This window comes from Desmodus rotundus, chromosome 5 (assembly GCF_022682495.2).
Source record: "Desmodus rotundus isolate HL8 chromosome 5, HLdesRot8A.1, whole genome shotgun sequence".
NCBI lineage: Eukaryota > Metazoa > Chordata > Mammalia > Chiroptera > Phyllostomidae > Desmodus > Desmodus rotundus.
The window spans coordinates 30,194,119-31,347,551 of NC_071391.1; the positions used below are offsets into that span (position 1 = coordinate 30,194,119).

The 1,153,433-nt window shown below is 42.4% G+C and overlaps 5 protein-coding genes and 1 non-coding gene across 10 annotated transcripts; all 6 read right to left on the reverse strand.

Moving 5' to 3' along the window:
• Positions 1-146,325: 146,325 nt before the first annotated feature.
• NELL1 (neural EGFL like 1) lies at positions 146,326-862,723 on the reverse strand. Of its 2 annotated transcripts, XM_024558787.4 has the most exons (20): positions 862,504-862,696; positions 854,476-854,604; positions 802,133-802,283; positions 767,126-767,296; positions 732,426-732,522; positions 713,886-713,958; positions 712,897-712,979; positions 705,548-705,682; positions 704,223-704,325; positions 694,132-694,205; positions 687,756-687,855; positions 674,398-674,526; positions 523,022-523,147; positions 427,021-427,143; positions 322,444-322,539; positions 199,236-199,376; positions 175,975-176,168; positions 153,427-153,603; positions 150,989-151,213; positions 146,326-149,532 (listed from the first exon to the last, which is right to left on the reverse strand). In XM_024558787.4, the coding sequence occupies exons 1-20, from the start codon at positions 862,556-862,558 to the stop codon at positions 149,482-149,484; spliced, it is 2,433 nt and encodes an 810-aa protein (XP_024414555.2). In that variant the 5' UTR covers positions 862,559-862,696; the 3' UTR covers positions 146,326-149,481. The 2 variants fall into 2 exon arrangements, with proteins under 2 accessions (XP_024414555.2, XP_024414556.2); XM_024558788.4 differs by lacking the exon at positions 199,236-199,376 and having other exon boundaries at positions 862,504-862,723.
• Positions 383,526-384,548, reverse strand: IDH3G (isocitrate dehydrogenase (NAD(+)) 3 non-catalytic subunit gamma). The gene is given in 4 exon segments (XM_053923727.2): positions 383,526-383,758; positions 383,761-384,081; positions 384,084-384,443; positions 384,446-384,548. Coding segments are annotated over 4 exon segments (1,017 nt in total).
• A 17,114-nt stretch (positions 862,724-879,837) lies between the features above and the next one.
• SLC6A5 (solute carrier family 6 member 5) lies at positions 879,838-922,314 on the reverse strand. The gene is made up of 16 exons (XM_053924422.1): positions 922,252-922,314; positions 921,387-921,920; positions 918,674-918,812; positions 915,898-916,029; positions 915,382-915,555; positions 908,234-908,375; positions 905,855-905,987; positions 900,449-900,583; positions 898,620-898,723; positions 895,587-895,711; positions 890,449-890,561; positions 889,579-889,710; positions 888,586-888,685; positions 886,378-886,478; positions 882,261-882,428; positions 879,838-879,993 (listed from the first exon to the last, which is right to left on the reverse strand). The coding sequence occupies exons 1-16, from the start codon at positions 922,312-922,314 to the stop codon at positions 879,838-879,840; spliced, it is 2,451 nt and encodes an 816-aa protein (XP_053780397.1).
• Positions 922,315-967,397: 45,083 nt separating this feature from the next.
• Positions 967,398-1,077,480, reverse strand: PRMT3 (protein arginine methyltransferase 3). 2 transcript variants are annotated; one of them, XM_024558755.4, is made up of 16 exons: positions 1,077,271-1,077,480; positions 1,076,863-1,076,998; positions 1,075,208-1,075,290; positions 1,073,759-1,073,808; positions 1,071,594-1,071,696; positions 1,070,465-1,070,624; positions 1,068,821-1,068,965; positions 1,064,612-1,064,677; positions 1,054,603-1,054,724; positions 1,039,158-1,039,257; positions 1,022,871-1,022,949; positions 1,007,769-1,007,956; positions 1,005,681-1,005,767; positions 980,037-980,087; positions 979,753-979,840; positions 967,398-972,066 (listed from the first exon to the last, which is right to left on the reverse strand). In XM_024558755.4, exons 1-16 carry the CDS (start codon positions 1,077,296-1,077,298, stop codon positions 971,957-971,959), a joined length of 1,596 nt encoding a protein of 531 aa, XP_024414523.3. In that variant the 5' UTR covers positions 1,077,299-1,077,480; the 3' UTR covers positions 967,398-971,956. The 2 variants fall into 2 exon arrangements, with proteins under 2 accessions (XP_024414523.3, XP_024414522.3); XM_024558754.3 differs by lacking the exon at positions 967,398-972,066 and adding an exon at positions 977,731-977,823.
• Positions 981,557-981,693, reverse strand: LOC112303515 (small nucleolar RNA SNORA2/SNORA34 family). Its single transcript, XR_002974661.1, has one exon. It is a non-coding gene; the product is annotated as a small nucleolar RNA SNORA2/SNORA34 family (small nucleolar RNA).
• A 3,034-nt stretch (positions 1,077,481-1,080,514) lies between the features above and the next one.
• On the reverse strand, positions 1,080,515-1,096,002 carry HTATIP2 (HIV-1 Tat interactive protein 2). 3 transcript variants are annotated; one of them, XM_024559018.3, is made up of 6 exons: positions 1,095,966-1,096,002; positions 1,095,254-1,095,452; positions 1,093,077-1,093,184; positions 1,084,816-1,084,953; positions 1,082,434-1,082,495; positions 1,080,515-1,081,704 (listed from the first exon to the last, which is right to left on the reverse strand). In XM_024559018.3, the coding sequence occupies exons 2-6, from the start codon at positions 1,095,446-1,095,448 to the stop codon at positions 1,081,488-1,081,490; spliced, it is 720 nt and encodes a 239-aa protein (XP_024414786.1). In that variant the 5' UTR covers positions 1,095,449-1,095,452; positions 1,095,966-1,096,002; the 3' UTR covers positions 1,080,515-1,081,487. The 3 variants fall into 3 exon arrangements, with proteins under 3 accessions (XP_024414786.1, XP_045050224.1, XP_024414785.1); XM_045194289.2 differs by lacking the exon at positions 1,095,966-1,096,002 and adding an exon at positions 1,095,751-1,095,959 and having other exon boundaries at positions 1,095,254-1,095,449; XM_024559017.3 differs by lacking the exon at positions 1,095,966-1,096,002 and adding an exon at positions 1,095,751-1,095,959.
• Between the last annotated feature and the right edge of the window lie 57,431 nt (positions 1,096,003-1,153,433).

The window sequence follows — 1,153,433 nt, forward strand, 5'->3', positions numbered from 1 at the left end:
TTATTTACTTTCTGGGCACTTGATCCGCGTTGCACAGAGAGTGGAGTCTAAAACTGTTCTATTATCAGTGTATTTTCTCTCTGAATTCTTGTCTCTCCTATAGTGTTTGCTTTATAAAGGTAGTTGCTGTCGTTTCTGTATGCAGATGTTTTAACTATTATAAGTATTATATAATCATTCTGAATTGTAACTTTTAACATTAATTAAGTGAGCTTGATGGAATTTGATACTTTTAAATGTAAATTCTACTTGGAAATCATCAGAACAATGCCCATTTTTTTTCTATTTGACTAGTATGTATTTGTCCATCTTTTGTTCCTTAGCCTTTCTGAATTAATGTTTAGGTTATTCTCTTGTATACAGATTAGAATTGGGTCTTTCTTTCCTACCCAAATTGAAAATAATGTTTCTTTTACTCTATGGCTTATGCCTATTCACTTTATTTCCATGACTGATACATTAAGTCACATTACTTTAAAATCTTCAGGTTAGGAAACACCTTAACAGTCATATGGCTAACATACTCCCTAGAAATTTTAATCTGTTAAATCATTTCAGAGGCTGAATCAGACTTTCCTCTAGGCTACCCAAACCCTTAATTATAATGGTACTATACTTTATACCTTGACCAGTAAGCAGTATATGTGTGTGTGATATTTTCATGTGCATTTTTGAGCTGCTCTCTGCTTCAGTAATAGGAGCTACTTGAAAACAAGCATCTTTTTTGTACCTTCTCTTCCCCACTCTTCCTCATTCTGCTGCCACACTCATACAAACATCTCTAGAGGGCCAGACATGTGGTAGGTGATCGGTAAATATTTGCCGATATTTAAAATATTTAAATATCGGTAAAAACTATTTAATTAGTACATGAATAACTCAGAGGAAGGAGCCACTAGAAAGTTAATTATATTTAAGTTATATGAATTCATTGTACCATTTGTCTGTGGAGTAAAGTTTTTGATGGACATACACAAAGCATTTATCTTTCTGGTAGAGGCAGAAAGTATTCTAACTGGTTTAATGCATCTTGTTTTCATGTAATGGTTTCTGTCTGTAACAGTTGCCAAGGTCACATTTGTTAAATTGTACTGCCTGTGCTTTTAACCTTATCACAAAATCACATCCCATTTGAAAAAAAACTTGAACTGTTGCCCTGGATCCCCAACATATACATTCCCATTGCATTTGGCGCATGCTTCAGATCCCAGCCTCAACCTTAATATTTTGGCTATCATAATTGCTCTTTTCAGTGAACCCTAAGAATTTGAAATTATGTTGATTTATTGGCTACTTAGAAAGGTAACTCTGACTCGATAGTGAGACCTGCCTGGCACACTTTCTCACAGCTTTTCCTGCTCTGATTTTGTTTCCAGAAAGAACTATGGAGGTTTTAACTTTTATTTTGGATCATTAATTTCACTAAGTAATTTGAGCAGCAAGGTACTTAAAGCTTCCTCAGCAATTTGAATGAAAGAAGACATTGAATGTGCCTCAGTTGAATGCTTCTTATTCTAAGCTGAAGAGTTTCATTAGAAATAGACTACACTGTCCATGGAAGATTTATGAGTATACGATTGAACCAGGAATGACAGATATGATAATGTGTGAAGCTTTCACAGATCCAGAGATAAAAAGACTATCATTTACAAAGTGTCATGAATGATATCAGGAATTTAATTAAAATGAAAACAAGCTACTGGAGGAATGTTTATAGTATTCAAATAGGGTATTCCCGCCAACCAGATGGAAGAATTAAAAGTTATAAGGAAACAAAGCAATGATTGACAATTACTTTACTAATCAGTTTTATAAAACACAATTAAAATGGTTTTACTATTAAAATGTGATTCACTGTTTAAAGTACTCACAAAATACTAATTAGCAGGAGAGGAGAATAAAACGAAGCCCCAACTGATGAGATTTTGGTATTACAACCTTGGAGAATTTTTTAATGAATATCTATGCGGTGGTCTGCACAGCTTGTTTTCCATGTGTGTAGCCACGACCATATCTGTACCAAGTTGGCCATTCTTTCTCTGATTGTCTAGTGTTCATATACTCCTTCTGTATTTGAGGAATTCCTTGCCTTTCAAGTTTTGGTAAAAGCCTGGAACTTGGAAAAGCTGAACTTGCCTCTGATTGTTAGGCTGGAGACACTTTGTCACTTTCCTAGACTCTCTGGCAGCAAGTTTGTAGGGAGGTAACCTAACCTCAGCTAATCAGATGCACCCACTCAGCAGGGTTGTCTGAAGATTCTGACAAGAGATCATTCCTTCTAGTGAAAACAGTGCAAGGAATAGTCCCAATTTCCATGCATTATCAGGGTGGCAAAGCAAGCTAGGTCCAATGTTGAGAACCTGTTTCAGCAAGGGCAACTGCCATCCCCATGGGTGTGAAATGTTATCTCCTTGTGGTATTGACTTGCATTTCATAATGGCAAATGATGCTGGTTCTAATTCTTACTCACATGACTAAGGCTATCACGAACAACCTCTTTGTTTAGGTCAATCTTTGAACACATTCTCCTTAAAATTAATTCCTAGGATTGAAATTGCCTGGAGAAGGCTTATGGATATTTTAACCCTTTTCATATGCATTTCTTTTTTAAAATATTTTATTGATTGTGCTGCTACAGTTGTCTCAATTTTTCCCTCTTTGGCCCTCGAGGACTCCCCTACTCCCCTCAGGCAATTCCCCCAAATTTGTTCAGGTCCATGGGTCATGTGTATAAGTTCTTTGGGTACTCCAATTCCCATGCTGAACTTTACATCCCTATGGCTATTCTGTAACTACCTATTTGCACTTCTTAATCCCCTCACCTTTTTACCCATTCCCCCAAATCCCCCTCCCACCTGGCAACCATCAAAATGCTCTCCATATCCATGATTCTGATTCTGTTCTTCTTACTTGCTTAGTTTGTTTTCTAGATTCAGTTGTTGGTAAGTATGTGTTTATTGCCATTTTATTATTCATAGTTTTGATCTTCTTTTTCTTAAGTAAGTCCCTTTAACATTCCATATAATAATGGTTTTGTGATGACGAACTCCTTTTTTCTTGTCTGGGAAGCTCTTTATCTGCTCTTCCATTCTAAATGATATCTTCACTGGGTAGAGCAATCTTGGCTATAGGTCCCTGCTTTTCATGACTTTGAATATTTCTCACCAATCCCTTCTAGCCTGAAAAGTTTCTTTTGAGAAATCAGCTTACAGTCTTATGGGAACTCCCCTGCAGGTAACTAACTACTTTTCTCTTGCTGCTTTTAAGATTCTCTCTTTATCTTTAACCTTCGGCATTTTAATTATGATGTGTCTTGGTATGAACCTGTTTGTGTCTATCTTGTTTGGGACTCTCTGTGCTTCCTGGACTTGTGTGTCTATTTCTTTCACCAAATCATAGAAGTTTTCTTTCATTATTTTTTCAAATAAATTTCCAATTTCTTACCCTTTCTCTTCTCCTTCTGGCACCCCCTAGATGTGAATGTTGGAACTCTTAAAGTGTCTTACAGGCTATTTATACTATGCTCATTATTTTGTTTGGATTCTTTCTTCTTCTTGTTCTTCTGCTTGTTTCTTTATGTTCCATATCATAGTTTTTTGTTTCTTTATGTTCCATATCATTGATTTGATTCTCAACTTCATCCACTCTACTGTTGATTCCCTGAAAATCATTCATTTCCATTAGTGTATCCTTCATTTCTCCCTGGCTCTTTTTTGTGCTACTGAGGTACTCGCTGCATTCCCTGAGCATCCTTGTAACCAGTGTTTTCAATTCTGCATCTGGTAGATTGCTCATCTCATTGTGTTTCATTCTTTTTCTGGAGTCTTGATCTGTTCTTTCATTTGGGCTGTGTTTCTTTGTCTACTCATTTTGTCAGCCTCCCTGTGATTGTTTCTGTGTATTAAGTAGAGCTGCTGTGACTCCCTGTCTTAATAGCGTGGCTTATAGGGTCCAGTGGCACAGGCTCCCCTATCAGCTATACTGGGTATTACAGGTGCACCCTCTGTGTGGGCTGAGTACATCCTCCTCTTGTAGCTGAGCCTTGGTTGCTGTTGGCAGGTCTATAGGAGGGATTTCCCCAGGTCTGTCAGCTTCAAGGACTTGCTGTGACCACTGAGCATCAACGTCCACCCTACATGGAGGATCAGCTGTGCAGGGGCAGGGCGGTGGTGCTCTGACATGGCCTGAGCTGTCCATTGGGTGTGCCGGTGATGGGGTTTTCCAGGTGGTGCAGATCAGGGTCAGCCATCACCTATGTTCTGCCTGAGGCCACCCCGCATGAGCTACAAAGCAATCTGCAGATGGCTGCTACTCGTGCTGGGCTTGGAGGTTTCCAGGTGGAGCCAAACTGTGATCCAAAGCTGGCTGCTGCTAATGCCGGGCCTGGGGCCACTTAGAGGTAGGAGAGCTGGTCACAGGTCCATAACTAGCATGGGGCAGAACCTCAGGTAAACACCAGGGCAGAGTAAACAGCATAAGCCAAGTTGATGAGGTCTCAGATATGGCTCCCGGCCGCCTGTTCTGTGACTCTGTGGGAAGAGGGCTCAGAAAAGGCATATTGGCTTCTGCCAGCCTTTCTGTCTATGAGAGAGCTGTCCCCTAGTCCTCGCCCTGATGCCAGATACTTCAGTTCCACCCTTGCAAGCTGCTACCCCGGTGCTAGAGCTCAGAGGGAATGTGTTTGAGTAAGTTCAGCACGGGCACGTTAAGAGGAACTGCCAGGGAGTCAAGTAGTTTTTTTATTGACTCAAATCCCCCTGGTTTTTACAGCCAGAAGTTATGTAGACTTCTCTTCCTGGCATTGGAAACTTGGGTTGGGGGGCCTTGTGTGAGGCTGGGACCCCTTGCTCCTGAGATATTCCTTCCAAATTTTTATCCACTACATATGGGTGTGAGACCTGCCTGTTTCATGTTTCTGTGTCTCTGCATCTCCTACCTTTCTGGATTGATGTGGTTTCTTTACTTCCATACTTCTCCGACTTCCATTCAACTCAATTTCTGATGGTTCTGAGTGATGGCTGGTCTGTAACATAGTAGTAATTTTGATGTGGTTGTGCGAAGAGGTGAGCCATGTCTGCCTGTGTGCTCATGTGTTTCTCTAAATGATCCTCTAGAATGGTTGCATCAGCTTTGTTGCCCACAACCTAGCTAACTTGATAGATGAAAAATGATTTCTGTGGTTTTAGTGACATGCTGGTGCAAACTGGCCATTCCAATTAGACTTATGGACTCACATTCCTCTCCTGCTATGGGTATGATGCATAAACTCCTTCAACGCACTTCTTCACTTGCAATACTATTGAAAAGCTCAGCTTCGAGTGCAGAGGATCTCTTACCAATGGCAGCCAGCCACATCCATTCCAGGGCTTACCTGCTGTGAGTGCATGCAGAGTAGAGTCTGGCCTCATCATCTTTAGAATTACCTGTGATACACTACTTGAGGCAGCTCTCTCTCTCACCCACACCACAGAATGCATGTGTTTACAACCTGGCCAGACAGCCCTGGCTTCTGCCTGCTGCTGGAATACAAACATTTCTGCACCATCTCAGATCCTCCACTGTGACAAAAATCTTGTCAGATACCTGGAAGGCCAGACTGGGGTATGGCTACCTGCCTGTGTGACATGTTAATATCAATGGGAAACATTGGTAGGCCTCCAAAACTATCTTTTGATCCAAGATGGAACATCTTTTCCCCCGTAATATTCATCTCGAAGAAGAATGTTAAGGAACCAGATTTAAAATCGATAGTTACTCATATTTTGTAGCAACTGTAGGTTTTTTCCTATGTGCAACTGCACACGAGATAAAAACCTTTTTGTGACATCACAACTTGCAGTTTCTGGACCTGAATATTTTTAGTTTATGAGTTTTCCACTTTAACCTCGGAGTGTCTCAGGATTATTGATGAGAGAGTTTTGAACAGAGAGACCTACTCTCTGTCTCCCATTTACTTATTTTTATTTCTTCCCCTTTCACTCTCACACCTCCAACAGCTCTCTGGTGTTTGCAGGCTTTCCATCCCATGTAAACTTGGAATAGCATAAATGGTATTTTTTTGCGACTCAAAATGATGGATATATTTTATGATACATCAGTGAAATAGACTGAACTGCAAAAAATACCAAATAAAGATCCTCTGTCCTAAAGCACAAAGAAAACATTCTGAACATCTGACATTTGACTTTACTTTTTGGAAGTAAAGCAGAGTGTTTCAGTTCCTATTGTTTGGGATTTAATGTAAAAAAAATGCCCATAAACATCCTGGATGAGAATTTTGAATTGTCTGTCTATCCCATTTTCATTTCCAACCTGGCTTATAAGTTGCTGGATGAAGCAAGTTCAGTATGAAAGTTGAAGTGAAGTAAATTTCATTCTGTGTTTATTTGAGAGAACTTCATGGACTTTAATTAAATCAGCTGAAGAGGAGTAAAGACTTCAAGACTTGTCAGTAGAGCACTGTGTTTGCGTGCACAGCCTCTCCCGTCTGCCGAAAGCTACCTACTATCTACCTTGCATGCATTGCTTTATCTCTCTGAGCCTCAGCTTCCTGATATCTCAAAAACAGCACGTTAATGCCAAACTTGTAATTGTTGTAAGGGTCAACTGAGATAATTATTTAAAGATATTAAGTGCATTATATTATTATCTCTGGCATATAGGTGGCTCTTCATAAAGGACAACTAACATCCTGGCACACAGTAGGTACTCAATAAACACTTGCTAAATACCTTCCCTAAGAAACCCAAATTGAGAGTAAATTTTCAAATTTGCCTTTTCCCATTTTATAGAATATGTGAGAAAAATATCTAGAGGACTTCTTTTTTTAAGAGGACTTCTTTCTCACTCAGCACTGAGCACGTGCAAACCTCCAGGAAGCCCTTCAGCGACAGCAAGGCCAGTCTTCAGAGCTGTACTGCCCGCGGTAGAGAGGACTCTGCAGTACCTTCTCTGAGATCAGCGCCTAGCCTTACTGCTGCCGCCTTGTGTTTTACTGCCTTTTATTTTCCGTCTCTTGAAGGGAAATAGTATGAAACATTATTGAAATTCACACTCCTGTATTTCTGTGAAATTTTCAAAGTATTCAGTCAGCTTTGTTTCATGTAATCCTCATGATGGACTTGGAAAGTCTCCCATTCATGGATGAACAAACAGATGTCAAGAAGTTGAAACACACGGTTAAATGTCTACAGAGAAAGGCAGAGCCTGTGCCTCCTAACTCCATTTTCATCCCCCCAAATTCTCACACTTACCCATAATGCAGAAATTACATCCATGGAGTGATTTCCTCAAGGTCTGCTTCTGCCCATATTTCAAATGTCCATTCAAAATTACTCCCTTTCATCTAAAAGCTCCGATTAAGTGGCAGATCTCCCTGAGAGAAGTAATGGGAGATTGTGAAGCATCCTGTGACGCTCGTACGAAGTGTCTGGGAGCAGGTGCACGGGACAAGCACAGGAGCACGGGACGCCAGAGCTGGAAGGCTCAGAAGTCAGCCCTAGTTTCCATCACAAATTGGCCTAGACTTTTATTTCCCTAGCCCCCTGCATATTTTCATAGAGGCCTCCTTAAGGAAAAAGGCAAAAACCAAAAACTGGTCTTTAGTGGTCGCCCATTTTGTGCCAAATTCTGTTTGTCTCTATTTTTCCCTTCATTTGATGTTCACATCACACTGAAGTAGTATTACCTTTCTCCAAACTTTGCATAAGGTAACTGAGGGACAGGGGTGTTACATAACTTGCCCAAAGTCACCTTTCTATCATGTGTCTGAGTCAGGATATGAATCTAGATTGGTTGAAATGTGAAGTTCACAGTTAGTCTAATATTAGATTGCTATTGTGTTCTCGCTGAGTTTTCTCAGAATCAGAAAAAAAAAAGTGTATCAGTCACTGTAAGAGCTCTTTGTCATAAATCCGAGCTGTGTTGTTTGACAAATGTTAAGTCAAGCTTTGCCGTGTCCCTTCCTTGGCTCCACAGTGACTAAACAATGCCCTTTGTCCGGCTCTATAATATATGCAGAGACACCCACAGTCTCCCTCTCCTGCTATCATTCTTTGCAGATAATAATTTAACTCTTATTTTCCAATAAGCCTTTACAGCGTAAAGCTTGGTGTTAAAATGCAGATTTAAATAATCGGAGGAAATTGAAAGTAACAAACTGTTTCCGTTGGCGGTGCATTATATTGTGTGACCACTTAAAAACTAAGATTTCCCAGCAAAATAAATTGAAACAAACATTTGTCAAGGCTGAGGTATTTTATAATCTTCAAAGGCGCCACAGCGCTGAGAGAGGACAGAGTTCTAGTTCTTGGTTCTCTACCGTCACCTAAATTCTCCTCCTTAGCTAATTTTCCATTCACTCCACTCCAACATTTTTCTTAATATTTGTCCACCTTTTTTGTCTTTATGTTTTTTTTTTATTTCTTGCCTAAAATTCCTTCCATGCCAGGGACCCTTTCCCCATAAAAGTAAATCTACTCATCTTTATGGGAACTAGGAGCACCTCTAAAACATAGTTTAAGTATCAGGATGAGAACGAAGAACACCTACGTCAATAAGATTCAACTCTTTATCCCGGGAAGGTTTTTAACCAATAAGTAACTTCGCTGTTTGCTTCAAGATATTCCTGCATATTATTTTATCTGAACAAACAGTTTGTTCTTCTGGGAAAATAGGTCTCATAGGACAGTGGATTGCTCAACTGGGCAAATAGTCTTATTGTCCAACAGTTTACTTCTCAAGACTGGGCTCCAGATGGTCACCATGCTGTGTCTACCAATCTTAAGCAATTGCATCATATTTTCATTGCAATCTCAAGTAGTTACAAACCTTAAAAAGCATTATATAAACCACTGGAGCTTAGATCATAAGCCTTATAAAGACCTTTGATCGCTCCTTGTTAGAGACTACTAAGGCTCCATCAGGGTGCTATCAATGGTTTTAAAAACAGTTTCGCTTATTTAAGGCTATTATAGGATGTGTGTGTGTATAATAACTCCATAATATTATATTGCTCAGAGTTTTTTTCAGAGACAGAAAATAGAACACCTGACTCAAGTTCATTATTTTGGCTCATATAATTGAAAGGCCAGCAGAAAATATCAGGATGTAATAGAGAGGTTGAAGCATTGTAACCAGAACTCAGCTCCCCTCTCTAATTTTACCCCCAGATGGCCTCTTCCCAGGTTAGCTTTCTCATGATAGGCTACATATTGTTTGCAGTTGGCTCCAGACTTACATTCTCTCTAAGTTGTTTTCCCCTAAAAACAGACCTTAAGAAAAAGATTCAAGTTCAAGTGATTTATCTGAGACGTGCAGGTTATGTCAGTAGGAAAGTGGGGGAAGCAGGGCAAGGAAGGTTAAGAGGTCAATAAGGAATGCATTATAAAATCAATTACCACTTGGGGCAATGGGAGCTTAAACCTGGTGATAGACTTTGGGCAATGATGTCAAATATAGATCTCAAAGTTGTACCACCTAAATGGCCAGAAAGATGGGACACTTGTACACCAACCAACAGCTATTGGTCATTGTTTATGGGAAGAATGCCCAAGCTGATGTGCCTGACAGGGGAGCCAACTTAAATGGCTGCAGAGAAAGTCTTTTGGCTGCAATCATCTGCAAATATCCAGAACTGGAAGTTGGCGGGCATGCAGTGAAGTCACAGGCCCCCTAGGTATGGGCAGTGCACCCAAAATACCTTATTTTTCCATGTATCTTGCTCACTTTGTTGCCCACATTTTTGAGGGAAAAATAAGGATGCACATTATACATGGGTAGCACTAATTCCATGTCTATAAAAATGTTTTTAATTCTTTTATTTATGCTTATGCACTAAAAGTAGAATTCTAGAAAGCAATAATGATATTCATATGCAAAAATAATACCCTGAAATATGTTTTTGTTTCTAAATATAAATAAATAAGTAAATAGATAATAATTGATTTAAAAAATTAAAATGGAAGATTTTTTCCTGAAAGTTTGGTCCCAAAACGTGGGTGCACATTATACACAGCAAAATACGGTAACTATTACACTCAGGCCCTACACTCTCAGCATGTGCAAAAATGAAATTATTTGTCTCTGGACAAGATTAAGTTACATACTTTGACAGAATCAGTCATTGCAAAACCTAAAGGTACAGTAATATCAGCTATAAATGGCAGAGTATAAACATCCAAAATCCTATCACGCATAAAGCTGTGAGAACACTGGCAGAAATTGTGACAGTCAACTTTTTCAGAACTCTGGATATTAACTAAAACTTTTCAGCCACTTAGGGAGTGTTTATTCGAGAAAAAAATCTCAATATTGGTAAGAACAGTGAGAAATAACAGTATTCCAATGTCTACTCCTATTCTTCTCTTCTGAGCTCCACGGCAAACTAGGCAACTAACACTCCGCCCTCTTGTGGAAAACCAGCAGCCTGAAACCACAGGAAAGAACAAATGAGATTGAAGCTCCTTTGAGACCTGTTCCCCTATGACGCGTAAACCCTGGGTTACAGTGTGACCCAGTGATTTCACTCATAGCGTACAGTGAGGTCTGTCTGAAAAAATCCCAGCCATTGTTAATATAATGAGAACACCTTGCACTACATCGACGTAATCTGGCAGCCAAGGAGAGTGGAGTGGAATGAACATACATAAACAATGACTTCACTGTACTAGTCCGTGGTGGGGGGGTGGGGGGGCATGCCGTTGAGTGAGCATGCGTACTGTGTGGCCATCACATTCAAAATGACTGAGTGAGTAGAGCAACAAATCTGCATCACATTGTGTATAGAGCTTGAGCATTCCTCCGCGGGAACTATTCAGATGATTCCGAAGGCCACAGCTTTGGGCAACTGGTGATCGGCAGCTTCATCACAACAACATGCCCACTCATGCATCATGTGTTGTACAGTTTTTCTGGTGAAACATCAAGTCACCCAGGCAACTCTGCTCCCCTACAGCCCAGATTTGGTACCCTGGGACTTCTGGCTTTTCCCAAAACTAAAATCACCTTTGAAATGGAAGAGATTTCAGACCATCAATGACATTCACAAAAATACAATGGGGAAGCTTATGGTGATTCGAAGAACTGTATGAGGTCCCAAGGTGCCTACATTGAAGGGCATTGAAGTGTCATTGTCCTATATACAATGTTTCTTGAATCTTTTATCTTCCTCAATAAATGTGTCTGTCTTTCATATTACATGAGGGGATACCTTCTGGACACACTTCATATACCCCAGATCATTGATATCATATAGCCCCACAAAAATTTGTACACTACTGTTCATAGCAACATCAGTCATAACAGCTAAAAAGTGGAGTGTCCATCAACTGGTAAATAGATGAACAAAATGTGGTACAACCATACAATGGAATATTATTCAGGGATATTAATAATAATATAAATTATTATAAAAGAAATGAAATACTGATACATACTACATCATGAATAAACCTTGAAACATCATGCTGAGTGAAAGACAGACATAAGGCTACATTCTTTATCTTGTGTAATTCCATTTATGTGAAAAGTCCGCACAGGAAAATCCAGAGACAGAAGGTATATTAGTGGTTGCCAAGGGCTGATGGTGGATAAGAATGAGAACTGCTGACAGGTACAAGGGTTTGGGGGGTGACTAAATTGTTCTGAAATTAGATACTGGTGATGATTGCACAACTCAGTAAATATGCTGAAGATCAATGAACTGGACACTTTAAAGGAGCGTCCTCTTTTGTCAGACCTGGGTTAAACCCCCACTCCTGCAGGATAAGGCAGCCTTGACTCAGGCTGACCTGGGATGGTTAGAGAGGAAATTCAAGGTGCTATTTCCAGAAGAAGGTAGAATGGGTGCTGAGCTAGCAAAACAAAAACTACTGTTCTACGCTGGCTATCTCATCAAAGGCTCACAAATGACTTTGATCAGAGCCATTTGTCAGTTCTGCCAATTTGTGCTTTTATTAAAACGACTGCTTTCCTGCTAAAAGCTGCCACCTGCTTTAATGTTCCTTTTCAGTCTCGCATCTGTCAAGACCAGACTGCTTTCTTACTTCTCCCAGCTATCTGTGCACTAAATCATCTTTTTTCCCTACAGCCCGAATAATGCAACAATGATAAGGAACCCAGAGTTCTTATCACTACAAACTTCCCAAACAGCACAGGTTTCTCTCAAAGCACTTATGCAATCCATTAGTATAAATATTCTCTAGGTGGAGAGGAGAGTCACAGTAGACCCCCAAGCCGATTTCCTCCTAAATGCTCAGCCGAGGCCACTCTGACTACAATAGCACAGGTGGGAAAAGTAGCCACACCTCTTATTACATATCTTTCGATAGGAAGTCGTGTAACTGAGCATGTGACCATAGACATTAAAAGAGAAAAAAAATAGCTAGCCAAAAAATTAAACTTATTTCTTCAAAATGTAAGCATAAAATGGATAGTCAGTGTACTGAGTTCATGGATTTCAGGTACACCTACATTCTCTCTCTCTCTTTCCCAGAAATAATTTTGTTGTAAAACTACCAGATTGTCCGAATTAAATTTCTTCCTGTTTTTTATGTTATTTTATGCAAATATATTAAATATTTCAAAAACTAGCTTGAAAATCACTTCCAAAGAGATATTGACTATTGTTTTTGTTTTTGTGTTGGCTTGGAAAGATGGCTTATCATAGGGTTATAGAACCCAGTGCCTGCTTACTGGTGATAAAGATCAAGTAATCAGCATATGTTATATGTTAGTTAAATTTGTGAATGATTTTGCTTATTCCTAACTCCTCTGAAGCAATAAGTTCTCGGGTTTGGGTTCTTCTTTTATGACTGACTAAGGTTAGCAAAGCCGAAGGACAATCCATGGATATCCAAAGATTCTTTCTAAAAAATCTTCTCCAACATGGTGGGTCATATGAACTTAGATTTACCTCAATCTACTTGTTGCCAGAAATTCACAGAATTTGGAAAATGCCATTATCTTGTTCTGTCAACTTCTCTCTTCCACAAGTTTGAAGGTCTTCTCATTTAGCAAGGAAGGAATAGAATTCCAGTTCAAGGATATTTCTGTTTAGTTTTTTCTTTTTTTATCTCTTCCAAGACTGAATCATAAAAAGCATCTATTAAACTTTTCTTTTCAGGTGTCCTTTTTGCAATACCAATTTCTTCTCATAATTATTTACCGAAGGAATTAAAGTTAGGAGTTCCTTAAACTTTGAAAGAAAGCAACACAGCTCAACATTCCTTTAACATTTTGGAAACATGGCTTCATGAAAAATGAGTGAAAATCAGTGAAAGTTAAAAAAAAGTTCTTAGAAGGAAACTGGAAGTTTTATATCACTGGGCCACTGTGTCAAGCCTTAGACGCTGCTTCCATTTCCCAGGGTTGACCAGACTCTCAAAGAGCAATGAGAGACTTGTTTGAAGCTATGTCAGGAGTTTTACTGTCAAAGTGGAATTAAGTGGAAACATTTATGTTGGCATCTTCTGAAACAAGTTTGAATATTGTTGGAAATGATGCAATAGATAAAAAACATAATACAGAAGGTAAAGCAATATGCTTGAGGAGAGAAAAGGGCAGAAGTATTGAGAACAAGAGAGGAATTGGCTTTAGCATGGGAAGTTAGGATACAGACGCTGGGTGGTTTATACAGGTACAGGTGAAGGTTGGCTGGTTCACAAGTGGTGGGAATGTATGGAAATTGTCTTTTGACTGCCTCTGTGGTTAAAGGAAATGTGTTGCAGTTATGTCAATGATGAGCAAAGAGATGAAAGTAGGTGTTGAAGGTTTGAGGAGAAAATAACTCAGTGAAAAATTACTTAGCTAGCGGAGTGAAGAGATGAATGGATTAGGGAAGCAGGGTTTCAAGAAGGAGAAGGAGTGAGGTTGTCGGATTGGGCAGTAGAATTGAAGCTGGGTAAGGAGGGAAGTAGAACATAAGGGGTCTGGAGAGGGTGAAAAGGTGGGGGTTCAATGGATTGCATTTGTATGGGGTTGAAAAATTGTTGTGAGCCTGAAGTAGAGGCAGTAGGTGAGAAAGATAGGAGATGGGGTGGAGGAGTGTGATGCTCGGAATTGCCATTATGAAAGCAAGAAGTCCGTGAATCAACTTCAGGGGATGGGTTGCTGAGTAGAGTAGAGGATGAGAATATTGGGTAAGAGTAAGTTATGGAAACCGTCAAGAAGTGAGATGCTCATCTGTATGCAGAAATCTTTAAGGAAGGAGAGAGAGAGGAGAATGTGAGGTTATAAATGTGAAGCTCTTGAAGGAATTTTGTGTCAAGTCACCAGAGGCTCAGGGTTATTCTGTTAGAGATTTCTGAACCCCACTTACAGGGAGAACCCAGAAGGCCCATTTGTAGTAGGGAGACAGATGAGCTATGAGCCTCCCCTCACCTCCATCATGTAACCTGGGGAAGGTCTCTCAACCTCTCTAATCCTCAGTTTTCTTACTATGAATTGGGTAGATTAGTACCTATCTATAGGGTGGTAATAAAAATAAATTGAGACAACACATATAAAGCACTTACTCCAATGCTTGACACCTAGTAAGCATTCAAAAATACATTAGCCATGATCATTATGATTACCTCTCCAGCAAAATTGGACTCTCTCTGAGGAAAGTCATCTTATTTCAATCACACTGCTATTTCCCTACGCAGCTAGCATAGTGCTAGGTGTTACAAATGTTTGTTAAATTGAATCTGTGAGTCTTACTCATTTTACACTGTAATCAGTATTTTTGTTTTTGAAAATGGCAGTAAATGAGACACTTTTAAGATATACCTTAGCTCCTATGACAGTCTTCAGCACCCAGCAGCAGGACATAAAATGCTTGGTTAGGTGCCTGAAAACACTAATCTCTGCCTGTGCTTTAGAGTTTCTATAAAATGAGGATAATGACACAGTACATGTTTGCAAATGGCTTTTGAGACTGTAGATGAACGCAGCACTGGAATTAAATTGTCGCCGATTTAAACTAGATTCTGTTTAATGCAAGATGCCTCATAAACTGTTGTTTTTCTACTTAAGCCCAAAGCAAACCTATAGTTTTAACCCTGGAATTGATATTTTAGCCAAGGAATTTTGTATTTGGGTTCAGAATTATGTCTTTTGCCATACAATTTTTGTCAATGATTCACCATAATATGTAATTCAAAGTAACTTGAATTACAACTTGAAAAAAAAATAACTTTGCTTTCAACTGAATACAGTGCTTTGCTATAGTTTACCAGTTTACTTGCAATTCCTAATATTCTTTTTGAAATATGAAGATTAATTTTGGCCAAAGTCTCAGTCTTCTGTTGCTAAGATCAGACCTCTCTAAGTGATCAAAGATGGGATGGTGTAGAGAAGAATGTGTCTATTTACACACTTTTTTAACACAACTCTCACAGAAGCCCTAAGAATGAGAGGTGCCATTACTGGTTTTATTATTCAGATCAGAAAACTGAAGTAGAGATTATATCACCTGTGCGGAGTCACACAGCCAGGAAGTGGGCCAAGATTCAAACCCAACTAGTGTGATTAGTGTGGCCACTTGTCAGCCACGAGCCGAATGCTCTGGCACTATCCACTACTGCCTCTTTGGTGTAGAAATGACCTTCACCTTGGTACTAGGTGGCAGTGGACCTATCTCTTAATATTTAGCATCTTGTGTCTTTATTGTAAGTGCAGTTGTGATGGGATTTCATTGAACACGGATAGCATTTTGTCTTATGGAAATATGTTACGCTATCTGTTATTATGATGTAAGTCATCTGTGAGGTGAAATGTGCACACTCAAACAACAGTTCTTTCAAAGAGACCCACAGCTTGAGATGACCTAATTCCAGGCTCACATGGGTCTCTATTGAAACAATTTATTTGCATTTCAAAAATGATTAAAGGGTGCATATATCTTTGTGAATAAATGTTTTTGACTTTTTCAGGTAGATACCCAGAAGAAGGGTTGCTGGGTCCTATGGTAACTCTATTCCTAACTTTATGAGGCAACACCATAGCGTTTTCAACAGTGGCTGTACCAGTTGACATTCCCATCGTAGAAATGTACACTTGAAACCTATATGACCCTGTTGACCAGTGTCACTTCCCCCCCATTTTTTTTAATGTTTAAAGGAAAATAAAAGTACTTGTTATAGGACTAGAAGAAACTACGGTTTCTGGGCTCAATGAAATAAACACTGCATTGGAATAGTAGACGCTCCACCATCCTTTGCAACACCTATTCTAGTATTTCTTTTTCACTGACATTCAGTGTATAATAAATGTGTCTGTGGCTCTCCCTCTCTCTCTTTCGTTTGAATCTCACATCTGCAGACCTTTCGAGAGTAGATGAGAATTTCAGTTTCCAAATGGTTTCCTCTAATGGTTTAAAGGAACATACATCAAGAACGTAGGACTTCGCACTGGAAAGGAAGTGAACGGCGAAATATTCTAGCCGCCATATGCAGACCATCATTTGGCATAACTATTCAATACATCATCCGTGAGCTACCATAACTTTTATACTGAAATCTTTATTGAGTTAATATTAAATTATTGTCCTATGTCTACATATGCACCTTTTAAAGAAGAAGCATTATGATAGTTTTTTAAATAATCTTTGCTTTTGAAACATATTTTATTATGGTATCATAAACCCATAAGCCATAACCAAACCTATTTAAACAAAACAGTCTTTACGGCTTCAAAAGATATTGTCAAAATTTATGTCCTGAACATTATTCTTCCAAATTACTTTTTCATAACTTTTTCTCATGATCAGTCCAGGTTAGTTAGCATAACGGAACAACCACAGTAAATGCACGAGATTTCCAAGTATCCTGGCAACCTTTTTTCCAAGGTACTTTCTGAAATGACCTAACTTCCCCGCCTGCAATTTACTCCTGGTAAAGTGTCAGTGAAACTCAAATAGATATGAGGCTTATTTCTGAGCACTATGGCTGGCTGAACAATGTAAGTGGACAGTTATTGATTAACTGTCTAAACTGATTGACATTAATTTTATTAAGCTGGAACTTTTCTCCCTTATTTCAGCCTGTTGTTCAAGAGTTCAAGACTTTATCCCTCCATTAGGTCTAATAGAATGACTTGCTGACTTTTTTAAAAGGCTTTTCATGGTCTGAGAAACAAATTTTTATGAAAACCCAAAGGCTGAATTGTGATTTTATAAAGAAGCTTTTGGTCTTTCAGTGTTTGATTTGCTGTTTGACTGCTTTCCAGATAATTAAAATGTTCCACCTCCAAGTCTGGCATGTGAACCTAAAAACCTCTGAGTGTTTCACCTTATGTAACGTGGATCACTACTAGTTATGAGGTTGCATTTACTGGTGTTGTGTAACAATAGCCAGCAAGTGAACAAATCACTTCAAAACAAATGTAAAAGCTGTACTAGAAGAATGTGAGAATGTGACTTGCACTTGTGATACCAGCTTGATGAGAAAATACATGTATTTAACAAATGCATATATTTAAAGCCACACCTCTTCCTTATACACAATAATTTTTAAGTATATTTATTGATTATGCTATTACAATTGTCCCAACTTTTTCCTCTTTGGCCCCTTCCACCTGGTTCCCCCTTCCCTCCAACAATCCCCACCCCCATAGTTCATGTATATGGGTCATGCATAAAAGTTCTTTGGCTTCTCCATTTCCTATACTATTATTAACATCCCCCTGTCTATTTTGTATGTACCAATTATGTTTCTTAATCATTTCACCTTTTCCCCCATTCTTCCCCTTCCCCCTTCCAGCTGATAACCCTCCAAATAATCTCCATATCTATGATTCTGTTTCTGTTCTGGTTGTTTGCTTAGTTTGTTGATAGTTATGAGTTTGTTGTCATTTTAATGTTCATAATTTTGATCTTTGTCTTAAATAAGTCCCTTTATCATTTCATGTAATAATGGTTTGGTGATGATGAACTCCTTTAGCTTTACCTTGTCTGGGAAGCACTTTATCTGCCCTTCCATTGTAAATGATAGCTTTGCTGGATACAGTAATCTTGGCTGTACATCCTTGCTTTTCATCACTTTGAATACTTCTTGCCAGTCCCTTCTTGTCTGCAAAGTTTCTTTTGAGAAATCAGCTGATAGTCTGATGGGAACTCCTTTCTAGGTGACTCTGCTGTTCTCTTGCTGGTTTTAAGATTCTTTCTTTATCTTTAACCTTTGGCATTTTAATTATGATGTATCTTGGTGTGTTCCTCTTTGGGTCGCATTTGTTTGGGATTCTCTGTGATTCCTAGACTTGTTTGTCTATTTTGTTCATCAAACTAGGGAAGTTTTATTTCATTATTTTTTCAAATTAAGTTTTCAATTTCTTGCTCTTCCTCTTCTCCTTCTGGCATCCCTATGATTCAGATGTTGGCACTTTTGGAAATGTCCCAGAGTCTTCTTATGCTATCCTCATTTTTTTTTTGAATTCTTGTTTCTTCTTTCTGTTCTGGCTGAATGTTTACTTCTTCCTTATGTTCCAACTCATTGATTTGAATCCTGGCTACTTTTCCTTCACTGTTGGTTCCCTGTGGATTTTTGTTTAATTTCACTTAGTGTAAACTTCATTTATTCCATTTTGTTGTTGCCGTACTCAGTGAGTTCTCTGAGCATCCTGATCACCAGTATTTTGAACTCTGCATGTGATAGGTTGGCTACCTCTGTTTCATTTAGTTCTTTTTCTAGGGTTTTGTTCTGTTCTTTCATTTGGGCCATATTTATTTGTCTCCTCAATTTGGCAACCTCCCTGTGTTTGTTTCTCCCTGTATATTAGGTAGAGCTGCTTTTACTCCCTGTCTTAGTGCACCTGTTAAGCTATATGGGGTTGGAGCCTTAGGTATTCACCAGGGAAGGGCAACCTGCTTCACTGCTTTGTGGTTCTGTGTTGGGGGAGAGCTCAGAGAGGGGACAATGCTGCTGTCTGGCTTCTGGAGCTTTGCCCATCACTCATCCCATTTCCAGTCACTTCATCCACTTCCTGTATGCGACTAGTGCCCTTCCAGTTGTTGCCCTGGTGGTGAATGCCAGAGTGGGTGCATTTGCATATGTTTTAAGTTCGTGTGGGCCCTATAAATGGACTCTCCTGAAAAATCAGCAGTTTCTTCCACTGCCCTAACCCCCACTTGCTTTTACAGCCAGAAATTCTGGGACTTTGTCTTCCTGGCATTGGAACTCTGGGCTGTGTGGTCTGGTCTGGGGCTGGGATCGCTCACTCCCAAGGTATCCCTCCCAATTTTCACCCACCACAAATGAATGTGGGATCTCTCATTCCATCGCTGCCACTGCCACCTCTCCGCACCACACTGAGTCTCTTCTCCTCTCCACCCCGAATCTGAGTCTTCACCCCTCCTACCTGCCTGGATGAACATGGCTTCTTTAAATACTTGGTTGTCAGACTTCCATACAGTTTGATTTTCTGGCAGTTCTGGGTATTATTTGATTTGAGGTTAATTGTAATTCTTCTTGTGGTTGCATGAGAAGTCAAAGTGTGTCTACCTAGACCTCAATCTTGAGCAGAAGTGCCCTATACACAATCATTTTTGAAAAGGTGTTTGTCAGCTAAAAAAGGGATGGTAAATGGGAAATTCAAATAACAGACAGTGATAAAAACAGTTTGATGACTCTCTTACCACTGCCACCTCGCCTCACTATTTTAATCACTGGACCATGAACTAGAAGTTGGATTGAGCGGTCTTACTGCATATTGTAGTATCAAAAATTAATATGCATTAGTTTGACTTTGAGGGGATAAATCTCTATAATGAAAGAATAAATAATTGGAAATGTGCTGTGTTGGTTTCATCTGTCTTCCTTCTGGGAATCCAGCATTTAAACTGAGATGATTACATTCCAATTTGTTCTCTTACAAACCCAACTAATTTGATTGTATTTTTTTGCTTAGTCCTGAAAGGATACCATGATTAGTAATGAGAATGTTCATTTTCATTTCGTCTTTGCAAAAGAACATGCCTTGCCATGTGCTCACACCTGCAACTGTGTTTTCTAACTTTTCATTATTTTCTCTAATTACTCCTTGATTGTGGGTAAATTCTCCAAGCTTAGAGGAAAGGAAATCATTGTCTTTTTATCACCTCCCTGGGGAATTCATTCCACTTGTTTACTGATGTGTATGGCTGATTGAATAAAGTATCCCTAAGTAGAATATATGAAATAATCATTGGTCTATCTGGAGTCACAATTAATGCATTAAGAAAAATTTACTGAGTGTCAAGAAGATAGGTATTTGCATAAATGAGCTTATTTCATCTGCTTTGAAACACGGAGGACACCTTTTAGATACAGTGTATACTAAAACAGAATAATAATAACATGACAGTTTACTAAAATCATTAGAGCACATCATTGGAAATATAGATTATTACATCTAAATTCTCTCCTATATAATGTACCATGGCAGGGTGTGGGGGAGGCTGGTTTGATACCTTAGTAAATGTAACTGAGGGCTTAAAGAAAGAAAAATTTCACTTGTTTTCTTGGTGTTTCTTTAAAAAGTGCTCCTTGATAAGATCTTTATTTAGCATTTTCCTGGGTTTGGGGTGCAGGGCAAAAACCCTATTATGAGAATTTTATCTTTGATTGGGAAGAAAATGAAACCTTTTGATTGCTTTAAGCATGCTTCTGGGTAGAAGATAGAAGTTTGGAGCTAAGGACACAAAAGAGTCAAGGGTCTCAGGGAGACATCTGGCTGGCTGCCAAGGGGTTCACACGATGTCCTTGGCTTGAAAAATTCACCACAGTCCACAGTTGGCCATTCAGCCTTGCCTGCTCAGACGTCCAATTCTATTAGCATATTAAGAACCTGTCTTTCTTTTTGGACTGAATTCCCACAAACCAAATTCAGGATGAGGGATGTAAAAAGCAAAGGCTACCATGCTGATTTGCCATGAAAAACATGACTGTCATACAGCGGAGCACCTTTGCGTCGATATGAACACTTCTTTCTCCCATGAAGCGTATCTTCACGGGAAGCCAAACTGCCATTTGAGTCCGGTCGCTGAGCGTGGAAAAGGGTCAGGTCAGCAAGTGAGTGGCATGGTTTTGTCTTAAGGAAACCATCTCCACAACAGAGATCATTTTTCTCCAAGGACTAGGATGCTGGTGGCTTGTGGACAGTGGAGGAGAGGAAGCGCCATTGTTTGCCTTTCCAGCTCTTCCTTTCTTCACTTCTTCAGGGATGAGCTGTTTTCTAATTGACAAGTTCCTCTACAGAGAAGTTAATCTCTTCAGTCAAGTTCTTTGAATATACTCATCTCTTTAACACGTATTTGCATGTTTGCATCTCTGGCACTGTACATAGATTCTACATTTTAGCTCTCAGAGGTCATACTTTTTTTCAGTTCCTTGTAGGAGAATCGTACTGTTGACCCCCTGTTACATACCTTCATATAAAAATCTATAAAGAAAACTTCTCATAAGACTCATATTTTTAGCTGTTTGAACTGAAAAATCTTAGATAACTTCACCAAGAAGCTGTAGTCACAGCATGCACAGGCATGCTCTGTTGGGGACTAGGACACTGGTTTTCAATATACCCCCTATCGGCTCTTTCTCCATTCCTCTCTATGGCTCTTCTGCTGTTTTCTTTGACCCTTTTTTTCTGCCCACCCTTATTTCCATCCCAGCACCTATACACATGCACACCACACCACAAACCTCAGGAGGAATGGGCATCAGTGTGGTCTTGTGGAAAGCCCCCTGGCACTTGCTTCAAGTTCTAACTCTCCCTCTACCCAGCAACGCACCCTTGTTCCAGGCACTTAACCTTTCCTGAACTTCAGTGCCCTTATCTTTAGGAGAGGGATTGGACTTGGTAAATTTTTATGTGTAGTTCACACTTTAGTGTAAATGAATTCAGTAAATTATTGAAAGTTAAAGAAGAATCAGAATGAGCAATGAATTGTTGAGGGAATTCAGGCCTTAATTGAGTGCACTAGTGATGTGAAAGTTATGTTCCTCTCTAATGATAGCTTTCTTTGAAAGCTTATGGACACTGTATCTATTACAAAGTATCTACTATATCTGTTGCTTTTGTCTGCTCAGAATTCCTTCTTTGTTCCTTCAGGACCATCCTTCCTGTGGAGAACCTAGTATAGTATGTGTTTCCTACACAGCTTATTTCTCTTTCCTATCTGAACTATGCGTTCAACTGTTATTGGGCTTTTTATTATTTGTTCTTTAGAATCAACTTGCTTCCCAGCTTCATTTCCTACTCCTTTGCTACCCCACCCTGGGATTTCATCACATCGACTTTCTTGCTGTTCTCAACAGAACATTATGCCTTTTATTGTAAGTCTGAATATCCTTGCACATGCTGTTCCCTCTCTTTTCCTGCTCCACCTTTATAACTCTGACTCAGTTTCACTAGTGTGCCCTCTGCATGGTGCTTCCCGACTTCTAACACACACGGGTAGAATTAGTCATTCCTTCTCTTTGCTCCCGTACTTCCCTATCCACTGTCTAATATAGCCTCACATATCCTGCACCAAAATTATAATTACATCGTTAGTGTAATAAGCAAAGGGCCTGTATGACCAAGCAAAATTTCATCTGGCTCCTTTCTCTTCTTCACTGGGTCTTAGCTTGCATCTAGACAGCTCCACATCAGAGGTCTACTTGAAATCTTCAGCTTTTAGGCTAGCTAATTCTGCTGTGTATCACCTGCCTGACAGCCTTGGTCTCCGGAAGTTATAGTGTACATATATTCATAATGTAATTGAGTACTTACTATGTGTAAGGCACTGTGTAAGCCGATTATACACATATTATCTCATTAATTTGTTTCCATTTGAGAGGTAAGGAAACAGGCTTGGAGAATGCAGCACTTTGACAAGGGACACACAGCTAGTGGCTCAGTAAAACTAGGACCCAAACCAAGGCAGATTAATGCCAGAGCCTAGGCTTGTGACCACAGTACTGTCTCTTACTTACCATTCATTCTCCTCTAAACTTCCCTCCTGATATGCTTCTCTGTTTTTCCTCTTCTCTGGTTCATCTCCCATTCATCCCCTCCTTCCCATCCATTTCTACTATGCCCTCTGGAATCCTTTGCAACAGTGGTCCCCAACCTTTTTGGCACCAGGGACAGGTTTTTCTACTAATGGTTGGGGGGCGGGGGGCAGTCAGGAGGAGGAGTTCAAGGGAGCTTCACCTTGCTCCCTGCTGCTTACCTTCTGCTGTGGACTTGGGAGTGGGGGTGGGGGTGAGGGTGTGGGCAGGGGGCGGGGGTCAGGAGGCAGAACTCAGGGGAGCTACCCTTCACTACCCCTGGTTCCTAACAAGCCCAGGGGTTGAGGACCCCTGCTCTACAATGCAAGCAATACCAATGGTTTAATCTTTCATAATAAGTCTGCTTTCCATTTTGCTCTAACCAAAATCTGACTCCATCTCTACAAGTCCTATTCCCCTGTACACCCATTTCAGGAGAAGCTGTTTGTCCTCCCTTGGTTCACATACCTTCTGGTTCAGTCTGGCTTCCAGAGCAATACTCTTCCTCTGTTTTGCAAAACTCCCTCTTCTTTTGAGCTGTATGCTGCCATGCTCTCTATCCTTTACCCCTTCTTATTGCTGTCTTCTGTTGATATATTTTGCTGCCAAAGAAGTTTTCTACTGGGGTAAGCCCATCTTCGGGGGAAGGAGGTAGCTTTAAAACTCCATGTGGATGGCATGTGGATACCCAGCTCACAGGTGCCCCTCTAACACACCTCACTGAACATTGAAGACTCCATCCTGATCCAACCAGATAAATCCTAAAATTTGTCATCCTTGGGCCATCTTCAACCTACAAAATCTTAAGAATTTATACTTGAAAATTTAACTATAACCCTCTGTCTTCCTAGGTCTCTCCAACTGAGTTATTCTTCCACTTTATATAGTCCTTTATTTTCTTTGTTCCTCTAATGGTTAATCATTCCATCTTTTCTCAGCTTCCTGCCTCCCACCTGGTCTGACTTTCCTCCCTCCCTGGCCTCAACTTCATTGAGTATTTGAGTCACTTTCTCACCAAACTCATCAATTTCCACACTCTTTTATGTTCATGCTGCATCTTTCCAGTAAATAGCAGCATTAAATCATTGCCACATCTGTGCTTTTTGCTTCCAGGAGCATCAGGAGAATATTACACTAAAATTATTACAAATGCTCATACCAGGACCAGCCAGTGTCTTTTCACTAACATGCTATATGCTATGTATTATCAGCATCTCTAAGGAATGAGCAGTTTGCCCCAGGAAAGCCGATCCTCCCATATCCATATGTATATTTATTATCAGAAGCATTTAGAATTATATATAAAGAGGCAAGATAGAGTGGATCATTGGGAAAAAATTCTAATGTTCTGCTAATAATTTTTCTGTAGCTTCGAGAAAAATCTCTCCCTTCTCTGGGCCTCATACTAAAAGTTGAGATTAATTGGTGACTTCAAAATACATATTTCATGAGTTTTCTTCCTACAAGTTCATGGGAACTCTTTCCCATGAAGCATTATACTTAAAGCAAAATATTATTCCATTAAATTAATCTTTTTTAAAGATTGTATTTATTTAGAGAGAGGAGAAGGGAGGGAGAAAGAGAAGGAGAGAAACATTAACATGTGGTTGTCTCTCATGTGCCCCTCACTGAGTACCTGGCCTGCAACCCAGGCATGTGTCTTAACTGGGAATCAAACCAGCGACCCTTTGGTTCACAGGCCAGCACCCAATCCACTGGGCCAAACCAGCCAGGGCAAATTAATCTTATAATTGCCCCAATAATCTACTCAGGTGTGTACCTCTAAAATATGTGTGTTCATGTGTATTAGTATAGTATTGTATGTTGATTTATCTGTATATATAGATATTACATATAGAATGGGTATCCTAAGGTTAATAAACTTTTCAAATCTTTAACTGCAGATTCTTGAACTGCAAGATAACTCAAGGCTTGCATTAAGCTGGAGTTCTAGTGGAAGGTATATAGCTACAGCATTTTCAAACTTTATTCAATAATGGACACTTCTTTGTGAAAAATCAGTTCATAGGAATTTGTTTTCTGCAGAAAATACACTGGTAAATTTAGTCCTAAGAAGTTTACTGCCTGGAGTGCATTATTAATCACCACTTTTGATCCATTTAACAGAGAGACAAGTTGATCTCATTCTCAATCAGCCAATAAACTGTTAGTTAATAAAAATTAAGTGAATAAGTAATGTTATTCAAAGTAAACAAGAGACTAGGCAAACACGTTGTGGTACATTCATAAAATGGAATACCACCAAACATGGTGGTATTCCAAACATGGAATACCACCTTGGGTGTCCTCACCCAAGGACATCTTTTCATTGCTTTTAGAGAGAAAGAAAGGGAGAGACAGACAGACAGAGATAGAGAGAGAGAGAAATCTATGTGAGAGAGAAACATTGATTGGTTGCCTTCTCGTACACACCCTGACTGGGGATTGAACCTGCAACCTGGGTATGTGCCCTGATTGGGAATGAAACCTGCCACCTTTCCATCTGTCAGGCGCGGCTCCAACCAACTGAGCCACACAGGCCAGCACAAGAAATAGACTTTTAAAACACAAAATAGTATTTGTGAATCTTCTAAATACTATTTTGAGAAAAAGAAACTAGAGTAAAACTTTTTAAAAGACTTTTCTGGTAACGGTTGCTTAATGGTCTATCATACACACATTAAATCAAAAAGAATGCACTTCGAGTGAAACATGGGAATGTTACTCCTCTAGCTCTAGTCTCTCTTCTCCTTTTTTTGTGACAATGACCATTACATGCACAGTGTATCAATATACATGACAAAACCGAAATTACGTTATAATTATTACCTTACATAAATGTATGTCTTTTAAAGAAGCTAAAAAAGAATGGAGAACATGTATATATTTACAAGTTGTTATACTGATCTTCTCATTTACCATCTCATTCTCTTCATTGTTGCTGTGAATTCTTGTTACCATGTCATTTCCACACTCCAGTACAGCTTGCTTCCATCTCTCCCTTTCTGCTTTATTGTCAGATAAACTGCTTATATATGTTATAGGCCCAACAACATATATATATTTTGGCAGTCGCTTTTTAAATAACTTATGAGAAGAAAGAGGAGAAATAGTAATTATACTGTTTCATATAATTACCCACAGAATTTCCTTTACCAATGCTATCTGGATGCAAATGAATGAGGTCACTTGCTTTCTAAAGAACTTCCTTACTGTTTCTCTAAGATGGGCCTGGTAGCAAAATATTCTATCAGCTTTTGTTCATCTGGGAATTATAGGAGACCATTCTGCGTGGCGTGGGCCCAGCTCCCACTCAGAAAGGCCAGTGGAAAGTGAGGTCCTGCACACAGGACCCACACCCAGGGATAGGTTCTCCCTTGGAGAATCAGGCCTGCATTGTACCTAGGTGGCTTTGAGACTTGCTTTTTGCTAAAACTCCCTCACCCTGAATTGAGGCAGCAAACGTGTACTGCATATCTTTGAAGTAACTTCCTAAACTCTGTGCTAAAGCTTCCAAGGAGGAATGTAACCACTTCAACCACTTTTCCCTTTACTTTTGCAAATATCCTTCCTTTTTGATGTAATTAGCAACATCCTCTCCTTTGTTTTCTGTAACCACCTAAAGCGAACCTGTGCATAGTAAATGAGGACCATCCTCAATGTAATGTACCCAGAAAAGCAATAAAAGCCTGTCAAGGTAGGAGTCAAGGTGCTCTCCTCTTGAGAGAGTGGCCGTGCTGTCCGTTTCCTCCACAGGACTCAGTAGTTTGTGTGAATTTGTCTCATCTCAGCCACAGTACCATGGACACTGCAGGCCGGTGTCCACATCAGGGAATGTCTTTAGAGTGTCGTTATTTTTGAAGGATAGTTTTGGTAAGATTAAGATTCTTGGTTACAGAGTCATTTTTTTCTCCCAGAACTTTAAATATGTCCTCCCATTGCATTCTGGCCTCCATTACTTCTGATGAAGGGTCTGAAATTTTTCTGATTGGGGTTTCCTTGAGTGTGAAATACTAATTTTATTGCTGCTTTCAAGATTGTTTTTGTCTTAGACTTTCAACATTTTTTGTTGTAAATTTTGTCTCTGGGTGTTAATGTTATTAGATTTATACTACATGAAGTTTGCTGAGCTTCTTGAGTGTTGGTTAATATTTTTAAGCAATTTTAGGAAGTATTCAGCCATTATTTTATAAAATATTCTTTCTTCTCCTTTTTCCTCCTTTCCTTTTTTTATGGCACTTCATTACATATATGGTGTTCTTCTTAATGGTATCCTATATTTCTGAATGTGTTTATTTTCATTTCTTTTTCTCTGTACTTCAGGTTTCATAATCTCTATCAAATTTTCTTCAAGTATAGGTATATTATTTGGACTTGTTTTATGGCTAACATATGGCCTGCCCCTGAAAGTGTTCCATGCTCACTTGTGAAGGATGAGTATCTTGCTGTCGTTGGATGGTTATGTAGTGTTTCCTTGTACCATGTCAAGCTTACTGTGGAGCCCTTCTCATAACTTAAAAATTGTATTATTGTAATACCAGCTCCAAACTTTTTATTTGGTTCTTTATAAATCTATCTCTTTATTGATATTCTCCATTTTTTAAGACCTTATCCTTGGAGCTTTCTTTACTTCTTTAACCATGGTTGCATTTTGTACTTTGAGCATCCTAGAAGAGCCCTTGTAGGCCTATTTTTGTGTGGCTGTGCGGGAGCCGCCCCTATAACACAGGCTGGGTGAAGGAAAGGAGGCTTTGACCTCTTGGCTATAGTTGCCAAATTTATTTAACCTCATCATCACTAGTGAGCTGAGAAATACTGCTAGCCTCCCTTTCCCAAGGAGAAACTACATCTGTTGACTCTGATCTGGGTGCGAGAGAGTCTAGTGTTCTTAGGTCAGCCTGCCCAGAGGGGAGGTTCCATCATGCTGAAATGGGGGAGGGGGAAATGTGGAAGTTGCTAGTGGTTCAAATGACATAGTCTCTCACTGTTTTTACCCTGGCTCAGTAGATTTATTTGAATACATCTTTCTTCATGTTCTGTCTGCCTTTAGGACTATTTCCAGAGATTTTTATTTTCAAAAAATATTTTTCACCAATTACTGTCATTTTTCTGGGAAGCTCTTCACATCACTATTATGGAAGTCAACTCTAAGAGCAATTAATATTTGCTGAGAAATTGTTTCCAATCACTGATATAAGTTTTTATCCATCTTTTACACTTACAATAATCCTAAGACATACACGACAATACGAGAATACTTTCATCCATGCTGTCGGGAAGGGTAGGAGCTCCTTCTTTCTTTCTGCTGTATAGTATTCCATTGTGTAAATGTACCACTATTTTTTGATCCATTCATTTACTGATGGACACTTAGGTTGCTTCCAGCACTTGGCTATTGTTAATTTCTCTGCTGTGAACATTGGGTGTATAGGTTCTTTTGAATTGGTGTTTCAGGGTTCTTAGAGTATAATCCCAGCAGTGGAATTGTTGGGTCAAAAGGTAGTTCCATTCTTAGTTTTCTGAGGAAATTCTATACTGTTTTCCACAGTGGCTGCACCAGTCTGCATTACCACCAACAATGTAGTAGGGGTTCCCTTTTCTCCACAACCTTACTGGCACTTACTGTTTGTTGATTTGTTTATGATGGCCATTCTGACTGATGTGAAGTGGGATTCATTGTGGTTTTAATTTGTATCTCTCTGATGGCTAGTGATGCTGAGCATCTTTTCATATGTCTCTGGGCCCTCTGTATGTCCTCCTTGGAGAAGTGTCTATTTAGATCCTTTGCCCATTTTTTAATTGGATTGTTTGTCTTCCTGGAGTGGAGTTGTGTGAGTTCTTTATATATTTTGAAAATCAAACCCTTGTCCAAGATATCATTGGCAAATATGTTTTCCCATACAGCTGGTTCCTTTTTCATTTTACTGATGTTTTCTTTAGCTGTGCAGAAGCGTTTTATTTTGATGAAGTCCTATTTGTTTATTCTTTCCATTATGTCCCTTGCTCTAGGGGACATATCAGTGAAAATATTCCTGCATGGGATATCTGAGATTTTTCTGCATTTGTTCTCCTCTAGGACTTTTATGGTGTCACGACTTATATTTAAGTCTTTTATCCATCTTGAGTTTATTTTTGTGTATGGTGTAAGTTGGTGGTTGAGTTTCATTTTTTGCATGGATAGGACTGGAGAACATTATGCTAAGTGAAATAAGCCAGGAGATGAAAGACAAATACCAAATGATCTCACCTATAAGTGAAACCTACTCAACAAAACAAACAAGCAAGCAAAATATAACCAGAGACATTGAAATTAAAAACAAGTTGACAGTAACCAGACAGGAGAAGTGAGGAAAATAATGGGGGGAAGTCATCAAGGAACATGTACAAAGGACCCGTGGACAAAGCCAAAGGAGGGTAGGAATGAGGGTGGGAGGTGGGGATGGGTGGGGTGGGGGAAAGTGGTGGTGAGAAAATAGAGACAACTGTACTTGAACAACAATAAAAAAAAGAAGGTGTAGAACATAAAAAACCCCCAGCATTTTCCTCATTTTATAGAGAATGAAGCTAAGTCCACAGATATTAAGTCATTTGCCTGAGTTCTGTTAGGTGTCAGACCTCTGACTTCAACCCAGACTGACCCATGGTTTTGGTCACATCATCACTGCTGCCTCCCATGCTCCACTCTGATTAAGTATTAATTAACTAACATTAATTTTTAATGCATTGTGTGTATTAATACTCTGCAATGTGTTAATTCTGAAAGTAAGAAAAAAGGACAAAACTAATGAACATATTCAGTGCCAGAGATTTTCCATGAATGGGTTGTTCACAGTTAAGTCTGTGGACCTTGCCTCTGCAGCAAGAACGAAACTGAGGGGCTGCTGGGGAAACCAAGCCAGCTGCTGGGAAATTGTGTTCTTGTTTAGAGAATCAGGACCCTTTCTTATTCCTGCCAGCACTCATTGGGATTTCTTTATTCTGATTTGATTCTGCACTCAGTGAATAATTGCAATGCAGGATTGAAAATGCTATTTACAGTGTAATTCTAGAATAGTTTATACTCTTGAGTAATTGAAATGACTTGCTTGAAACAGCTCTCCACACCCACATATGCCACTTAGCTGAGCAGGAGGACTTCCAAATCCATTCTATACAAGACATTACAGCAACTGTGTGAACTACATCCTGCTGCTGCCTGAGTTTTTCTAAATTGCATTGATATTAAAGTTTTTCAGTGTAGGTGTCATTCCTTCCTGTTTATTAGCATAGTATTATGGAAGGGTCTATTTACAATTTTATTTAAAAAAACCATTCCTCAATGGAAAACAACTATAAAAATATGTCAACAATTTAAAGAATTTTCCATATACAAGGCTTCACTATCATTCCTCAAAGACAACACTAAAAGTTGCTGTTATAAAATTAATTGGTTGTCAATATAAAATGAATTCTATAATTTTTTTCAAAACACACATTTTAGTAATAAATGGTATAAATTTTCTGTAGTATTCTCTAGTTCTCTTTCTCTTCAGGATTAATTTCTATGACGTTTTAGCTTCTAAATTTTAATCAAATAAATATTTCTTGGTCACCTAAGATTTACATATCACCACGCTAAACACTGGGAAAAATACTGAACAAGTATTTTGAAAATGTTTATGATGCTTAAATGAGAATATATGTAAAAGATAACACTATCTCAGACATGGAGTAGAACTTACACATACTAGTGATGATGATGATGGTGAGTGTATATATGTATATTATAATCATCTTCCTTACTTTATACATACAAAAAGGAAAAATGGATACTATACATTTTCAATGACCATGTCATAGTAAATGCTAATTTCAGGTTCTGAATATTTAAATACAGTTATGTATAAATACATTAATTAGAAGCTTAAATATTTTTAACTTGGCAAATAACTAGAATTGTTCACGAGTGAAAAGTCTGGTGGGTATAAATCAAAGCATCCCACTTCACTGAGTTAACCAGCTGTGAATCTGATTGCATTACTAAGAGGAATTGCATTACTGAGGAATGCCTGTGGGAAAGGACGGACTAGATATCTTGATATTCAGTAAGAGGGGAAAATCACAGGAAAAGGAGAAGAATGGCAGAATGGCACTAGAGCCGAAGTTTGGCCTCAGAGAGCCCCGGTCTTGAATTCAGACTCTAATCTCTAGCTGTGTGAATTACACAGATAATCAAAATTCTTTCTTCCTCGATTTCCTCATCTTAAAAGAGGGTATGATTTATACAAAATGCTTAACGTAGCACCTGCCAGAGAGTAATTGCTTAAAAATGGTAATTATTGTTATTTTAGCTATTTTTAAATTTTTTAATTGAATTGAAATTTGTCTTGCATTTCTAACCATGAAGCATCAGTCAAAAGAAATTCCTGGGTCTAATGTTTTCAGGAGCTCACATCAGTGATAGATGAGTACAGAAAACTGGGTTAGTTGCTTGTGGAGGGGCTCTGCCCTCAGGGCCCCCTGGCTGCCACAGATGAGAATAAGTCTACCAAGACGTGATCTGCCTGGGGAGGAAAGGTGGCCAGTCTATCAAAGGAGAAGGGCCAAGAACCTTTTCCTCAATGGGCTTTTATTGGGTTCAATTTGCACGGGGGTACAGGTAAAGCTTATCAATCATTGTCAGGCAGTAAGGGTCAAACAATAGATAAAAAACAAAGAACTCTGAGGGCTTATTCTGAGTCAGGGTCAGTTAGCTAAAGGGCTATAAGACTTTGGGAAACAAACTCATTTCAGGCTTGAACCCTTATCATTTAAATTGAGGGTATTAGCAAAGCAGGTTTCACAGGATTTTATGCATTCTTTCTTAGGCCTGATCACCCCGAGGAATCTGCCCTTTCCAGCACAGGACTGCACCGCCCTCTGTCATTGTTTCAGGCTTAAATCAGGCAGGGGAAGTAAGGCAGCCAAGAGATTAGGAGACTTCTTGCAGACAGAATGAGGACTCAGGCTATGTCAAAGCCGAGGCGTGGGGGTCTATCACCCCCTTTTCCTATAGCCCCCCAAGTCCTTCCCTGAGGGCCTCTTCGTGATCATGCCTGTCTTAGGTCATCCCTCCCTTGAGGAATCTTACTTGTCATTAGCTAACTGGTCAGGCTCAGGGCCAAGCAGGGTAAAGTAAAAAGGGGCAGAGTCAGTGCCCCTGCCAGGGAGATAAGCTTTGTCTCCTTAGTGGCTTAGGGTCCCAAGGTCTCTCACTCAGCCTTCTCCATGGGGGGTTATAGCTTCTGAAACCAGGCAGGGCGGTTCCCAACATTTGCTAAAGAGAATGCCTTCGTGAAATAGGCAGTGAAAGTGACACCATGCCACACTCCTGAGCCACAGAAACTGTGAGATAATTTTGTGTGGTTTTAAGTTACTCAATTGATGGTAATTTTTATGTAACAATAGAAAATGAATACAAAGCCCAAGACAAAGAAATGCAGATACACGACATATCTTGAACTCCATGTTTAAAGATCCAAATCGGTGCAAATGTACCATAACTGAGCACTTGTATGCACATTGTACTCTTTTAATTAGCACATGATGCCTCTCTCATACAACTGGTACACCAAGTTCCCAAAGATGTGCATGCGTGTGAAGTAAGTTTGACTTCCACCCTCCAAGGAGCTAACAAGTTAGTGAGTGGGTGGGATAGACATGTCAATAAAATTAAAAACACAGCAGGTGAACAATAAAGGTGGGACCAAATAAAAGGTGCTGAATGTGTGCAAAAGATGGAGGATTCCATTTTCTCAGCTCCCAGGTGAGACATTGGCTCACAGTATAGAAGAGAGACTTTAAAATCTGCTCCAGAGACATTGCACCTCCTTGAGGCTCCTCTTCTGGGCTTCACCTTGATTGAAGCGGAAGCCACTTATACCACATTTCAAATCATGAACAACAAAGCACCTCTTTGTTCCAATTTTTGGGATTTTATCCAATAATTTTATTATTGTTCTGAAATGTCAAGAGGAATAGATTGCTTCACCAACCCATCAAGAGCCCAAATGCAACAGAATCTGTTGTCATGGAAAAAATTATGTAAATAATGCTGAAAAAGCACTACTCATAGGAAAATAATATAAATAGCCATATGCAAAGGATGCCACTCTGATTCTTGAAATCCCCTCTTTATTCTCCTCATTTCAGTGGAATCTAATTGTGATGCCCTGAATAACAGGCACGCTTGGAGAAGGGTGGAACATGGCAATGAAAAGCCTGCACTGCCCTAATGGATGCAGTCTGTGTTTAACGCCCCCCACCAACACCACCATTAATTTCCAAGTCCCAGAGTCATGATAATTGATGGGTTTTACTTTACAATTGCGTGCTGCCTCCTGTGCCTTCACACAGTGCTTGCTCCTCCTAACCTCACTTACCAGCATGAACACAACGAGAAGGCTAACCGTCCTGCACCAGTGTCTGCATTTAAAGAGACTAAGTTGCCAGTCTACTGGGGTTTCTACTTCACATAAAGACCTGAGGTTTTCATGTTAGGGGAAAAATTAGAAAAAAATTCATATTTTTAAATAGGTTATGATTTCGAAGAGGCAACAATTAATTAACTTTTCAACTTTGAAAAAAGAGGTCAAGTCAATTCTGTTATTCACTTACATGTCCATTCATTTATGCATACATCTGCTGGAGGCCAATTCTGCTGAATGTTGAGAATATCGAGATGGCTAAGATGTGTTTCTTGTCACAAGGAGCTCTCAGTTAAGAGCAGGGAATTAATACACTCAAATCACATAAGACTTACATTACCTGTAAGGGACTTGAGGGCATGGGAGACATATACCTGCTTCAGGCAGGGAAGGAAGGGAGGGCTTCTTGTGCAAGAGAGTGCTTCTAGGAGAAAACTTTAAGAAACTCAAGTTGAGAGAAGAAAATAAGCAAATGGTAGTCAAGTTGAAAATGTAGTTTCAGTCAGCCGCATCAGGGAAACCTGGAGCATGAACAGTACTTTTCTAAATATGAAGTTGGATCCAAATGAAGAGTGGATGAAAAATATATCGTGGGCTTCAGTGGGGAGCTAGCTAACGGTTAACTAGTCTGGTGGTACTGTTGGTGCATTTAGCTTCACTCATCTTAAGTCAGTTTTGGTAATTCACACTTTTCTATGAAATTACCACTATATCACAATTTTAATTTTGTTGCGCTAAGTTGTACATATTATTCTTAGGAAGATTAAGAAACTCAACGTCATGTGAAATTGCATTTTCTTTTCACCCCTAATATCGTTAATTTCTACATTCACTCTTTATATGTTGATTGGTTTTGTCAATTGTATCACCATTTTTCTGAAGAACTATAATACTTTCTGAAGAAGTATAATACTTGATCATATCATCTAAAATGTTTCTTTGATTTTTGTTTTGGTAAATTCTATTTTTTATGTATTAGTTTCTTCCTTCTACATATTTAAATTTAATATTTTGGGGTTTTTTTAATTATAAAGCTTACAGCATTCTTGCTTTCTAATATATGAATTTAGGATTATATATTTTTCTTTTAAATATTGCTTTGGTTACATCCCAGAGTTTTTCTATATAATGCATTCATTGTTTTAATTATCTAACACTTTTATAACTTTCACATGTTTTAAAGATTATAAATTACTTAGAAGGGTATGTGATTTTTTAACACAATGATTTTTTTTGTCCCTCTTTTTAAATTAATTTTACTTAAAATAGCATTTTTGTCATGGTACCTGATCAATACAATATTGATCTTTTAGAATTTCTTCAGACTTCATTATGGACTAACCATTAGGCTCTACTGTGTGGGTAAATTGTGCAGATGTCTCATGTGTACCTGAAAAAATATCTGTGTACACGACAATGTTTACGAGAGCAGGGACTTCTGTGTGTTTTGTCTCCAGCAACAATAACACTGCCTCCCATACCGGAGGCCCTTAAAACACGCATGCCTAATAAATACTCACTGTGTCATATTTAAAGACTTCATCGATGTCTTTTTTCCTCCTGCTCAGAAAATAGAAGCGTCCATGGCTTTCTTTTCAATCTTCCATCTTTCACTTTATAGTCGCCCGGTAGTTTAGTTTAATATGGTTTTTCCTTATATTTTTATTTACATGTATATTTAATTTCCCCTCCTACACTGAAGCTCAAGGCTGCAATTTTTATTTCATGCCTATTTGTTTCTCATCACCAAATTGTACACAGATGCATACCAATGTGTAACTGCAGGGTGACATTTATTTTGTTTTCACTATATAGTCAGTGGGTTTATTTCATGAATATATTAATAAATCAAGTTTATAAGGTGAATGTTGTGGGGTTTTATTTTTATCTATTTTAAATCAACTTTTATTATTCTTGAAGTAATACATGCAGATGGTTGAAAAAGTTAAATAATACACAAAAGCTTATAACAAACATAGCCGTTCCTATCGCTCCCCTCGCCCTGTCTTGGAAATGCTCCTTCTCATTATTTCTTTGAGCTGCCTCTTCTGCTATTTACCTTTTCAGTTGTAACCACATGCACACAAACAGACACATGCACGCTCACCTGTTAAATTATCACATATATTGACTGGCACAGTTTTATAGTATAAAAAGGTAAAAATATTTTACCTTATACTTTTCTTGTCTTCATCCACTCAATATAGTTGCATTATAATATTCAGTGTTTTAATCATTGTAACTATTTTTTTACTGATAAACCAATTTTCTTTTATTGATCATCTTTTGATTATTTCCTACAGTTGATCATTTTTATTTTTACTTTTATAACTCTGGACAAATACCATCATACCTTCCAATAATTCTGTTAAAAACCTCCAATGCAGTATTTGATGGAGTCACATCTGTCAGATAATATAGTCACTCACCCAGGGATAAACTCCTCATTTACTCCAACCCCTGCTAGAAAAATGACTTTTTCTACCTTCATGCTTAGTGGAGATTTGGTCTAGGTTTTTGGATTCCAGGTTGAAATTTTTTTTCCCTCCAAATTTTTAATATATGGCTTTACTATCTTTAGGTTTCTATTATTGCTGTTAAATGAGTCTATAAAATGTTCTTCCAATAGAGCAACTCTATTTCTTCTCAGTCATTGTTGGGGTGAAGCTCGTGAAGGGACTGTAGAAAAGATGGGGTGAGTCAGGTGAGGAAAATTCCAAAAGATTTTAGAATTGACTAGAATATAAAATCTAAGGTGAACAACACATGTAGAAAACTATATATCACCTTTATTACTGATAACGCTGAAGTAGGAGATTGTGACTCCGGTGTGCGTGTGTGGCAAAATGTGGCTGCCTCATGCAAGACCTAGCGATTAAGCATATTTACATACCCATTCATGGGCTGTGCTGGGAAAATAATGTGCCCACACATGTCTCTGCTCTGTAACTTCGCCCATGGAAGAGGAGGCCAAAAGACAGGGTTCCTGGCGGCAGCTAGCTCCCAAAGAAAAAGAGAAGCGGAAGAGGAGATGCTGTGCCTGCCTGGGTAGTACTTTTAATATACATTCACACTTTACTCTCTTCCCCAAGGAGTGAGAGAACGAAAAGGCAACAGAGAGAAGCTCACAGGAGAACTACTTTCTCAGGGCTGCTGCAACAAATGATCACAAACCCGGTGGCTTAAAACAACAGAAATGCATGCTCTCACAGTTCTGGAGACTGGAAGTCTTACATCAGGGTATTGGTAGGGCTGAACTTCTTCTGAAGGCTCTATTGGGATAAAATCCCATTCCCTTAGTGAACAGGTGTGAGAACTCCTTGCGGAGAGAGGCCCATCTTTGTTAAGATGTTTTGTTAAGTCTGCTTCCACACACGTCGAAGCTGAGACTCGCAGGTCTGCATGTGGGCCCGTTGCTGCCTAGAGTTTAAAGCCGTGGGTCTCTGAAACTGGTAGTGGGATTTTTCTCGAGTCCAAGAGAGAGGAAAAGCGGGTAGAAAAAGCTGAGATCTAGGTGAAGAAGTGAGAGGAGAAAAGAGGCGGTGGGCAGGGTGCTGAAAAGAGACCTGGGAGCAGACAGAAATGACCAAGGGGATTTTGAAGGTGTTTCCTGTGGGGTCTGTGTTGTGAATTTCCTACCTCCTATCTCTAAAAAAGTCTAAGTAAAGTCTGCATTGACACTAGCCTATCAGAGGATAAAAGGTTATTCTACAAAACAGAAGGAGATGGTAAGCTACGATTTCAGTTTGGCACAGGAAAAACTCAGACTATTCACTAGAAGTAGGAGCCAGGGGCAGAGAAATGTCAATTTTGGGAGACCAATAGCAACAAGATTGAAACTAAATTAACTGGAATATATAAGATCATGGAAGTATCCTTGTAAAGAACAGAGTAGGAATTTTATTTCATCTGAATCATCTGCCTACCAATTGATGAAAAAAGGTGAAAGCAGAGAAAAAAACTCATAAACACAAACAACAGTGTCGTGATTACTGGAGGGAAGGGAAGTAGGGGGAGGTAGAAGAGGGTAAAGGGGGAATGAATGGTGATGGAAGGAGACTTGACTTGGGGTGGTGAACACACAATACAGTGTACAGATAATGCACTATAGAATTGTGCGTCCGAAACCTATATAATTTTAGTGCCAATTTCACCCCGATAAATTCAATAAAAATTAAAAAATAAAAGTAAAGTTTATGCTTAACAAAAGGAAATGAAGATTTTCTATTACACTTTTGAATGGCATTAAAAAAATTGTTATTAACCTTCTTACAATTTCATACAGGGATAAAATAGCAGTTGTTTAAATCACATTAGAGTCCAGAGCTCAGCTTTTTAAGTAAGATTCTTGCCAGTAACTTAAAACCTCTCATATTTCTATGCAATTTTCCTCACCCCTCCATGAACCCCGCTGTATTTAAACTGATGGACTTAAGCGATGCTGGGAAGAAAGTTGTTTAACATCGCACCTACTAGCATTACAGTACATTTTCATGGTCACCAACAGCAAATGCTCCTTCAACGCTCCCTGGCGTTACCACTCAGTTCTCCTGGTAAGTCTAGTTTTTTTCTCATGGCAATGACTTTTTCCAGCTCTCTCTTCTCAAGTTGCTGGCCTACTTCCCTTGTCGCTCATCCTTTTCAGATGTCTTTACCTCCCCCGCTGGAAAATCGAAGGCATCAGATATGAGACCCTCCATAGCTTGCTATGACTGCCTTAAATTTAACAACCTCCAAAAACATTATTTCCTAGGATTTTTATATTGAAATAAATCTATCCCTTCCTCCTCCTTTTCACCTTTATTGGGAGGCTGCCCCCTTCCACATTTTCTGGATATTTGCAGGATCAATTTTCTCTAATTTTAGCTTGCCCTGTTAATGCGTACTTCCTGTTGGTATTTAAAAATGGTCGCCTCAATTCTATCAACCCAACCTGTCCAACCCATCTTTTTTTTCTCCCACTTTATTTCTCTCTTCCTCTTAAGAGCCAAATATCTGGAAAGTTATCTACGCTGGGTATCTCCAAAGTTTTCATTAAAATTTATCTCAACCCACTTAAAAGGGTATCTGCTTTAATTATTAATTCCCCAGGAGGCCGTCCCCCAAACTCCCAATGAGCTGGAGTTTGTCAGACGTCTCCTAATTCATGTTCTTATTGCACCATGTAGCTTTCCTTCTGTTCACATGCCAGTTGAATAAGTGCGCGTGTTTGTTTGATTTTTCTATTAAAGGCTCTCTCCCCACACTAAACCTAAGCTTCCTGTGAATAGGAACTGTGGTGGTATTTGCGCACCATTATATCATCAATGGGTCGCCAGTGAATAACATATAGAAACGTGTTTAAAATTGTTCCTGTTGAGAAGTTATGACCAGTCATAAGATCAACATTAACTTCATTTCATGCCACAATTAAGAGGCACGATTTATTTAGTTTATAGTCTATTGACAACAGTGTTTGAGTGCCCGGTGTGTACTGAGAGGAACTGGCCTCCAGGTATATAATGTAGGCTTCAAGGGAAACCGCGTGGGAAGGACCACAACCTTGCCCTAGTCCCATTCTTCAAATATTTTAATTGTATTGCTATCTTGTTTTTATTCAGAACAATTCACTCATTCTTTCGAATGAATATTATTTATTTAGCACTTAATAATTACAAAACACTTTGCCAGCCACTGGAGTAGATTCACCTGTGCTTTCCAGGGAGACTATCGCTGATTATTCACTTTTACAAAGAGATTCCACCATCATCCTTGTTACACTTTTCACAGGGCCTGTCTTAAAATGTTACATTAAAATGTCACTCCTGCTTGTCTCACAGAGGCCCAGATAAATGCTTGGGATGACAATGGTGTAATTATCTTTGATTAGTGACTGAGCTTACTAATCCTCCCCTTCCTTTATTTTATACAACAACAAAAGGAGAAGAAGTAGTTACTGATTATAAGATGCTAATGCAGAGCATTCATAAATTTCTATAATTTCCACTCATGAATATGCATAGTAATGCAGGTTGTTATTCTCAACAGTGTACCGAATAGTAGGTACCTCCAGAAGTGCGACACTTAGGATTAGAAGACAGACAGGGATATTGGAAAGCAATTCTGGGGGAAATATTGGAGCACTACTGCTAGAGCTCCATATGGAAGTGGTCCCTAGGCCTCTCATCGAATAAAATGTGACTGCTGATTTAAGATCCCAGCAGAGGAGCTATAGTAATCTTTAGCGGCAGCTTGGCACAATGCTGGTCTTGGGGCAAGGGAACAACAATATTTAGAAGCAACATTAAGTTCCGTGGAAAGGCTCTGGCTTCAGGCAGCCCTGACTTTAAATTCTGCTTCTGTTGCTTTCTTAGCTGGGTTTCCTTAATAGACAATTAGCCTCTTTGAGCTTCAATATCCCCACTTAGAAGACTGTAGTGATAATGTCACCTCTCAGGATATTTATCCAAATTAAAAGAAAAAAAAATACATAATGTTAAAATGTTAGTACGTAGGCATTCAGGTAATGTTTAGGGAATGAAACCTAAACCACCCATATTGATGGCATTTTCTTTAAATCCATTTTATAAATCATTTAAAATATACATCACTTATTTAAATATGCTTTATTGACACTATTGTATTCTCTCTTAGTCAACATAAGAACCAAACTGCGCTCTCTCACCTACTCTATCCTTCGTGGAATAGATTACTTCACACACATGTTAAGCTCACATCTCCCTTCCTGAGACTTCTCTACCACCCAATTAACTAGCTAAAATGCAAGCCCATCCTTCGTGCCCTTTGCACCATCCCCATGCCTGCCACATCTGATTAGACCAACAGAGAACACTTGACGTAGGACTGACTGATAGAATATGACACTCAGTTAAGTTTGAATTTCAGATAAACAGTGTGTAATTTTTTAGTGTATGTCCCAAATGTTGCACGGCACACACTTATTTGCTAAATCTGACAAGCCTAACCTGGCACGAAATGGGCCAGGTTTTCTTCCTTAGGGATTTAGAATTGGGATGTAAGAGTCTGGTTAGTCCGCAGTGCGTATTGGGACTACACAATCCTGTAGATCCACCTTTGTACAATTAGAAGCAAAGGGAGTTGGTGTACAGAGACCAAGGGGAGAGTAGCCAGACGTCCGGAGTGCCGAGATGAGAGACCACAGAAGAGGGATGGGAAGAGTTACTCCAGTGTGAAGCTTCCTATTTCTTTGATCCTCTTCTTTCTGAATCCAGACTATGTCCTTTCTGTTCCTGCAGTTCATGAAATGCCCTTGTATCCAAGAAATTTCCTTTTTTGCTTAAGCTGGTTTGAATGAGGTTCTGGCTCTTGCCTGCAGTGTCTCTGTCATGAAAGATCAGATTTTATTCACCAGTGACACCCGTGTGGTTCACTGTGGTTCACTGATTTCCAGTGTGGTTCAGAAGACCCAGAATGAGAGACAGCCTTTGACCTGTCAGGAGAGATTGCCCAGCTGCAGGCTGTGGATGGCAGAGAGTGAGGAAAATCGTCATCACTGAGAATGAGTAAAATCTTATGCATTCCAATTCAGAATGTTTCAAAATATTTTAGAGCATGAGAGAAAAAGAAAAAAAAGACGTTATTTGGGGAGAAGCTGAAATCTGGTTTTATTGAACAGGCATTTCAACTTCAGGCAGACGATGATTTCTCTGGAATTCTGTCATCTGATGTGTATATTTGAATGTTAGTGAGAAGCTCAGTAGGTTTCCGCCAAACTAGCCTTTTAGTTCCTCATCAAACTAGCTGTTTAGTTCAGTTCCTTTCTACCTCTTTCCCACTTTAGGTCTTTATGATTGCTCTTCTGCCTCTGCTGGGTCTTTCCACAGGGTAATGGTTGTTATCTGAAGACTTTAGCTGTTAATATTTTAAGGAAAAATTAATGTACCTGTCTTTCTGTTTCTTTTTCTTCCTTACCTTGTGTTACATTAAACTCTGGTTGTTTTCCGATCCCAAGACTTTGAGATTTCTAGTGGCCATATCAATATCAAAAATATTCATAGGATAGAAAGTTAAATGTATATGTACTGTATTTTTATTTTGAATACAAGTAACACCATTGGTTAAGTGCTGATAGACTGAATAACAATGAAGAAAGCTATAAAAATAAATGGAAAATCAATGATAATATTATCTTTATATTTTGTTCATTTATTCACCTTATATACATCTTGATTATCATTGTTTGCCAGGCATCTACAGTTTTATTAAATTAAAAAAAAATAAGCAGAGAAAATAGCATTTTCAACTCTTAAGGGTATTAGAGGATATAGAAGAATTTGGAAACTAAAAACAGTTTAATATATCAGCAATATTCATTGCTTTATTCATTTGTCAATATATTTTAGGGGAGAAGTGGAGGAGGCTGGAGTGGTAAGCAAGAAAACCACACACACGCTTCCTTTTTAACGTGTTCCTTCTGTGGATGCCAGTCAGTATAAGACACCCCTTGTTCAAAACAAAAGCTGACATTAATAATTTGGGAGAAAGAATAACATGAGTTTGTAAACCCCAAAGGCTTATGAGAACCTCATGGACAACTCTTGGATGTGCCAATACAATCAGCTTTCCTCTCACTCCTTGTTAAAAACCAGCACAGGCTGTGGTGTAGGGCTGAGGAAAGAAGAGAGGAATACTGACGGAAAAAGGGCCCAAACCTGTACAGAATTTGTATAAAAGCTTATTTGAGCCAAACTGATGACAGAGGCTAGGGAGCAAGATCTCCAATGCTCCCAATATCCCCTTTGCAGCTTGTTTTATGCATTTGAACTTAAAGAGAGAATTTAAGGAGGATTACATGGAGGTAGGAAAAAGCAAGGTGGGAATTGGATTACAGGATAGTTAAGGAGATTATGTGCTTTCTTGAGGGTGGTTATGGCTTATTGCAAAAGTGTGTTAACCTAGATGCACAGGAACAAAGGGCAGGCCTTGCAGAAACCTTTTGGTAAAGGACAAACAAGCCTTTTACTAAAGAAGTTGTATGCCTGGGACGTGACTACCCACCATGACCTGCTCAGTTAGGAATTTATGATCAGATCCCCCTGTGAGGCTACTTTCCAGAACCACCCCCTTCTTTTCCTCCATAGGAGAGAGGCATTGAAATTTAGAGCTTTATGAAAATAAGGCTTCCCTTTGGCCAGTATCTCTTGGGCCAGACCCTCCTTATTCCTTTAAACTCTGAGGCTAGATCGTTAAAGCAGTTAAAGGACTCACTGTGCCCAGCTGACATGAAACAACTTTTTTAAGGTAAATGTTCAAAATATTTAAGAGCTGCTAACTCTGGGTGAGTAGATAATATAGAAACTTGAACTTAATTTTCCTTCCATTTTCCCAGTCCAAAGCCTCAAGCTATTGTAGAAAAAGCCATATCACATTCAAAAGTGTCTTTCAACTATAAAAAAAAAAGTATCCTTGAGTACCTGTTCTTCTCAAAAACGTTTCTTCAGCCTATCTCTGGGGCTTTGTGAAATCAAACATAACTTTTAGCTAGTGCGTGTGCAAAGAGGACTTTGAAATTCATACTCTCTTTTCCAGTGAGTTGGTTTGGGGGAGTTCATGGTTTTTCTCCTATTGGGATAATCATAGCCCTAAAATGTTTCTATATTTTAGTGAAGAAGATAAGGAAACAAAAGGATAGTGAAAAAGATCAACATTTCACTAATACCTTTATAGACTAAGCACTCTTACGCTTTTACTGTTACATCCATCATCTCATGAAATCTTTATGCTCACACTGCCTAGTAGGTTGTACTAGCTCTAGTTTAAAATAGAGGAAGTTGAGTGTTCAAGAGATGAAGCGACTCATCCAAGGTCATTATTAGTGACAGAACCAAAATTCAGAAACAGCTGTGAGTGTCTCTAAACACTCTAACTCCCTATATTACTTTGCTGAATGGTTAATGAAACATTCCACCCAGAGAAAACATACTTTCCAATATGTGTATCTGTGAGACACAGAGCAAAGCCATTTGAAAATATTACTGAAACTCCGAGGAAACCATGCAAAAAAATTCTTCAGATGTTTCTATTTAGTTGCCAACATGACATTTTGGTGGGAGATACGTTGTTGGCAATGCAGCAAGGACTTGGTGGACAGCACAAATACTGCTTTGTTCTCTATCACCCACAGCTAATTTGCTGTTAGGGGATTTAGAACGGTTTGGCATTAACGGCTTCAGCTCAGGAGCTTTGTCTTTCTCTGTGTCCACCAACTAAACCTTTTCACTCCTGGGGGAAGCTAATAAATTCCATGAACCTTCATAGTCACGGTGAGCAGGTAAAAGCTTATCAATGCATTCTATGGAGAAAAAAAAAAAGAACTCTGCAATGTATAGCATTTACTGATTGCCACCGTCTGAATCGCCCCGCCATGGCTACTTGCAAGCTGCCACCAAGCATCACTAAATGTGAAGGTGGGAAGAGATGCTCCTCAGATCCTCAATTCTTTGTACATAATCAAAAGAGCATAGGTAACAGTCAAATTATCAGGAGGTGCTGAGCTCTGAGTACTTATTAACTTTGTTTTTAATGTGGTTTATTTACATTATATACATTAATTTTTAATCATGGCTTTGCTGCGTGTCTTGTAAAACTCCTGAAAATTGAAGTTTGCTCCTATGAGCTGGCATGAGGCAGCTCCAGCGCCCCACGCTGATGCCTTCATTCTACAACTGGTTTCTCTGGGCTCATCTCCCCACCGTCTGTTCCAGTCAGTGCTACACACTGTTCCCTGTGTGTCTGCTTTATCTCCCACGAAAACTGACCCATGCAGTGCCCCACTTCTTTATTGCCTGGAGTGATAGCTATGTTTGAAAACTGTCTAATAGATTAACAACCCCCAAAGCATTTATAACTCTGACAAAAGCATAAGCATAAATTTCTTAATTGAAATGAAATTAATTGAAATGAAAGAATAAATTTATTAATTGAAATGAATGGCAGGAATTTCAGGGGCCGTAACAGAGCAGTGGGTGTTACAGGCTGGTGGAATTCTCAGTGAAATTACCAGCACCACCTAGTCACTCTACAGTGCACAATACAGCTCCTGAATCCAGACATCCTGATGCCCTTGACATGAAAGAGCCTGGTCATCTAATTTTCCCTTTAACATAACTCCAAATCGGGATTTACATGAAACCAAACTCAATCATCCTGATGATCTTTCTTGGATTTCCTGAGTAACGTATCCTTTAAGCAGGTAGATTATTGCTCTGATTGAACTGATACACTGCAAACTCCATCAGGGATTTAAACAAATAAAAGGCCTGGAACTACCTCATCTGAGATTGAGGAGGAATGCTGTCAGGGGATTGAGGTGAGGTGAATTGAGACCTTTCTTTGAATCAGACCACGCTTTGTTCTTCCCAGACCTTTGAGGGTATCATTCTTTAAAGCAGTCCAGAGGAAGATACTTAACAGCTACTCATATTCAAGTTCAGGGAGGAAACCTCAGCCTCTCCTATTGCACTTTAAATTTCATATTCTTCTCTCGCTGACAAATTAAAAAGCAGTGGACGTTACTGTTTGTAGTCACAAAGCAAAGCTATTCCTTGAAGACTGTTAATTAGGCTGCTCACCACCCGTCCCTTTCCATCTCTGAACAGCCTCCATCTGTTTAAGTTTTCCACGGGAATGTTATCTGCATGTTTTGCTTCCCTCTGTGCAAGCATTACAGTCTCCCTACAACTGACTACGTGGAGGGGCTTACCCCCACCATCACCAACCGCTTTTCCATATCCATTCATTTTTCTAGCTGCCATCGCATTTAACTTTGGGGATTCCATGAATGGCAGCAACCCGCAGCCACCAAGGAAACTGAGTCATCCCTGAAGTAGTTTATGACTATGTCTCCTCGTTTCTGCCTTGGACAGCTGAAGAGGAAACCTGGATGACCGGTGCTAGGCTTCAGGAAGCCAATGCCAAAGAGCTGACTGGCCATAACATTCGAAAGAGGGTCTGCAGATCTCTACCAAAAATACTGGCACCTGTAAAGTGTTCTGGTCCTACTGCTATTGTTAATAATGACGCTGTTTAATAAGGCGAGCCCGGAACTGAGCTTAGTCACTTTTTAATGTGGTTAGTGGAGTGGGCCCTGTATTAGAGACCAGGAGATTTGGTTTAATCTTGGCTCTGTTGTGACTGATGACTTAAACAATTTACTTCCATAAACATTATTGCATAGCTGCATTATGGAGAGCACTAAGTGTAATGGTAAGAATAAAAAAGAAATATCTCTCCTCTTCAAAATAGTCATGTGGTAGTGGGTCAAATCAATTAATCTCATTTTCCAGATTGTAAAATAGGGGTTTGACATTGGATTAAATGATCCCTAACATCACTGTGAGCTTTACATTATCAGTATTCAAGCTGCATAATTTTGAATACTTCTTATAGTTCCTTCTCTTGTTTTAGAAATGCAGTTTACTTTCACCAACAGTCTTGCAACTGATAAGCCAGTGTGACCTTAAAAACTTGTTTAACATACCCAAGCCTCAAGCCCCTCAGTAGCAAATTGAATACTAATAGCTACTTCTCAATATGAAAGGAGCTAAGAAAATAATTTAGGCAAGCTTTGGCACATAGGAAGTACTCGATAAATTATAGCTATTATTATATTAGTTAATAGATTTTTAGAAGGATGAAATAAGATAATTTATATAAATTACTTAGTACAGCATTGGGTACATAGAAAGCTGGCAAATACAGGAGCAAATATCATTGGATTATTATTGGATTATTATTTTAAATCTTACTCATCACCTCATTTACATACATTAATCTAATTACAAACCCATGAGGTGAATTTTTAGTTCATATTAAGAGGTAGACTTATAAAGGATAAGCTACTTATTTAAGATCATATAGCTTCCCCCTAAAAAAACAACTAAAGGGAGAAAGAAAAACCTGAGTTTAGAAAAAACAGGACATCCTAAGAAGTATTCGAAAGCGAGATTAGCCTGACTAATCAACCTTAGTCTCTGAAGGACCAGAGTTGTGTGCGTAGCCACAGGTACTAAAGGCAGGTGAGTGTCCTTTCCTTCACTCCCTCAACAGTCCCTGCACACTGCCGTGGGGCAGCCACTCTGCTGGTGGTGGGGACAGAGTGAGAACAAGCATAGCCTCTGCTTCCAAGAAGCTGAAAGTCTAGCAAAGGAGAGGTTTAATAGCTAAATTATTTCCCCCAAACTGCGACTGGGGCCCAAAAGAAGATATGTTTGCAAGAGTAAGGGGGATTTGATCAACAGGTGTGGGACATGATGACTGAAGAATTTGGGGAATAAATGGGAGTTGTTTAAATAAAGGGAGATGCCGAGTTGGGCACTCCAATCCAAGAGAAGCACACGGAAGGAAGGGAGCACGTGTCCCTCAGCAACAGGAAATCACGACTACAGCGAGAAGGCAAAGGTCAGAGTGTTGTGAAAGGAAACAGAGAGCAAGGGTCTGGAGGTGTCGTAGTATAAGATCTTGTGCCTTTTGTTAAATGTTTGCTGTTTACTATAAATGCAACAGGAAACCACCAAAGGCTGAACTTTGGAATGCAGTCAGGTTTACACGTTACCATCCAAAGTCGCTGTGATGTGTATAGTGGTGTAATTGTACTGTTCAAGGGGATATCTTCAACTACCCCTATATTTGACCTGGTAAGGGTAGGACTGTAACACATAGATGAAGACAGTATCCATTTCAAGGGTAGGACTGTAACATATAGATGAAGACGGCATCCATGTCAAACATTTTAGGACCCTGAGAGTAAAAAGGAAATAAAGATCATTATAGTTCCCCAACTCCTGTATTAGCCCAATGTCTGGCAGGCTGTCCACAGTTGTTTCACACACCAGTGCCACAGTGTCTCTCCCCGAGCCCTGCGCTTCCATCACTGTCATTTGTCCCTCCGTTCACTCACCTATGAGCCAACATGTGTTGACAATCCATTATGTGCACAAGGTTCTAGGTATAAGAATTCATCAGTACATAAGGGGCAAAAATATCTTCCTTCAGTGGGCTTACCTCTGCATGAGTAAGGAAGTAATAAACAACAAAAATAAGGTATATTTCCGATTCTCTCTGTCATGCTAGGAAGAAAAGTAGGGGAGTGCGGAGAGGAGGGATGCTGTAAGAGACGTGTCACTGAGAAGGTGATATTTAAGTAAAGGTCTGGAGGGGGTATCCTCTGGAGAGGGGCTGTATTGGATAAGAAACAGCATGTGCAAAGGCTCTGGGTTGGGAAGGTGTTAAGGAAACATCAAAGAATCCAGTGTCATAGGCAGATAATTAGGTGAGCGTATTGCCTTGACTCTAACTGAGAACTTGCATTGAGAAGGAAGGCATGATCGACTGTGTTAAAGTGATGGTCAGGAAAGATGAGGGCATAGAATTGGCCACCCACATCCTGCAGTGAACAGCAGGAGGGAAGGCTTTGGAATTTGTCCCTCAGAGGATGTTTCCTCCCAGAGTTTTGTGACTCCAGCCTTTGTAGAATTGCCAGCACCTTTCACAAGAACAATGGTGCCCTCCTGTCTATGCTCCCATTCCAACTACCAAACCTCAGAAATGCTGGTGGGGGGACATATGCATTATTATTTGTGTTTCTCTTATCCACACCCAATGGTCTGTAACTGTCTTTAGCAGAAATGTTAGACAGCCCAGTCCTTGATTCTCTCCTACGGATGGATACAGTGCACATGAAGTTCCACAGAATGACCAGCAACTATGAGGCCCATTATATAGAGGCAGATCCTGTGGCCTTCTCTGGCATCATTGGGAGAGATCTCTGGGAGGCTTGCCCTGGGCACAGTTGGCAGGCATGGTAGGAGAAGGAATTCACAGAGTGGCTGTTCCCATCATACACATCACCGTCTCTTCTTAAAACCTTGAGACTGCCAAAATCAGTTCTATTCGTGATTCTTAGTATGTCTGGTGCCATTTAGTCCTCTATCATCTGTCTCAAGGAGTAGCTTCATGGATATTTTAATGCTTTTACCAGTCCAGTTCAGAAAAATTTCCTTACTAACCCATAAGCCTTTCCAGTGAAATTTCCATGCATTTTATTCTGGTTTCCAGCCCAAGGAACACAGCTCATATCCCACTAATCATAAGGATGATCAAATTATGAGCTATGTGCGTGGGTAAAAGTAGGTTTACAGCTGTGAGTACACAAAACAGTTTATTGTATTATTATTTATTAATTTTATATTGCTTGTATTGTCTTCTTGTTATTATTATTGTTATTATTTTGTATTCTTATTTATGACTTATCTTTTTAGGTAATGATGGTTGGTCCTTTAACCTACGTTTGCCCACCCCTGAATAATCACTCAAATGAGCTCCTGCCTCTCATTTTATCCCCTGATGGCCACGAGAACTGGCTGGAAGCTGACCTGAAACCATGAGAACAATCAGCTGTGCTACTAGAATCCTCGGCCTATCAACATAAAAATACTTGCATTGGAAATACATGTGTGTGACCTAGTACATCTGCCTTCATATTAAAGATTTAGATAGATATGGATAATAGATATAGAAAGAATTAAGTAATGAGTTATTTTAGGACTAGAGTAGGTATCAAGTAGAAACAGAAAGATAAGGAAAGGACGCTAATATGGAATATCTATCATGTGCAAAATCAGAAGTCCGCAAGGCTCATTACGTGCCATGTCCAATGCTCACAGTAATGCTGTGGAGTCAGAGGTCAAGCGCATGGTCACTGAAGCTGAACTGCTTAGGTCTGAATCCTACCTCCAGCACTTCCTAGTGCTGTGACTTAGACCCCATTCTCTCACCCCATTGCATCTCAGGGTTCTCCTCCAGGAAATGGGGATAACAATGCAACCTACCTCCTACTTCACAGATTATAGAATTCTTGGAGCACTGCCCAACTCATAATAAGCACTATATCGGTATTAGCTACTGAATTTATTATACTGAACTGAGCCAGTGATTACACGGAAAGTGGTGATGAATCCTGATCTAATTCAAAAAAATAAAATCTATAATGAGCATTACTCAAAATGTAGTTAAAAATTCACATTGTTTTGTCTTACGTTATTTACTGACTATCCATTCAACAAGGATTAGTGAGCACCTACTGTTTACGGTGTGTGCCAGGCAGGCACTTGAAGTACATCAGTGAACAAAAGGTGACAAACACCCCCGCCCTTTCGAAGGTAATATCCTAGCTGGGGTGCCGGGAAAGGCAGGCAATAAACCTTAATGATAATAAATACCTGAAGTAACATTACATTGAAACAGAAACCATTTTTTATAGGGAAAAGAAGTAGAGCAAGGTGACGAAATCCAAGGGAGCAGGGAAGGTGCAGGTAGAAATTTTTTTGTGTGGTTAAAATAAATAAAAAACAAACGGCACCGTTTTTACTCAAGCTTCTGTGTGGCAAACACTAAGTGCTCCACCGGTGATTGTTAAGCTTAGCTAAACACTGAGGAAGCAAGGATAGCTGCCTGCCTGTTGCAGTACCTTGGAATTAAACAAGCCTGAAATTTGAATACTGGCTCCAGAAGTTAACTAGTATGTGGCCTTAGCAAAGAACATTTTAACCTCAATTCTTTCATCCATAAAGGGAGATAAATACCACCTCCAATGCAGGGGTGATAAGAGGATTAAATAAGGGAAATTATGTGAAGTGATTTTTCTCAGCACTTGTTAAGGGCTTTCTAACTAGCCACAGTTAATGGCAGGCGTGGTCCTCAGGATGCTCAAAATAGAGCATTCCTTTCAGGGACACAGGGTTCACTATTTAAAGCCCCAGAGTCTTGTGAGTGAGGATGTCATTTTTCCCTACACATGGCTGAAAAGAAATGATTTAGTAGTTTTAACTTCTGGGCAAAAGATCGGGGATTGGAAGCTAGGTTAATGCTTCCACAGTGACAAGTACCGTAGACCCGAAAGCCTGCAGCTCACAGCATGGATGCAAGGCTGGGAAGCCCTGAGCTGAGCCCTGCTCAGAAGCCATTCCTCGGCCTACCCTCTACATGTATTTGCATTCCTGTGCTTAGGCTCCGCTTTCAAAACCACTCAGTGGGGGATTTCTCTGATCATAGCCACCATCTCCCCGAACCTGAGAGAAATGAATTTGCCCCACATTTTCCTTTTGAAAAACTGCAATCCAGTTTAGAGAAAAACAGAATAAATGAATGCTCTTCCTGTGAGATCTGAAATGCATGCCCGGTGTGCTCATTTGACAGGGAGATTCGGCACTAATGGATTTTTTATTACAAATCCCCCAACAAAAATATAGAGTCTCTCATTCACCTGGAGACGGAACCCACGCTAATCAGTGGAAGAGGATCGGTTTGAGCACTCTCGTCAGGCTAAGGCAGAGTAGATCTTCAAATGACTCTACACGTGGGTACTTCATCACTTAGGTTGCGTAGCCGTGAACTCCCTATTGAAACTGAATATGTGTCGTATGCTGAGACAGCCACATCCTATTCTCGCGTTGTTTCCATTTTGATTTAGATTATAATAGATTCCTTTAGGAGTCTCTATTTTACCATAGATATTTGAATCCAAGTACCTTTCTCTATTTATTTGTGATAGGTTTTCTGAGTTTCCTCACTGCAGACACAACTCTTACAGACGGTCGAGAATAGCTAACACGATATACCTGATAAACAGGGACTCCGGAAATCAAGCAGAATGTGTCTATCATAAATCATATGTTAATCCTCAGTGCAAGAGAGGTATTCACATTTTATATTGTCCTGTGCAATTAAAGGTTATATATTGGAGGGGGGTGGTGGTTGGAGAAGGAGGCAAAATTGCTTAAGCAGCCACCACGTCCCAGGCATTATGTTGGACTCTTTACGTCTGTAACTCATGCAATCTTACGAAGTGATACCAGCTTAATGTCATCTTTGTAAGTGTAAATACCACATTAGAGAAGCTAGCCATTTCTCAGAGTTAGAAATGGCTTATCCTGGGTGTTAACCTAGGTTTACCAGCTCCAAAATGCTCTCCCCGCACTGCACCAGAATAAGTCTGCTAATTTTAGATTTATGTACGTGTTCTTATTTTTTAAATCAAAATATTGAGACAAATGCAATGCATCCCACTTTCTCCCAGTTTGTGAAAGACATGAACTGAATGTGTGTAAGAGTTAGGTACATTACGCAATACCCATGTGCACACCTACACGGGAGTGTGTTTTAGTGACCTGAGGCACCAGCCTGACCCTCGTGCCCTGTTAAGACAGACCATTTGCTTGGTTTTAAATGTTCATAAATCATACGCCACACTACCAAATAATACATTTTTAAAATAATTTTACTTCCTTCTCATTGTGGCAAAATATGCATCATAACATTTATTACCTTCACCACATATCGAGTGCAATCCAGTGGCATTGAGTGCATGTGCAACATTATGTAACCATCACCACTATGTAGTTCCAGAACTTTTTTATTGCCTCAGAAGGAAACCTATGAAGTAGTCACTTCCTCAGGCCCTAATCTACTAGTCTCTAATCTACTTTCTGTCTCTATTGATTAACCTATTCTGGATATTTCATATACATGGGATTATACAATATATGACCTTTTGTGACAGGCTTCTTTTACTCAGTATAATATTTTTAAAGTTCGCCTATGTTGGAGCATGAAGCAACACTTCCTTCCTTATTGTGGCTAATACTCCACTGTGTGTATGTACCGTTTACGTTTGCCCAGTCATCAGCTGATGGCCGTTTACAAGGGGGCAAAGCAGGAGCGATTCTGCGTTAAATGTATATATCCACTGAAAGGTGCATCCACATCCTCAAAGGTTAAAATATGGCAAAATGTACTTCTTAAAGTTAAAGCCTGATTATTTACTGAAAAACGGTCTATTTGAGCTGTGTTCCTCTGTGTATTATTTTAGAGGATAGAATCGGAGGCTGGATTTAGTAGCTGTTCTATAAGTTGTTATTGGTTAAACACCAGTGTTATCATGCAAACAAAAATTAGTGAAGAAGAGCTAGCAAGTAAATGAGCCAGATTTCTGCTTATTTGTCACCTGTTACAGGGTTTCATAAATCCTAGGAAAGCCTTAAATGTGCATTCCAGATGCCAGAAAATTGTTGATTTAGTTTGAGTTCCTGCTGTGAGATATAAAATATGGGAAATTAAGATGCACATCCTATTGTACAGGAATGTTCAAAGCAGCATTCTGTGCAATAGTTCAAAACTGGAAACAACGAACACGCACACCAACAGCTGGAGGGTTAAACAAGTTGAGGTAAGTCCATATAGTATACCACTCAGCAAAAAAGAAAAAAAAAAAAAAAAGGCATCAAGCTGTTGAGATGTGCGACCGAATGGATGGGTGTCAAAGCACTTATGTGGAAAAAGAAGTCTGACAACAAGTGCATATTGCATGATCTCATTTCGATAGAAAATGCAAACTAACCTAGAGTGACAAAAGGCAGGTCAGCCAGTGTTTGGTATGGGGAGGGGTAGGGGCAGGAGAGGGGCTGCAAAGGGAAAAAAGCTTTTGGGAATGATGATTCTTTATTCTCTTGACTGGGGTGATAGTTTCCCAGGAGTATCCATATGTCAAAATTTATAAAATTGTATATCTTAAATATGTGCATTTTATTATATCTCAGACCTCAATAAAGCTGTTTTAAAAAATATAAGTGACTACCCCTGGCTGGTGTGGCTCGGTGGATTGAGTGCCAGCCTGCAAACTGAAAGGTCGCCAGTTTGATTCCCAGTCAGGGCACATGCCTGGGTTGCGGGCTGGGGTCTCTCCTTGGGGTTGTGTGAGAGGCAACCACACATTGATATTTTTCTCTCTCTTTCTCTCTCCCTTTACCTCTCTCTAAAAATAAATAAAGAAAATATTTTTTAAAAATATAAGTAACTAAAATAAATAAATAGATAAATGCAGGTCCTAAATTCCTGGCTGCAAATGACATTTTATCCAGAGAAAACATAGAACACATTATTACTGTCAGCAAACAAAGAGGGTTAGATGGCTAGCATTTCATATTTTTAATACGAGGCACCAGGGCCCCTACTGTTGGCTATGCTGACGGAGCAGTTTCAGGGATACACAATCTGCTGGTAGAGTCACCTGGTCGTGAGCAGGAGCCTACAGTTGGGCCCTCATTTTTTACCTATAACCTTATCAAAAATATACACGCACTTCATTCCCCTATGAGGATGTAAAAAAAAAAAGACAGAACAAATGAGTCAATCTTAAGATAAGCGGTTCAAAGCTAGCAAGCATACCCCAGTGGGAAACAGTCCTATTGTTACGTTACTCCTGGACAGCTAAACCTTTCACAGTTCAGGGGTGAGTTCTGACAATGTAGTTAATGCCAACTCTTGGTGGATGCACTGAGTGGGTTGCAAATGCATAGTCCGTTCATGTGCGTAAGGACACGGAAGTGTTCAATAAAACAAATTAATACTGCACATGGCTAAAATTTCCAGTTTTGTCCATTCTAAGCAATAGAGTCTTAAATATAATAGTCAATGTATAGATTATATAGATAACTAGAGGGTTCCTTAGCATGGAACTTTGGGAAGTATCCCAAATCACTTATCGAGGGAGAAGACACTGTATTGAGAATTATGTTGATGGTATAGAATACTAGAAAACAGCTGTAAGCCATATTCAATGTGTTTCTACTCGTATCTCCAGTTTCTCTTCACATAAAAAAGTGAAATAGGCAAAGATAGCTTTAAAAACATGTTGTATCCACTTGTGTGGATACCCCATGACTAAGTTCCCCTTATTAGGTCTATTCCATCAGGACCTCTAGTATGGTCATTGGTTCTTAGTCATTTCTTGTTAATCCCCAGAATGGCTGTGTGTCCTCAACTTAAGTATTTTATGCTCATGCTGTCTTTGGCATCTAATTCTCTTTTATGGTCATCATTAATTTCACATCCCCTGCCCTGTCACTTCCGTTTCCTTCAGCTCACCTCTGTGCACACACATGTGCATGCACTCACACCTCAGTGGGAATATTTACTTTTTGCTCCAAGACTTGCTGAAAATCCATTGCCTAGCGGGCAGACACGTGGAAACATCAATGCCACAATACCTACTTGTGCAACTCCATTTACTGTTTTCCATGCAATAGGAGCTCAGGGAGTTACTGCTTAATCATATCATGCCTCACATTATGTGAGTTTTGCAAGCCTGAGTGGCAATCTCCATATGTAGTAGAGACCAGGATGCTGAGTGTGCCCACCTGCATCTCACACAGCTTAATTTTCTCTCCGTGCTGGATTCCAGTGTGTCTCAGTAATGAAAAGAAAATGTGCTTCATCCTTTGACATATTTCAAATGAAAATTTTAAAACCCACATCAGGCAAAAGGCATAAAAACAGAAAATATTATCTGGGATCTGATGCTGTTGCCTTTGATCTCCATTTGCTTTTGTAATTGGAAGGTAGAGCAGATGGTGGCCATCTTATTGAGTATGGTGTACCCATTAGAATGGCGCATTCTGCCAAGCAATTCTTTACAAGCAAAGGAGGCATTGGAAGGGGCTGCAGCTTTCAAACACAGAAGATGATCTCTGCCGCATGGAGAGCTACGCAGGGGCAGAGCGGGCGGTTTATGATCATAGACACAGCTGCTTTCTGAAAGTCACGGCACCTGTCACAGTCCGCAGGGGAAGACAGGCCAGACATAAAAGCAGGCAGCTGAATCAACTGATTATTAGCAGCACAACCCCACCCGAAAAACTTCCAGACCATTCCCCAATGAGGCTAATATCTCTCCAAACAGCTCCTTATTTCTTGTCCTGCCTGAAGCCAATAAAATAAAATAAAATAAAATAAAATAAAATAAAATAAAATAAAATAAAATAAAATAAAATAAAATAAAATAAAAATGAGAAAAACAATCCCAGCTCCCAACTACGTATATTCCTCACCTTTGGAAAGTAAGGCCATAAGAAGCAAAGTCACCCACAGGAAGCACCTGTACAAAACATAAATGAAAGTGGCTTTGTTCTGACTCACTGGATCCCTTTTTGTTCTGATTCATTGGATCACTTTTAGGATCAAGCAACAGGTAGGTGTTGAAATAACCTGGCTTTCCACATCTACTGTCTCACTGCAAAAAATCCTCTCCAATCATTGTAGCAAATGCAATAACAAAGTGAAATTGCTATAATTCACAAAATGCCACAGGTGAATGGAAATCAAGCTGCTTGTACAACAAATACTGTGTCCCTGTACATTGTCCCGTTTGCTGGGAGCCTTATAGAGACTTAATTAAACTTTCTCGGGTCCTACTTGGTAATGTGGCGTTTGCTATCAATTTATAAGCTTGAATTTGCAGGACTAGTGAACAAGAGGCTGGTTATTTCCTTCTGGGTGTTTTGAATCTAATTAGAATAAGCAGAAAGAGAAGAGAGGTGGCACCAGATTCCGCTGGCATGTGTAAAAGAAACTGCCCTTTCTCCTAGAAAGGAAATGATATCTACTATGGAAACAACAGCAAAGCCTCCCCATTAAATACCTGCTTGAACCTTATTCGTATTGCTTACATGTTCCCATTAAATGTAAGCTGTGATTCTCAGCAGATTCTTCAGCCTATTTTTTCTAAATGGAACCACATCTTTTTATTTCTATTATATACTCAAGTTATCTAAAGTTTCCTTCTTAAATAGAAGCAAGCAGTGATTTATTTAATATTTGTCTTCTAGTACAAAAATTGTAATTAAATAATTTCATGCTTATTAAATAAAATTAAGCCACCAAGAAAAAGAAAACACAAGAAAACAAGAATTTATAGAAATCTGTCCATGTTACCATTTTGATGTATTTTTCCAGCTTTTTCTATACATAAGTTTTCAAAAATATTTTTAAATCATTGTAGAAATACAATTCTGTATGCTTTACTTTGTAATTAATTAGTACATTTTTAAAATTTAATTTTGAATAATATTCCATAGGTTAGATAATATTAATTATTTTTAAAACATTCATTGTATTTTTTGAACATTCAAGTTTTCTAAATGTTTTGATACTACAAACAATACTATGATAGGAATTTTATGTATGTCCTTTCATATTACAATTACTTAGCAAAAACGTTCACTCAGACTACGTCTTCAAAAGTTGTGTCGTTGTACATGCCAGTAGCAGTTAATGAAACCTATAATGGGTACTACAAGGCTTTTAAAAGATTCACTGGTTTGATAAACAAAAATAATATTTCATTTTAATTTGCTTTATTTGATTACTAGTGAGGCTGAGTATTTCTCCATCTGTTTTTAATCTAATTGTATTTACTCTTTTATGAATTGTCCGTGTCTTTTGCATATTTATCTACTGGAGGCTTCCTACTCTCTCCCTCTGTGTGTGTCTCCGGAGCGGAAGTGTGCTGCCATACTTGATGTATTTTCGTTTCCTAACTCGTTGCCTTCCTTTTAATTTTGGTTATTTCTTCAGGGAAAGGTTTTAACTTACATGTACATAATGTTTGTTTTTCCTTTGCATTTATTCTGTGGCTTTTAGGCTTAAAATGTCCCTACTGACACCAGTATTCAAAAGCTCCATATTGAAGACAAAGATTATATGACTTCTTTTAATGTATTTAACCCTTACGCTACCTAGAGTTTATATTCTTTATAAAATGTGGAAACCAAAATGAATTAATTCTTCCCCAGCTGTTAAACAAGAGTCCCAATACCAATTACTGAATATTTTTTTCTTGGTTATTGACTGGTAATGCTTGCATAAAACACCACACACACACTACATGAAGGTAATTTATTACTGTTCCCATAACACATGAGGTTTGCTCCAACATAAAGGATTACTGCCTTAAATTTAGACGTTACCAGGGCTGAGACTCGTATCAGAGCACTCTGTGCTGAGTCAGCCCTGCTCAGTGCCGCCTAGTGAATCATATCAGAGTTCATCACTTCCCCAGGGGCCCCGTCCGTGGGAACTGGTGACTGCCCAGCCCCCTTGGACTAGCTCTCTAACACCAGCCATGGTATCTCCTCTCAGTTATCAACAGTGTTTGCCTCTGAAGTGGCAACACACTGCCACTCCCATGATCTGCCCTCCTCCACCAAACCAACACAAGCACGCAGAGACTCAGAAACACCCAGGACAGACTGCCTCCCAATTCTGGCCAAGAAGAAACACAAGACTAATTATTTCACTCTTATCCCATTAAAATGTGTGTCTGTTTGCCATTCTCAGAGGGCAAGGCTCTCTGTGTTGCCCAAGCAGCAGCGCTCTATCATACAAAATTCCTTCAAGGCTGACACTAAATAATTTGTTAGAGGCTACCACGCTACCTGACATACAAGGTCTGTCCGGAAAAAGTCCAGCCATTGCTAATATAACGAGAACGGTTTGATGTAACCTGGCAGCCAAGGACAGTGGACTGGAATGCACATGTGTGAACAATGACAACTTCACTGTACTAGTCAGTGGGGGCAGTAGATGCCATTGAGTGAGCATGTGTACTGTGTGGCCATCACATTCAAAATGACTGAGCGAGTACAGCAACAAATCTGCATCAAGTTTTGCATTAAGCTTGCACATTCCTCCACGGAAACTATTTGGATGATTCAGAAGGCCGTAACTAGGGGCAACTGGTGATTGGCAGCTTCGTCACAACATATTTGCTCATGCATCATATCTCGTGCAGAGATTTTTGGTGAAACATCAAGTCACCCAGGTGACTCAGCTATCTGGAGGCCCAGATTTGGTGCCCTGCAACTTCTAGCGTTTCCCAAAACTAAAATTACCTTGGAAAGGAAATAGATTTCAGACCATTGATGAAATTCAGGAAAATACAACGGGGCAGCTGATGGCAATTGGGAGAACTGTGTGAGGTTCCAAAGTGCCTACTTTGAAGGGGACTCAGGTATCATTGTCCTACACAGAACATTTCTTGCATCTTCTTCAGTAAATGCCTCTATTTTTCATAGTGTGTGACTGGATACTTTCTGGACAGACCTTGTATTATCTTCTTATTGCTGCTGGAATAAACTTCCATTAACCACACACTTAGTAACATAAAACAAAATAAATTTATTTTTTCACAGTTCTGGAAGTTAGAAATCTGAGCTGGGTTTTAATGGGTTAAGATCAAAGTGTCAAGAAAGACTGTTTTCCTTTTAGGTCCTAGGGAAGAATCCTTCTTCTTTTCTCTCCCAGGTCCCAGAAGCCACCTGCATTCCTTGGCTCATGGTCCCATACTCAGTTATAAAATCCCCCTGCTTACTATCTTCAAATCTTCCCCCTGATTTTCCTGCCACCCTCTTTCATTTATAAAGATCCTTCTCATTACATCGGTCCTAGCTTGATAATCTGGGATAATCTCCCCATCTCAGAATCCCCAGTAATATTACAAAGTCCTTTTTGCCATGAAAAGTGACATATTTAGAGATCCCAGAGATTAGACTATGGACATATTTAGAGGTCATTATCCTGCTTATCACATTAAAGTTGAACTAACTGAGTAAACATGACCCCATAAAGGTGGTAATTTCAGGTCCGAAATAGGATCAGGATGTTAATAATTATATGTGTGTGTATTGGAAGGGTATCTTTGCCCATTTTATTCCTTTATGAACTTTTGGTTTGCTCGTTCAGGAGAGACAGAACAGAATAGTGCTTCATTGACTATTCACTGGGAACAGAGTGTCCCATTTAATCCTTCACACTGATCTTACTGTCTGGCACATTACTTCACAAGCACTCTGTGCCTCCGTTTTCTCATCTATAAAATGGTAAAAATGGCAGTCTCTATATCAAAGAGTTGTTGTGTTCATTCAATATGTTCATTTATACAGAGGGCTTAGAAGAATGCCTAATATACGATATACAGAAAATAATCAAAAGGGTCAGCTGCTCTCATCCTCACCATCATCTATTTGTTTAATATTTTGAGTCTCAGGTACTAGGATTTAATGCATTTTCTTTCAAGGTGCTCAAAGCTAGGAGAAGTGATGGGCTCCTAGATAAATTACTGAGTGACAGATCATACTTTGCTAAAGGTAAAACATTTATAGGTACACAGAACATGGAGCAACTGATTCTGAGGCTGTTGCATGGTATGTGTGTGTGTGTGTGCAGGGAGCAAGATATGTTAGAAGCAATGGGTAGGAGTGTAAAGGATGGAGAATTTAATGTGTGCTTAAGTTCTCTCTCTTCAGAACTAATCAGTGTGATACTACTGTCACATAGAGTAGCTGTAATAAGTCCTGGGCAGGTGGCTTACATGACTGGAGCATTATCTGGTAAACCAAAATGTCTCAGGCTGGATCCCCAGTCTGTGCTCATGCAGGAGGCAACTGATTGATGTTTCTCTCTCTTTTGTCTCTCCCTCCACCTCCCTCCCTTTCTCTCTCTTCCACTCTGAAATCAATTTTAAAAAATACCCTTGGGTGGGGATTTTTTAAAATCCCTATAACTTTTAGCTCGCATATTAATTTCTAAATGCAGCAGGAAAGAGGCAATATAAAATGGAACAGAGTTATTGTTACTAAGGACCAAAGAAGATGAAGTTTATATACCCAAAACAAAGAAGGCAGGGATGCCTGGATACTTTGGGACTAACTAAAAGACTCAGAAAGCAAGAAGATGTAATTTTCATACAATATTAAAAGAACCATAGTATACAGAGGAATCCTTTCATTCTGTGCATAAAGAGACTGAAATCTAGGTTCACCTAAAACCATAGCTATTACATGGAAGACCAGAAAGCAAATCCTGGTCACATGAGATGATAAGGACCCCTTAGGAAAAAACAGAGCTGCCTCCAATTTGAGCTACGACCTTTAACAAGTTTTCTTCTGTTCTCTCCACTTTTTAACAATATAATACACTCCCCTGCCACAGCCACACCGCTTTGGTGAAGAATAGTTACTTTTTTGTTATGATAAGAAGGCATCTTTACCTTCAATAATTTTGTTTTATAATTTAGTAACTGGTAATAGATAAGATGTTTAAGGCCTTTGCCTCTTGCTTTCAGGTGGGCGTGCATGTTCAGTGAACTCGAACTTTTCTTAATCCATTTCTCACAAGAGACACTGTGGTAATGATCATCAGCATTTTATGTAAGAAAAATAGAGACTTAAAATGATTCAGAAATTTGCTCAAGTTTACGGAAGTAGTAAGTGGAGAAACCAGGATCTGAACCTAGTTCTACTTGTTTGAAGTACTTATGACCTTTTACCTTTAACGTGGTGGTTTGTGGGTTTATTTCCTAATTGAACATTTTTTAAAAATGACTTGGTCACTGGAAATGAGAAAAACCACCAACTAAACTTTGCTGATTCTCTGAAAAAGTGGCCATTTATCCCCTGTGATGTCCTATGGAAGGACTCCTCAGCCAGACGCAAATTAGGTCAAGTGAGAGACGGAGGAAACAATGATTAATGTGCTCTCCATTGGCAGATGCAATCAGTATCTTCCTGTCAGCTTGCTCCCTGGAGAGTGGAGAGATACAGCGGGAGGAACGTGTTAGTTTCTGACTGTCCAGTAAAAGTCCACAGAAAATAAGGATCATTGCATCAGTATCACTCCCAATGTCTGATATCTCAAAAAGACTCACCTTTCGGAATGAAGTAAAGTTTTTAAAAAAATCATGTAGATATCCTAAAAATTTTTAGACATAATTCTTGTTAAAGACATTAAATGGGATTTAAAGTCCACTTTTCTTGAACACCTCACTAGTATTTTCCATAAAAGAACACAATCAGCAGTCATATTTCACATTATTATATTTTTTGTGCATAGTTAATTCTGCTTTTCCTCAAGTCATTCTTTTTAATATTCTCTCCATTTGTTTTAGAAATTGTTGTTTAAGAATGGTGGTGAGCTCTGGATTAGAACTTTTCTTCTTAGAGCAGAGGTATTGTAGTATTATAGCTATACTCTGTAGAATGTCGATTATTACAGTTAAGGAGAGAGAACAGGGGTGTGGTGTGTCCTCCAACGTTAGAAGCTCTGCCATAAGGAGAGGAAATAGATATGCCGTTCCTGGGACTCGTGCCAAATGGTGGAAAGAAAGAGGGTTGAGGGAAACTGGGCATTCAGAGCATGTCACAAGAAGGCAATTTGAGGTCAAAAGCAGGAAATACTTTCTAACAAGCAGTGCTATTCCAAAATAAAATAGACTTCCTTTTGAAGTAATGAGCCTTTCATCTTGGGAAGCATGCAAGCAGAAAAGGGAAGATTGCCTATTGGAATAAAAGATTAAAACAAGTGAGACTTAAGGCCCTTTCAACTCTGAGGTTATAAGTCTATGATATAAAATATGTGTAGTAAAAGACGTCTATGTCTAAGACATGGGTCGCGTGCCCAAGATCTTGTATGTCAACAATTTCGTTGCCTATAGATGCTGCATCAACTGGCTGAATTAAGGATTCTCTGATTAACAAATACTTGATTCATTGAATGATAGCTATATAAATATTCATTAAGTTATAGAATATAAAAGGCAACAGTGATGTTGAGAAACAAGACTTTATTCTTTTCTTTTCAACAATACAGCAAGGCAATTTACGGAGGAACTTTTATTTTTAAATCTCTCTGGTCACTTTAAGAAGCTCCCTTAGCAGAATAGTGAAAAGGAAGGAGACCAGACTAATGGCTAAATTTTCCAATTGTTTTTGTTGGTAACAGCAAGTTATTCAGACAAAACCTTGAAAATTTGAGAGTTGTGCCCTGACCCTTCTCTCCCCACATTCCTGGTACACAAGTTACTCTGTGACGCATAGCAAAACTCTGTGGCTTCAAACAGACTTTTATTTAACGCACAACAGGATTCGAATTGGGTTTAGCTAGGTGGTTCTTCTGCTAGTCTCCATTAGCCTTTCTCCACCAGTCAGCTGATGTCTCTGCTTATGGATGTTAGATGGGAATTTTTCATGGAGGTAAATGGACCATGGGATATGGGAAATAATAATGGGAACCCTCATTAGTATCCATCAGGCTAGTCCAAGTGTGATCACACGGTGGTGGTGACGAGTTTCTGAAATAGTAAGAGAGAAGCCCTGGCCAAGTAGCTCAGTTGGTTAGAGCGTTGTCCCAATATACCAAGGTTGTGTGTTTGATCCCTGGTCAGGGCACATACAAGAATCAACCAATGAATGCATCAATAAGTTAAACAACAAATTGATCTCTCTCTCTCTCTCTCTTCCTCTCTATCTCCCTCCCTCCCTATACCCCACCCACTTCCCTCTTTGCCTCCCTCCTTCCCTCTAAAAAACAAAAAAATTAAAAAATTAAATTTTTGAAAAAAGTAGTAAGGGAGAGCAAGCCCCAAAGTATAAGCACTTTTCAAACTCTACTTCATCACGTTTGATATTAGCTCCTTGACCAAAGCAAGTGTTACAGGTTTAATTGCATCCTCACAAAATCCGTAGGTTGAGGTCCTAAACCTGTACCTAAGAACGAGAACGTATTTGGGGTTGAGGTTTGTGCAAATGTAATCCGTTAAGATGAGGTCATACTGAAGGAGAGCAGACGCCTACTCAATGTGACCTCATAAATATGACCTAATCCAATATTTCTTCATAAGAAGGGGAAATTTTGAGACAGGCACACACAGGGAAAATACCATGTGACATTTGGAATTATATCATAAGCCAAGGAACTACTAAAAGCTAAAAGATAGGTTGGAACAGATCCTTTCCTAGCATTTTCAAAAGGAACGTGGTCCTGTTGACATCTTGCTCTTGGACTTAAACCCCAGAATTGTGACACAGTGAGTGTCTGTTGTTAGGCCACCCAGCTCATGTCACTCTATTACAGCAGCCGGAGCAAGTGACTGGGCACGCCCAGGGCAGTGTGGGAGTAGAAAGCTAAGAGCATGGGTACCGGGAAGCATAAGCAAGCTGGGCCTTATGATGGGCCTTTGCTTTGTGGTCCGGCACTCAATCCACTGGGCCACACCAGCCAGGGCTGTTTCATTTTTGTTTTGATTTTAGGGATACATTTTTAAATTATTAATTTTGTTTCAAAATGATGTACATTATTTACATTGTCCCAGGTTCAAATCTATAAGACAAGGGACATTCAAGGAATTTTAACGTTTATGGTTACTCATACCCTGGGGGCAGATCTGCTCTGTGAATTGCATACGGGAGTCCTTTTTTCCTTCATACCTACCTTATTGTCTCCCTTACCACATTGAATTTGAATTCTTGAACATTCTTATTTATTTCCTAATCTTGTAAATGCCTTGATAACAGAAATTGTGTCTTATTTTTCTCTCTGTGCTCAATGCCTAAGTCAGTTATTTATTCACTTAATTATTTATAAGTTCAGAAAGTATTTATTTAGTACTATTATATGCTAGAACTTGGAGACATGGTAACAAAGAAGACAGAGCTCCCTGTATTTATAGAGCCTAACGTCTAAAAAGCACAAGGATGATAAAGTGTGGCAAATATTAGAGAAGAGCTACTCTAAAATGCTTATTCACATTAATGCTGTTTTGCTGCCAGAGCATTGCTTGGATAACCCTCATTATTTTTACCTCTAAAAAGTTGAATAGGACTTGAAATAGCACTTGAATTTACTTGTCTAGTGGAATTTGTGGTCCACAGTTTCCTAATTTTTTCCCCTACTGAACTGACAGTGACCAATCACATAGTTGTCATGAGGAGCAAAGGTGGTTTGGGGGCAACGGCACTTTCTGCAGGGTCACCGCAGGAGTCAATCACGTACAAACAGCAGAAAGAATGTCAGATTAGCTGGGGAAAGGGGCACGAGTCATAAACATGGAAATTAACTGAAACCATTCAGCACCAGCAGATTAACTCTGTTTATTTTTAAAAGGAGGAGCCCAGGCCCCTTCAGTCACAGAATTTAATGAGGAGCTAGAGCAAAGTAAGGCTCTTCAATTATTCATGGACACACCCCAGTAACAAGCAATTATTGCTTTCGTTTTGGGGATGCCGCTGGCATGGAACTTGGACCCAGACGTCTTTACAGGAGCCTGTCTGACCTCCAGAAACAGATAACATCAACGACCAAGAACCAGCCAGGCCTCTAATCTGCGGGTCGTGCAGGTGTAATCCAGCATTTCTCAATTCTAGCTGCAGGTTAGAATCACGAAGGATACTAAGATAAAATTAAATAAATAAATACCTGTATCTAAATCTATTTATCTGTATATAGCCATCCCTCAAGGATTCTGATTAATGGGCCTGGAGTGGGGCCTGATATGTTCTTTATAACTTCTCGATGAGACTTTCCAATATGCACGCAGCCAACGTGAGGATAACTGGGGTGTCCATTTGAGATCATCTTTACATAAAAATAATGAGTGGAATCCCATTAACATTTATTTAACCCCTTTGTCATTTGCATTACAATGATAGTGAACAAAAATTCCCCCTGGCGGTCATATTCATGAATAAGAACATGACCTCTATGGCTAACTCCTTTCAAAATCTTGAGGAAGTCATTTTATCCCTGAGATAGTCCATGTCCTCCTCTGTACTAGGAGGCAGGAGTCTAGCTCAGAGTCACAAACCTGGGTGCCTGCAGCACAGCGCAGAAGTTGCAAGTATGGACTCTGGAGTCAGGTGGCCTGGATTCGAGTACCTGTTATACTAACACTACCTAGATGACTTTGGCCAAGGTGCTTAATGTCTTTCTGCCTAAGTTTCCATTTCTATAAAATGTTAATAGTTATATTGCCTCATAATGTTGTGAAAGTTAAATGAGTTAATATATGTTCCATACTCACCAACAGTGTCCAACTAGTGTTGCTGTTATCATTTGCAAGGTGATAGAGTTTATAACCATGACCTGTGGAAATAAACTACTGTGTCTGAGCCAAGATAGTTCTTTTTTCTATTTGTTCCCTCAGCCTTAACTTACTCTGAGTAAAACACTCCTCACCGAGGGCTGTGAGGGTTGCACAGCCAGTGCCGGTGAAGCTCTTAGAACAGTGACAAGCAACTGAACTGAATAACACAACAAACGTCCCCTATGAGGTACTACTATGTGCAGGGCAACGCAGATACTTGAAATGGCCGTGAGGTTCCCATTCTGTTCAAAGGGCAAGCTAACACTAAGCTGCAATTGATTTTTGGTATGCCAGATGTTCTGATCTTTTCCAGAAAAATATTGTTTTCTGAAATCTTTGAATTTATAATATTGACAACTGAATAAATAATTTAAGATTAATCACATTAAACAAAGACGTCTGGTGTCATCACTTTGCAACTTCTGGTCTAAGTTGTGTTGAAACCCTTTCAGCTGAAGGAACATTTGGCTGCAGTTCTTAATTCCTCCCTGAAGGCTATAGTTCCCTCGAAGTTCTCAAAGTGTGGCCCCGGGGCCAGCAGGGGCAGTCAGCATGTATTTGAGAGTTTGTTAGATGTGCCAGTCCCTGGGCCCCTCTCCAGGCCTGCTGAATCCGAAACTCAGGGCAGATCCCATCGGTCTGTGTTAACAGGCTCGCCAGGAGAGTCTGATGCTTGCTCCAACACTGAACCACCTGTTTAGTGGGAAGAGCAAGATCTTTGAAAGAAATTCAAACCCCAGTTCCACAGTAGCTGTACAACCTTGTCAGCCTGGATGAGGTCTCTGAAGCTGCGGTTAGGAAGGCCAAATGCAAACTGCTCCTTTCAATTCGGGCCCTCCTTTCTGTTTCCACTAGAAAAGTCACAATCTCTCTCCTGTTCTTCCTTAACTTTTAGGATAATAATTCTGGTGATTAAAATGTTCGACTTTGCATTCTAGGAGTCCAATACAACTGTGGTCTACAACTACATGGGGAAAAAATCTCTTAAAAAGGAACAAACAAAAAACTGCCCTCTGATGCCTCCTAGAAAGCTCTCAAGACTCCAGAGCAAATGAAATCCTAGAGCGTTGTCTTGTCTCATTTCAGACTCTTGTTTATTATGAAATTCCACCTGTGGTTATTGAATTCCTTACCTGTGGACTCACAAAGTACTTTCCTCCTTCTCTGTTCTTACTTTTGGGGCATGTCTGATTTTCCTTTATTTTACTGCAAACACCAAAGTAGTAAAACAGTAAACTTATTCAGCTAGTAATTTAGAATTTTATATTAGCTCATAAAGAAACATAAAGCACAAGTCTGTAATCTTAGACCACATGGACGACACAAGAAAAATGGAAGAAATGACACTAATTTTTCCCTTTGGCCCCAACCTCTCTCGGTGCCCTCCTTTTGGGAGAGGAGGCACGATGAGTAGAGGAAAGTGAGCGTAGGAACACGGGAGCTCCGGGCTGCAAAACACTGGAGAGTCATCTAGTCCTCTCCTCCCCTAGCATGCATAGACTATGAGAGGTAATTGGAAAGAGGGCTATTTTAAAAACACAGATTCCTGAGAAGCACTCCGAATTTACTGAATCTTAGACTGTTAAAGTGACTGTTAACACCCGGTATAGGAAAAGATGGGAGCTGAATTTCCAGACTAGCTCCTAAGTCTTAAACTCTCACCACAAGACAGCACTCCTCTGGCCAGTGACTCAACCAAAGGTCATGGTATCAGGCCACAGCCTCCCCTGGCAGACCGTCCTTTCTCAGATCCGTGGGTTCTTCTTACACTCACTCCAAGGATCTTTCCTCCTACGCAACTCCTCTGGTGATCTTTTCCAGCCAGTAAGACTTGGATACATGGCATGCAAAGTGAAATCTTGCAAAAGCACTAAGTCAACATTTGTGGAATAAAAAAGATGGGAAGAGAGTCAGGGCAAGAGTGCAGGGGGTTGGAGAGAGGAAGGGAAAGAAGGGACAGAAGAGGAAGAGAGCAGAAGGGGAAAGACTGCACTGAGGGGAAAGATTAGGGTGAGAGGGAGAAAGGCGTGACTGATACAGAGTGAGGAGAAAGTCCAGAATAGTGATGGGGCGGGGCAGAGGGGACAAAAGGGATTTCATTCTGGAGAAAGGTTTGGGAAGAGAGATTTAGAGGGGAGACAAAGGGGAAGGGAATGGAGAGAGACAAATAGAGAAACTCAAATAGCATCCTATCCCTGCTGCTTGTATTAGAGTTTAGACTGGTTAAATGAAGTTTTAACTTCCCTTTATTCTCCTACAAAGTTTGAAACCAACTGATGTTATCGAACAGCAAGTAGGGTCCCGCTGCTCCAGAGGTAAAACTCCAGAGGCAAAGGTTTGGTGATGAAGGAAAGGAGTCTGTTCAAGAGCCACACGATTTTGGAATAACAGCTTCCCACAGGTCACTGAAGCCTATCAATTAAGGCTAAAATCTTTAACTCCTGAGTTCCCCTATTAGTTTTTAATCATCTTATTCCTATAGGATTAGTTTACAAACTAAACAACATAAGATACAAAAGCTACACAATTTTAGAAGAACAGCAGCCTTCTGCCTCAGAGCTTGTCCCCTCTAGAGCACCCCAAGAAGAATCACCCTGCTTCCCTCTGCCAGGGCAGCCTGATCCTAGGCTGTGCCCAGAGTTTTTTTTTTCCATCCAAAATACCATCTTCTGGGAAACAGGCAGATGCAGCACCATCATCCAGGCATCCTCAAGGAAGAGAGCCAGAGAGCCAGTCTTTGCCCTCCTTTTATTTTAAGTCTTCTGCCGCATAATTCCAAGTGGTCCAGAGGCAGTCAGCTTCTCAGCCAGTCCCCTCCTAGGCTGTTTACTTAGGTTGCCTCAGGCAACCTCCTCCTAAGACCCCCTCCTTACCCCTCCCCAGTGATCTGATCAGATCTCTCTATCATTGAGAGAGAGTGACTGGACACAGGCAGACAGAAATCAAAATGTCAACTTGATACTGGCTAAAGCTAGATGACAAATCTGGCTTTACATCTGCATCCAACACAGCATTAAATTTTTTTCATCAGCCCTGGCTGGTGTGGCTCAGCAGATTGAGCACTGGCCTGAGAACCAAAGGGTCCCCCGGTTCGATTCCCAGTCAGGGCACATGACTAGGTTGTGGGCCAGGTCCCCAGTAGGGGGCATGTGAGAGGCAACCACACATTGATGTTTCTCTCTTTCTTCCTCCCTTCCCCTCTGTTAAAAAATAAATCTTAAAAAAAAATTTCTTTTCAGCCCCTTGCAGGCAGGGCTTGATAACTGTGGCAGCTGCCCACTCCTCTCCCCCTGGGGCAGAATCTGTCTCTTGCTAAGCTACACAGTTCAGGGCAGCATAGCACACATGTTCTCTGAAGACCGGAAGGTGAAGAGGGAAGCCCCAAAGACTCCTCCTTCTCACAGACCTGCCAATCAGCTAAGCCACACTCGTTCCTCTGAGTGGAATGTCTGGAGCACGAACAGGGTGACTCAGATAGGCCAGGAGGATTACTTTGGTGACACTTAAGAGATTCTCCTCTCTGTGGAGAGATCTCTGTTGAGAGATTCTCCTCTCAATTCCAACTCTGTGTTGGAATTACCTGCTGTTTTACCTGTCTCCCGATTTCAGGGACCCTAAAGTCCGGGGGCTATATTTTGTCATTTTTATCCCCAACATCTAACACTGTTCTAGCATACAGGAAACAATAAATGTGTTTTGTTAAATGAATGACTGAACATAACAATAGTGTGTATGTGAAGTTTTAATATTTACAGTCACAGAGAAAATTTACAAAATGCATTCATGAAGATAGGACTCACGAGAGAGTATTTGCCACCTAAAAGAATAACCGGTATAATGAAAACATCTTACATACGATCTCTAATTTGTCCCCGATAGTCGATGAAAACAGCTAGGTTCACAGCAAAGGTCGTTGCTTAAGCTACAGGAAATATTTATCTTTTTCCTGACAATACAGCACACAGTAAGATCTTCACTAGATGCTGCTTGATCTCTTTAGCAAAAGCTTTCCTTTGACATCAGGACTGCAGTGCCGAGTCTCGTTAAGGTAGTCAGGAATGCTCTGGCAGTTCAGGACAACTGTGAGAGCTGAAGCATCTTGAGGGTGGACCCTGCTGCGCTCACGGCAACTGGAACCAACTCAGCTATTCCAAGAAAGCCTATTGCAAAATGGGAAGTAAAAGAGAACAGCAATCTGGCCTTACAGAGTACAAGTTCAAATAGGGTTGGAAGTCAAAGAAAGTCCAGGGAAGGATCTCATTATAAAAATCTATACCCCTTGGGTGATGCTTTTGTATACATTCATCAGCCACACACAACATTTAATTAAACGTGTTCTTTCACCTCTAGCTATTTTTTTAATACTGAATTAAAACGGCAGTAGGACAATAAAGGGATGGAATTAATTTAGGTTTCCTATTCTGGGAACGATGTGTTGTATAAAGCCAAGTGTTAATAAGAAAAGCTGGCCCCAGAAGTCCTTCTTGTCACATGGGAGGGGCTGTAGGCAGTTCAGGTTTCAGAGAGCTCTGGTGCAGTAGAGATTATAGTCCAGTCAATGATAAAGCAGTCCGCACCCGGGGTGAGGGGGGGCCTGAGTACAGATGCAGCTTCACGTAATGATGAAAATCGTGTCAATAAACCTAATTCTTGCTGCAGGTGACAAATTAGTGTCATTACCTTCAGGATAATCTTCCTGCCCATCTTGGATGAAGTGCTGAGCTCTTGCTATGCACCGCCTCAGCAAACGGTAATTTTCCTATACCTCAGATGGTTAATTTAAAAATTCTCGCAGCTTCCTCTACTGAAGGCATGGGATCCTCTGATTACATATTCCTAGTGCTATCACAACTCCTTGCTGATAATAGGTACTCAGATAATTACTGAAGAAAGTAAAAGCAGAAGGAAGGAGGATCCCGGCTATATCTAGGTCTGGAGTCAACATTAGAAAAGTCCAGAAATCAGTGAGTTTTCAAGAGGCAAGAGGAGTAGTTGCATGTAGACAGAAAAGTAGCCAACAACTTGGTGACCTGGTTACAACAATGTAGCCATTGACTGAGATTAAGGGAGAATCTTTCCAGGGCCTGTCAAGAATAATGAGAGAGAGAGAGAGGGAGGGAGGAGGAAGGAGAGAGATTGATTTACTTCTCAGAAAGGAGAGAGTGGGGCAGTGGGTGAGACAAAGCCCCGGTAGCTGACATCAGGAATAAGGTGGAAGGCCAAGCATTTTAATAAGCACGTGGAAACAGGACAAGATTCAAGAATAACTTATGAACTTTTACAATATTTTATTTCTTCATATTTTTAAATCAACTTTCCCCATCTCTTTTGTTTATTAAGACATTACTTACACACAATAAAGTCACTCATTAAGAACTTATATTCTTCAATGTATTCTCTTGAGAAAATGATAATTCAGCTAAGTCTAGGAGAAGGTATTTGAAAATCACTTATTTGATAAGACTGGTATTCAGAACACATAAAGATCCCCTAAAACTCAAGAATAAAAAATACCCCTATTTTGCCGTGTATAATGAGCACTTCCTTTGCCAAATTTTTGAGAGAAAAATAGGGATGCGCACTCTACGTGAATATAATGCTTATACACCATGGGTGTAATATGGGTATAATAATCCCATGTATAATGCACACTGATTACATACCATGGATGTAATATGGAAATAATAAGCCCTTGTATAATACGCACAAAAACATGGATGCACATTATACATGAGAGCACATTACACACAGCAAAATATGGTAAATAACCCAATTAAAAATGGTCAAAATTTCAACAGACACTCTTTTAAAGAAGATATATGGATAGCAAATAAGTACATGAAAAGATACTTAAAAAAAAAACCAACCAAGAAAACCCACAAAACAATTGTTGACAAGGATGTGGAGTAATTCAAACCCTTGTGCACCGTTAGTGGGAATGTACAACAGTGCGACCACTCTGGGAAAGAATAAATTTATAAAATAAATAAATTTAAGCTTAATTTAAATTTGTTTATTTAAAATAAATAAAATTATAAGTTTAACAAAAGTTTTAAAGTAGAATTACAATAGGATTCAGCAACTCTACTTCTGGTTATATACCCCAAAGAACTGAAAGCAGGATTTTGAAGAGATATTTGCCTACGAATGTTCATAGCAGCACTACTCCCAGTTGCTAAAATGTGAAAGCAACCCACGCATCCACCGATGGGCGAACGGATAAAAAAAATGGGGTCTATCCGTACAATGGGGTATTATTCAGGTTCAAAAAGAAACGACACTCCGACACGTTACTGCAAGGATGAACCTTGAGGACGTCGGGCAAAGAGAAATTAACCAGTCAAAAGGGCCGAGCACTGTGTGATTCTATGCACAGGAGGTACTTGGCGTATTACAAATCAGAGAGATGGAACGTCTAACGCTGGTTGGCAGGGGCTTGGAGGGGTGGGGGCGGAGGAAATGGGAAGTTACTGTTTGATGTTAGAGAATTGCCCTTGTTCAAGATGAAAAGAGTTCCAGGGAGGGATGAAGGTGATGGTAATACATTAAAGTGAGATGACCCTACACACTTACCAGGTTCTATGAAATTTTAAAAAGTGACTCTATCAAGTATTAACAAGGATGGAAAGCAATTGGAATTCTTGCATTGTGTGATGGAATTGTGGCATCTCATAAAAACTACGAAAAACTGGCCCTGGCCAGGTGTCTCAGTCGGTTGGAGCATCATCTCATGCACCAAAACACTGTGGGTTCAATTCCCAGTCGGGGCACATACCTAGGTAGTGGGTTCTGTGCTTAGGGCATGTGTAGGAGGTAACCAGTCGATGTTTCTCTCTCACATCGATGTCTCTCTCTTTCTCTCCCCCCCACCTTTCTCCCTTTCCTTCCCTTTGTCTCCAAAATCAGTAAACATATCTTCGGGTGAAGATTAAAAAAAAACCTATGAAAAAATGTTAACTTTTAAAAGGTTAAACGTACACCTACCAAGATACACAGCCACTCCACCTGTAGGTATTTACCTATAAGAAACAGAAGCGTACCTAAGTATCCACAGAAGACTTACTGGTAATAGCCAAAAACTGAAAACAATTCAAATATCCACTAACTGATGAATAAATAAATTGTGATAAACTCATAAAATATAATATTACTCAGTGATAATAATCAATGAACTATTGATGTACACAACACAGATCTCAAAAAAATTATGCTTAGTGACATGAGCTCGACAGAAAATAATACGTACTGTGTTACCTCCTTCATGTAAAATGAGAAGATACAAAGTAACCTCTAGTGAAGCAGAAGATCAGTGTTTGCTTGGGGACGGAGAAGGAGGAAGCAAGGGTCAGAGGGCTGGGTTAAAAAGAGCATAAAGAAATTTTGAGGAGTGATGGACATATTTGTTATCCTGACTGTGTTGGTGATTTCATAGGTATATGTATGTCAAAATATATGAAATTGTATACTTTAATTATGTGCAGTTTCTATTTGTCAATTTTACCTCACAGAAACTGTTACAAAATACATATAACAGGAAATAAATTGAAGAAAAAATATATGCGAAGTAACATGTGTGATTTACCACTGCTTGGTAGTGATGTAACAGGGATTTCAGCTATTGCCTATGTGATATTCAAATCCTCCGCTTGCTCAACTTGCATGCTGTTTTATCAGGTATATAGCACCTCAGTGAATATCCGTGATTATTTCTATCGCTACTATAAACCTACTGCATTTATAATTTCCTATTGACTGAAATGGGGGGGTTGTACTTATTTTAAAGTTTTTACGTTATTTGTAACCTGTTTGTCTTGATATCCCAGTGCAGACATGTTACAGTATCTTTGATTATGGCCATACAGATGATTCTTGACAATGTGTTTGAGGAAAATGAAATCAAAGTCAAATGTGGTAATAAGTATTGTGTTAATATCTTCCAGGTTGTAAAATATGTCCCCACTGACTTTGTCCTAATAGTGTATAACCTCATCTGTCTGTAGTAATTAAGAGTAGTATAAAAGATTGTTCCGCTAATAACATTTAAACAGTAACTATTCAGAGTCTTTAAAGAGTAGATGGCTGCTAATTCATTCTGATGAGTAGAAAATTTGTCAGAGTGACCAAATTTTGTAAGCTGGGAAGTAGTAAAATAAAATTCCAACGGCAATTCACAGCCCTGACTGCCACGGGCGGCACACTTGATTACTCTCTCCACGTTCGGGGTCCCCTCAAGAAGGTAGCCCCTCAGCGATGGAGGAAGACGATTCTTTTTTGCTGACTTCAGTGTGTTCACTTTTTCTCCCCTTTAGCCCCATCCTAAAGTGCCTACCCTATTGAGAGAAGTGCACATGTCTGTAATCCCACTTCCCAAGCAAGAGAATAAATAATGTTAAGAAAAACGAACAAAAAAGCTGTGGGAGCAGATGACCAGGTCAGATGCACCATGGCCAGGCGTGAACTGGAGAGCACAGCCTGGATCCACGCGGTTTGTAGTGCTGGGAATGCAGACTTAGAAAGCGCTCTCTGGATTTGAATCCGGATCCCAGCACCTATTAGGGGTGCAAGCTTAGGAAAGCTATTTCACTTTTTGTGCTATAGTTTTCTGTTATAAAATGATTCTAATGATATGCCCATCTTACAGAGGTTTTATAAAATTGAATGATATCATCTATTACTTTATTTTTAAAACACTCATAAAGTGCTGTTATATACTACTGTTCTTTTTCCTCTACAACGCAAACTCAATTTGTCACGGTAGTGCATACAAAGTGGTTAGAATAGTATACGGCCCAATTTAGCTGCTCAGCACCCAGCATTACTCTTGCTCCTGATGATGATTGCACAGGTTTATTTAAGAAAAATTTAGAAAGTACATTCAGTTATAAAGAAGGATAGAAAAAAACATATTGCTATAAGTTCAGAAAAAAATATTTAAAATATTAAGGCATATTTTCCATATCTTTTCTCTTTCTTGTTAAAAATAGAGCTCACACATTTTTTTTCTGCTTTTGATATACACTTTGTGTCTTCTTTCATTTAAATGTTTAAAAAAATTTTATTTATTTTCAGAGAGAGAGGAAGGGAGGAAGAAAGAAAGGGAGAAAACCATCAACATATGTGGGATGACACAGTATCTAACCTGTGGGATTGGCTGCTTATACTCAGCATAACTTTTTGAAGATTCACCCAAGTTGTTGCTTGTATAAATAGTTTATACCTTCTAAGTGCTGTGTAGTATTTCATGGCACAGATGGGCCAGAATTTATTCACTTGTAAAGGATATTCAGGTTGTTTCCAGTCTGAGGTTGTGATGAATAAATCTGCTGTCAAATTCAAGTATATGTTTTGTGTAAAAATAAGTTTATATATTTCTGGAATAAATACCCAGAAGTACAATCACTGGCTTGTATGATAGTTATATGCTTAGTTTTTAAAGAAACTGCTAGACTGTTTTTTCAAAGAGGTTGTACCATTTTACATTCTGATCAGAAATCTATGAATCTATGAACCTGTAGAACTTTGGACATGAGAATTTCTTTTTGGAGATTTAAAAAAATTATTAATATAATTTCCTAAATAATTAAGGGTACAATTAGATAACTTGGAAGTCCAATCCTTGTCTGAGAGACTAGACCAACACAATTGAACATGTATAGACAGTGAGTACAGCAGAAGGTAAAGACAGGAAGAAAACGAGATTTGCCTTTCACGCAGAAGGAAATGTGTTCCTCCCATTTTTAGGACATTAGATATAAGTAGTGTTATATTGCTTCTTATGCAATATTAATTGCTCCTTGTTTGCACATTATTATAGCCTATGTATTTTTTATATATTGATAAAAGTTCTTTACAATAGAGCTTTAATAGGTCTAGAATATTTTACTGAATAAATATATTAGTTTTGCGCCTTTAATTAATGTATTTTGTTATGAAATTTAAAATTACATATAATCCTATAAAACTTTATATGAATATATTTTTCTCTAATTTTGGATTATTCGATGATAATTATTGTAAGTGGAATTACTGGGTCAAGAAATGTGAAACTAGTTAGGGTTCTTCATAAATTTGCCAAACCGCCTTTCATAAACTTTGCAGCATTCTATATTCCCTCAAACAGTATCTGAAAGCGTGCTTGAAGCTGTACTATTTTTTACCAAGAATGAATGTTCTCTCTTTTAAAAATAGCTAACTTGTTAGTCAGAAAGCAAGTATGTGTTCTCTGCATGGCCATTGTTGGATTGTAAACAAGACCGTGAGAACATGAGGACGTGACTGTACGTGTATTATTTCCACGCCTGAGTTGCTCTTACTTTCATGCCGTAGCCATACTTTTTATTTTGTTTGATTGATATAGCCAGAATCTTTCTGTGTAAAGTATGAAGTGTAACTAAACTTTTGGCAAATATCATGTCTTTTATTTTTAGTGTGGCTCTTCAAACTTTTAAAGATATTTTTCGTGCACAAACATTTCACATTTTTACAGTATGTTGTACGACTTATTGACCTTTTTCTTTGGTAGTTCCTTCATTGCTTGTCTGCGTGTCAAATTCTCCAGGCAGAGAGAAGCTAAGTAATTACCGATATTCTCAAGTGTTTTATGATTTTATTCTTAGAAATGAATACTTTGAACCAGTGATTCTCAAACATTTTGTTCTTAGGATCTCACTATACTCTTAAAAATTATTGTTGACTTTAGAGAGCTTTTATTTATATGAGTTATATATTGCCATATATACTGTATTATAAATTAAAGCTGAGATATTTTACATTTATGAATGTAAACATTATTAAAACAATCACTTACTACATATTGTATAATTGATGTTTTTAAGAATAACTATATTTTCTAAAATAAAAAATATTGAGAAGAGTGGCATTGCTTTACATTTTTACAAATTTCTTCATATCTGACTTAGGAGAAAACAGCTAGATTATCATACTCTGCTTCTGCATTCAACTAAATTCTGATAAGTTGTTTTGATCAAATACGTGGAAAATATCTGGCTTCACAGAGATGTGAAGATACCTAGTCTCTCCGCAGACCTATCAGCCAGTGGGGGAGCGGGAGCGAGATCTGGTGCCGCAGCAAAACTCAGCGTCGTTTTCCTAAACGTCAATTGCCACCAGGAATCTAAAACCACGGCGATTAAACATCATACTCTGTTATGTCTTTATATCTATGTCTTTTTTGCACTTTGAATGGAATCTTTACTCATACATGATTTTGGAATATAATGCACCGCTCATTTGGGAAATATTGGTTCACTGAATTATATAGAGCTCTCAAACTTCAGCACATTTCACTATACAGTATCAACACAATCACAAATCACATTCAGTATTATTATTATTATTATAACCTATCTCATTAGAAAAGTCTTTAAGTAGTTGGACACACATCTTGTCAAGCTCTTGATGATGGATACAAGTTTTCCAAAATTCTAAGTTTTGCTAGAAAAATGTTATCATGGCAAAATGTGTGGCCACTTGTGTTTCTTAATGTGACAGGCTCCTTTTGTTCTTTAACTATAATTTACCTGTCAGTTGTTTTTTCAAAGTAAAAATCGTATTTCATGAAAAAGGCAACTGATTGACTTCTCAACTCAAAGGTTGTTTTCTTCAAAACCACCATTATACTTCCACATGGAGCGGAATGGCATAGGCATATCTGCATTAAAAAGTCTCATTAGAAGGTCAAGTTTAAATAGAGTTAATACTTCTTACTGCTTCTCTAAGGACATCCTTAGGTGAAACTGGCTCCCCCCGGCCCCCCGCCCAGATAGTGACGTAGGGATGAATAAGCACAGCTACTAGCAGAACTGGAGTCGCTGCCCTGCTTTACAGTAAAACGCCAGCAGTTTTGCCTACTGCTGCTTTTGCAGCATCATTGCAAATGTGAGCACAGTGAAAAAGAAAAGTTAATAAACAACCTTTGTTATTACAGTTTTTTTAAATCTGGTAGATTCCTGAAAAAGACCTCCAGGTTCCAAGGGACCACAATTTGAAAACTGCTGCTTTTAAACTATGTAGAATTTTTGCTATTTTGTTTGACAGGAAGACCATACTTTTCTGAATACTTAACCAATTTTCCTTGATTCCTCAAGTGATTTGTATAAATTACAAGTAATTCACTAAGTTTACATATATATATACACATATATATTTTCACCTCTATTTTCTAAAGACATACTCACACAAAGAGAGAGAGTAACTCTCTCTGCTATCAATTGATTTATTCACTAATTCTTCCCTGAGTGTTACAGTTTTAATTACTTACCTTCTAATATGTTTTAAAATCCAATGGGATCAAGAGTACAATTATAACTCTTCTTTATAAATATTTTAAAAGTGGTTTTGCATGCTTGATCACCCAAGAGAAAATAAAAATGTTTTTGCCCACAAAATAATTCTAATTATATTTTAGAAAAATTGATCCTTGTGTAAAGAATATTTAACCCACACACTTTGTCAGAGGAAAAGTTTTTATTAATTAAGTGTAAATCAATTTAAAAATTAATTTGAAAATAATTAAAAATTTTGTAATACTTTGTTTTATCCTGGGATAATTGCTTTCCCTTTATTTGAGTCTATACAATTTATAACAAAGTTCCTACATGTTTCATGTTACTGTAATTATTTGTACATTTCTGTGCTGTTATTAAGATTGTTAATTTTACTAGGTCTTTGAACTCTATTGGTAATGTAAAGTCTTTTGATTTTTGCTTTTGTTTTTAGGTGTAGGTTTTATTTCAGTTATGGTATTAAACTATCTTACAGTTTTCCTCTTGTTGGTCTTATTGAGGTTTACAAGATACTTAAATCTGCAAGTAATGACAATTCTGTCATTTTATAAAAGAGAGAAAAAGATAATTTTATTGCTTCCTACTTGTTTTATATTTTACTTCACTTTTAAAACTTTTAATGGTGTTAAGCAGAATGGTTCTTCTTTCTCATTTTACTGGGAGCACCTCCCAGTAAACTAAGAGATTGATAGTTTGAGGCAAACTATCTTTAACTAAGATAGTTTGCTAAGAGATTGATAGTTTGAGATTGATAACTAACTATCAATCTCAAACTATCAATCTCTTAGTTAGTTATCATTAACTAAGAGATTGATAGTTTGAGGCAAAAAAAAATTTGCTTCTCTGAGATAGCATCTTCAACCTAAAAATAGAGATGTGCCTTATGTTTGAAAAAAATAGAGCATGTTTCTGGATAGAGACTGGCTGAGTCTTATACTTCAAAGATACAGAATCCCCCAACCATCCCAGAAACACATTTACTAGGCTAATGTTAGGCGGACCCCAAAGTTCTCTTGGGCAAACACATTCTGAAGGTGAAGGGGCGCCACTGACAAAGCTCTAGGAAAATGTGTGATCCCACAGTTCTGCCCCTCACTAGGTGACTGTTAGGTGGTTAGCGATGCCTTCAGAAATGCATCAGATAGTTTCAAAATATCTCCTTAATTTTTCTTAACTTTCTAATTTCTTGAAATAAGTCTATTTCAGTTTAACCCTACTTTTTTTGAACCTTCAGAGAACATTCTTTGAACTGCAGACTCTTTCCATGTATCCGGAGTTTTTTCCTGTGTGTGTATCTGTGCAGATCTCTCTTTGCCGTGTAGTGGCTGATAGTGAAACAGGAGCTGAATTTGTTTCTGATATAGGAGTCTGCTAAACTCTTTCACCTGCTAGACTCGTATCAAAGGGGGATATTGTAGCCAGTTATTAATATGGGAAACCAGTAGCTGCAGATGGCATTGTACCACAATTCTCAAAGAAGGTCCTAACACCGGGCTCTGCTCTCTGCTTGCTGTGGCTGTCTGTCCCAAGAGCCACACTAAGGTGTTCTCCCCTGTGACTGGCAGCATCCCATGCTGCTGGTCAGCCCAAGCAAGATGAAGTCCAAAGAATGGATGTACTTATAGCAGTACCAAAGTCTGCTTTTAACATGAGACCATAGCTCTCTGTTTAGGGGACGTCATTGGAGAGCTGGTAGTGTCCTTCTACTACCTATGTCTTAGACTCATCATACCCAGGAGGGGGAGTCACGGACCAACCCCCAGTGGGTTTTTTCAATATTTCTGTTGATGCAACATTTAGCATTTCCGGTATATAAAAAAAATTCATCTATGACACCCAGCAGTCGTAGTGCAATCATTCTTCCAAGTGTATGTACTGCAGTTTAATTCCTTGAAAATAGGGTTGGGAAGAGGGCAACAGAAAAAAAATGCTGAAATTTCCAGAACTTCATATTTGGCTTTTGACGTAATATCTTTCCCATGTTATTAAAATCTCTTTATAACTTTATTGTTTACATGTATTTTAAAGGTTCCTTTTGATCTACTCAGCAGATAACTAATTCGCCAAATTTCTATTTTAACCTTCATTACAAATTAAACAGAAACAGGAGGTCTAGGTGGGGGAAAGACATTATAGTGATAATAGTACATGTAATAGTGACTTCTCAAAAGGTGACCATGAGGTTGTTTTTGTTTCATGTATTTATTTTTGCTTTGTTAATCCTCCCTGACATTTCAGGCTCTGCAGGGTTAATGTACTGATATCCTAAGGAGTCATAGGTCATAAGAGTCTCATTGAATTGTAAACTGCAGCTTCTGCCTGGGTACTCCGGGCATCTTGTCCAGGGAGCAGCATGTGAAAAGTAGAGTCACTATTTTGGCACAAAGAGCTGGCTCGATCATGAGAAAATGGGATGCTGTAATGCAACGGAGGCAAAGGGAAATAGATGAGGAACTCGGGTGGCCACTTGGCTGCCTCTTGGTTGTCTTTTCTTAAATTTGATCTTAAATGCACTGGCACCAGAGCCCAGCTTGTCTGGGTTAAAAGCACATAAATTTATTAAGGGGAATTAATAATTGGTATTGAAAAGGTTGGAGAAACAAGCTCAAATCTGACCTTTCAATAACCACCTTCCAGGATGGGGACGCTGCTACCGTCTTCACACAAATCCAGCGTGATGCTTCCTCTGCTACTTCCCCTGTTGGCTTGAACTTAGCCTGTTTCTTCCTGTAGTTGACCTCTGAGTTAAATTCTGGGATGGCAGGACCTTATTGGCAGAAACTACATCACAGTTTTGCATCTTAGTTGTGAGACAGCCCAGGAAACAGAGCTTTGCTTTTCCTCTCATTTAACTTTGGGATGTTGGATATATAATGTGGTAAAAATACTAAAATCTGGAAAGAGTGTTCAAACGTTTTAGGGAGGAAAAGTATCTGCTACAAATACATTATCTTAGTTCATGCTTGTAAGACCCTGTCTTCCTTTTCATTTTCTTAAAGATAGAAGAGACCGTAGCTCTGAAAACTCAAACAACATGCCAAAGAACATGCAGCTAGAAACAGATGAAACAATATTTTAATTCATTTTTTATCACAAAGTTTATGCCCTTTTTGTGTTGCTTTCCAGCTGGTGGATGAGGGAAACACTCCACCAGTACACAGTCCTATGAGAAGAGCCAGCACATCTCATTCTGGCCTTAAACAATGGCATTTCTTTCAGATTTTCATCTGCTGACTGTTTGTTAAGCTGATTTCTTAATTAAAGGAGGAAACTGGATGATGAATGCTGGGGGCATTTTTTTGCATTCTAAAATAAGAGCCCTAACAACTCTACAGAGCCTAGAAATACAGGTTTTCAAGTTCAAATTGGTGCCCAATCAAGGCCATATAATTTATCTTCACTCTTGAGGGTTGAAAAGATTTTATTTGTGTAGCAAAGTAATGTTTATTTCTTAGACACACAATTAAACTGACAGAGTTCACAATAAAAAATCACCGTGCTGCATGACTAGTATTTCTAAATTTTTCCCCAATTTAAACTCTAGTTGTAAAAATAAACTTTGGTATTTTTTTTCTAGTAATTACTAAGTCTTTTGTCCAGAACTAAAACAAGGATCCAATTATCAGAACTCTATTTTCATTTAACATGGTTACCTGGAGAATATTTCTATTTTCAGGATAATTGAGACCAAACAAAAATCTGTTGGGGACCACTCTGTGGTTTCAGAGATTGCAGCCCTGTGAGAGCAGGATCTGAAAGAGGCTAGTAAGTCTCCCTGGAAAGCCAGGTAACGCAAGTGGCAGGCATGACCCAACTCTAACACTGAGGGTTCCCGTGGGAATCAGGCCTGAAATGTACATTGTGTCCTCTGAAGCTTGCTCTGCCTAGCAATAGCCCTGCCGATAATAAACCGGATGTTTAAGTTCAAGGCATAAGGAGTAAACTGCTTATCTCATGAAATACATCTTAAAGACCCTCTGGCATCAGCGTGACTAACAGACCTTGACCTATGACAAATCTCTGTGTCCCTTCAATTGTTATCTATAGATAATACCTGTTTTGATATGACTACAGCCTTCTGACATTGATTGATGAGCTATGCATGTGTGCTGTGTACACCTACACATACCATTCCCAATAAAAGCTGTTTGGGAGAAGGGCCCGGGGCATTCTCCAGTGAGGGAATTGCCACCCCCTTTCCCGCGGGAACAACAAGATTGTGTCCAGGATGATTTATTCTCATCTGCAGCAGCCGGGAGAGCTCTGCTGGATGGGGCATCTCCCACAGAAATCTGCTCAAATTCTTTACTCAGAAACTGCTTACAACACTTGTTGGGTAAGAGTAACATTATTAAAGTTCATTATTTTCCTTAAAAAAAAAGCAAAAAACAAATGATCTCTTCTCAGCAGAGATTTTGGCATCCATTAACACCATATTAGATAAACTAGAATGTAGAAAAGATCTTAGCCATCATGGAAGATAGAGCAGGCTTTTCAATCTGCGAAAATCCCTATTTTATGCTGTGAATGATGCTTAGGAAACAAAATAGAACTAGACTTAAGTCAGAAGACTCGATTGAGTTTATAAGTATGCTACTTATGTGTCTTGGAATAAGTTGCTTAAAATCTCTGAGTGAGGGTCTCTCATTTGACAAACAGGCAGGATAAAACTAGTCTCACAGTGAAACTGGACCAAAAGCAACTGTGCTTGTGAAAGTACCAACCATCCTCCTGTATTTTTCTCCTCTCTGTATACAATTATTCCTATACTACTGGATCTTGAGAGGGAGGGAAACGGCGAGGGGAGGAGAGGAAGAGAGAAAAGAGGGGAGGGACTGTGTTCCCATTAATCTTGCTCTTGTCCCCATTTATTACAGTCGAGTATCCGTTACTAATTTGAATAGTCACTTTGGGCAGTGATTTAAACATCTGGTACACCAAGGCAGTTAGCACTTGTAAGATTTTCAACTCTCTTCTAACTCTAAATTGCTATGAGTTTTTTTTTTTTAATCTTCACCCAAAGACATGATTATTGATTTTAGAGAGAAGGGAAGGGAGGGAAAAAGAGAGAGAGAGAAATATCAATGTGAGAGAGAAACATCCATTGGTTGCCTTTCACATACACCCTGAACAGGGACCAAGCCCACAACCTAGACATATGCCTGACCAGGAATCGAACTCTTGAACTTTCAGTTTGTGGGGCAATGCCCAACCAACTGAGCCACACCAAGCAGAGTGGCATGACCTCTTGTATCTTGCACACTCTTCTAGGAACAAGCTTTTGCCACACCATGCGTCTTGAGCGTCATAACATACCGGTTTTCAGCTGATAATTGCTTTTTGGCTTCTAGGCTATCAGGAGTAGAACAATTCCACATGCATGCATTCCTTTCACTGAAAAATAACACTAATTATAATGATATCTAATATATGTGTGTATTTCTGCATGCATACCTATGTGCGTATATATCCCATACATATACCCCATAAGTATATGTATGTACATGCACACACACCCACATACCCTATGTACCACTTGACAATTCACCTGAATGTGTATCGAAACATACATACATCTTTTATATACCACTTCGCAATTTTTATTCTCAGTTTTACATACATTCTTAAATTTTACTCATCTTAACGTACAGTAAGTAGAAGTGCGCAGTAAAGTGTGTACCATCTTGCAGATAAACAAACTAAAACTCAAAAACGCCCAGCAGTTTGCCCAAGTATCATTAACACGACGGGGCTCCGTCTAGAATGGATGTCCTCTGCTTCCCCAAGTTGGGGTTCTTTCTACTCCACCAGAAGCATTTCTGTGCATGTAACGCTGTGAGACAACAAACGAGACATCCCGTGCCAAGGTCTCCTGTACTCCCTATTGTCTTGTTGTTTTCCCTCAGAATTGAAAACTTAAAACCCAAGAAAATGCCAGGTTTGGGGAGCTCAGCTTCTGTGTCACCAGCTAGAAAGATTTAAGTCATGTGCTATCTGTGTGACCTTGATTCACTGTTGAGGATCTTAGCCAGGGAAAAGTGTCCTTCAGTTTTCTGACAAATCAGGTGTATCTGACACATTATTCTTCACTCTCAGTTATTTCACAGCGTGTGCCTCAGGAATGCAAATTGTGTCATCCCTCCGCAATGCCTCAGCAGGACACTTTGTTTGCAAGTCAGCAGCAGTGCAGAGGTTTTCCGAAAGGAGGGTACATGTATAGTTACTGCTCAGCGGAGTTCGTAGAAGAGGAAGAGACGACCCTTTGACCAATCTTCTGTTACGCTAGCATCGAGTTTACACCTCTATAAAGTGGTCTTGCATCCATTATTCCCACGAAGAAAAGGCAGAAACTGGGGCCTCAGAGGTTAAGTGCACAGTCATAAGATCAGAAATGGTCAAGTCAGGACACGTAGTCATGGTTTCCGGAAGCTAATCCAATTGAAAATAGAGCCATGAATTGTCCATCCCACTTCAATCCACTGGTGAAGAGAATTTATTTCTCTGACTTTGCTCTCTTCTGGGCTTAGAACAAAGACTTTCCAAGCAGAGACTTGGGGGACTCTACATCCAAACACAACCAAAAAAATGTGCCCAAATCCAGAAACTTCAGGATCGGCTAGTGTTTCTGCATAAGTGTAATTGCCACTTTTGTGCTTTCTTTATTTTTCTTTTTTAAGCTTTTATTTGGTCAACCACTAAATATACGTGCACAGGCTTTTTCTAAATGTTGACTGTTAAATACGAACGAGGAGGAGAAGGGTAGGTGTGAGTACAAAAGGGTGTACGAGGGAGACTCGTGGTGATGAGACAGTTCTGTATCTTGACAGTGGCGATGGTTACACAAACGTGCACTTGTGATGGAATTGTATAGAACAACACTCACACTCACTCATAGTGTACTGTAAAACTGGTGAAACTGAACTAGGGTCTGTGAATTATAGCAACGCCCATTTTCGGCTTTGATATGGCACAATATTATCCAAGGTGGTGCCATGGGGGGAACCTGGGTGAAGAAAACACAAGAATTCCCTGTATACTTTATACAACTTCCTGTGGATCTCTATTTATTAAAAACTTTTAAAACATAGATGATGAATTGGAGCTTCAAAGGTAAAAGAAAAGGAAATTAGGTCATCCTATAGGAGTGACCTTTGGCAGTGCATACCGCTGAGAGTTCAACCGTGAGGATCTCAAAGGTGTCTTCTTGTCACTAGGAGGATGGGGTGAACCAGGAGGGAATGGAGTTTTCTGGTTAAAGCTTACCCTGAGCGTTTTTCAGGCTGTAATGGGTGATATAGAGGTGCAGAAACAAGGTACCTGGGTTCAAATCCAGGCTCTGCGGCTTACTAGATATGCAACTTCAGAAAATTTACCTTGCTTCCTTGCAGTTCAATTTCCCCACCCCTAAAATGGGGTTATGAATGTATCTTTCTAATAGAATTATGATATGGAGAAAATAAGTAATCATATTGCAATGTATAAGTGTATCAAATCAACACAGTATACACCTTAAACTTACACTACAATTACTCGTATATATGAAGTCATATACATGGGAATGGTCATATATAAGAAGAATATTCATAATAGGACTGCAAAAGGATAGGAACAATCCAAGTTTCCATTAGCTGGCAAATAACTTGTGGCCTGTTCATGTAATGGGGTCATATAAAGTAATGAAGACAAATTGTAGCTATAAGTATCAACATGTATAAATATTACAGATATGCAATAGAGGAGAAGAAATCAAAAATTTTCACACAGTATGATTTCATTTATACATGATTCAAAAACATTTAAAGAAAATAATACTTTGTTTAAACCTAAAATTGAGTACAGAATTGAATCTTGGAGGAACAAAGAGGAAATTTCAAAAGGAATTGATTTTTTTCTTAAAATGGGTGGTAAAAATATATGTTTCCTTTGTTGTTATTTCTTTTAATTTACATATACCTAAATAAATATTTTATATGCACTCAATAAATAATAAAAACTTTTAAAAATGTCTTTGCATTTTAATGCCCTTGCATTTGAAAAGAAGCTTTTAGAGAATTCTATATTTATTTGCCATGATAACAAAAAGAAAGCATTTGATTTTCCAATTGTTTCATATCTCCTTGGGCAGCTTGAAACTGTGCCACTTGGCATTATAAACTGCAAATGAAGGCCTTTTGAGAAAGGCAACACATCAGGAATGCAAAATGCCATCACTGATTAATTTATGAAAAAGACGTTTTCAACCTACAAGAACCAGGGGCAAAACAAAACCGTAACTCACCAGGGGCCCATGAGCCCTGAAGTGAGGCACTTGGCCATGTGTAACTATTTATCACTCCTGCTCTCAAATCTGAACGCTATCAATCACTTGTTTGCCCCGGCACCAGCTGAATGTAAATTGGCCTTTCTGGGCATCAGTCGGCCTCGTTCTGCTAAGTGATTTGATAGTTCTTTTATTTCAAAACGCTTAGGATGGATTATAGAATGAAAGCACACACTTTGGAGCTGTTTAGAAAAATCAATTCAAACCACACTTAAGGACAAAGAAAAATCCTTCTGTCCTTTCTGGCGACATATTATGCTCACTAGAATCATCCCGTGGAGATGCAAATGCGCGTACAAGGTAAATTTCGATAGCGATGTGACTGCTGGCACATTCATCGTGACACATGATGTCGGCACACTGAACTTCCCCTTTATTCCAACAACGATGCTCAGCGTGCCCAGATGGTTTTGGAACTGCTTTTGGAAAACAGGTCCTCAAAACCTTGAATAAATGTTTCCAGTTTAGGGGTAGATTTCTTTGGTGTTTAGAAAATGCCACAAGTCTTTCGGAAACACAGTTGGGAAAATAAGGGCGTTTTCAAGGGCAGGGAATGCTGGGTTGGCTCATACACAAGAGGGAGCTTTTAGGGGACACGAGTCCCCATGTGAGTTTCCGTGTGAATGTTTCCGTGAGTGGTTCATAAAGTATCTCTGAGGCCAACACCCCATGACCAGGAAGGTGGCAGAAAGTGACATTCAGATTCAGGTCTCCTTAGGAACCCTGCCTCAGTCACTTACTGGCTCTGGAGCAACTGGGGAGATACCATCCACTTCAAATTTCATCTAAGTCCCATGAAATGAAGATAATCGTGACTGTATCAAAGGGTTGTTATGACAATCTAAAAAACATAAACATGGCTTCTAACACGCTCAAAAAGTGGCAAATAAAAGCAAAATAGACACATGAGCAGTAAGTCTAATTCTAAGATCTTGAATTTAGGCGATGTTGAATAGCAGTGAAGTACGTGAGCTGTGGATCAGATTCACTAGAATTTAAATCACAGATTCTCCATTTCCTAGGTAGGTAATTTATATAATTTTAAGAAAATTATAATATCAGAAAGACTCTGAAAATTAGGGTTGTAATAATAGTACCTGTTGATTTTTCATAGTAATTATATAGATATTTAATATTAAAGTGGCATTGATAGTAAATTCAAGTAAGGTAGAAACTGGAAACATTTCAGCCTTATCTCAGGCACGCTGAGATGAAGGACTGAAAGCAGAATGGTTTAGAAAGCCTGGGTATAGAGACACAGGCTTTCCTAACCCACACTGATTACAAGTGGAAGGTTGTGCGGTGAATGCAGACAGTCTGGGGTTGAATCTGGCTCTGCCAACTTTACCAGCTACACAAATGCAGGCAAGGTTTTTAAACTCTTTGTTTGGGTCTTATACTCAACAGTGCAACTCAATGTGGGGTCTAAGGCTTATACAATTTTCAAAATGTCCTTTGTGAAAATAAATACAAAGTTACAAATATAAAATTATATACTCGATTCTGAAATGTAAGCTTTACTAACTCTCGGGTAAATTTGCCCCTGAAATCTTACAGAGTTGTTGCAGTGTGGAGGGCAAATGTGTTTGAATGTTTTCCACAGGGCCTGGCACACGCTCACTCTATGTGTTTGCTGTTATCTCTATCCCAACTCCACAAACATATCTCTAGACCTGCCAGCCCACAAAAAAAAAAAAAAATCTTTTAAGTAGAAAAGAGAAATAGGTCTATTTCCCTTACCTATGTTGTACATCTCAGATTGTCACGGAGTGCTAAATGCCTAGCTATGCCCAGGACAGTATTGGTTATGGATGGAAGCTAAGGAGATAAAGAAAAAGGAGCTCAAAGTAAGATGCTACCAAATGTGCCCGAGCAGCACGGCTCCATCTAGGGCGTAAGCTGGAAAGAATGTAGCCTTGGGAAGAGGTTACTTCCCATCAGCCTGCCTTTGCTTCTAGGAGCAGTTCTAGTGACTAAGCACAGAACCACCCTTCAGTGGTGCATCCTGTGACAAAGGACAACATTCCTCATTCATCTTTGCACATTCTGCCCCAAAGCCACATCTAATGATGCAAGAGAAACAGAAATACAGGAAAATTAACAACCTGAGGGGCAACATTCCTGCAGTGGGGTGGGGGTGGGGGTGCGGGGGCCAGTGAAGGGTCCCTGAGAGTGTCTCCTTAAACTCTGCCCCCTAAGCATCTCACTTAGCCCATCACAGGCATGGCCACACTTCGCTCTCTCTTTCTCTAGGTCCCCGTCTTTTCACACCCAGCAGCAGCGAAGGTGCTCCACTGTTGCCAGTTTCAAGGTATTACACACGCTCATGTTTCTCCGACATTCTGCCCACACCCATGGTTAAATTCTGTTGAGATTACTCAAATATATGTACATACAAAACACAGATCTCACAAAGCTAAGATCTAAGAACTTCCCCCTCCATGCAAATACCACTGATGAAGGTTCCCCCTTTCCCCACGGCGGCTATGGTGTTTGGTGGGAAGGCCAGGGAGAGTACTGTGCCTCACTCAGACTTGCCTAGGCTAAACTCAGGAAAATGCTAGTTCTCCTATTGCTTTAACCCACTTTCTCCCCTCATTTTCCAACTCATTCCCCACCTCTGCCCCCCCTCCCCCAACCATGGTTAACCTCCACACCTAGGAGTAGATTCGACCAAATAAAGCCAGCTTGCTCTAGAAATGTTCTGAGTATCATTAATTTCATGTTTTCTTCTATTTGGTATTTTTTATCTATATGGAGGCAGCAAGAGGTGATAATTAATACATAAAGAACTCACTGTATATTTAATTAAACTAAAGAAGAGAGCTAACTTCTGTCTGGAGGCTTGGAAAAGCCGGTAGAGTCACGTTCGATCACTTCATTTGGCTACAGATATTTTTTATTGCCCTTGTCTGTTTATCCATTTGGAGGCTATAAAGCAAAAACCATCCAATTCGCAACTATCAACTTTCAACTCTAGCATCTATAACTGAATGAATATATTCCTTTTTATGACATTCTTCAGTTTTATAAAAATGTCTTGTCTACTAAGAAATGATGTTTTTTTACTAAACATGATTCCACAGAACATGCATAGAACAGGTACTGGACCAATTCCCAGAAGATCTCTCTTAGCATCTTTTCCACATTAGAAGTCAAGTCCTTATTTCTGAATAGCAGGCTTGTCCTATCTAATTAAATACAATTTGCTCTCAAATGTGACGCTTCGGGCATGGTCGTGGTTATAAATTTAGTTTATCCAATCAGATGTTGGTAAAAATAAAGACAGATTTTCTTTTTAGTTTACACCAGTATACCCAGCTATATCAAGGCTTAAAAATATGCCAAGATTAATTAAAATGGATTTTTCCTATTGCCCATCAAAAATATAATCATATAAAAATGCCACCAATACGACAAAATGATATAATTAGATTTTTTCATTAGTTTAATTCAGTTCTACAAAATTGATGCTAATTTGAAAATTATACTAAAATATCAAATTGATACCAAAATACCAATGAAAGGAAAAGAGTGTACAGATGAGATGGGATAATCAGAGTTAAAGCACTGTTAAACTTGTTTAGTGTCTAAAAGTATAGAAAACACTGATAAATTTCAGACTGTAAATTGGGTACAGATGATACAATTTCAGGGATAACTGCTTAAAAACCAGAGCTAGAGAGTTGGAAGAGAACGATAAAACAGAAATGAGGAACGGTATTATTAATCCAATAGATAGCAGTAAAGAGGAAGGGAAATAACCATACAAAAGGCAAGGCAAAAAAGATCCAAATAAAAACTATGAATTAGGCATTAAAATGAGAAAGCTTAATGCAAATCCATTTGTAGTTACAGAAGAAAAAAAACATTACAAATCCACGTATTGTATAATGATAATAAATATAATCGCCCTAAACTTTCTTGTACACTACAGATTTATAGAATAGTTCATGTCAGAAAATTCTACTGGACAGCACTGTGTGTATTCAAACATGCTTGGCCTTGGGTACCAAGAGGCTGACCTAAGAATGATCGTAGCAAAACAGTCAAACATAAAAGCAAAAAACCTAAATATCCATCTACCAAAGAGGGGAACATACACTGTGGCTGATTCAAGCACTGTACTGTAGTATTACACAAGAATAAAAATAAAATCAGCTACACCTATCGGCCTGAGAGACTCTCATGATGTTATTAAGTTTAAAGTACATTGCAAAGAGTATGTGCAATATGGCACAATTTATGAAGAGCCAGAACACATACAAAACCATGCAGCACATTGTTCAGTCAGGTTCCACGGGAGTAGTAAAAGACAAAATCTGGGATACTTTTTATCCTTGGTGAGATCAAATGGTGATCTAAACGGAAAATCAAATCAGAGAGGAACCCGTTCACGCAATGTTTTTTTTTTTGTTGTTGTTCTTTTGCTGTACTGTGTGCACAAGTTACCTTACGCGTACATTTTGAATAGTTTTATATGTATAAAATATTTTATTATAAATTAATGGTGCACAATTTGTCTTTTTTAGTGGCTAGGTCTTGAGTTTATCTCCTTTAACTTTGCTATGATTATTTTCAGATAGATGTTATAATTAGAATATTTAGAGTAATTTTTATATATCTGATTTATGTTAATCAGAATAAGAGTTGAAACTTCCCAAATGATTTTTAATAATCACTTAGGATGTATATTTTTGACCTATTTACATGATTTAGGTTCCCAAATAATAAATCATACTTGCAATTCAGTGGTGAATCTTACTCTTTTTTTTTGGTATATTATTCTCTTGATGCACTGTTGGGCTTGATTCACTAGCATTTTACTTTGAATAAATAAGACCCTTTGATCCACAGTTTCCTTTTATGTGCCATCTCTGTAACGTGTTGAAATCAGCTATGCTTGCTTCATGAAGTAAATTGAGTGGCTTTGCACCTTCTACATTTGTGGAAAAATTGATTTTTATAGCATAGGAATTGGCTAACAGAGTTTGAAAGGCTCCACAATAAAAACATTGGACCTCAAAAGACTTTTAGAAACAATTCTTAGATAACATTTACAATATTTTGCATGTGTTCATATATTTTTGTTTCAACATTATTTTATTTCATTAATCTATATGGTTAGATTAACAGAGAAAACAACTTTGTTAGGATGTTCATATTTGTATGTGCACACAATCTATCATTTTACATCATTTTTGCATGAATTATTCCCCCAGAAATTTCTCTTTTTATTTATGCTTCCTTACTTTTTTCTTTTTTAGCTTTGCCAGAAGCACATATATTTTAATAAATTTTTTCCAAAGATCTTTATTTTGAATATATTTAACAGTTGAGCTATTTTCGTGATCTGCTTTCTAATTTATTTCTTCTTCTTTTGTCTTTGTTTCCTTTCTCAGGGGATGTTAGCAATCTAGGCCAAAACAATGTAGATAACAGGCCCAGGGAGACTTATGCTGAACCGGTATTTGTGAAAGAAAGTGTTCTGGCTCCCGAGTACTGTGTCTACTGTGCGCAATGAGTACATCAGCACTGACTTTTTGTTTGCTACAACTGATTGAGTCTTCCCTATGCTCAGCCTGCCCCACCCCACTCAGAAGCATGTACGGACTTCTGAGTAGCAGTGAAAATATTTCAACTTTAAACTTACCAGTTATCTTTTTATCTTATAGGTTAGTTCCCTTTTCAAAAATACCTTCTTAATGAAAAAAATCACCTCAAATGGACTCTCTCCCACATTTTCTCCTTCTCAACATCTTGACAGGAGTTCTTAGAAATTCTATTGCTTTTTGTTTTTCTAGCTTTAAAAAAATTTTTTAAATATATTTATTGATTTTAGAGAGAAAGGGGGCACAGAGTGAGAGAGAGAGAAACATGGATGAGAGAGAGACAGAAGCATGGATGTGAGAGAGGAACATCAATCGTCTGCCCCCACGTGCACCCTGACTGGGAATCCAATGGGTGACCAGGAACGGAATGCTCCGACTAACTGGGCCATGCTGGCGAGGGCTCTTTTTCTAGTTCTACTGAGGGACGATTGACATATTTGATTCTATGTATTTGAAGTGTTCAACATGATGATGGGTATACATTTTGAAAAAGTTACCAAGACAGAGATAATTAATACATTCATCATTCATCACATGACCTCACCTACTTAACCCTTTTCTTTTCTTTCTTTTCTTCCTTCCTTCCTTCCTCCCTTCCTTCTTTCTGTGGTGAGAATGTTTAGATCTCTTAGGTTTTTCCCCCACAAAATGTTTTAATTTCTTTTAAAATCAGAAGAAAAAAATTAACCTTTAAAGTCAAAACTGGGGAAAACTGGGATACATGCCACATGTTTCTCAGCCTCAAGCCACCTAACCTATGCTTGTCTACGTGGTGGCTTGGGGTGCTAGAGGAGCAAGAAAAGATAATATTACATGTGAAAACATCAAATCTCTGCTTGAAGCATATTTGCTATTGTTCCCATTGGCCTAAACAAGTCAGTATATTTGTAGATTCTTCAAGGGCATTGATACTAGCAGGCATAAACAAATTAGAGGTTGCTATAGCAACTGAGTATCATATATTCCAAACAATCTTGCCATTTTTCTTCCCATCAACATAACATAGTAACCATCCCTGGGACTAGACCAATGAGAGCATTCTCAAAGGTGCCTACATCTTCCCCTTTCATGCAGCCAATAATTCTGCTCGGCTCCATAAATAAAACCAGAAAAGTCTACAATTCCAGAATCTAAAAAAGGGAGATAAATGTTCTTCATGTTTTTTGACTCACCTTATTTCTGAAAACCTCTCCTTGGGTTTTATTTTTGAACGCATGTTTGTTTAACAGAAATGTTAAATCAGTGATGCCCAATGAGTATGTGTGAAGAATGCTTCAAGGTAAACACACTCTTCTCGGAATAAGTTCAGTGGTGGAAACTCACCGAGATAAGAGCAGCAGCAGATGAAGAGTTCCCGCTGCCCATTGCATCTGGGGGCCGCGCACATGTGGCAGGTCTTGCTGACCTATCAGCCCCTTCCCTGGTGTGCATAAGCCTGCAGCTCTAGCCCCTCTGAGTGCCCTATCAGGATGGACAGCCTAAGGCCAGTGGGTCTCAAACTTTGCGTGTCTGGACCCTTTTCAGCTCTTAAAAATGATTGAAAACTCTTAAAATATATGTTTGTGTGGGTGCTCTATGTTCATATTTACTGTACTAGCCATAATTAAAATAAAAATGTATTAAAATATTTATTAATTCATTTTAAAATAACAATCCCTTTCTGTGTTGACATAAATAATATCATTTTTAAGTAAACGTTGTGTTTTCCAAAACAAAAAATAAATCAGCAAAAGAAAAATTAGTGGCGTTGTTTTACATTTTTGCAAATGCCTCTACTATCTGACCTCCTGGGAGACACCTGGATTCTCATACCTGCTTCTGCATCCAGTCTGTTGTGATCTCACACATCAGGCAGCCAGCCTCTGGCAGACTCCACTGCGCACTCATGAGAGGATGACAGAAAGGTAAATAACATCTGGGTGTAATTATAAAAATAACGGTGATGGCACAAACCCCTTGAGAGAGTTTTAGGGTACCCAGAGATTGAAGACCACAATTTGGGACTGAGGCTGGTTTCCAAGGAGCTTTGTAGGATGCTAACTTCTGTTCTGGTGGAAACCCTACCTGGAATCAGTCTTGGGTAAGTTAATCTTGCAACAAAACAAACCGTGAAAACGAGACAGAAAGAGAAAACAAGGAAAGCTACTATGCATCTGCATGGCTTCGCGGCTTTGCGATGTGAATCATCCCTGGAGAATACTGGAGAGATGGGGGTGGGGACGATGTAGAAGATTTGAAGGTTTTTAAAAAAATGATACATTTATAAAACTACATAAATGACAAGCTCCATATAGTTATTAAATATTATCCTTTGAAAGCAGCGACTTCCCCAGGATCCCATAGTCAGCCAGTGGCATAGCCCAAATGCGGACTTTGATCTTCTGGTTCGCTAACCAGGTGCTCTTTTGTTTATTTTAGTTTTACCTTCCTGTGAATAGAACCAAGCCACAACAAATCCAGGAGTTTTGCAGGGGCCAGCCCTACTTCTTGTAAAAAATCCGGGTAACTCATACCCAGCCTGCTACTCCTGGGTGGAATGCAAAGAGACACGCTGGAGATAGAATGGCATTGTTTATGAAATCTCCAGCAAGTCTCTCCACCGCTCTGAGGCTTGGCTTTCTCATAAGTACGATGCAGATAGTAACAGTGCACTCTTAAGACTGTTCAAGAAACCACTAAGCGCGGCGGTAACATTCACTCGATTGAGAAAAAAAAGAATTTCTTATGGATGGCCAGAGGAAGCGAGGACGGTACCTGTCCAGCCTATATGGTAGATGACATAGCGTGAGTTCCCTACAATGCAGGCTTCCTACATGCCTATGAGGTCTGAGGAACACCCTCTGCTTGCTCTCCAGTTTAACCCATGCTTATAAGTCAGCATCGTTTACACATTTTACCTACAATCATTTTATAATTCAGATGATTCAAATAGCTGGAAAGGTTTGCTGGGGGAAAAAAAGTTGAAGCAGGGGACAGTAAAGAGAAGAAAACTAATGTTCCAGAACACCTACCTTCTGTTAGGCACTTAAAAATAAGAGCTCTTCAACAAATCCCATTAAGAAGTCTGCAAGGTAGGTTTTATTGTTCTCATCATACGGATGTGAAAGTACGACTCAGAGATGTTACAGTACTTTGCTCAAGGCCCGTGGTCTGTCTATCTCGATCAAATTCTGGTGCTTTTTCCACTTTACCTCTTTGCTCCTGGGCGTGATAGATACTTGCAAATCAGTGAAGAGTAGTCGTGATGAAAGGAGACATTTAACTGATCTATTGGCCTTAAGGGATAAAAACAGAAGCATTTAGGTTTCAACTTATTGGAAATGAGATTTCTGCTAAATATAAGAAGGAACTGTTCTATAGAGCAGTCAAAAATAGCATGAGACACTTTGGGAGGTAAGTATACACCACAAAATGGTCCACCGGTGGTAAGGATATGAATTTACACCTTCTGACAGTGACTCAGAACAGAATAAATGGGGAAAAATGGTATAATTTTTGAAATACTACGTAATCTGAAGAATTTATCTTTAAAAAGGGCTACTTTCTCCAAAAAGTACTTGCTAATTCATCCCATGTGTAATGTCCTCTCTTCTTGCTGAGTTCTTTGAGCAAAAAACATAAATTACACTTAATACATGGAATCTGAGGTCCACTTCCAGGCTGTGGGTCTGAGCACAAAAGGAGCTGAGGGATGAAGGAGCGGTATTATCCCTCAGAGACAATTGGTCTTAGAGGGGGGAATTCCAACCAACAATGATGAGATTCATAGATGATTATTTGTCAAAGTGGTTAGACATACCATTTTCAAATAGCTCTATTGAGATATAATTCACATACCACTCAATTCGCCCGTCCAAAGGGTACAATTCAATGACTTTTAGTGTGTTCACAGAACTGTGTATCCATCATCACAATCCATGTTACAATATTTTCGTTGCTTCAGAAGAAACCCCGCAGCCCTCAGCCATCCTCCACTAATCCCTGTGTCCCTGTGAGTCCTAAGCAACAACGGGTCTGCTTGTCTCTAAAAATTTGCCAATTTTGAACACGTCATAGACATCGAAACATAAAATATGTGGTCCTTTGTGGCTGGCTTCTTTCACTTCCTGTAATGTTTTCAAGGTTTATTCAGGTTGTAGCATGTTTCGGTACTTCATTTCTTTTTTATGTTCAGAATAACATTTCATGCCTCAGAATACTACATTTTATTTATTTATTTATTCATCAGTTGACAGATATTTGAGTTATTTCTACTTTTGGGCTCTTTTGAGTAATGCTGTCATAAATACCCATGCCCAAGTTTTTGTGTGAACACATACTTTCACGTATCTTGTGTATATTTCTAAGAGTGAAGTTGCTGAATCACATAGTAATTCGATGTTTAACATCTTGAGGAGCTGTCAAAATGTGTTCCAAAGCAGGTACTCCATTTTACATTCTACCAGCAGTGTAGGAGGGTTGCAATTTCGCCATAGCCTCACAAACACTTACTACCTTTTTTTAAATCTATCTTTTATGGGATAGCCATCCTCGTGGGGGTGAAGCAGCACTTTGCTGTGGTTGGGATTTCCCTCACGACTAATGATGCTGAGCATATTTTAATGTGCGTGTTAGCCACTTATGTATTTTCTTCATAGAAATGTCCGTTCAAGCCCTTTGCTCATTTCAAATTGGTTTTATTTGTACTTTTATTATTGATATAATAGTTTTTATATATTCTAGATGTAAGTCCTTTGTGAGTTATATGATTTGAAATAAATTTTCCCCATTTATGGGTTGTATCTTTTCCCTTTATTGACGGTGTCCTTCGAAGCATAACAGTCTTTCATTGCAATGGTGTACAGTTTAACTAAGTCTCTTATTGCCCTTGTTTTTGTTGTGTCTCAGAAACCATTGTCTAAACCACACCTAGCTGGTGTGGTTCAGTTAGAGTATCATCCTGTGCACCAAAAGGTTGGGGGTTCAATTCTTGGTCAGGGCACATACCTAGGTTGTGGATTTGATCTCCTGTTGGGACACATATGAGAGGCAACCAATTGATGTTCTCTCTCACATTGATGCTTCTCTTTCTCTCTCTCTATAAAAATCAATAAACATACTTTTTAATTTAAAAAACTAAAAAAACCAAAATCATTGTCCAATCCAGAATCACTGCTAACAAAATATCACTGACTGAGTAACTTATAAACAACAGATACTTATTTCTCACAGTTCTGGAGTCTAGAAGTCCGAAATCAGGCTTCCTACTGATTTCAGCTGTGTGAGGTCCCTCTCCTATGTGGCAGATTTCTCCTTGTATCCTCCTTACATGGTACAAAGGACAAGAGAGCTCTCTCAGGTCTGCTTTATAAGGGCGTTGAGCTCATTCTTGCGGTTGGAGTCTTCATGACCTAATTACTCCCAAAGGTCCTATTTCCTTATACCTCACATTGGCATTAGAATTTCACTATATGAATTTGGGGAGATCACAGACGTTTAGACCATAGCAGATAGTTTTGCCGATTGCTTTCCGATATAGATGCCCTTTATTCCATTTTCTTGCCTAGTTGGCCTGGCTACAGCCCCCAGTGCAGTGTTGAGTAGAAACGGCAATGACAGACATCCTTGTCTTGCTCCCGATGTTAGCTCTGGTTTCATTTCAGATGTTTCTTTTTACCAGGTTAAGGATATTTCCTTCTGTTCCCAGTTTGTTGAGCACTTTCATCATGAGTGAGTGCTGAGCTTTGTCATGAAGTTTCCTGTGTCTATGGAGAGGATCATGTAGTTTTGCTCCTATATTCTGTTATTGTGGTACGTTACATTAACTAATTTTGAAATATTAAACCAACCTTGCATTACTAAGATAAATCCACATGATCATGCTATATAATCCTTTTTAACTATATAGAGTTCAGTTTTCTAGTATTTCCTTGAGGGTCTCTGCATCTATATTTGTAAGAGTAGACTTACAATTAAACATTTTGTCACTGAAGAAAATCCTAGGAAGGAAATCATGATGTTAATATCTTTGGCAGGTGGTTTAAGGTGATTCAGGTACAAACGGAATTCATATTAGTACTTAAAGTAAATCTTTAAAAATGTTTCAGGAGGAGCTTTCCTCAAGGTGATGCTGTACAGAGCACCCAGCTCCATTGTCTGTGTTTTAGGTTTCATTGGAATGTGCAGTTACCTGCAAAGAGATATGGGCTCCAGCATCTAGTGATGACAGAGGCTGAGAAGGATGATAACGAAGGGCACAAACTCTCAAAATAAAACACTTAGATTTGAGCCCTGGCGTTTATGTCTGTTAGCTCCATGCCACTGGGAACGTTTTTCAATCTTTAGTGCTCAGTGCCCCCATCTGTACTATAGGAGCAACAACAGAACTCAACTCATAGTCGTGTTGAAAGGGTTAAATAAAGTATTTAAATAGTGTTCTCTATACAGGGTCCAGCACAAATAATGCCCCTTTTTTTATTACAAAATCATAAGCATGTAATTCTGTAACATAACAATATCATACCCAAGCACACCCACCATATGACATTTTAGGTGAAATGTTCAAATTAAACCTGTGTATTATTACACCTATATTATTACCCTACCAACCACAGTGAAGCAGGCCTTACTTCTGTAGGACCCTGTATACTGAGAACTTAGTAAATATCAGTGCATATGATAACATAAGCCAGAGCACTTGGGCCATTCATGATTATTTTGAGCCCCAATGGTCTGGTAGACACACACCGCAGAAGAAAACATTGCCTGTATGGACAACAAATTTAATCCCATCATAATAAACATGGGAAAAAAACAAAGAGGAATGACATTCCTCAAATTCCCCAAATTTGTTATAGAGCTGGGATAAAATCTCACAAGTTATGACTTTGGGAATACCCTGTTTATTAACATCTTTATGTTTGTGGACACCAACCAATTTTTTTAAGTGAAACTAACCTACCCAACTTTAGTTTACTCGTTTACAAATTAAGACATCTCACAATCGCCCTGGCCATTTGGCTCAGTTGGTGGGAGTGTCCGTCCTATGACCAAAGGGTTGCAGGTTCAATTCCCAGTCAGGGCACATATGTAGGTTGTGGGTTCCATCCCCAGTCCTGGCACGTATGGGAGCCAACCAACTGATATTGCTCTCTTCCATTGATTTTCTCTCTCTTTCTTCCTCTCTCTCTAAAAAAGCAATGAAAAAATGTCCTCGGAGGAGAATTTAAGAAAAAAAAGGCATATTACAATCACCTAAATTGTGTTCACAGAAATTACTCAGGACTCTTTTGGTCTGACAAATTGTTTAAAATACTGAAGGAGAACATGTGCTTTTGAATAAAATAAATCTATGTAGAGAATCCCAGTTTTGCTATATAAGTGCTGTATGACATTTAGGCAATTTATTTAGCTTCTCTAATTTCTGTTTCCTCAACAATAAATTAGGCAATCCTAATACATATGTGGCTCACTAATCTTCTCATTGAATTAACATACTAATATATGTAAGTATTTAACATAACTGACATGAAAAATTGCTTTTTATTTTTTTAATCTATCTCTCTTTGTTTCATAGCCCTTTTGCAATCTCAATCTCACTTATAGATTTGGTGCTTACTATTGATATTCCCTCTCAACTTTCTTTACAACTTTTGGGGCAGTTTCAGCTCTTCTGCTGTCTTCACTCTGGTTCATCTTCCGAACTCCCTGAGATAATCCACGCCCTGAGATGAGCCATTCACTGTGCTTTGACCAAGCACCCCCAGCCACTTATATTAAAATGACATCATGGAGAGAGTAAGTCACCACACACACAATCAAGCCCTTTTTTTTTCTTCATTAAGTTCATGAAACCAGAGATCATTGTGACGCTGGGTGGTCTCTATTCATGTTATTAATAAAGGGCTTCTTCACAGTGCTTCAGCTTCCGTGGTCATCTTGTAAAGTTAAATTGGATTTTACTCCTTTTCTCCAATCAGTGGTAGTGCAGATGGTCATTTAATTCCAATTACTCCCCCCCCACCCCAGGGAGATGCTTGGTTAGATCTCAGCTGTTCCCTGTGAAATTAAAAGCACCTTTCCCTTTTCTTCATGCTTCCCTTCTGAATAACTGCCTGGATCGTGATCAAGAATCACTCTTCCTGAGTGCATCTCTACCGGCACTGCGTGAGGTGGTGACGTGATGTCGTTCTCAGGCACGCAGACTTGACGGCTCAAGGCTTCCTTCTTAACTGTGATTGTTGGATGTGGGGAGGGTGTGCTGGAAAATAAACTTGATGTTTATATACCACTCAAAAATAAACTCAAGTAAAACAATCTCTAATTCAGAACCAATGACTCTTTCATTCCTGAGTAGATGAACTAGAGGAAACTTCAAAGATCAGTTAGAATTTGAAAAAGAAAGAAAGAACTTCATTTTACCAGGTCAGTTTTCCCACAAAGTAACTCCCAGACAAAAACTTGTGGGAACAAAGAGAAACATTAATGAGCAAGCCTGAAGCCCACCTGTTGCTTATTGGGGTGTTCTGTGTGGCTGGGGTTCCCCACCCCCTCTCCCACGGCCTGTTAGGAACTAGTCCACACAGCAGGAGGCGGGTGGCAGGCAAGCAAGGGAAGCTTCATCTGCACTTACGGCTGCTCCCCATTGCTTGCATTACCACCTGAGCTCCGCCTCCTCTCTGATCAGCAGTGACGACATTAGATTCTCATAGGCGTGCAAACTACTGTGAACTGTGCATACGAGGGATCTAGGTTGTGTGCTCCTTACAAGAATCTAATGCCTGACAATCTGAGGTGGAGCTGAGGCGGTGATGCCAGCACTGGGGAGTGGCTGCAAATACAGATTATCATCAGCAGAGAGGTTTGACTCCACAGAGACCATAATAAATTGATTGCTTGCTGACTCATATCAAAACCCTATCAGTGAGTGGCAAGTGACCATTAAGCTGCATCTGGTGGCAGGCTAGAAAGCCATCCTGTAACCCCTGGCCCCAGTCATGGGAAAATTGTCTTCCACAAACTGGTCCCTGGTACCCAAATGTTGGGGACCGCTGCCTTGTGGTTTCCAACCACATTTTGTAATGTTATTACAGTAGTAACAGCATCCGTGGTAATAATATGTACTTCGACCTTACTCTGTACCAGGTACTGACTTAAAAGCTATACAAGTATGTTCCTATTTATTCTCTAAAGCAATAATAATTAATATTTATTTTGTACTTGCTTACTGGCACTGTCTGGAGTATTACACACAGGGGAACTCACGAGATGCCATAATTACCCCTATTTTTCAGATTAGGGAACTAAGCCACTGAGACATCAGTGTTGTGCCAGGAATTGGCGGAGTGAAGATTCAAACCCGAGTGGTGTGCCTGGGGCGCATATCCTTGCCCACCGTGCCAAACGGCCTCCTAGGTAGCTGTGAATGGCTTTTTACAATATTCGATACACTTAATATTCAACAATTCAGACAGTCTTATGAGGTTGGGCATAAGTACTATTTTCTCCATTTACATAGGAAGATCCAAGTGTAATTAAATGACTGATTCCAAATTGCATAAGTATAGTAAGTGGTTAAAGCCAAACTCTGGTCTTCTTTTGTGAAATCCCATTCACTTCCTGGTATATCATTCTGCCCCCTTTTTCCCTCTAATCTTTCAAGTTCTTAAATTCTTGTCAGATAGAGAGTGAGGGTTATCCTGGACCCAGTACCCTGAAGCCTCTTTTTGGGTCCCAGGAATTCTTTAATGCACAGCCAGGAAAGATGACTAGAAGCCTGCCTCAACCTGGAGGAAAACAGTGAAGGTAGGTACCATCTCAAATATATCCTTGTATGAAATAGGAAGTTTCAGTGCTACTAGCAGCATTTGTGTGCTAGTAATCTAAATGCTAGAAACATTTTCAGGGGAAAACAAGGTGCCACGGAATTTCTAAAAAGAGAAGGTCCTGGTGAGCAGAGCCGGCCAGGAATGAATTCGCATGGGAGGCATAGACTGGTCTGTAAAGTTCACACTGGATGACGAGAAGGGGTGGAAAGGAGAAGCGTTCCACCTGTGAGCTCAGGTTTGCCATTCCAGGTGTCCAGGCTGAGATATGTGGTCCAGGTATCCTCCCAGAATTCTACTGGACCATTCACTATTGTTCAAATGGCACTCAATCCCCCAGTCCTTAGTAGTTGGTAGACCCCCTTTTCCCTCCTCATCTTCCTCCACCCCCTTCTCCTCCAGCAACCACCGCACTGTACACCGATGACATGCTATAGAATTGTACACCCCAAACTTATGTATTGTTATTAACTTAATGGTATCCCAACACGTTTAATTAAAAGAAAAAACCAGTTGGTTGGGGCAGCCCTGAACATAGCTCTGAATGTGACAACTGCAGACCAAACCAGTACTGACAGTTTGAGGCAGGCCAAGGCTGCGGGTCCGGGCCACAGGCCACAGCCTTCCCGACGGTGCAGTAATTAGCCTCTCGGCATTTCGTTTATATAGGCCCTTCCCCTTTGCGTGTTAAGCATTATTTCATATTCTATTATCGGTGTCTGTTCACATCTGGTGCAGTTCTTTCATTATTAATGTGCAGGAACAATTCAGACTTTCATGATTAATTTTAATGTAGATCTTCCTTCTGTAAATAATTGATGAGAAATATGATCACAGTCATACCAAAGCAGAAGCTGATATCCTTTCTGTCAACTCTTATCTTGTCAGCTGCACACGTTTTCAAGTCCCCCCGAGAACCTTCACTGGGTTGCAGATGTTTTATATTCTCTGACTTCTCATCACTTAGTCCTTGGGTGCTATGCCTACAAACCCCTCTGATCACTTCATGAAGAACATAAAACACTATCCCCCCCCCCATTTTTCTCCAACTATTTATAGGAAGAAAACCTGAGGCAGCAGAAATAAAGTTATTCTATCCTCCTGGGGTGCTGACGCCAGTGGCAAACGAGTTAGGAGAAATCCGAGAAAGGAAAAACAACTTGCATCTCTATAGCCCATTACACAGTGCTTTCCAAATTAAAAACCGAGGTGCTGAGGCTCACAGCTCAGTAAACTGGAAGTTATTTCTTTCACTCTCCCTCTCTCCGCAGCCGCCCCCCCCTTCCCTGCTGAGCCGGTAATCGCATGGCAGGTAATCTTTGCCTGCGATGCGCTCCAGGCGCTGCTGTGGGAAGAAAACGAGAACAGACCACCCTCTCAGTGCTGCTGGGCACGGCACTCTTCAAAAGGGTCTTATTTTCTGTTAAAGACTGAAATGGCTAAGAAGTCAGGAACCATCCTCCTTAGGAGCCAATGAGAGGAGTGACCTGAGAGGTACGTAAAAGACAACTTCATTACCCTCATCTAGGCTTCCCAGTGCACCTGTTCGTCCCAGGTGCCCTTGGAGCTGGTCTTGGCCTCCTTGGGGCTTCCTGGTTCTCACATTTGGATAGCAGCTCCACGTGGCTAGCTATCTCTCCTTGTCCCAAGCACAGTGAAGCAGAAATACAAAGAGGAAAGTTAGATTTATGGAAATTACACATCGAAGTTGGTGCAGTACGGGGAAAATGAGTTCTAGAGCAGGAACGAGGCCTCTTTTGTCTCAGATCTATATGCAACAATTATCTTTCTCCCTCCTCCACCCTCATCTCGTCTCTTCATTCACCTGGGCCTACTCATGTTATCTGTGAGGAGTCCAGCCCCAGGCCAGACCCTGTGTGTGATCCCTCAGGCCTGGCCACAGATGACTACAAGGTGTTGTCTGGCCAGCCTCATGGGGGCAGCTGCCTTCCCCATGCACTTGGTGCACAGCTTTTTGGAAGGGCTTACAGAGGATGACTCAGCCCTCCAGCCCCAGACTAGCATTGTTCGTATGAAAACAGTATCTGCCTTCCTAACTCAGACACCCCCATCAGGGGACTCTTTACTGGAGGCCATGGCTGAGGACTTCCCAGGTACCTCCACCAAGACCTCCTTATCAAGGGCCTTGACCAAGTTGCTTTTTTCCCTCTGACTCAGTACTTTTCCACTCCTAGCCCTTTGCTCTGCTCACTCCTGTCCCTCTGCCTCCTAAAAAGGCTGAGGCCTTGTGTGCGGTGTGCCTTAGCAGTGGGCCATGAGGTGATCCCCATCTGCCCTGAGTGACACCTGATCCCTGCTCAGTGCCGTTTTGTGGAGAAAAATGCAACACTGAGGAGCATGGTCACACTAAGGGGGGAATATTAGATTATTACTTGCAGTTGGCTCGTTGTCCTCATTGACAAATCGGTGCGGGAAGGCGGGTGGTCAGTTGAGCACCGTGCTGTTCTGGAAGGGCCAAAAGCTGGAGGGTTCCTCAGAGCACTTCACCAGTGGGTCTCGGGAGCGCTCGCGAATTGTTTACAAACACCTTTCAGGGCACCGGGGGACCACAGGTCCTACTTTTTCGTCCGCGACAGCCTGGCTGAGTTCACCCAGTGGGTCTAGTTGAAATCCAACACAGGGGTTCTGAGAAAAGCAGGGAGCAGCGCCCGCACCCTGGCTCGTGGTTCTCTGGCAGTAAGGCCAGGTATCATCGGAGGTCCTGAGCTGCCAAGCGCCTGATCTCTGCAAAGGGTTCCCTGGTGCTGATAACGCCTGGTGGCAGAGGAAGTTGTTGAGAGCCATGTGCCTCAGGACCGTGTTGCCCAGTGACCCAGCAGGTCATAGACATTTGGTTAGGTTGCCTACGTGATAAAGGAGGGAATCTTGTCAAACGTAGTGAGGGAGTGCGGCACCTTGCAAGTGGTGATGCTGCGGGTCGCCTGCTTCAGACGATGCCGAGAGCAGCCCTCGCTCAGATGGCTGAACTCCAGCACCAGCGGCCAGCGCAGCAGGCTCCACGTGGTCCAGCAGCCAGTCAGGCTGATGCCGTGCTTGTTGGGGCTCTGTGGTGCCACAGAGAGGAAGCTCTTCGCCAGCATCCCAGAGCCTTTAGCCTCAAAAATAAATCAAGGAGGGATTTATCCTTGATTTATCAAGGAAATAAATCAACAGGGAAAGGGCAGTGTAAGGGTGGCAACTCGACTCTCCCCAACCGAAGCCACACAGAGCCGGTCGTTGGCAGAGCGTATGTGCCATCCTGCCATAGGCTTCTCAGTGCCACCATCCCCACCATGGAAGCCGGGACAATACCCAAACCTGCACCACCTGCCTGGCTGCCTGCCCTGAGCCTGCTGGTCCACCTGATTCTCAGTGCCCACCCTCCTCCAGGTAATTCATGGCCAGAAACTGGTCCATCCAGATAGCTGTTGAAAACCTCTGTGATTGACACAAGTACTCTCCCCTCTGCCCCACCCAATGAGACTGGGAATGAGTCACGGAGCCCTGACAGCCTTTGCCGGACCCTCTTAGCCTTCACAAATAAACCAGACGAGGGGCTAGGCTGAGAACCCTCTGTCCTGAGGGTGGACCAGAGGCCCTATGCAAGGTCAGAGTTCAATGGGGAGGGTGAGGAGAACTGTACTTCTTGGGTCTCAGGTGACTGTTATCCCCACATCCCTGGCACCAGGATGAGGGGGACAAAGATAGTTCTCTCAAGTTTTAGATCTGGGGGAGTCATCACGGAGACCCTTGCCCAGGGTCAGCTCTGGGTGGGTTCCCTCAGGTCCTGACAACCTCCATTGTTATGGCTCCTACTACTGAGTTTTGTATTGCTGTAGGTATGTACACTCTCACTCACCTTCACCCCTAAAGCCTGCTGGCAAAACGCTGCAGTTAGGGTCATCGTCGTGAAGCATGTGGAAGCGCATGGCCCTACCCACTTTACTCTGTGTCTAATGGACTGGTCATTTGGTCAGGCTACAAACAGGTATTGGCATATAAAACAAGCTCCAGGTGGGGGCAAGGCGCTAGGATAAAAACACCTCGACTGCTTGTAGGCTTTTTCTTATCCCTGTGATTGCCCATCGGAAAAGCCCCCATGCCAACCACGCAGACCGCTCACGTCAGCTAAGCCTGCGGACTGACCTGTTTTCCAGGTCCGAGCAAGCAGGTGCACAACCATCTGCCTCCTGGGTCCATGAGAGGATGGCCCTGGAAATCAGGCACCATTGTGGGCTGGGCTGCATGCACAGACTCGCACTGTCATCAGAAGGTGCCAGAACAGATGACAAAGCTGTCCCATGTGCCAGACCCTGGTCTAGGGTAAAAATCCTGTCCTAGGGACAGATCCTTTGAGCCAACAAACCAATGCTCTCAGTGTTCAACGCATTAAGGCCCATGACCAGGGAGGCCCTGTGTCTCACTTGAGCCTTCCCTGAAGTACGAAGTTGTGGAGTTGAGAGTCTACCTTGAAGCCAGAATCCTATGCATGGTCCTTTAGGCCTGGCCATAGGTTACACAAGTCTTTGGCCAGCAGGCCTTCTGGAAGGAAAACTGATCTCACACCAGACATTGTGTGTAGCCCAGTCATCTCTGATCTTTGCAGGGAGCTGTGGTCAAGGACACAGACACCCCAGCCAGCTGTGCTCATATGCCTGTCTGCACTCCCAGCCCAGTCACCTCCATCAGAGACCTCCTTATCTGGGGCCTTGGCTGAGGCACTTTTCTCCCACTCAGATTCAGTACTTTTCTACTCCTAGCTCTTCCCCTTCTTCCTTCTCCTAACTCCCAATCCATCAAACTCAAAGGCCTTGTTAGATGCTTCTCAGCAACAAGATATAACCCTCTCACACTCCACCCCACCCCACCCCAACCCCCGGTTCTGCTGCATGCCATCTGCCTCTCCCTGGTGCTATTCTTTGGGGAAAATCAAACACTGAGTAGTCAGTGCTGTTTTCTTTTGCTTCTTGCCTGCACTGCTGCTGTGCTGATTGAACGTGTGATTGTTTCTCTCCCTTGGTCTCCTTGTCCTCATTAACCATCTCCACGTCTGTTTGCCTGACAGTTTGTTCCTGGCTATGGCCCCACGAGTCAAAATAAGATCAAAATTTATTTGAAGGGATGAATATAATAATAAATTTTGAATCAACATGCATTTATTGAGCAACTGTTATGCTCCAGACACTGAAAAATACTGGGAGTTTATCAGGGACAAATTATCAGACTAATACAGAAAAGGGAAGAGATCCCATTATAACCAGAGACAAATATAACAACATATAGCGAGAGAGATGCAGGGGGCCCCGCAATGGGATATATACATGGGCTGGGGAACTAAAAATGCTTTCAAGATAAGGTAGTATCTGCTCAGAGTGGCCTAGTGAGAGGTGGGGTAGGAAAGATGTTCTGGAGAGATCGAAAAGGGGGTGTGAAAAATGAGACATGGAAGAGAACGTGACATTTTATAAAACCAAAATATCCCCTTCATGTATTTGCTGATAGATACATGCCATAAACTGGCGTGTCCTGTGCATGTGTCGTACCGTATGTACACAGCTGGAACATAGCTTGGACGAGACAAAGTAGGGGGAGGTGAATACGCAGAGACAGGTGAGTCCACATCAGGAAACCCTCTACTGTGACCCCGTGTTCAGTGGGACATTTCAATCTGTATTGTCACAGAAAAAAAGCCTCAAAATTATAGATATTAAGTGATTTAAAAATATAGTATTACATGTGATCCTCACAACCTCCCTTTAAGGACAATAGCAGAGGGAACAGTATAACAATCTTATAGAGGAGGAAAAAATTTATCCAAGGGCATGTGAGACTTGCAGGACAGAGGCACAGGGCCACAGCTGGGAAGTGTTAGAGCTGGGGCACCAGCCCAAACCTCCTGTCTCAAAGCCGGCATTTATGCCTTGTCTCACTGCACTGCTTTCCCTACGTCTGATATGGTGTGGAGAGATCCCTCCAGCTTCCAGAGCATAGAAAAGGGTAGTTTTCCTGATTCCTTCCATGTCAATAATTCCCAGAAAGCAACTATGGTAATTCTATTATTAAAGCTAGGGGTTCTGTTCTGGTGAGAATGGGGAAGACAGACGCAAACTCCCAGGCTCTGTCGTCCCATCTCATTTCCATGACCACTTCCGGTTACATTCTCTGCAGGTCTTCTTTTATTCCAATAGTTCCCATTGGACTAGCAGAAATGAGGCCACACCAATTAATCCCGTTAACTGAGCACTGCTCCCGCCTCCTCCTCTCCAATAGTAATAAGTCCTTACTATGTGCCAGGCACCGGTCTAAGTGCCTTACACACACATTGATTCCTCTCATTTTGTCTGTAATCTTATGAGACAGTCGCTATTATTAACTCCAACTTACAGGAAGGAGCCTGAGGCGTGCAGAGGTGAAGTACGTTACATAAGGTCTCACAGTTGGGGAACGGCAGATCCAGGACTGAAACTCAAGTCATTCGGCCCCAGGGTCTGTGCTCTCAGCCGTTAAATGATGTTGCTACACACACACATATACACACCAAGTGTGCTTTCTGGCACACTACTTATACTACTATGTGTGATGCACTTGAGTGTTTGCTACTTTTACATTTTCTAATGCAAGTGGAGATTAACAGAGTTAATTTCACAACCACCCAGTTCTTCTGTGTGATGCACAGGAGAGGATAGTGCCCGTGGAATTGCACAGTGCGGTGCAGGGACCCGGGCACAGATGGGTTGGCACCCGAAGCTTGTAAACTCCGGCGCAGTGTAAGAGCTTTGGGTTTGGAATCAGACAGACCTTACCTGCATCACCAACTGGACTATGTCTGAACTCTATGGCCTTAAGTAAGTCAACTTCAGGATGCGGCTTTGGTGAGTATCTATCCCCTAGGTTTATTAAGATAAGTACATGAAGTAATGCAATTGAAAAACCTAGCAGAAAATCTCAGCTATATTCATTTTCAAAAATAGACTGGTTGTTATTTTGTTTATCCTCTCTGTCATGGCCTTGATTTGATTGCATCTAACAGGGGATTCGGAGACTAGACTAGGCTGCAGATCTAAGGGGCTGCCTGAGATCCTGCACTGACAGGTGTTGAAGCACAGATTGGAGCCACATGGCGAGGCCGCGTTGGTGGGAATGACAGCATTAGATGAGGGTGGATTTAGACCAGAGACTCTGCGGTTACCAGCATGTGGGCATGCGCTGTAACTAACCTAATGGCCACCAGCATCCTCAGCCACTAGAGAGACTCAGTGCAAACCCTGTGGTCTCCTGATGTACAGCAACTTGCTCCACTGAACATCGGACAGCTCCACTGGCAGGTGAATGACCTTGACTCAAGAGACATGCTAAGAGATGTGAGCTATTCTGAGACGTGGTCTGGTGATATAAGTGCAAGCTCAGACACTATTTAGCTGGCAATCTCAAGAAACTCTCTTACCATAACTTAGACTCAGTTTTCTCACATGTGAAATAAGATATGTCTAAACTCACAGGCCTTCTGTGGGATTTACAAATAATAATTATTGCAATAAGGAAACCGAAATGGTGAAAGGTTAATTAGTTTTCTAAGAACAGAGAGTTAGGAAGACCGCGGTTCTGTGGTTTGGAAGTATTGACCTGCTATGCGTCAGGAACAGAATTTTTAAAGGATCTAGTGTAATGCCTGCCAAACACTAGTTCCTTGATAAAGTTTCTTCTCTTTCCCTTCATTGCCACAGCCCTCTCAAGTGCAGCAGGGAGGGGGTCTTTAAGCGCCCAGCGGTTCATGGGCCCTGCGTGGTGGGTGGTGAATACTGAGAGGGGGCAGATTTCTCAACCTGGTGCTCAGGGCTGGAGAAGCTTTCTTCGGAGTCATCATCCCACTCAGAAAACAAGCACGGGGGCGGGGGGGGGGGGGGAGCGGGGCGCGGAGGCTCAATGTGAATTTCACAGAAAATAACCCTGCGGCATTTTCCTAAAACAGCCATCAGAATTGTTGTATTGAGGTAGAGGCCAAAATTTCCTCACTTAAGAAACGCATTCTCAAGGTTATCTTTTCCCTTCTTAGAAACTGTATTTCTCTGAACAGTGATCAAGCTTATAAAAATTAAACCTTTTACAAAATTTTATGCAAAAAATAATGCTCACCACATTAGCATGCATACAGAAAATGCTGGAATAACTAGAGATTAATTAAATAATTAGACGTTATTATGTTTACATTTAATATGGTACATTTTGTATGGTTCATTGAATAAATATATACATATTGAAGAACACAGAAAATACACTCCTGAGGTCTGAATTTTTAAAGGAAAACAGAATTATCTGAAATCGGAATTTGTTGCCCTGGCTGAGTGGCTCAGTGGGTTGGGATGTCATCCCATACGCCAAAATGGTGTGGGGTCAATCGCTGGTCAGGGCAGATGTGTAAGTTGTGGGTTCAGTCCCCAGAATGTGTGGGAGGCAACCTATCCATGTTTCTCTCTCACATCAATGTCTCTCTCTCTCCCTCCCTTCCTCTCTCTGTTAAAAACAATAGACATATTGTCTCTTTACTCATCTTGCAATCTAATTACATGCACTTCTGGGACTTTCCATAGAATAAAATTTCAGATCCACCATGGGTCACTTTCTAAAATATGGCTACAAAGCACTCTTTATGGCTCTGCTGTTCATTGATTCTTCTCAGCCGTCGCTGGAAAGACATTAGACTCATCTGAGAAAACTGAAAAAATACCTTTCGTGGGACCCACCCGCAGAGGCTAGGCTGTAGCTTATCTGGAATGGCGAGGGCTCACAGCACATTTCCAGTGTGCAGTCAGGGCGAGAGCCGCTGACCCAGACTGTGTGTTCTCCACTTCCGTTCTGGGCGAGGTCCTCGGAGTCTCCCCTGGGCCGCACCATACCACCCCACCTCGCATTCTCCCTGGTAAGTTATTAGTGGTTTGCTGGGTTTATAATTGGAATGATGGCTGCTGGCCCACACTGAGAGGTGTTAGCTGAAACAGGTATATGAAACTTATTCTGCACTTAGAATAAAGACTTTGTTCGTTACGTTACAAGGTGTCGTTTCTTCAGAAATACATGGGAGGAAACGTGTTCTTTTGATAATACGCAAAAGTCGATTTTCTGAAGTCACTGGTTCATTTTCCACCTTTTGGCCCCTCTGAACCATGCAGACAGTAACGTTTCTCTGCACCAACTGGTTGCTAGAAGCGTGAAGGCAACTTTGCTCTCCACCCAATGCAAGTTGAGAAGCAACCACCTCTGTATCAAACTGAGCTTTGATCCCACCTTAATTCTTTACCCTCCATTTCCTTCGGCTCCAGTTTTCTTCTCTAGTTAAAGTTCCTGCATCTACTAAGATGCGTGTGTTGCTTTAACTATCTTAAATCTTTTTGAGAACAAGCTGGGCTATTTTCAAACCAACTGACAAAACCCACTAAGAAATAATCAAAACAAAATGTTTTGTTATTTGGGTCATGAGCTAAAACATCTGATTTGACACTCTTCATATACATAAGGTAATCCATCCTCCAGTTTCACAAAGAAGATTGGATGGCTTACTTGCCGTTAATCCTACGGTCTCTAGTCACTTTGAAGACACTTGTTACCAGCTCCACAGACCAAGGAGAAAACAGGTGACTCAGAGATTGTCTAGCAGAGACTACCAACCTCTTTCTTATTCTTGTCTTTCCTCTGGGTGTTTCTCATGGAAGTTTTCTCTTTTGAAAATGCAGCTTACCTGTGGAATAGGACTGAATATTATTATTATATTATAAGCAAGAAATAAGCTTAATAGAGATAGAAATCTCTCTTAGTTCATAAACGGTGTGTTTTCTATTTCTTTGTGTGTGGGGCTGGGTTCTCTTAGAAGTAAATTTTTAAATCCAATCCTAATCTACTTCAGTCAGACTATCTGGAAGGAAGGCCTTGGCCTCAATCTGTCCCATCTTAGCATGAAGAAAGAACTGGCTCATCAGCAGTTCTCCAAGCAAAGTGACAACGTGGAGGACACCTCGTTGTTTTCAGATAATGTGGTTGTAAAGCAGAGCAAATGTGTACGTGCTCTGTGTGGGTGGTGGGAGGGACTGGTGCACGGCTAGGCCAGCACTTGCAGTGGGCGCGGGAAGTTTCACTACGCCGCTGAAGTGGCCCGCACTCCCCGGGTAAACAGACAACACTGCAGTCGGGAAGTGTAGCATCTGTGCTCATGCAACGTGTCTCTGAGGCACACTGAGCAGGGTCTTAGGATTTGTAGGAAAAGCACACCACAGCCTTATGCCCTGCGAATCTCCCAGAATTCAGGAAAACGGATTTCTCGCCCTGAATTCTGTTCTGGCTTTTTGGCAGAATAGGAATCTGTCTGGCTGAGCATTTGAGCTTAGTGACTGAACAGGGGATCTCTGTCCATGGATCATCTAACACTGGCCAAGAAATCCATGTTTTCCTCTTCTAATTACCAACCGTTCTTGTTTCTCTCTGGTTTTAATACTCCCAGCTTTCCCCAGCTGTCTCAACTGCAAGCTTTCCAGTTCTTTCAAGCACTGTGGGATCACCTAGGTGTGTGATGGACGTCTACAAGGGCTGCCAGGGACCTCGGGGGAGTGCGGGGGGCTCCCAGGGGTGTCAGGAGCTGCAGGGACCGAGACACAAGGAGCCATCCCAACTTGAAGTTCCATAAACTTTCTTGTTAATTCTAAACCAATAGTGCCCAAATTTCTTCTCATGTAAATATTAAAGGAATATCCCCAAATTCATCTATTTTTCATACCTGTCCTGTTATAAAATGGGTAGCCAATTCTAAGTGCTTTGGGGTAACAATTTACCATTTTAAAGTCTCCTTTTAATTTGGCCTAATTTTTCCATTCTTCCTTATGTGTTACTTATTGCTTCTAAATTCTCGACTTACCTTTGAAATTGCACAAATCGAATAGAAATTTAACCCATGCTAATTCTACACATTTATATGTGCAACAAGCATTCTTACTGGGTACAATTCTGTTTTGGAAGAATGACCAGGGCAAAATTTTATAGACATATTAAGTTGACAAAGATCTAATGAGCATTGTTGATTTCATAAATGCCATTTATTGGTCACCTGCTCCCGCAAGGTAGGCTTCTAATTGTAAAGAAAGAGATACACAAAGTAAAAGAACACCTTTCTGAAACTAAGTAGCTGAGTTTCAATTATTTAAACAATGATATACAATTATATGTTCCCTTGACTGTAGTCCACTTGAAATATGATTTTTTAAAATATTTTATCAGTTAATTTGAGTGATATTCAAGTATGAAGGTGCTGGCTACCTTTCCAAGTTAGGCACAGTAGCTGCCTGGTTCGGGCAGGACTTCCCGGTAAAGTGGCATTAGAGCTAGATGCTGAATAATGAAGCCAGCCATGCAAAGGTCTGGGTCAAGTTCCTTCCAGCTGGAGGGAGCACTAGGCCCTGAGGAGGGGTAGAGCTTCCTCCCAGGAGCGGCGGGAGTAGGACTGGAGGTTTGTAAGCAAGGGGAAGATGTGCAGGAGACCACGTTGGAAAGGGACTAGACAAAAGCCGGTGAACAGAGTTTGGATTTTCTCCTGAGAGCCAAGGTGAGTCGTAGGCAAATAAAATATTCCATTTAAGAGACCCAGAAGACACAGACTATTATTTAGGGCCCCCTCAGGAGGCAGGGATGTGCAGTAGGCATGTCATCACATGTAGCGCGGGTGACAGTCTGATTTACGGCAATACCACTGAGCGCCACGCGTTACTAGCAGCCCACCTCCCACCGGCAAGGGGCTCAACCCTGCATTCAAACGCAAGGACATTTCCAAACCAACCCACGACTTTGTCTCGGGTGGTCTGTTTTTTGGTAACAATATCTTTACGTGTGAGAGGAGATATAAATTACACTAGCAAATTTAATGGAAAAAATACTATAATCAATGGTTAACAGGATATTCAGCTCACTAGGCAAGTGAAGGGGGAAAAAGAGAATCTAGGGTAATAATTGCAAGAAGCAACTATCTGATAGGACTGGGGAACAAAGGCAAGAGCTTGGACTAACAAGCCTGAAGGGGGCGCTACGTGGAGCTGAAATTCAGAATGCTTGAGGACAAGTACTGCACGGCCCATGCTGGATTCCAGACCTCTGAGGACGGAAGGCCAGGTCGCTGCTGTGGCTGTCTGTAAGACGGCTGACGAGGCTGCTTCTGTGAGTTGGAAAAACCGCAGACTGGATTCGGCTGTTCCTATGCCGAGCGGGTGAGGAAGCATTGATGAGGTGATCGTCCCAAGAACAGGAAACAGAAAGAAAGGAGCAGGTATGTTCTTCTCAGGCCTGCAAAAATGTGGTGTGCACACTCAGAGTCTCAGCATCATAAAGCAGGGCAAAGAAGGTGCTGGAAGATAGAAATTTTTATTACTTCCCAAGGACTGTAATACAGGAGAAACCAATGCAGCAGATGAGAGATAGTCAGCGTGGTCCTTCACTCCCTAAGCTGAGCACCTACACATCACACAGCCAATTAACAGATTACTCTGCACGGGCAGGGCTGTCCAGCCCACGGCCCACAGCCGCATGTGGCCCAGGATGGCTATGCATGAGGCCCGACACAAAATCGTACACTTACTTAAAACCTTTTTCTTTTTTGCCCATTAGTTTTTGTTACTGTGCGTGTACTCTTCTTCTTCCAGTGTGACCCAGAGACGCCAAAAGGTTGGTTCTCCTGATTTAAAGCTTCCCCCAAAGGCTACAGAGTTCCTAATGGACCAGCCCCTACAGTACATGTGATTCTAAAAGGCATAAGCGCCTGTGCTGAGCTTTCTCCCCGAGTCTCGGAAGCCAGGTCATCCAGACCGAGCACCTGGGTGGCGGCAGGCCTCAGAATGGCCCTAGGACCACCCAAGGAAGGGCCTTTCCCTCCCTCACCGTTTGTATTCTCCCTGATCAACAGGTTAACAGATTAGACCTATAGCACTGATTGCAAATCAGAAAACTCATGATTGAGTCTCAGGTGGTCTTTTTAGGCAATTAACACCTGACTCCTCCATCTTTGGAGAAAACTTGGTAACCCACTTCTTTCAGGAGGCCTGGGAGCTGCTGGGAATTTCAGTCATGACCAAGCTAATTTTCATGCTCGTGGGTGTATATATTATAGTTAGCACAGCCTGCTCTGTCTTTGGTCTGCATTTAATATCACCACACATGGCTACAACTACAGGAGTCCTTGCTGTTCGGAGCCTAAATTGACTTTGTCTTGAGGGGTCCAGAGATTCAAGTACAAAGCATCCTTAAGAAGCTGCTCAGAAGTTCCTAGGGTGTTATAAAGCTCATGTCGCTTGCAAGTTCATATGTAGAGCTCTCTAGGAGGGAAGCAGGAAAAGGAGGAAGCAAAGAGAGATTCAGTCCTTACTCTGTATCAGAATATAAAACAATTTTTAAAAATGAAACTCTGCAGTAAGCAAGGGTTTCTAAAAGAAAGGCAAAAGTTAGGTTACTCCTAAAATTATGCAGACAAGAAGTGTGGATCCAGGAATTCAAGTCTAACTGGCCAAAAGCAACAGCATGCTTTCCACCACATCATGCCACCTCTTTGTTTTAAAAATAAAATATATTTTTTCATTTGATCTTCACAAAAATCCTGGGAAGTGGTCAAAGAAGAGAGTATTACTGTCATTTAGAGATTTAAAGAAACTGAAATGTACAGGTTATGAGCAGAGCAGAGATTAAATGGCAAAACTAAACTTGTCTAGAACCCCGTCACATGCTTTTTCCTTTGTTAAGCTGCTAAAGGTGAAGAGCATTCATCACCATCAAAGATAGCATTACATCAATAGTTACAATGTTCCAAGAGCTCACAGGCAAAGTGTTATTAAATACACTTTTCCTTGAGCCTCATTTAATCTTCACTACAGCCACATATAAGGTTGCTTGGTTACAAGGTACATAAACCCCTCAAGAAAACTGGTTGAATGTGACAGTGCGGAACTGGAGCAGAAAGCCCTTGAACTAGATCATGTTATCCTGGGAGTAGATAACCATAAAGTAGTGGTAAGGAGCAGAGTCTGGCACAGATGCAGCTGAGTTTGGATTGCAGCCGGGGCACTTACTAAGTATGTAACCACCTGGGGCAAATGGTTTCTCCAGCTTGAACTTTCTTTTCCTTGTCTTTAAAGTGAGGACATTATAAAACATTAGAGCTGTGTTTCAATAGATACATGGCTAAAGCTAAGATCTGTTTCCTGAGATCTTCACTATATGGTTCCAGGTTAGAGCTGCCAAAAGATGAACTTGCTTAGGATTAGGAAGGTGAAGGAAAACATTGTCAGGTCACCACGATCAGACCTGGTGATGGGTGAGTGTGGAAATCCCTGGTAGACTCAGTTCACCCTCTTTATCCTTCATTCCATATCCACACTGTTTTACCAGCTGCTAGCCCTGATGACCAGCACGCATATCTTTATTAAAAATTGCCCAGCTGATTACCAAAGATGTTGGATAATTTTACTTTATGCTCACACCAGTAACATCTGAACATTCCAGGTGCTCCCATCATTGCTAGTATCTGTCATTGTTTGTCATTAGCCATTCTGCTTGGTGTCTAATGGTATTTTATTTTGTTTTTAATTTTCACTTCCCTGATGACTAATGATGCTGAGCACATTTTTATTTTCTCAATGGCTTTTTATACATCTTCCTTTGTAAAATAATTGTTTAAGTATTCTGACCATTTTATCGTGTTGTTTGTCTTTATTATAGAATTATAGGAGTTTATATATTCTGAATACATGTAATTTGTCACACGTATGTATCGTGAATATTTTCTCCCAGTCAGTAATAAAATACATTATCAATGTATTTTAATGAGCATACATTTTTCTATTTTGATAAAATGAATTTTATCAACTTTTTCTTTTATGATGGGTCCTGCTTATATACATATATTTGGGTCCAGTTTAAAAATCTTTGCTTATCCCCAAAGTCACAAAAATTTTCTCCTGTTTTCTAGGTATGAGTTGAGTTTTCCTTCTTTGAAAACATAGCCAATTGTTCCAGCACCATTTGGCCGGGGTGGGGGGGTGCAGGAGATACTTTGCCTTCTGATGTGCTTTGTGGCCTTGGTGAAAAAGCAATTGTCTCTTTCTGGGACTATTTCTGGGCTCTGTGTTCTGTGACAGTGCTCTATCTGTATGCAGCCACCATGCCATCTTACGTAGCTATCTTAAATATCTGTCTAGAAATAATACAAGTGCTTCAACTTTTGCTGATTTTGTTTAAGATTATTTTGACTATACTAGGATCTTTGCATTTTCACATAAATTTTGGAATAAGCTTGCAAACTTTTACCATAAGTAAAACCTGCAGAGAATTTTATTGGAATTATGCTGAATCATAGATTAATTTGGGGTAATTTATGGTCACTTAAGCTCAAAAATCAATACAAAGTGTTTTTTATTGTTGTTGTTATACATCGCAAACCTTTTTTATTGTTATTCTACTACAGTTGTCCCAGTTTCCCCCTTTGCCCTCCTCCACCCAGCCCACCCCGCCCTCATAGTCCATCCCCACACCGTTGTCCATGTCCATGGGTCATTCATACATGTTCTCTGACGAGTCCCTTCCCCTTCCTTCCACAAGTTTTAATCTCGGCCTCTTCACTTATGTTTCACTCAGTATTTCTAACGTATTTATTTTTTGTGCGTGCCGGTTAATGTGTTGTTGTACTAGTTACACAGTCTTCCTATTTTTGCCATTTCACTCATGCACTAGCTTTCTGGTTGGTTGATGCACTGTTTTTACTAAGTGCTTTACCTTTGTCAGCACATCTTTCTTTCCTATATTTTTTAATTCATATTTTTATCTCTTCCACTTAAAAATGTCCCTTTAACATTTCTCTTAATACTGACTTGATGGTAATAAACTCCTTTACTTTCTTCTTGTCTGTGAAGCTCTTTGTCTCTTTGATTCTAAATGATGGCCTTGCTGGGCAGAATAATTTCGGTTTTAGGTCCTTGCTTTACATCACTTGGAATATTTCTTGCCAGTCCCTTTTTACCCGCAAAGTTTCTGTGGAGAAATCAGCTGACAGCCTTATCTGAGCCCCCTGGTATGTCACTAACTGCTTTTCTTTTGCCATTTTTAAAAATCTCTCTTTGTCTTTGAACTTTGGAATTTTAATTATGATGTGTCTTGGTATGGGCCTCTTTGGGTTCATCTTGTTTGGGACTCTGCATGTCCTGGTCTAGTATGTCTATTTCCTTTGCCATTTAGGGAAGTTTTCAGTCATTATTTCTTCAAATAGGTACTCAATCCCTTGCTCACTCTCTTCTCCTCCTGCTACCCCTGTGACGTGGATATTGGTGTGCTTGATGTTGTCCCAGAGGCCCCTTAAACTGTTCCCATTTAATAAAATGTTTTTTCAATTACAGTTGACATATAATATTATATTTGGTTTCAGGTATACAGTGGAATGCTTAGACATTTATGTAACTTACAAAGTAACCACCCCAATAAAATGAATATCCATTTTGTAAATTATTTTTTCTATTAATATTTGCTGCTCCACTGGGTATTTTTCCATTGCCTTGTCTTCCAGATTGTTGATTCAGTTCTCTGCCCCATATAATCTGATGTTGATTTCCTCTAATGAATTATTCCTTTCAACTGCTGTATTCTCATTTCTGATTGTTCTTTTTTATGGTTTCTTTGTCTTTGTTGAGATTCTCATGGAGTTCATCTATTCTTCCCTAAGTTAATTGTGCATCCTTCTAACCATTGTTTTGAACTCCATCTCTGGCCGCTTGCTTATCTCCATTTCATTTAGTTCTTTTTCTGGAGTTTTGTTCAACTCTTTCATTTGGGTCATGCTTCTTTTTCTCCTCATTTTTGATGGACTCCCCGTGTTTGTTTCTGTGCATTAGATAGGTCTACATCTCCCAGTCTTGGCAGAGTGGCCTCACGTAGTAGGTGTCCTGTGGGACCCAGTGGCACAATCATCCTGTTCGCCTGAGCCAGTTGCTCCAGGGGTATCCCTTGTATGGGTTGTGTGTGCCCTCTTACAATAGTTTAGCCTTCAATGCTGTTGGCATGTCAGTGTGTAGGATTGACCCCTAGGGCTGACTGGCTGAGAGGGCTGGCTGTGACTGCAGCAGACAAGCTGTGGTGCAGGGACTGACCCCATGGAGGAAGAGTCACTTTAGCAGGGCTCCAGTGCCAGCCTCTTCTGCCCTTCATGTATGGCATTGGTAGAGATGGTTGGGTGGTGCTCTGGTGTGATCTGGTTGTATCGGTTTTGAAGGCTCTTAGCAGGGGCTCTGGTGCAGGTCAAGGTTAGCCACTGTTTGTTTACAGCTTGGGGTCACCTGATGGGAGATACAACTCATGTTGTATAATCATTACAGCTGGCTGCTGCTTATGCTGCACTTGGAGGTGCTTTGGAGAGGATATGCCATGAACCAAGGCTGGCCGCCACTAGTGACTGTTTTGGGACATTTTTATGGGTACCACAGTGTGAGTTGGTCAGCCTCTCCTTGTGCTGAGCTTGTGGCCTTCCAGTTGAGTTGAAGCATCATTTCAAGCTGACACTGAGTTCATCTATTCTTATGTCAGGTTTGGGGTCACCTGATGGAAGACACAATGTGAATTGAGACCAGTCTCCACTTGTGCCAAGGTTGGCACCGCTTAGCAAGAGAGACATGGCATGCCAAGGCCAACCACTGCTTGTTTGGAGTGTTGGACCTTTGAGAGACGTTAGGAAAGCCTGAAGCATGAGCTGAGGCAGGCCTCTTGCGTGGAAAAGACTCTGGAAGTGGCTTGGGCTGGGCACATGCATTGGATGGGGAGGTGTCTGGGAATCACGAGGGCAGGGTGAATGGTGTTAGCCACATTAATAAAAAAAAAGATTTGATTCCCAACCGTGCCTGCTGGCTGGGGGTAAAGGGCTCAACAAAGGGAACAGTGGCAGCTGCCACAGCTTTTGTCCCCAGAGAGAGCTGCACTACGTCCCTCACTCTGAAGCTAGTCAATTCAGTTCTATCCCGTATGTCCCTGTTGCTTTTTGAGCTGCTGCCCCAGGGCTGGGGCCCAGAGCAAATGAATCTGTGAGTGACAGAGTCCATGTGCAGGCCCCTCAAGAAGAACACCTGAGATTCCAGAAGCCCTCTGTCCCACTCATACATAATCCCTGCTGGTTTTCACAGCCAGATGTTATGGGGACTCCTCTTCCCATTATTGGTGCCCCAGGCTAGAGAGCCCAGTACAGGACTGGGATCTTGCTCTTCAGGGGAACCCTCTGCATCCACGATATCCCCCTGATTCTTAATTACCACCATGGGTAGGGGCTTGCCTGTTCTACACCTCCATCCCCTCCTACCAGCCTCAACTCCATTTCTTGTTTATATCCTTAGCTGTAGAACTTCCGTTCAGTTAGTCTTCAGGTGGTTCTCAGTGATGGCTGTTCTATAGTTCAGTTGTAATTTTCATGTAGTCATGGGAGAGTCAAGCACAGCATTTATCTACTCTGCCATCGTAACTGGAAGTCCTCTGAATTTTATTTTCAAAGTTTATTCTGCATTTACTGAGATGACCATATGCTTGTTTCTCCATTTTTTTCCTTTAAAATAGTAAATTCCACTGAGTGTTTTTCAAATGTGAAATTAATCTTGCATTCTTGGAATAAAGCTACATAGTCATGATATATTTGCTTTTTTATATCCTGGGATTTCATATATAATATTTTTAGAATTTTTGTGTCTGTTTTAACTTTTTGAGATGAATATATACTGATTTTTTATTTGTTCTTCTTTTCTAATATAGGCACTTAAAGCTTAAATTTCCCAGTAGGTTCTGCTTTATACTAAAACATCACATATTCATTATTTTATACCTGTTTCTAAATATTGTATAATTTTCTCTTTGATTGCATTTTTCATCTATTGGTAACTTATAAGTGTTTTCCTTTAAATTTTAAACATTTAAAGATTTTTCTTTTTATCTTACTACTATTGATTTCTAATTTAATTCCACTGTGGTCAGAGTATATATTCTATGATTTCATCCTTAGAATTTTTTGAGCCATCATTTGTCATAACATTGAGTCTACCTTTATAATTATTAGATAAAGATTGTTAATACCTTAAGTTTGTAATGATAAATTTCAACAGTGATTTAGAGCTGATTTCAGAATACTGTGCTATTTCTTAGGTTATTTAGTAGAAGACCAGTAAAAATGTTTACAACAATGGCTTACAAGATGAGTGTTCATACCATGGGCTGGAGCAGGTCTCAGTCTCAGATAGCTCTGTGTTGGGGGTGGCTGTCCTGTGCCTTTGGCAGTATGCTTGGCTTCTAACCATTAGCTGCTGGTAGCAATCCTTTGGTCCTCACTATGACAGCCAGAGGTGTCTCCAACATTGCCCAATGTCCTCTGAGGGGCAGAATCACTTCCAGTTAAGGACCACTGAGACAGACAAAGAAACATGCTTTATAAAACCAGCGTGCCTATGTAGATCTCTATCTGTGTTACTGTAAAGTAGACTCGGTTTTATTGCAAAAGTGTGGCTGCATGTCCAACAATAGTTAGTGTTTCTACTGAAGACATGGACAATAGTAATTGCCTAACAGGGCAAAGGAATAAACAAATCAAAATAAATTGTAAATAAAAACATTTTTCTGTAATACAAAAGCTCCAGAATTCAAGATAATGTAAGAACTCAAGGGGAATAGGCATCAATATTTAAATGAACATAAATGATATAAAATGAATCCCCAAAGAAAGAGAGAGTGGACATCAGGCAAAATAAACACTAGAATAAACCTAAATATGCAGTAGTACTTTTCTTCACTTCAAATTGGCCTGAAGGATTGAGCATTCTCTAAACAAGCCATTCATGGTGAGTTTATGAACACACAAAAAGCTTGATTGCACTTGCATGCTTTAGTTACAAGGTCTGTAGCAAGGTCATAATTATCGTCTTGGTACTATGCCCTAAGCCCTCCTTCTGAAGATCTTGCATTAGAAAAGAGAAAATGTGATTTCTACTCCAAATGTTGATTAGATGATATACAGCATATAAAAATGCTCCAACAGCTGTGAAACTTCAAACAAATGCAGGGGATTCTTATGTGTTATGGGTGGGAACCACACGATGCATTCTATTCTAGTTTCTATGTTCAGGCAGGCATCACAATTCAATGTGACCCTGCTTTGCCACTGAGCCTAATGTGTCCCCAGAATCCTTTTCAACAGAAGAACCCTGATTTTACCACCAATAGATAAGACTGAGAAATGCTTTGTCATCTCTGCACCCCCACATATGGTTTTTGTTTTTATTATTATTATTATTATTATTATTATTATTATTATATTTTAGAGAGGGGGGAAGGGAATAAGAAAGAAAGACAGAGAAACATCAACATGAGAGAGAAACATCAATAGGCTGCTTCCTGTACATGCTCCTACTGGGTCCGAACCTGCAATCCAGCCATGTGCCCTGACCAGGAATTGAACCAGTGACCTCTTGGTTTGTGTGATGATGCCCAACCAACTGAGCCAGGCAGCTGGGGCCCTCCATGTGGTTTTTAGGTTGTTGCCTTCATGCTCTACTTCCACTCATTTGTTCAACAATCTTCATGAGGACTAGAGGGTAAAGGGCCTCTATTTGCTCCTCAAAACAGCATGGATTCCCTGTTTGAAGCTACGCGGACCACCAGATTTGCACGGCAGGGTTTGGGAACCCTGTTCTGAACAGTGATACAGCAACTGCAGCTGGGAAATAAGCTAGTTTCTGAATACAAATCCACTCTTCTAGTTAGAGGCTAACATATTTTCCCACATTCAAAAATAACACTGCTATTAATGGGAGTTGGGAATATCAAATTGTGGAAACACCTGTTTGTCTTGGCACAAGTAGATTGTGGAGTCCGGTAACACTCCTGCTTGCAAATAGAGCCAGTAGCAAAACCTATGCAGACTCAGAGCACCTCAAACAGGCTGAGAGAAGATGTTGGGGTGACTCAGAGATGAGTGTATCTAGGCCGCTTCCCCTGACAATGCCAAGTATATGAGAGGAAGGCGTGGGAGGAGAGCCATGATTACAGAGGGGAGAGTAAAAACCCCAGTTTTGCTCTAAATCAGCACAAACTCTTTATTCAACAATTAAAAACTGCATTCCTGTATCTTGACACACCTTTCTACGATTTTGCTATGGATCCTTTCCTTTTCTTCAAGAAATGCAAGCCCAGAAAATAACTTATATTTTGTCATGAAAATGACAAATTTATAAGAGCCCTGAAGTACTTCTTTAGGGTTGTGGGGTGAAAAACAATTATATATTATTCCAAAATAACTCCAGCAGCTAAGAGTTGAGGAAGTAATACCGTAATGGCCATGGAAAATGAACGAGGAGAATTGTGAACTTTTTAGTGGGGAGTTTTCAGCCTGAGCTCAGGTTATAAATATCAGCAAATGGTCCATGGTGCTTCATTGCATTCCTCCAGTGCAATTTGTTTAGTGCTTCGAGATATGAGACAGCCGTATATTTTACTCTCATGGCTAGTAGCCAATTTGCAAGAAAGCAAGTAATATAAAAATGGCTATTTACTCTGTTACAAGTGGTACAGTCCATTATCGCTCTCCACTGATGCTGTTACAAGGATAGCAAATCAATAATCAGTTCTCATTCCCTAACTCCGTAAACCATCTGCTTTCATTATTGTAAACCATGCTCAGTTTGGATGCAACCTTTACTGCCATGCTAGAAGCTGATTCATTTGCGAAGACCACAGACATCACCACGGGAAAATTGTTCCTTAATTACCTTTCTCCAAAATTTAAACAGTTAAGTGCTAGAGAATTTCTTTGCAATAGGAGAAACCAAAATTATAAGACATTACAAATGTATCTGCCAAGAGAAGGAGTTTGTCTAAATAGTCAGATTACGTAGTCCATCTTGCACAGCCTTTTCTGAGTTAAGATTGCTTAAGTAAACATTGCCTCTGTGTGGGGAACGTCTCCTAGACCTTCATCCCAGCCCGCAGGATGCTGCTTCCAGAGAGGCCATTGAGATCAAGAACACACCGTCCTGAAAACTGAGATGGAAATTGATGGGCACACTGTAGGTAAAAAACTTAATGGCCCCAAACCCAAGTGTATGAAATAATGTGTTTCATATAACTCAGTTTAATTAATGATGCCACCTCTCCTTTCTGCCTGATCCAGAAAATGTCAACCAGTAACTTCCAAGCAGATTCACTGAAATTCTGTTTTTTCAGTCCATTTACAACTTAAATCCCGTCACTCCTCTTCCCAAAGTCAATCTTCCCCATCCGTCCTCTTGCCAGAGTTCAAGGCTAAGTCCCGAAGAAGCTAACAAAAATGTGGGAGGAGGGTCTCCACTCCAATCATATCTGTTCTTTTTATGCTAACATCTTTTTGAGATGCTACTTGCCCCACATTGTCTCAGGTGTGTCTCCTGCCAGGCAGGCAATGTACAAGGATGGAGATACAGTGGCACAGAGATGGGTCAACCACCGTGATTTCTTGTCAAGCTCCATGTTCTGTGTCCAGTTCTCCTCTGGTCTGCAGGCTCCCTCTGTCAGCTAACTTCAGTCCCCTTTCCATAGGCAGGGGAAGAATCGGCTGCTGTTTCATGTCACTCTGGAACCATAGCAGAGCAAACATTCATGCTGCCATTACCATCCATTGCAGCCATCTCTGTTCTATTGCTTTCACGATGGTGTGGTACAGGGGGCGTTGGTGAAGCATCTGGATTCATGTTCTGGACAGGACTGCGGAGGCACAGGTCTTTGTGCTGGGGTTTACAAGGTTTCAGTAATTTGGAATATTTATTCTGTTACCTACACTAACAATCCTTATACAATTGGTAACCTTCTATTGGGTTGGCCAAAAAGTCCATTTAGGTTTTTCCGTAAAATAAAAGACACAATTTTCTTTTTCCCAATACTTCATTGATTTGGATATTTTGAGTATGTTGGCTCTCTCCCATGACAGGCTTCTAGTGGGTAGAGGCCAGGGGTGCTGCTAAACATCTTCCAATGCACAAGACAGCCCCACAGAAAAGAATTATTTGGCCAAAATATCAATAGTACCAAGAAACTTCACAAACCACTTCTGAAACATTCAATCAGTCACAGCACCTTCTCCATGTACTGCACAAATATTTTTTTGCATTTCAGTTGTGTCTTTACCTTTCTTAAAAGAAGAAAGCAAGTACACAGAAAATGCTGCATATCTTCTTCCAATTCAATACTAAAATGGCTGGACAAAAATTCACCAATTTTGATAAGCTTTTTCAAAAATGCAGGCTGATATGACTGCTGTCACAACACAATCTAACAAAATTGTTTCAGATGAAGTTAAAGACAACTAAGCACTATGAGAGCCGTTGTACGGAATAAACTAAATGAACTTTTTGGCCAACCCAATATTAATTTGCATGAAACGGTAGGAGAGACACCTATTAAGTGTGAGAACGAGCTGTTTAATACTTAGACTCCTGACAGGACAGAGTTAAGTTTTAATCGGTCAATTCTATGTGACATCTCTGAACAAGGGGTAGTCCTATCTTAAAACCTTTATTATATTCAACCAGCACCAAGTAATTGTTCTTTCAGCTTTGTCTCATATCAGATAGTAGCCATTTTAAAGGCAAGGCTGAATATTTTTTTTAAGATTTTATTTATTTATTTTTAGAGGAAGGGAAAGAGAGGGAGAGAAACATTGATTGGTTGCCTCTCGTACACGCCCCAGCTGGGGACCAAACCCGCAACCCAGGCACTGCTCTAATCTTTTGATCTGCGGGAATACACCCAACCATTTCGAGCCACACCACTCAGGGTGCAAGGCTGCATCTTTTCCTTTATTTATTATAGGAGACCGTTCTGCGTGGCGTGGGCCCAGCTCTCACTCGGAAAGGCCAGTGGAAAGTGAGGACTGGCACACAGGACCCACGCCCACAGATAGTTCTCCCTTGGGGAATCAGGCCTTCATTGTACCTAGGCGGCTTTGAGTCTTGCTTTTCGCTAAAACTCCTTCAGCCTGAATTGGGGCAGCAAACGTTTACTGCATATCTTTATTTATTTATTTTTTAAATTTATTTATTTATTTTTATTCAGTTACAATTGTATGCGTTTACTGCATATCTTTAAAGTAACTTCCTAAAATCTGTGCTAAAGCTTCCAAGGAGTGTAACCAGTTCAACCACTTTTCCCTTTACATTTGCAAATATCCTTCCTTTTTGATGTAATTAGCAACATCCTCTCCTTTGTTTTCTGTAACCACCTAAAGCGAACCTGTGCACAGTAAATGAGGACCATCCTCAATGTAATGTGCCCAGAAAAGCAATAAAAGCCTGTCAAGGTAGGGGTCGAGGTGCTCTCCTCTTGAGAGAGCTGCCGTGCCTTGCCGTCCCTTTTCCTCCACAGGACTCAGTAGTTCGTGTGAATTTGTCTCGTCTCAGCCACAATGCTGTGGACACTGCTTGCAGGTGTCTGCGTCAATTTATTTTTCAGAGGGATGAGATACAATCTTTATTTTAAAATAAAACTTATATACTGAAAAAAATCATTTATAAATATATAGTTTAGTGAATGATTATAGAATTGATACCTATAAAACCACTATCAGTCAAGGTTAGAATGATGGAAGCATTGTTTTACACAGCTGCATTCAGTTATTTTTGTTGGTGTAAAGAATTTCGCTGCATGCAAACATACCACGTTGTTTTTATCCACACTAGTGTCTGGTACACCGTCCACAAGTTTCCAGTTGGAGGGTGTTCTGAGCAATGTGCTGTGTATATTCTTACCCAGGCGTCTGTCCTGGTCCACATAAGCACAAGCTTCTCTGGGGTGGCTGTCTAACCCTGAAATTCCTGGGTCATACACTATACAGATCGTTAACCCTAGAAGATAATGTCAAATAAAATTGTAAACGTCCAGACTTCCAACAACAGTGTTGGAAAAATAGTGATTTTTCCATAACCCCAAACATCTCTTAGTGCTTGTCATATTTTTAAATTTGTGTCAATCTGGCAGGGCTGTAGTTACCAGTCTTGTGGCTTTCACTTGCAATTTCCTGACAACTAATGAGGCCGAGCTCCCTTTTGCATGCTCTTGGCCTGCCTTACCTTAGTTTTTGGTGAATCCCTATTCAAGGTAATTGGTAATTTTTCTTTTGGGTTTCTGTCTTTTTCTAAATGGATTATAAAATGTCTTCGCAAATCCTGAATATAGACTGTTTCGTGGATTACGTTTGCTGCAAATATCTCCTATCTCACTTGCCTTTTTACATTGTTATAGTGACTAATGATGAAGAAAAATTTCAGTTTGAATATGGCCCAGTGTATTCATTTTCTTCTCTATGCTTAGTACATTTACAGCTTGTCCCCAAGATTGTGAAAATACTCTCATGTGCTCCCATTTGGATCTTTGATCTATCTGGAATTTGTTTTTCTTTGTGATGTAAAGTAGTGAATCCGCTTTATACTTTTCCATATGAACACCCAATTCCATCATCATTACTTACTGAACAGTCTGTCTCCTCCCCTATTGTCAGCAATGCCACCTTGGTGAAAATTTGAATCTGTCTATTTCTGGGCTCGCTATTTTCTCCTATTGGTCTGCTTGTCAATATCACACTGTCTTAATTACCATTGCTTTATAATAAGTAATGGCATCTGGTAGAGCTAGTCTTTTACCTTGTTATTTTTCTTCAGGTATGTCTCGACTACTATTACTCATTAAGGAGCTATAACAATGTTAGCATTATCTTACCAATATATTTAAACATTTGTTGGGGTTTTAATTGGGATAATACTGATTCCTTATATCAATTTGAGCATAACTTAAAAATATTGACTCTTCGTATTCCTGAACATAGTATATGTCTCATTTTGTGTTTAATTTTTTCAGTAAAATTTAATTATTATTACTTATAGAAATTTCACAATTTTGTTAGACTTAGTACTAGATATTTCATAAATTTTGATGGTGCTGCCAGTTGTATTTGGCAATTTGTTTTTACCTATCTGTGGCTAGAGTGTAATGTTAAAATTTATTTTTTGCCCTGGCCAGGTGGTTCATTTGGTTGGAGCATTGTGTCACACACAAAAAGACTGCAGGTTCGATTCCTGGTCAGGGCACATACCCAGACTGTGGGTTCCATCCCCAGTTGGGGCATGAACGGGAGGCAAGCAGTCAATGTTTCTCTCTTACGTCAATGTCTCTCTCTCTTTCTCTCCCACTGCCCTCCCCTCCCCCTGCCCTTCCCTCTCTGTCCCTCTCTCTCTAAAAATCAATAAACATATCCTCTGGTGAGGATTAAAAGATGTATTTTTCTATTTTGATTTCAAAACCAACAACTCTGTAACAGTTTCTTATTTAATAATTTAAACTATTTTAATAATTTCTCTGAATAATTTATAATAATTTCTCTAATGTTTTGCTCCTTTTAATAATTCATCTATAGATTTTTTGAATTTTCCATGAATACAATTATATTGATTAAAATTATGATATTAATTTGATATATATTCTTTTCTAACTCATATTTTAAGTAACATTTTCTTCCTACTTTAAGGCTAAGACCTCAAATACAAAGCTGAAGAGAAGTGGTAATGTTGCATATCATTGTCATGTTGCAGGTCCCAAAGGGAAAATTGTTAATGTTTCCCCATTTAAAAGTACTTCATTTGTAGATATGCTTTGTCAGATCAATGCAATTGCTTTTCGTTATTAGTTTGGTACTTTCTATTAATAAGAATGGATCTTGAATATTATCCAGAAATTTTCTGTCTCAATTGAGATGTCCTTTTTCTACTTTAATCTATAAATATGATGAATTACACCAATTTTTTGCTATATTTAAATCAGTTTTCATTCTTGAGATATCTTGGATAGCATGTATTATTGCTTTCTGGACACAGTATTCTCATGTTTAATATTTTTTTCAAAATGACAAAATATAAATCAGCTGTACAATGAATAGTACTGCCCTTTGGGAGCTTACTTTAGAAGTTATTAGGGGGAGAAATCCATAAAGCAGTTAATGACACAATATATTACGCTGTGGCATTGAGAGTGAGACCGAACTTCCTTCAGTCATGAAATTCCAACAACGGTACCTTTTCCTTATCTCTGTCTACCTTATATCAAGGCCATGTGTAATGGGCAGCCATCCAAGGGAAAGGTGATCCTATTTCTCCCCAGAATGCACATATCTTAGAAAATAGATGCTTGACTTTTACCATTTATGGGCACACAATATCTGTGGTTTGATTGACAAAATGGGCTCCTCAGGCAAAATGCCCTCCCGTCATTTGCTGATTTGTTCTTACATTCTTCTCCAGTCCTTCCCCCGTTCTATTACATTTTCCAATCTTCCTCTTCCCTTTGACTTAGGATAGAAAGGAGGAACCAGTAGAAGACCAGAAGGTAGGAGGAGGGGAGAAGCTGGGGTGTTTCTCTTGTCCCTCTGCCCTGAGCAACGTCCTCTGTCCATATAGCCTGTGCTTGTCCTGTGCATCCCACTCTCCCCAGGCAAGCTTGCTCCCGCGGCTCCTATCCAACAGGGCAGCCCTCACCTCGCTTCTAGCTTCTTCTGGTTAGACCTGGTTTATGGCCATGAGGACCTTACTTGGCAAGTCAATATTGAAACATTTCCCCCCGTTTTTAACTTCCAAATTAGATCATCAAGTGATTTCCCCCCCTGCTCACTGTAAACTTGTTCCGTACACAGACAGACAGGACTCCCCAGAATTTGGCTCCTGCTTCCCTCTTCAAACGTCCTTACCATTTTCTCCCACATCCCAGTTCATAATCATATTCTTGCAGTATGGAACTAACTATAGATACCACCGTATCACTGTTTGCCGAAATAGTTTCTGGTGCTTGACTGGACCGATCCCATCTTCAGAAGTAAGTTGCTCTCAGTGAATGGCAATTCATACTGAGGGTGGTGGGACCCTATCACCTGAAAGGGATGTTCTCACCGAGACCAGTAGGCCCATCTAGTTGTTCACTGCTTTGGAATACACAGCTCTTAACAAGCACGCGCCACTTGGCTTGTTCTGCTGCAGCCTTAGACGCTTCTTCTGTCTGTAGTTTTCTGAACAAAATCTCTGTTTAATTTGGAGGTGTCAGCCTCTTTCCTTGGTATCTTGGCCCCATTCTCCTTTGGAGGTCAGTTCCAGTACATCTCAGGAAATTTTGCCAACGATCACTTCTCCATAAATTTTCTAATGTTGTTCTCATCTCTTGTAATACTATTCACTGCGGTCTTCCCCTGAATATTTCCAACTCCGTTCAGTCCTCTTGGGACCTTCTCTGACAACTTTTCCCCCCAAAAGATGGGTTAGATGCTCCTCTTTTAAATTCCTTAACGTCTTATGTTCACCTCAGTCAGAACCCTTAGCACATCGCTTTTAAATTCACAGTCTCTAACCACTTATGCGTTTTAAGCTCCTCAAGGACAAGGGCCAGCATTATCTCATTCTCTTCCTTCCTGGGTTGACACACAGCATGTAACAAATACTTTTGGCTGAATACCAGGTCAAAACATGTGTTCCAAAGATTTTAGCCCCAGAATTTAAAGTACAGTTTTTCCCTATAATCTAAATAATTTAAGCAATTGTTTTTATTATCTTTCCCTTAAATTCTCTAATTGTATCTGAAAAGAATAATTGCAACATTTCATGCCTGCTTTTTGAATATTATGTGAGTTGCTTCCTTTCCCTAAAAACCTTATGATACTGTCTACACTTTATCTAATTCTGTTCCTGGGAAAAAACAGTCATTTGCTGATTCTTTCTTTGTCTTATGACAATGATATTGGAATCTGGCTGGGAGAATGACTCACCTGGTTCAGTCGGTCACTGGGAACTCTTTTATTTTCTAAGAAATTTCAAAAGATTTTATTTTATTTATTTTTAGAGAGAGGGGAAGGGAGGGAGAAAGGAGAGAAACATCAGTGTGTGGTTTCCTCTCGAATGCCCCCTCTTGGGGATCTGGCCCACAACCCAGGCATGTGTCCGACTGACCAGGAACCAGCAACCGTTCAGTTTGCAGGCCTGCACTCAACCCACTGAGCCACACCAGCCGGAGCTCATCTGGGACCTCTTTTAAAAAGCCAGGCTTCATTCTGAACACCTGGGTTTTGTTTTTAATGATCCCCATGTACTAGGTCTTGAGCACTCAGTAAATAATGGCGGATCTGGCTTGATTGGGCAAACCCAATAGAGAACACTTCACAGCACTCACGATCGTGAACCCATTGTGGAAACTGGGAGTAGACCTGCTGAAGCCGCCAAAATAGGGGGAATTTGAGTCAATCTACTCAAAGTCTTCTCTCTGTGGTTTCAAAAGCTCTTTTTTCCCTTTATTATTTGCTAAGTGTCACCAAGTGTATTGTTTCTTCCAAAATTCCCTCCATTTCTTCACTCTGCAGAGGAATAGGGTACTCTGCATGTAGCTTTGAAGATAAAATGTTTGTCCCCAGCAGGTTTTCCAAGGAAACCATACCCAGCTTTTTCAGCACCATAATATTCATCGGATCAAATGGCTTCAAATTACCCCCCTGCTCTTTGCTGAGGGATTTTTGGTCCTTCGGCCAGTGGGTAATCATTTCCAATCATTACCTCCTTGCTTGCAACCACGTATCCATAATACTCTCCTTGGTCATCATGCCACTTCCCGTCCAGCCTGACAGGAGAATTCAAGGGCTGAGCAGTGGCAGGGTTTACCTGGCTTGTTAGCAGTTTGTCATCCTTTTAGAATCATTTCCCCCCTGAAAGCAACTTCAGATGTCGAAGTTCCTCATTCATATCCTTGGAGGGGAAGAAAACACATTGGATACGCTGTGTATTTTTTGGTGGCTCATCCATATAGCCCAGATGTTTTGAACTCTGGGAAACAGCATGCCCCAATCCCTGACCGGTTGTTTATGTGGCAGCCTAAGAGCATGAGGCAAGGGGGCATCTCCAGTGCTGACCCCCACCCTCCTAGAAACCTGCCGACTGCCCTGTGCTTATGCTTCTGGATCTTTCGGAACGTGGGTCTGGTTCCAACCTTACTCTGACCACCTCAACCAGCCATGGCTCACACCCTGCTTCTTAGAGGTCCTTCAAAATAGCTCACGTGGTCTTTGCTCTAAACCTTAGCAGATGAATGCCCAGCCTTGGGAGCCTTTTTATGTGGAGTATTTTCTTTCTCCATGTAATGCTGTGTCATTATATCCTTTTAGCTATAAGTGACAGCTCTTTCCTCTGAAGGTCAGTAACATTTTTTTTCTGTACCTTGCTGTATTCATTTCTGTTTTTCCAGATAGCACTGTGCAAAATGTGTTCAATAAAATAAATATTCGATGCCTAGCATAAATACAAGTTCATAAATGGTTGAAAGAATAAGCATAAACCATAGGCATTTGGTTTCTTACAATGAAGAGAGCTCTTCGAACCAAGATGTGTGCCTGGGCTTGGAGGATTGGGCATTCTCAGAACATCCCCTGCAATTCCCACTGTCTTTTTGTTTCGGGCTCCAAAGTTCAAGCCAAATGCAGTGACTTGCTATATTAGCTTTTAAGCTCCCGCATGCTACCTGTTAAACACACTTCTGCAATTGTGCATTTTGTGGCTGCCTCAAAGGCCAGTCGAATCTTTTTTTCTTGGTGTGAGAGTTCCTCAGCTTCACTCTTAAATTTTGTCTTTCTGGCAGTATGTTATTTTTGTGTGTTTTTCAGACAGTGGGTATCTTTCGTAGTTTTGCCCATTGTGGAATGAGAATGACTTCTGGTATTTTTCTAAAATTGCTATGTACAGTGACTAGAAAGATAAATCTCCCTACCAAAAAGCAGTGTGATTGAACCATCTGGATCCAGAGTAAAGAGGCAGATGATGAAAAAGCGGCTACCAGGATGGGACAGCAGGTTGCATTTCACAGCTCACAGTGCAACCCTGCTCCTAAGAACAAGCGAAGTCCTGGGTGGGTGCAGGAGTGGGTGCAGGAGCAAAGCAGCAGTGGGGTGGGTGCAGACAGCTGAGTGAAATACCCTCCTCACCCAGGATGAGAAAGTGAAAATTAACAGCTGTTGAATCTAACCCCGCAGTGCCAGGCACATACTCTCCCCCCGCCCCCCCCATCAGATGCAGCGCAGCAAAGTCCCGCTGAGAACTGCAGTGAAAATGGCAGTCCTGCAAGAAGCAGAGTGAACCTCAGGCCCTGTGAGACCCCGTCCAAACCACTCAGCTGCCATAAAAGATCGGCTCTAATCTTTACTCCTGTTACTGTAGCCTCGGTGCTCTTCTCATCCTAGTCATTTCATTTCCCTGTCTTCATTCTGGGAAAGATGTCCTGTTCTAATCCTTCAAGACGACTTCATGATTTCCTCTTTAAATCTTTCTTGGTTACTGCATATTGTTGTTTTGGCTGTAGAATCGCAGAACCTCTACTCACAGCTGTGTGTTATAAGTCAAGGTCTTGCTCATCAGTAAAATGTGGATTGCTATCCCCAACTTTCAGGAGAAGTTTAGGTACAAAATGAGACAACATATAATGCTTAGCATACTCTTTGTCAGGTAGGAAATTAATTGTATAGTAGTCCTCTTGTCTCATCTCCAAATATATAAAGCTTGGCTGAGTTGCCCATTAAACATTGATTTGATAATTAATTGAAGTGGATTTGTTAGTTCAGTCCACTTCCTGAGCACAAAATGCCCACATTTCTTCAAATTACCCAGAGATGGATTCTTTCAAACTACCTTTGAGTGAATGAAAAGAGGAATTTGTGATAAACAATTTCGATTGTAATTTACTAAACTTCATTGCATAATCAAGAGATGTGATACAGTGCCATCAGGTGTTCTAGAAAGAGTTATTTTTATCCTGATGGGCAAAGGGAGATATCTGCAATCCATACTCATATACAAGGCTTAAAGAGCAGTACTCCCAAGCTTCATCTGGAACACTGTCAAGTATGAGGGGGTAACCCAAAGTTGACTTTCACAAGAGAATTAATGAAGCTATTAGTGACACTGAGCAGGCTGGGACCCATCCACACGGAGTCGTAGTGAAAGACTCAACAGTAAATGCTGGAAGGAGCAGGTCTTTATTTACAACATTCCAACCTTGGGAGAGCTTAGAGCATCTCAGCTCGGAGCCCTCCTCTCCCACGAGACACAGCACTTCCCATGCTCTCCACCAGGGTATGAGCCAAACACATCCCCAAAAGCTTCCCATGTTCTTATCTGTGCGGGATCTGGAACACGTTGCCATCAGCCTTTGTGTGATAGTCCAGAAAAGCATGTGCTGTGTTACCTAGGATCGTGGTGAAACCCAGGGAAGGCCCAGGTAAAATCCAGGTGCAGCAGCACAGGGTCTTGTAAGGAAGTCCTTTGCAGCTCCGGAGTCAGCTGGAGCTGGCAAGCTCACAGCGGCAGCATCTCCTCCCTCACTACATAAGTGGTGAAGCAGCCTCCTTCCTCACTATAAACTACAAGGCTGCTTGTTCACTTCTCCCTCCTCCCTGCTCTCCCTCGAACTGCATGGCAAGAATCCCTTACTACAGACAGCATGCCTCTTCCCTCACTACCACTCCCCTGCATGGCTAAGAGCGAGAATGGCTGCCGCGCCTGGTTTAAATCCCCGGGCCTCCTCCCTAACCCCGTTTCTGACTCCTCCCAGAACGGGCTGTGTCTGCCTGTCCTCTGTATGCTGTATCTTCTGCCTTTCTCTGGCTGCCATTGTCAGTCTGGGCAGGCATGGGCCCGGGAAGTGGGGAACTGCTTCCAGGCTCTCCTACAGGCTCAGCTATAAAATCACACCCATCTCCCTCCCCCCGAACATGGCAGGCTCAGCTATTTAACACAACGATGAAGCTAGCCCAGTTGCCTAAACTACGCAAAATCTCTCACTCCCCCACGTCAAGGCTGTGGAGGCTTTTTTTCTTCGTTGTTCAGGAGGCCTCTAGCTCAACACCTCATTTCATTAGGATCGGCTTGAAATTCTGGATGAATATCTAATGGACTATTTTTGTTGCTGTATGGTCAGAGATCTTATTTTAAAAATAAAAAGGAGCATTTAGCTCAACTTTCTATTTCTGAATTTTTGCCACGTTGGTGATGAACTGGGAATGGACACCAAGTACTGTGGACTGAAGTGTCCGATGTGAAAATGAGGCAGCAATGACCTCACCGCCTCCTTTTTAATTTTTACAATTGCCCCTCAACTCCATCCACGATTCTAACTCTTCAAGATATTAAATTTAAGATTCTCTAGAAAACAGTTCTGGAATATGGACATCTAGTCTGTGGGTCTTTTTAAACATTTTGATGGAAGGGTGTCTTCTCTCTATGGGAGTGAGAATTACACAGACATGCACCCACTCTAGAGCATAAAGAAAGCAGAATATCGCATAAAGAAAGTGCATAAAGGGGCTAAATCAAGATTATTTTTAGCTTTCCTAAGAAAATCAGTGTGTAGTAAAGGAAATCACCATTTGCTATAATCGATACCCTAGAATAGTTCCGGAATCTGTGATTGTTATGATTTGGTAAAAGTGTCTTGGAGGGTGCGATTAAATTAATGATCTTGTAATGAGGTTATCCTGAATTATTGGGTGAACCCTAAATCCAATGACAAGTGAGCCCATAAGAGACACACAAAATAGAGACACACAAATAAAAGGCGGAGGCGATGTGACCACAGTGGCAGTGATCAGAGTGTTGTGGCCACAAAACCAAAGATCAAGGAGCCCTCGGAAGCTGGAGAGGCAAGGGAGGCGTCTCCCCTAGAGCCTGTGGAGGGAGGGTGGCCCTGCACGTACAATACCTTGCATCAGACTTTTGGCCTCAAGAACTGCCAGGAAACAAATTTCTGTGATTTTAAGATAGCAGGTTTGTGATCATTTGTTACAGCAGCTGCAGGAGACTAATGCATGAGGCTACTTTTACTTCTGATACTCCTCAATATAATATGCAGTCCCTTTTTACTTCCTTCAATTACAAAAGTCTTCCAGTCTGCTTTATTTTTATTTATCCTCTGCATTTTTCTTCCCTGCTGAATAGCACAGGAACAACAAACATTCCTTTCTCAGACGCACTGCAGCTGCCACGTTAGATGCTCTGCCACGTTAATGAGGAAATACTGTGTTTCCCTTTTGCATCTCTGCAGCTGCCACTCCAAGCTCCTGCCAGCAGGTCTGCTGCTTGCTGTTGGCTTATCTCACCTGGCCTTCGCTGGTCTGCTGCATTTCATCTGGGGGTGAATCAGAGTGAGGTTGGAACGGAAGAGGTCCTGGGTCTGGCTTTCTTGTTCTACCACCAGTCTTCCACATCTCATTTAACCATCATTGGTACACCTGTGTGACTTAATCCATATCTGTTGCCTGGGCAATGAGCAGGATTAACAAAGAGTAAGACATTACTTTCTTAAGCCTTCTGAATGAGTATTTCCTATGAACACATTATTTGTTTCAGAAATGGAAATATTTACAGTGACTGATGATACCTTCTAAAAGTTAGATAGGATGCTGATGTTTCTCTCACTCACCTACCAAGCAAGGGTTCCAGTTCCAGAAGAACTGAACTGACCAGTAGGAGTATCAACATACACAGGTTGCAGAAACAGACAGAACACACTGAGGAAAGTCTGGGGTTTAGGTGCCAATAAATTTCATAAGATTAAAGTGAACGATAACAGGGAGAATGAGGTTAGAGTCTGAAGAAAAGTGATCAATTTACCGATCTATAAACTTTCAAGGAGTATTAGGTAACATCCAGGGTTTCTGGTGGCTCTAGACCAGAGGTCTGTGACAAAGTGATTGTGTGGGTGGGGCAGTTTACAGCCATGTTTAGTACACCCTGAATGTATTCGTTTAAACTTGGAAGCAGAGTTTAAGACTCATAGTATCACACATTAAAATCAAAATTTGTGCCCTGGCTAGTGTGGCTCTCTCAGTGGCTCGAGTGCCTGCCTGCAAGCTGAAAGGTTGCTGGTTCCGTTTCCGGTCAGAGCACATGCCTGGGGTGTGGGCCGGGTCCCTGGTTGGGAGCCTGCGAGAGGTGACCGATTGTTTCTCTCGCACATCAATGTTTCTCTCCCTCTCTTTCTCCCTCCCTTCCCCAATTTCTAAAAATAAATAAATAAAATCTTAAAAAATTAAAAAATCCAAATTTGTGACTTCTCCTGTGACATGGAAAAGTCTGGGAATACCGGCCCACATTTCCAACTGTCAGCAGCTACGGGCTGGCAGTCCACTGAGACCAATGAGATGCTCACCTTTGATGTCACTGCATTCCCACAGTCCCCTCCCTCTCACCCCCTGTGCTGCTTTAACTGACATTGTCCTTTACGACATTTGATATTTTAAAATCTGTTTCAAACTTCTGTAACTCTGATTTCTACTTTAGTGACTCATTCCTTTAATGTCATTTTCAAATTTTATATGTGAAATTGTCTAAGAAAATTTCTTCTCTGCAGTGTCTGGTCCACAACAGAATTGCCTCAGCTCTGTCCCACACGTGACTGAAGGCAACACTTCCCTATTTTTAAACATCACAGCAGGTAGTGCCCCCACATTCTTGTTCTGTTTTCCTTACAATGTCTTCAAGTTCCCCAAGTTAAGTCAGTGTTTGATGTTTTCGATCAAAAGAATATATTCTTATTTTGCATTTAAAAGAAGCTTTCCCCCTTCCCACCTTTACCTGCATTTGGTTCTTTACATTTTTTCTCTTTTTAAAATTATTTTTGGCATGAAATATTAGTGTCACGTATATAGCATACTGACTCGACATTTACGTATCTGACCATGCGGCCACCACACTAAGTCTAGTGACAATCTGTCACTGTGCAAAGCTATCCATCCCCGATTACATCCTCCTGTGTCTTTTTCATCCGCTCCTCCACCCCCGCCCCTCTGGCAGCCATCAGTTGGCTGTTTGTTTCTCTGAGTCTGTTTTTGTTTTGTTTGCTCTGATTTTTTAAATTCTACATATAAGTGAAATCATGTCGTATTTGTCTTTGACTTATTGCACTTAGTGTAATATACTCCGGGTCCATCCATGCTGTTGCAAATGGCGGGATTTCATTCTTTTTTTTATTGCTAATATTTAACTGTATGTGTGAGGATGCATGCATACACACATACAATTAAAGACACATATCACATTCTTTGTTTTAAAGTCTCCTTTGTCTGATACAAGTATTGCTATCCCAGCGTTCTTTTTGTTGCTAATTGCGTGAAATATCTTTTTCCATCCCCTCCCTTTCAGACTCTGCATGTGCGCGTGTGTCTTTCAATCTAAAGTAGGTCTCTCTAGGTAACCCACGGACACGTCTTTATGAAGCCTCTCTGTGTCTTCTGATTGCAGCATTTAATCCATTTACATTTAAAATTTTTCGATAGGTATAAGCTTATTGCTATTTTGTTCATTGTTTTTTGGCTGTTTTTGTAGTTCTTCTTTGTTCTTTTTCCTTTGGATTTGCTGGTGTTCTTCAGTTTTTGTTTGGGTTCTTTTGTCTCTATTTCTGTGTATATTTTTTGTTTGTTTCTTTGAATTCTTTATTAGGCAAATTACCTACCTGTATTTCACTGGAGTTTTTGTCCAGGGCTTTTTCTTGTTCCTTTATTTGGGACATATTCTTCTATTTCCCCACTTTGTTTGACTTGTATTGGTCCTTATGAGTTAGATGAAACAGCTGTCTCTCCCGATGTTAGAAGTAACTGGTCCTGTGTAGAAGCGGTTCCGTGCAGGCGGCGTCACGAGGGGTTTCAGCAGGCTGGCTGGAGGCAAGGCGGGGGTGTGTGGTGCTTTGTGCACTGCCTAGCCAGGAGCAGGGGGCTCTGGGCAGGGCTTCCTGGTGTGCCTGCGTGTGCATTAGCTCCCCATCATTCTGGCTGTCCACAGTCAGAATGGAATGGGGTGTAGGCCCTATGTCTGCTCGCTGCCTTCCCTTCTGAGTGGGTGGGGCAGCCCTCTGTGCCTGCGCACCGCACTGCGGGGGGGCCCCTCCCTGTGCTTGCTGGAGCCAGTGCTGCAGACCAGCTACAGAAGCCCTGCAGGTTGGCCTGAGCACCTGAATAGGGCTCCCAACCCCGGGCCCCACCCCCTGTGCAGGGGTGAAGTAAACAATCGTACTCACGGGTCCCCTCAGGTCATGAGTGCTTTCACTGTGTCCCAAAGCTTCTCTATGTGGTCTTTTTGTTGTCGTTGTGCTCTGAATTAAGTGTGTATTTGGTGTGTTCGTTGGAAGGAACAGCCTCAGCGTTCCCTGTCACGATCTTGGACCTGTCTCTGTTTCTTCGTTTCGTTGAGCTTGTAGTGCTAAAATACTAAACTGTGTAAGTGTCCCTTTCATGGTTGAAGAGTTTCGCCCTGGCCGGGTAGCTCAGATGATGGAGTGTCGTCCCACACACGAAAATGTCGTGGGTTCAATCCCCAGTCCGTGCACCTGAGAAAGGCAATAGGTGGATGTTTCTCTCTTACGCCAAGGTCTCTCTCTCTTTCCCTTCCTTTCTCTCTAAAAAAAATCAATAAACCTATCCTCGGTTGAGGTTTTAAAAAATAAAGTTGATAATTTTTTATCATGTGAGATTCATATACCAGCTGCCAATAACTCTAGCTAAATTTGTATTTGTCTTTAAATATTTCTTTTGGCTTCTTATTTCCTAAAGTATTGACTTCTCTCCTCAATAATAAATTCTTTTGATTTTTTTTTTAATTAACAATTTCAGATATGAAATTCAGATATGGAAAAGTTGCTGCAAATTAGGCTATCATCGTTTTTTAGCAATCTAAATAATTTCTCCCCACACAGTTGCATGACGTGGCGGGCACCATCTTGGAGAGCTGGCTGCATTTCTGTTTTGTTGTTGTGATGGCACTGGCTGTCTTGTTCTCAGGTTAATGAGACTCCAGACTCCCTGCTTCCTCAGTGTTCCATTGTCCCTGTTTGAAGCTATCACACAGGAGGACATCACAGCTAAGAACCACAACCCTGATTATGATTCCAAAGTGCACAAAGCAAGAAATCAAATGAGGTCACAGTGCAGGGAGTCAACTGACTTAAAGACCCAATTTTTGATAAATGTTCCTGAAGTCTCTTTCTGGGCACGCCATGCAGCTCCATGCTATTGCTTTCCATAACCTAATCTGAATCTGAAACTTTTAATGGGAAAATAATGTCATCATCTTTTATATCCTTCCTGGGTAATTAGCAGGATTTTTATGTTCGTTAACTAGTAATTAACTATGGATTAATCGATAACTAAAAAATAACTGATTGCATGAATAAGTGAATGAATGAGGAAGTGGGTAAACTACCTAATCCTTAAATGACTTCCCATTGGTCTCGGAATGAAAATGTGACTCTGGCCTTCACCTGATGATGGCCTGCAGGTCTCCCTCCAGCCTTCCTGTCCAATCTCATGTCATCTCATCCTCCCCTTCGCTTACTGACATCCGGCTCCACTCATGACCTTCAACACCCCACGCCTTTTCCCACCCTGCGGCGCTTTGCGCTTAACCCTTCCTTTACTCCTGTGCACTCTCTTCTGGGAAGATACTTGCACAGCACCGTGCACGTGAGGCTCCTCAGTCTCCAGGTCTCAGCTTGACGTCGCCCCCTTCCAGAGGCCACCCTTGATCACCCCAGCCTGTCTAAAGTGGGCTTCCTCAGTTCCCCTCCAGTGTATCCCTTCGCATAATGTTCTTCTTGGCACTAGTATAGTCTGCAGTTACATTGTTCATTTAACTACTTTGTTGTTTATTGTTCCTATTTTTCACATGAGTCTACAAAGGCCATGAAAATAGAGACCAATGGTGTCTACTCATTTCCATAGAGCCTGACACACTGATGTTAATTACAAGACAGATAAAAGAGTGGATGAATAATGATGGCAGAAAATAGACGACATGCAGGATTGCCTTTCGATACCAGATTTCATTGTAATCTGAGGTGTGTGTGTCTTTAATCTTAAGAAAGGGAATCATTGGATTTTTTATTTTCCTGTAGTTATTTTCTATAAAGCATGAGATTGGGTGATTGGGTAAATGGTTTGTTGCTACTGTGGGTTTAAATATGTTGTCTGGACTGTTAATCTGAACATTTCTCAGTTTCTAGTATCATAATTTTCATAAAGCAACATCACATTCAGGAGAGAGATGTTAGCAGAGACAATAACAGATATTACAGCGATCCATGATTGTCTTCTACTGTCATTCATCAGTAAGAAGTGTGAACAGCTCACTTGAAATTGACACGTGGAAAAACATTGGAATCATCAGAAGGATGACACAGGGGAAGCCTGTGGATTAGGTGGTAGTTGTAGGTCTGCGACTAATCAGTTTTGAACTTGGGGCAAGTCACTGAATCTCTCTGTGTGTGGGTTTCATTCGTGGATGTGAAGGTGAGCCATGAGGTCAGTGACTTCCAGGCTGTGTTCTGTTGTAAAGGAACTCCGGTTGTCCTACCTGTCCAAGGAGAGAAGCTCGACTATACTCTGATGTTTATATTACAGCGCGGAATAAATTTTTATTTTAAAACAAGTAGTATTACTTTATAATTGAAAGCCACTAAAGTTGTTTCTCCTCTCCCATAACTTTTGATACTATAAAAGATAGTGAATTCAGTTTTTAAGAGAATCAATTGAAAACCCACTCCAGGCAAGGCACTATGCTGGATGCTAGAAGAATCAGACTGAACATAGCCTAACCTACAGCCTCTCGTAACCATAACACAAGGAGAAGGAATACTGCAAGTTCGTAGCAGTGACATAAGCACCGGACTAAAACCTCAGAGGACGGGACTCTCTGGGATATATTAACATATATTAACATAATTTGTATGCATCATAGATTGCACAGGGGAGGGCAAAAGTAGATTTATTGTGCCATTCTTCTGAGTTAATAAAGCTATTGTAATAATCATAACCTGCATGTTTTTTCCATATGAACAACTGTTAGCCAACTTTTGCCCCCTCCTGTATATTACATTGATATACCTATATAGCATATATTACACATAATATATGCAGCTGTATATTATGTAACAAAGAAGGAAAGAATAAGACAAGATTTTTATTTAATAGATGTATGTAGTTAACACATAGGACTTCTATCTCTCCTCATATTCTACTCTCCTGAATCACAATGCTTTCAGACGAGAGATAATTGGAAGAAGGTAGCTACATAATTGCTTATCTATTCATCATTGTTTCTTACCAACGCATACATTAGCATCTTTGCACTTGTGACGGTGCAGACAGTGCTTATGATCTGTAGGAGGCAGATTTGTCAAGTACTGCTTTGTTTCCTTAAACTGACATCCATTTTTACACTACAAATTATAGCATCAGAGTTAAGCCGATTCCACCAGGAGATTTATCACATTATTTGTAAAGTAACTCTATTTTCAATTTCTGGATAAGAAGGTATTTCAGGCAATGTAAATGTACTTTATTTCAGTAAGGCCTCCTAATAGATTCAAAGATTGTCACACCTCCTAAAGGCCCACACAATGGTGATCTTAAAAGTAATATGATCTCACTCACAGGTGGAATCTAATGAACAAACTGAACTAACAAGGAAAATGGGGACATGGGAACAGACTCACAGATGGAAAGCAAATGACAGCTTGGTGTGGGGTTAGGGGTGAAGGAAATGAGCGAAAAGGAAAAAGGACTCAGGGACATGGACAACAGTGTGGTGACTGCTGAGGGGAGGGAGGGTTACAAGGGGACTAAGTGGTAATGGAAGAAATACAATGAGGATCAAATGAAAAGAAAACGTAAGGACTATGTTGTTCATCGTATTTCCCCAGCAGAGGTTAGCGAAGTACCTCATGCATAGAGTACTTAATAATTTTTAATAAGAAAATGTCATTGATTATTTTATAGGAAGTAAACCCCTTATTGATAGTGGCAGGTCTAATGAAAAGCAGGAAACACAAGCTTATGATCGTCATTGTAATACACCAGCACGGCTCTGCAATAGCCCCCCACACGTGCAGCGTGGGCCAAACACAGGTTTCCATGTGAGTATGTGAGACACCGCATTTATTCTTGTATTATTACTGATTAGGCATTACATTATTTTCCATACAAACAGCTGCAAACTTCCTTTTGCCCCACCCTGGATACACAAATCCAGAGAAAACTGTAAAATTTTGAGAGGTCCTTGGAAAAAATGGAAACGCACATTCTTACATACCCGGTAGTTTTCGGTCATCATCTATACCAGAGGTTGGCAAATGTCTTCTGCCAAGGGCAAGGTGGTCCTAATTTTGGTTTTGAGCCACGTGGCCTGTGTTGGAACTGTGCAGTTCTACAATTCTACCTCTTCCGCAGGACAGGGTATGCAAATAGGTGGGCACCCTGTCCCCTGAAATAGGCAGAAGGCTGGGGTAGATGAAAAGAACCACAGTTTGCCAACTGCTGACCTATATAACGCAAATTACACTGGTAAATGTCTTTGTTTTTCCAATAAATATTGAAAGGTATTTTGTTTTTAGTGGAGGTATAAACATTTCTTCAGTTCTAAAATTTATGTTTAATGTGTTCAGTTAAAGTGTAGAACTTTCAACAGGATTACATTTAAAGAATTAAAATAAAATGGAGATGTGTTCCAATTTACCAAACTAAGCTGCTGTTATCAGATGTAATATTTAAGATGCTTTGATCACAATTTAACACAGGAAATTGATTTCATGTAGTGAACTCCATCTTCACAAAAATATTGAGTATTACCTTTATTGGACAAATATCAGTGAATATGATGATCTGAGTTTGTAATTTTTTATTAATAATTCTACTAATATTTGGGATTTAAAATATTATTTTTAGCATAAGTGACTTAACAAGTAGCTCTGTCTTGATATTTGGAAAGAAAACAACATTTCATGAACCAATTTGACTCAGAACAATGTCAAATTCAGGACTCCGAGGCATTCCAGTCCACTAAGGTGTATTTACTTGAAACCACAACCTAAGTTTGAATTCTCAGCTCAGATAAAAAGTCATTTGCGCATTTTATTCATTTTGTATAACTCAATAATTGCCCATTTTAAAAGTATGATAATGGCTCAAATTAAAACATTCACTATTATGAAATAACTACCAAGCATACAAATAACTTTCTTTTTTAAATTGAATTTATTGGGGGAGCACTGGTGAATAACACTATATACATTTCAGGTGTACAGCTTTATAATGTGACATGTGCATGCTCTATTGTGAGCTCACCGCCCAGAGGTTAGTCTCTTCCCGTCACCAGGTATTCGACCCCCTTTAACCTCTTTGTCCCCCCTACATCCCACTTCTATGGAAACTCTCACTCTATTGTCTTCATCTATACGTTTCTTTGCTCATTTGTTACCTTTTTTTATATCTCACACATGACTGAAATCATACGGTTTTTTGTCCATTTACATCTAACTTATTTCACTTAGCATAATACTCTCAAGATCCATCCATATTGTTGCAAATGACAAATTTCATTTTTTTTTATGGCTGAGTAGAATTTCATTGTATGTTGTACCACTTTTTCTTTATTCATTTTCTGTTAAAGGACACTTAGGTTGTTTCCATTTTGGCTATTGTGAATCATGCTGCAATTAACATAGGGGTTGCTAGGTCTTTACAAGTAAGAGTTTTCAAAATTTGGGGTTAAACACCCAGCAGAGGGATTGTTGGGTCATGTGGTAATTCGGCTTAATTTTTTGTGGAAACTCCCTACTGTTTTCCACAGTGGCTGCACCAATTTACACTCCTATCAACAGTGTGCAAGCGTTCCCTTACCTCCACAGCCTCTCCAACACTAGTTATTTTTTGTCGTATTGATAATAGCCATTCTGACAGGTGAGAGGTAATATCTCATTGTGGTTTTTATTTGCATTCGCCTTGTAACTAGTGATTTTGAGCATCTTTTGATATATCTGTTGGCATGTGCATGTCTTATTGGGAGAAGTCTCTGTTCAGGTCTTCTGCCCATTTTTTACTCAGATTGCTTTTGTGGTTGAGTTGTATCAATTCTTTATATACAGGGTGTGGCAAAAGTAGATTTACAGAAGATTGAATGGAAAAAGAGAATAATTAATAAATAAAAGAATAAGCTCCGTGTTTTGTGTACTCACAACTATAAACCTACTTTTGCCCTACCCTGTATGTTGAATATTAGCCCCTTATTGCAAGTATTGGGTACAAATATCTTTCCCTATTTGGCTAGCTGCCTTGTTATTTTGTTGATGGTTTCTTTTGCTGTGCAGAAGCTTTTTAGTTTGATTGGGCCCCATTTGTTAATTTTTAACTTTTATTTCCCTTGCCTTTGGGGTCTATTTCACCAAAAAGAAACAAACAAACAAACAAAAAAACAACAAAACACTTCTGAGACCATGGTCCGTAAGTTTAGTGCCTGTATTCTTCTATGTATTTTATTGTTCTAGGTCTTATATTCAAGTGTTTACTCCACTCCGTGTTACTTTTTGTATATGGCGTTGAACAGCAATCTACTTTCATTCTTTTGTATGTAGTGTTACAGTTTTCTAAATACCTTCTATTAAATAGACTTTACTTGCTCCATTGTATGTTTTTGGCTCCTTTGTCAAAAATTAGTTGCCCATATATGTGTGGGTTTATTTCTGAGCTCTCAGTTCTGTTCCATTGGTCCGTGTCTGGTTTACTTCCATATCATAATCATTCAAAGTCCATAGTTTTGATTACAGTTTGCTCTTGGTATTGTTTTTGTTATGAGTTTGGACACATGTTTAATGACATATACCCACCATTATAATATCACATAAAGTATTTTTACAGCCTGGAAATTCCTCTGTTCTCCATCTATTCATGCCCACTGCCAACCTCTGATCTTTAAAACCTTTTTTAAATTATATATATTGGTATGACATTGGCTAATGACATTATATAAGTTTTAAGGGTACAATTCATCTTCTGTGTGTTGTATTGTGTGTTCACCACCCAAAGTCTAGTGTCTGTCCATCTCCATATATTTACCCCTTCTTCTACCTTCATCCTCCTTCCAGCCCTGTCCCCTCTGGGGATCCCCCTTCTGTTGTCTGTGTCTATGAGTCTGTTTGTTCTGTTTGCTGCTTCCTGTTTCATACCCTACACATGAGTAAAACCATATGGTTCTTGTCCTTTCCATCTGACTTATTTCACTTAGCACAATGCTCTCAACCCATGTTGTTGCAAACTGTCTATGGCCGAGTAGCATTCCATTATATATATGGAGGTAGGCCTTTAATGCTACAAACTTCTTAGTACCGGCTTTGCAGCATCCCCAAAATAGGGGTATGTCATATATTCATTTTCATTTGTCTCTGTATTTTCAGATCTCTTCTGTTTCTTCTCCAACCCAGTTGTTGTTCAGGAGCTTGTAGTTTCATCTCCATGTATTTGTGGTTTTCCCAGCATTCTTCTCAGAGTTCATTTCCAGGGTTACACCATTATGACCAGAATGTATACTTGGTATGATTTCAGTCTTCTTTAATTTATTAAGACTAGTTTTGTGTCCCTACAAATGGCCTATCCTTGAGAATGTCCCCTAAGCACTTTAAAGAATGTGTACTCTGTCATTTCAGATGGGAATTCTAAAAATAGCAGTTAAGTCCATTTTGTCTACGATCTACCCATTGCTGTGAATGAGGCATTCAGGCCCCTGCTAGTGTTTCATTTTTGTCCATTTCTCCGTTTAGCTCTGTTACCAATTGCTTTATATATTGCGATGTTCTCAAGTTGGGTGCATATATATGAAGTATTATATCTTCTTGATTTGTGCCCATTATCTCTATAAAATCTCCCATTTTGCACCATATTACCTTTCTTATCTTGAAATCTGTTTTGTCTGCTGTAAGTAGTGCTACACTTGCTTTTCTTTGGAGGCACTTGTTTGAAGTATCATCTTCAAGCAAATGTTTCTCCTTGGAGCTGAGATGAGTTTCCTCCAGGCAACACACGGTCGGGCCTTGTTTTTCAATTCATCCCGCTACTCTGTGCCTTCTGACTGGTGAGTTCAGTCCACTTACATTGAGGATGATGACTGACATACAAGGAGTGACTAAAGCCATTTACCTTTTGCCTTGTGGTTGCTGTGTATCTCCACTGGTTTTCCTCCTCGTGGTTCTGTCTGCTATGTTAGTTTGGCAGTGATTTTTTTCTTCTTTTCTTCTCATCCTGTTTTGCATCTCAGCTCTTCATTTTTGTTTTGCTGTTAATATTAGGTTTGAGGAAAATGTCTCAAACATACAATAGTCATTTTCCTTCTGATTGCCTCTTATCTTCATTCACATATACCCATTGGGCCCTTTTCACATCTTTTTTTAAAATGATTTTTGTCACAAAATATCCTTATTTTGTGCATTCCTTAGCAAATTGCAATAGTTATAGTTATTTATAATTCCCCGTCTCCCCTTCAGACTTTATAACTAAGTGTTTAATAACCTCTGCGGACGTAGCTGTGCAGTTTCCTGCTTCTGTCTTCTCTTCATCAACTTACTCAAAGTTTTGTATAATGTTGTCTTTCTGTTTCTGGTAAAAGAGCTCCTTTCAACATTTCTTGGCATGGGGGTGTCATGGTAGCCAATTCTTTCTGCTTTAGTTTGTCTGGGAAAGTATTTATTTCTCTTTCATATCTAAAGGATAACTTTGCCGGATACATATTATTCTTCGCTTATGGTTCCTCTCTGAATATTTTGTATATTTCCTTCCATTGTTTCCTGTCTTGTAAACTTTCTCCTGGGAAATCTAATGACAATCTAATGGGGTTTCTGTAGTAGGTTACAGTTGTGTGTGTGTGTTTTTTTTTTCAATTGCTGCCTTGAGAATTCTTTGCCATTCATCTTTGAGTTTGAATAGCATGTGTCATAGAGGTCTTTTTGCATTGATATCATTAGGCATTCTGTTAGATTCCTTCATTCTTCTTAAGACTACTGCTTCCCCTAGGCTTGGGAAGTTCTCATCCATTTTTCTTTGAGCATGTTCCCCATTCCCTTATCCCTGTCTTTTCCTTCTGGTTTACCTACTATCCCCAGGTTGCTCTTTTTAATGGAGTTCCTGTGGAGTCCTTTCATTTTTTTTTACTCTTAGTTCCCTCTCCTCTCCCTCATGGTTCAATTCTAGGTTTCTATCTTTGAGTTTGTTAATTCTCTTTTTCATTTGTACTGCTTTGTTGCCAATGCATTCCTCATCTCATTTACTGAATTCTGCAATGCCAGAATCTGTTTCTTTTTTTATAGTTTCAGTCTTTTGGACAATGCACTCCTTTTGTTCCTGAGCTCACTGACCTGCCTTTCTATGGTTCTTGTGTATCACTGAGTTTCTTCATAACTGCAATCTTGAACGCTGCCACTTAAATCAGTTTTCCACAACTTTGAATTTGGTTTCTCAAAACTTTTCTTTTTTTTTTTCCTGTGCTCCCCAGTTATCTTGGTTGTTCCTGGTATTATCTGATGGATGTCTCTCTGTCAGCACATTTGAGGTAGTGTTCTCTTTTCTTGTTTAAATCTCTCTTACTCTCAGTAATTCAGCAGGGTGATAGGTAAGGTATTTCCTTTCGTTTTCCAGTAGATGCTGTTACAGTACAAGTTTTTGTTTTCTCTTACCTGCATCGCAGCAAATGCTGTACCCACTGGTGCGGCATGTGTCGCTGCTGAGACCAGCTCGCCCCCTTCGTGGGGCACCATCACTGTGGGGGGGGCAATGTGGCAGGCGCTGGAGAACTGGTTTGGGGAGCTCTCTAAGCTCCTTTCTTTTCCTGCTGTGTTTTTGGTGTTACAGGCCTCTGCAAGGGCATGTGGGGGACTGGAAGGCAAGTTTGTGGTATCTTGGCTCTGCCCCTTCCCTTTATGGCTTTCAGCTCTCCTGTTTTGTCTACAGCTTACCAGCCACCCCTGCCATGGTGGAGATGTGGGAAGGCAGGTGCCTTTTCCGAGACGGAACCTGCTTGTGCCCCTGTGCCCTCCTGGCTGTAGTGTGAGGGCTGCAGCCCGACTCCTCTCCTGCACTCGCTGGAGCCACAGCACCGGCAGCACCTTCTCGGTCCTTCACTTCGTCCCGCCTCCCTGGCCGTGCCAATATGCCCCCTTCCAATGCCTTCATGCAGATCTTCCAGGCGTATTGTGTGTTAAGCAGGGGATCCTTGTTGAGTTATATTCCAACTTATACATTTAAGAGGGAAAACAATAGTCTTCTCACTCTGCCTTGATTCTTACGTCGGCTTCCTAAGCAGCTTTTCTTACAAGTGTCGTCTTCTGCCATAAAGAGGTTGTGTGATTTAGTGGAAAATAGCACTGGGTAGGCGTTAGACAACCTGGTTACCAGTCCCAGCATGCTAACAGTCAACTAGGTCTGAAAAAATCGGTTGACCAGGACATATTCATTTACTCTTGTGTAATGTAGGAATAATACCATTCTCCTGAGCTATAATGATAACTTGTATTAATAGGTATGAAAGTCCCTTGGAAGTTGTCAAATATTATATAAAACTTGTGCAAAGATACTTTCTCTTTCAATGCCGGGAAAGATGTAAGCATTGCTGTTCCTGAATGGTGGCTGAAGATTTTGTTTCACTTTGCCTGGTAGAGGGCATAGGAAATTCTCTTTAAAATAATTATGTAATCATTTAATTATGTTTGTGGTGCTTCTCCTCTCTTCATCTAATTACTTTCAGCTCATTTTAGCGGAATGGCTGGGCGTCCAAGTGTGTTTAATAGTTTGTAATATTAGTATCATACACTTAGACTCCACATATGTATGTTCACCAATACATTTCAAAAGGGTTTCAATACTAAGTATGCAGTGGATGGGACAAGATCACAACAGGCAACTTTATTTGGTGAATTTGATCCAAAGATTAAGAAAAAATAAATAAGTGGAGCTGAGTGTCTATTATGTTAGTACACAAACTTAACCAAAAAAATACATCAACCTTTACCGTGGGATCATTTAAATGTATTTGCAGACGATCTGATTAGGGAAACGTGGTTTACAACACGGGGAAACAGCTTTGACAACCATAGACTTGAATGCACTGCACTGTAGGCCACCTAGACTACTTAGCAAGAACGAGCGAAGTGGTAGGTCCAAAAGGCAACCCCCAAACCCCGTCCTTAGATGGGGACTTTGGTAACTGTCTGTGGTAAAGAAAAGAAACAAGAAAAAACAAAACAACTCCCATTCTTCATCACGTTGGATGGTCATTTTGTCCATTCTTCTCCCACGACGATGAGTCCATTCTAAATACTTCAGTTATTATGAAGACACGCCAAGTCCACAGAACAGCAGACGCTTCCATTCTGCACATCGAGACACAAGTGTTAGCCAATCAGGACATAGGGTACAACTATGTTAGCAGTGTCTACGTTTACATTCAAAGTGAGCATCTACCATTTGAGACAAACTCCATGAATGCTCTAGTAAAACGACTAAAGAAATAGCAGGAAGGGAGAAAGAGCACAGGAGACCCTCCAGGGCCCCTCCTGCCAGGTTCTGCTGGCAGCCCCGTTTCATACCCCTGTCTGAGCTCAAACTTCGCTTGGGGCTTTTTCCTTGGCTTTCCGAGTTGTTCACACCACTTATCCACTGCACTTATTCCAAAAGAGATTCTTTTAAATGATTTCCTGAGAGATAACTTGCCAATAATAAAACTAACCAAAAGTACCACGAAACCCTGAGGGATACTCCAAAATGGGTTCCAGAAAGGCTGACATGTTAGGAATAAATATAGAGTCTCTTCTGGTGACTGTGAAGGGAACGGGACATATTAGGAGTATAAATGATCAGAAATTCATTAAAACCAATTACATGTGTTAATGTAAATATACCGTTATCCCTTCCTAAAGAAATCTCAAACCCTATTATGTAGAAATAATACATCTCCTGTCACTGTGTTTGCTGGGCTGCAGGTACCCGTGGAACCGTGGCTCTTTTGCTATATGAAGTTTGATATCCTTTTTCTACTGGGGCTGCATCTTAAGATGACACTTTCCAGAAAAGAGAAAAAAGTCCACATTTACAAGAGCATAAAAAGACAAGTTGGGAACCTTCCACTGATGCCTGAGGCTGAAGCAGGACTTGATAAAACCAAATAGGCTAGCATCTTTAATAGGCTTAATCATGAGAATCTGAAATAGACGTTTGGGCCGAGACGAGGCACTGCCTCACCCTTGCTTCACGTCAGCTACAGTTGCAGCTCTTCATGAGCTTTGAAGGGAGGAAGGAAGCAGTGTTTAATCATAAAGACTCGTGAGGATGCCTCATGGGAACGCCTCCCCAAACGGAGAAAACCAATCGCAATGAAATCCTGCAGCAAGAGTGTCAGGTCCCTTCGTTGAGCCCTGTAATTACTAAACAAAGCAAACAGCTTCAGAGAGCACTTTTTCCTGTGACAGTTTCATAAAAGAGCTTGTAACATTTTCCAGGAGGAAAAGTCTTTTTTCTTCCTTTCGTTCTTTATAATACATAGGACAAAATGGCTTAAATGAGCCATAGCTGAGCCTTGTGTCAATTGTTAAAATTTTGTAATTGAAAGGCAAGAGAGAAGACTATTCTATCCCCTGTTCATTTGGAATGTGTCTTTAGACACAGTGTGGCTCTGAGCCATTCAGACGTACTACCTCTTGCGAGAAGTAAATGCCACTTGTTTCCACCATGGCCCCTCGCACTTGTTCATTCAGAAACCTCAGGAGCCGGCCCCCTTGGAGTTCCCTGGCACCTGTTCCAGGCACGGCCATCCTCAGGACATCCAATTACCTTGCACTTGCAGGTTGTACAGGGAGATCCAGCCATTGTCCACACTGAGCCGCTAAGCCTTGAAACACCAGAGCTGTCCAGGCAGGTTTTCCTGATGTCGAAGGTGATGTTATCAGCCAGGCAGGGGTCACTGACACAGCGGGGACAACACTCCCCTTCCAAGAGGGCTGTGTACTCACAGCTCAAGTGGGGGCACGTGAGGGGCCAGCAATCTACCTCTCCTTCCTGCAGAGAGAAAGCCAAAAGCCTTGCCATTGTTTGTGCGCACGGTTCTGTTGCTAAAGTCCCAGAGGGGGAAAGAGGCGCGACAATCTCATCACTGCCCTCACTGAATGCTCCTACTTTGGCAGCGTTATGGGTATCACCTCCTCCAAGGTTCTTTTGATGACCATCTCTACTGCAGCCCCAGGAAGAGTTAGGTCCCATAGCTGTGTCAATGGCAGCCTATAATTATCTTTCTATCATAGTAATTGTAATTATTCATACAATTACACATTAAGTTTTGAGCTTTCAGGTGTGGAGCTTATTTCTTTCATTCCCTGATGCTTAGCACAGTTTTGGTCAATAAATGCTAATCAAATGATGGTAAGGTACTGGCTAGTGTACAAAGAGAAATCCATTTCTTTTAAGGGCAAAGGGAAACCTGGAGCTCTGTAATATTTCAACAATGCCATACTCTGACTTACTAGTATCCAACTTAAAGTTAAGGTTGGGCAGGTTCAGGAGAACCATTTCATAATGGTTTTGAATGTGCTGTGTAGCTAGTGGACGTCCTGTATTCTAGTTTGGATCGAGTGTCCACATGTCTCAGAATCTGGCCACTGGGGCTCCGCTGAGCTGCCCAGAAAGAACTGTTTCTCTCTGTAGCTGCTGCTTCTGTAATCATGACTCGTTACGTAATTTATGCAAACTCATGTCTAATGATTTGGTCAGCTTCACCAGGCCATGGCCTTTGGCAGCTTCATGGCAGACCACGTTTATGGTGCTCACCATTATGTTGTCTGCCCAGAGTCTAGGACAGGCAAACTCAATGAATATTTCTCAGATATGACCTGCATTATTCTCCAGTAATTATGTGTTCCATTGCTTCAATTTTCTGAAGAAAGAGTAGACGTACTGGCTGGGGATGGAAGAGGATACATTTTTGAAATTCTGTAGAGAGTTCATGTCTAAAATTAATACTAATTCTTCTGAATGCCTGGTGATTGGCTTCTGGAAAAGGAAATAAAACTTTCCAGACTGATTTGGAAGCCAATTCTATAGTTGTTTTGGGTTTTCCTTGGATGGAAGTTTGAAATAACAGCTATGGTTTGGATTCATCTGACTTATGTTCTTCCCTATTAGGAATGGTTAAGAAGGATGCATTGTATTATCTGCACATTCAACAGGAAATTTTAGAAAATCCAATAGAAATGTAAAGTATAATTTCTCTGAATATTGTTTTCATATAGTCTCCATGGACTGCATCATTAATTTAACTATAGAACACAGCTAATAGTTTCCATCACAAGTTAACTTAGTTATGACTTGGCTCCAGTAGCTACATATGACTTCTCACAGATGCAACATCATTATTTACTACGATAATGTGTCCTAACAGTTTTTACAGCCTTAGAAATCTTTATTTGTGGTATAATTTAAAAGAGAAAGAACAAGGTCTAGAAATTAAGCTTTTTTCCTCTGGACTCTCTCAAATCTGATTATACTACTATTATCTCTATGTTAAAATCTAAGATAACATTCATTTTTTTATGTGAAGGTTTCGCATCTGAAACACATTTTTTCAATCTAGGAAATGTTAACAATAGTAAATATTGTGCAGTAATACCTTCCATCTACCAAGTATTATATTTGCCCTACACATATATCTAATATCCATAAAAACCTTATAAAATAGGTACTGCTAATGCATTTGTGTACAATGACGTTTGAAAGGATTGATTGGTGAAATGCTAAAACGTGCTCAAGTGAATCACACAGAGCTAGCACAGGGGAGAACCAGGACTGGATTCCGGGTTTTATGACTCAACCCTGACATTTCTATTACAGTCTGTCGCATTTTCTCCCACATTGAAACCTTTTAAGGCTACGTCCCAAGGAATGAAAGAGTTGGCTCTGTAACAACTACAAGTCCTGGACAAGGATTTGAAGCTTTCTATCATGCAGGGATTTTTCCTGGTATGGATTTGCTAAAAAAGTAGCAGTTGAAAGCTAACATCACTTGAGTCAAATATGTCCCACAAATATGTTCTTTTTGTGTTGCACAGTGTTTTAAATAGTAGAATCTGAGTGTCTTCAGACAGAGCATGTGCCCCTGCACGAGGGGCAGAACCTGCTCCATAGAATTACAAAGAGCAGAGAACTAAACTCCACAGGCACCTGAGTTTGCAACCCCTCCAAAGGAAAAGGCCAACACCCTGTGTAGGAAGCTGACCTACCAGACACCGGCACTGCTGGCAGCTGTGCGTCCAGTTGTCCCCACTCCGATAGAGCGTGTGTCCATTTTGATCTAAACACTGGCTTGTGACCCTGGTGTCACACTCTGGGCAACAGAAAAGGTCAGCACTTGGATTCTGGCAATCACAGGCTGTCCGTCGGCAGAATATCTTCCCGTCCTGTGTAGAAACGAGGTTAAGGAGGTTTCATCACGGGGGAGACAATGCGAGAGCCGCACCGTGGGACCTACCCCTCGCACTTTAGAGAGAACATAGGAAATACGTCGTAGAGTCGAAGTACAGCCCTGGCCACTTCGTGTTTTTGCCAAACAGATGCGCATGCACTCTCTCCCTTACACGCACCCTGTCTGTGCCTGACCCTGCCTGCCAAGCAGCCCAAGGGGAAATGGAGATATTTCTAAGTATAAAAAAAAGTCAATATATTCTTTGACACTCTTTTTTTTCCAACTGTTCCTTAGGAATCATATTTCTAAGTAAAGTTATAACTAAGCTAAACAGATAAAAATGCACATATGATCAAGAACTCATTTTAGTGAAAAATCATGCTACTGTATGTACTTTTCCCAGTTCATAATGGTACTAACATCAAATGCATTCTCTGCCTCAATGCTGGGAGGAAGTCTGATTATAGCCTTTTACAGAAGAATCAGCTGAGGCCCAGAGAGGCTAAGTGACTTATTCAGTGTCACAGAGGTAGTGATTCTCTTAAGCGGCACCACCAGGTCTTGCTGATTTCAGACAACAGTCTTTAGGTTCGTTATGAGGGGCTATAATCAGGTGCCACCTTCCACCTTGAGACAGTTTCCCAGATTATAAGCATAGCAAAATTTCTGCAGTAGCGTCTCTGAAATTATAAAGGTATTTTATTATAATACTTAGGAAGAGCTGAAGGTCAACAGCACTCAAATATTAAGACTAAACATTTTGCAGCATATCTCACTTGCATCTGTTGTTCACAGAATCTTTTCGCCTCAGACAATGAAGAAGCTGCAAATGTAAGGAGAGGCCTCTGGTCACCATTTACACTGTAACTGCTTTGCTGGGTGTATACAAACCAAAGCATCTCCGGGCCAAGGGTACCTTGAAGGCCATGCAACCAAACCTCTTGACCTACACTTTAATCCTCCCGAGAGCAACCATATCCAAACGCTACCAAGCCTGTGCTTGACCCTGTCCATCCCTGAGGAACTCACTGTAATGAAAGTCGTTCAGAGTATACACTTCTGCACATGTCTGAATGATAAAAGTCGGACTTCTTGTTGCCTCTAATAATTGATCCTTGTTCTCACCCTTGGTAATCATAGAACTCCCAAGCCCAGCTGTCACATTTCAACTCTTCTGTTCTTAGAATAAGGCATTTATGTCTTCACTGAATCATCGCCTCTCTGGATTAAACATCTCCAATGTTTTGACCAGTCCCCATAGTTTTGAATCCTGTTAGTTGTCTTCTTCTTCAACAATTTTGAGTATTTCCAATACTAGTAATCTACCATAATTTCAACACTTATTTTGTGCCATATGTTCTGTTATTTCTATGGATTATTATGCTTAACCCTGAGCGTTATGTGGAGTGGAACTTTACATCTTTATTTCTCAAAAAAGTAGCTCAGTTAGAGAACTAAATGGATTCTTCAGTAATGGTCTGACCAACACAGGGTGAAACGGGACTCGCGGTCGCCTTGTGTCAGTACGGTTCTTCCTTCGGTGCAGCCTGGTTTCGATATTTACTTTCTCATTTCCTTCAGTTACGTTGTCGTGTTGACTTATATGGAGCTTAATGAAGACTAAACCCCCATGAAGCCCTATTCCATCTTATGCAGTTTGCTGTTGGGGGTAGAAAGTGTAAATCTTGGTATTTTACTTTGTTAGAGCCACTTCCTCTCTCCTGCATGTGACAGCGATCTCTAAATGCTGTTTCTGTCACTCGCCCTACTTTGCCCTTCTTCATAGCTTAGTGACACCTGCAAACTCGATGGGCCTTCCCTCAGGGTTATCCTCTACGTCAGGAACAACAGTGTTGAATAAGACAGGACTTGCTGATATAAGCTTACTGTCAAGTAAAGTGGAAATTTTTAAATGCTTTACATTTTTTTTGAAGAATGAAAAGGAGATACACTAGCTACGTATACAGGGTCCAGCAGAAGTAATGCCTGCTTGAGTGTGGTTGGTAGGGTAACAATATGGGTGCAATAAAAGGCTTTAATTTGAACATTTCACCTAAAAGGTCATATACTGTGTTTGAGTGTGATATTGTTATGTTATAGAATTACATGCTTATGGCTTTGTAATAAAAGAAGGGCATCATTTGTGCCAGACCCTGTATGTTGCCAGGTTAAAAACACTTTCTCTCAGATTGCTTGCACTGGCTTTAATACTATAAGAAATTAGAAGAAATAGGGATTGAGATCCACGTCATAGCAGAGTAAGAGACTCCATTTTTTCTCCCCTTAAATTTACAATTCAGACAACTTAACTGCACAAAGGATTCCCTGCTCATATCACACACACACCTGAAAGATTCATGCATCAGGGCATCTGAAAGTAGGTGTATTGGAATGGATGGGGGGAGGACAGGGATGGTGGCCACCATTGGGTGTCCACCAGGGTGCCAGTGAGTGTGGCAGCAGGAAAGGGGTCGGGCTGCAGGCCTTATACCATGGCCTGGACAGTAACAAGAGGCAAAAGCAGTTTCTGTCCCAGAAAATGCATCTCCCTTCCCCTTTCCACCATGGCAGAACAGGGTACAGGTGGCCGGGAAGCTTTAAACAGAGAAAACAGAACAGTGGAGCCAAAAGCCAAAACTTGAATACGGTAGAGCCACTAGATCATGAACCTTCTTCCCCAAAGGCCTTGGCAGAGCCCAGTAAAGCCAAAAACATAGCTGAACAAGGAGGCAGCTCTGGGAGCTGGCAAAACCAGTTCTCCATCACCTGCCAATTCCCCAACCACAATGGTGGCGCTCCATAACCAAGGTGAGCTGATCACACACAGCACAGCAACCATCAGGGTGAATACGAAGCACTTTTCTTAGTTAGAGCAATGCAGCTACACTGTGATCCAAGGAGCACAAAGAGAGCAGGTAAGAGAAAACAAACATGTGTGCTATGATACCGCCTACTGAAAAACAAATAAATCACCCTCCGTACCAAACTGCTGAATTGTTGTGCAAACTAGCATCTACACAAGAAAAGAGTATTATCTCAGATGCACTGACAGTGAAACAATCCACCAAATACCACAAACAACCAGCAGTACATGGGATCACAGAAACAAAATTCGGTCGTGAACTACCATGATTAAAATAACAGAACTCAAGATGGCAGGCACAAAGAAATTCAATGATATATAAGAAAACTTAGAAAGGCAGTTTACTAACTCAGGAATAAAATTAATGATCAAAAGGAGTATTTTATTAAGGAGATTATAATTATAAGAAACAAACAAATACTGGACCTGAAGAATTCAATAAATGACATGGGAAATGCATTAGAGAGCATTATAAATAAGCAGATCAGATTTAGGAATTAGTGAACTTGAAGATAGAAAACTAGAAATGACGCAGGAGGAAAAAGAGAGTGAACTAAGAGTTAAAAAATGTGAAAAAACTCTACGAGAACTGTGTGACTACATTATAAGAGCAACCTAAGGATAATAGGTATACCAGAGAGAAGAGATGGAGATGGGAACAGAGAGCCTACTCCAACAGATAATCTGTGGGAACTTCCCAAGCCTAAGGAAATAACTAGACTACAGAATGGAGGAAGCTAACAGAACACCTGATTGTATCACTTCAAAGAGACCTTCTCTCAGACACATGTTACCAAACGATAAAAAACTAATTACAAAGAATTCTTAAGGCAGCCAGTGAAAAAAGACTGTAATGCACATAAGAAACCACATTAATTATATTCATATTTCTCAATAGAAAAATTATAAGACATGAGAGAGTGAAAGGAAATATTCAGAATATTGAAAAAGAAGAATCACCAGCCAAGAATAATATATCCAGCAAAGTTATCTTTTAAATATGAAGGAGAAATAAAGGCTTTCCCAGATGAACAAAAGGTGAAAGAACTTGCAACCGCAAGAACTCCATTACAAGATACTTTTAAAGCTGCTCTCTGACCAGGAGCCAAAAGACAAAAGTATAGAAAACGTTGAGTGAGATGATTAACAAATACTTTACTAACAAACAGTTTACTAACTCAGGAATAAAATTAATGACCAAAAGGAGTACTTTATTAAGGAGATTATAATTATAAGAAACAAGCAAATACTGAACCTGAAGAACTCAATAAATGACATGGGAAGTGCATTAGAGAGCATTATAAATAAGCAGATCAGATTTAGGAATTGCAGAAGTACAGAAGCAGAATACAAATTTACTTCAAAATAAATTATTAAACACTTAATGGTAACGTAAAGGTTAAAGAGGGAAAGAGCATGAAATATACCATAATACAGCAATTTGGTAATGAATGCATACCATAAAAAGAGGTAATTTGTGACAAAATTATAAAAGGGACAGAAGGACTGAACCAGCACAGGTGAATAAAAACAGCAATGAGAAGCAAAAGGACTGTTGTACGTGTGAGACATTTTACACAAACATAATGGTAGCCACAGCACAAAATCCAGAACTAAGACACACAACACAAAAAGAAAATGTAGGGAAAAAATGACATAAAAACCACCAAAGTGCCACAGAACACAGAATCACATGGGGAAAAAATGGAGATACAGATGCACCAGAAAAAAAAAAAAGATAAAATGGCTGTAGTAATTCCTCATATATCAACAATCATCCTAACTGTAAATGAACTAAACTCATCAATCAAAAGACACAGAGCAGCGAGATGGATTAAAAAACAAGACCCACCTACATGTTACCCACAGGAGACTCATCTCAGCCCCAAAGACAAACATTGGTTGAACAAAATAAAGGGGCAAAGGATGATACTTCACCCAAATGGCCTCCAGAGAAAAGTGGATGTGGCAATACTTAGATAAAATAGATTTCAAAATATGAAAGTAACAAGAGACAAAGATGGACAGTTTATAATGATAAAGGTAACAGTTTATCAAGAAGACATCCAACTTGGGAGCACCACAATATGTAAAGAAATTACTAACAGATCTAAAGGGAGAAAGTGACAAAAACAATATGGTAGATGACCTGAATATCGCATTGACAGCAATGGGTACTTTACCCAAAGAGATAGTCATCAAGGAAATATTGATCTTAAATGACACATAAGACCAAATTGACTTAATTGATACTTTTGGAACTTTCCAACCAAAACAAGAGAATACACATCCTTCTTAAGTGCACCCTGAACATTCTCGAGGACAGACTTTATATATTGGTGCACAAAACTAATTTCAATAAATGTAAGATGGCTGAAATTATACAGAGCATGTTTTCTGACCACAACGGTATGAAACAGGAAGAAGAGAGCTAGAAAACCCACAAATATGTGGATACTCTCTAAGGAAAGAGGAGAAAAAACTCAAACAAAATCAGCCATCAAAGAGGGTGAGGTACAGCGGACGCCACAGAAACACAAAGGGTTACACAAGAACACTAGGAAAGCCTGTATGACACCAAGTTCAATAGCTCAGAAGAAATGGACACACGTTTAGAAATATATAATCTCCCTAGTCGGAACCATTAAGTACTGGAAAACCTGAATAGACCAATCACTTGTAAGGAAATTGAAATAGTAAACAACCCCCTCCCCCAACATCCCCCCTAAAAGTCCAGGGCCTGATGTCATTGGTGAATTCTGCCAAATATTCAAAGAACAATTAATACCTATTTTTCTCAAATTCTTCTAAAACACCGAAGAGCAGGAAATACTTCCTAATTTATTGCATGAAGCCAACATCACCCTGGTACCAACACCAGGCAAGGACCACATCGAAAAAGAAAATTAGAGGCCAATCTCTCCAATGAACAGAGATGCATAGATGCCCACTCTCACCGCTGTTACTCAGGATAGTACAGGAAGTCCTGGTCAGAGCAACCAGACAAGAGAAATAAAAGGCATTCCCACTGGGAATGAAGACAGAAAACTGTCACTTTTTGCAGAATATGTGATTCTATATATAAAACTCCAAAGACTACATGAAAAAACTATTAGAATCCATGAACAAATACAGTAATGTTGCAGGCTACGGATTAATCTACAAACATCTGTTGTGTTGCTGCATAAAAACAAAAGCTATCCAAAACAGAAATAAAAAACAAAACCCATTTACAATTATAACAAAGTATAAAATACCTAGAAATAAGCTTAACAAAGGAGGTTATGAGCTGGTACACTGAAAACTACAAGACATTGTTGAAAGAAATTGATGAAGACACAAAGAAACGGAAAGGTATTCCATATGCATAGATTGGAAGAAATAATATCGGTAAAATGGTCATATCACTTATAGCAATACACCAGGGGTGTCAAACTCACTTTCACTGGGGGCCACATCAGCCTTGCGGTTGCCCTCAAAAGGGCCGAATGTAATTTCAGGACTACATAAATGTAACTACTCCTTAACTAGGGGCAAGGAGCTCGGTGCTGCCACTGGGTAGAAACAAGGTGCCGGGCCGGATAAAACAAAGTGGAGGGCAGCATTCAGCCTGCGGGCCTTGTGTTTGACACCTATGCAATACACAGACTTAATGCAATCCCCATCAAAATTCCAATGACATTTTTCACAGAAACAGAACAAAAATCCTCAAGTTTATGTGGAACCTCAAAAGACCCCAAAGAGCCAGAGCAATCATGAGAAAAAAGAACAAAGCTGGAGGTATCCCATTCCCTGACTGCAAACCATACTACAAAGCTACACACAGACCAATGTAACAGAATGGAGAGCCTAGAAATAAAACCAACATATATGGACAAATAATTCTAGATGAAGGAGCCAAAAACTTACAATGGAGTAAGTCTCTTCAATAAATGGGGTTTAGAAAGCTGGAAAACCACATGCAAAAGAATGAAAACAGACTGCTATCTAACAGCATACACAAAAATTTAAAAAATGGAGTAAATACTTGGACATAAGACCTGAAACAATAAAATATCAGCACCTAGAAAAAAGATAACACTAAACTTATAGACCCTGGTCTCAGAGGGGTTTTCGCTAACTAGACCCCAAAACCAAAGGAAGTAAAATCAAAAGCTAATGAATGAGACTCAAACTAAAAAGCTTTTGCACAGCAAGAGAAACAATTGACAAAACAGAAAAGCAGCCAACCAAATGAGAGAAGACACTTGCACACAATAATTTGGGTAAGTAGCTAATATGCAAAATATATAAAGAACTCATACACCTCAACTACAAAATAAAACAATCCACTTAACTGGATTGTTTTATTTAGTTGTTGTACATGAGTTCTTTATATATTTTTTATTAACCCATGTCACCTCAATAAATTTAATTTAAGAAGGAAAAAATAAAAAATGGACAGAGGTCCTGAACAGACAATTTTCCAAGGAGGACATATGGATAGCAACATATACATGAAAAGATGCTCAACCTCACTACTTACAAGGGATATGCAAATCAAAAGCACACTAAAATGATACCACCTCAGAAAGGCTGTTATCAATAAAACAAGACATACGTGTGGAGAGCATGTGGAGAGGATGTGGATGTGGCTTCCTACTCAGCCACGAGGAAGATGAAATATTGCCATTTGCAACATGGAGGGATCTGAGTATCGTGCTAAGTGAAATTAAGTCAGAGGGAAAAGAACAAGAACCGTATGATTTCAGTGATATATGGGATATAAAAGAAAAAGCAACACAGGAACAAACCAGCTTCACAGGCACAGACACCAGAATGGTGGTTACCAGAGGGGGTGGGAGGGAATGGGGAGAGGACACAGAGGTAAAGGGGGTGTAATGCAGGGTGACGGCAGGGGACTAGACCTCAGGTGGTGAGCGCCCAATAGAGCTTACAGACGTCATGTTATAAAGTTTTACACCTGAAATTTATGTAATGTTCTCAATAATTGTCACTGCAATAAATTTAATGAAAATAAAATTAATGACAAGAAATCATAGTGTTCCAAAATATCAAGGGATGAAAGATTCGTACACACGTGGAGGGAAGGCCGCTCCGTGATGTGACAGCTGCCTGACAACGCCAGCTCTGCCACCTAGACTGGGGGCAGAGTACAGATCCCTTACCCTGGAGGCTGCAGTGCCTGCCTCATTGCCCCCACCCCACTGCCCCCGCAGTGTGCTGCTCTTTGCTGGTGCCGGCTACAGCCTCTTGCCTCACCCTTGCCTCACCTACAGCACCTTGCCTCACTGGGCAAGTTTGAACGGTATTTCCCCCTCACCTGGGGTGGGTCATACCCCAGTACCCTACCCATCCTGCTCTGTCCTATGTAACGCCTTTGCACCTACTGTAGTGGTGCGACTGATACCCATGTCATCTTGTCACCAAACAGAATGAACTTCATATGTACATGCCCTTAGTAAACTCATAATGTGATGCTGGAGTTGACAGCCTCATTCTTGGTCTCTTGGCCCTGGGAAATTTTACATAACAACATATTTATGCATAATAATGTTATTATGTTGTGTATATATGCATAATTGTATATTATGTGTGTATTGTATATATGCATAATAACATAATGTTATTATACATAGACATATGCATATATTCCTATATGTACATGTATGTGTGCATCTGTTTGGGGAAAGAGAGCAAAAGACCCTAGTGAAGCAACAAATTGAGTCAGAATTCAGCTAGTCTGGACAAAGAAGTGCCCAGCTCCTAGGAATCTTCCAATAGGTCTTTGGCTCACAGCTGATATACCATTATTTTTAACTCACTGATACATTTCACTCATTTACCCATTGCCTAAAATGGCTCCCTAAAGGTTTACTTTAACCAACAGAAGCTAAGAAAAGTAATAATAACTATGAATGACACCTTTTGGTCCCCTCAGCTACAGGGGGCACAGTTTTACTCCCCCAAGTACAGAAGGACCAGGTTTTGGGAACCCATGTGGCTAGGTCCATGAGCAAGATGGAACGCAGAAGCAGACTCTCCCAGATATGGCTACTGTACCACAAGCAGTGGGACCCAATCAGAATGCCAGGTTTCTCCCAATGTGTGGATTAAAAGGTTGAATGAGAATAAGGGAATAGCCCCCAGGTTAGTGTAAAATAAAGCAATATCCCATCTCATCAATCATGTGAGAATGCCAAACGGGCCCCTCGTAGTCTCTAACACGTTCAGAGCAATGGCTCTGTTCACTTTGGCTTTGAATTACAGGGTAACTGTCAAGAAAATCATTTTTAATAATGAAAATGTCACAGGTGGCTTCATTAATTCAATGAGAATGCCATTATAAAACCTCAGCTCACAGAGCACAACTGCACTAGAATCTAAATTTGGCAAGAAAATGGAGCCAACTGATGGTAACTAATCCTTCTCGCCATCGATCTCTGGGTCATTCCCAGAACTTGACCTTTATCCCAGATGGAGTGGTGAGAACAATCCCCACTTAAATGCCAAAGATGTGTTCTCCCGCCCTTCCACCATAGAAGCTAAGTGCTTTTCTGCAGTTTTATAATGAAAGTGCAGCTATAAACAATTAATAAATATTGTAATATTTAAATTGCTCCTGAATTTTAAAGAGCAGGAACATATACTTTCCTAGCATATGCAAAGCTAATTTATTCTTCCTATGTCTCAGAAAATTATAGGTTTTATGATATAAATTACACATTTTATTACTGAATAGTCAACACATTGATACATTTACTCCAGATGGCATAATTTTACTATTTTTCTTTCTGCTGCAGTTTCAGGACTTTTAAATCAAAAAGGTGGACTTAGGTAAAATTATTTATATAAATTGAAAAATAGTTTAAACCAGCGGTTGGCAAACTGATATCCAGAGCCCAAATTTGGATGTCACCCATTTCTGTGAATAAATTTTCCCTGGAACATGGTCCCCTCCATTCATTTACGTATTGTCCATAGCGGCCTTTGCCCCATAATGTCGCAGTTGAGTGTTTGAGACAGAGACTTTAGAGTATGCAAAGCCTATCTGGCCCTTCACAGAAAAAGTTTTCTGATCTATGATATAAAGGATAAAATCAGGAGTGGTACTATAGACCCACCTGTTCTACACAAATGTACCTCCTCACATACAAGTTTATTGGGCTGGGATAGCCGGTTGCTTTACAAAATATTAATTATGCCTTCCGGTTACCCCCCACAAACCTAGTCTGTTAGCTTTCTTTAATTAGCTGCTAGGGTTGAAAACCTTTAGTGGTCACTTCCTCCAACCATCTTATTTTAATGAAGAGGAAACTAGGTCCAGAAAGAGGAAAAGACTATTCCATGTAGTAACAAAACAAAAACTAGATCCCAATCTTGGATTTTATAACAATGACTTAGAATCATGAGGAGGCTAGAGAGTAGGAAAAAAAATGATCACAGATGAACTGAGATTGGAAGGACTCTTGGGGCGACAGTTTTCAAAGTGCAGTCCCCTGACCAGCACCGTTGGGATCTCCCAGGAACTAGTCAGCAATGCAAGTCATCGTGCCCCAACCCAGACCTGCTGAGCCACAGAGTCTGAGGGTGAGCCATTCAGCAAAGGTTCACAAGCCCTGCAGGTGACTCTGGAGCAAGGAAACGTTTGAGAACCACTGGCAGAAAAACAAAGCACCCAGTCCATTAGGGAATAGCATGGTATCCCCCTCAAGCTCCTGCAGTGAGCAGGCAGGGTCTGTCTGGAATAGCACAGTGGGAAGGTGAAGTGGAGGATGTGGACATTAGGACCCTGTTTCTTCACAAGAGTTTTGAGGGCAGAACTAAACCACCAGTATGTTCATCTCTCAAAGCAAAGGAAACATCATCTTAGCACTTATACTACCAGCTCCTGCCATCAAGAACACCCTGGGCAGGAAGGTATGACAATGCTCCACGTTAGGTTTAGAAAACAAAGAAAAGCTTTTTCCTTCCTTTTTTAAAAAATGAGTAGATTGTAGGATTCCTGAAAACTAACCTCTACCCTGGCCCCGGGCACGGCCTGACTCATTCCTGTTCTTTATGAGTGAGCGTGGAGAATGGCAGGACTATGTGACTGCCAGTCAGCCCCTAGCAGACAGGGTTATTCTCTCTTTGCCCAAAAGAAGTAAAGGAACCCTACCGTGGCCATCTTCTTCTGTTTCTGGGCAAAGACTTGTATGAGGCCAGGTGAAATGTAGCATTCCTGACAGCCTTGGGGCAGAGGTCTTCCTCACTTTGCCCCCCTCCTGTGTTGCCACGGCAATTCGGCCCTGACTTTTTCATGGCATGGTGGGTGATTGGTTATTTATAGTATGCATTCTCCTGCCCTTCTCTGCAATTCCCAGAAAAACTCAAGACCTGGTATTGCCAGGTCTTCAGTGTTATATTTTGTTACAGAATGAATGCCATTCACTTTTCTTTTTAATTAAACAAACACTGCATGAAGCAAAGATATGAAATCTGCCCTTTATATCTTATTTTCTTTCTCTCACTGGATTTCCCAGTTACTGATGATAGTGGTGGGTAAAGATGCAGGCATGGGGGTAAATGTAAGTGTTGTAATAACTAACGTTTATCGAGTGCATGGAAGCCTAAAGGGCAAACCCTGGCTCCATCTCTTGTCTGTGGCACCTGAACTCTTTCTCCCCAGGATACTGGGCAGCTAAGTCTCAGCTATGCTACTCTGAAGCTTCTTTTTACACACAGAATGAGAGCACATGCTGTGACAGATGCTGAGTGTGTGATATCTTCATTCACTAGGACTCATCATGTCATTTCTGTGTTATCTTCCACGTGGTCCTACCTCTCTATCCATCTTTCAGGTTCCCTGCTTTACTCTCCTGAACCTTTGCTTCAGCCTATGTGGTATCTCCCTGTTTGGCTTTGATCTCCTCAGTCCTTCCCTCACCCTGTCAATCAGACTTTGATTGGGCCATGCCAATCCTAAATGGAAAATCTCTCGGGATCCTCTGCTGCCCATAGGATAAAGTCTAAATTCCACGGCCTGACTCTGTCCCCAGCCTTCATCTCCAGGCTCAGCACCAGCTATATCGTTCCCATACTTGACTTGCTCCTGGTTTCTAATCCCGTCATTCACTTCATAGTTCCCTTAGCACAACATATATTGTGCTTATGTAACTTTCTTCTTCTTATTTTCTTTGTTTGGGACTCACCTTCCTTACATCTCCACTTGGCTAAAGTTTTATCCCTTAAGGTCTTACTCAAAGGTCACCTACTCAGTGAAGTCACTCCCTATTCCTTTTTGCAATCTCCCAGAATAGAGAGTACTTCCCCTTCCTGTGTTCCCCATAACAACTTCATGACTTTGCCGTGGCATGACAGCTGGCTAATTGTTTGTGCATCCATTTCCCTACTCACCTCTGTGATCTCCAATATAAAAATGCTGCCTTTCCTAGAGTCTAATAAATGTGCAATCACTCCATCTCCCCATTTGAAAAATAAAGAAGTCTTCCCAAGGCCATGGACAAATTTATGAATGAAAGAGCCACAGATGGGTATCTATGAAAAGAATCTGGGCAGTAACTAAGATTTAGGGATCGAGCCCAGAGAGAGGACGATTTTTCACTCTGGGTTTCTGTGGTCTGGATAATGCCAGAGAAACATAGGTTCTAAACAGTTCAGCAATCATCCTGTGACTAGTCCATTATGTGGCCAAAAGGTGCACAAAATCATTGTCACTGCCAAGGAAGCATGCAGCATCTAAAAAAAAGCCCAAATCTACCTGTACTAGCCTAGCTTTATCTTTGAACTCCATTCAGCTGTGGACATGTTTCGAGGCCTTTTTTTCAATTGGCATGAAACACTAATAATTAACCTGGTATATTGACTCTCAAGGGTAAAGTGGCCTTTTAAAACAATTTTGACCCTGCTTCTTTTAAAAGTAAGCCTCAACCCTTTGTTGGCTAATGGGATTTGGTTTTTTATTATTTGAATCATCAAGGATATGATTAAAAAGCAGTACTTTGTATCCCAACCTTGATTTGATTCTTAGCCTTCAAGATAATGTCATTGTAATAGTCAATTTGGATGATTAAGTACTAGGGATTTTTTTCTTATTAAATTACAATGGAATAGAATTCCTATGACTCCTGGCAGAGTAGGTAACTGCTGTGCAAGCCGACTCCCATGACTATAGCCAAATTACAACTAAATTATAGAACCACCATCAAAGAGCTCCACCTGAAGTCTAGCTAAACACAAGGCTTATAACTAAAGATACAAAGCAGAAGCCACAACAAGACTGGTAGGTGCAATGGGGATGTGGAATGGGAAGGTCCTACAACCATGGTGTGGTAATGAAGAATTAATAGGGATATCTCAATTGCGGAGGTCCCTTCTGAGGGGAGCAGGGGGTCCCAGTTCCCCATTGGGCTACCCAGTCTGGAGCACCAGTGCCAAGAAGAGGTGTCCCCATAATATCTGACTATGAAGACCAGTGGGATTGCATCCAAGTGAGATGAAGGGCCCCTGGAGGATGGTGTGTCCTATTGAGGGCCCTGTGCATGGACTTGCTGACTCACAAACTCACTTATTCTGGGCTCCAGGACAGGGGCAAGAGCTTAAAAAGAGCCAGGGACATAAGGATAGGAACTAAATTGACTAGTTTTAGGGCAACAGCTGGAGGGGCTTACGTCATGGCACCTCTCTCCAGGGATGGAAGTGCTAGCAAGCACCACTGTTCTTTTGTTGAGCACTCCTCCCACCCAACCAGCTCAGCAAGTGCGGGCACCAGATCTGTGCTCTCCATTAACCTGGCTAACACCACTCTCCCTGACCTGGTCATTCCCAGAGACCCTGCCCCTCTCAACTCATGTGACATGCCAAGCTCCTTCCAGGGGCTATTTCACACAAGCAGCCTGCCTTGGCTTACACTATAGACTTCCCTAAAATCTCCCAAAGGGCCAGAACCCCCCAAACAAGCAGTAGCTGGCCTCAGCTCACATGATGGTCCCAAGCCTGACACTAGTGGCAACCTGCCTTAGTTCACAGCAACAGACTCTCCCAAGTGCCAGCAACACCAGCACAAGTGGCAAACAATGGCAGATCACTCTGTAGCTTCCACCAGGCTGGACCAGGCTAGGCACAAGTGGTGACTGACCTTGGCCTACACAGGAGCCCCTTCCAAGAGGCTCCAGAACCAAAATGCATGGGGGCTGGATTCAGACCACATCAGAGCACTACCCAACCAGCTGTACAGATGACAAGCCCGAAGGGTGAATTTGGCTGACATGAATCCTGCTAAAGTGGCTCCCACTACATGGGGTCAGCCCTGTAAACCAGCATCTGCTTTATTCAAGGTAAGCTCTCACAGCCAGTCAGTGCTGAGGGTCAGTCACACTCACTGATGGGCCAATAACAATTAAGGCTCAACTACCACAGGGAGGCACACACAACCCCCACAAGAGACACTCCTGGAGCACCTGGCTCAGGTGAACAGGGGGGCCGTGCCACTGGGCCCCACAGGACACCTACTACATAAGGCCACTTTGCTAAGACTGGGAGATATAGGAGAGCTACCTCATACATAGAAGCAAACAGGGTAAGCAAAAATGAGGAGACAAAAATATCCCAAATGATAGAATCTGAAAAACTTCAGAAAAAGAACTAAAGGAAATAGAGATAAGCAATCTACCAAATACAGAATTCAAAACACAGTTTATTGGGATGCTCAATAAATTTAGGGGAAGAATAGATGAACTCAGTAAGAACTTCAAAAAAGAGATAGAACCCATAAAAAAGAACCAGTCAGAAATGAAGAATAAAATGAAGAATACTCTACAGGGAATCAATATCAGATCAGATAAAGCAGAGGATCAAACCAGTAATCTGTAAGACATAGTAGCAGAAAACACCTGAGTGCAACAGCAAAAAGAGAAAAGAATTTTAAAAAATAAGAATAGTTTAAGGGACCGCTGGGAAAACTTCAAGCATACAAATAGCTGCATCATAGGGGCACCAGAAGAAGGGCAAGAGTTAGAGAAAGAATTAAAAACCTGTTTAAAAAATGATGGGAAACTTCCCTTACCTGGTGAAGAAAATAGACATAAAAGTTCAGGAAGTATAGACAGTCCCTAACAAGAGAAGCCCCAAATAGATCACATCAAGAAACACCATCATTAAAATGCCAAAGGTTGAAGGCAAAGGAGAGAGTCTTAAAAGCAGAAAAAGAAAAGCAGCTAGTGAAGTACAAGGGAGCCCAGATAAGACTGTCAACTGATTTTTCAACAGAAATTTTGTAGGCCAGAAGGGATTAATTACCACAAGATATTCAAAGTGATGAAAAGCAAGGACTTATAGCCAAGACTACTTTATCCAGCAAAGATATCTTTGAGAATCAAAAAAGAGATAAAGAGTTTCCCAGATAAGAAAAAACTAAAGGAGTTTGTCACCACTAATCCAGTATTATAAGAATTATTAAAGAGGATTCTTTAAGTAGAAAATAAAATATAAATATGAATAAGAAAACTGAGGTTAGAAAAAAATCATTGACAACGGCAAATCAGTAGTAAAACCAGTGGATCAACCTACTATAAAGCTAATACAAATGTTAAAAGGCAAAGGTAGGAAGATCATGTGTAATTAAAATAATAAATTAAGATACACACATGAACACACACACACACAAGAAATAAAATATAAAGGCAAAAACAAACAGAAAGCGAATGATAAAAAATGTACTGATTAAAGAATGTATTTTAAGTGACATCAACTTAAAATAGACTGCTATAAACATAGCTTGGTATATACGAATTACAAAACAAAAATCTAAAAGAGATTTATAAGAAATAAAGAGAAAGGAATCCAAACACAACACTTTAGAAAATCAACAGCATCCAAGAGAAGACAGGAAGAGAATAAGAAAGGGACAGAGAAGAACTACAAAAGTAATCAGAAAAATAGTATGTAAAATGGCTATAACTATATACCCATCAACAATCAACTTAAATGTCAAGTGAACTAAATGCCCCAATCAAAAGATATAGGTGGATGAACGGATAAAAGCCAAGACCCATACTTACACTGCCTTCAAGAGATCCACTTAAGATCAAACGAAACACAGAAATTGAAAGTAAAAGGATGGAAAAAGATAATCTATACAAACGAAAATGGGGGAAAAAAAGCTGGAGTAGCAATACTTGTGAGATGAAATAGACTTTCAAAGAGGGCTGTAACATGAGACAAAGCAGGGCATTTCGTAATGATAAAGGGATCAATCCAAGAAGTGGATATAACTCTCGTAAACACCTACACACCCAACGTAGGAGCTCCTAGATATAAAAAGCAAAAATTGACAGACATAAAGGGAGAGACAGGCAGTAATAAAAAGTCACAGTAGGAGACTTTAACACACCATTGACATTAATGGATGGATGATCCAGACAGAAAATCAACAAGGAAACAAGGTGTTATCGACACCGTAGAAGAAATGCACATAATTGACATTTTTATGACACTTCACCCTAAAGCAGTAGGATATACATTCTTTTCAAGTGCACAGAGAAGATTTTCCAGGTAAGACCACATATATTAGGCCATAAAACAAGCCTCAATAAATTTAAGACTGAAATCATATCAAGCATCAGACCACGATAGTAGGAAACCAGATATCAATCACAAGGAGAAAGCAGAGAAACACACAAAACAAAGGAGGCTAAATAACATGCTACTGAACAATGAATAGGTAAACAATGAGATTAAGGGAGAAATCAAATAAAAGTGAAAGCGCAATGACTCCAAATCTATGGGACATATCCAAACAAGTTATAAAAGAGAAAATTATAGCGTTGCAGGCCTATCTCAAGAAACAAGAGAAATCTTAAATATACACTTAAAGAACTACAAAAAAGAAGAACCAACAAAGCCCAAAGTGAGTAGAAAGAAGGAAATAATAAAATCAGAAAAAATGAACAAAACAGACTCTAAAAAAATAAGTAAAAATAATTAATGAAACCAAAAGTTGGCTCTTTGAAAAGGTAAACAAAATTGATAAACCTTTAACCAGACTCATCAAGAAAGAAAAAGGGCCCAAGTACATAAAATCATAAATAATGAGAAGTGACAACTGACACCACAGAAATATAAAAAAAAAATAGTGCTCTGGCTGGTGTGGCTTAGTGGATTTATTGTTGGCCTGCAAACCAAAGGGTCACTGGTTCGATTCCCAGTCAGGGCACATGCCTGGGTTGTGGGCCAGGTCCACAGTTGGGAGCAGGCAAGAGGCAACCACACACTGATGTTTCTCTCCCTCTCTTTCTCTCTCCCTTACTCTTGTTCTAAAAAATAAATAAATAAAATATTTTTTAAAAAACAAGTACAAAAAATATGAGGAAAGACTACAAACAATTATATGCCAATGAATTGGAGAACCTGGAAAAATGGATTAATTTCTAGAAACATACAATCTTTCCAAGTTGAATCAGGACAAAAAAAATCTGAAAAGACTGATAACTCTTAACAAAATCAAGTAAGTAATTAAAAAAGAAAACTCCCAACAAACAAAAGCCCTGGACCAAATGACATCAAGGTGAATTTTACCAAACATTCAGAAAAATCAATAGCTATTCTTCTCAAAGACATTCAGAAAAATCAATACCTATTCTTCTCAAAGACTGTTCCAAAACATTGAAGTAGTAGGTAGACTCCCAAGCTTAATACAAGACTAGCATCATATGCATTAAAAAAAGAGATAAAACACTACAAAAATCTTTCTAACAATATTCCTGATGAACACAGATGCACACATGCTCAACAAAATATTAGCAAACCAAATTTGGCTATACATTAAAAAAAGTCACACACCATTATCAAGTGAGATTTATTCCTGGAATGTAAGACTGGATCAATACCCACAAATGAATTAACATGATACATGAAACAAAAGGAAGGATAAATGTCATATGATCACATCAATAGATGCAGAAAAACATTTGACAAAATCCAACACCCTTTTATGATTAAAAAAAGAAACTTCTCAGCCTAGTTGGAGTAGGCAGAATATACCTAATAAAGGTCATATGTGACAAACCCAAAGCTAACATCATACTCATCAGTACAAAGTTTAAAGTGTTTCCTTTAAAATTAGGAACAAGAAGAGAATATCCTCTTTCACCACTTTTATTCAACAAGGTACTGGAAGTCCTAGCCACAACAATAAGATGAAAAATAAATAAATAAAAGGCATTCGAAATGGCAAAGAAAAAACTGTCATTATTTGCAGATGACATGGTGTCATACATAGAGGACCCTAAAGAATCCACCAAAAAACCATGAGAACTAATCAATGAATTCAGTTAAGTAGCAGAATACAAAATTAATATTTGGAAATCAGTTGAATTTTTATATGCCGATAAGAAACTATCACATAAAGAAATTAAGAAAACAATCCCATTTGTAATTGCATCAAAAAGAATAAAATATCTACGAATAAATTTAACCAAGGAGGTGAAAGACCATATTTGGAAAACTATAAGATATTGAAGAAGGAGACTGAAAAAGAATCAAATAAATGGAAGGCTATAAAATGCTCATGGATAGAAATGATTAACATCATTTTAATGTCTATACTACCCAAACAATACAGAATCTCTGTCAAAACACCAGTGGTATCTCTCACAGAACTAGAACAAATAATCCTAAAAATTATATGGAACCAGAAAAGGCCCCAAATACCCAAGGCAATTTTGGGAGAAAAGAACAAAGTTGGAGGTGTCACACCACCTGATGTCACGCCACCTGATATCTATAGTAATCAAAACAGTACAGCACTGGCATAAAAAGCAGACCCGGAGATCCATGCAACAGAACACAGAAAGCACAAAGTAAACTCACACTTATATGGCCAACAAATCTGTGCAAAAAGGGAGCAAGAATGTATTAATACAATGAGATAAATCAGTATCTTCAATAAAAGATGCTGGGAAAACTGAACACACATACATACTCAAAAGGATAAAAGTGGACCACTTTTTAAAAAAATTGTTGTTCTATTACAGTTTGGACTAAAGACTTAAACATAAGGCCCAAACCATAAAAATCCTGAAAGACAACATTGGCAGTAAACTCTGACATTGCTCTTAGCGATGCTTTTGTGGATGTGTCTCCTTGGGCAAGGGAAACAAAAGGCAAAATAAACAAATGGGACTGCATGAAACTAAAACATTTTGCACAAGAAAGGAAACCATCAACAAGACCAAGAAAACAGCCTACTGAATGGAAGAAGGTATTTGCCAGTAATACATTCAGTAAGGGGTTTATATCCAAAATATATAAGAAACACATGTGACTTAGCACTAAAAAAAAGGAAAAGAAAGAAAGAAAAGCAACAACAAAAATCCAATTACAAAATCAGTAGAGGACCTAAATAGACTTTTCCTCAAAGAGAACATACAGATGGCCAATTGAAATAAAAAAGAGTCTCAATGTCACTAATCACCAGGGAAATAAATGCAAATTAAAACCACAATGAGGTATTGCCTCAAACATGTCAGAATGGCCACCATCAATACATAAAGACACAACAAGCATGGGTGAGGATGAGAGAAAAGGGAACCCTCATGCACTGTCGGTGGGAATGGAGACTGGTGCAGCCACTGTGGAAAGCAGTACAGAGGTTCCTCAAATAATTAAAAATAGAACCACCATATGATATAGCAATTCCACTTCTGAGTATTTGTCTGAAGAAAGCCAAAACACTAATTCAAAAAGATACATGCACCCCTATATTCCTTGCAGCATTATTTACAATAGCCAAGATACGGAAGCAGCCCAAGTGCCCATCGAAAGATGACTGGATAGAAAAAGATGTAGTACCTATATACAATGGGATGTTACTTGTCCATAAAAAAGAATGAAATCTTGCCATTTGTGAAAACATGGATGGACCTAGAGAATATTATTCTAAGTGAAATCAGACAGAGAAAGACAAATTACATATAATTCTACTTACATATGGAATCTAAAAAACAATGTAAACAAGAAAACAAAACAGATGGTTTCCAGATGGGAGAGGGGTTGGGAGATGGGTGAAAACGTGGAAGGAATTAAGAAATACAAATTGCCAGTTATAAAAATGATCACAGGGATTTAAAGTACAGCACAGGGAATACAGCCCATAATACCCTAACAGCTATGTTTGGTGTCAGATGAGTTCCAGACTTACCAGGGTGACCAACTCATAAGTTATGTAAATGTCTAAACAATAACTATGTTATTCACCTGACTCTAATACAATGTTGTATGTCAAATGTAGTTAAAATATAGTAAAACTTAAAAAAATCAAAATGCAACACTGTCAACTACAGATAATGGAAACAAACAAGGAGGGTCACAAATACATTCTTTTTGAGGGTTATATACAGAATTTGATGTAGGGGTCTTTATTCGACTCCTAAAATAAGACTTCTTCACCCTCTGCCACCTCTTGGGAGATATGCTCTGAATGACTAATAAATACGATTGGAAGAAAAACATGTCTGTAAAGAAATGTGCCTAGCACTTTACTCATAAAGGGTACGGTGGTGGTGGAGGTGCATTACAGGAACAAACCAGGATTAAAAGTACCGTGTACATCCTGTGGCGACTTCAGTCTGACTCTCTGAAGACTTCAAAGAAGCTTGACGAGTGAAAGCAGAGTAAGTCAACTTGGACTGCTTGAACTGTTAGCATAGTTAACTAATGAAGCTTTGGGAAATTGTGAATGATTGGAAAGTTCCATGCTTATCATGGACTTAAATAAAACAAAATCTAAAGAAAAAGAAATGTTGGTTTTACCTCAGTCAAGACCCAACTAAATTTTTTTTTTCCTATTCCAGGGCCTGGGGATCGAGAAAGCCCAAAATCAGTATGGGGTCAGATTGTGATCATCCTCCAAAGTTTAGAAACACAGTATTTTCTAGAAAAGAGCTAGTGAAGAAAATTTTCCACATTTTGCTTGCTGAATGGAGACCTAACTGCCAACCTCTTCTATAAGCCCCTCTCAACTATTCTAACCCACAGTGAATTTTCCTTCTTTAGAAAGCTTTTTCCCTGTGAGTCAGTGCCGCATGGTTCAATAATGAATGTAATAGCTTGAAGACCTCCCGGGGGAATGTCCCATAGTCATTAACACATTGCTGCCCTGAGAGTTTGAGCTCAGTCAAGTTGGATCCACTGATGGCTTAACTGGTTTCTCATGAGCCAACTATATCAACAGACGTCACCTGTAGGGTGTTGCAGCACATATGGCAAGATGAGAAAACTGAAATTTGGGGCAAGAAAGTAGAATTCAAGTCCCAGCTTAAATATTGATATCTTAAAATACTTAGGACACATTACTTGCCCTAAAACTTAGAAACTTGGTTTCTTCATCTTTCAAAATTGAACTATATTAAATGTGATGCTATTTTTAAATTACAGGGTGCTTGGAATGTGGGAGGTGCTCCAAAAAGGGGGGCAATAGAACGAAGTTTGGATGTGTTGAACAAGGTTTATGTACTAGGGAAAAAATGGGTGCTGAGGGGCCATGACCTAGGGACTGGCCAATACAGCTCTCTGAAGTCGGTGCCCCAGGCCTGTTGGAGGTGTGGCAGACCAGAGGGCAGGTAAATGAATTGGAGCTTTTCAAGGTTCACTTGAGCTGTTTCTAGGAGGCACTCTGAATGTCTCAGGAGAGCAGCTCTCTAAGAGGCTACTAAGCAAGTAATTCCTTGTGCTTCCCAAGCCCATAAAGCCCAAGATTAAACAGTCCCGTCGAAAAGACATAACAATACAATGCAGGAGCTGTAGCAAAGCACTATCAAAGGACACTGAAGAGGCAAGATCAACAAAAGATGAAATAGAGCACAAGGGAATCAAATACTTTGATAGGCTCACTTTGCAAAGCATAAAGCAAAACCAGTCGAAGACAGAATATTATTTCCATAAGCATTAAACTCACTTCCGCACATCTTAATGTGAGGAATAGCCTGACACTGAAAACAACAAAGGCGACTTCATGTACCGGAAGGCCTCCGTGTTACCATTACCATTTGTTCAGAATGGAGGTCGGCCGTCTCTGACCACTGGAGGCAAGTCTCCGAGCCGTGCTTTTCTGGATGGTGTCCCCACCAAAGTGAGCAAGTTCCTACAGCTGATCATTTCAGGCAAAGAGTAGTTTTAATTAGCAAGTTTGAGTAAGCGTGGGATGAGGGATCATTAAAGCTCTCACCCAACCCACCTTAAGGGCACTGCAGGCTCTTAGTGGGAGGACTACCTCTGCCCTGCAGCCCCTGTGCTCTGCAGTCGCTTCCCAAACCCATCCCTCACTTCTCACTCGGAGCAGCTATGCCTGCCACTCGGCACCGTCATTAGCTGCAGCATGGATGAGAACACGAGCAGCCTTTTCAGGAGCTACAGGACATCCATGAGTCAACAAGCTGGGGGAGAGAGGTGGGGAGGAAGAGAGAAAGTACGGTTACCATTTCCGCAGCATTACATCAGTCTTACCTTGCAGGAACAGACAGAACACCTGTCATCTTTCAGGGTCCACACCTGCCCATTGCGTTTCAGTCCTCCTTCATGGGGGCAGTCCCCAGAGCAGGAGGGCCCAGAGGGACAGAGGCAGTCAAAGCCCCCTGCCAAGTTGATACAGGCAGAATCATTCCAGCAGGTATGTGTTCGTAAGGCACATTCATCAATGTCTGCAATAAAGAGAGCACAGACCTTTTGAATCTAGCCAATGATTACAGAGTAATCATTTACAATAGCAGTAATTAACATTATTGAGCATTTACCTTGTGCCAGGTACAAGGCATTACCTCTTTTACTCCGCAAAGCTGCTCTGTGTTGGAGGATCTGTTCTTATCACTAGTTTGCAAATAATGGAGTTGAGGCTCATAGAATTGTTCATAATCATGCCCACTGTCATACAGCTAGTAAGTGGCAGGTCTGAGATTCAAACTTGCACCTGTTGCACTGCAGTTGCTAAATTATCTAGTAGCAGCTCTGAATTAACTTTAGAATATTCTCAAGAACTCTACTATCCAGAGACCATCAACACTGCTAATCCATTAAGAGTGTAGATATACCCAGTGGAGATCCGGGTCTTTTAGGCAAGGTGTGACTAGATTAGCCACTGAGTGGGAACAGGTGGGTAACTGCAGCAACCCTGAGCCAGGTCAACTGCCTGTAGAGCCTGGGGCCAAGGATGAAAAAACAGGGAATAATTCTTGGGAGATGCTTGCCTCATCAAGCCTCACCCTCCCAGTGGCCGGCAGCACTTCTACCACATAAGAAAACATCTCAGAGCTACAGTAGCGTATGGCATGGATGTTGATGAAAGACAGACATAGTTTGTTGTTTTTCACTGATATCCAAGTATGGAAAGGAAACATAAATCCAATCAGCCCTCCTGGACATTCAGAGCTCACGTGGCCTTAATAACAGTCCAAACACAGCTGTCCAGTCCCGGCAGACAATCTATTACCCCACAAGGCAGCCAACTCCATCACTGTATCACTGTTTTAGAGACGTCTTCCTTGAGTTGAAATGAAACATATTAACTGTTAGCTTCTACTTCTTGGTACTAGTTCTAACACCACTCAAGAGGAGTGTACTTGGTTTTTCTTATTTATGACAATCTCCTCCTCTTTGAGGACATTGGTCATTTGTCTATCAGAGTTTTCTACTCCACTGATGAATCTATTGGCGTGCCCTTCAAATATCCTTCAGGTGACAACACTGATTCCACTCAATTTTTAACAGAAGCACACTATGCACAACGTTCTCTGCACACTAGGTGCTATAAATGTTCCACGACACGTAAGACGTTGTCCTCGTGAAGGCGATAAGGAGACACAGGAGTAATACAGATGACTACTGGTAAGTCAGAATAAGAGCAGTGTAAATTAACTTATTCTACACTCTGAATTTCACGTGAAACATGTATAAGGTTGCAAGCACCAGGTTAAGGATTATGGACTAAATTAGGGAGAATATAGTTGTCAGTGGCAATTCCCCCTAAAGTGCTCAAACCAATAAAATGCTCAAAAGCATAATATTAATTTTACTACTACTTTGTATTTAGTTATTGTTTCAAAATTTTCCAAAGCTCTTTCTCATGAATTATGCCATAGAATTGCAAGACGAAAATAGTTATTCTCATTTTACAGAAGAAACTAATGTACAGAGACGGCTAAGTGGTCACACCGCTAGTACATGTCAGAGCAAGAATTGGGCCCTGAGCCTTCTGACAGATGCACTGGAGTCCTCCCACTGTCCTGTGCCCGCCCCAGGTCAAGGTCTGTGCCATCTTTCAGTACATTCTGTGGTTTTATCTGTGTTCCACTATTTACCCTCTAGACACTGCAACACATTTTTAAGGATAAGATCTTATGTGAATCCTCTTTAGTACTTTTGGTTAAAATTTTGAGAATGATATCATTAGTCAAAGTTTACTAGAATTTTGAAACTCCTGTGACTTAAAAATCATCATGAGAGATAAATGACCCACCCTTCCAGTCTGAATGCGTGCACTGTATTGGCATAGAACTTGGCTTCGCAGCAGTGGTACAAAGTAGAAGAGGTTAAGAGATTCCAATAATATTTCTAGAAGCTAATTCATTCCAAGATTTACTGTTTGTCTTTGTCCCACCAGTTGTAGCCTCAGTCAAGACATTTAGTTAGTGAACAGTGATTCCTCCTTCGAAAACTGGAAATAATCCCAAATGAAGATGCCTAGATTCCAGGTCAACTACAAGGAGGCCTCAATTACTTCCTCATTGTCCCTGGTCATTCCCATGCCATCCCCATCCCATTTTACCATAAGATGCTCCTGTCTCAAACCTCTCTCATGTCCTCAGTCCTCCTCCTCTACACTCGGAATCTTCCTGACCGTGTATAAGTAGCATTGAACGTGGGAGTCAGGGGGCCACGTTAGAAAGCGAGCTTGACCACGTAATCGAGTGCTTACTCTGCACAGGCCATTTCACCTATGGCACTCTATGTCCTGGATTGTAGCATTTAGCCTCTCTGACCCCCGTTTCTCTCCTGTGTAAAACCATGCCCACTCAATCTGTGGCCTTTTGAAAATAAAAACGTGGATAACATAATAAGGACTCAGTATTTGTTTCTTGATGTAATAAATATAAATATTTAAGACAAAGTTCAAGCCTCACCTCCTCAGCTAAGTACCTCCCAGCAGGATGCCAATTCATCGTCACCACTCACCTCTTCTGAACTCCCATTGCCATGGCGGCAGATGGTGCACAGAATTCTATTCATGTAACAATACTGAAGTGATACTTCTGCATCATTCTCACTCCCCAGTTTTTGCTGAAGTAACAATTAAAATTCTCAATCTTATACTTCGCTCATCACATTTATAATGGAGTTTCTATGTCCAGGAGACACAGAGAGTAAATTGATAGCTAGACCCATAGCTCATCATAGACATACTCATAAAAAATAAAATCCAGATTTCTTCGAATTCTCTGTTAGCTCAGATCTTCACACTTATCACCGGGACTACTGCATTAGCCTCTTTTCTCATCTCCCTGACTGTAGCCACTTCTCATTCTAATTCAGTGAGTTTTAATTGTGGATCCAATAAAAAACATTGGGGGAACCGTTGCAAAGTACTGGTGGCCAGGTCACCACCGCTAGGGAATGATGTCACTGGTGAAAAGTGGGATCCGGACAGCTGAGCTCTGTTCAGCCAGATGTGAATCGTTGCTCTGAACACCTTCCGCAGGGGAGTGCTGCTCTAAAAGCAAATCTGCGCATGTCACTGCTCAGCTCACCGCCTCTCAGGGGTCCTCTGGGGCTTACAATAAAAGGTTTGAACTCCTAGCAGATCATATAAGCCCCAGCCTCACACTTCAGTTGTTACCTTCTGTCTTTCCCCCTTTCCGCTGAAAGGCAATAGGTGATGCACAGACCGTGTTGTTTCCTGCCCGTGGCTTTGAACATGCCTTTCCTCAGTATGTGAGTACTCTCCCCTACCTCTACTGTTTCTCAGCATATGTGAAATGGGCTAGAGTATGTAGGTTACTTCATGGGAAAGGTGATCCCTTCCCTTCCTGCGCTATCTTTGCTTCCATGTGTGCATCAAAGTTGGGATCAGACGTCACTACCCCTCTGTCTGCAAGACAGGCACTACTGGCGCTTTGCTTTCTCTGTATCTCATACGCACTGCCCTCCTTGCATCATCTCCTAGGAGTTACATGGTTTTTAAAAAATTTTTTAAATCCTCACCCAAGTCTTGGTTATTAATTTTTTTGAGAGAGAGAGGAAGAGAATGAGAGAGAGAGAAAGAGAGGAACATTGATGTGAAAGAGAAACATAGATCATAGATCTGTTGCATCCCATACATGCCCTGACCAGGGATCGAACCTGCAACCTAGGCATGTGTCCTGACCAGGAATCGAACCTATAAACTTTTGGGATGATGCTCCAACCAACTGAGCCACTGGTGGCCAGGGCATGAGTTACATGTTTAATATTTCCATCTCCATAGATAACTAGTGAGCTTATTGAATGCAGAGACTAAATATTTTCATTTTTCTCTTCTCAGCACCAACTATGGCATAGTAAATGCACTACGGACATTTAATGTGGTTAAACTACTTAAATTCATAACACTTACAGACTGACACTATTATAGAACCTACTTGGCCAAAATTTATTCTCTGGGTTGTTCAATAATCTTCAGACACAACCACAACCCTCTCCTTCAGGGAGTACATTTAATTGTTACATTTTCATCTGGAAAAGCCCTTGGGTCTGGTTCAAAGTGATAAATACAGCAAAATAGGCGCCACACTGAAATAGCAAGGCAGCCTTCCCTTCGTCTTCCCCACCCCGGTTTCTCGTCAAACACTTGAAGAGAAGGGCAGAGGAGGGCCTATTAACAAATCACCAAACAAACTGTCTGGAAGAGTAATTTCTGCAGATCCAGTGTCTACAAAAGAATATTTTCATTTATGGTCTCCTCTAAAATGTCTAAATAGACAATTAATGCCCAAGTATAATACGCTTTGTCAACATTTGGTTATTTTGCATCACAAAGTTGCCAACATACTGGCAGTGTTTTCCTTTTATAAATGAAGAAACCTGAGCATAAAAACGAACACACCTCGTGTGTGCACGAAAAAGAAGGTGCAAAACTCAAATTTGCTTTTGTTGCTCCAGAACGAAAGGATTTCACACTCTAATACAGGACCATATTGCCTACAGAGTTCCATGTAATTGCTTTACTTATGACACAGAAATCTAATTCTGCTTCCATGCAATTTAACAGATTTATGGAAAGCCAGATGTTAGCAATTATAGAAACCGACATTATTCATATTCTCGGTAATACAGACCTGTTTGCTCTGCACAAAACCAACGGAATCTATTATACATATCCCAAGGCATCCAAAGGGAGGAGGCGCCCTATTTACATAAAGCAACTGTTGTTCTCTGCTGAGCAAACACAGACATTCACCCATGATACTTACCCACATCATCAGACCGCCAGTGACAGAGAGGCAACGGAAGGAAAACCAGGCAAAGTATTCCACACTCAAATCTATAATCAGTAAAGTGTACTCATTTTTGTTTTTGTTTTTCTAATTTTAAGCAATGGCTCTCTCGGATTTCCTTGTGTTGCTCCTTGTAAATTGATTATTTAAATGCCCCATGCCCACATGAGATGTTTTTCCAATAAAATTCCATGGATAAGCTTACTTAGAACACATTTTCTTGCATTGATATTTTCACAATTTCTGAAAGCTATCATCGTACTCAATTTTGCCTTAAAAAGTGTCTGATTGTGCTTAGTCAATCTGCTTTGTTCTTTAATTTGAGGTTCTTAGGTTACTTGAGTATGTAAGAAAATACAATTCAGGGATATTTCTATCAGCAGCAAGCAAACCAATCCCAACCTAGCCCCAAACAATTTTCCTACTCTTCAAGAAAAATGGCTTTGCGGAAGTTTTAATAGCATAACAGCTGTAATGGCTCCTGCCTCAGGAGCTGGGACTTCTACAGGTTGATTTCAGAGATCAAGGGAAACATTGTTTTCCCAGGGGTTTGGTAGCAGTTAGGTCAAAGGAGAGAACTTTTTTTTTTTTACCCTCCTTTCCTTTTTCTTGAGTAATTTTCACAACACATCTAATTTTACTTCCAAACTCAAAACAGGTGATGTGCCAGAAACAAAATTTAACCTGGGGTTTGAATATCCAGCTGTGAGTGCTCTGACTTGGAAATCATTACCAGATATTAGTAGCTTGGAGATGAGAACAGAGCTTGGGGGCTTATTAATGATAAACAAGGCAGAGCACAGATGCCTTTTCCCATAGCTAAAGCGGCATCACTTCCTTCACAGTGGCAGAGAGAAAATTACAGACAAAAACACACAGACAGCAAAGTAGGTAAAAAAAAAAACAGGCAGAAAAATCTGAGGCCCGAGAGGGCTTGCAAAATGCAAGGATAACGAAATTTCAAACTGCGTAGTACGTTTCAGGTCAGAACAAAAGAGACGACAGCCACGCTCTATCATGTGCTAGCCGCACCTCACTTGACTATATCACGTGCCTTTTAGAGTATAGACCGTTGAGAGTGGGTTGACATGCTTAGGATACATCAGAGGAGATGTATCCGCATAGCGAGGGATTCAAACTCATCTTGCTCCAATGACATATGAGGGGTTCGGCCTGAAAAGGTAAAGACTGAAAGATTGGAGAACTATGGCTTCATCTATTTGGGATGCTGTCACGTATCTCTTAGGAAGAAGTTCCAATGCCCGTCCCACGTTAACTCTTCAGTCTTTGTTACGCCTGCAGTCCTTGTGGGGTCAGGAAGCAACCCTATCCTGCCCCGTTCCTCTTCGGGCTCAGCGTGTACTTCCGTTACTCTCCAGGGAGTCTCCCTCTTTTCCTTTAACCGTGAAGACCATCTCTTAAGCAAAGGAAAAAGAAAACACCTTGCTTAGGGTCACTCTTACCTTATCTCCTTCCTGGATTCAGGTCTTGTTTCCTAGTGCCTGCGTTGAGCAGCTACCTCAACCTCTCCTAAATGGCTGTGAGCTTCCACGTGACCCTCTCAAAGCTGAAGTCCTGAAGGTTCACATGACGATGAGTTTTCAAAATCAGCAATCTTTACTTAACAAGTATCGTTATTATTTCAGCCTATGACTCTTTTCTTGACCCTTCCGGGATGTAATATTGCCCTATTCATGCTCTTATTTCTTCATTCATCAATTACTTGATTCACTAGTAACCAACCATCAACCAATTCACTATTTATACATATATTTATTGAGCATGGACTGTGGATAACATGGACAAAGAATACATGATCCTTTAAATATGGACCTTGTAGTCTTCTCCCATTTTTTAAGTCATCACCTTTCCCCAGGTCCCATCTCTGCCTGTCAGTTTGTTTCTCCTCAGTGCAGACAGTACAAAGGACCTATTAAAAGCCTAAGGTTTGGCCCATTGTTCCAGTTCGCCTGGGGCCAGGGGGTCTCTGAGATAGATGCGTTTCACAGCTAAAATCAGGAACATTCCAGGGAAAGGGGACAAACGAGTCAAAGGCATCACAGCCTTGTCCCTGCAACTTATTGTCTGTATGAGTCCAGAAAATTTGCCGAGTGTCTCTGAACATTGGCCCTATCATTTGAAAAACGTTGATAAAAATATCCCCTGGGATAGTCTGGTAATTTATGAGTACGTATGTGCTTACCCTGTAGTACTTGCTCAAAAATGCTTGGCTGCTGTTATTATTATTTCTGTTTGCATTGTTTGTATAGTTTTTCTCTCACAGAATTTAACTTGTCTCATGAATTCAATGGTCCTAACTCTTCAGGATGTACTCCAATCTGCACCACTAGCCCTGAGCTCTAATTATGCAGCCCCCGCCCCCGCCCATCTCTTTACCGAGGATTTGCACTTGCATTCTGAATTCGCACACAGCTTTTCACGGATCCGATCAGTACATCGGACAGCCAAACCCAGGGATGCTAACACTCCACGCTCTCTCACGAGCCTTCCTCGGTGCACCTGGTGCTCACATTCAGTGACTATTACTGAAAGAACAGAGTTTGCTGACACTTCGTGAACTTGCCTTGATCACTGCCTGCATTTTATTTATAGGCTGCACACATCTAGGTGTTTTACTGCAGGTGGAGAAAACAGTTTCTCCTAGGCAGGAAAACAAGAATAAAATAAAAGCATAGCAGCCTTCTGCATTAACCAAGTTGGTTTATTTTCTGCCATGAACAAGTCATGCTTAACTAGTGATAAAAATTGTTAAAATCAATTCAATTCTGACCAGTGGAGAGAATAAATTAAAAAATCTATACATATTAAAGTACTTGCTGTCCAAGGAGAATTTTACTGCATAGAGGCTACAGTATTAATGCCAATGACCTTAGATTTATACATTTTTATATCTGCTTATAGGTGGGATGGTGAGTTGTGTTAGAGCTGTGCCGGCATCACAGAGAAGTAGAACACATATGTTTTTACAAATGACTCAGTGCCTAAAGCTGGGCCATATACGTTCTACTGTTATATTTGTTTTATTGTTTAATCTCTTTAACAAAATATTGTCCTCAGCTGAAAAGAATTACCCCTCCTGTGCTTTAATTTTGTTACTCTATCTCTTTGTGTTACCTTGTATTCTTAGTTGTGAACATACTTTTCTATTTTTCTTGTTCATTCAAAAGCAATACTCTGGTTTATTTACCTTTGCGTCTCCCACCGCACATTTTACAGTGTGTATCGCCTACGAAGGAATGTAAAACCATGACTTAAAATTGAATCTGGTTGAGCTGTGATTTAAGAAAGAACCCTGTCCTTCAGGTCCTCAGTTTTCTCTTTGGTAAAATATAAGAGTAATATAAAATATTTTCTAAGATCTTGTCCACTTTCAACTTTATGTGAGTACCTTTCACCTTTCTAGGACGGAGCTGGCATATGAGTGGCGGCAGATGGAGAGCAGGATAGAGATGAATGGAAGAACCCCGCTTCAGGATAACTAAGAGATTTCTTAGAATTAAACAGTTTTCTTGGACATGCCATGTCTATGGAAACATCTCTAGTCTCTCTTCATGAGTATTTGCTAGCAAGTGCCAAAGAGAGAAAGTCACACAGGGAGCAGCACGGGTTCCTTAGTGACAAATGTGCGTGAGGAATGCGTTCCGGGTGAAACCAAAACTAACTCTGTGTTGACAAATCATTCTCTCAAGCAAGTTGTCAGAGGAGAAATAATTTCTTCTCTCTCCCATGCCAAGGAAAGGTTTCAGGCACAGAGAGGGCACACAGTAATTTCATTTCCTACCAGAAATACCCTGCAACCTACCAAGAAATCAAAGGCCAAAAAACACTGTCAAAGGTAAAATTGTCAAATCGTATCTCAACCTAAGTAACAAGAGGGTCAAATTACAACCCGCAGGAATTCAAAGACCTTCCATGACTATTATTTATTTCCTTTCACCACTGTGTGTATGTCGGTCTCTAACTTCCAAGAAGTGGTCAAACCTCTTCCAGAAACTACCCCAATATAAGGAGAGTCAGGGTGTTGATGAAGGACGACAATTCAGACCCCCACTGCCAAGAAGGGCAGAATCTACTGAGACCAACAAACTATAACTAAATCTTCATGTGAGCTCATGGTGTCTTTTTGTAAATATTTTCTTCTCTAGGACTTTCTTCCTCTCTTCATATTTCTTCTCATAATCAACTGTTTGGTAAAAACCAATATTGGGCTGTCTCCAATTTTGAGGAAATATTCTCTGGAAAGATCTAGAAAGCTTTTGGTGAAGTCAAGGGAAAATGAAGCAAGGAGTAAGAGGCTTGAGCCCTCTCGGCTCTAGACCTTTGAATATCCTTTCACCCTAAGGGAGGTTAAAACTGTAAGGAGCAAAACTAAGTCGGTTTCCAATGAGAAGCAAAGATTCTCCGTGAGCGAACTCCAGTCATGCTCCTCGGAGCCCTCTTCTCAACAAGGCCTTGACCTCGGCCCATCAGCGCTGCAGACTCTAAGTGCAAATGATTCTGTCTGCTCGCCTCCGTACATTAAAAAGTACCCAGCATAGCTTTACGAACAAACACTAGCATAATTTCTAACACCTCATGGCCGCATCTCAGTGACTGCAGCTCCCTTAAGTTCCTGCCTGGGAAAGCTCAAAGCTGCCAAAAAAACTTCTGTCCCTTCCAGCCAACACCTGAAGATGGGACCTGCCTCCCAGTCTCTGTGGAAGAACAGGAGCCTAACTCCAGGGAGAGCCAGTTACCAAACCCAGACCCAGAGGATTCACAGGGACTGAAGTCCCCTTCCTGCTTTTTTGTAAATTTCCACTTCCCTGACCCTACTCAAACCCCCAGCCCCCACTTTCCTCCTCCCTATTACTCATTCTCCTTTGAAAATGCCCAGTCACCTCTGCACAAATCCAAGTTGAGTTCAGTTCACAGTGGACCCTCTTCCCTATTGCAATAGTTTATCACTGATTAAAATCTGTCCTCACTACTTCAGTGTCTGGCTTTGTTCATGTTTGACACCACCCAGGCTGCTCGAGCATAAACAACAGGAGTTCTTGATGTGGTTCATCTGTGGTCTAGCTCCCCTCCTCAGAGTAAGAAGCATTTAGTGGCCAATGTAATAAAAATGATTGCTCGGAGTCCCTTTATTAATTCCACAAATATTTACTGAGCAAGCATATTTGCCAGGCACTGGGGATACCATGGCCAATCACGAGGCGAAATTCCTGCCCCTGGGAAGGTTGAGGTTTAACAGAGTGATGCAAACAGTAAGTAGTTCCTTTCATGTATCTTCCTAAAGAACATGCAGATGCTTTGTTATCCCGGCCATCCCCGTGTACTTTCATTGAGTCACAATGAACGCATCTTCACGAAACACAGATTTCTATCTGTTTATTATGTATAATAACAATAATTTACTGCACTCTTTGTATGGTATATTCTTCAGACTTTTCAAAATCCTTTCAAATTCATGACCTACTTTGTCCTTCCAAGAAACTTAGAATGCTGGCTTTATCATCATCTCCACTTAAAAGACAACCAAAATGAGGGTCAAGTGGTCATTGCTTCTCAGACGTTTCTGCCAAGTTTGTCTCCCTGGCAGGAAAGAGTGAACTCACTTCTTGGAATCCAGGACCTATATAAAGGGGAAACCATGAGTCTGAAATTTATCTGAGGTTTAATGATTTCTATTTTAAAAATTATTTTTGCCTTCTAGTCTACAATTTAGTCACGATTTTTGGATAGATCACTTTTTTTCCCTCAAACACCAGAGTATGATTTCTCTTCCAGGTGTGTGCACCCGTGCGTGCAGAGGTCTGCTTTCAGATATGAGAAGTACAGGAACAGGCATCACAGGGTCAAGGACGGTGCCCAAGGCCACACAGCTAGTCAGGTTCTGAGTCAGGACTCAGGTCAGGCTTGTCCCACCTCATCACACAACGGTAGGCTCCTGCTTCTGCAGAAAAGAATACAGCAACACCCGGCGAAGACCAAATGGTAAATCTCCAAGACACCAACCAGTGCACAGGTTCTCTAAATATGAACTGATGCTCACTATATGTAAAAGATAATAATAAAATAATGAAGGCAAGATCCCTCTCTAAAAAACATTACAATTAACTGAGGCAGGCGGAATCCTTACCATCTATCACATAACGCAGCTTATTCCCTCCTGTTCATTTCTGTGCTGGGACCATCACAACCGCGTCTCCCTGTTTTTCCTGCCTATGTCTCTGCAAAGAGAAGCTAGACTAATGGTCTGATCCTGCCTTAATCTCATTATCTCAAAGGTTTCTTCCAGGGAAATGACCCAGTTTGAGCTGCCACAACAAGGTCATATATCTAGGAATTGGCAGGAACTTGTATTTGAATCCATATTTTACTTCTATGTGTCCCCACTAATGGCTTTAGTAAGTCATTTCACAGTTTCTCTGCTGAGAAATTCTTACTGTGTGGCAAAGGAAAATTCATAACAAACTTGAAGGGTTGTTATGAAAAATACAGGACAAAATGTTAGCATACACTAGTTGCTTGATATCGATCATGGTCAATGGCTGGTTAATTCTAATGCCCTTACTCTTTTTCAGAAGAAAAGCATTCCAAGCCAAAGAAGTAAGAGAACAAAACTGTACATGTTGCAGAAAATGACATCAATGCAAATAGAGGGTTTGAAATTTTGCCAGAAATACCACTATATTTTTATGGTTATTGGGTTGGCCAAAAAGTCTGTGTAGTTTTTTCCATAAAGTGAAAGACACATATTTCATTTTCACCAATAACTTTACTGCTTTGGATATTTTGAGTATGTTGGCTCTCTCCTGCTATTGGCTTCTAGTGGGGAGAGGCCAGGGGTGCTGCTAAACATCTTCCAATGCATAAGACAGCCCCGTGGCAAAGAATTATTTGGGTAAAATGTGAATAGTACCAAGAAACTTTGCAAATCGATCAGAAACTTTGACACATTCAATCAGTCACAGCACCTTCTCCATACACTGAAAAAATCTTTTTTTGCATTTCAGTTGTGTTTTTACCTTTCTTGAAATATAATATAGCTTAACATGCTTAAAACGTTGCATACCTTCCATCTTCAGTATTAAAATGGCTGCACAAAAATTCACCAATTTTGTTAGGTTTTTTAAAAATGCACACTGATATGACAGCTGTCATAATACAATCTAACAAAATTGTTTCAAACAAAGTTAAAGACAACTAAGCACTACTAGAGCCATTGTACAGAAAAAAAAAAAAAACTAAAGAAACTTTTTGGCCAACCCAATATGTTTCCTATTCAAATATAAATTATGTATTTTATATTAGGATGGTTGCATCTTTAAAAGTATTGAAGTGTTTTCACAACAAAATTAAGGTTACAGCCACATCGAGAGGTACTCTTACTAAGAAATAGGGCTCACAACTTCTAACTCCTTATCCTAGAACATAAGACTCCTTATACTCTGGGCTCCACCTCTGTTTTCTGGGCTCCGTTTTTGTCACTCCCCATCTACAACAGACCCACATCTACCTGTCAGGCACATCTCCCACACCGGAAGTCTCTCACCATCCCTGGGCACACAGTGATTTTCCTCACGCCTGCCTCCTCAGAGTGCTGTTCCGCCCCGAAACACTTACCTTCAAGCTTGTTTTGCCTTCTCATCCTACAGATCCCGTGAAAATATATTTTCCGTGACAGATTCCCACATACACTGCCATCCCCTAAGGCTCCAAGCCCAAGAAGAGTTAGTCACTTTTTTCTAAAGTCTCTGATTTTTATTTCTTTATGTATTTGGTTGCTCTACAGCTCAAGCTCCCCTAATCCCTGTCCACTTCCACTCTTCCCATTCCAGACTGGAAGCGCATCCTCTCTGGGTGTCTAAGACTCCCTCATGGCCTAGCATAGACCAAACCCTCTCAGCAAGTGCTTGCTGAACAAGTGAATGGGGAGGTTATGCTCAGAGTACCTTATCTGGTCAGAGTACGGCAAGCTAAAATTCCCCGCTCGTAAACCCACAGGTAAATATTCCAGAGAGACTTGAGTGACCTTGGACTAAAATAAACAACTCAGTATTCATTTCAAAGCATTGTAGATGCCGATCTCTGAGTCGCCGCACAGACAGGGTCTTCGGTCCTAAGACATTCAGGCCTGAAGTCTCTGTAATGAAACACTTGCTGGCACTGTGCTTTAGGAGGCAGGAAGCTGATAGTTACATGAAATTCAATACCAAGGATGCTCGGAAACAGGAAAGGAAGGCAGGGGACCCTTCCCTGAGACCGAATTGTAGATCTCCATGTGGAAAAGACTGAGAAATTAGATCAGAGTGGTGATGGGAGACGAGTCTGGCTCCTGATATTTCAACAGCGGTTTCTACATTGTGGGGGTCAGGGTCATTCTGAGACCCCAGTGAACACTGCTTCTGCTTCCTCCCAAAGATGCACGTACACCCATCCACGCACACTTGCATGCAGTCTCAGGGCATTCCCGGACACCTCCAAAGGCTTTCAAATACCCCCCAAGCAAGTGGTCTTCAAATCTGAGTGGACATTAAAATCAGCTCATGGGGGCTTGTGAAAAAACAGATCTCCAAGCCTTGATGCCCAGATTTGCTGATTCAGTCAGTCTGCGGTGGGGTAGAGAATTTTCATTCTAACAACTTCCCAGGGGCTGCTGATGCTGCAGGTCTGAAGGTCTCACTTCTGGAAGCACTGCCCTCAGCCCCATGGAACACTGAGCTCGTAGGCACTAATGTTCAGGCAACTATTTTTAGGAATGCCCTACTCATTCTGTTGTCACTCACTTGGAACTGTCAAATCTTCAGGAAGAAAGTAAAAAAAAGTTAAAATCTATAAACAAGATTTTGCAGGGTATAAGCTTCAAAATCCTGTGCAGGAAAAAAAAATCCAAGTGCCTCTACTGTTGCTTGATCTTGCCCAAAAAGCCAAGTTCATAGTGAAAAGAAGGCCTTAAAGAAAACCTAACCACATCGTGAAGCTCCTTTTAGGGAAAAATGTCAGCCTTTTCCTGTGTATCAGCCAACGTTATTCTCCTGTACCAGTCAGTGCGCACTCCACGCCTCCCATAGCCTTCCGCACAGTGCCCATCTCCGCTTGCGTCCTTTCCTCAGAACTCCCACTGGGCCCACTCACGCAATACCAAGTTGTCATGGAGGGCATCCAGGACCGGCACGCCTCCTCTTTCCATCCTTTCCATCCCGAGAATCTAAATAAGCAACTGGCTTCTAATCACTGCTTTTGAGCTCTGTGGCCTGAGACATCACATTACCAAATCTTCATTTACCCCAGTGGAAAGGAGAGCAATTGTCAAGACATTATTTAAAAATTAGAGGGTAGTCTGGCAGGAGACAAAATATCTATTCAAAGGAGAACTACGTCTGTCAAAAGCCTAAGGAGTGACACCATTTAGCTTGGAGACAAAACAGCTATTCATACCTAAGAAGCCTTTAGAAAACAATCACTCAATACAGGATGGTAGAGTTGAGTGATTTTCATTTTATAATGATTACAACAAAAAAGAAAGTAATAGACAAAAAGCCATATGTTAATGATTTCCTTGCACCAAAATTAAATCATTGTATAAAAATTGCTGGTCCTTAAAGGACGAGTAGTGTGCTCAATACATTTGTGTTGCAGAACTGAAATAAAACCTCTTTTGAACAGCTCATTATTCAATGATACTGAATAAAGAAGGTTTTCTAGAAGCTTTTGGAGTAGGCTATATTCATTCTTAAGGTTTTTAGTCAGTATATACTGTAGAGTACCAAATCCACAAGGTGCCTGGGAGGAAACAGGACTTTAAAGCCAATTACATTTGGGGCACTCACAATGCATAGCAAAGGCTCTGAAAAGCCCTGCGTTAAAAACCAGTGAAGTTCCATTAATTTAGAATTTCCTAAATATATTTCCTAATAGGACCCATTGGTGAAAAACACCCCGGCATTAGCATCCTGAGACCGGAGTTTGATCAATGCTCTTTGGAGTCATGGCCCCACTTGGGTTTTAACCACTGAGGCCAACTGTAGGGAAAAGCAAAAGGCTTCAATTCGTCAAAATCACTTTGTTATTGCTTTCTTTATGCCAAGCAGAGAGCAGACTCCAGGCAAACCTGCGTGGCCTACAGAGCAGAGCTGTGCTTCTTAGTTCAGTGCGGCTGGGGACAGGAGACAGTAGTAAGCCACTCAGGCCTCAGTTGCGAGCAGAGGTGAGCCAGCCTCCTCACCTGCTTGTCAGGTGTGCCTGTCTTTTCGACTCATTAGCTATTGATCCCCATGACGTTTACTGGACATCACCACTAGTAATATTAGAAGTTCCCATCTCCTGCAGGCCACCTGTCCCATGGAACATGGTGATGCACTCAGGTGACCTCCTCGATGGCCACCATCCTAGATGTCTACCTTCTGTGCAGTTATGTATGGCGCCCAGAATGCACTGGCATGGAGCAGAATTTTAATTCCTCCATACACACATGGAAAGTAAACTAAATTAAGAAATCATGCATTGTATACATGCCACGGTGTTTCTACAAGAACACAATGAGGTAGAAAATGAGGCAACTTGCTGAATAATCATCACTATTTACACCTTAATTTAATCCTTTCATAAGTTATCTCCAATTAATAAACACATGACCGAAGCAATTGTGGGAACAGAAAAAGCACGGGCGCCTTCACACATGGCCACGTAGCGTGATGTGCCTCCCTCATTAGCTGCCTGTCTCGCAAGGAGTTTTTGAAGGTTAAGTGGCACACAGTTGGCATTTAATAAATGAAAATGTGGCTATTCTATTAGCACTTGTACAGCAAGTCCTTAGCAGGTAATAAAGAAGGCAATATCTTTGTCACTTAATATTTCAAAACTCTTAAACATGTACACAGTTCTTAGAAAGGAATGACATTTTCTGGAAGAAGAAATTGACCAGGCAATAACTGTGTGACCACACACCACATATTAAACATCTTCATGCCTCAGCTTTTCTTTTTCTTTTTCTTTTTTTTTTTTTTGTCCATTAAGCAGAGATTATAACAATTCCCATCTGTGGACTTGTTTTGAGGGTAAAATGAGTTAGGAAGTGTAAAGTTCCTAGAAGAGTGCCTAGAATATGAAGTAATATGTTAATCTTAGCTATTATTAATATATATTTTTATACCTATAATATACCTAACCTTGCCCACCCTTAGGTCTAATCATCCCCATGAAGTCTTGTACAATTAGGAGATCACACTCTTCCCCAATCACCTACATATTTTACCATGCTGACACTTTTACAGTTAATCACAATCGGATCAGAATGCTATTGGTTGGTTCACATACGTTGATTTGTCTCCAAATTGTAAACTCTCTAAAGAATACATTCTTTGCATCCTTTATACCATCTAGATTTGCTCTAAGACCACAGCAGATTTATTTTTATGGAGAAAATACATATAACACCACGATATCTATGCCAAGTTTTGTTTTAACAGCATTCTAATTTTCCTTCTCTTCTTTATCACCCACACTCTCTTCACCCGGACTCAGACTGCGGCCCCCTGGCTCTGCGTACACTACGCACTGCTTCGAAGTCCAGAGTTGTTCCATGTGCTCCACGGCTGATCACGACGACCGTTAGGAAGGTGTTGGAACAAGAGGGAAGTTGCCATTGAAAATGTCCTAAACAGGGCCAAGGGTGGCTTACAGGATGGACTTTATAATTAGTTTGACGTGCTGTTAGAATAATTCCCCAAAATGTCTGGCTTTAGTTCCAAAGTTTACGAGGGAAACAGCACATAGCCCTGTTCTGTTCTGGGTCAGCCCAGAGAGGCTGAGGGTGAACAAAGAGCCTTGGGTTCCCACCTGAGTTTAGAGCAATGAACTCAGTTCCAACATCATTTTGTGAAGTGTTTATCACCGAACCCAAGGAGGAACATTTACCTTCCCTAGTTATCCCATATGCTGATCACCTTCAGGCTTATGTACATATGGCTGGACTTGAAGGGGAGCAGAAAGCTTCCCGAGGTTGTGAGGGGACCCCCTTCTCACCTGATTTAACATCTGCAATTGCATGTTCCTGACCACTGGCCTTTTTCTACTCTGGATTCTTATCACCAGAAGTGCGGAGAAGGTAATGATCAGTGAATAGGCAGGTGATACCGCTGTCAAGGCTAAGGTGATATCAGATCAACTCTCCAGAACCTGCCACCTGGACACTCTGCCCCAGCCCCACAACGCTGGCCCTGAGCTCAGCGGATAACGTAAATCCCCGATGCTCTTGGTCCACACAAAATCCAGCGCCTCTCCCTGTGGGCCACGCTCATTTTCTCTCTTTCCCACCTTGCCTTGCCTCCCTGACCTCCAGCTGCTCCACGGAGCATCTTCTCTACCCACGGGCTCATCACTGACCTTACTCCCGTCTGGAAAGCATTACCGTGTTAACATACTAAAGCAGAAACTTTGAGGGCAAACATCCCTGGATTATGGCCTCTGTGTGCCACTTACGGGCTGTGGAATTTGGGACAAGTTATCTTAACCTTTGGGACATTTCGTCATCTTTGAAATGCGATAGCAAGGGGGCTCCCTTCCCACGGAAGCTGTGGGAACTCGAGCACTCATTGCACGGCATTCCCCGGCACAGTCCTGGCACGCGGCATAGGCGCTCGGTGAGTGATGCCGGCTCACTTGGTTGAACACTCAGAACACAGTGCCGAATCTGCTTTATCTGTGTTACTTTATTTAACACTCACAATTACTCCACAGTGACTTAGGAGGCTGGCGCTTTTGCAAATTGCTTAGAGCAGCTCCTGGCACAGAGTAAGCTCTCCAATGTCAGCTCTTATTAGCATTACTGTTTCTGTCTTCATTTGACAGGTGAGAGATTTGAGGTGAAGGGAGGTTAAATATTGACTATCAGGACCTACTACTTGCCAGGATACTTGCATAAAGAATACTTATATTAGGAAAAAATCCACCGGCATGTTTTATTTTAATCATTGTATGGTAAGGACACAAAGGTTTAGAGAAGCTGAATATCTTGCCAAATGCTTCTCAGCTAGAAAGTGGCCAAGTTGGGATTTGAATCTAGGCCTACGTGGACTTACCTCCTGCCTTGCCGCTCCATCACACTGTTACCTACTCAGGCTTCCTCACCCCCACCCCCCAGGGAGGTTTTGCACATGGAGCTCCTCCAGGAGCCAGCCATTTTCACCCCCATTTTTATGAGAACCAGGCATCGGGCAGGGACAGCAGAACCAAATTATTCTCAGGCCATTTCAGTCAGCCCCGGCACATCGACCAGTTAAAACTGGAATCTCCTTCCCAAGAGATTCCCAAGCAACCTTCCCTGGTTGTCCTACGTGGCTTTGCATGCTGATGGCAGTGGCAGCAGCGTGCTCTAACAAGAAAAACCTCCACTGGGCCAGTTCCAGTGGCCAGAGAGCAGACTCCAGAGTCTGGGAACCCAGTTCTGTGGAGGAGGCGGTGCTGGGAGGCTGAGAGGTGCCGCGTGCCGTGAAAATAGCTTTTGGTCAATAAAATGGGGTTTACTGGGATTTGAAAATCTTGTTTGTTACAAAAAATGTATGAGCAATATAATTTAATCCAATACAAATACACAAAGGATAGCCAAAGACCTCAACTGTCCTCTAGGTTGTAACAAACTGATGAAAAGCACAAGCCTGACCTGGTAAGTTCCATAAAAGTGGTACAAATACATAATTGTGGGGACATATAAGAGGGAGGCTTTTTTTTATTATTAGAGAAAAATCGGTGACAGTGATTCTCTATGTTAGCTGAACACTCTTTCTAATCACTGGGAGACTTAAAAAAATGACCTCAGTAAGTCCCAAATCTTCAGTTGATCTGAATCCAAGTCTCTGGGTTGTGATGTCCCCTTGTAGCTGTTTTTGAAAAGCTACTCAGGTGAATCCACTGGAGAGCATATTTGAGAATCACTGGCTTAGGGAGAAGGGCCTCATCGGGATTTTGACAAGTGGCAATGGGGGTAGCGGGATGGTCAGGAAAAAGCATGCTAGCAAAGGAGGAGAGAAAAGAGAGTACCGGGTTTGGGAAGAGGGAAAGATGTATGTGAGTAGGCTTGGCGGCCCATGCAGAGTATGAGAGGGAGCAGAGGAGAAACATTCACACGCACGAGCCAGTTGGATCATGGAGATAGACTGGCATCCAAGGGAGTTCCAATCTTACTTTTAAAATATGTAAAATCCTGCTCTTAATACATGTCACTGTTAATTATCTATCAGTTTTCATTTCTAAATGACCCAGATAGTTATGCCAAGATAAAAAAGCAATTGCTCACAACTTCTGTTAAAACAAGAGTCACTGGGATTAAGGAGACAAACAAACGAAAAAACTTCCTCACAGACCCAGACAGCTGGACGGTGGCTACCAGGGGAAACGGGGGTGGGGCGGGTAGGAGAGGGCAAACAGGAGATGAATGGTGATGGAAGGAGACTGGACGTGGGGTGGGGAACACACACAACATACAAATGATGTATCATAGAACTGCACACCTGAAATCTATATGATTTTATTAACCAGTGTCACCCTAATAAATAAAAAATAAAAAAAGATAAAATGTGAAAAAAATAAGAATCATTGATTCCCACCATTGTACCCAAGCACAGAGTGCCCTGTAACCTACAGGAAGAACGTATCACCCTCTTCTGCCATGCCACTTGGCTAGTTTTTGTTCGACCCCCTCTCCTGGAATTATAAAGGTACACTAAAAAATGAGAGACAGACAAGCACACAGAGAAAGAGAGAGAGCGAGAGATGCTCTTCTAAACTCCTCAATGATGGCAATTCTGTCAGCCTCAATAATAGCTAAGACTAGTCATTTGTTCAATAGTATGATCTATGTTAGGAGAAACAGCGAATGTTAAAAATTTTCGGTGATGAAGTGGTAACTCTTGCACAGGAGCTGTTCTTTACGATGTCAATAACACTGAAGTTTACAGTAACTGAGGTCAACACAGCAGGTGGCATCATCTGCATCTAAGGAAACAGCACGGAGCGTGACATGCGGCCGTTCCCCTGAACGCCTCCAGCGGCCACGTTCCGGTGGCAAACCCATGCCGTCTCTGCTATTACCTGGGGGAGAAGCATAGCTGAGTGCATGTGGCTAAAACACTGAAAAGTACTTTTAAAGATTGTTTTAGATGCTGGGTTTTTTTTTTAATGTAAGCATTAGGGCTTATTCTGATGTGGTAATTTTCAGTGCTATTAAGATGTGCTTTTATGATTCAGGACATTTCTTGTCATAAATCCCTCAAGAATGGGATCTCACCTCCTTCACACCCATATTGCCATAAGGATTAATTAACACTGTGCTGATGTGATGGTTATTCTCGATAAATATCTTTTCTGAATTAAGACTCACATGATTTTGTGATATTTAATACCTCGTGTTATATGTCTACATATAGACTCCGTCTACAGACGGAGTCGTGTCAAACTAAATAGAAAATAAACCTGGCCTGATACGGTTTTGATGGTCTAGTCCTTCAATCATTTGCACACCAAACACCTGCTCTGTGCCTACATTGTTCCAGGGCTGGAGGTACAGTGGTGAAAACAGACGAGGTCCATGCTTCGGGGAATTTGTGTGTTTGCGGCAAAGACATTTACACACATGTGAATGCACGGTGAACTTGAAAACAGCAAATGCTGTAAAAGATGTAGAAGAGAGTGAGTGACGTGGATATAACGAAGTGACTGGGGAAGGACTACTTTAGACAGAATGGCCGGGGAGGATCTCCTTGAAAAAGTGGCTCTGCCGCTGAGAATTACATAAAAAAGAACAAAGTCAAGCGACAAGACAGAAGTCAAGTGTTCCAGACACAGAGGACTGCAAAGGCCCTGCAACTGGGTGAGTTCACGGTCATGTTTAAGGTATGAAAAAATCAAAAAGGCTAAATATATAGGGCATGAGTCCAAGAGTTAGCCTTGAAGTCCACGTGAAGAAGTTAGAAATTTATCTTACATTCAATGGGAAGGCAATCCAAGGTTGAAACAGAAAAGTGACATGAGCTGATTTATACATCTCTTTCACCGAGAAATAATTCGGAGCCAACAGATTCCCCTGAACTACCAAAGGCTAAATGATGCTCCTATTTCTATTCTCACTGTGACCCACTTACAAAGATATTCCTACAAGTGTGGAAATAAAAGGGAATTCAGATTAACAATACCCAAGTTAAAACTCTGTTCCCCTACCAAGGCACCCAGTTTGCTGAGGTTTTCCTGTGCAGACGGGTGGTCAGTTCATAGGACTCCTCAGGGAGTGAAGGAGCTTCCTCTGCACCCACCCCACCAGGCCCACCACTGAGCACAACAGAGAGAAATCAGCAGGTGGGGGGACCATGACATCTGTCATCCTATCAGGGACATTTATGGGAGTGACAGGGCACTCATTGAAATAATTGATAATTATATCAGAATGACAGGTATAAACTGAGGCTGTCCCTGGCATCTGGGATATAGGGCCACCCTTGACCCAGGATTGAGTCTCCACTTGTAGGAAAACAGCTATGTGGTCGGGTTCATCTTTTCTGTGACCGTGTGTCTTTACTGGGCACGTGAAGTGGTTGATTTTCTTGTTTATTGAACACCAGCCACCAAAGGGTACAATTGGAGAGACAGAGAATAAAGCCTATTCCATGCTCACAGTCTAGTCAGAGAGCCCATCAATTGTACGGTGGTACAGGAAATGGAGCTATAGAAACACACACCGGAAAAAGCTCCCAAGTTAGCAGAGGATGGGAGTGATGGCTCCCAAGGAGACATCGCAGACTGCCTCCTGGAGGCCTGGTGATACATGAGATGTTTGATCTAGTCCTATTCACACAGCATCTATTTACACAGAGCTGCACACACGCAGGAGTTCTGAGCTGGATGTAAAGCAAGCATATGAAGACCCAGGAGAAATGCAAACCTCTTGCTGAGGTTGCATTAATGATAAAAGAAATGTGTATGAAGTATGGGGCAGAGTGTTGAATATGCAGGAACTTAAGATTGTAATAACTAACATTTATTGAACATTTAACAGATACAATTAATTCTCACAGCACTCATATGAACTAGCTACAAACATTTCCATCTTACAGATGAGATAACAGAGGTAAGGCTAGATAATACGTGGCTCAAGGTAGCCTACTTAGAGGTGGCAGAGCTGGAACTTGACTGAAAGGCAATCTGGCTCAAGGGCCAATGCATGCCTTTGACAACTACACAGTGGGCTTCTCAACAGTAATGTCAGAACTGTGGTGGGTAATTCCTGCTGTTGCCCATTGGTCCCTAATTCATCTTTGCCTTAAGGTAATCTCAGGGGAAAAGTTAGAAAAACCACTGAGTGGATCTCTGTAGCAGCCTCTAAAAAAAGAGATGCAGTGAGCAAAGACCACAGATTCTCATTCAGCAGCCCAAGCTCCAGGGACCCGCGGTCAGCATGCCTGCCCTCTAGGTCCATCCAAGTCAGGGTTCAGAATTCAGCTGAGTCCACGTGACATGCAATAACTCGACTGGCCAAGGTTCTCATAGAAACCAGTACACTTTGGATCAGCTGTTTGGATTTCATGGAAGTTCTAAGGTCCTGAAGGTGGAGAACTCCATCTGTTAACTTCCATTCAGCATTTAATAGAACCACAAGCAGATCAGTGATTAAAGGGGACTGTGCGAGGATGGCGGTGGTAATAGCAACAATAATAAGGTCAATGCCACCCTATGTTTGTGCGCCATTTCAAAGCTTACCATCTTTAGCTACAGGTTATCCCATTTACTCCTAACAATGCATGCAATGCATGTGTAGTATCATCCACATCTTTACCAATTTACAAGTGAAGGCTCAGAGAGGTGCAGTGACCTCTGTAGTACAAAAGCTGCGATTTAAAATAAACTTTCGAAGTCCAGCAACATTTCCTTCTCTCTCACAGCTGTGTCTCAAACAGGTGAAGATTCCAGCAAGCCACCACGATGTCCTTTAGAAAGAACTCAATGCCTTAGCATACAGACCCAGCTTTGTCCTCCGAGTGCCCCAGTTCATGTATAAAAATTCTAAAACCCCACACTACATAATCCCCAGCCTAATCCATGAGTGGCAGAGGGAGAAAATTTGACAACTGATGAGTTTAACCAGGGAGGGGTCATAATTGAACACCAGGAGCTGAACAGGGTACCAAAGCTGGCTACCCCTCCTGCAAGGGGCCTGACGGATGGAGGGTGTGGCTGAAAGCTGCTTACCAATACAGGACTCCCCGGACAGTGAATAGGTCCCATCGTCATGGAAACCGCTTCTGCACTCACAGTGGTACCACCCTGGCAGGTTAACGCAGCGGGAGTGGTGGTGGCACTCAATGATTCCCTCTGTACATTCATCAATATCTGCCTCAGAGAAAAACACAAGCCCACCGGCACATTAATTTCTTTCGATACTAACCTTTCAGCAAAGACCTAAAGCATGCTCGTGTCAATATATCAATTAAAACTGGTTAGTCACCTCGAACAAAAGTTACAGGAAGAACCAAGTCCCACTTTTCGCAGAATCCGAGTTGCAAGCTTTACTGTTGGATGCAGTCTCATACACTGAACAATGAATGAGTGCTGATGGTCGTGAAGACATTCCCAGCTCCGAGTGTCGTGTAGGCTCCCGAGTCACCAAAAACTAACTCGAGGGTGCTTAGCACAGTTTTATTATTGAGGGCATACGCCTTTTCTCGGATTCAATAATTCCAAAATACTGATTCCAGATATGATTTGATATTCTTTGACCGTATCCACGAACAAATAAGTTCAGGGAACTCTGGATTAAATAGTGTTAAAATGATTTTCTTCTAGTGCAGTCTCAGAGACTTATCACATTTACATGCCCTGCAAAGCTTAGAGAGGAGAACAACAATATGCACTGGTTCCCAAATACATTTGGCTGGGGATGGCTGGTGTTCTGGGGAGCACAGTTGGGGAAGCACTGTTCTGACTCTTTTAACTGCTGATTTACTCGAGGACTCGATTTCTGACAGTCAGTCAGAGATTCTCATTCTTCAGCCACTCCTGACGAAAGACAATGCCCTGGGCTTTGTTCACTCTAGGATCTGGCTTTTTAGGACCAGCCAACTCCTGAATCATGCCTAGATTCTGCAGCCCAAAGGCCTGTCACTGAGCTAAAGCAGATGACACCTTTGCAGAGAGATGAGCTGTCAATTGTGTCACCGAGGTCAGCTCATTCTCTCCGTGTAATTATTTCTCGGAAGACAGCCATTGCTGGCTGGGAGTCATCCCCTCGCTCTCCTGGAAACACTGAACCTTGGCAGTCTTACGTAAATAGAAATCTAATTAATAGAGGGATAGGGCACATCATGATTAAAACCCTCTTTGGAGTCTCTTCCAGCAGCTCCCTGCTGTCGGCATCCGCTCGGGACAATCAGCCGCCATTGGTTCTGTTACCTAGACAAGTTGTGCGTGGAGCTGCACATGCGGTCTGCAGCCCGTCACTCTCATCTCATGGCCTTCCAGCCAACTGGAGAGATAAAAGGTGTCTCTTTATTCTGGGCAATTCCAGCCTTCGCTTTGGCTTTTTCCGCCAACTGCCATCTTCTTCCTTTATGGCTTATATGAAGGGTCCATATATAGGCCTTGGACATACAGCCTCCCTTACGTCCCTAAAAGCCATCAGTCCTCAGGACCAGTGCCTCTATGGTGCCTTCTGCTATTGCAGTCAGGCTGCGTGTCCATTTATTGTAAATCCCCAGAAAATGAATTTGCGACAACTACGTTGTCCTTTCTGAACTTTTGCAGGTGTGTCATTCTGTGGGACATGCCTTGAATCACTAAAAACTTCAATAACTGAAATAGAGAAGTCACTGGAGGCTACGTGTCAGAGAGGAAGGGCTGCCCTAGGTGATGGGTCAGGTCTGTATGTTGAGTGCGGGTAACCAAGGGACACATACATAACGGGAAGGCTGAGTTTCACAGGTAACTTCTCTACGCTCAGCTGAAAGAACTCTCTGCAGTGCAGCAGCAACAAGTTGTTGCTCAGACATTAATTTCCAAAGCTCCTAGAAGGGCTGTCGTGATTCCCCACAGACCCCGTCACTTCTGGACGACCAACACTATTTAGGTAACAGCCATGTAGCGACAGCTAGTGTTGTGGGAAACCAGGAAATGCAAAAGCAAAAGCTCCTCACATAAACAAAATAACTGTATGCCCTAACTGGCTGGAGATGGGCCTGGTTTACATCCGCTGCCCCGTTCATTCTCAAAACCATCCCTGTTTGGAGGATAAATTATTTGAACATGTTACAAATAATTCCTCCAGCCTTCAATTTAATGGGCAATTTCTAGGACGAGGAGTGGTGGTGAATGAGGTGCAAATATTTTTTCAATTCACAGATATTTTTATTCTCAAAATGAGAGGATAAGAGCGAGCAGTAAAAGCTTCTGCAATCCAGCGGGCCCAAAGTTATCTGTGTAGGGCTGTCACGGGGAGTAAAGACAGTCAGACACGTATCCACCTACGACTGCCCCAGAGACCAGAAACCCTTGGCTTGCGTCAAAAAGAGAAAAGCACTGGAGATACCCCTTGTCTGGGAGCTGCATTGCCAGGGACTCACTGGGAATACCCAGGGCTCATCACACACTGTTACCTGGTAACAAGGCTACACATTTCTGTTCTGGGCGCAGGGTTTACACCTGAAGCTCAAAATGTCATTTTCTATGCAACCAGACTACTTGAGAGGTGCTCCCCAAACTGGCTGTTTCTTCCACACAGTCATGGTGGTGTTAAGAGCGACCACCACAGACTCAAATCCAGACACACTTGGAGGCTTTTCAGTGACATTTTGGGGGCTTTAAACATTATCAATGGTCTGTGGCTGCCTTTGTCCACAGAGATCTGTTTCTCCCAGTCAGCCCTTGCCACGGGCAAACAAATGAGGCAGACACTCTGCGAACGGGCTTTGGGTCAGTTCACTGTGGATGCTACTCTGTCTCTCAAGGATTTCTGATAAGTCACATTGAGCCCGTCTGCATGACACAAGTTGTCAGCCATCCCAAAGGAAATGAACAAAAATAATCATTTTTCCCTCTATAACAACTCCTAGGATTGTGTTTATACTTCAGTGTAATCAAGCACAGACCTGAAAGGGGGACAGAGGAAACAAGAGATGCCGGGGGTCGAGAGTGGAACCTATGGGATTCATCTCTGTAGCCTCCGTGCCAAGTGCCGGTGACGTAATAACTCACATCCCAGCCCAGGCCACACAGCAACAAATGGCGACCCCACCTTCAGAGCTAGCTGGAATCTGTATTTGTCACTAGTTTATCATGCCATCTTCTTGATAAATCAAGAAAGGAAGTTTTATGCAACAATAACATTTATTCAGTACTTTAGATATTTGTTGAGCTGGAAATATGTGCCAAGGATGAATTTTATGCTGTGGTGGCTGGAAACACACATGACTGCTGAAACCAGGAGCTCACGATCAAGGGGAGGAGATACACACTCATCCTTCAGTCCCACCAATGTCACCTTCTCCAGCTCCTCCAGGGGCACAGTCCCCCACCCCCAGGGGCTCCCCAGAAACACACTTCCACTCAAGCACACATCTTACTCTACATCACAGTTATTTCCCTTTTGGTCCATCACGCAAGTGCACATTTCTCAAAAACAGAGACCTCTTAGATTTACATTCCTTGTGATAGTAAGGTGCCCTCTAAACATTTGTGGGAATGAATGAATGAAAAAAATAATGATAATGGACTAAATGAAAGGAACGATGAAAAAGAGCTGTAATAGAGGCCCAAAGGACCACAACATCTCCCGCTGCTTGCAAATCACAAAGATGCCAAGTCAACTCACAAAACTAAACATAATGGGGTTAGTTTAATCTTTACATGGTATTTACCTTTAAAAGACACCATGTAGTGTCTATTTAATACTTTGCTTCCATGTCTAGTCTTTAGAGAGTTTTAAGGCGGTACAATGGGCAACAAAAAGACACAGTTATAATGGCCTTTGGTGAAGAATCTCACCTATAGCTTGAGCTTTTAGGAACAATGAAAACCAGATGACACCCCATGGTTTTCTTCATAGCATGTGCCCTAAGCAACACATTTAATCCAATTTAGAATGTGCAGTGAATTTGCTACCAAAAGCCATTTGCAAACAAATCCTTTGATTTTTGTAAAATTCTAGTCTCTTGAATTAGATGAATGTCTTCCTTCATCTGATAAACTCCCTCTCAGATTCGCTGCTTGAAAATTTACAAAAGCAGTCAAGCTTTTTCTTAAAGCGTACTTCCAAGGAGATACTTTTGTATTTCATATTAATTGGTTGACATTCACAGTCAAGTACTGGCTTAATTTGCACTTGGATTCCATCTTTTCCCAGCATTTGTATAGTGAATAGGATGAGTCCTAAGAGAAACTTTTGAGACTTTCATTCAATCAACAAAAGCTTAATAGAGCACACATGTGATGCAGAGATGGAAAGAAAAGGCCCCTGTGTTCCACGCACTTAGAGTCTATCATCAAACTGCAATGTAAAAAAATAACTGTGGTTAGGAACTTGGGCTTTGGAGACAACCATGGCTTCAGATTCCTGCTTGTCATCACACTAATACATTGTTTAGATTTTTCCAAGTCTTTGTCTTCTCATCTGCAGATTGAAATGAATAAAAATGAACTTGATTGGACTGATGAATAGAAAAGACTCAAGAAAAATCTATTATGTTTCATCTATTGTATAGAATATTACCTTTGGGCTGGTTATTGCCGCTTACAACCAGAAGAGAGGGGGAAAAAAATCTAATATTAGCTTGTACTCAGGAAACTGGTTGGGACTGCCGATGACTTCTGCATCTTTAAAAATATTCATGTGTGTTTTGAGATAATTGTAATTTTGTTAAACATTCAGGAATAGAATCTATGAATCTATAATATATACCCCATTAAAATATGGATTCTCTCCTCCCCAAAATTGTCATATAAATTTAAGTGCAATCAGTAACTTAAAGGTCCATGAACATAGCAAACATAAACCTAATTATTATATAATATTTGTAGAATGCCAGGACTGTATTCAACAGGGCATGCACCAGAAATGTTTGAGGGAAACTAAAAGGACCAGTAAATGAAGCAGAGACTCCGTGGTAGAAACAGGCCAGTGTTCCCATCTCCTCTTCGCCGGTTCCCAGGGAAGTGTCTGCGGCACAAGTCCTTTGCAGACAAGTAGGCCATGGAAATAAGCTAGAGACAAGGCAATTCCAACATGGCTTTCGAAAACCTCTTATATGAGCCTCCAGCTATTGCCACCTGCCCATGGGGGAGTGGGAGGGGACTAGGGTACAAGGAAACTTTGGAAGCCCCTTGTGAAAAAGGGCAGTGTCTTTGTCTGCCTGGCTTCCGGCATGAAGAGCAGAGCCTTCCACAGGCCAGAAATGGTCATGGACTGTTTATACGAACAAGAAAGCCATTTCTGTCTCACTGAGCCATTGCCCAGTGAGGGGTGCTTTCCTGCTACACCCAGCATTTTCTGTTTTGAGAGACCCCTTTCCAGAGTGAGGGGAAAGACTGTGCTCAGGTCAGAACTCACGCAAACACAATCTCTGCAAAAAACAAGCCAACAAGAAAAAAAAGCCTCAGCACCAGCCATTGATTATGTAGGCAGCTGAAGGAGTAGGAGAAGTTCTCTGCTTAAAGTCGAGTCAAGATAACAACATGCAAACAAGGCAGAGCTTTGTTGTCAGGTCTCTGCTACTTTCTAGCTGCATGACTCTGAGCAAGTGATTTATCCTTTTGTAGCTTCAGTTTCCTAGGCTCTTAAATGAGGATGACATTACCCAGCTCATAGTGTTGTTTTAAGGATTGAATGAGATCAGTGTAAAGCCACTCTACCAAGCTCGACAGGCAACCATTAGGCCTGCAAAGATGAACATTCTCTAATTTCTAATCCCCATGCAGCCACGGAGAAACTGTGTTCATGCCAAAACAGTCCACGCATCGAGGTTTCAATTTCCGGCACACACAATGAACGGGTTGTGCTGTGGCAAGCTTCTGTCCTCTTCCAGCTTGGACACCCTAGGTGACGGGGGATCTGGCCTCTGGACCTGTGCCTCCATCTGCTACTAACCAGCTAAATGGCTGCTGGAAGGTTTAAGTGACCTCTTTGTACCTCATTTGCTTCTCTAGCCAACTGTAATTTGTTTAAAAATGCATGTTCTGTCTCTCTCACAGACTAAACTCTGCCAAGGTATGAACAAGCTCTGGAAGTCAGCTAACTGCTACACAAAGTATATGGTGGTATCATTATTACTGTTTCTTCCTTGTAAGTCCTGACTAGCCACTCGATGGGGTCCATTCAACTGAAAGGTGCCTGTTATGAATAATGGTGTCAATGGCAGTGGGTCTGTGGCTGCCTTTCTTGTGTACATCTTTTTCTTTACTGACGTGGCACAAGAGAACCAGTCTCTTCCTGGTTTTACACTTTCTAATGCTATCTCCAAAGTCTTTCTTTTTGTCTGTCTATTGTCTAAACAAATCATCCCCAAATCCTTCCATAAAGAACCAACTTATTTTCACTTCGACCCTCCTCTCTAGTCTGGAGGTTCTCTGATAAACATCTCTAAACTGACCACTAACACAAGTTTATATACAAACTTGCACTGCTTTAGGATTAGCTAATCTCAGAGGTCTCTGCATTTCCAACTCATTCTGCCCAAAGTGTTACGGAACACACCGGGTGGGCAAAAGTTGATTTACAGTTGTGAGTATGCGAAACAGTTTATTGTTGTATTATTATGTATTAATTATTATATTATTATCCATATGAACAACTGTAAACCTACTTTTGCTCCACCCTGTATTTATATCAGAAACAATAAGCTTCAAACTAGCAAAGATAAAAAAGACATTTCATAAAGTATCAATTCATCAGGAAGCTACACTATCTTAAATAGTGAAAGTTTTTCATAAAGCTTTAAAATACATGAAACAAAACTGAAAAACGCAAGGGAGAAATACAGGAATCCAGGTACTTTAACATCCCCATCTCAGTAATTGACGGAGGAAGTAGACAGAAAAAACAGTAACATAGAAGACGTGAACGACACTTAACATTACACCCCGTCACGGCGGCGTACATATTTTTGCAAGTGCACGTAGTATGTTGAACAAGATATGACAAGTAAAATCATCTCAAAATATTCAAGAGACTGAAATGTGACTGTGTTCTCTGACCACACAGAATTAAATTAGAAATAGAGTAACAATAAGATATCTGGAAAAGGCACAAATATTTGGAGAGTACATCATTTCCAAAAGCCCACGGATTTAAAAAAGATCACAAGGAAAACAGAAAATATTTTGAACTGAATGATAATAAAAATACAGGATGTAAAATCAGTGGGCACAACCAAAGCAATGCCTCGAAACAGATATACGGCCTTAATGCTTACATTTAAATAAAGGAGTTTAAAACCAAGGATCTGACTTTCCTCTGTAGGAAACTACTAAACGACAGTCAGATGGACTTCTACAGTATATCTGGTCCTGCCCCAAAGGCTGGGGTATACAAGGTAGGGTTAGTGACTACATAGGAATGTCTCAAAGACTCTATTAAACTAAAAGGAACACTTCTTATCAAAACCTGAGACAGAATAGCCAAATGCAAGTTTTGAATACTAAGACTCAGAGGGAACACAAAATATATGATTCTGCACATCAAAACCAAAGGAAGAGTCAAGAACAAAGGTTGGCGGGGTAATTGTGAAATACAGGTCCGGGAGAACGGGAAGAAGGTAAGCATGGAGAGAAGCCCAGAATGAGTAGCTGAATAAGTAAGTGGGTGTTAACGCACCCTTGATGCTGCGCCATCAGTTGCAAGTTACACTTGAACTTTGCTTCACAGCCTTCCCTCTCTAAATATAAACAGATCGGGGGACAAAATTGAAAAGCCCAGGGGCTCTGCAGTCTGGGACACAGGTAATCAAACAGTCTCATCAGGACTTGGACGCCCCCTGCCTCTCCACTCTGCTCTTCTTCATATTAGCTTCACTTTAAGCAGAAGCCTCTCCATACAGTGGCCTCCCGCTGTTCTAGGCCAGCATCATTACAAATCCATTGAAAAGAGAGATTCCTAACAAAAGTATTGATAAGCTTATGTAAGATTTGAGCCTCACTGGTCTGAGTTTGGTCCCTTGCTGAGTCAGGGAGTAATGGCGGTGACCAGTCCACTCCTCGAGCTGCAAGTAGAATCAGCTCCACTTGGGGGGTATAAGGGGACTAAAGAGTAATGAAAAAATACAATAAAGATTAAATTAAAAAATAAAGTATCTTGAACTGAAAATTGAGAAGGGGTGGTTCCCCAAGAAAAACTGGGAAGCCATGACTAGAACAGGTGGCATATTTGGGGGGACAAAGACAATAGATCCCCATTTGCCCTCTTTTTAGGTGACAGTGTGTCATGAGATGGATATGCTGGCTCACAGCACCACGCTGCCTTGGGCTGCGGTAACGTTTCCTTTGGAATGCTTCTCAGTCCATTCTTCCCTTAGCATCAGGTCAGAGTTCGTGATATATGCACCCCTTGTTGCCAAGAAGGTAAATAGAGATATCAACGTCAGTCTAAGAACTAAATATAAAAGATTCTTATCTGAGGCTTCGGGAAAGTTGGCAGGATAAACTTCACACTATTAAGGGTCACATGATGTGTTCTGGCACTCCTTTGGGGGAAAAAATTCCTTTAACCATTGTTGCCATCATCACCATCACCGTTTACCATTTCTGATCCCTTGTTTTGTAATGGTGTTAATTGCTCTAAATATGTTTTTAAACTCTTCTGTCCACTTACATATAACAAAGATTTTCCCAGCCTCCTGGTCCATCAGTCATCTGTTTGCTGCAGACATATTACCTGCCTTTCTCAGACTCTTTTGCCAACTGGCTTTCGGCCAGGTGTGGCAGGCTGGAGGCACTGGTGAGACTTAGGAGGAAGAGGAAGAGAAGCAGGTCATTTCTTTCCATAGCCTCTCCCTCTGGTGGCACCTGTGACGGTGGCCAAGCCTCTGCAGTCCACGCAGCGGCTGTGGCTCCCTGCAGCATTGACCTCCAGGGTGCTCCCGCTTCCCTCAGCTGCTCAGTAAACTGTCCGAGCACCTCTGTAAATAATTTTCTCTCTTAAGTTACCCCACTGAATTACCACAGAGGTTTCTGTTTTCCAGTTGGTGACTGACACACCACCTTCCATTCCTTTTTGGGAGAACTTGACTTGTTTTCATAAGGAGTAGTGATTCCTTAAAAAAAGAAAGAAAAAAAGTAGGAGCATATCCCAGACCCAGGGGTTCAATGGCTCTTGATCTAAATCAGTAGTTCTCAAACAGTGGTCATCTAACTAGTGGCATTAACACCAGCAAATAATGAAATAGAAATGAAAACCATCAGCTTCTACCCTGGCATACAGAGTCAGAAACTCCGGAGGTGGACCCCAGCAATTAGTATTTTCGCAAGCTTGTCAAAGTCACCCAGAGGACCACACTTTGAGGACCACAGGTCTACAATAACCATTTTATCCCTGTCCCTCTTCCCAGTGATTCATCTAGTTCTGGGTATGAGATCCAAGTTCTGGCTAATGAGAAATAAGGGGGAATTTGTGGGGGAAAAGAGTGGGAGTAGGGTTGCTTTTCAAGATGAAATGACAGAATTCCTGACATGGTCATTCTTTTAGCAAGCTGGATGGAGGAATTGATGGCTGGAGGGGCAGCCTACTTGGTACCATGGGGGAGAAAGGCAACAAAATCATAGACGCACCAAACTCGCCTTCTGATATCACTGAGCTGTTGAACCAACCCTGTAGATACATATGGCCAGGACTTTTTTTATCATGAGATATAATTAAGGATATATGATTAAGTCACAATTACTTGAGTTTCCTGTTACTTGCAAGCAAAAGCAATTCTAACCAGTAGTATATTCTTATCCCTGTTTTTCAGATAAGAAAACCAAGCCCAAAAGAGAACAACTAATTTCCATCGGGCAATAATCTAACGCATGATACGGTACTATTCAAATGTGTTTTTATCTGATTCCAAAACTTCAGTAGGTTACTCTGCCTTTCAATGGGTCACACTGTCATTCTCCACAAACTTGATCCCTTGTGACCTGATGTGCTCCGGGTACTGAAATGGCCATGTTTTACTTTTCCCCTTATGCCATTATATCAAATCCTGAGTATCTTTATGGACTTAAGAATCCTTGATTAAGACAATAGAGGACCCATCTTGAACAATGCCGTGTTTTCCTGCTTAAATGAAAGAATACACATTTCTTTTCAACTCATTCTTGCAAGATGTCAAACCTATCCCTTCAAGGACAGGTCCACATTTTTTTTCTTTACTTTGAGTATTCCAATAGCCTGCATCATTCATAGTGGAGGTATTTATGCAGACATGATAAATAAGAGAGTTTACCTTATTGTGAGAAGGCCCCCAGTGAGAAGTGGAGAATTAAAGTAAGTCCTTTAGAAAGCTTTACCATATTTATGTCACCATCTGATTACACCTAGAGAAAAAATTATCTCATGTTGTGTAATGGCAGACATTATAATGGTGACCATCGGAATGAAAAAGGTATTTTGGAAAAAAAGAAAAGCTTTTATTTGTCAAATTCACCAAGTTCTGTGATTTGCGTTTTTGAAAGGGAGAAAATTGCCTTTTATTTTCTCTCTTCTGTGAGTTGGGAAAAAAATCAAAAGAGAAAATTCAAGTGCACTCTCAGACAGAAGGATCTGGGTTTAAAAGTCCCAAGGAGCCTGTAGGCTGGTTTCTCTGGTTGCAGCTCAGCATCCTGGAGGCATCGGGTTTGACAATGTCCTTTGCAGTGCTGACGCTGCTCACAAGGGATCCAGAGACAGAACCAGCCCCTGGAGTCAACCTCGGAATCTTGGAAACCTGGAAAGCTCAGAGCCAGGGCCAGTTACAAGAGGAAGCAAAGAGTACAGATCATTTATCTGAATAAACCACCACTCAAACTGAGAAACACTTCAGTATCTACACAAGGCAGACTACTGAGAGTGTAGATTACATGGGACGAGAATCACTCGGAAATGAATTAGAGGATGATGTTGTGGGCTAAGGTCCTGTGCTCTATGTCTTTTTTCAATGCCTTTCAGTTGTGTGATTTAGCTATTGTAATATCAGTGATAATAAGAATGTCTGAATTCTACATGATTAGAAATCATTGAGCCCTGGCTGGTGTGGCTCAGTGGATTGAGTGCCAGCCTATGAACCAAAGGGTCGCTGGTTCAATTCCCAGTTAGGGCACATGCCTGGGTTGTAGGCCAGGTCCCCAGTTGGGGGCGTGCAAGAGGCAATCACGCATTGATGTTTCTCTCCCTCACTTTCTTCCTTCCTTCCTCTCTCTCTAAAAATAAACAAATAAAATATTTTAAAAAATAGAAATCATTGAATGATAGAGGGTCAGAGGAATGGAATTTTCATATGCTACCATATTCAAGGTCGTGCACTCCAAGGATTAGAAGCTCCAAGCAGACAATGTAAGTGGATGCTGTAGTCCAGGCCCAAGTAAACTGGACAGAGAACATGCCCTGTCCATGGGAGCTAGGACTCAGCTACAGCAAATGTCCCCACACCATGCCATGTAGGAATCCCAGCAAAGACCACTCCTTCACACAGCTGAAGGTTCACTGGCTCAGTCTGGCTGTAAGGTTGATACAATTATTATTACTCTTATTATTTTAAATACCAGTTAGGCCAACATTGGGCAGGACACATGAAACATGTTTTTATTAAACTTGAGCTCTCAGTTTGCCAACTTTGAATTCAATTACCATCCTTTTACACATGGGAAATTTGAGGCTCAGTGAGAGAAGTGATTTACCTAAGGTCTCCTAGCTGGTTGGACAGATACCTAATAACTCACACCATAAATCAGTTCAATAACTATCAAGAGTAGTGATGCTAAACAGCTAGACATACTTGAAAGATGCACACACACACAGAAATGTATCACCTAACATGTGCCCAGACAGAAACTTTTCTAGATACTGAAATATGAAAAAAAAAAAAAAAAGAAGAAGAAAAAGAAAAGAAAGAAAGAAAAAAAGAGCCCTTGATGGTGTGGCTCAGTGGACTTAGTGCCGATGTGTGAACTGAAGGGTCCCTGGTTCAATTCCCAGTCAGGACACATGCCTGGGCTGCCAGCTAGATCCCCAGTTGGGGGTGTGTGAGAGGCAACCACACATTGATGTTTCTCTCCTTCTCTTTCTCCCTTCCTTTCCCTTGCTCTAAAAATAAATAAATAAAATCTTTAAAACAAAAAGGAAAAGAAACATTGAGTGCCCAGGCACTAGGTTTCAGTCTTCATGGCAGTCCTGAGAAGTAGGGCTTCCTATCCCCACTTTATAGATAAGAATGCCAAGAGACTATGTCACTCCCCCAGGGCCACAGGATAGTACCTGATAGACCTTGGATCTAAGTGCAGGGCTACTAATGCCAAAGATCCTGTTTCTCCTCCTATGCGATGTCGTCCCTCCACAGCACCTTCTGAGAAATCTTAAGTAACCATACATTGCCTCTTCCTTTGAGGACCTCCCAGTCAGTTGAGGGAGACAGACTTAGAAACCAACATCTTTCCTGGGGCAAGCTCTACACTGAGAAACTTCAGAATTTTGGGGGGACACACCCAGAGCCAGGTCTGCAGGAAGCTGCTACCTCAGTTCAGTAGAGTTTCACTTGCTCCCCTCCCTGCAACCTTCAGTGAACGCAAGTGGAGGTGCCAACCTACTCCCTGCAATCTCCAGAAAATGTTCTGGCTTCAAAATCAAACTCAAACCAGGCAGTTCCTAAGAAAGCCTTTTGGAGTCCTGGCTGGTGTGGCTCAGTGGACTGAGCACTGGCCTGTGAACCAAAGGGTCATCAGTTCAATTCCCAGTCAGGGCACATGCCTGGGTTATGGGCCAGGTCCCCAACGTGGGGCACAAGGGAGGCAACGACACAGTGATGTTTCTCTCCCTCCCTTCCCCTCTGTCTAAAAATAAATAAATAAATGAAATCTTTAAAACATAAAGAAAGTCTTTTTGATGTGAAATGCTGTGGGCTTGGCAAAAAGAAGGATCCCTCAGGCATGCACAGCACGGCGCCCTGTGCCACATGCTGTCATGTCGCACCACATCCTGTTTGATCCTCACACTCCCACAGTGAGTCGGGCACTGCGGCGTTCAGACTCCGCCTTCAAACACAATGAACTGAGGCCCGGAGACAAGCTGCTCAAGGTGGACGATGGCCCTGCTGGGAAGTTCTGGCTCCTGGCTCAGTGTTCTCTGCAGCCCTACATGCTAACTATTCAGACATTTGGGGATAGAAAGGAAAATGTATTAGCGGCAGGCAACAAATGGTAGGTTCCTCCAGAGAGAATTAGTAAACATGTTGCCGTGGAATTTGATTGCTGTTGGTGATATTTCTATAGTTTTCATCTTCATCTCCTGAGATTTTCCTTTTGTGCTGTTTCTCTGTTTCAGTAACTTTCATAAGCTACTCGCATCTGTCCCCTCCCATCCTTTCCCCAGGCTGCACCAAAGACTGAGCTTTGCAGAAAGAAGTACAAACACAACAGCTACAGAAGACCACTGATCGTTTATATTGAGGACTACTGAATGCCAGTACTGTGAAAACAATGCAAATATCTAAAAACAAACAGGAAAGAAGAATGAATACATAATCTAAGTATCCACTCACAACTGCTAAAGAAAAGTCATCCTTCAGAGCATTTCCCTGGCTTTTTATCGTCGTTGTTGAGTTACCCTCAGTCCTACCCCATCTTCAGGCCACAGGCAAACTTTCTTCTAAGAAGGATTCTATCATCCATCACCATCACCACGACCATCTGCATCACCTTCGTCTCCTAACTCCTGGCTTCTCAAGAATGCCACTGGCAAAGGAACAAACACATTGAAAATCGCTCCCGAGCAAAACGGAACAGGGTTGAAGCTGCACAAAGAAGAGTCCCCAGATTCCTAAGGGGGGCGTTCCGTCAGAAAGACCACAACTGCGCCTTCTGTGGACTTAGGATGGGCAACCCCAACAGCAGCCCTGGGAACAGAAGCAGCCTTGCATATTGCATGGGTTTGCCTGGCACACAGTTCTATTTAACAACCAACTCGGGCCAACAGTAATGATCAGAAGTTGCACAGACAAATTGTGGATGCTTGACATCTCTGAAAAAAAAAAAAAGCTGATGTAGCGGCCCTGGACCCACGTGGCCACAGGGCAGCAACTGGTAGGAGACGAGCAGGGCGGTGCCTCTAAAGGGGGCAGAGGCTCTCCGCTGTGGAGCAGCCCGCACAGGGCTCACTGCACTCACACGGGACAGGTGCAGACATCTGAATTTACGACTCCTGCCAGAGAGGCTGCCCTCACGCTGACCACCGCAACAAAATTTCTAAACTCTTCGTATGGTGCACGTCTGATGTTATAAACATCCTTAGTAGACAACCCTATACAAGCATTTTGATATACCAAATGTAAACAAATGTCAACTAATATCATAAGGTGAATATTTTAATTAGTGTAAATTAGCAATGTTAATTATCTATTAGTTTCACGAAAATGCTTGCTCTTTCTAAAGTACTATTTTTCACATGCGCAGAATCAGGAAATGTGTGTAGTTGATTCCGAAGACCTTGCAGGGCAATCCTATACGTCTTTATGTACTAACTATATAATGTTGCCAGGCCAATTATTTGCAATTAAATAATGTGCAATTAGAAACTAGTACAGTTTTATACCTTATTTTTGGTAAGATAATAGCCCATGCAAATAAAAATTTGAATATTTTGGTAGAGTGCCGTGCCGGGTCCTGGACACACACCAGGAACCGCAGGAGGGGTGGCTGTCCCATCTCCACTCTGCTCACCAGGGACAAGGAAACCAGGGCAGCTCAGACTCTCACCAGAACCAACATCAAACTCGGGCTCTGCCCCCTGGTGGTCACAGAACCAGGTGATATCTGCTTTAGTCTGTGGGACTAAATGGGGGACATGACAGCTATTACATATCATTGTGATATTTAAGTGAGATCATGTCTGCAAAGTGGTTGCTGATCTCAGATTTCAGAGCCCATGTTCCGTAGCAGGTAACTTTTACCTTTTAAAATCTTATTATCTCACTCTGTTCTAGCTTACTCAGTGACAGGATTATCTCTGATGGACTACAGTCTTAGGCATCTCCTTGTGAAAGTCTAACACTCTTTCCCCTCTTCATATCCTCCGCAATTTGTTTCATACACATAGAAAAAGACGCCTTTCTGTCAATGGCATAGTAAACAATTCAGTCATCACAATCCTGCAACAGTATTTTTTCCCAGATATCTAGCCAGCAATGCTCTGCAACCTCCCCCTCCCCGCCCCCACTAACACACACACATTCACTAAGGAATGGCTTCTTTGCAAGAGCAAAAGATCAACCTCACGTAATTTGGGGGGAAAAGAGAATGCCCTTATTAATTAATAAATGTGAACCATCTGCATTTGGCTTCTCCTCCTGTTACTCAAGCATTATTTCACAGCCATCAACTTTGCCTGTGGTGCTGACTACAACTCACTGAGTAAACTGGTGACGGCAGGAAGAGAATGACAAGTCAGAACCTAACTGACCAGCAGGGATTGACTGCTGGTGCCGGCGAATGCCCTTTCAGTGGCAGCTTCTGGGGGGCTGCCTGGGGTCCCAGACTGCAGCTGAGTGTGTCCTCACTGCTTGAGAATGAATGTGGTGTCCAGTCATCTTGAATGATTGCTTTGATTAGGCAAACAGGTGCCACCCCTCTTCCTCCCTCCAACATGACCAACTATAGTTTTCATTGACAATCCACTAACCATCTATTGAGCTTTAGCTCTGTACCAGCAACGTGCTCAGGAGTTCAAGTCAGTGGATCTGGTGACGTACAATGTAAATGGGCTTTGCTGGGTTATAGCTGCTGCAAATATTTATTTTCATGGTCACGTGGCTTACATTTACAGATGGTTTGGAGTTGAATTCATAGATCTGTCCTTTCCTCACTGTGTGGCTTGGATTCTTTGTCTTCATCTTGAAAATAAAGATAATAATTCTTGCTTTGAGATTTCTGTGACGATTAACTGAGAGGTGCACTACCATTTGTAGTAGGTGAGTAAACACGCTGGTTTCCTTTCATCCTGCCCCTTTGTTACCAGGGTACAGAGTGGAATACAACCTGCTCCTGCCTTTCAGGAGTTCATATTCCTTGAAGGACACAAATACATATGTAGTGAAAATATAAGACAATGATATCATATATTTATAAATCAAATGCAGTAAGTACAAAACCGAAGCTACAATGTCACTCTCTCTAGCAGTAACATCTTGAGAAGGCATATACCCTGATAACATGAATCCAAATATAACGTGATTTCCAAGTGGAAGTGGAAATGAGCTCTCTTTCTCTGCTTAGCCCTTATTCTCAAATAGAGGTGAAATCAAGTGCTTATCTTTTGGGGAGATAGAAGGAAAAGAGAAAGCAAGGCCAGCAGTAAACAGAAAGGAGAATGAGTCCCATGTGCCCAATATTCTTGTAGCTCCATCTTCTGGGATCATTTCAACCAAGTGGGTACCAGCTCACAGGACATTTCTGGAAGAGCTGTGAGTTCCAGCCTGGAGGAGGACTAGAAGTATCCTCAATGTCATACTGAGGACAATCACCACCAGGGGGCACCAAATAGCAGCAAGGCTTGGATGAATGCAGATCCTGGAGCTGGCTCACCTGGACAGGTTCATTCCGGCCATTTCTTCAACTTTGTTATGCAGTATCTTTGCATTTCACGCAATAAAATATTTTAGGCCCACTTTCTCTGATGCATGGACTTTAGTGTATTTGGATTTTAATAAGCTGTGAACTATATTATAATTCCCTGTAAGATCTAGACCCTCCTTGTCTCCTTACTCATCCCATACCACTCTTCCCTTAGCTCTCAACACTCTAGATGCGATGGTTTTCTCAAATTCATCATCTATCCTAGAGTTTACACTAGCTGTTTCCTCTCCCTGTGTTCTTAACACAACCGGCTCCTCTATTATTGGGTCTCAGCTCAAAGGCCACCATCTCAAACAATCCTTCCTTGACCACCATTCTGAAGTAGCTTCACTTCTCTAGTGGTTCCCTAGTCCATCATCCTGCTTCTGTTCTTCATGGCATCTGACATGACCTGGTATATACGTTTGTATATTGTCCCCTTTCCTTCACTAGAATATAAGCCCACGAGGGCAGGGACGTTTCTGTCTGGCTTACCACCGTGTCCCCACAGCACTCCAGACAGTTGCTGTGGGGACGGCAAGCACAGTGGAAGGCTTCTTTGGGTTCCAGTCTGGGCCCTACGAGGGCAAACAGAGGAAGCCACATAGTAATTCTTGGCTTACTTAATTCAAATAGGAAAGTTGCAGGAAACTAGGCTGGGTTGGAGGAAGGAAGAGATCATTCCAGTGAATACATTTGCTGAAATGTATAGGAGATAACTCTTAATAATGACAGTGATAACAACAACTAGCCAACATTGAGTGCTTACTCTCCCAAGTGCTCTTGTAAGTACTTCACAGGTACTAGCTCATTTAATCCTTTCAACAACATGATGGTATATGAGGCCTGTCCAGAAGGTATCCAGTCACTCAATATGAAAAATAGAGACATTTATTGAAGAAGACACAAGAACATTGTACACAGGACAATGATGCCTCAGTCTTCTTCAAAGTAGGCACCTCGGGACCTCACACAGTTCTCCCAATCATCATCAGCTGCCTCATCGTATTTTCCTGAATCTCATCCATGGTCTGAAGTCTCTTCCCTTTCAAAGGTGATTTTAGTTTTGGGAAAAGCCAGAAGTCACAGGGTGCCAAATCTGGGCTGTAGGGGGGCTGAATCACCTGGGTGATTTGATGTTTCACCAAAAACTCTGCCAGAGATGTGATGTATGAGCGGGTGTGTTGTCATGATGAAGCTGCCAATCACCAGTTTCCCATAGCTGTGGCCTTCTGAATCATCTAGTTTCTTCAGGGGAATGTTCAAGCTTCACACAAAATTTGATGAAGATTTGTGCTCTACTTGCTCAGTCATTTTGAATGTGGTGGCCACACACTACATATGCTCACTCAATGGCATCTACTGCCCCACCTACTAGTACAGTGAAGTTCTCATTGTTCACACATGCGCATTCCAGTCCAACCTCCTTGGCTGCCAGGTTATATTGATGTTGTGCAAACCACTCTTGTTATATTAACAATGGTTGGACTTTTTCCAGACAAACCTCACAGATACTATTATTATCCCCATTTTACAGATGAGGATACAGAAACGCAGAGAAGTTATGTCACTTGTCCAAGATCATAGAAAAAAATGGAGATGAGATACACACCATGACAATCTGTTTCCATTCTCTTCATTAAGACTACTATTTAAAAGCAAATTGTGAAAACAGCAAGCACCCATAAAAGTTATTCTTACAAGAAAGGGAAAGAATAGGAACAAGTGTCTAGACCACCCAAAAGCAGGTCACATAATGAAGAGAGAGACCACATGCAGGTGGTCAAAGGACAATAAATCATGGGCAAGAGGGGCTGGAGGATGATGAAGAAACTCGGGAGAGGGCTCACAAGCTCAGTTTGGAAACCAAGGCAGTGCTCGCACCACAGGTTTATCTCTTCGTGTGCCAGGAATTCATACCATCACTCAGGCACGTTTTGCCAGGCTGGGTCATGACATCTTGGCAGATTTGGGTAAGAACAAATGCCTCGCAATTTGTCCTCTCAAGTTATAGCTAGATTTAGCCCTCAGCATGTGCTGTTATTTTATACTTTCTACCTATACCAACCAGAGAATGTGAAAAGGGAAAGAATGATACCAAGAAAAAAGAAAAAGACTAGATTGAACTTTCCTTCATGTTTCTACAACAATTCAATTACAGGGCAGAAATGGGAACTTACCCAGTTCTGCTTTAAGAACACGCTTTACAAATTCCATAGAGCATATCTAAATTGCATTTGGCTTTTGTGTTCCACTCCAGCATGGTTATTTATGGTGTTTATTGAATACAGCCACAATTCTCTGCCTCTCTGCACATTTATAAATACAACTTCAAAAGGCATCCATTAAGGCTTATGATCTATAATTGCAAACAAGATGTGATCAGTCATGCATTCACCAACATTACAGAATCATGCAAAGTCATCCCGGCCCACTCCTACAGGGCTGGCGAGGTCTTATCATTCCACCCAAGTGCCCAAGATGTTAATTAGACCTCAGTCCCTGGGCTTTTCAATGAGACTTTCAGTTCCTAGGTTATCAATGTGTACATGCATCACTGACTCTCCTGATAGATCAAGCAACGAGGATTAACGATACAGCTCTGGTAGTAATCCCTAGCAGTTTTGGAATTAATTTTAATCACCATGAAGGCGAGGAGAATCCTAATAGTCTCTATTGCTCACCTGTCATTTTTATGAAATGTGAAAGTAATTCAAAAAATTATGAGATAATACAATAAATGTATCAATATCCACCACCGAGTTAAAAAGATAAATCACTACCAATCCAGTTGATGGCTCCACTGTCTGCCTGCCTGGTCCCATTTTCCTAGATTTAACTAGCCCTCCGATCACAGTTGTATCATTTCCACGTGTTCATCGTGTGTGAATCCCTGCACAACGTAGGGCACTCCTTTGCAATTTAAAAATGACATAAGTGGCATCAGGATGCACACATATTTTTGTAACTTGCTTTGCTTTGACATTCGCTCACACTGACAGGCGTAACCCTAATTTGTTCATTTCCATGCTATGATCCTCTCCTTGATGAGAAGGTAGTTCTCAGACTTCCACATCATAATCAGTGAAGCCATGAGCACTGCTGTTGGTGTGGTCTGCGCACCTAAGCGAGAGTTTCTCAAGCTTCCTCGTGTAGGTGCAACTGTTAGGTCGAAGAGTGCTTATAAATTTGTATCAATATATGCTCCAGCTAAAAGTGTGTAATCTTTCCCGTTGCTTCATTTCTTTCTCAACACCTGGGAGTATCAGAAGTTTTGTCACCACGGCGGCTGTGAAATAGTATCTCACTGTCCTATTTAGATTGCCCTGATTACTAGTGAAGTGTAACATTTCATATGGGCATTGATTTTTTGTTTCTGTAAATCATCTGTTTATAGTTTTGTCCATTTTGTTTGCCTTGTTCATATAGATTTTTAGAATTATTTAAATAATACCTCTGTTGGTTTATATCTGGTGCAAATATAATGCCTGTTCTCCCAGCATCTAACTTATATTTTCACTTATTCAATAAGGTGTTTTCTTTCAAAAACAGAAGTTAATTTCTGCTCATATGAAATGATTTTCCATCTTTTACTTTGTTATGTTTTTTAAGGGTAGTTTCTATTGATTCACCATTACATTAGAGGCTCAATATAGGCTTTCGTACAGAGCCCATATTTCAGTTGCTAAGATTTTCTCTGTAACACAGTGAATAAATTTTATTGAAAGCTTTTTCTACTTGAAATGATTCAATATACTTCTCTCCTTTATCATTTAATGTAGTGAATCATATCGATATGGTAGGCACTGTTAAACCGACCTGGAATTTGTAAAATAAAAGTAACCTGTTAATGATATTTTTAAAACAATCTTTTTGAGGTTGTTTTCCTTACATTTGTTCTAAAAAGAATTCAGGTGATATTGAACTGTGATTTTCTTTTATTAAGTTGATCAATACATGTATACTATGTATATTAAGTAAAATTGCAAAGTATTTCCCTTTTTTGTGATCTGAAGTATTTTGTAAATACCAGCACTTTAAGTTTCCAGAATGTTCAGTTGGCTTTGCTGTATAATATCTGTGCTTAGGCTTTGATATCTATGTGCGTGGCAGGGCGAGCAGTGACATCCATGTGCGTGGTGGGGTGAGTAGTGACATCTATGTGCACAGTGGGGTGAGCAGTGACATCCATGTGCACAGTGGGGCAAGCAGTGACATCCATGTGCACAGTGGGGCAAGCAGTGACATCCATGTGCGTGGTGTGGTGAGCAGTGATATCTATTTATATGGTGGGGCAAGTAGTGATTTGTAACTAACTGAAACATTTTTATGTTTCTGCTTCACTCAGTTTTGGTAAATTACATTGTTCTAATAATATGTATATTTTATCAAAGTTTCTAAATTTCACCATAAAACATTTTTATTTTAAGGAATAAGTTGTATAGGAACTTAAGTCTCCCCTGTCATTTCTAATAATAACTGTTTGCGCCTCGTCTCCCTCCCCCCCCAGCCATTAGCGCCCGAGGCTTTGTTTGCATAATGGGTCTTTTCTAAGAAATAACTTTAGCTTTTCATTACCCTCCATTTTTCATCTCCCACTTTCCTTACTTTTGCTAGCTTTTTTCCCCTTTGATTTACTCTTTGTTTTAGTCTCTTTTTTCATTTTGCTAACTTCATAAATTGTATACTTTCTCATTAATTTTAGCCTTTCTTCTATTCTCACAGAAGATCTGAGGTACCTTGGAAAACCATTTAAGCAGCATTCAACAACTTTAATCTCCTATTTTAATGCCTGAAATATCTATAGGGCTCCAACAATTCTATTTTCTGAAACCCCTGAATGTGTTATTCTGTTTATTATTTTTCTGACTCCCATTCATATTATTTAGAGATTTTGAAGGGAAGATTGCGTTCAATGCAGCTACATCTGTGGGAACCTCAGAAGACCTGATTTGAGGTGAGTTCCTCCAGAAAGGATGAGCCTTTGTTTCTGCCAGATGTCCCAGGAAGGTAAAAATTAAAATAAAAATCTTTAATTTTTCAGATTCAGGTTCTCCTTATTCTCAAAAGTAATATAAATCCAAGTATTTTTCTGGAATATAATTTTATATATGAAGAGAAGTTATTCAGTGAAGAAGAAAAACATTCATGCTATAAAATGTTACAAAGATACATTTTGACCAGGATGCCCCAGGCATTGTGACTTGATGGGAAGAATGAGAGGTCCTGAGTTTGAATCCCGGCTTTGCTTCTTCCAAAGTATGGCCTGGAACAAGCCTTTCAGACTTGTGAGAGTGTGATCCTGATTCTCTGTGTCTAAAGTATGAGGAACACATTCCATGAATACAGTGACGGTTACGTACACATGGTATGAACCCACCTCACAGAGTGCCGAGAAAATAATGTGTTCAGTGTACGATGTGATAAGCCCTGTCTTCTTCTATTTCTTTCTTGGGCAAAATGGAATGACTACTCTTTGACTGAAGGGACCCCTATCCCATTGTCTGTCTGGCCATAACCCTAAAACCGTGGCATCTATTCGACAAATACTCACTGGCTTCCCCCATGCCAGGTAGTGAAGGGTAGGATCACGTAGCCCGAAATGTTAGAGTGGATCTAACATCTATCTCTAGGGCTTGGGATTTTCGTGGACTCAGGTTGCTTGATATTTTGAGATAATCACTATTTTGTACACTTTGAATATATTATCCTCTTTAATCCCTCCGTCAACTGCATAAAGGGTTTGCCCCATTCCTGATGAAGAAACAGAAGTCCCAAATCACGCAATGAGAACACATCGGAGCTGCAGCAAAGCCCAGACAATTTTACTCCAATTCTACTTCAACAGTCTTAAATAGTGATTCCTACTGTGAGTATGTCATTATATCATATTATTTTCTTAAGTGGCTTAGGACCAATTAGGCCAGAAAATCCTAAACATGTCATCTCAACCATGACTGAGCACCGTGACCTGGGGCGAGTGTGGACCTGTGAATTGCTGGGGGCACTGAGGCGTTGCCTTGCTGAGTGATGGCCGCACGGTGACTTTGCAGTCCAACACCCCTGTTATCAGGCTGCTTCCGTGTTCTGAGAATGTTAGAATAGACTCGTCAGTTAGCAGATGGCAGCCAAATGGACAATTCTGTAGAGTATAATAATCCATCCCACTTTGGGCCCTGACCTTTCTTTAAAAAAAATCATTATTTTAAGACAGCACACTGCATTTATAAGATGTATTTTTAACACATGCACCAGCATGATTTTTTAAAATTAGTTTTCAACCTGTCTTATCATATTAGGATATTTGTATTATGAGACTCTGACAAGCTGGTGGACCTGAACTAACCAGACAGTCTTGAGACTTTGATGTATGCACCTGGGGGAAAACTCAGAATTCCAGCCGTCATTCAGTAGTCAGTCACTCACTAAAATGAGAAAGAGCAAAGCTCAGATGAGTAAGAAGATACACAGAGAAGAAACATGGCCCCACACCTGAGATTTCATAGTCCAGTGGAGAAGAAATAGACAAACAAATAATTATAACATATTCTCAGTGTCAAAGTTGAAGGGATAATGCAAGTTGTTTTAAAAGAGAAGAAGAGGGGCTACTGGTGGGGATAGCGATAAGAATTAGAGAAATTTCATAGATGAGATATCTAAGCAGGGCCTTAAAAGGCAAATAGAGTTTCAACTGGTGGAGATAGAAGAGCAGTATGAGGTCACCCCATATGTAAAAAACCTGGATGCAGGACACAATGCAGAGTGTTCAAGAAACGTCAAGGTGTTTGAGGTGGCTGGACCCCGGGGCTTATGGAGGAGTGAGCGGAGGAAGAGCCGAGTTTATGAGGTATGATGGGAGTCCTCTATGAAAGGCCTTGACTTAAATGCTACTTGAATTAGTCACCATCACTTGCATAGGGGGAACCTGCCAAAGGCTTTTCAGCAGAAACATGTCAAAATCACACTTCTGCCTTGGAAAGCTCACTTTGGAGGCAGGGGTTAGCAAAGTCTGGAGGCAGATGGGTCATAAACAGGAAAATCATTTAGGAGTCCTAGAACAGGGACGGTCCTACAAGGTGGTGGTCCAAAGCCAGCATGCCAAAGAGGTTTTATCTCATTCCTTAAGAAAACTTATGGATAATTTTAATAAAAACTCTTTATTTAGAAAATTTTCTTAACTCTGAAGCTCACCATATTGAAATGATCAAAGTAAGAAGAGATACCGAGGGCAAGAGCTGTGGAGTTTGCAGACAGGAGGGAGTGAAAGGTGGAATCAGTGGTGCCTGGCACCAGCTTGGGCATGAAACGACAGTGAGAAGCTGAGCATGACTCTGGAAGTTCTGCTAGTGAGTGGGTACGATTAAAATAAATAAAAACTCACTGAAATTAAAATTAGAGTCATATATATCCTCTCTAGAAGCCAAAGGAAGAGCAGACAAATGACCAAATCCATATGACTAGGAAAAAGATAGAAATAAAGAGAGTAAGAAATTTAGAAAATCAAGTTTCCCAAAGCCCATTATAGGTATATCATAAGCATCATGTTAATTAAGAATTTCAAGGGGCCCTGCAAGTTCATCCAATTATGCACAAGAACCAGAGTCAGAAGGTGGAGGAAGCTGTGTAAGTAGAAGGAAGTAAACAGGCCTTGTGATCAAAAGACATGAGTTCCAACTCCTGCCCCCCGTTTACTCACCTCTCTGAGCTTCTGCCCCTCCATCCAAGACACAAACTAATAACCCCACATAGAGCTCAAGTGAGGATCAAACGAGAGAGTGGATGTGAAGGCACCTGCAGACTACAAAGCCCTCGGCAAACATGAGCTAGTATCACGATAGTGTTATCACAAGGAACGTTAAATGCGCCTGGGAAAAAGCACCCTAGTTTTCCAGTTACTTTGTCAAAATATTTAGTGGACACGTATGTGCCAGTCTGCTGCTCTAAATCCTGGAGGACGAACGTGGCCCTGCTCTCAGAAAGCTGTCATGGAGCCAGCATGCTCACAATGAGAGAAAAAAAGTCAGAAGTTATTCACTAATTCGGTGTGGCTTTGGCAAGAGAAGGATTCAGCCAAGTACTTCCTGCACCCAGCGCTAGGCAGGGGACACAAGCCATGTCTCCCAGGGACGTCACCGTGTTCGTTATATTAAAGTTGGGATCCGAGAAAAAAATTGGAGGTGAGGAAGGTTCAAAGAGCAATTGCTGTTTGTCAAAAAATAGGAAAAGAAGAGCCTAGTGTCACAGACACAAAAGAAAATCCAAACTTGGTAAGTGAAGAGTATATGAAGACTCAGAGAAACCGAGCCATCTGAATTAGACATTATTTGCAGGGTCTGCCTGCTGAGAATAGCTTTTACTGGACCGGGTTTACACTCAGCTATCAAGTTGAGAAGCAATGCAAATGGTATCTGTCACCTGAGGGCCCCGGAGAAAGGAGCCGGGCACAGAAGGGCACTGACTCCCGCCTTGTCACGCACGCACCATGCTCTGCCTGGCCAGACCTCTCCTCAAGCTCCCCAGGCAGCTGTGGAGCTGTCCTCTGGGTTGCAAATGTCGGCCTTGGTGCTGAGGCAGCTGCCTCCCTGTGCTGTCCAGTAGAAATACAAAGAACATTAGCCACGTGTAAAATTTCCAATTTTCTAGAAGCCACATGAAAAAAGTAAAACAAAAAGGAGTTCCATTAATTTCAATAATATACTGTAACTCAATATCTAAAATATTATCATTTCAACATGTACTCAATGTAAAACATTTATTAATGAGACGCTGAGAAAGATTATAAGAAGTCGACAGGCACACGGCGACATTGGCGCTATCTTACCACGATGCAACGGTTAACATGACGTGTAGTCCCACTGCAACAAAGTTATGCTGGAAAAAAATATTTTCCTTTGCTTCAGTTTAAAAATTTTAATTAAAAAATGAAAATTAATTAAAATAAAAAATGAACTTGTTCATTTGCACTAGCCATATTTCAAAGGGTCAACTAGTGGCTACTGTTTTGGACAGCACAGATGTAGAGTTTAGAAAGAGTATTAAGCACTTCAAGGAAATTTAAAGATCATCAAATTGAGTCTCTAGTTTACATATGTTTATGATGAGGGAAGAAGGAAACCATGCCAAGTGCTGTGTTCTGTACTGGCACATGTAACATATATCATTGTACTTTAAAGTAACACTAGGGCCCTGGTTGGTGTGGCTCAGTGGATTGAACACCAGACTACAAACCAAAGGGTCACCAGTTCGATTCCCAGTAAGGGCACATGCCTGGGTTGCGGGCCAGGTCCCCAATAGGGGGTGTGCAAGAGACAACCACACATTGATGGTTCTCTCCCTCTCTTTCTCCCTCCCTTTCCCTCTCTAAAAATAAATAAATAAAATCTTAAAAAAAAATAAAGTAACACTAGGAAAATCATTATTCCCATTTCACAGATGAGAAAATTCAGGCTCATAGCAATTGGAGGGTTTACCCAAGACACATAGCAACAGCCTGATCCAATAGGACTCAGATTCAGAATTCCTGATTCTTCCTGTTACTGAGAAACACACTTCTTCATTTGATTTTGGTCTTCATATCGGTATCTTCAAGTCTCTTGATCCTACATCTACATCTTGACTAGTATGTGGTTTATATGGGGAGTTTCAATTTAATCTTCGAAAAAAATGGCGTAAACCTGAGCCTCTATTCATACTCATTCCTGTTTCTTTCAATTCCCTACTTATCATTCAAGATATGCTGTATGTTCTCTCTTCAAGAACAAAACACAGAGAATGAGTTATTCTATATACATTATAAATAGCAGTCAGATTTCCAAGGACCTGCTTGAGGAGGAGAACCATGAACATTTGCTATGTCTGTTTTATTCCTTTCCCGCATAGTCACAATGTGGGTGCATAAGCAGACAGGGCCACTGTTATTTATCTGCCTGCCAAAAAATTACTAAAGCCCAAAACTGCCCGAAAGGCAAGAAACCATAATGAAGACTGTGAAAAACAAGATACCAGCAGGCAGCAGATATATTTTTGACATAACTTCCTTTAAAATCAAATTGAAAACGATTCTGATGAATCAGGCTACAGAACCCCAAGGAGTGCAGGACTTCCTCAGGGCCATGTGGTAAATGTTGATGAAAACAGAGCTGCCTGAGTCAGGCAGAGAAAGTCTCAAAAAATCAGGGTGGGGAGAAAGGCAACAGCCAGCTTTTAAAGAAAACCTGCACCTCCTGTGGTATTTTGCAATTGTAACATGATGGGTTTTGGAGCCAAAACTCTTACTTGAATCCTACCACTTCCTTGTCCTGTGGCCTCTCTATTCCTCAACTTTCCCACTTTATCCAGTGTTGGAAAGTCAATAGTAGTCCCTCAATGAAGACTAGTTAGTTATTTACCCAGGGTAGCATCCTCCTACCCTAGACTGACAATTCTTATTCACCTCTCCATGCTTCGTGAATTTTCATCTCACCATCCTCTACCTCTATAATCGATAATATTATCAATAAGAAATCAATGCTGTGGCACCTGTAGGAAATGTGTCAACTGTAAATCATCAGAGACTACCACCACTGGCCTTCTAAGCCTTCAGCAAGTTCTTTCCTGGGAGTGAGTTGGCAACATGCATCAGTAAGGACAGAATTTCAAAGCTATGGTCTCTGTTTGCCAAAGACCAAAGGCAAGAGTGTTAATGGGCTTTGTCCAGGGCTGGTGTTAGAACAGATTAAACTTTTGGGACTCGGGAGAAAAGCATAAAATATTGGAGAAGGGGAAAGTGCAGTAAGAAGTGCTATGAACAATGAAAATGCATTGGCTCCCAAACACTCAGTATATGAGGCTTACTCTAGTTACTCCACTTTACCCCACCACACACAGACCATCGCTCATGTGAACAGTGAACTAAGGCCACACAGAAGAGAACCTGGCCTACTCCGTTACATCGTTGGCTGGAAAAATAAGCTGTGAATACTGTTTTTGTCATTTATAACAGATTTGTAGTCATCAGAGCATATGGAATAAATCAGTTTAAATCCCAGTAATGCACCCACTATTACCCACAATTGATAACATATTCTTTTGTTCAGTTCATTGTTAATGACTCAAATAATGGGTTTCCTGCTGCTTTGCATACAGCATACTCGGATGAGATATGCAGATGAGATTAAATAGTAGCTGTCCCAATGTTTTCCATGTTAACAAATACTAAGAAAAAACAAGCCCTACAATGTACCACTGCTAATGTGAGATTTTAAATACAGTATCCAAGAGGTGTGAGCCAAACTCTGGATACCATCTGGTAACTTGGGAGAGAACCATCATAGCAATTTCCGAGTACAAGATCACACATCTTCAGTTGTGTCCGGCCGAATGAGAATAAAAGTGATATGGAAACAGAACAAGTCTCTACTGAATTGCCAAACTCAGAGACACAAAATTTTTCTATTCCATGGAAGTTTGGAAGATACCTTTAGCACTAAAAAAACAAAAACAAAAAACCCCACTGAGATCACACACACACATTTGAAGGCCTGTAGTTCATACATGCTGTCACTCATACTTACTTTCTGGGACTATTGATATGAAATTATTATTCCTGAAAACAGTCATAGACAGTAAACAGTATAAAGAACATCTTCTCGAACCATCAGGACCATCAATGGCTAAATTAACCCCCTACAATGGTGAAAATATTTAAATGTGCTGGGTGTGAGAATATGACGCTGGGGGCAAAGTACTAAACAAAAGTCAGAACATATGTCTTAGTCCTGTTTTCTATCTAATAATTTTAACTATGATATTAGACCTCAGTTTCCTCTTATAAATGGAGAAAATAATGCCTTCTTTGCACAGTACTAGTCAAGTTCAAAACAGATTACAAAACAGATTACACACCGAGAAGCACAGGGTCAGCAAACCTTGCACAGTCAGTAAACACAACTAAACCTGTCAACACTCCTGTGAGAGGCAGAGGATTGTCACTGTTAATAAGAATAAAGAGTAACAGATATAAGCTGGACAATCCCCACGGTAGGAACAGAGAAGTGGTGCTAGGTACTGGAGGTAAAAAGGGATGGAGCCTTCTTATGACCTGCTGTTTTCCTAATAAAGTTGTATTTAAGAGATCAGCCATGTTGTTGGAAATCTGTTGTTCATTTACTTGTAACACAGTATAATGTTATGTTGTGTGAATATACCACAATCCGTTCATCTGTTCTTCTCTTACTGAACATATAGATTCTTTCCAGATAGTTGCCATTGTACAAGTGCTGATGACACACGCCTTAGACGCAGCTCCTGTGCACACGTCCACGACCCTCTCCCTGGGGCACACCTCAGAGTGGGGTTACGAGGTGGTAGGATGTGGACGTGCTTATTACCAAAATACATCACATGATGCCATTTTTATACAGCTCAAAAAACAGTAAAAATACATAAGATCTGTTTAAGTATGTGCTGTGTGTGTTGAAACTAAATATTTAAAAATGCAAGGGAATAATGAATATGCAATTATAGAAAGGATTTGCCCTTAAGATAAGAGACAAAAAGGACAGAACATTGAACAACAGTAATATAAATTCAAATTATGAGTAACATTTCTTATTTTTAAATGGTTTTATTCATGAGTTTTCACTCTATATGCCTCCTAACATGTTTATGAATTACAAATGTTATTTTGTAACAATAATATTCTAAAACAATAGATACTTAAGGCATCTGATAAATTTTAGTAACTATTCCAAATAACAACTCTGTATGAACTAGAAATATTAGACAATTACTGAATTATCTAAAATATATCTATCAAAAAACAGTAGCACCAATCTCAATGGATAAACCCTAAATTCAAGAAAAAGGACACATGGACAAAATCAAGGGGGAGGGTGGAGGTGGGGGAGGGAGGTGGGTTCGATGGGGAGAAACAGCATACAACTGTAACTGAATAACAATAAATATTTTTTTAAATTAAAAAAGGAAAAAGGCAGACATAACAACTATCTTTATATTTATTATTATTATTTTCAGGATTTTTTTTTATTTTTTAGCCTAAAACAGGTCATAATTAGAGGTTTTGCAAATATCAGAAAACATTATTAAACTTCTATCTTTGTTAATAGAATAAGCAAATGATTCTGGTAAAAATCTATGTCCTAACAAAAATATCTCCTTTAGAGACAAGAGCCCTGTTATTCAGCACACATGTACAATGATGATTACCAAGGCACTGCCGGGGCCCAGGGCAACAAAGGAAACGCCTGGCAGTAAGGGGAAGGTTGAGTGATTTGGGATTTCTCCGCACCGTTGGGTATCATTTAACAATTTGTAAATCAATGAGTCTGTTAGCTTTAAATTGACATTGTGTATGTCAAAGGCAGTTGAATATTGGCTATTCATATTGTTATTATGACTTTGCATATATCCATACATGTCTGTTTACATGTACAGATAATACACACACATGTATAAATGAACACATGTAACTGTCACACGTGTGTATACATGATATAAACATATGTAAATGCAAGCCTACAGGTACAAATTCTTAAAGTGTGTATTTGTAAATTTGTATATTAGGTGGTTACATGGACAGTAAGTCAAAGTACAGGAAGAAATGAAAGAAAGGAAAAGAGAAGAGATAAGGAGCAAAAGTCTAAATGAAAAAAGTTGCCTATCATAAATTGAGGCCTTTAAGAAACGGTAAGAACATCTCAACACATATTGCAGAACTGCTTTAGCAGGAGTTTTACACACAGTAGTGAAACCACTAGGTTAATTACTGCCGAAAGCAGCATCTCTGCCTCAGACACAGTATGTAAGTCATTGTACTTGTGAGATCCAGACCTCCATTTAGGTGGGTAACCTTAAATGACCGTGTCTGATGATTCGTGCAGCTTGTTGAAGATGCACTTTGCAGGAATCACATAGCAGGCACGCACTTCAAACGAGATGCTTTTGTTTCCTTTCTTTGGGACCCTGGGATGTGTGCAGAAAGCGCTGGCTTTGCTGGATGCAGCTCTCCCAAACACTCTTAGCAGAAGTGATTGGGCCTCTGGGTAATTAAACCAGTGGAGTTCTTTAACATTACAAGAGGATGATTTGTTCCATTTTCAGGCACTTGAATCTGGCTTGCAGTTGGGCCATCAGTACAGAACAGCAATACCTATAGGTAACTTAGAATTACTGAGCACACTGAATATTAAAAAGGCAGTGATGGGCACGCTTTTTCTCTAAAGACTACAGATGCCTAGCAGTAATCCTAAGAGTCAGTAACCATTGATCCAACGGGGTCTATAAATCCAGAAGAACCCTCAAATTATTTTCTAGTGTTTAAAAATTCTACAAGTTTGTTTTCATTTTAATGATTTTTTTTTAATGCCATGTTCCACAGGTAAAAAGACATTGTCTCTCGGTGGTGAATTGAAGCTGAGCAGCATTTTTCCTGGAAGCAGTGTTCCATTCATAAGTGAGAAGCTTGGCCATATTCTAAGGAAGTCATGAAAGCAAGAGGGAGAGGAAAAAACACCTTTTATCGATAATTTCCTCTTCACTGCCAGGATTTTGACAATCATTTTAAGAAAGGATGCTCTAAATGTTGCAGTTACATGCAGACTCCTTCTTCCCTTTTTATATTATTCTAGCTAATTATTTTGAATATCCAGTGTGGGATCCTTTCTTTCTTTGTCAAACGCTCACTCTTCCTGTAAGGTTCTCCAGATGTTCATCAGTCACACACATATTATTATGGCCTATAAACTTTTGTGGCCCAAGGAGAATTCAGTTATCCCTCTGGCATGTAAATTTAGATAATGTGAAATCTTCTATGTGAGATGCTGGCCATGACTCTAGAAAAATAAGATGTTCATATATTTTTGTTGGGGATGTTTGGCATAAAAGTCACAAAGAATATGAAACTGCAAAAGATGGACATCAAAAGCCTTCCTTCCTTCTGCATATTTGAAAGAAGCAGTTTCTATCATTTATATGAGAGATAAGTAAAAATATTAGGGAGTGTAAAACATTTAGACAACAGCTTGAATCTTGTGTCTGTTTTCCATGGAGGTTCAGTGTTAAAAGGATAAAAAAATCCAATGTATTCTAAATAAATTATACTCTTATTCTTTTCAAGATAATTTGGGAAGTTTCAAGAACTCACAATTGTTGGGATAAGGATCACAATACATACTAGCTACCCAACCTCTGTTCTCCTACTTCTAGTCCTGCACTCAGCCGGAATACTGCTTCGCAAACCTGACTGGCCTTGGAGACGATGGCAGTGCCCAGGTACCCCACCCAGACATTTGAATGCAAAGGTCTGGTCTGAGTCCCTGGTCTCAGTGTTCTTTTCAAAGCTCCTTTGGAGTTCTACCGTGCAGCCGTCACTGACAGTCACTGACATCAAACATTGTGCGTAAGCAATCCACCCCCAAGGCGTTTCACAGCCTAGTGGAAGGCAGAAGTTATCCAGAGGCTCCTGCACAATGTCTCTCGTTACTGCACCATGACCACAGTTTTTATTAAAAAAACTAGCATTTGTCATGTTAGGATATGTCATGTGCATCAACAAGGGGGTAGAATATTACCTCTGTTTTTCAAAAGATACAGGTCCTTGAGCAGGCACTGTGGTACAGTCTCCGTGAGTCCGGCGCTGCGTGGGCCACTGGGGGTAAACCTCCGGTGAAGAGGCCAGACCGCCATCCGTAGGCAGGTCTCAGGAGACTGCCTGCAGTCCAGGGGGCAGAGCGTTTTCAAAAATGTCCACAGCTGCCAGCCATCCAGATGCTGCCTCGGCCAAGTCCACAGGCAGGGGGTTTGTCCTCGATTCCAGCACCGGGAGCCATTGTCGTTAGCGATAGGAATCTACTCCATCTGCGTGTGCTCCTAGGAAGTATCTAGCAGGTCTAGGGAGAGGGATGAGGACGTGTCTCTACTGCAGTGCAGCCCTCCCACCACTCTTTCAGTTACTGCCATCGGGCATGCTTGAAGACCATTATTAAGTCATGCTGTAGTCTTCGCCTGCCCAGATTAAAGAACCCATCTCTGACCTTTTCCCCAGAGGAGTGACCTCACGGGCCTTTTAGTATATTCGCTCCTCTTTTCTGAGCTCTGTTCAATCGTCATTAAATCTTGTCTAAATAGAAATTGTGTGGGCTTGCCCCACAGGCTCTGGGAATCTGGATGGACTTTACCCGGGGGGCATTCACATTAAAGACACATGATCTAATATTTCACACAGTCTCATCTGATTTAAAGACCATTTATTGAGCACATATGTACTAGGCACTACCCTAGGGGACTTCGGCATGTCATCTCACTGATATTTACAATGGCCTTTGAGGAAGGCACTGTCAATTCCCATTTTACTGAGGAACAAGCGGAGGCTCACAGAGGCTCAGTGACTGGTGGTCTGTCCACGATCATATAGCCGGGAGACAGAACAGAAGCTGGGAAGAAGAGGTAAAAGGCAGCAGGCTAGAATAGTAGAAATCAGTTCAAGGGATGTACCTCCACCCATTCAGCCCAGATGGTCTAGCAGAGAATCCTTAAAGAAAAAAAAAAAAACTTAAAACAGTCTTTTGAAAGGAACAGAACACCATAACATTATAATTGGCGGAACTACTTCTTTTCCCTCTCGAGTGCCATTGGTTAGGCCCGTGTATATGCTAATGAGCAATTCCAGGAGGTGAGCAGAGCAGTCTCCTTCCCATTACACATACTGAAGAGCTTTAATCAGGTATTCATTGCAGAGCAGCCCCGATACTCTCCCTGTAGACAGAGGCCTGAAAGCTATTTTAGCTCAAAGAAGGAATTACTGTGCAGGATTTTCTGTCAGAGAAGTGTGACAATTGAGCAGGCCTGTGCAGAACTTGTCAAGCCAAATGGACAGTGGAACAGCTTCACTTACAAAAGGGTTTGCCAGGTTGTGTGACAGCAGGTGCTTCCCAGACGGTGAACTGTCCTCCTTCCCCGCTGTGTCACTGGGTCCCGCTGCTACGCACAATCTCACACTTGGCTGATTTGCGTTTCTTCTTGAGTGGGAAGAAGAGGCAATTTGTATGGAAGAAGAGTAGCCCCGATCCCTTCTTGGTAACTGAGTGGTTAAACCCAAAGTAGCCCCTGGGCTGAGGATGGCTTGGAGATTTTACTGATTCCAAAACTAATAGTAAAAGCTTCAGGAAAACTTCGCTTTATACTTCAGAAAGGGAAGGATTTTTGCAGTTGGACCAAAGAGAGTTGATCATTAGTCATTTGCTGTTTTCCAAAGTCTACAACCATGTAGTAATTAATTTGGGAGACAGAAAAAAAATGGTGAATTTAACAAAAGTAGTTTTCAAACATGAGTTCTACTCACTTCTGCACCACAGTGAGGGGACTTGACAAGGAGGAGACCAGCCAGCCAGGGTAGGAAGATGGGGAAGAGGCCCAGGAATGATAGCAAACAAGAAAACATTGATTGACTTGGAGATGTTTATGGGGGTGGTGGTGATTAAGACTGTGGGGAGAGGTGATGGTATAAAAGTGGAAGGAGAACTGGAATTTTATCAGCTTTTCGACAAACTTAATACCCATGGCAGCAATGCATTATCATAAAAGAAGCTATTTAAAAAGACTCACTCCTAAAAACTGTGCCTGGAGAGAAGCGCTGCTCTCTTTGCTCCACCCAGTGTAACTTCTGCTGTCTCCCCGAGGACCAGCAAAAGGGGCGGGCACCAGTTGAATAGCCCTGAATCACCCTTTATTGCTTGCTCTTTATATCTGCCTGGTAACAAGGAGAGGGGCTCCATTCTCTGAGACTTCCTAATACTTTTCATTAATGAAGAGAGAGTAAAGACCCATAACTGTAGGAATAGAGCACACCTGGAATGAAAAATGTTTAGTTTCCATAGTATGTATTTTTATCATATGACCTTCTGTTTAAAGCAAGCAATTTAAACATTTCTAGCAATGATAACACATATCCTTGTTAAGTCAATTTATTTAAGAGTTTAATGACAGAGGAATTATATGTAATTAATTGTACAGGTGCAACTTGGATGATGTCGTGGAGGTAGCAATATCTTTAAAACATTACTTGAATAAGGTAAGTTCCTAAAATGCTGACGGAGTTGACGAGATAGCTCCCTGTGAGGAGGATTTTCGAGCAGTGGCCTGATGGCTGTCTGTTAGGATGTTCTAGAGTAAGTCCAACGCAGGACTCACCGACCTTTGATGCATCTTCAACCTTGAGATTTCATAATTCTTCCTTTTCTTTCTTTGAACCTCTATTCTCAGCTTGTGCTATTAGCTAACAAACAAACACAACATTTCTCGATGAACTACAAGAAAAACAATAAAACATTTGTTTCTTGAACATATTACATAAGGCTGCAAGTCAGCTCAAGCCCTCTTCTGGGTCTACTAGGAATTCGCTCCATCGATTGTGGACATCGGGATGAGGGAGCAGCCCCTTGGCAGAACAAGCTGCTTCTCCTAGTAGGGAGCGTCTGCTTGGAAGCAACCAGACCCTATTCACTCTCATGCTCGTGGCCAAGGCAAGTCCAACGGCCAGTTTTGCCAATGGTGCCTGCAGGGAACTCGGTAAGTGATGTGACAATGGACACAGATATATATTCTCCTTATATGGGTGGGAGTAGCAGATAGCTATGAACGACATCACAATTTAGCACAAAGCCATTTACCATTCAGGCTGGGGACATGTGGATCATAATTAAAACTTTCCCAGCAGGGCACAACTTCAGGCATCAATATTTTCTATTAAAACAACACTGAGATATGGCCTGTCAGGTCTCCACATAATTAAAAAAGCATAGATAAAATAAATAGAAGAGCTTTCAAGGAGGCGGGGTTATAACAAATGTTAACATTTTAAGAAAGGATGCTCTAAATGTTGCAGTTACATGCAGACTCCTTCTTCCCTTTTTATATTATTCTAGCTAATTATTTTGAATATCCAATGTGGGATCCTTTCTTTCTTTGTCAAACGAAACATTTAGGGTATTAAGATAGATTTTACTTTTAGTTTTTTTTTCTTTTGTTTTCCTCACATTCAGGTTGCAAGGCTGCTGGCTGTATCAGGAAGACTGTGGGACCACTAGCAGCGGTGTCCGAGCTTTTGGCATCTCTGGGCCACAGTGGAAGAAGAAGAGTTGTCTTGGGCCACACATTAAATACATTGTGACACGTAATCACAACAAAATCTCGTCATGTTTTAAGTAAGTTTGCAATGTTGTGTTGGGCCGCATTCACAGCCACCTGGGCTGCATGCCGCCCGAGGGCCGCGGGTTGGACTCCCCTGGGACTACAGGGACACACAGTACATTATATGGAAGGAACCCCTTTCCACTTCGGTTCTCTAAGATGTCATCCAGCTCTAATATTCCTGAATTGAGATAAGAGATGTGAGAAAAGTTTGTCAAGTAGTGGAAGGGAGGGAGGTGGAGGAAGGAGGAATGAATCATCTTTAGTATTAGTTGTATTAACTAAAATTAATATACTCTGTGTGTTAATTAATGATCACTATATGTAGTGGCCCCCCATAGTTATTCCACAGGAGATGAGAACCCAGATTAGATTTTACGGAAATGGGAAGTGAGATAGACAAATACCCAATCACAACAGAGGGATTGTGGAAGGAAGACAGTGCTTACGTCAAACTCCACAATACAAGGGCGGCTCTACTACAGCATGCACTTTCAAGCTAGTCCGGAGAAAAGGACTAGGAGTTTTACAGTTTAATTCCCAGCTGCTGCAGAACTACCCGACAATCTTGAGTAAACCTCCAGTCTCTACTGACCACCATATGCTCCTGTAAATCAGGGATGGCAACATGTAACGCAGATTTAATGAATCTTGATTAAATGCCCATGATATGCTGGGCATCGTTCTAGGCTTTGGGAAGTCGGCAGTAAGCAATGCAGAAGTCTGTGTTCTCTTGATGGTCACACTGTAGAGAGGAGCCCAGACAGTAAATCTATTAGTACATACCACAATGTTAGGTGGTATTAACTGGGATGCAGACAGCTAACTGGATGGAAAGCAGCCCAGATCAGTGGTGGGAGAAGATCTGTATTACACCAGGTGGTCAGGGCAGGCCTGCCTGAGCAGAGACCGGAAGGAAGAAGGAGTGGGAACCACAGACCCTCTGGGGTGACGGCCTCTCCAGGCAGAAGATACAGAAAGTGCAAAACCTCAAAGCAGAAGTGAAGTTATTAGAGTCAATGAAGAAGAAAGCCAATAGGATGAAAGCAATTTAATGGTGCCAGTGACAGGAGACGAGAAGAAAGAGGTAATGGGAGGCCAGATTATACAGAATTTCAGAGGTCCAGGTTGAGAGCGTGGTTTAATATGAGTGGGATGATATCCCAGGAGACAGTTTTGTAAAGGAGAAATACCTTAAAAATAGTACATGGTACATAACATTACTTAGGAAATACTATTTTCCTTCCCTTATCCCTCACACAGTAAAGTATGGCATTCCACAAGCTTGAACCACAGGCTCTTGGAACAGAGATTTGTGCAAATTTAAGGACTATTCTGTTCTTTTTAGTACAGTTAGTAGAAAGAGTTGAACTCTACACCTGGTTTGACTCTGGTATACTACAGGGTGCCCACATAAACCTCATAATTTCCCCCCAACTCATTTGTCTGCCCCCTCCCCCAAATAGAACTGGTTACATGTAAATTATCTTGCCCACAAAATCCAGATCGTTCTCCAGGTTTCCTTGTGCCCAAAAACATTTGACAAAGGGAATGCCAGGTTAGCTAGGATAACAGTAATTTCTCTAATCTCGGGGATAATTGAAAGTGTTCTATCACACCTTAAAAAAAGAATGAAACCCTGATAGTGTAATACTATATGAGTAAAATGAAAATCACCTCTCAGAAATCCCTCCTTCAAATATGAACAGACAACCTGAAATGAATAATAGAGTAGACCAATGATATTTTCATGTGGACAAATCAATAGATTAGCCAGTTGGTCACTGAGAAGGCCCTGAATATCCATCCAACACAAGCAAATGAATGTGATCAGGGAAAATAAAAGGAAAAGGATCAGAAGACATTAAGGGCTCAAGGACTGCTGGCCTAGAGCCCCACAGACATGGGGCAGGAATGAGGAAACTAATGGAAACATGAGATTTCTCATCTCTCTATTATTCTACATTCCCCCACCTGGAATGTCGTCCCCATCCCCAACACTCATCTCTTTTTTTAAGAGGCCAGTTCAAAGGCTGCCACAGTCACGAAGATTCCTTGATTCCCCTGCAGGAGGAAGCTCCTACCTGAGCTTCCATAGATGTACCTGTGCCTCCTGATGGCTCCGAGCATTTCCACACCTTGGATGTTTGTCACATTTTTTCCTGTGTGTTTTGCCTCCCTTAGTATTATATACTTAAAAAAAAAAAAAAAAAACAAAAAACCTAAGGGTAAGTCTAAGTTTGATTAATCTTTGTATTTCCATTCTCTAAATTTGGGAGCTTAGCACAGTGCTTCATACAAAGTGAGCATCCAATAACTGGTTTAAATGGAAGGAAGGGAGGGAGGGAGGGAGGGGGAGCTTCTGGCAACATTTCCTATTTGATTGTTTCCTCTTGGACATTCCTGTTATCTCAGCAGACATCAACCACACAGATTCTACAGATCGTCCAGGAAAAGCAGAGCTTTTTCATTTTTCTCTAGGTACTGCCCCTAATTTTTCATTCCAACCCACCTGATTTGATTCAGATGTTACACTGATCCTTCTCCTTCTCTCAGTATAATGAGATAACAAGACATTTAACAAGTTGTGGAAATTTTTATTTTCCAAAACGCATTTTAGAATGAGCTCCGAGTAGCTAACAGCAAACCTGGCAGTGGCGAGATGCCAGGGGGTGATTTATGACTCCAAGATAATCAAAAGAGTTATGTGCTTAGAGGCAGGAGTTAAAATAATGTTGCAATGCTCCAAATTTTTAAAGTTCAACAATTTACATTACGGGAAAGCAGGCTGCACTTCATAAGCAGTATCTCCAATATCCGGAAGTACAATCACACTAATGATGAACTAAGCTGGAGACAGGAAGGGGGGTTGGTAATTAGGGAAATGAATGGATTAAATTTTCCAGTGACTGGAGGTGTTAACTGAACAGCCAGCCCCAGCTGGGCAGAGAAGTTTCTAAAAAAATAATAATAACACAGTGAACATTGTATCTTCCTTCTGAGAGCCTAGACAATCCAAAGGTCACCTGGAAAAAAAATCGGTCTTATCCCCATTGACTCCGAGGCTAAAGTCACTCCTGAAGTTGAACTCAATTAAACTCTGAGGTCTCCAGGAACAGGCCAAAATAAATATTTCAAACTTGTTTCTTTTTTATTTGTTAACAAGACTCAACATGAACTTTTAATATGAAACAAAAAAATTATATTCCAGTTGCAGCTTTATATACTCAGGAGCCTACATCTACTGCTTTCACACCCGTGTGCACACAGGCATAGGGACGTGTGTGTGTTTGTTCAGTGAACTGATGAAGAGCAGGAACTTGGCAGTCACATAGAATCGGTTGAATGTCCCATTATAGCTTTTGATCTTGCACAAGTCCTAAGATGACCAAGCCTCAGTTCCTTCATTTCTATAATGAGAACAACGATGGCAACTTCCTCACTGAATCGTTGTGATTACTGGATGCAATGAGAAATGGGAAACGCTTAGCGCAGTAGGCAGCCATATGTGGCCATTATTATATTGTTATACCACGTTCACATAATATTTGAAATTATTTTCAGTTCTTCAAAGTCTATAGCATGTACGGGGAATATTGTGCTTCTGCCATTTATTTACCAACATTTCCAGCTCACCAGCTAGGAAACATGGCTCTGTGGATCAGAAAGTCCCGAGAATAAATCAGAAAAAAACACAGACCAAAACAGTTTTATTAAAGTGTGTTATAGGGGGCAAGACTGAAAAAGTGGTAGGCTTGATCATTTTATCTTGGGCTCAATTTTATTCATATTCCCCAGGCTACTTTCCCTTAACTTTCTGAATTCATTTCCAAGTCTATAATCTTTTCTCAAACACAGAGAGAGAGACCATTGAAAAGAGGTAGAAAATGAGTGATAGACAATGCGATCCGTGTAGAGGGCCATTTTCCTGTCCTTTTCCGACTGTAAGGATTGACAAATGCCAGCAAACGGCAAGCAAGTAAACCTGGGAAAAATTTCTCCGATAGTTTTGTAGCCTTAAATAGATGTGATCTGTCTTGGGTTTGAGTAGATCTTTTGTAAATATAACAATGAGAATCGATGACTACGAATCTGTGGCAATTATGTGTGAAACAGCTTGTTATGTATTTTACATTCATCATTATGTTTAATTTTCACAACTATGGTGAAGATAGTTCTATTTTTATCATTTTATACATGAGAAAGTTGAGGCTTAGAGTTTATGAAATCATTTGTCCAGGAGGCACCGCAGTAATTGGGAAGGCAAGGCCAAGCGCTGGAGTCAGAGCTCCAGACTGCTGCCCAGTACGGCCTCGGGAACAACCTCTGGGTCAGGGCCGCTCAGCCAGCGTGTTCTGGGCATCCACTCTGCGCTGCAGGGCCAGATGCTGGCAGTGTCAGAATGAGGGGGGCACGGCATCTGCCCTTGAGGAGTTTACCGGCCGGCAGATGAATGTCAGTGCACCGTGGTCGTTTCTGGTTAGAAAGATGGACAGTCTGCTAGGTACACACATAGGAGAGGCACCACCCGTGGCCTACAGCAAGCAGGAAATGTGCTAGAAGGGGGTGACGTTAGAGCTAAGTCTTCAAACAGTAGGTAAATAAAAAGTATGTATCAGATAATTTAAAATGATGAAGACAAAAATAAGAGAAGAGGTCACTGGGAAGCCTATACATATGGCTGAAATATACAGTTAAAGGCAAGAGAAGGCAAGAGATGCAACTGGTGATGGGACCAAATCATGGAGAATCTAGGGTATCACAAAGGGCACTGGATGTTCCCCTCTGGATTCCAGGCAGTGGGAGCCATTGAGAATTTTATCAGGAGAGTGATGATTATATTTGAATTTCAGATGCATGATGAATTTAGATGAATTTTGGTTTCCCTGGCTTAGAGTAAACCCTCACTAATGGTTAAGTGTTACTTACTTTTTATGGGCGAGTGTTAGAAAGCCTTAACCAAGTTCTATTCTTCACTACACTCTTCAGGTGAAGCACCCGAAGGAGGGGTGATGAGTGGCACAGGGGGTGGCCCTGCATTCAGAGAGGTCTGTCGTGTGTCCCAATTTAATTTGAAAAGGGGAGAAATCTGGAAGTCTGGAAGTGCACAAAGATACACCTCATCTTTTTCTAAGCAGCAGAGTGGCGCTTATGCTTTTACAATGCCTTTGGACTCAAGCCACTGCGAACCCACACCCTGCATCGCCATCGCACACCCTCCTCATCTCAGACGCAGTGCAGTGCCGACTCCTCCGCGTTCTCACGGGTCTCGTTAGTCTAGAACAGGGAAACACTGGACTTTGAGCAGCTTGAAACCAGGTCCTCTATCTTTGCAACCATAAAGAAAATAAATAAACAAACCCTCAAAACCCTACCTATATGCATAATCTTGAAAAATTAACATAAATTATATATTTAAGACAACAAAAAAGTATTCATAATAAAATAATACATACCCAATATGTAAAAGGCAGGGCATGGCTACCCTAGAAAACATAATAAGGCAGTTGGATGCTTACTCCTGACAAGTTAATATGTAAGTGAAATAGGACAACAGTCAATGAGTTATTTTTTAACACTTTTCTTACAGTTCGTACTTTTAAAAAAGACATACCTATGCACACCCGTATACATACCATACTCATCAGGAATGTGGCTGGCTCTGCAGAATGACACAGGTATGTTTGTATGAGAGCCACAGACGACCTCTGTTGCATTGCCACAGTGATACGACTTCCCAAGATAAAGTCACAGCACTAATTGTGTTCCAGGAATCGCTCTAAGTACATTATCTTATTGGCTCATTTACTTCTCACTACATTTTGAATAGACCCTGTTACTCTCTCCAATTTATAGCTAATGAAACAGCCACAGAATGCTTAAGTACCTTGGCCAAAGTCACACCTGCCACCTGTAAGTGTAGAGTCTGAGATTACAAGCCAGGCAGGCCAGCTCCAAAATCCTTAATTCTAACCCTTCTTTTACATCTCTTAGTGAGCAACTCCCAGTGAGACACCTAAAAAACCAAACAAACAAAAATACGCTCTTCCCCCAAGTACTCTATTTGTAGCACTTCCGGAAAATGCAGTGTATATTAAAACTGTGTAATAAATGCCACTTGCCATGTGTTCAGCAGCGTTGGGCTCTAGGCTCAGGTAACTACCAATCACTTTTTCACCTACATGAGCGTCTGGGGAGATACTCACATCAATCATGGAGGATACGGGATGAGTCTTCAATGCCAAGAACCATCCCTCACATTGCAAGCCCCCCGACATCCTTGGCTACTGCCCACTAAATAACAATAGTGCCCCCTCTGATCACTATGAGAACCAAGGGTACCACCAGCGACTTCCCAAATTCCTTCTGGTGACAAAAGTCCTCCTTGATCAAGTCCTCCTTGATTAGTATCCAAACTCTGTTGCCTGGAGCTGAGAGGACAGACATCTTATTCTCTCCCCAAATTCAATCAGAGCAGCTCTGCTTTTATCCATTTTATGCACTGGAGTTCCAGGTAAGATTCTGTCTATAAATAAATAAGTAAGTAAGTAAGTAAGTAAGTAAATAAATAAATAAAAGCTTTGGGCTACGTTAAAAAAGTCCTCATACTACTGCCTCAGACTCGGGCTCATTACTCACCTGCTCTCACTGGGCATAACGGAAACACCTGTCTGTGGCCCTACCATCTGTGCGCCCCTTCTTTTTTTTTCCGGTGAGCACATTGCTAAATGCCCCAATCACCTGTCATAACAAAGAGTTACAGGGACAGACTGCTGGCCCAGTTGGAGAACTCAGCCCCTGATGCTGCTAGCTGTGTCTCTCTCCTCACTGATGCCCCTCTATCTGCATGACCCTCCAGGCCCGTGTGCCCCTCCTGACTTCAGCTAGCTGGGTGCCATGTCTGGTTCACAGGACAGCAGTAGTCTTCTGTGTTACTGGGAGACTGAGCCACTCCCCGGGCTACAGATGGAAGACACTGCACTAGGCTGGAAACAAAAATAAACCTGCTATTGTTAATAGTCCTGGACCAGGGATCAGGAGACCCAGTTCTCCTCCACTAATTAGCTTTGTGGCCTTGAGCAAATGACTCCCTCTCCCTGGTTTTGGGCTCTTCATGGGTAAAATAAGACTGGATTTCAAGATTCCAGAGCCCTTTTCATCTCTGACCCACTCCACGTTTCTGACACTCACAACTGACTGCAGGTAGGAAGGTAAATAGCGTGTACAGCTCTAAGGCAGGGTCAGTTGCACAGCCAGCTAAACACCTTTGGTGGGGCAATGGCTTGCAGTTTTGTACATGCACACAAGCTGCCAGGGTTGCTCTGACCTCTTTAAAGGATCAGTAGGAGTATGTCAGCTCAAGGAGATGGATAGAACGGGATGAACAATAGTGGTGAGATCAATGCTTAAAGGAAAATGTGTTTTAGAATAAGCTTTTGCCTGGATTTTTTTGCCTACTTGTTCGATGTAACCTCCTTGCTCCTTTCTTCTTTATACCAGAAAATAATGTGTCTGTAAGGCTGTCCAAGGAGTTACAAAGTAAATGCATGAGGCTCAGAGGAGAAGAGGAAAAAGCTGGGGCAGGAGGGAAGTCTATGAGGGGATGATACAAATGTCAAGTGTGGCTTCTCAGAAAGAAAATGAAAATGCTGCAAATGAGTTCTGGACGATGCCAAATGCGCCTGTCGGGAGACGGGCGGAGAGGTTCCCAGCAGCTGGCCTAGGAGGCCAAGTTCCCAGGGAATCGCTGATGTTGTGAATTAGAAACAGGTCCGGCCTTGCAGTGGGAAGCTTCCAGTTGGAGTGCCAGCTCGGTCTCTGATTGGGTGACTTTGGGCAAATTACATCATTATTTGAGATTTCAGTTTCCTCATTGATAAACATTATTATTGCCAATATTTTCTATTATTAGCTGCTGATATTTGGTGTCAGTAAAACTCCTTTCAAAATTTAAATCTTAGTAAGAATCCTAATATCTGAACCAAACAAAAGAGGAGCTGCTCTTGGGGGCCCTGCTACCCCCTGCCCACTTATCCCAAAGGTGGCCCCAGGTCACCTCTTCGGGAACCTTGGGAATGTTTGCAAACCATCCGGTGACATGCTCCATAAAATCTCTTCCACCCTACAGCATTCTTTCGTGTGTTCACCAAACATTTACTGTGAGCCTCACCCACAACAGACAATGCTAGGCATTGAGTATGTAAGACAATCATGACATCACATCTGCCTTCCAGAGTTTGGGCCAATACTTACCAAATAGCTTCTAATTTTTACGTGCTTTGTCATGCAGAATGCTTCCAGGGAAAGCCGGTGAATGGCAGTACCCCTAGCTAGTATAGTTCTCCACATAAATTAGTAAACCGTTATCTGATTTAGACATGGTCTCCTGCAACTAGCTTCGTGTGACTGCACCATGAAGAGCATGTACTAACCAATGCTGAATGTCAGACTTGGCAAGTCTATGAAGAAGACAGAGCTCGGATCACGGTGAAGCCACTAAGTTAAGTGGATTCCCCTCTGCAAGCTCCCATAGTAGCCAGGCCCAACACCCATGTTTAACATTTCTCTTTCATGATGTGGCCCAGTGGTCCCAACAGTTCATGGTGAACCTTTTCAGAGGCAGCAGCAAAGCCCCTGTCGAATTTGGAGACAGCTAAACACATCCATCCCATGGAGTCCAGTGATCAAAACAGATGATGAAGCTCGGGAATGTCCTTTGACAGCCAAACAGAAGAACGACTGTAAATTAATGATGCTGGTGTTCTTCTGAGCCTCCCAAACTGGCCCTGAGCTGTTACCTCGAGATATTGTTTGAGCCATGGAAACATCCTTAGAATATGTGTCTAGGTCCTAAGTAGATTGTGATAAAGAAGATATACCTGTTTGCGATCTGTGGAAAAGGGAGTCTCATTATTTTGGGTTGTTACTCACCAAATATGGCAGTTTTAAAATATAGTCAGAACTTCTTTGCTACTTTCCTGTAAGAGGTGAGAGGGAGTGTGTCGTTACCTACTTTTGATACTGGCAGGTGATGACAACTTCAACTTTTGGAGTATGAGCAGAAACAAATATATGTGGTATTGAAATCTAGGTGACAAAGACCATGCGGTTTCTTCCTTGTTTACTGAAACACATAAATTTGGATCCCTTCACATCAAGGAAGAGATCTTGCTACCCCGAAGCCAGCATGCTGTGAGAAAGCCCAAATCACACAAAGATGCCATGTGTAGTTGTCCTGGTAGCTAGTCTCAGCTGGGCGATCCTTTACCTCTTCCCAGCCCAGGATCCAGATATGTAGGTAATGAAACCTTCAGATAATTCCAGACCCAGCCATTCAAGTCACAGCTGTCTTCAGAGTCTTTCCGGGTAAGGCCCTAGACATCACGGAATAGACACGCCATCCCTGCTTGGCCTTATCTGCAGTGCTGACTCAAGGAGCCGTGCGCATAATTAAAGCGTTCCTGTTTTATGCCACTGAGTGGTGGGGTGGTTTGTTATTCAGCAATGGATAACGAGAACAACAGAGGAGGTCTGAATTAGGTATTCTCTCAGGGGCAGAGGTAGTTCTTACCCCCAGCTTAGGAATGCAGAAGAGAAATCTTTCCAGGGGAGACTCTGCCAAGCTAGAGAGAGATGACAGGTCTGCCCTGGAAATAAGAAGCCTTCACAAAACTGCCCATGACTTAAGTACTCAGCCCCGGAGACTGAGAAGGATAACTTTAAACAAGGAGTCCAGGGCTGTGAAAACACAGAGGAGGAGGTCCCACGCTCAGCCACACCATTCTGTGATCCTCACTAATGAGGCAGGCTGGCATGCAACTCTAGTTCAATGCAGCCGAACATTAATTTACTACAAATCAATTCATTAAAAATCCAACCACCAAATGAGCAAGTCTCAGGACACCATCAGATACCTTATACTAGATCTTGGACAGGTTGCCACTCTCAGTTCACTATAGAGCAGGAAGTAGGAGGTGCCCATCACCCAAATGATAGGAAAGGGTTTTCCTCTTGTGGAACATTCTTAATTCACTGTCTCTGCTGGGCAGAGATCCACCGCCATGCCCTGGAAAGGCAGGCAGAGGAGAGGTTCCTAAACCTGAACTCTGTAGTGCAGCTGAGATCATTTTGGATAGGTTTTACAGAATTACTTCTTAGTGAGCTAGTTCAAGAAACCTATTTTGAATCTGTGATGCAGTCCTAGCCACATTTTCCTGCAGTAGTCCCTTTGCCTCGTCCAGTCCATCCTGAATGGTCTCCAAACGGTGCTTCCACTCAGGGACAGGTGCTTGGTTCCAACTTTGGAGAGCTTTTTCTTTTCTTCTGGCAACTCTGAACAGTTTTTCTGTGTGGATAGGGAAGGAGGAGAAGCACCCTCAAAACTGTGTTGTGTTCGGGCCACAGGAAGTATGTACCGTTTGCCTGAGTTCAGCAGGTGAAGACAGCTTCTTGGATGGGTATGAGCACAAGGGGGGCCCTTAACTCTGAGAAGTCTCCACCTTCGACTGAGAACTCAGCTTCCGACAGTGTGTCCATGATGAAGAAGGGGTCATGAAGAAACCAGTTCAAAGCAGGCACATCAGCCCTGGAGTGGGATGGAGTGAGGGACTGACTCCACAGCAGCTTATCTTCCCAGCCAAATGTCCTTCTCCAAACCATACAACACCCTCTAGGTGAATCAACTAGAAACCCCATTGTTTTTCCCCATCACATGGTCCCCATCTCCCAATAGGGGAGCCTTCTTAACCCCAGAGAGAATGCCAGGTCTTAAAAAATAAATCCATTTTAATCATTCTCCTGCAAATTCACAAAGCCATAAGCCCTGCTAAAATAGCACGTTGAACTTGGCTGTGTGGGCTAAGCTAAGGAACAAGCAGCGCTTATCCATCACGATGCAGTAAGTAGATTCCTTCACATGAAAGAATTTTTAGACTCCGAACGGAATGTAGCAATGCCTGCTGCCTTTCTAGATATATGTATTTGACCCAGTATGCTGCACTTTTATTTAATTCAAATTGCATGACTCTACACATTAAATAGAGTTTCATGGCCTGATTTAATGAAATCCTCCCATTTGAACCAACATGTCCATCCTATTATTGGTCTTTTAAACTCAGCAGGCGTACCCACACACAAGACCATGACTGACAGATAAAAGCCAGCCACGGATGGCACGCGGCAGTCAGAAAGACACCCTACTCTTCTCCCCATTTATTCTCAGCTCACTGCTCCTGTTTCTGGCGCTGCTTCTCCGGACTCCTAACGCTTTGCCCCGGCTTCCACATTTTCTTTGACCCTTAGGAATAGGCCACTCCATGGGGCTCTCTTTTAAGTTTCTTGGTCTTCACTTTCCCCTTGGCATCCACTAAACCACACTAGTGGATTGAATCCCAGATTAGCATTGCGGTTACAGAAACTGTCTCCCTGCAAATCGCCTCCCACTGCTTCTTAGTTTTGTCACCTCAGGTCTGTGTCTCTGTCTCATGAATTAGAAGATGATGGTGGTAATCGTACTGACCCCCAAAGGATGCTGTAAGAATTAAGAGAGTCTTTATAGTCAAAAATCCGTAAGACAGAACCTAGCTTATAGTCACCCCTTAATAAATGTAAATTTCCTGCTGCCGTTCATGCCAACCCATGAACAGGGGGGACTGAAACCTGACATCAGTGTTTAATAAAGTGTTCCAAAGAACTCTGATTCCTTAAGAGTGAAATAGGTTTTACAGGGAAGAAAGGTCTGGCATCAAACATATTGGAAAATACTAGGTTAAATACATTAAACTGATTTCTGAAGTTCAGCACTACCCTGAGAACCTTGATTGAAAAGTAGGTTGTCCTTGATCCTCAAAGCAGAAATGTAAGAGTTTAAATAAAGAAAAGCTGAGTTATCATGAGGGCTGAACACCGAGTGGATATCGGCCGCTGATAGACGCTCAGGGCTGCTATGAATCACACACGCGGACCTTGAATGAATGACCGAGGACCTGCCTGCTGCAAGGCATTGTGCAGAATTCATTGAAACCAATCGTCTCATTTACGTTTCATACCAACCCTCTAAAGATAAGAATTATTTTCTTTGGATAGGTGAGGAAACAAAGGCTTAGAGAAGATATCATAGACTTCATCTCTGGGCTAGTCAATGGTGTGTCTGGGTTCAAACCCAAGGCTTCTACCTCCGACTCAGTCTTCATTCACTGCACTACTCAATTTCCCATGCCACGGAGCCTTCTGATGATGTGGAGTCCTTTGTTCTCCGAAATAGTGAGCTATGAGTTGTTTCTCTGTTTCAAAAGTAATTGTTATCAATTATGGAATTATTACAACGCTTTCCATCTGCCTCCAGTTTCCAGCTAAGAATATTAATTAAAACACAAATCCATCCATGAAATTGGGAAATTTATGACTGAAGATGTTTACCAATGATTCTGGTAAAAACGCCCAGCATGTGTTCAGTAAATAGTACAGATATTGATTTCACAATTCACTAGATGTTGATGATTCTTCCTTTAGAAAATTATAGTACCTCAGGGACAATGTGAGGGAGCTGTGGGTGTTCCTCTCTCCCCACATGGTTCATCTAGTTCACCAACTTGCCTCAGAACGAATACATATTATCATATTTTATATGCCTCCTACTGACATGTAAGATACAGAAAAGAGGTTTTACTACCTCAGGGGCTCTCACCAAATTGTTAAAGCAGAAAAATGGAACCAGGCCAGTGACAGAACTTGAGGCATTAGGCTTTTAGCAACCAGAAGTCTCCCTCTACACCCCCGAGGGCTAAGGCATTGGACGAAATAGCCAGATCCATCCCCAGTCACATAAAAAGAGCTCTACCTAACGGCAGGTTCATCCGAGCTGCTATGATACCTAATTCTTGCCAGAAAAAAACACTATTCCATAGCTATGTCAAGGCACAACAATTCTTCTGGGAATGGAGAACTTTAAAGACCAGCTAATCATTTGCAGTCACTGAGACAGAATTATCTTTAAAAATCACCATAGACGTTTGTCCATATCTTGCCATGTAAATACCGAGCAAAGACTGCAGGCTTCTAACATTGCTGGCTTCTCAGACTACTCAGGCTCAGATGTGCCAGTTTTAAGAACCTCAGCATAGTTGGGGAAGGGCACATACAATGTGCAGCTCTCCTCTGTCACAAGCCAGAACATCTTTCAATTAACATACCTCCACATCAGGGGTCCCCAACCCCAGTCCTGGCCTGTTAGGAACAGGGTGGTGAGGGAAGCTCGCCTGAGCTCCGCCTCCTCTTTCTGCACCCCTGGCCCTGCCCCAGCCTGGTCCACAGCAGGAGCTGAGAGGCAGTAGGCCAGTGAGGCTTGCCTGAGCTCTGCCTCCTGACCCCTTGCCCCACCCCTACCGGGCTTGAGCTCTGCCTCCTGCTTCCGCCCTCCTTCCCGGACTGCCTGAGGTGCTAAGGAGGTTGGGGGCCACCGCTCTGTGTGACATGCATTGGCCTATTATTCTGTGCATTTTCCCATCATGTTCTTTCATCCGTTTCTAGTTGTCATTACAAGTCTTTCCATTATGATCTCTGGAACCCCTTGTTCCAAGCTAAACAGCACCCCCCCCCCAAACCCATGGTATCCTCAACTCCTCCCAGGATCCCTCCATCTCCTGGTGTAGACTCATTATTTTTATATTCATTAATTTGTCTATATAATGAGCATGAGTTAGCATTCTGCATTAATTGGCATCAAGCAATGTACTAAGCATGAGGCTAGAACCTTCTTCCACACGAAAACCCTTCTCCTTACACCACAATGCTATAAAGTCATTCTCGCATTGCCCTTTGCTGACCTTAGAGCTTTATTTGATTGATCCTCACGCATACCCCTTTCATCTTTTGAGGCTTATGTCACCCCACTTCCCTGCCTTTGCTGTACGTCACATTTCTATCATCTAGACTCTAGAGACCGTCTGGTCACTTCATCTAATCTACTAAGCATTTTGAACCATGCAGCAGTCTTTACCCCTGCTCCTGATTTCTACCATCACAGCAAGGATGTAATCACAGAAGTTTGGGCAGCTCATCTAAATTATATAACTTCCAAGTGTTCAACCTTCTTGATGCCAAAGATGGTATCAACTTTCCACCTTCAGCCCTTTTCACTTTACCCCTGGCCCTCCTCAAGTACTGGAGTCCCTCCCTCCACCCTTCCCGTTACCCTTTCCTCAGCCCCTTATAAAATCCCTGTAGATCCCATTCAGCTTCATTTATTGCTAACCCATGCCTTTTCATAAAAAATTCCTACCAAACCATAATTTTCAAATAATCCAACTTTCTCTTTTCCCCTCTCTTACATCCAGGCATGTAACTGCCTGTGGAGAAGACAAATATAATTTTGTCAGTTGGTGACATCCCACACAGGTGATCTCAAGAAGACCCTCAGTACCACTCAGCCCCGTCTCTGTCTTGTCTCTGGTCAGATCCCTTTGATTCCCCCCAGTGATGATTCTGTAAGTTTTACGTTTCTCCTTATCGAGGTTGCCCCACTCCCCCTCTCAGAAGGCTTTGAACTAGACTGTGGAGACTAACAGAACTGGGTATGAATCTTGACTTCACCATTCCTTAGTGGATGCAACCTGTTATCTCCTCCATGCCTTGGCTTACTTACCTTAATAGTAGCTACTGTGAATATTAAAAATATAGAATATTGTACAAAATATGATGCAAAATTAGTCCCTTAAATGTTACTGATATTGTGGAGTTGTGATGATGAAGCAGCAGCATTTGCTTCTCCTTTAATGGGGAAAAATTTAGTTTTTTTCCCCACATCTATAAATATACTCCTATTTTTCCCATTTAGGTAGAACAGTGACCTAACACTAACCATTAGGCCACTGTTGTGATCCAGTTTCTGTAAGTCTATGCTGAAACATTCCTCGGTTTTCCAGTTTTTCCTATTCATTTTTCTATTTTAAATTCCATGTTTCCATGTTTAACATATGAGGTTACACTCCAATCAGCTTTTCAAATTTTGTTTTTCATTTTTCATTCAACAGTGTATTGCAAGGGCATTTCCCCCAATAATTTAAAAGTCTTTGAAAATAAAATTTCAGCAGTTGTATAATATTCTTAGAATACACTATAATTTATATAACTATGCCTTCTTTGTGAGGCACAAAGATTGTTTCCATTTTTCATTACTCAAATGAGGATGTAATTATTACCCGTGCACACAAACCTTCCTCTGCATCTCTGATTCTATCCACAGGGTACAATTTCGTGAGTGGGCTTACATGGTCAAAAGCTGTATTTTTCAGGCTCTTTACACATATTATCAAATTGCTTTGCAGAAAGATTATACCAATTTATACACCCACCAGCTGTGTACGAAAGAGATGGTCTCACCATACCCACCCTGTCTTTAAGAATATTTCCTGCTAAATTTTCAACCTCTCCCTCGCTAATGGTTCTTACAATAATGGCAAAACTATATTTAAGTGTTTTACCTTCTAAAAACAATAATTTTCCACCCAGTGCCTCTCTTTTACACCGTCTTGTTCTTTTTCCTTTCACAGCCAGGGGCGGTGATTAGTCCTCAGCCTTAGCCTCTCTCACCTGATCTTCCCGCTGTCATCTTAATTGGGCCGTCACCTCTCCACCAGCAAAGGTTACCGCCGACCCCCTAACGGCTCCGTGCAGCAGTTTGTCCTGGCCATTTACCTACATTAAATTCAAGCCTACGACACAGCTAACTTTTTTTCCCCTAGAAATTATTGATTCCCTTCCCTTCGCTTCTGGGACACAATTTTCTTCTGTTTTTCCTCATCTGTCCTTAATTGTTTTTTCCCCCCAGGGCTAATTACTTTGTAGCTCAGCTTCTATTTCTCTTCATATTTCCTCTAGACTAGTTCATCTATGCTAACGGCTTTGGCAATGACCTATATTGCTGATAAATCCCAAACTTTACCTTTGTCCAACTTCTTCCATACACTATAATAAGAATGTTATGTTTAAAGGAGTAATGGATTTCTTTACATATATGTCCCTGGGAACTTAAAGTCAATGAAATTTTATAAAATGATGTTCAACCCTACACAACGGACCATTGCGGTCTTTTTCTCTAACAACACTCACCTCCATCACATTCTGAGTTTTTGCATTTCAAATCTCTTCTAGACTATAGAGCAATCTGACTCCTGTCACTAAGACTTTTCCATGTTATAGAGTTCCACCCACACAACACATTAGGCCAACCTACGCAGCAAAGAACTATTCAGTTTTTGAAATCAGCATCAGAAATAATTCCTTCACCGAGACTCTCTGCTTGTTCAGCTAGACTTGGCCTTTTCTTCCCCTGCACTTGAAATTCAACACGTATCTTTTCCTACTCAGTCCAGCACACTTCCTTAAATTTACTTATTTATGCATTTTTCCTCTGCTAAGTTGCCAGCCCCTTTAGGCATGCACCCTTTGTTTGTCTTTGTAACCCTACGTTAGGGAATTTATCAAGGGATCACAGAAATGAACCTGGCATTCTGAAATCAATGTATCAGGTTAAAGAAACTATATCTTCAAACTCACCTTCTGTAAGAACATTTTCTGGTCTCAGCATCTCAGTAAAACAAGTGTGTATCTTCCTCTGCACCACATACGTACTTCTGATGAGACTCCCACTGTGCTTCTTCCACAAACCCTGTCTTATTTCATAGCATTTGTGTCTATGTAGGCATCTTGCTCTTTAAGGACAGCTCCAGACTCTTATTCACCTTTTTGTTTCTAGAGAGCCCAGGGGAATAGATTCCCAGCAAATACCTGTTTATACAGGTGAATGTCAAACATGGCAACACAGGATCGATATAAAGAAAGTATCAAAATCTACTGAGGGAATACTTTCACTCTACCCCCAAAAGAAATACACCCCTGCATTAAAGAACTAGAAAACTGAAACAGTTTACAAAATTAATCTTTCAGAACTTAGGGAATGCGCAGTACAGGACAGTGATTCCCTGGCATACTGCCAGGATCTAGGCTCCTGTGCAGAAGGAGAGAGAGAGAGAGAGAACCCCAAATAGAGGATTAGACTTTGCAGATGCTATCAGTAAAATTGAAGACAGAACAACAGAATATATGTGCAATGAGGCAACCAGAGAAAAAATGAGCAGTCTGAATGAACTGTAGGAGAATATCAACCAGTCTAACACAAATAACTGAGCGGGGGGTGGGGGTGGGGAATGGATAAATGAATATCAGAACATAGCTTATTTAAGAAATAAGGGCTCCAACTGTAATAGCATAAAATATTTTTTAAAAAAGGAGCTCGAAAAAGCTGTACAAAAATAAATAGAAAAAAAAGGAAGGGAGAAGGGCTAAACTTATGGCTATAATTTTTCCAAAGTAGATGAAAACCATAACATTACAGATCCAGAAAAAAAAAAAAAACAACGCTTAACAAAGTCTAAGGGAAGGACATGAAGAAAACCTCGCCAGGGCACATATTAATCAAATGGATAAAAACCAGGACTATAAAATCTAAGACAGCAACCAGACGAAAAAGTACGTTATATGAGGGAGTAATGATAACTATGATCACATATTTCTCTTCAAAAAACATTTAAACCAGAGAGACAAGAAAATTTTTTCAAGTATGAGAAGGAAAAACTGTCAACCTGTAATTCCACATTCAGTGAAAATATATTTAAATAACGAAGGTATAAAAAGGCATTTTTAGGCAAACAAAAGCTGAGAGAATCAATCACCAACCAACTCAAGGTACGCTGAATATTAAAGAAAATTCTTCACATGAAGGAAATTTAAATTAAAAAAAGAAGATTCAAGAGCTCCAGAAATAGTAAACACGTGAAAAAATCTACAGTACATTTTTTCTCATTTTTACATTTGAAAAGATAGTTGGATTTAAAAACCTAATATTTATCTATTTTTGAGTTTGTATAGATATAAAATGTATGACTAAAATAGCACAAAGAATCAGAAGGAGGAAATAGATGTTATATAAAGTATAAAAGGGTTGTAATAAGGTGTTTGCTCTACATATGAAACAATTTAATATTAGACCCATATATACGCATCTACAAAAAGCCCACCTCAGAACAAAAGATACACACAGACTGAAAGTAAAGAAACTGAAAAAGATAGTTCATGCAAACAGAAAGGAAAAAAAAAAAAAAGCTTAGGTAGCAATACTTGTATCTGATAAAACAGACTTAAGACAAAGGCTATAGTAAGAGACACAGGACACTACATAATGACACCGAGAATATAACCCTAGCAAACATTTTTGCACCCAACATTGGGGCCCCTAAATATATAAAGGAAATCTTGATGAACATAAAGGGAGAGATCAACAGAAATATAGTCATCGTAGGGGATTTTGACACCCCATTGAATGCAATGGGTAGACCTTCCAGACAGACAATGAGCGAGGAGATGATGGCCTTAAAAAAAAGCACTGGACCACATGGATTTAATTGACATCTTCAGAGTATTTCATCCCAAAGCAGCAGAATATACATTCTTTTCAAGTGTACATAGAATGTTTTCTAGAATAAACCACTTGATAGGACACAAAATAAGTCTCAATAAATTTCCAAAATCTGAAATCATATCAACCATCTTCTCTGACCATAATGCTATGAAATTAGAAATCATCACAAGAAGAAAACTAAAGAAACACAGAGACATGGAAGCTAAATAACATATTAGTAAACAATGACTGGGTTAACAATGAGATCAAGCAACAAATGAAAATGTACCTTAAAACAGATGAAAATGAGAACACAACAATCCAAAAATCTGTGGGACACAGGGAAAATAGCCCTAAAAGGGAAGTTCATAGCATTACAAGCCTATCTCATAACAAGAAAAAGCTCAAATAAACAATCTAACTTTACACTTAGTGGAACTTGAAAAAGAACAACAAACAAAGCCCAAAGTGAGTAGAAGAAAGAAATAATATATATCAGAGCAGAAATAAACAGAATAGACTCTAAAAAACAACACAATATATCCATGAATCCAGATATTCATTGGATTATCAATGAACTTGGTTCATTGAAAAGATGAACCAAGGATGGTTCCAAAGAACCTCTGATGGTTCTTTGAAAAGATAAACAAGACTGACAAACCTTTAACTAGGCTCATCAAGAAAAGAAAGAGAGAGGACTCAAATAAATAAAATCAGAAATGAAAGAGGAGAAATAACAATGGACACCAGAGAAATACAAAGGACTGTAAGAAATTATTATGAACAACTATGTGTCAACAAGTTGGTCAATCTGGACAGAATGGATAAACTCCTAGAAACATACAATCTTCCAAAACTAAATCAAGAAGAATCGCAGAATCTGAATAGATAGATTACAACCAGTAAAATTGAAACAGTAATCAAAAAACTCCCAGCAAACAAATGCCTTGGGCTGGATGGCTTCACAGGTAAATTTTACGAAAAACACAGAGAATATCTAACACCACTCCTCAAACAATTTTAAAAATTCAAGAGGCAGGATTCAAGCTTATTTTAGGTGGCCAGCATTATCCTAATTCAAAAACCAGATAAAGACACTACAAATAAAGAAAATTATAGGCCAATATCCCTGATAAACATAGATGCTAAAATCCTCAACAAAATATTAGCAAACCAAATATAGCAATACATCGAAAAGATCATATATCATCATCAAATGGAACTTATTCCAGGGATGCAAGGTTGGTACAATATCTGCAAATCAATAAATGTGATTCACCATATGAACAAAAAGAAGGATAAAAACCACATGGTCATATCAATAGATGTGTAAAAAGCATTTGATAAAGCCCAGCTAAACTCTTAGGAAAATAGGAATAGTGGAAGCATACCTCAACATCGTAAAGGCCATATATTAGAAGCCCACAGCCACCATCTGAACAATGGGCCCAAACTACAAACATTCCCCCTAGGATCAGGAACAAGCCTGGGATGTCCACTTTCACCAATCTTATTCAACATAGTATTGGAACTTGTAGCTACAGTGATCAGACAAGAAGAAAAGTAAAAGATGTCCAAATTGGGAAGGAAGAAGTAAAACTCTCTTATTTGCAGATGACATGGTACTGTATGTAGAGAACCCCAAAGATTCCACCAAGAAACTACTAGGGCTGATAAATGAAATCAGCAAAGTAGAAGGATGCAAAATTAATATCCAGAAATCAGTTGCATTTTTACATGCCAATAATGAACAGAAAGGGAAATTAAGAAAACAATCCCATTCACAATTGCTTCAAAAGGGATAAATCTAACCTTAAATGTAAAAGATCTGTACTCAGAAAATTCTAAGAGCCAGAGGAAAGAAACTGAAGAAGATACAAATAAGTGGAAGTATATACTGTGTTCATGGATAAGAAGAATAAAAAACATTAAGATTTCTATATTACTCAAAGCAATCTACAGATTCAATACAATTCCTGTCAAGATAACAATGGTGTATTTCACAGAACCAGGACAGATATTTCAAAAATTTATATGGAACCACAAAAGACCCCAAGCAACAGCGATCTTAAGGATTACAAAGTTGGAGGAATCATGCTACCGAATATCACACTATACTACAAGGCCATAGTGATCAAAACAGCACATACTGGCATTAAAACAGACATATAGATCAAGGAACAGAGAGCTCAGAAGTAAACCCACACCTTTATAGTCAATTAATATTTGACAAGGGAACTAAATATTTGGCAATGGACTAAAGATAGTTTATTCAATAAATGGTGTTAGGAAAATTGAACAGCTATGTGCCAAATAATGAAACTAGACCACCTTCTTACACCACATACAAGAATAAACTCAAAATGGATTAAAGACTTAAATGTTAGACCCAAAATTATAAAAATCCTAGAAGAAATCATAGGCAGTAAAATCTCACACATTTCTCTTAGCATTATTTTTTTTGTGTGTGATATATCTCCTTGGCAAGGGAAACCAAAGGGAAAAAATAAGTAAATCAAACTTACATCAAACTAAAAAGATTTTGCAAAGCAAAGGAAATCATCAACAAAATGAAAAGATACCTGACAGAATGGGAGAACATTTTCACCAATACATCTGATGAAGTTAACATCCATAATTTATAAAGAATTTTTAAAACTCAATACCAAATATGCAAATAATCCCAATAAAAAAATGGCCAAAAGACCTGAATATACACTCCTCCAAAGAGGACATATAGAAAACCGATAGGCACATGAAAAGATGCTCAACCTCACTAATCATCCAAGAAATCCAAATTAAAACCATAATGAAACATCACCTCACACCTGTCAGGATGGCCATCATCATTAAATCAACGAACAAGAAGTGCTGGCGAGGATGTGGAGAGAAAGGAACCCTTCTGCACTGTTGGTGGGAATGCAGTGCAGCCACTGTGGAAAGCATGATGGACTTACCCCCCAAAATTAAAAATGAGACTGCCTTATGACCCAATGATTCCACTTCTAGGAATTCAGGTGAAGAAACCCGAAACACTAATTTGAAAGAACATAAGCACCCCTACGTTCATTGCAGCATCATTTACGGTCACCAAGATACGGAAGCAGCCACAGTGCCCATTGGTAGATTATAGATGAGTGGTTAAAACAACTGTGAGACATTTACACAATGGAATTCTCTTCAGCTGTAATAATAGTGAAAATTTTACCATTTGCGACAGTATGGATGGACTTAGAGAACATTATGCTAACTGAAATAAGCCAGTCAGAGAAAGATGAATACAATATGACTTCACTCCTATGTGGAATCTAATGAACAAACTGAGCTAACAAGCAAAATAGAGACAGACTCATAGATAGAGGGCAGGCTGACAGCTCTGATGGGGGCGGTGGACAGGGGAAGTGACCGGACTGAGCAAAAAAGAAAAAAAAAAGGAAAGAAAACCTCATGGACAAGGACAACCATGTGGTGATTGTGTGGGAGGGGGTGGGTGGGGGTGGATATAGAGTTATAGGGGGGATACATGGTAATGCAAAATACAATAAATAAAATTGAGTAAAAGGACAAAATACATATCATACTCTTTTAGTCCACCAAGTACCATTTAATGTGAATTCCTGATCCTATTTTCCCAGAAAATTTTACTTTTCTTTTTGGGGACTCTATATAGATGGGATTACCAACTCAGTAGTACGAATGCAGCCTCTGAAAAATAGCCTCTTTGTTATCTGGATCACAGTTATTTTATAATAGTCAATATATTTATATAATTGTCCTAGGAAGAACACAGGCTTTGGAATCATAAAATCCTGAGGCTAAATTCCGGTTTCTGACACTTAACTAGTTTTCTCAGTTCTCGAACCAATCTGAGCCTTAATTTCATAATCACTAAAGTGACATATCAGCCTTATGTTGTTCAAAGAATTAAACAAAATTACAAATGAAATATCTAGCGGAGTGTATGGCACAGAACCTCTCTTCTGTTCATCCCCTACCTTTTGTTTCTAAATATATTTGCAGTTATGTAATAAAATGTATGATCTCAGTAACCAACCTACTCTAAATAAACAATCAGGCACTTTCATGTAACAGGAATGCCAAGAAAGGGTTATCCAAAGCACTTCATAAGCAATAAGAGATGTAGAAGTGGCCCACACCGGGCACGGCTCCGCTCTCCCTTTCCGGTGTGTGCAGGTTTTGCTTTCTTCCAGTAAGTGCGTCGACATAAAGCCTTTTCTCCAAGCTCACTGTGTAGACTTGAAATGGACTTGATGGTGTTTCAGGAGGGAATGTGGGTCTCCAGTGACTTTGTATAAAAGTACATTTTCCAATTGTACTTTCAAAGTCGTTAAGGTTTCTGTGACGTGACTCCATCATTTCCATGCAGACTGCATTCATTGGATATCCCCCAGATTTGCCCCTCCGGGTGATAACAGTGAAATTATAAGAAAAAAGAGAAGGGCACAGATGGTACCCTTTTTTTTAGTTATACTTTCAGATCAAAAGAGCCTTTATATTTTTTGAATGAGTGCCTTATTTTTAAAAATCAAGTGAACAATAATAGAATGACAGTAAATTTCTCCTTTTATCTGACCTTCCAGAAGTAAGCTACAGATGCATTGTAACAGTTCATTTTCATTAGTGTTAACAGGTCACCATCAAAGCAAATTGAAAATATGTTTTGCTAGCTTTAAATACGCTGAAATAATTTTGAAAAGAAGAAAAAAGATGAGGGGTTAAATCTGCCTTATTCCAAGACATTATCAAGCTACAATGTTAAATTCATGTGGTGCTGGTTTGAAGATAGACCAACAGATCGATGGAAAAGAATAGGATCTGGAAATAGACTCAAAGGCAATCCAGTGGACAAAAGGCAAGTCTTTTCAACAAATGATGATGAAACAATAGATATCCATACGCAAAAGAAAAAATCTCTGATCTGTACTTTTCCTCTTGAAAAAAATTAACTCATAATGTACCACAGACCTAAATACAAAACCTAAAACGTTAACATTTCTAGGGAAAACATTGGAGAAAGTCTTTGTGGCAATATTTGGGGTAGCCAAATATTTCTTAGATGCCACCAAGAGCACAATCCATAGAAGAACAGATGGGATTTCATCAAAATTACAAAGTTGTCCTGTTAAAAAAAGAGAGAATGTTAAGAGAATGAAAAGACTATTCTCACTGGGAGGAAGAATTTGCAAAACGTATATCAGATAAAGAAATTTTATGCAACTATAGAAGGAGCTATCAAAACTCAATAAAAACAAAACAAACAGCACAATTTTTAAAGTGGGTAGCAAAGTTGAACAGAAATTTCACACTAAGAGACATCTGAGTGGCAAATAAGCCTGGAAGGGTGGCGAACATTGTCAGTCAGGAGGGAGATACAAATACAACCACACACCCACCCACACCCACACACACACGATACTGCTAGGCACTTCAAATAATCATTCCGAGTGGAAAACATGAGACAAGGAGCACATACTGTATGGTTCTATTGACTAAAATATCTAGAAAAAGCAAGTTAACACATAGTGAGTGAAAGTAGGTAAGTAGTTTTGGTTGCAGCGGAGACAGAGAAGAGTGGAAAATAAATTACAAAGACAGATGTGGAAACTTTAAGATTAATCAATATTTTCCCCACAGTGATTGTGATGATGACGGTTTTATAGGTATGTACCCATATAAAAATGTATCTAACTGTAAACTTGAAATAGGTGTTCTTTTCTATGTCAATTGGACTCAGTAAAGTGTTTAAGAGAATAGAGGCAAGCGTGCCTGTGTGTGTGCATATGTACAGGGCAGGACAAAAGTAGGTATACAGTTGTATGTGAACCAGTTTCTTCTTGTATTATTTATTAATACAGGAATTAATTACACAAATTATTGTATTATTCTCCACACAAACAGCTGTAAACCTAATTTTGCCCCGCCCTGTATTCAGGTGAACTTTGTACATTATTTGGTCAATATTATGCAACACTCCAATAATTAAAAATAAGTTATAATGGCATGGGGCATTCCTAAGATATATTTTAAGAAAGATTATGAGGTTAAAAAGTTGAAAATATTGTACAGATTTACAGGGTAGAATAAACTGTGAGCAAAATGCAAAAAAACGTAAGAACTGTAATCAACAGTAGTACCAAATTTTCTGAGATCAATAAGATGGATTATTTTATAATCAGAAAAATTATTTTTAATTGAATTTCAAATGTAACATTACAAAGAATCAAAATAACGATAATGTCCAATGCCGGTGGGAGAGTAAAATGGCGTTCTCCTCCCCAGCTGGTGGGGGTAGCAATGGGCAGGACTCCTACGGAAAACAATTTGTGTAATAGGACCCTAAAACTCGTGCAGACAAGGGAACAATTTCACTTCCAGAAACTTTATCTGAGGACCGAAGGGCACAAGCGTGCGAAGAGGAAGCACATGGATGGTCACGGCGGCCCTACTAGTGAATGGCCACACTTCCCTTTGCTGTTCAATGAAGAAGCTGCTTAGGGCGGTGAAAATGTAGGTCTGTTGTCTGAAAACATATTCATGATATTCTGGAAAGGGAAAAATTTTACATTCTTTATAGCATGATCTCAGTTTACATTGTAAAATGTGATGTCGGTTTATATGCATTGGGAAGGTGCTGTTGGGAGGAGTGTATATGTGTGTATAGAGAGAGAACATGTGTGTAATTATACATAAAATATTAATGTGGGTTATTGCTGGTTAGAGGAAAAACAGTGATTATTATGTTTTCCTTTTATGACTCATCTGCATGTTCTACAATGAAACTGCAGCATTTTTTAAAATCAGGAGAAAAGATTTCCATTGTAAATGAAATAAGAACAAAAAACCCCCTTCCATTTCCATTTTGAATGGGAAAAAAGGACAAATGATCCTTCAGTTTCATGACTATTATGTTTTGCTTCTCACCAGGTCTTTACCTAAACAACTACAACCATTCAATAATACGAACACTGAAAATCATTCATTAAGCATTAGCCAGCCCTCTAGTTCACAATAAATGCACAATAAGGGCAGAATGAAAACAAACAAACAAACAAAAGCAGAAGAAAAACACTTCTTATAGGGAACAGTGCAGCTAATGGTGGCATTTCCCCTTCACAATGTGAATGAAAAAGGGGCCACATACTAAACCTGACAGATTGAGGGGAGGCTTATATGGCACGACTTACAAACCCAGGGCCTGAAAGTAATCACACAGTATTGTTATCGTAAAACTTCCTAAGTGAAAGCGAGTCACGATGGGCAGTCACATCCTAGGCCTGCAGCTTCCTTGACAAAGCTGGATCTTTACCTTACCTATAGTCTTTTTGCATCTAAGATACCGTCCCCTTGGAATGTCAGAGTAATCTCCTTTTCCAGACCCCTCCGGGCACAGTCTACCACTGGAGCTGAGTCTGGAACCCTTCATCGTTATTTTGTTCCCTAAAAACCATCTGTAAATGCTATAAGAATGTTATGAACTATCCTATACCCACTAATGCAAAGAAGCATTTGCTTCTCCATTTAACTCTCTACCCAGCCTCAGAGATTTCCCCTTTTTCTCTAGCCTCCTCAACCGATCTCAGTGAATTTCATGTAACTCTCCCTTACGTCTCCTCCTTTGATTGTAATGTATAAAATAAGCTGCAAAACTGCAATTCTCTGCAGCATTTTCTCAATCCACTGAGATTTTGCTTCCTGGCAACTGTCACCAGCTTGGCCCAAATAAACTCGTAACAATTCTCTACAGATTTGGATGTTTCTTACTTCAACAAGGGTCTTAAATTATTAGTGTCCTCATCCATTTTTACTTTTTTTTACATTGTTGGCCTTTATTCTTCTTCGATAAATGTCTCTATTTTTCATATTGCACGGCGGGATACCTTCTAGACAGACCTTGTGTATCTCTGAGGACAGGACATGACTCTGCTGAATCTATCCGAGTTCCACGCACATAATACATGATCAGTATATGTGAAATAACTCAGTATGCTCAATGCTGAGGGACCACATCTAAATGCCCCACCCCATATTTAATTGGAGTACTTAACACAAGCGGACTACCCCGAATAACCTAATTTCATGTTCAATTAAAATTAATTTAGTCCAGTTTCCTTTCTGCTGACCCATCATGCACTCTCTTCAACAACTGCTTACTGAGTGGCTCCTCTGAGGTGGCTGCAGTGCGAGGCGGTGGATGATTATCATGATGGAGATGAGCAGGAACCACGCACTCGTGAGCCTCATTCTCCAGTGCTGGGTATGACAGATCGGGAAGTATTGAGCCAGGGTTAATACAGGGTTGATTCGTAGGATTTCAGAAGCAGGGCACTGAATCACAACCCTAGGCAAGCAGAAAAGGCTTCTCATCACATATTTAACTTCACTGACAGTTGAAAAATAAGTAGGGATTAACCACATGAGCAGGGTGACGAGGTGAGACTGTAAATGGCTTAAAAAGCCAGTCTACTTTCTTTTCTATTTTAATAAGTAAAACAAAATAAATCTTTTCTGATGACTCAGGATCAGAATATTGAACCTGAAGACAAACTTACGTTATAGGAACTTGAAGAATAAGATATTCTTATTCTGTTACTTGTTTTAATTAAATAATTTCTGAGCATTATTAAAATATCTATCTAAGGGGTGATAAAAGTAGCGAAGTAAAATTACTGGTTAAATATGTATTCCATTAAGTCAGGCTCTTTTTAATCAAGTTTTCACTGTGTTGCCAATAAAAAAAAAAAAACAAGGTCAAAATGAATTTAATGCCGGGCTATCCGCTGAGCCACAGCTTAATGAGACATCGTGTTTAAGATGGACTTCCTACTGATGCCAGATCTTGTCAGTCAAACGACTGACAGGGAAAGACAACTAACATTTATAAAGAAATTAAAATGCCAAACCCTTATCATACATTATTTAAATTTTCATAGCTGCTTCTGTAAAGCAGGTATCTTTATCCCAATTTTAGAGCTGGAAGACTGTGGCCTGAGGGTGGTGATTTAAATCCAGATCTGTCTAAAGCAAGAGCTACAACATCACACAGACGTTAACGGTTGTGCATGTGATATTCATGTAGAATACTATGAAAATGCAAAGTACAAGGCAGAATACTGACTCCAGAGAGCTATGCAATATAGCTGGGCGGACGAAACGCAACGAAACACAATTCAGAACACAATAAAGTATATGCCAAGTGACAAATGAGTGGTACACACACCCCCACGCCCTGAATAGGAGATAATTTGGTGGTTCAGGGCTTTCCTGAAAAACATTATAAATAGGAGGGATTTCAAAAATAGGCAATTTTCTGAAAAGCAGAACAGGGAGAAGTCTGAGAAAGAAGAAATGACAGGAGCCAAAGTTTGGTTTGGGAAAACAATGAGTTCTGGAGAATAGAGGCTGTTCGATGTTGGTTTGGATATAATCCGAGTAGGCAAGATGTGGGCAGCAAGATAAAAGAGACTGAACAATAAAGGAGTTTCAAACATTTGCAAAAACACAGCAGGCGCTGTAGAACTGTGAGTTAAGTACAGATAACTCCTATAATCCTGCTTTTCATATATTTCACAGAGTCCAACATTCACTCAGTCACATGGGACGGGCGGAGGGAAAGCCTTCCATGTATATCTGCTCTGTAAGTAATACATGAGAGGTGCAGACGTCGTAGGAAGGTGAATAGTCATGGGACCTCCATGCTCCGCAGAGCCTACTCTCTTCAGGGCACCAATGTCATTGATCTTCCCAAATCCCAGGACTGTTATTCCTTCTTAACCTCCTTCACTGTGCAGCTCTGGATGCTGCCTGTCATTGCAGCTTCCAAGACAATTCCTCAGCTTCCAAGACACGGCACCAGTGAATCAATGGACATTTTCACATGCACTATGTTCCAAGCACTAATAGTGTTCTTTCCCTGCTCTATATTATCCTTTATTCTCATCATGCCTCCCTTTGGAAAAATGAAAGCCCCTGAAAGGAAAATATACATCATTTTTTCTTTCCCAAGAACACCCAGTTTAATGTTCTAAATATTGCATTATTTACCAGGGTGCAAGGCAGCCACACAGTGTGATATAAGAAGAGTTTGAGCCCTGACTGGTGTGGCTCAGTGGGTTGGGCCTTGTCCTGCAACAGAAAAGGTCGCCAGTTCGATTCCCGGTCAAAGCATATGCCTGGTTGCGGACCAGGTTGCTGTTGAGAGTTTAAGTCAACCAACTGATGTTTCTCTCTCTCTCTCCCCCGCCTTCTTCTTCCTATCAATTAAACATGAGGATTAAAAAAATAGGAGGATAAAGTATTTTCTACTCTCAGAAGGCTCTAGTTTAAATGTTTTCCTTTCATTGCTTTTCTTTGTAAAAAAATAAAAATACCAAGAATAGGGCAAAATCAACAAATTGTACTGCGAATGCAAACATGTATTTTTTTAGGTGTAGTAAATATGTACATTCTTAAGGCTCTAACTGGTGACCATAAGTGCAAAGTTCTCAAAGAAAACAATACACATTTTCACATATTACTATTATTGAGGTTTATCTCTGCCCAATTTCTACAGACTGCTTTATCGGATAAAATTTATTAAGATAGCCCAATAATGCAATTATCCCTTCCTCATCAAAATACACAATCCAGACAGACCCTTCCTTCCTTAAAACCTTCCCAAACCACCTAATGCAAAACCACGTCACATAACAGCCACACTCCAGCACTTTCTTGTTGAGAAAACTGCTATTCCCATTAATATCCAACAGCCCTGCTGCAGCAGGAACAAACACAGCTTCAAGGACGCTGTCCTGATGTCCCTTAGCTGGTGGGCACTGACGACTGTTAGGGTTTCAGCTGAGGGATGTCAGGTTTAGTTAGAGCAGAAAATCAGTAAGCTAATAGCTCTCAGAACCAGCAATAACAAGTATTTTCACCCTAGGTTCTTCAAAGAAATGTCACTATACGAAGAGCTAGTATCATTAGTATGTGAAATCCATTTTGTTCTATATTTTCATAGGGATCTTCAGGGACAACATGAGAGCATGTGCCTTCGCAGCAGTTAAAACCACCCAAACAGGGTGCTGAAAAGGGAAAGAATCATTCCATAAATAGGCATAACATTTGCTCCTATGTTCTATAAGCCACACAGAAAGCTGTGTGAGGCCAAGATGGTCTTCGCACTCAAGAAATTCATAGTACACTTAAACCAAATAGCTTTTATTTTATCCTTCAGTTTCAGTCTTGAGAGTTTACTGTATGCTACACACTATTAGAGCAGCTACACAGAAGACCTTATTCATCCATAACACCGCCCGAGGAAGAAGATGCAGGGATCACCCCCATTTTGTAGATGAGAACACTGAGGTACAGAGCAGTACGGGAAACGGCCCAGAGATGCACATCCGGTGAGTAAAGATGGGTTCAAGGAAAAAACGCAGGCAGTTTGAATGCACAGTCCACATTCACAAACCCTTAACTTTACTCATTTTGATAGAGAGATAGCAGCTGAATAGCAGTTATATAGATATAGCAGTTATATAGACATAACCTGGTTAAGTATGAAAAGGTGTCAAATAGGTTGAGCCAAAGGAAGAGGGAGAAGGGGCAGGACAAAGGTGACGGCCCTCAAAGCACGGATGTCCCACTGGGGCTCACATGGAAAGGACTCCCTCCAACCACGGCAGGCCTTCAGCAGGTCAGAATTAGAATACTTGGATAAACTACTTTTCTGATCGCTAGACCTCTTACTTTTTCAACATTACTATGGAAACGCTATATAAAATGTCTCCATCCCAATTGCTGCCTTAGGAACGTGGCATAAAGACCAGAGCTGACTCTCAGTTTGTTGCTTAAATATCTTACACACAGATCTTTAACAAGTAGTTACTGAATTCCTACTGTGGCTAGACATCATTCAAGGCACTTGGGATGTATCAGTGAATGAAACACATCAACAGATCCAGCCCAGTGGAACTTGCATGCTCCCAGCCGGAGAAGGATGGTGAACAGTAATTACAATAAACAATTTGATGATGTCAGATTTTGGAAGAAGAAAACAGAGGACAGGTAAAGGGCACTGGGAGTGCCAGGAATGAGGCAGGAGAACATGCTGCAGTATTAAATAGGTAGTGAGGACAGGCCTCTTTGAAAAGGCAAGGCAGGCGCATACATGTGAAGGAAGTAGGGGAAGTTAGCCAAGCAGGTATTGGCAAGAAGAAAGCAGGTATCTCAAACAACCTTCTGAATCAATAGATCATTCAATTCCAATATAGTTTGCTCCATAAATTGAAAGAATTAGACAAAAGGTATTTTGAATTGGAAAGTCACCCAAGTATTTCTGAAATATACATATTATTCACCCCCTAATCATTTGCTTCTTGTTTTAAAGTGTATATGGAAGATCTACTGTACTCCAGACCATGGCTGTAAAGGACATACTGATGAACACGACTCCATGACTACCTTTCAAGTCGCTGTCTGGTGGGGGAGAAATAATTGTAATAGCACAGTGTGATAAGCAAGGAAACACACACGTGAAAAACGCCGCAGGGGACAGTGGGACAAATACACTCCTCCTGAAGCTACGCGGGATTCCTGGTGGCTTAAGCTGCAGGCTGAGGGGTTTTCCGTTTTACCACTTCTTGTTAAACGAAGTTCATGAAGCCTGAGAAGTGAGCCTGTCTCACCCCACAAGTCACATTCTGTGATCGCAGGAGCACTGTGCTGCATCTCAGGAGCCCCGGGCTCTTTGTAAGGGGATTTAATTCATATCTGAGGTGCTAACAGAGCATTTCATCAAAAAATTCCTCTAAAACCTGTTTTTTTAATGCTTAAACCAGTTTCAAAAATTAAAATGAAGCCCTGACTGACATGGCTTAGTTGTCTGAGCATCGTCCCACAAAGTGAAAGGTCACTGGTTCTATTCGCAGTCGGGCACATGCCTGAGCTGTGGGCCTGGTCCCCGGTTCAGGCGCGTGGGAGAGGCATCCATGTTTCTCTCTCCCTTGCACACATGTTGATGTTGCTTTCCCCCTCTTCCTCTCTCCCTCCCCCTCTCTCTAAAAATAAATAAATAAAATCTTTTAAAAAATTAAACTAACAAATTAAACTTAAGATTGTTGTAGAGATTTTTAGGCAAAATAGCTAAGAGTTCTCAGTTTTCCAATTTGCATAAAGTAGAAGAAGATGTGCACAAGAGTTCAAAACATTCCCATTATTCATAAAATGCTACAGAGTTTATACATGTTATTAAAATCAAGTAAGAAGTATCTTTAGTCAAAACAAATGCAATCCTTAAATATATCCCACAATGTCAAAATATAGTGTTATAACCAAAGAAATGCAAGAATGGTCCAAAAAGGATTTTGTATTTCATACTGGATTTCAAGTATGCTCTTACCTGGAAAGGTTGGTCAGAGAGAGTCAATAGGTTATTGTAACAGGCAGCGTAACTAGAAAGGTGTTGTGTTTAGTTGTGATACTAATAGTGTAACATCTTTGTCTTACATGCGTTTCATGGATTTATGTTATCTGCCAGAAACCACCAAGGAAGCCTAACACCTGCGGAACTGGATGGAAGAACGTGTAACAAGTGTCCCAAGCATACAGATGTTCCAAGCACTGCATAGAATTTATCTTATTTTATTTAATTTGCACCACAACTCTTTAAGGTAGACAGATGTTACTCTTACCATTCTACAGATCAGCAAATCAAGGGATGAAGGTAGACAAAGTCTGGGATCCTTCCTGCTTCCAATGGGGAGGTGCCTGAGGTTTTAGGGTTTCTGGCAAAGATGTTCTCTGAAATCTAGCAAACCCACATCCCAAGCTGACCAAGCCGGTCAGTTTATCTCACAGATACTGCCCCTCCTAACCAGTAAATACGCAAAGGCTTTGCCATCACCCCAGTCTGACAAGGGAAAATACATCATAATATGTTCTCCTCCTCCAAAGTGACTTCCAATTTATCTGACATTTGAATTTCAAAGATCACACAGCTCAGAATGTGTGGGTTTGGAACAACGCGCTTGCTCAGAATAGCAAGCCGTACTTTGGCTGTGGACTGCATTAAAGTCAGGACGTTTAACAGTCAACACAGGCTCAACCCCCTTGGCGTGACATAACTTCCATGCCTACACGAAACTAGCTTCTCATTCATAGGCCAGTATTAATAAAGTCAAAAATTTCCCCTTTACCACTTTAAAAGCTAAATTAAGAAACCCAGATTCAAGCACCCGTTTGAAAATCAGTTACGACGTATGAATCATCTTTCATTCCTTCTCACTTGTCAATGTTACTTTAGTAGTTAAGCCCATGAGCTTTATATAATTGTCTTAAAGATGTTTTAAAACATTTGTGACTTTTCAGTTTAATATTAAATGCTTTAAGAGCACTATTTCAGTGAACAAAGCAATCAAGTCATTAAAGCAATTTCTTTTTTGCATCAGCAAATTAAAAACACTACTTGTGAATGTAAAAGTGGAACTCACATCAGTGCTTTAAAAATTCAATGTCCTTAGAAACAGTAGGTCCAAAGAGAATCACAATGAACTGGTCTGGGGTCTAAAGCCTCAAATGATGGCTACGAATCGGACACTGCAGTACGAAGGCTTATCATGGAAGTGACCGTGAGGCTATTATTGCCCATACTCAAAATGCCAGTAGCAATGCTAAGCAGGTCTAAAGACCTGATGTGATCAGCCATCGATTTTTTTTTTTCACAGATTCTCACAGCCCAGCAAGTCACTCGATGTTGCTACATTTCAAACCTGCCAGAACTCCTAGATCAAGGGCGTGGGATTTAACAACCTTTGGGCCGTATTTTGTCATTTGTGAAGTAGGCACATTTTTCACCTCTTTCTTCCTTCCTTCCTTCCTCAGCACTTTCCCACAGAGATCACTAAGTCTTTCCTCAACGGTGGCAGCTCAGCGAGGAAGGGTGGTCATTACGGTTCCTTTAAGGAAGCAAACGGCTCCTAAGTCATAAATCTTGCAAAAATAAATGCATTGCTGAAGTTTCCCTTTCAAGTAAAGCAGGACAATTATTGCTTTTCTACCTGAAACATTCTATCAGTCAAAGATAATTAAGAAAGTTGGAGGGAAGTAAAAAAAGAATTTGTATTCCTAAAATGTTCATCAGTCAATAACTGAATCCAAAATCCTTGGCCTAGATTAAATATAACTTGATCAGAAGTTCCCAAAATAAATTCATGAGTTCATAGGACTTAAATTGGCTAAGAATGGCATCACAAAACACTTCTGTTTTGCTCCTTTGCCAGATAATTATTTGCATTAATGATTATTCTCCACGAAAGACCATAGCCCTGGCTTTACTAAGGTCTCTAGGAAAACCCAAGACAAAAGATATTAGCCCTGCGTGCTCTCCCTCAACCTCAGAATATAACTAACCCTCTATTAACTCTTCCTTCCTTCTCTCTCAAGTAAGTTTAAACTAGAAAGTTTTTACAAAGCCAATTGCTTGAAGTACCCTGTAAGTTCACTGAAAATCTATATCACTTTATCTTCAAGTCAAGAATTTCTACCTTTGATCATGGGTACCTGAACACCAGGCCTTTCTTCCTAGCTTCAGGACCAGCTCCTTAAAAGCCCAAACCAGGTCAGACTCATTGGTGTAACCTCCCTGCCCCTGCCCGCTGCTGCTGCTTCTTCTTCTGATTCCCCTCCACCTCTTTACGAGACCTTAATTGACCAGCTCTTTCCACATGGGTGTAAGATCAATTTACTATAGTAAAACCCTTATTGCCATAATACTTATAATAGCCCATTTATCTAATTAAATCCTGACTGATATAAACCCCACTGATGTTGGACTTGCCATGTGCTTTGCCCAATAAAAGCTTAGAGACTGAAACACAAGCAAAGGATTTAAATGTTCTTGCATAAGTCGGCTCAGCTCTTGTGATTCAGCCATCGCCATGGGAAGAGCATGTCCAATAACGAAAGTTCAAAGAGAATGAGCAGATCTCTGAAATATAACTAAACCCAGTAACTGCCTGGAGTCAGTCCAGCCAGTTTTTTGATGAGCCCATCAGAGCCCTAGCCATCCTGGTAGTCAGAAAAATAAATGTCTGCTCTTGTAAGCCACTGCATTTTGGAATTAGTACATAGGATTATTGCAACAATAATTGACAAACACACTCACAGAGGTTAATTAAGATTTATAAAGATGGGATTTGCATCTAGGTTTTCATATCCAAGTCCAGAATGCTTTTTTGCTCTGCCTTGGCAGCCAATGATTTGGTAATCCTAATCACTGGGGGAGGGGAGAAATAGAAATTGTTTTAAAACCATTATGTAGCCCTGGCTGGTGTAGCTCAGTGGATTGAGCACGGGCTGTGAACCAAAGGGTCGCTGGTTCAGTTCTCAGTCAGGCACATACCTTGGTTGTGGGCCAGGTCCCCAGTGGGGGCCACATGAGAGGGAACCACACATTGATGTTTCTCTCCCTCCCTTCCCCTCTCTCTCTAAAAATAAATAAATAAATAAATAAATAAATAAAAATATTATATAATCCTCTAATAGACTGAAATAATTGTAATCATCATAGACAGTTTCATATCGCTACCACTTGGGAATTGTCATGAGGAATGTATCACAACTGCAGACAGGAAGTCAACTCCAGACGCTAGCAGTGTGGTGCAATTTGTGTTCAGCAACTGAGGTGACCACAGTGATGCAGCTGTGCAACCAACCTCCTCAAAACAGTACAAAGGGACCTTGTTAAAAGCGTGCATGATGACATAATGAATGTTGAAGTTCTGAGGGCGAAACAATGTTTGTACCGGTATAGACGTACGTGTGCACATCCCCTCAAGAACACTGCAAACACTTTCCATGAAAAATCTTTAAAGTAGCTTCTTTCTTATATTAATCTGTGATTTATGATGCTCAAAAAATCATAATAATGATTATACATTCATTGTGTTTCAGGCAGAGTTTCTTTAGTCAACCTCTATATAGTGTGTGCCAGGCATTTTCCTAGACCCTGGGATGAAATGATGAATGAGACTAGAACTCGGCCCAGGTAGATTACGTGCCACCTGCCGCCGCGTGCTGGCTCTGTGACAGCAGAGTTCAGGGACCAGTGCAGGGAACAGGCCCATAAATAGATACTTGTCAGTGTGCTGTGAGATGTCCAGTGGAAAGCTCAATTTCAGGGAAGAGTAGAATTACTAAAAAAAAAAAAAAAAAAAAGGAATGGCCTCCACCAGTGAACAAAAGGTTTTCTCCTTCCCTATCTCATCTCATTGTATTTCTTTTTGTGTATTTCAAGGCCTGTATAATATATAAACAGGTTTAAAAGTGTCAAATCCTTCCTATTTCTAATTTCCAGCCCCAAAGGCAAGCATATTCTTCTCTTTTAGCTATGTCTTCTATTTACCCCCATATTTATAGGCAGCTTGCTGCTAAAGCTGATTTCTTGATTTTTCTAATATTTAACTTTTTAAAACTGACTTTTCTGTTTGGAAGGTAAAGACGCCTTTGTGTCCTCTGCTATATACATGTCCCAACATAGTTATCCCCAATTTTGTTTGCCAATATTCAGTGCTTACATTATTATGGCTATATAAACATTGTTGATGTTTGGCCCAAGTAGATTTTATAATTCTGTATTCCACCCTTTCAAATTTCTCAACTGCCTGTGGATGTTCCCTTTGCCAAATTCCACATATTCATGGTTTCCAGCCTCATTCTGGAGAAGCCCATCTCCAGCAGCTTCCGCAGAAAGCAAGCACAGAAGCACTTGGGGAACTGTCTTCAAAACCTAGCACTGTCTTTATCTTCACGAGTGATTAATAGGGAGCTGCAGAGCTGTAGACTCTAAATAACTCCCCTCAAATGTGTCTTTATCTTTCTGTAGTTTCCAATTGCTTCTGTAGCAAATTACCACAAACTAAAACAATACAAATTTTCTCCTTATGGTGTGGGAGATCAGCAATCTGAAATATGTGAGGGACTGTGCTCCCTCTGGAAGCTCTAGGGGAGAATCCATTTCCTTGCCATTTTCCAGCCTCTAAAGGCTTCCTGAATTCCTTGGTTCACTGCCTCCTTCTGGCAGAGATATCACTCAAGCCTTTTTTCCTTCTGTGTTCAAATCTCCTTATCTGACCCTGATCATTCTAAAGTGGCTGGGGGGGGGGGGGATGGGTTACATCTCTAATAGTGTCAACAATAAATTTTTTTAAATGAATGCTGTGATTATATTAGGCCCACCTTTATAATCCAAGACAATCTCATCTCAAGATCCTTAGTTTAATAACATCTGTAAAATCTCTTTTGCTATGGAAGGCAGCCTATTTATAGGTTCAGGGAATTAGGACATGGACATCTTTGGGGAACATTAATGTGTCTACAGCAATCTTCCTAACTTACTGATATTTAGTTAGGTATAGAATTATGGACTTGGACTCCCTTAAGGTTTTGAACACCTCCTCTTGTCCTGAGTTTCCAGTACTAGTGGTGGAAGTCCATGCCAATCAGATTCTATATCCTTGATGTGCGGCCTGTCTTCCCTTCTCTTCTGGAAGCATTTATATCCCTCCCTTTCCCTCTGCTGTTTAAAATTGTACGATGATGTGATTTTTAAAAATTGTACCTAGATATTTAGTGAGCTCATTTAGAGATATGTATGGCAATGCATGTCCTTGAGTTCTGCGAAATTTTACTCATTAAGTCTTTGATAATGGTTTTCTCATTTTTTTTGCTTTCTTGCTGAAACTTCTTTTGTCCAGGATTAACCTTCTGAACATGTTCTCTAATTTTCTTATTTGTTTTCCTTTTTTCAGGGAGGGTTTTTTTCTCTTTTCTGTGGACATCCTCAACTTGACATTCTAACTCGTCTAAGAAACTTCTGTATTTCTACCACACTTTTCTAATTTCCAAAACTTCTTTTTTATTCTTTGAATGTTTCATTTTATAGCACCATGCTATGGTTTCATAAATGCAATGTCTGTTTCTCTTTCTGCAAATATTACAGACTTCCCGTTGGCATTTTCTTCTCCTCATGTCTTCTCATTCTCTGTGGGTGTCTATTATCCAATTTGGTTGGTTTGTCTCTTTCATCTTTTAGGCTTTCCTGGGTACTCTGTTGTAAGATATTCAAGTTCTAGTATACCTAAGGGTCTTTTATTTTGGTATCGTTCCATACACCAAAAGACTGCAGGTTCCATTCCCGGTGAGGGCACATACCAGGGTTGTGAGTCTGGTCCCCATTTGGGGCACATATGGGAGGCAACTGATTGGTGTTTCCCTCTCTCTCTCTCCCACCCCTTCTCCTCTCTCTAAAATAAATAAACATAACCTTGGGTGAGGATTAAAATGGATAGATAGATAGATAAAATGAGAACAGCAAAGTAGATATGATTAACTCAACAAGTGAAGAAAAGAAAAGTAGGAGTAAATCACACCATTAGGAAGTAGCCAGAATCACGAACAGCCACAGCATGGACAAGGTCGGAGCAGGGAGAAAGAGCTTCGCATCAGCATTAGGCACAAAAGACAGTTGTTTCCTGCGATGGGATCTGTATGTGGTGAAAGCACAGTTTCCCCTAGACTAAATGAGTGATTTTCTGAAACTGTGGGTTTGCTACCACCAATGTGTGCTCTTACTTACACAGTTGAGGTTTTCTCTCATTAAAGTGTCAACCTTGGTGTTTTTCCCCAAGGGACTGGCTTCATATTATAAATACATGCAACATACTAACTGCTTCAGTGAAAACCATTCTTCCTTGGGACCAGCAACAGAGAATATTCAGAGGAGAGTATCAGCACATGCCTGTGATGACAATGGTAGCTAAAATGACAGAGAAAAACTGAATTCGTGACTGATTGGGACTCTATTTCTGTGATGCATCAAAGGCTCTTCTTCTGCAACATAGCGGTTTCTCTCTACTAACACCTAGGTTAACATTTAATTGTCTCAGCATTATTAAAAAAAAAGAAAAAACCCTGATGGTTTCCATAACAACAGATAGGAAAACTTAGCTGGTAAGATTTTTTTTTTTAATTTTATGTGACAATTTCAGAACTCTGAAAATTGCCTTTGCATGATTATAAAAGATCATTTTGGGCTTTGTCTTCATGAAGACCCCTTTGTCTCAATAACTTTTATCTTCAGGATCTGCTGCCTCTATTTTATAAATTGGGTGGTATGACCAGTTCTCCAAGTACAAGGGCCTTGGTCAAAGGTACTATATTAAGTGTGATGTAACCAAAGGAACACAGTGTGCAACTCTGCCCCAATCCTCTTCTTCACTTATCCAGACTTTCTGTAACAGGCAAATGTGAGCAGGGATCATTAAGAGGAAGGCTGGGTGGGGATGTTCTCTCTCTGCTCTTGGGAAATATATCGGTTATTTTAGGCTAGGCATGCTGCAGTAATAAACGACCCTAATAGTATCTCTGCTTCTACAACAGGGGATTAATTCCCACTCACTTTACATGTCTGTGTAGGCTGGCAGCTCTTCACTCTGGAATCCAGACAGAATGAACAATGTATATTTTAAACATGCCATCCTCATGGCAGAGACAAAAAAGAGAGAGAGAGAGAGAGAGAGAGAGAGAGAGAGAGAGAGAGAGAGAGAGAGAGAGAGGGAGATAGCTGAACCATGCAATGGCTTGTAACGCTTCTGATCAGAAGTGCCACAAGTTCCTCCCACTTATATTCCATTGGACAAATCAAGTCATATGGCCAAGCTTGATGCCCTCAGGACGGGAAGTACACTTCTTCCATGGAGAGGGACCTTATAAGGAACAGCTTAGTAACCTAGAAGAAAAAGACCCAGAGAAAAAGATAAGACAATAATTTTCAATAAGTAATATAGTCAACTTCAGGGAAGAAATACTGTTTTTCACGTTGCAGCCCTGGGTCCTCAGTGATATCCTGGCTCAGAAGAGTCCTTATTCTGATGCAAAGACTCTCCCTTTCCATCAATTAGGCAATGAGACTTGTGTCTCTGATCTCAGGTACAGGATTCAACAAACATAGGTGAAAACTGCCGACTTAGCCACTGGTGCCCTTGTCCCAGGCTAAACTCCTCGTGTCTATGGTATCAAACTCAGTACATGCTGCAAATCTATATTTATTGGACTGAACTGAATTGAACTGAATTACATGGCACTACCAGAGAAGGCATAAATTCTAGTACATCTTTATTCATTAAATTATTGATGTAAACATCATTTATTTAAGAGCCACTGAATACCTACTATGCATAAATAAAAAGAGACAGCATCTGCCTTTATGGACCACACAGGCTAGGAGAATCAAATTTATATTATCTTCTCTAAAATGCATCAAAAATTTCTTGGTTTTTGTGAACAGATATACTGCTCACCTTTATCACGGAAAGGTGGCCTTACGATGAGAGCTGACCGGTAAACTTCAATGACTGTCTGAATTAAGTACGAAATACATATCAAAGCGACTCTCTTTTATAAAGTAATAAGGAAAGCTAGTGGTTCACATATTTATTTTCTCCTGCTAGACTAAGAGGTAAGGGTAGGGACTGGGTTTCCTTCATCTCCGCATCACCAGCGCTGCACTGACAGACGGTCAGCACAGGTGTGCAGGGGGATAACTGATACTCTGCCTCCCCAACTCCATTCACACACTGAGTTCTGGTTTATTCATTTCTATCAGTTCCTCGGTGGTTGTACAGAACACAGTGTAACACTAGCTGCAATTGAATAGCTAATGGAGTCAAAATCAAACAGTCAGCCACTAGGATCTGAAACTGGCTACCTGGTTTGAAAGGCTATTCTTCCTAACTCCCTACAGTCTCCATCCACTTCACTGACAAAAGTGTTAATAACATATTCATTTGCATGATTGTTTCATGTCCTTCACCACCCTCCCCCGGAGCAGAAACCCCGACTCCTTTGTTCACTGTTGTATATCTAGCATACCACCCGACAGAGTCCAACAGAAGTGGATGCTCAATGGCTGCTGAATATATGAAAAACCAACCAACTGATTAGAGCTAAAAAAGACATCAGTTAGGTCCTCATTGGTATGCAAATCGTACTGCCGAATAGCTCGTCCAACTATTGTGAGGATTACCTGAGGCATGTGTGTGAAGAATGAGCATGTGCTGGAGAGACAGCAGGCCTCTAAATGCACAGGGATTCGGAAGAAGAAAACTCCGAGGAGCAGGTGTGGTTGAACTGGGTGGGGTTGGAGAGGACAGACGCATGTTGTTTCCGAGAAAACAACACGGGTACTGGGTCAGAGGTGCGACAGACAGGCAGTGGAGGGGGCATTTCATAACTGCGTCTGACTGTGGTCAGAAATTGGAGGAATCAAGCAAAAAAAAAAACCAAAAGGAAAAAGGGCTCATGGACATGGACAGCAGTGTGGTGATTGCAGGGGGAGAGGACATAAGGGAGGTAATGGTAATGGAAAAAATACAACATTTTTCTTAAAGAAAGAAATTGAATGGGAGAGGTAGCATGGGGTCAGAAGAAGTTGCCCTTGATAATCATCTAATCCTGGAGAAAACAATCAAGCTTTCCTAATCCATCAACTCCTTTGTTCCACTTTAAAATGCGGAACATAGGAACGTCCTGTGGTAAAACCAGCCTGATTTGTAACAACCCTGACAGTGCATCACAGATAACTTATTACCTGTAGAGTTATGTTTGGGAGATGAGCAAATTATCCTCTTTTTGTTTTGGAAGTTCCTTAAACAAGGATTCTGAGTTTTGTGAAAAATCATGAATAATGTTAATGTAAAAATCACCAAAGGCATGAGAAATATATGAAACTTTGAAAAATGAATGAGAACTTCTTAGTTATTTCTCAGTAAATGTCCTAAATGCAGCAACAATGGTATCTGGTACACCACATTGATAAAATAAATATAGTAATAATTATTATAAAGTGAAGGAGCAGAAGGAGGAGGAGGAGAAACAGGGGAAGGAGTAGGAGAAAGGAGGAAAAGGAGAGGGTGGAAGAGGAGGAGGAAGAGGAGGGGAGGAGTAAAAGAACAAGAACATGCAGAAACCACATGTACTTATGCACACATACTACATTCTAGGGTCTGTTCTAAATCCTTTACAAGTAGTAACTCATTCAATTGTAAGAGGCAGTATCTATATGTTGAGGAACATGAACTTGAGCTATGCTCTCTGAGTTTGTGTTCTGACTCTGCCACTTACCAGTTATGGCTCTTTAAAAATTATGTAATTTCATACTGCCTTATTCTCCTGACCCATAAAAAGGTGTAAATTCATAATTTTATGGGGATTATATGGATTAAATAAACTACCAACATGAAGCATGAGACAGAATATAAATTAACTAAGATGCACTCTACACAACTATTGTCCTGACTCAACTAAACATTGAAAGAAGGCAAAGGACCTAGAATTTACTCCACAAGTGTCCCAGCAAGGGAAGTTCGATCAGGTTGCCCACAAGTTGCCTCCAGTGCCACTTCCTGTTAGGATCACTTGTCATCAGCCCCCTGGTTTAGGTGGATGATTGAAGTGCCAATTCCCCATTGTATGGTTTTTGTGTTCAGCGCTGGTAGGAGATCCCGTATGTAAAAATTATCACATCAAATTAACATCTTCCAGTTTAAGAGTAAAAGGAAGGTGGGGAAGACAGAAAATCCATATATCTTGCTGTTATCTCAACTTCCTTCAAAGAATTCTGGCCTTATTACATAAAATTTTAAAAAGATACTTATGATCAAGAGTCTATTTCATTCCTTTTCCTTCTCATTTTCCTTTGTAAATAACCGATTAATGCAGGGAGTATAGGCGCAGAGGCTGAGGGATTTTGAAGGGGAAGTGAAGGCCCACAGAGGCCACCATTTATGAAACCAGCCATCTCACTAATTACTAGGGAGGCGGCCTCGCCCTGAAGTTAGAAGCACTAAATCGTCCTACCAAGGCAATACTCATTTTAGCATATTACCCTGCAATGCGTACCCATTTTTTAAGCTCCAACTTTTCTGAACTTACTCCCAGGCCTGAAAGAGATAGATCAACTATAATCAAAGGGTGGTCAGAAAATAGTCAACAAGCTTTGCTCTCAGTAGAGAATCAGCATGCACTCGGAGACATCTTGCACGGAGTTTTCTTTTCTCTGTGAAGGAAGATATTTGCTTCCTAGAGTGTGGTAGCAGCAGGGGCTCTAGGAGACCACACATCGCATAGCTCAGCTGTTGCAACAGGCATCATTTCTTGGCACGCACAAAGTAGTACCAGTTGGTTTACCGAAAGGCTTCCCTCCATCCATCCCTACCCCTCCTGACTTTGGAGAGCATGCTGAATTTTAAGGACTGTGGAAACATCAGTTCCTGGTGAATGGAACCTAACTAGTGACAACTAAAATGTCACCTGGCATGGGTCTCTGAGTCCCCAAAACATAGCTTCTAACTTTGTTTTCAAGCATTTGTGCCAAAGAACAATAAAATAGAAGCCCCTCCCTTCCAACACTTCTCCTTTTGCTTAACTTCTTCTTCTTCTTTTTTTTTTGGTAAAGCAACTGGAAGAAGAAGAAATCCTTGTTTTCACAAAGTCCCAGTCTCAGCGCCTAGTTGTCATCAAAAGTCATCAAAAGGAGGGACATCATAGTAACACAGCTACTACCCTGGACCATTGCTATAAAATCTAGAAAAGATTTTTAGGGGAGAAATGAAAAAAATAAGGGGCCAAAAAACCCCATAAGAAACAGAGATCAATAAATCTAGTATCATCATTACATTTTTAATCTGGATGTGTACAGATTCAACAGAAAAAGAGACTTGTCAATCAAGCCACTAAAAAAAGAAAGAAAGAAAAAAAAAAACAAGATGGCCTGGTGTTATTAACCTCATACTGAGAAATTCAATCTTTTTTAAATCTCAGAAAGAGGCACCTACCCCACACTACCTAAATCGGCAGCTGGCTTCAAGGCAGCCACAGACGGTGCACCTCTGAACACGGCTGGCCAAAGCAAAGGCACATTTACCCATCTTCTCTAATGGCTCTGGCCTTGTCTTCCATAAAATTGCTGACAGCAAGGGCAAGGGAAGGTGGGAGAAAGAATACTCTAACTGTGCTTTCAGGGATATGAGTTTCTCAGACAAGTTCAGCTTCCTCAGTCAAAGCTCAAACTCAGTCTAGTGTCAGGGAGCTCTAACAGCCCTGAAGGAGTGAAAAGCATTTACTTGGCATGGTTAACTGAGTCATTCAGGGGGTACTTTAAAGATTATCTCGGCCCTCTGGTTTTCTTCATTTCCTGCTGATGTCTTTCTCTTCGGCATTTATTCTTTAGTGCCACATTCTGAGGTTGAACAAGGGAAAGGTGGAAATTGCTGCAAAAAACGTGGTTGTCTGTGGGAAACTCGGGAGGGGAGGGAGACCTTTGCATTGACACAGGTTGCAACTATTCCAGAATGATCTGCGAGTCCATTTACCCAAAGTATCCCATATTGAGAGACTTGATAATCACAGTCCCATTGCCGAATAGCCCCATTCCCGCTCCACAAAATGCCCTTTAAAATCCAAAAGAGTCAGTGAAAAATGATTATATATCAGAAGAAAGGAGCAGTATATTTTAAAAAGGTCTGGAAGTTTCTCATTAAAGCAAAAGAGTGTGGGAGAAGAGAAAGGTTTATCAGGCACAATATACACCAACTCACTCCTGGGTTTGTCTTGTGCTGCATCAGTGATGCTGAAGCTGTGATCCATGGATGCTATGAGCCAACAGAGAGACTCCTAGCCAGTCACTGAAACCCTTTTCTCATTCTCAAACACATTCAGGGGATATATGCAAAAGCTTCTGGGGAGATTCTGCATAGCTTCCACCAGCTTCCCAGAGTGATGTGTGTGCACACATGTGGGTGAATCAAAATGTTTTTTAAAAAAGCCCCAAACACCCTGCATACTCTATGCCCACCAGTTCTTTCTTCCTTGACCCTTCACCCCTCCTTCATAAAAATACTCAAATTAACTTGGTTCCTAGTGGCACAGAACTCCCATGCATCTTCCACCTACTGCAAGCTCATTAAACATATTAATTAATCTCTCTGGATGATAACCACGATTGCTCAAGTTCATGAGTGTCCTTCTCCCTAATCTCTGGTTCTGGGTAGGTTTGTGCTGTAAGGCTTTAGGAAAGCCAGCCTGTCCTTAAATGAAGGGTTGTAAAGACTTTACTACCATCTCGTGCAACACAAGCCGTGATTATGCTTTCCCTGTCTCTACAGGAGGAATATAAACCAAAATGCCTTTCATATGCCCCTACGGAGGCCCCTACCTCCTGACAGCTGATGAAATGTGTCCTGCATTTTACCTCGAGAGGGGTTGATTCAAATGTTGGCAGGTCATGAGAGGAAATAAATGTTGATGTCTTGCCATGGCCTCCAAAAATATTTTTCTACATCAAAGCAATTACTATTCCCCACAGATGACAGACAACTAAGATTTGAGGCGGGTGGGTGACAGTGGTTCAGACGCCTTGGAACAGGTAGCAGACCAACCAGGCCAAAATAAGGAGAAACCTGAAGCCAGATGTCAGAAAACTCAGGTTTCGAATTACAGTCAAGATGGAGGCTTAGGTGGACACGCTTCACCTCCTCGCACAACCACAAGCAGAATCACGACTAACCTCAAAAAAATAAAAATAAAATAAAACACCCAGAACTGACAGAAAATGAAACTGCATGGAAGTCCAATAGCCAAGGACTTAAAGAAGCCATATTCATCCAGTGGGATAGGAGGGGTGGAGATGACAGGGAGTCGGAACAGAGAGCATGCAGTGTGATGTGGAGAGGTGGCAGCTGTGGCAGCAGAATGGGTGGTCCCACATTCGTGTGTGGTGGAAAAAAATTGGGAGGGATACCTTGGGAGGTTGGGAGAGAGTGATCCCAGCCCGAGGCCAGACCACGCAGCCTGGGGATCCAGGACCAGGAAGATAAGACCTCAAAATTTATGGCTGTAAAACTTGGTGGGAGTTGTGGTGGTGGAAGAAACTGCTGGTTTCTCAGGAGAGTCCATTTAAAGGACCTGCACAGACTTAGAACATATGCAAAATCACCCACTCTGGGAATCACCACCAGGGCAACAGCTATAAGGGTGCCAGTCACAGACAGGAAGTGGGGGAAACGAATGGAAATGGGGCAAGTGCCAGGCAAGCCTCAAAAAGCCAGGCAGCAGCACTGTCCCATCTCTGACCACTCCCCACCTGAGCCACAAAGTGGTGAAGCGGGTTGACCCACCCTGGCAATTACCTAAGGCTCCAACCCCATACAGCATAACAGGTGCACTAAGACAGGGGGTCAAAACAGCTCTACCTAATACACAGAAACAAACACGGGGAGGCTGCCAAATTTAGGAGACAAAGAAATAGGGCCTAAATGAAAGAACAGAGCAAAACCCCAGAAAAAGAGCTAAACAAAATAAAGATAGACGACCTATCAGATGCAGAGTTCAAAACACTGGTGATCAGGTCGCTCAGAGAACTCACTGAGTATGGCAACAACATAAAAAATGAAGGACACACTAAGTGAAATAAAGAATCCACAGTGAACCAACAGTAAAGGGAAGGAAGCCAGGATTCAAATCAATGATTTGGAACATACGGAAGAAATAAACATTCAACCAGAACAGAATGAAGAAACAAGAATTAAAAAAATATAATGAGAGTATAAAAAGACTCTGGGACATCTCCAAAAGTGCCAACATCTGAATCATAGGGACTCCAGAAGGAGAAGAGGAAGAGCAAGAAATTGAAAACTTGTTTAAAAAAATAATGAAAGAAACTTCCCTAATTTGGCAAAGGAAATAGATACATAATTTCAGGAAGCACAGAGAGTTCCAAACAAGTTGGACCCAAAGAGGTCCACACCAAGACACACCATAATTAAAATGCCAAAGGTTAAAGATAAAGAGAGAATCTTAAAAGCAGCAAGAGGAAAGGAGAGAGTTACCTAGAAAGGAGTGCCCATAAGACTGTCAGCTGATTTCTCAAAAGAATCTCACAGGCAAGAAGGGACTGGCAAGAGTGTTCAAAGTGATGAAAAGCAAGGACCTACAACCTAGATTACTCTGTCCAGCAAAGCTATCATTTAGAATGGGGGGGCAGATGAAATGCTTCCCAGACAAGGTAAAACTAAAGGAATTCATCATCACCAAGGTATTATTACATGAAAGGTTAAAGGGACTTATTTAAGAAAAAATAAGAAGATCAAAACTATGAACGTTAAAATGACAACAAACTCACTACTATCAACTGAACCTAAAAAACAAACAAACAAACAAACAAACAAAAACTAAGCTATCAACTAGAACAGGAACAGAATCTTAGATATGGAGATCATTTGGAGGGTTATCAGCTGGGAGGGGGAAGGGGGAGAATGGGGAAAAAGGTACAGTGATTAGAAGCATAATTGGGAGGTACAAAATAGACAGTTAAGAATAATAGAAGAAATGCAGAAGCCAAAGAACTTATATGCACAACCCGTAGACATGAACTAAGGGTGGGGGGCTTGCTGGAGGGAAGGAGGATTTCTGGGCAGAGGGAGGCAAAGGGGGAAAAATTAGGACAAATGTAATAGCATTATCAATAAAATATACTTTAAAAAAAGAAGATTCAGGTTGCTATTTTAGCTTAGTTACCAACCCAGTGAGGCCCCAGGCAAGACACCTAACCTCTGGGACTCAGATTTCATAAAAGTGAGATGAGAAAATAGGATTTGATTAAAGATTTACTTAAGCTGGTCTTTCCAAGCAGTCAATTTTTGTCTTCAAATCTAACCTTACATAGGAACCTAATATGTGGAAACATACAAGTGAAGCATCTCTGACTGACCTTGACATAGCTGCTGAAAGCCCATTTACTATACCCATCCCGCCCCCAGCCAGCCTGAGTTGTCACTGTGGGTCACAGTGTATCTCCCATCCCATCTCTGGGAATTACTGATGACTCAGCAATCCTGAACCCCTGTCAAATCGTGACCAATCATTAAAACAGGGACAGGGAGCCACTGCAAAGGTCTGCGCGCCCTCAGAATTGGCAATCACGGTTTTATTGGATTTCATAAAGTCTCTTGTGTGTTTTGTTACTGCCCACTTCTTCATCAGCCAGAGTACTGGATTACCCAGAATCCTACATACATGTGGGAGAGGAATGAGAGTGAGTGCACCGCGGTCAGGAGCTAGGACCACTGCCCTGGGTGTCCGCAGGTCTAGAGATCTACTTCCAACAGCCTGTGATACCTCCTGGTTGCCTGAGAGTTGCAAAGTGACCCGGGAGCAATGGCCAGGCTGTGCAGGGAGGGCTGGTGAGATTCGGGGAAGCCCTGAGGCAGAAGCAGACCCACCTTAGAGTGAGGCCCTGGTCTGGCCTGCCCTGGCCTTCCTCCCGCCATGTCCCACACCCTCTCATCAGGAGACATACTGAAGCGGGTCATATTCCATCCAGTGGGTTTCTATAGAAGGTTACTTTTGGAAGCTTTTCAAAAGGAAGTAAACATTTCTGAGGTTGATATCATTTTTCTTCCTGATACTTCATCTTCTGTGAATTCATTTGCCTCTAAACACAAAGCTCAGATGCTCAAGACTCAACCCATTCCTTACTTACCAGACATGAGCATCAGAATTAGAAAGACCTGGGTTCAAATCCTACTTCTGTCACTAACTGACTGGGTCATCTTGAACTCACTCACCTTCTCCGAAGTTTGTTTTCTTTACCTGTGTATATGACCCATCTTGGGGAGCTTATCTGCATATTAAAGCAGATAAAGTGGAAAAGCTCTTGGTTCATTGCTTGGTATAGTGTAGGCACTCAGAAATTATAGCTGCTATTATTTAATAACAATAAAAATTAATTTCTATTAATCTATAAATTTACAGAATACAACCCATACAGAATTAACAAGATTCTAATACCTAGACTAGGTTCAGAAGAGGAAAACTTCTCTCTCTCAAACATAATTTTTGATAACTATAAATTCACAGAAAATAATTAACTAAATGGAAAAGATACTATTCTATCACTTTTCCATCAAACTGTTTTAAAAATATAAACTCATATTTTCCTTGAGTCTGAAAATGCCTAAACATTTGAAACGTAACTGCAGACTTGCCGACATTGTACTTGAGAATCAGTCACCGTTAATTACCCTCTCCCATTACGGCCTCTGATTAAGGCTCCTCCAACAAGAAAATCTAGAGGGCCACATATCCCTGTTACTGAGAAGCAACGAGATGGAGATCAGCAGTACAGGCCTCACGCTACACTGACTACATTCACAGTCAAAGTCACTGAGTGGGGTCTGTCCGAGTGCTTCTGGGAAATCTCCCCACCACACTCACAGTGCCAGCAAGGCCCCAGCTCGAGGCTTCACTCTTTCCCTGACCTTCACCCCAGCATTTCCCACCCACCTCACCCACTGCGCCTGAATACCGCCTCTGTTAGCTCCTCTCTGTATTGAAAACTTGGTATTTTATTCACAGTAGCTTTTTATATTAATTTTGATTTTAAAAAAATACTGCATTAGAATATCATTTCCTTGATTACTGAGATTTTTTTTTAAACTTTGCTTCTCAAGTGAGTGCCTCCTTCACTGCACCCTAGTTTCAGCAATGCTATGGAATCCAAATAACTTTTAAAAATTAAATATTTATTTGAGGGGGGAGGGGAAGGGGGGAGAGAAATGTCGATGTGAGAAACATCGATCAGCTGCCTCCCATACACACTCTGACTAGAGATCAAACCCACAGCCCAGCTTGTTCCCTGACCAGGAATCGAACCCCCAGACGTTTGGTATAGGGAATGATGCTCCAACTAACTGAGCCACCCGGCCAGGGGTGGAACCCAAATAATTTTCAACACAAACCTCCACTAGGTATTTTTACTCTCCTTTACTCTAAGTTCCACTGTTAGTTATTGTTAGTGGTAGACACATGTTCGTGCACAGGTGTGAACATCAAAGCCATTGCATGGAAATAAACATTCCTCGAAGTTGTGTGTGAAGGAAAAAAAAAGGAATTCCTGAGAACTGGACAACAAAGCCAAGCCCACAAGCCGGTTCACAGAGCCTCAATGAAACTACAAGTGTCTTGTTTCCTCCCCGCCCCCCACCCCAGCCTGGCGTGCTCCGCCGGGGTACAGCAGAATGCTACCGCCGTCTTTTTGCTGAACGCCTGCTCTGGGGCAGACTTCATGCACGGGCGTTTCACAAGGAGGACATTCAGGTCTCTCAACCTTGTCAATTAGACACTATTTTCTTCACTTCCAGAGGAACAAAATGAGATGCAAAAAGTTCTATACCTCCCTTGAGGTTATGATACTAATTCATGAAGGAACCAGTGTTTGAACTTGGGAAATCTGACTCCCAAATTGGTGCTATCTTTATCACATCTGGTATATTAAGAGAAAAAAAATCTGTCCAGGTTATAATCTCTTCAGAAAATATCACCATATATGCCATCTGTGGGGTTGGGGAGAGGTCAGGGGTGGGGGGAAGGAAATGTTCTGGGTTTCTATTAAATTAATCTCTTTGAAAGTAAATTGCAGTAGATCAGCCTCCAGCCAGAGCTTCTCCAATCCCACAGACGCGGGCGCACCGTACACTCCCGTGCAGGGCGCGGAGCGCGCCAGGCGCACTGCACCATGGGGACTGCACGGGAGGCAGACTTGTATCAAATATTTTCTCCACTGATAGAAGGAAGAAGCAAATCACTTTTGTGATCAAACAGCATGAAGCTTTTAAATCGGTAGAGATTACATATTATATCTTATTGCTGAAAATCTCAATAAAGATACCATAAACAGAAATCCACACACATAACAAATCACACTCAACTGTGACTGGTCTCTGATTTATGTTAGGTGACAAATTATTGAGTCATGTGAATATACTGCTGGAATGGAGCCCAGAACAGGAAATGTAAAAAGGAATAAGAAGTGGAGGGGAAAAAAACCTCTCTTCTCTCCTCTCCCTACCCCTCTCCCTCTCTTGGCTTTAAAGCAAAACCCAGTGGGACCTGAAATTTACTCAGAATGCGTTTCCCCAGTTGGCAATGCAATTTCCAAATAACTTAAGATTTCTCAGTTTACTGCAGAATGGAAATGAAATGAATGATATAAGCAGGTAATACTTGCTGTACTGTAGACAATTAATCACCTTGTTCTTTCAAACAGGGTTGTTTTCTTGTATCTACAGGATGGAACAATGGAAAAAGAAAGAGCAATTGACATTTCCATTGTACCAGAAGGAAAAAAGTCCCACATAAGAAAGACGGGGGGACTGTGGACTCTACACTGCACTGTAGAAAGTAGTTAAGAACAGTGATCAAGGAAGCTCTTCTCTAAAAAGAAATATTCATCTCAAATATGTAATTACTCAAATTACTTTCAACACAAATGAAATAGCAATGAAATGCTTATGTCTGAAATTAAAAAATTAAAAGCCCACCATCTATCTATATCTGTATAAATGGAGCTACTGGGAAAACTCCAGCCAAAGAACTGGAAGCCCCAGAGCACTTGGCCACATTTCCTCGTTAGCCTGAAACAGTGCCCTGACTTAATAGAATGGGGAATAAGGAGATGAATAGTCCTCGTCAAAGGCTCGGGAACTTGCAGCTGTGCTGAGCTCAGGGCCTGGTACCAGGTATGAAGAGTAGCAGGAGTTGCTACACTCAGGGTGCCAGTCCAGTCTCACTTTGCATGATGACTCCAATCAGCTGACAGTGGCCTCCGTGAGTGTGATGGTAGAAAGGACTCTGAGGTCATGCCCGGGATCCCAAGAGCAAGAGCCCTCGTGACCTCATGCTGCCCGCCAGGGGCACAGGTATCGTATGCGTGCCAAGCACTTGCCACCCTGTGTGTGCAATTAATAGCTCTGTAGCACAAGAAAAAGAAGGGATGTTACATTGGAAGCATATAAGAAACATACTCTGAGGGTTTAAGGAGACAGAGACGATAACCGACTTGAAGAATCAGAAAACACTTTGTGAGAGAGAAAGTTAATAGGGTTTCAGCTGGTAAGGAAGAGGAAAGGTCTTTCGAGGTAGAGGAAACTGGAAACAAAAGCACTGAAGCGGCAATGCTTGAGTCTTTGGAGGAACGAGTACTTTTATCTAGTAGGAGGGCAAGATGAACGCATGAGAGGCACGAGACATGAGGTAGGAACGTTAATTTGGGGAGAGCCTGGGTAAGGCGCTGAATGCGAGGGGCGGGTAAGAGAGTCCTGTCAGTAAAGGTGGGCTTTGGAAGGATGATCTGGCAAACAGTTCATAGGAAGAAACGTGACGGAGACCCTCACAGAAAAGAGAGACCTGCCGCGGCACCACTGCGAGCTGGGAGCACCGAGGCCTCGGCTAGAGCTCTCGATGCACGAGAGAATCTGAAGAATTAACTTGATGTCAATGATGCAAAATAAGTAATTTTTGAAAAATATTCAACTTTTTAGAATGAGTGATAAAAGTAGCCTTAACAGAAATACAGAAACACTTTAGTGAGATGGCTAATTCCCTAATTTTAAAGTCAGACATAGTTCGGAACGACCTTGGACAACATGCTTGATTTCTTTAAGCTTCATTCCCTCATCTGTACGAAGAGTATAATCCTTATTCTATAAGGGTGTTTTGAAATTGGGAAGTTAATTAGGGTAAAGTACCAAGTAATATAGTAACTGGGAAAAAGTAATCATTTAATAATTTTCTTGCAGTAAGTATAATTATTAGACAATTCAGGAAAACAAATGCCCCAACTGGGAATTAATATGGTTGCCTAAACCTCACTTAAATTCAAGGGGAAATACGATTATTTAAAAACATGTAGAGAACTTCCAAGGAACCCAGTGATGCAAGTGGTGCTGATCTTGCCAGGAACTAAGTAATCATCAAAAATTTACTTTTAGATCACTCTCCTTGGCTTCTCTCTTCTCCTGCTGAAGATTGGCTTCCATTTCAAAGCTTTTATCACTGAGGCAGGGGACAGCATAGGAAGAACTCTGAGGGTTCAAGGAGACTGAGACTGCACTACTGTCACCAGCCAGCGTCTAGCATCCCGGTTGCCAGGAAACGCCTTTTATCACTTAGGTAGAATGAATAGCAAACCAAGGCAGGGAGGAGGAGGGAGACACATCTCACCTACTAACTCAGCAGTCCTGAGCCTGGTCCGATAATATTGCCAGGTGTTCCAGCATCACAGGAAACACTGTGTTAGCAAGGAAGGAAGGAAGTCCCTGAAATTCTATGTAGCGTTTCCACCATCTGGGAAAGAAAGCCTTGAAACCGTGCTTTCATCCCAAGGCCTGAAATGTGAGAGAGGGTCCACAGTGCCCAAAGCAGCAGCCCATAAATAACTGCCTCCTGTCATGTCTGTTTTACAACAAGATGAACCAATGGAGTTTGGAATAAGATAAGGGTTCGGGCTAACAGACCCCCACACACACCTAAGTTTGGGTAGCCACATCCCCCCGGGGAAATCTGGCACCACATGTAGCCGTCCATCAATATGAAACTTTTTACTCCCATCCTGCCAACTATATAAGTCCTCAGAACAATGGACTCGCTCTCTTGGCTCTCTGGCCACCCAGCCTCTGGCCACCTGGGGGCTTGCTACCCTGGCCTTCTTCAGCTGCTCTTACTTTTGCCTCCCTGCTTTGCCCTGAACCTACGCTTTACATGCCCCGCCCCCCCGTCCCACCCCTGCCCCCCAGCTAGGCCCGTTCTCTTCCATGAAAACAGATCTCTAATAACATTCTGACTGCACGCTAACAGATTTGATGATCTGTAATTCTTTACATGTGTCAGTTGGAAGAACCATCTCTCTCCCGGCAACATTACTGCTTCCTTACAAATCTACTTTTCCTAGCTCCAACGCTGCTCCTAACTGCGTTCACTCAGTCACTGCATCCTGTTTTGAAATCTGGGAAAGACAGAATCCAGCTGGTTCAACATGTGTTCTGGGTCCACCCTGGCCCAGGAAGCATCTTTCTAGGTGTCAGGATATAATTTGGTTTTCGGTTCCTCATTCCTGGCTGTGGCTAGGGGCAGACTTGCAGCAAAGGCGGGGTGGGGGAGGCGGGAGTAGGAAGGAAAGGAATGGAAATTTCTAGCAGAAAGAATTACTGGAGGACAAGAAAAGATACTGCGACCAGGCCAAGGGTTCAACACATTGAGAAGTCAATTTCGAAGCAGCATGTGGGTCTAGATTTGGGAAGGATTAGGCCCAGGAATACAGACTGGTAAGCATCTGCTTAGAGGGTGATAGTGGGTGCTGCAGAGGAGTTCATGAAAACCCTGAGGAAGTAAATAGGACATGGCGATGTGTGATTGAGGAAGAGCGTGGCAGGCCCCCAGGGTCTTGGGGTAGGACCGCACAGCCAACAGAAGGCCTTAGAGCCCCAGAGACGAGGCTCTCCCCAGATCTTTCTGCAAAACCTTTCGTCAAAGGCAAGCTCACTTGCCACGCCCTTGTCTGAGAGGTGAAAAGGCCAAGCTGCTCTGGCTGCAGTGGGAGTAGAGGGCTTAGCATGGGCTGTTTGGCTCCTAGCTTACCCCAAGTGAGTAATAAGGTGACTGCTGGAACCCCGAAGCTCCTCCGAGAAGCAGAACTTGAAAAACACTGACAGAGACTAGAATCCTCCAGGCCACTGAGGAAGGTGCCCTGGCCAGGGATTTAGGAGACCCAGATAGAGATCTGAGTGGTAAGGCTCATTTTAGATAATGAACTGTGGATTACAAACAAAATTAAGTTTTAATCCCAACTCTGGGGCATACCAGCTACATGATGAGTGCCTAAGGTTTCTCATCCTCGTCATCATTATTTCCATTTCACGTGAGGCTACTGTGATGACCCAGTGGTAGAAAGCGTCATTCTCTCAGGCCAGCGCCTGGCATCACCGCACACCCCAAGGAAAGGGTAGTTGTAAGTCCTCTGGCTTCTAGAACAAGTCACAGGAAGTTTGCCTGTAAAATGTTAGGACAACAATTTCTAGGGGTCTGTGAATCAGAACAGAACAAGAAATTGTATACTTTAAATCAGAAAATCTAATCTTACTTTAATTGTCCCAGTATGGGCCACATACTCCCAAGTTCTTGAGAAAGCCTTTGAACTGTACTATTCTGCCCCCTGAATTCTACAAAAAAAAAAAAAAAAAAGAAAAACAACAGGAATTAAGTCAATCAGCCAGTCCACTCTGAGTGTGTGACCTACTTGGGATCAAGTAAAAGAAAATATGAGCATAAAGCAAAAGCAGTAGGAAAATGTATGGAGATATTATTTGCAGTCTCTTTCTTGTATTTTTCCCTTCGGTCCTTCCAGGAGTAGCCAGGCTCTTGCTGTATTTCAGGCCTGAGAAACAAAGTTTCTTTCTTCAGGTCACACATCTTTTGTGAAAACTGAAGTTCAACGATGAGATAAAACAAATGGGTCTTTGGAGGGAGAAGCAGAGGTGGAGCAGGAGGGAGAGAGATCTTTTCTGCAACACAGTTACAGGGATGGATAAAGGAGAACGCATCCCACAGGGGGTGGAAGTCTCTGTCTCCTGTTTCTGAGCACCCCACAAAAAAGCCAGAGCTAGGCCTGACAGAGATGGTGAATGCTATACCTAGAAAGATGGGAGCCTAAAACCTGCACTCCCCTTTTTGAAAGACTCCCATTTCCTGTCCCCAGGTAGACACCGGTTGGTTTTGCACATTCCCCATCCTTTCAATAAGATTCTTGACTTTCCGTTAGGGACTTCTCCCTTGCTCAGTCCCTGTGATTCACGCAAATGAACTACCAGTACCACTGACTCCAAACAGTGCAATGAGTCCCAATGAAGGACACACTGGTTGAAAGAGCTCTTTTATTTATCTGCTGGGATAACCAGCATATGAGGATGGGTGCCTGGTGTGGCCAACATTTCTCCATGGGGCAAGAGCCTGATGACCATGAAACTGGCCCAGATGAAGACACAGACGAGAAAGAGACAGACTCACAACATTGTGTAAGGACCTGGATCTAGTTGCGCCCTGAGACCAGAATCTTCCCCTGGACTTTTCAGTAATACGAAAAGCATTCCCCATTTTGGGGTATGGTAAGGTGGGTTGGATTTGGGTCACTTGTAAAGTCTCCAAACTTAAGTTTTGGTCTATGAGCATCCTAGTGCTGACCAGCATTAGACCATCTGATATGCTCAAATGTATTGGGCTTCCTGAGGCCCTAAGATCTTCATAGGACCCTGGGAAGGAATGTTCTTCAATATGATAAATATTGAATTCCTACCAGTCTAGGAAATGGGGGCTCAGAAAGGGGTTATAACTTCAAGTAATAAAAATACAGTGGGTGGCTTTTCCTGTGCACCTGAATCTGTACAGACTAATTGACCCCCATTTCAGCAGCAGAGCGCCAGTGACTTCCCTGCAGATATTGACAACGGCCTCGCTGCTCAAGTCTTCAGACATTAGCCAATACCAATAGGGCCAGATGACTCTCGGCTGCTCTCACCTCTGCACCATTAGACAATTAAAACAAAGAGTTGCAACGCTCAGCTCTATTTCAGGGTGACTTTAGAAGTAAACGCGAGGAGTTCAGAAACTTTAATAGGCTTAGCATGCTGCTGATGGGAGACGAAGGAACACCTTTCTCCAGATGCCCTCTTATGCTATAGAATTAAACTGCCCCTCACGTCATGGGACATAAAGCTTATTTTTACTCTTTAGTAGAGTGGTACCTAGAACATACATCTTCTAGATTAAAAGATGAATTAGCAAAATAATAATAATTACAAAAAGGAATGGAGATTTATTTGTATTTTAAAATTATTTTATTGTTGCTCAATTACAATTGTCTATATTTATTCCTCCACTCCCCTCCCAACCATCCCCACCTCCCTCCCTTGCTCCCACCCGCACCCTTGGTTCTGTCCATGTATCCTTTATAGTTGTTCCTGAAAACTCTATTTTAAAAAAGAAATCTCCCTCTCATGGGGGGAAGGGAGAAAGATTTCTTTTTTAAAATAGAGTTTATTTATTTATTTTTAGAGAGAGGAGAAGGGAGGAAGAGAAGGAGAGAAACTTTGATGTGAGGGAAAAACATGGACTGGTTGCTTCTAGTACGTGCCCCGACTGGGGACTGAGCCCACAAGCCAGGCTTGCGCTCTGGCTCTGATCACAAATTGAACCAGTGACCTTTCACACTGCGGGACTACGTCCAAACAACTTGAGCCACATCAGTCAGGGCAGCAACAGAGATTTCCAACAAGCGTTAGATTAGAGTACTCTGTAGTTCCAATGTTTCTTCTTAATTCCGCCTTTCTCCCCAGACGAGCACACCTGGCATCCCGATAATGGAGCGAAGAGGCTACGTTACAGGCATACCAACAGGTCAGAGCTGACATGGCATAAATTTGGGACACTGCCCGAGATTATACTATGAGAACACCGGTATTTCGTGCAAAAATTGTAATCACTAGTCAAATGCAAATATTGTGGATGCATCTCTTGCCTAAAATCTTTAATACTTTCCTGCAGACGATAATGTAAGATTACTTTGTTGCCCCGTTAGGACGAGGATGAGGAAAGGAGGGTGCTGGAAGTGTGGGACGTGACCAGAAAAGAACTGTTCTAGAGTGTAGTTGTCAAACTCATCTGTAGAAAAATTTTAAGTGTGGTTGACACCCAGGAAGTTAAATGAGAAACCGAGCATAACAATGGCCAATTCGTGACAACTGGAAGGCGAACTGAATAATATAAGCCTACACCTCTTCTTTGAGTCTCTAGGTATAAATATGTAAAGCTGATAGCAGATTTGAACATCTTTTCCAACATTTCAATGGCAACCTCTTCCCCTGTTGAAAAGACTTAAATCAAAAAGGAGGGATAGAGACTACATTTAAAAATATGCTACGTTCAAGGCACAGTTAACGCCCACAGTGTTGCACTCATTAATCACAGCACATTTGTGAAGCAGAGGTTATTATCCCACTTTACACTTTACGTTCGAAGAGATCACATGACTTGGCAAATATCACAAAGTTATCGGCAGCTACAGACCGATGTACAGCCAGGATGCCTGACTTAAACATCACATTCCTTGTGTTCTGGCTTATGGCCCTGCTAGAAGATCAAACACGTTTCCTGTCCTTCAGTCAGGAAGGCTAAGGGGCCTGCCTTGCTTGCTCTGACCACTCAAACCTGCTTCGGCCCCTTTCCTTAAGTTGCAGTGATGCACGTTTTCCTGCCAGCTTATATTCTAACCAATGTTTGGGACAATTCTGAGGTTATGGACGAAGTGTGCCTCCAGCAGGAACTCAGAATAATTTTTCAGGTCACTTTGCGCCGTGTGGGTCATGTCCCCACAGGGGACGTAATAGTACTTGCCTAAATTGCTGACTCGAGGAGGGTGCAGGACAAATACATAACGACTGAGTGTGATACTCCTTCACCGTCCTCACGACTGAGTGTGGCACTCCTTCACCGTCCTCATGTGGGCCTTAGTTTGCAAGGTAAGCATTTTGCATTTAAGAATTTGGAAAAAAAGATGCTGTTTTTTATTTGTCAAAGTAAAGTCTTTTCAAATGCCCCTCTTAACTACCTGTTTCTTATACTGTACCCTGGACAGCTGACAGTTCGCAGGTGATATGGTGATGTATGTGGCCTGAAATATATATATATTTTTTCCCAAGCAGCTCTAGCTAAAGATCTCTTTCATTAATATGATAAAAAATTGTTTACGGTTTCACTGAAAAGACACTTTGTATATTCTATTAAGACTGCTTTACAGCAAGCGGTATGCACTTAGCGTTAACAGCTGATGTTACAGAAAGTGTTGTGTAATTTAAAGTAGAAAGAAAGGAATAGAGACTGATTGTGGTGCTTTTCTTTGCCATATCCTGTCTGTGGCTCTGTGACATTCAAAGACATGCTGTGAAATTTGTCATTGCAGCATCACTGGCGTCTGAAATGTGTTATTTTCTGTTTGACTGACAGGACCTTTATAGTCAGCCTCCTCCCTCCTCTCCCCTCTCCTCTCCTCTCTGCTCCCCTTCTCCTCTCCTCCCCTCTCCTTCCTCCCCTCTCCTCCCCTCCCTTCCCCTCCCCCCTCCTCCCCTCTCCTCCCCTCCCCTCTCCTCCCCTCCCCCCTCTCCTCCCCTCACCTCCTCTCCTCCCCTCCCCTTCCCCTCCCCCCTCCTCCCCTCTCCTCTCCCCTCCTCTCCTCCCCTCCCCCCTCCTCCCCTCCCCTCTCCCCTCATCTCCTCCCCTCCTCCCCTCTCCTCCCCTCACCTCCTCTCCTCCCCTCCCCTCCCCTCCCCTCCCCACTCCCCTCACCTCCTCCCCTCCCCCCTCCCCTCCCCTCTCCTCCCCTCCCCTCTCTTCCCCTCCCCTCTCCTCCCCTCCCCTCTCCTCCCCTCTCCTCCCCTCCCCTCTCCTCCCCTCCCCTCTCCTCCCCTCCCCTCTCCTCCCCTCCCCTCTCCTCCCCTCACCTCCTCTCCTCCCCTCCCCTCTCCTCCCCTCCCCTTCTCCTCCCCCCTCCTCCCCTCTCCTCTCCTCTCCCCTCCTCCCCTCCCCTTCCTCTCCTCTACTCCCCTCTCCTCTCCGCTCCCCTTCTCTTCTCCTCTTCTCCTCCCCTCCCCTCCTCTCTCCTCTCCTCTCTCCTTTCCTCCCCTCCCCTCCTCTCCCCTACTCCTCTCCTCTCCTCTCCTCTTCTCTCATCTCTCTTCTTTTCAGCCTTCCTGTGACTTCCATGCCTAGTGTTTTACCCTGGCAGGGAGATGTGGACAGGAATCATTAACTATGAAACAAGTGGACAGCCAGATAGAGAACTAAAATCAGTACAATCAGAAAGGAAAAAAGATGCTGAAAGGTGACACAGTAAAACAACTGAAAGTCTATTTTTTTCCTTTGTTTGTGGCACAGAGAAGTTATAAGTACGTGACGATTTTGCTTTCTGATCTGGTTGAGTTGGCAGAGCAGAAATAAAAGTTTTCCTCAACTTAAGAAGTGGACAGAGACACATAGGTTGTTGTGTGTTTGCCAACTTTAGAATACACAGGATGGCAGAATTACGACCCCAAAATGAACCTGGCAGCCTGGAGCTGTGGGCCAAATCCAAAAGGGGAAGGTAATGAGAATAACTTTCAGATTTGCCACTGAGTTACTAGGAAGCTGTTCCATGGAAGGAGTTAGTTTCCTAGTTAGTTCCAAGATGGAAAAGCAGGACCGACAGCTGACTTATATATGAAGAAAGATTTTTACCTGAAAATAGGAATGACTACAAAAATTTGATAAAATGTGCGGATTCAGCAGGAGTGAGTTCCTTTTACAGAAAACAACAAACAACAGCCGCACGAACAGATGGGAAGGGCAATCTTCAACCTTTCGTCTCACAGCACACACAGACCAGTTACGGAATTCGGTGGCGCACCGAGAAACATTTTTTGCCTATCCGACAAAAATAGGGAAAGTTTTGACTCATTCCCACCAGATGGCTGTTGTTGAAGTAGCTGTTGTCCTTTTTTTATTTGACCATCTAAGGGAAAAGAGGTCAGTGCCCCCGACTAGTCAGGTATAGCAAGTTTTAAAAATGCTTGTGGCCCACTGGTTGACATTGCTGAACTAGACTGAGTTCACAAGAAAACAAGCTTTGGATGGGGTGTGGGGAAGGCGGTAGGAATTGAACAAGAGAACATCTGATGCTCATCTTCGGTCTTGAGATTCTGGTAAGAATTCTGTAACCCGACCTAGGGTTTCATTAAAGTTAAAGAAGTGTGAGAATTAGGGGGAAAGAGACGCAGAATTAGACATTATTTTAAAGTAGTATGCGATCATGAAGTAGTCTACCACTAATGTATACAGAAATAGTCTTCTGAATTTGCACAGACGTTCCATCTGTGAAATTCTAAATTTCAGTTGGCAGTGCCACCCTGAAACAGCCAGGAGAAGGAAGCTGACTGGCCCAGGTTGAAGGTGCTGGTGATGTCCTTTCCTTGAGTCAACACCACCGTCTCTATCAGCCTCCATCGTCAGTATTCCCGTTATCTGCCATCAGCAGCATCCCCGTCATTTCCCACCATCAACATCACGGCGTTCACAGAGGGGACATGACCGCACAGTAACAGACAGCAGAGCGCAGTGTCGATGGGCCAGGGAGAGTCTCACACAGGTCCACACGGGGACAGTGAAGGGGCTGTTACAGTGACAATGGCCGCAGTAAAGGGGAACTGCGGCTGTCTGGGTTCACTTCAGAGGGAAAGTGTGTATGAAAAGCACGATGGAAGCACACCTAGGATACTGTGCCATACAGCCTCTCCAGTCCGAGTAAGAGGACTTTAAGTAAGCAGGGCCGTCAGTCTAAATTCACAGTTGCCAGTTCACATTTACACAAAGATGCTAATTACTCTCCTGCCCTGAGTCCAGCAGGAGAACCCTGTTGGTCCCTGCTCTCCCCTCCACCTTCCAACTTATAACTAACTCGAAGCAGAGCTGAAGCAAATTGTATCGGCTGTTGTTATCTGCGTAGCATTTGAAATCAACTGCTCTTGATTATTAATAAAAGGCAAGTTTCCTAACCTCCTCTACAAGGTACAACCATAAACTAAACTACTATTTTACTTAGTAAGTAAATAAATATGCTACATTTTTAAAAGAGAAGAATCATAGTAAAATGTATAGCCTTGTACCATTTAAATAAACTGAAAATCAAAATGCAACAAAAACACAGAAATTCACATTTCAAGGAACACGTAAGTAAAGAAACATATTAAGTAGTTGTCTGCGTGGTGGAACGAGGCACGAGAGTAGTGAGCAGTGAGCGAAGAGATTAAATAAACAGGAGACAAGAAGGGACAGTGACAGCACGACGGTGTGCAACAACTGGGACACTCACTACCTCGTCCTGCCACATCTGAGCTAAACACCCAAGTACCATCGCAGACTCGCTCGCAAACCGGACCGCTCTGCTTTCCCAGGGCGTTTCTGCAATTTCACACTGCCGGATTTTGTGCGTGCCTTTCTCTCTTGTCTGGAACGCCGCTTCTCCTTCGAGTTGGAGGTGACTGACTCATTCTTTAAGGATCGATCCAAATGCCCGTCATTTATGACACAATGTTCTCGATCCTCCCTCCATTCCCCCCAAACAGAAGTAATATCTCTCCTCTAAAAACTCACCAGAGCCTTTCATGGCTCTCCCACAGAATTTACCATTTTAAAACCACGTGTTAGTAACTAGGAGGTGTCTCCCATCTCCCCGAGGAGTTCATGATTTGGACTTATTTTAAATCCCTTCTGTGCGTAGCATCCAGTTAGCTGGCAACCACTCACGGGCTGAGTGAATACGAATGGATCCTGCGATTCACGCGAGGTCACAGGCCCTAGATGCCAGGCCACCGTCTGGTGCTAGTCCTTCCTTTAGAGATCCTCTGGTTCACCGGGTTCCATTCTCCTTCTGCTCTGGCACCTAGCATTCTGACAACAATTTTTATTTTCTAGATGAATTACAGATTTTATAATTTTTTTTATGTAAAGGAGTTGAGTAATTCTATAAGGGAAATGATGTCCTTGGCGGACACTGGAAAATTGCTTTAGAAAACACTTGCACCAACACTTCCCTCTTACGAGCTTAAGTTCCCTTGAGCTTGTTCTCCCCAGGAAAAGGGTAACACTGCAGGTGGTGAGCCAATGCACGGGGCATGGCCTACTGCATTACTGATGCTTTGATGATGAGCACGGGGGCAAAAAAGTCATTTATGGGATGAAGGAAGCCGGGCGTGTGCAAGTGAACCCTGCTTCTGCCAAGACTTGGAACCGCCTGCCCCTGGGATTGCGGAAGGTAGCAAAAAGACAAGCGACGTCCACAGGCATTGACCCGGTCACTGCAGGTCAGCCGTCCTCTAAGCCAGTGTTGTCCCCCACCTAAAACCAATAAGTTTTTATACTTGGTTGATTCTGAGGATGGATGTTTCTTTTTTATTATTTTTTCAGGCTGCTTCATTTTCCGAAACTTCGATTCAGGTGTTATTTTCAGAGAGGTCAATGTAATTTCTACGGATGTCAAAAAGTGGAATTGTGCTCTTAATATTTCATGCTCTTCAAGGTTCTGTATGGTAGCATGACCTGTGACATTTCCCATATAGTGTTGAACGAAGGAGGAATTACCATCACTGTAATAATTGAAGGGGTTCCACTGTATCATGAAGAAATTTCTCTGCAAACACCAATGCCATTTTAGTGGGTAAGGTGAGACCTACGAACTGCGTCATGTAAGTAACAGTTAGAAAGAAAGATATCTTAGGTCTCTTACCCCAGCAGCCAAAACGGGATTTTCCTCCCATATGTTTTATTTGTCCAGATACACATTCAAAAGTTATCAGTTCACTGAAATCATTTCATAATCTGCTTGATCTCTCCCAGAAGGGATACTTGACTTTCTTAAATGTGACTAACTTTCAATTCGGACCACCTCACTTTTATTATAAACACAGAAGCTTGAGGAATTCTGCTTTGTTTCAGAGAGAGGGCAGATAGAGAAGAGAGAGTATAAAGCTTTCAGTGGCACCACACATTTCTCCTCACTGCTGATCTTCGGGATCTCTCCTTCTGTCGTGCTCATGCTCCAGCAAAGCCGCTGATATTTCATCCTTCCATTTTCCCACTTCTTAGTGGTTTTCAGTATACTTTTCATGAGAAATTTTCCCATTCTAGCTGCTTCCAAGTAAAATTATAAAGTGTATCTTAATTCTCTGCAATCTATTCCATTCCTCTTATGTTCCACAGGTATCCTCTCACCTCTAAACAAAGCCACACCATCCAGGTACAGCCACTATGGAAAGCAGGTTGGAGATTGTTCAAAAAATTTAAACATAGAGCTGCCATACGCTTCAGCAACTGCACTTCTGGGTATTTATCCAAGGAAAACGGAAACACTGAACGATCATTTGAAAAGATATAGGCACCCCGTGTTCATTGCAACATTACTATTAATAGTTAAAATATGGAATCAACCTAGATGTCCATCAATAGATCATTAGATAAATATGTGGTACATATATACTATGGAATATTATTTAGCAATAAATAAGAATGAAATCTTGCCATTTGCAACAACATGGGTGGACCCAGAGGGTATTATGCTAAGTGAACTAAGTCAGACAGAGAGAAACATTGTATGGTTTTTCTTATATGTTAATTTAAAAACACAAAATGAATGAATAAACTAAACAAAGCAGAAACAGACCCACAGATACAGAAGATAAGCTGATGGTTGCCAAAGGGGAGAGGATGGGGAGATGAGGATAAAAGGAATCACTAAATAATAATAGTAAGTTTAATAATATAATGAAAAAAATAAAATAAAGTCCGTGCCCTATAACCTACACACAAGAAATGGGTAATTCGTCCTTCTGCGCAGGGAAACTTGGTGCTGGGGACAGATAGGCTGTTAGTGGATCTCCTTAAATAAGCTTGTAGACTCTGACTATTCTAATAGATACAAGCATTATCTCTTAAAAATATTAATACTTAAACATTAAAACACGGGGACTCTTAGGAGTCTATATGGGTGACAATAGCAGGGAATGGCATTGATTATGCAATTTCTGCTACATGTTAATTAGTTAATGTGTCTTCCCTCCCCAGACACATAAATCAATCAACACAGGCACAAAACATTCTTCCTTTAAAATGTTTTTGGGGTGGAAATTACACAGAGTGAATTCTGCTCACGTGCTTCATATACAGGAACAGCTCTGTCAATGAAAGTCCCAGAATAAAGCACCTAAAACTCTGCAGACCAGGCAAGATATATACATGCATGAGTTCTGCACATATTATTTATGTTAATATTCTATGGGAGATGGTGTAACACAGTTGCAAAGAGAACTATATATAGATCTTAGAAGCAGGAAGCCCTTGATTTGAATTCCAATTTCCCTGTACTTATTAGTACTTAACCTTAGGTGATTTTCTTACATTTTTCAGGCTTTGGGTCTCTTGATTGCAAATTGGGAATGAGGATAATGTCTAAGTCCGCAGGGTGAGTGTGAGAATTAAAGGTGTTAATTTATGTAAAGTGCTTGGAACACTCTTGACGCGGGTGAGGTACTCCGTAAGTGGCTGACATCTTTTCCACATGTGTCTCTGCAGAGGGGTGACTTCCATTCTAACGGTCATCACTATAGCTGAACCCAGGCTGCTCTCCCGTCCCCAGGTCTTGGTGGGATTCTATTCTGTTGACCTTGCCACTGAAATCAGATGAGCTATTCCAATACCCAGGTCTGAGAGGGATCCCTACACCATGGATGGCACTACTGGGACAGCCTATAAAATTACCCACCGGTCTTCTCAATTTCCTATCACATTCACACAAATAGTCCATATTCAAAAGTTAAAATCAACTGCCTCACGGTGAATCCATTCTCAGGGGCTCCTCCCATATCATACCATCCTCTCCATCATTTCTTGATCTTAACTTCATTAATCCATTTTATATATTTGAGAGATTCTAATCCATCTACCTTACTAGAATGTATGTATATCTGAGGGTTAGAGTAATTCTTACTGTGTTTGCAGAGCCAGCCATCTCCTGGTAACTAAGTGCTTTGTGAATATTAGGCACACAATTATACTTAAAAGTGTATCGACGTTTCAAAATGAATGTATTTCTAGAGCTGCAAATCTCTGCTACTGTTTAAGTAACTCACCCAACGCAAAATTTATTTAGCTTTACTACTTTCTATTAAGCATTAAATGTTTGCAGTTTAACTCCTACCTTTTTTCATTGAGCAAAGTGTATTCAATTGTAATTATCCTTACCGAATTTAATTTTGCTCTTCTGTGCTCAGGGCTATCAAAGCTCTTGACCCCAGGTCTTTCTGTATTATTTCTCAGCCCTCACTGGTGTTTGTAACTTCCACTAAGGACCAGCTGCAGGCTTAATTAACTTGTTGAATCCTCCTTCCTTCAGATCACTGATGAAGGTGTTAAATAAGACTGAGCCCAGTGCTCGTCTCCGTGGCAGTAGATGGCGCTTCCACCCCCATTACGTACTGCATTTTCCTCTACCGGTTCTTCTTACGTATATTCCCTTGGTCATCTCCCAAGCCATGTAAAGGCTCATTTCCAAATAATTTGAAAGAATATTTTAAATGTAATTTCATGTAAATAGCTCTCGATTAAAAAAAAAAAGCTGACAACTATTCTTAGGAGAATGACAATTTATAGTCCCGATTTCTCATAATATCCTGAAAATGTAAAGGAATAATTCAGACATTTAACATCTAAATAATGCTCTACTGGGCTTTGAAATTTGAAAGATACTCTACTTGCAAGGGGTAAATATCTATTTTTTTCAAAAATCCCTTCTAATAATTTTTATAAAGGGTAATTGTCATGAGATAGTCACAAATAAAATCGTATCCCTACTCTGAAACTTCTTTCTTAAAAATAAATATATTTTACATACCCTGACTAAGTCACTTATACTATGATTATTGAATATGCATTTTCATGTTATCCAGGGATCCTTGTAACTTCTTCACTTATGGGTCAGAAAAAAATTTTGAACCAAGGAGCTAGCTTCCAATTAAAGACACTGGACTGAATATTCACATTCGCCTCTACTTTCTTCACTAAGTGCTAATAGATAATGTTAAAGAAAATTATAAAGGTCTTAAACCCTCACAGAAAAAGCACATTAGAGAGGAGACAAGGGCAACGTAATTTTCGAAACTTAAGATGAGATGGATGAGTGTTAACTTACTCAGAAGACAGGAGAAAAAATTTCTCATTGCTAGTAGTGAAAAAGAAAAGAAGCAACGTGATTTACACCACAGAACACAGGAATCGGTGGCATCAGTTGTCTCTGGAACTGTGGGGAACAGTGAGGCTAAAAGAACTAAATTAATTGGAAATTAGATAAAGAAGCAGTTAAGATTCCTCAGAGCTACCGTCTCAGCCCAGCCAGTGGTCTGCCCCTCTCCTGCCTCTGCAAAGGCTCGAGGTTTACTCCCAGCAGAGAGAACCATTAAAAAACGAAAAGACAGTTGAAAGTCTAGATACCATACTAAACACAAGAAATTAGGTGAAATTTACATACTGAACTTTGAAACCTCTTGCCTTATCCTCCCCACCTGGCTCTCAGAATGCTAGCAAACAAGTTAAATTCTTACAGAAATGTAATTAATTTCTTCCATTAGATTAGAAAAATCTTCTCTGCAAGAACTGAATAGCTCAAAAGAATAAACCTAAAATCACTTCCATCAACATCCCACATCGGTAAACTAGATTTTTGATCAACTTTTGATGCCTTACTCATTAATGTGAGCAGATAGCCAAGGCTACTGCATGTGAGACAAAAGGCAAACACAAAACCAAGGTAGCAGAAAAAATCAACTTACACAAATCAAACTCTATTAAGCAAGAAGACAACTTAAAATGTTCTTGCTATTGTATATGCAGAACCATTAAAAGGATAGACTATCTACAAGAACTTCAAACTATAAAAGCATAGCATTCAGAAAACAACAATGAAATGGAGTATCAGAAATGAATAATAAATCTTAGGAAGATAACGTTGGTAAAATATCTCTTCTAAGTACCTCCAAAAAGAACAAAAAATAAAAAGATAAAAATTGAAGCAGATGTAATCAAACAATTAAAAGACCAATCTAAAAATCTGACAATAAAATAATAAGAACAAAAAAAATGTAGGGTAGTAAATTATCCAACAATTTTATTTAAATGCCAAAAATGCAACCAGGCATTTCCAAATTAAAAGGCTCTTCCATGTGCCCAGAACGTTGGTTTAGCACAGACCCTCACAAGGGTACTTCATCAACAACTCTTATGACACTAAGGTTTAAAAAGGAGACACAATTTTCCAGAAAGGGTAAAGTAGGTGTCATACAAACGATCAAGAATAAAATGGAACTACATTTCTCAAAGTTTACATTGGAAAAAATGACAATAAGGTTGTTCCTACAATATTCTAATGAATAATCCTACTTAGCATACAATTTTATAACCATCCAAACTATCAACTAAATACAAAGGGTATGTAAAAACTTCTTCAGATGTGCAATGTTTGAACAATGGATCGTCTCCACACTCTTTGTCAAGAAGCTAATTGAAAATCTATTCTGTAAAAAGAAGGGTGTAATCCAAAAAAGGAGAAATAAGCAATATGCAGAAAACAGGGGCATTGAACAAAAAGATAAAAGGAGGAACAATAACAAAATGAGAAAATCGTTAAATCCAGGGACAACAAGTTTTGTGTAACAGAAGTAATGATAGCTAAACCCAGAGCTCACTTACAGATATCATTTGCAAGACATAATGAGGTAAACACCAAATATTGATCCACCCAGAACAGAAGAGGCGGGAAATGGGAAGTGTTCACGTGTGTAAACGTGTGCTTGTGTGCGTGCACGTGCCCTGTGGGTGAAAGGTCAAAAAATAACTACATCTTCACCTTCCTTCGTGGTTAATAGATATGTGTAAAATGGAGAAATCAAGAAATCATAATATATATTATTAATATTAATATTAATGTTATTAGAGATGAGGGAAAGAAAATAGAGGCACAAAGATTATTAGATTATTAGAGATGAAGGACCTGACTTGGGAGAACAGAACCAGAGTTCTAGAGGAGCAAGGAAGTGCTGTTGTCTCATAACTGGTCATGAAGCACCACTTGACTTTGAAAGCTATGGGCATTGGAAAGAACAGACAGCTCAACACAAAAAAGGGCTGAAGACCTGACCAGGTACTTCGGAAAGCACTAAAACCATATAAGATCAACTACATGAGTCATCAACTATATTACAAGTGCAAATTAACCCCCCAATGGAATACCACGGCAGCAGTATGGCTAAAATGAAAGAGGCAGACAGTAAATAAGTATTGATAAGGTTATGGTACAATTGTAATTCTTATTTACTACTACTGGGAATATACATAGGTACAACCACGTTGGGAACCTGTTTGTTGGTGCCTATTAACCTACACACACTGGGCAAATCCTTTCCCACATACACAAATAAATTGAAATACGTATATATGCTCATCCAAAGATGTGTACTAGAATATTTATTGTAACAAAAGCACTAAAATTGAAAACAACTTGAAAGTCCAACAACACATTTTGGCATATTCACAAAGTGGAACAGTATTTCACAATGAGAATTTAAAAACTACAAATACAAGCAACAACATGGGTAAATCTCACAAATCTAATGTTGAACAAAGGCAGACAGGCATGAAAGAGGCCATGTAGTTGGGTTCCATTTCTATGATTCTTCAACAGGTAAAACTGATCTATAGTATTAAAAGTCAGGGCCGTGGTTCCTCTTGGTGGGGTCTCAGAAGAGGACAGGAGAGAGGGAGTCTGAGATACAGATAATGTTCTATTACTCAATTCAAGTTTATTAACTTCTTTTGAGTTTTCCAGGCCTCCTGCTTTTCTCTCTTCATGCATTATTAATATTATTTCAAGGCTTGAGATCCCCCTTAGGTAAAAGGGGACAGAATGTGACATTTACAAATCACAAATTTTTCTAGGTAATAAGTCTGCTAAATATATCACAAATGGAAGATTTAGAAAGGGAGAGTGATTTAAATACATAATTCAAGAAATTATTTTGGGAGAATACCTTCAATAATGCAGGCCCCAACTTACTAGAACAACAGAAATTGCTAATTGTTTTGTAGAAGCAAATTCCAATCTCATACCTAACAGCTATTCAAACCTCAGTTTCCTTACCTATAAAATAAGGATAATCATATCATATTTTACCTTGTATGAGTGCACTTTTTGCCCAAATCTTTGAGGGACAACTAAGGATGCGCATTATTCATGGGTAGTGTTAGGTACTTAAAAAACCAGCTTTGCTTGTTTTTGATCACTTCAAAGCCCATGTCACACAAAGTGCAAAAGCAACTGAAACCCGACTTGCTGTGATACCTGGTGGGCCAACCAGCCAACTGCAACCTCCTGATGTGTCAGTAAACAAGCACTTCAAGGCCCTAATAAAGAAAGAGTGACATCTGGATGCAGTGAGCTGGTAATAATTTAACACCTACAGGCTGGATCAAGGAAGCATCCATCTCCCAGGCTTGTGATTGGATGCTAAGACCATGGACCATGGAACAGTGTCAAGAAGGAAGTGGTTGCGAAGTCATTTAAAAAATGTGGCATCAGCAATGCCATGGATGGAACTGAGGACGATGACGTTTACCAGCATGAGGAAAGTGACTCTCCAAAAGACTCCAGTAATGCAGAAGTTGAAGAAGACGATACTTCTAATATTGACAGTGACGGAGAGTTCATGGCCTCCTATGATGCATGAATATTGTAAATTTGTTACCAGTACATAAAATTTCTTGTACCTTGTATTTGTTCCTGTATTTTTGTACTTATTTGTTACATAAAACTTCTTGTACCATAATGTGTTCAAAGATAAATGTTAAAATTCCTTTGTAATACAAAAAACAAGCATCTAAATATAAATAAATAAAAACACTGAATTAAAAAATTAAAGCAAAAGACTTTTTTCCTGAAAGTTTGGGCAAAAAAAATAAGGTAGTACTATCTTATAATTCATTTAAGTACTTACAATAGTGGCTGGTACATGGCCACCTCAAAAATACTAGCTACAGGTCCAACTTACGTGGGTTCATTTTAGATAACATTTAAGTTTTAGTCCCTGTTGGAGTGGTATCATCACCGAGAGGCTCACAATGCCTTTACTCCATTTCAAGTTCAAAACTGAAAAGGTGAAACTGAGAGACTCATTAGAATCCCAGCCCAGTGCTTACTCATTCTGTAAACTTGGACATGTCTTTTAACTTATACGAACAGGTTTCTTTGTCTGTAAGAAGAAAATGAATCTAACTTCACAATGCTTTCTAGAGATGCTTTAAAAAGAAAATGCCTTTGAAAGGGTCTGTGATTATGAAGAGTTATGTAAACATTAGCTACGGTTGATGATACTGCCCTCAGATACAAATGCTGCAGATGACACTCTGTAACTGTTTCTTTACAATCTACTAACTTATGGTCACCTACTGTTTACTAATAGGCTTTCTCTAGTTCTTACAACAACGTTGAGAGGTAACTGCACATCGAGAAGTTATATAAACTGGTCGATGCCACATGGTGGGTGGCCAGCCCAGCTTGCAAGACTATATTGTGTCCCTGTCCCACTGTCCTGTGAGAACGCCCAGTGGGTGAAAGGGTATTACAATGGCATCCTTGTGGCACTTTCAAAATTAAGCCTCTATCTTAATGACTTGGGGGCCAAGAGAAATGAACACTCCTGTAGGAGGGAGTTTGAGGGTAACATGATATAATAATGAAGAAAATTAAAGCTTGAAATTTTAAACCACCAGAGAAGAATTCAAGTCCTGGCTGTCCTTCTTATTAACGTTACACATTTGAGCAATTTCTTTCATCTCTTGGCCTTAGTTTCCTCATCTGTAAAACCAGGGTGATGCTAATGTATCTGTCATGGAGTTAAGAGAAAAAAAAGAGCAATGATATATTGCCTGGACACCCACATTCAAGATCGGTACTATAAGAAATGCCACTGTGACATCAGGCCCATTCTCAGGAAGAGAGCATTAACTAAAGTGTAACAAGGAAAGTTAACCTCTCAAAACACCCGTGTGGTACAGATGAGCTCTAACAATTGCCTTTTTAACGTCTTGCCTTTTTGACAAGGGCAGCAAAGGGCAGTGATTTAAAGCCTGAGCGTTGAGGCACCAAGAACCGTTCAAATCACAACCTGGCACTTCTTAGCCCTATGACTTTGGGCGTATGACTGTGCAGGTCTTCATCTCAATGTATTCCATACATGAGGATAATCATTCATCCACTCAATAAATAATCCTTGAGTGTATACTAATCCTAGTGCACTCAGGCACTATCCTGAGAGCTGGAGCACTAGCAGCAAACATGGACAAAAATCTCAGCCCTCAAGGGGGGTGCAATAAACAACATTGATAGTAATATACTTAGTGTCTTAAATGGCGGTAAGAGCAAAGAAGAAACAAACAGCAGAGAATTGAGGCTCTGTGGTTGGAGGCAAGATTTGGGGTTGCGACTTTAACAGAGTGGCAGGAAAGGTCTCACTGAGGAATGATACTTGAATAGAGACCTGAAGGAGGTAAAGAAATTAGTCACAAAGATATGGAAGAAGAACATTCCTGAAGGAGAACACCAGGAGTAAAGGCCCTCAGATATGCTTATATGCCTGAAGATGGCCAAAGGGGAACAGTGTAAAATTATATGACAAAAATACATAAGAAATATGGAATTGGAAGATGCTGACTGCTCCCAGACTTCTGAGTTACGAGGTTTGGGTAATATATGTCAAGCCTGAAGCACAAGGCCCAGCCCAAATTGAGGTTTAGCCTAAGCATTAAAAATCGCTGTGCCATTTAAATTGTTCCTTCCCCAAATCCTCGGAGACTGAGGAAGGATTGACTCTGTAAGAGACACTGGGGAAACACACAGAAAACGTGTAAACATCTCCAAATGCTACAGCCTGGGGTTTACGGGCAACGCACAGTAACGTCTCTGGAGACCAAGCTTCGGGGGACATGAAAGCATGCCATCATTTCACTAGAAGAGAGTGCCATACTAATTTGCTTACAGTAAATCAAAAGGTGCTTAAAAGTGCAGTTCACAGTTCTTTAACAAGTCCAACACGTGGTCTGATCAAAAAGGGGCTACTCGGCACTTTGGGAAGTGCCGTATCTGGGCGGGCTTGTCAGGGTCAGGGATGGGCTATGACAGGCCAGGGCTTGTCTAGGAGAGGAAGGGAGGACTCGCTCATCGTCCTGAAATGCACCGTCTAGTGTATGTATATCTAGGTTTTCTTCTTAGATGCTAATGTTTCTGCCATTCGGAAATGTGTCATGCAAATCCCAGTGAGGTCATTTACGTATCTTATCATTAACACCTTGGATGGGGAACGATGGGATCAGCAGGAAAGGGTTGAAAGAAAAATGGTTCGGACATATACCATTTTGTTTTGGAGGTACTGTGAGTTAGTAACTGCTCTATAAGTTACTATTTTGTGTTCTTTTGGGGGGAAATAGAAGTTAAACATATATATTGGCTATGCTACAGAGACCAGTGGTAGGAAGAAAGGGGATAAAAAACAGATACACAACAATTAAGTGTGATACAGTGTATGAAAGAGAAAACCAGAGTGATATGGAACACAGGGGAGAGGGCTTAACCTTATTAAGAAGTCTGAAAATATTCCTGAGGAAAAACCTAAGATCTGTGTGAGAGAACAAGGGAAGATGAGGCTGGAGGTGGTGCGGGGGAGTGGGGGTGAGAAGGAAAGTAGATAAGGAGAAGCCAAAGAGTTCCCGATAGAGTGAATATCCCAGGCGGAGGCCTGAGTGTGACAACTGTTGCTTTGAGAAAACCTGAAGAAGTTCAGTGTGGGAGGAGCATTCATTGCAGCTGAATGGGGAACCGGTTCAGAGTCATAAATAACTGAAAGGAAGTCGGAGTTTATTGCAAGGCCATGGGAAACCGTGAAGGTTTTTCAGCAGGAAAATAATTTGATTTTTAGGTATTGGCTGCAATGCAGGATGGACCTTTTTTGTGAGGGAGGAATGGGACTTGCCGTCTGGAGACTCCCCTTCTGTTGCCATTCCAGGCAAAAAAAACAATGGACAGTGGTGGAGATGACACAGTGAAATGCAGAAAATAGACAGACCGTGGTGACTGATTAGATGGGAAAGTAAGGGAGAAGGAAAAATCAAGGGTAACTCTGATTACATATGATCCAAACATACCAGGGATGAAGCGTGTGATCGACAGCAATAATCTACTCCTGCTTCCCCAAACATACCATGATGACAGTATCCTGGCTTCAGAACTAACACAAAAACTAAAAGAGATTCCTATTAAGTTATCTATTGATTTGACTTTCGGGCATCTTCCCTGAGCCCTGGAGATGCAGCGGCAATAACACAAAGTCACCTTGCCCTCAGGGAGTTTACATTGTGGGTAGGCAGTCAGACCACACACACAATAAATGTGTGGGAAGAGTAACTGCTCTGAAGACAATATGCAGCAGCCTGGAGGAGGATGAGGAGGAGGAGACGTGTTTAGTTAAGGGTGAGGCTCTCTCTGAGGAGATAACACTTGAGCAGAAACCTAAATGACAGGAGGGAGCTGACCCTGAAAATCCCAAGCAAACCCACCATAAGTGAACCATGACCTGTGAGTTCTAGGAAAATCATGGAGATGGGAAGGAAGGATACAAGACAGGCAGCACAGGAATGCCCACGGCAGAGAAGTAATAGGGAAGGAGCCCAGAGCACGTAGAGTTTCCCAGGCCATTGTAACGGCTTTGACTTTTACTGAGTGACAATAGGGAGCATGGAGAATTTGAAGCAGAAGAGTAGCTGGGTCTAACTTCTTCTTTAAAACAGTGTCCTTTTGATTACTGTGTTGAAGAAGACTGTAGTTATACAGCAGTGGAGAAGAGATGAGTTAGGAGGTTTGCACATTAATCTGGATCACAGATGAGAATGTCATGGGCAGGAGTGGTAGTGGTAGAGATCACATGAAGTGTGGATTCTAGGGTATATAAAATTATGTATATTTTAGCCTCGCCCTAGGACATGCCTATTGACTTTAGAGAGAGGGAAGAAGGGAAAGAAGGAGAGAGAAAGAGAGAAAAAGAGAGAGGGAGGAGAGAGACACAGAAGGAGAGAAACAGACAGATGGTCAGACAGACAAGATATGAGAGAGAAACACTGATCAGTACCCGCCCGGACTGGGCACTGAACCCATAACCCCATGTATGTGCCCTGACTGGGAATTGAACCTGTGGCCTTTCCGTTTATGGGATAACACTCCAACCAACTGAGCCACACCAGCCAGGGCTAGATATAGTTTGAACGCAGAGCAAGGATTTGGAGGTACAGTGCAAAAGAAAGGAGAATTCAAGGATGATTTCAAGATCCTGATCCAGAAAATGTGAAAGGCAGATTTTGTTATCACCTGGAATGAGGAAGACCAGAGGAGGAGCGATTTGAGAGAAAGAAGATCAAGAGCATTCTAGTTTCTTGGAGGCCTTCAATCACCAATCTTTTCTATTATTTTAAATTAATATCACATTTGTAATCAACATGTGTCTGTTACGCATGTTTGAGGCAGAGAGGACATTACAAACAAAAACTCAGAGATCTGAAAAATTGAGGTGAATTTCACTGAATAGACGTGGTTTAGAAAGGGTGGGGATTTTAGATGTACGTGAAGGAAAAGTAGGAGATAACTCTGGAGAGGCAGGCAGAGACCAATCATGGGATTGGTCTCTCATATGTATTGTTCTCCCTGGGATTTGGACTTTATCTTGTAAGCACTGAAAAAATACCGAAAGGTTTTCTTAGCAAAATATTTTTATTAAAATCATTTTCCAGAATTTCCCCTCATGGACTCAATCTACTACATTTAAATTCCAGTCACCCATAGATAATTTAAAGGTCCCCTTAAATTAGAGAATGCTCTAAAACCACAATGGCTGACCAAGCCACTGCCAAAATGAATGCATACACCTTGATGTTCGATTCATCACATTCTGGACCCAAGTGAGCATATTCAGGCCGCTACCTTTTCTAATCAGTGGATCCTCTGAGGAGAGAACGTTGCAAATCGTAAGAGTTATAGTCCTTCTCCTTCAGTCTAGCGACTTCAATTAGTCTTTTTCCACATGATTAACAGTGCAGCGCCTATTCTTGGATACAAAGAATTCGTGGATACCAGTTAGCAGGGAAAACTTTGTCATTTCTGGGCTCCAGCTGTTCATTTTTTCACAGAAATGTGGACTTCCTTTCTGTTTAGCCATCATGCTTCAAATTAGAATGATGTCTGCATTCCCCAGGGCATAAAATTAAAAATGAGTGTATGAACCAAACTCCTGATTTTCACAGTCCAATAGAATGAGCTTGCCTGATGGGAAGCGAGAACGTCTTGTCATCTAAACAGTGAGAGATTATTTTCTGCTTTACTAACTAGGCAAGGTAATCCCTAATAGCTTCCATTTGTTTGATGGGAGGGCCATCAAACATATAAAGATTGGCTCCCTCTACTTTGCTTTCTAGAAAGGCCTACTGACAAACCCACTAAAAATACACAACCTTTCTCTACTATTCTTCTTACTGGCATTCTTCTTAATGGCATTTCTTGCCTCTAGCCTCAATATGATATACTTTAACGCAGGTGCCTTTTCAATGAGATTTAAATTGGAGTTATGATACCTTGTGATCTATAAAATGAAAAGAGTAGATAGACCCTGTGAAATTCAAGGTCCCTATCTGTACTCATTCATTCATTCATTTATCAAATATTTATTGATAGTACCCTATTATCAACTGGAATAGCATATTAAAGGTGGGTTGTCCCCATGTCAGAGTTTTGGTAGATAATAATATGTTAAGGACTCCCATACTCCAAAGCTGGGCGCTAGGCTACCTTTACAACACTTCCAAAGCCAGTGTGCTTACTTACACCACTAACCATTAAGCACCTTCCAGATCTGTACACAAAGGCCTAGACATTCAGCAAGAGATGCTGATGAGGCTAAAAGTGGTGACTTCATCAGAGAAAGGTGTTTGGCATGCCGCCAACTCCAGGTCACCTTTTATTAGAGAAGAGAGGCAAGACCTTCCTCTGTAAACACAATCAAAGGTAATAAACATCAGGCACACCTAGAAATGTCCCCTGGATGGTGCGGGACACAGCAACTAGCATCTGACTCATCCCTCTGAAGTGTGAAGGTCAGTGCATAGGTCCCGGGCTGCCTCAGTCACACGGCAGAGCACAGATAAAAAGACCATATAAAGAGAGGCCTGTATTTAGATGCATTGTGGGAGGCCCCACAAAAGAGCAGCTCCCTAATCACATGTAAATCTTTCAGGGCCAAGGAGCCACAACAGAGAAGTGGACCTGCGCCAGCTCAGAGCTACAGAAGGCTGAAAGCAGCGTCCATGCCAAGCCCCCGGGGGATCAAAGACCCTCAACAAAGCACCTCACGAAGGAAGAAGCAGCACCTGCACACCTCGCATGCAGAGGGCCTCCAGGCTGCAAGGTCAGTCACATGGCGCCTTCCTCTCCCCATAAAAGGCTCTCGCCCTGGGTAAGATTCATGACGCCTGGAAATTTTAAAATAATGACATTGAAAGAAAAAACAAAGGAAACCTGTCCACGGCTCCTGCTTACTGTAGAGGTTTCAGACTGTGGCAGGCTAACGAGTGGGGAGGGGAAAGTTTCTATGCACTGCATCTGGCTGTGTATAATGCACACTTTTCTGCCCAAATTTCTGAGGGAAAAATAAGGATGCTCACTGCACATGGGTAGGACTAATTCTGTGTCTACATAAATGTTTTCAATTCTTTTATTTATGCTTAATTACAAGTGTACCTCTAGAGAGCAATAAGGATAGCCATATGCAAAATAATGCCCTGCAATACCATAACCAGTTTGTTTCTAAATATAAATAAATAAATAATTGAATTAAAAAATTAAAACAAAAAAAATTTTTTTTCCTGAAAGGTTGGGCCAAAAACGGTAGCTTTAATACAATATTGAATTAATAACTTAAATGATATTATTTTTTTTCATGAAATGTCTCGAGTCACACAAGGACCTGTTAAGTCCCAGTGAGACCAAAATCATCCCAGTACCCCTCTCTGTTACCGTGTGTGCGTCTGTGCGCATAAGTTAGAATCACAGCAAATGTGCCAGCTCTACTCAGCAGTGTCCAGTGCTTGTAGAGTGCTCACCACACACCAGGGAATATTTAAAATTTTCTAATGAGGTAGTATTGCTTTTCTTCTAATTTATTTATTTTTTTGTTTGTTTAATCTTCATTGTCTTTTTTCTCCACTACCATTTAGTCCCCTTATACCCTCTTCCCCCAGCAGTCACCACACTGTTGTCCATGTCCATGAGTCCTTTTTCCCTTTCGCTCCATCCCTCTACCCACTAACCTCCACCCCCCATAGCTGTCAGCCTGCTCTCCCTCTGTGAGTCTGTCCCCATTTTCCTTGTTAGATCAGTTTGTTCATTAGATTCCACATATGAGTGAAATCATATGGTATTTGTCTTTCTCTGACTGGCTTATTTCACATAATGTAATGTTCTCCAGGTCCATCCATACTGCCACAAATGGTAAACTTTTCTTCTTCTTTATATCTGAGTAGTATTCCATTGTGTAAACGTCCCACAGATGTTTTATCCACTCATCTACTGATGGACACCTGGGCTGCCTCCATATCTTGGCGATTGTCAACAATGCTGCAACGAACATAGGGGTGCTTACGTTCTTTTGAATTCGTGTTTTGGGTATCTTTGGATATATTCTCAGAAGTGGGATTGCTGAGTCAAAAAGCAGATCCATTTTTAATATTTTGAGGTATCTCCATACTGCTTTCCACAGTGGCTGCACCAGTCTGCATTCCCACCAACACTGCAAAAGGGTTCCCCTTTCTCCACATCCTTGTCAGCACTTGTTGTTTGTGGATTTATTGATGATAGTCATTCTGACAGGTGTGAGATGGCATCTCAGTGTGTTTTAATTTGCATCTCTCTGATAATTAGAGATGTTGAGCATCTTTTCATATGTCTATTGGCCATCCATGCGTCCTCTTTGGAGAAGTGTCTATTCAAGTCCTTTCTCCATTTTTTAATTGGGTTGTTTGGATTTGGGTGTTGAGTTTTGTAAATTCTTTATAAATTTCGGATATAAACCCCTTATCAGATGTATCAGCAAATATGTTCTCCCATTCTGTGGGTTGTCTTTTTATTTTGTTGCTGTTTTCCTTTGCTCTGCAAAACCTTTTTCGTTTGATGTAGTCCCATTTATTTATTTTTTTCTTTTGTTCCCCTTCCTGGGGAGATATATCTGATGAAATATTGCTATGAGCAATGTCTAAGATTTTGCTGCCTATGTTTTCTTCTATAATTTTTATGGTTTCGGGTCTAACATTTAAGTCTTGGATCTATTTTGAATTTATTCTTGTGTGTGGTGTAAGAGGTGGTCTAGTTTCATGGTTCTGCACGTATCTGTCCAATTTTCCCAACACCATTTATTGCAAACTATCTTTAGCCCATTGTATGTGCTTGCTTCCTCTGTTGAATAGTAATGGATTGTAATAGTGTGGGTTTATTTCTGGGCCTGTATTCTGTCCCTTTGATCTATGTGTCTGTTTTTATGCCAGCACCACGCCGTTTTGTTTACTATGGCCTAGAGAACATTATGCTGAGTGAAATAAGCCAGTCAGAGAAAGACAAATACCACATGATTTCACTCCTATGTGGAATCTAATGAACAAACGGAACTAACAAGCAAAGTAGAGACAGACTCATAGATAGAGAGCAGGCTTATGGCTCTTGGGGGGGAGGGGGTGGGATTGAGCAAAAAGCAAAAAGGACTCATGGACGTGATGGATGACAGTGTGGGGATTGCAGAGCGGAGGGGAGTAGAAGGGGACTAACTGGTAATGAAAAAATACAATAAAAATATATTAAAAAACAGTAAAAAAAAAACCCCCAGAATGTTGTGTTAAGTGAATTTTGAGGAATCGAGGAAGGGATAAGAAAATACCTGCAGAAGGACAAGTGGGGTGGCCTTTGCAGAGAGGCCTCAGTTCTGCCTGTGGGGGAAGCTGCCTCTGCTATCAGTAGGACAGAGAGAACTTGGTGTTAAATCTTCAATTTCAACTCCCAGAAATAGGAAATAAACAATAGCCATAAAAAACCCTTCCCAAGGGCCATAGCTAAGTTATACATGCCACCGTTATAGGTACTGAATTAACTCGCTTTTTCCCCAGAGCAAAGTCTGGTGCATAAACAAATATGTATTATTAGCTTGATAGGAACTTACACAAAGGTTTACTGGAACAGAGAGAATATCAATCAGTACAGATGTCATGAATAAAAACAGTTTACATTTGAGTGGTACGGTGAGAGGCCATAAGAGCCGGTAGAAGGAATAGAGAGGCTTCAGGAGTAAAAATGGATGGAAGGTGTGGCTCCACCCTTTACCTGAGGAGGGTCTTTGGGAAAGTAGCCTATTATCTGAGTCTTAATTTTATCACCTAGTAAATTGAGAATAGATTCAACAATAGAAATCTTATCTAAACACTTCGTATTTGCTAGGCACTCTACCAAGTGATTTAAGAAAAAATGTTCTTTTAATTTATTGAGAGGAGGAGAGAGAGAGAGGGAGGGTATATCACCAGTTTGTTGTGCCATTCATTTATGTACTCATTGGCTGATTTCTGTATGTGCCCTGATGCGGGATCAAACCTACAACCTTGGGGTATCAGGACAATGCTCTAACCAACTGAGCTACTCGGCCAGGGCTCTACCAAGTGATTTAAAGACACTTCCATTTAATTTCACAATAATATTATGATGTAGGTAATACTGATATCCCCTTCCTAGTGGCAAACTGAGGCCTAGCACCATTACATACATCTGATTCACTACCGTAGATTCTAGTAAGTAGTGGAACCCCAACTTAATCTGAGCTAGCATGGCCTCAGAGATTGTGGTCTTAGCCCCTACTTTTTTTCCACTCTCTTCCTGCCTTAGGCACAATAAAGATGATGAGAGGGAGATATAAAACAACATACGTAATCAAGTAGAAAATTATGGCTCATTACTCACAGGAGAGCATAATTTATTTGGCTTCCTACGTAATCTGTTAGGTTTAATTTGCTCTGTACACGGATAATGTAATCAAGAGGCATGGGGTACTGGAAGGTGTATGAAATTTGCATTCAGTCATACATGGGTTAGATCCCCAATCCCGTTAATAACGACTGGCTACATAGCACTTATACACATCCTCCTACGTTTGATGGTTGCCAGATGAAGGGGGGTTAGGGGGATAGGTGAAAAAGATAAAGGGGTTAAAAAGTACACGTTGCCCACTATAAACATAGCCATGGGGATGTAAAGTACAGCATAGGGAATTTAGATGACAATATTATAAAAACCGAATGGTGTCAGACGGGCACTAGACTACTGAGGTGACCGCTTTATAAGTTATACATAATCACTATGCTGCACATCTGAAACTAATATTGTATGTCAACTGTAACTGAGACATTTAAAAATAATTGTAAAAAAGAAACAGGGTTTTTAAACAGTTCTAAGTAGCTCCGAGAGTTAAGTGGCAACTCCACTTCAGAGCCATAGGAAAGTGTGTTGGATTTTTAGGTCAACTTCTCCATCACAGCTTAACGAAGAAAGTTGAGTGCGTAGAACTGAGGAGAGGAAGCGGGTCCTGAACACGGTACTCTAGGTTTGGCAGCCAAACCCAAGGGTGAGCTCCTCTCACGCTCCAGTGCAAAGCCCCTCCACTGCCACTCTATACTTCTGCAAAGGTCCAGTGCAGGGAAGAGCTCCTCAAACAAATTCACACTCCAATAACGTTAATAAAAATTTAAAAGAGCATCTGTGGGCATTCTTTTTTGGTGGCTTCAAATGGATGAACAACTCAGACCTCAAATCCTCATATTTTCCTTTGTAAATGATGCCACTGCTTACTCTTCTCTGGGCATCTGCTAACTGCACCACAACAACACAATGTTCCCAACAGAAGCTGCCACTTCCGTGTGCCAGACAACCAGAAAGTTCACGTTAGAAAAGGTCAGTAAATCTCCAGACTGCTAAGACGCCGAAAAGTCACGTTTACACTCCTTCCCTTTCCAGATGCCTTCCCCTACAGTCCTGCAATAGCTGGGGAGGAAACAGGAGAAATAGTCGCTTTTCCAGTAACAGAATGGAGCTATTATCTACCTCTTTAAACTCTCTTAAAATTTTTCCCTGAAACAGGGACGGCAGAGCCATTGAAATCAGATGAACACCAGCAGAGATCCCTCAAAATGAGGGCAAGACTTAAACTGTGGAAGAATACAGGAGTCTTTGTTTCGGAGCCTTCTTTGTCCCTGGTGGGTGGATCATAGGCTCAGGACAAACTATTACCTTCCGTCTACATATCTGCAAGTCCATGGAGGCACAGAGGAAAAAGAACAGAAAAAATTATTTAGCAAAATGTCATTTCCCTTTAAGAAAGTGTAAAAGATCCTCAGGAACTTGGAAGGAGGAAGTCCTTTTCATGACTTTTATGCTCTCTTAATTTTAAGCTTTAAAAAAATCACTTTTTATTACAAGCAATTTATTGTAGAAAGTTTAGAAAATTCACGTAATCAAAAAAGACAAAATAACCACTGGAGATTACATTGTAAATGGATAATGCTGCTAAACTTTGTTGTTATTATTGATTTCTGGAATATTCTTGATCAGATATTTAATGGACTTTAGAAAGGCTTGGAGACTCTGAGAGGTTCGGGGCTTAGGGGAGTTTATGGAGTGATATTTACAATAAATGAGCCCATTTCAGAAGCAAATGTGGGAACAGTCAAGGTCTGTTACTTTTATGATATCAGCTTGTACTTTACTAATTTTTTTACACTACACTATGGTTTAGCCGATAGCTCCACTAGTTTGGTCCAGCTCTCCCTGTCTCGTTCACAAGGCACCGGTTACAGGTCCCTCTTGTCTACACAACCGCATTTACACAATTGAAGATTCGTGTAGTATACAAGTAGAAAATGCAGTAAAATTCGCTGTCTTGTCTACACCCTCACAAACAGCCATCTTCATTTATTTGCAGTTGACACTCCTACTAAGAGTGACTAATTGAGAAGTCTTGTCACGAAGAAAAGCACTTTATTTATTTATTTTTATTGTTGTTCAAGTACAGTTGTCTTCATTTTCACCCCACTACTGCTCCCCACGCCACCCATCCCTGCCTCCCACCCTCAAACCTACCCTCCTTTTAGCTTTGTCCATGTGCCCTTTATACATGTTCCTTGATGACACTTCCCCTATTTTCCCCCATTATCCTTTCCCACCCTCCCCTCTGGTTACTGTCAGTTTGTTCTTTATGTCAGTGTTTCTGGTTATATTTTGCTTGCTTGCTTGTTTTGTTGATTAGGTTCGACTTATAGGTGACATCATATGGTATTTGTCTTTTTGCCATTGGCAATTGAAAATATATCTATCTGCAAATGATACCTCAGACAACGGTTTGATCTCCAAAATATATAAAGAACTCACATGACTCCACTCCAGGAAGACAAACAACCCAATTAAAAAATGGGCAAAGGACCTGAACAGACACTTCTCCAAGGAGGACATACAGAGGGTCCAGAGATATATGAAAGGATGCTCAGCATCACCAGCCACCACAGAAATGCAAATTAAAAGAGAAGCACCTGAGAGCAAATAAAATTATCATCTTACTACATACATTGAAAACTTTCCTCTAAAAAAAGAATAAAGGATTTTTTCTTCCTTCAGGAGAATACAAGGGTTAGAGTTACATGGTCCTTGGGTGGGTGTGGAATATCCATAAGTTCACTCCATGAACAGGAGAGAGTGGACATAGAACAGGCCCAGCTTATTCATCAGTCTGGTCCCTGGGACCATAAGAAGATGTGCCCCATACAGCATGTGAGGGACAGCAGCCAATTCCTAGCTCATGAATGGTCAAGAACTTTCTAAATGCAATAACAACCCTAAGCATTCCTAAAAATGCCAGAGATGCATTAACAATGCTTTTTTGTCCACCAAAATGGGTTTGTTATCAAATAATACTGACATACATTTACCTAACATGTATATGCCTGTACACATAGGCACACACACACACACACTTTAAGACTTTAAAATGCTACATCTAGGCCTGGCATCGTCAATGCGGTGATTCTGCCTCTCAGAAGGTGTCTGGCAATGTGGGGAGACAGTTCTGGTTGTCGTGACTGGGGGGTCGGAGCACTAATGGCATCTACTGGGTAGAGTCCAGAGACACTGCTAAGCATGCACAGTGTATGGGACAGCTCTCCGCAACAAGGAATGTTCTGTTCTGAAATGTCAAAAGTGTCAAAGTTAAGAAACTCCTAACTACACATAGTTTAATACTTTATATTTTTAATGACTATTTTTTAAAGATTTCATTTATTTATTTTTAAAGAGAGGGGCAGGGAAGGAGAGAGGGAGAGAAACATCAATGTTCGGTTGCCTCTTGCATGCCTCCTACTGGGGACCTGGCCCCGCAACCCAGGCATGTTCCCTGAGTGGGAATCAAACCAGTGACCCTTTGGTTCACAGGTCTGCACTCAATCTACTGAGCCACACCAGCCAGAGTAATACTTCATATTTAATCTTTACTTATTGTCACTTGCAAATTTGCTTACTGCTAAGTAGAAAACAGTGTGACTCACTTCTCAGAGGATGATGCTCTGTTGTTTTATGGTAGGTAACATATTTCTGGATGCAGTATAGCTCCTTGATTTTATGTGTGAAAAGTCTCTAGGAAGACTTGGTGTTACCTTTGGCTACATTAAGTCAGCATGGCATGATATCCTTCAAGTTCTCTCAGGTTAACAAGAGTGCATTTACCAACAGCCCTTTTCTACGCTAAGAGTAGAAAAACTTCCTTTCTTACTGATTCCTTACTCATCTCTCTCTTTGTACATCTTGATGCTAAATGTGAAACCATATATCAGAGCTAAGGGCACAGAGGAAGAACAAAGGGTAAGAAGAACCAACATGATATATTGTTCAGAAACCAAGAGGTAAAAAATGTTTGCTTATCTTGAGTGGGGTTATAAAAAGTTTGTTTCCTAAAACTTATCAATATAAAATAAAAGTAGTGTTGTTCCAATCTTTGTGTTACATGCCAAACTCAAGTGGAACTTTTAACTCCAGACAGGCTGTTTCTTTAACAAGTGATTTCAGTAATTTAACTAATGGTGTTTGAAATCTGAAAAGCTAAATATCATAGGCAATGGATAAAACCAGCAACTAGGGGGACCAAGGGAAACACCATGAGGACGAAATGTAAGCAGATTCTACACAGCTCAAAGGGGACCACTGATTCAGCCCTGGAACTAAAGCAAAGCAAACCAGAGATCTAGTGTGATCGTACCACAGACAGTTACCAGGCACTTGCGTTTTTCCTTTGCGCCCTCATCCTCCAGGCATCTAGCATCACTATTTGATGGCAAACAAAATAACTTCGCATTTATTGCTAATTATCAACATGACAAAGGAATCCAGACAAGATGTGGAAAAGCTTTTCAGTTGTATTTCCCCTACAGTTCTTCTTGGTCCCTCCACACAATGAATTGGACACTATGGACTTTATTCTATCCATAGAAAATTTCATAGGATTAGAATATTGGCCAATATTAAGTGGAATGGTTTTGCTACTGATGGGAGATAGCATCATATACAAAGAAAGCTTATTTTATTTTATTTTTACCTTATAATAACTGTGCAAGAATTCAAGAATATGTTACGCTCAATCTTGACTTTAACTTTTGTATAGGAACCCAGGTCCTGCCTGTCTCCTCTGTTTTACTTTTGCCTCTGGTCTTGACTTTCTCCTTTATCTCTACTTTTCTTGGTCCAGATTATGGACCAGAATGCCAGCACTAATTCAACCAAGCACTTACTGAGAAGAGAGAAGGATATAAGTCAAATCAACAAGACATAAAAACCCATAATTTTTCCTCGGGTCAGTTCTAAAGTCAATGTTCTACTATAATTCTTTATAGTGTAAAAGGAATAAGAACATTAGAGTAGATGGTCTGGTCACATATCAAAATAATATAATAATAACTGGTTTATAACAAGCCATCTGAGGGGCCTGGGGAAAGTGTGGATCCATGGACCCTCCCCCTAGTATTCTGATTTACCAGGTCTGGGGTGATGTCCCAGGAATCTTGATTCAACAGGAAGCCCGTGTATTACCTTGAGAAACTCTCAAGGCTTTATAACGCAGGCTTTGCAGATGTAACTTGAATTTTATTCTCAGTTCTAATACTGACCGTAGCATTGCAGAAGTTACTGAACTTAGGTAAGCTTTCTTTTGCCATCTATAAAGTAGAAGTAATAGTATTTATCTTTTTAATTTATTCTTTTTTCATTTTATTTTTATTTTTTTAATTTATGTACTTTTAGAGAGAGGGGATGGGAGGGAGAAAGAGAGGGAGAGAAACAGCAATGTGCAAGAGATACACTATCGTTCGCCCCTCACACACCCCCAACTGGGGACCTGGCCCGCAATCCAGGCATGTGCCCTGACCTGGAATTGAACTGAGGACCCTTCGGCTCACAGGCCGGCATCCACTCCACTGAGCCACACCCGCCAGGGTTTTAATTTATTCTTAATATTAAAATATGCATTTGAGAGATCTGACACATAATTAGCACATAATAAATGGTTTAATGCTACTAGTAGTATCCATTATCATCACCATTATCATCATCACCATTCTGGCCCCATTAACTCCTGTATATTCATCTTAGGGAAACAGTAGTGCTAGAGGAAATAATAAGAAACCTTTAGATGTATTTTTTTTTCACTTTAGAAACCTAATTAAAATCAAATGCACTGCAATACTAAGTTACGATTAAGTTCCTTTGCTTTTGGCAAGAATTCTCCAGCTCCATGTGGTAATTCTCGTGCTTCTCAGAGGGCAGTCCTTGGCTCTTTCATGTCTTTTTTGAGGACAAACCAATTCATTTTATTTAATAAATGTAATTTGATTCATTGATGATATCACAAAATATGGAAACAGTGAACATATTTTTTATTGATTTCCTTGTTGAATAATTTACATAGTTAAATGCTGACATGTTTTTGAACGGATTGGGCGCCTTATAAATAAATATCCAGGCAGTGCAATGTAGTATGTAGAACAAATTGGGGTACAATAAATGGGATCACTTAAAAACATGTATTATCTAAATTTAGAAACCTTTAAACATGAAGGAACCCAGAGTTTTGCTTAGATATTTGGCGTTAAAGACTTCCTCTCCCCCACTGAATAATAGGGATAATGGCTACATCATCATACATCCATAGTTTTATGTTGTACTGTGAGAAGTATCCAGTGTAATATCCCAGGCTCGGAAAAACGCAATCATAATAATACTCAACTTTACGCAGCAAAACCCCCTCGATTACACTGATACATGTATACTTTGCAGGCTGGAGTTGAAGGCCGATTTAATTGGCACACAGGTGGAGGATACCCCCCATTAACAAGCGCGCTGATTTCACCAACTAGCACCAAGCGTAAACACTACATTTACTGCAAGTAGAAAGATGCACATAATGGAACCTTACAAATACTAATTGACTTCTATTATCTGGTCCAGGAGTGATAATACTAATACACCGATACTAGAACAAATCCCAAGCACACCAATAAACCTGCTGCTGGAGTTATTTACTGCGCTTTTAAGCAAGGAGCATGTGGTTCTAATTTAGATTCTGTTGACACAGCAGATTGTTATAACTCCAATAGTCGTATATGATGCTACCCCCAATAGCTGGAAATTGGGGGCAGGTCAGTTCGCCAGGCTTTACCTCCAATTAGCATTAAAAAGGCACATTCCAAACTATAGGAGAGAAAGATACAAACTTCCTACATGAGAAATGCTGACAAGAGGCCAAATGAAGCTCTGTTTTCAGAGGGAGATTGCCAGCTATGCAGTAATCCACACGTATCCACTATGGGGAGCTACACCCCCCCCCCCAGTGAACACAATGTAACATATCCACCCACAATACTAGATATCCTCCTAGAGCAGTGATTTTCAACCTTTCCCATCTCATGGCATACACAAACGAATTACTAACCCTCTACAGCACACCCAAATCTACTTCTTGATGTGACACCCCCCCCCCGCAAGGAAAAGGTATAATGCAGACTCATTCACATCGGAGGGCTCCTGTTGTGTTGGCAGTTGTCACTTTTTTTAACCTGACCATCTAAAGGAAAAGAGGTCAGTGCCCCTGACTAAATAGTCGGGTATTAGGCAAGTTTTAAAAATTCTTGTGGCCCACCCTTGAAAATCTGTCCTAAAGAAAGAGCTTTTGTTCTCACCGAAACTCTTTCTCCCCATCCCCACTCCCTTAAAAGGGCTAAGGTTACCTTTCTCGCAGTGGCTTCCTGTGAATCCCGAAGGACAGGCACATTTGTTAGGTGCCACGCACGTCCCACCGTATCTGCAGCCCTCTTCGCAGAACGCTGTTGCAAAAGAACCAGGGATGGCTATTAGATAAAGTGGGAATAAGCAAACTCACATTAAACAGCACATGCGTTAAAACAATTCTTTCTTTGTTGCACTGGGAATACACAGCTGCGTTGACATCTTTAAAAGTTTGGTACACAAAAAGAAATAAATAATACTTCACTGGTTTACATGAGATCAGTTGAAATAATGGAGGTAAAATATTTAGCCCTGAGCTGAAATGTGCTGAAGGGTAACTAGTACGAGCAACTATTACTGTTACTATTACTGTTATTGACACATTTGAAATCAAATAGGATAAATTGAGTAACCACAAAGGATAGGATTGGGATAAGGGCCAAGGCATTTTAAGTACTATTTTGTAACCGTTTTTCTGTAAGCATCTTTATTACAATAAAAACATTCTTACATTATTTTTAAAAGATTTGAATAGATACAATGTTTGATAACAATAACTTTAACTAACCACTAATTTTTGAATATTTAAGATGTTTCCAATATTTCTGTAATAAAATCAATGCCCTGTCAGTACAGCTAGAACGTTTACACCCCGAACTATTCCTTTACGGAGAATGCCTCAGTGTGAATATAGAGTTTTAGAGAGTGTGGAGTGTGTTAAACCTTTTGATAAGCATTGCAAAATTATCCCAACCCCACCCCCGTGCGGCCCTGCTAGCAGCCTTCCCAGACTGGGGTGGTTCCCCTTGTTACACCCCCACATGAGCTCCGTGCGCCTCTTCTTCACAGTAGGAAGGATAATTGCTTATTTCTGTATAATTGCTTATCGTTTCCTGTCTCACCCGTTGGAGCTACAAGGCCCGTGAGGACAAGTACCATGTTTCTTCGTGCTCTGCACTGTACCACAGCCTTAATATCTGAGCGCAGAGTAGATGCTCAAAAACTGTTTGCCGAATTAACGTATATTCTGCAGGTTGTTCTGATAGAAAAACTCTTCCTCTAACACTGCAACACAATGCTGCAACACCTCCATTCAGAGTAACTTACTATGCAACCTTGCCTGATGACCAGTAACTCGGTGTACTAATGCCGCAGCATTTCTCACTAATGAAGGTGATTGCAACTTATTAATCCCGTGTTTCTTTTATTCACGAGAGAGCTAAGTGAGAAAATTATTTTATTGATAATTGCAGTTAGAAAATGTCAGCCTGGAAAAATGGTATGGTTATATTTTGCCATTATCACATAAATAATGTGGGTCTAACTTCAAAAAGTCACGGAACATCTTTAGGTAGTTGAATGCTAGTTCAAGTGCACAGAAATTCTCACAATATTATCATTTTCCACATCACTGAATATCCACTGTATGATTTAACATTTTGTAGCTTAGCAATTAATTGTGAGTTCCTTTTGCTCCTGCCAGCGGTATTTGAATACCATTATCTCTTTCCAGAATTTAACTACCTTGAATATATATATATATATATATATATATATATATATACACACACACACACACACACATGTTCAACACACATATATATACACATACATAAACACACACACACACATGCTCGAGGCATGGTTAACACAAAAACCTAAATATATATATGAAATCTCTTGTCCCCAACATCACCCCTTTTTGGCTCCGGTGATTGACATTTCAAAGTTAACAAGAAAACAGAAAACAGCAAAGTGTTTTTGCACACAAAAAATGACAGATGGAAAGCTGCTAAGGAAAGTTTCAAGTGGGAACCAAAGAAGACAGGGTCTGGAAGCAGGAAGTCCAGCCTGGGTGTGTTAGTAGTCCAGTCGAAACACACTCACTCTAGACTGGGTGTGTGCACACACGCACACACAGAGGTCTGTAGACAGAAATGATAATACCAGGTTTTTGAAGAAAGCGTGAGATGTGCGTGATATCCTGAGAATGGAATGATGCGTATAACATTCGTGATGCTCTAAGAATGCACTTAATAAATGGGGTGCTATAAAGACGAAATGAGTTTGTATTTGTCAGGGACTTAAAATAGTGTGGTACACAATATTGTAGATGTATTTTGTTCAATAAACTGATTATAACGATAGCAATACCATGTGACCGTGCATCAAGGACCAGGAACAAACTGTCACCCTAACACCCGGACAATACACCCATCCTATAAGATGTCCAGTTTCACCAAGATGAGTTGCTATGACCATGACCTTGTGATCGACTTATGCTGACTTAGTTTCTAGTAAGGGCAGCAATAGCCCTTATCATGGAACTACCAGACAGGTGCTATCGTTTCCATTACAAAAATGCTGAAACTGGGGCTCAGAGATCGAGTGGCCAGTTTCGGGCTACATGGGTAATAAGTAGCAGAGCCCGGATTCAAAGTCTTACCCACTCCTTATACATTACAGTGCAGCTTTATCTGCAATGTGATATTCACGTAGGCAGGTTTCTCCCATTTGTGAATAGTTCCATAAGGGCTAAGGGAACTGACTACAAATTTAAAGAAAAAAAATGTCCAAATTGTGCAAGTGGCACTAAAGAAGGCAGGTAGGGACCTATTCAAGTTCATGGACTTCAAATCTAATCTCCACTATTGTTGGAGCCTAGTCACCCTTTACCCAATCTAAGCATATACTATTTCCAATGGAATGATCTAGAATAAAGAAGAAATTCATTTCCTACATGAATCTTACATAAAATGACAACGTAACTTCAAAAACCACAAAAACAAAGAAGCAGCGTGTCATTCAAAACCTGAGCTTCTATGGGGAAATCAAGTTGCCCTTAAACACCTCATAAAACATCGCAGTATACTGTAGCACCCTAGTCCAAAGACTGTGGGTAGATTTATATCTGGATAGGCTCTTCTTGATCAACTACGAGCCCAGCACTTCAGAAAAGGACTCTGGTACTCCGAGGACCTACAATTTGCACAGCATTACTTGGTCGAGAGCACAACCAAACCAAGGCACCAAGTCTCCACTACCTTTCTTCCTAGCTTATGAGAAGATGGGTGGTGGAAGCCACATGGTCCAAATCCTGTCTCTATATTTATTAGCTGTGTGACCTGCAGAAAATTATTTCATCCCTCTGGACCTAAGTTTTTTCAAGACCAAGACAGTAATGATAATAATTAAAACACTCAGGCTGCGCAGGTCAAATTCAATGCCCAACATAAATGACCCAGCACTGGGCACTGCCAGTGGAATGTGCCCCAAGACTACCCGTGATCATTGTTATTTATCACCAGGGCTCTGCTTCTCAGAATAACAAGACTACCGTGCACCAGTGTCTGTTCTAGGGTCTGGAGATGCAGCAGTGAATTACACGGCAAAGAGCCCTGTGCTATGGAGCGCATTCTTTAGCGGGACTCATTCTCACTCCTTCCTGGACTTGATGACCTCAGTAGTATCGATGTGGTTTGCAATGAAACGTGGCTGCACAACACCTTTGCGAACTCAGAACGACTCAAGCGTCGCCAGTATGTTGCTCCTTTGCCCACCACTTTCCTGATTCCCAAGAAGGGCCTGAGCAGATTATAGACACGAAATGAGGTCGCCAGCCTGAATCTGCCCTTAGAGTGCCATTTGGGTTGGGTCAACTCGAAATGGCACCATTTCTCTTTTTGAAACGGCTCTTTCCCTTGTGCAAGAAAATAAAATTACAAAACCCCAAATTAAGGGAGAGTTAATCCACAGAAATAATATGTTTTTATAGTCAAAATGTCTCAGCACGTGAAACGAGGCTTGCAAGTGAAGGGGAACAAAACGAGAAGGTGGGTTTGTGCATGCCAGGTGTGTGGACGCCCAGTATCACCATCCTCTGCTCAGCTTGACAAAAAGTAGTTTTACACTAATAAAAAGTGATAGCCCTTCACGTTCTAAACACTTTGCAGGATCCTCTCAAAGTTTTACTGGCATGCTTTTAGTTCCAAGGGACACCCTGTCTCCTGATAAAATAAGGAGACGCATGCTTCAGCACGATCTGTTAGAAGAAATCCTTTTCTTCCCTACTGTTTTCCTTGAGGGCACATTTTCCTTAAGACCATTCCTGGCCTGTCTCTGCTAGCTTTGTTCATTTTGCCTCTGGGAGGTAGAGGAAATTATTCTATTGATAACTTTGGGAAAAATATACATCAGTTTGATGTGTCTCAGAGGGGAAAAGCAGGAGAATGGGCCGGGAAGAGCTACAGGCTTAGTAATAGGTAATGATAACGTTTCTTGTTTGGCTACTGAGCTATCAGGCATAAATTACATTGTTAAAATAACTATCAAGGCATGTAAATGAATAAAAGCTCATCACTGTGGATGGTTACAGGGTGTCATGAACCAAAAGTTATGATGCATTTGATGACATGCACCTAAAATCCAAAAGAGGGGGAGAATATTTAAAATTTGGTTATGTTTAGCGAAACTCCATGCTCACCTCATTTCTTTCTTGTGAGTGAGCTGCCTTCCGATGTATCAATTTTCCCTGCCTCCCTGATGCCACATTCCTCCCTGGGACCTGGTGTTTATTCTTGGCTTACGGACTTAAACTCGTGTTTTCCAATCCAGCTCTGTCAATAATAAAAGTGACATCATCGCCTCCATGTTTGCTTTCTTTATCCCTCACCTTGTTCGGAACATGATATTTACCAAAGGCTGTCTCAAATATCTTGGCGGTTACGAGAAGGCATGTGGGGTCAGGGTGTTACTGGCATCTGGTGGCCCGAGCACAGGCATGTTGCTGGACGCCCTACAATGCAGGGGCGGCCCTGAATAGCAGAGAACTGTGTGGCGCAGATGTCAACAGTGTTGAGGTAGAGGAACTCTGTTCCGGCTTTACACAGTGCAGTCCACTGGGCACCTCCAGGAGCAGAACAATCTTATGTTAACCTCTCTTTTTCCATACCCACCCCTCTTAAGCTCTCCCCACAAAAAAGAGTTTAAAGTATAGAGTTTAAAATACAGAGAAAAGGGGCAGAGTGAAAAGTAGCCAGATGGTTAGTCTGGTATTGAAAACCTAACCTCCAGATGTCTGCAATTGTCACTTTTCATGTCAGTATTCTGGCCTTAAACTCAGAGTGTATTACATAGTTTAGTATTTAATCACTGGCCTCCAAACCGCCTTCAACCCCTATCACTCACTAGAACAGGGGGTATCCGTGGCTCTGATGGCCATTTCCACTCTCCTTTTCAACAGCAATAATACCAACAACAGTATAATGGTAATTCCATTTACTGAAGACAGAACATTCCATCTCATCTTACAGTGACTCTGCATTCGTCATGTTGTCCCATTGTCAGAAGAGAAAGCTGGCTTAGAGGAGTTAAATAAGATATCTAAGGTCACTCTGCTAAGTGGCATCCTGGGTTTCAAACTCAGAGCCTCAACCACATCACTCAGTCATCTCCGCTTAGGCCTCAGCCACCTACCCCATGCAGATAACGTGCTAATTGAAGTCTACAACTAGGAAGAAATGGGCCCCATCCCGGAGAAGCTCACAAATGAGTAGCAGAGGGTGGCATGTACAAAACCAAGTATAATAACATGTGATAACTACTATTGTAGTAGTATGAATGAAGGGCTGAGAATACAGGGCGGACATGATTAATTGTGTCTGGTGGACGGAGGCAAAGCTTTGCACCAACGCTGGCATTTGAGTTAGGCCTGGAAGAACAAACAGGATTTTAGAGAAGCACAGGAGAAGGGACAGTTCAGGTCAAGGTTTCGTCCTGTGGAATGGCACTGGATACAGGGAGAAAATGAACAGCTGTTTGTAACTCACATCGAGCCCACAGACTGAATGTTAGAAGAGAGTGCAGTGAGCCTTGCAGGGAAGAAGGAGAAGTTTAGAATCTGTGAACTACCATCTCCATCTTCCCATCTCCATCCACTTCCCGTATTTGTTTTTACCTTAGGACACAAGAGTGTAATGCCTAGATATCCGCCTATAGACTCTACTTTCGTTCTGTCCATCATTCTAGTTAGCTGAAGACAGTGCTTTGCTGATCCTTTTTACTGCTCTGAATAACAAGAAATAAGTTTTAAATCAGAAAACCCTCACATACACACATGGACATCCAGAAATATAATATTTACCCTTAGTATGTGTGATGCATTCTGATATTTTCCATTGTATTGACTTCCATTGTGTTATACTGTATTGGACTGCATTGTATTCAATATCACTTAGAGGGTGAAACTGTGATCCAATGACTTGCTTTCCCAACCCACTAAATCTGCAGTTTAAACTGGGACCTTGTTCCACACATTCTTGGTCATTGTCATATTCTTCTAGTCCATCACATTCCGTGATAGGATGGGGTCACGGAGTCACTGCGAATGAATCTTTTGACATCTTCAAACTGAAATGTTGTTATTAGCTCAAAAAGTCTGATAAGAACAGCTCTGAGCCATTTTCTATGGGTGTAGTTGCAACAGAAACCATGCAGCCTGAAAAGTTGAACTATTGACTATATACGTAGGCCTGTAGAGTAATCTCCACTATGGAGAATGAGCTCGATGGGAGTGGCATGGGTATTTTTGGCCTGTACATGGGCTTCTCTAACTGCGAGATTTTCAAGGACCAGGGTTAAGTTTTTTTGCAAACTCTCCATCATCTTAAATGATGGTGGTGTTAAACTCATATTTGTTGACAGAGTAAATTAATCATATGAAGAACATAAAGTTCGATAAGACAGTCCTGTCTATAAAACTATATCATTAAATCTGAGAAAATATGGGACATGCAGTTATCAAGGCAGATCAATCAGCTTTAAAAATGTATTAAGCATCTACTATGTGCTAGATACTACATACTCTAGTGAGATACAATCTCTGCTCTCCTTGATCTGAGGGACTAAAAGTGTGGTTCTCCCTGAAGACGATCCCTCCTCAGGGGACACTGGGCAATGCCTGGGTCACTTTTGGCTGTCGCGGCTGTGGGAGTGCTGCTACTGGTGGCTCTCCTGGTGAGTGGAGACCAGGGCTGCTGAACAGCCTACGTGCACAGGACAGCCCCACAGCAAAGAATTGTGTGTCCAGACCACAATCCCAACAGTGCCAAAGCCGAGCAGACAGTCCTCTATGCAGTCATTCAGCAAACGGTTATTGAGCAGCCTCTGTAACCAGGATTACTCTGAGAGCCAGGGCTCACGTAGAACAGCTAAAAATATTCTATGGGGAAGATACGAAATAACAAAATCAAGCTATGTGATAAAAAGTACAGCAGGGCAGGACCACAGGGGCTGTCCAGTGGGAAAGGTGGTAGTTAAACAGGGTGATCACGAAAGGCCTCACGGGGAAGGTGGCATCTGAGTAAAGAGTGAAAGAGGAGAATGGGCGAGTCACACAGTCATCACATAGAAGAGTGTTCCAGGCAGATGTTACAGCAAGTGCCAACCCAGGCCCAGAGAAGTGGCATGTGCAGATCACATAGTGCCTTTCAGACCCTAGCAATACTGCCTGAGTAAGGGCAAGAGAAGGTGGCGAGAAGGAAAGGACTCTCTCTGCCTAGAAGGTCAGGAACAACTTCCCAGAAGAGCCACGATCTGAGCTGAATCAGAGAAATAATAACCAGGTGGGCTGGGGCTGAGGACACTGGGGCCACGGGGCAGGAACAGCGTGTGCCGTGGTGCAGAGGCATGGAGCACTCCTGGGGAGGAAGGAAGGTAGCCTCAGCTCTCCGGAAGACACGCTGTGAGGACGGGGGTGCAGTCACCGTAGCTGGTGCTCCACAAAACCAGGCTTCAGGCCACTGCACAGAAGAGCCACTCTGCTCTGCCTTTCTCACCAGGCACCCACTGGCTTTACGAAGGATTTAGGGCTCCCAGTACTGTCTTAGTTTTTCACGATTTCAGTTTCATCCAGAACAGGAGTGGTGGCTTTTCCCAAGGAAGTCAGAGATGAAATGCTGAACATGAGTCAGTGTTTATAAGAACTGGAGGAAAAAATCTCTGAGGTTAAAATCTCTGCAGTTTATAAATGGAAGAATCATATAAAACAAAGAGCAGTTCAATAAGAAATTGCTAACACCTTGGAAGTGAGGAATATCCGGCCCTGACATTGTGGACCTTGGGGGTGATAAATCACTATACACTATCCAAATAACCCGGTGCCCAGATGATCCTTCCCCACAGAACTACGGGAGCAGTTAAGAGTGTGATTCTGATAACGGAGACCTAGGTTCTAGCCATGGCTGTAGCCCTTAGTAGCTGGATGATTTTTTCCAGCTTTATTTAGATAGAATTGACATATAATATTGCATAAGTTTAAGGTGTACAATGTATTGGTTTAATACATTTATATATTACAAAATGACTACCACAGTGAGTAAATTTGGAAATTGGCTTCATCTCCTTGAGCATCAAATCCCCTATCTGTATGATCAGGTCAACAAGGGAATCTCTGCCTTACAGGTATTAGCGGGATTAAATGGGATAGTGCAGGCAAAGTACTGGGCCTAGTGCTCAACACAGTGTGTCCTCAGGAAGGTTAGTTCTTCTTAAATCTGTCAGCCTCTTTCTCTCCAGCTTCACTCACAGAGTGCAGCATTTCCTATATCCAACTTCTTCACAGTCTGCCTTCCCTAACCGGCACACAAATCGATGGCAGAGTTTGAGAGCTTGTTGAGCACTGGGATCAACTGCAAAGAAAATGATGAGGGATTAAGACAAAAACCAAAGAAGAAGAGGCAGAGAGATGGTGCTCAAACTTCAAAAAGCAAGATTCAGGAATTCAGGTCAGGAGTCCCTATGATGTAGACACTAAGGCAACCAACAGTCAAATGATATCTTTGCCACAGAATCTCGGAAAGCAATTCAAACTGCTGTTCAGTGACTACAGGAGCGCTAAGGAGGGGAGCCTGGAAGTGCTGACTGTGCAAAGCGGTTGAGGAGAAAGCCCGGGGTGGCCGGTCAGAGGCTTCCTGCTGCGCTGCCACATTGGAGCCAAAGAATATATCCCCCGCGAAGGTCACAGTCTAGAGACTTTTAAGAAATAAATTTCAGCAAATCCCCCCAGGGGAAAAGCATTCTGTGATTTTATACAACAGTATGGAACTAGATGCTAAATCTTGAGTGAGTTACCCCTGCAAGCTGCAGGGATCGTAGCTGGGTAACGCTGGCTGGACCAGAGCTCTGTCCGGGGAGGGCTTCTCCATTTCCCACCTCCGTCTTGAAACGTGAGCAATTTCTCACACTTGTAATGTATGTTGTGCTTTTGTTTAAAAAATGTTTCCCAAGAATATTTAAAGGTAATCTGTAATATATCTTCATTTTTTAATGAATGGGGGCACTGAGAGAAGAGACGTTAGGTGACATGCCCAAGAGAAATGAAGTACAGAGCGGAGACTGAGGATTCCAGGCTCTGGGATTCTGACATAGCATCAGGTGCTTGAGAAGTGAGGCCAACTTCACCCAAGGGGAGAAAACTGGGAGTTGTTAAAAAGTGAGGAAGAGAGGAGAGAAGGTAGAAATAAGGGATGAGTAAAAGATGAAAGGAGAAAGAGAATGGAGGGGGAAAAAATGACCTTACCAGCCAACACTGCCCCCTCCCCCACCATTTCAATACCTGACACCTACCGACACCCAGACTGCCAGATGACAGACCCTGGCAGATGGGCAGCCTGGGTGCAAACCTCAGACTTGCCTTGTTCTAGCTGTGCAACCTGGAGCTAATCTAGAACATCTGGAAGCCTTATTTTTCCCGTGACAGAACAGGAAGTAAAAACACTCCCTTCTTTATATGGTGGTTATGAGAAATACAGGTTACTGTAGGCTGAGCACTAGATCTGGGTGTGCTCAAATGATATTAAGTATTATTGACATTGTTATTATTATTAGTTATATGCTTACCTACATGGTGGGGGAACACATTTGGGGAAAAATACACTGATGTGGGGAACTAAAGGTAAAGAAACCCTAACTTACAGGGTTATTAGTCTGCCATTTGTATTTTTGTGAAGATGTATTATTTTTTAACTCCATGCTTGAAGGTATGAACCAAGGAATTCAGAGTTAGAATCATTAATTATCATGTTGTAAATACAAAGAATTCCAAAGAGCTCTACTTGCTAGAGGATTCAAAAATATATGTTTGACCTTTCTTTGGCTGCCTTCAAAGTCAAAACTCAGGGTCCTCTTAAGCGAGCACGCCTGATTAATGCCTGCTTTCATGCTGCCCATGCCTGGGGGCCTTGGTCCTTCACCATGGCCCAGTTTAGTTCCCTGTCCTTCTGGATATTTAGCTGTATCTCATCTATCATGTGAGCTGCCCTCATTCTTGAGCTAATGTTATTTTTGAAATATCTAGGCTCAAGTCCCCCAAAACATACTTCTAATGTACAGGCAGCATGGTGGAGGTAAAAGAACACAGTCTCTGGCATCAGAGAAACCTGGATTAAATCATTAGCTGCGTGACCTTCAGAAAGTTACTCACCTTTTCCGAGCCTCAGTTTGCCCACTGGTGAAACAAAGACCTGAAGAGGTCTTCTTCAAGTTGCGATGGAGGCTCAATGACAGGACAAATACGAAGCAAGAAGTACAGAGCCTGACACACTGCCTCCCTCTCCAGATCTATCTCTCGCCACTTCTCACCAGCAGCTGCATCCCATCGGGCACAGTTCTGCAAACACCCTGAGGCTGCTCTTCTGTCCATCCAATTAGCCCACATGAGACCGGCCATGATGGGATTAAGCAAGATGGCCTGGCTGACCACTTCCTGAGGGTGCTACCAAGGAGATTTCATGATGTCCATCTTTCCTCCCAGCTGGGGAACTGTTCCCACCTCTGACTCTCTCTCAGCTGGAAGGGAATCTTCTCATGGAGGGAACTATAGAATATGTTTCCCATATCCACAGTGTGCAGAGAACACTGGATCTGATGAGAGTAGTATGATTCTGACCAAGAAAAGACAGGCACAGAGTATCCAGGATAAAGGGACAGAAAGACAGGGCATTTCACAGCCCCCACCAGCATTTTCAGAGTACACATGAGAGGAGCAAAGCCTGCTATAGAGCCGTGGCTGGTGTGGCTCAGTGGGCTGAGTGCTGGCCTGTGAGCCAAAGGGTCACTAGTTCGATTCCCAGCCAGAGCACATGCCTGGGTTGCGGGCCAGGTCCCCAGCAGGGAGTGTGCTAGAGGCAACCACACATTGATGTTTCTCTCCCTCCCTTCCCCTCTCTGTAAAAATAAGTAAAATCGTTTTTTAGAAAAAGTCTCCCATAGAAATCATTTAATAACATTTGGCCTTAAGGACTCTATTCTTTCCTTGTATAAGAGTAAGAAGAAGAAAACTCAACTAAAAAAAAATACTTTGCAATAAAAACTAGCCCAAGGAATGAGAACATCACTGAACAGGATCCAAAATGGATCAAATCTACTATTAAAGACACATTGATTAAGGGCCATCTTCAATTCTTTGTTTGCTCATTTGTTTACTATTTTAGTGAGAAGCAGTGTGGGATTAAAGTCAAACCCACTGCAGGCCTTAGAAATCGGGGTTCTAAAACACTACACTGAAAAGTACTCAGTATTATAATAAAGCATGGGTGCAGCACTTCTCGTCAGACACTTTCACGTCTTTCATAAAGCTCTCAGTTAATAAAAATCTAAGAATCTCCATCCATTGAACTATCCACTGAAATTCTACTATGCGTCTACTCTGCTAGGCAGTTAACACAGAACAATGATCAGAACATATCATGTCCTTGATTTTATGAAGCTTATCTTTCAGTGGATGGAAAACAAACAATAAAAGTACAGAAAATTCGGATAACAGCAAGTGCTGTAGGGGAAACTAACGCAGGGTAAGGAGATAAGAAGCGTTCGGAGAGCAGTTACTGTTTCCTTAGGGTAGTCCTCGGAAGGCCTAAAAAACTGACATTTGAACAGAAACAAAAATGATGACAAAGAGCAGACCAGGCAGATAGTGGGGTGATGAGTGTTCTGGGCAAAGAGAACATGGGGCCATTCCTTGTGTATCTGGGACCTGCAAGGAGCTCAGGGGAGGGGCTGAGACACAGGAAATGGCAACGGAAAGCTCATGGAAGCTCAGTTCTCCCAGGCTCTTAAGGACCTTTTGTTTTCTTCTCTGAAAGAAATTAAGAACCACTGGAATCCTTTGGGCCAAAGAGTGATATAAAGTCCCTTAGCTTTTACCCGGACCTTTCTGGCTGCCGTGTGTGGTGGAACATACAGCATGGGCTGGGACAGGCAGTAATGAAAGCAGAGCAGTTAGGAAGCTATTACAAGAATTCTAATGAGAAAGCCCCCTCGACCTACACTCTAGAAGTGGAGAGGGGACGGAGTCAAGGGCTGTGTGGCCCAGGAAGACGGCACAGTAGAGGCGAGACCTTTGGCAGGAGGAAACGCACTGGATAAGCAGCGTGTCACTTGCCTTCTACAGAATCAGGAACTAAGGAGGCTTTTTAAGTTTTTTCTGGCAATAATTTGGGCTACAACTGCAAGTATGTTCTCTGCTTGTAATTCTTTTCCCCATTGGGAAATTGGGTAACTTCTCCTTGGCCTCCAGCTCTAAGCTGAAATGTCTCCTGAACTGGGAAGCATTTTATGGTGGATGACCCTGCCCCACCCAGGTCTCCAGTCTACGTTAAAGGCCTGTCTTGGTTTCTGATGGCTGTCACAGCGAATTACCACAGATTTGGTGACTTAAAACAGACAAAATTATTCTCTCATGGTCTGAAATCGAGTTGCTGGCAGGGCCGGCTCCTCCTGGAGGCTCTGAGGGAGAATCGGTCCATGTCCCCGCTCCAGGCTCCCGGTGGCCTCCCACACGCTTGCACTTCCGAGGCTGGCAGCTTCCTAAGTCCAGTCTCTACTCTCATCTTCTCATCACCTTCTCCATGTGCCTCTGGGTCAATCTCCCTGTCATTTCTCTTACCGACACCATCATTGTATTTAGGTCCCATGGTAAACCCAGGTTGATATCACCGCAACATCCTTAACTAGACCCTCAAAGACGCTACTCCCAATGAGGTCACATTCACAGGTACTGGGTTTTAGGACTTGGACATATCTTGTTGGGGACCACTACTCAATTGGCTACAATTCCTGTATTTTATTCCTCCTGTGGACGAAAAAGGGGTAATATAAATAAATCATAAATTTCTAACTTGGAAGGTCCTGGTGGGTATTCACACCCCAGGCCTATAACTTCTTTAAGGAAAGGTTTTTAAGCAAGCTCTGTCCATTGTTCTTGTGCTCTAGGTTAATGCACCTTTGAAATTCCAGATATAATAACTCTCAAAGGCACCTCCACCCTTGAGAGCACCAAATCTTAATCCTCCTGTAATCCAGTCCCTGCCTTCATTTCTCTCGCCATCACGTAATCTTCCTTACATTCCCTCCTTAGTTTCAAATGCATAAAAGAAACTGCAAAACTGTGATTCTCAATAGTATTTGAGACCTTGCTTCCCGGCAACTGTCATCAGTTTTGGCTCAAAGAAACTGATAAAATCCTCTGCGGGTGTTGACGTCTCTCAGGTCTACACTCCTTTGGCGCACTTCATCCTAGCACTTAGACTACACTGTCCTCGAATTGCCTTCTCGCTGATCTGTTTGGTCTAATAGATTTGAGCTTCTCAAGCACACAGACCACATCTTTCAGCACTTTGTCTTCAGTTCCATACACAGCTCCTGGCACATGATACACAATCAATAACTCCCTATTGATAAATTAATTATAAATCATAAAGTACACTTGTTAAACCAGCCAAAGATTTAACTAACTCTCACCAGGTAGTGTAAGCTTCCTTTTATCATGAGAGAAGACACTCAGGTGTTTGCATCAAACACTGGCCTTTTACAGATGTTTTAGTGTCTATTTTGTCCTCCAACATAACAGAAAAGAGAGTATCAGTGAAATTATATATGCACTAGGCAATGGGAAGAAGAATTCTTAACTATAACAACACAGGCTTTTGTTCAACATTAGTGGTTTTAAGCTTTTACATAAAGTCTACCTCAATAGTTATATTATTTCCTTCTTCTTTCATTAGCTATTCACGGAGCGACCGTTTCCTATTTGCTGTTTTCAAGAGTGGAATCAGGAACCTCCAACATGCAGAATGACGCCACCCCCAATGACACCACCGCCAAGAGCTTGCTGGAGTGCAGGAACAGTGTCCAAGCCGTGAGCGCAGGAGAAAACACCTAGGTTGCCAGAATAAGACAATGAAATTGTTATCCGAAGTGTGTTTTGACTGTGTTAGGAAATGAGGAATAAAGGAATTTGATGACCACTTGATATAAAAGCTGAGAATTTGAGAAGAGGTGACAGGAAAGAAGGGAAGTAAGAGGCAGAGGTCAGCCTATAGCAGTGGAAGCCAGGTCAAAGGTCAGAAGCAGGGAGATGAGGATGGATGATAGTTCTCAGTATGAAGATGAGGAGAACATATGACAAGAGAGGACAGCGGGGGATACGGTCTCTCAGACCAGGAGACACCTGAGCTCACAGTAGCGACTTCCTGGGTGTGACTGCAGAACTGCCCCTTGTCTATTGGATTTATAAAGTCTGCTGGCTGCGACGTGGCAGCTGGTGAAAGGACTAAGTCTTTACTTCTTTCCAGAGCTGCAAGTAAACGGTAATGATTATAACCCAGCAGCATGTGAAATATATAATGAGAGGCCAAATCAATCCACGTACATTTTATTGGTTTCCCAGGGATTACTAATACTCAGAACCATCCCGACAACACACTGACCAACCTAGGGCCTCAGGCTGATGCTCATCACAATGGAACATCATGCTAAACTGTAATATAATAACATACTGAAGACATGCCCTGTTTCATTACACAAGCAGCAAACACAGAAAGGTCCCTCTGTCATCAAAGACAATCCTACGTATACGTTCCGAGACGTAAATGGTCAAAATCAGTATGTACGTTTGGTTCACTGCTAAATAAAAAGAGTAACATTTTACTAAGCAAATGCCATGGACTGAGTTCTGTGGGTTTTTTTTTTTTCTCTTCCCCCAAAGAAAAGCATTTCAGAGTAAGACAAGGCATTGCAGATATAAAAACAACCGAAATAACAAAAAAAAAAAATAAACAGAACACTAAGAAACTACTTTCTGGGGTTTTAGTAAAATCTTTTCTTAATGCAGTGCATTTCCTGAACAGCTTTTCATGCTGATAAATCTAAGGTAGATGCTTCCAACACTTGCCAAATAGACTCAGGCAGGTGCTGGTGAATTACGTGTCCCAGCAACTATACCGGCCACAAACAGGTTGACTATTCTCAGGCAGGTCAACGCTGCCAGCTCCTATAAAAAGCATCCCTGATGAGGGGTAAATTTCATCTCATGGAGTCATCTAACCACCGCATGTATACCTCCTGCTTTCAGAGCAAAAATAATTTGTTCCTCTCATCCCGTGCTCTCCACATTCACCTAAGAGTGATACATTTAATACAGAATCCTCCTCCATAATTCCACACTCGCACATGGTCACCAAACGTCATTTCGTCCTCTCTTCTCCACCTCATTGCTACTTGTACAGACACTTACCATTTCCAAACACCTTACTCCTTTGCCTAAAGCCCTGTGAAGGCGCTTCATCCCCATCTACAGAAGTCTTCCTTGGCACATCACAAACAGCCACAGAGACTTTCTGTGAATTTCTCTCAATGTTTCTCAACAGGTTTTACCTAGTTTGACCATAAATATCTCCCCTAGAACACTTCATAGTATTTCACATAATTCTCCACCCTGTAATGCTCTTCACTACTTATCAATTCATCCTTTAAGACCTAGTTCAAATGGCATCCTTTCTATAGGGATTTTCCCAGGCTCAGGGAAAATCAGATATTTCTTCTTCCCTGTTACTCCAAACCTTTGCTGTAATCACAGGTTTCAGAAAAATCACTAAATATTTGCTATACCCAGATAGTGCAGTAAGCAGTTAACACTGTTACTTTCTTTTAATCCTACCCCAAAATACTGTAAGATAGGATCCATTATTATTTTAACTTTACAAATAAGGACATAGAGGCCTCAAGAGGACAAATACCTTCTAAATTTACATAGCTCTTGAATGGTGGAGTGCCTGGTCACATGCTGTTGAAATTAACATATAATTTACATACAATTTATTGCTAAGCAAGCTTACAAACGAGCAAGGACCCTGAAATCCTCATTTCTGTATTCCTCCCAGTACCCAGAACAGGCCCTGGTACACGTTAGGCAAATGGACAGCGAGCGTTTAATGACTGAATGAAAGGGATGCACATAACAAAGGACGTTCTGCACTCTAACATGTTCTGCCCTATTCAGTAATTCACCTCCTGTTCAACGTTCCATCGTAATGAAGAAATAGGAGCAAGCTTTGGGAAATAGCTTGATCACGTTTCCACCTCCTAATGATGTCTCTATGATTCCATCTAAGAAAAAAGACCTAATTCTACCCAGGAAAAAATACATGTTCCAGAAGACACCCCAACCCGCACTGCACAGCAATACTTCCCCCGCTTCTGCACTCCCGGTCATACGGGGTCATTCTGACGCTCCTGGCTCAGCCCCATCACCGGCGGCTCTACCCGGCCGTGCTGTAAACCCTGTCTCCCACTCTCTTTCAAGCTCTTAAGAGCCAGTTATCTCAAGTCAAAGCAGGGCACTCCTTCCAGACACATCTCGTCTCAGGGGTTCCTTGTACCACGGTCAGGGTGAGCCCTCGGGAAGTACTCTGTACTCTGGCTCCCAGAGCTCTGCCTGGCAAAACCTGGGCTTGGCTCGGCTATAAACTTTTGAGAAGGGAAATGAAGTGAATAGAATTTCTTACTCATGACAATGACTCAGTGCTTAATGTCACGTGTGTCTATAATTCTGCTAAAAGTTAAAATCAAATATCTTCAGGGGAATGCTATCTCTGATTCACATCTTATGATGCAATTTCTTAAACAAGCCAGTTCTCTCCCACTTCAGGGCTTTTCCATTTGCTGTTCCCTTTGCCTAGAATATTCTTCTTCAAGTTGTTCACGTGGCTCACAGCATTCCTTCCTTTTGACCCCCACTCAGAAATCCCTTCCATGCCCGATAACTCCGCAGATGGCACCAGGACGGCTCCCCGCTCTTCAGGCCTCCATCCTGCTGGTCTTCCTTCACAGCACTTGTCTCGCCCAGATACTGTAGTGGCAGCAGCAGCACAGGTGACATGCATGGGGCAATTCATTGTCACCAAAGGCTATGCCAAGCATTTGGCAGGAATCAGGCGGATAACTAGCTTAACGTTTGACTATTGCTATTGTATCCCGAGCTGCTGACAAGGAAACGAACATGTAGGGGTTAAGTTACTCTCAAAACATCCACATAAATGCTTGTGAGTAGGGTTTCAGAGTATAAATAGGAGTTTTTCAGGTGAATAAAATGGAGCAAGGCATTTTGGAAGAGTAAATATGGAAATAGGCATTTTAGTGTGTGTAGTGAATATTTGTTTTTGCCTGCTCTGCGTCTGTTCCCCATTAACAGTTACACAATTTATTTATTTATTTAGTTAGTTAGTTAGTTAGTTAGGGAATCCCTCTTATTCCTCTTCCACTTCATGTGGCTTGGGTTGAGTTCATTGTATGTGCCAATTCTCAGAATGGACATACACAGCTAACAAAGGGAATGCTTTCTTGACCCTATCGTGGGATTGGGGGTGGTAGCAAGTCCTCTCATTCCAACAGAATTGTTTGGCTAGCCTAAGTCCTGCACTGCCAATTGTCATCTGCCTGAGAAAGAAACCTAACCCGGAATACCCAGACTGAAGGAATGGGAAGGCAGAGACCTTTTCCTCATAGTCACGTGGGCAACCTTGAATATAGCCGCGCCAGGTCTGTCCTCTATTGCTAATTTCAGGAGCCAATAACTTCCCTCAAACTGCTTATACCAGTCTGAGTTGGCTTAACAAAACTACCATGTGAAATGTTTTCTACTAATAGAGTGAAAAACAGAATTCCACGTACTAGGAGCCTCACCTAATTCAGCATCTATAGAATCCTATGTGAGAGGAGATGGGACTAGACGCATTTACCCAACCTGAGTACAAGTGGGTAAAACGGACAAGATGTGAAGGTTCCTGGGTTGCTGCTGCTAGGGCCACAGGCTTCAGAGAGAAGGGGTTAGGTGCTGCGGACAATTCCGAGCGTACCAGCAGCCACACTGACGAAAGGGCTCGGAAACGTGAAGAACTCATTGGGAAAAGACACCTTTTGGGGAAGATAATTCAGAGCACGCAGCAAAGCCACACTGCCCCTGATGTCACACAGCAGCAGTATTGGGTCTGTGGTGGACAAGGCACAGTTTAGACACGAAACGTGATGGCCTGGAATGGAACTGGGACCTCTGGGCAAACATGTGTGCTCCTGTCCCAACCATCTCTCTACCACCTCTTCCCAACCACGCACCAACTGGGTGACCTTAGAAAAGTCACAACACTTTTGAAACGGAGGCACTGGCCCCTACATCCTGTCAATGTCACGGAGTTTCAGAAGGGTCCAGTTAAGATAGACAGACAAAGGCTTCGGAAACTGTAAGTTCTGTGCAAACATCCATCGTTGCTAATGACATCAGCAGATGAGGGGTTGGGTGTGAGCTTTGGCACTCATTTTTTGTGTGATTGTGAGCAAGCCATTATGCTTTTGGGCTCTCGTTTCCCTTCTTTCAAAGAGACTGAACTCAATGGTGTTGAATGTTCCTTCAAACTATAACATCATTTCGGTAATTCTCCAAGTCTGCACTTTGTCTTGTGGGAAAGAGGCCTAAACTAAAGTAACCAATTGGAATTTTCCAGAAAGCAAAAGCCAAGCTACTTAGGAAGCCAGCACCCAATCATAGGTAAGTTCCGTAGCCAACAGCACCTACAACTACAACACCGATAACTGACACAACTCCCACATTAAATGAGCAGCAAATGTCTTAAATTTGCATCAACCATTTTCTTAATAAAGCTGTTAGTTCACTGTGCGATCTTTGAGAAATGCTTTCTAAAAAATGTTAAAATGAAACTTCTGGCACTTAATGAATTAAATTACAAGGGAAATTCACTTAGGGTTGACACATTATTCCCTGGAGAAGCAGAATAAGTGAGGTGTCCAAAATACAACAGCTATCGTCGCACGGATTTGCACAGCCAGCATATCACCTGAAATTCACTGAAAGCCCGCGATGAGGCGGGCAGGCAATCCCCATTGTAAAGACAGAAAAGCCCACGATCTCCCTGTAACCTCACTCACAGCCCAAACACTGTGAGTGGGGGAACAGGTGAAATTGGAATTTTGGATCACTTGACTTCCAAGTCTCTTTCAGGCCCTCTTCTCTCTTGGAATCAACTATCTCAGGATTACTATGAAGAGCCTGTTAAGTTTTTGAATGGGGAAGAACAGAAAGCTGTTACGAGAGACCTGGAGCAGCTGTCACTCAGCAGATGTGAGGTGAGTTTGCCGTCTGAGTTTACACAAGCAAATATATACCGTGCAATAGTATTGCTTCTACGACAAATTTCAGGCCCAGTGTCCACGTGTGTGATTGATGGAACTCAATTAATACTTCTCTCTGCTGCGTGATTTGTTAGTGAGACCAAGTTATCTCAGCATGGCATCGCTGCCCTGGAATCTCTCCACTGGCTCCAGCTACAATTGGCTATTGATTGAAAAATTCTATTACTGTACTTAGTTACACAGCTTTCAATAAACAGGTCACAGACAGCACCGTGCCTGGTTTCAAGGAGAATGAAAAGACCTGAGGGCAATGGGATTCCTGAGAAAATTAGCAAGAAGCCTTAAAAGCTCAGGCAGAATGCATGGATCTCCTTATTAGAGTGTGACCTGACAAATTAGTAAGTACTGACTCACTTCTGGCCCTCAAATGAGGCATACCTGCTGGATACAAAATTGAAAATGTTTAACAGCCACCTGATTGTACCTCGAATACAAACAAGAATCAGCACTTGCCAGGTGCTCTTTTGGAAAGGCTAACATACTCCCAGTTCAATGAACATTTATTGAGCAACCCCTCTGTCCCAGGCTCCAAGCTAGGTGCTGGAGATACTAAGAAACATATGCCAGGATTTTCATTATCAAGAGTTGACAAATTATAACCCACAGGCCAAATCTGGCCAAGTGCCTACCTTTGAAAATAAAGTTTTATTGGAACATAGTCAAGTTCATTAATGTATGTATAGTCTCTGGCTGCCTTTGTGCTACCATGGCGGGGTTGAATAAGTGACAGTGGCTATGTGCCCCATATTTACTACATGGCTCTTTAGAAAACGTTTATTGACCTGTGGGTGAGACTACTGTACTGGGAGAGCAACAGGTTCTAATAGATGGTTTAAATATGATATCCTAAATTCCTGATAATCAGTACACAGAGTGGTAAGACGCCATTAAGGAAAAATATCTATGCTTTCTTTCATCAGGCTGCCAGAAGGAAGTGAATCATGACATTTTTTGAAAGAATGAGCAGAGTTGGCCAGGTGAAGACAGATAAGGAAAAGAGAGAAGGTACAAAACAGAAGGACCTGAACAGCAAAAGTACAGACATAGAACCACAAGAGCATGTCCCTGCATGGACGTGCAACCTCCACAGCAGCCGCTGAACTTGACTGCTCTCAAGAGGAGGCTAGGGGTCTGGTCACAAGGAGTCTTGTATGTCATGCTGGCGGGTCTGGGCCTTATCTTTAGGAAGCCCCAGGTGATTGAAAGGATTAAACAAGAGAATACATAGCCCAATTTGTATTTTGGAGACATCTCTCTTGAAGAAAAGAGGAGTATGAATTGCAAGAGACAAACTTAAAAGCTGTTAGACCTGGAAGGAAACCCTATAGTCCCAATGACAGGTATTAGGGCTCTCGGCTGTGCTCGTGGTGAAATTTCCACTCCACAGTGTTCAAAGGAGGAGACAAGGAAGAGGGAGATGGGCCTCATTGAGGAACTGCCTTAAAGATAATGCTGACCAAAAACATCTCTGACAAGCGTGTATGCACCCAATCTAAATAGGGACAGAAAATCACAGGGTGGCATTTCAGGTGGGTGATGAATGTAATAAAAGAAAAAGAGGAAGGTAAAATAGCTGAATAAAAGAGAGAAAGATAACTATAAGTGTCCTCTGCACCAGACACAGTGCCGACTTCTTCACATACATACTATTATTTGATACTTTCTACTGCCTAAAGTGAAGGAATGAATGAATGAATGCTAGAACACCCATTTAAAAGTCCCCGGGAGAGAGTCTGAGACATGACAGGTGCTCAGCAAAGTCTGGGTGTCTTTCCTTATGGGATTGCCCTGAGAAATGATCCTTACTGAATCCTACCAGGAGCGAGGGTTTTCTCATTCAAATGATTTTATATACCTCTTCTCACCCTAGCTTTCTGCAGGTACTCAGGATCCAGTGAGACAGGCCAGACTTGGCCTCGGCATCACAGAAGTTCTAGTCCACGGTGGGGCTGTACACATCTCCCTTAAGGCAATGAAAGTATAGTTTGGAAGCACATATCAGAGAGTTGAGTCAATTCCACATTTTAATCATTTATATGCATAAACAAGCTCACATGGTCCCCTAACTATGGAGCTATTTGGAAAATCTAAACAAGGAAAATCAGATGTCAATTGGTTTCTTCTCAAAAAAAGTTATTAAATATGCAAGCTTCTTTATTTGAAGCTCTTAAGTCCACGTGAAGTTTGCTTGCTCTTCCCTCCAAACCTGCATAGACTATACACGGCACATGTTAAAGTAATTAAACAGGGAAACCAATAGACCGAGATGATTCTAATGCATCTGCAGTCTGCAGAGGCAAACAAAAACCTAAGGCAGAGTCAATTCCTATGAATGCCTCAAGGTCAAGAAATTGAAACTTAAGAACAAACGAACACAAACAGCCAACCAACTAGGCTTCCCCAAGTAAAGCAAGTGCCTGCGCTGTAGCCAATCAAATAATTTCCTTGCTTTGCCTCTGAGACTGCTCTCAAAAAGCCTTCCCCTCAGCTCCTGCTGTTAGAGTGCTAGTGGACTCAGAGAGATGTTTGCCCAGATAAACTCTTGTAAATTTTAATGTGCCTCAGTTTATCTTTTATCACAGGACTGTGGGTTCTAAGAGCTCGTTGGTTCTGCATTTAGCATAGTGTGATATGCAAATAAGCACTTAATAAATTACTTTTTATGAGGCTAATGGCTCGGTCTGGGGAATAGTTTCAGCTACTGGCCATGTGTACTTAGCTGGAGAAATTATCTTTCCTTACCCTCCAGTATCAATTCATGCCCAATTAATACAATTCATCACATACCCCCCAGATTCCCACAGTCATAAACACTAATTACTTTCTCTGAATTGCCAACATGGGGCCTTGTTTATAAATGCCCGAGTCTCCCACTTGAGATAAAATTCCCCTATGCCCTCTGCAAACCCATTTGTGAGAATTCAAAATGACGTACGGAATATAATAAATACGTATTTGTGCTATTTGGCGATGCTAAGTAACCACAGAGAAAACGCTGGAGTTGCTCATAGTCAATAGTTTACTTTGTAATTCTAGGAGCTTATGGTGTGACTCCCCTTTTCCCGAACTCTGTCCCAATATATATGTATTAATATGCAACATTCTTCCTTAACTGATTCCTGTGGTTATACAAATTAGACTAGTCTTGCCAAAAATCATGAGTTTTTCTTAGAAAATGACATATATCTCTCCTCTATCAATCAGTACCCAACCCAGGGATAACCACACACATATTTAAAATCAAAATAGGAGTAAAAATTATATATTAGCTTAAGTTTATGGAAAAGCACAGTCTGGGACAACTGTGAATGTGTATGGGGGGTGGTACGGTTCAGTGAAAGCACCGTGAGAGGATGGCAAATGAGAGAAAACCAGACGTGAGGCAGAGAAGCAGTTGTATTTGTTTGATAGCACTGTTCACAGCGGTTGCCGCATACATTCTGTTTTCTCCAATTGTGATTGTCCTTTCATGCAAGAAGATTACATTCACTTCCTTAACACATGGTCAGTCAAAGCGCTCTGATCGGCATTTAGCAAATGCTGCTGAGTACAGAAGAGAATTGAATCAAGTCCCGCAGCGCATTACCTGTGGAAAGTGCGTGATGCGTGCTTTTTTTTTTTTTATTACTGCATTGTTTGCACATCCCATCTCTCTCACAGGACTGTAAGCAACAAGAGGTTGGGGTCCTGTTTGATTCTTGTATATTCATCAACTTAGAAGCCATGTGGTGCAGAGTAGCTGGGCTGGAGCAAGGGAAGCATCTATGGCACATAAATTAGATGTCGCTCACTCTTAGGATCGTGAACTGCCTTGCACAACAGATACAAAATTTAATAAACAGTAGCAGAATAAAAGGGAATCAAGAAACAATAAAGGAAGAGCAGCACTGGAAGAAAGGGTGAGAAGAATGAAAAGTGGTCGGGGGCGGGGGGAGAGCAGGGTGGCAGAAGGAGGGAGGGGAAAAAATCATAGACAACAGGTCAGAGACATCATTGACCAAATAACCATGTGCTAGTCCACATTCCTCAGCCTCCCTCACAATTGCCTGGGGTCAGGTGACTTGTTTTAGCCAAACGGCTGTGAGCAGAAATGACGTGTGCCATGTCCATGTCTATCCCTTCTTTCTGCTGCTATATGGATCTTCAAAGCTCATGGAACACATGGCGTAATCATGAGATGGAGCGGGGCAACCCAGCACTCATTGGATTTACATGAGCAAAAAAACGTGTGGCGTATGCTACTGAGATTGTGGGGGCTGCTGGTATTGGGACCTAGTCCTTCCATCCTGATTAATACAATGACACATCAAATGTGACGCATCACACAGATTGTTGTCTTTATCACAGGGGACAAACGGAAAGAGGAAAACCTTGACTTTAGTATGATATAAATGATATACACTGACAAGTACTTCTTGGCTCCATTTCAGGTCCATTTTTAGGAAATGTACTCAGAGGTCCTAAGCCAAGGACCTTGAAAACTGCTGTTTCACTGAGATGACCTCCGCCACCTGCCTCGTCTCAGCTCACATGAAGAATTTTTTGCATTGAAACAAGTTACAGGAGAATCCCTTCCCAGAACATCATCTATTCTTATGATCACATATTGTTTAACTGAGCATAATATTTGCTGAGTTTCCACACACAAAATGGGTCTCAAATTTAAGCCCACTTATCTCTCTATTCAAGTGCTACCCTCTCCACATCTCAATCAGTTCTTTAGAGGGAATACTTTTTACTTCCCACGAAGTTTGGAGTTTAACTTGTTCTTCCTATAATCCTTGAATGCAATAACTTCAGTAATTAGAAATTTTAAAGAGCCATTTGAGTATAGCAATGAAAAACAGATAATACAACTAAAAATAGCTTAAGTGAAAAAGAACTTTATTTTCACATTTGTTTAATACCTGTGCATGTTGTGTGAACCTGTAGGAGACACAGCATGTGCCCAAAGCAAGATCAGAAGAGATGAGATCGGAATTCTAGGGCTGCCTCTGCTTGTTACTAACTTTGTGATCCTGAGCAAATCGCTTAAACTATTTTTTTGTTTGGTTTGAAAAATTTTGAGAGAACTAAGCAAGACTGAAAAGCAAGGTGGAAAGAGCCTAAACTCTGAATAGAACAGTCCCGGGAATGAGACCTCCTCGTCTTCCTATTGACTCAGGCTTGGGAAAGCCACTGGCCGCTACACACCTCAAATGGCTCAGCTGTGCAAAAGGGGATAAACTCACTCCGTACAGTCACTGTGAGATTCAGTGAGATAACATATGTAAACAGGCATGGCAGGGAGCCTGGCTTATAGAAAACACCCAATAAATATATGAGAATGTATAAATATATACACACAGACACATACATACATACTTTATATAGGAAGTATAGATATGCACTTGTATATATATATAAAGTATATACATAACACATCAAAATCTTCAGTCAATTATTGCTCTAACCTATTAAAATGCATTGTGCTTTATATACAAAACATAATGGCCCGACCAAACTTTTACTCCCTCACTGGATGTTATGGAGAAATGGATACAAGTTTTTAGGGAAGAAAGGATCCAGCAGTGCCATCAGCTTCACTTGGCTATCTTCAGGCAGGCAGCTTCCCAGCCGCGCTGACAGTGGGGACCCATCCATTTCTGAAAGATCTCTCGGGAAGGAGGCATTTTAATCTCCATTGGCAGATAACAAATAACCGGCATTGGAAATTTCATACCCAGATGAAGGACAACGCTTAATCTTGAGTGATTTATAGCTTGAGTCACGTGGTTATTATTGACAATCCCTTGATTAGATCTTTGGCATTTTCCCCAGTCATAGCATTTTTCTCAGTTTAAATAAAATGTGATCAGAAAAAGTCAAGACACTGAGATGATTAGAAGACTGTTAGAAAAAAGGAGACCAAGGGGAAAAGAATAAAGAAAATATCTAATAAACTCGTATTGAATGCACTTGGATTTTTTCCTTTTCTACTTTTTGGTATAACTGCAAAAAAATATTTAGAGATATCTATAGGAATGTTTGAATTAAAACATTAGGACAGGCTTATAATGGAATAAAATTCAGAATATTTTAAGTGTTTCAGGCATTTTAAGTATCATTTTTTAAAAAACCTCATTTTTGTGTTCTGCAATATCATTAATATTATGTTTTAAAAGTTAATAATATTTTTTTCTAATTGAACCTGATTCCTTTTGGGGGGACTCTCCAAATAAATTGGTGTGGGGACTCTCCAAATAAATTGGTGTGTTCATGGAGGATATTATGCCTTTGATTCTATTCAGTACGAATAAATTTTTTTTAACCTGTGAATCAATAGTTAGTCAAAACAAACACGTTTATTAATTCAGCTCTGGGACAGCTATGTATTTTAGCTGTTGGAACTTCCTCTTCCCCCGTCTGCTCCCTCAGCACCCTGTCACAGTCTCGTCTGCAGCGCCTCGCCATACACAGCGCACCGCGCTGATGGGTTCCCCCAGCCGCTGCCACAGAACCCACGCAACTGCAGTAACTCAGCACTACAGGAGCCAGAACAGTGTACGAGAATCAACTAAATGGTGAATCTGCTCTCAGAAAAGGCACAAAGGCAGCCAAATTAAAATATCGCAAAAGTATTGGTAAGCATGTATGCCATTTACATTTTAAGTCTGCAAGCATATGATAAAAAAGGTAGAAATTGTATCTTTACATCTACGAAGATATGATGAAAAACGATAGAAAGAGATGGAGATAAGGTGAGGTAGGTAAAGACAGAGACGGGGAGCCATCACTCACGCGAATCCTTTGAAAGAACTGTGGGCGTGAACACTGCCTGGGAAGAGCTGTCATACGCAGCAGACCGGATCATGTGTTACACCGCAGGTGTAACTGCGGGTAAGCAGCCTACAGCTACCACCTGTTCTCGTAAGGACCATGTGACCGAAGTATGGGTTTTATTTCTAAATGTGAAATGTGAAAAAGATCACTGGTTTTTAAGAACAACAGCTCCATTTTGCACGCTGGCCCACCAAGCCCAAACTATTTACTATCTGTCCTACTATGGAAAGCGTTCGCCAATCCCTGGCCTACCCTGTTCGCCACCCATGACACCCTGCACGTTTCCTTTGTATGGATAGTATCACTACCCATACTTGTTTCACCCGTCTCCCTAAACTACAAGTTCCCTGATGGCAAGGACAAGGACAAGCTCTCTGTCCTCAGCACAAAACGCAGCACCTAACACACAGAAATCACTCAGTAAGGGTTTGGTTGAAAGTAGTAAATGAATGAACTCCAGTACACATGCAGGACTTTCTCTGGCCCTTCAGTAACAGGTCTTAACAGCAAAATAGGAACCGAAGAGTAGAAGGAACCTGCCCCAAATCACACTACTCAACCGTGGAGAAAGGGGAATTTCAATCCAATAATCCTTACCCCCATTACAGAGTATTCTCTCCATGAACCTCCTTCAAGCAAAGGAGGAAGGGGCCAGTTTTGCCTGATCTGGATTATACGTGTGTCTATGGAGAAGAGACAAACGGGACAGAGTGCAGACCCCCCGTGATAAGGAAAGCGGGGCAAACACTGCAAGCCTCCGTTTTCTCTCTGCCCGTCATTCCCCTTCCCCCAGCCCATGCTTCAATGCTTGATGAGCCTGCACAAAAATCAGGAACTGAATGCAGTTTACAGTTGTAATACAAATAAATCACACAATAGTTAATAAATAATAATACAATAGTAAACTCTGTTTTGCATACTCACAACTATAAATCTACTGTTGCCCACCCCTGCATGGTAACTCAAACAATGAGCAGAAAGAGATGGTTGTCAGGGCACCCATCACGATGCTACCTACCAACACACACACAAAACCAAGCCCACACGCACACCACTCACACCACCCTACTAGCTTACTACAGAGACCAAGGCCAGCCCCCACTCCCTCATCCTTGCCCACTCACACCACTCAGATCGCACCACCATATTTTTATCTTTCTGATTTTCATCACTTTAATCACAGTCATAATAGTGGCCATGGTGATGATGTGTCGGAACTGCTTTACCGACACTGCCTGATTTCACCTTAACCATAACCCAGGAAGTGGAGTTCAAGTTCACAAAGGTAGGACGTGATAGATCTGGAATTAAAATGTAGGTATTTGACTTCAAGTCTGGTCATTTTAGCCATTATCTTAAATTAGAACTGCCCACCTTGGCTGCTGCTCTTCCTCTTAGTGCTTGTCCTAATCTTTATGTCTTCATTTCCATTTTTATTGATTTTAAGCATATGTTATCTTTTAAGTAAAAGCATACGGTATGATTTTTGTTAATTTAATGCTACCCAAGAATGACCTTAAATCCATGACACAAGATTAATGTGCATTAATTCTAAAAGAATTGATATTTAACAACTCTGCAGAGATATATACTTAACTTAGAGAGATATAAGTTTGCAGATATATATAACTTATTTATACATTTTTCTACAAATAATTTGAAGAAAATTAGAATAAAAGACATAAAACCATCTTATAACATATGCCAAAACTAATCTCAATAGAATTAAATTAAATAGAAAAAAAATGAAGCCTGCTCCAACCCCCGAAATCCATGAAACTTAGATAAATGTTTGCTCTTCAATGGGAAGGAATTAAAAAAAATTAACAATAGGTTTGGTTATGTAAGAATTAAAATGTAAAGACCAAAAAAGCAGCAGAAAATAAAGGCACAAGATATTTTTTAAATGACAGCTAACATAACAGACAAAGTTCACATTGTTAGATTTTTGAGGTCCTCACTCCAATAAACAAGAAAAAACCACTAAGTTAAAAAAAAAATGGGCAGGACTTGCACTTCCTGAGCTGCCAGTTTAGATGACATAAGACGATTACTTCTAGACATACCTGCACAGCTATACCTGTATAAAATGTAGAAGACAACCGTTTTCAGACATCAGACAGTGGGAAGCAGGGAGGTGATCCCTCACAGACAGAGAACAAATGGGGCAATCCCAGGGTCGCTTCAGCTTTCTGCCCGGAGATGTTTTCAAGACCTTATGAGGAAACCCAGGCACAGTACTCTTGCTGAGTTGAGAGGACAGAGATGAGAGTTGGAGGAGGCAGAGGTGACTGGAATTTGAGGGCAGAGAGGACACTACACAGAGAAAGTTTGGAAAATCTGCATAAGGTTCCCTTGGATCTTTAACAGAAAGCTGTGCATCCCTGCAGTAATGAATATGCAAAGCAGCAAGCCAAAGAACAACCAATGGGCACTGGCACCTGAAGAACTAATTGGTGCTTAACAGGGTTGGAAAAAACTGGAGTTCTAACCATTGGGAGAGCTTACTGAATAGCCAGGGCATTCAGTACAGATGCCAGAAAGGCCGCATGGAGAAACAGGGTCAGTGGGCCCTAGCGTATGAGGCCATGTTAGCACCAGTCAAACCACACTTACGAACAAGCCTCAGAATGCTCCAAGCTTTGCCCAAAGGAACTAATTTTATTACGGAAAGAGTATTGAGAAATTCAAGTTTTAGGGAACTCTCTAGAAAAAAAAATTAGATTTTAATAACGAGCAATTAAGAAGAGGCTGGTACCATCAAAGAAGCAACAAGCCAACCCAGGGGATGACAGTTTTACCAGAGAGAACCAAAGGGAGGGACAGCTAAGAAGAGACCTCCTGTGGTCAGCATATACTTCAAAGACTGGCCTCAAAAAATTCTCCTGTAAAGGGCCCGAATTTAATTGGATCAAAGTTTGTGCTCATGGTGTGGTCAAACACAACAGAGCGATCAACCAGAAGTTAGTGGAGCCTAAGAGCTCTTTGTGTTACCAACAGAGGGAGGCAGCTTACTGGAGAGATCAGAGAAAGAGTCAGAAAGCCCAGAGAAAACCACTGTCTCCAAGGTGACAAGGAGCATACCCGAGGTCACCGCTAAGGAGTGACATCAGAGATGTCACACTCCAGGGTCAGCTGGCTTCAGTGAAATTGTCCGATTGTGTCACTACACAAACAAATGAAAAAGCCTTGGGAGTAGGGATCAATATCGAGGGTTGCTACAATATATTATCTATTTAATAAAATGCTTCCTTTTTCATATACAGAAAAATTATGAGACACTTAAAAAAATAGGAAACTATGACCCATACACAGAAAAAGTTTTAAAAAGTGGACCACAGAAACTGCCTGTGAGAAGGCCCATATATTGAACCTAACAAAGACTTCACAGCAGCTACTATATACTTTCAAAGAACTAAAGGAAACAACATATCGGGAAGGAATGTATGATGCATTTAAATGCTATTTGGCAACATGATGGAATAAACTACTGATACATCCAATCATATGGGTGAACATGAGCTTTTTGCTTATTACAAAAGAGTTCCCCATTGTGTGGTTCCATCTTTACTAAATTCTAGGACTGGAAAAATTACTGTGAAACATCGGAATCGCAGCGACTGCCTGTGGGTGGGAAGGGCACAAGGGAGCTTTCTGAGTTGATGAGAGTGATTGTAGCTTGAAAGGGATGGAATTAAACCAGTGGAGGCATTTTTCATAGCTTGTTGAAGAGTACACTTACGAACTCTGTATTTAATGATATGCAAATAATACTTCAATTTAAAAACCTTTTAAAATAGGCAAAAATGTTTAACTTAAGAAAACATGCAAAAGACTTACACACAAGTGGAAAGAAAATCAATCTTATTAGTAATCAAAAAGCCCACTTTAAAACAATGGAATATTAATTTTTTACTCTAAAATTGTCAACAAATCAGGAGCTAATACACAGTGCTGGCAAAGGGTGGCAAGACAAGCATTCTCATGCAATACTGGTGAGAAACTAAACTGATTTAGCCTTCGTGGAAGGCCTTGATCTAATTATTCTACTTCCAGGAATCTATTCAGAGGATATAAATCAGAGATAAAGACAAAGATTAATATAAAAAAGATATCCTCTGAAGCATGATTTATAACTAGGTAACATTGGAAACGACCTAACTGCTTCATAAATTCTAAGAGGAGCATGTCAGAAAACAGAATCGTGTATTCATTATGAAAAAACACAACATACAAAAAGAAAGGTAGTCGGACTGGAGAGGGATTAACAATCGCATCTTCTCTACATGGCGCAACTGTAGTTGTATTCGTACTTGTTTGTAGTTTTCAAAGTTTTCTCGAAGATGTTATTTCTCTAACAGGGAAAAGAAACTTATTTGAAAAGACACACAGAAAGACTAATAATAATGATAAAGTGTCCATTTACAAAGATAAAACACAAACATGTTTAAAATAAAGTAAATATGATTTGGAAATTTTTAACAGAGAAGAAAAGGGAATTGTAACACATTCTCTTTAAGAGGAGAAAGAAAATGCATTTCTCGGTAGAAATTAAATGTTTCCAAGACCTTACTGCACAACAACATGTCTTCCTCCCTTCCCTCCCAGTCTCACCCTTACCGTTTCCCTCTAGTTTGCTTACTAATGTTGCCCCTTTCGCTACTTACGTAATTTAGGCAGAACAACCATTGCCTTTTGAGTAACCTGTTTTCTCTAGCACTTTGGCAAAGAGGTCCACCAATTGACAGATCACTCAGATTTTTTTAAGGTTTTATTTATTTTTAGAGAGAGAGGAAGGGGGGAGAAAGAGAGGGACAGAAACATCTATGTGCGATCAGTTGCCTCTTGCACGCCCCCTACGGGGGACCTGGCCTGCACCCCAGGCAGGTGCTCTGACTGGGAATCAAACCAGCACCCTTCGGTTCGCTGGCCAGTGCTCAATCCACTGAGCCACAACAGCCGGGGCCCAGATTTCTCAGAACATTCCATTAACCAAATATCTCCACCAGACTGTACTTTGCTTCAGAGCAGACCCCATATTTGCTTAATCTTTTTTCAGAAGACTCACGCCACACTGTCTGGAGCCCATAGGCACTGTAAACACTAATGTTGACTGAAAAACTTCAATCTGTTTCAAGGGAAGTCGCTACTAGGATTTCCCTGGTAAGCAGCCGCTTCCACCACCAGCACCACAGTTATCGGAAGAGCATGCGGAAAGAACAGAAGAAGAGAATGTAAGACCCCTTGCAGGAGTCAACAGAACTACTCTTGAGAATCAAGATTGAAGCTACTTTATTTTAAAATTTCATTCATTGATTTTGAAACACTTAATATAACTCTCCATGCAGAGCACAAAGGGATATAAGAATGAGAAAATAAATAGAAGCAAATGACCTCTTGTGTAAATACCAACTCTGTCATTTACCAGCTAAATGAATTGGCCATATTTCTTAAGCCAGGAGTGTCCAACCTTTTGGCGTCTCTGGGCCGCACTGGAAGAAGAAGAGTTGTCTTGGGCCACACATGAAATACACAAACACTAACGAAAACTGATGAGCAAAAAACATGTTTTAAGTAAATTCACAATTTTGTGTTGGGCCACATTCATAGCCATCCTGGGCCACGTGCAGCAGGTTGGACTTTTTCATCTGCAAAGTGGGGCAATGATAACTACCTCATAGGGTTGTGTGAGCCTCCACACAGCGAGGTAATACATGTTAACTTCCTAATAAAAGGTGGCGCTTTCCCTTTGGAGCTTATAGTCTAGGAAACATGAACATGTGCATCAGAAGTGACCGGCCAAGGCAGAAAGCAGTACAAGAGCAGGTTCTTTGAGAACTAGAGAAAGTAGAGATTATTTTTACTTTAGAGTTACGGGGTGCACAGTAAACATCTAATATGATTCCACATATTTTTACTGATTCCCAAATCTATTAGGCAATGTTCTGCCTCTGGGTTACCTTGGGGAGCAGATACAGTCCTTCCCTTCAGTTGGAAACATGAATACAAATAAATAAGACAATTTAAGACGGTAAAAAAAAATGCTGTAAAATAAGAGAGAGTCATAGGGCAGAGAGACAGGAAGCTAGCCAACCAGAATGGTCACAAATGGCTTTCTTGAGGGGACACTTTAGCTGAGAGCGAACTGAGGAAGAGTCATCTTGGAGCCATGCCAGAGTAAAATGAGAGGCACATGCAGAAGTAACTTGCCCTGGCTGGAGCAGAACACCCAGCGGAGCTAAGTGTCTCACTGAATTGAAGGGTGGTTTCTAGGTCACTAAGAACTGGGGTAAAAATAAAAAATGGTGCCGATGACGAACAGAAATGGGAGAGAAACCCAGAAATTAAGTATTCCAATAGGTTTGGTTAAATGACCACTTCCTTCTCTGCTAGCCTGGTGAATAGCTTCATCAGCAACAAAACAGAGGTCCTGTGAGCAAGGACTTCGTGGGGAGAACAGCCGATGAGCTTAAACATTGTCCTGGCCCACGATGCAATGGAGTCACTGTCTGAGACCCCTAGCCTTCGGGCTCTCAGCCTCAGTTTACAAACCTGTTAAGAGCCACAGTAATTTTTCCATCAGGCAAAAGGGAGAGCAACCTGCTAATGAGAAAGCCACTTCCCCAGCTGCCAGTGCTTTATTGCATTGTTGTATACTGACAAAATGTAGGTAATTATTTTTTCTCCCCAGTTAAGCTCCATGCATTGGAGAATGTTAAAGAGCTCCTTGATGACTGAGTGAAGCAGTACTATTTCAAGCTGAACTGGCTGATCACTTCTTCACACAACAATGCCTTGTGCTTCTATCCTAAGGGGGCACTTTCAATTCACTTAAAGGGTAGCAGAGAGTCTAATGCATCATAACACCATACAGAAAATTGGGAGAGATTGCCTTAAAGAGGGAGGAATGACCATCCCAGGGGGCAATGAGGCAATTTCTCAGCAGTATGAAGTTACATATATATAATTTTTTTAATTTTCCAAAGTAAGCAGAAGGCACACGTGGTTGACCTTGAAAAACTCTTCTTGGCAGTCTGATTTGAAACCAGGCACAGTTAGTGGATTATAAAATCAATATGAAATCAACTTCCTAGATCATGGTCAACACTGCTACAAAAATGAAACAATAAATGGACTAGAATATAATGGAATACAATGGATTATGGAAGAGTATATTATATAAGTAATGGTATTTTTATGAAACTTTTTCCTGATAACTGTGTCTGTGTGTGTATGTATGTGTGTTTAGTCATAATTTAAAATGTATTTCGTATTGTTGGTAATAGTCAAAAAATTTAAAAGCCACCGTCATATGGGGATATCCCATTCAAAACAGGACATATACCTACGGTACTCACAGACTCAGAATCAGAGCATCTGAGCTGGGAGGGAGCAAGAATACCCTGCACACCTGTTCTTTTGCAAGCAGGGAAATAGCTAAAAAAGTGAAATTACATTCCCAAGATGACCCATGGGGTTCAAGACATGAACCCAGTTCTCTGTGACGATGCTGACACTACACTATGGTGAAAGGCACAGGGTAACACTGAAGAGGAGTTGTTCTGAGAACCAGAGTTGTGCGTGGAATGAGCCTTCCTGGTAAAAGAGGGCAGCTGACTTCCACCCTAGCAGCACACAGTGTCCCCCAGAAAGTGAGCACAATCTGCCTTGTTTGTCACACGTCTGCGTTTTCAATCACCCTCACCTTCCCTCATCTCAAGGGGAGGCTCCAGGGTTGGAGGCTTAAAAACAACATGGGATGAGAGTGTGAGCCCATGTGCCGTCGTCACACAGACCTGGGTTCCCATTCTGAGGAATACGAAGCCCCCGAGGGTGGAGTCGCCCCCTTCCTGTGCACTGCTGCTGTATCTTCAACACCTTACGCAGCGTGCGGGGCTGGGCCGCTGCCCAGGGGCGCCTTGTGCAAAGAAGCAAGAGAAAGGAACAGAGCTCTAGGTCTGCCACTTTGTGACGCAGACAAATGACTTCCCATCACTGGGCCTCAGCCTTCTCATCTATCAAACGAAAATACTCGTGATATTACTTAGAGGACCGACTAACAGAATACAGATCCAGAACGTAACATATTCCCCAACATACAGCGAACGTCAGCAAGTGTCTGTCGTTATTACTAGCTCTCTGCTAGGCTTGACCAGTGTTGTTTGACTTTTAACCAAGTAGAACTCCCTTTTTTAAAAGGAAACATATATATGAGAGATAAAATGCAAACCTAATCTGTAGTGCTGTTGGTAGGCCTCCTTCTTGCCCTCAGCAAAGACCCCTGAATCACCTTGGAGGATCCCGGGGTTAATCAGAATTCTGCATGGAAGTCACTCCCCTCCAGGACCTGACCTTTCCCTCCCTCCAGCAGGATTACTGCAGAGGCTGATACAGATTGCCGAGGCCTGGTGGGAAATGAAGCCCTGTAAGGAGCACCTGTCAGAGCCACATAATTACTCATCGCCTGGGAGACCGCATCCCATTGCTCATGCGCTGCACCTAGGATACATCCTCAGAGTCGGGGAATTTCAGAGTTGCAGAAAGCACCACGTCCTGGAAAGGAAGACAACAGAGGAAAGGAGAGCTCTGAAACAAAACCTACAACCTGCAGAAAGTAGTGTCGGAGTCATGTGCAATTGTACTGAATTTCTGGAGTTTATTGATTGCCCCGCATCTCTAACAGTTTCCTCCAGGCACGCATTTGCATATGGAAATGTGCAATGCTTTTTATTCATTCTCATTTCTTTCTTAATGTTAAATTAACTGGGCCAATAAACCACAGGAAGTATTACTTGAAATCTGACTTCCATCACTATTAACATAAAATATTTAAGTGCGTATGGAAAGCATATTTCAGGGGGCTTGGCCTGGAGAACAAGTAGAAAGGAAAATCAGAATTTTGGGGCAGGCGGGGGAAGGCGTGAATGCTGCTCTCAGGCTGCAAATGGGACCAACGGGGAGCAAACACAGGAGTTTCCCCCTTGGCTGGGAGTCAGCAACACCGAGAGTCACTGGAAAGCCTGCTGGGATGATCTGTGCAGCTTGAGCCTATTGCTCTGGTACAGCCTCTCCATCTGTCAAATGGGAAGCATCCCACGTACTTTCCAGGGACATTGTGAGAACAAGATAATGAATGAGAACGTACACTGAGTTCCCTGCCAGTACAGCACCCTATTCACATCAAGTGTTTTGAGTATATAACCCGATACTTCGCCACACTCTCAGTGCATCTGTCAGTGCGCCTCAGACTATCAGGGGGATGTAATTGCAAAATGTGAGGTTTTTAAGTGTGTTAATGAAGGATGAGGGTTTGCCCCTCTTCCCATGCTCTCTGGAGCAGTTTGCGGAAGATTTTTGCATTTGATTTTCAGACGATAAATAAAATAATTAGGATAAGTAATCCAATGATAGAGGCTCATTTTCAAATATAATTGCTTTAAACGGGAACCGAAACCAGTGCTGTGATCGGAACCAGGACTGTGGTCAGCAGTAGGCGAGGGAGAAGAGAGTCCCACCCTGCTGAGGCCTGGAAGTGAGGCTCTGGCAGGAGCAGAGGGTGCTGCAATGATTTAGGACAAATGAAGTACAGTGATTTACTCGGCAGCAACTTTCAGGGGGACTTGGGTATATCCCGAGCTCCTTCGCCTCTCCCTCCCATTAGACCTCTGCTGGGTTCAATTCTCTCTGTGCTTCCACTAAACCTCATAAACGAGCTCAAATAAGAACTATTCCAAAGTGCCTTGGCGGCAAGGCCTGGGTTTACCTACCTGCCAGTCTTCAGCATGGTCTTTGGCAAATGCCATTCAGGCAACCAGTGTATGCCACGCATTGTGTTAGTTGCTAAGTATTCAAGAGAAGTAAAAAAATGAAAATAACCTCAGCTCTCACGGGGTTTGCAATCAAACGTGGTTCATAAGGTTGACAAGTATAACAGTTACTAGTGCTTTGAGAGCTGAACTTTCCAAATTTCTATGTCAATTATGTTTGGTAAATATTGCTGAGACCTAACTATCAGTAGAGAATTAAGATTCAAAGCTGAGTGAGGGTCTGCTTGAACGAAGCTTCAAAGTTAGCAAATCATCTTAACACGCATACAAATAATGATGCAAAAAAGCAAGTAACATAATATTCTAAGTTCACTGCAAGTATTACCCCATTTAATCCAAAGGACTGCCTTGTAAAGTAACCCCACTTTAGAGGTGAATAAACTGAGGCACAGAGAAGTGTGTTCCATTTGCCATGGTCAGTCACGCAGCTCTTAGGAGGTACAGTCAGGACTTGAACCCTGATGTTCCGACTCTGGGGCAGGTATTCTCCACTATTGTGTTTCAATGCTATCAGAAGCAGAGTATAGCAGGAACAATAGGAGAAGAATGATTCTTAGTGGGAAAATTACTCCGCCACTTATTGTATCCATTTAACAAACATTTATTGACTACCTACGACATTTTGGTGGTGGGAATAATGCAAAGACACACCGAATGCATTCTGCACTGGAATCTACACACTGGGGAGGGAGATAAACACATAAAGAACAAGCAGATGACATTAAACGGAGAGGCATCATGGGGTGACTTCCTCCAGTGAAGAGGGAGCGCTTCAGAGGGCCTTGGAGGGTGGGTAAGACACGCACGGTGTGGCGGGGCCACAGTGGCCTTGCTCCAGATACGTTACGAAAGTAGTGCCTTCTGGAAGATGGATTAGCCCCTGGAAATTATTTTCCGGGAAAAGGGGAGCAACTTTGTGCCCTTCAAATACAAACTTCTAGGGGAGCTGACAGTGGCCACCATCCTAGAGGATTGCCTCCTTGACCCCAAACAGTAGATGGTGCCTGCTGGATTAAGAACAGGGATTTCACCGCCCCGTCTCCATGTGCCCACCTCAGGCTTGCCTCGACCTGTGTCTCCCCTAATGTTATCAGAAACTCTCTGCAGTGCAGGAGCAAGAACACACGGGGCTATGGAATCCAGTCAAGGTCAGGGCAACGAATACCCTTACAGGCTATAGAGAGAACAAGCACTTTGGAGTTTTAGGTTGCTCACAGTGGACCTATCTCCCCATGAATCTTCCAGGATTATTAGTTACCTTCTGAAACAACAGCTTTCGTTTGAAAGCAGAGAGAGCCTGTACCTCCTACCCCATAATAAATTCTTATTTTTAGAATTCAAGAAACATACTGAATTTGTCTTGAGACATGGAGAATTTTTATTTTATTTAACTTGCATTACTACAGGACAACTAATACTAAAATTTTAAGAAGCAGCCCTGACTTGTGTGCCTCAGTGTACTGGGTACCATCCCACAAGCAGCAGGTTCGATTCCCGGTCAGAGCACATGCCTGGGATACTGGCCAGATCCCCGGTTGCGGGCATGCGAGAGGCAGCTGATCAATGTTGCTGCTCCTCTCTTTATCCCCCCACCCTCTCTAAAAACAAATAAATAAAATCATAAAAAATAAAATAACATTTTAAGAGGTCTATAACCAAGTAATCTAATCCTTTTACTTATAGCCTATTAAGCGAATACCCAGAGAGTTAATGTGACTTGCCCTGGGTCCAATACCTTGTCTGAGTCACCCAGCCCACACACATTTAGTCAAATCAAACCTGTGTTCAAAAAAAAAAAAAAACAATGGCTTTGCCTTTCAACATGTTTGTGCTAGTGCGTCCTTTGCCTACAATTCATTCTCTCCCCCCTGCATCTTCCTTCCCGTGGCCAAAATTACTCAGAGAACATCAAATGCCCCAGGGAAAAGTCCAACTCCCCGAGGGAAATATCTCCCTGAAAGCCAACCGAGCACCTTCCACCTGGCAGGCTTGCTGCAGGTGCTACAAAGAGAGAGACCAAATAAAGCAGAAACTTCTACAAATCTTTGACTGTAGCGTGAATTAAATTACACCACTCTTGAAAACAAAACAAAACAAAACAAAAGGGCATTTTGGCATGTATATCAAAAGCCACAGACTCGTTTATAAACTTTGAGTCAAAATTCCCACTTTGATGAATATATCTTAAAGAAAAAAATCTAAAGCAATGAACAACAAAGCTATATGTATCAAAACGATCACAACAGCATTATGTGTAACTGGAAAAAAATAAATGTAATGACAGTTCTTCAGTAAGAGAACAGTTAAGTAAATTTATACAATGAATGTCATTTTCCATCGTGACTACAACTGTGCTCACAAGGAGCTTTGACAACAGCTTTCAGTGGCGAAGCGAGTGAATTCCCGTTCCAGCCTCAGCTTCCCCACCCCCTAATTGTGTGGCGCTAGACGAGTTTCCAGAAACACTGTCTGAGTGTAAATTATTATTATCATCATCATCATCATCAGTATCATTTGCTAGGTTATCATATGCTAACCTAAGAAAATGAAATGTTTGTACTGGATGAAATAAATTGACAGGAGTAAAGCACTACATAGGCAAATAATGATATCTTACCATCACAGTCAGAACCACACAAAATAAGGAACCATTAAATCAAGATAACAATTTGCGCCCCCATCCCAGCCTTTGTGCTTATGAAGTACTTTCATTATAGCTGCAGGCTCAGCCCTTTCCTGGCCGCTCCCCCAGCTCTATCTGCAGGAGGAAACCACCCCATAATCAGAGACTCCACAGTACGAGTGGACACCAGGCATCTCTCTTTGCTGTCCAGTGAGGACCAGCTGCCAGCACTCTTCCTGTACGGGAATACCACTCACCAGTAGCCTGAGACTTGCCCCAATGAGTACCTAACTCATCTGTTGTGGGACTCACTCTCCACTCCATAACCTAGGACACTCCTTAGTCCTCAGGTTAGAGAACACCTGGACACCTTCGCGGTACAACAGGAGTGGGGACCCCTGACCACGGTGAGACCAGATCAAATCAGCTTGAGATGTCTCACCAAGGCAGGACCCCACCGAAGTAGATCATGCCACCCCTGTGACTGTCCCTCCACCGTAACTGTGGCCTGGAAGATAGAATAAAAGAGTGAAGGAAATGTATCTACACGTAAGCTGTGGTGTTCTCTAAACAGTAACATTATGCAGTGAGTGATTGTTCTCTCCTTCCTTTTATTTACTGTCCAGTGGTTTTCAGTAATTGTTGAACTGAGCACATTTTAATCTTTATAATGGGGGAAAATAAGCTCTTTAAATGTGTAAAAAAAACCCTGGGTCTTCCTCAAGTGTCTGAGAGATGTTTAGATGGCATGATGTCAAATAAAAGTCATTAACTGGACATTTTTTTCACGGTAGAAAGTTTCCAAAAGCAGTCCCCTGGGTACCAGCAGGGTTAAGTATCAGGGATTCAGCTGTGGGGACAGAGCGGGTTACAGCTTTGAATGGCACGCAGGGAAGAGAGAGGAAGCTGGCAAACTGAGATATTACTAAAACACAACATATTTTTGACACACTCATATTCTGAAAATGTCCTAAATATGTACCAAGAAACACTAGACCCTGTAGAATAAGAACCAAACGTATCCATATGGTAAAAGCATAATAGTTGAAAAGTCATTGTATTTGTACCTTAACGTTGCTTTTTAAACCTCTCCACAGGAAAAAATAACATCCTAAAGAAATTCCTTTAACTGGCTTACCGGTGAAAAGTTTTAACGCTCTGCGATACGTTGAAAGGGGAAAAATATTCTACCACCAAATATATTGGAGGAAAATGCCGTTTATTATCGTCAATGTGAAGACTGACTAACTGTGCAGAACCAATTCTGGGGTTCTCAGTGTTCTCCCAAAACGTGACAACCATTTAGAGAGACTATCCCCAAGACCTCTGCAAATGTCCAAGACTCATAAATAGTTTTTAAACAACATAAGTAAGAGCACCCAATGCAGGGACACCTGAGACATTTCAGCGACCTCCGCAGACCCTTGACAAGCACTAAACTCAGCTGAGTCACACAGACAAGAGCCTGGCTTGTCTGGGACATCCAGTCCGTCACCAAGTCTGTCCACCCCTCAACAGAAGCATGCCCGGGTCCGTGCACGCTCTCCATCCTCACTGCCCCTACACTAGGCCAGCGGCGCGGTGCCCTGCCTGGATCACTGCACTGAGCAGCGTCACGTGGCTAAGAGTGGGGATTCTACCCTCAGCTTCACTACTTACCAGTTGTGGGACTTTGAGGAACTTACATTTTAACAAACTATCAAATGTTTCTCTTATCCACTCCTGGCTTTTCCACCTGGCAACGTTTACACTGGGCGCACACATTCACCACGGAGGCTATATAGCACGTGCAGGGAGGGCCCTCATGCTGCCCCACTGTGCCCCTCGTCCAAACCCTCCACTGCCAGCCAGTACGCTTTCCAAATGGAAACATAAAATGCCACCTCTCCTTCTTACCCACTTTATGGCACTGCACTGCACTAAGGATTAAGGCTAAATGTTACACTTACAAGCTTCCTATCCCCGTCTCCAGTTTCATCTATCATCACTCCCCTGCTTCCTGTGCTCCAATCATGCTGTCTCCTCACAGCTCCTCAAACGCTGGCTTCATGAGAGCGGGGGCCACCTCTGGGCTTGCTTACCCTGCTGTTCCAGCACCCTGTGGAGTACCTGGAAGATGATGCTCTCAGTGACAACAGCTAACGTTTATTGAGCCCTGACTGTACTGCAGATACTGTGCTAAAACGCTTTCCTTATATTATCTCTATGCATAACTCTAGCACAACTCTATGGCATCAATTCTGTTACGATCCACCTTTCACAGATGGGGAACCAGGGCTGAAAAAGCCAAGAGGCTTGCTCAAGGTCACTAAGTTCGTAAGCGACAATGGGGATGGGGACCTAGGAAGGAGGGCTCTGGGGTGTGTGCTCTCAGCTACCACGTGAGACGCTCCATAAACCTTTGTTTAATAATTAATCGAGTAACTGTCTGTTTGCAGGGTGCCTAATGACTTGAAACTGAAATGTAAAAGATACAGATCAGCGTATTGGCAAAACTGAGAATTATCTCCTGTTAATGGCCTTTTGAGTTGCTTGAAATAGTCGAGAGGTTAAAACCATGAAAACAAGACTCTTATTATAGCAGATCTAAGGCCATCTTCCTGAGAGAAGATTCAACAGATCGCGTTTACTCTGGGCTCTTCCACCTCTTTCACTGAATGTGATGCTTCTCAGAAGAAGGGATCACCCCCAGCTCACTCCTGTGAGTCCTGAGGGGCAGCGCGCTGGGCTGGTTCAACAGTAAGTGCACAGGGATAGGTAGCCAGACAGTCAAGCTGCGTTACTACGGAGGATTTTGAGAATCTGAATTTTAAAAAGAAAACTAAAGAAATCAGCAAGGTCTTTAGAATCAGCTGACAAATAATCCAACAGGGAAAAACACTAATGGGTTTGGGGGCATGAATGACTTCATGTTTGTCTATCATGTAGAAGAAGAGGCTGGGGAAGGAGCCTTTTCATGTAAAGTCTACTTACCAGGAGGACAGATACTCATCTGCCCCGAAAGGGACGGAAGAGAAGACGACTTAATTAAATGCAGTGACATTTGAGTTTTAAAAAACTGCAGTGCCAGCCAGACCTCATGTTTTGATAAACCACAAAATATGCCTCTTCTCCATCCCTGACTTTTAGACCTGTCCACGCCTGCACTGCATGCGAACTGTGTGGGGCTGAGACAACGCCGTCGACTAGGTTAAGAGCACAGATGTGCCTATTGCTCCGACAAACACTGCATTCTTATCCTCTGCATTTCAAAATGTTTCTGAAAAATTAAAGTTAGTGGGGTGACATTGGTTAATGAGACTATGTAGGTCTCACGTGTACATTTCTGCCACACATGACCTGTGTACTGCACTGTGTGCCCCCACCCAGTCACAGCATCTTCCGTCCCCACGTATTTGGGCCCTGTTACCATTTCTACCCCCTCCTCCCTCCCCTCTGGTAACCACCATACTGCTGCCTGTGACTGCGTTTCTGTTGTTCTCGTTCGTTCCTCTGCTGCTTTCAGTTTTATATCCCACATGTGAGTGAGATCGTATGGCTCTGTCTGGCTTATTCCACTCAGCATGTATTCTCAAGGCCCATCCGGGCTGTGACTGCGTTTTTACTTTTGCCACTCCGAGGACGGTCTGCTTCAGCCCTTTAAGCCTCTGTGTCTGATCTTTGACAAGGGCATACTTATACCTTCCTCAGAGAATCGAGAAGGAAATGAGAAAATGTAAAGCACCAAGCCGGGAGTCTGGTACATAATCATGGTTTGATTTATAATAGCTGCCATCATTCTCACCATCAGGGCCACCATTCAATTACTTTTCTGGGGGAGTTAGTTTATTTGGGAGATACACCTGTGTTAACATGAAGCTGCGCAAAGTAGTCAATCCAAAAGGAAAGAGACAAAAAAAAAAAAAACACAACAACAAAACCTTACTATATAAAAGGAAACATCCTTTCTAAAAGAGTCCTCCCCCAATGGAATAGGTCACTGTCAGACACTAAGAACATGGCATGTCTAGTCAGACTGCCGGGGTTCATGTCCAAACTCTAACTCTTGCTAGCTGTGTAGATGGAACAAGTCACTTAACCTTTCTGCACCCCAGTTTATTCCTCTATGTAATAATTTGGCAATGACCTCTTAGTTTGTGAGGATTAAATGAGACAATATGTAACGTGTCTAGCATATAGTAACTTCTCAGTAAGTGCTAGCTGTTATTTCCTTATGCATTAGAAGACATTATTCAACTTCTTTTTAAGCAAAACCCTAGGATTGTACATTATAAAGTATGTGTTCAGAATGCCTTGCGGACAGCTCCAATGTGTGCAGTGAAAGCTAACCTAGGCATGTGTGACCGTGATCTATTTTAGAGGTTCTTAAGACAGAATCCTAGGTACACAGGGACATGTTACTAATATTTGTGCAAAAAAGATAAAGGTATGTATTTGATTGGATGCCAATATACCAAAAAGTAGCTCCTAAAATGCATACCGCCTCAAAGCCCCAATTAGACAACACGAGCAAAGCTAAAGGACAGCATGGGCAAAAGAATGCACATCTTTTCCCCAGCGTGGAAAATACACACTTTTGTAAAAAGGTAATTAAAACCTGCCTATCAATACAGGCTAACAAAATTAACTTCTTGAAGAAATACATTCCCCATGGATTTATGCTGCCTCTTTTGCTCCAATATAATTTTATAACATTTAGTTTACCAAAATTGACTAAAGAGATATTTAGTATATTGCTTTGCAATGCAACATTTAATTTTATAGCATGGATAATGCATTTCTTTTTACAAATGTATCGGTTTCCTGATAGCATCAATAAGCTTCTTCGGAGTCATTAAACTCTATGTGAGAAACCAGTAAAGCTACAGATTTCGTTACTGAAACACATGGATTAATTTTCAGCTCATAAAGCTACTGCATCGGTTACTTTCCCAGTTTCCTGCAGCCCAGACACTGAAGTTCGAAAGGAAAGCTCAGCCAACTTGAATGAGAAATTGTATATGAATTAAACCTTTCAAATGGATGCTACTCAGATACTGATGAAAATGACTAATGCACACCCAGGACTCTGCAGGATCCAGCCCTGTTACCTCACAGCCTCCTCGTCTTCCGCCCCAACACGTGAAATCCTTCCTGCCTTCGAACCTACACACTGGCTGTTAACACCATTCCCTGCTGGACCGCCATGCTTCCAAACCATCAGCCTGTGTTGAGTTACTATAATGCGACATCAACCCTACGCAATGATACAAAGGAACATGTTTGACACACAATGCCTGAGCAGTTTGAGGAGGAAATTAAACCATTTCCTGTGTGTATAATTAGAAATAATGTCAGTGCTTTGTGATGCTGTGACAAGATAATGTCATAAAAACGTGATTCCCCACTGCTAGCTAAACTTCAAAGTAAAGTTGAAGAATTGGTAGTGAATTGGAGAAAAGAGAGAAAACAGGAATAGAATTTTAGAGGAATGAAAGGAAAAAATATCTTGATGGTACCTTTAAACACAGCTTTCTTCCTAGAAGATATAGTAATCTTGGAAATGGAACCACGAACTCTAAGGTAAGTGAATAAGACACTCGATTATTCCCTATAGAGAAAGTTTGTGCTGCTCCCGTCAAATTTCCATGCCAACATACTCATTAGCATATTTCTTCCGACTCTAAAAAGGAAACGCAGGTATTACAGGCCAGTCTTCCAGGTCTTCAGTCTCCCTGATGACCTACTATCAGCCTGCTCAGAGGGAGGGTTTAGGGAGGCTAAACTTGCCCTCACTCTCAGCAGCTTGCTTTCTTGCTGTCTTCACTCAGAAACGGGATTTTCAAATTTGGTTGGCTTCCTTTAATGCAGGTGCTATATCCATTAATAGTGTTATCTTTAATAACTTGCTACTACGATACACTCACTATACCCTCCTCTACATGCACTATCTCCTTTAAGCTTTGCAACAACCTCATGAGGTGTTTACTGTTGTGTCCTTATTCTATGGATGAAGATCCCGAGACTGAACATCTGAGTAACTGGCTCAAAGTTGCTCGGTGGTAAGTGCCAAAGCCAAGGTTCCAGTCTAGAGCTGTCTGACCCTCCACCGCTCAGGCTCTTTCTTGCATGTGCCTAAAAATGCTTAGCTTTTGATTTCACATGAACTTCTTGTTTAGTGTGGGTCTGATCTATAACAATAGCCCAGAATCCTTCCAAGGTAAAATAAGAATAGAGAGCCATACTCCCTCAATAATTTTTTTTAATTTATCCTGAATCAAGGTTTTCTTGGGTCATCATCTACCAAATAAAATTTTCTCTTGGGTTCTTGACCTGCCAGGCTGTTGAACTGTGCTTCAGTCTGCTCATTTAAAGCAGCGGTTCAGCTAGACCTCTCCTTTGAAAGAATATAAAAGGCTTTTGGTTTTTAGCTTCCAGCTGAGAATTAACGCTAGGGAGCTGGGTCAGCACACTTCACCATAGCATGGATACGCAACCAGGGTTCCTGTCCTGGCCTGGACTTCTAGGGACATGGTTAGACCTCTGCCCCATAGCTACAGCTGGATGTGCAGAACAGAGAGCCTAGAAGGACCCATGCCTGGCTGAGTTGAAAACAATCATACATTTATTATTAGCCATTGCTCTTTGGAGGTGTTTTCCTGTGTGTGCATCTGTAAGTATGTGTGTGTGTGTGTCTGAGAATGGGTGTTAAATAACTTTTAAAAAGGAGAAAGAAATTGTCCATTTTTCCCGTTATCTTCATTTACTTTCATGAAAAAGCACACATATATTTATACACACACACAGGGGTGAGCAAAAGTAGGTTTATAGTTGCTACAAATAAATATACAATAATTAATAAATAAAATTTTGTGCTTTGCATACTTAAAACTATAGACCTACTTTTGCCCACCCCTGTATATATGTATTTGGGGCTAGAGGCAAATGGGTTAAATGACTGGAATTCTTTCATCTATAACAGATCAGGTATAACCCTATTAATGCCACATGGATACTGGCATCTGTTAAATTTTTAATTAGTCCAAGAGCTGTTGATGTTGAGAGCAAATGACACCTGTCAGGACAAAATAGTGTCCCCTGGTGCAGGACCACCAAGGCTCATTCCACCAGAACAATAATAGAGTGATAATGTAATTAGAGTGTCTATATTTAGAGCAAATATGCAAAGAAAAATATACACAAATGGCATACCTGAACAGATTAGAAAAGGGATGCTGTGAACACCCTAACTCTTCATAAACCAAATGTATTCCCATTCATGGCATGGGATAAGATTAAAAGCACTTGGACCATTTTTATGCCTGCTGATCATGACTCCTATTGCCCCTAAATGCTAGTACATCTCAGGGGCATATCACTGCTAATAAAAGTTAAAATTAAAAAAAAAAAACTTCCACAGAGTAAGGTAGAAAAAAATTCCCTCTTTCACCTTGCACTCATAATTTCTAATAATTCCCCACCATCTCCTTATCTCTGGATCTGGCATGAATCCAAATGCAGAGTACAACCCATGATAAATGAGGGAACGAGCTTCCTCATTTATTAAATGAAGTCGATTTCATCTGGCGAAGGGTCACTGAAAGGAGAGAGTTGAGGCTGTTAATTTCAAGGGGACAATTACTCTCAGTACGTCCGACCAAAAAGAAGATAAAAACAGTGACATCCTGCAGTTAGAGCAGAGGCTCCTACTGTACATGGAGAAGCGGATGTTTCCTGAACTTCTTGCTTCCTTATTATGATGCTTTGAAAAGAATCAGAAAGGAGGTGTGTGTGAACTCATGAGCAAGACACGAACTCTCCTGCACAGCTGCTAATTTGATTTTCAGCTTTACTTTCTAACATGATTTATTGCACGCACCTTTATTCCAGCAGATGTTTCACTAAATTGATCCACTCATATAGACGAAATGACCCATCACATCAGAAGATTGACCAACTGTTCCAGTGCATTGATTAATTGTTTCAGTATATTGATGATTTGGCCTGCCTGCGAGACTTGGCCTCTGCATAGACAGAATTCTGCGGTGATATCCAAATGAAAACCACGAGGCTCCAATAGATAAAATGTCCAAGTGCACAAGCAGGTATTTTAGAGAAGAGAAGCAACCAGCTAATAAATATAATCTCAATTACATTAATAATAAAAAAGTAACATTAACAAGTGCCAATTTCCACTCACCAAATTAGCAGGCAGAATTAATGCAAAAATAATTCAGATCCATTGATCTAGTAATTCCACTGTGGGTACAGTCTCTTTAGAAAATAATCCTTAATATGGGGGAAAAAAGTGCATGCAGATATTCACTGAAATGCTAGTTATGATTTTGAAAATTTGGAAACTGAAATGTCCAAAGGTATATAAAAGGCTAAGCAGATGGTCGCAAATGCTCAACATAGAATAATATGCAGCTATTTTCTTAAAATGCTTATGAAATGTTAGAAGAGCAAAGCAGAAGGGATCACAATACCTGATATCAAACTGCATTACAAGGCCACTGTAATCAAAACAGCCTGGTACTGGCATAAAAACAGACAGACGAATGGAACAAAACAGAGAGCCCAGAAATAAACCCAAGTCTCTACGGTCAATTAATATTCAACAGCAGCAAGCATAAAATGGAGTAAAAATAGCCTCTTCAACAAATGGTGTTGGGAGAGCTGGACAGCTACCTGCACAAAAATGAAACTCGAGCACCAACTTACACCATACACAAAAATAAATTCAAGGTGGATAAAAGACTTAAATGTAAGTCGTGACACCATTAAAGTCCTAGAGGAGAACATAGGCAGGAAAATTTCAGATATCTCACGCAGCAGTATTTTCACCGGCATGTCCCCTAGAGCAAGGACGTAAAGGAAAGAATAAACAAATGGGATCTCATCAAAATAAAAAGCTTCTGCACAGCTGAAGAAAACAGTATTAAAATAAAAAGAGAACCAACCGTATGGGAAAACATATTTGCCAATGATACCTCAGACAAAGGTTTGATATCCAAAATATATAAAGAACTCACATGACTCCATTCTAAGAAGACAAACAACCCAATTAAAAAATGGGCAAAGGACTTGAACAGACACTTGTCCAAGGAGGACATACAGAGGGTCCAGAGACATATGAAAAGATGCTCTGTATCACTAGCTATCAGAAAGATGCAAATTAAAACCACAATGAGATAACACTTCACACTCATCAGAATGGCCATCATAAATCAACAAACAACAAATGTTGGAGAGGATGCGGAGAAAGGGGAACCCTAGTGCACTGTTGGTGGGATTGCAGACTGGTGCAAACACTATGGAAAACAGTATGGAATTTCCTCAGAAAACTAAAAATGGATCTGCCTTTTGACCCAGCAATTCCACTGCTAGGATTGTATCCTAAGAACCCTGAAACACCAATCAAAAGAACCTATGCACCCCAATGTCCATAGCAGCACAATTTACAATACCCAAGTGCTGGAAGGAACCTAGGTGCCCATCAGTAAATGAGTGGGTCAAAAAACTATGGTACATTTACATAATGGAATTCTATGCAGCAGAAAAAAGAAGGACCTCCTACCCTTTGTAACAGTATGGATGGAACTGGAGAGCATTATGCTAAGTGAAATAAGCCAGGTAGGTGGTGAAAGACAAATACCATGTGATCTCACCTTTAACAGGAACCTAATCAACAAAACTAACAAGCAAGCAAAATATAACCAAAGACACTGAAATTGAGAAAAGGCTGACAGTGACCAGAGGGAGAGAGGAGGGAATTTCAGGGGGAAAGGGTGAAGGATTTGTAGGAACAATTATAAAGGACACATGGACAATAACGGAGGTGGGGTGGAGGGTGGGAATGGGAGGGAGGTGGGGAGAGATGGGGATTAGGCTGGGGTGGGGGGAAAAGGCAGAGAACTGTACTTGAATAACAATAAAATTAGAGGGGGAAAATGCTTATGAAATGTCTATAATAAATGTAATACATATTGTCTGTATCACGCAGTGTGAAGATTTTGGTAGCTTCTGTTCACCACGTGGCTTTGGAGCATGAGTCTTTGCCCTACCATTTATCAGAGTCTTCCATACCTTTTGGAAGCATCCTTTTTATAAACACACTGCTGCATTTTACTTGCTAGAATGGCAATTATGATTAATTTGGCTGCGTTTATGCTTCTCACCCATCAGGGATCAAATGATATTCTAAGTGCCCCTAGAACCTGTGTGCTTCCCAAGCCTTTTACAGTGTAACAATCCTTTCAATAGCAGATTTTTTCCTGCTAAATTAAATTTAAAATTCAATTACCATAAATAAAAAATAACACATCTGCATCTGCACATTTTTCTCACTGAGCTCAGAGTATAACATCATTTCTTATTTCTTTGATCGCTCTTGTCATTTCCCAGGAAAGACTGACCATACAATTGAGCAGAAAGTTAAATGTCACTTCCACATAGAATTTAACCTCAAGGGTTATCTCTTAGAAACAACCATTGCCTGCCTAGGATTTTGCTGCCCTAACGAGTTTGGTGATCAAACTGACTTTCTGTCATCCAACAAATAAAATCTGGACTCGTGTGCGGAGACACTGTGCCTCCGACCTACTGTCTCGTCTTCGACCCTCATTGCTCCCTGACATAAATTAACTCCTCACAAACCAGGACACCTAATACCTCATTATCCCTTCTCACACCATAGTCTTTATCCTTGAATGCCTCTTCCTATTGTCCGCCCCATGCCCCTTAGAAGAAAAGTACACTGCATATTTATCGGGGGCCTCCCTTGAGCTGGGAAATTCTGGAGGCCCTTGACAAACACACAGCAACCCCTGCCCTCACTGGAGCTTGTATTCTAGAGAAGGCAAGATGGAAAATGTCCAAGAAAGAATAACTAAGTAGATGACACAGAATATAAGGTGATAAGTACTAAGTAAAAAAAAAAAAAAAAAAAAAAAGTAGAGCAGGGTAAGGGAGATTAGGAATGTGGCGGATACCACGTAAACTGTGAAGAACACGCAGGTTCTAATTTAGCACAGAAATATGTGCCACAAATGACTCTGCTTCAGAAAACAGAGTTATTTTTTTTTCAAGCAAGAGAATTTGATTTGTCCAAAGGCACAGAGCTCATTAGTTCAGCCCTTAGGACTAGAACTCAGGTTTCCTGAAGCCGTTCCGGTATTCTTACTCTTGCTACTTCTGTGTTACATAGAGATGAAGTAAATGGGCTTGCGAATCGAAAGAGCCAGAGTTCAAGCCCTAGCTCTGTGTCTTGGGCAAGTTAATTGCTTTACCTAAAACTTTCTTATCTAGTAAATAGAGATGATTAAAGTATCTCCATCACAGACATGTGCAAAGGCAAACTGAAATAATAAATAGAAGGCATTTAGACAGTGTCTGAAATATTTTAAGCGTGTTAAATAGTATTGTAGCTTTTTCTGTTTGTTTTTAAATCTCATTAGAAACCAAACACCTGTATTATGACAATGAACAGCAGGTCCTGGCTCATTCAAATTAAATTAGCATCTATTTACATGTGAAATTTTATATTGCTGAGAGCTCTGTCACACACAGGATGAGGAGACTGGAATTCTTCATGCCAGTGACTTGTACGTGTGTGTGTGTGCGCGCGCGCATGTTTTTTAACAGGGAGATGACCCCAGGAAGGTTTCAATGAAAAATACTCAGTACTGCTTAGTGACCTAAACCAGTCAGAGATTGAACAAAACTGGAGGTCACAGTAGAAGATAAAATTCTCCTTCTTCAAAGTTTATCTTTGAGAAAAATAGATATTTCACAGCGCCTTCTAATTTTCTGGAAAAATAAATGCTTCCATTTCTTTCATAATATAGAGAATCATAGCCAATAGGAGAAAGGTATACAATTTATAATAAGAATATGTTTCTTAAATTTATCCAGCAATTTGTAATAGATCTTAAGGCATGTATTCTATCCACCAAACTGTATTTGTACATTAGGTACTTATCTGGTAGCACAATATTTTCCTCTAGATGCTAAGCACCTTGGGGGAAGGACACATATTATTTTATTCAGTTCTTCTTCACAAGTGCTTCACGCAGAGCAGAAACCCAATCAATGTCTGGTCAACACATGAATGAATACATATCTGGTGTGTTAGCTTATCCACAGTTGCTGAGAAGAGGCCTGATGTTATCGCAAAAGAGGAAACAGTTCCCATACATTTCTGTGTAAAGGCAGAAGCTATGAGAACAACGCCATACATACTGGGAGATCTGAATGAAACCACCTCCCACGTGGAGTCTCTTTCCCCTTTAATTTTGGACTCGGCTATAGGACTTCCTCTAAGGTAATGACATCATCAAGTGCAATATTAATACAAACAGAGCTTGACAAGCCCTTGCACTGTGGGGCTTGTCTTTCTGGAACGCTCCCTCTTGGAGCACATCCACCATATAGTAAGAAAGCCTGTCCAGCCTACTGATGGCCAAGATGTCATATGCAGGAGAACAGAGACACCCCAGCCAACTGGCACCAGCTTGCAGCCATGGCAGTGAGGTTATCTTGGCTATTCCAGGACCTGATGAGCTCCCACCTGTGTACAGCCTCATGCTACGATCACAGTTAACAACACAGAGAGCAAAAGAACCAGTCACTGAGCCCAGCAAACCTCCAAATCCCGAGAAACAATAAATCACTGCGTTTCAAGCCATGGCATTTTGATGTGCAGTAACCTATAACTGAAATGTGAGAAGGTCCCGTGCTTAAGAGCCAGAGAAACATAGGTCCTACACTCCGTCATCCACCTACCAGTTTTGAGACTTCTAGCCCTTTGAGGAACCTACTGTCATCTGCAAAATAGATAAAGACACTTACAAAATTGCTGTGAGGACTGAATGAAGCAATAGCTATCACTGTGAGCATGACTGAGGTTATATAATATGGACTTTAATTTCTTGGTAGTGTTATTGATGGAAATCTCATTTGGTAATCTGACTGGGGCTGAGTGTTATATCTCTACTTCTCACGTTCTCCTCAGCCCCTCCCAGATGGACATGTTAAGAAACGTGTTAGGAGAGTCTATGGAAAGGCCTCTATTTTGGGTCAGCGCCCTGGCTGCCCTCCTGGCCTCGGCTCTTCTTCCCCACCACAGTTCCTGATCCACACAGCAGCCAAAGTGACCCATCCACAGGCCTAAACCATTTCCCATCACCTCCCAACTTTAAACCTACCTACAGCCTAGCACTGAAACACGAATAAATCCCAAAGCCCTTCCTCTGGTCCAGAGTCCTACCTGGCCAAGCGCTGCATTCCTCTCTCCCTGGGCGGCCCTCCCTCTCCCTTCCCTTTGCAATGGCCTCTTCAGCCAGACCCATCCTTCTTGCTTCTCCAAACACCAGAGCATCCTGACTCAGGGCTTTGCTTCTGCTCTTCCTTCTACTTAGACCAGACATTCTCATGTCTCTGCAGCATCCTTCGGAGATCAACTTGGATGCCACCTCGAAGAAGCCCTCCTGGGTCACCTAAAGCCACACTCATCCTTCTACCATAGTTGCCCTTAGTTACCCTACCAATGTTTTACTTTGATTTTTTGTTTTCTTCTTTCTTCCTAGCCCTTACACCTTGACACGACATTCATTATCTGTACGTTTTCATGCTCATTGCCCATTTTCCCTCCTGGAAAACAAAGTCACATGAAATCAAAGCTTCTGTCTCATTCATCACCTCAGCCCCTTTGCGGAGAGCAAGGGTTCGTAAATTATGGTCCACAGGTTTGTTTGTGTAAGGCACACAAGCCAAGAATGGCTTCTCTATTTTTTTAATGATTGAAAAAAAAACCCAAGAGAAAACAGCATTACATGACATATGAAAATTATGTGAAATTTAAATTATAGTGCCCATAAAGAAAGTTTTATTAGAACACAGCTACATTTATTGGCTATGGCTCCTATTGTTTTGAAACGGCAGAGCTGAAGAGCTGCAACAGACACCACACAGCCCAGACAGATAAAGTATTTACTCTCTGACTCTCACCCTCCCCACACACATGCAAATTGCTAGCCCTGGTCTGGAGCAGTGTCTGACTTCATGCAGGTGGCCAGGTGTATGGGTCCAAGGAACTTTTGAAAAGGGAAAAAAATATCCCACAGAGCAAATTTCCCCAGATTGAGGCGCAGGCAACATCTGACCAGGAATAGGCTTCTTCGTGAAGAGGCAATTATGCTCAAGTTCATGACAAGGCCCTTGGAAGTCTTCCAGGTTCTCCACTCTTCTTCAAATGCAGCGTGCTTCTCTGAGGAGCACGAGGCACAGTCTGCATTCTCACCAAGGGTTCTAATTGATCCACGCACAGAGAATGCGTAATGAACAGGACTGGAGACGTTTGGAAAAATTAAACACGGATTTCTTAATAAAGCTGAAAATAGCTTAATAAAGCTGAAAATAGGCTCCTGGCATCCCAAGGCGTGTTTATTTGTGTTTAAATAGATGGTTTCCCATAGACTGTTATCAGCTCAGCAGGGATCCTGAGAGAGAAGTACTTCTTCTTCCTGTGCATTTTAAGCTCTTTCCCCGTGCAATTCAGCCAGAGACTGTGAAAAGCATCTGTCGGTCTGGATGAAAACAATAAGCATGGTCACGTAATGCTCCTACCTTCAGCTGCCCATTTCTGGAGGGCTCTACACAGATACCAAACCCCAGAGGAGAGGATCGAGAGAATGACCACCTTTTTTGTAGAAAGGCTGACTCTTGGAAAAAGATGATGAATGTATCAGGTGGAAGAGTAGTAGGGCCATTCCCATTAGAACGTTGCCACTGAGGTCAGTGTATGTAGCTGCACGTGGAGGGTGGTGAATGTTTTGCCTGTGGGGAAGTCTGGGTGGCACACGCCCTGCCCCCACCACACAGAAGTGGGGACTAGAAGTATGACAGACCCAGGCAGAGACTGACTGGCATAGGACAGCTTCTCTGGGCCATCAGGGAGCAGAATCAGGGAAGGCAGGGGAGGGGAATACACAAAATTTCCGATGAACTCCAAGGCCTTTTCCAGAAGGAGTAAGAGATCAAAGTGGTATCAGGGCAGGGAGTTTGCTCAGCAAAAAGGAAGGAAACTGATCTCTTTCTTCATCAAGAAGGCATTTGAGAAAACAAGAAGTGAGCCAGAGAGAATAAAATGAGGAAACCTGCTTGCTCACCCAGAGACTGACTGAGAGAAACAGGAAAGAGAATGGAAAGAAAGGCTCTGAAGAGGCAGCGATTGGGCTGGGCAGCAGCTTAAGAAAAACAATACATCTTCTAATCACAAGAATTAGAGCCAACTATGAAGGGGTGTCGAATCAGGTTAATTAATCAATACAGAGAACTCATTATTCCACCCCCCCAAAAAAAACCACTTCATAGAAGATTCAGATGTTCACCTTAAATCCTGCAAATCTCATCTTACAGAGAAACAACATCGAGGCAAGATTCTGTAGGTAAAATGAGTTCAATAGTAATTATAGGCAAGAAAAGAAATGATGGGGGAGGGGATAAAGGCTTTGAACATCAGGTCACGGGCAGATGGTGGCTGGTGATGACAGGTCCCCCAGCCAGCAGTGTCTTTGCTCACCCTTCTCTCTCCTCCCCTTACTTCTCCTGCCCTGTCCACACCCCCTCCTGTCACTCACTCCCATCTACAGACACAACTTCCTTTGCGGAGCTTTCCAGTTTCCCCTTTTGTAGGCTCTCATAGCACCTGAGTACATGTCTGTTACAATACTTACCACACTCCATTATAATTACTCAACGGCTGTTGATTCCCTCAACCCCAGGAGATCCTGGAGAGAAAGGACACAGATTCTTAAAGCCACAACCTCAGTGGCTTGCACAGCACCAGCTAAAAGAAAATACTCAATGGAAGACATTGTGGAAAATGCCAGTGAATGAAGGAGCAGATGAAGTTACTGTGGAAACAAGTATCTTGCTGCTGGCAAAAATAAAATCGGGATCAAAACCCCTCATTCCGTCACAACATGAATACCTTGGACAGGCTCAATCCCAGAGACTTTTCTTACCCTGGAGAAAACAAGTTGTTTATAAATCAGGCCACCTAACATCTTTTTGATGGCCTGAAGTAAAGTTGATTTTTGACACCATATCTTTTCACAGAAATAACATCTTTTATCAATTTGAAAGATAAAGTATCTTCACTGTGCTCTAGTCATAGCCTTTAATAAATACAATCTCATTTGCATTTCCTTCCACAGTACAGCTTGTATATCCAGATCTCTCTGCCTCTTCCTTTGCTATCATGTGTTAATGCACAATAACTTGAAAATCTCCTTTCTTTTCCCACAAAATGTTCCGTGTAGAATATACTGTAAATGCCTAAATAAGCAACCTCACGAATGTGCAGAGTGATTCCCTATTTATTAGTGATAAGGTCTTAAAAAAGGAAGAAAGAAATATGTTCTGGGCAAAGTTGAATGACTTTGAGGAACACATTAAATAGATAACTCTATATAATGTTTGAGTTATGGATTCATTTATTATGCACAAGTTATTAAGTACATTATTTAATAGGCTATATTAAATAATGGATTAATTTAGAAATATTACTTTTCCTTTACCGTGATATCATGGAATAATGTCATTTAACCTCGTCTCATGAATCTTGACTTTAAGGCCTTCCCCAACCCAGAGCCATTTTTCAACTTCGCCAAAGTTTTCCAAACCTATCATCATCCCATCTGCCTAAGTTGCTGAAATAAAGCAATTTTTAACTCTATGTTTGATATTTTCATGGAAAATGTCAGGTGAAGTCGCAAGAATCCAACAGCAAATATTAGGACTTCTTGTTTCCCCACTTGTCTAAATGTGACCAAAAAACTACGTTGTCTCATTAAGTGACTTTTAAAAGGCGTACGTATAACGATATTTAATACTTGCAACTGTGAGAACACTCTCCCCGGCATGACTAATTCTTCACTGAGAAGTTTTTTAAAATTTACTCTCCAGATAATTTTATTACAAAATCCCCAATGGCATTGCTAATACCATTGTTTTTCCTCCTCCAAATAGTTTCTCCTTGTTCGAAATAAAGAACTAAGAAAACATCTGATAATATGAGAACATGTATAAGGATTTGAATCTAAGGCAATTCCTTTTCTTCGAGGGACACGAAGGAGGGGATCACCTTTTATTTGGATACATATTTTCTCTCTCTCTCTGTAGCAACATTCGTTCATTTACATCTACTTTGCACAAACTAAATTTGGCATGAACTGTAGCAAACCAGATGCTGATTAGAGTCAGACTAGAGTGTTCCTCAATAGACCCTGCTTTTACTCAGGCTGTTCATTTTTAATCATTTGCAAAATTGGTAGCAAGACATTCCAATTTTTTTAATTGCTTTTGTGAAGTTGAGCCTTTTTTTTTTTCCTATTTGAAATATGTCTCCTTTCTCTTTTACTTGTGTTTCTTGGCGCAATCACAAATGTAATATATGTAGCTTCCCACATCCGCATAAACAAATTCGTTTTGGTGTGAAGAACACTACCGTATTGACTTCCCATGTTGTGCAAGCTGTCAACTCCAAGAACCAAGTGCCTCCCTTCAAAAAATGCCTAGCTCTCTAATCAGCTTCCAGCAGGTAATTTGCATATTCCCAGCAGAGCCTTTAGTCATCCTATCAGTGTTTAGCAATCTCTGTAATGACCCAGAACCAGATCAATTTCTTCAAAAGTCTCCTCCTACCTTCAAAAGTCAGCATTGCTTTGTTTCACTTGATGCCATTATTTCAGTTATTCTCTTGTTTCAATAACACATCATTTCTCTTCTAAGTCTTGTCTCTTTTTGTTTGCCATTACTACAAAAAAAAAGTTTGACTATATAATTTACCATTTTTTGAAATGTCATCTCTCTTCAATCTCTGATGCTTGGTTCAGGCACTAAATAGTCTCATTTACCTGCATATTCTGCCTTTCTCACCCTGGACTATATGGGTCACCCAAAATTTTGAGAAGCAGCTATGTTGAAAAAGGGCTGGAATGAAGACAAAGAGTGTGAATGTGAAGAACCCAGCTTTTCCTTGTGTGTTTAACTTAAGTTGCTCATAGTAAAACAGAATATAAGAAAATGGAATAAACCAAAATAAATTTAAATCAAGTAATAATGTAGAAAAAAAGAGACAATTTCATAGAGGAAAAAATGTTCCAGGCTTTTATCTGCATTTCCCAGTAGCCAAGACATGTGGGAAATTATCAATGGATTATAGCCCTCACATTATCTCGTAGGAGGAGGACGTAAATTCATGGTGGAAAACACGTTTCCCTGGCCCTCAGTTCTGACAGGAGTATTCCTCCTTGGCCTTTGAAACAGATGCATGTTCTCCCAAAACTGAGCACTGTCCCCTAACAGGAGTTTGCATACCAGCCCTGGAGGAAAGCTGAAGATGATGGTAAGTAGAGATATTTAAAGAATGATACTATCTAGCTGTCCAACTTTGTATTGATCTTTACTGACGTAGAACTTGAGGTCAGTTAGATACCCCCTTTAACAGTCCTTGAGAAAGTACACTGCTCCGAAGTGTGCCATCTGGCCATGACAATGATCACTTGTTTTAAGCCACTAAGCTTTGAAGTGGTTTCCTATGTAGCTACAGACTACTAAAGCAACCTTATTTAATTTTCACAACTAAATTGAAGGTAAGTATTCACCTTTATTTTACAGATGAACAAACTGGAGATCAGAGAGGTTAAGCAATTCTTCCAATGTCACAGAGCTCCTGTGTAGAAGAGCTGAGACACATGTCAGCTACGCAGCCCGAATGAGTGTGTGATCTATAAGGCTGTGAACTGAGACAGAGCCACAATGAGGAAGAGGTAATTTAGAGAAAAATCAGGTGGTTTATAACATCAGGACTTTAAACAAAGCAGAGTAAACTGATAATGCCCAAAATAGAGTTGTCCAATAAATGTAGTACAGAAATCTTCTCAGGATGGGGTGGGGGGAAGTGGAGGAGGGTAGGGGGGAAGTGGTGATGGAAGGAGATTTGAGCCGGGGTGGTGAACACACAACACAGTGTGCAGACGATGTGTTGTAGACCGGTACACCTGAAACCTGTACAGTTTCGTTAACCACTGTCATCCCAATACATTCAATAAAAAGGAAAAAAAAGAAAAAATCTCAGGAAACAAAGGCAGCCTGCCAATCACCTGCTCTGCTGCCTTGAGGGCTTTAGAGTTGTGTAAGAGGAGCGAGCTTGGGAAGGAAGGTCCACTAACTAGAGCCCCACAGGAGTCTTTTGCAACAGATCAGTTCTCCCAGTCACCCACTCCCAGCTGTGAGTCCAGGTCATTCTTCCTTCCTTGTCACCTTCCTCCCTACCTTCTTCCCATACATACTCAGAGTGAGCAGGAACTCAGAGCTCTTCCCTGTCCTGGGTGCTGATGCTCCGGTGCTGACTCAGTGAGGCACTCCTGTGGCCCAGGATCACGCTATGCAGAGAGGTTAGGGAGAAAGAAAGGATGTAATGACAGCCAGAGAGATAAACCCTAGGCAGGATACACAGGGGTCTTTGGGGGAACTGGGAGAGCAACTCCCCTCAATCCCGGCAGGGAACGGGAAGAGAGTTGGTCAAGGAAGGCTTCCCAAAGGTGGGGATGATTAAGTTTAGTCCTCTAGGATGAGACCATCTCCTGAAGGGGAGAGAAACCAAGGCCATGTGCAAAGGCCTGAACTAGAAAGAGTAGAGTACTCTTAACAATGAACTCAGCCCTCTCTGGAGTACCCCACTGGGTTGGTATTGGGGTGGGGAGAAGGGATAGAAATGGTGAACCTGGAGAAGGAAGCAGAGGTCAGAACATGGGAAGCCTTTCATACTGTGCTCAGCTGACCTTCTCTTATGGCCAAAGGAATGCCATTGAATAAGAGGCTTTAAGTGAGGAAGCTACATGATTCCATTTTCCTTTCAGAAAGCTCACACTGAGTGCATTGTAGAAAATAGACTTAAGGAGGCTAAATGATAGGCAGAAGACAAGTCAGAAGTAACAGAATTTAGGAAGTTACCCATGATGGAAAAGGCAAATGAGAAAGGTTTCTGTGAGGAAGGAGGAAGGTGGCTGGATTCAAGAATCCAAAAGGAGATAAAGGGACTTGATGGATCAGTGGATATGATTCGTTCCCCTAGTTAAGTCAGTCACAAAGCCCTAATATAATAGTAAAGGAAGCAACTTATCCACTAAGTTCCAAAGACAGTAATGAATTTAATATAATTCAGAATTTGATTTTAGAATGGCATACAATGGATAAAAATTAATATAATAATTTCTAAAATGCACCGTGCACTTAACCACGTGGCAGGCACGGTACTATCAGCTCCAGGTGCATTCTCTCACTCAGTCATCTCAAGGGCCTTCTGAGGTAGGTAAAGCTCTTATCTCACTTTACATATACTCGTCATTATGTTAGAGGCTATAGCGGACAAGAAAAAGAATATGTGGTATTGGCCCTAGAGAGGCTCATAGTTAAGTGAGAAAAATCTAACACCAATACGTGGAAAATCCCACTATGGCATGCTAGGTTTCATCACAGCTGTCTGGTCCAAGAACTGTGGGGAGACTCTGGAGACAGCCATCTTTAACAGAGAGGGGAACTTCGGCTCAAATGCACCTACCAGCATAGCTCCTATTGTCAGATAGAAGCCAAGAGCTGGGCTACTTTTGCAGTTGGGCTGCTGTGCCAAGAAAAAATTCCACTAGCCATACATTTTAAAAAAGGGTACAGAGTAGGTGGTGTAAGTGAAGGTAGCAGGGGTTCCTGCAGCATTGGAGGTGGGGGGACTTCAAGCCGAACTGCACCCCTTGCTCCCCTCATCAAACCATGGCTCTGGTGCGGGTCTAGGTCTACCCAGAGGAAGGCACCACAGGGGCCAGGGGCAGCTCTGGCCAAGGACACCATGTCTAGTGTCCAGTAAAGAGAACACAGTGATTAGTTGATAATGCACTGATCCCTGCCTGCTCTTTTCTACAAGAGAGACTCTAGATATGGTTGAAGTAGTCATTTCACCCTCAAACTAAATCCTCACTTATTAGCTTTTAGTTTTCCAAACCCTGGCCCTGACTTTGAGGAGACATAATGAGGATAGGTGAGATCAAGGTAATAGGATGAGGCAGAGTCTTTTGGAAACCATAAGGAACTGAGGTCTAAGTTCAACGGCTAACCTGTGGTCCGTGCACCATGGCAGTGTCCAAAGACCACAGCTGAGACACAGAGGTTTCCAAAATATTAAGGGTCTGGTTTATCTCAACCTCACTTTTGTCTGCAGGCCATTCCTGCTGATAAAACTCCTCTAAGTTTTTACAATCATTGTTTTTACTTCCTATTTGAGTAATAACAATTTGCAAGTGCTAATAAAATTATCATTTTTGTGGGTTACTCAACTATGACCTTAAAATACAGTAAATAACATATAGTAAGATGACAGTAAACATGTAAATTAGATCAGTGCATTTCATTTTTCTTATGTACAGTCTTTTTCTGAAAGACAGATTTTAAAAAAAGTAAACCAAAAAATACTGTGAAGCATTAAGCAGGGAGTCTACAGTCCATGCATCTACTTGTACATCAAAAAATCATGGGCCCAGTAGCTGTCAACAAGGGATTTGACCTGTAGACTCTCAAGCCCACCTGGAAGGAATTTAAGAATCCACTTCCGGGACACTGCCCTACCCAGGGATTCCAGGCGTGAGAAATCACACAAGCAAAAATACTTCCCTAACATAAACCAGACCGTGGGACTCAACATGGGATCTCTAGGAGACAGTGGTTCACTCTGCACTAGTTCAGCTCTGTAATACCTTATTTATTATTGAGGCTACCATGTATATTTTGTAGGCAAATTTTATTGCACTAATTAGCTCACTAACAGCCTCTAGAGAGAAGCCAGACTTCACTGTGGCTCGTTTCCTGAATTTTAATAACACAAATAGAGAGAAAACATATATGCCGAGTTTTGGGAAAGCCCCAAGACTCTCCAAACAGCTCTGTTTATTGAATGCATCATATCATAGAAAAGTATGAATGGAGGATTAAAATAGAGAAGAATTTCTCAATACATATACAACACAATAGGTTGGCAAATTTAAACAAGCAATGTTCATGGCATTTATGGCATTTTAATTTAATAGAAAAAATCAGACTTATTCACTGAGATGAAGCAGAAGCTAATTTGTTCTAGAGTCCATACTCGCCAAGCTGGCGGGGGTTTCTGATTGGGTAGAGTGAGGTAAAAGTGGGTCAGAAAGGTTGTGGAGAGCTCAGCCTCCAAGGCGCTGTCCATTTAATTGACCTTCCTGATGTGGCTGACGATATGATTAATGGCATCCAATGTGGAGCCCTGGCCTCCAATGTCTGGAGTATGGACATCTTTGTTCTCCACAGACATCAGGAATGCCGAGCGCGTGGAGGAGACACAGGAGAGGAGCTGGGGGTAATCCAGCATGATACAGCCTGCCAGCAGCATAGCAGCAGGGTTGGCCACACTCTCACCGGCTATGCTCTTGCCCGACTGCATGCAACTGATTCAAACACTGCATGTATGGCCCCATAGTTGGCACCAGGCATGAGGCCTGCGCCCCCAACCAACCCTCTGCAGATACTGTTCACAATGTTGCTATAAAGATTGGGCATCACCATGACATCAAACTGCTGGGGCTGGGACGCCAGCTGCACAGTGGTGTTACCCACAATCGTGGCTTCGGAGGTGATCTGAGGACAGCGGATGCCACGTCCCTACAGATTGGGGAAGAGACCATCTCCCAGTTTCGTGATGTTGGCCTTGTGCACAGCGGTCACTTTCTTGTGCCCCTTCTCCCGGGCCAGCTGGAAGGCATATGGGCAATGTGCAAAGGCTTGGCCTCCGTAATGATCTTTAGGCTCTCTATCACTCCCTTCACACTCTCGTCCTCCAGGTTGCTGTATTCACCCTCCGTGTTTTCCCGGACAACAAAGATGTCTACATACTTGTACCGGGTCTCCATGCCTGGCAGACTCTTAAAATGGGTGACATTAGTGTAGAGACTGAGGGCAGTGCGAAACACGTTGCAGGACTTGTGACATGGTGGCAGGCTGTGGTCAGTTTCAGTGTTGCCCTTGAAGGCCACACAGTTCCAACGGACTGCCAAGATGGCATCGTGAACATCCTCTTCACAGGAAATGGAAGGAATGGTCACCTCCTCAAAGTCCACAGGCACACACCATACCTGAACACAGTCTGGACATGCAGCATCAGCTCCGGCCCGATGCCGTCTGCAGGGGTCGTGGTCACAGTGTGCCGCCCACCATATTTGGCTGATGGGGGCATATTGTACTGAAACAAGATGCTCCTCTTCGAGGTCTCATGGCCAAGGAAAATCACCCAGAGCTGTAGGTGGGAACATGGCCTGCAGAAGGCAACCAGCAGCTGCCGGCATCTTCGCCGCCGTGATCATTAACTGGAGATTCATTTAATTCGTGCTCTTGCTCTTGTTTTGAATCGGCTTCTTTTGGTGAAGTCCTAAATCCATAATTCTTGCCTAAGTCATAATCATCTCTCCTTCCTTGTATTCTGTTTTGGAAAGACATTCTATTGTGGTGAGAGAGACAGAGAGCTAGTCAAGAGATGTGATGTGTTACACAGTAGAAAATATATTTTGGAATTGAATAATAATTCATTAGGTACAGTCAATGTGCTCAGCTCTGTATGATATACTTTTAAAAAATGACTTTATGCTTGTATTTTAGAGCAGTTTTTGGCTCACACCAAAGATGAATGGCAGGTACAGAGAGTTCCTATACAACCCCTGCCCTGACAAAGGCACAGCCTCCTTCATAGTCAAAATGCCCCACCAGAGTGGCACACTTGCTACAACTGATGAGCCTATATTTACATATCATTATCACTGAAAGTCCATAGTTTACACTGGGGTTCACGCTTGGTATTGAATATTGAGTTTGGACCAATTCTAATGACATGTATCCGTCATTACAGTGTTGTACAGAGCAGTTTTACAGACCTAAAAATCCTCTTGGTTTTGCCTATTCATCCTTCTCTCTCCCGTAACCCCTGGTAACCACTGATCATTTTAGTGTCTCCATAGTTTTGCATTTCCCAGCATTTCATATTATTGGAATCATATACTATTGTAGCCTTTTCAGATTGGCTTCTTTGATTTGGTAATAGGCAGTTTGGTTTCTTCCATGTCTTTTCATGGTTTGATAGCTCATTTCTTTTTAGCACTGAATAATATATTTTGTTATCTGGATATACCACTATTTCTCCACTTACCTAATAAAGGACATCTTACTTGGTCCCAAGTTTTACAATAATGAATGAAGCTGCTATCAACACCCATGTGCAGGTTTCATGTGGACATAAATTTTTAGCTCATTTGGGTAAATGACAAGGAGCACAACTGCTGGGTCCCACGGTAAAGTAACGATTGAGTTTTGTCGAAACTGCTACACTGTCTTCCCAAGTGGCTGTACCCTGTGCATTCCCACCAGAAATGAATGAGAGTTCCGGTTGTTTCCCATCCCCCTAGCATTTGGTGGTGCTGGTGTCCCAGAGTTGGGCCATTCTGCTGGGCAGGTGGTGGTTTCTAGCTGTTGCTTTAATTTACATTTCCCCAGTGACAAATGATGTGAAGCATCTTTTCATGTGCTTATCACCTGTATATTCTCTGATGACGGATCTGTTAAGGTTTTGGGCCAGTTTTAATCAGGGTGTTTTCTTATTGTGGAGTTTTAAGAGTTCTTTGTAATTTTGGATAACAGTCCTTAATCAGATGTGTCTTTTATTATGAATAGCATCTCCCAACCCTGGCTTGCCTTCCTGTTGTCTTGCTATTGCACTTTTTGCAGAGTTGTTTTTCATTTTAATGCAGTCTAGACTCTTAATTATTTCTTTCGTGGATCCTGCCTTTAGCGTTGTACCTAAAAACTCATTGCCATACCCAGAGTCATATAGATTTTCTCCTGTTTTCTTCTAGAAGTTTTATGGTTTTGTATCTTACATGTTAAGTCTATAATCCATTTTGAGTTAATTTTTGTGAAGGGTTTAAGTCTGCAATTTTTTTTTTCCTGCATGTGGATGTCCAGTTATTCCAGCTCCGTTTGTTGAAAAGTCTGTCTTGCTCCATTGTGGTACCTTTGCCAAAGAGCAGGTGACTACTTATGTGGGTCTGTTTCTGGGCTCTCTTTCCTACATTGCTTTGGTCATGATTTTCTGCCAATACCACCATCCTGATTACTATAGCTGTATAGTAAGTCTTGAGGTCGAGTACTGTCAGTCCTTCAGCTTTGTTCTTCTTCAATATTGTTTTCGCTACTCTGGGTCTTTTGCCTCTCCATGTAAACTCTGGAATCACTTTGTCAATACCCACAAAGTAACTTTGCTGGGATTTTGATCAAGTTTACATTGAACCTATAGATCGAGTTAGGAAGAATTGCTAGCTTGAATATATTAAGTCTTCCCATCCATAAAGATGGACGATCTCTCAGTTTATTCAGTTCTTGAATTAGTTCATTGGAGCTCTGTACTTTTCCTTATGGAGATCTCATACATATTGTTTGATTTATACCTCAGTATTTCATTTTGGGAGATGCTAATGTAACTGATATTGTGTCTTTAATTTCGAATTCCACTTACTCATTGCAGGAAAGCAATTGATTTCTATATATTAACCTTGCACCCTGAAATTTTACTATAATCACTTATTAGTTCCAGGAGCTTTTTTTTTTTTTTAATGATCGATTCTTTCAGGTTTTCAACATAGACCATCTTGTCATCTACAAACAAAGACATTTTATGTCTTTCTTCTCAACCTGTATACCTTCTCTTGTCTTATTGCATGAGTTCGAAATTCCAGTTTAATAATGAAAGAAAGCAGTAAGAGGGGCCACCCCTGACCTGGCCTGATCTTAGCAGGAAAGCTCTGTTTCTCATTATGAAGTATGATGTTAGCTGCATGTTATGAGGGTATTTTTTAAATGAATTTGATGAAGTTACCCTCTATTTTTTGGCAGAATTTTATGGTTTTATTAACACAAATGCAATGTATACACAATCTGTCTATTAATTTTCTTTGCTGCACAGCCTGGCATTGGGATTGGTGACTCCGGTGGCCAGCTGGGCTGCTTTGTCCACAATGGCTTTGCAGTTCTTTGAGGCGATGTTGTGAGCAAACTCCACAGTAAGGTTTGTTGCCCATCAGCAGCACTTCAAACTCCTTGATGTTGTGGACCAGGAACTTCTGAAAGCCATGGGGCAGCACGTGCTTTGTTTCCTTGTTGCTCCCATAACCAACGCTGGGCATCACGGTCTGGCCCTTGAATCCCTGCGCACCCTATTGTCAACGCCTCCAGGTTTCCGCCAGTTCCGCTTAACTTTGACATATCAGTCTGACCGGTGCTGGATGAACTTCTTGGTCTTTTTTTCTCTTTTTAATTAAAAGTGTTTTTAATTACCCCACATTTTTGCTTCATGTGCTGTGATGTGAGACACCACTATGACAGGTAGAGAAGTGGGAAGCTGTATTAGCATGAAGTCATCCTTAAAGAGTCATTATATAAATTTTTGTTAGTTTTTCTTTGTTTGCTTGTTTTCAGTCTCAAGGCTTCAGCCTAAGATCCTAGATATTTCTTTGTAGACATAAGAAACAATTAGGATATGTGACCACCTGGCTTGGTCCCCTTTTCGACAATCAGGTTTCACGAGGGGCCTGAGGGCAGCCATGGAGGTGGCACAAGTTACTGTCCATTTCCGAGAGCTCTTGTCATGACGGGGTGTTAGGTTCTGTCAAACGCTTTCCCGCATTTATTTACACAATCAGGCGACTTTTCTTTTTCAGCCTGTTGAAGTGATGAATTACATGAATTGATTTTTTTATTTTTCAATTATAGTTTACATTCAATATTATTCTGTATAAATTTATTTTCAAATGTTGAACCAGCCTTGCATATCTAGAATAAATTTCACTTGACTATGATGTATAATTATTTTTATACATTGTTGGATTCAATTTGCCAATGTTTTGTTAAGGATTTTCACATCTGTGCTCATGAGAAATATTGGCCTATAGTTTTCCTTTTCTTAAAATATCTCCTGGTTTTGCTCCTAGGGTAATGCTGGTCTCATAGCATGAGTGACAAAGTGTTCCCTCTGCTTCTGTCCTCTGAAATATGCTGTAGAGAACTCATACAGTTTTTAATTTTTATTTGATTTTAGGAAGAGAAAAACATCAATTTGTTATTCTATATATTCATGCATTCCTTGGTTGCTTCCTGTATTTGCCCCGACCAGAGATCTAACCCTCAACCTTGGCACATAGGACACTCTGACTGACTGAGCTACCTGGCCAGGCCATGGTATCATGTTTTCCTTAGACGTTTGGTAGCATTCACCAGTGAACCCACCTGGGCCTGGTAATTTGTTTTCAAAGGCTATTAAGTACTGATTCAAGTTTTAAAATACAGAGGGGGCAAAAGTAGGTTTACAGTTGTGATTAAGCAAAACACAGAGCTTATTCTTATTTACTAATTATTGTATCATTTTCCGTATGAACAACTATAAACCTACTTTTCCCCCACCCTATATATACAGGTGTACCTCAGATGTTGTGGGATTGATTCCAGGCAACCACAGTGCAGAGCATGTCACACTGAAGTGAGTCATCATCAGAACCTTGGTAGAGGGTCCTGCCCTCAGTTCATAAAAATCACAACATCTGTGAAACGCAGTAAAGCAAAGCACAAGAAAACGAGGTACGCTTCTATTGCCTGTTCAGATGGTCTGTTTCTTCGTTGTGAGTTTTGGCAAATTGTGTCTGTTAAGGAACTGGTCCATTTTGTCTATGTTATCAAATTTGTGTGCATAAAATTGTTCACAGTCTTCCTTTATTGTCCTTTTAATGTCCATAGGATCTATAGTGAGGTCTCCTCTTTCATTTCTGATATGAGTAATTCATGTCCTTTTTCTGTTTTTCTTAGTTAGCCTGACTAGAGCCTTATCAAACACAGTGTTTGATTTTCTCTAATGATTTTCTCTTTTCATTAATTTCATCTTGAACTGTTCATATCCCTTTTCTTCTGCTAATTTTGGATTTAATTTACTCTCTTCTAGTTTCCTAAGGTGGAAGCTTGGATTATTGATTTGAGATCTTTCCTCCTTTCCACTATATTCATTCATTGCTACGTATTTCCCTCCGAGCACTGCTTCCCACAAACTATGGGAAGTTGTATTTTCATTTTGTTCTAAAATTTTTAACTTTCTCATGAAATCTCTTGACTCATACGTTATTTAGAAGTATGCTGTTTAATCTCCACATTTATTTTGGGACTTTCCAGCTATGTTTCTATTATTTATTCCTCGTTTAATTCTACTGTGGCCTGAGAGCAGACATGGTATGAGTTCAAGTCTTTTGAATACAGTAGGATGTATTTTATGGCCCAGAAGGTGGTCTACCTTGGTAAATGTTCTATGTGAGCTGGAGAAGAATGTGTATTCTGCTGTTGATGGATGAAGTAATCTATAGATGTCAAATATATTCAGCTGATTGATGGTGTTGAGTTCAACTATGTCCTTAGAGAGTTTCTACCTGCTGAAGTTTGTACCTTTTTACTGTTGTTAACTTTTTTAAAAAACACTATTCCAAGATGGCTGTACCACTTTATATCCCCATCAACAGTGTAAGAGAATTACAGCTTTTCACATCCACACCAACACTTGATATTGTTGTAATTTTATATTTAGCCATTTGAATGGATTGTATTCCTATTTTACTGTGTTTTTTATTTATATTTTTTTCAGTATGAGTGTCTTTTAAAATATTCTCCCAGCTCAGAGCTACAAGCATTAATGTCTGATATTTCTAGAAATCAACTCATCAACCATGGAAAGAAAGCAACTTCTTTGCTTTCACAAAGCTATCCTAGCTATGCCATTTTATTGAAAATGAAGAAATCTTTAATTACAAACCTGCCACAGTCCCACTCGCATCTAACTTTCAGTCGCCAATGCCCTGGTGCAGGTCGGTGGCTGTTGGAGGAGGTAGGTGATTCATTTATGAAGACTTCCAAAGGGCTGTTAAAATCCAGATGATGAACACACAGACCTAGCAAGGTCTACCACAGTGCAACACTCCCCCCATCTAAGGGGCTGTGCCGGATATTTTACACACCAAGGCAGGCATGACAGTCCCCACTTTACAGATGAAGAAACTGGCTTATCACAGAACGTACAAACATATTATTGGGAATGAACAGAGAATGGCAATAGATAAGGAGAGTATTTCTAAGGGTTGCCAGAGGCCTAGTCAGCGATCACCTAGGTGCTCACTGACATGCACATTCTCATTCAGAAGTTCTCTTGAGGAAGGAGTGCAGATGAGGCGCTCCCTAGGGGTACAGATTCCACTGGTCCCCTCACCACACTTTGAACATCGAGGGCCTGTGTTTACCTCCTCCTAAGGTCCAGGGAGGTCACACCCAGCATCAGACGTGCATGGAGGCAGCCTGCCGGGAGTCAAAAAGGAAGCAGTACTGCTCTTTCTTCCTAAAAATTGATATAAAATGGCTGTCGAGTAGGAGCCAGCTGGGTACCTGTTTGTCACTTAATATGTCAAATAAGATAGATAACAGCTGCCCACCATCAGTGCCAGAGGCTAGAGCAACTCATAATCCCAGGAGAGAACGCTGGCAGAAAAATTACCCAGACTCAGCTACAGTTTTGTTTCTGCCAATGGGCCGCCCTTACATAAGCATACACTCTAGTCCTCTTCCTGACACTGGAAAAGAGGAGACCTCTTTTAAAGGTGTGAATAAAGAAGAAAGAAAGCCCTTTCTGTCAGGACGATGGTTGAGATTTTAATAGACAGAATGACCTACGATCATCCCTGAGCCATGGAAAAAGCCCTTCACCTCAACAAGACAAAAATAAGATACACGTTGTGCAGGTCTGGAATGACGGAAGTGCCACGGTTTCACATATGCGAGCAGAAAAGGTCAACCAAGCCTATCACCAGTGTGATGTTGAAGCAGGGCAAAGGTTTACGCAACAGAGAGATGTAATCCAACTTGTATTTTTAAAATGACCCTTTGGGAGGACAATCTGGAGGATAAACAGTAAGGTGGTGTGCCTGGGGGCAGGTGGGCCATTATAAGAGGCTGTCACTGTGTTTTTCCAAAAGGGATCCCCAGAGTGGCAGCAAGGTAACCGGGAACTGGTTAAAAATGCCATTTCTTGGACCTCTCTTCCAGTTACTGAATCAGGAAGTCTGGAGTTGAGTGTGGGGTTAGGACTAACCATCTGCGTTTTAATGACTCTGATACATGCTGGCATTTGAGGCCCATGGGCTATGAAATGGGCCCGACAGAAAATGGTGAGCCGTTGTGCTAAGGTAAAGGCAGTGAGAATGGAGGGAAGTACTTTCAGAGATGTTTAATAGGCAAATAAACTAGGCTGTTCGCCTGGGAGACACTGAACATTATTCTGATTTTTGTAAACAGGCTGGGTGACTGATGGTGCAATCAATAAAAACGTACAACACTGAAAGAACAGTTTGGCTGGGGAATAGGTTAGAAGCGAGTTCAGTTTTGGCTACGATGTGTTTTGGGAGTCTGTTCGAACACCCACATAAAGATGCCCAGTGGGTCGCGGGTGGCTTAATGTATGTCTGCAGGTCCAGAGAAAGAATCGTGGGTGATGATGTAGATTCAGAAGTCATCCACTTACGGGAGAGAGTGAACCACACAGGAGTATATAAAACAGCCTCGAGCCGAGGTTTTCAGCTTTCCTTCTGCGATGGCAGATGATGAACAGCTTTCACATGAGACACAGCCCCGGAGTATACCCAGACTGTAATGAAAACCGAACACACTCACACACGAACAAAAGTAGTTGGTCAAATAAAGCAGAGTTCCCACACTGCTTTTACAGGTCATATTTATGAAAGCATTTTACTAACAACTGACGAGTAAAATCATTTACATAATAATCTCAAAATGTCACTTTTTGAGGAAAAACATGATTAATGCAATATAAAAATGACATACATCAATATTTTAAAGATCAAATTCAGACCTGTACAGGTAATATAAACAAAGTAAGCGTGTGCTAGTAAAGACAAAAATAACTCATATTTATGGTTAAAAAGCATAGCACGCCGTAGTTAGATGTGGTCATGAGGTTAGTGTAAATAACTTCACTGCATGTGGCATTTGGACGACCGCATTGCCTTCGCTCTGGAAACTAACTACAGCCTCAGTCTCACTTCTAGGCTGTGCATATGCAGATGCATACGCGCTTCCTTCATCTCTCTTCCTCGGTAAAAACGTATCCATGGGTAAACCAAAGAAGCAAACCCAACGTAAACCCACAGTTTACAAATCATACTATTTCAGACTTGCTGTAACTATCAATGACACATCAGTAACCATAGTTGGTGGATATTTTCAGCCAGCATATAATAGGCTATGAATTATGAGCAATTCACTTCCAGCTCACTCTAATTCCACCTTTCCTCACACACAAGCACACACTATTAAAATGCAAATGAGCGACTGTGACATCCTTATAATGGTAATTTTCAGAAGAATCTAATTATTTTAAAAAGTCAATCACTCACAAGCGCTTGTAACTTACTGTTTATGAGTAAGTGAGTGGTTTTGACATATGTCACGACTGACGGGAACACTGCAATGTGCCACGCCTCTAAGGTCACGAAGTACTAGGCTGCTTAGAGGGTTGTAGAGAAAGCACAGAAAAGTGATGACAAAACTGGGATATCATCAATCATCAATACTTGAATTACTAAAGGAGGGTGACTAGAAAAGAAACAATCTGGGTAGTAGGTGGGGAGTGGAGAGAAAATGTCACAGAAGCCAAGAGAAGTGAAACACTCAAGCAGTGAGTGGCCGGCGGTGTCCATATCTGGTTGAGAGGTTAAGTAAAACTAGAAGGGGCGAGACGGGGTCGCTGACCATCTCCACGGGGCTGTGTAGGTCCCTGACTGGCCGCACGGGTGCCAGAGCCAACCGTCCTACCATGAATGACTTCTGTGACCTTGGTGAGTTTCATGACATCTTCTGGAACTTATATTCCAGTGGGAGTAGACAGCAGAGAATACCGAATAGACAGATAGACAGACAGACAAGTAGCATGTAAGTGGATCTGTTAATTTCAGAAGGAGAAAGTTCCATGAAACACACATACAGCCTGCAGCCTTCAAGGAGCTCACGTTCTTGGCAGAGTTAACCTAAACGTATCTGGGTAGAATGTGAGTTGCCAATGGCGGCTACATGGATCCCAAGTGACTCAGCCGAGATGTGAGGAGTTCAGAGGATGGGCTGACTGTGTACCTGGGCTATGATGATTAGGAAGGGGCTTCTGTCAAACCTTAAAGAAGGGCCAGCAGCAGGTAAGCACAGAGGAAAGGAGAAGATTTCTGAGATGGAGGCAAAATTGCAAGGCCTGTAGGGGACACGAAGCATTCCTGTTCAGCTGAAAGGAAGGGTTTATGCGGGAAAACGGTGGCAGATAAATGGGAAAAGTAAATTGGGGTCAGAGGACAGACAAACTGGAATGTCAAACTGAGAAAATGTATGATACCCTGAAGGCAGTAGAGAAACACTTAATGTTTTGAAAGAAAAATACAAGGTTTTGAAAGATGCTGCTTTAAAAAGGGAAACGTGGACTCTAAAAAAGAGAAACAATAAATTTTCAATGACTAAGACTACTTTCTACTAACACTTTACCCTAATAAGAGCAAAGTTTTAAAAACATTCTCTCTCTCTCTCAGAAAACTTCTGAAATCCACTTCACATTCTCCTACAGAATCAACTGATTATGAACACTGTTTTATGAGTGACTTTCCTAAAATGATCAATGCAGAGAGACTTAATGTGTTCCAGTTCCTCCAGTGCCCAATTGACACACTTTCTCCCGTCATTCCATCACTGCTGACTACCCACGGAAGAGCTGGCAGAGACACACAGTTCTCAGAAAGAGCTGCGGAGAGCCAGACTTAAAGTAACCCACGAATGCGCCCCTTGCTCTCCAAAAGACAGGACACATTGCGCAATGCCAAATCCACTGGAAAAGGCCATGTTTGAGGAAGAGCCACACTTATTTTTACACTAAGGAGAGCTTTCTGGATATAGTTTACACTTAGGAAAGGACACCACCCCTCCCCGGCACACACCCCTGCGCAAAGGTTGTTAAGATGTGGTTGGGAATTCACATTATTCATAATTTACTTTATTTTATTTTATTTATTTTATTATTCGATTTTTTTGATTTTTGTCAGGAACAGTGGAGGTTATGGTCTAGTCACAAATCGAAGCTTAAGCAGCAACATTAGCCTTTCTTGGAAAGAAGACAGGTGGAGACTCAAGATCACAGGTCCATTACAGGCAGCTGACTTTTGATCTTTCTTTGCAGATAAACTTTACAGCTCTGTGAACGACTCTATTAAATACTTTTTTATTACGACCGAGGTCTTGCCTGTGCTACCCTAGATTCTGTCTCCCTGTCTGGGAGGACTGTGATCTTCCAAGAACTGTTCACAAGTGTGATCATCACATTTTTCTTCACTTTTTACATTTTAGAGGCTTTCCTGTGACCAGGATATGGCCAGAGAATCTCTTCTTGCCAATAATGACTGGATGCATGAGTCAAGTCCTTTCTGTTAAGCCGATCTCAGTTTTTAGTTCAAAACACATACACACATACACACACACTCAGACACACACACTCCACAATTGCTTTGACCAGCTCAGGCAACCATACACTGTGGGTTTTCCCAAATGTTTCCATTTTCAATTTGCCCAAAATCATAGTCCCTAGAACACTCCACACTGGTTAAGCCAGTGTGAAGCAATTTTTATAATAAGGTTATTATAATAACTACAGAATCTGGAAATTAGAGATGGCTTTCTGAAGGCAGCTATGTTTGCCAACATTTCTGGAGTGGATTCCCTGCAGCCTCCACATCCCCGCCTGCCAATGCTTGTCCCACCTTCAGGATGGAAAATGGGCTCTACTGGGTGCCACGCCCAAGGCTGTGTCAGGCAACACCTTACCTCCATTCCAAAAAGGCAGCCATGAGGTAGGTGCTATTCTCACTGATGAATAAATAAGGAAAGAGATATTCATAGTGGGTTAATAGCTCCTGCTAAGTCAGCAGAAGATTCAAACTCTGGCCTCTTCCCCCTAAGCTTGTGCTGTTTCTTTTTTTTTTATCCTTACCTGAGGACATGCTTATTGATTTTAGAGAGGGGAAGGGAGAGAGAAAGAGAGGGAGAGAAACATCAACGTGAGAGAGAAACCTCAACCGGTTCCCTCTTGTATGCACCCCAACAGGGGACTGAACCCATAACCCAGGCATATGCCTTGACCAGGTATCAAACCGGTGACCTTTCCATTTATAGGACAAACTTCAACCAACTGAGCCACACCAGCCAGGGCCTAAGCTTGTGCATCTTCCCTACACCCTGCTGTCTCTTCCTCTGTTCTTTTAAATGTCTCCATGTGCTGCCTGGGCTGCCACTCCTATCCTTGGGAATGGAAGGCAGGGTCTCCCACAAGACCAAATCACCACGGTAGGCTGTGAGGCATCGAACAGATAAACTGTAATTATGCCAAACTAAAGCTACCCACAAATAAATTTCCAAGTAAAGATGCTTGGTTAAATAAATGCACGCATTTGCGTGTGCTCCTTCTTGAAATCCCATTAAATTAGACTTAAGTTTTTTGGATTTTTTAAAAGATTGTAAACCTACAAGAAGAATGACAGGAGACCACAAACGTGGAGGCTGGGATGCAGATGAGGGAGTGATGACTGAGTTTTCAGATCTGAAAAAGGTAAACCACAAAGAGGGAGAAAAGTTAACACACAATTTGTTTTGCACAAAAAGGCTTAGAATGAACAAACCAGATACCTTCCTAGAGCAGCAGGTAAAGGTGGGTTGAAGGTCTCTTTAAGAAGTAACACTGGGGCCCTGACCAGGTGGCTCATTTGGTTGGAGCACTGTCCTATACACCAAAAGTTGGCAGGTTCGATTCTGGCACATGCCTAGGTTGTGAGTTTGATCCCCGGTCAGGATGCTTATAGGAGGCAGCTGATCAATGTGTCTCTCTCACATTGATGTCTGTCTGTCTGTCTGCCTCTGTCTCTCTCTCTTCTCCCCTTTCCTCCCTCCCTCCCTCTCTCTTCCTCTCTCTAGAATCAATAAATATATCCTCTGATGAGAATTAAAAAACAAAAAGTAACACCAGATCCCCTGCTCAGTTACACGACTGCCCCTCCACCAACCTAGGGGAAAATGGGACATGTGCGGGGTACACGAGGGAATACCATGCACAGTTTAGTGAGAGTTCGATATTGAATTCAGGGGAAATAAGTTTAAACAGAAAACACAGTGTTGAAAAATGAGTTTAGATTCCCTGGGAAGGTGTTTAGAACTGTATTTTCTAAGGAAACCAACAAACTAAATATAAAATATTTACAGGTATGACAATCGAGAATTCCCCAGAGAATGGCCCAGATCACCCTACACTGGATTCCACTGTCAACCATCACACGCCCATTTGTACAGAACTTCTGCTGAGTGCTTTGTAGTTCAGGTCTCATGTATGAGCAAAGAGCCAGGTTCAAACTTTTGAGGGAAACTTCTAATATAAAATGCAGAAGCCCAAACAAATAAATAAATCAACACACAGAAACAATAAGGAGGACACAGGGACCCCATTAAGAGAAGAGAACTTCCAATAAGCTATCATTAATGCCCTAAGAGAAAAACTACATCACATTTATGAAATACAAACCATATGCCATGAGAAAACATAGAAAAAAAGAAGTGATCTTGAAGTAGAAAAGAAGATAGCAACAATGAAAATGATCAATAACAAGGTTGGAAGTTAAAGTGGAAGAAATTCCCAGATATTAGGTGAAAATAATAAATATAAGGTAATAGAAAAAAATAAGAAAATTGAAAAACAAATCCCATATTGCAAACCTTGAAGACAATGGAACAATGCCTCCCAAATTCTTTAAAGAATGATTTACAATGTCAAATACAGTGCCTTCTTAAATTATCAAAGACAAAGATAAAATGATTTACGACACCTATCTTTTGCTTGCTATGTGCCAGATCATTTTCTAAGCAATTTTTAAATAACTCCTTTAATAAAAGCAAGATAGATTTCAGAGAAGTAAGTTCCCAAAATTTGTTTCTCCTACCTACACTTTGTCGTGTAATTAACGACAAATGTGCTCCAGCCAGCCAGAGCAGTAAGCCACGAGAGAGTGTGCACGATACACAGAATCGGCGGCTACCACCCCAGGAAGAGGCAAAGGAAATCCCCAGATTCGTGCTGAAGAGCAGTTCCCAGGACATGAGCTATAGTGAGCCTAGAAATCAACCAAACTTTGGGGAGATTAATTAGAAAACATGAAAGGGTTAATGTCTTTGAGGGTATTTACACAACTGGTGAACATTTGGGGATAAATGCTGGTAAATACATAGTGAGTGATAAGATGATAAGCTAGTGGTTATTAATGGCAGGGAACACAGCGCTGTGCGCTGTGCGGGAAAGGAGATTGGTGCGCTCAGTGAGTCCTTCAGCAAGCACACACTTAGAAATGGGAAGCAACCTAAGTGCCCATCAGCAAATGAGTGGATCAAAAAATTATGATACATTTACACAATGGAATTCTACGCAGCAGAGAGAAAGAAGGAGCTTATACCCTTTGCAATAGCATGGATGGAACTGGAGAGCATTATGGTAAGTGAAATAAGCCAGGCGGTGAGGGACAAATACCATAAGATCTCACCTTTAACTGGAACATAATCAATAAAAGAAAAAAGCAAAGAAAATATAACCAGAGACATTGAAATTAAGAACATTGTAACAATAGCCACAGGGGAGTGGGGAGGGGATAGTGGGGAGAGGGGTCTATAGGAGCTACTATAAAGGACACAAGGACAAAATCCAGGGGGAGGGTAGAGGTAGGGAAGGGAGGTGGGACTGTCTGGGGTGGGGTGGAGGGATGGGGAGAAAATGCAGACAATTGTAACTGAATAAAAATAAATAAATAATTTTTTTTTAAATTTAAAAAATAGAAATGGCAACACAAACTCAGAGCACTGGTCCAACGAAAGGCTGTGTGGAGGGGCATGTGAAAGATGGCCGAGTCCCCATCTCTTGTGCTGGTTAAGTCAATAAAAAATACCAAGGTTGGGAATATGAAGAAGTCGAAAAGAAACACGCTATTTAAAGACATAGTGAAAAGAACACCAAATGAATCTGTTAAAGGCATGGAAGAAGCGGTGGCCTGTAGGGATAGGAAAGGAGAAAAATATTCCAGGGGATTAATCTTTATAAAGCCTTCATATTTACCTCTTTAAACTACATGAATGTATAAATTTGATCAAAATACAAACTAATTTTTTTAATGTTCAAAACTGATTTTTCTTTTGAGGAGCAAAATATAAGGGTTAAAAGTCAGCAGGCTGCTTGTGTTCTACTTATGGCTCTTTCATTTATAACTACTTGACCTTGGGGAAATTGTTTAAAATCTCTCTCTCTGCCTCAGTTTCCTCTGGTATAACAGTATGATGGTAATAATCTTCCTCAAAGAGTTTTGTGAGAATGATGCACATACCTGCCATTTGAACCTGCCAATTGGCCTAGATCAATGGAGGTTTATGATCACAATTATTGATACAAATGCAATATATGAGGGTATTTTATATCAGTCTAAAAATAATAAAAAAAATAAAACTAAAACAGTATGTCATTTTATTTTATCTCAACTCCAAATTAGATAGATTGGCCTAAAATTGTAATTTAAAAATTTTAAGAACCAACAGACTAACATTCTAAAGAGTAACAATTTATTAAGCAAACATTTGGTAACTGCATACAGTTGCTTCCTGTGATCACTTGAATGTCTATTCAATAAGGTGTAGAATGTTCTTTAATATCATATCCACTTCAAGAATATTTATAGTCCTTAATATTTTAACCTTCTTCCACTTAACAGTTTGAGAAATTAATGTGAAGTATTAATATGTCTTCTAGGGGAAAATGAATTAACCTTCATTCATAATTATCTCCTTACCAAAAAGAAATTATTTCTAAATCTATCTTCATATTTCAAATGCGCTACCTAATTTTTTAATATTTTAGGGGTAATATGAGTATGGGTTTAAATGCATCCATCTAGATAGAACATGCCGAGTAGAGAGAGAGAGGCTCCTTCATAATCCTCAAGACAGAAGATCATTTTCCTTCATGTAGATGAGGACTCTGTCTGATGCATATTCATTAGTCTGCTCAGTTACCAGCTAGAAGACAGCAACTTAAAGCACTTCTCTGAGCTCCTCTTCGGAATGGAATGTCAAAGGATCAGAATGTGCATGCTTAAGTGGTCAACTGAAAATGAATGTTCTCTGTGGCTTCCGTCCCAAACTGCCGGGGACAGTGTTACAAATGAAATACAGCAGGACGCACTAAGCTGCTAACGAGCCATGTTGGAATATCCACGGTGCCAGCCACATCATCCTGGGTTCCTCCAGCTGTACAAAGAGACTTCTAATGAAGACATTCTCATGAAACTAACAACAGCCTCATGCGCAGTAACTTCTGTTTCCTGGGGCATCCTGCAATAGTGCTTGTTAAATCTAATTACCAACGGAAGCACAGAAACCTATCACTTGTCTAGTACCTTGTTAGCACATCCCCAATGAGCCAATATAAAATGAATGCGACAGTAGTGTAGTCCACTGGAAAAAGGCTGGAAAACAGCGTCTATGGCACTCCTCAAGGTCTCGGTGTCAGAAAGAATATTATGTGATAAAGCTGAGCAATAATTTTCTGATAAATAGATACTGTGCCACGTTTGCTGAAATGAAATTCAGTCACAGGTGATAGTGTTCATGTTTTCTGTATATGAGTGGTCTACTTGACTTGGGTACTGCTTGATAAAATTATTTTGGAAGGTTGTAGGTCTGTTCTGAATTTACATATAAAATGTATGGATGTAAGTAAAGTATCAATTTGTACATCTGAATATTAAAAGGAGCATTTTACTTTCATTTCATCTTTTCTGGAGCAATGATGGTGCCTCATTTGTAACATCTGACTCAACCATGGCAGTTAGTATAGGGTATCGGGAAAAAGTTTAGCTCACAGTGGAGTAATATTTTGTACATTTAATGTTCTGTGAATAGCAAGGGGAGTGGATAAGGGTCGAGTGGGGGGAAGGTAAGGGGGAGAGGAGGGAAAGAGGTAGGGCAGGAGGGAGGAATGATGGGGAGAACGATGTAGCCTGTTGGTGATTCCTTCTGCCATTTCGCTTCACTTCAGCATGCATTTGCTATGAAATGGGAGTATGGTATGAGGATGGGAATCTGTGGTTATCTAAACCACCCTCCATGGTCCCTTCATGGCTCTAATAGCATCGGTGTTTTACTGAATGTGGTTTTAATGTTTAAAGACACAGTATTTATTTTTGGTTGCCTTCAACGTGGCTCCAAATACAGCAGTGCATTCATGTGGTCCTTGACTACAGAAACTGCAATCATTTCCAACTTTGCAGGATAAACTGGTTGCGTTGGACTCACCGAGTTCACCAGCTGCTCTTCTTGTCCTCCTCAATAACCGCCCCCCCCCCTTTTTTTTGGCTCACACCAAAAGCCTTGGAATCATCACTCTTGATACCTTATTGTCTCTTACACTCAAACCCAATCCATCAACAAACCCTTTGGTTCTAAATTCAAACTTCCGCCCAAATCCAACCACGTTCAAGTCCTCCAGTGCTACAACTGTCATCTGTCATCATCATTTTTCATGTGAATTACTGCTTCCATTGCTGCCTCCTTTTAATCTAACCTCCTCACTGCATCCAGATAATCCTTTAAAAAGACAAATCTGATCATGTTACCATCCTCAGAAAACCTCTAGTGACTTCCCTTGAGACACAGAATAAAATCTGAAGCACCCACCCGACCCAGACTTGCAAGTCCCTGGTGATGTGTCCCTGGATCCTCTGAGGATGGCTGTCACCATTCTTTTTGATCCCTTGCTCCAGCCACCTGGGTCTACTTGCAGCTCCTGCAGCATCTTCTGCCCCAGGGCTTTTCACACTAGCTGTTCCTCTGCCTGGAACAGTCTTCCTGAATGCACCTTCCCTCCTCACTCGTTCAAGCCCCCCTCTCAGGTATCACCCTATCAGAAAGGCTGTTTATATCAAAGGACAGCCTCCCTCTGTCCTTCACTCTATCCTTTCTTACCCCCCTTTATTATTCTTCTTGGTACATATCACTAATGGAAAATGTATTTATACACTTATTTGCTTATGTGTACAATCTAATCGCCCAGCTGTAGGGACTTAATCTGTTTGGTTCCCTGCTATCCCCCCTGTATCTAGAACAAATATTGGCACTCAATAAATATCTGTTGACTAAATGAACTGAGAAACTATGCTGAGCTGTGGTTTATAGGAAGGTTAAAGAGTTCGATGGCAATGTTTAATTGTATATGAATCACATTTCAGAATTTATTGCCCACATATGATTCTACTCTAAGCATAGGACAACTCTATTAAAATTCAACTTAAATACAAATCTGCTAAGCAGAGTAAATAGCTTCACTGATAGAGGCAGGGTTACCAAGAGCTAGGCAAGCGAAATCCTGGAAATCAGAAAAGCAATGGTCTTTCAACCACAGTCTAGAGAAAGTCATCCCTAGTATTTTCCATCTTCTTTTCTCTGTAAAATACCAGTGTGATCATCTCACTCTTTGGCCCCATAGGGATTGAAGTGCAAACTCCTGAATAGATCATTCAAGAATTCCTGAATAGTGGCCTGGCCAATCCCTTGGACACTTCCTGAAACTCTTTTCATCTTCCTGTTTTCACCATCCCAGTGACCCAGCATCATCACGTTATACTCTGTTTCCCAAAAAGATCATGAGCAATGGCACCTCCATAACTTTGCTCATGCTATTCCTCTGCCCAAAATGTCTATCCCTCACATCCATTTACCAAACTCCCACTTGTCCCTTGAAATTCAGATAAAATGTGACCACTTTTGTAAAGCCTTCCCTGACCCAATTACAGGAAGTCACTCCCACTCTGCTTTATAGTGATACCCCCTTCAAAGTACCATAGGATAGTAAAGTTACCAAAAGTTTACCCATCATACATTATAACACCCTCCCGGGCAGGGATGACATCTTATTCATCTTGAATCTATAAATAGTAGTGCAGAATTTGGTTTATACTAGATGCTCAATAAATGTTTAAGGGTGCTAATCCATCATTTTCTCCCTGTTTCCCACTTATTTCTAATGATGGATTTAAGGTAGTTGTGTCTTTCTGAGGCCGAAGTGAAGAGTTACATTGCCTTTGAAAGAAAAAAAAATGCCAGCATTAGTAGATCCAACAGCAGATCTGTGTTCCTGATCTTTATCATCACCACTGAGGGCAGCCCAGTGGCGTTTGCTTTCTACGCAGCTTCACATCAGCGGTTCTTCACCTCTGTTAGTTAACTGCAGAGAACAGAAATAAATCCATTCCATGCAGCATTTATGTGCTCAAGTCCCACCAATCTGTACGTCTATCTTAGGTTTCCAGCAAGAGATAAGATATAATTATACAGAGATTGTTCAGTAGAGGTAAAAATTATACATCCTACAGATATGAAGGGAAGGAACCTTGGAAAAAGCAATGCCGTAAACGTGAACGGGTTGTACGGAACATCCGTTCCTTGGGCGCTCTTCATGTACTAGACATGACGCTAGGTTGTGACAATAAGAAAGATATTAGTCCTACCTTCAAGGGAATAATGGCCTGATAGAGGAGAGAGCTACAGAGAGAGAAGATACGATAAGCATGCTAAGTGTTGACAAGGAGGTTAAGAATCACTTGCCGTGGGAGCCGAGAAGGAGTATGTTGGAATACTGAGGGAGTTGGGAAAGTCCTCAGTGAGAAGGTAAGGCTTGAGTTGATTCTTTTAAAAGGAGAGAAATTTCCCTCAACAGTTAAAACCTAAAGAAAATTCAAGCAGAAATACCAACAAGTGCAAAAGCACGGACGGACAGAGCGCACAGGGCGATCCCCATTGGAAGGGTCAAAGTGGATCTGTACAGACAGGCACAAGCAAGCAAGACTTTTTAGAAGAACCTGGATATGTTCCAAATTGTATTTTGTTCGCATTTTTTTGGCAAACAAATATAAAAATAGAAAGACTATCATGTGCAATCAGGAAACACGATAATCAGATTGTTTCAGAAAACAGGAAGGGAGAGGAAATATGGATTGATTACTAGACAACTGTATGAGAAGAAGCTACTATATAACATGTCTTCATTTCCAGTTTCCCAGATACTGACGTGGCTTCCTCGCCCCGCACCCTGCCCCTGATGTTTGCCTGGATGTCATCTTGTCAACTGTATTCCAATTCCCCCTCCAGATCTAGTTCATAAAAGCTATTTTGCTACCAAAGGATAGTTGTTAGCTCTGCAGTAGACGATCCAAGCAGAAAAGCCTATTTGCCTTGCAATATACCCTGAGGGTTTCATAAGGACGGCTCCTCTGTTTTCCGACCGCTGAAAGAGTGTGGCAATTACTCTCCTGGGAAACAGACAGTCTGAGGAGCACTGACGATCAACAAACTTAAGCAAGCTGAGGTGTCAGATTTAGAAGTTCAGCTACTGTGGCCGGGCAAGATACATGTAAAGCCCTGCTAACCACGGTGGGGGAAACGCTGGCACGCCAACCATCCTTACAAGACCCATCTGCCCACTGCCAGGGATATTCTGACCACGCTTTCTCAGATGCCTCGCGAGAGTCCATCAGGCTCTTGGTCTCTTGGTTCTTAATTTATACACTGCACTTCCTCTGCAGATTAGCTCATCCTTGTGCAGCCTGTCTGTCATTTCAGATTGTGACCATTCCCGCTGCTCCTTTCCATGTCAGAGAAAGGTGAAGGAATGTGCTTCTGGAAAGTAACTCAATGAGTGTGTCAAGGTTGCAGGGCTTGCTCAGCTGCTCTCAGATGTCCCCGAGCTGCAAGCAATCACTTCGCTTCCCCCCTAGTGGCCGTCTCAGCACAGCTGGGCTCTCTCAGAAATGGCTGTGAAATGTACTGTGAAAAGAAGAGATGGTCAAATGCCACTTAACTGAAAAGAGGAAGCTCACCCAGCAGACAGCACAGTTCGCTTTCTTGGTCTTTTCATCAATGATCACCAGCATGTCTGCCACCTCTGTAACCACGGGGTTAGCAACAAAGACAGGCCTGGTCTGAGCCTGTGGAAAATGGCGGTGGGCAAAGATGAATATCCAGGCAGTCCAACAGACTTCGGCTCCCTTGGGCATGTGCGAGCTCCCCTGCTGCCCAATTTTAAAGCTCCCCTTTCGTCCACCCATTTCCCTCATGCCAGGTTCTTCTCCTTTAAACTGTGCAAATGTAATGTTTATATTAACCTTACTCAAGATATGAAATGTATGCATTTGTTTGCTGAGCCGTGATTTTTTTAAGCCGTCTATTAATTCATTCTGATGGTGGAATTTCCATAATGCAATTTCTTGGGTAGCAAGGAAATGGCTTTTTTTCCATCGCTACATTTTCTTCAGGTACCATTAGGAGTGTTTCATTTAGTCTCACAATTAGTCTTATATTTAACATATGCTGACTTCATTCACAGAGACACATTTATTATTTTCATTGCCTAATACTATGAAAAGAAATTCTTGGCACACACCAGTGGCCTACAATTCTGAGGCAATTTTGGTAGCTGGTAGACAGGGAGCAGTGCCACCTACTTGCTCTGCTCTTTCTTGCTGCTGGTCCACACTGCTCCTCCGGCATGGGTGCTTTTCTCTTTCTCACCCGCACCGCGCTGCTACGCAAACCTCTGATCTTGCCTACCTCACCTGTGTCTACTCACCCTCACTTGTCCGCTTAACAACATCTTCTTCAAACCTTCCCACACCTCTCTCCCGAACAAAGACCCGCTTTTGTTTTGAACAGAACATTCGTCATTTTAAATATCTGACATGTTCTTGCTTGACCACATATTCTACCCAAGTTTGTCTAATATGGTACTGTTTTATGCCCGTTGTACCAATGACATCATTAATAGCTCTCTCTTTTACTTTTGAGAATGTCACCAGGTGGACATTCCAGCACCTGGCTGCCTTCATGACCAGTACCAGGGAAGAAGAGTATATTCTGTACTCAGAGAAGCTGCGTTTGGCTCTGAGCACTAGTACGTCTTTGTTACATGGCCTTGAGCAAGTTTCTCCCCCTCTTTAAACTCAGTTTCATCATCTATAAAGCAAGGTAGGAGATAATATCGCTCTCAAGGATTATCTGGGAAATAACAGAGTGGAAATTACTTTGATAACAGGTAAATTGCTACGTAAATCATAGTTGCCATTCTATCACTATAGTTGTAGGACATAATCGATAGTAGTAAATAGAAATAGCTTTGAAACAAACAACTCCAAGAGGATATCATGGATAATGAAAAGATTTCCAAGAATTAGAAGCCTGGGTTCTCTATCTCATTCCATCATTAAGTCCATTCCTGGGCATCCTAACCTGTAAATAAGGGAAGTGATTTCTAAGGGAGCTTCTAGCTCTAAAATGCCTTGGTTGTTCATTAATGCGGTGTCTTATACTATTTCTAGATTAATCCTTATCCACAGACATTTGACTTACCTAAAATGATGTATTTTTTGTAAATAGGCTCAAACGTAATATTTCTGAATGATGCTTCACCTGTTATTATTTGTATACTCCAAGGTCAGGGATAACTCACTGGCAAAATTATTGATTAAGAGGTAGGTTCTGAGAGGACATAAAATGCATAGAATTGCCATCAGCTGCCCCATCTTACTATCTCAGATAATAGGATGGGCAGCTGAATCTCAGCAACAGTCTGAAATCTCCTCCCTTTCAAAGGTGATTTTAGTTTTGGTAAAAGCCAGGAGTCAAAGGGCACCAAATCAGGGCTATAGGGGGCTGAGTCACCTGGGTGATTTGATATTTCACCAAAAACTGCATGAGACATGATGCATGAGTGAGCATGTTGTTGTGATGAAGCTGCCAATCACCAGCTGCCCATAGCTATGGCCTTCTGAATCATCCCAGTAGTTTCTACAGAGGAATGTTCAAGCTTAATGCAAAGTTTGATGTACATTCTTTGCCCTACCTGCTGAGTTATTTTGAATGTGAAAGCCACACAGTACACATGCTCACTCAATGGCATCTACCCCCTCCCACTGACTAGTACAGTGAAGTCATCATTGTACACACATGTACATTCAGTCTACTCTCCTTGGCTGCCTGGTTACATCGATGTTGTATGTAACACAACCATCGATGTTGTATGTAGCTAGTATACATTCCTGTTATACTAGCAATGGCTGGACTTTTTCCAGACAGACCTCATATACCTGGGCTGAATTTGAGGTTTAATTTACCACCCTAAAAATATAATACTCCATAAAATTTTCAGATGGAAATAGGTACCTTCAGTTGCAATGGATTTCAAAGAAATGTAGTGCATGTTTAAAGGAGGTGTCAGGGACAACACGGTAGCAAGCCTCTGAGTGGCCCTTGGACCCCGAATCTAGCTTCACCTTTCATTCCCTGGATCAATCCTGACCTAAACAGAAGGCACACGTGTCCCCCAGACCAGAATTAGGACAGTAAAACTAAATGGATTCCACAAATTATAGTCGGTGTTTCTTCCTCGGTCCCTGTCCCCACAGTTCTGGTTACACAACCTCTCTTACTCACCAGTGAAAAGAAAATGGACTTTTAAGTCAAAGACCTGGGTTCAAATCTTAGCTCTGCCATTTGTTAACAGCCTGATTACAGGCTGTTATGAATATTGCGTATCTCTGTTATGAATACTGCGTGCCTTTGGGGGATTTGATAAGGGTTAACTGGAACAATGTGTGTAAACATCTGGCACAGAGCCTCACACTTACATATGCCACACATGGTCATTATTTCTGTACGTGTCTGTGTGCCTTCGCTAACTACAGCCCTAATCATAAATCCTGTTCTGGTTCTTACTCCTCTGACAGAACGAAACTTTATCCTTGAATTTGTTCCCGAACTTCATCCTAATGTCTGGAGCCCAGCTACCCAGAGACAGACCATCTTAACAGTTTGTTCATTAATTTTCACTCCAATGTCCTCCTTGTGATCCATTCCATCACCAAGAACCTCCCTGTCTTGGTCCATTCGGGCTGCTATCACAAAATACTACACACTGGGCAGTTTATACACAACGTAGATTTCTTTCTTATAGTTCTAGAGGCTGGAAGTACTAGATCAAGGCTCCAGCATGGTTGTCCATTCACCTGGCTCATGGTCAGCATGTCCTCACTTTGTGGACAGGAATAGGGATCTCTCTGGAACCTCTTTCCTAAAGGCACGTATCCCATTGATGACTTAGGCACCTCAACTGTGCATGTGCATGATGCTCTATGTAAACATATGCTGAGGATCTTGGGAGAACCTTCGTTTGTATTTGGGGAATAAATGATCTCAACTCTTCCTTTTAGTTCAGAAGTTCTTTAAATATGCCCTTGGTATTTAACCCAGACCCTGTCACTCTCCATCAGATACTGTGGTTCAGATATCTTAAATAATGTAGGTATAATTTTTTAAAAGTATGCTTAGCAGGAACTAAATGGATCTAGGTAATAAGCTTCTTGTTGATGCTTTCATGCTTAATGCCTTAGTGCACCCCATAAACCTTCATTTATTAGATCAATACTGCTTCAGACATATAGACATTTTACATTTGCGCTGCACTGCAGATTGCTTGTTTAAGGTTGCAGAACAGCCCTGCCAGGTATTCCAGTTGGTTGGAGTATCATCTTAGTGTGCTAAGGTTGTGGGTTCAATCCCTGGTGAGGGCACATATAACTATTAACCAATGAATGCATAAATGGCTGGCACAATAGGTTGGCATTTCTCTTTCTCTCCTTCTCTCTCTCTGAAGTCAATATTGTTTTAAAAATGTAGAACTGAGGACCAAAAAGGAAATAAGAATGCCCCAAGGATATAGTGGGGTTTAGTGACTGAATTAGGTCCAAAATGCAGCGCATGTGGTTTGCAAATCCAGTAGCTTCTCAATCAGAGCGCCAGGAGTAGGGTAAAGTGTACTGAGCAACTGCTCCCTCAGCCCAGCCAGATGTCCTTCAGCATGAGCAGCCTCATCCCCTTACTTCTCGTGCCTGTCAGATAATAGCATGTCTATGGGTATTATGATGCACAAGATAAAAAGATTGGGAGGTACAGGTTTCACTCCTTAGCCCCCAAATTTATAGTCTGCAATGTCCAAGAGTGTTTTGCTCAAGATAATACAACTTTAGAATGGTATGAATGAGAGTTATTGGTTTAATCTTACCTAAAGGGAGACTCTTTCCAGTTTATTTTGTTCCAATTCCTATCAGCCAGAAGCAAAATAGGACAACTTTCCCCTACCAGTCTGGGTGACTAGGCTGTGGTCTTTCAAATCCAGCTGGCCACTGATAAGGAATCAAAACAGTACCATCCTAAAGAAGAGGAAAATGATATTTTAATTCCAACAGCCAAGAGCAAGGAAGCACCCTGCAGGTTTTGAGGATGGTAGGAATGGTGCGAAGTAGTGGCTGTTTTATGGAGCAAAACGGAAAAGCTCCAGAATATAGCAGAGAGGAGGTAGGTGGATGCATTCATATAATAAGTAACTTTTTTAGTAAATAAAACCCTCATTCAAGAATACTGAAATTGGCAATAATTTGGCCATAGCTGAGGGGTAAAATGTACAAGTTTATAGTCAAATGTGCTAATTATCCTTCCATCTAAAACACTGCCTTCCCTTTGGCTCAATAACAACCATCTTGACCAACCTAATCCTTATAATATTTACTCCAAATATATCTTATTGTCATAGAAATGCACAGATCTTCCCATTGCAGTGGTAAACATTCTTACTGCTTTCCTTCATAAAGGAAAAGCTGAGTTACCGTGCAAGCAGTTAGCACTCTGTGAGAAAATGATAGAAAACAATCTAAACCAGATTAAGCAAAACTAGAGGGGACCTTACTTCAGGCATGGCTGGATAAAGAAGCTCTAACAATACTAGCAGGATCTGGTTCAATTCCTTGCCTCCACACTGGCTTCACTCTCAGACAGCTTCTCCCTTATGGTCCCCAAATGGCCACAGCTGCTCCTAGTCATATCCTTCCAGATTCCTTCCCTTCCATAGTAAAAAAGTGAGACTCCAAACTAACCAGGAAAAAATAAACGAATTGGATCTGCTTAAGTAGCATGTAAAACTCTGACCGATGTTTGTGGCCAGGAAAATGCACTGCTCGAATTATCTTAGAGAAGGCTGTGGGTCCCAGTGCTGGGGCCTCATGAACTGAACCTGAGGAGGGGTGGCTCCCAGGAGGAAACCCAGGAGTGGTTACCAGCAGAGTACAAGGATGCTGCGTGGCCAGAACAACAGGTATCTCTCTCTACTCTAGCTGGCTTCATTTTCTCTCCTTAGCAGTCTGTGATCCAATTTCTGCAGCTATCATTCCCCTGACTCTATCTCACGAACCACCTTTGGAATATTGAGATTAACTAACCAGGCCCCATACTCTTCCATCACCCCAAATGCAATCCTCCCCTGGATCCATCTCAGTTCAAACTCAATGTCAGATTGACTGCCTCCTCTCTCACTCCTGCTGCTCCTTTTTCTCCCAAAGATGGGGGCTATGACTTCTAATACTTCAGCTGATGGGAAATGAAATTTCCCTAAATCCTCATCTTCTTCACAGAATACATCTTACACCACACAGCAATAATTAGGTTCTTGCTCATATCCAAAAAATCTGCTTTCTTATAACTCTCTAAAGAGAAGTGTTATTATCCCCACACAACCTATGTTCCATGGAAAAAAGGTTTTGGCATTCTTCAAGCTTGTACCCATATGACAATTTGGCATCCAAATACATTACAACTCCAGCATCATGGAAACCCTTTCTCCTAATCTAACCTCATCCCTGGCCTATGCTACATAGCTAATTGACTCAATCATCCTTTCTAAGGCTCAGTTTTCTCATATATACATATATATATCCATATATGTGTGTATACACATACACACACACATATATATGTACACACACACACAATGGGGACAATAATTCTGCCTTCTTCCTAGAGAACTGGTATGACTTAAATGAGGTATTTGCTGTAAAGCTCTCAGCACAGTGCCTAGCTCGCAGTTCCCTATGTATCCTATCTGTTACTATCGCCGCAGGGGCGGGCTTCTGGCTAAAGGGCCACACTTTCTTTACAGTTTTATATTTATGTTGCTTCAACAGTCTTTGAATAAGAAGGAAACACACATTACGTTAAATGGAATAACTGAAATCTGCTGCACCAAACCATTTGAGTCACTACTTGGGTGACCGAAGTCGCATTCTGTGGAGAGAGCAAATGTGGAATACTTGTGCTTTGAGCGGGAACTTCATTTACTAACTGTCTCAACCTTCTTAGTAAGGTGTAAAACCCTTTCCCACATGATATAGACAAGTAAACATGAATTTTAAAGGAAACTAAATAAGTATTTCCTGAGTTTCTACTATGTGCCAAATAGTAGACCTGAGTTATACCACTCAACCCTCAGGACTACTGTATCACTTATTCTCCTCAACAAACATTTATTAAGTAACCCTATGTGTTAAGCTTTAAGGACACAAAGATGACTCAGACACACCGTCTGCCTCCGCAGGCCAGTGAGGGGGTAGATTAAGCAAACCGGTGATTCCAGCACAGTGTGACAAATGCCAAGGAAAAGAGTGACTTAAAAGAACACAGAACAGGGCTGAAGGGAGATTGCTTGAAAGAGGCAAAACTGAAACTGCATTTTGAAGAATCAGCAAAAGGCAAAAAAAAAAAAAAAAAACAACGAAGGGGCATATATTTCATTCAAAGGGAAGACACTGCAACTGAACACGTAATAGATACAAGCACATTATTTAACCTTCGAGTCGGAGAAGTTTAAGAAACTTCCAAGGTTATGAAATTGCCAAGTGCTAGAGACCACTTTTGACCCCAGCAGACTGACACCAAAACTCCACGCACTTCACCACTGAGCTAGGAAGCCTTGGAACATGGCGAGTAGTGTGACTGAAGGGTGGGGGAGGAAGTGGCAGAAAATAAGGCTAGAGAGGTAGGTGGGAACCGTGGCCAGGAAGGCCCATGTACCAGGCTAAGAAGAGCCAATTCCATCCTGAAAGTCATAAGGACGCATGGGAGAGTCTTCAGCATAGAGTCATAGAGCAGACAGCTACATAGAACCCACTCAATGTGCCAGGTAGTACCTTAAGCACCCTGTTTAACTGCCCAAACAACCCGTGGAGGAAGATACAATTATTTTTCCCAGTTGGAAAAGTGAATCACAGATTGCTTGGGTGACTAGCCCAAGATGGCACAGTCAGCTAAGAAGAGCCAGGCTCCCAAGCAAGCAGTCTGGCTCACCCCTGAAGCCGTGCCATTCACTGTTCTGTCATCCTGCCTGCAGGGATGCCACAGAGAATCCGTAATTCTGGGTGTGCGCTGGATGGATTGGAAAGCAGCCAAACTGGAAAAGATGGGTGGTGATGTACACTACAAAGTTGGTGCCATTTCCTTCCTAGTCCTTAGGCAAGCAAGCTGACTCAGTGAAGTTAAGAGAATTTGCTCGATCGAGATCATGCAGTATGTGTCAGAGATGGAATTTAATTTCAAGAGTATCAGATTCCAAAGCCCTTGTATTTACAGTGTTTGAGGCCACCTCCTGCTATTTCAATTTCAAAAACAATTATTATAAATTCTAAATTATCTGGATCTAAAATAATGAGGTTTTATTATTTGTAAATTCAGCTTTCAAGTATGATTGCACTGAGTGTTTGAGTGTATCAGATAATTATCCACAAATTGCCATGTTTCCCTATCTTTGAGAATGCACGGCTCTCCCCTGGCTAATTGCTGTAACAAGAGACTGTGGGACATGTGACCACTGAAAGTTGATAAGCATCACTGCACTGAACAGGTTGTTATGAAAAGCATTATTTCTGCTCTCTTATAAATTGTTCGTAATATGAAATTGATCTTGAAATGCAACCAAAGTAAATGCTATGGACGATGTTTTTTTTTTTTCTTTCTGCTCTCTTTTATCTGAATATAATTTGAGTTTCGATGAATGTTCCTCACTTCTAACTCAATATCTGACTTTGCGATGAAATCCCATCCTAGGACAGGAAGTGTTATACTGTAGATGGAAATAGATATTCTCAGACCCTGGCATGTGGGTTCCAGCCACCTGCTTAATAAAACCTACGGTTTTGCATGCAACCGAAAGCCAGACCCGGGCTGCTCAATAGATCAAAGAAACTCAAGAAAGACACCAAGGTTCCTCGCTAGCTCTCCAGGGATCTCCTCCGTGCGCTTAGGAGTACAGGTGAAAGTGTGTGCCACGTTACTTTGTTCTTAATGGAAATGGACCCTGAAGGACTTAGAGCTGCTGGGGCAGCTAGCCCGTGGCTGCTGGGCACTTGAAATGTCTGAACTGACATGTGTTGAGCATATTTCTTCTAATCTTTGTCAGGGCAGCTTCTTGAAGCTTTAAAATAATATATGTGCTTTACACTATATATCAACTGGACAATGCTGTTCTAGAGCCTGTACATCTTCTGATATCAGAGCGTGTACAGGTGTATGTGCCTGTGTGTTTTGTTTTGTTAAACATAAAGCAAGTCCTCTTCTAAGAAATTTGCCATACTTTGCTTTTCCTCTACCTAATATAAACTTCAAAGAGATACTGGAAGTGAATATACCAAGGCTCGACATCCTTACCTATATAAAACTCTGCAAAACCAAAGTATTTTTCCATCTAAACGCCAAAGGTCATTTCCTAGTTTCAAATAGTCTTGGAGGCTGAATCAAACCATTTCCAGTCTCATCTAGTCACACCTCCGAACACTGTTTTAGAGGAACATCTAGAATTCCTCCCGCATCTATAAAGCTATTTACACAACAAAATATCTAGTTTATGAGATTATAATATTCTGCCTACAAAAAAGTATCTTAAATTAGCTCGTTATTCCTAAATAAAATTAAAAGTATAGTTAAACTAGATTTAAATAAATACTTGAATATTTGCCTTATCCCTGCCCAATATCTTTTAGAGTATGCCACAATAAAAAAAAATGATATTATGTCCAAATGTGTAAGGTTATATAAGAACACAGGGCAAGGGACCCAATATATGATTTCTGTTTCAAATTTAAAAATGGGAAATTCAGCTCTGGCTGGTGTGGCTCTGTGGATTGAGCACTGGCCTGTGAACCAAAGGGTCGCCAGTTCAATTCCCAGTCAGGGCACATGCCTGGGTTGCGGGCCAGGTCCTCAGGAGGGGGTGTGCGAGAGGCAACCACACATTTTCTCTCCCTTTCTCCCTCTCCTCCCCTCTCTCTAAAAACAAATAAATAAAATCTTTAAATAAAAATAAACATGTGAAATTCACCAACTAGGGAAGGAACCCTCACTACCCACAGAAAGAGAATGGTCACATTAACAAGAAGGATTCCACTGTTGAATAGAATTATTAGAGGCCCAGGGAGCAGGTGGAAAGTTACTTTACCTTGTCACTGGCTGTACTGCTTAAGGGATAGTTAATGATTCTGAGTTGTTTGCACTACTTTGAACTGACTCATAAAGCAGTTTCTCAATTTTTCTAAAACCTGGCAGGATTAGAAGTTCAGATAAGCTCCTGAAGGAATGAGTTCACTTACTGCGTACACCCAGAATACTCCAAGTCTGTGTTAGTTGAGAGGGTACGAGTGATCTTCACAGCGAATCAGCCCGGATTCACTTCAGAACTGCACACAGAGGGTTATGTTGTATAAAGAACAACGCACCCACTTTCAATCACTTAGAGTTTTACTCACAACAGCAATATTGCAGAGAGTGATAGAGCCCACACACAGCGGTGGCTTCCCCTCCTTCCCAAGCACACAGCCACTCTGCTCTATTGTAAGACATAGCTCTGGACTGAGTTCTGCCCAAGGCTATGTGAGCCAAAGCATAGGCGCCACTTTCAGGTCTGGCCAATAACGGCCTCCCACACATGACCTAACTTTCCTTCCCCATCTGCAGAGGGAGTGGTAAGGATTCTGAGAACCAAGAAGAGGTCACAGCACAAGAAGAAAGGTGAGTGGGTTCCTGAATCCCTGTGTGGAGCTCAACCCCCACTCATCACGGCCTTTTAGGGAACAATGATGTAACGCATAAGAATGTACTGTTTTGGACCCACTGAAAGTTTAAAGCGCGCCTGTGGCGGCAGCTCTCAGTGTTTGCTTGCCTGACACAGCAGCTTCACATGTCTTACCCAGTTTACCCTACCATTTTCCCATTTAGGAGCAGAGAGTGAGAAGAAATTTGAAAATGTTGCTATGTCTATTAGCAGATAAGGAAAGGTGTAACAAGAAGAGGGCACTTGACGGGTACATTATCACAGGACAAGGTGTAACCCAGATGCCCTGGCAGATAAACACATACATATAAATCAGACCAAAGCAATGGAAACAGACACGAAATTCCGTGTGGTTGTGATAGCAGACAGCTGTATTTTATGGACTAAGCTTTGAGCAACTGTCAACAAAGCGGAGGCACCCTGCCGTGAGCATATCTACCTTCATTCTATAAGACAGAGGAAGACGCATGACGAAACACTTCACGCGGTAGGGGACAGGACGGGCAGAAAGGTGAAAGCAGGCAGGTGCTAACCACAGCACATTCTGCTGGCCTCCGCTAGCTAAGCATTCCGCCAATATCCCATAAGGGAAGGGTTGCAGTTAGCCTACTCCCAAATTATGTGGACATCAGGACGTGATTTGTAAATGTTTTTTTTTCCAATTTTTCCTTTGTTTCCTTAATAAAGATCAGAGTGAAGCGATGCCTGTAAGTATTAGGAAGTAGCTGGGCCAGGCAGATCCAGCAGCAGAGCTTGACCTCGGCTCCTGACTGCTAAGCTCTCACAGCACAACAGTCATGAAGAGCAACCAGAGCTGGTGAAGCCACCCGCACCTTAAAATATGGCAGCCAACCAGGGCCATAGTTTTTGTTGTTGTTCTGCGTAAGGTCAATATGCTTTGTGCATGTTCTGAGCTGCTGTGGGCATGTCAAGTATAGCTAGCACCATTCTAGAATAGTTCTAGTGGCTACGGACCTTGAATATTTTGTGAAATATTACTCCCAAAACATATCAGAATCCAGCAGATAGCCTAGAAATTGACTATGGCATCTTTCAATACTGTTGCCTAAAGAAAGTCTCCTGGTCCATTGAGAATTGTTACTTAGGAAAGAAATACAGTCTTACATTGATTGCTCAACAGTAAGTCGATGACCACTAGCCTGTTTTAAAATAAAATTGACTGATATATATTTATATGGCTCCGCTAATCTCATGAGTCATTTCAGATGTGACAATTATGGGTAACAAACATCTATGTAACTCACCAAAGTGCAAACTCAAAATGCACTCAAGAGAATCAGCACTTGTCCGATCTCCACACCCTCTGAGATACAAGCTGGTTTAACACGTTTCCTTTAAGCCCCTAGGGATGTAGTTCCTGTCCACTGGGCTGCAAACTTTAAAAGGTAAGCACCGACTTTGGTAAGCGATGGAAAAAAAAGTGCTTTAAGTGCATCCAAGAGACTCTTTTCTTTCTCCCCAGTAGAAATACACATCAAGGAAAAGAATATTAATGGCCAGGACAGGACTGCATGAAGGTCAGCCTTATTAAACCAAAATAACGCAACCGATACATTGTATCTTGTGCCACACAAGTCCCCTACCCTTGCCCCCCTCTCATTAGGCACTGTTGTCGGTTTCAAGGCTGTAATAGAGCTTCTGTGTCTGCCTGAAGTTCTTTGGCAAGCACATGAAAATAATATCTCTTGATAACTCAGACTAGACAATGTTTTACTTTCTAAGAAAGCATCATTAAACTCTAAGCATAATAATCTTCCTGGGCCTAGAGACTTCTTCTCTTAAAATTAAATCATCATTATAAAGTGCCACCACCACCCCCCTTAGGAGTATAACAAATACATCCATGTTTAAATTTAGTACAGGATTGTGGGTAAGCATTCGCATTACAGTGAGTCTGCAAGGTTTGAAGTTATGTAAATACTGCTGAACTCTGGAATTGGTACACAAATCTTCATGCTAACATTACTACCAAACTACGTTTACTATTGCTAATGACAGTGCACCTAAAATAGGTAAGCATTGCCCTGGTAGGGTGGCTCAGTTAGTTGGAGCGTCGTCCCATACACCGAAAGGGTGCAGGTTCAATACCTGGTTGGGGCGCCTACAGGAAGGCAACTGATCAGTGTTTCTCTTTTCTCTCTCTCAAATCAATAAAAATATCCTCAGGTGGAGATTAAAAATAAAAAATAAAATAAAAAGCAGTAAAATAGGTAAGCATCTGGAGCTGGAGTCGTGGGGGTGGGGGAGTCTTTATCATGATATCGTTTCCAGCCCTCAGGAGAAAATGATAATGGAATGTCGGTTTAGGGTTCTTTGTTTCTGTACCCAGTCATAGCTTTTCCCTTTGTGAGGTGGGCTGTCTGATTGGCACGTTTGGTGAAGATCAGTTCAAGTGTGTCAGAGACCATGGCCCCAGAGTGATACGAGCCATCCCTTCTCTCAGACCCCTGCACTCAGGCACAGTGAGACCCCCAGATTTTCTCGTCTCTGTGCCAACACCGGACCAAAGATCTGGCCAGATCTCTGCACCTTCTCTTCCAGCTTCAACCCTGCGACTGAAGGATGAGAGGCGACCCCTAAAGTGGGGCCTGCTGGTCCCAGAAATACCACGATAAAGGCAACACGGTGATTCCCACAGTGACCCACATCTATTTCTCCTGATTCCAGCCTATAGGAACGGAGAGGAAAACGGCATCAACTCCAGACCTCCCACAGGCAGTGGCAGGACAACGTTGCAATTTTGTGAAACAAAGTGATCCTAAGTTTACCTGTGGTTGAAAATTTAAGGACCAACAGAGAAATGGAGTCCCTGCTGTTCTGAGTCACGAAATGGAATACTGAGCTGAGTCTCACAAATGCTTCCCACTGGTCACAGAGGAGCCAGGACACAATATCAAAACACAGTGTCCCACTCAACAGCACATGCTGCACTGGGGGAGGCATGGCTGTCTACGGAAATCTCTAGAACATGAAGAGCAGACATATCTTTTTTAAAAAAAGATTTTATTTATTTGTTTTTTAGAGAGGGGAAGGGAGAGAGAAAGAGAGGGAGACACACAGCAATGTGTGGTTGCCTCTTGCGTGCCCCCCATTGGGGGCCTGGCCCGCAACCTAGGCATGTGCCCTGACTGGGAATTGAACCAGTGACCCTTTGGTTCACAGGCTGGCACTCAATCCCCTGAGCCACAGCCAGGGGCCAGCCAGGGCCAGATTTATGTCTTTAGTAACTCGTGTTTCTCTTGTTACTTTGACAGCCCAGCATGTTAAGTGCCTTCTAGTCCTAAACCTAGCCTACATAAGGTTGCTGAGTAAATAAGTGAATGAGAATAAAAAGGGGCCCAATAAAGAAAGTTTTGAAATAAATGCCAAAAAAATGCAAATAGATGCAAAAAAGAAGCCACACTTGGGCTGCTTTATCTCTCAAATTAGGCTAAAGGATTTGAAAAATTCTGATATAATTGTTTGATATTCAGTTCCCACGGGGCACATTCAGAAATCTATAGAAATGAAACAAAAGAGAATTAATAAATTTTCCATGTACAATAGATAATGCCTTTGACCTTATACAGCAGGTCCATTGGTGTTTTTCTGAAACATTAAAATAGATACAATACAAGCATTATTTTACAATTTTAATTTTTCTTTGCTTTTGTGAATAGTGGTGGGATTCAGTAGTAATTAATACATCACAGCCATAAGAGTAGGGTTGAGTTGTGTCAGATGAACTGGCCAATTCTCCTTTTGCATCAATATATATTCACCAAGCCCTCAGGAAGCACAAGGTCTTATGTCAGTGGAAAGGCAAACGGCAAAGTTTAGCAAGGCATAATACACTGAATACCATATCAGACCGAGAGGAGGAAATGGATTCTTATGGAGAAAATCAAGGGAAAATGGGATTTGAGGATTTGGGGATTTGGGGATTTGAGCTGGACTGAGAAGGATGAATAGGATCTCAATCAGAAGAAGAGCATGGAAAAGTTTGCTCCAGTGTATTAAATGATCCCCAACAAAGGGGAGGGTCTTGAGACGTCAGGGCTGGCCTGTTAGGAGGACGGTTAGCTGACTCTCAAGTGTGACTGGTGAGTTAACGGGGACAGATGATACTGTAAGAGAGGCAGCTGGAAATACTCAGATGGGGCCGAGTTGTTACAGTGTCTCAAATGCTCAAGAGTTTAGACTTTATTCAGTAGGAAAGAAGTTTATGTAGTAGAAAATTGTATCTTCATTCTGTAGTTCCCTCCTTGGGTCCAAACATATTTAAGCATGATGTTACTGTTCTACATACACCTGACAACATATTTTTTACCAGCGTATGTCAAAATGTGTATCCCTGTGTTGAGAACACTTTCTGATAACTGCTTGAACTTAACTAAACAGTATTTTGTCACCCACACCCACATGCCTTTGTTTATTTTTGTATGGTTAAATCACCTAATAGTCATAAAATTTTTTTGAAAGTTACATTTCTTACAGTCATCTGACCTGATCCAATTATTTCAATATGATCCTGAAGAAAATTCTTAAACATTATCAAAGGGACACGCCTCCACATCGTCTTCTACAGGTGGGCAGTTTTAAGTGGGTCTAATTGCTAGAAGTGTCCTGCATATTTGGTGCGAGATTTTTCCTACTGACAGAGCCAAAGCCTGGGCTATCCCTAATCTACCTGGCTGTCTAACTTTATAAATGAACCGGGTATAAGGTAGTATTTCAAATCCTTCCTCAAAATGTTTTGAAATTGCTCTATAACCAGAAGTGCACTCCTAGAAATAGACTCACAACCCTTATATGTTTGTCCATATGAATGTGTTTCTACAAAGGACCTGACTCAGAATCGGTCAAGCCATCCTACAGTGCCAGCCAGTCAACCTTGCCTCTCGCACTTCTCGTAACATTTTGTCTGTACAGCTAATGGCAGAATCTTCGACGGCACCTTCCTGAATTCTGCCTCATACGTTAACCACGTTTGAAGTCTGTGTCTAGAGCGCTGTAAGTGCTTTTGCCAAAGGCTTTCCATATTCCCCTTACCATTTGCTTTAAAATCCTTAAACGCCATCTTCTCTGACTCGTAGCCCAGCAGTCTATCAATTTTATTATCAGCAGTGCTATCTTATTAAAACAACTTACCTTTCTCTTCTCCCTCCCTTCCTCCCATATTGCCCGAGAGTCTCCCAAAGCATGTCTGTGCATGTGAGAGGTGTCTATTACTTATTTAATTCAGGATTTCATCTACAACTTTAACGTAAGTTGTCACATTAATCTTTCTGTTTATAACAAACCTCCTCTCGCCTCCTGTTCCTGACTCCGTGTATCTCTCTCGAACAATGTATCCAGCATCCCCTCAGACAGAGACGAGGAAGCCACGTGTCTGTATACGCATCTCAGTGCCAACTCGCTCACAATGACTAACTTCAGAGCACTGCAAGATTCTCAAGTGCCTCGGAATAAACATTCACCATGTTCCAGGAAATTAGACAGTGAATTGAATTTTATTGTAATGATTTCCTCTGAGAGCCGGTCACCTATTAGCAATGCAGACTGTACATTAAAGTCAGTTTGCACATCTACCTTTGGGAGCTGTGGTTTCCTCGGGCTTCGGGGGAGGCTTGAGTGGCCTAAGTACCTCTGTGTCCCGGGCAGACTTTGCTTTTCTGTAAAGTCTTCTAGACACACAGTGCATGTTTCTGAGAAAGGAATCTTGATATGTTCACTCATCAGAAAACTACTGAGCGCTATAAGGTCCTTCGTTTCGTGCTAAATGTTGGTTCAACAGAGACACTTAGCCATGGCCCGCAGGAGACAGACAAGTGCACAGTCAGCTACAACATGGGATTACAGGGCCTGGAGCAGTGTTTGCAGGGGGTCCTGGAGGCTGCTTACCCAGGCTGAGATCAGGGAGGGCTCCCAGGAGTTGAAAGGGAAGGAAAAACGACACCACACTCACATAAACTGCAAAGTCATTAAAGCCCCTCCTCGAAGGGTGTGAAACTCAACCCCGGGCAAGGGAAGATTAATTCTTCTACTTCGCGAGGAGACAGAGGGACGCTGAGGAGACACTAGGTGTGTGGGGTCACCTGTAAATGTCTCCTTGAATGCACAAGCACGCTGAGCAAGGGCCCTAGCTTACAGTAGTCTCTAGGACGACTATCCGACAGTGGAGGGGGCTGCAGCAGGCAGACAGACACTGACATGATGAGCCCGGCTAACTCCTTGGCTCTGATTTCTCACTTAAATCATTCTGAATTTTTTTTTGAAAAGGGGACTTTCATTTAAGAAAAAAAAGATAAAACTATAGACACAAACATTTCACCACTTCTTACCAGAAGTTGTTGGCAGAGTTGGGGGAGGGGGTGCTTCTTTTCCATGTATCCGATTTCCCTAAGGGCAATTCCCCCCCTTGGCCTCCTGGCCTATGTTCTCATTCTTCTCTGATTGTGAGCTGGGGAGAGGAACTGGGCTCGTGCAGCCCAGTTCTTCCCTCACTTGTGTCCAAGGGACCAGGAGGCCCACTCTGGGCCCTTCCCCCCACCCTAAAGCAAGCAGAGGAAGCCCTCTGTGCAGAGGCTCCTGTGGTTGCCTTGGACCACTCGTGACTGGGCGCATGAGCCTAATTCGTGGGTTCAGCATCATGAATACCTATTGTCACGTACATAAGCCACATTCCTTGGCGTGATCTTTATCAGCATTCATATTGACATTTTGGTCTCCGCTGGCTTGATTTCTTTATCTCTCTCTCTCCATTGGTTCTGAATGCAGGTAGGGAAAACAAGGGTATCATTTGGAAGCACTCCTTAAAACATGAGAGTTACTATAATAAATTAATACAGGGTCTGGCACAAATAACACCCCGCTGGTCCTCTACACCAAGTCTTGTATTACAAAATCACGCGCATGCAATTCTGTAACGTAACAAAGCACACTCAAGCACACCATATGACATTTAAGTGAATGTTCAAATTGCTGCCCATCTTCTGTGAGACATTCACGTACCCCACCAACCACACGCAAAGGCGTTACTTCTGCTGGACGCTGTATATTGGTCCCTGAGAGACTGATCGTCTCAGCTACCCTGATAAGGCCAAGTTTCTGAACCTACAGAGAAGGGGGTCTGATCTTCAAGCACATGGCTGAATAAACACAAAGCCAGCCTGTAATGAGAGAGAAATACGAAGCCAACCCACAGAAAAGCAGAAAGGAAACCCCAGCTCCTGCAGCCATCTGCCCCTAAATCCCAGTCACTTTTAGCATTTAGGTTCTGTGACACACCTGGAAAGCTCATCAATGCTAGTGGATACAGCCAACTTCACAAGCATACATCCAGCGCCCGACATACAGGGATTAACGCACAGGGCCCAACACATGGGGTTTAATGTTCTGTGGTCGCCATCTTGAAGTTCCCACTAATTTTATCTTTAAATTTGTGTTTTGTAAGTGAGGTCCCACGGGCCATTGGAGCATGAGATGGGGGTTTGGGGCCTTAGCTCATGTGTAGCCCCACCTCCCAATGCCCCCCTGTCTCTCTAGGATGGGTTCTCAGCTTGCCATTTCCCTGACCCCTGGGCCCCTCTGATCGCTCACAGCCCCTCCCTCCCAACCCAGCAGGGTCCTGTGCACAGACACAGGGAGGGTCAGGTTTGGGCATGCGTGCTCTGGGTGTTTCCAGGTGGAACTTGGGTGCATTCTGCGGGTGATGAGGGAACTGGTGGGGAGGCTGCAGTCCCTTTGGGTTCCCATCTGCTGTGGACTGGGGTGGACAGAAGGCAACCTGACTCACCTTGCCTGCCCCAGCCAGGTCAGAGCACACTGGTCAGGGATGAGGGGGGCCCTGCAGTCCGTGGGCCACGCACATGTGCCCATTGGGGAGACTGGTATGAAGCTCTTCTGATGGTCTGCACACACCCCAACACTATCCCCACGGCCAGGGGAGAGGCATTCAATAGCAACTAAAACATGACAGGTTGAGAAAGAGACCACAGAAGAATGGAAAAGGCATTACATTTTATTAGCTTTAAAGGGCACATTTTTTCCTACTTTTTGAACAGGGATCCCACTTTCGTTTCACTCCAGGCTCTGCAAATCACACAGCCACTCCTGCCAGTAGATTTCTCTTACTAGGAACCAAAGGGGGCCCAGCTGACAATAAGCCTTGCACGTGGCTCTATATTAGAAATGATTCTATATAAGCCTCCTCCCATGAGACAATATCACTCTGTAACTTGTTTTATGGGGTTGAAAGCATTTGTTCAAATCCTTTTTCACCCTATATGGTGTAACCTCCAGCGGCCCCGTCTTAGTTGTCTTTTGCTCTTTTGGTGACTGAAACTAGGCTTCAGACACAGAACTCACACTCAGGGTACATTTATGAACACATGTCAATATTACCAGTCATTCAGACAAAAACACCCTCAAGGGTCATCACATCCAGCCCCAATGACAGGCAAGAGCGGAGAAGGCTCACTCTATCAGCTACTTATTGACATCGGCCTAGGTAAAGCCCACCTTCGGTTCCACGTGATCACAGGACAGGGCCAGCAGGTGAACACTGTTCCACAGACAGCCTGACCCTCAGGTCAGGCCACGCAAGTCTGATTTCAAAGAGTTTGCACGTGTTTTCCCCACCTAACCCCAAATACTTAGCAACAGCTATTGCCTATTTTCAAAGGTACTTTAGTCTGTTTTACAAAACTTTCAGCAAAAAATTAATTTTCGATTGTCATTGCACTATCTCTTCCCTTCACAGTCCCTAGCTGAATGTCAAAGAGAGAGAGAGTGCATGTTAAATGATGAACAAATGAATAGCCAGGGAAGAAGAAGTGAAAGCAGAAATGGACAAGGAAAGGGGTGGCAAACAGGGAAAAAAGATAAAGGAAAAGGAAAGGAGGGTGAGGAGGGAAGAAACCAAAGACAGTCACACTAACTGGGTTAAATCAGATTTAACTATGTCTTATTCTAATTTCACCTGTGACGTAGAATAATGCTGTCGACTTCCCACGGCTATGGTGGGAACTAAATGAGATGCAAGAGCACTCCCAGCAAGGTGTCCTAGTCATATGTACTTGTGACTGTGGTTGAAGCTGGACCGGTATTTTCCATCCACATGAGAAAATCTAAGAAGTCCTACATGGGCATCCACCACTAGGAAAGCCCGTTTGAGGGAAGTCACACCAATTAGTATTGTTTGAGAAACCACTGTATTGTTTGGAGTTTGCTTGTTAACAGAAATGGGAACGGTGTTTATTTCTATCAGACATAGTCAATCCTACTGACAAGACCATGTCTAGAGATCCTCTTACACATGAGGGAGGAGGAGGAGGAGGAGGAGGAGGAGGGGACTTAGTTCAAGTTGTCTGGTGATCCTTGTCCACCACCATCTGCAAATGTTTCCGTTGTAGGTGGAAATGGGGACTATAAAATGTGTGCCCTGACACGGACACAAACTGGGGTACAGGCAAACCTCAGAGACAGTGCAGATTAGGTTCCAGACCATTGTAATAAAACGAGTATTGCCCCTAAACAAGCAAGTATCTCAATGAAGTATCTCAATCATTTTGCAGGTGGAGGGTTTTTTTTTTTCCCCAGTTTCTTAAAATTGCAACATGAAGCTCAGAAAAGCACAGGGCAATTAAATGAGGTCTCACTGTACTTCAGTCAGAAAGCGGAGCCTCCAGCGAATCATGAACTGCCTCCTCCTTCTTCGTCCTTGTACCGCTAACAAACCATCTTTGCTCTTTCTTTATAGCATTCGATAGTTTAAAACACATTGGTACCTATTCCTTTAATAATCCTTTGCAATAACATTGTAGGATAAACACAGAAGGTGGTATTCAGCCAACTTCACTATGTAAAAATATAGAAGTTACAACTCACCAATGATGAAATCAGGTCTAAACCTCGGCCCTCCAGCCTGCGCCTCCAGTTCTCCAACTACATGGCACTGCCTCCCCAAGCAACACGCATAAAACATGGGGTCCTCCCCGCCTTATTGAGGTCAACATAATTGACCATGAGAATCACTGTAGGAAAATGATTTTCCCTAACTCATAAGTTCCCAGCAAAGATGTATTTCCAGAGTCTGTGGACACCAGGAACATGATGTGAACTCATATTTTTTCCACAGTTGGACCTTCAAATTCCACGAAGGTGAAGCGACCACTTATCACAACGGCATGAGAGAGCTTAGCAAACACGAACTCCCTGAACTACTGCAATTAATATTATTTGACAAGGCCACATAATTCTGAGAAAAACACATTAAAATCAAGCCCCTGAGTTGCTCCTCAGATTTACAGACGCGGGAACCAGCAACGGCTTTAGTAATCCAGGGAGCTCCATGAATGTGTGTGTTTTCTTTGGTTTCGCCGTGGAAATAGCTGCCGCCGCCTTTTTAAAAAGCTAAGCACTAGTTTATTTGTCTCGTGGGACTTAGAAAACACACAAATAGTACATGTATAAATTCCCATTACAAGAGAGGCAAACAATATTGAATTCATAGCAATAAGTGAATGCTATTTTACACACATACACCCCCCAAGGGGAAGACGATGAATGCATTTCTAGTTTCTATGCATTTACATAAATATGTATATAGACATTTCAAAATAATGAAATAGATGTGTGAGGATGCTATCTGTATTATCCTGTGACTTGACTTTATTTTTCTTTCCTTTTTCTCAAAAGTCTGTCTTGGCAGTCCCCAGTGTGCATGCGTATGAGTTCATGCCATGTGCGCAGATGCTCACCTAGAGTTTCAAACCACTCCGCTCCACTCCGTGAAAGGATGGGCCAAATAAATCAAATCACTCCATTAGTGATGACCATTTGGGCAGTTTCTGGGTTTTGACGAAGGCACACAATGCTGCAAAAACACCATTGTATGTGCACACCCCAAGCACGCGCTTTTCCAGGCACATTTCAAGAGGTAACATCAGTGGAATCAAGAGAATTCCTACACTACTCTTCAGATTTATAAATATGCGTAGATTTTGTCAAATTGCCATTAGGAAGTTTCACCAATTTACACTAAGCCGTGTGTGAGGCTGTTTACCCCAAGATCACCAATAAAACAAAATCAATCTTCTAAAATCATCCCTCCATCCAACGCATAACTACGGCAACTTACTCCTTGTACATTATCTGTGCCTCGTCATCGCATGTCACCTCTGCAGAGCAGCAATTTTCCACCTTTTCCGTCTCATGGCACACATTAATTACTAAAATTCTGTGGCTCACCAAAAAATATATATCTTTTGCCAATCTCACAAAAAATTAATTTTGATCCATCCACACTGGACACATTGCTAACGTTGGCTGTTGTCACTTTTTTATTTGACAGTCTAAGGGAACGAGGTTCAGTGTCCTTGTCTAAATAGTCAGGTGTCGCATGTTGTAAAAATTCTTGCGGCACACCAGTGTGCCACGACACAGTGGTTGAAAACCGCTGGGACAGAGCATAATGTGCTGTGTGTCCTTGGGCAGGGTACTCTGCCTTTCTGTGCCCCAGCTTTGTCACCTCTGATATGAGGGTGATAATGATACCTAACTCAAAGAGTTATTTCCTGGCATTTTTTGGTACATTTGCATCTTTCCAACGTGATTGTGTCTCCTTCCTCTTTGGTTGATTCGGTCAGTTAACCCATATTTAATGAGGGCCTATAATATGTCGGCACCATGCTAGTGGCTGGGGACAGAGCATGGGGACAAGAAAAAGTGGTCGCTCTCATGGAGCTTCCACCCCAGTGGGGAGGACAATACAAAAACACATAAATGTATGACGTTCTATCAGGTTGTGTTAGTGAAGAAAAATAAAGTAGGCACAGAGCTAAGAGGCAATAGGGGTGTTGTTTTAAACAGAATGGTCAAAGAAAGTTTCTGTGATGAGGGGACACTGAGAGAAATGAGCATTGAGGCCAAAGGGGACAACAAGCACAAAATCCTGCGACGGGAATGCAGTTGGCATGTTCAAGGAATAATGTGAAAAGGGATGAGAAAGGAGGGGGAGAGAAAAGAGAGAGGCCAGCTGAGAGGAGCCAGGGACCCAATGCTGAACCAAAAGGAAGAATCTGAATTTTATACCAAATGCTGACCTGCTACAAACACAGACAGCAGCTGTAACTCTAGGCTTCCTCCCCCTGCAGACCCCTTGAGTGTGACCACGAGAAGGACCCACTTGCCCTCAGAGGCAATCAGCACACCCTTCACAAACTCAGGCCAAGAGGCCAAGCTGAACAGAGTCATCATGTTGTATAGCCATGGCCCTGACCCCACGTGTGCCTTCTTCATTTGACCCAGAAGCTACACTCAAAGCATTTTTCTTCTTCTCTGATGCACAGTGCTCTTGCCAGTGGACAGGCCAGGGACAGAAACCCTGACCGTGCTCAGGCACCAGACGGGTGGAAGTGGCCTGCCACATGAGAACGCAGGGCCCAGGCAGGGTGGCAGCCCACGGCGCACCCTAGGGCAGCAAGCTTACCTCTGCAGATGGTCCCGTTCCCCACGTAGCCCGGTTTGCAGGTGCAGCTGTGCCCACGGACAGTGTTGGTGCAGATGGCATTCTCATCACAGTTGTGCTGCCCACCGCCACACTCGTCATGCTCTGTTTACAGGGTGAAAGAGAGAGACACCTTTTCTTAACTTGGAATCGCTGCTGTGAAAGAAACTGAGTGGGCACTCCCCAAACAGGAATGGCAGTGACCACCAGCATGTACTGGGGCGTTACGGCATGCCCGACAGTTCCTATGCCTGACGGGTTGAAATCTCAACAGCTCTAAAGGACGGCTGTTATTGTCGCCACTTTGCAGGTAAAGTAGTGAGTGTCAGAGAAGTTGGGTAACCTATGCAAGTCACAGGTCTGATACATGCTTCTCACAGGACATTGCTTCTTTCACACTCTGCAAAGGTTTCTGCAGAGGCTCCAAGGCAGTGTTTCTCCACAAGGGGCAATTTGGGGTCCTCTCCACCCCCTGAAACATTTGACAGTGCCTGAAATATTTTTATTATCATGATTTGTGATCGAGGATGCCACTAAAATCTAGTGGAAGAAGCCCAGGGACACTGCTAAGCATCTCACAGCGCACAGGACAGCCCACCGCTGGCATTCATTAGCACACAATAGCAATGGTGCCGAAGTTGGGAAATCCTTCCTCTAGGGTTAGAAAAAGCAAAACACAGACCTACATGAGAGATTTGATGGCTTCTTTTGAACAAAGAGAGTGAAACTGAAAAAGGAAGACAGTTACACAGCCTGGCAAAGGAGCACTGACCGACGAATATTTTCAAAGAACTGGTCCTGGGCACGGGCCAGGCCGGCCAGCACGGGGCTGTGCTCTGAGCAGAGAAGTGATTTACTCACAAGACACTTTAAGGGCTCTCAGCAGTTTAACTCTAATTTTCCAGAGATCCCGTTTACATACGGCTCAGAATTTCACCTCTGGGCTGAATGTAGAGTAATGTGGTTACATACAGAGGGGGCAAAAGTAGGTTTGGAGTTGTTCCTGTGCAACACACAATAACTAATAAATAATACTACGAGAATAAACTCTTTCACATATTCACAACCGTAAACCTACTTTTCTCCCACCTTGTATATTCAAACAGTGGTGACATCCTTGATCCCCAAGATGTGGGGGGAAAGAATCCAACACTACAAAAGGGACTGAAAGTTTCCAAGTTAGAAATCAAGATTTCACAGATAACTATACTTTCTACTCATAATAAGGACATTTAAAGTCATCTAAGTAAATAAACAATATGAGAAACTTTGTCCTTTAATCCCTTTAACATCTGCTAGGATAACTTTTTAGAAATTTTAAGAAGAAAAGTCAAGTAGGGTTATTCAATCATAAAAGATTACAAAATGAGAATTGAAATCCCAGCTAAAAACCCCAAAGAAATAACACTAATTGAACGCAACCAAAAATTCAATACAGTTTGTTAACTATTGTGTTCTATTAGACCAATGTAGCAACCAGTGAAAATACCATCTGTCTTCATTAATTTTTACTCTAAATTCTCTACAAGAGACCCAGAATGAGAAAGGTTAAGTTCTACAAAGTACAGCTGTTTTAGTCACCCACATGCAATTACTCTAAAGCACACACACAACCCTTACATATGTCTCCCACCTTCTCCCCTTTACCACCCCAGCCCCCACCCCCACCTTCACCATGTGGCCTGTGTGCACGGGCTATGCACATAGGCATGTATGTTCTTTGGCTCATCTCTTCCAGTCCCTCCCCTTTCTGACATATGCCGGTCTGTTCCATGTGTCCATGCCTCTGGTTCTATTTTGTTCATTGGATTCCACACAGAAGTGAGACACACATGACTCTTGATTTAACACCTTGGATTTTTCCCAAGAAAACTCTTCTTCAGGCCCTAAGACCCGCCCAGGTTGTCAGTGAGAAACATGCACAGGTTAGCTCGCAGTGAGAGGGGGAGAGAAGATTTATGAGGACACCTCCAGTCTGTGCTGTGGTCATCTCCAGCACACTCGGAAAATAGTGTAACGCTGTGGGTGTCTCATCAAATGTACAGACCTATCAAGCACCTGGTATGGGCAGGTGCAAGCCCAGATGATTTTAGGGATGAAAAAATTCTAAGAACATAGACTTCGATTCCAAAAGCTTTCCCACTCCTTATTTCAATTCACTTAATATATAATTATTAGTGTCTGCACTGGGAATACAAAAGTTAAATAGATGTGATCTCAGCTCAAATGGACATTTTAATAGGGGCCACCAGACGGCAATATGTAACAGAGGGTGGAGAGATAAGAGTTATAAGTAGGTGATCTTACACTTTATCATACAAACAAAACACACTTTACAGTGAAAGGGGGTGTTCTGCTAATAATTATGCTGGGAGAAGAGGTGTAACTCAGAGTGACCTACGCCAGCCTGCAAGTGTGGACATGCCGGATGGGGAGAACAAAAACCCACTAAGAGTTCATCGCAGGAAAGAATTTTCTGCTAATCAGGAGAAGCCTTCTTGTAAAACATACTGTTGAACTAGTCTTTAAAAAATGGTCCTAATTTTTTTAGCCAAAATTGTTTATGAAGGTAACTCCAGGAAAAAGAAAAAAAAAGTGTGAAGCAAGGCATCGTTTTATGTAACTTTCCAAAAGTTTGGGCCATCCTTACCTACCTGATGGTCTTTTTTCAGCTTTGCTGAGGCATGATTGATGAATAAAATTCTAAGATATTTACAGTGTACAGTGTGATGATTTGATATATGCATACCTTGTGAAAGGATCCTCCCCATTGAGTTCATTAACACCTGTACTTGACCTTATCTCCTAATATTATTAAAGCAAACCCTCTTCTCCAATGAGGTGGCCTCATCACTGCCCGGCAAAGGCATGAATTCAGTCCTATTTTGTCACGTTGTTTCCCTGACTCAAAACAGGCTCTCCCAATGCAGCTGCAGTGCCTGTGCCCCTGCCCAGCTTCACACACTGCTCCACACCCACGCTCTTACCATGAAGCTTTCTTCACCTGCTCTTCAAACCATATGAATTTTGCCCGTCTTGAAACTTTTATTAAGGTTAGTGTCTTTACCTCTTTGTAGGCAATCACATCACAATATGTCATGATATTTATGTTTCATCATCTATGTCTTATTAACTAAGTAATTTTGAAGAGAGGAATTATAGTGTATTTCCTATAACCCTGACATTGCCTAATGTTTTCTACAACCACCACTCCTTCATGCAATGGTATTGAGCCTAGAGAGCACCAAGCATCGCACCAAGCATTGTGTACATGTCACTTAATTATCCCAGCAGTCATATGAAGTTAAGTTGGCTCATTTTACAACGAAGCAACTGAGACCACAAAGAAAAAAAAAGGCATTAAACAACCTGCATAGGATCACAAAACTAGTAAGTGGAGGACCTCGGATTTGTGACTCTAGACATCGGGGTGACGACCGCATCCCTGAGCAGCGGGAAGCAATTTGGCTGTGGCTGAAGCTAAGCCAAGACCCATGGGAGGGATTCCATAACGCCAAAAATGAAGACTGGGTTTTTTCCTATACTGGTCCAAAATTCCCATGTAAGAACTGACCTATCCACAAAGGGCACTTGCTAGCTACCTGAACTTGAGTCACTCAGCCAGTCTATGTCTTAGTTTCGTAATATGTACAGTGTGGATAGTAATAGAGCCCATCTGCTAGGGTGGTTGTGAGGATTAAATTAACTACTGCAGGTGAAGTACGTATCGCAGCACATTGCGACTAGGAAGTGCTCCATTAGTATAATCTATCTGATTGTCACTGTTACTATTGCTACTACCACCAGTAGTAGTACTACTTCTACTACTACTAGTACTGCTATTACCATTACTACTGCAATTACTTGTGAGCACACACAGTTATTGGTTGGTGGTAAAAACAAATTAAGAAAACTTTCTCTTTCTGTTATAGGCTGGTAGTTCAGGCAGAGAGGCTGTGAATGGAAAGGCTTTTGAAGGTGAATTAGAATACCTCTCCGAAGATCTGAAGAAGTATTTGCTTAGACTCACTATGGACACCAAGAAAGAAGACTATGGGTTGCAAAGGTGAAAGACGTATGTTCGGATTGCGGATGTGTGGCCTGAGTTTGATTATCGTATACTTGGAGCGCCACACCTCTCAGGACAGAGGGTAATGATGACGATCATTATCATCACGCTGGCTAATATTTATTGCGCACTCACGAGCGCTGTCATAGTGCTTTCTCCTTCCCCTTTTCTCTTTCCAGAATAGCTCTGACGGACTCGAACTAATCCACCTCTGTAACACAGTAATCAATTGTAATCAATAGCCATTGTCAATGAACACATTGTTCTTCTTAGAAAACTAATCAGGACCCAAACAAGCTACTGAAACAGTCGATTCAGCTGTGGCTGCAAAGGCCTCGTGTTCAGGGTCTTGCTGGCTTGTGGCTTCACTCCGTTCAAAGAAATCTCTTATGTTTTACAAAATTGTTACAATAACCTCACTGGGATATGCCAAGCAGGTCTTATCAGTCGTATTTTACAGGTGGAGAAATTGGGGTTTGGAGTTCATCAAAGAGGCTTTTCCTGTATGTACACAGATAGTGAGTTTTGCATCTGGAACTAAAACACCCACATCCTCATTCCTTCTCCTGCATGCTTTCCAAAATCCCACCTTCTTTTGTGATAAAAAGATTTCTACAATATTGACCACTGTGTAGGTAGTATTTACTTAAAAAAATAATTACAGACTTGAAGTTGCAAAAGTAGAAGAAAGAGTCCATGGCGTTCTTCACGCAGCTTCCCTCAATACCATCTCTCACAGCTGTAGTCCAATATCAAAACCAGAAAACTGACGCTGGTACATTACTGTGAACTCGTCCACAGACCTAATTCAGTTTACACCATTTCTTCAACTTCATTCATTGTGCGTGTGTGTGTGTATTTATGTGTATAGTTGTAAGCAATGTTACCTACATGTAAATGTGTGGAACACCAACACAATCATGCTACCCCTTTGTGTTTGCACCTCCTCCCCATTCCCCTGCACTCATCACCCCCAATCCCTGCTGCTGTCAACTATGAATATGCTCTGTACAAGTTTGAAAATGTTATATAAGTGGAATTACACAGTAAGTAAATTCTGAGGTTGACTGTTTGCACTAAGCATAAGGCCCCTAATTCCGTCCAGATTGCTGTATGTGTCCATGGTTTATCCTTTTTCATGCTGAGTAGTATTCCATTGTACAGATATATCAGTTTGTTCAACCATTCACACATTGAAGGATACTGGGATTGCTTCCTGTACTTTGCTATTGTGAATAGAGTTGCTGCGATCATCTATGTACAGGGTTTTATGTGAACGTGTATTTTCATTTCTCTGGAGAAAATGTCCAAGCTGTGACTACAGGGTCATCTGATAAGTGCATGTTTTGTTTTGTAAGAAACTGCCAGAGGGTCTTTCAGAATGGCTGGACCACTTTACATTCCCATCGGCATTGTATGAGTTTCTCCACATCATTGCCAGCACTTGGTATTGTCACTTTTTAAATTTAGTCATGCATGTGTGTGTGTGTGTGTGTGTGTGTTATGATGCTGTCCTGTGATCTTAATTGGCATTTTGCTAATAGCTAATGATGTTGACCATCTTTCCACGTGTTCATTTGCTATATTTGCTATCTACATCTTTTCCTTGGTGAGATAGCTGTTTATGTCTTTTGCTCGTTTTATAATTTATTTTTTTCTGTTGAGTTTTAAGAACCCTTTATATACTCTAAATATAAGGCTTTGTTGCATATGCTGTTTGCACTTATTTTCTCACAATCTAAGTTTGTATTTTTATCCTCTTAGCTGTCTTTCACAAGTAAAATGTTTTACTTTTGATTAAATTCAATCTATCTACTTTAAATTTTATGGAAGGTACTTTTAATGTCATATCTAAGAACTCTTAGTATAAATCTAGGTCTCAAAGATTTTTCTCCTATTTTCCCTAACACTTTTGTTGAAAAGGCAATTTTCCTCCATTGAATTGCTTTTGTGTCTTTGTCAACAACCAATTGGTTACGTTTGAGTTGCTCTGGTTCTAAATCCTCTCCTCTTCCATTGATCTATGTGTCTATTCCTTTGACAGTAACACAGTCTTGATTACTTTAGGCATATAGAAAGCCTTCGTTCCACATAGTCTTCTTTTTCAAGATTGTTTTTGTTCTAGTTCCTCTGCATTTTTACATAAATTTTAGATTAAGCTTGTCCACTTCTATAAAAAGTCCTATAGGGATTTTAACAGGAATTGTATTAAACATACAGACCAATTTGTGGAGAACTGAAATCTTCGTTACAGTGAGCCTGCCCATCCACGAACACTATTTACTTGTTCTTTGATCTTTTCATCAGTGTTTTATAATATTCAGCATACAAATACTATACATGTTTTATTAGATTTATAACTAGGCATTTCATTTTACTTTGGAGCAACTATATATTATGTTTGTAATTTTGGTTTCTACACATCATTTGCTAGTATGTAATAACAAAATTGATTTTTTGTGTTTATTTTATACCTTGAGACCCGGTTGAACTTATTCAGTATTGTTTTGTAGATGCCTCAGAAATGTCTGCATAGATAAATTATACCTCCTGTAAAAAGGACTAGGTTTGTTTCTTCCTTTCCAATGTGGATGCTTTATTCCCTTCCGCCGGCGTGTTGCACTGGGTGAGATTTCCAGTGCTAGGCTGTGCAGGAGTGCTGAGAGCTGACAACACTGGTGTGGTATCAATCTTAGGATAAAGCAATCGGTCTTGCACCATTCGGTGCACTGTTGGCTCCATCTCATACCGCCTGTCAACGCTGGGTGGAGGTGGAGGTTCAGCTCCCTGCTGGGACCCACTGACAGTGAAGTTGGGGGAGAGTAGAGTGCTGGTTAGCTTTGCATTGCACTGTCCATGTGTATGGGTGCAGTGGAGGCAGAGCTCCATGCTGGCCCCTCCGACGTTTGTACGGAGATGGAGTCAGAGTACCGCCTGCCTCTGCCAAGCAGGTTCTCCACCAATATATGACTAAAGTAGGGCAGGTCTTTCCAAAAAGGTTTTCTGCTACCTTAGGCCCCCCTTCTCCTAGTTCTTCCCCTAGGAGGAGTGGAGCTGGAGGCTCTTGGAGCTTTTCCTCTCCATGCCTGTTGCCGGTTTCAGGCTGCAGTCTTCTTTAGCTCCCCATGGAGATATATGAGAGGCAAAAAGGAAAAGGGGGGCTCACGCCTTCTTGTTCCTCAAGGCCAAATTTCCTCAGCAGTTGACCTTCTTCTTTTCATCTTTCAGAGTCTTCCTGGATTATTTGTTGTGTTATATCCCAGAGATTTTTAGCTGCAAGAGGAAGGACCTGGGAGGAATGGAGCTAACCCATCTTGCCCAGACCCAAAAGTCTTTAGTATCTTTAATTGTATTTTTTAAAGACTTTATTTATTACTCTTAGAGAGAAGGGAAGGGAGCAGAAAGAGAGGGAGACAAACATCAATGTATGAGAGAAACATCCATCAGCTGCTTCCCGCAAGCCCCCAACTGGGGACCAAACCCACAACCCAGGCACCTGCTCTGACCGGGAATCAAACTGGCAACATTTTGGTTTGCAGAACAATGCCCAACCCACTAAGTCACCCCAGTCAGAACTTTAGTGTATTTAATTTTAAAGAAACTAGTCACTTTCCTTCTCTACTTTTCTTAACAGCACTAATAATTAAGATTTTTTCATAAACACACTATAAATACATTTATGAATTTAGTACATTTATTGAGCAAATATTATGAGCTAGATGCTGCTGTAAAGGTTTATACCATTTATATGGGCTAAATATTATTATCATTCATATTTTTAAGCGAGGAACTAGCCACAGAGTTTGTGAGTGGCCCAGTGTTACAGTGTGGTAGATTTAAACCCAGGCATTCAAACCATGCGGAAGAACTAGAGCCATGTGGTTTTAGTCATTCTTGAAATCTCATAATCTCTCATAATCAACCCATCACCAAGGCTTGTTGATTTTTCTTCCTAAGTATTCTTCAAACTCGCCCCTATGTCTGCGTTTCCTCCACCCTCACCTGTGCCACCATCACCTCCCCCACCTCTAAGCTGCCACCACTGTGCTGGCTGCTTCGCCTCTCAGTGGATCCCTCACGTGCATTACTGCCCCTTGGGTTTACTCTTCGTACTGCCCTCAGAGTGATTTTTCAGGAATTCAAATGGGATCATCCTGCCATCCTTCCTAAAACTCTTCTGTTACTTCCCATTGGTCTCAGAATGCGGATATACATTTTCAATATGACCTCCAGGGTCCATCACAGCCTAACCCCCACCTAACGACCGCAGTTCATGTTCACTTTTGCCTGCTCCGCCCTCTCCACACTGTCTTTATCTCCTTGAGGAACAGGACCTTGTTCTCTTGGCTCACGGGCACTTTTACATGATCTTCCCTCTCTGCTTGCTTATCTTTGGTAACTCAACTGTCTCCTCAGAGAAAGCACTGATTTCCTTGAGAAGTTTCCCTGTGACATACTCGTATAACACCCAGCACCTCTCCTTCAAAGGGCTAATCACAGTTATAATTTTATGTTTATTCGTGTGTTTTATTAATGTTTATCTGCTATACTGGAACACAAATGAAGACAGAAAATACTACGCCTTTCACTTCTTTATTCCTCGGCTCCAGCAAAGGTTATGGAACCTAGAAAGTGCCTAATACAAGTACCTGTTTATAAAAGGAAGGACATAGGAAAGGAGGGAGGGAGGAGGGAAGACAGCAACAGAAAAAGGGGGACGGCAGAACAAAGACTGTAAAGGAGAGTGTTATTGTCTTTGGCACTAAAAGCTGCAGAAGGTCAAGGAGAATTAAGACAGGAAAACGGCAATTGAATCAGGGAGCTACAGGAAGCAGAAGAAAAGAGCTTGTAAGTGAAACATAATTAAGTAATGCTACGTTGATACATTTATTTATCACAGTGACTTTGTGAGAGGCTGAGAACAGGGTATGTCAGGGACCCTGTTTGAGGCAGGGCATTTGTCTCACAAAGAATTGCCAGACACACTCCCTGGACTCGGAGAAAAATACTTGCAAAGCACATATCTTAATAGTGACTTGAATCCAATATATATAAAGAACTTTACAACCCAGTCACAAAAAGATGATTCAATTGGAAAATAGAAGAAGCATTTAAATACATTTCTCCAAAGAAGATACACAAATCACTAAGATGTGCATGAAAAGGTGCTCAGCATCTTCAGTAACCAGGGAACCCCAACAACACCACTTCCACCCACTGGAATGGCTATCACCAAAATGACAGACAGTAAGTGTTTATGGTAATGTGGCGAAACCGAATCCCTTGTGCATCGTTACTGGGAACGTAAAGTGTTTGGGAATTAATTCGGCAGTTCTGCACACTATTCAACACGGGGTTACCACATTTTTCAGCAATTCTACTCCTCGGTATATACCCAAGAGAAATAAAAACACATGTCCACACAAAGACTTGAATACAAATGTTCACATCAGCATTATTCACAACAGCCAAACTGTGGAAACAACCCAAATGTGCATCGGCTGATGAATGAATGCATCAAGAAAATGTGGTACCACCATATAATGTAATATTATTCATAGACATAAAAACCAGAATGAAGCGCTGCTACGTACTACATACAACATGAGTCATGGATTAACCTCAAAAACATTTTACTAAATGAATGAACTTGGCCACAAAAGACCACATGTTACATGATCCCATTTACATAAAATGTCTAGAATAGGCAAATCTGTGGAGAGTGAGTACCTAGGGCTAAGCTGGGGGGAACGGGGTAGGACTGTTCATGGGTACCAGTTTTGTCCCTGGGATGATGAAAATTTCTAAAATTAGATTATCAAAATGGTTATACAACTCTGAAAATATATTTAAGACCACTGAATTATATACTTTAAATAGGTGAACTTTATGCTACCTAAGTCATATCTCAATAAAGCTTTTTAAATTATTAAGGAGAAAGTTCTCAAATAAGTCAAGACATTTATGTCTGTGCCCATGTTCCAAGACAGGCGTGTTCAAACTCATCAGAAGTCATTCTTGGGTCAAATGATTTTCTGCAAATGCAGAATAGAAAAGTTATTTTGCTAATATCCAAGAAATATGCCATATTTCATTAATTAAAAAACAGCATTTATTTAATAGTAATATTTTGGCAAAAGCAATATGTATAAAACGTATGCATCAATTACAAAGTAATCCCCAATTTCTTAAATGTGAAATCTGAAAATCTATGCCTTACACTCAACAAGAACCTATGTTATTTGTAATCTAACACAGTGCTTGAATTAAAGAAGCAAATTTCTAAGTCAAAATAAATACAACTCTAAGCCCCTATTTGCCAGAAGGAACAGCCAACTCTCATGCCTTATTGGGCTCCTTTCCAGCCCACTTAGTCCTCTGCAGGAACCCACTACAGCCCTGCAGGTCTTAGATACAAGATTGAGAGAGAGCTATTTGCTTTTTACACTGATTACTGCCATTCTCTGCACAAAGGAGCCTGAAGCCCTGCTAATTCCCTGCTAAACTCAGATGCTGAGACTTTTGCCAAGAGCAGGTCCCCTAGCATGAGGGTCCTGAATTTTTGGGTGTAACACAAATCCACTCCCCACACCCTGGGGGATACCACTTGAAGAACCTACAGATCTCCATCTTCCCTCTCCTGGGTCTATGCTACTTTACTTAGGCCACTTTCACCTTCCTAAACACCAAACCAAAAAACCCCAGCATCTTCTGGGCAACTGGTTCTCACTGAAAGTGGACTCACTCTCCCCATTGGCAAAGAGGCACTGGGTCCCCAGGTCTGGAAGCTGTCCTTGACTCAAAAGTCCGGAGGAGGATTTTGGGCAGAATGGGCATGGCGGGAGGGTTGCAGAGAAGCTGGGGATGAGGAGAGGAAGGAAACTAACTAGTTCCCATCCCTCCTTCCTGTGTGTGTGAGTTGCATAAAGTAGTCTTTCATTTCTATTATTGTATTTTGTACACATCTTTTCTAATTTCTCCACAGGACTAAGCAACAAAACACAAAATAGTTAGCCAGTCAGGTGCTTTTCTACTTGGATATATGGTATGATGTACTAGATATGACAGGTTATATATAATACATATTAATCAGTTATATATGACGTTTGTACATAAATCAGAAGTCTATAAAACATATGTTAAACTATTAGTGATTTACCAAGGAGGGATTGAATAGAGGATAAATGGGAGGCACTTATACTGTTTATTCACTTTGCACTTTTAAAGGTTTTATAATCAACGCGATCTTTTATTCCTAAACAATAGAAGCTTTGGGGGGTTGTTTTGTTTACTTTTGGGTTTTTTTGGAAGAAAGAAAACGGTTTCCAGATACACCCAGGTTTGCATGAAAGAGCAAAGCTTTAGTGGCTGACAGGTTGGGAGACATGGGACAAGGCTCTGCGCTCACTCTGGCCCCCATGCGTGTAAACTGTGGACAAGGACGCCGTGGCCACGGAGCAGAACTTGCTGTCATTCTACATCCTCAGATCCACACGGATTCTATGACAGCGGAGATGTTTGAGAAGCATTTCTATAAAGAATGTGGCATGAAAAGAAATTTTGTTAAGCACCTGTATCAATTGGGTCACATAGTAGGTCCCCCAAAAAGTGTGGAGGCCCTCACCACCACCACCATCATCATCATTGCAGCGTGGTGTTGGTCTATGTCTTCCATGAACCCTTCCTCAATAACTCCAAGAAGACTTTACTAGAAGCTTTGTTACCCTCCTTTATGTCCCCAAGGCTCTGAGTCCAAATCCAGTGTTGTCACTTGCTCACTTTGTGATCTAAGCAGAAATCCCTAACGTCTTTGAGCCTTAGCACTGTCACCTGAAAATGGAAGCAGTGAGGCCCATCCCATGGAGCTGCTGGGAAGACAAACCAAGAACATGGGACAAGAGTCTAGCAGCGTGCCAGCTAATTAATATGGGTTCAGTGAGTGTTAGTCTCGTTCCATGGGGATACTTAGAAATGCATCATCAAACTACAAAATTAGTGAAAAGCTGAACTGTGGTCCAATGTTTCTCAGTTTCTTTTAAAACACCTAGTCCAATTGGAATATCCAAAATGAGAATAAAAGAAAGAAGTGAAATTGTTGTTTGACTTTGCTTTTCTGTAATGGTCACATAAGCATCCCCTGAAGTGACCCTTTTTCCAAAGCCCTTTATCTCACTACTGTGAAGGGGCTGGTTTGTGTTTCTTTTGGTTCCATGACTACCCAGAGGGACCTGAAGAAAACTGCCTAATTATGAAACATGGCAAGAAAAATGATACTGCCCTGATAGTTTTGTCATAGAAGTTTGTCATCTCTGTCAGGGTTTCCTGGCATGAAGCAAGGTGGTGGTGCAGAAAAACAAAAGGAACCTGGAGAAAGACTGGCAAAGGGGAGAAGTGCCTTTCCCTCCTTTTCTCCTCGGTGACTGTAACTCTCTATGCAAATGCATTGCGGGTCAGGTGACCCATGAGGTCCCGAAGGCAAATGCAATAGAATGAAAGGGAAACACAACCCTGAAAAATGCCCTAGTCCCATGACCCTGCTTTCCAGCATATCCCTTCATTCCTGTTGAAGTCTTCCTCCACACCCCACTGTAGTAGATTGAATAGTGCCCCCCCTAAAATTCACGTTCACCAGAATCTCCGAATGTGATCTTATCTGTAAACAGGACCTTTGCAGACGTGGTTAGTTAAGATGAGGCCAGACCGCATCAAGGCGGCCCCATATCCAGTGCAGCTGCCTTCATAAGAAGATGAGAAGACACACAGAGATACACCAAGGCCAGGTGAAGACAGAGGCACAGATGGAGTCCGGCTGTCACTGTAAAGAAAAATCAGGAGCCACCATAAGCTGGAAGAGGTTGGGGAGAATTCTCTCCAGGAGCCATTGCAGGGAGCATGGTCCTGCTCATTCTTGGACTTTGGATTCTGACCTCCAAAATGTGAGAGAAAAGATTTCTGTTGTCTTGAGGCACCCCGTGGGTGGCGATTTGTCACAGCAATGCGAGAAAGCTAGCCTACCACCCTGAGGTATGGTCTCACACCGTAAGGTGCTGAGACAGCAGTGAGAGGCCAGGTCCTGTCGCCCTGTGATTTCCCAGAAGGAGACTACAGAGGGTGGAGGCAAAGGGGGCAGGGATACAAGGCCGTAATGAAACCGTTGCCTGTGTTGTGGAGAAAGGGGAATAAGAAGGGTATTAGAGACAGACAGACAGACTGAGTTTGAACCACAGCCCCCACAGGAAGCAGCTCTAAAATACCAGTCAATCTGTTAACCCTTCTGAGACTCAAATTCCCCATCTTTAAAGCACAGAGAATACTACTTACCTTGCTGCGGAGCTGTAAGCACTAAGAAAGGTATTTGAAAGTTTGCACAGTGCCTAATGTATAGTAAGTGTTAGTTTTGCTTCCCCCCCCCAATAAGGTAGGCTTGGACTATGAACCCTAGAAAACTAGGAAAGATATGCCAGGCCTGCTACCAAAGAAATCGCCAACCTGGAATCACTGAAGGACATACTGAATTGGGGTTAAGAGAGGCTAAGCATCTGCCCCTACTGCCTCCGCTCACTGATGAATATTCCTGGGAATCTGTATTAACAAGAAAATCTCTGGAGCATAGGAAGACCCTCAGCTCTCTCAGCCTCATGGCCTGGGGAGTACACTGTCTTCTTTCTTCTTTGTTGCTGGCTCGGTCCAGCCGGCATGGAGGGTGTAAGGCCAGATTCCTCCCCGCCACCTTCATTACAGGGGGCATGAGGTAAGCATATCGGGAGCTTTCGGTGACGGATTTCCTTCGGTGAAGAGGAAGAAGGAAAGGGAGGAAGAAAGGAAGGACAAAAACAAACATCTTGAGAACTCTATGGTCCTCTCCCTGCCTTCAATTGCCTTTTCTCCTTCCAGATCAGTCATGTAAACAGAATAGGTTATGAAAGCAACTTTCTTCAATAGTAGGCAATTATTCAGTACCTATTAAGTGCTGATAAGTGCTAGGCACAGAGAGTACAAGGGCAACAACAGACACTGGCCCTGCCCTCATAAAGCCTATTGTCTAGAGACAAAAAAAGCAAAAAGCAAAAAACTCCACACATACAAAAACACAGGCCCTTCTATCTAAGATGATAACACACAGCAGAGTAACAGAGTACCGGCAAGAGGTCAGGAGGGACTTCCTGGAGGAAGTGACACATAATGATAAGACTGCCCCCAAGTTGCCCAGGCACAATGAGAAAGGGGGTCAACTCTGAAAGTGACTGACTAGATAGAGATAGTGAGATAGACAGATAAACTCAGTCCAAGCTCCAAAGCAACACCGGAACTCTGTACCACTCACTGTGTCATTCCAGCAAGGTGACAGATCTATAAAAATTGCCCCAACGGATACTGAGGTGCAGACACAAGGCAGAGAAAATAACCCAGTCTTTACATACACTGTACACACTGTGGGCCAGGGTTGCTTTCCCACAGAAAACAAAGCTTCCTGAAACAAGTCTGGCATGGCTGCCTCTGCACTGCGGTTCACTCCTGGTGTTCACAGGTAGTAACAAATATTTTGTTCTCTGTGGTGTCTGCAGAGGATTTTCTAAAATTGGCCACAACAGCGCCCTATCTCACATGCTATTCCGCAGTGTAACTTTGCCCCTCCCCATCAAGCAGGCCAGTCTAATCAACCCTCCCTCCCTCAGAATCTGGGCTGCCTTAGAAATGTGTTTAACCAAGGAAATGGGACAAAGTATGTTCCGTGACTTCCAAGGCAATGTCAGAAGACATCTGTCAGCTTCCAGAAAGTTCGTTCTCTGGGTGCCCCATCTCAGGAGGCTACTTCTGCGAACCCAGCTGCCAGGCTGTGAAAAGCTGAGGCCACACGGCCAGGCACAAGCCCACGCTCCAGTCAGTGGTCCCAGCTGAGCTCAGCCTTGCTAGAGTATCATCCCTGGCACCGTTTGTCAGCTGAGTCTCCCCAGCCCTGAAATCTTCCCAGCCGAGGCCCAGATATCAGGGAGATACAAGCTGTCCTTACTGGAACCTGTCTGGATTATTCACCCACAGAAATGATGAACGGAGCAGATTGGTGCTTGTTTTATACCACTGCGTCTGAGGGGGCCATTACATAGCAATAGGTAACAGGACGGTATCCCCGGCTCGGAGCCCAGGGCCTGGTGTGAATCAGGAGCTATTTGAGGCCTTGCATAACCCTGCTGAAATGCAATCAAAGACTCTTTTCCTCTGAGACAGCCTTCCATCTTCCAAGGGAGAGGTATTAAAGGGTGACTCACTGTCAGTTGTTTCTATCTTTACTATGCAAAGTCTTCCGCTATCACCTAACATGGGTAAACTCTGAAAGGAACCCAAAGAGGGGCAATTTTGCAGCAATCAAAATATATATTTCCATCAGTATCAACTAATGATTGCCCTGGGAACTTCAACGCACATGTTGATGACACTGTCAAAATCTGTCACCAAATCATCCAGTCCCTGTGGCTGATGCTGTCTAACACTGTACTCCTGGGGGAGGAAGTAGGAAATCAGACCAACAAAGCCAAAGGCTTTTCTGGAGAGTTTACAGGAGGCCAGAAGCACAGACAGAGGTCAGAGACGAGCTTCCATCCTGCCTAATGGGGAGAAGTGCAGGAGAAAAACTCTGAGCTCTGGACACATCCAGGCTGAGGTGAAAGTCTCAGGTGTGCTCCCGGGCGACTGTGTGCTCTTACACTTGTGACTGGTTACTCCTCACACTCCTCCTCCTGGAGTAAAAAGGGCTGGATAAAGATTGAGTCAGATAATATGCATGTAATGCTATTCTTTTTTTAAGAGATTTTATTTTTATTTCGTTTTAGAGAAAGGAGGAGAGAGGGAGGAAGAGAGGGAGCCAAACATCAATTGGGAAGAGAGGCATCCGTCAGGCCCCAACCAGGTACCTGGCCCATAAACCAGGCTTGTGCCCTAACCGGAAATCGAACCCCTGACCTTTCGTTTTGCAGAACGATGCCTAACCCATGGAGACACACTCACTGGTCAGGGCTGTATGCAATATTATTCAAATATTCATCATGGACCTGCGGTGTGTTTGCACCACTCTAAGCTTGGAGGGAAAAAATGGTGAGCAAAGATAACTGCCCTGCCACATTGAAGTGGAGGAAGCCAACCAACAAATAAATATGCAAGGAACTATGGAATATAATTTGGGGTAGTGATAATTGATATGGGGGGAAAAAACGAATGAGGGGTTGGGAGTGCTAAGGGCACTAAATTACATAGAGAAATCTGGGAAGTCTTCTCTGATGTTATTTTAACACAGACTTGGATGAAATGAAAAAGGAAGCCGACAAAATTATCCTGGGGAGCAGCATTCTAGGCAGAGGGAATGCCAGAAAAAGGCTTGAAGTGGGAGAAAGAAACGTCAGGAGGCCCGAATTACAGAAGTCGAGGGAGGAAATGGGATGACGGGAGAACGTCCGGTCTTCCATGTGGCCAGGGGCCAAATCACGGGGACCCTTTGAAGCAATCAGGATTGTCCTCTAGGTGTGGTGGGAAGCCATTGGTGGGCTCCCATCACCCTCTACATTAATTGCCGAGCACGGCACCTGGCACGTTGTAGCACAAGCTGAAGAAGCAGTTGGGTTGTCATGTTATTACGAACGGATGTCAAGGCAGAACAGCAGAAACACATTCCCCATCAGCGGCACAGTGTCGGCCCCACATTCAAAGTGAGCGGTGAGAGTGGGAGAGGGGAGACCTTGCAGGCTGCAAGTGGGCTGAGGTTTCGGCCAAATACGCAAGAGGCAGAAACAAGACAACAAAACAAAGCCTGAAAAAAATGCCCGGCACGTTGTTCTCACACAGACTACATTACTCTGTTCTTCATGAAAATCCAAACTGGGAAGTGACAACTCTTTGTGCAAGAGTTACTTGCTTGTGACTGAGTCACTAAATACATGCTAAGCTTGTTGGGGATATGACTAGGCCTTGTTTCTGCCCTTGACTCAAAGACTTAGTGCTTCACCGTCTAACAGGGAAGCGACTAGTCACATGTGGCTTTGAGCTCTTAAAATACAGCTAGTCTGGATGGAGATGTCCCCTAAAGGTAAAACACACCCTGGGTTTCAGGACTTACTTCCACAAATAAGAACGTGAAGTATCTCAGTAGTTTTTCATATTGATTATATATCAAAATAATATGTTGGATAGACTGTGCTAAATAAATTTGTTAAATTTTACAATATTTCACTCATTTCATTTAATTGTCTTAATTTGGCTACCAGAATATTTTGAATTATACACTTGGCTAGCATTATATATCTATTGGACACTGGCGTATCAGAGGCTTCTCAAATGTGGGCAAAAAAAAGAGAGTAACAGAATTTTTTCTTCATTCCTAAGCAGGGTGACAATTAGGTTTATCTTGAAAGCCAGGTCTGTCTAATTATAGCTGCCTGGAATGTTATAATAGAAAGCACACAAGGCCCTATTCCTGGGAAGATTGCTGGAGTTAATTCATAATATTTACCGTGGACACAGGAGGAATTTGAGATAGTCATACAGTGTAATGAGTATTTTTATATGGGAATAATAATATCAATAATTTCTTGAGACACATTTTGCAGTGGGCATGTGGTAGACATTTACTCTTGCTAGATGTATTCCATTTACAATCTTATTCTATTTTTCATGACAACCTTGAAAACGGGTGATTACTATCCCTGTTTCAACCATGTGAAAAACCAAATGCACAGAGGTTAGTTTCTTAAGCTAATTAGAACCCAAGTTCAGGACTTGAACCTAGGGCAGCATCTCCCCATAGCTCACACTCTAATCATGTCTCCCTGGGACTGAATATGACCTGCTAACAGCAGGCCCCCTGGAATGCTGGAAGCTCTGTCCCAGACAGCATGGATGCCTATGTTCTGCCCTCTCCCCAAAGGTGGTGTCTCCCTTATCCCTTGACTGGGATCTATGCTGACCCACCTTTTGCCATCATACAAAGGTACCAGTGGCATGCGCGCTCAAGCTTTCACCCACCTTAGAAAGTCAGTCTAGATCAGAGGTCCTCAAACGTCAGCCTCCTTAAGAACATGGAGAGCATATTAAAACGGATTGCTGAGTCCTACCCCTAAAGAGAAGCTGATGCAGCTGGTCCTGGGTAGGGCCAGAGGACTTCAACGTCCAATATGATCCTAAGTGATGCTGATACCTGTGGTCCAGGAACCACACAATGAGAATCCTAAGTATCGATCCAGCTCCCACACATTCTTGGCCACACAGTAAATCGCCCAGGAAATTTTTGACATGAGCCAATGTCCGGCCATAGATGAGATCAACTGAATCAGACTCTCAGTGGTGGGGTCCAGATATAGGCATTTTTAAAATCTCCAAGAATAGATGTGAGGTTTGAAACCCCCTGAGCCACCTGTTCCTTCTGTTTTATCCTCTTTTCTACCTGTTCCAAAAGATAAATCTGGAAAATAAATAACCAAGCCCAATCCAGTGAAGGGGCCAAGCCTTACGTGTTTCACTGTGGACAAGCACAACCTCAATACCAAGCTCCTGCCTGAGTACAGAGAGGTGGGTGCAGGGTGGGGGCTGGGGGCCTGGAAGCCACAGGACACATACTGTGGCAGGAGACAGAGCCCCTAGAAATGCCACTCAGCAGCTGACATTAGTCTGCCCTATAGAGATACTTCAATAGTAACTGAAGTTCAATATGTGTTCGGTCTCTGTCCTTTGCTTCATGGCTGGAGAAGTTTCCAATGTGAAGGACACTGACATTATAACTATCATCTGGCTCCACAGGAGTGAAATTTGATGGGATGGAAATGATCTACATCTGTGAGGCTCCCCAGAGAGAAGACCCAGCGCAGCCAGCACCGAATCCTGTAAAACCTACAAAGCAAAGAGTTTCAAGTCTAAACATCATGAGATTTTTTTTTTCTTCATAAAAGCAGGCCAAATCCTAGGAATCTAAAAATCTGATATTGACTTCTCCCTTGCAGTGTCCAAAGTGAAAGAAGCAGACAGTCTCTAAAACCTTCCCTTCATCCTTGTCACTCCAAAAAAAAAAAAAAAACCCAAAACAGGAACATCAAATAAAATGACTTCTTATCTGTGAAATGTACTTATGTATAGTAACGTTAAAGAAGCACAACTTGAAACTACCCTGAATCTCCTAGGCATGAAGTCCTGAAACATTTCCATTTTGGGTTTCCTTACAGAAGGATATTTCTCTCTACATAAAGACATTTTCCCCTATTCTTAAATGCTTCCTCATTGCCCTGTGCTTATGCCAAAGATGCTGATCCATTTTCAAATATCTATGGATTTGATTTTTCAGACTTCTAAAATGGAACGCCTTTTACTCACACAGTTCCCTCTACAGGGTCTGTGCATTCAGACCCCACACTTACCTAGTCCTTGAAAAATGATGCAATTCTCACCCATTTCCTACACAATATCAATAGATACATCCCTGCTTTATTTCTGTTGACTTGAGATTATCAAATTTCAAATTTAAGTTTCCCTGTCTCCAACTTCTTTAAAAAGGAACCCTATTCTTGTAGAAGGCAAATTAACTATGTGCAACATTAAAAATTACTCCATCACCTACCCAATCTTAACTTTTGAATTTTCATATATTAGTACTCAAATCACCAGATTTTCTTCCACGTACTTCATGTTAGAAGAGAGAACCAACAAGAAAAAAACTGTCAAGGTATGCCTTCGAGTCATATTCATTTTAATTGTTTAAATGTTACAAACAGCTACCACTCACTAGAGCTAACAGGTTTCAAAGCATTGATTGAAAAAGACTTGCAAAAACCTCAGTCATTACAGGCTACAAGACATTCAACTTGTTTTTCTTTGGACTGAAAATAGGCTGAGTACATTTTATGATAAGTTTGCCCTAAGAGGGAGTAGAAATGATGTAACGCTAGACCTGATGTAACTGCTATTGACTGGATTATTTATGTATTCAGAAAAGTATGACCACGCCCCCTTCTTTGGCATTCAGCTTTAAGTTTCTGATAGGCTTCTAGTATTAAATCTAAATAAACCTCTCTTCGTAAGATCTCCACAGGAGGCACCCGTTTTCAAAATCCGCCCACGTGCAAGCACTCTTATCTACAGCAGCGCGTACAGCCGTATGCTTTTGAAAATGGAAACAGTGATAACCCGTTGTAATAGGTTCGTGTTGACTTTTCATTACATACACAACACACAGCGGACATGCTGTTGACCTCTATGGAGGCGTACTTTAAAAAGCAAACAAGATAAACAAGTCTTGATTTCATCTGCCAAATTTACTCAATTGTACATTCAATCAAAATTCACCACAAATATTTGTGAAATGTCTAATCATCAGCAAACAGTACAGTGAGAACTGAGAACACTGCCTCCCATTGTGAAAATTAATACGCCTTGTAAAATACTCAAAATCTGCGCTAGGGGAGGTGTGATCATTACACAGACAAATATGTGGTTCTTCCATTTCAGCCGCCAATGAGGCAAACACCATCGTGCTCACATTCAGACACTAGAAGCAAGGCTTGTAATTAAGAACAATATACACCTCTAAGATCTGGAATACAAAACATAATTATGAGCCCATCGTAGAAAAAGAGAATGCTATAAATACTAAGATGTCTAAAACAAAAAACATAATTCAGTACCAATCGTTGGCATAAATGCTGCCTATTACTCCAACGCTTTCCTGTAATCAAATGGGGGTTCGTGTGTAATTTTGCCTTTTTTCATATATTCTTGCCAATCTAAAAAGTCCAACTGAAATTGAAATGTATACGTTAAATTGTAAGGAGTTACATCTGAATAATACTTTAATCAAAAAATAAAATTAAAATATAATTTTATTTGCTTCTCTCATCAGTTCTGGAGGGAAAGCAGCACATGATCACTGTCCTCATTTTGCCTGGGAGCATAACCAAGCACAAAGGCCGAATCTTAGCAAGGGTAAGCAGAGTGACCTGCACAAGCACTTCTGTCTACAGCCAGCACGGGGCGGGGGGGGGGGGGGGGGGGGGTGCTATTATAACCATCATTTTACAAAGTGAGAAACTAAAGCACAGAGATAGAAAGGGCATTACTCTAGCTTCCTATTGCTACTGTTACAAATTACCAAAACAAAGGGTTTTAAAATAATACAAAGTTAACAGCGTTCAGTTCTGGAAGTCAGAAGTCCAAAAACAGTCTAAATTCAAGGTGTTGTCAGGGCTGTGTTCTTTCCGGGGGGTGCTAAAGGGAGATTCTGTGTTCTCACCTTCTCCAACTCCTAGAGCTGCCTGCACTTTTGTTTCGTGGTCAGATTCAGCCACGTCCAGCCAAGTCCTTCTCACGCTACCATCAGTCTGGTTCTCTCTTCTCCTGCCCTTTTCCACTTACAAGGACCCTTGTGATTACACTGGGCCCAGGATAATGTAGCCATCTCAAAGTCAACTGATTAACAATCTGAATTCCACCTACATTCTTAATTCTCCTTCGCTTTTAACCTAATATTAACAGCTACCAGGGACTAGAATGTGGATACCTTCACGGGGACCATTCCTCAGCCTACCGCGGTGACACACAGCTAGAAAGCGGTACCGTCAGGACCCAAATGTACACTTGCTTGACTTCGAAGCCCATCCCTGCCCTCAAACCACCCTCTTATACTGCTCCCTTAGAATATACCCAATAGGAAATGCGAAGTATTCCTTGCCAGGGAGGCCGAAAGTGCCATCTCTCTGCTATGCTATCTCTTCCGCTGTCTACCTGAAGTGCTGAGGCTTAGTAAACTCAGGGCAGCATAACAAATAAGAATTAACGACTGGGCTACAAGCTCTTCCTCCAGCCTCTGGGAATGCTTGAGAAATGTTTGAGCCCCGGTCTTTTTCGCAATACTAAGGGAGGAAATACATAATCTTTAGAGATCAATGAGGATGTGGTTCTGTTTGCCATGTACTGACCACTGATCCAAGGCTGTCCCTACCCATGCCCTGTTTAGTTGTCAGAACGTGTCGTAATTTATGCCTGCAGCTGCACTTCAGAATGGGAGCTGGGCACACTTCTCTCCACGTACTGCACTAGGGGACTCCCAAGGTTTTTAACTTGAAGGACCACAGACCCTGCGGCTTCCCTCTTCCCACGTGACCCAGGCAAGGATCAGCTCCGGTGCCTCGGAAGGCAGGCAGACCCAGTGGCATACTGGGACTGCACAGCAGCAGCTGTGCTGGGTGGCCGAGGCCTCTGCGGCGCTGTGCGTTGTGCACGCAGCAGTACGCCCTGTTCCACGTTCTCTCCTTGAGGCTAAGTGCACTTGCTGCTGGGTAAAACTATTACGTCCTGTGAACTTGATTGATAACACAAGCCAGAAATGAGACCTGTTACTTGTTCAACAAGGGAGTGAGCAGCTTTCCACATTTCACACCAGAGCCATTCTGGGGACTCCAGGGTCAGTACTGCTGACTGCGACGAGCAAACATCTGTATTAAACTCAAGCAACACCAGAAAGCCTTCACTGTTTCTCCTGTACTAGTTACAACATTCTGTGCAGCTAAACAATATACCCAAAGGACCCCGACTCTATCCAAGGCAAACTTACGAAAAACTAGAATCTATCTGTGTCCCAACTAATCTTTAATTCGTATAATGTCAGAAGCACTCCAAGTAAAAAAAAAAAAGAAAAATCATAGCAGACCAAAAGATTTTTAAGGTAATGTGCTTCCACTAAATTTAAGAACGATGGTACAAGTAAATTTCTGGAGCCCCGTGGACTGAGCAGACAGGCTTACCTGATAACAACCCTGTGCACACACGGCGTGTCTGTAGTATAGGGATCACTGCCACCAGGGCATCCTGTCTTTCTGATGTTTACATTCAGCGCAGTGCGTAGCCAAATGTGTATTAAATAAACAAAGACGATAAACTTAGAATTCTAAATAGTTACTGGAGCTACCAAGTAGTACTTATAAAATAAGCAAACCTAGAAATAGGCAAGTGGAACTATGATATTCCAATCTTTAGAAGCAATTTGACAATTTCAAGGGAAGTTAAAAATGCGCATGATAGAACTATACCAGTGTATTAATTCCAGTATTATTTGCCATTGTAAAACTAGTCGAAAGTAAAAAGGGTAAGTAAATTATGGACTGTTCATGCAATGGATAACTACATAGCAATTAAAATAAATAAACTAGAGCTACATATGTGAATGTGGATAAATCTCAAAAGTATTACATTGACAAAAGCAACTGGCAATTGAATATATACAGTATTATATTTTTTATAAAGTTAAAAACATGTCAAACAGCACTACATATTGTTTATAGATATACAGATAGACAGTAATAATATAAAAATATGCATGGTAATTAAAGAGAGAGGAGGAGTGAGGTCCAAGAGAGGTAAACGGACACATTAAAGTTGGTTGTAACTTTTCTTAAAGAAGGAACAATATTAAAATCGTCATAGTAGCAACATGTTAAAATCGGATAGGATTCAACAGTAGGCACAAGACTGTTCATTACATTATACTTTAAATGTTTCTATACATTTGTAATAGTTTGCTAAAATATTATTAAAAGAATATCCTTATGGTATCATAAAAAATTTATGCTGGAATGGACCCTAGGAATATCCCAGGTCAGACAGCAAAGGTCACTCAGCCAGAGGCCTCAGAGCAGCAAAGTAGACACTCAGAACCCCAAATCCAGTTTCTCTAATTTGCATGTCTGTTCTCTACCCATTCTGCCTTATAGTCTGTTATGCTTTGCATCATATCTGGTCTTCTCGGTTAAGTGAACTTTTCAAAAAAAAATGTAGTTATAGGAAAAAAAATCCCGGTTCCATGGCTCCTCCAGTTTTGGATAATAGTCTTTGTAGCTTTATGGGCTGTAAATTTCAAGTCTGTGATAATAAGCAAAGGTGAGGAAGAAAGGCCACAGGACCATCTGAAAGTCTTCCCATGTCTGAGCCAGAAGAATCATTTCCCTGGAATTACCGGCACATAAACTTTCCTGAGGGCCAAATACATTTGCAGAGTAGTGAGTAAAGGGCTGGGATGCAGTTATTCTTCATGGAGATGCCCACCACCTGTCTCACCCTCAAATGTCAGCCCGCATTTCTGCCGGAACCATGAGAAGTGTCCCCTCCCCAGACACAGTGACTAAGGAAGACATGCTGTTCACCTCCTTCCCCAAAATGATACCAAGTCTGGAAAAAGAACGGAAGCAAAAAAATGTTCATTTACCCTTAGATTCCCTCTATGGCTTTGCCTTTCCCCTTGGTGTCCCTCTCCTAAGGGATGACACACACTTTCTTTAAATTCCAGAACATGAATCAGTTCCAAAAAGACAGAGGAAGGGACTACCATCCACTGAGCTCTTCTGCCAGGGGTTCTCTTATTCCAGCCTCACAGCCATCCTTGAAACAACTGTTGCCCCCCCCTACTATACAGAGAAATAAACAGGTTCCAAAGATAACATCCAAGTTCATCCATTCAGTACAGTGGAAGAAATGTACCAAAAATCCATGGTGTTCCTATGACACAATGCTTCCAAAAGTCCAAAATCTTTGGCACTTCATGTCCTCTTGCAGATCCTCAGTTTTCCCATCTGAAAATCGAGCGGAAAGGAGCAGCCTATGGTAAATACGTGACTCGGAATCAAGCAACTCTGGAGCAGAGACAGAGTTACAATTCACATGGACAGTTCGGAGAGAAGTCAGAACAGAGCCTATGGCAGGCCCCAGAGTCAGCGCTCTCTGTCAGAGACACCGCACGAAACTTAATGAAAAATAGGCAGAAATTTGAAAGGAGTGTATTCATTGTGTAGTAGGCTAGTCAATCTCCTTTTTGAAACAAGCCAAGAATTCACGGAAGGAATTTATCATGCTAAGTGTTACTTTGATTTTACGCCTCCTGGGCACAGAACCCTCCCACGTCAAACCTCATCTCCTTTGCAGGCATCTCACCACACCTTCCGTCCTTTCCTAACCAGCTCCTCTGATCTCCCTGACTTCCAGTTTTCGGATATGCTGACTCTTTTCTGCGCATGTTCTCAAGCCTTTTCATGAACTCATGTCGTTTCCTTCCCTCAGAGTGGATCCAAACTCACCTCTTCTGTAAAGTCTCCCCTTGACAAGCCCCAGTAGGATCCAGCAATTTTAACTATTTCAGATTCTCTTGTATCTTCGATGCAAGGGGAAGAGAAAGTGGGGCTTTTAAATTCTATTTCAACTATATGTCAGATATTTTGCTAAAACTTTAATAAACATAATCATATGAAATCACATTCAATCTTGTCAAGCTAGGTATTTATACTCCTATTTGACTGATGACAAAACTGAAATTCAGCAACATTAAAGTGACTCATTTAAGGTCACCAATTTGGAAAACCACAACTGACAACCAAATCAACCTGGATCTAAATCCCAAACCAAAGGGCTTCCACACTCAAAGAAAAGATGGGCTGTGTACCAATGTGGCTCTTTATTTTGTCCCTTCTCCCAAATAGTATCTAACACAATTGTTTATCCACATGCCTCTGTTGCTAAGATACTAGGTCCCCCAGAGCCAACAAGGTTTGCATTGCCAGATGCCAGGGTGAAACAAAAATGAAACTTACTACCCTCCAACGAATAACATTAATGTTGACCAAGGATGTCGGACATAAACAAACACACTATCCTCTCCTCGCATACTCCATTATCACGTGGAACACTGGGTAGCTATGGTTGCCACCATTCAATAAAGACTTAACAAGACTTGGGAGAAGGTCAAGGATAAGCAATCAAAGCATCCTAGGAGATGGAAAAGGCTTCTTAAGAAAACAAACTAAAATCAGTCATGACCCTACATTTACCAAGATGAAGAATGAGAACTGGCGGATTCAGAGTCTATAAAAACATGCTGGGATGTATGCATATGCCCCTGTCACTGACATTGGCTTTTGTTTTCCCATCCAGCATCCATTTCTCTTTCCCACTGCTATGTGGGGTTCCTATGGGGGGTTTCAAGTCCTTTGCCACCGGTATGTGCATTGTAGTAGAAGGGTGATTCCAGGAGCTTCCCTCCTGCTACAGGATCTAAGAGAATGAGACCTTCCTTTTAACATGCCCCATAAAGGCCAGGAGAAGTCATGTGACCCTAGCTCAGCCAATCAGACTAGCTTTCCTTCAACTTTGAATTTTGAGAGCTAGATAAGAGGGAAGAAGTGGTGGTTAGGCTTATCAATTCATCCTTTCCTACTATAAGACTATTCCTTACTTCCTGAACCCAGGCCATTAAGTACCTCCTTGATTCCAATCCCTCTTTACATGAGGTTCTTCTCTGGACCCAGCAAGTCTATAAGCTCCGGATAGCCTCACAATAAGTCCCTTTGTTTAAGTTAGAAACAGTTTCAGATACTTCTAAGAAACAGATACACTCATCAAAGTCCAGATATGGTGCTCCAAGGCAACCCCTTCTTCATGAACAACAGTAATTCCAGAAGCAAGTTCAAAACTAGAGGGGAAGGAATTGACACCTGCCAGACACTGGGGTCAGACCTTTATACCTACTGCTGCTTCTAAGTCTCACCACAATCCAGGGAGGTGGGAAGTTGGATCTCAACTTCATGGACTGAAACTGAGGTTCGGGAAGGTTGAGTAGCTTGCTTGGGATAAGTAATAAGATATCAAAGAGTCTGAAATCAAACACAAGTATGCTCTTAGTCAAATTATAAAGAATGGCAATTGAAACAAGTGATATTTTGACTTCTTATAATTTTAAGGAGCGGTCACCTGTGAGCATACTTTGACACCACCTCTGGGTGTTCCTGTCAGAAACAGACGCTCAGGTTGGAAGTGCTGCATGAATGAATGGAGACGATGCTTGTGTGACTAGCTGTTGAAGCACAAATCACAATTGTGCTGATATGACAATAATACAAAATGCTGTATCTGAGGTGTCCCTTTGGAAATGTATCGCACCTACTTGATATTGCATATGCATTTTGTCAGTATTATATTTAGAAGAGTGAAGAAATTTACAAGTCCCTGTACTCCTAAAGTGCTCCAAACTTTCCATCTCAACAATCAGAACCAAAGACAAAAATCTACATCACTTAACACATGAGTTCACTTTAATCAAAACCCACTTTTCAATGTAACTGGTGACCTTCACTTTAGTAGAACAGATCATAAATTAAATCATTTGGTAGAAAAGTCGGTAGTCTTTGGGGAATATTATGTCCTTTTTCTCTTATTTTTGTCTTTTTTTTTTCAAGAGACATTGATGTACATCTTGAAAAGATGAAGGTCTCTTCTCAACTGACTTATCTGAAACAGCACATAGGGGCGTGCTGTGTGGAAAATAAGGGAAGAGGCTGTGGGAATGGGATGCGGGGAGGAACATGGGATGTGATGACGACCCCCCTCTTCATTTTACAAAGAGAAAAATAAAGGCAACTGAAGCCAAGTAATTTATCCAGGCCCCGCAGCCACCCCTGGCCTGCTTGGGGCTCCGCCCCCAGCACCCCGGTTCAGGGTGGTGCTACTGCTTCGTTGCCACACAGTGCACACACAACCTGGGAGATACACTGCAGGCTGATATGTAGGGAAGCCCAGGAAACGGTTCTCTCCATCTAACTCTAGAAAAAGAAACTTAGGAATAGAAACACAGCTGTTTTAATGCGTCCGTTTCCAACTAATGGAGTTCATTCTTTTCACTGTCCCTCACACCTATTTTTTGTTTTTGTTCGGCCACATCGCTGAATTCCTAACCCTGTTCAACTTGGCCCCGCAAACCTGATTCCAATCACATTATTAAAATGAAAGAAGAGCTATTGGGGCAGTGTTGTTCCCACTGGGGACATCCATTACCCTTTGGCAGGTAGCGTGGGGAATCCGAGTGCTGCCATCCAAAAGGGCGACATCCCCGAAACACAAATAAACGTCGCAGCGTGCCTTTGTGGCTCTGCCGATGGAGTGCCACCAAACAGATCGATGCCTCCTTTTCCTTAATTAATGGTCATCTCACCAGGGGAGAGAGAGTGGATATCATTTCAATATTTGCAAACTGTTCCTCAAACGCTGGAACTCTCTTGGACATTCACAGGGATGTAGCAAGTCCTTATCCCAAGAATAATAGACTCATTCTCAAGCTTTAATTGTTCAGTGGACCCTGTGAACAGATATTCTAAAACCTATAGAAATGATTTTTAAGAGAGAAATCTATATTCATGTCTTTCTGACATTACTTGAGCAATATAATTTGCTATGCACCTACCATGTGCATTGTACTGGGCTGGCCCCTGATTGAGACATTTAATTTTTCATTAAATTACTTTTCATTGTAATTTAATGAAAAAGGTTCACCGTACTCATATAAAGTGTAAGATTTCACTGTCCTTAGATAACCAAATAAAATGCGCCAATAAAACACTTTTTTCCCCAAGTCTTAAACAGCTTTCTCAATTTAAAAATCACGCTTTGAGTCAAACCCCACTCTGCTTCGTGAAGCTGGGACAGGGACTCTGAAAACCTCACCTCTATGTTGCCAGCTGCCCTTAAGGGTGCTGGAAAAAGGCTGCAGGGTTTCAGAATGAAGAAGCGACTCCATCCCTCTCGTCTGTTTTCTTTGGCTTCCTTCCTGTCAGTGGTTATATCCTAGCGATGATTCCTCAATCCAACAGCAGCAATTTTCCGCCAGTGGCAGCTTGCGGTTCCAGTCTAAGTTTTTCCAGCATGTGAAGAACCGCTGTTGTAGCATCCCCAGATACCAACACCAGCTGGCAGACACCGCCCCCTTAGGCCAGTCTCATGGTATCACTTTTCTAGCCCCAGAGACACAAGCACACGCTAAGCAATGCGCCCTTTTCAGAAATCTGAGTTTCAGCTCCATGAAGCCCCTTCTCCAAGCTCTTGGATGCTAATAATTCTAACCTCATGCTTTTGTTGTTCTTCCAGTTCAAGCTGGCAGCTGCTTCCTGAAGCTGCTTCATCAGTGATTCCTTAATGTTCTCTTTTTGCATTTTTTAGTTCTTTAATATATAGTTACAACTTGTTATATTAAGTTTCCCTCAAAATAATTGGTATGGTGTCTGTCTTCTGGGTGGACCCTAATTGCAAATTTTTGTGGAGCCTGTTTCCTTGACTACCAGGTCTGAATCTCATCTCCTCTGTTTCATGGTTGTATAAAGTTAGTTGAGAAGTTAGCTCACCTCTCTGTGTCTCTGTGTTCTCATGTGTTAGCATGGGATAACGGTCATACCTATGTTGTAAGAGTATTATGACAATTAAATGACTCAATAAACATAAGATATTAGAGTAATTCCTGATGCTCAGAAGCAATATGACAAATGTAGCTACAATTCTCACAGGGTGATCCACACACTCAGAAACCAGCCTCTCCCCTTTGGTGCGCTGGAAGGGAAGGAATAATGAGGATAATGGGAGGTGTTGTCTTTTTCCCTCCTTTAAACAAAGAGATGATGTTTCTGCAATTCTGCTGTGATCTAGTCAAGAAAGTGAGAACACTTGGCTTGCTGCAATCAAGAAAAAACAAATGTCAACAAAACTAAGCTGAGACATTTTCTCTCTCTCGTATTATAAAAATTTAAACTTCTTACTAAGTGATAGTAAGCAGTTCAGAGGTATTAGAAGAAGAGGTGTAACTCCCCAGCCATTTCCTTAAATCAGTATGGACTGTTAATGCCACGCTGTGGAGCAGAGAAAGAGAATGAGCTTTGGAGTTGGAACAGGGTTCCAATTCCAGCTCTGCCACTTCCTACCTCTGAGAATGACAAGTTACTAACTCTCCAGCCTCAGATTCCTCGGAGCCACACAGCCCTGGCACTTAGGAGGCAATGAATCACAGCTACTTTTCTCCTTTCAATAAATATTCCCTGGATAAATTCACTTGCCTGGTGTCCCCATGTACTATTTCTTCTGCTTTTCCCATAAACATAATATGAAAGTCTTGCTCATTCCCATTTATCAAATGAAATCCAGCAGAGTCTCAATGATGATTAATAAATTAGGTTTAAAAGATCTAATATTGGTCCAGCTTCTGTGATGTTATCTTGGAGAGAGTCTTCAGCTCACCAAAGTCTTGTGAGCTTTTTAGTAGGGTGGTGCAGGCACCTGAGGTGCATTCTCACTGTCGGAAAAGCTTCTCAGCCATGCTGGCTGCTGACTTTGCCTGCTGACTTTGCCTGCTCCATCAATGGTCATTAAGAAGGATGCGATACACAGGTGATGTATTACAGAATTGTACCCTTGAAACCTATATAATTTTATAACCAATGTCATCCCAATAAATGTAATAATTTTTTAAAACTCCATTAAGGTACATGTATTTTCCTAAAACTACATTATTTTTTTTTTAAAAGAAGAATTAGATTGGATTCAGGATTTACCTACAGAGTACAGTAGGTAAAATCTCTGCAGTTTCTCCAAATAAGGTGTTCGACATTTACATGAAACTGTAGATCAGGCTTTCTTTAAAAGAGCTAAATATTTAGACAAAAGATTTATAGATGGAAAACAGGGGTTCTCTGGAAAAGGTAATCTGATGATAAATTCCTGGCTGGGCAGGTAGCTCATGGTGGGGAGTCACACCCCAGGCCTATAACTTCTTTAGTGAAAGGTTTTAAGAAAGCCCTGCCTATTGTTTTGGGGCATCTAGGTTAGCACACCTTTGAAATGTCAGAAGTAATACCCTGGAAGATGTCAGCACCTGCTGAGCACATAATCTCCTAACTACCATGTAATCTAATCCCCACCTTGCTTTCTCTCATCTTTGTGTACTCTTTTCAAATTCCCTCCTTAGTACCAAATGCATAAAAGAAACTGCAAAACTGTTACTCTTAGGAGCATTTGACATATTGCTTCCCAGCAGCTGGCTCAAATAAAATATTATAAAATTTCTTTACAGGTTGGGATGTTTTTATGATGACAGGTTTGCAATGGGGCTTCCAGATGACTTGACCAAAATAGGGATGCCTACACCTTGGCCTGCTTCTGAGACAACATTTAGAGAGAGGGCTAGACTGATGTCTTGGCTGCTCAGCCAGAGGAAGAACAAAACTCTCCCTCCTAAATGAACCCTAAACAGCTCCCAGCTGTAAATCAATAGACATGGGCAATTTATTTCTACACTATTTGCCAACTCATTTCTCTTCCATGAAAAAGGAAAGTTGCCTACTCTTGTTTTTTTTAAATTTTTTATATTTATTTATTTGATTTTTAGAGAGAAAAGTGGAGAGACAGAAAGCAGGGAGGATAGGGAAGGGGAGGGGGAGGGAGAGAGCCAGCGACAGCAACAGAGACATTGATTTGTTGTTCCACTCATTCATTCATTCATTCATTCATTCACTGATTCTTCTATGTGCCCTAATCTGGGACCACACCTGCAACCTAGGTGTATGGGACAATGCTCCAACCAACTGAGCTACCCGGTCAGGGCCTCTGTCCTTGATCTTAACTATTTTCTGCTTGCTCAGAAATCATGTCAGAGGCCCAAAGAGAATCTCTACCTAAATACTTTGATAGGAAATAAGAGCAGTAGCTTGGCAAACAGAATCAGCCACCAATCAGTAGTGCCAGGTCAGAACACACTGCGGTCATCTAAAAGTTTGTTTTCCAACTAACACTTGCTGATTTTCACAACAAAAAAAGCATCTACTATAAACTCAGCATTGGAGACAGCCACAGATTGTTTTCCTTCCAGAGGGGCAAAATATGGCCCTCACTCGAAAGCCAGCCCTCCCGCTAGTCGGCTGCCTCTTTTTGTGAGTAAAGCTCTGTGGGAACAAAGCTCCAATGCCGTACTTGGCCAGTCACTACCCAGACTGTGTGGCCTACAATGTCTAAAATATTCACTATCAGACCCTTTGGAGAAAAAGCTTGTTCATTCCTGTCATAAATTGTTGCACAAATACTTTCTTATATTTCAGCTGCAAAGGAAGATGGGATAAGACCACTCCTAACTCAAACTACATGTAAAATGTGGTTCCTGGAAGCAAATAAAGGCTACTCACTGAGTTGTCCCTTTAAGTCAAGTATAGTGTAGTCACATCTGTCTACAAATTTGGATGGATGGTAACTATAGCTACTAGATAAGTAAACATTACTGAAGCCTAAGAACCAATGCGCTCCTGGAAACATAAATAAATATTATTCTTCATTTATCCAAAACAATGGAAAAAAAAGTTTTGTATAATGTCATCCCTCATTCAATGTAGAGCAAGTAAATATTGATTTCACACATGAAGTATGATTTTTCTATATCCCACCTCTAAGTCATATGTACAGTGTCCTTCATGGAAACGTGGTTCATTCTACAGAAACTCTTACAAAGACTCCTGACTTCCTAATACCTAATTCTCATCCACAAACTTAAGTACTTAAATAATTTCTCAAAATTTTAAGGCACTATGATGAGATTTCTTTCTTTTATTCTTATTTTATTGTTTATTTTTCAAAAAAGTCTTGAAATTGGAAAATGAAGAGAATGAGACACAAGTGTAGTCTTTAAATTTGTGTCCCTTTTAAGGAGATGTTGGTCAGACAAATGGCTTTGTTATTGATCTTCAGATCTAAGGAACCCTTAATAGTGACGTTTATCTTAAATTCTGACAGGTAAACAATTACCCAAATTGTCTCCTTGCATTCTGCAATTGTCTTCTGCAAAAAACAAACAGCAAGAAAATAACAATGCATTGATCAAAACTGAGCATCCTTTCAAGAAAGGTTATATTCTCCTCCATGAAATATGGACAGATAATATAAGGAAACTAATCTATGAAATACCCACAGAGTATAGATTTATGTAGAGAAATATGAATATTTATTAAATATGTCAAAAAGAAAACCTTCAGCAAAATATACAAGAGACATTGATGAAGAAAAAGAGTATAGTCTGACTTATCAAAAGGTCAAAATTTTATATTTCAAGAAATATAAGTGCTATCAATGTGTGCTATCAATTTCAAGAAATTCTTGAAATCAGCTAGATTCGGGGCACAGGCCCCATCAGGTCCATTCTGGTTCCATCTTTGCTTCTAATTGTTGATGGAGAAACATGAAATGAGCAGCAAGTGGCTGACCACAGGCTAGAAAGATGAGAATTCAGGAAGTTTTCCTTCACAACTGAGCTGAAGGAAACAACAAGCCAGGAGAGAAAAAAAGCAAAGTTGAAAATGATGAATGACAAAACAGAGCTGTAGGATATTATAAAAACGCACATTTATAGAGGATACATCCTGTACTTAGTAACAATACAGTTGCAAATATGTGGGTACACAAACAAATAAACACATTTAAGAACTACAGGGGCTTAAGGATCCATGGTAGAAGACAGCAGAATTAGCTGGACGGGAGGAGCTCAGGGAGTGGGAAGGATAAGAAAGAGCAGCTGGGATGTCACAACAGAACTGAGCCATTCATGAAATGGATTGGGCATCAAATTCGCTTTTCAAAAATACTCTTTGCTTTCTTTGCTTCACACCACTCTCTGGTCAAGAAACTACATTGAAAACCACTGTTAATCTGTTAAATCTAAGATCACTGACTTCTAATTCTTTTGTATGTATATATTCATGTACACTTATTAAACATCTATTGGCTATAGAGTACCTATTATTTGTTAAATGTTAGGCATAATAGATACTCATCATCGTTCTAATTTTATATCCCATTACAACTACACGTTCAAGTGTACCATGGATTGTATTACTGGCCCCCATTTTTCATGACTCTCTGAATCCACACCCTTTGCCAGGAAACATTTTTGTTCTTCCTGCTAAAGAAAGAGTGTATCTCCTTGACCTTTTATTTTGTTCTCAGCCACGTGAATTGCTCTGGCCAGTGGATGTTAACAGATACGGTAAAAGCGCAGGCTTACAATGTGTGTGGAGGCACATTTGGCTCGTCTTCCACTTTCCTTTGCCATAAAAAACATGATTCAGTTCATCTGCGGTCCCAGACAAAACACAAGTCCTTGAGAATAAATGATTTTTTATGACTTTTGAGATGTTTTGTGATGTATCACTATTATGGCAATAGCCAGCTAGTATATAATCAAACAACTCTCTCTCATTGTACTTCAAAACCCTCCAAATACATGATTTACTCTAAGCCTATATTTCTGCTAGCCTCCTGCTTGAAATATTCTCTTTTTACCATTTGCATTTTCAAACTATTTTATATTTTCAGGACCTAGCTCCTGGCCAACTTTTCCAGAGATGAAACTTCAGCTGCTGCCCTGGCCAGGTGGCTCAGTTGGTTGGAACATCATCCCGTACACCAAAAGGTTGGGTGTTCAATTCCTGGTCAAGGCACATACAAGTTACCTAGCTTGTGGGTCCAATCCCCAGGTGGGGTGCATAGGGGAGGCAGCTGATCTCTCTTTCTCCTCCCCCATCCCTCTTTCACTCCCTCTCAAGTCAAGAAACACATCCTTGAGTGAGGATTAAAAAAAAAAAAACAAACCTTCAGCTGTTGATCTGATGATGAGTCAGACTATCACAGAACTCCTTTGCTGCTTGAAAGCTGGAGCTCAGACAATAACTGATGGTTCTGTAAATCAGTTGAGATTTACAGAACCATGTTCCAGATGATTCTCAATCTGGAAGATGCTGGGTAGTTTGAAAAATCTGCTTGGGCACCTATGACATTAACCGTTTTTCCTCTACCTCGTCCAGTCAAGACACAACTCCGCAGCATCTCACAAGTCCCAACCATTCAGAATATTAGTTGTTCTTTCCCAGCTCCGAGAATTAGCAGAGGCCACCTTCCAATGTTGGCCTCACAACCATAAAAGCCTCTACTATCATTTACTTAATACTTTCCTTTAAATTGATTTTTTTAAACTTACCTAAATGTCCTAATAGGGAAATTTTGGAACTGAAAAAAGAAGTGAATTTCTCATTATGTTATTCATGGTAATATATTAATTCATACCCCAGCAAAGCACCTTTCGAATGTTCTGGTGTACCACTCTTCTTCCTTCACAGTGGGGAGGGGCATGGGAAGTGCTCTGGGTAACTCTGTAGTCATTTTCATCTGCTCAACTAGCAAACTCCTTGATAACGAGGGTCAAGTCTCATCAAATACATGGTAACTGGTAGCCTCAGACAAGGCCAATAAAATAGAGAAACATCATAGGAAAAAAGGAAATCCTTATTTGAGAAGTAGGACCATAAAAAACTACCCTTTCTAGTGTTCATTGACCAATTTTAGGCAACTCTTATTAGTGTCTAAGAATTCAACTTGACCAGATAACATCACTCTGTAACCTGGAGTCTATTAATGTCCCCGGAGCCCATTAACAAGGCTTTGGGTGAATAAGGGTCAGGATGGAGGAAGAGAGCAATGAATACGCTGATATGTTATACATTATTTGTAATGGAAAGGCTGAGTGGGGGATTTGGATCTGAATCCCAATTCCATAATTCATTATTTGAGTGAACTTGGACAAATCCACGACCACTGTGAATTTGTTTTCGGATCTGTCAAGCCGTACCTATTTCATAGTTCTGCAGTGGACATTAAATGAATTCAACAAAACAGATGCATAACGATAGTATAGAGTCAGACCCATACTACAAGTTCAATAAATATCCATACTCCTCCTCCACCTCCATTTTTTAAAAGGCATAGCATGAAGGGATTTGGGGGACACAGAGGAGTTCTCAGACAAGATGGAGGCATCAGATGTTATGTGGTTTGTAACAGTCAGTGAGAAATTTGAAGGGGTCCACACAAGAGGCAGACGCCTTTGTGCTTCCCACATTGCTGGCATCACAACTGCCACACAGTTCTTGGTGTAATCATTTTCAAAGTGCAAATAACATATCAAGACACTTGGGGATCTTTCAAATGCAGATTCCTGGGTCTCACCTGCTGTGTACTAACTCTAAATCTCTGGGTGGATGCTCCGGAATCAGCATCTGCCACAAATTCTCCAGGTACAATTATGCAAACTGAAGCCTGTGCATCGCTGACAGAGTGACCTATTAATATAACTCTCGAGAAGCCTAGGGTCTTTGGTGAAGCACATGGTCTACAGGCAATGCCTCGGCTTTGGGAAAAAGGCAATGTCAGGCAAGCCTGTTACCTACAAGGGTCTCTTACTGCACCTGAAGTCACTGGCCCTGCCACTAGGGGAAAAACACACATTTAAAGAATCGGGGCCAGGAAAACGGAGTCTTGGTGCTATTGTCATATTAGTTTAATGGTATAACTTCACATAAACTACATTTTATTCCCACCTAGGAGCTCATTATGCCTGTATTCACTGTGAGACTTCTCAGTCGGGGAATTCCTCATTCCTTCTACCAATCCTGTCGGAGTTTGTAAACACAGACAGAAACACAAGATACGTTCCAGTCAGGGTTCACACCAGGAATTCACAAATGCGCTGCCAACGACACTTGTGATTGATGGCACCCTAAGAGCAGAGAGGACCCATGCTTGCTTGGGGGCTATTGGATGTGACACAGGCAATGCAGGCAAACTGCAGGCAAACTGCACGAAGAGCCTAGGCTCACCTCTTTCTCCTTGGTAGAGACCCCTTCATGGCTCCTCAATTTAATGAGGTAATTTCACTGGACTCAGATTTAAAGGCCTAAAAATGCTATAATGGCCATACCAAGTTAACAGCGATTACTAACTGGTTTAAGCCTGGGAGGATGACACTTGGCAGGAAGCTGTCACCCGTTAACACTGTATGCTCAAAACTTCAGGTGGACCGGTCCGGCTCACAGGCAGCTTTTGATAGTTCCTGCTCTGTGATTTACAAATGGAACTGGTCACAGTATGGAATCTCCTTAAAAAACTAAAGAGGGAACTGCCTATTGATCCAGCAATTCCGCTGCTGGGATTATACCCTAAGAACCCTGAAACACCAACTCAAAAGAACCTATGCACCCCAATGTTCATAGCAGCACAATTTACAATAGCCAAGTGTCGGAAGCAACCTAAGTGCCCAACAGTAAATGAGTGGATCAAAAGTCTATGGTACATTTACATAGTGGAATTCTATGCAGCAGAAAGAAAGAAGGAGCCCCTTCCCTTTGCAACAGCATGGATGGAACTGGAGAGTATTATGCTAAGTGAACTAAGCCAGGTGGTGAAAGACAAATACTGTATGATCTCACCTATAAGTGGAACCTAATCAACAAAAGAAACAAATGAGCAAAACAGAACCAGAGACATGGAAAGAAAGAACAAACAGACAGGAACCAGAGGGGAGTGGGGAGGGGATAAAGGGGATAATGGGGAAAAAAGGGGAAGGGGGAAGCCAAGGAACACGAACAGAGGGCTCACAGGCATGGGCAATGGGGGAGGGGATTGACTGTGGGAGTGGGGGGGGATGGGGCAGGGGAGAGTAATGGGGAAAAAGGTGGGACAACTGTAAGTAAACAACAATTTTTTAATATTTTCAAAAAATGGAACTGTTATCATTTTTCCAGCAGCCCACGTGAGGGAAAAACAAAGGAACTTTTGAGACAAGCATCTCCTCAATTACCACAATCTCACAACCTTGGGAACAAGCTCACCTCTCCTCACGGAAGAAACAAATTTTACTTCAATGAAACACTCAAGGGAGAATTCCAGACAAAGCGAAGCTGTTGGAATTCTGAGCTGGATGGCCCAGACAGTTCATAAAGGCACACACACACACACACAAATCCATGACATCTCTTCTTAAGTAGCACTTAGGCTGTTCCAGGCACTACACAAAGTTGTCTTAGCTTATTTAATCCTCACAGCAACGCATGAAGAAGATGAAGAAACCTTTATCACTGCCAGCCATTCCCTTTCAAGGCAAATATGGAGGCCTAGACTTAGCAAGAAGAAGTAATAGGGCATTACAATAGTGGGGGTGGGGAGAGGGCGGACTTCAAGGCAAAGCCTTCGGAAGCTGAACTGAACACGGTGGATGAGGGAAAGGTTATGCAATGGAATGGAATCCACACTCCAGGAAAACATGGGGCTTCAGGCTAGATAAGTACAGAGGTTCAGGCAACTGAAGATCTTCAAGGTCAATGTTGTAAGTCAGACTCAGTCTGCACACAGCCTGAATGAACTTCTCCACTGACTGCAACAGCAGTCACCCCAAAGAGGCTCTTTCAAAACTAGGTTCCAATATTCAAATATGTCCAAAGGCAAAACATCCCTGTTTAAAAAAATAAGTGACCATCCCATTGTCGTGATGATCAGAAGCGTCTACTTCATGGGTGACCAACAAGTATTTAAGCATGGTTTGTGGAGAAGCTAAACGGAGAAAGGTTGAGCTCTAGCTTAGCATCCCATTTTTTCACCTTTAAGATGAGAAATGCATACATTTTAAACCAGCACCGTCACACATTATTTCCGTGGATTACTTCCGAATTCTAAATTGGACCAATTAAGGACATTTTCCACCTGATTAAAATTCACCATGAACCCATATAATAATGGAAAATATTTACAGTGATTATGCTCTGCCAAAAACCCCTTCTCATATCCCTTTGTATCAGGGTATAACACGTGTGCATTCACAATAAAATCAAGCTCTAACACTGGCTCCTGAGTTAGAGGAAAAGAGAGAGAGAACAAACATGAAATTGAAGAATGGTGAGAAGTAAAACTCCAGCCATGAAGAAAGCCCAAAATGCGAACAAAGGAGATGTCACTTCCAGGTGCTAATGGGACTACCCAGTCACAGACATACCAGAGTGCCGAAGTGCAGAATCGATAGGCCACGGCTAAGTGAATCGGGTACTCCTTCTGGAAATGAGAGAGGGCCCCGCTCACACTGCTTCCGGTTTTTAAATAGCAAGTCAGTAAATTTAAGTATTTCAAGATATTTTATCTGTCGCCTGAAGCAGGATTTTCACAGAAACTGCCAAGACACATTTAGCCTGGCATGGCCTATTTGTATGAGAGATGAGGAGCAAGTGATTTGCAAGCACTCATCATTAAGGTACAGAAATACGGAATGATTTACTTCTTGAATGTCAATAAGAATGGCTTCAAGTTGATCCTAATTACACTTTCCCTCTCATCCACTTGCACGGAGAGGGAGGGAAAGAAGTGGAGTCAGATTACAGGGATTAATTGCATGCAACCTGCTGCCTTTCTCATCTGTTCTGCAACCCACACTGAGAAATGACAAGCGATGTGGGGTTGTGACTAATCTGAGCACACCCAGGGAATTTACTCATCACGGAAACTGAACCACAGAAAAGACTAAGTAGGAAAGGTCTAAGCAGTCTCCCAACCTGACGGGACGGGATGAATTATCACTGCTTATTCCTCCTCCCCCCACCCCCTCCAAGCTCCCCCACACTGCCGCATGCTCTGTCGTAACTCTAGCGCTTTTTCCCCTTCCCTCCATCCCCTTTGTCTGCCATTCACTTCTATTTTGAGTTAGAGAATACATTTAACCAAATATCTTATGATTTGAGAAGACAAATGGTGGTCTGGACCATCTGATTGCTTCTACGTGGCAGCAAGGTCAGTAGCTGTCTTTCAGTGGTCCACCCTACGCTCCACTCATCACTCACAGTGGCTGAGATGCTATGGAGGATGGCGAAGAATGAATGAGAAATCAGTTTGTCTGGGAAAGTCCATTTCTGTCTATCATCCTGCCTTAGTTATTTAATAGTACCCTCTTTCGCACTCAAGAATGACTCAGTTGGAATGAAAAACATACCCTATGAAGTAAAAAGGGTGGTATCTCTTGGACTCAAGTCTTGGCTACAGATCCTTTCTGTCAGGTGACCCTTGACAAGCTTCTAGTCACTCTGAACATTAGCTTTCTTGTCTGTATAGCAGGGATAACAATAGTGCTGGCTTCACTGGGATCATTGTGAGTACTGAATAAACAAACATATGTAAAGCATTTAGAAGAATACCTGGCATGTGGGAATAGCCATAATTATCATCATCATTTAAGACACAGATCATATAGCCCTGGCTCGGTGGCTCAGTTGGTTAGAAGGTCATCCCATACTCCAAAAAGCTGTGGGTTTGATCCCCTGCCAGGGCAAGTACAGGAGGCAACCTATCTCTCTCTCTCTCTCTCTCTCTCCCCAGGCCCCACTCCTCTCTCTAAAAATCAATAAACATATCCTCGGGTGATGATTTTAAAAAGCCGCAACTTTAAAAACAGAAACAGTTTATTACTTACTCTAAGGATCTTCCATGAATCTGCTTCCAACCCAAAACACACTTCCAGACTTGGTCAGATTCTCCTCTATTGCATTACTATGGACACAACGTATACCCCCTCCAGATATCCAGGCACTAACCAAGTCAATTAAAGCTTATTGAATGTCTTCCACCATATATCAGACACAGCACCAACCACTATTTTTATGCTTGCCTCTTCTTTACGACAGAGAATGTGCCTTCTTCATCTTATTATTCATCTTGCCTACTACATGATTTACTCTCAAATATCTGTTGAGATGAACTAAAAGGAAGAGAAGAGAGAGATACCCATCTTCTCTTGGAGCAATGAAAACAGATTACATAAGAAAGTGACACTTATGCCAGGTATTAAAATGTGGAAAGGTTTTCATAGGCAGGGGAGGAAGAAAGTATCAGCCTCCATGTGAGAAAGTATACAGCTGTTAAACTGGAACAAAACGTGAAAGTGCTTTGTCAGTCTGTACACACCTAATTAGAAGCAAAACAGAGAACTGCGAGTTGGATTGGTGTGTTGAGAAAAATCTGTCAGTGCATAACGTACCTTTCCTATATCGGTCCCCGCAGCGAAGTTTGAAATTTACCCAGTTCGCCTCTTCCTGTCAAATAACTCATTGAAACAAGGACAGCTGAGCAGCGTGTACCTCATACCCCAGACTCGTTCTGCCCATATCTTTCTGAGAAGTTGTGGGTAAACCCAATTTTTGCAGTCTAATCAAATTTGAAATTCATGGGGGGAGCTAGCTATTTAGAGATATCCCGTAGTGACTTCTATTGTAAAGTAAATTTAATATAGTAATAGACAGAATTATAGTCTGTAATTCCTATTGTTTGTAAACCTCCACTTGTTTTCAAAAAGAGTGTTCTATAAAATCAAGGCAGAGTGGCATATCACACACACACACACACACACACACACACACACACCTGTCAAAGGGTCAAGCCTTGCAAGCCCCATCAACTGCCAACATTAAAAAATACCACATTTTCCCCACCTTTTTTACCCAGAAATATCTAGGTTAAGCTGCAAACTCCCTTTGAAAAGAAACTAAATAAGAGTTATGTGTCTGAAAATGTGCATAAACAGCCTCAGCCTTAAACATGTACATAGAGCACTCGGCACAGGGTGTGACATAGGCCAAATATTCCAGAAAGCGTGGCCTTGGCAGTACTGTCATTATCTAATACAGAGAACAGAGAAAGGGGATTAACCAAGAGGCCCTGAGACTAATCCCTCGGGAAAGTAACTGTGCACACCCAGGAGGAGGTGCGCACACAAAAATATTGGAGGGATAATACCGGAAACCAAGGCTACTTTCTCAGAGGAGAAGAAAGAGTGTATTTGGACTTGGAATCAACCATATAATCATGGAGAAGGAGCACGTGATTCACTAAAAAGAAGCAACACAAAATCAGCCTTTTGTCATTGTATCCTGGGCCTAGCTGGTTGAAATGTGCCTTTGGCCATACCAGTCCACCTATGATGCAGGAAACCAGGAAGCATAGAAAAACTTCTGTGAACTAATGAGCTCAGGCAATCCCTTGGTCTACACAGGTCTGGAACTCCTCTGGGGAATTGCTACTAGTTAAAAATCTAATAACACAGAGTCCAGAACTTTAAGATTTGGAAGGAGCTGAGGAGAAAGACAGGCAAGATTAGACATTAGTGAGCCTATAGGTAGGTCTAATAAATAGCCCTTGGGGAACACTTTCCAAAGGCCCCCGTTGGACTTTCATTCACAGCAGGGATGGTGGAAAGCAAATTTGAAATAGTTGTTTGGCCCTTTGAAAACCAGATCATCATAAAGTACATTTACCAGGTTCAAAGGAAGTTCAGACACATGTATACGTGATTTCAATTGCCAAAGTCATAAGAAAAATACTTCATTTTCATTGTAATAAAAATATTATTCTATAAATAGATCAGTGCAAATGCAATAACAAAGCATTAAGGGAGACTGATTTAATTTACAGAATAATTGCGAGAGGAGACTAAGGAAGAAAGATCAGAAATCTGAATTCACGCCCTGCAGCCCCAGAAGAGCACTGTAGTACTGAATTTAATACAGGGAACTTGCACTGTAGACCCCAAGAAGAACCTCACAGTAATAAGGTAGGTTTCTGGAGGGAACAGTCACAGCAGTATATATATCCTGATTCAGAAATGCAAAGGAGCCAAAACCTCAGTGGCTTTAGGCTATAAGACAAAAGTTAAGAGTAAGAAAACTCTTAGTTCATGAGTTGCAAGAAGCTTACATAAATACCCCAAAACAGAGACAATCCACATGGCATTAACAATGCTAATAATTCAGGGAAGTACTTAATTTTGTTAAGTGAAAAAAAGCAATTCATTAAAGGTTCTATTATGTTTTTTTTAAAAAAAAAACAACAAAGGTATGTTTATTTTGTGCATAGAAAGCAATAAAAGTATGCATACCAAACAATTAAGTTATCTCTGGGATAAGTTAAGAATTGTCTCTGTATATATATAAATATACATACCAAAAAGTGACTGCGTAGGTAAATACCATATATAAATGTATATTCCAAAAAGCTTAACGGTTATCTCTGGGCAGGGTTACAGATGAACTTTGCTTTCTTCTTTCTGTATATATATGTCACACACAAATTCCACAGGAAGCGTGTCCTTTTTATGATCATAAATACGAATCTAAAATAGCATGACTAAAAAGAGGACCATTGTGTTAGGGCCCCACACCAAAATGTAATGAGATCTGTTAGTAGATCCTATTAATAGAATGAGGAACTATGGAAAAGATGATGTTTCAGAACATCAGCAAAACTTTTAGAGAACAGCGATAAGGTCAAGTCTGGGTCTGTTTGTATTTGCTAATGAAAAATGACCTAATCCAAACCCTGAATAATGAATGGGCTGCACCTACCTGCATAGTGGTCTCTGAAAAACATGTATTTGCCCAGATCTGCTGTGTTTATCATTTTGGCCAATGATTACGTGGACATCTATGTTATACTGAATAGATACACAGATGGCACAACATGTTAGTAAAAAGAGAAAGTATTAGAAAATAGAATTTAAATCCAAAATGCTCACAGCAGACCAAGAAGATGGAGATGAGTGTCACAAAATGCACTTGGATGTGGGTGTGATTTTTCTATTTATGTCTTTAAAAAACAATTGCACATTTTTGAACACGCATATTCAATATATTTAAGGAAGCTCACAAAAATGCATGTAGTAAATTAAAAAGACAATTTCATGCATTAGGTAAATGTGACAAAACAGATTTAATTTGTTTGGAGGAAAAATAGGAATATATTGTTGCATGGAACTCTCACATGTAAGGGCGGATCTGCCTTACGTCCTGTTGGATTTCAAATTATGTCTTCAAAGTGTTTGTTCTCTCTAGTTCCATCTCTCATCTCATTTTTGTTTGCATGTCTCTATATTTGCCCGTCAGCCCCATTCTCTTATCAGAGCATCATAGACAAGCGATGTGGGAGAGGACCACATGGAAGAAAATACGGCCACCAGTGGTTGGAAACCCACACCTTTGCTATTATGAACCAAAAGGAAAAGAAGTTTTCTCAGCATCTCCTACAGAGACAACTTGGGCTTATTCTAAATAACTGGCCTGTCTTGAATCAAATACCCACCCATGTGTTCGAGAATTTGGACTAGTCACATGATCACCTCTAAGCCAAAAGGTGATCAAGAAATTATGATTGACTGTCCTATTAGGCAAAGATAAAGGAAGGGTGGAGTTCCCTAAAGATAACAGAAAAGCAGAGATGAAAAAGGGTACTCACAGAATGAAATTTCAATTAGCATCACTCTTCACATAATAGCAAATTAAAAGCCAGATCTTATATCTTAATGTTAGAAGAAATATGGTGGGTAGGAGAACAGTCAAGTCAACAGTAATACTAGCAACAGAAGTGCATACCATACCGTCCCACAGAGTGATAGTGTGTGAGCCAAATGCAGCTGTAAGCTCCTAACAGTCACTTGAAAGGGAGGAACCTAGTCAGTTAGCAGATGCACGATATCATAAATAGGAACAAGCCATTCTTTCAAGAGAGCTTCAGCTTTTCTTCATTTTGCTACTGAAACAGAAAAAATTTCTCTTAGCTCTCCATAACAAAAAAGGAGAATACTCTGTGTGGTACTCCACACGACATCCTTAACACCCCGACAACAGAAGCAACAACAAATTTCACTTGGTTGTTCCCTGTTACATCCCTTACAAACCCAAACACCGCTTGACAACAGCAGTTTTGGGGGGACGGGGGGAGTAAGCACCAAGGTCCCTACAGACTTTGCTCCAATGATCTGGCGAGATTAAAAGGCATAATTTAGAGCATGTGGAATGATGGATAGACTGAATATCCTTCAGGCAATCCTGGGTTTTTTGATAAGGATTTTCTAACAGTGTTGTCAAGGTTTTATCTCGCGTGAGAATGCAGGGAGCAGCTAGACTGCATCACCGATGCAGAATTGAATCATATGCTCTGGCAAATACCTGGAAGGACGGCGGCAATAAAGTCCTCTGGCAGGACCCAGGAGTTTATGTAAATACCTGACCTCCTCATGAAACCTGCCTCAGAAAACCATTCTCTGCCTGTTTCAACAAAAAAGAAAGACAACTCATTAAAAATATGCACAATTTTACAAGCTGATGGCCAGGAGGTTTGACAGCAGCCCTTAAGGAAAACTACTTAGAAGCTTTAACTGACCACAGGTTCCATCGAAATCAGGAGCTGAGAGATTTTAGGACAATTGAAGGGAATTAGCGTATGTAAAACAAGGCAGGAAAATGTCTGTCTCAAAGGATGATTAATAATACTGTATCGCTGGGCACAGCCAAATCTACACAAACCGCAGCATGATAATGGATGAGTTACTGCAACGCTAAGGCACGTCAAAACTTGGTTAGATAAGAAATGAATGGAAAAGTTAGAGAACTCTAAATTTAAAGAAAACAAGACACAGGAAGGAAGGAGGATGTGACAGCCGTCTTCAACAGTGGAAAAGAATATCTTACACAAACTGGACAGCAAGGAATAGGACCAGTGTCAGCAGGTCTGGGTTACCATGGATGCTATTCCTTGATTCAATATGAGAAGGAAGAATGTTCTAATGGTCAGAGATGTCCAAAGAGGAAATGGAGTGCCTGGAGAGAGAGTAAATTCCACCACGTCACCAGGATTCTTAAGGCAGAGACGGGATGGTCATTTGTCAGAGATGACCTTTTAATTTCCTTCTAACACAGAAATTTTTATGGCTTTAGGAATCCATTCATTTACTACTTTGTGAATACTTATTAAACACCAATTGTGTTCTCAGACATTTTTCTATATATTAAGCATCTAGTATGGAATAAGACTGATATAATCTTTTTCTCCATAAATTTTAAAACGTAATGAGGAAATAATAACTATTAAGTAAGCAAGTAAGTGAGCTAGACTGTCACAGATTCTGATGAATACTGTAAAGGGAAGTAATAGGATAATGTAAATGACTAAGGTGGGGTGAGCAGGTGGGTAGAAGGAACCTTTTGGTCTATTCTATGTAAGCAGTTACTTTAACTGCTTTAAAATGGTATTTTAAGCTGGTGATTTTAGATTGAAATCCAGAGAATGAGAAAAACAGGCTATGCGAATAGAGAGACTGGGGAGAGAGACTCCTAGGCAGAGGGAATAGCTAGCGGAAATGCCCTAAGGCAAGAAAGAGTTCATGTCTGAGGAATGAAAAGAAGACCAACACAACTGGGGAATACTGAGCATGGGAGAAGACCTGTCCTCCAGAAGGTCAGAGGCAAGAAGGAACACGTAGCATCTTCGAGGGCATCTATAATGAGTATTTGTCAATTGCCAACCTCATAACTGAGCCTCCCCTCCTTTCAAACACTATCCTGAATTCTGCATCCTTGCTGTTTGGGAAGAATCTACTCCAGGAATAAGCCTTGACTGGCTTAAACCAACCACAATGCTCCATCCCATTGGCTGCAGTTATTGTGGAAAAGCAACAACAATTAATCCCAGCACTTTTGTTTGAATTGTTCCCAGAGTCAATTCTCTCTTTCTTCTTAGGGCTTAAATCTAAAAAGCATGTTGCTGCTCAGAGTCATTCTCAGACCACAAAGGGAGGTTTTGCCCAAGATTTCGGCAATATTGTAGGATTAAAGCCAAGAAATAAAGAAAAGGAAAACTGGTCATGGTAACATCATTGATTCACTGGGTCAACCCCCTCTCAAAAATCAGTCTTACACCTGTAAGCAACACTTCCTTTGCTGCCTGAGTCCGTTTGAGCTGTTTCCGATTGGTCATTATATAAAGGTCTCTAATATGCAATGTACGGTGTTCCAACTTTATCCTAGGAACAAGGAAAGCTGTTGAAAAATTTAATCTTGGGACAGAAATGGTTTTATTAACATTTTGGTTTTTGAAACTACTCTGAAAGTCTTTGTCTTTTAATAAGAGAATTCTATGTTTTTACACTCATTGGCCAGCTGATATATTTCACTTATTCCATCTGTATATTTATTTTTTGTTTTTGATTGCCACATCCCTTTTCCTTTCTTTCTCTTTCACTTGATCAAAACTTCTGGCTCAAGCTCCTCAGTGGATTATGGTGATTTCATAGATAGGGAAAGACTGCAGAAGAAGCAGGTTCCCAGGAGTTTATTTACATACAAGATCAGTCTCAAATGCTTGCTTATCTGATACTCAGGCAGACTGTCGATTTGGCTCTTGGACTTAGAAGATTAGACCCCAAGGGAGAGTCCGGGACTACAGATATAAATTTTTAAGTCATCAGCATATAAAAAGTATTTAAAGTTACTGGACTAGCACCATCTTTAAGAGGTCACCAGGACAGAAAATTTCCCAGCATTGACTTAAGAAAGTGGACACATCCCAGGCCACAGACCTCAGCAATTTGGAATGAAGACAGAACACACAGGGGAAGGTTCTGCCTCTGGTAATGGCACCGGGAGGCCATCAGCTGGAAAAGACTGGAATGCTTTCCACAGCCAACCTTTGAAAATTAGTAACGACACCACAACTAGTTAGACTTGCTTTAGCTATGATATGCTATGAATTAAAAGAACTTGTATAGTAAATTACTTGAAACAAATAATCAAGCCTATAGGAGAAGTCCATGAGAAAATAATCGAATGGAAATAAGAAAATAAAAAAGCCCTGACCAGTGTGGCTCAGTTGGTGGGGCGCTGTCCAGCAAAGCAAAAGGTCGCCGGTTTGATTCTCGGTCAGGGCACACACCTGACCGAGATCAGTCCCTGGTTGGGGAATGATCGGTGTTTTTCCCTCACATCGATGTTTGTCTCTATTTCTCCCCGCCCAACCCCCCTCTCTAAAAGTGAATAAATAAAAATCTTTAAAAATAAACAAATAAAAATCTCCTAGTGAGGAATGTTTGCTAAAAATAAAGTCATCCAGAGAAGCACCACGTCAGAGGACATAGGTCAGATTTCACATCTATGAGTCCACTTGCACTGCAGACTAAAACTCTTTAAAATGAGGCACAAACCAGAGGAGTTTTCACCTTCCATCCTCTTGACACGAATGCAACACAACAGAAAATTCTGAATCCTCGGCAGAAGAACTGAGCGTTCTTTGAACATACTCTATTTTTAAAGGCCAAAATCACTAGTGCATTTTTATAGCAGCATAGTTTCTTTTAGAAGTGAGGCCAGGGGGGCACTTTGCATGAGACAAACAGTGTGATATCTAGTGTGTGTGATATCTAGCGTGATATCTAGTGGGTATCAGGCCCTAACTAGGGTCTGTTTTCCACAGTGCTCAAAAGGTGGCAAACACATGCATGTCGTTGGCTCCACTTAGTCTGCATAAAATCGCCCCCTGGGCCCCAGCCGTGACTCTGCAATGTACAGGCGGCTCAAGACCTTGAAGGTCAGATTCTACCAATTTCATTGAAAAGCAGATCCTAAGCCGAATGCATTCTTGGGGATATAGCTTCATACTTCTCTCATGGCATAGGAACCATCCAGAATCTTAAAACTCGGTTATATCTAGAGGAAGAAATGTACAAACACATGATACTACTCTAAGACAAACCCGCCAACCGGGAAGCTCCATTTGGAAGGCTTATACCTTTAAGTGTATTCATCCAGCCATCCCCAGGAGACTCCCTGCCCCCTCGTTACCCTCACTGGTACAGATCTTCTTCTCACTCCCACCTCTACCCAGCCCCACCTCCCCTCCACTCAACTCATACCAAAGCAGAAAAACAAAGCAAAGAGCAAAAATTCTGAGCTGGGTGTGAGATGAAGGCTCCCTCCTCAGAGGCAAGCGGAGAGAGGGAGACTTGACTTCTCGAAGCTGCGCTATCCAGTCTGTGGACCAATGTGACTGCGCGTATAAAACACATACCTGAATTCAAAGACTTAGTGCGAACACGAACATATCTTGTTAATAGTTCGACGTTACTTACATGTTGAAATTATAATATTCTGAATATAGTAGACTGAGTAAAAAGTACTAAAATGGTACCTTTTTTTTACTTTTTAAAATTTGACCAAGAAAAAATTGTAATTACATGTCACTCTCATTATGTTTGAAAAGTGCTGTCCTGTGGACCCTGGGGGAAAGGAGAGGACAGGTGGTGACAGTTATGAAGAAGAAAGGGAGGGAGACCAGGAGGAATAAATACTAACCCAGAGGGAGGGAAGCGGTCCTTCTGTTACAAAGGGTGTAACGTCACAGACACTCCACGGTTTTAACCTGGCCCTTTGTCCTTTCTGTCTGTCCTCTCCCCTCCTTAAGCATGAAGTCCCAAGGACATCAGACTCCAGTCAGCATCAAACTGCCATGAGAACACAGCCTCGGGTCTGCTGACCACAGAAACAGAGTTTGGGGCACGCTACAGCATCTTGACCTCAGTTGTGGTTCAGCCCCAGGCGCATGAAGCTGACAGAACAGTGCCGCGGTTGACATCAGGACCCACAATGTCCAACTGCTCCCTGTCCTGGTCCCGACCAATCAGTAGCACCCACCACCCCGATCCCTTTAGCCCCCATGATTGATGGTTTTTCCCTCGACATAACCTATCCCCTGGAAACCATTGGGGAGCCAGGTCTTTGAGCCTTAACTCACCTGTGGCTCCAGGCTTGGTGCTATTTCCTCAACTAATAAACCCTTACTTCCCTAGCTGCAAACTCCTGTTTGCATTTGACTGGGCTCTGATGTGTGCAGGCAAATGGACCCCTTTAGTCTGGTAACAAGGGCCAGAGCAGAGTGAAAGGGTCTCTAAGGTAAGTTTTTCATGCTATTATTCCTTAAACCTTTTAGTTTATCTTAAATATGTCCAAATAATTTTTAAATAAAAATGCTACTAATAAATATGTGTGTGAATGGTAGCAAAAGTCTGAAATCAGTTAAAATAGCAAATCCAGGAAGATTATACATGTGTAAGTTGAATAAGTCAGTTAAAAACCGTACGCTATGATAAAAGGGCCTTCTGTCCCAAAGCGAGTACAAGAATACACACAGGGAAAAGACAACCTTTCCATCTGCAGCAGAGCTGAAAGGGAATAGGAATCGGGTAACAAATATTACAGAAATAGTAATGTACGTGTCCTTTGTTTCCATGAAAACACTGTATTAGTCTAGTTTCTCTTGCCTTGAAATAAAGTATCCATTGCTCAAAACTTGCTAAAATATTCATAAATAAATCACTTTCACTGAAAGCTCCATTTGTTCCCTTTAAACAAAAGAATAAGGAGCTTTCAAATGTTATGATTACACACACAGATAGAAGCACCAGTTGTGTATTATCAGGAAAATATAAATTACTAATGGATTCTAGACTCTAGTGTTGCTGGGAGAATCCTGTCCCCTTATAACTATTCAGGAACAAAAGGGCACACGATAAAATTAAGACACACCACACACCGAAAAGTGATTTGAAATAAAAACTCCTTTGCATTCTACATAATTAATCGAAAGAACATCCTGTCAGCTGATATTTACAAACAGCAGACATTCTGAACAATATCCAGGCTTTGTGATCGAAACTAGAAATATTAGCTGTGAAAAACGCCCTCAAAGCAAGAAGAGAAAATAGTCCCCAGCTAAGGATACTCAGTGTTTCCCACGTGGTACAATACTACAATTTCTGATACTTTAAATTATCCCCTGAAGTTCTCACCTGTCCTCAGTTTGAAAAGGGAGAGGCACACTCACGTGTACATTCTTTGTCTTCTTTGAAGTGATAAATGTGCTTGTACTTAAAAAAATCCAAGTGCAATCTTCTTTGTGATAAAAAAAGACAGCATCTCATTGTTCTTTGAGTTACATGCATATTAGCTAGCAGGGCAAGAGATGCCTGGGGAAACTGCTAACACCTTTAGGAATACCTGGGTTCTGACTGTTAGGTCTTGAGACATCCTCCAGTCTTCAGAGATGACCACAGTTGGAGAGAGCAGATGAAAAGGGCCTGAGTCCTAAAACTAGACACACTATGTGGCTCAGGTAGAAGGGGTATGGATGCTCTTCCAACCAATGAGAGAAAGACTTGTTGGCGTTATGCTTAACTATTGTGTTTAACTGTCCAGCAGCTAAGCATCTTTACATTTTGACAATTATGTCAAGAATGGTCATAGGCACAGCCTCACCTAGCACTACAAATACTAGAGGACAGATGTTTCCCCTGCCCCAACTCCCATACCCGGATAGCCAGAGCATGGATGTGTGATTTCAGCAGAGACAACAAAATACTCTCTCAGGAACTTTATGTCTTGGCAAGTGAGGCAAAGGCACTGGCCAGTTAGACTTATTCACTGCAGCAGAAATTTAGGTTTGAGATTCCAGTGGCATGATTTTGAGCAGCCAGGCTTGGCAAAACCAGACACTCAGCTGCAAGAATTCAAGGATAACAGTACCATCCACAGCATCCTCATCAGGCCATTCCTAAAGCAAAATCTTGGATGTGCATTTACTCCTTTGATTCACATCTCCCGTCTACCTATCCCCATGTCCTTCCAATGCATTTCTTTGTTGCTTAAATTAAGCCCAGTCAGGTCTATTAAGTTAAGCCCATTGGAGAACTGAGAAGGATGTGTGCATGGAGATCTAAGAAGGTAGCTTCAGCCCTGGCTGGTGTGCCTCAGAGGATTGAGTGCTGGCCTAAGAACCGAAGGATTGCCGGTTCTATTCCCAGTCAGGGCACATGCCTGGGTTGCAGGCCAGGTCCCCAGTTGAGGGCACGAGAGGCAACCACACATTGGTGTTTCTCTCCCTCTCTTTCTCCCTCCCTTCCCCTCTCTCTAAAAATAAATAAACAAAACCTTTTTTTTAAAAAAAAAGCAGCTTCAGGGAAGTTGGTCACAGGCAAAAGGAATCAAAGTCTAATTGCTTAGAGTGACTGGTAAGAATAAGGCAGAGGCTCAGCTCTAAAGGATGCAGGGTAATAGATAATTATCAAGATGGAGACTCTGGCAGAGACACCAGGACCCAGCTCCAACAGCGGTGAGAGCCAGGGTCTCGGTATCAAGAATAAGAAAGGCATTAGGATCAAGGTATGAGATCAAAGCCAAACCAGCAGCATTCTGTATAATAAGTACAAAAAATATATATATGGATCATTATGTGACCTTGGGTAAGTCAAGGAACCTCCCAATCCCCCCATTTCTTTCCCGGTCTGTCAGCAATGTTACTACCACATGCCCTGATTCAGAAACCAAAGGGCATCATACACATGAAGACACCCAGCTCCCTGGAGGGACAAAAACACATCTTCACTGAAAGGAAGACTGTGTTACTATTTAATTAATAAATATGAATTTAATAAAGACATCTAAACCAAAAACCTCTCACCCAGTCAGCCCCATCATACAAACAGGAAGCTTAAATGAAATGTTTAAGATATGAAATGAAGACTGAAAAAATATTTTCTAAATACCAAAAAGAACTGTGCGATGGTAGGGTTTGTTCACTTACTACGGAGATATGTTCATTCACTAGGGACACCGTAAAACACCACATGAGGAAACCAAGGACCAAGGTACAACTCTGAAATGTCAAGGAGGCAGAATACATCTAGCATTCAAGTGATTATGCATTGACATAAAGTATAATTGGAAAATAATAATAGGTAACGCTTGTACGGGATGGCCAGGTACTGTTTTTTCAGTACTAATTTAATTCTTATAACGCACTTAATCTTTACAAGTATACTGTGTGGTGGAACTAGTGTTGCTCTCATTTTAAAAACAAGATGAATGAGTCACAGAGGTTAAACTAATTGCCTGAGGCCACAGAGCTAGAGAGGGGTCACTGGTGGAATTTGTACCACAGCAATCTCTGGCTCCAAGTTGATATTCTAAATTACTACTGCGTATTGCTTCCCCAAGGAAAAAAAATGTTACTGAAGAGCAAGGACGTCAGAAACATGAATTCAGAATTCAACAACCAACATATACAATCAAGTTAAGATTGCAGTTTTCATTTGAGGCTGAGACAATTGCTTTCTCACGTCTCAGCAAGAACCGTTCTGCAAAGAGGCATAAAGATAAGTGCACGCACTCTGTCGGTCTTCAACGTGGGATTCTCGAAAATGCAACCGAAGTTGACGATAAACACTTTCATCATTCAACAAATAGCAAATCCTTGCTTTCATATACAATGCTTGCTGTAATATGATTGCATAATTTTTCATTACAAATAAATATACCTAACACTACATGTTCTATTTATGTGAGGACGAAATGAAATCCTGTGGAGATATTTAGATTGAATGAGTCAGCAAGGACAAGCATAATACGAAAGACAAATATTTAAAGAGATGCTGGGAATGTTCGTTTAATTCAGTGTATATCAGTAACTACCCCCGAGGACTTTTTTACCCCAACTTCTCAGCATTATCTTAAATGGTTTCAATGTCCCTGTGGATGACCCACTAACCACCGTAATTTCCAAGTTTCTATTCGCTTCCAGTCTACTCATCTTCACCCCCTTTCCAGGTCAGTGTCTTCTTCACATAATCACCTCCTGGGTACTGCCATGACCTTGAAGTGATCTGTACCAGGAGTCTGAAACTCCAATACCCTGGCTCCTGACCACAAACTCCCTCTTCCCAGGTCCTCTACTTCCCTTCTCCTACTAAGCATGCTCTTCAAACTACTGACCCTGGTCCCATCCCTTTTTCTGACTGTTTAGCCTAAATAAGCTCCACAGTCCATCACTTAAACTCCTCACTCTTCACAGGCCACACTTCCATGGCCCCAGGCAAGGCTCAGTCCTACGTTCAGCCTTCCCTGCCTTGACAGAGGCTACTGAGCAATGCTGGAGAAAGATCGCTCCCTGAGAAAGACCGGCTTTGCTGGAAATTTATGCTTTTCAATTCCATCAGGATCTTAAACACTTCAAATTAAACTATTTTTTGATAATTCCTTCTAGGAAGTTCCCTTTCCCGTATCTGCAGCCACTTTCTCACTCTTCTTGAATCTTCACCCTCCTTTATTCTCAGCAGATGTCCTCAGTTCCAATGGGCCCCACGCATAAGTGGCCAGTAGCAGTAAACTCCTGCAGCCTCCCACCCTCTGTCCAACCTCGAACTTCCATCTCTTTGACACACCCATAATTCCTCCTTCTGTATTGATTCTCAGGGTAAAGAAGCCCTCTTCGACCTGAGACTGCATTTTCTACGTGGATTCATACATCTCTGTGCTATTCGAACCTGGCCTCCAGATTGTTACTGACACCTTGTCTTCAACTAAGGCCTGCCCTGAGTCTCTCCCTATCTACTCAGTCTCAGCCCCTCCCACCCATCCTCCATACGTTCTCTTGCTACCATTCATTCTCTTATTTCCTTCCACTCAAGCTCTTTGAAAAGTCAATTTACACTTGCTGTCTTTACTTGCTAATCACCCATTCACCCTTTAACATATAGTCCTCTGACTAGTGCCTCCTGTCCCCAGCACTTCCCTCTCAAGGGTCACAATTCACACCTAAATGCTAACCCAAGGGACGGTTTACAACAAAGTTACTTGGCCTCCAGGTTCCTGTTCCTTCCTCCTTGAAACATGAGTCTCCTTTAATTCAAGGACAACACTTCCCTGGTGTTTTCCCCACCTCTCACCTACTTATCAGTGTCTTTGGCTCTATTCTCCTCTTCCTGAAGTGTTGACTGTTCCGGGTTCTGGTCTGTGTTCTTCACAAAGTACAGTTCATAAATTTCTCCATTTTTAAATGTGGCTCTTATTTGGACAAAATCCAAACACATTTCTCCATGCCCAGTGCTTCAGAATTCCGGGCACCACCCTTTACCCAGCCCCTAGTCATTTCCACGAGTTTCTAGAACCACCCCTTCCCAATTCAACAAGTGATCTCCATCAATCCCATTATCAAACCATCCTTTTTTTCTTTGGAGCACCATCATCCACCCAGCACCCTGAGTCAGAACCCGAATGTCATTCTCTGCTGACTTCTTGCTCGTACACTCCCAAACCCCAAGAATTTCTAGGGACTGCAACCTCTACCTTGGGCAAAATCCATACCATCTTTCCTCATGGCCTTAATTCAGGCCACTGTCTCTTACTTGAATAATGCAAGAGCCTTTCCTGCGAGTGTTCTGCCCCTACCCTCACCCACGAGACTCCAATAGTCCGGTTGCTTACAACCCAGTCCTGTAAGTACTACACCAAGCAATACAAGCTTCTGACATGACCCGTGTTAACTTTCATCAGCAAAGTTAACTTCCCTCTTTCACATTTTATGCACTAACACCAGAGAAGTCCACTCATTCCCCATACCTATTTCTTAAAAGCCTCCATTTCAAATGCTGCCTCCACTGCTTAGATTACTGTCTCACCTGTTTCACAGTTGCCTGGTCCATTCCATGTCATCCTGCAAAACTCTCCTCCTGGGAAGGTTATACATTGTTCTCCCACCAGGACCCCTTTCCTCAGTCCCTTCTCTCTCCCTACATTAAGCTCTCTCCCCTCCTGACTACTTAAGAGACTTGGATATTTTTATGTGTCTTCCCTGACCACCTGGACAGAGAATCCACATTTTTACACGTATGCCTTACTCACTGGACATGTGTTCCTTAAGGGAAGAAATTGTGGCTTATCCAACCTCTGGTTCTCAGAACTTAGCACAGTCTCACAGATAATAATCACTCGATAAATGTTTGGTAGACTGCACTGAACTGGATTTCACAGTTCAGTTTTGCTTTTCAGAGATGGCTGCAATGATACATTTCTCTTCTACGTCAGGTCCTGGACCAATCATCTTTCAACCCATATTCCATGCCACCATCCCCAGGGTGACAAAATATTCCCTGAGATGCATGCATTTGGTTTTGATCATCAAAGATTTCAGCAGATCTAGAAATAGCATCTTGAAAATAATCCGTCTCCCATCTCCCCCAGTAAAGAGGGGTAGAAGTTCCATCTTGTCCACTACACGGGAAGACAGAAAGCGCCCCGAGTGGTGTCACACATGAACTCCTTCCTGCTGCCCATAGCGTGGTTCTCCATCCCGGCAAAACAGCCTTTATAAATCAATGCCTGCTTCCAGGCACTGCACGCAGGATGTCCATGGGACGAGAACCCTTTCTCAACTGCTAAAGAGACTCAGCACAGTGTGGCAGGAAGAGTGCAGGCTTTGCAGACATATACTTCTAGATCCACCGCTTATTAGTGCTATCACCCTGGGAAACTGCCGTTAATCTCTGAGCCCCAATTCTTGTCTCACTGGAAAATGGAAGGTGAAATACTCTAAATTATTAGTTTATAATATTTATATATAGCTAGGATAAATAAGGTGGCATAGTATATTCAATTGTCTAGCAGAGTATCGGGTACATTCTAGGCACCAAATAAGTGGTATTTCCTTTCTTTTCCCTTATTTCTATCTCCCAAAAGCCCTATTGACAACCAACTACATGAGGACATACAGACAGTGTCTGTCTCATTCACGGCTGCATCCCCCCCCCCCGCCTAGTAGAGTACCAGGTACATAGCAAGTACTCAGTAACTATTTATTTAATGAAATGAATTTTCTGACAAGTCTCTTCTACCCAATTCCAGCAAAACATGTATCTTAGGTTGTTCCCAGCCACACTGATGTGCATTCTCTCTTTCTACCCCCCAATAACATACACGTGCATCCGTGTTAACTCCTACATAACACTCCAAACCAAGCTTCTGCTTTGTGTGAGCCAGTCTGTTGACCTCAGACGGGCTTCATAAACAGCCCATCTGGTTTAAATCAAAAACATCTATTTAACACACTATCAACTTTATGATTTATAAAATACCTGATAAAAACACATTTGTATTTTCAATGCCTGGACTAAAATCCATCTTCTCTAAGGAGGTTAAGGGGAACATAAAAATTCCTAACCATCTAGGTACCATCTGCATAACCAGAAAAAAGGCAGCTCATGAATTTCAAACAAAAAATAATTTAGAAAGGTCTGGCTAAGTTGCCAAGTGGCGACATCAATGGAGATGACAGAAAACACTTCTCGACTGAGACCACACTTTTCCATGAGAAAGTCCATGTAAATACAGAAAGGCGGGAAAGCTGTTGAGGCCAAAGCACTGAAATCACTCAGGATATAATTAGGTAAAAGCTCGTGGGAACAGACAGCTTAAAAAGAGGATACAAAGATATAAATTATCTTATGCCTCAAATATTTCATTCTCATGCACTCTCAAAAGGAAAAAAATCTCTCTAATTTCTTCTTTGCATATTTTTGTTTAATTATAAAGAAACTCACTTGAGGGAATTCTAATGTTAAGGCCCATCCACACAACTGTCAGTAGCACAGAGCAAAGCTGAGTGGGAGACGTCAGGAGGTGCAAACGCTAAACACTCAACAGCTCCGGGTCTGCAGTGTTATCCTGGCTCATCAAGGTCACTAGTAGTGTTACAGGGCCCCAGTTTTGTCCTTTCCTTCCTCCAACTCCCAACACGCTCAGGACCTTTCTGACATGAACACAAACGCAGACTGAACTTTTCGAAATTATATTTTGAAACGATGTCTCTCGGCCCAAACTGCAGTCGCCCTTGCCGGTTGTGCATTTAGTATGCTCTTCGTTTGGAGCAGCAGAGCTGGAACTTTAATCAATGTCAAGCAAAAACATACCACCTGTCAAATGGCTACACTGGGAAAAGCGGGCAGAGATGAGGGGAGAACTGGGATCAGGAAACAGATTAAAAGTATAAATTCTCTCAGTCACGCTGATGCCACCACTGCCGGACAACAAGTGTTTTGTGCAAACAAAAAGCTACCACGCATGCCCACCCCTGCCTTCGTTTGCCGGGAAACATATACAATTGTGACATGAGACAATCGGTGTTAGAAAAAGATTTGCCCAGGTCCTTCAGGACTGGTCTAAACACTGCTACTCCAAGCCCAGGAAATGAAGCACCTCCCCTTCAGGGGCCATCGGTGTCCACAGCCACTTCAACACTGTCAGCCACTGGGACAGGAGAGATGGGGAAGAGGCAACAGTCCTCAGTTTATTTGGAAGAGAGGAATCAGGCCTAGAGGATGGAGGGAGGCGCTTCTATGTGCTGGCCCTGTGAGACACCTGCCCTCCCTTTGTGCGCCACTCTAACTCGGCGTGGGGGTTTGAGGGTGCTAACTCATTCGGTTTTTGCCAAGACGCTGTAGTAATAGTTATTCCCATTTAACTGATACAGAAAGTAGGACTCACCAGGTTAAGTAAATTCACCAAGATTTCGTCACCATCATATAACTTTTATTGAGGGCTTAGCTTATTCTGTGCCAGGCACTGTACTAAGAAATTTTTTTATGTATCATCTCATTTAATCCTTGAAGCAAGGAAATGAGATATTATTGACATTCCAAATTTTAGATGTGGAAATCGGGGTTGAGAGAGGTAAAGAAATATAACCACAGTCATCAGGCATGGCGGATGGCTGAAGCAGTCTGCAAGATCCACTAGAAATTCACACACCCTAAGCACCATCCACACAGCATGCCCACAGAAACACACACACCACTCACACCACACACTCAATCCACACACGAGACATACACCCCATGCACCACAGAAAAACTCTACATCCCACTCATATCAAACACAAACACACATCTCCACACCATACAAAGGGGGACCCAAAAACCCAGAATTATCTTTTGGAGGGTGGGCCCCTTGTAGTACAGGCTTCCCCCACAAGGTGAGTGTTCTAGGAACCCATCTGTACCAGCGTACGAGCTGGCATTGTGAGAGGTTATGTTCAGCTTCAGTGAAATTTTTTGAACACTCATTCAACACGTTTGCCCATTGCATGATGGGTGATTGACAAGTACATCTGCCCACGCTGTGCTGAGTGCTCACCAAAAAGGGCATGACCCCCCTGCCCCACACTCCCTATTCACCTGACCTCACCCCAAGTGACTTTTTCTTGTTTCCCTAGATGGAAAAACATCCTCAAATGGAAACAATTTGCCGATGTGGAAGAGGTGAAACAAAAAAAAATGGCAGAAGCACTAAAAAGCATCGAAATCGATGAGTTCAAATACCATTTTGAGCAGTGGAAAAAAAGTCTTGATAGGTGTACTGAATCAAATGGAGAGTACTTTGCAGGTGACTGAAGTTTAAACACTAAGAATAAACACACAATACTTCATAAATAAATTCTGGGGCTTGGGGGCCCCCATACATTTATTGCACATGTATTATACATATCAACACATATCACATACATACCAGGTACACCACACACATCACATGCACTGTGCACACTCCATCAACACAAACCATACACAGAGCCTCCACAACACACACCCTCGCATTCCACAGAGCACACAAATGCATCATGCATACACACACCATATACCACACACATACTGTCACACCACACATACCTTATGCATGCACTACATGCCTCTCCTCACATGATGCATGTACATGCCATACATGTGTGTGTGCACATGACATGCACACATCATATACACACATCGCATGCCTATTTGCCAGTTGCTCTCAGAAGCCGCCGGGATGCCACCTCCACTCTACTCTCTGAGGAGCAGGTCTTTGTAACTTGGCGAAGGACCACAGTTTCTAAGTCAAAGACAAGGAGAACTGTCTTAGGAAAAAGAAACAAAGTCGCAATGTGTGTCTCTTAGATCGGTGGTACGCGGCCTGGCTGCATGGCCGTACCACAGGGCATCCCATCTAGGTGCTTTGGGAAAAATACCTAAGTCTAGGTCTCACTCTAGACTGATTAAGTCTGAAATCTTTGGGTGGGAGGTGGGGTCCCTGGTCTCATCATCTTGAAAGGCATCCATTCCAGATGATTCAAATGTGCAGCCAAGGTTGAGAACAAGGCTTCTACCCTTTCAGGTCCATTTAGATCTGTGTCCCACTGTCCAGGCCAGAAGGGAGGCCCATCAACAATCTGTGTGGCAAAGACTATAGCCAGAGCTTACACACTCCTGCTGCTGCCACGCCATCAGTCCCTCACACCCTCTGCTGGCTCCTCCGCAAGTGGAGATCACTGAGAATGTGGCCAGGGGACACTCTCAGTGGCGGCCTTCCAGCTCGCCCACAGCCCTAAAACTGGACCACACCAGGATGCAGCGGTAGTCACCAGGTCAGAGCCTGAGGTCCCTCTGCCCTTATCCCAGCCTAGGAAACCCCTTCCTTGGCTGCATTTTTGATATGTGAGGCTTGACAACTATGCAGCCATGGCCAGATAAGAGCAAAGGTCAGGTCAGCCCCTGACAGTGTGCAGACCCCGCCCCTCTGCTGACACCGACTTTCCTGCTCTAGTCAAAGGAGTTTCTAAAGCATCTGTCCAACCTGAGCATTCACCCCGGGGTCCCACCATGCCCCAGTGAAAGGCATTCCCACTGCCACGGGACCTTTGTAACTGCTCTTCTGTCTTCCTGAAATGTTCTCCTCCAAGGTGTCTACATGGCTGCTTCCTTCTACTTCAGCTCACAACTACCTCCTCAGAGAAGCCTTCCTTGACCACCCAATCTCATACAGCCCTGCCCTCAAACCTAGTCACTTGCTAGCTGCAGCCCGTTTTGTTTTCTTCAGAGCATGTATCACTAGCTGGTACTTTTGAACTAGTCGTTGTCGTTATTCCTGCCCGAAACTATCATATGTGCAGTAAGTAAGGAAACCTGTTTACATGTCTCCCCTACCCTCCTAGAACACACACTACACAGGAATAGGAATTGTGTGCATCTTGTCCACAGCTGTGTGTCCACAGACAGCCCCTGCACCTAGTAGGTACTCAATACATACTAAATGAAAAAAGAAAAGAATGAGTAAATGAAGAGCAGGGCTTTAGGTTTGAAAGTCACATGCTCTCATGGGAAGGAATGCCTCTGATACTAAGCTGTCAACTTAAAATCGCTCAGCGGCCAAGCCATGAACAGAGCAGAGTCAAACTCAGGTGCAACGACAAAGCCAGTGCTCTTAGCCACTGTCACGTACAGTCCCCCTTCCTAAGGAGAACCTAAGTCACAGAGCAAAATTGCCACAAAAGTCTCGTGGTTTTCCCTGATGCTCTTTTCTGTGTGCTGGGACTCATGCTAGAAAGTGGGGGCATGAAAAAGAACTAGCAAAATCCAACAGATAAACCCAGTATCGTTGCGTCTTTATTTCTCTATACGCAAGATTTATGTTTGAGGATTGCAATGTGGTCACTCCGCTAATGTAATATAGTGAGTTATATCATCATAGGGTTTATAAGACACACAAATTTTAAAATAGAAAACTCCATTTTAAAACTCCGAATCTGTTCCCATTCGGAGACTCACAAGGCTTCTATTTTGTCCATTTCTCTGCAGAAAGAAAATACCTCCAGTGAAACTCACCCTGGTCCCCAATCCAATTTGCTGGCTCCTTACAGATGAATCAGTGTGAAAGTTGTGCAGGGGGCTGTTTCCTGTAATTAACTTTCAGTGGGTGAAAAGTACACTAATAGTCCACAGGGAGAAGTTGAGCCCACACTGTTCATCAGCAACTTAAGGAACTGATTGAAGTAAGGCTCACAAACCCCCTTCCTAAGAGAAATCCACCAAGAGCAGTCAGTCTGCTTTCAGAGGTAAAACAGTCAAAGCCTGATCCTTCCTTCCTTCCATGAATCTATCACCTAAAGGAAAATGTGCTTTACCTGCTAAAACCCTGCTATTCCCATTTTTGCAGCTTCTTCTCCCTGAAATGTCATTCTCTCTCAATCTCTCTCTATTAAAATTGCCCCTTCTGTGAGCCCCGGGTGAGGCTGTGCCACCTTTGAGAAGCCGTCTTTATCTACATTATGCATATCCACGAGCAATTATTGAATGCCCCTTGGTTCTACAGTGGGTTTTGATCAAGGGCGATGTGGAATGCTTTTCTGAGTGGTTTATGTGTTCCTATCCCTTTACAACAATATTTTGAGCTCCCTGGTGACAGCCGGTGTCAAGCCCCTCCTGTATTTTCCAGTGTCATAAAAACTTAAGACACTTCTCCAATGGTACCTGGAATGTGGGCACAGCCGGTGTGCCCAAGGAGGCCCCACCAGGGACAAATCGAATAAATCTTTGTCAGCACAGGCCTCAGCTTCAAGACCCCTACTTGCACAGCTTAACTCTCCACTAAGATTCGCCACTAATGTCAAACTCATCCAAGGCGACTGTCTTTCTAAGGGATCAGAGACATAGGAAGGGTATCTGGCACAAAGGCATCTGCCACCAACGCTGATTCGTGGGTGGCCACTGAGGGCTCTGACTCAGGAAGTCTGGGCCCCGGCTTGCATCTGAGAAGCAGAGATAAAATGGTCCCAGGTGTTCCCTACCCTGGAACTCCCAGGCCAGAGTATGTTCCAAGGACTGTTATCCATAAAATGCTCCAAGGAAACAGATTTGGGGAATGCTGTACAGATCCCGCAGAGAGATTCAATATGCCCCTTGGGTAGTAAAGGCTCTGAGAAATTTTTCAGTAAATAAATCTATTTCATTTTGTTCAACTCAGCATTTCTCACATTCATTGAAGCATGGAAAACATTATTTTTTTTTTAAGTATCACCTACTAAAGTCCCACAGAACTGCAGTCGCTCTAACTAAGAATATTCCAAGTGAATCCCTTTGGAACCATTTTTAGAAGCATTGGGAACTCTTAATCCCATGAAGCAGGAAGTGATGCTTTTCTAGACAATTAAAAGAGTGCTGTATTTTCTTCCTTATCATCTTTCTTTACTATGTGGTGTGGGTACTAGAGAGTGTCTATTTCCATCCACCCAACTGGCTTCCCCACCTGTTCCCATTCTTCTCTGCCCTGCACCGGGTTACCCTGGATGTTCTCTGCTGGCTGGCCATCAGCTGGAGAACAGGAGAGGGGGACAGGGAAATTCTTCCCAGTTCCTCCCCTTACTGGAGCCACTTCCTCTGTCTGCACCTTCATGCATCCAGGACGACAGCTCCCACTGGGCAGCCCCAGCTCCACCATTCTGGCTGACTCTTGCCTCTGGTATCACCATTCCCTCCCCTCATCTCTCACACCTAAGGTCAGCAAGGGCTGCTCACACTGAGCATTTCACCTTCTCTTTTATACCCTTAACCCCACCCGTGCCTCTGTACAGCCCCATTTGGGGATGACTTCTTTGGTTTCTTCTGTCAGTCCCTGGCTGAGAGAGCAGGGAAGGGAGCTGATATGTATTTAGTACCTTCTATGTATCAGACACCACGCAAGAGAATTTAATCCATATTATGTAATTTAATCCTTATGACCTTTGATGATAGGCATTATTGCCCCACTTGACCAATGAGGAGAATGAAACTGAAAGGCAATGAAATTGTTTGCATTAGCACCTGCAGCCCAAGAGTGGCGGAAGCAGACTGGGGTGGGGAGCACTCAGTCTGTCAATACTTTCTGTGAACTTACTTCATCCCAGGCCCTGGGCTAACCCCCCAGAGAGGGAGTGGGGAGAGCGGAAACAGAGGCCAACCCCTGATCTTGTAAAATGAAGTTTCCTCAGTCTCGGAATTCAATGTTGGAAGATAAAAACTGACTCACAACACATCAAACTCCTGGTATACTTGGTCCACCATCCGGACCCTGACAATGGTTGCACAGAACATGTTGTAGAGGGTCAGGTCCACAACCAAGGTCAAGGACGGATGCTGATAGCCATCTTTTTACTGGATCTGCCCTACTCAAACTTACCTAGAACACCTGGCCAAGACCAAGTTCATTTGACTGCTGAATACTATCTCTTACATGTCAATAATTGGATAGTTAAATGATAGAAGCACCATTAATCTGGGTACCAAAACATTAGTTTTGACATTTCACTTCTGCACCTGACATCTGATTAGTATTGTTACCAACCCGCATCCTTCTATCTCAGTTGCGGGAATTAACTCTTTCACTTTACCCCACACCCGTTCCATTTAATTTTGTTATTCTTGGAATCTTTTTCTTTATAGTTGTGCAATTACAGCTGTCCCCATTTTCCCCACATTTCCCTCCCCCACCCCACCCAACCCCGCCTCCCACACTCAGTCCTCCCCCTACCCCATTGTCTTTGTCCATGGGTCCCTCGTACATGTTAAATGAGCACGGTAGGAACTACTATTTCCTGAGCCATTTGTATATGTTAGGCATCTAACCACTTCATGTAGTTTAGCATTGGGACCCTAGATTTGGCTTGTCTTGGTTTAAAATCCAATTTCTCCACTTACTACGTGAACAAATTATTTAAGTTCTTTAAGTCTCAGTTTCTTCATTTGTAAAATAGTGATAATAAAAATACCTATTCTTAGAATTCTGAAAATTAGAAATTCCACACTGTCCTTTGTGCTTAGTACATAAAAAAATAATAATCATACACGTATAACTATATAGTATGTCTACGTACTTGGCATTTTTCCAAGCGCTTTGAATATATTAACTCGTTTAATCATCATAAAAACCTTGTATGTTAGGTGGTGGCATTATTATTATTAAACTTTTGTGACTGAGGAGACAGAATGAAATGATTTGCCCAAAGCTGCATGCCCATGTGTGGTGGAGCAGGCTTTCCTAGCGGGTCTGCCTGACCCCAGAGCTGGAGGTGAGGAGCCCTGAGAAGGAGCATTTTAAAGACTTCTCTGCCATGGGAAGCCTGACCTCACCTCTGGGCTTCAGGGCCCATCAGCTTCTCTCTCCCTTGGTCTCCAATGACAGCACGCTCTGCTACTGAAACCACAGTTCACACTTAGCATTCTGTTCAGGCCCGTTCTTCAGCGACTCTCTCTCTCAACCTTTGAATAAAGTTCAGTTCTCAAAATGGGCGTGAGGGCCTTCCACCTGCTGTGGCTGCTACCTTCATTCCCCATCATGCTCCCGAGCCAACCACACTAAGAGCAGCAGACTTCTGGGGTGCAAATACCCACAACTCCTTATGTCCAAGAGCCCTCCCCTGGGAATAAGGCCCCAGTGACAGAGCAGGAAGGAAAATCACAGCATAAGACAAAGGACAGTCCTGCCAGCAATGAAACCTGTTATCAATCCTATGTTAATTCTCTAGCTAGACAGACAGATAGACAGACAGACAGACGAATTTGAAACCTAAAGCTTCACATGTGTTGTTCTGTCAGGGCTTTTCTTCTCAGTTGTTTCTCTGATACAAAAACAGACACAGGGATGTGAGCATGAACGCCCATTTCATACATCGCAGATTATTTGACTCTATCAGAATGCAACACTCCTTACATTAAATATGCAAGAACAACAGTGGTTTGCCTCTCGTTTCCACGTCACAGGAGCTCGTCCCAAGGTGTTCCCATGATCTTCCAAAGCATCACGCCCTCAGCCCATCACCTGGCCAGCCTGAGGTTTCCCGCCGATACTGCTCTGCATGTCGTGCCGCTGCTTACAGACGCCCCCATTCCCTCCACTCACACATGCTCCCCCGAGCGCTCCCGCACGCTCCACTGTCCGTCCCTTCCTCGCCTGCTCTGAGGGCTCGTCTTGGGATGTCATGTGTACTCTTCTTTTTTTAATTTTTTTTTCTAATTTTAGTGTTCTTCAAGTACAGTTCTCTGCCTTTTCTCCCCACTCCAGCCTAACCCCCAGCCCTCCCCACCTCCCCCCCACTTCCACCCCCCCCTCCATTATTGTCCATGTGTCCTTTATAATTCTTCCTGCAAACCCTTCACCCTTTTCTCCTGAAATTCCCTTCCCTCTCCCCTCTGGTCACTGTCAGCCTGTTCTCAATTTCAGTGTCTTTGGTTATACTTTGCTTGTTTGTTTGTTTTGTTGATTAGGTTCCTGTTAAAGGTGAGATCACATGGTATTTGTCTCTCACCACCTGGCTTATTACACTTAGCATAATGCTCTCCAGCTCCATCCAAGCTGTCGCAAAGGGCAGGAGCTCCTTCTTTCTTTCTGCTGCGTAGAATTCCATTGTGTAAATGTACCATAGTTTTTTGTACTCTTCCGTTCAATGCAGACTTCATACTTTTCCTTTTCCTGCTTTTTGGGTCTACTCCTTATTTACCTTCTTACCCCCACTTTCTGTTTTTGGTGGCCCCGCAGTCCAGCTCCTTGCTCCCTGTCCTTACATTGTCCTCAACACAAACTTCCTTCGCCCGGTCACTACAGCATTTCTTTTACTTCTCTGAATCTCATCTTCCACTCGATTGCCAAACACTGACAGGTACTTAAACCTCCTTGAGACTTTATAATGGAGAACCTGTCTACACACAGAGAGCTCCTTACAAAGAAGCCTAACCTAATTGCCAGCTTGAGATTCCCTTCCCTACCACTGCACAATGGTACCAGTCCAAAGCCCTATGTTAGATTTACATAAATTCCAACAAGTCGGGGCTGAAGCACATCATTTGAAAGAAGTCACTAAGCCTAGGAATAATTTCACTGTTTGAGGTATGCTATTTTTGTGCCTGATGAAATAAATTCAGATGTGAAAGTCAGCCCTTCCCTTAATTTCTGAGAGAAGAAAATAAAAAAGGAAAAACACCCTCATAATATGTTTTTATATGAGTAGATTATTTACTTTTGAAGAGGAGGGCCTTACGTCCCCTCTCTGCAAACTTAACGTAATGAACGTACAATGCCCTTGTTCTTAGAAGTCCTTGGGCCAGCCCCACCATTGAGGATTTCTGCCAGCTGTTTCCTGAGCTGCACAGGATGTCATCGGCTCTTCTCTCCCCTCCCTTCTCCTTCTCCTCTGTCAGCTCCAAATTCCTGTTCATTTCTGTGGCCGGGCATTCTAACTATCCTTTCCATTCCCTCGACTGCAGCCACTGAGTTCATCAGATTATCTTCCTAAGCAAAGATTCCTAAGAGAAGTTCTCTCGTCAGCTATTAGGATAATAAAAATTTTGCTCTGCTACACAAAGTTTATCCAAACTTGTCCTTGAATTCTACTGAATTAGGGCAAAGTCACCTTTGATTCTTATGCTTAATGGCTGAGCATAGACTCAAGAAGGCAACTGGTAATGGCACGGGGAGGGGGTCTGTCCTGGAGATGCACGCGCGCAGCCATTCCAAAAATCCTGACCCAGATGCCCCTCTTCCTCCACTCAGGTTGCCCTTTTAAGAACTTCTGTTCGGTAGTATATATTTCAACCTCATTTCACTTACATATAAGTCAGGAGCCAGAAGGAGCCACATTCAGCTCCCAGCTGCCTGGGAATCGTTTTTAGTTCATGCTCTATTGCGCTCCTTTTCCATAGGGCCTTAGGGTCAGGGTTAGCAACGAGAAAAGAGTGACTCAACTATCAGGGGTTAATTACTGATGCTTATTTCTGTCTCCTAGAAAACAATTCAGAAGGCAGGCAGTCCAAGTATGATGTGTTGGCCCCGTGGTCAGCAGGATCCCAGCCACTTCACCCTACACTACTGCAGGTGGGAAGGAGGAGGCAAGAAGGAAAGGCTGAGGAAACCGTCTCCGGGCTGATCTTCCAGGAACAAGTCCTCGAACCACATCCCAGAGTTGAGATGCCAAGGAGGATGCTGTCCCTGCCACAATCAGGAGGCTGCCACCACACCAGAATCATCACCCCAAGTCTGCCCTGATCAGGAAGCTGTCAAATCTGAAAGGCTCCAGAAAAAGCAAGAGGCTGACTCTAAACCTCTGCTACGATTTACACCAGCAGTATGGAAGCCGCCATCACTTCCTTTCTTCCCGCATACCTCAGTTCCTGATCCAACCTGCCGGGAATTCATCTACTTGGCAGACCCTACGTCATAGGTGACCAAACCTGGGACCCGGAGAGCAAGGGGATTTGCAATGTAGATTCCAGCATTCAGGCCTTCAAGGAATCGGAAGGCATGCCTGCGGGGGTCGGAACGGGTGTTGCGTGAGACGATCCACTGTTCACGACCCCAGGGTAGTGTCCTGTATACTCCATTACCACTCAGTGCTTTTTTCTTGAGAGAAAAGGAAAGGCTCGTCCTAACAGGAGATCTGCTGAGCTGCAGATGTAGTTGGCTGACAGCATCTGGTGGGAATGGAAAGGAAAGGCAAGCCTGGAATGTGGTTTCAGAGCATGTGACCTTTGAGTCCTGGCTCCATTCAGGGGGACTGGCAAGACAAAGGAAAAGGAGACAGAAGAAGACAGGAAGCGGGATGCCCGCCATTGCTTTCTGCTTGGTTGGGTGCTTGGAGTGTGCTGCCTGCTCTACGACACTATTCTGTTTCCTTAATCACTTCTCTTATCATTCCTCTGTGGATTTATAAGGCTCAGACACGACTATCCATTTATCTTCAAAGATTTCTTACTCAAAATTCTCTGACGCATAATTTATCTTTATATATCTCTATGTGGTAAGGAGGGACTGGTTTTTACTATCCCAGGCTCAGAGAGGTTAACTGGTTCATCCAAGGTCACACAATGAGGCAGAAGGATAAAACAATGTCAACTCAATGGCACGTCCTTCCCAAAGAAACCCTCCAGCTCTAAATGCTCAGGGAAAACCCACAGAGCTGGGCACAGGACAGGGGGTCGGGCGGGGACAGCTAGCTTCACATGATGTCCTGAAGGAACAATTAACTAAATATCAAGGATTAAAAGCTTTCCAATGAGATCTTTTAAAAAAAAAAAATTTTATTTCACTTGAGCTTTGAGACTTCAACTTTGATTTTCAAGATCAAGTAGTTTAATCAAGCAAGATTTTTCTCTGCAAATACATTTTGTGTGTATCCAATGAGTATGTGGGGGGCACTGGTGGGAAAAAACTGAGACCCCAATTTCTTAAAGTGATAAAATCAACCATTTTTCATCTTTGAAAACTACATTTTCCAAAACACTTAGTATCTTGCTCTCCTGGGTCACAGGAGCTACACGGTGGGGTCCATAAAAATACCTGTTCATGTGCTTCGCCCAAGGTCGACTACAAAGAACATTCTGACAAAGAACCTAGAACCACCCCAACCAGAATCTAATGATCTGGGTTCAAAGCAGTTCTGCACCAATCGCCTGTGTAACCTGGGAATAAACTAAGCTTTTGGGGCCTCAGCTTTTCATTCATAAAATGAGGACGATAGCTTTATGGCCACTCACCTTCCTTGTCACGTAAGCATCTCCAATTCACTATCTACATAACTTCAGGGGACAGGTTTCACTAGAGACCTGGCACATATTATAGAAGTGAATCTAAACAATCAAAATTTTCCTTTCTCTTTTTTTATCATATGACTTAAACAAGAAATAAATAAATGGTTAAACTTTACCATGCAAGAGCTTTATGAGCTGAAGCAAATGCCTCAGGGTTAATTAACCAACTTTCAGTGGCCAAATGCCGGCCCAAGGCTGGCGATGGTCAAATGAGGTAACCATCATAACACCCTCCCAAGGCTTCTGTACACTGAATTAACAACAATAAAGGCCATTTTAACAGCAGTTATGACACTCCAATGTGTCCAAGAGTTCCAGCGTTTCACAAGTGTGACCTCATTACACCTGCACATCCAAGTTCCCATTTCACAGCCAAAGCACATGAGTCTCATTCCACACTCACTCCCTTCGGAAGACCTTAGGCTTTGTGAAACAAGTGATCTTGTCTGTTTTAGAGGGCTTTGTAGTTCTCTCTGTATGATCCATTTGTTTTCCTTTCTATAAATGCCTTGATCTTCACCACCCCCGCACATGTAGACGAACATGCACAAAATTCTGGCACTTTGGGAGACGCCAAGTCCAACCCAGGCTCCTGAGATGGAGCAGGTGACAAGCTAATCTTCACAGTCACAGGTCACAGTGTTGGGTTTGGGCATGGACATGTGAGCCGGGGGCTTTCGGGAAAAAGCTTTCTAGCACTTCCGACATAGTTTCCCAGAGGCCTTCCTCCCTGTCTCCCCAGATGGGAAAGAGATGTTGCTATTGGAACCCACTCTAGACTCAGGGAGTCTTAGTATGATGCTAAAACCATGGAAGTCAGAGCAGAGATGGGAAAGTGGAAAAAAATCAAGTCCCGATGACATCCCTGTGTTTCTGTGTCAAACCAGTCCTCAAAACTGCTTGACAGCTGAGGGTGTGTGTACGTGAGCCAAGAATCCCCCTTATTGTTCATCTACTTACAGTTGGATTTTGTTATTTCCAGCGATTGCACCTACTTTAGCACCTACTAGAGCACACAGGACACAGAATACTCATTGACCACCTACAACGTGGATAAATATTTATTAAGTACCTACTGTCTACCAGGCACGTATGCTAGCCTATGGCACTGAAGGAAAATGACGAAAATCCCTGCCCTCATGGGGCTTATATTCTGGAGGGAGAACCAGACCAAAAAGAAGGTAAATGAGTGAAATATATGACATGGTTGATAGTGATACATTGCAAGGAGGTAAAATAAAACAGAGAAGGAAGAAAGGAAGTGTCAGCAGGGACTGAAATTTTAGAAAGTTGGGCAGGGAAGCCTCACTGACATAGAGACTTAGGTTAGAGGCCTGACATAAGCGGGGAACAAGCCAGGTAATGGTCGGCGGAAGCACAATCCAGGCAGAGGGAACAGCAAGTGCAAGGGCCCGGGGGCAGGCACTGGATTAATGGTACCATTTCTGGTCTCACTGGCCATGATGGCTCACTTAGGAAACAGCAATTGCAAGAATGTATGAGAAAGGATCAAACTCTTACTTTATGAATGAGGCCCTCCCCCCTACTTTAAGACAATATTTTAGGCATGGAGGTAGGAGGAACTTGTTCTGTCCTGATTCTATTTATGCCACCCTGCATTACCTAGAGCAGGGCTGTCAGACTCATTTTCACCGGGGGCCACTTCAGCCTCACGGTTGCCTTCAAAGTGCTGAATGTAATTTTAGAGCTGTATAAATGTAACTACTCAATAGTTTAGCAAGAGCTCGGCGCTGCCACCAGGTAGAAACAAGGTGCCAGGCCAGATAAAACAAGGTGGAGGGCCGGATTCAGCCTTCAGGCCTTCTGTTTGCCACCTGTGACCTAGGGGATGTCACTCACTGAGCCTCCATGACAAGCCCTGCCCTGGTCAGGTGGCTCAGTTGGTTGGAGCATCGTCCCATACACCGAAAGGTTGCGGGTTCAATCTCTGGTCAGAGCACGTACAGGAGACAACCAATCAGTGCCTGTCTGTCTGTCTCTCCCTTCCTCTCTCTCTAAAATCAATAAACATATCCTCAAGTAAGGATTTTAAACAGCTCTCAATATGCCCTCTTCCGTTACTGTTACAGAAGCCCTGCAAGGAGGATATTGCATGAGAAACAGCATCATCATTAGCTGACTTAACAGAAAGGAGTCCAATATTTCCTTCACTGCAGGGAGCTGCATGCCGGAGTTCCTGGTAATCCAAGTGCCCTGACACAAGGCCACACAAAGGGGAGCTCGCATGGAGGCCCTGCAAAGGGGGAGGGCCCCTCCATCCAGCAGAAACTATCACACCTTCCTAACTGCAATTCATTCACAGGGCTTTATTGTCCTGTGAATGTGATTTTTAAAGTTGCTGCTGAGCACTCTAATAAATCATGCCTAGTCACAGCTGGATTTCAAGTTTCATGGTTTGACATCTCAAACCCAGCAAGTCCCAGGAAGCATTCATGTCTCATTTTATTTTAAATATTTTTCCAGCAAGGGAAGGAGCATCTTTTAAGAGAAATTTCACAACAGGCTCTACACCCAAAACAACATTTAAGTCACAACAAAACCGTGTATTTACTTATTGGTTTTGCCCCGACGTGTCTCTGGGTGACAGATGGCCTGTGCGTTTGCCCTAGCAGAGAAAAGCATCATCTCTTTGCGAACGTGCAGGCCATTGCCTTGAAACGAACATGAGGTAATGAATACATCATTATGAATGCCATCGTATCCAGTAGGTGGGTAATGACAGCACTTCGCATTTAGAATCTTTTCAGTGAGTTATAAAACACTAACTGAGTGATGCCCCTAAGGCCCCAGGGAGGAGACGGGCAATTTTATACCAGTTTCGCAGATGGGGAGACTGAGAGAGCAATTATGAGATTTCCCCAAGAGCACTGAAGGAATATGAATTAAATGTCATTCATGCAGAGCTTTCAACCCCAGATTTAGCTGAACAATGCCATCAGATTCACCCCGTCCTCAGAGAGCAAAACGCTTTGCAAGACAGAGTGCTGAGAATGCCACAGAGCAGTTAAGTGAAGGCTGTATTTCAAAGGTCCCTCCAGGGAGGAGACCTAACATTTCAATTTACATAAAGTGAACGGGCGTTCATGGTTTGTGAAAGATGGAGGAAGGGAAATGTGTTGCAGAAAGCAGTGAATGAAAGGATGGAGTTAGTGCATTGCCCTGCCTCTCTCCTCTAGCCCTTCCTTCCAGCCTTAGAATAAAAGGTTTCCATCCTCCCCGACAAGGCCAGCCCCCCAGCCTGCACCCTGCCTGCACACAATGATGCGATGCCTTCCTCTTAGGCATCTTCAACCCCTTTCTCCCATGTAGCTTTCAAATATTCTTTTTTTTAACTGTGACTTTTAATATTTATTTATTTTTTCCTTTTTATTAACTTATTGGGATGACACCGGCTAACAAAATCATACAGATTTCCGGTGCACAGTTCTACAATACGTCACCTGCACACTGTAGTGTGTTCATAACCCCAGGTCAAGTCTCTCTCCATCACCATTTATTCCCCCTCCCCCCTCCAACCACCCACTCCCCCTGCAGTCACCACACTGTTGTTTAACATGTTTGTGTCTTTTTTCTCTGCCATTCCTGGTAGTGTTCCACACATAATCATTTAGTAAAGTTGGGACCGAAACGAGAAAAATATAATTTAGATGCTATTTCTGGTCAATGCAGACTTTTAAATTATGTTATTTTCAGTGTCTTTATGGCACTTATCTGATAGCAATATAGTAACATCGTGTTTGTCTTCATTAAAATTGCTGGTTTCTTTCATTTCTCCTGTAGAAACACCCTATTGCTTTCTTGGTTCCTCTTCCTGATTATAGGAGCAGCAAACTCATGAGTACAATTTGATGCCAGTATAATGACCTGTTCAATCACACAAATATTTAAAAATCAAATTCGTGGCCAACAATTAAACACCATGAGCTTTCAAATAAAGTTTTAATTTTTCTTGATTCTTTAAAAAAATCAGAAGATCTGGCCATGCTTGGAATTTATCTCTGTTTTGTTTTGTTTTTTGATGGGGAGGGAAGATTTTATTGTTATTGAATTTATCGGGGTGACATTGGTTAATAAAATTACATAGGTTTCAGGTGTACAATTCCGTAACACATCATCTGTGTATTGTTCTGGGTGCTCACCACCCAAAGTCAAGTCTCCTTCCATCACCGTTTATCCCCCTTGACCTTCTTCTCCCTCCCTCTGCCGCCCTTTCCCTCTTAAAAGTCAGCTTGAGGTGGTCAAATATCTTTCATCTGACTTTGTTGTCCCTTTCAGGTTTCTCAACAATTCTTTCTAAGCACTTGAGTGCCAAAGTCTTCCAAATTCTGACCACTGTGCAACTTTCTATCAAAACGTCTCTTTTTAAATCCTTTATTGGAGAGAACAATGATTCCATTCTTGGAACATTGCCATCGACTCTCTTCCTATCAAATATAATGTCTATACCCTCCTGAGCCCGCATGTGATCCCCTAGCAGTACTGACCGCCCGCTCTTTCCTCCTTTTATTTCCATTTTACCATCTCTCCACCTTAGTGCCAGTTTTAGTGCTGTTTCTTCCTCCTCCCCTACCCAAGGCCTCTATGTGGGGCTCTCACCAAGAACACTGGCCCGATGCTTCTTTCTTCACATGTGTTCTTTCCTTGTGGACATACCTGTATCAGGATGACTCAGTGTCTATCTCGAATATCTAACTCTCAGGTGTAAGTCAGTTCAGGACTTCTATCCACCTGTAAGTGAACTCACCTTATAGGCCGGGAGGAGACCTCACTGCTTTGTTTACTCCATGCTTCCTCCCCTCTAAGAGTCGGGCATATCAGTCAGACTGAATCATGTTCCAGGGCATCAACTGGACCACGTTCATTGCAGGCAGAACTATGCATCTAAAGATAGGCCCAGCCAACTTGCCTTCTTCTCTTCACTTCTTTACTAGTGAGCACTGGACATTTTGGTCCATAAAGGAGAGTTGGTGATACAGTTTGGACTTGACTGGTGAAGAAAATGTTTCCTTTGAAACTTGTGATTAAATTGCCTGTTGCAGACCATTTCTGCACCATAGCCTTGCATTGGAGAAAACGGACACTCCCCAAATTGCGATGACGGTGGTGACGGTGATGGTGGTGATGGTGATGGTGATGATGGCGCTGGTAAGTAGTAGTAATCATCATCATCATCATCATCATCATCATCATCATCATATCATCATATGACATCATCATCATCATCATCTTTGAACTTTAATTTGCCACTCATCAATCATCCGGTTACATATAATCAAATGCCATTCCACTTCATTAAACTCCACTGACTAGACACATCTGCATAAATATTCTACTGTCACTGCGAGTGCAATCCATACTGTTCTACTCCCAAGTGGCTCACTTTTTTCCAACAATACCATTTCCATTCATGGAAATTCCATCTTTCTAGTCTCACAAAATATAAACACTGAAATAATTTTTTTATATTTCCCTTTTTTAAATCTTCTCTACCCAACCAGCCAAGACCAAGTGCTTTACCCAGACTTTAATGAACATATTTACCGTGCAATCCACAAACTAGTCTCTGACCATCTAAGTCCCCTTCTTCCAAAGCAGACTACCACTAGGTCAATCACATGAATGCCTAGATCAGGGGTTCATAACTTCTTGTGTCTGATCAACTCTGGGAGCCTCATCTGACCTCTGTGTTTTCTCATAACTTTGCATTCTTTATCAGCTGCTCCAAACCACAGGGCCTCTTCCTTCTTTTACCACCGTTTTTACTTAGACATAGTACTACAGTATAGAGCATTACCTCCAAATTATTCCCCATATAACAAAGTTGTGTGCCCAGTTCTACATTAAGTTCCTTACAGACAGAGGCACTTCTGAACTCGCCAGTACCCACAAGCCCTATGCCACCCCCAACACGGCTGGAAATACAGAAAGTGCTACATAAATGCATACTGATTGACCGGCAGAGTATAACCACCATTGTGCTCAAGAATGACCATCCTGCCGTTGTTATAGATAGATAAACTTTCAATGGGTTCCCACAACACTTAGAATTAAATCTAGCCCTGGCTGGAGTGCTTGCCTACAAACCAAAAAGGTCACTGGTTGAGGGGGTGTGAGAGGCAACCTATCGATGTATCTATCACACATCGATGTTCCCTTCCCTCTCTTTCTCCCTCCCTTCCTGTCTCTAAAAATAAATAAATAAACTCTTTTTTTTAAAAAAGAATGAAATCTCAAATCCTTACCAGGGTCGATATGGCCCTATATGGCCTAATCTCCTTTTACTGGTCTAACCATTACCACTTACCTCTCACACAGGGCAGGACAGCCCCCTCACTGATCCTCAGACGCTAAGCTCAGCCCCCTTTTTTAGGAACTTGGTACTCATTGCTCCCCCTGACTACAGTGTCCCCACAGAGCTCTTTCACCTGTAGTCTCCCCTCACTCAGATTTGGGCTCAAATGGCCCAGGACCTCCCTAGGCCTTCTCCCCCTGTCCCCTAGGAAATAGCCCTCTTGGGCTCACCAATCATTTCCTAATCCTTGGCCCTGTTTTGTTTTTCTTCACAGCACTTACACTGAAATAACAAGTTGCATTTTTTTATCAATGGTCCCCCTGTCTGGAACATGCACAGCATTGTGGCAGGAGTTTGTTCTGCAGCCCACACCAAGCACAGCAGATGCCCAAGTGTTTGTTGAATGAATGTTTGATACACAGATTAGAAAGATATGTTTCGTGATGCCTTAAATTCATCGATGTCTTTGTTTAAGGCCATGGGGTAAAAGCCCACTTCTGTTCTAGCCACTGCCGTGGGAAGGGGCTTGCCTTTTAGAATTTGAAAACAGTTTGCCAGGATTCAGGCATGACAATGAAACACCAAAGGCAGGGACCAGAAACTGGGAAATATTCTTAAAAGGTAAAAGCCAGTGTTCTACATATTTTACTTCTCATTTCCATAACCAAATTAAAGTGTATAAAGTAACTGAGGGGAAAGAGGAATCTAGTATTTACTGAGCAACTACTATGTTGCAGGTATTGTGAGATACATAGTTACATGTTTTATCTGCTGAATATGTGTGTCCCGCTTCCACTGAAGATTTTACATGTGTTAGCTCACTTCACTCTAATATTAAGGCAGAATAAAAAGTATTGCTATTAAGGAAAGTAAGGAAACAGGTTCAGATGCATTGAAGTCCTTGTTGCAGGTCACACGAATTGTGGAGCTAAGATGTAAATTCAGGACTTTCTGGCTCCAAAGCCAGGGCTCCACTCAGCACCATGCACCCTCTGTCCACTCGGTAAACCTGGTCATATCAACAGTGCTTTCTGAATCGTCTTCATCTGGTCTCTGAGAATCTGGACTAAGTAGACAATTACACACTTCCTTGGTTTCCTTCATGAGTTAACACTCACAGGACCTGCCTACACATTCCCAAGAAGTACAGGGTGGGGTTAAAGTAGGTTTACAGCTGTTCAGATGGAAAAATAACACAATAATTAATAAATAATGATACAAGAACAAACTGTGTGTTTCGTGTACTCATAACTGTAAACCTAGTCTTGCCCCACCCTGTACAATCACTATCATACCTAAGAAGAGATAAATACCTTTCTTTCCTTCATATCACTCAAGAAGTCTACAAAGAGACACTTTAAAAAAAAAAAAAAAAGGCTACAAACACATTGCTTATTCAATCTACATTTTCTCACCCAGCAAGTACTTGGCTGTTGAATGAGTGATAATCAGAACTGTCAAAATCAGGGGTTCTTTGTCAAAAGCAAAGGATGCCCCCCCTTTCAAGAGCACTCACGGCCAGGGAGGGTCCCACACCAGCCATGCCTTGACCCTTCCTAGGTCTTCCACTGGGGGAGTCTCTACTCCCAATACCAGTATAAAATCCTACTTCACAGCTCCAAAGCTATGAGTTTGAAGATGTTTGCTTCGGCCATCCCAGCCTGGAGCGCTGCCTGCCCTCTGACCTTCCTGATCTCTCCCCAATGCTCAGAATCACAGATTGTCAGAGATGTTAAAACAGAGGCCTCCGCCCTCATTTCGCCAACATAGAACGCGGACAGTTAGGTAAAGCATTTCGTCTGAAGTCATAAAACTAGCCAGTCAAAGCTGAGACCTGAATGCAGGTGTTCTGATACGTAGCTTCTGCTCTTTCCATGGCCCTCCATCACCTCTTCCCGCCTTTCCGCCAGCCCCAGGCCACTCCCTGAGGAACGGCACCCATTCTCACTGCACCACGAGCACATGCGTTGCTACCCTGGCTCCGTGGGCACCAGCCTAAACAAAGAGCAGAGCGAATACCAGAGCAGTGACATTTGCCAACAAGTGTTCAAAACCATTTACAGAACTTGGCGTGGAAGAACTTCAAAGGGGAGACCAGCGGTCCATCCTGAGCCCGTGTCTCCAGCTCTCCTTCACAGAAATCGCCTGAGGTAGAAAAGAAGGTTCTTTGATCACTTGTTTGATAATTCTAAGCCATAAGTCAATAGTGGTTAATAAAATATCATGTGGCCTAATTCAATATGCGTAAGTTATATGAAATATTCAGTGAAACAAACACAAGCAAAGAAGGAGTATGGCAGTGTGATGTTCATTCATTCTCTTAAAGCATCTGCTAAAAAGCTTTAAATATAAAACTTAAAGATGACTTTAAAATAAAGTTTTAGAAATCAAACAAAATTGTAATTGCAATGTTACACATGATTGCAGAGGTGCATGTAAGGAAAAAGAAAAAAAAAAAAAAGAACAAACTGGTGCCTATCTTGGCAGGTGCTGTGGCTAAAGAGAGGAAAGGCCATGACTCTACGCTTCAGAGAGGTAACAGTTTAATGGCTCTTCTGAAAAGCTGTTTATAACCTACCGTTCTCCTGTCACAGGTGATGAAGCTGAGGCCCAAGGAAGTAAAATGACTCACCCAAGGCCATGTAGTCTGTTAGCCTACATTAAAATAAGTCTCTTTAGTAACCCACGTCAAATTCTTTCCTCTCTACTCAATTCCATTTGGCAAACTAATCACAAGCATTCATGGCAAATGTTGACCCAAATTATTTGCTTAATATGTGGATAGTATCATTGTTTCTAAACATGAATCATCCAAACAACGATATCCACAGAAGCCAGCTGCAGACTTGACTTCATATTAGAGATGCCTTTCAGAAGTGAATGAACAGGTACCAGAGGTGGGTGAGCGGGCACATCCTAGTGGCAGGAGGAAAATTCCAACACAAGGCCTCCTGATACCCCTGCTCCCCTGCCAGCGTGTGCTGGCGCCCCGTGCTCAGTGTGGTACTAGAGCACATGTCTGCTTGGGTTTCCAGACCCTTACTGATGTCATCAGGTGTCCTCAAATAACCCCTTCTCTGAGCACCCGCAGAGTCCACCCATGCCCCCGAGTCTACCTATCACCTGCTGCTGAGCAGGCTATTTAGGGACCGTGACGACATGGCAGCATGAGTTCTGTGCATTTCATGCACTCAGTCCTCACCTGTCTTCTAGCCACAGAATAAAGCCAGTTGATTGCAAAGCCCCAAAGGACATGCTGCTGACCAAATGCAAAACACTGACCTCCTTGCAAAAACCTGTTGGTATCTGGGGACCATTCACGTAATGCATTTGTCCTCTGCATTAAAAATCCGGGGCTGCAACATTCTTTTCTTTTCTGAATTATTTATCAACAGCAGGGAAAATGGAAAACCACAGACATAAAAATAAAGGAAAAAGCAAGGCTCTTTTAGCTCCCCAGTTGCTTAGAGATATTTTCTGGCCCTGACACCACAGTTGCCACATTTACCCTGTAGAACTAAACGTGGAGGCCTTGTTAACCATACCGGGCCATGGGTGCTTAATGCTCTACATGCTGTGTGCACTGTACCCCTTCCTGAACTCCATTCCCCTTCTGAAAGGGGTGCTGTCCTAGTAAGGGCTGGGGCCATTAAAGCTGGGCTTTCCATTTAAAGGAAAATATAATAACACACCAGTTATCCGATGGCTTGACTTCAACTCAGGAAGACAGCCATGACCCAGACTGTGTGAAAGAAGTCTCTGAGGCATAAACGGCATGAAACCCATATATTTTATTCCACCGGAGAATACCAGAGACACATGTAAGCGAGAGAGGGAATGACAGACGTTCACTGATTTAGCAAGCTCTTTATCTAATCCCGAGCCATTCGTTAGCCGGCCTGCCCGTCCATCTCCTGTTCCCACAGCCTGTGACACTGTTTGTTATTCCAGAACTGGCACAGCTTGCACCTTTGCTTCACTCGTGCCTTCGCTTATCTGCCCCTTATCAGTGAGATCCGTCTAGACTGCCCCATATAAAATTCCAGCCCTGCCGCCCCAGCCCACCCATCTCCCTTCCCTCCCTCCATTTCTCTCCATAGTGCTTGTCTACCAGCATATTGTATATTTACCTTTTTACGGTTGACTCCCCTCAACTAAAACGTAAGCTCCGCTGATAGCAAAGTTTGGTCTGTTTTATTCACTGGTGTATTCCTGACATCTACAATAACACCTGGTGTTTAGCTTTCTCAATCTATGTTTGTTTAACGAATGAGAAATAAATAATGAAGAAATAATCACTCCCAGAGCTATAACATACGCTGATGCCCAGTATGTGTTAGGGAAGCAAGGAAAACTATGTAAATGTTTTTTCTGGAGTTGACATAGTAACAGGAAGAGATCTTTCCCTGATTTTTTTTTCCAATTTTTTTACTGTGGTAAAATACACATAACATAAAATGTATCATCTTAACCATTTTTGGGTTCAGTGGCATTCATGTTGTGAAACCATCAGCAGAACTCTTTTCATTTTGTAAAACTGAAGCAATAGCTGAAAAACTGAACGGTAACTCTCCTCTCCACAGCTATGGCAACCACCATTCTCCTTTTTGCCTCTAAGAATCTGACTACTCTAGGAATTACACGGACGGAGAATCCCATAGTATTTGCCCTTTCGTGACTGGCTTTTATCACTTAGTGTAATGTTCTCTGTGATTCACCCATGTGGTGGCATGCCAGAATTTCCTTCCTTTTTAAGGCCGAATGATATTCCACTGTATGTATGTACCACATGGATCTGTGAAGGGACGTTTCAGGGCTTCCACATTTTAGCCGTTGTAAAATAATGCCATTATCAACATGGGTATACGAACGCCTCTTCAAGACCCTGCTTTAAATTATTACGGATATACGAGGTCTGTCCAGAAGAAGTCCAGCCATTGTTAATATAACGAGAACAACTTGCATGACATTGATGTAACCTCGCAGCCAAGGAGGGTGCACTGGAATGTGCATGTGTGAACAATGACAACTCACTGTACTAGTCAGTGGGGGTGGCAGACACCACTGACTGAGTGTGTGTACTGTGTGGCCATCGCATTCAAAATGACTGAGTAAGTAGAGCAATAAATCTGCATCAGATTTTGTGTTAAGCTTGAACATTCCTCCATGTAAGCTATTTGGATGATTCAGAAGGCTGCAGCTATGGGCAACTGGTGATTGGCAGCTTCATTACAACAACACACCCGCTCAGGCACCAGTCTCATGCAGAGCTTTTTGGCAAAACATCAGATCACCCAACTGGCTCAGCCCCCTACACCCCAGATCTGGCGCCCTGTGACTTCTGGCTTTTCCCAAAACTAAAATCACCTTTGAAAGGGAATAGATTTCAGGCCATCAGTGAGATTCAGGAAAATACGGTGGGGGCTGATGGCAACTGGGAGAACTGTGTGAGGTCCTACTGTGCTTACTTTGAAGGGACTGAGGCATTGTTGTCCTAGGTATAATGTTTCTTATATGTTGTATCTTCTTCAAGAAATGTCTCTATTTTTCATATTGCATGGCTGGATACCTTCTGGACAGACCACAAATATCCCAAAGTAAAATCACTGGATTATATGACTTTTAACCTATTTTAAATTTTTTGAGGAAGCACCAAACTGTTTTGCACACCAGCTACACCATTTAACATTCCCACCAACAGTGCCAAGGGTTCCAATTTCTCCACATCTGTGCCAACACCTGTTGTTTTCTTTTTCATGGCATTTTTGACCCTGAATCTCTCACTGAACTCATCACTTGTCAGTTTGGTCATCAGTAATAATGCACACACATAAATGAATTTAATTAAAAAGGTAAAGAAAATAAGATTCCAGGAGAAACGCTAGATTAACAAACCCAACAGTAGGTCAAGGGGAAATAGGAGATGGGAGAAGACATGAAATAAAAGAAATCGTGTTCAAATACTGGTGGCATGAATCAAAACTTCAGTAGCATTGGGAGGTAATGTTTGCGCTATTTTATGACCTGTTGGTTTTGTAAATCCTAACAATACAGATTGGACTCCTTACAGGTCTCTAGCATCCAAACTATTTGAAAATCCTGATACTGTAATGCTTTCCCTACATTCAACCAATGAATCAGACTGGCAAAATGAAGGCCAAAAGAGGAGAAAAGGCTAGCTGATCAAGGTAATACTCTGAATTTTAAAGGACAAAGAATTCAATAAGGAAATACAACGATGCAAAACAGAGCCACAAGGCAACGGCCCAGTAAAGGATACCTGTCTGGTAACAAAGTGTCATGTAAAAAATTATGCAGGGTCCTTACACCACCAGGAGCTGTGTTAAGATGACATAGTTCTTTAGCATCCTACTTTTCCCTAAAATGCCCCTTAACGAACAACACCTGAGAAACTGACTGCTCCTCATTCAGGATGTGTATTTCCCACTTGGGGCTGGCCGGGGCTTCGTTCTCTGACTCACTCTTGATCCAAAGTGAGGCAAAACAATGATCACCATCGATCACAATAGAGGAAGAATAAACACATGTATATAAGAAAGCCAGTGAAGACAGAGAAGCAACTAAATGCTAATACTTCTCCAATATGGTAAAAACTATAATAATGCATCCATAGAAAAGAATATTTTGCAGGCATGAGCAGTTAATTTTTGAAGTAATGTAATGGGGTGTTCAGGCAAAAAGTCCTCAAAGCCTCCACGTGCTTGGGGGAATGGGGAAGTGGAAGACTGCCACTGAGAGCTACTCTGCATACTTATGACAACTTGGCCAGTTTAATAGCTGTGGTAATAGCCGTGCTTGTGCCCAGGGCAAGGGAGCTGGGCAAGGCTTTCTGAATGCATGCTGGGAGGCATTGGCACCTGCAGGAGAGGTGGGAAGGAGGTTTGCCCTGCTTCAACACCATCTGGCCCGGATTGCCAGGACTGGTCACGGCGGCTGAGAGAATGTGAACTGTACAGAGAACTGGCAAGTGTAATCCATTGTGGGAGGAGTCACAAACGGGGTGATGCCAGAAACTCGGGGTCAGGTTTTAAACTAGGCGAAGCAGCCAGAAGGGGGATTTTGCCATGCAGTTTGAAAGGGTATGGGAGGGCCCCCACTGGCCAGCCATGAGGCTGGTGTGGAAGGAGGTGCCACGCAGTTTGGGATTAAGAGCTGGAGAACGTGGCGGCATGGGTGATGGAATTGCAGGGGACCTGTGCAGCCAAGCAGGAATTAAAGGAGATGCCTGAATGCTGAACTGTGACCGGGATTGCTAGCTGCAGACTGGTGTTTTTTTTCCTAAGAGATGATATCTCTCTGACTGGCATATTCTGAAACTGGCCTGGTTTGGCAAAGGGAGGCAAGACTGTGTGTTTGTGGGTGTTTTAAAGGGAGTGGGACTTAACAGCAGAATCCTGCCACTATTCTAAATCTGTATAACTTTTAAATAAACAGTCCCTTCCCTTTTCACCAAACTCTGGCATTGGGAGTCATGCTCCTTGGTGGTGGACAACTGGACCCCCCAACTGCTTCAGAACAGCATAGACTGGGTTCTGCAACAGTAACTCTTGAAATAAGTAGAAAAAAATTAAAATATTAACTGGTAGAAGCAGTGTGATTTCCACAATGCAGAATACAGATATAGGCATAGAAAACTCACTAGGAAGAAATATTCCAAAATGTTATTAGAAGTTGCTTTTACAGGGTTGAATTAAAAGGTTTCTCTTTTCTTTTTATTCTTCTCTATTGCTTAGTGTTATTGTAATATGCACGTATTACTGTTATAATTAGAAAGAGTCTCATACAGTTTTATCAAACTGCTATTTTCTTTGCATGCCTCTCTGCTATAAACCTCTCCATGGACATTTCCCAGCTGCCAAGGACCTCATCCTGGAGTCGAACCTAGAGCAAGCTTCTGACATTCCATCCTTCTCCTGAAAGCAGTTTGTCCTGTGGCTACCCCCAGACGCCAGTCAGCAGAACTGATCAATGCCGAAGGTGTTTGCAGGTGAGTGGGTTTCCCTTCTCAGGAAAAAACTTAAAAGTTAAAAGGGAGCTTCTAGAACACATTCCAAAGCTCAGTGCCCGTCAGGGCGCACACAGACTCATGTTTCTCTCTCACTTCGATGTCTCTCTCTTTCCTGCTCCCTTCCTCACTCTCTAAAATCAATAAACATATCCTCAGGTGAGGAATTAAAAATAAAAAAGAAAGACTATGTTCTCTCCACTGTTAGAAAAAGAAAAAAGAAACACATTCCTTGCTCGTCACAGACCACTGTGAAATCCATTTCTTACTGGTCTCCTTAACCCATCAGTCTAAAGCACCTGACTGCAGGCCCCTGTTCCCAAAACATCTGACCATTATCTACAGAAACTGAGGGGCTCAAAGCAAGTGGCCTTCCAAAGGTATTTCAAGGCGCCTTGGCATCCCCGGAGTGCTTCAAAGGCTACTCGGTGAGAAGGGGACGGTTGGGAGGGGGAATTTGGTAGAGCTTTTAGGGCTTCCACACCAAGTGCCATCCATGATTCAGTCATTGGGTTGGGGTCTTCCATGGGTTGAAACCTTTAAACCCAGCCTTCTCTCATGGTGTTCTAAACTGAGACATGGAACATTTCAGGAATCACAAGATTCCCAAAGCTTGTAAATGGAACAGCTGTGGGTTAAATAGGGTTCTCTTGGCCAGAGTGTCAGGTTCTCTCTGCCATTCTAATAATGGCTATTGTTTACTGAGCATGTGCAGACAACACGGCATTCGCATTAGAAAAGTGAACCGCTTGCACTGTTGGTGGGAATGCAGACTGGTGCAGCCACTGTGCAAAACAGTGTGCAGTTTCCTCAGAAAATTAAACATGGAGCCGAACTGCCTTATGATCCAGCAATTCCACTTCTGTGAGTATATCCAAAGAAACCTGAAACAGTAATTGGAAAGAATACATGCTCCCCTATGTTCATTGCAGCGTTATTTACAACAGCCAAGATTTGGAAGCAGCCCAAGCACCCATCAGTAGTTGGGTAGGTAATACAGATGTGGTACATTTACACAATGAAATACTGCTGGACAGGAAAAGGAAGAAAATCTTACCTTTCGCGACAGCTTGGATGGACCTGGAAAGTATTATGCTAAGTGAAATAAAATGAATGAAATAAACTAACAAACAAAATAGAAACAGACCCATAGGTACAGAGAAGAGACTGACACTGTCAGAGGGGAGAGGCATTGGGGGACTGGGTGAAATAGGTGAAAAGGTCAAGTGAAGAAACCCTCAAACCCTCCTAGACAGCGTGGGGGGTGGGGGCAGGCAGAGGAGGCAAGAGGGTGAAGGGTGATAAACGGTGACTAAAGGAGTCTTAACTCTGGGAGGTGAACACACAATACAATATACAAGATGCGTTATAAAGCTGTGCACATGAAACCTATGTAAGTTTAGTAATCAATGTCAAGTCAATGAATTCAGTAATTTTTTTAAATGATAGAGGCCTCTTCAAAGAGCTCTGAGGTTGCACTGGAGTGTCTGGAGTTAGGAGGCCTGCATTGCTGTCTCGGCTCCACGACTCTCTAGACCGCGGCTCTGGACAATTCCTTAACCTCCCTGCACCTCACGTTAGATTCCTCAACTACAAAATACAACAAAGGGCCAACATTTACTGAGGATGTTCTCTGTGCCGAGCCCTCTTCCAAGCACTTCATAAGCATTACCCCATGAGCTTCTCCAAGATTCTGAAAGGCGTGTCCCTTTCCCAGCACTTGATGCTACTAATAAATGCCCGGAGTTGGGGCGGAAACCCAGGCTTGTCTGACGCAGAGCCTTCTGTTTTCCCCACTTCTACACAGGTCACCTCCAGGTCACACTTCAGATCAACAAACAAGAAGACCGATCTATTTCTGAAGCACCAGTCACCCCATTACTTCTCAATTCTTCTACGCCAGATCTCCTATTCGACAGCAAAATCAAACTGCTCCAGACACCCTCCTGTGGAAAACACTCTGTCTCTTCCATCCACTAATTAACGTCCTTCTTCCTCCCACAGCCACGTTCTTTCCCACAGCATTTATTGCCCGTACCTCAGTCTGGCACTCAGTTATACGTGCTATGAAATCACTCTTCTTAAATGTAAATTTTATGTCTCCCAAAGAGGCCATTACCGCCCAGAGGTCAGGAACCGTATCTCACAGAATCAAGGAACTGGACAAGTTATTATATTCTTTTGCAAAGTTATTTTTTAAAAGAAGCTGTACTCTTTTCAAAGACACCTTATTTGAAATCTCGGCACCTCTGCCTGAGCCCAGAGGGAAGTGCTGAGTGCTGAAATGCTTTCAGTGAGCCGGCGGTGGCGGCACAGCGAGATCCCACATGGCCGGAGTCTCACCTAGCGGTTGCTTTGCTATGGGAACCCTGGTCTTCTCTGTCTCCCACCTGTGTCTCTCTCTGTCATGGCCACAGACCAAAAATAAGCGGACCAACTGCTTTGAACCTGGAAACCTCGCCAGAGGGGCCTCTGAGAGATAAGGCAGGAAGGGCCTGACTACTGGATCTCCTTCCAGGATCCACAAAGAAGGAAAAAGGCGCAGTAAATTAAAGTGCCCTCAGCCATCATGTTGGCCAATCAGATTCTGCAGGAAGGTGATGAAACAAAGCCACCCCTCTTCGTCGCTTCAGTTCAGACCTGTGTGTCAATAAGGACAAAAGGCAGGAGCTCCGCCGAGCCATAGATGTAAAAAAAATGTGATCTAGTGGGATGACAGCAGACTATCAAGAAATACCTCTGTGTCATCTCTGTTTAGCATTTTCTGTTCTCTAATATTTCATAACAATTTTTTGATAATAAAACATGATGCAGATTCATTGCATTGTATTTCATTCCACAGAAAATGTGAGAAATGCATATACTGTAAAGAAAAAATGTCATGTACAAACATCCATGCACAGATCCTTTGTTAGTTAGTTATTTGGGGGACTATCCCTCCATGTGTTTCCACGTGTCTGTGTTTGCACGTGTGTGTGACTGTATATGGGTACATACATACTTTTTATTTTTCATTATTGTAATTGGAAAATAGTACACACACTGGTTCAAATCTCATCCTACTGGGTGGTGAGAACTTTCCACTGACACCGAATCGACATCAAAACATTATTTTAACATTCATCATATTCTAACATATGGATGTATTATAATTTATTTAATCAAACTTCCATTAGTTCATATTTAGACGGCTTCTAGTTTCTTTTGTTACAAATAACAAATGGAAAAAATGGCCACAGTAAAAATCTTCTCACATAAGTAATTTCGAAAAATTGTTTCCTTGGAATACGTTTCCAGAAATAAATATTTCTAGGCCTTCTGATATATACTGTCAAAACATCCTCAAAAATTTCTTTGTCAGTTTACATTCCCATCAGCAACATACGAAGGTGCTTATTTCCTGTACCGTCTCCAGCAGTGGGTGACTGACACATATGTAAATACACAGCTCTATAGCTACAGACGGATAGTCAAACACAGAAATTCAGTATAATTAGTATCTAATTGCACTTATTCTAATTACTCCTGAGCTTGAAATAATGCTTTCAATGCTGTGAATATAATAGGTGCTGTTGATTACCTACACAATTGTGGGGACACACACACACACACACACACACACACACAACTTCTCTTGACTAGAACTCAAATTTCGTTTAGATGTAAGTTAGCACAGCACTGTAAAGAAAGATGGAGCCTACTCCGCCACAGAGACAAATGTTGATTCAAGGGAATTCCACTTGCCTAAGGTATGTTTTATTAATAGGTATATTAAACAATTTTGTCCAATGAGATGCAAAAACAAATATGCTGGGATGGACTCCCGCTAAAGTTGTCCTTGGTCTTAACAAAGGTCTCTGGGAAGGAAATATTTTTTTTCTCAGCTTTGGGGAAATGGCTAAGTCAACCTGTCATGCTGGGAGTTGCTTCAGCCTCGTGGAGACCGTGAAGGGAGCTAGATTGTTCCAAACCATCGTGCTGAAAATAACAAGGTAAAAAGCTGGAAACAGCCTGTGTTATGGTTTCAGGAAGCAGCTGAATGAACTAATTCTGGACACACTGTCTCTAGGACTTTTTGTCATCGGGGATAAATTTATCCCCGATAAATTGAGTTATCCCCGATAAGTTGAGTCGGGTGGGGGATTTTCCTTTCAGATAAAATCATCTGAACTGACGCACCTACGTTGTCTCACCTCAACTTTCATCAACTCCGTGAGAATGTATAGAGGATACTGCTGAAGAACTCAGACGGCTTCCCAATTCATAAAGTAAGTCAACGGCAGAGCCAAAGCTTGTCACCCATAGCATTTCCGCACTAGGTTTTAACCACAAGGATTTAGAGTTTTCATTCTGTCCCAAGAAGAATTCATGTATTTTCTCAATTATCTTGACAAAAGAAATTAAATTCAAAGACACCTTTCTACACTTAGAAAAGTACCAAAATAGATATGCATTTATGAAGTCTGAAATGGAAATAAACCACGTAAGACAGCTCACTGGGTTACTGAGGAGAAATGTGCACTCGGCGTGTTGGCGCAAACCTGGACGTAAGCGAATGCGGATGGAAGCGGGGCTGCAAGAGAGAGGGCCGCACATGCGGCAAGCGCTGAAGCATCCAAATCAAACTCCTTCTTTATGTGAAAGCTCAATCGTGATTCTGAGCAAACGACTCCAACAGCAGAGTGTACGGAAATATTAACAAGCCTTTTATGATGAATTGGGTCAAGGGCAACACGGTACTTAATAGGCTTGTGCACAAACACCCTGGGGGCAAGCTCCGTCATTCATCCCAGTTGCCGAGCAGCAGTCAATTTGGTTTGGATCTTTCACAGGAAGATACAAGCTGGAATAAAAGTGAACCGCCACTGAAACCCAGCAAAGACTCCCAACACTGGACCAGCCCCTCAGACTCATTTTCATCCTGAAATCTCAAGGGAAGTCCCTTTGATATCCTCCCTAAGACATATTTGCTGGCTTTAATACACCTCGGCATTATTTTAACACTGCTATTACTCAGTTCAATAAATATTTGGTCTTCAGCTTTCCAGGACTACATACAGAAAAGAGAAATTGCGCTGGAAAACCAAACATCTCATGGATTTCTACCGCACGATCCCTGTTTAAAGCGGCCTCTGATTTTTCCTGTTTTCTCCTTTTGTTGATCTGGTTTCTTTCACATCTGATGGGTAGAGAAGCCCAGTCACAAGCTGTACAAGTACGTAATGTAGCTTCTTTAATTCCTTCACTTCAACTTAATGAATGCGTCTGAACACCTATTCTTTCCAGCTAGTGGAGACGTAGCCTCAGTCATTTTGAGGATTCCTTGCTTCCATCAGGATGCGTCATGGCTCTAGAAGATTCCAAATGACTGAGACATGGCAGAGAGAGCCGTCTGGTTCTTGGCCCATGGAACACACAGGTCACCATGGAGATGTCCCAATCACCTTTAGGGCTCTGTGAGGCTTCACAGCAGTCATGTCCCAGTGGAAGGTTCAGGCCCTCCCCGTGAGGCCTCATGGGCACGGGCATCACACAGGCTTTCTCTCCAGAGTCTCACACACCCCAGAGCCTGGACTGGGAGGCAGGGACCTTCCTACAGGTGCCATCCAGGTCTCTGCTCTCAGGACCTCCTGAGCTGCGTGTTCCACCACCAGGACAAGCGCATCCTTTTCTGGTCTGCAATGCAGAGGGTAACGCTTCTTCCTCCTGAGTGCCCTCTGATACTGTCTCCAGTCTCCAGCCCTCTCTGTTCTACCAAAGCAGTGGCTCTCAGCCGTGCCTGCACGTGAGAATCACCTGGACATTTCAATGAAGACACTGAAGCCAGGTCATGCCACCAGACCAAGTGAAAATCAAGATCTCGAGGCGCAGGTCTCAGTGTGCACTTTTGGGGTGGTGGTGTTTATTTGTGTCCTACGTGAATGGAACCTAAGTTGAAGGTTGAAAACCTCTGTCCTAAAGAATCAGGGTTTTAGAATCTTGCTTGTGATACTGTCACATCCCTCCTCTGAAGGGGAAGGAGAATAACAGAATCAGCTCTTTAAAATAAGGAACAAAATAAAAGGATGTGCCCGCCAGCCAAAGAAATCAAAACAAAAGGCAAATGTCTCCTAACAATCATCAGAGTCTAGAGTTGGGCTTTGTAATAGCCAATGGTTCATGACTTATTTTGACTTTTCTAATTCAACATATGAATACAGGTTGTCTAGTATCTTTAATAAAAAGTATTTTTGCATGCTAAAGCATTTGATATAACATCTTTCTCACTAAAGTAAAAGTAGCCTGCATGCTATGTGCTTGAAAAAATGAGGATAATCAATAAATTTACCAGTACACTCTATCAAGGTACAGAATGTTCTGTTTTAGCTCCATTTTATATGTCTCTGCTCAGTGAGAAAGCATCAGGCATCTCCTATTTGAAAGAGGTCTGTATTTCATCAGCCTTAGCAGGAAAGCATTTCCCAGATAACTCATCTGAAATTTCTAACAGCTAATTTTTACTCCTAAATCTTTACACTGTCACCCAACCTCTTTTCATTACAACTATTTAATTTAAACCATTAAATTAATAGATGATTATATCTAACTAACTAAGCCTGCTTGGAGTATTTCCAACATATACTTCAAGCTTTTACCCATGTCAATATCAAGAAAATAAAAATCCTTTCAGCAAGGCAATAAAAATCACATGGGATATTTGTTATCTCACTTGTTCCCTTTATTTCTTACCTTCATGGCAAGTTTTTGGCATAAAAATGAATGCTTGCCCATTACAGCCAAGTACCTGTCTTACTACTTACTGCGTGCTTCTGCCATAAATCACGAGTATCCTCCCTTAAAGCTGCCTGAATATCTAAGGGTAGCGTCTTACCAGACAGCCTAAACCCAGGAATTTGCAGGGAGATAAATGCAAGTCGGAGACCACCAAATCAAGGAGCTTGACCATTCCAAAATAAAAGGGTATAAAGAAAAGAACCCCCTATCTCAATTTCAAGCACTCCTCAGTTTCAAAATTCGTAGAAGAGCAAGAGCAACTCAAGGATCCCTTATAGGAGAGAACACACACGCTAATTCCTTGCCCAGCATCAAAGGATGGAGTTTTGGATTTCACCCTTTCAAAGGCCAAGGGAAACTTCCCTACGAGAAAGTACGAGTCTCCTCTATAACAAGTGGTTGTGACAAGGAATCCCCAGGTCCCAGGTGTAAAATAATTACCTTAGAGCACATTTTTTAAGTTCTAGATAATTATCATCAATGTTGATCTCTCACAGTTACAGTAATAATTTTATTATCCCTGAGATACAATTTTTTTTTCAGTTTTTAACTAGGAAAAAGCTGAAGCTTCTTTTTTGTTTGATACATTGCCTTTCCCCATCAGGATGATGCTCTGCATTTACTGTCTCACATGTGGTTTTTCTGAAAGGACCGTTGTGAGCTCATAGAATTGGAAAAGGCTGTTTTGGAACTTCTTCTTTGGATCTTGTCAAGGACCCACGACAACAGGAGGTTAAGCACCTAACAGTTGTCCCAACCCTACTAAGACTCTGAAGTGAGGGAAGTTTGGTGAACACTAGCCCATCTTTGAAGGTGACCGAACATTTGAGTTTCTCACTTGAAGAAGTTGTGTCACGAGCACTGAACTCCGAGCACACAGGCCATTTGCCACCAATCTCGGTGGCATATTACGTTTGTACTTGCACACTGGATACAAAACCAAAATGATGGATGAATAAATGAGTGAATGAGTGGCTGAATCAATTATTCAATAAATCAATGTATCACCAAACCTGATGTAATGCTAGACTCAATAATTTTTAATCAAATAGATTTTTCCAGTATGACTACTCTCTTCAAAAAAAATCAGTGTCAGGCTAAATGGCGCACAAAAAAGGGGGGGAAATGACCTTGACTTGCAAAATCAACCAAACATGGCGCAGATGCTGCGATCACTGGGGAAAAGCAACATCGATGATATGAAAGGCTGTGTCGGGAACTCGGCAAACAAAGGGTGCCTCCGCGCCTGTCGGTTTCTCCCAGCAAATTGTCTTCTGGAAATGAAACATTGAAAAGACACGGCCGCAGACACCTATTATACACCTCATTTATTACACTGGCAAATAACCACTTAGGGGAAGAAGAGTCCTCTGCCAATAAAGAAATGACAGCGATTAGAGGTGGGGAGCAACTCTATCGCAGAAAATAAAGAGCACATTTCGCCAAACTAGCTTACGTTCAGGGCAGAGTTCTAGTCTGTCATGAAAGTGTCCAGTGGAGGAGACCCTTGAATCTGGTCTAGAGGAGAAATTACCACCAGGGAGAATGCCTGTCTCTTCGGTCTCCTCATTCCCATCGGTATTTTCCACTATAAAATTCTAATGTCATTCGGGCAATGCATGCTACCATGCCTTGGTCAACTCCAGTAGCTCCGCTTGGCTTGTAAAACCCATCCCAAACACTGCATCTCACAAAAGCACCTTTTTCTTGTTGCATTTTGCTTGTACTTCCATCATAGCACTTAACGTAATCTGCTTAATATCATAATTATTTTTTGAGATTAATTTCCCCATCACACTGTTGAAAAGGGGGTTATTTTCATCAATAACTCATGTCGAAAGGAACAAAATTTGTTGAAACTGTATTAAGTGTCAGTCACTACGGTACTCATTAGCTGCATTCACCAAATGTGTCTGGTTCCTTACCCGTCTAGGCACAAGGCAGGGCTGCGTTTCCTTGTCTCCTTGTAGTTGGCTGGGCACCTGTGACTAGTCTAGTCAATGAGTGATGGGTAGAAGGGAAATATAAGTGTGTCATCCCCTGGTGAGAACATTTAAGGGTGGACACAGACCATCCAGGCCCTCTTCTCTCTGTCTTGGCGGCAGCAATGTTCACAATAGTGATTATTTCATCACCTTGTATCCCGAAGTAATTATGACGAGTTTCAGCATCCCCCCCTATTGACCACTGATAGGCATAATACACGAGCGAGAAATAAATTCTCGTTATTTTAAGTCACTCATATTTGGGGTTACTTGTCACTGCAGAACATCCTTTCCTGACTGAGTTAAGTACCATGGTAAATATTTTCACATATATCATTTTACTTTTACAAAACCCATAGGTACGGTATATATAAACAGTATTTTATAAATGAAATTTAGAGAGATAAATAACGAACCCAAGGTCAAGTGGATTCATTCACTCCTTCATTTAATAAATATTTATTGATCACTGCTCTCTGCCAGGTTCCGTCCTAAGTAGCTGAGATAGAGTAGTGAATAAAAGGGAAAAAAGTCTCTGTTCTCAGAGCTTACATTCTCAAAGAAAGAAAAAAATTAATAAATCACATACAAAAATAATAAAACTTCAGACAGTGATAAGTAATATCCAGAGAATTGAAATCAGGTGATAAGACAGAAAAATGGGTGGCTCATTATGTTAATCAGAAAAAGCCTCTCTGATCTAATCATTTTTACACTGACATCTGAATGACAAGAAAGAACCAGTCAGGCAAATAACAAGAGGAAAATGCTGCTAAGAAGGAGCAACAGCGCATGCAAAGGTCCTAGGGCAGAACAAGTCTGTTGCATGGGAAAAAAGTCAAAAGTCAGGGCAGCCACCCCTGGAAATGTACGAGATCAAGTGAGAGAGGTAGAAAGAAGAAATGCCTTACAGGTTTTAATATCAAAAGAAGGAGAATAAATTTGATTTTTCTGTGTAATGGGACACTACCTGAGAGTTTTAACTGGATTTGTGCAATTTCTGCTTTAAAAAGTTTGCTCTAGCTGCTATGACAAGAGAGAGTTCTAGTGGCGGAAAACTAGGGCAGAAAGTGCAGTGTGGGGACCACAGCAGCAGTGGTCCCGCAGTTTGGTGGTGCAGGGAATGGGCAGAAGAGGACAGACTCGGGGCAGAGGATGGAGAGCACAGTCAACAAGACTGGTGTATGGCCTACAAGTGCAGGGGCAGGAGAAGGAAAGGAATCAAGTATAACACCTAGACTGTTGGAGCAAAAAAACTGGGTAGATGGTGCTTTTATTTGCTGAGATGGAGAAAACTGGAAGAGGAGGAGGTTTGCAGAGACAGGGGAAACATCGGGAGTTTTGTCTTACACGAGCTGAACATAAAATGTCTATGAAATATCTATGCGTAGATGTCAAGTGGACTATATGATTCAGAAGCTCACAGAAAGATTAGAACTGCATAGAAATGTAAGTGTTATTGACAAAAGTGCTGTTAAAAGTCCTAGGATGGAACAAACGCATCTAAAAAGCCTACGGAGGAGAACAGGAGATGGGGACAGGGCAGAGCTTTATGGCACTCTAACCCTAAACTGCTAGGAGAATGGGCTGGTGTGGCCACTGAGATAGAAGGGAAATCAGGAGGGATGATGTCTCAAAAGTCAAGACATGGATGCATTTAAAAGAGGAAGGCGTGGTCAGCCCTGCTAAATGCTGCTGAGAGGTCACAGAAGATAAGGGCATTCCACTTAGCAACGTGGAGTTCGTGGCGACAGTGACAGGTGCAGTGTCTGTGGCATGGTGAGCCCGGAAGCCTTGCAGGACAGGGTTGCAGAGGGCATGAGGGGAGTAAGTGTCCAGGAGGACAATAACCCCACACAGATTAAGAAGTTGTGTTGTGAACAGAAGCAGAAGAATGAGGCAGTAAGTAGGAAGCAATCTGGGATCAAAGGAAGATTTCTTTAAAGAAAAAGATCTTACTCCCAATTCTATGACCTAGGAAGTTCAAAGCCCTCATCGAGATTTCTGAAATTCCTGAGAGGAGGCTGTGGTGAAAGTGATGAGTGTGGGTATATCCCCCGGGAGGGGGGGTGCAGAGAAAGGGATAGGGGCGGTTACTTTATAATGGTTACCTCTGCCTCTGAGGCCTCAACATCCTGTACACGTGAGTACCACTTCTGTTGTCCACCATGTTAACCAGCACTCCACTGCGGGGAAGAGTCTTACCTAGTGCTCAGGGTGGGTGACTTTGCTGGAGGTTCGAGGGTCACAAGGAAGACTTGCATTGCATACTGAATAGCAAAACAAGGGACAGAGCTCACATGAAATATTCCTGCCCTTCCAAGTCCGTTCAGTTTTCCTTCCTCTGGGCCGTCCTCCCCAGCACCCAGCCTTCTGCTCTGACTGGTTCTTCCCTCCTCCCTCTTGTTTTTCTCTCTTGTGTTCTAACTTTTCTCTTCCCTCTCAGACAAAATATACATACATAAATAAAACAAAACGTGTGTGTGTGCCTATTGTGTACAGGTATTTTCCTGCAGAGCTGCGCGGTCTTTGTGGAGGAGGGAAAAGGAGGGCTTCGGTACCCACTTCTATCCACAGCCCTGCCTTTTACACCAAGTAATGCAGTTTCCTTTCTAAAAGTAATTCTGGAGCTAGTTCTTAAAATAATTCATGTTCCATCTGGTCCTATACACACACCACCAGACAGAGCACCTGTCCTTATTCGTTAGGGGTTCAACAAGCCCCAGCGCCTGCCTGCCTTCCTCAGTGAAAAAGTAAAAGTGGACGTGGCATTCTGATGTAATTTCAACAGGGCCTTTCCACACAGCAGGGCTTTACTTAAGGTTTATTGAGTTGTGCGATGCCGTGCTACTGCGTTGGGAGGGCATTCACTGGTTCCTTCCAGTCTTAGGGTTAAAATAAGTCAAGACCTTGATTTACTATTAAGAACAGAGAAATAGTCATCTATAACATCACAGACTTTTAGATTGTGTTTGTGCAGAGGTCCAAAAGATTTCTGTCCCCTTAAAATGTTGAGATCTCAGCATGCTATATGTATGTAGTCTCTTCCCTCCAGGAGCTTTAGTTAGAGCGTATAAAAGACAGATAAATGAGATTTGGCCTCTGTGGCGGTCAGAAACTGCCATCAGTCTGAGATCACCAGCCCCTTAGTTACAGAATAGTAACTTATAAATATACAACAATCCAGGGCAAAGGCATTAGACATACAAACGTTGCTTCCCTAACTCTTGCAACTCTGTGCTCTTTTCAGAAGGTCACTCAGAAAAAAAACACATCAAGAAAAGAGTGGCATTTTCTTCAGACTGAAGGATTCAGCTTTTATATGCCAATGGCATCAGGATAAAGAGAAAGATGCAGGAGTCAGGAAAAGGTACAACATGACTAAAATCTTAGAGGTTTCAGGCTGCTCATTTAAAGAGTCTGACCAAGAGAAGGAATACTCAGAATCTTCTACCACCCTCACCCAACTCACTGTTCAGGACTCCGCATACGCGATTGGAAGCAGGATGGAAGGTAAACCAAATGCCCCACACAGCCAGCATTACTCACACAAAGGCACCAACCACAGGCCCTGGAGTCCCAGTTTAGTACTGACAGCCCAGTGACACAGGGAGAAGAGCGGGGGAACTGACTGTTAGCACATCAAGCAAAAGTCTCGACTAGCTCCCATGTGCCCAATCCCTGCCCACCTGGTACACCTGCTTTCCCTTTAAGTTTAATCCTTGTCTTTCCCAATGAGGGAACAAAGTACATTTTCTTATATACAAAAACATTTCATTATGATGGAAGGAAATATTTCGATACAATTTAGAACTGATGGCTCTAAGTCCCTCCATGTTACTATAGGCAACCGCAACTTCAATTTCCAACCACACGCCCATGCACGCATGATCTCACACACAGGCAGAAATGCTGGGGGTGGAAGTAAATTATGCAGATGGAATTTCTTTATTGCTTCTTTCTCAACAGGCAAGGGTAAAATAATGCAAGAGAAGGACTACTCAGGCCAAAGCAGTACTTACTGCACTTGAAGCTCAGTGGAACAACACGGCTATGATGCAGAAAAGGAGGGAATCAGCCTCCTGATGCTCACCTGTACAAGAGAAGTCGTCCACGCGAATGTATCCTGGGACACAGTCACAGCGATATGAGCCCGGCAGGTTGACACACACAGTGTTGGCATGACAGTAATGCATCTTAGCTGCGCACTCATCAATATCTGCAAGGGGGCGGGGGGAGCAATATCGTGGTTAGTCAGGTGATGAAACCGGAGGGTAATCATCTTCCGATGACATTAGAAAATGTGAGCACCCACTGAAACCAAGAGGAAAAGCAAGATGCATTAAACACAAAGGTTCAACAAGTTTGGCTGGTGCATTAGATCCAGGCCTGAGCAAACAGTATTTCAAGAAAGATACATGGTGTGACACAACCCTTAAAAGCCCACAAAACATAAAGACTAAATGTATTATTATTAATCTCTCGCCATGGAGGGAGCTTCATTTAATGTCCAAAACCAAACAGTCCTGTGTCCAGTGAGTTGATACTAATTAATATTTATTAGGTTACCATTGGACACGGCATAGCTGTTACCAGCAAGATCAAGGGAACCCGTCCCCTCTCTGCTCGTGCGAGTTACTGGACAGGCTTTAATCCATCTGGTAGAAAATGATGGTGCAGCCGGTCTCTTCCGTCCTGCACTGTGAGCACAGACAGCAGCTGTTGTCTGATGTACATGAGCGTGTTTCATATCTTGACCTGGAGACCCATCCCACGTGACAGAATAATGGGCCAATTCGACAAAAACATCTTTTTCTCTTTAGAACGGAGGTCAGAACATCACCTGCTTTCTCATAAAGCCCATGATAAAGTGACTTCACGTTCAGTTTACTGGGACTGCTTATGTGCGATGATGACCAGGGAGCGGGAAGGACAGAAACTCGACATGAGAATCCAAGACACAAAATGTGAATTCCAGCTCTGGTTCTGCTACTCACTAGCCTGTGACTTGCAGTGAACCCCTCTGAGTCCCAGAATCCCCATCAGCTTGTCACGAGGGTCAGTTAGGAACCTGCTGCTTTGACTCTTCATGTGCATCATCTACTTTAACCCCCGCGCAATTCCCTTAGGGAGGTGTAGCACGGCCCTCACTGTACAGGCCAGGAAACTGAGGCTCTGGGGAGTGAAATACGTGTTACTAAGTCCTCCTGTTAGAACATGCTGTAACCAACATTTGACCATTTGAACTCAGAAGTAAATCTCGTATTTACTAGGCCTTCACTTCATGAAAGCACCCGTAAAATGAAAATCACTCAAATAGAGTGTTACTATTAATACTATCATTGAAATACTGATACCTTTACTCCATGAACAGAAACAGAATAAAAACAGCTATCCTGAGTCACTAGAAACCTCACTTACCGATTTATTTTAAGAGTATAAGTAGATATTCTTTTCAGTGCTGACGACATGTCAGCCTGTAAATAAAAGTTACTGTGGGGTAATCGAGTTCTTGGAGACTCAGCAAGACTTCAACAACTCGCTCTGACTAGAAATCAAACAGCAGAAATCAGTGAAGTAATTCATGCAGTCAGAAAGGGTTCTATCCACGCAATACCGTGCCCTTCCAAAAGTGGTCCAAGACGACGCATAATAAAAAACAGATGGACAACAGGAATGTAAGCAGTGTGTAAGACTACGTCCAGCGAGAGTGTGGATGGAACTATCCCAGAAATTTGAGTGGGACAATAACTGCACAGGAGCACGAGATGGAACTGAGATCTTTCTGGCCGTCACGGCATTAGAATTCTGTAACAGGTTGGCTCCTGGAGTTCCTTAAACACTTTGCTTCACAGAAAAGTGGATATGAAAGTCAAGATGAAAAGTGCTTCAGGGAAGGAGTAATGATCAATTTTGTTACCTGCCGCTGTGAAGTTGCACAACATAAAGACAGGACTAACCACTAAATTCGGCAAGAAGTTCACTGCTGTCCTTGACCTAGTAAGCATAGTTTGGGGAACGGAAGGGGGCAAAGCTTGACTGGAGTCAATTAAAGGAAGAAGGGAATAAGAGGGGGTAGAGACGGAAAAGCAAGGCAAACCTTTTGAGATGTTTCCCCATAATGAAAAATGGGTAGTAGCTGTAGGGAGGCTGGGTGATGAGAGAGACTCGTTCAAAGATGGAAAATATCACAGCGTGTCTGTATGCTGTTTGAAATGACTCCGCGCCAGCGAAGAAAAATGGTGATGGAGAAGAAAGAGCAGATCGCTGCAGGGGCAAAGTCCTGCACAACGCCGAGAGAAGTCGGTCTCGAGTGCACAAACGGAGCGAGGTGAAGCCAAGAAATAAGGGAGAAGGTGGAGACAGGTGGGCGTGTTTGGTGGTGGGAAGTGAAGTAGTCCTCCTTTGCTTGCTTTTATTTTCTCGGTGAAATGAGAAGAGAGGGTAACATCTAAGAAGTAGGGGAGGGAGGAGGCATTGGATGTGTAGAAGGGAGAAGGTATAAAAAAGTAACTCTGGGAAGAGGAAAGGAGAATTTACCAGGGTGTGTGGGAGGAGCCCTTTGTGATCTGCAGTCATAAATGTCACATGAGAGCAGGCAGCATGGCCACGTGTTTTTCTCCCGTCACATTCAGGTATTTGGGGCAAGTGCAGGGCAATGGGAAAGTTATAACCAGAGATGAGTTTTAGGCAAAAAGAGGAGGTAACAAGGGATACAAGGGAATTGAGTATGTAAGAAAAGGGGTGATAAGGAAGTGCCAATGAACCTCACTATTAAAGGAGAGCGGTGAGAACATAAGAAGGAGACAGGCAACTGAAATGGGCTAGACGTGATGCTGGGCACTGCGCCGCACTGCCTACCCACCTCTTCAGAACTGAAGAACTTAGTCTCCACGCGAATGGGAGTTCCGCCTGCCAATGACCTTCAGCTGTTAGCCTTCTAGAAAACGTGTCCTGGCTTAAAGTGTGTGGCTGGAAAAAGGGGCCACATACTAGCCTAACAAGCTCAGGGGAGGACACCATGGCAGCCGTACAAACTCAGAGACCGAAAGTAACCACATAGGATGGTCTACAATGAAACCTTATTAACCAGAAGCAGGTCATGGCAGGTAGTCAGGTCCTAGGACAGTATCTTCCCTGACTTTTTGCATCTATGGAATGTCAAGGTTAATTTTGGTTTTCTGGTCCCCTCCAAGCACAGACACTGCATCAGAGCACCAAAGCAGAGACTTCGAATCCCCTCATTGTGATTGTTACTATGTTCATTGTTGAGTGTTAACTACCCCTTGCCCACCTATGTAGAAGAAGTATGTGTCTACCATATTACTTTTTATCCAGTCCCAAAGGTTTCCCCACTTGGCTTTCTCCCCTCCCCCTGACCTATCACCAGTGGGTTTCACGTAAACCCCTCCCTTTTGACCGTAATATATAAAGCAGGGTGCAGAACTGCCATTCTCCGGAACATTTTCTCAATCCGCTGAGGTTGTGCTTCCCAGCAGTTGTCATCAGTTTGGCTCAAATGAACTCACAAAACATCCTCTACAGCAGGGGCATCAAACTCACTTTCACTGGGGGCCACATCAGCCTCGTGGTTGCCTTTAAAGGGCTGAATGTAATTTCAGGACTGTATAAATATAAGTACTTCTTAACTAGAGGCAAGGAGCTCCACGCTGCTGCTGGGTACAAACAAGGTGCCAGGCCAGATAAAACAAGGTGGAGGGCTGGATTCGGCCTGCCACCTGTGCTCTGCAGGTTTGAATGTTTCTTACATTGACAAGAGAAATAGCTCCCCCTCAGTCACCCTCCCATCGGAGGGCAGCCTATAATGAAGGTGGTTCTCCTTTATCTCAACTCAGGATACTTCTAAAGGACTTTCCCAGGTTCAGAGTATTCAGTGGGATAGAGCTAACTCACCCTTGACCCACCCTGTCTCCTCCCCTTCCCCCACAGGTGCCCATCCCTATGGCACTCACTGATAAACTTCTTTACATGTCACCCTCCATCTCAGAGGGTGCTTGCTGAGGAACCCAAATTTCAGCAGGAACCCTGATGGAGGCAAGGAGTTATTACAGTGAAGATACTAGAGCGCATGAGCTGGAAAACTAGGAAATGGAGCCACAGACTAGTCAGCTTGATATCGAGATTTTGGAGGTGATTCCGTTACTGTTGATTACAAGGTTTTTCAAGTGACTACAGGAGAGTAGAAGACAACATCGTCGTGAGGGCTGGGGAACACCAAGAGAAGCCAGGTATTGGAGGCGACTATTGGCATCAGTGTTATTAATCAAACACCAGTTTTCCTCCTTCTGGGGCCATAATACAACTGTGCCAGCCCCTCCCTTTCAAAGTGAAGCCTGGCTATACGACTGAGCATCAGCATTAACTAGCCCTGTACTGGGCCCCAGTGAGAGGGATGAACAAAGTCCCATCAGGGACCTCACAGCCTGCAAACCATTGAGCAAAACTTGCTAATTTCTATCAGGAATGTAAGACCTCTCAACAGGTGGAGGGGAGCTACTCTTCTTAGAGGGTCAGAGGAGCATTCTCTATGGAAGTGAAACAAGTAAAGGGGAGACGAATAACATACCGGATAGAAAACAATGTTTGAGAAGAATTAGTTAGAGGAACAGAGTTTCACCTGTTCAAAAAGAAATGAAAGACGAGCTTAAGCCCGACCCTGCTGGGCCCAGTAGGCCAGGAGAAGGAGTCTGGACTCTCCTCCAACTTGTTTCTAAAATACCACTCGGCTGCAGTGGAGAGCGTGGATGGGAGCAGGGCAAGCTGGAGGCTAAATCACATTTGTATTTTACTCACAGGGATACAGCCACACTAACACCGTCTGATTCTGCTGGGATGCCCAGCCATTCTTTAAGATGAGACACTGGTCAGGACTTGCCTTAGAGCAGGGCCACACCAGAAAAAGCATAGTTGTCTTGGGCCATACATTAAATACACTGCAACATGTAATCACAAAAAGAAATCTCACAATGTTTTAAGTAAATGTATGATTTTGTGTTGGCCGCATCCACAGCCATCCTGGGCTGCAAGCCGCCCACTGGCCGCAGGTTGGACACCCCTGCCTTAGAGGCAATTCAGTCTCTAGCCCATGGGCTTCAGCTGCCAACTGCAATGAATGCTTCCTGGTCATAGACTCCTGTCCACTCCTCCCAGAGGGAAACCCTGGCTCAGTTCTCTGAGGCTACTGGGTCACTGCTGAGAGGTGTCTGCCCCATCTAGATCTGAAGGAGTCACTTGGCTATAACAAGCTTATTTTAATTCCAATACTTTCCTCTTTAATCCCAATGAGAATTTCCTTGTTTCACAGGGCTCTAAGGCTTTGAATAAAAATATTTTCAGAAACAAGAGGATGGTTAGGAAAACCCTGGTGAGAACTTCTCACATAGGTTTATCCCACTCTTGCTCTCCACGGGTAACCCTGGCCATCCCCTCCCCCACTGCCATCCCTCCCCATCCCCCCCCCAACTGTCCATACATCCCTGCTGCCCCACTGACGGGTCTTCAGTTCACACCACTGATAATTTCAGCTCTTGCATATCTGATCATCTGGTGGCAGTCCAGAAAAAGCACCAAAATAAAGCAGAAAAGTTGACAAATGTGCCAGAAAATTAAACTGTCACAATGTTATCTTTGTTGCTTTATTCTCCCATCATGCAACCACCAGACATAAAAACTCCTTCCTGGTATAAATGGGGAAGAGAAGGAGAAGTAGAAAGTGTTCGGAGCCATCCAGCCGGGCCCCTGGAGACAAGATGGTGGGAGAAAGGAAGAAATTGGCAACTTCCCCAGCTCTGGATGGGGATGGGGATGGAGTGGAACATCGGCCAAAAGAAAGATTGCTCTCCATCCTCAAAAGGCACATCCCTGCAGACAGTTTCAACAGGACTCAAGAGTGCTTCAAAAGCAAAACTGATTATAGAGAGAATCAAAACAGAATTAACATCTCCAGAGAGCTGGGATATCCTGAGAAAACAATCTTGAGAAATAGCAAGCAACTGAGACTTTAAAAAGGAACCTGGGACAAATGCTGCTTTTTGTTTACAGCCAAAAGGTTCTGAAAGGTAATGAATAATTACAAGACAAAAACAAAAACAAAACATTAGAAGTCCCTAATGAAAGAATAAACCAGTGCTCAGAGAGAAACGGAGTTGGCCCAAAGCAATGAGGATTTTATAACCACAGCCCTCAGAAGCCACCTGACCTTTGCCCAGATGGTGATGGTGCTCTGCCTGCAGGCAATCTCTCTCTCTCTCTCTCTCTCTCTCTCTCTCTCTCTCTCTCTCTCTCTCTCTCTCTCAGACAATGGTCTCTGCCAGTGTGATATTCACCCACAAGCCAGGAGGCAGGAAGAGGTCAAGCCCTCGGCTGAACTTCAAGGTGGAAATTGAACACACTCAAGTCCAGACTCAAGATAAAAGTCTGAATCCGTGGAGGAAGCTTTTCTAAGAAGAACTACAATTTATATGACATCTACTGGAAGGATGAATAGATTTTTTAAAAACCCACATCATTAGGCACAGAGTGATACCGAGATGAATAAGAGGCTAATAGTATGTATCCTCATAGGTTAAAACTAGGAAGAGCCCCGAGACCAAGTTAATACTCAATAACTAGCTGTGACTTCTATATCCCAGGCACTATGCTAGGTGCTCTACAGGTAGTATCTCATCCCTCCCCTTATTCTTCTTGATACTGTAGGAGGTGGGTACCCCCATGTCATGATGAGCAAACCGAGGCTCACAGATTATTCGGTCACTTGCCCAAGGCTTAAAGGCAGTAAACATAACAGCCGAGATTTGAATCAGCGCCGTCTGTCCTTAGAGTCGGCGTTGTTTTCACTGTGCCAGTTCTGCCCGCAATAATGTTTCAATCCTACGACTTTTTAAGTACATCTGATGCTGCTACCAAGTGTATGTAAACAAGCACATCTCCAAATTCTATGTCCCTGTGCAATGCTGTTCATAACGTTTGTTCCAGTAAAACACTCTCCTGTGTGCCTCAGCTTCTCTGGCTTCTTTAAATCAGCCCTCACGCTTTCATACTTCAGGCTGCAGTGACCCAGCTCCCCCAGGCAGGCAGCAGCCTTCTGCTCCCAGATGGAGCCCACAGCTTGATACAGTCTCTACTACAGTTGCTTAAGCCTCTCCAGTATCTACTACAGGATTAGAAACTAGAGACAAAAAGGCCTGGGTTTTTTATTATTATTATTATTAAATTGTGTTAGAGAAACTCCTATAAACCCCACTGCAGCGTATACCAGCTCGAGCTTAGTGGGGCTCCAATTGCAATCCATTCATACGGATTGCTTGTCACCTTTGAAATATTAGAGCTCATCTTCTGGTGGTCTTTTGAGGTAATAAAAACACAAGATTTATGTCCCTCCCCAGGATGGGCAAGAAGTTTGTTTTGTTTTAAAAAGGTATATTTATGAACTTTAAAATGAAACTTGATGTGGCATAATGATTCTTCACGTATCAGCAGCTTCCATCTGCATCAGAGAATTCATTGTACACACAGACCCAAATTTGGCCTCATTGTCATTAAATTAGAGAGCAGAGTCTGGCTGCAAGGAGAGAAGCAAATGCAAAGAAGTCTCTTAATAAAATGGTGTTATTGACATGAGCTTATTCATAAGAATTGCCTAGAAAAAGGTAACCCAGGGAGGATAGGACCAGGAAGAGAGGGTGGGGAGAAGGCATTTAAAAAAGAATGAAGTGGGGAAAGAAAACCAAAGTTTATTGAGACCATGCTCTGTGCCAAGCACTCTGTGCATCTCATCTCTTCATTCCTAACCGTCCCGTGGCCTGGCACCAGAAACTATGAGCAGAGCACCTAGATTCCCATCTCCAGCCTCTGGGACCCCGAGCGCACCTGTTCCACTCTGATTGTTGGACCAAGGGCACCAGATTGGCAGTCAAGAAGCAAGTTTTATTCCTGCTTTTTCAATCAGCTGACTGTAGCACTAAGCAATCACTTCTTGTCTCAAGACATCGGTTTTCCCATTTGTAAAACTAGGGAGTTGAACCAGACAGCATCTAAATAACCTCTAGGTTCTGAAGTTCTTGACTCATTTAAGTTTTTCTGCCCATTCATCATAAAGCCTGCCTCTGAAGTGGTTTCTGTTCAGCCACACCCTCTGCTTTTGTTTTAAGGAGCTTGATAATCCAAATGCTCTTCCCAAGACCCAAATCCTGGAAAATACTGTCAAAATAATCTGAGTCTTCCCACTGTTTCTTGATACCTGTGTCAGCTGAGTTGTTGTCTACCCTGAAAATGAAGAAGGCCTATGACTAGCAAACAGATATTCACACAAAGCCGAGACCAAGTTCTCCATGAAGTAGTAAGATAAACGGCAGAGCAATTATATCAGACTTCAATCTCCTGACTGCAGAAATCCTGAGTTATAAAAACGTGGGGGCGTGGACAGCAGTTTGTCACATCAGAACTATTAGTATTTCCCGCCCGTGCCATACAGAATAGTTTTTAAGGTCAGGGCCCATATGACCTCTGATTTGCATTTATAAAAATCCAGTGAAACAGACAAGACGTGGATTACAATGCCCCTTTTAAGGTGAGAAAATAGAGGCCAGAGAAGGTAGAATAAAAGGCCCAAAACCCCTGCGGACAGAAAACCCCTGAGCTAGTATCAGAATTACGGTCTTCTAGCTCTGGAATCTGTGCTTCATCCAATGTTGCATGTTTCTCTACACCTATGGCTTCCTCCCTAAAGCAAGGAGGCAAAATCAAATGCCTGTAAAATCTAGAAATATAAACCAAGTGCTTACAGAAGCCAAGTACAAGATACTCATGCAAAATATGTGCCTTCCACAAATAAGGTGCTTCTATTTTTCTTAAAACATACCCCTCTCCCTCTTCCTCTCCCTTTCTCTCTCCCTAACCCTTTCCCCTTCTAAAAACAAAGAAATGTTTTTTTCTTACAAGGGAGAAAACACAGTACAAAGCCAATGATACAATGAAAGTGACAAAAACCTCAGTGGCAGAAACATAACAGAAGGAGTTTGGATTGTAGAAAACTAGCGCTCTAGTTTAATAATGCCACAAAGGAGCAATAAGAGATATCACTTATATAGCACTCACTACGTGCTAAACAGTTGTAAGTATTTTATACAGTAACTCATTTAATACTCGTAAGAACTCTGTGAGGTGCCTATTACCTGCATCAACTTAAATTTACAGGTGAGAAATTAGAGACTCAGAAACGCACAGTGAATTGCCTGAGGCCACACAGCTGGCGGGCAGACCGCACTGCCAGGACAGGAATTCGGACAGCATGGCTCCGGACTCTGTCTGCTTCACCCTTTACTATTTCCTCCCAGGGACTGTGAGCTACCTCTTTGATCTTTCCAGAGATGTTGCATTAAATTAAACTTTTTAAAATATTGGCTCCATTTTTGTCAAACACTTGGAATCAAGCAAAACCTATCTGCCTATCAGATTCAACCCATGGATGCCTGTGCCTTAAAGCATGTCTTTGCAACGAACTTTACTGGGGAGACAGCCGGGGGTGGGGGGGGGGGGGAGAGAGAAAGATTGGGAAAGAGAGGGAAGGGAACAAAGGGGAAGGGCAGGAGAAAGGGAGGGGAGGGAAGACAAGAGAATGGAAAGGACAAGAAGAGAAGAGAATGAAAAGTGAAGTGAGGCACAAAGATGACAACAAAATAGAAGAAAAGAGGGGAAATGATAAGACAACCTAGGGGGTACCCATGTAATTTCTATGGACTGAACTGTGTACTTCTCACCCCCGACTCCTACATTAAAGCCCTAGCATCCAAAGTGATGCTATTTGGCGATGTGTCCTTAGATGACGTCATGAGAGTGGTGCCCTCACAATGTGACTTCTGCTCTTATGAGAAGAGACAGCACGGAGCTCGCTCTTGCCTTTTCTCTACCACGTAAGGACGCAAAGGAGAAGTCGACCATCTACGAGCCAGGACAAGAGCTTTCACCAGACCCCAATCACGCTGGCAACCCCAGTATCAGCCTCCAGCCTCCAGAATTGGGAGTCAATTAAATTCCGCTGTTTAAGCCAAGCAGTCAATGGTATTTTGTTATGGCATCCCAAGCTGACTAATACAGGGTGGGGCAAATGTAGACCTATAGTTGCTGGTATGGGAAATAATACAATGATTAATAATAATACAGGCTAATAAACTGTGTGTTTCATGTACTAGCAACTACTTTTGCCCTCACTTGGTACAATAACCCTTTAAATTTCTCAGTTGCCTGGTAAAATGGATATTTATAGCATCTCCCAAGACTTGTGTCAAGCAAACATGTTGCCTGCCAGATCAAATATTTGCAGATTGAAAATTCAAATAACCTTGTGGCCATGCCACATATAGTAAAGAAGTCTTTTAATACAAGGTTAAAGACACCATAAGGTGGAAGTTAGACTGTTGGATTTCTGACATTTTAAAAATATTTCCCATATATAACTAGGTCATATGTTTGGAAGTTCATGCTAAGATGCTTTTCCCCTGTGGGGCTCAGTTTCAGAGTGAAATACTAGTCATTAAGTAACACATCTCTTCGTGCCGTTGAGAATCCAGCACACCCATTTCTACCTGCCATTGAATAGGCATCATAAGACACCACCCCGCGACCTTCTTCCCAGCCAGGCATTTCTGACCTTGGAGGGTGACCACAACCGGATCCTGAGTGTCCACAAGGAAAGAAGCATGCTGAGTGAAAGGTGGTTAAAGCAGCTTCGTCCTCACGCTATGCCCCCACCTCTCCGAATCTACCAGCGTCTGAACCTGACTTCAGCCGGTAGTACCAACAAAACCACTGAGTGCCCACACAACGGTCCGAGGTTTCTCGTGAGCTATAGGTCAGTTAGATCAATCAAAGAACACACTGGAAGTGTAGAAGCTACCATGGTCTCTTATCTTCCCTACACCTGGAAAAGGAGAATCAGGAAGTACCAAGAGACTGCTGGGCTCCACAGGCAGCAGAGACTCCAAGGTTAGTGGGAATGGTCCCTACCTCCTGACTTCCATGCAAGTGAAAAAGCCAGACCACGCAGAACCGGTACTGATCCAGCAGAGACGCAGTCACCTGCACATGAAACTCGTTAGCACAGTTCACATTCTGCTGAGATTTTAGTGGCTAATTTCCACAAAGGGGGTTAGAGAAAGATTCACGCAGAAGACTTACGTTTTGAGTCTTGCAAAGGCAAGAAAGGCACCCTCATAAAAAGTTGATGGACTTTGCTTATTACTTTGATTGAACTGGAGAGATATTCTTCCCTCTCCCAGATTTCTTAAGAGATAAGTGACATATAATACTGTGTAGTTTAAAATGTACAGTGTGTTAGTCTTCATATAATTATATGAGGGGGACCCCAGAAAACAGAATTTATGTATAAAAAAGTGTGTACTTATTCTCAAATGTTTAAACTTCAGTCACTTTCAAAGTATTCTCTATTTGATGCAATACACCTATTGAAACATTTTTTTCCACTGCTCTAAACACTTTTTAAAAAAGATTTTATTTATGTATTTTTAGAGAGAAGGGAAGGGAGGGAGAAAGAGAGGGAGAAAAACATCAATGCATGGTTGCCTTTTGCACGCCCCTATGGGGGACCTGGCTCACAACACAAGCACGTGCCCTGACTGGGAATCAAACCCACAACACTTTGGTTCACAGGCTAGCACTCAATCCACTGAGCCACACCAGCCAGGGATCAAAATAGTTTTGAACTCGTCAATTTTGATGCCTTTTAGTGCTTCTGCCACTTTTTGTTTCACCTCTTTCATACTGGCAAAATGTTTCCCTTTAAGAACTTTTATCACCCAGGGAAACAAAAAAAAAAGTTGCTTGGGGCAAGATCAGGTGAATAGGGAGGGTGGGGCATGGCGGTCATGCCATTTTTGGTCAAAAACTGCTGAACACTCAGCAAGGTGTGAGCAGGTGCACTTGTAAATCACCCATCATGAAACAGGCAAACACGTGAAAGTAAAAAAAAAAAAAATTCACGGAAGCTGAACACAGCCTCTCACACCACCACCAGCTGGTGCACTGATACAGATGGGTTCCTAGAACACGCACCTAGTGGGGGAAGCCTGTACTCCAAATGGCCCACCCTCCTGAAGATAATTCCAGTTTTAGGGGGGAGTCTACCCTCATATATTGTAAAATGATTTCCACCATACCCTTACCTAACACCTCCATCACATTACATAGCTACCATTTCCTTTTTGTGGTGATAAGATTCAGTACCTACTCTCTTAGCCACTTTCAAATACATAATACAGTGTTATTAACTATAATCGCCATGCTGCACATCAGATCCCCAGCCATTATTCATCTGATAACTAAAAGTCGTTACTCTCTGACCATCAATACATGAATGGACAAAGATGGGGGGGTGTGCATACGTGTGGGGTCTGTGTATATATAGCGGAATATATTTCAACTCTAAGAAAGAACGGACTCCTGACATTTGTGACAACATGATGGACCCATCGGCATTATGCAAAGTGAAATAAGCCAGGCATGGAAAAACAAACGCCATAGGATACCACTTACATGTCAAATCTAAAAAACAAACATGCAGATTGGGGGACCAGGGAGCGGGGGAGATGGGGAGATGTTGAGCATCTATTCTTTTGCTTTACAAAGATAAAGGAAAGCCAGCTGAGAATGAATGAGATAGGAGAATGCAATACTCCCAACAAAGCCATCTATATTCTCTATCAGTTGCAAGTATTAATTAAAAGCATAGGTAGCATTTACTGATCATGCCTATGTGCCAAGTTTTAAGCACTTTGCATGTATTAATGCACTATAACCTCATACAAGTAAGCATATATTAACATTTTTATTTTATGGGTCCACAAGAGATTAACCAGCTGGAAGGTGACCTCAAGAAATATGAATTTGGAATCTAGTCTATTCTGTCTCTCTACAAGGCTTCTTAGTTCCCCCTTCTCTATAAGAATATCCACAGTCCTTGGTTAATTAAATAGCAATTTCCTGTAGTCATGTGGTCAGATTATTCATTCACCACTTTCTCCACACAGTCAAAATGATATGGATAGGCTTCAGTATTTTAAAAATAAATGATTTATTGCTGGACGCTTAGATCTGATTCATGACAGCATCAAATTAACAAGTAATTAAATACCAGACTCCAAAGTACCCAAACAGGGGCCTGAGGCCCTCTGAGCAGGCAGGCAGTGAACACAGCCGAGGTTCAGTAAAGCCGGACCCTGCCATCCAGCGCCTGCGTGATGAACGATGATCGGCCACATGTACCCAGGAAATGAGCTCCTCCTTTGTGCCCCTGCCAAGAGAGTCTTTTTTTAGATAAAACAATCATCTTGAATTGATATTAACATTATTCCCAATTCCAGATTCTTACACATCTGACTGAACCCACGTGCACTAATATAAAAACCAAAACCATAAAGTGTTTAAGCTGGTCCTTAAAATTCACCAAGTCCAGATTCCTATGCACTGTGATTGTTCAGAAAACACACACGAAAAATGATGGATGGGGAGAAAGTGGGGAAAAGAATAAACACAGAATAATGAGTAACCCATTTTCCTCGGAAAACATAGTCTAATGGCGGAATGGAAAGCACCCTTCAAAAGGCAGGAAATGGAAGAGAATATGGTTCCAGACAACCCACTGGGTTTTTTAACTGTTTTTAAACAAAAGAACCCTTTAAAAAATAAGAACAGCTAACATTTGGATGGCACTTAGTAAAGACCAGGTACTGCCCTACATATACTGCCATTTAATCCTCAAAAAACCCTTTGAAGTGGGTACTATTTTTTAGCACTGCAAGTCTCCAAATAAGGAAATCAGGGCATGGAGACTAAGCACCTTGCCCCAGGTCACCCACCGGGGATGGGCGGAGCTAGAACTCAACTCCAGGCAGACCCGCTCCAGGGTGGGGCTTGAGCCTCCACACCACGCACTCACAGAGATCTCACCCCAGCAGGGTGGGCAACTGGCTCTCACAGGAGCAAAAAATCTCAGAGATTATTCAAAGTTTGTGATTCTCCAAAAGACCACAGTACATGGACAGATATATAGTGTTTGTGGTGTTAGAATTTCATGGGAGAGTGATAAAAGAAAAATGTCTGAAAGATATCTGGGGGCAGGAGGTGGGGGCGATGATGAAACATTGCTCTATACTGAGCTACCCCTACCTGGAGTGACATCTCACCTGGAAGCCCAATGCATAAAATAGAATTAAGTAGTGGTTGTGGAAAAGCAGAGGTCTGGGCACGTGGTTGAAATGAAGTGGAAAAAGAACAATCCACATTTAGCTGCTGTGAATAATGCTGTATGAACAATGGTAGATGTACAAGTACCTGTTTGAGCCCCTGCTTTCTGTTTCTTTAGGTATATATCGAAGATTGGGATTGTGAACCACCTGATAATTCTATGCTTAGATTTTTTTCCTTAATCCTCACCTGAGAACATGCCTATTGATTTCAGAGAGTGGGGAAGACAGGCAGAGAGAGAGGGAGAAAAACATCGATATGAGAAACATCAGTAGGTTGCCTCTCACATGCGCCCCAGCTGGGGACCAACCTGCAACCTAGGCATGTGCCTTGACAAGGAATTGAACCCATAACCTTTTGGTGAATGGAACAATGCTCCAACCGACTGAACCACGCTGGCCAGGGCTATGCTGGGACTTTTGAGGAAACACCAAACTGTTTTCTAATTCTGCGGCACCGCAGATCGGAGGTTCCCAGGGGCTGGGAAGAGGGAGGAATGGGGGGCTGACACTTCATGGCTGCAGGGCTTCTGTGGGGTGATGAGAGTTTTGGAAATAGCGATGATGGCCTCACTACATCATGAATGTAATTAATGCCACTGAGTTGTATACTTATAAGTGGCTACAATGGCAAATCTTATGCTATAGATGTTCTACTAATAATTATAAAATAATGTAATATATCAAAATCCATTGATTTGTATGCTTTAAATCAGTGAATTGTATGGTACATGAATTATATCTCAATAAAGCTGTTTTAAAAAAACAAAAACAAAATGAGGGCAGGGAGAGAGAATCCCAAGCCTGCATTCTCTTTTCTGAGGGAAAAGAAACAGGAATGCCCACGAGAAGCTGAATGCCACCTAACTAGAAAAAATGTGACAGATCTGAGCCCAAATCCCAGCTTTGTTACTGATTAGTGTTACTCTGGGAAAGTCACCTGATGCATCTGAACTTGAACTTGGGTTCCCATGTCTGAGGAACCAGGGCTGTGGGATTCTGAGATATCAGTGTGCATCATACACGTGCACCTCTCATAGTGTCTCAGGCCTCAATAAATACCTCGACAGGTTTCTTCTCACATTTTTGGTTCAAAGGCAGCCTTTTTTTTAGGTTTTATTTATTTATTTTTAGAGAGATGGGAAGTGAGGGAGGAGGAGAGAAACATCAATGTGTGGTTGTCTCTCGAGCGCCCCCTACTGGGGGGGGGGGTCTGGCCTGCAACCCAGGCATGTGCCCTGACTGTGTATTAAACCTGCGACCCTTTGTTCGCAGGCCAGCACTCAATCCCCTGAGCCACACCAGCCAGGGCCAAAGGGAGCCATTCTTGACAGGTCTTACTCACCTTTCTACCCAGCCTTAGGGACCCCTGCTTTGTTCCTTCACAAAATGAGAAGAGGAAGTCATTCCCTCCCTCCCTGCCCACCTGTGACAGCAGGACCGCCACCACCTGCTCAGGCACATGGGTTTCCTTCCCCGCCGCCTGAGACCAGCTGTGATTCCTTGGACTACATGATGGCATGACACCCAATCTCTCTGGGGACTGTGTGCGTGTTCTGTAATATCTTTGTGCAAGACACTGTGGAAGAAATCAAAACACCTAAATTTCACAACGTAGCATGTATTCCTTTTGAGTGGAAACCTTCTTTGAGGAGTAGCAAAATAAATAAAAGAGTCTTGAATAAATAAGAAGCTGAAAACAAAGATGACATGAACTGAACTTCCTACTTTAAGTAAATGAAACTAACCTTGGAAAAAGACATTTAAAATACCCGTGATATCGTCATCATTACTACCACCACCGCCGCCACATTACCTGGATGACAGGTGGCAAACACAAGGCCCATGGGCTGAATCCAGCCCTCCACCTTATTTTATCCAGCACCCTGTTTCTGCCCAGGGGCAGCCCAAGCTCTCCCTTAACTGTTAAGGAGTAGTTACATGTATACAGTTCTAAAATTACATTCGGCCCTTTGAAGGCAACTGCAAGGCTGATGTGGCCCCTGATGAAAATGAGTTTGACACCCCTGACCTAGAGGTAGAAAAAATGCTAAACTCCTTTCTTTTAGATACACATTGAGGTCTAATTCAGAGGCATAGCTAGGAGTGACAAACAAATTGTAAAATTTCTAAGTAGAGCCCCTCAGGGGAAGGGGGTGAGGAGGATGAAGAGGTTAAAGGGGCCCAGACGTATGGCGATGGAAGGAGACAACACTTTGGGTGGTGAGCACAAAAGGCAATGTACTGATGATATATTATAGAATTATACACTTGAAACTTATGTTATTAACCATTACCTCCAACAAATTTAATTTAAAAACAAATAAGATAAAACACAACCCCTCCACAGAACAGAGGAAGAGAAACAGAGAAAAGGGAGGTGGAGGTGGAATTGGGAGGTACTGTATTTTGCTGTGTATAATGTGTACCCATGTTTTTGGCCCAAACTTTCAGGAAGAAAATCTTACGTTTTAATTTTTTAATTCAATTACTTATTTATTTATTTATATTTAGATACTTGTTTCTGTATTATAAAGGAAGTATAGCATTTATTTATGAACATATTATGGCACAAGAAATTTTATGTAACAATTACAAAACAGAAAAACAGATACAAGGCACAAGAAATTTTATGTACTGGTAAATTTACGATCTTTATGCATCATAGAAGGCCAAGAACTCTTCGCCACTGTCAATATCAGAGGTACTGTCTTCTTCAATTTCTACATTACTGGTATCTTCTAAAGGGTCACTTTCCTCCTCTCGGTGAAATTCATCGTCCTCAGTTCCATCCATAGTATTGCTGATGCCATATTTTTTCAACTATTTCACAACCACTTCCTTCTTTACACCATTCCATGATCTTGGGCTCCAATCACAAACCTGGGCGATGGATGCTTCCTTGATCCAGCCTGTAGGTGTTAAATCAGTACCAGCTGACTGCATCCAGGATGTCCACTCTTTCTTCATCAGGGCCTTAAAGGGCTTGTTTACTGACACATCAAGAGGTTGCAGTTGGCTGGTTGGCCCACCAGGTATCACAGCAAGCTGGGTTGCCAAGTCCGCTGCAACTGCTTTTGCACTCTCTGTGACACAGGCTTTGGGGTGATCAAAAATGAGCAAAGCCGGTTTTTAAAGTAATTCCTCCAGGCCTTCATGACTGGACTTTGTTACACCAGATTTTCAGGCCTTCTTTCATGCATCCTTCTTCATGCACATGGACAATAAATCCACTTGGAATCTTTTCTTTTCGAAATGTTTTTCTTTTAAAGATGATCACAGGTGGTAGCTTTGTGCCATCTGCACAGCAGGCTAGAACAACAGTGAAATGTGTTTGCTCACGACCACTAGTTCTAACAGCCATGGTCTTTGCTCCTTTGATACCCACAGCTCTGTTGGATGGCACATCAAATGGAGTGGGACCTCATCCATATCGGTGACTTGGGACAGCTCAAAGTTGTAAGTATTTTGAAGATTAATAACATAAGAATGAAATTCCAAAACTTGATTCTCATAGGCTGCTGGAATTTGGGGGCAAGTTTTGTTCATGTCCTCAGGCTCAAACCTTCTCTCTTCATAAAGTTAAAGCACCATTTAGGTGTCCCTGAGAAATCATCGATGTTTTTTCTTGTGTAATCCTTTCACCTTCTTCTTGTACCATCTTGGTTGAAACAGAGATCCCGGTTTGGCTCTGCTCCAGATCCCAGGTCCTCACCTCCTGCTCCACCTCCGGCCACTTTGGAGGTTTCCTCACATTGCCTTCTTCTGTCTTGGCATCTGAAGAAGCTTTTCTTCCTGTTGCCTCCACAGTCTGGTGACTCTCTCTGTGGAAGGAAGTCCAAAGTGTCTCTCAGCAGCGCTGTTGCCATGGTTTTTAGCATATTTAATAAATTTGGCTTAAAGCTTACAGTGTACAAAAACTGTTTGGACATTTGCAAGGGATTTTCCAATCATTTCTCCCACCTAAAGTGTACAAAGAGAAATGTTACACTGTTTGCCCTGTGGTGACAAAGTCTGCATCGCCTACCTTATCAAGTAGATAATAATCCACGTCATCAGTCTTATCGAGTGGTAACAATCAGCATCATCTATCTAACTCTGTGGATGGCTATACGTCATTCTTCGTTTCATTTTGTTAAATCATTGGCCGAGATTGCTTTTGTTGTAAGTTCGTCACAACTTCAACACAACCAATTATTGTATTTCAAGGCATTATTTTGCATACAGCTATCATTATTGCTTTCTGGAGTTACACTTTTAACACATACACATAAATAAAAGAATTAAAAACATTTATATAGATGTGGAAAAAGTACTGCCCACGTATAATGTGCATCCTTATTTTTCCCTCAAAAATTTGGGCAAAAACGGATACACTCTACATGGCAAAATACAGTATTATCAAAGCTTATCTAAAAAATTCACTAAGGAAAAAAGCGGAAGACAAGCTGGAGAACGGGGCTAGAGCTGAACCAATGACAGCCTCCTCGCCAGAGCCTTCAAATCAGTATCCCTGGAGCACCTGATTCGAAGGGGAGATTCTTTTACCAAGTGGTACCATCAGGGCTCTCTAAAAAGCCCCAGCAGAAATCACCACCAGTCTTTGGAAGGACTGCTCCACTTTGGGGAAAGGCAAGGACAGGGCCAGGTGGGTGTTTTCGCTGCGAGCTCTGTAGCAGAGAATGCTCACCTGGCCCAGGCCTGGCCCCTGTGTGCTGAGCCTGCTCCCAGGAGCTCAGGTGGCCAGGAACTCTGCTGGGTGACTGGGTCACAGAGATGAGGCCAGCTTGGTCATCACTTCCACAGTGAATCAGAGAAGCCAGAGGCATAAACAAAGAGGGACATTGAAGGGGAAGGAAGGAATTATACATGGAAGAGTCACAGGGGGTGATGAGCAATTGTGTGTAGCAAAGGGCATGATATGAGCTGTATTAAATGATGAGAAAATGTTCACAAGATTAAAAAGGGAGAAGGCGCAGAATGGGAAGAAAAAGAATCCCTGGAAAAAGAAAAGACCCAGGGCAGAAAGTAGACACATCTGTGGATGGGACTTCACGTATCCGAAAGGTGGTGTGAGTAACCGGAAAAAACTCAGGACAGCATAAGGAAGGTGAGCACGGGACAGGTCAAGCCAGCCCCGAATGCCATGCTAAGGAGCACGCCCTTCATCTCTGAGGTCCGAGAGCTTGCCGCCGAAGGATGCTACCGAGAGATGGGAGTTCATGGTTTTAGGATATATCCACTACACGAAAATACAGCCTGCTTGAAGGTAGTAATCTGGGGGGGGGGGGGGAGGGAAAAATTTTTAAGTACTTTTATTTCATTCTTAAAGAAAACAGTCATGAAAGGTGTGTGCCTGTTGAGAGCCACAGTTTTTGACTACTCAGTTCATTGTTATAGATCTGTAAATGAGTAAATTCACATAGATTATTTAAATGTATTAAACCATGGCACGCTCACGGATGTATTTTTGAAAGATCATCCTGGAAGCATGTGGCGGGTGGGTCTGACAGGCGAGCCCTGGCGGCCACATTGAGAATAGCATGAGTAGAATGAGGGTAGGGGCCTGGCTGCAGTGGGTTGACCAGCGGGGTGAGAGCTCACAAGCTTGCAGCTGGAGGATGCTACAGAGAAATGGGAGTTGATGATGGTAGAGGCAGAGCCATTAGTGATGGCAAGTCAAGAGCATAAAGAAGTGATACAGGAGTGAAGGTGATTGGAGCCCCAAAGATATTAAAAATAAACAAAAACAAAACCTTCAAGATCGGACTTTTGCCCAGAACGACAGCACAGCTTAGCATGGAGAAAGCCTGAGCTGCTAGGTATGGAAGACTTCAGTGAGTGAGGGGGTCAGGGGAGTGGGGGTGGCCAGGAGGTCTGCCACTGACAGCCACGAGAAGGGATAATAGGTGTTATGAGCAGATGGCTGGGACTTCAAAAAAGGTTTTTTATGAGGAAGGAAGAAATTACTCTAGGTGCAGCGAAGCTGTCTTTGGAGAAGCCGATGCTGTCTCTGGGCTCCAAGGTATGTTACGCTTGGAAGAAAATGCAGCCTCCACTCAGAGAGCTTCAGGGAGCGCTGTATTCCCAGAGGAATGCAAGGAGGCTACGAGACGGGGGAGGGGGTCACTCTGGGAAGAGTTCATGGATGTGGGGGCTAGTTTATAAGGCAACATGGGTTCTGAAGAACATAGTGCAGTGGGACGAAAAAGAATAGGCAGGAGGCCGAATCTGCTCAAAGACACGAATGGGACCAGAAGTAGGGTCTGTGAGAAGACAGGTGGTAAGACTCTGGGCGGTTTGGGCAGTGTGACTCCAGCAAGTCCAGGGGATGGTGTTGGGCGATATCAAAGGCCTGATCAAGGTGTTCATTTGACAAGCACAGCCTCAGCTGAGGAACCAAACTGAAAGCTAGAGGTCTTTTCGGCCAAAAGACCGAAAAGGCTGAACTGCTCGTACCTAAATAAACCTCTAAGAGGACTCTGCCCAAATGGTGAAAGATGGAATTTGTGTGCTACAAGGATAAGCACTCCAGTCTGGCATCCGGAGTCTCGAGCTGGGACCCTAACCTTCAGTGGTATGTGGCAGCTGGCTCGAATGGGTTCGTGAAAGCCAACTGTGTCCTTATTTTCCCAAATCCACAGTGAATGACTTAACAGTGATCGCTTGATGAGAGTTATTTAGACCATGGAATTCAACAAACTTCACAAATCATGCCTCCTGCTCCCCTGGTCCTGAAGCAATATTAAACATTTCTACCACACCTCTGCCTGCCTTACCCTGTTCCTGCACCTCCTAGGAGACAAGCTTTAGGCCTCAGACAGCCTTGCAGGCTGCCTCTTTAATGCTCTGATACCACCAGACTCCTATGAGGAGACCTGCCTTCCCACCCAGACTGCACTGGGTCTGCTCTAGCTCCTCCTCCATTTGGGGGTACTCTCACCCTAGACCTATTCCTTGGACCCCAGGTGCCCAACTGTCCCACTGCCTGCCCAGCGCCATGATCTCCAGCCATAGGCTCTGTGCACGATAGGTATTCACACTGATTCTAATTCATCTTCTGTACTGTGCTATGTAAGTGACCTTGGGCATATTCATTGTCCATTTCCTCTGCTATAAAATCACTAGCTTGTAGAAATACCCTCACGGGATTATTTTTGAGAATTGCCCAGTTTTTCTCATTTTTCCCTAGGAGGCAGATGATGGTCGTAGTGTACAGTGCCAGACACTGTTCTAAGCGCTTCGTGTGCATTTACTCATTTAATTCTCACTGGAACCTTCTACGGTAGTACCTCTATTCAAACTATGCTATAGATGAGGAGAACGAAGGCACAGAATTGCTCAGCAACTTGCCTAAGATTGTACAGCTAATACTTACTAATACCAGGGTCCAAAGCCGGGCAGTCAGCTTCAGAGAGCTCACGCTTAACCACTGATCTATCTTCCCAGGGGTCCCTACACCCTACTCTCTTCCCTCCAACTCCCCATGAATATCTCCAGTCTTCCTAACTTGCCGATCCAATCCAAGTCACTACTGGCCAAAATCCTGAACTACTAAGACCTAGTAACAGACTTGAACCAAGAAAATGCTAAAGCTATATTATTTTTAAATAATCAAAAACCAGAGACCAATCATATTGCCTTGGAACACTCAGCACCTGGGGTGCTTTACTCACTTGTACCATTTTAAGTTTCAGTCCACAAAAAAGCTTTGCCTTCCCATCCTTTTTCCTTCCACTGGGTCCACCATAGTCCCTAGTCATACTCCCGACTTAAGACCTCCCCTGATGAAGGAACACCGAACCTCTTCAACATCTATCTATACAGTTCACTTCTGTAGAGTTGAATGATGACATCATTGTGTGTACATCTGTCTACCCCCCTACTGGCCTGATTTTTTTCAAACACATGGGCTGTCTTACATTTCTGTGTCCTTAACAACCAGCACACACAGCACCCAGTATCAAACATGGGCCAACAACATTTGAAAATAAGTGACTGAGGATAAATAATTGGACGCACAGATAGCAGGATGGATAAATAGCATATACCACAATAGATAAGACCTGTGATGAACATCTTAGATATGAAAAATTAAATTTGGAATTAGAAGCATAGTCAGATAAGAACTGGTTCTGTAACGATCACTTTTTCTGCTGCCTCGTTTCTGTGCTGAAAACTCATAAAGGTTTTAAAAAGATATTTGCCTTCTAAAATGCACTTGCATAAATTATCACCCAAGCTCTAGCACACTTACTATTAGCTTTAGAAATAACCTCACTTATTAAGTCCTCTTTCTCCCATAACTGGGTTATTTAAACCATAAACATATAAGGTCAGTTTTCAGTGAGCTGCAAATTCCTCTAGGTATATTGTATAATGTTAAGACAATATTCTGAGATCTTTGTCTAAGCACTTTAAATAGCAAGGTAAAATCTATTGAGTAATGGGATGCATTTTCCAGTTCCAGAAGAGGTCTTCAGAGATGGAGATGTTTATCAGTGAGAAGATATTTACCAACAAATGAACCGCTGAGATACTATATAAATCACACAAAAACAGCTACAGTTTATTAAATACCTATTATGTGCCAGTAAACGTATATGCATGAGCTTTAATATACACGATTCTGCAAGGCATTCATTTTCCACTTTACAGGAAAGAAAATTAAGCTTTGGAAAAGCTAAGTTTCCTAAGATCGTGAGATTAGCAGATGGCAAAGCCAGGGTTAAAATCTGAGTCTATTTTAAAGCTCCAGCTCTTTCCAAATATGATGTTCATACAGAGACTGTACCTAATAATAGTCCAGTTGTTGGGAGAAAACCTAGAGTATCAGTGTTCTTTGCGCCAGACCCAATACATCCTCTACCCAGGTGAAACTCTGCCGCATGTCTCCGAAGGACTTGGAGGTCTCCTCGCATGCCAGAATCCCAGCCAACAGAAGAGATCCCCCTTCAAACACACCTGTAAAGGTGTTTTCTAAGGTCCAAATCTTTCGCAAGTGAATGGGCCAAGAAAGCCAAAGTTTCAGCAGAACTTTCTTCACTATAACGCTGATCTCATCCCTCCTGGTTTCTCCTGCTCGAGACACAAGGCCTTCCCAAGAGCTCAAGGTCACACAGCTAAAGAGTGACAGAGCTGAGCCCAAATCTCAGATAACCTGACTCCAAGGTTCACTGCTGCTTGTCAGCACTATGCCTCCACACACACCATCAACCTATTCACCCCAGCCAGACCTGGAGAGACAAACACTGAACAAGCAAACAGGGAGAACTCCAATGCCTTTTTCTGTTATGTAGGATCCACAGCACCGCTAGATCTCCTAGAGGGGGTGTTAACCACAGTTTCGTGGCTAACACCCATGCCTTCAACCAGGGCAAATGATGCAGGAGAATACTAGGAGGATGAACTAGCCTGTACAAACCCAGCTGAGACCAAATGCTTCTGGGCCATTGAATACCCATTCTTGGGCCACTGCTCTTCTTTGTGGACTCTTTTCTCTGTATCATTGTACATCTCAAACTACAGAGAGTGGCAGGATGGAAGCTGAGTTCAAATAAGAGATGCAGACAGTTGACTCAGGAATACTCCAGATTCTATGAGAAGCCCCACCTCCGTCCCCCACCACAGTCAAAGAAAAAGGAGCATCAAGAATCTCCCTGCTATGGCAGCCCTCCACCACATCAAATAAGAACCATACGACAATATGAGCCCCCCAAAGCACCCCTTCAATCCACATTTGTTCCAGAAAATGGCCAACCACAGAATGCTTCCAACCCAAACACTGAACATACCTTCCTCTTTTGAAATACCCCTCAACTGCCCTCTCCTCCCTTACCAATCAATCTTCCTGGACAGCAATCAGAAAGCCTCTGCCACTTCCCCAAATCCCATCTTAACAGAATGCTTGCCAATCAGAGACCATCTCAGCCTTTCCTTTTTTCACTCGATAAAATTGACTGTCCTTGGAGATACCTTCAAACCCTGCAAAACTGAAAGTAATGGCGATGGATTCCTTTGCCACAAGTTTATAAATAAACAGCTTTGTTAACTTTGTCTTGAACGTGGCTGTGTTTCCAACAGAATTTATGCAGTTAGCCACACCAACATGCACTCTAAATGAGGGGTTTGTCCATAGAAGAAGCCATTAAAAGAGCAATGACATGGTCCAAAGGTACGAAGAGATACCCCCACAATTATTTTTCATTCTAATCTAAGTGATACTTTCATTTAATATTATTCCAAATTTTAGATGAATTTCAAGGGGTTACTACTTTGGTTATTTTTATACATGCCTTTCACCCTTATACATGAAGATGAGAATGAAAAGTGAGATATTAACAAAATTAAACCAATTTCCGTATGTGTTTAATACAAATCTTACCTTTACAATCCATTAGGCCCGATTCTGCTATTGGTCCAGGATGAACACTGGATTATTGTACTTGAAAATGAGTAATTCTTGACTTAGCATTGCTTAACTCTGAACAGTTACGTCAAAATAATTGTCCCTCTCAGCAGTTTTACCTACTCCCATCCATTTGGGAGGGCTTCTCGTCTCTCTTTTTTCTCTCTAATACCATTAGGCTGGCTGAGTCCTATCTCTGTGCTGTGATATCGACTAGCCCCTCTTTACATTCACATAGATGCTATCTTCAAACGATAAATCGTAGCAGGCTACCCATATAATTGATCTCGTATTCCCCGTGCCCCCAACAGCTGTTAGCTGTGGCATTTTGAAGGACTTTGCACCTCTTTGAAAAATTAAATGCTGATGAGAACTCTGAAGGGAGTATATTTCTCTCTACCTAAAAAAAAATGTTGCAAATCTCCTCAGAAGTATAACACTGACCTCTAGAACCACTTTGAAGATATACTTTTTAAAAATTAGACGTGAGCTATGAATAGCAGTCTATGGTAAAAGACTAATATTCTCTCACTTTATAGCTGGAAAAGATTGTATTTACTTGACCTGTGAAGTTAAGGAAAAACGACTTGTTGCTACCAGTACAAATCTGTTGAATTTGTCTGGCTCGTGACTGTAACTTACCCAGGAAGAGCCAATGAGATGGTAGAAAGGACACATATGGACTGTGAGGTCAAATTCAGATTTCAATCTGGGCTGACTCACTAGATTTGTTGCTTTATGCAAATGACTTCTTTGAACCCCAGTTTCCTTACATGAAATCCTAACTCCACCTTGCAGGGTACTTGTTATAACTAATGAGACAAAAAGGTACAACAGACATACAGAATACTCTGTTTAAACCCGTCAAGGTTATCATTTTGCTCAGACCACTGCTATGCATCTTTTGAAGCACATACTCTGCGTCACGTCCCCTGAGGCATGGCCACGGTCATCTACAAACCTACAGCAAGGGATATAAAAATCTGGGACAGTAAACTTTATTGGAGCTACAAAAATTATTCAGAAGCACACATACATACAGTCACTGGGACTCACAGAAAAGAAGTTGTCAGCTTAGATGATTGACAGACAAGTTTCTTTTTGGCTAACATTTGATTAAGACTATTTTTTAAAAGAAGTTTCAGGTTCATAGAAAGACTGAAGGGAAAGTACAGAGATTTCCCACATCCTCCCTTCCCCCACACATGCACAGCCTCCCCCATTACCAACATCCCCCGCCAGAGCGGTACCTGTGTTGCAAATGATGAACCTATTCTGACACATCATAATCACCCTAAGTCCATAGTTCATGCTATGGTTCGATCTTGGTGTTGTACGTTCTATGGGTTTGAACAAATGTATAATGGCATGTATCCATCATTATGGTAATGTACAGCATCTTCTCCACTCCACCTAGTCATCACCGTCCCATCCCCAACCACTGACGCCCACTGATCTTTTTACTGTCTCCATAGTCCTGCCTTTTCCAGAATGTCGTATCGTTGCAGTCAGACAGTATGTAGCCTTCTCAGATTGGCTTCTTTCACTCAGTAACATACCTTTAAGGTTCCTCCGTATCTTTTCATGGCTTGATAGTTCATTTCTCTCTTAGTGCTGGATAATACCCCACTGTCTGGATGTACCACAGTTTCTTTATCCACTTATCTACTGAAGGACATCTTGATTGCTTCCAAGTTTCAGCAATTACGAATAAAGCTGTTATAAACACTCACGTGCAGGTTTTTGCATAGATATATTTCCAACTCATTTGGGTAAATATCAAGAGTGCCAATTTGCTTTTGGAATTAAACTTGCATCTAAATCAGGGACTGGCAAACTTTTTCTATAAAGGGTGAGATAGTACATACCCTTTGTAAGCCATATTTCTGTCACAAATACCCAATGCTGCCACTACAGCATGAAAAGTTATTCACAATGCATAGACAAACAAGGGTGGCTGTGTTTCAATAAAACTTTATCTGTAAAAAGCAACAGTGGGCCAGATTTGGCACAAAGACCAAATTCTGCTGTCTCCTGATCCAAAGGAAAGCAGGGTACCTGGAATCAGTGTCTCTTGTACTCCTTCCTTCCTTCTGGGTGCAGCTCAGCCTGGCATTTACAGCACTCAAACACCCCGTCTGCCTCACAGAACATCGAGTTTGGAACACTCATAAATATACTAGGGCGACACAGGCAGCTCTTACTGGTCTTAACAGGCTCATTTCTCACTCACACAAAATGATAAGATTGCACGGTATGACAATAAAAAAATAGAGAATATCTCCTTCAATGAATTTTGGCAATCTGTTCTAATTTATAACACTAGTAACTAAAAGATTCTTTTCATTCTTTCCTTTTTTTCTTTTTAGATCCCATAGGCACTAAATGCCTAGGGTGATTCAAACAGAAAAATATTTTTTAAAGAAAAGTCACAGGGTATGAACATAAAATTTTCTCAGCCTTCTTTGTTCTGTACTTGAAGCTTAGTGAAAATTTTGACTCTAAGTATTTTGCTCCTGACTACAAAATAAAACTGGCATTTTTCCTTCAGCTTCCAGTGGCAAAGGCAAGCGTTCTCTTTAGTTAAAAAAAAAAAAAACCATTCTATTAAGGCTCAATAGTCTGGAATGAGTACATTCCCTTTTCTCTCCTATTCAAGACTTTTTCTATCTACCTTTAAAAGTGGTATTTCTCTTTTTTTAAATTTAATCTTGATTCTATTTTTTCTGTTACCACTTAGTACTCTCATACCCCCTCCCCCAAGAAATCACCACACTGTTGTCCATATCCATGAGTCCTTTTTCTTTTTTGCTCAACCCCTCCAACCCCCTAATGACCACCCCCCCACCCCCAACTAATTGTCAGCCTACTCTCCGTCTGGGAGTCTGTCCCCATTTTGCTTGTTAGTTCAGTTTGTTCATTAGCTTCCATATATGAATGAAATCATTTGGTATTTGTCTTTCTCTGACTGGCTTATTTCACTTAGCATAATGTTCCCCAGGTCCATCCATACTGTTGCAAAGCGTAAACTTTTCTTCTTTTTTACAGCTGAGTAGAATTCCATTGCGTAAATGTCCCATGCTTGTCTTATCTACTCCCCTACTGATGGACCCTTGGGCTGCTTCCATTTCTGGATGATTGTAAATAACCCTGCAATGAACATAGGAGTGCTTACTTTATTTCAGATTAATGTTTTGAGTTCCTTAGGGTATATTGCCAGAAGTGGGATTGCTGGGTCAAAAGGCAGGTTGATTTTTAATTTTTTGAGCTATCTCCATGCTGCTCTCTACAGTGGCTGCACCGGTCTGCATTCCCACCAACAGTGCAAAAGGGTTCCCCTCTTTCCACATCCTTGCCAGTACTTGTTTACTGATTTATTGATGATCGCATTCGGACAGTATCTAAACAGTTTTTATTTGTATTTCTCTGATGATTAGCAACATTGGGCATCTTTTCACGTGTCTATGGGCCATCTGTGTGTCATCTATGGAGAAGGGTCTATTCAGGTCCTTTGGCCATTTTTTAATTGGGTTATTTGTTTTTTGGCATTGAGTTTTGTATTTTATAAATTTTGGATATTAACCCCTTATCAGATGTATCAGCAAATATGTTCTCCCATTCTGTGGGTTGTCTTTTTATTTTCTTGATGATTTCCTTTGCTGTGCAAAAACTTTGTGGTTTGATGAAGTTCTATTTCTTCATTTTTTTTGTTGTTTCCCCTGCCTGGGGATATATATCTGATAAAAAATTACTATGAGCAATGTCCAAGATTTTGCTACCTATATTTTCTTCTAGGATTTTTATGGTTTCGGGTCTAACATTTAAGTTTTTGATCTATTTTCAATTTATTCATGTGTATGGTATAAGAAGGCAGTCTAGTTTTCATTTTTCTGCACATATCTGTCCAATTTTTCCAACACCACTTACTGAATAAACTATCTTTTGCTCATTGTATGTGCTTGCTTCCTCTGTTGAGTATTAATTGACTATAAAGGTGTGGGTTTATTTCTGGGATCTCTATTCTGTTGAATTTATCTTTGTGTCTGTTTTTATGCCAGTACCAGGCTGTTTTGACTACTATGGCCTTATAGTATAGTTTGATATTAGGTAGCGTGATTCCTCCAACTTTGATCTTCTTTCCCATGATTATTATTGCTATGCGGGGCCTTCTGTGGTTCCAATATACATTTTTGAAATATTTGTTGTAGCTCTGTGAAATATGTCATTGGAATCTTGATAGGAATTGCATTGAATCTATGTATTTCTTTGAGTAGTATGGACATTTTTCATTTGAAAGTCACGCTGAGTTTTGTCTGGATTTAGAACCTATTTTAGGGTAAGGGTTGGTATTATTATAAAACTGAATGAAAGCTTCTAGGATCGACGATGACGAAATAAGAATCTCCCAGATGTAGTAAAGAACAACATGCTCTCGGTTTATCTAAATGACGGAAGTGAATGGGTAGTAGCTGTCTACTGTGGGTGAAAACTGCACGCTCAGACTCAGCTCAAATTAGTTGCAGCAATAATAGCTCAAGAATTTTCTCAATTCCCCCTACTCCATACTTAAAACATTTAGTTAAATAGAAACACTAGTGATTTTAGCAGACCTCAAAAATAAAACTCTTCTTATTCTAAAATAAGCCATATGTCCAAATAGAAAGCATAACTTTTTAATGTCACAAATTTCATTGCTCAAAAATCTAGATGCTGAGGACGGGATAGAGAGCTCTCTTTCCCTTCTTTTTCAATCTGATGCCATTCCTGTGACCTTGGGAATGAACAGTTACTCCATTTCCACTGCTAAGAATACAACAACTGGGTTTGGTTAGAGGCTAGGATATAATACAACCCCTGCCTACGAGCCCGTGGGAGATGAGCTGCTTCCCATTGACAGAACTTACAGAGGTTCCTGGTTCATTCCATTTATTCCTTCCTCCAACAAGCATTTACTAAGTGGTGCATTTCCAACAGAGGACAGAAAGATGAAGCAACTGCCCTTCAGGAGCTCAAGAGCATCAAAAACAGCTTCATGGTTTTCCCACATCAACTTTTGTCCTTCAAAATTCACTCTTCCCATGGCATCCTGAGCTTTCTTTTTTTAATATAACTCAGATCAAATCCCTCTCTTGATCAAAACTCTACTTTGCTTTCCCTTTAAATGTATAATAAAATACCATTGTTTTCCTATGTCTCTACGTGACCTGACTCCTGCCTACCTTTCTTACGATCCTCCCTGTCCCCAATTCTGCTCTAAGAATGCCAAATTTCTGTCTGTTCTTTGAATGCAAACTCACTTCTGCATTGGGAAGTTTCTTGTTCTCGCTGAATGAAATAATCCATCTAGAATAATCTTTGCCCAAAGTGAGTCCCTTTTTATCTTTCATGTCTTGACTCAAAGGTCACCTCCTCAGACTTGGCCTCTCTGGAGACCTAGATAAACTAGCATCTCTCCAGTCACTTGCCATCCTTTCTATCCACCTGAAATACAGGGTTCGTTTATTTGTTTTCCTGGTTTTTGTCTGTCTCCTCCAACAGAATGCACATTCCATGAGAGTAGGGATCTTGTCTGTCTGGCTCACCATTGCACCCCCATAGTTAGAATAATATCTAACATATGACGGGCACTAAATAGATGTTTTCATGGATACCTGAATCTATAAACATGACTAAGAATAATAGCTAACATTAATTTTGTGTTAGACACTGTTATAAGCATATTATATGAATGATCTCCTTTAACCTCCATACCATAAGAGATAAGTACTTCTTTTTTTTAATTCTCACACAAGGATATGTTCATTGATTTTTAGAAAGAGAGAGAGGGAGAGAAATATAAATGTGAGAGAGGAACATTGATCAGTTGCCTCCCATACACATATATACCTCCACTGGGGATTGAACCCACAACCTAGGTATGTGCCCTGACTGGGAATACAATCCTCAACCTTTTGGTGTACAGCACAATGCTCCAACTAACTGATCCACCTGGCCATTCTTATACCCATTGTACAGATGAGGAAACTGAAGTACTGCATCGTCAAGTTCCAGTCCAAGGTCATGCAGCTAATAAAAGGCAAAGCTAGGACTCAATATCAGATAGTCTAACTCTGGAGATTCTGCTCTTAACCACACTGAGAAGATAATCCTGGATGGCTTGTTGGTAACCTGCCTGGGTCTACGCATATACTGTCATCGAGTCTCACAACAGCAGCACTACGAGAAAAATTAGAGACCTGAGACGCAAGTGCACTGTGTTTGCGCCATCGGGACAAAAGGGAACCAAACACAGCAGGATGATGGGCAATTTCTTGTATTTACAAACCGACAGATAACCAACAGCACCCATCTGGAAATGACCACGGTGCCTGTTCCCTCTTGACATCCCAGCAGAGCTGGCTTAGCAAGCTACCATCCCACCGTGGGCTACAGAAGATCCTAATATGGAAAGCCAGACCCTCATCCCTGGACAATGCAGTCCATGGTCAATTTCATTTATCAATAAATCAAGCAATCAATACAACAACTAAATCTATTCAGCCAAAGGCCACATTTAGCATGTCTTCATTACCTTATTTTATTTTCCCAACCATCATACATGATATGTACTATTCTAATCACTCCATCATTAAATTGTTGGCTGAATGGTACATTGGTCTGTTTTACACCAGTGAATGAGACAGAAGGACTTGGAAATTGAGGTGATGAATAAATAATTATCCTTGACTCTAACCTTGATATTCATATACCAAGGACCAAAGAGCTCAAGAAAAGCTCAGGGCGTAGTCCAATTGCGAGATGCAACCAAAGCCTTGAACTACAAAGGGAGACAAAGACACCCCTTCTCAGGACCCTCCAGTGCCATTCCCTAGAAATTGCCTTGATGACAACGTGGGTCTCAGTGACACGAAGTCACGCTCCCCGGAGCTGAGCAAAGCGTGGTCTGTGCTACTCTGAGCAGTGTTCCTGTCCCGCCATTTTTATTTGTAGGGCTCCTTGCCTATTTTTTAAAAATAAGATTCCAAAACTGAATAATCAAAACTGTAATGTTTACCTGATACAAAACACTTTTCACATGTATTTTCATCCTATGTTTGACAACGGTATAAAAAAACTGATGTATACAATTAGCAGTGAGGTCTGTTAATAAGACTCCACCCAAGATTAAAGTGTTGTGATAGACACGTAATTCCCACACTGTCGGAATGTCTGCCCCTGCAGGTACAACCTTGCAGGGACTTGTCTACAGTCCACATTGGAGGCCCTGTACCGAAGCACCTTTGTCTCTGTGTGTGAGCGACCCTGAATGCTCGCACAATCTGTAAGGTAACTGCCAACAAAGGGTGTTCTGGGGGTCACGTGTGCCCTGGTGAAACTAGCACCATAAGGAATACAACTTGCAGTGTGACCTGAAGCGACACATTATTTTCTCCAAGCCACTTCTTTGAGAAGGTTCTTCTAAAGGAAATTTAGCAGCCAAGACTGGGGAGAGTGGTCCCTGCCTAAGCAAACCCCTCCGTGTAGCTTCTGACCTAAGGCCATCTGCTGCCTCACACAGTGACACTCTCCACGCAATCTGCTTGCTGTCTGCGACCATTTGTTCACTACACTCATAACCATTTTCTTCGGTCATGTCCACGGTCCTCACCTCTGACATTTCTGACCTTCCAGACGGCCCCATAAAAAAGGTACTGACTTAATTCTCATCTATAAACCTGCTCCCTTCTCTCTACTACACATGAGCCAGATGCCCACTCTTTCTGTCAGTTTGGTGACTCAGCAACCCCTACCCACCTGAATATCTACTCTCCAAGCCTGAGGGTCTAGCTGCCCAAGACAGCCCAGTCCCGGCTCTCCGCAATCCCATTAACCCGATCTGCAGCAAGGACCCCTAAACTCGCCAACCATGCCATGCTCTCCACTCTTCTCCTACTAAAAGTCATGCCATAAGGAAATCAAATGAAGAGTAGCAAACAGTGACACTAATCTAACAGCTACCGAATACTACGCCATATGCTTTCACACCTTACATGAAGATCTTTAAATGCAGCCAATGGGGAGTACAACGTGTTGGAGATTAAAGAAGCTAAGAAAACTAAGAAACAGTGAGAAATTATGAGTTTGTGTACGAAAAAGCAATTAGCGCATTGTTGACAGTGTAATATCCATTAAATAAGAAAGGCAGAGATACATCTGTGGGAAAACAGCACGGGAGCCAGATTCTAGAGGCTCTTTGGCAGCACAGGGAGGGTAGATTAGAGACAAAGAACTAAAGGTGCTTGTTTTCTCGCAAACCTTCATGGGGAAATTGTCACATAAGGACAGCACGCTGTCTCTGCCTCTGTGATTACTATGATTAACGGATACGAGACCAGTGGGTACTCAGCAGCTGCAGAGAATGAGTATGTAAATATGTTATTTCTACAGAATCACCTTGGTGCTTTCCTAAATGAATCTGTACGTTCAGGGGGAAAAGTGTTGTTGCCAAACTGAGTCCACATCTACAGCCTCATGAAATACTGTGTGTAAAACCTCATTCATCTGACCGGGGCCCTCTTGTTCAGGATAGAGCCCTGATAAGCTGGTCCCGGTTCAGGTGCCTAAAACAAGACTCCCTGTGACGCTGAGTGCCAGAAAACTAAATGATCACCATTGTGAAAAATTCAGCTGTAATTTTCAAGTCCCCAGAGGTGATACAGGTGAAGTATTAAGCCACAAGAGTTCAAGTTGCTGATAGGAGGAAGATGGTGTATGTTTATGAAAGAGCACTGCCTGGTGATTCAGGCATGACTCTAGCGTCAATCACCACGGGTTTAAATCTCAGGTCCTTCACCTGCTCTCTGTGTGACCTGGCGCAAGCTACTCAGCCAGTTGAAGAGCAATAGTGGGACCTGCCTTGTAAGATTATTTGAGCATAAACAAGATAATTCATGTAAATTACTTAAACATACAGTTGGTGCTCATGTGATTTAATTTATATTTCTCTTTACCGAGATCACCTTGTCTGATAGGTATAGATAAAATGAGATGGGATGAGATGAGATGAGACGGGGAGAAGAGGGAGAAGTAAAAGGCAGAAAGGGAGCTATTTTCCTCAGAGAGAGCATGGCAGCTTCCTCATGGGGAGAGGTGGATGGACTCGATTACATTTTATGGGTGAACTGCGTAAAACTGACAGATGGAGACTTGTTTAATGAAGTCAAGAATAACTGTCAAGCTCCCCGCATCAGAACTGGATGGGTCATGGTATAATATAGTAACACAGTAAAGGCTGCCAGGGACGTGTTTCTAGGAGAAAGTCAGGAGTGCAATTGAGGACACATGTTATAAGTTGAAATAGTCACTGAGCAATTGGATAAAAACTCAGAGCTCAGAAAAGATTTGAGCTTCAGATATTAATTTGATATCACCTACTCTGAATTTATAGGGGTATCAAAAGAGGCCAGGTCTCTTGGAAAACAGGAAAGGTTTGAGTTTGAAGAAGAGGAGTCCACAAAGATAACCAAGAAAAAGTGGCCAGAGAGACTGGAGAAGGAAATAGGTGTTATAACAGAAGAACAGAGAAGAAAGTGTCCCAACAGGGTGGTTGTTGGTGAGCCCGAGTCAGGTGCAGCTGAGAGATCAAATAAGGCGCTAACAGGAAGCTGTCCCCTGATCTGACAGCACAAAAATCAGAGTAGAGAGGTTGGCCTCCAAATGGGGTGGAAACAGGTTACAGAGGGGGAGTGAGAAAAGAATCAGAAACAACCTAGGGAGACAACTGTGAGAAAAAACCTTGAAAGGGCGTATGGATAGGAGCAGGAGCTGTTACGGGATGTGGACAAAGGCAGACAGACTTTTGTAGGTTGAAATATTATGATGGTACACTAAAGAAAATACACTAAAGAGAAAGGGTGAAACTGATGATGCAGAACAGAGTGAAGCCCCTGGAAAGTGAAGGGGTGGATGCAGAGTGCACAGAAGGCTGGCCTTTGATCAGTGGAGGGGCGTTTGTTACAGCAGGCAAGAGGGGCATGAGGTGCTGACATGGGTGGGTCAGGCTGGACGATGAAGTAGTTCTCTTCTCCATATTTCTACTTCCCTCAGTGACATATGAAGTAAGGTCACAAACTAAGGCTGGGAATGACGGCAGGAGGAGGGGCGGTGGAAAGAAAACTCCCTACTGCTAAAACATTAGACAACTGCTGAATAGTGGTGAATTTCTAAGTGGAATTTTGTGATGCTGAACATCACATGCAATCAGCTCACCTGGTTGCATTACTTTCTCTGGTGATGATCAGCTACTTGTGAAGAATGTGGACAAGCTGGACAATTGGGTTAATGTAAATACAACGTGGAAGTGAAGGACAAGGGCACTGGGAAATATCTTCAAGAAAGTGATTATAAAAATGGACATGGAATTTAACCTGTCCCAGCAAGGAAAGGCATGAAAGGACCTAAAAATCTTGAAAAGATAGAAGCAATAGATTAAACATTTTAATGAGGTAAAACAATTTTTTGCTATGGAAATCATTGGGCAAGGAAGATGGAGAGAGAATTTTCTGCCTAAAGAATGGAATGATTTAAGATTCCAGAAGTGTTGCCCATTTTGACAATTTTTTAGGCATGATCATGGAAAATATCAGCATAAAAATATCACTGAAGTCATGGGAAGGGGCAGATGGATGGCTATGGTCAAATGAGATAAATTCATGAAACTGAGAAATCAACATGCTGAATAGGTTCATCCAAGTGCATGATGAAGTAGTAGCTCAGTTGTTCAAAGCATTATCCCAATACACCAGGACCGCAGACTTGATCCCCGGTCAGGACACATACAAGAATCATCCAATGAATGCGTAAATAAGTGGAACAACAAATCGATGTTTCTCTCTCTCTCTCTAAAAATCAATAAATATAAAAAAAGAATAATGGCAGGAATTGGCACAAAGAGAAAGACTGAATCAGAAGACACATGGGTAAGAGGAACTTATATCAGAGACAGCAGCGAGAGCAGGGAGAGGCTGGTGCAGTCAGATGTTGTGGGTCCCTAGGACGAGAGAGATTTTTGTTCCAAACTCTTTAGAAAGCAAGTTAGCAATATCTAGCAATATTTGAAATGCACATACCTTTGAGATCATCTGCTCATAAGATTTTTTCAACAGATAAACATAAGCATGTACCATGTGTACAAAAAGATAAATTCAAAGAAGTTCATTAAAACACCATAAAGCAAACCTGGAAAAAGCTGAAATATTCACCATGTGGCCTAGTTAAAGCATGCCAAAGCTGCACTAAGGAATACAATGTAGCCTACGAAAGAGTAAGATAATTCCGTACGTCTGTCAATGTGGGACTACATCCAATGCATACAGTAAAGAGAAAAAGAGGCTCTGGATAAAATGTGTAATATGCTTCTGTTTCTATAAGTAAAAAGGAATATATGCACCAATGTTTATGTACCTTTTCTCCTAAATATGCATGCCACATCACTGGAAGGTTACTGAAGAAACAGGAAAAGTGATTATTTCTAAGGATGGACATTGGGGTCTAAGAGAAGCAAGAGGGGGATGTACATTTCACTCAACATTTTCTTAGAAAGGCTGAATTTTTAATGGCATACCATATTGTTCTTTTAAAAACTAAAAGCATTAATTATACTTTATTTAAAAAAGAAAAAAAAACAAGATCAAGACAATTATCCACTTTCTAGTTATAGAAGTGGGATGGGGATCAATTGAGGTAATATTTATAAATCATTTAGCACCAAGCGCCTAATAAAAATAGTTTTGCTGCTATGATCTTGTTATACTGTGGTAATGAATCAGAAGCCAGTATATCCAAAACCAAGGCCATCATTGTCTGCACCAGCCACCTTTTCCTCCACTCGCCCAGGAATCACTTTCAAAAGGATCCACGCCCCCACTATTACAGGACTCTAACATCTCCCTTCTCTCGCCAGCTCTTTAGCAACTGACAACTGACCGCCCAGTTTTCCTCGTCTTTACCCCGCATAGCACAGCTCTTGCTCTAATCAGCTCTATGCGCTCTCTCTCCTGTAACAACAAAAGCACATGTAAGTATGACTTCACATCAGAAGTCAGGTTTGGTCACACAGCATCCCTGGCGTGCAGCTCTGGCTTTGTTTTCCACACTGTAATAATTCCAAACAGTCTGTTGCTTCTATTTTAACTCTTCTTTGAGAAAATAGTTATTTGAGATTATTTTTAATATACATCACTGAGTAGTTGATGTTTTCAAGTTTTTGAAACTACTGTCATTCCTTCAGACCCTTACCGTGCCAGATGTCAAGAAGTATTGTAGCCTGACAAGTTTCCAGTTTAGGGACTTTATCTGTGTTTTTCTATTATAATCAATGGCAATGTTCCGTGAATGTTTGAAAAATAGGTATATTCTCCATAGGCTGCACATTTTTAGATATATCTAGTAATTTACCTTTATTAATTGTTTAAACCTTATGCTCAATTTTTTGTTTGTCTCAGACTGAGGGTTGTACATCCAAATCTGCCACTGTACCATTTACATTTAGCTTATGCCACACGCTTAATCTTTTGTTATCATATGTTTGACTTTCTGTGTTTTAGGTTCTCTTGCCATTTATGTCTGTTTATTTGTTCATTTTATTGGGATGATTATGATTAGTTTGCTTGTACCTTCTGTGGTGATTTGGAAGACTGACCCTCTGTCTTTAATTCTACTAGTATTTACCTCTAAGATTTTCAAAACCAGAGTCATATCCTTCTCCCTCTCACACATGTGTATGTAGTATGTGTGGAGAAAGGGTGGGGGAGGGAGGGAGTAGGGAAATAGAAGGCAGGGAGAGGGAGGGGATAATGGAGGATGGAGGGAGAAGGGGAGTGGAGGGGAAGGGCATACCTCTTTAGAGTCACATATGAAATACGAAATTCAGTATGTTTTCACTTCCATTTTTATTGAACATTCTTCTCTTTAGGTTTAGATCTTTTAACTATGCATTTCCTTAGCAATTATTGTATATAAAAATGAACTGTTTTCTTCTAAGCACAATCAGCTTCAATATTCATTTCCGTTTGTTTTTTAAAAAATAACTGATTACTCCATCAAGCTCTTTATTTTAAATTACTTCCTGGTTCTGTGAAGTATCCCTTTCAATGCATGAATCTTGAGCTTGGACATTCTGTGTCATCATATATAAAGGACAATTTGACTAGAGAGGTATTTCTTGGATCACGTAATTTTCTCCATCCCTGAAACACCAATCCAAAAGAACCCCAATGTTCATAGCAGCACAATCTACAATAGCCAAGTGCTGGAAGCAACCTAACTGCCCATCAGTAAATGAGTGGATCCAAAAACTATGGTACATTTACACAATGGAATTCTACACAGCAGAGAGAAAGAAGGAGCTTATACCCTTTGCAACAGCATGGATGGAACTGGAGAGCATTATGCTAAGTGAAATAAGCCAGGTGGTAAGGGACAAATACCATATGATCTCACCTTTAACAGGAACATAATCAACAAAATAAAAAGGCAAACAAAATATAACCAGAGACATTGAAATTAAGAACAATCTAACAATAGCCAGTGGGGAGTGGGGAGGGGACAGTGGGGAGAAGGGTTTTCAGGAACTACTATACAGGACACATGGACAAAACCAAGGGGGAGGGTGGAAGATATATATAATTTATATATATATAATATATAATTTATATATAATATATATGTTATATATATTTTACTGAAGACAATATAATTTACTAAATCTATGCTGTTTTCAATTTTTCATTTGAGATGCACAATTATGGGTGTGTCCTATTCTGATACATCTTTTTCTTTTTTTTTTTTTGTTCTTTCCCTCTGCTTTCTAAGGTAGCTTCTCAAGTTTGAAATATCTGTCATTGCTATTTTCTACAGTATGTTAATTTTAATTTCTACAGTACAGGAATTTTGATTCTGCTCTTAAATTTTTTGTATTCTTGCAGCAATTTGCCCTGTCAATTAATAGTTCTATCATTTGGGACTGCACTTCAGCTTACTGACTTTTTACAGCATTCAGGCATCTCCTGTGATTACATGCTTTTATTTCCCACCTTAGTGAGATAACATCTAAAATTGCCTTTTATTTCCTGTGGCACGTCATTCACAAGGATGTGCATTTCTTCTACATCTTTAGAGTAATACTGTCTTATCCTCTTCTGGTGAGTTTCTAAATAAGCTCATTTACTTTCCTTTTTTTACATCTTTAAGTGAACAGAGAACAAGTCAGAACTAGTGATTACTGGGTGTAAATGCCTGTTTCCATCAATGCTTTTGTTTTCTGGTTGTTTTTTTGTCCTTCCACATATAAAATTGGAAGGCTAGTTGACATGGGCAAAGTGTAGTCCAGCTTCTGCTAACACTACAAAAAGAGCTCTGCAAGCCTGAGACTGTGTCTTCTCTTATCACTCATGCCTGGCTCTGTAATCCTGAAACAAAAAAAAACTGTCCCAAGAAAATAGTTTGTTGTCTTTCCTTCACTAATTCAGTGCTTAAAAAACCACACTTGCTAGCACATACACTGTTTTCAGGTCATTTTCTGCATCAGCCGCCCTCCTACTGCAGCATGTGTGAATAGCCACAGATGCCAGCAGTGTTTCATACCTTGCTTACAGGTATCGCTATAGTCTCCAATGGATGAAAGTGAGGAGCCAATGAGGGACAGCTAAGGAAAAAACTCAGCTCTGTCCAGCTCAGAACACAATATCCCATCACACGGGGTCAGCCCCATTTCTGGTTGATGGAGACCCCACATCCACACTTGAGGCGAGTAGTGAGGACAAGTCCAGGTTGCTTCCAACCTTCCTCCTGTTGGCTGTGCTGATCACATGCAGAGAGTAAAGGCCTGTTTCCACAACCAAACCCATAAGCATTAGGAGTCAATAAAATTTACTCTGGAAAACTGTTTAGTCACCTTTAGTTAACAGTTGAAGAGTTCGGTTGTTTATGTGTTCATAAAACTTCATCCACAATCAATAAGAACCCAAGAGAGAGATAATCAGAGGTTCTAATAGATTCCAACTTGTACCAGGACCAGGCTTCTCTCAATAACCATGTTTCTTCTGAACTGTGTGACCATTACAGAAAATGAGAAAGATAAGGAGAACACTTCAGGGAATTCAGCTGGTTATGAGTTTTAGAGTGAAGTGAGCAGAAAATGCTGTAGAGTTGAGATCCTGGCAAAGACTAATCTGCGTATGTACCTCTCATGGTTACTTCAAGCACAAGCGCCCTCCTTGTGCTCATGACGGTATAATAAAAGCAGGCATGTGAAAATGAGCATTCACACTGGAACAACACAGGTACCAGACATCTTAACTCACCTTTAGGAAAGGTACAGGGAGGTGCTTGGAAGGGTTTGTACCACAGACAATGGAGAGATCAAAAAGCTTATCTTTAATTGCAGCTTTAAAGGCACTAAGCTCCCGTGCTCAGGAATGTCTTTGGTATGGCATGACTGTTGTTGATCTTGCTGAACAGATCACATCATCCTATGACAGATCATACTATAGATCATACTATAGATCACGTAAAGGTCTAAACATGTCACCCATCAAGTTGGCTCCCTAATTTCTGTATGAAAAGGAACCCCACATAGGAAAGAGGTAAGGGAGTCTCTACCAGCCTAGTCATCAAATAAAACTGACATAATCCTAGACACCTGAGTTACTCCTCTACCTTGTGCAAAATTAATCATTAAATCCTGTTACTTCGACCTCAGAGAATTCTCTGAATCCTTCCCTACCTCGCTGTCTCACACACCCACATACACCTTCACTCACTGAGTCTGCCCAAGTCCACATTCTCTCGTGTCTTCCATCTGGAAAGTGTAATAGCCTCCAGCTAACCTCCCTCCAGGGGTTCCCAAGCTTGGCTGCACACTAGAATCATCTAGAAATCTTTTAAAAATACTCATGTATGGCTGAGCTTTGTGGTATGTGAATTATATCTTATTAAGGCTGTTCGAGAAATATTCATGTATAAACTTCAGCCCAGATCAATTAGTATCTCTGGGCGTCTGGCCCTAAGCATTGAGACTTCTTTTTAAAATACCACAAGGCATTCCCAGGAACCGTTGTGGTTAGGAATTATTGCTGTGGTCTCGCAGCCATCAGCAGCATCCAAGCATAGATTGTGAGGATGTCTGAGGGAGCTTTTCAAAATGCAGAGACTGTATACTATCTCTGCAACCTCCCCGCCCCTCCGGCTGCCGACTTTGGATTCATTAGATCTGAGTTACTGCTTTAGAAAATTCTAAATTACCCAGGTGATTCTGATCCTGATGACTGCCAGTTGGGTACAGCGCATTACAACAGGCTGCCCACCTGAGAATGCTGCTGCCTGGGTCAGCCGTGCTTCCCAAACGTTGAAGCGCCAACAAGAGACACAGGAGTCTTGTTAATCAGCAGTCTGATTCAGTAGTTCTGGGAGGGCCCTAAGTTTCTGCATTTCTAATAAACTCCCCAGGGCTGCTGATCCTACCGGTCCTAGACCATAGTTTGCGTAGCAAGGTCCTAATCTCTTAGAAATGCCAAAACCCACACAAACTCATCCTCAGCTAATTAGGCTCAAGGGCTGGCTTTCCCAGCCTCGTTCTCATTCTCTAATATATGGGTCCAAAGATTTGCTATTGAAATCCCTGACAGCTCTAAATCCACCAGCTATTGGAAGGAGGTAGTTCCGCACCTCCGCCCCGCCCGCCCTCCACTTTATTGTCGGTTGCCTAAAAGAAGCCTTCTTAAAATTACCTCCACTCTCTTTTTACGTTTCTCAACAAATAACGGAAAAGCTTTACTTTATTCCCTATTCAACAGCACTTAGATTAATTGGCTGAATCTAGCTAGAGAAATGTTTTTTAGAAATATATTACTAAAATGTGAAGTAATAAAACAACTGAAATATTTTTACTGTTTTCACTTGGCTTCCTTCAAACATCAGGTTAAATGCTACCTCCCCCAGGAAGTCTTCCCTGACTATGCTTACTCATAATAACTTTCCTTCTCTGTGCTGGCGTATTACCTTCAGACCCCACCAAGTCGCCCTTGATAGCACACGTGGTGATACCATGCATCCAGGTCTCACCCCAGGCACTAAAACTTGAGATCTGAGGGACTGGCATCTCCTCAGGCTCAACACTGAACAGTTACATGAGGACTCAACTTGAAAATCATGTTTCCTCATTAGATAAATTGTACTAACTGGCATTCATGTATACCCAACCACAGAGTCCCAAAATTATTGACACAATGGACTAAAATTGGTTTATATCTCCACTTTTCTCTCTTCCATTCAAGAAACAGACCCAGGCCGTTCTGGAAATTACACCTTCTGATTCCGTCTTTAAAATCACCAGGCATTGAGACTCCAGACCAATTTTAAGTAACCTATTCAAAGATTCTCATGATTACCAAAAACGATGTGCACAGTGCTAGAGCTGATTAAGGGTTGTTATCTGCCTCCAAGGTGATGATACCAGACATGCATTTAAGAACCTCCAGGTGCTGAGAAGCTCCCAGTCAGTCTCCCAAATCAGCAATGAGCAGCCGACGGTGTCAACCACAGAGAAACAGAGAGGGAGATTGCCGAGGGAGAGAGGGTTCAGAGAGCCAGGTTGCCATAAATGATGCGGAAACAAAGAAAGAAAGAGCAAGCCTGCTTAAATGGTCAGGGGCATATTTTGGGGTGTTGTGTATTTGAGCAGAAAGTAAAACGCATATTAACAAAACGTGGGCTTCCGCCATATTGCTGACTAAAGATGTACACATATGGCCGATGGTTCATATTCTAAATAATCAACAGACAAAGAAATGTTTTGCTTCTGAAATAACAAAATTAGGCCATGATATTCCTTCCCGATGTTGCCTGAGGCAGCCGTGTCTCATTACAGCTTTGAAGCATGCCTTCTTCGTTCCTTCTCCAGTTCCTCTTTACTGATTTCTCTGGCATGAACAGTAGTTCTGTTTCTCTGTATAAATCTTTGCCATGCTTTATGTGCTGGGTTTTGTTACAACTTAACCACCTGTCTTTAGTCTGCCATTTTTTATATCTCCCATATAAAGAATTGTTACTGTGCTATATTCCTCATAGAAAACGTCAAGGACTTTCAGGCCAAAGAAAGCTCATACACAATCAACTATTGAGCTTTATAAAGAAAATGAGATACAAGTCCGAGTTCTGAAGCTGGGAGGAAGGGCGCTGTTTAGAGAAGAATTATAAATAAGATCCAGAGATGACACTATATGGGACAATAACAGTGAGACAACTGTGATGTATAAAGTTCAGTATTTCAACCTGTAGTGTTCTTTCCTTCAAATAACAATGGAGTAATTTACAAGCATTCAGTTTCCCTTCCAGCCCATTACGCTTATGTTTAATAATCCCCACGTATATTGACTCGATTATTGGATGCCATTTGGCTATTAGCTGCATCAGCTCTCCAGAAGTTCATCTGCCATGGCGGAGACTCTAATGGGTTCCAGTACAAAGCTCCACAGGTTAATAGACCAAGCCTTGATAAAGATACCTCAGTTGCCAGTTTAAATTCATTCTCTTCTGCATATATTGGTGACAAGGCAATCCTATTCTGATAAGGAGGAGGCTCTGACTTCCAATTTCCTTTGCTTCTCACGGGCTTCTTAGGTCCCATGGGGCAGCATGATGAAGACCTGCTCACGGCAGTGAGATAGACTGAGGCATCAGAGGTAAAAGACGCCCTCCACAGACATCCACGGTACAAGTGCCGAAAGAGGGCTAAAGAGTTCCATTCAGACATTCTCAAAGATAAGGAAGAAAACAGAAATGCTTTCTGAGCGATCATCTCATTAAGACACCTATTGAGCTAAAGGACTCTAACAGCTTTCCGTCTTCTCCCCTCTTACAATCAAGCTCTGAGTCCAAATGTCTGGGTTCATGGGCTACCTGCTGCTTCCGAGAGCTGTCCTCAACAGTCTGGAAACGCAAAGCTAAAGAGATATTAAAAGTCAGGTCATCTTCAAGCTTCTGCCTGATAAAATAACAGCTGGCCAGAGACCTATCCACAGCCACACCAATGACAGGAGAGGGCTCTGAATGACAGAAGGCTGCTTTGGGAGATGCCATTTTAAAGGTATCCGGTCCTCCTTTTAGCCATAAAATCATCATAGTTTTATTTGGGCATATGCAGTCATATGCTAAAAATACAACAATTATTACCACCATCCTTACCATTTATTAAAAGACCAATACATGCCAGACACATTGGTAAATGTTTAACATATGTTACCCATTAATTCTCTCAGGTAATATTCATCGAGTATCTGCTATGGGCGCTGAGGTCATAGCAATGTTCAAAGCAGATGTGACCCTCTACCCAGAGAGATCACACTTCCTGATTTATTCATTATTTATAGTTTTGCAAACGATGAAACTGAGGCTCAAAACCTGCCCAGGACTGCCCAGGACTGAATAAGCAATGGAGCAGGGTTAACATCCAAGGCGCTGTAATTCCAAACCATGCTCTGAGCCTCTTAACTATGCTGATGTGCCCAGATCTGAGGCACACCTAGACCACGTAATGCGGGAGGACTGAAAACAAAGTTAGGTCTTCTAGTACTTGGTGTCGTTACAATGGGAGACGTGTGTGTCAGTTTTTAAGCAAACGGGATAGGGCTTCCACTGGTCAGAATGAGCGAGGGGAAAAAATCTGCCTGATATTATCCGTCTGGCAAGTGGGATAGTTTACTTGGCTAAGAGTTTCTCTTACTTAGAGATGCTGTTCAAGGCATCTTCAGGCTCAGATATTGGACAATGATTCTCGAATTTCTTCAGATGCAAATCTTAATGGGATGGGGCTCCTTGCAACTCACCATGAACTATTGAGACACTGTACTCAAATCACACGCTGCTGAATACCAGGCTCTATGTGAGAAGAGAAGTAGCAAGTGCCAAAGAAGCAAGGAAGCAGATCTTCCAAACAAGCACATGCTATGTATTAATGTACTTTTGTGCAAATTAGGAGAAGATCAATAGTGATCAGTTTCAGTAGCAGAACTCGTATAGGGCCCCTAGAGCAGCAATAATAGACTCACTGCTCCTGGACCAGCCCCACCCCATGGCTTTCTAATTCTTCTGCGTTGAGCTGAAGCCTCTGAGAACCCAGTCTCACAACTCCGTTTGGAGACAGGAAAGAACTCTAGTTTAAAGTTCATGCAACATCCTCAAACCGCAAGTCTACCGATTCTCAACCCTTCCCGTGTTTGCAAGGGCTTCTCAAACTCCTGAAATTTTCTATCTCTATAAGCCCTAGAGGAAACAGCATATGTATAAATATACATGCACAGCCAGTTTCCTTTCAGTTTTTTCTTTTAATTTAGCACAATACTGTACATTGGAATAATGATCAGTATGCCTTTGGCATCAGGCTACTTCAACAAAACCACCTGGAAGTAATCAGGTAAGTAAGCTACTTGGGGTATGAGATGAACATGCCATTTGGAGCAGAAAAGTAATTTTGTCCCTTCAATTTAACTGACCGTGTGGTCCCCAACAACACTGCCATCATCTCTGAGCACCCACATATCCGAGAGAATGGAAGATGATGATTCCAGAGTGAGCACCTGTTCTGTGTTGGGCATTGTGCCCACATACTTCATCTTTTGAAAAATGTACAATGAGCTGAAAGAACCTCAGAAAGGTTAAACCATGTCCCAAACAGGGTCACACAGGCTGTAAGCAGCAAAGCTGAGATGAAAGCCTGATTTTCTGTCTCCAAAGTCCATATTGCCCAGTATATTCTCTGGCCCTTTATTGGTAATTCCCAGCCTACAGTATCACCATCAGTTCAAGAAAGAGTCCAACATTGTCCAAATAATCCTGCAAAATAAAAATCAATCTGATTTTAAAACCTTTAATAATAAATGTATGCACACAACACTTTGTGCGGAAGAACCAGCCTAATTATATGCAGTCAGGTTACATAACTTCACGAAAGGTTGGGGCTTCCTAGATTAAATATACAGATTTTACTCTCCAGGTTGCTTCCCCCTCAGCCCCACCCCTCCCCACAGAGTAATATCATTAAGCGTGGTGCCCACAATAATGCTCCACAGGGTCCACTTCTTGAGATCCTTAAATAGTGTTGCCAGCCTCTAGAAGCCCTCACCACAAATAACGGTACGGTGTCTAATAACTTTCCATGCGACAAACCATTCAAAGGGCGTAAAAAACAAACACATCTGTTTCCACAATCCAAGGCCTTCTGTTCTTGCCAAGTGGACAGGGATTTTCACTGTTTTCAAGCCCAGACTGTTAGAGACAAATGGAGTGTTTCCACGAGAAAATAAATTCTGAATGAAAGGCAGTGTCTGGCTCTGTTCTGTAGGATTTAGGCCCCTTAGGGCTCCAAAGGAAAGCACACATTCCTATATATACATGTTCACAACTAACCCATTCCCTGTGCCACTCGAAGCCTGATTACAATTTAACAAACACCAAGCACTTCAGGAGACCCTGGGAATGTTCCCTCAAGCAAACATAAGGTCCCCAAAGGCAGTCCTGCACTATTAATCCAGCCCCCAAAACGACTTGTTCATTCCCCGCCAGCCAGACTGCACAGCTGTGGCTGGCAGAAGGCTCCTGAACCTGCTGGTCAGCAGCAGAGAGTCTGTATTACCAGCAGGTGGGCCTCATCTTTTTCCTTCTTTCCACTCTTCCAAGCTGAGAGACTGATCACACTCTCAGCAGACCAGTCACTGGCTGTACCCATTTATCTTCAGCTGATGAGTAATCAAAACTCTGGAAAACATGTGTGTTTGAATGAGAAGAAAATAAGAGTAAGCCCCATACAGAATTTCTACATTCATTCGAGGCCAGCCAGGGTGTTCTAATACTAGTAGAATTATCCACTGTTTATCCCACGAAGTGAAAAACAGTAGACTCTGGACTCAGCCTGTCCTGCTTTAAACCTTGGCTCTACTTATTTATTCAATAGTCGTGGGAAAATTAGTTAACCTCTCTCTGTGTCTAAAACAGGGAGACCATTTATTGTGAGGACTAAATGAGGTAATAAATGTAAAAGGTCTACAACAGAAAATACCACATGGTTAGTTCTCCAGAAATGCTAGCCATTGTTCACACTATTTCTCTGTTCTATAAAGCAGGGCCCTTCCTACATAGGAACTTACATTCATTCTGGTGGAGGATCTAGAATACAACCAAAGTCCACTAGACACCAGAGAGAACACATCACCCTCTATGAAAAAGACTTTTATAAACAAGAAAAGTGGCAGATCTGGGAGAAAAAGAATATAGATAACAGAGTTTTAGAAATATATCTTATGTACAGCATACAAGGTCTGTCCAGAAAAAGTCCACCCATTGTTAACATAACAGTTTACATGACATCACTGTAACCCGGCAGCCAAGGAGAGTGGACTGGAATGTGAATGGGTGACCAATGATGACTTCACTGTACTGGTCAGCAGGAGTGGCAGGCACCATTGAGTGAGTGTGTGTGCTGTGTGGCCATCGCATTCAATAAGACTGAGTGAGTAGAGCAACTGATCTGCACCAAATTTTGCATTAAGCTTAAACATTCCTCCACAGAAACATTTTGGATGATTCAGAAGGCCACAGCTGTGAGTGGCAGCTTCATCACAACTACGCACCAGCTTATGCATCACACCTCGTGCACAATTTTTTGACGAAACATCAGATCACCCAGGTGACTCAGCCCCTCTACAGCCCAGGTTTCGCGCCCTGCAACTTCTGGCTTTTCCCAAAACTAAAATCACCTTGAAAGGGAAGAGATTTCAGACCATTGATTAGATTCAGGAAAGTATGATGGGGCAGCTGACGGTGTTTGGGAGAACTGTGTGAGGTCCCAAGGCGCCTACTTTGAAGGGGACTGAGTCATCACTGTCCTATATACAATGTTTCTTGTATCTTGTATCTTCTTCAAGAAATGTCTCTATTCTTCATACTCATGGCTGGATTCTTCCTGGAAAGACCAAATCAGTGCTTCCCTAAGCAGTTTGCATTTGCCTCTAGTTCATTCCCAGACTCCTTTGTGAATGCACTTCCCCTCCATGGAGAACCTCCTCTCTGTAAAACTTCTCTGTCACTTCCTCCCTTAGTCAAAGACACACCTGAAGATGTCCCTCTGAGCAACGTGAACCATCTCCCTCCTGATCTATGGAAGGTCTCCGCAGAGCAAGCCTTACTCCAATTAGAGACGGAGCGTTTCATCCCGGCCTGTGCCAGAGAGATTGAACGCTACTTCAAAACACAAGGCTTTCAGAAACCATCATGTCTGCGCATGCCGCAGGTTTCAACTCTCTCGCAAGCAGCTGGAATCCAGGACATCTGACTTAATGTGCTATCCAGGAATCTCCTTGATCGTTTACTCTCCTTGTACTTGTTACAGGCTTTCATGGTTTACACAACTATGACTTCACCACCAATGCCCCTTTGAGATCTGAAAGCAAACCAACAAAAAAAGAAACAATGAAAGAATTAAAAACATATTTTCACTTGGCTAATCCCTTTCTGCGAAGGGAAGGAAGGTCAAGAGAACAGCACTGCATTTACGGACTCTTACTACCGCAGCCTAGTGCCCTGTCTCCCTGAAGACAGTATAAGGGGCGCCCCAGACGGCAGGAAGTCTTTTATTCAGTATTATATGCCCAGTGCCAGAACACTGCCGGGCACAGAGTTCTCAACAAACACACACTGAATGGCTGAATAATAACAACAGCTTGTCACTGTAGAGACTAGTAAACCGATGAACACAAAGAGGAACAAATTAACTCGCCCAAAGTGCCCAGAGGAGGGAAAGGCGACAGACTGAAAATTCTAAATCCACAGCCCGTATTTTACCCACTATCCCTTGTTGTACATTTTTATGGTATATTAAGAACAAAAGCAAAAGAAAAAGAAAAAAAAACCATCCGGTTACCAACTCCATTCACAGAGTAAGTGAAGAAAGTAAAACGCTTGTTATGGACAACTGCCAATGCAAAATGTGAGACAATCAGACGATGAACGCAATCCCAGGGCTGATTATTAAGCTGTAAACGTGGTGCACCAGAAGAGCTGGGAGACATAATGTCTTTATGAAGAGGGTGGCAGCTGGAAGTAAAGTAAAGGAGAAGAAGGTGTCATCGTTTGTCATTCAGATATCCAGCCTGAAAAGCCTTTTGTTTCATTAAAAGCAACGACTCCAGAGCAAATGAGAACAAGAGAACAATCAAATTTGATGAACTGCATTCATTTAAAAGTGGAACTAGGAATCCTACTCAGGAAAAGGCTACAAATCAGATAAATTGAAATATTCAAAACTGTAAGTGAATTAAGGACACCTAGGGCAGGCTTGGATGGGTTTCCCACAAAGGAATTAAGTGTTTATAAATGGTCCTAGCCAGAGAACCATAACAATAATGGGAAAATATTTGATCTTCAGAGACTGCTAGTTTGATTTTTTTAACTGATCTTTTCTACCTTCAGTCACACATCGAAAATCAGAACATTTCATCACAGAGGCACTTATTCAGATGAATGGGGAAAGGCATTTCTTCCCAGATTCATTGTAAAACCTTTTGCCCTGTTTTTACAATAATTGAAAGTGACTTCAAAGTTAAAATGAGCAGTGTCCCCTTAGAATAAGTTACTCCCCAGGTAACATCTGGCCCTGTATAACGTAGCTAGGACTAGAGATCTCTCTGGATTCAGTACATGCAATCCAACACCAGCTCACCAGGAAAACAAGAGAATCCATTCGCAAGGGTGGTGAAAACAAAATCAATGCTTTGTATCTTTTGAAGCCTGTTAATAATTCTCTAGACACCCTCACGGAGTCAGGGTGGGACACAGTTCCACAGAGACATGAGCAGACCCTATTATAGCAAATCGAGTCAAGAAGCAGACTCAGCAGCTCGTTCTCGCAAATCTAACATCAGTCTGTCCGAGAGACACAGGTGACTTTTGTTTAAAAAACATGTAGAAATTATATAACAAAAGCTAGGACACTGTCTATACTTGGAGTTCTCTAAAATCCTGCTTTCCTGAAGCCAGTGAGAACCAGATCCTTTTAAAAGGTCCCTCGTAGATGATACAGCTTCCCGGTCATTAAATGACCCTCGCATCCAGGGCCATTTAATCCATTAGGCTTATGAGCCTGTAAGCTTTTTTTGGAGCCTATACAAATCTTTAAAGAAAAGTACGTGCTCAAAAATGCAAAAAGAAAACTATATAATCAATATTATGTGTTGATTTATCTATAAAAGACACCATTATATCAACTTCATAAAGTGTTAAAATGTTCGTCTGCAGAGGTGTCTTCTCATCCTTAGATTGCCCTCCCCTGTCTTGAGTACGCATAATGATTGCTGAGAAATCAGAGTCATTTGTGAATTAAATGTGCAACCCTGGCCAAATAATTTCAGGAGTAAAAAATTAATAAAACTCCTTTAACAGTGAAAGTGTCTTTGTAATAGAGCGGGTGGGGGTGTTTCTATTTGTTCAACATGAAGTGGGTTAGGTCCTTCAAGGTACGAACCCTGCTCAGCTGCCGGGAGTTTAAATGGCAACCCCACCCCCAGCACCCTCCACTCTTTCCCCCTTTCCCTTCCCTCTTCCACAGGCCCTCCAGAATGATGTCTGCAAACACTACCGTACCCAGGGAATGCCTCTGCCTACACTCCTGAGTGGCTTCACACTGCACTCCGTATAAAATCCAGACTCCTTTCCACAGCCTAGAAGACATCCAGTGCCCAGGCTCCCCTCAACAACTCAGTCCCTCGCTCTCCACATTTTGAGGGACTCCTATTAATTCCACCTTCAAAACATCCAGAATCTGACCACTGTTACCACCTCCGATTCAACTGATACCCTATTCCACGTAACCATCATCTCCTGCCTGGATGATGACGATCACCTCAAAACAAGTCCCCTTTCTTCTGTCCTTGCTGCCTACGGTCAGTTATTACCACAGCAGCCTGAGTGAATCTATTTCAAGAGAAGTCAGTTCATGTCACTCCTCTACTCAAAATACTCCAGCAGAAGAGCTCACTGAGCATAAAATCCAGAGGTCACACGAGGTCTGCTGGACCCTACCTGCATGACCTGGTTGGCCCCTGCTACCTCGGCTTTCTCCCCTCCTATATTTTGATTGCTCTTGCTACTCTGTTCACACTAGCTTCTGGCTGTTCCCTGACCATCCCAGGAACACTTCTGCTTCCAGGCCTTTGCACTGGCTTGCCTGGTCAGGAACATTCTCTCTTAAGACTTCAGCAGGGCTAACACCCCCACTTCCTTCGCATCTTTGATTTAGCACCTCTCTCTTACCAGGTTGTCTCTGCCCACCATGCTGTAAATTACAACTTATCATGGCCACTGCCACCACACCAGCCTGGCAATCCCTGCTGTATTTTTGCTTTCTCCCATTGCACCACCTTCTAATATCTTCTCTATTTGACTTATTTACTAGGGTGTTTGTTTGTTTATTGTTTGTCTTTGCCCCTACTGGAATATAAGTTTCAAGAGGGCAGTGATGTTTGGGGTTCATAATATATTTCAAGTTTCTAAAACAATTCCTGGCAGCTCGATGAATGCAGGTTGAATGTTGAAGCAGTCTCTTTGAACACTGGACTTTTCGTCTGTTGTATAACAAACAACACGTCTGGTGTTTGAGCTGCACTCCTGACACAGAGCTTCTAAAACTCTTGGAACTTTCCAAGGCAGCTTTACTCATATAACAAAAGCATCTCTATTCACTCATATTCAAAAGCATGAGTAATAACAATGCTTTTGTTATTCATGAGCCCCTGCATCACAATCGAGTTTATGCCAGTGAGGAGACCCTTGGTGGGTCCCTAGATAACTTCAGGATGGGGCTTAGTCACAAGGTCAACCGTGTGATTAGAGGGCTGGAGCTGTGAGCCAAGCTGAGCTGCAGGCAGAGGTGGGCTGCAGTTTGAGCTCACTCCCAGAGCCAGTGATTCAGTCGTTCATACCGACGCAATGAAATCCCAACAAAAACCCTGGCCACCGAAGCGCAGTGGGTTGGTGAACACACTGACATGGCAGGAGGGTGACACGCCCTGACTCCACAAGAAGAGAAGACGGAAGCTTCAGGTTTGGGGCCGTCTCAAATGCCCCCCACCCCAACACACAAACCATGTGTGTCTTTACTTGTCTGTTTCTGACTTGCATCCTTTATAATAAAACTGTATCTTAATGATAAAATTTTCCTGAGTTCTGTTACTTTTTCTAGTGAATCATTAAACCTGAGGAAGGTCATAAACCCCCCCAGGTGTGCAGCCAGCTGGTCTGAAGTGAGGACATTGTGAAATGTGCCCTGGAACTTGTGGGGTCCGTGCTAATCCCAGGTGGCGAGAGCCAGAACTGAACTGCAGTACACGTGATGTCAGTGTACAGTCCCTCAAACATTGGAGAGAAGCAGCCTGACGTTCACTCTTTCTACGTTTTGGATTTTAATCAGTCTAGAAAACAAAGAAGGAGCATTACCCAAAAGGGATCAAATTAATAAGTTCATTAATAACTGCGCTAAAGACTATGACTTAGATCTAGGGTAAATGGAATCACCCAGTCTCCTCGTACTTCGAAACTAGCATCCTAAAGGACCCAGAGACAAAGCCAAAGGAGGGAAGAACAGAGGGTGGGAGGTGGGAGTGGATGGGGCAGGGAAAACTGGTGGCAGGAAAATGGACACAACTGTACTTGAACAACAATAAAAAATGAAATGAAAAAAAAAAAAAAAGAAGTGAAGACTTGAATTGGAGGCACCGATGTAGTTTTCATTTTTTAGTAACCAGTGTTTAAAAAGTAAAGAAAGGATAAAATAAATTTTAATTATGTATTTTACATAACTCATTATGTCTAAAATATCATCCTAAAATGTAATATAAAAATTATTAATGAAACATTTTCACACTAATTCATCAAAATCTGATGTGTATTTCATGTTTATAGCACATCTCAAAGAAGACTAATCACATGTACGTGCTATCAATAGCCTCATGAATAGCTTCCATATTGGACAGCTTAGTTCTAGATATCAGAAGCTGCCTTGAGCTCTTGCCAGGCAGCTCAGTTGGCTAGAGCATCATCCCAATACACCAAGATTGTGGCTTCGATCCCCAGCCAGGGCACATGCAAGAATCAACCAATGAATGCATAAATAGGTGGAACAAAAAAATGATCTCTCTCTCTCTCCCCTCCTCAACCCCCAACCCCTTCTTCTCTGTCTAAAATCAATTAGTAATTTTTTTAATATTAAAAGCAAACTGCCTTGAAAAGAATAAACCACCCAGTTACAAATAGAAAAATTGGAGAATGGCTTGGCCTGAGGGGCATATCCTGCCTAACTGACTTCCATCAAAGAAGAGCCTGGGGCAGGAACTGGGGGCGGAGGGCTGTTGGCAAATTTGAAACAGCAAAGCCCATCCCTGCAGAACAGAGAACAGATTCAGACTCTTCTAATGAAACACAGCCAGTGAATGTCTGGAAAGCCCACCAGTCAAATTGGAGCGGTAGGTGGACAAGCGTCAGAAATCCCAAGACCTCAATTTCTCCAGAGGGAGGTAAAAGGAAACCTAGCTTCTCTATGGCCCACGGCTAAATCAAGAATATGGAGAACTATCTCCCTTTCTCTCCCCGTAAATCATTTGCAAATGTTAATGACAGCTAATGTTTCTTGAACAGGGCACCGAATCTGGAAACTGAAGAAATATATTTCACTTAATCTTTACAATAAATCTCTTTTTCAGATAAGTAGACTTAGGCAGAGTGAGGTTAAATAACTTGCCCAAGGCCAGCTAGTAAGGAGTGGATTTGGATTTCGATACCAAATCTTTAACTCCACAGCCTAACTTCCTAACCGAAAGTCTTCAGTGTAAGAGCTTTCCCCCTGTTTTCACCTGGCAAACTCCGTGCGCCCTTCAAAGCACAAGTGGAATATCGATCCCTCCTCGAGCAGATCCTACTCCCACTCCAGCCCAACCGTGTCTCTCTCATGACTCGGGCTGATTTTGTTAGTGTCTTATCGAGGTTTTAACATGTGTAACTTGATTTAATACTCAAAAAATTCCTATGAAGTAAATAATACCATTTCCACTATACAGAAGGTGTATTAGGGTTCTCAAAAAAAAAAAAAAAAAAAAAACAGAACCAGTAAGACAGATAGACAGACATCTAGACAAGTATTTGGATTCATTATAGCAGGGGTGTCAAACTCATTTTCACGGGGGGCCACATCAGCCTCACGGTTGCCTTCAAAGGGCCGAATATGCCTTTAGGACTGTACAAATGTAACTACTCCTTAACTAGGGGCAAGGAGCTTGGCGCTGCCGCTGGGCAGAAACAAGGTGCCAGGCTTTGTGTTTGCTGCCTGTGCATTATGGGAATTAGCCCACACCATTACAGCAGATGAGAAGTCCCACAAAGCCACTGCCTATAAGCCTGAGAAAGAGGAAAGCCGGTGGTGTCGTTCAGTCTGGGCCCTGAACGCCTGGCAACCCGGAGGGTGGCGGGTGTTGCGTCCTAGAATCCAAAGGCCTGAGAACCAGCAGCTCCAACATCCAACAGCAGGAGAAGACAGACCGGCCGGCTCAGTAAGAAAGAGACTTCAGTCTCCCTCCACCTTTTTGTTCTGTTCCAGGCCTCCAGGACCAGATGATGCCCACCCACCCTGGTGAGGGGGGCTATCATCTTTACTGAGTCTCTGATTCAAACAGCCTCGCAGACATACCCAGAAACGTTTAACCCCTCAGCCCAGTCAGGTCGTCACATCAATTAGCTACAACAGAAGGGGAAACTGAGACTCAGACAGGTTAAGTGGTGACTTGCTTAAGGCCTAAAGCTAGTAAGAAGGAGAATCAAGACTCAGATCCGGGGCTGTAGGAGTCCAGAGACACAGTGGGGCTAAATGAGACTGGAACTCTGGAAAAGGCTCCAGGAACCGAATGGCGACCACACGGCCTTCACGGGAGAAGCAGAATCAGAGAGGGACACTAAGGTCCTGTTCTCCTCGGTACTGCGCCTAAGCCCATGTGGTTGGTTCATTGACATTCTTCACTAACGCTGGCCCGCTGGGCACATGCAGATGGACCCTTGAAGATGTCATAAATGAACTAATTTTTTACATTTAAGAATACAGGTGCAACCTCGGATCCAGCAACAGCCTAGTCCACTTAGTTCACCTTAGGGCTTCTTCATGAGTCCCTCTCTGGCAGCAGTGGGAGGAGCTCTAGTAGAAAGCAGACCTCCTGATGCACCCTCATGCCCTGTCATCCCCTGGGTCTCAGAGAGGACACCTGTCCTCGAGATATGGGAAGCCAGACACGTCACATTAATTATTCAGACCCTAGTGTAAATCAGAAAGCGAGAAGCTCTTAATTTCTCTGAGTTGTTAAAATATCAATCCTTTTTTTCTCCTGCTAAAATAAAATTTTCCATCTGAGTCATTAACAGTTGCTTCTTCTTCCTGTGACATCTGGGAGATCACCTTGCTTTCCTAGTACAGGATACTCACAAAGGTCACCATTAGGGTGCCAGCAATCATAGGCCTAAGTGTCACCCAGAGAGCAGGGTAAATGCTGAGAAGTCTCTCTCATGCCACTTCCAAGACAAACCCCGATGCACAGTGCAGGGAAACAAGAAATGACACAGAGCGTGCCTGCTAAGAAAAGCAACAGGGAACAACAGTTTAATTTAAACAGGCTGATCCAAACACTGGTTTCACTTAAAGCTTGGAAAATGCCACTTCATTACAGCGTGTTTTCATTTCAGAAGATGACCGTCAGACCTGAACTGCTTTATTACAATAGAAGATAGGAACATGTAAAGATAATACACTTTTAGATTAAGTGAATCAAAATGTGAGTTCTTTTTTTAAAAAATGTATCAGGAGTTTCGGAATTTCTAAGCCTAGACCAGAGACAGCCTTGTATAAATTTGCTTCGTGTAACATCCACGGGCCCATAACCATACAACTGCCCGCAAGTCCATCAGTAACAGCTTACAGGAGCCGTGCCCACGGGTGATAAAATCTCCTTAGCGAGGGCACTTGGCCTTGTACACGATGGCACTGCTTATACTCCGGGATCTTCTATATCCTAGATTCCCCAACTCCAGCTCAATCTCCTTTGGCTAGAAAATGGCAAAGAGACATAGAAGGTTTTAATCAACAAGCTCTCTGCATATAAGAGAAGGTACAAGGAAAAATAATAATAGTTTCTTTAAACCATTGATATGTCCTTGGGAATAATTCAGGTAACTTTTTCTTGGTTATGAAAATAATATGTGGCCAAAATTATTCAGCTTTAGAGAATTATAATATACAGAACATATAATACAAGAAGTCAGGTAAACTTATGGTCTTGAATAGTTAGGGTTGAAGAATATATTATTAAATGGAAACATATTTTATCACATAGTAAGTACAATATACTACTTTTATAAAAATGAAAGCGTTCACATTAAAGAGAGAAAGACTGAGACAGAAAAAGAAGAGAGAAAGAGGCAGAAACTGGAAAAGTCCATATCAAATGTTAAAGTGGTTCATCTCTAGGTAACAGGATTATGGGTGGTTTTATTTTGTCTTTTGAGATTTTTCTATATTTCAACTTTTCTGCAATGAAAATGCACTATAGTCAGCCCTCTGTATCCTTGGGTTCCACAAGGATTCAACCAATCATAGACTGAAAACATCTTTTTTAAAAATGTTACATTGTTGCCATTGTATATTATGTAGTTAGGCCTGGATGGCTGAGTCTGTACTAAACATGTAGAGACTTTTGTTTCTTATCATTATTCCCAAAACAATATAGTACAACAACTATTCACAAAGCAATTACATTATTTGGTATTATAAGTAACCTAGAGATGATTTAAAGTAAATGGGAGTCTGTGTACAGGTTAAATGTGAATAGGATGGCGTTTTGTGTAAGGGACTTGAGCATCTGTGGATTTGGGTGTGGCTGGAGGTTCTGGAACCCAGGCCCGTGTGGATACCAAGGAACGTGTGTATGTTGAAAATCAGGAGAAGAAATCATATTCTCAAGGATACACAGGAAGAACCTACAAAGTAGATAATGAAAAAAGCCACATCCAGATTGTTGTTGCTGTTGGTATTCCCATTGGTCAGATTTCCTACAAACAGGAGCTGACTTTGACCAAGAATCTGCTTTATCAGGGACACACATTTGCTCAAGTAAGGCACCCTGTAGCCTGAAGGAGCCTATTATAAACACAGACACTTACACAAAGAAAAGCAATTTTACCAAACAATTATGTTGTAGGGAAAGCTTCCAAGGCCTGACAATTTCTCCAATGGCCACCGTGCCAGTGGCCTCTAGTAAAATGCAACCACTGCATCTTACGGGGCACAGTCCAGAAAGTGAAAGATGCTCCTCCTCGATCAAGACTCTTGTCACTGGGATCCATTTTCATTCACAGGACCTAGACCTCAGCAGCCGCAACAACCTTGGGGAACGAGCAGGACGGTGGCGAATTTTTAGGAGTCACCCCCTGAAAGCTAAGTCTACAGAGGCCGAGCCACTGGGCTGTCTAGAATAGACCCTAGGCTCACAGAATGTCAGAACCACATGGAATCTTGGTGTCCCAGAGTCCCACCCCCTCACTTAACAGATGAGAAAACTGAGTCCCATAGAAGTTAACAGACGCTGAGGTCACCCTGATAGTTCCTAATCCCCGTTATGGGAGAGGACAAATGGTAAATCACAAAGCTTTTAGAAAGTCACTCGTGTCAGAAAGTGGCTCTTGCTGACCCTAACCCAAGCCTCGTTCGCTGACCCAGGGCGTAGGTTTGCACAGGTACTGGTCACAGCAGATTCAGAAATGACTCCTCCCGTCTGAGTGAGGCAACCCCACACAGTTCAATTCCGGCAGACCCGTCAGAGTCTGTCAACACATGTGACACCTTAACAAATCCACTTCTGGGGGGAAAAAGTCAATTTAAAATAGACTGTCTCAAAAATTACATCTATATAATTTATGAGTTTTAAGTAATGTCTATTCAGATTGTCACTCCCAAGATTCTAATTAAAACTCTTAGTTCACAGAAGAAAGACTGAAGCAAGCTGTAAAAGAACAAAAAGAAAAGTTTGCAGGTCTTTGGATTTCCCCACCTCCCCCTGCTACTGAAAAGCTAAATAAAACTATACATATCATCTCCTGAGGGGAGGGGTGGGGCGGGGCAAGTTAATAATACTGTGGACAAAGGCAGACGATGGCATCCTATTTTTATTCATTGGCTTTGAAAATGTTTAAAATGCAGTACAGCCACTGCCAGTGACTGACACCTATATCCGTGTGTGCGTGTGTGGCATCAGCTGTCAAACTAACGCTTTAATATAAAGTGTGTGTGTGTGTGTGTGTGTGCGCGCAGATATTACCACTTAACTTTTGCAGCGCTGAATGTGGGCCTGCAATGAAGAGCTGCTGCGAACTCCGGAGCTCTGTGGGTCTTCACAAGATTTAGCTTGTGGGCAGCGGCGCCAAGCTGAGATCCTTGCTGGGGTGGATCTGCGTGTTCTGAGACCCACCCACCACGCTGTGGGGGAGGCTCGGAAGCGATGCCAGTGAGTGGATACCCAGCCTTAAACAGTGTCCCTCCACTGATGCCTTAGCAGGAAAACACTTAGGAAGTGTTGTATTTATAGTTGTGGCCTAAAAAACGCAGCTCAGAAAGCTTAAACACAGCTCCCTTCAGAGTGGGAAATGGGAATGCGAAACGAGGGGGCAGGAGGAAAACCACGGCATAGATCTACCATGTGGCCCGGCCCACCCACACTGCACGACTGCACAGGGCACCGTTCCCACGGTATCCGGATGCCCCAGGCGAACGCTGCTCCCCAGAATTAGGCAAAGACTCCTCCCTTTCTCCCAGTAAACCTCCCACGCCCTTCCCCATTTTCTATCCATTCTGGGTATCAAGACATTGACATTTTTTAATGCAGTGGGAATGCGCCCAAAGGGCAAGACCAAGGACTTTGAGCTTCACTATTAAAAAAAAAGAAGAGAAACAAGTACTGCTGTCTATCAGTAATTTCCTTCATTCACCCATTCCCTTCAGCCCATTATCAATTCCCCATTCACTGACAGCTTACGTGCGGCTATGCACTGGAGACTCAGAGAATCGACGTGAGTTGAGTCCCAGTTCTACGTCACAAAGATACCATATCTAATGTGCAGAATCACCTCAGACACCACAGAGTGTGAGGATGGTCCACCAGGTTTCCTGTTGGCATGAGGGAAAAATAGGGAGGGGACTCGGGGCCTTGCAAGGTGGCTCCCGAACACTGCAACTCCAGATTCCCGGACAAAGATGGAAAAGGGCTGTCCCGTCCTCTGAGGATGGCACCTGTGGTAGATCGTTGGCAGAAATGCCCCTAATAACTCTCCTCCACATCACCAGGCCTGTGGGCAGTCCCCAACCACATGACCTCTAACCCTGGCCATGTGACTTGCTTTGCCTAAGAGGACCATAACGACCACCACAAAAACAGAAACACAACAAGTGCCTGTGCGTTGGGACTTGTCTTTTCTTGCTGCTCTTGGGAACTCTGAAAGCACCAGCACGTGACCAAGCCCAAGCTAAGGCACTGGGCACCCGCAGATACGCAGCTCATTCGCTCCACTGCCCCACCTGACATTAAGCCAATTTCCAGTCCTGTGGGATGTTCCTAGGCCATGCGCTGGCCAACCTAACAAAACTAAGAAATTATAATACACGTTTTTGCTCTATGACAGCAAGTTTCAGGGTGGTTTGTTATTTAGCAAAATCTATTGAGTCAGCACTTGACTCTAAAGCCGCAGAAAAACTCCAAAGACAGATCCTATAACATCGGCCCTGGTTAGCAGAGAATGCGTTTCGGTGCAATCCTAAACATTTTAATCAAATGCTACCCAGTTCAGATCTTAAGGGAATTTGCTTTATGTTTCTCAATTCACAAACATCTCAAGTCACTACAGTTTTGGGCATCACCTAGAAGCCAAATCAATTAAAGTTAGGTGAAAGTGATGGAATTTGGGAGGGGGTGGTGCTAAAATTTGAAAACACCTGCAGCAGGGTCAGGAGAAGTTTCGTCAGCAAAATCAAGTGTTGCCCTGACCCATGTGGCTCAGTTGGTTGAGGGTCATCCCACAAAGCAAAAGGTCACTAGTTCGATTCCTGGTCAGAGCACATGCCTGGGTTGTGGACCAGTCCCCAGTTAGGGAGTGTGCGAGAGGCAGCCGATTGATGTGTCTCTCACACATGGATGTTTCTCTCCCTCTCCTTGTCCCTCCCTTCCCCTCTCTCTAAAAATAAACAAATAAAATCTTTTTTTTTTTTTTTAAAGCAAGTGCTGGAAAGGCGACAGTGAGACTTCCTGTGGTGGCCGTAGGAGCTACACCACCCAGCTCCCTTCCCAGAACTGAAGCACTTAGTCCTCAGATGCTGGGGGTGTTGGCAGTTGACTCTCTCTCTAGGAACTTCTCTCAGCTGAGGAGAGTGCCTTTTCCCAAGGTCACGGCCCCCTCCTTGCATTGCCCAAGGTCACATCCAATGACTGTCCCCTGCCATCAGGTTGACACATTCCCTTTACCCCAGTGCAGGACAACCCTGCTAAGCCATCCCACGGAACTGGCCGAGGCCCATCCTGTCATGGCAGTTCCACTTCTTCCTTTCCCCGGTCCTGCTTCCTCATTTCTTCCCAGGTATCGATCCTGCGAGCACTCACCAGTAAAGCCCCTGCATACTAGTCTCCATGCTTTGGGGAGAACTGGATCAAAGGCACTCCCAGGAGCACTGACTCGCCAGACAGGAATAACACAGGGCGGTGGTTACAGGAGGAAGCCATCACCCAACAGGATAATGGCAACAGAGGTGAACGACAAGGAACCATCAGAAGCCATGACGCTCCGCATGTTCATAAAAGGGGAGGAATCCCGAGGGGAAAAGTAGCTGGTAAGCAGTGCTAAACACGCTTGCAACCACGTCCCACAGTCTGCAGAGCCCCGAGAAAGCAAGAATCATGTCTGTCCACAACACTGAAGTCAACCCTACGTCACAGGAGCGAGAAAACTAAAAGGAGCCACGTAAGTGAAAAACTCTCTCCCAGAAGAGAGAGGGTCAGAAGCAGGGAAATGTGGTCATATTATCTGAGAGTGAACTGAAGAGGTGGGAAGACGTCAGCAGGCTGAATGAGCTACCAAGCTTCAGAGTTAGGAATGCAAATGAAAATCGACAGACCTGAAGGTATGGAAATTATTTGGGAATTTTCAGCTGCTCTCTATGTAACTTTACTGGCGGAACTTTCTAATGTTTAAAAAAATGATAATGGGAATCCTGTTTTTATTTGTTGATGATTTTAATGGAAATTCTGTGTTGCAAACATTCAAAAATATTTAGGGATGGTTTGACTTTTTTGTTAATGAATATAAAACTTGTAAAGAAATGGATTGCTTTCTAGGAAATACATGATCACACATTAACTCAGAAATATAAAACAACTAGATAAAAAAACGTATAAAAATGTAAAGAAATCCAGTAGTTATTTTCAGAAAAGCTTTCAGACCTACTTTCACTAGAAAGTTGCCTCAGACTTCAAAGTTATCCATAACTCCCATGCCCTGTAATAGCCCAAGAGAATGGGGGGGAAGGGAATGGATGCTCCCTGATGGGCCACAGCCAGCCCTGCCCTGCCCTAGGGCTGAAGAAAAGGGAGAAACAGAACACAGAAGGTCCTAAGTCGGACAGAGGAAGCCATCTGTGGGGAGGTAGAAAACTAGAGAGGTGTTGGGGAGCTGTATCCATTCACCCGCATCCTCAGCTCTTGTGTGACCTTTAGACCACATGCTAACTGGTTTAGTGGACAAACCAAGTGACAGCAACCTTGAACTGAGCGTGAGCGAGCACTCTTCAACCTACATCAGCCCAAAGGAGTCTGGCTAAACTCTCTTCCTAAAGCCTTTTATGAGCAAACCTTGATACCAAAAAGTAATACAACAACACTAACAATCAGAAAAACTGTTCCAAGATAAAAGCCAATTTTATTAAAGTATGGAGTTGTAAAATACTAGAAAATAGTATTTTAGAAATTCTAGAAATTTTAAACTTGTAATGTTAAATAATATACCACTCCTAAGATGGTATGTATTGAATAATGCAAGGGTGGCTTATTATTAGAAAATGTATTAATATACTACACGACATCATAATTCATCTACTAATAACCAACAGGATCAACTAATCAATGCCTCAAAAGAGTATGATATAATTTGACAATAGAATATTGTGAAACACTAGGGGAATCCCCATTAAAATCAAATAAATTTAAAAAATAGAATGTCTACTATCATTTTTTTAAACATTAGTTACCATCAGAAAAGTAATTACCATCTGCCAGTAAATTCACAAAGAGCAACTGAAAAGGAAAAGATACGACTGGTAACATTTGGCATAAAACATACGGGGCACTGTGTTTCGTTTTCCCAGATTTCCCAAAAGCAGCATTTCTCATACTTGGGTTCACAGAACCCTGGGGGTTCCTGGGTGCATCCTCAGGACCCTCCAGGTCTCAATAGTGATGTTGTGTTGATAGTTTTATATCTCTGCTCATCTGAAATATTAACATAAGCTTTTCAAGGTCTCTACAGTCGATGAAAGGGCAAAGCTGGACTTGGTCTGCAGGATACAGATGATTACAGCCACATGATTTGGTCACAATGGTCCCCAAGTCCTACCGTTTTAAAGTTTGAGTCCCGATAAGAAAAGAACAAAGTCAGACGTAACATATAAGTTTTGCCTTTTTATCAAGTGACAACAGGAACTCAGGCTTTGCAGTGACGGGAAAATGAACCGCACAGAGAGAACTGAGCTTGCACAGCGTGCGTGGTGTGCGGGCTGCTGGACCCCTGGAACCGGGCCAAAGCAGTCAGGCCGCCGCCTCTCAGGCCCTGCTCTGAAGTCAGCCAAAGGGCATGTTCATATATTAACATACAACGAATATGGTCAATTTCACATTTATTAGTTTGGGGGATTATAATTAAGAGCTACCAGAACAATAAGTTCTGTTTTTACTTAAAAATTTTTATATTTTAGAACTGTTATTCTAATTATGCTCCAAAATAATTTAAATCCCCACAAGTTGTTCAAAATATCTTTTTTCTTTAAAACCTGCTCAACACCTGCACTGACTGGTGTGGCTCAGTGGGCTGGGTATCATCCCAGAAACCAAAAGGTCACTGGTTCAATTTTCGGTCAGGGCACGTGCCTGGGCCGCAGGTTCAGTCCCAGGTCAAGGCACGTAAGACAGGCAGCTAATGGCTGTGTCTCTTGCACATTGATGTTTCTCTCCCCCTCTTTCTCCCTGCCTTCCCTTCTCCCTAAAACTAAATGAAATCTTTGAAAATAAATAAATAAAATAAAAACTGGTCAACACCTTACTGAAACTTAAGAAACACTGCCTTAGACAATCAATTAAAATGCTATTAACACTAATAAAAAAGTTCCGTGATAGAGATAGATACAAAGTAAATATACAAAGATCAGCAGCATCCTTAAACACCAGCGATAAAATGGTAACAATATAATGGAAAATGATAATCACCAGATTAGCAGCACAACAAAAGATAACCAGAAATAACATTAAGAAGATATATTAAGGACAAATGTTGGACTACAAAACTTTACCTGGAGACTCAAGAATATCTGAATAAATGGAAAGGTATTTGGGATAAAACTAAATAATGCTTAAAAGGCAATTATTCTGAAATTTAATTATGTTTAATTCAATTCAATTAAAGTTTACGGGATTATTACTGAAGTGCAACTATGTAGGTAGAAGAATAAAATTGGAGAATGATCAAGGAAGTTTAGCAAAATGTAAGAAATAAGGATGTGGTTGGAAAATAAACTTACAAAATTGAATTAGAATTAATTTAATTACTTGAGTACCTTTCTATCAGAACTTCTTGGAGTCTTCTATATGCAGTATGATGTGTGTGCGGAAGAAGAGTTATTGAAAGGCGTATAGTACTTACCAGGTGTGTTTAAACAAAATCACCTCTTTAGGAAACAGTCCCTATATATCCCCTATCCACCTTAGAACACGGTCTGAGAAATGCTCAAAACACTGCAAATGAAAGCATCTAAGGGACTCTCAGTTTCGTGACCTCTTCACCTTCAATGCCTTTTCCTCAACCGTCTGTAGCCACTCACACCATTCATTACTCATCCCCAAGACCTTGCCGTCATCAGAATCTGTACTACCTCCAACAACCTCGTTTCAAGCCTCTTGCTTTCAGACCGCAGTCTCTCTTGCCTTCGGCTCACTAGCTTTGTTTTCTTCTGCCACAATCCTTCCACCTCGTGGGAGCTGCCAACCCATTAATGTACCATTCACTTTCTCACTGTTCACCAGCCTCTCCCCTCTCCTCACTTGCCCCATAGAGCTTAGATTCTATGTCTTTCTTTCATTTTTAAATTAAATTCATTGGAGTGACATTGGTTAAATTATATAGGTTTCAAGCGTACAGCTCTATGATACATCATCATCTATATATTGTATTGTGTGCCCACCACCCAAAGCCAATCTTCTTCTGTCACCATACATTCGACCCCACTTACCCTTACTGCCTCCCACCGCCTTCCCTCTGGTAACCACCATGCTGTTGTCTGTGTCTGTGAGTTTTTGTTTGTTTGTGTTTCTGGTTGGTTCATTTGTTGCTTTCAGTTCTATATCTCACATGTGAGAGAATTCATATGGTTCTGGACTTTTTCTATCTAATTTCAATTAGCGTGATATTCTCAAGATCCATCCATGTTGTCCCAAATGGCAGTATTTCATGTTTTCCTATGGCCGAGTGGCTTCAGTGGGATGCTACTCAGCCCCATCTTTCTTCTCAATCATTCCCTTAACCTCACCCCTGTCGTCAATCTGCTCCTGTGTGCGCTTGTCTAGACAAAGCCCTAAAACAGGAAATCAACTCTCCACTTTTCTTTGCCTTCATACAATCAACTGAAAGTTTAAAAAAAAAAAATCAAATTCCCACAACCAGTCTATGGAGCATCGAATGGATGCTCCTACACATTCCTTTTAACCTCTCTTCCTCACCTCTGAGAAGACCAGTCAAACCTGCTCCTCTCCCACACTCAACCTACACATACTCAGCAGCTCCCGTCTGATCATCCCAGTTCGCCTTCCACAGACAAACCGCCTCCTATAGAAACACCCTCATCTTTCCGCAAGTCACCATTCCACATCCCATCTTTTACTTCACGTTGTGAAAAAAATGAATGTCTAACCCCCACCAATGGGCAGTTTTTCTACTTGTCTTCTAGATGCCATACCACCTGCCCCCTAAAGGATCCCATGTCTTGGACCTCTCAAATCTCTCCTTTTGGGGTCCTTCCCGTACACTTGTACGTACTCTGACATCGCTCATCTTAAAAAATGAAGATGCGTTCACACAACCAAACAACAACAAAAACAAATTTCACCTTGTCCCCTGACTTGTCCTCTGCCACCGACCTATTTTTTTTGTTATCCTTCAAAACTTCTCAGAAGAGTTGCCACTACATGCTTTTCCACAATCTTACTTTTAACCCACTCTTCAACCTACTCCTCTCTGGCAGCCTTCTGCCCCAAACACTCCCATGGAAACTGCTCTTTGACAAAATCCGCAACAACCGACCTCTTGTCAAATCAAAGAGGCACCTTTCTGATCTCCTAATATTTCTTGGCAACTTGACAGAAATAAGTTCTCTTTAAAACCCTTTCTCAGGACTCTGCCTCCTCATCACAGGACCTTCTATCTTACTGGGCACCATTCATCAGTCTTCTTTGCTGGCTCCTCCGTGTCCCCCCAAACTCAAACCTTCACTGGTCTGCAGGATTTGGCCAAAGCCCTTATCATTCTCTCTTGATGATCACGACCACTTTTATGATTTTGAAGATCACATATCTTGATAACTCTCACATTTCTATCTCTGGTGAAGGCTTCTCCTTTTTAACTTTAGATTCATATGTCCACCCTCCCACTACTCATCTTCAGTTGAGTATTTCACGGATATCTCAAAGCGAATTCTTGAATCCCCCCCTCTCAAAGGGACACCAGCATCCACACAAGCACTAAAGCCAGAAACTTTGTGGTCATCCTCGGTGCCTCCTTCTCTGCTACTCCACTATATTCAATATGTCTGTAAACACTATCTGTTTACATTCAGCTCACTTTTCTCCATCGTCACTTCCCCCAGCCAATCACCATCTCTCCCTAGAGAGGTTCTCTGGAGTGCTTGCCCCACGGTGGCCTCCCCCAATGCACTCTTCACAAAACAGCCATTGCATCATATGAAAATCTAAGTCACAAGTTCTGCCTCTGCTTAGAAGCTTTAGTGGTAAATCCTTATGCTTATTAGAAGTTATTTAACATAGCCCCCAGGCCCTTCAAAATATGGACTCGGCCAGCCTCCTCAGTGTCACGATGTGCCTCTTTCCCCCTATTTCTCTCAGCAAAAGCCGCATTCCCATCTTATTTATTCATTTGCTCATTTTACATCCACCTGCCATACCAGAATGCAGCTTTCACAAGCTCAGAGCCAGGCCATGTCAATCTCTTTATTGTTGTATCCCTTGCAATGGGCAGGAATACTTGGCCTTTGCAGGTTCCCAGGAAATATTTTTTATTGTATTGAGGTGACATTGGTTAATAAAATTATATAGGTTTCAAGTGTACATTTCTCTAATACATCATCTCTATATTGCCTTGTGTGGTTATCACCCAAAGTCACATGTTTTTAAGTTAGTGAATGAATAGAAGTACTATTTTTGCCTAAACTTCTTTCACCCCAAATAGCGCTACCAATGTTTTTGGGTTTTTTTTTGCAACCATCTTTAACTCTTCAGAAAAGGTAAACTTTCTCATACTCATGTCCCATTTCCATCTTAGTGAGTTATTAACGGCCCCATAAGCAACTCTCAGCGTGCTTATGACAGTCTCAAAAGCTGCTCTGATGCACTTGGTCCATAAGAAATTACTGTTCATTCTGGGTCCTCAGTTTACCAAAAGACATGATCTTTCACTAAAATGGAGGGGAAAGGGCATTTTAATGAAATGAAATCTCACAAAGCTTGCTCTGTTTCATATACGCTACTGCCAAGGTGAGAAGCCAAATATTGTAAAATTCATTTCCGTTGCTGCTACAACACAGGGGTTGGAATGGGTGTCAGCAACAGTTCCCTGCCCTCCCGATCACCTCTCATCGATGTTTTCAAGCATCATCCCCTGCAAGTCCCCCAGGCAGCACAGCAGTGGGCTGGTGCTCACCAACGAGAGAGGAAAAGAAAGGCGGCTGCAGTGAGGAAGCACCTGGGGCAGAGACTTCTGACCTCTGTATCCCGACTAAGCTTCTGGTTGGCATAGGGTTAAACTCTATGGACTGAGACCACTGCTGATTCCCTCCAGATACTGCTCCACAGCATTACTAAGTTCAACCGTATCTGTACTTATTTATTTTCCTGGTCCCGTCTCATTGCCTCCAAGACCGTGCCTTCCCTGTGAGCTCAAGAGCAGAGCACTATGGCCCAGTCTCCTAAAAATGGGGCCATGGGACATTAGGAATACGTACATGTGTTCAGGGCCTACGTCCTATACAATACATTTTGACGACAGTCCTACCATTCTTGTGTAAGTATGTTTGGGACTATTTAGATGAATGCTTACTGAGTACTACCATGCAATGTTTGTGCCCCCCTTTTTTACAATGGACTGTGCCCTCTATGAGGTTTTTTGAAAGAACTGTTCGCAAATGAGAAAAGAGGTGGGCATCATTGACAAAGGATGGATGTGTTTTAACCCAGCTGAAGGCCAAATGATATTCAGAACATGCTTTTCAAAAGACACCAATGGTTCAAATAGTGAAAGTGAAGACAAATGAGTCAGCACACCATAGTCAGTACATACAAGAGCCAAATCCAAAGAGCCCGGCCCGAGAATCCACGCAGCCGACACACTGCCAGTGCTGATTTAATTTCACCCGAACACCCTCCTCGGTCCTGTTGAATCAATGTCAGTAATTTGTGCTTTATTGGTCTGTGGTTTTGTTTTTACTTAACTAGTAAATTGGTTTGCCTTGGTAGTTGTTTAAGAGCTATAATTATCAAAAATACATACCTGATTTTATGTTTGGCTATATTTAGGAACTATTAGCATAAACATGTTTAAATTAAGGTCTATGGTTTTGTTTGCTTTTTTTTCCCCCTATTAAAAATTTGCAAATGCTTACACAGTATAAAAAATGAGATCAAAGCTCAAATTTCAGCTTTGCCAGCAACTAGTGGTATGGTCTTATAGAGCAACTTGCCCATTCTCTTTGAACGGCAGTTTCTCCAGAGTGGCCACAGGCATTATGAAAGGTGGCACGTGCTAACCACCCAGCCTACAGACGGTGAGAAATAAGGCTCGGTTTCCTGTTACTTAACTACTTGAATTTCTGCTTACTTAAAAATTTATTTATTATTTTAACGATTTTATTTACTTACATTTAGAGAGAGGGGAAGGAGAGAGAAAGAGAAGAACAGACACATGGATGTGAGAGAGAAACATCAATCAGCTGCCTCTCATACGCGCCCCAACTGGGGACAGGGCCAGCGACCCAGACATGTGCCCTGAGCGGGAATTGAACCAGCAGCCTTTCACTTTGCTGAACAATGCCCAACCAAATGAGCCACACTGGCCAGGGCTGCTTGCTTATAAATTTAAATATCCATTGAGTGTTCTCCCATTAACATCAGGATGTTTATTAGTTATAACCCCTTATTTCTTAATAACACTTAACTGTTCAGTGTTAACTCCTAACAGCTATGAAAGATAAGTAATTAAGGAGTTATTGGCCCGATCTTGTTGATGTGGAAACTGAATTCTGAAGCAGTAAAGGGAATTACTGACGGACATGTGTTGCTACACGGTCAGTGGTACAGCTCCTTCAAGACTTAAAGTGCCGCCCTGGCTGGTATAGCTCAGTGGATTGAGTGCAGGCCTGAGAACCAAAAGATCACTAGTTCGATTCCCAGTGGGGGTATATGCCTAGGTTGTGGGCCAGGTGGGGGGTGCGAGAGGCAACCACACATTGATGTTTCTTTCCCTCTCTTTCTCCTTCCCTTCCCCTCTGACTATAAAAATAAATAAAATCTTTAAAAAAAAAAAGACTTAAAGTGCCACTATTCTCTTCATTAGACTATGTCCAGATTACAATCAAAGTTCTTTCTAAATTCTTCAATGGAATATTACATTGTGGTTTGCCAATAGGTACAAGAAGGGGGTCTGGCTATTTCATAAATAATGTACATAAGGTACTGTATTTTTTTGTCATGTAAAATGTGAACTTTTTTGCCCAAATTTTTTGATCACATGCCACAGGAATAATAATCCCGTGTATGACGTGCACAAAATTGTGGGTGCGCATTATATACTGCAAAGTACGGTATTTATAAAACCTCAGAAAGTCGGAGAGAAAAGCAGAACAGCCATGACAGGGAACACTGATTTTAAAAGCAAGGACACTGACCATCCCCTTTCCCCCTCTCCTTTAATTGTGCTGCTCACAAGTGCTTCCTTCTAGAGTTTAAGGTCTATTACCAGTCCGTGCTGCAAAGAGGTTGTGTAATGGCTTTAGAAATTACATTAGGTCAGAGAAGAGCCTTTTTTCCTAATTACCCAAGATAATAGAAGTGATAAGTACCTTAAGATTTCACCATGAAAATATAGTTGCAGTTGAATTTCTAGTGAAATTAGGGGAACCACTCACTCTTGTCTTTTTATTCGAGACTGGCTCTGAAGGTCGAGGAAGTCAAAGACTGGCCAACACCACCAACAGATATTCCGGTGTCTGAGCAGACATGGCAATGCCCCATTAAGAGGACACCAGACCCTTCTCCACGTTCGTATGGAAAGCGGTTCAAGCCGGTGCTCCCAGCAAATCCATGATGTCAAGAACACAAAGGAGACGGAAGTGAGAATCCAGGGCTGTGCAAAGATTAGAGAGGCACCGGCTTTTACACATGACACCGCATGGGCACACACTCACTTAGTTAATATTATTTAATTCCTTCAAAATCTACACCAAGATGAGTCAGATGTTTATATTTGAAAGAGAAAGTAATCAAAGCAACTAAACTGTCCAAACAGTAATTATATAATCTACTCTATCCTTATAAGATATTGCTCAGCCATTCATTTGATGTTTACATAGAATTCTAAAGACATAGAGAAGTCCTCTGGACATAATGCCCAGATTTAGAAAAGGGATAAATATTCATAATATGATCTCAACCATGTAAAAAAAAATAAGTAAATAAAGGATATCCAAGCACAGAAAAAAAGCTGGAAGGAAACTTTTGAAAATATTGGTGAAAAATGTAGCCTGATGAGATTAAGAGGAAAAATCTTTTTAATTCATATTTTATGTGTATGTTCCAACATGTGTCAAATAATTATGTTACTTTAGTATCAGTAAAAATATTAAAGGTCGGAAGGGGAACCAAGATGGCGGCGTAGGTAGACACACTGCGCCTCCTCGCACAACCAGAACTGACAGGGAATCGAACAGCAAGGGGGACCGACACCAAGGAAATAGAAAATAAACACATCCAGACTGGTAGGAGGGGCGAAGACAGGCACCGGGGTGGAGAGGACTCGCGTGGCTGTGGCGGGACTGAGACTGGCAGAGTGTGGGACAAATGGCGCAGGCAGTCTGAGCACTAGCAGACCCTGCGACCCGACATTTGCACAGATAAACCCAGAGGGCTGGACTCAGAGTGGCGGAGAGTGGGGCAGGCAGAGTGGTGGGTAGCACCCTGCAGCACCACATTTACCCACAGATAAACCTGACGAAGGGCGGGCAATGAAGCAGACCGAAGCAGACCGTGCAACCCAGGGCTCCAGCTCGGGGAAATAAAGCCTCAAACCTCTGATTGAAAGCGCCCCTGGGGGTTGGGGCAGCAGCAGGAGAGACTCCCAGCCTCACAGGAGAGGTCGTTGGAGAGACCCACAGGGGCCTAGAGTGTGCACAGGCCCACTTACTCGGGAACCAGCACCAGAGTGGCCCAGTTTGATTGTGGGCATCTGAGTGAAAGATTGAAATCCGGAGGACAGTGAGGCGGGTGCCATTGCGCCCACTCGGCCCCTCCCCCACGTACAGCGTCACAGCACAGCCACCAGCATTACCCCGCCCCGGTGAACACCTAAGGCTCCGCCCCTTAAAGTAACAGACTCACCAAGACAAACAAACAAACAAAAAAATGGCCCAAATGACAGAACACTTCAAAGCTCCAGAAAAAATACAACTAAGCGACGAAGAGATAGCCAATCTATCGGATGCACAGTTCAAAGCACTGGTTATCAATATGCTCACAGACTTGGTTGAATCTGTTCGAAAAACAGATGAAAAAATGAAGCCTATGCTAAGAGAAACAAAGGAAAATGTACAGGGAACCAATAGTGATGAGAAGGAAACTGGGACTCAAATCAATGGTATGGACCAGAAGGAAGAAACAAACATCCAACCAGAAAAGAATGAAGAAACAAGAACTTGGAAAAATGAGGAGAGGCTTAGGAACCTCCAGGACACCTTGAAATGTTTCAACATCCAAATTACAGGGGTGCCAGAAGGAGAAGAAGAAGAACAAAAAATTGAAAACTTATTTGAACAAATAATGGAGAACTTCCCCGATCTGGCAAAGGAAATAGACTTCCGGGAAGTCCAGGAAGCTCAGAGAGTCCCAAAGAAGCTGGACCCAAGGAGGAACACAACAAGGCACATCATAATTACATTACCCAAGATTAAACGCAAGGACCTACATCCAAGATTACTGTATCCAGCAAAGCTATCATTTAGAATGGAAGGGAAGATAAAGTGCTTCTCAGATAAGGTCAAGTTAAAGAAGCTCATCATCACCAAGCCCTTATTATATGAAATGTTAAAGGGAGTTACCTACGAAAAAGAAGATCAAAAATAGGAACAGTAAAAATGACAGCAAACTCACAGTTATTAACGGCCACACATAAAACAAAAATGAGAACAAATTAGGCAAACAACTAGAACATGAGGGTTGTCAGTAAGGGAGTGGGAGGGGGAGAGGGGGGTAAAGGTACAGAGAATAAGTAGCATAGATGATAGGTAGAAAATAGACAGGGGGAGGGTAAAAATAGTGTAGGAAATGTAGAAGCCAAAGAACTTATAAGTATGACCCATGGACATGAACTATGGGAGGGGAATGTGGGAGGGAGGTGGGTGGGCAGGATGGAGTGGAGTGGGGGGGGAAATGGGACAACTGTAATAGCATAATCAATAAATATATTAAAAAAAAACTCAAAAAAAAATATTAAAGGTCGATTTCTACAAAACTATTAATATTTCTTGAATCCATTGCAAGAGGGCTGAGTTCCCCACAAAAAAGACTTTGTAGCACTAAAAGACCAAAAGAAAAAAAAAACACACACAAGCATGTGTCAGCGGACTAAGGATGCTGGAGACCTATGTGAGCTCAGAAATGACCTCAGACTTTGGGGATTCCTATTCTCCAATTTCGTGCATTTTAGAGAATGATTTTCCTCCCTGCTGGCCTCCGCATGGGCCCTCCATAAAGCCAGACCTGCTATATTATCCCACCTCTTTGTTCTGCACACGAAAAACTGAACCAGTTGGCAACAATGATGATGGAGATTTTTAACACAGATCTTCTCCAAAACACTGAATTTTTCTGTATCCAGAAAATCATTCAGCATAGCTAACTTTTTCTTTACAGATCTTATGTAAAACTTCTCTCTAAAGGCAGAGGAAGTGTGTGCTTTAAAAAGAAAAACTCCTGGGGGCTCTCTCATCTAGAACGTCCCCCTTTCTCTTACACACACCACCTCCAATCGCCTCAGACCCGCCACCTACTTCCCACCTGGTCTTACTCCAGCTCCTTTTTACCAACTTGACCCTTCAACACCTCCTCATCCTCTAACCCAGTGTCACTCAAAACAGTCGTTCTGAGTGTGTTTTGTTACAGGCAACAAGTTAAGGAGTTTCTAGCAAAACGTCAATCAGCACACTATTTCCTTCATAAACAAAGTCTTGCTTCAAAAAAGAGATACCGAGAAAGAAACAAAAATGTCACCTGAAGCAGCAGCATCCTTGGTGACCATTGGTTTACACTCCCGTTCCTGGCACAGACTAGTGACAAACATTTTCGGAGCAACATCAGTCCACATACCACACTTGAAGCTGCGCTGCTCTACGTGCTCCCACTCTCCCCCAAATTTTAACTCGGTGTGCTCGGACAGTGATAAATGCGTTGGATAAATGAAACAGGGCAATGGACCAGAGAGAGAAATGAAGAGACTAGGACGGTCATGAAAGAATTCTGTTAAAAAGTGACATTTGAGTTAATAAGAAAAAGCTAACCAAGCAAAGATCTGGAGAAAGAATTTCCAGGTGCAGGAAACAGCCGAGGCAAAGGGCCTGAAGTGGGTATAAAAGTAAAAATACAACAGAATTATTAAGGGCTAATAGATTTTAGAAATCACCTGGACTACAGCTTCCTGAAGAAGGTGCTGCAGAACACAAGCTCCACAGGATGTTAAATGATTATTTCACTTTAAAAATGTTCCCTGGTCAAGTGAGTTCATAAAAAGTTGAATTCATGAACTTTAAATGTTGTTCTGTTTTTAAATCAGCTGCTAATGTGCATTGGAAATCTCCAAGTATTCCTTGAAGCCCCAGGCTCAAGGGAGATGCACTGTCCAACACTTTAATTTTACCAATGAGGATACTGAGGTCCAAAGATGTTTGGTGACTTGACCCGCTCCAACAGTGCGCTGACCCACGTTTAACAACCATTTCTCCACCAACCCCCCAACCACCACTAAATACACACGCATTGTGATGGGCATGATCCAAAGTGGCCCTCAGGATCCCCATCTCTTAATGCCCACCCTGTATATGTGCCTTCCCCCTGGAGCGTGGGTACGGACACCTGTGAGTGCACAGGTGATGGGCTGTCACCTTCGTGATGAACTTCCATTACATGAGAGTTCATCTTCGTAGTGGGCTCTCACTAGAGGCTCTCTCTCTCCCAAACTGGCTTTTAAGAAGTGAGCTGTCCTGTGAGAGGCCAGGAGGCAAGGAACTGAGGGTGGCCCGCAGGAGCTGCCAGCAGCCTCCAGCTGACATCCAGAAAGAAGTCAGGGCCCTCAGTCGTAACACTGCAGTAAAATGAATTCTGCCAACAACCTGCGGGAGCTAGAAGCAGACTCCTTCCAGGTCAGTCTCCAGGCAAGAACACGGCCCGGCTAACCCCGTCACTGCAGCCTTGGCAGACCCTGCGCAGATCGCGCAGCTCATCAGTGCTAGACTCCCGACCCACAGAAACCGACAAATGATAAATATACGCTGTTTGAAGCCAGCAAGTTTGTGGCAATTAATTCTGTAACAAGCCCATAACTAACATACCTCTGTATGTGCATACATTTAATATCATTTTACTGCTCTAACGGATGTGTAGTATTAAAAATAATAAAATATGCAACTGTCTTTACTATAAATTCTATATAGCCACTTGATCCTCACAAAATGCTTTTGTTGATTTTTGCTGAATCACTGCATCCATAAAAACTAGGGCTGCAACTGATGAGAAAGTGAAGTTTCAACATGAACGTTGCTGGATATATTTAGTTATATTAATGAGCAGAATGAAAGTGAAACAACAAACATATTTCAAACTTCCATTCAATCACCAGTGCTGAGAGACCTCTTTGAAGGTCAGTGTTTGAATCCTCAAACACTGTTTCTTCCATTGTTGGTACTGCTCATAGTGTAACTACTACAGACAGGAAAAGGTTTTAAGTTTACCCCATATTATTAACACTTTCTCCATCACAGTGCTGAGAACGGGCCAGGCTGCAAGAAATGTTTTCATTCAGAACCACACAGTAAATATTTTAGGTTTTACAGACCATACACACCTGTGTCATATTCTTTTTCTGTGGGTTTTTTTTTTTTTGCTTGTTTATTTGCTGTTACAACCTTTAAAAAATAAAAAAGCACGCCTAACTCTCTGAATATACAAAAGTAGTCCGGGGCTGGATTTGTTTCATAGACCAAAATTTTTCAAACACTGGTCTAGACAATCAACAAAACAATAAATCAAAAAAACTCTGAGTTGTAATATCTTATTTCTGTGATGTAAATACTGCCACCATGGCTGATTTCAAGCCACTGACATGATGTCGCTAAATGTGGAATGGGGGAGAAATGCACAAAAGCACACCATTTGTCTCGGTCTGCTCGGGCTGCCATAACAATATACCATGGATTGAGTGGCTTAAACAGCATAAATTTATTTTCCCAGAGTCCTGGAGGCTGAGAAGTCTAGGATCAAGGTGTTGGCTTATTGGGTTTCTGGTGAAGGTTTTTCTTCCTGGCTTGCAGACAACCCCCTTCTGTGACTTTACCAGCACAGTGTAGGGGGAAGGGAAGGAAAAAGGAGGGAGGTGAGGGGTGGGGGGGAGACGCCAATGCCGGCACCTGCGCAAGTGAGCCTTGTCTCTGATGTCTCTTTTTATAAGGACAACTAAACCTACTGTATCATGACCCCAGCCTGATTTTTTCATTTAACCTTGATTACCTCCTTAATTATCCCCAAAGTTGCATTAGGGGTCAGAGTTTCAACATATGGGAAAGTCAGTCCACGGAACCATTATACAACTTTCCCACCATACACATAATAGAAACTAATGGTAAAATTCAGAGAAATCATTAGGGAATGATGAGCTTTCAGTACTTGTTACCTTTGTTCTTAACATAATTTATCTATTTGTAAATTTATACAACGTAATTTCAAATACAGACTGTGTTAAAGAACTGGCTCTCGATGTTCCTCAGTGTGAGCCAGGGCCAGCATGCCCTGCCAAAACAAGTTCGTACCAGAGCTGGCTGCAGAGCCCATATTTTCAAAGGTAGTCTTCTTGCTTCTTTATCCTTTAGCAAATTGCCAAGACAACACTGTTAGTCTATTGCCTACTATCAAAAGGAAATGCAACCAAACTCTAGCTTTTGTGACAACTGATTTCTTTCTTTCTCCCCAGGTTTTAAAAGGCATGAAGATTAAGTGAGGTTTATCCTATGGTCTAAATAGCTGGCTTGCTCATTAAATACATTGTTGGGAACCGCCCTGCGTGGCTTCAGAAGCTGTAACCCCCCATTGCTAAGGCTACCTCAGAGACATTGGGACCATAAGCCACTAAGGAGACAAAGCTTATCTCCCTGGCAGGGGCACCGCCCCTGCCCACTTTATTTTACCCTGCTTGGCCCTGAGCCTGACCAGTTAGCTAATGACAAGTAAAATTCCTCAAGGGAGGGATGACCTAAGACAGGCATGATCACGAAGAGGCCCTCAGGGAAGGACTTGGGGGGCTATAGGAAAAGGGGGTGATAGACCCCCACCCCTCAGCTTTGACATAGCCTGAGTCCTCATTCTGTCTGCAAGATGTCTCCTAATCTCTTCGCTGCTTTCCTTCCCCTGCCTGACTTAAGCCTGAAACAATGACAGAGGGCAGTGCAGTCCTGTGCTGGAAAGGGTGGATTCCCTGGGGCGATCAGGCCTAAGAAAGAATGCATAAAATCCTGTGAAACCTGCTTTGCTAATACCCTCAATTTAAATGATAAGGGTCTAAGCCTGAAAGGAGTTTGTTTCCCCAAGTCTTATAGCCCTTTGGCTAACTGACCCTGACTCAGAATAAGCCCTCAGAGTTCTTTGTTTGTTATCTATTGTTTGATCCTAACTGCCTGACAATGATTGATGAGCTTTACCTGTATTCCTGTGCAAATTGAACCCAATAAAAGCCCACTGAGGAAAAGGGTCTTGGCCTTTCTCCTTTGAGAGATCGGCCACCTTTCATCCCCAAGCAGATCAGTCTTGGTAGACTTATTCTCATTCGTGGTGGCTGGGGGGGCCCTGCGGGTGGAGCGCCCTCCCCCCCCCCAATACATAACTCCTATACTCGTTTACTATTTGCTTTCTTGCTGGTCCAGAATTTTCTCAGCCAAAGTTTGATAAAGTGCCATGAAAGAAATGTTATAAAGCAGTAGTTTCCCAAACATCTATGCGCTGGAATCAATAGAGGATGCTTTGTACACTTTACACCACACAAACTTAGTAGTATATCCCACTTTGGAAGGAATGAGCCCCAGGAATCTCTGTTTTTAACAAGTGTTGATGGTGATTCCACTGTAACTAGGGCAGCGTCTGCTGTCAGGTAAACATTTGAGAAGTATTAGCATAAAGGATAAAATTAGCCTAAAGAATGAGCCATTCAGCAAGCCCAGTATGTCTTATTCTTTCATACTGCTGTCCTGGGGTCTCTTCAACCTTATCTGTATCAGTCTTTACAGTAATGCTGTGTTTCAGTCCTGCAGAGAATATGTAATATCAGTAGCTCTCTTAAAAAGTTAATAAGGCAAAATTGTAAGCGTATGATGTTTCTCTGAAATGTTTCCAGCCTTTCTGTTTCCTTTTCATTTCCCTGAATTCTCTATCCTCCTTTATCACATTTGCTCTAAGGAACTAGATATGCTTAATCTCACTAACATGTAGTGATTAATATAGGATCACCCCCGATTTCACTCTTCCTCACTCTACACCACTCACCAACAAATCCTATCAGCTCCCTGCTGCATCTCTCCAGAAGCCACCACTTCCCACCACCTTTTCCACTGGAACTCTCACAACAAGCCACCATCCTCTTGTGCCACGTTGCTTAAATAGTATCACAATGGATTTCTCCTGTGTCTACCTTTGCCTCCCTTCAGTCTAGTCTGAATAAGCAGTCTGAATTATATTTTTAAGGTATCGATGAAATGTCATTCTTCTGCTGGAAACTCTTCAGTGACTTCCTATCTCAGAATGAAACCCCGGATCCTCACTTACCATGACCGACAAAGATCCTCACGGTCACCTCACCACTCACCTCCTGCCCCTGGCCGGTCTTTCATCGCCCTCCATCTGCATGGCCACATCCTCCCTGACCAACCTATGTAAAACAGCACACCCCCCCTCCAAGCCCCCATCCTCATTTCTTCCTACCCCCTGCATCTCTTTTTCAGGGCACTGCTCTCATCGCTTGGCATAGTGTGTGTTATCATCTGTCACCTCCCCCCACTAAAAAGTTGGCGTCATAAGAGCAGGGATTTGTTGGTTTTGTTCACTATAGTTTCCCAGTACCTGGCACAGGGTCTGGCGTGCGTAGTAGCCATTCAATTAATATTCACTGAACATTAATTATTGAATAAAGGGAATTATTGTCGCCTTCCCACAGCTATTTCTCTTTCACAAATGACCTGCTTCTTCTCCGTCTACCCTTGATTGCGACCCTTAAGCCTGTCATATTCCTCTCGGTCTGGACTGGCTTCATAATTTGTGAGATCCAGTGCAAAATGAAAACTTGGGCACTTTGTTCAAAAATTATTATTGAATTTCAAGATGGCCACAGCAGAATACTAAGCCAAGGGTGAAGCCTTTCTAAGTTTGGAACCCTGTGCAACAGCACAGGTCACTTGCCCACGAAGATGGCCTTGCTTCGGTTCTCTGAACACACCACACTTGCCCTTGTGCCGAACCTACCACCTTCCACTTCTCCCTTCCTACAGGTCCCTGGCTCTCCCTAGGGGAGGAATCTCCATGCTCCCCACGCTAGATTGGACCATCATGCATTCCCACTGCATATTACCTCTTTCATAAAGCCATCAGATTCTGATAACTGTTGATTTTGGCCTTGTCTGCTAGGCCATACTGTCAAAGGTAATGCATTATGTAAGTGTATTACCACCACCAGGCCTGGCGCCTAGTTAGTACCCAGTAATTCCTTGTTAAATTAGCTAAAATGTGGAATAAATTGCCAGTTGTGGAATTTTAGATATCAGAAAATAGAATGAAAAGATATTTGGATAGTCAGGGCACTCTCGGGCTATGTTCAAACTGGCTACTTTTGGGAGAGACTAGGACCCAAGCAGTCCACTGGGCATTGCTGCACCGAGCGCGGGAGGGTGTGGACACAGGAGAGCTTCGGTAGTGAAAGCTGATGGCTTGGGAAGCCTTGGCAGTGAAGCGCATGACAGGAGGAAGCATCTGATGAGAAAGTGAGGAAAGGGCAAGCTCGCGAGGAGGGCAAATAAGACAGGCAGTAATCCCAGTCATGTTGAACCTGAGACTGCCCTGTTGGCATCTCAATTTAATACGTAAGTGGGAGTCATGACAACCAGCCAGGCAGCAGGTGTTGGCAGTGATGGTGTCCTGATTAGTGAACAGCAACCAGGGAAAAGACCTGCGTAAATCTAACCCCGATGTCCCAACCTCAGCCCAGCATGCTGGGGTGCCACGAAGGGTCTCAAGTAGCGTCAATAAATCAAGGCTGAACAGCAGCCATAGGAATTAAAGAATACTTTTGGCTCTTAGAGAATAACTAGTACACTCAGCAAATAGGCAGAAACTAGGGTCTCAGAGCCAGGCATTCCAGAAGCCGGGGGTTCGGATTAATCTCAGATCTCAGTCACAGACGGGTGCAAATAGGCTTGGCTCTGGGGCTGGGGTTGGGGTTGGCTTGGGGCTGGGTCTGCACAAGAAAGTCCTCAAGGCCTCCACCAATGAAAGTATGAAAAAGGCAGACCTGACGCAAGTAGGACTTCCTGGCTCTCACTCTGTGGCCTTCTCATCCAGGGGAATCCCAGAAAATTCACCTCACCAAATACATTCCAATCTAAGCTTCCAGCACACCGCTGTAGCAGAAAACTGTTATTCAGCCACCTCAATACCCATTCCCAACTCCTTCCTTGCCTACCTTCTACTATAGAGTCTGAGAAATGTGAGACACCCAACATCCCAATATCCTTTGCAGCCAAGACGGCCATGTGATACAATACCATCCAATGAGACAGGAGACTTCGTGCCTGTGGAAGCTTCACAAGAGACTGTTCTCTCCTGATTCCAGGGACAGACATAGCTGCCACTATTTTTCCCTTCTTCCTACCTTGAATAAGAATGTGCTGTCTGAAGTACAGAAGCACCTTGATAATTGGAGGCAACACTGAGCATGAAAACAAATGTGCTACAGATGCGAGGAACAAAAATGAAAGAGCCCGGATCCTTGAGCGCTCACTGAGCCCATATCCAGACAGCTTGCTATATAAGAGGAAAAAAAACCCAAATCCTGATTGTTGCAGAAAGCACACCTAAAATGTTTACTTATACCATCGGTTCTGTAACCACGGAAGTCAATTTGTGCAACACTAGCGAGCATTTCTAAAATGATGTTTGATAGTTGTGAGTCAGCCATTAGAATCTGGGTTCAAATCCCAGCTTTATCACTTACTGGCTGTATGAACTTGAGCGAGTTTCTCAATTTCTCTGTGCTTTTGTCCTCAACTGAAAGTAGAAATGATAATGGAATCTACCTTACAGAGTAGTTGGAGGGTTTACAAACTAAGCTTTTGGGATAGCTCCTGGAATACGGCGAGTGTTTGGTGACACTGATGATTGCTGTGATGATGATGATAGAACAAAAGGAAAAGATTCGGAAAGTGAGCCAGCACTGCTGGCCCTTTTATGTTTGCTAACCCAGCCTCAACCCTGCACTGCTCTTTCCAGTGCGAATTACCCTGGCCTTCTCTTTTTGTATTATATAGTTGCTTTTCCTGTGTTAGCCTCTAATTCTTGTAGCCATTTTAAATGGAGAGGAGTAGAAAACATACTGCCTACTTATTATCACCAAAAGACTCATCAAACCAGTATCATCTCTGCAAAAAACAACCGAAGACAAATAAAACAAAAGCATTTACAAACTACTGCCTCGCTGACTGAACCTATGATCTCCCCATTCTTGTACAGTTGCTGTAAGGTAATTTGACCTTCATGGATTCATGGCTCACATATAAATAACCCCATATGCCTGGGTGCAGCTGGGAGAATACGATGCTCACAGCTTGCTCATAAACTAAGTATGTTAAATCCTGACTATAAACAAAGTAAACAGTATTCAGTTGACAATACTAAGTATCATGTTTCATCCATTTTATTCATGAACTTAATAGACCATTAAAAAGACTTATTTACATTCCTATTCTATTATTTAACTACCAACTAATACCTCTCTTCATGCCCAGGAAGAAAGGCTCCCAATATATCTGTCCTCTACAAAGAAAATTATTCAGTTAGAAAAAAAAAGAGACACTTTTATTTTCAGCAATAGGGTAGAACAAATGGATCGATAAGTGCCTATTTTATAAGAGTTAGTAATGTTTGATAAAAATATAAGAAAGTCTCCTGCAAATGACTCTCTGAGCTTGCAAGCATGCAGGAGATATTTGCAGGTGCCAAAACAGAAGAGGAAGTGAAAAAAAAAAAAGATATGAGTGACCGCTGACTAAATGACTCCCAGGTTGCAATGTTAGGGAAAAGCGAAAAGGACAGACCATCCCAAGATTGGAAACAAAACCCTTAAATAAATCTGGGATCCCTGAAGCGGCATTCACGCATCAGGGAAAGTGTGGGCTAAAAATCAATCTGCTGTCCAGGAGAGGGAGAGGGGTAGGAACACGCCTCTCCTGCGTATGTGATAATAACGTCACCGGCGTACACTGGCAGTTTTGGGATCAAATCTACCTGAGTAGTGAGGGGCACCTCTGGCCAAAAAATTACCGTAAAGTGGCCCAAAATTAGTAGTTCCCAAGTGCATCTGGAAGAAGGAAAAATCAAATACTCTTTAGCCCTGTGCTGTCTGATAAATTGGTCATTAACCGTATGAGACTAAATTAAATTTATATCAGTTAAAATTAAATTTAATTTAAAATTCAGTTCCTTACATTCGCCACATTCCAACTGCCTTCCTAAAGCTTCACAGCTGGGACATAGCAGGACGTGTCCTCAGTGTAAGGCCTCCGATCTCTAATTCAGTCCCTTCCCAGAACACAATGCCGCCCTGCATCTCTCTACAAATTTAGAGAACTTACAGAATTTGCAGGCCCCACAGACATGGCATTTTACTGGAAAAACTTCTGAATATTAACCTAAGAATATTTTAATATTTAAAAATATTTAAATATGTTGTGGATTTTATTTTGAAATTAAAATTTTTATTTAAATTTTAATATTTCAAATATTTTAATATTAATAAAAATGTTTAAATATTAAAACATTGATCTTCCCTCAAAGGGAATCGTCAGGGGTTTAAACAGGATTTATATGCAAGGATGTTTGCTGAAGCATTATTTATAAAAATGAAAGTTGAAAGTGACCTCAATATGTAATAATGGGTAAGTGCGGAGAATGGCATGTCTGTACGATGCGTGTTACACAGCCATCGTAAATCATTTTCTAAATGACAGTTTACACCTCTAGGAAAACGCTAATATATAGCATTGGGGGAAACAGGGCATGAAAAGTATGATATCCGTTTTATTCAAATACAGCTGTTGCTGTAACAAGTGATGGTGAGGGGCACAAGCATACAGAAAGCCTGAAAGTAAATGTGCCAAAACATAACTAGGAATCACATCCGGGTTGCAGGGTTGAAATCATTGGCGATTTTATCTTCATTCTCTACAATGAACACATATTGCTGCTATAACCGGAACAAAACAAAATTCACAAATAAGTTGTAGCAGTTCTTCTTTGCAAAAGCACCAGCAACTTTAAATGTTAATCTTACTCCCCTGCTGAATTCAACAGGTAGAAGTTAACATGCTACAAGGAAATAAAATCAAAGGAGAATAAACCAAAGAGGAAGATAACTGTCCCTCAGATGGAGCCATGTGAAACCATGTCCTGGTTCTCATTATCACTGAGCCCTAATTGAGGAAGTCAACTGGCCTCAGACATATGACAGAATACCAAACACAGAAGGCCCCTAATTCCCCAGGCCTTTCTGGTTTAACAGAAGCCTTAGTGGAGCGGCAAAAGGGCTGAGCAGAACCCCAGCCAAGACATTTCATCTGTAACCGCTATCTGTGCTCCTGAAAGGTCAGACCGCAGCTCAGAAAAGTGCAGACCATCCAACCACAGAGATCCGTCACATCTCCCAGTCAGGAGAAGGCCTTCAGCTGACCCAGAACAAATTAAGGACCCTTCCTAACCGCCCAACAGTTCCTAAACCCAGACATGTAAGGAGAGTAACGGTTTTCTTATGGAACATACCCATTCCACCAAGGCTCTTCTGCTGAGCCCTGAAAAAATACCTAATGCAATCTTCAAGTTCCATTCACAAGCTAGCATACGACACCACAGGCTGTCACTTTCCCAAACCTGTGCGTACCCATCGTCGACCGCAACGCGCTGAGCATCCGACCCCTTCATTTAGCTCTGTACTGGCAGTCTCTCAAGTTCCTATTCAGCAGGCTACTAGAGATCTTGCTGAGGAGGAAGAAATTTTAAGAACTGCAATCTTGTTTTCAGGTATAATGCACCTGCCATCAGAATAAAAGCAGTTAATCGTTTTCCCATTTCTTTTCCGTTAGAAAACTGGATGAATGCAGAGAGGACTGAACACTGGAAACTAAGCCACGAGGTGATTCTCCCCTTCATTTAAGTCAATGTGCTTCTGTGCCCTTTATTCGACCCTCTCCTGCTCCCTTCGCCTGTCAAGCTTCCCCTTGGGACTGGGAGCCTGAATCCGAGACGCATGGCAGGCAGCAAGCGGTGCAGGGCAAAGTAAGTTTGGAGCTCAGAGAATCCCGTTAGTCTCGCTAATGTTGAAATGGAGTTTTCACAGACAACCCCGGTAAGTGAGACTCCTGCATGGGCACTCAGACTGCAGTGAGGTTCTCCTAGTGCTTTGGGGGGTCACAGTGAGGATGGTGGGGGTGATGATGATAGTGAGGACGGTGAGGGGGAGGAAGGAGATGTGGAGGAAGAGATGATAAAAGCCAGGAAACTTAGCAAATACAAACCTACGGAACAAAACAAATGTGTTCTACAAGCACCACACTGACCAAAAAAACCCAAAAGTCAGTCAAAGGGAGACAGTACCAACCTAATTATGATGTGAAGTTTAAATTAAGCCTAACTTCGCTATTTATTAAAAACAAAAGCCACTTGTTCTGCCTTCAGTGAATGTCACTGAGGCCCAGCAGAACAAGTACTCCCCACCCCCCCGTCCAAACCAACAATGTACAGGGAAGCAAATAGTTCCGTGACCCACTTACTCCCTTTCTTTCCAACGCCAAGTCAAAATCTGTGTCCTTCTCTGCTTGGGTGTCTGAAACACTTAGCACTGACAAACCCCCAGTGGAGACGAGAAGAAAGGAGCAGTGGTAGCCGGCTCAGGTGCTTCTAATTTACCTCATACTGAGTTAACCCGGGAAAGAAATCTATTTCTACTGGATTCCAACACCTCACAAAAGGGGCTGAGCAGAGTTTGGGGATGTGAACTTTCCAGGGCAACATGTAAATAAAAAATACAACAGCTTTTTAAATTAAAAGAAATATAAACTGTCCAATGAATTGGCTTTCAAAATAAATCATTGGAGACATACACAATTCCTCAATAAACACTGCAGACAAGATAAAATGTACCTCATCTTGCACTCTGGCCAAATACAGAGAAAAGAGCAGTTGTAGGGAGGTGGAAAAATATAAATCAAAGAAGGAAGTGGAAAAAGAAAGAGAGAGACTGTGAATGCAAACAGAGAAGAGGGCGAGAAAAGTACAGAGAGGAGGAAAGATGGCTGGAATAGAGTCAGACTAGCAGACTGTTGATTCTCAGGGAAATATATTCATGAATATAACTGGTTTTGTTAATTCCAGCTTCGCATTTCATCAGTTATCTCTGACCTTAAAAGTACAGATTCAGTCTTCAGCATGGCAGCATTAATTTAAAGCCATTGTGTTTCCTAAATGTTTTTATTTTACTTTTTATTTAAGCTCTACATGGGTCATACTTCCTCTGGCCAAAGCACAACATTAAGTCCATAGGAGGAATGATTCTCTTAGTACCAAGACCAAAGATGGCTTAATGCACCAGTTCTCAATCCTGGCTGCAAAGTAGAATCACAAGCAGAGTTTTAAATAAAATACCGATGGCCCTGACTGGGTGGCTCAGTTGGTTGGAGCGTTGTCCCATACACCGAAAGGCTGCAGGTTCGATTCACGGTCAGGGCACTCACCTAGGTTGCGGGATCAATCCCTGGTTAGGGCGTGTATGGGAGGCAACAATTGATGTTTCTCTCTCAGATTGATGTTTTTCTCTCTGTACCTTCCTCTCTCTCTAAAATCAATAAAAACATATCCTCGGGGGAGGATTTAAAAAAAAAAAAGAGAGAGAGAAAGAAAATACTGATGTTCTAATAAAACACAGGCGCGCTGCCTACTCTGGACTAATTAAATCAGCATCTCCCCAGAACAGCCCCAAAGAAGAAAACCTCCAGCACTGGGTGAAAAACATTTTTACAGCCCTCAGAAATATAGAATGTCTTCTTGAGTGTAGGTACGTCAGGTTGTTACGTAACTACATTTTGCTATTTTGTCCATTTTCAGCTGGATTCTGCAGGGAAGAAATGAGTTTCTAAGAACTAAGTTTGGAGACATGTTCTTCCTGCAGACTTGAATCCACCTGACTTTTTGTAACATGTGCAAACAGGCCAGGCTGGGGAGAAAGATAAGTGGCAGCAGGCATTCTGCCTTAAAGGACAGCTCAGCCCACTCTGCCTGCTCCACCGCCAGGCCCACCCCCCCAGTATACTCCCTGCTCTACTGCCTGTTAACTGCTCATTTTGTACCCCGCAAAATGAGCTGGTCCAGAGAGAGCACTAAGGTTTCAGGGAAGCTAAACTGCCTCTTGCTAAAAATCAAAACAACACAGGAAAAAAATAAAAGGTATTCTAGGAACTGTAAGCAGTAAGAAAATTCTCTTTAAAATTGACCCTCTGCCCTCTAGTCCCATTTGAAAATCCCAGAACCTGAGAGGTGGTTATTGCTGAGACAGCCCAAGTCGAGAGAACCAAAGCATTATTCGCACGTAATCCCACGGACATCAAGGAGAGTTAACAGCACAGTGGAGGAGTAAACAGGCACAAACAGTATCAACTTGAGGCCTGGTGTGAAGATTCTTCAAGAGAATGTTTAGGAATGGACTTCATGCAGTCACGTTTTTCCTTTATTCTACAAGCTTGAAATTTAGTTTTGTTTATTTTTGTTGCCTCTGGTGCCTCACTTGCTCTTCATAGCAGACATGGTCCCTGCCCTGCAGGACTCTGAAAGCTAGGCAGAAAAGCCAGAAATACAGACAATACAGCTAAGTTAGGCTTTCCCCTAAGTAACCAAGGGAGCCACCTTGGATTCCAATGTCCTGTGAGACTGGCTGGCACTCTCAGATACGGTGGATTATTGCCTCGCAAGAACTAAAACATGTTTCCTACCAATGTCATTTAAAATAACGTTCCCCTAAACCTTCCCCCCACCCATTCCCTTCTGTTCGGTGAAAGAAAAATCATCACTAGTGTTGACTTTCCTCCTTTCCCTGGAAGAATGCTTGTTAATCCTTCACAGGACAGTGAGGAGGGAATATCCCAAGAGGGCTAAAAATAGCACGTGTTTCTAGGAAATTGGGGGTCAGGGTCTGGGCTGGATGTCAAAAGCCAGCAGAATGTTAACTGTTAGAAGAAGGGGTTATGCAGACCCTTGCCTCAAGTTAGCTGTGTGACCTTGAGCAAGATAAGCTAATCTCTCCAAACTCGAGTTTCTCATTTGTAGAGTATTTGCAATAAAACTGTTCATTCAAAGGTAAAGATATTTTACAGTTTAATAATGAATGCAAACTGCTCGGCACAGTGTTGGACACAAAGAAAATGCACGATTTATTCCTTCGCTCCAGATTTATGTAATGCCTGCGTGAAACGTGCCAGGGCCAGGCAACGTTCTAGGGCAGCGATTTCCAACCCTTTTCACTTCGTGGCACACATAAACCAAGTACTAAAATTCTGCAGCACACCAAAAAGTGTATTATTTTTTGCCAATATGACAAAAAAAAAAGGTATAATTTTGATTCATTCACACCGGATGACTATTGTGTTGGCCGTTATCATTTTTTTTAGTTGACAGTCTAAGGGAAAAGAGGTCAGCGCCCCTGCCGAAATAGTCAGGTACTGCATGTTTTAAACAGTCTCGTGGCGCACCAGGTGCAAATCACTATTCTAAGGGCTGGAACGACAAACACAACAAAACTCCCTGCCTTTATGTTGCGCACCATCTACTTTTAATGAAATTGCACGGTTTTAGATGGCGATGATTGCTACCGAGAACATCGGGTGGGCAAAAGCGGGTTTGCAGTTGCATCGTGGCATTGTTTTGAGTTAATAAAGCTATTGTAATAATCATAACCTGAATGTCTTTTTCCATACAAACAACTGTAAACCAACCTTTGCCAACCCCTGTACAAAAGTGGCGAAGGGGACAGGGAGCCGGGCTGATATGCAGTTTTAAATAGACCTTTCGGATTTGGTGACTTGGGAGTGAAAAACTGAAAAGATGAGGGAATGAGCCATGAGGAAGAAAGTTAGTGCAAAGTCCCAGAGGGGGAAGCTTGTGTGGCGTGTTTGCAGAGCAGCGAGGAGCACAGTGTGGCAGGGAGAGAAAAAGCACGGGGAACATTAGGAGGAGATGAGATCTGGGAGGTAAGGGTACAGAAGACTAGGTAGGGCTTTGACACTTGGCTTTCACGCTGGCTGAATTAGGAAGCTGCTGAAGAGGTCTGGGAAGATGGGTGGTATTACCTGATTGACACTTTACCCTGATCACATTAGCAGCCATGTGCAGAAGGGATGGTGGGGTGTGCAAGAGCAGAAACAGAGAGAAGAGCAAACAGACTAGTGCAGTGATAGAGGTGAGAGTCGATGGTGACGTACACCAAGTAACTGCAATAAAGATGGTGGGATGTGGTCAGACAGACTGTGGGTATATTTTGAAGACTGAGTTGACAGGAGTTGCTGGTAAGTTAAATGTGCAATGTGAGCAACTGGAATGACTGAAGGAGGAATAGGCTGGGCAGGATGGGGCATGGGGAATATAAGTTTTACGTGCCTTCTGCACATCGAGTGGAGATAAAATGTACAAGGTCTGTCCAGACAAATTCCAGCCATTGTTAATATACCAAGAACACTCTGCATGACATCGATGTAACCAGGCAGCCAAGGAGAGTGGACTGGAATGTGTATGCTTGAACAATGACGACTTCACTGTACTAGTCTGTGGGGGCAGCAGACACCATTAAGTGAGCATGTGTACTGTGTGTCACATTCAAAATGACTGAGCAAGTAGAGCAACGAATCTGCATCACATTTTGTGTTAAGCTTGAACATTTCTCTGTGGAAACTATTCAGATGACTCAGAGGCCGCAGCTGTGGGCATCACATTGTTGTGATGGCAGCTCCATCACGACAACGCTCCTGCTCACGCATCACGTCTCATGCAGAGTTTCTGGTGAAACATCAAATCACCCAGGTGACTCAGTCCTCCTACAGCCCAGATCTGGTGCCCTGCGACTTCTGGCTTTTCCCAAAACTAAAATCACCTTTGAAAGGGAAAAGATTTCAGACCATCAGTGAGATTCAAGAAAATACAATGGGGCAGCTGATAGCAATTAGGAGAACTGTGTGAGGTACCAAGGTGCCTACTTTGAAGGGGACTGAGGCATCATTGTCCTATGTACAATGTTTCATGTATCTTGTATCTTGTATCTTCTTCAGTAAATGTCTCTATTTCTTCATACTGTGTAGCTGGATACTTTCTGGACAGGCCTCAGAAGCAGTGAAATATCTGATCTAGGATGGAAAAGTCAGGTCTCGACTCAGACATAAACATGGGCAATCCCCAGTCCATCGATGCTGTTTAAAACCATGAGGCCAAATGACATCACCGAGAGAGAGAAAACAGAGAGAAAAGTCCATGAAGAAAGTCCTGGCGTGCTTCAGGAGGTAGAACTCAGGAAGGTGAGGAGGAACCAGCAAAGGAGACAGAAGCAGCAGCCAATGAGAAAAACCAGGGGTTACATACATGACCTAGATGTCCTTTAGATGAAATCCATGCATCTAACTGTGCATGCACCCACACATCTACCTATCCATGTAGTCTAGTAAAACAGTTCCGAACATGGACTTTAGAATCACGTAAACCTGAGACATGGGGTCAATAAATAAATCGGCTTCAAATCCAGATTCTTCCACTACCCGTGTGTGCGGCCCAGTGAAGCTATTTAACCTTGTGGAGTCTCTGCGTCCTTGACTATATGGGGAGGGAGAACATGCGGAGAACAATACCAGCGGCATCGGATTATAAGGATCAAATGAGACTTTATATATACAACACAGAGCTCGGCACACCAAGTGCTCAATAAAGACTGGCTACAGGTTCTATAGTTATTATTCATCAAGCGCTTTGTGAGCACCTAAATGGATGCAAAAAACACCATGTCAGAGGCTGAGAAGAAAATTAAATCCCGCAGAGAATAAAAGATGGTACAGAGCAACTCCAAAAGCACTATATAGCCCAGGGTCCGCAAGATCAGCTCTTTGAGGGCAGTGGCCTTTCCTGGCCGGTTGGCAAGTGACACGAGCTTGGCACTCCAGAGTTTCGTGACTGCGAATGAGAGACTGGCATGAAGAAAGACTTGGAATTTGTGGCAGAGAGATCACTGGGGGAGGGAAGAGAGAGCACATCATTGGTGAGACGGGAAGAAAAGGTTTAGGTGAATTGTCCCCAATGAATGACCCACAATTTACATAAACAAGCAAGATGAAATGGGAAAAGTCTGGGTTATTGGGATCACTGAATGAGCCCTGGAACCTAACCAGGGCTGTGCCGGGGCGTGGGGGCCGGGGGGGGGGGGGGGGGGGAGCCGGGGGGGCGGGGTCCGCGCAGCCTGTTGCCTTGATAAATCTTGTTTCAGGGAAGTTGGATTCACATTTGTCACCCATAGAGTATCTTTCATGAGGGATAATAAAAATAAAAGTGAACAGTCAAGAAAATCGAATTTGTTCCAGGCACCCTTGTAAAAAATTTTATATGTAGTTACTCTTCAAAACAATCCTACAATATAGATCCTATTATTACTTCAACATGATCCATGAGGAAGTGGGACGATATAATTTTAACTAATACCACTGAGTGGTAGAGCAGGAGCTTGCATCTCCAACCCCAGAACTGAGCCTTAACTGTTACAGAGCATCGTGTAGAGACCCCACGAGTCAGAGGTCCAAACGCTGACAGTTCCCAGAGAACCTGTTAGGTGAAAAAGGCATAAAACAGAGAATTCAGTTGAATTAATGATAAATATGATCGACATCATTCCCCTGACATTCGACTTTAAGTAAAGCCAGTTTTCTAAGTTGATGTCATCGTTCAAATATTGGTGAGTGCATGAACAGATAAATAAGCACATACATACGCCAACACATCCCTAAAGTTTCTGAATCGCTGAATAAGGCTGAGTATGTCTGCTCACATACTCCAGAACATCTCTAGGTCTTTTTTCTTCCCTGTAATGGATGGGAATTGGCATTTCTTTTAACTAAACAGCCACATGTATTTGTATGGAAGATTTCAAAAACATGTGTGCCTGTTTTGGTAAAACAGCTTCTATGCATTGCTGCATCCCCTTAGAGAAATGCTTAGTGACTACATACACAAAGGGAAAAAATAACATGATGTGCACCAAAACCCACTGCAGCAACCGAGCAAAACACCATGCACATCTGTGACCCCCTCGAGTGATGCACCAGAAAAAAGACACCCCTCCACCCACCCGTGCGCATGCGGCTAGTTGGGGATGGGAGTGGGCCAGTTCATGCATTGTTTTCATTAGCGGGGTCCGTGGTTCACTACCTCTAGGGTACGGTCCACAGGCCCGGCAGCCTTGCACACCGCCTTCAGCCTAAGTCTTAAGACTCGGAGAAAGTTTCTTTCTAGATAGAGTATTTTCCCCACTAGCTTATTAAATTTATAAATTTGTAGATTTTTTAAAAATGAATTAGCATAATTAAATATTTTCTGATTTGAAAAGTGGTACATGGGCATGATAGAATATTTGGAAAATACAAATAAACACAAAAAATAAATTAAAGTCCCCTGTACTGCCACTGCATAGGGGTAACACCTCACATTCACAGAATTTTAAAATCGAAGCACACGCTGAATGGGTGCCAGTGATTTGAGGGGGTGACAGGGTTGTGGCTGAATCTACAGTTTTAGTGTTCTTTTCACATGGCTCTCACGTCATGGTGTGAGTCATTTTTTAATGGAATGGAAGATGTCACATCTTAGTCCCAATTCCTTTTACAGTGAGAAAACTAAGGCTCCAAGGAGGGGAACTGACTTGCTCACGATCACACAGCTGCTTGTCCGCACAGAGCAAGAGGGCTGGGTTTCTGACACCAGCTTCAGCACTCGCTGTACTAAACCATTCAAGGTGAAACCCCACGATGCAAAACTTTGAGGGTTTATGGTGTTCTGCTTTTCCAAATTTCCCTATAAATCTGAAATATCCTAAGAAGTCAGAGCTTAAGCTTTGGGTAACAAAATTTCTTTCTAGATGCAAGCCCCTCGAGGGACCTGACCGTAGCCAGGGGGCCTGACCGTAGCCTTTCCTGGGAAGTAAACCCTCAGCTCAGAACCCTGCTTGCCAATCACAGTCCTAGGATTCTGCCTGCTTTCCTTTATGACTCGATATCAATCAACATTTTACTGAGCGCTTCATACATGCCAGCTGCCATACTGTGCATACTTTACCTAACGTAATCCTTACAGTACCCTTGTGTTCAGGTCATTATCTCTATGTCATAGAGGCAGAGACAGAGGAGACATTGCCAAGGCCTCAGAAAAGTAAATGCTCAAACTCAGACTTGAAATCTAGGACTGTCCGGTTCTAAACTCTCTTTTCCCTTCTGGATGCTGAGAAGGGTGAACTCTTCTCGCATCTTGCTATCATGGCTGCTCTTGAAATTCTTTTAATGTTAAGTATTACTATAGCTCATTATAGGGAATTCAGAAAGAAAAATCAAAACAACCAATAGGACTTTAGATTTAGTAACCCTGATTTCAAGGTTTAGCAACCCAATTTAGTAGCTATGTATCGTGACATTTGGCAAATCGTTTTAACTTCTGAGCCTAATTTCTTTTTCTGCAAGTGTGAAAATTTGAATTAGCTTCCTCAAAACTAGAACGTCTATAAAAGTAATCATTTAAACCTGGACACTTTGAAAGGGAAGAGGATGTATTAATGAATATGGTGGGTCCACGGGTATAAAACAGGACTTGCGAGGGGAATCGGTACATATGGTCCTTTATAGATAACCATGTCAAAGAGCCTTGTGTATTGCCCAGCATAATAATGGTGGTCAAGCCCTGGCTGGTGTAGCTCAGTGGATTGAGCATGGGCTGCAAACCAAAGGGTTGCCAGTTCAATTCCCAGTCAGGGCACATGCCTGGGTTGCAGGTCAGGTCCCCGGGTGGGGGGAGATGCATGAGAGGCAACCACACATTGATATTTCTCTCCCTCGCTTTCTCCTTTTCTTCCCCTCATTTCTAAAAATGAATAAATAAAATCTTTTAAAAAATGGCAGTCATATTGTAATAGGTTCCTTTCTTTTCTGTACAAATTAAGTATCAAATTACAGTGGTTTTCCACCAGGGAGCATTTCACTTCCCAGGGAACATCTGGCAATGGCTGGAGACATTTTTGGTTGTCACAGCTAGGGGAGGAGATGCTACTGGCATCTAGCGGGTGGAGGTGAGTATGCTGCTGAACACACCACACGCACAGATCAGGCCCCTATCCCCTTCCCCCCCAAAAAAAACACCAATCATGCCAAGGCTGAGAAAGCCTTTAGTTGCGGTCTTCATTAAGGCAGTAGAACAAAGGGTAGAGAAGGTCTGATGTCGAGGACAGAAAGTTCACTTGGCTTCTCACAGTTTAATTCTGGGTCAACCAAAAAAGTGGTGTGAATGAAATCAGTCCCCTTGGAATTCAAGTGAAGTGGTACATTCTGTGATAGTTTAATTACTACACACAAATTTGCACATGGGCCTGTCACCACTCTAAAAGTCCCATCGCACACCTCAGAGGCAACCTCCCGTGCGAGAACACGAGTGGGCAGGTCCCGCGTGTGCAGTGTGGCCTGCGTATACAGCTGGCCCGCAACCGACTCAGGTGCTTCTCTGGAGGTGTGAAACTACAATTAGCAATAACAGAGGCTTCGTCGGACCTGCCTTCACTACGACATGCTCTGATGACACAAAGAAGCTTAATTTTTGAGCCCCAAGCCTAAGACGAAGCCACTACTTGGGGAGCCAAACCTCTTTGAACGAGAATGAGCACTCATCCACAACCACACGGGCCATAATTAACTGATCATTCACTCACATTTCCCCATCTCATATAAGCGTGAGATAAAGTTTTAAGCGCTCGCTTCAGATCCACACCCGTCCCTCATCCCTGACCCCTGAAACCGCATCATCAATCACTGTTGCATTCAGCACCTGCAGTTTGGCTCAGGAGACTGGCTGTAAGCCTGGAAATGGAAATACATTTATCTCCACTCTCAAGGCAGAGGTAGCTCATTAAAAGTACAGTTACAAATAAAACATAATCCCTGTTTCTCTGTAGATAAGTCACTTTGTAGTTCGGGCACCCTTCTGAAGGTCTGAAAACTCCAGAAAGAGATTTCAACTTTTTTTTTTTCCTCCCTGAAGTCCTAAGTTTCTCTCTACACTAGTTGATCCCCACCAGGAAGGGTTTTATCATGATCGAGACGAGGGCGAACCGGTCCAAATGGCTCCCCAGATCACTGCCGTTTGCTTCCGTATGCAGCTATTGCAAGGGCTCCCGCAATTAGTGGTCGTTTGGGGGCTTCCTACGGCAGTATCTGCTCCAAGCAAGAAAAGAACTAAAAGAGCATGTTCAGAGACTCTCCCACACAAACATGTCTTTCCTGACACAAGCTTTTTACCAACACAGGAAAGCGGCAAGAGATAAGGAATGATGTCTTCCTGCTACTGCTGGTCAGGGAGAGGAATTCAAAGTGATAGCCAGTAAGGAAGACGGAGCACCTTAGCTGTGGAGAAGGAAGAGTCAATGCGATAAGCCATCCTGGGACTGGAAAATAAAAGTTGCTGCTTTTTGTTCAGAAAGCCCTTCCCCCATATGCTTTGTCATCTTTTAAAAACTAAACTTCCAAAAATATACAAAAAATAAACTTTCCTCCCACATGGCCTTGGGTAGCAGTAACCACTCCCAATCTGCAGCTGCCACAGTAGGGCATACATAGTCCCATCACAGTAACTGGGCTACACAGTAATAAGTGTACACATATGCCCGTGGGTTTGCTCCGGGCATTTTTTGTCGCCCACTGCTCAACCCTGTGCCTGGCACAAAGTGAAGCAGGAAAGAAAGTTTGGACCAGTTGAATTAAAATGGCACGAGAACCACCTGGGGATGTTATATTGACTCTGAAGTACAGTCAGGTATATAATGGTTAAAATCTGCCGAGCACTTGCTAAGTGCCAATCATCATTCTAGGTGCTTATTAACAGGCATATTATAGTATTACTTCCACATATTAATTGGACTGTAACTTTACAAAATGGATACTAATATTGCCATTTATAGTCAAGTAAGAGAAGGTACAGAGAGTCTTCTGTGATTTCATGGCCAGGAGTTGAAGCAGGCATTCTATCTGTAAAGTCCACACTCTTCGCCATCAAGGGATACAGATGCAAGCGATTACTCCAGGGTGAATAATGGGCAGAGAAGAGTCTAATGCAATTTATGAAGCAACTACTAGGCTCTTAAGCTAAAAACTGGAGCAGAATTCAGGACTTGGGTCCAGGGATAAATCAAGAAATGGCCCTCAGTCAGGCCACTCAGAGTGCTTATCACCTCCCCCTGGGTCCTCTGCATCCCAATGCTGCTCACCCTGATTGGTCCGGGAAGTCCACAACAGAACTAACCAGGATACATCAGTATTTCTCACCCCCAGCACCACGGGCATTTGGGACCAGAAAATCCTTTCTTGTGGAAGGCTCGTCCTGTATATTGTAGAATGTTTGGCACCATCCCTGGCCTCTACCCAATGAATACCACTAACATCCCTCGCTCCTCTCTTGTGGTTGTAACCACCAAAAATGTCTTCAGACATTGCCAAAGGTTCCCTGGGAGACAAAATCATCCCCAGTTAAGAACCAGTAAAATACCTGTAGCCCCTAGCCAGACAAGAAGGCCTTGCAGAGTGTACAACGACTCGGCTGTCCTTTCTGTCATCAGCGTGAGGCAGACTGTTCTGGGAATGGAAGGAAAACCTTAACTGTCAACCCCGACTCGGGCCACATATAATCACCCTTTCCGCCCCACTGGACGCTGGCGGGAATGGAGGTGACGGTAAAGTTCAGCAGTGTCTTACTCACTGCTTGGGAGTACGTGTTCCTTGTGTAATGGCACACTCATTTAGAGGAGAAGAAGTACTGGTTCTTGTTTTGCCCAAGAACAAAAAAGCCTTTAATGAAACTAATACGCCCTAGGAGATAAGAAGAGCAGTTGTGGTCATTCCTACTTAAGAGAGCATGAACACGAGGCTCAAAAAAGTTAAGTGACATGTCTGAAGTCACAAAGCTCGTTTGTGGTAGAGCTAGGACAAGCCCAGACTATTCATGTCAAACTGCATTTCTGCTCCCTGCCATCCCCAGGGGAGCGGAGCTTTCCAAAGACCAATTAAAGCACAAAGAAAAGTGAACACTCTGCAACTTCATTCTGATGACTAAATCACCTTGAGTAGGAAGTGGGGGGTGTCCAAACTTTAGGAATACTCAGAATGAAGTAGAATACAAAAGCTGAATGGGAAGCAGCCCGTGCGGGTGAGAAAGGAATAAGGATTCCATCACATCCTATCCCTCTCTAACTTGTACCATTTGGTAAATAATACATCTAAGCATTCCTGCAATAAACCCACTCGCTATGGGAACAATTTCTCACTGTGGCCTGGAAGTCGTTGAAAATATACATCTTCCCTTGTACAGCTTGTGGGGAAACAAAAGCACATTACACAGTGGCTTCATCCTGGCATCAGCAGCTGAGTGTCTCTTCTGCTCCTGGGCAGTCAGGATCTAATGTGCCTGCTATATTCCAACTCAGTGACAGTGGCCAGGCCACCAGAAAGGAAAACAATAACCTGAAGAATTAGTATTCTCCTAATCAGGAAAGTCAAACCCAGACATCTGACCCTATTGGAGCCGCAGAGGTCACTCCATGTGTTCCCACGTGCTAACACTCTCACTGATCAGTCTTCGGAGCCACTGGCCAAAACAATTCCGGCTGTTCCACTGCTCAGGCATGGCTTTTCCGAATGACAGAATCTGTAACACCATGGCCTCCAATCCCCAAGGCCAAGTGCACTCCTTTGGATGTTTTAAGGCCTATGTTAGTATGGAAGTTCATTCATTCATTAAACACGCATTATTGAAAACTATTCTAGTCCCTCCCTGGGCGAGAGATACTAACAGGAATAAGAAAGGTTCTTAACTTAAATATCTTACAGAATTAAAAAGACAAACATACAAATAATTAATTTGAATATGCTGAGGTAAGCCCGGTAAGTTCAAATAGGAGTAAGGAAAAATAAATGACCAATGGTGCCTATGGTTTCAAAAAGAATGATGCTTAAGCAACGTATTAAAGATCGAAAGTTCATCACGTGAAGAAAAGGAGGAGGATCTCCCCAGCAGCTGGGCCAGCATGTGCAAAGGCACAGATGCACGAAATGCTAGAGTAAGTTCAGGGATCCTCCAGAAGTTCAGTAGGGTTAGAGCACGGACGAGGACCCATCAGGCCAACTTCACCTGCCACTCCACAGACCTAACTTCCACCTCGGCTCGTAGCTATGAGGAGCTGCTGATGGTGAGGAGAAGAGAGACGTGACCAAATCTGCATTTAGAAATGTCACCCTGCCAGAAATGTAAACAATGGATACATACTATGCACACAAGACGGAAAGCAAAGGAGGCTTCCGACAAGGGTATCTAGCACAGAGTGGAGTTCATATTCCAGGGGGCATGGAACAGGAACACACAAAAATTAACATATAATATATTCAAAGAGCTTCAGGCATATTTTTTCATTTAATACTATGAGGCAGGTTCTATGATTATTTGCATTTAATTGATGAGAATAGTGTAGCAGTCAGGGTGAGATTAGGAAAACAGGAGCCACTCTATTGATTCCAGGCAAGGAAAGGGAGAATTAATTAGAGGTGTTCATATTGTTGGGAAGGACTAGGGCAGTAAAGCTGGGAAGCAACCACCGATGATCTCAGACCTTAGCAATGAAATCAGTTATTTCCAGAACTCCCCAGGAAGTCATCAGAAGTCTAAAGGATCTCTGGGAACCTTGTACCACTGCCTGGGGCTGTAACAGCCAACAGGTCACTGTCAAAAGCTCACTGGGAAACTGCCGTGGCTCTCCTGTCTGCCCCGGCACCTGGCTGCAATTGCTCCTGGAGAACACGGGCTTGTCTCCTGCCTCCCAACACTCGTAGAAGTACCTGCCCCTGCTGCCTCTAACTAGACATTAAACAGAGGAGACTTTGTGGGAAGTTTTCCTGTTTCTTTGTAACACGATGAACATGGGGCCTCAGAAAGGGGTGGCGGTGGTAGTGCCAGGCGGACAACACATAATCCGGCATAGAAACTGAGCGCAGAGAATGTTTAGCTGATTTTCCCTATAACACAGGCACTGAGACCAGACAAGTTAAGTAATCTGCCCAGAGGCACACAGCTCTTAACAAGCGGAGCCAGGATTTCAGACTAGGCATTCCAAATACAAGCCTTACCACGTAAATCACCATGTTGATATGAGAAATAAGGGAAAGGCAAAAATGTCAACAGTAACTTCAGGTTTCAGATTGGCTAACAATTTTAGATGCTGCTGAATTAAGACTATTCTAATTTATTCTTTGCCCAAATTCTTTTGCTCATGTTAAAAGAAGAAAACAAAATGTTTAAAGGCTACAAACTTCACTTTAATGGGACTCAAAAAAAGCTCTTAGTTAACGGTATCTGGACCTTGAAATTGTTCCGCCCACCCCTGACCTCAGTGGCCTGGAGGGAGGGCCAAGTCAGACCAGTGCGCAAGCTCCCCTGACTGTGCTGGAGAAGGGCACAGCAGAGGTGCTGAGGGCGGGTCCCGGAGGCCGCTCTTCCCAGTGCTGACAGAGGCCGCCCTACTAGTCCCAGGGTAAAACGGCTTTCCCATTAGACCACCACTAACACTCGGTGGCACGGGCACTATTCCCACCTTCCAGAACAAGGCGGCTTTTCCCTTTCATAGTCCTGAACTCACAGCTTTCACCCTCAGCAAATTACTAAGGGACAAGAATTTTAAATACCTCCAGGCTCCAGTTAAAGTGACTCAAATAGACTGTTTCAAAACAGGCAAAAAGCCTACAACAATCTATCATAAATAAAGCCAATATGTATACTTGGCCGGTATCCTATATAATGCTTGCTTCATGCATTCATGCATTCGTTCTTTCATTCATTGGCTTCTCTGTACTACACACTGTTGCAGGGGCCAAAGCTCTAAAGAGGACAAAGTCACATCCATAGAGAATAAGGGTAAGCCAGCTTTCTCTCTAAAGGATCAGATAGCAAATATTTGGGGGTTCACTTGTAGATCCCTGTTACAACTATTCAACGATCTCATTGTGGTGTGAAAGGAGCCATAGACGAAGCAAACAGATGAACAGGCTCTTTCCAATAAAACTTATACAAAGCAGGTCAAATTTGGCCTAGAAGCTGTAATTTGCCAACACTGCTCTAGGACCACTAGTTTTCAAAGTATGACCCACCCCCCACAATCAGAAACATCAGCATCACCTGGGAATCCATTAGAAATGCAAGTTTTCATGTTCTACCCTAGACCCACTGAATCAGAAAGTCTGAGGAGGGGCCCTAGAAGTCTGTGCCTTATTTAATACCCTCTAGTAATACTAACACATGCTACAGTTTCAAAACCATTAGACTAGACCTGCAGTGGCCAATATGGTAGCAGCAGCCAACTACATAAATTAAATTACGTTTTCAATTCTTCAGTTGCACTAGCCGCATTTCACCTATTCAACAGTCACATGTGGCTGTTGGCTACCATACTGATCAGGTTCCCGTCACTGCCGAAAGTTCTACTGGATAGCATCGGGCTAAACAGACACATGGGCCAAAAACTGCCAGGTGTCCTGACAGGTACAGCAATGTGCCAAGTTCAAGTGTGGCAGGAAGTTAAAGATGGTCGATTCCACGGGCGGGGAAGGGGGCCACTGAAGGTTTCACGATGGCGGGTCAGGAGCCGGTGCATCTGCCGGCGGTGCAGAGTGGAAGACTACGGCAGGGAAGGGTAACCAAGGGCACGAGCACGGCACGTGCGAGGCAGCGACAGGTGAAGGGCACGGTTTGTTACAGGAACTGTGATCTCTTCACTGTGGCTGGCACAAGGAGTGCCTGTGGGTGAGGATGGAGAAAGGAAACTAGAACGACAGAGGAACTAAATCTTGGCATATCTGTGTGCCTTCCTTTGGGGCCTGGGGACGTACCAGCTGCTTAAAGTATGACTGGCTTGTGTTTGCAAAGATTACCCAACCAAGAGCTCCCACAGCCTAAGAGAGAGCAGCAGTATGTTTACTTATCTGATGTATCCCAAGCTTTCTTTAGATAATTTATTTCTTTTTAGCTATCGGAAGGGAGAAAGTGGGTGAATTAAGCCAAAACTGATTTGTCATTTAACTGATTCGTCATTTAAAAGAGAGCAAGTAAGTATACTCACCTTGCCCTGAATGGTCCTGCCTGTCCTAACACACAATGGAAACAGAAAGGTTAGGCTTCTGATGTGTATTCATTAGCTGGTGTCCATCCATTAGCGCTCAGCGATGCCAGTAAGCACCGCCATGGAAGAGCCTCTCTCCACCGCAGGATCTGCGGGACACAGTTATTTTCTGCCAATACTGGAAACACAAAAGGCAAATGCTATAGGATCCTGCAGCTCAGTGTTCAGACACAAAAGCTCTATACATTGTTTCCACATAAAGCAGGTTTAAATGGCCATTTATGTAGCAAAACAGTCACCGGAAAACCCGGTGGCAGTACAGAGATAATTATAGGGGGTGTGTGGGAACGGAGAACATACTGAGTTTCCAACAGGATGTGCCCACTTAAAATGGAGCAATGTCCTGCTTTGCTTAAGTGCAATGTTAACACCTATAAAAAAGGATCAGTTAGAGGAAAGCACAGATGCAGCCCTGAAATCGATTCCTGGAGGGAGGGAAAGGAGAAAAAGCCAGAGAAGGGAGGGGAAACATCTTGAAAATGGGCCTTACATTTCATCGCAAACCAAAGGCGCATCAGAAACTGTTGACCTTTTCATAACCACATTGATTTGGCCACAGGACAAAAAAGCCACAAAGCAAATAAAGTCCCCTTAGGGTAACAGGTTAAAGCAAATCATGAAAGGAAGAAAGAAGTTTGACCTTCAAAGGCTAATATTGTCACGCCAACACAGCGTGGAGAGGCATTTATCACAAGGTCACTCCCAAGGTGCAACTGCGATCACCACAGGGAGCGGGTGCTGATACGCAGACCAAGTCCTGAGTCCATAGTTTGCTCAGATCAAGTAACCACAGCAGGAAGTTCAACTGCAAGATCGCATCTCTTCTCCTCCTCCCTCTTCTGAGCCTTACGTTAGCAGCCTTGCTTCATTCGCTCTTGGGTCACAAGAGGCTTGCTCATTCTTTATATAGGCATCCAGCAATCAACAGAACGATATATATTAATCAAACTCCTTGATGTTAAAGCTTAAAAAAAAAATTGAGCAACACACTCCCAGCATTAGAAAAGAAAAGGAAAAAGAAATGAAACTGATAAACAGAAAGAAAATTTGCCAACAGAGGGTAACCTTCAGAAAAACAGATGACTTAACAAGAAAAAGTGCAGAGATCTGGAAAAAAAATGGACCAAGTTCAAGTCATTGAACAAATATTTCAATGATAAGTGAAAGCCAAGTGGAAAAATACCTGATAAATGCAATCGGAAGGCTCAGCTAAGGAAAACAAAGAGCCAAAATCAAGGCTATTTTTCCAAAAGTGCTTAAGAGGTTGATAATAACCAACTACAACATGGGTGGGGGTGGGGATAATAATCTATGATTATCCTTAAATGTCAACTTGATTATCTAAGCTGATTGTAAGATTTTAAGTTCACCAAGTTAGGTAGACAAATTACCTTTCCAGACCTGTAGCCATTTATTTAGTCACATTGTTAAACCTCTCATACAGCACTACGCTAGATAATAAATTCACAAATATGTTATAGTCACTGCCTTCCAGGAGTTCACAATGTCCTGGGATTAGAGCAACCTGCAAGCAAATAACGATGGAAATACAAGTGCTTGAGCCTTATGCATACTTTGAACGATGGCTTATCAGCCCCGGACAGAAAGAGCCCTCGTTGCCAAAGCTGGAACTGGAGCAACCAAATACAGCAGCACTGGCTTACAACCCAGAGTGTAAAAGAAAACAGCCATGAGTCTACCTTCCCGAAACCTTAACCCTGGTCTAATAATGAGAACAACATCAGACGAGTCCCAGTCACCTGGTCAAGGGCCATTCTGTAAAATGCCTGCCCAGTAATCTTCGAAGCTGCCAAAGTCCCCAAAACAAGGCCACTGTGCAAGTCTAAGGAGATGCGATGGCCAAACACCAGTGCTGTCCCGGATGGGATACTGTGACAGATGAAGAATCGTAGGTAACAACTACAGACACATGAAAAGAAGGATAAATTTGAATTAATCACCACCTACCAATACTGGTTCATTAATTGTAATAAATGCACCATGGTAACTTCAGGTGTTAATAAAGGAAATGGAGAACTGTGTGCTATCTTTGCAATTTTTCTGTAAATCCAAAGCTGTTCTAAAATAAAGAGTTAAAAAGGAGAGAGGAAAAACATCCTCGCCAGACATCGTAAGACCCATTGAAGCCTCACAGCAACCCAACGAGATAGCAGCCGTTCTGACGTATCTCCTCGGGCAAGGGCAAGGAAAGAACAAATAAACAGATGGGACTGTGTCACACCCAAAATGAAACCATCAACAAAACAAAAAGACGACCTACTAAGTGGGAGAAGACATTCGCCAGTGATACATCCAATAAGGGGTAAATATCCAAAATTTATAAAGAACGCATACAACTCACACCAAAAAAATTCCAATTAAATAAGAAAACCCATTTTACAGAGGACCAAACTAACACAGAGTCGGTAACTTGCTCCAGACCACAGATTCACAGGGCCGGTGGAATCAGGCTCGGACCCAAAATGTCTGACTTCAGAGCTGTGCCTTTAGTCACCACACTGCGCCCACTGCTCACTCCACTGCAAGCAGGCACCTTGTCCACACTCACCCCTCCAAACATGGCTCCTTCTGCAGCCCAGGCCACTGCTGCTGGGCTCTCCCAGCACAGGCCCTGAGATTTCCTCCTGCCGTGCTGCCTGTCCCCTTCCACAGCCTAGTCCTCCAGCCATTGATTCACCGATTGCCTCAAGATTAGAAACCAAACTAGCCCTTTCCTTGGCTCTTCCTGACCGGCTTCAGGTTTCTCTAATAACTGGGGGTCAATACCCTCAGCACTGATTTCTATATCCTAAGGCCAGAAGGAGGGCCCAAGTCAAGTGAGTACCCACTTCAACACAGGGCACGAGGCAGCCAGTCCAGGGGATGGCCAGGGCTCTCCTCTGTAAGGGCACAAGGAGGCTCACAGGAGAGACCAGGACTGAGGGGCTGGCCCTAACAGATGCGAGCTGACTACCATACAGAATGAGGGGTGAGTGGGCTTCCAATGCCCCTCACTCCAAGACAGTGTCTAAATGGAGGAGAAGGAAAGGGCACCCCCAAGGTGGACTCTGTGGTCTTGAATGGAAGGCTGGAGGGGAGAACAGCCCTGTACACAGCACACTGGCAGTATCTGGAATGTGCCCTCTGGGAGCCAAGCAAAGAAAGAGCAAATCAGGGCCGATTAGCAGCCGCAGGATGCTTGCTGTAAGAAACAGCATTCTGGTTGTAGGAGAATGCCCTTCTTACTATTGCCCTGTGGCAACTGAACAGAAGAATGGCTCTGCGGGGCTCAGCCTGGGGGTGTCCTATGTCCTTTGGGTTTGAAACTCAATATGGAAGTCAGAGAACAGAGAGGTCCTAACCCAGAGGGGCTCTCATCCCAGTGCCTGGAAGCCCAGCCACCACGCAGAGGTGGTGTGCTCCACCGCAAAACTGTAAGGCCCAGCAGTCAGAGAGTTGCTGGACTTCTGAGCTGCCTCTCCTCACTGTAAGGTGGGAACAATAGCTTGTATCTCCCAAAGCGACTGTGAAGATGAAATCAGTAACACTCTTAGCACAGTGGTTGCCTTCAGAGAGGGCGTCGGGACATACTCGTTTTCTGCCCTTCAGATTATACTGGTCGAAATAATTCCTGATGTTGAACTGGAAGAGAAACACTGGTTTTATGAGGATTTATTGCATGTCCATTATGTGCTAGGTGCTGAAAATGAGCAGAAACAGACACAGATGCTGCACTTGGGCAGCCCACCGTCTCATGGGGAAGGCGGACGATCAGTGAATTAACCACACAAGGGCACTGGCCAAGGAACTGCCATAAGTCCTCTGCACAGGTGAGAGACACAAAGAGGGACTCACATCCCCCCTGAAGGGAGGTCTTGCCCTTTCCCTCAGGCCCTTCCCCCTGCAGAGAGCATGGTCAGTAGATAGCCCCTAGCTCCTCTAGGGTCTACCTTGGCTGCACAGAGAGGCCTGGTCTGAAGACATGTCCTTCCCAGGGCAGCCTGCATGGGTGAGAATGCAAATGGAGGTCTAAAGCCATGATCAGTGTGGTCTGACAAGGCACGACCCTGACATACAGTATTTGCTCGAGGTCTTTGTCGGGCCGGCGTTAGAACTTCTCCCTCTGCCCTGTCCTGCTGCCGCCCTTTCCCTTTCACAGGCGTTAATCCCTAACACACATTTTACACCCCACACTCCATCTCAGCAGCACCCGTTCCCAGAGAACCCAACTTATACAGTAGCAGGGAGAAAGGGGGCTGGTCCATACACAATGAAAAGAGGGCGAATCTTGACTTAAGTGGGAGGTTCAACAAGGCTTCACTGCAAGGGAAATTCTGCAGTTGATTCCTGCAGGATGATTAGATCTTAAGAAAGCAAAGATAAGGGAAATGAGGTTGCCACCTGGGAACTGAGGTAGTAGGATCCACATGCAATGGGTGAGAGTGGGCGTCTGGGGAAATAAAACTGGAGAATGTCTGTAAACGTGCGACTGAAGAATCCAGGAGCACTGCAAACCCCAATCAAGGTGATTTGGGAGTCGTTTGGAGAAATGAGCACTGCAGCGTGACTGCAATTTGCAGAGCAGAAGGAGGCCTCATCAGTGGCTTTGTCCCCTGTCTGGAGCGACACTGGGAACAGACGGGGGCAGGGTGGCGTGGAGAGGTGCTCCAGAGGGTGGCGTGGCTCAGCGCTGGAAAAGTGAAGGGCAGTTTGCAGAGATTTCTTAAAAAATGATCTGGGACAGGAGAGAAGGCTTTTTTTTTTTTTTTTTTAACCTGCTTTACAAATTCACCAATAAAAAAAAAAAAAATGTTTCTCATCAAGCTTTATGGCTCCTCACTGTTCCCATGCAGTTCTACCCTCGGTTCAGCTTATTTCGAAGGCAGGCACTTGTAGGCACTTTACATACACTATAGTATAATGTCCGCCCTCACTTCCTAGATGGCAAATATTGCACTTTGGCTTGGAGGAGGGTGGAACGCAGGGTCCTGAGTTTGAAATGGCTTGTATGCCGCCTCGGCTGTCGGGTTAGAGCACGGGGTTTGAACCCAGGTCTGCTGGGTCCTGGGCTGTGGGGATGGCAACTGCCCACTCAGCACAGGGCAGCCCTTTCAAAGGCCACCTGAGGCTTCCTGCTAATCCCACATCTGTGGGGGGTGGGGGGGGGGAAGAGGGGAAGGGCAGGCAAGGTGGGGTGGGGAGTAGGTAGCAAGCTGGATCTGCATTGACTGTAAGAGAAGGACAACAGGGAATGAATAAACTTGTGTAAAGATCGCAATACAAGCACACCCTTAAGAAAAAATGGAATCGTGCAAGAAACTGCAAAAGAAACTTCCTCAGCAAAGAGGTGGAAAGGGGCGAGCAGGAGATGCCTGTTTTCCTCATGAGCCATGTAACCCTATGGCCATCAACAGTACACAAATGCTTTATTTTGATAAAAATAAAGGTAGTATGAAATCTGACTCTCTAAGAGAAAAAAAGGTATTTGTGGAGCACAGTCTGAAAGACGTGTAGTCGATCCATTCCTCTATTACTTTACACCTCAGAACTGCAAACAACCACGTCCCCAGAGCACGAGGCACTGGGAGTTGTCAGGGCCTGTCCTGAGGGGACAGGGGTCTGATGACCACTCGCGAACAGCCACCACCTGACAGGCTGTGTGCACTGTCCACGTGGACTGAGCCGCCTACCGGAACCTGCTACTAACTACACCTTCCTGTGAGCGCGCACTCGCTAAGGACCCCTCAGTCCCTCTGGTCATGCTGCTTCCCTTCAAGGGGAGAATATACTAGTCTGCCTGAGAAAAACGTCTGATAAAGGTCTGACCTGCCTGACAGTTACTGTAAATTATTGAATTGACATTTGGAGATATCATACATAATCAAGTTCTATGAGCACGTCAGATAGAAGCCTGCCCTAAGGGACAGAGCCCTTCTCAGCAAACTGCCAAACTCAGATTTCCTGAGACAGCAAGATGCAGACCCTGGGCAGGAATGATTAGCACCACAGGAAGGGCCCCTGGTGCGCGATCTCTGGGCAACCCATCACACATCTCTCTGCATCTCTGTGAGCCAAATGAGGGCCTACAAAGTCACATTAAGGCCTGAGGTTTTATTTACCTCTTCTCACCAAACAGGGAACACTGTGAACACAGAAAGAGACATCTTTTCAACTTCATATCCTCAGCACTTCACACGTCACCTAATAAATAGAAGACCGTCAGTAAATGGTGGTGAATGAATGAGCGTATGATTGAGTGATGCTAATGCTGGGAGACTACTTAGAAGCCAATGGGAAACAACCGTGAGGACTGATCCCCAGGAGAATGCTGAACTGGGTGAACTGGTGTTCCCGAACTTTGTCGGGGCAGCTATGAATGAGAGATGACCATTATTGGAATCGCACAAGGAGTTACAATCATTACAACAGTAAACTGAAGTAAAATAACTTGGGATCACATTAAATAAGCAGAGGGCCAAGGACATCGAAGTCTTTATAAACATTTGCGTCCCACCACCCAACTGCCCCATGTGCACTCTGTCCCACGGACCTGTTTGGACCCTGGGAGAGGCCGCCGTCCTTGGCATTTGGAATGGCCGAAGTTGGTGGGGCCTCGAGAACAATGTTTTAGGAACTTCAGCTTCCCCTCCATGTTAAATATTTCTTTCCCTCTCAAGTGCCCACGGTTATTGAGTCAGGAGAAGTGGTTCCATGACAAGACAGCAGAGTGTTAGCTGGTCATGGGCCCAGACCCCACAGGAAGGCCTCTGAATCTGCCTGTGTCACAGTCTAGCTAAGGACATGCGTCAGGGTGAACGTGGGTGTCCTGAGAAGCTGGCCTTTCCTTATAAACTTGTTCCTCTCCCCACACTTCCGTTCCATAGCATTTCTCCTTATTAATTCTTGACCCACATTTTTCATTCATATACCCATTCATTCATTCATCTACTCAACCAATATTTTTTCAGCACCTACTAAGAAATCAAAACATTACTATAGGGCAGCCTGTGTCCCGAGACGCTCACAATCTAGATCCCATCCGCCAGGAAGAAATCTAAAACATTGAGATTTTTTAAATTTCCTAGTATCCTTTTATTTAGAATCATATTGATAAAATATCTGGATAGTTCAATCCATCACTGAGTATTTACTGGCTCTTCCCACTAAATAATTAGCTTAGAGCAAGCTTTCACAACAGAAAAGTTTGGAGATGCAGCTTTTACCCTCGACATATTCTCAGTGAAGTCAGACGAGTCTGCTCTGATGAAACAACAAGCAGGCAACGTGCGAAGTTCCAAATTGTGTGATCCAGTCTCTGATAATTTGGGGATTCAGTAACTTGGGGATTACTGTAGGCGCTGAGACACGATGAGTGGGAGCAGCTTAGAGAGAGCTGGTGAGTTCAACCTCTCCCACAAAGAAGCTGGAGGCACGCTCGAGGCAAGTTATTTTGCTTCTCTGGGCATTTCTTTCCCCTACCATAACATGAGAGACTTGGCTTAAATGATTTATAAAGTCACTGCCAGCTCTGAGCAACCTGGCACGTCTCCAGTACAAGTCACACTGAAGGCTTCATGTCGCGGTACAAACATCATCTGAGCCTTAGCAAATAAACAAATATGGCTATTCCTACTCATATTTATATCTTTAGCTATATATACAAAGTGTTAGAGAAATCGTCTATAGCAAGTAGGCCGCGCCTTAATTTTAAAAAGTGCTTGTTTTTTAGTAGGCACCTAATCCTATTATCATTGCTCTTTAATCTGAGAACTGGAGGATGTGATCGAATTACTCACTGTTAAATCATAATTGCACAGCACCTACAATAGCAAATGAGTGTGGATGTGTGTGGGTCCCTCCCACACAAACCCAGCATCGAGACACCAAGAGGATAGTTTCTGGCTGCCTTGTTCCTAACAAAACAGAGAAACCTGCGAGCGAGGGGAATGCCGGCGAGGAAGGCTGGCAGGATGTGAAATGTGCACGCAGAGAGACCCAACCCAGAGTAGCAGCAGCTCTACAGACAGCAGCCGCAGGCTAGCAGTAACTTTCATCCTGATCATTTCTGCAGTTTCTCACCCTGTGCTTGATATACACACACTGCTTGTGAATGCCCCAATCCTGTCGATGTGTCACATGTTATTATGTCTTCTGGGGAGACGATATCACAAAGAACTGACAGCTGTAACAAGCTTAAAGGTTGGAGTAATTTCAAAATTGCCTGTCCCCACCTCAATTTTGGAAAACAAAACGTAATCGGACAATAAGAGGATAAGGGAACAACACTAGGTAAGTTGGCTGCTTTCTCTTGTTTCCCTGGTGATGGGCCAGGACAGAGAATTAAGCCTGGGATAGAAGAATGCTGCCCGGTTCAAGAGAAGAGGGCTGTGAACTTCTTCTGCAACTCCGAGAATGCAGCAGGGTCAGCCCACCTTCTCCTAGCATTGTTATACGTAAATCTGTCACCCACTACTCCACACACAGGCAGCCACAAAAAGTTAACTCTAACCTTAATATTCTATTTTGTTTTCCCAGTGACTCATAGTGTCAGAGGCTGCTAGACACGATGCTTATTTCCGTCAAAGACCAGGGAATTTGCCTTGGCTCAGCCTCCCCACCTCCCTATGTAGTTGTCAGAGAGATGGTCGTGTAAGTGGCAATGACAACTGAGAAGTAATATACCAAAGCACCCAAATCTCCAGGGCAAAGCTCTCAGTTGAATGGGATGTAGTCCGGGGGCTTCAGCCCTAAGAGAAGTCCTAGAATCTTATCCCTCTGTGGCCAACTGGGTGAGAGGGCGTGTCACTGAGAACCTAAAGACACTGATGAAAGGGCGCAGAGAGAGAGAACTGAGGACCCAAGATGGAGGGAGCTGCACAGGAGGCAAGGCCTGACTGACGCACCACACGGAGGGAAGACGAACAAGAGGAAGGCCATGCACAGGGACCCCACTCCCTAGAAGATGTGGGTCAATCACTGGAGTACAGTGTGACCCAGTCATATCAACAGTCCTACTTCTTAAGGAAGAGCAAGGAGGGATTTGAAGAGAGGGCTCAAGACCTCCACATCCTGCATCCCCTACAAGGAGTGGAGACTGTCCTGAGAGAGCATCCTGAGGGAGCAGGAAGAATTCAAGCTGTCTACACTTGCAGTCATTCTGAGTCTTAGCAAAGCCGGGCCAAGCGTTTGATCAAAAGTTCTCTGAGTTCCACCAGGAAAATAACATGTAGTACAGGGTCCATCCCAGTACTTTCCTAGATACGAGGTGGTTTTTCTTATGTAATCATCCCCTGAAATCTATGAAATTAGTACAATGACACCAATTTTATAGATAGAAAACCTGTCTCAAGGTTAAGTGAATTTGCCCAAGGCCACTGGCAGCTAACACAGGTGGGCTTCACACCCAGATCAGCCCAAAGCCTGCTCTACTCCCACTTTGTTATACTGGCATCACATGGTGTGTCCCCAACATTATTACAAATTGTTAGCCAAGAATAAGCTCCCCAAGCTGGCACTCACCACTTCCGTATTGTATCTCCAAAGCATCCACCACCGTTACGCCTGCCTCTGCAAACTGATAATTTGAACCGTGATGATTCAAGCAAGGGTGCATAGAAAACATTGAAAATGAAATGCCATGGTGAGTTAATGAGACATCGGAAAGCTTTTAACCTCGGGGCTGCAACACTGTGCCGTTAACGCAGGCGCTCACGAACACCATCTTCATCGAGGAAAAAAAGAGATTGGAAATACAGGGTGAGGATTCATGATGACAAGGGCCGGGAGGCAGCAAAATGCTGCTGATCGGGCAGTGGCAGCCCTGTGCTGTGTGAAGGGGGATCCAAATGCCACCAGTTTGATGACCCATCCATGATCCTTTCTCAGCAAAAGCTCCTCCAGAGTGCCGTTCAAGGGCCACACAGTGGACGTGCAGCCTGGGACAAACGACCCTCATCTCCTGCTCCCAGCATGAGTCCCGAGGTCAAAAGGGGGGCATCTATGGTGTTACTTAATTTGTGAAGACAGAGAAAAAGGTCGTTGTCCAAAATGCTCTGGAAATATTAGAATACTTAAGATGACTATACTAGAATACTAATTTAAGATGAGGCTTACGTTAGAAGTAGCAATCAATCTCACTTTAAATCTTACCGTGGAATATCATCAAATAGACGTTGTTAACTACCCCCAAGCATCAGTGAACACCGTGATAATAAAACACAAGCTCCTAAGAATACTGTGACTACAGTCGTCAGGGCTGTCACTAAAGAAACATGAAAAATCAGACTTGGGATGTTCTAATTCCAGGACACGCCCTGGATGGTTTCGGGGTGGATTCTGTCTTAATTAAATTTCTGATACAAGCTTGTTTTTACATCATTCTTTTCCAAAAGGCAGGCATGGAAAAAAATTAACTAGTTGAGGTATTCCACCAAGCTAGTGGAGGTCCCCAGGCTTCACAGTTTCCTGGACTGGTAACGATCCAAAAACTCTGTAATAATGTATGCCTTACAAATTACTGCCAATGTTGTTTTTGGACAGTGAAGGCTTTGCAATATACCGTAGGTTGCCACTATCATTTTATTTTAAAGAGGACATCTTAAAACAAAAACCTACAGAATAATCCTTGATTTTTAATAGAGCATTATTAAAAACTCACTTATTACTCATATATTTCTCATTTAATCATAAATGCATGAGAAGTGTCAAACTGGCATCCGTCCATGCTTGGCACTTAAAAAGCTCCATGGAGAGGTTTCAGCATTGTGGTTTAGAGCCAGAATTCCCGGGCTGGAATCTCAGGTTTCCCACTAAATAGCACTAAATAATAATGGCTTCTCTGCTCCTGTGCCTTCCAACAACAATGGTGGCGGCACAGCCTTCTTGACGGGGCTCGTCTTAGAATCAATTCAGGCAATAAACAAAAACTCTTTGTAACCAAAAAAGGCCTGCATTCATGTTATTGGTATATATGTTATTAGGTAAACTTCAGTCGCTCTAGTTAATTGGACTTTATTATGTATTATTTCAATGAATGGGTATTGAACATGTATTCAGTCCCAGTATCTGTGATAGGCGTTAGAGCTGCAGAGATAAGTATGCTGCTCCCTGCCACTCAAACTGACAGCGCAGCCAGGAAGAAAACCACAGATAGAGGGAGCAAAATGTCAGTGTCACAAGTGCTATCCCTGAGCACGAAAAAAATGTAGTAGTGGGAACACAGATGGGAAGACCATCAGTTCTGCAGGTAAGATCCTAGACCACTAGTGATGGATGAAAGAATAAAAAGTCTCCCATGTAGAGAAGCTGAGGAAGGGATTCCAAGACAATAAAAATGCAAGAGAATATGCATGGGTCCTTCAGTTTTTCTTATATCCATCACTCCACCAAGATATCCAAGATTTTCTTATATCCATCACTCCACCAAAATAACCAAGAAATTCATCTGTATTTTGTATTTAAACACTTCTCTACCCTAAAATGTGGGCCTACCTTAAAATTTAGAGGCTACTAATGTATAATTTATGTAGAATGCAAAAGGGAATTTGGCATCAATTCTCACAATTTGACTCTTGGACTCAGATATACACTTAGAGCTGAGGATCCTGGACCCAACTCTTCCTGAAGCTCACACAGTGGCAAAATCTCTCCCACGTCTCAAGGTCTATTGCTCTCTGCACCAACACAAGTTGGAACAAAGCAAAGGATGCAGAGGAGGAGTCATAATCCCAGCTCTCATTGATGGGATCCACGACATTGGGCAAGTCACGTGCCCTCTCCGAGCTTCCATCTCTGAGCCACAGAATAAAGAATCTGAGCTAGAGGATCTTCAGCGTTCCTGCCAGCCTCAACCCCCAGGCTGCCCAATGCACGAGATTAATGTGACTTAACAAAAAAGTGGCATTTAAGTAACCAATGCAGTGTTGCTGCTATGGGCTTATCCTCTGCGTAGCATATCTTGATGCAGGAGTAACTGTCCAAATACGACCCACTCTACCAAAGAACCAGGGAGAGACCAACAAAGTTAAAAGAAAAAAGCACAGTGATATGTTTATGGGTATGACTTACAGAAAAAAAAAAACCCATAAAGACTGTAAGCCTCCTGAAGTCAGGGACCAAGTCTAAATTACTTTATTCACAAATTCATTCCAGCAGAAAGCCTGCAACATAGGAGATGCTCCACAAATGCTTGTTCGATTAATTATCAATTAGTTCATAAATTGGAATAGAAGACACATTTAAAAACACAAAAATTATCAGTTTCAGTAGTAAGTGAAATATTCATTTAATACCCATTCTATTAGTGTTTAAAAATTTCAGTCATGTTTTTAAAGAGTCAGTGCAACACCTTAGGGGCAGAGGAATTGAGGGCATTAAGGGAAATTCTTAACATTCAACATTACTCCTAGAATAGCCGAAGGCTGCAGAAGGGAAGCCAGTGCAAGAGGAAGCGGCAGGAGGCAACATGCGACAGCTGCAGGAGGAGACAGGTCGGCAGAAGAGGAAGGTGAAGGACAGTGTGCCTCACCAGGCGACTCGGACGCCTGGCCAGGGAGGAAAGTTTTCCACTGGCTGAGAGCCACAGACTCTCAGTCAAGCAGTCCCCAGACATCTGCACCTCTGCCGCAGTGAACGCCAGGCTCTCTGGGTGCAGTAGGAGACAGGGTGGTGGGGAGAAATGTGGGAGGCTTGTCTGGGGCAGGTACACAAAGCCTTTTGCAGGAAAAAGTTCCAAACAAAGCATAGATGCCCCTTGCTCCGCAGCATCCTGTTACTCTCTACGTGTTAAGAGTAAGCTTTCTAATGATAGAGAATGGGAAAAGCTGACAAGCAGGAAGACTTTCCAGTTGACCAATCCCCCCACCCTCAGCACTTCCCATTCACTCTTAGGATAGAATGTTGACCAAAGGCAGAAAGGTCAGAATGTCCTAAGCCTCATAGTTTTCCCTTTCGTTCATTAGTTCATAGGTAATCGTGACAGAATATTCTTGATCAGCCTCCACATTCTTCCAGCCTAAAGCTTTTTATGGCCCTAATAGGTGTCTAGATTCCCCACAGAAATGCTGGAATGGTTGGGAAATGCATGAGGAAGCATTTGCCCTTCCTGGTAGCCATGGAGAAGTGCTTCGGATCTCTCTCCAAGAAGGACTTTGCTGTTCGGTTGTGAAAGGCACTGTTAGCCAACGGCCCTCACCGGCATCACCCTGCTGCTGCAGCATGGGAGCTGAGGCCACATTCTTCCTGGGCTCTCCCCAGCCGGTGACTGAGCATGGCAGAGGCACTGAGGCCAGCCCATTTGTGCTCAAGGCAGGACTCCTCTAACACACACTGCTTATTTGAGAGCTCGCCGCTGACTGTCCAAGACGTCGTCACGTCTGCGTGTGGTCTGGGGCTTGCCCTGTCCAATACTGCTCCTTCCCACTTCATTTATCACAGGCATTCCCCTCTTCCCCAATAAATCATTTGCTCTTCAAATTCTGTTTCAGCATCTCCTTCCCAGGGAACCTCAATGATAGGCTAGGGGTATGTGAAATATGACTCCAGTGGGGGTACAGGTCCTTTCCATAGGGGCCTCTTACCCAGCTCCCCAGGGCCACTTTGACCAGCTCTCAGTCTTCAGATGTACAAGGTGTGAGTCCGACACCAGTGCACCGTCTTCCCCAACCTCCTGGAAACACACAATTCTCCAAGGCTATCTCTGAAGCTCTTCTCACCGGGCTTTCCCATTCCCAATGGTGGGAAAAGTTTAACTACTCTGTCCAAAGAAATGGTCTCTCCACTCACCAATTCCTTTCTCGCTTCCTCAACCCTTTAATGGGATGAAATGAGTGGTCAAGAATTCTCAGGTATCTCTTTGTAAGTCCTACTTATGTGGTCTAGCATCGTCGTCCCTGTGGTTTTGTTCTATGCCTGTGAGCATCCCTCCATGGGACAGAAAGGTTCATATTTTAACATCCTGGTACACAAAGAACATTTAAGTCCAGAAATAATGTCTAGCAAAAGCTTCACGCCTTCTGCTGGAGCTTGTAGGAAAGCAATTCATCTGATTTATGTAAACCCTGATCAAATGTGCTCCATTGGGATGAGTCTGGTGGCATTACATTATCTTCCCCTATGGAGTCTCTTGACTTCAAAATAACATTTTGAAAGTTGCTAAGAGCTGGCTTTGTCTTTACTAGGTTTTCTTTAGCTTTTTTCTCTTAAGCATATATGTCATAACTTTTAGAAGGTGGATATTAAGAATCTATCACCTTCAGAGGATTCTGGCTAAAGATCAACAACTACTAAACACTCTAAGGTCCTAGCTCTGGGTCCCTAAGGCATGATCTGGATGACGGGAAAGTTAAAAAAGTTGCTCTTAAGTAGATCACACTCAGGCATTTTACAGTGATCTTGAATCTCACCACCCGCCAGTGACAGAGGAAATGAAACTGAGGTTCTTATTCAAGGTCAAATGACTATGAATGTCAGCTGATAGGAAGTTTCCCAAAGCTGGATCTACATCTTCCTCTGTGATTTAGTCAATCACTGCCAACACCTCTGTCCAACCCCATTTATCTGCCCTTTGGGGATCTGAGAAACATCATCCATCAACACTCTAATTTAAACACCCCCCCCAAAACACGCACACACATTCAAAGCCTTCACGTGACCTTTTGAGTAATCAAATATAATTAGCAAACACACTCCAGAGTATTGATGTCCTTTACAGAGCAAGTGGAAGATTAGAAGCTAAAACATTGATACCAGAATGAACAAAAGAACAGAAGCCACTTTATTGGAAGATGAGACACTTTTCCAGTTAAAACAGCTTAAAAGTCAAATTAAGAAAAGCCCACACACCTTTAAAGGTAAGAGAAAAACTCAAGTAAGGGAAGTTAAGGCCTTCTGTGGGGGGTTTAAAATTTTTATCAAGGAGTTTTTTAAAAAACAAGCACTGGAAAAAGCACATGTCAGTAAGCATGGCGTGCTTTTAAAAGTCACCCACTTTCAACGCCACCGTTATTGTCAGCTGGTAGGATCAGCACCAATTCCCCCCCAGAGCAGGGACACTAATTTTGCAGAGTGAACGGGATGATGCTCCTCAGCTCCCCTTCAAGGCTTCACACTCTTGCCTTGGAAATTAAAATAGCATGCGACCAAAGGAAATCCAAAGCAGGGCACAGATTTTTAGAACAGAAAGTCTGAGGCGCCAGTTGAACACTTTCGGTCATGTGTGTTGTCAACACTGAACACGTCATACAGCGGACAGAGCGCTTCCAGGATCCCCAGAACCAGCAAGTAGAACAAAAGTGGAGCTGTGGACAGACCAGCAATGGGATGAGAAGGTAGCATCATGTCAAAGTCTGACGGGCACCAGCTCAGAAAGAGACGGCAGGATGGTCACAGAATCGATGCAGAGAAACGAAGCAGCAGCTTGCAGTTCAGTGCTGTGGACAGCACTCTACCGCTTGAGGGTTTTTTCAGGCTTACAGGCATGACACCCCACCCCTGGCATCTGAAGCCCATCGGTGACGTAGAGCAGGGACACGGCACAGGATGTCATATGTTGCAACCACCACATAGTCCACACTTGGATGCCATGAGTCTTCTTGCAAACCCGAGTCTAGCCTAATGGGTAATAGGAGTCTTATTTAATTTCAACTGTCAAGTTATGCCTGTAGCTTGTCAAGTGATGGTAGGCATCATCCTTTATCTGGTTCCTATTGAAACTATATTTTTCATTTGAAGAAAGGCTGAGTTTACAGAAAGAAAAGTTCCATAAAGTAGCCTTTACAAGAAAGTAAGAAGTGCAATTTTCATCATCCTTGCCAATATCCAGATTGAATTTAATCCGATCACCTCTCCCACGGAAGCGCGCACAGATGGTAGTTTTCAAGTGCACTCACTAGACTGCCTAGTTAATAGTGCTGACAAGTGGGAAGATGAAGACAGTTGACGTTTTCCTATTGGTCAACATTACTGACCAAGCCAAAGCTGTCAAATTAGCTGCTGCTTCAGCTCAGTAACTCAAAAGATGCGTGTTGTTTTGAGGTGCTTCCACACGTGGGAAAGAAGAATAATTTTGGTAGTAACAGGACTGGGAGTACCCAAAGGGAGCGGTGGGCAGCGTGGGAGGCGCTGAATGAAAAGCGTCACCGCCATCACTGTGAGGGGGGAGACTGTAACCTGAGAATGCAAAGGTACGTCCTTACAAAAGAAACTGCAGAAATAGTAACCAAAAAATAAAAAGTAAAAATCAGCTGTGGCTAAGAGATCATTTGAAAAAAAAAGTATGTTATCTTAACTAAATCCACTAAATGCCGGATGGCTTGTTCAGACTCTCAAAAGTGTAGGGGAGGCATCTTTCTCATTTTTTGTATATCTAAATGGCTATTTGTTGAAAATAGCCCATGTAAATAAAACAATGAAAAAAATTATATATCCAAAGAAATATAGGGCTTTTAATTGCTTAACACTCTTATAATTTTTTAAAATACTCTAAAAGTATTCAAAAACAGAATATACTTAAAAATATATGAACAAGATTATAACAATGAATACAACAGTTTGCATTTTGCTTCTTGCCTTCTGGCTTTGTCCATAGCTACAAGTAATTTATTTTAAATAAACTTTCTACTGTGGAAATAATTTTAAACTCACAACACAAAAAAAAGTTGCACAGATAACACAGCTCCTGAATATCTCTAATCCAGTTACCCAATGTAAAATCTTATATTCCCATGATGCATTTGTTAAAACCAAGAAACCAATATTGGATCATTATTATTAACTCATCTCCAGACTTTATTCTTCACTGGTTTTTCCACCAATGCCCTTTTTCTGTTCTAGGGTTTCATCAAGGGTGACATGTTGCATTTAGCATCGTTCTGTTTTTCAGGCTACTTTGGGGAGATGGACTCCACACCTGATCCCAGTCCTCTGGGCTACAAAATACAGTGGAACATAAACCCTCTGTGTCTTCCTTTAGCTTTTGGATGATGCCCAACATCTAGTCTTGTCATATCCCACACAAATGATTGGCTTGGGATCTGGGAACTTGAAATCTTAAAATCCAAAGCAGTCATCAGGTTTCACTATTTCATTGAATTATAAACCAGAAAAATACTGATGGGCCCATGGGATCATACATTATATTTATTATTATATAAATGTTGTAAAGTACTTCTTGATGTATCTTTCCTCTTGATTATCTAATTGTTTTATGATGGTTTTCTTTCTCTATAGTTTTTCTCATCATTAAGGATAAATGGCTTTTGCCAAAGCAAAATGGAAGGTATGCCCACAGGTTAGGGAAAAGGAAATTTGATGTATGGGAAGTTCCTAGTGAATACAAAAAGGAAGTTGACGCCTTTCCAATGGGGTCAGCATGAACACAGGGGAGACTAAGAGAAGATCTCTGAAGAATGAAGGTATTATGGACCTAATACCCCCAGATCTTTGGCTTTGTGGGGGCTGAGTCATCAAGAAGATAAAATATCTAGTGAGGGCAGAGAAGGATGAAAAAACAAAGAATCTGATGCTCAACTTGCTGTGTGGAAGTCTGGAAGACCTTCTAACGGTGTGCGCCCATGTCAACGGGGGACATTGCAGTCGAACAGAAAGGGTGGCACATTTACGCAGAGAGGATCGATGGTTCCTCAGATCCTGCATATGGGAGGAAAGGACCCAGAGGTTCCTGGGTCCCCACCACAAGGTCACTAAGCATGCTAGCTGGTGAGGTCCCCAGGGAGGCATCACAGGAATGTTCCATGGAATGATCCCAAGGTGGACTTCCCAGGAGGTGAGCAGGTGGGAGCTGTAAAAGAGGCCTCAGAGAACCAGCAGCCCCCAGGGACTACAGAGATGGAGCCTTAGTCGTCAAGAGGGAGCAGCTCATTGGGTGCATTCATGCATGGAAACCCTGTCTAGAACACAGCAAGACCAGCACCCAAAGACTGGGTGATGAATGGCATCTCACCCAACGGGAGATAGAGCAAAGCAGCTCGGGACAACACTGCTTAGATCAGACACCCCAGGCCCTCTGCCAGAACAACACATAAGCACCACCTTGAGAAGATGAGGGGAAAGGAGGGCAAAGCTGTGAGGGAACCTTAAATTATGAATAGACTGAACACTTTGGCTTCCCGACACGAGGCTGAATTCAGCCAAATAACAGTTTTAAACTAAGAAAGACCCAGTGCCCCTTACTGGACACACCCACCCCCTTCTTTTACTAAGAACAAGGCAGGAGAATTAGATCAGTGCAAAGAAAATAACTGAATTGTAGGGTATTGATTTCAACCCTGATACCGGAAGGTAAGTATGTGAAGTGAAGGTAAACCCTTGTAGAACAGGCATAAAATGTTTCCTTTATCCTGCCCTTCCGTCCAAATCCTGTTCAGTGGTCATCTCTCACCCTCTGCTCAAATTCTACAGTATTCTACTGAGCCTGATTTTGCTCCAAGGAGGTGACTTAAGAAAGACAGAGACCACATCTTACTCTTCCTTTGATGTCCCATGATGCCCAGCATATAAATATGTGCTAATTGACTTACTCATTGACTCACAGTAAAGCAGAGAGAGCTGGGTGAAGGAATAACGAAGCGGAGAACTGAGATAAGAATGGAGCCCCTGTCCTTCCGGGACGTGAAGAGTAAAACTACTGCCCAAGTTGGTGTGGCTCAGCGGATTAAGCTCTGGCCTGCAAACCAAAGGGTCGCTGGTTCAATTCCCAGTCAGGGCACATGCCTGGGTTGCAGGCCAGGTCCCCATTGCACGTGAGGCAACCACACATTGATGTTTTTCTCCCTCTCTTTCTCCCTCCTTTACCCTCTCTCTAAAAAAAATAAATAAAATCTTTTTTTTAAAAAAGTAAAACTACTTATGGAAGCTATTTTTTTCATTTTTATTTTTTGTTCCCTCTGACACTTATTCACAGTTACTGAAATTAATAACTATTAATCGCAGAAAAAGGATGAGCCATGTTAATTCCTCTGGACAACTCACACACACTGTACCTAATACAATCAATTTTCTTCACAGCCATTGGGAGCAGGGAGAAAAGTACCATTAAGTCTGTGGGACACCTGCCTCCTTTGTTGACCTTGTACTTCCAAAAGAAAATAACATTACGTAATTATGGAAAAAGAAGAAAGGAACAATTTTCCACCAGAGCATCTCTACTGCTGTTATTTCAAGATTTCCAAGGACAGTGCGGTGGAGATAAGGAAATAGCTAAAATGCATGTCTAACATGGGTTGTTAAAATAAGGTCTGATTGTCGCAACTGTTGAATCTGTTAGAAACAATAACTACTTATGATACTTCACTACAACACCTCCAAAGCATATGGTTACCCTATTAGAAATTAAAACTCATTTTCATATAAATCTCAGCAGGTATTGCACCAAAATAACTAGGAGAACTTCAGCGGACAACGAATAATTCTAGTTTAGCTCTTCTAAGGCCTGACACTGGTGATATAAAATTGAGACTAACTCACTTGTAAATACGATGGCATATTTGGGAAATGTGGATTATGTATTTCCTACAAGCACAGGCACGAATTATTATTATTCATTTACCATTCCAGGGACACGTATAATTTACATTCCTCTCCGCCCCAAATTTCCAGTGCTTGGTTTTACAGTTCTGAACACAACAAAAACTGTCCATTAGCAATGCATGTGCTGTCCTTTCTTACTTTTAACCGTGGATGCTTTGAAAGCATGGCGTTTAGCTGACTGGCTTTCTGCTCCTTCCACCAGTGAGCAGCGATACACCGGGTCACAGAAACGGCGGCATGCTATGGTGAGCTGCAGCAACGCTGATGCACTCCCGGTATTTCTAACTGTCCGATCTCACCGATCTCACCGGTGTGACCACGTTTCCCCGGCTGTCACGTTTGACTGCTCAGGGAGTCTTCGCGGGTCTTCATGTCAGTGCTCGGCGCTTATTGTCAAACCGGCCTGCCAAGTTTGTATCAGACCTGCCGCGGATCACATGCTTGTGTGGTGGAAATGGGTGCTTGGGCCTCCGAGCCCGAAACAACTATGCAGTGTGAGCCCCCAAACCTCCCCACGCTGCCAAAGTGCTCCAGAGTAAGTTCGAACCCTTAGAAGCCGCTTGAATTAACCAGGACAGTATTTGTAAGCCAGACAGGGACTATAGGATGATCACAGTTCATTTACCTTTACGTTATTGTCTTTGAAAGTAGGAAAGAATGTAGGAATCGTATGTATTTTGTTCTCAGATCTCACTGAAGACGCAGAAAACGGCGATGCCGGCAACAAGAAAAACTCTGAAAGAAAACCCCTCTTGTTTCCTCTACTCACAAAACCCTCCTGACCCCAAATGCACGGCTCTTTCCCACACTGACCAGCACTCCAGACGCCTGCTGGGTGTCCGCAGTTCAGCTCCATTCCAACACTGTCTGTGGGGAGTTAGCCTCACATCCCACAGGTGAAGGACTCGGTCCCCAGACACCGGCCCCATTGAGATGCCAGTCACAAACCCAGGCCACTCGTACTTCCATCTGTCTGTAAGTCTGGACCTTGTCCTCAATTTCCATTATGCACTAATGTATTCAGCTCACAAAACTCAGGAAAGTGCTTTACTTACTATTACTAATTGATTACGAAGGATATTTTAAAGGATGCAGATGAACAGCCAGATGAAGGGAGGCATGGGGTGAGGTCTAAAAGGGTCCTAGTACAGGAGCTTCTGTCCCCATGGAGTGTGGGGTCTCTCGGCACATGGGTGTCTCCTTGTTGCCAACCCAGAAGCTCTTGCAATCCCTCCAGCTGGGAGTTCTATGGAGGGGTCAACCTCCAGCCCCTCTCCCTTCCCCTACAGGTCAGGGTAAGGCTCACTCTCTAACCACATGGTTGGTTCTCCTGGCAACCAGCCCCCATTCAGAGACTGCTCTGGTTCCCCTCATTAGCACACAAAAAGGCAGGTAGCACTTCAGAGAACCCAAGGATTCTAGGAGCTATATGCCAAGGCCGCCAGGAAAGGGGATGGAAGACAAAGACCAAATATCTGTTTCTTCTTATATCACAGGGGTGCACACAAATTTCTTTTCTTTGCAACAACAAAAACATGTTCAAATACATTCATTAAAATTCTGTTTGCTGGCCAAGCTAATGGACACTAGCCAAAAGCAGTCCACTGCCGCCATGCCTACGTAACAGGTGATGACAAGCTCCCTTATTTGCAGCAGCAAAAGTCTCACCAATATCTTGCCGCAGCCCCACACTGCTGTGCATTCATTTAGCACCAACCCCAGGCTGGCATCGGCCCTCAAACAACTCATGACATGATGGTTACTCCAGGGGAACTGCAATGAGTAGAACATATACAATGGAAACTCGTCACAGAGAATTTCAAAGTCTACCCAGGAGAATCAAGGAAGGCTTCATGGAAGTAGTGTCTAAATGCGGCCAGGAATATCATGAAAGAGTTCTGCCAGGCACATAAGCAAGAGGACAGCATTCTCGGCAGACAGAAAGCTGCTTCACTGGAAGCTGAAAGCGTCCCACAGCAGTGACAAGCTAGGAAGTGGTCAAAAGGACACTCCGGGCTGGGGAGCAGTAGTCATGCTGACCCAGGGCAAGAGCCCCAGGCGTGGGTCAAAAGGCACAGGTTCTGCTCCACATGGTACCAAGCACTATTCCCCTGACCTTGACCCACACCAGCTGGAGAGACCACGGACTTGTGAGTGACAGAAGCAACAAGAGGAATCAGGTTCCTGACCGCTTTGGATCTCCTTCCCCTGTATACAAACTGCACGTTGAGCTAAATAATCTCCAAGGATCTCTGCTGCCTGAATGCCCAAAGGCAAACATTAAAAACACAACTGACAGCAACCGAAACGACCTGAGACCAGTCAACCCTTGGGCAGACCACACACCCTAGCCCCCATCATTGGACAGCAATGACGTATGTGAAGGACCCAATTTAAAGAAAAGGCCAGAAATTAAAATCACAGACTGAGCAAGAAATCCAAAAACCCCTTCTGTTTGTTAGGTGTGAGAGCAGTTAAAGGGAAGCAGTCTCCTGCCCCACCCCCTCCTCTGCAAAGCCCTTTGCACGGGGCTGCCCCGGAAACCCTTCTTCCTTACATGTTCAGCAGCCTGCACCTCCGAATTAATAATGACCTTGAGTGTAAACACCTTTGTCTTCATAAAAATGTTATTGAGTTAAATAAAAATATTTTCAGCATTTTTTTTTTTGCATCCAACGCAGACTTTGAAGGAACAAAGGAAGGAGCGGGGTTGCTGTGCCCTTTCTGCACAATACCTGTCTCCTTGGGAATGTGATTCTCCTCCAGCACAACACTTCTAGGGGATTGGACAATAAGAGCTGAGTGTCATTTCCCTCTGCCAAATTAGCTTCCTCTGCCTCTTCGAGGAATGTGCATAATGACAAGCCTGGAGAATGGGAAGCTGGTAGGGACTAGCAATTCCAGTTCAAGAGCAGCCAGTCCTCAGACCTGGAGCAGATCATTCAGGTCCTCCCCGGTGGTTGGCAACAGGGCCCAGAGGTGTTCGCTGAAATCTGTGCCAGTTCCTGCGAATGACCACCCACAGGCGAGTGTGGAAGTGCTAGCCTGGCCTGGAAAGACTCCTCCACTGTCTTCTCATTGTTATGTAACGCAAAGAACTAAGGCTTTTGGAATCACACCTTTTTGGTTTTTAATTCTAGCCCAGGCTGTAGGCAGATTGGGCACTGGGATTTACTCAACACATTTCTCAGGCCCTCAACTTACATCTCCTTAAAACAGGAATGGGTCACTGACTGCCCAATGTTGTTGGAAAAATTAAGTGAGAGCAGGTGCATGAAGTTTAGAAGGCGCTCAATAAAGGTAAATTAATTTGCCTTTCTCTTATGGAAGAAATATCTTAGAAATCTCAGTGGCAGTTACACACTGAATTTATAAATCAGCCCAGCTCATGGATGTGCAGAAACAAGGACAGTGCGTTACAATGAAACCATTAGTTAACAGAAATGTTAGTATCAGAGAGAAATAATGAGATGGTGAAGGCATTTCAGGGCCTGTCATCCCTGAGTAGACAGGACTTCCCTCTGTGGTGATGGCATATGGCTCCAGGCTCTCTCACCAGGCCACGGGGGCCACCTGGCCCTCTCTGGATAGTTCCTGAGGACAAACCCCTCTTCCTAGGAGTTGGAACCTATACATAAGAGCTGGATCCTCTGGGCCAATACCAGAGTGGGTTTTCAGGAACTGGGGCCAGGCCAAGAGAACAGTGAGCTGAGAAATCAGGAATGGAGAGCAGCAGCAGATTGGCCAGGGTGTGACCGAGGAGACGCAAGTGCTGTGGGATGTTGACCAAGACCTCTCCACAGCCAGAACCAGCCTCACATCTGAGGACAGAAAGGAGTGGAGTACCAAATCCTAAAGAAAGTTAAAAACATGGGGCCAGACACCCTCTGTCGGCCCTGCTCTCTGAACACTGCAACTCCATTCTCCTCCTGTCTACAGAAGCAAAAAGATTGTGGAGCAGAGAGACAGGATAATGCGTGGGGAGTCATTAACTTGGGAGAAATGCCTGGGCACTGAAGGGTGGTTCCGGCAGACTGGAAGCGCCAGCAAGAAGAAACTGGGATGCTCTTCAGGTTGAATTCTGCTTATGCATTGAACTGTTGATCTTCGCTGTGTCTGAAGAGGGAGAAGAGTTTTAGGAAGAAAGGGCAGGGAAGAAGAGAGGTTAGCAGAAGAGTGGCCTGAGCTCCCGGTATTGTCATATCAAGAACGCACGCTCCCTGTGTGCCCATTGTGAAAGGCAACCAGACTAGCTATTCTACCAGGGCCACATCCAACAAACCAGCTGAGTATGGAAACCCCAGAAGCAAGAGGCTATTTGGAGGATACTGATAAATGAGGGAGACAAAGGCAGGGGTGGTTAGATACGGGAGGCCAGAGTAAATCTCCACGTTAAGGACATGTGCGATGGGAGGGCCCACAGGACCTGTCCCAGACCTTACACGCTAATCCATGAAAGGACCTGTGTTTGGATCCCCAGGGGGAGGCAGAATTGCAAACCATTCTCACTCTGTCCCCACGACAAGCCCTCAGATCAAAGCGCGGGTGGTGTTCAAAGGGAAGGGAAAAGAAGAGCACTGAATGGGGCGTGAGACTGAAGTCTCACACTAGACTGGACTCTACACAGAAGTCACTGGAAGGCTCTGGAGTCTGCCCAGGATGTAAAGGAAGCAACTGAGGGCAGTGAACGAAGAAAAGTCAAACTGCTGCGCGCTTTATACTCCAACTGACTTCAGACTGTTCAACTGACCAGGGACATCGGATTCTGCTGTGCAACTCCGAATGGGATCAAGGCCTAGAAAGGTCAAGGTCTAGAAGAGAAGGCAATGGAAGAGAGAGGATAATAAGAGCAAAGCGGGAAAACCAAACTAAGAAATTTTCAATGCCCAGGCCTAATGTGTACGGATCGCCCTCTTCATGATGAGCAGGTGGACAGACTTAATTTTCCAGCACAGAGTTGGGAAGACGTCCTTACGCAGGGAAGTGGCCTTCACGGCTGATCCACTACAACACGCCCACTGGAATGGAAGCTCCTGCTCAGGGAGCCGCAGGCCTCCCTCACCTCTTTCAGGGTCAGGACCAGAACCACAAATCACCTCCCTCTCCAGAAACTGAAGAAAACTGTCAGTGAGAGAGAGGGCTCGCTACCACGCAGACCTGGATTTATATTCAGCTCTGCCACGTGTTGGTCACGTGCTGGTAGGCAAGCGGCTCACCATCACCAAGAGGGGGCACTACTCTTACACAGGGAGAAACCAAGGCACAGGCAGGTTAAGCACTTTGCCTGGGTCTAAACAGTCAGCTAGTGGGGGAGTCAAATGGAGAACTCGGGTCCTTCTGCCTCCAAAGCTTTCTGTGGCACCAAGCTGAGAAAATGACAGTCTTCCCTGAAGTGCTCTGGCAACCCAGTAAGAAAAAGCTCTGGGAAAAATATGCAAGCATTATGAGCATAAGTTGTTGCCATTATTATCTATAAGCAGATGATAGTAAGGCATGTGCAATTAAATTCACAGCCATTATCTACCCTGATAGGTCATTGGATTCTGACTCAGATGACTAAGGTCTGCTGAGAAGAAGGGATCCACTTCACCCCTACGTGATAAAGCAGCAGGAAGTGCAAGAGGAATTTATCAAATTATGGAGACAGTATTTCTTTAAACAACGGGGATTCCAACTACCAAATAGCCAAGTGGAAATAATCACATCATATTTATGTCCTCTAATGGGAGCTGAATGCAGAAGGCTGAGCTGGGGGTGGTTACTAGTCTTGTAAGCACAGACAAATCCCAATCTTTTTTGTGCCTTAGTTTTCAGTTTCATTAAGTGAGAAACAATATATCACGGTTTTCAAAATCAAGAAGTCATTTCTACAAAATACTCAGTGTCCTGGAGAAGGCAAGATTTCCATTATAATATTAAAATGTGTTAAGTTGCTCTGGCTGGTGTGGCTCAGTGGATTGAATGCTGGCCTGGTTCAATTCCCAGTCAGGGCACATGCCTGGGTTGTGGGCCAGGTCCCCAGTAGGGGGCGTGCAAGAGGCAACCACACATTGATGTTTCTCTCCCTCTTTCTCCTCCCTTCCCCTCTCTAAAAATAAATAAAAGCTTTTAAAACAACGTGTTAAGCATTGTTCCAAACCCTATACCTGTATTAACTCATTTTATCCTTAGAGCAATGGTGTGATGTAAATACTATTATTATCCCTATCACTCAGACAAAAGGTAAGGCACAAAAAGTAACTTGCCCAGCACCATAGCTAACTAACTGGCAGAGGAGGGATTTCACCCTGGGCCGTCTCTCTCCAGAGCCCATGACGCGGAGATTTTTATTAAGTCAAGAACAAGTATAACTGAGATCAAACTAGCTGAAGAGGGTTACAAAGGGAGAATAAATTAAGTAGATTCTGTCTACAGCAAAATCTACCTGAGTTAAAATGGCTTCAACCTTTTTTCATTAGAGTTAGACAATATTTCAGCCCTATGGGGCTTCTTTCTTATCTATTCAGAAAGCCATTTGGATTATTGCCTACCATATGCCAGAGATTGTCCTAGGCAAATACCGCATTTTATGTTCCGCATTTTTCTTTTGGATTAATTGTTTAAAATACTTAACTCTTCAATCCACTTACATAATAATAACCATTTTTGTAATTTTGGAAGCTTATTCACGTAGAACAATGCTTTTTTTACAAAATGCTATATAAGTAAAGGTTGTAAAATTAGGGGGAGAAGAGGAGAGCCAGTTGGCCAAGCCTGAATTCTCTGGTTCCCGTAGAGCGCGCGACTCCCCCATCACTGTAGTATAAGGCATGTGTGATGTCTACAGACATTTGTTTTATTGATGTGAGCTTAAGAAAGGTAAAAAGGTGCAAAAATGTCTAGAACTGTGATTTTTCCAAGCAAGTTCATGCCATCAGGCATGAGAGAAGGATTCTGCATCACCTGCAAACTTGTTAAAATGCCAAATTATCGAGCCCTCCTTCCCCAAGAAATAATGAATCAGAAACTGGGGGTGGGGCCAAGCCATCAGACTCCAGGTGCTTTTGATATACTTTGCAATTTGCGAGCCACTAACTCCTGGTAAAACCTGATCCAACAGGATAAGCATCTCCACACTAGGGGTAATGGTGACACTGGCCAGCTGACAAGTGCCATCTTTCCTGACAATCTCCCCTCCCCTCCCATCTCAAATGTGGGCAGAAACTGCCATGGGAGAGAACTGGGCCTTGGACAGGCCTGTAAAATGGTAGAATGTGAAGGAAGGGTCCTGAGACCCTGGAAAGTCCCCACACAGCGCCTACTCCTTTGAGACTAGCTTGAGGGGTCACCTAACCTGCTTCCTGGGGGGCTCCCTGGCTTCCACAGAGAAGACCCAGGGGTAAGAGAAACTAGAAAGGAAGGCAGCAAACCAGAAGCCTGCAAACTGTGCCAAGAGGCATCAAATAGAAATCTTTCCAAAGTGCCCCGTAAGCCCGAGAGAAGTGGCCCATGGGATACCAGCTGGTGACTCTGACTGCAACTCCCCACGACAAGGAAGGACGCAGAGGTCAAGGGGGTGAAGGCCCCTAGTGAAGCCACACAGGACAGTGGCAGCAGTGGCCTGGCCCGGAATCTGAAAGGCTCCTCCTCCCAAGGAAATACCATGATTTTTGATCATGGACAATGTGGATTTTATAACTGGTCAGACTTCCTCTTTCGCTCAACAAAATACACACAAACCAATTTTACTAATTACATAATGCTTAGGCCAACAAACTCAGGTACAAAATCTCCTCCTGTCTTATTTTTCTAGCCTAGGTATGATTACATTGCTCAGTGAGATTTTAGTTTAAAATTCATTTCTAGTTGTCAACTGTTCTCTCATATTCTTGGAAGCCACCTCAAACACTTTATGGAATGAAGCAGGACCTCTATTAAAAATAACTTTACATGACCTCATCATCCTCCTAATGGCACATCCATTTTTCTCATTCACAGGTATTCAAGATTACTAGTGGATTGTTCTGGTGAGTGGACCAGGTAAGTCAGACCAAAACATTATTTTACTAATATTCTCCAGCAAACAGAGCTGACCCAATCAACGCAGAACCTTGCGGGACTCAGCACAACTGGGGGCAAACCACTTACTCAGTCAGTTCAACGTGGATTCTTTTAATTCATTGAAACCTGGTTTGAAACCAAAAAGGGTCCAAGCAGAGATACTATTTGGGGACTCTGAAAAGAAATGTAATCATCGAGTCTTAGTCACTGAAACGAGTAAATGTACCATCAAAGCTAAGCAAATTATTCCCATCTCCCTGCAAATGGTCCATCATCATAAATGTTGGCCGTTAAGGTGCCACGCAATGCTGCATGGTCCACCGAGAGGACACAGGATGGACACTGATCACTAAGAGGGTGAACAGCATCCAGAAGGAGTCACACAGATGCACAGCCCAGGCTAACAAAACAGGTAGCAGCAAAGATCGCAAAAACGTAGAGAAGAGCTTCCCACCACTTGTGAACACAACCTATCGTATTCTTAGGGGAGTTGGAGGGGAGCAAGAAGGGAATGACACTAGGTGTCAGGCCCATACTAGGTGGTTTACTACATCATCTCATTCGATTCCAACCTACGCAGTAGAACTACTAGCACATTTGACAGAAGAAGGAACTGAGAACCCAGAGAATTCGAGTAGTTCACTCAAGTCAGGTAACAAGAAAGATGCAAAGCTGGGATATAAATCCAGATCTAACTGACTTCAGAGATCATGGGTTTTCACAAAAATAAAAGATTCAAATGCTTGTTAGTCACCTAATACATCCGACCCTTTATTGGGTACTAGAGATACAATGTTCAGGGGGGAAATGACGGGAATAATCAGGAAATTATACAATTATAAAATTAGCATTCTAAGGTTACAACAAAGAAGATATGGCCCTAGCAGAGTGTATACTGAAAACCTGAGCCCAGTGGTGAAGTCACCTGAGGAGGTGGTAACTGATCTGCGACAGGAAGAAAGGGTAAAGATTCTGCAGGAAGAGGGACAAGCAGATTGTTAGTGAGAGACACGTAGTATGAACAAAGTGAATGAGGAAGCACGGTGCAAAGGGAGACCAGGAGCAAGGTCCTAAAAGCCCCTGTAGCTTGTGATAAAGATGCATCTTTTTCCTTAGAGCAATGGGGATTCATACACTAAGGCTAGAGGGATGTCATGCTCAGTTCTGCATATTGAAAAGATGACTTCGTGCGCAACATGCAAAACCAATGGCCACAGACATGTAAAGTACAGCATAGGAAGTACAGCCGATAATACTGTAACAACTATGTATGGGGCCAGGTGTGGGTACTTGAAATATCGGGGGTGGGGACCCTCTATAAAGTACGTGATTGTCTACTATGCTGTACATCTGAGACTAATGCAGAATAGTATTGAGTGTAAAAAATAAAATAAAATAAAATAAAATAAAATAAAATAAAATAAGGTGAGATATTGAAAAAACAATTGGAGCCAGACTAAAGGAAGCTAAGTGGCTCCTGTAGCAGCTGAGATGAGAAACAAGAAGAGCTGGGGCTAACAGGAGTCAGGGAATGTGGAGGGAAGTGGATGGATTGAAAAGATGCTCAGTTGATAAAAGCAAGCGAACTGGGTGATGGATTGGCCACTGGGGTGAAGGAGAAGAAAGCATTAAGGATGTCTCATAAATCTGTGGTTGTGTAACAACAGGACAGTTGGTGCCATCATCAGAGAGAGAGGACACACTGGAAGAAGAGTAAGTGTTCCTGGGGGACATAATGCATCTGTTTGACCATGTTGCATTTGAGATGCCTTTGAGACATCCACGTAGAGCCGTCAAATATGTAATTAGACATGCAGGCATGGAGTTTAGGTGAGAGGTCTCAGCTAGGGGTCTGGTTTAAAGGTGTTAATCATGCGTGCTTCAGAGCTAAGCAAAGCACTGGTCTAGATGAGGAAGGTGGGGCTCAGGAAATAAAGAGGGAGCAGAAGCATCATCTAGGATCAAGCCTTGAGGAGCTCCGTCATTTAATGACTGGGGCAAGGAACGTGAGCCCAGAGGGAGAGAGAATCCCACAGCGCAGCTTACGAAGGTGCAGGCGGGAGAGCGGTTGAGCAGTTTGAAATGCTCTGAGGGCAGTAATACAAAGCTACTCAGGATGAAGATGCGCAGACTCCCACAGGTTCAATAACCTGCCCATAGTTAGAAAGCTTTACAGGAGCCAAACCAGACTTGAAGCCCACATCTCTCTGATCCCCAAGTTTTCTCTCTTCCCACTATGTGGTGCTCACAACAGCAAAAATTAAGCTTTCATGTTAAAAATAACAATAAGGAGATCTGACTTTACTGTTAAGTAAAGTGGTATCTGAAAAATATTTACCAAGAAAAGGTAAGAGCTTTTTCACTCATTAAAGAGATCCTAATTAACCACAGACATCCTTCATTTAGAGAGCTCCGCTCTTTTTAAATTATTTAATTAATAAAAACTCCATACACAATTTTTTTAAAATAGCAAATCACACCGGAGTAATTCCTAACACCCTGCAGAGCACCTTCACGAGAGCTCTCGCAATGCTGGCTTCAACGCCAGGGGACAGAGGCTCCACTTCAGCTCTGCCCTTAGCGACTATAGGAGCTTGGGCAACTCATTTAATCCTCCGCGTCTGTAGAAAGAAGGGGCGGGATAAACTCTAAAGATACCACGTGGGTAATATCCTGTTATCGCTCTGCCTGCACAGCAGTATCAATGGACAGTACCATTCTGTCCCTTCAGCATGTAAGGAACCAAGGCACCTGGGGATTGGATCACATAGCCAGATAGTAGCAATAGGGGATTTCAACCCAGTTCTCCGAAGTATCAACTCAGCGCCTTCTCCTTGTAATAATTATCCTCAGTTTTTACAGTTCTCAACATCTGAAAAATCTAAAGCCATCAACAGTAGAGGAAAGCTACATCTTGTCCCACTCAGAATCTATCCCGCACTTCTGATACAACATCTTGATTTTCCTTTGAGGAAACAGCTCTCCTCTACTCTCACGCCACAGGGATTGAGGATAAGCGGCCCCCACTGTCACTTTCCAGGCGTGGGGCTGTGCCCTAGGACTGGCTGATGAGTATTCTATGGCTTCCTGGCTACCATGAGTGGTTCAGGGTCAAGTACAGGAACCAAACCAGACTAATAAAACTAAATTCCATGACTTGCCAAAAGGACTGGGATCACGTAGTTAGGAAGACAAGCTCGAGCTGGTGGCAGAAATGGAAACACTGTGACTGAAGAAAACCAACAAAGCCAGCGAGAAAGAGAGAGAATCCTGGTGACGCTGCTGGAGCCCTGGATCCCGCCTTGCCTGAAAACTATGCTGAAATATCGGTTATTTGAGTCCATACGTTTTCTCTTCCTACACCATTTTGAGTTTGGATTTCTGCCGTTTGCATATCAAAGAAACTTCACCTATACAGTCGGTACACTTACACACTGCTGCTGGATCCTCACTACAGTGGTTTTCCTGGGGAAATTTTCCGGCTGGAAACTCTGAAGCTACTTCGTCTGCACATTCTCCCAGCTTACTGATTTCAGGAAAACCACAGGTGAGACACAGGAACGGGACTGAGGCAGATGTTTTTAGGTCAGCAGAGCTTGTCAAAGGTCTGATGATTTTTGCTAACCATTCACAAAATTAAGACAATGGGCCTAAGGTGGCACTGTTCTGCTCCGATGAGGGGTGCTTACTAGAGACTATATTTTTGGTTTGCTTTTACATTTTATTGATGTATAATTGACATACAATATGTTAATTTTAGGTGTACAACAATGATCAATATTTGTATAGAGTGTGACCATCATAAGTCTTCTTAAAATTTATCACCATATTATCACAAAAATTTTTTTTCTTGTGCTGAGAACTTTTAACATCTACTCTCTCAGCAACTTTCAAATATGCACGCAGTATTATTACCTCCAGTTGCCACATTGCACGTTACGTCCCGAGGACTCATTTATTTTACAACTGGAAGTTTGTGCCCTTTGACCCCCTTCACCCATTTTGCCCACCCCCTGCCTCTGGAAACCACCAATCTGTTCTCTGTATCTCTGAGCTTGTTGTTTTCTCCTTTTTCTCAGTTCCACATATAACCGGTATCATAAATTATTTGTCTTTCTCTGATTCACTTAACGTAATGGCCTCAAGGTCCATCCATATTGTTGCAAATGGCAAGATTACATTCTTTTTATGGCTAAACAATATTCCACTGTGTACAGACATAGGTAAATACACGAAATCACATCTTCCTCCCCCATTCATCTACCGATGGACACACAGGTTGTTTCCATAGCCTGGCAATTGTAAATAACGCTGTTATGATTCTAGGGGTGCAGATATTTCTAGTTAGTGTTTTCTCCTTAGGATATGCTCCCAGAATTGCTGGATCATACAGTAGTTCTGGTTTTAATTTTTTGAGGACCTTCAAATACTGTTTTCCATAGTGCCTGCATTCTAGGCACTGTTAACAGCCACAGGGAAGAACTTACCTTGACGCACCTCCTACCACTCTCCCACACATAATCCACACTGTAGACGTAGTAAACTGCCCAACTGTGTCTCACCAGCACATCACGCCCTGCTCTCCAGCCCACTTTCTGTCACAGCCACATAGTCCTCTGATGGCCCCTGAGATACACACAGATAGTAATTCAGGCTCCCTACTGAAATTCTCACACTCCTCTAAAAGTACTCTAAAATTTAAAAAAATAAATGAATTTCACAAATACAGGTGTTAAAATATGTAGGCCTGTTCTTCTTTTCCCTCCCTGTCTACTTGGCAAACACTCCTCCGTTTCCAAACCTCATCTCCAGGGCCTTGTCTGACCCAGAGAGGCGCCTTCTGCATACAGTCCCCACAGGCATTGCTGGGATAGCAAACTGTGCTCACATCTCAGTAGCTTGACACAATAAAGTTAACCTATTTCACATTACATGTCCCCTGCAGATCAGCAGGGGGGCCTAGGTCTCTGTCATCCTCAGAAACCAAAGCTGAGAAACAGCCCTTATCCTGGATGGCTGGCTGCAGCTGCCAAAGGAAGTTTTGAGGTTCTTAGCCAGCAACTAAATGCTCAGGCTTTAAAGCAACAACACATATTACTTCTGCTTTTAATTCCTTGGCCAAACTACACCCCCTATAGCAAACATTCCATGCCTAGAAGAGGGTACGACTCAAAGTATTTGGTGAACTGTTCCATGGCTGTGCACCAGAATCCCATGGTCTGAAAACCGCTGAGTCATCCAATAGTCAGACTACGGGGCAGCCCATCAGCAAAGCAAAGGGGTGGGATGGGGACAGGGAGAGAGAGTTTTGAAGATAAACAAGAAAAACTGATATGTAATATTTTTAAAATTCGAAAGTAGTCATCCTGAGAAGAGTTAAAAACTTTATAGGACTTCTTTATGCTTATTTTATAATTGTATTTTCAAAAATATCTAACTGTTTTTGGCCCTGACTGCTGTGGCTCAGTGGGTCAGGCACAGTCCAGGGAACCGAAAGGTCGCAGGTCCGATTTCCCAGCGGAAGCACACACACCCGGGGTGCAGGCCAGATCTCCAGTTGGGGGCATGCAAGGAAACACACCAGTGCTTCTCTCCCTCTTCCTCCCTCCCGTCTCCTCTCTCTAAAAAAAGACAAAAAATCTTTTTAAAAATATCTAATTATTTTTGAGAAGGACACATTACACACTTCTAAGCTGATAGGGCCTCTAAAACTTTTGCTCTAACACCAAGTCTGGGAAGAATCCGAGGGAACAACTTCCTAAGAGGTTCCGCAGCTCAGCAACATTCAGGAATCACCGGACTAAATGAACAGGCATACATGAGCTGATGTGAATGGCAGTCCTAGCCATCACCCTTCTGGGATTTATAGCCTGGCCTTTAGCAACGAGGATTTAAAAAACCTACTGAAGAGTGTATTGCACCACCAGACAAGATGATCTATGTGTAAGCACCCGATGCTAGTGTGAAGTCAGGATGGAGTCAGGAAATGCTGATTTCCTCCTTTCTCGGTAGTCTTAGCCCCGAGCAAAGTACCTGAGCACAAGAAGTGCTCCGCAAACTCAGGGAGGGCGGGGGGAAAGAAGGGAGGAAGAGAGATCAACTCTTCAAACTACTTAAAACCTCAGTGATTCAAATAGATCTATTTTAAATCACGGCATATTTAGAAAAATACTTTCTAATTAATATGCCAGGAACCATAACAGGTGTTAGAGATGAAACAATGAATAAGACACCCTCTTTGACACGAAGAGGATCCTATTCATCCTTTGTCATGTGCCACTTTGTGGGCAACTGCCCAAATGATAACCAGGGCACAAAAAGTAACCCCCAAAGCTGTGTTCAGTACATACAACTAGAGGCAATAAGCCTCCAGCTGTCCACCCACACCTAGCATCATGAATAAGAGACAGAGAATCAGTGTCCAGGGTTAGCCTGGTGGCCCCCTGCATATCCTCAGTCCCCAGGCGGAAATTCAACAGTAAATTTCTCTCCATGGGCGCTCTAAGGCCAGAAAATGGATTCAGGGGTTTAAAGAAGACTTTTCAGCAACAAAGGGACACACAAGGGTTCCAAGATTTCCTCCTCAGAGAATCAAAAATTTCAACTAATCAGAACCAGCCGTTCTCTGAGCATATCACTAAGCAGTCCGACTGTGTTTTCTGTATATCTGACTTTAAGGTGCCTGGTTTAAAGCAGATGGTATTCCAAAGCAAAGATCATTTTATTCTTCTGGGAAACCTGGTGAGAAACACATGCTTGTTACATAAATGATAACACAAGCAGGCCCAGGGGTACGATTTTATAAGTACACCCACATCTTCTGGTCAGGAAGAGTCGACACTCACAGTTTCTTAGTTTTAGCAGACCAGGTTTCTTTTTATGGTTTGTTGTCCCTTTTTCTAAAAAAAGTCCACAGATTTATTATGTTCAACTGTAATCTAAATGAGCTGAAGGGAGATTTATAAAACAAACAGAAATATTTATGGTTCCTTTCTCAGAGCAGCTAAAAATTATGGAAAAACTCATTGACCCTTCAAGAGAAGAACTTGGTTCAGTGGCCCAGAAACTCAGTGCACCTAAGACGGTTTCCGATTAATCCTTTAATTTAAGTCCTTTGTCTAGTAACTATGTGAGGGGCCTGCTGGATCTCATTCTTTCTTTTTGAAGTATAACTATTGATACCTGTGGTCATTACAAACAGCATGTCCCATCGCACTAAGCATCAATAATGTTGGTAATAATTAGAAAACGAGGGAATTGGCAGGATGAGGGGGACAAGGGAAATGGAGCAGACACCTAAGCAGGAGCAGCTGATTTTGCAGGGTACCCGCCCTCAGGAGGAAGGAGAACCCAGACAGAGGACCCCTGGTCTTGAAGGAGGAAGGGAATGAGAGTGGGAAGGTAAAAAGGTCCAGGGACAGTTCTCCAGAGGAGGGACTGGGAAAGGGGTCTAGGAAACAAGATTGAATCTAAAGGAGGGACTTATTCCTTAGCCGTGAGACCTAAGACCATGAAGAAAGTGTTGCCCAAACTATGCCCTATCTAAGGTACCCAACTTATGTTCCCAGGGCCAAAAAGAAGAGAAAGTCAAAACAGACAAAAACATGAAAACACAATCCATTAAAGTCATTCAGTTTCTTTGATACCTGCTCTTCATTTTTGTTCTGTTCTGCTTTTTCATGGATCAAATACAACCTGGGCTGCAGGCATATGATTCATCAACAGTGTAATCTGATAAAATTTGACTCGCCTTGGGCGAGTCATTTGTATTCTTCGAGCCTTAGTTTTACAGGAATACTAGCTATGAGAATTAAACGAAGCAATGCCTATAAAATGCTCAGCACACCCTCACTTGTTTGTGGCAGAATCGTCACCATTTGTTTACCACAGAGCTGAATTAGATCTGGAGAAGAGATGTGATTTGGCACAGAAACCACTGGAAAAGCTATAAACCAATACAGGTTTAATTATAACATCTGAGCCTCAGTTCCTCTTGCAGAGATGAGAGTTAGGACTGTAGAACCAAAGAGATCTAACTCCCACTACTTCACTAGCTGGGTAACCTCGGGCAGCCACTTGACTTTTTCTAGCTGCAGGTCCTCCTCTGTAAAATGAGAATAGTGATATTTTTATTAGGATATAATATGAAAAAAAGATTTTTAAAAGAATGTAATGTACTAAACATATAAATCTACAAAATGTAGTAATAAATATTTGCGACAACAAAGCCTACGATTCATTCATTCACTGATATGCCAGCAGCTGCTATGTGCCAGCCGAGGCTTGATGTTGGAAACTCAGCAGTGAAAGAAGCATATGAAAATCACTAACCTCTTGGAGCCTAATCTCCATGCTAAGAGTGCTGAGTGTGCGCAGTAAACACCCTGAGTACCTTTTAAGGGAGGGCAACATAGAGAGAGCTCTAAACTTGGATTCAGATTTAATCTAACTGGGTGAGTTCAATACCTAGCTCTCAACCCTGAGCACCTCTGTGGTCCTTTCATTTCCTCACCTATAAACTATTCCGAGAATGAGATCCATACCTATGAGAGTCCATAGGAGGTTAAAAACATAATATATTTTAATACACTTTATACGCTATAATGCACTATACAAATATTTATTATATTTGTTCTACTCATACACACACTTAATGGTCACATTCAGCAACATCACACCCAAAGTTTATCAAGTAAGAGGAAATAACATGAAGAACCATTCTCTTCTTATTATGCAAAAAAATAGATTTATAATGCAGAAGTCAGGCAATTTATGAAAGAGAAATAATAGATTTTGTAGTCATTTGAATTAAATAGTTTCTTAAACTTTTACAACTCACTGTAGTCACAATAGAAAATCCTGACATTTGCAAAATGAAAACCCAGAGATTTCTAGAAATCCCCAGATTTGTAAATATTACTAGAGCCTATAATTATGTACTAAAATCATTAAGGACCACTTTCCAAAATGTGTTCCACAGAACTATAGTCCCATGTAATGATAATGGTTTCACATGTTAATTACGATGATTCCATGTACAAATAAGTTAATCAGATGTTAGGTTAAACAGTCTTCTGAGGGGTTTTCAAATCCTTTACATGCAATTTTGATAGCTGGTGTAGACATGATGTAAACATACACTTTAACCAAGAGTCATTTTTTCCTCCCTCCTTAGGACAAGTGGAATAAACTTTAAGAATGCTACAGTAAATACAGCTGAGACATTTATGTGATCATTCTAGAATTTCAACAAGAAGGGCTCAGCACTCAGTGCCCAGTGGATAACCAAAAGCTGGGTGGGGATGTAGGTACTGAATAGGCTGCTTTTCACTTAGCAACCAATAAATTCCAGTGTGCTTTGGCCAATTAATTTACTGCATGTTGCGGACATTCATTGCCCATCCTAAAATGTATCACAAATTATATTCAAAAGTGAAAAATCCAGCCTGAACATTATACACACACACAGTCTATATGGAAAAAGTTCCACCATTGTTAATATAATGAGAATATTTTGCATGATATAAATGTAACCTGGCAGCCAAGGAGAGTGGACTGGAATGCACATGCATGAACAATGACAACTTCACTGTACTAGTCAGTGGGGGAAGTAGATGCCATTGAGTGGGCATGTGTACTGTGTGGCTGTCACATGCAAAATGACTGAGTAGTGAATCTGCATCAAATTTTGCATTAAGCTTAAACATTCCCCCACGGGAACAATTTGGGTGATTCAGAAGGCCACAGCTATGGGCAGCTGGTGATTGGCAGTTTCATCACAACAATGCATCCACTCACACATCAATGAAGAGTTTTTTGGCAAAACATCAAATTGCCCAGGTGACTCACACCCCTACAGCCCAGATTTGGTGCCCTGTGACTTCTGGCTTTTACTAAAACTAAAATCACCTTTGAAAGGGAAGAGACGTCAGACTGTCAATGAAATTCAGGAAAATACAACAGGGCAGCTAATGGCAATTAGGAGAACTGTGTGAGGTCCCAAGGTGCCTAATTTGAAGGGGACTGAGGCATCATTGTCCTATGTACAATGGTTCTTGTATGTTATATCTTCTTCAAGAAATGTCTCTATTTTTTATATTACATGGCTGGATACCTTCAGTACAGACCATATTTATATGTTCTAACAAGACTAACAACAAGAAAAGTCTATTTTTTAAAGTTATACCAGAACTAATCACAATAAGCAGCAGATTCCAATTGTGCCCTCAGGGGAGACAAAGCTCTTACCTTGGACTGGAGCAAAAGGATGATAATGCACTTAGATATGTCCAAAAACACCAAACAGAATCTCCTGATTTTTACCAGCCACAGGAATAGCATCAGTGAGTAATCATTCACTAAAAATGAGTTATAATTCATCAAAGTGGATCTTGAGAAACAAATCCTCTTCGCAGAAGTAGGCTGCAATTCCAGGTACTCAGAAACTCAGAAACTGAAGCATTTCAAACTTCACGAGAAAACAGGATTCCTTCGACTGTCTCCACCCAGACCAACTGGAGGTACTAAAGCTTCAATGTGATAGAAAGCACCCATCTCCTCTGGACTCCTGGAAGAGAAGCCCGGGAAGGCAGACCTAACTGAAGATCCCAAGAATCCTGACAACTGCCATTTATCACAACGTGTCTGCAACTGACAGAAACGATGCTCTGTTTACCCAGCCTACCATAAAATGCTGAGCTGGTGTGTCAGAAAGACAAATGTGCATTCAGAGAAAATACTACTTCTGTGTAAGAAGTTTGCCCTGGACTAGAACTGGAGAAATTGTATGCCCAGCCAGATGTATCCTGGCAAACACAGACAGTGTAATGGGAATCAACTGGAGTTATTTTTTTTTCCTCTGGATCATTCCACAGGACTATGTGAATCACCTGTTGTGTCAGGAGGAAATGAGGGGAAGTCTTGGCTCTGTCCTTTATTAGCTGTGTGATGTTTGGTTTCTTGATTGACCGAGTAGACAGAGAGAGTCGGGATTAAGTAAGACAAGTGTGCACCCTGAGCAGCACACTGAATGGCACACGACAGAGAGCCAGGGACACACTGTGAGCAAAGCAAGCCAACAATCCCAGCCCGCGTGAACTGTGCATTCTGGTGTATGGAAACAGAACCTGAAACAAATAAACATGTTATTTTGTCAGTCAAACCCAAAACAAAAATTTGCGCGATGCTGAAAGCATCAACAGGTGAATTATCATCTATCTGATACACCAGGTTTACTTAGCTGAGCTCAGGAAAATTAGAATTTTGAGGAGCCAAATGTCAGCATCAAAAAACAAAATTCAGCATTTGGTGGCAGCAAGAAAACTGATATATATCCAAACATGAATGAGGAGAAGTCCACAAATCTTTACAGCAGCCCCTTAGAAGCTAGTAGCTGGCACTGGACTTTCTGTACACCCTTTCAATACTCAAAGGAGGAGGGGAAGGTTCTTGTGAAGATGAGCAAGCCATAATTAGCACGCATTTCAAGGTGGCTTTTTCCACTTTGAAACTGGAAATGAAATTAACGAGATCGCTCTATGAGGTGATAAATGTCTTTGTGGGCGGGCACCGTAGAGCACCAAAGTTTACTCATGCAGTCACACCTTCATTTATTCATCGGTTTCTTCGGAAGGTATCCCCGTGTGTCTACTACATTCCAGGCCCTAGGCTGGGTCTTGGTGATAAAAAGATGAATCAGACACAGCCCTGGCCTTTGAAAAGCTCTTAACCCACAAAACATGTTTAAAAACTAAAAGGACATTATGCTGAGTGAAACAAGCCAGTCAGAGAATGACAAATACATAATTTTACTCACATGTGGAATCTAATGAACAAACTGAATTAACAAGGAACATGAGAGAGACTCATAGATGGAGAGCAGGACGACAGCTGAGGGGGTGGGAGGAGGGATTGAGCAGAAAGGAAAAAGGACTTGTGGACATGGACAACAGTGTGGTGATTGTTGGGGGTTGACTATAAGGAGACAAATGGTAATGGAAAAAATACAATAAAAAAGAAGAAAGAAGTAATTAAGATACTGTGTAATGGGAACTCTAATAAAGGTTCGAACAAAACGCTATCACGGCCCAGTGGAGGAAGCCACAAAGTGGCCATTAGAGTTCAATGGGCTGGAGATGAAAATAACCAGAAAACTGGGTCTAAGTTCACTTTTCATAGGCTATCCAATCTCCACCCATCAGCCAATCCTGTGGATGCCGCCTGCTGCCCTTTTCCACCTCCACCTCCACCACTGCATCTTGCCACGGTTGCTACAACAGACGGACAGTTAGAGTTCCTGCCTTGCTTTGCATTCTGTCCTCCACTGCAGCCAGAATGACTTTCCGGAAATACAAATCAGATCTCACTGCCTCTTTTCTAAACCCTTCAACAACTTCCCACTGCCATTAGAGTAGAATCCAAACCTGGTCAAGCTGACAAGACCCCTAACTCTGCCTCACTCTGCACTCACCCCTCTCCATCATCCACCCTGGGGTCCAAACATACTACGTGTCCCTTTGCTCTCTTGTACCTCCGGGTCTCCACGCATGCTGTCCTCAACGCTCAATTCAATCTTTTCACCCACCTCTGCCTTTGCTAACTCCATCTCCTCCTGTGGGCTCAGCCTAAATCACCCATAACACCCCAGACTTCCCCATCAACTAGCTGCCATCCTTCACAGTCACTGTTGCCCAGCCTCAAGACCCCTCTCTTATGCTCTCTGCTGCTCATTTCAATAATTAACCCTTTCCTTCCTTACTACTCACTGACATAGTCCTAAACCATATATATTGGGTTGGCCAAAAAGTCCATTTAGGTTTTTTCCATAAAATAATAGACATATTTTTCATTTTCAACAATAATTTTATTGCTTTGGATATTGTGAGTATGCCTGCTATCTCCTGCTATTGGCTTCTTCTAGCAGATAGAGGCCAGGGGTGCAGCTTAACATCTTCCAATGCATAAGACAGCCCACAACAAAGAATTATTAGGCCAAAATGTCAATAGTACCAAGAAACTTCACAAACCACTGTTAACATGCTCAATCAGTCATAGCACCTTCTCCATACACTGCACAAATCCTTTTTTTTTTTTTGCATTTCACTTGTTCACTTTCTTGAAATAATAAATCATAATATGCCCAAAATGTTACCTATCTTCTTCCATCTTCAATATTAAAATGGCTGCACAAAAATTCACCAATTTTATAAGTTTTTATAAAAATGCACATTGATGTGACAGCTGTCACAATACAACCTTAGAAAATTGTTTCCAATGAAGTGAATGACAACTAAGCACTGCTAGAGCCATCATACAGAAAACAACTAGACAAACTTTTTGGCCAACCCAATATTATAGGACTTAATTATGTCTAACTGAGCATTTATTATATTCACACCAAACATTTACTAAAATCCTAGTTTATGCTAAATCCTGCCTTAGACCGTTTTGCTCACATACTCCTAGTTATTGTTAAAAGAGAGATTACTAAGATGAGTATTAGCACCCTGGCTTTACAAAGAGGAAGTGCAGAACAATGAAGATCCCTGATGAAGTTCACCAGTAATGGCAGAGCCAGGATTGCTAATCCAGGTTCCCCAAGTCTAAGTCAGATCTTTCCCCTGTTCCTCTGCTATTTTTTCCTCACTTATTTCGAGAGCACAATTCTTGTCCATGCAGACAAGCCTCACCAAGAATAAGAAGACACAGCAGGCACCATGCCAGTCACAATAGCAAGCACACAATAAAAATGTACTGAGCTCAATTCTTCCTAGTTCTGTCTAAATATGAGGCATCTTGGAAATAAGAGTTACTATGTTTTTCCCTGGACACGTGGCTCAGTTGGTTGTAGCGTCATCCCAGACACCAAAGGGCTACAGGTTCAAACCTTGGTCAGGTCACAAACCCAGGTTGCGGGTTTGGGTACCAGTCAGGTACGCGAGAGAGATCAATGTTTATCTCTCTCCCCTCATTCTTCTGTCTGTAATATCAATTTTTTAAAAAATATTCTCAGGTAAGGATTTTTTAAAAAGAGTTATTATGTTTTAAATAACCAAAAAAGTTTAAATCTACTAAATTTCTATTTCCATTTACAGCCTTAAAACTCTCTGAAAAATGAACAGAGAAATTTTTTTCCTTTCCTTTTTTTTGTTACGTAAAAATGCTAAATACTGTACATAAGATAATATGTGCATTATATCTTTCAGGGAGACACTTTAAGTTCTAACCTACTGTACAGTGAGCCAGAAGATGTCTCAGTGTGACTTCTTAATATGAAAGTCCCTCACTGGAAAATCACCTAAGGCCATCTTCACAGGCTTGGCCTCGGAAGCCTCTCTGACAGACTCACCTATGAGCAAAGCAAAAAAAGCCCACCTGGGAAGATGCCAGGTGTTGGAGTTCGCAACCCTCAGAGGGAAGTCATGGCCAAGAATCAAACGCAATGTGTCTGCGAGGACTTGGGGAAAGTTCCCGAGCAAGGCCTGAGAAGCTTATCTTCATGATTTCTGTGAGGAGTTATCTCCTCAGGACCCACTGTGGCCAAGCGTGAGAACCATTAAGACACCAGTTTTTTAAGCAGTGTTGCCTCATTGGCTCCCTGCCTTCAGTGTCTCCCTAGCCAATGTTGCCTCCAGGGGGCCATGACCATGACCTTCCTCACATGCCTCTATGATAATGCCCCTCCCACCTCAGAGGTTCCACAAGATACTCTGAAGCCTACAGCCCCGATTTGGTTTGGACCATGCATTTGTGTTCATAATTTGGAGGTATACATGGTGCCTCCTACATGGAAATATTTATCTATTTAATAAAGAATAGGCATGTACTATTATACTAACATATCATGTACACTATAAAACTTGTATCAAAATGAAAATAAAAGGATGAGATGAAGCTAAATAAGTAAAAGTTCTAATATTTCTTCCACAACCCACCAGACCCACTTTTCTGCCTGCTGTGACGCCGGCAGCCTGTATGGGTCCACACTCCAGGATCGAACAGAAACTCCTTAGTCTGTTTACAGTGCTCTTCGCTGTCTGACCATCAGCCGTATCTCCGTTTTCACCTCCTACCGAAGTTTTTATGTTCCAGCCACGCGAACCATTTCGATGTGCACTTTCATAGTTGCTGATCCCTCTACTGAGGATGGCCTTCCCTCACACCTCCTCCCCATTCTTAAGGACTCAGCTCAAACGTCACCACCCTCCCCCGCACCGGGCAGTCTGTGCAGACACCCCCTGGCAGAACGCACGGCTCCCAACAGTGTACTTCTAAGGCAACATTCAAATCCTAGGACAGGACACATCCACTGCATTTTCTTTATTTGATTACAAGGTCTCTGCTCCTTTAGACGGAGCTTCTCGAGGACAGGAACCATGACTGAATCATCCCTGAAGCCTTGGAACCCAACTCAGGACCCAGCCACAGCAGGTGCTGAGTTAATGTTTGCTGAAAGAATGAGACAAAACTCTAGGTCTGACTCTTCTTTCTGCCCTTGGTAGGGCCCCTACGTACAACCTTGCAGACTTTAAATTGCTTAATTCCAGCAGGTGCCATTCACCTAAATTACACATGCAGCATCACTTGTACAAATTCCATCATGCCTGCAGAGGGTTCAACATTAACAGTGGCTCAGCATATATGGCGGCAGATTGAGTCAGGGTCTCCAGAGAAACAGAACAGCATGTGTAGAGATCGAGACAACAGGAGACTCCCAGGCATTGGGTCATAGCACTATGGAGGCTGAGAAGCCCCACGATGTGCCATCTACAGGCTGGAGAACCAGAAAAGCACCTGCGATAGCTCAGTCCAATACCAAAGGCCTAAGAACCAAGCGGCTGCTGGTTTAAGTCCCAGAGTCTGAAGGCCCTAGAACCAGAAACTGCAATGTTGCAGGGCAGAAAAAGATAGACATCCCAAGTCAAGAAAAGAACAAATTCACCCTGCCTTCGGTTCTTTGTTCTGCTGAGGCCCTCAGCGGACTACATGATACCCACCCACACTGGGGAGGGCGGGTCTCCGCTCAGTCTACTGAGACAAAAGTTAATCTCTTCTAGAAACACACTCACAGACACACACAGAAACAATGTTTTAACAGCCGCCTGGGTATCCCTTAGTAAGAGTCAAGTTGACACATAAGAGTTCCCATCACAGATTAAGTATATATCCAGTGTGTGTGTGTATCTCAGCCCTTCGAGTAGCTCCAGGCCAAGTTCTAGTCCAAGTCCAAGCACTGCAAATGATGACAATACTTACGGTTATTATAACGATGGATAATTATATAATGCCCAATTATATCATTATAATTATCATCCTAAATAATGTTACAGTACAAGGGTATGCAGCTTTAGCCTTTATGAAATGTTTTCACATTCAGTATCTCATTTTACCTTTACAGCTAACTGGGTGCTATTTAAGCCTTATTTAAAAGTCCTATCTGGACCACAAGAAAATCAAGACACAGAAGAATTGAGTGACTTGCCAAGGTCACCGGCTGGTAAGTGGTGGGGCCAGGATCGATCAGTATCTTCTTACCCTCAGTCCAGCGTTCTTTCACTACATCACTGTCTTAGAGTTGTCAAGAAACAGGGGTAGGGAAAATGCTAGAAAACAGGAATTTTGAGGATAGTGGACTCCCAAGGAAACCTTCCAGGCAGGGACAATCTGCTTAGCCCCTCTGCCTGAGAGTTCTCTCTTCCACATTCACACAGCTTTCATTCCTCATTTTCTGTCACTATCCTACTTCCAATTTGAGTTTGAGGATTTTCTTAATTAACAAGCATCCTCTTTTAAGAATACATTTACCTCTAGAAATGTTATGTGGATATCAATCACTTACAAATACATGTAGGCTTGTTCCATGAATTGCTTTCCTTCCTGCATAAGATTCAGAACTGCAGCAGATGAGAGGCTGCGGATTTCTTTGGAAGAAGAGACAGGGTCACCTAGGAACATGGGGTTACACTGGGGATAGAACAAATCCAGATGAGATGACATAGTGAGAGCCACAGGGAACCTTGGAGATAATGCAAACAAGAAAGCGGGAGGAAGGTAGTTTAGTTAAATCCTCTCCAGTTCCCAAATGAACACGTTTTGATACAATCAACTGAAGCCAGAGAACCATTTGGTAAGACTCGGAAAATAAAAAGAGCATAAAACTCACAGGGGAGATTTTTTTCACTTGTTAACTGTGTCAAGACTGAAAACTATTCATCAAAACAGATTCTTTTTCCTCCTGGCACAGAGCAAGACAACAATTACCAGGCTCTCTTGCAATTAGGTATAAACAGAGGCAAAGTTCTGACTAGTGGAATGTGGCCAGCCCTGTCCCATGAAAACCTTCCACACATCACCTTCTGTTCCCTCTCCGTGGAAACCTTGGAAGCCACACATTGCACATGGCAGGGCAAAGAGAAGAGGAGCCTGCGTCCCTGCATCACAGCCTCAAGGAACATTAAACAGGAACATCAAACAGGAACATCCATTTGAACAGGAGGGGTGGGGAGAGGAAACAGTTTCTATTGTGTTAAGCCCCAGAGAATATTTTTTTCCCTATTAAGCAACTAACCAGAACACTTTTTAAATTTTTTTTTTACTGAGGTGTAATTGAGTTATATAGCATTATATTAGTTGCAGGTTTGCAGCATGATTCAATATTTGTAAACATTGAGAAATGATCATCACAATAAGTGTAGGTAACATCCATCACCGTACATAGTTACAAGAATTTTTTCTTGTGGTGAGAACTTTAAGATCTACTCTCTTAGCAACTTCTAAATATGCAGACAGTATTAGTAACTAAAGTCACAATGCTCCACATTGTATCTCCATGACTTGTTTGTTTTATAGCTGGAAGATTATACATTTTGACCCCCTTCACCCACTTTACCCACTCCCCACTCTCCCTCTGGCAACCACCAATCTGTTCTCCTCATCTTATGAGTTTAGTTTGGTTTTTTAGATTCTACATATAAGCAAAATAATACTTATTGTTGCAAATGGCAAGATTTCATTCTTTTTTATGGCTGAGTAGTATTCCATTGTACATCCTTATACCACATCTTCTTTCTCCATCATTTCCACATCTTGGCTATTGTACTAATAAATAATGCTGCAACGAACACAGGGATGAACATGTGTTTTCTCTGAGTGTTTTCATTTTCTTTGGATAAATACCCAGAAGTAGAATTGCCGGGTCATTTGGTAGTTCTGTTCTTAATTTTTTGAGAAACTTCTATACTGTTTTCCTTAATGGCTGCACCAATTTCTATTCCCACCAGTAATGTGTAAGTGTTCCCTTTGCTCCACATCCTTGCCAACACGCGTCCTTTTGATAACGGCCAACTAACAAGTGGGAGGCGACGCCTCACTGTGGCCTTGATTTGCATTTCCCTATGACTAGTGGTGTTGAGCATCTCTTCATGTGCCTTTTCGCCATGTGTATTTCCTCTTCGGAAAAATGCACATTCACATCTTCTGGCCATTTTTTAATTGGATTGCTTGTTTTCTTGCTATCAGGTGACCAAAGCAATTTTTAAAAATGATTCCCGTCTTATCAAAAGTAAGAGAGAACTACAATTTCTCTCTTGTCACTTGGTGAAGAAAGTTAATCTGTAGCAGATGACAACAGTGCCGTTTACATAGAATACAGTGAGCAGGCAGCATTTCAGCGCTCCATGGACTGGGCACATGCTTTTGGGAAGTGGCCTTGGGAACAGAAAAGAGGCAGGGAAAAGCCAGGCCCAAGAAGAAAGCTCATCTCTATCTGCTGCTGGGTGTGAGGTGGCATGTGGGTTATCATAGGCCAAGCAAAGGCTAGAGATTCTGTCTCGGGAAGCTGGGGGGTTGAGGGTGGGGTGGAAGTTTGATACCTGGGTACCAGAAGATCTCCCCAATAATCTTGCAGGCTAAATAAAGGTTTTTAATAAAGAATACCATAAGGTATTCTTCTCTTAAGCACTCCGAATCCCTGGAAACACATGGGAGCAGGAACTCACAGTCAAGGTTTTATACTATCATGAATAATCAAGAGAGGCTTTTGATCCCTGTGCTGTCCGAAGCAGGACTTCAGAAGACTAACGCCCGGATTTGAGCACAAATCAGGCTACGTGGAGCATGAGTTTCATGCCATTTTGTAAAAACGCAACACAAATAGACTTACCTGATTAATCCTCGGATAATTAGAAGTGTAATTATGCGTACTGGACATTTTCCCACACATTCTCTCAATCAGGAATTTACAGTCTGGTTTCTATGGAAGTCCACGCATGCCAGCTTTGCATCCAAGAAAATCTACCCCTGAGCTATTCTGAACCTGCTTTCTCTTTGAACTCCGACCTCTCTGCCACTTTCCCAGCCTCTTCACACTCAAAGTGTCAGGCCCTTTGTCATCACCACCTGTCACATAAAAGAAACTATAAATCACCTGGCTACTCAGTTGCTGTGTCTCAGACATTTTGGTAGCTATATTCCATAAAATTATTAAATTCGTACCACCGTGGGTGATTTCGTTCCACAACACAGTTCCTTCAATACAGCTCTACTCATGTTGGTCCCTGAATACAGTTCCACGCGTGCTTTTTTCAAGGGAGAAATGCCTTCATCCTTATCACTGCCAATAATACGCTCCCGGCAGCACTGATAAAACCTGCTCCTTCCATCCAAGAACAATTTCATCTAAGAACAATTCCTCCCGCTACCTGCCAGTTCTCCCAAAAGGCAGAGATGTGGGAAACTCACTTTCTCGCCGTGTTGGCTTTGAAGAGTACACACTCTTCCAATTCCAAGGAAGATCCCCATAAACATTGATAAGTTGATGCTCATAGGATGATAACTGTTGTGACCCGTTATATGTTTAGTGAGTATCATACGGTGTGCTAGTTTTCGACAAGCATTGTCTCATGATCATCGTAACTGGGAAATCCGATTTCCCATGTTGGGATTGGCCATGACGAAGTACTAATTTACAGTTTGTGGTCTGCAAAAACTCTACTGCCTGGCAACAGGGCCACAACAGACTAGTAATGACCCACACAATCTGCAGCCTTTCTAGTAACTCTTCAATGCTTGCTCTATAAAAATCCGCTCTCAGTCATGAGCACTGAGCTACGGGTGTTTTTCTGAAACTACGAGGATTAACTGATTCGGGCAGGTACACCTGTAGGTGGAGGCTAAGTTATGCAAAGGTAGCAAAGAGGTACTCTCCAAAATGTCAGTGGCTTACACACTTTTTCACTCAGGCCACATGTCAATCACATGTCAGCTATCACACTGCTCCATGTCATCTTCATTCTGGGACCCCAGCCCTGCTCTTCACAGTGCCAGTTTTGTGTCAGAGAGAAGAGAGAATGAGGTGGAACCCTGTAATAGCTTTTCAAGCTTCTGCTCTGAAATGGTATGTTTCACGTCCACTCTTATTTCATTGGATCGGGAGGAACAAGCCAACATCGGAAGAGGGCGGGGTGGGGAGGCAGGGCATAAATGCTAGAGTAGAAATGAGTTGAGTATTATCTTTACTTCATTTCTCCTCGTCTTAGTGTCCACACTCGTAAAATGGCATTAATATGGCCAATGTTACCACTTTCATCACAGGCTAATTATAAGGCTCAAAGAGGACACTATATATAAAAAGAGTTTGAAAACTTTAAAGTACTTTGTAAGTAGAAGGTATTTTAATGCTAATTGTAGTACTTTCCATGCCCGGCAGATTGCATGATATATATGACATCGCATTGTTCTTTCTTCTTCTAAATAACGTACTTCAGAAGGAAACGGTTTATGTGACTCTATTTACATAGACTCCACATTCAAAAAGTAACAGTGTGAGTAGACTCCAATGGCTACAGCCTGGCTCAGACACTGCCTGTAATGCAAGCAAATGTATTTGAAACTAAGACCAACCTATTGAAAATGCCATCAGAAAGGTAAAAAGCTTCACCATATCAGATTCATAAAACACCAAAATCCAACTAAAGCAGTTTTCAAAATGGCAGATGTCCCTGATTGAATTGGGGACAAAACAAAATGACCTCCAGTGAGTTGTACGAGTTGACAAGGGGTCTTATTATCTTCTATTGATTGGCTAGGAGTTCCGATATCTTCTCTGTGGCAGTTTCTACCGCAATCTCTGTAGCAGGAGTCCTTGATGCACTGGGCCTCTGCTACTACCCCAGGAAGCTAAAGAATTTGAAAGCCTTTTGTTCTTCCTTTTCCACTGAGAACCTGAATAGGTTTTTCAGGACAGCCTGGACAATGAGTATAATTTTTTTTTTAATTTGCAAGCCAGTCTCATTCATCATGGTTTGTACAATGTGGGTCATTTTTGCTCCATTTACTTGGAGCAAAAAAATAACTTGCCTGAAGCAGTTCATAAGTATCTACTTCCCTCAAGGCTGTGGTCAAACAGTGAAGTCAGATCTCTGAGTCTCTGGTACCCAGGTGAGTCCTGGGTGACCTCCAATCAGGTCTATCGGATCATCCCAGAGGGCAATTCTGAGACCACAACTGGGGAAATGGCCATGAGCTAAATTTAGTCATAAAAGAATGGAGTAGACAGTAGCTTTCTGCCCACCCCAAGCCACTTCTATACACTTCCTGTTGCTACAACCCTAACTGGGTCAGGTCAAGGACAAAGATCATTTGATCTCTGGGAAGGGAAAACCCTCTCCAGCTCCAGGGTTGAACACAATTAGCCCAAACCAGGGACAGTCATCTCACTCAGCTTTCTCAAACATTGGTCTATGGGTGGGGAGGATACAACCCAGGTCTGAAAAGTAGGATGGGGTGGGGGCAAGGGTGATTATGGGGGACCTTCTTTAAGCATGAAAAGACAGAACTTCATACAGAGAAGGTTTTAAACCCCACTCCTCCTTCCTTGCTTGCGACACTGGTATAAGAACAACGTGCTTGGGGCTATGATAGCCATCATAAAATATATAAAAATAAGCCCAAAGTCCAACATGCTGAGCATAGCAGAACAGAAAGAGAGAAGGGCATTTTCTCTAAATTCTGATATTCACTGGTAGAATTAGGATTGAATTTACTTTTAGATTCTCAGTGCCTCCCATCCAGCACTGACCCCTGCTTTCCTCCCTGAGTTCCATTCTTATACCATAAATGAGCTCTAATGCTTAGTCATTTCTTCTTAGGCGCATCCTTTTCTCCATGAAAAAGCCTTCTGAAACTTGTACAAAGCCTCCATGATAACAGAGAAATGACGGAAGCCCAGGCACATCACTATGACCCAAGGTGGCACCACTGAGCAGAGCGGCCCAAGGCCAAGCACATCTGCTACCCCGAGAATGGGTATGTCCAAAGAAAACAGGAATTAAGACCTAAAATTGCTCAACATAATGAACAAAATAAGGCCTCACACTCAAAGGGCAGGTTTAATATCACCAAGGGCTCCCCATGGAGTTGATTCTATGTAATAAAGAAATGTATGAATGAGCACAGAATCAGAGTCCCAAAAAGCACTTGCACCAGCAATTTTCTCCCAGATTCTGCCAGCTCTCGGTAGCTAGTGGGAGTCAGGAATGGTGGGTGCACTGGTTCCAAGTGGACGACTGAGGGTTGACCAGTGGTAGAATTAGGATCGAATTTAGTTCAAGGTTCCTTCTATCATTTTTATCATTGCTCACAGTCTATCCCCACATATAATAGAAGGTAAGAAAGTAAATTTTTGCAACCATTAGCTAGCTTGTAGGATTTTTCATGGTGAATGGAGGAGAATGTTCACTTTTTTTTAATCTTTAAAAGAACATTAATTTCCTGACAAAAATAGAAAATAGCATAAAAATATTAGTGTGAAATATTGAAATTAACAGTCCTCCAAAATTGACAATAAATAAATATGCTACTAAAGGGTAGATAAAAGCTTCATGACCAAAGGGGCAACTTCATCCCCCCAAGTGCCATGTCTCCCTAAACAAGTTGAAATCTATAAAGGTAAGAAAAAAAAGTACAAAGGAGAGGGGGAAAAAATCGTTAGTCAAACTGCATTGTTGATGAGAAACACAGCAATAATGAAGAAAGTCTTTCAGAGGAACTGACAACAGAGGCTTATCTACAGACACTGGGCCCCCGAGGTGGTCAGACACATTTCTTATCATTTCCTATCACATTTCCTTCTTTAGCTGAAGAAGTCTTCAGTCAAAGCCAAAAAGTTAAGCAGCGGTCAACCATACAGAACAGAAAGGGATTTCCATTACTGTCATCAGCTGTCTTTACTCTGACACTGCCTGACCCACTCCAGAACCAAACCATTTGAAAGACAGTGACCAAGATTTCACAGCATTCATTCCATCCAAAACAACTACCTACCTAATTAACAGATTGGCAAGGTTCAATATATTGTTCATGAAGATGACAGCAATGATTGGGGCCAACCGGGATAGCAACACAACATAAACATCATTTTTCCTATTAGCCATCATTATAACCTCTCTAAACATATGGGCGGGAGCTGGTGAGCATCTGAGAATGAATGGGCTCAGATATGAGGGAACTAAAAACGTAGACCATGGTCACAGACCACTGCTGCTCTGTGGGCATGTTAAAGGAGCAGACCGGGACAATGCTCTGTACTAGCAGAGCTGAATGAGGTCTGAGCTTGGAAACAGGGTTCACATAAGACACAGGAGTTCTGCTGTCTATAGAGAAAATTGGGGTCACTGATGCCTGAGGCCACTAACCCACTAGAATGGCACTAGTCCATGTGCCAAAGGTATGAGTCCATCTATCATGATGACTTTTAGTAGAGTTTGGGAATTAGTAACCCATGAATCAGTCATGAAAAACACAATTGCAGAAAAGATGCTGAGCTTGGAAAGTAAAGACGATGGCAGTTGGGTAAAAACTAGTATAAACGAATCATTCAAAAAAAAAAAAAAAGGATCTACCCCCTACCATTTATTTGAACTTGGAGATGACAATATACTCAAATAAGACAACAGAAAATCATGTGCTTGTGGTTTTGCAAGTGATTGTTAAATACAGTCAATAGCAGAACATGGGATCTGATAAGGCCCGACTGCCTTTGTTGCTTTGCTACGTTTCATAACTACCTTCAAAGGCCTTGCTTTCACATGCTACTAAGCAGCGAGGACAAACCAGAAGAACAGACACCCTAGGTAACTGATAGAATTTATTATAGGCCCAGAGCCAAGTGATGGCTTTCAATCTTCAAGAACATCTACCAGCAATATATTTCCCACAAGTGGCTTCACTACATAGCTTACTTACCTTCACAGTAGGCGGAGTCTCCCTGGACAGAGATGTAACCACTCTTGCACTCACAAGTAGCTTTTGTATTCCAGTTTTTGCACTCTGAGTTTTCACCACATTTGGGTCCTTCTGCACAAAAGTTATGACCTAGAAGAAGTACATATATTTTACATCGTAGAAGAAAAGAATAAAAGAGTACCAAGTAATACAGAAATCATGAAACGTTTCTATTACATGTCACCACGCATGAAAACATACCTCGCGATGGGAAAGGGTGAGCTGGCAAGGGGATGAGAGAGTAGGAATAGGAAACTTGGGATCATACCATGCTTGAGACTTCTTTTCCCCCTAATATTCAAACTCGGTAAAGTTGTTCCTCCCTAAAAGCTTTTATCCATACTGATCCTGAATTTTCTTCCTATCACCTTCTTACATGACTAGTCTTTTTATAATTGCTTTATTGCAAAATTTATGATATAGAAAATACATAAAATGAATATATATAAATATATAAAATAAAATTAATATAACCAGAATATTATCAGCACCTCTGACTATACCTCCCCAAGGAATCCCAACCCAGCCATCAGAGATAACTAACCTGAATTTTCTGTCAATCACTCCCTTTCATATTTTTATAGTTTCACCATGTGTATGTGCTTATTTCTAAATAATAGATCATTTAGTTTGTCCATTTTGAACTTCACATGACTGAAATTATACTGTACATATCTTCTAAAATGCATTTTTTTCTATTCACCCATGTTAATGCTATAATTCATTCATCAATGCAGTATAATATTCCATAGCATGGATTTTTCCACAATTTATTTTATCCATTATACCACGAATGGACATTGGAGTTATTTGCCTTGAGGCATGAGACTTAAGCCTAAATTCAGGTCCTGTGCCTTCAAAAATACAGGTATTTCTCTGCTATACCCCCCACCTGGAGTTAACACTGACAGGAAAGTCTCCTTTTACAGAATGAATTTTTCAAACCCATCCACTGAGGATTCACCCTTCAAGGTTGTTGATTTATGCATCTCACAACAGCCCCGGGCTTTGTCTGCTGTCTACTACACAGTGTCTATTAGAAGCCAGATTCAACCAGCAGGGATTACAAACTGCCTTCAGGGCAAATGCCAACTCCAGTGTATTGCTTATCTCGATGGAATTGCTCTTTTTCAATATATCTGGTCTCTGATTTTTTCCCCTTACTCTATTACCAGCTACACACATTCTCAAGAAAGTGTATATATTATGCAGCATCTAGAGGTGAACTAGAAGGAACAGGTTGTATCTACCACAAAAGCTGTGAAATTCAAATATGATAAGGTATATAAAACGGCTTTATCTTTAAACCAGTACGTTTTAGTGAACAATAATTTTGCTGTTACATTACACACAGGGTGAACAAAAGTAGGTTTATAGTTGTGATTTCATGATACGCAGAGTCCTGTATTATTTATTAATTATTATATTATTTTCCATACGAACAACTATAAGCCTACTTTTGTCCCCCCCTGTATTGCAGCCTCATAGAAAACAATGGATCTTGGAGTCAGGAGATCTAATTTCTAATTCAGGGTCTGCAGCCAACAAATAAACCACCTTGCCTATATACATACTCAGGCTGGATGACATCCATGATTCTCAAAGAATTCCTGAGAATCTGGGGCACAGGCAAGCTGACAGGTAGGGCTCGAGTCCCCATCCCCGATTCAAACAGAATAGCTCCACTTTGATGTCTGACAGATTGATCATTTGGGCAACAGTTTCTGGCTTCCAAAAATACAAAAGTCACCGAACTATACAAACTTCCAGTTTAATTCCTTTCAGTGGTGACATTCTAGAACTTTTTTTTCTTTGAAATAGAATTTTAAATCAACAATGTTTAGATTGTACTTATTCTACAAGATGATAGTAACTGCTATTAAATAATAAAAATAAAACTCAGGCACCTATGTCTGGCATTATATTAGATGCTTTAAATGGGGATCATAATGTTATACACCTAAATAATATGTGTAGAGAGAGTGAAGCAAGCTCATGCATGTAAAGTGCTTTGAACAGTTCTTGACACGTACTAAGAGGTCAAGGTTCCTTAGTCAGCATGACGAGAGTAATAAGGACAATGACAATGCTGACAGCAATGACTGAAGTTCAAAACAACTTGATAACACCATTATCCTCAAGTTCAAGATAAGAAAAGAGAAACTCAAACTCACTACCATCTAGCTAAAAAGTGGAGACGCTGGGGCTCTCAAGTCCCATGTACTTGTCACTATGTCGTATCTTTACTCAGACAGAAGAACCTAGAAATAAAAGGAGAAAGACATAGCTGTTCCTCGGGACATTAGCAAATGAATCCAAAGGCTTCGGTGAGCGTAGTACCACATTCAGCCACACTACCTGTGACCTATGAACTGCTCGTTGCTCCAGTCAAAATTATAGCAAGGATTTGGCTTGTTGGAAACCTAAAACCTCCGTCCACCAAGAGTACTTCTACAAGGGGCTTGGAAGGCTTATAATAACCATTACAACTAAAAGTACTTGATGTTTTTGCTACCAAAGTGACAATTTTTATAGGTCACAGTTCTCTTTGCCAGAGGAAGCGCCTGGACTTCCCTCCCCATTTTAGAAGTGAACAATAATTAAGTTGCCATGTGTCCTTTTCATTATGAAGCTTGACGCAATGGCATCTGCACATCCATTATCACATGTAGTCTTCGTGTCTTTTCTCTTTCTTTCCAGGAAGCTTTAACTGTCCTTTGCCTTCCATGTTCCTTTGATGAGTGGAACAAGGCCCCTCCAGCACCGTCGATTCCCCAGTGCACGTCTCCCTGGCAAGCATGTGGCATGTCAATTCACGGTGCAAAGAGTTCGGTAAATGTGCATTTCAAGATACAGTGAAAGGCCATGGGACGAACCAACCTTAATGTCAAACCCACTTTGGTTGGGCCTATTATCCCAAAACACTTGTGTTTTTAAAATCAATCCAGGCCTTCACTCAAGCAATATTTATTCAGTGCCTACTTGCCTTTCTCACAAGTGATTAATCATTCACTCAATATGTATGGGGCACCCACTCTGTAAACTGAAACACCATGCAAACTTTTGGGGGCAAAGCAAGGATGTTTGAGACATTCTCTGCCCACAAGGAAATTACAAACTGTAGGAGGAGATACGCCAAATACAAAGGTAGCATAAATATAAGGCAACCTATGTTGAGATGTGAGCAGTACCAATTATATAGTGTTTCAGAGAAGAAATTTCTAAATGATGCAAAACTTGAACTTGGGTTCATCTGAGACAGAACCTTGAAAAGGAGCAAGGCACAAATCCTTGTGGGGAAAATAGGACTCCAACCCTTGAGGAAGAAGGGTAAGCTTGAAAAATGTCGACTAATTTGACACAGGTGTAATAACAATAATAAACATTTACTGAGTACGTACTGTGTGCTAGGCACTCAGCTAAGTGTTTCACACGTTGCCCTTTTAATTCTGTTAGCATCCCTATGCAACAGATCGGGCAACTGAAGCCTGGAGAAGTTAGTGCACTTGAGGAAGTTACACAGAGCCAGGACCCAGGTCTGACTGAAGCCACAGTTCTTAATCACGATGTTATACCACTGTCCCCTCCAGAGGAGCGAAGTCCTAAGTACTCTACAAATCAAAGGATAAAAGAAGATACCTCTTTGCACATGTACATTCTAACAGACTAAAATTTGTTTCTTCTCATTCTCAAAATATATTTTCTACTAGGTAATTCCAACTGTTTTTTTAAAATACTCACCCAAGGATATTTTCATTTGCTATTTTTGGAGGGAGGGAGGAAGGGAGGGAGAGAGAAACATCAATTTGAGAAAAGCATCCATTGGTTGCCTTCGTATGCCCCCAGACTGGGGATCCACACCAGGACGGGGGATCTTACACACCCTGACCAGGGGTTGCACACGCCCAACACCTGGGCGGGGAAGGAACCAACAGCCTAGGTAGGCGCCCTGACCAGGAAGCTAACTCAGCACCTTTTGGTTATGGGACAACGTTCCAACCACTGAGCCACACTGGCCAGCGCTGATTCCAAATATTCTTAACAAAAATATCCTAACTTTGATTACCCCAACTTACACAAAGTCAGGGTTTATGTCTGATTCATTTCTCTCAACCAAGAGCTTCCCCCACAAGGATAGTTGGATGGATGGCTCATAAATGAATACAAAAATGGGTGGGCAGAAATAGGGGAGGGCAAACTGACGAGTGAATGAAGGGAAGAATGAATCTGTAACGGCACTGAGTGCCCCCTCTTAACCAACTGGAAGGCCAGTGTGGCAGGTTGGTTAGTCACCACTTTTCTTTCTTGAAGCACTTTCATTGAGGTACAATTTACATACCAAAAAACCCCCTACTGTGAAGACAGAGTTCAATGATTGTTAGTAAATTTCTCCAGCTGTGCAGTCAGGGCCACAATCCAGTGCTAGAACTTTCATCGGCCCAGATGGTCACCTTCAGCGTCACAACGCTGTCTCAGCATCAAGTGGGACCATGGCAAAAACCTTCAACCACTGCTGCTCTTCACAGCCCTTCAAAGGCTTTGTCTTTCTTGTCGGAGGTATCGGAACAGCACCGAGTGTGAGACAGAGACCCTCCCTTCCCCGGATGTGTGTCTCCAATTGCTGCCCACAGACTCTCTCTCAAATCCCCTGGATAGCTCTTGGTCATTTTTCTTCAGCTGGTTATCAACACAGTCTGATGTATGAGATTCCTCACAGTCACCGTCTTTCTTAAATCAATGATTTTTTTATCAGAGTTAGAAGCTGTGACCAGCTTGTAGCACACACCCAAATGCACACACACACACACACACACACACACACACACACACAAACTGCCCGATGTTCAAGTGATCTTACTTGACTATTTTTAACATGGGACTCTAGAACCTCCCGAATTATTCTCCTATAATTAGAAGCACACAGTCGCGTCTTTTAACTAAGCACTGGCCCAAATTCAGAGAACACCCGAATTTCATAAAGCTACTTACTGACTTTTTCCAATATGCTAGGCTCAGTGCTAAGCATATTGCACACATTACCTCATGAAACCCCCAGAACAACCCCAGAGATGACCATTACCCTCACCTTACAAATTAGGAAAGTTTAAGTTACTTGTCCGAGGAAACACAGCTGGGAAGTGGTGGAGTCGTGATTTGACTCCAAAGTTCCTGATAAAACTACGAAGAGAGTAATTGTTCAGTGGGAAGCTCTTGCTTGAGAGAAACGAATCAGACATAGACTCTGACTTAAAACAAGACCCTGGCATAAACAACTACTACTGATTACTCTTTGATGATTTGGGGGGGTCTCAAGCCTTCTGTGTCCCATAAAATTGTTTGAGTAGGTCCATTTAAGACCCAACTGCAGGTTCTGGAAATCTGTTCTTAGCAGAAATTGATTCAAGGACAACTCTAGCACCCCCAAAATTTCTGGCCTATAGTTCAGAACATCCACCCATCTCTAGAAGGAATCATAAAGGCTCATGGTCCCCTTTAAGAGCACAGGAAATAACATAGACTTCTAGCGTGTCCCACTTTACATAGGTTTTGTCACTATAGCCAACAACTCACTTGACAACTCCAATTGGACATCCCCATGGGCATCTTGCAGCTCACCTTACTTCCCAAACCCACACTCCCGGGGCTCTCCACACCCACCTATGTCACCTTCATCCACCCAAACCGGAACACTAGGGCCCACTTTTGCCCTCACTCCTCAAACACAGGCGCTTCAAAATTCTGTTAGTTTTATTTCATAAATATCTTCTTAATCTATCTCTTTCTTCTCCACTCCACAGCAATAAAAAAAAATCCTACTCTGAATTATTATCATCTCTCAATGGAAATTGCCTCACTTGCATTCCTGTTCCCCGTCTTGCCTGTGTCTCATCTGTTTTCCACACAAAGGGGTCCCTTTAAAACACAAACTGGATCATGTCACCCTCCCTCTTAAAAACCTTTCAAGGGCTTCCCATTTTGCCTAAGAAAAATACAAAATCCTTAACTTTGACTTGAGACAATGAACAAGGCTTCCCCTCTCCCACCTTTATCCCCTTTAACCGTTACCAGATTTGCTTTTAATTCCTCTAAATAGTCCATCCTCTTCCCTGATTCAGGGTCTTTGCAACCTTGTCCCAGCAACTCAGAACATTATTACACATCCCTGCCAGAATAATTTCAATTTAGTCTTCCAGTCCCAGCTTAAATATGACCCATTCGGAAAAGGCTTCTTTTTCTCCCAAGTCTACATAAAGTCCCCCTATTCTTTCTCAATGGGAAATTATCACAATTTCCCACTGTGATGGCTGGCAGTTATCAATTTAGTAATTATGTGTTTATTTGTTGAATAAATAACAGAAGCTCACCTCTTTGAGGGAAAAGATCATGCAAATTTGTTTACCTTGTGTCCTAGCACACTATAGGTACTTAATAAATATTTGTTGAGTTAATGACTAAATCTGCACAGTCTTCCTAACCAAAAATTAAAAGTGTTTCAAAGATGAATAAACCAACCCTGGCCGGTATGGTTCAGTTGGTTGGAGCATCATCCTGTAAACCAAAAGATGGCAGATTGGATCCTGGTCAGAGAGCAATCCTAAATTGCAGGCCAGCTGGGACTCATCAGGAGGCAACCAATCAATGTTTCTGTCTCACATCGATGTTTCTCTCCCTCTCTCTCTCCCCCTCCCTTCCGCTCTCTAAAATCAATAAGCATGCCCTCGGGTGAGAATTAAAAAAGATGAATAAACCAAGGCTCATAGATGTTAACAACCTTCCCTATGGATACACAGTAGGTGATGGGTGAAAGAGAAATATGAACCCAAATATGATTCCAATACTCAATCTCCATCACCCTATGTGACTGCCCAGCCATGATTTTAATCACCAAGGAACATCCCAAGAATGCTGTCCCTGGCATGAAGAAACCAGTACATTCTCATTCTCTAGTCTGTGATATGCCTTGACTTTTTCTGAAGGCACAAATCTTGTATCTTTCTCCAGGACACACTCCGTTATTACTTTCTGCTTGAAAACTCAAAGTCAGAAGAAAAATATCTCATCACACACGAGAACACCGTGCACGGATGAGGTCCCCAGAGGGCTGAGACCCACGTGGCGCTCACACTAGAGTGCTGACAGTGAGCAGATGCTCCAAAGAAGACACAGAATCTGTTGAAGGGGGGGTTTCAGGTTTTACCTGAACCACCTCCTTAATTTTACTTCCCACCAGAGGTACCACTCATTCATCTGGCAAATATTTATTAAACACCTACCATGTACCTAAGGCATGGTGCTGGGCAATAGGCATATAAAAAAAAATGCTGCGAACAACATAAGCACGTCCTCATTCACCTTACACTCTAGTGCAGATGGACCGAGGTTGAATATTAGCTAACAAGGAAATATTGGGATGGAAAGGGCCAAGGTGCTCCAGGAATGTATCATGGAGAAGAACCCTCACACAAGGTATTCAAAACAGGTTAAGGGTGATGAGGCTGGCTGAGCAAAGGGTAGGAGTTCCACACACGTGGAGCAGCAAGGGTCCACATCACGCGCAGGAAGTTAATGAAGAAACATAAACATTGGGGTCACACTCTCCTCTACGGGGGAGAGTCTAAAATCCGAACTACCTCTAGTGGCCCTGTATCTATAGTTCTGTGGCCAGTGTCAGCAATAACACCTGTAAAACTATATGCTGCCTTTAAGTCCAGTGGCCTAATATGCATATTTAAAACCAGCCTGTTACAAGGAAGCCCTTCACACTGCCATTCTCCAAATCCCCCTCCTTACCCTTTATAATTATAGCAAAACTATCCACCCATTCTGGCTTCTACAGCCAATGCTGGACAAACATCTTTATGATTCACTACTGTAACTTCTTCCAGAGCAAGGAACGAATGGGCCACTATCTCTGGGCAGCGCTTGGTTTCTTTCAGATAAAGTCTGACTCACACAGAGCGCCACTGCTTGCCCTCAATCTCCTGCCCCTCCCGTATCTCCCAGCAGGTCAGACAGGTTTCTTTTGAAACGACTTACCTGGGCAATCTGAAAGTGTACTCCACAATCCCCTACCCTAACTCAAACCCTAGAAAGCCAGTCCCTTTCACATCACTACTGCTTGCCCAACCTTGAAAGTCACGTAAAGAGCAAAGGTACATTGAGTATAGTGTGTTCCATGGTAGCGAGACAGTTCCACCCATGGACTGGCCTGGAGGATAGGGCCCAAAGAGCCTTTGTGAGAAATGGACACCCTTGTGTACCCACAACCAACATTCATAGCACAGAAGCACGGGCCCTTGAGGAATGAGAACGTTTAACTCCTATGGATAGAGCATTGGGCCACCAGGATGGGCCTGTTAGAGACTAAGCTCTGGACCCTCACAGGTTCTATCTTAGAAAGCAATTTTTTCTCCCCTGCAACAGTCAACACTTAAGAGTGTTCTGATCTCAGCAGCCTGGGCTTAGCATCAGGTCTCCTATCTGGGGCGTGTGCCTCCTTCTGGAGGCTCCCTGGGCCCCGGACCACTGTGGCACTTTCAGGACCACAGGTTTCATGGACCCCCGAGACTACACTCTCCTGCAAAGGCCCTTCGTTTCCAGCTTCACCAGTTTAACGTGCAGCCCTGTCAGTCCTGTGTCCACACAGCCCAGGGCTGCAGGGCTTGGTCAGACCCCATCTATCGATATGCAGAGGACCTGCCTCAGCTACAAACTACCAGTTCCTCTACTCAGGCACTAAGTTACATCCTCACTACGTGCCTCTTTTCCAGACTCATTTCACCTCAAATACCCTGAAACCCTCTCCCTAAAACCACTGCAATTCCAAATTCACCTAAAATGATGAGGGAGACCAGGAAAAAACTCCTATGACTCCAAGACCCTTTGGGAGGATTTAATTGAAGGGCATAAAATCTTAAATAGTACAAATAATCTCCACTAATGTCAGTCCAGGCCAGATGACAAGGCAAGTGGGCATGAATTAAAATTACAGATAAACTCATTGGGAACAGATGTCGGAAAGAACTTTCTTCCCAACACCGAAAGTTTTAAACATGCAGCAAAACCCTCCAAAGCCATTGGCGACACTGAAGATACAATTAGAGTCCATTATGAGGAAAATTACACCCCGAGGAGTGTTTCAAGAATTCTGGGATGGGCCAAATGATCAGTGTGTTTTCCTGGAGCAATCCTGAACATACAGACTCAAGATTGTTGGCTTTTTTTCTTCCCCTTTAGCTGTGCGCACCAGAAATTCGTAAGCGATCATTTTTACGGGAGTTCCATGCACGCTTTTATTACTTCTCCCCAGGCAGAAGCAGAGATGCCACTTCAGTGCCCACTCCCCCCCCCCCCACCTCATGGCCTCATGCTTAAGTAGACAGGCTCCGGCTATCTATAGCCCTTACCCCAGGGTGATGACGAGGGAAACGAGTCTCAGGGTGCTCAGCACACACTGTCCTGAGGCAACCACAACAGACAATGCAGCCGTGATTAGGGCTGCTCTGGGGACGCTGCTGGTGACTGAGGCCTTGGGCCCCAGCAATCGCAAAGTGGCCTCTCCCTGCCAGTGTCCGTCACCCTGATTCCCTTTGCACATCTCCCCTCCTAACTGGCCTGCAGTTAGTTCTTCCCTGGGAGCACCCTGGCTGCACTAATCAGCCACAAGGGTGTAAACACCTGTTCGGCTGATTACATTAATTTTTCTCTGAAGGACAAGGGAATTAGTTACAGCGTTCGGCATGACCCAAGGTGTCCGAGCCCCTAGTCTGGGTATCAGTTCTGTTCATGTAGGGAACACCCTAAGTCAGTCGTAACTGTTCTTAACTCTAAGGTCCTACGGTTTATGTCTGAAAAACAGAAAAACTCAGTGTAAAGCTGTAGTCTTTGCCTCTCTTCTTGACTAGTTCATTGGGGATGGTCAAGTATGAAATCATATATGCAAATGGGTATGACTAAAAAAAGTAGCTTCAAAATCAAGCCAACAAGTTATAACTTGAGGAAACAAGTCATATGTCAGCAACATGGGTTTTAATATTATTTCATATAAGCAATATATAGAGCCTACCAGCTGGTACTAAAAATAATTTCACTCAAAGTCATTGACATAAAAATAATAGATATATATGGTAGAAACATATCTTCATCTACCTTGTCTCCTACATTTAAAGAATCAATTCATAAAATGCCATCATTATAATAATCGTTATTTAAAAAGCTGAAGAGCTTTCTGGATATTATATGACCCACCAATGGGGATCAGAAGGCAAAAAAAGCACTCTGCACTTTCTTGGATTCCCGGTGTAAGCCCCTCACATGGGGTGGCTCATCAGTCCTAGTGAAAATAAACCCTGGGAAACTTCAATTTCCTGAGCAGGAATGAGAAAGGTTTTGACTTAGATCTCTGAGGAGTACTACTCTTGCGGGGTGATTTCCCTCAGACGAATGACCCAACATTCACAGCAAGGCAGACAGCGATGAGAAATATGCTGATTGAAGGGCGTTCGGTGTGGATGTTGAAGGAGGCTACAGCCTCGTCATTTTCATAACCAATAACATTGGGGCGGCAGAGCCCAGACAGGCGAAAACACGCCACTGTGCTCATCCCTGAACCGCGCAGCTCAGGTCCCCTGAGTCCCTCACTGCCGCCTGCCAGGCAGCACACCATCTCAATCCACAAAGCAAACCTTAGGGCCCTCCCACAAGCGGGACAAAAATTGCTTTACATACAAACGGAGTGTTTCTCACCTTTTCATTACTTCCTGTTTTAGAGAGGGGAAAGAAGGAGGGGGAGAAGGACTGAATAATTCACCTTAGCAGAGGTGTGCACTGGGAGGTCTAGTTTCCTCAGAATAGTACTTGGCCAACCCTTTCTTCCTCTCGCAAGACTCCACTCAGAAAACATGAACACGGAGGGAAAGGTAAAAGACGAACAGAAGTCAAAGGGGAAAAATATTTCCCACAATATTGTGAGCAACTATTACGTTACTTCTAAAGATACTCTTGGGAAATAAATTGGAATATTTGAGGAATAAGGAAATATTGAGTAAAATTCACCAAGAGTGTAGTTTGAGACAACAGATCATTGAACTCATCTGGATTCATTTTTTGTTGTCATATACACTTTACATTTTCATGAGAAAAAAAAAAGAATACCCCACTGCCCAGACAAACATGCCTTTCATTTCATGATTGTAGGATGTGCAGAGCGAGCCCTGGCATGTGGACGAGTGGGTGGGATGGGCTCCTCTCTGAGCTCCTCTGTGACGGGTCAACAGGGAAGGAAGAGGTAATGACAGTAAGTGGTGCTGAAAAGGGCTTTGGTCAAAAATGATGCTTTCTTTATTCCAGTGTCTGAATTCTGGGATGGGAGCAGAACAGGAGAAACCCATACACATTTATAGTTTCATTCCGCCCTCTCCCCTCCAGAAGTCCCTCCCCTCAAACGTTTTCTGAAGACATGCTCTGGTTCCTGTCAACATGTACATAAATACCTGTAATACACATCCTTCCCCCAAAACCCCATCAGCTGCTTAATAAAAGAGTCGGCAACTTCCTGGCTGAGAAGAAAGCAGGCAGGAGGAAGATAAAGAAAACCTTCACTGTCACAGATTGGTCCTGACTATGATCTGATCTCTGATGCCTTATTCCTGCCTCAGAGCTGAGACAGTGAAAGCCTTGAATGAGTCTAGGGTTTAATGAGCTGTCACATCTCTGAGCACCTTCACTGGGAAAGAAGCGCACGCATTCAAAGAAGTGCTAGCAGAATCAGTCACACCTGGTCTTTTGTAAACTGGGGCAGAACAACAATATGTCTCTTGAATTTCTGTGAAATAATCAATGATTCTGCCCTAATGAAACCATAAATCAGAAAGGATTTACATAAACTCCCACTTGGCACCTCAACAAATAGCGATTGATAGATTTTGCATTAAATAGCAAGACCTTCCTAACAACCCTATCAGTTCCCAATAACTGCACCCCTCTGAAAATTCCAGTCAAGCGTTAGGTCCTTCTGAAGCATCCCAGTGGCTAACGTGCTAGGAGCCACAAAAGCAGATAAAGAAAGGAGGATGTTGTGATGGAGTGGTATCGTGTCACTGATTCTAAGAGCCATTCATGGCTATCAACAAACTAGTTTCCTAAGACTGTTACCAAAACCTTGCTCTCTCATCACCAGCCACAGAGAGAAATCTCAGACAAAGCTGAAACACTCCGTGATAACACACAACATTTTCATATACGAGAAGGTGCTAGCAGAGGGGCCAGCCCATTACGGGCTACCACCTGCGTTTGTACATAAAATTGTACTGGAACACAGCCACACTCGCTCATTTATTTATTTACCTGTTGTCTATGCTGCCTTTGCAATATACCAGCACAGTTAAGTAGTTGGAAGAGAAACCTTCGGGCCCTTAACAGAAAATGTGTGCCTACCTTCGTGCTGAAGAAAAGATTTTTAACACGTAAAATACGAGGTTGCCTGAGCCACACTGCTACACTGCTGGTCCTTCACTCTAGACGCTTCCAGAGGAAACCAAAGGGGACCTAACTCACTATTTGAGAGTGTGGAGGAGTTTTTATGGTAAGTCTGCTTTCAGAAAAAAGAGCTGTAAGTTTCACTGGATTTGTGTTTGAGGATTTCAAATAAATGTAAAGATCTCCTAATCTCCTAATTAGATGTCCTCATCTAATTCTGCCCAGGTGAGAAGTTTCAGGGAGGAAGTGATATTTGAGGGGTTTGAAGACATGAAAATAACTTTTAGAAGGGGATTTCAAGAAGAGAAAGCAAAACAATTTCTCCCCAAGAAGAAAGTAGCAATTAGGTGTTACTTACCTGAATCATTTTTCCTCACAGAAGTTTAAACATGATATATGAATCTATGAGAAAGGATTGACTGTAAGTCATCCTCTGTTGGATGTGGGAATCGGCCCATGGAAAGGGCTAGGAAAATGCTTCCCATCCCGCTCGTGAGAAACATGTAATAACAATGATAATGGTCATTACTGCAGGAGCTGCCATTATCATCATTAGAGGAATTACTGTGTACGGAACGCTTATCACATGCTAGGCACGATGCTAGGTGCTTATGCACGATCCCATTTAATCCTCACAACAGTCCCATGAAATAGATGCTGTTATTATCCTCATTTTCTAATTAAGGAGACGAGGACTGAGAAAGGCAAATAGGGTACCCAAGTTTCTAAGTAGGCGAACAGACTTTTAGAAGCCATTATCACCAGACAATTCATTAACCCCTCAGGTCCCCAAAGCCACCCTACCCCCAGCCCAAGCTCAGCCCACCACCAAGCCCACTTACCTCGACAGACCCTACAGCACTGATTCTCTGGGAGAATGTGGTCCTTTTCTGAGCAGTTCAAAGGGGGGCATGCTTCCGTAATCTTTACTAAAACTCCACCCTGGAAGTCAAATAATAAGAAAAGAAAAAACGTTCATAGTTTTAGTCAATGATACCAGGCTCTAACGCTCACCTGAACAGCCTGCAGTGATAACAACTTACAACAGTTAACAGTTCTCCCAAGAACTGCACAGTCATGACAAGGTGACAAATGAAACCAGTGAGCCTGCTGAAGAGAAGGCACACTCCCCTTTCTACACCGAAAGAGCCTCAATCTCAGCAAACGGTTTCTGAGTCTGGTCTGCGTCATACAAGGTCACTGCCAGTGTTCTGGGAAATTACCCCAACAATCACCGTTGGGTGGGGGAGTCCTCATTGGAAGTGTTTGCTGATTTCTGTGGTGCAAACACCCCGAGGATGGCAGATTTTGAGCTACCAGCGCCGTGTCACTGAACACAGAGATGGGGAGCTCCATCCGAAGAGCTCTCGGAGCGCCTCTGAGCCAGTTTCAGTGCTCCGTGGGCCACGAGCGCTGTGGACCCGGACATGAATGAGACATCTTCCCGGCCTGGGATGAACTCACGGTTTGGATGAAAAGAGAAATAAAAAACCTCTTAAACTAGAAACTATAATACAATACAGGAAGTCCTTTAAAAAAATGCGCTCTAATTAAGGCATGATCGTGTGTCATGGGAGAATAATTAATTCTGGCCAGGTGTGGAGAAATTATGAAGATGCCACATTTGAGGAAACTTGAATAATGGAACAAAATAAGGAAGAAAAGACTTTCCCGGCAGAAGTAACAAAGAGCCAAGGTACACAGGTACATGTGAGCTAAAGAGGGTCATTTAGATGAGCACCAGACATTCCCTAGATACAAATGAAATCACTTACAATGAAAATTTAAATATTCAGCAGGTGATTCTTTATGGCCTCCCTTCACCAAAGGTCCTCTTTGTTGACATTATGAGCATCTGTATTTAGCTTTGCTCTAAATTTTAAGAATCAGTCCACTAGTTATTATTAAAAAGGGGGTAGGAAGTCCCAGATTTTATCTAAAATGTTAAGTTGTTCTCTTCCATTATTTTATAAGTATAGCATATTCTCACTTATATTTCCTTTTGTTTAATTTGAATTGTTTTCAATTACAGTTCACCTTCACTATTACTTTGTATTAGTTTCAGGTGGACAGCATAGTGGTTAGACAACCATACACTTTATTCTCTTCTATTCTTAAGGGTATGTTTAAGTCAACCAAGAGGCAAGCTCGAAAAACAGAGTCTCATTTAAGGGTAAAAGGTAATTTTCGACGTAGATGGAAGGGCAGGATGGAGCCGGACAGCCCAGAGGGACGAGGCAGACACTGACTTCCCCCTCCCAGAGACGCTATCATGCCCGCGGTCCCAGGGTTCGCTGACTTGGCAGGCATTCCCATTCTAGCAGGCATATCCATTCTTAAATAAGAGCATAAACATAACTTTAAATGTCAAATGTAAATTTAACTCCCAACTACTCATCATTTGGATGATTTACACCATGGCTTCCTGGCCTTTCTCATCATTTGCAACCCAGACAGTTCATCCTCTAACATTCCTTGGGGTGTCTTTTTTTTTCCTTCCCTGTTGTTCTCTCTCCATCCTTGATCTGTCCAAAGACAACCAGATCTCTTGCTTTTCTCATGATTCTACCTTCAAACAGGGCCTAAGATCTGAGAATTTACTCCGCTATTTATGCCCTTTTCAGCTGTATTTCATTCCCACCCCCAATCCCGACCACACTGGGTAGCATGTAGCCCCCCAAGAGTTAGCACCTGTCTGAAGGCCAATGGGCCTATCAGATGTACCTTCCCTCCTGCAATGGGGAATCAAACCAATGACTACAAGCCAATGGAAGTTAATAACCTTGCTTTTAGGAGCATAAGCTAAATGCAAAGGAAAATGCAATGCTTAATTACTTAACCATTATTGCCTCTACTTCTATCCTTTAATGTTAATGTGTTTTTTCATTACCTCTCACCTCCTTGCATAAATAAGAGTAGCGGATACTGTTGGACCTCTTCCATCAGTTCTGTGTGCTCATCCCCTAGCTTCTGAGCACTTTGCTGCTCATGGCTCTTCCCCTCCACCCTCAGGGGGTCACCCTGGAGCACTGGAGCCACTTTGCCCATGCAGAGATCCAGAGTCACCTACAAGTTCTACACCTCCCACTCCCAAGGCCCAAAGCCAGAGCCTAGCAGGCATGGGAGGTTCTTCACCTGGAGGAGAGACAACAGCTGGAGTGTAACTTACACTCCAAAACCTCTGGAAGGTTCAGGGTCTGCCCTGCCTTTCACCTGAACTCTCCCCTGCTCAGTTTTCTGCCCATCCCTCTCCTGCATCTCCCCTACCCTTGCTGGCTTCCTCTGGGACGTACCACAGTAAATCACCTGTACGGAAACCCTTAGCACAGGGTCTCCGGCTGGGAGAACCCAAACTGGGATGATAATATAAATTTCACTTGTCCCGTCAAAAATCTAACTATTAAGGGAGATCGTCTCTAGGTAGTGAGATTCTGAAGTGATTTCCATTTTCTTCCTTATAAAACTTTTCCCTCTATGTTCCAAATTCTTTACCTTGTATCTGTTTTTGCTTTTGTAAAAGAATTTTTTAAGTGCTAGAGATTTTTTTAAATAATCACTATGACAGTTTCTTTTTAAATAATAAGGAGTTGCTGTGGTTGATGATTAAATCAGTCAACAATTGCAATCAACCTTTAACATATTTGATGAATAAGAGCATCCCAAATGTTTCAATAGAGACAAACCATTTTGTATGAATTTGAAAATAACAAGTGCCACAAATCCACTTAGACCAGCCACATAATTAGGCACAAATCCTTTTTAACTGTATTTTCAATACTATATCTGGTAAGAAGTATCTAATGATTAACATTTTTTCATCCTCCTGATTATGGTATGTTATGTTATGACCCCTGGAACTCTGCATTGGTGGAGAAATCCTCCCAGTATGTCTCCTTTCTAGGGGCCATCCCCATGTCATTGGTCAAATATAAACACTTGCAAGCTACTACCCACTGCGCTTCAGTCTGAATTCCTAATAACATATAGAATTCGCATCTTTAAGTAAAGCAAACTTGTTGCTGTCCCAAAGAAATAGTGCAGGGCATCAATAATTAGACAAGCTTGAGCAAGACAGAGAGAAGATCTTGTTCATCTTAATTTTTTTTTATTTTTTATTTATTAACTGATTTTAGAGAGAGAGAGGAAGGAAGGGAGGGAAGGAAGGCAGGCAGGCAGCCAGGGAGAGGTAGGGGGAGAGAGAAAGAGAGAGAAACATCGATTCGTTGTTCCACTTAGTTATACATTCATTGGTTGATTCTTGTACATGCCCTGACCAGGGATCAAACCCACAACCTTGGCATATTGGGATGACGCTCTAACCAACTGAGCTACCCGGCCAGAGCTCATCTTGATGTTTAAAAAAGTAATATATTAACTTCTGGGAAAACGTGGTGAAAACATTTGAAACACGAGTCTGTTTCTTGTCTAATTGGTATTGCTGAAGCATTAAAATGATCCCAGGAAAACGGAAATGGACGAATCTCCAGGCAGCCCTTTGTCAACTGGGGATCTGCATATGAGCCACAGAGCACAGAAAATTACCTAATTATTGGCTCAATTCTCCCAAGGATAGTACTTACATGGCACCATTTTAAATGCCTAGGAGAGAAGCTAATTCATTACACAGAATAGGTACCACAGGGCATCAGGGCTTCAATCTTGAGAAAGGCTGCCAACAAAAGACCGGAGGCCCTCTGATCCTACACCCGCCACCCTCTCTCCCTGCTGACAACATCTATTAAATGTATCCCAGGGCTCTTTCTATGGCCTTTTACAAAAAGCTATCCTTTATCAAGGAAATCAAAGGGCCATTGCCTGACCAATCTGGACTTAGGTGGATTAACAAGTAATAATTCAATCCTTCTGAACTTACTTTTCTAAAACTCAGAAATGAGAATTATCTCCAAATCAGCCTAACACTATGCAGAGCGGCAGTGGAGAGGCTACGAGCCAGGTGACACGGGCTCAGGTCCCAGCTAGCTCACTGACCAGCTCTGTGGCTCTGGTCTTCTGCGCCTTAATTTCCTCCTCTGTAAAATAGGGATAAAAATAGGACCTATCTCATTGTGTTATGGTGAGGTAATACATTAAAATGTTTTAAACAGTGTCTAGAAAATACTAAGTGCTCAAGTAATGTTACATATTACTGTCAATGGCCCTTTTCTTTCTACACCAAGTGAACGTTTAGTAAATAACTGTAGAAAAACAATAAAGGAAGAAATTAATGACTTTTAAAAGGATGAAATCATTCACATATACACACACACCACTTGCGCAAATAGAGGAACCTATCGGCCCCAACTTCTTTCTAAATTGCACAAATATAACCAAACAGAAACAGTAAAGATGAACCACAGTGTGTAGAACACCTACCACGCGCCAATAACACTGCTAAGTGCCATTCCAATAATCTGGCATTTAAATCCATGCCCGTATTTTGGAGAGGTCTCAAGTGGTGTCTCTCTTGATCCTGTCTGATGATAACAGAGATCAAGGCATCACTGTGACCCCGCTGCTTCTGTGCCAGTTGTAAGGGACAGAGACATGGCGGATGCTGGGGTCATCATCCCAGTGGGCAAAGTTGCCTTTAGTCATCCCAGCTTTCCCAGGGGTAGAAGAAAAAAGTAGGGGCTTTAGAATCCAAATTGTTTTCCCTCCCCTAGAACCAAAACAATTTACAGAGAGCGTGACATGTGTCTTCAGTCAGGGAGGACACGCATGGTCCTACTCACAGCTCACGTTCATGGAGGACTGACTTTGTGCCAAGCACTCTGCCAAGTTCTTCACATGTTTCATCTCATTTAATCTGCCCAGCATCCCTCGGTGGTAATGTGCCAGCCCCAGGTTGGAGGCCACCCACCCGCTCACCCACTCCTAGGCCTGCAGCTTGCCTTGTTGATGGAGAGATTGTAGAGCCCTTGCTAGCACACGATCCCTGCCTCCGTCTCAGCCTAAGGAGCCCCTGTGCACAGCGCCCTCTGATGCAGAGACCACCACACATGCATGCCCACCAGACTCTCTGGGCCCACGGAATCTCTGGCATTCCCAGTGGCAGCCAAGAGGGAGCAAATGGGAAATACAATAGGGAAGTTCAAAGGGGGGAACCCCTGGTGGTAAATTCTGACCAGTGAGAGACAGGAAACCGGAGAGAGCCTTCCCTCCCCCGAACCCCCCATAAAGAATTGGCTTCAAGCTTCTTGAGAGATTCTGCAGGTCTCTGATGCCTCATTCTCCTGTATCTTTAAAATACAGTCCTTCCTTTTCCCCATAAAATGAAAGAATGTAGGTACAAACGCCAGCAAAGATGGCCTATTCTGAGACACAGTGGTTCTGGTCAGCATCTCTGTAGATGCCCCACAAAATCAGCCAGGCTTTGTCATGAGGCTGCGTCTGCCCTAATGTGCCACCTTGTGTCAGCTCTCCATCCCTCCCTTCCTGCCCTTCGTCTCTCACTCCTGTATTCCTGGGACGAGACCTCACCCACGTAACTGCATGGCTAGCTCCCACACTTGATCCAGCACACTGCTCAAGTACCACCTCCCCAGAGAGGCCTTCCCAGATCCCCACGCCAGAGCTCCCTAGCCTTTCAGCCTGGTTTACACAGTTTATAGAATGTGGCACTCCATTGTACGTTTATTTATTTTCTCACTGCCTGTCTCTTCCACCAGGGTGCAAGTGCTGTAGAGACAGGGGCTTTGTTTTGTTTGCTGTTGTGCAATCCCGGTAGGTATCAGTGGCTCAGTGCATGGTTGTTGAATGATTATTGAATGAGATCTATGGTTCTACACCTCTTCTTTCAAGAAATACATGGGAGGAGGCAGGCAGGAGATAGAGGCATGTTCTAGCACTGTATCAAACACTTGGGTGTCGAGGTGACACTGTCCACAGCTGGCATCACAGACTGCTTCCAACACAACTCAACACGCTTCCACAGGGCCACCTGCCCTGACTCACTGTAGCTTCTATCCCCTTTTCCCTTCTCACATCCTTCCCTTCATAGCTTTGCCCAAGGCTACCTGACTCACAGCTGACCAGAAGCTAACCACACAATGACAGTGGCTGGGAACTCCCATCCTGCACTCCAGTGCACCGCAGAGAGTCCCCTCCTCCTCAGGGACCCACTCAGGCCACCATGCTCTGCTCCAGAACCCTACTGAAAGCCAACACATCTATCTGACATCCCCCGCCATGGACAGGGATCGCCACATTGAAACTTACTCGGCATTCCCGACAGCTCTTGGTTAAAATCCGCTGGCCTTCCGCAAGGACTTTTCCTCCATAGATACATTTTGCTGTAATAAAACAGAAAAATGGGTCAGACAGGTAAGCTATGCAACAAAATAACCACAGAGGTGCCATCAAACTCCACTGGATTCCACAGAACACAGATTCTGTGGTTCTAAGCAGTACAGATCTCTGTGTCTAGAGAAAGACACGGGAATGGCGGGGTGGAGGGTAACGCTGAATCCCCCAGTTAGACCATCACAGTCATGTTTGTCCTGAGTCCTTCACACCGAGGATACAGAACTACTGCAACAACACAGCTGCAGAAGGAACTAGGAAGTGAACTGAGGTGGTTAGAGGTTAAAACAAAGAAGCAGTTACCGTCTCCAAGAAGCATGAGAGCAGGGCTCTGATGCAGACGGCCCTGCTGTGGGATGAAGGACTAGGTGCAAGGGAACTCCCCTGCGTTCCATCCATCAGAACTTCAGCCACAGTGCACAAAGATGCCATTTTCCCCTGTGATCACGAAAAGTGCATGTCCTTGGCCTATCAGTTCCCAAGAAGCTCAGAGACAACTGAGAAACACGGGCCATGCCAGTTGAGTGTTTTATCAACGCACTAGAGAGACTGCCTTTGGAAAGGTGAGCTTCACAGGCTAGCGCGGACATGCAGTAGATAGGCCTTGTAGAAAACTTAAAAGAGAAGCATAAAATGGAGCTCCCACCACTCAATCCAGATTCCACTGGGACTCAGTCCTCAACCCAATTTGATGACCTACTTCTAAGCAAGTGCAGAGCATGTTAATTTGATACGACCCTTGTGTGTCCCCACTAAACTCTCCAGCCACATTAACAGGAACAGGGAAGCAAAGGCCTGATCGCTCCCTCTGCCACCCAAGTGAGGATCTTTCTGGTCCTAGTCCTCAGGAGAAGCAGAAGTGAGGACATGCATGCTAAGAGATCCCTACACCAATCACTGTTTGTTTTATAAGTCACCTCACCTCTCAGAACCTGCATTTCTATGTCTGTTAAGAACAGGTTGATTAAATGTGATAGTTTCCTAGTTTTATCTTATGACTCTCATGGAATGCTCAAGTATGTAGGGAACTTGGCAATGAATTTGTCCAACTCCTGTTTGCCACAGGAAGGGGAAAGCCCAGAGGCACTGGTTTACTTAACCCCGTGATCCCACAAAGGAAGCTGTGGTGTGCTACCCAGACCCCCCTCCATGACCAAAGCACACACTCCTGCAGCTGCTGGGACAGCGGACAACCAACAGCTCTCAGCTAAGTTTTGACCTAGGACTTGTTCTTGGCTGAAGAACAAGTACAAGGTCAAGTCCCCCTCAACCAAAGAGTGGGTGATGAAGGTAGTACAAAGTCCTGGCCCTCATTCCCACTGCAGATAACTCTGACAGGTCCTCTCCGCTCCAGAGCTCCCTGTAGGGATGACTGAGGGAGCTGCTGTCACTGCACCGCAGTTCAACTCTCCTCCTGCCCAGGTCTGCTTCCTCCTGTCTCTCACTCCCGCTCCAGGAGATCCTGACAGAGCTTCCTGATAAAGCACCAGTCTCCATTTCAGAGTCCGGTTTCCCTCAGAATCTGACCTGCAGCAACACGCACCTCACTCAGATCTGTTCACTCTCACATCCACTCTCAGTGATTGGTCGTCCTATCTACCCCAGCCCCGCACCCCACCACCGGGGATCCCTCTCACCTCCTCCCCGTGTGCTATCACTATCCACACCCTAGGCATGCTCCCTCCTTAAGTTTCTCAAGTCAATCTGCTCTTCTCATCCCCCACCACCTCCCCATAGCCTTCGTTCAGGCCATCTCATCCCTCCAGTTTAATGCACCTGAACTTCCTAACTCGTCTTCCGTGCTCTGGTCTCAATATTATCCAGTCCTTTCCCATACAAAAGTCAGACTTTTTTTTAAGCACAAAGACAAAGCCCTGCTTTAAAATCATTATGGATCTCTAGTGCCCTCAATATAGTCCAAATCTCTTAACTCAGCACTCAAGGCCATTCATGTGCCTCCTCTTTGTCTCTCAAGCTTCCTAGCTCAGCAGTTCCTTTGCATTCGCTCACCCTCCCAAACATCCACACCTCCACAATGCTCTAGCCAGGCATTCTCTCCCACTCCTGGGATTTGCGTATACTACTCTCTCCTCCAGGGAGACCCCGTCTCCTCCACCTTCCCTGGCAGCCTCCCGTCCTATATACCCATCAGTTCAGCTTCAACTCGGGTCTGACTTTGAACACTGATGCAATGCCCTGACCGTGTGCTTCTGCTGTACTGTGGACCTAGCCCTAACACAGCACACATCACATTTTATCTCAGTGGCCCAGTGAATTATACAGTTCCCCTGCTAACCGTAACTGCTGGGAAGGTAGGGACTGCGTCTATTCAGTTTTATCTCCAGCCCCAAGCTCAGTGCCTCTCTGGGCTTATTGTTAGTAACAATAAATAATGTTAGAACTAACGAGCCTCAGGTTGGTAGTAAAAGCCAGTCAAATTTCCTGATTCCCAGATAAGAGTTCTTTCCGCTACTTAATGCAATTTTTTAAATTTATTTTTATTTTTCAATTACAGTTTACATTCCATATTACTCTTTATGAGCTTCCGATGTACAGGACAGTGGTTAGAAAATCACGCACTTTACAGAGTGGTCTCCCCACCGTTTCAGGCGCCCACTGGCCCCACACACACTCATCCCGATGTTATTGGCTGTATTCCCTACACTGTAATCCACATCTCTGTGCTCTGTGATGTTTAAAGCAGACACCGAGGGTCTCAGAACAAAAACAGCAACAATGGCAATAAAAATGTAGAGAATCGATATAATTTTCTAGGTAGGCTCCTTATAGTCCTCATTAAATGTATATACTTATACACACAGTCATACCTCGGTACACGTCAGCTTCAGAACTCATCAAACCCAGTATGTATGGTATCTTGAAAAGAAAAAATACTTCATCAATTGGCACTTGCTCACCACCGGTCCAACTTGCTAGAACTTGTATGAGTTGCAATGCCACCGTGAAAGAGAAAGCGCTTCATCGTCGCTGGCTCACCACTCATCGGAATGAATTAATGACAAGTACCGAGGTGCCACTGTGTGTGTGTGTGTGTATCCCTAGTCATCTTTTATGCCTCTATTTTCTAAACAAATCATGACTCACTGGCGCTAATGATGATGTGGGTCCCCTGATTTCCTTGCATGCTTGCACGAGGAGCCCACAGCTCCCAAAGCCCGGAACCCCTGTCTAATGAACTCCCAGACTCCCCAGCACAGCTGCCACCCACCTGGCAAGATGGCTCACTCCAGAGTGACAGTTCTGCTACATGCCCTGCTGTCAAATCTGCCATCTGCTTCCTGCCCAAGCTGGGAAGCAAAGACGCGGGCTTTTCTTCCTTATTTTTCCCCTTGACCCATGCAGCGGCATGAGCACACTTGCTACCCTGAAGACAAACATCTGATTACTCTCTCCCCCCGCCTCATCCCAAACTCCTATCTGGAGATAAGGGTGTTTTATTGTCTACATTCACAGCGCACATGGGGACTCATGCAGCCCTCAGATTCACCAGTCGATATAAAAATCAAATGTCCGCTGAACTTTATGGCCTCCCGTAGCAGTGTGCTTTGGGGGCCGCAAATAAAATCAGCATGGTCCTGGCACAGCCCCCGCCACTTGCAGCTTTGGCACACGTGCCGGATGTGGCTATGACCACAATATCCAGTGCCTGTGCAATTACCTTCGGACAGCTTTCAGGACCACTACCGGAGGTCACCAGACTGCGCCCCACTGTCTCACACTCACCCCACTTCTCTGGCAGTGCCCCTCTGTGCCCACCACCACCCACCGTATGCCTATCATCTGTCCTCATTATCCAGCCTTTAGATCTACAGCCAGAGGGCTTATTTTTGATGTCTGAGGAAAATCAAGCATGAGGTGAGTCAGGCTCCGGTGCCTTTGGCTGGGGACTTGGGAACTCCAATCCAACAGCTTTCAGTGCGAGTAGAAATGTGAATGGCTACCTGAAGCCCTTCACATCACACTGGGGACATGCAAACAAGGACATTTCACAGTGTCCAACCATGAAATTGAAACTCGGCACCAACACACACTTTTGAATGATGCCAGAAACTAATGTGCTGGGGATTTAGAGAAATAGGTGTACAGTCGATGCTTTTGCACCCACAGACATCTGGCCCTTCAAATTTGAACCCGATTTCTCACGCAATGACTGGACACTTTTGCCATTTGGGTGCATATTAAATAAACAATTGACAGGCACGACTCGGCGTCTCTGTCAGATGTGGACACGGGGTTGCTCTGTCTTTATTTAGGTATTGTGCCCTGCGCATACTTCAGCCCCCCCTTGGCACTCAGCAGCTTAGAATATCAAAATTGGCAGTCTGCATCCCAGTGAAAGGAGAACGGCAATGCAGAAGGGTCCTTCCTCCCTCTGTGAGCTCACTCCTATAGCTGGCTTCGGGTACTAGCCATACGAGCCATGTCCAGTAGTTTCCCCATCAACATCTTTGCCACATTTGCACCACCTAGCAGGCCACGGGCAATTTCACCATAGAAGATAAAATAACTTTTTGATAGTTAGATTTCATTTCTCCATTAACAAATCAACCACCTGCAGCTGACTTAATGTATTTAAGCTAGTCATCAATTTCATTTCATTTCTCCGTTGACAAAGCTCTCACAGTACTCCCATTTTTATATTACATGAATCTTAGCCAGAATGCATCCTATGAAAGAAAATGACAGTGTATCAGTTTTCGTAAATCCTTTGGTGACCACAGCCATCCCCTCCCACCCATCAAAATCAAAAGTTTACCAACCTATGGCAAGTAGAAAAAAGGCAACTACTAATTTGCAACAATCCTTGAGAGCATTAGTCATCAATTCTTTATGTGGAAAGTGATACCCCTTATAATGAAGAAAGAAATTTCAGTGAAAAAAAAATATAATGCTGAAAGCATTAACAAATCAACAAGCAAAAAAAGAAAAAAAGCCCAAAGTACAGCACCATAAACAAAAGATTTCAAAGACAATGTATGTTCATTTCTTGCAATGAAGTCTTTTTAATTTTGTTACTATTTTTTCCCATCACATTATGTCCTCTTTAATGTTTCTTTTTAATTTTTTATCCTTTTATCTTTCACAGCGAAACTGCCTTTCAGCGATTACACTGTGAAAGTGCTTGCAGCAAGCGTGCCGGCAGCAAAGATGTGCATGGGGAAGCTACCTAGAGCCCTCTGAGCAAGACGCCCACGTCGGCTGCTTGTTCTCAGGCATCTCCAGCTCAAACACACCCCACAGAATGCAGCACTCCTCGAACTACTTCTTCCACCACTTCAATTTGCGTTAGTCACACGATGAGTCTCCCCCTCGGCGCTTATCCAAAATCTGACAACTTCTCCCCTACAGTCTGCCCTTGATTCATTTGTCTCATGCAAAAAATGCTCATGGAGTACCTACCATGCACCAGACTTTTAGTGACCACTCACATCCACCCCTTCCTTCTCTTCTCCCCGGGCAGTGCTTACCTACCAGCCTCACCACTTCCACCCCTGAATCCCTCACCAAACACCTACCAGCTCTCCAGATGCAGCAGCCTTTGTAAAAAAAAAAAAAAAAAAAAACACTTCTTTGATCATGCCACAACTCTGCTTTAAAATCTTGCTTTTGAGTACCAAGACCAATGTTGCATTCACTTCCATGATTTTGCACATGCCATTCCCTGTGGCAGGTGTGTTCTTATCCACCTCGCCCCCGTAGCAAACTCCTATGCATTTGTCAACACCCTGCTCAGCTATTACTTCCCCTATGAAGTTTTCATAACATACAAGTGTACAAACACACTTGCACACATGCACACTTGCACACACACAAGTTTCTGATGGAGTTCATCTCTCCCTTCTCTGTGCTATCACTGCATCTTACGTAGGGTGCATGTTATGCATTACTCCATGGTAACAAGCTAGTGCATGCATCTCCCTGGACAGCAGGGGATAGAAGAGACAGGTTAAGAGTGTCAGAACTGGAGCCAGGATACCTGGGTTTTATTTTGGCCCCACCAAGGCTGAGAGACATTGGACAAGTTCCTTCTCCTCTCTATGCTTCACTTCCTTATCTGTAAAATGGGGACAATAAAGGGGCCTGTGACTTTGGGGTGCTGAAAATTTTAATGAATTAATAGACAAAAGAGGGCTTATTAACACAGTGCCTGACAAAAATGAAAGATCCGTACGGGCCTGCCCTTGCACCCAGAGGTAAGGACAGTATTTGGGAGAGAAACCTCGGTGAGGATGACTGAGCAAATTGGATGGATAGGTTTCAGCATGCGCCCCCAACCCACCTTTGCAGGTCTATTGCTACTCATCCATAAGAACCCCCTGTTATCAGATAGACTGTCTCCCTTTCCCTCTGCCACCTCTATTCACTTGTACATTCTCTTTTGCAGAGTTGAAGATTCCCTCTCTGTCTTCCTCAAATCTCTGCCACCTCCCAAATCTGCCCACCAGAAAATAAAAATAAAAAAAATACAGACTCCGGGACACCACCGCCTGGAGATGCCAATTTACTAGGTGCAAGTGGGGCTGTGGGACTCTGTAATTTAGAAGTTTACCTGGTGATGCTAACGTGCAGCTAGGTATGTTCAACGCCTTGAACGGAGCAGATACCCAACAAATGTTTGAGGAGTGAAACCCCCATACGACTCCCTGGACTACGTGCCCACAGTTAAGGAATCTAGAAAGGTCTCCAGTTTTCTCTGAAGCCTCCCAAACAGATAAAGGAAGATTCTAGTATCAGGACCTGACACATCCACTATAAAAATCTCCTTGCTCTTGAAGAGGAGCTTTTGTGCAGAATGGGACAAAGTACTTTCTGTAGGCAATGAACAGAGACAAGGATAGGTATACAAGGTTCTCTTCTGCTTCCAATCAGATGCCATCTTTTTTAAGTGCTGCAGCTCCTGAGGCCAGGATGAGGTCATGAACACCTAACATCTCCACAGACAGAATATGCCTTTGTATACCGGCTCCTACCGCCTGCGCCAGACCAACACCTTTTCTCACAGTCCCCAGAACACTGCCCCCACCCAAACCCAGAGAGTAGCTTACAAAACTTTATCCTAGGGAACAAGAGAAGTAAACATTCTCCAGCCTTTTTCTGATGTGAAGATATCTGAAAACTTCTAGAAATCCTACTGACTAACGTCAGAACTCTGCTTTATCATTCCTCATTCTCCTCTCTTCCACCCCCCTGATCCACCTGCCACCGCCACCTCCTGGAAGGTTAGAAACGTGTAGCTTGGCTCCACTTCCTCGGGGGGCACGCCAGGCCCTCCACCAGTGTTCTCTACCCCGCCCACAGGCTGCTCGTCAACACCCAAAGTGCCGCATCTCACACCTCGTACGGTTGCACTTACAATTCTGGACACTGCGAATCACGCTCTCACTTGAAAGCCAGCCCTCTGGAGCAAACAGGAGCCCTTTTATCACTATTCCTGGCACTAACACTGAGTAGCTGCCTCATGCATATTTATATTAAAAACAAGTAAAAAATGAAAACCCTCCCGGCCAAAGGTTCTCAACGTTTTAATCACCAGAGGTGCCTTGTAGCACTCCTTTTTAACTTTTTTAAGTAGTGGTTTTAATAAGTTATCTGCATTACCATTTTATTAAATGATAAAGATGTCAAACCACCAGTTGGAGCTACTGAGAAAATTAGTGCTACGTAGATAAATGCCATGAATTCACCTGTGTATCAGCATCTAGGTAACACTGGGAAAATTACTAAATGGTGTTTTAAAACTTAAAACTCTCCAATAAACTAGAATAAATAAAAATGACTACCCCATACACTTCTAATGAGAGAACAATTTGATGTGTATCATTTGAAAATGTCAGGCTTTTAAAAAAGATTGTATTTACTTATTTTTAGAGAGAGGGGAAGGGAAGAACAGAAACATCAGTGTGTGGTTGCCTCTCACACCCCCCACTACTGGGGACCTGGCCCACAACCCAGGCATGTGCCCTGACTGGGAATCAAACAGGAAACCATTTGGTTTGCAGGCCAGTGCTCAATCCACCGAGCCACACCAGCCAGGAAAAATGTCAGACTTTTGGCCCAGTTATTCTACTTTGGAGAATTCTACCTTAAGAAAATATAATATACAAAAATGTGTTTTCTATACAAAACATGTTACTAAACAGAAACATATTAGAGTGGAAAGTAGGAAATAACCTAGATATCCAACAATTGAGGAATGATTAAATAAGTTAGGTAACAGCCAAACAATGGAACACTATGAAGTTCACTAAAAATCAGCTTTATACGGACTTTTTAAAAACATAGGAATATACTTAAGTGATAATGGTAAGTCAACAAAATAGAATAAAAATTATCTGCACAATAAGATCTCAATCGTGCAAGAAATAAAATTTTAAAAAATGAAATCCACTAAAATTTCAAGAGTGTTTGTTTCCGAGTAGTGGTGCTATGGGAGATTTTTCCATCTTTCTCTTTCCTCTGTGGATTCCAAGTGTTACAAAATAAACACATTGCTCTCACAATTAGAAAATCAAAAGGTTAAAACACAAAACAGCTGAAAGACTCATCTACCCCCTACATCCAAACAATAATTTCTAAGAAAAAGCACTCACAGATCTGTCCAGAGAATGCCTAATAGTTTAAAACATCTCATATTTTTAAATACAAATTCCCTGTAGTTTTTCAACTTCCTCTGTTGATTATTACATAAAATATCAAAATTGGAAAAAAACATCTGCACCTACTAAAAGCTATCTTTCTGTCATAGTAGCAAACTGTAACCTCAGCATCTGGGCACTTGAGCTAAAGGTACTGCCAGATGTAACTTCCGAAGCTTCTGAGACAGAAATGAGTAAGGTTCTTTTTTTAGATAACTCCAAGGACACTCCCCTGAGTAATGAGTGTGCTTTGCCAACCATGAGAAAAGGGAATATTCAAAAGCTTCTTCTGAGTTTAACAAAGTTTTGGGCAGGTGTGACCAGACCAGCTATCCCCGCTTCCACAGTCATATTAGGTAACAGGCTGTTGTTGGCAAAAAGCTGAGCCACTGTCTTTTGAAATGTAATGATGTTGGCGATTTCAACAGGGAAAGGATCTTGAAAATTATCTCTAGGATGCCACATTTCTAACCGAAACTCTCATTTTCTACAGAAGACCCTACAGTTTCATGAAAGACTATGGGCTTTGCAGTCCAAGAGAACTAGTTTTACATCTCGCCTTTGCCAATCACTGGTCCTGTGACTTTGGTAAGTTAACTTCCTTAAGCCTAAGATTCCTGTAAAACAGAGATAATAATAATCTCCACCAAAAGGATTGAGGTGAGGATTCAATAAGCTAGGAGAAGTCAAGAACCTCGCAGGGTAACTGGCATATGATAAGCATTCTAAATTGCAGCTTTTACACACTGCTTGTCTCTATGTTCACTTCACTATTTCACTTGAAATAGTGCCCTTTGCAATATGGAGGGAAAAGGATTTTTAAATCACTGTATAACTTGCACAAGCGAACTATGAGAAAAATTATTTTAGTATTATAGCTGAAATTCATCCCAAAATTCCTAACAAAAACCTTTTAATAACAAGAAATCTGGCCAAAACCTCAGAATGTCAAAACACTGAATTTGGCCCTTAACTTGATCATTCAGGATGAGGAGGACCAAACACATGGAGCTTTGGAGTTACGATGTTAAAGATGGACTCCACCCATTATCAGCTGTTTGATCCTGTACAAGTGGCTAAATCCCTGGGAACACCAGTTCCTTCTACACAGAATGGAAAGAAGAAACGTAATTGGGGTTAATGTGAGAATTTTTTTTTAAATAGCCTATGTAAAGTGTCTGCCACATCACAAATGATTAAAATACAGCACCTCTTCTTACCATACAGTTAACATTACATCAACTACTGGTGCTTCATTTCATCAATGTTAATCAGTCGAGGCCTCACATAGAGGGGAGGAAATAAAACTCAAAGTGCAGAGGGCCACCCTGACCCTCAGTCAGTACTTACGTCGGCAGACCTTACAGCACTGGCCAGCAATGTGCACGGGGAGGGAGTCTGGGGAGCAACTGAGAGGGGGACAGGATATCCTCCGGCATTCCACAGCTCCACTCTGCAGAAGGAAGGACAAAGAAAGCCATCTCAGAAGTGCCCTTTGCAGGTCCCTGCTGCGGAAAAAGCTCACAGCTCATCCCAGAAACCTCATCAGGAACACAGAAGCTGTGTGAGGAATTCCCAGTCCGCTCTAGGACCACAAATAAAATATTTTCTCCAGCCTGAATGAACCCAGGCCACCTCAATTACTTTTCTGATATATATCACTGGCTTCTTTCCACCTGCCCATGTGGGTTAAGTAGATTAGGCAGAAAACAAAAAGCCTATTTTTTCAAGAACATAAATAACACCTTTTGCAGACCCTTTCAATCACTGTTGGGGCTCTAGCAATCTGTTTTGTATTTTCTCAGACAAACAATGGCATTCTTCAGATATGCATCAAATAATTTCAGCTGGATACAGTTTACATATCAATTTGGGGGGAGGGCTCCCATAATTCTCTGAAACAGAGGAAGGCATATACAAATGCTGAATATCTCAAAGTCAAGGGGTCTTGATACTCTGTGAAACAAATGATAGCTACCTTGTAAAAACAAAAAAACACCTAGAACTAATTAATCCCCCTTTCAAATTTATTCTAGCAGAGAAAAGTTCATGAATGAACCTAACCACTAGGTTCTTTGAAAAATCAAAGGAGTTCTTCCTCTCTGATAGTCTAACCTCCAAACTCCAAACAGTAAGCTTTTTAAAATAATATTAGATCATATTAAGAGTGTGTTGTTGAGAGAAAGCAGATCTTAATTTCCAATCATTTATGTATGAAATGATCCTTTTCCAATTTCCCTCCCTAACAGCACAGATCACCAAACAGGGGCTTAGTACAAAGGTACTACTTCTTAGAGTTAGTATTAATAGTGAAGAACTAGATCACACGATAATTAGTGAAAACGCCCTGTTAAAAAGTATAATACAGAACAAAATAAACTGCTGAACAAAACAGATCCAGAGGCATGGACACATGGAACACACTGACAGCTGTCAGAGCAGAGGAGGGACTGGCTGAAAGAGGGTGAGGGGACTAGCCAAAGAACATACAAGTACCTGCCTGACTCACAGACACAGACAACAGTGTGGTGACAGCCAGAGGGGAGAAGGTGGGAGCTGGGGGGCGAGGAGGAGATGAACGATGCCGGGGTTGGGGGTAGGGACATCTGTAAGAGCATAAATGATAAAAATAAGTTAAAAATCAGTGTTTCATCTTATTTGTCTACAAGTCTTACTTTGCACGTGCAGTTCCTGCAGTGGTCCCCGTCAACCCAGGAGTCTTGGTCTCTGTAAAGCAGTCCACTCACTTGACAAGTCTTCTCGCAATGACAGTTTTCCAATTGACTAAGTCTTGTCTCGGCATAATTTAGCTGCAAACAAGAGTTACTAGCTGTAATTTCTGTAATTCAACTGCACTGCCCTAACAAAGCTCCCAGCAACAAGAAAAAATAAATTCCAGTAGGAGGGGGAAAAATGCTCAGAGCAGCTCACTGATCCTTAGTCAGATATGTTTTTTGTGTTGATTTTTTTTTTCTTTCACATGAGGTAGAATCATTCTAAAGTAAAGACATATTGGCTCCCACGGTCTAATGAGCTCCAAATGAGACATTGAACTGTATCTCAGGGACCCCCTGGGTGTTCCAAAACATATGCGAGTTCAGCTCAAAGCCCCGCACGGAAGCCCTCGTAATGAATGTGCTCTTGAGGGTGCATCACAGTGTTTCCAGGAGCCCTGGTGAGGAACTCCGATGCGATTACGTTTATCTCCCACCATCTTCTCCGTGTTCTTCACGTACTGACCACGGTGTCATGGTTTACATCCTGGGGAGTCACTGCTTTCTGTCTCAGGAATAATTCTGGGGAACTGGGGCCAGGAAAAGGGAAAGCCATAGAAGGATCTAGCTTCTCTCCAGCTCAAACAGAATGTCCCGAGAAGCCACTGTGGCATTCAGATGAGGGTCAGAAGAGGCAACCAAACCCCAGGGGAGAACAAGATTTGGTGAAAGAAACGTTTTCGTTTTTCTAAGTCACCTGTTACCATTAATCACAGGGTCTAAGAATCTTTTATTTAAAAGGAATTATACAGCTTCAATGTCCTCATAGGTAACCCAATCATGTGACTATTCAGTCTTTGTGTGCACATCTCCATGGGTGGGACTCATTATCTCCCCAGGAAAGACTTTTTCTTTCTTTCTTTTTTTTTTTTGTTATCTCTGCATGTCTTGAACATCTTTCCTGGCTTGAGCCCTCCAATCTCTCCCTCTTCCCTAATACATCCGGTTTTGCCCTTGGAACTATACTAGCAAGTGTGCCTCCCTTCAAACAGTCGAGGTTGTCCTGCCCTCATGTGTGCTCCTGACACAGCCAGCCCCGCCGGGGTCCCCACACAGCCCCTCCCAGTACGGTTCGAATCCTCTCGCCCGATCACCTGCCACGCAGTCTACTCCAGTATGCCTTCCAGAATGCGGTGCCAAATCCTGAACTGCAGGACCATCACTCTATTGCCACACCCGCACAAGGAGCAACTCAGTCCAGTACCAGCATTTCCCTTCTTCCCTGTTCCTTACATGGAGACTGCCTTAATTGGAAAACAAATACAACTTCCTAAAAATTCATCAAATAGGCTTTCTTTTCCTCCTCAATCATACTTACACTTCCATGTGTTACATATCTCTCCCATACCAGAAACCAAGTCAATCTCTGATCCAACTAAGACTATTGCAAGCCAGTACTTTACAGATCTGGTGGTTGAACCGGGGTCACGATAGCTCCACCTTTCTGCATCGACTCTGGTTCCCATCCACACGGTCTCCTCTCAGTTACTCTCTGAGTAACTGCGCCACTCTCTGGAAATGGGATCCATATGAAATTCCAACCTTGGTTTTTGTCACTTACTTCATCCTCTTCCTCCAAGTTTTAGGAATTTCTCAAGAAATCTCATGTCTGGTCTGCCTTTTGCAGGTGGTACCAATGGGCAGGGAAAAGACCAAATAGGATCGCAGACAAGCCACATGCACAGATCAACCCTGAAGAAGCTGAGAGTGGACTGCTCCTGAAATACTAGCTCCCTATGATTCTTCTAATATGAAGGCTACATCCCCAAAGTTCAGGTTACATTTAACCCTCCAGCCTGATCATAGAGTTTCTAGAATTTATGATAATTAAGTTCTTTCAGGAATCCTTTAGGAAGCCAAGGGAAAATACACTCCCAAGAGTTTGGTGAGCTCACAGGATCAAAACCATGCGTAGGAAAGAGATAAAAAAGGAAGTGAAAACATCACACATTATCTACTTCATTCCATAGCCCCAGTAGTTCCTATAAAAGGTAGTGATTGGTGGCTGACCTGGGACTGAACAAGAAAAAATTGACCTCCATCTGCATCCCTCCTAAAACCACCTCAGAGTGGGGTATCTGTGAGAGGAAGTGTCCTGTCTCACTCAGGAAACCTGGAACAACTCTGCTATCTGTAGCACTCCAAGAAAATCTCCTGAAGACTAAATGGCCCAAAGGGCAATTCCGAATCTATCCCAGTTTCCGGAAAACCCAGGAGTTTGCCTAGGGGTAAAAAGGGCAATTCCCAGTAATGTCCAACAAGACTGCACTATGCTCAACTATAAAACTCAATTCCAAGGAAAGCCTCAGCTTTAAAATAATAAAAGCTGTTCTCAGGACTAACTGTTTTTACCCTCTGAACTTTGTTTTTGTTTTTTAATATATTTAGCCTTTTCTGGTAACATTGAAAAGTCCTACTCTCTGTAACATGAGTGTATCAGACAGACACAAAGAGATAGTAAAACAAAAAACTAATTTTTCAAAGACATCGAATATGTAATCTCGCCTTCCTTTTTCTCTCTGCTACATCCTGTTGCAACAATAAAAGAAAACAACTCTGAATCAAAATTTGAATTACGTTTTCTGTCACTGATGTTAGCACGCTGAATTTACACAAATTCATTTCCCAAAGCTATTTCTATACTACCTGCTATTTTCTCCAAGAATGCCTGCAGATCCAAGATAGATACAGTATCAAGCCTACATCTCTATTGTTTTACTCTTGTTCATGCATTTATGTAAGCAACCATGCACCAAATCATTTATTCTCAGCTCTTACACATTCAGAGATAGACAGCTGAAGCCTTTTTCACAGTAAGAGGTCAATAAATGGACCTGAGTACATTAGTCATGTGGTGGATTGCTTTTTTTTTCTCTTTGAAATACTACTTATTTGGCATTTGCTAGATGGAAGGGAACAAAGAACTGTTCTATTGTGTTAAATCTTTAAGCTTAATTGAAAAATCACTATTGAGCTGTTCAAAACAATGAAAGTCTCAAAATTAAATACGTTACAAGCTGAAATGCCACTCCAAATGCTGCTTGATTTGCATAAATAGATTTGTTGAAAATTTAAACAGAAGGAATCATGAAATTCCCAGTCTCCAGAACCTCTTCGTCCAGAGCTTACAAAGCAGGGCGGAGCCTGACCCCATCACAATGCACCCGGCCCAGAATGTGGTACCTTTCACAATGTCAAAACATAATGAGGAAACTTCCAGAGAAGGCCAGGGGATTACTGGTCTCTTATGGGTCACTCAGTGGAAGCAGCCAGGGACAGCTTCCCAGCACCTTCTCTGCCTTAGAAAACGTATGGTTTTGCCAGAGCACCAGAATTCTTCAAGAGGGCTCTTGTGTACCCTGACCACTGCCACCTGAAGGGCCATGCAAGCCTAGGACCCACCCTACACCTAGCAAGGGCACAATCATTCTCCATCCTCCCCACCTTAAAGGAGGAAAGGAACAGCAAGCCCTCCTACGCAGACCCAACCCCTGGGCTTCTCTGGCATCTGCATGTGGTGTGATGTGACTTTGGCTACCACCTCCTGCTCGGCTTGTGCACTGAGCTTCTCTCTGCTGGGATCCCACAGCTTCCACTCTGACCCACATGTGAGGACTTTCTGCTGCTTTCCAAGGCCTCCTGGCACCTGGCTCTACACCAGGCCCCTGACATCAACTCACTGCCCCTGCCAGGCTGTGTGATACCAGGCCCTGGGGAAGGTGCACATTTTCTTAGGGACCATCTTTCCCTCATTGCCTATTTTTTGCCTAGATTTACCAATGTAATTGACAATAGTTATGGCTCACTGAATGCCCATTGTGCGCCGTGCACCAAACCAGACCTCCGGATCTCACCTGCCTATCTCACGGAATCTCTATGAAACCAAGTCCAGTGAACCCCTGAGCTGCCAACTTACTGGCTGTACAGGGTGCAGGGGAGAGGAGTTAGAGAACAGGGTGCCCTAAAGGAAGCTCCTACATGATGATCAGGCCCCAAAGGACTGTAACCTCAGTTTAAGACTGAACAAAGAGGAAACGAGGCTTTCACAAGGCACAGGCGAAGATCTTGCTCTTCAGATGTTGGCACACTGACTAGAAGGAAATGGATTCTTGAGGATTTGCCTGGCCAACCCTACATTTGCAGTTTGATTCTGCGCAGTCTCTGATCCGAACACCCGTAAGGTGAGGACGTGATAGAAGGTGGTCCTGTGTGGTCCAGGCAGGACTCGGGTCCAGACTTGGAAAAATCCACACATTTCCAAGGAAAATAAGTAGCAGCAACCAAAAAAGAATGGATTAAGGGGCCTTGTTTTTGCCCTAACGTTCCCCCTTTATAAGCTGCTAGAAGTGCTCACTTTTCTGTGCTCATTTTTCACTCCCCACAGGTGCCCTCTCTCTTTATTGCTCATTCCTCTTCTCACCAATCCCTTCACGCTCCTGCCACAACACCCACCTCCCTCCCTCCCTCCATCAGTCACCCCTGGTTTATACCTCCTGTCGCTCTTCCTGACCCTCTCTTCCCCAGCTATAAACTTTCTCAGTCACCATTCAACTTGGAGAATCTGAGTTTGTGCCCCAGCTCTGCCATCCACTAGCTTGAGAAAAGTTATATAACTTAAAAAAAAAAGTTACTTAACCTCCTCAAAATTCAGTCTTCTCTTCTGGAAGGGAGACTAATAAATCCAGCCTAGCTCACAGGATTGTTGTGAGGATTAAAGTGACAGATTATAAAAAGGTGAAGCGCTGTAAATAACACATAGTAAATACTCAATAAATATTACCTAGTACGGGTTACCTTCCAGCTTTTCCAGATGAGGACTTGACAAACAAAAGCCCATGGACCAAACCTGGTCCACAACATACTTTTTTATAGGGCTCATGGGCTAAGAATAATTTTATGTTTTTTCAGTGGTTGTATTTTAAATGGTTACATTTAAATGAGGCAAATATTTACATAATAGTCTCAATTTTGCCTCTTAGTCTGCAAAGCCTAACATTCACTAGGTGGCCCTTTACAGGAAAAGACTGCCAGCTCCTCTTCTCGATTATCACAGATTCCAAATTATGCAGTGAAAATGGAAGGACCCAAGTTTTCTAATTATAATTCTATCCATTGTTTAAAAGAAACAGACTTATAAATCTTCCAAAGTGGGAGACGTGGGGTGAGAAGGTGGATTAAATTATTTTCTGCTTGCCATTGCCCACAATTAAATATCTTCTGCCTCGCAAAGGCTCATTTTACATAAGAATGCTTTGGGAACAGACCTCAGTGTGAATCTTGGATAACGCAGGACCAAAAAGAGAAGAACGCCACTCCCTGTAACAGGACCGGCTGAGAAAGGGCAGCCTCAGCACCAGGGAGGGGACAGCCTCAATCACTGCAGGCTGGGTGACGTGCTTCTTGTTCCAGAAGTTTGGTAGCAAGCTACAACATAATTGACAGTATCGAGATCAAGCTGCTCCACACAATATGAAATAAAAGCCTCTCTGGCTATATTTTGTTTGCTTGTTTGTTTTGTTGATTATGTTCCAGTTAAAGGTGAGATCATATGGTATTTGTCCCTCACCGCCTGGCTTATTTCACTCAGCATAATGCTCTCCAGTTCCATCCATGCTGCTGCAAAGGGTATAAGCTCCTTCTTTCTCTCTGCTGCATAGAATTCCATTGTGTAAATGTACCATAGTTTTTTGATCCACTCATTTGCTGATGGGCACTTAGGTTCCTTCCAGTACTTGGCTGAGACACTGAAGTTAAGAACAATCTAACAATAGCCAGGGGGGAGTGGGGAGGGGACAGTGGGGAGGGGACAGTGGGGAGAGGGGATTACAGGAACTACCATAAAGAACAAATGGACAAAATCAAGGGGGAGGGTGAAAGTGGGGGAGGGAGGTGGGTTCGGGTGGGGTGGAGGGATGGGGAGAAAAGGCATACAACTGTAATTGAAAAGCAATAAAAATTTTTAAAAAATAAAGTATACTTTAAAACAGGTAAAAAAAAAAAAAAAAAGAAAGAAAGAAAAGCCTCTCTATGCCACAAGCTGGGAAGGCAAATCATTGCCTGCATTTCCTGTTTCCACTGCACTCCAAAGTAAGAGCTAATGCATCAGGCTCTTGAGTTTCAGGCTCAGTTTCTCTCTCAGAAAAGTGTTCTGTCTCTCCTTTCCCAACAAGACGGGACGTGGCCAAAACCCTAGTTTGAAACAGACACATCGGTTTCAGCAGCACGATCTATGGGTCCAAAACACAGCCCACCACCAGAACACCTACCCACCAAGGTTCGTCCTGGCACCACGGCTGGTGGCAGGGAGCAGTCACAGCCACCGGTGGAATAGGACTCCTGTGTCATTTTCACTGTTACCAAAATTCTTCCTTTTGCAGGGTATAATGTCTCTTAGGCCCAACCTAATTCTATCTTTGCCCTGGGTTGGAACTCATGTTCACAACTGGTTAGTATCATAACAGCAGCATTAGCCACGTTTTCTGTTCCTTCATGCCTTTCACCACAAAGCTCAGGGCTTTTCATTATGAATCTAAACTTTATGAATATGTATTAAAGCCCCTATTTGTTTACATGTTTGGCTCTGCCTGTCAATAGGAGCACCTCAGGGGTGGAAATCACATCTTGTTCACCAGCCTCCTTAGTACCTGACAGAGCACCCGGCACACAGCAGATCCTCAAAAGATTCTGGTTGCATGGACCATGCAGAGGAGAAAAGGATACAGAATTATAAAACTGAAGGTGCTGAAACACCAAGTTTGCGTCCTTCACTATTTAACTCACGACCAGTCCTGAGGTGAGTTATATAGTAGAAATGTGCTACAATGCCTTCCTGTGACAATAATCTCTCCCTAACAATAGCTGTTTTGCCCCTTCTGATCACTGGCAATTATTCTTACATCCGAAATGCAGTCACTTATTTGGCTCTGACCATACATCCATCATCTCACCGTGTTACAAGTTTAATAGCCAATGGGCAAATTCTTTTCCACTCCCAGGGAATCAACAGTGACACATACCCTCTTTCTTCCAAACATTTTTCAAGTAAACATTTTAGTGCAGCCTAATAGTATTGAAGACAGAAATTGCTATGTTTACTATAGGTAGTGCTATTTCATGTAAGAATAAACCATTTTCATAGTAACATACTGCAGATGGCAAGGCTAAAAATGTTTCCATTATAGCAATAACTCTAACTTCCAGCCAGTGTGGAGAAAGAAATGAAACATCACCAGTGAAGTTCAGATACCTACTTTTGCAGTCATCTTGGCCAAAAGCTCTTGTAAATCCATTATTCCTTGCACCAGGCTTAAGAAATCACTACAGGTTGGGCAAGCTCAATAAAGAAAAGATAAAAACAAATGTTGATACAGTGCTAATATAAAAGAGAAATTTTTAAAACCGCAGTTGTTTGGCTACGTAGAGAAGTTTTTGCCTTTCTGTTCAAGTATTGCTTTTTGAACTGCCAGAAAAATCAGAGGATTTCAGATACAGATTTTTCCCTTTTATTAATAAACAAAAAGAAATGAACAGGGGAAAAGGGACTATTCACTGAAAAGAAAGGCAGTATCATATTTTTTAAGTTCAAATTAAACCTCATATTTATGGAGAGGTGATTGGAAAAATGCAAATCATCATAAAAGAAAACTCAAATCCAGGCCAAGCAGTTTAAAGAATAGTTTTGAAATGAAGTACAGCATAAGAAACACAGCCCAAAACATTGTAATAACTGTGTCTGGTGCCAGTGGGGTACTGGCAATATCGGGGGAAACTTAGTAAAGTGTGTATGACCATCTAACCACTAAGCTGTACTCCCGAAACTACTACAAAATAATATTAAATGTAAACTACAATTTTAAGAAATTTAAGTAAAAAATGTAAAATGATAGCAATAGGACTGGAAACTAAAAAATTAAAGAAATAGCAATTCAAAAAAAGTTTCTTAAACATATATAATTATATTAAACATACCATACCAACCTATAGAACCCAAACTGCTAATGTAATTTTTCTTACTTTCAAATTTTAATTCTACTTAAAGCTAATAAAATAATCCACAAGCTTTTTTAGACATTCACAGACACAGAAGTGTGTACTATAGCTAAGTTCTTTCACTAACCTTACCACCTCATCAGTCAACACCGAAAATAGTGCGTCATATCCTCCCTGACCTGTTTCTCTGATATTACAAACGAGTTATGTAATATTTAAAAATTCACAAATGCTTTAAGTCGCTACTTACTGCGATTCAGGTTCGGACACTGTGTTATGTATCCATTCGGCATGAAGATGATTTTCCCATCTTGGATGATCCCCTTGGTAACAGAAGAGAAAGGTGGGGATCAAGATCGCAGCTACCCATTCACACGGCCTTGTCGCATGTTCTCCAAGGCAGGTTATTTTTAAACAAGACTGATATCCTCATTCCAAAGATGAGTCGGCCTTAGCCTACACTGAACTACTCCAAACCATCTTCTCTCAGAAATGCCGAAATGTACATTCATCTTGAGAGAGCTACACTTAGTAACCACCGGTTGAGGCAAAAGTCACCACAGCACTAAGGACCCATCAGAAAACATTCCGTAACCATGGGACGAAAAGTCATTGATGTAGTCCAAATTCTCCTCAATGCCCTAATCATCCTGGATCATTAAATATTCCTAATTTATAGAATTGTTTCAGCAGGAGCAAAAAGATCACAGAAACATATTAAACTAAAATGTTTCTGTTGATTCACTTAGTCAAGGAAATAAAATTAGACCTGGGGAAAATTTCCTAATAATCTTTGCTCTCAGCTAATTACCATGACTTGGGGCTGGGAAATCTTAAGCATCACTCAACATCTCACTGTGAGTAAAAGGTGGTCTTTTAATTCTGTAACTAATTCTGGAAGTGCAGCCCTAATTTAAGAAAGTCATTGGGGGCTCCCATCTCTCAATGAAAATAATGACTTGGCTTTGGAGTTTTCCAGTTGAATTTCAAGATTCGGTTCCTAGGTGTTTTTTTTTTTAACTGATTTGATGGAAGAGATATTACAGAACAGATGGAAAATGTGGAAGCTGGTTCAGAATATTGAACTTAATCTATAAATAAAATATTGGCTTAAGATAGTGTACAAGTCTTTCAAAGGAAGTAACATTTAACATTTATGTGCTCATCTCCTAAACAGCAGATGCTGTTTTCTGCTTATTATTTCAGATAAAATATTAATTGAAAAAATTAATAGAAATAACAGGATTTCAGGCCCTCTTCCTCAGAGTTAGATACATTTATTAACCTTTTCCTCTTCCAGGATGATGCAGTGTTTATGATTATGAGACAGCCTCACCAGGGGAGGAAGTCCCTGCCACTTCTGCTGAATATGAATTCATGTGAATCCATAATCTCTTACAAAAGAATTCCAGGGTACAATTAATGGAGTGTAATCTAAGTGCATCAGCTTCTTCCTGTTGCGAAGTGGCTCAGTTTTTCAGTGAATTAACTCCTTTAAGAAGATAGGGTACCTATCAAGTGCATTTGAAAACTTTGAGAAAAGCATGGGATGGGAAGTCAGGGAACCTGGGTTCCAGTTCTAGATCCATTTCCGGCTAATTGGGTGAACTTACACGATAAGAACCACTCTCTCTAAGCTTCAGTTGCTTCATCTGCAAGAAGCATTGTACTCTATGCAAAAGCTAAGGATCCTTCCAACACTCTAGGGCTGGGTCAACAATACAGTTCAAACTAAAACCATCACAATTTAGATCTCTGTGCATGTGCTACTTTTCAAGGTAAAAGAAAAAAAGTGAATTAAGGAGAAAGCTGTATGTATCTACATCAAAGAACAGACTATTGGAGAGAACCGAATTTCACATTAGAAAACATTAATCAGGGTGAATAAGGATGAATGTAGAGTGACCAGACTATGTGGGTTTTCCTAGGAGAATCCCATGCAAACCAGGATGTTCTGTCATCTGAGAGGATGAAGTGGTGAAAGCACATGGACCAGGAAAGATAGGGTACTACTATTACCTGTTTATTGGAAGACCCTAAATCATTCTTATTTTTATCAGTCATGGAAAGAGTACTCAGAAATCTGGAATACATTTGTTGTAATATTAATTACCTTTCCAATAGCAAATGGAAAATCCATTTGTGAGATTCAAGATGGCAGAAGAGTAAGTGGAAGCTGCACAAACCTCCTCCCAGGACCAAACTGGAATTACAACTAAATTGTAGAGAAATCATCCTGAAAAACCAACTGAAAACTAGCTGAAGAGAAGCTTTATAACCAAGGGTAGACAGAAGAAACCACTTCAACACAAGGCTGGTAGGGAGTGCGGAGGAGGCACAAGAGATCTGGCTGGGCTTCCAAGGGCAGCAGCTGAAGTTCCAGAGGGATATTTCAATTCATGGGGAATCCTCCCTGAGAAGTGTGAGGACTAAACCCCAAGCTGGGCTCCTCAGCCTACAGCACCTGAGCCAGGAAAGGAACCCAGATAAAATCCAGCTGTGAAGAGCTGCGGGTTTTCAGTCCACCAGAGAGAGATGGCTGGAGACACAGAGCCTCTTAAAGGGCTAAACACAAAATTCCATTTGCAGCCACTTACCCTGGGCTCTGGCAGAGGGAGGGCAGAGTGTACTGGAGATGCATGAGGAGAGTCTGGGGCTTGTGGCTCTGGGGAAAGAACTGAAGGAACAGCCACCAGGATCTCTGTGCTGACTCATTCCCCATAACTGCAGAGGCCATCTTTCTCAGGCAGAGCACTCTCCTTCATGAGGCATCAGTCTGAAGCGAAGCAGTAACCTTGTCTGCAGGAATTACTCTGCCCCACTGTGTGGAGCTTAAGCTGAGTACAGCTTGAGCTTATATCACTGATTGAGTTTAGCAATTAAGGCAGATCTCTGGGAGCTCTGAGACTTTAGCTGACCCTCCCCTGGGCCTGTCTTGGTGTAAAAGCCAGCCTTGCTGTACGGCATGGTTCTTTCTGCACACCAACAGGCCTATAAGAGGGAACCACAAGCTGTGGATCACTAATAGGTCGAAACAAGTAGCCCAGGGCCAGTCACAGACAGCATCTGACATAGGTATGCACCAGAGTCTGCAGTTATACCTAATACATAGAAACAAACACAAACACACAGCCAAAGTGGAAAGACAAAAAAACAGACCCCAAATGAAAGAACAAAAGAATTCTCCAGATGAGCTAAATAAAGGGGAAGCAAGTAATTTATCACATAGAGAACTTGGAGTAATGATTATAAGGACACTTAAAAGTAAATATATATATATAAATAAAAGCAGTTTAAAAAAAGGACCAGTCAGAAATAAAGAATGCAGTATCTGAAATAAATAGTACACTGGGAAGAATAAACAGTAGGTTAGATGAAGCAGAGGATCAAATCAGTGGTTTGGAAGACAAGGTAGGAAAAAACACCTAAGCAAAGCAGCAAAAATAAAAAAGAATTAAAAGAGTGAGGAGAGCTTAAGAAAGATTTGGGACAACATGAAGTGTAACAACATCTGCATCATTGGAATACCAGAAGGAGAAGAGAGTGAGCAAGGGATTGTGAACCCAGTTGAAGAAATTATAACCAAAAACTGCCCTAGTACAGCGAAAGAAAAAGCCACACGAGTCCAGGAAGGGCAGAGAGTCCCAAACAAGATGGGTGCAAAGAGGCCTACACCGAGACACATCATAATTAAAATGACAAGGCTTAAAGACAATAAGAGATTCTAAAAGCCACAAGAGAAAAAAAGCAGGTAGTGACCTACAAGAGAGCTCCAGTTAGACTGTCATCTGATCTCTCAACAGAAACATTTCAGGCCAGAAGGGATTGTCATGAAATATTCAAGGTGATGAAAAGCAAGGACCTACAAGCAAGGCTACTTTACCCAGCAAGGCTATCATTTAAAATTGAAGGAGAAATAAGGAAAATTCATTTGTAAAGGATATCCCATTCATTTATCCTGCAGCAACATAATACAATACACACCACTTTTGCTTTTTTAAAGTGTGACCCTTGATTTTGTTACATTATAAATTACGGATTGCCTCTCTCACATCTTTCTTCTTACCTACTTCCCTCCTCACTTCTCTCCTTTACCACTATTAATCTCTGACACACACTTGCGTGTCACACAGCTCAGTACGTAAAGGTCAATGATGTTGACTTCAACTAAACAGAAACAAGGGCTGGCAGCTTCTCAGTGCCCATTAATGCAAAACCCAAAGCACTTTGTACTTATTTCTAAGAAAAGGTCATGAGGGTCAGCCCACAAAATGGCATGAAAATGTGTTCTTGCCAAATGAATCAAGATGGAGTGTTAATTCATTGGAATGGATATAATTCCATGATGGATTAAAACAAAGGTGGCAATATACTGTATAAATACCAAATGTTACCTAGAGGAGTCTGACTGTACATGTGTATACATGTAAAGACATACATGTGTATATATTCCAGCACCTTCACTAGAACAAGAACTGGAAGGTCTTGCACTGAATTGCCATATGGTCTATTTAGTACAAGGACATTTGTCAATAACAAAGCATTTGTTAAGTGTGCAGTTATTTTTTTTATAAAACTACAAAAAAAGGATTTTTATACAACATAAAACTACAAAGTAGCTCCAACAGCTTTTTTTTCTCCCAGAAAAATCATCTATGAAAATTTCTATGGATAAAAAGTTGCCTTCGTGCACTGCAAAAAAATATGAAATGAGGGATCAAAAGATAAGATTTCTATTATTTCTCCTTATTTAACTTTATGTGTACCTAAACTTAACTGAAAAATGCAGCTCTAGCTGGGCACAAGGTAGCTGACCCCACTGGATCTCATTTATTCAGACCTATGCTTTATTTCAGATCACTCATCAGGGCAGAGCTTCTCAAACTTCCCGTTTCTTAAGAATCGCCTTGGCTATTTAGTATTCTGATAATGGGTCGACCTCCAGATTCTGTTTCAGTAGGGTTGGAGGGGGCCCAGGAATCTTCATTTATTAAAAATTCTTTAAAATTACTGATATTTAGAGAGAGGGAAAGACGGATTTTGAGAGAGAGACGAGAGAGGAAGGAGTGGGGGAGGAGAGAGAGAGAGAGAGAGGGAGAGAGAAAGAGAGATGGAGGGAGACATCAACATGTTGTTCCACTTACTTATGCATTCCTTGGTTGCTTCTTGTTTGTGCCCTGACCAGGGATTGAACCACAAGCTTGCCGTATCGGGACAACGCTCTAGGCAGCTGAGCTACCCAGGCAGGGCAAGAACCTTCATTTTTCAAACTTGTCCTAGATGACCTTGATGAAAGGTCACTTTGAAAAACTCTGCTCTACTGTTAATTATTTGTTTCTTTGGGAGCAGTAGGGTTTACTCATTAAAAGTTCAGAGTGGTGAAAATAGCATCCAAATTCAATGTATGAATAGAGTAAAATCTTCTTGATTTGAAGCCAACAGAGTCACTAAATTATCAAAACCACAAAGGTAAAAATCATAAATTTTCATCTCAATATCCCCTGCAGTTCCTATTGTAGTATATTTCACATGGTAGGAACAGTAAGTACCTTAAAGGCACCAAACTCTGGAAAACTATGAATTGTACATTATTTCACAATAAAATTTTCAGAGCTGTTAGTCTGTGAAGAACATGTAGGACATGAGTTTTTAAACTAGGGATGCACATCAGAATTTTAGAGGAGGTTGAGGGAGGACGGTCATGCAGATTTTGAAAAAGCTTCAGAGGTGATCTTGCTATACGCCCAGTGAGGACTACAGAGGTAAGGCAGCTCACCCAGTCATTGACCGATGCAAAACCCAGGGCTTTAATATTTTAGGTAGCTTTCCCAAAGGACACCTGAATCCAGGCCATAAACTCCAACACCAGCGTTGAGCCACTACAACATGTGTGAGTAATAATAACATATCATTTGAGAAAGTTTCAGAGTTACAGGAGGTAACAAGGTGTTGTTACAATGAAGTCCTGCTATCAAAATAAGGTCCTATCTTAATTGCCTTGACTGAAAAACACTATGCAACTGTCCATAACAAATGATTTATATTACTTGCTAATGTAATGCATATAATACATAATACAATGTATAATACAGAATGCAATGCAATAATACATAATGCAATTATGTATTTCCAGCCCAGTTTTTCAGGGCTGGAAAATAGAGACCCTTTTAAGTAGCCTAATATCCCCCCCGCCCCCCACGATCTTATTTACACTATTAATTTGCTAAACTCGTCTTCTCATTGTTAGTACAATGCTAAACCTTAGCCAACCTGAGTAGCTAAATAAATCCCTAACGTGCAGAGCCCAAATTAATAAACTTTGCTATTAGTACTAGTGGAGGGAAGAAAAATGGAATTTCCCTCTTTGTTACACCTACCTGCTGCCACCCTCTACCTCCTACACTCAGCTCACCAGGCACTAAAAATTAAATTTGCACCAGACAGGTTGTACATCATGGGTGTTTTTCTGGGAGAACTAATGCCCAATTATTTCCATTGTTCAAGAACATTTCTCATTTCACGGTAAGAAATATAGGAAGATGCAATAAAAAAAGATTAGAAAAATCATGCCATTATTACACTCTTCTGTAAGGAATAACTAAGATTAGGCAAGTCCTTCTAAGACTCAGAGCTTTCTGATACAAATGTAAGCAGTTTGCAGCCAAAAAAAAATGCTAATTCTTTTTTCACGCTCTTATTTCCCTGCAGATCTCTGTTTACATTGAAGGAAACGGCTGTATTTTTTGGTATGCTGAAACACTGAAACAAATTGCTTTGACGGGGAAAAGGGAAGGGGCTGGGGAGAGTTCCTGCAGGGCATGTAAACATATGGATGGAGATACGTGCCGTTTATAAACTGGCAAGGACCCAAGCTTTGGCAACAGGCTAACCAAAAGTCAGACTCAGGGAAACTCACAAGGAGGATTTTCAAAAGGCAACCAATTATGTATTTCTGCCCTGGAGACAGTTAATAAAATATTCCAGCTTGCATAAAAGCCAAGAAAGACATTTGTCGACTTTCATTATGATCAATAAAAACTGTCAGCTCATTAGCATATCATTAGCTGTCCTGCTGTTTCCAAAGTCTTAATGCACAGAAATATTAATCTACAAATGTATAAGATTTCCCAGCTCTGTGACTTAGCCTTTCTGCAGGAAAGGAAATGTAAGAATTAGAGATGGGAGGAATCCAATATAGCTGCTTTTTCTATATGCCTATCAACATATGTTTACCATCTGTGGAATGATGGGAGCCAGCTGAGGTAAAAAAACAACAGCTGTGGCATTACAAAAAAAAAATGTAATTCATTTTACTTCCCAGTGATGGCTCGGTTGTTAAGGAGACGGTGATGTCCAGGTAAGGAAAAGGTTTCAGACCCTAATTCACTCAACAGACAGAGAAATCGAGGGAGACAGAAATAGAGGGAGACAGAGGGAGAGCCTGGGTCTCTGAAAGGCTTTTCGATGTGAATTCTTTCCGAGATCTCGATCATTTAGAAACTGCCCGAAGGCCCAGCCACTGAAGCATCCTTAACTCACTGCCATTTACCTACCCTTGTTCTTCATTTCTTTACCCCCTGAAATAGTAACAGCATAATCAGCTTAGAACACACATCAGAGAGATATTGAGTGGTAGTCAACCATCTTCACGATGAAAACCTGGGACAATCGGAAGATTCAGACAAGCCTATCACTACTGGCCAGCTATTTTCGCAAATGCATGCAGGTTTGAAGTGAAAAAGTCCCCAGCTTCTGTTCTGTGTGTCTGATGGGAATTACCCAACACTAGAGGCTAAGTGCCAGGCGCCAGCCTCTGCTCCTCAACCGGCGGCACTTTTACTGCATGATCCTTAAGGATCTACCAGGGCCCAGAACTTAGGGTTGACAAGGGGGGAGTTTTTGCTTTTACTTTGCCTATGAAGCAAAGTGTTAATATTTAAAACAGAGAATAATGCTATTTTAACCTGAAAGCACATAATAAGCATTTTTAGTTCTGGAGCAATAAAGCAGGCATGGTTCTTAGACCCAGGAGGCAGCTTTAACAAGATAAATATTATCTTGTAATAACAAGAGCCTGAAGATGTGCTGACTCACCTGAGAAGGGCTTCCTCTTTTACGGGGGCATTAAATTGATGGAGGTAGTTTCTGTAACGAGACACTGACCTACTTCCCCTAGCCCAGCCGCTTCACTGCAGCAAAGGATGGCCAGACATCCGGGGTTCTAAGAGGAAGATGAGTTACTCCTACTGGGGAGCAAAGAGATTCACCCTGCTCCCTAGGGAGACGGCCTGTGAGGAAATGCCATCCCTTCTGATGCTTCTCACTGGAACAGCCTATCCCTTTGGGCTGGAGCCCAGGTAAAACACAACAGGATCTGTCTCCACCATGAGACATGCTGTAGTGAAGTGCAATGTCCCCGCCATCTAACACAGCGACTAGCACATGGTAAGCAAGACCCTAAAAAATACTTATTGAAGGGAAGTTTGGATGAATAGGCAAAGACTGAAATAAAAAAGGCCTAAACTTAAATCCCACTTCCATCACTTAGACTGGCAAACTGCTTAGTCCCTCTGAGTCCCGCTGGCTGATAACAATAGCTACCTCATCAGGATTCTCCTAAGGGGTGATGTAATTAACGGAGGTAGTATGTGCAGGGCCACACAAGGTCTGGAACATAGAAAGCATTCGGGAATTGTCGGTGCTCTCTTCCACACCCCTACAACCCACCGCTACAGAAAAGCGATTGATCGTCCAAGTCTATGAACACGCTTTGTGCTTTCTGTCTCTATCAGGTATGTGGTGTCTCCGGTACAAGTGTCCTTACGTCTTCAGAGAACCAGACATTCGCCAAGCTGGAATATGTAATAGGACTAACTGTTCTCCCTCTCCTAATCACAAATCCCCTACTCAAAGAGAAGTCCCCAAAAGACAGAAAAGGTACCTACCATTTCTATAGTATGGTGTTAAGCATACAGAGAACATTAAATACATAATAAAAAAGGGGAAAGATGCATATTGCAAACTTACTATAAGCTAGGCCCTTTTAACATATTCTTAGATAATCTGCATTATCATTTTGAAAGATATCTTTGCCACTTTACAAATAAGACAAATTCATAGCTGTTACATTCATTCATTTTAAGAGTATACTGTCTGCTGACTACGTTCCTGGTACTATTCTAAGCACTTGCTGAATAGACACAGTTCTGACCAAAGTAAAGCTTACAGTCTAGAGAGAATCACCAATAATAAACAAGTAAACACCCACATAAGTATACTCAGGACCAGTAATATAACTTGTAGAACTATTGAAAACCTAAAAACAGCACCAGCACAGGAGTAAACCAATCACAGAGACTATGTACAATAAATGCAGTGCCCTGTGGAAAGGCACGGGTCAATTGCCAATGAAGTCAGCCCTGCCTAGTCTTTCAAACTGTAATTAGAGTGATGAAGGAAGTGGAAAAGTTCCGTTGAGAAGGTATATGGTAGAATGAATAAGAACAGATTGCCCTTAATGTACCCACATGCCTTGAACTTGACTTCATTCACTTTTCTGTGCCTCAGGCTGGTTAATTTCAATTGTATTATCTTCAAGTTCAATGATTCTTTCTTCAGCCTGCCTAAATTTGATAATAAATTATTCTAGTGAATTTTTATCTAAATTGTACTTCTCAGCTGCAGAATATCTGTTTGGCTCCTCTTCATAATTTCTCTCTTTATTGATATTTATTTGTTCATGCATTATTTTTCTGACTTCCTTGAGTTTTTTATTTATGTTTTCCTTTAGCTTCCTAAGTACATTTAATTTTTTAAAACTTTTTACATTTTTTATTGTTGTTCAATTACAGTTGTCCCCCCTTTCTCCCCATCATTCTCCCCTACACTGCCCATGACGCCCTCCCACATTCAATCCTCCCCCTCCCCATTATCCTTGTCCATGAATCCTTCATACATGTTCCTTGATTTGACCCTTCCCCTTCTTTCCCCCATTACCCCACAACCCTCTCCCCTCTGGGCACTGTCAGTTTGTTCTTTATTTCCATACCTTTGATTCTATTTTGCTTGTTTTGTTGATTAGATTCTACTTACAGGTGAGATCATATGATATTTGTCTTTCACTGCCTGGCTTACTTCACTTAGCATAATGCTCTCCAGTTCCATCCATGCTGTCATGAAGGGTAGGAGCTCCTTCTTTCTTTCTGCTGTGTAGTATTCCATCATGTAAATGTACCACAGTTATTTGATCTAATCATTCACTGATGGGCACTTAGGCTGTTTCCAGCACTTGGCTATTGTAAATTGTGCTGCTGTAAACATTGGGGTGCATAGGTTCCTTTGAATTGGTGTTTCAGGATTCTTAGGGTATAATCCCAGCAGTGGAATTGCGGGGTCAAAAGGCAGTTCCACTTCTAGTTTTCTGAGGAAACTCCATACTGTTTTCCACAGTTGCTGCACCAGTCTGCATTCCCAACACAGTGCACTAGGGATTCCTTTTCTCCACAACCTCACCAGCACTGATTGTTTGCTGATTTGTTTATAACAGCCATTCTGACCTGTGTGAAGTGGTATCTTATTGTGGTTTTAATTTGCATCTTTCTGATGGCTAGTGATGTTAAGCATCTTCTCACATACCAATGGGCCCTCTGTCTGTCCTCCTTGGAGAAGTGTCTGTTCAAGTCCTTTGCCCATTTTTAACTGGATTGTTTTCCAGGAGTGGAGTCATGTGAGTTCTTTATATATTTTGGAGATCAAACCCTTGTCCAAGGTATCAATGGCAAATATATTTTTCCATACAGTTGGCTACCTTTTCATTTTGCTGATGTTTTCTTTAGCCATGCAGAAGCTTTTTAATTTTATATGACCCCATTTGTTTATTCTTTCCTTTATATCTCTTGCTCTAGGAGACATATCAGCAAAAATATTGCCATGTGGAATATTTGAAATTTTCCTGCCTATGTTTTCCTCTAGGACTTTTATGCTGTCACAAGTTATATTTAAGTCTTTTATCCATCCTGAGTTTATTTTTGTGTATGGTGAAGCTGTTCATCAAGCTTTCTGAGAACATTTAGGACAGTCGTTTTAAAGTCTTTGTCTAGTAAGTCCATTCATTGTCTGGGCTTCCTCAGAGATGGTTTCTGTCCATTTATTTTGTTCCTTTGAATGGCAATACCTTCCTTTTTGTTTGTCTTATGATTTTACACGAATATGGTAATTGGAATACTGTAGTGACTCTGGTGATCAGATTGTCTTCATTCCCCCAAGGCTTCCCAACTTTGTTTTACTGTTGAGTTCTATAGTAGTCCCTTTGTTTTGTGACCTTCCCAATTATTTTTACAGAGACTGTAATCCTTGTTATGTCAGGTCACTGGGATGTCTGAAATTTTACTATGTTTTCTGCTATGACTTTTGTGATATCATGACTTATATTTAAGTGCTTTATCCACTTTGACTCTATTTTGTTGTATGGTGTAACTTGATAGTCTACTTTAATTTTTTTTGCATGTACCAGTCCAGTTCTCCCAACACCATTTATTGAAGAAACTGTTTTTACTCCGTTGTGTGCTTGTGCCCCTTTGTTGAATATTAATTGACCTGAGAGACATGGATTTATTTCTGGGCTCTCTGTTCGGTTCCCATGAATCCAGGAGCTTGTTCTTTGAAGAGATAAACAAAATTGACAAGCCTTTAACCCAACTCATCAAGAAAAAAGGAGAGAGGACCCAAATAAATAAAATCAGAAATGAAAAAGAAGTAACAACCGATACCACAGAAATACAAAGGATTGTAAGAAATTACTATGAACAACTATATGCCAAGAAACTCAACAATCTAGGCAAAATGGACAAATTTCTGGAAACATACAATCTCCCAAAACTAAATCAAGAAGAAGCAGAGGCCTGAACACACTGATAACAACCAGTGTAATCAAAGCATCAATCAAAAAACTCCCACCACACAAAACTCCTGGGCCAGATGGCTTCCCAGGTAAATTTTACCAAACATTCAAGAACTAACACCTATCCTTCTCAAATTATTCCAAAGGAATTCAAGAAGAGGGAGAACTTCTGAACTCTTTTAACAAGGCCAGTATTATCCTAATTCCAAAACCAGGTAAAGACACAACAAAGGAAGAAAATTACAGTCCAATATCTCTGATGAACATAGATGCTAAAATCTTCAAAAAAATATTGACAATCCAAAACCAGCAATACATTAAACAGATCATATACCATGATCAAGTGGGATTCATCCCAGGGACTGCAAGGATGGTGTAAGATTTGCAAATCAATAAACATAATACATCACATAAACAAAATGAAAGACAAAAATCACATGATCACATCAATAGATGCCAAAAAAGGATTTGACAAAATCCAGCACCCATTTAGGATAAAAACACTCAGCAAAGTGGGAATAGAGTGAGCATACCTCAACATAATAAAAGACATATATGAGAAACCTACTGCCAACATCATACTCAATGGGCAAAAACTAAAAGCATTTCCCTTAAGGTCAGGAACAAGACAAGTGTGCCCACTTTCACCATTCTTATTCAGCATGGTACTGGAAGTTCTAGCCACAGTGATCAGACTAGAAAAAGAAATAAAAGGCATACAAATTGGAAAGGAAGAAGTAAAATTGTCATTATGCCGATGACATGATATTGTACATAGAAAAGCCTATAGTCTCCACCAAAAAACTACTAAACCTAATAAGTGATTTTGGCAGGATACAAAGTCAATATTCAGAAATTGATGGCATTCTTGTACACCAACAATGAAATATCAGAAAGAGAAACTAAGAAAACAATCCCATTTACTATAGCAACAAGTAAAATAAAGTACCTAGAAATAAATGTAACCAAGGATATAAAAGACCTGTATTCAGAAAACTACAGAACACTGAAGAAAGACATTGAGGAAGATACAAATAAATGGAAACATATACTGTGTTCATGGATTGGCAGAATGAACATCATTAAAGTGTGCATATTACCCAAAGCAATCTATAGATTCAATGCAATTCCTATCAAAATACCAATGGCATATTTCACCAATCTAGAACAAATATTCCAAAAATTTATGTGGAACCCAAAAAGACCCCAAATAGCCTCAGCAATCCTGAGAAAGACAAAGTTGGAGGGATCACAGTACCTGAATGTAAATTATACTACAAGGCCACTGTAGTCAAAACAGTCTGGTACAGGCATACGAATAGGTTTGTCTTTTCAAGTGACCATATTTTGGTTTTCTTGAGCTTCTCTATTGTATCCTACTTATATTGTATCATTATTTTATTAATTTCTGTTCTTATATGCTTATGTTTCCATGCTTTTTACTCTTTCTGCATTTATTCTGATATTCATTTTCTAACATCTCAAATTGGATATGTTAGTCATTAAGTTTCTGCCTTTTCTGCATTTGCAGGATAGAACTACTTTGAATAGCTTCTCCTATTCTATGGCATGCCCATTTACTCTTAGTCATGTATTTTGGAAAAAAGTTCCAAATTTTAATATTCTGATATATCAAACATTCTTTATGATTATTATTTTTATGTCTTATTTGAGAAATACTTTTCTGACATTGGGGTCATAAAGACTTATTTTAATGCTATCTTTTAAAGCTTTATGGTTTGCCTTTTGGATTCGTATCTACAATGCCCTGGAATTGATTTTGTATATAGTGTGAAGGGAAGTCAAGGTTAGCTGTTTGCCCTTGTGGAGATCCAGCTGACCCAGCACTCCACAGAGAGAAGGTGATCCTGCCCCGTGTTCTGTAACACCGCAGTGTGTATTTGCAGCTTATGTTTTAGGTTTACGCATCTGAAGAATTATCATTATGGGATAAACTTTTCAGCTTTTGCCCAAGCTTCTATAGTTTCCTCACGTTTGGCTTGGTCTATTTCTCATTTTTTTCCTCTTTTTTTTCCACTTCACTATCAATATTTATGAATCCTTACTTTTAATTGTTTCTACAAGCAGTGTATATATATATCAGAATTTGAGTTTTATGAATCCAATATAATACTCTGACTTTTAAGCACTGAGTATAAATTACTTGAATTTGAAAATAAATATTATGAAATGGAATTACATCTGTTGCATTATAGTAAACATTTTTTCTCTAGTTGCCTTAATTGAGGTTGATAGTACTTTTTCAGAAATCCATTCTCTCACACTTCAATTTGGAAGTTAAACACTATTATTTCAGTGTTGGTTTATATTTTTAACATGCAAACTTAGAGTCTAAGATTTATCAATTTCTGTATTCATTCTCTGACCAATAAAAGGCCTTAAAACACTTTAGCAGATCATCCTCTATTATCATTTTATTGCTATCTAATATTTGTTTCTACTTTTTGAAAACTAGGCATTATTGGTATTATTATTTAACCAAACAATGATTATTCAGTTTTGTGCATGCTCTCAACAATTTATTCACCAATTTTCCTTGCACTATAGATCTTTCTTCTTTAATGAAGATCTCCTGATCATAAATTGAGAGTAATGTTTGTGTGTAAATTCTTTATTTTACACTTATTCTCAAATGATAATTAAGCTGGATATATGCACTAATTGGGTAGTTATTTTCTCTCAAAACTTTGAAAACATTGTTTTTTATATTTGAGCTTTTGCTTTTACTGTTTTAAAGCCAGCTGTTCAATCTTTGTTATTCTTTTGTGGAAAACTGCATTTTCTCACTGGCTACTTTTAAGATATTCTCTGTGTCTTTGGGATTCTGCCATTTCACTAATATATCTAGGCATGACTGTCTTTCTACTTATCTTGATTTGTGTGATAGATTATTGAAGTGGTCAAAAATTCTTCTCCTCCTTGCATCCAAATCCTTGCAATGCAGTATTGCAAAAGAGCTCTTTAAGAGACGGAGTCTATTTCTTTACCCCTTGACTCTGCATTTGGTCATATGACTTGCTTTGGGTAGTAAATTATTAGCAAATGTGATCAAGCAAACAGCCTTGAAAAGCACTAGTTCATCCTCTCTTGTTATACTTGAAATCTCAAGACTGCCAGGTGGATGATCCTGACCTAGACCGGCAGAGAGCGAGACCACCTGGAAGAGAACTGAGGTACAGCCGTCACAGCCAGCATACCACCAGAGATATAAAGAGGCTATATTAGATCATCCTGCCACCTGCTTACCTATCCACTGACTAAAGACACATGAGACAGCCCGGTAGATATCAGCGTAGCCAGGCTAGGCCAGAAGAATCATCCAAGCAACCAAAAGAATCGTGAACTAATTAAAATGGTTATTTTTAAGGAGCCCTTATACCAAAACCAGATAAGAACACTGCAAGAAAACTACAGGGCAATAACCCTGATAAATATAGATGCAAAAATTCTGAACAAAACATTAGCAAACTAAATTCAAGAGTACATTAAAGGATCACACACCACAATTAAAGCAGATTTATTTCTGATACTCAAGGAGAGTTCAACATATGCCAACCAATGAATGTGATACACAGCAAGAGCACAAAAGATAAAAATCAGACTCCCGGCCAAGATGGAGGCATAGGTAAACACACCGTGCCTCCTTGCACAACCAAAAGAAGGACAACAACAATTTAAAAACAAAACACAACCAGAACTGACAGAAAATCGAACTGTATGGAAGTCCAACAACCAAGGAGATAAAGAAGATACATTCATCTAGACTGGTAGGAGGGGTGGAAATGGGCAGCTGGGTGGAGAGGACTCTCAGCAAGGCAGCAGCTGGCGGACCTGGCAAGGCGGCCGATTGTGGAGCAGGTGGTCCCACATTCGTGTGCGGAAAAACCAGGAAAAGTACCTGGGGAGCAAAGCAGACCTGCAACCCAAAGCTCCAGCATGGGGAAATAAAGCCTCAAACCACCAATAGAAAACACCTGTGGGGTTGAGGCAGCAGGAGAAACTCCCAGCCTCACAGGAGAGTTCATTGGAGAGACCCACAGGGACCTAGAATGTGCACAAACCCACCCACTCGGGAAGCAGCACCAGAAGGGCCCAATTTGATTGTGGGAAGTGGGGGAAGTGAGTGACTGAAAACCAGCAGAGAGCAGAGCAAGCGCCACTGTTTCCTCTCAGACCCCTCCCCCACAGACAGTGTCACAGTGCAGCAACATGGGTTACCCTGCCCTGGTGAACACCTAAGGCTCCGCCCCTTTATGTAACAGGTGTGGCCAGACCAAAAAACAGGGCCCAAATGAAAGAACAGATCAAAGCTCCATAAAAAATACAACTAAGCAACGAACAGATAGCCAACCTATCAGAGGCACAGTTCAAAACACTGGTAATCAGGATGTTCACAGAATTGGTTGAATTTGGTCACAAATTAGATGAAAAAATGAAGGCTATGCTAAGTGAAATAAAGGAAAATGTACAGGGAACCAATAGTGATACTGGGACTCAAATCAACGGTATGGACCAAAAGGAAGAAAGAAACATTCAACCAGAAAAGAATGAAGAAACAAGAATTCAAAAAAATGAGGAGAGGCTTAGGAACCTCCAGGACATCTTTAAACGTCCCAACATCTGAATTATAGGGGTACCAGAAGGAGAAGAGGAACACAAAAAATTGAAAACTTATTTGAACAAATAATGAAGGAGAACTTCCCCAATCTGGCAAAGGAAATAGACTTTCAGGAAGTCCAGGAAGCTCAGAGAGTCCCAAAGAAGTTGGACCCAAAGAGGAACATGCCAAGGCACATCATAATTACATTACCCAAGATTAAAGATAAGGAGAAAATCTTAGAAGCAGCAAGAAAAAAGGACATAGTTACCTACAAAGGAGTTCCCATAAGACTGTCAGCTGATTTCTCAAAAGAGACCTTACAGGCAAGAAGGGGCTGGAAAGAAGTATTCCAAGTCATGAAAGGCAAGGACCTACATCCAAGATTGCTCTATCCAACAAAGCTTTCATTTAGAATGGAAGGGCAGATAAAGCACTTCTCAGATGGGTCAAGTTAAAGGAGTTCATCATCACCAAGCCCTTATTATATGAAATGTTAAAGGGACTTATCTAAGAAAAAGAAGATAAAAAATATGAACAGTAAAAATGACAGCAAACTCACAGTTATTAGCAACCACACCTAAAACAAAAACAAAAGCAAACTAAGCAAACAACTAGAATAGGAACAGAACCACAGAAATGGAGATCACATGGAGGGTTATCAACAGGGGAGTAGGAGGGGGAGAGAAGGGGAAAAGGTACAGAAAATAAGTAGCATAAATGGTAGGTAGAAAATAGACAGGCGGAGGGTAAGAATAGTATAGGAAATGTAGAAGCCAAAGAACCTGTATGTATGACCCATGGACATGAACTAAAGGGGAGGATTGTGAGTGGGAGGGGGGTGTGCAGGGTGGAGGGGAGTGAAGGGGAGAAATGGGACAACTGTAATAGCATAATCAATAAAATATATTTTTTAAATCATATGATCAACTCAATAGATGCAGAAATAGCATCTGACAAAACCCAATATGTTTTAATGATAAAAATGCTCAAAAAATTGGGTACACAAGGAACATACTTCAACATAATAAAGGCCATATATGACAAGCCCACAGCTAACATCATACTTAGTGGTGAAAAGCCAAAAGCTTTTCCTCTAAGATCAAGAAAAAGACAGGCGCCCACTCTGATATGCCTATTCAACACAGTCCCAGAAGTCCTAGGCAATAAACAGAAACAAAAGGCATTCAAATTAGAAAGAAGTAAAATTGTGCTGTTTGCAGGTGATGTGATATTATTATAGAAAATCCTAAAGATTCCATTTAAAAACTTTAGAACTGACCAATGAATTCAGTGCAAGTTGCAAAACACAACACCAAATACAAAAATCAATTTTGTTTCTCTACACTAAAAATAAAATATGTACAAAAGAAATAAAGAAAATAGTCCCAATCGCAATAGTATCAAAAACAATAAAATTCTTAGGAATAAATTTAACCACAAAGGTAAATGGTCTGTACACTGAAAACTACAAAGCTTTGTGTCTTCTCAAGTTTTTTATCAAACAAATGGAAAGATATTCCATGTTCATGGCACAAAATAATTAATATTGTTCTAGACTAAATATCTAGTCTACTATATCATCAGAAGTAAAATCCTGCCATTCTACTGAAGAACAGGACTATCTTAAAATTTCATGTTTTTAACTTCATCATTTTATCACTGTATCCTCATGTTCCTATAAAATACCATAATGCAGTTACTGTACTGTCTTCTTTATAAACGAAACACCAGAGCTTCTAGACACTGATATGTTTCCTATTGTATACCTAAACATACTCACGAAATGATTTAACATATATTCTAAGAATGAAAACCAATTTAAAGGTTGCCTTAAAAATTAAGGTAAGGAGAAACACCCTGGCTGGTGTGGCTCAGTGGATTGAGTGCCAGCCTGCAAACCAAAGGGTCACAGGTTCAATCCCAGTCAGGGCACATGTCTGAGTTGTGGGCCAGGTCCCCAGTACGGGGCATGCAAGAGGCAACCACACATTGATGTTTCTCTCTCTCTCTCTTTCCCTTTCTCTAAAAATAAATAAATAAAATCTTTAAAAATAAAACATAATAAAAAGATTAAGGTAATGAGAAACCTTTTGAGGATCATCCACATTCTGCTGCATTCATACCTGGTACCAGACCGAACTGGGTGACCCTGGGCAAGTCACTTCACTGTCCGCCTTGCAGAGAGTTTCAAAGCACCTCCTTCATAAAATTATGAAGATTTAAAGATTTAATTCATGCCAAACACATAAAAAGTGGAAAGTAGTCCTTACTTTGAATAAGCCATGCTTTGGGTTGCGCTGACCAAGCCATAGATTGCTTCCTGGGGGAAGGTTGGTCTCAGGAGGGTCTATGACACGTTCATAAATCCTGTAGGGGCAGAGAACACAGTTGCTATCAGAGAGGCTCGAAGCAGAACCAAAGCCTGCACATGCTGTTTGAAGTACTCAGGGCTACAGCTTCTGCTGTGGAGACATGGAGCCAACATGTGGCCACTTTAAATGATCTCTACGTTCACTTTAAACATGAATGTAGAGATCTGTGTCTTGACAACCCTTGGTGTTGGTTCACAACCTCAGGAGTTCCCTGGGTGACATTCAAAACTGGCCCCCATACACAGAGGGCAAGGAGAGACTGAAGAAAGAGGCAGACCACTTGGGATTGGTAGGTGGCAGTTTTCACTAGCAAGAGAACTTCCACAGGAGGCTTGACGTGGGCGGCCACAAAAGGAGATGTCTGCATCTGCCCACCAGAATCCTAACTTTACACAGAGGCCTGAACGGGGTTCTGACAGCTATACCGTCCATGTGGTCTCAATAACACCGTACTCTCTCAAGGCTCCATCCTTGAGTGGCTCCTAGTGTGGGAATGACGGATGGGATGCACATTCCCAGGATGGGGGATGGGGTGAGGAGCCTCCAATTGCCCAGGGCCAGCTTGCAGGTCAACCAGAGGTCGAGTCCTCTCAATGACCGCTTTCAACACTTGGACACATTATCTGGGCCCCTCATGGCTTTCTATCTTTATCCTTTTACCCGGGGAAGGTGGCAGAGGGGAACATGAGTGTCTACTCTGAGCAGTGACCATTCCACAAACTGTGTGAGGAAAGTAGTTTTATCCACATGACAGGTGAGAAAGCTGAGGTTCAGGGGATATAAACGAGTCAATCAGAGAGCAGCAGAGCTGGAATGAGAACCTCCAGCTGCCTTGTTCCAAAGCCCATGCACTCCCCTTCACACGGCTCCTCCCTGGCTCAGTTCATTTAGCTGCTACTCGTGTCTACAGTAACCTGCTCTACCCCTCCCAGCATGCGAGTAGCAGCTGCCCACGTGGCAATATGCTTAGTCTACAAAATCAAGCTTCTAAGGTCATCATCCAGTCAACAAATACTTATTGAGCACATTGTATGGTCTGAGCTGTACGGGAATCAGCAAGAGATATAGCAATTAAACAAACATATGAAGCCCTGCCCTCATAAAAAAGAAGACAGACAAAATTCTGCACATAAACAAAATCTTCATGTATCTTCCCACATGATCCAATATATGAAGACATATAACCAGAGGAGACAACAGCCCCAGGGGCCTTTGAAAGTACCTGCTGAACAACTGAATTATTTCAAGTGTCCTGACCTAGCACACCCCAGTCAGTCAGTCACACATATTCAGATCTGTGCTCTCTTTAGATCTAGTCCCTGCAACCACCAGCCAGTCAGAGGCCCCCACCCACCCCCAGCACGTACACTGAGGTGCTGTGAAGAGGAAAGACGAGTTTGCCTACATGACAACTAAACTTGTCCTTAGATGCTCAGAAGATTCTGGGGAGAAAAGACAGAGTAATCGATCCCCTGAGAAATCCAGTGTGTCACGAGGGACCTGTCCATTCCTTGCATTCTCCAGTTCTTGCTCAGAATAGCCACAGGAGGGGTCAAGTCTGGGTAGGCCCACAGGTCTGACCACTGATCAGTCCTCCTGGCTGAGTGGGAGCTGGCTGCCCCTGCCAGGGCATGACACGTTCCTCCAGGGGCTCTCAGAAGGAAAGCGTGGACGAACTGAAAGACTGTCCGGTTGTACCAAGCAAGTGAATGATGGCGGGACTCTACCAATTGGAAGGTGTCACGCCACAGCCCTGCATCTGAGCCGCACCGTCCATCACTGCCCCACTCCCCACTGGAAATGTGCGGTCTCCTAAATATCCATGCAAGGTATTCAACTGACAAGGCTCTAAATGTATCAGGTGCTTCTTTATTAATTGTCTTCCCATTTATTATAAATGGAAGTTCAAGACGTAAGCAAAGAAAAGTTTCCTGTACAAAGAGAGGCAGCGTTCTCTCCACAGGAATTTAATAAATTTTTGTCTGTTAGAATGAACCATTTCAAATTAAACAGTCTGTCAAAACTGCTTTTAAAACAAGAACGTGCTATAAACTTTTTTTTAAGTTTTTTCCTAAAATTAGGAAAAAGACAAATTTACAACATAAGAGAAATGCATAAGTTCCAACGGATCAGCTTGATCAAATTTACTACAGTCATTAAGAGTAATAAATATGCAGGTTGTGAAATATGGCAGAGCACACAGAATAATTTTCACTGGAGGAAAGTAGAATGCAAAATTATTTATGTACTATGGAGATAACGATGGGAAAATTATGTCCCATGCTGGCGAATTTCACAGGAGGCCAGACAGAAACAGAAATCACTGTGCTTGGGTGAAGGGCAGAAGGCTAATGTTCCATCAGGCTGTTTTACTAAGGAATTGAAAATGTTGTCCACTATTTATCTTAACCTTCATTTTAAAGCATTTGCACCTGTCAGGGTGAGAGGAGCTTTCCATTCAAGCACTTTCTGGTTTTCCATATATGAGAGGTGAGCTCCACTGAGCAGAGCGGACCCTTCATCAATGTCTCTCAAGTGCACGAATGAAAGGACAGTCAAAAAGACCGACTTCCTGGCCTGCCGTATCGTCCACGACCACAGTGGCCACTTGTGACGTGGACACAGTGGAGGACGCAAACATCTGAGGCTAAGGCAGGGCAGGGACACACAGCCCCGTGTTACAGGGGCGGGGTGATTGCCAGTGCTGCGGTTCCCATAAAGAGACCTTCCTGACTCTCCCCCACGCCCCAGCCCTCCAAAACCCCAAATTCCGGTGGCTGCTGCCTTCCGGGCAGTCCAGCCAGTTCACTCCAACTCTCCACCAGGGAAGTGCGGGCAGCAAGCACAATCAACAAACTGGATACAGATATAGCAAAACGAGGAGCGCTTAAAAGCAGAGCACAAAAAATATATATAAAAGCCCACAGAGGAAATCTAATCATGAGGAAGTATCAGACAAACCCAAACTGAGGGACATTTCTCAAACGAGCTGCCGGTGCTCTTTAAAATGTCAGTGTCATGAAAAATAAAGACAGACTGAGAAACAGTTGCAGATTAAGAGAGACCAAAGGGACATACAAATTATATATAAAACAGGTTCTTGGATTGAATCTTGGGGCAGGAAAAAATAATCCCATAAAGGACATTAGTGAGAAAATCAGTGAGAGTTGAATAAGAACAGTAGATTACGTAACAGAATTGCATTGATGCTCAGTTTCCTGACTTTGAGAACTGGGGGCTGTGTATTTAAGTAAAGGTCTTGTTCTTAGGAGATGCACACTACAATACATGGGGTACATGGGGTAGAGGGGCCATCCTGTTTGCAACTTACTCTCAAAGGGCTCAAAATAACGATGGTGTATATGTAAGTATGTATGTATGTAAACACGCACTGTCATTTGGAAAGAGAGAGAAAAAGCAGAACCCGGGCAAAGAGTAGAGGATTGGTTTTGTACCATTCTTAAAACACTTCTGAAAAAATTTAAATTTTAAAGTAAAAAGTTTTAAGCATAAGGTAAAAAGCAAAAGGGTCTATAAAGTAAAAATACACACGTGCAAAATGATTTTATATCAATTAGCCAAGGATGCACATTTAAAGTCTTATATAAAGTATATACTACTGGCTTCCTAAGGGAATGGCAGTGGTGAAGGGGGTGGGGAATGAGTGAATGAATGAGTGAAAGAAACAAGAAAGGATACCTGCACAGAGTAATGCTGGTAACACACCATAAACCAAGGAATGGGATTATCACATTTCTACCTGTACCCTTGTACCAACATGCCGGAGAAATACCATCAGAGTCCTTGGGCAAGGCTTCTGTACCCGAGGGTACAGGGCAGGTGGACAGGCTCATGGAATAGGCAGACAGGGCACAGCAGTCTGTCAGCTAAGTCTAGCATCACCCGAGCCGAGTGGAACAACAGTCAAAGCTCCTCTAGTGAACTCCTGGGTGTCCAGCGTGCTCAGGAAATAGAACCTTCTGTTCACATCAACGATCTGCCTACCACCTGCGTGGCACTGTGCTGCCTACGGGGATGCACACAGGCCAAACCAGTACCCCAGTCCTTGCCCTCGGGCCAAGCGCCTGAGCCGGACAGACAACATGCGTGCGTACACGCTACAATTCAGTTCAGTAAGTGCTGTGACCTATGGAGCAGAGGGGAAAGCAGACAGAATTCCGCCTGCCATAGTCAGAGGAGACTTTCCAAAGAAGGGGACCCTGGAGCTGAGTGTGGAATAAGGACGAAAGTGAGGCTGACTCTCAGTCATACCAAGAAGCACTTACGCAGCGCGTAGTGTGAGCCAAGCACTGTCCTGCGGGCTTCCCATGTTATCAGTTCACTTCATCCTCACTCCGCCACCCTCAGAGAGTGTTCTGGCTGCTTAACCAAGCTGCTTGTGAATGGCAGAGCTGCAATTTGAGCCCAGACCCTCCAAATCTGTGCTACTCACTGAGATCCATTAAAATGCCTTTATTCATCAGGAAGGAAAAGGGGAAACAAGTTGATCTGCCAAAGTACGTGGCCGAGACTGGTTAGCTCTCCCAGAGCCCGCTTTCTCTTCCCGCTGGGTTCACAGCTAGGCCACATTTCCAGACCCCACCTCAGCTAAGCATGGCCATAAAATGGAAGTCAAAGGGGTGTGCATCTCTCCTAGGCCTGCCCCTTCCCCCAAAACATCTCCCTCAAGCATCTTTCAAATGCTCCCTCACTTCCTCTCTTTTGGTTGACTAAAGGAGACTGAGAGCGACAAGGTGAGAAAGGCCCCAGATGGAGAGTCCTGAGCCCCTAAGTAATGATCGGAAGGTCCCCCTGTTCGCTAGACACACCCCAACAGACACTATGTAAGCAAGAAATAAAATTCTATGCTAACTGAGATAAGAGGCATTTTCTGTACTTGTGACTAGTAGCAGGTACCCTAACAAATGTACCCCCTGAAGAAACAGAAAGGTGACCTGTTGTATCCCCATGCCCAAAAAGCCAAGAGACATCAGGGACAGTGTGGTGCAGCAAAGACAACAAGAGCCCAGGTAAAACAGATCTGGGTTCATGGTCCAGTTCTGCGATACCAACCAAGTTATTTCATCTCTCTGCACCTCAGTTTCCTCACTTAAAAACTGGGGACATTACTGCTGACTGCATGGGTGGTGGTGAGCGTTAAATGAAATAGGTGTAACACCCTTGGAACAGAGCGGGTGCTGCCATTCTGTAACACTCACAGATGCCCGAGAACGCAGAGCCACACGGGCCACGTGGCCCATTCCCGCCCTCCGGCTGCGGCTCACGCCAGAGGAATCCACTGAGATGCGACAGTCAGTACCTTGGATGCCTGCTTGTACTTTAGGACACAGTTCTAAGGAATGATGTCACTGTCAAATGCAGTATGGTTAAGAGTGTGAGACTTCAGTGTTAACAATCCAAGGATGTAATGTCTATTTTGTTAAAAGCTTCTACCACTTGGAAAATGTTTAAGCCCTAAGTTTCCTTTCATCTTCCACAAATGTAAAAGCCAGAACGAGTGAATATGCAATGGGAAATATAAGGAATTAAAAGCACTAATTTCTGTTACTGTTTAACCTGATCAGCTATGGAGCAAACTGACAATCTATTTAGATTCTAAGCTTAGACTTAAAACAAAATTGGGGGACCAAAGTATATTTTACATGACACTCTAAAACTCCAGTATTTTTATTATTTTAGTTTCAAAATGTTATTTATTAGCTGCTTTTAATTCTTTCTAGCCCTAATTCTATGTGAATTACTCAAAATACTTTCTTTAAATTTTTTCTTATTTTTATTTTTTATGCCAAAACAGTTGTTTCCACTTTTCCTCCCTTTCCCTACCTCCACCTACTCCCACTCTCTCCCCTTCCCAAGCCAATTCATGTATTGTTGTCCGCGTCCACGGGTTGTGCATAAATGTTGTTTGGTTAAAAATTCACCATCTCTCATCCCATCCCCATTCCTTTCCAGCAGCTGTCAGTCTGTTTAATGAATCTAAATTCTAAGCAAACGTACTATTTAATATCTGTTATATACTTCCGAAATACATGATTCTTTGACATTTACAAAAGTTTGACTTTTGTTGAAAGTTCATCATAAACACATAAGATTGGAGAAGGGCTCAGGAAAAAAGAAAAGGTAGCAGAAACAATGTATAATTTATTAGACTGTGTGTTTAGACACACAATCACCAAACCAGCAAGCGGAAATACACTTCTTTTATAAGAGTAAAATACCACAGGACAATGCACCTAACACTTTCTCCCAGTCCAGCAGCAGGTGCTTTCCTGGTCCACTTCGGGCCAGAAGTGGATTTAGCCAATCCAGAGACAAAGGTTCTGGGAAAACGGAAATGTCAGCAGTGAGCGGAGGCCCTCACTCGAAGTTCTTATTTCAGACTGCCCTAAATACACCTTTTACATAATATTTTTATATACCCTGACTGCCCTACACATTGGTTCTTCTCAGCTCTCTGAGACCCTCCCCACTTGCAAGGCCCCTTTGGATATACTCCCCAGAGCTTCATGCATCAGGCCCTGAACCCTCGCACTACCCACTGGAGTCTAAGATTCTGGTTCCGGCCGGGCCTGCTTTCCCAGACTTCCCTGCCAAGGAAGGAGGAATTGGTCTTTCCTGCCTGGGTCCAGCACGTCCACCCTCCAGTTGTGCCTCCACTTCCTGATTGCTACGGCTACTGACTATCTGCTGTGTGGAGGAACAAAAACGCTCACAGCAACAACACCGCACCTGCCCAGGTGTCTCCTGCACTAAGAATTTCCTGGACCCTCCTAGATAAAGTAGCTCCTGACCACTCATCACTCAGCTTCCTTTACCCTTAGCAATGCAAATGACTCTCCCACACCGTCTGAGCTCTTTCGGATGTCTACTCCTAGCAGACTATAATCACCCTGAGAGCAGGGCCCTGGCCTATCTTCTTCATGTCACTACCTCCAGCATCAGGAAGGGAGCCTAGTCAATGTAGACTAACTGCACAGATTAACTGATTGATGGATGGATTGAATGACTGAAATGCCCTGATACTATCTTTTTCTGAGAGGGCTCTCATTGGAGAGTTTTACAAGCCCTGAAGCACTGTGGGAAAGACTTTATGATGAGCAGTTTGCAAAACCGAGTAATACAGGTGGAGAAATCAGGTAGTCAAACCCAACGCTTTATACAGATGATCATGAGGAAAATACAGCCCATGAAAATGAGTGAAACGTGTGGCCCTTTTTAAACGTTTTCTCTTCCCCCACGGTCCCCCGCTCATGAGGTTCACACAGGAAGCCCGAAAGAAAGAGCACGATGAATGCTGTGCTCTGTTTCTCACCCAGGAAGGAGAGAGGGGCGGCGATTTGACTCTGTCAGGCAGACAACTCACTAACAGGAAAGCCACAGGCGTATTTCAGAAAGAGCAAGAAAATAGTCAGCAGCTTGAAAATTAATTAGATTAAGCATAGTCCTTTTGACAAGCACACAATTTACTGTTTAAGTTGATTGGATTCTAATCAACCTAAATTTATCACATTCCCATGGGTTATCTAATACAAATAGTGTGGTTATTCCACAACCATCTGAAATCTACACTGTCTTTTGGCTAAAGAAAACCTAATTTCCACTTCATCACATTTCTAAGCTTTTTACACTAAGAGGTGCTGCCTATTAAGTGGGATTAAGAGAATTATGGGCATTTTGCATGCCATTAGTATCTAGTGTTATTTTAAAGTGGAAGTATCTCACTTCTAATACAATACCATGCAAAATTACACTTCCAGTCAAATATAAAAACTGCTTGAGAGGAACTAACAACGCCAAGAGTAGCTGGCATGCCCCTTGTAAAAGTCAGTCACTGAATCAGGGCTCACGTGAGGAATTTTCTCCGCAAGGTACAACCTCCCTGTATTCTCAACTCTGGCGAAAATGCCCTCCCTCGCAAGTGTCGCATCTGCTTAAAAGCCAGTCAATGGTCTACGAAGAACTCGATTTTCTGTTAAGAGATAAAACCCTCAGAGCACAACACAGAGCGAATGCAGTGATTCAACAACACTCCTTATGGAGGAATATTGGATTTTTATTTACCTGGATGAAGAAAGGCCTCTGAAGGGACGCCGTGTACCTTTCCCAATTACACAGAAGAATGAATTTCCAATGGAAACCATGTGAATCGACATGTCTTATGTTGCTGTTCAATAAGACAATATGAAGCCCAAAGGAGAGGCTAAATGAAGAGGTTTATCTTGGGCTTTGGGTAGAGCTGAAGAAAAGTGTTCACATTCTCCCTGAAGGTGAAAGTTGTAGTGACCTCTCTTTGCTACATACAGCCCCACACTCCCTGCCTTTTAGCCGGCACTAGTGAATGTCAAGGTGCCCCTTGGAGCACGTTCTCTAAACGGAACTCAAGGCAATGGCGATGCCATTCCCCTCACTAACACGTTGGTGGGTGATCTTGCGCATCAGCCTTATGATAAAAGGGGCACAAGGCAACCTGCCCCCTTTGGGCCTCATAGATGTGAGAGTAACAAAATTCCTGATCTCCACTAGAAACACAGGAGACACGTGTGGTGCCATTAGCATTATGCCTGACCCCGACACGTTCTGAGTATCCATTCCGTGGAAATCTACAATATGGGTCCTCAAAACTTACTTTACTCACTGTGACAGCAGCGTTGGCAACTATGTACAGTGGTGTACAACCTGTTGGATTTCCACGTCAACTGCCCGGCTGTTGTTAGCTACATGCAAACGTAGAACACACATCACACAGGCCTGGTACCACAAGGACATGCAAGGAATCCCTCCAAAGGGGAGCTCTGCAGTCCCCTCCCACCAGTCTGTTTAACAAAACCAGACAATACTCCGCAAATGACCAGATTTAAAAATGCACCTCCAGCGCTGAACAGGAGAAAACAGACTGTAATTGGGCAGAAGGACTACAGGGATAAATGCAGTAGGCCCCCAGCAGGTAAGAACTGAATTCCAGCCTAAATCCAGGCAGACAGAGGGCGATGGCAGGGCTGAGAAGGTTTCCAACCTGTTCCTTAGCAAGGGGCTGCAGAGTCCACACAAATGCAAACAAAAAAGAGAAGGTGAAGTCAAAATCTAGGGGAAGAGGCCCTTATTGTGGTAACTGAGAAGGCAGCAGAGTTTGAATGGGATCAGCAAATACTGCTTCCAGGACAGGATGAAAACACCCTCCACAGACAGAAGAGGTCTTCCCAGGGAAGATCAAGGCCAGATGTGAGCTGCTTCTTCCACTTAGAAAACCCTTGTCAAACTCTGCTTTTCCTTGCCTAGCAATTTCTACTATGTCCTTTTTCTCTCATCTGGATCTGGATAACACGTGCACTGCCCCTTCTTAGCCATATTTTATGCCTCTAATATCTCCCTTGCATTACCTCTTACCATCTCTTACTCTCTGCCAAAAGTTCATGATTCGGGTGTCATCCCAAGGTGATGCTGATTTATCAGGGCCGAACAACCAGCTCAAATCTGTCCTTTAGCATTGTTACCTATGAGTTGGCAGTATAATAGCAAACGTGCTTATTGAATCTGCAGGAAAATACAAAATTGGTGTGATTGTTTCAGTCATAATAAATTTAAGATAATACCACCATATTTAAGAGAGACATTAATAGACAAGAGTTAAGGCCAAATCAAATAAATTAAACATGTCAGAATGAAAGGTCCCATGCTTAGGAACTATGCTTCTCAAAGACAGAATGTGAGATCTAAGGTTGAACAGAAATTCATATTGAAAAAAAATACCTAGTTCTTTTTTACAATACTTTATTTATTTTGAGAGAGAGGGAAAGGAAGGGAGAAAGAGAAGTACTGATGTGCGAGAGAAACATCCATCAACCAACATTTCCTCTCACATGCCCATAACTGGGAGCCTAGCCCACAACCCAGGGATGTGCCCTGACTGGGAATCAAACCAGCGACCCTTCAGTTTGCAGACAAGACAAAGCCCAACCCACTGAGCCACTCCATTCAGGGCAATACCTGGCTGTTTTGATCAACACTGAGCCAAGATGAAGCTGTCAAAAAGGATGTTGTGATCTTAAGCTGCATCATAAGATAATTATCTCATTCTCATCTGAGTCAGTCTGCCCAAACTAGTTGTAGGAACTTCTCAGGTGACAGACAGGCATACTTTAGAAAGGACCAGGCAAGACTGTGAGGGCCTTGTGAGCCAAAGCAAATGGTGAATGGTTGAGGGAACAGAGAACATTGAGTTTGAAGAAGATTAAGAATGATATGATAAAGTCTTCAAATATTTGAAGAATTGTCAGATGGAAGAAAGATTACAGTTGTTCTGTGTAGCTAAAAGAGGAAAGTGTATACCAACAAAATGAAAGCTACAGGGTGGAACTTTGGGCTCAAGACAAGAACTTTCAAGCAGTCATAAAACACAGAGGAAAAGAACAGCCTTGGGAGGCGGTGAACTTCCAGTCTCTGAAGGGTGTCCCAGCAGATGAGAGAGATCATTTGGCAAAGATAGTAAACCTTGAACTCAAGGAGACAGAGAGAGACTGAGTGCCTTGAGTGAGTACCTACCATATGCCAGAAGTTTACATATTTTATAATCCTTGAAATAACCCTAAAAGGCAGACCTTGTTGATGGATGTCCACATAGGCTAAGAGACTTGCCTGATACCAGCCAGTAAGTTGGTGAAGCCTAAGTTCAAATCCACATGTACATTTCTGCCCTGCCATATTGCCTTTTAATCTCCTATTGATTCAGCTCTTTAAAAGTCCAGTATTCAACCAGTGGGTTACATAAACACAGTGATAGACACAGAAAGATCACTGAACTAGCGTCAGAAAACCTGCTTGTGTCTTACCTTTACTATTTACACTTCGGGCCCATTACCGAACCTCTCCAGGCCCTCAGTTTCTTCATTCATACACATTCAATAATAATACCTACTGCACAGGTTTTTGATGAACATATAAAATTGATAATCTATACAAAGGTACACTGTGAATTGTAAAATGCTTTTTTTAAAGTGGAACATTATTAAAGTTATTAGGTAAGATCAATGCTCTTAATTTCACAGAACAATCTAAAAGTTACTTCAATCTGAAGTATTTGCAGGAAAAAAAAAATACCAGAAGCCTCCTCTCAGCCACTTGGCTCAACAGATTATAAAACAGTACCCAGTGTCAGCTTTATCATTTCTATAAAGCAGGTGCTTAGGGGCAGCCTGATGGGAAAGAGAGTGAGAGCCTGCTAAGTCACTTCCTAGGTGTGACCACTGGTGACACACTGAAGCCACAGACACGGGTCCCATTTTTCCTAGGAGTTCAAACGAAACGCTCTGCTAACTAACAGCAACTAGCTGCCTCTGAAATGTTTGCTGAGACTCGTGAGTGGGTGATAATTTAGTGTAAGCCATTTTATTCTTCATCTGGAGGAAGGCTTTTTCGCTTACACATCACAGTAAGTCAAAAAGACGGCAGCTCATGGAAAGCACACACAATATTCAGGACTTTCAGCGCTGGAAAGGACATTGGAGGTCTTCTGATCCAACCACCATCTGCTACTTGTTCTATTAATGTTAAACATCCAAAAGCCATCTGTCATGCAAAGAGCGCATGTGACATCTTCATGTAATGGCTTAAAGCTTCCCAGAGCAAATAGATGTCTCCCCAAAGGCCCGATGATTGCCATTTCCTAACAACCCAGGTGAGATACATCAGCGTCTAGCAGGTATGGTAAGGTACAAGGGGAATATTTTTCCCTCCCCATGTAGAGCTGATGCAACCACACAGCAACCCCACACAAAACACTGGCATCTCCAAGGTTAGGGGAGGCATAAGTATTCTGGGAACTTTTTACATTTTCGAAACCTTGGAAAGCACCAGTAAGGGCCATTGGCAGCTCCCTAGCCTGGCTGTATTACCACCTAGTAAGCTTTTCAAAAATAGATTCCTAGGCCCCTCATCACATCAGACTTACAGGTGCCAGCCTAGCCCCACTGCAGAAAATATTCTCTCTGATGGAGTCCTTACTTGACATTGGCAGCCCTCAAGAAGCAAAGTCAGGCTGGACTGGGCGCTCCTGCCCCAGCCAGTCCGCTCCAGCCAAGCCAGCTGACTAGCTGATAGAGGGAGCAGCTGCAGCTCAGCATCACCACGGCAGAGAGAAGGGCCTAGGGGACACACTCTCCTCCGTGGGGCTGTTTCTAGAGGTTATTCTGTTTAAATTAAAAAAAAAAAAAACAAGAAAGGAATATAAAGAAAACTCCTTCAGCATCCCAGATTTCGAGGGCATATAAAGAAGTACAAGGGTTCTCCTTACTATTCTGAATTAGTAGTTGTTTTATAGAGAAAGGAAAGGAGGGAGGGAGGGAGGAAGGTTGGTTGGTTGGACAGTTGGACGGATGGGTGAATGGACAGATGGGCAGATAGATGGATAATATATACAGGCACTTATAAATTTATTTTGACAAGAATAATATTATATCCCTGGCCTCCTGGAGCCTGCATTATAGTGTAGTTGAACTACAGAAAACAAGTAAACAAATAACTATAATTTCGAACAGTGGCAAATACTATAAAGAAATATGAATTAGGTAAACTAGGTATCTCCATCTGCCCCTTCCACATATACCCTTCACCCCTCTTTGTCTTGCTTTGTGCCAAAGAAGACTGACAGGTTCCCTCTCTTTTAGGTTCCAGTTGGTTTTCAGCCAGCAGGCAATGCCAGCAAAGGGGCACGAAGGGCCTGAGGTTGGGGTAATTACTATGTGAAGGACTTAGCATGGTCCCGGGCACACAGCACTCACTGGGTAATGGAACAGACCTGGGCTGCTCCTGGTAAGAGCAACATTAATAAAGAAGACCCTTGACTACTACGCTTTCATGTTTGTTTCTTCTTCTCTCTCAGCTGCTGTCTACAGTCCTCCCAATATAAATGTGTCAATACAAACTTGATTGTTTTTTAATAATGTTTACAGAGAGGACAACTTGTGTGCCTTCCTTCTGCTTTGTAGCCAGTGCACTGAATTATTCATTTAGTTTGGGGCTCTTTCTTTTAAAAAAAGTAATCACTACCATCTTGAGAAAAATTTTTATTTTTTCATGCGATCAGTACTGTCAGACTTTAGAAGTTCACAATCGCTGAAAAAGAGCAAAGCAATTTAGATAAAATTTCCTGTTCTGAGAGAAGACTTTTGTTATTAAATGGGAGCCATTTGATAGTAACTGCCAGCTGTTTAATCAAAAAGTTATTGTTCATCGTGGAGGAAAAATTGGAGTTTGGAAAACAATGAGGCTGCGACACCAAGCTCGGAAAATGTCTGAGGCTTTCCCATTCGTTCCAGACTCCGTCTGATCATTTAAACCAAAATGGCCCGTTTCAGAGAAGGTATTTCATGGGTGATAACAAGAAAATCACTGAGGTGACTGAGCTCTCCTACTCATCTCTCTAATTATCCCCTTCCGCTGCGGCCCCTCCGTGTTCAGATTACAGGGTATAAATTAAAGAGTTTTCAGAGGTGTCTCAACGAAGCCCATTATTAAGGACACGCAGGTGACTCCTTTAATTCCAAAACCAAATTGAATGATAAAAATTAAGAAGGTGAGAGCATTACAAGAAGAGAAAAAATCCTGCATATTAGTAAGAGAAGAAGTTTCTTTCTTCCTTAATTGAGCATTCTGCTGTCTTTCTACTACAGGTGCCCCAGAGAAGAAGGTGTTGAAGAATGCGAACGAGAAAAGAATAGATTCGAGGGTCAGAAGGCCTCTACTCCAAATTCTGGGTTTAACCGCCGCACTCGGATGTGGCCCTGAATAAATCACTTCATCTTCCTGGGATGACGGCCTCCCCTTTTACATAAATAAAACGATGCCAGCCCCACTTAGCTATTTTTTTGTCTCAGCGGGACCCTGCACAGGAGCTGCTTTGAAAACTGCTGCCAATGCAGTTGTGAAACCGGCCTAAGTAAAGAGGTGCCGAGCTGCCCGAGAGCTTGCTGCTTTTCCAGATTCTCCCAGTGACCCAGCCGCATCCCTTCCCTTGGGCTCAGACCATGAGATACTCTGGTAACCTTTTTATAACCTTGCCCTTTCTTATTAAATTACTCGGTTTGATTTCGGTTACTCACCACCTGCATGTCTTAACGAACATGAGAACGCAGGAGAAGACACACAAAGCCCAACAATTCTGCTCCCGAATGAGCAACTGCAGCACGTGCTGCGACACCTGCTCCGGGGAAAGAGCCTGTGAGAGACGCAAGTTCTGATCTTCTCACCTCACCTGGGTGTCTGCCTCGGCTACACCCCATGAGGTAACCAGTGATCGATGGGCTCTTCTTCGCCATGGCATCCTCAGGACCTGGGCCGGGGCCAGGCACAGAGTACATGCTCCAGAACAATGGTTTTCATTTCACTTATGTTTGCGCCTGTGTCAGACCAACCAGCTCCGGGAAGCAGCCATCTCTCTGTGTGATTATCCAGCAGGGGAACTGGCTTTGCTCCCCCTGCCTCCTCAATGGATTAATTGTCCACCTACACTTCCAACACTAGGCTGATGGAAAGGTTGAAATGCAAATTTTCACCTGAGAGGATGTTTGGAATAACCGAAGCATTACTCAAGTCAAGGCCATGCCATATTTCCACGCATAAAGGAAAATTTGTATGCACACTCCCCTGGTCTCCTTAACCTCCCCCTCACCTTTTCATACGGTCTCCTAACAACGCTCTCGGTAACACACAACTGACTGGGTATTGCTGGCACTTAATAACAACACTCAGGAAATATCAATTAAGTGAATGAATGAATAAATGAGTCACTTGGTGAACCCTAAGGCCTCAGTAGACTCGCCCCTTCACAGACTCTGGTCACAACGAACTGTTCACAAGCCCTAGAAGTTCCAGGCACTCTCCTGTCTCTGCACATTCCGGCCCCTTGGTTTGAGACGCCTTCCTCCAACTTACCTGGCTACATAACACACCAGGACTCAACTCAGCTGGACGCCTCCTCTCATATTCTCTTCCACCCAGTTTTATTAAAAATGCCACTTTTACTTGGTTTCCATGTTGCTGAACAAATGTCTGATGCTAACCTAAATTTCTTTCCTGTGGAACTGATTTAGTTGTTTTGCCTTGAAGTCATGAGAATATTTTTTTCTTTTATTTAAAATTTAATCATTTTCCTGGGATGTATCTTTGAGTTCACTTTACAGGTCAATTTTTTCACATTCGTGATTAGCCCAGTCAATACGTAGGTTTGAATTTTGTTTTCTTGCATTGCACTTTTTACATACAAGGCAATTTATCCATATAAAGTATATACTTCAATGGTTTTAGTATATTACACTATTTTTTATTGATTTATTGGGATGACATTGGTTCACAAAATCATACAGGTGTCGAGTGTACAACTTAGTAGAACATCACCTGCACACTGCATCGTGCGCCCATCGCCCCAGGCAAAGTCTCTTTCCAACCCCACTTCCCCCTGCCTTTCCCCACCTCCACCTCCCCCCTTCCTCCCCCGGATATCGCCACCCTATTGTCTGCGTCTATGTGTTATGTGTATATGTTTTTTGTGGCTAATCTCTCATTAACTTTCATTAAGTTTTGCTAAAATATATAACATAAAATTTGTTTTATTGATTTTGAAGTATATCATTAAGTGGCATTAATTAATTCACAATGTTGTGCAACCACCACCATCTGGTTCCAAAATTTTTTCATCACCTCAAACAGAAATTCTGTAACCAGTGAGCAGTAACTCTGCCTTTTTCCACCCCTCAGCCCCTGTCGACCTCTTATCTTTCTGGGTCTACGAACTTGACTATTCCAGACGTTTGACATAAATAGAATCATATATTTGTCCTCTTGGGTCTGGCTTATTTTACCTAGAATAATATTTCAAGGCTTATCCATGTTGTAGCATATACTGCATTTCTTTTCATAGTTGAATAACATTCCTGTGTGTGTGTGTGTGTGTGTGTGTGTGAATCACATTTTGTTTATCCATTCACCTGTTGATGGACAGACACTTCAGTTGTTTCTGCCTTTGGCTACGGTGGAAAATGCTGCAATAAGCCTGCAAATACCTGATCAAGTCTGCTTCCAATTACTGTGGGTAAATACCTGCAAGTTGAATTGCTGGGTCCCGTGGTAATTTACTTTAGCTTTGTGAAGAACCTCCAAACTGTTTTTATAGTCCCACCCCACCAGCAACGTGCAAGGGTTCCGACTTCCCTCTATCCTGACCAACAGTTACATCCCTTTTTTATTACAGTCATCCTGTCATTCTCATTTTTAGTTTCCTAATGATGAAGAATGTTGAGCATCATTTCACATGCTTATTGGCTGTTTGTGTGTCTCCTCTGGAGAAATATCTACTCAAATCCTTTGCCCATTTTTGAAGTGAGTTGTTTGTTGAATTGGACTGTTAAAGGAGATCTTTAATGTAAATAATAATCTCTTATCAGATATATGATTTGCAAATGTTTTTACCATTTTGTGGGCTTGTCTTTTAACTCTTGGATAGTGTCACTTGATGTACAAAAGTTTTTAATCTTGATGAAGTCCGGCATATCTATTTTTTTCTTTAACTGCCTGTGGTTTCGGTGTCACATCCAAGAAATCACTGTCAAATCCAATATCATGAAGGTTTTTCCCCAAGTTTTCTCCTGGGAGCTTTATAGTTTTAGTTCTCACATGTAGGTCTTTGCGTCCATTCGGAGCCAATTTGTGTACGTGGTGACTGGTGAGCGTCCAAAGGGGTTCTTTCGCAACCGGTGTCAGGTTATGGGGAACACAAATAACAAGACTGACTCTTGCTGCTACTGCACTCTCTGAGGAGCAAGAAACAAAAGCTACCATCGTTTTTACTGTTCATATTTTTTATCTTCTTTTTCTTAGATAAGTCCCTTTAACATTTCATATAATAATGGCTTGGTGATGATGAACTCCTTTAACTTGACCTTATCTGGGAAGCACTTTATCTGCCCTTTCATTCTAAAAGATAGCTTTGCTGGATACAGTAATCTTGGATGTAGGCCCTTGCCTTTCATGACTTGGAATACTTCTTTCCAGCCCCTTCTTGCCTGTAAGGTCTCTTTTGAGAAATCAGCTGACAGTCTTATGGGAACCCCTTTGTAGGTAACTGTGTCCTAGAATAAATAGCATAAATGATAGGTGGAAAATAGACGGGGTGGGGGGAGGGTAAGAATAGTGTAGGAAATGTAGAAGCCAAAGAACTTATAAGTATGACCCATGGACATGAACTATAGGGGGGGGAATGTGGGAGGGAGGGGGTGGGCAGGATGGAGTGGAGTGAAGGGGCGGAAATGGGACAACTGTAATAGCATAATCAATAAATATATCAAAAAAAAAAAAAAAAGCTACCATCAGCCTTGTCAGCCACAGCTCTCAGCATCATTTTGACAACTTCCTCTTTTCGGACCACATCGTTATATTTAGCGAAGGCCTTGTTGGGGAGTCCATCTCAGCAGAGGCGAATATCATCTCTACATAATGTGTCGCTAATTGGAGGGGATCTCATCTGTATTCCACAGGAGTTGGACCTGGGGGCCGAGGTAAAGGGAAGAGGATTTCCCGCAGGCTGCTCTCTGAAGGATCATCTGCTGGGTCCTGTCCTCCTGTTGGATTTGCTTCTCATTAACTGTGCTGGGCAAGTGGGTGAGGATACACAGCCCTCCCTGGAGATCTGCAGGCTGCATCCCCAAAGCCTCCGCCTTCCCAATTCCCACTTCAAGGTCCTGGTATATCACAGTGACATAACCACTCCCTGGGCACAGCACACTACCGTTCACATGACACTTTTTTTAAAGACATATCATATTCCATTTTTCTAATTTGTATTTATCACTTTTAGAGAGAAAAACATCAATTTGTTGATCCACTTATTGGTGAATTCATTGGTTATTTCTTGTATGTGTCCTGACTAAGGATTGAACCCATAACCTTGGTGTATCAGGATGACGCTCTGACCAACTGAGCTACTAGGCCAGGGCTCGCGTGCCATTCTTAGCATTCTTTGTTTCTTCCCAGTGAGGTAGACAGAAGCAAGGATTACTGCCACCCCAGTTTTACTGATCAGAAACCCGACTCAAAGAAGTTAAGGATTTGCCAAAGAACTCACACCTAGGAAATGGTGAAGCCCAAGACGGATCCAGGGTTTCTGACTTTGAAGTTACAGCAGTCTGGGTCCCAGTGGAAAACAGCGATTCCAGGTATCCCCTGCTTTCTGAAAGTTCATGACACACCACTGTGCTTTGAAAATGCAAGACCAGTATTAGTAGGGTAACAGCTCTTTTGTAAAAGCAAACACCCTCTTTGGATTTCTTCTGGTTAGCAAAAAAATGTTGGACTTTTATAAAGGCAAAGTGATATAATGTAAACTTTCAGAAAGCAGGGGCTACTCTGTGCTTTTTGCCGTTGTGGTTTATGAAAGTTTCGGTAAGAACTCTCTATTCTTGGACAGCGGGGGAGACATGTTTACTGAGGTTTGGTCATTTGAAAAGAGAGTACAGCACTCCCCGCTCATACGCAGTGTTGCTTTTCCATGGTTTCAGTTACCCACCATCAACTGTGGTGAAAATGTTAGAGAAAATTCCAGAAGTAAACAATGTATAAGTTTTAAACCTCGCACTGTTCTGAGTAGCATGATGGAATCTCACACTGTCCCACTCCATCCCCTCGGGGGTGTGAATCATCCCTCTGTCTGTGCTGTATGTACACCACCCACCTAAATAGGTTCCTAACTAAATACAGTAAGTCATTTAGCAGCCACCTTGGGTATCAGACTGACTGTCGAGGTAGGGTAGTGCCTGTTGTGTTCAAGTCACCTTATTCGACTTGATAAAGGCCCCAAAGTGCAAGAGTAGAGATGCTGGCAATTCTGATATGCCAAAGAGAAGCCGTAAAGTGCTTTCTTCTCAACTTGAGGAACATACATATATAGTGAGGCTACTAAGATCTACATTAAGAACCAATCTCTGGCCCTGGCTGGTGTGGCTCAGTGGACTGAGTGCCGGCCTGTGAACCAAAAGGTCGCTGGTTTGTTTCCTGGTCGGGGCACATGTCTGGCTTTCGGGCCAGGTCCCCAGTCGATTGGGGGGGGGGGGCGGAGGTGAGAGGCAACAGATCTATGTTTCTCTCACACATCGATGTTTCTTTATCTCCCTCTATCCCCGCCTCCCCCCTCTCTAAAAATAAGTATATAAAACCTTTAAAACAGAAACAATCACTGCCCGTGAAATTGTAAAGGAAAAAGAAACTTGAGTTAGTTCTGCTGTTGCACCTCAAACTATAAAAGTTACGGCCACAGTGTGTGGTTAGTGCTTACTTATGACAGAAAAACATTAAATTTGTAGGTGGAAAACTAACAGAAAATGTGTTCCAATTGACTGCAACATGTTGAGCCAGAAGCATTGAGCCTATACGAAGACTTCAGCAAGGAAATGAGGGACCCAAGCCAATTACTATAACAAGGGATGGTTACAATAAAATATTTTGAGTGACAGAAGGAAGACCACATTCATACAACTTTTATTACGGTATATTCTTATAATTGTTTTACTATTGGTTTTTTAATCTCTTACTGTATCTAATTTATATATCAAACTTTAACATAGATATGTATATATAGGAAAAAAACAGTTTATACAGGGTTTGGTACTATTCACAGTTTCAGGCATCCACTTGGGGTTATGGAACGTAACCCCCATGGGTAGGGTAGAATTACTGTAGTGCATTAAAGACGTTATGTACAGAAGTATGGGCAGGGAGTGGATAAACCACAAGGAATGGTACACTGCTACAAAGTTTGTATTTAAAAAAAATAATAATTAAGGAACCCTTTCCTTCCTGTGCTTGAAAAGGCAGGGAACCCAAAAAGAGCCACCTGTTAGGGCCTGTGGCTTTCTGTCAAGGTGCAGAGCAAGGAGCCAGGGGAATAGAGAACCTCTCCTTCCTCCCTCCCTCCCTCCATCCATCCCTCCCTCCCACCTACCCTCTTCACCTCCCACCTCCTGCCTGTTCTTCCTGCTCATGAGGTTCAGAAGGAATCTAGAAGGCAAAGGAGCCCCCAGAGCCTGAGCCCATGCAGGTCAGCCTGCTAGGACGCAGAGCAAAGTGGAGCAGAGGGGACAGAATTCATCTGGAGAAGCAAATGACAGACACCCAGCCCAGACTCCAACGCTTTTCCACCACCCGCTGTCTCCCCCTGGAGCGAAGACTGGAGCCCACACCTACAAACACTCCTTTTTGAAGGAAGTGACATTTTGGTGAATCCCAGTGACTGCAAACATCGGGTCACCTTTCTCACGTGGCACTAAGCAAGGATGAGCTCTAGGGCAAGGCTCAGTCACATAATTTCCATGTTGATCATCTTCACGGATACTGTAAAGGTTGTATTCATTTTCTTCTCTACTGAAATCTAGACTCCAGATTTCAGCATTACTCCAAGTTAGATTCCCAGATCTCAAGTTCATTGCTGATGGCTGTAACTTCAGGGGAGGTAAGGAGCTTCCCCACCAAGTAGGTGGGGAGGCAGGCCTGGACTAAAGCGGCCATCAGGCACTGGCTTAGCTGGGCCTCCAATGTGCTTTGTGGGAAAGGCAGCTGTGTTCACAGGATCTGCAGGCACAGGCAGATGAGCAGAGGCCAGTTTCCCAAAGCGAAAGCCTAACAAGAGCTGCCCCTGCCAATGGGGTTGACAGACGCCAGAGGCAGGAGCTGGGCTGGCCTCTCTGACCCACTCATATTCTTTCTCCTCTGCCTGATCATGGCCTTGAAGATTCCCTGACGGCAGGAACAGCCATGTATATAAATGACTCCTGATTAGCCAGACACTGGTATCATCTCCTTGGATTTGTCCTCCTGTTCACTTCTGCTTCACAGAAGAAGAAGCGTCACTACCAAGTACAGCAGTGGCAGCAGCACAGAGGTGTATACTGAACACCAGGCGTGGTGCTAAACTACTGATGTGCTGGTGACATGGTTCGCAGCCTACCCAAGAGCCATTTCCTTCTCTTCGTTGCTCAGAGTGCCTCAGTTCTGCTGAGGGAGCAATGTGCCAGCACCATGGAAGGAAGGATGCTTGGTCTACGACAACCACGGTGACACCCCCCCCCCCCCCCCCCCCGCCAGGGAAAAGCACGCTGAGCCTGACAGGGTAGAAGGACGCAGAGAAGGCCCCGGTCCCGGATGCCATGTCTGAGCGCTTACTCATCCCAGGCACTGCCTCAGCTAAACTTCGTGTGTAAAATACACCCTGAGAGTTGAAGCCAGTGCTGTTTGCAACCAGGAGTGCCCTCCCAAATCCATGTGCACCGTCCCTTTTAATTCTAATCTCATGAAGGAGGCATCGATATTATCCCCATCTTACAACTGAGGCTTAGAAAAGGAAAGTAACTTGCCAAGGGTCACAAGGCTAGTGGCAGAGCTAGAGTTGAAAGCCGGGGCTACCCAACTCCAAAAGCGTGTGCACCTCGCTACCAAACTACACCTTCTCTCACTGTGCCCACCTGATGCCTGGCCCCAGACGGCATCCGCTCCACTTCAGCCACACAAGGTCAGACTGAGCATTATTAAGCCCTTGCTCAGAGTACCTGGCCCTCATTACATGCCCTTGTCGTTCCCATCTCAGCATAGGCTGACTGCCCTGGTTTCACCCAGCTACACCAGAGACAGCACGTGTGATCCGAGGGCGGGGCCTCCCTGCCGGGTTTCTGTAGTCACCACTGCGTGCGACTGGCCAGAGGCATGGATTCCAGCCCACGGCAGGAGGCAAGGGGCCTGCGGGGAAACACTGCTCCCCGCTCTGCCCAGGCACAGCGCCGCCCAGATTGCCCTACAAAAAGCAAAGCAGCCCTCCTGAATAGATTCCGGCTGTACCTCACTGGTGTGTCAAGCTTTATTCTGTGAGACGAGAAAGCAAATTGAAGAACAATACACACAACGCTGTCTCATTATTGAAAAAAGTGGGTTTGTATATGCTAAGAAAAAAATCTAGAGAAGAGAGATAAAATTGTGAATGATCACTTCTGTGGAAGGGAATTAAGGGCAGGGTGGTGGGTAGTGTATGGTTTTAGACAGCTCACACCTTTCATACTTTTATGTTCTTCAGTAGTTTTATTAAATGTTATGTAATTTACACAGGGAATGCATTATAGTGACTTATAGATAGTCCATCATATAAAGTCAAAACAATCCTATACTGCAAAAATCTTCACCTCTACCTGCACATTGTCCATTAGAATTGCTGTCCTTATAACTTCCTATACATATTTTCTTTTCTGTTAATTTTGTGAATCAGGCCAGCCCCTTTCATAATTTAAAAGCAAGGGGGAGTCGGCTTCTCTGCGGTAGCCCTCTCAAGGGTGCCTAATGCCCTGTGGAAAGGGACTAAGTTTCCTTCCCTCTACCCTTCACCATCGAAATATATCCCTACCAATGCCATCTTAAAATGCTTCAGTGCTCACAGAAAGCAGCCGTGCCCCTTCAGTTCTGGGGCTGTACTCCCCTCAGCCGCACCCAAGCGCTGGCCGAGCTCAGCAGGCGATGGAGCAGTTTGGTGCAAACTTCAGACCGCGAAGCATTTCCCGCATCGTGTCTCGTACCTCAGTATCTCATGCTTTGAATGGCTACTTTGGGTTTTGTGTCTGTAAGGTAAGGCCTTGGATGTGGTATAAATTGTTTGTCCTTATAAGGAATAAAACTTTTTGCTGATAAGAAAAAACAATTCAAAAAATTAAAGAAAAAAATATATCCATTGAGTTTCACAGTAGAGCTACACCGAAACAGCGTGGACACTCACGAAACCCTGCCCAAAGGGCTTAGTTTAACGGGCTTGAGGGGAGGCCCCTACTATGGGCCTCAAGTGCAGTTTTAAGAAGCACACCCACAGAATTTTACAATGGTGATATGTCTACCATACAGGCAAAGCACCCGCACGTCCCCGGCTGTGTTTGCTCTCCAGCAGAGGGGACACGTGCCTGTAGTCCTCCCGGTGATGGGTTTACATTCCCACCCTCTCTGTAACTCACCTCCACTCCTTCGTGCCTGCCACGACCCCTCCCACACTGGACCCATGCATTCAACTTGAGAGCAAGGCACGGTTCACCTTGTGCTATGAGTTAGACCAGGAAATCACCAAAGGCCTTTCACAGATTAACTGCCTTACTCAAAAAAGAATAATCCTCCAAAGTTCAAGGCAGAAATACTAGGACTACTTCACCGTCCCCTCAGCCTGGTACATACAGAGCACATGGAGATTCACAACACACGTTCCCACGCAGGCTCTCATCTGACCTTCGCAACAACGCTGCACAGGTAGACTGGAAAGAAAGGATGTCCACTCAGCACGGATGAGATCCAGGCAAAGGACAGGAGACGGAACAAATGGAATCATCTAAAAGCTAGAGTCCCAGGCCAAAAGCCACAAACACAGGCCCCTAGACGAGAACTCTTCCACTTATTCATGCATTCAGGTAATCACAAATACGAGTTGACCACCTATTACGTGACAGCGCTGTAATATACTTACGTGGGTCACACAATGGTGAGCTCTCAGGTGCTCACCGCCCCTGGGAAAGGCAGACATCAATCAAAGGATCCAAAACTACTCTGAAAAAAAGCATCACTATTTTATCATGAAAATGTATAATACGACACACTTCTTTCTCTTGCCCGGAAAATGAAGGATAAGTGAAAGTGAACTTGATAGTCTAGAACTGGCATGTACACAGATCCTATGGCTTGTATGAATATGATACACTTTCAAAACTAAGAGACTTGAGATCAGAGGAATGGGAAATCTAATGCAATAAAGGAACACAGACCAGACTGCAAAATTGTTGTAAGCTATATTAAGCATTAAACTATTTAGTGACCATTTAGCCTAAAACTTAGAGGAGAACATTAAATGAGCTTGAGTGTGTGTGTTGGTATGGGAAAGGGAGATGGCACCCAGATTTGCAGTGTGAAGTTCTTATAGATGACCCTAATGTCCATGAAAAAGTGTCACCTGAGAAAATTACTCAGAGCTCAATGTGCTCGCCTACTTCCTGTGCCTTACTCTCTTATTAGCTCCCACAGGCTCCCGTGCGTACCTAATTAGACACCAATAAAAGAAGCAATAACGACAAATGCCCACTCAAATAGCCCCCCACAGCCCAACCCTTTATTTCACCACCGGTAGTTTTCAATGTGACCGTGTGATTACAGAGTGACCTTAAAGAACACAGAGAGTTTACCACCTTGAAACAGTGAGTATCAAAATTTGCACTGGAGCAATGTAAAATCACCCATGTAACGCCGGAGACTAGTGTAATGCATCTATTTCACATTTGAAGAAATAGCCGAATGGCTCATTTGCAGCCAGTCATGATTTAAGATTAGGTCCTTGGCCATCACACATCGGCACAGCGGCACATGCAAGGCTGACCAATCATACGAGGATGGTGGGCCATTCAAAAGCCTGACCTAATATTATCTCTGTGGTATTGAGGTCATGAACCTGTCTATCAATAGTCCAGATTCAAAGAAAAAAGGAGAGTCTGTACATCTAAAAATAATACCACATAAACCTTCTGGTGTCTAAAGACCAACAGTGGTTAGAATTTGTAACGAGGTAAATTTTGATCCAACAGGGAAGTAGCCCTGTGAGTTGACTGGCATCCCCTACCTCACAAAGTAATAATCGAACTTGGCCTTCATTTCAGTGTATAAACGGGATGGATGCCTTAGACCAGCGATTTTCAACCAGGAGGCTGCAAGCATTTTTAAAACATGCACTACCTGACTATTTAGTCGGGGCACTGACCTCTTTTCCCATAGACGGTCAAATTAAAAAATGACAAAAGCTGTCCAGTGTGAATGAATCAAAATTATACCTATTTTTTGTCAGATCAGCAAAACATATTATTTTGGTGTGCCACAGAATTTTATTGATTAGTTTATGTGTGCCGGGACATAAAAAGAGGTTAAAATCGCTACCTTAGACTTTTTCCGTGTTCCGTGAGAAGTTAGAAGTGTTATCTTGTCACATAGGGGTGTTAAAAGGCAGGAGGAGGAGGAAGAGAAGGAAAAAAGGAAGGTGGAGTCACTTGAGGAGAATAAACTCCCTGAAGAGGAAGAAGGGGGGACCTCTGGTCTCTAGCTGCAGGCTGCCCCTGCCTTACTGCGGCCCTGGGTGTCCGAGAGCCCACCTCCGAGGGCCAGTACAGATCCAGTGAATACAGACGTCACCTCGAACAAAACATGAGGCACTAACTTCAACTCAGTCACAACTGAGCAAAAACATCTGAGTTTCCCCTGCAGGGCACTGGGCCTCTGAGGCCAAAATGTCAAAGACTTCAAGACATTTCTACCACACGTGCCCCAGCTCCTGCCATGCTTGGGCTTTGGAGACAGCTCAGACCTGGACAGCAGGTGCCAGCCAGCCTGCACTGAGCAACTGGGTGAACCGAGTGTCCTGCCGAGGACATACCAGGATGTGTCACAGCCTGGAGGTGTTTACCTCCAGAGGAAAGAAAATGCCATTCTGGATAAAACAGGCTTTCTGAGTGTCCCTGAGAAGCCAGCTGATGGCCCCAGCTCCCAGCCTGTTAAGTTCCTATGTGTGAAATTTGCTGTCGGGAAAGTGATACCCTCAGACTAATGGACATTAATGACTAGAAATGCAGACTGGCATTACCGAGGAAGTCAGAGACAGCACCATACAGGCCCTCGGAGGAGAAGGGAAATTATTTCCACTCTAATTGCCCAGGAAAACCCTCAGGTGTGGGCCCAGAACACATTAATCTGCTGGTTTAGTGGCTCTGGGACTCCTGCCGGGAGAAGCACTCACAAGAAGTGAAGGATGAACTAAGGGACAAAAGGCAACTGCATTTAGGGGCAGAGCAGGGAAAAGAATGCAGAGAAACCTTTTTCCCCAAGTTTCTCACCTCATCCTCACCACACCCCCTAAAAGAAGAGCCACTGAACGGGGCAACTGTATATCTATTTGCTGGCTGTGATTATTTATAACATTAATTTAATTAAAGTTTCCAGAAAGATAAATAAATTTCTATATGGTAGTGCAGAAAAATCAATTATTTTCAATGACAATGTAAGTACCCTTGGTCTAAGTAGAAAACTAATGCATATTTGGAATTTTTTCTTTTTTTCAATTAAAAAGTCCTCATGGCTCATGCATTTTTCATTCCCCAATGCTCTTTTCTAACGAGTGAGGCATAAAGAAACAGAGATGACTAATATACAAATGCACATTTTTTTAAAACTAGAGTTCTATAACATGTATTGTTCTGGTTGACTTTTTATTTGCTCTCCTTGCTTTCCTTTTTAAAAGAAATAGCCATGCATATCCATCAAAAAGGACAGAGTAAAATTACAACAATAAAGATGCTAGCACTGATTTTTTTCCTCCAAGAAAACATTTATTTCTCTTGTCACCTATTTCTCTTCCATTCATCCTGCGTAGGCCCCTGTCCACACAGTACAATACAATTGAAAATGTGTCTGAAGGCCTGTAGATGAAATCACTAGGAGCTGGAAATGAAGTCTTATTTTCCTCTCTATTCTAATTTATCTTGGGTTCCATGTATGCCGTAAGATGCCTTCTTGTTAATCTGCTCATGGACTCAGGTAGCCAACAAACTCCCATACACAGGGAAGATTACATTGCGTTTCTTTTCGGCCCTTTCCATTTGCAACTTTGAAAGCCTGGGAGTACAGGCTGAGGGGGAGGGATGCAGGCCACTCTCTCTCATCATGCACTTCAATGAATCCTATGACCTCCTACCTCTCCCTGCCATCGAGCCCACACTGAACCAAAGGGAACCCACCAGGGAACAAAAGGAAAAGGTAAAGGTTCTTGAAAAGATACAATTAGAAATAAGTCTTCTACTGCTGTCATTAGAAGGCAGGGCAAAGTTAAACTCGAAACCCACCTAATGAGGTTGGAATAAGTAACCCACAGGGCCCACAGCAAGGGCAGAAGTGGAGGGAGCGGGGTTCAGCAGAATGAGACGTCCGACACAGCAATGTCTAGGCTGGCGTAATGATTAAGCAGCCACTCTCTGCTTTGCCAAAGGATCTACAACTTTAAATGTATTACACTGGCCACCTAGACCTTTAGATTCCTTCTCTCCCATTATTTATGTCCCTGCAGTTTGGCAGCAGTCTTTTTCCCCATTCAGAGAACGTGTTACGGTTTTCGACAGCACAACTATCCATCACCTGCTGGCTGCAGTACACTGCCCTATCTTGTAGGTCAGCAAACTACCAAAGCCCCCATGGCCAGGGCAGCCTGCACGCCCCACCCAACCCCACCCCTCCCAGAGGCTGTCCACTGTCACGTGTCTGGGGCAGAGAACACTGGAAGAAATAAAGAGCACAGGGTGGGAAGAACAAGACACCAACATCACTTAGCATCCAAAATGCATATTTGGCTTGGCATCTACTCCAGCAAGGAGGTTGGCAAGTGAGAAAGAATGGCCGTCTAGGGTAAGTAGTCTTTGCTCACCGTGGAAGCATGTTGCACTGTCTACCCACAGATCAATTCAAATGATTCAAACCCCCTGCTGGTCTACTCCAACAGTGACCCTGGGAAGAGGGAGAGCTGAGTTGCTGTCCATGGTCTTGAAGGTAATAATGATGATGATGATGATGATGATGACGACGATAATAAAAAAGCCCTATGTCCTCTATATAAGCATCTCATTAAGCAAACTAGAGAGAGATACCCAGGTCACAGCTGGAAGGAGACAGAAAAATCACCTAGTCCAAGCCCCTTATTGTATACCTAGAGAGCTAAGGCCCAGAGAGAGTGAACAACTTTCCCAGGGACATACAAATTTAACAATTTCTTCCAGCTCAAGTTTTCTGCCAAGAACATTTTTGTGCTAAAAGCCAGAATTTCAAAGTAGAGAAGGAAATCGTATCTATTTTATTTAGGAGACGCAGGAAATTATGGCAAATGACTTTCCTCACTCAGTAAAATATCCCCTCATAAAATCTGTGATGATTTTGGTTCACGAGTTCAGGAGGGAAAATTAAATTTCTGAACCTCCTTTCCCACAAGAATAAAAAGGGGAAGAGGCCAGGCCACGTTCTCAAGGACTGACAGGATCACCAGTCGATCTTATCGCATTGGAGGGGGTATTTTCTTCCCCATCAGGTTCAGTTTTACATTTTCAAAGGACTCTGTTGGCATAAAAACTGTGCACCATTGTGCTGCATTGCCCACCGCAGAACTAAATGACAAACTATTGGAGAACCTAGCCTAGGATTTGGCAGTCAGAATAAGTTCAGGGACATGACCGGCTTCACACCCTACACGGCACCATGGGTCCACGTTACAACCAGGTCCTGATCCATGGACCATCAGCCACTGCTTTCATACGGCTGAAAATTGGACTCAGTTGAAGTCACTGTATTTTATATAGGTGAAAATTTGACTCCGTTGAACCCACTTTCAATATGATATTCTAACCTCTTCCTGTATGCCAGTATATGTCTAGTACTTCATGATGTTTATATTGGAGCTTGAAATTTTCTGAGGATTTTACTGACTCTCGCTACATTCATACAACAACCATATGGTTAAAAAAGTTACTACCACTCCCATTTTACAGATGCAAGCACAGATCCTGGCATGAATGAGTGAAGGAATAAAAATTTAAGACCTAGATTCCCTGATTTCACACTCCTGCATCACTGCCTGTAGATCCCATTATATAAAAGGCACAGGCAAGAGAAATGCCCAGTATTCATTTCAGGCCAGGCTAAATCAGAGAGCTCATGTGCCTGGTCACATGGAGAAGAGCTCTTCGTTCCCTGCCCTCCCCGCTCACACTTCCTCCTCCATCCCGCCCTGCAGGCTTCCCCTCACTGCCAACTTGATACCACTCACCCATTCACACTCGTCTCCCACCGACACCATGACTGGCTTTGTAGTACTTACAACATGAACGTCACTCCAAGTCTGATTCTCCTGTGACTGGTACAGAATGAAATCACACAGCAGCAGAACTGTAAAGCTGCAGCAATTGTCATGCATTCTCACCCGGGATGGCAAGAAATTAAAATGCCACTCCACATCCCCTGAAGCTCCTCTTCTGTGATCTCCCAGACTTCACGGTCTCTACCAGGACTCCAGCGATCCATCCTGCATTTCCTTACGATCTCTTATACATTGCGTCGTACTGTTACCCACATTCACACATGGGTATGTCTTATCTTCCTAACTCACTTGTCATCTCTTCCTGGAGAGTCTGAAGCTGCTGGGGTGGTTGGACATGAGGCATACATTGGCTTCTCAATTTAACTTTAGCTCATTTTGATGATGAGTTTTGTGCATGTGTTCCTGTTTGTGAAGGGAATAATATATCAGTAGGGGGAAGGGAGGACGAGAGTCTTGGCCTGGCTCTCTTGGAAGCTATAACTTTGACAGTCCTTTCTTAATTTCCCTCTCCTGGCTGTAAGCGAAAATGTTTGTGTAAAATCGATGCAGTACATTATATACATATAGCTTAACTACTTTAAGGAATGAGACATCTAATAAGATGATGTTTGTAAATGCTCTAGGAGCTCTCTGGAAAGGAAGATGCCATATCACAATACTTATAACAAAAACCAGAGATAGAAACAGATGCTCACACCTTGGAGTTACTCTGAAACACTAGACAGAAGCCTTGAATTACTGACATGTTCAACGATCTGCAGTAAGTTTATTTTTCTGATTCTGCGTGCTCTTCAAGATCAGCCATATGCAAACGTGAGTGTGCTCTGCAGTGGATAAACAGCGTGCGTTAAAAGTAAAACCTAAATCTGCTTATTGTCTAGACTACAATCATTGGGTTAACCTCCTGTCAAACTGCAGAGGTGTGTGTATAGGCACCCACGCGTCCACGTGCACGTGTGTGCTGTGCACACTTGCACAGTCTGAACAAAAGAGGCAAGTGTTGGGTCTCTGTTGCAATGTGACTGTGTAAGAGAATTTTTTCCAGCAGGGAGGCAAGAGGTTGGCTCAGGGCAAGGGCACCTGCATATTGCAGAATGTGAGGGACAAAGGCTAGATAAATGTACCATTTGACCAGAAAACATTTTTTACATTATTTTATTGCTGTGATTTGACAGCTCGTAATAGCAGCTGAGCAGTGGAAAGACCTAGGGACATTTTTGAGTCCATTCCCTCGCTGTTGAAATGCTCAGCTCCACTGTCACCTCAAGACCAAGATGCTGAGCGTGACGTTTTGTAGTTCTTTCCACTGTTCAGCTGCTATTACGAGTTGTCAAATCAGCCTGTTCACAAGGCTCAGTCCCTGCTTTCTCTGGATCCAGGGACCAGGGCCAATCATGGTGGCGGCCCGGTGGCTTCAGAATTTACAATGACTGAATGAGTAAGCCATGAGCTTTGTGGTGGCAAGAATTCTTTGTATCCTCTACAGCTGGGCAGGGATAGTGTGTCCCATGCCTTAATATGATGGGTGGATGAATAATTAAAAGTTACCAAATAAAGAGAAGGAAATGCCTTTTGTAGGGAATGAGAAATGACACTTAGGCACTGAATGCCACGTGTCAGTGGCCTCTGGGCTTTTGAGTGATGGGGACAGGCTGCAGGGTGAGCTGAGAATGGAGAGGTGGGGGAATCTGAGGGAGGCCTCATTCAGGCTTCGTTGACAAATACTGATGTAAAGGCAGCTGGAGAAAAAGCCAAGGCAGTCTGGTCGCCCAATCAGATGATCCCTTTCCTGTTTCAAACATGAGGTAAGCTGCTACCCACACTTTGGGAGCTTCTAACTAAGCCCAGCTAAGCAGTTGAAGCAGAAAGAAAGGTGTAAGTCTCAGAAGCAAGCAGAAAGCGTTAAACTGCCAATGAAAATAGCAGTCGCTTGCCTTTGACAGTTTGTGTAATCAGGTCTGAAAAGGCTCTGCTTCTCAATTCTAACCTAAAAAAGGTAGAAAATCCCACCACATTTGGAGTTCCTTGGAGCAATGGGATGGCCTGGGAAATCGCTCTAGCTGCTGGTAAATGTTTGTATAGCCCCTGCACCTTCTGCACCTCCCCCTGGGAAGACTCCCTGGTGTGGTTATGACTCTGTCCTGGGAAGTGTACATGAACTACACAGGTAGTGTGGAGGGCTGGGAAGGCTAAGGTTTGGGAGTTAGATCCCGGTTCAAAGTTTTACTTATTACATAATATGATTGGGACCAAGCTACTTATCTTCTCTGAGCCTTTCTAATTCCAAATCTGAGTCTAATGAAATTGTCCCCACAGGGCTGGCCTAAGGAATATCAAGCCTAGCACATTACCTGGCCTACAGTAGATGCCCAATAAATGCAGGTCCCTTCACACCCCCAATGCCAATGCAATGTGTTCCGTTAATAACACTCGACATCTTACCAGACAATTCCAAAGATAAGCAATATAAAACATGTGAGAGGAAAATACTAGAAAGGAGCAAACTGTTCACACTGCACCAGGCTCTTGCCTTCCCTCTGAGTTCTAAGTCCAGGGCCAATGGTCCCCACTGTTGGGCTGAATAGCCTCTTAGCTAGAGCAGACACTCATGGGTCAGACTCGGGTTCGAACCGTAGCACTGCCGCCTATTGGCAGCGGGATTGCAGACATATAATGCAACCTCAGTTCCATCATTTTAAAATGAGAAAAACAACAGCATTGAGTGTGGGATGAATGAATTATGTAAAGTGCTTAATTAGCACTGTGCCTGCCAGCACAATCAACACTCAATAAATGTTATCTATCGCATCACCATTGATCACCTAACCAGCAGAACTCTTGTGGGTGACAAGTTGAGAAAAATAAGATAATATAATGCTAAAGGTAAAAGGAATCAAAAAGTAAGAATCTCACGATGGGATGGGATGCACAGCTTACAGAGTTGTGAAATCCCTTCTCTTGGGAGGGGGGCCTGGATAAGAAGTAGTAGATCAGTACCTCGATAAGTAAGCCTGAGCTTCCACCACCGAATCAGCTAGTGCTGGCCAGAAGAAATTTGTGAAGAAGAAAAGTTTGTTTGACGCCCTAGACACTACCCTCTCCTTAATCTTTTCCTCCTCCTTACTGGAAGTCTGCTTCAGGTACTTAGTCTCCCAGGGTCCCCCACTTATTACTTGCAGCCCAGCCTCTCCTCCAGCTTCTCCCCCTCCAGTCCATGCACCAAGTCTAGACTGGCTGCATAAAAACTACATGGAAAGCTTGCTACAAATAGACCTCCTCAGGTTCCAACCCTCAGGGTCCGATCCAGTAGGTCAGATGGGGCCTGGTCGCCCATACATTTTCTTCTGTTTCCAAGTAATTCTTACGTGCAGTCAGGTTCGGGAGCTATGTTTCTAGACTTCTGCTACACCGAAATCAAGATTTACCTCTCCTGTAGCCCCATTGTTCCAGGCCTTTCTCTCCCCTGACCTATCTAAGAAACTCATGTGTGTTTGGGTCCATGAATCATCAGCTGGCAGCAACTTTATTTTTCGCTCTAAGATGTGACACAAAAAAAACAACATGTTATGCCATGAACAAAAGTACGAAAAATTTCTAAAGAAGGGAAGGACTATTCAGAATTGCCTCAGTCCATTCTTTATAAATAGGGCTAACCCTAGAGAACATTGTGGATTCCAGCTCTCCCATCCTCACTCCCACCTTCCAGAGAGAGAGGTTGACATAGCCAAGAAGGACATGCAGTGGACGCAAGTTTGGAGACAAAAAGGCACCACAGACACAGAATAAATAATCATAATAACAACCACCACCATGTATTAACCACCAAAGGCCAAGCATCACCCTAAGCACCGTCAATGGATTATATCATTTAACATTCTCATCTATGAGTATATATTAGTATTATTATTATTCCCAGTTTACAAGTTAAAAAACTGAGATGCAAAGAAATTAACTTGCCCAAATTCACACAGCAAACAGGTGGCTGAGGATGGGAGCTCTCACAGGGACCAGAGAATGGGTGAAGTCATGAAACCTTAGATTAGCAAAGACACATCCTCCTCTTTTCCTCTTCTCCAGAGAAAAGAATATTGGGGGGAGGGAGATAAAACTTTTGGAAGGAGGAAGCAAAAAATTGCATAGCAAGAAAACAGCAGTGTCTCCAGAACTCCTCCACTGGGAATTACTGATGCTAAACTAGGGCTTCAGGGCCTCTCTCTGGCCTACAGCACAGGAGGACATGCACAGCCCTTCCTCTGCTCTCCCATTGGGCAGCATGCAGGTGGCGGCAGGGGGAGCAAGAGCGCCTGAAGTTCTAGGGAGCTGAAGGAGACGATAGCTCTTGAAGATGGAAATAAATGAAGACAGCGGCTTGAGGCTGCCTTCACTGCAGCTGCCAAGCCCAGGACTGCAGGGTAGAAAGCCAGTGGTTTCTATGGAAACTCTGTCCATGCACACATATTATATCTGGGCAACTCTTCAGAAATCCAGAAAGTACCTTAAATAGGGGACATCAAAATGGACCACGACACACTTGAACATGGTGAAACCTCCCTTAACATTGACACTAGTTTCTGTTCTTTGCCCTCCCAGGTCCTCTTCCAACAGAGACTACAGAGCCAGGATGGCAAGCGCACGAACTATCTCATCAGAAATGTAGTCCGGAGCTAACTGACCTTGGCCTACCCCTCCTTCCGTTGGGGTCCAGAAGGGAGGCTGTCCCCAGCATGCCTATTCTTTATTCTGGGCCCAAGGGAGAAGTCCTGTGGCTGAACAGTCATTTCCACTTTGCTATTACCATTAATGAGAACAAACAATTCCCAGGCAGTGCTTACAGTGCAAAAACGCCTCAGTAATAGGACCCAGATCCCTATCCATAAGGACTGTCATTGCGTTCTGGAGGGATCAAACACCCCCTTGACCGCCATCACCCAGCTGTCCAGCCGCAAAGGACCCAGCTGAGAACCTGAGTCTCCTTTTTTCAGCTGGCAGCAAACTGGACTCTAACGACAGACCTGGGGGCCAGTATCGCCCTCACACCCCAACCCACCACCTCCTGTGAAACGCCCCCAGACCTCACAAATGGACCTGCCATCCTCCAACAAGCCGAAAGGCTCATTCCTCCAGAGAACAGATGGTATCAATTCCAAAAGATTCAAAATCAGCCTCTTCAAAAGTCTCCATTTGGAGAAGATATTTAAGCCAAGCTGTGCCTGATGAAGTGAAATAGAATTAGCCGCTTCAGTAGCACAGGTTACTCAGATTCGTTCGAAGGTAGACTGACTGATTCGCTTTCGAGTGAAACGAACTCAACGACGATATATCATAGTTAACTGTGACCACAGTTCCATGGAATTTCAGACGGTGCCTGGAGTACACCAAGGGGCACTTAATATTCCCCAATCTGCAATCAACCTTTTGTGCATTTGTTCCTAACCACAGGATACTGTTTCATCTTAATGAGCTGTTTTCTCAGTGCATTACAGTGGGTCATTCCAGCATGCCTAATGGCCCATTCGGCAGGTTAAATTACAATGAGGGCCCCTTGGATTCTGTTTCCCAGCAAGGGGCTTGGTTTCTCCCCTTTCCCAATGGCTCAATTTCCAGGACAGATCACGAAAGATCAAAGGCAAAGACGTACCTGTTGCAGTCGATGTGGAGGAGAAGGTGAGAGGCGCTGACTGACAGAGCGACCTTGTGCCACCGCCCATCTGCCATCCGGTACGGAAGTGCCTCTGTCCTGGGCTTCCCGTCATGTATATAGTGATACCGAATCTCATCCCTCAGACCACTGCTCTCCAGTTCAAAATAGCTGTGTGGGAAGCAGCAAAAATTTATTTTCCTTCTGCACATCACAGGTATCATCAGTGCTCGCTGCTTACTAGCTTACCACTAGGTTTCTCAGAAGCTCAAGTTACTGAAATATGACACAGAGTGCTGCAACCCAAAATCAAATGTACCACGTGGAGCTCAATTCCCCCAAGGGCCCTTGGGGGACACCCTGGGCCTCTGAAACGGACATTAACTGATTCACTGCGAGGTGACTGGCCACAAGCTAATTAGCAAATTGCTGTGCAGTGTCTCTTAAGTTCTTAAAAGAAGGAGCTTATACCCTTTGCAACAGCATGGATGGAACTGGAGAGCATTATGTTAAGTGAAATAAGCCAGACGGTGAGGGACAAATACCATATGATCTCACCTTTAACTGGAACATAATAAATAGAAGAAAAAAGGAAACAAAATATAACCAGAGACATTGAAGTTAAGAACAATCTAACAATGGGCAGGGGGGAGTGGGGAGGGGGTAGTGAGGAGAGGGGATTACAGGAACTACTATAAAGGACACATGGACAAAACCAAGGGGGAGGGTGGAGGTGGGGGAGGGAGGGGGGTTCAGCTGGGGTGGGGTGGAGGGATGGGGAGAAAAGGCACACAACTGTAATTGAATAACAATACAAAATTAAAATTAAAAAAAAAAAGCAGTTCAGAACCTTCTATCTATTGTCCCAAAAACAGGCCATTCATGTGGAGTGGGTTTATTGTTATGTTTATTGCTGCCATTTTTAATTTTTCAAGAATTAAAGAAAAACAGAAGTCATGGTGGATATCAGGGATTACACTGTCAGAGTGAAGAGAGCAAAGAGAATAGTAAGGCCTTTTTTTTTTTTTTTAAACATCCCCTGCACAGAAAGCTGTAAGTGGACAACACTTCCTGGAAGAGTGGGGGAGGAAACCTTCGAACCATTCACATACAGACCAGAATTACAAATCCTCATAGAATAAAACATGCAACTGAGTTCTTTCCTTCCCCAGATTGTTATCATGTTTCCAGATCCATGAAAAACTCTTAGCGCCACCCCTGTGGTCTGCACTTCAGTCACCAAGTGCAGCCGGCAGCTTTGGGACACTCCTCAGACACGCCCGGGGCTGAGCCTCTCATGAGTGGCAGAGCCCCTGAGTCCCCCGTGCCTCTCCTGAAACATGTTCTCACCCCGGGCCTGATTTCGCCATCAGGAAATGTCAGGCAGTGCACCAGGCCTCTCCCACAGAATAATTCATCACCCTCCAAAACCTACAAGACTGACATTATTACCCCTTCTCCATTAGCAAAAAACTGAGATTCTGGAACTGGTCCACATACCCAAATCAGGATTTAAACTCAGGTCTTCACCTGACGGCCTATGTCCTTTCTATCAGTTCTCTGCCTGTCTCAGAGGCAGGATGACCAAGTAGCAAAGATGGTCTCAACTGGCAACTATGTCCCAGCAACGCATTCATATAAACAACTCAAAGACGACTCACCTACACAGGGAACCAGGTTCAATCCCCAGACTTGGAAGGACCTACTGCTTCTCCTCTCATCCACTGAGCTGGCCTGACCCACCGACCAGACCGTATTTAATCTAAAACATGAAATGCATCCTCTGTGAGAACCGAAATGAATATATCATGAAACTCAGCCTCTATTATTCATGACTCCCAAATCTCATGTCAGAGAAAAAGGCGTATTTCTTGCTCTTTCACGGGGATCTTCCCAAGAGAGCAGTGCCAGGGGAAGTGGAGTCAAGTCCAGCCTCTGACCCACCGCATCTGCACGAGGCAAAGAAGCAGGCCCGAGGTCACACACTGAAGAGCTTACTTACGGTTTTGGTGTATGATTCTATGATTTTATTACATAATGTATGATACAATTACATTTTTCCACAACTCCAAGTACTTACACTATTGCAGCAGGTTCCTGGGCCCACATACGTACTTATTAGTAATAATAAATATAATACATATTTTATAAGACTGCAAAAGAAGAAATCCCTTAACATAGAAGACATTCATTTTGAGAGAATCCTCCCGATTTCTTCTAAGCAGCTAGGACATTAGAAGAATCAAACAATCAGACTTCCAAAGGTCAAAAAGACTTTGGAGATTATCTGGTCATTCATTAATGCATTCAAGATGTTACTGAACACATAATGAAGGACTGAAAAAGGATTTAAACAGAAATCCTGCTCTCAAGATGCTTTGAGATGAGTGGAAAAGGAAATAAAATATTTGTCTCTCTCATAAAAAGCTAGAAACGGGCCTAAGAGAAAGGAATGGGAGGCATTTCATAACTAACTGCCATGTGCCAGCAATGGGCCATGTGCTTTCATAAATATTATCATTTATTTTCTTCAAAGTAGGTATATTCTCCCTGTGTTACAGCTGAATTCACAAACGATCGGAGATAGTAATACCTTGCCCAAGACAACACGGCTCCTCGAAAGAAAAACCAGCGTATTTTTAAACTTTGAGACCTTAACAAGATTAACACATAATAAGAAATCCCTCAACTACTTTATTTTGACCAATAAGCTTCTACTGGGGGAAAAAACATGACCTTGAAGGGACTTCAATAAATGACAATGAATAAAGCAAAATAAAAACAAAAATAAATGACAAGGAGAAATGCTCAGAGAGATCACCTGATGGAATCACTTAAAAAAAAATAAAAAGAGGCAGATACGTCTCACCAGATTTAATTATTATTCCCAGGGTCACGTCCTCAGTGAACAAGCGCTCAATGTATTACAAACAGATCTTTTTTAAAATTTTTATTGAATTTATTGGGGTGACATTGGTTAAATAAAATTATATAGGTTTCAGGCGCACAATAATACAACACATCATCTATAATTATTGTAGGATGTTCACCACCCAAGTCAAGTCTCCTTCCATCAGCATTTCCCCCGCTTTACCCTCTCCTACTCCTCCCACACCTGTGTGGTGGTTGTTGCAATAGTAAATGGGACTGCTTCCTTAGCTTCCCCTTCTGACAGATCACTACTGATGTATGAAAATGCAACGGACTTCGGGACATTTGCTTTGTATCATGCCACTTTACGGAACTCATGCATGGCTTCTAGCAGATTTTTGGTGGAATCTTTAGGGTTCTCGACACAGAGTATCCTGTCATCTGCACAAACAGATCTTTTAAAGATCACTTTACAAAGCCTTAGGGCAAATGATCACTTTGGGGTAATCACAAATGCACAGCTATGGGAAAAGAACCTTTCTCTATGGTTAGGCAGAGGGATACTTGCGTCTCTGAGTCAAGTTTCTGACAGCATCACACACATATTCAAAAAGTGTTGTATGTTAAACAACTGAGATGAAAATCGGGATGGTGTAAGGATATTTTTTGTTTTTTTAATCCTCACTTGAGGACATGTTTATTGATTTTAGTGAGAGAGGAAGGAAGGGGGATGGGGGAGAAATGTCGATCGGTTGCCTCCTGTACCTGCCCTGACTAGGGATCAAATGCACAGCCTAGGTATATATCCTGACCGGGAATTGAACCCACAACATTTTGGTGTATGGGACAATGCTCCAACCAACTGAGCCACCTGGCCAGGGCCAAAGGATGCATTTTTTAATTTTTTTTTAAATGTAGATGATTGCTAAATTGGTCCTGGAAATGACAAAGGCATTAAGATGGCTGAGTTTTACCTGGATAAAATTGTTTCATGAGTGCTAGAAGGGGAACAATGCAATATTTCCAAGCAGTAACTCTCTGCTAATGGAGATGTGAGACTGAGTCCCAAGAGCAACTTGGAGAGAGGTGGTCATTTGCCTGATGGCTTTGGGTAGAAGATGGAGGGAAGACTTGGGATTTGTAGCAGAACCTTGTCATCTGAAGTATAGTCCCTGGCTGAGCATCATCACCACCCATAGAAATTCTAATTCCAGGGCCCCCACCATGACCTACTTGAATCAGAATCTGCGTTTGAAGAAGGCCCTTGATGGGCCCTGTGCACTTTAGAGTTTAAGGAGCGCTGCTGTGGAGCACACCAGGTGTGGCTCTACTTCCCTGTGGGCCACTCATGAAGAGGGAGGCATAAGCGATGCTGTGAGGAGGTAAGAGCCCTGTGGTGCTCCCAGAGAGTGGAAGAGCCTGGGAGTGACTGAACGCAAGTGCCCAGTGAGCTCTCTGGCCTGACCAGTCCTCTCTCTTCAGGCCTCAAGTGCTTTGGGGTCTTCTCAGAATTGGGGGGGAGCAGCTGGATAAGGGATAAAATCACCAGCCAGACTGTGTGAGCAGCATCTCTCCCCTTAGCCTTGGACCTCAGCCATGTGTGATGTTCCAACGAAGTGCCTGGGCTCCCAGAAAAGCCTGTTCATCCTGCAAACACTTGAAAGCAGCAATAATATTCATTACTAAGCTCTCTTTTTCAGACCAAACACCCCCAGCTTTATACTTCTCTCCCCGACCTACACCATGAGGCCACCCTGAACGAGGATTCTGCCTTACTCCTCTTTTCAGGTGCTTCCCCACATTGGTCCCCATGCTCTAGGGCTGGTAAAATGAACAATGTCCCCCTTAACTTCAGCATCCAGGATAAAGACACTTTCTCTGGTCCGTGCGTAACTATGCGTGCATCCTAACACTTATGCTAACCTTCCCATCATCTAACACTGCAAGTGCCTTCACACAAAATGCTCCCTGTGTTTACATACCTAAGTGTTGGGAAACCTAAGCCCTTGCTTCAGTGCTAGGCAGACCCCATCCAGAATCAACGGGACTGCCCACTGCTGGGACAGTGAAGAGAAGGCACCAAGAACCCCAGGAGGATATACTGTGCCCGACCTCAGGTCGGTGGCCTCATGGACTATGCTTACTGGAAAAAAAAAAAAAATCAATGACACAATTTTTAAGTAAATACATAGAGCACTGACCCCAGTATACCAAGACTTGATTTCAACCTTAAACCTGTTTACAGACATCCATGAAACCTTTAGCAAATATGCCCCTGCCTCTCTGTGCCTCAGTTTCTCCTGTCTGTTAAAAACAGTTTATAGATCTGACCCACAATGCCCTGGAATTCCTTGGAAGGGCCTTAAAGTCTAAGACAGGAAAAAGACCGGGGCAGGAGAGAAGCTTCACTCTCATCTGTTCTATAAGTTGGAGTTTCCCTGTAAGATCTCATTTGAATAAAAGAGATCCACTTGGGAGAACCAAGATGGTGGCGTAGGTGGACACACTGCGCCTCCTCGCACAACCAGAACTGACAGAAAATCGAAACGGCAAGGAAGTCCGACACCAAGGAAATAAAAAATAAACATTCACCCAGACAGGTAGGAGGGTCGGAGACGGGCAGCCGGGGTGGAGAGGACTCGTGTTGCCATGGCAGGACTGAGACTGAAGGAGTGTGGGAAGAACGGGACGGAGGTCTGACAACTGGCAGACCCTGTGGCCCCACATTCGCGCACAGATAAACTGGACAAACAGCGGGGAGTGAAGCAGACCCGCAACCCAGGGCTCCAGCTCCAGGAAATAAAGCCTCAAACCTCTGATTGAAAACGCCTGTGGGGGTTGGGGCAGCAGCAGGAGAGACTCCCAGCCTCACAGGAGAGGTCGTTGGAGAGACCCACAGGGGCCTAGGGTGTGCACAAGCCCACCCACTCGGGAACCAGCACCAGAGGGGCCCAGATTGATTGTGGGTAGTGGAGTGAAAGATTGAGGTCCGGTGGAGAGTGGAGTGGGCGCCATTGCTCCCTCTCAACCCCTCCCCCACATACAGTGTCACAGCGCAGTGACCAGCGTTACCCCACCCCGGGGAACACCTGAGGCTCCGCCCCTTTAAGTAACAGACCCGACAAGACAAAAAAAAATGGCCCAAATGACAGAACACTTCAAAGCTCCAGAAAAAATACAACTAAGCGAGGAAGAGAGGGCCAACCTATCAGATGCGCAGTTCAAAACACTGGTTATCAAGACGCTCACAGAATTGGTTGAATTTGTTCAAAAACCAGATGAAAAAATGAAGCCTATGCTAAGACAGACAAAGGAAAATGTACAGGGAACCAATAGTGATGCGAAGGAAACTGGGACTCAAATCAACGCTGTGGACCAGAAGGAAGAAAGAAACATCCAACCAGAAAAGAATGAAGAAACAAGAATTCAGAAAAATGAGGAGGGGCTTAGGAACCTCCAGGACATCTTGAAACTTTCCAACATCCGAATTATAGGGGTGCCAGAAGGAGAAGAGGAAGAACAAAAAATTGAAAACTTATTTGAACAAATAATGAAGGAGAACCTCCCTCATCTGGCAAAGGAAATAGACTTCCAGGAAGTCCAGGAAGCTCAGAGAGTCCCAAAGAAGCTGGACCCAAGGAGGAACACACCAAGGCACATCATAATTACATTACCTAAGATGAAACAGAAGGAGAGAATCTTAGAAGCAGCAAAAGGAGACAGTTACCTACAAAGGACTTCCCATAAGACTGTCAGCTGATTTCTCCAAAGAGACCTTACAGGCAAGAAGGGGCTGGCAAGAAGTATTCCAAGTCATGAAAGGCAAGGACCTACATCCAAGATTACTGTATCCAGCAAAGCTATCATTTAGAATGGAAGGGAAGATAAAGTGCTTCTCAGATAAGGTCAAGTTAAAGAAGTTCATCATCACCAAGCCCTTATTATATGAAATGTTAAAGGGACTTACCTAAGAAAAAGAAGATAAAAAATATGAACAGTAAAAATGACAGCAAACTCACAGTTATTAATGACCACACCTAAAACCAAAACAAGAGCAAACTAGGCAAACAACTAGAACAGGAACAGAACCATAGAGATGGAGATCACAGGGAGAGTTGTCAGTAAGGGAGTGGGAGGGGGAGAGGGGGGAAGGGTACAGAGAATAAGTAGCATAAATGATAGGTGGAAAATAGACAGGGGGAGGGTAAGAATAGTGTAGGAAATGTAGAAGCCAAAGAACTTATAAGTATGACCCATGGACATGAACTATAGGGGGGGAATGTGGGAGGGAGGGGGTGGGCAGGATGGAGTGGAGTGAGGGGGGTGGGAAATGGGACAACTGTAATAGCATAATCAATAAATATATTTTTTTAAAAAAAAGAGATCCACTTACAAAAACAGTCTGAAACATCAGAACTAAATAATATCCACAATTCAGCTCCTGTCTAAATTCCTGTATTACTCTGCAAACTGATAAACTTGAAAAGAAACTGAATAACTGGTTGGTCAGTTAGTTTCATTCCACCCTTGACTCTTCTGACAATGCTCAGGTCCCAGGCCCCTTCGCAGCCTGGGGGACAGAGGACAGGAGATGGCAGATGTGGTGGACGGAGCAAATACTCACGCCCTGCCCTGCTCCCTGGGCACACATAAAACACGACTAGTTGTCACCAACAAAACATGAGCAGACATTATGTGCATGACCAAGGCTAGATAGTTAGGAGAGGCTGTGCCTTATGCAGGCCAGCTGGGAAGAGTCCAGTAGAGGGTTCTTAGGCTTTAGTGAATGGCGGTGTCATCAAATGAAATAAACCTGGGTCCTTAAGTAACTGTATGAAGCAAACACCATTCCTCACACAGACCAACACTGAACTTGGACTAAACACATCTAATGAAATAACCCACAGAGATTTAGAGGTTCTTAGATTTAGAGGTTAAGAGAGTTGCAGGAACATGAAACTCAGGCAAAAACTGGGGAGTAACCATGGACATAAAGCCAATGCTAGACTATAAATAGAAAGAAATGGCAGAAGGCATGAATACAGTCACATCCTGTCTTGTGTCTGACAGATAACCTGCCTTGCATGGACTAATCCTCCGTTTGGCAAATGGTATTTTCCAAAAATACCCAAATCGTTTCCCATCTCACACACCCTTCTGCAATGTAATCTTGACATTCTTCCAACTGAAAAGTGGAATCTATTCCCCCCTAAATCTTAAATTTAGGTGGTCTTGTCAGTGCATTTAAAACAAAAGTAATGCTTAGTGACTTCCAAGGCTGGGTCATAAAGTGTAATGCAGTTTCTGTCTTGTTTGCCAGAATGCTGGAGCTTGTAGCTCTCAGTCACAGTAAGAAGCCTGACTACGCTGAGACCACCAGGCTGTAAGGAAGCCTAGCCCACACTGGCGAGGCTGCACACAGGTGCTCTGCTTGGCAGCCCCAGCTGGTATCCCAGCCCACCACCAGTGAAAACCAGACACAGGAGCAAATACAACTCCAGACAGTCCTCCCAGCTGAAACCACAGACACTGTGGAATACAGACTGGCCATCCCTCTGGACGCTAGCCAAATTCCTGTCCCACAGAATCTATAAGCACAATGAACATGGGCATGGTTTGTGACACATCAACAGAAATTGGAACAGTTTAAGTTCACGTATACATGTTTTCACCTTGAAAAATGTATACTGTAGCTCAGAAATGTCCCTACTAAATGCCTGAGGTCATTGGCTGAATGGGCAAGCCTCCAAGTGCCAGTTTTCTATGTATAGCCCCACAGACTTAGAAGTACGCATTTTCTTCTAACATCAGAAATGGAATTCTGCCCAAATAACGCAACCTAAACAATATCAATAAATCACATCTTTTAAAATGCACGGATTTCTGTAGCTATTTAGATGAATAAATGCCAGCTCTGCCCGGGTGGCTCAGCTGGTCGCAGTGCCAGGCAGTACACCAAAAGGCAGCACGTTCAACCCCCGCTAGGAGCCCGTACAGGAGACAAGCAATCAAAGTTTCTCACATCAGTGTTTCTCTCTCTCTCCCTCGTCCTCCCTCTCTGCCTCTCTGCCTCCCTCCCTCTCTCTCCCCCTCTCTCTTTCCTTCTCTCTCAAATCATTAAACACACCCTCGGGTGAGGATTTTTTAAAAACAGAAATAAACACCAAAGGAATACACTGGTATCTTTGGCACGATCCATTGTGTTCCTTGTGTCAGGTCCCAACACCTTAGCCTTGGACTTCACGGCAGTGACCACCTCAGGGGTCCTTTTATAAATCAGATTATCGTATCTGGTTTCTGGCTCCAAGTTCTCTGCCCGCCCTACAGAGTTATTTGACTACATTAGGGGGATGTCCTAATTGACTTGAACAAACTTCCATTACTCCCAACATCTTTTTCCTTCTTTTGGAGTAGGATGATGTAGTAGAAAAAGAATAAGCCAGAAGAACAAATACGCCGGTAAACAGGGCTTCAGAGTCCTGCTAACCCATGCACGATCCCTACCTCAGCCACTGAGTCACTGTGAGGATGGAAATACCGTTTCCCAAAGCCTCCACTCTTCACGGGCTTCTTTTGAGGGGAGAAATGACATAACATCTGTGATTATAACTGGTGATTATGATACCCCTACCTATTTCTTTCTGCATACATGGAACGGAACAGCCTCACAGAGGTGTGATGCTGCCTTTTCTCAGGAAGAGGTATTTCTCTGCCTCCCCTTTTCCCTTGTTCAGACTTTTCCTGAAGATTTTATTTCCAGCTGTAAACTTACGTATTAGTTCTGCACTCAGGCCTCTTTGCAAAGGTCTAGTGAGAGATCCATGGTGAGAGCAATAACAAACTGCCACTGTTGTTGAAACTAAAACATTCCCTGTTAAATGAAATGTAAAAATAAGGTTCTTTATACTTGTTTGAAACAGTTCCATTACGGTCTTAAATAGCCCAATGCAGCCGTGCTGTTCTCGCTGAAGAAAAGGCTATGTCTAACTTCCCCAGATACCGAGAGCACAGAGAAAAAGCGTGGAACTTTGGAAAGTTGAGATAGAAAAAAATTTTAATTGGGAGAAGAAATTTAAAATAAAAGCAACCAACAATGAGCTCGTGTACTGGAATAAAGGAGAGAATGGCTCATTAGGTTTTGACTGTGAAGGCCTCCAAATACAGTGGAATATAAATATTTATTAAGCAAACCCAGCAGAGGGAATGGAGCTTAGAATCACAAAACTACATCTTGCCTTAAGCCTAGGGTCGAGCTCCAGATACCCAGTAACTCAAATTAAGATGTTCCTATATATCAAGACTTAAGAAATAGGAACCAAAATCATAGTAGGAGTTGTAGTTAGGGCCAGCACCCATAGAGCGCTTTCCACACTTCTTCCTAAGTTTCACTAAAGACTTAAAAAGAATGAATATTATTGTTCCCACACAAGAATTATAAAGTCTTTGGTTTGCTTCACTTCATTAAAATTTTTCTATCCATGTCCAAAGCTGAATTAATGTATCTTTAAAATGCTCAGTGAAAATTCTTCCCATCCTGTGTTCCATCTTCCCAGAACCCAGTGCCTCTCACAGGCAACTGCTGTTACTAGTTCCACTGGTAATCCTTGTAGTGTTTTGTTAATAAGTTTTTTTGGAATAGCTTTAGCTTTTCAGAAAAACTGCAAAAGTAGTACTGAGAATTCTCACACACGCCAGTCATTTTGCCCTATTATTAACATCTCACATTCATGTGGTACAATGATCGCAGTTAATGAACCAAACCGACACATTACTGTTAACTAAAGTCAATACTTCAGTCAGATTACCTTAGTCTCCTGTTACTGTTCTACAGGTCCCATCCAGGATACTACATTAGATTCTGTTGCAAAATCTCATTAGACTCCTTATAATTGTAATAGTTCAGATTTGACTTGTATTTTTTTATGACCTTGAGGATTTTGAGAAGTACAGACAAGGTATTTTGTAGAATTTCCCCAGTTGGGATTTGTCTGTTTTTCTCACGCTTGGACGTGGGTTGTAGGTTTTGGGAAGGAAGGCCACAGAGGTAAAGTACAATTGTCATAATGTTATATCAAGGCTACATACTACCAACAACAGCGTTGACATTAATCTTGGCGTTGACCTGGCTGGCGGAGGTAGTGCTTGTCAGGTGTTCTGCCGCGGTTTCCCCTCCCCTCCTTTCTTTCCACACCACCCTCTTTGGAAGGAAAGCCTTATTCGCATTTAGGGTTCATTCAGGTCTCCAAGTGGCTTGAAAGTTCACTCCTTTTTAAAGCTAGTATGAATAGCTTGCCAGTGTATAAATGTACCACAGTTTGCTTACCCATTGATCTGTTGAAGGGTATTTTGGTCACTTCCTGTTTTGGGGTGATTATGTATAAAGATGCTTAATAAAATTTGTGTACAGGTTTGTGCAAAAAAGGTTTTTAAATAAACTGGGTGAATTTCTAGTAGTATGAGTACTGGATTGTATAGTAAGACTACATTTAGCTTTGGAACAAAACGGTCAAACTTTCGTCCATAGAGGCTGTGCTATGTTACATTCCCACAGGCAATAGACAAGCTTTGCTGTGTAGCCTCACCAGCAGTTGGTAGTATCTGGTGTTTGTGGGTGTTTTTTTGGAGGGGGGTGTGGTTTAGCCATTCTAATCATCTAATCTAAGTATGTAATGGTATCTCATTAAATTTGTATTTCCTTAATGATAAGTAATGAGCATCTTTTTATATGTTTGTCATTTATGTATCCTCTTTGGTGAAGTGTCTGTTTGGATGTTTTATCTATTTTTAACTTGGGTGGTTTGTTTACTTACTATTGAGTTCCAAGAGTTTTTTGTATATTTTGGATCTAAATTCCTTGCCAGATATGTGTTTTACAAATGTTTCTCCAATCTGTGACTTGATTTTTTATTCTCTTAATCATGTTTTTTGCAGAGCAGGTTTTTGTTTAGTAAAATCTAATTTATCAATTTTTCTTTCATAAATCATACTCTCGGTGTTGTATATAAAAACTCATCACCAAACCCAAGGTCATATAAATTTTCTATGTTTCTTTCTAGAAATTTTATAGTTTTGCAATTTACATTCAGGTTTATGATCCATGTTGAGTAAATTTTTGTGAAAGGTATATGGTCTTTATCAAATTTCCTTTTTGGCATAAAGATGTCCAAGTATTTCCACATAATTTGATACACTATCCTTTCTTCCAGAGGTTTTTATGCTATAAAAGTAATAGGAAAATATTCCTTTTCCCTACCTTTCTAACACAGACGGTAGCACAGCAGCCTCATAGTCTACACTTTTCTCTTTTCACTTAATGTAACAAGAGATCTTTCTTACAAACAGCTTCCTCTTTATCCTTACAGTTTCCAGGATCACTTAATACGTATTCTCTCATGCAAAACTAAAGTCACTTACTTCGTTAGAGCCCACATCCGATTGCAACTAGTTAAAGGCCCATTTTTCTCAAGGCCACTCCAGGCTTGCATACTGGGAAAGCAAGACTGAAAACCACATACAAGGAAAGGCACCGACTGGTAAGGTACGTAAGTAACAAGCCCAGAGTAGTGAAAGACCTTTGCTATACATGCCTTCCTTCAAGGAATTTACATAAATTGTATCACTTGATGAGGTAAAACAAAAATGACAGAAAAACAGACAACATTACAAGCCTGACCTTTAAAGAAAGGGGGAGAAAAGCCATTCTTGAATTGCAATCCAGGGAAGTTTCCACAAGGAGGTAGCTATAGCAGAACTATTTAGATGAAGGGAGAGGGATGAGGAAGGTGCTTCGGTGGGGGGGGAAGTGGGAGGAAGGACATGGAAGGAGAAATGTGTCTGGCATTCTCAGGAAACAGAAAAGAAGAGCAGGTATGAACAGCACCTCCTCAATGAGGAGAGCTGAGGAGCTAGGGAATAGACACAAAGGGCTAAGATAGGACCAATCTCTGACAGGCGGCCCTTTTCCTACAGCTTTGTTATTTCTCAAGCCATTTCCTGTGAAGATAAATAGGCACCTTCGCAGACAAGAAACACTCGCGTAGGTGTCAAAATTATTGGTGCGTTACCTCTAACTCTGGTCCTTTCTCCCTCCTCTCAGAAAGCACATCAAGTCAGTGCTCTAAGGCACTCTGACTCCACTCTATTGAGGTACTTTCTTCCATAAATGAATCACAAATTCGTATCTCCAGTCTAGACCTGTCCTCTGAGCTGTATACTTGAATAGTCAACTCTCTACTCAACAACTCCACTTGGATCCTTCATATTCAGTAAACTCAAAATGTAACCCCAGCCCTGGCTGGAGTGACTCATTTGGGTGGAATGTTATCCTATACACCAAAAGGCTGAGGGTTCAATCCCCAGGGTGGGGCATGTGTGGGAGGTAGCTCATTAACATTTCTCTATTAATGTTTCTCTTTCTCTAAAATCAATAAGCATATTTTTAAAAAGATATTAACTCCTGATCTTTCCTCCAAAACCCAGTCCTTAATCATGATATTCTCTATTAAGGTGAAAGCCGGAACCCTGAGCATTGCCTCTGATACTTCTCTCTCCCCTGTGGCTGATGTGCAGCCCATCAGCAAGCCCTATTGCTTCTGCTCCTAGGTTATCTACTCTATCCATTTTCTCCTCACTTCCTCTACTGCAGCCATCCTTCCCTAACCACCATCCTCTCTTACTAGCAATTGTATGCCCTCCAAACTGGTCTACTTCAACCCACTCTGTTCCCCTCCAGTCCATTTTACAGCCAAAGTCAACTTTTTAAAACAAAAACCCAACCGTGACATCCATCCTTCCAGCTACGTCCTACCCTCAAGCTTACAATCCATCAATGAGTTCTCATTGCCATAGAGCTTAAGACTAGAATTCTTAAACATGGCCATCAAGAACCCACATGCTCTGGCCCCTGTCCATCTTTCCAGCTTCACTTCATGAACTCTCTCTCCACTTTGTTCTCTGCACATCAACCTTCTTTCAAATCTTCAAACACACCACGCTCCCTCCCACCACAACACACTTGCACATTCCGCCCCTGCTATCTAGAGCACTTTAATCCCGTTCTTTACCTAGTGAACTTCTACTCATCCTTCACTCACCTCCAATGTCACCTCCCAGGAAGACTTCACTGTTATGATCACTCCTCCCCCACCCAGGATTTTTCATGGGATGATGTTACTTTCCTCCCCAGTACTTATCTTGCTTCTAATTATAGATTTCAGTCATTTTCTTAAGGTCTGTCTCTCCCACTGATTGCAAGCTCTTTAAATATATAAACCATGTATGTTTTTGTACATCATTGCATCTTCAGGGCCTAGAATATAGTAGAGACTCAATTATTATTTATGGAATAAATTAATACATTATTAAATCCCTGGTTTTTATTAACAGTAATAAATTATATACAGCACACCTCACAGCTGACTGTGATACATCAAACTGATTTCACATTGAAGTTGAGATTCACTCTGGTAGAAAATAAAAGTTCCTCATCAAGACAGTAATTTAGTAAAAATACCATTTAAATAATATACTATTCATAAAAATTACTAACCTTTGTCAAGTTCTCACTACATGCCAGCTTCATAAGCACTTCATGTACAATATTTCAGTGAAGTCCTGGAACAATTCCATGAATGGGAGCTACCATTATCTTCATTTAGCAGGTGAAGGAACCAAGTCACATGGGTTGACTAAAGACAAAGCCAGGACAACGATGCCCAAGCCAGACTCTCATATGAAAGACCATGCGCAGCACACAGACGCACCTGCCCGTAACTGAAACTGCCACCCAGACTCAGAGTCCCTGGAAAGGCTGATATCATGGCAGAGGTGCATTGTGAAAGGACAGCCACCCTGTGCTGGAAATACCTAAGTGACACTGAACAGAACCCAGACAGAGCCTGCCTCTGTCCGTGGTGCTGATAGTTCCACAGAACTGGAGGCTGAGAGTGAGTGCCTTTGGAAACACAGTCTAGTGTTCCCGACTGCTCCCATTGGAACGGCTGAACTCTCACTAACACATATAGTGAGCTATATAGTATGTAAAGTACATATCATAACTGGATTGCTGTAAGAACTCAATAAAGACCAACGATAATTATTATCATTATTTAAATGTTGCTTTCATGAGGAACTTTTATTTTTGACAATGATTCTCTAGTTCAGTGTCAAAGTAGTTTGATGTATAACAATAAGCTGTGAGATGTGCCATATATAATTTATTACTGTTAATAAAAAAACCACAGCATCATTAATATACTCATTCATTTATTCCAAAAATAATGATTAAACCTCTACTGTATGCTAGGCCCTAAGCTAAGCTCTGAAGTTGCAATCATAAGCAAAAACAGACATGGCCCACATGTTCACAGAGCTTGCACTCCATGCAGAGACAGGCATTAGCAATATAATCACACTACTAAATGTACAGTTGGAAACAGACAAGTGTTGGAAGGAAATGAACATGGTTCTGTGACAAATCCAAACCAGCTTAAGTCATCCTGAAAAAAGACAACCTGGATAATAAGCATGGAGTAAATGCATTATCAAGCATCTCTCATGAACATTGGGGGTTACTGAAAAGAACTGTACTTAGGAAAGAGCCTAGAATGGCCCAGATGGGCCCAGGAGGTAACATTTGTTCATAGTAAAGACACCCAACAGGTGATGTATGTTAACTCCCAAAGCAGGCTGTTAAGAAGACAAGTGTAGCGAGTCCCCAGCTAGTCACTTGCCATTGCAAAGCCTCCTCATTTGCCAAGATCACTGCCAGTAGAAATGACTAAACATTTCCATGATGAAGTTATTGCCACCACCTATTCTGAATCCCCTACCCCCTCCTAGAAAGTAGACACCTGGATCAGGTGAATTCATCTAAAATTAATTTACCTAGGACTAACATAAGTGAAAGATTTGCCTAGAGGAGCTTTATCTAAAACCAAATTTGACTAAAACCAATTTACCTTCCTATCACATGAAATTGTTATGAATTTCACAAACATGAATTTTATGTCAGTAGTACTATTAGGGGAAATCACCATTAAGTCAACTGTCTGTTAGGTAAATTGATTTTAGAATAATTCATTCTGGGCAAGCTCAGAGCATCTAAGCTTCATCTCCGACAAGGGACATGAAGTGGCTCCAGACTTCAGGGCTGCCTCTCCCATTCAATAAAACCTTAGGAAGCTGTTGTAGCCAGAATCCTTTCACCTTCCAGGAACACTAGTGGACTTCACAATTCATTCGGTTTTAGTGCACTGCCAGAATGCCTTTGTGTTCCCCATCCCCACCGTGGCTGCTAAGGGCTGAAGAAGCTTCCTGCCCATCACCATCCTGAAGCTGCTTTTACCTTAATCTCTGATGAGCTCAGACCAAGCAAGCATCTGGGAGGGTGAGCCACTGTGAAAGCAGTGTTTTGTCAAAGTGCTTCACAGACTTCCAGGGGCACGTGTGGCACCTTGTTAACGTGTAGGTTCCAATTCAGTAGATCTGGGCTGGGTTCTACCACATTGCATTTCTAACAAGCCCCGGGTGATGCTGTTGGCAGCCTGTGGGCCACGCTATTGGTATCTAGGTCTAAGGAGATGAGTATGGCTGTTGAGATGTGCAGGCTGGACTGGAGGTGAAATTCACTGGATATCAGGAGGCATTCCAGAGGTACACTTCTCTGCTCTTGGAGAAGAATGCCAAGAAGGAGATCAGAGACTTACTCTAAGTTCTTGGAGTCTGAAACCATGACTAAAACTTTCTCTGCAACCAGAAGTTTGCTGGGCAATTGCTTTCAAATGCCAAGAAAACTTCAAAAGTCAAATCACCTAAAAGATGAAGACATAATTGCTTTCCCTACCAGGAATTTCACAGTCACATAAAATATATCCCTACCTACCCTGGAAATGCATTCTTACGAAGAGTTCCTCCCTTTCCCATTACACCAGGAGGCCTAGGAAAACTATTTTTCCTGCTAAGAATATCCTCTAACAGACCTTACAATGAAATGTAAGAAGAAATTCTGCTGGCCTGCTTAAATCATGAGGAAGTTAGATAAGCGAGGTGAAGATGAGGTTGGGGAGTGCAATGGGGTTAAGATAAGACCTTGTGTTACTCCCTGTCCTATTCCTTCTTGCACAAACAGGTCAACAACACACCTTGTCATGTCAATGATTCAAAGGCAGCCTCTCCTTTGAGGCTTGAAAAAGACCTCTATCAATTACTGCCTCCTATGACAACAAAAATAAAAATAGCCCTGGCTAGTGTGGCTCAGTGGATTGAGCGCCAACCTGCAAACCAAAGGGTCACTGGTTCAATTCCCAGTCAGGGCACATGCCTGGGTTGTGGGCCATGTCCCCAGTGGGGGGCGTGTGAGAGGCAAGCACACATTGATGTTTCTGTCCCTCTCATTCTCCTTCCCTTCTCATCTGTCTAAAAATAAATAAATGTTTTTAAAAAAAGAAAAAAAAATTTTATAGTAAACTGCCAGGCTCCACTTTAACCAAGTGATCAAGGTTAACATGACCCCAAAAATGCATAATAACTTAACCACAAAAAGTGTCAGAAACTCAAGTTGAGGGACATTCTGTAACATAACCGGTCAGTACCCTTCATACCCTTCAACAGTGTCAGTCATGAAGGACAAGGAAAGTCGGAGGACCTGTCACATTTTTGGAGACCAAGGGGAAACAGTAACTAAATGCAATGTGCCATCCTGGACAGGATCTTACAACAGGAAAGAAAGGATATGAGAGGAGAAACTGGCGAAATTAAAATAAGATGTGTAATTTGATTCAGAGTCCTGCAGCAATGTTAATTTCCTGCTTTTTTAATGTTCCTGTGGTTACGTGAGATGTTAACGTCAGAGGAAACTAGGTGAGGGACATACCAGAACTCTCTGTACCATTTCTGCAACTTCCCTCAAGTCTCAAATTAGATCAGGAGAAAAAGGTGTAAAATAAATTACTGTTTTGCCCAAAAGGCAGAGCCCAAGAGGCCACACCAGTGTTTACATCTCAATGGGAAAATCTGTAACATTTTTTTGTACTTGGGAAAAAGGAGAGGCTGGATCCTCCAGACATTGTCTCTTGAATGTGTTTTTTCTCAACAAGACCTTGGTTCGTGGCCTCTCCTCATCTCCCTCAGGCACTGGATCATTCTTCCAATAAATCAAGGGAAGCCATAAAGTCACCCTGATTCCAACTGTCAAACCCACCTTCCACCTGTCACACAGTAGCAGCAAAGTAAAACCTTAAGAAGAACAGCTAGAAAATGAGCCACTAAAACTGGTAGTAACTTTCTGGGGAAAAAATATAAGAAAAGTATAAAGACAGCAAGAGAAAGAAATTAAGCATTCTCCCACCCTGAGATCAGGTAGGTGTCTGAGAGTAGGGAAGGCCCGAGGGCATGGAGAAGGCAGGAACCAATTACTGGGGAAGAGGGACCCCAAAATAGTTCCACGAAGCCCTCACCTCAAGGCATGACATGAGGAGGCACAAGGCCTCTATTCTAAGCTTTGGAAGTAAGCTAGGTGAAGGGCTCATTAGTCACAAAGATAAGGACAAACATTATTATTATTATTATTCCTATCATTAGTTCTTTTCTGGGTCTCTAGTGTTTGCAAATTAAATGTAGAGACCAGATTTCAAACCTGAATGATTTTAATAGATAATACAAGAACAGAACATGCAAAGTAAAACAAGAAAGACTTTTTTTTATTGTTGGTCAATAACAGCTGTCCCCATTTTTCCCCCATTACTCTCCCATCCCCTACCCACCCCCCACCTCCCACACTCAATCCCTCCCCCTCCATTGTCTTTGTCCATGGGTCCATTACTCATGTTCCTTGACTTGACCCTTCCCCTTCTTTCCCCATTATCCCCCTCCCCACCACCCCCCCACTCTGGTCACTGCCAGAGACATGGAAATAAAGAACAAATTGATAAGAAAGACATTAAGAAAAATTTAATGCATGCCCTTTTGGCTGACAACAGAAAGCACAGTGGCTAAATAATAATAATAACAAGAACAACACCCAATTATTGAGTGCCTACTATGGGCCAGACATTGTCTCAAATCCCCAGTGTAAGCCCACAGGAAAGATATTAGATACCTCGTTTATATATGATGAAGCAAACGTTAGAAAATATAAAGCTACCTAACTAAGATCGACTAAGTGATGGACCCAAGATTTCTATCACATTCACAATAATCTTTCTGGCCCATGACACTGCATCTCGGATGCCGTGAAGGACATGAAGTTGCTGGCACCAGCAAAGACACACGAAAGACTGTTGGCACTGTGTGGCATGAAGACCTTACATGTTTTTAACGTATTGTGCCCATTGCAGCAGACTGAAGTCACTTAAGCCAAGTTTATCTTTCAGAACCACACCACTTTCTCCATAGGGAAGATGCTGTTTTCAAAAGAAGGAAAGATAATACATATAAACTCAGCATGAAAGAGACTGCTAGCTTATCACCAAAGCCACATACTTTCCTTGTTGGCACAGAGCTAGCCTCATTTCTTAGCCTCTCTCGCTGTTAGGTATGGCCCTGCACTGGAATTCCAGCCAATGGAATGGAAACAGAAGAACCAAATGATATACAGCAGGTCCTTGTTCAATGTCATCTCATTATAACTTTGATGAGAGGCCATAGGAACTAAACTCTTGTTTGTATCAATTAGCCTATGGTAAAAATTGGTTCATTACAGGTCACTGCACTAAAAGTCACAGAATGGCATTCAGAAAGGACTTATCCTACGCTGCTTCCAGAATCGTCCCTAAGCCTCCTCCATGCAACCCTTCCCTTTCTGGTTGCTGGAATGTAGACAGCGCTCAGGGCAACCCTGAGTACCCCATGCTGAAGAGGGCAGAATGACAAAGTGAAGGACGGTTGGGTCTCTAACTTCCCACTAAAAGAAGAGCCGCCCAGGACAGATGAGTAACCAGAGATACCTGCATTGGGCTATTAGGTGAGCAACAAATAAATACAGTATGTCCCTAGCTAAAGCTGTCCGTGAGAAAACAGCCCCCTAAGACAAGCCCCAGGAATCCCCTCTAAGCCACCGAGAAAGCTTCCTGCCACTTCATTTGATAGCATGATGGTACTGGCATTGTCGATACTTTTACAGATATCTCTTTGAATCATCCTATGAATGAAAACGGGCTCTCCAAACCACAGGACAATATAAGGGGTTCCATGAGATTAGAAGCTATGCATTAATCTCGACACGTACCATTAGAATTCCCATCCTAACGATGAGAACACTGAGACTAAGCTAACCCATACATGACTCTTTCTCTCTGTGCTCTCATCCTGACTCCAAGGCTGGTCTTTGCAATTCCAGCATATGTCCCTCAGAGGGAAAAAGATATAGTTAAGCCAACTGCCAGTAAGCAACAGATCCAGGTTTGAAGTTCAGGTCTTCTGGGTGGATAAAGTACTAGCCTGTATAGAAAGCAGCCAACACAAAAAAGCATACCCTCAGCAAATGCTAGTTGCCTCCACCTCCACTCAGCCACAGAGAATCCATCGAGAGACCCCCACGTGCTCCCTCTCTTTTATGCAAAGGTCAGTTTAACAAAGCACAAGAACATTTAAACTGTGTCAGTCAAATAAAAAAAAATACTTAGACGGACTCCAGCCAAAGCACTTTCTTGTTTGAGGGGCTTTACGGTGAAAACCTCCAGGAAAGTCAGCTTCCACGGCCAGCCTTTGGGCAATTTTCCTGAAGGGGTGTTACTCCCCCAACCAAGTCCTCGCCCAGAATTGTAAAATAAAAATTAATTCTCCAGGAATTCACACTCACGTGCCCAGAGAGGAGTCCAGGACTCTCTCAGCAAAGTAAGAAAGACTAATGGAGACAGGAAGCCAGCTGTCCCCCAAGGTGCCCTCTGCCCTCCTTCCTCTAGTAATGGAATCTTAGTGGGACACAGGGCCACCCGGAACAAAGGCCCCATTCCCCACCTTCCCTGCCACTACGTGTGACCATGTAACCCAGTTCTGGCCATTAGGGTGACAGTGAAAATCACATTGGGAGCATGCTCTCCACTCTGTTCTCCTTGCTGACAGCGAACCATCTTGAACTTGGGGCAGAGGACAACACCCTAGAGGGTGCAGGGCAACCACACACAACAGCCTAGTCCCCCTAGACCCGTGACCCTGTGTGGTTGTACACTCTACCAACATGCTACCAACATGCTACATGCATGTGCTACCAACATGCAGACTGCAGCCTGAGACAGAGTGCAGCTTTCCTCTTGTCTAAACCACTGTTCTCTTGGTCCTCCTTTCGGCAGCTGAATCTGTATCCTACTCAGCACGGGTGCCTCGTGGCAGGTGCTGGGAGACTTCTGGAGGATTTTTGTGAGCCGCGGCTTACCTTCCAGCCCTGGATGGATGGCTCTTCCCTCTCTCTGGCCTTTTGGGAGAGAGCATAAGGCACATCTTGAAATTTCTGACAGCGATTCCCACACACTTGTCCACAGAATGCCTGCCTTAGAATCTCCTGGAAATGTATTTAAAACTGAAATTCCTGGAGCAAATTCCCAAGGATTCAGATTCAGAAGATTTATAACAATTCCTAAAATCTGTATTTTAAAAGCTCCCTCCATAATTAAAATTTGCAACTGTGCACTGTGGCCTGCAGCTCATGGGGTGTATGGGCAAAGAGCCCTCGCCACTTCCCTGAGACCCATCTGGCATTCCCCACTGCTGCTTCCCCTCTCAGACCTTGTTTTTCTCCCTTTGGTGCAGTATGTTCCTCCCTACCTCTATTACAGGTATCCCTGGGGCAAAGCTCTTCTCTCCAGCTTCCCATGTCAGGCACCTTAGATGCATCTTAAGGGATCGTCCTCCACACTGCAAACTAAACCTGCTTTAAGCCCCTTTACCCCCACTGCCTACATGAAAATCCCACTACCTACATGAAAAACTCATCACTCATTCATTCATTCATTCAAATACATGTTCTTCAAGTAAAGTCAAGCACACAAGACTCCTAATGACACTGCCAACCTTCCAAGCTTTCATCTCCAACATTTACCTGCCCACCCAGCATTTGTAACTGCTATTCTTCCACCCATGGATACCTAGGAACACACACTCACCCCTCAATGCTCACCTCCAGCATCCACAGAAGGACTGGGAGGGTGCTTACTGCCCTGAACTGGTTAACTGGCAGTCTGCTGGAAAAGCCAGCCTCACAATCCTCATTTTAAACAGATGACTCCACCAACACCTTTCTGGGGTGTTTCGCTGTCTACATCTGCCGCCCTGGGCAGGCCTGCCTTACAGGAGACTCTTGACCTAGACAAAGACTTCTGTCTCAGGGGGAAAACAGTTTATTTTATTAGTTCAATCAACATACATCAGGCAGTTATGCCATGTTATGTCCTGCTATGGCCTGAAGATAGAAGATAAAATTACCTTGTTGCTAATGGCTTACATCTGCTATACTATTTGATTTCTTTCTAAGAGGGCTTGATGTCTGTTACCCAAGTGCTCCCTGAGTTCTGATTAAGCCAGTTTACTGAGCCATTCTCTTGACCTTGACCTCTTCAACTTCTGCAATCCCCTGGGAGTCTTTCTGCTAGGCTTTCAACCCACTACGCTGCCTAATCATCCAACTTGTATATGCTCCCTGACCCCCCAGAACAGCCTCAACTGCCAACTCATGACCTGTTCCCATCCATTCCCAGCTTGACTCGGCTCTCTCAGTTCTGACTGGTGGCCACCCATAAACCCGCTACAGATCTGACTAAGCACAGTGACCCGGTCAAGCACTTTGATACCCTCGGTACATAAGCCTCTTTGAAGAAAAGAATGGCACAGCACAGAGTCTAGCACTAACGGTGCTGTATTTTATACCTAAAAGGCTGCTCTACAGATCTTAAGTGTTCTTACCACACAAACACAAAATAAATTATTTAATAATAAAAATAATGAGCTGGGAGGAAACTTTTGGAGGTGAAGGATATGCTTATAGCACAAACTGTGCCGCTGGTTTCACAGATGGATACTCACCTCCAAACTCATCGAGCTGTATATGCTAAACAGGTACAGCTTTTGGTATGTCCATCCTACCTCAGTAAAATGAGTTTTTAAAGAAGAGGAAAACACAAAAGATCTGGACCTATTATTACTGCCTACCCACAGAGATCTGGAGAGAGGCCCTCGGCTCATCTATTTGAGGGTATTTAAGAGCTTTCTGGTGGCTCAGCCTCATTTGCTAAGCAAGTGTTCCCCAGTAACAAGCAAATGATGGAGAGAGCCACCCTGGTATTCAGATTAGCAACACGTGAGTCACTACACAATCCAGACTAAGCCTGTTCGTATCTAAGTTATTGCTGCCCTTTTAAAAAATTTAATCACAGTGTTTGAACATTATCTCATTTGAAAGATCTAACTGCAGAGGCTCAATTAAAATTCCAAGTATCAAAGTGAGAAAAAGCCCCAAGTGGACATCGAACTTCATCCTGAATTTTAAATGCATGAAAATAGGTGGACATTTTACAATCATAACAAGTCCTTTTGGAGACGGACATTATTACCCTACAATCAACTCAAGATGTTTGACAATCCCTCTGCCAGGACGTGAAACCCCTGTACACTTCATATAAAAAGCTGTTTATAAACTGTTAATACTCATGGCGTTAGAATAAATACAGCCACCCCTTCCCCAACCTCATCATAATCACGCTTCGGCTCTGTCAGGCACTTGTCACATCTCACTGTAGTGTGGGAGCCTGAGAACAAGAGGTTCCGTGGTAAACTCTTCCAGAAATAATGCCAGCTCGTAATTTGTATGCTGGAGGCAGCCAGTGGAGGGAGGAGAGGAGGAGGGAAGGATTAATGCCCCATGCCTTGCTTTTGTCGTCATGCCCAGAAACACCCTCAGTCCCTCCCTCCCTTCAACTGCCTTCCCACCCCACACACTATTTACTAGGCAAACTCTTACTCATGCTTCAAGGTCCAGGTTAAATGCCACCGTCTCTACAAAGCCTTCCTTGACTTTCGCCTGAAGAGTTAGTGGCTTCCTTCTCTGTGTTTTAACAGTATTTGTTTCTTCTCTTATTCATTCAATAAATACTGAATGGTGCCCTGGCCAGTGTGGCTCAGTTGGTTGGAGCATCATCCCATAACCAAAAGGCCAAGATTTCAATTCCTCGTCAGGGCACCTACCTAGCATGTGGACTCAGTCCCCAGTCCAGGCACATCTGGGGAGCAACCAATCGATGCTTCTCACTTGCATTGATGTTTCTCTCTCTCCCTTCCTCTCTCTCTAAAAAGCGATGGAAAAATGTCCTCAGCTGAGGAATAAAAATAATATAAATAAATAAATAAATACTGAATGGTGCCAGGCACTCTTTAAGGTGCTGGGGATACAGCAATGAACAGAACAACCGGAGTTTCTGCACCTGAGTTGCTTGTAATGGAAGAGGGGGAAACAATAAAACATATGTTGTGTAAGATGATGATAAAGTTTAAAAACATAAAGCAGGCCGATGGGGCCAGCACATGGCAGGAGCAGGGGAAGGACGCTATTTTAGACAGAGCTGTCAGAGAAGGCTTTTCTAGTAAGATGTAAACACAGGAAAGGATCTCTGAACGAAGCAATGAGTGAATCCTGCAGGAAAAGGGTGTCTTTAGGTGACAGAAATGAGTGCAAAAACCTTGGGACAGAGGCAAGAGGGAGCTGGACAAGTATGTGAAACAGCAGGGAGGCCACTATGGCTGCGCCGAGTGACAATGAGGAAGGGGCAGGAGATGAGATCAGAGGGGCAGGCAGGGGCCAGAGCACAGAGACCTGTCACCATGGTGAAGCAGTTGGGGTTCTACACTGAACCTGTGGGGAAACAACCGAAGGGTGCTGAGCAGATGCACAACAGGATATGACTCGCCCCTTCTATAACTCTTACCCGGTGTTGCAATTGTTGATGGATCTTCTACCCAGAGGCTCATCTCCACCTCCCCACCAACTAACACAGCACTTGGTTTATGAGAGGTGTTCAGTAGCCCTTCAGAGAAGTAAAGGAGAGGGCACAACTGAGAGAAGACGCTGGGCCGGCCACGGTTGCCCCTGGGCGCACAGCACTGGCTGCCTTCCACTGATCTTTCTCAGGAAAGGGCCTGCCTCCTAAGTTCTGTGTGTGCCTGCAGCCACCTTACCTCGGGCTTTATTCACAAACAGCACTGTTCTCCAAGCACAGAAATGAGCAATTATTCTAGTCTTCACAAAACAACAGAGCACCAAGAGTGGTGACTGAAAAAGGCTGCTCAGAATTTCTGTAGCCAGAATTCTTGGGCCACTGATACGCCATTGAATATACTGTCATAGGGTTCAAGTTCCATGGCCACTACTGTTGGAATTGAAAACCTCATCTCGCCCTCCCAAACACCCACCACAGACCCTCCTACACAGTCGTCCCAGACAGAGCTCAAGGGATCAGTGGGACTACCTCTTCATCACTGAGGCATCAAAGAGCCCTAGTCACTAACTCTAGTGCTAGTCCCCCGGGGACTCCGAAAGATGAAAAGGGAATTTATTTCGAACCCGTGCAGTTGCTACACTGACCATATTTCACAGCTTTTGCAAAAAGAAGTGGGAAAAGATTCTTGTAAACTCTCGTGGCTTTTCTCAAATGTCAAGTGTCTGAATTTGACCAGCCAATCCACCCATTTCTGGGATGCACTCTGGCGTAAGGGAATATGACAGCAGCAAAGCTTACGCATTGTGTTTTTCATCAACTAGACAGGTCAGGAATGATTCGTCTTACCTCCATCTGAAACTTTCATCAATCTGCAAGGTTGCCCAGCACCATCTCCCCGCCCTGCCAGGTGGAGAGGACAGCAGGCGCTGCCCTCGGTGCACCACCAAAACCCAGCTAGGCACTGGACCCCTTTGGAGCATTTGGACGACCGCCTTTTCAGCAGGCACTGCCCACCACAGAAAGGTAAAGTGTGAGCACCAGTTACTAAGGAGACACTTGAACTTTGTGCACCCCATCAAGCCTCGCATGGCCTCTTACTACCGGTTCCCTGGCGTCCTCACCCATCCCACCATGTTCAAGGTTCCAAGACTCGCCAAACTACTTCTTTCTAGACAAACAGCCCAGGTGGCCTTGAATCAATGCTGTATGCACAGATCCCACTGTTTGTTAGAATGCTAATTCACACAAGTAATACTGAATGACACTCCCCAAAGTGCAGCATGATAAATGTAAGTTTGGGGAATGCTATGGTAAGCAAGTTTAACAATGTGTTGGTTAAGACGATATTCTGAGGAGCCAGCTGTCCATCATCTTACTAGTTGGGTGACCCCTGACAAAGCAACCAACACTCTATGCTTGTTTCCTCATCCATGAAATGGGAACAATAATTGAACCCACTTCATCGTTTGTAAGGATTCGATGCAACCATGTTTCTGTAGTGCTTAACACAGTGCCTAGTACCTTATTACATGACTTTAAAGAGCCTTTAATATGCTAATATTAATTGTGATTCTCCAAAAAAGTGTGGCATGTTTCTCTAGTGTATTTCATCTCGTAACTCTTGTTCTACAAAACTGTCTTGCAGGCCTGGTGGTCCCTGGTACCTACTGGGGGAGCTCCTGTGCCAGGCAGTGACATGTGCCCTGAGTCGGACCGGAATGACATCAATCTCCATGCGTCCAACTCAGTGAAACTGCAATCGCTCACATGAAGCTTACCAGAGGGGGCAAATGAGATGCAAAAATAAGGATTTGGGTCAAAACCCTTAAGCACCCTTCTGGGCCATATTTCAAATGCTTCAGACTTGGGCTTTGTGCTCTGCCTCTGCCATTTTCTGTCTGCATAACCTTGGATAAATTACTCACCCTCTCTGGCCAGCAGCTTCCCGATCTCAAAGACAGAAAAACAACACCTATCTAACCTTGGATGTGATGGGGACAAAATGAGATAATGAGGTCAAATATCTGGCACATTCTAGGTGGCAGTCAGTTGTGCCTCCCCTTTCGCGTGGCAGGAGAAGTGCAAATCCAGTCTGAAAGCTGGCACGAAATAAGGGCAGCCAGACCAACAGCTCCCGTGTCCAGCCCAATATTCTCCTGTGAACAGTGCTGACGTCAAACAGGACCGAATGAATTCATTTTCTCTTTTAAAAAGTACACAGTCATGTCCTGAGTGCTGGAAAAGCCACAGAGCATTCCCACCACGTGTTGGTTTGAATCAAGACAAACTCAAGACACTGAATGTACAATATCCAGAAAGAGATCATTTATTCCACGTCCCCAAGGACATGCGTTCTGCAGATGTCCACCAGCTCTCCTGATTGTCTCCCTGCCCCTGTGAAGCCATGTGTTGGTTGCTGGGGTGGTGGTTGTTGTTGTTGCTGTTATTCAGTTAGGGGAAAGGTGATATTCTTGTACCCATGTTCAAGAGAGGCTGGAAAGCTGATTTTTAGGCCAGATCACCCAATTTAAATGTTGGCGACTAATTCACGATTAAAAATGTTTAGTTGAAAAATATTGTGGCAACCATTTCAATGTGAGCCAAATAAAACACTTCTGCAAGCCAAGTATAGGCCTGCAGTTTCAACTGTTATCTTACAACACAAAGGCCAAGCTCATTACCAAATCCTGCAAGGCCTCCTTTCCTCAGCAGCCTACCAGCGTCAACCCCCCAAATCTCTGCAGTTCCCGCCCTGCAGGCTGCACTCCGCCCACAAGCCCCTGTCCACAGCACCTCACTCCCACACCATATACTTTTCCACCTCTGTGTCATGCCTGTCTCCTTGGGGGTGAAGCCTTCCAGCTCTCAAGGAAGGCTATTACTGGCTAGAAGAACCTGTTCTGGTGTCTCCAGACGAAATGGTAATGCTTCACACGGTGAACTGCCAAATCACTCCTACCAGGGTGTGATTACTGGCAACCAACTCCATTGATGAAAAGTGGGGATGGGAATATACGCAATTAAAAAAAAACTAATTGAGTTTATTTGTTCACTTATGTAATTGCTGTAGTTTCACAAATTAAGAAATTATTTTGATTTCTAAGGACCAATTCTGATGGATGGATAAACTTCCTTTGCACATAGCTGGGGCTCAGTAAGTGATTTTGAACCTGAAATGATGGAGCCTGTGTAAATACCAAATGTTGTCACTTAGGAAGCACTCTGTCACATGGTAAAACTGTCCAGGCCGCTATTACTGTTGGCATCTCGCCTCGAACCACTGCTCCCCAAGCCTTCAACTTGCAAAGCTCCATGCACACCATCCGTCAGTCTATCCCCTTAGCCCACCGGCCTGGGTCCTGCTTCGTGTCTCCTCTGCCTGGACACTCGTCTTTCTGATGTCCTCACAGCTGGCTCTTTCTCAGACCGAGTTCAAGTGTCCCTCCCTCTCTGGCCTATCTTCTCTACTCATCCCTGTTTTATTTTCCTGCATGACGTTTATCGTTTGGTTTAATTGTGCCCATCTGCATCCTTTGATTTGCTCCACTAGAATGCTAGCCCCCTGAGGACGGGTCCCTTACACGTCCTCTTCACTCTGCACAATCTACCACCGGGCCTACCAACAGATTAGTGTGCGACACAGAATAGTACCTTAAAATGAAGGAATTCCAGTTTGACAGATAAGTAAACGGAGGTACTGGGAGGGGTCTGGCCACAGCCTCCCCATGGACCGACAGTCCGGGTGCCTCCCACTGAGCACCCAACAAGTTGGGGGCTAAATCTATCATTCATCAGTAACGAGGCTCATCTCTCCACATTTCTCTCCCCAGAACCAAACATTACCCAGGTATGCAGGTGTCTCACCACTACTAATTTCAAAGGAAGTCAGAGAAGACACGGTTTTTTCTTTTTAGTTCTCTAGAAGAATTCCACTAAGCTGAAATGACTTTATGCATAGATATTAATGAAATTGTGACTTTTTACTAAAAAGTAAAGGCTAATGACTACATTTGCTGTCTTTCCATTTCTGAAACATTAGGCAATCCAAAATCTTACATGCACATATACAAGCACGAGCCATTTACCCAAAACGTTACACTCTATTGCTAAGGTACTTCTTGTCCTCAATTAAGGTCAAAAGCCATCTGAACAGCTTCACTTCTTCTGATGAAGATTTAAATGTTATTTAGTGTGTTCCTGAAAAAAACTCATTTTCTTGACATGAGATCCTTCTGTTCATTTCCATTTTTGTCTGGAAATTACTTTCGTATGCACACTGCAGCCTTAAACGCTGCCTGGGGCTGCATCTGTGCTCTGCTGGGCAGAAAGACGAAAGTGAGGGACACCCACATTCCAGGCGTCCTGTCTCCCCGCACTTGGGAGCATCTCTAGATGATGCACATTTTCAGCTTCTAACCGTTTCCTTCTTCAGGAAGAAGCCTCCATCCGGAAGTATGGGGTCCCATTCACCAGTGCGTACTTCCCATCCTTTTCTATCCTCTTCAGCTGTTCTATATTTTGGTTCATTTATTCAACTAAAACCTTGAACAAAGTAAATTCAAGGAACTGCACTGTGTGGCATGGACCACCCCACTCAGCTTGTCAGGGTGCAGCACCACCCCGCAGCCTGAGCCAGAACCCCAGGCATCACCCCGACTCCTCTCTCTCCACCCTCCAACATGCCACAGAGGACTACAATCAGTACACTCCATCCCCTAATTATCTCTTAATCAACTGCTTCGCATCTGTACCACCATTATCTGGCCTAGTCCGGGACTCATCCTCTGAGCGGGAGTCTAGATCCCAGACAGGGACAGCAACCTCCCAATTGGTCCTCCATCTCCAATGCTGTGCTCTCCATGCCATTCTCCACTAAGCAGCCAGCATGATCTTCTCAACCACAAATCTAATCGGGCCACACCTTCACTCACATCTCTTCCATGGCTCCCAATTGCCCTTGGAATAAAGGCTAACCCCAGGGCATCGATGATAAAGCCATCCATAACCTGGCCTCTTACCTGATCCCTCCAGGTTCACTTCTTGCCAAACCTTGCCCCCTATTCTCTACCTAGGTTCTCCCCTCCCTCCAACGACATGGAATTTTCCTTCAGTTCTTTCGGTTCGGAGCTCAGTGCGCCATGATCTCCGTCTCTCGTCCCCTCGCTCATGCTGCACGCATCCAGAGCCCTCTCCCATCGGTCTTCTCCCGGCTCATTTCTACTTATTCTCCTCTACCTAATAAGCATAATTCTCAGTGGAAGGACTTCCGGTTCCTTTGGACAAGGCTAGGTCCCTGCTCTACACTTCCTATATTCCTCCGAGCAGGACACTGGCCATACATGGTGGTCTTTCTCCAGCACTGCATGCTTTACAATTATCGCCCAGCATCTAGCACCACACATGACCTTGGGTAGGATTTCGTGGCTGTTTCCTGAATATTGATAAGGGAGCCCCAGTCTAATCGGAGCACAGTTCTAAATCTGAAGCCTCTCCAGTTATGTTTAGAATGTGGGGACCATTTGTGTACTTTGAAAGCAGCATGAATAGATCGATATTAGGACAAGATTCCAATTTCAACTTTGCTTCCTTCCTTCCTAAATGTAAGCAATTTAATAATAGAAAACATGTACTTTTAAAACTATATAAGCTTACACTATAGCTCCTCGAGGAAGGAATGAAACTTCTAAATGTTTGTAAGAGATTCAATTTCTGGAAGTGTACTGTCTTTTTAAATTAAGTTGATTGGGGTGCCATTGGCTAATAAAATTATATAAGTTTTAAGTGTACAGTTCTATGATACATCATCTGTATATTGCATTGTGTGTTCACCACCCAAAGTCAGTCTCCTTACTGTTAATTGCCCAAGGAAAAAGTTCTTTCTTGGGTTGGCTTCAAACCATGTAACACTCCTCTGGAATTTCCTCCTCTCACCTCACCTCCTACCCTTTAATAAATTATCTGACAGTACCAAATTATTTATACATAAGTTTAAGCAATCCATAATTAGGAAGGCAAACCTGCACAGTTACCAAATATATTTCATGAGGACAACCCATTATTTTGGATTATCTATAACAACTTCTTGATGTGAAAAACCTAATTACCATTTCCACTGGTCAGAAGGTCCACATGTCTACTTTTTTCACTCCTGAAGATTTGGGGGAGGAAGTAAGAAATACCAAAAGAAGCCCCGAGAAGGGAAACGACATTTGTTGAGCGCCTAGATTTCATCTTCCTATCTTATGCTTGGATTTAATTTTATCTATCATGTAGGAAGAAAATTGAAAACAGAAGATTTTCCATTATATCTTATGAAGTTGCATGTACCGGCAGAGTGTTCAATTAGATTTAATCTATGTTAATTAAGCTTTGCATTTTAACAAAGCCCTACATTAACACACTTGAGTTACAAAAAATAAACATTAAATCTTCAATGTCATTAAGATAGTCCAGCAAGACAGAGTCACCTTTGTTGCTCTCCAATGTGCTCTACTGATACAGTAAAAAAAAAATCCACCAAATTAGAAACATAGATTAGAGTGGGAGTGCCCATTCCATTACATAAGAGCCTACTTCAATTACTACCCCAGGTATGTTTTTCGATCATCTTTATACTTAAGTTTTCCATTTCACGTACCTATTTACTTAAGATATTCATGGAAACTCCATCGGCTCGTTACCTAGGAAGTGTGCAGGTACCGCAGTGCCAAGAAGTGCACTCTGGTTTAAGGAATCACAGCCTCTCGGAGGCTCCACCTCTGGCTGCTGGACCCCCACCATGTATGAGATGCCTGCCTTTGCCCACAAGGGAACTTGCCACTGCCACTGAACGAACTCTTCTGCCACTAATTAAATAACGGCCTTGTCTGTGAACAGCTGGAAGCCTAGCAGAAACTGGAAATAGCGATTTCCGAAACAGTAAATGCAGTTTTTCGGGATGACAGCTTTGGGAAGGCGGTCGGATGACCACTTCCCGCGGTGCACACGATGGCTAGGGATCCCGCGCACTGCCCCCACTGTACTCATCAGCAAAGCTGAACTGCGGGGACTGAATGCCACCATGAAGTCTGGGTGATATATGCGGGCGACCCAAAATAACCCTGGAATTTACTTATAAAAAATTGTGTATTTATTCTTCATTGTTTAAACTTCAGTCACCTTCAAAGTATTCTCCATTTGATGCAATACACCTACCAAGACATATTTTTCCACTGCTCAAAACAGTTCTTGAGCTCGTTGATTTTAATGCCTTTCAGTACTCCTGCCATTTTTTGTTTCACCTCTTCCACATCAGCAAAACCATTCCCTTTGAGGACTTTTATCATCCAGGGAAACAGAAAAGAAAGTCAGTCTGAGCAAGATTAGGTGAATAGGGAGGGGGGGGCACAGGTTTCATGCCTTTTTGGGTCAAAAACTGCTGAACACTCAGCCTGGTGTGGGCAGGTGGGCTCATAAATCACCCATCATGAAATGAGCAAATGCATTAGAGTCTTCAAAAAAACTTTCACTGAAGCCAAACGCAGCCTCTCACAATGACGCCAGATGGTACACTGATACAGATGGGTTCCTAGAATACTCACCTAGTGAGGGGAGCCTGTACTACAAAGGGCCTGTCCTGCAGAAGATAATTCTGGGGTTTTCTTTCAGGTCCCCCCTCATACACCATTTCTCTTTAACCACTGACCTAGAAAAAGTGACCATGGCTTATCTGGCCACTCCTCAGCATCCTGTTGTCCCTCAGCCTCAAATGTCAACATCAAATGTCAACATCACCGCCACCACCACGGCCCCCACCATAGCTTTTTTTTATTTCAGTTTAAACTAAAATGGCCTCTTTTATTGTGTTCCTACTCTGTGCCAAGAATTACATTAGGTGTTTTGCAAATACTTCTAACCCTCACAAAAGTCTCAAGGTATTATTTATTTCAGCCTCCAGATATCCACACCTTTGCCCTTCGCACTGGCCTGCACAGTGTCACTGTAGTGTGTCCAGGATGACACCTGTGCCTGGGGTGACCTATTCTACGTGCACCTTTGAAAGTGGCCGTGAATTTCTGAGCAGTCCTAACCAGAGATGGAGAAAATGAGTCACCTATACATTTGATATTTATTTACTGAGTGCATACTGTGGGCCCAAGAGTACTTACTTGGGAGAAAAAAACCTTTGTGATCAAGTCTCTTATCGATGCTACTCTTATGTATTTGGGTGCAGACTGAAAAGGAAACATCCCAAGACTGCCTAGTTACTGCAATGCGCACTGTCCCTTATCCATCACCCACCTCCAGGCCAGACTCCCTGTCCTGGGCAATGAAATGTGGTACAGCTAGTGCATGACGTACCCAGGCCTGCCTGCTCCTCAACCTGCCCAAGGAGAAGAGGACAAGGCTCTTATCACAGTAGAAGCTATTAGTCTTCCTCTCTCAGAATATCATAATTCACATAAATATGCACAGAAGCCAACGAACAGCTGAAAAGTACTGCATACGGAGTTGTATCTGTATGTATCCATACACACAAAAGCTACCCATTCCTCTCAAATATGTCCCCACAATTAAAATATTGAGCATGTTACATGACCACCATTTCAGCAAAAACTCCATTTCAAAATAAAATGTTCAGCAAATTCAAAAGTCTAGGAGGCTTACAGCGCATTTTTGTGTCTGTAAATAAAACCAGAAATAATCCATTAAGTATTTTTAATTTAATCACCTTGAAATTGTTTTAAAATCCCCCAACTTGGATCAAAGGGATATCAAACTAAAATTTAAACTTATAAGAAAGTACAGAAAATGAAAACATAGCAATATTAATGGGCTGTACTCAAAGCAATACTCACAGGAAAACATAAAGCATTCAATGAACAAAAAAATACTGAAAACAAACATTTAAGAAGCTAGTAAAAATACCAACAAGGTGATTGAAAAGGAGGTAAAAAACAGAAATCAATAAATTTAAAATGAGAAACAGTAACCTTGATCAATAAAACTAAGAATTGTTTCATTAAAGAAAAAAACAATAGATTACACAATCCCATGATAAGCCAAGCCAAGAAAAAAAGAAAATACATATATTTCACATTACAAAAATATACACTCTGGTTTCTCTTCAGATCGTATAAATCTTTTGCCTTTTACAAATTTAAAAAGATATAACCACAAGTATAAAAATGTTATTAAGTAAAAAGCATAATGTCCAACTCTTTGCCTCAAAAATGCAAACCTAATGAAATATATGATTTGGCAAAATATAAGTTGATCCAAAGAACAGTTTAAAATTAATTAAATAGAATGACAACATAAAAGAAATAGAAAAATGAACACTTTCAATAATAAAAGATTTCCCAGCTTCCCCAAAATCAAATTACCAGCCCATAATATATTGATGCTAATTCTATGAGAAACATCTATAAAAGAGGCATTACCTATATATTTAAACCAGTCCAGAGCATTAAGAAAATTTAAAAAGCCTCAAATTAGTTCACATTCCCAAAAACACCTACAGTATCTCTCTCACGAGTTAAAACATTTCAGTGGTTCCTGAGTTCAGTGTAACGTTTACTACAACTCCTGGCACTTATCAGTGCTCCGATAATGTTAGGTGCCAGTGTTTTTACCCACCTACCTGCGTCTAGGATGCTGTTCTTCCAGTCTTTTACTCCTTTGCACTCAGTCTGGCAAATATCTACTCACTTTTTTGCCTGCATCCTTCCTGAAGCTTTTCGTGGCTTACCACAACCCTTAGCGGGATTAACCACTATTACCTTTACTTCCTAGACACAAATTGCTAGCACCGCATCTATAATACTTTGCTATGTATCTGTCCATCTTCCCGACGAGCTTACGTGGCCCTTAGAGTAAAAATTCTGCATTATTCACCTTAATAATTCCAGTGTCAAGCACAATCTACATGATAAACTCTTAGTAAAATTACCTTGTCTGATGACCTAAATATGATGGGTGGAATGTGGTTTTATGAGCAAAGTCTGCCAGAAGATAGAAGACAGGTAAGAGAGACTCTCAGGAGTAGAGAGCGAACAAGAGAGCCACCCAGCTGAAAGGACATTGTCAGTGCAAAGTAAATGTATCGATGTCTTCAACAGAAACGGGGCCTTCAGCTGCTGAATGTTCTGTTGGAGCTACAACCTCTAAATTCCCAGACATTCCATGGGGTCCATTAGCTCTAAGCAGACTTTCAAAAAGGGTAGAGCTTTCTCACCTGTGTTCCAGTTCGCGAATGGACAGTATCACTCCTGAAGTTGACGGCTTTTGCTGTACAGTGGCCAAAAACGTGAAGTCGCTCTTGTTCCGGAATAGCTGGATTAATTTCTCACTCACGTGAGGGGCTGAGTGGATCTCTCTCTCTGTGTCTAGAGTGAAGAAGGAAGAGAAGAAGGAACAGGAGGGGGGAAGAGAGGAGGAGAAGCAGAAGGAAAGAAACAATACAGAAGGAAGGCGAGGAGAGGGGACAGGAGGAGGAAGAGGAGAAGATGCACCGTTAAAAACACTGTGTCCAAAGGATCCCGGTTGCATTTTTCATTTTCGCTTGTTATCGATATTTTTCATTTCCAGATGCCATCCACCCCTCCACACAAATTCAGTGAAGAATCAGAAATGCCACCTCTGCCACAGCGCCCGCTTGTCACTGACAGGTTCACCACTGGCCGGTGGTTTTCTGACATGAATTCTGACAGGACCCTGAGCATCTGTCCTGCTGTGAACAGTCTAAGTTGCTGTGAATAAGGAGAGGGCCAGTCAAGTAAATGGGGTGCTAACTTCAGAGAATCGGGAGTCTAGTGGGACCCAAACACCACCCCGCAGACTCCAGTTCCTCTTTTCCCACGGACCCCTCTCTCCACAATGCGTCTAGGGAAATCTGCCCTTCCTTTGTACCCCGCAGAGATTCACTAGCGCTAATAATGCCAGACAACTCGGCTTTTGCTTAAAGAATAAATACATTTTTGTGGACCATACACACGCCTGAAATTGCTCTGGAATCGTGCAGTGGGTGACTTTCCTCATGAAACATTTACTAAAGTTCAGGCCAGGTCAGCAGGCCTGGGAGTCCATCTAGTCCTGCTCCTGGACCGGGATCTTTCTGCAACATCCGAGTAATGAGAGACATTCATCATGTCACACTCAGGCTCACCCTTGTCACAAGAAACTGGGCATTATCTCCTTAATGTTACACTATACTTGTTGGCTGCAGAAAGTGGGCACTGAGGGACTTGAGTTAGAGAAAACTCTTCAAAGAATGACAAGTGGACACCTAAGGCAGGTTTGGTGGACCTCATTCCCAGACCACATCGAACTGACCATAAAACTACTTGGTTATTTCTCCTGGGTGGCAGGCAGAGCCTTGGAAAACCACGGAACTTCAAAGGCTGCATTGCCCAAGCACCACCACAGACTTACAGGTGACCTTCAAGAACATCATCCAGAAGAGGGTCTTTTAACAGAAAGAAATCCTTGAATTCTTGACCTTGGTTTGGTCCCAGTCTGTTCATCTACAAAATGACGGTGTGAACTAGGTGATTACTCAGGGCCTCCTGAGCTTGACCCTCCGTAATTCCCTGCGTAGCTGTTTCAAGTCTGCACCTCAGTCTACCGTCTGTGGAAGTCTGGCTTTGAATGACATGAAGGCTGGTCCTTCCTCATGGAGGCACCCACCCAGGAAGGACACTCGACCAGCATAAACCTGCCTGGACAACATGTGCTTTTCTGCCTGAAAAGAAGGCCTTCGCTGCTGTGCTGCAAGGGGCATGCTGTCTGCTTTGGTCAAGGGCTGAGACGAGAGAGCCACTTAGAGAATGCTTCCACCCCTTCCACAAAACCCCAGCCAAAGGCTGTCTGGGATGATTTTCAAAATGTATTAAACGTATGAACCAACCACTTGTAAACTATGGGTCATCCGCAAATGTTTGTTAGCATCAATTTCATCGTTACTGCTAGACAAAGAGCCTCGTGATAGATTCCACCTAGAATTCAGTGCCAGAAAACAAGTATTTGGCTGTCGAGGTTAACTTATATGTTGACTTTTTCTTCCTCTTTACTATTTCCTTCTTTAGTCACCAGATAGGAAGCCACTGACTGGTAGAGGCTGCCCACAGAGCTCAGAGGATTCTGAGGCTTGGGCCCAGTGAAAAGAAGGCCATGATCGATAAACAATGCCCGCTGGGGAAAGGAGGTATAAATACCGTACTGGTTATGGGTTTTCTCATCGCTCACTTAATTGTCCTTAGGTGATATCGTCCAGTTATAGCCAATGACCCTCAAATTTATGTCTGCAACCTCAACCTCTCCCTTAAGCCACAGGCTCATATATTCAATATCCTTCTTAGTATCTCCATGTGAATGTCTAATAAGCATTTCAAACTGGATGGGACCACAACAGAGCTCTTGTTCTCTCCCTCAACCCTCTAAAGGAGCTTCCCCCTTAAGTTCCCAGTCTTAGTAGATGGACCACCCAGTTTCTCAAGCCAAGAAAATAAAAATGGTCCTTGATTCTTCCCTTTCCGCCACACTCCCTATCCAATCCAACAGCAAGTCAGGAGGGCCCCCATGTGTGGGATCTGTCCACTTCTTCCCAACTTCGCTCTTCCAACCCTTGTCCAACCTGCCATCACGTCTCCCTAGGGTACCCAGTAGCTCCCTAACTGTCTCCCTGCTTCCATAATACCTTCTCTTTTCCACTCTCACACAGCAGTCAAAGAGCTCTTTTAAATGCGTAAGTCAGGATCACTTCAGTTTCCTGCTTAAAACCTTCTAATTGCTTCCACTGCTCCCAGGATAACACCCTGGCTCTTTAGCATGGCCAGCACGGTAACATAAATTGACTTTTGCTTACCTCTCCCACCTGACATCATACTCTTCTTGGTTGAGAGAGGAGCTCCCCAAGCCCACCCCAGCCTCAGGGTCTCGGTCCTCTCCCCCTCCCCACAGTGCTCTTTTCATATGCCTGGCTCCTCCCCCTCCAGCTCTGGCTCCTCCCCCTCCAACTCCCCCTCCCGGAAATGCAACCTCCTGGTCAGTTCCTCCAAAGCAGGCTCTCCGCAAATGTCTAACACGCCACTCTGGTTATTCTCTCCCTATCACTTATCATAATATATGTATTGTGATCAACTTATTATTTCCTTATATCATAACCTTATTTCATGTTTCTTACTTTATTTCCTTTCTTTCCCTACTAGGCTATAAACTCCACGAGGGCTGACATCATTTCTTTATTCACTGTGGTAGCTACAGTTCTTAGTGCCTGGTGGAAAACAGGCATCCAATCAAGACCCATTGAGTTGACGTATATCCATGTATTTCTACCACTGACATTGTTCCTTCAAGAGACCACATATATTAGTCAGAATATAGGGATATCATTGGGAAAACTGGGAGCTAGATGGGTACTTCTGAGTGCCAGCAGCTATGGAATTAAAGAAAATGATGCTCGGCACCAGGCAGCCCCTCCTCGTCACAGGACACTCCCCCTGAGGGCCTGGCCCAGTCCCACCACACTGCTGCTCACCCACCCCTCCTGGCAACAGGGCAGGCACTTCCTTCGCCGGCTTTTCTCATTTCTCTTTGTAAATGACTGGCACATCGAAGTAAAGACTCCATTAGCACTCACCAGAGCGAGATGTAAAAAAACCTCTATTTTGATACATTGAGTCTTTACGTGCATTCTCACTTTCAGAAAAGCTCTTTCTAGTAAATGTTGACAATAATTCAGCCGCTAAAAGAGCAGAAGAAAGTAACCCCACTTCTTCTTACAGTACCGCGGCAAGAAAACCAGACCAGGTTTCAAAGGGCTGAGGACTGCTCTGAGTGGAGCAGAGGCCGAGCCATGGCCCCAGCAGGAGGCACTGCCCCTCTCTGAGCCCCCGCTCCACACCCCAACACTGAGCAGGTTGAACTCCATGATCTCCCCCTTCTTTCCTAGTCTCACCACTTCGTCCGTTAATCATCTTAACCCTGCGTAGCAAAATAGGGTACTGAGGGTATTTTCCATCTACTAAGCGCCCAAATTTTATAATTTTTTCTCCTCTGATTTTCCAGATCAACATAAATGTAAAGTCACCCATTATGGAAAATTGTAATATGTCACCTACTTTGTGGTAGCCTGCCTTTTTCCTGGAGTTAAAAGAGCCCCCACTGAGAGGCTACAGTGAATATCATACGTCCACATTCGACCACTATGACGTATGTTGGCTGTATTTTAGCATATTCAATTCTGCTGGAGAGAACAGGAAAAACAAGTGGGATGGAGAAAGCTCACAGGACATGGGAAATACAGAGAGCAGGTTAGAAACCTGTGAAATGTGCTCAATAAAGATGGAATAAATGGAACATAAACGTGTTGAATACAGATAAAAAGGACTGAATAAGAGTGTTGCTTATAAATAGAAAGGAGTGGGTGGACCAAGTCACAATGTACAAATCACGCCACCTCCAGAATGACAGCTCTGTCATCCCCAAATCCAACACCCATCCTTCACACCCATTGCACTCCCGTTGCGGCCCCAGTGCACTCTGAGAAATGCTAAATAAAACCCGTCCGTCACTAATCACCAAATTAACCGGTGAACAACAGCTGTTGGCAGATGTACTCGCCCAAGTCTCTGCAACAGAGAAAGCAAGTTGGCTCCAGGCACCTCCCATCCTCTGGACCCCCTCCCCTTCTTTTTATTTGCACCCCCTACATATCCCCCAAGCTGACCTACCAGTTGCAACTTATAAACCAGTAATCAAAGATGCTTTTCTGGGATGTATTATCATCTAAGGTGAATGGGAAGAGATTTTTTTAATTCAGGCAGTAAATTTCTATCTGTACCATACCCCCTTTTTTTAGAACCTCAGCTCCAGTCCGTGTAACCACAGCATCAGCAACAAAGCTGACAGAGCAGAGGGAGAGAAGGACTGAACCCATGAACAAGAGACAAGCCCGAAATCCAGCAGGGTCTCTACCCTCCCCTGCCCCGACTTGTGCCCTATGCTAAGTGTGTCATTCGACTCCATTGCTTTCCCTTGCTTCCTCCTGGATATTTTGAAATGGGTTTAATCAGCCACACGATGCAAGCATGTGAATTTGGTCTGTTGGTGAGGCTTTTTGTTCTGTGACCTCTGGAAGGGCACTCGAAGGCTACCATTGCATCGCAGTAATTTCCCCCACAACCACCACTTATGGTGAACACTCGCATTTTTTTAAAAAGGGGGGGTGAGAAGAATGTAATTCCAAATATTCATTTTTGCATGATCTTGTTAAGAGGTGCTAACTCAGCAGGGAGGGTTAAGTGCTCTTTGTTTCCTGGGATGAACCAGCTATACCGAGTCATTTTTTAAGAGACACTAAAAATGCTAATGTGATGATTAAGCATCAGCGAGAAAGTGTTGGGTGAAGTAGGGAGGAGCCTGGAGAGCAGAGAAGGAAAGAAAATAAATGACAGCCCTCGCACGCTTCTCTAATGGACAAGCAGCTTCATTTCTCTTCCCTGACTTCCAGAGTGAGCAGGGTGGTGATTTTCACAGTCAATAACGCATATGTGTGTGCCAGGCACCACGCTGGGCAGCTGGGAAGTGAAGGTAAAAATTCAGTTTCTGCCTTCAAGGGTAGTTCCAAAAAGCAGGACAGTTACCTGGAGACAACAGGTAGGGTAGGGCAATGCACAAAGGAAAGAGGGGGCCCTTGGAGGCTGGGAATAACATTGTGGAGGATGGATCATTGGGCCCAAGTCAGAAAAGATGAATGAGCATTTACCAAGCAGGAGACAGGGGAGAGGAGGGCATGCGTGGAGGGACGGCTGTGAAGATGCGGACCCCCACGTGCTTCCATTATCCTTGCATTTTTCTTTCTCTGCAAGCATCTCTCTCAGGAAAGCATCTACTCGACCTAATATCGAAGGGAACTCTCTGATGACTGGTGAATTGAACAAGCGGAAACAGCAGCAGCCAGAAACATAACAAAAGAGACACACCAGGGCCACCCGCCTCAGCCTGGACTAATGGAGAATCCAGGCGACATCTGAGCAATTGAAGCCCATTCCCACCAGGATCCTCAACAGGGGCAGAATCCCGACACAGGGCAGGGTGCATGCATCCAGCCTGAGTGCCATGTAAGCTCGTGGTAAGAGTGGTCCCAAAAGGTAAAGCAGCACCGGTTAATTTGCAGTGGCTGTTGGCTTTGCATTTGTGAGTACTGAGGAAATTTGCCAATTCAAGACAGCCAGTGGTCCATGGGGCAAGTCCTGCCCAGGTTGGGCGGGGGGGCGGCCTGGAGTATGGGGAGCAGGGAACAATGTGCCCCTGTGTTAGGTCCTGAAGCCTTTCTTTGAGAACATCAGATATTACTGATCCAAGCAGCTTTCAAAGAAGCTGAAGTCACAATTAGAAAGTAGTGTGGATACCAGGAGACTCCCACTTAATGTGTCGGAATTTCCATCCCCACTAACAAGTTCACAATAACATCCCATTAAACCTCCATTAGCTCCAGGAGCCAGAATGACAAAAAAGCAAATGTGTAGGGCTTATTATGCTGCCAAATGCAAGGTAACTGCTTTGCACATATCATTTCACTTACAGTACTTTATTATTTTTCCTATTTTACAGACAATAAAAAGTGAAGGCGTACAGAATTTATGCAATTTTCTGAAAGATGCTGGGCTGGGAAGCCATGGTGCTGAGATTCACAGTCCACTCCCTGCGGTGCCACATCTGCTGGTGACCGGTGGGTGTGACCTCGGTGCTTGGGGCACAGAAAGGGACGATTCACCATCATACACCTGGCGCATGACCAGTTACATTCGCTCAGGAAACATTTATGAACAATCTATTTGTGAAACACTTCCGTGAGCTAAATATCAACATGTCCCCATTTTCCGGGGGAGGAAACTGAGGCACAGAGAGGGTTTATGGCCTACCCAGGCTCACGGCAAGGGAATGGAGACAAAAGTGACTCACACCAGACACTCCATGGCGTTCACCTGGCACCCCACTTACTCTTCCATCACCTCTTTCTGCTCTCCCAACCCCCTCACGCTCCCACACTCCAGCCACACAAGCCACCTTTTCCTTCTCCCCAGGGCCCTGTGCCTCCCCACCTTGGTGCAGCCCCATCTACAGTGACCCCTGTCTTCCTCCCTCTTCTGTGGGTGCCAGCTTCATGGCTACTCCTTCAGGCCAGCTCGGGTTCCCTGAACTTTTTCACTATTTTTTCGTAATCATCACAGTTTCCTGTATGTAATCATCTCGTGAATGGCCCTCACGCCACTGGACGGAAATTCCGTGAGGAACAGTTCACCAATACGTTCCCCACACACTGCCCACTGCCGGGCCCATCGTAGAGCTTCACCCAATGTCTATCCCATTGATAATGAATCTAGCTTGACTCCAAAGTCTGGAACACAACATAGCAAAGGAGGCTTACCAAAGACATTCAACTACAACCCCAACTTGTTGAGAAAAAGCACATTAAAATGAGCTGTCTAAGGAATAATAAAGCCAGCTCAGCATCCCCTACTCCTCTATTAGGGGACTAAGCCTGAGGAATCCTGTGACATATCGTATTAATCAATTTTTTGTAATTACTATGTGACTCAATTGAAAGAAATTCCGGCGCCCCCACAATTTTACTAATTGGACAGGCATGGTGGGGCAGCTGAGCTCTTCTTATAAACATTTAAAATGCCAGTAAGGAAAGCTGACACCTTCTCCTGTCATGAAGACATCAGCAAACTGTAACCACCCCTCTTCAGGCTGCCTCCTCACACTCGCTCTACAACCCACCAGCGATCCTTTTCCCTCCACCCCCAGCTCAGCTGGACGCCTCTCAATAGAGAGAGAGTGATAGTGTGGGTGGATGCAGCTTAAATGGAATCACAGGGCAAGAGAACAAAAGAGAAAAGAGTGGCGACAAGATTTAATGTGATTAAGACCGCATTGTAAATGGCAGAAACTTCAGTTACGCGAGACAAGCAAGCGCCAGGGATGCCATGTTTAGCGCGATGCCTAGAGTTCACAATGCTGTGTTGTATATTTGAACGTTGCTAAGAGAGTAGATGCATCACTGCCTTGCACCCCGTCCATCTGTCTCAGCCCAACCAGGGTCTGAAAGCCAGCTCCGCCATGCAAACTCTGGGAGACCTCGGATAACTCAGCTTCCTTTCTTCACCCTTGAGTGCCTCACCGGTAACATAGGAGTCATACCACCCATCTTGTAGAATTCAGTACAGAGTAATGAAAGAATATATGGAGCCTTGGCCGGTGTGGCTCAGTCGGTTGGAGCCTCATCCCATAACCGAAGGGTTGAGGGTTCGATTCCCAATCAGGGCACAAGTCTGGGTTGTGGGTTCAATCCCTGGTCCGTGCACATATGGGAGGCAACCAATCAATGCTTCTCTCGTGCATCAATGTTTCTCTTTCCCTTCCTCTATAAAAGCAATGGAAAAAAATGTCTTTGGGTGAGGATAAAAAAGATTTTCAAGAACATGTGGAACATTACTAGTACACAGCTCATGGACAATACTTCCCCTCCCCCACCCTCTCTTTACAACATTCTGAGAAGCTGTGCAAAGGAGGCCCGGAAGTCTACACCCTAAAGTGTGAGCTTCAACGTATACCCAAATACTCTCACACATGAGGATGTTTCACATTCATAATAACTCACTGGGTAGGCATTAGCCGTCTCACCTTAAAGATAAGGAATCTCTGGCTTATGAAAGATCAGTGACCTGCCCAAGATCCCTCTTCTGACTCTGACCTTTGCAATCCTTTTATATATTTCTGAACGAGCTTCCCTAACCCCAGACAAGAAATAATCATTAAATTCCTTTACTCCATTCCACCCTGATGCCAGGCCTCCCGTCCCTAAGGGACCTCCCTCCCCCAGGTCCCTGAACTCTCCCATATATTGAAGTACTATCTCTTGCCTGCTTAAAAGCTCTAGAGCGGTGGGCTGATCTAATTATAATTAGTTCCCTTTTGTGCACAGTCCTAATTCTCAGGCATGAAAGAGACATATTAAATGTTGTATTGGCCTCGACCTTGCCACATTGACTCAAATTCAATAGTAAACAGTAGGGTATCATGTTAACTGCCAAGGTCTAATTTATGATGATTCATTAAAAATCATTTTTACATGTATCTTCAAATGTAAATGTTGCTGTGTTTCCAGTATAAAAATCTGCCTGCATGGAAATGCAAGTGATTTTAATATGCAAACCTCCTACAGAGATGATGTCTCATTTTAATTATTGTTTCGGTTTAATAGGTTTTCATTAAATTAGAGGATGGAGCAATTACGAGGGTGAGCAGCTAATGTTTCAAAGGTAAGCTCCCGTGGTTCGTGGGCAAAGACAGCCGTGCCTCAGCGAAGTGGAAGGCAACTCTCCTCCGGATGAGCTTGTGTTCGGCCTGATAGGAAACAGTGCTCGCGACTCCTTTTCCAGCTTCGAAACGGGGCTGGCACCCGTCACAATGGCAGGCAAACAGCGTAAGCCTGTGTTGAACTGGGGAATCTTAATTATATAACTTTTCTCTCAGGAATCCAGGTCTCCCTGTCATCAGACTAGAAAATGCTCTTAAAAGGCCACAACCTGCAAAGCTCGATGTCAAACCACAGGAAAATACTCCTGATGAAATTGTCTTCTCTCTCACACGCCAGTAATTTAGTTGGTTTAGTGGATTAATGTCTAACTTTCCACCCCTGGGAAATTGGTTCAACTCCGACACAGGCTGCAATGACCAAAATCATATTAATTAGCAAACTGTCAGCGCCTCAGTGAGAAATTACGTGGGTGGCTTCAGCGACATTTCTCCCTAGAAACTGCACAGATTTGGCACTTAGGGATCAAGAGGGCAGCATGACATCTCAGAGAGAGGTGAAGGAATGAATGAGAAGTAGGGAATGAGGGGAGGGTGCGTGGTAAAATCTGTTTTATCGGGGTCCCAGGGGTCAGAGGTGAGGGGCACTACTCAATACTAGGAGGGGCTGGGCACTCTGCATTGCAGACGTCTGCACCTGGGGAGGTGGCAGGGACTTGGCAAGCTTCCAAGGGGCATTTTCTTTCTCTCCAAATGAGCTGAAGGAGGAAAAGAGGGCAGCTACAGGGGACCTATCCAGAAATAACTAGCCTATTAGGTTAGGGCAGGCCTGGTCACTCTGTGTGCCAAGAAAGTAATGTGGGAACCTCCCTCTGTTCTATAGGAAAGAAAACAATCTTTTCCGCATGATTCCATATCAGAGAGAAATCACAAAGCAGCATTAGTCCCAGGTAAACCAGCAGGAGCCAAGTGGAATAAGGTCGTGTCCTGGATCACCACCACCCCAGCCTGATACTGACCACCTGCCAGGGCCCACGCTGGCCACGGCCCCTGGAGGAGGTTCTTTTCTCAATAGTCCAAGTATTCTGAGTATTTTCCAACAGGAGTAATAATGCAGAACTCCTCAGTGCAATGCTTTCCGTGCAGCTCCTTCACATCCACTGTCCTGAAAAGCACGTCATCAGCTCCTAGATCACGTGCATTAATGTAATCACACGCTTTGTTAGCGCCTTAATTCCAGAGCCCCTGCTGGGGAGGGCGCCCTCGCTGGTCATCTGTCTGTGTCGGCCACGGGGTGTCTGTGCTTTCAGCCTCCTGGGGAACTGCAGTCATTGCCCTTTCAACCCTGCTGAGGAGGGACAGTAAAGCTTTCTGGACACCTGAAACTCCAGGCTTTGGGCAGCGGAAGCTCCAAGAAATGGGTGTATCTGCCCAAACAGGGGGTATGGGTGTGGTTTCTTGCAGATTTGTGGTGCTTTTTTGAAAACTGACCTCCTCTTTAGAGATTTTATCCCACTCATATTAAACATTAATGTCACCCTTACAAGGAATCGTTGGAAATGCTGCTTGCTCCTGAATCAAAGCCAATTGCTTTCCAGCTTTTGGATGCCTCTCCACCAATTTCTCGCTACCACCCTCCCAAACAAGATCTTACCACCAAGGGCGAAAATTACAACCCCCATTTACTGAAGCTCTTTTTTAAAAAAGAAATGAAAATGTCGATTTTGCAGAAAATTGGTCTTTGATCATTGCTGCAAATAATTTGGCTCTCACATGGCCTAGGGTAACAACACTGAGTCAGTTTTCTGTACATTAAATAGAATTCATGATAATTCACCTCAGAGTGCCTGGTAGGTTCTCAAAGAGCCTGTTTGGGGATGATTGCACTTAGCCAGCAGATATTCTTTTGGGGTTCCTGGACCACCCCCTCCAAGAGTGGCTATTAGTTCATTCGTGAGCAAAGCCCTCTCAGGCCCCAGGGTGAGCGCGGAGTGCGGGGCTCAGATGAGGAGCTCCACGGGCATGCAATCACATCTCAACTCTCCTCCCACCTGGAGCTCCGGCCACCTCCTCCACCCCTATCCAAACCCTGCCCATCTCTCAAGGCCCAGCCCAATCCCTCTAACTCCACGAAGCTTCTGGACACCCAGCTAAGGGTGATTTTCCCTCTCCACTTCAAAATTCAATCATCCATCCATTCCAACATGTTATCTGTAGAGCATGTTCTCTGTGGCCGGCTCTGTACCACGGTGAATGAGACAGACTTGGTCCGCAGACAGACATCCAGCCAGTATGTAGCATCACCCATGCTGACACACCTCACTTCTGCCTCTTGCCAAGTCCAACTGCCAGTTCTCGATGCTCGGCCCAAGCGACCTCTGGCAACCTCCCAAACAGAGGTCCTCTCTCTCCTTTTCGAAGCACTTTTTTGTCACTGCTTTCTTCCAGTCTTCCTCCTAGCTCTGCGACCATCTTGAAGCTCCTTCATGCCCTCCTCTGCCTGCTCTCTCATTCTCAGGGTGCCTCTGGCACTTCCATTCATCAGCAAGCCCTGAGAACCACCTCCATCACCGCTGTGACCCTCAGCCCTCTGGAGTACACGAACAGCAGCAACACCGCATCTCAACGTGCTTCCACTCGCGTCTTTCCCCCTCTCTTCCTGACTCTCTTTCTCCCATTAACCCATGTGTCAGAAAATCAAGGAGAACTTCTTCAAACACAAATCACATATCAATCACTTAAAACCCTCAAACAGCTGCTTATATTATTAGTTTGGCCAAAAAGTCCATTACATTTTTTTTTCTGTAAAAGACACATTTTTCACTTTCACCCATAACCTTATTGATTTGAATATTTTGAGTATGTCAGCTATCTCTTGCTATTGGCTTCCAGTGGGCAGAGGCCAGGGGTGCTGCCAAACATCTTCCAATGCATAAGACAGCCCCACAGCAAAGAATTATTTGGCCAAGATGTCAACAGTACCAAGAAACTTCACAAACCACTTTTGACACATTCAATCAGTCACACACCTTCTCCATACACTGCACAAATCTTTTTGTGTGTGTGTTTCAGTTATGTTTTTACCTTTCTTGAAATAATAAAGCATAATACCTCAAAAATGTTGCATTTCTTCCATCTTCAATATTAAAATGGCTGCACAAAAAGTCACCAATTTTGTTAAGCTTCTTAAATGCACACTAATATGACATCTGTCACAATACAATCTAACAAAATTGTCTCAAATGAAGTTAAAGACAACTAAGTACCACTAGAGCCATCGTACGGAAAAAGCAAAAGGGACTATTCAGCCAACCCGACACTTTCCTGATGCTGCTACAAGAAATGGGTGGCCCAAAGCAACACAAATGTACAGACTTACAGTTCTGGCGGTCAGAAGTCTACAATGGGGTTCACTGGACCAAAACCCAAGTTTACACAGGGCCGCACCCCCTCCGGAGGCTCTCAGGGAGAATCATTTCCTTGCCTTTCCAGTTTTCCTCTGACATGTCCCCTTCCTACATCACCTTCCAAGTCAGCAGCTAGCATCTTATAACCGCCCTCTGCTTTTACCTGTCTGCCTGATTTCCTGCAGACACACTTGTGGTACATTGGGCCTACCTGGATAATCCACGTTCATCTCCCCACCTAAAGATCCTTAACTTAATCACATGCACAGAGTTGTTTTTATCATGTAAAATAACATAGTCACAGGTTCTGAGGATTCGGACATGAGTATCTTTAGGACACAGTTGGCAAACACAAGGCCCACGGGCCAAATCCAGCCCTCCACCTTGTTGTATATGGCCCGACACCTGTTTCTACTCAGCAGCAGCGCCAAGCTCCTTGCCCCTAGTTAAGGAGTAGTTACATTTATGCAGTCCTGAAATTACATTCGGCCCCTTGGTTGCCTTTGAAGGCAACCAAGGCTGGTGTGGCTCCCGGTGAAAATGAGTTTGACACCCCTGCTTTAGGGGGAGGGTGTCATTATTCAACCAACCACACTGCCTAACACAATTTAGATAAAACCCTAACTCCTTAGCGTGGCCTGAAAGACCCCTCAGGACTTGGTGCCGCAGCTGGGGCTGAAATGCAGACCCTGCTCTCTGGCCCCCTCCAGTACTTCCACCCACAGCGGCCATGCTTGGGCCCCTTAACCTTTTTTCATCTTAAGGACCTATGTACCAGGTGTTCCAAGAATGTGGGCTCTGGAGCAAAACAGCCTGGATTCGATGCTTAGCTTTGCCCCTTACAGGACCTCAAACATTGCCCAAGAGATTTAACTTCCCTATGCCTCTGGTTTTTCTTTCTGAAAAATGGGGCTCATAATACCCATCTCCCTTGTTGGATTAGTATGGAGTATTATAAGGATTGAGTTAATGAATATAAAGAATTTAGAACAGTCCCCAGGGCATGAAAAGTGTCCATCATTAAAAATGTAAGTGATCAGCCCTGGCTGGTGTGGCTCAGTGGATTGAGTGCCAGCCTGCAAACTAAAGGGTTGCCGGTTCAATCCCCAGTCAGGTCACACTGCAGGCCAGGTCCCCAGTGGGGGGCACGCAAGAAGTAACCACACATTAATGTTTCTCTCCATCTCTTTTTCCCTCCCTTCCCCTCTCTCTAAAAAAATAAAATAAGTCTTTTTTTTAAAAAAAAAGTAAGTGATCATTATTATCTTTGCATGGCTGACTCTGTCACTCAGGTGTAACCTCAAATATCACGTTTGTGAGGAAGCCTTCCCCCAAAATCCTGCCTAAAGTCAGTCCTCCTCTCTTTCTCTACAGTACTGCTATTTTACTTCCTTTATAGTATATATTTCTATCTAAAGTTACTAATTGATTACTAATTACTTGTTTGTTGTAATTGCCCACCTCTGCTGGAACATACGGTTATGAAGACAGAGACTGCCTTTTCTCTGCTACATTTCTAACACCCAGAACAGTACCTGCCACCGAGGTGTATGACAAATTTGTTAAATGAATGAATGCAGTATATTGCTGGCTGCCTCCTCCCTGCACGCAGACCAAGAGCCCCCGAGGGCAGCACGACCGTCCAATTCTTCTTGTACAAGTAGGACCAGCGCAGGGGCTGGCACACAGCAGCAGAGCTGACTCTCAGTTAACACCGCTGATTGATCAATAGGTAAATGAGCTGCAGGAGCTTCTCTAAAGATAAAGGCTCAAAAAAAAAAGATTCTTCTCCAACCTATCACTCAAGGATTGAGAAGAGATTCCAAAGTCCCGTGTCTAAAACACGAGGGAGAGCACCCAAGCGCAGTGCAGTGAGCTGCTCTCCCGCCCTTCCCCGGCCCGCCACACGCGCTGAGGCACTCACCAGTGGGGTGGACAAGCCCCTGCTACGGTGAGACCTTCTGTTTAAATGAAATATCAGAAAAGAATGCTGCGGCCAGCTTATGCATGAATTAGGTAGCTAACAGCCACTGCTGCAGAAAACTGTGCCAAGTCCCAAATACCAACCACACTGGGTGTCTCCTCCCCAGGGAATCCTAGGCAGGAGGAGGCCGTCGCCCTGACGGTGCATCAGCCCCAGAGACTCAGGGGACAGAGAGTCTGGGGTGAAGTCAGCATTAGGATTTATCTGTTTATCCCAAGTGATGTGACAAGCAGCCACAGCTGAGGCCTGGGTCCTGCTTGGCATCCTGGCTCCAGGTCACAGCGGCAAACTGACAAGTCTTGGGTCTCCGGCCTGTCGGTGTTGCCCCCAGGGTTAGGTGCACCCTCCCAACCTGCACACCACTTTCACCAAGTCCAAGGGGCCAGGGATGATAAGATACACCAATATTTTACACCCCCTAAAAAGAAAACAGAACGCTGCTAGTTAGAACTTTGAGACACTACTGATTTTAAGACTATTTATTACCGAATTATGAAAATGGAACAGGTGTGTCCTAGAATCAATGGAATACAGTAGAAAAATTTGGAGACTTCATATAAAAATTCAGTAAAAAATTACATGACCTGGCGACACAGAGCCCACATTCCCACAGACGACAATGCAGTGAGTGGCAGCACTGAGGATAGGAGGCACACTGGCTGATGTCACCAAGCCGTGGCATTCCCTTGCTAGTGAACACCGCTCAGCTGTCACCAGGCTGACCCTCTCTGCATCTGGGATTGCAGCCGCTCCGCAGCACACGTCTAGCTGGTGCGAACACCACACACCCTCTACACCAGGACCCCCACAAACCCCTCCATTCCCTGCCCTTCTGGGGCCCTGGTAACCACAAGGTTTGAGGTTTGGATCCCCCCAGGCGTTGGTGTGACCAGGCAGAACACTTCTGGAAAAAGCAGCCCTCTTTCCCCCCTCTTTTTTTTTTTGTGTAACATACAAAAAGTCATTTTCCTAGTGTGGCATGCTATGAAAAGGTTGGGGGGAGCCTGCCCTGTGTCAAAGTGGAACTCGGGGGCAGAAGAGCTGGCATCCACCAGCAGTCCTGACCCTTGGCATCTGAGTCACAGGCCACATACTCCCTCTGCAGCTCAGTTTCCCTCCATCAGACAGTAACAAATATAAACATGACACTTGCATCACAGTATCTACGTGACAAATAACATGCAATCAACTCATGCACAATTTTGAAAAGGTTTGTCACCGTCGCTTTCTCCCTTGCCCGAGTGCCAGGGTCAGATGACACCAGGAGAGTCAGACACATGCACTGACCACACTGGGACAGCTTTCCCTCACCTGCCTTCTCGAGTAGCTTATCACCTGGCAGCGTACACAGGTGCGCAGGTGGCCAGAACAACCCAGGATGATGAAAGTAAGTCCCGAGTGAATAAACATCTTACATGGAAACCATGATAATTTGGACCAGAGAGGGGGGTGGCCATGAGCATAAGACATGGCGGGTTGACAGGTGCTCCGGATAAATTAGTTGACAAATGAGGAACCATGGGGCCCTGTGCTGGCGGAGGAGACCTCTAGAACCACAGCTGGCCCTTTTTTTTTTTTTAAGTGAAGTTGATACATCCTTTTTTAAAGTGCTTCAGCTCACTCTTCAAATTCATGATGTAAACCAACGGCTTCTTTCCTGAACCCTTTGCTGCCGCCTCACATCAACAGAACTTAGGTACACCTGTAAGTGGGCTTTTCCAGCCACGATTCCCCCAAATCTCCCCCACCAAGTGTACCCAACGATGCAGACCTCACATCTCATAAAAAAGATAAAAACACAAAAACAAGAATGCAATATTTTGGTCAACCGCCGAGGAATAATGTAAGCAGGATGGATGCAAAGATGCGGGTCAGCGTTGCTATTTACGTGTAACTGCCGCGGAGGCTTCTCCTCAATCACGCGCTGACTCGCTGCCACGCAGAGGCTGCCAGCGTGGGTCCGCGTGCAGCCTCGCCCAGGCCCCCAGCCAGTGCCCACACAAGGCACACGCCCAGTCATTGCAGGCAACTTTTTCAAAGGAATTATTGGAGAGATTTAAGAATTCTTCAAAAATGTCACAATAAGAACTATTTTATCCTTTTTATACCATAATTATGATGTGGAGCTTGGCTTCTCTTATTTCACCCAGGCACACCACAACTCATGAATAAAATATGACAAGTTTGATGGCAGCCATTGGAGAGGTTGTCTGTACCAGGAGACGTGCTCAGTGTACAAAGAGCTTTTGTATTCTGACGGCCTTTGTTTCTGGGATGGGCTTTGATCTCAAAGAAGGACCACATGCCGTTCTCCCCCCTCCCAGCCCCGTGCCCTCCACCCCACCATTCCTGACTTCAGCACACCACCTGAAACCGTGTTTATCTGGTCTTCTAATGAGGACATTTCTAAACAATTAGGGAACAAATCAAAAACCCCAAAGGGCGCTCTGTGAACTAGGCAAGTGGCTTGAAACTGCAGTCAAACACTGACTCAAGAGAGTCACAGTCTGAACCGCCCAAACTAGTGCCCAAAGCATGCAACCTGATACCTTAAAAATCTCTCCTGTGATTGCACCTGCTTGGCAAGATGCTTAAGGCAGCCACAAGGTGCTCCTTCAAGAAGTTTCCTCTCCCCAGCAAAGGGTGCTGGTCCTTTCAAAGTTCAGGCTCCAGTCTGCCTCACAAAGAAATAAATGTGAGAAGAAAGTAACCTGTGGCTCCCCAAGCCACTGCCATTCATCATGTGGCCCCAGCGACGTCAGACTTCAAGTTTCGAGGTTTCATGCTGTAAAGTGAATCTAAAAGCATCTTGTCCTATCACACATAGACCTGGCTTCTGAGTTTCCTCCAAATACAACTTCTTTCCACCCTGGTTTGTTTCAAAATACGGAAAAAGCAAAAAGACATCTTAAAGTCATCACTTGCCTAGAACCTGGGAGGGCTGAGATTTCCACCTCCTGGATAAGCAGTCTGCCAAACTTCCAAAGCTTGTCTGTAGAGCTTGACAAATCGAAGATTAAGCTGAGACTATAAAACATCTCTAGCACTCAAGAAAATGAACCCTGGTACTGGTGAGAAAATCAGCATGCAAAAGCGTTAAGCATATGTTGATTTCCTGTCTTTCCTGTGCAAGGTGCACAGTGATAACTATTTCGGGAAATTGCAAGTCTGTGCTGTTTTTTCTTTTTGTCCTCACCTGAGGACATGTTTGTTGGTGTTAGAGAGAGGGGAATGGGGGAAGAGAGAGAGAGAGAAATATCGATCGGTTGCCTCCCATACACGTGCCCACTGGGGATCAAACACACAACCTTTTGGTGTACAGGACAAGGCACCAACCACCTGAGCCAGTTGGCCAGAACCAGGTCTGCATTGTTTTTAACTTCACCCAATGACTCTGAAATACTAGGTGGTCTTGATCTGGGATGCCCTTCTAAGCAACTAGAAGCAGGGTGAAGCCCAGGTGAATGACTACTATCAGCACACTGAGGCTGTAGGTTCTGAGGGGGCCCGTTGAGTCATATTGGTTTTATGTAACCTCCTGTTGCGTTTAACCGCTCCTCACTACCACTGACACTTTTTGACACCAGGCAACCCAAAGGTGGTTAGGTGCGGATGAAAAGTAAAACTCCTCTACTACCGCTCCACACCCCACACTCACACTCATAAGCCAAACATGTTAGCAGTTGGAACAGCAAGATGAATCTGATCTTTGGCAGATAAAGGAGGCAACAGCTTGAAGACTCATGAAAAATAGTTAATTTTTACTCCCCCGGGATAATACACAATAGCAGCACTTGGCACCCGGAGGAGCTGCGTGTTTGAAGGTGCTGGGCTGAGTCTTCCTTCCCTCAGAGCCGATATTTCAGAGGCCAGGTGCAGCCAGGGAATTTGGCAGCAGGCATTTAAATCTTTAACAAACACTGTCAAATGGGATTAGACACCAAACTTTACTGGGTGTAGCCTAAGAACAAAGAAGGGTAAAGAGAATCCCAGTTCAGTCACAGGTATACCAATGTCAACGGTGCCTGATATCCTGAGAAACGCTGTCTTTAATTCAAAGGATCTCAAGTGGTCAATGTCAGGGTCTCGCCCCACAGATCTGGGAGCACAATCACTCTGAGCCCCGCTGGGCAGTCCCTTCCTCTCTCCTTCCGTTCCCTCCTCCCACCCAGCCCTTGGAGGGCAGAGAAAGTGCAACACTCTTCAGATCCACTTTTTCCCAGAAAAAGTCGGGGGACTCACAGTCCGGGACATAAAGCTAGTCTGCATTTGTGCCAACAACAGTGTGCACCCAAATGTTTCTGGGGCTCTCCGATTGCTCCCTAAACATGGCTGGCATCCTAGGCACTGCCTGAGCAGCGGAGGATGACATCAGTGGTACTTGGCAAGTCAACCGAAAAGATGAGTCAAACACGCTGGAGAACATTACGCTACATGCACTCCAGCCTGAACCTTTCTTTTTCACCCATGTACAGAAAAGGCTGGCATTTCTCAACCCAAGTGTTAAATCTCCTCTCTCGTTTGTGCAAGAGGCCTGGTGGTGGGCAGAGCAGAGGCACAGACCCTGCGGCCAGGCAAGCTCCGTCCCCACCCCACACTACACAGCACTGTGTGCCCTGGGACTTCTGTTTGGCACCTGGAGAGGAAAACAGAAGGGTTTTGTTGCTGTTAGGCTGGCAGCCTGAAGGTAGGGAATGAGGTCTGCTCCCTCCTCCCCAGGGCCTTGGGCAGGGTTTGAGCTTCTACGTCTACAAGGATAAGATTTCACAGGAGATGGGGTGTTTTCTTCAGAGATTTGGTGGATCCTGTGTGAAGCAAGGATTAGGGGCCATGAGACAAATGTGGAGTAACTGGAATAGAGTCCTCCTCCTAATTAAATGTAGAAACACGCTGCTCCTCCGAGGGGCAGGAGCCACAGCAGGGGGATGGTTCTGGTCTCCACTGGACCAGGCCCCTGCTAGATACCTAACCACCAGCACCTCTGCAGCCCAGTGAGGAAAGAACCTAGCCCTGTTGGCACCTTGATGTTGGACTTCCCAACCTCAAGAATGGGGGTGAGAAGTAAATTTCTGTTATTTAAGCTGTGGTATTTTGCTATGGCATCCCAAAACTCACACAGCCTGTTAAGAGGAAGCAGAAGGAGCATACCAATATTTCCAGAAAGGGTGGGCATGGCTCTCACACCGGGTTCTGGAGGCAGGAGATATGAGCTCACAGGCTCAGGTGGAACAACACTTAGAAATAAACAAGATCACATGGCCCTCAGAGACCAAGCCTAAAGTTGAGAAGACAGGTGATAATAATAGGGTGCAATTCTGGAGGGAATAGAGCTTAATAAATTCCTGTTATATAAGCTCAGTGTGCAGTGATATAAAGGCAAGAGATGGTGTAACAGGAGGAGGGTGGGTGGGGCCAAACACGAACACTGGAATGTTTGGAAGGGCTGTTGGGGAATATGGGGCATGAAGACATTTAGGTTATGCAGGCACTGAGGGGAAGCAATTAGAGTCGCGCTGAGACCTGCTGATAGGAACGGGAAGGTCTCTAAGCAGCCACGTCTCTCCATCCTCATTGAGCATGGAGGGTGGGATTTATGCAAGGCCAGGGACTACAGCGAGGCTCTGTGACCAGTGATGGGGCAGAAAGATAAAGCAGGGCAGATTCTGTTTGCAGTGATGAGCATTTTGGGAGCCAGACCATGGAGGTGGCTGCATAACACCATGAATGTAATAATGCTGCTGAATTATACACCTCAAATGGTGAAAACGGCAAACTGTGTTATACATATTTTATCACAGTAAAAAATAGTATTTAAAAAGTTGATGGAAAGGTAAATGAAGCCAGAGAAGAAGAAAGGGGCACAGGGGTGATAGGGACAAGTTACAAAGAAAAATAAGTGTTGGGTAATAGGAAAACACATTTGCCAATGATACCTCAGACAAGGGCCTGATCTCCAAAACATATAAAGAACTCACATGACTCCACTCCAGGAAGACAAACAACCCAATTAAAAAATGGGCAAAGGACTTGAACAGACACTTCTCCAAGGAGGCCATACAGAGAGCCCATGGGCATATGAAAGGATGCTCAGCATCACTAGCCATCAGAGAGATGCATATTAAAACCACAATGAGATACCACTTCACACCGGTCAGAATGGCCATCATAAACAAATCAGCAAACAATAAGTGCTGGTGAGGTTGTGGAGAAAAGGAAGCCCTAGTGCATTGTGTTGGTGGGAATGCAGACTGGGGCAGCCACTGTGGAAAACAGTATGGAATTTCCTCAGAAAACTAAAAAGGAACTGCCTTTTGACTCTGCAATTCCACTGCTGGGATTATACCCTAAGAACCCTGAAACACCAATCCAAAAGAACTATGCACCCCAATGTTCATAGCAGCACAATTTACAATAGCCAAGTGCTGGAAACAGCCTAAGTGCCCATCAGTAAATGACTGGATCAAAAACTGTGGTTCATTTACACAATGGAATTCTACTCAGCAGAAGGAAAGAAGGAGCCCCTACCCTTCATGACAGCATGGATGGAGCTGGAGAGCATTATGCTAAGTGAAGTAAGCCAGGCAGTGAAAGACAAATACCATATGATCTCACCTATAGGTGGAACCTAAATCGACAAAACAAGCAAGCAAAATAGAACCAGAGACATGGAAATAAAGAACAAACTGACAGTAACCACAGTGGAAGGGGGTGACGGGGACAATGGGAGAAAATAGAGGAAGGTCCATCAAGGAACATATATAAAGGACACATGGACAAGGCCAAAGCGGGTAGGTTTGAGGGTAAGAGGCAGGGATGGGAGAGGTGGGGGGCGTGGTGGGATAAAAATGGAGACTATACTTGAACAACAATAAAAAAAAAATTTAAATAAGTGTTAGAGGAGAAAAAGAGAAAGAAGGAGAAAAGGAGGGAAGGACTTAGGGCTAGGCAGTCCTTCCCCAACACACACCATCCCCCGCGTCCTTCCTCTTCCAGTCTAAACATGCCCATCTAAATACCCTCCAACATTCTAACATGGCTTTCATAGCCTCACCCTGGCCCATCCCACTCCTCTGGACTTGGTAATCCAGAGCGGGACTCCTCCTCATACAATGAGGAGCCCAGAACCGCGTACAGCCGCACACGTGGCATATACAGAATTGAGTCCACGGCAAACAGTTCTTAACTGGGGGCACTTTTCCTCTCCCCCAGGGGTAGTTGCCAGTGTCTGGAGATAGTTTTTGTTTGTTCTGGGGCGGCTACTAGCATCCAGAGGGTTTAGGCCACGGATGCTACTAATGCAAAAACACAAGAAGCCCCACACCCCAAAAAATAATTATTGGTGCAAAATAACCCTGCTCCAGCACAGCTGTTATCTCCCACAATCTGGACATTATGTTTCTATCAAGATGGCCTGAGACTGAGAGCACAGGTTCTTCTGGCTCAGACTGAACTCAAGTCAGTTAAAAAGCCCAGGCCTTTATCACACAGAATGCTCCCATGATAAACTTGCTCTTGTGTGGCTGAGCTCAGGGCCACTTATAAGGGAAGCACCTTATATGAATCCCTACAAAATTCCATCCCGTCAGCTTCAGTGCCCGATTCCAGCCTATGAGACACTGAAAACGCTGATGCTGGCGTCAAGGAAGGAGCCGCTCCTCCCACTCCCCACCCCCTCCAGCTTCAGCTCCGGACCAGGGACTAATAGATAGGATCTGTAGATAGAGTGGCTGGGAATAGGAAAAGGAGGGTGGGGTTATTTTTTCCAGTTTGCAACATCCCTCTCAGTTCCTTTCCTGCCTGCCTCACTTAAGAATATCAGGGCCTTTGCCTGAGCACCCCAGGTGGGAACAGCCCTGTAGGTGAGAGCACCCCACCACCACCACACAACACCTCCTTCATCCATCATCACCCTCCCTGCACACCTCACCACCAGACACCACAGCTTCTTCCCTGCTCTGTAGGGAAAAGGGGCAGCAGAATGGCTGGGTGTGTCAGGCCAGACACAGTGTGTGTGTGTGTGGCTTGGGCCTGGGGGATTTGTTTCCCAGCTTCTCTTTGTAGAATGCAAAATACCTGAATTGAGTGAAATAGCATTAACAGTGCTGTTCTTCTGTGTTTGTCAGCAGAGCTGGTGAATCTAAACTTTTCACAAAGTCTAAAAAAAACATTCAAGTCCAATGCTGACTGACATCAAAGCTCTAGGCTATGAGGCACCGTCAAATAGAAATCTACAGAATTTGACAAATCTATAGAGAAACTTTCAGAAATTAGATTCATTGTCATTTTGAAAATTAAATATTCATGTTGCAATTTGGGGGGCTACATCTATTACATTATTTTCTTTTACTGTCAGTATAAGGCAGTCAATTATTCTTTCTTGGGAAGGGCTGTTTTTTTAATGAGATCATGTCCTTCCTCCTTTGTTGATATTTAAATATCTGAGTAAACTATTGGGAAAATGAATAAATAATAGTTAATATATTTACATCTTTACTTGGCAAAAATAAAAGTTGAAGGTCCTACATCAGATCCTAAATCTTTTCCGCAAATTTACCAAATTGAAACCCAAAGTTCCAGGAGCCAATGACTTTAGAGTTTGAAAAGTACACCTATGATGCCTTCAGCCAAGCGGCTGCTGGAAAATGCCAGCCCGGAAAGGATTATGTACAAAATCAGACGGCATGGCCCTGGGGACCACCTGGAAGTCAACATCAGTTCATAAATCAACACTTCCAGGATACGTTTGTTCAGCCAACTGTAAATCCACCTAACCATATTATCAACAGGCTCACACTTAACGGTCTTGCCCAAAGACCCTCCTGAGAGGCTGCTAAAGGCCCCAGTGAAATCAAAGCATATTTGTCTGCGAGATAATGGATGAGCTGATGAAGAACCCAGAGGTACTCGGATTGCTTTCTCCCTGCTCATGATGCACATTACCTTTTTAAAGTAACTACACCATGGTTTCCCTTTGGAGAACCGCCCCCCCAATCCCCTTTCCATCTATGTGGTTCAGATGTGGACTCCACCCCCTAAGTCCACAGATAGGTATGTGACCCAGGCCTGGCCAGCTGGCATCATCCCTTCTCCTGACCTCAGCACTTGGCTCAGGGATGGATATATGACCAGTGACAGTGTAATGAGACAGAGTTCCCAAAATTTTTGTTTTACTTATTGACCAAAACAGAGGCATCTTTCGACTAAGGTTCTGGAGAGAATATGAAACAAGCTTGAGGTCCCTTGCTCCCCAGGGGGACAGCCTGCCTAAATATAACCAGCTACAAACAGAGCTGAGCTAAGGAGATGGAGAGAAAGTGAGGTTAAGTCACGATGGCATCATTAAGGGACCTTAATCCAGAAGGACCCAAGCCTACTCTATCTCTAATTTTGGTGACATGCACCATTTAAATCTCTCTTTCGCTTAAGCCATTTTGAGTTGGCTATTGATCTACTGCAAATAGAGGAGTTTGGTGGTACACAGATTCTTTTAAAAATGTGACTTTGACAAGTCCAATCATTTCTTTTACCATTTATTGTGCATTTTCACATTTCCAGGCACTGTGCTAAACTCAGGAATACAACAGAGGAAAAATTTGACTCTGGCCTTTAAAGAGTAGTTTTTTGAAGAGCACAGACAGCTAAGAACACAAATTACAAGAACATAGTTGGTCAGGGCTACAGTCAAGTATAATTAATGTAGGAGCACACAGGCCCAACAAACTGATTCTGCCTTTCTGGGCCCAAGGAGCCATCAGAGACAGGTGACACGTGAGTGAATTCTTGAACCAGATCCAGGAGAATCAACAATTTGCCTTCTAATGTTTCTGTCTATTAAATGTAACGAGAAATCTAGAACTGTGCCAAGAAGAGATGGGAAGATCACTAGGCCATGCTTTCTGGAATCCACAGTCTCTCCACTAAAAAAATAATGATGATGGCATTTATTCAGTCCTTCAGCACCTCCCCCATCCTCCACGATTTCCCAGAGATTGCAGGACAGAGGTTGAGGGATCAAAACAAAGTCTTTCCTATCTCTCTGGATGAGATTCCTCCATGCCTCAGGGCTAGAGTTTGTTTAATGAGCTGTGAGGCTCCCTTTCCATTGTGTTAATAAATTGGGCTTTAACTTTTCTCCTATTCCTGTCCGCTCCACCTTGTGCCATATTAGGATCATTCTTCTAGAAGGGAAGATTGAACCAAATGAGAGAAAGTGTCTCTGTATCACTTGTTAATTGTATATCTTCTATTCCAAGCATGGTACCCATTCCTACCTTTTTCTTCTACTTCTCCCAGACTTAATTAATAATAAAATCTTAAAACCATAATAATTCCTGGTACATCAGACATCTCCCTGAGATTTTCTGTTTAAAGGGCAATAACTTGGCTAAAGAGTAATTTTACGGTCTCACCAGTGACAACTTAATTTAATGGAGAAAATTCTCAAAAAAGAATTAGTTTTTCTTCGCCATTTGTAGAAGAGATGTTCATAAATTTCCACCCTCCTACAGTTCCCGCTGTTGAAAAGGCTGCTCCCAAAGCTAACTAAAACTCTCATATTTTGTTGATGAGATGGTAAAATGAACAACCGCTTTGGAGAATTCTTTAGTGGTGTCCTGTAAAGTTATACTTATCCGCTGACCCAGAGACTCTACTTCTAGATATTTATCAAGAGAAATGGAAATATATCCACACAATGGAACACTAATGGCAATAAAAACAAACCACTGATATATGCAACAACATGGCTGGACCTCAAAAATATTATGTTAAGCAAAATGAAACCAGATACAAATGCACATACAGTATGATTCTATTTGTCTGAAGTACACAGACAGCCAAAGCTAAGCAGCTGGGAGAGTGGGCAGAGGGGGATGGGGTGGAGGGGTCGAGCAAAAAGGAAAAAAGAACAACGATGTGGTAATTGCAGGGAGGAAGGGGTGTATAAAGGGACTAATGGTAATGGGGAAAATACAATTAAAATTTTTAATAAAATAAAATAAAAAAAAAAAGATGTACAAGAGCTGGGGGTGGGCGGCTCCAGAATCTTATGTTTGAGATGCTAACCAGGCACGTAGACACTCCATTATGCCTTTTGGGAAAATGGTGCAGGCCAGAAATATAAACGTGAGTGTCGTCAGCGCACAGATGGTATTTGAAGCCATGAGACCAGAAGAGATCACCTAAAGAGGTGGAGAACATAGTTACCCTGAGACAGAATCCGGTCCAACATTTGGAGCTGTGCCAGTTGAGGACAAGTCAGCAAAGGACACAGGGAAATAGGGACCCATGGGCAAGACAGAAAGCAGGCAAAGGAAGCAGCAGGAAACCTAGAGCAGATTCATGGCTCCCATTTGATTCGTATGTGGCTCTGGGTGGTTGCTAAGGAAGATATACATCTAATTACAAAAGAAAAGCCAGATAAAACTTTAAATAGTCATATCTCATGGTTATGACACCTCACCTCTACAAAGCCAGGATAGGTTTGGCAGGTGAGCCATGGGTCTTATGCCTTGTGGAAGTGGGCTTCAATCAGAAAAGTTTCAGTCACTGGGTGGTCCCCGCAGGGTCTTTGACCAGAGGTGGTTGGGAAAACACATCAGCTCAGTGTGGATCTCCTGCTGTGTCTGTCTATGGGAAAGGTACACGCAGAGAGCCATTCCAGGTAGAAAGAGCAGAATATAGAGGAAGAATTCTTTCCCCCCCCACACCTCTTTATCTCCAAACAGGGCTTCCAGGGTGCCACAAGGAGAGGTAAAGGCAAGGCCCAAGGAGGCTGGGATCCTTGAGTCTGGGGGAGAGGGTTAGCTCCTGCCTGGAAGGATTTCTAGTCACGGGTTTCCCTTCATTACCTCTCTGCACTCCCTGTCTTGCCTGTGGCCATTAAGGTAAAACATGGCCCAGAACCTCCTCCAGCTTGGGAGAATGTGCCCTCTAAAGCTCTTCACCCCCAGGAGAACTAAATAAGGAATGTAAAGACGCCTAGATAGAAACAACAGTCTCCTCTTGGAAAAAGAAGCCCTTCCTACTGCAACGTCCACCTCACTAGAGGAACACACCGGAGGCTGGGGCCGAAGCACCAGCGAAAAATGAAAACAATCCTTTGCTCGCTTTGTCCTCCAGCCTTTTGCTCCTCATAGTGTGGCCCACAGACCAGCACAATCAGCATCTCTTGGGAACTTGTTAGAAACGCAGAGTCTCAAGTCCCACCCCAACCTACTGAGTTAGAATCCACATGTAAGCAAGATCCCCAGATGTTTCATGTGCACATTCAACTTTGAAAAGCATGACTCCAGCATATATGTTCCTTGGGTCTTCACAGGAAGGGGTGACTGGTGATGGGCCAGAAAATTACATATTTGGTTGCCTCGCCAAATGCCCCATCCAATCTCCATGAGCACAAGGTACCAGAATTCCAGGAGCTGCATGAGGTTGATGTAAATCTTGGGCATATGACTGAATTAACCTTGGAGGATTTGTGTGGCTTGTCTCTGTTCTCTCTGAATTACCCATCGCCCCCAGGAGATACTGTCTAAGGAAGCCCCAATCTCTGGAAAGTTCATTGGGACATTAACACAGATGAAAGAAAGCATCTGACAATCTTGGTGGCTTAATGAGGAAAGATTCTAAGATTCCTCTGCCCCTTTGTACCTAATCAGGGATATTATATATCCCTCCTGACTCTGCCCCTGGACTTCAGAGACCTAGGGTCCATTCAATCAATGGGAAGGTGGCATGATCTGTGAAAATCAGACAGGAATGGAAGGCCTCCTGTCAGGTGACACAATGTGACACATGGTTGTGCTGAGACAGAAGAAAAGCCTGCTGGTGGTGGCACAAGACCAGATGCCAGGAGAGAAAGGAAGAGGTCTGTATCTAGAACGCCGACTCCGAGACCCAGAAGTGCTTCGAGGCAGAAGGGAAAGCTCCATCAGGGGCACGAAGGCTTTGGGATAGTGTGTGCACCAGAAGCTGCTCTTTGAACTCTGCCGCGAGAACATCAAAAATCCAGGAAGGACCAGAAGAGTTTAAAAAATGGTCTTGGTTGAGAAAAAAGAAAGAAAAAAAAGGGGGGGTGCGGGTACACAATAACAGTAAACAGTATTATGCCTAAAAGTGGCAGAGAAGATACCAAACAAGAAGGCTGAAGCTGTTTCAAAAAAAGTTAAACCTTCAGAAATGTGGGAAGGAAACACCAGCGTGTATTAAAAGGAAAACATTAGAAAAAGAAGATTCAGGTTCCTTTTCTGCAGGCAAAGAGGTGCTAGACAAAGAATATTCCTGACCTCACTGAAACAGAAGTTACCGAAGCCTGCAGAAATCAAAAGCCGAGGACGGAGCCCTGACAGGTGTGGCTCAGTGGGTTGGGTTTCATCCTGCAAAGCGAAAGGTCACTGCTTTGATTTCTGGTCAGGGCACCTGCCTGGGTTGGGGGCCAGGTCTGCCGATGGGGGCAAGCAAGAGGCAACCAATCAATGTTTCTCTCCCTCTCTTTCTCCCTCCCTTCCCACCTCTCTAAAAATAAATAAATAAAATCTTTTTTTTAAATGCTGAAGAAAAACAGCATTGATTCATGCTGTTAAGGGGCTTGTCCATGAGGAACCAAGGAAGGAAGAAGTCCTATATCTCAAGAGTTCCAAGGCCAGGGGCAGCTATGGAGGTTGCTGTGCCCTAATTGGCATCACAAGGCTGAGAAATCTTCAGGATTCTTCGGGTCTGGAAAATAACTCAAAGAAGAGGGAAAAGAGCCTGGGCCCAGGGAAATGCGGAGCTACTCACAGAGCCACCTGTCATAGATGGCATTGCTGCACCCCGGGATGGCAGGGCCTGCTCAGCCTGTCTCCCTCCAGGAACACCTACCCTCTTTGTCTGCGGAGCGGCAGCAGGCAGCAAAACCCAGAGTAGGATGGACAGTGTGGACCGGAAGCCACACTGCCAGGACCAGCTCTGCCACTTCCATGCTCAGTGACCCTGGATATGTGACCTAACTCCTGACAACTGAGGATCATGCTAATGTTTCTGTGTCTTGTGGTCTACATCTGGTTGAGTCCTTTCAAACCAGCCCCTCCAATCTAGACCACTAGAGTCTTCTCAGGCATTCCACATCATTCTTTCTCATGCCATCCCCCACTGTCTGGGGGGCCCAGCAGACAGTGAGGGGAGGTCACTTTTTCTCTCTGTGCCCAGGGAATGGATGGGGGCGGGGGAGGAGGGAGGGACGTCTATTAACAGGCCTGGCAATTACCCAGCTGAATTCCAACCAAACCCCACTGCACATCCGCTGAGCAAGGGGCCCCTGTCACTCTCCCTTTCCAAGGTTTCTGAGAAGGCACTGTCAGGAGAGTGACAGAATGCAAAGGGCTTTTCCCATGCTGCAGCTCCCAGACTCTGTACTTCGACAGAAAATGTAAATACAGGCAGACAAGTGGCTGGCTCATTGTCTGCTGCGCACGTCAAAGAGCTGCAAAGCACAGCGGGAGGCCGAGAGCCAGTGTTCATTTATGGTGAGCATTCGGCTCCCAGGAAGCAACCTGACCACGTGGTGTGTGTCCTGCCCTTCCCCAAATACAGCATGGAGGCCGGAGAGACACTGGCTCCCTCTTACCCAACGGCACTCTCCCCCGCAGGCCCCACCGGGCCCTGTCAGCAGGCCCTGTAAGGCGCCGGCATCCTCTCCACACTCTCTGCTGACCCCATGGCCCCCCTCGCTGCCTCTTCCCAGGCAGTGCAGCCCACAGAGCTCTCCACGATGGTGCCTGCTGAGCTGCCCAAGACAATAGCCAACACAGCGTGACTACTGGGCACTTGAAATGTGGCCACTGCAACTGAGGAGCTGAATTTTTCATCTCATTGACTTTTCATTAATTTAAATTTAAATACCAGCAATGACTTATGGCTACTATATTGAATAGCGCAGCTCTAAAGTGATAAAAGAGCCCTTCTGGAACCTCTGCCCCCAGTTCTGACACCTGAATGAGCTGCTTTTTCAAGAGAAACCACACTTTCAAGGACTACATTAACTTAAGCAAAGTCTGGCTCCACTTACTGGGGTTAAAGACCAAGTGCACTGCCAGCTCCAAGGGATAAATAAATAAGCCCCATACCTCACATCCCCACAGCTCTTACTAGTTTGCAAAGTTCTCCCCCAGACATGACCTCACTGGCAATTCATAATACCCCAAGAATAAGTGGAACATGGTCCAAGGTCATGAAGTTAGTCACAGCTGAGCTGGCACTTGAATCCAAGTCCAGAGCTCAGACTCTTATTCAGTTTTACCAGAGGAGAACAAGGGGTGGAGGGTGGGGGACGGGAAGAAGCAGCTTCTTTGAAGAGGGCAAATTTTCTTAGAATATAAGCAGTTAAGGGACCCCAATTTTGATTCCACAGCAGCCCGGACCATTCTCTCCCAGGGCCCTGTGTCTACTAAGCTAAAGCCCTTCTGCTTAACACCAGCGGTGACTGACCATCACCGGCTCTGCCCGCCCGCAAACCCAGCTCCCTGACAGCCCCTCCCTGTCATTAGCTCGATCTGCCAGCACCAGGACCCTCGGTGCACCGGCTCACTGCCAGAACGTCTCCTGTCTTCTTCTCAACCTGTCGAGAGGCCCCCCACCCCACCAGGCTCGGAGCATCCTCTGCTGGGATGCTTTCCTAGAAACACACACACGTGCACGCACACCGCCCACCTGCAGCAGAAATATTTGCAATCCTGTTACAATTCTCTATATCATCTTTTCTCACATTGCCTACACTTTGTATAAACACCTCTCTATGCTACTCAACTGAGTGCCTTTCATTACTTCATTTATCTAACAAATACTGTCCCAATTGCTAGGATACTACAGTTGAACACCACAGAGAATCTAAACTCATGGGGCTCATACCTAGTATGGAAGATCAACTTTAAACAAACTCGCATATGACTCTAAACTACAATTCTTGAGGGCTCCGGCCCACGGTGCTGCATGGTGCCTAGGTAATCGTAGCTCCCAGGACATATTGGATGTTTTTCCCACTTTGAATTTTGGCACTTGGACTATTTATTACAGACTCTTACAAAGTATTCCATGGAAATAATGTTAATAATAATTTTAAATAGGACTGACACCTATTGAACATTATATGCCAATCACTTGCTAATCTCCCTGCAGGAATAATATTCCTTAAACTTCACAACAGCCCCCTGAGCTGGTTACTACCGTCTCCCCGTTTTACAGATGGGAAAACTGAGATCTTTAACAGGGAAGTTAAAGAACGTGCTCAGGGTCATAGGTCATAATCCTTTTGAGCATTATCACATATTTGTGGATTTCTAACAAAAACGTAGTTCAACTGATTACAATAGTTGTTGGTTTTTATAAGTAGATTGGCTCACCCTGGCCAGTGGGAGCCCTTCCAGTTTCCTCCTTGGCCATATTTTGCACAAACCCAGATGTATCTGAAAGCAGATCCTCCAGGGCCATCTTGATGCTCCCCTGCCCCAAATTTTATAATTAGCTATGTCTACGGAGTCTCCCTTCGTGGAGAATAATATTAGAGCCAAAGCAGCAAGCGAGAGAGCAGGACTCAAAACAGGCCATCCGATTCAAGGAGCCTGAGTGTACTCTAGAGTAAAGGGAAATAATGAAAATAATGGTAAAAAGATAAAAGATAGTAAGAGAGAAAGCTATGTAGAGACTAGGGGACAGAGACAGGGCAGGGAGGGAGAAAAGTTTCCAAAATTATTAACTTCTGCTTTGTGCATTCTAGGATCGTTTCCTTTGTTGCAGTGAAAATAAAGTCACTTACAACTTTAAAAATAAATATGGAATGTTCTATAAAGTAAGTAAATTAATGCCCCATTTTGACAGGGGTCAGTGCAGTGCAGGCCTGAGACGCCCGTGGACTGAGCCGTCCTCTCTGGAGAGGGGAAGAGTCAAGGTGGTTCTCGAACTTCAAGATTAAAGAGCACCCCAAACCACAGTGAGGGGGTTCGGGTTCAACCCTGGCCTGACTGTCCAACTTTTTCCCAACAGGGGACAGCTTGAGATCTGTGTCTGTGCCACACCTGTGTGCTGACAGGTGGCCCTCCTCAGCCGGTGGGCTCCTAGGTTCTGCGCAAGATTGGTGAGCCCTGTGAAGGAAGCTCTGACGCCCCCACCCCGCCTGCTCAGCTGCCTGTGCCAGGAGGGAGGGCATGGAAAGCATGGGAGGAGGCTCACTCTATCCCACTGCATCACCCTGTTTTCTTTTCTCCTGTGTCACACCTTCTGCTCTCACCTCAAACCTCCGTCACCTCTGCTTGCCCTCAGCGGATGACCTCACTTCTTACCTCACGGAGAAAATAGAGAAAATGACTTCATCTTTGCAAAGGTCTACCAACCCCGTGACCCTGTATTCGTTGTCCTCTGTATCCACCGGTCCCTGTATTCACTGGCCTCTGCCTTCCCTCCTGGAGCCCAGGACCCGCTTGCCCTGCTCCTAAGATCAGCGTCCCCACTCAGGTATGAGATTCCAGCTCCTCCCACCTAATCAAGGACCTCCCTCCCACTGTTAGCCCCCTGTCCACTGTCTCATTCTTAAATGTCTCTCATACATTATTCCCACCCACTTTCAAATATGTTATAATAGTTCCTAACTTATCCTTACCAGAAAACTTTTTTTTTCATTGTTTTTAGAGATAGAGGAAAGGAGAGAAAGATGGATGTGAGAGAGAAGCATCAATCGGTTGCCCCCCATATGCACCCAGGGCCAGGATCGTGCACACCGGACTGGGGACAGAACGTGCAACCTAGGCATGTGCCCTGACTAGGAATCGAACCCGCAACCTTCAGTTATGGGACCACTCTCTAAACAACTGAGACATACTGGCCACGGCATAATATTTGCTATCATAAAACAACAAAGGCCTGGTCATTGGTTGGCGCTTCAACCTGTATATTAAAGGCTGTGGCTTCAATTAACAGTCAGGGCAAATGCCCAGGGTGCAGGTTTGATCCCTGGTTGGGCGCATATGAGAGGGCAACCAATCAATGTTTCTCTCTCACACCAATGTTTCTCTCTCCTCAAGTCACCTCCTCCCTCTGCCAAGTGACACAGAGAAAGAATTCGGATAATAATGGCTGGTGAGAAAAAGATGCCAAAAGGCAGTGCAAAAGCGTGAACAATCCCAGCCGGAAATCAGGGTAAGTCCTAAAAAGGGCAGACTCAGTATTAAATGCTTCTCTAACAAAAAGTTCTGGAGAGCACACCTGTGATCTTGCATCAGGGAAGCGCCTTCGTCAAAGAGAGTCTGCTCAGACAGCCAGGAACAAAAGCAATGAGCGTGCGCTCACATGCGCGCCCTTACCACATACGCCCGCACACACCTGCCCCATCGTAAAGGGCACTAACAGCCGCCGTGGACTCAGCACCTAGCAGTGCCAGGCGTGGCCGCAGCACTTTTTATGCATGGTTCCTATTTTAATCCTCACAGTAACTCTGTGAGCTGGTTAGCATTATTCTGATTTGACAGACAAGAAAACTAGCAGGCAGAGAGGTAAAATAACTAACCCACCCAGCTGGTAAATGGGGAGTCTGGAATTCACACCCAGGTCTTAATGAACATACACACACAGCCCTATACCCAGGCACATCCCCCGTGCCCACATTCATACACCCAAAACCATAGATGTACACCCCCACACAGACCTCACACATGCCACTCCGCACCCCTCGTGCGTATGCTCCTGGCAATCCCCCTCCTAACCTCACCTGGCTGCCACTCTCCAGTGTCTGAAGCTTATTTTGGCCACGAGTTCAGAGGCACCAGCTCTCTCCTCCTCTTTCATTCAGCCACGACCACCGGCCCAGTAAACCCAACAGCATGAGCTTCCGTGGGGTTTCAGTCTGTGCAACCAGACCTCAACAGGTCATCTCCAAAGTGCTGTAAGCCCATGAAACCCTTGCAGCTTGTCACCATGTGAAGGGGCCCGGTGCCTCAGGGAGGTGCAGACCTCCTCAGGTGAATAGCCAAGTTAAGGGGTGGGGGTATCAAATGCCCCTGCTGGGCAGCAGCTGAGGACACCGGAGAACCCTGGCCTGGACACACCAGTTAAATCACCACTGGCCTTCAGACACCAAGAGGATATAGTGTATTTAGAACTGTAGAGAAAAACTGTGACCAGAGGAAACCTTCCAAGGTCTAGGTACCCTTCCCTTGGTTTCAGACAAAACTGTTCCAGGCAGATCCAACTCTGACTGCCCGGGGGGGGGGGGGTTAACACCTCCTCTTCAGTCACCCACTCTTAACTCGGGAAGTTCCTCCTTGGGTGTAAACTACACGCCTCATGAAGTCACACGCTGGCTCCTGTCTCCGTGGACACAGGGAAAGCTGGCCACCATCACCCTCATCGTGTGTATTCAGGAACCCGACAGGAAGCACACTGCCCTCAGTCTGCCACTCTCCACACCGAAGGATCCCAAGGCTCCCGTTTTGGCCCTGAAGTGCTGACGGTCTGTTCAAAGCAGCTTCTGCACAGCAGTGCTGGACACACATCAGCGCGGACATAAATCAGCGCAGACACAAATCAGCGCTGTGGTAATGCACCACCCCCTGCTCCTTGGTTTCCCTACTAACGCTGTGAGAGCACAGGGCGGCGAAGTGGGTCAGCACAGGGTTGGAGGTCAGAGACGTCTGGTTCAAATACTGATTCTGCCACTTCATGTCTCTGGGTCTTAGCTTTCTAATCTGAAAAATATGGCTGCAATGAGGATGAAATGCAATAGAGTGCTTAAATTTGTGAGGGGCTGCATACGTTTTTAAGAATGTGATCAATCAATAGAGACTTCTGCCAGAAATATGCATACACCCATGATCTGCATGCAATTTCAGGGGATCCACAGACTCAATAAAGCTTATCTATGGACTCCGAGTTGAGGTTGTTGAGCTATAACAGGTGCCTCCTACTCAAGCTCAGTAACTATTAATGATATAGTTTTAATAATCTTTTACATGTGTGCTTATCTTCCAGCTACTCTTTCATTTGCTAGAGGATAGGAAGCATAACATGGACCTGCCTAAAATCCACAGTTACTACCCGGTGCCTTGCAGTTGCTGAGCCACTGGGCCCCTGGGCGGTTTGGGTCCATGGGGAGGCTATGTCTAAGAGGCCATGCAAGTCAGAGAAACCCAGCATCCTCCTTGGAAATCCCTCTTCTCTCTACATTTCAGAGCTACTGCCAGTACATTGGAGCACAAGTCAGAGATGGAACAGCTGCTTTCCTTTTCCCTTGGCCTGGACAACCTTAGTCATTCCATCTATCAAGCATCCAGAGTGCATCCAATTTCCCCCCTGTTGGCTCAGCTCCACAGACAGCTTGCCTTCCCAACCACAACATCAGAAGAGGCAACTCACAGTTCTTCTCCTCTCCTGGTACCCCATTCTTTTGTGAGAACTGTCCGGCACAGCACCAGAGATACAAGGGAGGCTCTCAGTAAATACCAAGCACCTCCTCTTCAGTCGCCCATGATTGTATTTATAAGATACCCCAGATTCACACACTTTGAGTTTCAGGCCAGAGAGGGCCCCAGGCAGCTAGCTTACACTGATCTCAGGGTGATGCAGTGGCTGCCACAGCCGCCACCAACACCACTGCAGACTCACTGTCTGCCTGGCAGGGAGCTCCCAGTTACCCTTGTGGCTCACATGCATGCTCCAAAAGTCCCTCACCTCACGCCATGCTGCCCACCATCACTGACACAGGAGCTGCCACTCACCTGGCATCCTGCACATGCACCCAGAAGTGTGGGAACAGATGCTCCCCGAAGGGAATCTGCACCCATGGGCACTGGGAGTCAGTAATAAATTCGCCTCTTCCCCCAAGGACATGGACTGTTCGGAGGCGTGGCGACCACAGAGGACCTCTATGAACACGTCCTGAGAGACTGAGCAACCACCTTGCCAGGAAACTGGGCCCTGATTAGTAATGAACTCCCTCATTTTTTCGGCCTCCTTCGCTGCTTCAGTCCCCATTTCCCTGCCTCTGGCTTCTTAGGCTCGCACTACCCAGTAAATTGTTAGTGCAGAAAGTGATTATCTCATATTTACTGCGTGCTCACTATATGTGTGAGACTGTGTATCACCTAGGCTAACTACAACTACAATAAAAACAATTATCCTTTGTTGAGTATTTTCTACAAGCCAGGCAACAGCTTAAGTGTTTTACATCATTAAATCCTTTTTAACAACCCTACAAAATACATACTATTAGCTCCATTTTACAGATGAGGACTCTGAGGCATATATGTCACATACCTTGTCCAATGTTACACGGTTACCACATGGGGGAGAGTGGAAACATTCAGAACATGCCTGTAAGGTGGGTGACACTGCTACCCTCTTTGACAGATGAGAAACAGACTCAGAGAGGTAAGCCACTTGACAGAAGTCACACAGCTACTGAGCAGCAGAGCTGCAACCTGAGGTCCTGGAATACAAAGTTTACTGTTTCCTGCAAGGATCCCTTCAACCCTGCCATGTTAACCTGCTAAGTCTCCGACACACAAGGTCCTTCCGGTGCGAACTCCAGGTAGATCTCAGCACCGAGGCCACAGCACTTCTCTCACCCTTTGCCCTAGCCTTCCCACCAGCCTATCCCAAGGTGTCACATTCTGTCCACCATCTCTCTAAACTTTCCTAAAAATACCCAAAGTCTGTTGTGCTAGCTGTAACCGGGCTCACAAATGTCTCCTGCCTCCCCTGTGCTCCCCACCCCCAACCAGCTGAAAGAGAACTGTATTCTCTGTCTCCTTTAACTTAAAGCTCGGCTTCGGCCAGTGAAACCTGAAGAGTGACACCTACCACGTCGGACCAGTGGACGCTGCGCTTTTCTTCTTCCCTTTGCCCCTGCAATGGCCAGCCCACGGACGGAGGCTGCGCCGTGTCTACAGAGAGAAAAATGTGAAGGAGGAGGCAGACAGTCTATGACGGGCAAGCGGCATGAGCAAGAAATAAACTCTTGAGTCTGTCAATCACTAGGACTTGATGGTGGTATATTGCCACAGCCCCTGGCCTTCTTGTCGATACATAAATTGCTACAAGAATTGGGGTGCTACCTTCATAATACAACAAATAAACTAAAAATATTCGGCACTGGCTTATGGCAGTGGGCAGAAGGACACTGTATTACTGCAGCTGGAAAGATGTTTACTCACATTAAGCAATGATGAAATATTTGGTAAAGCCGTCATCTGAAATAAACTGAAAGAGAAAAATGTACCTGATGTGCTTAAAAGACAGAAAGTTGTATGTGCCTTGATGTGTTATGCATTGAATTGTATCCCCCCAAATTCATATGTCCAAGTACTAACCCCAAGTACCTCAAAATGTCACCATATTGAAGTTAAAGGTTAAAGATCTTTACTGAGCTAACAAGTTAATATGAGGTCTTTAGGGTGAACCTTAATCCAATATGACTGTGTCCTTATAAAAAGGGAAATTTAGACATAGAAATGAATATAGAGAGAAAATAATGTAAAAAGATATAGAAAACAACCATCTACAAATCAAGGCAAGGGGCATGGGCGAGGTCCTTCTTTCACAGAAGGAAATGACCCTGCCACACCTTGACTTTGGACTTCTAGCCTCCATAACTGTGTGGGACAACACATTTCTGCTGTTTTACTCTCCCAGCCTGTGTTACTTTGCTATAGCAACTCTAGCAAACTGATACAAGCAAGAAAAACATTGGCCACCTTGTAGATGAAAATAAAAGGAATAGAATCCAGAAATTCTAGAACTTGTAGGGTTGAAAGAGAGAACTTCTTTCCCATCTCCAAACAACAAAAAAGATAAAATTGAGAAATACTTTGAGCAGGCCAATCAAAACTCAGCCTCAAGGCAAGGATCCAATCAAGATTTTGGACACTGTGCCCCTGTTAAAACATCTGAACAAATTAAGGTTGTGCCAGTGCATCCTCTCAGTTGGAACAAAAATGGCCCAGGCTCTGGCTGGTCCATGAAAACCGACAGGTTCCAGGTGATCAAAGTTAATCGTGAGGGTGGCTCTTGGACCATTAATCTGACTGGAATTAAATTGATGAGAAAATGGCTAAGTGGTGTCCTCATTTTATAGGCAAAGAGCCACACAATCTTAGATAAAGGACTGTTCTGGAAACAAAACAACCCCTGGGCCCCCCACCTTCCATGGGGAAGAAGTGCACGGACAGAGCCTTTCAGCAGCCAGAGAGGATAAAGGCAGAGAAGGGACTCCGGAGACAGTAAAACTCAGAGCCATGGAAAACAGACTGGAAATCTGCATCCAGGGAGCAAAAGAACATGCTCATTCCTAAGGGCTCTTGTAACAGCGCGCCCATTAAATCCCCAAATTGCTGTAATCATGTATCTTCCATTCTTCCCCTTTCCAAAAATATTTACGTCATTCCAGCCCTGTTGTAATATTGCACACTGGGTACGTGAGAAGCAGATCATTTGCCTCTTTGGCACATGGATATCTGAAACAAGAGGGGACAAAGGAACAGCTGATGTAAAGACCCAGGACACGATCTTGGCCTTTCGGTCTACGGCCGGATGACTGGGTAGGATTTTTATACGGTCTCCTGAGACACAGAGGCAGGGGTGTGAGTGTGTTTTGTGAGCTAAAGGGAGATTGAACCAAATATTTGTGATGAGAAGGAAAAACTATAATAAACTGTGTTAACATTCACAAATATTTGCTGCCTTTCCCCGGGGAAGGCCATGGCCTTGCTTGGTCGTGGAAGTTGCTTTGAGCAACAGTGACATGCAAAAGCTTTCAGGGCTGGCTTGTGCTTTGCATGCTGTCCTTTCCCTCTGTCATAACAACCAGCACGTCCTGCATACAGGATGCTCTGTCCGCCTGTTCCAGAAGCCCCAGATGTCCCGTGGTGAACACGCAGACAGCAACCAGCTCTTGTTGTGATTAACCAGTGAAATCCAGCCATACTGAGGGGTACAACCAGACCCTTCCTCCTCCCTGAAGGGCCCCAGCCAATATTCCTTCAACCTCATAAACACATGGCTCCTCATTCTTCTCATCCCACTGAAGCTCAGATCTAGAGCCTGGATAACCAACTAAGACTATAGAAGGAAAAAAAAAAAAGGACTGGGCAGAGAAACCCAATTTGAAGACTCATAATACATTTTGCCAGGAAATAAAGTTCATAGCTTATCTTGATATGTTCCCAGGTCTGACACTATCACACAGCAAATAAGACCACAAAATTGATTTCCTGAACCCCATGTTTCGGGCAGTCCTTCCTACGAGGGGAGGGAAGACAGGGGCACAACAGCGCACCAAGGGGAGGGCTTCGGACCTCCAAACGGGATCCTCTCCAGCCATTTACCCAGAGGGCACTCACTGTCCTGGAGACCAGACCCTGAACCCCGGCTGCCAACTAGAGTCGCCGCTGCGGTTTTTACAAGCCCGTCAAAGCCTAACGTGGGCCCCACAGTAGGTGAAATTAATCATGATCTCTTAAGGGCGGGTCCTCAGCATCACAGTTTTTTCAAACGTTCCTAAGTGAGACTAACATGAGCCCAGGGCTGGGACCACGACACCAGGCAGGCAGTCCCTGGATGGGAGGGACCCTGCTGCAGTTGTCACAGCCACATCTCTAGCCCCTGGGATTGTGCCTGGAACAAAGATGATTCCCAGTGGGAAAAAGTAAAAGAAAAATAATCCTGTACATCAATAAAAAAAACCCCATGCATCCTGACCCTGAACAGGCCATTCTAGCCCCTTGTTTGTTTCCTCCTATACTTATAAATACAACTTTATCTTTTAAAATTACAGTACATTTTCTCTAGAACTGCACTACCCAATAGAGAGGCCGTTAGTCACATGCAGCTACTTAAATTTAAATTTAAAATAGTTAAAATTAAATAAAATTCAAAATTCAGTTTCTTGCCCTGGTCGCTGTGGTTCAGTTGGTTGAGCATCATCCCGTAACCAAAAGTTCACGGGTTCAATTCCTGGTCAGGGCACTTGCCTAGGTTATGGGTTTGGTCCAGGGCGGGGCATGTACAAAGAGGTAACTGATCAATGTTTGTCTCTCACATCGATGTTTCTTTCCCTGTCTCTCTCTCTCCCTTTTGCTCCCTCTAAAATCATTGAGCATGTACTCAGGAGGATTAAAAGAAACTCAGTTTCTCCGTTACACCAGCCATAATTCAAGTGCTCAACAGTCGCGTGTAGCTGGCGGCTACAGTACTGGACAGTGTCAATATGGAGCTTCCATCATCACAGAAAATTCTATTGGACAATGCTATTCTGAAATAACCAATTTCACTTTAAAGAGCTGCAAGTGACCTTGGTGATTTTATCTAACCCTCTCCCTTTATAGATAGTACTGAAATTTAATGGTAATGAACATAAGGACATAAACGTGGCTACACAAAAACAGCTGCATAAGATATAGAAGGGAGAAGTCAGAGCTTAGCAGAAATAAGTGAAAACAACATGCAGACAAACCTCTGTGGGATCTTGGTCCACAGTAAGTTTATTATGACTTAATTCTGTGATGGGGCTGCAGCAATAGAAACGTATGAACTTGAACAAAGAGAGGTTGCTCTGCTGTGTCTGGATCAGATCACATTGGAAGCACTGTGGTCAGATAGCAAACTGTTAGGGATATGGACAAATGACTAGATATTTGCACAAGAGAAAATAATGTCAGACATCTGAACCAAGCCATTTCCATCAATAGGCAAATGGATGAATACAGGGTGGTGTTATACAGCAGTTCAAACTAACGAACTAGATCTACATGTCCTCAGAAGAATAATGGTAATGAAATGCTACGTTTCAGAAAGATCCATACTGTGTGATGCCATTTATATGTATTTTTAAACCACACAAAGCAATAGCTCACATGCACTGGATGCTGACTGTATTTCCAATAATACACTAGGAATACATTCTATGAATCAACTCACTGAATCCAGAGAACAATCCTATGAGACAGATAATTTATCACCTCCTCATCACACCTGGAATAAACGAGAGGTTAAAGACCTTGCCCAAGGTTACACAGCCAGTAAGAGTCAGCTGGGATCTGAATGCAGGCAGTCTGGCCCCAAAAGCTGTGCATATAACCACCACACATAGGCTCTGTCTCATATACACTTCTATACACACACATACTAATGTGGACATGTGGTAACATAAGTGCACACACACATACATTCACATGAACTGAACATTCACTGACCATGTTGGTGATGGCCTTTAGGGAGGCTGAGAGAAGAAAAGAACTGGGAGGGGAACACAGGAACTTCAACTTACTCTAATTTTGTTAAGGTTCTAAGCAAATAAGACAGAATGTTAACATGTGTGGATTCTGGGGAACAGGAACAGCATGGCTGCTTCCCTAATCCTCTGTGCTTGTCTACATTTGCATTTTGTTTTGCAAAGTATTCCTTGTTCAACTAAAAATAGCCCACAACTTTAAAGACCCAAGGCCCAGAGAAGTTAAGTAATATACCCCGAAGTCAACAGTGAAAGAGCCGGGCTGGAACCTGGGATCCCCAGGGCCGCGGCCCCATGCCTCCTCTGCAGCCCCTGCTGCCGGGCGTTTGGGGGCCACACAGGTGGACAGACCAGAGGTGTGAGGGCTGAGCCAGCCCAGCGTATCCATACACCCTGGCTCCACTTCATGCACTGGCTACATCCAGGAAAAGTTGTATTGAATAAAATATTTGCATATCAAATCATGTTATTCCACTTATTATAATTTTGGAGATGTGTTCCCACAGAAAAGAACTTACTCCCACTATGGAAAAATAAATCCCAATTAAGAATCACAGCGTTCACCAAAGAGCGCTGCAGTCAACGCAGATGCAAATGTCCCACAAAGCTCTCTCAAGAAAACCCGGGTCCAATGGCCACAGGGACTACGTTCTAAATGGATAGAAGTGGAGCCCCATGTGTTAACTCTGATTTTCTGGCCTGCGCCCTTTTGGCAGCCAAACAGATGACCAGGTATTCAGCCACAGGTAGTCAGCAGGCCCCTCCAAGTGAAAGAATCATAAAATTCTATTAAACAGAATTCATCAGCTGACAAGACACCATCTGTCCTGGTTGATTTAAAATACCTGCCAAGAGATATTTTGCCAGATGTCCTTCGGTTTCTCTTAAGAGAAGCTACATCTTTATTGCACTGCCTGTGTTTACTCGCTCCCACTCTCCTGAACTGGGGGAAAACATCCAGGCAGTGCAGCCGGGCAAAGACAGACTCTGCAGGTGTAGGCTCCCAAGTCCCCAAGTTCAAATCCTGTGTCTGTCAGTACAGACGATGTGAGCTACTAAAATTCCCTTGGTCTCAAATTTCCTCATCTATATAAGGGATACAAAATAGTACATATAGAGAAGTGTTAGTAGAAGAATTAAAAGGCAAATACATTTTAGGAATTGAGATAACCCTTCTTTTAAACAAAACTCCAGTCCAGACAACAGGTAACCCTTCTCATGAAGCATAGCCAGGAACTGCAAGTATATACTCCTTGAGAAAAACGAAACAGAAATATTTTCCTGAGTTTATATATATAAACTGTTCAAAGTTATCTGAACAAACGTTACACTTATTTGATTACCGTCTGTTTCCCCTTAAGAGCCAGACTTTGATTTGCTCGCTGCTATATTCCTTGTGCTTGAAATAGTGACAAGCACATAGTAGGTGCCCACTAAATATTTGTTTAATGAAAACCATATACTTTCAGAATACTCTTAATAACAATATTGAACATTTACATTGCTTTTTTATCACTTACAATAAATGTATGTAATCTAAATTAACCCTTAGAAGAACTTGTAGACTTTATAGACTTTACGTTATTACCCAATGTCTGAAGAGGAAACGGATTCCATGAGGTGAAGTGATTTGCCCAACATCCATTTGTTTGTATGGGATTGGCTCACATACCTAATGGTTTCTAAAAGAACTCTTGTCTTGTTACATTCTCTGCTGTCTCTCTCTCCATCCCTGCTTTCCTCACTACACTATTTGATGGGAGAGGAACAGCGAGAAAACAGACTTACTGTAGATGTCAGAAGTGCTCAAATTTGGGAAATAAGTACAGTTTATTTGCTCTGTGATATACACTTAAGTCACATAACCATTTAATGACTTTCCAGAATATGCCAGCACAGGTGTTACTTTGCCCCAGAGAGGGACTTGCAAGCCCACTCCACTCAAGCAGCTTGCTCCACTTTTATTCTGGCAAGAGCAAAACCACTTATATCTGGGAGATGCTGGTACGTGAATTGGATCACTCCACTAATTGATTAAATGCGAAGTTATACTAAATCACTCCACTCAAAGTGAGGTTGACTTATAAATGCTCCCAGAGGTAATTAGCGATGAAGCGCATCCAATCAACAGAAAAAACAATTCAGACTTGGGCAATAGTGGGTGGCAGGAAATCTGGAAGATCAGCATTAAACTAACCCTTTGGGGAGCTCCATCTTACTCAAATTTTCTAAGCATTAAGAACTCTAGCTCAAGCTTCAAGCACCGTTTTGTGAAAACGATTACACGTGGGCAGTGCTCCTATGTAGCAGAAACCACATGTTATTTAATTCCTATTCATCTTTCAAGGCCTGGGTCCAGTGCCTCCTTCCCCGGGTTATCTCGTGAGAAGAAGGCTCTCTCTTCTACATACTCGGGACTTTATCCATACCCCACTGCAAGCCCAAGCTATTCCGCTCTCCAGCGGAGTACCTGAGGGCATGCAGCTTCATCCAGTCTACACTGTAACATCACAAAGGTCAAGGTCTTTGCCTGCTTCACCTGCGTCTTCCACAACATCTAGCGTAAAGGCCTAGAATGCAAACAGGTGCTAAAAGTCTCAATCTTCTGAAAGTATCCACTTTAGCCTTTGTTCTATCTTGTCATATGAAACAAGTTACTTGAAAGAGGCTATTTTTTTTTCCTTTAGAAAACTCCTAAATAGAACTCCTGAAAGGTAGCACTTCCCTGGAAGACCAAAAAAAAAAAGCAACACAAAAAATTTTCACTCATGCATATCCTAATTCACTTCCATACACGAAACACCAATGGACAGACACATCCTTCCAACTACTTCACACCAAGGCACAGTCGGTCGGGAAAATGTGCGGTTCCAAAGCCTCAGATCTGCTGAGTCCCATTCAAGGCAAAGCAGAGGTGTTCCGAAACGACTTTGAAAACTCGGATGCTGGTCTGTAGAATGTGTTTCAGCTTAGAGAAGACAGGTGCCAGTCTTAAACACAGCTGTTCATTCTCCCTGCCCCCACCGCCAACCCCTAATAAAATAAAATCCATTTCAGGCAAGAAGAGAATAAGAATCCGATTTAACTTTGAGCCCTACACATGGACAGCAACAACAAAGACAACCTTAAAAGCTGGCTAGCCCCCAAGTAAATCCTATCAGACTTCGGAGTCGGGATTATAGGACTGCTTCCAATTAAATGTGCTTTCCGCTTAAATTTATCAACATTATTAATAGGATTCCATTTAAATGAAGGTTTTTCATTCCCTTAATATATAGTAGCTCAGGGCTGGACATAACAATGATAGAATATGAGAAGAAATAAAAATTAATGGAAGAAAGAATAATAAATTCATTTTTTATACTTTACATACTCAAAGTGCTTTCCCATTTGTTGTCATTTAATAGTTGCAATCAGCCCTGGCTGGTGTGGCTCAGTGGATTGAGCACTGGCCTGAGAACCAAAGGGTCACCAGTTCAATTCCTAGTCAGGGCACATGCCTGGGTTGTGGTCCCGGCTGCCAGTGGGGGGGATATGCGAGAGGCAACCACACATTGATTTTTCTCTCCCCCCATTACTCTCTCTCTTCCCCTCTGTCTAAAAATAAATAAATAAAATCTTTTTTAAAAAATATTTGCAATCAGTCTGTGTATTCTTCCCATTTCCAGATTAGAACACTGATGCTTCAAAACATTGAGACACATACACTGGCAACCCTAAGTACTCCCTCAAGGTATTTCCATTCCCCATTGATAAAATGGAACAATAGTAGGACTTACCTTTATGATTGCAGTGAGGATGAAATAAATTAATACATCTAAAGGGCTGAGCCTTAATCTTCTGCCCACTCTCTACCCTCTGCTTTTCCCATTACTCCAACCTATCTTTGCAGGTTAAAATCTACATCACTGCCCTGGCTGGTGTGGCTCAGTTGGTGGGGGCGTCACCCCACAAACCAAAAGGTTGCAGTTTGATTCCCAGTCAGGGCACATGCCCGGGTTGTGGGTTCAGTCTCCGGTCAGGATGCCTGCAAGAGGTAACAGATCGATGTTTTTCTCCCACATCAATGTTTCTCTTCCTATCTTTCTCCTTCTTTTCCCCTCTCTCTAAAATCAATTAAAAAAGGTTTTAAAATCTAACTTTACTAACACATAAAACAGCTGATACACACAGGAGAAGAAGGTCAAAGTTCAACCCCATTACTTAAAAATGACTCCCATTTAATGAGTCGGGGTTAGGGTTAGTACTGCTGTAGCAGTTTATACACATTAATGTATCTCATCCTCACTATAACCATGTACAGTAGGCACTATTATTATTCCATTTTATCAATGAGTCAATGGAGGAAAAGAGCTTAGGTAGCTTGCTAGTTGTTATCACATATTAACACTGGAAGATAGGATTTTGTAGCCTTCCCGTTAACTGAGCGGGGTGAAACAGTAAAACCTGTAAGCCTGTCCAGGCCTGCACTGTCCAGTGTGGCGACCCCCAGCCACACACATCAACGGGGCGCCTGGAATGTGGCCAGTGTGACTGAGGAAATTATGTTTGTTTGAATTCTCTTGAATTGAAATTTAAAATGAATATTCAGTGGAAAGAGCCGTTTCCAAGACCCTGGATATCTGTCAATGAAGGGCAGTGATCTTTGAGAGACGACCACCAAAGGAGAGGAGCCTGACCAGTACCAGGCTTCCTGCTCTGACGGAGCCCCCAGGCTGTGCCGAGCCCCACAGTCTCCCTGAGTGGACGTGAGGAAGCCAAGAACCCGGGGAAACCGAGGCACCAGCATTTCACAGGCAGCACTCAGGAGAGGAGACAAGAGCACAGAGGGAAAGTACGGACCTGTCTCACAATCAGTACCCAGTGTGTGCACATGAGAAAAGTCCCCAAGAACAAAGCATCCCCACCCGAAAGGTAACAGCGCCCAGCCTAAACTCAGGACTGAGAATAGTACCTATTCCCACCAATTAAAGTAGGAAATCTCCTGGTTCACGGGAATTCGGCTCAGTACTGAAGGATGAAAAATAAGAGGCTCTACTCCAGCTATTAGCACAAGCACTGCTCTAGGTCACCTAACAAATCTTCACTGTAGGACCCAAAAAGACCAAATTGTTTTCTAGTAACTTAACTGTGTCCTAGAAAAAAAAACTCAGTAACATTTATAAAAATACAAAAATATTCAGCACCAAACAAGGTAAAATTCACTTGTGTGGCATTCAATCAAAAATTATCAGGCATGCAAAGAAAAGCAGTATGGGGAGAAAATTAACCACAATTGACCCAGCACTGATACAAATATTAGAATTAGCTGTCAAGGATATTAAAACAGTTACTGTAACTGAAGTCTATCTACCCAAAGAGTTAGATGGAAACATGAAAAAATTTTAAGGGTCAAAACTGAACTTACAGAGATAAAACTACAATAGAGGAGATTTGTAAAAAATCACTGAGTGATACAACAGCAGGCAATACAGAAGAAACGTTCAGTGATCTTGAAGACATAGCAACAAAGACTATCAAAAATGACATACAGAGAGAAAAGATCATTTTTGAAATGAACCAAGCATCACTGAGCTGTGGAACAACTTTAAGCAGCCTAAGATATATGTAGCTGGAGTTCCTAAAGAAGGGGGGTGGGTACAGAAAATATTTGAAGATATAATGGCCAGTTTGTTTTCTGAATTTGAGGAAGCTCTGTAGATCCCCCACACAAGAAGTATGAAGAAAACCACAGCAAGGTACATTAGAATCAAATCGCTCAAAGTCAGTGATAAAGAGAAAGTCTTGAAAGTAGGGAAAGAAGTTACATTACCTGCAGTGGAACAAAGATTGCAAGACAACAAATTTCCCTTCAGGAACAATGCAAGTGAGAAGACAATGGATCAACCTCTTAAATGTACTGGGGAAAAAAACTGCCAACTTAAGACTCTGAACCCAGCAAAAATGTCTTTGAAAAAACAAAAAGAAACAGACTTCTTTTTAGACATACAAAATCTGAAAGAATTCATCCCCAGCAGACATGCACTCTAAGAAATGTTGAAGGAAGTTCTTCGGGCAGGATGAAAATGATAACAGATGAAAATGTGAATCCACATAAGGGACTGAAGAACACAGAAAATGGTAACTGCATTGGTAAAGATGTGACTGATATTCTTATTAGCTGTAGCTATTCAAATCATACTTGACTTATTAGAAAAAAACAACAACAATGGAGGCAGTCCGGGGTATATAACATAAGTAAAATTATAATGTTTGACAGCACTAGACAACAGCCAGGAGGAGAGAAGTAAACTACTGAAATGCTCTTACACGTAAAGTTGTTAAGGGCAGAGAGTGATGAGCCCCAAAGCAACCACTAAAATAATGAAACAAAGAATAATAGCTAATAAGTCAACGAAGGAGATAAATTATAATCATAACAAAAAAATTCAATTATCCAAAAGAAGCCAGAAAGCAGAAAAATGTAAGAAGGAATAGATAGCACAGGTAGAAACGAAGAGCAAAAATATATATTTGAATATAATTATGTCAGTAATACAGTAATGTACATGGTCTAAATATCTTGATGAAAATACAGAGATTTTTTGGTTGAAATAAAGAGAGAAAAATAAAGGTAAGACCGGACATTGCCCACAAGAAAAGCATTTTATATGCTCAACATGTATAAGCCTCAAAATAACTATCATTGGTAAAAGAATCCAGGCCAAAAGAAGTACCTGTCATATGATTTTGTTTATATAATACCCTAGAGCATGCCAACTGCTGCACAGTGCCCGAAAGCAGATCACTGGTTGCCTGGGGATAATGACAAAGGCACAGGAGGGACAGATTATACAAGAAAAAAAGGGGAGCTTCCAGAGTGATAAATTTGTTCATAATCTTGACTGCGGTGATAGTACAGGTATAGTTATATATCAAAATTATGGCATGGTACACTTCAAATATTGAGGTATAAGTCAATTATACCTCAATAAAGCTATCTTTAAAATATGATAACTAAGCATGTATGGAATAACTTAGCAAACTTATTTTTTAAGTTTAAATTTCATGAAATCTAAATACAGTTCAATTATTTCAGATGAAAATTTTGCTTCCAAATTAACATATATAGTAACTATAAAATATAAACTAGGTATTAAAGACTTTATTAAAAAATCTTAAAATACCTATTAATTTTTTGTGGTATGTGGTGAAATGATAATTTTTTATATATTGGGTTAAATAAAATGTATAATTAGATTTAATTTCACCCATTTCTTTTTACTTATTTAATGCGGCTACTACAAAAATTAAAATTGCAGGTACCACTCGTATTTTTATCAGACAGCGCTGCACTGCAAAGTAGGACGTATTTGGAATACACTGGAAACATCACAGTGTTCATATCTCTGCCCAACAGTGGGTAGCCATCCTGTGCTAGACACGATTATGCCCCCCTCCAGTAAAAATGTCCACATCTTAATCCTGAGAAGCTGTAAACGTGCCATCTTACTGAGGTGAGGAGGTGATGGAGGAGACTTTCCTAATGTAATTAAACTGTCAACCTCCAGATGAGATTAGCCTGGATTATCTGGGTGGGCCCAATGTAATCACAAGCTTCTTTGTGAGGGAAGACAAGGAGGCAGAAGAGTCAGTACCGGAGAGGACAACTGATCAACCAAAGCAGAGCTTGGATGGCCCCGGCCAGGAGCCAAGGAGTGTGGAGCCTCCAGAAGCTAGAAAAGGCAATGAACTGATTACCCCGTGCCCAAAAAGGACACAGCTCGGCTAGGAACTTGATTTTAGCCCCCTAAAGCCAATCTGAGACTTCTGACCTTCAGAGCAGTAAGATAATAAATATGCTGTTTCAAGCCACTAATTTGTGGTCATTTGTAATAGCAACCATAGGAAACTAATATGGATTTTGGTACCTGGAAGTGGGGTGCAGCTGTCACAAATAACTAAAAATACACAAGTGGCCTTGTGGAGTGATATGAGGGGGGATCCAAAAAACCCAGAATTTATTTATTAAAAATTGTGCATTTATTCTTACATGTGTAAACTTGTCACTTCAAAGTACTCTCCATTTGATGCAATACACCTATCAAAACTGTTTTTCCACTGCTCAAAAGAGTTTTTGAGCTCATTCATTTTGATGCCTTTTAGTGCTTCTGCCATTTTTTTGTTTCACCTCTTCCCTATCAGCAAAACGTTTGCCTTTGAGGACTTTTTCATTCAGGAAAGCAAAAAAAAAAGTCTCTCAGGGAGAGATTGGGTGAATAGGAAGGGTGGGCCATCGGGGGAGGGTCATACCGTTTTCAGTCAAAAACTGCTGAACACTCAGCCTGGTGTGGGCAGGTGCACTCATAAATAAACCATCGCGAAATGGGCAAATGCATTGAGTCTCAAAAAAACTCACTGAAGCCAAACGCAGCCTCTCACAACCACACCAGCTGGTACACTGATACAGATGGGTTCCTAGAACACTCACCTAGCTGTACTACAAGGGGCCCAAACCTCCAGAAGATAATTCAGAGTTTTTTGGGTTTCCCCTCATAAGAGACTGAGACATTTTTGAAGACCATGACAGAAAAAGCCTAGATTACTTTGAACACACTGTAAACAAATGAAGACTCAGAATGACGTAAAAAAAATCATTTAAAAAAACCCCTCTATTATCCCAGAGAACATTAAATCATTGTGAAAAGACTATTAGAAATAGGAACATTAAAAATACTGCTGGTGCCCTGGCAGGTGTGGCTCAGTGGATTGAGCGTCGGCCTGCGAACCAAGGGGTCACAGATTCAATTCCCAGTCAGGGTACTTGCCGGGGTTGCAAGCCAGGTTCCCAGTTGGGGGCGTGTGAGAGGCAACTGATCGATGTACCTCTCACACATTGATGTTGTCTCTCTCTCTTTCTCCCTCTCTTCTCCTCTCTCTAAAAGTAAATAAGTAAATATATTTTTTAAATAATAAAAAAATAAAAATACGGCTGATGAGGGCTAAAAAGGAAGTGAGGAACTTCTTGCTGGGGCTGGGAATGAGAAGACACAGGACCCTTGTTACATCGTGACAGAAAACTTAGCCAAACTGTATCCTGTACTCACATGGGAAGCAAACCTTGTAAAAGATGAATCAGGACAATTGGCTACAGAGACTTCCCAGCACAGCGTTGAGTGCAGTCTGGTTTGCCTGGCTGCTGTAGTGAGTTGAGACTTGTGGAGATATCGAGATGCAATCTCAATATCAGACATGAATCTCGGGGAACCAGAGAGCAGACTTTATAATAAGCAAAATAATGACCCTCCGAAAATGTCCATGTCCTTATTGCCAGAACCTGTGAGTATGTTTCCTTACACAGGGGAAAAAAAAAAAAAAAAAAAAGGACTTTACCAATGTGATTAAATTACCTATCTTGAGCTGGAGAGATTACCCTGGATCACCCAAGGGGATACAATGTAATCACAAACGTCCTTAGAAGGGAAATCCCTCCTCAGTCAGACTCCTGTGATGAAGTTATACCTCCCACCAAAGAAGCTGAGATGCCCTCCCTGTGGTGGGAGCCTGGTAGATACCGCAGTAGCAGTTTCCAAAGCAGAGAACACAGAATTTGGAGAGCAGAGTGCTAGCCCAGGAAGCCCACACTTGTGGAATAAATGAATGAGTGAATGAATAGTGAGCAAAGCAGGCAAAATATCCTTTCGTAAAGCACATTGAACAGAAGAAATCTGGTCTTCATTTCGTAGTTAATTTTATTATGGAAAGAAGAAATTGTAACTCAACTCAAAATGTTTGTTCATCACGGTGATGTGCCGTGTGCCGTACACAGCCTTGGAGGTGCGGATACCTCTGCACCTAGACAGGCATGACTTCTGCTTTCGGGGAGGTGATGGAGAAGCCCGGCTTCCATAGCAACCCTGGGGACGTGTCAGCAGCTTTGCCCCGGGTCAAGAATCTCAGGGTCGCTCAGCAATAACTGAGCAAAGAGAAAAGTAATCCAGTCTATTCTCTTCACCATGCCCGCCGACGCACTTCAACTCCTTAGTAAGATTAAGTGGAAATTAATATATCCATAGTCATATGATGTATCATCATACAGTAACTGTAGATTTGCTATATGTCATTAACAAAGCTTAAGTTATCTGCACGGTAAATATGTAAATCTCATCCCATAATGTTGTGAAACAATCCTTTTGTCATCTTCATAAAAGGCTGAGCAAAAAAAAACCCCACCAACCCTGCCAGGCATCCTCACCGAGGACCGTCCAGGCCGCCCGCCCAGCACATCCCATCAGGCCACTGCCCCGCTTCGGCCTCCATGAAGGCCCCCCGTGCTCTGCGAGTTGAGTACAAAACCACTCCCCCGGCCTCCAGGCTGGGATAATATTTATATTTACAACAGTTAATTACAAGTCCAGAGCCTCCTGCCTGTCAGAATGGCCGCTGACCATAAACCATCAATACACCCAGACCGGTGGATATCAGCTAAACACCAGTTCTGCCCACAGGATCCAGTGTAACCTAGCCCCTGCCTACCTCTCCCTGCGGCCATGCTACTCGTCTTTCTGCTGGTTTCTGCCTTAAGACCTTCATACGTACTGTTTCCTCTCCCCCAAATGCTCTGAGCCCCACCCTTCCCCACACCAGGCTTACTAATCTCAAAAGACATGGCCCTTTCTCAGGGTAGCCTTTCCCCAGCCGCTACCACCTCCCCACCCCCGTTAAAGCAGATCTGACTGTACTTAAATGACACTGCCTTCACTGTAAGTACAACTGGAATTCAATAATTCCTTGTGTAATGACTGTTTTCCTCGCTGTGTTTTAAAGCAGGAGCTGCACTTATCTTATTTACTCTGACTGGTAACCCATCTATTAGCTGGTTGCCTGGTTCACAGAAGGAGTTCCGTAATAATAGCTACTTACTGAGAGTCTATGTACCAGGCGCTGTTTTAACCACTTCACTGGATTAGCTCCTTGCAGCAGCCCCATGAGGTCAGTACCATTATTTTAGATGAGGACACAAAAAGAGTCAGGCCAAGTAATTGCCCAAAGTCTCCAAGCCAGTAAGTGGCCGGGTAGGAAACTGACTCCGGCAGTCAGGCTCCAGAGCCCACGCATTTTAGAAGCACGTGATCCTGCCTCTGAGTGCTTGTTCAATGACTTAATGAACTGTGGTCAAGCTTAGTGGGAAGAACCAGCTAAGCTGCACCCCTCTGAGAATACAGCCGTAAAACACCCTGTGTGCTCGTGAGCCCATGAGATGAGCGAAGGAGGAAAAGGTATAGTTGTAGGTAAATATGCAGATAATAAAGAAATATGCTGTAAAAATGATACGGCTGGCCGGTGGCTTTCAAGGACTTTGCAACTTCATTCCACTTTACATCTCTACCAAAATCCCCAAGGAAATATGTCACCACAAGCCAACTATCTCACCACCATGTCCTCGAGTGCCCCACCTCATCCCATCAGAACACCCCCCCAGAGTATCTGAACACCCCCAGCATTTCTGAACCTTCCTTACGACAATCACACAAGAGAAAGAGCTGAGATGATCTCCAACAAAAACACGCCCAACGACTGCCCCCCACGCAGACCTCTTCCCCAAGCTCTGCCCCACACAAAGGGAGAAGTAGCTTTACCTTGAAATAAGAACGCTTTGCTGGCGTTGTGCAGTCCAGGCACCTGCGTGACGCCGAGGGTAGTGTTCACGAGGTCAAGCTCAGTGATGATATCCATCTGCAGGTCGGGGTCCATCCCAGAGCCCAGCACTGAAAAGGAACAAAGAGCTGTCTTGGCTTCAAATGCAGACTGCTGGCAACCACACGGAACAGAAATTGGGAAACCAGTGGTCAGTGCTTGGAGATGCTCTATTGCTGGGACGAAAAGGAAGGCAACTCGGCTCTGTGACCCCGCTGACATTATAGTTCCTTTGTCTCTTTTCCCACCCCTACCCCTTACTTATGACAGACGGGTAATCACTTGTCCTACATCCACAGGGCCCAATATATTTCAGAATCACAATGTATCATATGTTAGAAAGGTAATATGTAGCATTACACTACCTTCAACAAAATCTGAAACAGTACCCCACAATCAAATACAGTATTTCTGGAGCACCAAGTGTAACGCTTTCCTCTAACTGGTTAAAAAAACACTATAAATAGAGTCATATCAGTAGAGCTCAGGGTAAATGTTGCCATCAGGACAGATATGAAGAACTTTGGGTTTCTGAGCTCTTTCAGATCTGGGGACTGTGGACACAGAATAGCCCTGAGATTTGTGGCTTCAGACTGAAGCAGTAGCAAATCGGACACCCCCTCCCCAGGGGAGACCCCCGCGGAGCAGAGCGCACCCCATTCATCGGCACAGCCCCCTGTGGTAGAGCGGAAGGCCGTGGGCGGAGAGATTGGCCAAAAGAGAGGATCCCTGCAACACAGATGTTCATTTCCTGCCAGGGGACAGACCCCTGCTTGGAAAGTTAGATGCTCTGCCTACTCTTGTTGGAGTCATTAGCGCAGAGAAACATGGCCCTGAGTCCCGTTGCCCCGCTAAGAAATGGCAAATCTCTAAGGCTGTCTCAGAACCCTCCAGGGGGCATGGGGGGGGGCATTCTGCAGAATGATACCCTCACAACTGCAGAGTGACTCCCAGTTACATCCATCCACAAGGCCAGAGCTCACTCTGAGGGACTGTGTTTAAGCTATTCATAAAGGCTCTGTCTAGCTACACTTAGCATCTCAATAGTGCAATTCTGCTGGCACAGTTGGGAATGTTTTAATCAGCAACAGCTGTCAACTTCTGTCTAATGGTAATGCAGTCACGGAGGCAAGACTGGGTGAGCTTGAGTCCAATTTGTCCCAGAGAGACCGAGTGAGTGTTCATCAGGACATCGTGAGCTATTACAACCCTCATCTGTCCTCCCTCCCTCAGCCCCTAGCCCACAGATTTAAGAAGGAAATGTACCCCATCCTCAGTCTTCCTGTGAGGAAATGGAGACTGCGGCAGCAATCTGAGCTTCTGTCATCAGAAGGTGGGTCAGCAAAGGGTCTTTGGAGCTGAAGCCTGTCACTGCCAAGGCAGACCAAGGGTTAAATTAAAGGCACAGTGCACACAACTGCCTTCTCAGTTTGTGTCAGGCTTCCCCTTGCCCTCTGCACTAAAGAGTAAAGTTTTCCCCTTGCAAATGCAGCAGTTACGAGACCAGTTTACCCAAAGACAACTCTCCCATGCATTCATTCATTCCGCACTCATTCATGTATTCAATACTTTATCACCAGGTATTACTGAGGCTCCCGATGTAACACATGCATTGCTAGGCACTGGAGAGTCCTCACTGAGCACGCATTCCCAGGGCAGGGGGTGAGGAGAGGGCAGAAAGATAAACAAACAAGATAATCTGAGATAGCAGTGAATGCTATGCAGAAAATAAAGCAGAGCAAGGAAATAGAAAGCCACTTGCATGGGGCTTTCGAAAGGGTGTTCAGGGAAGCTTCGTCTGAGGTGAAACCTAAGTGATGAGAAGGGACTAGATATGGGGAATTGGGGGGAAAGCCTTCCAGGTTTGGAGACAGCCAGTGCAAACGAGGAACAAAGGTGGCGTGTTCTGGGAACAGAGAAAGGGCTGGTGTGGCTGGGGGAGGGGAGAGTGGTAGAAAATGAGGTCAAAGAGCAGGGCCTGCCTGTGAGCCACAGCGGGGAGGAGAGAGGAGACAGGTATTATTCTAATTGCAGTGGGTGTCACGGAAGGCTTTCAGGTGTGCGTTTAAAGGGCAGAGGCCTGGGATGTGCTCTGATGTACATTATGATCTCACGAAGTTGCCATCCCACCTGCCTAAAGCGCTCATCCCTCACACAGACTCAGCTCACAAAGACTGAGTACCCACTGTGTGCAAAGAAGCACTGAGCTGCCAGCCAAGTCTCAGCAGCACGAGCCGAGCCTCTTGTTGAGGCTGCTGATGTTTTTCTCCTCGTGAGCTCAGGTACCAGCAGTTCTGTGATGTCCTTGAAAAGGCTGGAAAGGAACTAATATTTCAGCTTGATCTATAGCCCTGATTGGTGTGGCTCGGTGGATTGATCTACAGCATTCTACGCCTGTATGGCAGGAATTAAATCAAGGGGACCTCCCTGCCAGCCTTTCTCTGGATAGGAATTTGGAAAGTGGTCTGGGGAACGTGCCCTTACCTGGACACGAGAAAAAGGAAGCACCCCTGAAGCCCCAGACCCTTGAATTTAGGGCCCATTAAGTAACTGATAAGCCGATGCGTGACTACTGCGTAGGGTACAATGACGTCAGAGGAACAGGCGTATCTGGGGAAAGCAAGAGAGGACGGGAGGGCATTCGGGCCAAGGAAACTTTCTAAAAGGACGGTGGGTGACTGAATTATTGCCCTCAGATCTCTACCCCTCCCATATCCACACCCTCCGCTGTGTGGCTTCGCAGTTCCCTCCACAAGAGTGGGAACCACACCCAGCCAAACGTGGACTAAATCCGCCAACACCAAACCCGTCGACAGACATGTGTACCAAAATAAATGTTGTTTTAGCCCCGACCAGGGTGGCTCAGTTGGTTGGGCATCACCCCACAAACCAAAAGGTCGCCGGTTCAATTCCCAATCAGGGCACATACCGCAGTTGTGGGCCAGGTGCCCAGCTGGGGGTGTGCCAGAGGCAACCAATGTTTCCCTCTTTTTCTCCCTTCCTCCTCTTTCTCTAAAAATAAATAAAAAGTAAAATATTTAAAAAACAAATGTCGTTTTAGGTCCCTGAGTTTTTGGTGGCTGGTTATGCACATTTTTGTGGCAACAGCTAGCGTGCAGGGACCAAAGACCCACTATGACTGTCATCTGTAAGATGCCCGAATTCTCAGACTAGGAGCCTTGCAGCTGGATGAGCCTAAAAGGCACCCAAACAGATTCTGCAGACATGACAGAACACCCGGGTGGTGCCCATGGATCCCCGTCCCCAACAGAGAACACCGCACCCTCAACCCAGAAAGAGTTGTGGGCACGAAACTAAAGCTCCTCATTTCAGCCCAAGCTCATGCCTCCACTAACTCTGTGCCCTTGGAAAAATCCCTTCACTTCCCCGAGCCTCAGTCCCCTCGTCCTGGAAAGGGGGACGATCACACCTGCCTCACAGCCCGGTGAGGCTTCGGTGGTCACTGTGTGGACACTCCTAGCACATCTGGGGGTTGCTGCATCTGCCTTTCACAAGACCGCCTCTCTAGACCACTCCAGCTCCCTGGGCCCAGCCCCCAATGGAATCCTACATAAGAGGGCCCCCGCCCTCCCAACCCCTCCTCTTGCCTAACGGACCTAGAAAGGCTCTCACCCTGGCTTTGCTTTGTGAAATCCATATAGTAAATCCATGTTCACTCCCCCCCTGCGACCCACAAGTGAAGGGGCTTCCCTGGCTTCAAGATAACTGTATTGCTCTAGCCATGAAAACATCCCATAAAAACAGAAGAGAAGTCAGTTAAGCTTCCAGATACAGTTTTCTTCTCTTCCTTTATTTGGTCTCCTTCAGGATGAAAACACCTCCTGATCATAGCAGAGCATGTAACAGACAGCACCTTGCACACTGCCTAAGGAATCAGAAAGCCTATCAATAAGAGAGCGTTTACATGGCCTCTCCTGAGCCTTACATAGTAGGACTGTTGGTTCCATTAAAAATAATCTTTTTATTGGAATGTGCTGGTTCTTGTCCAAGAATGGAGCCGCTGTCCTTTCCAAGGAAACTCCATTGAAGTTTTCTACTTTGGCCATAACCTCTCTACAAGTGGTTGAAGCTAAGAACTGGAATCAAGCAGAATAAAAAAGCTTCTGGGGAAGAAATACTCTTTAAAACCTAGAAGGCAGAGCATCAGTGTCGCAGAGGCACCTGGGGCCTGGCTCCGGGGGTTCGGAAACTCCACCCTAATCTCCCGAACACCTGCCACTGCTGTGGCTCCTGGCCGACCCTGAGCCCCACCCAGGGCAGCCACAACCTACTCAGTCCACCCTCAGGCTCACAGGCCTAGGATCCCCAGCAAACCCTCCTGGGTCTGGCTCAATTCAAACCTAATCGGGCTCACTGTCCATTTGCCCCTGGTCCAGGCAGGAGAATATGATGCTGGACAGATGCTCCAAGACCTCATTTTACATCAGGCTTTCCCAACCACTGGATAGAACTTGGGCCCCTGGACTCCGACAGAAGTCATTAATACCCCAAAAGCAACATCCTTGAAGAATACACTCTAGGCCTGTTCCAATCAGCCAGTATTTCACATGATCACTAGAGGCTGGGGGTTCTGTCCACAGCTCCATTCGGTTCGTAGTTAATAAGCTGCATAGGTGTTTCAAAAAGGAACCCTCTCCTTCCCAGCTGGTGGCAGCAAAAGGCATTCACTTGGCCCCTGGGGCTCCCTCCGCCCCCTGACTAAAACGAACTGGAAACCCAAAGGAGGAATAATCAGAGTTTTATATTATTCACACTCCCAAGCCACTGGAGAAAACTCACGGGCATAATGTGGTATTACTGCCATTATTTCAGCCTTCTAAATTTTCACGATTAGTCATGTACCTGGAAATCCCAGAATCATTTTTCACCCATAAAAAAACAAATGGAAAATGGCACCTTCTATCTCGACTCCACTTTACTCCCTAAAACAAGTTCTCTGAACCAGGGGCAATTTCAGCCGCTTCCTGGGCCACCTATCATCAGATCTTTCCCTAGGTAACCGCCACTGCACTTCGGAGCTGCTTTAATTAAAACGTGCCTGATACCATCTATTCATTCCCGTCGAAGGGCAGGGGCGTCTGAGCAGCTTGCCAAGTGTCCTGCGTGCTTATTTCATCTTGGGCTCTTAACAGTCCCAACAACTTTCCAAGAGGCTGTTCGGGTCCTGATAAACGAATCACAAGCCAGCCTCTGCTACATGAGAAGTTGAATGTGTGAGGCAGAAATGACGGCCTGGGCAAAATCAAAGAGGCTGCCCCCAGAAAGCTGCTCACCACACCCCCTCAAGCTGCAAAAAATTCTAAGTGCAAGAATCTAGATATAATACCCCCCCTTCTCTCTGATTCTTCTAGGGATTTTTGCAGAAGACACATGGCCTCTGGTGTTCCACTACTTCCACGTGGCAGAGGAAACCAGCCTCCCTATGCACCTGCCACAACCAGTGGGGCAGACCCGTCCAGGCTCCTCCCTCCGCCTTGCGCAGGCTGCGCCCTCTGCCTGGAATGCTTGCCCCTTGTGCACTTGGAAAACTCCCTCCGCAGCCTTCAAGACCACTCTCAGTTGTGGCCTCCTGATTAAACCCTTCCCTGACCACCCATCACTCCCCCCCCAAATGCATTCCTACTATTCCACCTCTGTATTTCCTCAGAACAAACTTATACTCCCATCTCCTTCTCAGCCCTCCCCCACCAAACCATAGAATAAAAATTAAAATGCTTTGCAGGGTAAGGGGAGGGTGAAAAGTGTAGAGAGGGTCAAATATATGGTGACAGAAGAAGACTAGACTTTGGGGTGTGAGTCCACAGTGCAATATACAAATGATGTATTAGAGAATTGTACACCTGACATCTATGTTTGCAACCAATGTTATCCCCAATAGATTTATTGTTTTTAAAGCTTTCCAGTTTCTATCTAGATTGTCAGCTAAACTGTAAGTTCCTGGAAGTCAAGAACCAAGACGTCTCCTCTTTGCATAAGCAATCCTGGAAGTCAGCAAGACACTCAGCTGTTTGTGGAATGAATGAATAAATAAATGCATGAATGAACCTTCCCTACAACAGAATTTTTTACAACGTGTAAAGGAGCTTGGTGTGGGAAAGGGGGAAAGACAGTGTTCATAAAGCTCTCCACAAGCAGTGCGCCTGCAGGCGCAGTCCACGCCAATGGGGGGGGGGGGCACTTTTTGCCGACTTTTGAAAGGAGTAATGAGAACAAAGGAGTTAGGCTTACTCCGTGGTGAGGTGCACTTGAGGTGTGCAATGACCAGCTGGAGGCCCCTCCCCCACCTAGTTTCTCTCTCTCTCTCTCTCTCTCTCTCTCTCTCTCTCTCTCTCTCTCTCTCTCTCTCGGGTTCCTCAGTAAGATGCCCACCCGCACTAGATTCTCCGCGCATCCACGCACAGGGCTGGAGCTCAAGCTCTGCACTGGCCTCGCCTGTCCTGCTTTTTCAGGGGCGCGTTTCTCCCAGTTTGTTCTTGGTGTTAAAAGACAAACGCAGCTGGATGGGCCGGAACTCAAGAAGCAACTATTCTCGGCGACACTGAGCCTTGGCGTCTCCTAAGCTTTGGGAGTCGGGCTGGAGACTGGGAAAGGATGCAGATTCCTTTTGTCGGTGCAGAAGTCCACACCGGACGCTCTTCCGTTCAGCAAAAGGAAACCTGCTGCCGGCTCAGTCCTGGGGAGATGGAAAGAGCCGCCAGCAGGAGTCTCCTACACGCCCAACTCCAGTGTACTCGGGTGGGCTAACTGCCAAAGAGGGGCGCCTGGGGGGGAAGCGGAGAGAACTTTTGAGCCAACCAAGACCAGGCCCCCCTCCCCTGCCCTCTCCAGATTAACTTGCAGCCTAGCCTGGGAAGGAGGCTCTGCCTCTACCGAAGGGAGATACGAGCGGTAAAAGAGGAAAAGATAAAGGCACAGGGAATGACTACACACCAGTGCTGGGGTGCTAAATCGTACGCGCCTACCACGGCCGGCTGGTGTAGGATTGAAAGCTCACCCCACACCCACCAACCCTCATCGGAGAGCCCTAAATGTGCCAGTTTCCTACCCCACCCCACCCCCCTTCCACGTCTAGTAGCCTCGTGGATTAGACAGCAGACAGCAGATCTCCAAACCCCAGGAGGCATGGGGTTGGGGAGGGGGGCGAGTGGAAGCTGAAGGAAGGAGGCGCGCTTAGAGTCCTCACCACTGCGAGTCTGGAGGCAGAACGAAGTGGGGACTTAGGAAAATTACGCCAATTATCCTCCCCGCCCGCCCCCCACCCCGCAACCTGCAATTATAGCAAGGGAAAACTGGTGTGGAGCTTGAGAAAATGTCCCCGATTGTATCCACCGTTCCAATTCCCTAAAAACTGTGCGCCCAGCCCTTGGGCACAGGGGAATGGAGAAAGGGGGACAGGATAAAATACTCCTGCAGTTCCCCTGGGGAGAGTCAGGAGGGGACGAGAGGAGAGCGCGGAAACCCGGGGTTCACCCGCAGCCCTCACCCCGTGCGGCGCCCGCCGGCCGGAAGCGCTCCCTCTGCGGGTGCAACTCCCACAGCTGCCCCTTCTCCACCCGGCGGGGAGCAGGGAGAGCGGTTTCCAGCGCACCTTTCAAGTTCTGGGGTGTGGAGCTCTCCGCCCGCCTTGCGGCAGGTTTCCACCCGGAAGCCGGTTACCAGCAGCGGGAGGATGCGCGCCCTCGGCCGCGCCCCTCACTCCTGCGTCCGCGAGGCCGCGTCCCCCTGGAAGGGGCACTCCTCCGGGGCATCTTCCAGCCTGGGAGTCCCACCTCTCACCCTTTCACCTGGAGCAGGGCGGGGAGATCAGAGGGACCTATCCAAGCCGCACCGCCCTTCCCCGGACCAGCATAGCTCGGGTCCAGGTCTCCCGAAGCTTGTGTGGGCGCTGGGCGCAGCGCAGGGGCTCCCCCCTTTCCATGTATCCTTTCGAACACCCCAGCCGTTCTTACCTGTCCTGGCGGTGCACACACAGAACCATACAACTAAAATCACCTCCATCGGCATCGCTCCCGAGGGCCAAACGGGGCGCGCGCTGAAGCCAGGAGGAAAGCGCCGGGATCCCGAGGCGCGCAAGGCTCAGAGCCGCCAAACTTGCTAGCGGGCGGCAGGGGAGGTGGCTCGGCAGCGCCGGGTACTGCGCTCAGGGATCGCGCCCAGGAAGGCGGCCCCGGCCGCCCCGCCCCCACCCCGCCCCCCACGGCGGGCGGCGACAGTGCGGGGCTCAGGCCCCAGCCCCAGCTGCGGGGGCGCTAGCCTTAGAGCTGGGGCGGAGCACCGGCTTGGTCACTCCGTCAGGTTGCTCTCTGTTCTGGGATCCGGTTCTCCTCCTTTGCCAGTGAAGCTGCGAGGCGCAGCAGCCGCTACTATCGGGAGCACCAAAGCTGGAGTCCCGGGACTCGGACTAAAAGGCAGGAGCTGGAGGCGGTAGGCGCCCTCTCTGCTTCACGCACTCCAGCCCCGGCGAGCCGGCCTTGCAACTGTCGCAGCCTCTATCTTGGAGCTGCGGTGGGGGCTGCCGAAGTTGCCACAGTTCATCCTGGCCGAGACGAAGAACCGCGGAGCCCTCGCGGGTGGGCTTTTTTTCCGGGGAGGACCCTGACCGAGAAGGTGCCAAGGAATGCGCCCAGCCCCTCCCGGGAAAACAATTAGTCGAGATTTGCTCGGGCAACTGGGTGGGAAGGAGTGCATAGGGACCTGCGGGGGACAATGGCTGAGTCCCCGCTCACCACCTGTACCTTCTGTCTGCCCTCTCCCAAGGCCCTTCCGACCAGATACACGTATGGGGCGTGGGCAGGGAGAGGGCGCTGAGGCAACGGGTGCATCTAAAAGGTCCCCGAGCTGGAGCGAGCTACGGTGGGTTCTGGGGAGCCCATTTGCAAACCTTGCGGTTCTGCAGGACAGATGCTGCCACATAGGGGAAATTCCTAATCATTTTTTTCCCCTTGGTTGACTTTCTTGATGGTTTTGTCAAAAGCCCTACTCTGCTTACATAGTCACATTTTGGGCTCTCCCACCGTTCCTCTGGGCCCCTCCCCCCATACCCCCCCATTCCCTGGAGAGAAAAGCTGGGCCTTTGCTTTCCACCCGGGGACAGCGAGAGAAGACCTCCTCCCTCGCTACCTTCTCCTTCCAGACCCAGGCCTTCCCAATGAAGACGTCCCAGGTTGTCTCACTTCCGTCCAGGAACGCAATTTCTAACTAGATGCAAAGTCATGAAATCAGGCGACACAACCTCTGATTGATACCAAATGAGCCCCGCATGACTTAAAGCCCCCCAGCTTGCTCTCACTGAGCCACTCTGTCTGAGAGCCCACAACAACCCTTTAATACTCTCAACAGGGGGGTCTCAGAGGCAGAGGGAAACCTCCGAACAGCCCTCCCTCATTTCCTGGGAACCAATTCCAAAGTTCCAGAATCCACTTCACTAATGAGGATCTGCCCTTGTCACCTCTTGCACCCCCTCTCACCCCGCATATTCCAGATCCCTGCATAGCCATGATCCCCAGGAGTCCCCATTGGAAGTCACCAGACTAGCAGCACTGCTTCCTAAAAGACAAGGTTTTATCTACATGGTCTTCTGATCTCTGCCCTATTTTCTGGATATTTCTGTGCGCACACCCCTGTCCTACTTGGCCCTTGATGTTGCAGTCCTCTGGCAGATGGAAAAGAAAGAGAACACTCAGGTGAATTCCAGCTCCTGCCAGCTGAGGCAGGCAGAGGGAAGGCAGCAAAGAAGCGTGCTGCCCACTCCAGAAGCTGCGCTGAAAGATGAACAAGGTAAACTGATGTCAAGACGAAAGTGGTTCTCCAAGTCTCCTGGGATTCAGCTCAAGCCTGGAGGGGATCTGTCGGCCTTGACGCTGTGTTTGCATTACAGAGTCAGTGCTTTTCCCAGGCACTTTCCTGGAGAGTGTTGCATTTAAAGCTAACATTAAAACCACACATCTTGAAGAAAAGAGAATTCCTCAAGTTTAGTTTGGCCTTCTGAATGGGGACACCCACACACCAAGCTGTGTTGTGAGAGGCATGCCCCCCTCCGCTGCAGCTTTAACAATACCTCAGCAGGAGCCACCTCTAGTCACTCTGAACTGTTGTTTGAAGGCCTTTTTATTGACCTCAGAAACCCCAGAATCCCTAGAAGTCCCAGTGACCCCATCAACGGGAAAGTGGGGTCTGGGGAAGGCCTTCGGAACTCTATCTTCAAGTCTCTGTATAATGAGTTGGCCCTGTGGGATGGGGCTTCTAGGGCGTCCCATTACAAAATAAACCAAGACATTTGTTCTGTCAAAGATTTGCAGCATCACACCCATTAGCAGTAGCAAGAGTTCATCTCAACAAGGTCGTAAATCTTCCTAGATAACAAAATTCTTCAATCTCCTCCTATAAGAATGTTTCTAGAGTGGGGTTTTGAATGTGTCAACCTGTTAGGCTAAAGTCACCTTCATAGGACTGGCCCAGCAAATCTCTGCAGCGGCAATGACGGGGCCACACGGCTTTGTGCCCAATGTGGGGATAGTGTACTGGGGCCCGTACTCGGTGGGAGCAGCGGTGAGACTTGGCTTACTCAAGCCGTATCCCACGACCACCCTGGCCTCCATCACGGTTTTTCCGGGAGCCTGGGGCTTCTTTTGATCATCCTTTCATCCTTTTTTTCCTAACCGCTAACTGTTGGAGAGCCTAGGGCTCAGCCTCCCCTTCTCTTCCAGCCACACTCACTCCTGCGTGTTCTCAACCAGCCTTGTGGCTTTGGCTGCTAGCTAATGGGTGATTCTCCAACGTGTATCCCAGCCCAGTCTCTCCTCTGAACCCCAGGCTTACATCTGTTTTTTAGGTGTCTTAAATGTAATATGGCCACATCATCAAAATTAAAAACATTGGTACTTCAGCCAGGGCCAGAGAGGCTCAGTTGGTTGGAGCGTCCTCTCCTAGACCAGAAGATCACAGGTTTGATTCCCAGCCAGGGCACGTGCGTAGGTTGCAAGTTCAGCCTCTGGCTGGGGCCTGTGTGGGAGGAAGCCCATCAAGGTTTCTCTCTCACATTGATGTTTCTCTCTCTCACTCAAATCAATAAACATTTTTTTAAAAAAGCATTCATACTACAAAGGACCGCATAGGAAGTGAAAGACAACCACACAATGGAGAAAAAGTGTGCAAGTCATACACCTAGTTGAGACTTGTATTTATTAAAAGCTATCATAACTCAACAGTAAAAGACAAATAGCCCAATTTAAAATTTGGCAAAGGCTCTGAGTAGACATTTCCCTTAAAAAAAAATAAATAAAAGGTGTACAAGCAACCAATAAATACAGGAAAAGATGCTCAACATCATTAGCCTTCTGGGAAATGCAGGTCAAAACCACAGTGAGATATCACTTTACACCCACCAGCGTGGCTAAAATCAAAAAGACATCATAAATGTTGACAAGGAGTGGAGAATTCAGAACCCTCATGTACTGCTGGGGGGAATAGGAAATGGTTCTTCAGTCAAACAAAGCTACCACGTGGCCCAGCAGTTCTGCCCCCGGGCCCGAACACGGGAAAGTGGAAGCACAGGTCCACACACAAGCTGAACGCAGATGGTCGGAGCAGCACTGTTCACAGTAGTCAAAAGGGGAAACAGCCCAAGTATCTGCCAACGGGTGAGTCCGTAAATAAAACGTGGTATGTTTGTACAACAGACTGTTAATTCAGCAAAAAAGAGAACTGGAGTTCTGATACGTGCCACAACACGGACGAACCTTGAAAACATCGTGCTAAGTGACAGAAGCCAGTCACAAAGCACCGCATGATATTGTACGAATGCAATTACATGGAGTGTCCAGGACGGGCAAAACCGTCACCACAGAAAGCAGCTGCCCAGGGCTGGGAGGAAGGAAGGTTTAGTAGGTGATTGCTAGGAAGTGCGGGGTTTATTTGGGCGGTAATGAAAATGTTCTAAAATTGATTATAATGATGGATACAAAACCCCCAGAAGTCACAATGTACTAAAAGCCACTGAATCATATACTTTAAGTGGATAAACTTTATGGAATGTGAATTGTATCTCAATTAAAGTTTTTTCAAAAACATCTTCAATGATCATGAAAAAATAAATTACAATATGGCTAAATGAGGACTTTTGAATTTTCCCTCTTCCAAAACTGTCTTCTAAGGATCTCTGGCTGGTGTGGCTCAGTGGATTGAGTGCCAGCCTGTACACCAAAGGGTTGCTGGTTCAATTCCCAGTCAGGGCACATGCCTGGGCTTCAGGCCAGTTGTCTAGTAGGGGGTACATAAGAGGCAACCGCACATTGATGTTTCTCTCCCTTTCTTTCTCCCTCCCCTCCCCTCTGTCTAAAAATAAATAACTTTAAAAAATAAAGGAAAATAACTCTCTCCTAAGGAAAGGGCACTGGGCTTCAGCGGATTCTCCAACCAAATAACCCAGGGTCATCCTTGACTTGCTTTCCTGGAACCCCATGTCTAATCCCAGATCAACCTCTTCTCACCAGCCCTCCCTACTCCCGCCTCCCTCCAACCTGTCAATGTCTCTCACCTGGGCTGCTGCCCTAGCCTCCCCTTGTTCTCTCTGCCTCTGCTGTTGCCCTTGACAACTTATCACACACACACGCCACCACCACCCAACCAGCAGTCACAGTCTCCATTATAAAACGTGTAGCAGATCACGTTCCTTTGCTCAAAATTCCTTCTGCACATTTCCATCATATTTGAAAAAATCCAAACATTTTACAAGGCCTTTGCCCACCTTCCCACCTTTCACTCTCTCCCTTGCTCACCCCAGATCAGACTTCTTGTTAATCCCCAAACACCCCAAGTTCATACCATCCTCACGGTCTTTACACTGGCTGTTTCCTCTACCTGGAACATTCTTTCCATTATCTTGGTATGGTTCACTTTTTACATGACTCAAATCCTGCTCAAATGTCAGCTCCTCAGGGAGACTCTGCCTAAAGAAGCTTCTCACTTTACGCCTATCATTCTCTGTCCCCTTACCCAGCTTTATTTTTTTTGTAGTGCTATGAGTATCTGAAATAATGATTTACTCGTTGACATTTATTCTGTCTTTCCCGATATAATGTAAGCTTCACAAGACTAGGATTTTTGTCATTCTTGCTCACTGCCCTGTCTCTCCACCAAGCACAGTTCCTGGCATGTTGTAGGAGCTCACTGTTGAATGAATCAAGGCACGCCCTCCCAGGAAGCAGCGTGGAGAAGAACACTTCTCATTGGCCTTCACGAAGAGTCAGACCGCCCCATCCCACTGGCTCCCAGAGCTACTCCACCGCCATCTCTACACAGGCCAGCAAGTCCCCTAGAGGAAAAGCACAGAAAACTTCTTAGGATCTAAACTGAATTCATAAGCTTGAAGCAGTTCCAAGGCCAAAGAGCCTTTCAATACTTTCACATTATGGACATGGGACAAGTCTCCTTGTAAAACCAGGGAGGGGGGGGTGGAGAATGAGAGGATAGTGCTGTTATGGATCAGATTGTGCACCACCCTCCAAAAAATATGTATGTTGAAGTCTTAACTCCAGTACCTTACTAGGAAATTGAGTCTTTGCAGATGTATTCAAGCGAAGGTAAGGTCATTAGTGGGTGTTAATTTCAATGTGACCGCTGTCCTTTAGGAAGAGGAAAATGGCACATAAAGACAGACACCCAAGGAGAACAGCACGCGACCACAAGGGCAGCCATTGCAGTGCTGCAGCTGCAAGCCGAGGACTGCCTGGGCCACCAGAAGCTGCCAGAGGCCAGAAAGGACCCCTCCCTGGAGGCTTCAGAGGGCGCATGGCCCTGCCAACACCTTGGTGTCAGATGCTCAATGTCCAGAACTGTGAGAGGCGAAATCTCTGCTGGGCTGAGCCTTCCACTTTGTAGTGCTTCGTTCTGGCAGCTCTGGGGGACTCATGAAAGTCTCCTAGATTTGTGCAGATTTGCTGGCAGAGCCCAGGAAAGTGCAGAAATGCCCAAGTTTCCTTTACAAACACAGCAGCCCCGGTGCTCTCGGAACCCGGCTAGCCTGACCTGGATGGGAATTCTCATTTCCTGAACCAGACATGCAATCATAAAGAGGGGTTGAATGAACATATCTGAGCACGTCCCTCTGTTTTACATGAGTGTATGAGTGCTGTATAAAAAATGTATCCTCTGTTGCAATTACTACAATCAACTTCAGTGACATCCAAATTAGAGGGACCGGTATTTTGCGAAGTAAACTATTTTCCTTCTGCCTTGTAGCTTCAAACACTCTGTAGAAGAAAGGTAGGTATAAATAGGTAGGAAGATAAAGAGAAAAATCTACAGATAGACGTATAGATAAAGCCATCTCATAATTCTTTGGATGAAATCCCCCTAACCCATAGCACCAGTAACTTAGGTGAGTTTCGAGCCTCTGGTGACAAGAACCAAGGCGAGCACGCACCCAGGCTTTGTTAAGCGTTAGGTGAGCACAGGTTGTCTGCTGCTGCAGACCAGGGAAAAGCAGGCGTACTGCCCTCAGCCAGGCCCAGAGCGGCCCCACCCCGCCCTGGTCACCGTGACAACAGCCCCATTTATTAAGTGTAACTGAGTGTGGGTTCTACTCTAAGAGCTTTCCGTGGATTTATTCCTCAGACCCACCCAACTACGTAGGTGGGATTTTTATGCCTATTGTACAGACATGGAAACTGAACCATTTGCCAAGTAGGTGACTGGACCAAGTTTCAAACCCGGGCACAGTCTGCCCTGAACTGTTAAGCTCTGTTGCTTCTCCTGCAACGAAGCCCGTGGATCCAGTCTCCTTGCTGAGGACTGTGGGAGCCCAGTACGGAGTGCCCTGTCTCCTGCATGAGTTCTGACCAATTGAAAAATAAGAGTTAGCAGGAGGCCCAACCTCACCTTTACGAACACAGACACAGCGTTGGAGGGGCATGGCCTAACATGAAACCAGAGGGGGCCATGTGCCCTCCCTCTAGGCGGGACCTCGGCACAGCCACCGGCTCCGCCGACCTGGCTGAAGAGAGACAACTAAAGAGCACTCACTGAGAAATAAGGGCCAATGGCTGTCTCCCTCCTCTATAAGGCGTGAAGAGAGTAGGGAGTGTGGTAATAGGTGTTTAAGGAAAATCCCTCCCCATGGAAACCAAAAGTGTGGGGGAGGGATGATCACCTTGGTCAACTCTGAAACTGTCCTCCATAAAGACTCCTTCCACCGCCCAGTGGCCCTGAGCAGCCCACAGAACACTCACCCAGTCGTCTTGGTCCAGGACTTAAAATGATCCTTTATTTCTAGGAAAAGTCCCACATGCTCAGCACTGTTATCATCACACTGCAGGAAAATTAGGAGGAAGGCATCCTTTCATACTTACTCGCTCTGAGTTAGGGAAGATGGAGCATTCCTCGTTAAAGTACAACTTCTATGAACAGGCATGTTGGCCCAAGGTGATGAATACCCACGGGATGAATTTCAGATCAGGGAGAGCCTGCTCTAGTTACTTTAGGCAACAGCCTATCACACCCACTCATGACATTGGTTCTGCCCATCTACACAAAACAGAAATAGTCATTTCCAATGCTTTTAGACCACTTTTCAGAGTCATAGACCACAAAAGTTTTCCTCACCAACAAAGCGACATTAAACTCTCTCACGTTTTTCAGCAGTTCCCTGGGGCTGCTTCTAGTCATCCCAGTTCATTTTATTGCTTGTATGAGTAAGGGTTCTATCTGGCTTCATATAACAGGAAAACCCCTAAACAACAACTTAAATAAGAGATGTTTAATGGTGTCTCAGGTGAAAAGAATTCTAGAGTTGGGTAGTCCAGGCTTAATTTGGTGACTCTATGAAGTCTTCAGGCAGCCAGGCTCCTTCCAGATCTCTGCTCCCTAGAATATAGTTCTTGTCCTCATGGTTCAATATGGCTGCTGATACTCCAGCCATTATATCCACATTCCAGACCACAAATGTGGAAGAGAATGAAGAGAAGGAGGAGAACATGCCCAGGAGTCCCATGGATCATGTCCATTTTGAGCAGAACTTAGTCACGTGGCCACTCCCTACGTATCTGTTACTGGTGAATGAAAAATACACCACAAAATTTCAGTGGCCCATAACTAAGCATTTACCCTCACACAACTGCAGGCTAGCTAGGATTCAGCTCATCCAGGCTGTCCTTGGCCAGGCACACCTGAGCCAGGCTGGAGGGCTGAGCTGACCCCACTTCTCGCCGCAGGGCTGTGTGCCCTGTGAGTGACTCGGCCACACTTGTCTTTCATCTTCCCTGCACCAGGGAGTTAGCCAGGACAAGTCCCTTTCACGGCACAAAGAGGCACAAATAAGTGAGTGGACATAGGCCAGGTCTCCTAAGATCTAAACTCAAAACTGTCACACTGTCAGTTAAGTCAAGGGGCAGGAAGTTCAGCCCCCCACAATGAGAACAGAGCCGAGAGTGATTTGGGGTGGGGTGCAGAAGCAGAGTCCACCTAGCCTACCTGGCTGCAAGGAACTGGGAAGTGTCTCGTTTGGGTTGGTGAGAAGCCTCGCTAAAGTCAGCGGTGTTACTAAGGAAGGGAGGAACAGAAATTCAGAGAAATTCAGTCTCTGCAACACACCCTCTTTGCAAAATGCCGATACTGGCCTTGGGCAATACACAGGGTGTGTAGGACTGTGAAGCTCAAGCCGGAAGGCAAGAAAGGTGGGAGAATAGGCATCGAGCACAGTGTGGGCCTGCACTGAGCAGCGCTCTCTGCTTCTGAGCAGGCAGGACAGTGATTTGTTTTTAATACGGTCTGTCTCAAAGTTCTCAGCCAAGAAAGAGCAAATTCACTGTGAATTTGCTCTCCCTGTGCCTGTCTCCCCAACACCAGCAGGGGATGCAGGCACCAGGCAGTCTGGAAGCCAATTGTGAAGATTGGGTATCCCTCAGAAATGACCACGGAATCCCTCGGCCTCCACTTTCTGAAAGGACAAGGGAGGAGGAAGCAAGTGACGGAATGAGAATGTCCCGGCTGAGGCCCCAGGGCCCACCTGCCCAGCACCTCCTCTGGACGCTGAGACTCCGCTGCAATGCAGAAACCGGGAGGACAGCCCCTGTCAGGACCACGCTCCACCCTCACTGCAGTGCCCTTTCCTACCAGCCGGTGTCGCCTCCGGGCCAAGTGCTTGGATTCTAAATACAACCCCTGGGGGCCCAGTCACAGGAGTCAGAAAAGAGATCACCTGCCACAGGAGCCCTATATTTCTAGATTTATGACCCAGTGTCCTAGAGTTCACGTTTAACGTTTTGAAAAGGCTGGTGTCTTGCACGGCCAAGCCAGTGTCCTCGCCTCAAGTCTCTCCCCACCATTCCGTCCTTGACGCTGTGACCAGGTGACTATCCCAAAGGCACAGATGTGGTGATAAACATCCAACATTTGCAGCACTGTTTGTTACATTTTCACACACAAATTTCCATTTGATCCTCATACCAACTCTCTGAGGTGGGCGTAACTGTTCTATCTTTGTAAGTGAGAAAACGGAGACTGTGTTAACAAGAAAAAGAGCTGGGGCCCCAACCCAGGAACAGCTTTGCCTCTGGCATGCTGGCTGCCTCCCCCAGGAAGTCTCTCTTCCCTATTCGGCACCCTGCCTTGGTTCCCTGTGGCCCGTCAGGCAGCGTCTAAACTGTTTCTGTTGACATTGAAGGCCTTTGACTGTCAAGCTCTAAACTACAGTTCCAGCCTTCGTTCTCACTTCCCCCAAGCACGTACCCCACTTTCCAACTGTGTCCATCACTCTCCTTGGAAAGGTCTGTCTTACCCCCAGGCCAACACTTGCTTGCTTTTGTCCGCCTGGAAAGCTTGTCCTGTGATCCAAATCCTCCCCATGTCCTATCTCAGGAAATCCTGTCTAATCCTCCCAGGCAGACGCAGTGTCTTCCTCTGCACCCCCTCGGTGTCCCGTGCTTAGGACAAGTGTGTTCTTGTGCTAGTCCTCCCGGGCCCTCGGTGGACTTCCCACTGCACGTGACAGCGATGCGTGTGCCTGTCTGAAAACCCCACTCACTCTGAGTAACCTGGAGGGAGAAGCCGCGTCTCACTCATGTTTTTCTTCCACATTACAGCACGCAGCTCTGTTTGTGGTACAGAGCCAATACTCACCGTTGGCTCATTCGATTTAAAAAACACATTTACTGAGTATCTACTATGTGTCACAAACTGTTAGGCCCTAAGAAACATGTGAACAATTGAGACGCCGAGTGCAGCATAAGAATGAATAAATGAGTGGGAGGATCGATAAATGACAACACGTGATTCGGTGTCATGCGTGTCTGCACTATATCCCAGTCTCCGTTTCCTCTTACCCCTGCACATATCTGAAGAGGTTTCCTGGAAAATGGAAGAGAACTGGGTTAAGTCACTTGCAGTATCAAAATTCTCATAAACTTACAGATTGTACAAAAAGGCAAGAAAGGAGCAGCTCAAACCACACACAGTCTCTGCTTTGCAGAGTAGAGGGTGTAAATCAGAGAAGTGAAGCCGATTTTTGCAAAGCTGAGCTACTTTAAAGACACTGGAGGAGCTTCTTGTTACCAAGAGCCCCCAGGGTGACTCTCCTAGACAGTAATTACTCATCCCCCACACACACGTCTTTGTAAGTCCAGTTCCCACAACACAGGGTGTTGTAGGAGAAGTCGTGTATCAGATGCTGGAATAAATGACCTCAGATTTCTGTGCAACTGTGAGATTTCAAATCTCGGGTGCCAGGAGGGCTCTCTGGGAAGAAGGAGGACAGAAGCCTGAACAAATGCAGAGAAGAATCAAAGGTAGCAGGTGTCAGCTCAGTAAGAAAACAGCTGCCAAGTCCAGGGGGAGGCATCACTACCAAACAAAGCAAAACGGGATGAAAGATTGGACAGCGGAAGCCAGGAGAGCTGTCAGAGCGAACTCTGCAGCAGCCCCTTCCAGGCCGACCCCAGCACCCCGCTTTAGCTGCACTGAGTAGGTCGGTCCTGCTATCGGTGTGTGAGCTGGAAGCTTCCCAGGTTTTGTCAGCACCCCCAGTCAGGAAAGGGCCATTTGAGAGGGTTGTGAAAACACAATGCAGGGTGTCAGGTGGGGGATATAGTCAATATCGTGCTAACTATGCCTGGGGCCCGGGGGCACTAGACTGACCGGGCGATCACTTCGTGCATTGTGAAAATGTCTAATCATTTTGCTGGACACCTGAAACTAGTATAACATTGAATGTCAACTGTAATTGAAAAATTTAAAAAATTTAAAAATCAACAGATAAGACATATGAGCAGAAACACACACACACACATACACACACACACCCCAGAGCATTTTGAAGTGCGATTCTGTGATATCTGGGCTTTACGTGGATAGATGCCAAAGAAAAAGTCTCGGTTCAGCACAGGGAGAGGGATGAATGAAAAAAAAACGTGGACATGCGTGGATAATTGTTGAAACTGATTGATAGGGATGCAGGTGTTCATTAGTCTGGACACTTCACTTGTGTACAGGCTTGAGAATTTTCCACATAAAGAGTTAAAAGAAAATGCAACTGAGCAAAGGGATCTCAGGAAGGAAATCAAAGATGATGAGCCAGCTCTGAACACTGGTCCCTGAAGCCCGTTTCTGCCTCTCACAATGGAAGCTCTTAGGCCAAGCTCGGTGTCTGCTGCTCGGTCTGCCTGCTGCAGCGCAGCGCGATGGCCGAGCCTTAGTGTGTGTGGAAGTCTCGTTTCCACAGGGTGGACTCCTATGCTCTTGGCCTGGCACAATCCCCAGTTAGGAAAGGACTCTTTATCTGTCAGTCTGGGCAGGCATTCCTCTCCCCACCAAAGGTGGCCCCGCTCATCCCACTGCCACGAAAGTGGGAGAGAGAGGAGGGGGCCCGAGTGTGCTGTGTTCACTTGAAGACTTGAAGAAAGCAGAGTCAAGCTTCTAGACGGACACGGTGAGACGGGAATGCCCCGCCGACAGTCTCTGCCTGCACAGGACACTGGAGCTCGGGGCCCACCTCTGGGCAGGAAACCCGGGGCCCCACCCACTTACGAGGGGAGAGATGGCACTTACTGGAATGCATGGTTGCTTAATATGAGTAGTCTGACTACTCGCCTCTGAGCTCCTTGAGAGCTGGGACTGCTTTACTTTGACTTCGGTCTTGCCTGGGGTCTAACTCAGTGCAGACACTGCGTACCTGTTCGCCGAAGTGAAATGGAATCGAAGACTGACAACAGGATTGTTAACACACACCCAGGGATTCCACTCGCCCAGTGCCTCTGCTCGGACTCACACAGATGCTCTCCCTCCCTCTCCGTCCTTCCCTGCAGGGGGCAATTAATAATTCAGCAAACAATCGTGTATCCGGATGGTTAAGAACATAACCATTAAATTAATATCTGTCTCTTCAGCAGTGCAGGTCTCACTGACCCAGGAGGGCAGCTTCCTGTTTCTGTCACATGTTTCTCCCAGTAAAAATGACCAACCTGAGTGGTACCCAAAGGCCATTTGTTAAGAAAGAAAGAACATGGGTAAAGGGTTTGTAACAGAATCAGTCCTGGGATCATCATGTTTTAAACACAGACATTTATTTCAGGTTTTGTGAATTCATACATTATCAGGATAAATTCTAATTTATATCAGTATATAATAAGCAAATATATAATACAATAAATTGCATTTGTATACATAAATACAAACTTTGAGGTAGGGCCTCAAGAATAATGACCTCTTAAATGAATAATACACAGTATCTAATATGTACTCTCTAAGATATATATCTATGATGCATCACTTGTAACATAATATATTTTCTCTGTGTACCATTAATGAAAAAATAGAAGGACCTGTTTAGGGAACATATCTTTATTCCGAGGCAACAGGACCACACACAAGATGCCTACACTTAGGACATTGGCCAAGTACGCGATTTAAGAATAAATCTACCCCATGATAGGTCCATAATAAAGTGCAAAAAAAGACCAAAAAATGAGACACAATAGTTCCTAGTCAATTACTTAGTATCGTCCTAACAATAAAATACACCTATAAGGCAAGTGGTTACCTGAAGATGTATTTAATCCGGCAGGCAAATCAAACCACTGCTGGCTTTTCAGAGGTGATCAGCGCCCCATCTGAAAACGCTTTCTCTTTGGCTGCAGGCTGCTCAGAGGTGGCCGAGCAGAGACCACAATTCAGAACTACTCAGTCTTTCTGTCCAGTTGAAGCAAAATTTGGGAAAGACAGGAAGCCTCATTTTCACAAATCCTAGGGCCACTTTGGGGAGAAATTAGGACCAGGATTAAATCACCCCAAACTTTGCTCCCGGCCTGGAAGTTTTCTGCATGATACCCAGCGTGAAACAGGAGAAACACGCTCACTCACTGACCCTGAACTTTCTCCCTACATGACAACCTGCCACACAGCATGCCCTCACTCGAGTCATCTGCCTTAAAGCAGTGTGTCACAAACCCAGACCCAGGTGTGACAGCAGTGGTGTGGACTTGCCAGCACGCATACATGAAGCGACAGTTCTTGTGCAAGTCTCTGGGAAGAGGGCGGTGACCAGTGGCCAAGGGGATACACAGGAAAGAAACCCTTAATACCAGGCGTGGGAAAACCATGCTGACAGGAGGAGCCTGTCAGGGAGCACTCGGGCACGTGTAGGTAACAGAATAAGAACTTCAGGGAAAACTCCACAAAGCAACATCATCATAAAGTCAACCCAAGTCCCATATCCATTTAACAGCCATGGTGTTAAATGTCTTTTTAAAGTGCTGCTCACTGAAACACAAGTTGATTACATTTCTTACATATTAAAAACACATTGGAAATTTCAAAGACGTTGAGGTCATTGATTTGCCTTGACCACAGATTTCATGCAATGAATAAATATTAAGGGAAAAGAAAAAACGACCAGATTAGACACATTTATACACGACAAACACATAGCCCTAAAGATTAAGTTACTAATACACCAGACAAAGATTTGCAAAAGAAGCCACAACACCAATAGTTAAGAAATATACATTTTTTTCTCCTTTAAGGATATTACAGGGCTACTGCTTTTAACATATGGCTTTTTTTTTTTAAACTCAGATGGGCTTCTGGCATTTGTTGGTGTTAAGAAACAATCTCACAAGTGAAAAATACCCCACGTTCTGCATGGTGGACCAATGAAAGTCTTTCCTCGGCAACTCAGGTTTTCCTGTTTTCAGGGGAACTCTCAGTGGCAGTTTACGACAATGGTGTTCATTTTCTTCTTACCCATTCATGGGAACATCCATCTGGCCAGATGCCTCTCACAGCCCCTAGGGTCCCAGCCACGTCCATGGGAGGGTAGGTCCCCAATGGCGGCCAGTGGCTCATATATGGAGCACGTCTCTGGCAAAGAGAGCCTCAACGTTGAATGTAACTACAGAAATGGGCAAAACTAAACTTACAAGGTAACTGTTTCCAGATAGGCTCAGAACCTTTCACCTTTAAGGAAAATGTATATAAAACTTAAAAATTGTAAGGAAAAGAAAAAAAATCCAGCTGCTCAAGGACCAAGGCTGGGTCTTAACTGGGCAAATCGCAAGTAACACGGGTGCAGCTGGTTCCAGCTGCAAAACCCATGAGCTGGTGAGGAGGTCCCCGTTCTCACCGTGAGTTAACTTCCAGTTTGTACGAAACAAAACTGGCAACATCCACGGGATTTCCCCCCTTCTTTTAATCACAACAGCAATAATGAGCAGAAACTGGGGTGGCATCCAGCACCAGACTCAAGCTTTAGCCAAGAAGTGAGAGAGAAAATCCAAAAGCCGTCCACCCTGACACAAACATACAGGTCTCGTGAAGAATGCTAACGCATTTCAGCTCTTTTCACCAACCTTCCAGTTGGAAAGGCTGGCTCAGTGGGTTGGAGGATCGTCCTGGTGCATTGAAAGCTTGCCCAGTTGGATTCCCGCTCAGGGCATATGCTTAGGTTGCAAGTTTGATTCCCAGGCAGGGCGCATATGAGAGGTAACCAAGTTGGAAAGGCTGCAGATAGTTTCCAAGCCTAAGTTATTCCCCCCTGCCTCTCCCACTGCACTGGGGATCCATGGCAGAGCCTGACTTTTGATGCCACTATGCAAAATGGACTCCATAATGAGGGCTTCTCAGCAATATGGCTTTCTTGTGGAAATGTGTGTTAATGGCAGACAGGTCACTGTGGGAAACACAGGGGCAGGCGAGGCCACAGCTCAGCTTCCTACAGGTAAGTCTAGGGGACGCTCGGGGTTTAGCTTCTGTGGTGGATTCTAGTAAGTTCTAGCTATGGGAGCAAGACAGAAAAAGAGACCAAGGACAGATAAGAACCAACACGCACTGCAGGCAAAAGAGATGAAAACCTGAAGTTCAGACCCATCTCTGTTTCCTTTCCTAAAAGTTATCACAGGCCGCTCTTGAAAACTGGAAGTTCACGTTGGTGTTGGCAAGCAGCAAGGATATTTGCCCTAGAAAAGAGGAAGCTCAGTAAAATGAGTGGAGACTTTTTTTTAACAAATGAAGTCATTTTTAAACAAATATTACATTAAGGTCTGTTGTTGGGTTCCATTGTTATGGAACAGGCCAAAAATGTCATGTCAATATACAATATTTGAACTGGAAACTTTGCCTGAGACCCTGTAATATGAAGGCAAATAAGAAAATGATTGGGAAAAAAGAGAAAGAAAGTTACTCAAAGGGTCTCCCCTAAAGGAAACAATTTGAGGTTTCGATAGTATTACCGTAAGAAAACAAAAGCCCAGACTGCATAACTCTAAACTCGCCCTTTCTACAGTGACTCATTAGATATTTACAGGGACAGAAAACACCACCACGAGCACATACAACACGAACACAGATCACACGTGAAAAACTGCGTCTGTGTGCGTTCAGGATACAAGAAGGTCACACAGGCTACGGCTTCGCCGACCTCTGCGACGTGACTCGTGCTCGTTAAAGTGCAGTTATGAGTCCTGTGAATTGGGAACCCTTAACACTGAATTAGCTAAATGTAGTCTTAAAAGCTATAGTCCTAATTAGCTCACTCACTACTTACCTAAGCTGTATTTATCAGAAATTTCTGTAAATGCCGTGACCTAAAATGCAGTATCAGCACAGTGAATATTATGGTTATTTTCTACCAAACTCTCCATTGCCTTGATTTCTCTATGACTGCAAGTGGCACTGACTATAAGTGAAAAAGTTAAGAGTAAAAATTGAGAAGTTATCTGTCTTTTAAGAGTTTGTGTCTTATTTATATAATACAGAGACAGAACCAGGGTAAGTCTCATTTTCCCAGAGGTTGAAAGGCAAGGTATCTACAGGTTATAGAAAGACAATTAGAAAAGAAGAAATACGGGGTTGTGACATTGAACCATGGTGCTAAATGCCATGTAGAAACTGGAATGGAGGCTACGGCCACACCACCCTGAACGCGCGCCTGATCTCGTCTGATCTCGGAAGCTAAGTAGGGTCAGGCCTGGTTATTACTTGGATGGGAAACTGGAATGGAGCTCTACTCGGAATGCACAGAAAATTAGACACAAATTATAGGGTGGCTTCTTGTGCGGAGGTGGAGGAAATGACCCAAAGAACTCATGAGTGTGGTTATTTTTGTCTAAAGACAACTGAGGGAAGAGGACCGACTCTTCACCGAGATCCGCAGTATTCAGAATCAAGTGTCTGAGAGTCCTTGGCCCACTTGAGACAGCTGGTCCAAATGAAGGGAACACTCCCAGTGGCGAATCGTCTCGGCGGTCTCCAAGTCCACTGGCCTCGTCTTACTCTGAAGCATTTCCTGACCTCTGCTGACCCTCCAAGTGGGCGCTGTCCTGATCTTTCTGTGTCTGAACGAGAGTACTACCCGGCTCAGCTCCGCTGCACGACACTGCGGAGTCCAAAGGACCAGTCCCGTGATTCTGCCCGTCAGTACATGCCTCACGAGCACTGCCAGGGACAACACACAGGGGACATTTCCGTTGCACCAAATCACGCGTACACACCGTGACGTCACTGGAAAGCACTCCCCTAGTTGATCCGCTCCCGTGGGGTAAAGCGCGTGCACAGGGGACCAACCCTACTGGAAACTGACACCATGGACACAGGCAGAGAGCGCTCAGCGCTTCAGGTGGTCTGTCTAGCTCTTCACTACAGCATGCGACACTATGTCCTACGTTACCACTCTCATGCACAACAGATATGAACCAAGATGTGGGGAGAAAGAAGAAAAATGGGAAAAAAGCCGGGGAAAACATTAGGGGGAGGCAGGGTGGAGAAAGGGGATCGAGTCTGGGCCATCCCAGGCCATCAGACTAGCACTGGGTGCCCAGTTCCAAATCCTTCACTGGCAGTTTGAGTCCCAGGGAGGAGGTTCCCAGGGGGTCGATCATGTTCTTGTAACGCTCCCCACGGTGCTTAGCTAAGAATGGGCCCCAGTCCGGCTGCGGCGAACACACCAACTTTAGCCTCTGCAAAGAAGCCAAAGACACACAAGGTCACAGGAGTAGTGCACCTCCTTCCCCAAGGCACCTCTGCTCCCGTCCCCACACTGTGCACAGCCACAGTCTCCAGAACGCCCCCTGGAGCCAAGGGGTCCCCCTCCAGGAGTAGCAGTTAGGAAGATCAGCCATTAATTACCCAGGCCATGGATGCATTAAAGAGGAGACTTAGTTTGGTTCACTTGAAATTATTTACATCACCCTGCGCACTATTCCAGTTGCTCAGGGTTTGCCTTGCACAAGATTAATAGAGGGTAAAGGACCCAGATTTTAATTATACATTTTGTCCCTCCAAATAAAGGGAATCCACGCGTTTCTCTCTCCATTGCCAAACCCAATTTGCAAAGGACCTGTGGCTCAATTCCTTTTGTTCTCCAGTTTCAACAGTGGGTTGCTGCACCAAAATAATTGGATTTTGTTTAGCATATTTCCCAAAAGTATCAATATGGCCAGAAAAATAAAGCCCCAACCCCAAAGATAAGTTGCCAAGAGTGAGAAAAGATTTTAATTATCTATTGACAAAAATACTGGCTCTGAGTAGGTTCGGCAGTGTTGGGTTCTTGCAGGCAAGCTAAAAATAATGGGGATGTCTCTAACCCTTCAGCTGAACCTCTGACGGAAAACATAATTTGACTGAAACATATTTTAGAAAGAGGAAGGAACACATATTTCTGACTACATAAAAGGGAACGATTACATGTTTATCAACTATTAAAGTGAAGCTGCTTCTTACAGCTGTTAGTTTAATCTCCCTTAATTATCAGTTTGCAACCTTTGTGTCCCAAATGAACCACAGTAAATTTATACAGCCCACTCGTCAGTGTGGAGAATTTCAGCCTCACACACAAAAAGCAGCGCATGCTAAACCAGCTCTTGTTCAGAGGGGAAGAGACTCCTGGGTCAGTGAGTGGGTGGGGAGGCTCATCTGGGACAGACGCAAGCTCCCTGGGGGGTCAGGGAGGCCACAGTAATGCACCTCGAGGGGAGAACCAATAGGATTTCCCGAGGGTGAGCACCAGAATGCTGCCTCAGGGAGAAGACTCCTACATCTCCCTTTGCCAAGTCTATCTCCATCTTTCTTTAGTCCAGTGAAAACAAAGGCTACCTCCCCCAGCACGTGGCATCTGGTTATACATTTACTCACAGGCTTTATTCCCCTGTGGGTTCTCTCCCCTCCTGAGCCTCCACCGCACATTCCAGAGACTGTCTTTCCTTTCTCGTCCTGGCTGACGGAGAGTAGAGCCCTATCGCTGGTCCGCACTACCCTCTACCAGCAGGTGTTTCTGCACCGTGGTCATTAGACTGGAGTGCACATTAGAATCACCTGGGGAGCTGTAGCCACCCAGGTCTCACTCCCCCAGACCCAGACTCGGTGGACCCCAGCTGGAGTCTGGTCTTTTGCATTTCCAAGGAGCTCCCAGGGGTGCTGGTGCTGCTGGTCCTTGGGCCAGACCCTGAGTAGCACGAGTTGGTCCAAAATGCCAGACCTCTGGGTCTTCAAGATGGAGGCAGTGCTGGTCTATACTTAGCACGTCTGAGCAAGTGACTTGGCATAAATAACAGATGCCTGACCACACTTTACTGGTGGCAGTCAGTCCCCTTCCCAGCCGCTCTAGAGTGAGTGCGTGGGGATTTTTTTTTTTTTGTCTTATAATTGAGAAATAGGTCCAGGAAGGGATTGACTGACAGAGAAAGACAAGTCTCATCTCCACCAGCCACGCTCCAGGCCTTTCGTTACCCTCCACAGCATGGTGACACGTCCATCAGCCTGGACCCCTTGACCATCCCTAATGCAGACACTACAGAAGGGTAGCGATTTTTCATTTCATGGCCACGGATGTTTGGAGGGAGGAGCCTTGAACAAAGAGGGCCATCGGGAAGTGGGGAAGTATGATGTGAGGTTAAAAACCAAACCCTGGGGCTTAAACTGTGGGCGGAGGCAGAGGAGCAGAAAGCTCCGGGAAAGAGGAGGTGCTTGGATCGTGGGTTGCCTGGGGCTGTCGCCACGCTGAGGAATAACGTAATAACAGCGCAGCCTCCGGATGGGCTTGGTGCCTCCATTACAGGGATACTACATAATAAAAATGTGTTTAATAGAAATGGTGGCAACTGTAATCCCTCCATCACCAAGTCTCCCTCTAGAATAAGTTTGCTGAACCTTTGGTTGTTTAATGCACAGAGTTCTCAGAGCTGCTCCCTAGGGAGGGGATGGAGGGGAAAGGAGCCGGCAGACTTACCTCAATAAATCGGCCAGGAGCCAGATGCATTTTGATCACAAACATAATCGGGATCCAGATAACGGAGCAGGCGAGCATCAGCCATCCAAGCACCATGGACCAGGTAGGGTAGCGGTAAGAGCCGTAGGTCATGGGCTCCCACTGGTAAAAGCTGAAGCAGAGGATAAACTGGGAAGAAAGGAGGGACACACGCGTGAGGGTGGTGAAGCAGCCCTCACTGCACAGCCGTGTCCGGGGCCCCTGCTGCGGGTTCAACACTCACGTGTCGATCCTCTCCTTTCACACCCACAATGGCCCTGAAAGGGAAGTATCAGTAACTCATTTTCCAAATGAAGAAACTGACTTTCAAAGAGGTGCCGCCGACACAAACACTCAGCTGCTGACCCTGCACTCGGCACCCCAGAGCACGCGAGCGATGCACCTGCAGGGATGGACCCACAGACAGGCTGACAGGATGGGTTTGGAGGACACGCACCAAGGAGGTGACTGATGGGGGGAGGTGGGAGCAGGGTGGTGGATGTTTTAAGAAGCTGTCTGTTCTTTCTATGATAGATCATTAGCTTTTTTCATAAGAAATAAATCCCGTGAAGTTTATGTGTTTTAATTTTTGAAAAGGGAATTGAACCTACTCCTTCTCCTTGAACAGGGAATGGCCTGCATCCCGGAGCCGACTGCAAAGCTGCTGAGTGAGACCCGGAGCAGCCCCCACGCAGTGACTGAGCGGGAAGCGTGGTCCTGTAATAAGCAGTGGACAAAGAGAACAGAAGCACAGCCCCCGTTCGACCGACTCAAGGTGAAGGGGCCTCGTCTCTGCATGGTGGGCAGACGGCCAGGAGGCCAAGAGGCTAATCTCCACTCTACTTCTAATGAACTGAGGGACCTTTACGTCTCTACTAGAAAACGGACATAGCTCACACCCTGCCTACGACACAGCGGTTTTCTGGGAACGAGAGTCTGGCACTGACTCAAGAGTCCTTCTCCATTTGAAGAGCGGTCATGGTTTTTTCCTGTCCAGCCCACTTGGGCCTGCGACGGCAGTAAGAACCCTCTGAAGACTTGGTGTGGCTGACACAGAACAAGGGCAGGCGTGTGCTGACAAAGGAGGCGCCCAAAAAGACAGAACAGGGGTTCCAGCTGTTCTTGCCAAGTGTCTGGGGGCCCTGCCCTGAGAAAATCGCGTGCCTCCCTGGATTCATCCTGCCCACGGCAGCATCAGCCTGGAATCGTGTACCTGATGATAATGATGCCCACGCTTCCTTCCTCCCCACCTTTCTGGTTTTATCTGAAGCAGTAAAATAAGTGCCCAGCGAATTACGTCAGGCAAGATAATCTAGGGAGGTGTCTGGAGAAGCCCTGAACAAACGTAAGGCATCTATGTGATCGCTGCGAAGCCCAGGCAGCTGGGGCGAGTGAGTGCTCCAGTGCAGTAATAATGCAATATATCAGTTCAAAGCAACATAGGCCTGAAGACAACTGTTGAAAAAAACTGCTTTCCTGGAAAGCGATGCCTTACTCTGGGCCCCTTTTTAAACATTGGCCCCTAGAGTTATAAGCTTTATTAACCCGTCTATTAGAAGTATGGCCTAATGTATTTATGGTAAGTTGCTCCATTGCGTTCACTGTATAAATAGCAATACATCTGCTTATGTGTGCGCATAATTCAGTAACGTGATCTGACTATGTATATAATAATTGCATGGAAAATATTTATAGCCCTATAAATCCATGAAGGAACGTATAAAAATGATCAATTTTATTTCAGGGGTTTTGAAGCAATTTAAACCCATAATCTTGGCTTGTTCCAGCACACTATAAATAGCCACTTTATAGAGAAAGCCAAGTGGAAATAAATAAATAAATAAATACGTGTTAGGCTCGGTCCTTCCACACCCATTTCCAGTGGGACAATTATCACATCAAACTTCTCTGTGCAAACTTGTTCTTGCAATAAATTTCCCTTGGCCACGTCAGCTACAAGAAAGCCCTGCCCTCCCACAAGCCTGGCCATGAGAGGCGATCATTTAACCACTGAGTCAGGCCCCCTTGACCTTTGCTGACAGCAGCCCAAGGCCAGGACACAGGCTAACCCTTGACAATGATGAGGGAATTGACCACTTCTGCTTGGCCCTAGCTTCCAAGCACAGAAGGGGATCTGGTTCAGGCTATTTTCTGGACCTTTCCACAGGTCTCTGATGGGAGTTTTATCATGGGAACCAAGTAAAGCACAGCATAGCTGAGGCACTTCCTCAAAATCCACAGCAAGGCTCCCCAGAATTCCTTTCCCCTGACATTCTACTCATAAAACAGATTATTTTAATCCCAAACTGGGATTGAAAAATTAAAGAGCGCTGGGTGTTTAGGAATGTATTAGAGTGTGGCCTACATGGGCCTGAATTCAGTCCTTCGCCCTGCCACCTGCAAGCTTGTGGCTTTGGACAAGCCCTGAGCCTCTCCCAGCCTCAGGGCAAACAGCTGCAAAACGGGTGAAGCATCGGCCACCGAGCAGAGAGGCCGGAGCTTTCAAGACAGTGTTCATGAAGTGCCTGCCTCTTCCTAGACCTCCACAAACAGTAGTGCTGGTTATTATCGCGTGATGTCTCTCCAGGATGCAATCACATTCCCCGAAGCTTACTCTCTCCCCGGATGGGAGGGCAAGAGAATCTAGAGATGTTTCTAATCCACGGTTGGCCGTGGGACATGGGATCGCTACCTGTGACCATGTGTGAGACAGGCTGGAGGGCACGGAGAATCTAGAACAGAGAATAACTCTGACCTCACCCAAGAATTGTCATGTGCAGCAGGAACTGGGGGAGAAAGTGAAGCTCGACAGAGCCGGAGAATGCCGGAGATGGGAGAGCGTCACCTTTCCTCCCCAGCAATTAGGTAAACCCCAGTTCTTCCTGCACATTTTGGTCCTGAATTCAAGCGAGTGGAAAATCTATCTCCCTTCTGTTAGGCTCTCAAGCCCCATATCCAGTGGGACTTTTCAGACAAATTACAGCTTCTAAAATGTGAGTACCCATGTAGGCCTCAGAATGATGCCTGTGTCGGTGCACAGGGAGATAAATGCCTAATGGTTTTTCTGTGCAAGCTTCTGTCTTTTTAGAAAGAAGGTGAAGCATTTTGATTAAAACTCATTCTGTAGCAGTTTTTTTTAAAGGAAAACATGTATTGTCTTTACAATTTTACTTCCATCCTGGCTTGTTTTCCTTTACAGAAGTGGGTGCTGTGTTGGAAAACAAGGGTCTTAATATGGTTTCTACTGCCACCTGCTGGGTACAGGTGAAATGACATCTGGCTTCCTGCAGCCTGGGGAGATGACACCCACCCACCAGGGAGGAGGACGGGGAAACTCAAGGTCTCCATGGATTACTGTGCTTGGAGAGGGGATGGAGCAAAGCCTGCAGCCTCTGGCACAATAAAGGAGGTGACAGGGTGAGCATGTAAGTCCCTGTGCAGATTCACTGATGCCTGAAAGGCTCTGCCCTGTAAAATGAATGTCAGCTGATCTCAAGATGTCATCGTCTCACTTGAAGCTGACAAAATAGTTCTCAGAGCAATAAAAATGAACAATGAAAATCTAACGTTATGCCGTATTCGTTGTGGAGTGTCTGCATTGAGTAGTGGTTAGAAGCAAGGGCTCTGCAGCCAGGCTGCCCGGGTTCAAACCTAGGCTGTTGCTGTGCATTAGGTGTACGATGCTAGGCAAGTCTTACAACCTCTGGGCATGGGTTTCCTCCTCTGTAAAACGGAGACGATTATAATGCCCACCCCACAGAGCTGCTGTGGGGAGAGCTGACGTGCACTTTGAACACAGCCTGGACCACGGTCAGCAGTGGGACATGGGATCGCCACATGCGACCAGTGTGTGAGACAGGCTGATGTCACGGGAAATCCTCCATGACATGCTCCAAACTGTGCCTGGGTCCTGGCTCTGCACCCAACTGGCTAAGGCCCATTAGCACGTTGCTTCACCTCTTCCCCACATCCAAAAGACAAGAATAACACCCATCCTCCAGCTCCCCAGGCTCTCACGTAGGCACAGTCCTCGTGTGAACATGGAGCACCTCCTACAGATGCAAGGTGCTCTCGGCACAGCAAAGCATGCAGTCCTTACAGTTAAAATGGTTGGCGTGACAAATGCCCAGCAGACTTTCCAGAAGATGTTTGGCTGAAAGCCGATCATCATCTCTATATCTTCACAGAACCGCTGCAAGCCTGCAAACAGACAAGGGGAGGCAGAGCATGAGCGGCAGGGGCAGGGGTGCAGGGAGGGCAGCACGAGGTCCCCTCTCTCAAGTGCATGGCTAGGGGTGGCCCCAGCCTGGCATCAACATGACCCCGATGATGCAGGAAACTGCCAGATGTGACTCACTGCCTGGAAGATGGGGGAAAATTGGACATTTAAAGAGATACCCTACATACTCTCCGCAGTGAGGTTCAAAAGTGTCATCCCCCTCCCCCCCCAGGTGACATCTGAACAGCTCAGGTCCAGCCCAGGAGCCTGAGCACTGCCACAGCCGGGCATGCCCACCTGCATGGCTGTTTTAAGAGCTGGCCTTATGTGCTTGGCAACAGCTCCAGCAAAACCGGTTAAGACTGCGCTCAGTAAGCAGTGTATCATGAGGGCCTTGGGATTCAGAGTGAGGGTTTCTGTGCACTGGGTTTTGTGCTCCCCTCGCAAGGATGGTCCTCTGTGAATCAGTTTATCCTTGCTCTGTGGGATGATAACGTCAGGCAAAAACCCAGGTGAATTCCAAGTGGAACATCGCCCACGACGCTGGAGCTCAAAGGACTGCTATCTTCTTGGTCAACTCAACTAAAGGAACACGCAGGGGAGATATATATTCTCATGGCCACACGTAGCCACTGTCCCTTGGCTTACAAAGGTTTTAAAATCACTCCTTAAAAGAACAAGCCATGGAGACATGTGTTCAAATTGCACAGTTTCTTACATTGTTCCCTAAGGTCTCTCGGGACTGTGGGCTCACTGAGCTGAAGGGACCTGAGTGACTCAGGCTCCTTCACCGTCAGCAGTTTTGACAAGGGAACCAGCAGTCTCAGCTTAATTCTTCTCATTCATTCATCCTCTGGGTCATTTCTGAGGAAAGTGGGCACCTCTGCCTTCTACCCCTGAGAATAATCCCCTGTGCACCCTCAGGCCTGCTTCCCTGAGACCTTGGCCACGTGCTCCTCCTGTGCCCAGGCTCCCTGCACCCCCTCCTCTGATGCCCCCTTGGATATCTGGGTCCTGAGCCCCATGAGGAGCAGGGAATTCTGTCTGGGGCTCCTCCTCCAGCCTTCACTCGCCATCTCTCACCCTTTGCCATCGCCTCCCTATGCACCAGCTGGACCAGCTGCCTTCACCTGTGCAGGGCCTCCACCCCCAGCCCAGACTTCTCCTTCCCAGTCTGTTGCCCCAATGCCTGCTCTCTGCCACGTGAATGAGGGGAAGGATGGAGTTATATGGGAAGACAATCTCTCGCTGGGGTAGAAAGCAGAGATGTGGCATTCCTCTGGGGAACAGAATATTTCATCTCAGCCCATGATGTTATGAAAAGAGGTCCAAGGTAGGTGCCACTGACGAAATGATGGATCCCAAGACCACGGTGGCTCTCAGCTTTTGTCATTCACTTCTACTCCACACCCAGAATGTCACCGAGCCTCGTGGACGGTGCTGAGAATGCTGTTGAGGACTCAGCAAAGGCAGCTTTCCTCACTCTGGAAGTTCTCGGTTGCAGCGAGCTTCCCGCTCTCTTTTAAGGCAGCCCCAATGGGGGTCAGCCGCAAACACTGTGCAGTGGGAAGAGTGCTTGACCGGCGGTTAGGGTCTGAGACTGGAGTGCGGCTCTGCCTCAGCTCACAGTGTGCCTGAGGCACAGCATGCCCTCTTCTGAGCCTCGGCTGGTTTACTATGGGGACTGGGCCACAGGCACTCTTAGGGCCTTTTTGGGGAGGCCAGTCCATGAGGGAAGGGGCATCCACAGGAAAGAAAGAAGAGTATGCTTTGAGCAGCCCGCCTGCCTGTCTTTGGACGGCCATTTGTCTCTTTCCTTTAGTGATGTCCACACCTTCAGTGGGTGGCCTCTGGACACCAGGCCCTCTGGGCCTACACAAGGGGAGAGAACCAAAGGAAGAGGCATCAAAGCTGTTTCTCTATTGAACCTGCATCACAGTGGTCCTGTGGCAAGCTTGGAAATAAAGCAGCAGCCTCTTACATTGCCTAAGCAGCAGCAGCTAAAGCCTTCCATTGTCTTATTAAATATGGAAAGTCCGCTTACCCACACTAAGTGCTGCCGCAGCAGCCGCGCGGCTGTGCCCTTACCGTACACGTAGGAGATCCCCACGAGCTCAAAAATGGCAATGATGACGAGGGCATAGGAGGCAGCGTAGGTGTCCACAAGCTGAAACATGTAAATTCCGCCCTAGCAGGGAAGAGAAACAAGATCGATGGGCCTGGCCTAGGCTCTCTCCCACATCTGCCAGCAGAGGGGGTCTGTGCAGACACAAGTCAGAGGCCCTCCCCTCCCTAAAGCTGGCCCAGTGCGCCAGCTGGAGGCCTCACCACGGTAGCAAAGTGGTCCCTGGAGAGACTCTGACCAATCAAAAAAGGAAGCATGGAAACAATCTAACGTCTTACTCCTAAAAGGCAAAGACCAGCATCTGAAGGTGCATATGTGAGAGCAGCCAGATTGCTGTGCTTTTGCTTTAAGCAATAGATGATCATTTCTACCCATATATCTGTGTCTGATTGACCTTCCTATAACCTTTAGGTGTCTTTGGGCATTCCTCCTGCATCCCGCCTGCATCTTTACCTCCCTCTGTAAGTCTCTCTACAATAGATGAGACTGAAAGACTACCCCATTCCAAGCCATCATTGTACAGATGCAGACGCTAAGGCCCGAAGTGGTGACTGGCTCAAGGTCACACAGAGAACAAAAGTAACACATATACTGAGTGAGCTACCACTCAATTTACCAAGATGCTCAGGACTAGAAGGAACTCAGGTGGCTTCAGACTCTTGTTTATGATGCATAATCAACTGGAAATTTCTCTGGTCAGTAAATTTGGACTTTTGTCTTTTTTTAAGTGGGTCACACCTGTCTTGTTGGCTCAAGAAGGCTACATCTCAATTATGAAGACTCTGAAAGTACCACGAGTAGCTAAGGTAACATATTTCCCTCTGTGGTCAGAATCCCTAAGGGACCGGTGCCAAGTCCGCAGAAATGGCAGGGATTTGGCAATTGTTATGAGGCCTGAGAGCTGAGTCTGGAAGGACAGACAGCTGCCAGGTCCCCACCTCCGCACCCCAACTCACCTGAGTGATCATTGGGAAGCCCATGATGAAGAAACAAATGCAGCAGCCCAGAGTAAAGACCGGCTTGTGTGTGCGCAGGTACTTGGGGAACTCGTCCGAGATGGAGGTCACTATGGTTTCGATGGTGGCAAACTGGGAGGGTGCCAGGAAAAGGGTGTCAGAGACAGACCACACAGTCCTGAAGGCTCCCAAAGCCCTCTGCGTCTCCCACCGGGGCAGGTGCGTCTGTATCAGGTTTGGTTTCTAGGACTGCATTCCCTTGTTGGGTCTAAAAGACCTTACTGGGGAATGCAAGCAGGACATGAGCTTTAGAAACTGTGGCTCCAGCCTCCCCCACCCCAGCCTGCACCCATACTCACCCATCAAGACACTTGAAGCTTCACTTTGTATGCATGAGGTGCAAATTCCTCTCCTCCAGTTTACCTGTTTTGATCTTCTCCTTGAGGAAAAACCCTCTATGTACCCAACTACTGAACTCAGAGCGCCTGCCAGCATGATTGGTAGTCAGTGGTCTCAGGCCCACAGCAATTTCCCTGACATTGACCTCCTGTTATTCTCCCTCACCCAGCCCCACAGGATTTGCTTTGGCAAAATGACACCAGCACAGGAAATACACAGGCTTAAACTTGCACAGAAAATGGAGCAAAGAATAAAGGAGGAGAGGACGGCTCCTTGGCACCATCCCACTAGTCACCCACAAATCGAAGGTTATCCTGAGCCCTAGACAGGCACTTCACCATCTCTGCATAGCTTGAGAGAAAGAATTCAGGTACCACTAAGCCTGTCCCCTGCTGCAGGCTAGATGCAGGACCCAGGGGAAGGGAGTGTTCAGAAGGAGCCTGGGAAGGGATAGGAGGAGAAGGGGCTCACCATAGTGTCAAGTCCAAGAGTGAGGAGCATCAGGAAAAAGATGATGGCCCAGAACGGAGACAAGGGCAGCCTGGTTAAGGCTTCGGGGTAAACCACAAATGCAATGCCTGGCCCTGGAGAGAACAAGACAAATGATTGCAGACTGGCCCAGCTCCAGGACCCCTCTTCCTGGAAGCCAACAGGGCCCTCTCTCCATAGAGATCGTGTATTATTATTGTTTGCTGCTCCCACTGGTTTTTTTTTTTTACTCATTTTCACCCATTTCCCCAATTATATCTCAAGCTCCTTGAAGGGAAGGACCAGGGGAATTAGGTCCATATTTTGGGGAACTCAGAAGACAGGCTTGAAAACAGGGCCAAGACAGACACTCAGACCGCAGGTCAAGCTGCGTGCCACGAAAGTAACACGAAAACCCATCTTCACATGGAGGAGTTGGGAAAGACTCTAACTGTTACCCTCTGGAACAGTGGTTCTCGGCGAGGGGTGATTTTACCCCCAGGGACATTGGGCAATGTCTGGGGACATTTTTGATTTTTACAACTGGATGGCAGTGGACGATTACTGGCATCTAGAGGGTGGGGGCCAGGGATGCTGCTGAGCACCTGTCACTGCGTGGGACAGTCCCCACGAGAAAGAATTATCTGACCCAAATGTCAATAGTGCTGAGGTGGAGAACCCTGCTCTAAAGGTTAGACCATGCCCAGAGTGACGTCATTTCCCCCTTTATAACCACCCTTTCTCCTATGCACTCCTCCAGGAGAATCCATTTACATAAAATGTAAATACCTCTAACACATTCAGAGCCTTGCCCTACAAAGGCTTCCTAAAGATGGGGCTTGTCAGTCCTTGAGGAATTAGCTGGGAGAGAGGGGGTGATAATGCATAGTGTAAGGGTTAGGAAAGATTGGGTTCTAACGGTCAGACAGCTCTGGGCCCAAACTCACGCTCCACGACTTACCAGCGACGCAACCCTAGACAAGTAATTTTGTTCTAAGAGCCCCCGGCATGCCCAACCCTGCAATGGGGATAACAATGGTACCTCACAAGGTGGCTATGAGGAACAGATGAGAAAATGCAGGCAAAGCACCGAGACCGGTGCCTCACTGTTTATCAACGCTTGCAAAGTATTAGCTTCTACGACGAGTGAACAATGAACTTGGAAGCCGGCGGTTCTGATTCAGGTTTTCCCAAGAACACTGCCTGGGAGGAGGTTTGAGCTGCCATTTTCTCTGCCCTCATAAAGCCCTGCCCGCGGTCCCGGCCTGCCTCACGGCCTCACTGGGAAGATCACTGCAGCCTAAGATGGCTAAAGATGGGCAGTTGCCAATTTCCTTGTCAGTAGACAACTAAATGACAATGGGCAGAGACTCGTGAATGCAACTAAATGACAATGGGCAGAGGCTGGTGAATGCAACTAAATGACAATGGGCAGAGACTCGTGAATGCAACTAAATGACAATGGGCAGAGACTCGTGAATGCCCGGGGAATACAGCCCACACAGATGTAGACGCCGGAAATCACGGCGCCCAGAGTTGTTCCAGCTAAAGCGTAACAGCACTTTTTAAACTGGAATGTGTCAGGTCGTCTGTTCCTACTGTCAGCGAGGGCCTTGGGGTATTTGAAGTACAAAGCCCCGAGTGCCTCAGATACGCCCCGCTGTCTGCATTCCCTGAGCACACAGTGGAGCCAGCCTCAGAAGGCTCGCCATGTGAACCATAAAAGTCTGCATTAAACTACAGTTCAAAAATAGGTCTCAGATGCGGAACACCGAGAAAGGCAGGCAGTGCTCGGGCGGCAGTCGGGCCCATAAAGTGGACGCGAGGTCTTGAAACGGCCACTAGCGGAGGACTTTGACCGATTGCTTTAACAGGACTCAGCCCTTCTGGGGGTGGGGAGGGGGGAACAGTTTCAAAATCTGTGGCCTGCTAACATATCAGCCGCCTCCCTAAAGTGCACAGGTGAAGGCATCCTTTCCAGCAAGCTCTGTTCATCCAAAACGGCTGGGGACTGGGTTTTAAAAATACATTTTAGTATTATTTTGTAGAGTTCCGATTTTTTTTTCTCTCAAAATAAGGACCACCCGAGCCGCAGCAGAGTTCTCCCCAGAGGAGGCCCACATGTCTGGCAGAGGCCCCGTCTCTCCAGTCTGGGGGAGGCAGTGCTTCCCAGTGGTGCAGGGGGCTCCCCTGCCCCTGGCCTGGAAAGTGGGCCCTGCCTCTCACTGGCTGTGAGGCCTCGGGAGAGACTTGTTCGCTCCAGCACAAAGCTTGGTTTCCTCATCCACGCCATGGAGACAACAGCACCTGCCCTCAGCAGGTTTGTGAGAATTAAATGGATTGATACAAATAAAGGCTCCGAACAAAGCCTGGACGTGGGGAAACTCAGTAAGCACAGACCCCTGTACTCGTCCTGTGGCAGGGAATCAAAGGGACTCTGTGTGCCAGCAACTCCGACAGGCCCCCAGAGACCCAGAGGGACAGCATCTTTATCCTAGAGAGACACTCGAGACACAGCCAGGGGCCCCGGTCACTGAAATATGTCAAGACCCACAGCACGTGGGGAAGGGCCGCTCTGCTGTGAAGCCTGCTATAAATGGATGAGGCCTCAGAAAACACACCTGGACCCTTGTGCCTTTGGGCAGAAGGGCTGGCACCCAGGTGATAGACAGACGCTTGGACGGCCAGGCCTGCTTGAGAGTGTTCACTTTGATCAGCACGGTCTCTGAAGCATTAGGGGCGAGGGGACCAAGGCAGCACTTCCTAGTGGTCCGGCTACCTGACAGTCACCCTAGACCTGGGGACTCTAAATACAAAACACACACTTGTGTGCATCTGCCCCGCTCTAGCCCAGCCTTTCTGCTGCTGGATGAGCACCTCAGTAGGGCGTGGGGCTGAATGCTGACGTGAGTCGCCACCCCACAGGTAACCGTGGGTGTGATGCTGGAAGGTGGGCTTTCCAGGAAGCAGCTCGTCTGCAGACGGACGAGACGGACACGCGCCCTTCCCTACGCTCATTGTAAAAGGAGAGGACAGCTTGGTCTCATCACCAGCCCCACCCTCTGCCCCCAAAAGCTCCAGAATGGCTGAGATTCGGGGTAATGACTAGGGCAAAAACGCCTCCCTTAGAAGGAGCCGTAAACAAAAGAGTGTTGTTAGGTCACCAAAGAGAACCTGTTTTTGACTAGAGACCAACACACAGGCACTGATGTCGGGTCAGAAAAACGCACTGCACTCTACACGCCGATCTTGCCCAGCTGGGAGGGAGTGCGGCTGGCATTTAATGAGGGCCTGACCCCATATCTCCATCCTGCGTTCATCGGAACCTGCAGTATACCAGAGGAATCAGGCCCACAAATCACGCTCATGCAGGCAAACGCAGATGAGCAGGGCCAGCTGCCCCACAGGGTCAGAGAGAAGTCCTCATGGGCCATTACTCTCCCCACCCCACCCTGGGGAATGAAGCCCACTGTCCCCATGCTGGTGACGACCAGAAACTACCCAGGATTAACACACCATGTCAGAACCTGTTAGAAGTGTTTTCTCCTCATTAAATCAGAGGAAGTAGAAACCATCTGAAAAGGGGAAGTTTCAGAGAGAAACCTGGGCAACTGTCTGATGCTTTTGATATAAAAGAAAACCAGAATTCCATCTGGGTTTTAGGAACACGAGCCCCAAATCCCTTTCCTGCAGCAGAGAGGAGCTCAGATGTGTTCACTCATGCGACTTGAGCACTGGTTCATAATGAGGACAGTAATGTCACAAAAATAACGAACCACCTCGGATCTGCTAGAAAATGGGGCAGCACCCCACCTGCTGCAGCTACTGTGCTGGAAGGAAATGAGGGCAGCTGGGGTGCACGGGCACCCCTGAAGGCAGAGCCTCCTCGCCCCTCTCTCTGTCCCACCCGGCCCTCCAAAGAGCTGAGGATCTTCCACCGGGGAGAGGCACCAGCTCAGCTCCCCTAATTCAGGGCACTGCTGCAAAACCAAACACCCCAGGGTTTCCCAGGCTCCCCAGAGAGAGATAACCACCCCCTGGTACAGGCTGGCTCTTTAACTCTTTGAGGCCCACAGCCCCGCTGAAGCACTAATTAATTACCCTTGGGGAGCCAGGAGAGACCCAGCAGACCACCAAGGATGTGACATTTCTGGGGCTTGGTTCTCTCACGCGCTGGCGTCTGAGCCACTATCTGAGAACTGCAGTGAGTTTCTTGAAGAAAGGCGAGTGCCCAGCGAAGCCGGCCCGGCCTGGTCCCCACACTGAGGCATCCTCCGAAGGTCTGATTAGAGAATGATCATAACGATACACAATAATAGCCACGATGAACTCCTTAATCCCCAAAACCTGCCAAACACCCAGATTCTTTGGAGAACAAGGCTGGGTGGAAATCAAGAGTTAAATAAAAATATTAAACACTCTCTGTCTGCAAAATGCTGTGCTAGAGATACGGATTCAATGAGAGGAAAATGAAAGCCCTCTGTAAACTCGGAAGGGCCACACAAATGTTAGCTGTGAACACAGGAGTGACTTGGGTAGAGAGTAAACATTTATTCTGTGTCCCTTCCACGGCCACCATCCAACCTTTCCACCCACTGGAAAAAAAATTACAGTCTTGCTCACCGAGTACAAAGCCCTGAGAGCACATTTCACCTACCAACCGGGACACTGCTTCGTCAGGAAAGGCGGCTCTGAAGCCAACGCTCTCACGAAGTCTCGGCGCTCAGATTCTAGAGTCCTCCACAAGGAATGCCACCCCTGGCAGCCTGTGCCCGCCTCAGCTCCCGGACACTGCTTTGCCTACTGGATGCTCTACCCGCACCAGCAGGTGCAAGGGGGAGGGGCCTTACCTAGGCCGGAGCTGAGTTACCAGGGGGGAGAGAACATGAAGCAGAGGAGGAGGAAGCAGGCCAGGGGCCTTTGTAGCAACCCCGCCCCCACCCCAGTTAGGGACCAGCCAGCCCTATCCCTGCATGAGCTTCTACTGGAGATATATCTCTGTCCCTCTGCCTAGGGGCATCCGGGCTGTCCCACCCACCGTCCAGTTCCAGACGGCCAGCTCCCCACAGAGCATAAATGGGGATCTCGTGAAGCGAGCCCAGAACCTGTCCTGTGACAACAGGGTGACAACAACACCGTACCTTGGTCTGCCACATTCTCGATGTTGACCTTGCGTTCATGGGCCATGAAGCCAATAACTGAGAAGATGACGAAGCCGGCAAAGATGCTTGTGGCACTGTTGGTGCAGGTGACAATTAGAGTGTCCCTGGGTGAAGAGACCAGAGGCGGCCGTTAGGTGTGCATGGTGGGTAGGAAGGACGAGGGGAAGGACACCACGTGTGCACAGGTGTCTGTGTGTACACGCCATCTCTGCACATGCGCTCGCTGCAGGCTGCCTTGTTCTCTCCTATTCACAAGGAAAGGGGCAACCGGTCTTGACCACGGACTCCCTTGGGCTGAATTTACAAGCCCAAGAGGCTCAAACAGGTCTCCCCTAACCACCCTGCGCCAGGGCCTCTGGCTCCACAAGCTGTGAACTGGGGGTTCCCTCATTGCACTGGCTGAGGCAAGTCTGTCCATCAGAGCAGAAAGGGAGCAGATGGGGTCTTTCGGGGACAGGAACCATGGAAGAGAGAAGAGAAGGCAGTGGCACCGTGAAATGCCACCAAGGTATAAGGACAGCCTGAAGCTGGGGCACCCAGGCTGAGAAGGGCAAGGGGGAGCAGAGGGGCGGGTCCCTTACTCTGTGTTCCTCCCAGCGCCCTCTGCTGGCAACGGGCTGCGGTTTCCCAGTCCGCCGCCCAGCCAGCCTAGACTCAAGAGAGGTCACAGCTAGATGGGACCTCAGAGCCGAATCTAAACCCTGATTCTCCTACACGTTCCCGGCGAATCACTTCTTTCCCCTCTGATTTTAAATGGTGGCAGTGACCCCACCTCCCTCGCAGCTGTCCTGAGGGCAGAACGAGAGGATTGCCAGCACAAATAAGTGCTCAGTAAACAACCCACCTCGCCTGCCCCCAGTTTACCAGTGAGGAAACCGAAATCCAGAGGAAGGTAATGGCTAATGAATGGTAGGTCAGGATTTCTTATCCAGACTTCCTGCCTCCCGGCCCCGAGCTCCTTCTGCCACACCACACAGCTTCATTTCTAACCAAGCACAGAGCGATGCTTGCCAGTGTTCGGACTGATTCGGGTCATAAGTTAGTGAGCAGCTGTGGCCGAAGAAGTTCGAGCACCATAGTCTGGCATTCCAGCTGTTATGCGCGGAATCGAGTGCCCCTAGAATTCGGAGGTCTGGTTCCTAACCCCCAGTTCCTTAGAATGTGACTGGATCTGGCAATAGCGTCTTTAAACAGGTAATTAAGTTAAAAAGAAGTTATTAGGGTGCTCTACTCCACTGTGACTGGTGCCTTATAAGAAGGGGAGATTAGGACCCAGATACGCGTGCAGGGAAAGGCCATTCGAGGACACAGGGAGGAGATGGGCATCTACAGCCCAGGGGAGAGGCCTTAGAAGAAGCCAGCCCCTCCAACACCTTGCTCCTGGACTCCTAGCCTCCAGAACTGTGAGAGAATTCTGTTGTTTAGGTCTCCCACACTGTGGTATTTGTTACGGCAGCCCTACCAGACTAATACAGAGGCACTCTCCAGCCCCCAGGCACACACCTGCCACTACAGTCCCGCTGACCCGCTCCTGCCCCCGCCCCACATCTCTGTCCCACTCACCCCCACTCATTCCCAACTCTAGCTGTTTCTGCCTCCTGGAAACATTCCCTCCTCCCCCGCATCTGCTGAAATTTGGCCCAGTATAGATCTCACTCCTATGGGGCCATCCCAGCCACCTAGGCCACAGCTTACCTACAATCTTATGTTCTTGGTTCAAAAATAGTCCAATCGTTAATAATAACAATAATGGCAACTGCCATTTGTTGAGCATCTACTATGTACCAAATATTGCTCTGAAAACTTTGCATATATCATCTCTTATCCCTCAACCAAGTATAATCTGAATTTTATAGATGAGAAAACAGAGGCTCAGAGAAGTGACTTATCTTGCCCACATCGTGGAGTTTTAGTAAATGGTAAAGTTGAAACTCAACAGCCTGACTCCAAGGCCCACCCTCTCTCCTTCTCTTCTTTCCAACCTTCCTTCCTTCCTTCCTTCCTTCCTCACTCCCTTCCTTTTTTATCAGCTTCCTGAGAGAGTGGGCCTTATTTTACTATCGCTTATCATAGACATATTTAACTTTCAGATATAGTCTCTTGCAGGAACTGGTCAGGCTCTGGCAGCTCTTCGGGCTCCAGAGCCCCTCCTAACATCCCACATCCAAATGTCACTGTCATCAGAATCCCCTGAGGGTCCTGTGTGGAAATGCAGGTTCCTGGGCCTGCCCCACCTCCAGACATTCTGATTAGTAGATCTGGGAGGGGGACTCAAACTTTTTGCATTTTTGCAGCTTCCTTGAGTATAACTGACAAATAAAATTGATTATATTTAAAGTGTACAATGTGATGTTTTATTTTTATTTTATTTGCATATTTTATAGAGAGGGGGAAGGAGGAAGAGAAACATTGATCACTTGCCTCTCATGCTCACACTGACCAAGGGCTGAACCCGCAATCTAGGTATGTGCCCTGACTGAGAATTGAACCGGCGACCTTTTGCTTTGCAGGGTGATGCGCCAACCAACAGAGCCACACCGGTCAGGGCCAAGGTGATGATTTGATATGCGTACACATTGTGACAGGATCCCTACCGTCGAGTTGATTAGCACATCCATTACCGAGGCTCTTTTTTTATAGTGATCTCTAGAAAAACATCTGCCGAGTGACTGAACGGCCTGACTTCGAACAGTGGCTACCGTATGACTACAGCACGGACTAGAGGGCTTACAGAATGACTTCCCCAGGACCCAGCCAGCTGCTCGGCGCCGCCACAGACGCCGTTCCTACAGTACAGAAACTGCACTGTGCCAGAACCTGCAGCACAAATTGGGGTGCAGGCCACCAGAAGCCGGCAGCTAGTCCTTAGCAGGGGGGTCACCTATGCCAGAGGCAACTCGCCGGCTCTACTTCAGGTAAAGTGTGAGGATGTGGCCTCGGCCCATGTCTCTGTCCCCGGGGCTTTATTCCCACTCACCAGCCGCTGCTGGGACTTGAACAGCCACCGCATACCTGTAGCAGTTGTTGTGGAATTTGTTGTAGGAGGAGAGAGTGATCAGGCCCCCCCACGCGGCAGATAAAGAGAAGAAAATCTGAGTGGCGGCATCTTTCCACACCTGGCGGGCAAAAGGGAAGGAGAGTCAAGGTCGCTGGAAGAGGCTGACCGTGAAGGGGAGTCTGCCAGGACCAAAGGCCACGTCATTTCCCCAGGCGAAGGCAGTCAGGGACAAGATGGCTTTGGCACCAGTGTAAATGAGAAACCTCATTTGTGCTGGGAGCCAAAAAGGTAGTGAATTGCCTGGGAGATTTCAACTGCATTCAAATCAGAGAAGAGGAACTCAATAAACCACGAACACATTTCATCTTCTATTTCCTACCATGGAGAGCTATACGGAGGGGAGAGCCCTTTCTGTAGCTGCAAGCACTCTCAAAAAACGATTTGTAGCAGCAAGATATATTCGTGGGTACATTATAAAAACCTTTTAAAATCAACATCCTACAAATTACAACAACTGCTATTAAAATTCTGAAATTCTACAGCCCCTCATTTGAGTAAAGCCACCTCTGATCACAGCAGAGCGGACTTTATGGTGCCACGCGCATCTTGAACTTGGCTGACATCCCTTCTCGGTTCTCGTGGTGATTTTTCTTAACTGTCCTCAGAAGGCCCCTCAAGAGTTTGAGCCAGAGATTTATATGATTTGTATGGTAGATTTCCTATCATTTTTACATATTAAATCTGGTTTTTAAATTGTGCTTAAAATACGCAGAGAAATTTCAAGTGTATGCTGGCAAAGACTGGGCCTACCCCATCATCCACTCTCCCGTACTCCTTCAGCCATTTGTCCGGCTAAAGGACGCCCACATCAAGGGGCACGCAGCTAAGAGAGGTTAATTGTATTATTTAGTTTCTGGCCAATGATGTGAAAATCACGTGTGATGTGGGGCTTCTGGGATTTCTGCACTTTTAAAGAGAGTAAGGGTGTTTACCCCTTTTCTCACCCCTTTGTGCTACCTGGAATACTGATATGATGGCTGGAGCTCTGGCAGCCATGTGGAAGATCTTCACACTGAGGATATTAGGGCAGAGAGACAGGAGCCTGAGCTCCTGATGACACCCTAGAGCTACCCAGCCAGCACCTGACTGTCTACCACTGGGCTGCTTTAGTGCATGCAAGTGAAATGAACTTTTATCTTAAGTTGCCTTTTTTCTGGGGGTTTTCTGTCATGTGCACACTCAATCCTAGCTATGTGTTCTTAACATATTCTGGAAAAGTATATATTTCTTTAAGGTGAAGAAACTCACTTCTTCTTCAACAAAACCCTCTCATTTGGAGGTTTGGGGACGGGGGATTTTAGAGTAAGGTGTGCCCATGGAGAGTATGCATGGAGAAAGTGCAAGCGTGTGCTGGCCATGTGTCGGTGTGTGTGCCAGAAGTTCTCAAATGCGTCTAAGCCCTTTAAACAGACTTGCCTGGGGTCTGCCTAAGCATGCTGTTATTTTCCAGCCAGCAGAACTCCGCTCCCAACACCCTATAATTAGTAACAGATAAGTGCTGCCAGGTGGCCCAAAGCTATTAAGGGGATTTCATTCTTCATTCCGGCCTCTGCTGCTACCCGAGATGTAGGACAACTATTCCAGGAATCTGAAATTCCAGTTGCCCACTTCTCATTACAGGGTTCCAGAGTCGGACTGTTCCAAGACTGTCCTGGCCTTGTCAAGGGGATGCCCTGTGGGAGGAGGCCTGACCCCTCCTGCCACACAGCCAGCGGCTCAGCCCGGGACTGTCCCCATGTGCCATTCCCCCCACAGTGAGTCATAAATGAAACCAGAGGCCCACCGTGGCATCCGTGAGCTTCTCCCACTTGGGTGTGATGAAGTACCAAATGCCAGCGCCGGCCCCGGGCAAGGTGACCCCGCGGATGAGGAGGATCACGAGCACGACGTACGGGAACGTGGCCGTGAAGTACACCACCTGGAAGGACCATCCGACAGACTGAGCAGACCTGCAGACCCGGCCCAAGGAGCTGCCACAGAGGCAGAGCAGGCTCTGCCGCCTGGATACAGGTGCCCAGTGCTGAGGGCATTGGGGAGTTTTCCCCAAGCCCTGCCAGGGCTAGGGACTCGGGGAAGGCAGGGGGTCTGAAGGTGACTCAGAGGGAACCAAAATTAAGTCTGTAGGAGGACACCTGAGGCTGAGGGGTGAGTCAGCCCACAATGCAGATGGCTGGGGGAGATCTTTCCCCATGGGCTGCTGACTCCTCCCCCACCCTGTGCCAGGGGCCCCAAGTCCCACCACGAGAGATTCATCCTTTTAGTTTAAGGGGTCCATCCTTGTTGAAATAGACACCCTGAGGGAGGCAGCCTGGTGAGGTGAGAAGACCCTGCCCTTCAAATTAGCCACATTTAGGTTCAAATGAAATCGCATCTCTGGCACTGAGGAGCTGTGAGAACTTGAACAAGGAATTAAGCTTCCTGAATCTCAGTTTCTGCACCTGTAAAAAGGGGTAAGGGCACCTTTCTTAAAAGTGTGTAATTGTGAGGATCAAAGGAACCCCCAGCATACTGTCTGGTTTGTAATAGATCATCATGAAATACAATTAAGTTCAACAAGCATTTACCAAGGGCCTGCTATGACCTGGGCCCTGCGCCAGACATTAGATGCATAAAGATGAAGGGACTCATGACCTGAGACACACAGACAGAGTCTGAATAATGGGCTGAACGTCACCCACAGGACACTGTGGTGTCCAGGGGAGGGCACTGTGCTTGACCCGGGAGCTTACTAAAAGACTCAGGGAGATGAAACATGAGCAGGATCTTAGAGGCCAGTGAGGTGGGGCAAGCTGGGAGGGTGAAGGCAGAGCTGTAATCACTATAACGACAAATAAAGTTAAGGCTAAAAGTGATGGGAGGGAGGGGACACTGGGAACATGGGAGGAGACTATGTCATAGGAGGCCTTGAATACCAGCCAAAGGAAGCTCCTGGATTCTGCAGCAGAGGGAGGGACCACAATCAGGGAACTTTTGGGAAGAAATACCAGCAGAACTTGGGGACTGTGATTGGCTAAGGATGGTGATGAGTGGGAGGTGCTTTCCTTCCTTGTATCTCAGTCAAACCTGGGGATGAAGAAAGGGCTTGGGATAGGGGCTTGGGAGACCAAGAGAAGAGCAGGTTGTGAGGGATCAGACTCTACAGTCCCGCAGGCGTAAGTTCAAACCCCAGCTCCATCACTTCTGAGCTGGACTGCACTGAGAAATGACTTAACCTCTCTGAGTCTCAGTTTCCACACCTACGAAGTGGTGATAACAACCACATATTCCTCTCTGGGGCTGTTAGAAGAATACAGTGGGATGATCCACTCAAAGTGGTTCAGGCCTGGGGGCACCAGAAATAGAAGCACTGCTTTGTTCTTGCCCAGATCTCCCCAGTCTCAGTAACACTGACAACCTTCAGCTCACAGGCCAATGTCATCCGAAAGTGCATTAGAAGACACTGGGAAGGATGAGGTTAAGCTCCCGTCCCAGCCCATCAACGCTCTCTGATCCCTGCGGTGGCTCTGATAGCCAGCTGGGCGAGCACTGGTGGCTCAGTTGCTCCTTTCCCCCCTGCAGGCTTCCATCCCAGGACACCTGCCCCCTGGGAGGGAGACAGGCCCACCATCCACTGGCCGCTCCAACTCCAGGGCCTGGCAAGGGGGCTCCAGTGACTGGCAGACACTGGATTCAGGGGATGAGGACTGATTTGGGGACTTGCGGGGAATGGGTTGGGGGTAGGTTAGGGCTGAGATTAAGATGTAACTCTTGGGATCATTTCATGAATCATGTGGGGCACGTCCTCAAATAGCTTACATTCTAGCTAGGGAGATAGGCAACCGGTGGTAATCACAACATCATTTGTGGCATGTTAGAAGGTGATGCGTGCACTGGGAAAAGAAAGAGAGCAAAGGAAAAGGGGGTGGGACCTACAGAGAGGACGCTGGAAAGAGGGCCATATTAAAACGGGGCAGGCAGGGAAGGCCTCATCGCGAAGCTAGCCAGGACTTGCAGGAAGTGAGAGTGAGCCAGCTGGAACCTGGGGGAACACTTGAGACAGAAGGAACAGCTGCAGTAAGGCCCTAAGAAGGGACTGTGCTTGACTTCTAGGAACAGCAAGGAGCAGAGCACAGGAAGGAGGGGGAGTCAGAGAGGTGGGGGTGAGGGAGGGCCGGGTCCTGTAGAGCCTTGTGGGGCCTTTCCCCTGTGGGGAATGGGAGCCGTGGCAGGAATTTGGGCAGAGTGGCACAATCTAACATTTTAACCTCCATCCAGTTGCTCTGTTGTGAATCTACTGCAGGGCGCAAGGGCAGAAGCAGGGGCAGCTGTTGGGAGGCCATGCTGCCATCCAGGCGAGGAGGGGGTGGGTGCCCACCAGGGTGTCTCACAGGAGCTAGGAGAGATGGTTGGACACTGGGTGTGTTTTGCAGGAAGAGCCAACAGGATTTCCTGACCGATTATGTGGAATGAAGGGCAAGAAGGGTGGAGGCAAGGATGACCCCAAATTTTTGGTCTCAGCAACCATAAGGGTGCTGTTGCCATTAGCTGAAAAGGGGGCGGGCTGCAGGTTAAGGTGAAATGAGGAGTTATTTTTTCCTCTAAACCCAGTTACTGCTCGAAGCCAAATTCTTTCGTTCTGGCTACAGAACAGGGATGGGCAGGTATCCTTTTCTCTGCACTGCTACCTCCTACCTCTCCTGACAGGGGCCTCTTCCCAGCCCCTCCCCAGCAGCAGTCTCCCCTCCTGCCTTGCCTCAAGCACTTGGATCTCCAGGCACTGTGGGGGAGGGGCATATTCCTGCCAAACCTGCTTCCTTCCTTCCGCTTAAGGAAGCCCTTCTACACAGATATCAGGAAACTAAAGGCATTTGACATCTCAGGGGAAAACTGCCCACCCCAGGAAGGCAAGGGGTGTCCTCCTGGCTGTCAGATGGGGCTGGGGAGAGGAGATGGCTACAAGAGCAGGGCAGGGCCCTGACCAGTCTGATGTCCCCCCTTGGCCAAGACAGCAGGGCTGGGTAACACGGAAGGAGTGTCTTTTCACCTCCTGACCACATTGGGCTGGTGGGAAGTGAGGACGGAAGGAGGAACCAGGGGACGTGACCTGGCCAGCAGGCCAGCGGGAAGAAAACCCCAGGACTGACACCAGTCCGGCTGGCGGAGACAACTCTTCCCATCTGACTATCGAAAGCCGTTGGAATACGACCACTTCTGGAGTCCCGCCCTGGACCACCTATTAGTAGTCACATTTTGCACAGGAGGAAAGTGAGGCTCAGGTGGTATCTTGCAAGGGGTTTAATATCTCACTCAAGGTCTCCCAGCTGGAGCCAAGATCCTACCTTGTGGGATCCAAGGTTCCCATTCCAGAAACCCTTTAATGGCCCTCTGTGGGCCATGTGATCAGAAATGTATGAGGCAAGGCCAGGGTTAAGAAGAGGCAAGTGAGGCACAGAGAGTTCAAAATTTAAGGAGGCACCCATTCCCAGGGTCCAACCAGCATGTACAGGAACCTGAGAGTGAGTGCCGCCTTAAATTTCACACCCTAAGCACTTGCTTGCCTCACCTGGTCTGGGCCCTGGTGTGCGGGATGCTCCACTGACTTTGCAGACAGTGATCTGGCTGAACTAAAAGAGCCCACAGTGTGGCTCATAAATCCTGGGGATGCCTAAATGTAAGTCAGGTGTACGTGGAGGCTCCATGCCAGCTAGTTCCCCTGGGCCAGGGGAGCTTCAGAATGCACCTGTTTCGGAATGTACTGTCAGAGGAATTAAACTTGAACAGTAATGAATTACACTTGGCAGGAGTGACAATGACTAGTTGATGGGAGCCTGCCGTCCTGACACTTGGCTGCATTTTCCTCACAGCGGGAGCCCTGAACAGGTGGTAAGGTAAGTCCCCACCAGCCTGCGCTAGCTAATTAGGTTAGCTTTGTGTTTTAGGTTAGCTTTGTAGTCTCAGGCAGAGCAGCCCCTGGGTCCGATGGGCTGCATTTGACCTTCGGGCTGCCTCTGGAATTCTGGCTGCTCAAAAGGAAGAGTGAGGCCTCAGAGGAAGCAATGAGCCAATCTTGTCTCCTCGGGCCCCCGGGCAAGAGGAACTGAGCTTATCTTGCTGCAGGAGGAGCAGGAGAACATCCCTGCTTCTTAGAAATGACAGTGTTCATGGAATTTCAGTCCCAAAGGAGCCCATCATACTAAGAAGCTTCAGCCACGCACTCACCCAGGCTTCCCGACAACGCTCCGTGATTAATGTCTGCACGCTCCAAGGCTGTGTCATTATTTCTGGTGCTATTCTTCATTTAGAAAAGAATTGATCATTGATCCCTACTTGGCAACCTTTCGCAATGAAGCAGAGATAAGGTAGCAGATCTAAAAGAAACCCCTGCTCAGGGCTGCTCAGAAAGTCCCATTCCAGAAAGCCCATACAATCTAGCACCAAGGATTAAATTCTAAACCAAAGGAAAGAAGCGGCTGCGACACCATCCTCAACCTAAACCGGCAAAGACTAACAAAAACAGGGGCGCCCTGTGGCAGCACCCCTGTGTCCTGGGTTTCCTGGGCTCCTGGCCTGCCTGCCTCGGAACTGAGCTTGCGGTGGGACCTGCCACATCTCCAAAGTGCCAACCAAGCTATCGCCCAGCAAGAGTCGCCAAGATCCCACCGGCAGACTGGTCACTCATCGGTGCTGGGGGCACAGGGGCTGGAGGAGTGTTGGGTTGGGGATTGGAACAAGGGCATGAAAGGCTGAGGACATGGTGGACATGCTTAAGAAGGGATCACTTCACAATTTTGATCTTTTCCCGGAGTCTTGGCAGCAGCCATAACTGACCTGGCAGCCAGACCAACAGGCAAAAGGCCTGGAGCGCTAATTCTAGAGTTCAGGGAGAGTGACTGAATCATATCAGGGAGGTCCCATCTGCTGAATGAAGTGGCAGCCCCCGATAGGAAAGGAAGGAGCACCCCACCATACATCAGGAGCTCTGTGTACGTTTGTCTCATTCAGTCCTTACAACGGCCCTGAAAGAAAGGCGTTATTGCCCCATGTGCACAGGCAGGCATGCAGTCACCCACCCAGGCCCACCGCTGCTCAGCGCCAGAACCCGAATCGCGCCCGCGTCTCCTGACGCCCTTCCCAGAGCTCTTTAACCTGCTCCTGACACAATCACCCCTGGGTGCCCCAGAGCTTTCTCATAGGTAATACAAGTTCTTACTTTTCCTGAAGTCTTGATTCCTTTTGCCAGAGATGCATACACGATTACCCAAGCCAGGAAGAGACAGAAGGCTAGTGGCCACCTGATCTCCCCAGGATATTCAATCCCTGCAGAAATCTTCAGCACGAAGTACCTACGAGTGGGAAAGAGAAAGGGGGTAGGGGGAGGCTTTAATCTCCTAGCAGAGCCAGCAGCCTTGAACAAACTCCAGCAACCCCCACCCTCCCCATCAGGGACCTGGTCAGATCAGACTGTGCGGGATTCTCTGACCTGGGCTCCTGCTCACAGCTGTCTGCAGAGAGGCCAACTGGATTGTCCTGCTCTTCATCATCTGCTGGGAGGCCTCTTATGGCCCCGACAGGCCCCACACAAGACTATGTCAGCTCCACCATCATCAGGAGATGCCCCAGGAGAAGTGCAATGAATCCCGCAGCACTGGGGGATCCCAGTACAGCCCCCCAACAGGCATTACTGAGGTTGACGTCGCAATGGAAGGTCACATCACTAACAGAAACTCTAAACTGTGAAGGATGATTTTTGTGTGTTTTCTCTATTGTTCTACTCTTTTATGAGGATGTATTTCAACAGTATTTGCATAATTTTAAATTTAAAAAGTCAGTACAGAGTCATTATGCTAAATGACTGAAAATGCTGCTCTGCCTTTCAGTTCAGGTTGCGTTGGGCATGTCCCAAGGCTGAGACTGGCTAAATGTGACAGCGGGCTGGCTGGACCTTATTCAAGCACCTATTCAAAGGCAGACACCAGCCGCAAACAAAGAGGGCTGCTGGGCGTCGGTATCTGCAGCTGACGACCTGTATGAAAGCTGAAGGAGTCATGACCTGCCTGGAGACCCCCACATCCCTGGCAGTAGCTTGTAGCCTGGCCGGAAGGTGGGCAAGCAGCCTCACTCCTGGGGATAGGAGGCGATGATCGGCACAGCAAGTTCTGATAAGACTGGACCATCCTGTCCTGGATAAAAGGCCTGTGTTTGCTGGTTGGTGGTTTTCTGTGACCTGAGCAAAGGCCCGGCCAGAGTCCAGGCTCTGCCAGACTGCAGAAAGGACAGCCCAGAACTTCCTGATCCACCGAGGAACCTGAAGGCAGCAGTTCCACTGCCCTCCCCTCCAGCCAGCTGGCGAGTGACAGCCTGAGAGGCCGTCTCTAGGCTACAGCCACTCTCTTCGGAATAAGGACGGCCATGCTCTGCGGTGATAGAGCCTCTTTTGGTCTCGACCCCTAAGGCAACCTGGGCTCGAGAGTAGACTTGGGCCAGACATTCGGCCTAAGGCCCCCTTCTGTGCTGCAGGGGACAACCATGCACCCTCTGCATCTGCGCAGGAGAGAGACCTGGCATTGAAATTGATGGCAGTTGGGCAACCGGTAGGGTTTTTAGTGACCACTTTTTATTATCTAAGTAAAGGTCAAAAACCAGGGCCCACGGATGTATGCATTTTCTGTGCCGGTGTTTTGTTTCCATTGGTTTGCTAACATTTGAAGTGGGAGACACATACAATGTCAGATTCTATCTCTGACTTCCCTGCAACAAGGAAGCTCTGGCCACACTGCCCACATTCCCCCACCCCCAGACAAGGATGTGGGGCTGGGCAGCAGTGGCCTCCCTGGCACGGGACAGCCATCCTCGCCCATATGCCCCAGTCCCCACACCTCTCTATCATCCAGCCCGTTTGTACTTTGCTCACTTGCCTGACAAGCAGGGAAGCATCCCTGCCAGGTCCCTGAGCACACGCGTTTACAACAACCCCCAGCTCAAGGCCTAACTAGAGAACATGATTTGCCCGCTGTTGAACTCTGCCTACATTTACGTGCTTTAAGAAAAAACTCCATAAACTCTACTAAATCGTCCTGTGGTGCCTGAGGCTTTTCTAGTGTCCCTGAACGTCAGTCCTCGGTGTCTGGCAATACAGATGTAGAAAGTACAAAACTAAGGTAGACTGTTGTTTTAAAAAGTGATTTAGTTCTTTAAATCCTTGACCATGACTTGGTTTCTGATGTTTTGCCTCTGTTCCCCTCTCAAATGCAGAAGGGAAAACAAACCAACCTAGTCAACTGAAGCGCTGCTTAGATCGCACTGCACGAAGGTTTTGCAATGACTTTGGCATCCACAGCAGGAATTACAGCAGCAGCAATTCTGTCCCCACCAGCTTTCAGGCCGGTGCTCATCTCCAGGTCCCGGGCACAGCACTCTGCTCTCAGAGGCCAACCCAGGGAAAATGCCGTCCTCACGGATGCTCCAATAGGTAGGGAGCATGCAGGGGGAAGCAACCCACCCCTGGGGCCACCCACACCTCCGGTCTGCAGGTCAAGCACTCATTAATTCACTGGATTTCTCCTAGGAAGTGACAAAAAGGCCATCTTACTTGAAATACTCTTCACTCCCACTGACAAACGTCTTATTGGCCTGGCTGGTGAAGTTAACCATTGTCAAGTTGGGATAGGCGGCCATGCAGAAAGTCGAGTTCTTGATCTGTATTTTGGGGTGATCACCGATGACACAGGAATCTGTTCAGGAGAGGACAGAATGGAGACACAGTGACGTCGACACAGAATATATATACGTGTGGCTTAGTAGCAATGTAAAAACAAAAGCCAAAAAGATTTGCCAAATATGGAAGAGTGACTTGGGGAAAGTTTTCACTGAGCCGAGCTAGATGGAGATGAAGTGCGGAATTATGTTGTGCCCGGCACAGAGCCCCACAGCAGTGGCTTGTCCTGGTGACAGTGTCTGTCTCTCACCGAGTGTTCTCTGCAGTACATGCTGAGCTGTGCACTTGACACTTTGCGTGCGTTATCTCACGTAATGTTCACAACAGCCTAGGCGGTGGGTACTTTTACCTCTGTTTTTAAAATGAGGGGCAAGCCTCACAGAGGTTAAGTCACTCCTGAAATCATATAGCTGATGAGAAAGAGAATCAGGATTCAAACCCAGCTCCGTAGATTGCACTGAAAGGAAGTGGTTTGTAAGATGAACGTAATCTGACATAAACAGATCTCCTGAAGAGCTACTGCCACAGAAGGCTGTCTTGTGAGATCACCTTGAACTCACTGCCTGGCAGGAGGGCTGACGTGTAGTAAATACTCTAAGATGCATGAGACGTGGCTTTCTATGCACTCACATGAGTTAGTGCAGGCAGTAACCATGCCTGGGAGCCTGCAGTGGGACCTAACCCAGGGGTTCTCATTTGGGGATGAGTTTGTTCCCCGGGGACACATGGCAAAGTCTGGAGACATTTTTAGTTGTCACATCTGGAAGGCAGGGAGCTACTGGCATCTCATGGGGAAAAGCCAGGGATGCTGCTAAGTATCCTGCTATGCACAGAACGGTCCCCACTCCAGGGAATCCCCCAGGCCGAAATGTCAATAGAGAGTGCCCGACCCAGGCTGGGCTGGGCAGAGGAAGCTGCCCTCGTGAGTGTCCGTGCATCAGGCACTGTACTGGGCACTTTCACAATCATTTTCTGGTGAAATCCTCATCAAACCAGAAAAATACGCATTATTTCCCTGACTTTAAGTAGGAAGAGGCCAAAGTCTTTCTGACCATATGAAAAGGCCTCTCTGACAACTTTATAAATACTGACCACTTGACAGATATTTTAAGTGGATGGTCCCCCAGGACTAATCCCACAGGATACTATCTATCTCATAAAGGAGCAAAGACTGACGGTGACACCGACACTCGCGGTGCGCGGTTTCGAGTGCTTTGTGTACACTAGCTCAATGCAGCCTCCATCAGCCCTGTGAGGTTGGTGCCGTTACATTGTCTCCATGTACCTTTACACACAAAGATACTCCTCTGCACCCACGGTTGTACGGAAAAACCAGGATGCAGACATTCTCCCTTTGGAGGCCGTGCTCCTTAGCAGTCTGCTCCGGGGTAGAGGTCAGAGATCATGAACTCGACCCCATCAGATGCCAGCTGGCAACACAAATGGGGAGGGCACAAAAGGCAGGGTAACAAGGAGAGCGGGGGGCCCCCCACAAACCGAGAGTACTCCAACCATCAGTGCTGTGCTTTTCCAGGTGTTCTCGCCCGAAGAGCATAAAACCCATTTCAAAGGTTGGAAATGAGGTCAAGTTGTTCTTAAGCATTGTGGGCCACAGGAAAAGCACATGCAGCCCCAATGTGCCACATGGACTCTGGCTTATGCCTCTGTGGAACAGCAAAGCGGACATGACTGTGGGGACAGGGGTTCTACTGCCACTGAGGGTTCAGATGAGCTCCTTGACCTCTCCAAGCCTCCATATTTGAATGACAGTTGTATCCATGCAAGAACCAAATTGAGATCACGAATGAAAAAATTTCATGCAATACCCACACACAGCTGGACTCCATAAACTCTATCCAAAAACTCAATCATCACTGTTAGTTACACCATTTTATGGGGTGAGCACCTCTAGTCCTCAACATCACCTCCCACAATCCTACTTGCCAGTCATTCATAAATTACTACTGCCTCCCACACCCCCCCCAGAATGTCTCATAATATTGCACAAAAATTAAAACAACAATTAGAAGAATCCCTTCCCTCTGATGAGTTCTTTAGGCCAGAGGTTTTCAACAGTGGCGCTCCTGACCTTTCGGACGGGATAATGCTCTGGTGTGGGGGCCGCCCTGTGAATTGCAGGGTATTTAGCAGCAGCCCTGGCCTCTGCCCACTAGATGCCAGGGGCACCCGTCCCCAGCTGTGACGACCACAAATGTCTATAAACATTGCCAACCGTCTCCCGCAAAATCTCCTGAGGTCGAGAACCATTGCTTTTAGAATCCTCAAAATACCTGCTTACTCACTATTTTCTCCTTTAGTCTAATGAGGATTCTGAACTAGTAAATATCACATATTTCCTGAGGAAGCATTTGTTTCCCCCAACAGTGACCTGAATGAAGACGCGTAAAGCACCATCCACGTCCCGCTTCTGTCACTAAGCACATTAGTTATTTCTCGCTCTCCTGCCTAAAAGTACATCCATCCCTTAAGACGAAGAGATGGCTAACACGCGGGCAAATGCCAAATTGCTTGCTTCCAAAACTGCCCCTGGGGAGCGCACGGGCAGCTCCCTAGACAGTGCTCTGGATCGCTGCCGCCGCGGCAGTACAAGGTCACAGCGTTCCTGCGGCACTGCAGCAGGGCTCCTTGCAGCCTGCAGCCTCCTGCAATATCCCTTCCTACCACCGGATGGCAGAAGCGTGCTTCCGCGCCTTCAGGTCGGCTAGCGGCCCAGTTAGCAGAGAGCTCGCGGCCCAGCAACCCTGAACAAAGAACAGCGATAATGATCATTCTAAATTGGAAGCTGTCTGAATGGGATTCTCTTTACTCGGGCAATTATTAATAAATGAAAGCACATGAAAGGCTAGGGAGACAAGGAGTCATTTAATTAAAGTTCTAATGAAAATTAAGCCATTCCAGAAATAGAAATGGTATTTATGTGGTTCCCATTTTAAACGATCCAGCTAGCTCCTAATTTCACGGAACAGTCGCTGGTCTCACTTGGCAGGGCATGGATTAGCCAGCCATTCTCCATTACAGATACCTGGATGGTCGAGTCCCCTAAGGAGGTCTTTCTTACAAAATACACCTTGGAGATGTGTGGCGGACCTAGCTTCTACCCATGGACCGGGGAGGGGGGGCTGTGGGGGGTGGAGAAGGGGGCAGTGCTGCTCTCTGGGGCTGGCATGGGTATCTGCCATCTGCATGGTGAGGTGGGGCTCCTGGGCAGTGTGTCCCTAGCAGTGCAGAGAGGGCCCTGGGGTAAATACCTCTGTGCTATGACTGAAGGTCACGATGGCGGGCAATCTATCACCTCTCCTGGAACTAGCTGCCTGCTATCACGGGGAGAGGTTATAGGGTTGTGAGGGAGAAGGTGACCTTAGAGGAAGGTTATTTGTGGAGCAGTGCACGAGGGGAAGGAGTGGTCGCATTTTCTCTCTCAGAATGGCCATCGGGAGAGAGCCCGGGACTCCCATTATCCGGCCCCCCACTTGCCCAGCAGAGCAGTGGGGCTAGAAAGCCAGCTGCAACTCTGCAAGTCAGACCACCGCCACCTTTGCCAAGTCACCCAGGACCCCAAAGGACGGAAACCACTCCTGTGAGGGAGCGCCTGGCCCCAGTCAGGGGACACACTTCTTTGTAGGTAACACAGGGAAGAAGAGATTGGAGGTGGGGCTGCACACAAAACCTCACTTTTTAACAAACAAATGAAAAAATGTAAAGCACTAGCTAAGAATGAGGTACGATCTGCCCAGTCTGTCCACACCTCCCAGGGAATCGTCAGAGTGGAAAACGTCCGTTATCTCTCCCTGCTCGGAGCTTGCTTAGTATTTCTGGTTTGTGCCGGAATGTCTTTAATGTTCCCTGGGTTACTGTGAGCCACACTGGGAACTCGATAAACCCAGGGATACCCCCACCCACAGCCGGGCCTAGTCTACCTGCTCAGCCTGCTTAAAACAAAACAAAACAAAAAAAGTATATATATATGACTATAAAATATTTATTTTACATGTCCTTGATAGATATAGCCCCAAATCTTCCAGTTACCATTTGGTATATCACCTTCCTATATGTTTTCTATCCGTGCACATGTTAAGAAAAATAAAAGTATACTGCCAATCTGTATCCTGTGTTTATGTTTAACATAATATGGTGAGGATTTCCCCGTTTTATAAATACTCATTATTAATGACTATAGAAAACTTTATCATATGGATGCACTGGGATTTATTGGAGCCGTGGAATCATTCAGTACTTACTGGAATTTTTGTCACGTGTTTCAGTGTGTCTACTGTTTGCCAGGATTGGAAATGTGGCTGCGATGAACAATCACATATAGCCCTTCACTGTGTCTCTGGTTCTCCCCTTAAGGTAAGTGTCCAGAAATGGAATTGCTAAGTCAAACTACTCTTCAGCCAAGCTTCCTTTTTACCCCACAGAACCTCAGCTGCAAAGAGTGCGGGAACACCTAGACTGACGTCAGCCACTCTGCCGGGACCAATGCAGTAGGACCTGCAGAACCAAGGACTCTTCAGGATCCCTGGATGAGCAGAGAATCGGGGTCCTGAGACCCAAATCCCAGTGCTGATTGTGCCTTGTGACATACAGCCTGGCACCTCCACACTCCGAGCCTTTGAGTCCACTTTCTCACCTGCAAAATAGTGACTATGTCATCTGCCCCTGAGAACTCATAGGGCTCTTACTAGGAATACCAGAGACATCATTTATGAGGCTACTTTGTAGACTGGGGAGCAGTTAGCATGGTAGTTAGGACCAGAGCCTTGGGAGGCAGGCAAACTTGGGTTCAACTCCCAGGTCTCCCACAGAGCTATCTCTATGAGCTTGAGCTCCAGTTTTCTTTCACCTAGAAAGTAGAAACACTATTGAGAGCCATACGTTGGCTTCTTACCCATGTTAATGTTGGTAACAAGATTAAAAGGGTTTAACAGGTGTTTGGTGTGTACTAAGTGATGCTAGCTATTATGATTGTGCTAAGGTGCTGTACAAATATTAGTGGAAGTTGTTAGCAGAGGAGAATGGTACTTCTGAGCTGCCATCCCCCCCGGAGGACACACAAGGCACCGATTGCTATGGCCAGCATGGTCCCTGAGGGAAGCCCCCAGTGACGCTCCCATAGAGACTGAGTCAAGGCAACAGCCCTCCTGCACCCTCCCAGGCTCCATCTGGAAAGGACAAGATGGGCTCTGGGATGACCTTGAGATGTTTCCCCATTCCAGACCCCACATCCTAGCAAATCACTGGGGCCTAACATGGCAATCGGGATGAGGAGGCCGTTCTGGCAGCTGATTCTGCATTGTGAATCGGTGAACAACTGCCGCGGAGGCTTCTCTCAGACAGCACCTGGGCAGAGGTGACCTCCGAGATGTGGGCAAAGTGAAACCTACTGCCCCTCCCCATGGGTGTACCCAGGGAACTTCAACAATACAGATTCCCAGGCCCTGGCCCCAGATTGTTCAAATTCATTGGTCCGGCGTGGACACCAGTGACAGTTCCATTCGTTAGTTCCACAGGTGATTCTAACGTGTGGCAGCAGCTGGGAGTGAAGCCCCTGCTCTAACCTAAGAATATGTCAGCAGGGAGCTGATACAGATGAAGACACTGAGGCCCAGAGAGTCTAAGGGACGCTTACTCCTGGTCATACTAGTCAGTGAGCCACACACCTGGGAACCTCCGCACATCACCCACCCCCCCAATTCCCGAGCACTTCCAGGTGCACAGGGTTTCGCTTTAATGGGCACGTGTCCCGAGGTTTAGCTCTTCTTCAGTTGTATTCAAAGCCTCTCCAGATGGAGCTCGGTCACCTGTGTGTGTGTACATGACCGTGTGTGTAAAAATACTCGAGTGTGAGTGACTGTCTTTAGGCAGGTGCATCTATCTGCCTGGGGATGTGGGAGGGAAGGATGCACCTTTCCCTCTTAGCGCACTCCAAGGGTTAAGTAGTGTCCTGGTCTGTGTGGGCAACAGAGCTGACTTGGGGGTCAGCACTAAAAAAAAGGCCAATCACATAGAGACGCCAGGATTCTGACCTCAGCACAGATGCAGCTTAAAGTAAACGACAGATCATCGGGGGAAAAGAAACCGCTTGTTTCTAGTGCCCATTAAAACCACCAGAGCCTTCGAAGGTGACTGATATTATTGGCACCTTCTGTTTGTAGAGTTTTACACTTTTCCAGCTGTTTTCATATCCTCTCATTTCTTTTCTCCTCCCAGCAACCCCATGAGGTCGGCGGGTGAAGCATATTGTTATCATTTCTGCTTTTCAGGTGAGGAGATCTCAGGCTCAGAGAAGGGAAGTTACCTGGCACGGACCCGTGCACACGTGCACACCCAGGGGCTGAGACGGTTTCAGCATCAGGAAGCCTTGCTGACAAGTCTGCCTGTGCCTCCTCACACTCACTCTCTTGCACTTGACCCAAGAAGCCAACAGCTTCCCCCAGTCCTCAAGTCACAGTGGATTTCAGGTCTGAAGCGGCCCCAGGACACTCCCTGTCTCCCCGGGCAGACCTCCTCTCTTCTGCTATTACTTGATGCACATTTCCATCGAGGTCTTTAGTTGAAGTGTCTATTATCACGTCTCCCTCATGCACTGAGTGGCATTTTATGAAGTGTGGCCCCAGGACCACTGGTATCGCTCTCCTAGACTCTAGGTCGCATTGCTTTTCAAACTGCACCATGCACACCAGTCACCAGGGGACCTTGCTGAAATGCAGATTTTCTGCCCCTGTCCCCAAATCCAATACATCAGACTCTCTGGTGGGCCTGTACATCTGCACTTTTAACAACCACTCCAGCACTTCCTGAGCAAACAAAATTGTATTACCCCTTTCTGGGACATAAGCTCCCTCTATATTAGAATTAAGTATATTCAGTATTCTTCTTAAAATCTCTGTAGCCCCAGCCCCTAGCATAGGGCCTGGCAAACATCGTATGGGCTCAATTCACCTTTATGGTGTGAATGAATGAATGAGTACTTTGCCTCATGTAGGGATATCCAAACTTACCTAATAAAAGTTTGGTCTTATCTTTGCATTCTGGCGTGTTCCAAGGGTTGTTGCAGGAGCCCCAGGGCAGCACAGACACAAAGGAGGCAAATAGGTAGAAAAGTGTGTAGCAAATAATCACATTGTAGTATATGGCTATCAAGACGGAGATGATCAGCATCGCGATGCCACAGCCTGTGGAAACATTTCAGGGGTTCATTTCATCCCCAATCCTGTGGAACTCTTACAATCGGGCAAGAGGGGACCTGGGTCCTGGCTCTCCTTGCCAGATGGACACACTAAGGGGGGAGTGGCCTCTGCAATTACTAAGGACATCAAGGCCTTCTGCTAGGAAAGGAACGGTGCTGGAAGTGATCTTGGGTCATTCTTCAGAGGGCCCCAGAGGTGGGGGTGATCAAGTAAAGAAGGAAGGAGTGAGTTCTACTGACCACCAAAGCAGGTCTCCCTCCCTGGGGTCACGTGGTGCCAAGGAGAGCAAGGTAGGGCTGAGGGGGCTGAGGGACAGGATGGACTCACCTTGCAGGGCTGGGATGGCCTTCCACACAGACACTGGCCCCTGGCTGGCAAACTGGCCCAGTGACACCTCTAAGAAGAAGATGGGCAACCCAGCCAGAGCCAGCATCATCAGGTAAGGGATGAGGAAAGCACCTTGGAAAGAGAGAGTGGGAAGTGAGAGCCCTGGGAGGCCAAGGCCTGCCTTGAGCCCACTCACACCCTCTGTGGGGGGAGCAGGCTCCCTCCCCTTTGCCAGGAAGCTTCTGATGGTCCAGCTCAACCGCAGGCACCCAGGGACATTTGAGAGCCCTCTTCTAAAAAAATACAAGGGCACCCTGCAAACGCACTCCTTTTCTCAGTCCCCCACTGGAGAAGCTGCTAGAGGTGTGTGTACTGGTTTGGTCTGAGTCTTTTCTGTTTCTCACGGAAGTCCTTGAATGTCCCCTAATTAAGCCCTTCCAGTATTCCGCAAATCCATGTCTTTGACTCATTGCAGGAGTCAGAATTGGTAAAATTTCATCATCTCATTGGAACCCCCGCCCTCCAAGGACTTAACCTCTGCTAAGATAGACTTTGGGAGCCCCCCTTCATATAACCTGAGTTTACCTGCTGCACACCTTCTGCCAACTGGGGCTGGGCCGGCTCCAACAAGCAGGCGGCCAGGCACCCACTCCTCCCCCACCACCGCAGCCATCACTCACTCCTGACTTCCCTCTCCACCTGAGAAGTCCCTTCCATTCTTCAAGGTCAACTCAAATGCTTCCTCCTCCAATAAGTCTCCCTTGTCTCTCCTCCCACGGTACCCTTCCCAGGCACCGAGCACTTGACAATATTTATGTGGCTATCTTATCTCCACTACAGGCTTCTTTCCCTTCGAGGATTCTGTGAGGTTGTTTTGAAAGGCTTGGGGAATAGCTGTGACCTTTGAAAAGGATCGGACCAGGAAGCACTATTGCAGGGGTCAGGCCAGTTCCAGGGCCAGAGATGACAGAGCCCAGGACACTGCGCCCAACAGGAGGAAAGCTGGTCTTTCCCAACTTCCTGCCAGGAGGAAAGACCTTTCCTGTTGGAGGGGATTCCTGGAGGCTCTCCAGGCGAGGAAGGCCTGGCCATGGCCCTGGGCTGCTGAGGAGTAATATTAGGAGGCCTTCTCTGTCCTCTCTTGACAGGGGTTTTGAGGAAGACGTGGGTTGTGCAGTCTATCTCTTCTGCTCCTGGGAAGGAGGAGGGGAGCTCTCGGGGTGTGGGGGGTGGCACCAGGGGCCACAGTACCGAAAGGTCAGACTCTCCCTCCCGGGGCCTGGCTGGGCCCGGAGATCCTGGAACCAATGGGTGCGCGCGCTGCCCTGCACTTTGCAGATCCGGGGCTAGCAAAGCACCAGCACTTGCACCCGCCAAAACCACTTGACTAGAGCTCCCTCGCCACCTGATCCTGCATCGCATCCCGTTCCCATCACTGAAAGCTTTATTATAGCACCTCCCGCCCACTTCCTGCATCCTGGCCCAGGGACCCCCTGTGGAACACCAAGCGGAAACCCAGCTGTGGTGCCTAGATTTGGGGGGCCAGCACATATCCTTCCGTTTCCCTGATTGCAAGTGCTTTGGGGTCCTCATAAGTACTTGTCAACTTGTCCTAATTTACAAGTGGGAGCAAGGGACATTAACATTCTTTTCCCTTTTAATTGTCCTGTGGTGCAGCACTTTTCCATCCTCCCTCTGTACCACATTCTGCCTGGAGCCCACCCAAGAGACAAACAAACAAACAAAAAACCCAGGACAAAACTTGAGCTGCCTAACGTGATGGGGTAAGAGGCACATTTCTGGTCTCTTTGGTCCAGCCGAGCAGCTGTGGTAGGGGTTCTAGGCAAAAATTCCTGTTCCCAGAGGGTGACTTGTCAACCAACATGGGGCAGCCGCTGACCCTGCAGCACCTCAACGTCCAGAGACAAGCAAAGAGGACCTGGTGGTGCCGAGTCCCTCCTTCCTGGGCACGGAAGAGGTGCAGTAGACCCTAAAGGCCTGGCGGCTGGTGCTTGCTACCTGGCGTCCCTCACCGTTTCCGAAATGGTTTTCCTTCAAAAAGCATTTTCTTACCCCTCCATCCCCGCCCCAGTTAGGGCAAATGAAACGAAGCCCACTTTTGCTAAATGATTTTGCTGGTCAAAACATGCCCTGCTCATGCCCAGGAGGATGCATGTGGGGGGGACGCTTCTGAGAGGCTTTTGAGAGCACAGCCCCCAGCCCTTCTCCGCTCACGCCTGGTTCTCCTGTGGCTAGTGTTCGGCACCACCCAAAGTGCCCATTCCAAGGTCTTCTGTGTAGGCTGGGATTTCCAAGTTATAATCTTAAACCATACTTAATTCAGTCAGTGTCCAAGACCACACAAACTACTAGCTGCAAAGTCACTTAGGTGCATGAAGTACGCTATTCCCTGAATACTTGTCAGATTAGAGTCTGACCTGCATGGATGCCCACTTGGCTCAGGACCCAGCCCCGCCCCCATAGAGCCTCGGGCGGGGGGACGGGGGGGGGGGGGGGGGGGGGGCGGGGATCATGAGGGCCCAACCTCTTCCCTGAACTCCATCTCCAGGTAAAAGCCTTCTGGATCTAGTGCCAAACAGTTGTGGCACCTCCTGCCCTCTGGCTTAGCACTGTGCCCACAGGGGATGGGGTTGGAGTGGGAGGAGGCTGTCCTAAGCTGCTCCTCCAGGCCCATCTCAGGGCTCTGGGTCCCTCCCCCCAACCTCCAAGGGCCCACCCTGCAGCACCATGGGTGGAAAGACTGGAAAAGCCATACCTCCCCCGTTCTGGAAGGCCAGGTAGGGAAACCTCCAGACATTGCCCAGCCCCACTGCATATCCCACCATGGACAGGATGAAGTCCAGTTTGCTGGACCAGTTCCCTCGGGCCTTATTCTCATCCCCTTGCTCGTCCTCCTGGGGGCGGAAAAGCACATTGTGGGATAACAGCCCCAGTTGGTCAGCAAGCAGGCCCCATTCCAACCCTCCGCCCTGCTGAGGGCCCTTCCAGCAAGCAGGCCCCCACTTTTCAACCGAGGATGCATCCGCAGGCAGGACCCCAGTTCCGAAGAGAGAATGCATCTACAAGCAGGACCCTCACCCCTCAACTCCGCACTGAGAGTCTTTCGGCAAGCAGGCTCCCAACTCGGATCCAAGGCCCATCTTAAACAGACCCCTGCGCCCCTCTTGCCCAAATCCTGCAGTCAGGGCACACCAGCAAGCAGCTTCCCCCAAACTTGAACCAGTCAATTCATTGCAAGCAGGTCCCTTGATCCCCAACCCCAACCAAGAGTTCATTAGGCAAGCAGGCCCCCAATATCATGCCTAGAGATCACAGCAAGCAGGTCCCTAACCAACCCCTCCCTCTCCAGGCCCCTCAACACACCCCTTCCTCAGCACTTTCTCCCTCTGGAGTCTGTGCTAAGGCCAGAAAGAGAGCCGCAATGCCTGAAGCCAGCCAGAGCCCCTGCCTTGCCTGGGGGAGGGGCACTTCCAGCACTGGGGTAAGGGAGATGGGCAGGAGGGAGATGTGAGGGTTGAACAAGAGGGATAATAGAGAGGGTAGAAATGGTAAGAGACACGGCAGCTAATACCTAGAATTCTGGTTTAAATTTTACTATTAACCAGCTGCATAACCGCCACAAGCTGCTTGCTCCCTCTGAGCCTCTGTGTCCCCCTCTGTAAAATGAAAGGCTTATAATAACTGTCCCCTGAGGCACGTGCCAGCTCCAGCAGTGCAGGGACCTTTGGGGTTCACCTCTGCAAGCTCTCACTAAGATGCTCTCTTGGGGCAGTATGGCTCTAGAATGCCTCAGTACTAACCAGAAAAGGCAGGGGGTAGAGCCACCTCAGATAAAACTCTGAAAACGTGCAGGACACTGTACATCCCACAGAGCTTCTAAGGACCCACAAAGCCTCTAGGGACCCGAGTCACTGCACAGCTTTCAGCTCCGCAGTCACCTTCAACCTCCTATTCTAGCAACCTGGTTTGTTACACACTGTTCCACAGCCCGTGGTGGATAAAAAAGCAGCTGTCAGGAGAGGAACTCTTGGGGAGAAAGAAGGAGGGCGGAGGTACATGTCAGAAAGGCAACAACAGAAAGATGGGCAGAGCTGAAAATAGCCAAAGAAAGGGCTTGATCTGTACCGAACATCTTTAACACCCCCTACACTCCTCCCGCACATACTACCTCCAGCCCCACCCCCACCCTCCAATTCTTCCAGAGCTAGAAGGGTGGGCATTCCAGCTGCTTTTGCCGCAGTGCGGAGGTTAAACAAGACGTGTGAAACAAAACTCTGCCGCCACCTGGGGTCACACTGTTGGTACCTGCCGTCAGCAGCCGTCAACAGACACAGACAAACACTCCAGAAGTGAACCCCCAGAACAAGGGCGAGTGGGAAAGCCAAGGTGTGTGTTCATTCCTAGTTGTTCTAACAGCTGAGCTCCTGCTGCATAAGCCTGTGTGTGTGTGTGTGTGAGAGAGAGAGAGAGAGAGAACACTAGAGTGATTACAGACAGAAGGGCTGTATAATCCTGAAGTCTCATACAGGTGGATGTTCTGGTTTAGGCACCTGCCACTGCATGTATTCCTAACCCGTGAGCCCAGGAAGGAGAAGAGATAGTGGAAAGGCAGGCAGCGGGAAGGGAGGAGCTGAAGTGGGTGAAATAGGGCAGAGGAGAGAAGAGATCAGGGGAGAGAGAGAGACTGGAAGAAGCTGGAGGAAGACAGGAGCCTACCTGGGAGAGGGGCCACCAGTAATGGTTGCTTACCCCTAACCCAGGACTGGGATTTGCTCTGTGGGTTTTCATGTCTCTGGTTGAGCATAAAGGATCAAATGCAGGAATGGTTCCACGTTTGTGGAGCCTGAAGCTTATACAGTTGAGATAGGTCCTCTTGAAGGAGAAAAAAAAGGTCCAGAATTGAGATGACAAAATTAGGTACACGGGTGTTGGAAGGGCCCTGAAGCCTAAGCTTCAGGAGCAGGCTCATGTGAACCCACCTCTCATCAAATGAGTTCTTATGAGGTAAATGGTAATTCAGTTGCCGTTTAAGGCTATAGAACTTAAAACTATTATTTCATCAGGATTTTCCTCTGTGTATTTCTTCATTTTTAATTGAGAATAATTAAAGATACAGTGACTGGCAAGAGGGGCAGTCGTGTCTGCATAAAGAGGTAGGAATCCATCTGCTTCAACTGCTTAATCAGTCAGTCTGCACCTGGATTTCCACTACCAGTGAGGCTGGGAAGGGCTAGGTAGTGGCAGCTCCTGAGGTCGCGATCCCTCTGGCAGGGTCACTACAGCCCTCGTGCCCTGAACTGGAGACCCCAGCGCTGCGCGAGCTTCCGAAGCCCCAAAGCTGCCTCCCGCATCCATTACCTGGCATTGCCAACCAGTCTCCCCATCAGCACACGTGCACCCGCCACGGCCTGCTCACCTCGCGCGCCTGTAGAGCAGGAGGCGGTGCGGGCCAAGCGCAACCTGCTTACCTGGGCGGCAGCCGTGGCCGTGCTGCCAGGTAGCACAGACGTGATTCCATCCGTGCCCAGCACCACAGTGCTCTGGTTCATATTCACCCAGCCCACGGCCTGGGTATTGTTCCGTTCCAGGGTGCCCTTGCCCACACTCACGTTCTCATCCTCCTCCGGGCCGCGCAGGGCCGGAATCTTACAGTGCAGCGCGTTGCGGGGCCCGGCGCCCCCAGGAAGGGCAGCCTGCGCGCCGCGAGTCTCGCTCAAGTCCCGCAGAGCTGCCGAGGCCGTTGGCGGCCGCGGGCTACTGAGTTTGCAAGCCCCCAATCCCTGGCGCTCGGCCTCACAGACTCGCGCGTCAGAGGACTGGAAAGTTTGGGCGCCGGTGGAAGCGGACCTGGGCACGTGCGGTGGCAGCGCGGCGGAGGCCGTAGGGAGCTCCTGCTCCGGGCTCGTCCTGGGCGCGCACGAGCCATCGTGGTGGCCGGGCGCCACGGCTGCCTCCAGGCTGTTGGCTGGTTGTTTATTCATTTCCTTGGGAGCACCGCAATCCTGCAAATACAACGTGAAATTCGTGCAAAAAAAAAAAAAAATCAAGGCAGCTTTGAAATTGCCTGTATCTGCATACAGAAACATTCACGACTCGGGGCCAGACACAGTATCTAGGGAACGAATTGAACCCTGGAATTTTGTCCCTTTTCCAATGAAAACTGCAATCAGTATTTTTCAATTTGCCCGTCTGGTCAATAACCACATGACATAAGGAAGCTAATATTCTTCACTCCGATGGAGGCAAACTAAGACAAGAGGCAGAAATGTTGGAGGGGGGGTTTCTGGGGGGGGTGTTTTTGAGTGGTAAAGGGGAGGGTAGAAATAGCCCTACAGCCACGAGCTCCCCGCCCTCTTTGGATTTCACATCACGACTGTAGGGTACCCATGTCCCCATCACCACTGTAGAAAGATTCTTTAATTTTCCGCCCCATTTCCTTTGTCATTCAACAATGCACATTGCCTTTTTTTTCTTCCCATAAGCGATAGACAAGCTGCGGCCACAAAGCTGATGCCCTGGCACCTGAGAGCATTTCAGGCCCAGTCAGTTGTGTGAATCCCAGTGCCCCCAAATCCCTCCCCGTCTGTCAGCCAGGTAGCAAAGGCGGGGATACGGATCTCGACCAAAATAACAACGGCAGCCCAACAATAAGAAAGCAGACTTAAAGTACAAGATAGTAACCAGGTTTGTTATCTTATACAAGCTACATTCACTCCCAGATTCCCAAATATGTAAAAGAACGAGCAAAGTCCCACCCTCCCCCCAACCCCCACCCAACCCAGAATAACTGTTCACAGACGACTGATATCCTTCATGGCCCTACACTTGCTTGGGAACCAAAAACTCAAAGCTAATTTTCATTTGCTTTCTCCCACTTAGATTCAAATTAAAAGAATTGCCCACGGTGGTTTTTCCCTCCGCTTTCTCCCCTGGTCTTATCTTTCAAGGCTTTCTAGATATTAGCACCAACAATTACTATCTTACTGCAAGAAAAATCTTATTATTTTCACCTCAACTGCACATTTTTCACTGAGCCTTCTTTCACAAGTGCACATATCGGAACTCCTTAATTTGCACCAATACTAAGTACCTCGACTCCAGCCAGCATTCTTATCTCAATAGCTTCTAGGACCCAGAGCGACTAACCTCGGTATAGGCACCTGATTTCAGCACCAAGGACAGTACCCAGAATCCCGCCGGTAGGCGACTCTGCCAACTGCTTAGCTCCACAGCCTCTGAAACCTCTTTCCAATCTCAGGTGGTAGTAAGTGCAAATACCACGGCAACTGTGAAAACTGTCCTCCCTCCTTCTTCCAAAATGTATGGAACATTTCAAAAAGAAGTATCCAAAACGAATCTGCCCTTCCTAACCCCGTAGCCCCCTCTCTTAAAAGAACAAAAGCAAACACTCACCATGTCTGACACGGGCAGAACGGGTCGAGAGTGAAACCAGCTATTGCCAAGACTGGTTTTGGCTCCAGCAAGAGAGGCGCTTTCTATATCTCCTTGGGAAAGGCCAGGTTTGCGTCAGTGCAAGGCAAGGTGCCCTTCGTTTGACATTTTCTTGATAATACAAGTTTGATAAATCATCACCCCCATGGACTCGAGTTTTAAAGGGACAACAGCCGAGAGTGCGCTGGCCCGTTGTCACTCCGGAGGGAGGGGGCTGCGTGTTCGGCGTGACTCATGTGGGTCTGATTACTAAACCGAAGCGGCGGGAGGAGATGACAGAAGTTTGCCTCTCCCTGATTAACGGAAACACGGGAGGGACACGTCCCACTGCACCCAAGGCGAGCCGAACAGCGGGCTGGGCTGCCGCGGTGGGCGCGGGGGAAGGAGTCAAATCACCTTCACGTTTCCGTCTCCCTCTTCCACTAGATCCCGGAGCCGCCTCTCCAAATCTGCAGGCAGCAGATTCCACAGTATCACCCCGAAAAGGATTGAGGGTCCGTCTGCAGGTCCCGCCACGGCTCCGCAATGGCTACTGCACACAGGTGCTGTTTTTCTAAGGGTGCGCCCACCTGCGCGTATGCGGACTGCAGAGCCTCCCTCATAGCCCTAGCCTTCCGGACAACTAGTGTTTCGGGGCTCCTGGGGTTTCGCTTAAAAAAAAAGAGAGGTCTAGCATTTTCACTCCTATTTTATCTCTACTACTACAAGAGAAATTCCTGGGTAAAATTATGAATGTCCTCATGGTATTTGTTAAGCTGCTCTGAAAATATTTTAGAGAACTAAAAAGGAAATTATCTCCAACACCGATCTGGTCCCTAGGTCACTTTCAAAGTCAGAGGAGACTCATTTTTTTTTCTTCCTCTTCTTAGCCCTCTCAATAAAAACCCACCACAGCCAGGCCTGACTTGGAAGGCGAGGTCTTAGAGCCCCTCCCAATCACGATCCCCAGCAACCCGGCGGCAGGCAGGGCTGGCCATCCTGGAAGCCGCGGGAAGAAGTGCTGCGGTACTTCTGCGGGGGGCGGGGGGGTGTCCGTGGCGATAAAAAGATGGTCTTTACTTTCGGTACAAAGCAATGGCTACAGTCAAAACAAAGGGAAAACACCTTTACAAAGAAGGTGTAGTTTGGAGATTAGAATGGGGATGCGTAGGTAAACCCCCTCTCTTCCCTCTTCCTGGGGGGTCTGGTTCGGGTAAACCCTGGCCTCGGCAATGGGGCGCCACAGAAAGCGCTTTGCCCCTTCCCTTCTGCCAGCAGCCCGAGCCACCACCGCCTCAGGGTCGCACGCTGCTGGGCCGTCCCCAGTGCCTCTCCGGCCCGCAGGCAGAAGCTGCAGCGGTAGATTGCGGTGAGAGCCCGGGGCACGGAGAAGGCCCCTCCTGCCGCCTTCGAGTTGCTCCCGAGCGCTTGGATCCCTCCGTCTCTCCCCACAGGCCCCTCGGAGGGGAGAGGAATGGGGGCCCGAGGTCCGCACTGTTACTGAAGGACGATAGCTTCGCAGAAGAGACCTTCCCTGAGCGCTTCGGGCCGCCTTTCATTGTAGTTTTGATTTAACGTTTATTAAGCTCTCAATATTGAACCATTGGGCTTTTTATGCAATTATCGCATTTAGCATTGACAACAACCTTTGAGAAACTCCCAGTTGTAAAGCAGGGGAAACTGAGGCTCACAAATTCTACTTCGAACCTGGAAGATCTCCCAACCCCTCCCACGGGGCCGGGGCCGGGCGGGGAGGGGGCGTCTCACTCTCCCTGGAGGCCTGCTCAGAAGGAAACCGGGCAAGTGGGGGAGAAAAGGGTGAGTGTGTGGCGGGCTCGGGCTGGAGGACGGTCCGGAGAGCAGGTGGGGAGAAGCAGCCCCGGGGTACGTGCTTTGGCTTTGGTGGGCGCTGGGAAACGCCCTGGACGCTGAGAGCCCTGGGGAAAACCGAGTGGGGGTGGGGGTGGGGATGGGGGACTGTCCGGGGCTTCATTCAAAACAGACCCCGGTTTCCACGGAGCCACACCAGGAGGCGAGAACTTGAAGGGGCTTGCCCGGCAGCCCCCGGCTTCCGCGCCACGAGGCGCACCCCTCAGCCTGTGGAGGCCTCCCTCCACGGGCCCTGGGCCACCTTGCACCGGGGACAGTCACGACTACCAAAGGCTTGGCCAGTTTCCTCAGTTTGCACGTGAGCCACTCCCGCAAAGAACAGTGTGAGAACGGCGCTTCCACCCTGCGCGTGGCTGTCTGGGGCGCACAGACGTCCCCGGCTCGCGCCGGGGCGGGGAGAACGCCCCCCGCTGCGGCGCTGGGTAGAGTGACGCCAGTGCCGGCTCAGTCCCCAGGCCTGACGTTCAGCCCGCACGCCCTCCCCAGCCCAGTGCGCGCTCGGGTTCCCGCGAGGGGCCGCCGGCGTCAGGCCCGTCAGAGGGGTTGACGCAGAAGAAATGCCACCGCCTGGGGTGGGGGGGTGGGGGACGGGCTTCAGCAGACGCGCGGCTTTGGCTCCCTACCTCTCTGGACTCCCAGCCGCAAGATTCTAGAAAGGAGGGGCGGCGCGGAGAGTGGAGGGAGGGTCTAGAGCCAGCAGGCCTAGCAGGGGCTCTCTGACTCCACTGCGGGGGCAGAGCGACGGAACCCAGCCGGGGGCAGGGCCGCGTGGGAGGGCGGTAGGGAGCGTGCGGGGGCGGGAGGCCAGGGGCAGCTCGTCGGGCGCACAGAGCTGTGTGTCTGTGCTCGGCAGTGCCAGGGATGGAGCCTCAGTATTGAAGGAAAGAATTAGAATAAAAGGTGCAAGTCCTCCCGGGGCGGACTCCCGCCCCTGCCGTCCACGGCCGCCTGTTTGGAGTGATAATCGCGCCGCCGAGGAGGCCGTAAATCCGCATCCATCACGGCGCAGCCATTCGGTCGGAATTAGCCAGTCACTAGGGCCTTAATTACTTTGTCAAAGATGAAAAATAGTAATTGATTTTGCCCTCGAACATTTTTCACCCCTCCCCTTTGCAAATAAGCAAATAAGTAGCCATATTTGAAAACCCACGTCTACCCCGCAGCATAGGAGGGGGAGGGGGCAGTTTATTGAAACACAAGCCACCGGTGGCAGCCCAGACGCCGATCTGCGCCGAGACCGGAGAGGAGACCTGTCCCCGAGGCCGGGGAGCAGGAGCGGGCCTGACCTCCCTTGCTCTGGGGACGGAGACACCGGGGAGAAGAAAACGCGTTTCACCAACGCCTGCTCTGGGGTTAGCTGGCGCTTGCCTCCTGTCCTCCTCAGGGCAGCAGGGGAGAAAGATCTGCAGGCCGGCTGGACAGGCCAAGACACTTGCTAAGGCCGGCTGGCAGAGCCACGATTTGTGCCCAGGTCTGCGTCCAACGCCTCCCATCCTTCACAGCAGACGGAATGGGCGCGCCTGTGCCGTTTGGCGTAGGCGCCGTAAACACCTAAACCCTGCACAGCTGATGGACGCAGGGCTCAGTGTGGGTTTCAGGTGACATTGCCAAGAAGCCATGCGCTATTTTTGTCCCACTTGCCTACCACTGCCCAACTCCACTGCAGTGTTTCCTACTGAGGAAGTGGGTTCTGCAGACAGACTACACCACCTCCTAGCTCTGTGACCTTGGGGGAAATTCTGAATCTGTACAATGAGAGTAATAAGAATATTAACCTATCTCAAGGGTTGTTTGAGGATTAAATGGGAGTGTGCCCGTGAAGTGCCTAGACTGAGGCTAGGTGCCTGGTATGCTTTCCGTAGCGATGGTTATCAGTCTGTCTGGGAGAATAACCTGCTCGAAGCCCCTCAGATTTAGCAAATAAATCAGTTCTTTCCCTTTGGTCCAGAAGGTTTGGTATGGGGAGACATGCACAGACCAGGAAGCCTCATTAGAAAGTAGACTGTGCAACATTTTCCCTTCTTCAGTGGTTTGGCCATGCAATAATCGGGTATGTATTTTCATTAAAAGAAAATTGGGAGCACCCTGAAAAACTGCTCAAACCCAGAGGCTGCTATAAGTGGGTTCTCTTTTCTTTAGATCAAGGTAAATCTCAACATGAACAACTGAAGCTTAGAGCTTGGTAATCAGCTGCGTCGTCCAGTCCTCATCTCATCTGGACCCTGGTGTCAGGGAGGCAGGGACTGATCACGGCCAGCTTCCCTCACCATAGCACTTCAGGAGAGCTCATACTTGGAAATCAGCGGTTCAGCTCAGTAACTAGTCTGTGTGCAAAAAAAAAAAAAAAAAAAAAAAACGTAGGTCCAAAACCCAGAGACTGAGACAGGCAGTTTGCGTGTTCCTGAGTCAGCAGTAGTAATGACTCTCACTCCACTGCAGTAAAACACGGGGCAGGGGGTGCGGGCACAGAAGCAGAGAAGTTTGGAAGAAGCTACAGAGGACGTTCAAGGCCATCTAGAGTCCCACAGGCCAGTTTTAGGAGTGAGAAAACAGAGGTCCGTGGAGGAAAAGCGAGTCTGCAAGGTCACTTGCAAGTTGGAAACAATCTAGCAGCACCTCTTATTTTAAAAAGGAGGGAGAAAAAGGAATTACACCATTCTTTGCTCCACAAATCCCACTTTTAGGAATCTATCCCAAAGAAACAATAGCACAGTACAAGAATGTTTATTATGGTATAGTTGGTAAATGAAAGTCTTGGGGAAAAATACCCATATTAGATCAATATTATATCTAAATCGCGGGATGATTTACAGCTGTTAAAATGAACAATTTAGAGCCACACAGTTGGCTCAGACAGATTTTCATGAAGTATTGAGTAAGAAAAGCCAGGTGTATTAAAGTGTGCATAGTATATTCCATTGAGTGTGTGTGTGTGTGTGTGTGTTGTGTGAGAGACAGCTCTGGTAAAAAGTGGAAGCACACATATGAGATAGCACCTAAGATTACTGGTGGGCAGTGTAGGCATTGATGTGAGTGGGGAGGACAGGAGAGGGAAGGGAAGAGGTGAACAAAAAAACAAAAAAAGAAAAGAAAAAGAGAGGAAAATCTTGTACTTTAAAAAATAGTTGTAATTGTCATATGCGTAAATTTATATAAAATATAAATGAAAAGAAAAAATCCAGTCCCCGAAGCTAACACTTTAGTTAATGAGGATGTCCAGCAAACAGGGTAGTTTAATTAGGAAGCACTGCAGTGTACATCTATTTTGCTGTCTTTCTCCGAAGAGTAGAACTCAGAAAAAAAAATTCGTTAATTAAGGATCCAACTACCAATATTTGGCTCACCTTCCTTTCTGAAGTGCCGGTGTTTCTGTCTCCGAGCTCTGCTGGGATGGAACCGGGTCTAATCAAGGCCTTTAAAGTCTTGAAAATATGATCAATTTGTACTCCCTCCACCCCCACCCTTGATATAAACATTCAACTGTACAATAAACTAAAATTATACTAAACTGAAAATTTCTGACTTCTAACTTTTCCATAATGACAATATTGGGGCTTTTCTAGTAAACAGCACATTCCCCTCTGCCTTCTTTTCTTACCGTTCGTGGGGTAGGCCTGTTTTCCTGGTTGCTTCCCTTTCCTTTCCGGTAAAACGGGGTTTCTTGTTGTGATTAAAGGAGATACGGTGTAGGAAAGCCTCAGGCACAGTGTTTGGCAGAGTAAGAGCTAGTGCTACCATGAGATAGCGGGCATTAGTGGGTTTGACAGGTACCAGTCCCTGGAATAGCAACACTGCCACTGCCATGACAAGTGTGGCACCACCCCGGAGACTAACAAAATGACCCCTTCCTCTAGGTACTAATGTTCCCGGATTGGGCGGCCAAGTCTTAGTCTCCTCATCTTTTTTTGATGAGAGATGTGAGCTTTGCCTGGTGTCTTTTTTTTTTTTTTTTTTGGTCTTTCTAAAAAATGTCAGCCCAGCCATGATTCCATGCCTTTGCATTTGCAGAACCCTAACTAAACTTTAGACTTACTGCCCCGAATGCATCTCCTCTCAGAGGGTTTTTATGATTAGAGTGAACACCTCCATTCTCTGTGCTTCTTTAGTACCTGGAGCATTATGATTATTTCCATGTATTTGTTTTTTGTTTTCTTGTTTTTTTTAAATACAAGCACTAGCCACATGTGGCTACTTACACTTACATTAATTAAAATTAAATGTAAAATTCCATTCTTCAGTCATACCAACTCCGTTCTCAGTGCCCAGTAGCTGCTTGCATTGGACAGTGCAGGGACACTTCCATCCCTGCAGGAAATGCAACTGGCTAGTGCTCTAAATCGTGACCCTTCAAAGGCAGAAGAGCTTGATTTAAAAAAAAAGTCTCTATTTCTACTTGAACTGACATATAGTAGACCCTTAGTGTTTTTGAATGAGTGACTTAAAAATCATAGATTGGCCTCTTTATTTTTTGTCACCTATTGCCTTTTCTAAACCATAGTATTTCATGTTTTTATTAGTTTTCATTTTTATTTTTTTCTGACGATAAAGATAGTACATGTTCATTGTAGAAAATTTGGAGAAGCCCAAAGGAGAACATAAAAACATATGTTTCCATCACCCCCAAATATGTCTTCTTAACACTTTAGAGTCAGACCCTTGGACTTCCGCGTGCATGGAGACAGAGTTCCATTCTCACAAAAGTGAGACTGTGAGGCCCGGCCTTTTGTAATCTGCATTTTGTAGTTGACACAGTTCCTTCCTGCTGCCCTGAAATCTACATTATCATTTTTAATTGCTACACAGATTTTCATAGTATGAATACTCTACAATTTAACTAATAAATAATTATTTTACATTTGGATTGTTTCAAGTATTTATCATAAATAGTACTGCGTTATGTATCTATACCTATCTGTATTTATCTTTGCTCACATCTCTAATCTGGATTCTTAGCTTAGGTTCCTAAACATGAAATTAGCATTTAAAGGAATTGCACGTTTTTGAGACTTGGACCCATGTAATCCGGACCGGTTTCTCCAGGGTCTCCCTCACGGCGCAAGCATGCAGCTGTGTGTGAGGATGGCCCCAAGCTCTGAGCCGAGGGAGACAGTGCTCTCTGCTTTGTTTCCGTTCCTCTTTCCGGTGGTGCCCAGCAATCTGCGGACACCTCTGGCTACACAAAAGCCATGAGAACAAAAAGCCATAATGGGTTACCATAAGGACTAAACCAGCTTTCTCTTTAGCCTAAAGGAATTTTTTAAATGAAAAGAATATTCCATGGTAAATATAAATATTTGTAAATGTCACTATGCACAATATCCAAATTTTTACAACTATTAGGACCAAACAAATAAGCCCATCTGTTTACAGAGGATTTAATTGAACAGTTGTGAGCAATAACGCAAACATCATTGAGATATGCAGGATTTGTGAACGGTCCCTCTGCAGTGGAGATGCCTGATTCAGGGCTCTCTCTGGTTTCTGCAGATTATGTGGATGATGACATGTTTTTCCAAGTCATTAACTTGGGCAGAGCTTTGGGGCCAAATGCGAAGCTCCATTCAAACCATTCGAAGGGTCCGGGTGATTGGTGGAGCTGACAAAGGACAGGCCCTCTGTCATTCGCCACTGTGGGAGCATTTGGGGAGTGTGACTGTCTGTGATGACTCATGGTTCAGTGATTCCATTGTTTCATGAGGGCCTGGTTTCACTGATATTAAGAGAAAAAGGTGGCCTGTCCCACATATGGTGACACTATCAAAGACCTTTCCAATGGGTTTTTTTCTCCTTTAAAATATTATTTTGTCATATTTGGCATTAAAATATTTTTTCTTTGTATTTCATTAGAGAAAAATACAAGCAAAAAGAAGAAAATAAAATCATCCCACTAGGACTCTTTCAATTGGAACAGACAGAAACCCAACTCACAACTAGCTGAAACTCAAGGTATCAAGTCATGGTTAGGTCAAGGTCAAAATGCAGCTAACCTCAAGTTGGGCTGAGGCCCAGGCTGCCCACAGCGTCAAGATCCTATCTCTGAGTCTTGGACCCTGTTTGCCCATTTGTCGCATGTTTTCAGATGCTCATGTCATAGAAGTCACGCCCCTCAGAGTTCTGGGTTCCCATGCTCATAATTATCATTGTAGAGGAAAGAGAGAGCTACATCTCTACTTCAGTTGGGGAGTTTTGGGAAAGACTCCAACAGGCCAGATGCTGAGACAAGGCCTTCGATTCAGATAGATTATTTGGGAAAGGGTGTCACCTGTGGCGGCAAGGAACGCAAGATGGGAGGAGAGGAGTCAATAAGGAGACTGGGGGCACCTGGAGTGCAGGCCTGCGGGGCTCCCTCTGAGGCACCGCATGGAGCACGCGTCAGGATTCTCCCACCAGGGGACAGGGAAGCTAGGAGGCAATTTGTCTACAGACTCCCATCTCTTGTTGGCTGAGGGCTGTCCCTAAGGGTGTTAGCTCCCAGCTGTGGTGGGGTGCAGGGTCCAGCCTCGGCAGGTCTCAGGGTCTCGGCAGGTGCAGGCGAAGAATGAGGGGTCGGACACCAAGTTTGATGCCAGAGAACGGCCAGCCCTTGGGGGTCTGACTGAACTCTAAGAGTTTAATCAAGCTTTATTTTTATAGGGATTTGTTATATGACATCAAAGGAACAGGTGCATGGCATGATTTCTCAAGCACAAAAAGTCTATACAGAAATACCAAGAAAATGTACAGGAAGTTCTACAGATTTGTTTATACTAAACAAAAGTTATTTTGACCAGGAGGGCTATCCATCAGACAACTACAAGTAACTACATGTACAAAGTTTCAAATGTCTATCGATCATTTGATGTCTAACAAAGTTTTCAGAATTTGGCATAGGTCAAAAAGATACGCTAGAATAGTCAGCGGTTACATGTGAACTATTAAAGGGCCTATGTGGTTAGGCTTTCTAATTCAGCCATCTATCTTCCTGTCTAGGTTCTTTCTTTATGCACTTTGCAGGGGATGGTCTTTGTATTTGTTCCCTCATGCTTAAATCATAATAGTTCAATTATTTTCCTTGCTTTTTTACCCATCTAGTTCTGTCAATTATTGTTCCTGCCCAAGGTATAGGGAGGGTTGTACTAAGGGGGATATCTAGTAAAATTTTTCTCCATATTTTGGGCAGCTGGCCTGCCCATTGTCTAATATTAATCTTCCAATAGGTAGGAGAAGTAGGCTGAGAAGGGGTTATAAGGGACTTTTGTTCTATGGCCAAGAAATCATTTTGTACAATTGCATTGGAATTCTGCAGATCAGTGGACCTGAAATACAAGTGCTCAAAAATTCCACCACCGAGTAATAGCAAAGACAGACATGCCAGAAGAGAAATCCAGCCACAGTTGCCTCTGCTGTGCAGACACATCTCACCCATCCCGACTGTGTCAAGGGCCGGCTGTTGGTTGGCTCCCAACAGTGAGGTATCTGCATTTGGGTTCAGCAAGTTTCCATAGTGCTGGGAAAAGGTCTCCAGTAGAGGAACAGAGAGACGTGGGTGCTTGAGGTGGGAAGCTGTCAGTGTGACAGAAACTGTGCAACACAACTGCAGGTAAACACAGATGAGACAAAGCAGTGCGGGGTGACACACAGCAGCTGCTGTGCTCGACTTAGCGTGCTCCCTACTCCTTAGACCAATCACACGGTGTCTCAGTTAGTCCAGCCTCAGCCGTGTGTCCATCTTTTAGGAATGGCGGGGCAGCACGCTGTGAATGGAAGCCCCATCAAAGCCCATCAGGTAATTATTCTTCCATATTATGTGTATTTATGCATTTTTCCTTCTAAACTGTGATCATACCATCTATATACTTCATTTTGCACTTAACAATATTTACTAAACACATCAATAGATAGTGAACACTTTACTATATATGAATATATGTCATAGAAGTATAAAATATATCCGTCGATATATTTTTGATTTTTTAGTACTAACTGGGTCTTGATTAAAAGTGGACTGGAAAGATGAATATATGAAATCCCCAGTAGTTCCTCTGCCCAGAGAAAAATATTTTAGAGATACAATGCCAGATAGCAGAGGAAGCTATCTTAAAAAGAACATCAACTTTGGAGTCTTGGGGTTCAGGGTTTGAGTTCCAGTTCTTATTACTGGGTATCTTGTTACTAGCTATATGATCTTGATCAATTTATTTACTCTCACAAAATCTCCTATCTTACCTTACATGTAATAAATGCTAGACAAAATGGCAGCTGTTATTTTACCACCCAGAAAATGAGGTAAAACTGTCACTATTTGCACATGACATGATATATGTAGGAAACCCTCCAGACCACCAAAAACTGTTAGAACTAATGAATTCAGTAAAGTTGAAAGATACCAACCAGTACAGAAATATCTGCTGCATTTCTATAAGGTAATAACAAACTATCAGAAAGAGAAATTAAGAAAATAATCCCATTTACAATTACATCAAAAAGAATAAAATATGTAGGATTAAATTTAATAAGGATGTGAAAATCCTATATACTGAAAACTGTAAGACATTGAAAGAAAGAAATTGAAGAAGCAAATAAATGGAAATATATTGGGTATTCATGGATTAGAAGAATTAATATTGTTAAAATATCAATGATACTCAAAGCAATCTACAGATTCAATGCAATCTCTATCAAAATTTCAATGGTGTTTTTCACAGAAGTAGAACGATCCTAAAATTTACATGAGACCACAAAACTCTGAATAGCTACAGCAATCTTGAGAAAGAAGAATACAGCTGGAGGCATTATACTCCCGGATTTCAAACTATATTGCAAAGCTATAGTAATTAAAATAGTATGGTATTGACATTAAACAGGCACATAGACCAATGGAACAAAATAGAGAGCCCAGAAATATACCCATGCATTAATGGTCAATTAATTTATGAAAAAAAGAGTCAAGAATATACAATGGGGAAAGGACAGACTCTTCAATAAATAGTGTTGGTAAAACTCGATGGCCACACACACACAATGGAAGATTATTCATCTATAAAAAGAACAAAATCTTACTATCCTTGACCCCATGGATGGACTTTGAAGGTATTATGCTAAATGAAATAAGTCAGACAGAGGAAGACAAATACGGTATGATCCCACTTGTGTGTGGAATCTAAAAAACCCTAAACCAAAAATCCAAGCTCATAGATACAGAGAACAGATCAGTGGTTACGAGAGGTACGGGGTAGGAGAAATGGGTGAAGGGGTTCAAAAGGTACAAACTTCTTGTTGTAAAATAAAGAAGTCACAGAATATAATGTACGGCCTGATGGCTATAGTTAATAATACTGTATTGCATATTTGAAAGTTGCTAAGAGAGCCCTGGCTGGTGTGACTCAGTGGATTGAGTACCAGCCTGCGAACCAAAGGGTTGCCAGTTCGATTTCCAGTCTAGGGCACATGCCTGGGTTACAGGCAACCCATTAAAGCATCAACTCAAATCCAAAATCTCATCTAAATAGCACCACCTGAAAAGTCCCAAGTTTCATCATTTAAATCACCTAAGTCAAGTATGGGTGAGACTCTTGTACGATCCAGCCGAGGGCAGAACTCCTTTCCATCTGGGAACCTGTGAAATTAGAAAACAAGTTATTCGCTTTCAAAATACCACGGTGGGACAGGCAGTTATGGACATTCCCGTTCCAAAAGGGAGCGAATGAAGAGAAATTCAGAATTCCAAAGCCCAGCATGGCAAACTCCACTAAGTTTCTAGGCCTGGGGGCCTTTGTGGCTCCAGACTCGGCCCTCTGGGCCCGTGGTTTGAGACGGGTGCTCTTATGCTCCCTTTACTGGTAAGAGAAAGGAGGCACAAGAAAGTGAAGCAACTTGTGCAAGGTCATACAGCTAGTGAGAGGTGGATGAGGGATGTTCCCGGAAAACTGACTGCAGGGCCTACCCCCACCGAGGCTCTCTGGGTTTATGGAGGGTCCTGAAAACTTATGGGGACTTTTGTTGTTGTTGCAAATTAAAAATACCCGCCTAACTATATCATCTTTAAAAATACTTCTGGAACAAGAAAAGCACATGTGTCAGCTGTACTTTGCTCCTCCTGACCACACTCTTTGTTAGTGGTTCCCTCTTTGGTCAGAACCAGGCATGTCAAATCATAAACACACAGATTCAAGACCCCTGAGGAAACCTGAGGCAGGTTTGCAATGGGTCTGGATACCTTCCCTGTACTGGTCATGCATGTTATGTGGGCACTCGTGTTCCTATGGTTGAGAGTGTGGGCTTTGGAATCAGACCTAGGGTGGGATCTCAGCTCCTCAACCTACTAGCTTCATGACCTTGAGCAAGTCATTTTTAATCTTTCTAAGGTTTACTTTCCTTTTTGGAAAATAGGATAATAACAGAACCTACCTCAAGGATTTGTTGCGAATAAATGGAGTAATGATACATAATGTGCTGAGCACCATCCTGGATAAATGACAGCTGTTGCTGATATTACTGTTGCTACTGGTTACTTCTCTGCTATGCAGTGATCTCTGGAGCAGACGTCCTCCCCCTAAGGTGGGTTAAGTTTGGTTGACCCCGAGACTACAAACATTTTTGACAAATACTTTTATAAAGGAAAATTCCTCATGTGGCTCCAGCCCTGTGTTATCCAAAGGATTACATTCCAGTGCCCTTCTTCAAATTCTTCCTAAAAAAGTAATGTAGGAATATTAAATACATCAATTTTCATCCTTCTGGATCTCACTAAAATGCATACTTTCCCCCTTTCTCTTTTCTTTCCCTCAGCCTTACGTGTGATCTTTAGAGAAGAAAAGGTTGCCACGTTTGTAAACTAGCTTTCCAGTTACTGAGCTCTGCAAAGAAAGATGCCATAACTGCTTAAGATGAAGGGAAAGAAAAGAAAAGAAATAAGAAAGTACATTATTACAAGGGTAGAAGCTTTCTGAAGACCAGGGAGCTTTTTCTCCTGCTTACCTGTCAGCAGACATGGAGGAATAAAACTGCACACTAACCAGAAAATACTTGTACACAATCACTCTTGCGCTAGATTTCCTTCCCTACTTTGATTCGCGTGCACGCACACTCCCCCCCCCCAATAATAGCTTTGTCATGATGTTCCAGCCCAAGTGAAGGATGAGTTGAAGGCCCACAGAGAGGGGGTTGGCTTACTGAGGGTGTGAATGGCAAGAAAAAGCATGGTAAATCAACGGGAACCAAGAAAGATACTGGGGAATGGTTATCTGGAATTGGCTGGCTTTGATTAGTAGTTATTTCCCACATTCTATCTTTGATTACAGGCTCCATCTTTAGAGGCCAGATTTGGACAAAACCAAGGGAACACGCTTATGGACAATTGGCCCAACAACTGACTCTTGAATATCTTTTGGCTGATTTGTGATTTTTTTTGTCTTGACTGAGTGAAGCTCACTAGCCAGGGGCTTTGTGAGCACATGGGTATTCTGTCCTTTGAGCCAACAAAGGGAATTCTTCCTGCAGTAACCTTCTAGAACTCATTAAGGTGCTGATTTTTAACTACTTTCACTGGCTTTATGTGGAAAAAAAAAAAAAGCCTTTCCAGTTGGGTTAATATTTAATTTGGGTTACATTTCATACACTGTTCACACTGTGTAATATATGCGTGTGTATTCAATAAAGACCTACAGGGCAGTATCTTTAGGCCAAGTATCCATAAGAAGATTGCAACAGCCTGGGCCAGGTGGCTCAGGTGCTTGGAGCATTGTCCCGTACATCAGAAGGTTGCGGGTTGGATTCTCAATGGTGCGCATGTCCTTGGGTGAGGATTAAAAAAAGAAGGAATACAGAAAGCAATGGGGTGGGGGTGGAGGGGAGAGTGGGACAACTGTAATTGAACAACAACAAAAATAAATATAAAAAATAAAAATTCCTTAGGAAAAAGAATAAATGGACAAAGTTAGTCTCACAAAAGCCTTATTGTTCAGACTTCAGCTTTATAAATAAATTGCTTTCTTGGTTCCTATCTTAACGAGAAACATTCTTTGGGGAAATCTCATTGGTAACCTATCATCCTATAATTGATGCCCATGAATATATTTTTTAGTCTATGCTTAATATGAAATGTTTATCAATAATTTGTCTTTAACATCTACTCAGGAATTACAGCTAAGCTTAACCTGTACAGAAGTTTTTCTAAAAACAAAACAACAGAGAGTTCCGGCCAAGATGGAGGTGTAGGTAGAAACCCTTCGCTTTCTCACACAACTAAAAGGAGGATAACGACCAATCTAAAATCAATAAACAACCAGAAGTGCCAGAAAATCAAACTGCATGGAACTCCAACACCCAAGGAATTAAAGAAATAGTCAACCAGACCAACCAGACCGGTAAGACTGGTGGACAGAGAGGACCCGTGGCAAGGCGGCGGGCTGCATGGGTGGGGCTAGCTGAACGGGAAACTGAGTCTCAGAGCTGACTGTGGACTATGACGGTTGCTGTGGTGGAAGAAACTCCCAGTCTCACAAGAGAGTTTTGTTGGAAACTGGGCTAGAGATGAGCAGGCAAGCAGCACTGTTCCCTCTCTGGCCCCTCCCCCACAGGCAGCACCACAGAGCAGCAAGGAGGGTTGCCCTGGCCTGATGAATACCTAAGGCCCCGCCCCCTTACAACATAATAGGTGCACTGAGACAAAGAAATATGGCCCAAATTAAAGAACAGAGCAAAGCTTCAGAAAGAGAGCTAAGTGATGAGGAGATAGCCAGCCTATCTGATGGAGAGTTTAAAGCCCTGGTAATCAAAATGCTCACAGAACTGATTGAGCTTGGTCAAAAAATGAAAGAACAAATGAAAGATACCCAGAATGAAATAAAGCAAAATATTCAGGGAACCAACAGTGACAGGAAGGAAACCAGGACTCAAAGCAATGATTTGGAACAAAAGGAAGAAATAAACATCCAACTGGAACAGAATGAAGAAACAAGAATTCAAAAACATGAAGAGAGGCTGAGGAATCTCTGGGACAACATTAAACATTCCAATATCTGAATTACAGGGGTGCCAGAAGGAAAAGAACAAAAGCAAGAAATTGAAAACTTATTTGAATAAATAATGAAGGAAAACTTCCCCAATCTGGCGAAGGAAATAGACTTTCAAGAAGCCCAGAGAGTCTCAAAGAAGTTGGAGCCAAAGAGGAACACACCAAGGCACATCATCATTAAGTTACCCAAGATTAAAGATAAAGAGACAATCTTAAAAGCAGCAAGAGGAAAGGAGACAGTTACCTATAAAAGAGTTCCCATAAGACTGTCAGCTGATCTCTCAAAAGAAGCCTTACAGGAAAGAAGGAGCTGGAAAGAAGTATTTGAAGTCATGAAAGGCAAGGACCTACATCCAAGATTACTCTATCCAGAAAAGCTGTTACTTAGAATGGAAGGGCAGATAAAGTGCTTCCCAGATAAAGTCAAGTTAAAGGAGTTCATCATCACCAAGCCCTTATTATATGAAATGTTAAAGGGACTTATCTAAGAAATTGAAGAAGATCAAAAACTATGAACAGTAAAATGACAACCAACTCACAGCTATCAACAAATGAACCCCCCCAAAAGAAAAAACAATGAAAACAAAAACTAAGCAAACAACCAGAACAGGAACAGAATCAGAGAAATGGACATTACATGGAGGGTTTCCAGTGGGGAGGGGGAGGGGAGAAATAGGGGAAAAGTTACAGGGAAGAAGAAGCATAATTGGTAGGCATAAAATATATGGGGAGAGGTCAAAAATGGTATAGGAAACAGAGAATTCAAAGAACTTATATGTACAACCCATGGACATGAACTAAGAAGGGGGGAATGCTGGAGGGTTGGGGGGTGCAGGGCAGAGGGAGGATAAAGGGGGGAAAGTTGGGAAAACTGTAATAGCATAATCAATAAAATATACTTAAAAAACAACAAAAATAATACAGCAATAAACTAGACAGATGCAGCCTCTGCCTTCATTATTTTTATGATCTATCTGGGAAGAGGACTATTAGGCTATTGTGATAGAGTGTGATGAAGCTTGTTTTAATTAGTAACAGCAAACATTAACTGAATGATTATCAAGAGCCAATTACAAAGTACATTACATGCATTTTTAATCCCAGTGACAATTGATAAATTAGTAATAATCTATTTCATTTAATAGATGAAGAAACTAAGTCACAGAGAGCATAAATAGCATGTCCAAGGTTACTAACTAGTGGTGGGTAGGCAATCTGGCTTTGGAGCTAGTGCTTTTAACCATTGTTATAATTAAAGAAGTTGTAGATACACAGGGGTGGGAATGGGGTTCTTTAATCTGATACGGGTGTTACAAATGGTGACTTTGCAGAGTCTTGAAGGACAAGCAGGATGCAGTCTGCGAAAAGTAGCTATATCCAGCATAAACACTTTCAGCTTCAAGTAATGCCCAGTCAACTACTGCATAAGCAAGAGGGGGTTATTTTCCTACGTAACAAAATGCCTGGTGCTAGGAGTTTCTAGCAATGGTGCAGAGGCTCTAGGAAGTCTGGATTCTAGTCGGCTTCGCTTTCCTTTCTCTCACTGGTCTGCAGCAGGTCCAGGTCTCACAACTAATTTCTGGGAAAGAAAGCAAGGAGAGCAAGGGGTTGAGAGATTTTGCTTGTATACCTTCCTATTATCAGGTAGCGAAAATCCTTCCAGATATTTCATAGTGACTTCCTTGTACAAATAATTAGTCAGAATTGGGTAACATGCCCACATCTAGACCAAGTCTTGGGCCTGCAATCCCTGAGATCAAGGATTTCCAGGATTCTTCTGTAGGCAAAATGAAGAGAGTGGATTTTTAGTAGGTAACCAACAGGGTCTGGCAGAGCAGAAGAGTGTTCAGGCAGAGGGAACTGAATGTGCAAAGACTTGGCAGAAAACCAGAGTGTGACAACAATGAGGCATGGGAAGAAGCTCAGTACACCAGGAGACACGCTTGAATGACGGCAAGAGGTGAAGCTGGAAAATGATGGAGAGCCTCAAGCACGAAGGGCCATGCATGCCATCCGAAGGAGTTTATTCAGGGCCATTGCTATTTATAAAGATCATTCTGGCAGTGCTGTGAAGAATATTTGGGGGGAACAGAAATACCAGAGGCTGGGAAAACAGTTGGGAAGTGTGGGGGAGCTTTGCCCGCAGAGCCCCCCCACAATTCCCAACTGTTTTCCCAGCCTCTGGTATTTCTGTTCCCCCCAAACAATAGCCAGGGGGGAGTGGGGTGGGGACAGTGGGAAGAGGGGATTACAAGAACTACTATAAAGGACACATGGACAAAATCAAGGGGGAGGGTGGAGATGGGGAAGGGAGGTGGGTTCAGCTGGGGTGGGGTGGAGGGATGGGGAGAAAAGGCATACAACTGTAATTGAATAACAATTAAAAAAGAAAAGAAAAAAAAATAAGTCTACCAAGACATGATCTGCTTGCGGAGGAAAGGTGGCTGAACTCTCAGAAGAGAAGGGCCAGGAGCCTGTTCCTTAATGGGCTTTTATTGGGTTTATTTGCATAGGAATACAGGGCATATATGTTAGCTCATCAATCATTGTCAGGCAGTAATGATCAAACAGTAGATAACATTCAAAGAAGTCTGAGGGCTTATTTTGAGTCAGGGTCAGATAGCTAAAGGGCCATAAAACTTTGGGGTAACAAACTCATTTCAGGCTTGGACCCTTATCATTTAACTTCAGGGTATTAACAAAGCAGGTTTCACAGGATTTTATGCATTCTTTCTTAGGCCTGATCGCCCCCGTGGAATCTGCTCTTTCCAGCACAGGGCTGCACCCACCTCCAGCATTGTTTCAGGCTTAAATCAGGCAGGGGAAGTAAGGCAGCCAAGAGATTAGCAGACTTCTTGCAGACAGAATGAGGACTCAGGCTATGTCAAAGCCAAGGGGCAAGGGTCCATCACCCCCTTTTTCTATAGCCTCCCAAATCCCTCCCTGAGGGCCCCTTTGTGACTGTGCCTGTCTTAGGTCATCCCTCCCTTGAGGAATCTTACCTGTCATTGGCTAACCAGTCATCTGCCTGGGGCCAAGCAGGGTGAAGTAAAAAGGGTCAGAGGCAGTGCCCCTGCCGGGGGGATAAGCTTTGTCTCCTTAGTGGCATAGGGTCCCAAGGTCTCTCACTCAGCCTTAGCCATGGGGGGTTACAGCTTCTGAAACCAGGCAGGGTGGTTCCCAACAGGGAAGATGCTGCAGCGGTGTGGAGAGAGATGCTATTCTGAGCTCTTGCAGAGGCATGATGATGGAGAGAGAGGTGGGCTGCCACATGGCAGAGGTAGAATCGAAGAGAGAGATTGAATTTGGGATTGGTGACTGATAAAGATTGTCTGCATTCCCACTAGTTAAAACACACTAAGTCAGGCCCTGACCAGCATGGCTCACTTGGCTGAGCATCTTCCCACAAAGGGAAAGGTCACCGTTTCAATTCCTGGTCAGGGCACATGCCTGGGTTATGGGCCTGGTTCCCAGTTGGTGTGTGTGTGAGAGACAACTGATTGATGCTCCTCTCACACATCGATGTTTCTCTCCCTCTCTTTCTCCTTCCTTTCCCCTATCTCTAAAAATAAATAAATAAAATCCTAAAAATATAACAGCAGCAAGTCAGGACTGCTGAAGCCAATCTTTGGGATTCGAGTTTACTATAGTGAGTTGACAATTACTACAGAAGGAAATCCATAAAAGCCCATTCATTTTTACAGCCATGCTCTATCACCACCGAGCTGTTTGCACTGAATAAAGTTTCCTTCTTCACTGCACAGCCCCAAAGAAAGAAGTTTTTATTGAAGTCTTTGATAGCTTCTTCACTTTTTCTCCTCTGTCCCCTCTCTCTCTCTCTCTCTCTCTCTCTCTCTCTCTCTCTCTCTCTGGAACTCCTGTTAATTGTGAAATCATCTAATTTTCTCAGTATTGTTCCCTCACTGTCAGGTGGGTAATCCCTCGTTTTCAGTGCAGTGCCCTATTTTCAGCAGTGCCTGGTGCCCCAAGATAAGAATCCTCCCGGCTGTGCCTCTCCACAGAGAGCCCCACAACTCTGGGGTTGGGAAAGGTGCTCCCTGGACTGTGTTGGGCAGGAGCAGTGATGCAGATGGTCAAGATGGGGCCTCTCATACAGACTTTCATCCCATTGCTTTGTTTTGAGCCTTCCTTGTGCTCTGGATTTCAGAACTACTTGGTGCCTTCGATTTCTGAATCTCCAGGGAACTGGAGATCAAACCAGCTTCCTTTTTGGTGCCCCCACCTCAGGCTTTGGCTTCCATCATCTCTGGTCCAGTAAGTCGGTCTCACTTGCCCACCTGCTTCTACCTCTTCTGATCTACCATTGACCCTGTCAGCACCACTGGATAGGACTTCTCTCAACAAGAGGCAACAGAAACATGATGATATTAATTGGGAAAGATGGTGAATGTGCCTCAGAGGTTGTAGATGGTTGCAGTAATGTTCCCCAAGGAATCAATGTATCTATGACATTGAATCTGGGCTTGGCCACTAAGTCTGTGACTTGCCAATGTGAGGCAAGCAGAGGCTCATGCTTTGGGTTTTGTTCTCTGGCTTCTAGAAATCCTGAGACCATCAGGTGAAGAAGCAAAGGCAAGCCTCCTAGATGGTGAGAGCCCACATGGAGGGAGAAGCCAAACTATCCCAGCAGAGCACAGCCCTCAGTTCTACCAGCTACCCATGGACTGCAAATGGGTGATGTTGGTTAATACTGGCAGAAGATCTGCCCACCTGAGCCCAGCCAAGTCACTGACTCACAACTGTGAGCGACTAAAATGGTTTTTGTTTTAAGCATCTAAGTTTTGGGGTGGCTTGTTATGCAAGTGATAACCAACACAGAGGTAGAACATCAAAGCTTTCTCTTCTGTTTCCTTTGCACTTACAAACCATACCACACAAGACTATGCTGTTTTGGTTCTATGTGTCCCTGTAAGTTTACACTTATTTTTATCCCTTCATTACCATTTTAGTGTGGTTTTGGGAAGGAGTAAAAGTAAAATTACATGCCAATTCCATCGCATTTAACTGGAAGTTAAATTCACTTCTCTCTCTCAGTCCAGCAGATATTTACTGGGCACCTAGTAGGTACGGCAGCCCCAGGCACTTGTAATGCAGCTCTTACTTAATCTTTGCAATAACACCCTGCATTAGGCCCTGGTCTCCCCCTTTAGCCCTCAGTGAGGTTAAGCTACTTGCTGGATGGAGATCACACAATTAGTAAGGAGTGTCATTAGAATTTGTGCTCTTGGCTGAGTGTCAACAAAGCCCCAGTAGCTCCAACACACTTTGTTGGACTAGGAAATAGGCAGTAGAGATGCAAAAACTGGAATGGATGTAAGACCCATCACTGAATAGACTTGACCTGTCAGCTGATGATATGAGAGGTGAAGGAGAAACGCTATCTGAGAATGCTGCCTCCTATTGATGGGCCTTTGACCAGGTCTGCTGTTGGATGGCACCACGAACAAAAAGGGGCAACTGGGGTATGCATGTCTTAATTGGGGAAGATGGACAAATTTGCTTCCAGGGGCTATCTTGGATATTTCTCTTTCTTCTCCTCTGCATCTTCGGATCCAGGCTCCGCTGAGCAGGGTTGTCAGCATTGCTCAGGGTCTGCTTTTATTGGAGAAGATTGGTTGGTGCTACTTACAGGACATTTTCCCAGGGTAAATGGTAGTTTCTGATCTTGTTCCTCGGTGGTGGGTAGAGAGCTAAGCCCTGTGAGGCTCAATATGGTTAATGGCTGTCGAACGGTTACAACTCCAGGCATTGCTTGGGAAGTATTCCCAGGAGATTGGCAAATGCCTTTTGTGCTCTGTGTAAGGGAAATTAAGTGACGAGAAAAGCGTGTTCAATTTAGATCCATCTGGTCTGGGTTGCTTCTTTCCCTTCTTATTCTCCAGGAAAGAGAATTCTTCCAAGATATTTGTGATCACTTTAACCTGCTAGGAAGCCAGGGTGTTTTGGGCCCAGTGTTTTGAAGAGCAGAGAGAAAAATGGCTCTAATTCTAACTGGTAGTATTTTAAGCGCAGAGCTCATCATCCAGGGTGCTGGCTGCCCAGGACATAGAGTTTGTGGTGGAAGAAAGGGTGTCTGGCCTGAGAACATCATGTCTAGCAAAAAATCATATATATGTTTTGTTCTAGAAAAATGGTCTTTTAGAGTTCCTGCTAGCCAGCACGTGACTATCTGGAAGCTTTGATGAACAATGTCACTGGATTCCAAATAAAACCCAAACCATACTTTCTGGATTATCCACGTGCCCCCTTCTCGGTGTTAACCCATGAGTTTGGAATAACTAACTGGTCAGCAAATCTCTAAACCACATGGGTATATAATAGAGTAAATCAAGGGTAAAGTGCATCTTCTAAAATCGTTGTATTGAGTTGTGATTGACATAACATTTACTCATTTTTAAAACATCACCAATTAAATGTTTAATCGCTTCACTGATTTTAGTAGATTTGACAAGTTGGGCAACTGTCCCCACTAGGCGGTTTCACAACATTTCCATCACCCCACAAAGTTCCCTTGTGTCTGTTTGCAGTCAATTCCATTCCCAGCTCCAGCCCCAGGCAACCACGGATCTGCTTCCTGTCTCCGTAGATTTGTCTTGTCTAGAAACTTCACAGAAACAGGACCATACCATATACAGTCTTCTGCGTTTCCCTTCCTTCATTTAGCCCCACCTTCTTTGAGGTTAGCTGACATTGCACCACGGATCGTTTGTTCGTTTCCTTTTACTGCTGAACAGCCTTCCCGGGCAGCATTCCACACTTCTTTGACTCCATCACCGCTTCACGGACATTGTGAGTGTTTCTGTGTCTGACTGTTGTGGACCACGCCACCATGAACATTCCTGTGCGAGTCTCCATGTGGGCCTGTGTTTCCATCTATCCTGGGCATATATTAATACTTACAAGTGGAATTTGCTGGGTTTACTTTATTACTACTATTGTTTAATCAAGAGTTGTTTAAATTCTTTTGGAACTCCTTTTGGAACATCGACACTGTGCATGGTACCCAAGTCACCAACACAGCACTCTTGCATCCATGTGCATTTGGAGTCACTGCAGCCACACATGTCAAATCATACCCGTGGTCGTGTGCACAGGCGTTGGCCTCAGGCTTCTTCATGATGTCTCTGGTTGGGTTGCACACAAACATGTCCATACTGCAGTATATATTACTTCTAATACATTACTTTCTTTTAGCTTCAATATAATGTAACGTAGCATGATATGATATGATTAATATAATTAATAGAATACAATACAAGGGTGGACCCAAAAAACTGGAATTATCTTCTGGAGGGCAGGCCCCTTGTAGTACAGGCTTCCCCCGCTAGGTGAGTGGTTGAGGAACCCATCTGTATCAGTGTACTAACTGGCATTGTTGTGAGAGGCTGCGTTCAGCTTCAGTGAATATTTTTTTAAGACTCTTTCAACGCATTTGCCCATTTCATGATGGGTGATTGATAAGTGCACCTGCCCACACCACACTGAGTGTTCAGCGGTTTTTGACAAAAATGGCAGGACCCCTGTGCCCCACCCTCCCTATATACTCGATCTTGCCCCAAGCAACTTCTTTTTGTTTCCCCAGGTGAAAAAAGTCCTCAAAGAGAAGCACTTTGCTGCTGTGCAAGAGGTGAAGCAAAAAACGGCAGAAGTACTAAAAGACATCAAAATCGGCAAGTTCAAAATCTGTTTTGAATAGTGGAAAAAGGACTTGATAGATGTATTATACCAAATGGAGAGGACTTTGAAGGTGACTGAAGTTTAAACATATAAGAATGTATACACAATTTTTATAATAAATTCCATTTTGGGGTCCCCCTTATATAATATAATATGGATATTATAATAACTTCAAAAACTCACATATACAGGTAACTTATATTATTGGGTTGGCCAAAAAGTTCATTTAGGGCTTTTGTTTTTTTGGTATGATGGCTCTAGTAGTGCTTAGCTGTCTTTAACTGCATTCGAAAGTTTTGTTAGATTGTATTGTGACAGCTGTCATATCAGTGTGCATTTAATAAATCTTATCAAAACTGGTAAATTTTTGTGCAGCCATTTTAATATTGAAGATAGAAGAAAATACACAAATTTTGGCATGTTATGCTTTACTATTTCAAGAAAGGTAAAAAGGCAACGGAAATGCAGAAAGAGATTTATGTAGTGTGTGGAGAAGGTTCTGTGACTGATCGAATGTGTCAAAAGTGATTTGCAAAGTTTCTGGTACTATTGACATTTTGGCCAAATGATTCTTTGCTGTGGGGCTGTCTCGTGCATTGGAAGATGTTTAGCAGCACCCCTGGCCTCTGCCCACTAGAAGCCAATAGCAAGAGGTAGCCAACATTCTCAAAATATCTAAGTCAATGATGTTATTGGTGAAATGAAAAATGTGTCTTTTATTTTACGGAAAAAAATGTAATGGACTTTCTGGCCAATGCAATGTTGGTGAGTATCATTTCAGGATAGGAAGGCTGTCTTGAGACAGATTGGGAAGGACTGGTGGTTTTAATGGCCTTGACACCTGTAGTTTTTAATCCTGAGAGGCTTAATTAGAAGGGTAACTGGTCATCCTGATTTGAAGCAAACAGCAAATGAAAGCAATTGTCTTGCACCAGTTGCTTAGATCCTCAGACTGTGGCCCAGTTCTTTCAGGCCAGAATCAGAGCGTCGGAGAGGGATGAACAGACCCAAGAGACCCATCATGAAGATGCACAGAAAGACTTTCAGATTCTGTTTCTCAGCCTGGGTTTCAGAGTGAATCACAGCAGAGATTCACAGCTGACCCAGCATGCTGGGCCCTGAGAGCCCCAAGCAGTCCAGCCCCACATTCTACAAATGCAGAAAGGAGGCCTAGAAAATGGGGTGGGAGGGAGGGGCTGACAAGCCCCAACACAGTCCAATCAGCTCTGGGGGATTGATCCTAGGAGCCTGATAATTAAATGTCTCTTCAATCAGACATTCTGTAGTAATTTAGTGAAGAGACTGAGCCCCGTGAGGGGAAAGGCTGAGACAGAGAACAGAACTCAGTCTCTCTCCTTTCTTGCCCAAGCAGCTCTGGCCCAGACTTTCCTCCCTGACCCTCAACAGCCCCCCACAATTAATCTGATTGACATACCCAGGTAAGAAGGCAGCACTTCCCTGTTGTTACTCAGGCAAAAGTGTTTGGGAGGTCTCGCCACCTCCGCCCACTTCCAGTAGCTCATTAAAGTATGTCTGTGTTACTTAACCTCCATGGAGTCCAGGAAAATAAAATGATCTCCACCCCATTCAGTGCCTTTTTGTCCCCTCCTTGCAGGGCCAGGAGATGGTTGATTCGCCCCTTGATCTGGCTCTGCCCCCGCTCTGGCTCTGCCCCCACTCTGGATTCCCACACCATTTAAAGAAGAGAAGAACAGTCATCAGAGCAGTAAATTTAACCCTGGGAGATCAGGCCATGCGGGTGGCCCGTGCGTGGCCCTGCACCCTCTCTCTATCCCCTGCAAGTTGGGTGTAGACAGTGAATCCCAAGGTTGGGGTCAATGCCACCGGGGTCCCTCTCTAAAAGGGGGGCATGTGGAAGGGGCAGGGAATCAGTATTGTTTTGTCACCCCAGGTGAAGTCATCATATAACTCTGGGTTTTAGGTTAAAACCTAAGAGTTATTATATTTTTTTGAACAGAGATCCAGACCTTGGCAATTCATTCATGCACACACCAGTTGTCTGTAAAGAAAGCATCTTTCCAAAGGAGCCTCTGGTGCCCCAATGGGGGTCTTGAGCCATGGAGACTGAGGAGCTCTCCTGGGACACAGCAGCCCTGTGCCCTCCCCAGGGACACCGGCTTGGACCTGGGCAGGACTGAGGCCTGGCCTTACCTATTGGGCTACCCACATGGTGGAGACCCTGGTGCCATATGGAGCTTGGCAGCTCTTGCCCAGGGCTGGGCACCAACCTTCCTTACATCTTCTATCCATAGCAAGCTCCAAAGCTGGACTGAGATCTCTCAGTTGTAAACACACAGAGGCAGACATTTGGGTCTTTCTGTGCAGCCTCTGTGGGGTTTGGGCTGCGGCCAGAGCTGCCACTGGACAGTAGTAACACGGGGCTGGGCCTCCAGGGTGGGCAGGAAGGGAGGGCCGTGGAGGGGCAAGCGCCGTGCAGCGCAGGCTCTGACGTCAGGGCAGTCTGCTGCAAAGGCCGGGCCTGCACAAACTGTCGTCTCCCACTGCTCGCTGTTGCCACTGTCATTGTCTTGTGTTTATGACAGAGGAATCACTGGCTGTGGAACAATTACTGTGTTGCGGACAAAGCATTATGACTGGAGGGGAGAGAAAAACAAATAGCAGGCACTTTGAAATCTGGCCTCTTCGGTGCTTCTGTAGCACACTTCCCAGGTGTGGAGCAATGGGAGCTCCAGGAGCCCGCTGGGCAGCTGCTGGGTTACAGACAGTTACAAAGGGAAAGGAAGAAAGAACAGCCATCCTGCTTTAGATAAGGGAGCCAGGAGTGTGTGCCTTGCAAGCAAATCGCGGTACCTGTCTGGGCGCCAAAGAAAGCTGAATTCGGGGCTTAAAGAGAAATGACCATACCCCCTGCTTTTAAGAACCAGTGCAAGAAACGGTATAAAGGGTCATTTTTAACTCGGTTATTCACTCGCTGCTGATTTAAGCACATGCTTTCATTGCACACAGGTAGTTCCGTAATAGAGAGAATGCAATAGAGCATGGAGAAAGCTAGGCAGGACGGAGAGAGGTTGTGGCCACAGGCCTTGAGGTCAAGCTTTCTGCAGTCGCATCTGACCCCTCAACTCTCTGTCTTTGAACCCTCTGATCCTCAATTTCTCATCTGAAGGCTCATAAAGCTGTTAGGAGGATTAAATGAAATCTATGGAAAGTGCTGAGCACAGGGCCAGGCGTATGATAAGTATCCCATCAAATGTTAGTAGTTATTTAGTGCTTGACCACCCATTGTCACATATGGTGGCTAACTTGTGAATGAGCTACTTTTTGGAGGAGAGCAGTGCAATTTTGTGACTGCATACAGACTGAGTCACCCAGCTCCTGTCCCTTCACTGTGCACTAACAAGAGCACGCTCATCCTTCTCCGGTAGAGCCAGCTCCTGTCAAGATGTGCATCTATTCCATAACATGTTAAATTGGGCAAGATCAAATATACCATCGTGTCCAGACGATTTAACTTTTGAAGTGTACAATTCAATTGTTTTTTGTACATTTACAGAGTTGACCAACCACCACCATAAGCTAACTTTAAATCATGGTCGTCACCCCCCCGAAAAGGTGGGGAAATTATTCCATTTCCCCTCCCTCCCCCTCCCAGCCTTAGACTACTGCTAATAGGCTTTCTGTCTCTCTGAACATTTTATGAAAATGGAATAATCCCTACAGTGTGGTCTTTTGTGACTAGCTCCTTTCACTTAGCCTAACGGCTTCAAGGTTCCTCATCAGTCAAGGGACATGCGGGCTGATTCTTCTTTGGGGCTTTTATGAATAACGCTGCTACGAGTGCTCATGTACAGTTTTGGTGTGGACACATCTTCTTTTCTCGTGGGTACCAGGAGTGAGACTGCTGGGTCATATGGTAACTCTGTTTATCCTTTGGGGAACCGCCAGGGTGTTTTCCTAAAGTGAATGCACCATCTTACAGTTACACTAGCAATGTATGAGGATTCTAATTTCCCCCCATCTTCACCCACACTTGTTACCGCTTGTCTTTTTTTATCACAGTCATTCTGGTGGGGATGAAGTGCTATCTCATTAGGGTTTTCATGTGCACTTTGCGGATGGCGAAGGATGTGGAGGATCTTTCCGCATGCATCTTGACCTTTCGTGCATCTTCTTTGGAGAGATGTCTACTCAGATCTTTTGCCCAATTCTAAAATTGGGTTGTTTGTCTTTCTATTGTTGAGTTGTAAGTGTTCTTGATGTATTCTGGATTCAAGTATCTTACTCAATATATATGATTTGCAAATCTTTTCTACCATTCTGTGGATTGTCTTTTTACTCATTTGATGGTGTCCTTTGAAGCACAAAAGTTATAAATTCTGATGTAGTCCAACTTGTAAATCATCTATTTTTACCTCTTGTACATTTTTTTAATATCTAAGAAATCACTGCCTAATTCAATGTCATGAAAGTTTCCTTCTATGTTTTCTCCTATGAGTCTTCTGGTTTCAGCTCTGACTACTTCATGTAAACCAACAAGGCCAATAAGATCCAGGGAAGATAGGATGTGCTGTAAACTCATTGCTAGTAAGTGTCAGATAAGTAATTTTTTTTTAAAGCTTAGTTTTGTATAAGCGGAAATCCATATAACTTCAAGACCAGAGGGCCTCAAGTCATGTTAAAAAATCAGTGTCTGAAACCTAATTCACATTCCTCCTGAAATGGAATGAACCTCGTTCCTGAGCTATTAGTCTGGGTCAGGCACTGTACAACATGCATTCTCTTTCTAATGCTTAAGCCACATCATAAATAGGTACTATCATCACATTTATTTTAAAGATGAGGAAAATGGTGCTCAGAAAGCTTTTTAAGTGATGCATCTAACATCACACAGTTCATAATAAGAGGCAGAGCTGAATTTTAAACCCAGGGCTCACACTCTTCTCGTAGGGAGTCCCTGTTAGAAAGACTAATGATTACGGCTAAAACCCTAATCAAGGGCCTCTGACATGATAGGAACCTGCTGATGACATGAACTGGACCACACCTGTCATGCTCATTCCTCGTCACATCTGTTGGTAATTTCTCTTGGTGGGGTTAGGTTGATTTGTGGTGGCGAGAACCCCGCCACCACAAAGCATCTGGGTTGCAATGAAGTCCTGATTCTTTGTCTTTAAATCCAATTTTCCACTTGATTTGGCTAGGGCAGGAGGATGTCAAATTCTGTGGCAGAGGTCAGTCCTATAAGGTGTTTGTCTCTATTTACATAATGCATTGGAACATTTTGAGGGGGGAAATCCATCTTCATTGACATTAGCCTTGGGACTCTCCTGGATGGGAGAGAAACAATCCCAAGCTTAGCCTTCAGTGTTAGCCACGTGCAGAGGCTGAAGTTTGCTATTTCGATCAGGCATATTTACTTACATGTGGAAATTCCCAGTGGGAAGCTGAAGAACACAACTTAGGAGTGGTCCCCAAGTGGGAAATTGAACAGTACACTGAGCTCCTTTTATTTCCATTTAATTTACCGTCGGTATCATTACCATCATTTTGTTAATCATTTCACTACCAATGATGTAATTTGGGACTGAGGTAATTGCAGCCAAATGGGAAGACGCTTATCTACAGCGTTCAGTGAGCAAAGGCTTCCACTCACCTTCTAAGGGATGGGTGTAAGTTCTTTCCTTTATTCACGGAGCATAGAGCCTCTTTGAAATGCTGAAGATATTAGGAGCTCCCTGGAGCTTAATGAACTCCACACTGGGTTGAAGAGCGCTTTCTGTAGTTTTCAGCTGGATGCTGCCTGAAACTGTATCCCACTGCACAGGGAATGGGCTTCCTGAGATTCTAACAAGCTCAGAATCTAGTCAGCCCAAGTGAAACAGACCACACCTGTCCCGTATCTGAACAACACGGAGTAAGTGATCAGAACTTCGCACTCTGAGACCTGACTTGACTACTTGATAGCTATGTGACTTTGGGCAAGTTACTTCATGCTCTCTGCGTCTCTATTTTCTTACTTATTCTGAAGAAAGTTAACACTACTTACATAGGTTGTTGGGCAGTAAATGAGGTAAGATGAGTAAAAGGCTCCAGGCCCATAATAGGAGTCCAATAAATGTTGTTTCTTTCCTGAAAAAGTGCTGGTGTGAGGACCTTCTGAGTCTCAGAATCCTTTGGGAAGAAGTGCAAGGAAAGGTTTGAGGAACCAGCGACTGGGTGGGAGGTGCCTTTCAGTTGGCAAGAAGGAAGACCTTGGAGGGATTACCAAGGTGTTCATGGTGGGACTCAGGCTCCGGGCTCTCCTGGAGCCTCCAGGTCTTGGTTGGAAAGCTGGAGAGCACGTGTGATCTAGCCCCTGTCTCCTCTGCACTTCACCTGTACCCGTCCCCTCAGTCACTCACCCCAGTACTTGCCCAGACTTCTCTCATTCCCACAGATGTGCCCGACGTCCCCTCCTCAGCGCCTCTCCCTCTCTGCAGGCTACTGCCTCTGCTGTCTGCTGCCTGCCCCAACCCCCTTCACTTGGCTGAAGGCTCCTAATCACCTGGGTTTGGGCTTCTCTGTCCCCTCCTTGCTGCACATGCTGGTAATAGGCTGTCGTGGATCACCCAGCATTTCTCTACACTGTACAGATTGGTTTGTAGCTAAATGGGCTTCTGTTTGTGTGGGCTTTGTAATTTAAAATATCTCCCAACACCAGAGAGTGTTTGAGCCTGGGTCTGTTTACACCATTTCCCTAGGAGGTGTTTAGCAATACTTGTTGAAAAAAACCCTGGAGAAAATGCATAGGGAGGGGCCTCTGACTGTGGAACTCTCAGTCTTGAGTTAAGACTTTTAGACAAAGGCAGGAAGACGAAAGTATTAATATTAGCTGCCACGGTATGCTTTCGATCAGCCAGGGCCTCTTCTAAGGACTTCTGTGCACTAACTTATGCAATCTTCCCAATAACCCTATTATCACTATCATCCCATTGTAAAGATGAGGAAACCGAGGCGTTAAGAAGTCGTGCCCAGGCAGTAAGTGGCAGAGCCATGACTTGGACCTGGACGGTGGCTCCAGAATGAGTGCTCTTAGCCCCTACATTCCACTTTTCACACGCACACTCCTTTCCCCCTAGAGTGTGCTTTCCTTCTCCAGTCTCCTCCTGCTCACCACACCCCCACACAGGTTCGGGGTCGCAGGTTCCATGTGAAATAGCACTTCCTCAGGAAGACCTCAGACCCCATCCTAGCTCGAGTCATCAACACACATAGCTTCCTGAATTTTGTATTCACAAATCCTGATTGGTTGTTTCCTCCCCAGTTGCAGCTCGTGTCTTACTCATCTCTGGACGCTGGGTAGCACCAGCGCGAGGTTCAGCATGAAGCCGGGGCTCAAACACTTGGGTATAATGGAATGCTCCAGTGTCCTCAGAAGCTGGCTGTTAATAATACCTGTGTTTGGTGATATGTGGTTACATGTAAAACATGCATCAGTTTGACCCAGCTGTCCCACATCTAGGAATTTACCCGGAAGAGATAATTAAGCAAGTACAAAATGATGCTGATGCAGGGATTGTTGATAACGGGAAAAACTTACACAGTCTAAGATGGTGATCAGTGGGGGACTAGTTAGTAAACTATGTTCCATCGACATAAAAATCCTATGCAGCCATTACAAAGGGTCATATAAGCAGATTTATAGATGATGACGTAGAACTCTATCCCTGCTATATTGGTGAGTGTAAAACAAAGCAGATTAACAGCTCACTTTACTGAGAGCTTACTGCCAGGCACCACGCTAAACCCGTTTATATTCATTAGCTTACTCAGTCCTTAAAATACTCCTATGGAAGAGGTTTGTTCTGTTACAATCCCCAAGTCACAGACAAGTAAACTAAAGAGTAAGTGGCTAAGCCAGATTTCAACCCATACTTATCTCCGGGTCTTATCATCTATATTCTAGTGTCTTTGTAATCCTTTATAATATTGCATAAATACTATGACAAAGCCTGCCAGATACTGCATTGCCCTGAGTATCTATCTCTCCCTCCTTTCATGGTAACAGGATTGTTGGCTAGGCAGATGGCTGCATGTCCTGAACAAAGACTACATTTCCCAGTGTCCCTTGCAGCTGGGTATGGCCATGTATCTTAGTTCAGGCCAATGGGATATAAGCAGAAATATTAGGAATTCCTTTGGCCTCTCAATCTGTCTTTTTTTTTTTTTTTGGTTCCTTCCTCTCTGTTTTCTAGAATGCAGACGCTGTCCTTTCCACCATGAGTGGAGGTCATGTGCAACACAGTATCAAATGGAAGGGGCCTGTGTGACTGCCACCCTGGAGAACCATGCCAGCCCTGAACCTCCCACCCAGCCTTCCGCAAGAGACAAAGGAGCTGCTGTGATGTTTACTCAGCGGTGCTTTGCTTGTCTGTCTTTTGCAACTGAACTAACCTAGCACGTGAACAAACGTGGGAACGCACAGGCATAGAAACACTCCTGCTAGTACGCTCATCGTAATGGTAACAGCGCTTGCCTCAGGACTGCTGGGTTTGTAACGGTTTCTTATGTCACTCTCATGATTCTCTGGGTATATGTGCCACTCCTACCAGAGCAATAAGCCAGAAGAAAAATATATCGTAATACCCTCTACCTTCTGCCCTACAGTTTCAGTTCAGTGGCCAAGCTTTCGCCTGCCCTCAGCCCATCCACAGCACTGACTCTGGATGACTGCTCACTCTGGCTCCCTGGGGCGCACTTCTGGCTTGCCTGACATTGTAGCGCGAGCTTACTTCTGCCAACATGCATCTGCAGTGCACTGCCGTGCTGGGAGGGGGAAGCAAGATTAGCTCCTTGCCCTCCTCCTCCCCAGGAGGGGAAGAAAACCCGAAAATCAAGCCAGTCAAGGCATCTGGAGAGAAGACAGATATATACCTGTGGGTTGTTCATTTTGTCAGTAACTATGGATGGAGGGTGCATAGGTTCCAAGTCCTTTTCTAGGTGTGGGGATACAGCTGTAAACAAGGCATCTTTGTTGGGATGAAGCGCACATCCTTGAGGAAGGGAAACAAAAATCAGCAGGCATGCATTTAGGGGTTCCCATATCACCCTGCCTTGTTGAGCTTGTCTGAGCCTGAGCCCACCTATTAGTGATAGTTTTCCTTCCCGACGACCTCATTCTTCACTTGACAAACATTTTCTGAGTGCCTAGAAGGGCCAGGCTATACACTGGGAATTTCAAGGCAAGCGAGACAGTCTGTGTTCAAGATTTAGCCAGACAAATGGGAGTGTCAGCACTAAGAACAACAAAATCATGTTATTGCTATTACTAAATAAAAGCAAATGTTTTCTGGACCTGAATTATGTGCTAAGTCCTTATAGATAAGGCATTTCACTTAACCCCATAATACCGCTTTGCAGTATGTGTTATTATTGGTCTCTGCCATGCAGATAAGGAAACTGAGGCAGCACGGCACTTCCTCAAGGTCACACAGCTTGTACACAGTGGAGCCATGTGAAGGAGTGAGAGGCACTGGCTGTGCGGAGAGGTATGCCTCTCCCCCAAACCTTTTGACCTTCTGGCCCCAGTGCCAACTGTAATTGACTTTTCTCTCAGTGAGATGCCTCCCCGTATTATCTTTTTTAAAGTCGTGGTGACTGCAGCAGGGAAAGATTTAGAGTTTATCTTCCTTGGAATCTGAAAACCTGGGCTCCAGGGCTGACTCTGTCACTCAGCAACGGGGGCGTGGTGGGGGGAAGCTGTGTTAGTATCACACATCGGATGCCCTGCTGTGCCTCAGTTTCCTCCTCTGTAAAATAATATGATTACACTATAGCATCTGTAAGGTAATCTCTGGGCCTGCAACTGCTTGATATTAAAGATAATTCACATTAGTGTGTCCAAAATAGTTGAAGATAAAGATCAAGGCCCTCCTTTAACAAGATACAGAAAACAAAACCCTTTTAAAAAGTTGATAAATTTAACTACTTGCAAATTAAAAATGTTCCCATCCTAAAGAACACCATAAATAAAGTTTAAAAAAAAGAACACCTGGGGGAAGTATCTGTAAAACACACAGAGACAAAAAGGTTCCTGTTTAGACTATATAAGGAATTCTTCACACCAATATGAAAAAGTTAACGCAGAAGAAAGATGGGCAGATCATAACTAGGCAATTCACAGCAAACGAAATTAACTGGAGCATAGAAATATGAGAACATGCTCAAATTCACTAGCAGTGAAGGACATGAAGATTAAAACATGAATGAAATACTGTTTTTTCACCCACTGGACTGTAACACATAAATATTTAGCCTTACCAGTCAGTGGCTCACATAGAAGGAAGCAAGGACCCTGCTGGTGGGACTAGGAGGTGAATTTGGCAATATCTGTTAACACAGAAAACATTTAAATACTGGGACTCAGCGGTTCTCTTTCTCGGAAGCACCCGTACTGCCTCCGGGAGGTCCCATGCAAGAATGTGTACCCCAGCACCGTCTGTCATCGCTAAAAAACAAAACAAACATCAAGACTGGGAGGAGAGGAAGCAGCTTAAATGCCTGTGTAAATGAACCTCATTCACATTATATAATAATATGCAAAACATTAAGAAGAGCGTGGTGGAGTTATGTACTGACGTGGAAAATCCATAGGATACACCAGTGAGTGAAACAAAAGTAAGTTGTGTGACAATGCAGAGTACGATACCATCAGAAAAAACAATAATCAATCGTTCCCATAGAAACTGCATAAAAGAGGGTCTGGAAACAAATACCAAATTGACAACATAAATGAGTTCTTGGGAAGGGAAGAATCAGTGTTGGGAGGCCTTATCTATATTGTTTAGGTGTCTTTAGAAGGACAATTTACTCATGCATTATTGTATAATCTCAGAGATTGTGCTTGATAGTCGGCAGGTTCTCCTTCTCCCAACCTCCACGGAAAAGAATTCCTACACCATAAATTATATGATCACCCCGAACCGCCCTCCGCCCCCGCCCTTTCCACCCGCAGCTGCCCCTCTGGTCCTGCACTTAAACAGCCCTGGCATCCAGACAGCCCCAGAGGCCAGGCACTCATCCCCTTTCCAAGATTCCATTACAGTTGTTTACTGTGCTTTGACATTTGTTCACGCAGAGCTAACTGCAGGGCGATTCTGTGATTACGGTGGTATTTTTTTTCCTTTTCAATAAAGAGAAAGGTTGAACATGTAATGTTAACATTCAACCTGGTGTAAAAACATTTCAAAAACTTTGGAAATTGATTTTTGTGGGGAGCAACCTGGAAAACATTTGTTAGAAGTTGCTCATGCTTAGCTCTGTTAGCTGGCAAGAGGTAGCGGCACGGGGTTAATTTAGAGCCACGGTTCTCGCAGTGTGGCCCCATACAAGCAGCAGCTGCAGCAGCACCTGAGGATTTGTTAGAATGCACGTTCTTGGGCCCCACCCAGACCCCTTGAGTCAGAAACCCTGCAGGCTACGTCCCAGCAGTGCCCTCCAAATGACTCAGGGGCACCCTGCAGTCTGAGAGCTTTGACTTACAGGGCTAAGTATAAACTGCCTCTGGGAAAGCAACTACAAGGTAACGACCTGAACCAAACCCTGTTTTAAGCTTCCATTCATCCCTTCAGAGCTCAGCGGAATCACCACTTTATCAGGAAACATTTTCAGGTTCTATGCTTCCGCAACCCCATATACCTCCTCCTTTTGCATTTACCACAGGTGTATTTCACACTTATTTTGTGATCATTTGATTAAAAAGTGTTCACCCCCACCACCACACACCATAATCTGCCTAAGTATACTACAGTGCCAGAAATGTAGTGGGCACTCAATAAACATTGGTGAGTGAATGAACAAACAAATCCTTCCTAGAGAAGTTTTTTCCCTGACTTTTTGACACACTTCCTACAAATCAGTAATAATGAAGCTTTCTTCATCACAATCACCACTATTTTTCCAGATTTGAAACCTTGGCGAGCCTTTAAATCTGTCACATTCATTCATCTGCAGGTGCCAGCCACTTGCCAAGTCCTGTGGACCCTTCCATTGGCACGCCTCCCCGGCCCACCGGGCATCCCCAGTGCCAGCCCTCGGCCCAGCCCTCGGCCCAGCCCGGCACCGGCACTCTCGCCCAAGGCAGGCAGTCTCTCAGTCCACTCCAGTCTGCCCTCAGCCCACAGGATCAGTTCCATTTAAACACTGTGTTCACGAAGATTGCAGGTTGCCAACTATTAGTGTCTGATTGGCATTTTACAGTTTTCAAGATGCTTTTACTTATATTAAAACAGCAAACATTTAATGGTAGCTTACGTGCCAGGCACTGTAAAGGAGATAAAATAACTATAGTTATTTCAGTCCCGTGACTATAAAGGAGATATTTCTGACTTATCTAATGTTCTCATGGAAGGAGAAAGCCTGGGTTAGAGGAGCTGAAGTAACTGGTACTTGATTACTCCTAAGTGTGGATGTAGAATATGACCTCTGATCCTGGGTGACTCTGTGACCCATCCTCTGTGCTGGGATCCTATAGTGATCCTATAGGATCATTCTATAGTGTCCTATTCCTATCCTTTACCCACAGTCCCTCGAGCTGTAAGAGCTCCAGTACGTGGACTCCATACCTGGCGCCTCCTGTCTCTCATCCACGTCGCTCCTGCTGAAAGCCATGCAGTGAGAGCAAGCCCGGGCATTGGAAGGAAGATGGGCTCTGCACACAGACCTGGGTCCACATCCAAGCTGTGTGATCCACAGCAGTTATTTGTCCTCTCGGAACCTCTGTTTCTCTCTCTGTAAAACAAGGAAAGGGAAAATATGACCTCGCAGAGTTGCTTGGAGGACTCAGCAAGATGGTTTACTAACCTTCATACTCGGAGTAAGTGCTAATCAGTATTAACTATTATCATTTCTACTTCTAGTTCTTTATATATCAAATCTGGACTCTTTTCATCTGGGCTCCTCTTTTCCTAACTGCCTTTCTCTTTGTTTTCTAAAGACTTGTCTTTCTTTCCTCTCAGTGCACATCACGATCATTTCCATATTTCCAATTATAAAATGATGGAGGCTCTTAGAAAAATGAAATCAAATGATACATAAAACTATAGAGCAAAGAAAAGAAATTTCCTGATCCCACTCCTAGAAATAAACACTTCCTCATATCCATCTGTAGGTCATATTCTGAAATCTAATTTCTTTCACGTAACAGTATTAAACAGACATCTTTCCAAGTCAGTGAATACAGGCCATATCATTATTTGTAACAGCTGCGTAGTATGGCATCACATGTAACATGTTTTCTTGATGGACTGTATTGGCTAACTACTGCTCCATAATAAATCAACTCCAAGCTCAGTGGCGTAAAACAGTTTTCATAAGTATTATATATAATATATATTCTATGTAAATTATACACATCCTATGTATTATGTATACATCATATACATTATACATTGAATTCCTTATAGACCTGGAGATGGTTACAGATGTATCACACGTCCGCAGTTTGGCCGGAGCTTGGCAGACCTGCGCTGGCCTTGGCGGGGCAGTACCGCTTTAGATCACAGCTGTTCTGCCTGCAGGCCGGCAAGGGTGGCTCTCCTGTGTGTCTCTCATCCTCTTCTTGCGGCTAAGGAGCCAACTGGGACATGCTATGGAGCATACAGAAACACAGGAGGGAAAACAGACACCTTGAGGCCTCTGAAAGATTGGGCTTAATGTTACTTCTGCCCACAGGCCATTGGCCAAAGTGCACCACATGGCCACGAACAAAGCCAAGGAATGGGGGAATAGACTTTGCTTACAAGAAGATATGTGAGTGAAGCTCAGGGTGAAGGATTGAGACCAACAATTCAATCTACCACATAGTTAGTTTCCAATTTTTTTTATTATTATGAGCCATTTTGAACCCCTTTAAACATACACTTTTATTTACTTGTCCAATTTTTATCTTCCTGTGATAAATTTCTAAAGACAAATTGCTGTGGCGAAGGGCAATGAATTCCAAGTGCTGACATATGTTGACTAATAGCATTCCAGAAAGACCGTACGCTCCCAGTAAGCGCACGAGAATGCTGGCTTCCTCATACTTTTGCTACTACTGGGTTTTGTCAATCAAAAACGAAATCTTTGTTCTGATAGAAGAAGCATCTTAATTTTATTATTTTTATTATTAGTGAGGTTAGAAATATTTTGTCTGTTGGCCATACACACACACACACAAATATATAAAAGGTTTTATCTATTTATTTTTAGAGAGAGGGGAAGAGAGAAAGAAACATTGATGTGCAAGAGATACGTCAATTGTTTGCCTCTCACATGCTCCCCACTGGGGACCCGCCCCACAACCCAGGCATGTGCCATGACTGGGAATTAAACTAGCAATCCAGTTCGCCAGCCGACACTCAATCCACTGAGCCACACCAGACAGGGCAAGCCTTTCACATACATTTTTGAATGACCTTTTCACACTCTTTACCTAATTTCACTGTTGTAACAGAACTAGGATGAAGTCACAGCTAGCCTCTCATAACAGTCTTGTGGAATTCTGTGTGCTAACTCACCACTATCCCTTTTACTCAGGCAGAATGCAATCAGCTAAATTGGCAAAAAGGCAAAGCATGGAAGGGGTTCATGCCCTTCACTTGACTGGGGAAAAACCATGGATATGGCATAGTTATGGCAGGTCAGAACCTGGAGCCCACCTTCTGTGAAGGGAGACGATTTCTGCTCTTGAGGATGCTGACTCAGAAGGAAAAGGCCTACTGCAAAACCATTATTTTTTTCTTGGATGGCAAGAGAAAATATCTCTATAACCAATGCCAAGGGTATCTAAATGGTTTCTAGTTAAGGGTACTCATTTAACTACACACACATCTAAAATCACAGTCCCAGTTGGCAGGTACTGGGCAGAATGGCAAATCCTAAATCCTTCCAGTGCGGCTAGACATGCTTTGAACTCAGGAAAGAATGTCACGAGACCTGCCTTCCCATCCCTTTACCTTCTTCCACAACGCTTGAGAGGAAAACTGAGAGCCAAGGACAGTGGAATGATTGGGCTGGAGAGCAAGTCGTCTGAGGATAATAACAAGGAAAGCAACGGTTTATACTCAGGCGACAATTTTCAGGAGCCTGGCATTGCTCTAAGCACTTTACCTATGTCAACTCACCTAAGCCTTGAAACAACTGTATGAAACAGGCATTATTATTATCATTCCTATTTCATGGCTGAAGAATTGACACAGGAAGGTTACGTGTATTTGGCCAAAGACTAGTAAATGGTGGAGCCAGGATTCCAACTCAGGGAGTACGGCTCCACAGTCAGTGTTTAAATCATTTTGCTAAGATTTCCCCAAATGCACAGAATTTCCCAAAGTGGTTTCCTGCAGGATACCGAACGCTATTACATGGAAAAGGATTGAGGTTAGTAAGTTCTCTACCTCAGCACTTCCTGGGATTTTAATATGCCAATTTAAATGGTAGATTTTAAAGACGGAAGTTAACCACGCAGCATTTCCCAACCATATCTGAGCCTTTAACATTTTGTTTCAGAAAAAAATTTTAAACTTATATTCCACAGATCACATGCTATTAAACACTATTATAGATGGCTTTTGAATCAGAGATGCGGGCCCACTAGAGCTGGCTTGCATTAGCTCATTGAGCCAATTGCTAAATTTTCAGGGGGTTGCAAAAGCCAGTTGTTAAACTCAGTCATTATTAAAAATCAAATTATATAAGCTACAATTAATAAAGTGTTACAAGGTAATGAACTCAAAACATCATTTCTTAATTATTTTATTTCACTCTGAAGGTTATTTATGTCTGTGTCTTTCTGTCAGTGTCTACATGGTGGGAATATTTGCGTGCTTTTGGGGGTCTCTTCCTAATTTCTCTGTTCAGTGACATCACTGTTGTAGCCTGAAATCAGCCACGGTAGGAGTGCTTACACCACCAACACTGGCAAAGGCTCCAAATCCAGGCTCTTCTGAGGGGAGGAGTTCTGTGTTCGGACGTCTGGTTAAACACTGAGCAGCACACCACTGCAGACACACACGCTTAAAACACGGACGGCCCTGTAAGTGCAGTGTTGGGAAAGTGACTCCATGTTTTCAAACTTTGGTCTTCTGTTTCTTAAGAGTGCTGTGAGGGTTACATAAGCCACACCGGGTTAAAGCAGTGGTTCCCCTACCTGGCTGCACATCAGAATCACTACAGACTGCTGAGCGCTTCTCAGGACCTAAAGCGAGGGGGAATCTCCTGGGATGGTGCCCAGGGGCCTGCACCTCAAGGCTCCCCAGGATGCGTGCCTGCCGACCTGCATTTGGAAACAAGTCATTAGAGCCGCCAGTAGAAAAAATAATGAGTAGATTTCTGGACTAACAAGCTGTGAAGTTGAATTTTTCTTCCAGGTGCAGCATAAGCAGCAAGAAAAAAATCAAGTCCTCTTTTTCCAAAGGGTGACTTTTTCTAGACATGGATGAGGCAGAGAAAGGGTCTCCCTCCCCTACCAGAGCTATTTTGTGTTTATACCCTCCACAGGTAACTTGGCCAAGGAGGACCATTTTTCTAAGCTATGTTTAGAAAAGGCTGTGGAAATAACTCAGTTATGAGATCACACTTTGTAATGCTCTTTACTGTCACAAGCTTTTACCTGTCTTCCATCCAAATCTTGACAGCCCGGCCAAGACACCAGGACAGACGCAGGCTGTATGTACTAACCCTCTCGCTCATCATCCATACCCGTACAAGGCCAAGGGCAAAAGCTGGCATGAGCCAGCTGAGCCAGACATTACAGACCATGCTCCACCTCTCTATCCAGCTCCAACTTGACTATAACAGGGGTCAGATCGGCATTAGTTTTGATTGAATTTAAAGTGTTTTCTTTTTATTACCTAATCTATATATATTAGGTCTGTCCGGAAAGTACCCAGCCACGCAATATGAAAAATAGACACATTTATTGAAGATACAAGAAACATTGCACATAGGGCAATGACGCCTCAGTCCCCTTCAAGGTAGGTACCTTGGGAACCCACACAGTTTTTTTTTTCTTAAAAATTATACTTTATTCATGATGCTTTTTTTTCAATTTTTAAATTATTTTATTGTTGTTCAATTACAATTGTCTGCATTTTCTCCCCACCTCTCTACCCCACCCCAGCCAGACCCACCTCCCTCCCCTGCTTCCACCCTCCCCCTTGGTTTTGTCCATGTGTCCTTTATAGTAGTTCCTGAAAACCCTTCTCCCCACTGTCCCTTTCCCCCTCCCCTCTGGCTATTGTTAGATTGTTCTTAACTTCAATGTCTCTGGTTATATTGTTTGCTTTGTTCTTCCACTGATTATATAATCACCATCAGCTGCTCCATTGTAGTTTCCTGACTCTCATCAAAGGTCAGAAATCTCTTCCCTTCCAAAGGTGATTTCACTTTTCAGAAAAGCCAGAAGTCACAGGGTGCCAAATCTGGGCTGTAGGAGGGCTGACCCACATGGATGATTTGATGTTTCACCAAAAAATTCTGCACAAGACATGATGCATGAGCAGGCATGTTGTCGTGATGAAGCTGCCAATCACCAGTTACCCAAAGCTGTGGCCCTCTGAATCATCTGATTAGTTTCCAAGGAGGAATGTTCAAGCTTAATGCAAAATCTGATGGAGATTCGCTGATCTACTCGCTCAGTTGTTTTGAACGTGATGGCCACACAACACACAGGCTCACTCAAGGGTCTACCCTCCCCACTGACTAGCACAGTGCAGTCGTCGTTGTTCACCCAGGCGCATTCCTGTCCACTCTCCCTGGCTGCCAGGCTACATCGATGTAGAGCAAACCGTTCTTGTTATATTAACAATGGCTGGACTTTTTCCAGACAGACCTCGTATAGTATATAGATAGCTATAGAATCAAAGAGTACAAGAGATCATAATAATAAAACAAGAATTCCGTGCCCCAGTCCTCTTTAACCTAACTCCTCCCAGAACCAACCTCTTTTAATTTGTTAAACGATTAGTTTTAAATCTCAGGATCACTTTTACATCCCTAAATAATGTTTATATGCCTACTTTTTGACGCATTCATTTTAGACATTGCTCCCTTTCTCTGCTAGAATTTTGCTTACCTATAGCACCCTAAACTCCCCAGCATCTACTACTCCCATTTCCATGACTGGTTACTGTAAACATCTTACCTATACTTTTATCAATTATTGTGTCAACTTGATTGTTTCATGTTCTCACTTCTGTGAAAAATTTTAGAGTTCCTACTTGTTCCCTGCCTTTCTACGCCAAACCCTTTCCCCTCCCAGCGAACATCTTCAGTCTTCCCACATTATTGAGACTAAAAGGACTTCTGTGAGAGGCGATCTGCCCAGCCATGCCTGAGATTTTCAGTGGCTACTGTGACCCTCCTGGCTCAGCATATTCAGGACTGCCATCAAATGCCGGTCACATAACATGGCAGGAAACAGAGAAAGTAATTTTGAATCCCCTCAGCTATCCTTGTGTCTATTTAAGGAAAAGACAGGCTCCTCCCAGCTGCCATCACAGGACTTGTCTCATTAAAGCAAACACACACCGAGGAACGGCACGAGGATAGGGGCAGAGGAAGGTGTATGGGGAAGAAATCCTATCAGGGTCCCCAGCAGGAGGGTCACTGGAGACAGGCACTAATGGAACAAAGACCTGGGACTCCATTCCTGTGCCTGCGGTCACAGCGCCGGTTCCAACGCGGGGGAAGAATGTGCCGTTTGCTTTCAGAAAACCCTCCAAAGGCACTCAAACCACACAAAGGTTTTGTTCTCTTAAACACCTCAGGGACGCTGCTGAGGATAAAAACATCAGTTTAAAAAAAACCCTTGCAGTTACTATTGCTATCAAACTATTATCTACAAGGTTTTAAAGTTATCTGACCAAGATTTCTCATTAGCTAAAATATTCCTAATTATCGACATTGCTGGTTTATGTTGTATATTGAAGATTTTTGGAGTCACTCATAATTTTGTCCTTGCTTTCTTATTAATTCATAAACAAAGAAAATATTTAAAAGTTTTACAAATAATTTGATATTTTTAAGGAAGTTTATCTGTGCAAGCCATTTTCACACACTTACCAGTACAGAACAACTACCCTTTGCCAATTCTGAAATATACCAAATTACCTACTTTATGAAAAGGATCAAACGCAGGTCAATTAGAAACTATTTAAATGTGTACACGCTGACTGAGTAACCCACCAATGCATTAACCTCAGGGTTTTCTGTGGGGTCAGAACCATCTGATGGCCTTAGGCTCTGAAATTTTAAACCACCACAGTGGCTGAAAAAAAAGAAACATTTAAACATGTACTAGTGATACGTTACAGGTTTCCTAATTTAAAAAGGCAAAACAATTAATTCATAAATAATAAGATAAGAAACTGAAGAGGAGAAACTGCCATCTCATTGGTTGATTATAGCAAACCAGCAGCCCAGATTGTTGGCCAGTATCTTTGACACATACTGACTGCAGCCCTATGTGCCAGCGCACAATACAGCAATTAATAAAAATGAACTAAAGTCCCTATCCTCCTGGAGCTCACGTTCTAGTGGAGGAATAAATTAAAAAGATAAATTGGTAAAACATATAGTATACTAGGGAGCAGAAAGTGCTATGAGAAAAATAGAGGAGGGAAGGGGATTGGGGGTGTGGGTGGGATGAGTGTGGGTTTTACAACTTTAAATTGCCACAGAAATTTCAGTGAGAAACTGACTTCTAAGCCCAGACCTGAAGGAGATGAGGGACTGAGTTGGGTGACCATCTCAGGCGGGGAGGCGGGGGAGAGCTTTTTAAGCAGAATGGACAGCCTCAGAGAGAGGTGTGCCTGTCCTGGAGGGAAGGGGAGGAAGGCCAGTGTGGCTAGAAATGAGTCAGCGGGAGTGGGAAATGCTCAGTAACGACAGGTACAAGACTGTAGGGATTTGTAGGCAAATGTAAGGGTGTTAGCTTTTATTCTGAGAGGAGAAGCTTCTGGGAGTGTTTGGGTAACGGAATAGCAACTTCATTTATATCTCGAGGACTATTTTGGCTGATGTATTGAGAACAGACGTGGGTAGAGTTGAGTGGGTCATACACAGAAAGACCAATTAGGAGGGTCTTATAATAAACTAGGCCAGGGGTTCTCCAACTATTTTTGGTTTGAGGACGCCTTTACATTCTTAAAAAATATTAAAGACCTTGAAGAATTTATTTGGTCCCAATATTTACTATATGGGAAATTAAAACTGAGAAACACAGTATTTATTAACTCACTAAATAATAAACTCACGTATTAACAGAAATAACATTTAATGAAAATATTTTTTCAAAACAAAAATAGTAATAGTAGTTATTTAGCACTTTTACAAATCTCTTTATTACCCGTTTTAGTAGGAAGAACACAGCTGGATTCTCATAACTGCTTCCGCATTCAGTCTGTTTTACGTTGTTTTGGTTGAGATATATGAAGAAAATATGGCCTCATATAATCTTCAATACTAAGCCTAAACTTGACAAGTAGTAGTTTCTTAAAGGTCAGTCTCAATGTAAAGCCTTAATCAATAAACTTTTTTTCCTTCGGAATCCAGGGGTTTATCTTGCCCTTTGAATAGGTATTTGTAACATTATGCACTTTTGGGGGGAGGAGGAATATGAGTTCACTGAATCATGCAGTTCTTTAAAATAAAATGTGATGAATTTTCTAAATTTTGTGAGCTCTTCCTGTGACCCACTGCTTTTCAGTAAACAGGTGAACCCATGGTGTTCAACAGCCGCCATTACAACAAACATATTTGATGTTTTTATGATTCCTTCTACCTTCAGGAAGGACCTGCTGACCTTCCCATGAAGCAGGTCATAAGACCCTTACGCAAGAGGCACCTGCCCTACACCAGGACGGACGGAGTATCTCCAAAAATGGAGAGGAATCTGAATGAACAGGCCTTGCCACTTACCTTTGCCCTGTGCTATCTTCCCATGACCTGACACTCTTGAGCAAGCCGAGCATAAAAACAGTTCCTCACTTCTTTCCTTACGAAGGCTCCTGTGTCATGGAAAACTTATATTAAATAAATTTGTATGCTTCTCTCTTGTTAATCTGTCTTTTGTTACACACGTTCCCTTGAGAACTTAAAAGGGGAGAGAAAAAAATTTTTTTTCCTCTCCCTTCCATCACTAACCTCAGTCTTTTTAACAACTGACAAGCTCACGGTGATGGATACATGTTTTCCAAAAGTCTGATTTGAATTTTATCATTAGCAAAAAATCCTATCAGTTGTTTTGTTTGAATAAGCTCTCTTTTCTTTTGTAGGACAATGTCTGCCATATATTGTCATTCTTTCAAGTGAAAATGCTGTTCCATGAGAAAAGAGGCTAGCTCAGCTCACAAATCAATCACACAAGTGCTGTTCTTGGAGATAAATACTGTATTTTGGCATGCAGCAAAAGTACTTTATTAGTATAATATTCTTAAAAAGACGTGTATAATAACAGAGCCTCAAGGCATGTGGAAAAGAGCTGATACAAAGCAATTTCCCCCAGTCTCTCCTAACGTTGGCAGTTTTGGATCCAGAGCTCTCTTAAAAACCCAGAGATTAATGAGGTTCATACACATCCTTTTTTTAAGGCACAGAAGTCCAGTAGACACGTTAGTTTGCATGTTGTGGGTGGGGTTCAGTCATCTCTACCTTTGACAAGTTCTGTTTGCACATTTCTCTGGTCTTTCTCAAGTATATAAATACTGTATTTATAAAGAAAAGTTAGGCTGTCTTGGTCAATACTCTAAGTCTTCACAAACAGAGTACCTCCAGTTGCTCAGCTCCCCATTTTTTTAAAGCATAGTTCTTGTAATCTGTGTTTTATTGTGTGTATCTTCTCTGCTGAGGCCATTAGTGAGTCACACGAGGCCATATTCTACCTATGGTGTTAGCTATCTCTGCTCCAATAAAATTTTATTTACCAAAATGAGCAGTAAACCGAATACAGCCCCAGGCTGGAGTTGCCAACCCTGCGATAGACAATGCTTGACTTTGACTTTCATCATACGTTTCAACTCCATACTTGGGAGACATTCTGCTACAGAGAAAGATCTGAATGCCCCGATGTTTTGGGCATATGCTACCGTCCAGCAGCTTGAATGGCCATTTTTGGCACAGCCAGCTGACACTACATGGCATATCCTCCTTTTTAATTTCTCCTGTTGGATGTTCTTAGCAGTGTCATTACTGTAATTCCTGCACTTGAGAGCGTGACTGGTGAGACGAGCAAGAACTGACCTCAAATTGGTAACTTCACACATTTCATTAAAACACTTTTTAAAAAAACGTTTATTGATTTTAGAGAGAGAGGAAGGGAGGGAGAGAGGGAGACATCAATGTGAGAGGGAAACATCAGTCGGTTGCCTCCCACACATGCCTGGACGAGGGGTTGAACCCACTACCCTGGTATGTGCCCTGATCGGCAATGACGCCCCAACCCTTTGGGGTATGGCATGACATTCCAACCAACTAAACCGCACCAGCCGGGGCCACACAACACATTTTAGATATTCCATTTTAAGAAGAGAGGGAGGTAGAATGCTGAAAGACACAGGGGGACCGTACTGGTTAATCTCGACTGTGATAAAAATAAAGTAACTCTAGGCCCAGAATTACTTGCCTTATCCCTCAAACTGATTCTTTAAGAGTTAAATGACAGCTCCCTGACTTATTTGTGTCCCTAGAAGTTAGGGGACACTTAACAGGCCACTTTGGGCAATGCTACACCCCTCCAAGAGTTCTCTTTTCTTGGATCCACTCCTTCCAAAATGCTCTGTTCAGAAAATACTTCTTTACTCAAGAGTTGACTTATGTTTGGATGAACTCCACACATTACAACATAATAATGTTACTTTTCACAAAAGAAAATAGAAGAAAAATGTAATTTCTTAATGGAAATGAAATTCTGGAATAGAATAACTTGCTATCTATAAATGCCCACCTGCCACAGTATGGAAGGACATTATATTTTTCATCATCAAGGGTGATGAAGTACTTATTTTTCACAGCAGTTTAATGACAGCTTCCAAATCAAGAGCACACACTTGGACGCTCGTATTCTTATAAAATATTTAGGCATACAAATTAGAATGTTCTAGCCTGGGATGGCTAACTGAAAAACAGAGTATGGTTGGGCTAGCTATGACTAGGGGGGGAAAAATAATCAAGAGCCACTGGATAAAAATCCCATGAAAATCAAACCAGAGTTTTGAAAAGTAATAACTTTTGATAAATACTTTCTTAAGTAGCAAAAAATGTTATGCACTTACAAGAAAGAAAAAAATACCAAAAAATTACATGGTTTTTGGTTACTTTAAAAATCCATTGCATCTTTTTATGGACTTCCTTACTTTTACCACCCCACTCCACTCAGATCTGTACATGAAGCCATTCCAGAGAGAACGTCAAGTACTTTGAGCTGTACTATCTGCACTACACATTTCCGGTTATGGTCTGAATTCAAACCCACAGCGGCAACAAGCTGGCTGGTTTAACCCAGTGAAGAGAGAAGTCGTGCTCACGAACAATTGTCTTAGACTATGGTCTGAAACACCACCATTTGAAGGGGTTGATTTTCTCATTGGTAGAAGTCTAGTTCTCATATAAAGACCAAAAGACAGTTTCTTTTTGATATTTGCTATATGAAATATTAATTTGTTGAAGTCCTCCCACTCATCCATGTACTAGGGCAGTACTTACTGAGGTTGCTGATTCTCTCACTGCGCTAATGTAAATGCCATGTATTCTTTGGAAGAGGTCCTTGGCTGATGACGATACAATATACCTAGCATGGACTGTTTCCTATGTGTCAGCTACTGACCTAAGTAAGCAGTTGAAACGCATTAACTCATGAATTGGCACATTCATGGAGGAAGAGAGAGGTTAAGGAATGTGACTACGATCACACAGCGAGGAAGAGCTTGAGCCAAGGCTTCGACCTAGGCACTGACTCCAGAGCTCACGCTTCTTATCACTATGCTATGTTGTCTTGTGTATACTTTGTTTTGAAAAAAAACAAAAAAACAAAAAAAGTGGTTAAATTTAAAACAAGCATGTGACCCACCTTTCTTTAAATATCCCTGCTTTCTCAAAAACAATTCTTTTGTTAAGACTTATTTATTAACATCAAAAAGACCCAAACAATCCAATTTAAAAATGGGCAGAGGACCTGAATGAACATTTCTCCAAAGACATGCAAATGGCCAACAGACGTGTGAAGAGATGCCCAACATCACTAATCATCAGGGAATGCAAATCAATATGACCTCACACCTACAAGAATGGCTATTACACAAAAAGTCAACAAATAACAAGTGTTAGTGAGGATGTGGAGAAAAGCCAACCCTCTTGCCCTATTTTTGGAATTATAAACTGATGCAGCCACTATGGAAAAGTATGGAGAGTCCTCAAAAAATTAAAAACAGAACTACCATGCGACCCAGAAATGGGTATCTACTTCCACTTCTGGGTATCTATCCAAAGAAAAGAAAAACACTAATTTGAAAAGAGTCAATAGCCCCTATGTTCACTGCAGTATTATTTACAATAGCCAAGATATGGAAGCAGCCTAGGTGGCCAAAAGTAAATGACTGACAAAGAAGATGTGGAATATATACACAACGGAATATTACTCAGAAATTTAAAAAAAAAAACAAAAAACCCAAAACATGAAATCTTACCATTTGTGACAACATGGATGGACCTAGAAAGTATTATGGTAAATGAAACATGTAAGTCAGACAGGGAAAGATAAACATATGATTTATATATGGAACTTAAAAAACAAACCAAAACAACAACAGACTCATAGATACAGAGAACAGATGGTTGCCAGAGGGGAGAGGAAGGGAAAAATAATTAAAAATGGTAAAGGAGAATAAGAGGTGCAAACTTCCAGTTATGAAATGAATAAGCCACAGAAATGCAGCACACAGCCCAGGGAATATAGTCAACTACACAGTAACATTTTACGGTGACAGATGCTATTAGACTTATTGTGGGGGTCATATTGTAAGGTATATAGTAAGTGTTAAATCACTATGTTGTACACCTGAAACTAATATAATGTTGTATGTTGACTACACTTTAATAAAACATTTTTAAAAGACTTATTTTAAATGCTTGATTTTATAAAAGGCCTTAATATTTTGAAATGTCTTTTTTATAATGCTAATGCTTATTGTATACCTTTTATAAATGTTTTCTATTCTGCATTTCAAACTGACACAATTGTAAAGAGTAACATACTAACAGTTACACACTTAACTCTGCACAAAAGTCTAGTTTGAAGAAGGTATTATGTTAGTAAATAAGCACATATTTACCCCTATCTTGAAAAACTTTTATGAAACCTAGAATAAACATATTGAAATTAGATTTCCTGGGCAATACTAGAAAAATAAATTGCTAAAGAGTACTTGCAAAGAGGGAATAGGCTACAAAATGAGAACTACAGAATTACAGAGTAATCAACTAAGCTGTCTTCAAATATGATTTGTGTGATGTGCTTTTCCATATTTTAGTCCCTTACACTTGGTCTTTATTACATCCTAATAATCCAACAAATAAGACCATTAAAAGCTGTTCTTCCTTAGAGAGGAAATCTGCAATAAAATGTGTAACACCTTGTGTATAGTTACTAGTTTAACAAAATATTATCCTTATAAATAACTAACTAATAACTTGTGTTTAAAATTTACAGCAGGAAACTTTTTAAAAACAAGAAAAGACTATCTCTGTTCCAAATTTAGGACAATTTAAATGATTTTCAGTATAGCTGAACTTAATGTAAGGGTTGCAGTTGGTTAAATCTCACTGACCAGACCTCCATAATGCGATCACATAGGCGGACCACTAGGATCCCTAGTGAGTCCCCTTCTTTAGCTGAATTACACTGGACTCCTACCAGCAGTCTACTGAGGAGACTCACAAGGAAAGGCTCCGACATCCACGTCCTCACATAAAACCCCTCCACCACCACCACTACCCATCCCGCCCCCACAGTGAAAACTGCAAGTGGCTTTGTCACTGGAGACCGTAAGTTTGAGTCGAATTATTCAATGTGAGGGCCACGATCAGAGAACGTGGATCTTTCTTATTCTTGTGGACTGTGATCTTTCCTTTCAAGGAGTCACCTGTAGAAGAAAGGCAAAAAATATATATATGTAAGAATTGAAGGAAAACAGTCTAAAAGAAAAGCAATAGTGTACCCTGTAGTTCTCTTTTTTAGTTATGTTTCACTAGTTTGTTTTTTTTTTTATTTCATTTATTTATTTTTAGACAGAGGGGAAGGGAGGGAGAAACAGAGGGAGAGAAACATCGATGTGTGGGTGCCTCTTGTGCACCCCGGGCATGTGCCCTGACTGGGAATCCAACTGGTGACCCTTTGGTTCCCAGGCTGCGCTCAATCCACCGAAACACAGCAGCTAGGGCTGTTTCGCTAGTTTTCAAAAACGTTTTAACTATCAAATCCTTGTGAAAGAACAGCATTACAGTGGCCGTGCTGGGTTGGGGAGTAGTTTTACTGGACTCCTGAATACGAGGCCCTATGGTGAGTCTGAACACACAGAAAAATATAAGATATAATTCCTGCCGTCCAGGAGTTCATGTGAGGTCAAGGGTAAGAAGAAATAGCTACATCAGCAATTACAACAGGTTTATGTCTAAAGCGTGCTGAAAGTGAAAACTGGGGATGGATGAAAGGCAGTAAAAGGCAATGTTTCACGAGAATAATGAAAGAATTACCTGAGGACTAAAGTCATTGCTAACTTAGGACTAAAGTCATTGCTAACTTCAGGCATGCACATGGATCGGCATTTAAGGGAGAAAAAACATGTTACAGAGAGCCCTCAGGGAAGGACATTCATGGAAGGAACTGAAAATTAGAGTTGCGAAAACCTAAATTTGAATTGTACAGAGCCACGTGACAAGGCTGTTAGCACTGAAACTACCAAAGCTGTAAACTGGAGAACAGAACTCACACGGGCCAAACAGTAAACACAAAAAATTATATATTTGTTTAAAGGTAAAAATGGACTCTCTAAAAACTTATACTGGATGCTCCAAATTTTATTTTACTCCAAAATGGAATTTTATCATATACATGATACAATATATATCACATATGATACACATATGCTTTTTTGAATACAAATACTTCTCATTTAAGATTTTTTTCCCATTTATTTACCAAGAGCAATTTAAAAATAACAAAAGAGATGGCTAAGTTGTGGCTGATCACCATTACTTGCTCTAGCAGGAGCAAGGTCACACCAGGTAGCACCAGGTAGAGCTCCGTTGTCTGGAGGAACATAGTGGGGCTCCATATAAAACGCTGGGAATTCTACATAACACTACCCTTCCAATCTACGAACAGGACGGACGCTTCCATTTAGTTGTGTCTTCCTCAGCGTCCTTCTTCAGCGTTCTGCAGTTCTCCAAGTACAGGCCTTTTACATCTTTGGTTAAATTTATTCCTAGGTACTTTAGTTTTATTTTTCACTCCTATAGTAAGTGGGATTTTTTTCTTAGTTTCTCTTTCTGATATTTCACAGTTGGTGTACAAAAATGTCATTGATTTCTGAATATGGACTTTGTATCCACTACTTCGCCGAATTCACTTATTAGGTCCGGTAGTTTTCTGATGGAGACTACAGGGTTTCCTACGTATACTACCATGTCATCTGCAAGTAATGACAGTTTTACTTCCTCCTTTGCAATCTGGATGCCTTTTATTGCTGTGGGTAGGACCTCCAATACTATGTTGACTCAGAGTGGTGAAAGCAGACACCCTTGTCTTGCTCCTGACCTTAAGGGAAACACTACATCAAATTAAAAAGCTTCTGCACGGCTAAGAAACCATCATTAAAGTGAAAAGGGAACAGACTGTATGGGAGAACATATTTGCCAATGATACATCAGACAAGGGTTTAATCTCTAAAATATATAAAGAACTCATACGACTCAACACCAGGAAGACAAACTATCCAATTAAAAAATGGGCCAAAGATTAAATATAAAGAGAGAATCTTAAAAGCAGAAAGAGAAAGGCAGAGAGGTACCTACAAAGGAGATTCCTATAAGACTATCAGCTGATTTCTCAAAAGAAACTTTATGGGCAAGGAGGCACTGGCAAGAACTATACAAAGTGACGAAAAGCAAGGACCTACAACAAAGATTACTCTACCCAGCAAAGCTATCAATTAGAACTGAAGGACAGATAAAGTGCTTCCCAGACAAGGTAAAGCTAAAGGAGTTCATCATCACCAAGCCCCTATTAAATAAAATGTTAAAGAGACTTATTTAGGAAAAAGAAGATCAAAACTATCAACATTAAAATGGTAACAAACTCACACCTATCAATGACTGAATCTAAAAAACAAAAATAGTATAGGGCCATACCACTCTGAACACATCTAAAAAACAAAATCAAACTAAGCAACGACTAGAACAAGAACAGAATCATCGATATGGAGATCATTTGGAGGGTTATCAGCTGGGAGGGGGAAGGGGGAGAATGGGGGAAAAGGTACAGAGATTTAGAAGCATCATTGGGTAGGTACAGAATAAACAGGGGGCTGTTAAGAACAGTATAAGCAATGGAAAAGGCAAAGAACTTACATGCATGACCCATGGACATGAAGTAAGGTGGGAGACTGCTGGAGGGAAGAGGGGCACCGGGTAGAGGGGGACAAAGGGGGAAAACTGGGACATCTGTAATAGCATAATCAATAAAATATACTTTAAAAAACACAAACACAAACAAAACCATCTCCCTCAAGTCCGGGGGCCCCAGCACCTGGCACCAGCCTTGCCACTGCCCTCCTGCACTGCGGTCCCCACCCGGGGCCTCCCTCATCAGGGAGACCCCATCAAAAAATACTACCTGTGTGTCTGTCTCCTGCTCCAATAAAGGGCTTTCTTTTATTCCGGAATAAATAAATGAACGAATGAACACATGAAAATAAAACAATAAAAACACCTTTGTTATTGAGATAAACTATCAGAATCTGATTGCTTTAACTTGCATTTCAGTGATTATCAGTGGTGATGGGTATTATTTGGTATGTTTAACCACCATCTTAAAAAAAATCCTTTGTGCTTTGTTCCTGATGTATGTGACGCATTTTTACAAATACTTCCTCTTGGTGTGTGTGCCCTAATGGTTGCTCCTTTTTGATTTCAGTTGCCCTCAGAAGTGTTAAAAAAATGTAAGTGGCCTTGTTTGTAAATGTTCTATTCAATCCATAGCATAAGGATCAAAACAGGAATGTTCCACGGTCCTTATAACACAGGTTATCAAATTCTTCTTTTCAGGCTGAAAGGATATGCCTATAAGAGCTCTATGCATTCCTCAATTTACACATGAAGATGAATTAGTAATGGATACTTTTGTTATATGATTACAAAAAAAAGTTTTAAGCATCAATATTAAACAAACATCTGAATAATTTAAAAGATATAACATTGTCTTATAAGCTCAGTACACTTTTCATGTCTTAAAACAAAATAAAAGTAAAATAGCTACTTTTATAATAAACTGAAATTTCAAAATGAGGGTGCAAACAGCATCTATTTAAGTTAATTAAACAGCACAAAGGGTCACAGTAATAAATACATATTTCATACTGCTGAACTCCGTTCAATTGTTAAGCCTGACTGAAGTGCCAAGGCAGTGGCTTGCAACATCAGAATGGATCGGAGTAATTAATCAGTGTCAAATAGATATAAAATGACTGATGATGTTAAGGGTGTACACTGTGGTGAGAGCTACAAAGGACATTCTCTGCGGAGCTGAGTTGTACTACCCTGCTTTAATCATCGGCAGATGTCTATTAGTATACCACAAAGCAGTGTTACAGTTCAGTCACGAATAAAACCAATTTCCTGTGGTTTAAATTCAGTGGTTTTTAAAAACTGTTTCTTCCACAGCAATGAAATTTCATTTCCCCAAAAGAGGAAAAAATAAAAATTCATTATTTTCACTATAACAGTGTAGAGTTAAAAGAAAAAAAGTAAATGGATTCTCCATTTAAAAAAAGCTTACTAGGGTATATATTAGGTATACATAGAGAAAGAGAAATAGCTTGATTTTAATCATATTCCCAAAGCCAAATAACATGAAAATGTTCGGGGTTTTTAAAGTAAACACTGCCATATAAGTGGGTACAATAAAACTTTACATTATTTTTAAAGGTAAAAACACACGCCCCAAATCTAACCTTAAAGTAAGTGTTCTCTAACCCCTTTGAGAGTATCCATTCTTACTCCCGCAATGCTGGAAGTGCCCAAATGTTTAGAGCACCTCTTTTGGAACTATTTTTTGATCTACCTTGTGAATAAAATAACAAACGAAACAAAAACAAACTAGGCTCATTTTTTTACAGTTCCATTTTGCTTTGGGCCAAATGTAGAATTCTTTGAGAAATTTCCTATTCACATTGTCTTTTCCTACTTTCTAAATGTCAGGTCTACCCCCAAGGGCTAGTTTTATCATAATCCCCTCCCCCAAAAGCTTTACTATTACTGACAATATAGACACACACAAAATCTAGGCAGAATAACTGTATAAATGTTTATAGTATCTTAATTATTAAAAAATCTTGTCATATTACTTTCTAAACACTAGCGGTCTATTTCCGGATTATTCTCCATTTGTTATATTAATCTATATGTCTATCTATAGTAGACACCAATACTATACTGTCTGGGTTAATGTAACTTTTTAGTAAGTTTAGAAATCACATAGTTAAAGGATTTCAATATGGTTCTTTCTCAAAATTGTTTGGTTACTCTAGGTCTTTTATATTTGCATGTAAATTTTACTCAGCCTATTTCTACCCTGCTCAATAAATTCACTCACTAAATTCCGCAGCTTTTATGGTAGATTCCTTAGGGTTTCTATACATACAATCGTGTTATCTGTAAATAATGACAGTTTTATTTCCTCCTTTCCAATGACTTTTAATTCTTTTTGTTCCTTATTGTACTGCCTGACACTTCCAACATTAAGAGAACAGGAGTGGTGAGAATGGACCTTGTCCCAAATATGGGGGAAAGCATTCGGACTTTCCCCGTTCAGTATGCGGTTTGCTGTAGACTTGGTGCAGATGCCTTTATCAGGTTGTGAACATTCTCTTTTATTTGTAGTTGGCTTGAGTATTTATCATGAATGGACATTTAATTTTATCAAATGATTTTTCTGTATCCACTGATGTGGTCATGTGGCTTTCCTTTAGACTGTTAACTGAATGGATCACCTTAAATGACTTAAAAAAATGCTGAATAAGCCCTGCTTTCCTGGATTAACCCCCCCACCTCCAATACGGTCATGGTGTTGTTCTTTTTATAATATTGCTGGATTCAATTTGCTAGTATTTTGTTAGGGATTTATTCATAAGGGATACTTGGTCTGCAGTTTAGTTTTCCTATACTATGTCTAGTTTTTGATATCAAGATAATACTGCCCTCATAAAATTAGCTCTATTTTCTAGAAGAACCTGTGCAGAACCGGTGTTTTTCTTCTTTAAGTGGATGGGAGAATTTGCAATAAAACAATTTGTGCCTGGAGATTCATCTTATGGAAACATCTTGAGGCTGGCCGCCTGTTTTTGTAAATAAAATTTAATTGGAACACTGTCACACCCGCTCATTTACCTACTGTCCCTCAGAGTGAAGGTGTCTGTGGGACCCCACTGCTGCTACCATGGAAAAATTATCAGGGGATAGGAGTATGAGAGAACAGAGAAAAAACAGAAAACAAAAATGGGCATTTCCCCCACTCTGTGAGCATTAGCAGATCTCAAGCTAGAATTGGAGGGCTCCTTCGGCAGCTCTGTCCGATGATGCCCTTTTCCAGGTTTCAGGCTGTTTGGAGTCCAGGCTGGGGAATACTGGAGGAAGATAAATCAATTTACCACCAGTTCAGTGATACTTCAAATCCTGGTCTTCCTTTCCAAATTATCTGCTACCATTTCCTTTTCAGAGATCGCAAATCTGCTCCACACGTTCTGGTTTTACAGCTGCTTTGGGTGAGTGAGATATGGAATGTGCTTGTGTCATCTCACCTGGAACTAAACTCACTGTGCCTTCATATTTAAATGTGTTTTCTGTAAGACAGCACTTACTTAGTTCTTGTTTTTATTCAGCTTATTTCTGCATTTTAATTGGCATGTTTAGACCATTCCTATTTATTAAAAACCTATCTTTTTAGAGGTTTAGGTTAACAGCAAATTGAGAGGAAGGTACAGAGGTAGCCCATATCCTCCTGCCCCTGACATGCACAGCCTCCTCCATTATCAGCATCTCTCATCAGAACGGTACTTTTTTTTTTTAACCAAGGTTTAACCTCCGTTGACAACACATCATAATAATCAAAAGTCTGTAATTTACCTTAGGGTATAATGACACATATCTGTCATTATAATATGATGGAGAGTATTTCCACTGCCCAAAACATCCCCTGTGCTCTGTGTATCTATGTCCCCTACCCTCAGCAACCACTTACTGCCCCCATATTTTTGCCTTTTCCAGAATGTCACATAGTTGAAAACACACAGTATGTAGCCTTTTCGAATTGGCTTCTTTCACTTAGTCATATGCATTGAAGATTCCTTCATGTCTTTTCATGGCTTGATAGTGCATTTCTTTATAGTACTAAATAATATTCCACTGTCTGGATGTACAGACCATTCATATTTTATATTAAGTCTACCATCATACCACTTGCTTTCAATTTGTCAATCTGCCTATGTTCCTATCTTCTTTTGAATTGAATTTTTCTCAGGACTTCATTTTATCTCCACTACTAGCTTATTAGCTACACTTTGGGGTTGAATTCAAAATATTTTAACTGTTGCTCTGGGATTTACATTTTACATTCTTAATTTATCACAGTTAACATTAAATTGCTTCTTGTACAGTGTAAGAACTATACAATATGCCCTGGCTGGTGTGGCTCAGTGGATTAAATGCTAGCCTGCAAACCAAAAAGTCGCTGGTTTGATTCCCAGTAAGGGCACCTGCCTGGGCTGTGGGCCACGTCCCCAGTAGGGGGCGCACAAAAGGCAACCGCACAATGATGTTGCTCTCCTTCCTTTCCCCTCTAAAAATAAATAAAATCTTTTTAAAAAAGAACTGTACAATATATTTCCAATTTCTCATTTTCTTTTTTTATCATTGCTAAATATTTTACGTCTCCATATGTTCTGAACCCACAATACATTCTTTTGCTTTAAATAGTCAGTTAGCTTTTAAGAATTAAAAAAAATGAGATAATAAAGGCTTTTTTATGTACTCATACATCTACCACTTCTGGTATGTTCCATCTTTTGTTTAGATCCAAGTTTTCACTTGGTGATCTTTTCCCTTCATTTGAAGAACTTACTTTAATATACCGTCTACTGTTGGTCTGCTGGAGATGAATTATTTCAGCATTTTGCTTCTGGAACAGTTTATAGAATCTAGGTTGACAGTTTGGTTTTAGCACTTGGGACTTTAACACTTTAAGCACTTTGGAGAAAAAAGTGGTGACGGGAGACTTGACTCTGGGTGGGGAACACACGATGCAATGTACCGATGGTGTGTTCTGGAGTTGTACACTTGAAACCTGTGTCACTTTTTGAACCAATGTCACTCCAAAAACTTCAATAAAATTTTTTTTAAGTAATAAATTAATTTTTGAATGAAATGATATGCCATCTTATTTTAACATGTTATAAATGCTTCAAATAGAGTGGACACATAAAAAGTGGTTGTAGAGAGTGAATGAATATTGTATACTTCAAAATAAATAATACATTCCCTTTATTTTTCTTTCTCACCTGCTTTAACTGAAAATGGCTTTTCCAATAGAAATATTGTTTGTTTCCAGTGTGTTTTGGTACTCTGGGGGCCCGTAGAGAACATGACCTGCATTGGTAGAGTTCAAAAATATCTGATGAAGTACAAGATATTTAATATCACGGTACATTAATCTACTATATCCCACACAAGCTCCAACTGCTTACAACAGCAAAATGTTTACGATCAAACACCTTGGGGCACGAAAATAAAATACAATGTATTTCACATAATTAAGTCTTATGAGACAACTCATAATACTTACCCTGTTGCGGCAATTCTTCTCAAAATATATATCAAAGTAGCCAGCAACTGCCTGTAAAAAAAAAAAAAGGGAAAATAAATGATTAAACTAATTACATGACATAATTTATTATTCAGTCTTTTAAAACATGGGAAGTAAGAAACCACTTCAAAGACCAGACACCCCTTGAACTATGGCAAGCCACCATTTTTCTGGAAAGGGTGTTTGAAGTGAAAATAAGGTAATATAATTTGGCTTTCCTGGCCCACAAAAACAACATAATAAAGGTAACAAAGCTAATCAAATAATCAATATGTTTTATTAGAGAAATGATCGTGGTAGACTACTGAATGGTGGGAGACTGTAAGAAGAGGGAGAGATTCAGTAGGCCCCTAGCCGACCCAGGCTCTCCCGCAGAGATGCTGCCAGTGGCAGGTAAGCCACCTCGGACACTCTGGCTCTAGGCAAGTTTCCAAAGGACTGCAGCAGCGTGAGAGACCCCAGGAAACACCAGCAGAAAAACTGGTAGATAAGTCCAGTGCAGACTGCAGAATCATAAACAAATAAATCTAAATGACTCTGACTTCAAGGCATTACGTTTTGGGGTGGTTTATTACATAGCAATAAGTAACTAAAACATACTCTTTTATACAAAGACAGCTCACTGAATTTCTTCTGATATTGTGCATCCGATTTGAAAGCAAACTACTATAAATATTTTTGCGATAAGATCAATGGAATATTTAAATGTTACTTTTTTCTGAAAATAAACTAAAAATGAGTAATAGTACTCAAATAAAATTTATGTTTAAGCAAATATTCAAAAGAGAAACTTCAAAGGAACTCTAGGGGTTACTATGATAGTACAAAAAGGCCTCTAAAAGAAATTAACATTCAGATGAATATATAGTTCTCATTTGTTTGTATAAACTTTAAATGATACCATTCCTTTTCCTTTCACTAGTGGGACTGGCTTGATTTAATCTATTTTTAAAACTGCCATTAAATAAAACTTAGAAGATAGTGTTAAAAACAGGACACTGCTGCTTTTGTTGAGAACGTGAAGTTTTATTGATCTTTTAATTGAATCCAAACCAAATTCAGTATTTAACCTTCAGGTTCATTATACTTTAGATACCAAGAGAAAATAAAAATACTAGTTATAATTCTGTCAAACAGAAGCATAAAGCAATGTAGTACTCAGCTACAATTATAGAAAACCATGCAGCTAATCAGATAATTTCTAAAATATAACATTTTTTTTCAGTTGATTTTCTGATACCTCTCCACTGAGTAATTTAATTGTCTTCTTAAATTTATTCCTGTATATCTATCTGGTTCACCACTATATCCTTAGTGCCCAGAGCAGTGCCTGGCCCACAGTACAAAATTCATGTCTGCCGAGTGAATGTGCTATGATACAGAATTTTAATATAGTACTTATTATACTAATATTCTAGTTAGCCCTATCAGACTATAATTTATTTTTAAGTAAAGCCTATGAGTAATTTATATATATATATATATTTTTTTCTTTACCCAGATGTTTCTTTCTAATGAACTGACCATTACATTTCCTAAGTTCTGAAATGGCCAACAGACCATAGAAAGACATTGCTTTAGGCTCCTGCTTGAAGCCAGCAGCTTCAGCAAACTGCTGGCCTTGATTCAGGGCCAAGTAATTTATATTTTTATGTCCTTTACCCAGCGCAAGCCTGTTAGACAGCAGGTTCTTGACAAATTTTAGTTAGATTAACTTTTTTTAGTTTTCAGTTTCTTAAATACCTTGTATAGCTTGCCTCACTACATAGTCAGGCACTTTATGAGACAACTGGATAACTAACCTTAGATGGAACTAATAATTTTCACCTCTGAAAAAAAATAAGAGTGTGTAGCCTGGTACTGGCATGAGAACAGACACATAGACCAATGGAACAGAACAGAGAGCCCAGAAATAAGCCCAAGTCTCTACGGTCAATTAATATTCAACAAAGGGGGCAGCAGCATAAAATGGAGTAAAAATAGCCTCTTCAACAAATGGTGTTGGGAGAGCTGGACAGCTACATGCAAAAAAATGAAACTCGAGTACCAACTTACACCATACATAAAAATAAACTCAAGGTGGATAAAAGATTTAAATATAAGTCATGACACCATTAAAGTCCTAGAGGAGAACATAGTCAGGAAAATCTCAGATATACCATGCAGCAATATTTTCACTGATATATCCCCTAGAGAAAGGGACATAAAGGAAAGAATAAACCAATGGGATCTCATCAATATAAAAAGCTTCTGCACAGCTGAATAAAACAGTATTAAAATGAAAAGAGAACCAACTGTATGGGAAAACATATTTGCCAATGATATTTGCCACCTCAGACAAGGGTTTGATCTCCAAAATACATAAAGAACTCACACGACTCCACTCTAAAAGACAAGCAACCCAAATAAAATTTGGGCAAATGACTTGAACAGACACTTCTCCAAGGAGGACATACAGAGGGACCAGAGACATATGAAAAGATGCTCAATAACACTAGCCATCAGAGAGATGCAAATTAAAACCACAATGAGACGCCACTTCATACCAGTGAGAATGGCCATAGTAAACAAATCAACAAATCAACAAACAACAAGTGTTGGAGAGGATGTGGAGAAAAGTGAACCCTAGTGCACTGTTGTTAGGAATGCAGATTAGTGCAGCCAGTCTATAGAAAACAGTATGGAATTTCCTCAAAAAAGTAAAAATGGAACTGCCTTTTGACCCGGCAATTCCACTGCTAGGATTATATCCTAAGAACCCTGAAACACCCATCCAAAAGAATCTATGCACCCCAATGTTCACAGCAGCACAATTGACAATAGCCAAGTACTGGAAGCAACCTAGGTGCCCATCAGTAAATGAATGGATCAAAAAACTATGGTACATTTACACAATGGAATTCTATGCAGCAGAAAGAAAGAAGGAGCTCCTACCCTTTGCAACAGCATGGATGGAACTGGAGAACATTATGCTAAGTGTAATAAGCCAGGTGGTGAAAAACAAATACCATATGATCTCACCTTTAAGTGGAACCTAATCAACAGAACAAACAAGCAAGCAAAATATAACCAGAGACACTGAAATTGAGAACAGACTGACAGTGACCAGAGGGGAGAGGAGAGGGGATTATAGGGGAAAAAGGGTGAAGGGTTTGCAGGAACAATTATAAAGGACACATGGACAATAACAAGGAGGAGGCGTGGAAACAGGGGAGGGAGGTGGGAAGCGCTGGGGTGGTGGAGAGGGGTGGGGGGAAAAGGCAGAAAACTGTACTTGAATACAATAAAAAAATGTTTATTAAAAAATTGCAGCAATGTATGTCTTTAAAGCAATTATAGATATAAAAAATTATAAAAGTTTTGTATTACACTGGTTGAAGGAAACTATAGTTTGAAATAACAATATTGCACAATAAATAAAAATCAGAGTATGTAGAACAGATATGGGGAAGAAGGAGCTGATTCTGTATATAAAGCTGCACAAGTCTCAGCCGAACCCCTGAGCTGCATGGCCCAATATACCGAAGGCGGAGAGAACTGAACTAAAACCGGAATCACTGACACAAATCCCAGGATTAATCCCTGAAAAAACTTGTGTGGAAAAAATCCAAACCAACAAGGAATAGCTTAGAGAACTAAAATAAGATCTGAAAAACCTATACAAGTCTCAGACTGATTTCTTAAGTGTATAGGCACAGTAGAGGCCCAAAACAATGTAACAAATGCTTGGAGAATGAAACTCAGATCTGAACCGCTGCCTGCCCAGACACTGTTGACAGAACTTACATTTTGACTTTAACTGGGCTGACGGCCCGCTGACACCAAACACGAACATTCTCTAGACAATGACAACATTACTGAGAATCCACACAACACAACACAGCATGAACGACAGCTAGGATACAATCCAAAAGTACTCAACATACAAAGAATCAGAGAAATGTAACCAACTCCCAAAGATAAAACACAATTAAGAGATGCCAACTCTGAGATGACGCAGATGCTGTACTACCAAAGACTTCAAAGCCGAAATCATTACTATGAGGGTACACAGTAATAGAAAACACACTGAAATGAATCAGAAGATAGGAATTCTAGGGAGAAAAATAGAAACTATAAACAAAGAACCACATAAAATATTTAGAAATGAAAAATACAATAACTGAAACAAAAGAACTCCCTGGGCTGCACTGCAGAATAGATGTCAAGAAAAAACAATCAGTGAATTTGAAGGTAGATCAATAAAAATTGTCTAATTTAAAAAACCAAGGATAAAAATTTAAATAAAATGTATAGAGTCCCAGGGACCTGCAAATCTAACATACATATAACTGGAGGTCATGATGGAAAAGAAAAAGCTACTGGAGCAGGAAAAATACCTTTTAATTTTCTATATCCAGCAGAAGTATCTTTCAAGAATAAAGGCAAAATAAAGAAATTTTCAAGTGAAGAAAATGAAAATATGTCATTGCCAACAGACTTTTTAGAAGATATTTGAAAGGACGTTCTTCAGGCTGATGGGCCATAACAACAGAAGGAAACCGGAAACATCAAAAACAATACGAACAACAGGAACGATAAATAGTTGGGTCTTATAAAAGACTTCCTTTTCCTTCTGATTTCCTTTACCACACTGGTGACTGTTTAAGGAGCAGTTGTAGCATCGTCCAGTGGGTTACCGATACACACACACACATAATCATAAAGACCAGGGTGTGAGGGTCAGAGGGAGGAAGAGTAAATTCACAACATATGTAAGTGTTTACAAAAATTGGAACTGAAGAGAGTTTTTTAAATGCCACACACAGGCAGACTTAATATAAGTGAAATCTAAAATTTTAGTATCAAAGGTAAAAGGTAACAAATCTGAGAACACTTGTAATATATATAAAACAAAGGGTCACCTGTTCTTTGTACATTAAACTTCTACATGTTAGTAAGAGAACCATGTGTCAGAAGAAATTAAGACAAAAGAAATTTATAAAAGTCAAATGATTCATAAACATGTAAAAAAAGATGTTTGACTTAGAGAAAATAAGTAATTAAAACCACCAGATATATTTTCCTTGATTATATCGGGAAAAACATTTTTTAAATGATAATATCCACAGTTTAGTGAGAAATGTGGCATTCATAGTGGGAAAATAAACTGAAATAGCCTTTCTAGAGAGAAATTAGCAATGCATATCAAAAGAAAAAACATTTGTATTAGAGAGAAGTCAGACATAAAATAGTATATAATTCCATTTATATACAGACTTTTCAAAAACAGCAAAACTTATAGACTTATAAGTTAGTACAGTAATTAGCCTTGCATAGGGGTGGTGACTGAAAGGGGTTACATGGTGGGCTCCTGGTTTGCTGGTAATAATGTTTCTTAAGCTGAGTGCTGGGTACACGGTGGGTATTCATTTTGGACAGTTTCATCACACTACACTTAAGATTTCTGCACTTCTCCACTTTGTAAGTGTATGTTAGGTATTCGATTAAAATGCTTACATAATGTACATACTCATTGATCCAGGTATTCTAAAAAGTATTCTATGGAAATTATTGTGTATACTTGCAAAGATTTAGCCATAATTTGTCAATTTTAGCTCAAATTTTCAACAACAGGTGACCAGTTAATAAATCACAATACCGCCATATAATGGAATACCATTTAGCCATCAAAACTAATTGTGTAGATAAATATTTACTGATTTGGAAAAAGTCACAATATACTGTTAAATGAAAAGAATAATGTATATTATGGACACATTATGTGTTCTACAAATATGAATATATATACAGATAATTACTAAGCTACCGGAAGTAGACGATAGAGTTGGAATAGCCATATTCTTTTTTTGGAATGTTCCTATTCTTTATGCTTACCTATAATTTGTATTTCTCATAAAAATTTACAGCTCCTGTGATCATAAGTTATTTTTAATACTTTGAATTAAATGACCTATCATATTGCATGAAGGCATTCAAGTCAACCATAACCTTTGAATCAATTCCTTTAGTTCCTTTGAATTAGTTCCCCAAAATCAGTCATCTCTGTAACCCCAGGGGCCAGGGCAGTGTCTACTATGTAGGAGAAACTAAAGGAAAAAAGGTATGACAAGTTTTCCCCAACTAGTATTTACATACAAAAATTTTTTTTTTCAATAAAGAGATTAGCAAATACAAAAAGAAAAAAAAAGTAGAAAGTAGAGGAGTAAAGACGTATACAGAATAGTCACAGTAATTAGAAATTTCCAAACTATATTAAAACATTAAGAAGACTTTTAAAGATTTTAGTAAATGGGTGTCATTGGAAGGGGTTTACTTTATAATTGTTCTTTAAGGTACACATATGTTTTCTGCACTCCTAACATTCTATGTTACCAACAACAAAAAAAGGTGGAAAAAAATCCCAGTAAGCTAACAAAACTTTTTGTGAAAACAAATTCAGGTTTAAGATAAGCTTGTATAGCATCATCAGAAGATGTGACCTGAAATGTGTAACACACACGAAGCAAAAAATCGTATATTTAGCTCTGGTAAAAGACAGAATAGCAATATTAATATGGTAGAACTATTGTAGAATTTATAATTATAGACTATAGAATTTATAACTACAGGTTTTAATGAAGAGGCTCGTACATGAGTTTATAACAAAATTAAAAAATAAAAAGATCTGAGAACACAAAGATATTTTAAAACCATTTTCCAATCCCCAAATTCAACTATCTATGAAATGCAGTTAAAAAAAAAATCAAAGAAGAAACTAACCCTCCCCTCCCCCAGACCTCCAAAAATAGGTGTAAAAAAACTGGGTAGTTTGGGGTAACCAAAAAGCAGTTTATAAGTCTCAAGACAAATAAATAAAATAGGGGAGAAAAATAAAAATAAAAGACGTAATCAATTTTGGTAAAAAGAAGCCGGCAGGGACCCATGACAAAGATAACTCTGAAATCACATCTGTTTTATATTTCCCTTTGAAATGCACCACGGTGTCTCTTCGGCTCCTCATGCAGATTTACCCTCCTAACGACGTCTGGTTGAGGGTCATACTGAGATCAGTTCCACAGCACACATCAGGCAGAAGCATGAGGAATGCTAGGAAGAAAGTCACTGGGGATTAAGAACTATGTGCAGATAATCTATTCATCAGTTAGCGTTCACGTAACTGAGCAAGCAGAAAACTCTTACTCTGAAAAACCAAAAAGAACTTCTGGTTTAAAAATGGGTAATTATTCTCAAACACAAGCAAAGCCTACAATGCCACTCAAATAAAAAGGATTTTATTTTTTCTGTATATATTAAAATAGAGATTAGAAGAAAAAAAAAAACCCTTAAACTTGAAACACAGTCACATAAACCAATTGAACCACGACTAGGGTTTTTATTTCTGCAAAGCCATATAACCAAATATGTCCGCGGATTTGTGGACGAAACTATTTTGCTGCAGAATATAAATATGCCGCTTTTTTCCAAATACAGTTCCACTACGTTGTTACCATCATGCCATCCCTTTAACGGGGTATCTCTACATCTTTCAAACATTCATTTCAATGAACTTACCCTTTCTTTACAAAAGCCATTCGAAGGTAAGGAAAATCAAGCATAGGACATTGAAAATGAAGACTGACACACAGTGGTAATAACAACTGCAGCACAACTTGACATGTGCTTGAAGAAGATCAGATACAGTAGAAAACCTGACCTCAGCATAAACCCCTCTTTATTTCCACCAATATATCTTGTCAGGGGCAAAGGGAACAACTAAGGAAAACAGTAAGCATTAAAATCAAGTATCTGTAGGAGCTGAGTTAATCTGCAAAGATCGCAATTAATAAATAAAATTTCACTGGATTATACCATAGTCAGAAAAATGTTAGTTCCCTTAGGCTGAGAGAAGACAGAATGAGTGGGAACAAGGTCGCTGATGACGACAGAAGGAAACAGAATGAAAGGAAAACACGTGCATACAGTAAACTTCTGGGATGATTTGACCATGCTTATAAGCACACAGGAAAATAATGGGGGCATGTAACTTTATTGTGCACCTTAAATATTCCTAAGTATGAGAATACAGTTTGAGCATGAGCTGCTTGTCTCTAAATTTCACAAAAGAAAATAATCCATAGCACTTGTAAACTGAATCGTTTAAAAATCTGTTTTACACCACAATTTGTTTGTTTATCCCACACATAAAAAGGTAGATGCAGTTCATTGTATACATGCTCATCCGAAGAACAATGACTTGAAATAAAAATGAATCACCTTCTCGTGCAAAGAGCATCTCTTTAAAGAGGATATATCATGTGTGTATGTAACAGAATGGCAGCCAATGAAATAAGATCAGGCTAGACCTTATGAGGAAGAAAATTAAAAATTATCATTATCACTATCACCTGCAGGGAGTAATTTATCATTTCTGTTCCTCATTGGTATCATGTTCCGACAGCGTGTGGTTACAGCAGATACAATTAGGCAGCTGTCCACAGGAGGAGGAGGATAATGTGCTTTTGATGGAGTTTGCCCAAGCATGGAGACAGAGTGCTTGTAATCCATGCAGCAGGGTCACTAGAACGAAAACACAATTCATTTTTGGTTGGAGTATTTCTTTCAAAATCTTAATATGGAATCCAGAAGCCAACTCCTGAGTTTAAAGCAAGTAAAAAAGAGTAAGAAGGTAACGCATAAAAAAGATCATTATAGTTTACATCACTGTTTAAAAACCAACCAGACGAAAACACAAACAAAAGCCACACAAGCTGCTACAAAAACAGCACGCACTCTGCTATTAAAACTAAGAAACCATAATCAACAAATAGGAAAATTACGTATTTTGACTTTCTTCCAAATTTAACTATATCTTAAATAATGGATTCTTCCTTCTTCAATTAATTTTCTATTTTATCCCAAGAGGAAATTTGCATCTTTTCTTTCATAATTCCTCCAGGGAACAATACACATTAAATGCCATACACTTCTCAAGAGACTTTGCCAAATTGAGCAGTTTAGAAATCGACCTAGAAATATGGGAAGTAGCAAAACAGACAGTAAGTCTAAAATTTTTGAAAGGTACTTTTATTGAAAGACTCAATGTAATCAATTTTTGATCTACTTGAAATATTCTCAGTTATGAATAGAATTCTTTTTTAAAATTTACTTGGGTTGCTCCCTTGTAATTTCAAAATTGCTAATTATAGTGACTTTAGGGTGCATAAGAAATCACCTCTTCAGAGTCCAAAACACAAGTACTTTAAAATTCTAACATCCCATAAATTGATACCTTACATTCCCTAACTGTTCTACATTTCTTCCTAGCTATAAATACAAGATATTGTTTTACATATTGAATATTCACCGAGACTTATCAATATTTTCACTCTAAAAAATCTTAAAGTATAATGTACATGCAGAAATGTTATACATAAGTACATATCATGATGAATTTTCAAAAAGAATGCAGCTGTGAAATCAACACTCAAATCAAGAAACAGAGCATCTAGCATGCTAGTAACCCCCACCCTGCCCTTATGCACTTAGCTAGTCCTAGGCACCTTCCCCAGCAAGGGTATCTACTAGCCCGATTTCTGCTCTTTCCAGCTTGACTGAGATGTAAGTGACGTACAACGTTGTGTAAATTTAAGGTGTACAATGTGTTGACTTGATATACTTACACATTGCCAAATGATTCCATCTAACCACATTGTTAGAGGACTCCACCATCAGATCACATAATTATCAGTTCTTTTGTAATGGGAACACTTAAGATTTTTTCCTTTAGCAACTTTCAAGTATGTAATAGAGTATTATTAACTATAATCACCACGATATACACTAAATCCTCATGACTTACTCAACTTATAAATTGAAGTTTGTCTTCCCATTCCCGCAGCCCCTGGTAACCACCATTTACTCTTGGTTTCTGTGCTTTTTTAGATCCCACGTATCATACAATATTTGTCTTTCTTTGTCTGACTCGTATTCAGCACCATGTCTTCAAGGTCCATCCTTGTTGTCAGAGACGGCAGGATTCCTTTCTTTTTATGGCTGAGAAATATTCCATTGCGTATGTATGCCACATCCTTATCCACTCACCTGGCAATGTCACTTAGGCTCCACAGCTTGGCTATCATGCTACAATGACATGGGAGTACAGAAGTCTTTTCGGTCCTGTTTTAATTTCCTTTGGATATGCATCCAGAGTGGGACTGCTGGATCATTGAGGTAGTTCTATCTTTAACTTTTTGAGGAACCTCCATACTCTTTTCCATAGTGGCTGCACCAATTTACAATCCCACCAACAGTGCACAGGGGTTCTCTTTCCTCCACGTCTTCACCAACACTGGTATCTCACTACCACTGTGATTTCTAAGAGCAGAGATTAATTTTCACTAGTATATACTTCAAATGAGCAGCTGTTTTCATTGTTTAGGTAGAAGGCTCAGGCATTTTGCTTAGACAGTGAGGATATGGAGGTAAAAACAGACATGGTGAGACTGCCCTTAAGGACCTACAGGAATCTACAGTTGAACAAAAGACACTGAAAAGCATCATGAGTATGGTGAGTGTTATTCCAGGGACGGCACGAATATTTAATGGATATATTAGAATCTAGGTGGTGGAATTAGGGAAGGCTGCCAGAGGCAGTAACATTTAAACTGAGACATAACAAATGAAGGAGATAGTTTAGAGAATGGGGAAGAATGTTACAGGGGACTGTAAGGAGGAAAAAACAGTGGAGTGAAGAACCTGGCTCCTGCAGTGGTGGACTGGATAAAATATGTGACCCCTTTGCTGACAGCAACTATAAGAGCTAACAAAATATAAAATACCGTATGTTTGAAGGTGTCAGAGAGAGAAATTAAAGCATTACCAAGCCAAGACTCAGAGAAGAAGGGTCCAAAGACTGAGACTGACATTTGGGACCGCCGTTGCCCTAAAGGCGTTTCCTAGTTCAGAGGAAGCAGCTAAGGACCACTGACGCAGCCCCTCCATTAGTTAGCGTCACCTGGGGAGGAGTATAAATAAGGGGCTCTTGTAATTCTCATTCTGGCCCACCCCAGAGGCCTGTGGTTGGATGCCGAGATGAGGATGAGAAGAGAAAACTCAGACTGAACACTGCAGTGCAGCCTCTGGGACAGCCAAGATAGGCCAGTTGCTAAAGCAAAGGGTGTGCTGTGGTAGTCCCGTCATTCCCTTAGTGACCTAGAAATTAAAAACGTGACTCTGCAATACTGTCGGCAGAAAGCGATTCCGCTTTGGGAAACAGCAGATTTGCATAAATGCAGCATTTTGAAAGAAGGTCTCATTTCTCTACTACATGAGATATTCAGGTGCACGAATAGGTCAGAGTTTTCATCGCATACTTTTGCCAATTAAAAGAAAAAGGTCAGTTCAATCCTGATGGAATAAGTAAATCCATCAGTGAATTCACACAATCCTAAACCCCCATAAGCAATGAATAAGTTAAAAATAAACTTAACCCTTTCTTTAAGGCAAGATAGGAAAGGAATGGTAATATTAATTGGATCATTTTATGAGGATTTTCTATGTGCCAGGAACAATGGTAAATGCTTTTATGTATTATCTCAGTTAGCACTCAAAATAATACCCAGGAGGTAGGGACTGGCATCATATCTCCACTTCTCACATAAATAATTTGGAGTTCATCTTTGAAAATGTTCCATGTGCATCTGAAAAGAATGTGTATTTTGCTTCTTTGGGATGAAAGGCTCTCTCTATATATATCAGTTAAGTCTATTTCATCCAAGGCCTTGTTCAATGCCACAGTATCTTTGTTGATATCTTGTTTAGAAGATCTGTCCATCTTTGACAGTGGGGTATTAAAATCCCCTGCTATAATTGCTGTCAATATCTTTCTTGAAGTCCTCCAAGATTTTCTTTATGTATTTGGGTGCTCTATGTTGGGAGCATATATATTTACAATGTTTATGTCTTCTTGGTGGATTCTTCCTTTGAGTATTATGAAGTTACCATCTGGGTCTCTCTTTATGGCCCTTTTTTTGAAGTCTATTTTGTCTGATATGAGTATTGCTACCCCTGCTTTTTTTTTCCTGTTCATTTTCTTGGACTATTTGTTTCCAGCCCTTCACTTTCAGTCTGTGTAGGTCTTCTGTCCTGAAGTTGGTCTCTTGTAGGCAGCATATGTGTGGGTCAACAAAAATGGCCGTACTACCCAAAGCAATTTATAGATTCAATGCAATCCCTATTAAAGTACCTATGACATATTTCACAGATATAAAACAAACATTTCAGAAATTTATATGGAACCATAAACAACCCCGAATAGCTGCAGCAATTTTGAGGAAAAAGAACAAGGCAGGAGGGATCACAATACCTGATATCAAACTGTACTACAAGGCCACTGTAATCAAAACAGCCTGGTACTGGCATAAAAACAGGCACATAGACCAATGGAACAGAACAGAGAGCCCAGAAATAAACCCAAGTCTTTATGGTCAATTAATATTTGACAAAGGAGGCTGCAGCATAAAATGGAGCAAAACTAGCCTCTTCAACAAATGGTGTTGGGAGATCTGGACAGCTACATGCACAAAAATGAAACTTGATCACCAACTTACACCATACACAAAAATAAATTCAAGATGGATAAAAGACTTAAATATAAGTCGTAACACCATAAAAGTCTTAGAGGAAAACATTGGTAGGAAGATCTCAGACATTCTACCCAGCAACATCCTCACAGACACGTCCCCTAAAGCAAGGGACATAAAGGAAAGAATAAACAAATGGGACCTCATCAAAATAAAAAGCTTCTGCAGGGCTAAAGAAAACAGCATTGAAATACAAAGAGAACCAACAGTATGGGAAAACATATTTGCCAATGATACCTCAGACAAGGGCCTGATCTCCAAAATATATAAAGAACTCACATGACTCTACTCCAGGAAGACAAACAACCCAATTAAAAAATGGGCAAAGGACTTGAACAGACACTTCTCCAAGGAAGACATACAGAGGGCCCAGAGACATATGAAAAGATGCTCAGCATCACTAGCCATCAGAGAGATGCAAATTGAAACCACAATGAGGTACCATCTCACACCAGTCAGAGTGGCCAACATAAACAAATCCACAAACAAATGTTGGAGAGGATGCGGAGAAAAGGGAACCCTAGTGCACTGTTGGTGGGAATGCAGACTGGTGAGGCCACTGTGGAAAACAGTATGGAATTTCCTCAGAAATCTAAAAATGGAACTGCCCTTTGACCCAGCAATTCCGCTGCTGGGATTATACCCTAAGAACCCTGAAACACCCATCCAAAAGAACCTATGTACCCCAATGTTCACAGCAGCACAATTTACAATAGCCAAGTACTGGAAGCAACCTAAGTGCCCATCAGCAAGTGAGTGGATCAAAAAATTATGGTACATTTACACAATGGAATTCTACGCAGCAGAGAGAAAGAAGGAGCTTATACCCTTTGCAACAGCATGGATGGAACTGGAGAGCATTATGCTAAGTGAAATAAGCCAGGCGGTGAGGGACAAATACCATATGATCTCACCTTTAACTGGAACATAATCAACAAAAGAAAAAAGCAAACAAAATATAACCAGAGACATTGAAATTAAAAACATTGTAACAATAGCTACAGGGGAGTGGGGAGGGGATAGTGGGGAGAGGGGTCTATAGGAGCTACTATAAAGGACACAAGGACAAAATCAAGGGGGAGGGTAGAGGTGGGGGAGGGAAGTGGGACTGGCTGGGGTGGGGTGGAGGGAAGGGGAGAAAATGCAGACAATTGTAACTGAATAAAAATAAATAAATTTTAAAAAAGAAAATAATTTGGAGTTCAGAGAAATCAAACATCTATAAAGTCATACTTGTAAACTTGGCCCATTAAATCTAAAGCTTTCAGTCATAGTGCTTCATTATTGTCTAAACTTTCCTCTTTGATTTTAAACATTTTCAGAAAACTCCCCTCTATTTCAAAATTGGTCCTTTTCTCATTCAGTTTTCTAGAAAAGAGGAAAACTGAACTAGTTTTGGCAAATACTAACTTATGAACCATGTGGCATATATAACAAAATTTATTTTTCCAATCGTTGACTCATCTTTCTACAAGGACTAATCCTCCCTATGAATACACAGATACGTCAGGCATCTGGACACAGTAGGCACTTCAGGATTTTTAGAGATCTGGATGCAAACATGTACGATGTTTTCTGCCAGAGCACGAGTCAAAGGGGACTGAGCTGGGAAGATTACTTCCTTACAGGTCATTACACCAGGGAAAACTGCCTGAATCAAAGAGGAAAATACCTGGTCAAACTCATTTATTATCACAACCTAATAATTCTAATTGGCAGCCTCTGAGATAAGTCTAGGGAGACTCCCCTGACATCTCTAATCAAGAGTCTACCCCTATTGATTATTTGATAAAGAAACCATTTTTATGCTTACTGCTATGTGTGAGATAAGTATTTCGGTCCTGCTTGAGTGCGATTATTTATCTCATAAATATTCTGACCCTTGGCATTGCTGATTTCAAGCATAACCCTATACCTATCTAGAATTATATTATGACTGTAACGTAGCTTAAGAATTTCAACATTCCACTTAAACTGCATTGTAGAACAATCTGATATTCAAGTCCTTTTATGATGCAACTCAGTCGGATTCAGAGAGGCTTTCTACAGCACAGCTTTCCAAAGAGAATCAAGCATTGGAATCCCTATTGACTCTTACGGACAAGTTATTTTATTCAACTTCAAGGTTCCTCATTTAAACCAACTCTTGCATTTTCTCTGAGTAGGTTTAAATAACAGTTTAACAAAACAGGTGATTCCTCCCACTATTCTATTCAATGAACACATACGTCAAAGTAAACATGAGGTGGGAAACATGTATTTTTAAAAATTAAGATTTTACTAATGCTATGTTTCCAAGGAAAGAGTACAAAAGTAGATAGGATGGCAATTAAACATAGAAAATGAGATGAAGAAATCCAGATTGTACAAAGGTTAAAATCCTCTGAAGTCCAGGTTAGAAGGCTAGATAGACTCCCTGCTAGGGAAAAATGAAAGATAAGAGGGGATCAATTGGAAGTATCCAAAACTTTATAGGCAATACATCTAAATCAAATCTAAAAAATATCAGAACTAGACGGAATCCCTTTGAATGTGAGACAAAGCGTCCTTTTATCATACAGTTGTATATTATGTAGAAGATAAGTCAACCTCAGAATCAAAATTACTCTGGAAAAAATTCCTTTAACACAGTTTTGAATTGCAGACTAACATCCCTCATTAAATTCAATACGACCAGTTCTGGCAACGACACAAATCACCGTTTCTTTGGCTGGGCTCCAGATGAAGTAGATGGCATGTTGTATTAAAAATACATCCTTCTAGAGACAAGAATCACATGTAGTCCAGCAAGATGCTCATACTCAAGAAACACTTAAAGCTGATCGTAACTGAAAGCACGGCAGATGTGTTCTCCACCTCACGTGTCCCCCGAATGGCATGTATTCATTAAATAAAATGGAGGGTAGACCATAATTCCTCTCACAGACCCTTTTTCTTATTTTATTACATGAACAATTAATTTGAATTAAGTTATATTTGCACATGATGCTGTTCCATTGGACATGCTTTATAATAAAAAGCTTTTAGAACCCATTAATCTCAAGAAGTAGCAGAGGTTAAAAAATACATCGCAGTTCAAGAGTGATTTATATAATTTTATGATTGCCTAAAATACCTTGTTAAACAGTGTTGGCTTATTTGGGGGCATTAAAAAAAATACCCTCCTATAAACATTCTTGATTCTACTGCATATATCACACCTGGACCAAATATACCACAAGTCTGACTTGATAAGGCAGGCCACAGAGGAGGGTTCCAATTCCATGCTGGCTATCACTACTTGCATTATCCCAAGGGCATTTTTAATTCAACATAATAATTGAGCTTCTTCTGATCCTCACCTCTAAACCTGTTCTTCTTCCAGTTTTCTTTGTCATACAAGATAGCACCATCACATCAAATTATAAAATCAAGAAACCCTGGAATTACCACTGTTAGCTCTTTCCCACATCCCCATTATTACCTAACCTACCTTCAAGCCCTACCAATTTTACGTTCCATGTAGGTCGTGAGTAGGTCTGCTTTTCTCCACCTCCATTAAAACTACCTATGTGTAAGTCATCGCTGTTTCTCACCTGAGCTACTATGATAGCCTATTCCCTGGCTTTGCACATCCACTCTGGTCTCACATTTGTTCTCCGTATTGTTGACCTGACTTTCCCAAAGTACCCTTCAGGTCACATCACTCTCTGCTTAAAAATCTTCAATTTTTTCCCACTCATCTCAGAAAAAGAGCAAATAGCACAAGGTACTAAATGATCTCTCTGGACAGCGTTCCGTCTTCTTTAAACACTAGAGTCCACTTGTTCCAGCCATGTTGGGCTTCTTTTAATTCCTTTACTCATCCAGCTTCTGACCACCAGATGTCCTTCATTTGATTCTGACGACCTTTTAATCGAAATATCACAAACATGCAAAAAATACATACATATTTCTTTTAGCTAATGTGACAATCATCGTATATATTTTTAAATGTTTTACTGGAGTATACAAGTATAAAATTGACAACACACATGTATAAGTGAGCAAATTGCTAAGATACAGCTCAGTGAACTTACAAAATGAACACTCCACTGCTACCCGATCAACATACAGACCATTCCCAAGACCCCAGAGCCTTTATTTGCCCCCTCCAGTAACTAAGTCCTCCCCCAAACCACTATTCTGACATTTATCACCATTTAGTTTAGCTTGTTTTAAAAGTTTAAATATAGAAACTTTTCTATGTCTTTTTTTTTTTTTTTTGCTTTTTAAATCAATATTCTGTTCAGGAAATTCACTTATGTTGTAGCATATAATAAAGACCATCTTTTTTCACGGATGTACACTACTCCATAAATATACCATTACTTATCCACTCTACTACTGATAAATGTATTGCTTGTTTCCAGTCTGGGGGCTGCAATGGACATTTTTGTCCATATCTTTTTGGTGAACATATGATCACATTTCTGTTACTTAAAGACTTATGTGAGACGGTTAAGCCACAGGGTGAGCATGTGGTCAGCTCTGGCGGCTCTGGCAGGTAGCTCAGTTGTACAGAAATAACTTATCTCAATGCAGTATCTTTGTTGCATCACTCTTATGCATTTCTTAGAATATTGGACTTTCACTAGTATGATTCTTCACAAAATTCAAGTATGAAAAATTTCAAACATAGATGCAAGTATAAAACCTCTGGGTATCTATCACCTATATTCAACAGTTAACCAGTATTTTCCACATTCACTTCATATACTCTCCTTCCTCCCCCACCCAGACCTCCCCTTTTGCTCAGCTATTTTGAAGCGATACCTGATGTGTCACCTCTCCTTTATAAAATTCAGTTTACATCTCTACAAAGTATGAGACATCATCTTATATAGCTACGATGCTTCTATCACATGAAATCAAATTCTCAGTAACTCTTTGGTTTACCCAATATCCCTGAGGAGAATTTTAACATGGCTCCGCATTAATGCCTCGCGAACAGAAGAACTGTCTGGCTGGTTACTATATTCCCAATGACTTGCAGCTCTCAGCACAAACTGCAGCTCAAAAAAACAGTTCCTGGGACTAAATGAAGGGATTTAAGAATTCTACCACCATCTAAGCCTAACTACCAAAGGTCGGGTTTCAGACAAAAGAAGAAAGTTCAGGACCACGCCCTAGATCATGTGGCCACTCATACAAGGAAAGAACTAAAACTGATAGTAGAGATGGAATCACATAGTTAGAATGCTCTCCCCTCTCAAGACATAAAATTTACTTAATGGAGCCTATTAAAATATATACCAGATGTCCCACTAAAATCTATGATGCAAGTTCAAGACAAGTCTTTCTATTTCTAAGCAGCACAGATGTGTTTTAATAATTAGTTTCTTTAGCTGATTAGCTTTGCAAGGTCAAAATTAGGTCAATTTACACCCCAAACTACTAAGAACTGAGTTAATACTCAAGAATAAGTTTGGAATTAGTAGGTTTCTACTGACAGAGATTTTCCAAAAGCCTTGAAAGAAAATTTAAAGAACACTATTGTAAAGAAATGGGCTCATTTTGATTTTTTCTTAAGCCATCAGAAAAATTTAAAGCTTAATTAAAAAGTAAAATGAAAGCAAAGAGTACTATGAGTAAGGAATCACTAAACTTTGAATTGCCAACACTTAAAAGTTTCTTTTAATAACATCTGCACTAGCCTTGGGAAACAGTAACTCGAAGACTTGTTTTTAACTCCATCCAAAGATAAATTTATATTTCAAGTATTTATGAAGTGTGTGTATCATTTGGAAAAACAAGAAAAAACTAAAATGAGATTTGGGAGGTAACATACAATTTATAACTGTCTCACTGATAACTTTTGTTTATTTTTATTTTACTAACTTTAAAAAAGGCTCCTATTTCTAGTTAGTATGTAGAGGTTTGCAAAAGACCACCGCTCTGATGTAACAAAAACAAAACACTGGATAAACTAAACAATCATATTTTTCATTAAAACCATAGAAGAGTCTTGGAAGCAAAGAAATTTAAATAAACTATTTTCAGAGAGGGATGCCCCATTCTTAATCGAGTAGACAGAAAGAGTGGCTTTCATATCTGAGGGCATTTAGTCAATGCTGGGTCCATGGGGAGGGGGGAAAGGAAAAGCCAGAAGCACAGGCACTTTGCTGGAACAAGGAGAACCCAGTCAATCCTGTATGGCCAGATCTGGGCTAGTATGATGCACAGGAATTCAGAGAAGCCTAAAAGGTAGAGCTGGTCCTCTCTGCAAACAGAGAATGTGGATGAAGATGGTGACTGTGCTCCAAGGCAGGAAGAGAGGTTTTCTCTCACTGCTTAGATCCCAAAGCCAAAATCATCTGCAACCACACAGTTTACCATCATCATTAACATCACATTGCTATTCAACTCTATTGTTATTCCAGAAACTCTTGCCCAAGAAGATGAGATTTTTTGCTTCAGGCACCTCAAGAAAACCTATTTATACGAGCAAGAGACTTTTCAACCAGTCCTGAGAGTAAATGCATTTCTCAAGGAGGACGGATGACTCAACTAGTCTGTTTACTGTTTAAGTTTCACTTTGAAACCCAATCTTCACAGTGTCCACCGATTCTCAACTGGACAACGAACCACACCAAATCCAGATCAGGACCTTTCCTCTCCCTCTAACCCCCTGCTCCACATTGAGAGACCCCCTGAAAAGCAGAGCTCCCAAACCTCATAAAATCTGGACTTTGTCTTCCCCCCTAAATTCAGCTTTATTTTGATGGTGTTCCCAGGAAATTGGCAAGAGAAAGAGGCCTGATCCAGAGCTCAAGACCCTGGAAACTAACAGTGGAACAAAGTCCTGACCAAACTCAACTCCACATCAGACAAAAGCATCAGCTCCTCATCCTAGCTACCTGGCAGGGAAGTGGAGGCTTTTGTGGGGGAACATATAATCTACGGTACTATTCTTTTATAAACTGTCTACTGTAAAATGTAAAATCACAAAACATGAGAAGAAACAAAAAATATTACCCATAAGTAAAAGAAAAAAGCCACAGAAGCAGCCTCACAGATGGCTCAGGGAATTTGCAAATAGACCCTGAAAAAGGATTATAAATGTTAAGGAATTTATATTTTTAAAAAATTGATCAAACTGGTTAAAAATGAGTAACAAAATGAAAACATAAGTACTAGAACTAAAAATATGCAGTATTTAAAATAAAAGTGTTTATTGTATATTGTCTAGTAGGCTTCTTTGTTTAAAAACAAAATCTTTTTTTAAGGTGCGAAGGGCAAAGTTTTCTTTTTTCCTTATGGAATAATGGCTGTAAAATTTGACGACCAACTATAATTTTTCCTCCAGAAAATACTTACTTTCTGTGCTCCCCGTCCCAGACCGTCCTGTCCACGTCTTCATTCCTATCTTCATATCCCCACCGCAATGTTCTTAGCACCTGTCTCCTTCCAATTAAGTGTCTTTTCAAGACAGAAGTACGTTTTATGGTTTAAAAACAATTATTTATTTACTTTATGAGAGAGGGGAAGGGAGGGAGAAAGAGGAGAGAAATATCAATGTGCTTCTAGCGTGGGGGGTCTGGCCCGCAGCTGGGGGCCTGGCCCGCAACCCAGGGGTGTGCCCAGCTGGAAATCAAATGGGCAACCTCTGGGTTCACAGGCTGGCGCTCAACCCACTGAGCCACACCAGCCAGGGTGCTTTTTCGTTTTTTGTTTTTTTTAAATCCTCACCCAAGAACATTTTTTCATTGCTTTTAGATAGAGGAAGGGAAAGAGAGAAACGTCGATGTGAAAGAGAAACACTGACTGGTTGCCTCCACAGGCTCCCAGCCCTGGGACGTGTATGCATGGCGTCCATAGATTTCAGGCGAGTACTGGGCACACAGTCAGTGTTTAGTATTTGTTTGGCAAACTGAAATATCTGTTAATATAGATTTTATACTACCAAAAAAATTCAGAGTGACAATAAAAAATTAAATAACTTTCAAATATCACTGTACTCATATTTATGGACTTTGACAAAATCCAAAATAATAGTCTTTATTGTAAGAGGTTTTTAAATACAAATATAAAAAAGTATGCTATTTGTAAGTTACATAAATGTATAATCACTATGTTGTACACCTGAAACTAATATATGTTCTATGTCAACTGTAATTAAAAAATTAACTTTAAAAAGTTTTAGGGAAAAAAATTTTAAGTCTGTTTTTTAATTTAATCCATTGGTTCACCTTTAACAACTGCAGTAAAAGAAAAATGCCTAGCTAAAATAACACTCTTTGGTTAAGTAAGGTTTAAAAACAAATATATTTATGAAAGTTTACACAAACTGAACACTGCTGTACCAGTCATTATTCTAACGCATGCTAAGAGGTAGAATGAGAGAAAATATAGTGCTGAAATTAAGATATAAAAATGATTGCTTTAAGAGATGATGTATCAAATGGAAATCTTTACATGTCAGGTTATCTGAGCCTGTAACTTGATAAAAAACTACCTTAAATATTTTCATTTTTAAGGTGAACAACTGATTTGTTCTATAAAAGGCAGTATGAAAACTCATTTAATATATACCTAGGATTATAAAAAGGAGTGCTTGTTTATGTCTTTAAGGAGCTTAAAATGACAGACGCTAATACAATGCTGCTGGAACATAAAGAGAACATTACATGATTACACAAACACCATTAAAAATAAACGAGAACTCACAAGATAAAACGTATTAGTTCCACACTGTTCAGCCTTAAATCATTTGCTTTCGAAAACCTATAAACCTTCCATTAAAATGATGGACTTTATTGTACATTTCCTGCAAGGTTAGGCAGGCTGATATGACAGAAGTCAGTTGCTACTTAAACCTTCATACCTCATCATAAAAGAAAAGGTGGTTTGACCTAAACTGTCAATAATACCATATAATATCAAAAAAATGCTCACAAAATTGCTATGTATGTATGTATTACTAGTATTCATTGGAAAATCGTCCTTTAACCATTATAGACAACCAAGCTAAAGACATGTATATATAAATACCACACCATGTTAAAGTTTGTTAATGTACAACACTAAACTAAAAGTGCTATCAAATTTCTGCTTTGGTGGGTGTTATGTGTGTGAGTCTGTGTTTGTGCTGGTGAGGGAGACTGCAAAGAAAAGATGTTTTTCATGAAAGATTCTAACGAACTTGAGAAAGCCATCTAAAAACACTACCAGTCTATGGCACACGTGCTATTGCAATTAAGTGCAAAGGGGGTGTTCTTAGCTTCTTGTTACTTTGAAAAATCCAATTTTCTCTAATATTTGAATTAAGCCACAAATTTAGAATCTCATTAAGAAATAAATGGCTATGCATATACTTAAAATCAGCTTAATTATGCAGAGAAATTTTCCATCTTATTTTTAAGCTACCTGTTCAAATTTCGAGCACAAGAAAAAACATTTCATATATATATCTTTGTAGGTTTGTACTTAGCAATACAAAACTGGATATTTCTTCACTCCATCTAAAAAAGCCACAGCTCTTCCTCCCCAAAGTAACTTCCTCCATCTCTAGCAAGTCAGTCATTGCTTTTTATTTTTAGTACTTTCACTAATACTTCTAACTGCATAAATGAGAAACAAAGTTTCAGTTAGGCACTCATCCTTTTTAATATATTTGTTATGAATTATTCCCAAGTAAGCAGGTAAATATCTATTCAAAAGGAGCCTTAGGGACTAGGTTTGTGTAATAATCAGCTACAGACAGTTGGTAAGGGAAGAGTGTAAGGAGTGTAACCATCTCAAAGAACAAAATGGGTGGAGTGGATATGGGTGGGTAGGTTGGAATTCACAAATGGTGAAAACAAACTAAAAGCATTAGACAACTCATGCTAGAGCAAGCATGCTGGGAAGGAAAGGAAAATTCTAAAAAATGTAGATGCTCAAACAAACAACTACAAGCTTACTCTAAAGGTATAAAGAAAACAAAACTTCAGAGATCTATTTTCTCTGCTATGAAAAGGATGTGTAACTTATTTTATCATATTAACCTGTCAGTCCTATTGCTGAGGAAGAGCACATTTTGATCATACACATTCTCTTTCCCTCTCTCTCCCAACCACTGCTAGACTCCTGGTCAACAATAAAATTTTTCAAATCTGATTCAAATGTAATATGCAACCTCAGTTCTTCCACACCTAGAGTATCTCTTTCATAACATTCCTCTATGCTCCTTTGAAAGTTGGTACATCCCACCAAGAAGGTTTTTTAGGTCAGAAAAGAGTAAAGACATTTCATAAGTAAAACTTCATAGTGGTTAATTTTCTGATTCACCCATAAAATGGGGAGTAATATTAGTACCCACTTCAAATGGTTACTATGAGGACTAAATGAAATAATGCTTTTAAAGTGATCAGCACATTGCCTGACATCAAATGTTCCATGACTATGAGATATTATCACCATGGGAAGACAACTGATAATGACTAATTACTTGAATGGATAATCTCTGAAGAGTTAACATTGAATACTAAGTACTAAAATTTGTATCTTCAGTGCCTGGCATGCATCCAATAAATATGGTTTTAAACTGTATACTCCTCTCAAGGTCAGTTATAGAACTGTGTCCTTCAGTAGTCAGACACATACAAATCCACTCCCACACCCTGCCACCTCCGCCCAAACCCTATGCCTGCCTTATTTCCAGAGTTTTACATTAAAACCATTCAGGCAAGTTGGAAATAAAAATGTGAATCTAAAAGGTTCTTTACAGATGCAAGATAACAGTTTGCTTCTGATTTCTTTTCCTTATGGAACTCTGATTGTCCCTGTACAATTTGATACATTATTCTTCAATACAAAAATTTTGATAATCTTTGAATTAAACATACTTCTCCTGTTTTTTTCTTGTTTTGTTTCCATTTTACTCGTTTAAATATGTACACTAAAACTAAGATCATCGAAGGATAAATGCAATTTTTAACATAAAGCTTCTTCTACGCTATCCCAAATAATGGGAAATAAAAAATAATTCCATATGTGTGTTATGAAACTCTATTGCACACACTATTGCGCACAATACAATCTAGCTAAGTGGATGCGCAAATAAGGGTCTGTAAGAAGAAACCAGCCAGTCTGAGAAGGTGGGGGCACAGGAACAGGATGGTAGTAGAGGGTTTGTTCCTCTAGGGCTGTCAGTGGTGGCTACCACTTACTGAGTGACTCAGGGGCATCCGATTTTACAGAGGCAGCTTGGTAGCAGGCCAGTTTTAAGGTGTGGTTCTAGGAGTTGTCTCTAAAGACTTAAAATATAGTACTTTCTCTTATTCTCCCAGTATGTCTGAAAATTAACTTATTCTCTTTAGTAAATCCCTTTCTGCTTCAACAAGCTGATTTGGACTCTGCTGTCTGAAACTAAGAACCCTGACCAATACCCAGAAAATACAGAACATTTCAATATAACTCAATAAGCTCATCTGTCTATATAAATTTTAAAAACACACACAACTAAAAAGTTTTTGAAGTCTTCACTACAGTTTTACATTTGTGAAGGTCACTGGAAGCAGATTTGAAATATTATTTAATAATACTGGTGATATGACAATTCGTTTCTATGTAAGAATTCCTCACAGATTAGTCTTCTGCCATTAATGAGGAGGTCTTTTTTAACTCTTAAGGATTACTAATATCAAAACAGAGTAAGTTTAGGAGTTAAAGCTTTCACTCTGTAATTTCAACTGACCATGTCATTTCAGTTACTGAAGCAGCAGTAGAAAATCTTGGGAAAATTAAGGAGGAGGATGAAATTTTGCTTTTCATCAATTAAGTAAATAAATACAATGGGTGATCCAAAATTATAAATTTGGGATCTAGATATTTAAGTTTTAAAAATTATAAAACCAACTGCAACTAAAAGAAGAACTTCTCAAAACATCATCAAAACATACTGTTAAACTTGTTTGGATATAAAATAATTACTGGATAAAAATGAACTGAAACAATTTTAAAGAAGCTGTAAAATCTTCTGTATGACAATCTGAACACACTATTTAAAAGAGTCAGGCTGAGGAGTCAAAGTTAACAAGACTATACTGTTTCCCATAGTTTCTGACAATACAGTTTTCAATAAAATTTTTAACTATTGAAGACATATTTAGTATTTTAAAGACTACATAATTAATTTTTAAAATAATATATTTGTATTAATACCATCTATATAAATTCATACTTTAAAGGCTCACATTTTATTAACATTCAGGCTCTCCTGGTAAAGGCAAGTATTATCTTAGTGTAATGTACATTTAGAAATTACTTAAGAAAAAATAATGTATTTTAATAACCTAACATTTCTAGTTATACTATAGAAATATATTTTACTGTAGAAATATACTGTAAAAAATATATTTTCTCATTGATCTCTATAACTGTTCTTTAAGATGGAAAGAACTACAACCATTTTTCTTAAAGCAGTTGATTAGTCTGTGGTACAGATTACCTAGAGAACTTAAACAAAGTAACAAACTAGTAAGTGGCAGAACCAAACGTGAATCCAGATCTAAAGTTTCTTAAGCCTGTGTTTTTTCTATTATACCCGGCTGTTTTTTTAAAAAAAGATAAGTCATCATTTATTACTTTTCACACATAAATATAAAATGTTGTACCTAATATCCTACTTGCATCTCAGTGGAGTGGTAAGAGTTACTGGGATGTAGAGTTAGCAGGATGTAGACTTAGGCCTATGAAGATAAAGCTGAGTGCTCTCAATTAATTACATAATAGGTAAAAAGGAATAATCTATAAAGAAAAATAATTGTGTAAACATGGTTTCCTAATACTTTCTCTTCTGGACTAAACTAACTTTTTTGAAGTCTACTGACCTATTATAACAGATCTATTCAATAGCTTAACAAAGGCAAAGACAGACTGTCAAAGGCAATAATCTTTTCCATTTATCACAAGAGCGCTAATTCGCTAATTCGTTCAGTAGCCTGACAATCAGCTACACTGCCGGGGAGGTCTGTGAAGGTGGGGTGGGACAGCTTACCGTGCACAGGGACGTCTGTGTGGTTCTTAGGGTGAAATCCGAAGAAAACTCCAAATCTGAGACAGATGTCGTGTGGCAATCTATACGCTGCACACCAAAAAAGAGTAGAGGAAATAATTTAGTAAAACTCGTAAAAACAAAACCAAAACAAACAGATAAATGCTTCCTTTTATGCAAAAAGGATTACTGTAAACAAATGTTTTGCAAATTTTAATCATTTACACTCCACTTTTGGGATGTTTCCAAATGTAGGGACTACTAGCACTGTCATTTAGTTAGTTTTTCTTTAAGTCAAATTAGTATTTTTTACTTGGACTTCTTCTAAGAATAGTAGTATATAGCAAATCATGGTTCTGATGTGCTAAAGTTTTTTCTAAGACATGCTGAAGTACTTTCAAATAAAAAATGTTTTTCTGTGTTACAACTAAAATTTTGTATACCACTAGTGGTATATATTTGCTATAAATTCTGTGATAACAGTGAATATTTTTATAGGAAATGCCAACTTGAAAACATACTAATGAAAAGGACAAGGTGTTTTAGAATTCATTTGTAACTGCATTTGAAAATAAGTTTGTTAGCAAAACCAACTGTGATGATTCAACTAAAACAAATGGCCAAATATCCTTATTTTCCCAATCTGTCCTGGTCCAAGCCCTTTTCCATTTTACTGTGGAGAGCACACACAGTCAGCTAGAGCAGTGTGACCAGAGTAAGCTACAAAGGCTGTCAACAGCTGACTTGCTATGAGCAGATTATAACACAGTGAACATAATTCACAGGACTATACACCTGAGACATTACTCTTTTTGAAGAGTCTGAGAAAACTGAAAAGTTACAAAGTAGCTGCCTTTTATTTGTAGGGGGATTAGAAACATAGAACAAACTGTATTTACCTAAGGGAACAAACAAATAACTTATTAATGTTTAAAAAAATAGAAAGGGTATATTTCTTAAACACCTTCATTTTTTCAGTTCCAAATTTTCTATTTCAACTGTTTACTCATAGGTTTTTTGGCATTTAAGCAAAGAGAGCACTAGAGAGAGAAATAAGCCTTCCCCTCCCCCATGACAGCCCTCCTCTTTCTGCTCAGCCTTAGGGTTGAGTTGGCTGTAACTGTACACACCTACCCCTGAGCCAAAGAATCCAAACCAATCCCCTACTATCAGTACCAGAGCACTAAACAGTCCTATAATCATTATCCCAGCTGTATTTTTTTTTCTTAAGAGCTGAATGCAATTTTAATCAGCTTGCTCTTGTGGAAAAACTTTACATGTTTATTAGTCTATGCTAATTTTAAATATTTTATCCATTTAAGAAAATTAATAAACATTTACTGAGTATCTTCCTTGTGCAGAGAACAATTACTGATGCTGTGAAAGTAAGTGTGAGTGAAAAGAGACAATGTTTGAACCAAAAACTAAACAAGCTACATTTATTTATCTAATTGAAACAAATTAAGGAGTTTTTAAGAAAAGCAATATGTTATTATTCAACCTATGTAAATCTGACATAACAAACTTTATAGTAAAAGTAGATATATACAAGGTGAAGAATAAGATACTAAAACACCAAAGAAATTAACTGGCAAATCTGAACATAGTAGGACTTTAGTTTCATTAACAAATTCATTATAATTACTCTGAAAGGGCTGGAAGAAATTTGAGTAAGAGAAGCTAAATTGTGTGGAATATAGGATATGAACGAATTATCTGGCTATAAAAGAGAAGCTAGAATAAAGTCAGGCGGTAGTGGTGAAGCAGAAATGACTACATATATCTATATATCTGTATATCTATGTATCTATATATCTATGTATCAGGACTTTCACCTTCAGTAAGTCAACGACTGAACCCCTGAGTCTAAGGAACTTCAATATATGAAGAGAAGTGACTTCAAAGGATGATACAGTCAAGTGGTAAATATTACAACTTTAAGTTGTTTTAGACTGATTAAAACAAGAAGAATAATTACTGTTTGAACGACCACATATAAAATCGACATTAATTTCAAATACTAAACTCATAAATGAAATCTGAGAAAGGCGGCAATAGTGTTAAAGAAAATAAAATTGGTAAAACACCTACCTTAATACTACAAGGGTCTGAAATAAGAGTCTTTGGATCTAAAACTTCCACAACAGCTTCTGGAATAACTGCTTTCTTCATGCAGGACATGTTGAAGCCGTATACATCATCCCAAAAAGCAATTCTCTCAGCATGTTTATGCGCATCGCTTACTGCCACAAGACTGATAGTGCAAATATCGGGGTAGACTGCAAGAAATGAAACACCAAACAATTTAGCATTGTCTCTCTTCATTACAAAAAGGAATTTTTTAAGACTAAATATAAATACTAAATCTATTAGTATGGATTACTAGTATTGATTACTAGCAATGAGGGATTTATGAAGCTGTAAATCAAGGAAAATAACCAAGTTCAATCTTTGAAAAAATCTTTAAGAAAAAAAGATTTCTATTATTATGAATGTATGATTGAAATAAGGATTTCACTAATTGGTTACTATTAAAATAATTTAAAAAGTCAGCCTAATTAGATAATCCTGAAATGAACATATTTGTTAATATTAAACTTACAATATGCTGACTTTAAAAAGGTACTAGATCTTTATATATTCCTCTGAAACATGAAGAAAGAGACAAATCATTTAAAAAGATTATGTGACATATAAAAAAGATCATGTGATGGAGACGTATGGTTGTGTAGACCAGTTCATATGATCATCTCTTATTTATTATAAAAGAGAAGTAATAATGAGCATCAAATATGTATCAGATAACTTATTCTAGTTTATGGATATATGTCCCTACTCTCAAGAAACTTATATTTAGACATTTTTGACAAATAAATGGGCAATTATGTGTGAGGTAATAAATACTAAGAAAGGAGAAGTATAAGGTACTAAAGGAGCTCACAGAAATAGCTAATTCAGATTCGGCTATAGAAGGAGTACAGGAATATTATTATGTAAGATAAGAACTAAAGACCAAGTTAAGTTAGGAGTGGGTAGGGAGAGAGTGTTCTAGGTAGATCGAGCAGGGTACATACACAGTCACTATTAATATACACTCCAATTTGAGAAAAACAGTGAGATATAAGGCTACAAAGGTAAGTAGGAATCCAAATAACATGGAGGCAAATGACATCAGTAAACTGGATTGGATTCTAAGAATAATGACAAGCCAGTGAAAAAAATTACATAGGGTGGCAATTTAAACTGATTTTGGTTTTAGAAACGTCTTCTGGAGAGCAATGTGGAGAATGAAAGGGAGTATGTAAGACAAAGAGACAAAATAAGAGACAGATGTAATAATCCAGGTGATCTGAAGTAGAGTGATGGCTGTGGGAATGGAAAGGAGATACATTCAAGGGCTATTTAGGAGGTAGACTCATAAGACTTAAGAGTGGCTGGTTGTGGAGGTGAGGAAGAGGGAAGAGAATCAAGGATGATCCTTGTTAAGCACAGTGTGGTATTAACCATTATAATAGGGAGTAAATAAGGGCAGATTCAAGAGGCATGTGAGGATTTAATGCTTATGAGACAAACGGGTCAAAATATCCAGTAAACAGCTGAATACACAGGTCTGAAATTCAAAAGAGATGATCTGGGTTCAAGATATGAATTTAGGATGAGCATATAAATGGAAGTGTCTTCAGTGTTGGGTGCTCGTGAGACTACCTAGGGAGAGTGCACGAAGATACCAGAATGTAAGAGATGAGTAGGGGAAAAGGATGTTGAGAAGAAATGGCTCAGAGTCCGGCATCACAGAAGTAAGAAGAAAACCAAGAGTGTTAAGAGTGGTAAGGGAAGAGAGTGATGCAGGTAGAAACTTTCCTCTAATAACAAGTATAAGTCTTTATAACAAAAATGTTAAAATAATACTGATTTTTGACTAACAAAATTAACTTGGTCCTTCAAATATATCCACATGTATCATGAATTAAAATATAAATCACATTTTCACCTCCCAACAAATTGAAAGCAAGTACACATGTACCAAAGAAATGCACAAAAGAAATAATTTCATGACTATTAACTAGCCTTCAAACTTAAGTGGTAGAGAAATAACTCTCACCTTCCCCCAAACTTTGTTTCTATCCACAGCCTTAGGAATTTTATTATTCAATGACAGTAGCGCTAAATTATCTTCCAAATAAAGCCCATGATAAGGTCTGCTGGCATCAAAGCAATTGCTTCTTCCACACCTGACGTGGGAGATACTCAGAGAAAAGACTTGGGGCCGTGCCATTGATAAGAGGTTTCTCGCGCCCTCCCTGCGGGGCCTGTGAGGCAGACGTGGGAGCTGCACCTGCGCTGGAGTCTACTGCCCTGACGATTCAGATACTTCTACTCTCCTCTTCCTCCTCAGACGTGGTAAACTTCTTGCCTGTCCTTAGATTCCTGGTTGACACAAATTCTTCCAAGTAACTGCTTTGGTGTTGAAAATGCTAGCCCAGCAAGACTATCAGCTACAGGAAAGTATGTTAAGTTTCTTAAACCAGATCGTTAAGATGAGACGCACTGAAGAAACAGAATTCTGAAGCAACTTTATATATTTGGAAACTTCTTTATGCACCCTTAATGGGACTTAGTAAGACAATCATAGAAGTGTTTCCACATTATGCCCTGTCAATTCATCTTTGAAAAGGATGACAATAAGGGTATAGACGAGGGGTCAGGAAACATTTTCTATAAAGTAACTATTTTAGGTTTTTGCAGGCCATATGGTGTTTGCTGAAACTACTCCTCTCTGCGGCTGTAGTTGAAAGCAGCCACAGACAATACATAAACAAATGAGCATGGCTACGTTCCAATAAAACATTATCGACAAAAACAGGCAGCAGGCCAGATACAGATGCTCCTGATAAAGAGGAGAAAGAAATGGATCGGGGCAGTATTATCAGGGCCACCATATTGTACCACGTCAGAGAGCGCCACCCACATGCAGTCTGTGAGAACCGAACATCCCCTGGAGTGCAGACATTCAACTTACTTAGCGTAGTTCATGGAGCCCTTCTGTTTTAGACTATTATTAAAATCTTAGTGAAATTAAAAAATATCATCAGCCTCTGTATCAGGAGTTGGCAAACTACAGACCATGGGTCAAATTCAGCCCATTGCCTGTTTTTGTAAGTGAAATTTAGCTGAAACACAGCCACACTCATCTACCTGCCTCGGGTCTATGGCTGTTACTGTGGTAAGGTTGAGTACTTGGGACAGAAACTGTATGGCCTACGTAGCTGAAAATATTTACTATCTGCTCTTTGGTAGAAAAAATATCCAAACTTCTGACTCTGTATCTATCAAGCACTGGTATTACTAGTGAGAATTAAGGATGAGTTTTTCATAGGGAGAAGTGACATCTCACTGAAAGTAATTTAAAAAGTTTTGAAAATATGGTGGTAATAAAAAGAAACAATCTAAAGAGAAATATGATTTTTACTTTTTCTAGTGCTGAGGTATATTTTCAAGCTAATCATATTTCACAAAGGTACAGAGACATTGTTTTTGTATTTGTTAGAATTTAGAAATGAAATTATTTTTGTTAGTAAGCTCTATGAATATTCATAAAGGAATTTTAATTAGTGTTTTAGGTCAGTTTGGTTCTATATCCACCTCCTCACAACTAGCTAAAATGTTGGGCCACCTGCCAGAACCCTGACTAACCCTTTACCTTCACATTCTGTCACATTTGTCATTTGATTTTTGTCAGATAGAAGCATAATTGAATAATTATTCCTTCACGTAGGTGAAATTAACAAAGCGCTGATTGGACAAACGAACCCTCTTAACAGACCATTTATAAATGCGCAGCTTTGACATCTGTGTCCTTCTCGATTCACTGCCCAGAACCCATTTGTCACTACAGCAGCTCACATGGTGAATAGATAAAGATGGAAAACGCCTCGCAAACTTTTGGACACTAAAGGATAAGACTGAGATGCATAAAGAAGCAATTTCCTAGTAAACATGAGCATCAGTGCTTGCATGGAACAAGAGAGTAAAATGTTTAGAACAAAGGAGATAAAAGTAAAACTAAACTTCTTTCACAATATATGTGAAAATTACAGAGAAGATTTGAATGACATAAGTCAATGATAAAATGATCAATATACATAAGAAAAAAATGTACTACTAAGTCACTAAGTCACTACACTTGGGAGTTGAATAAGCTTTAAAAAATTAACTTCCAGTTTACATAATAAGGGTATCTTAAAAAACATACTTATTTGGAAATTGAAAACATTTTCCCATCATTAATTTACAACAGTGAATAGGACCATCGAAGCTTAGCTAGTCTAAAAGGTAGCTGCAATATGTACTGAAAAATTATGTACTATTAGAAAAAAGTAAAAGTTGATACTACTGCAATATCACTGAAAGAAATGAAAATAGTAAATGTGAAAAAGGCAGACATGACGATGAGGAAGTAGACAGTGAATTACGGAAGTACTAAGGAAACCTCTCAAGCACTATGAATCGCTGCCACTGGCTGCCGGCACACTGAAATAAGCTATGTAAAAGTCAGGTGCTGTACAAAAGGCCGGTGTTAATACCGTGATGCTTAAGTTCATTTCCCACTGTTATAAATTAAACACCTAACACTAACCTCACATTTACCAGCCGTAACTCAGGAGGGAAATCAACATTTATTAACTATGTTATGTCAAGCCATTTAGGCTTTTGACTGATTCTATAAAGTAAGATTATAATCCTCATTTTACAGAAAAGGAAACTGAAGTTAAGAGAGAGAAACTAACTTGCCCAAATTATTGGTCCTAATCAGCTAACTAGATAACTAGTCAATTGCCAAAGTAGGGATTCAACTTCAGGTCTAACTGCAAAGTCTATGTGCTTCCTATTGTGCCACACTTTACACTTTTCAAATGAAGGAGAATGAGAAACACCATTTTCCTAAGTTAAATGGACACTCCTTGGAAGAGAAAGAGGAAGAGGAGAAAAGGGTTGAGAAAAACTGGAGTTAATAAAATTTCAGGGCAAAGTGAGGAAAATGGAAGTGTTGCGCTTTGTTCTGAGTAAAGAAAAGAGATGACGGACAAAAAGAACACTAAATAGGAAAGCAACTAAGCAGAAATTAGAGACTAGCGACTGAACTGTGCGGCTCAGTTTTCCACAGAGGGAAATGACAAGGGAAGCACATTTGCAAATCTGGAATTTGTAAGAGAGGCAATTTCTTAGTAGTGTAGACCAGGCTTCCAATGTAAAATCTCTGAGAGGCACAGATGTATCAGTCAATAAGTATATATCTGTGCTCTATTTTGCTGCCTCCTTCTGAATTGTGTATGAAATTCCCTATAATGAGTCAGGCCTGGTACCCTCTACAGAAGCTAAAAAATGACAGACTTGCTTTCCCTCCCTCCCTCCCTCCCTTGCAGGCCAGTCATGTGCACATAAGTTGGGCCCCACTAATGATAAGCAACTAAAGCTCTGTCTTCCTTCAGAGGCAGCAACACCTACTATTGGTGAGATCAGCAATGCAAACTGTTAGACAGTGCTCAGCATTAGAAGTGGTATCACTTCTACACCGGTACTATGTCGTAATTTTCAGCATTGCTCCTGACTGTATAACCTTACAGTCTGGTGTTCTAGTTCTCACAGTAACTTTTAACCTACCCTATCCTTTTAATAAATTCCTTCTCTGTTCAAAAGCCAGGGTAGATTTTTATTTTTTCCAACAAGAACCTTGATCTATGCAGCGGGAAACATGCATTGTAAATAAATTTTTTTTAAAAGATTGTATTTATTTTTAGAGAGGGGAAGGGAGGGAGAGAGGAAGAGAAACATCAATCTATGGTTGCCTCTCATGCGCCCCCTACGGGGAACCTGGCCTGCAACCCAGGCATGTGCCCTGACTGGGAATTGAACCGGCGACCCTTTGATTCGCTGACCGACACTCAACCACTGAGCCATGCTAGCCAGGGCATTAATAAATTCTTAAAGCAGGAGTATTCCACTAGCTTTGGTTCAAAAGGCTCTGATGTGGGGCCTGAACATCTGTATTTTTAATAAAAGGCCCCAGTGATTATGATGGTCTGTCCAAATTAGAAAAGTGAGTTAGGAAATGCCTTAGTAATTTTGTGTTGTATTGGACATATTCCTCAACTTTATGATTTTGATGGCTATAGCTCAGAGAAGATGCATATTCTGAAGGACCCCATTTAAACTGTGTGTGTGTGTGTGTGTATGTGTGTGTGGGGGGGGAACCTTTCATGTTGCTTGTAAAGAAAGGCAGTAAAAATGACATTCTTTTCCAGTAATGTGGAAGATGTCTCCTTTAATGGGCCCCTAAAATTTCTATGCAGTAATTCTAATTTCAAAAAACTACTACCAGTTTTAAGAATCAAAGAAATGAATTATTTCTATGTGCTCCCATCAGCTCACAATTTCAATGTGTTCCGTTCCTGAGGATGTGAACCCTGATTACATGTCTTAAGTGGAGTTTGCTAGGCTTCTACACTATATTTACTCTCTTCCCTATTGTAATTAAAAGATAGTTTGTGGTGAGGTTCTTTGAAACTAGGTAAATATCCCACTCTTAATATAACTTTCAGATTATCCATTTATTTATTTGTATCTCAATGGACTTATTGTTTCCTATTTTATTGAAAGAGTTATAGGCCAGAAATAAAGGTAGAAAGTATGGAATGACAGAAGTACACTGTCCCTATTTGCACATGAATATTCACATAAAAAAGCCTACAGAATTTATAAAACAACTACTAGAACTAGTAAGTAAAGTTAGCAAGGTCACAGAGTACAAGGTTAATAAACAAAAATCAATTATATTGCGTGGACCAAAAAGTTCATCTGTTTTTTCCCATAAAATGGCTCTAGTAGCACTTAGTCATCTTTAACTTCATTTGAAACAATTTTGTTAGGTTGTATTGTGAAAGCGGTCATATTAGTCTGCATTTTTAAAAAAACTTATCAAAATTTGTGAATTTTTGTGTAGCCATTTTAATATTGCAGATGGAAGAAAATACACAACATTTTTGGCATGTTATGCTTTATTATTTCAAGAAGATAAAAACACAAAAACATTGTGCAGTGTAAGGAGAAGGTGCTGTAAGTGATCGAACGCGTCAAAAGTGGTTGGTCAAGTTTCCCACTGGAGAGTCCTCGCTGGACGATGCTCCACAGTCGGGAAGACCAGTGCAAGTTGACAGTGATCAAATCAAGACATTAATTGAGAACAATCAGTGTTATGCCATGCAGGAGATAGCCAACATACTAAAAATATCCAAATCAATAAATTTAATAGTGAAAATGAAAAATGTGTCTTTTATTTCATGGAAAAAACTAAACAGACTTTTTGGCCAACCCAATATTTTTATACAAGGAGCAAACCAACTGACAAATGAAAGTTTAAAATGTCCAACTGAGACTTCCGGTCAAAATGACAGCATGTCAAAATGACAGAGGTAAACATGGCTCACCTCTTTGTGCAACCACATCAAAATTACAAAATATAGAACAACCATCACTCAGAACCACCAGAAGTCGAGTTGAATGGAAGTCTGACAACTACGGAATTAAAGAAACCACACCTATCTAGACTGGTAGGAGAGGCGCAGAGTCTGAACAGGCTGGTCCCCCAATGACATATGGTGCATAAGAATTCAGGGGGGATATTTAGGGAGCAAGGAGTCCCAGCCCCACACCAGGCCTCCCAACTCAGGGTTCCAGTTACCAGAAGATGTCCCCACAACTTCTGGCTGCAAAAACCAGTGGGGATTGATTGGTGGAAGAAACTTCTGAAGTCCAAGCAGTTCCTCTTAAGAACCTAAACACAAACTCACCTACCCAGACTCACTTCATGTGAGCTCCAGCACCAGGGTAGCAGCTTGAAAGGCACCAGTGATATACAGGGTGAAATGGAAGTCTCTGGCATCAAGGCCTTTTCTAAACTCTCCCCAACAGAGCCCGCAAGCTGGTGCCATATCTGAGACTCCATCAACTTGGCTAACACTGCTTGCCCTGCCTTGGAGATCCCCAGAGACTGCCCCACCCAACTTACAGGCCCACCCAAGCTGCTTTTCCATTAGAATGTCTGGTCTTGGCTCCCTTCACAACTTCCTAGATTCTATCAAACAAGCAACAGTTGGCCTCAGTGAGTCCCAGGCCCAGCACTAGCAGCAGCCAGCCTAGATTCAGCTTGGCTTTGCCTGGGAATCTCCAAGCCCAGCACAAGAAGCAGCCATCTCAGATTGCTTTACAGCTCAGGCAGGGAGGCCCTGCACAAAATACAGGTGGAGGCTGACCTTGGCTGGCACACCTTGGGAACCCCAGGGCCAGCGCACCCAGTGGACAGCTACAGACCACATTGGGGCACCACCACCCTGCCCCTGCACAGCTGATCCTCCACAGGGGGCAGCATTTGGTAGTCAGTGGTCACAGCCAATCCCTGCAGCTGGCTGGCCTAGGTAAATCCCTCCTATTGATCTGCCAACAGCAACCAAGGCTCAACTACTACAAGAGGAGGGTGTATTCAGCCCACACAAAGGGCACACCTTGAGTACCCACCTTGGGTGATAGGGGAGGCTGTGCCACTGGACACTACAGGACAGCTACTACATTAGGCCACACAACCAAGACAGAGTCCAAGTATCTCTACATAATACACAGGAGCAAACACAGAGAGGCTGCCAAAACAAGGAGACAAAAATACATGGACCAAATGAAAGGACAGATCAAAACTCCAGAAAAAGAGCTAAACGAAATCGAGATAAGCGATCTATCAGATGCAGAGGTCAAAACACTGGTTATAAAGATTATCAAGGAACTTAGTGAGGACCTCAGCAGCATAAAAAAGGGCCAGTCAGAAATGGAGGGCACACTAAGTGAAATAAAGAACAATTTACAGGGAAACAACAATAGAGTGGATAAAGCAAGAATCAAATCAATGATAGGGAACCATAAGGAAGCAAAAAAGAACCAATGAGAACAAGAAGAAAACGAATCCAAAAGGGTGAGGATAGTATAAGCAGCCTCTGGGACAACTTTAAGAGGGCCACCATTCGCATCACAGGGGTGCCAGGAAAAGAGAAAGAGCAAGAACTGGAAATCTATTTGCAAAAAAATAATGAAAGAAAACCTCCCTAATTTGGTGAAGGAAATAGATATGTAAGACCAGGAAGCACATAGAGTCCCAAACAAGATAGATGCAAAGAAGCCTACTCCAAAACACATCAGTAAGTAAAGTGCCAAAGGGTAAAGATAAAAAGAGAATCTTAAAAGCAGCAAGAGAAAATAAATTAGTTACCTACAGGGGAGTTTCCATAAGACAGTCAGCTGATTTCTCAAAAGGAATTTTGCAGACTAGAAGGGACTGGTAAGAAATATTCAAAGTCATGAAAAGCAGGGACCTACAGTCGAGATTACTCTACTCAGCAAAACTATCATTTAGAATCAAAGACAGATAAAGAGCTTCCCAGACAAGAAAAAACTAAGGGAGTTCATCATCACCAAACTGTTATTATATGAAATGTTAAGGTGACTTATTTAAGAAAAAGAAGACCAAAACTATGAACATTAAAATGGCAAAAAATACAAATCTATCAACAATTGAATCCAAAAAACAAACTAAGCAAAGAAGAACAGCAACAGAATCACGGATGGAGAGGGTTTTGATCGTTGCCAGATGGGAGGGGGATGTGGGGGAATGGGTGAAGAAGTGAGGGGATTAAGAAGTACAAATAGTAGTTACAGAATAGCCATGGGGATGTATAGGAAATGGAGTAGCTAAAGAACTTACACAAATGACCCATACACATGAACAATGGTGGGGGGGACGGCCTGAAGGAGTGGGGGGTGCTGGGTGGAGGGGGGCAAAGGGGGAAAATCAGGACAACTGTATAATCAGTAAATATATAATTTTTACAACATGTCCAATTATAAGAATAATAAAAAATCCAAATATTAAGAACAAATTTAACAAAAGATGTGCAAGAGCTCTAATTAAAAATTACAAAGCAATGCCAACAGAAGTTAAAGAGAACTTTATAAAATGAAAAGAAAGATGAAGCACTCCCTTTACCTGATACCAATACTTAGATAACATTACAGCAACTAAGAACGTATAGTATTGGTGGAAAGGCAGCCTTACAGATTGAACAAACTGAATACAGACGCAGACCCACTTGTAAATGGCCAATTGGTTGCCACCAAGAGATGATGAAAAACATTAACATCTACTCTTACCCCCAAAATTCACAAAAATTAACTTGAAATGAATCACAGACCTAAATGTAAAAGCTAAAGCTTCTCCAAGAAAACACAGGAAAATTCTGTGTAATCTTCAGTAAGGCAGAGATTTCTTAGAATGGAGATTTTCTTAACAAAATAGAGACTAAACACATGTTTAAACAGGCGTCATCTATTTCCTTTTCTGTGAGCTGCCATTCACTTCTTTGCCTAATTTTCTATTGGGTTTGTGATCTATTTATTTGTAGCATCCATTTCTGTGTTAGGTGATTAGCTTTTGGTGGGTGATAACTGCAATTTTTTTTTCAATCTGTAGCTTCTCTGTGACTCTGTGTATGGCATACCCTGCCATTTATAGTTCACTTAGATATAATCAAGTTTATCAATCTTTCTTCTACAGTATACGAGTTCTAAGTTCTTATACAGAAAACTCCCTTCACCCAAGTGTGTAAGGAAATACACCTGTGTTTCCTGCTAGTATTTTTACTGTTTCTTTTTTAATTTAGCTTTGACTCATTTAATAGTGTGGATTCAACTTAAACATTACCATTTTTCTTTTACAAAGAAGGCTACCCAATTGTCTCAACAAAATGAGCTACAGTAAGTTATTCCCTCAATTAATATGTAACATAAATATTCTTGGGTCTATATCAGGATTTTCTATTCTGTTCAACTCATCTGTCTATTCAAGAGCCAATAGAACATTATTTTAATTACTGGGGCTTCAAATGTGTTGCAATATTTGTAGCACTATTCTTCTAGTTTCCCCATTCCCACTTTGCCACCCTTCTGCCTTAGAGTTTTCCTTGCCACTCCTATTAAAATGTTTTCTAATCCTAATTTAAAAAAAAAAAAAACTGTTGGTTGAAAGTACATTGTAATTTTAGAAAATTTATCCTATAAAATTTTTCAAATACATACAAAAATAGGGAAGAACATAATTAACTCTCATGTACTTATCTATCTTCAACAACTGCAATATCTTTGGATTGTATCTCATGTAAATTAATTTTGGGAAAACTGACATGTTTATGGTGTTAATTCTCTCTATCCAAGAACATGGTATGTTTTTTCATTTATTTAAATCTTCTTTGTGGACCCTTCAGTAGTAAAGTTGTCTTCACCAAAGTCTTGCTTATTTCTAATTTTGTATCTCTATAACATATTAAATTCCTTTATTATTTATAATAATTTTCAGTTGATTCAACTGAAGTTTCATATGATAAATTTTGTAATATTCTGCCTCAAACTCCTCATTTGGTATTAATATCATGAGTGCTATTTTCATTTTTCTTTTTATTTGCCTGAATATTTTTTCATCCTTTTAACTTTTCTGAATAACTTTGTTTTAGATGTGCCTCTTAGAAAGTGCAGGGAACTGGATTTTCTTTTGTGATCCAATCTGAAATTCTTGTTCTTTGAATAGGTGAATTTAGTTCATTTACATTTATTGTTACGAGAAATAGTTTTTCTTTACAACTATACCATTTTGTTACTTTTTTCTGTATCTGTAGTTTTGTTTTGTTTTTAAGTAGCTCACTACATGATCTTCCTGCTTTCTTCCTGAGTATCATTTATTCTAATAGCTGTTTATAATTATAACCTTAGAGAGTATCTTTAGTTCTCTATTTTCAATACACTTTACTAATCTCCAATCATGAGTAATGATAAAATTAGACTATTTCCTTGTTTTACCCCTTCACTTCCCTCTTTTTAATCACCCATTTTTTTTAATTAAAAGAGAGATGCACTGATAATACTAACAACAAATACAGAAGTGGGCATATAGTTACCACACAGGTTTAGTATCTTTTTCAGAAAAGTGAGAAATCAAATCATGTCATAATGTAGTTGATCTGAAGGAGTGGGAAATGTCACTTTACTTTTTTTTAAAGTCACTTTTAATGAGGTATAATTTACATGCAGTAAAACTCTTTTTGCCCTTTTTTTCTATATAATTCTATGTGATCTGATAAATACATAGTCATGTAATTCCCACAACACTCAACATTTAGGTAAAATGTATTACCACAAGCCTCACCATTCAATTTCAATCAATAGTATAATTTTAATATTACCTTATAATGCTAAATGTGCTTATCATTCTATAACTTCATTTGTCAGCTTTCAATGACACTCTTTAAATTCCTGCTGTTAAAAATAAAGCAATGAAATATATGCACTTCTCCTCATTTGCCCTCTGCGTTTCCTTTCCAATTTTTCTGACAGTATTTGACATTATTAGGGTATGAAACATTTGCGTTCTATGTTGTCATCCTATGTTTCTGACTTAATTCTAGTTCTAAAAACACACAGTGGTTACAACCAAACATTTTCTTAGTTTTCCTCCTCATCTCTTCATTGGTTGGATGTAAAACACTTCAATCCCTAACGCACAATCAGCATTGGTAAATCTTAGCTGAAATTAGTACAAGCAGTCTTAGTAAGCCCAATCTCATTAACTTTATAAAATTATTTCTATTAGTAGCATTAGTACTATATAAGTACCTGTAAAGTACTGTGGAATTTCTTGGTGATAACAAGAATAATCAAGTTATTGGATGACTGTATTTTATAAAGGTTTAACTCCATGCCATGTTATGTATATAATGAGACATAAATTGAACCCGAAAATAAAAGTAAATTGTGGTCCCTTTGTGCTTTTACAGTTTCAATATTCTCCCTCTCTCATAATTCAATTATTCTTTCTAAAATCTTTACACTACTAATTGCTTAGTAAATCTTTCCTTCAGAAAAACATAAAAGAAAACTTTACTTTGCAGTAGAAAAACGAGCATCTAGATAATTGGTGATACTCATCAAGGCATACTCAAACACACAAAATAGACTAAACTACTTCATGTTACTCATTTCTGACTTCCTTTTCTCTCAATTCTGTTAACAAATAACATTCAACAGCACTGCGTAGGCTGTTAAATGCTGACCTCTCTTCAACATACCTCCAGATTATTTTAGTGCTAATATTAGGTATAAAAAAATACAGAAAGAGCTAGACTTATGAGCTTTCACTTTAGCTCTCTGATGCTGGGAAACAGGTCTGCCACTAATTCAAGTATAACCTCATTATTTGCAAGCTCTAAATTCTTAATGAATTTCATGAAGAATTCAATTTAAATGTATTAAGATGCTGTCACTCCTTCAGTAAGATCAATGAATACCACCACCAAGGGAGGTATAGAAAGTTTTTAGAATCTTTCCTAGAACAATTTCAAGACAAAAACCAGATTCAACAAAATATACTTTAGTAGGGAAACAGTAAGGAGTAGTGAAAAAATAAAAAAAGATCCAGCATCCTGGCTGGTATGGCTCACTGGATTGAGTACCAGCCTGCGAACCAAAGGGTTGCCAGTTCGATTCCCAGTCAAGGCACATGCCTGGGTTGCAGGCGAGGTTCCCAGTAGCAGCGTGTGAAAGGCAACCACAGATTGATGTTTCTCTCCCTCTCTTTGTCCCTCCTTTCCCCTCTCTCTACAAATAAATATAAAATCTTAAAAAATAAAAGATCCAGCAGATCTGAGATGTAAAAAAAAAAAAAGGCCTGACCATTTAATAGGTGTCATCCAGGCCACCCTTGTTTCCAAAATCTCAAAGGGCTGTTGTAAGGATGCAATAACATAAGTAAAGGTAGACTATATTATTTGGCAGCTTGTATAGACAATCAACAGATGGTAGATAATACTAATTTTTAATCATTAGGTTGTAGTTCTCCTTTTTAAAAAAAGCCACTGCATTTATAGAAAGAGCCAACAGTTGTGGTAAAATACACCAGTTGGGGTAAAATACATCGAAAAATTTTAGCCATGTTCATGTCAGAGATTACGAACATATCTTAAAATGTTTGTAGAAAATATAGTAATAAAATGAGAGCACTTTGAAAAAGAAAGGCAATCCATTAAATGCTATTATAAAAAGAACCCCACTGTACAGAACATTCTCTGTATTTTTGTTTTGCCCTTATTGATTTCTATTATACCATAACTACCAAAGTAATTTCATAGACGACAGATTGGCAGAAGGCGTAAGTATGGTCCAGTGCTTTATGTCACTAGTTCAAAATGTCTCCTTTTCATCCATTTTTATGTAACACTTTTACCAATTGTACTCTGACCATGGACACCATTTACTGATTCTGAAGCTCTGTGAAAGGGAAGGCACACGGAGAGGTGAATGAAGAGAAAGAGATGCTATTTGATCCAGTTTTAATGATTCAATGCAATGAACATATATGATGCTCCATCTATGTTGCAGGAGCAATGGAGCTCGTTGAAGAAACAAAGATGAGAAAAACAGAGTCCCTGCCTTGAGAGAGAACACTTTGTCTGTATATCTGTTCACATCAGAAGGCCTGTAAAAACACAATCTCACTATGAGTATGCAGAGTTAACATACAGGGACATAAAAAGAAAGCCTTCCAAATTTATTAGGATCCATTTAAAAATACTGATTGGGTATGTTGTGTTTTAACAACTTAGTAGAAACCAGTCATAATTTAAAGTTATTAAATCACACAGAAATCAGGTTTACATATTTAGTGAAGTCATGGAAAATTTGCCACTAAAATGAACAATCTCCAACCTAGCATGAAATACTTTTTTGGAAAAAAGAAAACAAAATGTCATAAGAATTAAAAAATTTTCTGTTACATTTTGATTTAAATATCAAAGAGCTTCCAAATCTAGTCCTTACTGTTTTTATAAAAAGTGTTCCTGAGAATACCATTAACTTTGAGTCCTGAATATCTTATATAATGTTCTACCACCAACAGTATATTAAATGGATGTCTTAAAGCTTCATGTAATGCAAACATCTTTCATCTCTATTGGGAACTTTCTCAGTCATGCATAGTTTATTTGAAACCCAAAGGTTCATTTGGTTCTGCCAGACTAAAATAGGTTATTAAAGCTAGAATTTTATACTCACCCGATCCTCCTTTTGCCAAGTATTTGTTCTTCGCATAAAGAACAGAATCTAACATAGACTCGAAAAGCAGAAAATAGCCCTGCAGAAAACAAAAAAAGGATGTTAGAAATGTGCAATATCCCCACATGCAGACCAATTTAAATATCTGGCTGCTCTTATATTAAAAAACATATTTTTGTCTATGCCATAAAATATTCTGCAAAGTTTGAAATTATTTTTTGCAGTAAGCTCTGCACGTGGTAATTATTAGAAAATCAGACCAGGGCATATAGTGAATCCAGAACATTTATTACTGTAGAATGTACTGAATCTTCTTTACCTGTGCTTCCACTTTTGAGACTATTATTCCTTCCTCAAAAAAAATTTCAGGTGGAAATTGTTAACAAAACCTATAACTCTCTGGAATATTGCAAAATTAATCTAGAAGAGAGTTTCTCAAGTATATTTTGCCCCATGGGGGACTTCTGGCAATGTCTGGAGACATTTTGATTGTATAATTCAGGGCTGGGGTGGAGGGATGCTACTGCCACCTAGTAAGAAGAGCCAAGGATGCTGATAAACACCCTACGATGCACAGAACTGCCCCTACAACGAAGTGTCTGGTCCCAAATGGTATAGGGCTAGAGCTGAGATATCCTGGCCAGGAGCACCCTTTCCCAATACTTCCTGTCCAGTGACTTTCTCTTTGGTTAAAGAAAGAGGAGAGGGGATCTTTAATCAAAGAGGTTCAAGAAAGACCAGATGCTACATCCACATCTGAGAGATTCATAATTCACATTAGTACATTTATAGTTCTGAGAAGTGTTATGGTAATGAGGACTGAACATATCTTAACCAAGCATTACCCATCCTTTGACTAGAGACCTTTTTTTTCCTATATAACATCTATCAACGCCTTGTACAATAGTGTTGTTTGAGGTACAGTTCATCAAACACTGCCCCAGTATACTCGATTTTGGAGAACAATAATGAATTGCCCACCAAGAAGGGATAATCACAGCACAAATGGAAAGGTAATTTGTCATTAATGGTGTCACAAACACAGTGCATTCTAACAGTATGCTACACAGTTTATTAAATGAACGACAAAGTAATCACAAATGAGAGATTAACGCCAGTTTCAATCAGTCTCTCCCCTTCTAGGGGCCCATCCGCCAACAGCCGTGAGAAGCAGGGAAAGTGCTCAGCGTAGTGCTTAGCACATAATATACCTTATTACTGCTTAAGGTGAACTAATACGAATTTTACCCAAATGTTAACATTCTAAATCAAAACTGTTCTCATTCGTTTTATGAACAAATAACTCTTTGATAGGATAAGTACAATTATCTTTAACCACGACAAACAAAAATAAAATTTTTAAAGGTTTTTCTAGAACAAGAAAAACCTGCAAAACCAAAGGGATAATCTTCCCAAGAGATTAACAGCAAATTTAAATTACAGAAAATACAGCTCTCATGCTTGAATCACTTATGAAGGAAGCTAATTAAATTGCCACTAGCAACTCTGGCATTTACCCCCAACACACAAATTCACTGGTAATAAAATAACTGACTACAAAAGAAAGATTCTGCACCAAAGCTCTTTTATACTGTGTTTACCAGAGATCTGGTGGAAAGTCTTTTTGTGGATAGAGTGCTTCAGTAATATGTCTAACTCTTAAGTGTTAGTTCTCCATTAATACTATCTGTGTATTCAAAGAACAAGAAATGCTGGAATTCAAATAAGGAATCTTTATCAATCTGACATAACTTGATCTATGCACACAAATGCTAATAAGTAAGCATTCATCTGTTGATTAAAATGAATTATAACTTATGTCAAGGAATTATTAAAAGGGGAGGCATCTATTTACCCTATGGAAAAACATCAGTTGGTAAAACATGTAAAAAGGTTGAAGAAAAAATGGTCCCTATTTCCAAGACCGTTGACTGTTAAAACAATAGAATAAAATAAATTCACATTTTGGTACAAATTAAGTATTCATTATATTCCAGGTTTTTTGGGAAGGGGGTATAAAAACTGTTACTGATTTGGCATTGTGTCAAAACTGTTTCTAGTATTATTACTCTTTCAAAGTAGTTAGCTAAATCTAAGTATTTTACTCCCATACACTCAAACGCCATGTTACTTTCATGTACTACAAACCAAAAAAGTCTTTGATCAATAGGTGAAAGTCCTTCCTTCTCGCAACACACTCCTTTATTGCGATCAAGTTATAACGATCAAGTTATTCTTAGCCACTCATCAGAGATTAAATCATACTGTATTTTAAAGTGCTATTATGGTCAATACCAAAAGTATAGCAGTTGAGAGGGTGGACTCCTGGATTTAAATCCCAAATGAGTCCCCTTTTCCTTGTGACCTTTGGTAACTTAACTTCATTGTGCTTTAGTTTCTTCATTTGTAAAGTGACAATAATAATCATGTTCTATTTCATACAGTTGTGAGGATTAAGTATCTTCATATACGTAAGAGTTTGGAACAATAAATCTTATTAGTTTAGCAGAAAAAAATTAAGAGCTATTTAAAAAGCATATTTGTAAAGGATAATGAGAATTTTAAAACTGTTTAATAAATTAGAGAATAAAGGCTTACCAGGCTGTCCAGAATCATTAACATTTATTTAGTGAATAGTCATATATTATACTCCAGGAATAAGGACTAAAATTCCTCTTTCTCCAGGAATATATCAGGATACATTTTCTTGTGTCATTTCTTTTCTCACATTAGCCGAGTTTCTGTGCACGCATATGCACACCAAAATATATATTTAAACACATACATGGATCTGCATACACATCTGCTCGAAATTTCTTTAAAATCAATAAAATTTAAAAACCCAATCAAAATAATTTGATCAAATTAGATAAATTAATGCCAATTCTAACATTAAGATTCTTCTTAAAAAAGATAATCACAGAGATTTCCCATCCCCAACCCGGGCCAAAAAAAGTCAATTTTTCTTTGGTATTTATTTGTAAGACTTTCTCTTATGTCTGCTTTCATTTAAAATAACAAACCCCAATAAGCATTTTCCCACATACCCCTTCATGATTACCTTAGGTAAGATTAGAATCCTCTTCAAAAATTTACATGGAACCATAAATGATCCCGAATAAGCTGCAGCAATTTTGAGAAAGAAGAGCAAAGCAGGAGGGATCACAGTACCTGATATCAAACAATATTACAAGGCCACTGTAATCAAAACAGCCCGGGACTGGCATAAGAACAGACACATAGGACAATGGAACAGAACAGAGAGCCCAGAAATAAGCCCAAGTCTCTATGGTCAATTAATATTTGACAAAGGAGGCAGAAGCATAAAATTAAATAAAAATAGCCTCTTCAACAAATGGTGCTGGGAGAGCTGGACAGCTACATGCAAAAAAAAATGAAACTTGAGCACCAACTTACACCATACACAAAAATAAATTCAAGGGGGATAAAAGATTTAAATATAATTCATGACACCATTAAAGTCCTAGAGGAGAACATAGGCAGGAAAATCTCAGATATTCCATGCAGGAATATGTTCACTGATATGTCCCCTAGAGCAAGGGACATAAAGGAAAGAAAAAACCAATGGGATCTCATCAAAATAAAAAGCTTCTGCACAGCTGAAGAAAACGGTATTAAAATGAAAAGAGAACCAACTGTATGGGAAAACATATTTGTCAATGATATTTGCCACCTCAGACAACGGTTTGATCTTCAAAATACATAAAGAACTCACACGACTCCACTTTAAGAAGACAAGCAACCCAAATAAAAAATGGGCAAACGACTTGAACAGACACTTCTCCAAGGAGGACATACAGAGGGTCCAGAGACATATGAAAAGATGCTCAGTATCGCTAGCTATCAGAGAGACGCAAATTAAAACCACAATGACATACCACCTCACACCAGTCAGAATGGCCATCATAACCAAACCAACAAAAAACAAGTGTTGGAGAGGATGTGGAGAAAAGGGAACCCTAGTGCACTGTTGATGGGAATGCAGACTGGTACAGCCACTGCAGAAAACAGTATGGAATTTCCTCAGAAAACTAAAAATGGGACTGCCTTTTGACCTAGCAATTCTACTGCTAGGATTATATCCTAAGAACCCTGAAACACCAATCCAAAAGAACCTATGCACCCCAATGTTCGTAGCGGCACAATTTACAATAGCCAAATGCTGGAAGCAACCTAAGTGCCCATCAGTAAATGAATGGATCAAAAAACTATGATACATTTACACAATGGAATTCTATGCAGCAGAAAGAAAGAAGGTGGAGCTCCTACCCTTTGCAACAGCATGGATGGAACTGGAGAGCATTATGCTAAGTGAAATAAACCAGGAGGTAAAAGACAAATACCATATGATCTCACCTTTAACAGGAACCTAATCAACAAAACTAACAAGCAAAAAAATATAACCAAAGACATTGAAATTGAAAACAGGCTGACAGTGACCAGAGGGGAAAAGGGTGAAGGGTTTGCAGGAACAACTATAAAGGACACATGGACCATAACAAGGGGAAGGGGTAGAAATAGGGGAGGGAGGTGGCAAGGGCTGGGGTTGTAGGGAGGAGTAAGGGGAAAAGGTAGAAAACTGTACTTGAACAACAACAAAAAATATTTTAAAAAAGAAAAAAAAACATGACAAAATAGAATTCTGATAAGTAGGACAATATTAGAAATACTTTCTAAGGTTCTAATTGTTAGAACCTAATGTTTACATTAGATAACTCAGTGCTAAAGAGGTTAAGTATCTTATTTTATTTAAGTCATATTGCTGGAAAAGTATCACTGGACAATTTTTAGCAGCACTTACAAAACAGTGGCCTTGAGATTCAATTCCCATTGCTGCTAAATTCAACAGTGAGAGTGCAAACAAAGTCATCATCATCATCCCTGGCAGCAAAAACACCTTTTCCTAAATGCCATGTCTTTGCTTCCAATTTTTTAGAGGAAGCCAACATAGTTAGGTCAGAGAATTTCTGAAAGCAAGTGATGAAATGCTTTTGCCGATACCTGTAAAGGATTGAGCACAGTGGCTGGCACAGAGTTAACACACACACATTATTACAGGACTCTTTAATTTGGCAGAAGTCATTACAAGTCTTTCTTCTTTTACCTTTCCCTATTTTTAATTTTTTTTCACTCTTCACTGGTTTATAATTAAAAATAATATTCTCCTTTAGAAGGCACTTTTGTCTCCTAAAATTTTCAAATAATAATAGCAGTGATAATTGTTAAAGTTCATTCTGTTAAGTGTCTTTATATGGGTTATCTTATTTCATTCTCCCCTAAAGCACATTATTGCTATTTCCATTTAACTAATAAGAAAATAAGGCTTAGGAATGTTAAGGGGACTTAACTTAAAATAAGGGAACTTAAAAAACAGCTCATAATCATGGAAACAGCTGAATGAGCCAAGATGTGAACCTTGGTCTAACAACACAGGTCAAGTTCTGAATCATTATTTTATGTTGCTTCTTAAACTGATTTACTTGACTGAAAATAAGATTTGGTATTTGTACTACGTTATACTACAGTTACAATTAAGTACTCAAATGTTTTGAAATAAAAATTTCTCATAGAGCATTTTAAACAAGATTAGAATTTACAATAGGTACATGATTCATAGTATTTCAGAGTTATAGCTTCGTTGGCAACTATTATCCACCATCTATTGTGAAAATTATCAGTTTAGAAAAATCAATTGTTGGACCAGAATATATGTAGAACCAATATACATTTTTGCAGTAAATTAATATGGCTAGTTAAAAAATATTAGCAGATGAAATGATTTATATAGGTATTGCTAATGGTTGTCCTTTCTCTCAACTTTCCACTTTGCTAAACTTCATTTTACTATAGGCTCCCTCCGTGATAGTATAGCCTTTAATTTCCTGGGAATTGTCCTTGGTTCTGAACCAAGTCATTCATTACTGATATCAGAAGGCTTTGCTCCAAATGCCCTGCTCATCTGCAGTGTAATTCGGACTGTAATTTCACAGGCTGCTGCTTCACCTGTAGGGGTGCCATCTGGAAGAGAATTACACCCAGTATTTTCTCCCATGATGCTCATGGGGCAATCTTCTTTCCAAACTGACATTTACTTTTTAAAATTAAAATTTGCATTTTACACTTCAAAAACTAATTACTAAAAAAGGAACATGTTGATTAAATCTGGAACTAGAACATTAACATTATTCATTGAAATAATAACCTTATTTGCCTGCTCATATCTTCTTGGAATAAATTAATCATAAATAAAACTTGTGATGTCTTCAGAATAAGATGCTTCTATTATCTATTTTCTTTTTCAGTTCAAATAACTGAGTTACCCATACACCCTTAGGTAGAATTAACTATTTAAAAGAGCAAGGGAAGGGCCCTGACCAAGTAGCTCAGTTGGCTAGAGCATCATCGTGATACACCAGGGTTGCAGGTTCAATCCCCCGTCAGAGCACATACAAGAAGCAACCAATGAATGTGTAAATAAGTGGAATGACAAATCGATGTTTCTCTCTCTCTCTCCCCCTTCTTCTCTCTCTCCAAATATCACTAAAAAATGAATAAATAATAAATATATAAAAAAGAGTGAGTCAAGGGGGAAGAAGCACAGATAAAATGAACAGTTAATGTCTAGAAAGTCTAGTAACAAATAGTCAATAATCTGGATTTAAAGATAAATATAAAAGTTCACTTCCAACAAATAAACAAGCCTACAAAATCCAATCCCTAATACTTTGTATATTTCTGAAGTATAATCAGTAACTGACAACAATTTTTCCAATACTACCCTAAATTCTATAAGATTTACTGTAGATAGAATTTTATTCAATGTATCCAATGTTATTAGGATCACCAGTCATCTGTTAATGGAAAACAATATACTTTTAGTAAAAAGGTAAAAATGTAAATCTGTTCACCAATACTCTTTGAGGACGGATCCACTGATTGGAATCTTCACTATCTTCCTCGCATAAACCCCACTCAATGAGCTGTAAGTAAAGCCCAGTTTGGGTTATTTTAAAATAGGAAAAGATTTATTACCCTTTGTCACCCTAATAAATTCAATAAAAACGAAAAAATTAAATTTAAAAAATAGAAAAACTTCTAAGGGCATTTGCCAAGTAGAGAGTCCCTGAATTCTGTAATTCTCACCGTCTCACTCCTAATATTTCATAATTTGTCTGACTACTTTACTCAATATTTTTCTTACAATCTTGTTCAACATTTATGTTAATATTAATTGATTTCATATAAATTAGCGGGCAAACAATGCAATAAGCTCTTGGCAAACACATAACCCAACTGACAGGAACAGAATAGGAGCAATAATGAAGGTAACTTATTAGTTTTCTTTTTTTTTATTTTTTATGTTTTAAAAATTTTTATTGTTATTCTAAATGGGTCAAGAATGAGATTAGGGAAGAAATCAAAAACTTTCTGGAAACAAATTGAAAACGAACTCACAACAACCCAAAACCTATGGGACACAGCAAAGGCAGTCCTGAGAGGGAAGTTAATAGCAATACAGGCCTACCTTAAAAAGATAGAAACATTTCAAACAAACAACCTAACCCTACGCCTACAAGAACTCGAGGAACAACAACAAAGACAGCCCAGAGCAGGTAGAAAGAAGGAAATAACCAAAATCAGAGCAGAGTTAAATGACATAGAGACTAGAAGCACAATTCTAAGGATCAATGAATCCAGGAGCTGGTTCTTTGAAAAGATAAACAAAATCGACAAGCCTTTAAGTAGGCTCATCAAGAAAAAAAGAGAGAGGATCCAAATAAACACAATTAGAAATGAAAGAGGAGAGATTACAACTGATACCACAGAAATACAAAGGATCGTAAGAAATTACTACGAACTGTATGCCAAGAAATTTGAAAACCTAGGTGAAATGGACACATTCCTAGAAAAATCATCAAAATGGCCATACTACCCAAAGCAATTTATAGATTCAATGCAATCCCTATTACAGTACCCATGACATATTTCACAGATATAGAACAAACATTTCAGAAGCAAGGGACATAAAGGAAAAAATAAACAAATGGGACCTCATCAAAATAAAAAGCTTCTGCATGGCTAAAGGAAACAGCATTAAAATCAAAAGAGAACCAACAGCATGGGAAAACACATTTGCCAATGATACCTCAGACAAGGGCCTGATCTCCAAAATATATAAAGAACTCACACGACTGCACTCCAGGAAGACAAACAACCCAATTAAATAATGGGCAAAGGACTTGAACAGACACTTCTCCAAGGAAGACACACAGAGGACCCAGAGATATAGGTAACTTATTAGTTTTCAATGTTCAGGTAGCCTCAGGAATCCGGCAGGTGTTATACAAAACCAATGCAGAACATCAGCTTCTATATTAAACACAGATTGGTTGAGGGAGGTTCAATTGCATATTCACGTAACAAAATGTAGTCGTGATGCCACCCTTTTAAGAAAAATTTTCCTTGAGACCCAAGATTAGGTCAGGTGGCCTTTATAACACCATCTAACTTGGAAGCTGAGTTGTTAAAAATGCATGGAAATGAGATCTCTAAAGCAGGGTTTCTCAATCCTGGCACACTACTGACATTTTGGACCATATAATACTTTATTGTGGGGGCTGCTCTGTCCGTTGTAAGACGTTTAGCAGCATCCCTAACTTTACCTTCTAGAGGCCAGCAGCACTGTCCTGTCCCTACTGTCCCCTTCCCCCATTGTAACCTAAAACGTTTGCAGACACTTCCTACTGCCCAAATAACCCCTGAGCGCAATACTCAACACCCTCGCTCCATGCAGAACCACTGCTCCAGAGACATCCACAGTGTAATTCAATAAGCACTTTCTCCCATCTACAGTCTTATTTGCTGTGGTGTTAAAATGTATAGAACTTAAGATTTTACAGGATGTATCTCACCTTGTCTGATCTCAGAAGATTTTATAGGATGTAAAGTAACCTCTATATATTTTACTGTTATATTTATAATAGCCTTAGATATTGAAAAGCTGAACTGCAAAGTATTTTTAGTGATTTCCCCAGTCTATCACTTGACACTTTCATCTTAAAATGTACTGATGCTAAGCACTTTATTTATCACAAATATGACAATGAAGTTACATGAGAGTTTTAAAAGTAATTATATAAAAAATTATTGAAGGAAGATTTATATGACTAGTTATATAATATATAATATGTAAGCAACACACATTTATTTGTCTATAAATGCTTAGAATAGTACATAGTTCTAGTACACAATTAATTAGAAAAATGATAAACTAGACTAAAGGGCCAAAAATATTATCTGGGGTAAAAAAAACAATGCTTTGGAACAATAAAGAGGTCAAACTTTATGAAGAATACGTACCAATCCTAATGTGCATACACCTAAAAACCACATAAAAATACCTGAAGCAATAACTAATAGAACTGAAAAGGGAAACAACTTCTGAACTACAGGTAGAAACTGCATTATTATTCTTTTAGTACTTCATTAAAAAAACAGACTTAAAATAATAAAGATTTAAAAGATTAAATGGTACTATCCACCAACTTGACCCAACTGACAATTATATAATGCTTCACCCGAGGACAGCAGAATACACATTCATTCTAAATGAATGTGGAACATTCAACTAGACACCATACGCTGAGCCATAAAATAAGTCTGAACAAATTTAATGGAATGATAATGTATATAGCATGGCCTCTGATATCAACCAAATCAAACTAGAAATCAGTAACAGAAAGATATCTAAAAAATTTCCAAACATTTGAAATTAAACAACATGCTTCTAAATAATTTATGCATCAAAGCAGGAGTAACTAGGGTAGTATTTTGAATTGAATTAAAAAAAAATGTGGGATGCAGCTACAGCATTAATAAAGGGAAATTTATAGGTTTAAAAGTGGAGAAAGCAAGTTGCAAAAAAATATGTAGAATATGTTTACCTACATTAAATATAAGGGTGGGGTTTGTAATCTATTTTTTATTTTAATGCTCTATCAATGCTTTATGCTGCCTAGAACAGCACCCGGCACGTAGCAGCTACACAGTATTTGTTAAATGAAAGATTGTGCCAAGGGGTGGAAAGACACATACGCATACATGTTTATAATACATTAAAATATTTCAGGAAGGATACACTAGAAAGTGGTGACAGATTTTGTTGGTGGATTCAGGGTAAGTCCTAAGTGGTAGGGTAAAGACAAGGGAGGGACAAGATCTGTAACTTCTATGAATTATTACATAGTTTAAAAAGTAATAAATTTTATATGTACATCACAAACATTTGTCAGAGCAGCTCCTTTTTCATTATTATTTCACTTAATCACTATCTTCCGTGCAAGAAGAATGACAATAATGGTAATACCTATCACTTATCCAGCACCTATTACGTGCTTGCTGCTGCCCTGCATGACTACTTCCTTCTCCTCTTCTCATCCTGACAACAGACTGTTCTCACTTTTCAGCGGCATGGGCTTGTGGAGAGCACAACTCAGAACAAGACCTCATTTTCTAACAAGAAAAGCTTTTATTACTTTAAAAGTCTTTCTTCCACTAGATGGCACTCTCACTTAATTAACTAAAGATTGACATTCAAACCGACCCTTTTCCCCAAACTGCAGCAAACTGTCCAATCAGCAAGTCTATCAAAAAAAAAAAAAAAAAATAGTATATCATCTTAAGATCTTTCCAAATGCACATGTGGTCCTTATTCCAGACTCAAAGAATCAGTTTCAAGGATGAGGGTAGGCGATGAATGTGTTTTTCTAAAACAATATTCCTAACCCCCACAGTGTTTGAAAAAAATCATTAATTATACCGGAATATTCTAGTCTTAAAAATGGAATTAAATTGCCCTGGCTGGAAGGCTAAATTAGTTGGAGCGTTGTCCCAAACCAAAAGGCTGGGGGTACAATGCCTGGTCAGGGTGCATACGGGAGGCAACCGATCAATGTTTATTTCTCTCTCTCCCCCCACCTAAAATCAATAAAAACATATCTTCAGGTGAGGATAAGAAGAAAGTATATTTATGATTCATGACATGAAAAGAAGCTTCAAGATAATAACAGCAAGCAGGTAAACAAAGTTTTAGAAGAACCAAAAGGAATTCCTAAAAGTAAATTTTTAAAAAATTGAAATAAAACCCAAATGAATGTGTTTAACAAATTATTAGAAATAACTTTAGAAAGAATTAGTAAATTGGTGGACTGAACTGAAAAAATCATCCAGGGTGCAGCTCAGAAAGCTAAAACATTAAAAACTAAGAAGGAGGTTATAAAAAGCATGGAAGATGAAGAAGACTAATAAATATATAATGGCAATTATATATGGTTTGAGTTTTTGTATCTTATTCAATAAAAACTCAAACCATAATGGGAGTTTGATAAATTTGATACATTAAAAATTAAGAATATCTATTCATCAAATCACACCAAAAAATAATGAAGTGACAAACATAAATGATAAAGAATTAAGTATCTGTCAAGACAAGTTAGGTTATCCTGATTCAACAACCCCCCAATTACCACTTCAAACAAACAAACAAACAAACAAAAAAGACTTATTTCAGACATTACAGGTTGAGAAGAGACATTACTTATAATTGCTCAGGGGGTCAGGCAAGCCATAGGGCCACATCTAACTTCCAAGGGAACAGAGTTAAATTCTATTATGTGCCCAGAAACAGGGAAAAGCAGAAGACATGAGAGGAACCCTAATAACAGACTGGAAACTAGAATAAGAAACCATCAGAAAAATAAGAGAAATAAGGTAATTTGCTAACACATATTTTGTTCTCACTAATCATCAGTACTTTCCATTAAGGGGAAAACTATTTCTGCCAAAAATACACTAATAAAAATAAAACTATAGAAATAGAAATAAAGACATTAAGACAATGCCAATCTTTGTCAACAAAAGAACATTTTTTACAGTTAATTTTATATAACTTCATATAATTTATTTGAATTTTGAATTTTGGTTGGTTTTATTTTTATTTGTTGCTTTTTAAAATACAAGAAATGCGACAGTGAAAAGATATCTTTTTCTCTAATGGAACAACAGAGAAATGAGAAATGCAAGACAAAAATGGCAGGATGTAGAGTTGGGAGCCCAGTATTTTGCTGTGTATAATGCACACCCATGTGTTTTGTGTGGGTTACACAGGATTACTATGCCCATGTTATGTAGCCTTTATACCCATGTGTAATGTGCATCCTTATTTTTCCTGCAAACATGTGGGCAAAGGAGTGCGCATTACACACGGTAAGATGTGGTATGTCTTGTATTTCTTTATCTTGAAACACTGGACACGAGTTCATTTCAGAAAATATTTTAAGTAAATAAAACAACACATCCTAAACATACAATTTTAATTTTTTTTAAATCCTCACCCAAGGACGTGTTTATTGATTTTACAGAGAAGCAAAGGGAGGGAGAGAGGGAAAGAAACATCGATGTGAGAAAGACACATGATCGGTTGCCTCTCATATGCTCCCTGGCTAGGGACCAAACCTGCATCTTAGGCATGTAACCTGACCAGGAACCAAACCCACGACCTTTCGGTTTATGAGACGATGCTCAAAACAACTGGGTCACATGTACAGGGCCATGTACAAATTTATATAGCTTAAAATTTTCAAAGTAATATATATATAAAAGAGGAAAAACGTAAGTTTTAAAAAATTCTTAAGTGCAGGTCACAAGCATATTTCTTGTCAAAGAGAGGAAATGCAAAAATATACCTGTGCAAATGAAAATTTGTGTTGTTAATTAATCTTCTATACTCTTCCTGACTCTAAGATTACTTCAGTTTATCTAACTTACTAATTATTATTATATCATTTAAGGCCAGAAAACAGATCAGGAAAGACCAACTATCTTCATGACAGTTGGCTGAAATGCCTGGCTTCAGTGCCAACCAAACTAAAAACAGCAAAAACATTTCAACATCCACTAGTTTAAAATGTGACCTATGGCAGCTTCATGCTTAGTTTGTGGACCGTTGATAAACCAAATCACAAGCCACGTTTTCTGAGTGATACAGGCTATAAAACCTATTTACCAATAGTAAAGAGCATTAAATATGAACAAAGGACACCCCATCATTATGGTCATAGGTATGAGCATGCCTACACACTGCACAAACACACCTGTGCAGGGGAAGATGGGATGGAAAAGTTAATTCCTAAGTTTTAATGACAAATCCAAGAATATTTGAGTAAAGAAAATTTTAGGTCACTTCTGAAGCAAACCTAGATAGAAAAATTACAGGAGACTTTAGGCAACTTGAATTTATATCATCAGTGACTATAAAACATAAAGTTCACTTAATATGTAATGCTGCTGATGGTCCTGATGACAGAAAATAACACAGGTGAAAAAAGAATCCTCTTGGCCATTGGTATCATATAATTCCAGGATCCTGTCCATGTGTTTCTAGGAGGGCAAGTGGAAAACATAGATGGAAAACAGCAACACCAAAGGAGTCAATCTGGCTTAACTGAACTAGAATTAGGGATGACTACCTTTTTATTAGGCCACCAGAAATAAAAAGCCATGAAGAATAGCTCCATTGGTAGAGTGAAATGTGAAAAATGAAAACAGATACTCACAGGTATAAATATTAACATCTTCTAGAGATTAAACTGTTTCTATTTAACTGGTAACAACTTTATCAAATAGCAATCCATTCAATAAAAATGAAAATGTAAAACTAAAGGCAAGCCTAAATCTACAAGTGATAGTTTATTAAACAATAATAACACAAATGATTGGGCTTTTAAATTACATTTTTATCAAAGAACATCTTCCAAAATAAAGGCAAAGTTCATAAACATCTGTACACAGAAAACATATCTGTATTAAGCCATGGAACAGTTAGGGGGCCATACTAGCAGAAAAGATGTATTTCTCTGCAATATATGATGCCTACATTGCTACTCCGATTACAAGTACATTAAACATCTGTGTCCAATTCTACAGGGTATATTCTTCACTTGTTCTTCCTTGTTGAAAATACTTTTAAAAAGAGAAGAAAAATGTATGATATAGCTTAGAATCAGGTTATTCTAAATTATTGTATCATTACTGCCATATGTAAAAAAAATCTTTCAAACACAGAGGATTCTATGCAATATCCTTTAATTTTAAAATGCTGGTATGTGAAACTGTAGCTTTATAATAGTTATTTATCACTTGCCCATTATTTCAGCCAAAGTAGAAACGTCTGAAAACCACTGGGTATATTTTATAAAGCATACCTGCTCCTTGTTTAATTATGTAATTTGAATTTTTCAGCTTTTCAGCTTAGAAATCCCAGCGGAAGTACCAAAGTTAGGAGGACACCTACACGACTTAGAAGATATTATAAATGATATTGCTGTACCTCAAGGATGACTCAAAACTTTTTAGCACAAGCCTACTGAAAAGCTTAAATGCAAATTTCATTAGAGAAAAAAGGTCATCCAGAATTAGCTGCCTTAGAATAAATGCCATAAGTTACAGTGTCTAATGTTCCAGCTAGTGCATTTAACACAACCGCTAGACTTAATTCCACTGATGCTTAAAAGGCAGACAGCAAGATAATGCAAACTGTTAAGTTATAACTTCAGGAAGAGCCTCTGCAATCTTGAGGAAGAACAAAGTAGGAGGGTTCACAATACTGTTATCAAACTATGCTACAAGGCATAATCAAAACAGCCTGGTACTGGCATAAAAACAAACATAAAGATCAATGGAACAGAACAGAGGGCCCAGAAATAAACCCATGTGTCTGTGGTCAATTATATTTGACAAAAGGGCATGAGCATACAATTGCCTCTTCAATAAATGGTGTTGGGAGAACTGGATCAGTACATGCAAAAAAAAGAAACTAGACCACCAACTTACACCATACTCCAGAATAAATTCAAAATAGTATAAACTATTTTAAATGGCTGCCGAATAAATGTCTCAAATGTGCTTCCCCCAAAGCACCTTTCTGTAGTCCTAAAAGAGACGTTGGATTTTTAATTATACAAAACTAAATTCCTACTTTCTCACTCAATTTATAATGGAAATCACAGTGCTGATACAAATCCTTTGATATGAAAATAATGACATTATGATTAACAATTGTTAAAAGCTAACCCTAGCATTAAAAAGATCTACACACTGTTTCATGTACAAATGAGTAGCAGTGACAACTGTCACTGGCTCCAGACTGAACCTTAACACCACGTTAAATCTGAACATTTCAAAAACTTCCTGATGTCCCAGCTATTTTGCTAGAATTATTACTATGCTTATTAAAAATTTGTAATTATAAAGCAAACTGATTTTCAATTTTTTGATATATTCACTTAATGAAAATATATATCAAATACAGTTCAAAAAACAAAGCTTAAAACTTTCCAAATGGTTAAAAATGTGTCTATCTAGAAATACTATCCACTTTGTCGTCATCGAATTGGCATATCAGTAAGTCAAATCAGCTGTCAAATACCATTGATTTTACTTTACATACATTTAAAAATAAATACTCTGCTTTGACTTATGATTTCAAAAGTAAATTGTAAAGTTACATAGTGTACCTTAATTTTATTATTTTAACAATGCCAATAAATTCTACTTTATGTGATAAAAGACACTGATAACATGGCCTAAGAGATCAAAAAGAGAGGACATTCAGTATGATAGCAATAAAGCAACATCATCTCAATTTTTTCTAATTTATTTTTTTTTAGAGAGAGGGGAAGGAAGGGAGAAAGCGAGGGAGAGAAACATCGATCAATCCGTTGCCTCTCGCCCACCCCCTAAATGGGGACCTGGCCAACAACCCGGGCACGCGCCCGACTGGCAGCTAACCTGCGACCTTCAGGTTTGCAGTTTGCCGTTTGCAGGACACCGCCCAGTGCACTGAGCCGCACCAGCCAGGGCAGCATCATGTTAATTTTGACAAAACAGTCCTGGTAAGTCCTTACTAGTCTTTGGAGGCTTTAAGCAAACATATTTAAGTCTCTAAACTTTAGAAAACAGAAAAATAATACAGTAATTCTTTCTTACGACTTTAAAAGTAAAAAAAGTTAATTTATCTTCTTTTTAAAAAGATTATGAATGACCAGTAAATAAGTGCTATTTCAGAATCAAGTACCATAAAAAACTGTAGCTGTTTTTAAAATAATGCTGCCATTCTGCCATTTACTAAGTACAATTAAGTGCAGAAAATCTATCGTTATTGTTTTTTTCTTAAACCAATAAAAGTAGTTTTTTTATACAAATACTTACCATCCACTCGGATATAATAACATCCACTTTCTCTACAGGAAGATGAACTTCTTCAATCTTTCCTTTAATTAGTATGATAGTATCTTCAAGTTTATTTAGTCTGAAAATTATCACAATGAATTAAATTAGTATGTTAAACAGATTCTGAAAACTAGTCAAATTACATAATTTCTTAACAACTGTTCAAATTATTTTGTGCAACTGAAAGTATATTCAAAGTTTATGTATTTCCTAGGCATATAATTTCCTTTTGGTCACTTCATAAATGTCTAAATTTTTTGCCCATTTTAAAAATCAGGGCAGTTACAACATTACTGATATCTAAGAATTCTTTACACGGTCTGGATACAACCTTTGTCGGATTCACGTATAGTGAATATTGTCTACCATACTGTGCCTTTTTCATTTGTTTAATGTGATGTTTTGAAGAGCTGAAGTTTTAAATTTTGATAAAGACCAATTAACACTTTTGTGTGTATGTGTTCATGCTTTTGGTGACATATTTAAGAAATGCTTTCCTACATCAAATATTTTCACCTATGTTTTTATCTATTTTTTTTTTAGTTTCCATTTTGAGTTAATTTTTCCAATAGAGTGTCATGTTCATTTTTTCCCTCATCAATGCCTACTGGTATGGTGTTGAAAAATTTGTTTGGAAAACTTTTCACAAACCATAGTTTTCACTTTGTTGAAAAATTATCAGTAGCTCATAGAATTACTTTGATTATCTTTGTCAAAAATCAACTGACCATTTATGTCTGGTTTTATTTCTGGACTTTCAATTCTGCCTCACCGTTTAGATGTATAGCCTACCAATATAACACTTTCTTGATTGCTAAAACTTTAAATTAAGTCACAAAGTCTGATAGTATAAATCCTTCAACTTTATTCTTCTTTTAAGAAAATTCTTGGGAGGAGGGATTGAGAAAAAAGGAAAAAGGACTCATGGACAACAGTGAGGTTATTGCTGAGGAGAGGAGGTTTAAGGGGACTAAATGGTAATGGGGAAAATATAATAAAGATTACATTTAAAAAATTAAAAATAAAAAATTCCTTTAACTGTTCTAGGTCATTTGTTTCCATACGAATTTTAAGGTACACTCTCACTAATTCTCTGCACAGCTCATGTCTTAGATATATTTTGTTAAATTCATCCCTAAATGTTTGATAATTTTGGGTGTATTGAAAATGCTGATTTCTAAAAGTTTCAATTTCTAGTTGTTTGTACCTACTAATAGAAATACAACTGATTTTCATATTTTGACCTTGAATCCCATACTATACTGATATCTCCTAACATGATAAAAAATTTTGTCTATTTCCCCTGTAACTTCTGTCAGTTTTTGCTTCATGTAGCCTGAATATTTTATTATATAGTTATAGTATTATTATATATTCTCGATTATTTGATCTTTAATCATTACAAAATGTCCTTTATTCCTGATAAGTCCTACGATGTTTCCTTTGTTTGATATTTATACAGCCAGTCCAGCTCCTTCAAAGATTGGTGTTTATGTAACATCTTTCCCCATTCTTTTACTTTTAACCTATGTTATTTTATATTTAAACTGGATTTTTTTAAAGGCCTAATATAGTTAGGTCTTACTTTTTCTACAGTCTGATAATCTGTCTTTTTTAATGGGTCTTTAGACCAAGGACTGGAAAATTATGGACTGGCAGTCTGTGGCCCAGCTTTGTACAACCCACAGGTTGTTAAGAAGAATAAAAAGAAGTATCAACAGCAGAAGTAACAGAGATCACACATGTCCCACAAAGCTTCAAATATTTACTATATGACTATTACTATTTACTGGCCATTCACAGACTAGTTTTGCCAACCCTTGTTTTAGAACACTGTAGAAGCACAGCTAAGGCAAGGAATACAGTGCAAAGGTCTAATATAGAATTAAATGGGGTCACACAGAAAGAGAAAAAAAATAAAAGGGACAGAAAAAAGATTGGAGATAAAGAATGAAAATTTTTTAGAGCTGATAAAAAGCATTAAGCCACAGACAAAAGAAATCCAATAAATCTCCAGAAGACGAAATTTCTTAAAAAGTTCAGGCGTTACTCTAAAACTTCAGAAAATCACCAACAAAGAGAACATCTTCACAAAGGTAGATTACCTTCAATGAAGGAACAATTACTCCAGCAGGCATACAGGCAAAACAAGCAGAACAGGAACAGAATCACATGTATGGAGATCATTTAAAGGGTTATCGGCTGGGAAGGGGAAGGGGGACATAGGGGAAAAGGCACAGGGATTAAGAAGCATAACCGGTAGGTACAACATAGACAGGGGGATGTCAAGAATAGTGTGGAAATGGAGAAGCCAAAGAACTTATAAGCATGACACTTGCATATGAACTAAGGGTGAGGGGGATTGCTGCAGGGAAGGTGGGTACTGGGTGGAAGGAGGAAAGGGGGAAAAATTGAGACAACTGTAATAGCATAATCAGTAAAATATATTTTAAAAAAGAATTGGAAATGAAGAAACAAACTATTATTTACTAATGATGTTTATGAATGTAGATGGCAAATAAACTATAAAGAACTTATTACAATAATAAAGGTATGAAGGTGCTGAATCTAAAATCAACATATAGAATCAATTGTATTTCTATAAAGAACATGAAACAGTTTGACATTGAAAAATTAAAATATATCAAAGTGCATTGTTAATATTTCTATCTTCCTCACAGATAATACAAGGACATCAAGTCACGTTTAATGGAAAATTCACCCAGGGAATGAATGTCCACCAGTAAAGGCCATGCATAAATCGTGCGTCTGCTATTTTAACTATTTTTTTCCCCAGTTTACCTTGTGACCTTGGTCAGTATTTCATTTTCTGCAATAATTTCTGCAATGAATAAGCCTGTGAAAACCCTAATGACTACTAGAATTTGAACCATCCTCAACAAAGCTCATTAATAATTCCTTAGAAGAAACTTCATCCATTCCTGTATTTTATACCATTTTTTTTTTCCAAAGCCATCTAAACTACTCCCTGTTAATGAGCTGGTTTTTGTTTCCTCCCTGTCTTTTCTCTTATTGATACTCTCTTTCTTTTATATGTCAAAAACATCATGCAGTCCCATTTTTGGTAACTGAATAAGACAGTCAGATACTGCCTCCTGATTATTTTCTTTGTTACACAAAGTGTTCAAGAATGAAATGAATGCATCAAAAACCTATGGTACATTTACACAATGGAATACTACGCGGCAGAAAGAAAGAAGGAGCTCCTACCCTTTGCTACAGCATGGATGGAACTGGAGAGCATTATGTTAAGTGAAATAAGCCAGGCGGTGAAAGACAAATACCATATGATCTCACCTTTAAGTGGAACCTAATCAACAGAACAAACAAGCAAGCAAAATATAACCAGAGACATTGAAATTAAGAACAATCTGACAGTAACCAGAGGGGAGGTGGGGTGGGATAATGGGGGGAAAGGGGGAAGGGTTTTCAGGTACAACTATAATGGACACATGGACAAAACCAATTGAGGGGTGTAATCAGGGGAGGGAGGTGGGGATGGCTGGGGTTTGGGGGGAGGGTAAGGGGAAAATGCAGATAACTATACTTGAACAACAACAACAACAAAAAAAGAATGAAGAGTCCCTGATTTCCTCAACTGTCATCATCTTTAACAATAGCATTAAATTACATTGTTATAAAATCAGTCTAAGGTCACCTGCACTCATAGCAGGCATGTTGCTTCAGAGGACTATTCTACCTATGGGGCAGGGAGAGGGAAGGACAATTACCTTCTTGGGCTAGGATACTGCAGCCCTGCTTTTACTCACTATAGCAGTTTATTTGTTATACCATCTGCAAGCATCTAATCAGAGCCACTTAGGGATCTATCATCAACCCAAGTAATCCTTTCTACCCAGTTGTGTAAAATAACTGATGTATCCTCCTGATTATTTACCAATGCCTACAATGGTTCATCAGGCTTTTCTGGTTTCTTCCCATAAAATGTCCTATCTCTTTCACAAAATACTCTCAGCACACAGGAGTCCTCTGCCCTTGTCCTCCATCAATCTGTATTGTCTCTGGTGTAACCCCAGAGCCTTAAGTTCATTGCTTTCTAAGCAAATACTTCATCTTCCCAGGTAGCCTTATCAGCCTTCCAGTGAGAGGAAAATCCCTATTAAGCCAGCAGTCAACTTTTCTGAGTTTAAGTTTTGCCAGTTAATACCAAAAATGTGTAAGCATCTAACCAAAGATTAGATCCTCCTCATATTCTTTACTGTATTTTTCCATTACCACTTATCCCCCTTATACCGCCCTTCCCCTGCAATCACCACACCGCTGTCCACGTCCATGACTCCTTTTTTCTTTTTGTGCAATCCCTCCATCCCCTACCCCCCACCACCCCAAGCTGTCAGCCTGCTCTCCATCTATGAGTCTGTATTTTGCCTGTAGGTCCAGTTTGTTCATTAGATTCCACATACAAGTGAAATAGGACAGTAGTGGTCTTTCTCTGGCTTATTTCACTTGGCATCATGTTCTCCAGGTCCACCCATGCTGTCACAACGTTTATGGCCAAGTAGTATTCCGTTGTGTAAATGTCCCATAGTGTTTTCCACGCATGTATTGAGGGACACTTGGGCTGCTTCTATATCTTGGCAATTGTAATTAACACTGCAGTGAACAAAGGGTGTTTATGTTCTTTCAAATTAGTGTTTTGGGTTTCTTTGGATAAATTCCCAGAAGTGGAATTGCTGGGTCATACGCAGTTTCACTTTTAATTCCTTGAGGTGTCTCCATACTGCTTTCCACAGTGGCTGCTGCAATCTGCATTCCTACCAACTGCAAAAGGTTCCCCTTCCTCCCCATCCTCGTTGGCACTTGCTGTTTGTTGATTTACTCATGATATCCACTCTGACAGGTGTGAGGTGATAGCTCATTGTGGTTTTAATTTCTCTGATGATTAGTAATGTAGAGCATCTTTTCATGTATCTCTTGGCCATCTGTGTGTCCTCTTTGGAAAAATGTCTATTCAGGTCCTTTGCCCAATTTTAAATTGGATTGTATGGTGTTTTGGTGTTGAGTTTTGTAAGTTCTTTGTAAATTTTGGATATTACCCCCTTATCACACGTATCAGGAATATGTTCTCCCATTCAGTGGGTTGTCCTCCTCCTATTTTTTTGTCCCCTCCTTTTTCTGGCCAAAATGTGCCTTAGCCTTTGTGATTCATGGATCTGTACAGGAGTCCTCCTAATAGCACCACTGTGAGCTAACATACCTTCAAATCAGACTCCACACAAACCTGATTACCCAGAATTACCCACTATTGAGCTTCATTAATAATTTCAAAGACATTTCTGTTTTGTTTTATTGTTTTTAATAAAATAATTTTTTAATTCCAAAGGAGGGTTCTACTCATATTACACAGAAAAACTGTTTTCCATATTTATTGAGGTATAATTGACAAATAAAAATCACATATATTTAAGGTGTATGTCTGAATTTTTTTTGTTATGAAAATGGTAATTTATTTCATTAGAAATTATAATTAATTTTTTTAAATGACTCATATATACAGAAAACAACAGACCGATGGTTGCCAGATGAGAGAGGAATTTGGGGATGGGGTGAAAAAGGTGAAGGGATTGAGAAGTAGATTGGTAGTTACAAAATGGTAATGGGGATGTAAAGTACAGCACAGGGAAAATAGTCAATAATATTGTAATAACTAGGTATGATACCAGGCTATTGTGAATATCAGGGGAACACTTTGTAAAGTATATGACTGTCCAACCACTATGCTGCACACCTGAAACTAATCCAAAATAATATTGTATGTAAACTGTAATTCAAAAAACCCCCCATAAATGTTTAAAAAATAAAAATTAAAAATAAATAATTTCAAAGACACAGGCAATTAAGAGTTGGAAGAAGTAGAGACCAATCTGGTGCATACAGAGGGGCTCCTTACCATGTGAGTTAATAACCCACGCACCTTACTTAGAGATCTTATCACCTCTGGACCAGAGTGCGTGTGTCTGATACAGGCAAGGGAAGACCAGCAGCCTTTACCGTCCCAGACTTCTCCTGGATCTGACTGCCCGTATTTGCCCATATTTTAAAAATTATTTGTAAAGCCTGACACTGCGTACAATCTGTTTCGAGTGAGACAGGTTTGACAATCTGGTCCTTTGTATCCACTCATATTTATCCATTCTCTTTTATTCCTTCCTATTTCCCTGACCATCTAGGGTCATTTTCCTTCCTCCTGAACTACCGTATTTTTGGACTATAAGACGCACCCCCCCCAATTTGGGAGGAAAATGGGGGTGCATCTTATAGTCCGAATGTAGGTTACCTGGCTCAGTACAGGATTTCTGCTTTAAAGGATGTTATTAAATATTTTACCACATTTTTTTGCTTCAAAATTTTTTTTCCTATTTTCCTCTTCTAAAGCCTAGGTGTGTCTTATGGTCCAAAAAATACGGTAATTTTTTTTTAGCATTTCCTTTAATGTGCATTTATAGCGGTAGCCAAATGAAATAGTGTTAGTTAGTTCTAAAATATATTTTGACTTCATTCTTGGACATATTTGTCTTTGCATATGGAATTTTTGGTTGGCGGTGACACTGCTGTAGTACAGGAGTCACTAAACATTAGCCATGGACCAGCCACCTGATTTTGTAAATAAAAGCTGGGACACAGTGATGCCCTTTTGTTTACATGTTGCCTATTGCTGTTTTCATACAACAATGGCAATTGAACAGTTGCAACAAAAACTACCTTATTTTGCAATGTATAATGCACATTTTTGCCCAAATTTTGGAGGGAAAAATAAGGATATGCATTATACATGGGTAGTACCCAAAATACCTTGTGCCTGTTCTTGTGTTCTGTAATTATTTGATACATATTTCTTGTACAATATGTTCAAAAATAAATGCTAAAATTCCTTTAAAATACAAAAAAAACAAGTATCTAACTATAAATAGGTAAATAATTGAATTAAAAATTAAAACAAAAGTTCTTTTCCTGAAAGTTTGGGTGAAAAATGCGGGTGCACATTATACACAAAAGTGCGCTATACATGGCAAAATGTGGTAGTTTGTTTTTTTAGATTCAGTTGTTCATAGTGGTGAATTTGTTGCCATTTTAATATTCATTGTTCTGATCTTCTTTTTCTTATATAAGTCCCTTTAGCATTTCATAAAATAATGGCTTGGTGATAGTAAACTCCTTTAGCTTCACCTTGTCGGGGAAGCACTTTATCTGCCCTTCCATTCTAAATGATAGCTTTGCTGGATACAGTAATCCAGATTGTAGGTTCTTGCTTTCCATAACTCTGAATACTTCTTGCCAGTCCCTTCTAGCCTGCAAAGTTTCTTTTGAGAAATCAGCTGACAGTCTTATGGAACTCCATTGTAGGTAATTGTCTGCTTTTCTCCTTTTTAAGATTCTCTCTTTATTTTAACTCTGACATTTTAATTATGATGTGTCTTGGTGCGGTCCTCTTTGGGTCCAACTTGTTTGAGACTTTCTGTGCTTCCTGGACCTGTGTGTCTATTTCCTTCACCAAAGTAGGGAAGTTTTCTTTCATTATTTTTTCAAATAAGGTTTCAATTTCTCGCTATTCCTCTTCTCCTTCTGGCATCCCTATGATTCAGATGTTGGTATGTTTAAAGTTGTCCCAGAGGTTCCTAAGCCTATCCTATCTTTTTAAATTATTTTTTCTTCATGCTATTGTGATTGAATGCTTTTTCCTTCCTTGAGTTCCAAATCATTGATTTGATTCTCAGCTTCATCCTCTCCACTGTTAGTTCTCTGTATATTTTTCTTTATTTCACTTAGTGTAACCTTCATTTCTTACCTTATGTTTTTGTCATACTTAATGAGTTCTTTCAGCATCCTGATCACCACTGTCTTGAACTCTGCATCTGATAAGTTGGTTATCTCCATTTCGTTTAGTTCTTTTTCTGGGGTTTTGTTCTGTTCTTTCATTTGGGCCATAGTTCTTTGTCTGCTCATTTTGGCTGCCTCCCTGTCTGTTTCTGTATGTTAATAGAGCTACTTTGACCATGTCTTAGAAAAGGCACTTGTAAATCGTGTGGGGCAGAGCCTTAGGTAATTGCCAGGGTGGGGCAACCCGATTCACTGCTTTGTGGCTCTGTATGGGGGGAGGAGCTTGGAGAGGGGACAATGCCACTGCCTGGCTTCTGAAGGTTTGCCCAGCACTCGCCCCATATCCAGTCAACTTCCCATATGCTACTGATGCCCTTCCAGCTGTTGTCCTGCTGGTAAATCCCAGAGTGGGGGGAGGGGGGCAGGTTGCATATGTTCTAAGTCCATGTAGGCCCTTTAAATGGACTCTCCTGAAAATCCAGCAGTTTCTTCCACCACCCCCACCTCCACTAATTTTTACAGCCAGGAGTTATAGGGATTTATCTTCCCGGTGCTGGAACCCCGGGCTGTGTGGTCTGGCCTGGGATCACTTGCTCCCAAGGTATGCCTCCTGATTTTTATCCACCACATGTGAGTGTGGAACCACCCATTCTGACATCACTGCCTCCAGGTGCCACACCATCTCCATGCCTCTCAGCCAGTCTCAGTGACTCCACCCCTCCTACAGCTCTGGATGAATGTGGTTCTTTAAATCCTTGGTTGTTGGACTTCCATACAGCTAGATTTTCTGACTGTTCTGGTTGCTACTTGTTTTGAGATACAGGTGTAATTCTCTCTGTGGTTGCACGAGGAGGCAAAGTGTGTCTACCTACGCCTCCATCTTGACCACAAGTCCATTTCCAATTCTTATTCCTTTCTTTTTATTGCCTTGCTGGGCCTCCTAGGATATTCTTAAGTGTTGATTAAGAGAGGTGATAGCAAGAATCCCTGTCCTGTTTCTGAATGTAAAGTGAATGCTTTCAATGTTTCCTCAAGATGTAGGCTGCAGGTTTTGTTTTTGCAGATATATCATGTTAGAACATACCTTTTTAGCTCCTGTTTTAACACACATACATTGAATGGATGCAAAATTTTTATCAAACCTCTTTTCTGAATCTATTGAGATGGTCTCAATTGATTTTTCTCCTTGATTTTCACATATTTAACCAACCTTGTATTCCTGGGATAAACCTTACCTTCCAATACATTGCTCAATTAGTTTTCTGATATTTTGACTATGATTTTTGCATATATGTTCACATGTGAGTGTCCTACTGCCTCAGTAGAGTTTTGGTATAAAGGTTAATCTGGCCTCATACACAGATGCTCTGTTTTTCACAAAGATGACAATGCAAAGTATAGAGGAAAGAATAGCCGTTAGAATAAATGAGACTGGGATGACTAGATAATTTACACAGATTACAAAAAAAAAAAAAAAAAAGAATAAAACCAGACCACTACTTCCTACCATAGACAAATAACAATGCCCAGTAGATTACAGACCTAAATGTAAAACTATAAAGCATTTACAAGAAAATACAGATACCTCCATAAGGTTTCTTACTCAACTTACAAATAGCAGCAACCATACACAAGAATGCTGCTACGTGAAAATTGAGAATTTCAGTACATCAGAGAACACTACAAAGACAGTGAAAAGGCAGGCAGGAATGAGAAAAGACTTTTATATTACATAAAACCTATAACCACTAAAATCTAACAAATATAAAGATTGCCTGCAAATAAATGAGAACCAACTGAGTGGAAACCTGAGCAAAAGATGTAAACAGATATTTCACAGAAAAAGAAATACAAATGGCCAATATTTATACGAGAAGATGCTCAGCTTCATTAACAATCACAGAAATCCACATTTAAATTGCATTGAGATACTGCTATACAACAACTGAAAATTTAAAAAAAAAAAACAAAAAACCCACAATACCCAGCAGAACTGTTACATACTATTGGTGGAAGCATAAATTGGTATAATCACTTTGGAAAATAGTCTGGCAAACTGAACTAATAAGAAAAATAGAGACAGACTTGTAGCTAGAGAGTAGGATGGCAGTTATGGGAGGGGAGAAGGGAGTGGAGGGACTCAGCAAATGGGAAAAGGACTCATGGACACGGACAACAGTGTGGTGATTGTGGGGGAGGGAATAAGAGAGGTTTAATGGTAATGGGAAAAATACAATGAAAAATAAGTAAATTCAAACGCCCCCCAAAAAGAAAATATTCTGGCAATATCTAGGAAATGTGAAGGTATGTATATACCATAAGGTTTGCATATACCCCAATACACCACATATACCTGTGTGTGTATGTATGCACAGGGCATACATACAAAAAATTACTCACAAAATTAGGAATAATAGCCTTAAACTGGAGAACATAAAATTTCCATCAAAACCAGAAAACTGTGACATATTCATCAGTGGCCTTGTATAGAACAATAAACATGAATAAACTACAGCTACATGCAACCTGAACATGAAAAATAATGTTGAGCAAAGTAAGCTAGACAAAGGGGATGTATAATATGTAATTTCACTTAGCAAAAGATCAAACCTGAGTAAACTAAATGATCTTAAACGGATGCCCAGCTAAGGGGCTAAAATATAAAGCAAAGGAAGGAAGTGGCCACCGTGAAAATCAGGATGCTAATGCATCAGGCAGGGACAGCATGGCACTGAGAAAGGGGAAATGGAGCTGAGTGGGACTCCAAAGTGCCGGAAATGTTCTATTTCTTGTTAGTTATGCATGTTGTAATATAATGTTTTATGCACTTTTTAATAAGTATATAATATTTTCACACAAAAGTTAAAAAAGGAAAGGATGCTTATATCATACTTGAATTTTTCCAAGGAGATATTTAATGCAATTCTTTCTGATGAAATTGGTGTAACTGCTTACCATTGTTAAAATATTAAGGCTTTAACAGTTACAAAAACTTCAAAGAAAATATAAAGCAAGCTTCTTACAAAAGCGAAACATTCCCATTGCCTGGAAATATCTTCAGAATGTTTATGCTGAAACAAGATGTGCTCTGTAAGAGGCCATCTGCTCAGGCTGTTCATTGTCTGCTACAAGTCGTAATCCTATTTGCATCAGTAATTACTTGTTCAAATATAAATATACCAGAAAAAATTAAGATTTCAAAGAATACACAGAAAAAAAGACAAAGGCTGTAATTCCCAGTAATTCTGTATTAAAACAGCTCAACACAGGTATCATTCACATAGATAACCTCTTTCATGAAACTGTTCACCTTAATCTCCCCCTGACATCTCAGTCATGAAAAAACTACAGATTTTACTCACTGTTCTCAAGTGGCTACTCACGAAAACTTATTTTAGCACGAGGGCATTCTAAATGAACTCTATCTCTAGAAACACCTGCTCAAAAACTACCACGGCTTTAATCTACAGAAGCATGAGACTGCAATAAAAAAGGTGTTTTAAGTAAACCTCTTAACTAATCCAACAGGCACTAAAATTATCAAACCAACACTTTCCTATCTCATACCAAAATCATAGTTAATTTACAGTTCTTCTTTACCTTCTGTTTCTTAACACAAAAATGTCTTTCTCCCCCCTTCCTTTCTTTTAATTTAAAAGGGAGGAGAACTTGGTAGGGCCATCTATTTGGCTGCACTGGAAACAATGAATGACAGAAAGCTGCGGGAAGCAAAGACAAAGAACAAATAACTGAGCCAGCTACATGGAGACGCATTAATTCACGTGAGAAATATAAGAATGAATTAAAGCATTCCCATAGTTACTGGGTAATGATGCTATTCTCTAAACCCAAAGCTGTGGACCAAGATAAACCAGGATGACAGCATATTTAAAGTAAACATAGATTCCTGACGAGCACCTGGTATCTGACATGGACTTGCACCACGAATGGCCACAAAGAAGGGATGTGCTACCTATGTGACCAGCTCTTTGAGAACTATGATCGGTAAGACTCAAGCCAACTTCCTCGGCTTCCTCGGGTAGAGTTAGCTCGCTTGTATCTCTGAAGTTCACAGGTGGAGAGAAAAGTACATCTGCTGTGACTCTTGCAGAGAAAGGGGGATTACTTGGGAGTCTGTACATGACTTCTTTACCAATGTGTTTCTTTTTCTTGCTGCTCCTGGACTGTATCCTTCGCTGTAATAAACATGAGCAGTGAATACAACTTTTTTTGAGTCGTGTGAGTTCTTCTAGTGAACATTGAACTAGTTAGGTAGTCAAGGGAACCCTCAGACAGGGCCAGTGAGTGAAAAGGAAATTAAGGAGTCAGCAGGGTGGGAGAAGAAATGAATTTAGTTTCCTTGTACGATGTCTTGATCACATCCATTAGAATTCTATGGCTTCTGAGTAGCAAAATATTTTTTTACTATTTTAGCTTCAACAGTGGTTCAAAATTCGCTTCAGCTTTAGCTCACTATTCTACGTAACTTCTATTAAATTTAGGAAAAATATAAAGGAACACTCCTTACTTCAAGAATTTATCCTGATGTATTTTGTGATCTTGTTCTCAATCTTGTGTGTATATAAATACATAAACACATATATGTGTGTCTTTATATATTATCACTACTTTTTAAATCATTATGTTTTTACTTTATTCTCCTCAAAAAACTTTACTCACCATCTAGCACATGTACCAATTTGCTAGGTGTTAGGAATGAAAAAAATTAAGAAAATAAAGCTCCTGCCCTAGAAACTAGAGCAGGACACTTACACAAACACAACATCACAATCTTTTCTAGGCTTCTCTAAATGTTTCATTTCTAACCGTGTTCTAGACACAGGCTTCATAAAAGATTGCATCTCTAGTGCGATACTGAGATTGAAAACACTGCACGGTAGCTGTATGATGGATCAACCTTCTATGGAAACTCCTCTGCAATAACGCTCAGAAGTCTGAATAATGAGCTATTCCATGACTGAGTCGGTGAGAAACAAAAGGCAACCAGAGCAGTAATAAAAATATTACCAGAAGCTACCTCTGCTTCCTGAGCATGAAAGTATAAAATTGTCTGGCAATTGAATAGCTTTGCTATCCTTAGGTTAGTTCATGTTTCTAAAACGATCATTCACTGCAGAGTTCCAAGTACGACAGCAAGAGTGAAAACAATTTCTCATTCCTTCTTTGCATCACATTGAGTTCTATTTGGTCCTGTCGGGGCGTCCCACCTTTTGGCGTCTCTGGGCCACATTGGAAGAAGAGTTGTCCTGGCCACACATTAAATACATTGTGACATATAATCACAAAAAAATCTCATAATGTTTTAAGTAAATTTATAATTTTGTGTTGGGACCCATTCACAGCCAACCTGGGCTGCATGCAGCCCACGGGTCACAGGTTGGACACCGCAAGTAAAACTAACTATTGAATGCAACCAACACATGCCCTCTAAGTAGTGAAGAGGTGATACAGCATAGTCAACGGACTGTGAGAATGGACTGTGGAGTCAGGCTGCCGGGATCTAATCCCGGCTCCACTGCAAATGACGAGTTACTTCCATGAAATAAAATGAAACAAAACAACATAAAATAAAATGAGTGTCATCACTATTTTTCTCCTTTTCTTCCATAAAAGAATTAAAATGAGAGCACATCTAGTTTTGCCTTGTAGAAATCAAAAATGACAATTAATACATAAATGGACATGGTCTTTCATAAGATGAGAATTTCTAATAGAAATCCTTATCATAATCTTACTATCAGCATTAAATTTTTTATAATCTTCTAACACTCTCTTCTTTGGGATATGGTACTCCTATTTGTTCGGGTGGCAATGCACAAGCAAGTGAGGATGCTCTTGATGGACCCACCAAATCATAGTGTAATGACACTGAAAGAACTAGAAAAAAATTTTACTAGATTATGGAATTGCATACATATATACATGCTACATATATACATACTCTCCAATATGAAAATAATAACCACAAATCTGTATCTATGAAAAATCTAAGCAAGATCAAAGTAATTTTTTTCACTAACATTAACTTGATACTGGTTAACTAACAGTAACAGTACCTAACTTCTTTTTCTTTTAATCCTTGCCCGAGGATACATTTATTGATTTTAGGAAGAAAGAGGGAAAAACATCAATGTGAGAAACACTGATTGGCTGCCTCCCATATGCACCCCGACCAGGGATCAAAATCACAACCTAGTTACGTGCCCTGACCAGGAATTGAATCCACAACCTTTTGGTGCATGGGACGATGACGTTCCAGCCAACGGAGGCACACTAGCCAGGGCTAGCCACTAACTTCTGAGTACCTACTGCATACCAGGGAGTATGCCAAAAATTTGCATGCACATTTTACTTGTACCTTATTTACCTTACTCACAACCAGAGGAGGTAGTCATTGTTATTTTCATTTTGACAGTGCAATGATTAATTTTCAAAAAGGTTACATATAATTTAATCAAAGTTCAAATAACTGGTAAGTGGTAGAATGAGGACTTGAACCCAATCCTAACTCAAACCTTGTGCTCTTAACCCCAAATCTACACTTTTATATTATGCTATAAAAACCTAAATATTTAAACATTTTACATAATCCTATTTAAATTTTATACTACCTAGAAAAGATAAATGTTAATCAATTTTAAGAACAGAAAATAAGCATCAGTGGGAAGATCACTTAAATGTTATCACCACAAAAAAGAAATGGTAGTTATGTGACCCAATGGAGGTGTTAGATAATGATACGGTGGGAATCGTTTTGCAATATACAAATGCATCGAAGCAATACTGCACTTCAAGTTTACACAGTGCTGTGTGTCAATTCTCAATAAAGCTGGGGCGGGGGGTGGGGGAAGTAAGAGTGGCTGAGAGGCCTCTTATTAATTATTTCTTCTGACTCCTGAGTTCCAAATGTAAGATGCTTTTGTTAAGTACACAGCTAAAGAAATCTAGTTTTATAAGCTGTAGTTCAAATAAAGGACTTTTTCCTAGGATATGAGCCAACCATAAAATCAATCACCTAACTTACCTCCTCAAAGAAAGGAGATATTTTTAGAGAATAAAATTAAGTTTTAAGGGACAAACTAAACCCACTCTGCCTTATTTGCAGCCATTTTGGAATTTATTTATTTTAATTTGAAGGAGGCTAATATTGTCAAAAAAAAAAGCAGGTAAACCCTTAGTCTTTAATTGCTGTTTGCTAAAGGAAATATTACTGATATAAATATTTAGTTCTCTGGGAGTCCTCTAACAATATTACCCTGTATGTCAATGATTTTTAATTTTATACAATTAGCATACTTATAGTCATAACTGGAAAGACAGTAAAAATTATATAAAAATAACTTTCATCAATGAGAACTGTGAAAAGATTATTCATAGAGCAATTATGTCTAGCTCAATCCAACTTAAAATTTTATTATTTTGGAATACATTTTTCCTGAAACACAAATGTCTTGAGTCAGCATTAGATAGCTACTAAAGACAGGAAAACCTGCTAATCATTAACTTAAAGACAATCTTAAATCAAGCCTTAAAGTGCATCTACCTTATGATATCCATTGCCTGGTAAAGGATTTCAGATTGATCAACTCCAAGAACCTTCTTTGCCCCAGCTTTAGCAGCAAACATAGAGAGAATTCCAGTTCCACAACCAACATCCAAAACTACCTGGGGTAATTAAAAAATATATATGTGTTATTGAAAAGGTCTAATATTTTAAAGACTTTACCAAGTAGGTAATTGTTTCTATTTGGGGAAACTGAAGATACCATTACAATGGGTTGTTTTAAATTTGTAACAGTGTATTTGGCCATAGCCTGTTGCAATCAGACGCCACAACGTAAATTTAAGAGATGTTTTAACCCCTGGCTGGTGTGGCTCAGTGGATTGAGTATCGACCTGCAAACTGAAAGAGATGTTTTATATGAAATAAGCAACTTCCATAGACTTCTTAATAGGAAAGTATTTTAATTTCTTTATTGTATGCATGTGCTAATTTAGGTTCAGTAATCCTAAATTTTAACAGAAATAAACTATCTCAAGTTTGAATGGCAGGAATTAACTTAAACAGAATAGCCTGATTCAATATAATTTTTAAAAATGGTTATAAAGGAGTCATGGATATAGAATATCATCACATTCCCTCCATTTCCAAAATTAAACATTTGCCCCAGCTGGTATGCCTCAGTTAATTGAGTGCTGGCCTGCGAACCAAAAGGTCACCGGTTCTATTCCCAGTCAGAGCACATGCCTGGGTTTGGGCCACCAGCTCCTTCGTTAGGGGCGTGCAAGAAGCAAATGATCGATGTCTACCTCACACATTGATGTTTCTCTCCCTCTTTCTCCCTCCCTTCCCCTCTCTTTGAAAATAAATAAATAAAATCTTTAAAAAAATACAAAATTAAACATTCAACTTGCTATAACAATACAGGTACAATAAAAACAAGTTGGCTTATCAAATTCAGAAGAGTTGAGAATTTAAGTTTTAAAAATTATACTCATTATCATTGGTGAAAGCAATAAAAGAATTTTTATGCATACATTGGGTTAGCCAAAAAGTCTGTTTAGTTTTTTTCCATAAAATAAAAGACACATTTTTCATTTTCACCAACAACTTTATTGATCTGGATATTTTGAGTATGTCAGCTATCTCCCATGTGGTATAACGTTGATTGTTCTCCATTAATGTTTCTTTTGATCGCTATCAACTTTAACTGATGTACCCAACAGTGGAGCATCATCCAGTGAGAAATATCCAGCAGGCAACTTCACAAACCACTTTTGACACATTTGATCAGTCCAGCACCTTTTCTATACACTGCACAAATCTTTTTTTTTTTTTTTTGCATTTCAGATGCATTTTTACTTTTCTTGAAATAATAAAGCATAATATGCTGAAAATGCATATTTTCTTCCTTCTTCATCATTAAAATGGCTACACAAAAATTCACCAGTTTTGATAAGTTTTTTTAAGTGCACACTAATATGACAGCTGCCACAATACAATCTAACAAAATTGTTTCAAATGAAGTTAAAGACTAGAGCCATCTTATGGAAAAAACCAAATGAACTTTTTGGCCAACCCAATACAACACAATACATGTTTTGTATTCCTTCCCCTTTTCAGAAATGAAAGCATATTTTAGTCACTGTATTACACACTGCTTTTTTAATTTAAAAATAGAGAGATCTTTCCACATCAGTTTATGGATAGGATTCCATATTATGGCTGTAGCATAATCTACTGGTCCAGTTCCCTATCGATGGGCATTGGAATAGTTTTTGAAATTTTACTATGACAATACTGTAAATAACCTCATATCGAATCCCATTCATACAGGAGTAAATCTACATATTCCTGGAAGTGAAAACACTGTGCAAATATTCTGTCAGAAAGTATATACGTACTTATAATCCTGCTAGACATAAGCAAACTACCCCTCTAGGCCAATCCTACTCAGGAAGACTCCACCAGCAATGTGTAAGTGCCAACTTCCTCATAGGTGAGACTAGCCCACGGAACAGATAATCAAACTTTTGAATTTCTGCCAATCTGGCAAATGCAAAATAATGATATACCAGTCTAGTCTTAACACACATTCCCATTATCATAGGTTTAACATCACTCCATATGCTGTAGAGCCATCTTTAGCTCTTTTTTTACGTGAACTAGCTACTTACATCCTTTTTCCACGGACTTACTAGTCCTTTTCTTATCAATTTTCTAATCAAATTTTTCTTATCAAATCTTAGCAAATAAGTGTTCTTTGTAAATCAGGGAGATTGTAACTCCACAATATGACCTGCAATGTTTTTTTCTCAGCATAGATTTGTCTTTTGTTTCTGCTTACAGTGATTTTTGCTATGCAGAAATTCTTTCCTAACAGTCAAACTTATTAATCTTTTCTGTTATGGCATCTGGATTTAATCATAACTGGAATGACCTTGCCCATGTTCTCTCCTATTTCATCCTTATACATTTCCCTCTAGTACATTTATGGTTTCATTAATACAGTTTGTTTTCCTATTGCGGTATACACTAAGTGGCATGGTTCCAAATTTACTTCTGTTCAGATGGCTAACCAATTGTCCCAAGATGGTATTTAAAAGCCTGTGTTTCCCCCACTGATTTGCTATAGGACTGCTATGGTCTTAATGTTTGTGACCTCCCACCCCTCAAAATTTTATATGTTGAAATCCTAACCCCCAAGGTGACAGTATTGGAAGCTGGGCCTTGAGGAGGTGATTACGTCATGAGGACAGAGCCCTCACAAATGGGATTACCACCAACACCATCCAGGATATAACCTTTTTACCCAGGTAGTCCACTGCCGGAAATTTACCTTATTATTGTACTCTCACACATATAAAAAGATTTTAATGTTTTATACTTTATATGCAGCATTGTTTCTAATATAACAAATTAAAATAACTTATGGACATTCTTATATTGGATACAGGAGGCCTTAAAGAATGTTCATAAAGAATTATCTCTAAGAAAAATTACTGAGTAATGAAAGCTAAGTACAAAAGGGTATGTATCATAAACCACAATTAGAGTATATATTCTTTTGCAAGACTATCATATACATAAACATATATAATTTACATATATAATTCTTATTTAATCCTCACTTTGCAAATGAGGAAAGTGAGCTTCAGAGAGGGAAAGTAACAGGTCCAGAATCATATAGCTAGTAATTTGCAAAGCTAGCATTCAAACATAGGTCAACTGCTTCTAAAGCCTATTTTAAATTATATTAAGTGTATCAATTATTTATTATATCTAGCTCAGAATTAGGTAAGTGAGGAAATAAACTAAAAGTTGATAGAATCAAAGAGGTACAAATCATAACAGAACAAACTAACACTTAAAATCATAGAGAAATTGAATTTACTTTTTCTAAAAGAAAAAAAGTGAATTTTAACTATAGTTAATAATCAAAAGCATAAAAAAGGCACCTTACTGTGACTTTCTTCAATGGACCACAAATGGAGATTAATTAAGAGTGAGTGATAACACAATTAAATGCCACTCAAAGTTAAATTTAGTCTGAGAAACCATATGGCCTCCGCAGGAGCTTTGTGAGTTGAAACAATATTGAGAAAGGAATGAAGGAAAGGGTGGCAGGAAGGGAGGGATGGACAGAGAGGGGAAGGAAAGGAGAAATGAACACATTTTTACGTATAAGCACCTTTTTGAAAAATAAATCTCTTCTTGCACTACACAGTATGATAGAGAAGCTAGTGTTGATATAATGAAGTTTGTCGACCTAATGCAGATAAAAGCAAACAAAAACAATGGTAATAAAACTTAGGAAAGCATTATTTCATACATTTTAGAAAGAAACATATTTAAATAATCTTATCAACATATTCTGTAATTTTATGAACAGAAATGATATGGCCTATACATAAATATAAATAGTGTGACTTAAAACGTAGCTAATGGATCCCTCCCTAATTACTCATTCTACTTCAGCCTAATAGTGTTTAAAGTGAAGTGGCACGGGGTTAAGGGCACTAGACTGGGAGTAAAACCCCTCCGGTTTGTTCATTTTTAATGGCCTGTTTTAGGGCAAGTCAATTACCCTATTGGTTTCAAGTTTCCTCATGTGTAAAATGGAAATAAATACTTGCCTGTACCTAGTTACAGGAATACTGTATAGCAAAAATGAGACATGTTTGAAAGCAATCTATAAGTTATCAAATACTATTGAAATATATGGTAGTATATTTTCTAAATCTGTACTGATAGTAAAAAAAAACTATTCCAAATCATTTAAAAATATAAAAGCTCTAGATTATTTAATATTTTTAATTATAGGGAATTATATCCTGAATATGCTTTAAGGAGTTAGAAATTGAAACATGTAACATTTTACACTATACTATATATTTGAGAAACCATAAATGCCAAGCAAAGAACTAAACAATATAATCCCAACTTACTAATAAGCCCTTTACCGACTTTGGCACATTTAACATCTTCAATAAGAGCAGTACAAAAAAATTATGAAGATTCTTTGTTTTTCACGGTCATGCGTTTTGCCCGAAAATGTAAAATACAACATATACAACATTTCTATAATACTATCACAAAAGAAGAAAAAACAAGCAGGAAGTGACTGTGTATAAAGTTTATGAAGCCAGTAAGATGCACTCCATATACAAAGAAATATTCTAATTACTTAATTTCTCAATAATTAACATTACGATTACCCATACCTGTGCTAATTTTCTTAGATATTATAAGATAAAATCTATCCAGGAGCACAGTGGAGAAGAAACTTCTAATTACTTTCACTTAAATTCTCATGTTATACATATCAAAAAGTATTAGGAAAAGATAACTCAAAGAAAGACAATGATGGTGTTTTTATAATAACAAAAATCATAAAATTTTAAAGTACCTAGGAATGAATTTAACCAAGGAGGTAAAAAACCTGTACTCAGAAAACTATAGAACACTGAAAAGGAAATTAAGGAAGACACAAATAAATGGAAGTATATATGGTATTCATGGATTAGAAGAAATTAACATCATTAAAATGTCCATACTACCCAGATCAATCTATAGATTCAACGCAATTCCTATTAAAATACCAATGGCATATTTTACGGATTTAGATAAACAAACAAACATTTCAAAAATTTATATGGAACCAAAAAAGACCCCAAATAGCCTCAGAAATCTTGAGGAAAAAGAACAAAGTAGGAGGGATCACAATACCTGATATCAAACTCTACTACAGGGTCACTGTAATCAAAACCGATGGTACTGGCATAAGAACAGGCAGACACATAGACCAGTGGAACAGAACAAAGAGCCCAGAAATAAACCCAAGTCTCTATGGTCAACTAATGTTTGACAAAGGGGGCATGAGCATGCAATGGAGTAAAATACCCTCTTTAATAAATGGTGTTGGGAGAACTGGTACATGCAAAAAAATGAAACTAGACCACCAATTTACACCATACACCAGAATAAACTCAAAATGGATAAAAGACTTAAATGTAAGTCGTGACACCGTAAGTCCTAGAGGAAAACAGGCAGGAAAATTTCAGATATCCCACGTACCAGTATCTCCTAGGGCAAAGGAAATAAAGGAAAAAACAAACAAATGGGACTATATCAAATTAAAAAGCTTCTGCACAGCTAAAGAAACCATCGTCAAAATGAAAAGGGAACCGACCATATGGGACATATGGGAAAGCCAATGATATGTTGGAAAGGGGTTTGATCTCCAAAATATATAAAGAACTCATACAACTCAACACCAAGAAGATGAACAATCCAATTAAAAAATGGGCAGAGGACCTGCATAGACATTTCTCCAAGGAGGACATACAGAGGGCCCAGAGACATATGGAAATATGCTCAGCATCACTAGCCATCAGAGAGATGCAAATTAAAACCCCAATGAGCTATCACCTCACACCTGTCAGAATGGCCATCATTAATAAATCAACAAACAACAAGTGCTGGCAAGGATGTGGAGAAAAGGGACCCGTAGTGCAGCCACTGTGGAAAACAGTACAGAATTTCCTCAAAAAGTGAAAAATGGATCTACCTTTTGACCCAGTCAATTCCGCTGCTGGGAATATACCTTAAAGATCCCAAATCACCAATTCAAAAGAACTTATGCACCCCTATGTTCATAGCAGTGCTATTTACAATAGCCAAATGCTAGAAACAGTCTAAGTGCCCATCAGTAAATGAGTGGAACAATATTAGGCTAAGTGAAATAAGCCAGTGGGTGAAAGACAAACACCATAAGATCCCACCTGTAAGAGGAAGCTAATGAACAAAATAAAGTAATAAACAAAATAGAACCCCAGGCATGCAAACATGGAACAGACTGACAGTGACCAGAGGGGAGGAGGGGAGAAGGGGGATCATGGTGGAAGGGAAAGGGACTAGTCAAGGAACATGTACGAATGGTCCAAGGACATGGACAACGGTGTGGGAACCGCTGTGGGATCGGGAGATGGGATGGGTGGAGGAGGACAAAGGGGAGAACGTTGGGGCAGTTATAACAGAATAACAATTTAAAAAATCATTGTTTTAGAAGATAAGCTCAAAAAGATTCACCATTTCTCTAATTATTATACAGCTGGTTCTTGAGAAGCCTGGCAAGACTGGTGATTCCCAGACCAGTACGTGTTTAATTTCTATATTCACATATTAAAGAAAAGATAAAATTAAAGTCTAAGCGTAATCTAACTATAAAGCAAGATTTCTAGTAGTAGCACATCTGCTTCACTAAAAACAAAGTGGTTTTTTAAAAAATATACCTTATTCATTATGCTATTACAGTTGTCCCCATTTTGTCCCTTTTGCCCCCTCCACCAGGTACCACAATTCCCTTCAGCAATTCCCGCCCCCTTAGTTCACGTCATGGGTCATCCGTATAAGTTCTGTGGCTTCTCCTTTACTACCGTTCTTAACATACCCCTATCTTGTACCTATCAATCTGTACTTCTTAATCCCTGCACCTTTCCACCTATTTTTCCCCTTCCCCCTCCAACTGATAACCCTCCAAATGACCTCCATTATCTATTATTCTGTTCCTGTTCTAGTTGTTTGCTTAGTTTGTTATTTGAATTCAATTATTGATAGTTGTGAATTTACTGACATTTTAATGTTCATCAGTATGATCTTCTTTTTCTTATATAAGTCCCTTTAGCATTTCATAAAATAATGGCTTGGTGATGGTGAATTCATTAGCTTTACCTTGTCTGGGAAGCACTTTATCTGCCCTTCCATTCTAAATGATAGCTTTGCCGGATAGAGTAATCTAGGTTGTAGGTCCTTGCTTTCCATCACTTTGAATACTTCTTGCCAGTCCCTTCTAGCCTGCAAAGTTTCTTTTGAGAAATCAGCTGATAGTCTTATGGGAACTCCTTTGTAGGCAATTGCCTGCTTTTCTCTTTTTTAAGATTCTCTCTTTATTTTAACTCTGACATTTTAATTATGATGTGCCTTGGTGCGGTCCTCTTTGGGTCCAACTTGCTTGGGACTCTCTGTGCTTCCTGGACTTGGATGTCTATTTCCTTTACCAAATTAGGGAAGTTTTCTTTCATTATTTTTTCAAATAAGGTTTCAACTTCTTGCTATTCCTCTTCTCCTTCTGGCACCCCTATGATTCAGATGTTGGTATGTTTAAAGTTGTCCCAGAGGTTCCTAAGCCTATCCTTTTTCTTTTTTTTTTTTGAATTTTTTTCTTCCTGCTGTTCTAATGCTTTTTCCTTCCTTGTGTTCCAAATTGTTGATTTGATTCTCAGCTTTATCTTCTCCACTATTGGTTCCCTGCAGATGTTTATTTCACTTAATGCAACCTCCATTTCTGTCTCAGCCTTTTTTATGGCACTGAAGTACCCAATGAGTTCCTAGAGCATCCTGATAACCAGTGTTTTGAACTGTGCATCTGACAGATTGTTTATCTCCATTTCATTAACTTCTCTTTCTGGAGTTTTGTTCTTTTCTTTCATTTGAGCCATATTTGTTTGTGTCCTCATTTTGGCAGCCTCCTTGTATTTGTTTCTGTGTACTAGGTAGAGCTGCTTTGTCTCCCTGTCTTAGCGCACCTGTTAAGTTGTATGGGGTGGAGCCTTAGGTTATCTCAAGGGGGGTATATCTTAAGGGTCACTGCTCTGTTAGGTTATCTCAAGGGTTACTGCTCTGTTGCTCTGTATAGTGGAGGTCTCACAGTGGGGACAATGCCACTGCCTGGCTTCTGGAGTTTTGCCTGGGAGGAAGCTGTCTCTCCACTTGAACTTCACTTTCTCCCCATAGGCCAGTGGTGGACTTCCAGCTGCTGCCCTGGGGCTGAATCCCAGAATGGGTGGGTGTGTGTGAGTCCTAAATCTATTGCAGGTTCTTTAACAGGATACCATTTCTTCTGCTGCTACAATCCCCACTGGCCTGTACAGCCACAAGTGATGGGGACTTATCTTCCTGGTGCTAGAACCCTGGGCTGGGTGGTCTGAACTGGGGCCGGGATCCCTTGCCCCCAGGGTATCCCTCCCATTTTTTATCCACCACACATGGGTATGGGACCACCTGTTCCCATCTCTGTGCCTCTCTTCACCACTCGTCATCTCCACCCCTCCTACCCATCTGGATGAATACGGCTTCTTTAACCCTTGGTTACTGGACTTCCACATAGCTCTGTTATCAATCCTGGGTGATACTTGTTTTGTAGGGTAGCTGTATTTTTTGTTAGAGTTGTGCACGGATGTGAGGCATGTTTACCTACACCTCCATCTTGACTAGAAGTCCTCCAAAGTGTTTTTTTTAAACACACATATTAAATAACATTTTTCTAACACTTGGGTGTAAATATAGAAAGTATAAAAAATTCTTAGTCTCTGCTGCAATAACATATAAAATGCATAAAAGATAGCTAAGTACAAAGAACCGATAAAACTAAGATTTAAAAAATGAAATCACTGTTTGTCTATAATGGAAATCAGCAAAAACAGACACACACCAACATAAACCTTTCACGATAGTTACCACTTTGGCCAAAAGATATCAGAGCACCATATAAATTTCAGCTGAGTCACAAGTAAAACACTGTTAGGAAATAGGTATAGAAAATTAAAAGCCGATCTATGTTATACTCCAAACAATTTTAAAACCAGGAAGAGAGTTTTCAAAATATAAAGGTGTTCAGTAACTGCTGTAATACATGTAAAGCCCATGAAATAACCTTAGACAGATTATCTCTTTTAAACAGAGGTAAAAGGGGAATTATAAAAACCTGATATGTTGTCATATACATGTTCTTGAAGTGACAAGTATGGGAAAAAATTCCCAAGCAAAGGAATGTAAATGGCAGATGATAATATTCTTGAATGAATTAGTGGACTAACTTCCAATAAGGAGGACCTGACAGAAAACTTGAACTTTGAGAGGTAAGCTTGAGATGAAGGGAGGGAAAGAAGAAAAAACTGAAAGAATTCACAAGAGGAAAAACAAATTACACAAATTTCAAACACAGACACACACAGTGTGAAAGCTCACCCTTGAAATAACCTGACGCATTATGAAGACCAACTGTAAAATTTAAAGCGCCTAGTAAAGGAGTAAATAAATGAGATCTTAAAAGCAAGCAGATAAAATAAATTCTACCTTACATTACGTGTCCCATCTTCTTAAAATTATTAATTTTTAACTAATTTACAAACTGGAATACTAATTAAAAGTGTGCTTTGCTATGAGGCTTATCTGATACATTTAAAATTTACAGGAATCACAGTAAATAAAAAACATGCTTTAAGCAACATTATCTGGATAACCAAAGTTTAACTATGTCACTATAATTAATAATTCCAGTTTTAAAAAAATTATATATTGAATGATAAGCAGTACTAATTAGCATTTCTGTTATCAGTATTCTGCACCACGGAACAGCATCATAAATGTTTTCCATGAAATAAAGTCAGAAATACATTAAATCAACTGTTGTCACAATGATGACACCAAAGAGGATTTCTACTGTCCAAGAACTACATGAAATGAACAATTAATAGCCTTTGCTACTCACCTTGTCTTTGAAGATATGTGGATTTTGGTATATGAAATCTCGGTAACTTTCTGTTCGTATTTTGTCCTACGGTGGAAAGAGGAAACGTGTTTACAGAGTAATCTAAACTAATAAAAAATGTTCCAGAAAGTTATTTGCTATTTTATCACACATTGCTAGTTTCCATAGGTATTTTTTTTGCTTGAAAAACCATGCTTAATTTAGTTTTCTTAACAGAAAACTGTAAGAACAGAAATAGTAACACCACACACAAAAAGGTTAAGAACATCACTGAAAGTCAAATAATATCTGCTATTTAAAATGTACACATTTTTGTCTTGACATGCATTATCGTATGACTTCAACTGATAGTTAAAGATAATATAAGATGAACAGTATATTTCGCGCCTTTAAATAGGGCCTGGAATCTAGAGCCTGTCTCCCTGTATTAGAGTTACATTAAAATACTGGAGGAAAAAAAACCAAAACAGGTACACGTAAAGTTACAGTTACATATGAAAAATGAAGCTTCAATTGTTTTTCTAAGAAAGTCGTTTGTCAGAACCTATCTGATTTGTTATCTTGTTTTGTTTCTAGAAATGTCTATAGAAGAAGATGATGCTTAAAAGCCCATAAGCTTAAAAGTAAATCATTTGAGACCTGCCGCCCACATTATGAGGCTTCCACACTCTGGAATCTCACATGACCCGTAACCGAGGCCGGCACCGAATGCCAACATTTATGCTGGTTCATGGACAGAGCTGATTCCCTTTTACATTAACTCGGCTGAGACACCTAAGGACAGCAAAGCACGCAAAGGACTCTGTTGTCAAGTGAGTAAAATGAGTATGACAAAAATATCTCAGATTGGGCATTCTAGTTTTGCACTATATAAAAAAAAACGTTACACCAAATACTGCAATGTAAAATTTGCAGTAAATGTTTTTCTGCCAATATAGGGATTTAAAAAAAATTTTTTAAGAAAGAGTCAAATTAAAAGACAAATTGTTCTATTTCATTACTGAATCTAAAAGGTGGGGGGGGATTTCATGCTTTCTGCTGGAATTATTAATGGCTTTAAAAACAAAATTTTAAATCAGGTTTATTAAATCTTTTCCTGAGCCCTGGCTGCTGTGGCTCAGTGGACAGAGTGCCAGCCTGCGAACCAGGGCAGTGCCGGTTCAATTCCCAGTCAGGGCACATGCCTGGGTTGTGGGAGAGGCAACCATACATTGATGTTTCTCTCTCTCCATTCCCCTTTCTCTAAAAATAAATAAAATCTTTTAAAAAATAAAGAGAAATTTGAGAACCAATAAAATAATTTCTCACCTCTAAAAAAAAACCTTTCCCTGATTTTAAGAATTACTTTTAAAAAAATGTAATGTTTAAATAAGTTTATAAATATTAACTAATTTTAACACTTAAAATACATAGCATTTCATACATTTTTATACTCTTCTTATACCATAACCAGTGATTTTCGCTGACACAATAAAACCTACAAGGGGTGAACACCAGTTAGGAAGGCAGGCACTTGGAAAGCTCTCACCAATCACACTGCTTCACCACTGCTCCGACTAAATCATCAGCATCCCAACTCCTGTCCTAAGTTCACGCACTGCCGCTCCACTCAGCTACCATCCTTCACCCAGGCTCTCTCTATATGTCTCTGTTTTTGTTCACAGGCTCACCCTGGCGCAGCGAAATCCAAAGTACACCTAACATAGAGCATTAGAGCAGTTTCAACTCAATAACTGAACTTTGGAAAGAAAATTTCACTAGATAAGAAAATAGAAGCAAATAAAAGACTACCGCTTGTAACCATTTCTAAAAACTTATCCTAACAAGACTAACACTTCAATACAAAATAAGGTAATAAACAGAAACTTAAAAATTGTATTTTGCACCAGCCTATTACACCAAGAAAAACACATCAAGAAAAAATAAAATTAGAGCTCCAATACTAAAAAGCAAGATAATCTTCTAAGACTGGTAAAGTATCATGAAATCATTCCTATGAATATAAAAAAATTTTAAGAATAAGACTAAAGACAACAGGAAAGTTATATGCTATAAATTTTACATATATAAATGACATGTTTTAAATGTATAGGCTCATGAAAATGGACAGGATGCATGAGTCAGCTGCAACACAATGAGAAGAATGCAGTAAAGGAAAACTAATGGTACTATGATTCGTGATAAATGTTCACGAGAATGCACAATGTTCTCCTTGGAAAAAAAAAGAAAAAGAGTGATACATCTCAGATTTACAACATTAGTCAACAATGACGTTTCTTCAGAAAAACAAAGTGGCAAAGGATTTTGAAAGTTCATGTTATCTATCCCTCTATTAACTGTATCTCTGGAATTAAAAAAAAAAAAATCGTCTGAACGCCAGCAATTGTAAACAGAAAAATAAGATCTATGTATATGGTTTCTCAACTTAAATTATTAAAAAAGATCAGGTGAGTTCTGATAGTAGCAGAAACATGAACAGACTGTGCTAAGAAATGTTTTTGATAAGAAACAGAAGAAATATATAAGGCATATTTCATATTCACCTACAGTACATAACTTAGCAAAATATAAAATGGACAAACAGCTCCTTTTGAATGGAATATATCCATATATCCTATGAACACTTAAGTCATCTCCAAGGAGAGATAATCACATTATATAGCAGCTAAGGGAAACTAAGGTATGGAGAATTATATTAATAAGAATTCTTAGAATGATTATCTAAAGAGGAAAACATAGCACTGGAAGCTTCAGGCTGGAACTTAAACCTCTGTGTAGTGGGTACATCAAAAGGACTTAAACATGTACGATCAAGCGTGAGGGTCTTTTAGTTATTGCTACCTAGCTACAAGCATCCAGGACAGAGTGCCAGACATAAGTGCTCAAGGTGGACTTCCCTGGTGAGTGTGCTGAAGACAGTCACATGTACTGTCTCCTGGGAGCCTCAACCTTACCTTTCTGAAAAATGCAACACAATTTCTGTACCAAAGGCATTAAAGGTTCTTGGCATTAATATTGATGGGTGATTTAAAATGACAAACGCAGGCTTAGATTAACTCCTTCAAAGAAAATATTCTAGACAACAAAATTAATTTAATTTTGACGAAAAACCTAAGTAAGTCCATTTATTTTAAACGATTTCACTCTGGACTTAATGTATTACTTACAACTGTTATTTGTCATGTGACGCCATTACCCGAGTGACAACAAAAAGCACCACCGTGACACGTCATTAGTGAAAATGACAGGGCACTGCTTTAAAAGGCCTTAGGTAATTACAATTACTGTTAATCAGCAAACCTTCCCTCTTCAGGTCTACAAAACCGAATAAACAAAAATAAACATGTTATTAATCCCCAGGTTATTTTAAATGCTTATGTTTCAGGGGAACACAGTCTTACGGCTTCTATAAAATAAAACATTCTTTTGAAGAGGCATTTACGAGGGAATTTTTTGTTTGTTCATTTCAAGAAAAGGTAATGGCATCTAAAATTCACAAATAAACATCTAAAATTTTCAGTAATTTTAAAATTCCAACATTCTTTACTCTAGTTAAGAGAATTTCAGGTTTACAGAATTGAAAAATTATTTCTTGCTATTTTACAATCGATAATATAATACATGATAAAATGTACAACTGGCAGGTATAACTAGAAATCTACTTGTATTTTATATAGACATTACTATTATAACAATTAAAGCCAACCAAACTTAAATACCTGATTTAACCAATTCAGAAAATTGCTCTGTGTATCAATGATTTCAAATGTAAAAAAGTTATGTCATAACAATTGAGAATTATTTATAGTAAAATTTTGTACCAAAGAATTATTTGCCCAAACTGAAGTCAGTATAGCTATTTAAAATACTAAATTAGTCACTTCCTTCGTACTTTGAAAGACAAATGTATAATTAGTTCCTATTTAATAGTTGCTCTTGAGAAGACTAAAATTGTCAATAATTTTTTGCTTATGTTCTGTTTAAAGTAAAAGTGATTCTATAACAAAGATTAATATTAATGATCTTAAACAGAATTTAAATAACTTTGATGCTTCTACAATCTTTTCAACCCAAGATGAGCTATCAAGCACCAGAGATTTAAAAAGCAGTTATCCAAAAAAAAGCAGTTCTACAGCATATGTATTAAGAAACTGTTTTATTAAAATTTTCCTTTAGTATGGATTTGGTGCATTTATGCTCTTTTCTAACCTTTAGCATTTCTTCATGTATCCCATAATGCCCGTATGAGCTGAAGTAAACACCATCCTCATCCTCCTGGAGGTCTGCAATGGCAGTAGAAGATGCCGACCCGGTTCTGACATCTGCGTTCATCACAAAATCCTGAGCAAATTGTCTGTAATCAATTTGAAATACACCCTTGAGACAGGTTTATTAGACCATGAAAAAAGGAAAGGCTAGAGGCTGAAGAAGAAGAAGGGGGTGGGAATGGAGCGTGCAGTATGACAAGCCTTCTAAAGCACCTTCTGCCTTAAGCAACCGAAAGCTCCCCCTGCTGGATCCTAAGCAATGGCATGTTCAAACCCAGCTGTAAGCATCCCTCTGCAAACCGCGAAAGCACTGCCAACAGCAGATTACTGCTGTTTCCATCTTTCAACTGGGTAAAATAAGCACATTACCTTTATTCCACTTTATTATTCTAAATATTCCGAAACCTTATTTTAGTAGCTGAATCAATGTAGTACTGTATTTCAACTCTTTATTCTTTAAAACCTGTTATCTCATTGAAGGGTTATATGGGCAGAAAGTGGACCCAAACTGAGATTTACACATACAAACACCACCCACTCCAGCTCTATAACTTACTACCCCCTTTGATGACAACATATTGAAATCTATAAGTATGCACAGAGAGAAGTGCAAAGACACAGACAGTATAGCTGTTGGTGGTTACTGGGCTACCCAGCATATAATCTCAGAAACAGGGATGGGGAACTATAAGCAGCTGTACTATCCTTTCTGCTGAACGTTCTGGCAAACTAACAAATAGGCACTCACAAATCCAATAGGTAAAGCTAGAGAAATATTTGGTAGAAATGCAGAAGCTCAGGCCCTACTCCAGAGCTCCTGAATCAGAATCTACAGTTTAACAAGGTCCCCAGGTGATTTACATGCACATTAAACTCTGAGAAGTACAAAGCCAGTAGAATACTATTTTAGTCAATGGAAAAACCATCCTATGTATCTGGTTTCCTGATTAAATAGTGTACCATAATTACATTTTGATTCTTCAAAAACAAACATTTTAATCCTGTATTTCACCCAAACCTAAAAGTATTAATCCCACCACTTAAAAGCCTAGAAGAGGAAAAGTAAAATGGAGAAATCTACTAGAAACAAGGTAATTCAAAGGAAGGCAGTATCAAAGAATGAAAACACTTAACTCCCCAGAACAATTAACATTAGTATAAAACTATAAAGTATATGAGAAGAGTTAAAACTACAGAATTGCCCTGGCTGGTGCAGCTCAGTGGATTGAGCATGGGCTGCAAACCAGAGCGTCACCAGCTCGATTCCCAGTCAGGGCACATGCCTGGGTTGGGGGCCAGGTCCCCAGTAGGGGGCGCGCGAGAGAGGCAACCACACAGTGATAGTTCTCTCCTCCTCTTTCTCCTTCTCTTCCCCTCTCTAAAAATAAATAAGTAAATAAAAAACTACAGAATTTATGCTAACAATGTCCACAATGTATAAAATATTGTTGCATATCTTTAATAGGCTAACATTAAATATCTACATGTACTTTCAAGTACATGAAATGTTTTACCATATTCTTATTACTAATCGTACTATTTTTTAGGTCTAAACAATTAATTTTTTGTAAGACTGACAAATTACTTCATTCTTTGCAGATCCTCACGTGCTCTAGCTAATGCAGCTTCAGCAGACAGTGCCCGGGATTCCATGTGTTTCAATTTTTCAACAACGCAGGTATTTCCACTGAGTCCATTGGGGAATGAGATTGGGACTGGCACTGGTTCGTAAAGCTCTTCTACATCTAAAGAAATAAATGGACATTAGCAGGCCATCTTATAACAACAAAGGACATATAAATAAGTTAGGAATAAATACAGGGTGTGGCAGAAGTAGGTATACAGTTGTGAGTATGCAAAATACAATGTTTTCTTGTATTATTTTTCATACTCACAACTGTAAACCTAGTTTTTCCCCCACCTTGTATACACTAACTGCCTATCAGGCAGCCAACTGAAAAAAATGGCAAAAATACTTTAAATGAAATAAATATATAACATTCAAATTATTTTAATTTGAATTTAAAGAGCATGCTGTTAGTCTAAGTTTTTCATTAGTTGGCTAAATTAAACACATATATAAGCATTAATTATACTGAACCAAACCCAGGAAGAAACAAAAAAGTGGAAGGAAAAACCCTAATATTTACTGATTACCACCTATCTTTCAAATACATGCATTACATCTCAGGTCATCCTCAAAACAAACCTAAGATGTAAATAATTATCCCTAAATTAAGGCATGGGAAAAATAAATCTCAGAAAAATTAAGTGACTAGCCCAAAGGTATACAGCTGCATAAGGAAGAAACTGAGATTCGAACTCAGACCTGCCTGGATCACTTGGTTGCAGCAGTGTCGGCTGGATTTCTCCACTGAAAGTGAACATCTCCTCTGCAGTAAATACTTTCTTGGGAAGATACTGCGAACTATGCAAATCATGTTCCACCTTAAGTCTCTGTTCCACTAGTACCCCTTAAAACTGTCAAGGTCATGGAAAACAAGGAAAGCCTGAGACACTGTCATAGCCAAGAAAGGCTTGAGGAGACATGACAACTCAATGTGCTGTGGTAGCCTAGAGGACATCTAGGAACAGAAAGGGGGGAGTAGGGAAAAACTAATGAAATCTGAGCAAGTGAAATGGAGTTTACTTACATTTTTTTTAAAGTATAGTATAATATCTGAAACAATAGTCCACAAAGGGTGTTCACTTACCAAATTGAAGTAAAAGATCATCTTCTAATACTGGCTTTAAATACTCTTCTTTTTCCCAAGGCACTGGGTTGTATATGGAGTTCATATACTCAACAGTAGGATTCTGGATGTAAAATTAATTGCATGTTTTTTTCACAGCATATAATCACAAAATCCCCCTAGCAAAAACTAGGAAAATTAAACAGAAAGGAAATCACGTCTACATTACACAAAATCTCTATTTAAGAAGTTTATGTTCAACTATCATTTCGTTAACTTGGTTGGATGATTGCTTCATCAATGGTTTCAATGCACAATTTCATAGTGTTCAGATATGGAAGAAGTGACAATAAGTGACAATAAAAACACTCATTTGAATAGAACAGAAAAAATAACGAAATATTTGAACAACAGAATAAAGAGAACCACCATAGTCCTTGATATCACACCAGAAATTACTTCTAGTTTTACAAAAATGCTATCAGTATTTCCTATCACCTGACTCTGAATTACTTTTTTTATCTAACACTGATTCATCTCTTAGATGCAGTTAGAAATGACACATTAAGGAGTTCCAGCCAAAATGGAGGCATAGGTAGAAACCCTTCGCTTCCCCACATAACCAAAAGGAGGACAACGACCAATCTAAAACCAATAAACAATCAAAAGTGCCAGAAAATCAAACTGCATGGAACTCCGACAACCAAGGAATTAAAGAAAAAATCAATCAGACTGGTGCGCCAAGACAAAGAAATACGGCCCAAATGAAAGAACACAGAAAAACCTCAGGACAAGGGGATGAGGAGATTGCCAACCTATCTGATGGAGAATTTAAAGCCCTGGTAATCAAAATGCTCACAGAACTGATCGAGCTTGGTCGAAAAATGAAAGAACAAATGAAAGATACCCAAAATGAAATAAAGCAAAATATTCAGGGAACCAACAGTAACAAGAAAGAAACCAGGATTCAAAGCAATGATTTGGAACAAAAGGAAGAAATAAACATCCAACTGGATCAGAGAACGAAGAAACAAGAACCCCCAAAAATGAAGAGAGGCTGAGGATTCTCTGGGACAACCTGAACTGTTCCAATATCCAAATTACAGGGGTGCCAGAAGGAGATGAACAGCAGCAAGAAATTGAAAACTTATTTGAACAAATAATGAAGTAAAACTTCCCCAATCTGGCTAAGGAAATAGACTTCCAGGAAGTCCAGAAAGCCCAGAGAGTCTCAAAGAAATTGGACCCAAAGAAGAATACACCAAGGCACATTATACTTAAGTTACCCAAGATTAAAGATAAAGAGAGAATACTAAAAGCAGCAAGAGGAAAGGAGAGAGTGACCTACAAAGGATTTCCCATAAGGCGATCAGCTGATTTCTCAAAAGAAACATTGCAGGCAAGAAGGGGCTGGAAAGAAGTATTCAAAGTCACGAAAGGCAAGGACCTACATCCAAGATTGCTCTATCCAGCAAAGCTATCATTTAGAATGGAAGGGCAGATAAAGTGCTTCCCAGATACGGTCAAGTTAAAGGAGTTCATCATCACCAAGCCCTTACTATATGAAATGTTAAAGGGACTTATCTAAGAAAAAGAAGATCAAAAATAAAATGACAACAAACTCACAACTATTAACAAATGAACCTAAAAGAAAAGAAAAACAACAAAAACTAAGCAAACAACCAGAACAGGATCGGAATCAGAGAAATGGACATTACATGGAGGGTTTTCAGTGGGGAGGGGGAAGGGAGGAATAGGGGGAAAAGGTACAGGAAAGATTAAACATATTAGTACGCATAAAATAGATGGGAAAAGATAAAAAATGGCATAGGAAACAGAGGACTCAAAGAATTTGTATGTACAACCCATGGACATGAACTAAGGGGGGAGGAATGCTGGAGGGTTAGGGGAACAGGGTGGAGGGGGGATAAAGGGGAGAAAATTGGAAAACTGTAATAGCATAATCAATAAAAAAATACTATAAAAAATGACACATTAAGCATGGTGTGCATCCGTATAGTTGGTACTATATATTGTGGCATTTCCTATGTCCATGATTCCAATGTGAAGACTGACAAATTTAAAGCAGTTCCATGTATCGTAGTTCCTTGTATTCTTTTAATCACCACTGGTTGTGGCATTTCTTTAGTTTCAAAGCAAAATTATAAACTAAGCTCCCAACTTACCTTAAGTCTAATAAAATTTATCAGTTTAATGTATCCATAAAATTCAAGCCCTGAGGGGGAAAAAAAAGACAATTCACATATATAAACACGAGCTTTATTTAACTGACCTGCTCTGTAGAGGCTTTTCTGAGAGACAATAAAATATTTCTGTGCTCTAAACTACAACTTATAATATTTTCAGTTTCTTATTAAGAACTAGAAACAGCAACTTTGATACATCTAATATTTTAATTGAGAAACAGCCAGCATAGATGACAATTCTCTCATTGTTTTTCTTGCATTTCTGAAATACGGGAAATTAATTTTTAGAATTCTTCTCATTTCTAAGAACAATACAAATCAGGAAAATTAGGTCACAGACTTGGCCAAGTATTGGGCAGTTAATATTAATTACACTTGAAAGTTTCTTCATCCCCAATTTTCATGGTTCCTACCAAATTATAATGTTGCCAGGATACGGAGTATACAAAGTATACTGGCTTTAATATAAAATTAAATGATGCAAATTGCAAACAATGAGGCTTGTTATTTGGTTCTCATATCTTTCCAGAAATGAGGTGTCATTTAAAACAAGGGAAAACAACAGCCTATCCAAACGTTTATTATTCCTCCTGAGAGATGTTGTTATGAGGAGCATTACAGCATACAAAACGCTTTGTATGCATCAGAGCACACAAAATCCCATGTTTGGTAAAAGAAAAAAATACCAAGTTATATCTAAAGTATGATTCCAACTCGGTTTAAAAATGCACATGAAAAACACGAAAAAAGTCCACTGAGACTAAGTCACCGGTGCCTTATAAAAGAAGTTGTACCCAAATTCATTACTTATTAACATGTTATACCACACGTTTATGTAATCCCCTCTCCAGCTGTTAACAAATACAGGGGCCTAAAACACAATTCTGTATTTAGTTAATTTTAGTAGAATAGTGCAGGTCTTCTACATCCATTTAAAGAAGTGGAAGGCTTTAATTGTGAACAAGGTATGTTTAAATACAAATTTCAAAAAAGTCATCTAAATATTTTGCTTACCACCTTAATTTCATCAATCCTTTCTCTACTTTGTTACCAAACTCATTATAAAATTCAAGCTTGTATGCCTTGAAGTTCATGTTGTGTTTTTACCTGGTAAGTTGTCTTTTTTCATAATGTCCCATCTCCCTTTTCCAAAGTTCACCTTTATGCTTGCTCTCCCATATTCTAACATGATAAAAATGCAATCCCATGCCCAGATTTTTCCTTTTTAGTCGTCAATGAAAGTTTAAATACAGTGAATCTTATCTAGAAGAATGACATTTAATCTTTCTTCAAAGGCCAGTGTCAAAAATCAGTTGTTTCTATGTGTTTCACTGCATTGGGCTTGTTTATAAAAGGAAAGGCTGGAAAAATATAAAGTTGAAACTTAAATTTCACAACTAAAATTTTCCTATTCCAAAAAATACTCACCATGTTTATGGACCATGGTATCAATATGAAATTGATGCTCAGTCTTACAGTGCGAAAAAGTTTCTTCAGCAGAGGTAAATAACCTGAAAAACCAAGGAACAGCTTCATGAGAACGTCCCCAAGAAGTCTACATACTGATCTCTTGTTAAATATACATCTCCCCGCCTCTGCTAGTTTCTAGTTTTATTTCCCATTAAGAGAAAACAAACACATCTGTAGATGTCAAGGACCCAGAACTTCTAAAGGGAATTTACTTCTGAGTTCCATTTTATTAAAATAAACCAACTACCAATTAAATGTCAAAGGTAATTTACTTGCCCGTTAATAGCATTGAGTTTATCATGAGAATTTTAAGAAGTAGAACTCCCTTTGACAGATCCTTTTTCTCTCAAGGTATGAAAATTGCCTGGGTAAGATTCTTTTCTCCTCTAAGTGTCAGCTCTGCTTGTGGAGGCTTTGAACTGGCAGAGCTCAAACTGCTTTCAGAAATAAAGCATCAAACCTAATTTTACAGCCGGCATAGCCCCACAGTGCCGTTACTTCAAAAGTGATCTTGTAGTGTTCCTAAAGTACTTGCACGTCAGACATGGTGAGGAACAAGCCTCTTTTTATTATGTGACCCACAAAACTGAAGGACACGAAGTAGGAATACACGGCAGAGAAGCTTATATGCCTGGCACAGACGCAGCGGTTAGCTTTCGTCACACACTTACCAAGATAGGTCAGTTTTGCGGTATTGATACAGCCCATCACAATGACGTACATCCTGACGTTCAGTAAATTTTACAGCCGAGGATGAGTAGACATTCTACACCCACCCAAAGGAGGCTGCACGTGAGAACAATGACGAATCAAGAGGAGCTAAAATACCAGCAACCAGCACTAGGCCCAGATTTAAGAAGAACTGGAAAATGTTTATTAAAGGAACCCTGGCCAATGCCAACCAGGCCTCTTTCATGCCCGTGTGCCCGGGCAGCGGCCAAAGTCAATGCTTGTTGCGGTGAAGAGGCAGAATTTTAAGTGGGAAGAGCATGGATTTGGATATGGCAAACCACAGCTTTGTGACTTTGAAAAGGTATTGGTGTTGCAGTCTCTTTTAACCTACGTGAAAAGGGATCAATTCCTTCCTCTTCAATAGGTGGGGAGCCCCTACCCTTCATTTAAATGGGTCAAATGAAGTTTTACACCTGAGAAGCTCTCTACTTGACAGAGAATTACAGAGTGGTAAAGCCGGGAGGGCCCTGAGACAGTGACTCCGACGCTTGCTACTCATCACGATCACCTGAGACAGTGCCTGTATATACAAGATTCCTAGACCCCGACCGTGACTTAGAAGGGCTGTGGTGCAGAGTTCAGCATCTGTTTTATTTTTTAAGCGTCTAGGGTGACAAAGGTGCACAACCAGATCTGGGAACCACAGATCCAGTCCAAAACCCTATTATTTTACACACGGGGAAACTGAGGCCCGTCGAAGACAACCTGGCTGCAGGTCAGGGCTGCTCCCTCCACACCACTTAGGGCCTTCAACAAGCCCTCACTCCAGACCACTGGCTGGAGAATTCGAGGGCAGGCCATTCTGGCTGCAGACGAGCTGACCACACAGACGCACGCGGCCGGGCCCTCTGGGCTGGAGCCCCGCGCAGAGCTGGACGAACCTGTCACAGAACAGACAGGGGGTCTGCTGCTTGTCGTGGGGGAGCTCGGCATCTTCCTCATCCTCCCAGGCGGCCTCGTCCCCGCTGTCCGACAGATCTGGCAGGTCCTCCTCATCCGCCACAGCGCCTCGGCCGCCTACACAGGCAAACGATCAGATCCGCTCCGCACGCCAGGGCGAACCCAGCGCTCGAGGAGGGTGGGGAGAAGGCTTTACAGCGGGGGAGCGCTGCCCGCGTCCCGCTCCCCGGCGGCCCCTCCAGCACCTCCCCCACCCTCCCTGCAAGGCCCTACCGCCTGGGCTCCGCGTCCCGGAGCGCGCACGGGGTGGAAGGGGTCTTTCACCGGCCCCACGGCGGCGCGGCCTGGGGGCTGGGAGAGCCGGGTGCCGGGGGGCCGGGGATACCCACCGATAGCGCCCGACGCTAACGAGCACATGGCTGCGGTGCCCCGAGAACCCGGCGTGCAGGGGGCGGGGACCCGGCTGAGAAACGCGCGCGAATGCCACGGAACTCTAGTGACCGGGACTCGGGAGCGCGCGGGAGCGCGCAGCCAGGCAGGGGCTGGGGGAACTTCACGAGCGCTAGAAACGCGAGAACGCGCGCGCTGGCGAGCGAGCGCTTCCGGTCCTCAGACCCCGTGCTGGTCACGTGACTGGGTGGGCGGGGCGCTAAGCCAGACTTTGCGTCCTCCTCTCGCTGCAGGGTTAAAGCAGTGCGAGGCTACTAAGCAATGAGAAATCTGAGCGTCTGAGGCTTGGTCACGTGTTTTGCTTGTCGTAGGGCTTCCTAAAATAATGGGAGGTCCTCGCCCTCAGCCCTGCGCCGGGAGGTGGAGAGACGCTGCGGTCGTTTTGCAGTCCGCACCACGCCCTCGGAGCTTCCCTCCTTCTAGGTTCGCGGAGGGACACCTGCCGCTGCGCCCTCTGGTGGTGGTGGAGGCAGAACGCAGGCAGGAGGCGGGGATTCCTCTGGTTCCTGGGCTCCCTGATCCGGGTTGGGTAAAAGTTGCGGAGAGGGAACTGCAGGAGCCAGTGTGGGTGTACTAAAAACCACTTGGGGTCAAAGTTCTGTGGGCTTTTTAAGGATTTGAGTCTTTAAGCAAGGGAGTGATACTGTCAGATGGGTACAGGGGTGTCCAACCTTTTGGCGTCTCTGGGCGACACTGAAGGAAGAGTTAGTTGTCTTGGGTCACACATTAAATACATAAACACTAATTAAAACTGATGAGCAAAAAGAAAAGATTTTAAGTTACAATTTTGTGTTGGGCCGCATTCATAGCCATCCTGGGCCGCATGGGACCCAAGGGCTGCAGGTTGGACACCCCTGGAACTTAGTAACATTTTGGCTGCTGTGTGGGAAGAGCACAAACCTTCCCACGTCTCATCTCTTTCTTCCCTTCCCAGTATTTATTCAAACCATAGACTGCAGGCGTGGGCAGCAGTAATTCAGTAGGTTCATGTCCCAAACTCTAATTCCAGAGGCTAGCATGCTCTTGACACAGGTTTATAAAAGCAAATTGGCTACCATGGCCCACCAGGCTCTACATAATCCTGCCTAATGTCCTATCTCAACCCAACCCTTCACCGTGGGCCCCAACCTCCGCCCTTTTATTTGGACTCATCATTTTTCCACCTCCAGACCTTTGCTAAGAATACTCTACAAATGGGTAGGAACTTCTTGTCTTGGCAGAAAGTTCCTCAGACCACCATTTCTAAAGTAGGTTCCACTGTCATTCCAGCAGCCTCCTATTAGTTTCATTCTTAGCACCTACCATTTGCTTGTTTCTCTCTTTTTGTATGTGTGTTTATAACTGTTTGTGAGGGTAAGGCCATGTCTGTTTACTTTCATTTCTCTGGCACATAATACATGGCCCAACTCATAACAGGTAATCGAAAAATATGCTGAGTGAAACAGAAGCCTTGAATTAATGCTAAACTCTTTTGAATGTCCCTTACCTGTAAACTCCAAGACGACAGAATCCATCAACTATTACTTGTGAAGCCCCCTGTATTGCAGGACACTGCCTATGTGCCCCATGGCACCGAGGAGCCATTTAATAAGCTGAATGAATTAATTCAAGGCCTTTCACTACCAAGAACCATACATCTTTTTCCTTCATCCTTCCAACAAAACTCTCTCCAGCAAGGCCCATCTTCCCTCTTGTCAGTGTAACCTTTAAAGGGAAACCTGCTAAATCCCTTGGTAACACCCAATTATCCAATGTTAACAGGAGGGAAAAAAAAGGAACATCCATTTTAGAGGGGTGATTGGGCCAGAATCTTGTCCACTTAAAGTCTATGTCTCCCCATAATGCTGGGCTTCGGAGGGGGTAGCTTTTTTCTCTGTACTAAAGATGACCACAGATCCTCCCCCATCACTCTTAGGACAGGAAGAAAATGTTGAAGAAGACCTGACAGAAGGTTTGTAGGCGAGGAAATAATATACAGGATACAGGAAGGAACTTAAAACTGGTCACTGGGTTTAGCTGCTGTAACTTCAAACCTCACTTCTAAAAGCCCATGCTTGTTATCACCCAAAGACACGGGCTCTTCAGAGTCCAGCCCCAAAGGGTCCCCACCTGGCAGGAGGAAGATGTCCTGTCTCCTCCCTAAAGCCCACTAGCATTTATCCTCCAGTGTCCACTGAAGCTTGAAATGTACTTGGCATACTGTAGACCCTGTAAAAATCAACTGAATCACTCAGATAACTTTGCTTCCACCAGTACAAACATTGAGACAAGTGTTACCACCATCCTTTGTTCCACGATGGAAATTATCCCTGTGTAGTCCCCTTGACTTCTGCATCTTCCTCTTCCCTAGTTTTTAAATTGCAGCACTTTGAGATGCATTTTTACTGGCTTTGTGACCATTCTGTGGATAATCATTATAGGGATCCTAAGCCAATGGAGAAACCCAAATATTTTAATTTAATTCATCCACAGCATGTACTGATCAGCAAGAATTGAGTGGAACTTCCTGGAACTGTACATACACCGCATGCTCTTGCAGAGTGGTTAAAAATACAAAGTTAGGGCATCAGGCTGACTTGGGTTAGAATCCTGTCTCTGCCATTTCCTAGCTTCGGGTCTTTAGCTTTGGCCTCTTGACAAGGCACTTCACTACAGCGAGCCTCAGTTCCCCCATCTAGGATATGAGGATGATAATGTAACCACAGAACTGGGTCCTATCCTGTTTCTAACAAGACCCGGAACCAAAGTTTAAACCTTGGATACACCACCTATCAGTAGTACTTGTGAACGGTGGTAACACTTGTGAACCCCTAACTGCTACTCCTTAAAGCCCCGCACACAGTCCTAGATGAGAAAGGCAGATTTGAACCTTGCCTCCTGTCTTCTCACCAGTCAGCTGGCAAATAAAGCTCCTTTCTTTTCTCCAAAGCCAGTGCCATAGTTTGACTTCTATGTGTGGCGGGCAGTGGACCCTTGTTTGGTGACAACAGTACCATTTATAAAGATTATTTCGGGGTGGGGGGCAGTGGTTAAAGGACAGATAGCATGTGTAAAGGCTGGCACTTAGCAAGCACTTGATAAATATTAACTGCTATTATATCACCCCACTGGCCAAAATACTGCATGTTACCCCTGATACTTAGGCATGTTCTAACAATCCAACAGGCACCCAGGACTTGCCTATTTATTTTTATTCCACTGTTTAATTCTCCCATGAATTATATATATAAGCTCAGTTATTATATATTCTAACAAAGTAGTAAGGCACAATATTCCCTTAAACAATTACATGCAGCCAGGCCTGGGGACCTTGGAGACATAAATGTCAATAATTTTAGAAAGAACTCATCTTCGGGTTACAGAAGGTCATCCCCACTGCTGTCACTCTACAGACAAGCATTTCAGAGCTGGCTCCCTCCCAGTGGCACCAGAGTCTCCAGGGGAAGCTTAAACAAAACAACAGATTCCCGTGCCCATACCCCACAATTCCAGACTCAGAAGGTTGGAGGCAGGGCCTATGAAGAGTTTGAAAAGTTCCCTGGGTGACGTACAGTTGACACTTGAACAACACGTAGGTTAGGGGTGCCACCCCGGTGCAGTTGAAAATTTGCAAATAACTTTCGACTTCCCCCAAACTTAACTATACTCTGCCCTTCAGAGTCACAGGTTTTACGTCCACAGATTCAACCAACTTTGGATTGAAAACAAAATTTTTTATCTGAGATTGGGAATCTGTGGATGCAGAGGGCCAACTGTACTAATAATAGCCTACTGTTGATCAGTCTTCCCAATAACATAAACAGTAATAAATGTTTTGTATGTTATATGTATTATATACTGTATTCTTACAATAAAGGTGAAGGAAATGTTAGTAAGAAAAACATAAGGAATAAAAAATACATTTACAGCACCTATTGAAAAAACCCACGTGTAAGTGGACCTGCACACTTCAAACCCATGTTGTTCAAGGGCCAGCGGCACACCTGCGCACAACCAGGCCCTGAACTGCCGGTGCAGGACACAATAGTTTTTAATTGGACCTGGTCAGCTGAAAGCAGTGAAACCACGGTTAAAGTGCTCCTTTTTTTAGACCCTCATTAGTGATTAGGTGGGTGCTGAGTTTTACAAAAAAGCACTTCTCAGGAGTGATCATGGCTTAAGAGCCATCGGCTTTCCCCAGGTCGTGGATGGCCTTGTTGTCCAGCACTTCCTTCTTCTTGTCGCTTGGTCTCACTGCGTTGTTCAACATCGCTCTAACCACAGTCGCCACTGGCACAGAATGCCCACTGGCCCAAGATGCTGGTAAGGAGCCAAAGAATTTCCTCACCAGCCATTCAGTTGGGCGAGATTCTTGCCTATCACATAACAGAACTCTACAGAGAAAAAGAATAAATGAAAAGCAGAGTAAGAGATGGAAAATCGCATTCAGACCATAGACGGTATGATGAACTAAGCTGTGTCTCCCCAAAATTCATGTTGAAACCCCAACCCCCAGTATGATTGTATATGAGGACAGTGCCTTTAGGAAGGTAGTTAAGGTTAGTTTTGGTTGTAAGGGTGGGACCCTAATCTGATAGGACTGGTATCCTTACAAAAGAGGAAGAGATATCAGAGATCTCTGTCTCCACATACACACAGAGGAAAGCTGTGTGCAGACACAGCCAGGAGGCCATCTATACGCCGGGAAGAGATGCCTCACCAGACACTAACCCCCATGGCATCTTGAACTTGGACTTCTAGTCTCTGGGACTGTGAGACAATGAATGTCTGTTGTTTAAGCCACCCAGTACAAGGTGTTATTCTGTTTTGGCAGCCTGAACAGACTAGCACAGTGGGTAAAAGGCTTTCTTTGGTGCATGAATAAGATTTTTAAAAAGAAGGCAGCAAAAGCTACATGGAAAATTCCACACTACTCTGAACTTGGCACCACTGACTATGTACCCCCTCCTTCAGAGCCAAAAGGTGGGTTCTTCAGAGAATAATCCACCTGCAGCTAACTTCTTTAACATATTAGATATCTTAGTTGCCAGCCTCTTCTAATGAAAAACTACCTTCTAGGGAATAACCAACATTGGTGTACTCTAAGGCAGTATGAAACTCACCCAGGCCTAAATATGGAGTAACGCTCAAATTTTAATTCCCCCACTCTATCTTCTACTTCTCCCTGTTAAAAAAAACAACACATATTTTTAGTATTTAATCAAGACCAACTTATTAGAATGCTTACGAGAGAATAACTTGGGGGTTTGAAGATAATCTGCTTCTGTGGGTCTCAACAGAACTGACCCTTGAACAACACAGGTTTAAACTGCATGGATTTTCTCAATAGACCCGCACAGTTCAAACACACATTTTTCAAGGGTCACTCCAAGGCTTTAAGGAATTGCACCATCCACATATGTGGAGGGCCGACGGTAGTTATACACAGATTTTTGACTGGTGGGAGGCCAGCACCCCTAAGCCCCATCTTGTTCAAGAATCCACTGTACTTGCAAATATCCTTGTCTAGATTTTTAGATTCCAAAGAGTCTGGGAAGTTAAGGCAGAGGCCACTTAATCTTGGCATGCAGTAGGGTTGAAAAAAAAAAAAAAGATGTACTGAATGAGTGAATGTCTGCATAGTCACCTAGCCTCTCATTTGACCGATATTAAAATAGATCCAGAGAGAATAAGTGACATGTTAGGAGTTCAACCATAAGAGAATAACCTCCCCTTAGTCCAGAATTGATGTTACAGGCTGGCAGACAGTAACCTTTTTTGTTTCCAGGTAAGTCCAGTGGGTCGAAAGACAGACCCGCTGACCCTCTCTGTTACTCATTTCCTAACAAACCCCACCAGATGTTACACAGCAGTGAGATTACATCTAGATGATGCCTTAAATTAAGTTTGTTAAACGAACCATGAGTTTTCAGGCCAGCCATCTCTGTGAACAGAAATGCCAGAGGAGCGCGGGCACAGGGACGTCTAACACCTACGGGGCTGGCGACTCCAGCAGCATGCTCTCCTCCTCCTTGGCCTGTGCGCACCTTTCATTTGGCACTGACCCTGTCACATCCTCCATCCTAGGCAGCTTTTTAAAAACGTTTTTTAATTAATTTTTTTTAGTATATTCACAGAGTTGTGCCACCTTTACCCACAGTCTTAGAATACTTCATCACCCCCAAAAGTAACCCAGTACCAAGTAGCCCTCACTCCCATCCCTTCCCTCTGAGCCCTAGTCAACCACTAATCTTTCTGTCTCTACAGATTTGCCTATTCTGGACATTTCATATAAATGGAATCGTACACATTGTGGACTTTTGTGACTGGCCTCTCTCATTTAGCATAATGTTTTCAAGGTTCACCCATGTTGTAGCATGTATCTTTCACTAGTTGAATAATATATTTTGTGTGTGTATATATATATATGTGTGTATATATATGTATATATGTGTGTATATATATGTGTATATATATACACCACATTTTATCCATCTATTCATCAGCTGATGGATATTTGAGTTGTTTCCACTCTAACTCTTAGGAATAATGCTTCTATGAACATTCAGATATAAGTTTTTATGTGGACAGATGTGTTTTGTAACACATCTTTATAAAAACCTAAGAAAACTGTATCAGCAGTGCACTTAAGAGTTAACACAGCAGGCTTAGGCTACTATCTTAGAAAAAAGCTTGCTTGCAAAGTTGGCCTTTGGCTTGGGAACTTGGGTTTCAGGAGTGTTCTCGTCATTACCTAACTGATATGGGTAGTTACTGTGCCCAAACTATTTGTACAAACAATGTGGTTTATGCAGAATACTCACTTTGCTTCTGGAAGTCCTTAATTTTGTAGAAGCTGAAAGTGCCTACGTGACTGACCCCTTAAAAACCCTGGACTCCTGAGCTCAGGCAGAGTTCTCTGGGAGACAGTACTCATTGCCGGAGAACCTAAGCACAGGCAGCTCCGCTGGGAGAGGACTCTCGAAAGCTTGCACCTCGTTTCCTCCAGACCTCACTCCGTGCAGGTCGCTGACTTTGCTGTGCATCCTTTCACTGTAATAAATCACAGCAGGAGGATGGCTGTATTCTGCGTCCTGTGAGACCTAGCAAATCACCACACTTAAGGGTCCTCCAAAACAAACACGTTATAAATTCCTGGAGGACGAGAACCCTACACTATAGTAAAAAATCATCTACTTTGGAAAAGTTTAAGAATCGCTGCCTCAAAGTCTCTTCTCACGCTAAGATTCCATGCTGATTCCAAGACCAGAGCTGCCCTATCTCGTTTTATGAGGACTAGATAATCAACAGGGGGTAAGACAATGAAATGATCTTTCAAATCCCTCCCGTTTACTACAGATATCCCTGCAGAAAACAGCCCCTGTAGCTATAAAAATGTGTGATACAATGCACTTAGCGCATTTGTGTATTATTTAGCACTCTGCTATTTACTCCTGCCAATTATTCAGAATACTCCAGCATATATAAAAGAAATATGTACAAACCTTAACTTGCAGATAAAAAAAACTGCTCGACTTATCAGCTCCTTTAGAGGACAGCAAGTTGAAATGTTTGCACCCTCCAGCTTTTGCCAGCTCTGCAGATTTCAGGACGTAATCTCGATCAACACGCACAAACCCCTCCTGAGGGGATCAAAAGAAGATGCATTATTTCCAAAAAGCTGTAAGTTCATCTTAAAGATTACTACTCAGCTTGGGTGGCAGGCCAGGAGGCCCGGCGGGGGGCGGGGAGCAGGGTCTAAAGGAAGTGCATCCGAGCAATACGTGAATGTCAGGCTACCAGCATCAGCATCAAGGCCAGACTGAAAAATCAAAGGCAATGGGTGAACTGTTTTGTTTTTTTCCTGGCTTAAAAAAATTATATAAAAATGAAAAAACAAACAAACAAAAGGACATTGAAACACGGACACCAAACAAATCGGCAAGGAGCAAGAGGAAGGATGAGATCAGCCTGTGAAACTGCTTTTAGTCACACATTTGTCTTTTAATAACGTTACAATATCACAGCCCCTTGTCTGTTTTCTCCAGTTTTCTGCATCCACTCTGACATGGTAGGGTCTCAAAGCAGGCTGGGAACACTACCCAGGCGCTATGAGAATAGTCTATTTAATCTCCCATTTTTGCGTATGTTTTACAACATACTTTATATATTAGCAAAAAGCGCATCCTCAGGTTTTTTTTTTACTGACAGGTGTATAATCAAGAATGTTTGGAGACCCCAGTCTAGACTCTGTCTAGTGAGGGTAGTGGTCGGGTCTTTCTTACAAATTCACATCTCAGCATTAAGTGCATGCCCAGCTCATGGTAGGTGCTCCAAAAATATTTGAACGTATAAATTAAAGTCCAATGCAAGCAGAGAAAAGGCAAATCCAATTAGAAAAGAAAAGAACTAAGGCAATAAAAGGAAGAGGGGAGAGGATGATGCAAACAACAGAGTGCAGACTCGTTTCCAGGGCCTCACTGAAGGACCTGTGCCTGTCCCCAGACAAGGGAATTCCTTGAAGCGTTTCTTGGGACCGCCAACTATCTGGCATCCTCAGACTCAAGACATCTGAAGAGAAGTCTAAAATCTACCAAAGCTGAACTTCATAGGTACCCACCATTATGTAAATGAGGTTTTATACCACTCGGACTCTAAATCTGAAGGTTGATTACTGCCCCGATGATTTTTCAAATTAAAAATTTGCCCTATGGTAGTTACGGGTCCTAAATGGTTTATTTCATATGGAGAGTGTATCCTTCAAGGAATGATAGAAACATCACCTCAGGAAACGTCACATCCACCCCCCTCACTATGGAGATGTGAACATAAGGTCCAGAGGTCCCGTGAACTGTTGGCTAATGAGAGCTGAGAGCAGAGTGCAAATGGTGCCCACTGATCCTTTTCATCTCACACCATCTCTAGCCAACAGAAATGACTAGTGCATACTTGGGGTAGGCAGAACAATGGCACCTCCAAGATGTCCACTTCCTAATCCCAACACCTGTGAGTATGTTAGGATACACGGTAAAGATACAGATGGTGGCCAGAACAGAGAGAGGGGTTGAGGGGACAGGTGAAAAAGTGGAAGGAATTAAGATGTATACGTTGCCAGATATAAAAATAGTCACAGGGATGAAAAGTCCAGCATAGGGAATATAGTCGATAACATTATAGTAACTACGTATGGTGTCCGATGGGTACTAGTCTTATCAGTGATCACTTCGTAAGTTTGTAAATGCCTAATCACTATATTGTACATCTTAAACTAATATACAATCGTATGTCAACAGTAACTGAAAAACATTTTTTAAAAAATAAAATGGGAAATTAAGATTATAAGTGGAATTAAGGTTACTAATCAATCAGCTGGTCTAAAAATAAGATTATTCTGTATTATCTAATTGGGCCAAAGTAATAACAAGAGTCCTTAAAAGTAGAAAAGAGAAGCAGAAGCGGTTAGAGTTCAGCAATGTGAGAAGCACTTGATTGCTCCACAGCTGGCCTTAAAGATGGAGGGAGGTGACCACGAACCAAGGAATGTGGGTGACCTTGAAAAGCTAGAGAAGGTTACGAAACGGATTCTCCCCTAGAGCCCTCTCAACACCTTGATTTCATCTCCGCAAAGTCCATGCTGGACTTCTAACTTACAGAACCGTCAGATTACACACGTATGTTGTTTTAAGCCACTAAACTTGAGGCAATTTGTTACTGCAGCCACAGAAAACTAATACAGAATTCAAGTTTAAAACAACAGCCCCAAGCATAAAAGAAAATTAAACATATGGTAAGCATAGAGCTTGATGAATTTTCCTAAACTGAACATTACTTGGCAACCAGTTCCTAAATCAAGAAATAGGACTTGGGGGGAAATTACTATTACCCCCAAAGCCTGTCTTGCCCTCCTTTCTCATCACGCACAGTACAGCTGTAACCACCCGCAGGGCAGCGTTATTTTTCTGCCTTACGTTAGGGAATATCAACTTAACTCTTCACGAGCGAATCCATACCATCTCCTTTTGTGTTGTGTGCTTCGACATTCTACCCTAACTGACTCATTGACCTGTCCTACACACTGACCCAAACTTAGGTTGTTGCTTTTTTAAATCAGTGCAGAGCAAACCAATTTTAATTCTCAGCACATCCTGAGAAGGGATGTGATTCTCCTCTGAGCCATTTTCTGAAATGAGATTTTATATGTGCTGAGGGTGTGCCAAGAAAAACAATCCAAAACTACATGGAAAAATTCTAAAACACTCAATTTCTCTTCCACGTCTATTTCTTCTCCTCGCTCCAATTCACCAGAACTCCGATTTTAATAACAGGTTCATTATTCATAATAAAATGACAGAGTTGGCTAGTGAAATAAAGCCCTTTTTGTTGTTGCTGTGGTTTTAGCACTATTTCTTAGAAGGTGCATTAAAGTTGTGTCTGTTAAAATGCTTTTCTTTCATTGGTTTCTTTAAAAATAAGGGAAGATTCAGCCAATCACAAGTCTCTAGACTGACGCTGTCTCTCTCTCTTAATCCAGGGCCAGTAAAGGGATAATTTGATTAAACTGAGACCCTAATTTATTTGGCTTTAGTTCTGGCTCAACCTCTCCTTAATAGAGTGCTGTCGGCTCCAATTGTTTGATGGAAATTAAAGTGACATAAATACCATGGGACTTTTTCAATCTGATTAGTCAGCTAAGGCACATCAATACCACCCCAGCCATCAGACGCTGGCGTCCTTCCTTTCACCCGCCTCGCTAACGACTGACAACTGCTCCTTGAAGGAGGAGCACCCACGCTGCTGCGCTGCTGCGGAGACCCCCACGCTTAGCCCATCATCCCCGCTCAATGGGCCCGGTTGACAAGGTGCCCATACCTTTCTCCATCGCTGTTCTCCAGACAAAGCTAAATATTGTTTTATTAGCAATCAATGGCTGTTAATCCAAACTGATTTCACAAATCCTCTGAGCCCTCAAGCTGATTATAAATATGCATTTTCCAAGCACACAAATTTTGAATTTCATTTCCCCAACCCTGATGCGTGGCCTTTTAGCTGCTGAATGAAACTCAAAAGCAAAGGGGTCAATGGCTTTCAAGGACTTAGAAACGAAACATAAATGTGGATCCTGCTGACTGACTCAGAGATATCAACACACATCAATTTCTTTTGGAGTGAGCAAGAGTCCATTTATAGATAGAAAGGAGCTATCTTTAAAATTTTATTATTAACACCTTTTCTTATTCTCTAGCTGCTCAAGTAAAAAATAATAGAAAAACCAACTAAAACAAACTACTCCATATCCCAGAAACACAATTTCTGGAAAAACTGGACATAGTTTCTCCAACCATAAGGCATCTCTTCTGAGGGCATGAAGTCCGTTTTATTATTGTGTCTTTATCATTCCATAGTCGGTGTATCCTACTCCAAGCTAGGAATCAGAATTCCTTCTAAAAAGGGAATTGATTAAATAAGTTCCCACTATAAATTTCCTCTCCCAAAAGCCTTTTGGATGAGTAAACACAATGTAATATGACTCAGCAGAGGTATCTTCATATACTCCACAAATATCTAGGGAGAAAATTCTCAAATCACTCTTTTTGTTAATCCTCACCCAAGGACATTTTTTTTTTCATTGCTTTTAAAAAGAGGGGAAGGGCAGGGTGAGTGAGGGGGAGAGAGGGAGAGAAAGAGAAACATCGGTCAGTTGCCTCCCATACATGCCCCAAAAGGGGATCAAACCCGCAACCTAGGTCTGTGCCTTGACCAATGATCGAACCTGCAATCTTTTGGTCCATGGGACTACACTCCAACCAACTGAGCCACACCAGCCAGGGTTCCAATTACCCTTTACTCAAGTCTTATTAAAATCCAAAGCTACTAAGTATTTCTAAGTATTGCTTGAAAACTGGGAACACTCTGGCTTAAGAACACCTCATCCAACACAGTATCTTGGCAATGACTGATTCGATAAGCAAGCGTGCCAAAATGACTCAAGATCAGGCGGATGCTTTTCCACGAAGGGCAGATCTATCATTCTGTAAAGGCTCATGCTTTGCCACATTTCTGCTTCAGATTCTTTCTCCTTTATTCCTACCTTATAAATTAGACTAGAAAACAGAGATGCTGATGAACAACAAATATTATAATCTGACACCCCATCTGTTCGTCTCCTTCCTGGAGGGCATCTCTGTATTTGATGTACAGTGGTGGAACCAAGATCTTGGTTAGAGGAAGAGCTCTGGATAGAAAAATAAATTAAACATGTACTGAGGTTTCATGAGTAAATCTCTAGGTTCTCACAGAATTTTTCCCTTTGGGGCATTCTGTTCTCTGTGCTATGAAAGTCAGAGCACTCTGCAGGCCGAATGGGCTTCAGTGGCCACCTCCCTCTTGGACAAGGAGGCATGGCCCATAGGATCTAACCCCGTAGCAAAGGTCCCGCAGCTACCTGGTACCCAAACGGAGCCTCTGATCTGGGCCCCTCAAACCATCTCGGACCTTGTCACTTCACCAGTCCCTCCTAGACATCAGAAAAACAGTAGCAACTACAACAGGAGTGAACAACCTTTTCCTTTAAAGGATGCGATAGTAAATATTTTCAGATTTGCAGGCTTCTGTGGCAATTACACAGCTCTGACACCATGGTATGAAGGCCGCCATACATAATAAAGTGGTGAGAATAGCTACGTTCCAATAAAACTTTATGGATTACTGAAATTTGAATTTCTTATAACATGTCATGACATATTATTATTCCTTTTTTTCAATTTTTTAACCATTTAAAGGTATAAAAACATTCTTAGCTCCTGGGCTGTACAAAAACAGGTGGGCTATATTTGGCCTGCAGTCTGTAGTTTGCAAGCCCCTGGATTAGAAGAACATATCATTAGAATCAGAAGCCGTGAGACTATAATGATACCTAACAAATGCTACAATGGCGGCATTAATCACATGAATGGCATCATCCATTCAACAGAATCCAAGAACCTGGACTGCTGGACCCTATGCCTACCTACGAGATGAGGAGACAAAGACAGAGGTGAAAGCACATCATACCACCTCAAACTCCTAACCAAATCCTTTCTTAACACAAGTCAAGGGAAAACACTGCTCTCAGCGGCATCTTGGCTCTTCACTCCAGACCGTGGAGAGCTGGCTTTCCAAGGTTATTCCAACCTTCACTGGCTCACACTGTTACTCATTAAAGCAAGACTAAGCTATCTGGGTCTAAAGTACCCAGATAAGAAAAACCAACAAGTGAGGAGGACTAATGATCTCAATGCCTCCTGGAAGTAGGTCCAACAAGAAGAGGAGAGCTGGCTGCATCAGAATCTCCCAAGGAGCCTGCTTAGAATACAGTTTCCAAGCAAGTGACCCAGTCAGTGTGGATTCAGGCGACTCGGGAAGTCACGGCATTGACTAGACAGCCATGACTTGTCAGTGTGAAAAGGAAGATTAGCATCTAACCAGCTACTGCTAAAGAAATGGTTTTCCAAACAGCTGAAGAATGTTAACAGACCTATCCCTAGCGCTAGTTTCAACAAAAATCTGGGGAGAATTAATTTTATGGGTTTCGGTGTTTTCCCCAAAATCCATAGGTGAGGTAGTAACCTCTAGTACCTCAGAGTATGACCTTATTTGGAAATAGGGTCATGACCGATGTAATTCGTTAAGATGAGGACATACAGAATAGCGTGGTTCTTAGTCCAATTGGACTAGTGTCATTATAAAAAGGAGAAATTTAGTCATAGCCACACGGGCAGGAAAAATACCATGTGAAGAGATGCAGGAAGAAGGCAGCCATCTCGAAGTCAAGGAGAGAAGCCTGGAGAAACCCTTCCTCACAGCCCTCCGAAGGAGCCAGTCCTGCCACACCCGGATCTCCCTCAGACCTCCAGCCTCCGGAGCTGGGAAGCAGTAAATTTCTGTTGTGTAAGCCACCCTGGTTATGGTACTTCATTATAACAGCCCTGGAACATACTGAAGGTCATAGGGGGAACATCTGGCTACTTAGGGGGTTTTAACACTGAGCCAGAAACCCTGATTTTCTTTAGGTTTTTCTACTGGAATCTCAGATTGCTAAGGCAAAGTGTGGGGTGTTCCAGTTATAACTACAGAATGACACCAGGCTTGCCACCACCAGCTCTGAGGAACTCTTTTTCTACACAGAAGGCTACCACCCGGAATACCCGGTGGAGTGAGCTTGGAAAGCCACAAGCCCACCAAACTGTGATTACCTAGCCACGTGTGGACGCTCACATCCTTTAAATTGCCTAAAGTTATCACAACCTCCAAAGTTTATATTGCGTCCAATCTAAATTAGTTTAAAAAAAAAAAAAGACTCTGGAGGAAATGTCAGCTTTCTGTCACTATCGTCTTAAACCATTTAAACCCTAACTCATTTCTGAGACTATTTAGCTTACTATTCTCCTGCTTACTACAAAATATTCTACATAGGAAAGACACCCAATGCCTCTGATTAAAATTGCATTGCACAACTTGAATGCAACAAAGCAATTTATACTTTCCCTAGAGCTCCCTATGAGCTTTGCTTTTATGTCATGGAAATCAACTGCTCTATGCCTAGTGCAGTGTTTGTTTTTTTTTTAATTTTGCTGAGTCACCACCAAAACCAGGTTGGCATTTCAGACAGGACAAAACTTTTTCAGTGCTTTTAGAGGGCACACCGCTTGTGACTGTCCCTTGGGCAAAAAGGACTGCACTAGCCACTGAGCAGGAACATGACCCTTTCCAGGAGACAGAATGTGCCAAATCCTGGCACACAGCTCAGAAGCCGGCTGTATCCAAAGTGGACATGGCAGAACTGCAGAAGATTTGGGAACAGATCTCTACTGAAGCATAAACAGAATTCTTCTTTGGTTCATCAGGAGAAACACAACTGAGGCTGACTCCTGGTTGATGTACACCAACAGTTCTTAAGCATGTGTTCTCCTGAGGGTCCCGACACATGGGCTGTTTATAGCCCTGTGGTAAGCCCCCCATGGCAGCATGATGGTTCTGCAAAGTTAACATACACATTAGCTCCAGCAAGAAAATTCTGCTGGAGGGACATAGTATAGTCAAAGTATAAGGTAAATAAGCTAAATTAACACTTGCCCAAGATCTGTGGTGTAAGCTATGACTTCTAACTATGTAGTAAACTCTGACTTCTGGATAGGGGCAGAGACAATTTAGAGACCATTAAAAAGAAAATTAAAATTGTGTTGGAACAGTGCTGCGTCAGTTGGGGCTGAATCACCGCAGGGGTTGAATCATCGCTGGAGGCTGAGTCACCCCTGGAGGCACATCAGCTGAATCGTGCCTCTCTGCGGATGCTCTGTACCAGAAGTTTAAACCTTGGCAGGAAAATAGGCTGAAGCAAATCACTCAAGTGAGAGAGAATGCTTTAAGTTTAAAACATTTATAAAGAGAAAGAAAATAAAGCTTCCTGCTGACAGCACGAGCCAGTTACTTTTACTCCAATGTAATGGTTTGCCTTAGCCAGGGGACATAGTGACGGCAATTCACAAGGCCATGTAAATACGCAGGATGTCCCCAGCACACAGGCCTGCCCTCAAGCATTCCTTTGAAGGAAAGATGAACTTGTCATTGCTATTTAAAGTACAACAAAGGCTAGGGCAGCAAATGAAATTTTAAATGCTAAGAGCTGATTTACATGAAAGCACTGCAAAAGTAAAGAAAAAGTGAGCAAAAAGGGAATTTTTGACATTACTAGCCAGAGAAAATGGATAAGGATGTATTTCTGCCTCACCGCCCCGGCCTTCGCTCTCGTGGTGCCCAGGCAACAGAATCCAACATCGTGGCCTTCAAAGGCAGACGCGTAGTCATCCAGCTTTTCAAAATCCACCACTTCTTGATTCTAGATGACAAGGACACAGTTATACATAACTTGATGTTATTTTTAAAAATACCCCTCTACATGTAAAGAAGAAATGACAAGACATTACTGAAGAGTCTGCCCACTTAACACCAAATTTTGCAAGCTCGTGTTCTCCCATCGAAAACCAATTAATCCGAACTCAAATTCAGCAATGCACTAATACGGCCAGGGTACACGTAATTGGACTAGGGGTGATCCAGATCTCTAAAGTCAGGTTCAACTATAACTTTCTCTCTGGAAACATAAGAGACCTGTCTGCATATCAGCAGAAGGAATACCAATGAGCTTATAAGGTGGGGTTAGGGAATGGTGTTTGGTATCTCAAATGCCGAGGTTGGAGTCCTGGGCGCGCTACTTCCTAAACATGTAATTTTGGCCAAGTTATTTTATCATATGTCTCAGTTTTTCAGCAGTAAAAGGTAAATAACAATCTTCCCTTCAGTCCCATCCGTGAACCACCTGCAAATGGATGCCTGATAAAAGGGCATACTCTTAGGTCTCATACCAATACTTTTGAGTCAGAAATTTCACTTTTTTAAAAAAAAATCCTCACCCTAGGATATTTTTTATTGATTTGAGAGAGAGAGGAAGGGAGAGAGAGAGAGAGAAAGATTAATGTGAGAAACATTGATTGGTTGCCTCTTGTATATGTCTTGACCAGGGATCGAACCTACAACCTTTTGGTGTATGGGACAATGCTCCAACCAACTGAGCCACCCTGCCAGGGCAAAAACTTCACTTTTAATAAGCACCCTTGGAAATCTCACGCTCACTGAAATTTAAGAACCTTTATCTAACCTTAAAAAGGAAAGTGAGTTCAGTTCCCATCCATCATCCAGGAGTTCACATAAAATGTTGCTTTCCTTCCCTACCATCAACTCTTTCAAAATAATTTTTCTGGCACTGTACACAACACTGAAGAAAAATTTTGCATAAAGTGCTCAACCAAAAGATGTGCCACCAAAATAGACTATCAAAGCACAGAACTTGATTTCAGTTTCTAATTACCCAAAGTATCAGACACACCCAATAAAACCAGACTGTGAAGACATGTTACTGCCTACGTCTGAGCAAAGATGTCCATTTGAAACAGAAACTTCCTGATGGACCAAACGCATGCAAAATGACGTGAACATGCGCCTGCAGGAGTCAAGAGCATTTATTAGTGAGACCATTTGTTCTCTGGAAGTTTCCACCTGTGAAACCTGTGGGACCAAGTTCTATAATTGGAGGTCTCAGGATTACACCATAATTTACTGAAGCTCAGACTTCAAATACAGGATCTGGCAGAAATTAATGCCTGTTTGAGTGTGGTTGGTAGGGTTAAAATATGAGTGTAATGATTTATAGTTTTAATTTGACATTTCACCTAAAACGTCATATGGTGTGCTTAAGTGTGATATTGTTATGTTACAGAATTACATGGTTATGATTTTGTAATAAAAGATTTTGCAATAAAAAAGGTGTTGTTTGTGCCAGACCCTGTACTTAGGGAGTGTGCACCAGGCTGAAGTCTGGCGTATCGTCTGGTTAACCATGACAATGTAAATGAAAGTCAGGGGAAGGAATATTCTGCCTACAGACACAAGGCTGCAGCCCTGGGAATTCTTTTAAGTGAGTAACCTTCCTCTCACTGCCATAGACCGTTCCTGCTCTGAAAACCATCTTCTGATTCACTGGCAATGTTCAGGTCAAGTGGTCAGGGAGACAAAACAAGCTAGGTGGACTGTGTCTAGAACCCAGCTTGAATGAGGCTGAAAACAATGATGGTCTCTGTCTCCCATTACAACCCCGGCCCAGCCTTACAGGTGCCCAGACCGAGAGAATGCCTTTGCCCAAGGCCACAAGTGAGATGTGGCCCGCAGAGGCCTACAACCCAGGGCTCCAGCTTTCAGGAAGGGCTCTCACAGGCCAGTCTTGGCCACATTCCGATCACCTCTCGCAGCCTCCACCACCACTGGCGGGCAGTGTTCAACCTTTAAGCATGACATTTGTCCACCTGGCAGAATCACTGCGCGTACATTTTGAGTCTCAGCTCAAATACCCACCACATTTTTATAAGCTTCCTCATCAAAAGTCAGCTTCCTCCGGCCAATGACTGTGACTTTGGAAAATAGGCTCTGGTCCAGTATTTCTTTTAAGAGCACTTTGCCCGCTTCCCCACTGGCGCCCAAAATAAAAACGGATTTGTTCTGCATCCTGAAGTCTTCCCGAAGCTTGGGCAGCGCCTCCGTCTCAGCCATGCTACTGAAATAACATCAACAGGTGCTGATGTTAGGATGTTTAAGGGATGGCCTGACTTTCCCTGGAGAACAAGGAATGTTTATTCGTCCTGGAGGAAGATAATGTTACTCTCCGCAGTCTGGGCCCAGGGGAAAGGGCTGAGTCACCTGCAGGAAGGGTGCCAACCCAAACTCCAGAAGGGGCCACAGACTGCGGGCACCAAGAGGCCTCGTTCCCCCTTGGTACCCTCGGTTCCGATCCCCTCCTTCCTCTGCCCAAAGGGTGCGGAAGCCCAGCTCTTTCCTCTGAGCGGAGGGGTTACCTTGAACCGGCCCCCGGGCCCGCGTCCTCACACCGTAGCAGGAGCAGGGCGGCTACCAGTGCAGCAACCGCCGCCACTGCTGCTCCTGCACTCAGCGACACGGACCGGTGCATCCGGGCATCCCTCCTTCCCCGGGGTTCCTTGCCCCCTTGCCCATTGCAGCCGGCGTCCCCCCAGATCCGCCGAGGGTCTGACGCAGCCACGCCCACGCCTACCCGGCTTCTTCTTCCTGGTGCTGCGTCGCTGCCTCGCCCCGCCCACGGGGCGGGACCTGGGAAAAGGACGCACAGCTCCCAAGGGAGCGCAAGTGCTGGTCACGTGAGCGCGAGAGCAGGTGTGCTGCACCGCGCATGGTGTGACACTTGGAGACCGCCAGGACTCTCTCCCGGGCGTTCTTCGTCACCACTTGGGCTGAGCTCACCCATATCCAGGGTTTCAGCCAATACACTTTGACCTTTGCTGATCCCTCTCTGAAGCCTGGAATTTCAGTTGTGTATTGGACATTTTCATCTCAACTTCACCATGTCAAAAACTTAACCCTTCCCATCCAACCACCCCAAAGAGGAATAAAACAAACCTATTCCTTCCTCTCTTGGGTGTCACTGTCCCTATACATTCACACACTGCTCACCCCTTCCCTCTGGACATCCTGGTGACCCAGAGCACGGTAATCATCCACCCAGGAAGACTACTCTGGGACGTGAGGCACCACATCTACCTCACTGCTCTAACCTCAGCTCTTGGGACAGTGTTTAGCCCTCAGCGGGCGGCTCAAGGAAAACTTTTGCACGGATGTATTTCTATAATATACTTTACATATGAGACCTAGAAGGCGGGTAGGAGGTCAATTTGTCAAACACTCTTACTTTACAAATGATGCTCAAGGATGAAGTATGGCTTGTTGAGTCTCAGGCATGCTCTTTAATGGAGATGACATAGCAAAGGGTAAGAAAAAAAAAGGAAAAAACTTGGCAGGTAACTTCCGGGCAAAGGAGTCCTGCCCCCACCACCCCCATGTCCTTGCAGAGCTCATCTTTCCCACGTCATGCCACCTCAGTGACAGTTCCCTTCTGAGGGGAATTCTGCTACGTGAACATGTTTTCTTTCCAACATGAGGGAAGGCACCCAGAGGACCCCAGGGCCCCATGCAGAAGACAATGAAGGAGGAGCAGATCGGGCAGAGGGTCTGTTCAAGACATAGGGCCGATGAGCAGGGAAGCCTCACCTGTCACGAGCCCTGAAAGTCGAGAAGAGGTGCAGAGATGTGTTAGTGCACTCGGGCTGCTGTCACAAAGTACCACAAACTGGGTGGCTTAGGACAGAAACGCGTTCTCTCACAGCTCTGGAGGCAAGAGGTCTGAAGTCCAGGTGTCAGCAGGGCCACGCCCCCTCCAGGGGGAGGCTTTAGGGGAAAATTCCTTCTTGATTCAGTTCCTGGTGTCCCCAGGCATTCCTGGGCTTGTGGCTGCAGAGCTCCCATCTCTGTCTCTGTCTTCAAATGGCCTTCTCCTCTGTGTGTCTGTGTCTTGTCTTTTATCTCTTATAAGGATGTTCGTCATCGGATTTAGGACCTGCCCGTACAATCCAGCATGATCTCATCTGGAGATCCTCAGTTTAACTACACAGGTAAAGATCCTCTTGCACGCAAGTTTACATTCACCAGTTCTCAGGGTTAGGAGCATACATCATTTTGAGAGCCACCACTGAACCCACTACAGATGGCAAACAGGACAAATACTAGTCAAATTCTAAACGAAAGGGCTGCCTGATGAGCTCTTTGTGTAGAGGATGAGGCTGGAGCTAGAAGTAGTGTGCAGAGTGGGGGTAAAGATAGAAGAGGGCTTTTGGATGAAGCCCTTGCCAGAGTAAGTTATAGGTTGAAGGCATGGGCCAGAGCAGGGAAGAAGAGGAGGGAACACATATGAAAAACCTTATGAAATAACTAGCTGTGTACACTGGGTCAGATCCTTAGTTTTAGTCCCCTCATCTATAAATTGGGGGGGAGGGCAAAGCCAGCACACTGCACAGATGTATGGCTCAGTTCACATCAGTTCACATCAGTTCACTTCATTGCCATGTGTGAAGGCAGTATAGGCTGGTAGTTAGTGTACAGGCCATGGCATCAGTCCACCTGGTCTAAAATCCTGGCTCTGCCACCAGCCAGCTAAGTGACTTTGGGCAAGTTTCTTTCTGTTCCTTAGTTTTCCCATCTATATAAAGTATGAATAATAATAATTACCTAAATCACGCAATTTTTAGTGGTGCACTTTAGTGAAGCACTTAGTATCTAGCATGTAGTAAGCATGAGATAAATATGATCTTATTATGGAAAAGAACTTTGTGCTTTGGCTGTTGTGCCTCAGTGGATTGAGTGCCAGCCTGTGAACAAAGGGGTTGCTGGTTCAATTCCCAGTTAGGGCACATGTCTGGGTTGCCAGCCAGGTCCCCAGTTGGGTACACATGAGAGGCAGCTGAACATTGATGTTTCTCTCCTCTTTCTCCCTTCCCTCTCTCTCTATATATAAATAAATAAATAAATAAATAAATAAATAAATAAATAAATCTATCTTTGTAAACATGTAAGTACTAGGGCAGTGACCTGCAATCCTGGCTACACATGGGCATCTCTTGAAACTTTAGAAAACTAGAGATGCCTGGGCCTTGCCCTAGAACTGCTGAATCAGAATCAGTAGTTTCCAGAGCTCTTCAGATGCTTCTGCCACACAAAGGAGAAATTCATCATGTTACCCAGGATATTTTATTGGGGTCCATTTCCTAATAATATCCATGAGGAGCATAAAATAGTCTTCACCTCGGGGAGACCGTATAGTGATGGCAAGCATCCTGAGCTTCACTTCTGCTTTTTTTAGAAGTGAGTATATAACACTTCACGTATGCCAAGTACCATTAATCACTTTGTATATATTAACCCATTTAATACCTGCAACATCCTTATGAAGCAGGAATTATTGTCGTTACAGATAAGGAGACTGAGGCACAGACAGGTTAAGTAGCTCACCCAAATTCACCCAGTTAGAAAGCCCGAGAGCCAGCATCGGAGCAGCAGTCTGCTGGCTCAAAGGGCTACACCAAACAGATCCTCTCCGAGCTGCAGTGTCTCTCATAGCACGTAGCCCCCCAACCTCAGTCTCCTTATCTGTGAAATGAGGATTATGACATTACTGACTTCACTGGAAACAAAAATTAAGTGAGGTGCTGCATGTAAAGCACGTGGCAATGTATTCAATACCCGCTAAGCACTAAATGCAAGTCAGCCACTACTATTAATAATTTTAATGTTATCACTAATTATTCCATTGTGTGGAAATATAATGCAGGCTCCAGCTTAAGTCTAACTAAGAATGGGAAATATCTGAGCCTATTTATCCAGTTGCTGGGGTAGGACGCCTGATGCAAGGCAACGTGGAATCTGTCACTTGCGTTTACCTCCTGAGCCTCCATTCCTTTGCCGTGGTCATATGAAAGAGCCCTGTTGCGCACGGGGAGTCTGGGAAAGCCGAAAGGCCCATTTCCCTAGTGAACAAACAGAATGCTCTGCAAGACACTGAAGAACAAGCAGCACTGCTTTGAGGGCCCTTTAAAATATATATATTTTATCCTCACCCGATGACATGCCCATTGATTTAGAGAGGGGGAAGGGGAGGGAGAAAGAGAAGGAGAGAAACATGGATCAGCAGCACAAGGCTGCTACCAACTGAGCCGCACAGGCCAGGGTTTGAGGGCCCTTCTAAGGAAAAGTGAGTGCTTATGTTTTCTTCTTTCCAAGAGAAACTGCAGCTTTAATTTCTCAAGGAAGTCAGAGACTTGGCCAGAGACACAGAGAGAGAGAAAGAAATCAACCAGAACAGTCTTGCCAGGTAACGCATGTGACACATACTTCCTCCAAACACATCAGTGCATTTTATAAGTTGTGTGAGTCTCTAGAAGCTGGAGGAAATTCGAACCGATAAGGTTAATTACAGCCTAGTGGGACTGGAGGAACCCAGGTGACATAACATCTTACAATTCCAGACACAAGCACTAAGTAGACTAACATGCAGAGAGGGAAAACAAAAGTTTCATCTGTCAGGTTTCGTGTGAGCGCACACCTGCGCGCCCTTGTACTGGGTGTGTGTGTAGAAAACCCACATTCATTTCCGGGAAGCATTCGCACTCTTGATTACTTTCCACCACAAAGCACAAGAGGGCGCCAGAGAAGGTGGAAATTTTTGTTTTCCTGGGAACCACCAATGTTTGAAAAATCTCTGATCTTTTATATAAAGATACTTACTATTAGTTTTCCTGATTTTTTTTAAATGAACTGACCTTGTGCATATGTTTATTGGCAAATACTTTAGGGTGAGATGGGTAGTTCGCAAATGAAAAAGATAAAATAAATAAGCAATGTTGAGATGGCAGAGGGTAAAGGAGTTTGCTGGTGACGAGTTAATTCATTTGTCAAACATTTACTAGTCGCTGTCTGTGTGCCTACTCGTTAGATGATGTGGGTGCAAAGATAAATGAACCCACAATTTTGCGTTGAAGTTATTAATAACATCAGAAGTCAAAATTTTCACAATACTTTATTTTTTCTTATTTGGAACTCCTTATCTTCATCTATTCACCCATTAACGCCTTTGGAGGAAGTCTGTGTAATAGTTTGGCACAAGGGCTGTGGAGCAGGACAGCTGGGTTTCGTTCTCAGTTCTGCCACTTTCTCCCCGTTAACCTCTGTGCCTCAGTTTCCTCATTTGTAAAATGGGACGGTTATACTAACTACCTCATTGTAGCTATTATGGTGAAGATTAAATGAGATATCCATGCAAAGGGCTTGAAACCATGTCATATTTAAAAGCTCAGTTTCTGTTACTTATTATTCAGACTCTACACATCCTTGGAAATACAGATGAAACTGGAAATCAGAGGGGGCGGAGAGGCAGAGAGAGAGACAGAGACTGGGCCTTCAGCCATCGCTTGATATAATTGTTAAGGCCAATAAATTGTCTTTTGTGTCAGTCACTTGCAAGAAAGAGTCCTGACTGATACAGCAGCTGCATTTCTTAATTTTCTCATTTGTGTCGGTGCTGTGCTAATGCTTTCCATATTTTAACTGTCATATTTTTAAAAAATTATATTTTATTGATTATGCTATTACAGTTGTCCCAATTTTTCCGTTTGCCCCCCTCCACCCAGCACCCCCCACTCCCTCAGGCAATCCCCCCACCATTGTTCATGGCCATGGGTCAGACGTATAAGTTCTTTGGTTACTCCACTTCCTGTACTGTACTGTACTTTCCCATGGCTGTCCTGTAACTACCTATTTGCACTTCCTAATCCCCTCTCCTCTTCACCCATCCCCCCACACTCCTCCCAGCTGGCAGCCATCAGAACGCAGCTCTCCACTTTTAATCATCACAATAGCTCTAGAGGCAGAGATGAGATAGGCACTAATATTATTCCCATTGTACAGATGAGGAAACTGAGAGTAAAAACCAGACTGACCCTCAGCCTGAGGTCCCCTTGATAGATGGACTTGCAGAGGGTCCCACACATGCTAAGGTTCCCCACCACAGGGTCTAGGAAAGGACTTATGTCAGCTCCCCTGACCTATGAGGGTGCTGGCCTGGCCATGAGGAACTCCCTGCCCTGATCCCCTACCACACTCAGAGAAATAGCTATCAATTTTTTATTTCTAATTTTGTTTGGAATAAAGTGCTTAGCATAAATAAATAAATAAAATAAACCTCTTGAAAACAAAATGAAACCAGAAAATGTTACCATTATGCTTATTCCTATCACCGTAAAGTGAACGATATTTTAATTATGTGAATTGTAAGTTGATAAATACCTATGTTACCTTTTGGAGGAAGAAAGAAAGGTCCCCAAAAAAGTATTTAGAGGTCTTACCTGACATGGGAGGGAAGGAAGAGAAAATGATCAACATTGTTAAGAATTTGACCCAGTTCTTCCGTGATGTGATAGGTTTAGTTATATAATTGATCGACACACAAAACCTCGTGTAAGGACTTCATTTTATGGTCATGAGTTTAAATACGGAAAGACATCGATATGCCAGTAGCCACAGATAATTTATTCATGAGTAAAGAAAGTAGAGATGAAGACTGAGAAATAAGACCTAAAGGACTCAGATGCTTGACGAGGAAGAGAAGGCAAACAAGCTGTTTCATAGAAGTCAAGAAAGTGTGGCCTTGGAAACTTTTCATTTTATGACCCACGGATCCCTGATATTTTTGCTGGTTGAGCTTAAGGAATTTGGAAGATGGGACAGTTTAGGCAAGAAGAAGGAGTTAGAACACAAAGTAGTGATTACGAGATACAAATTCTTGGACAGTACTCACTTAAAAGGAGGGGTGTGGTTTAAGGGGGAAATGGCAGCAGCAGGGTTAATGGTTCTCTCTGTGTTGACTGTACATCAGTCTGATGAAATTAGAAGTTACAAGAAATAAAAGTTACAAAGGAGAATGAGAACCAAAGCAGAGAGGACTCGGGATGGGCTATCACTGAAAACATAAGTGAAGAAATTGCCTTTTCGCTGGACTGCAAATGGCTTTTGGCCCGAGGCTGGAGAGTAGGGGGAGAGAGCCAGGACAATACAGAATGAAGGCAGAGATCACTTCACATACTTTTGATTTCTCAAAAACTACACCAGTTCATCTGCTGCATTGTGGTAAGTGAATATAAAACTGAGAAAAAGTGGGAACGTTTTGGAACAAATGTTGTGGAAGTACAGACAAAGATGAATGGACGTATTACCCAAATCCTTCAGGGCCTAATCTCGTTCCTCTATCTTTCATGTAATAAGAGCTCAAAATGTTGAGATATTCTATGATTTTCATGAGATCAGCATTCCACATATTAAGGATAAAACTAGACCAGATAAAGAAATATCCATAATGAAGAAAACTATCTTAGAGCAGTGATTTGCAACTGGTGTGCCTCGAGAATTTGAAAAACATGCAATGCCTGACTATTTACTCAAAAGCACTGACCTCTTTCCCTGAGATTGTCACATAAAAAATGACAACAGCCAACACATTAGCTGTCCAGTGAGGATGAATCAAAATTATACCTGTTTTTTTTTTTCATCAGATCAGCAAAAAGTACATTTTTGGGTGTCCTGCAGAAGGTTATTAGTTAATGTGTGACATGAGATGAAAAAGGCTGAAAATCGCTGTCTGAGAGGAAAGCAGAAGAAAAAAGTGTATGACCTCAGTGCTCTGTGGCTACGTGAACAGTGGTACGCTTCCACACCCCCTGAATCTTCCCTGACTTCTCCTTTCCCTCCTTGGTCAAGGTCACTCTACTCTCAATTCCCTACTGTGCTGTACCATTTACCGTCTTACTAGACTGAACACTGTTTGAAGGCAATACTTTGTTGTGCTCATGTTATATTCCCAGCACCTAGGATGATGCCTGATAGAGTATGGGCGCTTAATAAATACTGATGAATGAGTGAATGAACAAGTGCGGGTTAGTTTTTCTTGACCACATTGGACAACCTGGGGATCAGAATCCTTGAGAACAATACTTTGATTCACAGTGGTCAAAACCCCTTTTGTTTCTTCCATATGGTCACACTGTGAGAGGCAAACACATGCACACACATTGACAGACAGACAGAACCACTCGAACCTTAAAATGAGTGTGTCTCCCTCAGATGCCACAGCAGGATTCTGAGAGGTTAGTGCCCTGAAACTGAGGTAAGTGTCCCCGCCCTCTGTTCTAGGTCTCGTCCCAAAGGAAAAAGCGGGTTTCTATTCGCAGTCCTGCTGCTACGGATTTGGCCCAGAGCCTAAAAGATCTGGGACCTCCTCCTGGTTTCGCAGCTTGCCAGCCATGAGGCCGTGGACAAATCCCTTAGCTTCACCAAACTTCTGTTTGCTTCAGTGTAAACGAGAAATAATCTCCCTTTTTTTTTATAAGGACCAAATTATATGGTTATGAAAAGTCTGAAAAACCAAACAAGTATATAAGGGAAGATATATATTGAATTCACACCGTGTCTGTTTTAAAATTTCATTTTGATCACTGAATTCCTTATGTATCCATTGGCTTGTGTGAGTAGCAGAGGATTTGGCCAAAGGTGAATCGGAAACAATTTAGCCAAATCTGATTGGGACAAAAGCGATGTGGTTGACATCAAGTTGGTTCATAGGACAACTTGGTCAAAGTAATAGTTTAGTAAAGAAAACTTAATTTTCTTAGTTATTGGTTTTACAAAAATGGTTACTTTTGTTTACTCTCAGGAGAGAGTCTTTTTACATCTTTTAGCATTTTTGTCATTTTAAAGAACTCAGAGTTTCTTTCCTTTTTCCTGTGTAAGTCATTGGAAGGATGCCTTTGAGTTGGGTTTTTCAACTGTTTGGCCATTTGTCAAAATGTGTTTGCTCTCAGGAGATCTGATTAACATTGATTCTTTATTTATAACTGGGAATTCATAATTGAGTAATTATAAAAATAAATTACCAGAACACAGTCAACTTCTCAGCTCAATAAATATTGTAGCTTCTCTTTCAAACATTTGAGCTCTTGGAAACCAGCTGCTTTGGGGTCTTTTTTACCACTTTTATGCAATTTACTGTTGAGAGAAAGCAATAAAGGGAAGAGAATCTTGAGTGTGGGGGAGGAGGCCTTGAGGATTCCAGCAGGGACAAAGACACCATTATCTGCTAAGAGCCTGCTAAAACCTCCATTTAAATTTAAAACTAGCGGGCAACCTCAACGGTTGAAGTGGAATTGGAAAGTTGGGGTGGGCGGAAGGCAGAGGATTTTAGTCGTCTTGATGCTGTAAAGTCGCTTACAAGCACAAGAGGGCACTGCAGAGCTAAATATCTCAGCACCAACGGTGAAATCTTGCAGTGACCTGCACCTAAAGAGACATTAAGGGAAAATAAATAAACTCGTAGAAACAGAGAGTAGAGGGCTAGGAGGTGGGAAGATTGGTAAAGAGTACATTTCTGTAAATGAATGTCTGGGGACACAGGATTCTTGGGAGGATTAAATAGACAATGTATGGGAGGAGCCTGGGACATAACAGCCGCAGCATAAACTGGTAACTATTATTATCACCAGATTTTATTTTCATAATACCAACCCATTTCTAAACAGGACAAGTAACACACAGTTATTACAACAGCAAACAATTCATTTGCACCCTCATCTCGTGAACAGTATAATTAGTGCAGCCGTGCCACATCCATTCTCATGCTGAGAAAACCATTTATCGACTACAGAGAGCATGATAATATAACTCACTCGATAAGGAAACCAGAGTTCTCACAGAACCACAACAAGTGAAATTGTCCTATTATATGTTAAGAGGATGTTAAAGAAAGGTTTATGAGTAGAGTCCAGCAAGGAAGAATTTTTCTCGTCAAATCCCCGGTACCTGATTAAAGAACAATAGTCATGATAATAATGGTGTCCTTACTTTTCCAAAAGACAAGACTGCCAGGCCTTAACTGATGAAAAGAATTCACTTGGACATCCAACGGCTGTCCTGCCATGATGTCAATCCTAAGTCTCTAAGGATAAGCCACTCAGCAAACAAATGTTGCCTGGTGAGAGGGTAAAGAAAAGAGTGCCAAGGACTGGAAGGATCACTGAAGCTCCCTAGTCCACCAGAGATTATTGCATGAGAATCTAACATTTAATAGCAATAAATATTCTGCAGGTTTGGAGAGATTTCTACTACTACTACTGGCCTGGACAAGTTCAGTCAAATCAAAAATTCAGTCAGTGTGGCTGAGTTGAATGGAGCATCATCCCGTAAGTGAAAGGTTGCAGGTTCTATCCCTGGTCCAGGCGCATACAAGAAGGCAACCAATCGATGCTTCTCTCTTGCATTGATATTTCTCTCCCTCCCTTCCTCTCTCTCTGAAAGCAATGAAAAAATGGCATTGGGTGAGGATAAAAAAATAATAATAATGTTTTTCTGAAAAAGAATTTATCTGGGAATTGAAAAGTGGAGAGACTTAAGTTTATTCCCAAATTACATATAAACAAGCAAAAAGAAGAGAGTAAAGTTGCCTCCTAGTATTTTAAGTTTCTAGACACACTCTTGTGTTAACTAGATATGCTTATTAAGATAAAACATCCAAAATGCAAGCATATATTTGAAGATAACGCAATTTTGGCACTAGTTTTGATACACTGATACAACAGAGACTAGCCCCTATGTACCCATGTTACATTGGAGATGATTCACCATCTTCCCCAGTGGCTTCAAAAGCATCTATCTTAATTAGTTCTGCTTATTACAAAATCATTCTGTTTTCTCATACACTACAAAATTACTATTTTAAATGTACTATGCTTTTGTCCTGAAATGCATGCTGCAGCTGAGTTGCAAGGACTATGTACAACAAAAACCAAAAATGTGTTCTTTGTAGGAAAACTAGTGATGTAAATCAAACTTACTCTAATTTAACGAGAGGGATTGTTATCAACTGGATAAGCCACATGCATAACTTCATCTGCAAATCAAATTCCTCAGTTTAAAATTGGACGGCGTTTCTTTTGGGCCTGCATGGAGATCACACGCTTTAGACAGGGCCAAAATGAATTCATTTGGTTGGTATTACTCTCTTTCCCTGGGATAAGATGGACTGCCAGAGAACATCAGTTCCTTCTGTGGTCATGGTTCAAAAGTGGACCTAATTGTTAGTAAAACATGCCAGTTGTCAGAAACAGATGCTTGAATATGGGTAAGTCATTCCTGACAAGGTACTCAAAGTTCTTGGGATGATGACATGCCCTTGAAATATGGATTCCAGAATTTAAGAGTTTGATGAGCCTTTAAGTCTTTTAACTCTTCCTGCAGCCTTGTTCAGATTAAGCTGGAGATTCTTCTGACCTTATAAAACTCCCCAAAGATGAAGATTCTATTCCTATCTGACTAATTGATTCTAACTGCTCACTAACACAGATGTTTAAGTCTGTTCCTAGAATCCACAGTGAATCTGGTATTTTTGAAGTGGTTCCCATAAATTTCCAAATATATATACCATGTTGTTGTAAAAACAACACTGAACTTGAAACCCAAAGACCTGGACTTGACACGTCCTATTTGGTCATCAGCAAGTAGAAGAAATAAAGATTTTCTTCTGGGGTTTAGTTTCCTCACCTGTAAAGTAAAGCTAAATAATCCTTACCTATCTCTGAGGATGTGAGAATCTAATATGCTAAAGTATGTGCAAATATGCAATAATTATAAAACTGCAGGCTTTTATCTTAAGCCTTCTGATATTTAGGAAGTTTAGAAAGAAATAAAGATTTAGAGTTTAGCTCTTAAGTAATTATGCTCCTAGGAATTTTGGTTATGATTGTTTTCCATACACTAGACATACCACTCACTCAGCGGTCTGACCCCTAAGCCTCAAGTCTACAAAATTTCAATAACCATTCATTGTTCTTAGACTCTTTTCAAGCGGTTTGTGAACTGTAAATCATTGTACAAATCAAGCTGTCATGAAAATGCCTGTGCGCCGTCACACTAAGAGCCAGGGAGCCACTGGAAAGGAAAGCCCGAGGCTACATTGTCTGATAAGGGCTGGGCTGAGGTGTTTTCTTGGAACCTATAAGGCCTCTCCTTTATGAATAAATCTAATTTCCAAGAAGCTTGACTCTCCAGAGAATCACACAGTCCTACCATGCTTGTCAACATCCCCAAGGTCAGAGGACCATAGTGACAAGCGAGGCAGCAGGGAAAGTATTTGCCATTTCATAGTGCTTCACAGTTGTCTAAGCTCTTCCACAAACTGCAGACCAAATGTGTAGTGTGGCTCTCATCACGTGAGTGAGCTCAGTCATTTCAGAGGTGGCAACAAAAAGGAAGGAAGGCAGTATCACGACTTAAACCACTTAAATATCTCAAAGCAAAACTGTGAAGTACACAGATGTATACCAAAATGAGCTACGCCACTAATATCCACCCGTATCTAAAGCTGGGCCGTTTATACAATGGAGCGGAGATTTGTGCCCACACAGCAGTTATTTCCCTTTCCCCCCCTTTCTAACTTTCCTTTGGAAAATATCACTCATTCTAGCATCTATGCACTTTGGGTGGGACTGACCTCATCCTTAGGTCTTGGGGTCAGCCCTGAGCACTCTGGGCCATGGGCCAGTCTGCATAATTCTGACCTCTGTCATTATTCATAAGTGGTCCAATCATAGTAAAACTTGGAACTTCTGTTTGAAGGATGTGGGAAGCATCTTTCTTCCTGAAATGTCTAGCCCATAATCCTGCACACAGTCATCTCAAAGCAAAGAGTGAAGCCAACTTGACGATAAATACCCCCAATCGGAAGAGCAGAGTAGAGGTGTGGAGAGAAAAGAGGTGAAGCCTGATCCACCTCAGGGCTTTACGGTTACGAAAGCCAAGACCTTCCCTCTGTGGCACTCAAGCTACTTTATCATCGATTTTCTGTTCTTGCCACACAAATCACCCTAAAGGATATGTTTACCATGTGAAGTGCTTTGACATCATCTATCACATAAATAGACACTCACAATGACTCAGTGGAGCGGGTTTTAGTGTCATCTCCACTTTACAGAAGAAGAAAGAAATCTCAGATAGGTGCATGGCCTGCCAAAGGTCCACACCAGGTAAGAGTCAGAGCCAGAAATGCAAGCAGGTGTTCTAGTCTAAAACAACTGCTTTCTTCTCTACTATGTCAAGTTGAGATGCCAAATTAAGGGCAGATTTTTGATCTTTCATGACCTAGGCAACCTACAAGTTTTTGTAATTACTAACATTGTTAAGATATGGTAGACGCGTTACAAAATTTAAAATCTCACTCTGGTTTTCAGCAGTGGTTGGATCCCTTAAGTTTTTCAGCTTCCTGCCACATGGTCTCAAATCTGTGGTGTGAGTATGCTGTCACTTTCACTGATTAAAATGCAGTCCTTGCTTTGTACTATACAACAAGTTAAAAATATGGTCTTAAGTTATTTGAGAGTTGGGTTATAAACATCTCATGGTTAGTGCTATTAGCACTGACGCTAAGAGTGTTTACGGACATCTTTGAATTGCCATCAATTTTAAAGCATTATTCTTTGAAGACAAGTTATTAACCTGTTGCCTGTTTTACAGGGTTTCACTCACATGCTCATTCTCCAATGTCACTGGTGTGGAGTCTCATTGTAATAGAAAGGCTCAATTGGCAAACTTCCAGTCAAGATGGAGGCTCACCTTCTCAAACAACCACAGAAAAAATTACAACTAAACAACAAAACAACTATCTTCCAGAATTGTCAGAAAATCGAGCTAGTTGGAAGTCCAGCAACCAAGGAATTAAAGAAATCACATTCATCCAGACAGGTAGGAGGGAAGAGACATGGAGATGCAGAACAGGCAGTCCCACACCAACACGTGGTAGATAAAAATCAGGAGGGATACCTCAGGAGCAAGGAATCCCAGCCCCACACCAGACCACCCAGCCCAGGGTTCCAGTTCCAGGAAGATAAGTCCCATAACTTCTGGCTGGAAAAACCAGTAGGGGTTGGGGCAGCAGAAGAAACTGTAGGATTCTCGAGTGTCTCCTCTTAAAGGGCTTGCAACAGACTTAGGACTTAGGTAGACTCATTCCCCCTGGGCTCCAGCACCAGGGCAGCAATTGGAAGGGCACCAGTGGCATATGGGGAGAAACTAAAGGGTCTGGCATCAGGGGAGTGCCAGGGGACAGCTTTCTCCCCATCAAAACTCCAGAGGCCAAGCAGTGGCATTGTCCCCTTTCCAAGCCCTCCCCCACACAGAGCCACCGAACAGCAACACCATATCAGAGACTCCATCAACCTGGTTCACACAGGTTGCCCCACCCTGGCGATTACACAGGGAGGCTGCCAAAATGAGCAAAGAAATACTGTCCAAATGAAAGAATGGAATAAAACTCCAGAAAAAGAACTAAATTAAATGGAGATAAACAATTTATCAGATACAGAGTTCAAAACACTGGTTACAAGGATGCTCAAGGAACTCATTGGGTACTTCAACAGCATAAAAAAGACCCAGGCAGAAATAAAAGTTACACTAAGTGAAATAAAGAAAAATTTATAGGGAAGCAACAGTGGAGAGGGTGAAGCTGAGAATCAAATCAATGATTTGGAACATAAGGAAGAAAAAACCATTCAATCAGAACAGAAGGTAGAAAAAAGAATCAAAAAAAACAAGGATAGGCTAAGGAACTTCTGGGACAACTTCAAATGTACTAACATTCAGACCATAGAGGTGCCAGAAGGAGAAGAGGAAGAGCAAGAAATTGAAAACTTACTTTAAAAAATAATGAAAGAAAACTTCCCTCATTTGGTGAAGAAAATAGACATCCAAGTCCAGGAAGCACAGAGTCCCAAACAAGATGGACACAAAGAGGACCACAACCAAGACACATCATAATTAAAATGCCAAAGCTTAAAGATAGAGAATCTTAAAAGCAGCTAGAGAAAAGCAGAGAGTTACCTCCAAAGGAGTTCCCATAAGACTCTCAGCTGATTTCTCAAAAGAAACTTTGCAGGCTAGAAGGCCTGGAAAGAAGTATTCAAAGTGATGAAAAGCAAGGACCTACAACCTAGATTATTCTATTCAGCAAAGCTATCATTTAGAATGGAAAGAGATAAAGTACTTCCCAGACAAGGTAAAGCTAAAGGAGTTCATCATCACCACTTAGCCATTATTATATGAAAGGTTAAAGGGACTTATTTAAGAAAAAGAAGCTCAAAATTATGAACATTAAAATGGCAATAAATTCACAACTATCAACAACTGAATCTAAAAAACAAACTAAGCAAACAAGCAGAACAGAAAGAGAAATCATAGATATGGAAATTATATGGAGGGTTATCAGCTGAGAGGGGGAAGGGGGAGAATAGGGGAAAAAGTGCAGGAATTAAGAAGTACAAATTGGTAGGTACAGAATAGACAGGGGGATATTGAGAACAGTATAGGAAATGGAGAAGCCAAAGAACTTATATGCATGACCCATGGACATGAACTAAGTGGGGGAATTGCTGGAGGAAATGGGCATTACCGGGTGGAGGGTGGCAAAGGGGGAAAAATGGGACAACTGTAATAGCATAATCAATAAAATATATTAAAAATAAAAACAAACAAAAAATGAAAGGCTCAATTGATATGCATTCATTCATTTGGCAAAAATTTATTGAGGACAAAATGTGTCAGAAACTACTGGAACTCAGTTACACCTATGAATAAATTATAGTTTATTCTGCCCTTTGGTTTACCTGTCCTTTTGCTTTAATTCAGTCCACCAGTAAGCAACTACTGAGTGAGCACCTTCTGGGGGAATGTGAGAGATTTAAGATGTGGTCTTTGTCTTTGAGGAGCTCACAGTAGAGTTGAAGAAAGAAAAGGGAAATACTGAAGCATTCAACTATTTAAGAACAATTAAATTACATGTCTGTAGCCACACAATGAATTTTACTGTGCACCCAATTTTCAGGGAAGACTTCAGAAAGGTAGTGGAATATGAATCCAATAAGAACAGGTACAAAATTCCTATTTTCCATAGTACAGGATAACCATGCTCCAGTAGGACCTACCTCCATGAATCTGGCTCTACATTGTGCTTGATTTAAGTAAGTGTCCAGCTTTTTTAGCTGGTGTCATTATCCATAAAATAGTAATGAAACTAAAACCTTCTTTATGGTGTGGTTGTGATTATTCAATCATATGATATATGAAATGAACATATTTTTATGTCAGAATGATTTCAGTTGTAAGTAACAGAAAACCAATTCTAATTTTGGCTTAAATAATGCAAAGAATGTATTCTTTTTCTTAAATTCATAGCTTCAGGCATGGCTTCATTAGGGCTTTACCTTTATTTCTCTCTGAATTTCTCTAATATTTCCTTTCTTTGTGTAATGGTTTTATCCTCAGGCTGGCTTCCAGAAATTTTCAGAGTACAGTTCTGAGACCACCCTTATCAGAATCTTCTATTGAACTGGAATCTTGGGGTATAAGGTAAGGAGAGGGTGTCCAGGAACCATACATTTTAACAATATGCCAGGTAACTCTTAGGCACAGTAAAGATTGGGAACAACTCAGTAGCCCTGAAAGTGGAAGGTTGAAAGGTAGTCTATTTCAAATTTTCCGATCACAGCCTTAAAATCATTATAGGGCTTTAGCTAACTACTCATTAAAGCACATGCCTGTTTATTCTTATTCCAAAGACACTCAGAGGGAAATTGAAGACTGAGGCTCTATGATGTTTAGCTCAGGTCTTTTTTGCCTATGTCCTTCCCTTCAGACATGTGACACATACACCATTGTCTGAACAGGGGAATCTGCAGACGGAGAGGCAGATGGGAAGTGAACTTGCAGACAGTATCACTAGGATTCTTTATTGCAGCAACAAAAACAGACCCTGGCTATATTAGAAAAAGAAAAGGAGTTCGTTGGATAGATACGAGGTACTCACAGAATTCACAGGAGGCTGCAGGTCTAGGTTGGGAGACAGTGAAGGACACTTGGGAGACCGGGAAGGTTGAGCATCAGGAACCACCCATAGGCCCAGCGACATCAACAGTCCAGTCCAAAGTCTGCTCTGCAGTGCACATGACTTCCAGCTCTCCTGAATCCTTGCACTACTTGCTCAAGATTTAAAGCCCTGAGAGATGGTGTCAAATCAAACGGAAGTCACGTGTCTGTTCTGCTGCACAGGGGTTGGAAAGTGAAATCTAGCATTTTGGGCTTTCTGGGGTAAGAGCTAGCTACTACCTCCTACCAAGACTACACACAAAAGGGGAGTATCCAGAAAGGAAATAAGAAGTAAGACTATTTACAATTGAATAGCAATCAATCAGTCAGGAGATTGGCAAAGGACTTGAATAGACATTTCTCCAAAGAAGACATAAGACGGCCACCAGGTACATGAAAAGGTGCTCAACATCACTAATCATCAGAGAAATGCAAATCAAATCCACAAAGAGCTATCAACTCACATCTGTTAGAATGGCTATTATCAAAAACACAAAAGATAACAAGTGTTGGCAAGGATTTGGAGAAATTGGAATCCTGTACCTTATTGGTAGGAATATAAAATGGTGTAGCTCCTATGGAAGACAGTATGGAGTTTTCTCAAAAAATTAAAAATACAACTACTATCTGATCTAGCAATTCCACTTCTGGGTATACATCCAAAGGAAGTGAAATTAGGATCTGGAAGAGTTATCTGCACTCCCATGTTCATTGGGGCATTATTTACAATAGCCAAGATATGGGAACAACCCATATGTCCATCAACAGATGAATGGGTCAAGAACATGTTCTATATACAAAAAATGGAATACTAATCAGGCTTCCAAACGAAGGAACTCTTATCATTTTTATGACATGGATAAAGCTGGAATACATTATGCTAAGTGAAATAAGCCAATCTCAGAAAGACAAATACCACAGGATTCCACTATATGAATTGTCATACTTATAAAAGCAGACAGTAGAATGTAGAATAGTGGTTGCCAAGAGCTAAAAAACGGGGTGTTGTCACAGGGTATACAGTTTCAGTCATGCGAGATGAATACGTTTTAGAGATGTGGTGTACACCTCTGTAGTTAACAGAATGGGATTGGGCACTTAAACATTTACTATGAGGGTACATCTCACAGGAAGCCCTCTGCCCACAGAAGAAGGGGATACGAGGGAACTTTTGAAGTTGAAGGCTATATGAGTCACTTTAGTTATGTTAATAGTGTCATGTGTGTATGCACATGTCAATACTCATTAAATTGTATACATTAGTCATGTACAGGTTTTTTCCTTGTCAATTACATCTCAATAATATAACTTTTTTAAAAAGTAGTGGGAATAGATGCTGGGCAGCCAAATGATGGCAAATGCCAACTACAGGGAGGCATTTGCCGAGGAGAACTGAGCCTGCCGTCTGGAAAAGACCTCCCTGGGCCTGAAGGGTGTGCAGCCAGACAGCACACCACCAATGAGTGTCAAAAATGAGCCAAATGCAGTTCCAAATTCTCATTCGTCTTCTTCATATGACATGCACGATCTCTGTCGAGCAGGCAAAACCTCTGCAGGCCAGGAAAGTTCCAGTGAGTAGGGATGTTTGTATTTCCTTGTAATATGTATTTCTGGGGTTCACATCTATGAGGTCTGTCCAGAAAAAGTCCAACCATTGTCAATATGAGAATGGTTTGAGTGACATCATGTAACCTGGCAGCCAAGGAGAGTGGACTGGAATGCGCATGTGTGTGAACAAAGGTGACTTCACTGTACTAGTCAGTCGGGGTGGTAGATGCCACTGAGTGAGCATGTGTACTGTGTGGCCATTGCATTCAAAATGACTGAGTGAGTACAGCAATGAATCTGCATCAAATTTTGCACCATTTCACCGCAGAAACCATTGAGATAATTCAGAAGGCTATGGCTATGAGCATCTGGTGATTGGCAGCCTCATCACAACAATGCACCTGCTCGTGCATCACATCTCGTGCATGGTGTTTTGGCAAAACATCAAATCACCCAGGTGACTCAGCCCCTCTACAGCCCAGATTTGGCACACTGAGACTTCTGGCTTTTCCCAAAACTAAAATCACCTTTGTAAGGGAAGATATTTCAGACTCTTGAGGAGATTCAGGAAAATATGATGGGGCAGCTGATGGCTATTGGGAGAACTGTGTGAGGTCCCAAGGTGCCTACTCTGAAGGGGACTGAGGTGTCATTGTCCTATGTACAATGTTTCTTGTATCTTCTTCAATAAGTGTCTGTATTTTTCATATTATGTGGCTGAATACTTTCTGGACAGGCCTCATATTTTCAGTGAGACTTAAAATCAGAGCTGTTAGTTTTCATAGAATCCTAGAAACTCCAATCTGTAAAAATCATTAGAAATCAAATAGCGCAATGGCTTGAAAATGTTTGTGCTTCAGAGGCCCTCCTTCAAAGCCCGATAGATAAGGTGGATAAAAGTATCGCTGCTGTGGATGAAGTGGGGTGCAGTCCTGAGCCATCTGCTCAGCTTCCCCAACTTCATTCACATCTTCCCTACCCCCAGACAAACCCCTGGAAACACCAGTACAACACTAGTCACCTACTTCTGCAATATAGTTGCATAATAAACCATTCCTAAAACTCAGTGTTGGTAACAAAGAGCACTTATTTTCTCTCTGACAGTTCTGCAGAATGCATGGGGTCTTCCATGGAATTCGATGAAGGAAGGGTAGTTGTTTCTAGCTTAAGGGGAGCCAAGCTGGCCCTGCAGCTTTAATATATATTGCAAATCCTTCCATTGATGATACACTCCATTGAGTTCCTCTTCCTCCACTCCTATTCCCATCAAATTCTAGAAATTTATAGACTGCCTAGTCAGTGCTCAAGCCTACACTAGGTACTTACGAAGCAGAATGCAAACTATGGTGGGAGTTTTGGGCACTAATTTTCACTGAAGTATGAATGACTACATTGGGTATGTTCTCTGCATGACTAGTAGGACTTGTAACCACAGAGAGCAGAGATGTACAGCTGGATGGAGGCAGTGGGGCCCTATTGGGCAGAAATGCAGGGCACAAATGGGGTTTCGGAGAGTGACCTCAGCCTATTTTACAGAGATCTGAATCTGATACTTTTACAAAACATATTTCCAAGAGCTGTATACTGAGTCTATGCTCAGTAAGTATTTCAAGAATCTGTTCATTTAATAAATATTCATGCACCTTCACCCTGACCAGTGAGGCCCAGTTGGTTGGGCATCATCCTGCAAAGTGAAAGGTCATTGGTTGGATTCCTGGTCAGGGCACGTACCTGGGTTGCAGGTTCAATGTCCGTAGGGGCTTGTTCAGGAGGCAACCAATCGACATTTCTCTCCCTCTCTTTCTTCCTCCCTTCCCCTCTCTCTAAAAATAAATAAAGCTTTTAAAAAAGTATTCGTGTATCTTTTATTCCCCCAAGGGCAGGTACTTGTCAAAATGATTGATCTGTCCAGCAAATAGCAACTCCTAGAGATCACCATCATTTTCTTCACTTACCACTTCCAAGAGGCATCGGTACCACAGATGCAATAGGATAAGATCACAGAGCCAGGCTCTGCGAACTACAGCGCGCCACACAAGTACCAGGGATTTCCATTATCATCAACATCACTGTGGAGCAGAGATGAGGGACTTGAAATATGATCTCGGCTCCAGGTTCCAGGAGAAGGGAGCCTTTCTAAGCTTTTTTTTTTTTTTTTTTTTTTTTTTTTTTTTAGCATTTGCTGTATATCCAGGCACTGTGGTAGGTACTGAGGACACAGCAGTGAACAAGAGGAGCACACTCTGTGTCCTCATGGAATTTACGGTCTGGTGGTCTGAGGGCCAAGGGCCATGTGGTGATTACAATTGCTTTGGGTTAGTTTTTACTGATGTTCTTTCTGTGCTAGCGCTGTGCCAGGGATACAAGGATTAAAAAAACAACACATCCTTGCTTGCAGGGTGCTCCCAGACACACAAACAGGCAGCTAGAATGATCTGTAAAAATCGCTGGCATCCAAGATGTTCTTGTAGAGCTACAGGGCACAGGTAAGGCTGCTCGCAGTTCTAACTGGGAAGGGGGAGGTCGAGAAGGCCACACGGAAACACTGACATCGCTGAGTGTGGAAGGATGGCGTGGAGTTCCCCAGGTGGACCTGAATGCTGGGGGAGACTTACGTCTTGTGGGCAACACTGGGCCATTCACAACCCATAGCTACAGAAAGTATTCAAACAGAAACAAAATCAACAGCAGCAAAGTAGATTTAGGCTTCATTTGGTTCATTTATTGTACAAGCATAGGTTTTTAAAAATTAGCTTTCCCCCTGGTTTTGCTGAAATGTCCCCAGGGAGACCTGGTCATCGGTAATGCAGCCCTCTGCACACAAGGTGTTTGTTGACAAGTGTGGTTGGCACACAGAATCTCTCACTTATTTCCCTGTTTTAACTTTGAACTTTGTCTCTCAGGGACATTGTTTATCAATAAACAATGACAAAGTGAAAGAAGAGAGACGGTGAGGGCTGGGGTGGGGCGAAAGGAAGGGGAGAGTGAGTAGGGAAGGAGGAAGAGAGGGAAGGAAGAAAGAAGAAGAGGATTGAGATTGAAACCCAGGCAGAGAAAAGGCTGCTGATCTACTTAATAGGAAAAAGGGTACAAAGCATGTACAACTTTACCCCTGTGCACAAAATCACCTCAACATAAAAATTGCTCCCGCAGAGGGAAATCCACTCAAAACTGGCAGTTTGCAGAGAAAGAAAGCTAAAATTTCACGTCCTGTGTGAAGTGAGCTGGCCGACACCATCGCCCAAAGCCAGCTGAGACCTCTCTGAGGGCTGTTGGCTGCACAGGGGACCAGGGTCATTCCTGCCCCTCCATCCAGCCTTTGCACCGGAGCAGTTTCCCACTCTGATCGAGATTCCTATTTGCCACTAGCTCTGGTTCCCCCAAAACAAATAAATCAGTTTTTACTTTTGCAAGAACACGGTTGGAATAGGCTCCTGGGGAAGATGACAAAATCATCCTATTTCTGAATGCTAAGGCTGAGGCCTAGAAAGTGTCCGAATCCCAGGCAGCTGCATAGGACTTGATTTTTTGATGGAGTCCTGGGACCATCAGCGCCCCACCCCCACACCCCCGGGGATTTGCCCTTTAAGCTGCAGAGCGACAGGCATCAAATGATACCCATCCTGACACTGGGAGCCCGGGGAGAATTTGCACGTTTTGCAGCTGAACCAAACTTCACAATGCACCCGGGAAGAATTGGTAAAAGGTTAAGCTGGAGCGATGGTCTTCCGATTGGAATACTAATGATGACCTGTAATGAAGCCTGACAGTACAATCTGTTTCTCATTGTTGCTCAAGTGCGGGCTCCCCAGCACACCCTGGCTTTTAAGGAAGGGACAGACTGGGATAAATGGGCCCTGCTGGTGAGCAGGCCTGAGCACAGCTGATCTTTCAGCCGGGATTAAATTAATTAAAGTGACTCTCTCGGCCAAAGAATTAGTCTTTTTATCCGTCATTATTGTATTGTTTATTAATCTCCAATGGAGGCTAATTGGTATCTGAGCTTCTAGGGGCGAAGGATCTTGGAGTGATAGGGATGAAATTGTCCTCATTTGGAATGAGGAGAACAGGAAGGGTTGTTTTAGTGCTAGATGTGAGATGAGCTTGTCAATTTAAGACCTTCATCAAAAGACTACAACAGCCCAAGGCAAGGACAGTAATGCAAAATGAACCTGGATGGAGAACGGTTTAGCTGTGCTGGCTTCGCCCCAGATTAGTAATCAACAGAATAGTCACTAAGAAACCTACTACAAGCATGGCATTGTGCCAGGGAATTAGAGGGACCCATTCATATGCCACAGTCCTTAATTAAACAGGGGACACTTTGGTGAATGAGATGCCTGAGTCCCATTCCCCAGATGAATCTGGGGGGAAAAAAACCCTGAATACTCATCTAGTTGGAACTCTCATTTTAACAGGAAATAAAGAAATTGCAATCCGTAGTGATGAAGTTTATCAAAGCGGGGATATTTCTGAGGTTGAGAGAAAGATGCCAAGCCTGGTTTAGAACATTACAATGTCAGCTGGGATCAAAGGTAGTGAGGCCTTTTCTTGTTTTCTGCTTTCAGTGTTACCCTGAGGGCTGGGGTGAACTTGGAAGGCTGGCCCATGGAGGGGATCCTGGGGCTGGGAACGTAGGAGAGGAATATCCACACAAGGCATGTTGAGACAGCATAGCCGGGAACCAAAGTTCTGTTTGTATTTGTAAAGGCTTCTTTGCTTGCAACTGACAGAAATGCCATTGCTCTTTCCCTTCACGGCCACTCCAGGAAGGCATATTCTAGGAGAACTTCTATTCTAAAGGCTGTGCTGCTTCAGTAGTTCTCTTCTATTGGATTACAAAAGAAGCTGATCAATTTCAAGATGTTATTTTACAAGATTAGGATCTCTCTGAGTGCTAGTTGGTTAGTGTTCTGTCAGTGACAGTGGGCCAAGGTCCAAAGTCAGAAATCTTGTTCACAATCCCGGAATGCACGCAGTTGTGGTTTCTGTCCCTTTGCAACAATCTTGCTACTCTATTTCCCATTGTGATCATTAGGTGACACCTTGGTCTCTGCTAAGCAAAATAATTGCCTGCTGCGGGAGTCGTGTTCCCTTGCCTCCAGGCTGCGTCCCAGGGGGTGGCTGTCTTCAACAGAGCCAGACAGGGAGTGCGCAGCTGTAGACAGGAGGAATAGAGAGGGTCAGGCTGCCCTGTTCCATGGCTGCACCCCAATATTATTGTATTGTGTATTCTGGATTCTGTCTCCTTCCTTCATGTGTACTATCTATAGAATTCAGTTTTCTCAGCTCAGGCAGATACAACCATCTTGCATTGTTGGCCACTGTAACGCTCCCTTGTTGCTGATGCTCACCTGGTGGATGATGGAAATTCACCAGGGCTCAGCCCTGGAGTGGCCACCCCCACTTTGCCAGTGTTTAGGGAAGGATGCCCCTTCGTTGCTGAAGCTTACATGGTATCAGGTGGGGAGAAACCCAAGAGCTTCACCCTACAGGGCCACTCCCACCGCTGCAGCCGCCACTGATGGGGAGGGGAGGTCTGCTGTTTCCTTGCTGGATTAGTTGTAGTCAGCGGAAGTGATAGGGTATAGCATACTTATGTTATCTTGACCAAAACCAGAACTCTTCCGGGTCTTTTAAACATGTATCCATTATTCTTTGAACATAGCCTTGCTTTTAGTTTCAACAAAAGTGTTTCAGGCTTATCTTCTATTTTCCTTGCCCCAGCCCATGGATCAGTCGTTTCTCAGGAGAGCGCGGGCTCCTTTCAGTAGAGAGTGGCATTTAGGAACCAAGATCGGCTACTTGCTATCGCTGCCGCTTTGGGGGTTTTCACTGCTCGAAGATGCCCCCAGTGGTCAGACCTTAGAAGCAGCAGCCATGAGGCCACAGATAATAGCGCTACCTGGCTATTTAAATTTAAGTTTAAAAGAAATGACATTTAAAATTCAATACGCTAGTTGCACTAGCCACATTTCAGGTGCTCCACCGCCACAGGTGACTAGTGACGACCACACAGGACATTGCAGAGAGGGAATGTTTCCAGCTTTGCAGTGCCGATCTAGATAATTTCGGCCCCAAAATGTCTACGTTATCTGTATTACTTTGCTTGTGGAAATCAAACACAAACCCTAGATCATTTTTTTGTGCTATCTATTAAATTAAATAGACAACAATACCCTTACCAGACATATATACCACCCAGGATGTGCTTTAGTGCAAAGGGACAATCAATGTCTTCAAACAAGCAAATTGTTTCCCAGGCCAGCACTTTATCTATGTAAGTCAATTTTAGCTACCTAAGTAGACCAGACATGATAACTCCAAAACTTCTCAAGAATTCAGTCCAAGATGTATTACTGCCCCAAAGAAGAAATTCCTCTTTACTTTCATTCTCCATGTGTATTTTTTCTACTGAGCCAGTGAGGGTGAGAAGGATACTAAGTAAACCCAGGGTGGACTGTGGAAGGCACATCTTCTCTGGGGGACCATTGTGGAGCCTTGGGTGTGATAGGTCGCCACCTGCTGACAGTGACTGGCTACAGAAAGACAGAGGGGAAAAATGATCTCAGAGTTGTGTCATAGAATAAAAGATGAGAAAAACATACCAGGCATTACATATATTATTATATGTGATATATAATATTGTAATGATATAATTGAGATGAGGCACAAACAGAGCTTAATAGAAGACTCAGCACAAATAGTTACACTTTAGTGAGGCATTTCTCTAAAAATAAAGAAGTTCAGTTTCTGAGTACAAGTACACTTCTCTTCCTCCCTCTCCTCCTGTGCTGATAGTAATTCCATATGGCAGCCCTTTGGGTAAGCACTCTGCATATATTAGCTCATTGAAGCCATTATTATTCCAAGCTCCAGAAAGACTAAATAACTTGCCCAAGATCACATAGCTTGCAAGGAGTAGAGGAGGAATTTTGTGCAAGAAGTCTGGTTCTAGAGCCAGGATTCTTAATCTCTGAGCAAGAAATTCCAAAACAAATTGTAAAATCCTTTTATATCAGTTTATTTTGTGGAAAGGCTCAGAAAACATTGATATAAGACTAGGACACATTGTAAGACACATACCCAGCGCTCTAATACTTACCGCAGCAAAAGGTTGAGGACATATATTCAGAAACAAAGGTGAGGGAGATGAGAGCAAACATATACAGTATTTACTTTGTATCACACACTGTTCCAAGCGCTTCATACACACGAACTCATCCAGTTTTCACGAGAGTCCTTTGAGGCAGGTCCTATTATTATTCCTATTTTTTCAGAAAAAGAAATGAGACATAGAGGCTCAGCGACTCACCCAACATTGCACACAAGCAGTGAGTCTGGGATGTGGTATTTAAACACAGAGCCCAGGGTCCTAGCCCCCATACTGTATCGCCCCGCATGTTACTAACACATAACTGCTGATGTCAGTTCCTGAAAAAGTGATCCACCCACAACAACCCCCACCATGACAAACTTAAAAATTCCCCCAACCGAAGCTACCAGTCTTCAGACTTATCTTAAGAGAAACATGCAGGAGAAATTGTAAAACAGTAAACCCAGTTGCTGTGTGTATCCTGCTCCCATAGGCTACTGGATTCTTACTCTCTACACCCCGCTCACACATTTGCTTATTATTTTTTATCACTCTCACACATAGACACACACACCCCTCCTCTAGAGAAACTCACCCATTGTGTTTGTCTTCCTGAGTTCTTCTGACTCTCCCTGCTTCATACTAGCTCCTCGAGCTGCAATATGCCTGAAACAAAAGAGATCGATTGAAAAACCCGAGTGGATTTTCTTAGAAAATTGCATGCTTCTGTCACAGGGCTGTTGGGAGGATCAAAGCAAGAATGTGTGTGATCTCGCTCTGAAAATTCTGAAGGCCTTCAGAATGTAAAGGGTGGTTAGTATCGCCATACTAGAAAATTAAAATTAAAAAACAAAACAAAACCCAAGCTCTCTTTCCAAAACAATTGCCCTAAACGCAAAATCAATGGGATGTCAGGGCTCGTGGTTCACGGTCTGTTCACTGTGTAGGACTTCAGAGTCTTTACGTGTGTGTTTTTGGTTTGTTTTTGGTTGCTGTTCATATTTGTTTCACTGGGGTTGCACAAGCCTTGCAAAGCTCACAGAGCCTGTGCAGTTAGACGCAGTTACGAAGTGGCCAATAGATGACACTGTTTTTTTCAGGGAAATTTGCATTTGTCATTGCAGTCATTGAATTCACTGCTCCACACGAGTCACCTCCTCAAAGAAGTCTTTGTGTAATGCTTCAGATTAAGAGTATTTCTTTCTGTCAAGGCCAGGCAAAGTCTCCCTGAAATGAGTTTCTTTCTGCGGCACAAAAAAAGTAACTTGATAAAAAGATGCCAAGACAACCCTTTGATTATCGTGACCACACCTGCAACCAGCTCACCCTGTGGCCTCAGTAAAGCCACCAAATTTCTCTGGACTTCAGTTCTCGTACCTAGAAAATGGGGAGGGGGGACTAGAATTCTGTGATCCCTTCAGACTCTAATATTTTATGATTCTATGGTTCTTCCCTTCTGAGAGCTCAAAGATTAAATGTAGTGCATCTAGGCCCTAAGAATGGTTAAAACTTAATGATCCAGAAGGACTTGGGGGACTTCATCCTAATCAAAAATAGGTGCCTCTTACTTTACAGTGAACAGAGAGGATTTCCAGGTATTTTATTTCATTTCATCCCTACCATATAAACCTTTGAAGTAGCCATTTCCATTCCACTGCAGGTCCGTGATGGACCTGAAACTGAGTAGTAAGTGGGAAATGCCTCTTCTGAAACTCCACACTTGGTGAGTGGTAGTCCTGAACTCGGATGGTCAGTTTGGAGTGTTGTCGTCTCCACTACGCCACGGTGCCTGGAAGTTTATTGCAGCAGCAGATTCTCACTCCCTCCTTGGCACCGAAAATTATGCTGGTGACCCACGTATTCTCTCATGAAAGAATGGTAAGGAACTGATTGAGTAAGAAAGTTCGAACTCTTTTTAGGCCTATTTCATAAACATTGTGATGGCAAAAGTCACATAAAAACCCTAAATGCTGTATTTCGACTTTCATTCACTTATTCATTCTTTCATGAAGTCAACACACATTTGTCATTTTAGGTGTGGTGTTGGGAGACAGCACTGAAGAAGGCAAAGTTCCTGCCTGCTCTTACCCGGTGTATCGTCTATCCTAAAACACAGGGATTGTTGTGAGTGTGCTGGATGCTGTAGGAGCACAGAGAACAAGCTCACGGCTGCCCGGAGCAGTTACAAAAGGCTTCCGGGAGGACAAGGGTGTAGCTGAGAACCGGGGCAGAGGAGGAGATCACTGGTCCTGCGACGGGAGTTTCACATAAGCACCTACGTGGGCGACGTTCCGTGTAGCGAGAAGGGCGTGTGCAAAGGCAATCTTGCTTTGACTTCTGTAAAGATATTGCCTTTTACAACATGTTTCCAAGATCTGAATTTGTAAAAAATGTTTCAGTTACAGTTGACATACAATATTATGTTCATTCCAGGTGTACAACATGGTGGTTAGACATTTCTGTAACTTACAAAGGACCACCCGAATAAGTCGAGTGCCCACCTGACACCATACGCGGTTATTACCATATCGTTGACTGTGTTTCCTGCGCTGTTCGACCCATCCCCGCGACTTCCTTTCTCCAGCAATTTGTACTTCCTAATAATCCCTTCCGCTGTTCATGAGTCACCCCAAACCCCTCCCCTCTGGCAACCGCTAATTTCTTCTCTGTATTTATGAGTTTGTTTCTGTTTAGTTGGCTTATTTATTTTATTTTTTAGATCCTACATATAAGTGAAATCATATGGTATTTTTTCTTCTCTGACTTTATTTCACTTAATATATATAATACCTTCCAGGTCCTTCCATGTTGTTGCCAATGGCAAGATTTCATTCTTTTTTATGGTTAATATTTCCTTGAACCACATCTTTATACATTATAAGACTTTTTTAAGTACAAAGATGGGTGAGTTCTGTCATATTAAATAATATAAAGGTCTATAAAAATAAGTTAATATTCTTTTTACTTCATTCTCATTCCCTTTCTACCCAACAAATATGTACTATTTTTGTGTACAATCTTCCTCCCTACCATATTATTATGTTACAGTTAACTTGTTTTAATACGCTTGTGCCCAGACAGTGTGATATTATATATGTGTCAGTTGGTTTAAGTTACAAGCGAAGAACAGTCAGGCACCCTAATCTGGATGTGGCCACTATATCTGCTTCAGCGACCTTCACCTTTGATTGGCACAAGGACACCTGGCTGATTTGGACAGTGGATGTCAGAAGTGGGCTTTTCACAGGCGAAGTTAGTTGTTTGTTAGCATGATAGACGTTAAAAATGGGCTGTCATTGGTGGTATTCCATTTCTATTAGTTTGAGACTCTTAGTAAGATCTATAGACTACTCCCTCAGGGATGGTATCTGAGAGTTTATCCTAAAGGGTACTGGTCCTATTTGTATTCAGGGATTTCTTTTTTTTAATTTTCTCTTCCTGATACTTTTTTAAAAGATTTTATTTATTTATTTTTAGAGGAAGTGAGGGAAAAAGAGAGGGAGAGAAACATCAATGTGCAAGAGATACATCGATCAGTTGCCTCTCACACGCCCCCAACTGGGGACCTGGCCCCGCAACCCAGTCATGTGCCCTGACTGGGGATTGAACTGGTGACCTTTCACTTCACAGGCTGGCACTCAATCCACTGAGCCACACCAGCCAGGAGTGAGGGATTTCTGGTGGCCTGACACAGGTAGACCATAAAGGAAATAGAATCCTGCCCCTGCAGTATTGTCACATCTGGCCCAACGGAAACTGTCATGCAAGATGGTGAGTGGAGCAACTAAAAGACAGAGGTAGATTTAACTGAGTTCCAGAACTGGTGATGCCACTGTGTGTGATTGCTTGTCATCGATGCAGCAGAATAGAGTCAGAGACTTGCTTTTATCACAGCCCACTAGTGAAAGTGTTGGAAAATAGCTACCTAAAACTTTTAAGAGATTAATATTACTTACCAACACGACCCTAAGAGTGGTCATAACTAAATTGGCCTAGATAACTTCACAGTACACACACACAAACACACATTTGTTACAAAAAAAAAAAAAAAGCATCCTGGCTGGTGTGGCTCAGTGGACTGAGTACTGGCCTGAGAACTGAAAGGTTGCTGGTTCAATTCCCAGTCAGGGTACATGCCTAGGTTGCAGGCCAGGTCCCCAGTTGGGGGTGTGCGAGAGGTAACCAATTGCTGTATCTCTCATGCACATCTATGTTTCTCTCCCTCCCTTCCCCTCTCTCTAAAATGAAATAAAATCCTAAAAATAACTTAAAAAAGGTAAAAATGTATCACATCAGATTCATTTCTTTATTTTTCAACAAATGTATCAAGGTCTATATGGGTCAAGAGACAAAGATATAACTTTGTTTAAATGCTGAAAAATATTCTATAGAGTAGATACACTAATTATTTTACCATTTACTACATTTGGGGTTTCTTTTTGTTTTTATAAGCATTGCTATAAAACGCATCCTTGAACTTAGAATCTTATTATTGATGTGTTTATTTCTATTGACCATTTTTTAAAGTAGGATAATTAGGCCAAATGGAAACTTAAATCATTAAAATGAAGTATATTTTAATATATATTATCAGATTACTTTCCAAAAAGTCTGTACAAACTCCCGTATCTCATTAGTGGGTGGCAATGCTGGTTTTCTCGCATCCTCTCCAACCCACAAGTCTTGTTCTTTTCCTGTTCTGCCAATTTGATGGGTCAAAGCGGTACATCACCGTTACTATATTTGACACCTCCCCTTTATGTTCTTGTGTTTTAGGACATTTAGATTTCCCATTATGTGAATTTCCTGTTTATGTTACTTGCCCAATAAAGTTTGCCTTTTTAAAATTTGTAGGAGCATTTAGTATAGTAGAAATATAAAGTTTTTATTGTATTTTATATTTTTTTTCCAGGATATCACTTGGTTTTTCATTGTGTCATGGCACATTTTCCCACGTTAAAAAACATCTCTTTCCTTCATGGCTTCTGGGTGTCCTGTGATTAGGAAGGTCTCCCACTTACCGGGTTTCTACAATATATTTTTCTAAATTTCCAATTTTATTTTAAAACACTGAAATATTTAAACCATCTTTAAAAATTTTTTTTCACATAAGATTTGAGCTAAGGATCTTTTTCTTCTAGGAGGAGAGCCAATACCATTAATAAAATGACCCATATATTTTTACCCATTATATTTTATAATGTAAGAGAGAACACCTCACCTTACATTCTAAGTACTCAAATGCACCAGATCTTTTAAGATTTTCTATCTGGCTCTGATGCTCTTTCTTTTATTTTTCTATGCTCTTGCCAATCCTATACTGTGAGAACAATAGACTTATGGGAAGTCTTACTTTTGGGGATTCATTGTTGTTTACTAATAAAAATGAATTAATTAAGTGTAAAAACAAATTATTTAAGTTTAAAAAGCTTATTAATGAGATTTTAAAAAATAAAATAAAAACAGGCAATAAATCAGTTTTGCCTACTGAGCAACTTCGGAAACCGCCTTTATTTCCCTCAACTCCAGTTTGCTCGTCTCTGTAAATGGACATTTATAATCACTACCTCCTTCACAGATTTATTGGAAAGAGCTAAGGAAATTAGACAAAGAAAACACTTTGCCAATTCTATGGGGTGCTACAAATGTCAGTTATTATTATTCACATAAGTTAATATGTGGGACACCTATTTCTTTATGGAAAATGTCTAAATACGTAAGCATGATAACATTTTATCAAGCGTCACGAGCCTGTTCTTGCTTCTCCCACTCAGAACAGAGGGATGGTCAGCAAGCCTTAAAGTCACATGCGTTTTCAAAGCCCTGGCCAACTAATTGGGAGGAACTATTGAAAACAAACGGTGATGATGAACAATGCAGCATGGAAAAGCTGCCTCCCCAAATCCCCAGGTTAAATAGACTTAAGCATCCACGTCCTGGCCTCGCCTGGGGAAGATTCTAAGAGGATCATTCCCCTATGGCAGGCTGGGTAAAAGGTGAAAGGTTAACAGGCCAATCCTAAGACAAGGTGTTGGCCCAAATTAGGTGTTTAGAACATTTGCTGAAGGACTTAGTCTGCTGAGTTTTATTTTCAACAGCAAAAGTATTTAGGGAACAAAAAAAGTCTTTTGTGTGGAAGAATTCAAGAAATTTAGTTGGGTTCTCTTTTCTTTAAAGGAACGAAAAAGGTCAAAAAATGTCCCCCTATTTTAAGGAGACAATTACAGATTTAAAAAAAAAAATAAACAATACTAAAGCTCATTTTGTATTCTGAGAACCAACATCATATTGGCATGACTTCCTGTTCAATAACTTTCACTTGAAATTACTCTTCCACTGAGACCAAGCAGAATCACCAAGAAGTATACATGGTACCCCGGCATCCAAATACTTTCAATATGTTTTTAGGGCAATGAATTCTTCAATAAAATCTAGGCTCAGGGCAAGGGTAGGTAGAAAGAGACAATGTTAGAGATTGATAAAAGAAGTATAATTGGACCCCTGTCTCTACCCCCAACCCCACATACCCCAAGGCCAGAAAATTTTCTTCATTTATCCTGCAAAACACTGAAGCATTGGCTTTGGCTATAATTTTATCCAAAGATGGAATTCTATAGCAATGAGGTCATATACCTGAAAGATGGCATTTTTTTAAGGAAGAGAAAAACATTTCCTTGGGCATTTGTACAACATACTCTGAAAATGCCGCTGCCCATTTAATCTAGGGCCAGATTGCGCATATCGCCTTTCTGAATTGTGAAGACCTGGCATAGATACAATGCAAAGCATCACATTAGCAAATCCATGTACAACTGGCACCAATTAAATAAGGGTTTACCTTAATTTTGCAAGGATAGGCCAAAACATTTAAAACCAAGCTATTGTACATGACACTAATTTCAAACCCTATAGTCTACAAAATTTAGAAAATTAAATGTATGGATCCAGATAAAAGGGAATTTTGGGGGGGGGTGCTGGCTAGTAGTGGTGGTGGCAATTGTTCAATCTACAGAAGCAATTGCCGATAGAGTTCTTGTGGATAGCAAGATGCCTTAATGAGTTTAAATAATATGGCACACAGAAAACAAAACTGTGAGCCACACATCTGCATAAAATAAAATGCCACAAAAGCAACGACAAGCCTGAAACCCCAATCCTTAGCAACATGACATTCTTCTTTTCTGAGGCCCAAATAAGCATAGTTTGTCCAGCAGTTGCTCTTTCAAGTAAAAAGGGCAATTCGTGAAAAAGCAGCTGGAACAGTCAGTGACCGTGACTTGAACAATCACACTCTGCTTTACCTTGAGGTAATCATCATGGTTTGGTAGGCAGAAGTGCTTTGTATGTACTTCCCAGGATATCACACAGAATATTTATAAGACATGTATTCAAGGGTGAAGAGTTAGTAAAATTAATAATTCTTAGTGCTTCATCAGGGAAATTTTTTGTTATATTGATTTTAGAGCTAAAGAGAGGGAGGCTGAGGGAGAGGGAGAGGGGGGAGAAAAAGAGCGGGGCGAGACATCAATTTGCTGTTCCACTTATTTATACATTCATTGGTTGATTCTTCTCTGTGACCTGATCAGAGATTGAACCTGCAACCTTGACGTTATCAGAATAATGCAATAACCCACTGAGCTACCCACCAGGGCCAAGGATATTCTTAGCAGAGCCTGAAATTTTTTTGTTTTCCTGAAAGTATGCGGTGGTGCAGAACACAAAGACTCTATTAGCACGCCACACCTTGCTTTGTGCTAGGCCTCCAGACAGACCACCATTGCTTTTACACCACCAGCGCAAATGTCAGCGTAGTAGGGGAAAAAGCAAGTAGCATTTTACTATAAAGGGAACATAGTTTTGACCTCACAGACACCCTTGGAGAAGTACTGCCCCGAACTATAAGTAGCACGAAGACAAGGCCGGCCCAGTGGTGTGCTGGGGCCAGCTAGCGTTAGCTTGCAAGAACTAATTGTTAACTTCTCAGGAATTTTTGCAAGGCAGCTAATGTTACATTGGTTGTTTGAAACCCGCCATGGTAGGGGCAGCTACTCCACAAAAATCAGCACACTGTGACCTGTGTCCCCCCATCAGCATCTCCCACTGTGCCTGCCACGTATAGGTATTCAATGAAAACTTGTTAAATAAACAGCAGTAAAGAAATAGTCCACTAACGCTTGATTGCCTCTGGGTTAACTGATTATTCAACTCCATAACTCCTTTTTCTGAAACACTTGGGCCAGGTATGTTTTAGGATTCAGATTTTTTTAAAAAAAAATCTGAGAATGATAACATTGAACATATAACATACATTACGTAAAACCCTCAAAGTGTTCACAACAGCACTTCAGTGGGATATAAAGGTTTTAAGATGTCTCACATCAGTTCATGCCAGGTTTTTCTGCCAGATAAGCTATGCGGTGGGAGGGGCAGGGCAACCCCTTTGGTATTCTGAGCTTAGGGCATTTCAGAATTGCAGAAAAACAGTGTGGACCTCTATTAGGTCTGAGCTGGCAGAGTTGGGAATCTGACCCTGCCTGGTAGTGACCTCTCCATGAAAACTGCCCAGGTAAAGCTGGTTGGCCTCTGATGCCCATCCTCGGCTGCATATTCCACAGAAGGATTATACAGGAGGGACACCAGGTAACTGCCTTGGGCCACCTAGATACAAAAATGATGGGCTATGTCCACCTTCCAGAGAGCGTTGGCCTGATGGAGTCCGGCATGGCAGAAGAAAGGGCAGAATACTGCCGAGTAAAATCCCCTCTCACTGCTTCATAGCGGTTTCTCAGGCCCGTCCCCCTGTAGGGAAAGAAAGCAAGCCCTTCTCATGGTGCAGTGTATGCCTCAACACCCAATGGCCGGATTTGTTAACTTCGTATCTTTAGCGAGGAGTTCACATCAGACCCACCACAGGCCTAAGGATGGCTCCTGCTGGGCCCCCAGGATGAGGACAAACGGTGGGACTAAGGAGTGCAATCGTGCAATCGCGGCATGAATAGGCCTAAATTAGGCCAGGCCTAATAACGCGTTTACTAACACCTGTATTAGTCCTCTATCACTAGGGGAGAACTGCTGTCCGACAAGCCGTAATCCCATAAGCTTTTCATTTGCATATCCCTCATTAGCTGATTAAAACTTAAAGAAGGCAGGTTTCTGCAGCTGCTGGGCCCATTCCTTCACACTGCCTGCCTGGGTGGTTTTGGTAATGAAGTCATGTGGGTGGATGTGAGGTTTATATGTATGGAAGGGATTAAGAGTATTAGAATTTGTGTGAGCTGATGTTGCCATATTCTCTCTACTGGAGCCCAGTAATTGGATGGGAGGAGAAATGGCAGACCCATTAGTTTGTCTGTTTACTCAGGAGCAGGGTGCTAGAGATTCAATTTTGCTTTCTTTGGCTCCCTCGCCTTTGTGAAGCGGGCCTGCTTTGTCTCCTCTGGCCCTGAGCACCTCCAAACACCAGCCCCGCTAAGGCGATTCAGCCACAAAGGAGAGCCATTGGTGACTGGAGGCCTGGGGAGAAGAAAATGCAGCCCCGACTCAAGTACTACTTGAAGGCAGCCCCGTCCCGCCTAGTCCAATCCTGGGATAGAGAGCAAGAGATCATTGAAACTGATCAGCCCTTCTGGGCCTTGTTTTTATTATTATTTTATTAGTTCTCCACATTTGGGATTAACAATCCTCAGCATCAAACGCACCGCAGTCTCCTTATTTGGGAAATGAATGGTTAGACATTTCAGAGGCTTCACAAAGCAATTGTTGTATTTGCCCAGTTTGCATAATTTTAATAGACAAAAAATAACACGAAGAAAAAATCCATTTCCTGTGCTGTTTGTACAGCTGGAGACAGAGCTCCTTGTGCTTGATGATGTAAGAGATGCTCCATTGTCTCTCCCCTCACCCCAACAATGAGGTCCCACTAATGTTGTTAACAAAACAGGACCAGGCAATTCTGAGAACTTTGAAGCTGAACATTGTCTCCAAAGTGTATGGGGCGCCACAGACAGAACAATGTTTATTCATCAGCAGTGCTGGGGTCTGCAAAGCCCAGAGATAAGGGCTCGCACCAGCAAATAGCGCAGGAGGAAAATGTGGACTGCTCAGAAGCCAGAGAATATAGGGGGGAAATACGAATTTGGGAATTCTAGTTTTCTTCCTTAAAAACGTTGGAGAAGTACTGGAGACTCTTTCAACTCAGATTCTGTGAAGGTTTATATGTTTAGTTTTTCTTTTTTTTATTAAAAGCCACAGCCCCCACCACATCCTCAAATCCTGATGTGAAACTTACTGTGCAAGTGGCTTTACCACTTGCTGAAATATTCCATTTCAATGGAGTTTATGCTTTTGATGTCTTTAATGAAGGAACAAATTAAAACATCCACCAAATGCAAGTCTGAATGTCTGAGTTAGGTCATTTTCAGGCTTTCTAGTGGAATCTTGAAGCGAGATTAAGGGATTCCAATGAGACCCTGATAGGCAACAGCAGAGAAACACAATACCCATCATTACCAAAGGTTTCCCACAGTAAAATCAAGTCTTTAAAAACAAAATGAACAAAACCACAAACAAGCCAGAAAACCAAATAAATAAATGAAACACCACATAATAACCATCCCATGAGCACGTTTATGTCCGTAAAACAAAAGTTGTCCATCTCTAACTCCCTCTGCCTTTATTATTTTAATCATTTTTTCCACTCCTGGTAACAATGCTAAATAAAAGCAATCGGATCCTCTGTGCTCGATGCTAATTCAGCTTGCATTTTGGAGCCCCTACTCTCTGCTGTGTTTAAGGTAGGGTTTGAAGAGGCTAACCCAACAAAGTACGCCAGATTTTAACTACAACCCAGCACTGACAGTAGGAATTAAGGGAGATCTGGTTAGAAAGATAGCGAGGAAGAGAAAGTAGGAAGAAGTTTTATCCTGGCCCATATACTGATCTTGAAGCCAGAGATTCACAGAATCTCAAGAGTACAGTGATCCTTAAAGATGCAGCCAGCACTCTTAAGTCCTCTCTTAGCAAAAGTTCCATCTACCCCCTACCTTGTTCCAAGCATTTATGACCTATCATGTTCTGAAATTTTGGTAATCCTGATCTACAAATTGATCTTCTAGCCACTTTGCATTCCTCTCAAGCTTATCTTTGCATAATATATTCTTCATGGGAAAGGAATTGAACATTTCTGAGCACCTACTTACCACAGTGCAGAGGCCAAACATGCAGTATGCTGCTAAGTGGGAATAATTTTTCTCACTTGTATAAGGAAACTGAGGCTCAGGGAGACCAAGCAGCCAACCCAAGGACATTCAGCCTCTAAACAGAGGAGCGGCCCTAGTCTGATCTCTTGCTACATAACAAATCACTCCAAACTCGATGGTTTAAAACAACCACCATTTTATTATTTCTCATGATTCTGTGGTTTGGCTGGAGGTGCTGCTGGATTGAGCTGGTGTGGCCGGGGCTGGATGGTCTAGGATGGTCGCACTCTCAGGTCTGGGCCTCAGCTGGGATGGCTAGGACAGCTGGCCCTCCCTCTACGTCATCCTGAAGGAGGCTAATGCAGGCTGGTGCATGTGGTAGCAGCCTTTCAGAGAGGGAGAGCAGAAGCCACGAGGCCTACTGAGATCCAGGCCCTGAACTCAAGTGGCTTCTCTGCATTTTATTGGCCAAAGCAAGTCACAAGGCCAGCCGAGGCTCAACAAGCGGGAAAACAGACTCTGCCTCTTGATAGAAGGAGCTGTAGAGAATGTTTGGCCATTTGCAATCGAGCACATGGTCTGTCGTTCATGCTTTCAACTCTGGAATCAGTCCATGTTCAGATCTTGGTTTTGCTAGGTGTTAGCTGTGATGCTTTGGGAAAGTTAACTAACCTCTTCCTGCCTGTTTCCCCACTGTTAAGCGAAGATAATAATAGGACCCTCCTCAAAGGGTGGTTATGAGAATTAAGTGAATTAAGTGAGTATATATATGTATCATTGAGAATACTGCCTGATACAGAGTCTGTACAATACTGTAAGTATTAGTGACTATTGTTAATACTGCTATTGTTCTGTTGTTGTTAACTGATATGGTGTCCTGCCTACCTCAATATTTGTTAATGTTAGTATGTGCTAAGACCTGGGGACATAAAATAAAGGAGTTGGGTGGGAAAGACTTAATATTTATTCACCACCTATTTATGTAGGCTCCATGCTAGGTGCTTCGCAAGGAGTATTTTATTTAATTCTTACAGGAGTCCAGTAGCATAGGCATTAGTCTCTCTTGTTACAGGTAAACTAAGGTGAATGAGACATGGCCTCTTTTTTTCAAAATTCCCATACACTGGAGTCAAAAAACATTACCAAAATAAAGGACATCTGTTTGGTGATTTCACAACACACTCATGCACAGTATTAACTCTCCGGAATTCAAGAGCATTTTTGTTATCCCTACTTAAGTAACTGAGGACACGGATGTGCCAAGAAATTAAGCATCAGAGATCCAAAGCTACTATGAAGGAGAGCCTGGGTGAAAACTGGTGTCTTCAGCCACTTTGCTGTAGGCTCCGCCATGATGCTCTGATGTCTCTCTTATTTAGATAGCAAGTGTCAGATGACGAGGAAAAACATCTCCAGAAATTGCTAAGAAAAGCTTGACTCCATGGAGGCAGAGCAGTCAAAAGAGGCACAAGCCAACAGCCCCCGGTAAATTCCACACCCTGTCATAATGCTTCCAGTTGTTTGCTGAAATCCTTTTGGATGTGGTGCGCCTATTAAGCAGATATAGCAACACTAACGTACCATGGCCTTCTCAGGACTAGAGTTTTAGAGTCTAGTTCATAACAGGACAACAGTTCCACAGCCAGCTTGGTTTGTACGCAGCTTACAGATGCAAAACATTAATCAAAGACTAGGACAGCTAAGACCACAACAGCTTCAGAGAACTGGGGATCCTCCACTTAACTGAGGGTTGCCACAGCTCCCAGTCACGGCTAGCTTGGCACACGTAGCTCCCTTTGTGCATTGGAGAGGACCAAATAAGCATCAGAAAGAGCAGGGGCTGGAGCCAGACAGACCTGAATGTTGATCCCGGTGGCACTGCCACGCCCCAGGCAGGTCCTTCACTCTGTGAATCTTGGTTTCCTCATCAGTCACAGGAAGGAAAAGCCTGACCTTTGGAGGACTGCTGTGTGCACTGTGTGAGGTCCTGCACATACAATGCTAAGCACAGTACCTACTACATGGTCACCTCTTCCAGGTGGTGCAAGATGAATTGATAGTATCCGAATGAGGAACCCAGACATGCCCAAATCCTGCCCTGCAATCACCCCCACCCCCTTTTGAGGAGACTACACACATGAAGAACAAAAATGAAATGGAAATCAAAGCCACATTTTGGCATCAGATGCTTGCACAGCCTTGTCCTGAGTTTGGAAAGCCACGGGGGAGCATGTGGTTGTAGCTGGAGGACAAGGCAAAGCTTTGCACTCTCCTCTCAGCTTGAAGTCTCAGAAGTGTTGACCTCTGGTGGATTTCTGGGGGAAGGAGGTCAAAGAAAAGAGGAAGAAAAAGTTGGCCAAGATTGGAAAGAGTGAACAAGAAGAAAAAGGAGAAAGAGAGGAAGAAGCAGCAGAAGAAGGAGGGGGCGGGGAGAGGAAGAAAAAGAGGAAGAGACAGACAGTTGGGCCCACCTTGAAGTGCTGGGCCTTTTGTGGATCTGCTCTCCACCCAGAGGTCAGAGGGAATGGGAGGGGTTTATTGACACAGTGACCCTGTCTATTGGTAACCGTGTCCCATTCAGGGTTTTAGATCCTCACTGTTTAGATGAGCAGCTCTTCTTCCCTTGACAGGAATGATGGAGGAAGGTGGGTAGCAGCGGTAGGTGCAGCATTGGTAGCACTCAAGGCCCGGCAACTAATTATTGTCATTGGCGTTGCTGCTGCTGTTATACTCCTGGGATTCAGTGTCCCCACTACTCATGAAAAGAAAACTGAACAGTGAGGGCTATGGTTCCTTTCAGCTCTGAATGAATGATAGGAATATTTCAGAAAAGCTGTACACAAATAAAAACTTACAAATCAAAGTTCATTATTTCCTAATGATACATTGAGAGCTAGTATGGCATAAAAATAGAGCACAGAAAGTCACTCTTGGACTTATGATGTAACCATTCTGAGTCTTAATTTCCCCATCTGTAAATGAAAACGAATGACAACTATCTCCCAAATGTAGGAGTTTTAGTGAGCTAATGTGGAATAAAGTCTTGCATGTGGTCAAGGTTCAAGAAATGAACTTTTTATTACTACCGACACTATGGTATAAGATTATTTGCTTTATCAGTTCTGATCTCTATCATGCTATTCAATGCGCTGCCATGTTTTCAGCTGTAAGATTCTCATTCAGACCCACCACCTCCCACCACCACTCCATACCCTCCAGGCCACACCCAGCTGGAGCCCTATAATGGGAGTAGCCTCAGATTCAGATCCAAAAGAACTGGAACTGATCAAGTCTCTATAGTTTTACAGTTTTATGACTTGGGACCTATCATTCACTTTCTCTGAACTGCTTTCTTACTGAGATAATAATTCTGTGGCAAAACTCACTAGTTGTTGACCTCTGTTTCCATCCTCTTCCTGTTAATCTGGGCATACTGCTGCCTAGTTAAAAGACTACATTTCCCAGCTACCTGTGCAGCTAGTTGTGGTCACATGACTAAATTTTGGCCAGTGAGACATAATCAGGAGTGTTATACGGCCCTTCTTTAATCTTTCGTATTTCTTGTAACAAAGGTGCAATGGCTGGAACCCAACTTCTTGGGTCCTGGGAATGATTGAACAGAGAGCGAAAGGAGCTGAAATCCCGAGATAGCAGGGTTCCCACACTAGCTCTGAACATCTCATGAATGATTACAAATAACTGTCCTTGTTTAAACTAATCTTATTTTGAGGTTTCTGTTATCTTCAGCCAAACCTACATAAGATAATAAATGTTAAAGTGCTTGGCACATTGTAGGCACCCAATAATTTTAGTTATCCTCATCTTCCCATCAAGACCATTCTTCTTACTATAGTCAGAGAGCCTTTCTTAAATTCAAATATTAAACAAGAAATCCCACAGATGTGCTTACGTTATCCCCACTTCAAAGTCATGGATGGGGTGATGAGGAAGGCCAAATGAAATAATTCTGTAGCAGTACTTTGTACATCGTACAACTCTATCTAAACGAGAGGTATCGAGACCTTTCCTGCTAAGGCCACATCCCCTCTGACGAGCCTTGCTCCTGCTCTCTTCTTCTGCCAATCCCAGCACCTCCTCCCACACACTTCATTTTCCAGCAGCACGAAACTGAACACCTCATATGCAAGTCTCAGACTCTTCTACTAATGGCAGAGAAGAATGAGCACAGAATGCAGAACCATCTGGAGAGAAAGCCTGAGCAGCCTTATGGAAAAGCCCAAAATTTCTTGGAAGCATTAAATCTTATCTGAAAAGATTAACTTGAATTTTCATTCTCCTCCACTACACCCTCCTATTTGTATTAATAATAATTTATGGTTCAAATTACTCAACTTTGAATAGCCTGTGGCTTTAAGAACTCCCCACATCGAGATCTGAAAAGGAAGCCCAAATTTTTTAGATCCTTGTGCTTTTCTGTGCAGTTTCTTCTTCCAGAAACGTCTTTCCTGAACTTGTCCTTCCTATACTTTTCCGTAAAAGTGCTCATGATTCCTTCAGGCAGACTCAGTCACTCTTGAACATGCTCCCGACTGTAGTACTTAAGAGATTATATCTAAACAAGTTTGGGGGTGGGAATATTCACAGTAGGATGGGGTGTCTCTTTCAGGAGTCTACCATATCCTCCAGGAAAATGACTACGATTTTGTACCATCAACACTATTACAATTACCACACCCCCATCCCTGTTAGGTCCTAACACTATGCCTAGTCCATAATAGATACTCACTAAAGTTTAGATAGAATAAATAAATGAATGAATGTTTAACAAATAACTCAAAAGAAAGAAGCAGCTTTGTGGACCTTAACCTCAAATTTCACCCACATGCTCTGTCTAGTTTGGCCTGGGTCAGTGCCAGCAGTGACCTCCTCCATGTATGTGGCTTACCACACTTCTAAATTGGGCCCCCGAACCCTTCTCCATGTACGATGCAAACATAAAGTCAACTACCTCCAACTCAAGTCAGCCCAGCCAGGAAAATCCATGGCCAAGGTCCCAGTAGTCCCCGAAATGTCAATACTATGAAGGTTGACGCTAAGCTCCACACACCCCACATTATCAAATGCCCATTTGCTTCATGTTTTGTCTGGTCTGTCAGCACCATTTACTGCTGAGCAGGTCCCTTATCTTTATTGATCACTTAATTTATCTTTTCTTAACTTCCCTTGCACCGTCTGGTGCCGTGTGTCCGTCTGTTGAGGCTGTCATGACTGGTTTGCTCTTGAAATAATAGGGGCAGCAGGTGGTGTGACTAAGTCGACCCTTCGCAGAATGGGGGACCATTCCCAGTCCCTGTCTCAACCTGCCAGTGTGTCTACACCCTCCCAGCTGTTCCACATTAAAGCAGTCAACTGTGACTTTACAGTCCCAGTTTTACACAACTGTTTTACAAACTGGGAAGAAGGTCTTTTGTCACAAATCCTTTGTCAGGAAGTAGAATAGGGGGAGAGAAAGCCAGTTTCAGACTTGGTGCATTTTAATGACTATGCAGATAGATGCACACTTCTTTGCTTTGGTAAAGGGGGTGTGGATGGAGCGGGAGACTGGCTGGCAGGAGAGTGAGCAGGCTGACTACTTGCTCTTGGGACAATTTAGTAAGAGGAGCAACTGCTCTTTCAAGCCTAGTTGCAGCTTCAAACAGAACTGCATGGAGTTCTCTGGTAAAGTGAAAATAAGGGCAGGATCTAGAGCCCTGTGTCCTGGGGTCAGTACTCTGGGGGCAAGTATTGTGCAGCTGAGAAAACAGCAAGAAAAACGATGCCTTTGGGACTCAAAAGCCAAGTGCATTTAAGATTTGGGGCTTGTAATCACATGTGAGAAGAAAAGGAACAAAGTGAAAACATCACAGAGTTTTGAGTCAGACAGATTCAGGCTTCAAAGCTAAGTAATCGCTGTTACCATTAAAATTCCTATTTCTTAAAGCAGGACTCTTTCATAGGACATTTACTCTATTAACCAGAGTTGATTAATCAAAATCTTTAAACAATTAAAATCTACATATCTCTCGCTACACACAAACCCACGGTCCTACATTTCGGTTATAAGCTAAAAGAGAAGAGGAAAATGACTACACTTAACATTGTGGAAAGAGCACATGGTACTAAAGGTCAGAAAACCTTTCATTCTTTCTTTTTAATACTAATAAGCTGGTTGAGTTTAGGTATATCCCTTAAGCGAGGTGAGCTTAGTTAGTAAACTGTATTTATTAAGTGTAGTTTGTCTCTGAGGTGTGTAAGTTGCGGAAGTGGGAGGTAATTGGGGAGGGTGGCAAGGAGAGTGGGACCATTGTCTCTTCTTCTGCTTATACAATAGGTCTGAAGAATGGAAATTACTACTTTCTTTTAGGTATTACAATGGCACTGTTAGCCCTTTCTCTAAGGTGGGACAGGGATGGAGCCTGACTCCTTGGAACCATGCCTCTCTCTTGGGCCATGGGGGTTTTAAGGGTTGCTGTTTCCACAAGGCCCGTTCTTCTCTTTTTCCAGTTGGCTACATCAGAGGTCACGGGTACAATGTTCTCCTTCTAGCTCTCACCTGTTTTTTCATCCACGTGGTGAGCAAATATGCATTAGAACCCATGTCTTGTCTTGTAAAGCAGAACACTTATATGTGACCTACTGACCAAAATATTTACAACTGATCCATGATAAGTAATGCCGACACTGTCATTAAGCATTTAGAAACCTGTCAATTCGACCTAGACTATATAAATTAATAAGCAGGAAGCAAACTTATTTTTCATACTAAAAACCCTATTGATATAGTGAAGAGGAATATGTATGGCATTAAATGTTTATATTGGAAAGCAAGTATGACCTTTAATCAATAATCCAAGTATCCATCTTATACAACTAAAAAGGCAATATCAAATTAAAACCAAATGAAGCAAAAGGAAGGACCTAATAAAGATAAAGGCAGAAGACCATAAAACTAAAAATGAAATAATTGAGAAATTACTTTCAATGAAGGTAAAAGTGGTTCTTTGAAAAGATCAATAAAATTGGTATTTCTAGCCACACTGATCATGAAAAAAAGAAGGAAGACACAAATTACCAATATTAGAAGTGAAAGAGAAAACATTAATATATGAGATCTGTCCAGAAAAAGTCCAGCCATTGTTAATACAATAAGAATAGTTTGTGTGACATCGATGTAACCTGGCAACCAAGGAGAGTGGACCAGAATGCACGTGTGTGAATAATGACAACTGTACTAGACAGTACAGTCACTGTACTAGACTGTACTAGTCACTGTACTAGTCAGTGGGGGTGGTAGACACCTCTGAGTGAGCACATGTACTGTGTGGCCGTTGTATTCAAAATGACTGAGCGAGTAACACATCTACATTAAAATTTTGCATTAAGCTTGAACATTCCTCTGCGGGAACTATTTGGATGATTCAGAAGGCCTCAGCTTTGGGCAACTGGTGATTGACAGCTTCATCACGGCAATGTGCCCACTCATGCATCACATCTCATGCAGAGTTTTTTGGCAAAACATGGAATCACCCAGGTGACTTAGCCCCCTACAATCCAGAATTGACATCCTGTGACTTCTGGCTTCCCCAAACTAAAATCATTTTTGAGAAGGAGGAGATTACAGACCATTGATGAGATTCAGGAAAATACAACGGGGCAACCAGACTTCATATACCCTATAGAAATTAAAAGGATAATAAGATGTTAATATAAATATCTTGTGCCAAAAAATTTTCATAGCTTGGATGAAATGGGAAAATCCTTTGAAAGACACAAAATACTCAAAAAGAAATAGATGATCTGAACTGTCCTTTATTAACGTAATTGAATTTATTTTCAAAAAATTTTCCACCTATAATACATCAGGCTTAAATGGGTTCACTGGTGATTCCTACCAAATATTTAAGAAAGGAATATTCCAACTTTATACAAACTTGTATATAAGATAGAAGAGATTGGGAATGCAGACTGGTGAGGCCACTGTGGAAAACAGTATGGAATTTCTTCAGAAAACTAAAAATGGAACTGCCCTTTGACCCAGCAATTCCACTGCTGGGATTATACCCTAAGAACCCTGAAACATTAATCCAAAAGAACCTATGCACCCCAATGTTCACAGCAGCACAATTTATAATAGCCAAATACTGGAAGCAACCTAAGTGCCCATCAGCAAATGAGTGGATCAAAAAACTATGGTACATTTACACAATGGAATTCTGTGCAGCAGAAAGAAGGAGCTTATACCCTTTGCAACGGTATGGATGGAACTGGAGAGCATTGTGGCTAAGTGAAATAAGCCAGGCAGTGAGGGACAAATGCCATATGATCTCACCTTTAACTGGAACATAATCAACAAAAGAAAAAAGCAAACAAAATATAACCAGAGACATTGAAGTTAAGAACAATCTAACAATGGGCAGGGGGGAGTGGGGAGGGGACAGTGGGGAGAGGGGTTTTCAGGAACTACTATAAAGGACACATGGACAAAGCCAAGGGGGAGGGTGGAGGTTGGGGAGGGAGGTAAGTTTGGCTGGGGCGGGGTGGAGGGGTGGGGAGAAAATGCAAACAACTGTAATTGAACAACAATAAAAAAAAAAGAGGAGAAAACACTAGCCAAGTTATTTTATGAGGTCAGCATTACCCTGATAGCAAACCCCCAGGAAGATATCATAGGAAAGGGAAACAACAAACTAATATCCCTCATGACACAAAAATTCTTAGCAAAACTTTATTAGAATCCACCAGTGTATAAAAATTATACATCATGAGCAAATAGAGTTTATCCCCCAGAAAGCAAGGTTGATTCAACATTTGAAAGTGAATTGATCTAATCAATCAGGTCTATGAACTACATACAAAACACCCTATGGTTACATTAATTGATGCAAAATAAAACCCCGCCTTTCACAAAATCCAGCATCTATTCGTGATAACATGTTCAGTGAGATAGGAATAGAAGGGCACATCCTCTACTTTATAAAGGCCATCTATAACCTTGTACTGAAAAACTAAAGTTAGGATTATATGAAATTTTTTTAAAAGGCCAAACTACAGGAACAGGGTCAGGGTTGCCAGGGGCTAGAATGAGATAAGATTTGGGGGATAACTGGAATATTTTATATCTTGATTGGTTATTTATTACATGACTGCATATACAGTAAAACTCACTGAACTGCACATCTAAAACTGGTGAATTTTATTCTATATAAATTGTATCCCAACAAATCTGATTTATTTTTTAAAAGTGTTATGGCTAATGCCTCCCATAAAAGCTTTGAAACAAAACCAATGTACAAGTGAGTTAAGTCCACCTCTTAAGGAACCAGTATGCTTATGCGTTCATATTGTTACAGAGAACAGAAAAACATGAAGTTTCCCAATGTGACATGAAAATAGCCCAAAACTGATAGGTCATCTTTACAAAGATAGCAATTAAGGAAAACTCCAGAACTTTGATTAGAGATATAGATATACCACAAAAAATATTAGCAAACTTATTTGAGCAATATTTTATTTTTAAATTTCTTTTATTGATTCTAGAAAGAGAGAAAGGAGGGAAAAAGGGAGGGAGAGAAACACTGATGTGAGAGAAACATTGCTCAATTTCATCTTGCACGTGCCCTGACTGGGGACCAAACCGCAACCCATGCATATGCCCTAACTGGGGATCGAACCGGCAACCGTTAGGTTTGCAGGATGATGCCCGACCCACTGAGCCACACTGGCCAGGACTAAGCAATATTTTAAAAGAACAATGCACCTTAGCCAAATAGAGTTTATTCCAAAATTTCAATAATGTTTCAACATAAGATAATCAATCTATTTACATGTATTCCTAATTTTTTAAAAAACCCTCAATAAATAAAAAGTAATAATGTAACTATTATGCAATTAAAATAGAACATTATGAAGAATTATTTGAAATTATCAGCTGAAATGCCAGAAGGAGTGTAATATAAAGTTATAAAAGTAGAGATAAAATTAGAATTATTAATGATTATGTAATTGTCCAGTTGGAAAACCCAAGAAAATAAATGCAAAGAAGGCCGGTCATATGCTACCACAAGGATGAAACCTCTACAGGATTATACTAAGTGAAATAAGCCAGTTGTAAAAAGATAAATGCTGCTTCATTCTCACGTGAGACATCTACCGCAGTCAAACTCACAGCAGGAGAAAGTAGACTGCGGTTACCAGGGGCCAGAGGGAGGAGGGAACGGAAGTTGTTCAATGGGTACACAGTTCCATTCCATACAATGAGGAAGTTCTAGAGATCTCTTGCACAACAATGTGAACCTAGTTAACACTTCTGTACTGTGCGCTTAAAAATGGCTTAAGATAGTAAATTTTATGTTGTATGTTTTTACCACAATAAAAAATACCTTTGGAGTGCCCTGGCTGGTGTGGCTCCGTGGATTGAGCAGTGCCCTGTGAATCAAAAGGTCTCCAGTTCAATTCCCATGCAGGGCACATGCGCAGTTCGCAGGCTAGGTCGTGCAGGGGATGTGTGGGAGGCAACTGATTGATGTATCTCTCACACATTGGTTGATGTTTCTTTCACTCTCTTTCTCCCTCCTTTCCCCTCTCTCTTAAAATAAATAAATAAAGTATTTTAAAAATACTATTGGGACCAATTAGAATATTTGTCTTTTTAAAATAATCTATGAGGAGAATGCTGCAAAAAATTAGCAACCCATTGGAAGATATAATGGAAAAACAGGTGCCAGTAATAATGACAAAAACAACAATATAATATCTTTGATAAACCAAAACTTGCAGAACTTAAATAAAATAGCCATAAAACTTTACTGAGGAACTAAAACAAATACTTGAATAAATGATGAGACCTAGCATGTCCTTCAGCGATAAGCTGATTATTATAAAGCTGTAAATTCTTCTCAGATTAATCTAGAAGTATAATGACAGGTCAATAAAAATTTTGAATTAAAAAAAATAAAATTCCAGTTATATATTTTTAAACTCAAATACAATTTCAAGTACATCCAGAATATTAAGACCTGAGAACAGTCTAGAACACTTTGGAAAAGTATTGTATTGAATCAGTGTGAAGGACACAGTGTGTGTTATACTAGATACTAGATATCAGAACATATTATAAAACTACAGTAAATAAAACAGTGTAGCACTTTGTACTTTCACTTTCAGAAAAAACAGAACATTTTTCTGAATTAGAAGATATTAGAAACATACTTAAGTATATAATGAATTTAATATTTGACAAAGGTGACTTTTCAAAATAGTGAGGAAAATGTCTCAGGTCCATTATTCAATAAATGAAGCCAATAAAAGAAGAAAAAAACTTCTTGCAAATGAATGAGATGAGCATTTAGTTAAAAATATAATCCAAGGACATAATGAAGAAGTCATAATATAATTCATAGAAAGAGAAAATACACATAAGATTCAACCTCACTAGTAATCAAATGCAACCTAAAATTGGAAATTTAAAAAAGTTTTACATTGGTTTGGGCCACTGTCCATCTTGCAAACCCATTGTCTCTTTACAAGCAGGTGACAATCGTGGAAATTCCACTGGGTGTCTAGAGCAAGGTCATTTTTCCAGTCCAGCTCTACCAGCAATCTGTGACTAATTGTCAACTCTTTCTGAAATCGGAGGGGAAAGGATATGACCGGCCACATCAGACCTCAACATGAAGGTCCTTCCAGGCTTCAAATTCTAAGATTCTTCTGCCAGGACTTTACTTAAAACCAACTAACAATGCTTATGTTGGTTGGTTGCCGGGGTCAATGCAGAGAAGTCTCCTGGTCCTAGTCCTTTTCCACAATCCCTTCAACTAACTCATCGGTGGCTACAGACTCCTACTGTCTCTGTAGCCTCTCCTCAGCTCTGCAGCAGGGAAGATGAGCACAGGAGAGTCTGTGCCCCCACAGACTCATAGCTTATCTTCATAGCTTATCTCACAGTACGACCTGCTCTTCAAAATGATCATTCCAAAGCCAGTAAGATCCAGAATTATCAGGCAAGATTCAGCTGTGTTTTCGTCCTTAGGTAACAAAGGGTTGACGGAAATGTTAGAAAGATTTCATACATAAGTAGTAGTCAAAGTAAATATAGCTTTTTTTCCCTTAAATTTCAGTGAATTAAGCATTAATTTTACCCAAACACCAAATTCCTCAAAGTTTTTATTCCTCAAAAGGAATTGAGGTTTCCACCGCCCATTGGGAACCGTTATCCAAAAGGATACATCATCCGTTCCCAACAGGCCCATTCCCAATTGTCTCCACGGTGGCCACAGGCAATGAGATACCGCAATAACCTTGACTCTGATATACCTGCTTTCACCCTTTTCTCGTAGCCTTTTTACTTAAAATTTTTCTGTATTTACTTACATACTTATTTATAGGTTTGGGGTTTTTCTGTCGAGATGATGGACATAGCATTGATTTCCTCTGGTTTGTTAATATTTTAAGTAGTGCGATGCAGGACTTACATAGCATTCCTGATTCCCAGGCTTTTTTCTCTGCTCAAATGTGAAGGCAGGACCTTAAGAGACAATGATCTACACAATTTCCTTTTGAAACTAATAGTTTAAAACTCAACCATCTATAAAGAACTTCTTTCCGAATTCCCCATCCCCCCAGAAAAGGTCTGGTTTTCCTGATAAACCTCCATCAGTCCATTCATTATAAAATGGGAGTTATGTAACTTATCCTATTTCTTTTTGGTTTAAGCCAAATAACTGTCTCTGGTTCCTAATGACTTAACCCTTCCTTTCTATGATTTCTTAATCTCTCATTTTGTGTCTTGCAACTTTATTTAAACTGCCTCAGAACTTCTATGGAAGTTAGCAGGTATACAGCACTCAAAAGTAAACTGATTAATTAGTAATGGCAGTTTAAGAATAGATTCTATTAGATCCTTCCCCTTCTTTCTCTATTATTCTGTTCAATTACTTAGATCCTAATGTCTTGAAAGAGCCTGAATTTATGTATTTTAATGAAATCCATGTAGTGATATAATCAGGTAGAAATATTTATTAAGATAAAATTGGATGTTATTCATTCTTTCCCTCCTAATGAAATCAGAAATGACTTCTTAGGTTTCAAAAAAAAATTTTTTAGAGCAAAAATAAAAAGTTTACAAGCAACCAAAGCCAGGTAGTGGGTAATAATATTCCCCAAGAAAATACTAGTATGAAAATGTGAAATTTGTCTTTAATAACAAAAATTGAAAACAGTATACAAGACAAAATATTGGCACACCCCAAATAACAAGCAACATGTTTTCATAAAGATGGCATCAACAATTTTAACCAATAACCACACACTGGGGTTCAGGGTCACCCCGGAAGACAAGCGTCATCAAGGATGACCACATTTCCAATATTTCTTGCTCCTGCATCAGTAATAGAACAATGTGAGTGAGCAGTTGAAATGCCTGCCAACCCATTCTGGAAGGTGGGCTTTCTCTAAACATCTTCAGTTAAAAGTCCTCCAGTTGGTGTTATTTACTGTGGTCAGGCGACTAAATAGTGGGGTTTGTCACCTCAGGGACCCAAGGGTGTAAATTAGAGAGAAGAGGCAAGTGAACAGAGATTGGTGGTTGTTTGAGACCCTGATGGACATTTGTCCACCTCACAAAAGCCTCCATACAATTGGGCTCAATTTGTCACAACTGACAGTTTTTGCTCTAAAGAGGCCCCGATCTAGAGTGGCACAGATGTTACAGTTTTTCTCCCTTCTCAGTGCGGGTCACAGGGACAAAATTCACCCAGCAGAGTTAAGAATTCCCAGCAACTGCACGAGCCCAAACACCTTTTCAGTACCAAAAGGTACGTTTTCTGTTTCTTTGTCCCTATCTCTCTAATGTTCCGATCAGTTTCCTCCTCATGAGAGAGGCAGCCCCTCAGCCACTGCCAGACCCAACCCTCAGGAGACCTTCAGGAGACAGTCATTCCATGAACCACTAGAAAGGCTCTGAAACGACGAGCCGCGAGACCATCCCCAGAGAAATCTATGACCTTCTAGGAGGCAGAGCCCAGCCCCATCCATTGCTGTGTCCCCCCACAGCGCCCAACTTGGTTGATCTCAGAACAATCCCTCCATAAATGTGACATGGAATGACAGAGGAGCTCGACCGGTCACCTTAAATGCCAATAAACCCTTTTCAATCAAGTCTCCCAAACACGAGTCTCAGAGAAAGCCCAATTTGTAATCAGACGGATACAGCAGGGCCATAAGAAGGTGCAATCGCCATGGATTCTTGTGGCAAAAGCCACCAAACTCCTGTGCTTTTTGATTGTTCCCAGAAAAATGAGTGAAGAAAGCAAAAACTGTCGTGCAGGCACCTTGCAGGGAATACAGTTTCTATATAATTGTCTTAAGAGTAATTGAAGCTGTCCTTGAACAACTCACAAATTATCTCCTGACAACTTGAAATAATAGTCCTTTTTGTTAAAAGGAGAAAGCTTGTGGAGACCAAAGGTTAAACAGGTCTTTTCATCATGATAAATCACTGGTTAATGAGGTTACTATTGTTGGGTATTATAACCATTCCCTTTAATGCCATTACCTCCTGGTTGTAAAGCTGACACTACTAATGGTCTGCATTCTTTGAACTTTTCCACGATATTGACTGGCTTTTCTGAGCAGATGTTCCTTGGGTGTGATTGCAAGAGGGACTGCAATTCTTAGTGATGGAAAGAGCTTCAAGAAAGCTTAGGGAATTCAGATAGTCGAGGCATTTGCAACGAGGCAGTGAGAGGTAGTTTAAAAACAAGAACACAAGCTTTAATTCTGTGATACAACATCAATTTGCTCTAAGTACCTGAGGTGATACAATGTGGCAACCAGCCCTGGAGCGCTTAATGAATGATCAATAATTAGAAATAAGGTGATAGGTGCAATTAATATTTGGAGTACTCCTTATGCATTAAATAGCATACATCATCTCACTTGATCCTGACAAAAGCTAAGTTCCACATATTACCACCCCTTGTAGATGGGGAGACTGGGACCCTGTGGGGAAATCCTGCAGATGTTACCACGGGTGTCAAACTCATTTTCACCGGGGGCCACATCAGCTTCACGGTTGCCTTCAAAGGGCCGAATGTAATTTCAGGACTACATAAATGTAACTACTCCTTAACTATGGGCAAGGAGCTCGGCGCTGCGGCCAGGTAGAAACAAGGTGCTGGGCCAGATAAAACAAGGTGGAGGGCCAGATTCGGCCTTGTGTTTGCCACCTGTGTGCTAGACGATGAGGAAATGCTGACTCCAAACCTCGTGTTCTCTCATACAGTTCTTGCCACCAGGGGAGAAATGAACTAATTCTGCATCAGACTCTGTAGTAGGGATCAATAGCCACAGATATCTCCTGTGCAAACGGCAATTCTACAATAGAGCAGGTCTTCATTTGTACCTGATGACTGAACAGAAATGGAACTACATCAGCTCACAATAGAAAGAGTTTAGAGATCAGGTTCATAGGGAACCGAGGCCCAGAGGCAGGTGACGTAGCAACACTCCAAACCAGATAGATAACGAGTAAAGTATCATCAGTGTCGTATCTGCAGTTCTTAGGGCAGAAGGCTTCCAAGGCACATTTGCAATTTTTAAATCACAAAATCGCTCTTCCTTTATTTTTGTTGCTGTCGTGTTGTTTTTATTTTGTTTATGTTGATCAAAAGTAAAAAATTGAACAAACAATTCAGATATATAGCTAATATAAAATCAAATACGCGCAATGCCTTCCAAATGTACACAGTTAGTATTGTGTAGGGAGGACACCCAGGTGTTTTATCGTGAATCATACACCCCACTCAACATCCGATGTCCGCTGCCTTTGTGAAGAAGACGATAATGGAACAATTCAATGGCAATCATTAGAGAGCTAACAGGCATTCGATAAGTATGAACTGAGTTAAACGGAAAAACATGTATAAATTTATACTGTACTTGTTTCCTAAAAATTTGAAGCATTGAAATAGTTTAAATGTTTCACTTTTTGAGTTGTTGAGAAGTAACTTTCCTAATAGGGAAATGAATCTAGAATCGTTCCCCGATGTTTGGTAAACTTTTCCCCTCATAGTAAGTTATTGCTTCAGGCAGCTTCAGCCAATCCTTGCCATTTCAATCTTGAGTCCGGCCAACGCAGTTAGGGTTTATGTCTCTTTTGAGGAGACATCGATGAAATTCAAAGAGGAAAGAGAAACGGAGATGTGAAAAAAAGGGAGGAGCAAGAGAAAAGTTTATATCCAGCATACTGGACACTCTTTAAAGGGAAGTGACTATAGTTTTATTTACTTTTCTACCTGGGAGACAGAAGACATTCAATGCATGTTTATTGAATAAATACATAGAAACACAAATTCCTGAATGAAAACTTCACAATATCCACCACAAGCAATGGCTTGAGTACGTTCGACTGCTCTCTTCAAAGCTGGTTCACTTCAGACACTTACATTGTTATTACAATTTCTATGGGTCAGTGAAGTGGCGAATCATTTTGTCTGTTTTGACAGATGAGGAAATAGATTCACAGAGCAGGCAGCAAGCAGCAAACTGCTAAAAAGGAAATATTGATTTCAAAAGGAAATCACCATTTTTAAAAAATTGCAAAAGGGAGACTGTCCACGTAAAATTGGTAACGTTGATGCAAGAAGAGGCAGTCTTGGTTGTGTGTGTCCCTGTGAAAAGGAAAGAGATTTCCATCCTTGGAAAAAGAGTCAACATATTCCCTTTTTGCACAACAAAGGACAAAACACCTATTGAAACATTACACGTTAATCTCCCGAGTGCTTTGTTCTGATCACCAAAGACTCTGAAATAGGGGGAAATTCGGGGTGTCTAGAATCTCATATGAAAGCCCTAATAATTAGCTGTTTCCCCCCCACCTTTTTTTTTTTTTTTTGAGAACACAACCCTGGATCCACAGGGGGGATTAGGCAAATGTTAACGAGTAGGGCTTAATTTCCAAACCAAAGCTCAGTCCAGGCCTATTCAATATTCAGATGAATTCTGAAAAAAAGTCAGGGACACTTCAGGATGTTTTGAAATATATGGATATTAAGTCTTGTTGGTAAAATAAAAATTCTGCCTAATTTTATTTTCACCACATTCTGGTATTATAGAGAGTCTAAATTGGAAATTAAACCTATTCTCTCAGTTTCAGGGTTTATAGGGCTTCAATTATTAAATTAACTTGAATAGGTATATCTAAGAACCTGGGGACAGGTCAGTAGACAGAGACATAAAGACAGGATGACAATTTACATTTCACCTGAACTCACAACAATCCTGGATTCGTTACCTTTGGCTGGTATAGTCACTCCCATTTCACATGAGGAAAACGAGGTTCTGAGAAGGAAATGAGAGACTATATATAAACCTGCTTCCATGATTCTGGCACTTGTCCTGTTGGCAGCTCAGCTTAGTGGTCAGCAGTCTGGAGTTACAATGTCCGTAGTGTTTTAAAATACTTTCGTATAATCATGTGATAGTGCAGATGAGCCAGGTAGCTTAAACTGTACCTCCAGGGGTGGTCAGTTCACAGGCTGTGAAATATATGCCATCCAGGAGTGGTCAACTTAATGCTATCTCGGAAATAATACGAGGCCTGTCTGGGAAAAGTCCAGCCATTGTTGATATAATGAGAATGGTTCGCACAACATTGATGTAACCTGGCAGCCAAGGAGAGTGGACTGGAATGCGCATGGGTGAGCAATGATGACTTCACTGCACTAATCGTTGGGGACAGTAGACGCTGTTGAGTGAGCATGTGTACTGTGTGGCTGTTGCATTCAAAATGCCTGGGCAAGTAGAGCAACAATCTCCATCAAATTTTGCGTTAAGCTTGAACATTTTTTTTTTTTTTTACCTTCAGCTCTGAATCAAAGGAAGTCAGAGAACCTTACGCTAAAGTTTGGGATTCAAGCATGATCCCTGTTCCTGACCTTGGGCTGTCCAGGTTTGATAACTTGGCCTCTGTCTTCTTCCCTGGGACTTGGTAACGTGGCTGCTCAGATGAGTATTCTCCTCAGCAGGCACACCAAACCCAGGTTTAGGACCCTGCTCTTGAAACACAGCCCAGTGTGCGAGGTCCTGCTAGGGCAGTATAGTCTCCATCAGTTTGCCTAAGGCATCCCAATTTATGCCTATGGACTCAGTGTAATTATTAATAGCTTCCCTTTCACTTTTAAAAGTGTCCTAGTCTGCATAAGAAATTATCTGGTCCCTCTACCTATGAGAGAAGATAACCTCTTCTTCAACCTTATATTCCAAGCACTTAGCAAAGGGCTTGGCAGGGAGAGGGGGTTCAATAAGTATTTGCTGAAAGGATGAATGAGTAAATGACAGATGGGTCACAATGTGTCACCTGGGACCAGTCTTCCTTGATATTACTATTGCTGAGCTGATTTGTAAACACCACTTGCCTTGATTTAAAATACATTTTTCTGTAGCCATTTAAATTAGGCAATCATTTGAACAATTTAAATGTGATTAAATCCACAAAGCAAAGCGATAAAAGATTCCAAAACAAAACTTCATTTTCAGTCTTTAGAATATCGTAGGGAAACAACCCACTATTTTAAAAACTGGCAAATAAAGAAAAAGAATTAAGCATTGATCCTGCCTTTCTTACAGGACTGACTGTATCTACCTTAAGCCATTGGTTGCTCAGGTGAAGTCTGTCTTTGTAAAGCACATCAGCCAATAAGTGAAGACTGAATGAAGATATATTTAGAAAATCAACACTCTGCAAACCCTAAGGACATGATGAGTTTAGAGCAGTGGTTTCAACGGAAGACATTCTGCTGGTTAGGGAACATGTGGCGATTTATGGAGACAATTCCCAGTCATGACTGGGAAGGGGTGTTATAGCATCTACCGAGTGGAGGCAGGGACACTGTTAAACATCTGAAACCGTACAAGACAGTCCCTCACAACGAAGAATTATCTTGCTTGACATGTCAACAGCACCGAGGATGACCTTGATCTAGTGATCGCTGATGGTAGCAAACATCACAAACATGGAGCCAGGCAGACTGGTGCCTGCTGATGTAAGCACACTGCACCTCCAAGGAAGCAGTCACGTCAGAAAATCAATCCTGAGCCTGTTCAAATCTCTAGTTCAGTGGCCTCTCTACTCTAGGGCGTATTCAAATCACCCATGGGCTTGATAAAACACAGATTGCTGGGACCCTCTACCAAAGTTTCTACTTTGATAGGTCTGGGTGGGGCCCCCAAATTTGTATTTACATCAGCTTCCCAGGTGTTGATGTTGCCAGCTCAAGACCACACTTGAGATATAATGCCAATTTAAAAGAAATTCAGAAGACAGGGGAATATGTTAATTCATTATTGCATTCATCAATTTTACTTTATTGTACTATTGGAGTTCATTATATTATCCTCTCTACTTGTGTATATGTTTCAAATTTTCCATGATTAAAAAATGAAGTTTAACAAATGGATAGCAGTTTAAATTATAATGTTCAGAGAAAAAGACATAATCATAGAGGGGGGGAAGCTAAGGGAAAAAGTCCAGTATGTTAATTTTTGACATCTCTTGGTGGCAGAACTATGGCAATTTTTAAAAATTTTTTGCTTTTCTGTTTTTCAATATGAAAGATGCCCTTTTTCATTTTAAGAAAGCTACAAAAATTGCTCTGTGTTCAGCCTGGCGAACTGCACGCGTAAGGGTCTGTATCTGGGTCTCTCCTCTTCGTGTCCTGCCTGGCCCAGCGGAGGGTCTTTTTCCCAGGCAGTCCTTTGTAGTCCATGGCAACCTGCTCTGAGAATCAGGCAGTCCTGAGCTATATCCATAAAATGTCACAAAGTGACTCTCACGGCAGGCACGTGAGCACTCTAAGGTAGTGCCACCGGGGTCTAATGTCAAGCGAATTAAATAAGCGGGCCATTAGACTGAGGTGGCTCTAATGCCGTGACAGTCTACATATGCAAACCAAAATCTGAGCCTGTAAATGCCTCAAGGTTAAAGAATCAAAATCAATCAGAAACGGCCATCTCAGCTTTAAGCTACAACCAATCAAATAGTTTCCTTGCTTGACATCTGCTTCTTCTTTATAAAAGCCTTTCTCCTAGCTCCTGTTGGCAGAGAACTCCTAACCACATCAAGTTTAGCAATGCCCAACTCAAATGGATTTTTGCTCAAATAAACTCTTAAAAGTTTTAATATGCCTCAGTTTATCTTTTAACAGGAGGGAAAGACCACATTCCTCCTGACATAAGAAATCAGGACAGGCTGCATGGAGGAGGAGGGGAAATTTGAATCAGAACATGAGGACCATGCAGAAGATTCTGACAGGTGAAAAGGAAGTAGATAAGGCAGATGAACAATCCCACAACCTGTGACAGAAGCTGCACGGGCAAGGTCAAAGGCATGGAGTCCAGTGAGCACATAGCCTGCTGGGCAGGACCTCAGGAGCTTGGGAAGCTTGAAAGAGACCCAGGAGGTTGACTGGGGACACGTTGTGAGGGGTGGCAAGTGCTCAGCACAGCTGGCATATTTTCCTTTTTCAAAGGGCTTGCATTATCCTGGAAGGCGTCCCTATATCGTTGCCTTGTGGAGATCTGGTTAATGGAGGCTCTTTTCTACTTTTCTTTCTCCTTGACACTGGAGACTACACCCCTCAACCCCTAGTATGGACCATGCTCTCCTCAAATAGGTGAGTATATTAGTTTCATTTCCACAAAGCCAGCTCCCGCAACACCAATGCACAGGGCCCCAAGTTGAAGGATAGAATACAGAGCTTTCAAGGCCAGATGCCTCCCATCAAGCTCTCCCCAGCCTGCAGGCATTCCCAACCAAGGCCCCACCAGCTGTGAGCCTCTTGCCCTGAGGAGTGAGGCTGCATAGGCTCCTCTCATTTATGGGGTTTCCAAGTGAAAGAAGTAAAATTTGTAAAAAAAAATGCTCATTTCATGTACGCTGATTAGCATAAAATTGCTCCTTTGTCTCAGCTGCAAGGGAGGACAATGGTACAGAGACTCCTGGCTGGGGAGATTGTCCCTCTCCCTTCCTGCACAGGGAGCTCAGCAAGGCTCACCACACAAAGACCCCAGGGATCCGGGATCGGCCAAACTCACAACCGGGAATGCTAAGAGGGAGGCCCTCTGACCCAAACTCCTTCATTTTGGGGTGAAAGTATAAAACAGGGTGGGACAGAAAATACTCCTCCCCAAAGTGTGGTTTCTGCATTCCTTCGGGAGTAGGAATGCATCAAACATTTCATTCACTCATTTATTGTTTTGCTATTTTCGCAGTGGCTGCTGTGCCCCTGCCCAGACCCTCGATATCTGAGAGATGAGAAACAACAAATTG

Bases quoted from the DNA above. Each gene is read 5' to 3' on its own strand.
- NELL1 (XM_024558787.4), bottom strand. From the start codon at position 862,558: ATGCCGATGGAGGTGATTTTAGTTGTATGGTTCTGTGTGTGCACCGCC. The intron at 687,856-694,131 runs GTAAGTTTCAAT...TTTGACTTCCAG, and splicing joins AGAGCTGTCGGGAATGCCGA to GGTGGAGTTTTAGTAAAGAT. The intron at 176,169-199,235 runs GTAAGCAGCTTT...TCTTTATTGCAG, and splicing joins GTCCGGGGAGTCCTGTATTG to ACATTGATGAATGTGCCTTA.
- SLC6A5 (XM_053924422.1), bottom strand. From the start codon at position 922,314: ATGGGGACATGGGTACCCTACAGTCGTGATGTGAAATCCAAAGAGGGC. The intron at 890,562-895,586 runs GTACGGTGTTGT...TGTTCTCTCCAG, and splicing joins CGAGAATGTGGCAGACCAAG to GGCCAGGCATTGCATTTGTG. The intron at 886,479-888,585 runs GTAAGGGCACAG...GTCTGTTTGCAG, and splicing joins GGGGATCTCCTACGTGTACG to GCTTGCAGCGGTTCTGTGAA.
- PRMT3 (XM_024558755.4), bottom strand. From the start codon at position 1,077,298: ATGTGCTCGTTAGCGTCGGGCGCTATCG. The intron at 1,054,725-1,064,611 runs GTGAGTAGCAAA...TAATTACCCCAG, and splicing joins CACATATCTTCAAAGACAAG to GTAGTTTTGGATGTTGGTTG. The intron at 1,039,258-1,054,602 runs GTAGATGCACTT...GATAATTTTCAG, and splicing joins CAGGCAATGGATATCATAAG to ACTAAATAAACTTGAAGATA.
- HTATIP2 (XM_024559017.3), bottom strand. From the start codon at position 1,095,863: ATGCACCGGTCCGTGTCGCTGAGTGCAGGAGCAGCAGTGGCGGCGGTT. The intron at 1,095,453-1,095,750 runs GTAACCCCTCCG...ATGTTATTTCAG, and splicing joins GGCCCGGGGGCCGGTTCAAG to TAGCATGGCTGAGACGGAGG. The intron at 1,081,705-1,082,433 runs GTGAGTTTCATA...TTTTCTCTGTAG, and splicing joins TACTCCATATTTAGGCCTGG to AGTTCTGTTATGTGATAGGC.